Source organism: Rhyacophila brunnea, unplaced genomic scaffold, assembly GCF_057557595.1.
Source record: "Rhyacophila brunnea isolate RB1 unplaced genomic scaffold, BYU_Rbru_1.0 scaffold_12, whole genome shotgun sequence".
In the NCBI taxonomy this organism is placed as follows: Eukaryota; Metazoa; Arthropoda; class Insecta; order Trichoptera; family Rhyacophilidae; genus Rhyacophila; species Rhyacophila brunnea.
Window position 1 is genome coordinate 34,589,342 of NW_028232774.1, and position 1,044,668 is coordinate 35,634,009.

The following is a 1,044,668-nucleotide window of genomic DNA, read 5'->3' on the forward strand; positions in this document are numbered from 1 at the left end:
CATCTAGAAAATAAAATGACACTCACTTTGTGTCGGGTCTGCCGGATGGCGAAATTCATATTTTAATATCGGTATCCTACGCTCAAATGAACATTCTGCTTGCAAGCGGTCTGGCGACACCGCTGGGTCTGCCCATACACAATTTTTGACTGTCAGGTTTCGACTCCACCGTTATTATTGTGTTACAAAATGCCAATGTGCCTAGTTAAAAATTGTAAAAAAATCTACTAAACACTCCAAGAAAGATGGGATATCACTTTGCATGTGTTAGTATTATTTATTATTTATAAAATGCCATTTTAAGATATTGATGAATGTTTATTCAATGCAATTGAATGACAGAAACCATTGGACAGTCAGTCGCCTGTGATTCACTGAGCTCACTGGCGTCTAATCTCCGAGAAGTCGTAAGTAACCGAGAATCTGTTTCTAACGCAATGAGTCATGACACTAATACGCCATTACAATAAAGGTTATACTACTATAAATTCTCGAAGCTTGTATCGCATAATGGAAACGGATACGTCAATGGTCACGTGACATCTACCTATACATCTGTGAATGACTTTCATGCACAATTTCTCGTGCGCGACGGGTATGAAGTGAGTCGTCCATTTAATATGTCATTGCCCTGAGCCGATACGTATTTTAAATAATAATATGGAGTTGGTTTTAGTTTCAGTTGAGTTTGAAACTTTTGTCGCATACGCACACCAAACGCTCTATAATATAGAATAGTATTCCAAATACTAGTAAGTATTTTGGAACAAGTTTCTAAACTAAGTATTTTTTATACTGGTAGTACCTAAGTATACTTAGCCTTCAAAATCGACCAGTTTTCCCATCTCTAGTGCACATGTATAGGGCCGAAGTTCTTGGTCCGAAAAAAAATTGCAAAACACGTGAATTTGTTAGATCCGGGATTCTAATCTTCTTATGACCCATGACTTTATAGGCGATACTTTACCACTCATATATTATCACGGAAAAATAATGTACCTACCTACCTACAATTCTACAAAAATGATATTGGCGATAATTTAAGTGAACTGTAATTTATGGTTGGTTATTCGGATGGGTAAGGTGAGCTTGGGAACTCCGGGCACTAACCTTGTTGATGGTGAGCAGAGGGAGTCCTTGTGACGTTGTAGCACACGTTCGTATAGGCACGGTCAGTTTGTAGGCCTTGTGTTTGTTGCCTTTGCGGTCAGATTGGCTCTAAATTAAATGTGCCCAGGAGATACTTACATATGCGTGATTGAAAAGGTATTATAGGAAATTGGCTCAACCAGATATATTAATCATCACCACCATATCTACCTACTATATTTTGAGATTAGTAAGCTAAACGAGCCTGACAAACTGTAATTTTAGACGGGAGCAATTTTAAATTACAATTATAATGGCTTCTTCATATATTACATACTATTCAATATTCACTCTACCAAAGTATAGTTGTAACTTTGTCAAAGAATACTCTTGCTAATACACTTGTGGATATATTTGTCAGTAGATATATCCATGTTTGGAAGTTCTGGAGAGATAGTCTTAAAAATTTAAAATTGATAATTTTAATTCCTATAACTTTCCTATCTTGTCACCTTCGATTTCAGATAGATCTCTCAAGAGGCAACGCCACAGCTACTTCACTCAGACACCTACATAATGTATGCTCTACAGAAGTTTAAAGTCTAACACCTCAGAGTAATGATATATAGAGAGCACCTATTGTTCGGCAAAATGAAGCCGTGTTTCCTGCGTATAACGTACAGTAGAACCTTGATTTTATTATTATCAACTTAATTATGAAACGTTATACCATCGTGTTGCTTCTCAGTACGGCTACCAAATTTAAAAACGAAATAGCTAACCATATGCGCTACTAAAATAAGCAAAAATAATTACCACTAACTTTATATTTAACACAAAAACAATAAATTTCAGCAACACGTGCTCGCAGTTTTTAAATCAATATAATTAGTCAAATCCATATTTACCGGCGACGTTTCCAAAAAATATTTAATTCAGCCGTAGAAATTCTATCTTACACTAACGCATAGTGCGGAGATATAAGCGTGGCGAATGCTTACTCACTCGCACTTATGGTTCGTTTTTGTTCATGCCTTGACTAACACAATTCGGGGAATTATCTTACGCCCTCTCCCCGCGAACTCCACACAGCGTGAATACGCGTTTTATCTTATTGATTATTTTATACCAACGAGAAATCACTCCAAAAAATTAGTTGGTGATTTTAAGCTTTTAAAATTGCAACTAATTTTGTAGCACCAAAACTCCTGTATGTAGGGAGTGGGTCTCATAAAAGTGTTATACGTCAAAAATACTACATTGAAAATAATCTCAACGGTTTTATTATTTATATATTTAAACATTTCAATAAAATGGGTAATATATTCATCAAAGCTGGCAAGTTTACAAAAGCTTTTACATCACTGAACTATCAAAGTACATGGCAGTGTACACTAAAGAAAAACGTACGAGTACCAAGTGAGCTTTTCAAACTGTAGTAGGTATGGGGCGCAAGCCGCTAGTGGCTTTAATGAGTACTCATGTACAAGGCGATTAGCCGTTAGGATAAAACCTGGCGGAGAATTGCCGAAGTTAAACATTTGCTTTGGCCGTAGGTTTGTGTTACTAACGCTGTGTGTTCTCGTATTATTGCAATAATAGTTACCTACAGTAAGTGGAGATTTTGTTTTTTGGGTTGTCCAACATGATTTTAGGTATTTTGTCGGACCCTCTCCTATACACAAAATCTTTTACCACACTGTCTAATAACGTCATATATTTTTGACCCATTCCCATTTCATTAAAAACTTAAAAACAATGTCAGTGCTTATAAGTATGGAGCGGATTTATAAGCAACAAAAAACATGATTATATGCATGCATATATTATGCACTTAAAATCATTGAAATATGCACTAAAACCAAAGAAATATTGTAAATACCCACTTCACCCAATATTATTGATAAAAAATCGAATAACAAATTAATAATCTTATATAACAATAACAAACAAACACAAATAATCAATGTAAAGTTAATCAATTACAATTTTCAAAATAGTTTGTTTACTAGTAGGTACAAATAATTGAATAAGAAATGCGAAATGTAAATGTAAACTATGGAAACTAAACACAACTTAAAAAACAAAAACGACACACTTAACTATTCCTAAATACTATTTACTATTTTTTTGTCCGAAAAAATAAGTTTAATATTCTTTAATCTCAATATTCTAATTCTAATTTCAATATTCTCTGGCATTAAATTTTCCGCATATCTGTCAGTATTTTGTTTATATGCGGAAAATGATCTCTCAACGTCCACAGAGATGATAGCGCAAAATTTAGATAGTGCCTGATTTGACTTCACTTTTTCTGATAAATTAATGAAATGCTCGGGGATGCCATTGAAATGCATGTGAATCTACCTGATTTAGTTATGTTTCGATAAAATTATAAATGTAAAAGCCCTAAAATATTCATTTATTAATGAAATATTATGCACTAATGTCTCAAATATGCTCTACGTCTCAAATATGCATTTATATGCACAATAAAATTTTATTTTTGGATTCTGCGTCTTTCGAAACGGATTTCTGTGCAACTCCCATAGCTGTGCATACACCCTAACAAAACATGCACTAGCATATAAATCCGGGCCCTACTTATAAGTTTATATTATTTTGTTACTTTTGCGACATCACATTTTCTAAATTTTGTAACAAGTGTTTCTTTTATCAACTGCATTTAGTTTTCCTTTGTTCAAATGTATTATTTATAAGCTGTTATATACGTCTCACGTTCACTTGATATTTTTGTGAACAAATTAATTAGGTATGTATGTAGCAGTGGCAAAGGGTGGAGGTAGGCTGTTAAGATCAGACATAAATAGTGCACAATAAACTTTGTCAACCAAATGTATTTTGTTTTCATTTAACTAAGATTACAGTTTGTAGATAGTATTTGTTAGTTTTTAAAATTCAATTCAATTAAGCCACAGTAGATAATACTAAAAAAATATTCGTTGATCTGCAATATATCTAAAACTATGCCATGAAACCATACATAATTTTAGATATTTTATAGATAGAAGAATATTTGGTACAGTTCGGTTATGAGGAATACAGCGGCAAACACATTTAAAAATAGCCGATATACTAGATTATTTGTTAGTTTAACTTAACCAAACCTAACCCAACCTAACCTTACCTAACCTAACCTAAACTAACCCAAACTAACAAATAATCCAGTATATAGTGTATTTTCAAAATGTGTTTTCCGCTTGTATTCCTCATAACCGAACTGTACCAAATATTTTATATTTATTATGGTAAGAATAAATGAATTTTTAGAAATTAACCATCACCATACATATGTCTTCTTAATTCGACGAAAACATAATTGAAAAAGTTTGAAGTATTTTTGTCAGATCGCTCTTAGATAAATGAAAACAAAATAATTATGACTGAAAAAGTTTAGTTTTCACAATTTTTGTCCGATCTTAATAGCCTACCGCCACCCTTCACCAATGGTATATAGGTACCAGTGGCGCGTAGTTCATATATGCTGTAAATGGGGAGTGTCCTCAGAAATAATCTATCAAGTAGGTAATATGTAACGATATTATTGTGAAAATCTATGGTGAATTTTAATTAAAAATATTTCCTCTATTGGTGGTAACATTCGAATTGTAGGTACCTACGTAGGAATGCTACATACAAACTTGAGAGCAAAGGAATCAGTTTGTAGAGGCCTTCACAAAGCAGTCGGTTAATCCAGGCTTATTATGAAGATGGTGGCAATAAAACTAATCTAAGAATAACTTTAATATTTATATAATATGTTGTGTTACATTAATTTATTAAATAAGCAGTGTAAAATAATTTTAGGTCAAACCTATTTCATCAATCACTTTTTTCATCTAATCTACAAAAGAATTTTTTTCCAAATTATTTATCCAAAACTGTATTTTAGCTTTAAAAAGTTTTATAGAGCTGATCATTTCTGAATGTTTAATTTAGAATCGCCCAAGAGCTTTGAACTTACTATTAACCTGTATATCTGTATGTAAAATGAGGTAAGCTGTGAGGAATTGTCTTTTTCTACAAGGGCTTTAAATATTCTAAATAATACAATGATAATACATAAATTTAGTGAAGGATTCATCTTTTTTGCAATGAGAAATGAATGTAATTATTGCTTATACCTTGGGCGCATGAAAATAGCTTCGACGCACAAAAGGATGAAGAACCCCTGCCTTAAAATATGTAATATGGGGTAAAAATAATGAATTATCCACTATGAAGACACAATACAATTATCATAATTAGATTAAAATTTTGATTTGACCCTAGAGATGCAAGTTCGATTCCTGCGTCTTTCTTTTTTCATTTTTTTTTTGTTCTATTGGTTATAATAGATATGATGAGTGTTTTAAAATTATGTATGTTCAATAATTAGAATGTTACATTCTTAAATCTTGTTCATTCATTGAGTAAAATAATGGTTAATTAAAAATTACTAGGCAGTTCAAGAAGTTACTACAAAAAATCTTGGAGTGATCCGTGACGTCGGTTAGTAATTAAAGTAATACCTACTTTGATTTAAAATACGAAACTCGATCGCCAATAGTATCTCAGTTTGGAAAGTGCTTCAGTGAGTATTAAAAGCCGTTAGTTAAAATTTGTCGCAATATAGTATGACTCCTTTAGCATTGTGGTCTATGTGCGTGGGCGCGATACCCGAGAGATGCATGTTCGATTCCTGTGGGGTGTCTTACTTTGTTCAAAAATATTTTTCCAGAAGTGTTTTCAAAATTATGTACGTATAGGTCTACTTTTAATTTAATATACTTACCTCAATTGTAAGAATCTTATTTCACATTTAATAATAAGATTAAGAATATATAGCGTGTGTAAAAAATAGGTAGACTCTTAAATCTGTTTCGAGAACAATGGAAGGGTGTTCTAAGTGCTTACTTAGTTTCTAGTAGGTACAATGGTTTCTAAATCGTACCTGACGAGTGAGAGCTAAGACTAACCGATGTTTTCGGATTAATCAATACTTTGGGCAAGATCGATCGGGCACATTTTTTTCACGAAATAAAGCTAAGTCGATGAGGGAAATTCGCCGGTGGGCGTTGAGCCGATAATTCGATCGGGATATTGCCCATTTTATGGCCTGCAATATTTTTATACATTTTCGTATTGCCACTTTCATGAGAACAAATTACTACCGACTAACACGAAAATGGACAAAGTAATAATATTAACGATAATTTATTGTTATTTTATTCTTTTACGTAGGTTGTGTTAGAGGCATATTATGCTAGCATTTCAAGCTATCGAAACAATGCTATATAGAAACTTCTTTTAAAGAAATTCAGAGCTTACTATCCATAGTATAACATTTATATTTTACATGGTACATACAATAATATAAAATATATACAATACATGCTACAAAATCAGGAACATACTGACAGTGGCTAAATTGAATCCGTCTTCTAGCCTATCCTTATAATATTATTCTTGTCAAGAAGTATTAAGCACGATAATGAATGTCTGTAAATGTTTTTGATGCAACGCATCTTTATCGCTCATTGTTTCAAACTGCCTTAATGCGTCGATGACATTGTAAACTCGCCCAGTATCATCATCGAACTAGCTAACAAGCAGATTGTAAACAATCTACCGAGAAAAGTTGAAAGCCGGGCTACTTTACACGCTACACGCTGGCGTGTGGGCCGATATGCGTCTGCGCAGTAGAGCGATAGTGGTGACCTCCCGGTAAAAAAAGAACTATTCAATACGTCCTGTCTAGGGAATCCAATCCCGAACCAAAATTCTGATCCCGGGATTTCGGGATTACAATTTGACTATCCCAGGATTGGCATTTTTTTCCATTGTTAATACAATTTTTTTATATTTACAAATAACATTGATAAAATCGGTCAAAAGTAAATCTAGTATAATTTATACTATTTAAGTAAGACATTTATTTATAATATTGTATATCTACGCTCAATTTTGGAAATACATAAGTTTAATGGAGTGAATAATATTGTAATATAAATAATATTGTGAATTTAATATGAGTTTGCTGTTTCTGGTAGTAAAGACTTAATGAATGGATAAGCGAGATTTAAAATAGTAAAGCAAATAATCATGGTGTACTTATGGCCTTTCCGCTTCATAAATCTAATAAGTCAGCCAAATATGAAACTGCCGTAAAACGTATGAGATCATGGCGGAATTACTTTGTTAATAGTGCGAAGCATTGTTTTTTTCCAATCTTTCCCATTTTCATTAATTTATGTGAAAAAATAAAATGAATCGGTAACTTACACATCGGTATAAATCAAATTTCATTCAAACTCAGATTATTTCTGATGTAGTGATTTGTTATTAAAAGTATTTTTTTCTGTTATATTTTAGTTTTTATTTTCGATAAAAATTGATAAAAAAAAATCAATCTCGAAAGATTATGTTTATCAATCCCGGGATTCATAGGTATCGAAAATAGCTCAGGATCCCGGGATTGGAATCCCTAGTCCTGTCAAAATAGTACCAAAAATGACGGTTTCAACTGCTAGCTTGTTGGCTTCTGAGTGAGTGGAAAGTTTTGTGTGTCATCATCACAATCGTACTAGGTGATTCGCCCGTTTTAAACTCGCCAACAAGCAGCTTGTTAAGTAGCTCAATGTCATCGAGCCTTAAAAGATATTGTTTTATAGGTAACCACTTTCCTTATCCAACTAAATGTCTAACTTACTTACTTAGGATATAAGCGTATTCATGAGGGATGCCAGGACGGTTTTTAGCGTCTACTCCCGCAGTATCTAGTGCCTATCTGTGCGGGCGCTTGATTGTTGTTAGTTGAAGGGACCCGGCCTCGGTGGCTTCGCGACCGAGCGAGGCCGGGTTGGAGATCTCAGTGAGATGATCTGGATGATGATTAAAAAGTAAAGCAAACTTCACGCAGGCGTCCGTCGAATTCTTCGTACACCTCTTGCTGCTTTGGTTCATATTCTTCACTTCCGGTCGTTGCCATAGCCTGGAAGAGCTCCGAGTATCTCCGCTCGGAGCTCTGCTTCTTGGCGGTTGGCAGGGTTGGGCTGGGTCCTGATTCTTGCGTGTGGTCTGGAGGCTTATTTATTTTTCAAGAAGTGGGCGCGTTGGTTGGTCTCGCTGCAGTAGACTTTATCAGTTTTGGGCGTCTTTGTCTTCTTATTATTTTTCTTCTTTTTCTTCGGTTTTTGGTCGGTTATTGGTGATGCAGGGTCTGGAAGGTTGTTGGTTGCATCGTGTTGCGGTGTGGCGCTTTTTAACGAGAGGGCAGTGTGTTCTGCTACGTCGAGCTTATACACTATCTCGTTATAGTCCGTCGGCTGGTATTCATTTTCGGAGTCTTGGTCGGGAGTTGGTACATCTGAAGTCTTGCTTGATTCGTTTAGGCGGTGGTTAAGTGCCTCTGAGAATTCGCCCAGGAAGAAGTGTGTTTTTTCATCATCCTTGCAGTACTGTTGTTTTCTGAGTCCTTCAGTTTCTATGAGGTCGGATCTTAGGATGCTTTCGGAGTGTTCGGTGCGATTTAGGAGGTCTTGGATTCCTTCGCGGATTGAGCGTTTATGTTCGGAGTCGAGTTTTTCTTTATGGAGTCTGTTGATCAGCTTGTCCCTTTCCTCGGTATAGACCAGTTTTGGTGGTCCAGGGTCGGAAACGGGGGACTTGGGTCGTACTGTTTCCGGGGACTTCCGGCTTATGGTCTGCTGAGGTTCATCAGGTAAGTCATCTTGTGAGTGGTCGTTGTCACTCTGATCGGACAGTTGGTCGTTCTCGTCTTCTGATTCAGAGTCGGTTTCGGGGTCGTCCGATGTCTTTTCTACGAGCTCATCGGGAGTCGGTGTCTCGGGTGTTGTGGTTGCGGCCGGATGTGTTTCCGGGGTTCCGGGTTCGGCCTGAGCGAAGGAGACATCAACTTCCGTCGAGGTCTCCTTGTGAAGTTGAACGTCTGGGATTAATGCTTGTGTCTGGGTCTGGGAAGACGTCGTAGCATTGCCTTGGTTTGTGTTGCGGTGAGGGATGGCGTTGGTGGTGATCTTCCTTGGTGTTTCGATTGTGAGGCTTCGGTGAAGTGCGTGTTTCAGTGTGTGAATTTGCCTCCCTCTGTCATTGTCCAGGAGTGTGACCAGGACAAGGGGCATTGGATGCCGGGTCCTGCCCCGCGTCATTCTCCGGACGCTGATGATCGGGAGGCCTCTCCGAAGAAGATCTTTAGTGATGTCCTCCGTGTGCGTGCCGATGTGGAAGCCCCTGATAACGACCGATAGATGGTCGGTATCGTGTCCTGGATGAGTGGCTGGGTGTGCCTCCTTGATCGGCGCGCTGTTGTGATGTGATGATGTATGATGGTGAAGAGTGGTCTTTGTCCAAGTATGCGGTGATGGTCGTCTTGGCGGGTTGATGCTTTTCCTCCAGGTAGGAGGAGGGCGGGTAGGTGGGACTGCGGGTGACGCCGACTCGGCCTGCTCCTGATATGCCGTCAAGAGCAGGAAGTGCAGCGTCATGAGATCCCTCAGTTTGGTCGGCCGGAATGCGGCGAGTCTGGATATTTCGATTTGGATATGCTCTATCTTGTCGTAGGCGGATGATCGGAATCACTTGCGGTGGTAAGCAAAAATGGGTAGTTTGCTCGGTCGGCAGGTAGCGGCAGAAAAGTAGGTAATACTTTGCTGGTCGGCAGGCGGCGGCAAAAAGTAGGTATTTCTTTGCGGGTCGGCAGGTAGCGGCAAAAAGTAGGTATCTTTGTTGCTGTTTGGCAGGATGTAGCAAAGTAGGTATTTGCTATGTCGGCTGGTTCTGCAGGTAGATTGAAGGTCTTGATTCGGTTGAATATCTCAGCTGGAGTCGGAGCGCACGGAAAGGCGACTGCTCGCGACGGGTGCTAGACCGCAAGTGAAATGTCTAAGATGCCTTGCGTAATATTTATATAAAATAAAAATAGTTTTACAATTCAGTTTAAATTCAACCTTGGAGAAAGTACGAGTAGCATCGACTGCGTTCACTATATCAAAACATACCATAATAAGTTATTGTCCAAAATATAATCTGCTATATATATATATATATCCATATTATATTAATGAGCTTCTAATAAAATCAGCTTAAATATAAAAAAGTGTTTATATGAAAATGATCCCGCCATCCCACCATACACTAGGATAAGAGTGAAACTCGCTTCAGCGCATCTATTCTATACACAAGGCTGCTATCAACGGCTATCGTATGGTTGAGCTTTTTAAGTGGACTGTAATTATTTTAAGGGAAGATGAGGAGGTCGGATCTAGGGGTGGGGGCGATGGAACAGAGTGGCAGACACTGACCTTTGTGATGATGTATGATGGGTCCGTGGTCTGGTTTCAGCTTTCGCTCGCGCGGTATTGTTGTTTTGGGTCACCCGGTTCGTACACTCCCGCACTTTGTGACAGAGTTTTATGGATTATATGTGATGGTGTATGAACGATGATGATAGATTCTGAATGAGTCTGTATCTATTGAGTCAATCACTTAAGCGACGGAAAGCTATTAGAAACCCGCACACGCCCGCTGTCGAGATGCAACTGAATGTTCTTTGTAACACCGTCTCTCATGCCCTAATTGCTTATTGATTGTCTCGTGACAATAACACTGGAGATTATGAGGTGGGTGAGGAGGTAAGGAGTGGAATGGTAACATAAATGGCCCAACCATCATATATTTATGTATTGAGGCGGTTAATTATTGTTAAAATAAGTTAACTGTCTGAACTATCAAAAAGTGCCATGTTTTAAAAGCACCTCTCTTGGCTGTGTTAATTTTTATAGCGAGATAGACAGTTTTGACAATTATAATACCTCAATACCTCAATACCTAAATAAACTATCCTCGATAGCTGTCGATAAGAGCCTTGTGTATAGAAAAGATGCGCTGCTGGTCGAAAACTAGGGGTTAACAAATTTAATAAGCTTTAATAATTGTAAATTACAGCCAAATATCTGCATAATTGAATGTTAGCGGGCCAAAATTCTGAGAAGTTCACATGACATTTCACCTAGCGGTTTCCTGTGCCGACTGCATTGTTAAATTTACATTTATAATTATTGTATTATGTTATTATCGTCCATTTTGATAATAATGCTATCATTATTTGAATTCAAGAATGACAACAAAACCTAACCTAACCTAACAAATAATCCAGTATATTGGCTATTTTCAAAATTTGTTTGCCGCTGGCTTCCTGTAAACAAAAGGTGGTCAACCTTTTGCATACCATGCGCCAATTTTTTTCACAGACGAGTTCAGATGCGCCATATAATTCAAGCACCTTTTCTACCTTCTTACGTTCACGGTTGGGGTTGGAAAATAGGGATACGGGTAGGATGTAGGTAGGTGATCGCTGTCGTGGACCCCGCTGATGGTGCTACAGCTGCCGGAGAGCCTCGTTTGGTGAAAATAACTCTGGACCACAGTAAGTTGTTGGATGTGATGAGAGAGAGAGAGAGAGAGAGAGAGAGAGAGAGAGAGAGAGAGAGAGGAAGAGAGAAAGCTCTGAGCAGGATGGAGCACTGAGAGCTATTGAGCGTTTGGATTTCGCTAGTCTTTCAATGTTTGGTGTTAAATTATTTGTTATTGACAACAGAGAATTCTTCAAATATGAATCAGTTCTTCGCGACCTTGTTTTGCTTTTAATAAATTTCATGTATGAAAATGCTTGTTCACATTTATATGTTGATCCAAATTGACATATATAACTTTTTTCAAATTTTCTTAGCTTTAGGAAATGTTCACAGGGTAATGGACGCCAGAAATTAATTATGTCAGAAGCATTTTGGTCTGGAAAAAGCTCATCAAATTTAATTTTCAATAGGTAATGAATTTGTTTTTAAATCAATCAGTTCCATTTGTATGTTACTAGGCATCTGCATTACATGTTGTTCACTAAGTGAAAATGGGTTTATAAATGCGAGCTTGGAGTTTTCTTCTTTAGCAAAACGACTTTCAAATGACCCTTGCAATATCTTGATTTTTTCAATATATTTGGTAAAATTGCTATTATCTGCAGTACATTCATTTTGCTCTTTCAAGTATGGAAATCGACTCAAATCCTCATTTTATAACTGAGATATGAACAGTTTTGATTTCATTTTAAATGAACTGATGTTATTTACTAAGCTAGGAAATAATTTATTCTTGCCTTATAGTTTTAAATTTAGATCATTGAGATGGCTAGTAAAATATCAATTAAGGAGCAATGCGCCACTTGTAACCATCCAATGCGCCACGTTGGAAACTGACAAGAACCGTGTTTTATTTAAATATAAATTTTATCTCAGTACTATACGACCCAAAGAGGTTGGACGGTCTTTAATATACTTACATATTTTCCGATACAGCATTTGAAGCGCCTAGTTTCAAAAGCTCCTAAAACGGTTTTTGTAATAATATTGTATCTAATATAATATGTTTTTGTAAAAATTTGTAATAATACGTATGATCAAAAATTAGGGTTCTTTTCAAAGCCAGCTAAAATGGTTGGGTGTGCTTTTGAAATACCCCTAAAATGGAAAGCCAAAATACTCTTTAGAATGCAACGAATTACAAAATAAATACATAAAATTCACAGATTTAATAGAAATGATTTTTTCTCATTCTTCTCAAAACTACCTAAAATCGTTTTTCTTAGAACCACATAAAGTCGTTTTAGGGGCTTTTGAAACTAGGCGGTTCATTTATTTCACAGTGAAGTACTGTGATACGGCGAACTGCATACGTACAATTTTCCGGACACGGTTAAAATCTCTACGTCTACCAACATTTAAAACATTTTACATGACAAATTAAGTAATAGAACATTTACAAAATGTATACAATACACGAGAGATCAAGATGTGTTTGAATTTAGAACTACACACATAAATTTTGTTAAATTATACAACACTAGCTGAGCCAGCTGGCTCTCGCCAGTCTGTCTCGCTAGGTCTTGCAGACAGCTTTTCGTCAAGATGACATGGTGTTGGATTTTAATATAATTTTAAAGTATGTATAGTTGTCCCTTCGGGATGGATTTTCATTCACGTCAGACAGTTTGACATTTCGCTGATATGTCAGTTTTATGATTTGCATGTCGTCACTGCAAATACAAATTTGCAGTCATATGCGTAGTCTATTCTGGAGTCTGGTCTTCACAATATCGTCTGACACCACTTCAGGCCTAGCAGAACAGCTGTCAATCGCCGATTGCTACCAATGACATTTTAATTGTAATACAATACATTATTATGTGTAGGTATGTGCATTTAAATATGATAAATAATTATACATCTCATTCATTCGAATATACAGCAATATTATGTGATAATCATAAAAAGCGATCCAATATATCCAAATATTAATCTCTTTCGGGACCCATTTACATAATAGAAAAAGGTTAGCAGCATAAGAAACAAATTTAAACATTGTTTTGTTTCATTGTCTATAAAAAATAAATGCTTGCAGCCATATAATAATATTAATTAAAAAATCAAATTTTGAATTAAAAATTAACCTTAAATAATATAGTTTCCCGGTGCGGGACATTGATATCGAGACAAATGTTGATAAATAATAAAGCAATACATATTATATCTGAGAGGAATCGACCAATTCTGATAAGAATAGGGGTTTATAAAACCTAAAAATGTGGAATCAGCTTGAAGAGGCCTTCATCCATCAGTGGATTCATACAGGTTGATGACGATATTGACGATATAAATGGGTAGGTATATAAAATCACAAATTTAAAAAAATATAGCAGTTTATATGACTAAGAAGAGTAGAATTAGGTTGGGATAACCTTCATCCAGCAGTGGATTGATCTTGGTGGATGATGATAATGACGATATTACGAATGGGTAAATATAATATCAGCAATTTTGATAAATTTAGCAATTCATATGACCGACAGTAATACAAACAACTTAGAGAGGCCTTCATCCACCAGTGGATTGATTCAGGCTCATGATGATAATGGCAATATAAATAGATATAATATCACCGATTTTGATAAATACAGCAATTCAAATGACATAAAGGAGTAGAATCAGGCATGGGAGGCCTTTATCCAGCAGTGGATTAGTTCTGGTCGATGATGATAAGGACGATAGAAATGGGTATAATATCACAAATTTGTTAAACCTATAGTAGTAGAATCAGGTTGCGGAACCCTTCATCCAGCAGTGGATTGATTGTGGTTGATGATGGTGACGATATGAATATGTAAATAAATATAATATCACCGATTTTGATAAATACAGCAATTTATATGGCAGAAAGGAGTATAATCAGGCTATGGGAGGCCTTTATCCAGCAGTGGATTGGTTCAGGTCGATGATGATAAGAATGATAGAAATAGGTATAATATCACAAATTCGTTAAATCGATAGTCGTAGAATCATGTTGCGGAACCCTTCATCCAGCAGTGGATTGATGATGATGATGAAATTCAAGACTGTCAAGAATACAATCAACGTAGAGAGGCCTTCATCCAGTAGTGGATTTAATGAGGCTCGTGATAATAATGGCTTATAAATATAGATAGGTGAATATATAATAATTCATGTGTAAGTACGGAGTACAATAAGGCTGGGGAGGCCTTCTTCCAGCAGTGGATAGGTCCAGATTGATGATGGTAAAGATGGTAAAAACAGGTAGATATTATACAATATCACAAATTTCGTTAACTATAACAATTCGTATTAATTTATTTCATTGTTTGCAATGGCAACTTAATATGACTATATTGTAATCTATGGAAATTAGTAGCCTAGGTAATTATTCAATAAAAAAGTGTTCGTGAACAGCCACAAAGAAGTATTTAAAAAAAATTGCTAATATAAATTTCACATTTTTTCGATTAATTCTGCAAATTCTTAATTTGCATTCTGACACGTCAAATGAACTTGTTTTGCGAAAGAAAACAAATGACAATCTTAGTCTATTAGTTTGACAGATAAAAAGCAGTGACATGGTTTTAGATTATATTTTCGTAGTAATTAGTGAGGAAAGATGTATTTATTTCTTGTAGCACGCCAATGTGCTACTTACAGATTTGAATAGTTTGGTGGAATATTAATTCTGATTTGTGAAATATAAAAAGTATTAAGTGACAATATAATCAATTTGCCGTAGATGGCTAGCAAGATGCGAAGATGTATGGTGACGGATGTAAAACGCGATTTAAAAATGATTTTATCTGTGATTGTGTCGAGTTTTATCAGATTGTGCCCGATTCAAATGGAAGTAGATTCGGGACTCCAAAAATTGAAGTGAATTCCTTTAATAATCAACAAAGTGGTTTTTAAATAAAAAAGTTGACGTATTTTCCAAAATTTCTTAGGATAATAATATATAGGAGATTATAACAATGTAAACAAATTTTCTAATATCGTAACACGTAATGACTTCAGATTGTAGCAGGCAATTTCTTTCGACGTTAGATCGCATCTTTACATGCAGTGTTATTCCGCATAACCACCCGTGTAAATACCGATAGATAATCGGTCCATTAGCCGAAAGGAATAAAATAAACCCGTGAGGTAAAAGAGATTTAATGTTCCATAAAATATATCATTCAAATCGATTTATTTCGAGCCGGGGGGCTGTAGAACGTCGCGATTTATAGTTTTAACACCTTACTTACTAAAGATATTGCCGCACACTTCTTGTTTTTATTGCCCCTTCAAATGGGTCTTTACCCGTGTAGTGACAAGATAACAGACAATGGCGTACAAAGGAATTTGTTTCCGTTTCATCGGACTCGTAGCAAATATTACAGGATTTAACCTTTTCTATGCCTCACGTACGTCTCTTCTGCTCTTGAAACACTTTTGCTTGTTATCGCGAGGGATAGTTTCCAATCCTGGTGTTTTAATGAATGTAAATTTACATGCGCCTGTCAATTACCTACATGGTCGCAGCCATGATTTATTCTGGATCGGAAACGTTTCCTCGTATCAAGGCACCATTAGCGAAGGGTGCAATACTAGTCAATGCGCTTCCCAAAGACGTAGACATTTTCGGTGATGTGCTATGTATTTTGTATTCGAAATTTTATTTTTCTGTATACAATTGTACTTAAGTATGTTTTTATGTATTATTATTATTATTATTATTCTATATATTCTCTTATTCTCTCCTGTGAGGGTAATATTGGTTTTAATGTAAATCTCATGTTGTGTACGTCTTGAATTTAGATTTGTAATGTCCACAATGTTTTGTTTTCTAAAATAAATAAATTACTAAGGTAGGTATCTAATGGGTCGCAAATTTTTAACGACGCATATTGAATGAGGAGTAGAGCGAAGCTCTTACTTAAATCGCTGTAATACCAATTATTTGTGGCTAAGTATTTCATAATTATTCAAACAGATGTCACTGTGTGTTTATTTTTTAAGGTTATGCATATCAATCGACAGTGGTTAGTAATTTGAGCTTAAAGTCGGACGAGATAACTCGCAAAATTTGTATGTATGGCCTGTCAATCACGGCCTCATAGAGCAAGAAAACTTCCTGAAAGCATAGAACTAGTTAAATGCATTGTATGCACGTCATACATTTTTACTAGGTTAGTTTTAATATTATTCACTGCGAGAAAAATTTTACTTGCTCAATACATCTAGGTCACTACTTTTGGAATAAAATTAATCATGTGAGAAGTATGAAATATTGACAAGTTTCTCTATATTTTCGTCAATATTTTCACAATCAAATATTTTCATAATAAATATTGGTTTAAAAATAAACACGAACAACTACTAACCTTGTTATGAAGTCGGCAAGATCTCGCAAATTAATTCGCGTATGGGTTGACGGTACATAAAAACTTTGGCGAATAAACTGGCTCGTGGCACTTAAAGGGTTTGAAAAAATTACCTCTGATAAATTAAGTCTATGGACCACTACACACACAATTATTGAAATACTAGTAATAATACTTCGAACTGTATTGCATGTTAAATATTATATAATTATTATAGTGCCAAGAAGAATAATTCTATAGCATAGTGGGTACTAGTGGACATATCGGTTTTTGTTATAAGACGCCTCATCTTATTTTATGTAATGCCGATGATAACAACTAATTATTCAACGGATTCGGAAAATATCTAATACGGCAATAAGATTCTTCTAATGTAAATGTAGCAACCATTAGGGAATCCAATCCCGAGCCAAATTTTTGATCCTGGGATTTCGGGATCACAATTTGACGAGCCCGGGATTGGAATTTTTTTGATAATTAATATAAATTTTTTATATACACAAAAAACATTGATAAAATCGGTCAAAAATTAATAAATAAATAATTTATACTATTTAAGACATTTATTGTTAATACTGTGCATGTTCAATCTTGGAAATACATAGGTGTATTGGAGTAAATAATATTGTAATATATAATATGTAGTGCATTAATAAGAAAGATAATCTATGAATACGCACTCACATCGTCGAGTCCGTCACGAGACGTGATGCTATTGTCACGAGTTCTTCACTAGACATAGTACATCCGTTATTCCACTCAAAGTCTCTCTTGCATTCTTATAATTAATCTCTTGCTCATATCGATCTCATCAGTACATCATTACTTCGAGTTTTTAATCTCGCGTCATCATCCTTATAATAAATTGTATTCAATGTATTCTTGTAACAACCAATAAACTCACATCTCAACAACCAAGCAATAACGACCTTCGTCTACCACCACCTTATCATACCGCCAAATAAATAAACATAATTTCTAATCATGTATCAATGTTTTGTTGCGGGCGTACTCAAATGGATCTCGCTGTTGGGAACCCATGGTGTATGAAATTGACGATTGTCTAACCCCTCTGTGTTGTGAAGCCAAAGAATACGATGATTACGGTTAGAGAAATGCATTGAACAGATATGTTAGCAGTAGATAAAGTTTCACTAAGAAATTGAAACTTCATCATGATATAAAAGTATACGTTCACCTCGTTATTATACCCTTTTAATAATGTTCTAAGCGATCTCCGACCTCGTAATATTACGTTTCATTAGGTCACGAAGCACGTCTGCACGAATAGGTCCAATATTACTTACTGTTTGTAGTCAGTTAACTGGGACAGGTTTTAATATATTACGTAACTGTTTTCATTATATACATTGACTGAAAAAAGGTGGAAATAATATACACATTGAAAGCAGTATTAAATAATTACAAGATAAAAAGAACTTTTTATGTACCACGTTTTTAAATTTTCTGTTGAATCATATAAACTTAGTAGTATTAATAATTTAGGACAAATGAGGCAATTGTCAACAAATCATTTTTTTACTATTTTGCAACAAACAACAAATATAGAATACTGAAATGTCATTTTGATTTCCATAGTAACGCACGTATATATTAATAGTTTAGTTGCTAGGACCACCCCTTTGCGAACAAATAAAAGTGGATTGAATTAAGGATTTATTCCGAAATAACTTTTCATACAAAACAGAATTAACTGAAAATGAATTCAATTCTACTGAAAGATTGCTAAAAGTATTAAAAGAATGCATTGGCATCGTATTCTGATATATTCTAAAAGTTTCAAATATCTAGCTAGTCGGGAAGTTAGTTAAAAATCGATTGCAAGATTTGCACTGGATAAACAACCACCGGACAAACAAGAATACAAGCTAAGAAAAACGTGGTAAAAATGGCTATTATTCTATTATTCAATACTAAATACACAGAAGATTTAAAAACCTCAGAAAGAAAACATAGTCCTAGAAAACAGTTGTACCGAGTGGGATTCGAATATTTATTGTCCGACAACAAGAAATCAGCGATAACAAGAAGTCGCTGTAATCGCATATTGTAGAAGATTTCTAGTGACGTACCTGCCATGGCGGCAACGCGTGGTTACAGAATGTATCGGCTCTCCTTTTAGATGCTACTCTTTTTCTTCATTGAAATAAACCAAAAGTTTACAAATAATAATTTTAACATCACCCCTAATCGATTTAGACATATTTCTATTATAAAAAGCTTCAAATTATGTAAATTGACAGATGCATATACCACGGGAGCGTAAATTGAAATGATAAATTTGGATGCGTTCCTCATTTGAAAAGTGTGATTAGCTGCACTGGAGGGGATTGTTAGTTCACAGTTCTAACACGTGCACAAGAAGTTATTATCTTTATATCTTTTATACAACTTAGACAGTTTATATCTTTAATATTATGTACATAATTTGAAAACATATAGGTATATGTATACCTACTAGAAAAAAAAACATTTTTGTAAAAAATACGACGCCCGATGGGTTCCGTTGCCGCAAATCCAGTGGTTACAGGTTCAAGCTCCAGACGCCGTATTTTTTTTTTAAAGATTGTTTCTAGTAGGTTGATTTGAGGCGTTTTCAAATTATGTGAAATTATTCGTTGAATAAAAGAAATGGTTTATTATATATACATTTGATAGCTTTCACTATTCAGTATGCACCCATTACAACGGCCAGTCGCTGCAATGTGACGCAATGATTGGTGGACGAACCAACCACATGCTGCCAGCGTAGAGTGTTGTACAGTGCGTAGTGTCTGGAAGTAATAAGATGATGTAAAGTACGCATGGAGTTGTATGGGGGTAAGAGAAAAACACCGTGAGACGAAAACGTCTGGTTTAGCTCACCCACCAGCCGTTGCGTTGTGTTGGAGTCGTTGGCCATCGTACTGGATGCAGATTATTACCTTTTAAGCTACCGACATGGTTATAAATCATTAGAATCAAGGTAACCATCTTTATAATGAACCTAGGTAATTAACACTTTTCAAAAGTTGCTAGGTTTTCTTTGATAGCTCATGTCATGTCAATTATTTTGTGTGGTTTTGAATTCAAAAAGTTTTAATGAAATATTAATACTTGAGGCAAGTCACTAGAATGTTCATTCACTACGTAATATTGTATACTATAGCTAATGTATTTATTTTTGTTGCACCTTGCAGTTGAAAAATAATGTTACCATGCATAACATTGCGCAGAAGCATTTATAGGTGTTATTTGAAATGAAATGGGATTCAGTTTATGGAAAATAATAGGTTACTTACTGCAGTCGTAAGTGCATTTTTCTGGGAAATTGAAAATGAAAAAGTCAATTACATCGCATATTTTTTTTATTGGACTATAATAATAGTTGCATGTAGTTATTTTGCTTGATCTAAATAAGAAACGAGGTGTTGATGTACCGCATTTATGACGGTTACGTGTAAATTGTACGTAAAACATTTGACCGTGGCACAGTTCGCCGTAAGCTTTCTGGAAAAAGATGACCGTACACTATACGGTCTCTAATTTTATTAGATTCAAAATGAACATTAATTCAATTTTCATAGCTGATTTTGTTGAAATTCATGAATTCAAGAATGAAATCTAACCTAACAAATAATCCAGTATATCGGCTATTTTAAAAATTTGTCTGCTGCCGACCGACAAGAACCGTGTTTTATTTAGACATGAATTCTATGTCAGTACTATTATGCGACCCAAAGAGGATGGACGGTCTTTAATACACGGCCAAATATTTCCGATATAACATTTCACGGTGAAGTGTGATACGGCGAACTGCATACATATAAGTTTTCGGACACTATTTATAACCGTTAAAAGTCCATGTTATATGATTGTTACTTTGAGTGGACTGTATGAATGGGATAGGTTGGAACGGCGGAAGTGTGTGCTCACGGGTACCAACCTTGATGTTGTCTGTAGACTTTAAAATTCCCAACATATGTGAACTGGATTTATCACGGCTTTTAACCATATCACTGCCAGCCAATTTTTACTAGGTAGATACTTGTAGTAGGCCAGCTATTTTCTGAATAAAATAAATCCTTTAAAAAATATGAAATAGGAACGGAATGATAAATATTTGTGAAAACTTAGCAACCCAACATGTTTATCAAGTTTATCGTGAATATTTTCACACTAAAATGATAAATATTGTTTAGAAAATATACACAGAATGTTTATTCAGAAGTTATGGCGTTTATAAGAACCCGCGAATATATTCGTCCGTGGCCTGACGCGACGTAAATGCTTTGGCGAGTTAATTCGTCCGTGGCACGGATCAGGTTTTAAGAATGATTATAACGATACTGCGCGTCGCTGAAGGCAAGCCAAGCACTTACTGAATTTTGATTTCTTACTGAATTTTATTAATGAAGACAAATTAAACTCAGCTAAAGCACATCGATCCCTAGGCGTAAAAACTGCTGATTCTTCTTACCCAAACTTAGAGCCTCGTGATATGGAGCGGCTTAATTTGGGGGTTCGTATTTAGGTTGTTGAAAATAATTATTGCGTTTCACTCCCCTATCAAAAATCTTCCTCCGTCAGCTAAAAGAACTGCTGAACCTGACGATTGAATTGATTTATTCAGTTGCCTAGAGTGTATCCACCACAGTGGCATCCCAAACCATACATTTTCTCATCTCTATGGAATCAATCATCATGATACCATTAGGTCGTTTGCCATCTTGTCAATAGACATCAAGAGATTCCTGCCTTGATACCAAATATTAACAGATCACATCATTGATGGTAAAAGACGACTATGCCTCTCAGTACTCTTTTGGTATATCAATCCATGTCGACCCATATGGTCAACTGGTCTTCCGCAATTACATTGGTGTGTATGACACAAAGGTATACCAAGTTGTAGAGCAACAGAAATGCGTAAAGCATCACCATTCAGAAGGATGCTGAGGTTACGGGATGGAAGAGCATTACGTTAAATACCCGACTGACTCCATGAAACTACGATAAATTGTTGACTTGTTTAAATAAAAAACAATTGTTTTCTTTCTAATTTCAACAATTGAACTGTCCCACTCTTTTTTTATACAAAATTTATCTGGTGCAGGCATATTTATGAAGTTACACCACTTTTCCAATGAAATATTTTTTTTTTAGAATTATTAATAACCATGTCCTTACTTTTTCGTACAAGGTGTTTGATAGTAATTTTGGACAATCACAAACACCCAGGCTTTGAGAAAAACACATAAATATTGTGTCCTCACCGGGATCAAACCCAGAACGCTCGGGCGGAAGGCCTGTGCCTTACCCACTGCATCACGAGCGCCGCCTCTAATGGAATATTAGATACGTTACCAATTCATGTTTGGGAATATGAACGTGGTCAAACTTTTGATACAGTGAATCAAGGCCAAAATTATTGGCATAGCATATAAACCATTTAGAAATTCTGTATAATTTAAATGTTAATTTTATTAATTGCTATATAAATACAACATAATAATAATACGCATACTTTACTGGAAAAACAGCTTTGAGAAATATGTATTATTCCTCGTTAATGCGTATACTTTTGTAATGAAAAGTTAAATAATTGACAGACATTTAAATTTGACCATTGAGCCGTCAAAATATTATTTTCACGAATTTATATTTTTGGCAACACAATGCCTAATGAGAAAAGTGGATTGAAAGTTTTTCGCAAAATCTGACAAAACATTTTTTTCAATTCGAATTCCAATTACAAAGTTTCATTATTTCGGACAAAGCTCGTCCAAAATTTTATAGACGAGAAATATTTTCGCCCCGTTGGCTGAATGTTTTCTTTATACATTTTTGTAAGTAATTGAATATTATCTGAAATCATTATACAGCTGGGTGGGCGCGGTGCGATAATGGAAAATAAAACACCCCATTTGTTGGGAATTTAAGTTTTTCAAAGAAAAGATACGGCTCACATAATTTCAAAGTTTTTGAAATCATGTAGCGTCAAAAATAGCGAAAGAATTTATTATTAACATAAATTTAAATATTCACTTTGATCAAGGGGCTTAATACCTCATGGATATAAGTGGTATCTAAATAAAGTTGAAATTCCACGACTGGTGTACTATTCTATATGAAATATAGAATAAGTGATGATCCCAATAACATGCGGATACAGAAGGTACAATTAAATCAAATAAAATATTAAATACAGTTATGAAAAATGGTTACATGTAAGTTGTACGTATGCAGTTCATCGTGGGGCACTTATTCGTGCGCCGCAGTACGTGAAACATGAGTTTGTATAACATTTTATCAAATAAATGACGAGTTTTTCGTTGAACATTTCACCGTGGAATACATTTGTACGTATCTTAGAAAATGCAGCGATAGTTTGCAAATAGTACTGTTCCAATTAGATTAACCCTAACCTAAACTAACCTAACCTAACCTAACCTAGTAAAGACATCTCCACATGTTGTAACATACGTACAAATATACTCCACGGTGAAATGTTTAACGAAAAACCCGTCATTCGATTAAATGTTACACGAACTCATGTTTCACGTACTGCGTCGCACGAATATTTGTGTCCTGCGGTGAACTGTTTACGTACAAATTTGAAAAATACGTTGGTGAGAGCTATTAAAAATGATTAAAAGAAAAATAGCACATTGTTGGTACTTATAAGAGAGGGAAAAACATAAACAAGTTTATATAGATATAACATAGGCAATAGAAGAAAAAAATACAATAAAAAATACAGTCATCCAGTTACAATGAGTGGTAAATTTTGAAGCAACCTAATTTAAAATAGGCGAAAGAACAAAACAGTTCCACTCACCGCCTGAACAAAAACGAACCATAACTCTCCTTTCGCGTTATACGATTTTTATTGTACGCCAAAAAATCATAATGGCGACATTTTTTTCGTATTGTGAAGGTGAGCATGGCCCTTTTCACATTACACGGCGACGGTTGAAGACCAAAACGGCTCTGTATAGCAGCCGTCCATTCCACTGTATTCATGGGGCCCGAACAGCCACCGACGACTCAGTGGTGTACGTGACCTAGACGTGCGAATGAGAAAGCATTCGGTACGCTTATATTTCCGCAATATGCGTTAGAGTAAGATAGAATTTCTACGGCTGAAATTGAAATGGAAGAACTTATCAATTGGTCAGCCATTGCGACTTAGTATCTACTAGGGAAAATTTGACAGTTTTCTAAAAGTGCCAGAAGATAATATATTCACATCAACGATTGACCGAAATATTATATTATACCTGAATGAGAATCACAGCCCTCTACCAACCCCACAGATCACCCCTTAACTACTGCTATTTGATCCATTTACTTATTTCATTCACTGTTTTCGAGAAGTTTATTTTGTATGTAATTTTGGAACCATTTTCGATATTGAGATGAAAATCTAACAAATTGGTATGAACAATGTGTTCTATGAGTTACGGAAATGGTATGAACAATGTGTTCTATGAGGAAACGGAAACGATATTCTCAGATCAATTTTATTAAGTGATTGATATCAAGAATACATATTAAAAATACTTAAGTATAATATTACTCAATTTGGCAATGTCTGTACTGGGACCGTTATTTTCTCAGCACTCAATTATTTTTTGAAATAACTTACACGTTACTTCAATTAGAAATAATTTGCAGTATAGCCAACAAAGTTTTAGTGTCTACAAATACCATATTAGATGAAGTTGAATACTTTCATAGAAGATATTTATTAAATAAGATACTATATTGGTGACTGTGAGACGTGGGATCAGACTATAAAGCCTTGTGCACAAGATAATTGACAGGTCGCAATGACACGTAGCAGAGCATCAAGCCAGTGGTTTCAGGTATTGATTTCTAGAATAAACACGTCTGTTATAGTAACATCTATCAACATAAAATATAACTAACGATCTCTGACGATAATATTTAAGTACTCGTCACTTGAACTTATCGTAGTACATTGTATTCATGGCTCCCACATCCTAAAGCGGGCCTCCAGGCTAGGATATTTACCCCCCTCTACCTATCGCTAAGGATAAAGGCAGTGTGTCGCTCTACAGTAGCATTTTTCAAAAGGTGTACGCGGTAAAATTAATATATTATTCAGTATTTTTTTTGTGTGTTTTGATACATCCATTTGAATTATGGAGTTGTCGGGTATCTATCTATACACAATTAAAAATTGCATCGTCCAACTACATAATTTTAAATAATAACATTATTGAAGGAAAATAGCTATTTTATTTATTATATGTATTTACCTACCTACTATTAGATAGCAAATTTGTGATGTGTGTTTATCTCACTTATTTGGTCGACTTGTTACGCCGGGCCCCCAGGCTAGAGCTCTGTCAGCCCCCCCTTGTGGGGGCTATGATTGTAATTTATATAAGATTAGTCGATATCAAACCTTTCAATCAAGCAGTTCACAAATAATCGCTCAATTGAATTATAGTTCCTCGCATACTGTGTTTGTCCGCTATATACATTAAATTAACAAAATAATAAAGCTATACTACCATTTAATATTAAAATGTGTATGAAACAATAAACAATCATTAAAACAGTTCTGTGTTCATAAATCAAATATGTATAAATAGTAAATTTACATCCTGGCGCAATCTAGAAATCAAGGAAAGTATTTTGTGTTAAAGCTTGATTCAAAATTACAATATATGGTTGCCAATACTTCGATACTTACTTCTGGTTCTATAAACTATGTAGGTCTATGATGCATAAACATCTTGCAGAAATCTCAATCTCGAGTTATCTCTCTCCAGTCAGGCACAACTATCCTCTCGACGTACTTTTTGAGGTTGTTCATTTTATTTCATCCCTACCCTCGAAGAATAATTTATTTAAAAACGTGACCGATTATTTTTTGTACCCTTTTTGAAAAACCCAACGTTATTAAAAAAGCATCACCATTATTTTTCTTTAGTCACTCCAATAAATTAAAACATCTCAGAGTATATACATATATACTGATACCAAATATCATAATGCCTGAATCCCCCATCAAAAATCCTCCAATCGATAGAGTTGGGAATATAATGATATTATTGTAACTGTAAATGAGTCAAGGCTAGACCAGGATGCACGCACAGCGAAACAAACAAAAATACGTTATCTGTTTTCTGGGCGGACGAAGGATCGAGAGTGGGTACGGTACGAGCAGTCGGTAACCTACCCTTGAGCCTCAAACGTCGCCTCTAAAAATACAACTTGCTACCTTTTTCACGCCAAAACGTGCGTTTACAAATGTTTTTAGTAATTAATTATTCCTTGTCAAGCGAAATATACTTAATGTCCCTGAATCAGTGTTTTTAATAAGTGAAAAGTGTAAATCAACACCCAACGTAAACCCATACCTATCAATACCTACAAGAAAAATTCTTCCTGAAAAAAATTTGTAATGAAAAAAGTAATCCACAGGATTTGCGCCAATGAGCTTTACCAATTAAACTCTACCTAATTACTACGAAAATAACTACCTAGTAGAATTTACATCTAAAAATGCTTCATAAATAAATTACGTTCATTTTTGACTTGTTTTTGTGTTTTTAAAATAAAGTATCAATTACTTTAATTATTAACCGGTATCAGGATCTCGCCAAATTTTAGTTATTCGTAGAATAACAATAAAATATTTATTTATGAAATTGTATTATTTTTTTTCAATAACGGATGTTTGTTACATTATCAAATCTTGCATATTATTCATTGAAAACAAAAATAGTTCAATTAAAAATATTTAGCATAATAAACACAGTCGGTTCGATTCAGAAATACACTAGAATAATAAAATATTCATTGGATTTTGTTTGGACGGTGGAAAGTGCCAATGTGTAAATTACATGTAAATTTATGGGCATTAATGAATATTGCAATTCAAATATCGAAATGTAAACAAGAGTTTCCTAGTAATTGGCATGCAATATTGTTCGAATTATAATTTTCATCGAAGTGGCAACATTGTTTAAACGTAATACAGCAATTATTATTGATTGTCCGGTTGGGCGTCATAAAATAATTAATAATTTTCCGCATCAAACTGACCGCGAGTTTAACAAGTATTAATAATGTATTATAATTTATGAGAGTTGTGTTACGACTATTCTTGTGAAATCAATCACAATTCTGAGCTGTGTCACACGTCACCCAGTGCGGTATATTTACACCCCCCCCCCCACAAACACACACATACAATTTTTCATTAAAACTAATATTTCTAAGGTATTTATTAATTTCGTAATTAACGTACAAAATTAGCATTTTTTGCACAGATATATCCGTACTTTCAACAACCATTAATGTATGTAACCGAGACTTCCGTAATTCATCAAAAAAATATTTTTAAGGACTGCATTAATACATAAAATACGACAAATTCGAATGCATAATTTTACTTCGCCAGCTTTCGGGAATCTCTGTATATTTAGATACATGATTATGAATATCTTGTACATACAGCATAGGAGCATTTTTTATAGCCAATACCTAGTGCATTATCAATTAACACTTTGACTAGATTGCAACCAGATTTTTGCACTCAGCGATCTCAATCCTATTTTTTTCATTCTTCGGGTGTTTCCGTCATTATTTTCAAATGCTTTTTGCTGCATTTTGCAACGCCATTCGCCGTAGATGTGAATTTATTACCGGAAAATTTACGAATGAAACATTGTGAAATATGTTGTGATGAACAGTTAAAGGTGAAATTAGATCGGGTTGGCTTGGAAGAGTTTTAAAAAACATATTTGGACAAGGAGAAATATCCTGCATTTTACAAACATGCTCTAATGTTGACTTTGCTATTTGGAAACACTTACACAATATGTGAACAGCTTTTTAGTCGGATGAAGCATATCAAATCCCGAGTGAGAACACGAATCGCTGATGTGCATTTGGAAAACTGTTTGCGTGTAGGAACAACCTCACTCGATATCGATATTGATGCACTTAGTTCTGCCACACAAAATCACACTTCTCACTAAAATTTATTATTTTTAAATTAATTTGTTTATTTTTTATTATTTAAAAAAAACTATAATCTAACAAATATGTTTGATTCTCATTTTTGTTTTATTTTATTAATATATATTTCTTTTTTGTTTTGTATAAGTAATAAAAAAAATCGGTTGTGCGGCCCGGTAGGAAATCTCATTTTTAGAATCTGGCCCGGCTGCTAAAAAGGTTGGCCACCCATGACCTAGAACCTAAGAATATATATTGATATTATATATATATTTTTTAAATACATAGTTATACAAATACTTGTCGTCCCTGCCTGTCTATATGTGTTCTGTTACTACTCAAAAACTACAAAACAAATATAGTATATTGTATTCATTCAATCATATGGCAGCAGAATGTAGGCGACGGCGTATAGGTTTATATACCATATAGATCAGTGGCGAAGAGTGGAGGTAGGCAGTTAAGATCCACCATAAATAGTGCACATTAAGCTTTGTCAGTTATATGTATGAGTTTTCATTGAAATAAGACTAAAATTTACAGATGGTGTCGGTTAGTTTTTAAAATGCAATTAAACCCTACGAAAACCAAGCCATAATAGATAATAGTAAAAAACACTCGGCTATATAAAAAATATTTTAAATTATGCAATTAAATCATACATAATGTTGGATATTTTATAGAAAGAATAATATTTTTTATCTATTACAGTTTGGTTTAGGCAGGGCTTAATGAATTTAAAATAAATGAACCAACAATATTACCTACGTGTAATATGAATTCTTAAGCCAACGAAAACAATTAAAAATTATGAATGAAAAAGTGTGCAAAATTTTGTCGCGTATCACCCAAAATATACCAAAACTATTACGGTTTGGTTTAGGCAGAGTTTTGATTTTTAAAAACTAACCAACACCATATTCTGTAAATTTATTGTAGTCTTAGTTCAATAAAAATAAATACGTATGTATAACAAAGTTTAATGTGCACCATTTATGGACGATCTTAACAACCTACCTCCACCCTTCACTATTGATATACATATATATTATCAGGCACAACGGAAAAATATTTGGGCGGGGAATCAACACAACCTTATTTGATAATGTGATTCATCAACTAGCTAGACGCTACGTATTGTTTGTTATTAATACAGTATTTTTCATACCCTGTCTGGAAATGACTATGTGGTCCTCATTGAAAATGTCAATTTCCTTTTGTCTGAAAGCTTCGAGGTTAGATTGCAGAAACGATGCTTTAAGCGGTGCCGGAAGTGATGCTGCAAAGTCTCCGGCCGTCTACGGAAACTGGCGTCGACGCAGAAACTCCAATAAGCCAAAAACACGACGACATGTTGGTTTTTATTGAGATTTTTTTTACCGATTATTTTTGTTGTTTTTTTTTACATTAACAAATATTGGAATATTACACAGCTTACTGATTAAATCGACAAAGTAATATTATAGCCATATATAGGTTTGAAACAATATTAATCAAATATCACCTCTTATGCTTAAGAGCGTACATAAGTGAAACGGAAAATAATTTTCAACTGTTTGTAGAACGAAATTACGGCTGCGTTGTCATTCGGAGAGCGATCGTCAAGGCGTCTGCACGTCGATTCGTTTTGTCATGGCGTCGGATGAAAATATCCTTAAATCGTGTAAAGATGACTAAAAAACTTTACGTATGTAATTAAAAAAGAAAACATATCAATTAATATACTATTATTATTACGAATATAATAATAAACATAACATAAAAAGGACGCATGTTGAACTTTTATGACAAATTATATTTCGTTCGGCTTCCGTCATTTGCACCCGCGACCCGCATTCCGCGCATCGCCTAGTCACGATCTTTTTAGACCATGCCTCAGCTGAGGTATAGCCTTAAAGCCTAAAGCGCTAAAGGCGTAAAAGCACGTGTTATTTACCTATCGCAAGTTGTCAATAATTTGCAGTAGTCTGCGGTACCTTGCAGCAGACTGCAGTATCTTGCTGTCGATAATGAAAAAAAACCACAGTTTGCCACAAATTGACGTGATGTGTGTGTGACTAGATTCATCACATCCATATCAAATACATGACATTATTTTGAAGTTATGTATTGAACGGTAACAAGTCAAAAATTCGACATTTCACGATATTGGTATCAAAATATTCGTAAAAATGAGCTCTTACCAGTTCTCTACAGAAATAATTCGAAAACTATAATTTAAATACCTTGCGAGTCAAAAAACCCGTATGAAATTTTACAAAATTTCAAATACAACCAGTTATGTACAGATCCATTTCAAATTGTTTCCATTTAAAACTGGTGATTGACCATACGTTTCAATTTCGAATACATAATGACATGTTTTCTTTTAAAATTTGTAAAATCTTATAAAATATTTAAATCTTAAAGTCATGATTATCTCAAAACTACATTTTTTGAGTTGTTACTGTTCAATAGTGGGCCGTCAACGTGGCGCCTTTCCTGATTTAATATATTGAGAATCCACTTTTTAAATGCATACACGATCACTGGTAGCACGGATTGATTAAATATTAAAGTTGTATACAAGAACGCAACGCGAGTTGTCAGATAGATGCAAGAGTATGCAGTAGCTAGTGGTAGCTTACCTTTATTTGTATATATGGTAAGAGCCACAGCACACTACGATGGCTGGTCAATGCAACGCGACTCAATGGCCAATAAACTGCCAGTCGGTCCACTAACCACCAATCTTTCTTGACGCACTGTGATCCCTTCTTTTCACCCCTTCACCTCACTTTATCAATGTCTGAACATACTCCTATTTCCGCTGTCCCTCACCAACATCCAAATTCTCAACCCACATTTATACAGTCCACAAAAGCGCAGCCAATATATTATATAATATATAGGTATGTATATATATCTTAAAATGTCCCTTATGATTTTTGGCAATGATTTCTGAAAATTATTTTCATTTTTTATTTAGGTAGGTTATATGTAGGTAATGAAAACTCCCTATCATATTAATTATGTGTATATAATATGAATTAATTTAATCATACATTGACCAATGTAAATGAATTCATAATTAGAAGTAGCCAATTAGTTATATTTATTAATACCTAATAAGCTTTCGAGGGCTTTAAAAAGGCTTTAGTTAGGTATTGTACTATTGTACCTTAATGCATATATTTTAATTTGATATTTAATCATAGCAAACAATACGGTTGTTACGTCATAGTTTTAATAATACAAAGATTCACATTTCTCCAGGGCTGAACATTATAAGGTTTGATTGTAATAATTATCGCATGGCTTTTCAAATGCAAATTAACACGTTAATTATAAAATTAATTAAAAGGGCCCGTAAGCATTGGGTTATTAAAATAAATTGCGCAGCAGGTGACTTTTTATCATATATACTAATAATTGCAGTATCAAATTTTACAATTATAAGACTAACTTTAATTCTTGGGGCCCTTTGCCGTATGAAAGAGTGTAGTTTTGCATAAATATCGTATAGCTATAACATTTTTGAGATTTTTACGGGTGTTTTTTTTTTATCCTAATACATTTTTGAGTTGTCAGTACAAGTTCTACCTCCTTATTTCCTCGACATTTCGGACTCGTTACTGTTGATATTCTCAAGTAATAAAGTATTTTACTGTAGGTACTTCGAAGTGTCATTCTATTGAGACTTCATCGCATTCATAAATATAAATATTATGCGTTCATTCTTGGTTTTTTATTTAAATTGTAAGTGCATTGCTCTCACTTTTGTCTTATGCGAAATCGTTAACGTACTCAAACGCACGATGAAAGCAAATTCATACATAAGCTATTTTATTTTTTCAATTCCACAAAGCAAATACTACGACATAGCTACTAAAGCAACTGCCAGTTAACGGTAATATATTCTTTTTATACAAAAAATATGATGTATTTAGGTACTTTGGGAAAGTTCTACTGATTGAAAAAGTTATTCAGATTTATGACAGAAAGGAAATAGGACGGAAATCGCTGACAAAATCTGTAGTGGAAAACTGAATCATGAAAAAGATAAAAATAAATATATATTGAGTGGTGACGGTTTATTGTCTTGTAGAGTATTCTACGTTAAATTCCCAGCTGGCTCAAAGTTGTTAGGTAACTCGTATAATATTGTCTTCTTTTTTATGTAGCCATGTTGGCCCTTTAGTTGGAGCATATGGAAACCATACGTTGACTCCAAGAATCTGTTTGAAAAAGTCTGTTTATATGTTTATACAAGAAAATGCACGTGTAAACACATATTATCGTGCAAGTTGCAAGATTGCATGCATGGATCCAAAAAGTTCAGCGGCTTCTGAATTGTCATGTAATAGTTCAGGGTTAGCAAACCTTTGTACATACGCGTGCCAAAATTTCTCAAATATTATTTTTCGACTGTCTGGCGCGCCGAGCAGTTTTTATTGGGGGAAAATGAAAAAATAGTAAATAAATAGTAGTTAAAAATTACAATTGAGTTCTTGAAATTCTATCTTTCACTATGTTTATAGCCGAAGGCGTATATTTTGTTCTTTGAATAATTTTTCCCTTGTTTTCAAAATTTGATTTGAAGATTTCGTGGGAGCATTTTAACTGCGCTTCTTTCATAATGTTCCCCATCACTGAATGGTTTTTCATTTTTAGCAATTATGTTTGATTCAAAAAAACAAACAGCTGTTATATTTGAATGCCTGCCAATGCATTTCATTAGGTTTATTGATTGAATATTTTTATTAATAAAACCGAAAAAATATACATTGCTATGTTGTCATAGTGTTTTAATATTATTATGCATACTATATATTAAGTAGGTATATCTATTTGTATTTTTTGTGATATTTTTAAAAATAATTATTTAATTACGTTAAAGGTTTTTCGTCTTCAAAATAAAACATTCGCGTGCCACGCAAAATCATCTCGCGTGTCACTAGTGGCACGCGTGTCATAGGTTCGCATCACTGCAATAATTGAAACATGTGTGATATATACTCCTGCGCAATAGAACAGTAGTGGCAAACCTGCCGGAAAGACCCGCGCAGAGCATTTTGACGTTTACCAATCTTCACAACCGAAGACAGCACCATACAATGACAACAAAACGTCTCGCTTACACTTAAAGAATGCGATTGGCGAGACAGTCAGCAATTTTGCGGGTAAACAGTTATACAACAGTTAAACAGTAGCCAGTAAATCCATGCACATGATTATTATTATTTTCTATAGTCACACGTTAAGCACGCTCTCGCTAAATCTCGTTGAAATCACTGTCTTGTCATTAATTTAATCCAAAAAGGTCGCATTGTTCCCATTATTTTAGAAGTTTAATTAATTTGGTTAAATCAAATTTAGCTTTTGATGAACTCGAATAGATACCGGTTATACGAAATGTTTAAATCGTCAACCTCAAATGTCTTTTAGTAAAATGCCGGATCATTAAAAAGTATATTATACCTTTTCCGGATATTGACGGATGGGCGTGTAGAGATTTTGAACTAAGCCTCCGAATTTGGCAAACGAATTCACTGAGAGCCGTTTATAACACTGATTGGAGTCTAGAGAAATTAGTCGATCATCCTTTGAGGCATATCATTTGAAAGATTCACTTGAAGTAAGTCTTTAGTAATTCTAATCAATGGTATAACTACGCTTTATGTTAAAGTATGATTAAGTTAGAAACAGAAATTTTAAAGTAAGGATTTAAAAATGACGGATTATTATTTATTTACAAAAATTCCAGGAATTTTAAATATAATGATTACGTTGAAAATCGAATATATTTATTAGCTAATAATACCAGGAATTTCCAGTGTTTCGATCAAGCGATGCATTTTAGTTTATCGCACGGTTTTTCTTGTAGACTGGATGGACTTTTATGAAGATCATCATCATCAGGGGCGCGATAACCTGGTGTGGGTCTTGGCCTCCTCCAACAGCTCCCTCCACCTGTCCCTATCCAGTGTGGCCGCTTTCCAATTCGGTACCCCTAGAACACGGCAGTCACTGGCAGCTCCATCCAACCAGCGAATCTTTGGTCTGCCTCTTCTTCTACGCCCCATTGGATTGCCGGTCATCACTCTCTTTGTCGGTTCATACGGTGCACATGACCTAGTTATCACAGTCTCCCAACCTTAATTGATTGAACTGCGCTGCAATCTTCGTATAGCCCGTAGAGCTCAGCATTATATCTTCTCCTCTTTATGAAGAAGTTGTGATACTTCAGATATCTTTAATTATGGCCCCCACATCCTGAAGCGGGCCCCCAGGTCTGATTCTTTGGCGGGCCCCTTTACCTATCGCTGAGGTTAAGAGCAGTGTGATGGTTGACAGTAGTGTTTTCCAAATTCTACATGTGAATTATCGTTGAAGTACATATATCAATCACATTAAGCTCTATCGCACAACCACATATTTAAGAAAAATATAATCATCGCAAACTAAACGTAAACTAGCGCCACAGGCAACTTTTTTTTACTAATAGAGCTAATTTGTAATATGTGTCTATCTCACTTAGCTGGTCGACCCACCACGTCGGGCCCCCAGGCTATAGCTCTGTCAGCCCCCCTTGTGGGGGCCAAGTCTTCAATAGTATTTTGTATACTTATCTGGATTATCATGTGCCAACACACCTCTTTATATTTCAGATGTTTACAAATATCAGTAAATTTTTTTGAATGTTTCCTATTGAAATAAATGGAAATAATTTGAGTAAAATCTGCAATCGAAAATCTTCACTTATTTACATTTATATGTTACCGCATTGCATTCGAAGATAATCAATAACTAGCACTGCCACGGCCTGAATATAGTCAGTCTTGAAGGGGTTTGTAGAAAATATAGACGTCCAACTTGAGATGTCGGAATCGGTGACCTAATTTAAGTGAGAAAAATAAACATTATTTTTATTAGTCGCCCGTCAAGACTGAACGGTAAAACAGGTGTCTATTCACATGTTGTTTTTCACATATATCTTTGGATCTAGTGATATTTTAGACTGTTTAGAGAGCCCTCCGTCTATTATGGTGGCCAGCCGCTGCAACTAGAAGCAACGGTTGGTGGTTGTGCTAAAATCTTTTTTTAACCCTGTGTAACCTTATGCATACCTAAACCGGCTCTTACATCTAAACTCGTCTCGTCTGCAACGTGTCAAATACGTCGATGTGACGTCACACACGTTGCCAAATGACCTTTGAGTTTGAAAAAACATCTAGTGCTACTATCAACAAATCGCATGCTTCTCGAGCTGCGAGTCGAAGACGCCAGAAAGCATACGGACACCTACGAATTGGTCATTCCTATACCGGCTCGCCGACTGCCGCATCCAAATATCTATTCGTTTTGAGAGGTGACATGCGACTGTCGGTAAGTAGATGTGCGCGGTTTTCATATGCAACACCGGATCGACGTTCTTTGAAGGTTTGATTTATGGCTGTGCGGCAGATGAAGCGGGTTTAAATGTGAAAGCCGGCTTACCTCACCTTATTATTTGTGTGGCAGTTCCTCTGCTTCCTCTGTATACCCAGACAGTGCACAATCTTCGCGGAATGTAATTGGTTAGGCTACCCACCAGCCGTTGCGTTGAGTTCCATCGTCTGTCCACCGTGATGGGCGGAGGAGGATCTTAAGCAAATGTCTAACATCCATTTATCGTAAACGAAAATTGTTTAATAAATCATACCGTGATGCAGCCAAGATCCATATTGGATTGTAGAGACAATTAAAAAAATCTATAATAACGCCTTAGTCGTATGTAGGGAATCCAATCCCGAGCCAAAATTCTGATACCGGGATCCCGGGATTGTCAAATTGTAATCCCGAAATCCCGGGACTGTTCCCGGGATTGGCATTTTTTACCGTTGTTAATATAAAATTTTTATATTTACAAATAACATTGATAAAATCGGTCAAAAATATCTCTAGTATAATTTATACTATTTAAGACATTTATTGTTAATATTATATATCTATGTTGAATCTTGGAAATACATAAGTTTAATGGAGTAAATAATAATGTAATATAAATAATAATGTGAATTTAATATGACATTGCTGTTTCTGATAGTAAAGACTTAATGAATGGATTAGCGAGATTTAAAATAGTAAAGCAAATAATCATGGTGTACTTATGGCCTTTTCGCTTCATAAATCTAATGAGTCAGCCAAATATGAAACTGTCGTAAAACGTATAAGATCATGGTGGAATTACTTTGTTAAAAGTGAGAAGCATTGTTTTTTTCCAATCTTTCTCATTTTTATTAATTTATGTGAAAAAATAAAATGAATCGGCAACTTACACATGGGTATAAATCAAACTTCATTCAAACTCAGCTTATTTCTTATGTAGTTATTTGTTATTAAAAGTATTTTTTCTATTATATTTTCGTTTTTATTTTATTTTCCATAAAAATTGATGAAAAAACTCAATCTCAAAAATTTCGGGATTAAGTTTATCAATCCCGGGATTCATACGTATCGAAAACAGCTCGGGATCCCGGGATTGGAATCCCTAGTCGTATGTGAGAAAGACGTTGTTACGTGTTCACTAGTATTGTTACAATTTATCTATGAGTATTATTATTTGGTCAGGCCAATTATGGCAGCCATAATACAATTAAAATGTCCTACCCAACTGACATAATTAGTCTTGCCAGGACTACTATTAACAGGCAGTCATTCTGCAACAGTGCGCTTGTCTTGTAAACACCTTTAACCTGTAAAACAGTCATTTACGTGCACTAGTTTTGATCGTCAATTGCCGCGTACAGAGTGACTCAATAAACAGTAACGCGCTGGAGTGGTAGTGCGTGTGAGTGACAACAAGACCACGGAGCCAGCCTCGTCATAATTAACGGTCACTGCCTCGCATCCTTGATATAATCCCCAATCCCTATCCGAATTCTATCATATTACAGTCCACTAAAAAGCGCAGCCATAATTTCAAACCTGTATTATATTATTACTTTTTTAAATCCGCCCGAGGTCAATCCACTGCTGGATGAAGGCCTCCCCAAGCTTCTTCCAACTCTCTCGGTCCTGTGACGTTCGCTGCCACGTATTTCCGCTGAACTTTATCAGTTCGTCAATCCAGCGGCTTTTAGGGCGATCCTGTGGCCGTTTCGTGCCCCTTGGGTACCATTGGATGACGGTGTTTGTCCAGTGGCCGTCTTTTCGGCGAGCAATATGCCCCGCCCATCTCCATTTCAGCTGTTTGGCAACGTCTATTACATCGCGTACTCCTGTCTGCTTCCTAACCCATTCGTTTCTCTTACGGTCCTTTCGCGTGATGCCCAACATACACCTCTCCATGCCTCGCTGTGCGACTGTATAATATATATTAATCTCGTGTGCTATAGCCCGGGGCTCAAGTCCATATAACAAACTATAAATCATCATAGTGAACGAATGAAACTATATTTTCTCTTGCCTCTTTCAAAATAAGTTGCTCCAAATCTACTGCGTGGTCATTTTTTTAATTGACACTCATTTTAATTTATCACTCTCTTCTGTATTCGATTTTTAATAACTATTTCAATTACTTGATTTAATTATGTCAGTTTGTTATTAGGATATTAGTTTATTGATTTATTTTGTATCTGATATTCATAATTAATATTGTATACTTCTGTGAATTTATTTTCAATTATTGTACTAAACGGATGATTCGAGACTGATATTAATAATAATGGTTGACAGACAAGCAAATATGTGTCACCGCTACAAAGCATTTTAAAGTCTCAAGGTTTCATTTATTTTAAAGCTTTGTATGAATAATTTTAACAATGTTATATGATCAAAATGATAATTATATCAAATATAGTCTGAGCGTTTGCGAGAATGATAATTTGTGAATATCACAGACGATTTCATTCTTAACATAGAAAACTTAATTATAATAATAATATTTGCCTTCTTGTAGATGTTAAAATATTAATTTATATATTATATATATTTAGAAAACCCTTGAATTTATCACAGCCATAGTTTAACATATAAGCATCGTGCTAAACTATGTGAAAATTGCCGTAAAGGTAGACGGTTCTGTCGTTCAATGTAACCTCACAGATGTTAAACCTTTTTAGAGAATAGTACATAGTTTTAATTTATTTTTTTATAGCGTACATGAGCTTCAACGCTTTATTTTACATCATTAAGATATCTATTGTTGTATATAGGTCTCTCTCCAGCGGCGAATAGTGACAGTTGGAGGGAGGTAAACGATAACGGTAAATAAATTGCACACTCGGACATACTTACGGGAATTGAAGGTGAATTTCATTTTATCTTCTCTGGATCCCGGAAAACTATTACATACAATAATATAATATGCTCCTACTTTGTCTATAAAGTCGCTGATATTTTCTTAGGACTTTTACGTTTTTTAATTGCTTCTTCTTATTGTGCCATCCCCTAGCGGAGGTCGGCCACCATCAGGGCGATCTTGGATTTGTCGTCTGTTAACCGGAAAAGTTCAGTGGAGCTGCACTCGTATCAATCACGGAGGTTCTTAAGCCACGAAATGCGGCATCGTCCTCTGCTACGCTTTTCATTGATCTTTCCTTGAATGACAATTTGGGGAATGCTGTCCTTTTCATCAGCTGAATGCAGAACTATTCTAACTCACATTTTAAATATTTTGCAGAAGAGTTTTTTGAAACAGCCTACTTCAGTTATTTATTATTTATATGGACAAGTCTTTGCACCATTTTTTTCATTAATAATCCTACTAAATCCACATATGTCACTATGTATCCATTTATCCATAAAGATAATAAATAATTTCAGTAAGTTGTTTCAAAAAACTCTCTCCTCAAAAATTTCAAATATAAGTTAGAATAGTTCTGCATTCAGCTGACGTTTTGTCCTCTCATAATGTGGCCGAGGTACTGTAGTTTACTAGTTTTGATACTACATATAACTTCTCGGTCATTTCCTATTCGATTGAGAAATTTTCAGCCGGTTAATCCAAGGAATTTTGAAGATGCGTCTATACAGCCACATCTCGAAAGCTTTAAGTCTCCGTGACATCTCTTTAATTGGAAGGTAAAATTAATTACCATGTACTGAGAATTACATAGTTTACGTATAAAAATAATTATGTGCTAAAGCTTTTATCTCGGAAATCGTTTAGACAAAAAGACAGCTCCACTTAGGTACCTATATAACTAATACTAAAATTGTAATTTACTTTCAAGATTTGTTGAAGTTTGAAATGGACGAAACGATTATCAAAGTATGAATTTATTGTCTGGACATAGTAGTATTTTACTTATACTAATAGCATTTGGTCAAATATATAAGTTGTGTAGTAGTCAATGACTTTGTAGCGTCAGCCTTGTTTCGACGGTGTAAAAATTAGCAAGTCATTTAAACTGTCGCTCAATCGCCGCATCGACCGTCAGCATATTAATACACGTGTGACATTCTTCGATGGGGTCGTAACACTCGTAATTCTCGTAACACTCGAAATGCAATAATGCGAAGGTCAGCAGATTTTCCAATTGTAAAATTCATTAGCTAATTGTTATATTTATGATGAATTGTATTTAAGTTTTTAGAATAGAAACAACGTGCTCGACTGTCAAGACGAAAAAAAGTGAATTTATTTCCTTTCATGGACAACACAAGTCAACAAGCTTACATCTCTACATCATAGATGGCGCTAGTGGTAAATATATGGTATTTTGAGCATATTTCAACACTAATGACTAGCAATTAACCGAATATTCATGCATATAAATAGTGGATCATAGTTGATGAATTAGTCAGTCTAAATACTCGAAATCTTAGTATCAATCTTAATCTCAGTCCGATCAGTAATCTTTGTGTTAGTCGCACCGCACAGCATTTTCTTGCAACGAGCCTCGGACCACGGAGCAGTATCATAACTTTGCTCTGTCATTTGAAAACCGGAAACTTAAAAGGGTGTAAGTGTCATTTTCAAAAAAAGAAGGTAGCGGGAATTTAAAAATACACTCAAACATTCAATTCATACATCAACCATACAATTCGTACAACCAACGCCATCTTCTCGAATTTTTAGGAATTATTTACGGGCATCAGTGGCACTTGTACCCTTCTGTAGGATATTGGCCATGGCACCTGCTATACATTTCTTAAATAAAACCATTTTCATAATTTCTGGCACTTACAGTCTTTAAAGTTTCCGGTATTCATTTTACCACTGTATTTATTTACTCATCAGCAATGAAGTCGCTCCTCCATTCATCAGAGTAACCTCCAATCTCGACTTTTATCACTACACCATCCCTTTAAAGTTGTAAAAATGAAATAAATTTATTTTTCAAAAAAACCCCTACTTTGTAAACGACCGTACAGTTTATCTTGGAGACTGAATAAACCTTTATAAACAAGTTCTAACAATTCAGATACCTTCGACAGTATTCTGATTTTTGTGTGCCGATATATCTCTTTGGATTTAAAAAGTTTACGGATCATTCCAAAGTAACACTAAAATTGTAGGCTCTATGTATTTGTCTTACGATTTTTGTTACCATAGCGTTGTTTACAACAACAATGAGACAAGATAAGTGAATATTTAAATGTTTTATAAATGCAATATGTGACTTCACCATATCGAGGGTATACTGACAGAAAGCATAAACTCATTAAAATAAGTTCTGAGATAATCGCAAAAAGGACTAATTTGTTTTTCAAAGCGTTCTCCCACGTAGATTTTTTATGATTTAAAAACATTTTTTCTGCATTATAAAGACTAAACTTTATGGCAAACACAATATACGACATGTTACAAGTCCTGTATTTTGTATACGCAGAACGCATTAGGTCATTATCATGCTTTCTATTAGAATAAAAAAATAACAATATGATTTAATAATGTTTCTATTTTCTCACCATTATATCCTATGCCTTTGTGCATTTTATCAGGACGTAGAGCGTAAAATTGTATACATTTTGGCATTTAAAACAGAAAAATAGCAAAAACTGAAATAATGCGTTCTGTCAGTATACCCTCGATATAATAATTAGTTTGAAGGCTACGATAGGATATAGCTATAAATAATATTGCAAAATGAAAAGATTTAATTTTTTTAATACGCCATGTCTTATTTTTTAGTGATACATGTTTTATATATTGCAAGAAATAATATCTTGGATAACTAATTCCATAATTATATTTAATCAGTATTTTAATGTCGAGTTACACGGGTAGATTGAACCAATTGGAACGACTGTGTGATTTTATATACCTCGGCTCAAGCTTCAATAACTCCGGTAGCTGCGAAAAGGAAATTAGCGCAGAATTTGATGTCCAAGAATGTTTGGTTAGAAGATGGTATAAGGAACAGGCAGGGTAGGTTGGTTTGACTCCAATAATAAGAAGAGTGATGCGTGAATTAAATGAACCCTGGTTTTATTATCTCCTTCCAAATAAATATCAATTTAATTATTACAGGTAAGTTTACAGATTTATAATTTAGCTGAGTGAAATCACGTGTTTGAGTTCTGGTGAATTGCGAAGTCGACCGGGCGAAGTTGAACGATAACCTTACGGTTAAATTTTTGATAACTGACTGACAATTTAATTTCATGTACTAAGTGTTTTTATAGCGATTTGATACAATAGAAAATGCTGCTATCACTATTTGGATATTTTGATAATCATGCTTTATTGTGTAATGCATAGCTTGTTTGTAAATTATAAATAATTGATTTTAATTTTGGACAATTAAGCACTTTTTAATTATTAGGCACGATTGATTTTTAAATAAACAAATTTGTGCATATCATGATAAATCGTTTGGTACATTATAAATAATTGATTAACATAATTATTGAATTATTTTGCTAAATAAGCTTTCTGTTAAAAATTGATTGATTCACATAAATCGCTTGTTCTGATATTTTAACATTATTATGTTGCAAGATACATTGTAATTATAAATTATTGGTTTCCTGCCAAGTCATGTAGGTGGTAGGGTATTGACCTCACCACAAATGCTATGAGTTATCGATAATCAAACTTATTTTATACTTGTTATCCTTAATATTGATTATAGTTTTATGTAACAAGAATACTGATATTGAAAAAAATACTGTACTTTGGAGTTAAATGTTGTTTTTTTATGTATAATTTTGTTAATTTTATGTAAGTACTTACATATTATATTGCGGACAAACTCAGTATGCGTGGAATGATTATTCAATTGACATGTATACTGATTAATTGAAAGGTTGGATATTGACTGATTTTATTGTGAGAATAATTTATTTTCTTTTTCTCAACGCGGATCGTTTCACCAAAATCACAGCATCACAAAAACTCGTCAAAACGTTAACATTTTCAATCTCGTACTTCTACGTTTATGCATGGGACGACTATTCAATTGTTATGTGAACTGCTTGATTGAAAGGTTGGATATTGACTGATTTTATTGTGAGAATAAATTACTTTAATTTTCTCAATGAGGATTGTCTTGCCAAAAACACAGCATCACAAAACCACAAAAAGTTTTAATTTTATCAATCTTATACTTCTACGGTATTCAATTTTTATAGAGAGTTCGGTAAGAAGATAATTTAATTATTCGAGATGTGGTACTGATGAAAGATGGTTCGCACTCCATGGACGGCCAAGCGTATAAATGTCTTTTTACAGGAAAAGCTTGGCGCCCAAATAGTCTTTCAGATAACTGCAAGTTTGTTAAATTCTTTGGTCACGTAATAAGAAGAGATCTAAGCAGCCTGGAGAAAAGAGTGATCGCTGGTGTCATCAAAAAGAGGAAGTTGCGAAAGCGTGCGCCTTTCACCAAGAAAACGGGTGAATTAACAATGACTGAAGCAAAAATATCAATCTAGAAATTAAATTGTTGGCAACGCCTGTGATTTAAGTGATTACTATCTTCAAACACAACACAAATAATATAAAGACGGTCATGAAATATCTCTATACTATTCGACTACCTAAATGGTAGATTAAGTCTATCCATTAAGGCTATACCTCAGTTGACGCATGGTCTAATAAGATCGTGGCTAGGCGATGCGCGGATTGTGCAAATGACGCGTGCCGAGCAAAATATAATTTGTCATATAAATCCAACATGCGTCCATTTAATGTTCTGTTTATTGTTCTATTAGTAACAATAATAATATGTTCATTGAAATCGTGAAATGTTTTCTTTTTAAAGTAAATAGGTAACATTTTTTAGTCATCTTTACATGATTTAAGAATTAATACCCCCGTCACCATCACGAAACAAATTGACGTGTTCACAGCTCGACGTTCGCTCTCCGATTGCCAGCGAGTCCAAGATTTCGTCGCACCTATAGTTGAAAATTATTTGCCGTTTCACTAAAGTACCGTCTTAAGTTGGTTCCTAACCATTTAAAAAAAGTTCCGAAATAATGAGTTGCATACCAATGCTACATAGCTTGTTTCGTTCCAAAAATGTTATCTGCGCATTTTAAGAGTAAGTTTTTATCGTGTCACGTAGCACTAAAATACTGCCACCTTCTGTTATCTATTTTCTAGCAAAACGTTAATCCGATTCATTACATTAATTATGGGTATCTATTGTGACATCACCTGCGAGCAACTGAGCTTGTTACTGATATAATTAACTATATCCCTTTAACGCCAAACTGATGTTGAAAGTCTATTAACAGAGAAAATTTACATGCATTTTCCAGAAACTTTACTGCTTACAAGACACTATTAAAAGATAAATGAGCTTTTGCTTGAAATGAAAAGTATTCAAAACGTTGTAATTACCAAGTATTTGAAATTGTTATTTATTAATAACTAGAGATTGACTGTGATTTCGCTCGCATAAAAAACGGACATTAAAGTTGACAGATATACACAAAAAAAAATTAACCGATTAGATTTGAATGTAATTAATTCACAATTATAATTTTTTTCCGTAGCTATTTAATTTTTGGTAAATAAGGTATGAAACTTAAAAAAATCTAATATTATTAAAAATAACTATATTTATATCCTTTTAATTTCTCTCATCTAGCCATGTTATTGTTTTAGTTAGGTACATCATATTTATATTTAAAAAAATCCTTAAATACCAAGGCCTGAACAAAAACGATGCACAAGTGAGAGTGAGAAAGTATTCGGCACCCTTATAATCTCTGCGACAGGCGCTAGAGCAAAATAAAAGGTTTACAGATGTGTGAGATGATTTGCTGTGGTGTCGCCGCCAAATCTTAGTTTGTTGCTTAACTAAGCGTCGATAACCTGCTAGCGCGTGTTGTTAAAATTTATATTTTTTGTGTTAAACATAAGGTCAGTGGTAAATATTTTTAGTTAATTAAGTAGAAAAGATGGTTCTGTGTGTTGTATTAAAATGTGGTAGCCATACCGATAAGCAAGAAGATGGCTTTACGTTTCATAGGTAAGTTGATACATGTTCGTGATAATTTATTTGAATATTATTATATACGTATTTTAATATCAGTGACCTAGTGTTTCTTTAAAATAACTTAAATTATGGATATCTTTACCTAATAGTTGCATTTTGACCGCTTAAAAATACTATATAACATAAAAAAATAGAAAATTATATTTTAATTCTGAGCGTGCACTTTGGGCGAGCAATAGCGAAATGGGCTTTGGTCTCAAACATTTGTGTACGAATGCGTTCGCTCGCCCACAAACCAAACGCACGACATGCAGATCATTTAGCAATGCAATGGGTGGCGTCTAGATGTATCTATAGTCTAAGTTAAATACCCATTCAGTGGCTTTTGTAGACAATATATACCTACGTCAGTATGACATTTTACTGAGAGCACGACTAATCTCTTGTGATCGACAACGGTTGTATGTAGGTGCGTGGCCATCTACTCTCACCTCACGTCACCAATCCACACAGTTAAAAAGATTCACGATGAATTGTTGCATGTGCGTTACTTTATCTCAGTGGTTCTTAACCTTTTCGAAGTCACGGTGCACTTTTGATCATAAGAAAAAAATGCGATGCACCAAAATCAAACGGTCAGAAAACAATGAAAAATATGCTGACATAACTTGTATTACAAATTAAACATATTATATCTCATAATCTCATCTCATCTCATCATCATATTATAACCCCAATATGCTGTGCCATTATGCAGTCTGATCTAGATGCTATCTCGCAATGGTCTATCTTGAATAAACTGGAATTCGCTACCTCCAAATGTAATATTATTTCATTCAGTCGTTCAAGGCACACCTTATTGTTCCCGTACACATTGTCTGGTATAATATTGAGTAGAGTAACGGAGATAAAAGATTTGGGTGTGGGATGATGCAAAGTTCACTTTCAATCAGTATATTCTTAACATCAGTACTAGATCTAGCAAAATGCTTGGTTTTGTTATGAGGGTTTCAAAATCATTCGAAAACGTCCGAGTGCTACGTACATTATACGTATCATTTGTGTTGAGTATTCTTGAATATGCCAGCATTATTTGGAGTCCTAATAGGTCCATCCAGACAATAAGTTGGATCGAGTCCATAATAGATTTCTTAGATTTATCCACTTAAGAACATACGGGTTCTTTCCTTATGACAATGATAATAAAATGAATTTCTCGACTCGTTTTCTTCTGGGTATGCTATCAATGCAATCCCTGTCCACCCGAAGAGTGATTGCTCTTTTAAAGCTTTTCTTTTTACTTCTTCGTGGGTTCATTTACAATCCGTATATACTGGCAAATATTAATTTTCATGTTCCCACCAATATCACTCGTAACTCTACGGTCTTCAAGATACCTCGTCGCAGGACAGATGTTATGTTTCATGATGCTGTGTATCGTGCGATTAACTTATTTGATGGCACCATAAAGGTTAATTTATTTTTTATTAACTATATAATGTTTGTGGATGTGTTAAATAGGTTAAATTTATAATTGTATATATATTAATCATGTTTATTTAATATTTACATAAACACATGCTGTCTTTTCTACTTTTTTGTTATATTAGTTATTATTTGTAATTCAGATATTTTTATAATTTTGTATTTATTATGTATTATGGCGCATTGGCCAATCGCTGTAATTTCGTAATACTCTTTTCTAAATAAATAAATATATAACAGTCCAAAAAAAATATTAAAGAAAAGATATATAAGTACATATATAGAAAAACTGTAAGTTAAATTACCCTTAACAAAATGGAATTTATTTGATGTGAAAATCAATTAATGTGATTGTCGGATTTTGCTGATTTCAGAAATATTAAGTTGAATATTTGATATAGCTACCCTCAATTTCTTTGTCTAAATTCGTAAGTCTTTCTCGTTTTTTAGTTTTAATATTAGTCATTGTTGAGAAACAGAGCTCATACAAATATGATGTTGAAGACTGTAACAAGATTTTCAGTGCCTTCATGTAGATAGCTGGACAGAAATCCAAAATTCTTCATAGTTATTTCGGAAAATTTATTTTTAGAGTATGATCTGTTGACAAGGTGACCAATTCTTCGTGTTCTCTGGTACATTTTCACGATTTCGCGAAGGAATTTTTCGGTTTTCACTATTTCGCGTATTTTTTCGCGATGCACTTGCAACAAGCTAGCGATACACCGGTTAAGAACCACTGATTTATCTTCTACCTAACGTTCAAACACTTTAATATATCATCTTGAAACTCTATTCAGTATATTTTGTACTAAAAGGTTGTAAAATCTGGAATTTTCGTAAATATTAGTCCAGTAGTTTTTAGGTTATAACGGAATACATACGACAGACGGGAAAAATATATGTGCTATAAGTTATTGATGAGGAAGATCTTCAAAATGTAATACACACAAGGGTGAATTTCGGATAAGATTAAAGAGGCTACTTTAGCAATAACAGCCCTAAGCCACCAAATTAGCAGGGTAGGATTTTCGTTATATTAAAATAATTGTAGAATTTTTGTAAATCTGTCACTCAATTATTTTTTTTTTTTTTTTTTTAATTTAAAGAACATTAATTTTTCATTCAAAAAAAAGTATTTTCAAATCCTTTTTATTTATGCCAAAATGTGTTTTGGTGCAGTCACAGTAATTATTATTCCAAATATTGAATTGATATATTAATATTGTATAAATAGAGGGCTGCCATGTCCGTCTACGAACTCGAGTGTTTGCAACGCGGTTGTGCCAGTGTTTCCCTAAAGTTCGGCGGAGACATCGATGCTAAAAGCTCAAAAGCCGAGACCTTTGAGCTTTACCAATATGTACTGCCACCAGTAAATCCATACGATATATTCAAACGCTATTTTCTTGAATAATATTTGTTCGATCTGTAAAACTTTTAATGTGAGATAAAATAAATGAATTGGAATAATAAAATAGGGAAAGAAATGACTATAAACACCCAGTTTGGTTAAGTTGGCACATGTCCAATCTATTTATTTACCATATTATTATTATTATTTATTTATTTATTCTGGCAATATTAATAGATTATGTTTGTGAATAACTCGTGAGTTACGATCAGCTTTATCGTTTGGTATCTGTTTTGCACCGAGAATATAAATAAGGAAATAAATTCAATCGTTTGAATATGAAAAATAGCTGTCCCCAACGTAAGTTTCTTCAGATCTTTTCAAATGAATTGATAGGCATAAAACGAGCATTTATTTCGCTATGTATAGATATTTATTTACTTCCAAAATTTCATGGTAAGTATACCCAACCTTCTGTGACACAATTGTAAAAAGTAATTGTTATTATCCATAAGAATATTGATCGCTACCTAGATTTATCTAAAATTGATTATGAAAAATTATATTGTAGCCTTACGAAGAGAGCAGTCATATTGTGAATCCCATGGGTTGCCATGCGTATGTAAACGTCACCGACTCTACCTTTAGTATGTAGAGAAATATATGGCGCATTTAAAAAATTTCCAGAATATAAAAATAATTTCTACTAATTCTAATAATTATTGTTGCCATCCAGGCCCTGCAGTATCAGACACATTAATGAATAAATTATAGACATGTACATGTTGACCGTAAACGCGTCAATACGTGTACAGTCCTACAAACTTATCGAAAGAACTGTCAAAAATGAAACTACGAACTACCATATGAACGCCATTTTGAAAACGTCATTCGAATGTCAGATTCTGTCCAGTTGCGAGTCTTGATTTGGTAGTGTTCGACAGTGGCTCCCCCATCCATTCTTTGGATAAGTTTGTAGGTCTGTACTCGTTTGACTCTAGCGTCATCACAGAAATAATTAAATTAAGAATAATTATCGCTTCGCCCAATGCCGTGTAACTCACTTAAACAATCAAACTCATCACCTATCCATCTATTCAACAAACCACAGAGTAACTCAAAAAGTACAGTGTTACCGGGAGAGTGATAGCGCTATTGCGTGAGAAGTAGACCAGGGAGCCAGCCTTATCATCATTAAAGGTCAGTGCCTGGAATATTGGTATAACCCCCCCCAGCATCCAAATCATCTCGTCCTTTTACATTCCACTAAAAAGTGCAGCCAGTATAAAATGATATATTTTGTTGATCGTCTGGTTTGTCATTTTGTAAGAAATTCATATTATTCAAAACGTCTCAAAGTAATATCAACAATAATCGACTTAAATCTAATAAAACTAGAGCTTTAAATATTTATAATATTTATTTCTGTGTTAATATTACACTCAGAAAATTATAATGCATCACATGTTATTATGTGTTATACACTTAAGTAATAATAATCTAATTAAAATTATAATAATATATACATTTATTTATAAATTTATTCAATATGTTTATTAATAGACTGTTTCAACATTCATTAATATACAGCTTTTCATATATTTTTAGAATAAATATATCATTCTTTTTAATCATACATATAAAGTAAGTACTATATACCAATTATTTTTAATACTCTTATAAATTAGCATTAGGATAATTTTAAAAATGTTTTGTAAAAAACAGAAATACCTTATGACTAGAAATAAAGAATTTATTTCTAATGACATTTTTAATAGTGAACCCTCACACATACTTAAAATACAGCTACGAGTGAATCGTTACAAATAACAAAGCCAAATAAAGTTAATACATTATATACATATATTTAAAAAAAAATAGGGACACCTCTAACACTATTTTACAACGTTTTTTTTAGCTCGTATTTTTGTTTGTCCATTGGTTGTTTATCCAGTACAAATCTTGCGATCGATTTTTAACTAACTTCCCGACTAGCTAGACATTTGAAACTTTTAGAATATATCAGAACACGATGTCAATGCATTTTTTTAATATTTTTAGCCATCTTTAAGAAGAATTGAATTCATTTTCAGTTAATTCTGTTTTGTATGAAAAGTTACTCGGAAGAAATCCGTAATCCAATCCACTATAATTGGTTGCTAACTGGGTCGTCCTAGCAACTAAATTATTAATATATACGTGCGTTACTATGGAAATCAAAATGACATTTCAGTATTCAGTATTTCTATATTTGATTGTTTGTTTGTTTTTATTATTTACTTCATATCAAGTACAAGTTTGAGCATCTTGAGCATATTCAACAGAAAATTTAAAAACGTCGTATATAAACAGTTCTTTTTATCTTGTAATTATTTGTAGTTATATTGAAATATTGACTTTATTATTTATTGACTGATAGTCTTGATAATGAAAGTATTAGTTTTATAGCAGTTATTAAAACAAAACATTGGAACAATAATAATTGTCAACGTTTTCTCAATCATAACTAGATAAGTAGTGTTTGTTTTGATTTGTAATTACGAACATATCTATTGTCATATAATATGTACTGCATCAATGTAAAAAATAAGAAGGGAAATCTATGAATCCACACTCAACTCATCGAGTCCGTCACGAGACGTACTGCTTTTAACTGTTGACATAGTACATCCGTTAGAATCAAGTTTCTCAGTGCATTCATATATTAATCTCTTGATCATATCGATCTCATCAGTACATCATTACCTCGCGATTATAATCTCTAGTCAACATCCTTATTATTGTACTCAGTGTATTCTTTTATAAACAAATAAACTCTCATCTGAACAATCAAGCAACAACAACCTTTCATACGTCATATTGATTAATAATTATTAATATATATTTTTTAATTATTTTTAATATATAAGCAATGGATTATTTTGGTTTATGATTGGTAACTCAAGACCCATTTTAATTAACCCAATGCTTACGGGTCGCACAAAATAGTGTTTTTGCTAATTCCCTTTCAAATGCAAATTAACACGTTAATTACAAAATTAATTAAAAGGGCCCGTAAGCATTGTGTTAAGTAATTATTATATTGTGGTGTTTTTAATTGACTAAGTTTATATGACGTATTTGTGAAGAAAAACGTACAATTTTAAATATAATATTTTGTGTTAAGAAAAGTAAAATATGATAATTTGACTGAATTTAATAGTTAAATTTAATTACATTGAGAAATTATTTTTAATTAACATTTTATTTATCTAATGTTACTAACACGTTAGTTATCCCCCAGAGGGTAAAATACCTCCCCCAACCCTTCATGGCATTCAGTGTACTAAATATAGTGACTGCATCAACTTATTGCCATCCGTTGCCTCAGATAAACATCCGAACGACATGTTTTCCACTAAATGACGCCTAATAACCACCACCGTTTTAGTGCGGAGGATCCACGTGGTAATTATTGACAATATGAGAGTTTTATAAATAAAATATTTAGGATAAGAGAGGTAAGCTGCACGATGTTAGATTAATTGATATTAACATCACTTATATCACAGAAAAGAAATAATCATGAATGACTAGTGTAAAATAGCCTTTATAAATTGAAACATATGAATGAATGAATGCTCAAATTTAATGATAATTATTGGTTAAAAGTATTATGTCATAATTTATTTTATATTTAAAATTTTAACTATTAGTACAAGCTATATACATTCAAAAAATTAATTTACATAGTTTTATTGTTTAAAAGATCAGTGAAATTTAGTACAATAAAACTGAAACATCTAATTATTTGTAAATATATGAATAATTGTTGTGCATTAATGTACGAGGGTGGGTCAATAATTCCTTAGAAAAAAGCATTAAAACAGTTTTTATTTTTGTATTTTTTTTTATTTCTCAACATAATCTCCTTGGAGCTCAATACACTTGGTTAGACGTTTCTCAATTTTTTTTAAACCGTCAGAAAACTAAGTTTTCGGAAGGTCCTCAAAATAAGCATTTGTCCGATCGATGACTTCTTCATTTGAAAAAAAACGTTATCCACTTAGCCATTTTTTTAAGTTTGGGAAAAGGAAAAAGTCACTGGGGGCTAAATCTGGCGAATACGGTAGGTGGTCGACCAATTCGAACTTCAATTCTTCAATTTTAGCCATTGATCGTAAACATGTGTGAACACGGGCATTGTCCTGATGAAAGAGGATTTTTTTCCTGTTTAAATGAGGCCGTTTTTTTTCAATTTTGTTTTTTAGCTGGTCCAATAAAGATGCATAATAACCCCCTGTTATTGTTTTTCCTTTTTCCAAATAGTCAACGAAAATAATTTCACGTGCATCCCAAAATACAGTAGCCATAACCCTACCAGCTGATTTTACGGTTTTCGCCTTCTTTGGACATGGTTTGCCTTCGCAATCCACTGCTTTGACTGTTCTTTCGTCTCGGGAGTATAGTGGTGTATCCATGTTTCATCTACAGTCACAAAGCGACGAAAAAATTCATCCGGATTGCGTTGCATGAGCGACAACAGGGCTTTAGAGGCCACCACCCTATTGCGTTTATTGTCGACTGTGAGCAAACGCGGCACCCATCTTGCAGAAATATTTTTCATGCCCAATTTGTCATGTAAAATAGAAATGACGCTACCTTTTGAGATCCCTGTAACCTCAATTATCTCACTCAACTTTAATCTTCGGTCACTTAACACCATATCGTGGATTTTATTGATCATTTCTGGTGTAGTCACCTCTACAGGACGTCCTGAGCGTGGTTCATCCTTTGTTGATGTACGACCACGTTTAAATTCATTTAACCAGTTATAAATAGTTGCAAGTGAAGGAGCAGATATGCCGTGAACTAAATCCAACTCATTTTTTATTTCGTTTGCTGTTAACCCTTTTATATTAAAACAGCTCTAAACTCAATTTTCTCCATTTTCCATTTTTCCATTTTCCACAAGCAAATTTTTTTTTTAAATGTACGAGAAACACACAACAACCCGACCAATCTGATTGAAACTTCGCAGCATACTGAATCGGTAGTGCCGCTGCATGAAAACAAACCGCTTACAGTACTAGTCGCGCCACCTGTCGGCTTTTCTAAGGACTTATTGACCCACCCTCGTATTATCACGTATCTGATGGTATTATAAACTTTACTATAATACAACAGAATAAAAGTTTAAATGCAATAATTATATTATTATGTAGTGCCCAGCACAGGGGTTAGACAGCATCAATAATTAATAAAACTAATAATAAATTAAGTAATATGAAATTAATTACTAATTATTTAAATAATATTACACTCCGTTCATAATGAAATAATTATTTATTTTATGAATTATTGATGCCGTACAACTTATCACCGGTTCCTTTATAATCAGTGTTTTATGAGAAATATTAATTTGATGAACAAACGTCTTACCCAAGGCCTGAACAAAAACGATGCACAAGTGCGAGTGAGAAAGTATTCGGCACCCTTATAATCTCTGCGACATGCGCTAGAGTAAGATACAAGGTTTACAGATGTGGGAGGTGGTTTGATCTAGTGTCGCCGCCAAATCTTAGTTTGTTGCTTAACTAAGCGTCGATAACCGTGTTACTAAAATTGCTATTTTTTGTGTTAAATTTAAAGTCAGTGGTAAATATTTTTAGTTAATTAAGTAGAAAAGATGGTTCTGTGTGTTGTATTAAAATGTGGTAGCCGTACTGATAAGCAAGAAGATGGTATTACGTTACATAGGTGAGTTGATACATGTTCGTGATAATTTATTTGTATATATTTTAATATCAAGTGACCGTGTTTCTTTAAAATAACTTAAACTATGGATATCTTTTCCTAATGGTTGCATTTTGACCGCTTAAAAATACTATATAACGTAAAAAAATAGAAAATTATATTTTAATTCTGAGCGTCTAGTGCGAGCACTTTGGGCGAGCACTAGCGAAATGGTCTATGGTTTCAAACATTTGTATACGAATGCGTTCGCTCGCCCACAAACCAAACGCACGGCGCGCAGCTTCATTTAGCAATGCAATGGGTGGCGTCTAGATGTATATATAGTCTAAGGTCTTAGTTATATTCGGATTTAAAGAAAATCTTCTGAAATCTCTGTCTTTAAAAAGGTAGTTTGGTGAAGAAAATATATTTTTTTCTTATAAATTAGTCAGTAAAAGACAAGATAAAGGATATTAATATGTATTATAATATATAATTTTAAATAAAATAGGGATTACAAACCCACGATGGCCGCGTGGGCCTATATAGTCGAGGATCCCAGGTTCGAATCCTGGGTCTGGCAAGTACACATATTGTTTTTCAATTTATTTATGTGTCAGAGTATGGACCTAATAGGTTGAGCAAGTGGCTGACATTCATTTCTCGTAAAAATAAAAATCTGTTAATACAAACCTCCATTCTGTGGAGGCTATAATATGATCCTATTAGGATCGGACATGGTCGAAAGAAAAGAAAGAAAATAGATTAAAAAAAAAACTTCTTAATCACATTCAGACATTAGTATGACTAATATATAAAGAGAGCGAGAATTGATTTTGAAAGAAGAAGGAAAAAAAGAAGAGAAATCCATGAATAATTTTCAATAGATGCTCATTAAGGCGAACGTTGAAGACATTCTCTTGTGGAGTTGGTCCGACAGCAAAGTCGTTCGCAAATATCTCTCTCGGGATTTTTTCCAATTTGCATCTTTCAGAATCACTTTTACCTTTTTGGCAAAGTGAGGGCGTGATTGATGGTAGATAGGTTTCAAAATTAATATAACAAAAGAGGGCTCACTTAAAAGGAGACATCTAGAGAGAAAAAAGTTTAAGGACCACTATAATACTTGTACCATGGGGACTTTCGAGTGGCGAAAATAAAATAAATAAAGATGTATATTTTACAAATAAAGATGTGTTTTGTGTTTTAGAAAAAAAAATACTTTATCATTTTAATATTTGTACAAAATTATGTGAATATTTTAAAATTGACATCGTCTATGGCTACTTGATGAATCTAACGCTAACATTAAAATAACTACAATTATTAATAAATACCCCTCATAATTTCGTACCCTCTTTATAGTAGGTATTATTTTTAATACTATTTAATTTTAAAATATAATTATTTTGATAAAATTACTAATTTATGTTTAATGCTCTTATAATATATTTAAAAATACATATTATTTTTAAATCTATTATTTTTGTATAAATAAAGATATGGACCTCCCTGTTTTTTTAAATTATTTATAGGTTATATTATTATTATATGCACTAGCATACTTATGGTTATGCACATGAATTTTAATTATTTTTAATTAAATTTATAATTTAACTTACGACTATTTACTTTAAAAATACGTATTTATATATTTAATCGCTTGTTGGATGATGTTTAATTTATTTTAAAGCAAACAAACCATACTAAAGTTAAATAACTATTAATAAATGTATCTACTTATTACTTAAAATACATGTATACATTTTATTCAATCATTGCATTTATAAAAAAAATTGTAAAATTATTTTCTTAAAATAAAAATAAATAATTTGATATTTAAATAATCTGTATCGTAGAGCTAGTGCATCTCCAAAATAAACACTTACGGGAAAAGACAATTTAAGATTTTTATTTGCTTACTTACACTTTTCATTTGCTTAAAACTATAAAGCCGTAAGTAAATTCGTGACAACGTATTTACAGCTTTAAAGTTTTAAGAATTTTGGATTTACGTTGTGAGTAGACACTAATTTTCGGCAAAATAAGACTTGAGATACACTAGACTTAATGTACCTAATATTATGTTGTGTAGCATTTCATATTTATATTGTTTATGAAATATATTTGTCAACAATATTATTGTAAATATAATGTTGTAAGATTGGAATAAACTGTGTGAAATTCCGCGTTCTCACGTGGCGATTTTTGTCGTTCAACTGTCAGATGAATGTTGAATGTTGAACGAAAAATCAAAAGGAATGTTCGTACATATCAAAACCAAAATGGCGTCAAGTGAATTTGTTAATTCTATCATATTAGTAATTCATGATATTTTAAGTAACGAACTATAGAAAATATAGCCGATGCGAGTTATTATCGCCTTGATTGCGTACCTAGGCAACCAGTTGACTAGAATGTTGGATGACTAAGCGTAGAAAGAACCCCAATTTCATTTAACTCAATTACAAGTTGATCAAGTTTGTTGAAATGCGGTTCACACTTATTAATTGACGTTCAACTGTCATTCAACATTTTGAACGACAAAAATCGCCACCTGAGAACACTGTTTTGAATGCAAAGGCTTATTAAGCTCTTTTGATTTTAATTATAAATTAAAAATGCTTCCTCTGATAACAGTAAGATGAAAAAGTTTTATGTAAATAACTAGTTTAAACGTCAATAAAACACCATTACATATTTTATACATTAATTATTTTTTTATAATAAATTTTAAAACACGAAAAATTAAGAATATAATGAATATTATTGAAAACATCGATTTGGTTGAAAGAGCGCTTTGTTCCCCAGATATATTTTTAGTATTTTTCTATTTTTTTATTTAAAATATTATAGACATATACTTTGATAATCTGTGATTTTAATACTGTAAAAAATGATGTCCTGAATTATTCACAAAATAAGCTTAATTGCTTTAATATTAAAGTAAATTAAAAACGGTGCTTAAGAAGTTTAAAAAAATGACGATGATTATTTATTTTAAAATATATTTAATAATTAATCCACTTTTTGTTTGAAATATGAAATATTAGGTAGTTTTAAAATAAAATATTGTAAATTATTGAGTTTCAATTAATTTTAATAATCAATAAAAAAGAAATGCATTTTTTGTAATAATAATTTATTCAAAATTAACGCTCTTCTTTTTTTTATTAAAGCATCCCAAATTTTTATGATACCCATTGGCCTCACTAAGTAGCCTCATTTCTGTCTTTCTTCCTCTTTCACCATCAACCCTGACAACGATATCTTCTCCTACATACCCTACAACGACAGCATTTCCATCAAACCCTACAGTGCTGTCGTAATCAACTGACTGCATCGGCGATGTACAACCCTGTTGTCGTCTTTGTCATTGCCGCGAGTCGAGATCAGTCGCGATGGTGAGCCTGGTGGCAGGGTTGTCACTCACCGAATCCGACCGTATCTTTTTCTTGTTGTTATTTTCAATAAATGACGTATTCGACCGGCCAAATTCTCGTGTGTTGTCTCGCGTGTTATTGTACGTGGATGGTGATAGGTGAGTGAGGTGGTAGCTGGAGTCACTGCGGCATCTAGTCCCGGTTCGCATAGTTGCAGTCCTGTTGGGACCAGATTGGGCTGATGAACCGGTCCCTCGCATTGGACCCAGACCCAAACAGCTGCACTTGAAGAATGACCGCCGGAATTCTCTGCGAAATTTGCCTGGGACACATAAAAAGAAAAATATTATTAATTTACAGCTCTAAAACATTTTGAAATATTAATTTACTGCTTTATTTATATTTTTATTTTGTCTGTATTTGTATTTGCCTTTGGTAAGTATACATGGCACCTGAAGATGCCGAAAGGTGAAACCCGGGTTGCAAAAAAACGACCCGAATGGAATAGTACAAAACTCCATTAGAATTTCAATTCAAATTCCATCAGGTACCTTCAGTCGATAGTATTAACATTAACATGATATTCAAACATCTTCTTACATAATATTTAATTGATCACTTAAAATGTGAAATAATTATAATTTAAATATGTACAATATGTAAATTTATTCTTAATTAAAAGTTTTTAACATTTTATGGATTTTCATTTTATCAAGATATTAATTATAATATATAGACGTGGAACTAAGGCTAAAAAAGTTTTCTATAAAGTGTCTTGTCTCAAGATTAAAGAGATTACGATAATAAAAATGAATTGGGTGATACATTTCAATTATGAAGTCAGTAAGTAACTGAAAAAGTTGTGATTTTCAGTAGGCATAAGTAATGCTAAAATCGCATTAAGGTGAATATTTATTTGTATAGTACATGTTATTTTAGTGTTAATTTAACATTTTTATCGTATTATAATATAATTTGCTTACACGTATAAATACAAAATGTAACGTAAAAATGATGTGTCATTTATTGCAAAACATTTTGATTAACATAACTTATTTGAAAGTTTTCAAGAACACCGATAGTATATTATATAGGCTGGGTGACAAATACATATATTTAATAACTATTTTAAATTGGAATGTTTCGCAAACTTAGCAACTAGAGGCACCTAGTAATAAAATGTAAAATATGCTATTGAGATTGATAGTTTCAAAGTCGGTAAACTCCTCCATTTTTATATTTTTTCGAGTCTGATTTTATAAGCAATTTTAATCTTAATATATTCATAACATAGTAAATACAGCTCTGTTTGTTTGCTAAATATAATTAAACTGTAGGTTGATTGCAAAGTCGTTTATATTCATCAGTCGCTATTTTTTATATTTTACGACTAATTTTAAACATGATTCATTTTAATGATGCTGAGGACATTTTACTTCGCTATTCGCTTTTAATAATAAATGAAAGCCGCAAAGCAGTTTTAAAGAAATATGTCTGTAAACAAAAGTAATGATCAACTACTATGCCGAACTAAAAGCAATCCTCATAGATGGCACTCAAATCGAGCGGGTCAACAACTACGTCTATCTTTGACAACAAATATCGATTGATGACGGTATGTATAACGAGATTGCTCGCATGGAGTGCATTAATTTGGTCGCCTGATCTTCTCAATGTGACCTCCCATTTTGTATTAAGCGTAAAGTGTTCAACCAATGTGTGCTACGAATACTCACGTCAGCATGTGAAACATGGACCTTAAATATAAGTTAAATCCAAAAATTATGAGAGGCGCAATGTGATATGGAACGGTGTAGGCAGAGTTGCGAGATTCGGGATTTCCCGAAATGATGAAATTTTGAATTCTCGAGATTCGGGATTTGCAGATAAGAATTCTCGAGAAATCGGGAAATTTCAAAAAAAAATGTAAAATTCCTAAAATCTGTGTAAAAACAGACGAATTCCAAAAAAAATATGATTTTTTTCTTATTTATGTAAGAAGACCAACAAAATAGAAGTAGGAAAATAAAAATAATTTAAAACGTTATTTATTAAAATAGGATTTCAAAAAACATAGACTGTCAATCGCTGCGTCTGACAATCGCGTACGCTTTTGAGACACAAAATTCCCTGATGTTACAAATGACACCAGTACAATGCCGGGTAAAGCTTCAAGCGGAAATATCCGAGCCATTTATATCATTGAATGGCCTAAGACGCTCTGGCATGCCTTCTTTTTAATATTGCGTTATAAAAGGCGATACGGAATGCGAAGATTGATGCCCGTAGCAGCGGCATGATATTTACTAAGCCTGTGCAGCTGCTGGCGTATGCCGATGGTATCGACATCATTGCCATATCAGAATTGGCGCTGAAAAAGGCATTCACAGCACTAGAAGCCTCTGACAAAAGAATGTATTTACAAATAAACGAGGCAAAAACTAAATACATGCCTGTCTATGTCACACCCCGAGAAGTCGCACCAAAGTTAGATATTGGTGCATACAAGTTTGCTATGGTCGACAGTTTCATATACCTTGGATCTCTTGTAACTCGAAATAATGATATTACAGAAGAAATCAACAAGAGAATCACGTCTGCGAATAAATGCTACTTTGGTATGTTAAGACATTTTAAGTCCCGCTTACTATCTCGCCGAACTAAAAGCACTCTTTACAAGACACTTGTAAAGCCAGTGCTCACCTACGCATCGGAAACCTGGACATTAACTCTGCGAAATGAACGAGCCCTGAACATCTTTGAAAGAAAATTTTCCGCCGTATATATGGACCGATCAGGGATGGCACCAATTGGAGGAGAAGATATAATGCTGAGCTCTACGGGCTGTACGAAGATTGCAGCGCAGTTCAATCAATTATGATTAGGAGACTGCGATGGCTAGGTCATGTGCACCGTATGAATGACAATGAACCGGCAAAGAGAGTGATGTCCAGCAATTCAATAGGATGTAGAAGAAGAGGGAGGCCAAAGATTCGCTGGTTAGATGGAGCTGCCAGTGACTGCCGTATTCTGGGGGTACCAAATTGGAAAGCGGCCACACTGGATAGGGACAGGTGGAGGGAGCTATTGGAGGAGGCCAGGACTCACACCGGGTTGTCGCGCCCCTGATGATGATGATGAATATTTGATAATAAAGAAATCCCGAATCCCTAAAAAAGATTCTCGAGATTTCCCGAAATGTTAAAAATTTCCATTCTCGAGATTCGGGATGGAAAATTCCGAAAATATCTCGAGAATTCCCGAAACCCAACTCTAGGTGTAGGTATGTTGGGCATATTGTAATTTAGTAATTTAATCAATGTGTAAGGAAGCATATAAGAGTACGCGATGTGATAGAGGTCACTAAGTACCTAGATGAAGTGGCAATTTTCTGGACACGTCGTTAGACGAGTGGACAACCGCTGGTTAAATGCCGTCATACAGTAGTAACCAAGAGGCACTAAGCGCCTACAGGGACGCCCGTAAAACTCGTTGGATAGATGAAGTCATAAAATTTGGTAGATGTACGTGGTAGCAAAGAGTTAGGGGCCGATAAGAGTGGATATAGAGCTAAGGGAGGCCTTCATCCAGCAGTGTGTCAATCACGGCTGATGACGATGATGTTTGAAAAATGAATATGGAGAATACCGTCGTCGAAACTAACAGCCTCAGTGAAAAATATTTACCGATAATTTATATTGTGTAGGCACTAAGTAATGTTAAATGTATCCAAATTTTTTTTTTAATTAAAAAATATTAAAAAATTAAATTTTGTTGAAAAAAAATGTCTTAAAAATATAAATATTATTTTTATAGATGAATAGTTTCACGTAATATTGAATTATGGATAGTGCTACTTTTGTTTATATGTATGCAAATCATATCCGAAAACTTTTAATATCATCCGTATCCAATACAAAATCTCAATCAAGTATTTGGCAATGAATTTCGAAATGCTTAGCTGGTAAACTTACTTAAAAGTTCAGTAGTATAACCGAAGTAATAAAAAGTAAAAAATTCTACTGCGCAAAATATTTTTACGACATTATTATTTTTTGCAGTACCAATAATTTTTATCGCCCACGCTTTCATGAAAAACGTTACAATCAAATATCCGCATTAATATTATCATTTTCATGTCCCAGAGGAACTTTTTTCAAATAATATAGTCACTGATATGAAAAAATAATATTTCATTAAATACTGATCGATTGTTGCTGTAATTTTTTGAAAAAAAAAACATCAATCATAATTATTTATATAATATGTATTATTGTTTCTCTTGATATTCTAAAAAAAGTAAACACGAATATTTTGAAAGCTCTGTGGAATTAACTACGAATGTTTTGATTAACGGATTAATGAAATACTCGTACATTGAGAATTTTATTTAATTGCGAGAAAAAGTTAATTTATATTATTGTAAAGTTATTTCAACCAGAGGGTTGGAGCGGCATTTTTTTGAGTTGATCTGTTCCAGCTCCGCTCTGGGACCTAATACTTGCTCCAGCTCTGCTCAACAGTCTGCTACGCTCCGGGTAAAGAGTTTTAATATGTATAAAAATTATGTTAAAAAAAATAAAAAATAATTAGTTATAAAATAAGGTTTATTATTTCAATGGCACAGTATTGAACGGTAACAAGTCAAAAATTCGACATTTTGCGATATTGGTACCAAAATAGTACTTGCAAGTTTTGTAGATACAAAAACAATTCGAAAAAAATAATTTAGATACCTTCGGAACCAAAAATCCCATATAAAATTTTACAAACAATCAAACAAAACCAGTTTTGTACAGATCTATTTCAAATTGTTTCCATTTAAAACTGGCGATTGACCATACGTTTTAATTTTGAATATATACATTCTGACATGTTTCCTTTAAAAACTTGTCAAATCTTGTTTAGGTATTGTAAAATATTTAAATATTAAAACATGATTATCTCAAAATTAAGTTTTTGTGTTGTTACTGTTCAATACTGGGCCATCAATTTGTTATTTTCATTATTAATTCTATTAAACAAAATTTCCGAAAGAAAATCGTCTTTTATTATCTGCCTCTTCTCACTTAGAACTAATTTTAGGGCGAAAATTTAATAATAATAATAAAAAGCATCCGGAGCAGTGGAACACTACAAATTTTTGATACTCTGGTTAAAACCCCATTGCTCCACTGCTCTGTGCTCCTCCTCCGAGCACCGCTCCATGATTTCAATATTATAAAGCAAAGCTCTCTACGGTCAAGCTTTGGTACGAAATCGCGAATTCTGAACGTAATACCTACTAGTTATTGATAATTAATTCGAATGCACTGTGGTAAAACGGCCGTGTTCAACTTAGTATGCTATAATCACTATTCAGTATAAAAATAGCAGTGATATATACGACTCCCTTATGTCATTATTTAACATAAAAATACGTTTTATAGAACACTGATATAATTAATACTTATCTTTCACAATCACAAAGAAATACCTACCCAATTTTCCATTCCTCGTAAAAATGATAAGTTTTGATCGTCTTTTTATCTCCTGCGGTGCAAAGTGCTTAATTCATGTCTGTAAGATTAATTCTACGCCTCAATTTAAAGCACGGATATTCAAATCATTACTCTCACTTCGGAGGCAGGTCGTGAATGATCACGAATTACGTGACACGACGGGATCACGCGGAGTGTCTCATGATTAACATTAAGCTTTCTCGTAAGCTGGTTAAGAAAAAAAGGAGAAATTTAATTAGGAGAAAGTTAATTCTTAACCTCCAAAGTCTTAATGATATCATATTATTATGTGGTCAACTGAACCTACATGCTCTACATATTTTCTCCTATAGTTCAACCAACGGAAATCCATCCTGCGATCAACGTGTTGGACATGCCTGCGGTTAACTGTTTATTTGAGATAAATGATAATGGTAATAAAATGATGTAAATATTTCTATGTCTAACTAAACTCTTTTTGTCATAAGATTCAAGTAAGCATCATTCGTTATTAAATAACGTATAATATGTGAAATAATACCTCAGAAACATTCCTATTTATATTTATTATTATAGTGGGAGTAGAAACTTTAGTAGTTGATAATTGGTTTGAATCCTGGTTTTACTGAAAACAATAATAATGAGCACTATAGTTGCGCAATTTCGTACCGCGGCCATCTTATAAAGAATTTTGATAGAAGGGGTTTTATCTTAACTGACACTTTGTACACTTGTGATAAAATTAGATGGTATAATTATATTTCCTCATATAATAGTATTAATTTGAATCTACACGACTAACAAACACGTCGGTCTAAAATGCATCCCATCTAATCCATCCTGTAAATTTTTGGTTATTGTTTTTGAAAAGATCACTGCCCATGAAGCTTCTAGCATCTTCTCTCAGTAGTACCACATGTCAAAAGCTTTAAGCTGTCTTCAGTGTTTATATTTCCAAATCGTAAAGACCTAAGTGACACAACAACAAACTAGCGATTGTGTTAGACATTTTGTAGTCGGTTCTTGATCATCCTAGTTTGGCCTGTTCTAGACACGGACGTTTTGTCTTCCCAATTTGCCACGAGCCCAGGTTCATAATTTTTGGTAAAAAGTTTTAAAAAATCGTGATTTATATTACAATTTTGGATTTTTTATTACAGTTTTTTAAATCTAAAAACTAATAGAGACAATTATAAAAATAAAATTTCACACAAGATCTTATTAACGAGTATACAAGGTATAATACATCAAAATTTTTTTGACACTGTTAATTAAAGCAAAATTTATTTTTAATGTTACATTTTTACTACTATATTAATTTTACCTATATGTCTATATGAAGTTTTCAGCGTTGTTGAAATAAATTTTTACAACGTTTTTCTTAGCTCGTATTCTTATTTGTCCGGTGGTTCTTTGTCCGGTACAAATCTTGCAATCGTTTTTTAACTAACTTCTCGACTAACTAGACATTTGAAACTTTTAGAATATATCAGAACACGATGCCAATGCATTTTTTTAATACTTTTAGCCATCTTTAAGTAGAATTGAATTCATTTTCAGTTAATTCTATTTTGTATGAAAAGTTATTTTGACACCATTATTGGTCGCTAAGCGGATGGTCCTAGCAAACTAAATTATTAATATATACGTGCGTTACTATGAAAATAAATATGAATGTCAAAATGACATTTCAGTATTATTTCTATCAAGTACAATTTTTTTTGATCGTTTAAGCTAGTCAAGTCACGTTTATAATATGATTCAACAGAAAATTTAAAAACGTTGTAAGTATATAAAAACTTCTTTTTATCTTGTTGGTTATGGTTTTTCAACACTTTTCAGTAAAGTTGATTCTTATGTAATTTATTAAACTTTCCAGTGTGAAATTATTTTTATAGAAATGAAATTTAATTATGTATATTTATCATTTTTATTTAAAATACATAAACTTTCTTATACTTACAACATTTTAGCGATCCAGATTTCATCTTTAGATACCCGAATCACAAAAAATGGTAAACTATGATGTTTTCACATCACAAATAAATTTAAATACATTGTTATCGAGTAGTAAAAACCCTAAACTTAAATCTAATAATTATTGCATTAGATGTTTTAACAATAAAAATAATGTATTCGATTTAAATCAGATACATACCCTCAGTTTACAGTATTAATGGATACATGTTTTTTAATAGTGGTTTAAAATATGAGGGTTATTGAAAGATCCCTATACTGTATTATTAAGCGGACTTCAGTGGCGAGGGATGGATATGTTATTAGATGGTGTTGGAGATAAGGTGTTAATATCCGATATAAATAGTGTACGCCAAACTTTGTTAGTCATACTTATTTGTTTTCATTGAACTAATAATACATAATTACAAGATAAAAAGAACTTTTTATATAAAACGTTTTTAAATTTTCTGTTGAATCATATAAACTTGACTTGACTAGCTAAAACGATCAAAAAAAATTGTACTTGATAGAAATAATACTGAAATGTCATTTTGACATGTCATTGATTTTCATAGTAATCCACGTATATATTAATAATTTAGTTGCTAGGATCCCAGACCAATAATGGTGTCGAGCCAACCAAGAATGGTGTCGAAATAACTTTCCATACAAAACAGAATTAACTGAAAATGAATACAAATCTACTTAAAGATGGCTAAAAGTATTAAAAAATGCATTGGCATCGTGTTCTGATATATTTTAAAAGTTTCAAATGTCTAGCTAGTCGGAAAGTTAGTTAAAAATCGATTGCAAGATTTGTACCGGAGCTAAGAAAAACGTTGTAAAATTGCAGATGGTGCTGGTTAGTTTTAAAAATAGTTCTAAAATTCAATTAAACCCTGTTTCAACTAAACGATAATAGTTTATATACGAGTATATAATAGATAATAATAAATTATGTTGAATAGGGTTGCTTAGTTTTTTTTAAATTCATTAAGCCCTGCCTTAACCAAACCATGCAGACTATACTATATTATGGCTTGGTGGGTATATGCGGGGTTTAATTGAATTTAAAAACTAACTTATATTATCAGCAGTTTGTAGTCTTAGTTCAATGAAATCAAATATGTATTACTGACAAAGTTAAGTGTGCATTATATATATCGGACCAGCCTACCTCCACCCTTCGCCACTGGTGGACTGGTATTTTCTAGTATTGTAAGGCATATCATTAAACATTGTATTTAATAAGTCTATATTTTATTTTTAAACATGTAAAGAATTTTGTTCATGCCACTAGTTAAGTATACTTTATTGATAAAATATGTAATTGTGCAAAAGTGCTCAAGTGTGATTTAATAATAATAATAAAAACATGTATCGTGTACGTCGTGCCTTAGAGCAAGTAAATACAGTTGGGTAGGTACCTAACAAATAAATATTGTGAATTAATTATGTACAGTGAAGTGTGGAAATTGTGGATAAAATGTGCTTAAGAGGCTGGTAGAGGCATAACAGCAAACATCAAAAAAACATGCAATTGTTAAAAAAAATTTAAATTAATTTGATTTGATTGAATATTTGTAAGTGATATAATTAATATTTTTATTATATAGGTATATGATTAATATTTTTTGACACTTTTTATTGGCATTTATAATAAAAATAAATCGGAGAAAAGATATCTTTTTGTTGACTAGCCATAATTTTCAGTGTATGTACCTACATTGATGGCCATTTAAAAATTTTCATTCAGGTTTTTTTGTTGATAAATTTAATTAAATATCAAAAATAATCCAGCACATTGAGCCAATGGATTTCATGAGTGGCTGACTACCATTCATTTTTGCTAAAATATTTGCACTGTGGAACTCCATAATGTTTCATCTGGACGTGAAAATATCCATTAAAAAAATAGAATCTTTAGATTATAATGATTATTTCTTGTGTGCGATGTTTGTGTTATAAATTATTTAGTTCCTCAAATATTTTTTATTTATTGACATTTATAATATTATTTTATCCAATCATAAAAGAAAGTGGTAGTATTAGTTTTTTTTTGTTTTGTTTCTGATGTCAGTAGTTTTCCAGATTAGGTTGTCAATGTTATCAGAATTTCTACACTGATAAAATATTCATATTATTGGAAGAAAATCACTTGGGATATAATATGTAATACTTAAAAAAATATGTTAGTACCATAATGAAAAATTAATAAAAAAACAGTATATTTAAAATATTTATGTTACTCTATTTGTCATAATCGTAGAGTTTCTGGTATTTTGTCGAAAAAGCTTTTAACCTGGTACAGCTTAAAACACGTAACAGCACATATATAAATAAATGCTTTTCATTTGCAAATGAAAATGGTGTGAAACAGTTTGGAGGATTAGGTACACGAATAAATAGCATAAATTTGCACATCCACTTAGACAATATGCGTTCAAAGTTATTTTCTACTAACCTGAGAAACCAGGAAAACCTGTGAAAAACATTGAAAAGCATTTATTCATAATATGTTTTAAATATTTTAATATAGATAATAGGAACTATTTATTACTATCAAGTAATTTTATTTGATGGGATGAAAATAATTTAAATCGCTTAGTGACAATAAAAACAAAAACGCTAACGTTATTTATCCCATAAGCAGTGCGGTGTTTTGAGAATATTTAGAAACAATGTTTTTTTAAGATTACTCCAAGATATAATATTTTCCTTCATTAGAATTGTGCTATGGACTGACTAAAGCAATTAATTAAAGAACGACGCCCAACTTTGGACAACATAAAAGATATCGTTTTCCATAAAAAAAACCCCTCCAAAAATTGAGGCAGTTTAAATTCAAAGTCATGGCACATCTACTATATCATTTTACAGGCAAAGTAGCATCATACTATCTTTTTTAAAGACTAGAAAACGATATTAATTAATAAGAAACTACTTTGTATACATATTTACTATAATGTCTAAAATGAGACTGATTTATTCTTAAGATCAAAAGTAATTTAAGTACAAAATGGGAAAATTTTAATGGAAAATATATCTTGAATTAATTATCTTTGTATCATTTCTGATATTCTTAAAATTCCGCGTTATGTATGAGATGACCTCGGTATCCAATAAAGTTTGATATTTCTTTGGCAAAACCTGATAAGCAATACATCTCACTTAGATTAAAAAAATATTCATGTAGAAACGCATTTTTTTCGCCATGGATATTTTAAAAGTACGCAGAATGTTTCATTTATGTGTTTAAATAGATTTCACAAAATTCGCTCTGTTAATTGATTGTTTGCAGTTATCAGGTTTAGCCGGGATATAGGTTACAAATAAAGATGTTCCATATACCCAGAAGATTGATTTATCTGAGGTATACTTATCAATGTCGCTGAAGCAACTTCCAGTCTGTCACAAGTGCCTTTTTCTATGTCTCAAACGATAAGTTTTTCTTCTCTTTTCTATGCTGTTTGTTTCTTCACTTTCATAAATTTAAGTTCCATCTCTATAGAAGCTGGGGTTTTCAACATATTATATGAGAAAAGATCTTGAGATGTATATAATAATTGTATTATTGGCTACCATACTTAATATTGAGCCTTCAAATTAAATAATTAATACTTTGGTTCAAAAGAAATGATTCCAACAAGCATGATCATTTTTTTTTATATTATTGAAATGCTTTTCATCTCATCAATAAGCACTTCTTATCATTTAATTTTAGTTTTCAACTTAATTTCCATAGCCCTATATTATATACACATGCCATATTATCAGTTTTACGATAGTTGAAATAGTATTTTAGTATCAAAATTATAAATGAATTATATCTTTATGAGTAGGTAGAGAAATTACAGTTTTGAAAATATATTTTTCCAAGTGTGTTTATCATAAATTAAAATGTCAACAATTTTGACAGTTAGATAATTTATATCCAATTGGGAGTTTCTTTAATGTTCAAATCTTCCGCTTTATATAACATATTTCTACAGGTTAAATGTAAATAGTATGAATTACATTTCACCGTAGCACAATTCGCCGTGAGTTTTCTTATGGGAAAGAGATGACCGTATACTATACGCATACATATGTATACTATACGGTCATCTCTATTTTCATAGCCGCTTTTGGCAAAATTCATGAATTCAAGAATGAAAACCCAACCTAACCAAACAAATAATCTAGTATATGGGCTTTTTTAAAATTTGTTTGCCGCTGGCTTCCTGTAAGCAGACAAGAACCGTATTTTATTTAGACTTGAATTTTATCTCAGTACTATACGACCCAAAGAGGTTGGACTGTCTTTTATTATACACGAATGTATATTTCCGATACAACATTTCACGGTGAAGTGTGATACGGCGAACTGCATACGTACAAATTTTCGGACACGATTTATACTACCGAGCATAATATAATATTATAATATAAGAAAAAAAACTGTTGATCGAACTAAATGAGTTTGCGTACCACTTGAGCAGCCAGTCATCTTTGAACGCCTTACAAAACTAAATATGTCTGACTTTAAATAAGGGTACTTATTAGAATTGAATTCAGAGTTCTAATCTCAGAGTTTTTTAGTATTGCACAGGATTGGTTGAAGCAACACTTTGTAGATATATGGAAATCGAATAAAAACTATTAAAAGTATAGTTAATTCTAAAATTATATAATTTGTTTATGGGGCCAAAATTACACTAAAAGGGGTTTAGTTATGTACGTAGGTACTCTAAAGTAAAGTAATCGAATAACTGTATTTTTTCTAATTGATTTGTCAAATACACACTTCTTTCTTTGTAATAAATATTTTTTGATTTTAACTTAACATATTTATTTTCAAGTAGGTAATGTGATCTTGAATATTGTATACTCTCGTAGTAAAATTTATTTTTGGAAAGTAATCAACAACAGTAAAATTGTTATTTTGATGAATTATAATTTTCATAAATAAGAAAATAATTACTTTTCACCGAATAACACGTGACATGTTTTCTATTCATAGTCGTAACTATTCATGTTTTTAAATAGTTTATGTTATTAACTAATAATGCGATTGATAATTTTGATTGATTAATAACAAGGTAGAAATTCTATTTTTATGATATTATATTACTGATTTATTAAGGTTAGTAGTTTGTACTAAAAATGATATCAAATTAACATTTGTCTTTACAATGGCTTTTTGCCAATAATCAGTACGAGTGTATAATATTGCCCTTCTAAGTAAAAACACAGTGTTTTTGGTTTTAGTGTAATGAGAACCTAAGTTTTAAACTATTTTTCTCCTATAGTATATAAAATTATTGGATTGTTTTGACAATATAATCTCTAAACAAACACTATCACTGATTATATCACAATAATTCAATACTTTTATGTAATATAAGAAAAAATGTAGTTTAAAACTTGGGTTCTCATTCCACTAAAACAAAAAACACTGTTTTTGAACTTAGCAGGGCAGAATAACTGCACCAAGTGGTGATGGTTGAAAGAAAACTATCAACCTGAGAGTAATACCTAAATTATCCTGATGCAACCATACTATATAAAATCATACTGAATACTTTACACATGATTTATTATCAGCTTATAATAAATACATAAGGTACAATGAAAAACGTTAAAAAAATGTCTGTTTCTATTGGTCAAACATAAAGATATTACTATCATCAAACTTTCATTCTCATCACAGAGTTCTCCAGAAGGTGGTGTCAATACCTACGGTCAAGAGAAAACTACTAGGACAGTATCATAATATTGCGAAATAATCATATTATTTAAATAAACTATTTTTGATGACATCATTAGTTTTTTTTATGAGAGTTTTATATATTTATATAATATATACGTAATTACCTAACAGTATAATACAGGGGTAGTCAACCTGGTCCCTACCGCCCACTAGTGGGCGTTTCAGCTTTCATGATGGGCGGTAGGGGTTTTAAGTAAACATAAATTCGATAGTGGTGGATATGAAAATCTATGACAATATTATTTATATCCAATTATGTGGTCAATGATATTCAGTTTATTGATACCTTTCCCTACCTCATATCTTGTGTATTCAGACTTTGGTGCTGTTAATCATATAATGACCAAAGAAAGAAACTGCCTAAATAATTCCGAAAGAGGAGACCTTCGGTTTTCCTCACAAAAATTGAGCCAAATATCCAGTATTTAGTTTCGCTGCATCAGCCTCAGAGATCTCAATAATAATTTAATTAATTAAATTTAATTAAATCAGAATTCATGCTTCTATGTGTGTAAAGTATAAATAAAAAGATAGATTTAACCACAGTAAATTGTTTTATAAAGATTTATTCTGTCAACCTTAGCGAAAGTCTGACATTAAGTATTATTTTATATGATGTAACTTGCTGTTTAAAAGCAAAGTTACTTCCCTACTTTATAAATCAACATTACTGTGGAACCGGTGGGCGGTATAATATGTTCGATATCTGTTAACCTCTGTCCTATATCTCAATCATAATCATAACTTATATTCAAGATTACATTACCATCACCATACTTAGGATAAGTCACATTTTCATTGTTTCTTGATAATTCTATCGGATTAATTTATTTAGTTGCCATTGAGTGAGTTTTTATTGAATAATAACAATTTTAGGACAAAAAAGATATTTCGGAATTAGCTTTTACTTTTAATAATGTATTATTGTGAAATAAAGAAGTAAATAAAAATAAAAATAAGTGGGGTTCTACTCAGGATTGCTATCCCTAGTTACCATAAAACTATTTTTTTAAACTAAAATAACTATAATAATGTTACAATATTATCTTTCTAATAATCCTCCATTGTACGTTTAATTAAATAAATTATCTATAAATGAAACCCAGTTTCAAATTATTGTATTGCTTAATTATTGAAATTGAATCTTAAAACGTAGCCGCGCGTTTTAATTTTAAATTAAAAGAAATGTTAAACCAAAAGAAAAATGAAATAAAAATACGATTTGATCATTGAAAGAGTAATAAATATCTGAAAGCCAAACAATCAACGTAAAGTGGTAGAAAAAATGCTTCTTTATTTTGTATTAGTAGAAATATACATAAAGTTATCCACCCGTATTTTGTAATGCTAGTTTGTACGTAATTGGCTATTCAGAATAAAATTAATGGCGAAAATAACCACTTGAATATTTTCAATTGAAACCAATTTTCTTTCTTTTGATATTATTTTCTTTTCAAGTAAAAATAAAATGCATTTTTTAATTTATGATTTTCTTTTATGCAAAATGTCAATGGAATTTTTTTGAATTAATTATTTAAATATATACAGAATTTTTTAAGTGAATATTTTTAATAGATTAGTATAGTTTACAATTACTTTATACTAGAAATTTATTTTCACCTCAGTATAAAATCTTGAAGGGATGAAGGGAGTCACTAGTCAGAAAGATAAAAACTTGTGATTCGAAATATACCAATAGGGTTATAAGAACAGGTTATACAATTCAGATATTTTTAGATGGATTCTTTCAGCTACTAAGATCTGAATAATGAAATTAAATGAATCTACAGCAATGTCAGGATATATGTGAAACTATTTTGAAAAATACAACTTAATTCGATTATTATGACATGAGATCGACCCTAGAAAAACCTTCAGAGATCATGATATTAAAAATGAAAGGATCGGAGAACTTGAAAGGTGTAATAAGGTGAAGTAAGTCAGTGACGTAAATTGGAAACACGCGTAAAGATTGAACGAAGTTGTATAAAAGATGCATTGACTATCATTTTTCCAAATATGGAAATTTATCTGGAATGACACAAATTCGTAACAATCGTAATAAAATATCTACAATACGACTAATAACAAATTGAAGACCTAAGTGTATTTACAAATTGTAATAGAATCGGAACACATTTAATAAAGAATTTATTTAGTAATAATTGTAATATGTTGTATAGTGAGATTTTTATTAAGGGGGATCTTTATACCAGCAGAGGCACATAGCGGAAAAATACGAAGCTCGCAATTTGAGAGATAAAGATTTTTCACTAATTCATAGTTTTAATATTTTTTATATTTATTTTAAAAAACATCGATTTTTATAAAAATATAAATGTGTATAACTTGAAATCCTTTTAATTTATGTGAAATCTTAATTAAGTACTATGGTCCCAATATTTAAGCTCGATTTTCGAGAAGGATTTAAAGTTATACAGTATACACATTTATATTTTTATAAAAATCGATGTTTTTTAAAATAAACATAAAAAAATATTAAAACTATGAATTTGTCAAAAATCTGCACGAGAAAAAATAGAACACTTAATGAACTAAAGTTTAAGAATAAATATGACCATAAAATATAATGTAATAATAACGTAACTGGGGAGATAAATATGTAACAAATTCTGTTTTTTTTTTCAATTGTAAATTTATCTTTGACTTAAAAAAAATATTTTTCGTTTAAATGTTTTCAGATACATATTTTTTAATTAATAGGTATAATTGAAAATGTAAATTATCAAAAAAAGTCTCAAATTGCAAGCTTCGTATTTTTCTGCTAGGTGCTTCTGAGTTGGGTATTTCCCGAGAAAATCTCAATCTCGAGATTCGAGATTTCCCGAAATGATGAAATTTTGAATTGTCGAGATTCGGGATTTCCAGAAAACAATTCTCGAGAATTCTCGAGATATCGGGAAATTTGTAATTTGAATTTGAAATCTGTAAAAATCCTAAAATCGTTGTAAAAACAGAAAAATTCCAAAAAATATGATTTTTTTTATTTATGTAAGAAGACAAACAAAATAGAAGTAGAAAAACAAAAATAATTCAAAACATTACTTATTAAAATAGAATTTCAAAAAACACAGACTGTCAATCGCTGAGTCTGACAATCGCGTACGCTTTTGAGACACAAAATTCCCTGATGTTGCAAAAATTGCGGTCATTTTGAGTCGACGTTGGCTTAATTGTGTTAAATGTCCCGACCAGTCTTTGGACGTTTTATGTTTTCTGTCCTCTTTTTTCATATAGAAAATTGTTTTTTCAACTAATATCTGATCATAAAGAAATCCCGAATCCCAAGAAAAGATTGTCGAGATCCGGGATTTCCCGAAATGTTAAAAATTTCAATTCTCGAGATTCGGGATCCAAAATCTCGAAAATTTCTCGAGAATTCCCGAAACCCAACTCTAGTTATGAGGATCCCCCTTAAATGTTGTATCTTATTTACTATTTTATAAAAAGGGTAAAGATTGTGGTATACGTCAGTATAGGACATATTATATTAGTGCAAGAGATATGGAAAATAATGTTTATATAAAAGCGAGATATATATAATTATATATATAATATGTAATGATGGCATAAGTAGTTAACATCGATAAACAACAACGGAATAGTTAATGCTTACCACTCATAAAGTTATAGATGAGGGGGTTAACGGCGCTGTTCGCATAACATAGCCAGTGAGAGAGCAAGGCCAAGAATGACATCACATCTGTCTGCTGCATGTCGAAAGCATATCTAAAACAAACAAAATATACGCATAAATAAATAATTGTGGAGACTTAAGTCTTTCGGTGCTAAAGACGCGTAATGTGCGTAACGATTAGTTGGCCAATAGATTAATTAGTATGATATTTAAATGTGGTAATTAATTAGTAATTATCTGGTCAGCAGTGAATGTGCACTATTTAGCCGTTCACCGACCAGCCCAACACCGATAAAGTGTTTTTAGAATAGTGAAACATATGTCTTGATTACACGTAACGAGTACAGTGGCGAGACAGCAAAATGTCACTACGCCGAGGGAGTGGTGTGGGCGAGAGAGTGTTTATACGTATTTTTCTCTTTTCGACTTTGGTGGCAAGTCAGTCCATTTTCGATCAAAAAGCAGGCTAGTTTTGTGTACCGAAACATGGATCGTAAAACGTACATTAAAAAATATAATAAGCTGTTCATCCTGATTGAAGAAATGAATGAATAATTGCGCGAAGAAGATAAATGTCTTTGAACGAGACAGTGGATTTTAAGGAGACTATATTGTAGTGCAACATGCACTCTTTTTAGTGAATTGGAGTTAGAAGACCCTAATGAATTTAGAGCGCTTCTGAGAATGGATGTAGAACGTTTTAATAAATTGTTAAAAAATATTACCGCACCAATATTACGCACCGAGTGTGTGTTTAAACATAACCAACTGAGCACTCGGCCAAGAGCACTGTCTCGTCACTGTACTCGTTACGTGTAATCAAGGCAATACGTTTACGTTCCAGTTTATTTTATCTCACTCTAACTCGTATATTATCATTTCCTTTACGAAGCGGATAGATCCCGCCATTTCCGGTGATGTCACCTTAGGTTACCGTACGAGATTAAAAACATAAGTAATAAGTATAACAAGGTTTCATCGTCATTATTTACTATTTGTTTAACCTATAAAAAAGGCAACAAAACCTAATTAAAATCAACCGAGTATTTCAATGCATTCTTACAGCCTACAAGTCATAATACTATCTTAAGGCGATGTCTTTGCCAAAATAACACATATAGTGTGACTTTTACACCATCTATTTATATTTAAAGGCATCTACCATGAATTTCTAAAAATCTCTTACTAAAAACTTTGTGGACACGGCATAAGGTGACATTATTGTAACGAGAGTGTGAATCATTAAGCCTTAGGCCACATAGGTAGGTGCCTTGCTTGATGTACCTGCTAGGTGACATATCCTAGTGAACGGACGCACACTATACTATAGCAATGGCCACACTGCACGCTTCGCGCCTCGCTACGTGATTATTAGTCACCTAGTGAGTCTCCCGGCGAACAAACATGTTGGTTAATTTTAATGTGTCACCTAGTGATTTTGCAAGATGGAGGATGTTTAGAATATTTCTTCAATATGACAAACGTCACCGTATATTTTGAGGTTATGAATAATGACGCATGGGCCGTAGTGTGCCCATAGACGAAAAAGTATTGCGAGGGAGAGAGATGCAAAAGGATTTACGTTACCTTAATGTTACAATAAGTAGTTGTTCCTCAGGTGTTATAGAACATCTGAAATGCGTACCAACCTTTTGTAATATCGCTTTTAATTTGCCCAACAATAAGTAAAATGATTCCTGGTTCATCTTCAAAGAACTAAAAAACTTTTCATCGTATTTCCGAAATTCTTTGTAGAGAAGTTGAAACTCTCCAAGAGTACTTCGAGATGAATTAACATTATGCACCCAACAACTTCGAATTTGTGACTTTCGAAATTTTAAACTTAAATTCTCTGTGAGAAGTAGCTTTCTGGTTAGTTTTGATAGTGACATCGTTGTTGACTTGAGCGCTCCCAAATGTCAAATGAATTTGTATCTAAGCACGTAGCGTGTAATGTGGCAGTCATAGAGGTATTAAATAAACATAAATAAAGGTGGCAGTAGTGTTTTTAGTAGACAAGCATAGTACTTAGCTTAGCACTAGTGAAGCACCTACCTATTATCACCAAACGAAACCCCTAGCACGCGAACGTTTCAAATTCCAAATCAGTAATCTAACCACAAATTTAAAAATATCATTAAAATATCCCTGACGTATGCCCTGCAAAAGTTTGCTACCCCGATGAATATTATAAAATAAGATATACTCCGCAAACGAAATACGCTCTCTCAACGTGTCTTCAAACCTAGAAACAACTACCTGACCCCCCTTTTTCGGAAAGAATATCTGGCCTCGAAGATTCCGGGCCAAAAATTACCGTAATATTTTCGAAAGTTTGTCAAGTGATTTACTCTTATCCCGCACCCAAGGTGCAAAGATCCCCTTTGAAAAATAGTTTTGTGGGACAGTTGCAAAAACCACTCTGCCGGGTAAGGCGCGATGCCTCGGACAATGTCCCTTCAAAATGTTAATCTCCCGCGCACTTCGCCACGCAGCGGTGAATACCACAAGGTACCTAGTTAATTCAGCCCAAAAAAATTACGTCAGTGTAATGCCTAATCTAAGACCTCTTTAAAAGTAATTGTAATAAGACCCCTGCTTGTCCATGTTTTAGTGTAATAAATCGTAATTCTGCGCGGAATTATAAATTATATTTCTATGTTATAACTAATTCTGCCAGCTATAATGTCACTCACTTCCTAAACCTGAAATAATGCTCAATGAAGGACTCCATCAACATACACGTGAGTTCCTTACGGTATTACTATGTAACCGAAGCCTAAACGATACAGAAAACTTTCTCGATAACGCTCAATCACGCGCCGGTATTGGGCCTTGAGTGTAGCAGTAAAATGAATACAACATTATCAGAATGAGGGTACACAATTAAATGTTTCAAACAAGGCTCAACAGATAGAAAGAATGATATATTAAAAAAAATATTGTGTCCTTAATTCTGGCCATCCATCAAAGAATTACATTGTCGATTGATCAAAACAGAAAATGTTTCTGTAACGCAATTATTATTATTCCCAATAAGCGAATCTCTTTTATTTTTCGTAGTTTTTTCCTCTCTGTCCTACATACCTATTTTGTTTGTATTTTTCCACACATACCAGACATTGATTGAGCGAATTGTTTCATTTCCACTGAACTTTTTTCAGAAAAGGTACGCTTTGTGCGTGATTTAACAATTTAGAATATCGTTTTGCCATTATTTATCAGTGAATTTTTTTTGATGGAATTTCTTTTTATTTCCATCGATGTCAAATTCTTATGTCCACTAAAAGAGAAAAAAGGTAACGTAAGAAGGTCGAAAAAATAAGTTATATAAAAAAATATATAATATAATAATATTTCGTCATTGAGATATTAAAAACTCCGACGAGATAAATTTGTCATTTTTATTTAAAAATATTTTTGTCCATTTATATTATACCGACAATGTTGGACATATTATTATGCAACATACTACATAAATTATATTTTTTTATATAGCCTGACATTATTAAATAATAATTACAAGATAAAAAGAACTTTTTATACACCACGTTTTTAAATTTTCTGTTGAATCATATAAACTTGACAATTCTATGTATTAATAAAAACTTTTTATTGTGCTTGATAAAAATACTGAATAAATATAGAATACTGAAATGTCATTTTGACATTTCATATTGATTTCTATAGTAACGCACGTATATATTAATAATTTAGTTGCTAGGACCCCTTAGCAACCAACAATAATAACTTTCTTTAAAAAACAGAATTAACTGAAATTGAATTTAATTCTGCTTAAAAATGGCTAAAAGTATTAAAAGAATGCATTGACGTCGTATTCTGATATATATTCTAAAAGTTTAAAATGTCTAGCTAGTCGGGAAGTTAGTTAATAATCTTCAATCGTCCCAATACAAATCTTGGACAAACAAGAAAAAAAATATACTGGACACACAAGAAAAAATCTGTACCGCACAAACAAGAATACGAGCTAATAAAACGTGGTAAAAATGAAATATCGTAATTGATGTCGTCATTCTACGCGTAACAAATGATCGTTATTATAATATGAGGACTTTGGTGTGAAGCATCATTTTTTTTATGACTGAGAATGTCTCAGGAGCAGTTACCCAAGACTAAGGTCACCTTGCACTCAAGTGTGCTTTGACTGAATTTACAAAACTTTAAGTTAAGGTACCCATGGGAGAGATGAGCACGTAGAAGCAATATTAAAAATTGTATTTAGTAACAAATTAAAAGTAATACAAAACTACCGAACATTCTAAGTGAAGAGATCTTCACGTTCGAAGTATGACGCCGCAAATTTTCTAAATGCAATATGTGGACTATTTGAATGCTCATATATTAGACAAAAGCCAAGCATAGATTTACAAAATAAGTATAATAATAAGTATAATAATGTAAATATATCATATATAGGTATATCGCTGCTTATATTAAATATTATGTGTATGTGACATTGATTAAGAGTTAAGACTGACATCACATAAATCGAATTTAATTTTACTCGACCCTTAGGCCAGTTTCAGACGGGACACCGGTGTTGCGCTCGATATACTATAGGAGGCCTTTGTATTCGAATAAGTAGGCCTAGTCGGCCGCTATATTCTCAAGCCGCCGATACACTTGTTTTTAATTACCGCAGCCAGTTTTATGTTTTAATTTATAACGCGAAATTATGCGTTGACTCATTAGGTCTGGGGCGTTCATAAACCTAATACAAATGCTCTTTTATTTGAATTCAAAGACCTCCTTATTATATAAGAGCGCAACACCAGTGTCCCGTCTGAAACAGGGGTTATTGTCAAAGTAAAATTAGACAATACTTACATAAAATGTCAATAGTGACAACTTCCAATCGAAACTTATTGAAGTGGTGAAATTGAGAATTCAAAAATTCAAATTGAGGAATAAACCATTATTAATGGTATCGCACCACCGCTTGAAATGCACCGTAACGCACCGGAGCGCAGCTCCTGTTCGTGAAATCTCCAAGAGTATTACTCAGTATCATGGAAAAGTAAATATTGCTTTCCGGTTCGTGATTTATTAAAAAGTAATGAAATTAATTTACTTTATACATTTTAAATTTATACAAAACTTGTCAGAATCATTGTAAAAACATGATATTTATGACGAGAAGTCAACCACGATTTCCGTCCGCGGTGCCAATAACATAATGCTCTAATCTTGCATGCTACAAGTTTAAAGATTATTCCATTCGACCATCTGAGCATGGCAGATAGAAATATAATAAAACAACATCTAATACACTTATTTTTATATAACAAATAACATAATTACATAAAAAATTAACGAGCGCTCCGGTATGTAAAATTTTTGATTTCGAGCGCTAACAGCCACAAACATAATACCTACAACCGTTTCAATGACACGCTAAGAAACATTTAATATTTCAATATTTTCAATACCTATATCTATGTTTCAGACTTGTTTAAAGTAGTTTTAAGAGTCAATTCAATTTTGGAGTTTATTCATAAGAGATACCGGAAATTCCTAAATTCATAGAGCAGTTCAAATGCATTAAGCAGTTAAACAATATTAAATTGCGTTTTCCGGAAAGTGTTATTTTTTGATAATATGATAATGTATATAAAGATACACTGGCTTTCAGGTACATATAAAAACATATATATTTAGTTTGTATCATCATTTTACGCTCTAAGTGGAGTTAAATTATGTATAAACTATTTCTTTTATTCAACGAATATTTCACAAGATTTGAAAATGTAACAGTCTTTACATTGAATATACATACCATAAGCATTTCAAATGAAAATAACTAGTTTACTTTTTCGTAATTAGGTATGACGTCCACAGCTTAATTGGTAAATCCTATTGACGCGAATCCAATGGTTATATGTTTAAGTCCTTTCGAACGTTGTAGTTTTTTAAAAAAGATTTTTTTAGTTGGTGTTTTCCAATTATGTATATTCTATATTATATAATATTGATACTCCCAGGTTTCAACAGGTTTGGAGACCCCCTTGGGCGGTGGGCGGCCGAAGCTATGAATATCGCACCCACGATTCTCTTATAAAATAAACGACGTTGTCAAGTTTATCTCCGTCCGTTTTAATATTGGCGTTTTAAAATGAGAAGTATGTATAAATGAAAATATTGTTTGTAAATCCTTTGTCAAGTAATTGTGTGGATTATATGTACAAATAACCCTTTCTGGGGGTGTTAATATGTTATTTGTAAAAACTCTGTCAATATACTCCATCGATAAAGTAGAGTTGTGGTCCATTTTCTTAGCATTTTTTTGAAACCAGTGTGTTTAGTATATTGTAGAATGTCTTATCCATCTGAGCTGCAGTAGTTTATTATCTATTTATAGACAGCTTGGGTAAAATGGATATATACTATAATACATTTCTGTTCATGTGAAAATCCTACCAACAGTTCATTAAAAATACTTAAGGTAAATTTACAGATTTTATTATTTATAGAATATTATTATTAAGTACCTAAGTACGCTTATCAGGTGCACAGGGAAATAGCAGACGGCGAACATGACGACTACTGCCACCAGCATCTTAGCTGCCTTCCTCCTGGACCTCAGCTGACCCTCCGTGCTGGCGTTGGCATGCGCCGACATCGTGGTCCTCCGGTTCGAAGACATCCCTGCAACGATAGAAAACGAAAACGTTAAAATTTATATAATATAAAATAACGACATGAAATACAGAGATAGTATGTAAATAATGTCAAATTATCGAGTAGATTCATGACCGGAAAATCAGTAATAATATGAAATAAATACCTGTATTTTACGGATAATCGTTATTTTTAATTAAAAAATAATTTTAAAACTTAGCAAATCATTTAAATTGGATTCTGATGAAGAAAAATCTCTCTGTGATTGTACCTACACAACATAAATAATTGCTAACGCCCACGGTGTACGAATGGTAGCTTAAAATTTAGGTGTGTTTGACTCTTAAATATAACATATGACAGTATATTATAATCTGGGGAAGGTTAAAGTAAAAGTATAAAATAATTAATATAAGGATTTATGTGGGAACTACGTGAATTTACAGACCAAAATGAGTGCTTTTGGAGGGCGCAGTTACATATTATGTTTTGAGGGCAGCGTGAATCGAAAAAGTTTGAAAAACACTGAATAAACTGTTCCAATAATATCACATCGAGAACTTTCAGTGTATATTAATGGTTTTAATTAAATAAGCCTATTATTTAAATTAAGAATTTTGGGGCTAGGAAGGATTTTAAAATTATATTGGTATCATCTGTCCATCTTAATCCACCGCTGGATAAAATTCTCTAAGTAAGTTCTATTCTTTATGTCCTTGTGGATTCATTTTTAATAGGAATACCAGATAGTAAGTAAAAAAGAAAATTAAAATCCATGCTTAAAATATGCGTAGACATTCATAAAGGAACTGAAATATGATTCCTATTAAAAAGAATTTTATTGTTTCCAGATAGTCGTAACTGGTCAAACTATAAAAATGAACGTGAGCCCAAAAGGCATAATGTAACAAAATTTGGTGTAAAAATTACACAAACGTGGCCTTACATACTTACATGATTTACAATGTAGATCAAAGCTCGGGTGACCATTAAAGAATTTTACACAGAAATTTTAATGTATCGGTTACATTGTAAGATATATTTCTGCAAATTCTTCTGGGTAACTTTCAAAAGCAAATTACAATGATGTTGTTATATTTGGTTTGTCGAATTAAAACACTGAAGGGAAGTGGTACTGAGGCACTGTAGAAAACAGATTTCTATACCTACATTATTTTAACACAAACCATCATAAACTGTGGCGAAATGAATGAAAAACTTCTTTCAAAGTTCACCGAATGCCTCTCAGGAAGACGTCGTAGTGAATGGCATGTACTAAATAGTGCAAAATTCTTAGTTTACCTATTGTTACTACAGATTAATAAATAATGTGAAAGCCAGTCGCCATAAACTTGTGAATCCGGATTAGACTTATTATTTTTTTGACGGTCAGGCCATAAATCCCAAGAAACACATAGCACGCCGAAATTTTACCAAAATTGAATGCACGTTTTGTGTACAAGACAAACTTTAATGCATATTGTAATACTGATACATTATTTAACATGTGTTTAAGTTAACCTCATATTTATCCACAGTCAAGATTTTAGCCTTGTTACAGCCTCACCCAGAAGCCATTATTTTTCTGGTAACCACCATGGTAATTCATCGGTGAGATTTTTCGAAGTAATCAGATTAAGTTCATTTTATAAAATTTAAATTGTACCGCCATTGGTACAAGTACACAAAAGTATAAAATAAATACCGCTTACTAGTTGTGAGTGGACGAGAAACAATACGCCTGGATTATAATCTACAACAAGTAAATTATTTGACACAATATTTTACTTGACGAAGATATTTTTCCATGTGGGCTTTGCACCAAAAGCACCAAGAATAACCGGCCGTATCAAGGGGAATCGGGGGTTATATCAGCCCCCAGGGAAAAGTGGCCTGCGAGGGTTGACCACAGGTGACCTTTTCTTTGTTTTACGACCACCCTCGAATAATAACTAGGTAACACTAGCAGAATAGCCCACTATGCCCTCGCCTATAAGTCAAACAAACTATGTTATATGGTGCATGGCTAAATTTAACCAATGCGTGGGCATGTCTGTATATCACCTTAATCATTGGCGTAGAAGTCATTTTCAAACTGGTGTCTATTTAAAAAAAACTAATTAAGTACACGTATATTAAAAATCTATCAAAACAATCTATGGTTTTTTTTATATAATATATTAAGCTGTGAAGTCTTGCTTAGGCTCATTTAGCTGTAGAATTGTGTCGCTACATTTCAAAATCAGCCGACTCCACCTTTAGGTATTTTTGTTTTTTTTTGTGAATTGCCGAAGAACTACTGCTTTCTCACATGTCTGCATTATCAAAATGTGGACTTTATTAATTTTAAATATTCTATACTCGAAATAATATAAACTTTCACCCTTGTGACTGTGTATTTGAGAAAACAAAAAGCTGTTTTTCTCCTATTTATCTATTATGGACTTGATAATATGGACCTGATTTTGAAATCTAGCGACACATATGAGTGGTTCACAAGCATAGTGAACCAAGTCCATTCTGGTTATTTTTGGGTAAGCTGGGTTCAACCATAATATTTGAGTATTTCTAATTCTGTTTAAGGGCTAAGGTGTTATTTTTGGTACATTTAAGTTGTTACGTAAGGGAAAAAGTAATCTTACAGAATAAGAAATACTCAAATATTTTGTTTGAACTTAGCTTACTCAAAAATAAGCAGAATGGACTTGGTTCACTATGCTTGTAAACCACTAATATACAATTAAATTATTATAAAAATATTTTTTTAATAGGTTCGTAGGTACATAATAATAAATTATAATGTAAGCTTCAACAATGTGGTTATATAATTAAATGTATACCTACTTCTAGATTACATTCTCTCAGAAATATTAGGTTTGGTTGAGCCATAAACACCTCAAAATTAAGTGGTAATCAATAATTTTGACTTTTAAAATTTTCAATGAGCTTTCGTCTTTGACAGTCAAAGACAATATTTCTAAGCAACGTGATTTATATCTTCAATATCACGTCAGCATTGACATTTTGAATAATTATATTATTCGATGGCCGGAGGGAACAATCACATAAGTCGAATTTTAAGATTTTTTTTATTGTATTATTTTATGTTTTTCTAAAAAAATAATGTTGGATAAATCAATGAACTATTTTTAAATGATAATTTTTCTGAAAAATGTGCAATATTGACTTATGTGATTATTCCCCCCGGTCTTCGAATATATACTATACATATATTATATAACCTGCAAAATCCGCTAAAAATTAATAAAAAAATGTTTAAAAAATGTAATGACTTAAATCAAGAATCATTTATTGAAATGATAAACGAAATATCGACGTATAGCTAAACACCAAAGAGAATATTATTTTATAAAGGCTCCTGTAAGATCCTGTTAGAAGGAACATCCAACCATGTGCCCACATGCTCATTTGCGTGCGCCTCTGATGGACACCACTGACAAACTAAACGGTTAAAAACTTGTACCTACCTACATCAAGAAAAGAGCAAATGTTTAGCTTCGTAAAATTATTTAAGCCGTAAAAATTACTATTGTAGATTTCTTGAGGTTGACTGTCTTGTGCACTTAATGTGAAGAAAATACTATGCCCGAACAATTAAAATATATCACGTTTTATTATCTACGTTGGTTAAATTTTCGTCAATCCATTTTCGTTAAAATTTAATATTATTGAAATTGCCATTGTAAAACTTTGAATGAAACAAGGATTACACCATATTGATGACAGATTTTAGAATCTGCTGGAACGTAAAAATATCACCTCCTAAAAAGATAGTATATGCCTTCAAGTCCTATATAAGATAATAAGTATTGATTATGTATTTATACAAATAATTATTTTCAACACATGAAGTTCAGATAGTAGCTCACGGATGACTGTTGAATTGTTTACGAAAAAGAATTCCAACATATTAGTATATAAGTATGAACAATTGATCAAAGAAAATGATGCTAAAGATTACACGAAGTTTAAATATTATATTTGGTGATTCTTTGAATAAGATATTATTTAGTTTTAGTATATCTGCAATAATATTATTATTGCAGATTTTCTTTAATAATTATTCATTAATATAAGGCTATGAATGAAGTCATGCGCAGATCAGTACATTAAAGAATAAGAGCACTTACCCGATAGTGACAAATGTGAGCTCAAATCCAATTTTCTCACCATTTTTTTTATAGGATATCAAAACGTATGATTTTCGAGGTTTATCAAAATAATGTATTTAAAATTATATTATGAATCACAGTAAATTTGGTTAACACTTCATTTCATCTATAATCATGACAGTAATATTCTTGATTACTTACAAAGAGTTAATTATTGTCCAAAGTAACTTAAATACCTCAGATAGCGCAGTTAACAGAATTAATTTACACGAGTCACTTATCAGCATCGGTATTCACCCAGATAGTGAAAACTATGAGTATGAATTGCATACAAAATCTAATATTCTTAAATTTTTCGTGTATTCTGTAGCTATTAAATAAATAATAACATTACCAATTCAAAATTCAATACAAATAATAACAAGATAAAAAGAACTTTTTATATTCAACGTTTTTAAATTATCTGTTGAATCAAATAAACTTGACTTGACTAGCTTAAACGATCAAAAAAATTGTATTTGATAAAAATAATACTGAAATGTCATTTTGACACTCATATTGATTTCCATAGTAACGCACGTATTACTAATAATTTCCTAGCAACCAATAATAGTGGATTGGATTACGGATTTATTCCGAAATAACTTTTCATACAAAACAGAATTAACTGAAAATGAATTTAATTCTACTTAAAAATGGCTAAAAGTATTAAAAAAATTGCATTGGCATCGTGTTCCGATATATTCTAAAAGTTTCAAATGTCCAGCTAGTCGGGAAGTTAATTAAAAATCGTTTGCAAGATTTGTACCGGACAAACAACTACCGGACAAATAAGAATACGACCTAATAAAAACGTTGTAATATGGCCCTGATTAGTGATTCCAAACCAATTAGGAACCACTGATTCAGTTACTTACCTGCTAATATCGTATCATTGATTAAGTTTTCAATGACCTTTATTGATCCAACCAGTTACATATAAAAATATATATGGATTATGTCCATCCCGAATCTCTCTGAAACCTCTCTATATAGAATAAATTATCCCATTTTTGCGACGGATTATTAATCCCGATTGAATAAAACTCATTTGTATTTGTTCTGTGCGAGTTGGCTTCCATTATGAAATAGTAATATTGCTTCACGTCTTTTTCAGTATTAATAAGAAATATTATAACGAAATTGCTAAAATATAAGTGTGTTTAAGTAAGCAATTTTATTGGTTTCATCATTATACCTTAACAAAAATAATTTTTATTTAATACGGAAAAACTCCTGCTTATGGACTTTTGGGACGCTAAATATAATATTCTAAATCTAAAATATATTATTCTTCTCTGGAACTTCAGTCAGGATGGATATTGGCAATCTCAAGTAGACTCCTTCAGTTTGCTTGGTCCACTGCTGTTCTTCTTTAGTTAGGTACAGAAAACTTGTTATAATTAAAAATTACTTTTAGATATAAAACTCTTACAGTGAAAACCAATCCTTAGTTATAAATAATTACAAGATAAAAATAGCTTTTTATATACAACGTTTTTAAATTTTCTGTTGAATTATTTTACTCAATACGCTCAAACTTGTACTTGATATGAAGTAAATAAAAAACAAACAAAAAAACAAATATAGAATACTGAAATGTCATTTTGACATTTCATTTTGATTTCCATAGTAACGCACGTATATATTAATAATTTAGTTGCTAGGACCACCCCCTTAGCAACCAATAAGAGTCTTTTACATTTTACGGATTTTTCTGAAATAACTTTCCATACAAAACAGAATTAAATGAAAATGAATTCAATTATACTTAAAGATGGCTAAAAGTATTTAAAAAATGCATTGGCATCGTGTTCTGATATATTCTAAAAGTTTAAATGTCTAGCCAGCCGGGAAGTTGGTTAAAAATCGATTGCAAGATTTGTGCTGGACGAACAACCACCGGACAAACAAGAATACGAGCTAATAAAAACGTTGTAATAATAATCAAAACGTTAAGTTATTATTACATCTTTGACCATGTCCGATTATCAGTTGGAGCATAATATGAAAACCACACAGCTAGGGATTGCAATACTGGTATTCCAGTATTAATTTACTACTAACTAGATAAGTAAGTAGAAGATTTTGTGTATAATAACAATAATTATTAGACAATGAATACCTATGTACGTAAACAGTGAAAAGTTATAATATGTTTATTTATTTATTCTGCGCATACAAATGTGAAGGAAAGAAGAGAATATGTTTTTATAAAAATGTTAAGTACCTATTACGTATTTATGTAGTTTGGCAATGTTTGTGTTGGTATATAATATTTTTAATTTGTAAAAAATAGACTATTTACAAAAAAGCAATCCAAATAAGACTAAATTTTATACAAAAAGTAAATATGGTTTTTATTTTAATTTTTATCATGGGGGGCTCAAAATCAGTCAGTGCGTCGGGCCTCCACCACCCTAAACGTGACACTGTCAATGTTTTTTACATTTCTACCTTGACTTATTTTATCAAATCGTTAACGTTCTGATTGAATCAGTGAGCAAACATTTACCTAAGATTAAAAACGTTTAGATGTCTAGTTTATTAATATTTCTCATAATTTAAAATGTCAGTTTTTATTAAACACAACGTTTATTGTTGCTGCAGTGCCAAGATCTTCAAGCACGTGGTTAATTTTTTACAACATTTTTCTTAGCTCGTATTCTTATTTGTCCGGTGGTTCTTTGTACGGTACAAATCTTGCAATCGATTTTTAACTAACTTCCCGACTAGCTGGACAATTAAAACTTTAGAATATATTACAACACGATGCCAATGCATTTTTTGAAAATACTTTTAGCCATCTTTAAGTAGATTTGAATTCATTTTCAGTTAATTCTGTTTTGTATGAAAAGTTATTTCGACACCATTATTGGTTGCTAGGCAACTACATTATTAATATATACGTGCGTTACTATGGAAATCAATATGACATTTCAGTATTTATTTCTATCAAGTACATTTTTTTTGATCGTTTAAGCTAGTCAAGTCAAGTTTATATGGTTCAACAGAAAATTTAAAAGCGTTGTATATAAAAAGTTCTTTTTATCTTGTAAGTATTTTTTTATGTTGACAAAAGCAGGTAAGAAAATGAAAATAACTCGAACGGAATGGGGCGTAAGTCATTTGAGTTGAGCAGTTATGCCTTTTCCCTTGGCAGTCCGTTAAAAGAACGTGAATTGGGTGCTGTAAATAGATCTTTATTACGATCTGGTTAAATAATTATTATAATAAATATCATCACTATAGCTTAAGTTAGTAAAGTTATTGAGGATTTTGTAAAAGATTTTACTGCATTTCATTCGAAAACAAAACTTTGTAAGTAAGGAGCTGAATTTTTGCAGGAATGCAAAAAATCCTCATAATTCCGAGTGATGAGGAGGTATCCCAATCCACATTAGCGTTTTTCGGGACTCACGGTATGTCGGCGCTTTTTGACGCTGGGTGGGAAAAATATTCAAGTAAATTAATTTAATTTAACATGCGTTAACATTAATCTTACGTCTCCGAAATGAATTTAAATGCGTTCGTCAATTAATTACTTACGTGTTGGCATCCATGGCCTCTTTTAGATCAGAACTGTTTCCTCGTATCAGGCTTATCAGGTATTATTAACGAAGGATGCGAGACTAATCAATGCGCTCCCCAGAGATATATACATTTTCAGTATTGTGTTGTGTATTTTGATATTTAAAATTAATTTTATTGTTATTTTACATTATTTATGTTTTTTGTCGTTTGGTTAGAATCGATTTTTTTAAATTTAAATTTCATGTGAACGTCTTGAATTCTGATTTGTCATGTATACAATATTTTTTTATAATTAATAAACAAATAATAATAATAATGAAATATATAATTAACTATTTTTTTTATTCAACAAATAATTCACAAGCTTTAAGAATGTACCATTCTAATTATATGGTACATTCTTAAATCTTGTGAATTATTCGTTGAATAAAAGAAATAGTTAATTATAAATTATTAGCAAGTTCAAGTAAGTCAGATCATAAAAAATATTGGAGAAATCCACGACGTCGGTTAGTAATTGAAGTAATAGGTATCTACTTTGATTTAATAAACTAAAATCGATTGCCAAAGTAGTTTGATTTAGAAGAGCGCTGATGAGTGGGTATTAAAAGTGGCCAATAGTCCAAATTTGTCGCAATTAGTATGTCACTGCGTAGCATAGAGGTAATGCGCGGATGGGACGTAAACCCGGGAGACGCAGGGTTCGATCCCTGCCGGGGTGCGGTGGCTTACTTCTTTCAAAAAGATTTTTTCTATTGGTTATAATATATTTTCTCAGATAGCGTTTTTCAAAATTATGTATGTTCATAATCAAATATGTACAGATATATAAAATATTATTAATCTTAGCTAAATTCAAGGTCAACCCCTAGTTATGAGACCGTCAGCAATCAGCACGTCATAATCCCCGACTGTGGTTAAGTATATAAGTAGTGTATGAATTCCAAATATTCCAAGTATAAATTAACTGTTATTTTTGGTTACAATTCATTTACTTCCCACCAATAAGATTCGGCTATATCACCGCTATTTGTATATTATACATTCAGGACACAGACTCAATGAATTCAGGGAATGGCTAATGATTAATCACTGTGAATAAATGTCTAATTCGTAGAATCGCGAAAAACCTCGAAGTGCTAAGACAAATCGCTACGCTAATGTCGTAGCACCGCCGTAATGTGTACTATTATATAATTCTCTATGGTGCCCACGCTTAAACTGATATAAATTAAGATGCTATCTAAAATGGTTACTAGTCTACGCTAAAACTAGCAACAGAACCGCATAGTATTTACATGGCTCTGTCTTTTGTATTATAAAACGTTTCTAAATGGAGTCTATGTAAATTTCCAGCCTTACTCTAAGTAGAATGGAATAAAATTACACTAACCATTGTTGATAACCTTCCGCTGTCGACATCACATAAACTGAGTGATGAATATGTATTAGGATTTTAATAAAACTTTGGCTTTTGATGTTCGCAAAACATACGCAAACAGATAAGCCCTAAGTAAAGACAACATATTCGACAATAGTTTAACGGATTCTGTTGCCATACATTTTGTATTTAAAAAAAGGAGAATACATTACCGATCATATTGAAACCCTTTGTAGTATGTCAGGTATGGTAAACAGGTCGATAGCGGCCATTATTGTTATTTTACAACATTGCATTTTTGTATGCTCCGTAATTTCGTTAACATTTTAATATATTATGTCACGATTAGTGTTTTGAATTTAAAAGTGCAGTTAAAAAGATGGCCAATAGCTTTACGGCTTATAAAAATAGATATTTAAAATTAGTGTTATTACGCCAACAAATAAATCACTTTCCAAATAAATATTTAAAATCATTGTAAGATGTAGTGTAGAAATAAAAACGTTATAGGTAGAAGACTTTGTCAGGTTATAAAAGAATTGAAAATATTTTTAGTAAATACCTATCTGCATAGGTAATATTAATATGTGATATCTTTTAAAATCAGGTTTATATCACTGAAATATATCGTATGAAAATTTCAAGTTTTTTTCCCATATCGAATGACATGTTTGAATGTTTTGGTTTGGTTATTTAAATGTTTTCAATTCTCGAAATCAAAAATTGATTTTTGATTCCACGAGAATTCTCGAGATTTTCGAGAAATCGACATTATTTCTGATAAATCGCCTCTTGTCGATTAAATTTGAGAAATTCCATTCAGATTAAGTTCAGTCGAGACCTTATTTTCACCAAATTTAATATTCTTGAGATATTCTTTCCAGTTTAAAAAAAATCCGATTGCCGTCAGTCTAAGCTCAGTCTCATTGATGATTTGAGAATTTCTCGAGAAATGAGAATTCTCGAAATTTTGGAAAATTTATTTTTCGATATTTGAGATTGATCTTTCATGATTATTTATCGAGAATTTTTGAGACGAGATAAGACCACAAGCTCTACTTTCGACTATATTATTCATTAAACCAAACTGTGATAAAATCCCATAATCCATTAATGCTAATTTTGCTCATATAAATATATCGTTTTTTTTTCTTTTAACCATGTTCGATCTTAATAAGATCATAATATGGTAGGTATATCCATAGGGTAGAGATTTGCATTAACAGATTTTTGTTTTTACGAGAAATGGATGATAGCCACTTGCACTACCTATTGGGAATACTCTCCGAGTCCAAACACAAATTTAAAAACAATAATGTGTATTTACCAGACCCAGAATTCGAACCTGAGACCCACGATATTATAAACCGATGCGTAAATCCATAGATGAAAATTATAGATATATTGGTCAATGTAAAACACAAAATTTAACTTATAGGTAATACGTTCTTTGCTCGTTTATTATGAGAATTTTGTACATACGAAACTCGCGACTGTATATCTTTTTGTGTACAATATCGATCACAATAACGTTGACTACCCCTGTAGGTATACAATCAATATTTTATTCTAGGGATGTTATCACATTTACATTTTGTTTATTTATTCTATTAGATTTGCCTTTATTTAATACTTATTAGACTATTTAAACAATCAATCGAAAAAATGTTAACCTAAAACTTTTATAACACAATCGACTGATTTTTTGGAAGGATAAAACATTTTAATTGGCATACATTTTTTTAAATTTTAACTGACATAAAATAAAATAATAATATGTATATAGTAATATTTAAAAACACATAACATTAGCTATTCTACGTGAAAATGTAACTGTTAATATATTTCGCCTTTTACTTATATAGAGGTACTTAAGTAAAAAAATATATATTAATATTTTATTTCATTTTCATCATCTGACATATTTAGATTAGTTTATGGTGTTTTTCCTTTCCGTACACCTTTTAGGACATTTGCAGAGGATATGTTTTGCATCCTATGTTTGTGTGTTATGTTCGACGGGTGACAAGCCAAGCTCATAGAGTCTGCCAGCGAAGCCACTATATTGTGCAGTCAAGAATTGACTGTTGTAATGATGGTTTGAAGTGAAAGTGGTTATCTACATTCGACATTTGATTTTTGGATTTTTTTTCAATACCTAATATAGAGTCAAATAAAATAAATAATATTTGAACATTCATGGAAGATAATATATTATTACAAACAACAACATTACTACCATTATATTATGGTTAAGGGTGCTTATTAAGTATTTTGTTAAATTAAATTATCTTCTGCAATCAGCGATTATGATTTCGAATGCTAAATGTTATCAATATGTCATCAAAGCGTGCCAATAAATCATCCGCCATTTTGGACCGCAATTTGCTGGTATTGCTTGTCGTTAACTTCATGTGAATGTGAAGTCACTTTCGACGTGACATCTAGTGTCACGTGATTAGAAAATATCATGCAATGCCTGGCGCCGCACAAAGATATAGGAATTATATTATACAAATATGAAATAATATATTTTAGAAATAATTAATAAAAATGTTATTAATTCCTCAGATTTGTAAAAGCTCCTATGCTTTGGCGTGTATAATTTAGCAACCCATTATAAAAGAGAATGTTGAAATACTTTCACGAATAGAGCGTAAAAGTTAAATTATCTTGTAATAATACGTAAATAGGTTTCTGCGTTGCTTTAAAAACGATTGACGTAGGTACTGCAAGTATAGCAAGAGTACCATTGTTCAAAATGAATAATTATTTATTGGTCCCATATGCTACCTTTTCAATCACTGACTGTATTTGGATCAACATATCGTTATTATCCAAAAATGTTGGAAAAAACATGGAACCTAACTGTAATTGGAGCAAAAAAGATCTTCAGTCTACTGATTTAGATAGCTGTTAGTGGATTCACATTGCAAGCTCGCAATTCTACTAATTCATTCCAATATAATTTCAGATTGGTTAATTACCCAATTGGTTAATTATTTATATGAATCATAGAATTGGTTAGTGTATGATTAAATCTCACATATTGCCGTATCCAAGCAGACCTGTTAAAATATGCTGTCCGTACATTTGATATAGGGAGCCAAAAGCAATACATTTACCATATTTGTTAAGTAAACAAAGTAAAAAACTTCAAACCACAACGTGAGCCGCCATTTAATTTTTAGGTCTGCCAATAGAAGATAAGATTTATGAACATACTACTAACTGCCTTTAAAATATCTGATACGATTCCTTCTATTTGGAGTACAAATTATTTGGTTGTAGTTTATATTAAATATTAGCCTATCTTCCGATGGTTGACATTTTTATGTCTTCATTCTAAATATAATGAAACCCACAGCGAAATTGCCGCGTTAATTTTTAGTATCAAACTGTTTATAATTTTATTAGTTTTTTTTTTGTTTAACAGTAAGCAGTAACAATATTTAAAAGTCTGACATACCCAACTACTGACGTTTAGTTTAGAGTACGTACACTTTGGCAGTACTATAGGTAAAAGAATATTATTATCATGAAAAGTACGCACAAAGGCTATACTTTGACTTTGTATTCCTTTATATACAGCGTAGTTTCACATACCCCTCTTATGCAGTATATGATTATGCCTACCGCTCTACCCCTATTAGACGCCAATACCCAAATAGTGGTTAATAAAATATGTTTCTGTAAAAATCTATTATTGTATGCTTAGTACACAACAAAATCTGTGAACAAAATAATATTAAAACTGTTTTTAATAATTTATATAAATAAATTTTAATCATGTTTTTTTTATATTCCATTGTGGATGGAAAAAATGTGCAATTGCACTAACAAACAAACAAGTGTAGAAAAAATACTATTTAATTGGAACTGGGGACGCGTGGTCTTGTGGAATGTCGTTTTCATTAAACCGCGCGAAATTTTCCGGCATTGGTTGTAAAAACTACATTAATTTAATAGAGTGTTGATTGGTTATTTATTTAGGTGTTGCACATGCATTAATAATTGTGTAGCGGCAAATGTTTACAAACCATTGTATAATTTTTATACGGATATTTTATGAATATTTGTCTGAATTATACTTGATTTTCCCTTCACCACCCGACACGTCTCCATAACCATTACGCAGGCGTATACCGTGGCGTAACAAAAGCTAGGCACTCTTCAAAGATGTGCTAATAGTGCCCCAAGACCTTATTTGGCGTGTACTAGAATGTGTGTGATTTCTATTTTAATATAATCTTTTCCGAATTAGACTTTAAATAAATTCAAACAAATAAAATAAACAAGTCTTATGCGTAAATGACATTGAGCTACTTTACGAGCTGCTTGTTGGCGATTTTACAATCTGTCATCAGCGAACAAACTAACAAGCAGATTGTAAACAATCTACTGTAGGGGTCATTACCCTACCATCTGCACGAGTTAATTTATAATTACAATGTACCTTGCAACATAGCAATGTTGAAATAGTAGAACAAGCGATTTATGTGAATCAATCAATTTTTAACAGAAAGCTAATTTAGCAAAATAATTATATTAATCAATTATTTATAATTAACAAAACATCATGATTTGCACAAAATTGTTTATATGAAAATCAATCGTGCCTAATAATTAAAAAGTGCTTAATTGTCTAAAAATAAAATTCAATTATTTATAATTTACCAATAAGCGTGATTATCAAAAATATCCAAATAGTGTATGCAGCATTTTCTATTGTATCGAATCTGTATAAAACACTCAATTACATGACATCAAATTGTCAGTCAGTTATCAAAGATCTAACCGTAAGGTTATCGTTCAATTCTGCCCGATCGACTTAGCAATTTCTCATAACGCATAAACTGCTTTCGTTCTACTAAATTATAATCGGTAAACTTATCTGTAATAATTAAATTGATATTTATTTGGAAGGAGATAATAAAACTAGGGTTCATTTCATTCACGCACCAAATTCTGAGTTATTCATTTTGGAGTCAACCTACCCTGCCTGTTCCTTATTTTTTCTCCTAACAAAACTACCAAGAAAAGTTGAAAGCCGGTCAACTTTACACGCTACACGCCAGCGTGTGGGCGGGCCTACTGCGTCTGCACAGTAGAACGTAGTAGCGACCTCCCGGTAAAAAACGAACTACGTTCTGTCAAAATAGTCGCTAGCTTGTTGGCTTCTCAGCGAATGGAAAGTTTTGTGTGTCATCATCACAATCGCAGTAGCTGAATCGCCCCCTTTTAAATTTGCCAACAAACAGCTCGTAAACTAGCTCAACGTAATTGACGCATTACTAATAGAATACCTTTTTCAAAACGTATTTATAAAGGATACTATTTGTTATATGAAGAATTAAATAATTTACTGTTCAATTATGATTGTCCACAAACGTTGTTACGTCAACCAATGTGCGCCGTTATATTATATGCAATCACCTCCCTTGTCATGGTATGAAACAACAAATTTAACATAATGTTAGAACAGTGCACAGAACAGAATTAATTCTGTGATCCCTAGACCAGTGTAATTGATAATACAGAGATGCACACTGGTATCTAGAGACGAATAATTAGTCAAATAGTCATAATAATTATATTACTTGCACGAACTGTGCAACACAGGTCAACACATTCCGGAAATACCTACATCGGAAACTGGTTACAACCACAGAAAATGATTTAAAATAAAATATTATATTAATATGACTTAATGAAGTATGTGTTTTAGGAATAAATACGGGTAGGTGTCATTATCATCATCTGAATCTATCCACTGCTGGATGAAGGCCTCTTCAAGCTGCTTCCACTTCTCTCGGTCCTGTGCATTGTGTTGGCACGTACTTCCGCAGAACTTTATCATTTCATCGATCGAGCGGCCTCTTGGTCTACCTTGCGGACGTTTTGTACCTCTTGGATACCACTGGATGAATTAATTTGTCCAACGATTGTCTCTTCTTCGAGCTATGTGTCTAGCCCATTTCCATTTAAGGCTTTTAATGAATTCTATTTTATCGCAAACCCTTGTCTGCTTCCCTATCCACTCATTCCTCTTTTTGTCCTTTCGCGTTATGTCCAGCATGCACCTCTCTATACCACGTTGTGCTACTGCTACTCTAAGTTTCTGGATCTCTCTTTTATTTAGGTAGGTATACATATGAAATAATATTACATATTATATTTAATTCAAGATTGATTGTTAAACGTTTGAAAAACTATCACTTAGGCCACCTATTATAGCCGGATAGACGCCACCTCAAATCGCAGGGTGAAGTGGTCTAGCTAGATGTACATTCCCGGGTCGGTTCGGGTATGGAGATAATATTATCCGGTGGGATGTAGAGGTGTCGCGTACCGAATCAAGTCGCATCGTCCAGTCACAGTTCATTTAATAAAATGGAAAGCCATATACTTTTGACTATAACTAAAAAGAGTTAAGTATATACATATTTAGTTTTACAATATAATATGTGCAATTAAAAATATTATTTTAACTAATTTAATCGCAAAGAAGAGCATAATATAAAATTTCTGTCGATACATTTTTGAGTGCTACAATAAACTCAATAGAAGTGAGAACTACTTCTTTGCATAGTGAAATTCTATCATTTGACAGTTTGTCATTTTTGTGAAACCATCCATTTCCGATGCGAATTTCATCTTTTTAATGTTGTCTGCGATTTGTGAAAATGGGCTATTTAATCGTGCGAATATAATAATATATTCACCATAGTTTAATATGACGATAGTTATATCAACTGTCCCTATGCATATTTTCTTAAAACTGGTAACACTGACATGATTTAAAAATTGTGTTTATTTTTTACAGATGCAGATGATACGAATTAATACGCAACACGAAATCGCTTGTTACTTATATAAACATTAGTCCTACTAGGACTTTTTCCATCACATTTAAGTTCTATCTTCTGCAGAAAAATTCTTTAATTTATGTGTAGCAAAAACTATTCGACTACGAATCTACTGATAAGTTTTAATATCCCTACTATGATATCCAGCATGGAGCTTTACGTAGTTATCAGGACCAGCGTTGCCAAATTAACGTTTTTGGCGTTTATATTAGCGTTTTTGATGCCTCCAACAGTTTTAAATGTGTTGAAAAAACGCTAGATATTTTGTTTATTTATTTTTATGCGATTCAAATTTATGATTATCAGATACTCAATCCAGGTAGATCGGTACCTATTTTAGTGAGAAATAAAACACCATGAAACAATTTCATGCAATATTTAATGTTTTTGTATATTACTTCGAATTTCAAGGAATATAAAATAATAATTTAACAATTATTCACCTAAAAGGTATGTTCTTTAATTGTGTCGCTACATTTCAAAACCTTTTACCTTTAGGTATTTTTTACTTTTTTGTAAATTGCTGAGGAACTACTGCTTTCTAACATTTCTGCATTATCAAAATGTGTAATTTATTAATTTTAAATATTCTATACTCGAAATAATATACACTTTCACCCTTGTGACTGTGTATTTGAGAAAACAAAAAGCTGTTTTTCTCCTATTCATCTATTATCGACTTGGCAGATTTTGAAATCTAGAGACACAATTCTCTATGTCTGTACTACAAAAAAGAAGCTCTAGTCTTCAAATATGGAACGAAACTTTAATGCCGTTGATATAATATAGGGAGGTACCTATTTGTTGTTAATTTTGAAATACATTTTGTTAAAATGTGTGGTTTTTACACATATCGACATTTTTTGATTTTTGGACTTTTTTCGATGCGCGAAATCAACGGTATTGATTTTGTTCTTGGTAGAATGAGTAAATTTATTTGCAATTTTATTTTCATAAAATCTAGCATTTTTTTATGTCAACTAGCTCATTTTCATACCCCGTCTGGCATGTTTTTGTCAACCACTGTTGGCAACACTGAACAGAACACTTGTGTTTATCAAGACACACTGAATGAAAACTTCAATAAATATATTCGTATTGTTATATTTATTAAAAAAACAACACGTTGAAATATCAATTACACTTCAGCATAATAAAAAATAAAAGCGATATTTTGGTGCAAAGTATGTGGGCAGCTAGATTATTATTTTGCCTTGTTTGAAGACCCTGAGACTTTTGAAGTTTCCTCCCGGTTATCCTCTTATTGTAACAATAGGCTTCCAGACAACTTGAAACACAATACGTCGGACAAAACGAAAGATGTTTGGTACAAAATAAACAGTACACAATAAAGTTTGAGAAACTTGTAAAATGACCAGTGCCGTTTCTGAAATAAATCATTATATTATTTAGATACAACGATAATGCTTGGAAATTAGATGAATATTATTTAAATAGAAATAATTTATTTTATTGTCGTATTATAATATATTATCAATTAATGCCATGCTAAGTAGAATTTTTACGTCACATGAAAATAAGAAAGCAAACTATGGAGATAATATTGAATTGTCAATCACCCGGTGGCCGAAATAGCACAATCCGCAGTGTGCGCACCTACTAATGGAAGTTTGCCTATGTGTTGATTCCACCTACTGCATTTTCTTTTTCATGTAAGTATCGAATAAAATCATGGCGGTCTTTCGTCACAGATCAACGGTTCTCAACTTCCGGAATTTTTGCATACTGCGCGTACAAACAGTTTCACTTAAAAAACGGCAGCAAATTATGAACAAACATGGATGTATGCAGTTTTTAATAATTAGATCTATTGTACATTGCAATAACATTGTATTGATATCTGTGGATTGCATGATTTCTCTTGTGCTGTCTAATAACGCGCATGTTGATTGCTAAAGCGCAATCCTGGACTAAAATTAAATGGTTTAGCCGCATTAGTGAAATTTTAAATTTGGAACATATTCGGCAATGCGATCTGGTACTCCATAAAAATGTTCTATAAAAAAACTTACTTTTTGTTAAAATGAAGTTGTCAATCTGAAACGTATAGATACTTATAGATTTAAGTTTTAATATCATAGCAGATATATCTCATTAGTTAACTCCATTAATTCCCTATCAGTTACCATTGTTCCCAGAATGGACGATTTTACACCTCTTGAGTGTATTATATCATTACTAATGATCTATTATTAGGTTTTGACGATTTATATATGCTTATCAAGTGAATTATTATTGATTAGGTATGGAGTTTTCTACAAACTATTCATAATTTTTTTGTTATATATTTTTTTATTGAGATCCTTGACTTAATAGCTAGGTGATAAAGTTTTTACCTACTTTATTTATTGATTTGTTATATAATTTGGAGTTAATTGTATTAGTTGTCAGTGTATATTTGCCGTTTGGTGAGTGTACATAGTGACTGAAGATGCCGAAAGGCGAAACCCGGGTTGCAAATAACGACTCAAATGGAATAGTACAAAACTTAAATACATTAGAATTTTAATTCAAATTTCATCAAGTACCTTCGGACGATAGTATTAGGTAATAGTATACTAATAGATTTCTAATAAATGGTTTCTGGATAGACATGTAAAACAATATGGGTCTCGTCAATCGATTTTTTGAGTTAATGGATCTTAAAACATTGGGTGTTCAGTAGGTACTCTGAGAAAAAAATATTTATAAGAAAAATAACTTACAGTTTTGCTGGGTTCCCGTGGTGTACTTGTGTGACTCGCAGTGTCCTGGTATATTATCAGACTTCCACAGCACTCTGACTATCTGACAGTACGCTATCGTCATCAGAAACAGAGGAAGGCTGTAACAATAAAGTTTAATGTAACATTAACAAAAACATTGATAAGATCACCTAAAATTATAGTTTAGTGTACGTCTAGTCTAAATTTAAATTTCGAATTTGTTTCAAATCAGTGTTGCCGCGACTTCTACCATTTTAAATATTAGGTATGTCTAATATTTTGTAATAATCTTCAAGAATCAAGGCCGTACCTCATCAAATAAATCATAATGAGACATGTTCAAGTAGGTAGTTAACCACTGCCTAATGATAGTGGTACAGTGATTGGGTTAATAATGAGTAGATTACATTACATGAAGGGTACATGGGCAAAACAAGAAATGTCACACAAAACCATTGATATACTATACTATCAATGCACAAAACTGAAAAAATGACTTAAGTATGGTAACACTTACATTTCTACGCATATTTTTTTTATCTACATTAATGAAAAAGTGTAAAACAAATCGTAGTCCTCCGAAATTAACGATTTCTCAATACCCTTTACAAGTCCAAAGTGGGAAGGTCCCATGATGTGTAATGAACGTAGCAAGGAATGTCAAACGTCAACTTTTATGTAATATTTTTACCGGTTGGCACTTGGAAGTGTGTCAAGTTTTTATTTTTCGTGCATTAAAACATCCGATATAGATGAAAACTGCAATATATTGCGCGAAAGATACAAAAAAGTAGTTCTTTTTCCACCAATACAAAAACTACTAGGAATTTCCAATTTGTCCAAAAATTTTAATTGTCAATTACGACAACTTTTGGTTTTGTGACATTTCTTGTTTTTCCCGTGTACCTACATTCACATTACATAACCATAATATTTATTTATAGGAAGATGATATAGGTCTACAAAGTATATAAAACATTGTATTAACAGATTTATGTTTTAACGGGAAATGGATTTTAGTCACTTGCTTAATCTACTTCTACTACTACTCCAAACTACACCATATATAACCTAAAATAACATAATATGAATTTTCTAGACCCTTGTTTTGAAATGGAGACACACAATATTATAAACCGACATGCTACCACTCAGCCATCGTAGGTATACCTAAATAAAATAGTGATAATAAATTTCTCTTTGGTTGAGTTATCTGAATGGTAATACTCATAAGTATGGTTATTCGAATAAATCAATTATTTTAAAAGGCTGAATTTTTTATATGAAGCCTCTAATGGCATTTAAAACAAACGTAGAAATAAAAATGGTGTGTATTTCTTTAGGAGAATTTGGAGTCTGTTTTTGGAGCGATGGAACGAACGTGGTGGGGCATTGTACAGAAATAAAATCTACGATGGTATGCCAAGTGTTTTCATCTCAAAACTTCTTGTCAGTGAATAGTTTTTCCGATATTGTTTTATTAAAATAAGTAGAGTTGCATAATCAATTCATAACCACACCACACCCAAAAATATTGGCACTTTCAATGTTTATAATATTATGATTTCACAATCAAAATAAAAAATAAACTCAATTAATCAATAAAAAAAGAAAAAATACATAGGTATGTCTGGAGCTTGTCATTTTTCGGTTTTCGAGATTAAAAACTGTCGAATTTAAGAATATTTTTTTTTCGAGAATTCGATATTGGTTTAATGATTTTTCGATAATCTCGAGAATTATTATCGCATCATTTTACTTCATCCGACCCTATTTTCTGCTGTTTCCATTCCGTTTCGAATCCTTTGGAGACCCTTGTTAGGATTTTTTATAAAAAAAAGAAAAGAGTGAATTTAAGAAATCCCGTCAATTGTTTTTTTAATATGCCAGTTCTGGTCAGCAGCTTCTCTTTGTTATTTAGCCTAATAAAAAAAATTGTAGAATTTTTGATATTTTCATTGGTGATTTCACGAGAAAAGATAACTCAAACATTTAGAGAATTGATTTCTCGAGTAGTTCAAGATTTACCTTATATAATTGTTTCACGAAAATTCTCGAGACTAGATTTCTCAATGACAACCTCCAAGTATGTTAAATATTTGATTTGTTCACTAAAAATTAAAGAGAAAAATATTTTCGGTAAAAGTTTCCATTGGAGTTTCCGATTGAAGAAATTACCGCCTTTAACGATTAATATTTGCCGCAATCTTCTTCTATGGCAACAGGGTGCAGACTACACTCTACTCTTTGAGCCGAGTTGTTAATTTTTTTTCGAAAAGTCTTCAATTTAGTAGTAGAGGAAAATAAACAACAACTATTCCACTACACTGTAAAAATAATATTGGTTTTGGTAAAAAGAATGTAAATTAAAAACGCAAATTTTATATTACTTATTCAATTTTTATTAACGTTTTGGACCTTTTTCGTTCGCCTCAGAAAGACAATTTCAACTGTCAGTGTTAGTTAATACGTCAAGTGGAATCAGTATGTTAAAATTGGAGTTTTTATTAACATTACTACTTTAGTCCATTTCCACCATGAATCGACAGTTAACACAACAAAATAAATTAATATATCGATGGCCTAATGTTAATATCCCGTAAGTGACTTTTTAAAAATTGCGCAGGAAGCTAAAAAACTAAATATTTAATATCCCGTACCAGACTTTTAATAATATTATGTTGTAACTACATAGCATGCCAATAACCCGTAACATAAAAAGTGGTTAATGTAAAGCACATAACGTCTAATATAATGATAACATCCAACAAAATGTGACATATAATAATATATCATCAAAATTTCTTATATTATTCACTGTTTTACCTTTTAAGTAATTCGAAAGTGTCATTTTGCTGAATTCAACGCACGCCATGCAATACACTTAAGGCTATACCTCAGTTGAGGCACGGTCTAAAAAAATCGTGGCTAGGCGATGCGCGGATTGAGGGGTCGTGGGTGCAAATGACGCATGCCGAACGAAATATAATTTGTCATATAAATCCAACATGCATCCATTTAATGCTCTGTTTATTGTTCTATTACTAACAATAATAATATATTCATTGACATGTTTTCTTTTTCAAGTAAATGGGTAACGTTTTTAGTCATCTTTACACGATTTAAGAATTAATACCCCCGTCGCCATCACGAAACAAATTGACGCGTTTTCAGCTCGACGTTCTCTATAGTTGAAAATTATTTGTCGTTTCACTGATGTATCGTCCTAATAGCTTAGAGGCAAGGTACATGCTATTACAGGCTTATTCCTACAATATTCAGATACGGAAAATTACTAAAATGGCTGCACCATTTTTGTTAAAATAACTACAGATGTGGGAATTTCGCAGTCGATGTGCAGTATTTTTGTTGTTTTTACTACATCAAAAAGTCATTTTCATCATATAGGTCAGATGCAGGGTATTAACATTAGACCATTGATATAGCACATACTTAATTTAGGATTTTTAGGACTTATAATTAGTATCTATCACGTTTTGCATAAAATTTGATGTACTTGTAAAAAAGGATTCGCCATGCCTAATCTAGTATATTAATTATTTAACATTTTTGATACATAATGTTAAACTAATAAAATCAAAATGAATGATTTCATAACGACGTATAATGATTTTCCATAAGCAACCTTTCAGTGGCGAGATAAACTAATTTATTTCAATTTAAAATAATAAAAAATATATATAGCTACACATTGAGGCTTTTCTCAATATTAATCATTGATAACGTAGATACTTAAACATTTTGTATTGCTGGACGAATGAAAATATAAAAATAAAACAGCCGCAGTGAAATTATCATTCGTATATTTTATTGGGCAATCTCAAGGCATTATGCAATATTAAAGAATAAAATGATGAAAGAAAAAATGCGACATTTCACTCTCGAGAAAAGTCAAATTAATGTTTGGATTTGATAGCAACATGATTTTTTAATCTATTCGAAATCAGTCTGTGACCTTTCAAGGCAAACATATTAAATTTTTCGAATAAATGCGAAGTGTTTTTTTGTGTTCAATAAAACTTTGAGTATTTGGTGGGTTCGTAAAATTTGGGAGGAACGGTTGGTTTAGCAGTTAAGTTTTATGTATTAATTTGATCAAACGTACCGAGGATTATTTGACAATTTTCTTTAGAAATGTATTATAAATAAATACATAAAAGAAGCTTTATCAATCGTATGTATGTTTCAAATGATAAATTCATTAGGGTATTTTCGTTTACATTGTAAAAAAAGATATTCAAACGATATCATAAATTACCACGTGTATGTTATGCACGTAATTCGCTTGCTGGCGACTGCTCTGACTACTGTGCTATTGATCCAAGTAATATTTTTGCAAATATTTTTTAACAATTATGATAGCAGAGGTATCCTCAAAATTTTAGAATAAATGGCATCCATATTTATTATTTAAATTTATCTAAAAAGTCAGAGAATGTCACGAATACAGTTTATTACTTGGTGTATTTGGAATAACTGATATATAGTTCATCTAGTAATCTATTTTTTAATTTTAAGCTGTTTTAGCTATAGTGACCGTTTTTCAAAAGAATCAGAACAGAATCAAAAACAGATCAGTTGACTGAAAATAAATTCCAGCGAAAATGGGGAAAAAGGGTTAATAGAGCGACACGGCGTGAGGATTGCTCCAAAATTTCAACGTGTAAATATTAAATTAAATTTATAGTTTCACCTATTTTGCGGATATATCCTAATAAATATATTCATTGAGGGGTGTTCTAATGTATGAACATTTACTTTGTTGCTTCCAGTTAATTTCGCGTAATCTCTTCTTTGTAAGCTTATCTTTACCTCTTCGTGGTAAACTTCCCATTAGTACTTTTTCTGGACTCGAACAGCTGGAGAAGGGTATTGTGATGTATAACAAAAAAAGGGAAAAATGGTGCTTCAAGAACGGGTTGAGTATGAGGCTAACAATCTCATCACGTAAAAATGACAATGTTACCAAATCCAAAATACGACATCAAGGAATATAGAACACGGAATTTACGAACTCTAGAACTTAAAAAAGTTAATATCGTAGCAGTGCAAGAAACCAACTAGTCAAATTAAAATATATTCACCTTCAGTATGTATAGCATCTACATACTATAATAGTGGTACAAGAGATGGAGAGCGAATATTTATGCTTCCGGGCAAGCGATGAGTTTAAATTACAGTGGCAAACTCGGGGACGATCGAGGCAGACGATCGGCGTAAGAACATGGCGGTGTAATTTAACCTATACAGTGAAAGAAGCTATCATAGAGTAAGAGAATATGTACCTACGATCAGAACCAAAGATAATCAGTTTAACACGACTTTTGTTTATAGTGCATGCACCAACAGAGGACATAGACGATGATAATACAAATAAAATAATTACAAGATAAAAAGAACCTTTTATGTACAACGTTTTTAAATTTTCTGTTGAATCATGACTTAAACTTGACTTGACTAGCTTAAACGATCAAAAAAATTTGTACTTGATAGAAATAATAGTGAAATGTCATATTGATTTCCATAGTAACGCACGTATATATTAATAATTTAGTTGTTAGGAACCCAGACCCCTAGCAACCAATAATGGTGTCGAAATAACTTTTCATGCAAAACAGAATTAACTGAAAATAAATTCAATTCTACTTAAAGATGGCTAAAAATATTTAAAAAAAATATGCATTGGCATTGTGTTCTGATATATTCTAAAAGTTTCAAATGTCTAGCTAGTCGGGAAGTTAGTTAAAAATTGATTGCAAGATTTGTACTGGACAAAGAACCTCCGGACAAATAAGAATTCGAACTAAGAAAAACGTAAAATACTTATGATCAAGCACTGAGCAATGTCAAGATTATGTATCACCAAAAAAGTGAGTAGGGGCCTTAAAGCAAGAGAATTAAGCATCGGTGAAAGAGTATTAATTAGTTTACTTACGTGTATAAGAACACTAGTTTGATGATATGCCACTTGAGGTCGCTGTCTGTTGACCAGGTGGGCGCGCACTGTGTGAAATAGTCCAGGTCAAACCTCACGTTGGAGCTTTTCTTGGTCTCCAATACCACCACTTCTGGAATATCTGAAAGAAAATAGTATTTTTCTATTTAGTTAAGCTTAATAAACCATTACAATGATATTTTTTTATATAATATACAGTAAATTTGATGCCATCTATCGCAATTCGGTTTCTGTAAACAGAGATGAAAATAAATAAAATAATTTTGAAAACTTCTAAAAAGTCAAAAAAAAAACCGATTAGACAGTCTATGTATCGATAAAAACACTGTAAATATTTTGTGAATAATAAATATGTTTAATAAAATAGATTAAAAAATATATAATTAGTCTTTCTCAAATTGAGAAATGCAAAATTTGGTGGTATTTTAACGAACCTAGAATGTATGTGATTGATTTTTTACCCAAAATTACGCCCAGAAATAATATATGATGACAATTCACCCCTCAATATAATCGTTTATCTAATATTGGTATCTGATAAAAATAGAGGGATGACAAATTACAAATTCATGTGAGGCATGAAATGGAAAATTAGCATACAGATTGATTTTTAATAGGGTGTCAAAACACATTAAAAATAATCATAATATAATTTTTCCACGTGAGTCAACATTATTTAATTATTATGAATCATTATAAAATCGTCTTTTGCATTGTCTATATTTCCATGTAAATTAGTAATGATCACACCTTCTTTCATGTTACATTTTTTTTCATTTAACTAGAAAGTTCTTATGTCTATCAAATTGAAACGTTTATATTAAAAGCGATCTTAAGAATATGAAAAGATATAAAGTAGAAGATAAAAAGGAAACGATACTCGTGTGCTTTAAAATTATCTATCAACGGTATGATTGGGTAACATTTTTGAGCCAATCAACGAAACCTGTGAGAATAAGCTTTGTAAGTAAAATCCTAAGACATACGAATCGATCGCGAAAATAGTATTAAATTACTTTTATATATATTTTCACAAGCCGTTAGCGATATCGGTTAAAGCTTATTCAGTAAAAAAAGCGGACGGTGAAAAATAAGCTTGTTTAGTACATACATTTTTAGCATATAAATTTCACACTAATCTAATTACTGATTAATTGCAAATAAGAACGTTTACCTTAGTAATACTTATTAATATGTATTATGTTAAAATGCATTTCTCACCGAAGGCATGGGATATTTAGTGTCAGCATTATTCAACCGTGAGAGATTCAATAAATAGGTCATCACGATTGAATGAATAAGTATTTCACTCCGCATTTTTTTTTTGTAGAGAACTGTAACTCTGTATCATCGTGCCTCGGGCAAAAATATCTACTTCATTGTTATTTTTATCATTATCAATGTACCACTGTACTTAATATGTCAATCCGTCAAATAAACACGCAGCCATAGGTACTTTAGTTCTTCACCATCTCCTCATCACACCATATCCGCATACCTCAAAATATTTTAGAACCAATCGCACAACTACAGGTATTTAAATGTTTATAAAATTGGAATAGCAGGCGTCTTTTTTACTATTAATGGAACACATTTATATGTAACTTGTATGAAAATATTCCTTTTCATCACGACATCAAACTTCCTTGGGTATCGCATTTCATGGGCTGGGAAATAGTGTGCTAGAACTAATACAGAATCATAAAACTATGAACTTAGACGTCTGAAATAATGGTTAAATCCAAGAGTAGATCGGTTGATAACTGTGATTATTTACCAACTAATTGACATACCTATTGATCTTCAATATATTAAAAGAGAAGGTTCAGAAGAAATTCGTGAGACTCCTTTACTTGAGGTTGTGTGGATACTATCCGAGGCTTTATCCAACTGACTTTTTCTTAGGCATGCTTACATACTGCAGTCTGCAATTTAGAAGAGATATTTATTTAGCTAAGTATTTTTTTCTTATACGAGGTATAAAAATGTGAACTCTGCCATTCTGGGCAATGTTAGCCTGTGTGTTCCTGATAACTATCTGTTCTCTAATTCTGTCTCTATCTATACGTATAGTATTTAAGCAAAGGCAAACGGCCTATCTGAATAGTCTTGATAATGGTGTTACAACCGAAATAGCTATCGACAAACCTTTTTAAAAACCTGTAGAATTTAATATTAATTATATTTTCATTTCTTGTAAAATGGAATTCTACTAAGCTAACTCAATTAATTATCTACCATGGTTTGGTTTAGACAGGGTATAATGAATTTTAAAAAACTAACCAGCAACATTTGTGTAATATGAGTATTCTTAATTCAACGAAAACAAATAATTAGTATGAATGAAAAAGTGCGCACTAATTTGTCGAATCGTCCATAACATACCAAAACAATTATGATTTGATTTGGGCAATGTTTAATTGAGTCGCCCATTTCCGAGTATCTTGTTCAGTTTTGATAAAAAATGAACTGAATACGCAATTTTATTCCATATTCAAAGGGGCACACACATATTTTATAAACAATCCAAAACTAGTCTTTTGCAGTCAGTATAACGTTTGAAAAACATCGTCCATTTTCAAAATGCATCTTACCCGTCTGGTGGCCATTTTTAATAAATTTCATCTTTTCCATAGTTACAGAGTATGTTAAAACTTTCGCTCAATACGGTAAAGTATAATATCATGTTCCGCAAAACTTTCAAGTGTTTGATTAAAAAGCTCTAGTTAAGATATTAAAAGCACCCGCCCAATGGGCAATGAAAAAATGGGTATTTTTACAACGTTTTTATTAGGTAGTATTTTTATTTGTCCAATGGTTGTTTGTCCGGTACAAATCTTGCAATCGATTTTTAACTAACTTTTCGACTAACTAGACATTTGAAACTTTTAGAATATATCAGAAGTTATTTCGGAAGAAATCCGTAATCCAATCCACTATTATTGGTTGCTAGGATCCTAACAACTAAATTATTAATATATACGTGCGTTACTATGGAAATCAATATTACATGTCAAAATGACATTTCAGTATAATTTCTATCAAGTACATTTTTTTTGATCGTTTAAGCTAGTCAAGTCAAGTTTATATGATTCAACAGAAAATTTAAAAACTTTGTGTATAAAAAGTTCTTTTTATCTTGCAATTATTTTATTTGTAGTATCATAGTCTATGTATTCTGTTGGTGCATGTACCTACTATAAATAAAAGTCGTGTTAAACTGATTGTCTTTGGTTCTGATCGTAGGTACATATTCTCTTATTCTATGATAGCTTCTTTCACTGTATATGTTAAATTACACCACCGTAATCTTACGCCGATCGTCTGCCTCGATCGTCCCCGAGTTTGCCAGTGTAATTTATACTTATCGCTTGCCCGGAAGCATACATATTCGCTATCCATCTTTTTTACCACTATTATAGTATGTAAATGCTATACATACTGAAGGTGAATATATTTTTATTTTACTAGTTGGTTTCTTGCACTGCTACGATGTTAACTTTTTTTAAGTTCTAGAGTTCGTAAATTCCGTGTCAAAATGACATTTCAGTATTATTTCTATCAAATACAATTTTTTTGATCGTCAAGTCAAGTTTATATGATTCAACAAAAATTTAAAAACGTTGAATATAAAGAGTTCTTTTTATCTTGTAATTATTCTATGTAGAGGTTTCATACACGCTGTTTGTAAATATCTCAAAACGAAACAAAATGGACAAGGTGAATTTATGAAAAAGGCGACTCAATCAAAACTAACCAACAAAATCTGTAAATTGTAGTCTTAGTTCAATAAAAACAAATACGAATGACTGACAAAGTTTAATGTGCACTAATAACAATTTATGTTGGGTCTTAACAGCCTATTTTCACAACATTAATTTGATGTAAAAAAAGTACAAAATAGATTTAATATTACATTTATTAAAGATTTTAGATAATATTTATCAAAAGTTAATTAGTTTAATTTATATTACGTAACTTAATGTCACTGAGCGTAAGTAAACTGAACGTTGTTTTAAAATTCATTAGTTTTAAAATACGCCTGACAGGCGCCGGCCGTGTAATGTATATATACGTTTTATTAATTGCTTAAAATTCTTCATAATAATTAATAATATTAGTAAGTAGATATTTGATTAATTAATTATTATTTATAATTAATGTGCATAATAAAGCTAAGGCTGGATGAATATTATTATTAGGTGAACGTGAAATGTCATTTTGAAGTGCTGGAGCAGTGTTTGTGGATGATTTCTAGAACGTGAATTAATCTGGAAGTCATAATAAATAAAGCAGAAATCGCCTAGACTAGGGATGGTGAACCTTTTTAGGTACGCGTGCCAAAATTTTCAAAAATAATATTTTTCAACTGTCCGACGTGCCAAGCAGTTATAGTTAATAATAGTTAATAATTCTATTAAAAAGGTTAAAAAATTAAAATTGAGTTCTTGATATTCTATTTTTCACTGTTTTTCTATCCGAAGGCATATCTTTTATTCCTTGATTTTTTTCCTTATTTTCAAATTAGTCAAAAGAGACTATGAAAGCATTTAAACCACGCTTTTTTCATATTATATTCTCCATCACTGAACTGTTTTCCATTTTTGGAGATTTTGTTTGAAGCAAAATAACAAGCAGTTATAATGACTGTCGATAATTAATTTCATAAGGATTGTTGATTGAATGTTTTTATTTTTAATTCCCCGATCTGAAAAACCGACTTATGCAATTGTATATTTACAATAAACGTAATAATTATTCTTGAAAAGGATTTTCCTGCAATTTTTATACAATGCGAATTGTCATATTTATGCATGAACTTCGTTCTTTCCGTTTGCGCATTGATTGGTAAACATAATATGAAAAACCGAAGAAAATACGCAAGGTTATATAGTCATTATTGTTAAATATTATATTAGTTAGTATTTATATATTTATTTGTAAAACTTAAAAAAAAACATTTTTTAAATATATGTATATAAAATGGTACCAAATTTCTTTTCTCTTCAAAATGAAACATTCGCGTGCCATGCAAAATCATCTCGCGTGCCACAGGTTCGCCACCTCTGCTCTAGGCCCTAGAGGTTTGAAATTTATGACGGATATCTCATTAACTACACAGATAAAATGGCACAGAAAACCCGTTGCCTCGCGGGAACTTTGCAAAAATTACGTGCGATACATTATGTATGAAGAGATGTAGACACTTTTAGCGATGCAATATGTATATTGTTTAAAATTCAATTTGTATTTTTCTTGAATTATTTTTGTTTTTTTTTAATTTTATTGCTTTTGCTATAAAATTATTATATTGTTTGGTTTTTTTCTGTACTAATATGATTTATGTGTACTTTTTATTATAAATTTTATGTTGTGAACGTTTTGAATTAATAATTTGTTATATGATCAGTGTGTCTTTTTAAAATATATAAATTACTTACTATTGAAAATATACTAAATAATACTAAAGTTCCCGCCATGGATAATTCGAGTTTACTCTACTTATTTGATTTATCTGTACTTTTTATTGAAAATGTCATGTTGTGAACGTTTTGAATTAATAATTTATTATGTGCTCAATGTGTCTTTTTTAAATGAATAAAAAAAAATATTTTTCGATAACTTGAAAATATACTAAATAATATTAAACTTCTCGCCATGGATAATTCGAGTTTGATGACAAAACTATCGTATAAAATGATTTAACATATTATTATATTATTTAATAATAGTGTCTTCAAAAATGATCTCTCGTTCTGTCTTAAGCGTAAAGTGATTAACTAATGTGTGCTACCAATGCTCGCGTATGCGTGTGAAACATTGACCTTTAATGTAAGAGAAATCCAAAAATTGCGTTGTGCATAATGCGTAAAGATAACAAACAAAAAGAGTACGCGATGCAGTGGCGAAGACTCCATACTAGGCGATTGTTTAAAGCCTACCTTCCCATGAAAATATTTTAAAATTTAATATTGACATATTAAATAATATAATCACATAATAATATATTCAATATGCCCAACGACATTTATCGTATAATATTGTCATAATAATTTTGTCATCTTTTTCCCGTATTTCAATAAGCACCATTTATTTATGGCAAGTCTCGAAAGTTTAAAAAAATAAGCATCACATATTCTATGGTTTATGTTCGCGTGAATCGAACGTTTTTTTATATGAATTTTGTATCTCATAATTTCAAGACGTCTGGGGCGGCCCATAGAAATCGGTAAGCACCGTTTAGAAAAAAAAATCGGTTAGGTACATGTTCAAACACGCGCGTTAACATCATCTTACTTCCTTCTTCAATTATAGTTTGTCAATTTATGGCTACGGCCGTATGTTGTAGCAATCATTATTCGTAGGATGTTTATCACACTTGAATGGTCAAAGACATGGCTTATAATGAGTATCTTTAGAATTATCTTCAAATGTGTTAATCTTGCCCATTTTTTGAATAATAAAATGCCTAATTCTTGTCAAATTTGGGATCACAGAGATTATCAATATAATTTTTTATCGTAAATATTTCACTATAATAATGTCGATATAAATTATACTGATGGTTTTATAAATGCGTTTAAAAATTAATCAATGTAAAAAATCTTAACACCACTGCACATTTATGTACTGAAATATGACTATATTCTAAAACATTAGAGCGAAAGGTTTAAAAGAATACTATTTTCTTTAATAAAAATACATTATGCAGTCGTCAAATGTTTAAAATAAATATAAAGCATAATAAGGCTTCAAAATTTTATAAATAGATTATCTACAACGCTTAAGGTATGTCCTGGATCATGGTTTGAAAATAGAAAAAAAGCTCCATTTTGACCCACGCTGAGCACGTCCGCCCTTAAGCGTTAGCCTATAACTTCGTGGGTCCCAGGTTCGAATCCTGGGTATGGCAAATATACATATTGTTTTTCAATTTGTGTTTGAGTCCGGACCTAATAGGTTGAGCAAGTGGCTAACACCCATTTCTCGTAAAAAAAAAAAACAAAAATATGTTATTAAAAACCTCCACTCTGTGGAAGTCCATATGATATTATTAGGATCGGACGTGGTATATATTATATATATTATTCCGTTTATGAATTGATATTATGATCTTCTTAGGATCGAACATGGTAAATAATAACTATGTTATTTTGAAAGATTATAATATTAGTATACAATATATTGTAAGAATACCATAAATTACGAAAATATTGCTTCATCACACGGGTCAAATTCAACCAAATATAAATTTAAAGTTGAAGCTTTCTCACATACGTGATATAATATTTGTTCTACTTTATCATTAAAATTCGACGCTTGAAATTGATATACATAAATATGTATTTAGTATATCGTTATGTGCGCTTATATAAATATTACTTTTTGTTCAGTTTTCTTGTATAGATTAAAATTGTTCATGCACAAAGTCTTTCAAGATTTCAGAGAAAAGGACTCGTGAAAATCATTTTAACTTTTCTCCCTTTCAGGAAATAATATTTTTAAATAGATATATACTAAGTAATTTAATGAAAAGACTTTTTACATGAAAGAAAATAAAATAATATTTACCGTAGCATAAAAAATCATTGAAATAATAATATTTTGTTATGTTTTCCCCAATAAATCTAAAACTCACTTTCTCAAATCGTGCAATAGGTAGGTATATTATCGTATTGTATATTTCCGACCCATTTCAGATTGATTTATTCAAATTTATATATGTTACATAATATAATGAACATGACAAATTATAAATTAAAAGCGTTCACACGACATAAAAAATAAGTGTTAACAATCTTGAAATAAAAATATAGGGTAATATGAATAAATACAAGTTAAAAAGAACTTTTTATATACAAAGTTTTTAAATTCTGTTGAACCATATAAACTTGACTTGACTAGCTTAAACGATTAAAAAAAATTGTACTTGATAGAATACTTAGAATACTACTTGACAGAAATACTGAAATGTCATATTGATTTCCATAGTAACGCACATATATATTAATAATTTAGTTGCTAGGACCCCAGACCCCTAGCAATCAATAATGGTGTCGAAATAAGTTTTCATACAAAACAGAATTAACTGAAAATGAATTCAATTCTAGTTAAAGATGGCTAAAAGTATTAAAAAATGCATTGGCATCGTGTTCTGAGTTTCAAATGTCTAGCTAGTCGGGAAGTTAGTTAAAAATCTATTGCAAGATTTGTACCGGACAAAAAACCACCGGACAAATAAGAATACGAGCTAAGAAAAACTTTGTAAGATAAAAGTAAATGGAAGCACTCAGAGTGAATTAGGTTAATAGACTCTATAATAAAAACTTATAAAAAAACGTCCACATAACTTACGCACACGTAAGTGGAGTATATCAATATTCGAAGCGATTTTAGTGAATATAGTTATTACACTCTCAATTTGAATTACTAATGGCAGGCTAGTTATTCAGCTTGGAAAAACAAACAATAGTTGCCCTCATTATCATGACTTAAATAAAATTGAATAATAAACAGGACGTTCTGCTTCATTGTCTGGTTGACAATTTAGTTTTTTAATGATGTGGATTTCTTAATATGCTTTAAATTGAATAATTAATACGATACCTAATATAATTATAGAGTAAGAAAAATGGTTATACTAATAATTTTTACTCTAATCATTTACCTTACCTATGTCATCAATATCGTCATCACCAGCTAGGGTCGATCTACTGCTGGTTTTGTAAGGTTCAAATACATGATGATCTACGTCACGTACTGTCACATGCTGTCACTGCGACAACTTTAGTCTATGGTTTCGGCATTCCACAGAATATTTTGAACGATCACTATCTCTATAAATTTAATAATGGAGAGTGCCAAGAATTATTATTTATTATTCATGCTAATTTCAATTAATTTTACAGTTTCTACGTGCGCGTACGTTAAAATTACTTGCAATATTGCATCCATGGATAATATTTTGAACAGAACCCAACTTGCAGACTATAGATAATAGACAGCATTCTTATAGAAAATTCATAGTGCCAATCACTAAAAATAAAAATAAATGTTTATTGAGTCATGCGGGTGTCGATGCAGCGCGGTACACGTGAGGTGACCTCATTATTTTTCTGGTGATTTCGACAGATTTTGTTAACTAGCAATGTTCATTTAAAGGTTCAAAATGTGCTACGGGATAGGAGCATCAGTCTGACAACATTTTTTTTAAATACCTACCAATAAAAACGACGTTACACACATTTTCCCGTAGCGGCAGCTTACTGTGACAGCACTTGACAGCACATAACGTGATCATAATATATTTGAACCTATATGGACCCTTAGCTTTTTGCAATCACGTCTTTCACCAGTTTAAAGTGATCTGGTGCTATTGGATATCAATGGCAGTATGACCGTATTTATTTATTAGTTGTCTTGAGATATTTCCTAGTTAAAAAAATAAATATAAGAGGAAGAATAATATGTAGTGAAAAATCTCAGATCAAGATACGAAATATATTGTTTGAATAAGCTTAAATTTAGCTCAGTTAAAATGTAAGATTTCAATTCAAGATGTAATATTTAAAAATGGGGTAACATAGTTAGTTTAAATCAAGTCGTTACACGATGATGTGAAAAAAAGAGAAGATAAAACAAATTTAAAGAAAAAGAGGAGCCTGAAAAAAAAGGAAAAACGGTATTGCCACTAATCTTCGTTAACCCATTAAAACCGATGGCACATCAATTTTTATTTAAAAAATATATTAATCTTATTTGATTTTTTTTTTCGACCATGTCCGGTCCTAATGCGATCATCGGAGGTTTGTATTAACAGATTTTTGTTTTGCTTGTAACTTGCTCAACCTATTAGGTCCATACTTTGACTAATACACGAATTGAAACACAATATGTGTACTTGTCAGATTCAGGATTCGAACCTGGGACCCACGACGCTATAGACCGACTCTTAAGCCGAATTTTTATACACATATAAATATACATAAATAAACATAATTATTTTTATTGAAACACCGAAGTGATTGTTTATAATTTGAGCATTATTCTTTTATTATTCCTAAAGTTCATAACTAGAAGTGACTATTACTTATCATTGGTTCTACGATTCGATATGGATATTGACTACCTCGCGAAAAGGTTTATGGGTATTTTTTTCAAGACATTCTACTTCAAGTCTATGGTCTGCGTTCAAACACAAATTGAAAAATGGCATGTCAATTTATTTCCATAAGCAGACACAGTACGTCTCGTTCATCGCGGTTTACAGTCAGTACTCCACGATCCATTTGACTAGAGCAGAACACGTACATAATTTATAAGGAAAGGTATTTTATGCACGTCGAAAAAAACATATCGAAAAATATTGTAAACTAGTTACCTACTAGAGTATACAATTTATACCTTTTCATTTTTTCTGCACTTTTTACTCCACTGACTTTTTACGTAATTACCTCGTATAAAATAAGGTCAAATAATTACAAGATAAAAAGAACTTTTTATATACCACGTTTTTAAATTTTCTGTTGAATCATATAAACTTGTCAATTCTATGTAATAATAATTTAGGACAAATAAGGCATTTGTCAACAAATCATTATATTTATATATTTTGCAACAAACAAAGAAACAAATATAGAATACTGAAATTGATACATTTTGATTTCCATAATTTAGTTGCTAGGACCACCCTCTTAGCAACCAATAATAGTGGATTGGATTACGGATTTTTTTTTCCGAAATAACTTTTCATACAAAACAGAATTAACCGAAAATGAATTCAATTCTACTTAAAGATGGTTAAAAGTATTAAAACAATGCATTGGCATCGTGTTCTGATATATTCTAAAAGTTTAAAATGTCTAGCTAGTCGGGAAATTAGTTAAAAATAGATTGCAAGAGTTGTACTGGATAAAAAAACTACCGGACAAACAAGAAAACGAGCTAAGAAAAACGTGGTAAAATAATATTCAATACTATTATTATATGAATAAATAAATAAATATATAATAAAATGTTTTTAGAATATAATTAATACATTATTTTCATCCTAGAGCCGGAATGCAAAATTATGAAGTGGTAACTCTACCTAATAGTTCCCGCTAAACTAAATCGCTCCGCACCACACTCGGTCTTAATCGCGTGTATAACGAGGACCTACGTTTGTATGTGAAACATCAGCAGTTATTTATGCCGAGGAATGTCTCATGAACAGATTATCAAGACTAAAGTCTCCACGCACTCAAGTGTGCATTGAATGAGTTTACTAAGACACAATTTAATCAAAGTACCTATGGGAGAGAGCAGTTCGGAGAATTAAGAAAGATAAATAATATTGTAAACTGAGAAAATGGCCGCCTAATCAAAAACGCGTCAACACACACTTGTCATCTAAAATATTAATTGTCTGATGCACCATTAAATATTTGCTAATAAATAAATTATACCTTATATAGAAAGCCTATTGATGTCTAATAACGTTAAAAGAATATCATCTTACCGAGCTAAAGATGCTACGACTAACTGCCTCACGAAAGCAAGAATACTACCGAAAATTGAAAAAAAGAGGGTTCACTTTTTAAATAATAAAATCTTTACTACTGGTAAATTCTTTCTCCCTTTACCAAAAAACGTTATTATTCAACTTATCGGTGTGACATTTTACGAAGAATTTGTGCTTTAACTCTAACATTGTCCACTGAAGAAGGAAGCCAATACATTACACGACTGGTCCTACTTTTCGCCCCTCCCGTTGTCTATGGATGACCTTTCATTGCCTGTCATTGTCTATAGAGTGCTCAAACTGACGCGTCTGTAGTGTTCATTTGTTGGAGTATTCTTTCAAATTGTTTAAACGTATCCTGGAGACCTTGGAGTTCATTGGATTTAGTGCTAGGGAATGGTTTGATTTGGATAGATGAGTTAAATGATAAATAATACACTAGCATTAATACACTTTCTACAAATGTAATGATGAAGGACTAGTCTGACTTTGACAGCTGATGAATAACAGGAATGTATATTATTTAAACCAGGAAACAACAGTACCTCGGCCACATTATCAGAGGACAAAAATACAACATTCCCCAACTTGTCATTTAAGGAAAGATCAATGGGAAGCGTAGCAGAGGACGGCGCCGTATTTCGTGGCTTAAGAACCTCCATGATTGGTACGAGTGCAGCTCCACTGAACTGTTCCGGGTAGCAGACGACAAAGATAAGATCGCCTTGATGGTGGCCGACCTCCGCTAGGGATGGCACAGTAAGAAGAAGATATTATTTATAAATAACACTAATAGTTAATATATTTGATTTGAGAATTTTGCATAATTCAATTTGAAATGAGAAAAGGCGAATGAATATGTCAAGCAATCTGGGATCTGATTTTGACAGCTGAAAAGTGGACCACTCGTTGCTTGTGCAAAAAGTTATGCTCAGGCTTTATTAATCTAAATATGGCGGTGACTCTACCGATTTTTAAAATCAAATTATACGAAAAATGTAGTATTAAAAAAGAAACACTTTTTATATTATGCTATTGTATTAGGTATATTTAAGTAAGCATTCAAAGTATTACAAACAAAACCTTGACAAAGTCAGCTAACTAAAAGCTAGACGGTTTTAACAAAAACATTGAAATCCTTGAACTAGATAAATATATACCTGTGAAAGTTTTTCTATTTCAATCCCGTTGGAATTTAGATTTACATATTACAGTGAACGCGCGAATTTACGAGTGCGGGCCGCACAGTGTTACAAACTCCCGCGGAGTTAACCCATTGGAATCTCCCGAGACAAATGGAGAGAATGAACGTTTGCAGATAAACTCGAGACGATTTAAAGAGCACGATGAACAGCGGAAGTGACGAAAAATCGAACTGTATTATTTACTCGGGCTTAGAAGAGATTTGATCTTGAAACAATGTTTTATAGGTGTCATTATTCTTTTTAACGTTGGAGAAAATTTTAAATTGTTATCGTACTGAGTCAGGAGTAACTTTTTATCGTAAGATGCTTCGATAAGATGTTTGAACAAGACGTACGTTTTATATGGTTAAGTCGATAAAAATCTTAGAATATTTTAATACGATTTTTAATGAAGCTATGAAAAGTGTACATACCAGAAACATTCCTACAAGAAAGTTTCTCTGTTTAACTGGAACCCCGTACGCGAATATGCAACTAGTGGATATCAGCCTTTAGTGAACCATCATTGTTCATCCTCTAGAGTCTAGACTGAAACAACATGAAGTTTTGAAATGTGTGCTAAACTTAATTACTTAATGATTTCTGTTCGTGTATTTTATTTTCATATATGTGTGGATCAGAACAATACTTGTCTAACCCACAAAAACGAAAAAACTGAGTTAGACATTTTATCGCTATTAAATATTAATTTTAGTCCGTTTCAAAATATGCCTATCACTAAAAATTATCGTCTTATGAGGCTACCATCTACAACCATTTCATGCAATAACATAAAATAATTCATTATGAATGCCATATTTATCTATTACACATATCTATGGCGAACAAGTCTGGCATTCGTGAAATGCTGGAAGAAGCCGATGGAGATTTTTTCAACAGATAACAGTGAATACAAAACAAAAAAAACATTTTATAATAAAAAAAAATGTATATTAAAACACTGAGTTTTTTTCTTCAATGAATCTATAACTTTAATACTAATTATCTCATAACTGAATAATTGTGGATTGGACAAGTCTAATTCTGGTCCACACATAATTATAGCGTACATGTATGGGGTTCGGTTTGAGTCATCAATGTGGGGTTCAATTTGAGCTACCACTGTGGGAGTCGTCAACGTGTCGTAGGCCATGGTGTTGAAGATGATGAAGAAGTCGAAGATGGATTCAGGAGCGAGTTTTGTTTGCAGCGTAAACAGTCGGTACAAGAGTATGTTACAGTAGTTATGTTACAATACTTATGATAATGTTCCGAGGTCCGAATTTCTTTAAAATGAGATGTCATGCGGAACGATACGGAGATTGAGATAGTAACAGACCAGGTACTTATATTCGAGTGACACTTCCGATGAATTATTAATCGGCATTTATACAATCAAAATAATATTCTTTTTATTGAAGTCGCGCTCAAATCTGGCGTTTGTGTCAATGTATGACTGACTAAGTGAACAATGGATGTGTAGAATTTATTATTGAGGTCAGCTCCATACCGAGTTTGCTATAATTTGACACTATGAAAAATAGATATTTAATTTGTAATTCTATATCTCTATACATGTATAGGTATGGTATATAAATTAAAACGATCAGACACATATACTTGAAAATATATTTTCATGAACAGCTATTTAATTATACTACGGTAATTACATGCGGTTTCAGTTTACTGATTAATGATTAAAAACGAGGTATTTTTAGTTTTCAATATGCACAGACTGGGAGTGTTTTAGAACGTATTTTTTGTTATGTAAACATATAATAGTAGATAGCACCACATTATGTGATTTAAAAATTTACTAAAATTCTGGGACAAAGTATTCCATAGTTTTTTCTGTATATAAATATTCCATCTCAGTGGCGAAACGTGGTGGTAGGTTGTTAAGATCCGACATAAATAGTCTACAATAAACTTTGTCAGTCATACGTAATTGTTTTCATTTAACTAAGTTAACAATTTATATATGGTGTTAATTAGTTTTTTAAAATTCAATTGAAAACTGCAAAAACCATGTCGTAATAGATAATAGTCAAAAAATAATCGTCTGTCTATAAAATGTCTAAAATTATTCTATTAAACCATACATGGTTTTGGATATTTTATAGATAGTATAATATTTTTATCTACTATGGTGTGGTTAGGCAGCGCTTAATAAATTAAAAAAAAACGTGTGAAATATGGATTAATAATTTTTTAATGAAAACAAATAAGTATGAATGAAAAAGTGTGCACTATTTTGTCAAATCGACCATAACATACCAAAACTATTATGGTTTGTTTTAGGGAAGGTTTAATTTGATTTTTAAAAACTAACTAACACTATGTGTAAATTGTCGTCTTAGTTCAATAAAAACAAATACGAATGATTGACAAAGTTTAATGTGCACTATTTATGTCGGATCTTGACAGCCTACCTCCACCCTTCGCCACTGCTGAGTCCATCTATTTATTTAATTTAGTCTGAGGCTAAAGTGTAATATATTATAATACTTACTGAATATCAGTGACAACAGCCATATAACGCAGATAGCGGTCTTGGCTCTCCCAGTGGTGGATTTGAACTTGAGAGGGAAGCAGATGGCATACCAGCGGTCCACTGATATGAAGGTCAATGTCAGCACTGACACAGTCACCGAGACAGACTGAAAGAAGAAGAAAAGAAAAACATTAGGTTTATTTAAATTGATATTAGAATCTGCAGATGATAAATTTAATTACGTCAGAAATATAAATGAAACAAAATATGGGAAAATATTAACTTGATGTGCGGCAGTTCGGTGTATTAAAATACCCTCTAGCGTTTTCTATTTTGTTCCCTTCACCACGAAAATATTCTTTCCATCACTTACAAATTAAAATATTATGCGTTTAAAGATAATTAAATAATTTTGAGGGCATTTTAGGTGTATTATATTACCACCAAAATGTTTGAGCTAATTTGAACAGTGTTTAAATTAAAAATAATAAAATTATTTCGTCCGATTTGAAAATTTCAAAGAGTTACTATTGCACATTTAAATTTAAAAAAAAATGCTCTTTTGCTTTTAACTTATTCATTTATTTTAATATTCAATTGAGTATGTAAGTAAGTATGTATGAAATATATATCAATTATATCTACATGGTTTGCACAATAAAATGGTCACATTTTATTATTACAACGTTTTTTCTTAGCTCGTATTCTTATTTGTCCGGTACAAATCTTGCAATCAATTTTTAACTAACTTTCCGACTAGCTAGACATTTAAAACTTTTAGAATTTATCAGAACACAATGCCAATGCATTTTTTAAATACTTTTAGCCATCCTTAAGTAGAATTGAATTCATTTTCAGTTAATTCTGTTTTGTATGAAAAGTTATTTTGACACCATTATTGGTTGTTAGGAGTCTGGGGTCCCAGCTACTAAATTATTAATATATACGTGCGTTACTATGGAAATCAATATGACATGTCAAGTACAAATTTTTTTGATCGTTTAACCTAGTCAAATCAAATTTATTTATGGTTCAACAGAATTTAAAAACGTTGTATTTAAAAAGTTCTTTTTATCTTGTAATTATTTTGTTATTACCCCACCCCTTTACGTCATTAAAAAAATAATAGTAAAAATAATGAATAATGTAAACTTTTGTTAATGTTTATATTATATTATTTGTTTTTTAGGACTAACATAACACTCTCTTGATAATTAATGATAAAAATTAAAAAAAATCCTGAAAAATCGCAAATAAATTACTTATACATGGGCATTACCATCAATTTACTACAAAGAGAATTTTAACTTTTCTTTAGTTACCTTCCAATTGATTATTTAATTACTTATCTAAAAAAAACACTGCAATCGGTATTTTAATACATAACTGTGATAGATTCTATTGACGTCTTATATATTATATTTATATATCTCAAGGGATCCATATTTTTGTCTGTAGACGTTTTATTACTTAATTTAATGCTTTTACAAGCAGTTACTGTCATTCAGAACTTGTTATTTTATATCTCCCTTGATTTTAAAATACCTAACTTTGTTTATTTCTCGCGTACCCAATTTATGAACAAAAAAAATATATCACCAAATCAGGATCCCATTTTAAATGCCGGCATAATGTCTTTAGGTCCTGAAAATTTTATGAAGTCACTTTTATATTATCTGCTACGTACTCGGAGAGCAATATAAGAGAAGACGCGGGACATTTTTTGACACTTCGGGGATTCAAACCCCTTATCTAATTTCCGGCGAGCCTATCCTCTCACATATATTCCGCTTGGACATTTGACCGCCAATTCGATCCCTGGAACGAGCATGTTATATTTCGAAAACTATTATCGCTTTAATAAAATTTATATGAGAGGAATATGAAGAGGTCAAAAGGTGTCTAAACCACATACATCAGTATAATAATAATATTTAAAATAAAATTAAGCTACACCCTTTTATTAACTATATTATCATAGATAATAAATTATTCATGAATATTCATTATTACAAACTTCAAAAGAGTGTTATGAATAACCCAAATTACAGGAGCAGATTTGTAGAATAAATAATTTTAGGTCTAGATAGAAAGAATCTCGAAGAATTCCGTATTAGGAATTTGAAGGCAGTTCGAATTTCAAATCAAGCAATACAATTATTATACGTGTGGTTAATGACATTAATATGGACGAAGCATCTGGAAAAAAATGACACTCACTTTTTTTGCCTGGTCTGCCGAATGGCATAATCTGTTCTAACGCCATTACAATAAAGGTGATATTGCTATAAATTCCCGATGCGTGATATCGTATAATGAAAATTGCGAAATTTTGTCACGTGACATCTACCTATACATGTGCGAATGTCGCTATGCGCGAATTTACTTGCTAGTTACTGTACTGAGTGCGTTGTCCATTAATAATGTCATTGCATAGGTAACAAAACAAGTTCATTATTTTCTTCTTCTCTTTCTTCTATTGGCAGCCTAAAAATAAAATAGCGGCATTCATTCTGGTTTAAAATAATATTTTTAATTGATTTGTTTACATAACTATAACATAACCTAAGTAGGTATGTGTTAATCCGTGTTTTACGTGATTATTCATTTTCAAATTTAAATTCAAATAAAATTTATTTATTTATATATAGTGAAAATTACAGATTACAAATTCAAGACGTTCATAACATGACATGAAAAAATAAAGAAATAGTGTTAGAACCAAGGCCTGAACAAAAACGATGCATACGTGCGAGTGAGAATGTATTCGGCACCCTTCTAATCTCTGCGATATGCGCTAGAGTAAGATAAAAGGTTTACAGATGCGTAGATAGTTTGCTATGGTGTCGCCGCCAAATCTTAGCCTGTTGCTTAACTACGCGTCAATAACCTGCGAGCTCGTGTTGCTAAAATTGATATTTTTTGTGTTAAACATAGTCAATGGTAAATATTTTTAGTTAATTAAGTAGAAAAGATGGTTCTGTGTGTTGTATTAAAATGTGGTAGCCGTACTGATAAGCAAGAAGATGGTATTACGTTTCATAGGTAAGTTGATACATATTCGTGATAATTTATTATTATTATATATTTTAATATCAAGTGACCGTGTCAAATCAATCATCAAACCTATCAAACGCACGGCACGCAGCTTCATTTAGCAATGCAATGGGTGGCGTCTAGATGTATCTACAGTCTAAGGTTAGAACAGTATTAAAAATCAATGTATAAATAGTACCTAAGTCCTAAATACAAAAAGTACATGGAGATACATCGAATAGGTGAAGTAAACCCTATTTTAAGAATTTATAAAACAACGTTTACCCAAACTCATCCTGAAATAAATGTTTTTTTTAAAACGGTCTAATTGTACAGCGTTATTGCTCTTCCAATTGGCATCACCGATGGAAGGTTAATTCTGATTTTAGGAGAACAAACAACTGATGCTCCCGATTTATAAGATAGTTATCAGGGACCAATAGCAATTAAAATATGTGGGCAAATATAGATATCTTCTAGAGATTAGACAACAGTATCTAAGCATACCTAAATGAAAAACAGTTGGATAAAGCAACGGATAGTATCCATGCTGCTCAAGTAAAGCAGTCTCAAAAACGTATTCTGCACTAGCTTCACCATAAGGTCGTACTTCAACCGATGCGGGACCCAATCAATCGACCCATTATCAAGCTGAAATAGCCGGAATGAAATCTTAAGAATATAACAGTCAATGTATCGCATTTGGTTGCTTACGTAAAATAATTGACGATGGTGTATCTTTTTGTAGGAATCGTACAAACTATAGTTTAACAACTGAAGAAGGTATTATGGAAGTTAATGGATTTTATATTAGATCCATACAAGCTATCTACTATTTTAACATATATATATATTAACAGAATAATTAGTTATATATTGTCTGATAGTATTATAAATAAGTAAATATACGTTCAGTAATTCGTTTTTTGCCAGGTAAATCCTATTTATCAACATATTGGCATATTGAATCCAGAAAATATATCAATACAAATTAGAATTTCAAATGGAAATTCCAACAATGCCGTGAGAATATTTTAAGAATAGTTTTCTCGGATTTGGAAGATACGGGCTCTATTCATTATAACGTATAGTGTAATATGTATGAAAGGTTTTCGATTTCTGCCCTCTCCTGCCGACGAGTCTGCTTCTTAATCACTCCTACCCAGATTAACCACATGTACAGTGATGCATAACCTTTGAAATCAATAAAAAATGCTACTTCTCAATCAATTCGTTTGATATCTTAGTCTGCGTCTTTTGATTTCTTTTCAAATCATTCCGATACTGACAAACACAGCGATGAATGCCAGATTATTATATCCTGCTTAGGCCCACTTCAAACTTAAATCCAGTAACAAAATTTAATTATTTTATAGAATCAATAAAGTATCATTATTGTAGCAGATGTGTACCAATTTTCAAATCTCTGAGTATACGAAAAATAGGCAAAAACGTGTTAGAAGTTTATTTAACGTAATGAGATGTTATATTAATTATTGTCTGTTGGACGAAGGTAAACTGTTATTTGACAAAAGTATTACCATAAATTTGACGCTATACTGTAGACCAGTAGGTGTATAATAGACATGGCCCCCTGCCAGACAAAGTCACCTGCGGCGTTATTTTACATCGGAGTTATTACCATTTTAAAATATATGGTTAAGTTGTTAAGTGATACTCAACAATTCCATAATTTGATGTGTTAAAAAATCGCTAAAAATACACTGAATTTTATTTGACCTCCAACACCATTTGGAAAACAACACTGTAGAGCGTCAGATTGCCTGTAACTTTAGCAATAGGTAGGGGAGCTCGTCAAATATCCTGATCTGGGGGCCCGCTTCAAGATGCGGGGGCCATGGTAGTAGACCTAGAGGCCGCTGGATCGATTGAATGGTTAAGTTCTGCCCGAGAGGAGTGGATTCAGCTTGGAGAGGTCCTCATCCAACAGTGGATAGTTTCAGGCTGATGATATAATATATGTTCAGAAATAACAGTATTAGAATACTTTTAATAACCTTTAAAAATACATTATTATTATATGGATAATTTTTATACTTAGCAAAATTACATGTTATTGACACAAAAAATTCACAGGAGTATTAATTTAAGCACACATTATCTCATATAATAATAATTTTCTTTATTATCTTTACGTGTCTCGTGAGACTATAACCAACGGTAGATTATTTCTGCCTAGTCTTGGATAAGAAATACCTAAATGTCATCTTAACGGGGTTGGAGGTAAATCACTTCAGCTTGACCTCAAAAGGTTAGCCATCCCTCGCAAATCATTTCTATGCGGGCCAAATAATTTTCGGATCCGGACCCAGTCGATAAATAAAACCCTATTGAATTAACGTCGGGTAGTTATTAATAATAATTGCCCATCTGTACACATATGATATTATAATATTATATACTCAGATGTAGCCTAATCTATGCGAGTGTTTTGTATAACTTCCGGTACATATCTTGTAATCTATATAAGTTGTAAATATGTATAAATAAAACTATTATTTTATTATGTAAACGTCTAATCTCAGAAAAATGTGACGAAACACCGAACGGGATTATAAGGGCTTGCGCAGACAGAGAGCGGTCAGGCGGTCTGCGTTCCGCGTTCGGAGTTCTGCGTTCTTTGTACTGTATGGACTTCATACTGTATGGGTACACAGCCGGCGGTCAGACCGCGCCGGTCAATTGGAACGCTAGCGTTCTAGAGTTCTATTCCCGGATTTACAAAGAACGCCGTACCTCCCGCCCAGTCCCGTCATAGGAATTTGAGCAGTCAGACAACATAGAGCGAAACCACACGGGGGAGTGAGTACGCAACAGCGGTGTTTTCTCACTTCCACTCGAAGTCAGAATATAGCGGTCTCGCATTATGCAGCGCTAGTGTCAGTACAACGTTTGTAAACCAATGGAACGCTTATTGTTGACCGCCACCTGTCTGCTGTCCCTGAACGTTAGCGGTCAACGGTCGGTTGAACGCAAAACTCCGACCGCTCTCTGTCTGCGCAAGCCCTTATATTATTATCATACGCGGAAAATCCGCTACGGGCGTCAGCTGGTCAATTAGTGGATATCGAAGATAATGGCCCCACCAAACCAACCCGCCCCGCACCACACCCGGTCTTAATTGGGCTTAACACGGAACCCTACGTTTGGATCTGAAGCATCATTTTTATTTTTATGACTGGGAATTTCTCAGGAGCAGTTACCCAAAACTAAGGTCGCCATGCACTCAAATGTGCTATGACTAAATTTACATTATTTTAAGTTAAGGTATCCATGAAAGATATGAGCACGTAGAGGTAATATCGAAAATTGTAGTAAGTAACAAATGAAAGGAATTAGTGCATAGGTGAGTATCTCTATAAAAGAAATCTCGTAGAAAAAGTGATTAATCTTAGAATGACCTACGGTATGCCTTTGCTCGAGTAAAGGCGCCTTTTTATACTGTCTCGTGTCGCTACATATTATGTAAGCAGTGTTTTTACTTTATTGTTATATTACAGAAAAAGATTACACAAGCGCAGTCCAAAAACTAAATGTAATATAATAACTTTATTGTGTGTTATTTTATTGAATCCACAATTTACAGTTAATACCATTAAAGTGATTTTCTATAATTACCAATTCAATTATACTAAAAACACTTTGGAATCACTATCAAATGTTGGAATCAAAACACATTTTATGGCAATACCTTTACGATAATACATTCAGAATCGGCACCGAACCAGTTCCATATGGTGTCAAAATGAGAGCTCTACCTACAGTCAACAGGGTGATTAAAACTTCAATGAGTGCTTAGCCCAACTTCGACAATGTACATTGTATAGTGTTACTATAAGTGATCTTAAAATCCGTTAAGAAGTCAATAAACGTTGTGGGATTCTTATCGTCCACGGAAAACATTAAAGTTAGTGTCAGTGAGTACACATTTTTGCCGTTTCTACCCGACCCTATCCGTACATTCTACTCAAATGTACAATTGATACCTATATTTTAGTAGTGTTTTTTTTGCTATTTAGATGTCCAATACAATATTATTATAGTCAATATTTTGTAATATATACTTATTCAGAGACGGTAATGATTCCACATTATAAGCAACTTACCTAAAATTATTTATGTAGGTCAATGTATAACTACTGGTTGCGCTTTTTGCAGTGGACTGTAATTTGAATATGCTTGTGGATTGCTGATCTAAGGGGGGTGGGGGGCGTTTAAGCAGTGATTCAATCCAGATACCAACATTTGATGTTGAGAGGGCTGGCGCGCTGGAACTGTTTGAATGTTCATGCACTCACGCACTGGTAAACGTACGCTTCATAATATCACTCTCACGGTCTCACGTGTATTTTGGGATACACGATGATGACAAGTTCAGGATGGATGATGGACGCAACGTTCGCTCAAACTATAACAGATTTAGCGCAACGAAGGTCGAACAGATGCGTTTTGGATGAGCCACTCTGTGGTTAACACGGCTTTTTTTTGCAGTGAGTACGTAGGCTCGGTTTTTGGGAATTGGGTACATTATGCCCTTTAGAGTGATTGGTATTGTATATGTCACTGAGTGCTAGACTTTCTTCATTCAATTAACTTTATTTGAGCATACAGAATGAGCACAAGTAGACTAGTAGACACTGAGAAAATTTTATTCTGTTTTTAATTAATTATTCATGAATTACTATTTGTAAGTGTACATGGTTCATTTACGACGCAATATATGTTTAATATTTAAGCGATATACTTAAGAGCTACTTAAAAACTACGGTTACGCTATCTGACACGATGGGTCTGGTAGTCTTCATGAGGTTTCTGAAGGAATCCTTCAAGGTAATTGGTCCAAAGTTCGCCCTTAGTAATTACATCGCTCGAAATAGATAATTTTACCAACTGGATAATTTTTCGAAAATATTAATATATTTTATATAACATATTAACTTATCTAATTTGATGTGTATATTATAAAAATAAGTGTATTCGATTTTTTGTTATATCGACTGCTTAATCTACAAACCAGCTAACTGCACTTTTGACCAAAATTGATGTTCAAACAAAATTTCAAACTCCTAAACCTATAAATAAATGCGTTATCGTTCTTCACAAAAAACAACCAACTGTGGATGCTTAATTTCCAATATCATAAATGGAACAACCCTGCTCTTCATATTAATTTTCTTTATATATAAAACGGAAGCTAAATTAGTATATTAAGTATTCATAAATTTCCAAGTGTATTTTTAGAATTGTTAAATTTTGCTCGATAGTTAACATATTGAGTTTTTCTCCTTCCTGAACGATTTTCCTAAATGGAGTTAGCCGGTTTGCAGATTATTAAGCAGTCGATATGACAAACCTAGCTCAGACGGTCAAATTATATTTTTTCATGAACTCTGCCTCAGTGGATTTAGGCGGAAATTGTCAAGAGGGATGCATATGGGTTATGTTAGGGCTAGAGAGAGAAAGCTCGGAAGATTCTTGGAGGTTCATTGTGCGGTTAATCATGTACATTGGTAATCAGTAACATTAACTTAACCCATAGCTTACGGGCCGCACAAAATTGTTAATTACTTTTCAAATGCAAATTAACACGTTAATTACAAAATTAATTAAAAGGGCCCGTAAGCATTGTGTTAAGTAAGTAGATAGATACCTAAATACATTGACAATCATCCACTGTCATTAGGCGTTTCAGAAATAGCATTTGTTTGAATTTATTGATTAATAATCCAAGAAAAGTATGTTTGTGATGCTTTTCATTTACTTATATGTCTTATAATCACATACATATTGTGTTAAATGAATTGTTGCAGTAAAATTTCTTTAATTTCTAATGCAAATAAAATTATTGTGAACACGTCATCGTCAGCTGAATCAGAACTGTTCTAACCTAACTCACATTTGACATTTAATATTGTACAAGAGTTTTTTGAAACATCCTATTACTTTAAGTTATTTATTATTATTTAGTAATATAGATACATTTATGAATCATTATTTTCATCAATAGACCTACTTAAATATTATGATGTATACGTTTATAATATATACAAGTAATAAATAATTTTAGTAGGTTGTTTCAAAGAACTCTCATCTAAAAGATTTCAAATGTGAGTTAGAATAGTTGTACATTCAGCTGACGACATAAAAACAGTAACCTACTGGAAAGGACGGAAGAAATAATTTTAAATTGGGCCATTCTATTGCTGAACGAAGGCTTCTTTATAACTCATTCATTTCTCGGTCTCAAATTCTTCGATGTACCTAACATATTTTTGTCGAGCTTGATGAGTGCGCCATTTAAACGGACTTTAGGGCTGACCTGTGTTCATTTAGTTTAGTGACCGTTAGGTATTAAGACCTTGAATGTAAGATGCTGGAAGACCAGGATATTTCCCAGTTTGAGGCGATAGGCATGGTAACTAAATAAATACACTTTTGTTGACTATATTCAAGTGAATTTATATTTGAGAATTTATTCTTATATAATTAATATACAATTTGTATATAAAAATGTGCAACAGTTAATAATAATGCACAGGAGGAGTTTGCAGTCCGATGCGCGCTGAAAGAAGGCATATCCAATAACTAGCGATCAGGTTTCTATTGACTATTAAATAGTTGGATATCAAAAGTCACTTTAAACCATATAAAAATAGTTGAAAATGTTGATTGTTGGTGTCATAACTCACGTGAAACGGCAAATAATTATAAACTATAGGTGCGACGAAATTTTGGATTTGCTGGCAATCGGAAAGCGAAAGTAGAGATGTGAACACGTCAATTTGTTTCGTGAAGGCGACGGGGGTATTAATTCTTAAATCATGTAAAAATGATTAAAAAACGTTATCCATTTACTTGAAAAAGAAAACATATCAATGAATATATTATTATTGTTACTAATAGAACAATCAACTGAACATTAAATGGATGCATGTTGGATTTATATGACAAATTATATTTCGTTCGGCACGCGTCATTTGCACAATCTGCGCATCGCCTAGCCACGATCTTTTTAGACCATGCCTCAACTGAGATATAGTCTTAATGTTACTGAGTTCTGTCATGAAGGCCTTTTTAACCTATCAGGGAGCTTTATTTCTCGTAGTGTGTTTGCAGCCTTAGGTTAGGAGTATTATATGTATATATTTTTTAAATAATGTAAATCAACTCACTCACTCATTAATATTCAAGGGAGTTAAACATTTTTTTTCTAATAACAAAAACAGTGCTCTGTTGGTTTTCTGTGATTATCTCAAAACTCGATTTTTGGTATATTTGAGTTATGACTAGGGTGCGGATTTACATGCAACAAAAAACATGAATATGTATAAAAAGCATGAATATTCCTACAGGTATGCACTTAAAATCAATAAAATATGCACTAAAACCGAAGAAATATGCAGCTGAAAATTGACAAATTGAATTTTTGTGGGAAAAAATAATACTCAATAATACTGACAAAAAATCGAATACTTGTTAATATTTTTTCAACATAATGCGATAGCACAATCAAAAAAACACAAACAATGAATATAAATTTAACCAATTGCAATTTTCAAAATAGTTGTTTCACAAGTACAAATATTTGAATAATGAATGCAATGTAAACTAAACATAATTTAAAAAAAAACCACACACTTGACTATTCCTTAATATAAACTATTTTCTGTTTTTTGCCCGAAAAAAAGATTACAATATTTTTTTCAATATTAATATGCTCTGGCATAAAATTGTTCTGCATAGCTATCTGTCTGTATTTTGTTTATATGCGGAAAATGACCTCTCAACGTCTACAGAGGTGATTGAGCAAACTTTAAATAAAAGTGCCCGAGTTGACTTCACCTTCCCTGATAAATCCACAGCTCGGATATGGTATTAAAAATGCAAGTGCATCTAAACTATCTACCTTGCTAACTTAGTTACATTTCGATAAAATAATTTAAAAAAACTAAAATTATAAATTCAAAAGCTCTAAAATATGCATTTATTTATGAAATATGCACTAATGTCTCAAATATGCTCTAACGTCTCAAATATGCATTTATATGCACAATAAAATTTTATTTTTGGATTCTATGTCTTTCAAAACAGATTTCTGTGCAACTTTCATAGCTGTGCATACGCCCTAATAAAACATGCACTAGCATAAAAATCCGGGCCCTAGTTATGACTCTCGTACTCATAATCAAAAATAATTTGGGAACTTCTGGCTTAGTTCCAACTCCAGTGTTCTTAGTTCAGTGTAAAATCAACTTGTCATACGTAATGATAGATATTATTATTTCTCAAAAGGGTTTCCAAGGAGCATTCACAGTAACGACGCAGAGCCGCGGGCCTCTGTTATCGAAAATCCCCTTTTTTATTTCAATGAATATTCCATTTAGTATTGATTTGCTTTTCGTTACAGGCTGTAAGGGTCGGGTCGGTAGTAAAATTGTTCATTTGATAGATTATTTGGATTTACGGATTTGTGTGAGACACAACGCTGAAAGATAGTGGAATACATGATTGAGTAGGAAGGCTTATGTACATGTTAGATTATTGGAATTGGGTATACAGTATGTGAGAGAGAACATATTATTTCTTTATGTGTTTTAAGTAAAAGATTATGAATAAATTCATTATAAGTAAATTCAGATGAAATAATAGTAGGTGAATTGACTGGTAGAACAGTTTAATCGCCATTAAAGGCAAATAATATCTTAGTTGCCTGCGATTTGCAGACTACATTCTTGTCTTTGTAAATGATCTAGATGACTTACACAACAGGATGCAGGAGCCTACAAATGAGTTGACAAGTATCTTAGCAATCGGGAGCATTGGTTGTTTGTTCTCCCAAAGTGCAGAACTAACCTGCTATTGATACCAATTGAGAGGGAAACAACCCTGTTCAACTAAATCGCTTCGGATGTTGATATATTCCACCTACGTGGTGATGAGTGTAGGTGGGCGTTGTTTTATAAATTATGTTAAGAGAAAAATGAATTAAAATTATTAAGTAGTAGGCAGAAATTTATTAAAATTCCTTGACTACTTTTTGTATCAAATCGTAACGAACGTTTATTTAATAAACTATTTCTTTTATTCAACGAATAATTGACAAGATTTTGAGAATGCATCATTCTATATATTGAGCATTCATAACTTGAAAACACCTCAGATATAATATATATATTTTTTTCGACCATGTCCGATCCTAATATGATCATATGGGCCTCCAGAGAGTAGAGGTTTGTATTAACAGATTTATTTTTTTTACGAGAAATGGATGTCAGCCACATGCTCAACCTATTAGGTCCATACCCTGACTCACACACAAATTGAAAACAATATGTGTACTTTCCAGACCCAGGATTTGAACCTGAGACCAACGGCGTGATAGTCCAACGCTTAAGCCGTGCGGCCACCGTGGGTGAATATATAATATACGCACTAGAAAAAATCATATTTGAAAAAAATACGAAGCTTGACGGGATTTGAACCCGTATAACCACTGGTATCGCGCCAATTGTTGCATTAACCAATTATGCTACGAGCTTCCTATCTAATTGCGACAATTTAAACTAGTAGTTCATACATGAAATGATTATCAAATTGCGTTATTGATTTATTGACTATTGATTTATATCATTCGACAGTGCGGCGCCTACTTGTTTTGGCGTCCAGTTGTCTCAGTGCACTGTAATGCCATAATATTGTTTTTTTCTATAAAAATAATAATTACATTTGATGAAATTTATTTATTAAGCATTTACGTATTAAATATTAAATACACTACGAATAACAATATATTATGTTATTTTTGCCAATATGAGAATAATGACATGACGTTGATTTAGGATATTCCACTGCATAAATTATTATACAAATCGGAGGTCTGAGCCCGATCGAGAATTTCGTTTTTAATTTTTGAGTTAGCTCCGATGCTTTTTCGTTAGACACAGCAAGTTTCTACCGTTAATTTCGCTGTGAGTATAAAAAAATCATAATAACGAAACGTGCATTGTTGTGCTGAAGATTCGGAAAGCGTTATTTTTTATGTTTGTCTTTCACGGAAGAGAACGAATCATTTATTCATCGTGTATTGTTAATCGATAAATATTTTTACGATGTTGAATACAGTGAGCTAAGAAATTTAATAAAAACCAATTTCCATATTAAATTCAATGCAAGCATAATATTTTATTACGGAAATTCGCAAATTAGAAATACTCAGATGGCGTATGATACGCAGGGTAAACTGTGGTTTTATTTGTTTTAAATTTTCAATCAAACAAAAAAAAACACTTGCTTGTTGAACCGTACGAGGATATTGACATTTGAAGAAAGCGATCGCTAAATCGAAATAAAAAGCAAAATTTGATGACGCTGCCTGCTTCTATAATCGACTGATATTATTTTAGAATTCAGAAATAGTAATCTTTTACCAATTTGCATATATATATTTTAATAAATAATTATAAGTAGGCTATATCGATGTTTTCGTGAAAAGATATTGTATTTCCAGTTTTAAACGTTTTGAGAAAATTGAATTTTCAGATTTGAGATACATGAGAAATGGACATACCTACCATATATTATTTAAAAGATCTTCTCAAATAACCTATTTGGACGTACAATATAATAGACGAAAGTTTTGTATGTTTTACCTAGCTCAATTTCGACAAAAACTAGATATACAATATCTTTGCACTAAGCATTGATTTATAGTATGAAGCAGATAACAGTACGCGACGCGGACGCTAATGACTCAGTAGGGAAGCGGATTTCTATGCAACAAAAAACATGATTATATGCATGCACGTATGCACTTAAAATCACTAAAATATGCAAAAAAACCGAAGAAATATGCAGTTAAAAATTGACATTTTTGTGGGAAAAAATGTAAATACCCACTTTACCCAACTGACAAAAAATCGAATAACTATTTAATATTTTTTTCAACATATAATACGTAGCAGAACGAAAAATCACAAACAATGAATGTTAATCAATTACAATTTTCAAAATAATTTTTTCATAAGTACAAATAATTGAATAATAAATGCAATGTAAACCAAACATAATTTAAAAAACAAAAACGACACACTTAACTATTCCTAAATATGTAGAAAAGTACTATTTTCTGTTTATTGTACGAAAAATAAATTACAATATTTTTTTCATTATTATGCTCAGATAGATTTTTTTTTTTGTATTTCTTAGTATTTTGTTTATATGCGGAAAACGACTTCTCAACGTCCACAGAGGTGATTGGGGGGATTGTGACTTTAAATAAAAGTGCCTGAGTTGACTTCACTTTTTCTGATAAATCCACAGCTCGAAGATGGCATTAAAAATGCAAGTGCATCTAAACTATCTAGCTTCCTAATTTAGTTATACCTACTTCGATAAAATAATTAAAAAAAAAAAACTAAAATTATAAGTTCAAAAGCTCTAAAATATGTATTTATATATGGAATATGCACTAATGTCTCAAATGTGCTCTAACGTCTCAAATATGCATTTATATGAACAATAAAATTATATGTTTGGATTCTGTATCTTTCAAAACAGATTTCTGTGCAACTCTCATAGCTGTGCACACACCCTAACAAAACATGCACTAGCATATAAATCCGGGGCCTACATGAGATTCCATGGCAATGGGATGGACATGTCGCTTGGCGAGTGGACAACCGCTGGACACAATATGCCGTCATATAGTGGTACCCAAAGGACACTAAACGCACACAAGGCGCCCTAAAACCTGCTGGATAGACGGACAATTTTATTTATAATATATCTCGGTAGATGTACGTCGCAGTGAAAAACTTCGGACCAAGATGAGTGGAGGGAACTAGAAAAGAATGTCATAACTTGATATTAAAGACTGTATGTACACACACAAGTTGGCAATATGATACAAATGATAAATACGTACGATTTACTTGTTAAAGTATATAGATGCTGCAAAAATTCAGAAAATAAATTATAATAAAAACAATAAATATTTTATGAGATTATCGACTACTATTTTGTGTCAACGGGACTTTATCTTAAATGTATTTAAGATAGATTAGTGATTGGTTTACACGTTGTCTACTAATTTATATATCGTGTAAACGCAAATTCGTAGCCTCCTGTAACCTTAAATATATACAATCAATAAAAAAAATAGAATCAATATATATATGAGGAAGAATCATAAGCTAAGCATCGCCGTTTGACAAATGAATGAGTTCAGCGATGGCGTGCTCGGTAGTCAAGAGAATCTAAAAAGACTTCTAGCAGAATTGACAATAAAACGTACGAAAAACATGCACGTAAACGTATGAGAGAGAAGGACATAGGGAGAAGACGTGTGATAATGTTGACAGGTGGTGCTGTCTTCAATAGCTGCAAATTTCTCGGTTTGTAGGATTTAGTCGAAAATGAAGATTACTGGGCAAGCCTTGCATACAAATAGGTGTGCTATGTTTTGTATTTCACTGCACTTGCAGGTTTGGTCATCGGAGAACCCTCATTTCACCACGTCGTTTCGGGTGCGCCCTACCTTGGGAGGCGTCAAAAGAACATCCACGCTGGCGCCTCCTGGAAACGGTGACAATTACTACTACTTGTCAATCTTTACCATACTGGAACTTCTTCAGGAAAACAACCTTTTAACTATGTACCTATGTAGCATTTTAATCTCATTTATTGGTTCCATAAGCAACGGTTAGGTACTATTCTTATTTTCATATGTTTAGATCCCTCGTTGAAGACTTGTTTTTATTGCATTTTTTTTTAAGTTTTACTTTTGAAAGTCAGTCTACGCGTATATATTTATACTGTAGTTTACAAAGAAAAATAATAAAATACAAATTATCATTAAAGTAAGTATCTACCCCCGCGTTTTGCGAAAGTTAAAAAAAGGAATATTTTAAAATAAAAAATATTAATTTTAATTCTAGCCTCTCCTAAAGCTAAAAGAAAATAATCTCCCACGGCTGAGGAAGAAAAGAAAAACGAAAAAACAAAACATCCCTTGAGATTTCTTTCAATATAATAATTAGCATTCAGATTTTTGCCATACCTAAGTATCGACGGCCAGAAAATAAAATTGTGGGCACGGGGAGCTCTCGAAATAATTGCCAATCAAACCGTAATAAATTTTTACGACTCCGCCAATTGAACAGAAATAGACAAGAGGGTTACGTCATAAAATCGTTTTATTTCTTTGTTATCAATCGGTTTTATTGTACTGCCGAATGATAACATTAATTGAGCTGAAATTTACGTGGCAAAATTACAGTGATGTAGCAATACCCACTGCTTGCCTACAGAGCATTTTTTTTGCCAGATTTATCACTTTTTAATATACACAAAATACACCAGCGCATCTATTCTATACAGATATACAATGCTGCTATCGGCGGTTATTGGTGGCTAACGGCGGCAATCGAGGGTAGTTAATGATATTTATGTATTCAGGTATTATAATTATTGTTAAAATAAGTTAGCCGTATAAACTATCAAAACTGTCTATCTCGCACTAAAGAGAGGTGCTGTTAAACATAGCACTTTTTAACAGTTCAGACGGCTAACTTATTGTAACAATTAAATGACTGAATACATAAACTACCCTCGATAGCCGCCGATAGCTGCCGATAGTAGGCTTGTGAATAGAAGAGATTCGCAGATAGTTTAAGATTTCACGTGTTATGTAATACTCGCTTTTAATCTACCTTTGACCAAATTTTGTTCTGAAATATTTTTTTTAGTTATGAAATTTAAAATAACTGTTGCATCATTTGGCAAACACTAAAATCATCCATTATCTACATTCTAGCGAAAATAATGTCCTTAATTATTATTACTTATGACTTATTTTTTTGAAATGTTTCCGGATTTTTTTTTAATTTTACGAAAATCCAGCTGGCAATAAACTTGTTTTCTTACCCAATCTAGCGTATTTTTGGCTAAAAAAATAATTCTGTCTGTGACAACGTTCTTTTCACCAACTATTTTATACCTATTGTATTGATGGAATTATCGAGAGACATATGTAAATTCATGCATTCATAAACGTTTGGTATACAACCCAATGTGAGTCTTTGTCGCCTTCAGGAAAGATTTGCGCTTATGTTTTTGGGGAACGGCTTCATCGGGAAGCCTTAGTCTAATACAGCAATGTAAATGACGTGGAAGTGTGGTTAACATCATTTACAGTTAGCAGTTTAATTAGGTATTTAATCATATGGCATCACGGAATCAGATGATTATCTCGGGGGCTCCAGCAGACAAAGGCCTCACAACTAGGGATTCCTACATTTTACGGCAGTTTTATATTTGGCTGACTAATTAGATTTATGAAGCGGAAAGGCCATACACCATGATTTGCTTTACTATTTTAAATCTTGCTAACCCGTTCATTAAGTCTCTACTATCAGAAACAGCAATCTCATATTAAATTCACATTATTATTTATATTACAATATTATTTACTGCATTAAACTTATATATTTCCAAGATTGAACGTACACAATAATAACAATAAATGTCTTCAATGGTATAAATTATACTAGATTTATTTTTGACCGATTTTATCAATGTTATTTGTAAATATAAAATTTTTATATTAACTATGGAAAAATGTCAATCCCGGGACCAGTCCCGGGATTGTCAAATTGTAATCCCGAAATCCCGGGATCAGAATTTTGGCTCGGGATTGGATTCCCTACTCACAACATAATATTATTTATATGAGATTCTATGAGAGCCTTACTGGCTCCTGTGAAGGTAGTTATACTATATAATTTGGTTTGGTGCAGTCTTTATAATTACATTAAATTAATAATTATACTAATCAGTACTAAATATTTCATAACAATGTATGACATAACTTAAATGATGTTTACAATGAAACCACTCCATTCTATTCGATTCTACTTTTCCCTCCAAAAATGATAAAATGGAGCCTGTTCGATGGTTGGATTCCATTCTGAAGACGCCATGACCTGCCCAACTTAGTCACCCTACCTTTACGTGTAAGAGTAACAACGCGTAGGTATACATAAATCTTATTTATACCCACGTTGCATGCAGTTTATGAATTTTATAAAATACACACATAACCACACCACGTAATTACTAAATAGTACAATTAAAAAACAACAGTTAACATTATATTATTAGTTGAGCGTGCGTAAAAAATATGTATAAAAGTAGAAACCATGATTTAGACGCTTTTTTTTATCAAAAAAGCTCTGCGTCCGAATAAAGTTGTTGGAAAATTTAGAGAGCTTTTATTTTCTACGTATTCTATCTATTTCAGCTATACGTCAATGATACTAAAAGTCTACAACTTTAACCGATAAAAACTGAAATCAGTATATGGAAACAGAGTGAAGTACCAAATAAAAGGGGAAAATAGTTCGCGTAAAGGGACTGAATGAATGGATTATGGCCCATTTTTATAAAAAAGCACTATAGGATAAGTTTCTTGTTGGGAGAGTTAAGACTTTTCTAAGATACAGAAAGCCTGTTTCTTTTGATGACAGCAGTTATAAGATATTTAGAATAAAAAACGGAACTACTCGTAGTTAAATATTTAGAGTTAATTATGTAAAACGTGTTGTATTTTTTTAGTAGGTAATTCATTATTTACAAGATTTCTAATATATGTAGAGATAGAGATATAAAAATTTTAGTGCCACACTTCCTTGTCCCGAAAACATGAAGTGTCCTCTGTACCCGTATACTGAATCTCTGCCGAAACATAGGAGTCAGGAGTTGAAAGCATCTGCGCCTACATGAACCACCAAATGGTAACTTCGAATTCTCGCTTGTTTGTCGACGCCTTCCGCTATAATAAATGTAGACGCTAGCCGGTGCGGTATTCCTGCGCGGGGTATTGAAGTTGAATAGGTATTTACATATAAAACGCAACCATAGACGGTGTTAATATTTTTAACTATCTGAATCTGAAAGCCAGTAAGTATACCTATGTAATTATGTTAATTTCAAAACGAACGATATTATCGAAAAACGTGTTTTTTTGTCGTTTATTTTTATTTAAACATGGATTATTTTAAAAATTTACTTAAAAGGTGAATTTGGTTTAAAAATATCTTATAATTTTGATAAAATTTAATTAATTGTATATCTACTTACTTAACTCATTTTCGGTAAAATCTGAATTTAGACTTATAGCTTAGAGTAAACGCCTGCCAACAGCAGACATCAATTAAGCGACTTATTAAAAATCCTAAATTTAAAAAAAAATCTTCAAACATAATAATTACAACCGATTCTGGCATAATGTAAAAATTAATGGTCTCTAAGAAGAACGCAAAATCTTACGTTAAATTAAAGACAATCTCCTATTTGCCTTATTTTTCTAAAATTGTTGGTATATTATGAATCGTTTATTTTTAAATACCAAAAAGTCGACGATAAACAACGGTTTTGTGTGGGAAGCAAAAATTGTTGTTTATAATGTTAGCTATTTTTTTAAAATATGTCTATTTTTATTAACCGTCCAGTGGATTATGAGTTAATAGATTTTTTTAAATTGTCTCTACAATCCGATATGCCTATTTTTCAAGCAAACCTATTAGATCGATGCTCTAGGCTCAAAAATACATTTAATAATAATTATGTAATTTTACCCACCCTTTTACCCTACCTTGTTAATAATACCCACGATGGCCGCGTGGCTTAAACGCCGGCCTATTGAGTCGAGGGCCCCAAGTTCGAATCCTGGGTCTGGCAAGTACACATATTGTTTTTCAATTTGTGTATGAGTCAGAGTATGAACCTAATAGGTTAAGCAAGTCGCTGACATCCATTTCTCGTAAAAATAAAATCTGTTAATACAAACCTCCACCCTGTGGAGGCTTATATGATCCTATTAGGATCGGACATGGTCGAAGAAGAAGAATTTTACCAGATCAGATATTTGAACTTGAGTCTTACAATTAAAACAGACACTTTACCTGACATTACCATTTGTAGATCTCAGCGTACAGAGACATCTCTAGATAAAGTGCCGCCACATTTTTTATATCATCCTTCCATGGCTCCAATATCTAAGAAATGTGTTACATGGATACATTACTAACAAAATATTATATATGTATTACTAATTCTAATTTAAATGCCATCTATACTTCAATATACAATATTGCGAGTTTGGTTTCAGATACATTCAAAAATACACCTGACACCTTTCAAAACTCGCGAGTGACTGGCAAACATATTTGTATAAATCAATTAGGTAAGTTTTTACCTTGTACCTACCTATAATTCAAATATAACTCCCAAATCTACACGTGTCATTCATTGCTCGTCATAAAGGAAGTGACGTCCAAGGACAACGGAAGTAAACTAGACATCGCAAACCCGACAAAAAATACAGTCCCGTTAAACCTTTTATGTTAATTATTACATTTTGTTTCCAACCAATGAGCTGAATTTTTAATGGAAATATAATTTCCGCCATTACTAAGTTTATGTACCTATTTCTATATATACCTAATGATTCTTCTTGATTTGCCGCCCTCCGAGTAACTGCCGCCCTTGGTTCGTTCACAAAATTTAATATGAAAAAAAAATATTATGAGTATGTACCGAAAATCTATTTTTAATTTTATACAATACTATATTTATGCTAGGACTGGAGAGAAAATGAGCAGTGTAAGAAAGGGTAAGTTGATAGACATAAAAAAAATAGTTTATAGAGTAGATTAATAGTGATAGAGGAGGTGAACACGAGGGAGAAAAATAGACGTACGCGGGCATATAGAGGTGTCTCCTAAGGGGATACTTATATTATTAAAGTATGATAGTAGGGTCGGTAAACTTAAACTAGAGTTTATGAAAAATTTCAATTAGCCGGTAGGTATATACATATTCACTGTATTATTAGATTGATTGCTGTCACATCTATATTACCTACCGTTTTCATACTCTTATCATTTAAAATATATCTCATGAACCACTCCTCAACATAGGTACGTTAACAAACGAATACACTTTGGAAAGCTCTAAAAATGTATAAAAATATCATAGCCACTTTAAATGTTTACACTGTCAAAGCTAACTGCCTCATAAAAGCAAGAAAATAGAAGAAAGAGGAAAAAGCGTGTTCCTAAAACTTCAACAGGCATCCAATCCAAGAGCGTAAATTAGACCACCTACTTGTCATATCATAAGTCACGGCTAACACTTTATATACCTAAGTATTATAATTTATAAAAGTAGTTTCTACCATAGTCAACATTTATCATTTACCCTACTCTCACTAAAGTTGCTAATGAATACATTTAAACATCAGCAAAATAATTCCAATATTCAACTGTCGACGTGGCATTTTGCGTAAATTTTGTTTTTACTGTTGAACACTTTTCTGTCCCACTACCGTGCATGTCGTGCCGATACTTTCAAATAAACTTTAGGAGCACAGCCATAATATATAAAAAAAGGTTTTAAAAAGCATATACTCTTCCTAACAAATCGATATGACCTCTAGAAAAGTAAAGTATTTGTAAAATCTATAAAGCCTTTCTGGATAGCAAGAGACGAGCTACTTGAAAGGAATCAAGAGTCTGAGAAACTTTTGTGCCGTTAATGACACACACCTGAGATAAGAAACTCTCATCTCGTAATAATAATATAATAGCTTCGACGAGCTTAATTTCTCAACAAATATATCTTAGATTTAATTAAACTTTTGTGGACATATTATCTGATGTGCTTATATCATGAATAAGTGGGATTAAATCTCTATCTTTTATCTATAAATCCAAGCCGCTGAGGATGATGTTAAAACCAGCCCCTTATAATAAATTATACTGTCATCCATCAAGCTGATGAAAATGTGCTGCCATCTATTGAGGCTTTACCAGTACCTCTGATGTGCTAACAATGCAATTTTGTGTAACTGTGGCAGTTCTTTTGTTAATGCATATCTCGTATATCTTGATGCCGTCAGATGCCCTAATACTAAATAAATTAATTAATAATAAATCCTGCAGAGATCATACAAGTAAAGTTAAATGTTCATGTGGCTAAATTGGGAATACAACGAAGATTTTTTTTTTAAATGTACAGGTGGAAAAAATAGGTGAAACTAGGATTTCGTTAATTATGTTGCGCAGATGGCCAGCTTCCTGTCTTATTCCTGGCAGACCTATTAAAAATGGAAAGATTGTTGGGACTCAAAAGTCAATGTTGGGACAAAAACACAGCTAACGAACGAAAACAAACGATTTAAATTATATATTTTTCAGTCAGTTTTCATTTATAACTCGTTTAATTTCACGTAAAATTCCTAAATTATATTGAAATCATAAACTATATTGGTTAAGTGAAAAGGAAAATTTCAAAATTAATACAGTGTCGAACGCGTAGGTGATAAAAGTTAAGCACTTCACTTCATTGCCGATAGAAAAGTATTGAGTTAAAAGGGTTGGACAATAAATTACTTATCCAGCTCTTTAATGCATTCGACGAAGTATGTAATAAAATATAAACCGCCCTTGTAACAACGAGATAACATTATTATTTATGGTAATCTCTACGAAGCATGGAGTTTTTTTTGTGACAAATTCTTCCTATCGTGATATCTATATTATATTTATTCTGGAATAGATTTTTTTGCAGCGATTCTTGAAGCATGGACACATTTGAACATTTTTATCTGTGACGTCATTTATATATATACTCGTACCAAGGGCGTGCGGTCCATAGATGCTGTGGATACAGAGCATACTTCAATAATTATTACAGTATTATATACATTCTAATGGATTCAAGCTCTGTACTATTCCATTTAAGTCGTTTTTTGCGACCCGGGTATCGCCTTTCGTCATCTTCAGGCGTCGTGTACACTCACCAAAGGTAAACACACACTGACAACGAACACTATAACTCTTTATAGTAAATCAATACAATAAAGTAGGTAAAAACTCCATTAACTACCAATCTAGTCAGAGGTCATAAAAATACAATAAACAAATTATGAATAGTTGAAGTGTCAGTAAAAAATCTGATTAGTAAAAATCCTATCTTATTAACTCATTCGCTGCTGACTATATAATGAGATTTTAATTAGCATCTTTAAAATGCACGTTAATTACATCGATCGGCCGCCTGGTCATTACGCGCATGTGCGTCTTCAGCGTCCAAAGTATTAATAACAATACACTCGATAGCATATTATTATAATAAATCGTCAAAACCTAATAATAGATCATTATTCTTTATAAACAATAAAAATACTACACTCAAGAGGTGTAAATCGTCGATTCTAAGAAAAATAATTAATGGATTAACTAATGAGATATTAGTCTTTAACTGGTACTTACTTTTATAACATTATTTTTACGATTTACACCTATTGAGTGTAGTATTATATATATTATACCCCTTATGATTTAAATATACTTCAAGACACCAAATGCCATTGATCTATACCTATATTTCGCTACCTGTAAACAACAGTAGAATAAGTCATAAGTACTAGTTTCGAGATAATTTAACTTTAATGTTTGTATCATACATATGAAATAGTATCTCCTATATTATTTTTATTTTGTTTTTTTTTATGCGGTTTATAATAAGACATTTTTGTATACCATTATTAACAGTGGTAAATCTTATGCCATATATTCACTAAGGGACAAAAAACGGAGTAACATGTTGCGGAACATCTACGTCGATGTTTTGGAAACAAGGTCGCGGAACATGTTGCTTGTACACCAGGACTCACACCAGTTGTCGCCCGAGGGGTTGTGTTGGTCAGTGCTGCATTCATATTTATTTTAACGACTAACTAGTAGTTTATCTAACCGTAAGAGAAAAAAAGGGTGGTGGGTGCGGAAGTACTCACTACATAGAGAAACAAGAGTGGATATTCGAATGACTCATGTTGATCGACATGTTAAGCACCCATCCACACTAGCCAATATCTGATGCGGGATAGACGCGCGGCTCGTGCGCTCGCTTGCGAAATAAGAACGTGCAACATGTTCCGCGTCACATAGAAATGCTGCACTATGTTGCGTGCAACGTTGGAAGACAGTGCACAACGTTGCAGCGTCACGCAGACTCTATGTTGCACGTCATGTTGAGCAAAGTTTTGTCCCCCTAGTGAATACGAAGTACAGCTACGTAGGTCTAGCTTTCAGCAATCACTTGGCATACTTATATCATACTCGATTTTTTTTTCACTTTACATCTCACTCGAGATATTTGCTTTTGATTACCGTTTTTATTATTTCCATGATACCTACCTAAGCATAAAATAGCTATTATTTTAATTATTTTTTTTGTCCACAATATTTGAATGTTTTTGACGGCTGTTTCTTCCCCATCCTTGCGACGTAGCCTGCACATCAGAATAAAATTAGATTCATACCTTAACAAAATTTCCTATCATTAGGTTTGAAAATAAGTGATATTATTATAACTCCTTAGTTATAGGTATTATGCAGAGTTGTTATATTCTTAACTAAAGACCAAGACACACGGTAATGCGCATTGCGTCAACGATATATAATAATAATTCTAATACTTATTTTTAGATTTAAATATTCTTTGCGTAAATAGAGTCGCAATCACACAGGATCTTAAAAAACTGGAGAAGCACGGAACATGACAGACAGACATTATTATGGAGACAGGTAAAATCCACACTAAATTATAAAGTCAATGGCTTCTCTAAGAATAGAAAAAGCAATTAAATATTAGTAGCGAAGGGTGGAGGTAGGCTGTTAAGATTTGACAAAAATAGTGCACATTAAACTTTGTTCGTCATTCATAAGTATTTGTTTTTATTGAACTAAGACTACATTTATTTACAGATGGTGTTGGTTAGTTTTTAAAAATCAATTAAATCCTGCGTTCTCCAAACCATAATAGTTTTGGTATATTTTGGGCGATTCGACAAAATTGAGCACACTTTTTCATTCATGGTTATTTGTTTTCGTTGAATTAGAAATACATATTACACATGTTGTTGGTTATTTTTTTAAATTCATTAAAACCTGCCTAAACCAAACTACAATAGACAAAAAATATTATTCCATATATAAAATATCCAAAACTATGTATGATTTCATGGCATAATTTTAGATGAGCATTTTTTGACTATAATCAATTATGATTTGGTTTCGCAGGGTTTAATTAAATTTTAAAAACTAACCAACACGATCTGTAAATTGTATTCTTAGTTCAATGAAAACAAATATGTACGACTGGCAAAGTCCAATATAGGTACACTATTTATGGCGGATCTTAACAGCCCACCTCCACCCTTCGCCACTATTAAATATAATCTGAATATACCCACGTAAAAATATTTCGTTTCCTGAAACAATCTAATTGGAATTTACCTACGTTAAATTGTCCCAAATACAAAGATTCCCGTTGTAACCACTGTTGTTATTTTCATCGCAACAATGTCGTTAACCACGCTGATTGGATCGATTTACGGGGGCGCTTAAGGGGTTAAGCCAATTTAAAGTGGGTTGCAATTAACTACGTACCTAATACTAAGTGGTTTTTATAATATCATGGGTAACAATTAGATTAGTTCTGTGGGTCTATTCTATACTTATCGAACACTAAATTGATAAATAGTATCAAACTTAGGGTAGGTTTGTATCAAAATATTAGCACTTATTGTAACAATTACACGAAGCCGGTTTTTATTGTTGCAATAAGTGCGATATTTTAACAGCAGCAAGATAGGTGCTGTTAAAATATAGCACTTATTGCAACAATAAAAACCGGCTTCGTGTAATTGTTACAATAAGTGCTAATATTTTGATACAAACCTACCCTAAGTTTGATAATATTTTTCACTTTATCACTTTAGCGGTCGATAAGCATAGAATAGACCCACTGGAATTGGTATTAATAAGATTTTATTGTGTTAACTGGCAATTCTTGGTAGAAGGACATTATATATTTTTAATTCAAATGAAATATCATAATAATATTATAGTTAGTTCTCTTTCGAATACGGTATCGAGGATTTCACTCGTTAGCGGAATTTTAAATTTTAGCTCTCTAAAAAAATACAGCCTCCTTTATATTATCATAAAAAAATATCGACCTTGTTTAGAAAAAAGGGTGTAACCCTCACAGAATAAATTTGACAAGAGGGGCAAAAAACGTTTTTTGAATGATTTTAGTTTAATATATTTTTTTAAATAGGCACAGATATTGGGTACATGATGATTGATGATTTGGTATAATATATTTTAGATCTAATAATAATTAAATAAGTTATTACAGAAAAATCATTAAAATTGAGGGAAAATGCTTTTTTCCTTAAATTAAAACTTAATTAATCTCAATTAAAACGTGAATTTAAATAATAATTTGGAATTTGCGGCTTACTTCCTTTTTATAGAACGTGTATTTAGTTGTATATATTGTTAATATCTAATAAATGCACTTTTTGAAAAATCGAGGGTTACGCCCTTTTTCCTAAACAAAGTCGATATTATTATGTATCACGACAATTATTTCACAAAATCTATATTGTTAGATAAATAGGGTTCCGTTTAGATTACTTATGTATATATAGTGCATAGCAAAGTGATTATAACAATAATATCGGTACATTAATTATTGCAATAATCTCGTCTCCCTAATCGCAAAATAATCACAACGATATATTTTCTGCAAACTGATCAATGTCACTCGGACCTTGGACCACCTCGAGAAGAGATAGGTAGACGACATCAAGAGGGGCGCTGAGAGGCTGTGTGTCACCGACTGGAGTGAAAGAGAGTTCGGGAGAGAGCTCTGGAGGATGATTGTGCAGTTGGTCATGGATTTAATTGGTATAAAGAACAAGCTAAGTTTAATGCGACTAATAGTCTCAGCTGACCGTTATTTTTATTCCCTCAAATAACACGGATATCACTCGGATCAATTTAATAAACAAGGCGATTATTTAAAATAACTGTTAAGACAGTTAACACGTATTACTTGATAACAAATGCATTCAGTTAGAATCTTCAATTGGTCCAGAGTCCAGAGAGTCAAGTAATGATATGCATTTTGAATCAAGTAAGACGTGTTATGTGTGACTATATTACTCAACGACATTTGACTGGTCAAAGTTAAAGCGGTCATGGGCAGCCGTGTTATAAAATATCACGTCTTTCTACAAGTTGCTGAAAAGATTTTACATTTTTGAATTTATTTTATATTAAAAAAAAAAGTAATTAGGTATATTAGGACCACGAATAAAGAGTGCGGGAAAACCACGAAGGGCAAGGAGAATTCTGTTTCAGTTAGCCATGATAGAAAATATATGATAATTTTATGTACGTAACAATTATTAAGAGAAAACTTTACCTTCGTTAGATATTACAAAGACAATATTAAGTCGCATTTGCTTTTAACAGTTCCATATTACTGCCAGAGCCGAGTTAACACGTCAAAGTATGTCGCGTCAGGCCGCAGACGAGTTAACTCGTCCGTTATTGTAAACGTCATAAATGTTACTTCTTAATAAACTGTGTATATTTTGTAAATAATATTTATCATTTAAGTGTGAAAATATTCACGGTAAACTCGAGAAACACGTTGACTTGGTAAGTTTTCACAAATATTTTGATTTAGATTGATATTATTCCAAAAAAGTGTCCAATTAATAAAAATTGGCTCAGATTTAATATAAGATTTATTAAAAAATACACTCAGATTTTAAATTATAGTATTATATTAAAAAAAACTCTGAAATTTGTAAACTTCGTTAAACAAATTTATAATAAAAGTTCGGTCTTCGAGAACGAATTAATTTTCCAGCATGCTGAGCAGTATATTGTACCTACCTATAAGCTTTCAATAGTGTCTATGAAATACGAATTAATGTCCTGAAGTACTTTTTTATGAATGAAATACCAAAATCTATTCCCAAGTTACTTGGCTTATTGCAAATTATGGAAGTGTCCCCGAGTGGGTACGTAAATTCTTTAATATTAATCACGACTGCGTTTGACATTTGCCCCGCGTACCGTCAATACCCGGATCACTCACTCAAAACTCCTCCAAAATGGTTTAATTATAAAATCAAGTTCGAATCAGATTTGAAAGGAATGTGCCTTCTAGGGTAGATCGGGGTGGAATGTCCCTTTATCATTTTAGGCAAGGCCGCATTATTTATCGAGGTTAATAATGTATTTGTGTATTGATGAAAATGGAGGGAAATTATAAAATTTGGAATATGAATAACATAGGCAAGTACGTAGCAACTATCTAATATGTGTGACGATATTAACATTAATAAGTTCTTAGAATTTCTTAATAATTATTGTCTTCTTACCGAATGGTCTATTAACAACCCGTAGAGCTATTTATTTTAAACAGTTAAGGCGATACTTCAGTGAAACGGAAAATAATTTTCAACTATAGGCGCGACGAAATTTTGGGCTCGCTGGCAGTCTAAGAGCGAACTTCGAGGTGTCAATACGTCAATTTGTTTCGTGATGGCGACGGGGGTATTAATTCTTAAATCGTGTAAAAATGACTAAAAAATGTTACCCATTTACTTGAAAAAGAAAACATGTCAATGAATATATTATTATTGTTAATAATAGAACAATAAACTGAACATTAAGTGGACGCATGTTGTATTTATATGACAGATTATATTTCGTTCGCCACGCGTCGTTTGCACAATCCGCGCATCGCCTAGCCACGATCTTTTTAGACCATGCCTCAACTGAGGTATAGCCTTAATGTTGGTGCATTAAAAGCAGAGTTTGAAAATTTTTAATAACATAATAATAGGTATCATGTATGACGTACTATCATTTGCGATTTTTTTTTTGCAAAATAACTGTTTTACTTTTGTTGACAATGAATAAATTAATAAATAAAACTTTGTTGATTGTTCTTCAAAGCCAATGATTCTCAATGTTTGTCTTGTTGGCAAGGGTGTGGCATGGTGATGTGGAATTTTATACACTAACGTTATACAAACAGTATAGTTGTAAAACTACAAAAAAAACAAAAATCGACTCAAAAAAAGTGTGGAAAGCTTATACAAATTTTAAGTTATTAAATTAAATTAATAAATTTGCATCTCAGAGCCAGTATGTCTTATGTACGATTTAAAGTACATATTTTTTATCTAAAGTATCAGTATCATAATAATATGAAATATCCAAATCGTCTTTTGAGTATCTATATATTATTCGTAACAATAATCCGTAATTCCTAAAATCGTTATACTGGTTTTAAAGTAGGTACATAAATCATTATTGTAAATGTAGAGATCAAATAAGACATTATTCAAAGTTCTGGTGACACGTAGTTAAATCTTATTTCAAAATCATAAACTTGGTTTTAATACAGATAACCAATTAGTTGGCAGAACAATACCGCTATGGAATCCGATTTATCAATCGTTAACTTATTCATAAGTTTACTGGAATTTGCCACTTAACTTAACAAAGTTTAATTTTTGGAAAAGTAAACTTTTCCGAGTTAATAATCTTAGCAATTAACTCTTCGCAGATATGATTTTATTTCCTTATAATATAAATAGGTATATATTTTTATAACGATATTCATGCAAATTCAATCGTAGGCAACACAATAAAAGGCCTGATGAATTACTGTTTTACTGATCAATTATTATTTCTCTCATAATGGCAGTCATAATATCAAATAGGTGAATAATTACATTTAGTTAGAATAGCGACGTTGAATTTATAACACGTGAGAAAATTCTATTTGCACGCTAAACATTTCTATGTACATGAAAATTTTCTTTTATATGAAAAATGTGGGAAAACTATTTAGTGATAAAAGAAACTTGATAAAAGTTATGTTTTCTCGATTATTGTTAGCATTTTCCGTTTCAGGTCTTAATACATGTTATTTACACAATATGTTTACTGTACTACAGGTAGGTAGGTAAATATATACATAATGTATAATATAGTGTATATGGCAACAGTGGCGGCTCTAGCATATTTTAGTAAGTGGGGTCAGATGGCGTGAAATATCTAATAAGTACCTACCTTATCAATATTAATCAAAGCGTAGAAAACATATCTTTTTGTACCTATTACTTCATCTACATATGCCTCCTGCGTTCGAAAGAATCTTATTGCTACAAGGAAAACAAAATACTCTTTTCAAGGATACACTCGCCGTCAACCATGTTTTTTGGGTAAATACGGTTAATTCATACATAATAACTAAATGTGTTGACGGTGACTGGTTGGTGAGGTCCTAATTGTTTCACTTCTAGTTTGTCTTCAAATGTCAATGTACTTGTAACTTATATTTCAATAAATAAACCACCTCATTCATCATAATACCTAATATTATTTATCAAACTTATTTTAATAACGTGAAATTCAACTATCCACAACTAGTACTTTACAATTAATATTTAAGTAATACAAATTAATATTGATTTAATTAACTGAAATAGCACATAACCTTTGTTATTATTATTCAAGATATTATAAATTATTATAGTATGTATTAACAAATAATATATTTTAAAACTTAAGGAGATATATTACATATTTGATCACTTACTGGCAAACTAACTAATAAACTAAACCGGTGGGTCATGGGATATGAATTTACAGCCAACCGAAAAGATAACTTCATAATATATTATAATAATAATACGCCCACTATTGCCTACTCACACTTATGCAGGACCAGGTATCTGCTACGGTGTCCCCGGTCTAGCATCGGTACATGTCGGTACATCGGTACATGCACGATGATGGCACCTACAAAGCGGCCTACAGATGTACTTATTATTCAGCTTCCTTATGAATTTTGAGAATCATAACTGGCAATCGCACATAGCATCTCATAATATAAAATTGCTTTGATTTTAAAGGGGCCACCCAATTTGGACCCCAGATGTATTGTTGTATTGTGCTATATAGGTAGAGCCAAAACTTACATAGAGCATTGGTGTTGGGCCAAGAAACAAGAATCAAGGATGGGCAAACGGTACAAATAAAATATATAATTAATTTATACTTAACAAAGTCAATGTATTGTGGCAGGCATGTGTAACATGAATATGTAATTGAATATTAATTAAAGAATGATGGGGGGGACTGTCCCCTCGGTCTCTTAAGGTAGAGCCGCCCCTGTATGGCAGATCTACGGGATGATGGTTTGACTTGGAACGATGCAATCAGACTGGCGAGCGATATGTATTCTTGGAGGCGCCGCGTGGTGCACATATGCTCCAACTGAGGGGCGGATATAACTGAAGAGAAGAGAAGAAAATAATAGTATATACTTATATGGAAGAAGCAATTCTGAATTAATTTGTATAATACGGCAAAGGCGAAACTGTCCCGGTCGATAATAAAAATACACGACACCTAACAGCCAGTGCAACTAGACGTAGTCCATCCGCAAGTGATATAAAACTAATTAAATTTATTTCGTTATGTTATAAGACTGCAGTTCCAAATATATAATATGTGTATCGTAATAGAGTCTGCAACTAACAGTAAAACAGTAAAGTCAGGATAAAAGATAATTTACGTATTTTATTATTATATTATGTGGATGTACAAAATACAAAAAATTGAATTTGAGTGTAGTCTGCCCTTCTAAGGAAGAAGGCAGTAATTGTCTCTCACACACTTTCGAGATAAATGACATAATGTGGTTTTTTACAACTTTAGTACTGTGAATTAATAAAAAAATGGTGATAATTTTTATTAGTCGGATGATAAAATACAAATAAAGTAATAATAAACAAGCAGTAACTGCAATAAATAGGTGCAATTACTGGCTTTTTGTTAAGAAATTTGTATTATTTTAGCAGATGTCCATTTTTCACTAAGGATTTTAATGGTATTTTAGTGATAATTCTGATTTTAAAGTGGACAGAATATATAGCTTTCAAAATTACCTAACGGATGGCATTCATAACTCAATTTGACAAATTTTGCGAGTTACTACCTTCTTCCTTGGAAGGGCAGTAATAACCTCATTCTTTTGATGATATCCGATCCTAATAGGATGAATTATGGGCCTCCACAGAGTAGAGATTTTGTATTTACGAGAAATGGATGTTCTCTATTTGCTCAACCTATTTAACCTAATACTTACAAATGGGTAACATGGAAGAGAGTGAATAAAATAAATACAACGTCACAACCCATGATACATTTTAATTAATTGCGTCTCCATGATCGATTGGTAGGTAGCATACATCTTCGGTGCTGAACTCTTTGTTTTATTAATTTAATAAAACGATTTTTTATAGTAGTAATTCTACTTTCATTAATTCATATTAAATTGGACCGGTTTCGTCCATATCACAGGAACATGGACTGATCACAAGTAACTAGCACACTGTGGCCGTGAAATCAAGTCACGCGTCTCTATTGCCATAAAATGTAAAAAAAAATGTGATATGTTACTGTCAAACAATAAATTACCCCGTTGTTACTAATACATATTTTTCAAAGTCCCGAAGGTGCATTTTCATAATGGTAGCAGTACCAACGTATAATATTTTTTCCTGGCAAGAAGAGTCCTTCGCTAGACAAATCGTCAACTTTGGGAAGATCTGAAATAGCATACAAATCAGAAGATATTAACAGCAAAGATAAGTGGCATGAAAGTTTTAATTATTATTATTATTCGGAAGTTGAAACATCGAAGTGCTTTTAACGGTATTTTGATAGGATTAAATATTATTGGTCGATTTGATAATGGAATATTAGTTTAAATCACCATAAAATCAAATATGTTCGAACATCTTTAATATAGTTATGAACAATGTGGCTAAATACAGTTCTTCTTCATTTATGCTTTGCCTACCCGTGAGTAGGGAACACCAGGGAATTTTATGCCTCAAAAGCGTACGCGATTGTCAGACACAGCGATTGACAGTCTGTGTTTTTTGAAATTCCATTTTAATAAGTAGGTAATGTTTTGAATTATTTTTGTTTTCCTACTTCTATTTTGTTTGTCTTCTTACATAAATAAAAAAAATCATATTTTTTTTGGAATTTGTCTGTTTTTACACTGATTTTAGGATTTTTACAGGTTTTTTTTTAAATTTCCTGATATCTCGATAATTCCCGAGAATTCTTTTTTGGAAATCTCGAGAATTCAAAATTCTCAAAACTACCGCTCCGTCTCGTGAAAAAATTAAAAATGGCGCTCTGGTTCTGGAATTATTATGAAAAACATTGCATTAATTTAAATCGTTTAAATTAAAACTTAATTAAAGCTCAATTAAAACCAGAATTTATATATTAATTCGGCATTTGCGGTTTACTTCGTTTTTACAGAACGTGTATTTCGTTGTGTACATTGTTAATATCTAATAAAAGCATTACGCCCTATTTCCTAAACAAAGTCTAATAAAACCATCTGGAAAAATTCTTTGTAGCGCAAAGCGGTGGTGATTCTGATGAATATTTCGTCATATTCATTGGGAACTGAGAACTGCAATTTATAATCGCATTTTTGTAGTTTTCCCGCTGAAAAATAAATATTGTTTAGATTCTGGACATTAACTTAAGTATATGATTGCAAATATTGGATCTGAAACGTTTGAATCATTGTTATTTGTCACCGTTTATGACATGGATGATTATCATTATTCGTAAAAAGTCTTTTAATATAACCTCCGCTTGAAGCGAAGCAATTTATTTTGCAATGTCTATAACTTGCCAAAATGTATAAATTTTAATCAAAAGCCAAAGTTAATTATCCAAAATTGACTTTTTGTATCTCAGAATATGTGAATACAGAATTATCCAGAAATGTAATTACTAAGCCATGCTTAAGCTTTCTTAGAATTCATTTAATAAATTGAAATTTAAGTAGGTTATATAAATTAAATATTATTTTGATATTAAAAGAAGTCATTACAATGACTTATTAATAAAGTCCGTAATATTTCTGAGTCGATCGAGGGAAATAATTATACGAGTCAAAGATTTCTTATGAGTTACGAAGTGTTTTTATAGCTGAAATTATTTTTGGTGAGCTTAAGCATCGTCCATAATGTGTAATATTACATCACCTGCAAATTATTATTTTTCGCTAGGAATCAGTCTTGCGATCCAGATTGTCACTAAAGCGCCGGCTAGACGGAGCGACTTGCCTGTGTGGTATAGTTTCTGCAAACTACTTATATAGCGCCTTTCGGCTTGCGCGAGCTACAGTTTTCCCGTCCATACACACGGGCTTCTCTAGGTTAGCTTGTTGTAAAGCATGAGCGTCTAGCCGGCGCTTAAGAACAAATAATATATAGATAATAAAGATATTTTTGAATAGCTTATAGTTTTAATATTTTTTATATTCATAAAAAAATTAGATTTTTATAAAAATATAAATGTGTATAACTTGAAATTATTTTTATTTATATCAAGTAAGTCAGTATTATCTAACAAAGCAAACACTGACATTACTTACGAAAGTTGTTATGATAGTATTCATTCCTTAATTGGCGGACCATACGCAACACATAGCCTGCCACAAGATGTCACTGGCTGTTATAATAGGACATCGGTGATAATTTTGGCAACCTGTCTGTCGCTGCTCTAAACACGGATGGGATGCAGAGATCAAACTAAACACTGAGATTCTTGACCCAAAACTCTTTCCTTGAATGATCAGATGCAGAAGTTGATAATTTTCATGATACAGCCAAAATATGCTAATTTTATTGTTAATTATTTTTTTTCCTTTTAGAGCATGCATCTGTATATTAATATTCCGGAAATTTAAAGTTTTTAAGTATTTTTTTCCTTCAGCGTCCAAGCCTTAACTCTATATAATAGAACCGAATCGACGCGGCATCTTACAATTTAAATTTGTAGCCCCAGATTTACGTCGTGGACACATAGTATTTTCTTCAGTTGTTTAAAATCCACCCTTAAGTTCTCGACATGGCATTTCTGGTCATTGGCATGGGTTCAATTATCATCCCGAAAGTATGTAATGGAATGTGCTCTCTTCAAGAGTACTGTTTTTACTTTGTTTTTTAGTCATCTATGGGAGATTTCCTTATAATCATTTTGAAATATTGAAGTGTGTATGCCAGAAATTTGTTTTGACTTTTCAATTTGAAGTACATTTTCCTTTTAACATCATAATAATTTTAATAATATGGAATAGCGACGTGTATGGAAGCAATAAAAACATAGGTGAAATATTATCGAATATTTTTCCAAGATACCACGAGCAGTTTTTTGAAATAAGGGATGAAACACTATTATTTATTTTCTTTATACACTTTACATTTGAGCTACGAACTAATATTTAAATATGCACTTAGCGCGATAGCTGGAGTATCTATGTTTTTGGGACGCGCCTAGAGGCACTATCAGGGCTCGTGAACGACTGATTATTGTCTTTTAGTATTCACGTGGGGATAGAATAACTACTGCTCTTTTTCCGTTGTGGTAAAATTTATAGAAATATTTACTGTGTTCTATTGGGCAAAGCAGTACACACTGATATACAGTCTGCGATTGTCTCGTTTCAAAGTTACAGATATTGGGCCGTATGTATGAGATTCCGAAAATCTTTATAAGCTATTTAACCGATTTTCCACCACAAAGCGTATATCACTGTTTGTGACGTAAGCAATCTGACGTCACACGTCATTCAAAATGGCTGCTTTATAATATGTCACTTTCAAATGACATTTTAATAATGCATTCATTACAACAAACGTATGCTTGAGGCCTTCGTTCATTTTGTAGACTCTGTAAAACATTTGCAAACTTTAAAAACAGTTCCTAGTCGTGCTGTTTATTCATTTCATTCATTAATTTATTCTTATTCCGTTTTGACATCTCATAATTCTCACAATAGAAGTGATTGAAGTGAAGTTAGTCATAATATAACTGCATGTATTCCCACCAAATGGTAATGTTTACTGTATCCTTAAAGTTCATAATAATTATTCATTTATAATTATCAAATTTATATGGTACCGTTCGCACACTTTCGGATACATTTACAATTTGAAAATTTTAAAATATTGATCGGGGAATGAAATTTTATAAGTTTGCCATTATATGGACGCCATGACACATTATGACGTCACATCGTGACGTCGCTAACCAATGGATTACATTGGCACTCATGCATACAAATGAGCAGTATTTAGCCTATAAAGTATTTGGGAATCTCATGCATACGACCCATAGCGAAATATGTTTTCTAGAATTCTGTCGTTTATAGGATTTTTGATGGTGATTTAGGCATTGGTATCATCATGATGCTACCTTTTTAGTATTCAGGTTGAAACCTTGTTCATTGCAGACCTTTTTAACCCTATTTATGAATATTTTTATATCAAATTCACCTTGAATTTGATAAAATACAGGTAAAAAGCGAGGTATGGAGAGATAGATGTTACCTATACATAGTGCGTACGTATCAAGAAACAAATAGTGAAGTAAATCCGAGTAATATTTGCCTACACCTCAAAATGCATATCATGCAAGAATAATTATTGATCATTGGATCTAGTGATCGGAATTGATGAAGTGATCGTATATCGCAAAGCAAGGCTAGAGTTGTGAAACAGGGAGAGGCCATCATCACAGCATTACATATAAAAGTGCATGTTCGGCTTTGCTGGTTGCAAAAACTTTTCATTATTATATTTTAAATTTTTGTAATCAATATGTACTTAACTGTTTGTTTCCTTAATAATAATAATAAAGAAAACGCTTAAGGACCACAAAAATCGATGAATGATCAAACAGGTAAAAGTACGTACGCGATGTGATAGAGGCATGGCCCCCACATCCTGAAGCAAGCCCCCAGGCTACGATGATTGGCGGGTCCTCTAACCTATCGCTAAGGTTAAAGGCAGTGTAATATTCTATAAGGGTTTCGTGTAAAATAAAGGGTATTCCGTGTATTTCTCGAGATTTTTCATATTTTTATATAAATCTACTTGAATTGACCATATTATGAAGCACTGATTGCGACCCCCTATTGTGATAGCCAAATAACATGCGACCCTTCGTTATATTGGATAAATAGTCATTTTTATTAGTCAGGACTTTTTTAAATCTATTAGAGCGAATTTGTGGTATGTGTTTATCTCACTTAAATGGTCAACCCGCTACGCCAGGCCCCTCTTAAGCCCAGACCCACAGGCTAGAGCCCTGTTACCACATCCCCCCCCCTTGTGGGGGCCATGGATAGAGGTAAAAAAACTGACAAAATGGCATGGCTAGGATATTTCTGTGCAAAATACAGCAAAGAACTACGAACCGTGAAAATTCGAATCAGCTATAACAGAGCTTCCCCCAACAGTATTTAATTTTATAATTCTTGATTGCAAAAAAGATACAGTTTGTGGTAAGTCTATCTGGTGAAATATTGCACAAGTTCTAGGCAATAAACTACGCAATATTTCACAGTGCAAATGCGAAACTAAATTGATCGAATTGTTTGCAAGTAGCAGAAGCTAGCGTTAGGTCAACTGAATAACTCACTTAACGCTTCTGACTTGTTTAGTTACTAACTTCGCAATGGTTGGAAACAGTCTTATGTATAAGGTTATTAATTGACATAGACTTGTTTACGTCTCTGAATAAATAGGACAAAAGCAAAATGATAAATAAAACCAAGACAATAACATTAATGTTGTTACTATTTGGCGGCAATTTTGGAAGGGTTTAGTACTAATGGTTTCTGTGGTCATGTTTCGCGGTTTAGGGTCTCACAAATTTAATGATTACTTTAATAGATCACACAACTTGGAATAAAGTTATTATTATTAATAAGAAAGATTATTATGAATAATTAAAGCTTCATATAATCAATAATAATATTCAATATAGTTATTAAGTATATAAAGTTATTTAGTTAAGGGTGGGTAGGTAAGCAATAACTCGTTACCCTATTTCTCACTTATTTAAACTTATGAAAAAATACTTCACTACGCTTTTCATAGTGGACTGTATTTTTTATGGAATAATTGTGATGGTGGTTGTGGATGGTGGTTGTGGATGGTGGGGGGAGGGCGGTTACTTGGGCGTTTGTCCAGGCATTAACCGTATGTTCAGCTGTCTGGTTGAAACTGGTCCCTGGTGTATACCCTCAGGTTCTAGTACGCACTCCCACAGTACAATTGGGTTTATGGTAAATAAGGAAACACCATGTACCGGAAACAGATGGTGTGAATAACGTAGTTTGCACGGAGATTCGAATATAATTATGGTTTCCATGACGGTTATACTGTACACGCTCGTGGTCTGCAGTCTGCACTTCACTTTTTGAATCAGTGTATGCGCTTTGAATTAGTCGTCTAGCTGTAAAAAGCATATGCGCTCGTTGTCTTGGGTTAATTAAATATTTTTCAATCACGGTCGATTGATGACTCGTAACTGAGTTGCGCCCGGATTTGCGAAAATACTGAGGATGTGAGGTAGTAGGGGAATATAGGGATAAGAGCGATCTTAATTATTGGCCCAAATAATACTTTTTTAAAAATTGTCATCAGTTATCATAATAATATGTGAGTATAGATTTTATATATATGTATTGCGCCACGTACCAGAGGCTCATATAAGATAAATGCGAATTTTGCTATTTGAGACATTTTGTTGATAATTTATATTTTAGAGCGTTTTAAAAATTACTTACAAAAAAAGCATTACAAAATGTGAATTCGTTAAAGGATCTTATTTCGTTTTAATTAAAACCATAGAAAAGAATTCAAAAAACAGAACAGCGAATCATACTCAGTCTCAGAACTCGGTTAAGGCGTCGATTGCCAAAAAGGTGTCTTATTTTGAGAAAGGAATTCCTTACTATCCCAATTCTTGTCTTTATTTCTTGAGACAGCCCCCATTGTTCATTAACAGTAACATTCTTTATTGAACATACATAATTTGAGAAAAAAATCTTTTTGAAAAAGATACCCTGCGGGATTTTAATCCACATACCGTACTTACACTACCCTCTAAGCTATGTGTGTCCTGTCTAATTGCAACGATGTTAACTAGTGTTTTTTTATAAAGTAAAAATTTTAAAAATATGTATGTATATTCAGAAAGCGCTTCAGTGAGAATGATAAAAACCACTAGTTAATTTCGTCGCAATTAAATATAGCTTAGAGGTCAAAGCGCATGGGCGCGAATTACAGATATTGCGGGTTCGAATCCTGCTTGGTGTCGTATTTTTTTCTAGCGGTTATATATTTCTCCGGGGTGTTTTCAAAATATGTATGTTCAACAAACTTTGTACTTGGTATCACTACCAAAAAATTATGATATTTGTCTAGAGAAGATTTTTGTTTTTCAAACGACGTGGCTTGTTCATTATCACTTTCAGGTCTTTATACTTTGTTTTCTCTCTTACTTAATAATTTATTTTTCAATCTCTGCGCTTAACGGTATTAAAAATGTATGTTTAATCATTACTCCTACACTTACACACACTATTATTCCCTTTAATTTACGTTACCACCTACCTCTAAGAGCTTTTAAGTTCAAAAGCCTAAATGTATAGCAACCACGTGCTACACGTAAAATAATAATAATTATTATGTTAATTTTCCATCAGTCAATCTGAATTACGATTCATGTTAATTAGTACGTAACTTCAGTAAGTAAGCCTTCGTGACAAAAACTTAAGTGAACAATCAAAAAATGCAAACGTTGATGCCACATCATATTAAACTACTTCAAAAAATAATTTATATCCTAATTTTTTGGCTATATTATATTTATAGTGTCATATTTTAGTGCTGGACGAATGCAGACGAATGTATTCTGAATAAGTTTTTTCGGGAATTTAAACATGAACAAATTGTTTGGCACAATAAATATTTAAAAGGAATGTAGATATATTTCATTATAATAAAAGAATTATTTTTTTCATTTGTTTCTCCTTCTTCTTTTGCCATATCCGCCACTTAACTGGAGCATATGGACACCACGCGATGCCTCCAAGAAGCCCTGTTGCTCGCCAGTCTTCTTGTTTCGTTCCAGGTCAAACCAGCATCCCGTAGCTCTACCGTATACACTATGTAGCTTGTATTTAGCGGCCTTCCAGGACGCCGGAATCCAGTCGGCTTGAAAAACAGGCAAGCCAGGTCGAAGTTCTCTTCTGGCATCCGCAGCACGTGACCGAGCCAGGTCCAACGTCGCCTCTTCACTTTCAGCGTAATGAGAGGCTGCTTGGTGCGTTCTCTTATCTCCTCGTTGCTCCTAAAGTCATACCACCGCACACCCAATATTCGCCGCAAACATCTGTTTTCGAAGCTCAGTAGATGGTTGCTCTGAGCCTTCGTAAGGTGCCATGATTCGCTACCGTAAAGCAGCACCATCAGAATGCAAACGTCGAATAGGCGGCATTTGTGTTGTTCAATCGTGAGTCGCAGACATTTTGCATCGAGTTGAATGTTGCTCCAGCCATTCACATTCGGATAGGGAGCTCTTTCTGCAAAATGCCATCTCCCGTGATGTGTACTCCCAAAATCTTCAGTCCTTAAATATGTATAATTTTAAACATAATTTTTGTCTCATTAGTGAAGATGGTAATCACTGAGATTACAGGCGTCGCTTATTAATAATCTACTCCACCTAGATTCTAGAGTGATCCTGCGCTGATATTGTTGATTCAGTCATTGTTAATTTAGTCGCTTTCTTCACGATATCTGGAAGGCGCACGTACTTCGACGCTATTAAAGATCATTCTTCTCTATAGACTATACGGATCCTTTTTATTATGTGACTAAAGAATTGGAGAAGGCGTCAATAGTTGAGAGATGCCTAATAGTAATATAACACTAGATTATCCATACATATTTTAATATTTTAAAAGTAATTAATATTTCTTCCTCTCTCTATTTTTAAAATTTGCATAATATTGTGTTGTGTCAAAGAAAATTGTATCCATTGTGTCAAGGAAATTTTATTTTAAGAGCCTTCATTTTTAAGCGGATAAACGAGCATCTGGATAAGTAAGCTATACCTAGCACATTATATGGGCTGGCTATAGCTTACAACGTTTTTATTAGGTTGTATTCTTATTTGTCCGGTAGAAATCTTGCAATCGATTTTTAACTAACTTCCCGACTAGCTACACATTTGAAACATTTAGAATATATCAGAACACAATGCCAATGCATTTTTTTTATACTTTTAGCCATTTTTAAGTAGTTTTAATTTCATTTTGAGTTAATTCTGTTTTGTATGAAAAGTTATTTCGGAAGAAATCCGTAATCCAATCCACTATTATTGGTTGCTAGGGTTCTAACAACTAAATTATTAATGTGCGTTACTATGGAAATCAATATGAGTGTTAAAATGACATTTCAGTATTATTTCTATCAAAAACATTTTTTTTTGATCGTTTAACGCTTTCGCTGCTGAATAGATAATGAGATTTTAATTGCCCCCTTTAAAATGCACGTTAATTACATCGATCGGCCGCCTGGTCATTACGCACCGTGTGCGTCTTCCGCGTCCAAAGTATTAAGCTAGTCAAGTTAAGTTTATATGATTCAACAGAAAATTTAAAAACGTTGTATATAAAATGTTCTTTTTATCTTGTAATTATTGTTTAATATACCTGTGTCAGTCATCGGATTCCTGTGACCCTATTCTCAATTACATTATTATTTATTATTTATTACATATTATTTTAATGTAGAATATGATTTCGTAATATTGAGTCAACGATAGTCAGCAAGGCGTCCAATTGATGCACAATCGATGAGATGTTATTGATTTATTGCTTAATACATTCACTGCTGACTAGTTAATAACTTTTTAATTAACTCATTCAAATATCACGTTAATTATATCTAATAGCCAATTACAGTCGCGGTGCTAGCACTAAATGAGTTTTAATCATTTCAACATAATATTATTCAATAGTGCGTCAGTAAATAAATAGCGGGTTAACACCAACATAAAATAACGCTTAAATATCTATGATAATATATATATATTTGATGGCTCAAACATTGTCACCTAATCTTTACCCCGGCGGCTTTATAAAACTCGTAACTAAAATCCCTTGGAAAATCGTCAAACTATCTTTCTATTTCAGTTTAAGTCCTCGCTCTGTGTATGCACTGGTGTACACTAGGTGGGAAGAATTTGGTAAAATAAACAAGTATGCGAGGTGACGAATGGAGTCAATAGATTAATTAAATATTTAAATTGTTTAATTATGTTTCCGAATGTACCTAGCATGTAAGTTTTAAATAAAGAAATATCTAAATAATAATTATGTATACTGGTATGTGAGGATGATGTTAACTTGTTATAGGTACTATAAAGGAGATGAATGCCGGAGTAAATGAGAATTGAGATAAATATATTATGTAAGCATTCGGTAAAATAGAATAACATGTATAGCAAAATTACCGAAGAGGGTTACTATTAATCTCAGTAGTTTTGTTTTGTATAAGTAATTGAATTTAGTGGCTGCATTTTATATTTTAAAATAATATACGTACTGCACTGCCCTATTCTATTAATCACTCGATATGCGTAAGCGGGCGACTGTTTTTTATTAGTATGTGTGCACTGCTTACACCGATACGCAAAACGAGAACGGTCAAAATATGATCGGCGGGAGATATTATCTGTTTCTTTCTATCAAGATGGATATAATATGTAAATTGTAATAACTTCTTTAATACTTAATTTTCTGCGTAGCTTTATTCCGTAATTTTGCTTTAAATAATTTTACCTAGTTGTTTATATATCAAAATAAGATTTTATAATAAATTAAATGTTAAGTAATAACGCGCGACGCACTGCTAATTAGGTGGTGCCACTGAGGAGGAGGGGGAGGCTTTAAAAAATAGGGCCTCTCCCGAAATAGAGTTGTACGTCAGTTCGTTTCCGCTCCTCTAATAAGATAGATATAAAACCGTGATTATAACAAAATAAATAAATAAACAAATTTTTAATACTTTCTTCAAGAGTTTAATTTACATTATATCAACTTACAAAAAAACTATAAACATTTATAACCACCCTAGGGTACGTGCACTAAGAAGTGAGCTAGCCGGATTTGTGTCGTGCTATTAAGGGTGTGTTAGGGTCCATAGTTGATTGGACAAGTCACTCGATTACAAGTTCACGTTAAAAATACATCGCACCGAATTGTCATTATATTTATTATATTGTATCGATTGTACCCTTGTAATTATTGAAACAGTGAATAAAGTCTCGCCTCCTCCATCATCATGAACAACTACTACCGTATTTCATCTGCAACACCTATCCGCCGCCAAAGTGGAATACTTACATACCATTTTTAAACCTCTAAAAATTCTTTACATAATGAATTCAAAGTAGATAATATGAATATTCACGCTAGGCGACCCTTAAGCGAACGAGCCCATGTTCTGTGTAATTATCGTGTCATCTGGCCTGGCAACTTGACTTGACTTCCTCATGTAATGGATGTGATATTATTAGTATTACAAAAGACGATATCTATAGAAGATTTAATGAGAAGTGAAAGAAAACCTTTTAGAATGGTATTATTTTTTGTATTACATAATATATTAGTTTATCCCACAGAACAGATAATAAAGAGAATACCGATAGGCTATATTCAATACGCCGCACGTTTAAGCAGGATTTTTGAATGTGTGAGTGTCCTACGAAAATGAAGCACGCGTTATGCACGTGCAATAGTGTGTGCAATACACCAACATTAAATGAGCATAAATGCATAAACCGAGAGCAGTTTTCAGTATTCGACGTACAACGTATTCTTGACACGTGTGTAAGTTTAACCCGGATTCTTCCTTACTCGAGACGGTTACCTGCTATCGCCTTACCCGTTGGGTATTTCAGTTCCCATTATTTCTGAGTTCCCTGGTTTATCACCCTTAAAAAATATATATACCTACTACAAACAGTAATCTAAAAAAATATGACAACAACCTAACGGAAATAATGTGTCATGTGTGAGTTACGGGATACTGGAACGCTCTGGAAAGACACACGTATTCATGAAACTACCATATGATACTCATAGGGCCGTATGTATGAGATTACCAAATTATTTATATGCTATTTAACCGATGTGCCACCATATAGCGTATAGCACTGTTTGTAACGTAAGCAATCTGACGTCACACCTAATTCAAAATGGCTGCTTCATCTGTCACTTTCAAATGTAATTTTAATAATGCATTCATTACAACAAACGTTTGCTTGAGGCCCTCGTTCATTTTGTAGACTCTGTAAAACATTTACGAACTTTAAAAACAGTTCCTAGTTGTGCTGTTTACAAAATACGTATAATTTTGATCCATAGTCTCATAGACTAATATATTTTTGATAGTCTATAATCTAGATAGTAGGTAACTGATACAATGCCTCGTATTTCGCTTACAAAATGCAGTATTATTAAAATGGTAACATCAATAGTGTCATACGGTAATTGGTATAAATGATAATATTATACAAAGATCATTACATATTATTATCTAAATCCATTTGCATTTCTGTCATTTATTCTTATTCTGTTTTGACATCTCATAGAAGTGATTGAAGTGAAGTTAGTCATAATATTATGTATGTATTGCCACCAAATGGATATTTTTACTGGCAATACTCTATCCTTTCGTACAGTAGAGTTATAAAATAAATGTGATAAAATAACTGATAAATTATTTAAAGTTCATAATAATTATTCATGTATAATTATTAAATTTATATGGTACCGTTCGCACACTTTCAGATACATTTACAATTTCAAAATTTTAAATTAATGGTTGGGGCATGAAATTTTATAAGTTTGCCATTATTTGGACGTTATGACACATTATGAAGTCGCTAAACAACGAATTACATTTGCACTCATGCATACAAATGATCAGTATATAGCCTATAAAGCATTTGTGAATCTCATGCATACGACCCATAAGGTAGTAAAAATAACAGTTAACAAAGAATGCTGCATACCGAATAACGATAATAAAATATTCACCAGTTTGAATCGATCCTTTATTGGGTGAAGGCCTCCGCTAGTTACTCTCACCCTTATCGGTTCCTAGCTTTTCCTTGCCATGTACATCCACTGAAATTTATGACTTCGATCGGGTTTTAGGGTTTTTTTGTGGTCATTTAGTACTTCTAGGGTACCACTGTATGACAAGATTTGTCCAGCCAATTGCTAATGCATCTACTTGACGACTGCTCTCAAATTACGTACTCTTCTCTTTCTCCTTATACGTTTCTTTTGTGGTATTGTTGCGTCATGTCCAACATGCACCTTTCCATCCCACGTTACGATACTCGAAATTTTTGGATGGTTCATGTTTAACATGTGTACGTGAGCTCTAGTATAGTATAGCATTCAGGCGCCCAAATGCGCTCCATTCTGTGAGCAATCTCATCATATACACCACCGGTCTATTGACATTTGATGTATAGTATAAACCTGTACGATTTGAGTGTCATTGATGAAGATGTAGGTTATGTTGATATGTCTGACGTTTCAATACAAAATTATTCGGTTCGGGTGTATCCGCCAGCACGAACATACCAGAATTTGACCAACATGTCTACCAACCTAAATTTTCGTCGTATTACAAATTTACCAATTATTGTAGATAACTAACTTTCTTGCATATGAAATGTCTTCAGAATGATTCAGTCCAAAAATGGTGTTTATTAAAATTATTGATAAGTTTAATTTATAAAACTGAACGTGGTTATTCCAAGGAATGGAGATGGACAACGAAGAAAGATTACTAGAACAACCTTCATTGCTGAGGATTATTATTTATTATAGTTGGTTTAAGGAACAAAAATGTGGTTTTTGACTTTTTTATGTAGTTTTTTTTTTTAAATACTTATTACAATCCGTTTTAATTTATCTAAAGTTTTATAGTGAAACTTTCCTAATTTTGTCATTGTCATTTAGGTACATTGTAATTGTCCAATGAAGCGAAAAATAAAATTGAGTGCTTAACAATTTGTTTTAATTATAATTTCGTCTTCCAGTTTCTATAAAATTCCTCCTCGCGGTGATAATTCGATTCGCATTATCTGAAGGACAGAAAGTAAAATGGCGGAAGGGAAAGCCGGCATCGCTTTAGCGCTCGTCAAAGCCCATTTGCTGCCATTTCGTGCGAGCGATCAATGAATTCAATTATTATTCGCCATTAATCAAAATTATAAGTTACAAGTTCAAAGTGTAACGAACGTCATTCATCGAGATTAGAGAAGCGTTTGTTTAGGGGCGATGTAAACTTTGCTTAATCTATACCGATTTACATGCTATTATGTGTATACTAATATTATGCTACTGTGTACGAACGAGAATAGAGATACAAATTTAAATTTATCATATCGACTGTGTTTAGGAAAAAAGGCGTAACCCTTGATTTTTCTAAAAGTGATTTTTTTTAGATTTTAACAATTTATACAACTAAATACACGTTCTTTAAAAAGGAAGTAAGCTACAAATGCCGATTTATTATCTAAATCCTTTTTTTAATTGAGCTTTAATTAAGTTTTAATTTAAGGAAAAAAGTATTTACTCTCAATTTTATTGATTTTTTTATAATAACTTAATTAATTGTAGATCGAAAAGATATTAAACCAAATCATCAATCATCATGCACCCAATGTCTGTGCCTATTTTTTTTTTATTAATATTGAACCAAGATCATTCAAAAAACGTTTTTTGCTTCTCCTGTAAAATTTGATCTGTGTGGGTTACGCCCTTTTTCCTAAACATGGTCGATATAAATGAGACGTCGGAAACCTTTTCGGAGTTAGGTATATGCATCGCTGTATTTTAAATATCAAATTTATATAGGATTTATTTAAAAAAGACATGTTGAGTACATAACAAATCTTTAATTTTGGACGTTCACAACATGACATTTAGAATAAAAAGTACAAGTAATCAGTTATAGAAAAAACAATGTAGAGAAAAAACAAAGCAAAAAATAGTTTTATACAAAAGAAATAAAATAAAAAAACAACAATAATTAAAAAAATACAAATTATACAATAAAATAGAATTTAAAAAACAGATTTTAATTATAATGCAATAAGTGCATTAGCCAGCCGCACAGCCCTTGCTATTGGTGCCTGGTGAGCCTGACACGAGGAAACAGCTGTCACCAAAAATAGGTCATGGACCACGCATTATCGTAATTGACGGGTGCATAAAAATTCAAATTTTCTAGAATATCGGGATTGGAAACTATACCACGTGAAAGCAGGGGAAAATGCTAAGTGACCTACGAGCTTCAAGAGAATGAAAGGCGAGCATGCCTTGAAGAAAGTTAGTCGGAAAATACTCGTTTGAGAAGCTGTCAAAAGGAAAATAATTATAAACTTTAAAATAAAGATGACGAAGAAATTTTTCATGGACACGCTCTAAATCAAGCTAATAGGAAACCTCATAAGGACTCCAGATAATGGACCCATACTCAAGAATACTCCGTACTATATCGTCACCTTACTATTAAAAACTCAAAAGTCTGTTTGGGAAGAATGTTGAGGTGAAGGAAAAAAAGTAATAAAATCAATATTTTAAACAACCATCCAATCAGTGAATCTGCTAACACTGGTTGTGAAATACGAGGTTTTAATTCCATATTTTAAACCACGTGACCAACGAGTTTTTAAAATTTGTCGATAGATGTACAGCATACTAGTCTAGAGAAAAGAGGTTTTGATAATATGATTTAAAATGTTTTTTTGTTTAAACTTTGTCGAATAAACTCCATTTTCCATAATATCGGACTTACGAGGTCTTAAGACGATACATCAGTGAAACGACAAATAATTTTCAACTATAGGCGCGACGAAATTTTGGACTCGCTGGCATTCGGTGAGAGAACGTCGAGCTGGGAACACGTCAATTTGTTTCGTGATATCGACGGGGATATTAATTCTTAAATCGTGTAAAGATGACTAAAAACGTTACCCATTTAATTGAAAAAGAAAACATGTCAATGAATATAAATTATGTTCGGCATGCGTCATTTGCACCCGCGACCCGCAATCCGCGCATCGCCTAGCCACGACCTTTTTATACCGTCCCTTAACTGAGGTATATCCTAAATATGAAGGTGTCGATATGTGGTTTTAGTTATATTCTGAGATAATCTAAAAAAACTGTTATAAAAAAATAATCGTATATAATAATATAATACGTATATATTTTAACATTTTTTGTAGATCCTAATCATAAATTGAATTATTAATATTGGATAATCATATATTATTTTTAATAATATATTTATTAAAAAATGGTAAAATTGTAGCTTTTCCATGTTTTTATCGCATAATATGGTTGATTAATTCTTCATGCACCGTGTTGAATACGTTGAATCATGTGTAAACATGCCGTATTCACATATATGATTATTTTAATACTGATATATTGTGGCGGACGCTCACATTGGATTAATTACGGTGCATGATTTTGGATACTCTCACATAGTAATAATTTAATATCGGTTTTATTTGGTGATTTAATCTTTTATTTTATTTTTCCACAAGTGATAATAATAATATAATACATATGGTAGAGAGAAAAAATGTGCTTTACATTGTATCGATAACTGATTTTCGTCAAAATCATCACTTATTATGATGTATTTAATATACCTACAGCGACGATGCCGCATTCAATTAAAAGTTTTATTAATATTTTTTTTTGAGAAACATCAGAAATATCCTAGAAAATAAAAATTACACCGAATGGGATTCATCTTTCACTTTCCGGATAAGTGCTCTTATTCTTTAAGCTATCGCTCCGTCTATGCCTTGTATTTTATGATTACATGTATATTGTACGTAAAACATTTCACCATGGCACAGTTGGCAGTGAGCTTTCTTATCAGAAAGAGATCTCCAATTTTATTATATTCAATATGAACCTTAATTAAAATTTCATAGCTGATTTTGCAAAAATTCTATAATTGAAGAATGAAAACTTAACCTAATCTAACAAATAATCCAGCATATCGGCTATTTTCAAAATTCGTTTGCTGCTGGCTTCCTGTAAAGTGATGAATTTTATGTCAGGACTATACGACCCAAAGAAGTTGGACCGTCTTACGGCCATATATATCCGATACAACATTTTACGGTGAAGTGTGATACGGTGAACTGAATACGTACAAGTTCCCGGACACGCTATTTTATATAATAAAGAATCTTAATTTTATCGAAAAAGATGGTCATCTCTTAATAATGGCAACTGCAATGAGGCTGAACCGTCGAGAAAATAAGAAGGAACAACACGGAGGTGAGAACACAAAAATCTATATCGAAAATAGTTTAGTATTTCACTATTCACAAATTACAAGCACGTTAAAAGTAAAATTTAACACCGGACGTCGGCTACAATTATTTAGTTAGGAATATATTATTATCATTGGCATTAATTGATTACAAAACCGATAGTCGTTCATTTGGAAGGAATTGAGGTATCTGAGATAGCATAGTCATTAGCAATAATTTTCAAGAATCCTAGATGGATCGATTAACGTTATTGTTGAAAAAAGTATCAAAATAAAAAATCAACAATTCCACTAAGCGCCGAATAAATAGAGAGTACCGCCGAGAGCGTGCTAAATATATGGGATTATCTGTTTTTTATAACTTATCGACGACATGATTTCGGATTTATGTCATGGATATTTTTCTCTTTAAAACATTTATATTTGAGTCGCAAAACTCGCTCTCGACAATTTATAAAACCATTTGCCTTTGCTGGTTGCAATAACTTTTCATTATTATATTTTAAATTTTTGTAATCAAAATGTAACTGTTTGTTTCCTTAAGGGCGGACGTGCTCAGCGTAGGTCAAAATAGAGCTTTTATTGCATTTTCAAACCATGATCCTGGACATCCCTTAAACGTTGTAGATAATCTATTTATATAATTTTGAAGCCCTGTTATTTTTTATATTTATTTTGAACATTTTGATGACTGCAAAAAGTATTTTTATTACATAAAATAGTGTTTTTTTAAACCTCTAGTATAAAACCATTAGTATGTTTTATGACGAGATTATTTTTGTAAAATATTTACGATAAAAAATTATATTGATAATCTCTGTGATCCCAAATTTGACAAGAATTAGGCATTTTATTATTCAAAAAATGGGCAAGATTAACGCATTTGAAGATAATTCTAAAGATACTTATTATAAGCTATGTTTTTGACCATTCAAGTGTAATAAACATTTTACGAATAATGATTGCTTTAAAATAATTATTGACCTAAGTATAAGGTAGTGTCTTTTTGAAATACGCAATTTCTTTTGTTATTCCCCAGTTGTTAAGCTACAACATACGGCCGTATCCATAAATTGACAAACTAAAATTGAAGTAGGGAGTAAGATCATGTTAACGCGCGTGTTTAAAAAAATTATATGACATTTTTTCTGAAATAAATAAAGTCGCAAGAGCGGATTCTGTGACAAAGACTGTGATTGTGGAAACTATGATTGTGGATTATGTGTGACTGTGGAAAAGTCATTATATAATTTTATACTGCCTGTTAGATTATGTAGCGTCTCAATAGGAAAATCATAACAATATTAATGTTACTAAATTTTTGTATAACTTTACTGTCCAGGTGCGCACTGTAATTAATATCCTCCCAACATTCAGTCTTAGTCACTATATAAATATTATTTTTATATGTTGTGTTGACGGAAACTGTCATGTCACGTTGTTTTTTGTATAAACAAATAAAAATTGCTTAAAAACAAAGTGTTTCTTCTCAAGATGATTTTTTCAAAAGCTTTGCCACGAAAAAAACTTTATTAAAACTTATCATTTTATTATTTCCACTGAGAATACACACGTGATTTCATTGTAGAACTTTTTGTGAGAGTTACGACTCAAGAACACTTAGATCAGGGATCGGAAAACAAAGGTAAATTACCCGAAATGGAGAAATCATGACAAATAAATTTGGAGGATAATGAAGACCCAAAAAATAAAAGTAAAAGTTTTTATTTTTTTAATTAAGAAAAAAAAATGCACGGGTTTTAAAATTTCACGTAGAAAAACGATATAGATATTGCTGTCTACCTATCTTACAACATTTTAAAACATGGATTTTCTACTTTTATGAACTTAAAAATAAAACTTGGACTTCTAATATTGGGTTGGTTTGGCATAAATAAGGTATGTAAAGCTTTAATTAGGCTGTGATCTACTATCCAGTACAAAAATTGATAGTGATCTATTTACCACAGTCCTCCATTTAACTTAAACAATCATATATAATATTTGGTTATAGATATCGAGGCATTACATATTAATCAACATTTAACTTTCACCATCAGAAAAAAATATATACTTAATTTTCCGTCAGTCGCAAAAACAATAACTTTTAACCTACCTTCTAGCACTCAACTCTATGCAAAGAGCCAACTACGTGATGAGTTTTTTCTTAGTCTTGTGGCAGCCGTAGGTGATGCAGTACAAATTTAAAAAAAACTAAGTAAGTATACAGTTTTAATCAGCGCTCGAAATAGAAAAGTTTATGTTTTTCAAAGCATGATCCTGGACATTTCTTAAACGTTGTAGATAATCTATTTACATAATTTTGAAGCCTTATTATCCTTTATATTTATTTTAAACATTTGGTGACTGCATAAAGTATTTTTATTACATAAAATAGTATTCTTTTAAACCTCTCACTCTAATGTTTTAGAATATAGTCATATTTCAGTACGTCCATGTGAAGTGGTGTTAAGATTTTTTATACTTATTATTATTTTTAAAAGCATTTATAAAACCATTAGTAAAATTTATGTCGACATTATTATAGTGAAATATTTACAATATAAAAAAAATTGATAATCTCTGAGATCCCAAATTTGACAAGAATTAGGTATTTTATTATTCAAAAAATGGGCAAGATTTACACATTTAAAGATACTTTTAAAGATACAGTCTACGAATAACGTTTAGTTTATAATAATTATTGACCTAAGAATAAGGTAGTATTTTTTTGAAATACACCATTTCTTTTGGCATTTCCCAGTGACTAAGCTACCACATACGGCCGTAGCCATAAATGAAATAGAGAGTAAGATCATGGTAACGCGCGTGTTTGAACATGTACCGTTCTAAAAAATAAAAAAATCGCCGAGGTACACGTTCAAACACGCGCGTACCAATGTACCAACAATAAATATTCGGGTAGGTAACGTTTTTCAGCGCCGCAAGTAAAAAACTTGTTCTTTTCTAAATACAGTGTCAAAAATTGTATTATAAGTAATACTTTTCCTTTATCTGCCATATATAAATAAGCAGTGGATTTGTAAAATAAGAACAAAAAATCTTTATATTGTTTGTAGAAAAAGGATTTGAATATTTATAAAGTAGATGTCAAGTTTCTTATTAAACTTTACTAAAAAAAATAATCAAATGTAGGTTATGATTTTTGTTATATTTCCTCAAACCGGAGCGCCATTTTTAACTTTTCAACGAGTCAGAACGGACGTATTGAGGATTTCCGAAACAGGAGATGCGCTACGGTCCATTACGTTTCAATTCGAGCGCTGGTGTTAATTCAATTGAGATAGAATTTTCCTAAAGGAGACGCTGAAACAAAAAAAAAACTATAAAAAGAGGGCGATAAGCCATAAAAAGGGTAATATTCTGAAATAGCGTGTAGGAAGGAGTATAATATCATTTAAAAGAAATAAATCTTTGGTAATATCCAAAAAAAATCCTCGATCCCTGACAGCTGATATTATAGATTTTTCACTAAAGCAGTAAGTAATAAAAAGATATACTTTGTCAGTTTTAATGTTTATTACATTATTAAAGTTTCAGAGAAATCTTTCGGCTGACAAGCTAAAAATACATTGTAGAGAAGTGCAAATTTAATATGATTCTTTCAACGAAATCTCGTACATCTCAAAGATAAAAAGACCCTAAGTTGAAAATTTAAGATAAAATTTCAAGCAATTTATAACACTGATGTTTTATGATCGGATTTACGACGTTTGACAGCGATTTCATTTGTGTCGGATTATAAATTACTTTGTCTGTGTTATTTGCGATTATTGCATTATAAGGGTAGTAGTTACATATTATATTTATAAGCAAAGAAACATCGTTTTAAAATATTATCTACCCAATGGCTATACATAATAAGTATGAGTTAATAGAATATGGCAGAAAGCCATCGAGGTGATGAGTGTTTTAAGTCAGTCTCAGAGAATTCGGTTTTAAAAACTATGTTTATGGAAAATCTTCATTTATATTAACTTTAAACTTACAGGCTGCACAGATACGTACGTTAAAAGCATTGAACTACCAATATAATATTAATGAAAAATCGCAATAAATAAGTAATCAGAGGAAAATGTCTAAATTTTCATAAATTTACTAACAATACTGCATAGGACGACATGATTTCTGTTGATGGAGGATATTGTAGTCCAGTGCATAGATTATCACATCAAGAGTTCTGGATTTTAATCGAGTTGGTGAGGTAACAATATATGAATTATATGATACTCTTAATTTTGGGTGTTTATGTTATTGTTGTATTACTATAATTTGTACCCTCGTGGTCTGTTGTACATACTAGTATCAATACAAAAAATACTTAGCTTGTTCTAGTAACGTGGGTAGGCATCTACACCGTAGTATCTGTTAACCCAACGTCCTTTAACTCAATATAATAATTATTATCTACAAACTGATTAACTTTGGGAACAATACCAGGTATTCTATGACAACATCTTCTTGGCTACGTGTCAAAACTGTGAAATAACATGCTACTCCCATTTTTAACTGCACTTCCATTATAAACTAACAAGCTCCTCCCATTTAGTCGACAACAGCGCCTTCCATTACGTAGCCAAGAAGATGTTGTCGTACAATAAATAGACGCTGATTGAGTGTACAGATCGAATACGTCATGGGTAGCTGCCACTCAGGAGCTAACCCAAAATTGCCGCCCACACAAAATAAAAAAAATAGTAGAAATACGACAGAAGTAAAAAAAAATTTTTTTATTGTCATCAACACCAATAATATATTTTTTAGATATTTTAATATATATTCCGATTATTAAGGTAAGGCATATTAAATCGATTGAAATGTACCGCTTGAGCACGGTAGCTTATAATAGAAATAGAGTAATCAATAGCAAGTAAGAAATTGAGACCTTTTTTCTTGTTCTGAATTGTTTTTTTTATAACAATATCATTTAAAATATTTTTTTCGTACCGCCCCATGAATCTTGCCGCCCGGGTGTTTTACACTCCCAATTAATACCTCGGCTTGGCGGCCCCCTGTGAGAGAAAGTCTAAAAGAGATTTTCATCCAGCACTTGATCGTAACGTTGATAACATAGCATGTTTCTTAGCAGATTTAGCATTTTTGCTAGCAAAATACGCATCTGGCGTATGGCGTTAACTTTAGAGCTTTTCGACAACGAAAACTACTTTAAATTTATCATTAAAAAGCTAGAATATTATACTAATTTCTTTGAAAATCAACATACTGGCCTCTTGTAAATATAATATTTTACCAAAATATAGTAAATTTAATGTTACATACAATAACTATAACTATAATTAACTATTTCTTTTATTCAATGAATAATTCAAAAGATTTAAGAATGTATCATTCTAATTATTGAACATACATAATTTTGAAAAACACTTTCTGAGAGAGTATATTATGACCAATAGATAAAATCTTTTTTGAAAAAAGTAAGCCACCCCGACGGGGAATCGAACCCTGTATCTCCCGGGTTTACGCCCTATCCGTCGCATTTACCAATATGCTACGCAGTAACATACTAATTGCGACAAATTTTAACTATTGGTAAATTTTAAAAAAGATTTTATCTATTGGTTATAATATACTCTCTCAGAAAGTGTTTTTCAAAAATATATATGTTCAATTATAACTATGTGTTAACTAAATTTCATACCTGATGTCTTTTAACTGTATGACTAATATATTTATTAGTTGCAAAAAAATGAATTCTTTTTCAATATAGTCTGTATTTTAATTATAAAAAAATCTAGCATTTTCTCTTACCAATTAGCATATTTTCTTATCCTATCTGTCATATATTTGCAGGGTTGCTTGATCGACCCTGACTAACGATGGTTACGTCGATAAGCATCGTTTACTATTTTATTTCTGTATGAACGTATGTAAAACAAATCCATTTGACATGTCGTTTAGTCTAGGATAAAATTGACACCAAGAGAATAATTAGTTGAACTGGACAACATGCATTTATAGTATTACCTTTTCTGCACGCAGGCGTCATTTTGCCAGTACTGAAAGCACGCGATGACCTCCTTAGCATGCAAATTTAAAATGCCTTTTGTACGACGGAAAAAAAATAAAAATCTCTGTTTACTCGGCATGAACGAATTGAAAGGGCCAATGATAAGATATACGATTCTATACATTATTCATAAGTCGGAGGAATGCTATGTCATATAAATAAAGGCATTATCACGAGTTAAAACTTTTTTTATTTAAATAAAGGTTAGAATATATTAATGTATTTTGTTTATTTTTTTTAATCAAGCCAGTATTTCGTTTTTGTTTTTTTTTATAAATAATCCTGTGCGTATAATTGTTTGCATTTTTCAAGAGAAAATAATATCTTAATTTATACATCTTGACAAGTGATTTTTTATTTAAAGAAAAAACGATAAAGAATTTAAAAAATAGCTGATTTTTAAACGTTCATAACAATACCGGTAGGTATATGAAAAAGGGTTTATTTTACAAGAATTTATAAATACCACTTTTAATAAAATTGTTGAGTTAGAGATTTATTACTCGGAATTCTTTTTTTAACAATAGTGAAATAATTCGGTAAGTATCTAATAAATTTAATAGATACATTTTTATAAAAGACAATATTTATTATTTTGACTGAATATAATTTATACTTAAACACGCGCGTTAACATATCTTACTCCCTACTTCATTTATCATTTGTAAATTTATGGCGACGGCCGTATGTTGTAGCTTAGCCACTGGGAAATGCCAAAAGATATGGCTTATTTCAAAAAAATACTACCTTATTCTTAGGTCAATAATTATTATAAAGCAAAAATAAGTATAGAACTACTTATACTACTATTACTTATACTATTATTACTTAAGTAATCCGTGAAAAATCGAGAGGTGTAAGTGTCTTTGGTTCAGTTATTGGCGCCAATATTTGAGATAAAAACTGAATGAATATTTGAAATCCGAGTGACATATTTAAGTGTTACGATATTACGTTTGTCTCGCTCATCAGTGAGTCAATACCTGAGTGGCTAGGTTACTTGCACGGTAAATGAAAGATATGTGTTAGGGGCCCACTCGGCCCAGATTTTTTTTTTTTTTTTTTTTTTTTTAAATAATTGTATGTTTCTGGGACTTTATAAAAAATATGTAAGTATTATCAGTGTCAGTAACTTGAAATCATTTTTATCTATATCGAATCTAATAATTACAGTATAGTCACAATATTCAAGCTCGATTTATAATTAATTATCTTTTAAATGTTTTTAAATACGCATTGATTAATTTTATTAAAAAAATAAAACTATAAATTATCGAGACATTGTCTCAAATTGCAAGCTTCGGATTTTTCCGCTAGTTGTCTCTGGTAGGCTAAACTTTACCTATTCTCTAACATAAAAATTTAATTACAATGGTAACGTCATAACATAACATTACATTCTAGTGTACATATTGGTAAAGATTATGGTTGCATTAACTTTATCAATATTATAGTCTCGAACTATAAAAATATTGTAATATACCTAATTATTCCTGATTTATTAGCAACAGTTACAATGTAAACTAGTAAAATTAGTGAAATCTATTAAAGGTTATGATTAGTCAAGCGATTCTTATTAAATATATTATACACTTTTCACAGACTGTGAGGAAAATTTTCCTAATAAATCGCTCCATGATTATACTGTTACACCGCGACATAATAACATAACTTAGATAGAGACAGCCATGGCTATAATAAATAAAACTTAAAGTGTTTTAACTGAAACCTCAGCATAGTTGTCAGCGTCGATCTAACTTTCCAAGTTAAGTTGTTTTTTCTACGAGGAATAAAACGTCCCCGAAGACGTAGGCAAATTGCTTTTTAGTTGTGAGGGAAAACTTTCAATTTAAATATTGGATTTTAAATTAGATGGCATAGTCTATTATTCTTTACTACGACACTGCTTTAAAAAATAGTTTATATTATATTGTGGGTGGTATAGTTATATAATTCACACCAAAACATTTTTTTTAAATATTTGAAATATATTATAACCTTTTCTGGTTGGTGCTACTTTAAAATTTGACTGTTCATAAAAAGAATTAAGTACTTCTATAAATTTCAAAACATGAATTTTCTAACAGTTGAACTAACAGTCACCCTTGCACATTGAATATATATAAAAAATGGATTAGTCCAACTCTGGAAAAAATCCCTTACTGCATACCTATTTAATAGATACGCAGTATCTAAATATGATATCACTTAAATTAGTTTTTAATTCGAAATTTAATGGGTCGATGCACAATAATTAAAGTCAGCCTTGTGTTTCGTTTAAGCGTTTTTCTTACTAGAACTAACATTTTTGAATATGTATTCGTCTAGCAAAATCGCATCTGGCATATTCTAGCATTTTTGATAACCCGTCAATCTTAAACATTGTGAAAACAAACGCAAACTAATTGATAATAATATGTTTTCGGATAAATTTGAAAAAAAAAATATTTATATATTCGAACCGTCATATTATGGTAACACTGAAATTGTATTCCAGAGTAAAACATAAAATCAACGAGGTGTTAAGCCAACATACAATGCAATTCATACAAATATATTCATTAAACATCCTTCTTTACTTCGATGAGTGGATCACGACCTTCATTCAACATAGAAACACACCCATTAGCACCCTTTCAAATCTAAATCGTATTTGATAAATCATTAAAAATACATTATTATTTTATACAATTGAATGTTCATGTTATTGACTTTTTGCCTCTAAATAATACAAAATATAACTTAGTGTATTATAGTTCACGTAAATATAAATAAATTGTTTTAATATTATACATTTTAATGTATTACACTTAATCTTTTGATATAGTTCTGAATAGAAACTTTCAAATGGGTTGAAAATAAGATATAGTGAAGTAAAATGAGAAAATTTAAATTATTTATTCTATTAGCGAATATAATTGAAGTGGTTTGAAATAATTTATTCTCATATTCTAATTAAGTACACTCTCAATAGATTAACTAAGAAAAACAATTAAATCAAAACACTCTAACTGCTGTAAGAGAAAACTTTCAACAATACTTTACGTCCGACTGGAAGAGTTTGAGAACCATTAAAAGTAAGAATTTATTGAGTATGTGTATTATTTGGTACAATTACATTTGAATTAGTTAATAAAAATATTATTAATTTTATCAATCTAATTAGATAAACATCGACGAGTATAAATAATTCGGGAATACTGATTCAATATTTTCCTCAGTATATAGGAAAATAATGATCAATTAAAAATAAGTCTATATATCTGGATTTCACTTCATATAATGCATTCATAGTTTTAGCACATGAGTGCTTTGTGGAAGCTTCTTCTTTCAATGAGAAAAGTCATGAAAAGCTCACACCGAGCGTGGTTCTTCTTTACGATAACTGAATAGTGCATAGGTATATTTACAAAACCGTAATCATCCACACTGCAGTCTTAACCGAGCTTTCTCATATTTATTCTTGTATTCAAAAAGATTTTTTGAGGATATAAATTCGTGTGCAATAGTCAAAACGATGGCAAAGGCCTGGTTTTTAGAATATTTATTTTTATTTGTTGACCTTGTTTGCAGAAGTATTGGACTAAACATGTATTCAACCGTCGGGGGACTAAATTAAAATAAAAATATATATTTTTGATCTGTCATCGTTTCTATACTGAGCTATATAATATATAATAATTGAATCACTTCATATATAAAAGAAAAGAGTCAAATAAAATATGAAAAAAATACTGTAGTTGGTTCGCTCAGTAGAAAGCTCAGTCTTCTTAATTTTTTACGGTGTTATTATGTGTTGGAGAAGTGCATATTGAGAATGCCATGAACCTTGATAATGGCTAATTTCTCAGTATTCAAAATTCTCTTCACTGCCTGACGTAGACAATTGATAATTTATGAAATTGACTGAATTTTAAATTATATTGGAGTGAATGCGCTGTCTTCAGACGTAGACGATACTAATTGTGTAAAGCTTTCTGACTTCCAGAAAATCGTTGATTAGTTTATTTAAGTTTCTTATTAACTTAGGATTTGATATTTTTTATTTATCTAGCAATTTATTTTTATTTTCTGTATAGTTCTTGTAACAGATAAAACAACTCAAACTCCACTAGTTATCGACTCATGAACCAGAAAACGTAATACATGGAAATATTTGAGAGTTTTATATTCCATTACACCACGACAAACGTAAAAAAACTAATTCTGAATTTTAAGTTAAGTACATGATAATTTCAATTACTTGGTAATAACGTGAGATTTATTTTTCTTTTAAAAAGCTCTTATAAAAGTTTCAATTGAATAATTTCAGCCCGACGCATAGTAAAATTATTTTACGGTTTCGTTATAATTTTGTATAAATTATTATTTGGTTAATACATCGTAATATATTCGTGTAATACCTATATTATATTTTATTAATTAATATTGCATTCGTTATTGAACATAAACAATTCGGGACACATCGGATACTAGAGAAAATATTTGGTAAACTATTGGTACTCGAATATGCGTTATTACGTTGTATCATAATTTATGATGCTCATACTATCTTATGGTATTATTTCAAATTACGCTAATACTGGCAACGAACTTGTGTAATTTTGAATCTAGGTATTTTTTCTTTGTTTATAGATGGCGTCAGGATCTATCCAACTTGCAATTTACTTGCAAGGGGTAATAATTTTAAATTAAATTGTTTTGGAAGTTGAAAATGTATTTTAAAGAATTTGTCCTAAAATAGATCAGATTTTAAGAAATGAAAGGCTTATTCCGAGTAGTACATATTGGGTTTACTTTCACAGGGTAACAATCGATTATCTACGGATAGAACTTATGATTTCATTAACTATTTTTTTTGTTCAACGAATAATTCACAAGATTTAAGAATGTAACATTCTAATTATTGAACATACATAATTTTGAAAACACTTCTGAAAAGATATATTATAACCAATAGAAAAAAACTTAAAAAAAAAAGGAAGACACCCCGCAGGAATCGAACCTACATCTCTCGGGTATCACGCCCACGCACATTGACCACAATTCTAAAGGAGTCATACTTAATTACAACAAATTTTAACTGATGGCTTTTAATACAGCTAACGCAAGTAACTTAAATTCAACCCTTATAGAAGATCATGGTATTCTATAGGGTATAACTAGGTATTTTTAATAGAGGCAGACACAGAAAAAGTAAATTATATACATTAGTTTATATTTTATTTCAATCTATGTATGCATGATTGAAAAACTTGTATAATACGATAATACAATGGTTAAAAGCTAGTTATCCCTAATTGCATAATGGCAACACTTTAATATAGGTATATATTATTTATGTTCTAATCGATCACATTTAATGTTTAATAATAGGTATTATAAACTAACACCATATAACCACCAACCACCTTATAACACCATAGTTATAATTAAAGGTTAAAAGAAAAACTCTTCAATTTTTGGCATATAAATGCACAAAACTTGTTCCATATCATTAGTTGTGAATTATATTTTTAAATACAAAATTTTGAGAGGAATGATGCCGAATGTAGCCGATCTGAACCAATAACCGTCACATCATGGGGGCCACATTGCTTACTTGTAATTTTTTATAAAAAAACATGTGTATTTAATGAAGGATATATCAATATAAATAGCAGTGTAACAGCTATTAACCTACTGGTGCGTGAGTGCATGACCCAGGACTAGTTCCAACGCACGCCAGCCCTCTCAACATCAAAGGTCAGTGCCTGGAATCCTGTTTAAATCGACCCCCCCCCCAGATCCGGAATCTACAAGCACCCTTCAAAATAACAGTCCACAAAGGCTCTACCAGTATTATTATTTTTTAATTGAAATAATGCCATTTTTATTTGTATCAGAAAATTCATTGCATGAAATACATAATTTTAATTGGGAGGAGGAAGCATTGAATAATTTTAATCTGGTAAAGAGATGGCTACAACAATGAGGGTAAGATAAACTGATTTAGACGTTTTAAAGGTTTTATTGAATTGATACAAACAAGCATTTATTTTATGATAAACGATGATAAATAGTAGTGACTCGATTGATTTAATTATAATAGTAATATGCAACGGTTTCATCACGATTGATGTTGTCAACTGATATAATAAATACATTTCTAAACCTTTTTATACAAACAAATTAATTCAATTGTAAGACTAAAATTCAGGTACATTGTGTCGTATGTTATTCATGTCTAACATAACATTGCGTACATTTTTTAAATAAAAATCTATGACTTCTTTAAATGGATGTCTCACAATAAAAAAATGTACTAAGGATAATATTCTCAAAAGTAATTCTTTTTTACTTAGCATGTTAGACTATTGTGTAAGATTTTTGTATTTTTTTAGATATCACAGAGCTAGGCCATACAATAATGTCAGCGATTTCTTTTATACAAAATAATAAAATAGACTAAACAAGACTGAAATAATATTATTATATTATATCCTACGCTTTTAGAATAACATAATAAAAAATGTATTGTGTTATCTCAGATTTTTGTGGACATATAATCCTGGCCCACATATTGAAGACTGAATAAGAATAAGTACTCGATGTGTTATTATTTAAGTAGGTAAGTGAAATAAATACGATAACAGAGCTTTGATATTATAAAGCCAAAGAATAATTCCATTATATTAATTTATTATTTTACCTGTTTTATATAAATTTATTTATAAATATTTGGGGTAAGTTAGGCGTCTATCCCTGGAAAATCCGTAAACATTGTATGAAAGATCATTGTCATAATATTCCATTATTTCATATTATTGGAATTATCACAATATAATGTACATCGATGTACATACCTTAACCGTTTATGTTTAAATTATTAGGTAATACTTAGGTATTAAAAAAAACGATTTCAAAAAACAAGATGCCCGTAGATTAATTGGAAAAGCATGCTGGCACGGGTCTAGGACGATTTGGCACCGGGACAACTGGACGCCACGGAATTTGAAAATAAATAGACGTTAGGTACCTACTAATGGGTACTTTTTAATTATAAAATTATTTAATATTATTATTTATATTTAAATGATTATATAATGATTTAATAGTTGATGAGAATGTAAATAGCAGACGTAAATAATGATTTAATCGTGCATATGTTTAAGTTCCAACGAAAAAAGAGTTTTTTATTTTATATAAAGCCTTAGGCATGGTAATTCTCAATCCGCAATAAAAAATACATTATGTTAAGAGTAAAATGAATTAAAACTACTAAGTAGTAGATAGAAACTGATTAAAATACCTCGTCTACGTTCTGTATTATACGTGTCTACGACAGTGCGGAATCCAATTGTCCGGAGTCCAGTCGTCCCATTCCCTGCTGGCACGAATCCAGCAGGTACAGGTTTAAGTCCCGTCGGGTGTCATATTTTTTTCTACAGAATGATTATTTTAGCGTGTATATGCATGAAATGTTTTCAAATTATGTTTATTAAATATATATTATTTAAACCTCGCTGTTCCAAATTTAAAAAAAAAAACTTTTTTCCCCTAAGATTTTTATGGTTCATCATCATCATCATCAGCCTGAATCTATCCACTGGTGGATGAAGTCCTCTCCAAGCTGATTCCACTTCTCGAAGTCCTGTGCGTTGCGTTGCCATGTACTTCCGCAGAACTTTATCATTTCATCGATCCAGCGGCCTCTAGGTCTACCTTGCGGACGTTATGTACCTCTTGGGGACAACTGGATGACTAGATTTGTCCAATGATTGTCTCTTCTTCGAGCTATGTATCCAGCCCATATGCCTATAGCTGAATACGTAATGTGCATTTAAATCGAAGATCTGGAAAAATCTAACGATATTTTTATCGAGAGTTAGGACGGAAAAATAAAAATGATACACAAATAATGTTCTTAAAACCTCCACTCTCTGAAGGCAACTTTGATTATTAGCATAAATGGTAACGTATCATCCCTATAATAATGAGTTTTAATAATTTTACTTCAATTTTTGCAATATCCAAAATCTCTACAATTTGAAACGAACATAATATTATTCATAAAGAAATTGACATTATCAGATATATCACTTTCAAATACGTGTTTTCTAGCTGCCACCATACTTTTTAATATCTCTCCGTCCAGGTGCACTCGATATATCTCATATCACAATTATTATTATTGTTCCAAAAAACTATTAAATCTAAAACATGGCAGTAGTAGACAATAAGTTTTAGCGAGAAATAAATGCATATTTCCTCACGAATTACTACAAAATATCACCTAGTTTACACTGCACTGATAATTAACTATCAAATAATTTATGTCAGCATAATATTTCATTATATCTTTTAATAACACGTTATACAAAATAATAGTTTGCTATATTTCAGCACCCTTCGATTGCTTCTGCAATGTGTGTAGAACCATCCGTTGACTGCTAATAAACTAGACAGAGATATTTTGAAAAATAAGTTATTGTGTATACCGCATTTTTATGATGGTGAGTTATAGACAATAGGAAATCCTTTGTTATTAGGTTCACAAAATTAATGAGACTAATCGATCTATATGCCTACCTACCAATATTACAACTTATTATGTTGAAGAAAAACTTCCCATATCATTATCATCTTCAGTCGAGATATATCTCACTTTTGAGGTAGACCTCTCCAGCTACTTCTACTCTTCTCAGTCCCTAGTTTTTACAACTACTTATATCCGCAGAACTTAATTACCTCGTCAATTCTTCAGGTTTGAGGTCATCACTGTAGTATTTTAGTGACCCTTGGGTACTACTGTGGTTTTTGATTTTTTTACATTAAGGGTCCATGTTTCACATGCATATGCGATCAGTACAAACAACCTGAATATATTTTCATTACTATTAGATAATGTTTATAATAACGTGAAGTCACTAGTTTATGCTGATAAACCAGAAAAAATGACCTTGAAAGCTAACAGTACTCCTCGAAAAAGTGGCCCAAAATTGGACGTCTATAATGCGTTTTGTCAAAAATAGCTGCGGTGGCCACATGTCCGAAATCATTTTCAAATGTTAATACCATGTATTGACCTTTTGAATAAAAATAATACTATTGAAAGTTAATTTTTTATGTTATCTTTTTACAGTTCTATCGGACTTAAAAAAATACACTGTATAAAGAATCTTTCGTAATACATCATTGACAAACCCATTAAGTATTATTTTGTTGTGAAAAATATCTTGCATTGAATGAGACTTGTATTAATGAACACGTCATATTATGGTCAGTTACGGTTGACGATAAATAACAGCATTTACCACTATTCACTGATTATTGTATTGTGTTTTTTTTGTATGTGGTTTTTGTAATTAGACGCTTTTTGAATAGAATTAAATAAACTATTTAAATTTAAGAAACTTCTTCGGAACGCGGTAAAGTTGCTCACTAGATGGTAGAGCTAATGATGCTGACGATAGTGTAACTGATTAATAAAACAAAATAAAACTTGCACGACAGCTAAAATCCTCAAAGCTGACACATTATCTAGACAAGGTCATTTTGGGGAAAAACCCACCCATGCCACGTGACAGTTTTGGGTTAATTGAAAATGACACAACTATGTAGCTTTTGTGAGTAAGATTATATCGGATTGTCCGGAGGGGCGTAAACTTTTCTACAGTGAAAATAAAACACAGCCTTTGCTGGAAAATTATCATGATTAAATATACGTTCTGACGTTGCTATATACCTTAAAACCTTCGTTATGCGATATAACGAAAACTCCAGTGGGTTAAAGTTTTGGATTTTAAAATACGTCCAAAACTTTACGTGGGTGTAGATATAGTATATTTATATTTTCACAAACTTATTTGGTTCACCGCCTCTCTTTTAAAGGTTTTTTTTTGTTTTAGCACATCCCCCGTATAGGAAAACTGTATCTATATCGCGATTATATTCAATAAAAATGTGTAGGTAATATTTGAATTTCATCAAAATGTTTATTTAGCGTGTGTGTAATTTTTGATTAAAAAACAACTAGTTTGCAAAACAACTTAGAACTGAAATTATATAACTAAAAGTATATACAAATATTATATCAAATTATTAAAATTAACCTTTGATTGGCCAATTTTTTCGAGTGGATAGTATATACCTCTAGGCATGGCCCCCACAATTGGGGGCTGACAGGGCTCTAGCCTCGGGTCCCGGGTTTAGAGGGGGCCCAGCGTACTGGGTCAACCAGTTAAGTGAGAAAACCATTAATTTGTTCTGAAAGTAAAAAAACTTGTCTGCGGCGCTTTTTTCCTTAATGATTATTATTTATTAAACTATGTTTCTCAACTAACAAAATGGCTTTTTATCCAATATGGCGAAGGGTTGCTACTTATTGGTTGTTACTTGGCTAAAACAAAAGGAAGTCATGATCGGTGCTTCATAATATGCTAAGTGCCGACAACTCAATAAATCACCTGGATTTATTTAAAAATTGCTACACAGAGTACCCTTAATCCTGTGTAACCTTAGCGATAGGTAGGGGGCCCGCCATAGATCTAGACCCGAAGGCCCGTTTCAAGATGTGGGGGCCATGCTTATAGGTAAACTATTTTTGGATTGAAATAAATCACTTAAACATTTGCAATACACGTAGGTAATGATCAATTTAACTAGATATCAGTAATTTTGCATTGCAGATACATTTCCTGCCTCTTATCAAATTCTACAATTTTTTATATTTAGCACTGAAACCAGCATTTAAAACTTAGCTATTTTCTTGCCATATCTAGCTTGCAAAAGTTACATCTGGCGTATCGCGTTAAATCCAGCGTTTTTTGACACCGCAAACTAAACTTCTCATAATAAAGCTAGAATATTATACCAGATTTTCTTGAAAATCAAGATTCTGATCTTCTTTACCGTATGTTTGTATTGAGGTATTATAATAATTATTACAACATAAATTATTACAATATAAATAGTCAAAACTGTCTATCTCGCTTAAAAATTTAGCACAGCCAAGAGAGGTGCTGTTAAAACATAGCACTTATTGTAAAAAATCTAATATATTAATATAAAAATATGAAAAGCTACCCTCGTAAGCTGCCGATAGCAGTCTTGTGTATAGAATAGATGCACTGATACTATAAAAATTATCGCCATCAACGTAAGTGGCGAAAAGTCAATGACCCGATTAGTTGTTATCTACCGAATGTCGCCGAAAACTATAAACGTTTTTTTCTCTCGCCCTGGGAGGCATAGGGTGGTGACTACGATAGCTTTGACCTTGTCCTTGACATTTGGCCGAAAGTATGGTATGTGGTTTATAGTATATTAGTCTATTATGGTCTACTGCCCACTCCGCTAAGATGGCGCGGGAGATTAGCCGTTCCAACTGTTCGTCGTATAAGCCAGCTGAGCGCTGAAAAGGTTCGATGAAAAACAATCGTCAATCTGGTTCGTCGGGTCCGATCCCCTGCGCGCCGGTCAGATTTCAGCAAAGCAAACTTAGTCAGCAGTTAGTAATGCGTATATCTGTTGTATTCGGGGGTACCATTTGGCGGCTTAATTTTAGTCGATTTAATCTCTGATTGCATGCAAACAATGGACGAATATTGACGGAGATAATGCCGATATTATTGTCGCAAATTATATCGGAGATAACGGAATATAGTAATACTTGTTGTTTATATTGATATTAATAATATTAAAATCGGTCTGTGTGATATTTAGATTAGGTATACTTATCCATATATTAATTCGTTATTACGTTTCAAAATATTGTTTTAGTTTGTATATTTAATCGTAGAGTAGACTAGTAGTGGGTGTAGAGCTATTTCACACGAGATCTCAGTTGTCATATACCAGGGGTCAGCAAATACAGTTTGCGAGCTGCATGCGGCTCTTTGGGTATTGGTGTGCGGCTCTTTGCTAAATTCCCAATTCAAATTTTTTACAAAAAAGGTATAAATTGTTGTTGTTTTAAATCCGCCCATTGCAAAAGTCAACAAATTAAATTTTTCTCCATTTCATATTGACACCAGTACTTTTGAAATACATTTTTTATGGTGGATTTAACAAGCAAAGAGTTATGGAGCTTTAAATTTTTAGGTCTTGCCACCAAAATTGAATTGAAATTTAATTTCACAACACAGCGGAGCGCTCTAAAAGATCTAAATAATAAGGTAGATACTACGATTTTTAATACATGGTATAGCTTTCCGAATTCATATTTGAGATACGTGATAATTATGTATGTGAACAATCATTTTAAAACATGAACAATATAATAGCATTTAGAGAAGCGATGAGAGTTTGGAGTCGCGCCTGAAATTAAAAATTACAAGTAACACCAAACATACAGAAATCTCCAAAGAAATGCAAGGAAGATCATTGTTCACATTAGTTTCAAGGACTGCGTGAAAATTCTATGTAACTCATTTTCTGTAAAAATTACATTTAGAGTTTTAACATTAAAAAAACTTATATTTGCGTTAGTTTTATTCTCAAAATCGTCTTCGGTTAATAAATAAACAATAACATTCACTTAAATAAATCATATTTATAAAAATACATGTATGGCTCTCGAATTTTTTTTTAACCGTTGTGATACTCATATTTGGCTCTTTTGGTCCAAGAGTTTGCCGACCCTTATCCTATACCTAACTTGTACACCTAGAGCCGTTTCACACGAGACATTTGTGTCTGGACACCGGTATCTCTGCACACTATATATACATATAAATGAACGCGACAGACGTGTGTCTTCGTCTGAACGCGCCCTCTCGCTACATTTCCACATACATGATATGGTGCGTTCAGACGGAGACACACGTATGTCGCGTTCATTTATATGTATATGTAGTGTCCAGAAACACCGGTGTCTCGTGTGAAATGGGTCTAAGGGTCGTAGACGCCCGACATACTGAATGAATTTGAGGGGTCTCACGATAAAAATAAAATAAAAACAATGTACCTCTTTCCTAGAATCATTACATTTAACAAAAAAAATATTATTATTGAAGATGAATATGATGACATATTATGATGCAAGTGTGCATCTGTTTGGCTGGATATGTTATTTATGGGCACCTTATGATTTTAATTGCAGGGATTTTGTTATGTCTTTGCTACCTTATATTTTATACAGTCCTGAATAAATTATGATTTGTTATGTCCACAATGTTTTGTTTTCTTAAATAAATAAATACTTACTCAATTTGGAAAAAATGTGGATCTTTTCAGATTTTTTTTTTGTAATTGGATAATTTTATTGTATGACTTGTTTGAACTGTTTCGAGGCCCCCTTTTAAAATATTTTGAAATACGAAGCAATCTTCACAGCACTATATTTCGAAGGCATCAATAATTGTAGTTCGCTACGCTTGCCCTGAGGGTCCATAACTCCGTACAAAAATGTGCAGAACACTAATATAAACACACACGATGGCCGAGCGGAAAGTAAAACTCTTAAGCCTAACCTATTTAGCATTCATTATATATTAATAAAAATCCAATATTAATAACGAAATGCGTATATCTTTGTTTTAGCAATGTGGTGCCATAATAAATAATGTGCAAATGACGATGTGTCTATAATAATATGCCCTGTCTGAATAGGATGTAAAATTATATAAATTATATTAAGTGTGTATGTATGTATGTATGTACGCCCACGATGGCTGAGCGGCTTAAACATCAACTTATAATATCGTGGGTTCCAGGTTCGAATCTTGGGTCTGGCAAATATACATATTGTTTTTCAATTTGTGTTTGATACTCTTCAAAGGCGAGGAGGTCGTTGTTGGTGACTTTCACCTAGCCCGGCTCCTCGGCTTGTTGCTGAAAAAGTAACCTCGTTGAAGCGGACAATACGTCTCACGACGCTTGACGCGGCGTGGAAGACCTGGCAGGACGGTGGGATGAATCAACCAAGGGCCGGCACACATATATGTTTTTTCCAAATATTAAATGGCGATTGGAGATAACCAAATATCTGACTCCTGACCATCACACTAGTCAATTTGTAACTGGACACGGTGGGTTCGCTGGCAAGCTCTTTGAGCATGGACATGAAGGCTTCCGACATGTCCATGCGGAGGAGAAATTCAGGATGCCAACCACATCCTCTGGGACTGTCTTAGAATGTGCTCCGAACGGGAGGAGATGCTTAGATCGGTTGTTGGGCCCATCGGCCCGTCCGACTTGGTTGCTACTAAGGCCAATTATCATGCATTTAAAAAAATTGCGGCGTCTTGCTGCGGGCGTGAAGATCTCTTCACATAATTTTTGCTGTCCGTATGATTAGCGTCATTATTTTTGCTATATATACACTAGAATCATTTTTATTTTGATAATTTCCCTGTGCTCTTCTCTCCCAGGCACTAAAAAGTAACTTTAAACTCAGTCAAAGCTCACTTTGAGCGTAGCAACCTTAGTCCTGGGTATCTTCTCCTAGGGCGTTCCCGGACTAAAACTGAACTAGATGTTTCACATCGCCAATGCACGGCCACGTGATACACTCGATTAAGACCGGGTGTGGTGCGTGGCGGGTTTTGGTTTGGAGGGATTAACTTCAATGTGTTTGAGTCAGGATATGTTCCTAATAGGTTGAGCAAGTGGCTGACATCCATTTCTCGTAAAAATAAAATCTGTCAACATAAACCTCTACTCTGTGGAGGCCCATGTGATCTTATTAGGATTCAGACATGGTCGAATATTTGCACAAGCATCATTTTCGATGCGATTGAAATTTATAGAATTCATTAATTGAGTGGATAAAAGCGGCTTTCCACATGTCCAAATGAACAATATTCATCAAATTACTAAAATAAAGTCTTTGTAAACTATTTTGATAACGTGAAGTGTGTAGTTATATTAATTTTATTCATTGCGATCAAAATTGACTGTGGATTGAATTAAATTTATTATACGATATAAGCATACTTCATTGTTGTAGATATCTTATAAGACAATTTTTCCTTAGGTTCGTTTATTTACGCCTCGTGCGTCAGCCTAAACGGCTTTGTTTTTGTGGTTTGACATTATTTTTTGCGTCAGCTGAAATCGAGGGAAATTTATAAATATTTTCGCCGATGCGCGGCGGATTCGTCCCCTTATTCCGATTTTTGTGAGACATGCCCCGAGAATATTCGACACGGATGTGTTTTTATTTTTTCCAGAATATTTTTTTTGCCATATTGTGATCGTTTTGTATTGTTATAACAAAAAAAAACACGTCTCCCTTCAAATAAAAAATACCACAAATAAAATACAATGTAGGGAATAAAAAAGCAATATGTCAAATGTCATTAATTTTATTGTTGTATATTTTCAAAGGATATTCTTTTTTAGGTTTTTGTTTTATGAGAAAAAATTAGTTTGTCGTAATGATTATCATTCTTTTTCAGACTGTCATCGTGGAGTTCTTTACATGTCCTTCAGTCCTGGATAGTATCTTCTTCTTGGAGCCAATTTCAACTACCAAAGATGGGAAAACCTCATTAGTAGGGTACACTTGAGATCATGGCCCCCACAAGGAGGGGGCTGACAGGGCTATAGCCTAGGGGCCCGGGTTCAGGAAGGGCCGGGCGTGACGAGTCCACTGAAGTGAGATAATCACAGACCACAAATTTGCTCTAATAGTGAAAAAAAGTCACCTGCGGCGCTATTTTGGTTCAATAATTAATAATAATTAAAATATTTGATTGTACGATGCAATTTTTAACTGTGTGCCGATACTCGACAACTCCATAATTCAAATGGATGTGCATATTAAAAATACAAAAAAATCCTAAAAATACACCTTAATTTTACCGCATACAGTATACACCATGGAAAGCGCTACTGTAGCGCGTCACATTGCCTTTACCATTAGTGATAGGTAGGGGAGCCCGCCAAACATTCTCGCCTGGGGGCCCGCTTCAGGATGTGGTGGCCATGCTTGAGATAATACGATGAAATGGAGGTTACTTGATGATAAAGCCCGAAAGTGCGAGAAAACGTAAACCATGCAATGCCTATCTTCATGCCCACTAAAAAAGAGCATACATCCTAAGTAATACGATGTTACATTTTGTTAAGTGTTCTCCTTTTTATACCATATCTGTCACCAGACAGTTTTTGTCAATCTCTTCCCTGTCTGTCGCTGATATGAACAGAAATATTGTTATATGCTTCAACCTATCTCTGAGATTTTTGAGTTTTGGCTGAGTTTTTATTCGGTTACTGGAAATATTTTCTTTGAATAATAAGAATTTGATTCTTCTCAGTCTATCAGATCATATAGCCAAAGCGCTAGCTATAAATATGCTAGGTTATTTTAACGATGCACCCATCGAACAGTAGCGACGACTCCATACTAGGCGGTTATTTAAAGCCTGCCATCTTAAGAAAAAAAAATGCCTAGTAAATATTTAAATAATAACTTCATTATTCACTGACTACCGGCTTGCTTAATTAGACGCCAAACTATTGATACTGATAATTATGCAGCTATTACGTCAACGCAATCCAATGAAATCTAATAGTAATTTGGTATATTTCACGCAAACAACACATACGTATGATTAGAGTTGGGTTTCGGGAATTCTCGAGAAATTTTCGAGATTTTCAATCCCGAATCTCGAGAATTGAAATTTTTAACATTTCGGGAAAGTCCGAATCTCGTGAATCTTTTCTCGGGATTCGGGATTCCTTTATTGTCAAATATTAATTGAAAAAACGATTTTCTATATGAAAAAAGTGGACAGAAAACACAAAACGTTCAAAGACTGATCGGGGCGTTTAACACAACGTCGACTCAAAATTTGACTCAGAATTTTGTGTTTCAAAAGCGTACACGATTGTCCGTGTTATTTGAAATTCCATTTTAATACGTAATATTTTGAATTATTTTTGTTTTCCTACTTCTATTTTGTTTGTCTTCTTACATAAATAAAAAAAAATATTAAAAACTATATTAAAATTTTCCATTTTTACTGACAAAAAGCTATTACATTAAAATTTTGTTCCCACATGGACAAGTAATGGGTAGCTATTATTTGCATAATATTAAACAATTATAAGTGAAATAATATACTATAACCTTTGAGACATTCTTTTTGTTAGATAACTATGCTTTGCATTGGCCAAATAATATTATATAAAATATTGACTGATATTCCTGCTTTGTTTCATGCCTTGATATAATATTGGAAAACTACTTTTTGCATTAGAGATGTGCTTTATTGAATTTCGATAAAAAGAAAATGAAAATGCTTTAAACCTACTTAAAGTCGAATAATAACAGGCAAATTGAATTTTGAACTGCGATCCATTTATATAAAAGATTTTATCTAGAGGGGTGGCTCGCCGAAATGATAACCTGCCAAACAAATTTTGGAAAATGAGGCCATATTTTTCATGAAAATTTTCAAGTAAAAACATTCTCTTTATCGACTTAAAAAAATAAAAAGGTAAAATTCTTTCACGCTTCCTTTTTATAATATAACGAATATTATGCTAGAAGAGACGGTTGGTGGCAACCAGCTGTCTTGCTAGGCATTGCAACAAAATTTGCATCCTAACCACATAGTGGTTGATTTTAAAATATTTTAGTGTAACATAATCGATTTTATAGGCTAATACAATAAAACTATTAGTGAATATTAATCAAACCGGTCACGGTTCACGTAAAATATTAACGTTGGTTATAATTCCGTTTGTTCTGGTGACGTCACCTTTGGTTACCGTACGAGATTGACAATAGTCCTCTTGGTAAAAAGAAAATGCCTAAATTGGTAATATATACTGACCTGCTAACCAAAAACACTGTCCTAGGTTTCATCACCATTATTTTGCTATTTGTTTTCTCTATAAAATGATCAAGGTATCAAAAATTAATTAGAATATTTCTATACATTATTACAGCCTACAATTATTAGTCATAATACTATCTCTTTCTCACAATTACGTATATTTTTCTATGTGGCATATAATTTTAGATCTAACTCTTTTGTTCGTAATGGAATGCGATGCTCTGTTTGAAATGTACATTTAAATGAAATCTGACAGATACATATCAATTATATGTATTTACTGGATAATGTTATCGATTTTGAAAATAATAACATTTTAATTGGATGTTATATTTATGGCTCTAGGAATAGCCCAAATATTAAGATGACGAAGCGCATATTAACTGAATTAATTAATTATTCATAGATTAAATATTAATTATATTTTATTATTGGGCTGGGTAACCTAAGGTGACATTACAGTAACGGGAGTGTTAATAATATTCATAATGCTAATATTAATATAATACGCAGGTCACATGAACTGGCAAGAAGAGCTCTCTACACGTGGACAAAAATCTTTAAGCCTTTACGAGAGTACAAAATCTGAAAACGTTCCTATTCACCCCATTTTATTGTACCTATATAATACGTGTCTGAGGTGTCAATGAATTATTGATATTTGAATAAAAAAATGTTTAATTAAAAATAAATGTTACTTTAAGTGAAGAATGGAATCCTTTGATTCAATATTATTATTTTTGGTACATATTATATACAATTAAAAACAAAATCACAGAAAATAACCATCGTCATAATTATTTATTCATTGCAAAAGTGTCAAACAGGAAAGTGAGGTTATGTCATTCTTATTTAATGGTTTTCTTATATGAATAGTTTAACAATAAGTAATTGCAATTATTGGTGAGTCGTATTCAGTGACAAAGCAGGGTTGCAAAGGGGTGGAACATCTATAGTCTAAGGGTGGAACATTATAAAGAGCGGCGAACGAATACAAATATTACAACTTTTGAGAGAAGTGGTGGTTTTTACGAAGCAAATGATGCGGTCGTTTCCGTTAGACAGTATTGGTAATATTGGTATCTTGGGTAAAAATAATCGAAGCATAAAAGTGCTGACAATTGTTATTAATACATAGTAGTGTAATGGCGGTTCAATATATTTTTTTCACCTAGGGACTCTTTAACTCTGTCATATACCATAGATTGCCACGTACCTAAAACCACAACTATTTTTGAGAGTAGGCTTTTTAGAAATGCTATAATTCTCAGTAATTGTGTGCATGTTAATTTTAAGATTTTTATTGTAATTGCCTGTGTAAGATGGCTGATAATAAATAATAAAACAGATAAATGGATACCTAACGAGTTTACTGACGATTTGAAACTATACATAAAAGAGCACGGTATTAAAAGAAGCGCCTAGTTTCAAAACCCCCTAATACGATTTTACGTAGTTTTGAGAAAAACTCTTATCTATTAAATCTGTAAACTTTATGAATTTATTGTCATACATTCTACAGAGTATTTTGTTTTATATATTTTACTCACTTCTAGCATATTTCACTAAGTGAATAAATTAAAAATCAAAGATTCTCATTTTAGGTGATTCTGAAACTCACATATTGTAGCAATGCATCAAGAAATCGTCAAAGGCATCTCGTGGTTATTTTTATTGGATAAAAAATAAAGTGGTTGGTAAAAGTTAAAAATATATTTATTCAAAAAATAGTCAAAGGAACTAAAATTATCAATAAAAATTATATTTATAAGATAAAATTTATTGAATATACATAATTTAAAAAGACCTCGGATATATATTTTCAGCCGGGATCGATCCATTGCTGGATGAAGGCCTTCCCTAGCTCCATCCACTCTTCTCGGTTCCTTGCTTTTCTCTGCCACGTACTTCCACCAAAACTGACAAGTTCGTTAATCCAGCGGGTTTTGGGGCGCCTCTGTGGCCGCTTAGTGCCCCTCGGTTACCACTGAATAACTGTATTCGTCCAGCGATTGTCCGTTCGCCGTGTCGCATAGCGCACCTCGGATATATACCTACCAGAAATGACCTTTATTTTAAAAAAAAAACATCTTTTTTTTTTTTTACGAGAAATGGATGTCAGCCATTTGCTTTTATTTTTTTTATTTATTTGTGGACATTACAAATTATAAGTTTAAGACGTTCACAACATGACATAAAAAAGAGATAGATAATATGTTATTAAACAAATATGTACATACAAAAATATTAATTATATAGGTACATGGAAATACACCAGATGAGTTAAGCAGACCCTCTTTAAAAAAATTATAAAATAACGTCCACCTATACTCATCCTCACGTAGGTGGAATATATCAACACCCGAAGCAATTTCGTTGAACATAGTTATCGCCCTCCCAATTGGCATTACCAGTGGCAGGTTGGTTCTGCACCTTGGGAGAATAAACAACTGATGTTCTCTATTTCTAAGATAGTTATCAGGGACACACAGGTCAACACTGCCCAGAATGGCAGAGTTCTCATTTATACCTCGTATAAGTCGAAAAAAATACATAGCTAAATAAAGATTTCTTCTAAATTGCAAACTGCAGTATGTAAGCATGCCTAAGAGAAAGTCAGTTGGATAAAGCCACGGATAGTATCCGTACAACCTCAAATAAAGGAGTCTCAAGAATTTCTTCTGAACCCTCTCCACCATAAGGCCATACTTCAACTGATGCGGTGCCCAAACAATAGACCCACTCTCAAGTCTGCTACGAACTAAAGAATTAAATAAAAGTTTTAATACCGTAACGTCCGAAAAGACCCGGGAAGTACGCATGACGAAGCCCAACAATTTAAGCGCTTTGTTACAAATGGTAACTATATGGCTAATAAATGTCAGTTTACTCTCAAACGTAATGCCAAGATCCCTTACAGATAATATTCGTGACATCATGATGTCACATCATGATGTCACATCATCACGACACATGACGCATCGAGTATTGGAAAAACAACACTTTTGAGGCTCTGGTAAACGACAAAAGATTGCATTTATCAATATTGAATTCTAGTTTGTTACGCCTGCCCCAATCTAATATAATATCTATATCAAGTTGGAGCTGACGACAATCGTCCAAGGTGACAACTTCCAAAAAGAGTTTCAAGTCATCAGCGAACAACAAAAACATAGCATTTTTTATTACCAATGCTATGTCATTTATAAAAATCGTGAACAGCAACGGCCCTAAGTTTGAGCCCTGAGGGACACCAGAAAATGTGTTAAAGGTCTGTGACTGATAAAGGCCGTACGATACGTATTGTTGACGGTTCCTAAAATAACTCCCGAATAGCTTCAAAAATCGATCAGACAATCCAATAAGTTGGAGTTTTTCCATCAGGACATCATGATCGACTTTGTCAAATGCTTTCGAGAAGTCATCGTAAGAACAGTCAACCTGGTGACCTCTATCCAGGGCCGATGACACATAATTGGTAAATACCATCAGGTTAGTTTCCGTTGATCGGCCTGCTCTAAATCCATGCTGTTCATTTATTATAAATGACTCAACTTTTGGAGAAATCATGTTGTGCATGATCATATCTTAAGAACTTTTGCTGGTGCAGAGAGAACAGCTACCGGCCTGTAATTTTCCACTGATGACTCTGTACCACTCTTATGGATTGGAGTAACCTTCGTCATCTTCCACGTTTCCGGAAAGATACCTGTCTCCATTGTAAGATTATAAATATATGCAAGTGGGCCTTTGACAAAATCAACACACCCCTTTAAAAAAAAATGTAGGGACGTTATCAGGTCCCAAAGAGTGAGTATTTTTTAGTTTTTTATTAAATTTTAACACATCACTCTCACACAGGACTCGAACCTGTAACCACTGGACTCGCGCCAGCGCTATTGGCTTATTTATCCATTTTAGGGGTATTTAAAAAGCACACCCGACCATTTTAGCGGGTTTTGAAATTCACCCTAGTTTTTGATCATATTATATATTGACGGTTTTTGGCGTTAATTTAAGCTCAATCTTTGGTCATAATATAGGTAACAAAAGTATCTATCTAAATACATATCTAACTCAAAATTGTTCAAAAACTGTTTTAGGGGGATTTGAAAATAGGTTTAAATTATGTAAGTCTGTTTAAGGACAGCACTTTGCCAAGAGACGTCACTGACCATACTGTAAAATTTAAAATTAAATCTTAGCACATTTTTATAAAAAAATGTATTCATTCAAGAAAGAAAAATCCCAGTCTTTTTAAGGGTTAGAGACGACTTGTTCATTTATAAAATCAAGTAGCAATATACAATAATATAATTTTGAAAAGGACCGTTGATTGCTAATCACGGGTTTGTTCAATTTTTTTACCATTTTTAGGTCACATTAATAGGTATCTGTTTACTCTTTCATTTTATCTGTCTGCTTTTACATTATATTTCGATTGGAATGTAAGCAGATCTCTTATATCTTTATTTTATATTTAATTCTTATTACAGAATTACATTTTTACTCTTTGCGGTAATGTTACTACTTTAAGTACTTTAATTTAATATGTTCAAAATGATTGGGTGACTAGGTACAACGAAATAATGACCTAACATAACCTAACCTAAATAGATTCCATAAAAATTATCCATATATAGAAGAAAAAAATATATGTATATTATAATCTCTGGCTGTTCTGTTTTGGCACTGTTCTGTTTTGTCATGCTCTGTTTTGTCATTTTCTGTTTTGTCATGTTCTATTTTTTTATGTTCTGTTTTGTCATGGTTTGTTTTGTCATGTGCAGTTTTGTCCGGTTACCAAATTAATATATTTTTAATCTAATTTTAATACATTTTTTTGTATATATAATGATTTTTTTTAATTAAAAGTAATTATGCTTTTAACTAAATAAACCATCTTTATTCTCAATGCTTAAACCATTAATTTTTAACTTATTTCTCTTGTGATCCGAATAAAATACTACTTACACAAAGATGTCAAAGGAAACTTTGTCTAAATAGACCAGCGCATCTATTCTATACACAAGGCTGCTATCAAGGGTAGTTTATCATATTTGTGTATTGAGATGGTTAATTGTTACAATAAGTTAACCATCTGAACTATCAAAAAGTGCTATATTTTAACTGAAATTGTCTTGGGTTTGTTAATTTTTAGGACGAGATAGACAGTTTTGACAGTTTTAGACGGATAATATATAAAAATTATAATACCTCAATATATAAATATGATAAACTATCGTCAATAGCAGCCTTGATTATAGAATAGATGCTCTGGTATATTCAATCATCAGTCTGCGGTCCGAACACGGCTTTGGACACCGAGTAAGTGAACAGGGAAACATACATTTTCCATAAAAATTGATCGTATTGAGGACATTTTGTTTTAAAAAAAGTGATGTGGTCGATAAAGAATATTGAGGAAACTTGAATAAGTTATGAATTGATGTTATTGTTAGATATACAGTTTTATAAAATTGCAAAAATCACATACAGATAAACAATGCAGAAGCGCCAATACTACAGTTATTTGCCAGGGATGCACTGAGATAACTCATAATCTACAGCGTGCTTTTAAATTTTAATACCATGTTTATTTTTAGAAAATAATAATATATCAGTGATGCCATTGGTTTCAAACTTGAAAACCTCCATTTATACTTGTTTTTGATATTTTTTTTTTATTCTGATTATATAAGTACTTTTCCATCGTATATTCATAAAATATACAATCCATCTCACATTGATTACAAAGTTGTTAATTTTCATCAGTCATTTCTTTCAAAAGTTTAATGAAGTTAGGGATATTTTATTTGGTTTTTCGCCTTTTCTAATTGTAAATTAATATGTTTACAGAAAGAAAATATTTTATTTGAAGTCCGGTTTTTGGCAATTATCTGAAAATGGCGGAATAATATGGATGTTATAAATATTAACTTTGAAACTTTCTGGTACTGCTATGCTATACCCAGTATTGAGTAAGCAATCGTTAATATCACATTTCATGTCGAAAACGTCGTAAGAGCTGCCCAAGTCGGTTCAATCAGCTGTTGAGCCCATCTGACCGTTCGACCTGGTCGCCGCAAAGGCCAATTTTGGTGCATTTAGAAAATTTGCGGCGTCATACTGACAACGTTATCATCTATTTACTTAAATTGTTTGGCAGTTTTGTAATGGATATTTTTTACTTAAGTACCATTCTTTGAAAAATGTATCTAAATGATTTTCTCTCTTAATGGGAATTTAAACTTAAAGTCATGTAAATTTAGACAAAGCACACTTTAGTGCATGGTGACCTAAGTCTTGGGTAACTGTTCCTATTTGCGGATGTGAAGATTTCTAAAGATAGTTTTGTATATCCGTATTATTTAAGGTTCGTTTTTTGTATTATATGTGGGTATATTATTAAATTCATTAATTGTTTAATAATTTTCATGCTTCTCTCCCACATGGCACTTTTTTTTTATTAAATTAAGTCAACTCAGTCAAAGCTCACTTAAGAGTGTGTCGACCTCAGTCTTGGGTATCTGCTCCTGAGAAATTATCAGGCGAAAGCAACTGCTGATGCTTTGCATCTAACGTAGGGTCTCGTGATACGCTCGATAAAGACGGGTGTGGTTTGGTGGCGCCATTAACTTTAATGTTCAACACCACTGCAATGACAACAGATGTCATGTGCAATAATTCAGTCTATGAAAAAAAAATCTAATATATTATCAGTGTTGTTCTTTTTAAACTTTTTACTGAATGAAATGTGTTTATTTATTATATTATTATTACGATAAAAAACTTGTGTACGTTGAAATATTGAATATAGAATAAATCATACGCACTTTGTTGACATACTAAAACACTTTTGACCTACGTGATACACGAAAACTACATTAAATCTGGATTTGTTTGTAAACTAAAAAGTTAAAATATAGTTCACATCGTCAATGCTTGGTAAAACAACAAGACGGATCCCCGCACAAAACTTTTAATATTATCATAAACTAACAAAAAAAAAAAACAATGCGAAAAGACTTTGAATTCTCACACCGGCTTACCACTCCAGAAAGAAATGTTTTCCGCTAAAAGAAAATGGGAAAACCCCAAGGTTTATTTGGATGAAATAAGTTTTCCTACGAACAAAAGGGGTGTGAATTAAAACAATCTGTGAATAGAAGAAAGTGAGATGCTTTTGATAAAACGAAAATATGTCTTGGGAATTATGAACTGGGAAATCTTTCACACAACTAAGAAGGCAGTCAGTTTATTATATTATTATATTTTATATAAATCTTCAAAATAAAGTTATTTGTAAGTCAGATTCAATCTATCTCAAAGACATAATACAAATAGAGAGAAAATATTGTTGTATGTAGATTAAATTTCTACGGACAATATTCACCGTATAGACTCAATAATAATTATCATTCCAAATAATTGGGATGAAAGTGCTTCAGACAACAATGTAATTTATAAAAATTTTCACAACTTTTTTGTTAGTTACTAAATACTTATTACATAGTTCTTATATTTATAATATAAAACTGTTATAAAATACTATACCGAAAGATCATACGTGGTGCTACTGCCAAAAGTTGGTAAGTCTAGAAATTATAATGCGGAGTAATTGAAATTTAAAGTGTGATAATATGTCTTTTATTTTGTTAACTGTCAAAACATGGTGGAAATGCATTGTATTTTTATTTTTATTTAATAAAACGCAACTTTTTTGAGTTGAAAATGTCCCACTGAGGTGGACGAAACCGGTCCTAAAATATATTAAATAAAGTGGAATAAGTACTAAAAAAAAAATTGCGTTTTATTAAATAAAAACAACAAGTGATAATATGTCCTATAAAATGAGGCATAATGCGAATTTATTTGCGCTAGACGTGCACGTTCTATAATATATCGGATGATCTTGATTTTTTTTCTAACATACATATTTATATAATATCGATTCTGTTCTGGCAGAACACACTAACTGGATAATACTAGTTTTGAGTAATTTGACTTTGAAGTTGTTAAAATATTTGAAATGGTCTATCATGTGAGTTTATTAAGTAATCGTAAAAAGGATGATTTTAAAATAAAGACTGTTTATTTATTAAGAAGGTTTCCAGACTGTAAAGTTTGAAATAAGGAACATTTTGGTATAACTAACTCAATATGTATTTTTTTCGAATTGGTGTATTCTGCCAGAACAGTGACGATATATATGTACACATAATCCATTGTTAACTCTTAAGACCTAAATTATCGACTTATAAACTTTTGGCAGCAACCCAACAATAATACAAATCAAATAATCGCGGTCATTGATATTGTCAGGAACATGAAAACACAAACTCACACAGATTCTAATAGGCTACCGATCACTGAGAGCCTATCTAATAAAAAAAAAATGACGCATGATGTGACGGCAATACGTCTCAAACATTGTGGCATGTCGTTTACGAAATTGAATTTCACAAACTTTATGAAATATTAAACATCAAAATAACACAACACGAAATATCTAATTTTGGCCATTGAACATAGGTAACTCACTATAGACTTCTAGAAGATTTATAATATTTTGACCACTCATAGATACAATACGTAATCAACTAATGTAATAGTAGAACCACCTTGTACGGAAAAGCATGTGCATGGTTCATATTCAATTATTTTAAAAAGATAATTATACTCGCCCTATACCAATTTCATATTTTATATAAGTATATTATTATTATTATTATTATATAGTGGATTTTAGATCTTGAGCTGTTGTTTTCCTGCATGTATCAGATTTTATTATACCGACAAATACTCTACACAAATTTAAACGTTGTATGCGCGTTAGAAGTTATACTTCTTTGGCGAAACAAAACAAAATAACCCGTCACCCGAGTCTATTAATATTACAGTAGATTCGGTTGATTAAGACGTACGCGATTCATCTGTGTCTCATATAGCACATGATAATTGTAATTTAATTACTGTATTGGGCCAAAACTCATCTTTGCAATACAGCGGTTATAATCGATTCAGAAGTGCCCACGATGAATTAATAATCGACTCGAATTTTAATATATATTTTTTTAAATATTTATCAACTCAACATTAACAAAATGTATTTATTTATTGATAAGTATATAATTTTACTGATAAATAATACTTACATAAATATAGCCTCAAATCTTGATACACAATCTTTACAATGAAAAATATACACTCCAATATAAATAAAGTTTTATGAATATAAATAACAGTGTAGAAATATTGGTTATGTTTACAACACGTGCTGTTTACTTAGTTGTATTTAACGACTAACTAAATGACACTATGCGCATGCGCATGTACCCTCGAAATCGAAATAAATAATAAATTGTGTTGGATCGGCGCGCGCAACTTCCGTCACACGTCAAACGCCAAAAATACACTCTGATCTGTTTTCCCAAACGCGCCAAACGACTTCAAAAAATATCAAAACATTATCACTTTGATTGCTCCTCTTTTCATCGTTTTCCAGCACTGGTCGTTTGAAATGTTATCTAGTTTGCAGTTATTAATTATTTTGTATGGCTTAAATAAGATACAAAAAGTATTGAGAGTTTTCGTGTGCGCTAAATGAAAAAAATAAATTCAGCTTCCCCAGACGTCCGTGTTGTAATCAGCGAATTGATTGATATCTTGTGGTCTTGTAGAGTTTGGCGTAACATTGTGTAAAATTATATTATTTTCATTTTATACTTAATATTTGTAGGAGAAATACGTAATAATTACAACCAAATATTGTATATTAAACTGAAACCATATCAATGATATAGCAATTATTTCAAAATAATGGGAATCGAATGTGTTCAATATTCACTCGGTTTTAATTTTAATGCGTTTATAATTCACCCGCAGTCATTAAAATCGACTTTCAAACGCCGAACAAAATACCGGATGTGAGGTTAGTTTCCGTTTCCGCCAGAAAATTTTACCACATTTCCCGCGCTTGGTAAAAAAAAACAATGGCCGCCGGAATTGGACGTAGAGATGCGAAGAATCGCCAGACGGTTACTATTATCATTTCTGATAGAGATATTATTATATTGTTTATTCATTTCTAATTAATTACTCATAAACATAAAAAATGTTTTGTTACGAAATGATTTTTGAGTATGTTTCTAAGCTGTTAATAATTAACTAACATGAAAGTTTTTATTACTGTTGATTTTTGGCTAAATATGAATATTCAACGCTCGTTGTTAATTACTTAATAATATTTATTACGTATATTGGTTAGGTACAGTGGTTGTCAAACTTTTCATCTCGCAGTGCCCTTAACTCAACACCTTGATTCAAAATTACAAACGATGGTCACCGATATTAACGATATTAATTAAAAATATTTTAAATGCATACTTATTAGTTAATTTAGTTGTGGTTAACTATGATAATTTGTAAAGGATGTTGGCTGGAATCTAATAGATAGTAGTTTGCGTTCCGTTCCATACCAATATATTTTAAGAAATATTTTAAAAACAAGTTTGCTCAAAAAGTATATTATACACCACGGCGAGGGGTGAGGATAGAGGTAGACTGTCAAGATTCGACATAAATAGTGAACACTAAACTTTGTAAGTAATACTTATTTGTTTTTATTGAGTTCAGAAAGCGATTTGTAGATGGTGCTGGTTAGTTTTTAAATTTCAATTAAACCCTGCCTAAACCAAACCATAATGGGTTTACGTATTCTATTGGCGATCCGATTAAAATAGTGTATAGTTTTCAGTCATACTTATTTGTTTATGTTGAATTAAGAAAGAATACACACTACAGATGGTGGTGGATATATTTTAAAATTATTAAGCCCTGTCTAAAACAAACCATTATAGATAAAAAATATTCTTCGATATATAAAAAATCGAAAATTATGGATGGCTTAGTGGTATAATTTTAGATAGTTAGATAAACGAATATTTTTTGACTATCTGTATTTATGGCTTGGATTAGGCAGGCTTTAATTGAATTTTAAAAACTATCAAACAGTATCTACAAATAATTGTAGGTATCCATTCGAATTGAAAACAAATCGTTTGACTGACAAAGTTTAGTGTTCACTATTTATGTAAGATCTTAACAGCCTACCTCCATCCGTTGCCACTGTATAATATAATTTTATATATATTATAATTTATAATACTTATATTATGTTGAGTAGTTATCAATTATAAAAATTCTAAATACGTCATATCAAAATAAACAAAAGAAAATTGCTCAACAAAAATAGATAACTCGTAAATCATGCTTTTATTGCGTGATTGGCATGTCGTACGCCATGTGGGCGTTCATGAAATTTGATTTTGTGGCCCGTAACAAACAATCCCATATTTTTTTCTTTCGAATAATATAATAATATTAATAATATTTTGATACCAAGAGAAACAACATAATGTCCTTAATTGTATTATTCTACGATCGGCGAATTGTGTCTATAATCATGTGGGAGTATTTTCAATAAGATACATATTATTTATTTTAATATAATGTTTAAGTATTGAAAACTAATATTTTCTTATAGTGTGGATTATGTCGTGTTAAAACTTAAAAAAGAAAAAAATATGACATTACTCTTTTAAAACCATAACCGTATTAGCTTCCGTCTACTCAGATTTCTCTTTTCGACTACGAAGGATACAACAATGTATTATATTGGTAAGTAAGTACTAAAATTAAATTGTCATGATAATAATACTTCCAAGATCGTCATTATGGCCCCCACAAAGGGGGGCTGACAGAGCTCCAGCCTGGGGTCCGGCGTGGCGGGTGGACCAGTTGTGAGATAAACACACACCAGAAATTTGTTATATTATTAAAAAAAAAATCGCCTGCGGCGCTATACTACTTAATAAGAAATTAAAATTTAAAATATGTAGTTGTACAATACAATTTGATGTGATATAATATTATAATGATTGATATAATAACCTACATGATAATTCACGTGTATCGTTTTACTTTAAAATTATTTTTGGTGTTTCCTGAATAATAAAAATTGCTATTTGTCCAATATCGAAGGGTCAAATGCTACTTGGTTACCACAAGAGGGGGTCGTAACCATTGGTTCATAATATGATACTCAGTACTGAAGGGGATTAATTTAAAAATATAGAAAGTCGCTTAAATACACTGAATACCGTTTGGGGAATACTTCTGTAGAACATCACACTGCCCTTAACCTTGACGATAGGTAGGGGGGCCCACCAAATATCCTGGCCTAGGAACCCGCTTCAGGATGTGGGGCCCATGATCTTTATCATAATCAAATCTCTGCACAAGAATAGCAAATGAATACCATCACAGAATAATTCAGAGTTACGACCGGAGTCAAAGAGGGTTTGCTCTGTTTCTCATCTTCATCCTTTTCGACTTCAAACTACGTAAGTCAATACCACTTAAGTGATGCATAGTCTTAATCCCTGCGGTAAACGCGAAACAGGTTAAAAAATAAGTACTGTCGAACAAGATCTTCCTGGCTACGTGTTAAAACTGTGAACTAACAAGCTCCTCCCATTTTCGATTATAGCGCCTTCCGGTTAGCGATGATATATCGACGTGTTAAAACTGTGAACTAAACAAGCTCCTCCTATATCGATGACAGCGACTTTCGGCTTGTGCCTAAATCTTCTTGTTGGACAGTATGTACCTACTGTACTCTGAACTGTGTCCGATAATGCCTTGAAAATTTGGGGGCATGTATTTCTAATCGCGTAAAATACTGCATTTAATATTGTAGTCTATGGACTCCATCACAGCAAAAATTAATAGTGTCAACCAGAAAATAATCACGTAGTAATGACATTATCATATTTTATTAGTTTTACCCGTTTACACGTGCGTGCTATTCGCGCATTAAATTTTCTGAGTACTAAACACCTATGTACCATTTAGTTAGGCCGAGGTTGAAAGCTACTACCTAATCAAAATTCTATAGTAGGAATCTATAATAGTCTGAGTGTACTTAAAAAAAGTAGATTCTCAAAGGTGGATTATAAGGAGTTATAATACCTTCTAAGAAAAAAAATTGGCTCCTAAGTCAGTATTTTCTGAATGAATGGCACGATATCTTTAGAAAAGAAATATAATCTATATAAAAATGGCGGCTATTTAAGAGTTTATCTATAGATTTTTATGTATAGTCACTTCTTTGAATCAGATAAAAATAATTATAAGTAGGAATTTGAAATATAATATATTATGTAATACATTTTAGATAATATTTAGTTAATTTTACAAATAGATAAACAATACATAACAAAACGAAAATAACACCAGTAAACATGTAATGATATTAAGACTTTTATTCAATATAGTTACCCAAGTTATGTTCCCTGATTAGAGCACCAGCTGGAAACACTGATTTCACTAAATAAACAGTGCCAGTAAACAGAAATTCTCTGATGTCAAAGAGCTTTTTAACGCCGACTGCAGAATTCGTTGCGCTTTCTGCATCGCTTGATTTCTTGCTTTTATTTGACAACAAGAGCACAATAATGCTGCATCGCTCTGTCACTCTACACTGCACTCAGTATGTTGCGGTGAAATTGTGAAAATCGACGTTGTATCCATTATTCAAGACAATAGCTGGGTATTGTAGTGAACAACAAAACCTCTTTTATATACATAGCTAACTGAAAAAACGTATCTTATATAAAAACGAGGGATGTAGAGTCATTAAAAAATCGGTGTGTGTACTTATGTACGCGCGTTGGAAGTCATACTTCTTTGGCTAACAAAACATAAACAAAACTTGTGATAACCTAGATTCTTCGACTAGCTCTTAATTATCTTGTTAAATTACACACGTAAGAAAACGGGCCGCTTATTGAAGCGCCGTTGGTTTATTTCTATACGCTTTAACTTATATTACTAAATTATATAATGGTTTCTCGTTGTTTTTATTTATAAAGTACCAAATGTCACTCTGACGTTTATTAGTTTGTTTACGTTAGAAATTGCAACTGGCCGACAATAATAAATTCGCTGCCTAGGCAACGGAACAATTCTAAACTATAATATTATACGGTATAATAAATTCGCTGCCTAGGCAACGAACAATTCTAAAATATAATATTATATGTATAATCGTCATGATTGCAGTATCATACTGTGGCGTAAAGGAAGTGCGCGTTCGGCTGATAACCGAACAATCGGTGGTTCGAATCCAATCGAGTGCAATTTTTTTCGTGTGGAAAAATAAATTATGTGTTACATGTCACACGCCAAAAATACACTCTGATCTGATTTTCCAAACGCGCCTAAAGAAGCATTACTTTTTAGAAGAATTTCAAGTCTACTGTCAGATCTCGTCGATAACAGGAAGTCACTGTAGTCGCATTTATAGTAGACTTCGCAGTGACGTACCTGTGATGGCGGCAACGCGTGTTTAAATAATGTATCGGCTCTTTTGTAGATGCGTCTCGTTTTTAGCAATAAACCAAAAGTTTACTAATAATAATTCTAACACCTATACTACACTTCATCATAACACATATATTTTGTTAAAGACCTTGATAAAGGCCTCTGCAGCGAGCCCGAAACGTCGAGGAAAGATGGAAGAAGTACACGCGGTGGAATTCCACAAATCTATTACGATAAAAAACAACCGTGAAAGTCTCAAAAAATATTATTTTATCACTCTTTGATCTATCTTATGTATTCGTACCTTTATTACATTAATTGTTACACGAGTCTTGAAAAAAATTAGAAGTGTAGGTTTCTTACTGAAATAACGTTTGGTTTTACTTTCATTTAGATAGATATTCGTTAAAACTTTTTAGATATTGTCATTTTTGTTTAAATAATATAATCATAAAAATATGTTGGTTCAATGCCGCTGACAAATGCACTTAATAGACAAATAAATTACTTTATGGAGTGTTTGAGTTGTGAGAAGCGCACTATCACAATAATAAATTATTTCCCTTGCAGCTTGTATACTGCGTCACCGTTTGACTTATGTGACACATCTCTGACAATTAACAATGAATTATAGTAAATTCATTAACACGCTATCGTTGTGCAGACTATGTATACCGGTACTACCCACTAGTGAGGAAATTGAAACTGTCAACTACAATAAACTTGAGTTACAGAGACCAATGGTACACATATTCGAACGCAAATGCAAAGTTGACGTGCATCAGGGCCATTGATATACTACTAGATGAGGAGTTCCCATACAAGTTTCATTTTAAACATGTACCACAAAAGAAGATATTACGAATATCTTCTTATAATATTTCATTGTAGGTATAATGCGTTAAGACCGTTAACATGGATTTCCGAATTTCACCCGTATTGCCCTGGCTTTACCAAAAATTCATGTCTGAGCGGGCAGAGAAAGTCATCATGCGCTGACTATTAGTTAGATAAGTCGGTATTAGTAAGATGCAAGCTAGATCGGGCTTAATCATAATTATTGCCAGGTCGTTTTCGAGACAAATATTAAGTGAGCTTATATCGAGTTAAGTCCGCTGATATTAAAACAGTAAGTTTTAACACTGGCCGAGTCGCTGAAAATCGGGCGTCATTTTAAGAAGCATATGATTCATCCAGTAGTATATCAATGATCAGAGCCCAGTTACGTTAATCGTAATTATTTTTTGATTTTCCTTACATCAAGAGTCAATGTTTCTCACGCATACGTGAGCTCTGGCAGAATATATTGGTTCTTAAACACTTTACGCTAAAGACACAGTTGAAGGTCACTTTTACTACTTTAAGATACTATTCAGGAACTCAAATACACTTGATTTTCCCTCCACCACACGCCACGACTCAATACATGTTATGCAGGTGTAACGAATGTTAGGCGCTCTTCAAAGTTGTCGCAGGAGAAATTTCCCAATACCTTGGTTGGCGTGCACTAGAGTGTGCATGATTCTTACTTCGATATAATGTATTATGGTTAATTCTCGATGAGAAAAGACCTCGCTCACCATAAAATACCGCAAACTTTTTAAAAGTTTAAAAATTTCCCTCGTAGATACCAAGTTACAATGGCCGGCCGGTCTAACTGTTTAACCGACATAGGGTCACTCCCAAAGGATGTGATGAGCATCTTGAAATTTGCCACATAAACAAGTCGGAGATTCTATTAGGCCAAGCTGACAGATCTAGGAGGAGAACTGAGAAGTACAATATTCTGAAGTCAATCTAGTAATCTCCATGCGCCACTTTATATTACATATATATGCTACTTTAAATGCACTACATGTCAGTTTGGTTCTGCGAGAAATCTTGCCATACATACCACCCATCAATTGAGATTTGTTGTCCTAAGATAGACGTAGTTTTTGACTCGCCCGCTTTGAGTTCTAGTGAGAAAGTATTCGGCACCCCTATAATCTCTGCGACACGCGCTAGAGTAAAATAAAAGGTTTACAGATGTGTGAGATGATTTGCTGTGGTGTCGCCGCCAAATCTTAGTTTGTTGTATAGCTAATCGTCGATAATCTGCGAGCGCGTGTTGCTAAAATTGATATTTTTTGTGTTAAAAATAAAGTCAGTGGTAAATATTTTTAGTTAATTAAGTAGAAAATAAGGTTCTGTGTGTTGTATTATAATGTGATAACCGTACTGATAAGCAAGAAGATGGTAGGTATTACGTTTCATATGTAAGTTGATACATGTTCGTGATAATTTATTTGTATATTATTATATATTTTAATATCAGTGACCTAGTGTTTCTTTAAAATAACTTAAATTATGGATATCATTACTTAATGGTTGCATTTTGACCGCTTAAAAATACTATATGACCTTAAAAATAGAAAACTATATTTTAATTCTGAGCGTCTAGTGTGAGCACTTTGGGCGAGCACTAGCAAAATGGTCTATGGTCTCAAACATTTGTGTACGAATGCGTTCGATCGCTCACAAGCCAAACGCACGGCACGGAGCTTTATTTAGCAATGGGTGGCGTTTAGATGTATTTATAGTCTAAGGCTCCATGCCAGTTTGGTTCGGGAAATCTCCTTATACAAACCACCGTTAATTAATTTTTTTTTCACGATACACGTAGTTTTTTACCCATTCGATCAGAATGTAATTGCTATAGTTCAGCAAAGAATTTTATCATTTTTTTTTTAAATATTCATCTTTAAATTTATATTTGCAAGCTTTTGTATCCGGTTTTCAAGGTGTTCTGAGTCATTTGCAGAAAATAATGTCGTCTGCAAAGCGCAGGTAGCTGGATGAATTCTCCTCTTTTTTCCCAGTCAAGTCGCCTGAATAGATCTTTCAGAATTAATAGCGGTGAAGCATCAAACTACCAATTATATTATTATATAAATGCAGTTATAAAATTAGCATTCTTATACGACCATAAGTTTTTTTCTTTTATGCAATTTTACATCACGCGAATAAAGCGCAAACCCATTGCTTTTATATTATTTTCTATGGGAAAAACTAATGAAAGGAAGAATCAAAACGCTCTTCAAACTTTTGATTAATCGAGTCACTTTTTAAAGAGACTGCTTGTTTGATTTTTATGATACCGAGTAATCAAAGCGGGACACTCCAATTAATTCAAATACAAGGCAAAAAAACCGCGCAACGCGTTTGAAAAATGTCAAAGCCTATTATGTAGGCAGTTGCCTATGCATGGGGAAAAGTTACACAAAAAACATAAAAATGCTTTTAAGAATACACGATCCACGTAACAACAAAATACAAAAATAGCGTTGGTTAGTATATTTTTTGAGGTAAATTAAAAATTAGTAAACTTTTATTAAACGTGCAGGAATCTGCTTTATTATTAATTTATTGTAATTTATTTTCTGGACGTAAGCGGCATTGTTTAAAAGAGAGAAAAAATGGAAGTACCTACTAATTATTTTTTCTTAAGATTATGAGTTAACTTGAATGATTAATTATTAATGTGTTTAGGTACCCATGAGTCAAATATATTTATTTTAAATACGACATTTTTTAGATACCTAATTACAATATATATTTTTCTTGTCTGGCTGTCTCTGATGCACGTAGATTTATATGCGAAAGAGTTTGCGTTTTCGTTGCGCAATCGCATAAATAATATAATGCATCCCTCTCATGCGCGCTGCCCTTATAATTATTTAGTCATGTATAATTTCCAATGCATTGCCAATTGCATATGTACAATTTTTCGAACACGTCGCTATGTAACTATGGAGCTTTATAAAATTAGTTATTTAAAACAAACAATTTATTTAACAAATTTTAAACATAATTTTAAATTAAACAGTTTTATTCTAAATTGAACTGTAAAATAAATAATATAAATGAAAATAGTCACAATTCTATTTAAAATATTTTTTTAAATATTAAGATAGAAAGATTGTTCAGTCAATTATTAATGTTTTCATACCAATTTTACATCATACAGTGCCTTGAAATCAGTCTGCCTCTAGAGCCTATAATAATAATATATTCTTTCAACCACCAATACCTTCAACATTATGCATTTCGTATCCAGATACAATGTATTGTCTTCTAAAATAGGTAACAAAAGATGTCCAGAGAAATACTTCAGTATTATAAAACAACAATAGTGCCATTAGTCAATATCGCTAATCACTGTCTTTGTCAGCGTAGGGGTAGTCAACTTGTCAGGCTTATGGGAAAGAGAAGATTATTGTGAATACAAAAATACGAAATGAGGCGTCTAATTCCAAAAAGCGATGAAAGTCCACATTTGGTCAAAATCGAGAAAAAAATACGCGCGTATTCTTTGTATAATTTTACACAATATGTATTGATCTATAAATTCCAAAATGCGACATAACCCTTCGAAAAAAAATATTTTAAGTCTCGATTTATTACAAAAAGCGCCAAATCCGTGTTTCATATTATTTACAGCTTGGTTGATTTCGCGCGTGTTTAAGTCAACCAATAAAGGAACGTTTAATATTGAAAAGGGCGTCTCCCATGCTGTAGCATCTGGTAAACTCATGACAGTGCCACGGAAATATGTGCCTTATGCAGAGTAAATTAAAAAGTGAAGTACAAATAGCGCTACATCCAATTGTATTTTGCCTTAATTTATTACATTTAAGAGTTTATCGTAGAAAAAAATTGCCATTTGGTTCTAATTTCGACATAGAATACAACGGAAAAAATAATCTCACGTTAAAACAAATAATTGAAGCTTGAAACATAAAAACGTTGTTTCCCGAAAATATTGAATTGTGGACTTGTCGCTTTTTGTAATTAGACGCCTCAAATAGGAAACAAGCGTGATAATAAAAATAAACCAAAATTATATAAAATAAAATACATAATAACAGGTTATAAACAAAATATGCATCACTGTTTGTCTTCATACTGTGAATTTTACTGCTAGTTTTCTTCGCTCAAACTACATAATATATCTAATTTAAGCCGCAAGGTGAATTGAAACTAAAGTATGCCAGTAACAAATTCAATAGAGAAGAAAAATTAATCTTTCTGAAACACACTGCAGAAAATTCTTCGGTATTTTTTTTATAAGAATTGTTTTATTAAGAACGTTTTTCTTAGGTCGTATTCTTGTTTTTCCGGTGATTGTTTGTCCAGTACAAATCTTGCAATCAATTTTTATCTAACTAACCGACTAGCTAGACATTTGAAACTTTTAGAATATATCAGAACACGATGCCAATGCATTCTTTTAATACTTTTAGACATCTTTAAACAGAATTGAATTCATTTTCAGTTAATTCTGTTTTGTATGGAAAGTTATTTCAGAAAAATCCGTAAAAAGTAAAAGACCATTATTGGTTGCTAAGAGGGTGGTCCTAGCAAATTATTAATATATACGTGCGTTACTATGGAAATCAAAATGCAATGTCAAAATGACATTTCATTATTCTATATTAATTTGATAGTTTTTTTTATTTACTTCATATCAAGTACAAGTTTGAGCATATTGAGCATAATAATTCAACAGAAAATTTTATAACGTTGTACATAAAAAGTTCTTTTTATCTTGTAATTATTTTGCATATTTTCCGATGAAAATACATTTTTCGATTTTTCGATTTCAAGTAATTCTTGTGGTTTTTAAATTACACCTAGTTGGTTTGGTTCATCATTGAATATTTACACATTTAATGATTATCTGAGTCAACGAATCACAAAATCGCTCTGGCGACTTTTTCTAATGCCATAAAAATGATTTTAATTTTTATTCATACCTGCAACGTAAATATATAATTTTATTTTCTGATTTCAACATTTGCAAGGAAGTATCATGTAATTTATAAAAAACGAAGTTTTAGAACTGTCCAGATCGAGTTTGCGACACAACGACTCATTATCAAATCAAAAAGCTGGACACATACATACTTATTTGATTTTTAATGTGAAAAACCTTGATGATAATTAAATTTGATTTTTTTTCCAACTTTTCTCAATTACAGTGGTCAACTATTTGTGGCTTCGCAAGCCATCGGTTACGAACCGCTGCTTACCGGATTAGTATAGTAAGTTAATCTACAAGATTGGTTGTCGTGCTAAAGTTCATGATTGGGCAATCTGTGAAATGATAATCATTTGTCAGATAAACAAAAGGAGAAAAATATCTCATTATTTTTTCTATTCATGAATGACAAAGTTATATAGTAAAATAATTGTGCTAGCGTATTCCGAGGAAGCTTTTGTTTTCGCTCGTCTGTATGTTATTACATACAAGTAGTTTCAAAACAGTTGTAAGCCTCTTGATAAATTATTTTTATTAGTATTACAAACGTATTCTGTTTCATATTTACAACTGCTTGCAGAATGTAACTAAAATATTTCCCAATTAGCAAAAATGTAGCTTCAAATTTAATACAAAGCTTCAACGGAATTATTAGTACGATTCATATATAGTATTTTGTCTGTTTGTCACACAGTTTATCCCAAGTTGGGCCAATTATGGTTGCTTTCATCCCTCCTACCTTAAATCCCCAGTTATTGTTGCAAGTCCAGGCAACCACTTGCTAACCTTATAATAAGTCGACTGTGATTTAATAATAGGCAGTTACCTCAAGACAACGGATACGTGTAGGCTCATTACAGATATAACGAGTAATTCCAATCATACAGACTGATTCAAAAAGTTAAGTGCATACCATGAGCGTATCCAGTATAACCGTCGTGGTAACCATAATTCTATCCAAGTGTCCGTGTCCAAGGGTGTCTCCTCATTTATCATATCATTCATCAAAAGTATACCGTGCGAGCGCACGAGGGCATGCGTCAAAGACCAGCTTCAACCAGAACATCATAAAAGGTCAGTGTCTGGCATCCTACGTATAACCGACCCCCCCCCCTCTGCATCTACATCCACCATCACAATCATTCTTTCAAAAAATTACCGTCCACTATGAAAAGCAAAATTAGTCTACATAAACCTATTCAGTACGATAACAAATTCTGATTCGATTAGAATGTAATTTGTCCACCGATTATTATTTTTCAAATCAATATGACAGACAACTTACTATCGGATCTACGCGTGTTCTTTTACTAGATCTTTCCGGTACATCGGTGTCACACTCAAGAAAGCTAACGTGACTGACACCGGTTGGATATAGGCGCACGTCTCTCTAACCCCATTGCACATAGCAAGTTACAACTTTACATACTCGTATCACAAGTTAATTTAACATTTTCGAAAGTTTCTCTCATAAGTTCTCTACATTTTAAGATATTTAGACGAAACTATATGTAATTATTACCTACCGATAAAGAGTCTATGATAAGATGCATGGAATGCTGCATGATGTGGCCAAATTACCTATGTCATTTTTCTTGTTTTAACCATAGATATGATATCATGGAGGGTTAAAAACAAAATGATAATAATGCCACTGTAACGGTTAAGAGTTTAGTGTATAATGTAACGAATGTATGTAAGAAATCACAGCCTCGTGATCGAATAGAATATTACCATACATTCCCCATGAATAACGGCTTAGCTCAGTTCCTGAGTAAATAAAATAGAGCACATGAGACTTTATAGAGAACACAATATGTAATATCGGGTCGTGAGTGCGGATTGTCTACGCTGCCTGCCATCAGTCCCACTCGTGCACATGGTTATGTAACAAGTAATAATTAGGGCGCCATGCTTGATCTAATTCTACTGTGCGATAACACAATGGGATTAGTCAGGCAACTTTTAAAAATAAAAGAATGTTTATGCTAGGAACCATGTCGATAATCAAAAGGTTTATTAAAACAAAAGTTAAGCAAAACACACGGTCAGTCAATATTCGTAGAAGTGAAACAGAAATAACGAACAAATAGCTAGGCCTATTCTCTACGATATAAATCATGTGGGGTATTAAATAATGAAGTCAAAAGAAGAACATATTTAATAGTAATTCAAAGCTCAGTTTCAAACTCAGAATTATTTGCGTGCCAGATCACTACTGTTTACTACTGTCACTGTGTTGTAGTTCGCATTTTTATTTCATATGATGTTCAATAAAACCCTCGAATTTGAAATAAATCAAGAAATTCAATTCCAGGAAATTAAATGAATAACGTTTAAAGTCGGCTATATAATCAGATTTTGGAATCCCAAAACCTTTTTCTTTAAAGGGAAAAATCGTAAGAAAAATAGCTCTATATTAGTAGAGCAGTAGCACAAAAATGGCCACAGACAAATTTCCCTTCCTTTGAGCAAAATTTTCTGATAAAAATCGTGTATAAAGTAGTGGTATTTTCACAAATCCTGAAAGACCATTTCACTTAACAAGCGAGACCTTTTTTATATATTATAAAGACTATATTTTTGAAAACTGTGGTAGTGGTTATCTATATACTTTATAATATTATTTATAAAAAGTGTTTTCATAAGAGAAAAAAACTCTGAAAGTGAGGATTTTTTTTTCTTCTGTGAAACATACCCCGTTTAGCCACTCAGTATTTGAATTGATCCAAATATTCAACAATAAAATCTCTTATCTTTTTTTGATAACGCGTTTGCTTGAGGTACGCATTTAACATTTTTCTTTTGCTATTGCGATGATATGTTCCGCATATTTTCCGACATTAAAAAATTTACGGGATTCATAGTTGCATATTTTATTTCCAACCCTTGGATATGGGGTGATGTTTAAGTGTTTGAAACTAATTAATTTTATTGTGTTCACTGTCAATTCATGATGGAAATGCATTGTAATAAATTAAAACAATTTATAGTACTTTTTCCATTTTTAATAAATAAATCTGGACCGGTTTCGTCCACCTCAGAGGGAGATTTTCAACTAAATACTCTTTATACAACAAGCATGTATCAAAGCAAATTGAAAAGGTGACACAAATAATCTACCAAACCAACATCTTAAATAATTGTAGTCTTACTTCAATGAAAATAAATAAGTATGACTAAAAAAGTTTCTCAAACTAGCTTGCCTGTTCTTCAAGCCGACCAGATTCCGGCGTCCTAGAAGGCCGCTAAATACTATCTACAGATTGTATTTGGCGGAGCTACGGCATGCTGGTTTGACCTGGAAAGAAGCAAGAAGACTGACGAGCGACAGGGATTCTTGAAGGCGCCGTGTGGTGTCCATATGCTCTAATTAAGAGGCGGATATGGCCAAAGAAGAAGAAGAAGAAAAAGTTTGGCGTGCACCATTTATGTCAAATGTTAACAACCTTTGTCACTTCCGTCGATGATTCGATTTACCTCGGTTTTTATTTCACACACTATATTACCGCGCCTCGATGCTTCTACTGGTAACTAATTTTATTCTACATGTACCATATACATACATACTTGATTTACATACAATCTGCGCTTTAGTTATACTGGTAATACTTGGCCATAAGCAATGCAGTAGTTATGAGTTGTCGCACCCATAGGTGGTTCAGTTTGCGGATAGCCAAAAAATCAAAATAATTTCATGTTATATCATTAACAGACTTTTACGAGAAACGGTTGTTGATCATTCGTCTAACACTCTAATAACCTATTCGGTCTATGCATTGGATTAATACAACACTGCAATTATGAGTAACTGTGAATTTGTTAATAATTAATTGTGTGAATGATATTTTTTATAATAATTTTATCGAAAGAGGTTTATATAGTTACATAAAAAAAACTACACACCACATGACAAGAAATCTCTTACATGAATAATTAATTTTGTTAATGAAAATATGTCGATGATATAAAACATTTTATAGTCAGTGTGTCGTTAAAAGAATGTGTGTTTTATTTTCATATAACAATCACATTGTTGTCTTTCTTTAGTTAAGGGTTTTCTTTTCATTTGGAAAACGTAAAGAAGAGGCCAACATATATCTATATAATATAACAATTTTATTATCATTACAGCATGTAGTATTTATAAATAGTGTCATACCGTTCGAAAGAAAAGACATGCGTTGTTATTTTTGTTGTTATTTTCCTAATTATTATTTCAAACAATGGCTTCTGCAACCAGACCGAAACGTTGAGAAAAAAAAGGAGAAACACGGAGTGTAAGTCCAAAAATTTGTTACGCTAAAATTCATAATTTTTTCGAGTACTTTTTATGTGGTTTTGTAATTAAAAGATGACCAAATTGGTAGCCACCACAAAATCGTTAGCTGAATGCAGAACTATTTATAACTTACATTCTTATTGATGAATAAAATGGTGTATACATTTGACTATATAAATAGTAAATGACTAAAGTAGACTGTTTCAATAAACTCTCTTTCAAAATGTTTTGGTTCCATGGCAAAACAGAACAGTGATAAAACAGATCATGACAAAACAGAACATGACAAAACAGAACAGTGACAAAACAAAACAACGATAAATTTAATATAACTATGATCTTTCAGGAAAAATATAAATTTAATATTGAAATTGTCCTATCTCTATTATGTTGATAGATTTTTAATAGCACAGATTTTCAATACGCTATAATAGATCAAATTATATACCTAATTTCTACATTCCCAATCGCTAGAAAGCCTCAAATAAACGAGAATTAACTCGGTGCTGCCGGTAAGCTTATGATATCTCATCTTAATCAATATAATACGTTCAAAATGATTGGGTGACTAGGTACAACGAAATAATGACCTAACCTAACCTAACCTAAATAGATTCCACAACAATTAATGTTTCATTTTTCTCCTGGCTGTTCTGTTTTGTCATGTTCTGTTTCTGCCTTCCAAAGATAACCATTCCAATCATGCTGTAATATAAAACCTTCATCCTCGGTGAACCTGTGGTTATTTTAATTAATTAAGATTATAATGCGATCCGTGGTAAAACGATTCATCACAACGCACATTGGAATTATTTATATTTTCTAAGTAATTAAAAGCTTTCAAATAACCATAAAAGATTTATGTATTCAAGACGTATTTGATATATATTTCTCCCGTGTTAACGACAAAAAGCGCCATCTAAAAGCTTTGTCTACGCCAACTCGGCGAGCCTGCTACGAACAGAGACTACGTGACTCTACGAGAATGCTACGATCCGAAACAAAGCCGGAAATATCCATAAATTAATGATAACAATTGCTCCAATTATTCATTTGTTTACAAAAGTACTCAACCAAAGTTACTGTTCTCCATTACATCGCTTTATCGATATTTTGTTGTTATTTAAATTTCACGTAAAAGCCGTTAAATCTAAGTAGGAAAATTAGTGTAATGCGTATATTTTGTTATAAATTTAACTTAATTTATTACAACGTTTTTCTTATCTCGTATTCTTATTTGTCCGTTAGTTGTTTGTCCGATGGTTGTTTGTCCGGTACAAACCTTGCAATCGATTGTTAACTAATTTCCCGACTAGCTAGACATTTGAAACTTTTAGAATATACCAGAACACGATGCACATGCATTTTTAAAATACTTTTAGCCATCTTTAAGTAGAATTGATTTCATTTTCAGTTAATTCTGTGTCGTATGAAAAGTTATTTCGGAAGAAATCCGTAAAAAGTGAAACTATTATTGGTTGCTAAGTGGGTCTAACTAAAACTAAATTATTAATATTAATATATACGTGCGTTACTATGGAAATCAATATGACATTTCAGTATTATTTCTATCAAGTACAATTTTTTTTGATCGTTTAAGCTAGCCAAGTCAAGTTTATAAATGATTCAACAGAAAATTTAAAAACGTTGTATATAAAAAGTTTTTCTTATCTTGTAATTATTTTTCGGTTATATTTAAGTCGGTAAATTAAATACACATATATTTTTTTTAATTCAATTAACTGACAAGTATGTGCCAGGCAAATAATAATGTATAATATATTTAACTACTAAGTAGATAACGTTTCTGTCACACATAATTATTATTTAATATTATATTATATACATATTATGTATCTATTTTCAGTATGTCTAGAGACTTGAAATATAGTACCGACTCCAAACATGTTGTCTCCTTAAAATGTTTTATACAAGAACAAACTTTTTGTTCATAGTTGATCTAAAGCCAACAATAGATTCTTCATGGATAGTTTCTGAATAGACATGAAAAGGAACACGCGAGTCGTTGATCTACTTTATCAGATAATATAAATTTAGCTAACGGGAAGTAGGGGATCGGATATTGTGTGATATTTTTTTGCCTTACAATTATTGCGTTCACAAAATAAAGTTGATTCAGTTGATTGTCCTTTTTTCTACTTCAATATTTATGTTAATCAAATATGTAGGTTCTTATAGATTTTTACCTTTTAGGTTAATCAAAAAAAAGTTTTATATACTGAGAGATCTTCTATTCTGATTTAATTTTATTTAGATTCCGAAGTAAAAAAAAAGAATTTGCAATAATTCATTCAATAATTGTTAATCGTGGACACGTGTAGGTAAAGTGGTTAAATAGCAGCGGTGTAGTGGTGAGGTGAGGTAATGGTAAAGAAGCGCGTACCTACATCTAAACATTGTCGATCACACATATTATGGCTCAAGCTATCAGTGGAGTGAGATATAAATTCATAAAAATAGAGCGTACAATTAGATTATGTTGTCTCTCTCATTGATTTAACAAAATTTAAATCGAATCAGTCTATTACTTCATTCTGTCTATTATTTGTTTTTACTTGACTGTGTTTATTAAATATTAATCTATACTGATGATTAAACTATAATAAACGATACTATAATATAATATACGCCTTACACAAATATATAATATTTAAATTATGTACCTACTTGGTGGGGCAAAATATGGTGGCTGTCATTCTTTATATCCCCACCTACCTCACATCCTCATTTATTATTGTCACAGGACTAGACAACCAGCAATTACGGGTCATGAGACGACCGCGATTGCGAATAACATTCAGTTAGCTCAAAAACAATTATACAGACTGATTCAAAAGTTAACTCGAGTTACATCAAGAAAGCGGTCGCGTGCGAGCTTGTTATAGCTTAGCCGGCGTTCAACCTTCGTTACGCTAAATTTGATTTGATCATCCATCCTAAACTTTTCATCATCATTCATCCCACAACCAAAGTGAAACCGTGAGAGTGACATTCCGAACCGTCCGTTTACCAGTGCGTGAGTGCGTGAACACCGAACCAATGTCAGCGCACGCCAGCCCTTTCAATATAATAAACAGTCAGTGTCTAGTATCCTGGTAAAGCCACCCCCCCCTCCTAAATTCGTAATCCATCACCAGCATCCTCAAATTACAGTCCACTGCTAAAAGCGCCACCAGTAATCTTGTTTTTTGTTTTGGGGATATTTTAATATATTTTTATACATTTCATTATTTATTTTGATAGGTCAAATTCTCAAATTTATGAATTTTAAGACAGTAAAATAATTATCATTGGTAATCATTATAATTTCTGTGTCAAAATAATTCACATTTTAACATTTTCTCTCAGCCAATGCGGTTTCTGACTGTTTAAAATGAAATTTACATAAGAATACCGCAAATTCAATGAAGTATTATTTCCATTCATTACAAAATGATAAAATACAATACAATCGTACAAGATGTAACTTGGAAATGTTGTAAATTTAAGACGATTTTATCATTATGTGAAATAATTTATTCGAATTACAGCTGACTTGATTATATCTCGCATAATAGGATTTTATAAAAAATTCTAACCGGAAAATTTATTTGAAGAAAACATTTATTATAATATAAAAAAGGCTGAGAGAAGACATTAAAAATAAGGAATAATAAGATTTTGACTGTTGTATGTGTTCTTCGTCTACCCCATTATTACCGCATGGAATAAGGCATTTTATTATTCAAAAAATGGGCAAGATTAACACATTTGAAGATAATTCTAAAGATACTGATTATAAGCTATGTCTTTGACCATTCAAATGTAATAAAAATCCAACGAATAATGATTGGTTTATAATAATTATTGACCTAAGAATAAGGTAGTGTTTTTTTTTTAAATACGCCATTTCTTTTGGAATTCCCCAGTGGTTAAGCTACAACATACGGCCGTAGCCATAATTTGACAAACTAAAACTAAAGTAGGGAGTAAGATCATGACAACGCGCGTGTTTGAAAATGTACCGTTTAAAAAAAAGATTTTTTTTCCGGTTAGGAGCCTATTTTTTTAATAATAAAATGCCTAATTCTTGTCGAATTTGGGATCATAGAGATTATCAATATAATTTTTTATCGTAAATATTTCACTATAATATTGTCAACATAAATTATACTGATGGTTTTATAAATGCGTTTAAAATTAATAAATGTAAAAAATCTTAACACCGCTGCACATTTATGTACTGAAATATGACTATATTCTAAAACATTAGAGCGAGAGGTTTAAAAAAATACTATTTTATGTAATAAAAATACTTTATGCAGTCATCAAATGTTTAAAATAAATACAAAGGATAATAAGCCTTCAGAATTATATAAATAGATTATCTACAACGTTTAAGGAATGTCCAGGATCATGCTTTGAAAATAGAATAAAAGCTCCATTTTGACTGCTGAGCTTGCCCCCCCTTCACTTAATTGTGTATGAAGATAAGCATATTTATGGCGACAAATCAAATAATAAATCAATGAAAATCAATTCAATTCAATTTGTATATTGCATTCGACTAGTTCGATGTAACTACTTTCCTATTATTTTTATAATTTTTAATGACATTTTTTACGCGGTTATTTTTATATTGCCATGATAGGTACTATTTCTATTATGAACGTCTTAAACTTATAAGTTGTTCTTGGTATTATTTTTGTCAATTTATATGATATACAATTTATTAACCCTCTTATTAAAAAAACATATCGAAATTATTATCAAGTTATAGGTACTCTCAAAAAAGCTCAATACGTACTGATTTCAGTGCTTTGTGGAAATGTCACTTGAAAAATGTCTGGAGTTTTCTTCACAAAGCGGATCGAATATCAATCTGCTCTTCCCTTCACTACATTTAAAAATATTGAAACCCTTATTTATATGAAGTATGGAAAACCATTGACTATAAATATTATTTTACTACACTATTCTTCTAAGATTTACGTATTATAATATTTCCAATTCAAATAATTCTTGCCGCGAATATAATATCTAAAAATAGTTAAAGAATTCCCAGACACAAATTTTATCAGTGGAATGGTAATCTTTACAATTGTGCATACACGTGAATGTACACACATTACATCATTCCAATCGATATTTAGCCTAACACGAAACGAAACGGAGTTTTATTCAAAATAGCTAAATATTAGTATGAAAGAATACGCCCGGAACAAGACAAATGAGGACATTTTATGACAACGCAAATATGGACTCCTCCAAGCCAACCACCGCCACATACCACACCCGGTATTAATCAAGTGTTTGGATGTGATGCCTGAAGAAATCTCAGGTGTACTTACCCAAGACTGAGGTCACCACGCATTCAAATGGGGTTTGGTTAAGTTTTACTAGACAAGTTATGAAAAAAACAAAAAGCCAACAAAAAGTAAAAGGATTGTTATTACCGTGTTGTGTGAGTCATCAAAGAATGAAAAAATAATCGATGGGCAAAATTAGAATAAAAAACAGATTTGTGTATTCAGTTTTTATGAATGGTAAATATCTTTGAAAGACGTTAGATAAGTCTCAATGAGGTAGGGTGCTGGACGCACATGCTAGGAATTTCACTGATGGCATGAATGTTTCCATTCTGAATGGAGTTGAATTGAGTTGAGAATGAATTCTAAGAGTCAATTATTGTTTAAAATGGTTACATGTAAATTGTACGTATTAATTTCGCCGTAGCACAGCTGTCTTACTAGAAAGAAGTTCCCGTATAGCATTAAGATTAAAAAAATTACCCTCCGTTGTTCGCGGAGAATTGCAGACAGCACTGTTCCAGTTTTATTAGATTCTATAAGAACATGAATGTCGTATTGATTGATTGGCATCTGGTAATAACGCTGGCATTATAATCAGATCTTTGATACTGAAAACTACCAGAATTTTATATAAACTATATACGACATGATTGCATTAATTCTAATTTACTTACCTATTTTTTTCTGTCTTTCGCTCGTATTTCGGTGGTTTTATTATGTATTTTTAAGAGGTTTATTTGGAATTAATATCATTATTATGCAGTCATCTTTTTCCGATAGATCATCTCACGATAAACTGTGTTACGGCAAACTGCATTCGTACAAATTTTCTGACACGACTTAAAAAACATATATTGTCTCCATTGAGTTCTACAGTTTTTCAATACATAGCCAGTAGCGAAAACAAAGCGTATCTTAAGGGGGGACATGCTCGTCGAAGGTCAAAATTGAGTTTTTATTGTATTTTCAAACCATGATCCTGGACACTCTTTAAACGTTGTAGATAATCTATTTATATAATTTTGAAGCCTTATTATCCTTTATAGTTATTTTAAACATTTGATGACTGCATGAAGTATTTTTGTTACATAAAATAGTATTCTTTTAAACCTCTCGCTCTAATGTTTTAGAATATAGTCATATTTCGGTACAGAACTGTGCAGTGGTGTTAAGATTTTTTACATTTATTAATTTTTAAACGCATTTATAAAACCATTATTATAATTTATTACGAGATAATTTTTGTAAAATATTCACGATAAAAAATTATTTTGATAATCTCTGTGATCCCAAATTTGACAAGAATTAGGCATTTTATTATTCAAAAAATCGGCAAGATTAACACATTTGAAGATGATTCTAAAGATACTTATTATAAGCTATGTAATTGACCATTCAAGTGTGATAAACATCTTATGAATAATGATTGCTTTATAATAATTATTGACCTAAGAATAAGGTAGTGCTTTTTTGAAATACGCCATTTCTTTTGTCATTCCCTAGTGGTTAAGCTACAACATACGGCCGTAGCCATAAAATGACAAACTATAATTAAAGTAGGGAGTAAAATTATGTTATGCTTATGACGTGAGTGACGCTTGTGACGCTTATGCTTTACCAAAAGCTTACCTGCGCAAACAGGTTTGTATCTAGAAGTCAGCGTGTGTGGACGGAAAAACTCTACTGTAGCTCGCGCAAACCGAAAAGTGCCGTTTAGCCGGCGCAATAAGCGAAAACGTCGATGGTCCAATATAAAATTTACGATCTTCTGCAAGCTAGTCTTGATTTCGTTGTTTTATAATAACGACATGACTATATTTATTAATCATGTATATATAAAATTAAAATAAAGTACTTCTACCGTATTCTATTTTTTTTATAGAGACGTTATAAAAAAAGTGTAAAACAAATATTAAAAAGTGAGAGGTGAAAATATTTTGGGGCAGTCACGCCACAACAAAGAAACGATTCAGAAAGGTTTCGCGCCTTTTTTGTATTCTAAACATTCTTTGACGATTGGCAATTTTCAAAACTAACCATAAATAATAATAAAAAAACTAAAGATATTGAATATCATTAGGTAGGTGGTATATTATATTATATTGTAATAATTATTGCACTTTTATTTGAACGCAAGTCAAAGTTGTTTTCAGCTTAGCATCGTATTCAAATCAAATGACTGGATGTCTCGAATAATAAATAGATTTTCTTGGCACAATGAGATTAAATTATTATTCCAATTTCACTTCAATTTCAATTTTATTTATTTTAAATTATTATGGAAATTACAAATCACGAATTCATTATGTTTATAACGTGACGTGTAAAATGAACAATACTTTACAAAAATAAATGGAGTTAATAAAATACTTATTAACTATTTTTTTAAATCAGTGAAAGGATTTGTTTATAGCACTACTTCAATCCCGTTTTATTTAATATTTTTTATTCTGTGATGTGACATCAAGTCACGTTATACAGAAAATAATTTTGAATATTTTAATTCTATATTTTTGTCTTGATTTGATTGATATGTCTGTAACGCAGCACACATACACACACACTCTAACTGTAAAAATTATGCACCGCTAACAATAACCTGCCTTTCTCTGACGCATGTCAGTTTTCATCTTTGTTGCGCGGTCGGATAAATAGAACACCCACGTTGTATCCCTGACATGCGTGCTGTTATACTTAATCGTTTAATGACGTATCATTTCACTCACACGCCTTTTTAACCATTCACAGTATTGTATTATAATTAAAGATTCATTATTTTTATAAATCAAAAATAAACAAAAACTATTTTAAGACGATGCCAATGAAAAATACACGCTGCCAAAAATACACCGGCTTTATCGAAATAGATACATCCTACTATATATTAGTATTTAAATCGAAGAGTTTTTTGGCTATGCATATTGTTACTCTATTACAGGGTTTCCCAAACTTTTTCTGCAATGGAACACTTTGCAAACCCGGAAATTTTAATGGAACACTAAGCTTATTTTTTAGATTGATTCCTATTAGTTAAAATTTAAAAAAAATGTTATTAAAACATATTATTTATTTAGTAATTACATATTTTTAAATATACGACTACTTATGATATAATATAACATGAAAATATGAATAAATAAAGCGCTTAAGTAATGAGTTTGATCATTTTGAGTCCTTGAATTGCATCTTCTTGATATCAGGCACAATATTGGTAAGTTGCAGTCTAATATCTGGTGTGGCGTCGAGCCTGTTCCTGCACTTTGAAAATCCCGCTTCGGATAAATGATAAATAGGTAGTAGAAAACGGAAGTAAATCATGGCCCCCATATCCTGAAGTGGGCTCTCAGGCTAGGATCTTTGGCGGGCCCCTTGCCTATCTCTAATGTCGAAGGCAGTGTGACACATCACATTAACATTTTCCAAATTTTGTTACAGATCAAATTAAGGGCCCTTATTCAGTGTATTATTAACTATTTTTTTCTATTTTTAATTCATCTACTTTCATCATGGAGTTGTTGAGTATCAATACGGAATAATTAAAAATTTAAGCTTAACTTAAGCCTACTGGTTTAGTTGTCACGGAAAATGGATTCCGAACTCAGGAATCGTCTTTACTGCTTTTCAGAAAATATTGCAAAAGTGTATAAAACTTTCCAAATTGTCGCGGAACACCTTTTATGGTCTGGCGGAACACTGGTGTTCCACGGAACATAGTTTGGGAAACCCTGCTCTATAGTATATTGCTTTGCTTTGGATATATAAAATGGTATTATTGTTAGCTAAATAGTATTATTGATATCATCAACAAGAATGTTGACAGGTGGCACTCTTTTATCGTGAAACTAGTACGGTAACGTAATACGACGGCACAGGATGGACCGGAATTTATAAGAATAGTCGGTTGCAACGTTTAAAAGTGTTTATACTAATATTCGTTTTTTTGTCTATTCCTGGACTTGGATCGACTGTACAAATTACGTTTACTTTGATAGACATTTTTGCAAGTGTGAACATGCATCGAGTTTATAAAGAAGAATATTTCGGAGGGAGATGAAATAAGGAACAGGCAGGGTAGGTTGACTCCAAAATGAATAACTCGGAATTTTGTGCGTGAATGGAATGAACCCTGGTTTTATTATCTCCTTCCAAATAAATATTAATTTAATTATTACAGATAAGTTTACAGATTATAATTTAGATGAATGAAATCACGAGTATGCGTCCTGATGGATTAACGAGATCGACCGGGCGAAGCGAAACGATAACCTTACGGTTAAATCTTTAATAACTGACTGACCATTTTGATTTCTTCTATTGAGTGTTTTATACAGATTCGATACAATAGAAAAATGCTGCTATCACTACTTGAATATTTTGATAATCATGCTTTGTTGTGTAATGCATGATTCGTTTTGTAAATTATAAATAATTAATTTTAATTTGAACAATTATGCAGTTTTAATTAATTGAGCAAGATTGATTTTCATACAAACAACTTTTGTGCATATCATGCTAAACTTACATTGGATTATTTATTGTTGATTGATTGAATTATTATAATATAATTTTGCTAAATAAGCTTTCTGTTGAAATTTAATTGACTCACATAAATCGCTTGTTTTGGAATTTTAACAATATTATGTTGCAAGATACATTGTAATTATAAATTAATGGTTTCCTGCCAAGTCATGCGGATGGTAGGGTATTGATCCGACAAATATATTATGTGAACTGTGTATCATAATGTTTATTCAAATTCTTAATCAAAACTTTTCATAATATATAAGTAATACATAAGTACATAAATGTCTAATAATAAGAAAAAAAATCAGTATTTTTCCAATGGACAGTTTTATTACTGGACGACATGAGTGTCTATATAGTGGATATAGAAAACGGATATTTCCCTTACAGCCGAAAGCATGGAAATCGTTGACAGAAGTATCATACAAATTCAAATAAGGAATTACCATTCAAACATAACTGAATAGGAAATGTCATTTATACCAAAAAGCGGAATATTTTAGAGATCGACGTATATTTTTATGTATGGTTTAATATTTAATTTTAAAAACTGGCCGTCACTATTAGTAATTTGTAGTCTTATTTTAGTGAAAACAAATACGTATGACTGACAAAGTTTAGTGTGTACTATTTATGTCTGATCTTAACAGAACCTCTACCCTTCGATACTGTACTTATATTTCCCATTTATTAAATAACTATTCTCAATATCAAGTTCTTGAATGTCACGTATATTTGACAGCGGTTCTGTGGTCATTTACAACCCCTTGGTCTGACAGTACCGGTTTTCCTCTTGCCGAGCAATAAACCCAATCCACTGCCATTTAATCAACTTGTCGACATCAGCTATCACATGCGTGCATTTTTTCTACGTATCCTTTCGGTTTTTGTAGTCTTTCTGCACTATGCCCAACATGTTCTTATCTTTGCCACGTTGCGCTACTATTAATAAGCGAATTTAATAAAAATATATTATGTTAAACTCTCTATTAACAAAATAATAATTAATAATGTCAGTATTCTGAAGATTTCATATAAATCAAAATTGCTTCGGCTATAATTTAAATTAAAACAATAATTAATATAATAAATATTAAGAAATACATATACTAATTCGATTTGATTATTTTTCAATCAATTGTCGGTTGTGTATAGATGCATGTTCTTTTATCTGTACCTCACCAAACCACTCCATCGCTGCTATTAAAAAAATCCTATTCGTATCAAGATTCAACAGGATCTGTTTAAAAGTGTGTTGTTTATTTTCCAGAAATTTTACCTTGTAATTTCGGAATTATCCACATAAATTCATGAAGGAACTCTGGAACATTTTAGTAAGTACAAAATAATATTATAAATTTTATTCAGTTCTACACTCCACAGGATATTTTTAAATGATAGGTTTTTCGGTTTTTACCGAGGCCTGAACAAAAACGATGTATAAGTGCGAGTGAGAAAGTATTCGGCACCCTTATAATCTCTGCGACACGCGCTAGAGCAAGATAAAAGGTTTACAGATGTGGGAGATGGTTTGCTACGGTGTAGCCGCCAAATCTTACCTTATTGATTAACTAAGCATCGATAACCGTGTTGCTAAAATTGCTATTTTTTGTGTTAAACATAAAGTCAGTGGTAAATATTTTTTAGTTATTTAAGTAGAAAAGTTGGTTCTGTGTGTTGTATTAAAATGTGGTAGCCGTACTGATAAGTGCTGATAAGCACTCCTCTAAGCAAGAAGATGGTATTACGTTTCATAGGTAAGTTGATACATATTCGTGATAATTTATATGTATATTATTATATATTTTTAATATCAGTGTTAATAACCGTGTTTCTTTAAAATAACTTAAATTATGGATATTTTTACCTTATTTTGACCGCTTAAAAATACTGTATAACGTAAAAAAATAGAAAAATATATTTAAATTCTGGGTGTCTAGTGCGAGAACTTTGGGCGAGCACTCACGAAATGGTCTATGGTCTCGAACATTTGAATACCAATGCGTTCGCTCGCCCACAAACCAAACGCACGGCACGCAGCTTCATTTAGCAATCCAATGGGTGGCGTCTAGATGTATCTATAGTCTAAGGTTGTTACACTATTATCAAGACCATAAAAATAAGTACTTAAATATAAAAATTTCAGAATTTGACGGCATGATCTCTATTTTTCACCCTGAGACTATTCAATATTAATAAACATTTACATGGAAACCGTATTAATTCAAAACAATTATTAATTTATTTTCCTGCATGCTTTTACATAATATTGTTTCCGCCAACCTTAAATCTTTCCATAGCCTACAAATAATGTAGTATATAATGCTGTGCAAGTTTTATTGGCACAGTAGTTGTTTTGATTACCTATACCCGAATAAACAGAAATAGGCATACCGTTTAATTAAATTATATACATAGTATATAAGTATAAAGTATTTATTTATCAACAGTCACACCTGAAATATATCATGAAAGAAAGAAAGATAAAATAAATTTGGTTAAAGATATTAGTATGATGTAGACGTAGAGTACTGTTTTGTCGACAGTCGTACCTGAGACATCTGTTATTAGTATTTTTGAATTTTCTATTCTATTTATCAATAATTTCGGTGTCTTCGGTAGAGTCTATGTATATCATACATAACTTGTGCTAATATAAGCAACCATTATTTATAATTATTATATCTTTCAGAAATTATTCGTTTAATTAGATACTTAACGTATACAAGTCATAGATAGCATTGCAAACATGTATTAAAACTTCGTCAATACATTCGGAATATTATTATTTATTATAATGTGAGTAAAGAGAGAAATGTGAATTATAGGCAAGAGTATACGATGTGCAATTTATTTGCGACACTAATCTCTGTGTTTAACTAATTCATTAATCATAAATATTATTAATTAATATAACGAAGTGCGTTTCTCAAAATAAGACGCCTCTTTAGTAACCTAGACGTCAATTTAAATATGAGACTGCATAATATGGTTATTTATTATATTATCATCGTAATAATTTTCAATGACATAAAGGCTTATAAGTTAAACCAATATCTGAGAGTTGAGGGTAAGCTAAATAGTTTATCAAGACTTTCATATTAGAGATATTTATCTTCAAACTTTTGCTTTTGCGGCTTTTTCTGCTAGTTCTTGAATCACATTTTAGATGTCATTCGGATCTTTTGAGAGGACAACAATGTAATCTGCAAAGTGTAAGTGTGGGTGATTCAGATATTCACATTAAATGTATATACCTCTGTGTTTCCAATTAAGTTAACTAAACACATTTTGAAAGAGAACCCGTAAAAGTTTAGGTGACATTGTATCACCTTTAAGGTCACCTACGCCAATGTAAAATTTGCAAGGCGATTTTATGAAAATTGGCGGATTCTGTTGCATTTCTCATGCAACGTGAACACAGGAAATGCATATTAGATACAAATACTTAGCGTTTAATGTACAGTATCAGGTATTTCCAACGCATCAATCACACCGAATTTTGTAGTAAAAACAAAAACTGTGCACGTTTAGATGTACCTACTATAATATGATTTTATTAATATTGTGAAGGGGAAGGATAACATTATACTACTTATTCCTATTTTTATTTTCTTAACTTAAGTAAAACTCGTTTTCATAAAATATTAACGACAAGGATAGACAATAATACTTTGGTTATAGAATTGGGTAAACTTCTACAAGGTACTGCTTTAAAATAATATTATATTAATTAGTAGTAATATTAATAATGAATGAATTACTATTTAAACATAGAGTTTAATATCGCAAATAAATTATGCATCGTATACTCGCACATATTATAGTTTATATTTGTTTTTTTCGCACAATATAATAATATTTCGGAGTCGACCTAACACTTTTAAGATATTCCAAATCGTGTCTGAAAATTTGTGAGTGAAATGTATCGGAAATATATAAAACTCTTTTTAATAAAATATTAAGCAAAAGGAAGTCTGCGAAGCCTCGTTGAAGTGAGAGAAAAATAACCAATAAATTCCAGTGATTTAAACTCAAGTGTGTTTTTCCTTACCGTCGTGCAGTAGGCTTTTTACTAAAGATGAGACAAGTATGACAATGAGTGCAATGAATGCCCAAATGAATACGAAGAATGATCATTTTTTATGATGATTGGTTAATTCAGTTTTTTTTATAATGTTGAAAGACAAAAAGGTTGTTGTTGAATACTTAACTGTCTTCAGCCAAATAATGTAATACCTCACTTCAAGTTGAAGAATCGCATTGCAGAGTTTTGATACAGGATATTAAGAACACAGACTACTTGAAGTTGGATATGCTTGATAAATTAATTTTATACCAAATTGTATACTATGTGTTGTAATAAAAAACAGGTTCTTTTAACAACCTCATAAATCAACACCACGTAAACGTTAAATTTCATAAAAAAACTATAATTACTTATTTGAAAACAATATTAATACAAAAAATATAACAGCAGATAAATTTATGAAATTAACATATATATTATTTGCTCGAAGCGCCTCAAAGTTATCAAAATAATAATATTCATCACGTTTCTGAATTCCAGACTGATTTCATTGATGGGTATCATTTTGAGATCAAAATGAAAAATTCGATTTCTTACGCAAATAATGTCATTTATTTTATGAGACGTTTCTGTCATTTCGGAAATTATAAGATCCATCATTTTGGCAAGAAAATTATGACCGTTTATATTTACGTTACACTATTGAATATTTTCAATTTATTATTCTCAACTTTGACTAAGTCGCATTCAGAAAGAATCTTCTCTGTAAGATAACAGTTTTATAATGTAATTTTTCTTCATGTATGAATGTATAAATTATCGCATTTTGAAAGACGAATGTGTCTAATCAGACGAAATCATACAATTGAAAAAAATATTTGAAGTTAAGAGTCTAGACTGTAAATTTTAATCTTAATCGATAAAATTTAATAATTGTAAGTAAACAAATAATTTACAATTAATTTATAATAACTTAATAAAAAATAAACCTACTAAATAAGACAGATAAAAAATTGTGACACTTTACACGTTTTAATCTTCTTTATTCATTCTTTAATATCAATGATTGACATCAATGATTTGACATTTTAATATTTATGATTTAACACCAGGCCTATTGCGTCGTGGGTCCCATATTCGAATCCTGGGTGTGACAAGGACACATATTGTTTTTCAATTTGTGTATGAGTCAGATTATGGACCTAATAGGTTGAGCAAGTGGCTGACATCGAATTCTCGTAAAAACAAAATCTGTCAATACAAACCTTCACTCTATAGAGGCCCATATGATCATATAAGGATTGGACATGGTCGAAAGAAGAAGAATATCAATGATTCATTCTCTTTCGAATAATTAATCTATTGACATGTTAAATACCTCTTTTCGGATATTCAAGACCTGGAGTAAATAGTCTATTTCTTGCAGTGGCTAAACTTTGCCAGTCACACTTATTTCTTTTTATTGAACTAATAATACAATTTGCAAATGGTGCTGGTGATTTTTTTAAATTCAATTAAACCCTGCCTAAACAAAACCATTATAGTTTAGGTATGGTATGGACGATCCGTCAAAATTAGTGCACACTTTTTTAGTCATACTTATTTTTTGATTTAGTTGAATTAATAATACATATTATTATTACAGATGAGGTTGGTTAGTTTTAAAAATTCATTAGTCTATAATCTAAACCAAACCATAATGGATAAAAATATTCTTCTATCTATCAAAGTTATGTATGGTTTAATGAATTTTATAGATACAAGAATATTTTTTGACTATTATCTACTATTACTCGGATTAGTGAGAGTCAATTATTGAATTTAAAAAAATTAACAAACACTATCTACACATTTTAGTCTTGATTCAATGAAAACAAATACGTTTTAATAACAAAGTTTAATGTGCACTATTTATGTGGGATCGTAACTCTACCCTTCGCTTATTGATTTGTTGTGTACCTACTTTTTTATAATTTAATAAGCAGATTTTATTTTATTGAAATTTTTTATTATTATATTATTTTATTCTGTCTTATTTTATTAAGAGCATGCTCTGTTTATAATTAAATACATTATTCAAAGTGGCACTACGGTGGCATAGTTGGCATTCATTTTTTTGGAATGGCTTACTATGTTAAAAAAATGTAAATTTTGCAATTTTGTAGAGTTCACTATAAATAGTAGATACCAAATACCTATTAGTAAACTTTTTCTAACTAATATCACTGTCAGTTGTATGCATACTGTAGTACAGAATTACCATTTGTCTATTACAATGCCTAATGAATGAACATATTATTATTAATATAATTAAAAAAGTTGAATATAACTAACCTAACCGCAAAACAGATTAATTAGACTGAAATGCGAAAACCAGTCACTATAGGCCAAGTGCTTGAAAGTCAGTTTTGTTTTTACAATTTAATGACAGTTAAACCACAACACGTAAAACACGTTCGCATGCACATTGCACCTATACTAACACTGAATGCGCGTTACGTTTATCTGACAAACTTTAATGCACATCACGATACTATTGAGAATGCATTTTTAAATTTTGTTCAATATTTCTTCATACTCGAGAATTAAATCTTTTTAGGTTCTTGTCAGTTTAAGGGAAGCCAGCGGCAAACAAATTTTGAAAATAGCCGATATACTGGATTATTTGTTAGGTTATGTTAAGTTTTAATTCTTGAACTCATGAATTTTGCCAAAATCAGCCATGAAAATTAGCGCAGTTCCCGCCTGGCTTCCCGTAAACCTCCCTAATTACATTTTTAATTGTCTGCACAGCTAATCCAGTTGCTGTTTGCAGCTTGTTCAATTGGATGTATTACATAACTATTACTTTTATACTGTTCCTGCAAATTTAATATTTGTACACATTAGCAATAATTTCCTTAAACTGACGATGAAGGGGTATTCCACGACATAGTTTACTATTTTGTGACAACCTTAATAAAAATGCTTTTTTTTTTAGATTTAAGCTTAGATTTAATAATCATTTAAAAACTCAACAAAATAAAACAGCACAGAATACACAAAAGTTTCGGAACATACTATACATAATAGCATGCAAACCACATCGACGTGGCTTTCGTTAAATGTGTGTGAACCATTCGACCAATCATCGTGCGAATTTCGTACTAACACAAACAACGAGTGTATGTATTACTGATTTCACCAACATCAAAACAAAACTTATTAAAGAATAAAACAGGCTGTACCTCTTCTTTTATCCTCATGCAGAAGGATTTTCCGACGAGAATTCTCGAGAAATTTTCGAGATTTTCCATCGCGAATCTAGAGAATTGTAATTTTTAACATCTCGGGAAATCCTGGATCACGAAAATCTTTTCTCGAGATTCAGGATTTCTTTATTATCAAATATTAATTGAAAAAACGATTTTCTATATGAAAAAAGTGGAAAGAAAACACAAAACTTTCAAAGACTGATCGGGGCATTTAACACAATTAAGCCAACGTCGACTCAAAATGAGCGCAATTTTTCAACATCAGGGGATTTTGTGTCCGTACCCGATTATCAGACGCAGGCATTGACAGTCTGTGTTTTTTGAAATCCTATTTTAATAAGTAATGTTTTGAATTATTTTTGTTTTCCTACTTATATTTGTTTGTATCCCTAATTAAATAAAAAAAATCATATTTTTTTGGAATTCGTCTATTTTACTGATTTTAGGATTTTTACAGGTTTTTTTGTTTTAAATTTTCTCAATATCTCGAGAATCTCGAGAATTATTTTCTGGAAATCCCGAATCTCGAGATTGAGATTTTCTCGGAAAATACCCAACTCTACAACCCGCCACATAATATTTTTGTGTTGCTTAATACTGACCTTTAATTCATGCTAGATGGAAATATACACCTACGTAGGTACTTGAAAAACATGACTAGTATATTATTATTATCATGAATCTATTGTTGAAATATAATATTCTCTCCAATATATTTGTTATTATTTATGCTTCCAGTTGACACCCACTATCTTATCAACACAGGAAGGAGCATTATCGGTCAGTTTGAGTAAGTGCGTATTTCGACTCATGCGGCCATTTTGTTTGAAGGGGTGGCGTGTAGTGTTCACGAAATGGCGGATATCCTGTTCATCGCATGTTTTACGAGTTTCGTTGTCGTTAAACCTTTTACGCGTCGCGCCATTACAAAAATCCAGGGATTTTATATCATTTCGGCTCGGGAAAAAGTCATTTTGGCCAGATTTTGACAGTATTATAACAAAAGCAACAAGCCACTCTTATAAATGACATATTGTATAAACATATATTTTTTTCACCAAACGAACTACCATACCTACACGGATTCGGTAATGCTATATCTTAGTGATAATCTAATACTATTGTTCGAGTGCTTAAAGTCAGACAACGTTATCTATAAAAAAGTGTTTTTTTTTGAGATAACGTTATTTTACATTTACGGCTACATGATAGTCAAATAACGTTATGTCATTTTTTTCTAATTTCTTATTAAATCGTCAGTAAAGTTTAATGCTAACTACATAAGTACCCCTTGTTTTCATATTTTTTAAAAACTATCCCTATAAATTTTAACATCATCATAAGCAAGATAAATGTACAATACACAATAAATTATAAAATATTAACATTAGGTTTTAAATAAACATTTCCCTTGTTGAGCAACAAGAATCTAAAATAACGATTTTTGGCTCTCCTGTAAAGTTGCACTTTTGTATATAGTGTTGTTTGACACTAAGACTTGGTATTATCCTAAGACTTACTACATTTTTACTTGTTACTTATTACATTTTTGTCAACTTATTTTCATGTAATTCTTACCTTTCTTGATGTGATGTCTAAAATTTGTTTCATAACGTATTTTGGATGCATAATTATATTATATAAATACATAGTTACATTGCAAAACAGGATTAAAAGCATTCACATATTTAAACTTACTTACTTATATTTACATTTCGACGGCCCCAGGAAAAACCATGATAAGTCTAAAATCATAAATGTTCAGGAGAGCGAAAAAACTAAAATATTTACGCTATTAAATTCATCATGTAAAATGAGTAAGTTTTTTCTTATCTTATTTAAATAAATCAGATAGACCATTTTATGGTATATATTCCTATCAAAATTTAATGGTGATTAATTAATTAACAGCTGAGATAATGTCCAAAAATCGTTTTTATTTGGAATAATATTACGCACTTTATATTTCGACTCGATTCAACATGCTTTTGCGCGGACGAAATAGATTACTGACTCCGCATAACACATTCATATTCTGAGATAGAAACCTTATTTTACGTCGCATTTTTCTTACTCTATACGATTTTATTAATTACAACTATAGTTATAACGCTCTTTTACGGAAAAATTGACATTGCGCAATATTTAACTCGAAATAGTACAGCGTGTCTATAAAATCTTAACAAGGGATATAGGGACATATTGATATACTTATATATATTTTTATACGGAGTTTTTATAATTTAAATGTATTTAAGTATGACTTTTTATGTTTTTTTGCAAATTATTATTGATATTTTTATAAATAATCAGAATATGTACATTACGAAATAATAAACATTCAGGAAAAATGTTTATAATGGAATAATAAATAAGTTATGAGGAAATTAGTACATAACACTACTTACTACATCATCAATAAAATATCTATTTTTTATACCAACTTCGTAACAAATTTTTCATTAAAAATATAGAATAGATAGAAAAAAACAATATAATGTTAATGATCATGTATATCGCTAGAACAATTTTAATTTAATTAATATTCAGTACAATTATCGAAACCAGAGAGATAATATATTTCATTTAATAAATCATTGTAAGTTCGTTAATAGTTTACATAAAGGATATACTGAGTGAATTAAATTAGTAATTATCACTTTAGAACACACATAATTATTATTTTTCAATACAAAAATACAAAAATATTAAATAGCTAGTGGAATATAATATTATACATAACAATTTGGCACAAATGTACCTACCAAAGCATCGAAATATTAGAAAAAATATATTTAAGTAGGTTTATTAGTTTCAAAAATTTTAATACTAATAAACCTAAGGAAAGTGTTATTTATAACCTAATAATTATTATTCAAAGACAGCTGAATTCACTTTCGTTATCAAATGTTCATCAGCAGAAGTTAAATTCATATAAAATTTATAATAGGCTTGTATTACATACACATTCTATAATCACGATTAGGTAATTACCTATCTAAAATAACATTGATACAACATTATGTAGTTCTTATGTAACAAGAGTGATAACCTTTTCAGTACCTACCTTCTATTCTTTTTTTTCAATTCAATTTTTGCAACATAATATCTTTCTGTAGGTAATTGATCTTGTAAAATTGTAATTATAAGCTTATAAATACTGATACAGAGATCATATTAACTATCGTTGTGTTTTTCTAATGTTTATTGTTGATATGAGTTTAATTACCGATTAGTAAACATAGATGGATTATATTTAATTGTCAACATAAATCATGAAACATCAGTATAAGTACGTCTTAACTGAACTCAGTTATGTTAATTAATACGAGGTGTCATGATTGCATTAATATAATTGGAAAGTTAAAATTAGTATGTACCTCCCCAACATTGTAATATTTAGTTTACAATTTAAATAATCGTGGTACGAATCTGCATTTTTCTAAACGGTTGGCTTTCAAGTAGTATTTTCTTTAAATGATACATTATGTTATCTAATCCAATCGATTACGTAGAGTTTTTTTATTTATCAATAAAACATCGTTTTATATCCGTTGTCATTCATATCACTTTATTTAACTTATTTTGATCGATCTACAAATTGTATAACTCCGACAGATTTAACTTAGATAAAATAATAATTACTATTTTTGTTAGTTTTCATATTTTAAAACAATCATATTCAATAAATTAATACGAGGTATGTATATGAGAGTAGGAACTAGATTTAAAAACCAATTGATATTTTGTTCGATAGTATAGGTACCTACCGGATACCAAATGTTAATCTCATCTTATATACATTACTAACCTAGATTCTAGACAACAATAAATGCTTCATAAACGGACTATTATCATACACGGTTTTCGGTAAAATTCTATTGAAAATAATAGATAAAATAAGTTTTCAAAAAACACGGGCCTAATCTCTCTTTTAGGTGACCGATGCAATAATAATTTATAATCCACAGAGCTCGTTTTCGAGAAATATTCAATGTACAAAGTAATAATAATATATACCCTTTTATATTATTGCAAAAATACTATTAACACGTAGGACGTATTTTTTTATTTTCGAACTCATATTATTATTACAATGAGCTTAAGTCGGTCCCAATCATTAAGTAAGCCTTTCGGAAATTCTCGCCATTTCAAAGTGTAGGTAATAAAAATGATCTTTTTCACTTTAAGTCAGCGCTCGGAATGGAGCGGAACGCCCCGGAGCGCCGTTCCGGTTCGTGAATTCCTCGACAATTCCGTTCCGTCTCGTGGAATCCTCGAATCTACCGTTCCTTCTCGTGGAATCCTGATAGCGAGATGTTTCGTAAAATTCTCGAGCCTCATCAGACTATTTAATATGGCGTTCCGGTTCAGAATGTGTTGAAATTGAGGAATATGAATTAGTATAATATATTTAAAAAAAAATCTTTCTATTAAACAATGATTTTACTTGTTGACTACTCCTGATTTTTAATAATTCGTAAATGTCGATACAAATGCGTGCCACAGTAAGCCAAATTTCTTCTTAGAAATGCATCTAGGTATATTTTTTCCTAACAATGCATTTCTAGACAACCCATGTGTCTGTCTGATAATAAAAAATACAGCTTTTATTGAAGAAAGGACCCTTACATTTATTGCTCTCTTCGGTTTTCTTTAAGACAATATGAGATAATAGTATATTATTCTATTATTTAGTACTATTCAACAAGTTTTTTTGCTTGCAGACAATATCACAAAATACATAATTTATTTAGGGTAGGTACCTACTACCCACTACTAATAACGATAATAACGTAAAATTATTACGTACCTTTTTTTGATTTTGTTTCAAGTATTTGATTTTCAATTAAAACACATGAAATATCTACACATTGTCAAAAATAATTCATTTGTTAATCAATGTTTTATAAATATATAAACTACCTCCGAGTAGGTATCTACCAAGGCTTGGATTTTCGACCCTTTGGTATGAATCACAGAGCAATTGACTTGGTTAAGAGTGTAAATCGCGGGTTCCTAAATAGTTATCATTTTGAGTATATTTGTATTCAATACGGGAGTGGAAGTCACAATATTTTATGGAATGAAACGGGAGAGAAATGAATGGGAAAAACTAAACCATATGTAACTGTCCGATTGCCAATTGCGTAAAATATAGGATATAGGATAGCTAACTTTACATATGTAGGCTTGACGCGTTCATAGTTTTGACAATACATCATAAGACAATCGAGGCCGTTCATTAGTCGACCTGTTGATATTAGATGGTATGCATCCAACGAGGCGTCTTTCCATTGGTATGGAGCGATATACATCCGAGGAGGTTTTATATCGCTATTGTGCAAGTAAATTAAAATATCAGTGGTCTCTGTAAAATTTTTGCGTCTATGAGCATCTTCATCAGAGATAACGAACAAATTTAAACGTTCATAGACCCATATCATGCCGAGCTACTTTTATTTTTAATTTCGATTTTAGTTCGGCAGAAATACTTTAAAAAAATACGCGTAGGTAGGTACCTTCCTAAACTCTATCTATATGTATCCCTTCATGTTATACAGAACATAAAGCTAATGGAAAAATATACTGTTGAGGATATTAAAATAACTACAGTAATGCGGTCCTTTGAAATAAATCAATATAGGTAGGTACCTACTTAGTTCATATTTTTTGTTTCACAAAACTTCTGCGTAGCAAAGCTGTTTACCATTTAATAATAATAGGTACAATAAATCATATCTACTGTGCATTGAAAAAAATATTGTCGGTGCTCTCAAATTCACAAAACTGATGCATAAGGAAGAGATTTTTTTTGTCTCAAAAAAGGTTTTATAAACAATAGCTAATAAATAACATATGTACTTTTTACTACTAAAATTTTTACTTTGTACTAAAATATTAATTTAACCAATAATCCTGGAGTATCTAGAGGTCGTTTACATCGTCGTAGTATTTATTTATAAAACCATAGTAATTATAAAAAAGTGCATACCCATCTAAATCAAGTAAGTATCATAATAATTATGGTGTCTTGATTGTGAGTTTTTGTTGGTGTTTTGAATTGTTTGTCTTGTGATTGGGGAAACATGTTGCATACTATGCAAACCACGAACATACTAAGGATTTTTATATAGGTACCTACTGTACAATAATAGCAAAGTACAAATGAGTAAAAATATTAAAACTGTGTAGGTATTGCCAAGTGGTAACGACGAAATCTTAGAACAAGGTATTTTGAGTTGTTTCTCTATAGAAGTTGGGTATCGAATAGAACCTTACACTCTGGTGATTTGGATAAGTGTCTAAACACTCTAAACTCTATATTATAGTAACATATTAAAAAGCGAATAAATATTATGTATTAGTTTTTTTTTAAATTTAATTTCATATACCTATTATCGCAAAGGTCTTTTTTGTTATATATTCATAGAACAGATTCCTTATTACAGAGGTATTTGAGTCGTTATATGGAGATTCAAAATACTGTAGAAAAATTGGGGCGGCATTTTATTTAAGAACATCACTGGGTGTTTTGCTACGATCTTCTCGTGTTCCATGACTGAGAGTATTGCATGTATATTTTTCTAATTTCAATTCATATAATCTCAGAAAATATGTACCCATATATTATAATATAATATAACATATAGATTGCATTGAGCAAATAATAGGTACATTGCGAAAACTCACGAAATAAAATAGGTAAAATACATTTAAATAAAATCATCACAATCCAATTGGAAAAATATTTACTTATATAATAATTAATAATTTCAATAACATCAGAAAACTATTAGAATAAATTATCCCACATGCCCACATGATGTAAATATTTAAATATTTTTTTATAATATCTACAAGTCTGAGGTTGTTTAAAATTATGCATATTTAATAAAGAATGCTACATTCGTAAAACTTGTGTATTTATTAAGTATTTAATAATATTAAATTAATTTATTATGATATATAAGCTCTTGCCTTTTCATACATGGTGGATTTTGATGTGATTAAAAAATAGTGGAATCAAAATATTTCCAATTTAGGTACTAAAAATCAAAGCTTTAAAAATGAAGTAGCATGTATCTTGGTTTAACCAATGTACCTATCTTCTGTTTGTGACTTTCACGATTGTTTGTCATGGTAATTGATTTTTGGGTTTTCGCCGTGTGTAATTCTTTCTTCTTTCCTCGACGTTTCGGGCTTGTTGCAGAGGCCATTATTAAGAGATATTATATTATGATATCGAGGAAAGAAGGAAGAAGTACACGTGGTGAAAACCCAAAAAATCAATAACGATAAGGTATCTTCACTCATGTTTCCATCTACACTTAGTTACATGTTTTTATTCAAACTACTAACGAAACAAATGGAAAATTGTATTGGTTTGTCCATTATTTCATGTATTTTTATGTTTCCTACTCCAATTAGATTCATATACTAATTAGGTATTTGTATAATTATTATTATTATAAATGATTTTTTTTTAAATTTTTGAGTAAACGATATCGTAAACTTATATTAGATATTATATATTTTTTATGTTACCAACAACTGATTCGGGTGAAGGTGATGATGGAAATGTTTTATAAAGTACATTATGTAAAACTAAGATTTTTTATATTACAGATATTATATCTAATATTGCACATTTTTGAAAAATTATTAGCGTTCCTGTTCGTTAAATTTTCCATTTCGAGCACTGCTTTAAGTCATAAATATTATTCCGTAATTAGTAAGAATTTAACTAAAAGAATAATAAAATAAACTCTCTTGTATTTGCTAGCTAGGTAAGTCCTTCCTTTTAAATAATAAAATATTTTGTAATTTAAACATGAAAATACTGCCTAGTTGTTATTATCGATGTACAAGACTAATTTAATCAAAATGTGTCATGCGGTACCAAAAATAAAATAATGTTTTGAAGTTAAAACATAATATTATAGGTATAAGCATCGGCCTATAACATCGTGGGTTCCGAGTTCGAATCATGGGTCTAAAAAATAGATACAAATTGTTTTTCAATTTGTGCTCGGAGTCAGAGTACGTACCTAATAGGTTGAGCAAGTGGCTGATATCCATTTCTCGTAAAAACAAAACCTGTTCTCCAATCTGTGGGGATTAGGATCGGACATGATCGGATATTTTAGGTGGGTACATTTTTAATTGCAAAACAATTAGTTTTCTAGTGATAGGTAATAATATTTAATTATAATATGTCGTTTTCTGCTGGGTATTTATTTAAGATAAGTTTATTTATAATTACATACTTTTTTTAATCATCTAAATAATTGAAACAGTCAATTATTATAATGATATATCCATATCGTTTTCTATTGGATATTTGTTTAATATCAAATAATATAATAATTTCAAACTTAAACATTACCTACAACATTGTTTTTTGGGTATCTAAGTAGAAGAGTAATTAACCGAAAATAGTCGAAGAAAGCTTGTGGAGGTCTTTATTTTGCGGTGGATTGAAATTGGCTGATGAATCAAAATTAATATTTAAACATTATTACTGTGTCCTAGTATTTATAGTATAAGTACCTACCTATATTAGTACAAAATAATTCTTTTCTATTTTGTTTGTTTTATATTCAATAATATAATATTTTGATAATAAAACACTAGTACTAGTGACTAGTGAGTAGTTTTTTAACTAAAAATGCATTTACCTACTGCAAATTCCAATATTTTCCGAAGATAAACCAATATATTTTTCGAAACTAATGTGATACGTCAATATAAACCATGCCGTATATTAGGATCTCCGTTAAAGACTGTTATAGCAAGTATAACAACCTTCTTACTCGTAAAATAAAACGCAGTACACTTTTTTTATTGATATATGACTATACTCCTCGGATGTTTATGTGAACACAAATTTGGTCGATGCGATATGTAGATATAGAGCACCATTGTCGAAAACCTAACTTTGTCAATTTTTATGCTAGAGACCTGAAATTTTTACAGGACATGCACAAAAAATATGGTATTATAAAAAGCTAATAAAACTTAAAATGCTATTTTCAGACTTATCATGGTTTTTCTAGGGCACGTCGATTTACACTTACATGATTTTTATATACCTACTTAACACGAAACAGATTTAAAAAAATTGAAAACAGCCCCATTATTAATTACCAAACATATATATATATATATAGTATATACTTATATATACTATATGCAGCAAATAATTTTCTAGTCGAAGAATCTAGAGGTACCTACAAACTAAGCGATTTAAGAACTACTAATAATTAATAGTATATTCCATTATATACTTGGGTTGCACTCTGGATGATGACTGGAACCATACCACGGAATTGAGATGCCGAATCGAGAAAGCCAGGGTGGCGTTTACTCGTCTAAAAAAGTATTATGTAGCCATGATATACACCTGGGAATCGGAACTAGAATGGTGAGATGTTACGTCTTCTCGGTCCTTTTATATGGAGTAGAGGCTTGGACGCTCACAGAAACGGTTCTCAAAAAACTTGATGCTTTTTAAATGTGGGTGTATAGGCGGATGCTTCGTATCAGCTGGAAGGACAAAGTTACAAATGTCGAGGTGATGTCAAGGATGAAAAAGACCAAAGAAATAGTCAAACTAATAAAAACCAGGAAACTGGCATACTTTGGCCACATCGTGCGGCATCCCGAGAAGTATCGCCTTCTACATCTCATCATTCAAGGGAAGATCTCCGGTAAGCGAGGCCCTGGTAGAAGAAGAACATCCTGGGTCAAAAACCTCAGGGACTGGTTTGAGCTCAGCACTCCATCCCTGTTCAGAGCAGCGACGGACAGGGGCCAAATGGCCAAATTCATTGCCGACGTCTGATAACGGATATGGCACACAAAGAAGAGAATAATTAATTATTATAATATGCGGAAAATGTTCCTAGAGCAATCTGTAGGGCGTGACCAACTCCCTGCTTACATGCTTTTCCCTCTACTACCCACTATGTCTCGACACCCGTTATGCAGGCATATACTGTGGCGGAACGAACATTAGGTTCTCTTCAAATTTGTGCCGAAAGTGTCCCAGGAGACCTTGGTTCGCGTGCACTAGAGTGTGCGTAATTCCTACTTCGATATAATGTATTACGGTCAATTCTCGATCAGAAAAAACTTTCTCGCTCTCCCTAAAATGCCGCAAATTTCCACGGACCAACGTACTGATCTTCACCTTATATGTGACGAGAGACTACAAGGTCTGCATTATTGTCTCCTTATTTTCGATAAAGTCATATACCCACCCATTATCCGCCGGAAGCATATAATTAATGCTGAGAAATTCGACGAAATGTCAATTCCGTGAAATGAACAAAGTGGTGTGATCATGAATGTTTAATTACGCATCCTAAATAGATAGCCACGATGTGGCCGACATGCATTATTCAAAAATAGATGGACTCTCTTAACGGACCATTAATAGATTATGCACTTGACGACCCCTGCTTTGCAGTACAGTGTAATAATAATATGTTAGTAAAAGCAGAGTATTAGAACTGATTGACTAGCATAATATGACAACTATCTAAGCCAGTGCATGTCAAACTTTTTATTTGTTTGTGTAAGTGGGATTTGTTTGGTGGCACACTATTAGGCACTTTATTAATTTGAATAAAAAACTTAGTAACAGATATAGATAATAATTTTATTAGTGATAATGATAAAATTGATTTAGTGAAAGAATTATATCAGAAAGCGGCGCTAAACTAGATAAACAAACATTGAGAGGGCAATAACTATGTTTAATCAAATCGCTTCAATAAATTTTAGGTGGACGTTGTTTTATAAGTTTTTAAGATAGGGTCTATCAACCTAGTTGACTTTGTGTGATTTGATGTACTTTTGTTTTATTATTTTACTCAAGTTACCCTGTATTTTTATTTGAAAATTGTTTACACTTACTTTATGCCATGTCGTGAACGCTTTGAATTTATCATTTGGCATGTTCATTATAATGTAAAATAAATAAATTTGAATCCAAACGGAAACAGAGATTTAACGGCTGTATTAAGTAGCTAATCAAGGATATTGACTTCAAACCAATATCCAAATTGCTCACAACCCTAGCCCAGAAAATGAGGCTTTGTGCGCAAGATCGTTTTATATTTAAATTAAATTTTCTTCCACTGTTAATGTCAGGTATGTACTGTCATGTCTTAGTGATAGAAAATACCTATACACTACTGAAACTACACTTGAAAAAAATACAGATTCACAGACTTCTTCTTTCGCGGCACACCTAGAACCCCTTGCTTAACATACTTTGACAGATACTGGTCTAAGCCAATAAAATGTATATATAAGACATAATAAAATAAAACCGCCTTACTTTACAGTGAGCGATATTTATTCTAGGAAATTTTATTTATTTTACTAGCTAATACATTTTTATTGATCTCATCTAATAATAGTATAAAACTAAATCAATATTAGTGGGGAAACCGTTCAAGAAGAGAAAGAATCGGTGGTTTTAGTATCAACTATTATTAATCTATGTTGATGATACCTTGTTTACAAGTACATATTATTATCGCAGCCATAACAAAAAAATGCATATGTAAACATGTCTTGTGAAAGTTGCAAGATTGCATGCATGAATCAAAAAATTCTGAAGCTTTCACGCGACAGTCGGATTTGTTTTGACATATGTGCTTGCGCAGTAGAATGGTAGTAGCGAACCTGCCGGTAAAAACGATACTCATTTTGACGTTAACCGATTTTCACTACCTGTCAAATAGTACTATGAAATGACAACAAAGTGTCTCGCTTACTCTTGAACAATGAGATTGGCGAGACAGTCAGCACTTTGTGTAAACAGTTATTATCGCGATAGATTGAAAAACACACTATTGCTGCAAGTCAATCCCCATGTACGCGTACAGGCCTTATAATCTCTAATACGATGTACGTTTATTATGTTAGAGAGTACAAACGATATAAAACGATAGGTAAGTAAAAATATGCTACAATAACAATACCTATATGGAACTACTCTAACATTTATAGTACCTACCTACCTATTATATTATTTTATAAACTTGTTTCTATAAACGTCAGAAACAAGTCCTCATAATTTATAATGTACATAATATGAGTACCAGTGGCGACGGGTGGAGGTAGGCTGTGAAGATACGACAAAAATTATGCACAATAAACTTAGTCTGTCCTACTTACTTGTTTCCGTTGAACTATGAAAACAAATTGCAGATGGTCTTGGTAAGTTTTTTTTAAATTCAATTTAACCTTGCCTAAATCGAACCATTATAGTGTAATAGTGAAGGTAAGCAGTGGAGATCCGATAAAAATAGTGCAGACTTTGTTAGCCATACTTATTTTTGTTTTCATTGCAGATTGTGTTAGTATAAGTATATGTCTGATCAAGTTTAGTATGCAGTATTTTTGTCGGATGTCTTAAGGCCGTACATCAGTTGAGGCACGGTCTAAAAAGATCGTTGCTAGGCGATGCGCGGATTGCGGGTCGCGGGTGCAAATGACGCCTGTCAAACGAAATATTATTTGTCATATAAATCTAATATACGTCCATTTTATGTTCTGTTTATTGTTCTATTAGTAACAATAATAATATATTCATTGACATGTTTTCTTTTTAAAGTAAATGGGTAACGTTTTAGTCATCTTTACACGATTTTAGAATTAATTGGCCCGTCGCCATCACGAAGCAAAGTGACGTATTCCTAGCTTGACGTTCTCTCACTGACTGCGAGCGAGTCCAAAATTTCGTCGCGCCTACAGTTGAAAATTATTTGCCGTTTCACTGATGCGTCACCTTAAGCTTACCACTTGCAGATGATGTTGGTAAGTTTACAAAATTAAATTAAACTATAATAGATAAAAATGTTTTTTTTTTAATTATGCATAATTTAATTGCATAGTTTTAGATATTTCACAGATAGAAGAATGTTTTTTTTATATAATATCTATTATGATTTGGTTAAGTCAGGGTTTGATTGAATTTTTAAAACTAACCAACACCATCTGCAATTTGTATTCTTAGTTCAATTATAACAAATAATAATTATGACTGATATGAGTATTTTTGTTGGATCCCCAAAGCTTATCTCCAACCATCACCACTAATCAGTACATAATATAATATACACATTTTGGAAGATCTATGCAGGCCAATCAAAGGAATTCAATGCGTCATTTCAGATGCGGTGTTGAATTTCCATATTATAATCTGTTATTTCCCAAATTATAAGTATTATTTATCACAATAGTCCTAATATAATGATTTATTACATTACAAAGTTTACTTACATTGTAAAATAGTATCTACAGTATGACGCTTTGCAGACTAAGGCAGATAGAACCTTTTAGGGGGTGATATGTAGCAGAAAGATGTTAATTAAGGCTGTAAGTCACTCGGAAAAGCAGGCTGTAAGAAAATCTTTGTCAGCGAAACTGAATAAATCGTTGTCTTACACGGTCAGAACAATGAGATAGAAAGTGCCATCGTTTAACGGAAAAGTTTACACGGGAAACAATTTGGTGGGTACTAAGATTTTCACTTCATTTAAATGTTTATTTATATTTTATTTACGTCCTTGTTTTTTTAATTATTGGATTAAAAAGACCGGTCTCGTTCTAATGAAAATTTTTCAATTAACAGTGAAGTTTTCTTCAGTATAAAATAAGCTAATATGAAGAAATTTAAATCCAATATAAAAAGTTTAAATTGAAATAGATATAAAATATGTATAGTTTAACTTTTCCTTTACGATGCTAATAAACATCGTCCATTCCAGTGATGTCATCGTGCATTACTAATTAAAAGGAAAGTGCATATTTTGGCAACATAAGTAAGTTTATTATATCATTATATTCACTAAATTGAAACAGCTTTAAAATACATGTAGCTTAACTTTTCCTTTGATGCTAATAAATCTCGTCCATTCCAGTGATGTCATCTTGCATTATAAATTAAACGGAAAATGCATATTCTGGTAATATAAATAAGTTTGTTAAGGTTTCATCATCATCACCATTATTTACTATTTGTTTTATCTATAAAATGTAAAAAACTTAATTATAATCATACCAGTATTTCTATACATTCTCACAGTCAACACATCATAATACTATTTTGATCTTACGCCTTATTTTTATATCACTTTCTCACAATTGAATATATAGCTATTTGTAGTATAATATACTTTTAGTTTTAGATATATTTGTTTGTTCGTAATGGATAGTGATGCTCTTTATGCAATGTTCATTTATTATTTATGACGTACTTATAAATAAAATCTATAGAATAATGCTGTCAATTTTGAAAATAATAACATTTTAATTACATGTAATATTGATGCTTCTACGAATAGCCGAAATATGAAGATGAAAAAGTGCATATTATCTGAAATGTTTTAAGTTTAATGGGTTGGGTAACCTAAGGTGACATTACAGTACTTAATGAAAGTGTTAATTACAAGTTTATATATCACAGTGATACCTCCACGTTTCTGCGTGTATGGAGGACCCCTTAAGGGCAAAGTACGAGCGAAGCTATGGATGCTACATTCATGTTTCTTATAGTCCGCCAAGCCAAATTTCCGTCTATCGCCGCTCGATCAAGTAGAATGCTCTGTACTTTTATTAATTAACTGAAAAAAATGTACAAATTGCTAGATAGAGAGATAAAAGTTGGTCATGCGAGATTAATATGATTGAGACTCGAAGGAAATAATTTTGGTTTTTAAATCGTATTTGTATTAAGATACCTAATGTTGTTTCTTTTGGGCTCAATTCCCCCGAAATCGCTGTAACTCTTGACTACCTAGCTAAAAGGTGACCTGGACGACCCTCATGGTAAAACCCAGGTAAAGGCCAAGCATTCTGCCGTAGGCGAGAACGACAGAGAGGGATGAGCGTTCAGGGGTAGATCGAGAGGGACAGCGATAAAGTCAAAAAAGGAGGACAAAACCAATCTGGCAGGCAGTAAGCTGAAGCCTCCGATACGTGACGGACTTCGCGTCCCGCTGATCCTTAAATTTTAATTGCCGCAGCCCACGGCGCCCATCATTAACAAATTTTGGGCTGTTGCAAAATTATTCATGTGTATTGTTATTGTGTATCTGTGTGTAATAGTGAGTAACCTTTTTTGTGAACCCTAATTGTAAAAATAAAACTTTGTGCTACGAACAACGTGTTTTTTCTTTTGAATATCCACCATCGTCAACCGTCAATCCTACATCTTAACCCAACTGTCAAGACCTAACCTTACACTGAGCGTGCTCTACCACCAAACCAAACCCAGCTTCGATTGACCGCCCTGAACAATTTACATCACTGAGCTAATCAAAGGGTGGAAGCTGGTCGTGTGACTCACACGTATCGACCGAAGGCGCGCTGTCAAGGGCGTCATTAACGTCAGGTCGACCGGAGAGTTGAGTGCGGAGGTCAGAACGGGCTGTGCGGCCCCGACTCCCTTCCCTACCCGGACTTTCGGGGTGTCAACAGTATTACCCCCAATTATGTGTCCATTAAATTAAAATCATTTGCAGCAATAACATGATAAATGCGGAAATAAAACAGTGATAAAATGGTATTCTTGACTCACAATTTGTTGAATAACCGACTCCATCCTTAAGAATTTAATTTTGTGAATTCCAATATAAGGTTGTAGGTCAGAGGTGGCGAACCTTTTAACGTACGCGTGCCAAAATTTCCCAAATAATATTTTTGACTGTCTGACGTGCCAAGCAGTTTATTATTATTATTATTATTATTATAAATTTAAGTTTTATATAAAAATAGTTTTTATTAATTCGATTAAAATAGCTTAAAAAATACAATTGAGTTCTTGATATTGATCATATCTTGATCTTTCATCGTATTTATAGCCGAAGGTATATCTTTTATTCTTTGAATATTTTGTTCCTTGTTTTCAAAATTCTCAAAGAGATCGTGGAAGCATTTAAACCACTCTTCTTTCATATTATATTCTCCATCACTGAACGGTTTTCTATTTTAAGAAATTATGTTTGAGGCAAAATAACAAGCAGTTATTATATTTGAATGACTGCCGATAATTGATTTCATTAATGAAACATTCGCGTGCCATGCAAAATCATCTCGCGTGCTACTAGTGGCACTATATATTATATACTAGTGGATATCTAAAAAATCGTCAAAACATTATCTTGCAATCGTTCGATTTTAAGGTACCTAATGCCATTTTGAATATCTAAGTTTTCTTCAATTTTTTGTGTTTCTTAAAGGATTTTAAAAAAATGGAGCCATCGGTTCGATAATGGAAAATTGCTAGAATATGTTTTCAAATTGTTCTAAAAGCGTCTTAAGATGAGTAATAAATAATTTTACGTCAAAAATATGTTTACCGATCAGTCATCCTTGGAAAATGTACAAGAGAATTTTACAAAAAAATATTTATCCAAAACTGTATTTTAGCTTTGAAGGCTTTTATAGAACTAATAATTTCTGCTAGATCTTTATTTTTTCCCTGAAGTTCAAGTTTAAAATTGTTAAATTTTTCATAAATATCAGTCAAAAACGTCCATCAGCTAATGATGGTTATCTAATTATTCGAGTGTTTGACTTTTTGAAATGAAACATTTTTTTATCTCAAATCTCAAAAAAAAGGTTATTTTGTTGCGATTTCAATAAATAATTTTATTAAAAAATATTTTTTTTTCGTTATTTAATACTTTGCCGGGAGCGCACGAAAATGGCTCTGCGGGCACGTGGTTAAGAACCCCTGCTGTATATATTTAAAATAAAATCCACGTAATTAAATAGGTAGGTACGTTTATTAGATATATAATCATATCGCATGATTTAGATACAATTTTGGTGGATGTACGTTAATATTGAGTCGTACTCAATTAATATGTATCTGATATTAATGACAGCTTTATTTGCATATACCAATTAACATTAAATTAATGTTCTTATTGAATAGAATCAAATTGAAACAATACTCCACGAACAACGCGTAATTTTTTATCTCAATCCTATTCGAAAATTTCTTTCTGGTAAGACAGCTCACAGTGAACTGTGCTTCGGCGAAATGTAATATGTACAATTTACATGTAACCAGTTTGTACTAGAGGAAATCATTTAGATTTCTCTTATAACATTAATTTGAAACGTCATAATATTGGCAATATAGAAAATCTTTTCTTATCTAGAATCGACCAAAGTACCTACCTAGTAATAATGTATACTTTAATAATATTATGTCACATTTGATTAGATTTTCTTTTTGTATGGACATATTAAATAATCCAGCTCGCCATTAAAGTAATGGGGCAGTTCTGTTCACACATAGAATATTATGATTTCCGGAAAGAGTTCAGTAAATTATGACGCCAAACAGGTCATTTATAATACAGGACTTTGAAAAAACAGGGCATTCGGTCTCATTCGGGATTAACGATTCCACAATATATTGTAAATGGGGCTCGAAAAGTTTTGTTTGTGATTTTAGGTTTTTGGGTGGACCCAAAAGTTAATAATTATAACAACTTAGTTTTTATGCTAAATTTAGCTGTGAAATAATATAATAATTAAGTTACCCACCAAATCATTTTACAACTCATTTTGTAACTTTCAAATATTGTTCAGTCACATTTTACAAGGGTTAGTAAATAGCTAGGGGGACTTATACAAAAGCATAGTAAGTAAAGTTCATGAAATATAATATACTGTAAATTTTAATGCTTTAGTTTAGTACCTACTTACGATATTCTTGTAATAATTATTTGACTTGGATTAATTTTTAAATATTTAATAAATTATTAATATTTCAATTGAAATGGTTGTGTTCTGTTAAAATGATTGGGAAACGAGTCACTTAAATTTGAATATGAAGTTGTGATTATATTGCGATGCACGTCGAGTACTATCACGTGACGTCACAGTAAGCTACCGCTACGGAAAAAAGTATGTAGTGTCGTTTTTCTTGGTATTTAAAATTAGATGGGTGGGAGATTAATGTTCTCCCACCCAGTAGCACATTTTGAACCTTTAAACGAACATTGTCAGTTAGCAAAATCTGCCGAAATCGCCAGAACAACAATGAGGTCACCTTACGTTGTACCGCACTGCATCGACACCTGCATAACTCAATTAACGTTTTTTTTATCATTTTCTATATGCCTACACATTTTCGATTCATGTCAACGTTCGATTCATGTCAATGTTCGCGTGTTTTTTGTTTTTAGCAGTTGGCACTATGTATTTTCTATAACAATGATGTCTATTATCTATGGTCTGCAGGTTGGGTTCTGTTCAAAATATTATCTATGGATATAATATCGCAAGTCATTTTAACATATGCATACGTAGAAATTGTTAAAATTAATTGAAATTAGCATGGTCAATGAATAATAATTCAAAATACTTATAAATTACCGTTGGCACTGTCATTATTTTTCAGTCTATTTTTTCCGTATTTTATGCAGACGAATTAATACGCGAGCTATCTCTAGTCGATTATAATAAAAATAAATACAATACAAAGAACATGTTGTGCGTTATTTTGATTTAACCAAGCGAAAATATTTCTTGACAGCTGAAACAGGTCCGGATAAAAAAAAACACCTAGAAGGATTGTAATAAAAATACGCGTAACATCACAATTTTGTCGACAGTTTTAGGTAAAATCCAGAACAATGACATGCATAAAATTATTTCCCACATTCAAAATGTTGAATCAATATTTTACTGAGTATTTTTTATTTATCAAAACCCCAACGCCGGAAAATTGTGTGCTTTCGGATCGTAAAGCTTTTGAAGTGGATAGTAATAATTGGAAGTTTATACAACAGGTAGGTAGGTAAGTTGCTGGTCATAATTAGGGCCCGGATTTATATGCTAGTGCATGTTTTGTTAGGGTGTATGCACAGCTATAAGAGTTGCACAGACATCTGTTTTGAAAGACACAGAATCCAAAAATAAAATTTTATTGTGCATATGAATGCATATTTGAGACGTAAGAGCATTTTTGAGACATTAGTGCATATTTCATAAATAAATGCATATTTTAGTGCTTTTTAATTTATAATTTTACTTTTTTTTTTAAATTACTTTATCGAAATTTTACTAAGTTTGGAATGTAGATAGCTTAGATGCACTTGCATTTTTAATGCCATCTCCGAGGAGATGTGGATTTATCAGAAAAAGTTAATTCAACTCGGGCACTTTTATTTAAAGTTTATCACCTCTGTGAACGTTGAGAGGTCGTTTTCCGCATAATAAACAAAATACTGACAGATACCTATGCGGAAAAATTTAATGCCAGAGCATAATATTGAAAAAAAATATTGTAATTTTTTTTTTCGGGCAAAAAACAGAAAATAGTATTTAGGAATAGTTAATGTGTCGTTTTTGTTTTTTAAGTTATGTTTGGTTTACGTTGCATTTATTATTCAATAATTTTTTGAAATTGTGAAAAAACTATTTTGAAAATTGTAATGTACTTTATATTTAGTGTTTGTGTTTTTTTGTTCTGCTATCGTATTATGTTGAAAAAATATTAACTAGTTATTCGATTTTTTGTCAGTAATATTGGATAAAGTGGGTATTTACAAGTTTTTCCCACAAAAAATGAAAATTTTTAACTGCATATTTCTTCGGGTTTAGTGCATATTTTATTGATTTTAAGTGCAGACCTGTATGCATATAATCATGTTTTTTGTTGCATATATTATATCCGCTCCCTAGTTATAGTACTTAAATACAGTAGATAATGACAATACTTTAACTATCGTCATGTGTTAACTATATTAACATATTATATCCCAATTACATTATGTTGACACAAGGTTCCAACACTTCCACAAACAGTTTTTTTTATCAATAGTTATGCTACACGTTGTATTTATTTTGTGATTTAGGTGAATAAAGAAAATTATTTCGCTGCTATTTATTTATATAGAATCAATCGAGAACCCTTTCCACGCGGACGGAACACCCATTGTACACTAATTAATTGGCCATTCGATATAATTAGCATGTTATTTAAATGCGGTAATTAGAAAGTAATTAAATGTTCGCAGTCAACAAATTATTAAACAAGGCACAAAATATATGGAAGGGAAGCGATTAATCAGATAAATTCCTAAACGATTGTGGGAAAATGTATTGATCTTTTTTATAAGTACATACTGATTGGACCAAATATGATGGCCGTCGTCCCTTATATTTCCCCACCTACCTCACATCCTTATTTAATATTGCCACAAGACCAGGCAACCAGCAATTACGGGTCATGAGACAACTGTGATTGCGAATAATGTTCAGTTACTCTAAGACAGCCGAGCGCGTAGGCTTGTTAAAGTTATCGCGCTATATCTGATACGATACGAACAAGGTCGCTTTAACTACAGAGTGATTCATACAAAATGCATCTGTTTGACCTTCATTTCCCTAAATCAGGTATGGTTTAAGCTAACGTCGCGTCTATCATCCATCCTGAACTGTCATCATCATTCATCAACATCATATACCTATCATCCATCAAAAGTGTACCATTCGTTTACCAGTGCGTGAGTGCGTGAACACCGAAGCGACTCTAGCGCGCGCCAGCCCTCGCAACATAAAGGTTCGTGTCTGGAATCCATCAACCAGCATCATCATCAAATTACAGTCCACCGCAACCAAGTACCGATGTTTCACTTTGTTTGTACATCGATAATTTTCGGTAAGTAGTATCCGTTGGATGTGGGGGGTGGGTGGAAGCGGGAGGGGTAATTAGGACGTTTAAAAAATCGAACGACTCTGCATTATTTTATTGAGCACTATCATTTTTAGTATTTTCAGCTTCACTTTATTATAATATGTACTATTTTACTATAATTAGGATAAAATTTCCTTCAAAATCTTTAGTAGAGGCATATTTTCAACGTCAAATTTTTCGACTATGAAATGTATTTTAAAGCTCGTGAAAATAAAGTCTTGCTTTGAAATGACAACCATTAATAATCCTATGCTTGATTTTTCTCTCACTGAAAGATCACTTCTGCTAAAATATATGCATAGTAGAGCTGGGCTTGGTGTAAATTTATATCGTCTATCGTGAGTACCTACTCACTATGATGCAATTAGCAAGAAGTATTAGAATATTTTAATGAGGGTAAAAATATAACACCTGGACAGTTGAGACTAAGATGGTTGGGTGATTTGTTATTTTGATTTGAATCGAGGCCACGAGAGATTTGAAAATGCTTGACCAAAGTAATTTGGACAGCAGTATGACTGATAAATGACGACAGAACAAGTCAAGATTCTTTTTATTTTCTAAAACTCTTTCTTTAAGCACTAATGTGCATGGTTGCTACATCAGTCCCGTGCAGCATCGCTTCGGGACAAGGAAGTGTGGCACTAAAATCTTTTCATTCTAACATGTTTATAGCGTCATGGAAGGCGGCCGTGCACAAACCGCGGCTGCATATACATGGCGGGTGGAGATAGGGCAACTCAAATCATTGTCCATGATAGAAAATAATTCTGTAGATAACCAAAGCCCATAATATATTATAAGAGTCATAGAGCCGAAATAGTTTGCTGTAGAATGTTATTTAACATTAAAGTTAGTGACATGCTCGTATTGATACAAAACCAAAATTATTTAAAGGTCATTCAACAACTGGTCATATAATATACAGATTTGTATCATTGTCGTCAGCCTAAATAAATCCACTGCTGGATGAAAGGCTTCTTAAGCTTATTCCACTATTGTCGGTCATACGAATTGCTATATAAAAATGTTGCCAGATGGTAACACCATAAATAATGTTAGGTACATTTAAAAAATATAAGTATTATGGCTGTTGAAAATTGACTGATTCTTTTTGAACCTATGAAAATTATGTAATTTAATCAGTTAATGTAACTCAATATTTAAAAGCCATTCAACAATTTTATTATTGATGATATTTAAATTATTATCATCATTAGCTAAAATTCACTGCTTGATGAAGGCCTCACTAATCTAAATTTCATTCCTCTTGTAGGTAATATAGTAATAATTAATATATAGAATTATTGTGATAACCCACTGAGATAACATTTTGAACATATATTGAAATCAATTGAATTTCACACTTCTGACATCAATTCTCTTTCCCCAATTGAAAAATGTGGTGATTAAAATAACCTATTTTCATTCCCTTGACTACTTAGGAAAATATAAAGTGAACATATTGTTGTGATTTATTCAGGAGGTGCATTAGTGATATTCAAATAAATAACTATTTTCACTTCTAAGCGGAGCATTTCAAAGCCCACGGAGACGTTTTCATAAAAGTTTTTATAGAAAAATAGTTGTTAGCCGTTTATCAGACTATCGAGTGGAAATAAGTGGAAAACTAAGTCGCTATCACCGCATATAATTTTTATTAGATTTACGTCACACTTTTATTAACCCTCCACCAGGCCCTTGGTACTTATCACACCAATAACTGTAATTGTATGTGAATTAGGTATATGCAATTATGGAAATTTCAGCAATTATAAAAAAAACTTCTGAAAAACTATTTAGGAACTATTTTTCTATAGCCTGATTGAGGGGAATATTTAATCATTTCCCGATAAAAAAAAACGGCTAAATTGTATGTGAAAGGAACACCATATCTGCAAGACCTAGCGAGATAGCTGGCTCTCCTAGTAATAATAAATATTATAGTCATGTACGATAACATAAAAGCAGTATATCAAATTATGAAAAGAAGTTGAGTTAATAGACACCAGAAAAGAATCGTTTGTCATGGACGAAGTATTCATGTCATTAGAAAAACTATTAGAAAGAGAATTAATCCTTTTATTAATTCAGAATAATACTTAATTAATTCGTTAGACATTCAATTGAAATAAAGATATACCTACATACTTTCATGGATTACAACACCCACAGTGGCCGCGCGGCTTAAGCGTTGGACTATCACGCCGTGGGTCTCAGGTTCGCATCCTGAGTCTGGCAAGTATACATATTGTTTTTCAATTTGTGTGTGAGTCAGGGTATGGACCTATGAGGTTGAGCAAGTGGCTGACATCCATTTCTCGTAAAAAACAAAATCTTTTAATACAAACCACTACTCTGTGGAGGCCCATATGATCCTATTAGGATCGGACATGGTCGGAATGAATTTTCACGAATTGACAATATGTATTATATAATTATTTATATATTATAATAATGTAGTAATCAGGAAACTCGTGGTAATAATATAGAGGTCAAATTAAATACAATAATTAGTTTGTGAAAATAAAAAAACTGACAATATTCAAAAAACGATTAGTTGTTATAATAAAAGGATGTAGAACATCTCTATGTAAGTCCATATGAACACAGGCAAAGTAGACGTAAGACAAGGCAGACAAAGGCATGTGTAAACTCTCGACTTTCATGAATTGTGTCAACACGTCGCACCTCGATCAACGCCAGAATCTATTTTTTTGTTTACCCTTGCCGCCATTTGAAATTGATGATAATTGTAAAAAAGTGTCAACGTCAGATACAATATTATTATTGGGATGAGTGATCGGTATAGCTAAATTATTGCAATATTTATAGAAAAGAACGAAAACGAAAATTGGCCACCCAAAAAAAGATGACAGCAAAGATCAAAACGGTAACTTACTGTGTATTATCGAAAATATTCAGATATTTTATTATTATTCTACAATATTTTATCATTTAATGTACCGAAGTAATATATTTTTGATAGAAAGTTATTTACGTTAAATGTTATATGAAGTAAAAATAAGAGAGTCGATAACATTGTTATCTATTCGGCAACGGAAATCCTTATCAACGGCTTCCGATCCTTCACGTGGTCCAGTGGAAGATGTATGTCGGTAATAAGACTCGATGGATGTTAATCTTCAGTATTGTTTATTCGTCAAATAATAGAATAAAATTGGTTTACTGCCAAAAGTCTCGAAATAGAGGTACGGGGTAATAATTGCGATTTTAAGTTTGGCATGTCCTCTAAAATCAGGCATAATGCTAATTTCTTTTTGCTTTATGCACAAACATATCGACTGAGGAAAGGAAAAAGGGTGTAATCCACACAAATCAAATTTTACAGGGGGCACAAGAACGTTTTTGTTATGGTTTTCTGTGAAAGTCTAAATACAAAATAGACATAACCTTGAAGTACAAGATAAGGGTTTGGGTCAAAATCCCGAAGGCTGGAATCCCCAAGGCCGAAATCCCGAAAGTCGAAATCCCGAACGCTGAAATCCTGTAAGGCCGGAATCCCGAAGGCTGAAATCCACTCAAATATAAATGTCCATTAAAGTTATGTCCATGCGCTATTCGAACTCGGGCTAGAAAATTCTACTGTATCGCTTGGTCATTATTAAGTTAAAAGGACCCTATCACAAGGATTCTTTGCATTTGTATCAATATATTATAAAATAAACATGACAGACTTTTATACCTATAGCCTCAAGTATGGCCTCCACATCCTAAAGCGGCCCCCCTGGCCAAAATCTTTGGCGCCCCCTCCTACTTAGCATGTAAGAAAATCACCACTGCACGCAAAATTTTTAATATTTGTATTCATTCCTTCATCTGACTCACTTTATAATATGCCACCCCTATGCAACGTATGGCATGCCTAGACCCACGGAACGTCACTGTCAATAACTAATAACTATTCCTCTTAATAAAGTCTGTTAAGATAATTTCGACGCCACTTAGAAATGTAAATGGTAATTTACTCTTTAACCTGTATAAGTTTGACCCAATTCTACAACTGACATGTTATTGTATATGGTAATTTTTAGAGCATAGACAATAACGAGACAGTTGTCAAAGAGAGCTTCCAAAATGTAAACTTTGCGAGACGCTCGACCTTACCTTTAAATATCCAAGTTAAAAGGATCACTATAAACATGTAACGCATAAATTCATAGATTAATATATTTTCTTGTTATCCTGCCGTGTAACATCACCAGTGTACAAAATACAAAATGATATAACTACTCACGAGTGCTTCCTTAATAGAGACCCATATAATATTATATCATACATCCAAACGCAGCCGTTTGAGTATAATATATTAATGGGGTAAGATGACAACAGCAAACACCCTCTAATGCCACGTGCATCAATTACAATGTACCGCGTTGAAATATGCGATCAGCGACTTCAAGTTATGTAACTTTAGTCAAAGCACACTAAACTTGAGTGCACGGTGACTTCAATATTAGATAACTGGTCCTGAGACATTTTCAGTCATAAAAAATACTCATGCTTCACCTCCAAACCGGGTGAGGTTTGGTAAGGCCATTAACTTCAATGCGCTGTCTAGCCTTTCTTCATGATAGTTATACGTCATGTCATTACTATTAGGCATAATTAATTCATGTTTGTGAGATTATACAAATTTTATGTCACAAATAGTTAAAATGGCCTCAAACTCAAGGGATTTGTACTCCTCAAAAGTTCAAACATCCATTACTGAAAAACTTTTGCGGAGACTTTTTGAAACAGAGCTGTTTAAACCCCTAGATTTTAAAGACTTATTTCCTGTTTCATTTGCAGACAAAATTTTGGTTGAGTTCTGTCTACTTATTTAAAATTCGGAACCCCAGATATCCGACCTCATTCTATAAAAAAAAGCAATGCCCCTATATCTATTTATTGATGTGAATATGAGTTTGTAATGAGTACTACTAGCACATAATAATATCATAATTTAATTCGACTGTGTTTAGGAAAAAGGGCGTAACCCTCGATTTTTCGAAAAGTGCTTTTATTAGATATTATCAATGTATACAACTAAATACAGGTTCTGTAAAAATGAAGTTAGCCGCAAATGCCGGTTTATTATCTAAATTCAGGTTTTAATTGAGCTTAAATTAAGTTTTAATTTAAGGAAAAAAGCGTTTACCCTCAATTGTATTGATTTTCTGTAATAACTTCTTTAATTATTAGTAGATTGAAACGATAATACACCAAATCATCAATCATCATGCACCCATGTCTGTGCTAATTTTTTTTATTAATATTAAACCAAAATCATTCAAAAAACGTTTTTTGCCTCTCCTGTAAAATTTGTTCTGTGTGGGTTACGCCCTTTTTCCTAAACACGGTCAATATATATATAATACGGGAAAAGGGGAATCGGATAGAGCAAGGAGAAGTTCGTTTTCAGGACGTGGGTTTCAATCCTCGGACCTAATCCAGCTCACGCGCCCTCCAAATCTGTAAATATTACTTACTGCATGTACTTATGGCTGAGAAAGTTCCTGAAATATGAAATACAAAAGTTGGACGCCACCCCCGAAGGAGACAATGTCAGATGCGACAAAAGATGTGGAAGGCTAATTTTAAATGAAAGACTGCGGTAGTAGATAATAAATGTATAAATATAATTTCTCTGGTATGCAAGCAAGGCACATCTGACATGGTAATAATACAAAATACGAGATATAATTAGAATTTAGGTAGAATGGAACGAAAGCTATGGTGAACTATACATAATTAAACTGGCCACGATGTCCGGATACCCAATATTAATAGAACACGGGAACGATACAGATCAATACTTGCTATTAAATTAATGTCTTCAAATGTTGGCGGCTCTACGACATTGTTTTAGGTTAAACGTTGCACTGAATTTAAAGTAAGCCCACCGGTTACTAAATTCACCGGGGGCATACACAACCTCTGAACTCGACGGCGGCTGGGTATCAAGAGCCCTTTCATTCTGCCGGATTATCTTTTTATATCATTAATCGGCGGAACCTGTCAGCGACATCTTCCTTTTGTTTTGACGTTTGTCCTCCTTGGTCGCTTCGTTTTCTGACGGCCAGTACGAAATGGTGTTGCCATACCATTGACAGGTTCGGTGTTATGTATACTTGATGTTAAGTTTATTTAAACATAACATTATATTATAATATTATCGATAGGTAAATAGGTATGTTCGCGTCAGGGATACCATTTTAATAGGTACCTTATTCATTAACTTACTGTATTTATGATTTGCATCACTTTATATATTAATTAAATTCCGTCCCCGTCTCTTTCATTCAAATTCTTTATTTTATATCGGCCGTACATATTGTGTGTATCATTGATGGATGTGGTTTTCTATATTATTGAGCGTTGTAGTCGATGAAGAGAATTTAATTATTATAACTATATTTTTATTGCACCTTCTTTTGTATTGACTATTCAACTCAAGCAGATCGACTGACTATTATTTTTTTTCAGCTCAGTCGGTGATTGATCCATCCATTTTACACCAGGAGATGTCTCAATAAAAATATTTTGGTAGTACAGGATTTTATAATATAAGAGAAGATTATACATACACTTCTTTTGACCATGTCCGATCCTAATATGATCATCTGAGCCTCCACAGAGTGGAGATTTGTAACAGATTTTTATTATTTACGAGAAATGGGTGTTACCCACTTACTCAACCTATTAGGTTTATACTCTGACTCCAAATACAAATTAAAAAACAATATGTGTATTGCAGACCCAGAATTCGAACCTGGGAACCACGGCATTATAAGCCGACACGTAAGCCTCTCGGCCATCGTGGGGCCGTACACACATACATACACACTTAATATAATTAATAATATTTTATATTCTTTTCAGACAGTGTATATATTATGGACACATCAACATTCGCACATTATTTATTATATAACCACATTGCTAAAATCAACATATCCACCGTTCGTTATCAATATTGGATTTTTATTAATATAATGGATGCTGAAAAAGGTTAGGGATAAAAGTTATTACTTTCATTGTCGACTATTAATAGTATCCAACGTATAAATTCTGAGATCTCTTGATTTGGAATTTCGCAATAGTTCCGATTCGGTTCTAAATTAAATAAGTAACGGGTTTTCAAGATTATTAGGTTCAGTTCCGGTTCCGTTCACAACTCTGGTTTATAGTCATTAATCATTCAAGCAATCATATTTTTAAGACGTCAGACGGAAAACATCATTTAAATCCATGTCTTGATGCTAAACCCACCTATTATATGAAACATTAACAAAAAAGAAAATAGTGAAATGATTTAATTTATTTACTCGTTTTTAATAGGTTTTACGTTAATTATGGACTCAGTGTTTTTGACGTATAATCAAAATATGACAAAGCATTTTTTTTGTCACTGTGAGAAATTCCATGACAACTCCGTTTTAAAAGATGGAAATAATAATTATTATTAAACACAACGAACAAAATAAAAATACGTGAGAAATTCCCCGAAACAATAAATCAACAAGATTTACGTCACTTAGCTCGCGGAATATAAAAAGCTATCATTAATTCCCACCCTTGACACGCCGGAAGAAGTAACATCACTACATCCCCAAGGAGTATTTTATTTTGTTTGTTTATTGAAGTAATCAATGTTTGTATAGCTAAAAGCTTCGCACCAAAATGCAGCGACATTTCCTTTAGAAAGGTCACTAGATATTCTATTATATTCTGAATATAATATTATATAATATGCACTATGTACATATTGTATTGTACAATAATATATAATTTTATAATCTGATTTCAACTTGTAGATCACAGTTCGTAACCTTTTTCGAGGCGCGACCCCCCTTTACTAATTGAATTAGCGTGGTAGAACTCTATTAAATAATGTAATGGTTCTGAAACAAAGTTATTTTTATTAATTCTACTTTAATTAGGTTATTGTTTTATAAAGTAGAATTAACATCATAGCTCGAAATACCTGTCAACGTAAATAACTCAATTATAATATAAGTTACAAAAATAGCTTTATTTTAAAATCATCCCATTTTATAATAAATAATACTCCCCCCACTAACTATGTGTGAGTTAATATGCATTGTAAGCCATTAAATGCATGATGGCAACCTTTTAATGTACTTTTAATATTCATATAAATAAATTAACAGTGGCACATGTGAATAAAAACTATAACTATTTTATCGGCACACTTTGTTTACTACCTACAGAAATCTGCAAGTTTTTAAATAAAATTTCATTCACATGAAAAATATAAAGAATAATACGTACAGTTTGTTTCTGAAAAGCAACACCATGCAATAAAACTGGTTAATAGCGTTAAGAAAGAACATTAAAAAATAATCGTAACATAAAAATTTACTCATATGGATTAATACTAATCACCACTTTTTCTCTCATTTGTTTATCTATTTTGTGAATTCGCATTCATCAATATACTAATCTCTTATAGTTTACTGTCAAACATTATACTTTTTCTAGTCTCTTGAAAACTATTTTTTATCTTGTCCACCAGTAACCGACTATTCTTGTTTAGGGTTGTATTGTTTGTCACAATTATACTGAAACTGTTTGTTCCCACTTTTAACAGAAATCTCTGATTTTCGGGTGATGACTTTAAACAAGGATCGATTTTCCCAGCGTCACATATTTATAAAAAATAAATCAATCATATATTATATTATAATTCTGTAGCCTCTTAAATTGTGTGATAACCACTTTTTCGTGGTTGGTAAGTTGAATGAAAGATCTGGGTCTCAAGATGAGTTCGAAAATAAAATTTATTACAAAAACAAAACTAACGGATAAGCCAGTGAGGAAGATTAAGAAAGTATAGATTCTGTATTATAATAGCCCGTTTACACGTGGATCGATTTACTATCATGACCATAATGATAAAATTCAAATGTAAGACTGCAGGCATGGATCAAAAAAAATTAGCGGCTTATGACGTACGCGCATGCGCAGTAGAAGTATAGTGGCAAACCTGCCAGAAAAAAATTCGAACTACACCACGCAGAGCATTCTGACGTTTACCAATTATCACAACCAGTCAAATAGGACTATATTATAATGACAACAACTCGTCTCGCTTACGCTTGAAGAATACGATCGTCGAAACAGTCAGCACTTTTGCGTGTGAACAGTTATTATCGCGATTGTTTAATTGACACAGTTGTGTAAATATAAAATTGCATTCAAAATATGTAGGTACGTTTCATTGAGTGTCATTTGAATTTCAAGAAACCGACTAAAAATTAATTTGTGGGTATGCTGATTTTTGCATCATATTCTTCATAACACTTTTTTCAATTTACTTACCAAGAACGAACGAACCAAGGGTTGGGAATCTTTAGGTAGGTGGGCTAGGTGGATACTTTCAACTAAATCACTCTATTTGTAGGTACTAATTAATACCATTTCTAAAGTCCACTACGCTAATCTTCTTATGCTTTATAGCAGTGGTTTCCAAACTTTATGTTACTACGCCTCCCCTTTAAAAAAATCTAATCTTGGCGCCTCCCCCCTTTATTTCATTAAATAATACAGACACCTTTTTAAATAGTCAACAATATACTAATAAAAAAATGAAAAAAAATATATAAAAATAAACGAGGTTTTAGTACTTTATTTTCATTTTTAAATTAATTTGTTTTTCATGCGATGAATGTGCTTGTTTATTAGCACAATCAATTTCAATAGTAGTGAAACCAGATTCATCATCGTTCATTGACAAATGGATTCTATCATGGGCCCCATATCATGAAGCGGGCCCCCAGGCCAGGATCTTTGGCGGGCCCACATACCTATCGCTGAGGTTAAGGACAGTGTGGTGCTCTAATATAGTGTTTCCTAAATTATACACGGGGGTTATCATTTAAGTATATCAATCATCATATAGGTATCAGATCAATTTGCAACGCACAACCACATTATTTAAATTTAATAGCTCTGAAACAAAACAGCGCCGCAGGCGACTGTCTTTACTATTAATAAAACAATTTGAAAAATGCATTAGCAAACTAACCAAGAACTCAGTAAATAAATTTTTGTTTGCTTCAATATATTTGGCGTAGAAATCATTTAAAAGTGGAAACATGGTGAAATTATTTTTTTTGTAATTTTGATTTCCAAAGCTCCAATTTTTTATGAATGCCTTCACTCTGTCTTTTGAAATCAGTGAATGCATTAGTGGTCTTTTCATTGATTTATTCACTCATTTTTTTTAATTACAACCAAATAGACAAGTTAAACAACAAAATTATCGTTCCTAAACAAATTTGCCTCAAATTTCAACATGATTTGACCCTTTTATTTCATTTTTCACGAGATAGCTAGCGGGTTTCACAATAGTATAGAAGTGAGGTATTATAACATAAGTATACATATTTTCAGAGAGGTTTGCAAACAACCTTTTATAAGACTGTTTTTTATGTAGTTTATAACTAGCGGCCGTTTTATAAAATATGCATTTGCAAACTGCAAACCTCTGACTACATTAATTGTGTTAAACTTTTCGCGCCTCCCTTTGCAACACTCCGCGCCTCCCAGTTTGGAAATCGCTGCATTATAGAGTGGTGAAAATAACATAATATGGTTTATCATTATTGACAGTTAAAATCAAAGTGACTATAAACATTGTCAAATGAGTTCAGCATTTTTGTAATATCCAGAATTTAGACAGATGCCATCTTATTGGTTTTTAAGAATATTAAGATTAGCTTTTAGGCTTGCTCAAAGAGTTTTTTTTACTTTAAAAAGTTCAGAATATGACATAATAAAACGCCAAAAAGGTAGGTACTAGGTGTAATCATTAAAATGTCAAAAGAATTTTAAGCACAACAGAAATGGGGGAAATTTTGGGGTACTTCCGTGTTAATTAAAGAAATATTTTACAAAAAAAAATGCAAATTAGAAAATAAAACAAGCTGTTTAGTAATAAAAATATTTTTTTAATAATCAATCATCTTTCTTTTTTAAATTTTGTGGAAAAATTTGTATTTTACAGGGTTAATCTATGGTAATGAGACTAATTACATACTGTTAATTTAATACTGTTAACGGTCGGTTCTTATACAAAACAACATTATAGTATAGCTTAATAGTATTATACTAAACCAAAAGTGCAATATTACCGTAGATCAGTACAAAAATACTTTACTTTAGAAAATATTGCATAGGTAAGTGTCTAAAACCAGTGGCAAAATATGGAGGTAGGCTGTTTAAATCTGACATAAATAGTCCACATTAAACTTTGTCAGTCAAACGTATTGGTTTTCATTGAACTAAATTTATAATAGTGTTAGTTATTTTTTTTTTAATTGAATTAAACCCTGCCTAATTTAAGCCATAGTACATAATAGTCAAAAAATATTCCTTTATCTATAAAATATCTAAAATTATTTATTGTTTAATGGTATAATTTTAGATATTTTATAGAGAGAATATTTTTTATCGATTATTGTTTGAGTTAGGCAGGGCTTAGTGAATTTAAAAAAACTAACCAGCACAATCTGTAACAAAAACAGATAGGTATGACTGAAAATGTGTGCAATATTTTTATCGGATCGTCCATTATTAGCATATCTAAACCATTGTGGTTTGGCTTAGCCAGGAATCACTTCATATAAAAAAATAACCAGCACCATCTGTAAATTGCATTCTTAGTTCAATTAAATCAAATAAGTATTATTGACAAAGTTTAGTCTACACTATTTATGGCGAATCTTAACAGTCTGTCTCCACCCTTCACCACTATCTGAAACATTAAAATGAAGATAAAAAATCTATTCAAAGATAAACTTTTGCGAATAGTGGATCGTTTAAGGATCGTAAATTATCAACGTAGTTTTATATATATGATTAACTTTATTTATTATCAACTTCATGAATAATATAAAGAGTTATTATAACAGATAACATTTTATAATGCGCGCGTTACAATTGACCGAAGAGTACTAACTGGTGTCACGCCGTACACACAGGTAAAACATAAAACAGTTCTTAGTATTTAGCAGCATCGCGCAGCCAGTGCTAGAGTTAAACACGTATTTATTTTATTCTTATATTATTACATATAATATTTAATTAAGTTGTTAAATTAGACGGCTATACACCAACAGAAACGTTTGAAAAGTGAATCACACTTTTATACACGTCCGTTGAACCCAAAACCTCCGAATGAAGAGCCGGTATCTTACGCATTTGACTACGTGGACCACATCTATGTAATATAAATGCGATACTAAAACGCAAAGTAATAAATTCATAATTTTACACATTATAGACAATTTACAAATATGACAATATTTATATACTAAATAATGTCATTTGTAATTTACATCTTTCTGTGAAAAATGAATGACTGAAGAATTCATCATTGGTTCATGAAATAATATTGGCTGATTTAGACGATAATGATCTGTTTGAAAAAGCTATAAAAGTCCAGAATAAGTCATATGTAAACAACTCTCACTTTTGCCCTATTTCCTCCACATAAAACACTTTTTACGACGCTGTCAATTTGGGGCATGTAGATATAACACAAATATATTACATAAATAAATATATATGTGTGTATATTATATATATATATATATATATATATATATTATATATACAATAATATAATATACTTTTTTTAGCGAAAGCAATTTCAATGAAACTTTTGGGTCAATGTAAATAATATAAATAAACGTTGGGAAATAAATACAGTCGGTGAAGTTTATTTTTCTATGGTGAAAGCGATAATAATATAATATACTTTTTATATATGAAAATATATAAGGGTAATAAAAAATAATATCAATATAAAATAATACGATAACGATCAATTCAATTAGGTAGGTTTTATAGATACATCGTTTATGCACGACTGTCTTGAAACACGTGTATCAGAGGCTTCCCGTAAGTTAGTAATACACTATCTCATAAGCTGATTCATTAAGACCGACACATAATATTATGGATAAAAATAGTTTGGAGATCTATTTAGCCAGCATTTTTCATGAATTTTCTGAAGACAGGTACTATCGCTGATCAGGAGATGGGGAAGTGACTTTAAGGTGAAGGTGAAATTTTTTTGCACTTGTGACTAGGGATTCCAATCCCGGGATCCCAAGCTATTTTCGATACCTATGAATCCCGGGATTGTTAAACATAATCCCGAAACTTTCGGCATTGATTTTTTTATCAATTTTTATGGAAAATAAAATAAAAACGAAAATATAACAGAAAAAATACTTTTAATAACAAATAACTACATTAGAAATAAACTGAGTTTGAATGAAGTTTGATTTATACCCATGTGTTAGTTGCCGTTACATTTTATTTTTTCACATAAATTAATAAAAATGAGAAAGATTAGAAAAAAACAATGCTTCGCACTATTAACAAAGTAATTCCACCATGATCTCATACGTTTTACGGCAGTTTCATATTTGGCTGATTAATTCGATTTATGAAGCGGAGAGGCCATAAGTACACCATGTTTGCTTAACTATTTTAAATCACGCTAACCCATTCATTAAGTCTTTACTATTAGAAACAGCAATCTCATATTAATTTCACATTATTATTTATATTACAATATTTTTTTTTTTTTAGAATTATTAATAACCATGTCCTTGCTTTTTCGTACAAGGTGGTTTGTTAGTAATTTTGAACAATCACAAACACCCAGGCTTTGAGACAAACACATGAATATTGTGTGTCCTGATCGGGAATCGAACCCAAGAACTCTCGGGTGGAAGGCAAGCGCCTTACGCACTGCACCACGAGAGCCGCCTATATTATATTACAATATTATTTACTCCATTAAACTTACGTATTTCGATTGAAGATTGAACGTATACATTATTAACAATAAATGCCTTAAATAGTATAAATTATACTAGAATTATTTTTGACCGATTTTATCAATGTTATTTGTAAATATAAAAATATTATATTAACAATGGAAAAAATGCCAATTCCGGGACCAGTCCCGGGATCCCGGGATTTTCAAATTGTAATCCCGAAATCCTGGGATCAGAACTTTGACTCGTGATTGGGTTCCCTACTTGTGACTCAAATGACCTGATCAATCAGAACGAGTAATAAAATTTTATTGTAATGACCTATGGTCACATTTAAGTAACTCATTTCACATGTCTACTAGCTAAAATGCCGTTTAATAATTTTAATTTTATCTCCCGATTGCCAGGCGGCTAACACGTCAGCTTATAATATCGTGGGTCCCGGGTTAGAATCCTAGATCTGGCAAATACACATATTGTTTTTCATTGTGTGTGTGGCGTCAGCGTATGAATCTTATAGGTAGAACCTTTCTCAGCCTATTGGGCCAAAAGCCCATAGGATCAGACATGGTCAACAAAAAAAGTATCGACTTATAAACTAATGTGATTTTTTATGCCTGCGTTAAGTGTTTTTACATCAGACTTAATTAAAATAAGTTTCGTGGTAATTTTATAAATTACATTCATTCCTTCTTATTTTGATATGTTTCAGCTGCTTTTTTTTATATTATGTAATTAAATATATTTATATAGTTAAAAACATTTTTTTACATTGTTTTTAAATTATTATAAGCAGGTATTTTTTTTCTCTTCAAAATAAATCAAATTTATTTATTTTACATATAATGAACATAACAAATTATAAATTCAAAGCGTTCACAACATGACATAAAATAAGTGTTAATAATTTTTAAAAATAAAAATACAGAGAAGTGGGAGTTAATAATAAAATAAGAAAATAAATAAAATAAGAAAAGAAATAAAATAAAATAAATAACGAAAATAGCAAAATAAAAGTAGATGGAAGCACACAGAGTGAACTTTGATAGACCCTATATTAAAACCTTATAAAACAACGTCCACCTAAATTCACCCTCACGTAAGTGGAATATATCAATATCCGAAGCGATTTCATTAAACATGGTTATTGCCCTCCCAATTGGCATTACTAATGGCAGGTTAGTTCTGCACCGTGGAAGAACAAACAACGGATGCCCTCGATTCCTAAGGTAATTATCAGAGACACACAAGCCAACACCACCAAGAATGGCGGAGTTCACATTTACGCCGCGTGTAAGTCTGAGAAAATATGTAGCTAAATAAAGATCCCTTCTAAATTTTAAGCTACAGTATGTAACCATCCCTAAGAGAAAATCAGTCGGATAGAGGCACGGATAATATCCATACAGCCGAAAGTAAAGGAGTCTTAAAAAAATCTTTTGGACTCTCCACCATAAGGCCGTACTTCAACTGATGCGGGGCCCAAATGATAGATCCACTCTCAAGTCTGCTTATAACTAAGGAGTTATAGAGAATTTTTAGTACCGTAACATCCGAAAAGACCCGGGAAGTACGCAAGACAAAGCCCAACATCTTGAGCGCCTTTTTACAAATGGTATCTATATGGCCACTAAACGTCAGTTTACTGTCAAATGTAATTCCAAGATCTCTGACAGATGATATTCGCGAAATAATTCTGCCATGCATCGAATACTGGAAAAACAATACTCGTAAAACATTCCCATGCCATGCAAAATCATCTCTATAGGTGCCATAGGATCGTCATCACTGTTCTATAGTAACATCAGTTATTGGCAGAAAAATAAACCTAACTGTTGCAATCAATAATAAAGAAACACGTCACACAGCAGTTGGTACAAGCAGACGTTGTCCATCTGAAAATGAAGTAAAACTAATTAACTTTGTCTCATTATATTATTGTTCAATATGACAATAATTGTCATATCAATATAAAAAGATAAGTCCCGTCTTTTATAATAACAATATATGCCTAACCGAAATCAATGTTAGTAGTTGTAATAACTAAATTTAATAAATTAATTTAAATACATAATTATAGACAATCTACACTTCTGCATTGTTTTACACGCCGTGCATGGCGACTATTATCACATCGCCTAGGTCAGTGGTCGGCAAACCGCGGCTCGCGAGCCACATGCGTCTCTTTGCCCCCTTGAGTGCGGCTCTGCCACAAATGCCCTCTGCCCTATTTGACATGGTTGCAAAGAAGAAGCAAAGAAAATGGATGACGAAAACCGTGAATTTAAATTTGAATGGACTGAGACTTTTACGTTTATTCAAAACTTAAATGGCCTACCGACCTGTATTATTTGTCGGGAATAATTGGCGCATAACACGAAGTCAAATTTGGAGGGACACTTTACAACTAAACACGCGTCATTTAGCACTAAATATCCTGTCGGTAATGTAAGAAAGAAAGCAGTTAAGGAACTTTAGAAGAGTCAAGAAAAATCAAGTTCTGTATTTAATTACTAAATACAATCTTTCAAAAATGTTAATATTGCATGTTTTGTGGTTAGTAAAGAGATTTCTAAGAGAGGGAATCAAGAATAAATTGAGAAGTCGTCTTATTGATGAGAACCTGGAATCGTGCTTAAAATTAAAAACATCAACATACAAACCTGACTTACCCAAACTATCCAAGGAGAGGCAAGGCCATTATTCACATTGAGTGTTTGTCAGTCATTGTCATGATTTAATTTTATGGATACCTTACTTACAATTTATTTTTTATCAATAAATAAGATCATTATTAAGTATGATATTAAGTTTTATTCAGTGTACCTATAGTGTAATTAAAACTTAAATCTTTAACTAAAGTTTATTAAGTTAATTAACAGTGTACCCACATATTATATAATTTCAGTTTAAGAAATTTGGCTCTCAAAAGAAATCGCGATCGTTGTACTGTCGATATTTGGCTCTTTTGACTAATAAGTTTGCCGACCACTGGCCTAGGTACTTCTTGTCTGCTCTTGAGTATTCACTGGTATTGTCTGTGGTATTTTTGCTTAATTTTTCCATACCACATGGCTTCAGAATATAACCAAATGGGATATAATTGTGTGTTGATGTTTTCTCTAAGCCTGCTCTTGGTCGTGAGAGTGTTTATGGTTTACATCTGAAGAAAGTACATCCGTGCATAAAGGAATGATTGAATAAAACTTCATTACAAAAATGTCGATCAGGATACTAGGTGCAAAATGTGCAAGATACGCTATTTTACTTTACATTGCTATTTGTAATATTATTCATATGCCTAGAATAACCGCTCTCTGCCCACCCCTTTTGATATAGCTTCGATGTTATTATTCAGATAGATTATTCTATATCAAATTTTAAAAAAATACAGTAGGTACATAAGTGGAGTATGACCTTTTGTATTTAACAATAAAATCAATTCTAATGTATTTAATTTTTGTACTATTTCATTTGAGTCGTTTTTTGTGACCCGGGTTTCGCCTTTCGGCATCTTCGGCCGCTGTGTATACTCACTAAAGGCAAACACATACTGACAACGAACACTCTTAACTCTAACTATATAATAAATCAATACAATAAAGTAAGTAAAAACTCAATTAACTACATATCAAGTCAAGAGTCACAATAAAAAATATAACACACAAATTATAAATAGTTGAAGTGTTAGTAAAAAAAACCTCTATCTTATTAATAATAATAATACACTCGATAAGCATATTATAATAAAAAAAACATGCCAACATGCAAACAAGCAAAAAACGACTCAAAAAATGGAATAGTACAAAACTTAAATCCATTAGAATTTAAATTCAAATTCCATCAAGTACCTACGGTCGATAGTTAATTAATATAATAAAATTAAACATACATAATTTTTTAGAAACACTTTCTGAGAAAATAAATATTATTGCCAATAGAAAAAATCTTTTTGAAAAAAGTAAGCTACCTCGGCAGGGAATCGAACCCTGCATCTCCTGGGTTTACACCCCGCCCATCGCATTTACCTCTATGCTACGCAGTGACATACTAATTGCGACAAATTTTTAATATTGGCCTTTTTAATACCTACTCATCAGCGTTCTTCTAAATCAAGCTACTTTGGCAATCGGTTTTTATTTTATTAAATCAAAGTAGATACCTATTACTTAAAATTACTAACCGACGTCGTGGATTTCTCCAATATTTTTTATGATGTAACTTACTTGAACTTGCTAATAATTTATAATTAACTATTTCTTTTATTCAACGAATAATTCACAAGATTTAAGAATTTACCATTCTGATTATTGAACATATATAATTTTTGAAAAAAACTTTCTGAGAAAAAATATTATTATAACGAATAGAAAAAATCTTTTTGAAAAAAGTAAGGAAGTAATGTAGTAAAATTAATAAAGACATGTCTACAATATAATTATGATGTCTAACCTAAGCCAACGATATTGTAACATTTTATCATAGTCTTGAGATTACTATGCCAAAAGAGCGTGATACATTTTTATACCTTTTTGAATTAGTCAGTATTTGGTAGTTAAACCGAAAAACAGTGTTAATTTTGTACAAACTAACTCTTATAATATTTTAATTAATAATCTATCACACTACTATTTAGTAATATATGAATGATTACTCCATTAAAATATTTTATTTATTTATAAATGCATTGAAATCGTTTTGAAAAAAAAAAACAAATAAATCTATTTATACAGGTTTACACAAGTATGGTTTGACGTATAAAAAAGGTAGATAGTAAATTAAAAATATCTCCATAGTAATGGCGTATCTATTTAGAGAAAATTGTTTAAAAAACCCATTTTATAAAACTGTAAATAATACTGCAATAAATTTCACGCCATTCAAACGTTTTTCTGCGTAAAAAAGCGCTTTATTTTACGCAAAAATATGATATACACTCAAATTAGCGCTTATCTTTGGAATACGATCGCTAAAATAGTTGAAAAATATGCAACAGTTAAGTTACGTGAACTGTAAAATAAAAATAACACTTCGTCCTACGTTGAAAATGAAACTGTAAAACATAAAATTCTAGAAGGTTTATAAATCATTTACGGCTAGAATTTATCAGTCTTAAAAGTGCTTTCGCTCAATGATTTATATGCAGTGTACTGTGGCTAAGAATTTTATTTTTGTAGTCAGATAAATGACCATTTTCACTTTAAAACGGAGCACAAAGTTTTTATTTTTATTTTATAAAAAAATATTTCTAAATATTCCTTAATGTATTGCTTACCGTCCTACAATAATTAGTCGCTGTAGTCGCAGATAGAAGACTTTTCAGTGACGAACCTATCATGGTGACAATGCATTAACGTATGTGCTCTCCTATTAGATGCGACTCTTTTTCTTCTCGCAATAAACCAATAGTTTACTAATAATAATTTTAACATCACTCCTGATCGTTTTAGACATATTTTTAATATAAAAAGCTTCAAATTACATAAATTGACAGATCCGTACACTACGAGAGCGTAAACTGAAATTATACATTTGGAAGCGTTCCTCATTTGAAGTACTGGAGGGAATTGCTAATTCATAGTTTTAATAATAATATGTGGATAAGAAGTTCTTGATCGATAATAGACAAATATTTTGCTATCATTTCTGGCATTGCAAGTTGCAACCCTTGGCATTTAATTTTTTTTTTTCAAATGTACATTTGAATTTATTTTACATATACCTACTAAGTATACTTAATGAACACGAGAAATTATAAATTCAAAGCGTTCAAGACATGACATAAAAATAAGTGTTAATTATGTTGAAATAAAAATATATGGTAATATGAGTAAATAGCAATTTTATTGAACATATGTATTGCCTTCCCAATTGACAGGTAAGTTCTGCACCTTGTGAGAACAAACAATGGATGTTCTCGATTTACAGATAATTATCAGAGACACACAAGTCAATACTACCAATAATGGTAGAGTTTCCATTTACACCGTCTATAAGTTGGAAAAAATATGTAGCTAAATAAAGATCCCTTCTAAATTTTAAGCTATAGTATGTAAGCATACCTGAGAGAAAGTCAGTCAGATAAAGCTACGAATATTATCCACACCCTCAACCAGTGGCGAAGGGTGACTTTTGGAAAGAGGTAAGCTGTGGAGATCAGAGAAAAAGAGCACACTTGTCAGGTAACTTACGGGAAATAAGAAGATAATACTTACGATATTACTACTGATGAATAGGTGCACACTAATGACAATGACACACTGGCCATAGGTTTCACCGCTGAATTTGTCAAATTATTTAAATCACTTATGGCAGTAGAATTCCACGCAGACTTTTCTTTACCAAAAAATACGCATCGCCAACAAAAAAGTTTGTTTAATGTATAACTGCCAGTTAAAAACAAATATTTATCATATAAATTGTTGTGAAAATGTCTAATATAAGTTTTTTTGATGTATTCAAATCTAAATGAACCCTTGGAAGGTCAAGCTTTGATAATTTTTAATTTTGAAGAAACGTCAAACTCGGCAATGATTTTTTTTAAATGCAATCATTCGCACATCTTCGATCGGGACACTAGACAATTTAATAAATACTTATATATTTAAAGCACTGGCGAATGATTTCGGTACAATATGAGATAATTTATCCACATTCAAAACACAGAAATACGCTGAATTTTGTATTATAAAATAAAACTTTATCACCGCTTTGAAATGTCAATATGACATGAACTGTGAAAAGCATGTTATGTTTGTCTATGACTGAAGTAACCTAAACAATAATCGCGAATTAATACAATATTTATTTTTAATAACAATTCATAAATTATATGTGATCGAACACAATAGTTATATTTTTTAATCATCCTTATTATTTATTATTTGCTTAACAAGATAATCATCGACAATAAACAAATCAACATAGCGCGTAAGCTTGTCCTGTAACGCTTCCAAGTCTGGAACAAAAACGCAGACATGTATGAAGTTGGCAACTGAATTGCGGTAGAAAATTCGGCTTGGATTATGATCGACATAATTCTAAAAATAGCACTCACGTTGTGACGTTCCGTCATTTATTTTTGATTCGAAACTTGACTAAAATAAACGATCTACTTCTAAATACCGACGATAGATGACAATCAATATTTTTATTATAACCTAGTCCTAGACAATATAGATATTTATTTATTTAAATTAAATACTTGAAAATAGAAGGTAAGTTTTAAATAATCGCGTAGTATGGAGCCTTCGCCACTGCCCTCAACACACACTCCACAGCCTTCAATTTTTTTTCCATCCTGGACGATATAATTTCGACCCTTTCTAGTTGTTTCGTCCAGCATCCTAAAATCCACCATGTCTCAGTTTCAGGTGTCAATGTGTTATTTTACCCTCAACTAGGGAATCTAGTCCCGAGCCAAAATTTTGATTACGGGATTTCGGGATTAAAATCTGACGATCCCGGGATTGCCTTTTTTTCTAGAGTTAATATTATTTATATAAATAGCATTGATAAAATCGATCAAAAATATCTGGTATAATTTATAGTATTTGACATATAATCTTAATATTGTGTACGTTCAATCTTGGAAATACATGGGTTTAATGGAGTAAATAATATTGTAATATAGATAATAATGTGAAAGTAAAACAGTTTTCTTTTATTTATTTAAGAAAAGATAACATTCTTAAAATTGGCATAGAAACAAGTGCCTGCCTGCACGTCCGTAGCACTGACGGCTAGACGCCGTTCGCGTGCCAGAACGTCAGTGGCGTCTAGCCGGTTAAATGAACGAATATATTATTTTTCCGATGTTCTTACGATTGCGTATGATAACAAAAAATGGTTATTTATTATCCGTGAGCATCCGGCGATTCCCCTTGTGACATGTGCAGGCGTACATATACTTCACTAACATAATTTTGTACACATACTAATTATGGGATTAAGGGATTATGTTAACTAATACCGGGATTATCGGATCGGATCCCGTGGTTAGAGTCCCTACCCTCAATGTACCCTCAATCCGCCTTGCTAGTAACTTTTCCGGCAGTCTATACGTGTGGCCGATCCCAGCACATTAATTTACGATAGATAGATAGGTACGTAATACGTATACCACTAAACTTTCTTTAATTAATAATTAGCTATAAAATGCTGCAGTTTTTCACTCTCATAATATGACTGTAGTACTAGAGTTTTCAAGTGTTACTTTTCAACCCTTCATCATTCGTTAAAAGACACGAATATTTGCCACCATGTACGTTTTTATATTGAGTTATAGATATTCTTCTTTTTGTTATTGTTTGAGTTTTTAAAAGATCTTAATATTGGTCATCCTATTCTAACGAGAGAACAAAATTATATATGGAATATTAAAACAAAGGTAGGTAGGTACTTATAGAAATTATTGAAAGTAAGAAAAGCATACAATCGAAAGGGGTGGAAAGTTTTGGTCGCTTAAAAGATAAAAAAACAAGATGGTTACAATCCTCAGCTATAAGGGAATGACCAAAGCGAAAAAGAGAGGGGTTAATTGAATTTTAAAAACTAACCAACATTGTCTGCTCATTGTAATGAAAACAAATACGTATGACTGAGAAAATTTAGTGTCCACTATTAAGCTGGATATTAAGAGCCTACCTTCAGCCTTCACCAGTGATATATTGTAGTATATTTTATAATAGTCTTTGTGGTAGGTGTCAATTTATCAATTTATCAATTTATTTATTTATTTTACATATTGTGGACATTACAAATTATAAGTTTAAGACGTTCACAACATGACATTTAGAAACAAAGAAATATTATTAAAACAGTTTTATGTACAGTATAAATGTGTAAATACAAAAAATATGAAGTATATAGGTACAAGGAAGTACACCGGATGAGTTAAGCAGACCCTATTTTAAGAATTTAAAAAAACAACGTCCACCTAAATTCACCCTCACGTAAATGGAATATATCAATATCCGAAGCGATTTCATTAAACAGTACAATGTTATAATATCATGTACACTAACAGTGACATTCCTAGACAAAATGCCGCCCCTAGGCAGCGTCAAAATGCCACCCCATTATACAGTACTTTTTTATTATCCTTTCATGACTTCAATATCTAAGAAATACATTATTAACAAAATAAATACAACAAAATTTAATTTAAATGTCATCTCTACTTCAATCGACAACGACGAGTCCACGGTTTCAGATACATTTAAAAATACACCTGACAACTTTCAAAACTCGCGATGAATGGCAAAAATATTTGGATAAATTAATTAGGTACCTAAGTATGTACCTACTTATAATTCAAATATAATTCGCAAATCTGCACGACTCATTCCTGGTCATCAAGAAGTGATGTCCAAAGACAACGGAAGTAAACTAGACATCGCGAACCCGACGACAAAAATACAGTCTTGTTAAACCTTTTATGCTAATTAATACATTTTGTGAACCAGTGAGCTGATTTTTTTAAGGAAAGATATTTCCGTTAATAGTAAGTTTAGGTACTTATTCCTATATATATATTTAATGATTCTCCTCGATTTGCCGCCCTTCGAGTAACTGCCGCCCCCAAGCGATGCTCAATCTGCCTACCCCCGCAGGAAGTCACTGTATACTAATGTTACATCGTATTATGTATTAAAACTTAAGCCAAATACTTAAACAAAATCAGTAAAATTATAAAATTGTATGATAATACTCTACTAATGAGACTACTAAGACATTCAGAGACAAACCATATTTTACCTAATTATGCGAATTTGTAAAAAGTTAGTTGTAGAAAAAAAATGCTGACTTCTTATATTATTTTTAATTTAAAAAAAATATGCAACTGACCTAGACATATTTTTTTATGAAAAAAATTCTCTCTGATCATAAAATCTTGGTCTATTTTAATAAAATCACTTTCTCTTTTCATTGGAATAAGTGAAATAATTTTGGCAATTAAAAATAAAATAAAAAATCGAGGCGAATCGAGCGGTCTTTTTGCTGGCTTAATTATTTTTTCACACTTCAAAGAAGCTTCACTTTTTAGTATTAATGCCTTTCAGAATATTAAAATCTTTTAACGGGAAAGCGTGATTTAACAGATTTGCGGTTTATTAAAAATTTGTTGGTGGAGAATTTTAATTTATAGGTCTCTATTTTTGGATATAATATAGATATAAGCTCTTCACGTTTTTCGTAAGATGTATAATCGATTTCTTTAGCTATATTATCCACAAAAATGTTGAGCATAATTTGAAAAGAAGGGTAGTTACCACAAAAGTTGAAAGACAACGAGAATATGGAAGAACCAACTCACTACAGTCTAGCTAGAGTGACTGGGTGAAAGACATCATATAGTTTTCTATATCAGGCATGAATGAGCTATGGTCGACTATCCAATCAATATTAAGAATAGAAACGTAATATATTCGGCTGTAAAGACCAAAACCTTAAATTAATGAACAACACGTCGTGTCTTTCACTAATACAAAAAATATTATATTTTTCATAAGCTCTGAAAATTGTAAGGTTTGTTCTTCTTTTGGGCATTATGCCGTGTCCACACTGGCAACAAGTTGCTGGAAACCTCATTAAATTTTACGATAATTATCAAGGTTGCTAGCAACTTGTCGCCAATGTGGGCACGGCTTTAGATTGATCGTCAAACTATTCTACTACTGCGTGACTATAAAATAAACTACGCTTCCGTTTACAATAAGAAGATTTACATCTTCCCCTTCTCTCACTTCTGCTGCAAGCTGTGACTGATGCAATATGAATCAAGTGATATGACAAGGTCACGAAAACTTCTTCAAAACGAATTTTAAACAGTGATGATCCGTTGGGGTAGGCGGGTCATGCGTTGCATAGGTATGGAAAAATATAAAGAGCGGCAAATGAAGGAACGACTACGATCTTCAGAATTTTTTTCGATTTTGACGGTCACATCGCTGGAAAGTACCGATATCTTAGTTTTAAAACATCGCAAGGGGGCTTCCATGCTTGTCAACGACTCAGACCTCTACATACTCTAAACAGTCTAAACCAACGATATTTGGGAGTAGGTTTAGTGGAAATGCTTTAATCCTCAGTAGATTATATTGTGTACGTCATTTTTTTCAAGATTTTTATTGCATTTTCAATTTAGTTAAAGATGATAATATAAGTAGGTATGCATGGCAAAGGCGACATTTGTACTTGATACTTTTAAGTAAGCTGTTAAAAATGAATGAATGACATATGCATAGTTAATATTTCCCTTTCAAAATACCACTAAAATTGTTTCATGATCTCATAACAAACACAATTCATCATCATCATCATCAGGCGCGCGACAACCCGGTGTGGGTCCTGGCCTCCTCCAACAGCTCCCTTAACCTGTCCCTATCCAGTGTGGCCGCTTTCCAATTCGGTACCCCCAGAATACGGCAGAATCTTTGGCCTGCCTTTTCTTCTAAGTCATTCAAAATACAATTCAAAATGTACCCAAATACAAAATCAGACCTTTTTTGCGTATATAATAAAATTATGTTGTGATAAAAAGCAATAATTATTAGTATCATGGTGATTTTTTTGCAACTGTTAGTTGCACACTTTGGGCACTGTGAAACGATTTTGATTCACCGAAAATTGTAAATACATAATCGCTGTGTCGAATTTTATATGCAAAAATAATTCCATTGGTTAGTACCTATACTAAGTATTTACTATTTACACTCTCCCAAGTTAAAAATAAAATCTTGAAAAGCAAAGTTGGTTTCAGATGAAATTGCGATTAGTTTTCAAAAGACGTAAAAGATTTCTTTTTCTATTTCGTTTCTAGATCTCAGTGCACTGCTGACTCTCTTGCAAAAGACTCAAATTAAGAAGTGGAGAAATCTTAAAGATCTCATTTCCGAAAGTTTATTAATCTCGCGGTCCCAGTTGTTGTAGACCTCGATTTTCATTGTTTTAAAAGTTTGTATTTTATACGGTGAACTACTGATAATATTTCTCAGTAGCTGGCAAAACTTTGCAATGCTTAATAATATTATTATTTCTTCGCTGCAGTATTACAAGTAATTAAATTTAGTTTAGTTCTTTGACAATTAACTTGGCTTCTTTACGTAGTGTTTTTCAGTATAATATTCATTCAATAATGCATTAATTATGTTAAGCAATATTGTAGAATAGAGCTTTTCGGAGAAAACGCGAGACTCGGAGAGCGTATTGCCAAGCCCTATCTAACACATTTTTCTGTCACGACACGTCACATCGATATAGCTTTAGACGACCTTATTTTTAACGCTCCCCATATAAAGTGCATTGCCAAACCCAAAAGGTACTGGGTATTAACTACTATATCGATGGATCTCGTTGTACAGCTGTACGTAAGCGTATGGCGCTGGCTTTTCATCTGAGGGATCCGGATTCTGGTGAGATCACAATTAATAATATATTTATGTGATTTTTTCAAAGTTTGGCTTTTTGTGATTGTTTCAGTTATATTACAATAACCATGGCCCTCACACCCTTAAGCGGGTCCCCATGCTAAAATCTTTGGCGGGGCCTCTACCTATCAATACGGTTAAGGGAAATGTGATGATCTACAGCAGTATTTTCCCAAATAATATTATTATGTATTTTTTATTATTTTTTTGTTTTATTAAATAAATTTACTTGAATTATTGAATTGTTAGCACTCGGCATCTATACGTGAATTATCATTTAAACAAAAGCAAATTTCAACGCATAACTGTATATTTAAATTGTTTTAACTCTATTAGAGCAAATTTCTCATGTGTGTTTATCGCACTTAGCTGGTCGAACCGCCACGCCGGACCCCTCTAACCCCCATCCCCCATGCTAACGTCTTGTTAATCACCCCCTCTCCCTTGTGAGGCGCCATGATTGCAAAACTAAATAACAAGAAACTTGTACGTATGCAGTTCGCCGTATCACACTTCACCGTGAAATGTTGTATCGGAAATATATAGCCGTATAATAGACCATCCAACCTATTTGGGTCGTATAGTACTGACATAAAATTCATTTCTAAATAAAACAGGGTTCTTGTCGGTTTACACTTTACAGGAAGCCAGCAGCAAACAAATTTTGAAAATAGCCAATATACTGGATTATTTGTTAGGTTAGGTTAGGTTGGGTTTTCATTCTTGAATTAATAAATTTTGCCAAAATCAGCTATGAAAATTTAATTAATGTTCATATTGAATCTAATGAAATTGGAGACCGTATGGCTATAGTATACGATCATCTCTTTCCGATACGAAACATAACGGTAAACTGTGTTACGGTGAAATGTTTTACGTACAATTCACATGTAACCGGGCGACATGGGCTGTTGTAGTGTTAAAAAAAATATATAATAGATAATAAGCTATTTTTTTATGAAAATTTTTGTCTTATATTTTTTTCACGTCAATGTAACAATTATGGCCAGTTGGTAACAGCGTTAGCACTCTGTTCAACGGAACGAAATTATAATAATATATAATATATTTACTTAGCAGTGGTTGGAAAAACATGTTTTTTCGCACGTTTTTGGTGAACGCCGAAGCCACAGACTGACGAATATTAAAAGATACGTTTACTATAATAACGTCTCTTTAATACATTATTGAAAATTCTGATAGTAAACACACTAGAATGGAAAAGTAATCAAGTGTGCGCGATGTGAGAGTATACTCTGAATTTCTAATTAGTTTAAATTGTTTACAATGTTCGGACTGATGTAATCAAAAACTTTTCCCCATGTTTTATCTACCACGATTCGTTATATTGATTTCCAGTTGAACCGATAAAATATTTGGAATAGTTAACGTATGGTTTTGTAAATATTAGGTTACAATAAATTCAAACTTCGTAGTTGGTAGAGTGTCCGTCTATTAAACAGTCAATGCAAAGTCAAATCCCAGATCTGGAAAAAAATATAGTATGTTAATATGTTCCACAACATTTGTTTTATTAAATGCAATAGCCCAATGAGATGGGAAAATAACGTCTTTGAAAAGTTACAGAATCCAATGTAAATAATATAATGTTTGAGAATTTCACGGTTGTTTTTTATTGTAATAGATTCTTGGGATTCCACCGCGTGTACTTCTTCCTTTTTAGACCTTTCGGAAGTGAGATGGTGTAAGGAACAGGCAGGGTTGGTTGACTCCAAGGAATAACTCAGAATTTGGTGCGTGAATGAAATGAACCCTGGTTTTATTATCTCCTTCCAAATAAATATTGATTTAATTATTACAGATACGTTTACAGATTATAGATTAGCTGAGTGAAATCACGAGTATGCGTTCCGATGCTAACTCTTTCATAATAGAATGACGATGTTGCTTTCTTCTACTGAATGTTTTATACTGATTCGATACAATAGAAAATGCTGCTATCAACTGCTTGAATATTTTTGATAATCATGCTTATGAGATTTATTGTAAAATGCATGATTCGTTTTGCATTTAACATATTATGCTCTATAGTCTATATGGACGAGTTACTGGGATCGAATACGTATATATACATATGGAGACGCAATTTCTGTTGTGATTTGTCTACTTGAGATGATAGTATACATGAAAACTCACGGTGCCAGGCCGGGAAGTGGTCGTGGTTCCCATTTGTCATTCCAGTAACTTCATACTTGATGGGCACCAGGCGCCTGTCACGGATTTGTGTAAATAATAAGACAAACGCAGTTTATTTTGTGATTCGTTTTAAATGAGTCTATATTATATACTAAAAGTCATGGTGCCATGCTAGTAGTTTTCGTGGATTCAACTCCTCACTCCCTAACTTGGAATTACAATGGCACTGTGCGAACAGTTTAGTTTTGTATGTACGTATATTATGACAGACGCATTTTGACTTTGAATATTATTTAAATAACAGAAGAAAGTGTCTCTCTAATTATGTTAACGGATTTGTTCTCTACACCTGTACTACTATGGATGTATTGCATTTTCATTGTTTTATGAAATAAGTAAAGTATAAAATATAATAAAAAATATTTCCAAATGTTTCAATATCGAGTGTTATATAAAAAAAAATATTCAAACATCGTCAATTTCAACTATAAGTCATTTGGTTAAATAATATTTTCATTGTTTTTCAAAATAGTAAAGTATTTTTATTAGTTTACTATGTAGTATTAATATAATTTTATTCCCAATAAATATACCCTATAAATTACTATTAGGTTTTAAAATATTTCTATATCAGAGATTTACAAATACGAAAACAGTTTTGATTGTTGACCATGTAAAGGAAAAAGGTACTTGAGTAAATTGGGGTTTTAATAGTAAAAATAGAATAAAAAGTACCATTTTATAAAGTATTCAAAACATAAGGAGTTAATAGATATCAGTTTATTTTCATTATAATAGAAAAATGTATGTTTAAATTAATTTACATAATGCAAATAATGCTTACCTATATTCAAATGAGAACAATTCACTTAAATTTGGGTATGCTTAAAAACTAAAAGTCTGATGCTTTGTATATTATTATTGAAATAATTACCATTTTATGATGTTCATAATATTATTTAAAAGCATGTTTTCCTATCAACACATAATATTTGTTTTATACAATAAATTAAATATATAATAATCAAACCTATTTCCGTGATCTTAGGTACCGGTCAGTTAAACAAATCAAACCCTCTCTACCTCATCGTACAACCTAAGTAAGATTTTATCAAATGTTTACCACACTTAATTATTAGCCTATTACAAATACCCACCTTTTGTGTTATTGTGTTAATAATAACCATTCAACTAGGTACTGTAAACAAAATATTAAATCGTAATAATTAGAATTTATCTCTCCTGCGTAACCGAATAAACGTGTCCACGCGGACAAGTTCATCTAAGCTTTGTATTTTAATACATGATCTGTGCCTCTTTACCCAAACCTCAACATGTCTATTCTTAACGGTTATCACTTTAGCACGTTTTCGTTATTTTCTTTGGTCCAAATTAACACGGAAGGCATTCTATAAGCAAAACAGTATCGGCGGTTATCTCTAATTCATAATACGGCAAAAATTTACGTTGGTAGACATGTCGGTCACATTCGGATATGTTTTTGCTGCCGAACCCAAGCGGATAAGACAGAACACACGCGGATAAAGCCGAACCAGCGCAATCTAGTCGCTAAATTTGTATTAGTCATGTTATTTCAATTGCAGTATTAAGGTCTTGCATCTCAATTATTCTCAATATGTAAAATTAACGTACTCTGTCTCGTTTTCAAAGTTAGCATGGCCAAAAGAGGGGCTGTTAAAAGATATCACCTTTTGAGAGTTCAGATGGTTACTTTTTTACACAATTAACTGCCAGAATACGTGAAGTGATAAATGTGACATATTTATCACAATTATTTCTTTTTGGATGTTAGGTGATAAATGTTAGAATAGGCCTGTTGCTGCCGGTTGACCTGATTGAAGTACTCTTGAGTATCCCAACCATGAATTCAGCTTGCCGGAATTATCAGTAGGTACCTATCAGTAGAATCTATGTCCGTCGATAAATTTCCATATACCACCCCGTCGAGTAAGTGTAAAATTACTCGGGCATATTCTGCACGTTGGTAGGTAATTAAATATAATATCACTTTCAGTGCAAATTTATAGCTACCGGAACCGTCTGTCTACCGATAAATATCCCGGAAGTTTGAACACAAACCTGTGGTATATAGTGTTGTTTGACCACTACTACAGGGCTATTAATGTATTATTAGCACACAGGCGCGCACACAAGGGGAAAAGTTTCTGGTCTGGACTCCCCCCCTAGAAACGGAAAATAATACAAATTATTTAGGTAAATTGTATAATATTACTTAGTTGTTATTTTCTTCGTCAGAACCTCGTGACTGAGGATCGTGACCAGCGGCGGCTTCTCTAACACCATACATCTGCGCTGCACTCCTTCCATTTTTAAAACATAACTCAATATGCATCATTGCTATTCAAAAGTATGTACACACTGAACATTCATCAAGAATGGTGCGGATCTGGTCAGAGTACTAATTAAATCTTAGTTTATCATTAATACAGTATTCTGTAATAACGGTATAAGCTGAATCGTAAAAAGCATTAAAAAAATATTATGAGCATTTGGGTTGTCGCATGAACTTCTATATCGCAGAACTCGCGTTCACTAACTTCACGAGACCCGGATAATTTGACTGTCGTTTTCCCACTCTAAGACCCAAAGCACTCATAAATTGTTGCAACAATCTGAGACATCTAATGTTTCGTTTAATTAAGACAGCGCGGATGACACAAATGAACACTAACGATCCTAATAATTATGACTGTTTAGCCATACGCATTTAATAGTCCTCAGTTATACGTGCAGGCCACGTGTTTATAGCAAGATTCAAAGTATAATATTATGCGTATGAAGAATGTACCTGGAAAAGTGCGGTATTCCGCGGTTGAAGCGATGGTGGTAAATGTGTCAGTAGCACCTGCTAGATTTTCTTAAACCTACCCCCATCCCTACCTTAAAAATCGATAAAAAAATATAGATAATTTTTCAAAACGGACCCCCTAAATCATTTTTCTATGTGCGCGTCTGTTAGCTGTAAGCACACAGTAGTTATTTACTATAGTAAAGGTATACTGCAGTATAATGAGTATGGTGGTACAATACATTGGTGGTATAATCACATTTTGCTTAACACTTTGAATTAATTGGTACCATCTATTATGCGTAACAAGAAGCTTGTCAACCCTAATATTACCGGCAAATTGAAAGCCTTCAGATTATTATTAATTGTATGTTTTGGTATTTATTAAACCCTTAATAAAATTATACCTCTTGCGGAAATATTGTAGCGATCAATTTATTTTGCTGATAAAATATTATAATTAATTAGTAATTGTTTATTTTCAGAAAGCAGAATCACATAAATAAATTAATAATTACGTCATTATTAAGAAAATAAAACTCTTTTTAGTGAAAAATTTAATTAATTTTGAATTTGAATAAATAATTATTTTTAGTAACAGAAAAGCCGGTATTTCCTTATTATTTAGGTACCTATATTTTATTATTTATAATCAGCAAAAAACAAACCTGAATGCATCTAATTTCAGTCAATATACCCTACTTTGATTATAAGACAACCTTTATTAATTAACCTTATTAATTAATCGCCAAATATGCGTCAACAGTTATAGAAATACGTACCAATATAAAAAAATACACGTATGTTTCTCAAGTGATCATACTTATATACAGTTCCGTAATAAGATATCTGCGAAGGAGGTAGCTGCCCTGGGCGTAGCTCTAGGGGCGCAATAGTAAAGCTTCGTTGAACGTGCAAGAATAAAAAGTGAACTGATAATTTCATCCTAAAATGACTAAATTATGATATGGGGAAACGAACCTTCTTATGTCTCTAATAAAACGCTCAATATAGCAGAGCAGCTTACGCGTTAGTTTATAATGTCGTGGGTCTCATGTTTGAATCTTGGGTCTGAAAAATATTATTTTTCAATGTCTGTTTGTAGTCAGAGTATGGACTTAATAGGTTGGGCAAGTGGCTATCATCCATTTCTCATAAAAACAAAAATCTGTTAAGAGCATGATTTTCAACCATAGGTGGGACAAAATTTCGGACTCGTTGCCAATTGGAGAGCGATAGTCGAGCTGTGAGCATGTCAATTTGTTTTGTGATTGCGTCGGAGGAATATATTTTTAAATCATGTAAAGATGACTAAAAAACGTTACGCATTTACTCGAAAAATAAAACATATCAATGAATATATTATTATTACTATTACTAATATAACAATAAACAAAACATTAAATGGATGCATGTTAAATTTTTATGACAGAAGATTTTTTGTTCTGCACGCGTCGTTTGCACAATCTGCGCGTCGCGTAGTCACGATATTTTTATTCCATGCCTCAGCTGAAGTATATATAGCCTTAATACAAACCTCTACTCTGTGGAGGACCATATTATGATCTTCTTAGAATTAGACGTCATCAAAAATATATATTATTATATAAGCATAAAATAATGTGAGGTCGATTATTGTTTATCGATTATTTAGTCTTTCATTTGGTTAATCATAATTATATTGTAATGTTATAATTAACTGTTTTTCCTTTATTATTAGTATATAACAAGTTTTATAATTTTAATACTAACAAAAAATCGGGAATCTTAAACTTTTTTCTATTCTCGGAGGCGGAAAATATTTGAAAAAAAAATATTAGTTATAAATTCCGTATTATTTAATTCTGTAGTAACCAGCCATTTGGTAGGTTGATAGTAAGAGTGCATATAAGGTACTTACCCTACATTTATTTTGGGTTTTAGTTATAGGCAATATAATGTAGGTACCTACTATCAAAATAATTAATTTATAAATTATTCTGTATTTCTTCATTTAAAATACCTACATTAATAAGTTGTATTAAAACTTCTTTAACAACTTTAATATGGATGTACAATAATTATTATCATTTATTACGAATGTTATTTGTAACATTTTAAGGTTAAAATAGCTAGCATACGAAGCATGCAATACACTCTTTTAAGTCCGCCACTCTAGTATCAGGCAATACTGTTTATATCTCGCATACACGAACGCCCGCATGTAGAGGACATTCGAAGAAAGGGAATAAATACATAGAAAGGACATTAATGGTAGAATAGGCATTTTTTCACGTCTTTCTTCATCAACGTAAGTGGTAAAGTAATTATTTATAAATGTCTGGTGGCGGATGGAAATCCACTTCATATTTTTCGTGATTAAATCCTTTATCACTAATAACCACTTCACCATATTGCTTTTAAATGGTTTTTTGATCAAATATTTTTACACTAAGGTGGAGCATCATTTTTAAAAATGTAATATATCTGTAGGCCCTGCACCGGCGCCTATTTATTGTCTGGCAGCGAACGGTGTTTATTGAAGATAAATAGTGTAAATATAATTATTCTTTATTATTAAGGTAAACAACTGAGAGCTTAAATTGAGTGACCGATCCGGATAACATGGTGTGTAAAACTCCCACCTCCGCACCCGTTATGTATATGCAGCACGTCATACGCGGCCGCCTAACATAACCCTTACGTGTGCCAGATCAAAGAATTTAAGCCCTCATTTTGTCCCGAGCAGAGCCGCACGGGACTGGTGATGCAACCTTGCACCGAAGTGCGAATGCATGATGTTAATTTATATGGCAACTACGTTAAAGTGCCCACCACCACCCGTCATATATGCACAGTCGTGGATATGTACGGCCGCTTTCTATGACGCTTTAAACGTGTCTGAAAGAAGTGATTTTAAGTGCTTATTCCGTCCCGAGACGGAGCCGCACGGGACTGATGCTGCAACCATGCACCATAGTGTTTAAAGAATAAAGTTAAGAGAGAAAATGTTTGTTTTTTGGACTGGCTCTGCTGTCTGGCAACTATCAGAGTGACTTTAATTTGAAGAGTCGCAAGAGGAGTCGAGAGTGTCCCGCTCCCTGTACGCTCTGGCGAATTTAGTAAAGGCCGCAAAATTGGCCTCGGTTGCCACCATGTCCGCGTGTCCTATTGGGCCCGAATGACCGATCCGGATAGCGGGCAAAGCTTGCACTGGCGAGTACTCGCCATTCTCGGTACGCCGTAGGGCTGTTAGACTTGCCTTCTCGGAATTTGGCCAGGCCACTCTCAACAAGTACCCGGAATTGTTAGAATAAATTTGTAAGCTATTTTGTTCACAAAATAAAAATTATCATAATTTTAATTAAATTATAGACTGCCACTGAAGTTGGTTCCGGATTTTGAGCACGTTAAAACTAAAACTTTGAAGAGGTCCATGATGCCAGGTATGTATCAAGTTAAACACATATTATTAGTATCTTGATTCAAACTTATAAACAACATTTAAGACGCATCCAACTGCATGACTATTGGTTAATTTCGTCGTAATTAGGTATGACGCAGGGTTATGTTTCTGATGTATTTCTTAATTATGAATGTTCACTAGAATAACGTTATATCTTTAATATTCTTGTGAATTTTATTCGATTAATAAAGTTGGTCATAATTAAAAATGGAACAAATAAAAAATATGTATTTTGTGCTAAGGTATCATGTAAAATAGTCAAAACGTTAATTAAAAGACAAATATTTGATAATAATATTATGACATTTAGGTTTTAAAAATAACTCCTTAAAAATAGTAAAATATGAAATAGGTACATTTAAGAAAATAATAAGTAGTGAAAGCTCAGAAAACACTGAGAAGTCGACAGTATAATTAAGTTAAGCATACTCTATTTTAAGAAATTATTAAACAACTCCCATATATGGGATAATTAAATATACAAGGAAATATGTTGCCATGGAAATGCCAGTCAATAAAAATCACACAGTAATTGTTCGAACCCTTTTCATACTTTATAATATAACTATATTTCAAAGTCTATAATTACCCCAGAGAGTAGCTTTTGTCTCTCAATAAAAAGCCTTCTAAATGGGGTATTGAGCTTTCTAGCTTTCATGGTGACTGTCACTCTGGCACTTAAAAAAATGATTTCTCACCAAAGGACTAAAAGCACGAGGCTTTGAAGTATAAATTGAATCTCAATTCAACGCTTCTGTTTCGTTTCACACAATGATTATCGAATATTCGATCGAATTTTTCACAGAGTTATTACAAAAAGAATGTAACATAGTATCGACAGAAATAGCATGCTAAAAATATCTATAATAATAACTATAGACTGAATCAAACCGTGTAAAAGTATCCAGGGAGTATCAGTATTGACACTGAATATTTCCCAGTATCATTTAATTATAACTGAGCTACTCATGATGAAATTCTAGGAAAACTATTATAATGTAGCTTTATAAATCGGTTTATGTGTCTCTCTATAGCTGTAATAATCAGATCATAATAATTACATATTCAGTGAATATGTTCTGAAATATAATACAAAATAAAAAAGCTATTCAAGTCGATCAAACTAGCTGTTGGATCAGCATCAGCTCGTATGACCTGATTGCCACAAATAGCTGCAGGAGTAAGGGTTAAAGGTACACTTTTTGAAGAGTACATTAAATTTACTTCACTTATTCCTTAGATACTGTATATCTAGACCTATTTTAACGTTAGAAAGGGGAGCCACCGGAATTTCATGACACCAATAAATTGATTGCCATAAAATTAAAAAAAAAATATGGATGTCTATGTGCTATTTGAGTCTTTATTTCGTGAAAATATTCTTACCCTCAGTAGATGGTATGTATGTCATGTCTTTAAATATTTTTGTTGCACTTGTCTATTTGAGATACCTACCCGAAAATAAATTTAAAAAAGTTAGTAAGTACCTAACAAATTTGCATACAATTTAAAACTAAAATTGAAAGGGGTGGCATTCTATCTGCCTAAAGACGACCTTTATCTAGGGACGTCACTGATCCAAATAAATATTGAAAACCAATATTTGAATTGGCCAGACCCGGATTCAAACCTGAGACCTACGACTCACCACTCATTCATTACGGCAGTACAGATTTATTAAAATTTTGATAATATTATATGAGTAATCTCAACATCAGATAATATCATTATTAATGAAATAATGAATACACATCTTTGAAATGGAAATATTGCTTGATATAAATTATGTAGAATCAAGTTTTAGGAAAGTAATGTTAATATAACAACCAGATCAGAAAGTGTTTAGTTGCTGAATAAATTGTCGGTGACAACATGATGATAAAGTAATATATCTTGACATTATTATAAAATGTCAAATTTGAGAATGTAAATTAATTTAACACGACGGTAGAAATTTTACTCATCAGCGGAAAATTCAGTTGAAATATTTAATTATGTCGCTAATATCTATGAGTCAAGGAAAAGTTTTAATATCCTTTTTATCAGTATACTTTTTGACCATATCAAAATTAAGATAGGTTTTAGGTAATATACGAGGGTGGGTCAATAATTCCTTAGAAAAAAGCATTAAAACAGTTTTTATTTTTGTATTTTTTTTTTATTTCTCAACATAATCTCCTTGGAGCTCAATACACTTTGTTAGACGTTTCTGAATTTTTTTTAAACCGTCAGAAAAATAAGTTTTCGGAAGGTCCTCAAAATAAGCATTTGTCCGATCGATGACTTCTTCATTTGAAAAAAAACGTTGTCCACTTAGCCATTTTTTTAAGTTTGGGAAAAGGAAAAAGTCACTGGGGGCTAAATCTGGCGAATACGGTGGGTGGTCGACCAATTCGAACTTCAATTCTTCAATTTTAGCCATTGATCGTAAACATGTGTGAACACGGGCATTGTCCTGATGAAAGAGGATTTTTTTCCTGTTTAAATGAGGCCGTTTTTCTTCAATTTTGTTTTTTAGCTGGTCCAGTAAAGATGCAAAATAATCCCCTGTTATTGTTTTTCCTTTTTCCAAATAGTCAACGAAAATAATTTCACGTGCATCCCAAAATACAGTAGCCATAACCTTACCAGCTGATTTTACGGTTTTCGCCTTCTTTGGACATGGTTTGCCTTCGCAATCCACTGCTTTGACTGTTCTTTCGTCTCGGGAGTATAGTGGTGTATTCATGTTTCATCTACAGTCACAAAGCGACGAAAAAATTCATCCGGATTGCGTTGCATGAGCGACAACAGGGCTTTAGAGGCCACCACCCTATTGCGTTTATTGTCGACTGTGAGCAAACGCGGCACCCATCTTGCAGAAATATTTTTCATGCCCAATTTGTCATGTAAAATAGAAATGACGCTACCTTTTGAGATCCCTGTAACCTCAATTATCTCACTCAACTTTAATCTTTGGTCACTTAACAGCATATCGTGGATTTTATTGATCATTTCTGGTGTAGTCACCTCTACGGGACGTCCTGAGCGTGGTTCATCCTTTGTTGATGTACGACCACGTTTAAATTCATTTAACCAGTTATAAATAGTTGCAAATGAAGGAGCAGATATGCCGTGAACTAAATCCAACTCATTTTTTATTTCCTTTGCTGTTAACCCTTTTATATTAAAATGTTTAATAACAGCTCTAAACTCAATTTTCTCCATTTTCCATTTTTTCATTTTCCACAAGCAATTTTTTTTTTAAATGTACGAGAAACACACAACAACCCGACCAATCTGATTGAAACTTCGCAGCATACTGAATCGGTAGTGCCGCTGCATGAAAACAAACCGCTTACAGTACTAGTCGCGCCAGCTGTCGGCTTTTCTAAGGACTTATTGACCCACCCTCGTAGTATAAATATTAAAAAAAAACAACGTGTGAAATTTTCAGACCCAGAATTCAAACCCGCGGACCAGACATTAAATCGTAGTATATTCTTGGGTTTTCACCGTGTCTCCTTCTTCCTTCTTTACTCGACGTTTCGGGCTCGTTGCAGAGGCCATTATCAAGAGATATGTTTTATGATGAAATGTAGTGTAGGTATGTGAATGTAAACGTTGCTCTTAGAATGTCAAAAGGAATCCGATTATCTAAGAGAAACGAGCCCGAAACGTCGAGTAAAGAAGTAAGAAGGAGACACGGTGAAAACCCAAGAATATACTACGATAAAAAACAACCGTGAAAGCCTCAAACATTATACAGACATTAAATGTTTAAGCCTGAAGTGTTACTGCTTGGCCACTGTGGGCACATAATAACCATAATAAACAATAGCGTACTCGTATTATTATATAATACTAGGTTTTTCTTTGATTTAAAAATGATATTTTTTATTATAATCTTTCTAGACAGATAGCAATTGATTATTTAAAATTGTCTAAAAACACCCACGGTGGCCGCGCGGCATAAGGGTTGGACTATCACGCCATGGGTCTCAAGTTCGAATCCTGGGTCTGGCAAGTACACATATTGTTTTTCAATTTGTGTTTGAGTCAGGGTATGGACCTTATAGGTTGAGCAAGTGGCTGACATCCATTTCTCGTAAAAAACAAAATCTGTTAATACAAACCTCTACTCTGTGGAGGCCCATATGATCCTATAAGGATCGGACATGGTCGGAGAGTAAAATGTAAAATGTATTCAATTGAATCTTTTGTATTTTATTGCCAGTGGCATCTAGTAGTATTATATAATACGTCGCCTTAAAAATTTAAATAATCTGCAACAACTATTTAAATGTTAAGACGTCTACAACAAAATATGAATAGGAATAAAGAAGACGGTGCTTTTTGTCTCTAACAATGAGATTATAGATGAAAAGCAGTGCAATTATTAATAAATAATATGAAAATGATTTAATATACGTTCCTACATTAAGTACACTAAGTGAAGTAAGTGATCGTAAATTCATTTACATTTCCCTTCCGTTACCTACCAACAATAATTGTATTATGCAAAACATCTAATAGACGCGTTGAAAATATTTCCAGTTATTGTTACAGAAGCAGATATATTGCATCGCAACAACCTTTCAAAGGGTATTCCAATTTGTACAGACGTACATCACGTGTGTAGTATTTTCATCCGAAAGAAGTCAGTTTTAATAAACGCAGTTCATTTTTGTATTTTTTTGTACCATTAGAACGAAGTGTAGCTGTTAAGAGAGTAACAAGGTGTTTCTTTTACAAGATACAAAGACCGGGATCGCAATTTATTTTGTACCAGCTCAATTTCATTTTGTTTTTATTCTTCTCTGGTAAATAGTATAGACCGAGCAAATGTTGCATTTATATTTTTACAACAAAAAAATAAAACAAAATAAAATCGCTTTTAGTAGCTCATCATTTATCATGGGGTAATTAATATCTGTTACAAAAATCTTTTTAAACAAGTTTGTTTCTAACGTGCAACCGCTAATATAAATATCAGGTGGTTTTTATGAAAATTATAATTTTAATTCTCAAAGAAAGTCAATTGAACTTTGTATAATTAAATTATTAGCAAGTTCAAGTAAGTCACAACAAAGATCTTAGAGCAGCCGTGACATCGGTTAGTAATTATTGTAATTAATACCTACTTTGATTAAAAATACAAAAGTCGATTGCCAATAGTAACTCAATTTAGAAAACGCTTCAGAGAGTATTGTAAGGGCCTTGAGTTAACATTAGTCGCAATTAGATAAAATGCCTAAAGTATTGTGGTCAATGTGCGTGGGCACGAATCCCGAGAGACGCAGGTTTGATCCTGCTGGGTGTCGTATTCTTTTTCCAAAAAAAAAAAATTCTATTGGTTATATTATTATATTTTCTCAGACGTGTTATGTATGTTCAATATATACATATATTATATTTTTTACTACAATATGCTGAGGCCCTATGTAGTTATATATGGGTGGTTCATAATAATTATGGATCAAGTCCATCAAAATGGAACCTGAGATATTTGGACTTAAAGTTGAAAGTCTTTTTTTTTAATTCAGGAATGTGTTCACTATATTATGTACTTACTATGTGTTGATAGTACAAGGATCACTTTAAATACATAGTCGAAACATAAAATGTGTTCAGGCTTTATTAATATTAGCATATTAATGTTAGCAAATACCTCTTTATAATACTGCTGAAGGAACTATCAAAATGGAGATGATTCACATTCAATTTGATGTCTTATCAATACTAGTATTGCCATTTATGTGAAAAACTGTAGAGCTACGATTGTGATATTAAACACACAATATAGAAATCTGTTTTATCTAGCCACTGAAATAAAAAATCTAATTTTATGAAAATTGGACTTGATCCATAATAATTATTGTGAACCATCCATATATATAATATAATTATATGTTTATATAATATAATTATATGTCATATAATTAAATGTATATTAATGGAAGTGAAATAGTCACAGACACCAAGGATTTCAGAAAATCACATAATATGTATTGTGACCTCACCGGGTCGAACCTGGAGCTCCCGGATGAAATAGTAACAATAAGTTGGAGGTTGCAGTAGCTTTCTTCTTTCATAATGTGACCAAGATGGTACTGCAGTTTTCTTGTTTTGATTCTGTGTAGAATTTCTTGGATCTTTCTCATTTGTTTGAAGACGACAGCAGTTGATACCGTAACAGTCCAAGAATTTTTGTAGTTATTTCTATATAATATAGCCCAGGGAATACAAAAATAATGGTAAATGGGTTGCCTTCTAGGCGAGGCTAAAACAATGTTTAATACTCGAGTCTGGACAAATATGGATTAAACTTAAACACGTATTAACGAATTAATTTTGTCTGTATTATAATATAAATAAAACTGACATTAAATCACTTTTACAGCTTTGCATTTCTTGTTTTTCATCGCTGAGCTTTCATTTTGTCATAAAGTAAATCTCATTTAAAATACTTGGTCTATGGCAATTGATTGGTTTCACATTTATATTTATTAATCTGTTCTGTGATATAGCCATAATTATATACTCTCAAAGTGATACAATCCACAAAAGCTTATTAAAAGTTTATAACGTAATAATAAACTTTGACATTTTTAACACGTCTAGTTTTCTCTTTTATTTCAAGTAAACCTTAAATCGAAATACGTACCTAATACGAGTACATACTTGAGTTAATAAGATTGCTTTCACACTGAACAGTTTCATAAAAGAAAAGGCGATCAATCAATCATCGGCACTACAATCCACTAGCGGTGTTGGCCGCCTCCACAAAATGTCTGCAACTACCTCTTTTGTCTACTGCAAGCTTTTTACACTTAGCCTCCAGGATGTTGTCTATTTTTATAATAATAAGCTCGCTCTCTACACGGAGAGAAAAGTGATAGCCTCATTTGAAAAAAGCAGTTTCCGGGAAATGCATTTTTTTTAAATAGAAGAAAATTGAGTTTACATAGTATACAAGATATTTGATATACGGCGGCTAAATGTTATTCTACGAAGACAACACCATATTGACTACTTAATTGAAGTCAATAAATATAACGTCAATTTTAATAGAAACATAATATATCAGACTTTTATTCAATATAGAATGCTTACAAGATTTAAAAAAGATGCATTTTCTAATAGGTATATGTTTTTGTAAATTAGATCCACTTTTATATGGATTCAAAGCTGGGTTAGTAAAAAATATAATATGGACAATCATGAATATCAATTAATTGTTATAATAGAAAATATAGTGAAAATAATTACAAGATAAAAAGAACTTTTTATATACAACGTTTTTAAATTTTCTGTTGAACCATATAAACTTGACTTGACTAGCTTAAACGATTAAATAAATTTGTAATTGACATGTCATATTGATTTCCATAGTAACGCACGTATATATTAATAATTTAGTTGCTAGGACCCCAGACCCCTAGCAACCAATAATGGTGTTGAAATAATTTTTCATACAAAACAGAATTATCTTAAAATGAATTCAATTCTGCTTAAATATGGCTAAAAGTATTAAAAAATGCATTGGCATCGTGTTCTGGTATATTCTAAAAGTGTCAAATGTCTAGCTAGTCGGGAAGTTAGTTAAAAATCCATTGCAAGATTTATACCGGACAAAGAACCACCGGACAAATAAGAATACGAGCTAATAAAAACGTTGTAATTATAATACACTACAGGACGTGTTGTTCTTCGTTATAGTACTGAGACCTCCTTTAGACGTCCATTCGATATCTCTACAATAAATTCATAATAATAATAATAATATAAATACTACTCTTTATCATTATAATATTATATCTCTCCACGCAGCGTTCGTGAGTAGATCTGACTTATTTAAACACCTCTCATTTGCACGTTCCACTCAGGCACGTATCCGAGACGCACTATTGGCTAACGGACGACGATATCACGAACGCTCGCTAACCTTCCACCCCCGGCTATTATAAATTTGTATGCCAGGGGATGCTAAGGGGATTCGGATTAACTTCTTTGACTGTGTAATTATTGCATAGTCTGTGCAACTTCAAATACAATTCGCCCCCGGACGTTGGTTCTGACCAAACCATTAACTAATTCAGTGATAATTTTAATTCTCTTTAACTAAATTTAATGACCAGCATCATTCTCCAAGGATAACTCTGTGTTTACAAAAGAATTCAGACCAAAACATATCATCACATTAATTGAGGCGTCTAATTCCAAAAAGCGATAAGTCCACATTTGGTCAAAATCGAGAAAAAAATACGCACGTATTCTTTGTATAATTTTACACAATACGTATTGATCTATAAATTCCAAAACGCGACAAAATCCTACGAAAAAAAATATTTTAAGTCTTGATTTATTACAAAAAGCGCCAAGTCCTTGTTTCATAATATTTAAGGCTTGGTTGATTTCGCGCGTATTTAAGTCAACCAATGAGGGAACGTTCAATATTGTAAATGGCGTCTCCCATGCTGTAGCATCCGGTAAACTCATGACAGTGCCACGAAAATATGTGACTTATGCGGAATAAATTAAAAAGTGAGGTACAAGTAGCGCTACGTCCAATTTTATTTTGCCTATATTTATTACATTTAAGAGTTTATCGGCTGAAACAAATTGCCATTTGGTTCTTATTTCGACATAGAATACAACGGAAAAAATAATCTTACGTTAAAACATATAATTGAAGCTTGAAACATAAAAACGTTGTTTCCCGCAAATATCGAATTGTGGATTTGTCGCTTTTTGTAATTAAATGCCTCAATTATATTCGTTACTCCCCTCTCTATAATATCTCGCCAATGACAATAAATTGTCTTTTGGATAATTCATCGACACCATAACTTACTAATATAAACCATTGTTAAGAATATTCAATCGGTGTGATTGCAATGTACCTACTCAATATTATATTATTGATCAACCCCAATTTATCCACCATATCTAGCTGGTTACTATACACATATACCCTTGTACATGAAGTAAGCGTCACTAATATTACCTACTTACTATTTCATATTTTTATACTATTGTAAATGATTCTGATATCATTCAGCTCGGATCATTTAACTTGATCAAACATAACTCAGCTCTGCTCACTGAGTTGTTTCACTGCGGATCAAACTCTCCTGAGTTGTTTCCCTTTTATTTTTACACAATGTAAATGTAAATTGAGAATTGACGAATAAACATCTCTGAAGATTAACATCCATCGAGTCTTATTACTAACATACACCTTCCACTGGACGACCTGGGCCCAATGACATTATTAACAACGCACTCAATACAGTAGCTAGCAAGTAAATTCACGCATAGCGACATTCGCACATGTATAGGTAGACGTCACGCAATTTCCATTATGCGATATCACGGATCGAGAATTTATAGCAATATCACCTTTATTGTAATGGCGTTAGAACAGTGTTTCTAGTGTCAATGTTAATTTGAGCGAACCCGTTCGAACTGAACCATTCGATAGACGACAAAAAGCATTGGGAATTTATAGCAATATCACCTTTATTGTAATGGCATTAGAACAGATTATACCATTCGGCAGACCCGAGAAAAAAGTGAGTGTCATTTTTTTTCTAGATGCTTCGTCCATATTAATGTCACTACCTGGGCCCCACAGAGTGGAGGTGGTATTGTATTATATGTACAGATTTTTTTACGAGTAATGGATGTTAACCACTTGCTCAACCTATTGACTCCTAACATACATTGAAAAATAATAATAAGTGTATTTGCCATACCCAGGATTCATTCTTGGGACCCACGACATTAAAATACGATGTGTTAACCCATCGACCATCGTAGGCGTAATCAATATCACAATTAGCAAGACTGATTTGCACACGAAGAATAAATTTTATTTTTGGCAACTTTGTAAGGAGATTGCTCACCAATAAGAAATCCAATCCCGAGCCAAAATTGTGATCCCGGGATTTCGGTATTTTTGTTGGTATTTTTTCCGTAGTTAATATATTTTTTTTATATTTACAAATAACATTGATAAAATTGGTCAAAAATAAATCTAGTATAAATACTATTTAAGACATTTTTATTGTTAATATCGTGTACTTTCAATCTTGAAAATACATAAATTTAATGGAGTAAATAATATAGTAATATAAATAATAATGTGAATTTAATTTATGAGATTGCTGTTTCTGATAGTAAAGACTTAATGGATGGGTTAGCGAGATTTAAAATAGTAAAGCAAATCGTGGTGTATGGCCTTTCCGCTTCACAAATCTAATTATTCAGCCAAATATGAAACTGCCGTAAAACGTATGAGATCATGGTGGAATTACTTTGTTAAACGTGCGAAGCATTGTTTTTTTCCAATCTTTCTCATTTATATTAATTTATGTGAAAAAATAAAATGAATCGGCAACTTACATAAATGGATATAAATCAAACTTTAGTCAAACTCAGTTTATTTCTAATTTAGTTATTTGTTATGAAAAGTAGTTTTTCTGTTATATTTTCGTTTTTATTTTATTTTCCATTGATAAAAAAATCAATCCCGAAATCTTCGGGATAATGTTTACCAATCCCGGGATTCATAGGTATCGAAAATAGCCCGGGATTGGAATCTCTACTCACCAATAATACATTCTATATACTAAATTAAAAAACCTAGTCTGTAAATAAACATTATAATAGTGTGTATTTTTCTCTTGAGAAAAAATGCATATTTTGAGATACGCGGCGTTATAATTTATGTTAAGCAACGTTTTTATAACGGAATTTAAAATAATAGCAAGGTCGTTCAGACGATAAGATTATTCGTAATAAAACTGCAACCTGACGTAGATGTAATAACGGTATACTTACAATTGAAGTCGAGAACGAAATTGTATGTTGACATTTAATAGTATCAAAGAGTGTGATTTGAATATGACGTGTTTTTCCACTGTACACTGGGTGACCGAATTAACGCGATAGAGAAAAACGACTGACTGCCGCATTTGAGCGAAATGGGACATTTTCAGGGAGTTCAGAAATAATGGAAACTGAAATACCTAACGGGTAAGGAGTACCAGGTAACCGATCTTAAGTAAGGAAGAATCCGTGATAAACTTAAACGCGTCTCAAGAATAGGCCTGCATAGGAATACTGATAACTGGTTTCGATTTATGCATCGACGTTCACTTAATATTGGTGTATTACGCACACGTGAATAATGCGTGTTTTATTTTCGTAGGCCACTCACATATTCAAAATTCTGCATCAAAATGTAGCGTATTGAATATAGCCTATCGGAATTTTATTTATTATTTGTTCTGTGGGCATTTTATTGAAAACCAATTATAAATGGGAATATTTTTCGTTTTTAATTTCTAAAATCATGTCCACCTATTACAACACCAAGCACTGTAACACAACGCAACGGCTGATGTGTGAGCCACCAACACAAACATAGATCTCTCCAAATCAACGCGCCGCACATTACACTCAGTCTTAATCGAACGTATCATGTTTCACGAGGCCCTACGTTTGATGCGAAGCATCAGCAATTTTTTACACCTGGGAATGTCTCCGGAGCAGATACACAAGACTGAAGTCACCGCACTCTCAAGTGTGGTTTGACCGACTTTCTAATGAAAAGTATCCACAAGAATGAGAAGCACGGTGTGCTAACAAAAATAGATGGTTCTAATTAACTTTCTTTGAATTTTAATTTAATTAAAATTTCTTTATAGTACAAAAAACAAAGCTAAAAAATACGGAGATAACTACCAGACGTTTTCATGGGTACCTTATTAGTTCCGTAGTGGTACTCATTGGTGCATGTTCATATAGTTAAGCCTGTTCACTACTCGCGAATATACCGCCAACGCAAATCCACATAATATTATTTATAAGAATTTAGGAAATCATAAAGTATTCCAAATAATATTTTTTAATGTACTAAATCCAAACTAAACTTTTTTATCGTCATCGTCGTGCTGGGAAAATGGTTGATTTTTTTCCAAATTTTCGGTAATATTTTTGAAATTTTAATACAAATATTATATCTAATGAAATCCTTTAAAGCCTTCTAACGAAAAAAAATGCACCAGATACGTGTTGGAAGACTTGCTCTGACTGCGTAATCACGCTATTATTTTTATATAATTTTGAAATTAATAAATACAAAATAATTATATAATTATTATTAGGTATGATCTACGCCCACGATAGCCGAGCAGCTTAAGCGTCGACTTATAATGTCGTGAATCCCAGGTTCGAATTCTGGGTTTAGCAAATAAATATATTATGGTTTTTCAATTTGTGTTTAAGTATGGACCTAATAGGTTGAGCAAGTGAATAACATTCATTTCTCGCAAAAAACAAATATAGGTATGTTAATCAAACTCTGTGGAGGCCCATATTATGACCTTATTAGGATCAGACTAAGTCAAATAAATAAAGTGATCTATTAAGTATAAAAAAACGTACTACACCTGCTTTTATTTTTTTGCAATTTCAACGCAAACTTTTTATATTTCGTTTGATATGACATCTGAACATGAGTTTAATGAGAAATAAATGAAAGTAAGTCATTCAGATAAAATATGAAAACATTTTGTTTTTGATTTTACCGAGGCTTTGACTGCGACTGGCTGTCATATCGCCTCTTCTCATCTAGAAGAGGATCAGGCCCCCACTCCAATTCTGTTAAAGAACTTTACAATTCTGCCAAGCTCTTCCTTCCTACCCACCGCGAGAGCACCTTTCAATTCGTCGACATTCTCAAATACATCCGCAATTTGCAGCTGTATTATGTGTCGTTCATATTTACGGTATTGTACTGTTATATGTACAATATCCTCCAATTCATCGCAGAGCTGCAAATCGTCTCTTCCCTTGAGGACATCAAATCTTTTACCCATTGTGTATCCTGTTCTTAGCCTCAGTATCAGCTTAAGCTCATTTCTCTTCAAAAGAGACTACAAACCTGGGAACCGAACGTGGGGATGGTGGAATGGATTGACAACAAATTATATGGGCATATCTAAATATTTTGGGTACTGAATATTTGTTAAAGGCTTCGGTTGCTTGATAAAATATATTTTCGAAATAGGCACAAAGAAAGATATGAGTGTTGCCTAAAATACTCTGGCAAAAACAAACAAAATAATTACATTTATTTTAGTAATCTCGATAAAATAAATACATAAACTGACTGAGTAATAAAGAAAAGCGAATGTATAATAAAATAAATATACCTACATTAAATTAATGTTGTTTACCTAATGTTAACCCTTGATGGAAAGCCTTTATAATGTAATAATACTACAAGTATTTAGTATCACGTTCGTTAAATAAAAGAAACTGATCTAAAATATAATATGTTTACTAAGTCGTGTGCACAGTAGATAGTAGTAAATTTAATTGTTTTGGTCTGAGATCATTATTAATTGCAATGTTGAAACTAAACCTTATAAACCAATAAGCAATTAAATTGTTTTATTTTAGTAGATTAACAAACTAATGTTCTTAAGCACTACTATCACCAGAGCTTCACAATCGGCGTGCCGTGGCATGCTGGTGTCACGAGCAATAAGAAGTGTGACGCAACCATTATCATATTTCCCTAATAACTCATTTAAACTCCGATTTAAGGAAAGAATTTTTTTGCCAATATTGTTACAAAACTCCCACCAAATATTCTCGACCATATACCCTTTTAATTATTTACGTCAAAAGGCACATCACCAATTATTTAGTTACACTAACAATTTAATCAATTGAAAACATATTCATTGTAAACGTAAAACACATTATAATTTATTAAAATCTATCTATACTTAAAGCCGGTCGATTTAAAAAAAATATATTATAATGGCGCTTCATGAATATGACCGACATTTCAACGAACATCAGCTTCAACCCTTAAATGCATGATGGAAATATGTACTTTAATGTAGGTACATATTACTCTTCCAATCGATCACATTTAATGTTTAATAATATATTATAAATCATTTTCACTGACTCCTTAAGTTTGATTCACTCGCTCGAAAATCAAAATTTCAGCATCAAAACTAATGACTACATTCTTAATATTAGAACCAACATTTCCAAATTTAGCAATAGTAACGAACACGGTACAAATATACAGATATACTGGATGCCAGCACATAAAGGGATTAATGGCAATGAAATAGCTGATCAATTGGCAAAAAAATCTGTAAAATACGCATCAGAAAATATAAGAATTCCATACACAGATTTTAAAGTCCAGTTTAAACAAACAATGAGCGAAAATAACGGTAAATATTTAGAAAATCTTGGGAAAGAAAAGGGAACACACTACTATTAAAACTATTATAGTAGATCTCCTAAAACTTGGTAAAGTAAACATTGTAAAATAAAGCGAGATGTAATAGTGACAATAGCTAGAAGCAGGACAGGGCATTACAATCTCAACGAATCATTGTGCAAAATTAAAGTGGTTGATAGCCCTCAGTGACAGTGTGGACATCCCAGTCAAGATCTTAGCCACATTGTCTGGCAATGTGATGCCTATGACCAGGAGAGAGAGGTATTAATGAATAAATTGGGAAAATGCAGGTTATACCCTCCTTTTACGATTAATTCGTTCCTGGCAAAACGAAATATTTCAGTTATGAAAATTGTACATGAATTTCTCCAAAAATGTAACTTTAATGTCTAGTGTATAGTGTAACAAAAATGTAATTCTGTATTATTAATAATGTAACTATTTATGCCTGTAGTTAAAAAAATGTATGTATACTTTTGTGAACCATTGTAAAGCAGAATAGCCTTCCATTCAGAGAAGAGCTCAATTGCTTTCAAATAAAGAAAAAAAAATATATATTATAAATAAATAGTGGCACCTGTGAATCAAAAAATATAATTATAATTATTTTCTTGAACACTTTGTCTACTTAACTGGAGAGAACTGTGTGTTTTAAATAAAATGTCATGCATGTAAAAAAATATAAACAATAGTGCAGTTTGTTGCTGAAAGGCAACACCATGCAAAAAATAATGTTTAATACTATAATACTATTTTACTAGCAAAACGAGCTAGTTTTGATTTAATGAATTTACACATGATAGAAGAGTAGGTACTTGGAAAATAAAAATCACTAAACATATTTTTATAGCAGTGGAAGTAACCGACTTTGGTGCGAATAATCTCAATTAAAGTGACAGATAAACTTTAGTTGACTGAAAATTACATATCTTTCCAAATCTGTGAATATGTGGGACTAGATGATAATAAGTTCTTTAATCTTTTATATCAGTTAAAATAGGACCATAATATGGTGGAGCTAGTTCAAAAGACTCCTTTACTTGATGTTATATGGCTACTATCCGTGGCTTTATCCAACTTTCTTCCTCTTAGGTATGTGTTTAAACACTAGGCGATATTATATTTGGCCACGTATTTTTTCCAACTTATAAACAGCGTAAATGAGAATTCTGCCATTCTTGGTAGTATTGACCTGTGTGTCCTTGATAACTATCTTAGAAATCGGGAGCATTAGTTGTTTGTTCTCCCAAGGTGCAAAACTAACCTGCCATTTGCAATGCCAATTGGGAGGGCAATAACTCTGTACAAGCAACTCACTTCGGATATTGACATATTGCACCTGCGCGAGGATGAGTATATTATGTGTGTATTGTTTTATAAATCCTAAATATAGGGTCTGCTTAACACATTCAGTGTGCTTCCTTGTATCTAATTTATAATTATTGTATTTACACTTTTCTACTGTACAATAACTTAATACTGATCTATTTCTTTCTTTTATAATATAATACTGTTTTAATACCTAATATTTATTTGTTTCTAAATGTCATATTGTGAATGTCTCAAATTGATAATTTCTAATGTTCCCTATTTGATTGGGACATTTATATTTGCATTAATCCTTACTTCCCACCTCCCTCAAATCCCAGTATTATGGTAACAAGACCGAGTGACCGGCAGTCACGGGTCACGATAGACCGTGATGCAGTTAGCATTTAGTGACTTCAAGACAACCGTCACGGGTGAGTTAGCTCGAGATAATTGGTGCGTAAGCCTGCGCTTAATCACATTTTATTGAACTACTCGATTATACAGACTGAATCAGAAGTTGTTTGTGAGCCACGGCCTGGTCAGCTTGATATAGTGTGACCGTCGTTCAAGCGATACTTCTGAATACAATTCAAATAACCTATCATCATCACTCATCAACGTCATATATCATCCATCAACAGTGTACCGTCAAGTGCCGTGCACCGGGTCACCCAACAAATCATACCGCGCGAGTGATAGTGCAACCAGACCACGGAGCCATCACCAACATCATAAAAAATCAGTGTCTGGCATCCTGTTAAATCTTCTCCCCCCCCTAGACATCATCCACCATCACCTTCAAAATTATACAGTCCACTGCAAAAAGCGCCACCACTATTATATATGTAAAAAAAATGAATTTGAATAAATTGTAATTAGACCGAGCAGTGTATTTTTCACAATGATTGCTCTATTTTTTCTAACCGTTTACGATCAGACCATTAAAAAGGTCGTTACGTCGGGGCGATCAACCATTTTGTATGCATTATGAGATCGGCAGTGTTCGTAGATATTTTATGCATTGTTTTATCCATCGGAATAATCGCGAACTCAATTTTGCATATTATAATCTACATGGTTATCGCTGTTCCGCGACTTTTACATATTCAAATTTCAATGTCGCTACAAAATTATTTTTCCTTGACCGTTTGGTGTGAATTGCTAAACAAACAATAAACTTACTAAATTCTATCCACTAGCCAATGTTTAGTTATGATCATCAGCCTAGATTAATCGACTACTGCATGAAAGCCTTTCTAATCTCATTATTTAATTCCTTTCAGTATCATGCGTTATTATTGTCACGTATCACGATTTTAAGTCCTTGGTATTATTTATTCAAGTTAATAATGTTTTCTTTGTAATAATTAATTACATCATTGGGTTCTTTAAGCAGTTCGTCATAATATTACGTTCCAATATAATATTTTCCGATATACTAGCCGCGTGGACCGTGGTATTGCTCGCTATAGGGGAAAATTTGATGTGGTGTACGACTTTAATATTAAATAAAATTTGACTATATCAGTATTAATTTATAAATAACTTATTATAAATCAAATAACCTATTCTTTAGGCAAGCAATAATATCAATTTCAACATTCATTTGTTTTTAAAAAAATCTCTCATCGAATAAAAAAGATAACAGACAATATTTTAAAATTGGAATAGCATTTCAATAATTTTAAACGAAGGAATATAAATATTTCGATATACCCACTCATACATTTTTACCACGTTTTTATTAGCTGGTTTTCTTGTTTGTCCAGTACGAATCTTGCAATCGATTTTAACTAACTTCCCGACTAGCTAGACATTTGAAACTTTTAGAATATATCAGAACACGACGACAATGCATTCTTTTAGCCATTTTTAAGCAGAATTGAATTAATTTTCAGTTAATTCTCTTTTGTCAGTCATTATTAAGTCATTATTGTTGGTTGCTAAGGGGTCCAAGCAACTAAATTTTTTTTTTCATTTATTTATTTTTTTAACATATTGTGGACATTACAAATTATAAGTTTAAGACGTTCACAACATGACATTTAGAAACAAAGATATATAAATATAAGAGTATTACATAAAAAAAGAGATATATCAGTAGATGAATTAGATAGGTACAAGGAAGTACACCGGATGAGTTAAGCAGACCCTATTTTAAGATTTTATAAAACAACATCCACCTAAACTCATTCTCACGTAGGTGGAATATATCAACACCCGAAGCAATTTCGTTGAACATAGTTATCACTCTCTCAATTGGCATTACCAGTGGCAGGTTGGTTCTGCACCTTGGGAGAATAAACAACTGGTGGTCTCTATTTCTAAGATAGTTATCAGGGACACACAGGTCAACACTGCCCAGAATGGCAGAGTTCTCATTTATACCTTGTATAAGTCGAAAAAATACGTAGCTAAATAAAGATTTCTTCTAAATTGCAGACTGCAGTATGTAAGCATGCCTAAGAGAAAGTCAGTTGGATAAAGCCACGGATAGTATCCATACAACCTCAAGTAAAGGAGTCTCAAGAATTTATTCTGTACCCTCTCCACCATAAGGCCATACTTCAACTGGTGCGGTGCCCAAACAATAGACCCACTCTCAAGTCTGCTTCGAACTAAAGAATTAAATAAAAGTTTTAATACCGTAACATCTGAAAAGACCCGGGAAGTACGCATGACGAAGCCCAACATTTTAAGCGCTTTGTTACAAATGGTAACTATATGGCTAATAAAAATGTCAGTTTACTCTCAAACGTAATGCCAAGATCCCTTACAGATGATATTCGTGACAGAACTCTGCCATGCATCGAGTATTGGAAAAACAACACTTTTGAGGCTCTGGTAAACGATAAAAGATTGCATTTATCAATATTGAATTCTAGTTTGTTACGCCTGCCCCAATTTAATACATTATCTATATCAAGTTGGAGCTGACGACAATCGTCCAAGGTGACAACTTCCAAAAAGAGTTTCAAGTCATCAGCGAACAACAAAAACATAGCATTTTTTATTACCAATGCTATGTCATTTATAAAAATCGTGAACAGCAACGGCCCTAAGTGTGAGCCCTGGAGGACACCAGAAAATGTGTAAAAGGTCTGTGACTGATAAAGGCCGTACGATACGTATTGTTGACGGTTCCTAAAATAACTCCCGAATAATGATTTCAGATTTCAGTATTCTATATTTATTCAGTGTTTCTATGAAGTATAATAAAAAGTTTTTATTAATACATAGAATTGTCAAGTTTATATGACTCAACAGAAAATTTAAAAACGTGGTATATGAAAAGTTCTTTTTATCTTGTAATTATTAATATTATACTATGATTTACTTATTAAGTAGTCAAGTTCTATGTGTGTATGTGTTCTATTCTTCCAACTGTGTGTCTTATCTGTTTGCATTTACGGGTTTTGGCATATTCTATTACGTTCTCCTGTTCGTTCCCTTATCAAATTTTTCCATATGTGTCCTTAGCCGTTATGTATGAATATAATATTTAAACATAAAATAACTGTGTTAAAAAATCTAATATAATATACATGTGTGGCAATGGTGAAAAAGTGGCTTAATTAAAAAATATACCTGCGTGATATTTTGAAGTACGTTATTAAAAAAAGCTTCATCCCTAACATAATATAGCTTTTGATTTATAAACAGAGGGTGATTTTTATCGCCACATGATTTCAATTCAGTATCTGATTTATGAGTTTTTAATCTACCCACTGTTTGTGGGGATGTTTGTACCTCCCATTAATCACTTTTATTTGAAATGCGACAACATAGAAATGAAATTTTTATAATTTTGCAAGTCGAGTTGTTTTGTGATTCTATCGATAACTTGAAAACATAATATGCTTGTAGGATACAAAACAACAACATGAGTATCATTTTCATTTTTTAAATTAATTACTACACTTCTGAATATATAAACTACGTCCCAACGGTAGTTCGGCGATTTCATGCGCTCACTGCGAACACAGGTTAAAACACCTGCGTTTTTAGCATGGATACATGCTTTTGTCTTGACCTCCCGGGCGGATTCGTTACGAAAAATCGCACAGGCGTAACGAAAAATAATGTCACAAAAGATGTGCGGCCACTAGAGACTCCAGTCGGCTGCGAGCGCGTATTAACAAATTTCAAGCTGTTCTATAATTTTTCTTTAATACTCAAGCAGAGACAAGTCGTTTATTTTTGTAGTCTTGATAATATGCATGAACAGTTTTTATAAGGTATGTAAGGTAAGTTCTCTTCGTCAAGATAATTTTCCGATATTTCTTCTGAGAATAATGTACTCTTACAATAAATAATTAAAAAATATATTTCCACCTTCAACACCGTTTTAGAACATTTTTTATAACAAATGTAGAGTTGTCACTTCATATATTTTCACTCCGTAATATATTATATTCAATATATTACCTATTTATTTATTACTACATATATTAATACAAGTGAATATCATTTGATCTAATTTAATGCGTGGTAATCAGTCGAAGAGGTGCATCAGTGCAGTAAAAAAGTTAAAAAAAAGTTATAAAGCGTATACTTTATGAATGTCGTATATAATTCGTTAGCAACCAACATTCAGAGAATGAGTAGGAAAAGCATGTATCCATGTTTAATAATTTTAGCCGTCAGGGTTTAAGTAACCATCAACTTTAGGCCCCAGAGGGGGGGCGGAGCCCCCCGCGAGGCTAAAACACCTGCGTTTTTTTTATTAATTAACTCGGTGATAGGTTTTTATTCCGCGACTGGGTTACATTCACATAAGTATTGTATTTTTTTTTAATATGTTTGATTTACTTTTTTGGTTAGTGTTTGCATATTATATAGGTAATCGATTTTTATTACGATTTTGACAGAAATAACATTTTACGTTTCGATTTCTGTTTAGGAAACTACCTATTTCAAATTCAAATTTATTTATTTTTACATACATACGGTCAACATTATAAATTATAAATTTAAGACGTTCACAACATGAAATTTAAAAACAAAGAAATATTATTGAATCAGCGTAAAGAAGAAATAAGTATAAGCAGCATCACAAAAAACAGTAGCTATGTAAAGTAAAAGGTACAAAAATTGTAAAAATTATAAAAAATATAAATTATAAAGCATGGAAGCACACCGAATGAGCTAAGTGAAGCCTATTTTAAAAACAACGAATACCTATAATACTCATCTTCACGTAGGTAGAATATATCAACATCGGAAGCGATTTGGTTGAACATTGTTTTGCTCTCCCAATTGGCATCACCAATGGCAGGTTAGTTCTGCACCTTGGAAGAACAAACAACTGATGCTCGCGATTTTTATGATAGTTATCAGGGACACACAAGTCAATGCCACCAAGAATGGCAGAGCTCTCATTTACACCAAGTAAAAGTCGAAAAAACTACGTGGCCAAATATTGATATCTTCTAGAATTTAAACTACAGTATGTAAGTATACCTAAGAGAAAGCCAGTTGAACAAAGCAACGGATAGTATTTTTACACCTGTCACTTCTGTTGCATTCCGAAATGGATAACTATTCTTTTTGTGTTATTAAAATTATTGTGTATTATGTTATAATATTATAGGGTCGTATGCATGAGATTCCCAAATACTTTATAGGATAAATACTGCTCATTTGTACGCATGAGTGCAAATATAATCCGTTGGTTAGCGACGTCACGATGTGACGTCATAATGTGTCATGGCGTCCATATAACGGAAAACTTATAAAATTTCATTCCCCGATCATTATTGAAATTGTAAATGTGTCTGAAAGTGTGCAAACGGGACTATATAAATTTATTAATTATAAATGAATAATAATAATTTATCAGTTATTTTATCACATTTATTTTATAATTAATTCTACTGTACAAAAGGATACAGTATTCCCATTAAACATTTCCATTTAGTTGCAATACAATACAGTTATATTATGACTAACTTCACTTCAATCACTTATATTATGTGATGTCAAAATGGAATAAGAATAAATTTTAATGACAGAAATGAAAATGGATTGAGATAATAATATGTAATGATCTTTCTATAATATTATACAGATACAGCAGTATGTACCTATCTTTGCAGTCGTTTAGCGGAGGTATTTTATCGTAATCTTAAGTAAATCCATCTTATCTCTATGAGAAATACTGCGTTTTTTACGTAAGCGAAATACGAGCATTGTATCAGCTACCTACTAACTATCTAGATTATAGACTATGGATCAAAATTATACGTATTTTGTAAACAGCACGTCTAGGAACTGTTTTTAAAGTTCGCAAATGTTTTACAGAGTCTATAAAATGAACGAGGGCCTCAAGCAAACAATTATTGTAATGAATGCATTATTAAAATGACATTTGAAAGTGACAGATGAAGCAGCCATTTTGAATGACGTGCGCCGTCAGATTGCTTACGTCACAAACAGTGCTATACGCTGTATGGTGGAACATCGGTTAAATAGCTTATAAAGAATTTGGGAATCTCATACCTACGGTCCATAGTAAATAAATTGGCTACACAAAGCATACCCCACTTATTTACGTGACTAAGAATTTGGCCTTGATAAGAAGATAAAATAGTTATTTTTATTAAGCTACGACGTCTCAGCTGACGTTTATTTAGTTGTACATTATTTATACATATACTATTTTTAAATTTATATATGATTATTGATTGTAAAAACAACAACATAATTACTATTACCATATATACTATTTATACTATCGACCGAAGGTACTTGATTTAATTTGTATTTAAATTCTAATGGATTTAAGTTGTGTACTTTTCCATATGCGTCGTTTTTTGGGACCCGGGTTTTGCCTTTCGGCATCTTTAGGCGCTGTGTATACTCACCAAAAGGTAAAAATACACTGACAACAAACACTATTAACTCTAACTTATATTATAAATCAATACAATAATGTAGGTAAAAACTAATCACCTACCTAGTCAAGGGTCCAATAAAAAATATATAACAAAAAATGAACTATGTATGAATAGTTGAAGTGATTGTAAAAAAACCCCATACCTTATCAATAATATTACACTCGATAAGCGTATAATAAATCGTCAAACCATAGATGATTAGTAACTATAAACAATAAAAATACTATACTCAAGAGGTGTAAAATCGTCCCTTCTGGGAACAATGGAAATTAATCGAGTTCTTGACTAGATAGGTGATACTGATAACAGTGATAACTGATTAGATAAGATAAGTTTTTACCTACTTTATTGTATTGAGTTATTATATAAGTTAGAGTTAATAGGGTTCGTTGTCAGTGTGTGTTTGCCTTTTGGTGAGTATACACAGAGCCTGAAGATGCCAAAAGGTGAAACCCGGGCTGCAAAAAACGACTCAAACGGAATAGTACAAAACTTAAATCCATAAGAATTTTAATACACTATATATATATTTATACATTATATTACATGTTAGCTTTCACCGCGAGGTATTATAATTTTTACTTGCAGGTTATATTTTCTTAGAAACATTTGGATAAAAAAAAAACGTTTGATATTTGGTTAGGCTTTATTTATAATTTTGACTTCTTAAGTTTAATGTTTATTGAACAATAAAGCGGATATTGCCAAGGAGCGTGATTTATATAATATTAACTGTCGCTTCCCCATTGACATTTAGGATCATTTGTTGTACCTAAGCAAGCTAAGGATGCTGCAGGATTGTAGTGATCAGTTCTGCAGTGATTAATTTATTGTCAAAATTGTTTTTTCCATCAAGTATTCTATTGGAATACCAAAGTTTTTTTTTTATTACTGATTGAAAATACTTTTTGGCTTTTGTATATTTTGCTCAGCACCACTACATACTGTTAGCATTAGAGGTGAGTTGGAGATACTGTCACCAGTTTGTGCACTCAAGTTTTGGATGAAACTATACTCAGTATATGTGGCCTAATAAACTTATTCCAAAAAACTTGTGATGATATCATCGCGAGTCGCTGTTCTGTGCACTCGCTAGTCGGTAGACTTTCAACACTATTGACATTAAATTCACGCGAACGAGATAGCACTTGAATATATGTTTATTTTAATTTATTAGTGTATTGCGTTCGAATGTATGAATAATAGGTCATACATTTTGTGTCGCAGCACAATGGTGAGATGACGCACTTGCTTAGGATTGTTATATAACCGCTCAAAACATGTATAAAATTTAAAAAAATCACTGTTGTTAATTTTTGATAACAAGAATATTGTAACCTAAGAGAAAAACAACTCATAAATTTTAAATTTTATAATAAATGGGACTTTTCGACAAGCGACGATTCTATTAAAGCCGATACACAGTCTGAGTTCCCTGAGCCGATTCGTATTTCAAATACTAATATGGAGTTGGTTTTAGTTCCAGTTGAGTATGAAACTTTTGTCGCAAACGCTCTATATAGTATTCCAAATACTAGTAAGTATTTTGGAACAAGTTTCGATACTAAGTATTTTTTTATACTGGTAGTAAGTATACTTAGTCTTCAAAATCGGCCGGTTTTCCCACCTCTAGTTAGCATGTTAAAATTCAATGTAATACAAATTGAATTACCTAGTTCAATTGTAACTTTGTGGCTATTTCAATTTCCACCCACAATACGAAAGCATTTTAGTCACTACTTTACGACATTGCCAAGTGTGTCCGTAAGTTAGCTATACCGGCCGATAAAAATCGACCAGGCGAATAATTTTACTTAGGAAGAATTTGAACGCTCGGCGAAATATGCGGAAAATGCATGAGACGTCTCTATGCCAACAATTTAAGTGAGGAAAATGCCAGCCGAGAATATTATTATTGACTTACAGCAAACACGCATGATTTATGACTAGGAATTTATGAGATTTCCTTGTTCGAATATGCACGATAATAATATGTGACTTATTTGCTTACTAAATAACCAGTCGGTTATATCTTTCGGGGTAAGTATCGTATAATATACGAGCATTTTTCCAACGTTTTTGAAGGTTGTGACCTTGGGGACGATAAGAAAATACTAACTTTGTGAAAGATAAAGAAAGCTTTTTTGTTAGGTACTAATCTTGTATCAAATTCACATTGGTTATAATATAGAGTTTGTACAGTTATATGAGCTTTTTGGACTACATTCTGAAATAATAGAGATTTAAAAACGATTTTAATATAACTGTAATTTTTAATAAACCATTTCTTTTATTCAACGAATAATTCACAAGATTTGAGAATGTAACATTCCATTATTATATTGAACTTACATAACTTTTTTTTTTAGAATTATAATAACCATATCCTTGCTTTTTCATACAAGGTGGTTGTTAGTAATTTTTGAACAATCACAAACACCCAGGCATTGAGAAAATCACATAAATATTGTGTCCTCACCGGGAATCGAACCCAGAACTCTCGGGTGGAAGACCAGCGCATTACGCACTGCACCACGAGAGCCGCTACATACATAACTTGAAAACACCTCAGATATATACCTACTAGAAAAAAATAGTGTTGAGCGTCGGTTAGTAATTAATGCAATTAATATTCCTTGATTTAAAACATATAAACCGACAGTCAATAATAACGCAATTTGATAAGCATTTCGTGTACTAGTTAAAATTATTATCGTAATTAAGTAGGAGGCATGTAGTTTAATTGGTTAAAGCATATTAGCGCGATACCAGTGGATATACGTCAGGCGTCGTATATTTTTCAAATGTGATTTTTTCTAGTAGGTAGATGTTTTCAAGTTATGTATGTTCAATAACCGTAATTTATTAAAAAGTTGGTTGCCGGTATTTGAAAATATATTAGATGTAAGTTACGTATTGGTAGCTTAAGAGATTAGTGCATTTATCCAGACCGTATAAGATGTGAGTTCAAGCCCGACTCTATAATAGGTTTTCAAAATCATATATTTTCATAAAGAAGAACGTAACATTTAAAATCTATATCCACGATTTAAGTACGTTTGAAATAATATTCGTGGCGTTTGATAGTTTTGCGATCGTCTATATAAAATATTTCGGATTATCGTACATAAAATTGTTTTTATTTTTCTGAGAGTTTTTTTACAACTTTCTATGCAAAAGATAAAGAAAATCCGCATCTATACTTATGTATATTATCTACCGAGATATCCAGAAACTTAGAGTAGCACAACGTGGTATGGAAAGGTGCATGCTGAGCATAACGCGAAAGGACAAAAAGAGGAATGAGTGGATAAGGAAGCAGACAAGGGTTTGCGATGTAATAGAGTTTGATAAAAGCCTTAAATGGAGATGGGCTGGACACATAGCTCGAAGAAGAGACAATCGTTGGACAAATCTAGTCATCCAGTGGTCCATCCAAAGTTCTGTGGAAGTACGTGGCAACGCAATGCACAGGACCGAGAGAAGTGGAAGCAGTTTGAAGAGGCATTCATCCAGCAGTGGATATATTCAGGCTGATGATGATGATTACCTACCAGTGGCGAAGCGTGGATGTAGGTTGTGGAAATTTGACATAAATAGTGCACAATAAACTTTGACAGTCAAACTTATTTATTTTAATTGAACTAAGAATACAAATTGCAGATGGTCTTGGTTAGTTTTTTTTTAAATTTATTTAAATCCTATCTAATACAATCCATAATCGTTTAGGTATGCTATAGAGATTAGAAAAAATAGTGCACACTTTTTTAGTCATAATGATTATTTGTGTTCGTTGAATTAAGGGGGAGAGGCACGCCAACAGAAAACCTAGCGGAAAAATATGAAGCTTGCAATTTGACATTTTTCTTGATAATTTACAATTTCAACTGCATTAATTAATAAATATGTAACTGAAAACATTAAAAAGATGTTTTTTTTTTCAATTTAAAGATAAACTTACAATTGTAAAAAAATGTAATAAAATGTGAATTCGTTGCAGGGTCACATCTTATTATTACATTATATTTTATGGTCATATTTATTATTAAAATTTAGTTTATTAAGATTTAGATTTATTGTCGTTTAGATTTTTGACTAAATTATCGTTTTAATATTTTTTATATTTATTTTAAAAAAATATCGATTTTTATAATATTATAAATGTGTATAACTTGAAATCCTTTTTATTTATATTAAAATCTTTAAATTGAAAAAAAAACATCTTTTTAATGTTTTCAGATACATATTTATTAATTAATGCAGTTAAAATTGTAAATTATCAAAAAAATTCTCAAATTGCAAGCTTCGTATTTTCCCGCTAGGTTCTCTGCTGGCATGCCTCTCCCCCTTAAGGATACAAATTACAGGTGGCGATGGTTAGTTTTTAAAATTCAATTAAACTCTACCTAACCAAACTGTTCTGCGATACAAAATATTCTTATATCTACAAAAATCTAAACTTATGTACAGTTTACTGGAATAATTTTAGATATTTTATAGATAGAAGAATAGTTATTTTCTAAAATCCGTTATAGTTTGCTTTAGGGTAACGATCATTATAACAATATACCACAAAGGTCTTGGTAGGGATTAATCGAATTTCAAAAACTAACCAATACCATTATTTATGACATTTTGAATTCTTAGTTCAATAAAAAAAATAAGTATGTCTGGCAAAGTTTGGTGTGCACTATTGATGTTGGATCTACATGGCCTACCTTCACCCTTCGCCATTGATATTAATTTACGCTGTATTATTCAGATAATAATAGGTATATCTTAATATTAACTATTTAACATAGTACATAATTTGGAAACACCTCAGAAATACACATTATACGAGTATTAAAACATGGCATCAGGCGTGACGTGGGAATAAAGAATGTTTCATTCTTAAATCTCATGAATTATCTGTTCAATAAAAAATTAATATTTAACTATTTAATCTGAGATTGTAATTTGACCTATTTATTATTTATTTATTTATTTATTTATTTATAAAAAAGAGTATTACGGCATTACAGCTTTTGGCCAATGCGCCATAATACATACAAATATATAAAAATATCTTAATTACAAATAACAACTAATATGAAAAGAAAGTGGAAAAGACAGCATGTGTAAATATTAAAGAAATATGATAATATATACAATTATGGTGGGCAAAGGCTGACTATGGCCTCAATGATGTATACCGATGCCAATAGGTATACCTCTAAAAAATGTTGAGACGCCACTGTCCAAGAAAGTCAGCAAATCCTATCTCTAGCCTCCGCGTGGCGTCCCCCGGGCAATGCAGATAATGTGCTGTATAACGCAACATAATATCTGTAGCTAATAGAGAAGGGTGCAAGGCGAAACTCTGGCGCCTTAAAACGAGAGACCTTTGGCTACGGGAAGGATCACCCAGACAAAAAAACCACACACCAACCCGTCTGGACAGCGTGGTGTGTTATGTCCAAAACCTTCATATGAAAACAAAAACTTCTAGAACCCGGCCCTCATTCTCCGGAGGCCAACCTGATACTGATCACGGCAGCGATCAGCGAAGGAAGGCAGAGGGTGCTAAAAATCCCCGGAGACCCGGAAAAGGCTGCCAACAGATGACCATTGCTACATATAACGCAAGAACATTGTCCAGCGATGCCAAACTTGTAGAGTTTCAAGAAGAGCTCCGGAATATCCACTGGGATGTTGTCGGACTCAGCGAAGTAAGGCGTAAAGGTGAGAGTATTATTACTTTACAAAGCGGACATGTGCTGTACTCCAAAGGAACCGATGAAGGACGCACGAGCGGTGTTGGATTTGTTGTCAACAAAGCCTGGAGGGACCGCATAGTCGAGTTCAACTGCATTTCTGACAGGGTCGCAAGCGTGATACTTAAAATCAATGCTAGGTACCGCATTCAGATTTTGCAAGTATATGCTCCGACACAGAGCTATCCTGATGAAAAAGTGGAAGAGTTTTACGAGGAAATAACATCCTTGAAAAATAAAAGTAAATGCCACTTCAACATCATAATGGGAGATTTCAATGCACGTATTGGATCATACCAAAGAGATGACGTAGCGGTCGGACATTTCGGACATGGCTCAAGGGATGGTAGAGGGGACATGCTTGTGGAGTTTGCTGAAACCAACAATCTTCACATCATGAATTCCTTTTTTCAACATAAACCTACACGTAAATGGACGTGGAGAAGCCCGACAGGAAGGACCAGCGAAATCGATTACATCCTCACTGACAGAAAATATACATTTTTAAACTGTAAGGTGATCAATCAGTTTAACACCGGCAGTGATCACCGGATGGTGAGATGTAAGATAAGATTGAACGTCAAATCAGAAAGATCCAAACTGCAGAAGAAGTCAAATGCTCGCGTATACCTGCAGAACAATACTGAATTCCAAAATGAACTCAAAAATGCACTATCGGCTTTCTTAGATGAGAACGAAACCGTTTCCCTATCCAACGCGGAGGATATAACGAATATTATTCTACAATGTGCAGAAAAAACAGGCGTAAAAAGCTCAGAAGTTACACCTTCCACCAAGCTTTCGAAGGCAACATTGAATCTTATGGAGCAGAGAAGGAAAACCAAGAGCGATAGACAGGCGCAAAACGATATGGAGTTTTCATCACTTTGCAAAACCCTCCGAAGGAAGATTAGAGAAGACCTTCGTAAATTCAATGTAAACCTCATACAAGCAATTGTGAAAGCAGGCAGAAGTTTAAACAAAAACAAGCAATGCTTGTCGATAGGAAAACGTCAAATCACAGCACTAAAAGCAAAAGATGGTTCTATCGTCAGAAATTGGGAACACTTGTTAAGCCGAGTTGAAGAGTTCTACAGCGATCTCTACAGTGATGACACTGACAATACGACTATAGACTTAGATCTTCAGAGAAATGGAAATTCGGAAGACCATACTCCCGAAATTACATCCTGGGAAGTAACCCATGCTTTAAATTACATGAAAAGTGGGAAAGCCCCCGGGGAAGACGGTTTAACGATAGATATCCTCAAAAAAGCAGGAAAGGATGCAAATGAAGTACTTGCACAATTGTTCACAGCCTGCATATGCAAAGAGGATGTCCCAGAGGTATGGAAAAATGCCAGCATTGTCATTCTTCACAAAAAAGGTGACAGAGAAGACCTAGCAAATTATCGTCCAATAAGTCTACTCCCTATTCTCTACAAGACGTTCACAAAAATTCTCTCAAACCGTCTGCAAAATGTACTAGACGAGAACCAACCGAGAGAACAAGCCGGATTTAGAGGAGGATACAGCACTATGGACCATATCCAAGTCGTCAGAGAAATCATAGAGCGGTACCAGGAATACAAACTGCCACTATGCATGGGTTTTATAGACTATGAGAAGGCGTTTGATTCGATAAAGAAATGTTCAATACTCGACGCACTCAGAAAACAAGGAATCCCTGGACGCTATATAAATATTTTCAATAATATATACAGTAGCGCAACAGCATCTGTAAATCTCCATAAACCATCGCGCAGATTTCCTATCAGCAAAGGAGTCCGACAAGGTGATACAATCTCACCTAAACTATTTACAGCTACCCTTGAAGACTTATTCAGGCAACTTGACTGGAATGACAAAGGGATCCCCATAAATGGAGAATACCTGAGTCATCTGCGCTTTGCCGATGACATAGTAATTTTCTCGCAAGACTCAGAAGACCTCCAAAGCAGAATGCAGGAACTCGCTGAAGTAAGCAACAAAGTAGGTTTGAAAATAAATGTAACAAAGACGAAAGTCATGTTCAACTGCTTTGCAGGCCAAAAAGAGATCCTCATCAATGGCACTCAGCTCGAACAGGTGAAAAGCTACATCTATCTGGGACAACAAGTATCTATAGATGGATGTATATTTGATGAAATTGTTCACAGAGTAAAGCTAGGCTGGAGTGCTTTTGGCCGCCTGAATAATGTCTTCAAAAGTGACCTTCCACTGTGCCTAAAGCGCAAAGTGTTCAACCAGTGTGTGCTTCCCGTGATGACATATGCGTGTGAAACATGGACCCTAAGTAAAAGAGAGATCCAGAAACTTAGAGTAGCACAACGTGGTATGGAGAGGTGCATGCTGGGCATAACGCGAAAGGACAAAAAGAGGAATGAGTGGATAAGGAAGCAGACAAGGGTTTGCGATGTAATAGAGTTTATTAAAAGCCTTAAATGGAGATGGGCTGGACACATAGCTCGAAGAAGAGACAATCGTTGGACAAATCTAGTCATCCAGTGGTATCCAAGAAGTACAAAACGTCCACAAGGTAGACCTAGAGGCCGCTGGATCGATGAAATGATAAAGTTCTGCGGAAGTACGTGGCAACGCAATGCACAGGACCGAGAGAAGTGGAAGCAACTTGAAGAGGCCTTCATCCAGCAGTGGATAGATTCAGGCTGATGATGATGATGATGATACAATTATAAATTTATCCTATTTAAAACGTCTACAAACATTATATAATTAATAAAAAACAAATCAACCTTTATGGTGCCATCAAATAAGCTAATTGCACGATACACAGCATCATGAAACATAACATCTGTCCTGCGACGAGGTATCTTGAAGACCGTGGAGCTGCGAGTGATATTGGTGGGAACATGAAAATTAATATTCGCCAGTATATGCGGATTGTAAATGAACCCACGAAGAAGTAAAAAGAAATGCTTTAAAAGAACAATCACTCTTCGGGTAGACAGGGATTGCATTGGTAGCATACCCAGAAGAAAACGAGTTGGGAAATTCATTTTATTGTCATTATCATAAGGAAAGAACCCGTATGTTCTTAAGTAGAGAAATCTAAGAAATCTATTGTGGACTCGATCCAGCTTAATTGTGTGCATGAACCTATTAGGACTCCAAATAATGCTGGCATATTCAAGAATACTCAACACAAATGATACGTATAATGTACGTAGCACTCGGGACGTTTTCGAATGATTTTGAAACCCTCATAACAAAACCAAGCATTTTGCTAGATCTTGTACTGATGTTAAGAATATGCTGATTGAAAGTGAACTTTGTATCATACAATACTCCCAAATCTTTTATCTCCGTTACCCTACTCAATATTATACCAGACAATGTGTATGGGAACAATAAGGTGTGCCTTGAACGATTGAATGAAATAATATTACATTTGGAGGTAGCGAATTCAAGTTTATTTAAGATAGACCATTGCGAGATAGCATCTAGGTCAGACTGCAACATCGCACAGCATAATGGGGTTTCAATAGTTCGAAAAAGTTTAAGATCATCTGCGAATAGCAAACAAGAAGAATTGGTTATAACTTTGACAATATCATCAAAAAATATTAAAAACAAAATTGGGCCAAGATTTGAACCTTGAGGAACACCAGAGTTTGTTCTAAAAATCCGCGATTCATTCCCATGGTAATCAACAAATTGACGGCGATTTTTCAAATAAGAAGCAAAAAAACATATTATACTATATGACGCGCCAAATGTACAAAGCTTTTGTAATAAAATATCGTGATCAACACGATCAAATGCCTTGGAAATATCTGTGTACACAGAATCAACTTGAATTGACTTAATTATAATATTATTATTATGAACATTGATTTATTTTAATTTTTTTCAAACCTTTGAAAATATTAAAAAATATTACGAAAAAAACATCTAAAATTAAATTAAACAATATTTCCGTGCAAAGATTTTTTTTTGTTATCTTGAAAATTTTATGAAATTCCTTTTGATGGATTCATATTCAATAATATTGTCCTAAGTTTGCTATTTTTCTTAATATAATCGTGACACGGTTTTTGTATGCAAATTAATGTAATTAATAATAATATATTAAAGTTTCTCAATATATAACATTTAATATTTTATTATAATTAAACAATATTTTACCCAATTATATGACTTGTTTTTTCCCAAATATATGTCATTTGAAATTATCATAAGTAAAATTGGATGTGGTTACATTTATTTACATAAACAGTATACTTAATATAATATGATTGATTATATTGGTTATAATTATTGAACAATCAAAGATTTTAGAGCTTAAATTTGCAGTAGTTTCAAGTAGTGTAAATAGTTTTAGTTAAGATGACTAAATGTAACTAAGAATAACCTAAATCACGAGTAAACAACAAGATCAATCTTGTAGTTTGCGAAGTAATTTTCTATTCCAGTGGGAATCAAAAGGGATACAAGTAGGTATACAAAATTCAAATACGATTGAAATAATAAGGCTCTTTAAATCCAGGTATTTTGCAATATACCTATTCCATTCACACAATTTTTAATATTTATATACCTAAGTATGTAGGTATATAATTTTATTTGAGAAACACATATTATTACTATAGAACAAGTGAAAGTTTTTTTTATAAAGTATGTAAGTATACCTAATGGATATATCGTATCGTAAGATTTGTCAAAGTAGTTTGTTGAAATACTTAATAATATAATATGAAAGAAAGACATGTTATAAAATATTTTTAATATAATATGGTAAATAACAAGTGAAATTTATTTTAACTGCGTAATATTATGATTAATTTACATAATAAATATATGCTTATCGAGTGTATTATTATTGATAAGGTAGGACGTTTTTGCAAACACTTGAACTATTCATAATTTGTTTGTTATATATTTTTTATTGATTTAATAGGTAGGTGATAAAGTTGTTGCCTGCTTTATTGTATTGATTTGTTATATACGTTATAGTTAATTGTATTCGTTGTCAGTGTATATTTGCCTTTTGGTGAGAGTACATAGTGGGCGAAGATGCCGAAAGGCGAAACCCGGGTCGCAAAAAACGACTCAAAAGGAATAGTACAAAACTTAAATCAATTAAAATTTAAATTTAAATTCCATCAAGTAAATTCGATCGATAGTATTAACCATGGCCCCCACACCCTGAAGCGGGCTCCTAGGCCAGGATATTTGGTAGGTTTCCCTACCGCTCCACAGTAACGTTTTCCAAGTTGTGTTCGAGGTACTATTAAGATTATTTTGCGATTTTTAGTATTTTTTAATACATCCTCTTGAATTATTGAATTGCTGAGTATTGTCATACATCAAAAATTACATCGCATAACTACGTGTTTTAAAACCATAATCAACATTAACATCTGAAGTAAATTAGCGCCGCAGGCGACTTTTCACTATTGGGGTCAATTTCTTATGATTGTGCTGATCTCACTTATCTGGTTGACCAACCACGCCGGGGCCCTCCCAAGCCTCGGCCCTCAGGCTAGAGGCCTGTCAGCCCCCCCTTTGTGGGGGCCATGGTATTAACATTGTACCTACTATATTATGTTTTTATAGATTCTATGTTGTGGTCTTTTAAAAGAATAATAAATACTCGTACCATGTTATAATATTAAAAATATATAGATAATAAAGGTGCCGGGTGAAAATATTTGAGCATTTCTGAACAAAATAATACCTACGTATGGTTAAAATTTTCAGCCGAGATCGAAATATTAACGTCCATCGTCCTAAATATATATTTTATTTCACAATAAATGAAGAGCTTTTTGAAAATTTCAAAAGATATATTTACTGAGGAAACGTAATATTGTTTGACTTATTAAATTCTATCGTACAAAATAATTGTTTTACTCTTACCACATGGTCGGTTATGAATAAGTTATATTATGTGTCTATGGGTAGGAAAAATGATGGCCATATAAAGAGATTGCGTAAAAGCTTTGGTTTATAATATAATATTTATTTATTCGGAAAGTTTATTTGGATTTGGGTCGCTAGCAGAGATTTGGACCAATCCAGGAATGTAGACCAATTCGACATACAATAATAATATATCCATTTTGCACGGATCTTTCCTTTGTCACTTGATATGGGTAGTCTTACTGTTTTCAATAATGATGTTTACATTCTTTATTTGGGTTTTCTAGTATCTACATATATGTTACGTTACCTCCGGATGGATATAGGCAAATATTCGAAAATCCAATTACATACAATACTACCTGTGCATAATATCATCTACCGGCATATTGATATCGACTATAGAAAGAAAAAGAACGTTATCCACACAAATAAAATTTTACAAGAAACACTTTTTTATGGTTTTCGGTCAAAGTTTAAATACAAAATAGACATAAACGTGAAGTGCGTGATGACTGATGATTAATAATTTGTTTTTTATATTCTTAAGCGTCTTAAGGCAATACTTCAGTGAAACGGGGGTATTAATTCTTAAATCGTGTAAAGTTGACTAAAAACGTTACCCATTTACTTTAAAAAGAAAACATGTCAATGAATATATTATTATTGTTACTAATAGAACATACGTTAAAGTGCCCACCACCACCCGTCATATATGCACAACCGTGGATAGGCACGGCCGCTTTCTATGACGCTTTAAACGTGTCTGAAAGAAGTAATTTTAAGTGCTCATTCTGTCCCGAGACGGAGCCGCACGGGACTGATACTGCAACCATGCACCGTAGTGCTTAAAGAAGAAAGTTAAGAAAGAAAATGTTTGTTTTTTGGACTGGCTCTGCTGTCCGCTGACGTTAAGCGCTTTGTGTACCCGCGTACTGAGTGTCACGAATTGAAATGGATAGTCTACAGAAGAGTTGGGACTATCCCGCTCTCTATACGACGCTGCAAATTTCTCAAATGCCGCAAAGTTGGCCTCGGTTGCTACCAAATCTCCATGACCAATTGGGCCCGTGTGAGGACGGACCCTGGCAAACAATAAACATAACATTAAATAGACGCATGTTGGATTTATATGACAAATTATATTTCGGTCGGCATGCGTCATTTGCACCCGCGAGCCGCAATCCGCGCATCGCCTAGCCACGATCTTTTTAGGCCATGCCTCAACTGAGGTATAGCCTTAATCTGCTCACGCATAGCTCGAAGATGAGACAATCGTTGGACAAATTTAGTCATCCAATGGTATCCAAAAGGTACAAAACGTCCGCAAGGCAGACCTAGAGGCTGCTGAATCGGTGAAATGATAAAGTTCTGCGGAATTACGTGGCAACGCAACGCACAGGACCGAGATAAGTGGAAGCAGTTTAAAGAGGCCTTCATCCAGCAGTGGATAGATTTAGGCTAATGATGATGAATCTGATAATATTATTGAGTTAATTAATGTCATTTTCCCACTTCATTTCCATCTTTTTTTTAAATTGCCTGTTAAATTTCTTTTTTTTCCATCATTTTTTTTCTTTTATTATGTTAACTGTCAATTCATAGTGGATATGCATTGTATTATTAATTAAATTTAATAAAACGAAAATTTGTGTTGAAAATAACCCCTAGGGCGGACAAAACCGGTCCAGATTTTAAATAAAAGTGGAATAAGTACGATAAAAAAATTGAGTTCTATTCATGAGTATGGGAATCTGTAAATTGTGTTGGTCAAAGGGACACGTCATAAGAAAACATATCCAAGTAAAATTTCCGTTATGTTGACAGGTTTCATTCATAATGTACTAGTTACATACTACTAATTAATATTAGTTTGGAAATATCAAATACCAATCACATTGGCTAAGATTTTTTTATTGTTAGATAAAGTTACCATCGCTGAGGTAAAGTAACCACAATTTACGGTAGGCACCTTAAAAATAGAATCATATTACATTTTGTTTTGCACAAAGAGTGCTATAAAATAAAATTATGCCTTCTATCCAGCGCTCGAAATGGAATATTTTACGAAACGGAGCGCTCAATATTTTATGAAAATGTTAACATAGTTGTTTAATTGCTTGTGTATTTTATAAAAATAAGTGTGTTATGCCCTGTCCACACTGGCAACAAGTTGCTGGCAAACTCATAAAATTTCGATTAAAATAATTTTTGGTCTAACAAATTTTGATAATTATCGTGAAATTTAATGAGGTTACCAGTGTGGACAAACTTTTAGATTTTTACATTAAATGGCAAATCTAGCTCACTGTCAAAGTAATATGTCCACGAGACGCAGCGATAATTTTGGGGATTTTACGAACCGGAACGGCGCGAGCCCTGCTTCTATCACAGTGTGACGCCAATCGTGATATCGTCAGATCTGCAATTTACGGTTTCATAACACAGAGGTACTTTGCTATCATGAAAAATACGTATTTTATTGAATTTTATTATACAAGTGTAATTTTAAGTCCGCGACCATGATATTATTATGAAGTTGATTAGTTTACTTCCTACCTCATAACGAGGCCAGGATATACGTACCTTTATATAATAATTTATCGTCGTTCACCATATTTTCTACTATGTATTATATTGAATATAATATATATTATTATTATGGAGTGAAAAGTGGAAACAACATGCAATGTAATTTAAAATATCGTCTAAAAGAGTTATTTGTAAATTAGATCAATTTCTAAGTAGGGCAGACATCTCCAACCCCTGCTGAGGTAAATAATAATCGCCCTCGTATTCCAATGTCCAAGGCACGGCTTCTCATCCAAAGTTCTATTAGCGATGACGTTGTTAGATTACGATTATATATATGCAATTTTATCAAAGCCAGTGTATTTATGAGAGTTAACATAACACTACTGCATCACTACAACTACACTATTGTCATTGTGTTGCATAGCCTATTGTAGTTGGTATTAATATTCCGAGAAAAAAATATCCTCATTTATGCGCAGTGCATTTTTTGCAGTGGACTGTAATTTAAAGGTGCTTGTAGATTACGGAGCTAGAGGGGGTTAAACAGGATGCCAGGTACTGACCTTTATGTAGAGAGGGCTGCCGCTGGAGTTGGTTCGGTGTTCACGCATTCACACTCTGGTAAATGGACGGTCCATGATGTCACTCTCACGGTTTCTTGGGTTTTGGGATAAATGATGATGACAAGTTTAAGATGGATAATAAACGCGACGTTCGCTCAAACCGTATCAGATTTAGCGCAACCAGTGGCGCACCCAGGGGGGGGGGCAAGGGGCCCTGGCACCCCCCAAAACAAAATTATCAGAATGATTTTAAACATTGAAATTGAAAGCCAATAAACTATACCTACCTTTGGGCTTAGACAAATAAAAACACGGCAAAAATATGATTTGTAATAATTCTCTAGCACCCTTTTTAGAAAAATTTCTTAGATTTTAATTACTAACACAAAAATTTCGAAACACTAATGTCAGTTTTTTTTAGAAACCCAATCCCTAATGGAACTGTCAAAAAATTCTCGGTGTCCACCCGAATTCCGGAGTGGTGTAGGTCATGGCTAGGAAGGGCTGACAGGGCTCTAGCCTGGGGGCCCGGCGTGTCGGGTTGACCAGATAAGTGAGATAAACACACATCATAAATTAGCTTTAATAGTAAAAAAAGTCGCCTGCGGCGCTATTATACTTCATGGCCATGAACATTTTCAATTACTTATATAATTATGCAATATATTGTTTGATTATTATGTGTCAATACTAGACAGCTCCATTATTAAAGTAGATGTATTAAAAATCGCCAATAATTCACTGTATAAGTACCCTTAATTTGAACTAAAACACAATTTGAAAAACGTTAATGTAGTGTTTCACACTCCCATTAATATTGGCGGTAGGTAGGGGGCCCGCCAAATATCCTAGCCTGAGGGCCCGTATGAGGGATGTGGGGACCATGGTGTAGGTACACCGAGTGCAATAGACCGATAAACGAGAAATTAGGCTGTGAAGAAGAAAAAGAGCCCATAGGACTAATTTACATTCTCCTCCTTGGGCTCTCCCAATATTAAATCCTGGGTGCGCCACTGAGCGCAACGAAGGTCAAACAGATGCGTTTTGGATGAATCACTCTTTTGTTAACGACGGGTTAGCTTTAACAACCCTATTCGCGTTCGCAGTCTTAAAATAACTAAATAATGTAACTCCAATCACGGTCGACTAATGACTCGTGACTGCTGGTCTCCTGGTCTTGCGACAATAATATATAAGGATTCGAGGTAGGTGAGAAAGTAAGGAATGACAGCTACCATAATCGGCCCAACCATTTATACTTATAATAATAATTTCAATAAATTGCGTGAACAACAAAAACCAACCGTGAAATATATAAAAATTATAATTACTATGATATTTCGCAATACATACCTACATACTATTATTAATTATATAGTAATGTATCGAATACTTTTAGGAATGCTTCACATCTAAGTATATAATTTATGTACTGCATACCATTGGTTATTATATTTTTTTCTGCTGTCTTCAACAATATTTTTATCGCATTAGTAGGTTGGATTGTTTGATTTTATAGATTTCACAAAATCTATAGATGCATAGCCAACAAGAACGTAGGTCGTAGAAGAATAAATTTCTTAATTTATTATTTTCATTTGTATTTCGCTTGTTGTTTGACATATGAGCCGTTATCGTCGAGATTTCTGTAGGGCTTTTGGAAATATAATTATTGGACATATTTATTATACAAAATTAACCTTGGAAATCTTATCTACTACACAACGTGGGAATCTGAATACTTTGTTCCTATGCCAGATTTGATGTTCTCGCAGAGAAATGGATGTTGGCCACTTGCCCAACCTATTAGGTCCTTACTCTGACACCAAACCCAAATTAAAAAACAATATTTGTATTTGCCAGATACAAGATTCGAACCTTGGATCTACGATATTATAAGCTGACATTTATGCCGCTCGACCATCGTGGTATCTACAGTGGGACCAAATTAGTACATACTACCAAAAAGTCAATATTTAGTAACGGCCAACAACACACATTCATAAATTGAAGGAATAAGACTATTAGGAATTTATTATTTATTTTTTAAACAACTGTATCCTAAGTTAATTCAATTATTAGCATACGAAAGCTTATGCTATTGATATCATTGCTCGGTCCCCAAAAGCCCTAAAATATGTATTTATTTCTGTATAGACTATAAAGCAACCATGAGACTCCAAACAAACAAAGGTAAAACTAAATACATGCTGTATCAACAAATGATAATAATAGTCTTATCGTTGGCGGCGATGCTTTTGAAATGGTGGAGTCATCACTGTTTATCTCATGTCTTTTGTCACAAATACAGATAATACAAGCGATGAAATAAACAGCCAGATAAACCTTGCCAATGGGTGATAATTTGCACTAGCGTTAGGTGGAGGTAGGCTGTTAAGATTCGACATAAATAGTGCACACTAAGCTTTGTCAGTCATAATTATTTGTTAACATTGAACTAAGAATACAGTGTGCAGTTGTTAGTTTTTAAAATTCAATTTAACCCTGCCCAAGCAAACCATAACAGTTTAGGTATAATATGGGTGATCCGTCAAAAATATTTTTTTTCAGTCATACTTGTTTGATTTCAAAAATACACATTAGAGATGTTGTTGGTTAGTTTTTTTGCCTAACCCTTACCTTGCCTAACAAAACCACAATCGATACAAATTTCCTTATATCTATAAAATATCTAAAATGATATGTGGTTTAATGGCATAATATTAGATATTTTGAAGATAAATGATTATTTTTTTACTATTACCTACTATGGCTTGGATTAGGCAGGATTTAATTGGATTTTAAAAACTACCAAACACTATCTACACACTATAGTCTTAGGCATAAAGCCCACCAACGCGGCGCTCGGTGCGCTCTCTACGAAGTAGGCCCCCTCCCACCCGCGCATTACCATTCACCTATGTAATAAGGGGCTCAAGGAGCACAAAATAATTATTATTATCAGCATCTCTCATAACAAAGCAATAAAAATATTATTAAATTCCTCGGGGTTTGTAATTAATATTCACGATGACATCATTATACCAGCGAAATATCGGCACGAAATAACTAAACAAAGAGTTCACTGTTATTAAATAATGGCTTCCCGCCCATCTATTGACGACGCTGCCAGAAGCGTAATTTTGTTTGCCGTGTTCAATGAATGGACTACGTTGTATTTTCGTTAATTCGTATCGCTGAGAAGCCAAAAAACGATGAATCATGGGGCAGGCGGGCACAATGCGTCGTCAAATCCAGTGTGCGCTGGCGTATTTGATTACGTTGTATTTTCGATGATTTACACGCCACTTGTGAAATTTTTCGCGAGAGCCCCACTCACTCCGTTAAGTGGCTTTTACGCCTTAGTTGAATGAAAATAAATACGTTTGAATGACAAAGTTTTATATGCACTATGTATATCGGGTCAACAGACTAGCATTCCTATAACCCTTCGCCACTTCGTATATTGGCCTTCTGAAAAAAGGCGCTCTCAATGAAAACTAAAACAAATTTAAGTATGTATATAAAACCTTCCTGCATAAAAGTATTAACTTAGTATTAAAGTATGGCTCAGAATACTAGGCACTCATCAAAGAGGATAGGATAGAAATATTAATATAGTTATTTGAAAGTATAGTCTTGATAAGAATCTTTAGGATTGTTCAAGAAAATGGTATTTTTAGGTCAACGCATGTCCTTGGCGAAAGCAGCCGGAGAGCAGTGGCGAAGGGTGACTTTTGGAAAGAGATAAGCTGTGGAGATCAGAAAAAAAGAGCACACTTGTCAGGTAACTTACGAGAAATAAGAAGATAATACTTACGATATTACTACTGATGACAATGACACACTGGTCATAGGTTTCACCGCTGAATTTGTCAAATTATTTAATTCACTTATAGCAGTAGTATCCCACTTTTCTTTAGCAAACAATACGCATGGCCAACAAAAAAGTTTGTTTTATGTATAACTGCCAATTAAAAATGAATATATACTATATAAATTGTAGTGAAAATGTCTAATATAAGTTTTTTGCTGTATTCAAATCTAAATGAACCCTTGGAAGGTCAAGCTTTGATAATTTTAAATTTTTAAAGTAACGTCAAACTCGGGAATGATTTTTTTTAAATGCAATCTACGAAAACACTAGACAATTTAATAAATACTAATATGAGATAATTTATCCACATTCAAAACACAGTAATACACTGAATTTTGTATTATAAAATAAAACTTTATCACCCTCTTTGAAATGTCAATATGACATGAACTGTGAATAGCATGTTATGTTTGTCTATGACTAAAGTAACCTAAATAATAATCACGAAATACAGTATTTATTTTTAATAACAATTTATAAATTATATGTGATTGAACCTTAGACTATAGATGATCGAACCTTAGACTATAGATACATCGATCGAACACAATAGTTATTTTTTTTAACCATCCTTATTATTTATTATTTGCTTAAAAAGATAGTCATCGACAAAGAAAAGAGTGTAAGCTTATCCTGTAGCGCTTACTAGTCTGGAACAAATATGCAGACATGTATGAAGTTGGCAACGGAATCGCGATAGAGAATTCAGCGAGGATTACGTTCGACATAATCCTAAAAATAGCACTCACGTCTGTGACCTTTCGTCATTTATTTTTGATTCAAAACTTGACTAAATTAAACGCTCTACTACTTCTAAATCCCGACGATAGATGACAATCAATATTTTTATTATATCCTAGACAATACAGATATTTATTTATTTAAATTAAATACTTGAAAAAAGAAGGTAAGCTTTAAATAATCGCTTAGTATGGAGCCTTCGCCACTGCCGGAGAGTATCAGCACACTGATATTAGATTTTTTTGCATACATTTTTTATAGTTTTAGTGAAGGTACTCTATGTTTTTGTAATTCGAAGTCAGTATGTTGTTTAAATTATTTAAAATATTTTAAATGTAAATAGATATTGGAAAATTGTATAAAATTGCAAGCTTTTTATTCTATCACTATTTATCTCTAGTAATAATATGTAGCTTTAAGCTTCATTTTTGCTAATATAATTTATAAGCTAATAATACTGTAAGTAGGTACATAACCGAAATAAGTGGAATTAGCTTGAATATACTTTAATATAGCAGTCGATTGATTTTATATGCTGATGGTGTGTGTGTTGATATGTGTCTACCATTGAATGATAATATACTAGAATCTGTTGTCATGACAACATAATAAATGTTTTCGTAAAACATTAAACATAAGGGGGGACATGCTCGTCGAAGGTCAAAATTGAGTTTTTATTGTATTTTCAAACCATGATCCTGGACACTTCTTAAACGTTGTAGATAATCTATTTATATAATTTTGAAGCCTTATTATCCTTTATAGTTATTTTAAACATTTGATGACTGCATAAAGTATTTTTGTTACATAAAATAGTATTCTTTTAAACCTCTCGCTCTAATGTCTTAGAATATAGTCATATTTCGGTACATAACTGTGCAGTGGTGTTAAGATTTTTTACGTTTATTAATTTTTAAACGCATTTATAAAACCATTAGTATAATTTATTACGAGATATTCAAACACGCAAGTTAACATAATTTTACTCCCTACTTTAATTATAGTTTGTCAATTTATGGCTACGGCCGTATGTTGTAGTTTAACCACTAGGGAATGACAAAAGAAATGGCGTATTTCAAAAAAACACTACCTTATTCTTAGGTCAATAATTATTATAAAGCAATCATTATTCATAAGATGTTTATCACACTTGAATGGTCAAAAACATAGCTTATAATAAGTATCTTTTAAATCATCTTCAAATGTGTTAATCATGCCGATTTTTTGAATAATGAAATGCCTAATTCTTGTCAAATTTGGGATCACAGAGATTATCAATATAATTTTTTATCGTGAATATTTTACAAAAATTATCTCGTAATAAATTATACTAATGGTTTCATAAATGCGTTTAAAAATTAATAAACGTAAAAAATCTTAACACCACTGCACAGTTATGTACCGAAATATGACTATATTCTAAAACATTAGAGCGAGAGGTTTAAAAGAATACTATTTTATGTAACAAAAATACTTTATGCAGTCATCAAATGTTTAAAATAACTATAAAGGATATTAAGGCTTCAAAATTATATAAATAGATTATCTACAACGTTTAAGGAGTGTCCAGGATCATGGTTTGAAAATACAATAAAAACTCAATTTTGACCTACGACGAGCACGTGGGCCGTTAAGTAAGAAAAAAATACATAGTGTTTGGTACCTATTAATAGAATCAAGTAGAAAAAATGTAAAAAAAAATATTATTTATGACACGATAATAATATTTTTTCCCATTATAATACATAGGTACGTAGGAGTGACATTTTATTGAAGATAAGATCGAGGTATTATGTTTGTAATACAGTTAACAATATGACTCAGTGGCGGTTTTATATAACGCAAATGACGCAATGAATTCGTAGAATAAAATTTTAATGTATACCAAAATCTTAAATGTATCTACCTTATTCTTTAGTCAAGTAAAAAGATATCAATTAAATAGGTAATAGATTTTATGTAACAATTATTAGACATTGAATACCTATGCAAATAGTGAAAAGTTAATTTTTTATTTATTTATTCTGTGCATAAAAACATGAAGGAAGGAAGAGAATATTTTTAAATATTTTTTATAAAAAGATTAGGCACCTATTTATGTATGTGGTTTGGTATGTATCTAATGTTTGTGTTGGTATTATAATATTTTTAATTTGTAAAAAAGTAGCGTATTTACAAAAAAGCAATGTAAATAAGATTACATTTTATACAAATAAAAAATAACTAGAATTTATGGATCTATTTTATTTTTTTATCGTGGGGCCCTCAAAATCAGTTATTGCGTCGGGCCTCCACAACCCTAAATGAGCCACTGATATGACTTATTATTAAATGTAATACGTAGGTACTACATATTCATGTAATTTATTAGGAGTAAAATAATTTTGCATAGTAAGAACCCAGCAATTCGAGTATTGTAGTAAAAGGTGAAATAGGTACCAAAAGAAACAAAATATGTAAATCAACTCACCTGGAAGTAGAGCACAATTCTGCACATGGCATTTCCGAAGAACCATGTTTCAGTGACGTCCCACAGAACAGTGGGAGGAAGACAAAACAGGATCACCATGAAATCAGCTACCGCCAGATTCACAATAAAATAGTTCGTAACAGTTCTCATAGAATGATTCCTATAAACAGCCACACAAACTAAAGCATTCCCAATTAGGCCAACTAAAAACACCAACGTATGGGAAGCGATTAAAACCCATTCGTATGGCTGTGGGAATATGTATTCGTCAAGCAGTTGAATGTATTCTTCTTTCGTAAAATTGCAGTAAGCTGCATCACCAACGCAGATCATTTCTTCGTCAGAATAGTTGGATGTCGTCGTTTCGGTGAAAGACGTTGAGTCAAACATGTCTTCAGTTAAAGCACTGAAAGAAGAATCTCTGTCCGTTACAGATATGGCTGTGTCGTTGCCAAAAATATTGGAAGAATCCATTTTAGTTATATTGTAAACAACTGTGTCGTCGTTGAAGGAATTTTGACGTTTCTGTCTAAAAACTGTTCCCTGACTGAAAACACTATTCCTTGAATTTATATTTACAATTTTATTATTTAATTTAAAATCTAGATCGTTCAAATAGTTGTCTCTTATAAAAACTTCTTCAGGTTTACTGTTTCGTGGAGTGTCTTTGCTAAACATATGTTTGTCACTCATAAAGTTGTTATGCTTTTCAATTTCATTTTGATGCTTCGTGTTATCTTTGTGACTGTAGACATTATTTTCATTTAAATAACTGTCACAATTTATATGTACACTGCTCGTTCTATTTAAGTCACTTTTCGGAAAATCTTTTTTGATTTTTTCACTTGAGTGGCACGTACAAGCATGCACGAGGCAAGATAAAAACAAAATAAAAAATCTCGATTTGCAAAGGTAATAGCTTTTTCTCGGTTTCATTTCGAAGGCTTTTAGTAGAGCAGAATAATTTTGAATTCTAATTCGGCTTGTTCTTTTTTTGCGTGTCAAATAAACTATAAACACGTCATGTCATTATTTGGAGATTTTGTTAGATTATTTTGTGGATTTTTCAACGAGACTGAATATTTGTTTTTTTTTGTATATTTTTAACAAAAAATGGCACTGTTTCATTTGTTATTATTATCTTCTTTATGTGACAGCACCTGAAAAAAGAAAGAAAAACTTGTTTTATAAAATAATATAAAAGATACAATTTACTATCGACACAAATAAATATGTATGGGTATTCACTTGGCAATCAGATAAAATTATATTCAATGGCAGAGTATCTATTGCCAGAGTGCCTGCCTCTAAAATTGTGGGTGCGGGTTCGAATTCCACCTCCAGAAACACTACTTAGTTTTTCATTGGTTGTTTTAAGCACACCCATGATGGCCACGCGGCCTATAGCGTCGTAGGTCCCAGGTTCGAATTCTGGGTCTGGCACGTACTACATATTGCTATTCAATTTATGTCCGATCCTAATAAGATCATATGGGCCTCCACATGGTGGAGGTTTGTATTAACAGATTTTTGTTTTTACGAGAAATGGACGTCAGCCACTTGCTCAATCTTTTAGGTCCATACTCCGACTCAAACACAAATTGAATAAACAATATGTTAACTTGTCAAACCCAGGATTCAAGCCTGGGACCCACGACGCTATAGGCCAACGCTTAAGCCGCGCGCCCAACGTGGGTGTCACACTATAAGGCCAACGCCTAGCCGCGCGGCCAACGTTTGGTATGGAAACGCCAAAGGTATGGAAAATAATTGGTATCAATCGTCGAAAAACGTGTGTGCATTCTTAAATTAATTAATTGATACTAAGGCTATCCAAGTATTTGAAAACAAAATTCTCCGAAGAATACTTGGACCTTGGCCGAACTTTACGAGTCTTTCAAGCCGAAGATCAGAAATATTCTGAGGGCAAGAAGGCTGAGATGGGCCGGTCACGTTGTAATGTGCGAAGAAAGCAAAGCTCTCTACAGGGTCTACAAGGGAGCCCTAGTGGGTATCCGGCCACTAGGCCGACCTCGGAAGAGATGGTCGGACGCCGCCAGCAGGAATGCAGCGAAGCTGGGTGTGACCGACTGGAAAAGAGAAGCTCTAGACAGAGACGCCTGGAGGATGGTTGTGCAGTCGGCCATGGACCTAAATGGACCTTAGCACCAGTTTAATCAATCAATCAATCAAAGCATTATAGAGTATTGAAAAAAACATAGCTAATATGCATGGGATTGTTTTAATCATGCTTGAAAAATACACAATTTCGCCAAATCATTGAACAAACGAAATCAATCACCTTAATTAATTAAGAGTACTTACACGACAAGTAAAACAACCACAAACACTTGTAAATTATTGATATAATATAATATTACGTAGGTTAGGTACCTAATCATACAATATTGAATAGTTTAAGTTTGAAATAATCACGTGGTTTATGATTTTATTTTTCCACATTTTTTTTTTCATTTTACATCATTCTATGAGATTGTTTATTCCAAAACCATCTGCAAAGCTTCATTTGACACTTACTCGTGTACTGCATTTTTGAAACATTGTGTTATGTTAAAACATAACGCTAAAAATAAAGCCGCATAAGCGTGATATAAATGCATTGTCAGAATACGCTCAGTGATACAAATCGTTTGCACATTTATCATATTAAATTTGCCTGCAACGCTTTTATAATATTTTTCTTTATTTCTAAAGACAATAAGAATACTATATTATTATAATAGCATTCTTTCACCCTTGTTAGGCAATAAAATGTTTTATCTATTAATATCAATCATACGTTTATAGCAATAAAACATCCAACATTGAATTTATCTCATAGTTTTAAAAGCTGTTGTTGACTCTACTTATGGGATGAATTGAATTGGTAATGTTGGTTATGAATTGAATAAGTAATGTTAATAATGTTGGTTAAAGTAAAGTTGTCAATTCATAATCGATTTTTAAAAACTTTGGAATCTTGAGTTCGAAAATTAACTCCAAATGCAAGTTTAAAACATAAGAAAACTTCATTTTTAACGATTCGCAACAAGAAATAGTGTTATTTCTAACAAGAGCTAAGTTTCTTCGGTACATTCATGTGTAAAATTTGAATAATTAGTTAAAATCACATCAACTTTCAATGAAGTTTTACTTAGTAGGTACTTCATTCATTGTATTATATTAGTAGTAAATTCAATTTTGCCAACTATCAGTTCTCGGTGAAACGTCAATGTATTAAAATTAAATAATAATAAAATACTCTATATACCTAATATGCAGCAGTGGCGCAGGTCATATAGTAACGAGGAACTGATTTTGAAAAAAAAAATACAATAATAATTTAATTTTACAAATAAATCCATGCATTTAAAAAAATATTATTAATTGACAAATAGCTTTCATGATTTTATATTAAAACACGAATATAACGGAAGTACTTAGGTACCTTAATGAATTATAGTAGTTAAGAGAAGTTCTTTTAATTTAAATCTTTAATATATATTATATAAACTTCCAGTAATAATGTAGCAACTTGTGAGAAATATATGTATATCTTTTTGGATTTTGATATAAGTTAATTATATTTATGACTGCTTTTAACTATTTGGAGACCTTCTTTTAGTTTTATGGCAAATCAGTTGTCATTTGTGTCGCTGATATGCTGTATGACGTAGGTATATCATAATCCTCATACGTTCATCACGTCAAAATTGTCAGTTGACAACGACTCTGTAAGCAGTTTAATTGGGGGAAAAGTATTCGAATTAATTGTGGATTAAATAATATATTCTAGATATTAAATTATTATTCTAACACTGGTACAGCATTAAATTATATGTAACGTTTAGTACCTAATACATGAAATTATTATCTTATTAATATATCTATATATATATATCGATAATTCACAATTCAAATATTTACATATACGTTTAATTCCACAGTAATTTTAAGTAGTGGTCTGTTTACCTACACGCTCTGTGAACTATTATAGTGGTAGTGACTTTTTATACATAGCAATAGCGACATTATTTTTATGATAAAACAATATATAAAATATTAAAATCAGATAATGCACCAAAGAGACTATAGATGTCAGAACCCATAAAGCAGAATTCTACAATATCGACCTACTTACGGCTGAGATCAAGGCCTGAACAAAAACGATGCATGAGTGCGAGTGAGAAAGTATTCGGCACCCTTACAATCTCTGCGACATGCGCTAGAGTAAAATAAAAGGTCTACATATCTGTGAGCTAGTTTCGAAAAGTATCGCCATCAAATCGGGGCGAAACGCTTCACATAGCGTCGATAACTTGCGAGCTCGAGTTGCTAAAATTGATATTTTTTGTGTTAAGCATAAAGTCAATGGTAAATATTTTTAGTTAATTAAGTAGAAAAGATGGTTTTGTGTGTTGTCTTAAAATGTGGTAGCCGTACTGATAAGCAAGAAGATGGTATTACGTTTCATAGGTAAGTTGATACATGTTCGTGATAATTTATTTGTTATTTTAATATCAGTGACCAAGTGTTTCTTTAAAATAACTTAAATTATGGATATATTTACCTAATGGTTGCATTTTGACTGCTTAAAAATACTATATAACGTAAAAAAATAGAAAATTATATTTTAATTCTGAGCGTCTAGTGCGAGCACTTTGGGCGAGCACTAGCGAAATGGTCTATGGTCTCGAACATTTGTAGACAAATGCGTTCGCTTGCTCACAAACCAAACGCAAGGCACGCGGCTTCATTTAACAATGCAACGGGTGGCGTCTAGATGTATCTAATGTCTAAGGCTGAGATCTTTTTATCGAGATGAGCCATCGCGTACAGACGTATTTAAAAACTGTCTTTATCATTGCCTTACGATGAAAAAATAGATGTTTTAACTGAATAATAATAGTGTTAATAAATCATGTAACTTCAGTGATCGACGTTCTCAGAAATGGGGAACTGGAACTACAGAAGAAAAATGAACCACGAGTTGGAAGGGCTGATTAAACAACAAACAATCATAAGATACTGTACGTCTCAAAGAATCCGATGGGCGGGACATGTGGAGAGAATGCCTGAAGTTAGAGCGCCAAGGATCATGACGAAGTAGCTAGCACAACGGAAGAGACCCAGAGGCCGACCAAGAAGGAGATCGGCTGACGCCGTAGAAGAAGACTGGCTTCATATAGGAAGACATTAAAGTTAATCCCTCCAAACCAAAACCCGCCACGCACCACACCCGGTCTTAATCGGGCGTATCACGTGGCCCTACATTGGCGATGTGAAGCATCTAGTTAAGTTTTAGGCCGGGAATGCCCTAGGAGGAGATACCCAGGACTAAGGTTGCTACGCTCATAGTGAGCTCTGACTGAGTTTAAAGTTACTTTCTAATGCAAAGTGCCGGGGAGAGAAGAGCACAGGGAAATTATGAAAATAAAAATGATTCTAGTGTATATAAAACAAAATAATGAAGCTAATCATACGGACAGCAAAAATTATGTGAAGAGATCTTCACGCCCGCAGTAAGACGCCGCAAATTTTTTAAATTCAAGATAATTGGCCTTAGTAGCAACCAAATTGGCCTTAGTAGCAACCAAAATTGGCCTTAGTAGCAACCAAATTGGCCTTAGTAGCAACCAACTTGGCCTTAGTAGCAACCAAATTGGCCTTAGTAGCAACCAACCTTAGTAGTAGCAACATATAAGACCTGGTAACTGGAGAAGTGTGGCGAGAGACCGGAGTGAGTGGAGAACGGTTGTGGAGGAGGCCAAATCCCACCCCGGGATGTAGCGCCGTGGAAGAAGACGAGCCATCGCGTGCAGACGTATTTAAAAACTGTCTTTATCGTTGCCTTACGATGAAAAAATAAATGCTCTAACTAAATAATAATTAATAGTGTTGATAAATCATGTAACTTCAGTGATCGACGTTCTCAGAAATGGGGAGACGTTACGGAGAGAAATGTATCTTCTAAAAAATCGTTAAATGTGAAGCAATTATCTGAGTTTCAATTTGAAATATTATTAGATTTGTAATATATAAAAAAGTTTACTTGTTTACCATAGGGTTGATATTGATTATTGGTATGTTTGTATCTTCAAATACAATACAGGTAATATAGTAAGTATATACAGCGTAAGAGAAGTCTCATAGCAACAAAAAAATGACCAAACAAAGTACAGGGTGGAGAGTGTTGTCTGCTATCTGGTTATGGCATTCAAACAAGTGTACGTTGATAAATTGCATGGAGTAACAATATAAAGACATCTAAATTTGGAAATTATGCGCAGTTACGTATGAAATATTATGTACAGAGCTTTTGTGAGGCGAGAAATGCTCGAGTGACTTCGCTTGTCTTACCCACTTAGGGTATATTCATCACTCACATACTATAGTAAAATGGGTATATTATTTATTATTTCCAAATATTGACTTACTAATTGACAGTCGAGCTCTCTTATTAGGATCACGGATATAGCGAGATCTCGTTTGTAACGAGGAAACATTCGTTGACATTTTAGTTTATAATTTTCTACATACATTTATTCACTTTTATAACGAGCTCCTTATAGAATATACCGAGCTAAAATATCGTCAATTTTTTTCTTAAAACTGTTAATGTGTCGATCGTTTAAAAACATTTCGACTCTAAGCAATAAAATCCGACCGGACATGATGCCGGCAGGTTAGGATTACATTTATGACACTAGTTAAGTATCTAAGTACCTACCTAATTGGTGTTTTCACCGACAACATTGAAAAAATATCCACGCATATGATTGAAAAAAAAAATTCAAGATTTGTGAAGTAAGTAGATATCTACCAGCGTTCGTTACAATAAACAACTTCTTTTGTAGTTTATGAATGCCATGCTTGTTTCGGGGAAAAAATCTAATTGTGTATTTTTGTTTGAATTGCGACTTTTTATGTTATGTGACCGCTCATTTCAAAATACCTATTCTCTGTTATAACGAGTAACGTGTATAACGAGCAGATTCAGTCGGTCCCATCTTCCTCGTTACCATGTTCGACTGTAGTTTTTTTACAATTTGCACTCTTATGTGGAGCAAATAAATATTTTTTTAATAAGGAATGTTTGTTTGCTAATTTAGTCTAATAATCAGGGGGGGGGGCAAACTTTTTGGATGGAGGGCCAAATTCAAGAATTCAAAATGAGCGGCGGGCCGCAAGTAAAATACCATTTTTGATTTACTCTATATATTATCACGAAAAATAAACATTACACAAAAAATAATGAGAAGAATGAAACTGTTGTACGTTTTTTAAAATTCAGGTGTTAATTTTGTAGTTGATATTCTCAAAACTGCCTGTAAATGGGCATCGAAGATATTTGATCGTAAAGAATTTTTATTGACGTTCATGATCAAAAATGTTTGTTCACATATATAGGTTGATCCAAAAATAACGAACATTTTTCTTGCATAATCTTTAAGTTGGTCGAATTTGTCTGAATTAAGGGCATTGTAAAATTTGAAGATTTCTTCACGACGATGCAATTCTCTTAAATCAGTGTCACACTGTAACACAATAGTCTCAAGTTGTAGTTCTATCGGTCCACTATCAATATCTATTGAAAATGGATCGCTAACTATTGCTTAACAAATTTTAATCTTTTGTCAATATTTTTTAAAAAAATTATAAAAAAGTTATTCGTAATCAGAAGTACAATAATAATGATGGCGGGCCGCAAAAAAATACCCGGCGGGCCACATGCGGCCCGCGGGCCGCAGTTTGCCCCCCCTGGTCTAAATCAATGAATCCTTGCACTGGATCAAACACAAATATCCACTACTTCAGAGACGGCCGACATTCTCTTAAAGCTGGTTCGCACATCTAAACTCGTCTTGTCTGCGATGATGTGACGTACCTACTCGTTATTCACAAAACACACATTATCGTATGGACCTTTGTATACTGCTGGTGTCGCTTGCAACACATTTCACGCGACTCAGCCTGCAGATCGCTGGCCGCCCGTGTTGCGGTTACCATTACCATTCCTATTCAGACATTAACCTTGCCGGTCGCAGTATCTCATCTACGACCAAAATGGCAGATGAACGAAAAATTTACTTCGTTCAAGAAATTGAAAAATATCCGCATATTATTATAATACTATACTAGGAGATGTGCTTAATTGACGGATAATTCTACTTCAATTTCTGTGCTACCAATACAGACTAATCGCTGTTTCGGTGACTGATGGTATTTTGACGTTTCGAAAGGTTACGTGCGTCGCTGTCGCTTGATGCTTATAATATGAGCGGTCAAATACGAAACATGCATAGGAAATTCATGCAAGGTTTGGTTTATGGCTGTTCCACAGACGAGACGATTTTAGATATGCGAGCCGGCTAAGGGCCAAGACAAACGGCAAAGCAGACGGTGCTGCATCAACACAGCTAGTGTAACTTAATTCCAGCTGTACAGTGACACCCCGATTCTACGGTTTTCAAAGGACCCTATAAAACGATAAATGCGAGATATATAAAATAAACTCGTTTTTCTCCTGGATTTTTTTCGACGTCTTGAATTATTTTCAGTTTTTCTCAGCTAGAGTTCTAGTTTTCTTCATGGGGGTAAGCCTGAACGCTGACCGACCTGTGCAAACAAAGCGACCCGACTGAAAGGTATGTTTGTGTCATAAACAATTCTACGAAAGCGAAATAAAAATTGTTCATCAAAAACGGTCAATCGGGATAATATTTGTGACGGGATCATAATATTTAGACGATAGATTGAAGAAAACGATTAATCGGGGAACGGTTAATGCGGGATTATTTAACATTGTTCTTATGGCGTTTGGCGGGACTTTCAAAAATGAACGATCCGTGCGGGAAAATAATTTATACGAGAACGGTAGATCGGGGTTCCACTGTATACAGTTGTAATCCTTCAAGACGATTCCAACAATTATGCATTGGAGGTGTATGCGCATGTATCCTTTTGAAAACATGTCAAAATATATTTCCTCCGCAAATAAAATTTCTATAAACTTGTACCTATGCCAGGGTTGGCCAACCTTTTTGTATACGCGTGCCAATATTTCCCAAAAAATATTTTTCGACTGTCTGACTTGCCAGGCTCGTTTTTTTAGGAAAATATGTTCGCCGCGGGCCGCAGGTTGCACAGTTTTCTCAAATGTCGTCATTATTTTTTTTATATGTAGGTTACTTGAGGTTGTATGGACACTATCCGTGGCTTTATCCAACTGACTTTCTCTTAGGCATGCTTACATACTGCAGTCTGCAATTTAGAAGAAATCTTTATTTAGCTACGTATTTTTTTCGACTTATACAAGGTATAAATGAGAACGCTGCCATTCTGGGTAGTGTTGACCTGTGTGTCCCTGATCTTAGAAATAGAGACCATCAGTTGTTTATTCTCCCAAGGTGCAGAACCAACCCGCCACTGGTAATGCCAATTGGGAAGGCGATAACTATGTTCAACGAAATTGCTTCGGGTGTTGATATATTCCACCTACGTGAGAATGAGTTTAGGTGGACGTTGTTTTATAAATTCTTAAAATAGGGTCTAATTAACTCATCCGGTGTACTTCCTTGTACCTATCTAATTTATCTACTGATCTATCTCTTATTTTATGTAATACTATTATATTTATATATCTTTGTTTCTAAATGTCATGTTGTGAACGTCTTAAACTTATAATTTGTAATGTCCACAGTATATTAAAAAATAAATAAATTGAAATTGAATTGAAACCTTTTTTGATTTTTTTATTAGTTTTCGTTCGCGTGCCGTGCAAATTCATCTCGTGTGCCATAGGTTCGCCCCCCCTTTCCTATGCTATACCAGATTTTGGATTTTCATAAATACGCTAAACAAAAACCAACACTTTATTACACCTACCGGCACATTCTTCATATTGTATTTGAGAATGTACTCACATTTTTGGTTTGAAAAGATCAAAGAGAAAAACATACTACTCGTATCTCTTCCGTAATATATAAACATAAAAATAATTAAGTACTTCCTTCTACATTCTTTCTCGGCGTTCTACAAACTGGAGAGAACGTTATAAGTAGGCTACTTAACTATAATAAGTGCGAGGTTTACATTAATAAACAGATTATTGTAATCTGTTACTCTATATATATATGTATCTATGTAATTTTGTAATTAGACAATGATTTAAAAAGCCCGTTCCAGGGAAAATTAAAAACAGGTTTATGTCGACTCGATTCTCTAATTTTTCAAAATGATCTATTAAATCGTTTAATAGTCAAAATATCAATTGTATATACTATAAATCAGTGGTTCTTAACCGGTGCACCGCGAAAAAATGATAAAAGCAGAAAAATCCGCGAAATAGTGAAAACCGAAAAATGTGATTTCGATTTTGCCGAATCGATCGATACCTACACAGAAAATCTCTAGTTTCGAAAACATTACCAGCAACACTAAAACCTGTAGGCACTTGACCAAGTTGTAAATATGGTAAATTTTATGAAAACGAAACCTTTAAAAACGCGCATTTAAAAAAAACTTTGCATTTATATGGAAGCTAAGTACGAATGTTTGCTTTTTCACACTAAAGTGAGCTAATATTTCTGAAATATGCGAAATCCGACAAGCTCAGGTATCACATTGATTGATTTTCACATCAAATAGATTCCATTTTGTTAAGGGTAATTTTATTACAGTTTTTTTCATATATGTATCTACTTACTTATATATGTTATCTTTAATATTTTTTTCTTTAACTGTTATGTCTATTCTTAATAAAAGTTATGTCCGCATATTTTTCTTTTTTTTTCTGACCGTTTGATTTTGGTGCACCGCAATTCTTTCTTACGATCAAAAGTGCACCGTGACTTCGAAAAGGTTAAGAACCACTGTTATAAATTATTTATTAATCACATTATTGCAGACAAATCAGTTTTCTGTTTTAAACTACCGCGATAGTTAGCGCTATTTATAATCGTTTCCGGAAAATCATATTTGTATGCAGTTCACTGTATCACAATTGAGCGTAGTTATGCACAAAGCAGCCAAGCCACAATTTTGAAAAAAGTGAGTTATTGTGATTTCCATAATCTCACACGTTTGTTTTACGTTCTGCACAAATCAGCCAAGCTGCTGTCATACAAACATCTCATATAAATGCGTTTTAAAGATTTTGCAAATCGCAGAATATGACATTTTCGATTTGCATAAAGCAACCAAGCTGCTGTCATACAAAAATGTCATATAAATGCGTTCTAAAAATATGCAATATTCGTTTTGCAAAAAGCAGCCAAATGATAATATTATGTACTTACGTACATTTTTAAAATCGTAACTGTAAGGTGTGTTTTTCTACATTCAATTAATAAACATTATTTTCTCAATTACATTATATGTTTTTCATTTTATTATATGTAATATAATATACAGATTTTTCATATAAAAAATAGTGCCAAGCAGCTAAATATTGATGTATAATTTACAAGTTTTTCGAATTATTTTTAGAATTTTGAAATTTCCATTATAATTTAGTAACTAAGAAGGCTATTTTTAAAGAAAATAATCAAAAATAAAGACTTTTCTTACAAAAATAAGAGATGGCTGCATTCTGCAAAATGCACATTCTAAATCATTTTACTCAAAACACCTGGACTGCTAAAACACCAAAATTTCATAGATTATATGCTTTTATCTCTTCAAAAGTTATACAAAATCATATATATATATATATAATATCTATCATTCAAAAAGTATACACAGTATACAGTGGCTTTGCTGATTTAAAGAAACACAATTTACATAAAAGTGCTTCTATCTCTGTTTGAGGTTTGTGTGGCTCGGCTGCTTTGTGCATAACTACGCTCAATTATTATTCACATGAAATCAAATTAATGTCTAAATAAAACACTTAAAAATACATACAGTGTAACCACAAAAGTACAAGAAAAAGACAGATAGAATAGGTCGGTAAGTAATTATCAATGCATACCTGTCAATAGTGAATGTTATTATAAATTTTAATAAAATTTAAAAATTACTATTATGCAAACAAGTGTAGTATCTAAATGGTTTTGTAATAATATATTATGTACAACTTACTATGAAATGTTGAAATTCTCCACTTAAAAAGCGTATTTTTTTATCTCAATGTTGTATAGCCACCTGTTTCCGGTACAACAGCGAATCTGTAGCGGTTTTACACAACTCTACAACTGACATGTTACTGTATAATAATTAACTTGGGTAAGATCCCAACACATGGCCACCCCCCCCATAAATTACATAAATACAATTCACATCTATAATGTATCTACTATTATTCTCTTTTTACTTTTTTTTAGTCTGACTGACCATTTCGTTTCCCATAATTATTTTTCTGTAAGTATTTATTAATTTAGAAATTTTCCATGCCTTCTGTAAGAATACTTTATTTATTTCTCGCTAGTCTAGACCCACCGTGTTTTTTTTTTCATTTAAACAGGGTTACCTTTTGAAGGATATAGTAATTGTGCTACACATAGATGGTCTTCAAAAGAAAATTCTACGAATCTTTATACATTTTCTTCTTGGATCTTCGCATCACCTTACCCTGTGGATAGAGATTGCAATACCGGTATTTCAAAACCGGTATTAAATTATTTATCGATACCGAAGTACCGGTTTCAAAAATCCGAAATATCGGTATTTTCGGTATTAAGAAAGCATACACGTTTATGTTTTCGAAAATGAATTAATGTTATTAATTAAATTTTATGCTACCTAAACGCAAATACTGACACCAACAAAAGTTACATAATATTAAAACAATATTCCTCAAATATACTTATAGAATTGTCGCGATGAATTAACAGATTTCGAAAAAGAAGACATTCGTTGCAAATGTCTCCAACTATTCTATAACTATTGATTCAACGTTGATAGTACATCCAACAAACGTTGTATTTCAGAGAGATTTTCCTATACCCGGACTAGTATTTTATAAAAATGAACAGTTCTAAAATATTATCACTTATACATATTTATAAAGGTCAACATAATAAATGTAGGTAGATTGCAAAAAAATAGTATTTCAAATAGATTCGAATAGTTATAATAAGTTTTGACGAATACCGGTATTAATACCGGTATTCAATAAGAAATACCGGTATTGATATATTCATTCGATATTGTAATCCCTACCTGTGGAGTAGTGAGGACTGGCAAATATTTGCGAATCGTTTTGTAACGACTCTTTGCCATTGACGACAATAATTATAGGTAGGTATGTGCGATTTGCCAAAGAAACTTTGATAATACGCCGTTCTCATGTAGGCAGTCGTACGACATTGTTAAATATTTCCTCAAGCTTTCTACAAATTACTTTGGCAAACTACAACATATTACGGTATATTTTATTGCTTTTCGGAAAATACGTACTATTATATCATACAAATTCGCATTTCAGCTGCATATTGTTCAAGCTCATTAAATAATTTACAATTAAATGATTCAGCTTTACTTTATATGCAAGCTTTATGTGTAAGCTTTGGTTAACAATAATTCACCAGAAAAGCGCAGCTGGCTACTTTGTAATGAATAAATATTTTACAATAGCATAATAATTATATTCATTCCACAAATTAGTTTCTGGTCGGCTATTCAGCTATTCACAACCATAGAAATAGGCGCTTTGTTCGCAATGACACTGAAGAAACTGTCCGAGTTCTTCATTCGGGAAACTTCTCTATTTAAACCAGTTTTACTAAACGACGTTTTTGTGACAGTAAATGATTGATTTTAATGTTTTTTTTTATCCAACTTATTGTATTTTTAAATAAAATCAGACCATTTTAATTTGCAGATAAACCCTTTATTATAATAAACACAATCAAAGTAATATTGAACGTATCGATTTGTGTAATTTTAAATAAACATCTTTAAAGTTTGTAAACATTTTATTCGTATTGTTTTTAGCGGGAAATCACATTTAGAAAGAATATATATAATATTTATTGGTGGTTTTTAAAAATAGAAGCCTTATGTACGGCATCTAAATATTATATAACAGAGCAGCTGATTTAAAAACTAAATGACTTTTAAAATAACTATTGTATCTACACTACTATTGCAAGAATATGAAATTAAAGATTAAAATACATATAAAATGTAACTTCATCGTTGTAGATAAGGGCTTTTCTTTACGCATTACATCAATTTCGACGTAATACAATTAATACAATACAATACGTAATACAATATAATTAAGAATTAATCGAATTTTTTTTTGTCACCGCACTACCACATGTGTACAAAATTTAAAGCCGAACTAGGCGAACAGTTCGTTTATATTTATTTTTATATACATAATATATTATATCTAGGGCCTAATGTTAGAAGTGCATATTATGTCAAATATATTACTTGTTCATTATAGATGATTGTTTATTTCTCATCAAGAATACAATTCTCAATATTATTAACTTTTACAATAATTAACACATATTATGAAAACCCGGTGATAAAAAATATAAATTAATAAGCTCAAGGCGGATAATCAGTTTTCTTTTGGAAAATGCTGGAAAATGGGGAAATCTCAAAATATTGATAGATATGTCAACATAGGTAATTTTTTGGTCTAAAATATGCCGATACATTATTTTTATTATACTCTTTCAATGTGCTTTTATTTCATACATTTTACATCGGCTGACATATGCATTTCTAGCATTGAAAGAAGGAACATTTTAACGTACCTCCTTTCTCATACTTAACTCAAAATTGCCAAAATCTGATATAGGCACTTCTAGCACTAGGCCCCAGATATATTCCTAGTGAAGTTAATATAATGCTGATAAAACTAATGATTGAATAAGCTGCTAGTCATTTTACATTGCGTTTTTATATTACATCGTTAATAAACCTGAAGTATATTATATCTATTGAAATGAGGTAACTTTTAGTATACCATTTGAACTAGTTGGCAGAGTTGTAGGATGTTAATATCCGTTATGAAAAAAAAATGGTAATACCATTTGTGTCGATTCTTAGAATTGTATAAAATTATTTGGCAAACTATTTTGAAGTATTTTTGTATAAACACTAACATATCAGAAACTTTACTACGTCGCCATATATCAAAGAGATGAGATATTATATTTTATTCATTCTAGTAATTAATTCAAAACAATAGCAGTATTTCGGCTCAGCATAATTGATTTGTAGATATGGAAGTAGTGTTTACTAGAAGCGGCGAGTTTTCATGTACCTAATCAAGCATTTTCTGACATTATTAATATCATTCGAACCATTATTTTGTCGGCGAGAAGAAAAAAAATGATAACACACCATAGAATATATAAATAAACACACACATACATATTAAATAGATGTAGATATGTGGTACAAACGGTGATAACCAAGGCCAACTACATTCAGGCCGAATTGAGAATTACTATGGTAGTGCTAGTTATTGATTATCTTCAAATGCATTACGCCCATTACGGTACCTACGTTTGCCTTTCATGCTTTTGATACTCGTAAGTCACTTCTGGTCTTGGTTATATTTCAGCTGATGCATGGTCTAAAAAGATCGTGACTAGGCGATGCGCGGATTGTGCAAATGACGCGAGCCAAACGAAATACAATTTATCATAAAAATTCAACATGCGTCCTTTTGATGTTATGTTTATTATTATATTCGTAATAATAATAGTATATTCATTGACATGTTTTCTTTTTCAAGTACATACGGAACGTTTTTTAGTCATTTTTACACGATTTAAGAGTATATTCCTCCGACGCCATCACAAAACAAATTGACGTGCTCACACCTCGACTGTCAGTCTCCGATTGGCGACGACTGCGAAATTTCGTTCCACTTACTGTTGAAAATTATTTGCCGTTTCACTTATGTATGCTGTTAAAGAATTTTTCCCTGCTCTCACGTGGTATAGTTTTCAATCCCGATATTCTGTAAAATTTTATTTTTTATGAACCCGTCAATTACATGTGTGGTCGCAGCCATGACCTATTTTGGGTGAAAGCTGTTTCCTCATGTCAGGCTCACCAGTCACCAATAGCGAGGGCTGTACGGCTGGTCAATGCACTTCCTAGAGATTTTTAGCGATGCACTATGTATTCTGTTTTTAAAATTCTATTCTACTGTTCAATTTGTATTTTTTTTTTGAATTATTATAGTTTTTTTTAATTTTATTTCTTTTTTATAAAATTATTTTTTGCTTTGTTTTTTTTCTCTACCTTGTTTTTTCTCTAGTTGATTTACTTGTACTTTTTATTCTAAACGTTGTGAACGTCTTGAATTAATAATTTGTTATGTGCTCAATGCGTATTTTTTAAATAAATAAAAATACAATAAAAACATTTCCGCAATACATGAAGATTTTTGATTGCATATTATGTTATTCAAAGTATTAATTACAAATATGCAACACACATTGAATTCAAAGTATAAACAAAAACCAGCACTACGAATGAAGTTTACAACTTCGTGTCACGGACCATTGGACCAATGTAACCATCATCACCTTACTATTAAAACCTCGTAAGTCCGTTTGAGAAGAATGCTGAGGGGAAAGGAAAAACGTAATAAAACATTATTTTAAACACTGGTTGTGAAATACGAGATTTTAATTCCATGTTTGAAACCACGAGACTTACGAGTTTTTAAAATTTGTCGATAGATGAACAGCATATTAGTCTAGAAAACCGAGGTTTTGATATGATTTAAAAAGATTTTTTGTTTAAATTTTGTCGAACAAACTTGAATACGTGTATTAATTAAGGCTCTAAGTACCAAAAAGTAGTATTGCCTGTAGTTGCAAAAAACCGAGTCATTGCAGTAAAATTTCATGAAATCTTTTGAAAAATGTGGTTTTACAATGTGAAGCAATCACGGCAGCTTCTATAATTTTAGGTATTAAGAACTTGCAAGTGTAAACACACCATCGTTGGCCATTTATATTGAATGCCGTTGACCACTGCAGTGGTACTTACACCATTATAAATAAAACACGCCAACGGACTTACAACGTCGACAGGTTTAAATATGTTGCTGTATTTTTTTTACTTGCTTGAGGCACTTAGACCATAGTTGAAGTTATTGACGTAGGTATGTAGAACATTTTTCTATAAAAATGTCAGTTTTGATTTTTTTGGTACTTAGCGCCTTAATTAATACACGTATTCACTTCATTTTCCTTAATATCGGACTTACGAGGTCTTAATAGTAAGGTGACGCCCTGTATCTTCATACGAATATTTTCATAATACAACAACTCTGATTTCGTCAACAGATGGTGAGTTTCAAAGTAATAATTGTAATTAAATATGATTTATATTGGGCATCTGGATTGCTCCAAATCTTTATTGTGACGCACTTGACTTGCAGGTACTTTCGAATATTCCAATAATGTATAAAAAAAAATGTTCTGTTTCTCCTATCGATAGCCTGCCGTCATAAGAATGAATATTATGATATAAAATTCCACTACCCATTATGGTTGACTATTCGCTATCAGATATTGTTACATGAAAGTTATTCCGCTGAAACTATTTTGCACTCTTTGCAAATAATACGTAGGATGCGATATTATCCGACTATGCAAATAGAATACAATGCAAATTCCTCGTTTTATTAAATCCGCCAACGTTAGTTAATATCGGATATTACGAACCGGTAAAATACGTGTACCGGTAAATCGATATGCATGGCGCAATTATAACCGGGTTATAGGTACTCTTTGCAAAATTCCAGATAAAAAGCAACTAATTTCATATTTTACCGTTTATTGCATATTCTGTTTTTATTCTCGTGTATGTATCGACAGGTACTACATCTAAAAATTATGCACAATACACAAATATTAATATATTTCTTATGGGGTGAACACATTACCATTACGCCACGTGTGCTTACGGCTGTCACGCTGACAAATTTAGTCTGTGATTCCCATTGGCGAAGAGTGGATGTAGGCTGTTAAGATCCAACATAAATAGTACACACTAAAGTTTGTCTGTCAAACGTACTTGTTTCGATTGAGCTAAGAGTACAATATGTAGTGTCACCAGACGAAAAAACCCCTGGTCCGCAGTTTCAAATCACAAATCCACAACCTAATCAAACGCCTTCGAATTAGGGTTCACCACCCCTGATTTACGAAATAACATCATCACGGCACATTTCAACAGCGGCAAAAAGGGCGAGTACCTAAGCCCAGCTACTAGGAAATGGTAACTTGCCGGGAGACAAACAAAAAATTTACCGTAAGTTGTTTCATCCCTTTGCCCCTCCCTCCTGTCTCACCACCCATAGGTTAGTGGCAGATAAAGGAGACAGTGGAGATTGTGCGGGGAAAGTAAAAGGGGCCGTGTGCCACGGGCTGCGCGCTCGGCATAGCCGGGCGGTGTTCTTCAGCGCGAAAAATACCGCGCTTTTCTCGACGTCGTAAATCAGTGAATCTCTTTTCCCATTATCGTGTTAATAATAATTCGTGTAACCACCCTCAAACGAATCACCTGCCCGATAAAGTGTTTCGGTGTTGATCCCAGCGATACGCCTAAATATATTAACCCGCATCAGTATTTGCTTCGAATAAATTAAAAGTGTTGCGGCAATGGCCAGTAATAATAACGTGTCTTCTCTGTTGTAATCTACAATGTAATCTATGATATAATACCCGTCAATGTATTTCTAACCTGTATAATTTAGTGTAAATAAATCTAGTCTACGCAGGCTGTTAAATCAAAAATATGTGTTATCTATAATTATAATCATATCCCGTAATGACGTCACACATCCCTCAATCGAAGTGGTACTTGTAAAGAACCTGCCAGTCTACATGTGAGTTCTCCACCATTCTTCTCGGTATCAGTAGACAGTGTCGGATAGTTTTTAAAATTCAATTAAAATCTGCGTAAACCAATCCATAATTGATAATAGTCAAAAACTACTTATCTATATATGAAATATTAAAAATTATGCCATTAAAAAATAATTATGGATATTTTATAGACAGAAGAATATTTTCATCTATTATGGTTTGGTTTATCTAGGGGTTAATTAATTTTAAAAAAACTTATCAATTTTATAACCAATATCATCTAAAATATTATCTATTCTTAATTCAACGATAACAAATAAGTATGACTGAAAAAAGTGTGCAATAGTTTTGTCGGATCGCCCATAGCATTGGTACCTGTGTGGGTACTGTGGGGATGTTTCTGTTGAACATCTGCTGTATAATAATTAATAGGTTCTACATACTTTCAACTTGACCCTATCTTGTCAATAGGACCCATGTAAAAATGGGTCCCTGTTCAGTTTTCGACCTATACATTGGTTATAGTCAATGTAAGGAGGAGTTTTGTATCAGAATCCATGCTAAGTTATGTTATATGAGGCGTCTAATTACAAAAAGCGACAAGTCCACAATTCAATATTATCGATAAACAACGTTTTTATGGTTCTAGCTTTAATTATTTGTTTTAACGTGAGATTTTTTTTCCCGTTGTACTCTTTGTCAAAATTAAAAACAAATGACAATTTGTTTCAGCCGATAAACTCCTAAATGCAATAAATATAGGCAAAATAAAATTGGACTTAGCGCTACTTGTACTTCACTTTTTAATTTATACCGCATAAGGCACATATTTCCATGGCACTGTCATAAGTTTACCAGATGCTACAGCATGGGAGACGCCCATTTCAATATTGAACGTTCCCTTATTGGTTGACTTAAACACGCACGAAATCAACCAAGCTTTAAATAATATGAAACACGGACTTGGCGCTTTTTGTAATAAATCGAGACTTAAAATATTTTTTTTCGTAGGGTTACGTGTTACGTCGCGTTTTGTAATTTATAGATCAATACATATTGTGTATTGACACAGATTTTGTTTTTTACGAGAAATGGATGTCAGCCACTTGCTCAACTTATTAGGTCCATACCCTGACAGACACAAATTGAAAAACAATATGTGTACTTCGCACCCCTAATTTTAAACTATTACAAGTCAAAAAATTGACATTTTGAGTTAATAATGCAGAATGGTTGAAAATATCATTATTTATCTGGTCAAAGACTATCACAAGTCTAAATAAATTCTACGGAAGTACAGGACAGAAAGAATAGTCTATAATTTTCATAAATAGTGTTGTGTGATATTTAAAGACTATGCTATTATGGTCTTAAATTAGGATTCAAAAATTCAGCGAGTTTAAGACTATGACATCTTGAATTATCATAGGTCAGGAATGGACAAAGTAGATAAAACTTGTGTTGTAGTCACACTGGTGACTGGTCATTCTGAAAACATTGACAATTTGACAGTAGTTTGTTGATAAATATAGTAATAAATAAAACAAACAGTGATGGAATCATAGAAAAGGATCTCAGAAGAACACATGAAAATCATTAAAAAATTGATACCGAATTAAAACAATATGTTAGAGATCACATCAATTGCATTCCTAGGGTAGAATCCCACTTCCTAAGAGCTCAAATTTTCAACCATGTCCGATCTAATAAGATCATATGGGCCTCCACGGTGTGGAGGTTTGTATTAACAGATTTTTTGTTTTTTACGAGATATGGATGTCAGCTAATTGCTCCACCTATTAGGTCCATACTCTGACTCATACACAAATTGAAAAACAATATGTGTACTTGCCAGACCCAGGATTTGAACCTATGACCCACGACGCTATAGTCCGACGCTTACACCAGACTAACTACCAGACAATTTATTGATGGCTTTTTAAATTTAGCAACACTATATGCTATACAAAGGAAAGTGCCAACAAAATGATCGACCTTTCGTGAAGTTATCTCAGTATTCTACGATGTTTAACACAGAATTTAATATTGGGCGCTTTCAGTAAAAAAAAAGATCAATGGTCAGGATAGCATATACAAATTTAAATAATACACAAAAACAAAACAATTAACTTCGTTCAATAATCATATCCCAAATAAAGAAAAAGCACGAGAGGAGAAAAAATGACGTGAAAAATGGAGCTATCCCTGATCCAGATATGATAGTTTCATGCTTCGATTTGCAAGCAGTTCTTTCATAACCCTGTGGTGAAGTCTCAAACTTCTATTGCACCAAAAAACTTGAAACATATTTCACTATATTTGATATTGCTGCGAAAAAGGGTTTTGTTGTATCTGGAACGAAGTGACTGCTAAAAGAGGTTCTAATGAAATTGGTAGTTGTATTTATAAACCATTACTTGAAAAGGTAATTCTAAATTAGAATGGGCATTTTTGGTCCGATAACTGTGCTGGACAAAATAAGAAAACAGAAAATATAAAGTCTGTAACGCAAAAATATTTGATCACGGGTCACACACAAAATCAGTGGATACTGGTTAGCGATGCACTCAAAAAAAAACAAAACTAAAAGTGCTCCAGTCTTCATACCAGCTCAATGGATACCCATTATAACATTGGCTGAAAAGAATGGTAAACCTTATAGAGTTAATGCAATGGCAACTGATGATATATTTGACATGAAATTGCTGTCCGATGAGCTGGGACAAAATTAAGTTATAACTACCGTAGGTACGAAGGTAACATGGCAAGCAATCAAAGTCATACATTTGAAAATAGAATCACCGTATAGTTTTTTCATTAAAACCAATTTTAATGATTCTTCCTATAAGGAAATTGATATAATGCATCGCATGACGGGTCGTCCGGTTCCTATAAATATTATAATTATACTGAAAACTTATAATGAGCCACCAGGAATAACCATGCAAAAAAAGCAAGATCTTTTAACCCTATGCAAAAAAATTGATACCGATGACGTACCACGTTTTTTACAATAATTTGAAAGTCGCTAATAGTACTCAAGTGGCAAGAAATGACTTGGTTCACGAAGAGAGTGATGGAAATTACTCTGATTAAAATTCTAAATTATATAATAATTTTCATTACATAATGTCAAGAATCTTGAATAGGTAATCATAATCTTATACAATTATATATTTTAAAAATCCGGTAAGTATGTGATGATTTATCTGTCCCAGTTATTTTATTATGAAATAAAAATTTCAAATAACCATTTTGTTTATTATTTTACTTGATATGCATAATATATTGAAGAGATTTTATGTTGTTTTATATTAGTTTGTATTGTGTGCATAATGGGTTATTTCAAAATTTATCAAAATAGTCCAATTTTAGACTATGACATTTCAAAAATACTACTAAAAATATGTTTTCTGTATGATTTTTCAATATAATAATTATTTCATACAAAAATACAAGCCCTGATACACACTGAGCAAGAAAATTGGTTTGGTACATACATTTTTAGATTTAGTTGAGAGGGTTTGAATCTTTGAATCCAATTATCTCAGAATGCTGTTTTTTGACTTGTCATACTTTAAAACTAGGGGTGCGACTTGCCAGACACAGGATTCGAACCTGGGACCCACGGCGTTATAGTCGAACTTTATAAGTCTATTGCGTTCAAATGTTTGAATAATAGGTCATAAATTTTGTGTCGCAGCACAGTGGTGAGATGACGCACAGGCTTAGGCTTATAATACGACCGCTCAAAACATGTTAAAAATTTAAAAAATAACTGTTATTCATTTTTGTTAACAAGAATATTGTAACCTAACATAAAAACAACTCATAAATTTAAAATGTATTTAAAATTTTATAATAAATGGGACTTTTCGACAAGCGGAGCTCATCGTATTTTTAGCGATTCTATTGAAGCCGATAGGTACACAGTCTGAGTTACCCGAGCCGATACGTATTTCAAATACTAATATGGAGTTGGTTTTAGTTTCAGTTGAGTATGAAACTTTTGTTGCATACACACGCCAAACGCTCTATATAGTATTCCAAATACTAGTAAGTACTTTGGAACAAGTTTCTATACTAAGTATTTTTATACTGGTAGTAAGTATACTTAGTCTTTAAAATCGACCAGTTTTTCCATCTCTATTATATACCGTATTTACAATTGTCAATTAATTGAATCCAATAAAATATTTAAAAAAAAACTCGTTAATTACTAATTTTGGATAATTATAGCAGCCTGGTAAAACCGTGTTGCGACAGTATGATGATCAAAATTAAGATCCAGATTCTCTCTGATTAGTGATGGGCAAAATATCGAGAGCGTTGACAGCTTCAAATACCTGGGGGTACGCATCACGGGAGATGGCATTTTGCAGAGACAGCTCGCCATCCGAATGGGAATGGCTGGAGCAACATTTAACTAGATGCAGAGTGCCTGGAACTTACGAATATACTCGGTAAAAACCAAATGCCGATTATTAGACGCTTGCATTATAATGGTACTGCTTTGCGGTCGCAAATCATGGCAACTTACAAAGGCTCAGAGCAGCCGTATACTGAGCTTCAAGACCAGCTGATGTTTGCGACGGATGCTGGGTGTGTGTTGGTATGACTTTTAGAGTAATTATAAGCTAATAGAATGCACCAAGCAGTCTCTCATTGCGCTGAGAGTGAAGCAGCGACGTTGGACCTGGCTCGGTCACGTGCTGCGGATGTCAAAAGAGATCCTTAACCTGGCTTGCTAACAGTTCTTCAAGCCTCTATAGAGCGTATACGACGGAATTACGAGATGCTGGTATGACCTAGCAATGATGCAAGAAGACTGGCTAGCGATAGATATTCACGAAGAAGCTGCGTGGTGTCCATATGCTCCAACTAAGGGGCGGATGTGGCCGATATCAAAATCGGATATCAAAATCACTTCTCATCGAAATAAATAAAAATAACAAACATAATTTTTTGGGACCGCATGGAATTTATGAACCAAATTGATATCTATAACCCGAAAACCAATTAAATCTGTAAAAAATCAAGTACATACCTACTGACTCAAGAGTGCCGACCGTTTAAATGAAAAAAATCAATTTGTTCAATCATTTTCAGGCACGTATTGTTTTCACATAATCAATTTACATATTGTGGGCGCCGATTGTTGTTATTTCATTATGATAGGCCTCTGTATGTGATCAAAGCTTCCAATAACTGGAAGTGCTTACTAATTTTACATTTGTGTTAGTAATCAGCTTGAAAACGAAATAATGTGACAGCCAAGCAGTTTTCTGATTCGAGGCGATTCGAATCAAATCTGAGTTAACCACAATTTTTGAATTAATCTTTGAATTATTATGTATGTAAGTAGTTGTAATAATTTTGCCCAGAACAACATAATTATATCATATGTGTGATATTTCAGAAATGAAACATGTAGATTTTTATGTCATAACAATATTTTTAGCAGAAATGTTGCTTAAAAAGTTAGGTTATACCCAACCATGGCTTCACAATAATAACCACAGTATAATATAATATAAATGTAAAAGCCATTGCCTTGCCATTGAAGCAGAGTAGTTTATGGTCTAACGCCATAAAACCCAAGTTAAAAAACCGCGTCGACTGTACTAAAAGATTGAAAGCACGTTACATTAACGTGACAAACTAAAATGCATATTATTTAACACGTGTTTAAGTTTATACGACATTTTTCCACACTCAAGATAATTTGCCTGAAACAACACACCCGCTAGGGTAAGCCAGTAACCAATAGTTTTGTGTTCCCTGGTAAAAAATTTATTATGCAGATACAATTCTCGTGTATGGAAATATATGGGTTAAAAACAGGGCTCGAAATGGACAGGAGCGCACCGGGTGGACGTTACGGTTCTGGAAATCAGTAAAATTATTATCCCATCTGTGGAAAAAAAACATTTTGATCATCAGAGCTAGATATGCGATATTATATACATGTTTATTTTTCTAAAATACTTTCTAATCTTTTCTAAAAATTTGATAACTATGTAAATATATTCAGAAAATTGTCGAGCGCTCCGGTTCGTAAACTTTTCCAATTCTAGCGCTGGATAAAACACGTGTAATTTGAATATTGACGTCTGTATTATAAATATGAATTAAAATATGTCACGTAAACGAAACGCGCAGATAATTATTGTTGCTAATTGGGAAGAATTTGTGTTTCTTGCATTTTGTGGCCAAGCCGTTATTAAGTCATAAACCAAAACTCTTTTCGGTCTAGTGTGACTGGCTTTTGAATTTCTACCTTATCAATAGGTTCTATAAGATACTCAAATCGGTTCAATCAGCCGTAGGGCTTATCGGATTGTCCAACTTCATCGCTACAAAAGCAGATGTTGTTGCGTTTCAAAAATTTCCCGCTCCATACTGTCAACTTGAAGATATCTTAGATCTATCGGCAGTTTTTAATTATTAGCTTTTGTTACATATTACAATTTACCTTTACGCGCTCCTCTATCCTATGGGTACTCTTTAGTTGTCATGTAAATTCAACCATGGCACACTTGAATGCATGGTGACCTCAAACTGCTCCTGAGACCAGTGGCAAAGGGTAGAGGTAGACTACTAACATCCGACATAAATAGTGCACATTAAACATTGCCAGTCATACTTATTTTTCATTTAACTATTAATACAAATTGCAGATGATGCTGGTTAGTTTTAAAATTCAATGAAACCCTGCCTCAACCAAACCATAATAGTGTAAGTAGACTGTGGAGATTTGTAATAGGAGAAAAACAGCTTTTTGTTTTCTCAAATACACAGTCACAAAGGTGAAAGTTTATATTATTTCGAGTATAGAATATTTAAAATTAATAAATTCCACATTTTGATAACGCAGAAATCTTAGAAAGCAGTAGTTCTTCAGCAATTCACAAAAAAGTCAAAAATACCTAAAGGTGGACTTGGCTGATTATCAAATAATGTAGCGACACTAAAAATATTCGTTTACAAATTGCATATTATGGTGTTGGTTAGTTTATGAAATTCATATTACCCCTTGCCTACCCAAACCGTAAAAGATAAAAAATATATTTCTATCTATAAAATATATTTTTTTAAGTATCAAAAAATGTAATGATGTATGATTTAATGTTATAATTTTAGATATTTTATAAATAGTCGAATATTTTGTTGTTGTAACAGTTGTAATAGGTATACCTACATAATAATATGATTTCATTGTGATTTTCAACGGTAAGCATTCACCATTCCTATTATTGCCATTTTGCCGGATTATGTGAATTTAATATCGTTTTAAACATTAGTAAGCCCGCATGACCTCGTCGTATCACTTGATTCATAATCCTGCGACAGTTGTGAAAGAAAGACAAGATATGACTCTCCGCGCTTCAAACTGATTCGTAGTTGCCTTTTACCGCCGCGTAGCATAGTTAGCAGTTTGCACAAAGAATAGGTTGAAGTGACTGTTCAAAAGAAAATCAAAAGTTATCATTTTCACAATGAAGGGAAAATAATTGATTATTTATTTGTTACTGTAATAGTGAAATACAAGTGTCGTTATTTAATTTATTATTGTTATCAATTATGATAAAGAGAAATCACTGCTAGTTTTGATACTGGATACAAGATCACAACCTATTTGGAGTTGGATATGCCTGGTATATAATAATAATAATATTACAAAATATGTTTCGCAAATAAATCAAAATGTATTAATTATGTTTATAATATGTTGCGAGAATAAGAGAATATAATATATACTCAACCCCATTTTAGTTAAGTATTCGCTTTGTTTGAGGGTTGAAATAATGACTTACACACAGTTTTGGAAAAAACGATTATTTTGGCTTTAAAATGGGCATCCGCAAATGCAAAGGTATAAGAACACATCCAATTCCCTATTCTATATTATACTATTTTATATGCTGTTCTCTTTTTAAATTTATTTCTAGCTATTATCATAAATTATTTCAAAGACAAAAGAAAGAGGAATTACGCAAATTATTCCTTTTCGTGAGCATACTTTATTATTATGTACATTCAAGTATCCACGCTGTCTGTCATGCAGATCCTCTACTATGTACTTACTAAAAAGAAAAATTCTTAAATTATAATAATATTACCATAACTAGAATATCTCTGTACATAACAAAATACATTTTACTTATTTTAATTTTTTGTCACGGGAAATGTAAAATTCTCCACATGGCAACAATATATCTTGACGAATAATTCAATAAACTAAAACATAGCGACTGTTTAATCTGCAAACCGGCTAACTCCATTAGGGAAAATTGTTCAGGAAGAAGAAGAAACTCAATAACTTAACCTTTGAGCTGAATTTAACAATAATTGCAAAATGAACTTTATCAAATAAGCTTCACAATGAATTAATACACTATTTTAGATTCCATTTTATATAAGAAAAATTGTATAAAGAGCGGAGTTGTTCCATTTAAGATATTGGAGATTTGACACCTGCAGTTGGTTGTTCTATGTAAAGACGATTACGCATTTGTTTATAGGTTTGGGAATTTGAATGAATCTTGACTATAGAGAATATTTGAATGAATGAATATAAACTATCCGCATGGGAAGCGAACCTAGCCTCTGAGGGTCTCGAAGATTGGTAAAGCTAGCATAGCACCTCACACCCAGATCCAGTCTCAGGTACGGTATATGGAAAGCCCTAAACAAACTGAGAACCATAGTAGGGCGCATTCGAGACAACATGGTGAAGTGGGGGTTCTCTGATGACTAAACCTGCGAGTGCAGTGAAATGCAAAGCATGGAGCACCTCTTGTCATGCAAGGTTTGCCCAGTAAGCTGCAATTTTGACAAGATCCTACAAGCCGAGAAAAACTGTGTTGCCTTCGCCAACTTCTTGAGCGACACATTTTAGCTATTGAAGACCTGACACGACGAAGAAGAAGGGATTTAATTTTTTTGTGAGCATAAAAAACATGTTTTATAATAAAATGCCATCAAAATGTCATTTTTGGTCAAAAGTGTAGTTAGCTGGTTTGCCGATTAAGCATTCGATAGAGAAAATTTCTTAGAAGTTAATTATCAATTGATACTGTTTTAATGGGAGGGTTTTGAAATTAGTATAACTCTGTCAGCTGAATGCAGAACTATTCTAACTTACATTTAAAATTTTTGAGGAGAGAGTTTTTTAAAACAACTTACTGCAATTATTTATTATCTTTATGGATAAATGGATGCATCATATTTTAATAGGATTATTGATGAAAAAAATGGTGCATACACTTTTCCATATAAATAATAAATAACTGAAGTAGGCTCTTTCAAAAAACTTTTCTACAAAATATTTCAAATGTGAGTTAGAATAGTTCTGCATTCAGCTGACGACTCGATTATCCACTAAGTACGAAAAACCACTCCAGATATATAACAACATTTCTTATCTAAACACGATATAACCACAGGCGAATACAACTGTTGAAAAATGACGGCTAAATATCTTGATATATTTTTATTTATGGGAAAATAATGGTTTCAGAGTTTTCCTCGTCATAATCCAGTGTCACCCCATTTTGGAGTTCGGTTCAGATTACTACTCTGTTAAGCATACACATGACGCGTCAACAAAGCGGCCTAATGCTCAATTCTAGGGCACATATACCGATATATAACATAATATTATATCATATATACGTGCACGTTTCCAAACACATACAACCCAAACGCGTTTCGAGGACGTGACGCGGTTGCCGATCTCTATCGCGGTAATAATAATAATTTTACACCCCCCTTGTTTTCAAAAGCCACGGTGACGCCAATGAAATCGTTTATCATGAAATTGCAATCGACGCTGAAAAGCGTTTATATTTTGGTTCTTTGAAAAAACTGTTTGTTATATAAAATAAACAGTTGTGAACTGTCAAAATAGTTTCATTGTTAATACAGTATTTTACAAATATTTCTCTCAATTAAGCGTAATAAATATTGTTTTTTTTCAATCATCAATTAATAATATGTGACAAGGCCCAAATAAAAAAACAGCAATAATACTATGTTAAGAGCATACTTCAGTGAAACGGCAAATAATTTTCAACAATATGTGAGACGTAACTTCGCACTCGTTGCCAATCGGAGAGCGATAGTCTAACTGTGAGCACGTCAATTTGTTTTGTGATGGCGTCGGAGGAATATTTTCTTAAATCGTGTAAAGATGACTAAAAAACGTTACGCATTTCCTCGAAAAAGAAAACATGTCAAGTAATATATTATTATTACTAATATAACAACAAGAATAACATTAAATGGACGCATGTTGAATTTTTATGACAAATTATGTTTGTCATAAAAATCCACGCGTCGTCACGATCTTTTTAGACCATGTCTCAGCTGAAGTGACACTGCAACAATGCGTACAGAAGAGACCTTGTCTATGACGATGACGTATTAACAATGAGTTTACATTTATATTTAATAATTTAATTATCTTTAACAGGTAAAAATCCATTATAACGGTTTTAAAATCATTAAACGTATTTTTTGATCATAATAATTCGTACTCAAGAGATCAATGATTACTATGACGTTTTATATTTATATTGCAATTAATACAACCGATCCGTCAGTCAGCCAGACGGGAAACGATTAACGTTCCTGGGTCAATTATCGCTTCTTCAAACTGACCAAATCAACACCACTCTTAAATAAATTGTGTATTCTTAATTATTTAAAATTTTAGGGTCACAATAAAAAATATATCAAACAAATTATTTTTTATTGTGACCCTTGACTTGACAGGTAGGTAATGGAGTTTTTACCTACTTTATTGTATTGATTGGTTATATAAGTTAGACTTAATAGTATTCGTTGTCAGTTTTTATTTGCCTTTTGGTGATTGTACACAGTGCCTGAAGATACCGAAAGGCGAAACCAGGGTCGCAAAAAACGACTCAAATGGAATACTCGTAGTACACAACTTAAATCCATTAGAATTAAAATTCAAGTTACATCAAGTACCATCGCTCGATAGTACCTATTAATATAATAAAATAACCATTATTAATTAACGGCCCACGTGCTCGTCGTAGGTAAAAATTGAGTTTTTATCGTATTTTCAAACCATGATCCTGGACACTCTTTAAACGTTGTAGATAATCTATTTATATAATTTTGAAGCCTTATTATCCTTTATAGTTATTTTAAACATTTGATGACTGCATAAAGTATTTTTGTTACATAAAATAGTATTCTTTTAAACCTCTCGCTCTAATGTTTTAGAATATAGTCATATTTAGGTACATAACTGTGCAGTGGTGTTAAGATTTTTTACATTTATTAATTTTTAAACGCATTTATAAAACCATTAGTATAATTTATTATGAGATAATTTTTGTAAAATAGTCATGATAAAAAATTATATTGATAATCTCTGTGATCCCAAATTTGACAAGAATTAGGCATTTTATTATTTAAATAATCGGCAAGATTTACACATTTGAAGATGATTCTAAAGTAACCTATTATAAGCTATATCTTTGACCATTCAAATGTGATAAACATAATAATTATTGACCTAAGAATAAGGTAGTGTTTTTTTGAAATACGCCATTTCTTTTGTCATTCCCCAGTGGTTAAGCTACAACATAAGGCCGTAGCCATAAATTGACAAACTATAATTAAAGTAGGGAGTGACACCACTGGGGAATGACAAAAGAAATGGCGTATTTCAAAAAAACACTACCTTATTCTTAGGTCAATAATTATTATGTTTATCACATTTGAATGGTCAAAGATATAGCTTATAATAGGTTACTTTAGAATCATCTTCAAATGTGTAAATCTTGCCGATTGTTTAAATAATAAAATGCCTAATTCTTGTCAAATTTGGGATCACAGAGATTATCAATATAATTTTTTATCATGACTATTTTACAAAAATTATCTCGTAATAAATTATACTTATGGTTTTATAAATGCGTTTAAAAATTAATAAATGTAAAAAATCTTAACACCACTGCACAGTTATGTACCGAAATATGACTATATTCTAAAACATTAGAGCGAGAGGTTTAAAAGAATACTATTTTATGTAACAAAAATACTTTATGCAGTCATCAAATGTTTAAAATAACTATAAAGAATAATAAGGCTTCAAAATTATATAAATAGATTATCTACAACGTTTAAGGAGTGTCCAGGATCATGGTTTGAAAATACAATAAAAACTCAATTTTGACCTTCGACGAGCATGTCCCCCCTTAATCAATTATGGTATCCATAATATATCAAAAATTAAAATTAGTAGTTCAACACATTTATATATTATTTTCTTATCGAGAAATTAATATAATATAGTTAATTTCATTTCCAAAATATCACATTTTTTAACGTTATGAAATGTCTCTCGAATATAAATTATCATATTATATTTTAAGAATTTAGACCGAAAATATAAAAAAAAATGGTTCTTGGGTGGTTTTTGTAGTAGTAAAATTCTATAAGTGCTTATTTCACTTACGTATAGTGACCTAAATATTCTGCACATATCTCTAAAAAATTTATGCAAAAATCTCTACGAAGTAGGTTACCATGTCCATCACGCAAATAGAATTTCCCGCGAGGGTCCAATTTCGTCTTATGAACAGTGGACTTGCCATGATTTTATTCAGCCAATACAAGTTTTTTGAAGACCGACCTTCAAGATAGCTTGGATAAATTTGGTTCTAATAAGGTTTTCACTAAGTATTCTTTCAAATTGACTCATCTTAAAGCAGAGATATAAATGCATTTAAAATGTTGATATTATGTTACAGTCATATTATTAGAATATAATCTAAATGTTGATGAGGCCAACATGAAGTAACGATTACCTAGTTGTTTTATTATTACAAACATTATAATTATATAAGACATACTAATATAAAACTTAATCCACATAATTTACCAACGATTATATTCTGTTCTGTCTATTTCAATAACTTTTTTTTCCCGGCCATGTCCGATCCTAATAGGATCATATGAGCCTCCACAGAGTAGAGGTTTGTATTAACAGATTTTGTTTTTACAAGAAATGGATGTCAGCCACTTGCTCAACCTATTAGGTCCATACCCTGACTCAAACACAAATTGAAAAACAATATGTGTACTTGCCAGACCCAGGATTCGAACATGGAACCCACGGCGTTATAGTCCAACGCTTAAGCCACGCGGCCACCGCGGGTGGGATTTCAATAACTAATCTTATCAATAATATTAACTAATCCAGTGGTTCTTAACCGGTGCACCGCTAAGCATTGGTGCACCGCTAGCTTGTTGAATGTTGCAAGTGTACCGCGAAAAAAATGATCAAAGCAGAAAAATCCGCCAAATAGTGAAAACCGAAAAAGAAAAAGTCGCGAAATTATGAAACGAATGTGACTTCGATTTTGAATGATTTAAAATGACATGGGAGTTATGTGTATGAATTTGTACGGATGGTGCTCCGTCAAAGATAGGCTCATTTAAAGGATTTGTTACCCGCGCAAAGACAAGAAACCCTAATATTATGTCTACGAACTGTTTTTTTACACAAAACATTACCAGCAGCATTAAAACCTGTACTTGACCATGTTGTAAATATGGTAAATTATTACTTCCTTTCCTGAAATACAGAAAATTATGACTGGATACGAAATCCATTTGCTACGATTGATACATCGAGTTGTGAATTTTCGTACCAAAAAGAAGAAGAATTGGTCACCTTGTCAACGGATCGTACTCAATTAAATTTTCTAAAATAATTATATGCGCTCGGTTTCTCAACAATAACTCATATAAAAACTATAAAACGAGAAAGACTGACGAATTTAGACAAAGACTTGAGGGTAGCTAAGTATATCAAAATTCGACCTAATATTTCTGAAGTCTGCCATTCCGACAAGCTCGGGTACCTACCATATTAATTGATTTTCACATGAAATAAATTCCATTGTGTTAGCGGTAATTTTAGTTACAGTTTTTCCACATAATATCTATATATCGTTTCTTTAATAATTCTTTTCTTTGACTGTTATTGTAATCTGTTTAATTTGTAATAAAAGTTATGTTCGCATATTTTTCTTTTTTTTCTGACCGTTTGATTTTGGTGCACCGCAATTTTTTCTTATGATAAAAAGCGCACCGTGACTTTGAAAAGGTTAAGAACCACTGTACTAATCGAACGAAACTTGTTTTATTAAATATAAGTTGTTGAATAAGTGATACATATCATCATACACCAGTCCACCGCTGGATGAAGGTATTTCCTAGCTCCTTCCACTTTTTGCAGTACATAGTGATTAGCAATATATATATATTGTTTTATTTGAATTAAGACAAGGATGCAAGCAAAAATACGTGATGTAATAGCGGTCGCTAAGCATAGTATGCAATTGTAATGGACTGGACATGTCGCTTGGTGAATGGACAACCGCTGAATAAACGCAGTCATCCAATGATACCCAAGAGACACTAAATGACCACAGACACATCATAAAACCCGCTGTTTAGACGAACTCATGTACATTTACGTGGAAGCAAAGAATTAGGAATCAAGAAGTATCCAGTAGTGGATACGTTAGAGAAGACATTTTTTATATTCGTGTATCTACCTTATTTAGTGAAATAAATATAATATATCAACTAGATAGGTAATAGACAGAATTATAGATAAAAATATTAGATACCTATGTATTTGTTCTATTTTCATTTTGGTATTTTAATATTTAAAATTTAAAAAAAAAGTAGCCTATTTAATAGTTGGAATTTATCGTTTTTTATATATCGTGGGGGCCTCAAAATCAGTTAATGAATACTAACCTCCTCTCTGTGGAGGCCTATATTGATATTCTTAGGATTGGACATCTTCTTCTTTGGCCATATCCGCCCCTTAGTTGGAGCATATGGAAACCATACAGTTCAAGAATCCCTGCGCTCGCCAATCTTCTTGCTTCGTTCCAGGTCAAACCAGCATCCCGTAGCTCCTCCGTATACACTCTATAGATAGTATTTAACGGCTTTCAAGGATGCTGGAATCCGGTCGGCTTGAAGAACACGCAAGCCAGGTTAGGGTTCTCTTCAGGCATCCGTAGCACGTGGCCGAGCCAGGTCCAACGTTGCCTCTTCACTACCAGCGTGATGAGACGCTGCTTGGTGCATTCTCTTATCTCCTCGTTACTCCAAAATTTATACCACGGCACACGCAGTATCCGTCGCAAACATTGGTTTTCGAAGCTCAGTATACGGTTACTCTGAGCCTTCGTAAGATGCCATGATTTGCTACCGTAAGAAAAAATAAAATAAAGTTTGAAACACTTAAAAAAAAAAATCAAATTGCAAGCTTCGTATTTTCCGCTAGATGTCTTTGGTGGGTACCTAGAGTATTTTATCACCCTAAATATTTATAAATGTAATGCTTTAATAATATTTATTTTATCACAACTCTATTTGGCCTAGAAAAAATCTTTTCGTTTTTACTAGCTTGATAATATAACAATATACATAACTCGTTATCTTTATTCTTTACATTATACTTCTTTATGACTTTGACTTTATCGTATATCATTGTGATCCAACTTTACGTATTGCAAACAAAACGTATTAAGCAATCTCCTTAATCCATAAGAATGATAGTTAAGTATAATATTTACTTAGGTTTTTTTTGTTACCTACTTACCTAACATATTTAGACAATAATAAATAACAAAAGTTACGTAATAACCATTTACTACAATAAATAGATGATTTTGGCAGTGGACATTAAGTATTGTTTACAATATTATATAATATACTTCGTGACAATATGTAAATACAGCACCGATGCATCAATAAATCGAATTTGATAACCCAAAGTGCGGAAGAGATATATTGGCGATAATGAATTATTTATGCGGTTAAATTATTCAGAATGTAAAATTCAGAGTCCCAAAAGTACACCAGTAAATTCTATTACAAAATGAAAACAATTTTTAGTTAGGTAGTAAATGAAAGTTATGGTTTTTAATGAAATCGAAATATATTTTTTTAATTATTCGCATGGAAATCTGTTGATTGCCGCGTAGGCCTTTTTGGCTTAGGTATCATCTATATATTATAATATAATAGTATTAAGTTGACATTTATTATAAATATTAGAGATTTTAATACCGACTGAAAATATCAATACATATCGGTATTTACGTATTAAATATGAAGGGTGCTACAGGAGAAGAACATGTTATGTCACACAAATGTCAAACTAAGATATCGTTGATTGACTAAAGTCGATGACTCTTAAATTTTCAATGCTTTATAATGGTTTGACTAGTAGGTACAACTGTTAATGCCAAAATTAAAATACCATATTGTAGTACTCGGTTCGATCTACAAGACTGCATTGCCAGTTTTAAAAAAATAAAAAATGTGACATGACAATAATATGTTCTTCACCTGTACCCTTCATATTGAATATCGGTATGAGTTAAAAACAAATCAAGACAATAATTTTATTGTTTCATGGAAAAATAATAAAATCAACAAGGTCTTTTTGGCTCATGCCGAATTCCGTCTAAAATCAAACTAGAAAGCTCTTTTTTGCCAAAAAACGAAATATATTCCATTCAAAAACAAAACACAAGAATTTTTGCGCCCAAAATAAATATGTGGTAGATTTGTTGTTATTATTTAACTGTACTTGGATGGGATTTGAGATATAATGATATTATTAATTTTATTTACCAAAAATACATGTATTTCGTCGTCGATCCAAAGCGGACTTCCGGTTTTCAGAATATCGGTATTGGAATCCCTACTAAATATTACTAGGTATGTAAAATAATTTGCTAAACATTTATATAGAAAGTGACAGGCACATAGCTCAAGAAGAGACAATTGCTGGACAAATTTACTAAAACTAATTAAACCAACTAGGTAGGTTTTTTTATTCAACGAATAATTCACAAGATTTCAGAATATTATATTATTTATTGAACAACAATTTAAATTTTATTACCACAGTCAATTACTAAAATTGAAAACAAAAATGTCACCTTCAATAATTACAAATATTTGAGTTAGGTATAACTAATAAGAATATGGTATTAATTTTAGAGTAATGTATTATGATCAGTTAATAATTATTTTAATATTACTTTACTAATTGGTTTCAGTGGTGTACTATTAAAAAATCTATCAAACAAACTCGAAGCCAGTTTCTAACCACTGTAATGAAGTTTGACCACGTAAATTCCAGCTCAATTAATTTGACTGAATTTCTATTTCAAATATGAAACTAAATATACATAAACTAAAACCAATAAGAAGGTTGAAACTTACCTCACACAAAACCACATCTAACTAAAATAGTGGCAGAACAATGTATCATACTGCGAAACTTGAATAAATTTCGAATTAAACTTAAATTTCAACGAGACTGGGTTAATAATTTACTGCTTAGATGACAAAGATGTCTGGAGATTACTATGATAAACAATTTAATATTTCACTTAAGTAATAATATATCGCTTGTAACCTGTTTATGAAGCTTTTAAAAATACCTTAACACAATGAATAAATTTCAATACAAAATATATTATGTAGGTAAATTCCGCACTCAGCAGACTAGCGATATAGATTATTCACTTAAAAACATTGTGGTCGTATTTGCTTCTTCTTTTTCTGTCGAGTCCGTACGGGAGAGGTGCCTAGATTCTTCTCAACCATACCTTAGCCAACGAGATGGCCACGTTCATCATGACATACCATCAAGTGTTGCGTAGTTTCAACGACACCACATTCGCAGTTTGAAGGATCATCTAAGTATCCATACTTCTTCATATTATTGTAAGTTGATGTTAGTAACTTTGGTTCATATTTGATTCATTGATCCTCCAAACTGAAAAGTCCTGAATGCCCCCAGATGGCAGCTTCTAGTCAGCTGGATAGTCATTCTCTCGTTTCACCTCGCCATATTTTTTCTACCGCATGCGGCACCGAAATCTACTTGGTTGACTTAAGGAAGCTCTTCGTAGATTTTAAGCGTGGTTGTGGCGGTTAGGACCCCAGACCCCCTAGCAACCAATAATGGTGTCGAAATAACTTTTCATAAAAAACAGAATTAACTGAAAATGAATTCAATTCCACTTAAAGATGGCTAAACGTATTAAAAAAGTTTATTGGCACCGTGTTCTGATATATTCTAAAAGTTTAAAATGTCTAACTAGTCGGGAAGTTAGCGAAAAATCGATTGCAAGATTTTGTACCGGACAAAGAACCACCTGACAAATAAGAATAGGAGCTAAGAAAAACGTTGTAAAATATTAAAAATGGGTGTTCAAAAGGGTGGTTCTGCAATCAACCGCAGGTTTAATTTCAATTTAATAATTTAACTAACAAACATAGCTGGATTTTGATATTTAATGAATATACATGATGGAAAAGTGCTAACAAAATCAGAACCAAGAAAAATAAAAGAGTAAAAATGGAGGTTACCAACCTTGAAACTAATAGTCTCTAATATAATACGTTATCAATAAATTGTATTACATTACATGCTTCGCAATCTACCGCTATAATATGCCCCTATTTGGTTGAGCTTCCACTTTAAGTACCTCTAGTTCAAACGATTTTTTTATCTGGTACGATGTAGGTACCTATTATGTTTTTATGCCAAATCATGCTCTATACTCTCCTACTGAGCTTTATGAATGTACGTCTAAAAGAAATGCTATCAATTGATCTGATATCTTCACTTAAAGTCGAAAATATTTATTATACGTCAGTAGACGTGTTTATTTAGAATAAAATAATAAAATTCTTTCAGCCAAGACATTTTTACGTGAATGTATTTTACTTTTTATCCAACTATTGTGAATTGAAAAATATGTAGTTGGTGTAGTGGTATTATGCATTTTGTTGCATCGCATAACGTTCCAGATGGATATTAATTTCCTGTGCTTTATATAAATTTATATAATACCTATACCAGCATAGATATTTCCTGCTTACCTTCATACTCTGTAGTGGATATATATATATATATAACGTCTTTCATCTAAAATACTTAAGAAAACACAAAATTTCTAACAAAAAACGTAAAAATACATAGGTATTAATAAAAAAATCAGCAGGCCAATTCTGACACAATACTTAAATCTAAAAACACGTAAAGTAGCGATTAAAATTATATCGTATTCTACGGGTTTAAGCTTGGTTCAGATTAAATCGGTATTTTAGTCGAGTGGCAAGTAATATAGTAATTAAAAGAGTATGACAGACAAGTTTATCTGAGAAATTTAGTAAAATCATTTAGTCGAGTCAATCCATTTTATTCTAATTTTGGTCAAGTACCAACCCTTACTAAATACCAAATAACCCGCGAAACAAGTATAAAAATAAATTATCTAAATTTAAACGTATTTTTATAAACGTGCACTTGTCAATTCATAGATTAATATAATATCATTTTATTCTACCGTGTAATATGTAACCAGTGTAATTGTGTAACCAGTAACCAGTGTAACAATATAAACGCCCACATGTGTTTCTGTAAATGAGACCCATACTATTTATATCACACCTCACACACAACCGCAACCGTCTGAACAATATATCAACGGAGGAGGTATGATACCAATACCCGAACAGACCCCGGTAAATTACATAAATACTATTCACATGTAACTAGGGATTGCAATACCGGTATTTCAAAACCAGTATTTCAGTATTTATCAAAATCGAAATACCGGTTTTAAAAATCGAAAATACCGGAATTTTCGGTATTAAGAAAGCACACTCGATTACGTTTTTGAAAATTAATTATAAGTTATGTGCTGCTAAAATGCAAATATATCGAGTGAATCCAACAGCGGTGAAAAAATAATAAAACAAATTTAATCAAATATATTTATATACTTAAGTAATAATCATAATATTATTTCGAAATAGAAAACATCCGTGACAAAAATGTTCAATTACTCTATAATTATTGACTGTTTACGCGTTGAATTTAATAAGAAGCTTTACCTGCAGCCTGATGCAGCTTGATAAGCTTTGGAGGGCTTTCAAATTATTTTTAAAAAAATCACTAGTTCTACAATAATTATGATCAATACATATTTTAAATGTCAACATACTAAATGTAGGGTTTTGCTATAAATTATTTTTTTAAAAGATTTTAATAGCTATATTTTTATTGATAAGCACCTACTTCTGTTTTTTAATGATTAAGAAATACCGGTATTCAATAAAAATACCGAAAAACCGGTATTCACATTTTCATTCGGTATTGCAATCCCTAGTTGTGTAGAACAAAAACAAAAAAATACAGTAAATCTTAAATTATATTAGCAGCCTCTTGCGCCACGTAGTCGTGGTCAAAATAAAAGGACTCAGCGATCAGTGACAGTCAGGTCGACGATTTTCGTGAGTTCTCGGTAATATTCGACCCAATGTCATCGATTATCGACTGATTTGTGTGCAAAAAATATGAATTACTATTTCTTCACGACTACAGAAAATGATCTAAAAAAAATTTTAGATTCGGTTGCGATCGGGGCAGACGATCGATGCATGCCGTTGTATCTCTGCCACGTTTTGAGAGGATAAAAGAATAGCATTCCCCAACTGGTTGGTCATAGAAAAGATCATTGGTTAATGTTGTGAATGACGACCACGCATTTTGTGGATAACATTAATTAATGAATGAATAATTGTTTTAGCGCATCTATTATATACACAAAACTGGTTTCGGTCCGCTACACCAGTTATTTAGGGTAAGAAAGTATCGAAATATTAGCAGTTATTGTAACAATTACATTAAGTTAGCCATCTAAACAGTCAAAACTGACTATCTCGCTCTGAAATTTAGCATAGGCATGAGAGGTGGTGTTAAAACATAGCACGTATTGTAACAATTAAGTCCAACAAACGTTTTGTAATCGTTACAATAAATACTAATACTTCGATATTTCCCTACCCTAGATAATTGTTATAGCGGCCGAAAGCAGTCTTGTGTATAGAATAGTATAGAACAAACTTTAAACAATAGAAAGAGAAGAAAACATGTATTACTTAAAAATATGGTTCAAGAGTAAAATATTAATTATGACATATTTTATAAAATTCAAAAATATTAACATTTTGAATTTAAGTTGTTTAGCTTAATTTAATTTGTCAAATTGGATGCCTAGTATATCCTATTTCCAATTGATACTTTTCTTTCAATTGAAAAAAAATATCTACTTAGCTATTCTTTTTTTGGTTATCCAGATTTTCAAGAGGCAATATTGCTACGTCAACTTTTTCGAGGATTCGTTGAAACCGACCTACTCAGAGAAAAGGAACTTGAAAATGAAAATAAACAACTATCTACTATGTTTACTAAATATCTTCAAATCTACCCCTTCTGTGTGCGCAGTTTAGTGTATCGGTAAATCCACCCCCGAGTACTGTTTCCTTTGGATTATAGTAATTTGAGTTTAGTAGATAAAAATAGTTACACCTAATTTTTTTTTCTTTCGTTTAATTCAAAAAACATAACAACCGCAATGTGAAAAGTCATTCTAAATATTGTTCCACGAAACAACGTAAATACTCCCTTAGGACTATAATATGAAACCACAGTTGTTCACGGTTTATTACGTGGACATATTATTATTATTATTGTACAGTAAATTTACAGGCACAAATTGATGTATTCCTACTGCATGAAATATTGCTTGAAATTTTAGACACAATGGTAAGGCCATTTATGTTCCCATTGCACTCCTTATCTCCTCACCCCCTCCTAATTCCGAGTGTTATTATCACCAGGGAATGTATAAGCAATTATGCGTCATGAGAGACCGTGTTGCAAAGAGACAAGGAGTTGCATCGCATAAGCGGACGAGTGCGGGCTTCCAATAGCTTTCCGTCGCATAAGTGATTAACTCAATAGTTACAGACTCATTCAGAATCTATCATCATCATATCATTCACCATCATAATTATCCATAGAACTGTGTCACAAAGTGCGAGAGTGTACGAACCGGGTGAACCAAAACAACTATACCGTGAGAGCGAAAGTTGAAACCAGACCACGCAGCCATCATACAAGGTCAGTGTCTGGCATTCTGTTCCATCGCCCTCACCACTATATCCGACCTCCTCATATTCCCTATAAATAATTACAGTCCACTTAAAAAGCTTAACCACACAATATTCAAGATACTTAAAAGAAACGTAATAATAAAGTATTTCTCAACCTTTTTTGATCAATGGGCCTTTTTTGAGTCTAATATTTCACTGTCGCCACCCAGACATAATATTTTCTTAGAAAAAAAATAAAATAAAATAAACATCAATTTACGTACGCCGTTAATTTTAACAATTATTTCATAAAAATAAATATAACCATTTTCGTAATGACATATGTACTTATATACGAGTTAAATTTATTTAAAAGCAATATCTACAAGAGTTTCTTTATTATATTGTGATGCTTGTGACTGATGCAAACTAACATGATTTTTTATGTCTGGTTACAATGTTGTTAGCGACAAACTAATGTAACCTTTATTCACGATATTTATTTTCAATAGGAAAAATATATATACCTAATTTTGGTCTACTTATCACAAATATTACATTTTCAATTTTCCAATAGTTTCATGAATTTTCCAAATACAATTTTTTTTGTATTCATAATCTCATCATATTGCTCGATTGTCTTCATTTATTCCACGAGAGTTCGGGCTTGAATCCCGAAAACGAAAAAAATCAAGAGTAATCCAAAATAATTAATTTAGGTTGGGTTAACTGATGAGTATTTTTTTCCCAATAAAGACTATTAACATAAACTACACTCTTTGAAAGTCTATTTCGTCGGTTTAATTGCAATACCGCAAAAAAACTAAATCTAAATGAAACAGACTTCTGTTTAAAATGTCTAGACGCGTTTGTTGGGCTATTAAAAATTCAAAAGTTGACCTATAGTTTCCCTGTATATATTGGCTTACATAAATATTGCGTAGAAAAACCGTGTTTAAACTACAAAATACAAAAACCTAGTTACTAGGCGGGTGAACTTTGACGTAAATATAAATTGAATTAAAAAAAACATTCAGAAAAATCCACGGTAGTTCCGAGAGAACTTATTAAACTACATTAATTTAATGAGAAACATGATTATAAATTAATTTGTATGATAAAACGCACAGTGCATGTATAACAATTTTACAACGTTTTGCTTAGCTCGTATTCTTATTTGTCCGGTGGTTCTTTGTCCGGTACAAATCTTGCAATCCATTTTTAACTAACTTCCCGACTAGCTAGACATTTGAAACTTTTAGAATATACCAGAACACGATGCCAATGCATTTTTTAGTACTTTTAGCTATCATTAAGTAGAATTGAATTCATTTTCAGTTAATTCTGTTTTGTATGAAAAGTTATTTCCATTATTGGTTGCTAGGGCTCTGGGGTCCTAGCAACTAAATTATTAATATATACGTGCGTTACCTACTATGGAAATCAATATGACATGTCAAAATGACATTTCAGTATTATTTCTATCAAGTACAAATTTTTTTGATCGTTTAAGCTAGTCGAGTCAAGTTTATATGATTCAACAGAAAATTTAAAAACGTTGTATATAAAAAGTTCTTTTTATCTTGTAATTATTTTTAAAACACCTGCAAGAAATATATAAACAAAAACGCTGTCACCGGCTAGTAATTAACGTAATTTATTAATACTTTGATTTAAAATAGAAAAGCCGATTGCCAACAAACAATAACGCAACTTAGAAAGCGCTTCAGTGATAATTGTTAAAACCGTAGTTTATTTCATCACAATTAAGTAGGACACACACAGCTTAGTGATTAGTATACATGCGAGCGAATCCCAGGTGGTACAAGTTCGAACCCGCTGGATGTCGTATATTTTCAATAAGATTTTTTCTATTGATTGCAAATTTATTTTATAATTATGTAAGTTAATTAAATGTATTAAATAGAAACATATGTATTCTGTATTTAAATTCCCTTTTTAAGGATGACATCTTTGTATCTATAACCACCAGCTTATATAATAATATGGAGGGAATAATAATAAGACCTTGTAAAGTTTGAACATTACACAAGTTACCCAAATCTCCAGACCGTAATAAGCGGCATGTCCCACAAATTAAGACTCGTCGCCCTAATAAAGCTGCGAAGTGTTTGCACAGTTTGGGAAACAATACACAATACACGGATGTCGCTCTATAAACTTTGATCGAGTGTATTCTGTCCTTTATTTATGACCGGGTAGGTTTGACGACATCGGTATTATACTATAATGTCTGCTATTGATTACGTGTAGACTTTTATCAGCCAGGGCCTCCACTAGGAGAATAGCCGCCCGTAAAAGAAAAAAAAATGAATATTGCTAGTTAATTATTAATATATTTGGTATGGTACAAGTTGGTTTACGAGAAGCCAGGCGGGAACCGCGCCAATTTTCATAGTCAATTTTGGCAAAATTCATGAATTCAAGAATGAAAACCTAACCTAACCGAACCTAACAATAATAATCCAGTGTATTCAGCTATTTTCAAAATTTGTTTGCCGCTGGCTTCTTTTAAGCCGACAAGACCCTTTGGTATGTATGTGATATTTTCCAGGAAACATTTTGGTTGATAACTCGAAAGTTCCTACCTATATTTTTAAGCACTTCGTACCTAACATTTTCGCGATAAAAAGGCAATATTTTACAACGTTTTTATTAGGTCGTATTCTTATTTGTCCGGTGGTTGTTTATCCAGTACAAATCTTGTAATCGATTTTTAACTAACTTCCCGACTAGCTAGACATTTGAAACTTTTAGAATACATCAGAACACGATGCCAATGCATTCTTTTAATACTTTTTGCCATCTTTAAGTAGAATTTAATACATTTTCAGTTAATTCTGTTTTGTATGAAAAGTTATTTCAGAAGAAATCCCTAATCTAATCCACTATTATTGGTTGCTAGGGGTTTGGGGTCCTAGCAACTAAATTATTAATATATACGTGCGTTACTATGGAAATCAATATGAAATTTCAAAATGACATTTCAGCATTATTTCTATCAAATACACATTTTTTTGATCGTTTAAGCTAGTCAAGTCAAGTTTATATGATTCAACAGAAAATTTAAAAACGTTGTATATAAAAAGTTCTTTTTATCTTGTAATTTTTAATATCCCATCAGACTGAAGGCACGAATAAGTCCATGCAATTGAAAACCGTTGGATTTAGGCAACCGCCCCTCTACCGCACTTCACCATACCATCGCTACAATCTGAGCAGTTTTCGTACTCATGATAAATTAGTGCGATATTTTTATCGTGTTACTTCGAAAACCGTTTTAGATAATGCGATAAAGTTTAATAAAATGTACCACGGATATTTATAGTCCAGTAATTTCCTGAGTTACAACTAACGATGTTGTATCTTCTTCCAGGCGGCCAATTTCTGATTGACGTAAGTAGAAATCACTTTTGCATGCAAAAAAAAACTACTATAACACCCCGGAGAGTATTCGGAGTTTGTACAGAAATTAGTAGCCCTTGTGGTTCGTTTTACCATTTTAACAGTATTTTATTTATACAAGAAATGGATGTTAGCCACTTGCTCAACCTATTAGGTCCACACAATGAAAAACAATATGTGCATTTGCCAGACCCAGGATTCGAATCTGGGTCTGGCAAATGCATGACATTAAAAGGCAGCGCGTTAGGCACTCAGTTACGGTGGACGTTAAGGCGATGTCTTTACCTACCAGAGGCACCTAGCGGAAAATACAAAGCTTCCAATTTGAGACATTTTTTGATAATTTGTCTGTATTAGCAACAATCGAGCTTCAATATTGGGACCATATCTAAATAAGATTTCATATAAATAAAAAGGATTTCAAGTTACACACATTGATTATGTTTTTTATAAAAATTTATGTTTTTTAAAATAAATATAAAAAATATTAAAACTATGAATCAGTCAAAAATCTCTTAGGTACACCATAGAAAACTTAATAAACAAAATTTTAATGTACCTAAGTATGATCATAAAATAATTATAAAATATGGTATTATAAGATGGGGTCCTTTGACAAATAATTCACATTTTATTTACAATTGTAGGTTTATCTTTGACTTAAAATAAAAAATATTTTTACTTTTAATATTTTCAGATACATCATATTTATGAATAAATACAATGATTTGAGTTTCCCCATCTCCACCCGCCATGTATATGCAGCCGCGGTTTGTGCACGGCCGCCTTCTATGACGCTATAAACATGTCAGAATGAAAAGATTTTAGTGCCACACTTCCTCGTCCCGTTGAAATTGTAAATTATCAAAAAAAAAATCTCAAATTTCAATCTTCGTATTTTTCTGCTAGGTGACTCTGGTAGGTATAGACATCGCCTTAAGCATTGCTCCCAAATTTCTCCACTGGCATTTTTAAGATAGATTCATTAATAGCGGTAGATGATAAACTCTGCGTAAATCTGAGATCAAAATATTTACCAATATAATATTATAATGTTTGAAACGTATACGTTAAACGAGGATAACATAATATTATCCCTCTTACGCTGTAGTGTGGATAAACATAAATAATTCTTGGGATAAAGTGACAGAGAATAATAGAGGACCCGGAAAGGAGAGAAATGTCGGAAAATATTAAGAAAATGAATACATTGAACGGCTAACGATACCACATACAATAGCATTATCTTCCTTTCATTTATAATATGAGGATGCAATGTAAACGATTAAGGCTTATACACCATTCAAAAGGTGAATAGAGACCGTGATATTATATTAAAACAAATTAAAATTATAATAATATTATGGTTATAATATTATAATATAGTGAATATAATATATATATCGTATCACTAATTAATTAATCCATACGGCCACGATGGCCGCGCGGCTTAAGCGTTGGACTATCATGCCGTGGGTCCCAGGTTCGAATCCTGGGTCTGGCAAGTACACATATTGTTTTTAAATTTGTGTGTGAGTCAGGATATGGACCTAATAGGGTGAACAAGTGGCTGACATCCATTTCTTGTAAAAACAAAAATCTGTTAATACAAACCTCTACTCTGTGGAGGCCCATATGATCCTATTAGGATCGGACATGGTCGAAAAAAAAAATAATAACTTGGTTTTAAATAGGTTACTACTATTAATTCAGCTTGTTAGAAGCGCGTTTTGATTCTTCCCTTTGAATTAATACGCATTGCATTTACGTGTCATACTTTAATCCTTTAAAACTCATTTAGTGCTAATACCGCGACTGGCGCGTTTGGGGTACTTGGAAATTAGATATAATTAACGTGTTATTTAAATGTGGTAATTAAAAGGTCAGCAGTGATTGTATTAACCCATAGCTTACGGGCCGCACAAAATTGTGTTTTTGCTAATTACTTTTCAAATGCAAATTAACGTGCTAATTTGCATTTGAAAAGTAATTAGCAAAAACACAATTTTGTGCGGCCCATAAGCTATGGGTTAACACAACAACGAAACGTTAACACCGAAAAATAGTCGTTTTTTTCGGTTCGGTACATGTTCAAACACGCGCGTTAACATGATCTTACTCCCTACATCATTTATCGTTTGTCAATTTATGGGTACAGCCGTATGTTGTAGCTTGACCATTGGGAAATGCCAATAGAAATGGCGTGTTTCAAAAAAATACTACCTTATTCTTAGGTCAATAATTATTAAAAAACAATCATTACTCATAGTATTCATTATTACATTTGAATGATCGAAGACATAGCTTATAATCAGTATCTTTGGAATTATCTTCAAATGTGGTAATCTTGCTCATTTTTTGAATATTAAAATGCCTAATTCTTATCAAATTTGGGATAACAGAGTTTATAAAATATATTTTTTTATCGTAAATATTTCAATATTTAATTTTAACATTAATTTTACTAATGGTTTTATAAATGCGTTTAAAAATTAATACACCTAAAAAATTATAACACCACTGCACATGGATATACTGAAATATGACTATATTATAAAACATTAGATCGAGAGGTTTAAAAGAATACTATTTTATGTAATAAAAATACTTTATGCAGTCATCAAATGTTTAAAATAAATATAAAGGATAATAAGGCTTAAAAATTATATAAAAAGATTATCTACAACGTTTAAGGAATGTTCAGGCTAATACTTTGAAAATACCATAAAAACTCCATTTTGACCTTCGTTGGGCATGTGGGCCCTTAACGCACGTATTATACCAAACTGAAAAAAAAACATTTTTTTCCGGATCGGTTCCGGTTATTATTTCTACAAAAAAACGGTTTTTCCGGTTTTTGGTTCAGATCCGGTTCAAAGCCCTGCATGTTACTATATAGATATAAAATACTGAAGGTAACGTAAGTGTCATTATTTTCATGTTCCCTGAAAGTAGATCGTTTTTGTCGTTGGCAATCAAATGTTAATTTTGGCAACCGGCTTTTGTAGTTTGAAGCAAGGTATTAATAATAGGTTACTAAACGATATAAGGATCTCTTCAGTTTCTTTTAACGTAGGTACCTATATGCAATTTTTAATAACTTAAGAAGTATTCGTTAAATTAATTGTTAATACCTACTCACTACGTCTATCTTTGACAATAAATTTAACGTTAATTTACGGTGGCATTTATGTAGAGATTGTTCGCACAACTAAACTGGCATGAAGTCCATTTGGACGCCATGGTACATATCGTCGAAAATTACCTTCCTTTGTGTCAAAAGAGTAAAGTGTTCAACCGATATATGTGTACCGGTCAATGGCCTCGGGCTTTGTCAGCATTATTTCGACAATGTAAGAATTGGCAAGTCATTTAATTATCGCATAATCGTTCCATTTACAGTGAGAGTATTCTACACGCATTAGACGAGAAAAGTATGTTATAAGTTGCAATAATGCTGAGGCCAGCAGATTCACCAACTGCAAACTATAATATTAACAATGACTATCGCAATTTACCGAGTATTCATATATATATAAACTACGGAGCATAGTTGACAGGCCATGAGGTATTCGCTGCCAAGGTCTATGAGCTTGGACTTGTTACCCGGCCAACATGTCCATGTAGCGGAGAACTACAGGAAACCACATCCTCTGGGAATATACGAGGATATGCTCCGAGAGGGAAGAGATGCTTGAGTCGGTCCAACTAGCTGTCGAGCCCATCGGGCCAATTATATTGCATATAAAAAAAAATGCGTCGTCTTATTGCAGACGTGAAGATCTCTTCACATAGTTTTTATATGTCCATATTATTTAGATTGGTTTTTGTATTATAATAATAATAAACTTTTTTTTTATTCAACGAATAAGACACACGATTTCAAAATGTAACATTCTATATACTGAATATACATCATTTGAAAACATCCCATTCGCAATTCGATAAGCATTTCATGTTACGTTACAACTACTAGTTAAAATCGTCGTAATTATCTAAGGCGCTCGTAGTTTAATTGGTAAAACACACGGGCGTGAATCCAGTAGATTCAGGTTCAAGTACCTACCGTCGATTATCGTATTTTTTTTCTTCTACAAAACGATTTTTTCTAGTGTGTATATGCATAAGATGTTTTCAAATTATGTAGGTATATTTTAAATAAACATTTAATGTTAGTTCTTGATGCTTTTATTTCCTATGGCACTTATTATTAACTTAAGTCAATTCAATAAACTCAGTCAAACCTCACTTGATAGCGTGGTGACCTCAGTCTTAGGTATCTGCTCCTGAGACAAAATCTGCTGACGTCTCACATCCAATCGTAAAGCCTCGATACGCTCGTTTAAGACCGAGTGTGTGCGAAGTGAGTTGATTTGGAGGGGTCTATATTTGCGTCGATGAGTTAGTTTGATAGTCTCAATTTTAATCTGATCAGTAATCTTCGTGTCAGTCAGATCTCAGTCTCCGCACAGCATCTCTTCACCCTGACCTCGGAAAAGTATCATAACTCTTATACCGACTGTTTACGCTGCAATAAAACCTCGTTCATTCATTGATCATACACCTTCACCCCTAAATATGTACTACCAACGCTCACGTATACGTGTGAAACGTGCGCTTTTAATCTTAGAGACATCCAAAAATTACGAGTAGCCGCTACGTGGCATGGAAAGGTCATCTTAGGCATAACGCGTAAAGATCAAAAAGGAAACCGATGGATAAGGAAGCAATCAAGAGTATGCGATGAGATAGAGGTCGCTAAGCAGAAAAAATTGCAATGGACTGGACATTTGGTTCAGCGTATGGATAACCCAAATGCTGTCATAAAGTAGTACCTAGAGGCACTAAACGATTACAGGGATGCCCTAAAACAGGGGTTCATAAAGTATGTCCCGCGGGCCATTTATGTCCAGCGTGACTTTTTGATGTGTCCCGCGAGATTTATGTTAAATCTGTATTATTTTTTACAACGTTTTTATTAGGTCGTATTCTTATTTGTCCGGTGGTTGTTTGTCCGGTACAAATCTTACAATCGATTTTTAATTAACTTCCCGACTAGCTAGACATTTGAAACTTTTAGAATATATTAGAACACGATGCTAATGTATTTTTTTTATTACTTTTAGCCATCTTTAAGTAGAATTAAATTCATTTTCAGTTAATTCTGTTTTGTATGAAAAATTATTTCGGAAGAAATCCGTAATACAATCCACTATTAATTATAAGTTGCTAGGAAATTATTAATATATACGTGCGTTACTATGGAAATCAATATGAGTGTCAAAATGACATTTCAGTATTATTTCTATCAAATACATTTTTTTTGATCGTTTAAGCTAGTCAAATCAAGTTTTTATGATTCAACAGAAAAATTAAAAACGTTGTATATAAAAAGTTCTTTTTGTTTTGTAATGTATTATTCGTCATATGGAATATTAAAAATTACATTTGAAATTAAATATCCTCTGGCAAGAATGATTGGACAGACACTTTGATAATGCGTGTATGCGGATATGCGAAGTGAAGGCTTCAGAGCGAAAGATTCGACTTATTCAACAATAATTCGATGTTGGAAATGTTTGTTATTTGAAAGCATGTCGGACTCTTTTGAATGAATCTACCAAGGCTTCTAGTATTCTGTGATCAGAAAAATACCCCAGGATCATTAAATGTATGTTGGATGAATGTTCTAAGCGCTACTTGAATTTTAATATTTTTCAGGATCCCTTTTCATGTAACCCGGACGCTGTTCCCGTAAATATGAAATTTGAATTAATAGATTTGCAAGAGAAAGTTAATACTATAAAAAGAAAAATTAATACTTTCGACCGATGGTACTTCATGGAATTTGAATTTAAATTCTAATGGATTTAAGTTTTGTACTATTCCATTTGAGTCGTTTTTGGTGACCCGGGTTTCGCCTATCGGCCTGAAGCTGCCTGAATATACCGAAAGGCGAAACCCGGGTCCCCAAAAATGACTCAAATGTAATAGTACAAAACTTTAATCCATTAGATTTTATATCCAAATATAGTTAAACATGCTCATCAAATAGTTTCTTTATTTGGAAGTAGGTACCTATATTTGTAAAAAAACATTTTCTACGATGAGCATTAATAAATCAAACTTAAGATCAAAATTAACAGATAACCATATCGCATCTGTTTGCGTATTCACACCAAAAAAATTGAGGCTAGATTGCAGGATTTAGTTTTAAGCAAACAATTGCATATTAATTAAATCACATGGTGAAAATATTTAAATACCATTTTTTAATATGTTAATAAGAGTATAAGTAATGTATATTTTGTTAAAAATATAACTTTACACAATAAAATTATTATTTTTTATTTTTTTTGCCTCATGTTTTTAAAAACAGGAAATATTTACTAAAAAGGGTGGCCCGCCAAATATTTTTGATTTCAAAATTGTCCCTTTGACGAAAAAGTGTGTGAATGCCTGCTCTAAAACTATGGACTGGGAACAGTGGAGGGAACTATATTAGGCCTTCATCCAGTAATGAATCGACTCCGGCTGATGATAATGATAATGACTTAATTCTAGAAGTTCGGTAGTAATACTACTCATATTCATTATAATACTGTTTAGGTAAGTCATCAAATTATTTATGGCTATCATTAATCAAATTCTTGTTGACACAACCTTTGTTTAGATTTAAAGCAAAATCGAAGTTTGAATACATTAATGTCATTCTTAAAGTGGTTGAAAACGTTCAAAAGAATCATTTTACCGCCACAAAGATGCGATCAAAGAGCACGATGCTATACTTTTGTATACAAGCTACATTGTATACAGCGTGCATATTGTATTGTGTAGAATATGAATGACGATCAAATACGAGGTCGTAAATCAGACGATCAGCTCTTCTGTCGTTAACTCGCTTACGTTATAATTTAATTTAAACTTTTTATATGCAGGGATAGAAAACGAATTGTCACACAAAGATTATTGACAAATCTTTAAAAAAAATACACGTACCTAATAAGTTTGATGTTTTTTTCATACTGTTCAAATATTTTTTGAGTCCTGGCTAGGGCCGCATGGAAAGAAAGTATCATTTTTTTTTAAATATTATAAAAAATACAATATCTTAGAAAAAAACCGGTACAAGCCGGTTAACGGGAAGCCAGGCGAGAATCGCACTCATTTTCATAGCCGATTTTGGCAAAAATTATGAATTCAAGAATGAAAACCTAACCTAACCTAATTTCAAGTACGAAAGCAAAGAAGATAAATTCATCTTATCGCTCATTATGCTGGTTGCTGGTCACCGCCTGTTATTTGGGACTTGGGAGTGAACAAATAAACACCTCAGAATGGTCGAAAAACAGCGATTTTTAATTGACTTACTATTTATTAAATTTTTATCAATTTTTCGGAACGCGAGATGTGTAATGTTTACAATTGCAATCTCTAGAAGTATTTGCCTGCCAAAACTATCGCTTTCGACCTCGCTCTCAGCGAGAAGCGCTGATTATTCTGAAGTCTTTCGTCAACACTGTCGTGTAAACAGAAAATGAATGCCTGAATCCAATTCCTTCCGGAGGATCATCCACAGTGACACGTGTAAATTAGCTTTAATGTTGTACTAGTATAATATACACGTCATGCATTCTTATGTTTTTCTTGATAATACAGACGACTTTCTATTGTTCTTTCTATCTATTGATTGAACTTTTAAAATATATCTAATAAACGAAAAAATAAAATAGAATCGAAAGAGGTTTGGGGCTTTAATTCTAAGAAATAAAAGCGGTAGCTCTATTCTTTCCATTATTTCATTCAAATTATGAAGCATTAATGAGTCTATTAAATGAAATAACAATGGTTTAGGGATGTATTTCTAAGAATCAGTAACTTTCCATTATCTTCCTTTTGAGCTTATAAATAATGTGAGTATACATTATAAAATATCTTTTTATTATGTCAAAATAGATTTCGTTCATATTGGTTACATACAATTTTCCAAAAAATGAAGCCAGAAATGCGCACGGGTCTTCTGTGCAGTTTCAATTATTAAAACATTATTTTGAGTAATAATTATTAATTGTGGAAATAAAACTTTTATGTTTTATTATCTGGAATTGATAAAAAATGATGGTTTTATAGCAAATTCGTAAATAGAGTGAATCTGGCTGCCGATGTGCCATTAAAAACGGTGACAACTGATACAACAATCGAATAACAAAAACTACCTTTCATAATAGATTCTTGGATTTCGACGGCCTGTATTCTTCCTTCTTTCCTAAACGTTTTGAGATAATAATATGTGTTATAATAAAATGTAGCGTAGGTATATGAATGCAAACGTCGCTCTAAGAATGCCAAAAGGAATCTGATTAGCTAAGAGCAAACGTTGCTCAGAGTAATGTGTCAATCATTACAACCAGAGATACCAGATCGAATAATGGATTTTGTTGACAGTACTGGAAGTCATGACGTTTTTAACCGTAACCCATCAACCCTATTAATATGTTCAAGTTTTCTATGGATTTCGATGGCTTCCTTCATCATAACACATATCTCTTGATACTCTGTAACGAGCCCGAAATGTCGTGGAAAGAAGGAAGAAGTACACGCGGTAGAAACCCAAGAATCTATTACAATACAAAACAATTATGAAAGTCTCAAACGTTATACCAAACTTTCCGTTGACAGTCGATGAGAATGAGATGTTGTGCGGAGTGATATAGAGACTGAGATACTGACATATCCAACGAAATATGATTCGCTATTTATTGATGTACTCACAATCAAAATAATATCTCGAAAAGAATATTTAGGAAATAATTATTATAATAATTGTGTCAGCTATGGAGTTTGTGTCATCGGATGCTTATATGGATATCGCGGAAACAATCATTGCAATCAGATATCTACTGAGTTTGCTATAATTGGACTCTACGGGAATTGGATATTTAATATAGCCGATCAATAATATGCTGACAAGGTTTGAGCTGTTTATTCCCATATACTTATTCAAACTTCTTTAAATAGTATGATGAACGAAATCAAAAATCTTTAGAATTTAATTTCGACACTATAAAATGAGATTAGCTTGACAACTCACCATAAAGATAAAATGATTTGCACGTATAATCTCATACAATTTATTTGAGATGTTTATCTGTAAACGGTTAACATACAAGTATTCTGTGTCAATGAAGCTCAATCCCAGATGTGTCGCGATTATTGCTCAGGGCAGTAAACTCTATGTCAAAAACTCCGAGAATAAAATTATTCATGTAGAATTCTTAATGTTCCCTTTATCAGCGTGCCGATCTCGACTTCTAAAAGTATCCCAATATATTATTATGTCAGTTAAAAGGGAAGAGTCCCCTAAGTCCAAGGAAAAAAATAGCTTTCAAAATTTTTGCTGTTGCTTATTATGATTTAGAAGGTCTCTTCCCATCAATACTTGCCAGAACAGATTGCAATAGCATATTATTCATGTACAATCTAGTGCAATACTTCCCAAACTCATAGATTGCGACCCTCTGGAGACCGTAAGGCTTTTGCGGGGGTCGTGAAATGTATGTTTATTTGTTTAATATTTTTAAATTTAAAAAAATATTATAACAGTTGGATAAAAATGCTATTTCCTAAATCCTTCAAATATGATCATAACATGTGAGCAGCTCAAAAAGAATTGATCATTGTCAGATCACATAATTGGCTTAAAGTGTAATTTAATGAAGGAAGGATTTCAGAATTTTGGACAAGGCGACTGCAAGAAGTATTGCATATTGCAAAAGGAGCATTAGTAACCATAATTCCTTTTGACGAATCGGAACATAAATACGTTAAATATTAATAATTATAAAGGTTATTATTGAGAATTTTCGAGAAATAATAACAATAAATTTCTTGTTTCTCGTTAATTTAGAACATTTTTTAAGAAATGGGAGTTTGACAAGAAATCGCGTTAATTAGATTTTCGATAATTCGATCATTTTTGTGAACAAATTGAGTTTAACTGCTTGGTATAAGCACTGGATAATACTTATAATTTAATGACTAATACAAAAATTATACTTATCAGCCTATATTTTCTTATTACATTTGTTGCTTGAAAACTAAATAAGAATTTTTTTTAACTGAAAAGAAAGCTTTCAACCGAAAGGATCAAAACAAATTGTAACCTCATATCTGCATAGGGTTTGTTTTGGAGTTTTTCAAGATGATCTAAAAAAGATTCCATATTTTTCCACAAAAAGAAAATTTAAGAAATCCTGAGAAAAGTATTCTCGATAATATGAAGAAACTAAATAAACAATTTCGAATTCATGACAATCAAATCATCCTGGAATCCATTATTTATATTTTATATCAGAGGTTTTTATACTTAAATAATATGTATCTATATTTTAGTGATACTTATATAGAAGGTTACAGGTTTTACTATAAAACTATTGTTAGTGTAATAAAACAAATTAACTCAATTATATTTTTTTATGTACAACGTTTTTAAATTTTCTGTTTATTATGCTCAATATGCTCAAACTTGTACTTGATATGAATTAAACAAACAAACAAAATATATAGAATACTGAAATGTCATTTTGACATTTCATTTTGATTTCCATAGTAACTTAATAATTTAGTTGCTAGGACCACCTCCTTAGCAACCAATAATAGTCTTTTACTTTTTACGGATTTTTCTTAAATAACTTTCCATATAAAACAGAATTAACTGAAAATGAATTCAATTCTGCTTAAGGGGGGACATGCTCGTCGCAGGTCAAAATTGAGTTTTTATTGTATTTTCAAACCATGATCCTGGACACTCCTTAAACGTTGTAGATAATCTATTTATATAATTTTGAAGCCTTATTATCCTTTATAGCTATTTTAAACATTTGATGACTGCATAAAGTATTTTTGTTACATAAAATAGTATTCTTTTAAACCTCTCGCTCTAATGTTTTAGAATATAGTCATATTTCGGTACAGAACTGTGCAGTGGTGTTAAAATTTTTTACATTTATTAATTTTTAAACGCATTTATAAAACCATTAGTATAATTTATTACGAGATAATTTTTGTAAAATATTCACGATAAAAAATTATTTTGATAATCTCTGTGATCCCAAATTTGACAAGAATTAGGCATTTTATTATTCAAAAAATCGGCAAGATTAACACATTTGAAGATGATTCTAAAGATATTTATTATAAGCTATGTCTTTGACAATTCAAGTGTGATAAAAATCTTATGAATAATGATTGCTTTATAATAATTATTGACCTAAGAATAAGGTAGTGTTTTTTTGAAATACGCCATTTCTTTTGTCATTCCCTAGTGGTTAAGCTACATTATACGGCCGTAGCCATAAAATGACAAACTATAATTAAAGTAGGGAGTAAAATTATGTTAACGCGCGTGTTTGAACATGTACCTAACCGAATTTTTTTTAATTTTTTTTTAAACGGTACATGTTCAAACACGCGCGTTAATATCATTTTACTCCCTACTTCAATTTTAGTTTGTCAATTTATGGCTACGGCCGTATGTTGTAGCTTAACCACTGGGGAATGACAAAAGAAATGGCGTATTTCAAAAAAACACTACCTTATTCTTAGGTCAATAATTATTATAAAGCAATCATTATTCATAAGATGTTTATCACACTTGAATGGTCAAAGACATAGCTTATAATAAATATCTTTAGAATCACCTTGAAATGTGTTAATCTTGCCGATTTTTTGAATAATAAAATGCCTAATTCTTGTCAAATTTGGGATCACAGAGATTATCAATATAATTTTTTATCGTGAATATTTTACAAAAATTATCTCGTAATAAATTATGCTAATGGTTTTATAAATGCGTTTAAAAATTAATAAATGTAAAAAATCTTAACACCACTGCACAGTTATGTACCGAAATATGACTATATTCTAAAACATTAGAGCGAGAGGTTTAAAAGAATACTATTTTATGTAACAAAAATACTTCATGCAGTCATCAAATGTTTAAAATAACTATAAAGGATAATAAGGCTTCAAAATTATATAAATAAATCATCTACAACGTTTAAGGAGTGTCCAGGATCATGGTTTGAATATACAATAAAAACTCAATTTTGACCTTCGACGAGCATGTCCCCCCTTAAAGATGGCTAAAAGTATTAAAAGAATGCATTGGCATCGTGTTCGGATATATTCTAAAAGTTTCAAATGTCTAGCTAGTCGGGAAGTTAGTTAAAAATCGATTGCAAGATTTGAACTGGACAAACAACCACCGGACAAACAAGAATACGAGCTAACAAAAACGTTGTAAAAACAAGTTTACAAAATTGTCACATCGGAGGTTTAAACAGCTCAACAAACAATTCAATTCAATTTATTTATTTTTACATAGTGGACATTACAAATTACACGTTCAAGACGTCCACAACATGACATGAAACATTATTATAAGGAAGAAAGAAAAACAAAAGTAATAAAGGGATAAAAATGAAAATGAAAATATAAAAAGAGAACGTAATATAAACATACAAAAGCAGTGAAAATACAATTATACGTATATGTATACAAGTTCGAAGAATTTCACGGAGTGTGCTAAGGAAACCCTATTTTAATAATAATTTATAAAATAGCGTCCACTTAAACTCACCCTCAAAAAGTGAAATATATCAACACCCGAAGCAATTCGGTTGAACATAGTTATCGCCCTCCCAATAATTGGCATTACCAGCGGTAGGTTGGTTCTGCACCTTGGGAGAATAAGCAACTGATGATCCCTATTTTTAAGATAGTTATCAGGGACACACAGGTCAGCACTGCCTAGAATGGCAGACAATGAATAATATCAGCATGTAAAAATATATTATGAATTATTAATAAACCTGAATTATTAAAAATGGTGTTAGATATTTTAAGAGTTATGAAAGTAATCCATAATATTTTTGACACAATATTTTACGCTCTTTTATAAATGATAAATCAACGCCAAAAGCTACGTATACACAATATGTGTAAGAACTTTTATTATGTGTATTTTCAATTAGATAGCACGCAAGTCTGGAGTAATTACATTTAACAACTACGGAATTATTTCATTCTGATCCCGTGAAAATGATCAATCACCCGAAAAGTTTTGGGTCGTGTTGGTTTACTGGGCCCAGTTACTGTCTCATCAATCTTCTAGTTATAAATGTAACTAATAGAAAATCTGTGAACCTAATATGATATTATAGGAGTGAGGAAATGTAACGATTTTCTATCAATATTAATAATATACGGTGGTTTTGTGTATATGTATGACGTCAATTAATTCAAGAACTCAATACAGCGTGCGGTCTGGTTACACAAACAAGACACACTTTAAATATAGACATTCCTCCCTTAAGAGGAGGAAAGCTGACGACGTTAATATGCTGGGAGGGTAGGTACAGCGAGAGGACAAAAATGTAAAATATGTCAACGGTTATTTGGCTGAATTTGATTATTTGTTTAATTACTCAATAAATTACACTAAACATCTTATTAAATGTAATTGAATATATTATTCTACGAAACGACAATATATGGTGGCATATATCGTCTCTGTTCTGGCAGAACACAGTGACTGGAGAATACTAGTTTTGAGTAATTTGACTTTGAAGTTGTTAAAATGTTTGAAATGGTCTATCACGTGAGTTTATTAAGTAATCGTAAAAAGGATGACTATAAAATAAAGACTGTTTATTTATTAAGAAGGTTTCCAGACGGTAAAGTTTGAAATAAGGAACATTTTGGTATAACTAACTCAATATGTAATTTTTTAGAATTAGTGTCTTCTGCCAGTACATTGACGATATTCATTATATGGGTGATATTGGTTGGGCCGATTATGATCCCAATCCAATACTTAAACCCGCATAAATATCTCATAACTACTATCCTCATTTATTGTTGTTGTCCAGGTGCCTAACTATTTTACGAGTCATCAATCGCTCGTTTAAACAAAGGCAGTTATTTGTAGACCATGACAGTGTCAACTTCGACTGAACTATAAACACTTAACTTAGCAAGCCGTGATATTATCAGATTTTGTGACTTAACAATCGTAAACGCATACAAGGTGACTCGTCAAACAAGTATCCTTTCGAGTGTCATCATTAATCCCAAAACCCAAGTATGCCGTACGAGAGATAAACATAACCATTTGCATACTAGGACATGAGTGCATGAACCTGGAACCTACTCCAGCCAGACAGTCGAACAACATCAAAGTTAGTGCCCGGATCGACTCCCGCTTAAACCGCCTTTCCCCAGCATCCACATCCACAATAATCCTAAATTACAGTTATTATCGCGATAGTTTAATTTACACACTATTAGTGCCAGTAAATCAATGCACGCACTATAATGCAATGACAAAATATTTTATTACAGTTTTGGGGCGGTCTTGTACATCATTATAAAATTATTAGTCTTCTTATTATTTTTATTTTTTGTCGATTACCTTCACGAATAGGTTATAAAAGTAGAAAATATGAAAAGTATATCTAATCTACTTTTCGAGATAATTAAAATATTTAAACATAACATTATTGTCACTGGGTTGAGAAGGGGATGGCTAGTTAATTATAATATTTTAGAATTAAATTAAACAACTAATAAAAAAAAAATCCGTGTGTGTACTTATGTGCGCGCATTAGAAGTTATACTTCTTTGGCGTAACAAAACAAAAACAAAACTTGTGATAAACTAGATTCTTCGACTAGCTCTTAATTATCTTGTTAAATTACATACTCAAGAAAAATGACCGCTTATTGGAACGCCGTTTGTTTATTTCTATACACTTTAACTTATATTACTAAATTATATAATTATTTATCGTTGTTTTTATTTTTAAAGTATATAAGTGTATAAGTAAATAGTTTGTTTACGTAAGGAATTGCAAATGGCCGAAAATAATAAATTCGCTGCCTAGGCAACGGAACAATTCTAAACTATAATATTATACTGTATAATCGTCACGATTGCAGTATCATACTGTGGCGTAAAGGTGGCGGGTTCGGATGATAACCGAACAATCGGTGTTTCAAATCCAATCGAGTGCGTTTTTTTTGGTGTGAAAAAATAAATTATGTGTTACATGTCACACGCCAAAAATACATTCTGATCTGATTTTCCAAACGCGCCTAAAGAAGTATTACTTCAAAAATATTAAATAATTTTACAATGCTAAAATTGCAATGCTGTTTTTGTTAATTAATTTTTGTTTGTCTTTTTCAAATGTTTACGAACTATATTTTTGTTATAAATTAGTGTACCCCTGATGTTTGTAAAGTTATTCACTGACCGGAATTTACTTGTTGACCAATTTAAAACGTTTACAATTTTACTGGTGCACTTAATAGGTTGGTACTATGCCGTTTTACTATTGCAAGCATAGTCGTGTGCTAAACATACACCGAAATTAAATCGCATACATTATATTATGTGAATAAAAGCATTGTTATATCATATAAAATCATAAAACTAATATAAATCATATAGACTGTTAAATCTAAATTGTACAATAAGGGGAGACATGCTCAGCGTATGTTAAATTGGAGCTTTTATGCTATTTTCAAAGCATGATCCTGGACATTCCTTAGACGTTGTAGATAATCTATTTACATAATTTTGAAGCGTTATTATCCTTTATATTTATTTTAAACATTTGATGACTGCATAAAGTATTTTTATTACATAAAATAGTATTCTTTTAAACCTCTCGCTCTAATGTTTTAGAATAAAGTCATATTTCAGTACGTCCATGTGAAGTGGTGTTAAATTTTTTTTCTTTGAGACCAGATAACATATTCTTTAACACGACCTATTTTAACCTTTTAACCACCTACTGTTTATTAAGTTTATAAAATGTAATGTTTCAATTAGATTCCATTTGACATTGGTTCATATCAAATAATATCTGATAATAGTGATAGGTATTTGTTTATGTGCAATTTAACGGACATGCTTAGAGATAACAATATGTAAATACTGTTCACTAGTAAATTATAACTAAAAAAAATAAATAAAAAAATATAATAATAGATTTCTACTCGCCAATTTTTGTTATAATATTTATGTAAATAAGTTAGTAGATATACTAAATATTTGTATTAAACCATGCAATATAATAATAAGATAATTTCACATAATATTCTGAACTAAACTAATTATCAGTATTTTTCTAAAATTAATTATGTACGTAGCATAGGTGTTCGGTTCATAGATGCCAGAGATAAAGGGTATTCACAGAAATAATCGATAAAGCAATAATATCGTATATTTAATAATTTATATTACTTAACTATTTGAATGTGCTCACGTTGCATAACCACAAAGCTATTCACACATGGATGTTGTTTTTTTTCAATGTGTATTATTTTGATCGAGTACAAGAACCCAATTCGCTGTGTGAATGCCTAATAACTATTCTTCGTAAAAATTCTGTAATTAATACAACTTTCACTCTGTGGATGTACAAATTATGATCTACCTATGAATATAGTAAAAACTCAGCGCTTTGCGCCTCGCGGGGTGGCTCCGCCCCCCTGGGCTCCTTAGCCTTAGATGATGGTTACTTAAACCCTGACGGCTAAAATTATTAAACATGGAACATGCTTTGCCTGCTGATTCTCCGAATGCTGGTTGTCCAAATTCGAAAGAAAAATTATTTGTCAAAGTAACCGAATCCAAAGGATTCAAACAATTTTACTTTTCTGAAAATGATGTAATTACAATAATAAAACTAAATACATAACAGACGAATAATACGTCGTACAGAATGTAGACTACTGAACGTACAATGAAAATAATCGCATAAGGCGCGCGTAAGTTATCGGGACGGGGCGTGTTGCGCGTCTATAGTTATTCTACGTCTATTTTTCGTAACGCTTGTGCGTCGGATATCATGAGTAAAACAAGTTCCATGTTAAGACTCAGCAATATTTATATTACTCTATCAGCCGTCCGCCAAAATTCATTTCGTTACAGACCCCTAAGTAATTATATGAAGCAAATTTAATGTAATATATTTTGATATTTTTTCAGCGTCATCCTTACAAAAAAAATAACCACATTTTACTGGTAGGTAGGTTTGTAATAAAAATAATATTATCCAACAAACAATAATATATTAATGTTATAAATACTATTATATTACCTTCTTGACAAACAAAAAATAAAACATTTTTTCTCTAATAACTAACAAAACATAATATATTATTAGAAGTCTGAGTATCGGACTGAATCAATATTATTGGATTTACTGTCGTCTCAAGTTTCGTTTCATCAATCACAAACATTGTCTTTGGAATAGCGATATTGTATCTAAGATGCTCGCCTTGGTACCTGTAGACATTTTTTTGCTAATTCAATCTACTTTAATTATTTTGTATATTATTTATTATCCATAAATACTTACATACGTACATAATTTTTGAAATACTTCTGAGAAAATATATAAGCTTTTTAGAAAGCGCTTCAGAGTGTATTGTAAGAACTTTTGCGGATCTCGATGTGAAGGGACGAGGCCGCTGTGATTGGGGATGACCAGCAGGTGTAGATGGAGAGTCGTCAAGAGGAGGGATGAGAAGTCGAGATTTGGTGGTTGCTCCGATGGATAGAGGAGCAAGTTTTATTTCCAGCGTAAACAGTAGGTACGAGAGTATGTTACAAGAGCGTTATGTTAGAATACTTATGATACTGTTCCGAGGTCAGAGTCTCGGTGGAACAGAATGCGGTGCGAAGCAACTGACACGAAGCTTACTGATCGGACTGAGATTAATATTAATACTAATAGGTATTTAAACTGACCAACTCATCAACAATGACCCGCTAATTATATGCACGAATATTGGGTAAATTCCGAGTCATTGCTGACGAAGTTTGCAATTGAGAAATCTGCTGCCCTCCGCATTATTGCACTTTGAAAGTTTCGATCCCATCGAAGAATGTCACGCGTGTAGAATATGTTGACTGTAGATGCGACGATTGTGCGATAGTTTAAAAATGACTTGCTAATTCTTACACTATTCAAATAATGCTGACAAGGCCCGAAATCATTGACCGCTACAGAGCCATTAGTTAGAACTTGTTGCAATTAGATAGGATGCCTATAGAATTGTGGTCGATGAGCGTGTGCACGAATCTTGAGAGACGCACGTTCGATCCTGCTGGGTGTTTTTCAAAAAAGACATTTTTATTGGTTATATTATTATTTTCAAAATATTGTGTATGTAGTTAATATTTCAACAATAAACATGTATCTATCGACTAAAACTTAAGTGATTTATTTTAAATTAATATTGATAATCTACGCATTTACATGATTTGTAGTAACACTGGGCGGATGGTACTTTACAGGGAACAGCAGGAAACTTGATATGATTTTGATTCGAAGGATAGGTAAATGATAAGGGTTCTTCATTCGCTGTTGTGTCCGACTAGATATATTATTTATTTTGATAGTGTTTTACATCAAAATACATTTATATAGTATTTCAGCACGGTTATGGAATTAATTTTTACATATTGGCGGGGCTAGAGATTATAACACGCTCTCTCGGCCCAAAAACTACAAAGCTTGGGGAAGTTATATTTTGAAAAGAATCTTGTTTAACGGCCCACGTGCTCGTCGTAGGTCAAAATTGAGTTTTTATTGTATTTTCAAACCATGATCCTGGACACTCCTTAAACGTTGTAGATAATCTATTTATATAATTTTGAAGCCTTATTATCCTTTATAGTTATTTTAAACATTTGATGACTGCATAAAGTATTTTTATTACATAAAATAGTATTCTTTTAAACCTCTCGCTCTAATGTTTTAGAATATAGTCATATTTCGGTACATAACTGTGCAGTGGTGTTAAGATTTTTTACATTTATAATTTTTTAAACGTATTTATAAAACCATTAGTATAATTTATTACGAGATAATTTTTGTAAAATATTCACGATAAAAAATTATATTGATAATCTCTGTGATCTCAAATTTGACAAGAATTAGGCATTTTATTATTCAAAAAATCGGCAAGATTAACACATTTGAAGATGAATCTAAAGATAATTATTATAAGTTATGTTTTTGACCATTCAATCGTAGTATCAAAACCAGGAAACTACAGTACCTCGGCCACATTATGAGAGGACAAAAATACAGCATTCCCCAACTTGTCATTCAAGGAAAGATCAATGGGAAGCGTAGCAGAGGACGAGGGCCGCATTTCGTGGCTTAAGAACCTCCGTGATTGGTACGACTGCAGCTCCACCGAACTGTTCAGGGTAGCAGACAACAAAGTTAAGATCGCTTTGATGGTGGCCGACCTCCGCTAGGGGATGGCACAATAAGAAGAAGATAAAATCCTTACATGTTTACAGTTATATATTTTTGTATATGTACCAATTCATTATTCTTTTCGTGCTGGATTCGATGCAAAACAGTTCCTTCGATAAAACTACCGAGACTGTGCAATTTTATAACCCGAGTTCAAATCGCGGTTGGGCATTACTTTTTTATATCTATTTTAGTACCTGTTGTCTTTTTTTCGTGAAATATAAAGTATTATAAACAGGTAAAATATAATATTTTTTTGTTCAGTAAACAAAGTTCAAATTCAAGTCATGTAAATATGGCAGTCCTAGGAGTTTCATTCAGTTACCAACATAGCCAACCTTACGACAACATGCACCCTTCGCCATTGCGTGATAACTATTTTTTTGTAGATACTTCATGTTATTACGTAATTAATTATTTACATACAATGACGTGTTCTATAAAGCATGTTGGGCAACATACGATAAGTCTAGATATTATATCAACAAAAATCATTGCTGAAGTTTGATCAATACGATACTTCAACACTGCATTCAACTGATAATTAATGCATGTAATATTGTAATACATAATAATAAGACTGTCAATCAGTTTTTGTGATAACGAAACTTGTCCAAAATACACCGACTGGGCATCAAACCTAATCTTATCGGTTGACTGTGCCTGTTTTCTAAACCAGCCACTCAACCCAAGCATTATTACGAAAGTCTTAATTAAATGTGATAACAAAAATTATAATTTACCTTCGGGTCTATATATTATGATAACCAAACCAATATGACACAATTAAGGTTAATTTCTTTTATTTACAAAACAAATCTACATACTTTTTCTCCGTATTGTTTACGTATTTATCTGGTTTTAATATTTTCCGGTACAAGAAGATAATTATTGTATATGTGGGTATCTACTTCGACGGTGGGTAGATGATGCAGATGAAAGACGGTCGTGGTTGTTTGTGATGATACTGTTCCGAGGTCCGAATCTCGGTAGAATCAGATGTTGTGCGGAGCGATTAAGAGACTGCGATTCTAACAGACGGGGAAATTATATTCGAGTGACATGTCCAATGAATTTATGATCCGCTATTTATTGACGTACTCACAATCAAAATAATATCTTGAAACGAATATTTAGGAAATAATTGTTATAATTAAGTCAGCTACTAAATGGAGTTTGCGTCATCGGATATAGCTGACTATGTGAATGCGCGGACATTATCATTGCAGTCAGATATTTACTGAGTTTGCCATAATTGGACACTACGGGAAATGGATATTTAATATCGCCGATCAATATGCTGACGCGGATTGAGTTGTCCCCATAAATACAATAATTCTGGTTTGAATTTTTGGGAATAAAATGATTTGGCACCGATAACTGGACGTCGCCAATAATTAGATGCCACTTATTGGACGCTGCCGAAGATGAGTAACTAAACACCGCACATACAAAATAAATGCACGAATTATTATTAATACACCACAAATGTAGACAAACAAGTCTAATATAAATATCAAAATTTTGAAACGAAATTATTTTAGTTAATTCTACTTTAATTGAGTGTTTTACGTTGACAGCTGTTTCGGGCTATAAGCCCATCTTCGAAACGGTCGACTATAACTCTATAGTTAAAGATTCGTATAACCAGTTCACTATCTCGGGCTGTTATGACAGAGTGAGGGGGTATATAATATATACCATAACTATCTTAATATCTATTTTTAATCTCTTATTATTTACGGCAGTGGCGTAGACATCATTTTATGCATTATTATACATTATACACATAGATATTATGTATTTTTTTAATCATAAATTTACAAAAATAATTGTAAGTATTTCAAAACCATTATAATGGGATTCTACTAAGTAAAATCAAGTTCAATTCATCATCAACATCATCAGCTTAAATCTATCCACTGCTGGATGAAGGCCTCTCCAAGCTGATTCCACTTCTCTCAGTCCTGTTCGTTGCGTTACCACGTATTTCCGCAGAATTTTATCATTTCATCGATCCAGCGGCCTCTACGCGGATATTTTCTACCTCTTGGATACCACTGGATGACTAAATTTGTTCACCGATTGTCCTTTCTTCGAGCTATGTGTCCAGTCTATTTCCATTTGAGGTTTTTAGCAAACTAAATTATGCCGTGTCTACATTGGCAACAAGTTTCTGGCAAACTCATTAAATTTCACGATAATTATCATAATTTAATTATGTGACCATAAGTACATTATTTTAATCGAAATTTAATGATGTTGCCAGCAACTTGTTGCCAATGTGGACACCGCTTTTAATCGCAAAACCTTGTCTGTTACCTTTTCCACTCATTCCTTTTTTGTCCTTTCTCGTTATGCCAAGCATGCACCTCTCCCTACCACGTTCAATTAATAATAATTTATATTACTAAACTAAACAGTGGTTAGGTAATATAATATTATTATACCACCAACCAAAGAAATGTGTTGCCTTTTTGTTATACTATAAGACCTATATTATTGAAATGAAAGAAAACTCTAAAATATATTTTTTTTTGTAAATGGAAAGTGTTAGAAATAATACATTTTCCGCAAGAAAAGTCTGCCTGTATATTTGTGTTAGCAGATGCTCAAAGCCATGTACTTAAACCACATTTAACATCTGCTGAGTTTCCGCAGACTTTTTTTGAGCATACAATTGTACTTTTACTCGAACTAAACAAATGATAAATGCTCAATATAAAACAAAAATTGGGTTTTGGGCTGTCACCGTGTATTCTTCCCTTTTTCTCGATGTTTCGGAGTCGTTGTGGAGGCCATTCTCAAGAGGGATTATCTCTCATTAGCATTCATCTTTATCTTTCTTTTTGATTTATTATATAAGCTAGAGTTAAGAGTGTTCGTTGTTGGTGTATGATTGCCTTTGGTGAGTGTACACAGCGCCTGAAGATGCCGAAAAGCGAAACCCAGGTCGCAAAAAACGACTGAAATGGAATAGTACTAAACTTAAATCCATTAGAATTTAAATTCAAATTCCATCAAGTACCTTCGGTCGATAGTATTAACATTCCAAAATATTTTGTGATAGTGTTTGTCCTTGAAACCCGGTAACTATCTAGTTCATTATAAGAAACAGACGATGCTTTTCCAATAAAGCCTACTTACATTTTTGCTAGTCTATTATGGCATTTTACGAATAACAGGAAACTTCCGACTGGCTTATCGCACAAGAAGTCTAAATAACGAACGTTATATTACAACGTTATTATTACAACGTTTTTATTAGCTCGTATTCTTATTTGTCCGGTGGTTGTTTGTCCAGTAATCTTGCAATTGATTTTTAACTTACTTCGCGACTAGCTAAACATTTAAAACTTTTATAATATATCATAACACGATGCCAATGCATTTTTTTAATACTTTTAGCCATCTTTAAGTATAATTTAATTCATTTTCAGTTAATTCTGTTTTGTATGAAAAGTTATTTCGATACCATTATTGGTTGCTAGGGGGTCCTAGCAACTAAATTATTAATATATATGTGCGTTACTATGGAAATCAATATGAAATGACATTTCATTATTCAGTATTTCTATCAAGTAGATTTTTTTTGATCGTTAAAGCTAGTCAAGTGAAGTTTATATGATTCAATAGAAAATTTAAAAACGTTGTATATAAAAAGTTCCTTTTATCTTGTAATTATTTTAGCTTTAGTTTGGTTTCCGATTTGACATCACTTTTATCTTATTTTTTCGTGAATTATCTTTGATAATAAGTAAAATATTGAAACAAAGTGTAAATTTAAGTCCTTTAAATATGGTTGTCCTTGAACTTTCTTTCAGTTACTTATACCACAGTATACCGTCCTTCAACAAACTCCCTTTGCCGCTGATATCCTGTTACCACCATTGCTAGGGTTGCGTTTCGGGAATTTCCCGACTGGAATTCTCGAGAAATTTTCGAGATTATCCATCCTGAATCTCGAGAATTGAAATTTTTAACATTTCGGGAAATCCCGGATCTCGAGAATCTTTTCTTTGGACTCGGAATTTCTTTATTATCAAATATTAATTGGAAAAAAAACGATTTTCTAAATGAAACAAGTGAACAGGAAACACAAAACGTTCAAAGACTAATCGGGGCATTTAAAACAATTAAGCCAGAGTCGACTCATCAACATCAACATCAGGAAATTTTGTGTCTCAAAAGCGTACGCGATTGTCAGATACAGCGATTGACAGTCTGTGTTTTTTTTAAATGCTATTTTAATAAGTAATATTTTGAATTATCTTTGTTTTCCTACTTCTATTTTGTTTGTCTTCTTACATAAATAAAAAAAAAATCTTTTGGAATGTGTCTGTTTTTAGACTGATTTTAGGATTTTTACAGGTTTCTTTTTAAATTCCCCGATATCTCGAGAATTCTCGAAAATTCAAAAATTCATCATTTCGGGAAATCCCGAATCTCGAGATTGAGATTTTCCCGGGAAATACCCAACTCTAACCATTGCGCCCGGCTTATCTGACCGTCTACCTAGTGGTGAAGATTGCCGAATGCTGAAAACAGCCGACATAATTATTACAACTAAGTAATTCCGTTCTACCTAACAACTCTAGTTATAAAATTGATTTACTGTATTTTCAATCAAGTCGATTAAATTGACGCATGTAATGGCCTGTAAATTCTAAGTAGGCACTTCTAGATACATACAATGTATCCAAATGTCTCTGCGTTTTATAGCGATGTTACGCGTGCTGTGTGAAATGATTTTATTCTCAAATAAAAGCCGTAAATAATAAGAGTACGGTTTTGTTACTTTTGTCTGATTTGCAGATGAGGATTTAACACTCGGCCATCAAAATCAGACATTGTTGTTTGAGTTACAGGCAAAGTTGAAACGCCCAACAGCGTGTGATATATCAAATGATTGACTAATGTTATTAACGGTGTCATAATATGGGAATTGCTTAGATGTGTCGACATGTAGATGTTTATTCTGCATGGTTCGATAGAAAACTGACCTATTCCGCATTCCTTTATTAGTTTCACTGCTATATTGTCAACATACTAAAGCTCAAATCGATATAAATATGAAGAATCTCAAGATAAAATACAGTATTATTAAATTTACTAGTAAAATCGGGAGAACTGTAGAGGTTTACTCAACCATACAACTGACGCATTATTATCTATGCTCATTTATTTTATATGGCATATATAATAAAACGAACAGTTTCAACCTTAAAATCATAATGTCAATCCTACTTCTTCTCTTCTTGGTCGTGCACTCATGGCTGAGGATCGTGACCACATTTAAATTTCGCCATCCTTTGAGCGACCAAGACTTTCCATCCTTCTCGATCTTTCGCTTCTCTCAGGGCAGAATGGATGGTGTCCCCCCCCAGTCAGCTCTTTCACTTGGTCGCTCCATCGTGCAGACGCTCTTCCTCTGCTTCGCCTTCCCTTGAGGCTACCCAAAACTACCAGTCTCTCCAGGTTGTCCGGTCCGCGCCTGATAATATGTCCAAAAAACTGCAGAATTCTTCTCAGACATATCGTCGAGAGCCGTTCCTTTATCTTCAGTCTCTGGATGATTGACTGGTTCGTCCTGTGCTCCGTCCAAGAAATGCGAAGCATTTGGCGCCAACACCACATCTCAAAGGCATCAATTGCCTTCCGTTCTCTTGCCTTCAGGGTCCACGACTCGACTCCGTATAGAAATATCGAGAACACTAATGTTTGCACAAGCATCATTTTTGTGGCAATCGAAATTCCCCGATCCTTCCATATAGTGGTAAGGCGTGTCATCGCATTTTTTTCAATCTGTGTGCGCCTTCTTATTTCCGTTTCGCATCCGCCCTTTCCACTGATGGTCGATCCAAGATATACAAACTCGTCGACTGTTTATAGGTTTTGGAGTGTTCTCGGTGTTGGTAGAAGGTTGGCCCGGTCAACAACCAATAACTTGGTCTTATTCCTATTAATAAGGAGGCCGTATTTGCGACTCTCTTCCTCTACCTGGTGTAGCAGCTCTGTGAGTTATCTTTCATCAGCAGCGATTAGTGTGGTATCATCTGCGAATCTTAAGTTGTTTATTTTCTGGCCACCAATTGTTATTCCGCCTTGCCAATGATCTAGGGCTCTTCGCATTATATGCTCTCCATATGTATTGAATAACTGGGGAGATAAAACACATCCCTGAGGAACTCCCTTCTCGGTTCGGAAACTCGCAGAAAACGCACTATTTACTCTTACCTTTGTGTGGCTATTGTTATATAAGTCTTTGATGAGACAGGTAAGGTGTATCTTAGGTAAATCCTACTTAATTCAATATAGATGTCTTGTGTATTGCCATGCGTATCCAAATTATTATCTATAATACAAAACCGAAAAATACAACCACTGTGTATCATTCTTCACAACCCAAAGCACCATATCATTAAACACTCAACGCAACCTTAATAGATATCAATAACATCATCATTTTCGGAGTAACTCGCGATAGAACTTAGCAAACTTTTAAAGTAGGTACAAAACATTTTAATGATAAAAATAAATGTATTTTTTTAGTAAAAAATAATGAACTACGATATGGGCTATAAATAGATCATATAGGTACTTTGGTTTAGGTTATTGATATAGTTATATTCATCAATGGTTTAGGCAGAGTTTAATTAAATTTTAAAATCCAACTAACACCGTCTTATAATTTACCTTTGTTAAAAATAATTTCAAATACTACCAATTTTTTTTTATAAAGTTTTCATTGTCACTCAATTTAGGGATGATTTCTTAATGTAAAAACTTGTAATAAATTACGCCGTTATCAATGGCAAATTTTCTGACAGATCAACATTAATAAAGTGTTGAGGGTTAAAACTTTCCTGTCATTTCATTTATTACAAGGGATGAAAATCTCCACGACTAATTAAACGATACTTAACATAAGCCCTTTTTGTTTTTTTTGTTAATTGCGACTGTTTTAACTACTCCTAATAATCGCTTATTATTAATTAAACAAAAACTTTATTATATTAACTGAACCAGACGTGAAATTAGTGGACAAGGATTCAAATAAAAATATTTTTTTATATATAAAAAAGACTCAAAATACAAAAAAAATATTTTTTATTTTATTATAATTTATATCAGGTCTGGAAACTTACGAGAAATCAATGAAGGCTTCTCTGACTGCCCTCAATGTTCAATGAATATCATATTACAAATTAATATTATATAAACATGGAAAAATGATGAGAAAGACGTTAAAAATTTAACGAACTCATAATCACATTATATGATGACAAATCTGGTCATCCAATACAGACACAACATATTCAAAATGTAGACATAGAAGCCGCCAGTGTCGAAGTAACTAAAATTAAATGCAATACACAGCACCATGATGAACCAGATCAACTTGGAGAGGTCTTTATCAGACAGTAATGATTTTATTTTTATTAGTAACACTGCAACAGACCACAAAGTTATTACAGTAGTGAAAAAACCGTTGAAAAAACCAGCTTCAGAATATTACACACGCACACAAATTATATTACCTATAATATAAATAATTACGAGTAGCACTACTTAATATGGAAAGGTGCATGTTGGGCATAACGTAGAAAGATGATAAAATAAACCGATGGTTATGAAAGGACACAAGAGTTTGCGAAGTGATAGAAGTCGCTTAGTAGACGAAATGACAATAGGCTGGATTGGTTGCTCGGTGAGTAGGAAACAACTGGTGAATAAATTAATGCCATCATTCACGGGAATCCAAGGGGCACTAAACGACCGTAAGGACGCCCAAAAATTAGCTGGATAGAGGAACTTATAAAGTTCGTTGGATTACGTGGTATCGAAGAACTAAGGACCGATAAGAGTGGAAGGAGATAAGGGATGTCTTCATCCAGCAGTGGATCAACCCCAGCTGATGACGATGATGACAATGTACGTGATTTTGTCAATCCTGGATGTTTCTCTAATCGTTTCACAAGGTACTGTAATTAGTGTTGTTTCAGTATATTAATAATAGATACATAATATAAATTATATGTATTATGTATGTCTTCCAACAAAACCTGTACCCTTTGTGTTAGAAGAAAGTACTTTACGCATCATTGGATAACGAGACCCATCATGATGATTATAATTAATATACATCTCTTCTGTTATGTCGTCAGATGTCATAATACGTAAAACTTGCTCACAAAAGACGGCGGTTATTTTAACTAAATTAGTACAAATTATTAGTACAATGGAACAAACGGTAAGATATAATTTATAATTTAAGTTATTATAATGAAACATCAGATTAATTACTTGATGTCCAACCCTTTGCGTAAACAAGGCTTAAATAAGGATTAAAGCCCGGATAAGTATGGAAGTTATTATCGCGGAAAGTTATGTTAATCGTAAATTTAAACGAGGAAATTAGCCCGGTTAAATCTGGCATAAAACATGTACTATCTAAATAATTATAAAGGATTATGTTTCAATACCGTATTTAAATTTTGTTAATAAAAATATTTATAAGGTAAATCGGGGGAATATGTCTAATTTTTACTTTGACGGATTACTGATTGTAAAATAATATATTTATATTCAAAATAAAAACATAGTTATATGTTAAAAACACTATATATTATTATAATATTTAGCAGCAATACTATTAAAAAATTAACTGGAAAAATATAAAAACTAAAAATGCCATCTTCCCCCACTTTGTCGGGGGAATATGCCACAAACTAAAAAAAATTAAGACTTAGTACACAGGTCGCAAATGTCCGGATTGTACATGCTTGTTGCATATAGTCATTATTGGCATCTTACAAATGCAATCCAATCAACTGTAGGGCCTTCTTTATCAAAGTAATATCCCTTGCAAATTGCGCAACAGTTTTCTTCATCCATCACTCAATTTACTCACATTAGAAAGGCTAATTACGCTTCAATACTACAATCAATGACATTATTAATGGACAACGCACACAATACAGTAGCTAGCAAGTAAATTCACGCATAGCCACATTCGCACATTCATAGGTAGACGTCACTCAATATCTATTATGCAATATCACGCATCGGGAATTTATAGCAATATCACCTTTATTGTAATGGCGTTAGAACAGTGTTTCTAGTGTCAATGTTCATTTGAGCGAACCCGTTCGAACCGAACCATTCGGCAGACCTGACAAAAAGCATCGGGAATTTATAGCAATTTTTCATTTTTTTTTCCAGATGCTTCGTCCATATTAATGTCATTGACTACAATATATAATTTTTATATTATTTTTTTCAATGACAAAAATACATTTTAATGTTAATGCAATAATGATTAAAGATGAGAACATATTACAATGCTTATAGCATTGATCTTAGAAGAATCCAAAAAATAAACAATAAACTTAATACACTATGTCACTGAATGTAAATCTATATAACACCAGTTTGCGGTTAAATTAAACACCACGTCGTGCAACGCAGTGTTTCTAAAAATTAAAATTATATCCCTGTCACATGATCTACCTAAAAAAACTTTGTTCTCAAACTCGCTAGAATAATAAATTAAAATTAGCCCTCAGAGATCTCTGATTAATTACGACAGCATTCTTTGTTATTTGTTGGGTTTAATAAAACTCAAAAAAGAAAAGTTTAATAATTATTATCCAGCCGCTAATTTACGGGGATAATTTAAAAAGTGGAAGCAGAAATTATTTATTATCAACCGTAATTAGTTTTACCTGTGAAGTGAGTACAACGGTACACCAAACTTAACCCTTTGTGGTATTTTTTTCGTGTAATTAAAACAGATGATTAATTTAATTACTGGATAAATAATCTACGATGTTATTATTTATTAAATTGAACATAATACCATTAAGTATCTACACATAAGAGGTTACGTGTTGAAATTATAATTTATTGAAGGTATTAACTATTATAATAAGCTGACACGACAGATTTTAAATAATATGGTTTAATATTTTGGACGCTGAAGACGCACCTGGCGCGTAATGACTAGGCGGCCGGTCGATGTAATTAACGTGCATTTTAAAAGTGGTAATTAAAAAATCATGATCCAATCAGCAACGAATGAGTTAATAAACCTGCAAGCATTGCCAACTTAGCGTTTTTCTTGCCTGGTTTTCGCATATGCATAGGTATAGCTTTGCGACGGATACTGGGTATGCAGTCGTATGACTTTATGAATAACGAAGAGATAATATAACGAACCACGTAACCTTATGGCTCAACTACGTGCTTTGGATGCCAGAAGAGAACCTCAACCTGGCTTGCCTGTTCTTCAAACCACCGGATTCCAGCGTCCTGGAAGGCCTTTAAATAATATCTATCTATAGTGTATATACAGCAGGATGCGGTATGACCTGAAATGACACAAGAAGATGGGCGAGCGATAGGGATTCTTGGAAGCGCCGTGTGGTGTCCATATGCTCCAGTTAATGGATATAGCTATAGTTTATTTAATAATATGATAATACGACGTATTTGGCGCCAAATCTAACGTTTTAGACACTACACATAACTTTCAAATGTTCGTTAAAGCACCAGAATATTACACTTGATTTGCTTGAAAATTAACACTCTGGACTTTCCAATGAAACAGATGTTATTATTACCATATTTCATAACTGAATTAATTTTTACATTATGATTTATTTATAGGTTGTAAAATAATAAATTCTTTTACTACTTATCTGTATTCTCGTAAAAATAATACATATCAATAATCATTTCGTATTTTATTGAAATGCTGGTTTATAGATATTTTTTTATACCATTCCTATTTTTTTTGGCCCTATCTGGTATAGTATTTTTGTAAAAGAAGCAACACTGCATACATACTCGTATCATGTATTTATCTAAGAACGGTTTCATATGCAGAATTCACAAATTTGATACAGATATCAATATTTTTTAAAAATTATGCTTAGATAAATAAATGCCATACACAACACAACAATGTGACGTATTGTGTGGCTTAAAATTCTCCCTCATTGCACAGCAGTTCAATAATTGAATTATTACAAGTGGCAGCAGAGAGATTGTGCAAAATACATTCCATCAAATTGATCCGCTATTAGATGACTGAGCTGGTTTAATATCTTATATTATAGTATTAGTTTTAAGGGTTTCGATTGGATACGTAAATACAAATAAGTTTAGTAAAATTAAAAAAAAAATGACTAGATCTTTCGACGGTTCAGATAGTAGAGAGAAAGAGAAAATTCAAATTAACGTAAATTTAGCAATAAGTACGCAATCATAACAATAAAACTGACATTCGTACAAACGAAAAGCGAAGGAATGCCTTGTACAAAATGGAGGAATATTTTCGAGATATACTATTGAAGGTCAGTGGACTTATCTAGGTCTGTCTTTGGACTCCGATCCCTCCTTAGATTTATCACTTTCAACTCCTGACTCACGTTTCACCTCAGTACACGGGTACTAACAGAGAACACTTCATATCATTAAAGATAAATGACGGCAGAGCAAGTCAAGATTCTTTTTATTTTCTAAAACTCTTTATTTAAGCACTAAGGTGCATGGTTGCTACATCAGTTCCATGCACTTCGGGACAAGGAAGTGTGGCACTAAAATCTTATCTTTCTGGCACGTTTATAGCGTCATGGAAGTGGCTGCATATACATGGCGGGTGGAGATGGAGAAACTCAAATCATTGTTAGACCTAAATGGAAGAGTTGCTGAAGGACGCAAATACGTGCCTACATAATAATAATTATAGTACCGGAAAGATATAAGAAGAACATAATCCACAGAGCATAAGTATGTGAGTTGTTCGTGGTAATCATAAAATAAAATGCTGAGTCTGCATGTGTTGTGACAGAATTATTATTTGTTTATTGCAAAGTGAAGGGAGAGAATAAGTTATCGCTGAAACCACACTTATACAGATGAAAGTTGTTTTATGAGGTCTGTATTTTTATATTTCTCAAGATTTATTACCTTTCATACCATAAAACTCTCCTAAACCGTATCAAAAGCTTACTACTGGAGCTTCTAAGTGACTGCAGGGGATATCCTACAAATGGCACAGCTGTTTGAAATCGCGGTTCGTTATGAATATAAAATATTTACGGTCGTCATACCGACTAAATATTTAAACTACATCAGAAATTATTTAATGAGAGTAAGTACAGGTTCAAATACATTATGATCACGTTATGTGCTGCCACGTGCTGTCACGGTGATAAATTTAGTCAATGAATATTTTGAATGATCACTATCTCAATAAATTCAATGATCGAGATTCATGCTAATTTCAATTGATTTTAACAGTTCCTACGTGTGCTTACGTTAAAATAACTTTCGATATTGCATCCATAGATAATATTTTAAATAGCTAAAACCACTAAAAATAAAGAATGACGAATGTGTAGGCTTGTAGATAATAGAAAAAAGTTCTACGAAAAGCGCTCACTGACTAGTGCGGCTTATGATGAAGCGAGGTACGCGTGAGGTGATCTCAATGTTGTTCTGGTAATTTAAGCAGATTTTGCTGACTGACAATGTTCATTTAAACATTTAAAGGTTCAAAATATGCTGCGGGATTGTAGCATCAGTCTGATAACATGTTAAATACCAAGAAAAACGACATTACACACTTTTCCCGTAGCGGCAGCTTACTCTGACATGACGTGACAGCATATAATGTGATCATAATGTATTTGAACCATAACTATCGGTATTTTTTTCTATCATGCCGAAATTTGTAGAATTATTTATTGTTTTGTATAAGGCAATAATACCTACAAGTCAAGCATTTTTTGTTCGATTTGTTTCGAACATATAAGAGTAAAATATTATTTAGTCTCCGAATTCTGTTGATTACCGAATAATTTTCGTTGGGATATTTTAGAATTTATTAGATACGTTAATAATTGGTATTAACACACACACATCGTAATGAAAAAATATTTTTCCTACTAATCTAAAGAGTTGTATACAAATTTAATAATGTTGAAGACACAATATTTATTAATGAATATCAGAGCCAGCTGGCAAGTAGCTAGGCCTCGTAGAAGTCATAAATACAAATGCATTGCACAAAACCGAAGGAAATATAATGAACATGAGAAGTCTTTATTCAGCAGCAGATTGATGATGTTAATAGGAAAGTATGTGGAATCACCAGTTATTGATTCCCGTTCTTTTAAATATGATAAATAATTATATATTTCGATACGAACACACGAAGTTTGAACATCTTACATAAAGATCAAAATAAAAAAAAGGATTTTAAGAAAACTCTTGAAAATATATTTTCTGAAAACTCTAAATTAGTTTAGACTTTTTAGTTGGATAGTTTATACTTTATAACGATTAACTAGATTAGGTATTTGGTTAGCCATCAAGAGCCTACATATTATTTTCTTCGTGGAAATTGTTATCAGTATGGATATCGCTGAAATTTTGACGTTGAAAAAAGACCAAACAAATGCCAAAGGCTTTTACGGTGTGACTTTATCAAATGGCTTGAATGATCTCACATGATGATTACGTCATTAGCAAAGGGCACTAAGCCAAGTTCAATAGAACTGATAACTCTGAACTTTTAGAACCGATCCCATACCTTGTTCTCGACAAATTCTTTCGATTTCTTTATTTAAGGACATACTATACTTACGGATTATTTTATTATGATAATGAAAATTAAAAGAAAAATAATTACAAGATAAAAAGAACTTTTTATAAACAACGTTTTTAAATTTTCGGTTGAATCATATAAACTTGACTTGACTAGCTTAAACGATCAAAAAAATTGTACTTGATAGAAATACTGAATTATGAAATGACATTCCATATTGATTTCCATAGTAACGCACGTATATTTATTATTAATTAGTTGCTAGGACCCCCTAGCAACCAATAATGGTATCGAAATAACTTTTCATACAAAACAGAATTAACTGAAAATGAATTAAATTATACTTAAAGATGGCTAAAAGTATTAAAAAAATGCATTGGCATCGTGTTATGATGTATTATAAAAGTTTTAAATGTTTAGCTAGTCGCGAAGTAAGTTAAAAATCAATTGCAAGATTACTGGACAAACAACCACCGGACAAATAAGAATACGAGCTAATAAAAACGTTGTAATAATAACGTTGTAATATAACGTTCGTTATTTAGACTTCTTGTGCGATAAGCCAGTCGGAAGTTTCCTGTTATTCGTAAAATGCCATAATAGACTAGCAAAAATGTAAGTAGGCTTTATTGGAAAAGCATCGTCTGTTTCTTATAATGAACTAGATAGTTACCGGGTTTCAAGGACAAACACTATCACAAAATATTTTGGAATGTTAATACTATCGACCGAAGGTACTTGATGGAATTTGAATTTAAATTCTAATGGATTTAAGTTAAACAATAATGGTATCGAAATAACTTTTTATACAAAACAGAATTAACTAAAAATGATTTCAATTCTACTTGAAGATGGCTAAAAGTATTAAACAAATGCATTGGCATCGTGTTCTGATATATTCTAAAAGTTTCAAATGTCTAGCTAGTCGGGAAGTTAGTTAAAAATCGATTGCAAGATTTGTACCGGACAAAAAACCACCGGACAAATAAGAATATGACCTAAGAAAAACGTTGTAATATCAAACGTTTTCTTGTCAATACCGGTGGCGAAGACTTAAGGCAGATATTTAATTATTATTAATAATTAATAAAATTTAATTCGCAAAAATAACTCAAATCGAATGAATTAAAAATCAAAATAACTGTTAAATAATATAGGAATGCAATATGTCAAAACGAAAATAATTCCGGCAGCGGTATAATAGTTAAAGAAAATGACACCAAATTAAAATCTAATAAAAAATATGCAAACTTTATCTTATAGTAGCTTTACTACTAAGCTTAATTTTTTATACTGCTTGATTCAAAGATCTGATATTGACTGATTAATATGATGTTAGAGTGACGAGTACTTAATTATCGTCTGAGCTATATTGATAGCAATGTTCCCTCTAAGGTGTGCGCGTGTGCGCGCGCACACCCACCAAAATATGCCCGCACACATGTTTTCATCCCTCGCACATTCCTCACACAAAAATATTGTAAAAGAAAGTTTCAAGAAGGGATCACCATATCCATCCCGTTCTATAGCATGCCAAAGTATTGCGAAAAAAAGATAGGTACGTATTTTAGTGTTTAGCAATGACCACCTATGTGTCGGGTCCTCTACATTTCTTAGTCTTTGACATGTTTCAACTTACAAGAAACGTTGTCAGTACAGTCTTATTTATAGTAGTCCTTATTGTGAAAACATCGATATTTTATGATTACAATATTTTTTAAACGATAAATGATCGTTTATGATCCGCACACACAATAGAAAAATTAGAAAGAACGTTGATTGATAGATGTTTTTATAATTTTAAATTGTGATAAAAATTCAAATTTGGAAGAAACAAAGAAACAAATGAACAAACATGCTAGTAGGTATGTATCTAACTGCACTATTTAATTTCCAACGAACGAGAGATGGAATTGATTAGTTAGGTGGCAATTTTAATATAATATCAGATTTTAATCATTATCTATACGGTGGTGCTTGAGTTTCCCCTGGAGTGACGTCCGTAAAACAGGATACACTGTTAAACTTTCACCCCCCCCCCCCCCCCCCACTCCGCGAAAGTATTCTCTCAAAAAGGATCTGCTGTCTCTCGCTTCCGCATCACAAAAACAGAATATAAAACTAAAAGATTGGAAATATGAAACCACTGATACAAATATACGACGCTTATCCACATTTTACAACACATTTTATTACAAAAGAAACAAAATGCAATACGAGAGTTCTCATTTTTTTGATAAAAATATTCAAATAAAGATGTTTTTATTATGATGTTAATATTATTGGATTTTCTTCAAACAAAAAACGAACAATGTCTCACTTCTATGCGTATTATTATTCCTTGGTATCTACTTTGTTAGATTGAAAAGTGTGCGTAAAAAAATATTAGAATTATTATTACAATTTATAAAGATACATAAAAAATCATCTCGATTGTAACATGACTAGGGAATCCAATCCCGAGCCAAAATTCTGATCCCGGGATTTCGGGATTACAATTTGACAATCCCGGGATCCCGGGACTGGTCCTGAGATTGGCATTTTTTCCATTGTTAATATAAAGATTTTGTATTTACAAATATCATTGATAAAATCGATCAAAAATAAATCTAGTATAATTTACTTATACAATTTAAGACATTTATTGTTAATATTGTATACGTTCAATCTTGGAAATACACAAGTTTAACGGAGTAAATAATATTGTAATTTAAATAATAATGTGAATTTAATAGGAGATTGCTGTTTCTGATAGTAAAGACTTAATGAATGGATTAGCGAGATTTAAAATATTAAAGCAAATAAACATGGCGTATTTATGGCCTTTCCGCTTCATAAATCTAATTAGTCAGACAAATATGAAACTGCCGTAAAACGTATGATATATCTACTTTGTTAAAAGTGCAAAGCATTGTTTTTTCCAATCTTTCCATTTTTAATAATTCACGTGCAAAAATAAAAGGAATCGGCAACCTACACATGGGTATAAATCAAACTTCATTCAAACTCAGTTTATTTATAATGTAGTTTTTTTTTATTACAAGTATTTTTTCTATTATATTTTCGCTTTTATTTTATTTTCCATAAAAATTGATAAAAAAATCAATCCCGAAATCCCGGGATTATGTTTATCAATCCCGGGATTCATAGGTATCGAAAATAGCTCGGGATCCCTAAACATGACTACAAATCAAAAATGTCCTCCGCGCACATAGCCGCGACAGTGACATCACGCAGCTAGCCGAAACCTCGGTGTGTCATGCTACCCATGTCGAGCGATTTTTTTTTTTAACCAAAAATGTCACATTCATACTGTAGAGTAGACGATTTCACATCAAAATATATGTTTTGTTAAGGGGGGACATGCTCGTCGAAGGTCAAAATTGAGTTTTTATTGTATATTCAAACCATGATCCTGGACACTCCTTAATTGTTGTAGATGATCTATTTATATAATTTTGAAGCCTTATTATCCTTTATAGTTATTTTAAACATTTGATGACTGCATGAAGTATTTTTGTTACATAAAATAGTATTCTTTTAAACCTCTCGCTCTAATGTTTTAGAATATAGTCATATTTCGGTACATAACTGTGCAGTGGTGTTAAGATTTTTTACATTTATTAATTTTTAAACGCATTTATAAAACCATTAGCATAATTTATTACGAGATAATTTTTGTAAAATATTCACGATAAAAAATTATATTGATAATCTCTGTGATCCCAAATTTGACAAGAATTAGGCATTTTATTATTCAAAAAATCGGCAAGATTAACACATTTCAAGATGATTCTAAAGATACTCATTATAAGCTATGTCTTTGACCATTCAAGTGTGATAAACATCTTATGAATAATGATTGCTTTATAATAATTATTGACCTAAGAATAAGGTAGTGTTTTTTTGAAATACGCCATTTCTTTTGTCATTCCCTAGTGGTTAAGCTACAACATACGGCCGTAGCCATAAATTGACAAACTATAATTAAAGTAGGGAGTAAAATGATATTGACGCGCGTGTTTGAACATGTACCGTTTAAAAAAAAATAAAAAAAAATTCGGTTAGGTACATGTTCAAACACGCGCGTTAACATAATTTTACTCCCTACTTTAATTATAGTTTGTCATTTTATGGCTACGGCCGTATGTTGTAGCTTAACCACTAGGGAATGACAAAAGAAATGGCGTATTTCAAAAAAACACTACCTTCTTCTTAGGTCAATAATTATTATAAAGCAATCATTATTCATAAGATTTTTATCACACTTGAATGGTCAAAGACATAGCTTATAATAAATATCTTTAAAATCATCTTCAAATGTGTTAATCTTGCCGATTTTTTGAATAATAAAATGCCTAATTCTTGTCAAATTTGGGATCACAGAGATTATCAAAATAATTTTTTATCGTGAATATTTTACAAAAATTATCTCGTAATAAATTATACTAATGGTTTTATAAATGCGTTTAAAAATTAATAAATGTAAAAAATCTTAACACCACTGCACAGTTCTGTACCGAAATATGACTATATTCTAAAACATTAGAGCGAGAGGTTTAAAAGAATACTATTTTATGTAACAAAAATACTTCATGCAGTCATCAAATGTTTAAAATAACTATAAAGGATAATAAGGCTTCAAAATTATATAAATAGATTATCTACAACGTTTAAGGAGTATCCAGGATCATGGTTTGAAAATACAATAAAAACTCAATTTTGACCTTCGACGAGCATGTCCCCCCTTAATGCTACTATACTTATGTATTTCGACGTATTGCAGCCGAAATGAGTTTGTATGTGCAACCGGATTTCAAGTACGGACCGTTGATCGACTGAAAAAGCAGGTCTTTACCATGCCAATGAATGGGTCATCCCTTATATAGTTGGTAGTACAGTGTATCATCATGGATTCTTAAAATTAGTCTAAAATTTCAGGAAAACTTTTTAGTACGTAATATTTTGGTAGGTATGTTTGTCCACTTCTTCTTCAAAAAGAAAACTAAAATACTGTTCGAAATTACCCTCATCGAACATAGTAGTTGTAGAGTTATACTTTTTTATTGAACAAATAATTCAAAATATTTAAGAATATCACATTCATTGTTGAATATAAATATTTTGAAAATACCCCAAAAAGACGCCGAAAGTGCATGTTAGCCACAACGGCCACAAAATAAATTAAAAAATAAAGCGAGAAATGATGATGGAGTGTTGCCAAACTGATGAACGACAGTGGGCCGGACGGTGAGTGAACAAACAGTGGTTTGTCAAACAGTCATACAGTGGTACGTGAAGGGCACTACACAGGAACATCCTGTGGGGGTAGGCAGGTCATGCATTGCATAGGGGCGAGTATATTATACAGAAAATATGAAAATAATAATATTACAACTTTTGAAAGTAGGTTTTCCAAGGAGAAGTTAGAAAATATATATCCAAATTTCATTTTTTTTTACATACGGTGAACATTACAGATTATAAATTTAAGACGTCCATAATATGATATTTAAAAACAAAGAAATATATGCGGTATCACAATAACAATACTTATAAAAATTAAATAGGTATATATTCTTACACTAAAAAATAATCGAAGCATAAAAAATGACTACATAACTATTGTTGTACTGTAATAATATTATAATAGCGGTTTATCACACATAGAAAATTTTCACAATGGTGCCTCCGAACCTATTAATACCACAGAACTGCATGTACATAAAACAACCACTCTTTGAGAGTAGGTTTCGTGGAAATGCATAAATTTTCAGTAGATGGTGTTTATAGAAATTTAAATATTTTTCTGTGTCTCTCAGTCTGCTTAAGGCTATACCTCAGTTGAGGCATGGTCTAAAAGATTGTGGCTAGGCGATGCGCGAATTGCGGGTCGCGGGTGCAAATTACGCATGCCGAACGAAATACAATTTGTCATATAAATCCAACATGCGTCCATTTAATGTTCTGTTTATTGTTCTATTAGTAACACACTCAGCGGACAGCAGAGCCAGTCCAAAAAACAAAAAAAAATCTTTCTTAACTTTCCTCTTTAAGCACTACGGTGCATGGTTGCAGCATCAGTCCCGTGCGGCTCCGTCTCGGGACGGAATGAGCACTTAAAATCACTTCTTACAGACACGTTTAAAGCGTCATAGAAAGCGGCCGTGCATATCCACGGCTGTCCATATATGACGGATGGTGGTGGGCACTTTAACGTATGTTCTATTAGTAACAATAATAGTATATTCATCGATATGTTTTCTTTTTAAAATAAATGGGTAACGTTTTTAGTCATCTTTACACGATTTAAGAATTAATACCCCCGTCGCCATCACGAAAAAAATTGACGTATTCCCAGCTCGACGTTCTCTCTCTGAATGCCAGCGAGTCCTAAATTTCGTTGCGCCTATAGCTGAAAATTATTTGCCGTTTCACTGATGTATCGTCTTAAGGGTGGCACTTTACCTAGGGACGACACTGCGTAAAATTCATTATGTCCGATGCATGTACATGGCGGTAAAGAATTAGAGATCAAGAAGACTGGAAAGAGCTATGGAAGATCATCATCCAGCAGTGGATTAATGTTGATGATGAAATTATGGGAAAGAATATTTAGGTATCCAATGACATGTTCGTTGAAATGAAAAAAAACTTTACAATAAATAATATTAATCATATCGACATGAAAACATTCTGGGGATGATTATATTATTATTATTATTCAGCATGTGTCGTGAGTATTATTATTTATGGTGTTTTTATAGGGAAAAAAATGCAATGAATTCGCAAACAGTACGCCGATCTGTAAACACACCATGCTCGAGTTTTTCATCATTTTTTTTGACATGTACGGAAAATATTGATTCACAGTTCGTGCATATTGTTAAGACTATGTTTTTTTAAAACAACACGTGGCAAAATGGAATAATATTTTTTTAACAGAGTTGTGTTATAGAATAATATAAATACCGATGTCCTCACGTTCTTATGTATTAATGTATAATGCGACTGTTTATGGACAGTACACTTTTTGCGTGAAAAGATTCTTACCAATAAAAGATTTTTAAAAAAAACATAGTATTTCGTAGTCCCTGGCACTTCGCTGAGAAGTTTCTTCCCGAAATTCACGAAATTTTTATTTAAAAAAAATACCACCAAACCTAACCTAACCTAACCTAACCCAACCTAACCTAACCGAAAAAAAATCTTTTTTTTAAACGGTACAGTTCAAACACGCGCGTTAACATCATTTTACTCCCTACTTCAATTTTATTATAGTTTGTCAATTTATGGCTACGGCCGTATGTTGTATCTTAACCACTGGGAAATGCCAAAAGAAATGGCGTAATTCAAAAAAATACTACTTTATTCTTAGCTTAATAATTATTTTAAAACAATCACTATTTGGCTGAATTTTATCACACTTGAATGGTCAAAAACATAGCTTATAATAAGTATCTTTAGAATTATCTTCAAATGTGTTAATCTTGCCCATTTTTTGAATAATAAAATGCCTAATTCTTGTCAAATTTGGCATCACATAGATTCTCAATACACTTTTTTATCGTCAACATAATGTCAACATAAATTTTATTAATGGTTTTATAAATGCGTTTAAAAAATAATAAACCTAAAAAATCTTAACACCACTGCACATGGATGTACTGAAATATGACTATATTCTTAAACAGTAGATCGAGAGGTTTAAAAGAATACTATTTTATGTAATAAAAATACTTAATGCAATCATCAAAAAAAGTTTAAAATAAATATAAAATATATGTGGTTGCACTTGTATAATAATTTATTAAACTATTTCTTTTATTCAACAAATAATTCACAAGATTTGAGAATGTAACATTATAATATTATATTGAAAATACCTCATTTGAAGACATCTCTAATTATACTGAAATGAGATGATAGTTATTTAACTAAGTTCTTTTTACATGTTTTAGTTCGTCCCCCTTCCTCAAAAAATGTGATGAAATGTGAAGGGCTAGTTCGCGAACTGATGACATGTGGATTTGTTTAAGCGGTAATCGTATGTAAACACTGACTAAATGGCGAATGACTTTTATATTTTGTATACTAGAGTAAAGGCGCCTTTTCTTGTTGTCATATTTTGCGACATTATGTGGATGTCGTATTTAATTAATGTTATTGATTGTACACGTTGCTATGCGCCAATCAAAGTGTTGTAACCATTTATTATTAAATATACTGGCCATTCTGATTTACTTAATTAAGTACGTGTTCAAACTTATTTATATTTTATAAAGTGATAACGGTGTGACATTGACAATGACGGAAAAAAAATTATGAATTTAGCAGATAAGTCTAAAATAAGTCATAAAGTTAAAAAATTAATACTTAATGTAAGCAATTTAGTCATATATTGTCTGTAACATTAATTTAATTTGTAAAATATAGGGTATAACACACAAGTATGTTGATTTTAAAGCAAATCAGGTGTAAGTTTTAACCTGTTTGCGGTGTAAAAAACGCTTTATTTAACGCTATACGCCAGATGTAAATTTAAAGCTAGATGCATATTCAAAAATGCTAGATCAGGTAATAAAAATGCGAAGTTGGCAACGCTGAGTATATTAGTATATGCGTTTAACTTTGGATATACCTACCTTGGATTTGAGCTTTTGAAATCATTCCTAAGGATTGATTATAGTTGATTTATGTGAGCTCATGACTCCGACTATGCCTTTGAGATGTGGTAGTGTACGTCCTGAGTGGCAGCGTTCGGCGCAGCGTTGAGCGTTTTGCGCAACTCAAACGTATAACCGTGTGTGAAAATGTTCGTAGACAATGTCTTTTTTTGGTTAAACATTTATACGGTTATACGTTTGAGTTGCGCAAAACGCTCAACGCTGCGCCGAACACTGGCACTGAGGCCTCACACTAAGGTGAATGCTCACGCTTTCGATTATAACTAAATAAACGTAAAGAAGCAGATCTCTCAATTATGTATACAGAGAGTTCTGCAATTTTTATCACATTAGCTTGAAGGGAATACAGTAACTTAGACTATAAATAGTAACTTGAATATTTTCAATGAGTCATAGTTCAGAATACAAAAACGAATGTTAACTTAAAAAATATTTACGTTACATAACTAATTAAGTAGATTTATAGCTTCCTGTCAAATGTATTTTAAAATTTTATTAATGAGCAATGAAATAATGTCACTTATTTAAAGTATTGTTTTATCAACGTTAAAACACAGTGTTAATTTATTTAATTTACTATTATGGAAACAATCAACTGTCTGGTTTGGCAACCTAAATAATATTTTATGGCGCAATTATCTACGCGATTCGATACTGTTCACGCTTCCGCAATAAAAATAAATACGATAGGTAAATTTGTGCCAAGTGTCATACTATTAACGACAGGTAAATCATCGCGGAGTAATTATTATGTAAATGTTTAAAACTGAAATGGTCTTTCCTATATTATGTATCCATGAGTGATAGATTGTATCCCTCTCGTTCAATATAGCCGTGCGCCATTTCAGTTTTCAAGAGCTCAATAAAATATTATTTATAGAAAACTTAACGTGCCATGGAATATTGGTAAGTCATTGGAAAATAAGGCCAGATAAGACATGACATAATAAGACAGGGGGGTATTTTGACTTAATGGAATCTAGAGTATCGCTTTCTGCAAAAAAAATATTATAGATTAGGTAAGTAAAACGGGAATATCTTTAGAATAACAATACATGAAAAAATGATTAGTAGAAATAATAGTATATTCTTTAAATTTTCGTATTTTAATCTTTAAATATTTTTTTTGTGAATGTTTCTAAAATTCATGATTAGTGAAGTGATCCTAGATTTTGTTATGAATCCTACAATAATTGAGAAAGTCAACCAGTAACCTTTTTGACATTTCGGTCATGTCGTAGAGACCATTTTCAAGAGATTCTAATAGCAAGTTAAAGAGAACGAGGAAAAAACATACGGATGGATCAAATCAAGGGTGCTACACAGGTTTTCCAATGATATCGCAAGGGATGATTTTCAATCAATAAATAAGAGATACCTTTTAGATTAAGTACCGATTATAGTTAAGATTTATTGTGAGAGTTTATAGAGTAGGCATGTTTCCACAAGTGTTGTGGTAAGAAGTAATAATACATTGTGATGTATGTATATCATGGGATCGATATTTATGATATTTTGTGTAAAATGTATTGTTCAGCAGACGCTGTTTTTTTTAGAATAATTATTAATAACCATGTCCTTGCTTTTTCGTACAAGGTGGTTGTTAGTAATTTTGAACAATCACAAACACCCAGGCTTTGAGAAAAACACATAAATATTGTATCCTGACCAGTGATGCCGACCGTACTATAATTATAGTACAATACTATAATTTTAATTCCGTGGGAAATGTAAAATACTATAATTTTACGCAAAATATACCAAAATACTATAATTTTAAAGGATGCAAGACGAAAAATGTTCTACTTATATATTTTTTAGAAATACTATATTTTTTATGCCTTTGTACTACAATCAACATATAAAATATGGCAACACTGGTCCTGACCGGTTTCGAACCCAGAACTCTCGGGTGGAAGGCAAACGCACCACTAGAGCCACTGCAGACGCTCCTTTAAGCGACCATGTGAATATATTATTACAGTTACAGAATATGTCTATTGAGTAACCTACTATGTAATATTGTGAGCCGAGCCAATAGAACGGACTTTTGTTACAGATCTCATACTGATGTGATAACTTATGTAATGTTAAATACCTACCTGTTAATACAATTGTCAAATAAATTAATCAAATAAAGTATTTTAATAAGATAAAATGGTTAATTACTTATTTAGTGTATCCCTGATAACTATCTTAGAAATAGAGAGCATCAGTTGTTTATTCTCCCAAGGTGCAGAACCAACCTGCCACTGGTAATGCCAATTGGAAGGGCGATAACTATGTTCAACGAAATTGATTCGGGTTTTGATATATTCCACCTACGTGAGGATGAGTATAGGTGGACGTTGTTTTATAAATTCTTAAAATAGGGTCTGCTTAACTCAGCCGGTGTACTTCCTTGTACCTAATCTAATTTATATTTTTTGTATTTACACATTTCTACTGTTTAATAACTTACTATCTATCTCTATACTGATCTATCTCTTTTTTTATGTAATACTGTTTAATATTTCTTTGTTTCTATATGACATATTGTGAACGTCTTAAACTTATAATTTGTAATCTCCACAATGTGTTAAAAATAAATAAATTAAATTGAAAATTGAATTGAATTTTGGACTAATTATATTAGCCTGATCAAACCGTGCTGTAACATGTAACACTATAATATCGTGTTTGGCTATTCCTTCCATTATTATAGTATTGTTATGATCGCGATACACGATTTTCAACACATAATACAAAATATCTATTTTTACGATCGCCATCAATACAATATTTTTTCTTTCGTCGGATTCGACGTTCGTGTTTATTTATTTTTAAACGTTCGCATGTGTTATGTAAGTTATGTTGTATTATGAGTTATATTATGTTATGATGTGAGCGCGTGTGTTGTAAAAAAACATACGTAATGAAACGTTTACACAGGAACATCGCTATAAAAAAATAAAGATAGCAACGCGTTGAAATGTGTGGTAACCATACGATAGAAAAATATGCAAACGTCCATTTGAAGAGTTGAACAATGAAAAGTAAACCCCCAGACCAGTGATGTGCACAGTAGAGGTGGAAAAACTGGTCGATTTTGAAGATTAAGTATACTTACTACCAGTATTAAAAAATACTTAGTATCGAAACTTGATCCAAAATACTTACTAGTATTTGAAATATCGGCTTTAGTAGAATCGTTAAAAATACATCCGCTTTTCGAAAAGTCCCATTTTCGAGACAGGTACAGCTGGAACTATGGCACTAGTCACTCATGTTTCAGTAGAAAATACTGAAGCATTAAAAGCACTCGTTTCATTTATCTGTAAAGCATTTTCATTTACAGGTGGAGCTATATTTTGCCTGGCAAATTCAATATGAATAGTTGGGTACTTGCGCTGTAAAAGTTTCTTCAAATTTGACATTGACTTGTATGAATTTTTTATTTTATAAACATTACAGATGGCATAATTTGTAACTATTTCTTTAGAACGATTCCACATGAAACTTAACCTTTTAGTAGCCATTTTTACACAAATTGTTTATTAAGTATAATATAATTATTATCCATTTATACAATCACGCATACAATTTGAATTCAGTTTATGTTTATAAGTTCCAATTATAACACTAAAAAATTGAGAAACTCAACGTGACAAAACCAGATAAACGCGTAGTCAGTTAGCGTTATCAGAACTCCGCTATTCCGACTTGCGACTGACGTCAACTCGATGTAAATGTCATACTCAACTTAAACAAAAACTAATTGCGTAGTATTATACTAAACATACGCGAGTCGCGAAGTCCGAGGCGATGATTTCATACGTAGCAAGACTACGAACTAGCTAGCGGACGGCGAGATCTCATACCATGCGTCGAACTCCTGGACTCGATAAAGTCTCATACTCAACTGAAAATAAAACTCTTAAAACTAAAACTAAGGCGAACTCAAATAGTATACTATAAAACGAACATGTGACCATTTCTGTCCTTCACTATACCAACTTTACAACAGAGGAGAAAGGGAGAACAATGACAGTTGAGTATAATATCACGGCTAGACATACGTGTATCATGATATCTCGCTCGCGCGCATTTAATATCAATATCGTTGAAAATCAACCAGCATCACCGAATGGCGAGTCACGGCGATGATATCATCGAATGCGTTTGAATTCGAACATCTAATACGTTTCAAGTTTCTTGAAACAAGTTTATTGGGCCACAAATACTTAGTATGGGTAGTTTCATCCAAAACTTAAGTACACAAACTGGTGACAGTATTTCCAATTCACCTCTAGTGCACAGTATAATTTAAAGGCCAATATTGTACTGTAATGTCACCTTGCAAATATTTCAGTTAATATGCACTCTGTCATCTTCATAATATTTTAGCTGGTTGGGTCAATTATATTCCTTATTTCTCTACCTATTTCAAATGCTTATTAATTATCGTTGCAAGATCAGGGCGAACAGCAATGGGTCATGAGTAGACCGTGACTGCAAGATACATTCAGTTACACCAAGAAAGCGGACGCGTGCAGGCTTTTTATAGCTTAGCCGTCGCTTGCTGGCACTTGTGTTGCTAGATTTCAAAATCAGCCAAGTCCATAATAGATGAATATGAGAAAAACAGCTTTTTGTTTTCACAAATACACAGTCACAAGGGTGAATGTTTATATTATTTTGAGTATACAATATTTAAAATAATAAATCTCACATTTTGATAATGCAGAAATGTTAGAAAGCAGTAGTTCTTCAGCAATTCACATAAAAGTAAAAAAATACCTAAAGGTGGACTTGACTGATTTTGAAATGTAGCGACACGATTTTTTGTAGACCGCTGTGCGTATAGAGTGATTCGTCCATCAAGTACCCTTTCGACATTTTACAGTTACATTAAGACAACGGGCGCGTACAGACTTGTTGCAGCTAAGCCGTCGTTAACCACAGAGTGACTCAGACAAAACACATATATTCGACGTTTGTTACGCTAAATCTGATACGGTTTTAGCGAACGTTGCGTCTATCATCCATCCTGAACTTATCATCATCATTCATCCCAAAAAAAAGTTAAATCGTGAGAATGACATTCCGAACCGTCTGTTTACCAGTGCGTGAGTGCGTGAACACCGAACCGGCTCCAGCGCACGCCAGTCCTCTCAACATAAAAAGGTCAGTGTCTGTCATCCTGGTTAAACCACTATAGATCTGTATTCCGCCAACCTGAAACTTTAAATTACAGTCCACTGCTAAAAGCGCCACCATTTAGCTATTCCGAGAATCATCAATATTACATATAATTAAAATGTTATTATTTTCAAAATTGATATATTGATTCAAGTAAATACATAATATAATCGATATAGATATCGGTCAAATTTCATTTACCTGTCATAAATTAGTAGGTATAAATGCATATTGCAAACAGAGCATCGCATTCAATTTACGAACAAAAGAGATAAATCTAAAAGTAAATGCGGCAAAGAGAGACAAACTCAATTTTGAGAAAGAGATAAATGCAAATAAGGCTTAAGATCAAAATAGTTACTTGTTGGCTTTACGAATGTATAGAAATACACGTATGATTATTATTACGCTTTGATATCTTTTCTATCATTTTATAGATTGAACAAAAATAGAAAGTAAACATGATGAAACATAATTAGACTTATTTATGTTGTCAAAATAAGCGTTTTCCTTATACCTACTGTAATATTGTCAATATCATAATAATATGGTAACCCAAGATGACATCACTAGAACGGATGGAATTTATTTGCATCGTAAACGGAAGTTGAAGGACGTAGCCCAACAAACTGTCTTATTTTCAGGCCTAATTGGCTATAATATAACTAACAAACATAATTGAGGATGTCAGTAATGAGTACTGACACATAATAATATTAGTGGTTTAAACTAAGTACAAGTACTTAGTTTTAATGGTTATATTATCGACCAATTTATTGAGACATATGAATACCTTAAGATTTTCGGATAATTTAATAATTTTTAACTGTTCCCTTTTTAATTTTATGATGAATCGATTGTAGAATCTGCATCAAATACTAGTCTTCGGGCTTTTTTCGGTTGCTTTGTAAGCAATATGAAAATTTACAAAATACATATTCAAACGTTTTTCACCCGTTGATATAAAAAAAATATAAAAATCAAAGAGAAAGTTTTAACTAAAATCGTTTCAGAAAGCAGGACGTGATATTATGGTCTGAGTTCTACATTTTGAGACCACTGTGACAAGTCCTAGAATAATTTGCCGAGCCAGCAAGACTGGGTGTCCAACATGATTAGTTAAAACTAATCACTGATTTTTCTAATCATATTACACAAAAGTTTCTCTCTTTCATCCTTGTCGTAACTGAAGGTCATGATCACACCATGATATATAGCAGATACTGTAACATTCTGGAGCAGTTATTCATTACCCACATTAAAATCAGTAAATTTATGAAATATCTGTAAAATATATTATTTTTTATTACATTCCTGAGTGGCACTATTGATATTTTTCATGTGAAAGTGGATCCTTTTCAAAAATGTATACACACCACTGTGCTAAATGCCACAACGTTCAAATCCGAATTAGGTAGTAGACTGTTTTAAAAAGCTAAATGGTGTCAAAAAACCAACAAGTTTGGAAAAAATAAGAATGTTGCCAAGCCACGAAGTAAGATTATACAGGAACAGTGCGTAGGCTTTATGTAAATAAATGCATAGGTATTTATAATATTATTGTATATTATATGTTTGTCGCAAGGCCAGATATTTCATACAAAATGACTAACAACGAGCGGTGAAAATTTTCCATTTTCGTGGCATTACAGATTCCATTCATTGTATAGCTTGTTAAATTAATAACGAAAAATTTGACTACCGGAAGCTTAATCGATAAATCACAACGCCCTGACTACGATAGTTCTGCGATTTTTGTAAAATTACCTACTGTCTAGGAAATATTTATTTTTGAATATATTCAACAATAAATATTAATATTAATATTATTATTATTATGTTTACTATTTTAATTTAAATATATAATAATATAAGTGATATATATAAATTTTGTGCATTTTGTGCAAAATTATGTGCAAGAAACAAGCTTCTATTACCGACAATATTTACATCACGCCCGTTTTTTTTTAGAATTATTAATAACAATAACCATGTCCTTGCTTTTTCGTACAAGGTGGTTGTTAGTAATTTTGAACAATCACAAACACCCAGGTTTTGAGAAAAACGCATAAATGTTGTGTCCTGACCAGGAATCTAACCCAGAACTCTCGGGTGGAAGGCAAGTGCTTACGCACTGCACCACGAGAGCCGCCTGCACATCACGCCCGTTATATCGTCTTGTCTCGTTCGAAAGTTCCTTCACACATTTTTCTTTCCTGCCCAAGCTATTGAACAATACATTTACAATGCGGTAGACACTTTTATAGAAAATTTTACGTAGGTATTTACAAAATACCAACTCCAATTTCATTCAACGACGTTATTAATCATAATTATTGGTTAATTGACCGAACTACTATTACACTTATAACATGATAAAAAAATCTTATGTACGCGCGTTAGAAGTTATACTTCTTTGGCGTAACAAAACAAAAAGAAAACTTGTGATAGACTAGATTCTTTGACTAGCTCTTAATTATCTTGTTAAATTACACACTCAAGAAAAAGGACCGCTTATTGAAACGCCGTTGGTTTATTTCTATACACTTTAACTTATATTACTAAATTATATAATGGTTTCTCGTTGTTTTTATTTTTAAAGTACCAACTGTCACTCTGGCGTTTAATAGCTTGTTTACGTAAGGAATTGCAAACGGCCGACAATATCAAATTCGCTGCTAGGCAACGGAACAATTCTAAACTATATTATTATACTGTATAATCGTCACGATTGCAGTATCATACTGTGGCGTAAAGGTAGTGCGTTCGGCTGATAACCGAACAATCGGTGGTTCGAATCCACTCGAGTGCTTTTTTTTCGTGTGAAAAAATAATTTATGTGTTATATGTCACACGCCAAAAATACACTCTGATCTGATTTTCCAAACGCGCCAAAAGAAGTATAACTTTAAATTAAAAATATTATAAGTAAATATAAAAGATTCTAATAAATAACTTGTACCTATGTATTACTATCATGGCTTTCCACAATAAAATTAACAATAAAACGATTACTAAAAATCGTAAGAAATAAACACACCTATCAAAAAGATACATAAGCAAAATTTTTAAATTCAATGGGAATTAAAATCACAATAATTATCGTATTGCGTTGTAGAAAATGTTCTAACATAATGAAACTGAGGCGTTAGGTATTTTAAATTTCATTAATATTGGGACCATTTTTATTTTAAAATATTTTTAGATGTTTGTTGATTAGCCACCTACTTATTCATAATTTTATAAAAATATGTTGTATGTTTCAAATAAAAAATATCTTTATTACGGTAACCCTCAAGTATTTCAAATGTAAATTATATTTTATTTTTACGCTACCTGCCTGTTGATAATTCAGTTGTTACAAGATTATGCCCCTAAAGGGCGGAACCGTTTGCTGTATTTACGTGTTCAGTAAATTCCTTCACTTTAAAAGCTTACTTCAGGAATATATTCCACACATTGCTAATACAATAATGCTTCCTCCTTTTATGAACAACATTCATACAGGTTTCTCTCACATTATTAAGAAAATTTCGCATTACTTACCTACGTAATGTCTTTTTTTACATAATAATAAAATATAAGTATCAAGAATCGTAAAATCCAAAAGATTAGTACTGCTGAAAATGAAACATTAAATATTTTTTCTACAAATAAAATGTTCGTGTCACAAAATGCGTAGTCTTAATACTTTGGACGCTGAAGACGCACCCGGCGCGTAATGACCAAGCGGCCGATCGATGTAATTAACATGCATTTTAAAGGGGGTAATTAAAAAAACAATATCTATTTATTAAAAAACTGAAATTTATAGTTAAAAGTATATTAATTATGAATTTATCACCAGAAGCAGATAGAAAGGTCGCTTCATTTGAGAGTGTAAACATCTTGGAAAGATGCATATTTTTTTTTCTTTTCTTTATATGGAAGCAATTGAGCTCTTCAAAGATGCATATTCTTATTAAAAAAGCAATCAAATTATAAATACGAATAAATTAAACTCGATAGTAGTTTATCACATATGAGGCATCTAATAACAAAAACAGGTAGGTACGTTACACATCAGTGACGTCCCTTGGGGGTGGGCAGATTGAGCGTCGCTTGGGGGCGGCAATTACTAGAAGGGCGGCAAATCGAGGAGAATCATTTGGTATAATTGATAATAATATAGAAATAGCTAAAAGTATTTTATTTATATGTTGTACAATAATAGCATAGTAAAAATGGTGTGAACATAATAAATATGTGTATTGCTAAATGGTACAAACCAAATGTGTTAGAACTTAGAAGTATCAACCAATTAGGACGTCAGACTCTGATGATTTGCGCAAGTGTCTAACATAATTACCTTATTTATTCGCCTTTTATATCTAAATTTAATTTGGTATGTTTTAGTGGTAGGTATATATTTTGTTAATGTCTCCATACAACACAATTATTAGATATTGGAGTCATGGAAGGGTGATAAAACATACTGTATACAAAATGGGATGGCATTTTGGCGCTGCCTAGGGGCGGCTTTTTGTCTAGGAACGTCATTGTTACACATATAGTCGAAATCTAACAAGAAATACTTAAATGGTGTTAATGCATAAATGATAATATTATATGCCTTCTAAAACGCGTCAAAATCATACAAAAAAAGTTTAAAAACCTAGCAATATACAGAAACTAATTAGGTATGTAAAGTGAGTTTCCAAAATATATTTATTAAAAAATTGGATTAATCACTAAATAAGAAAAAGGCATAATGATTTATTAAAAAAAATAAACTTATGTTAAACCCACCTTAATTTACCACTATCAATCGGAGTCAACAAACTTACACACAAATAAAAGTCTTATCAGAAAATCCCAGTCAAATTGCATGCATTGCCATATAATAAGGACTTATGCACTGGGACATTTCCTTATATGGTAAGGAATGCAGGCAACAGGATGGAGTGCCACGTGCAAACGCTTCGAGACTGCAGCCACGCCATATTTTCTTCCACAAATTATAATACTTATATTATTTGAATAACCTTCAATCAGTATTGATTTAATTACCATACCTATAACTTCATTCTCGAAACTGGAAACTATCCTTCTCTCCTATCTTTCTACAATCATACCCTAAATCACTAGTAACGAACTGTGAACTTATTCGTTTTTGTAATAAAATCCTTTCCACGCGGACGGAACACCTGTTGTACACTAATTAATTGGCTATTCGATATAATAAGCATGTTATTTAAATGCGGTAATTAAAATTAATTAAATGCTATGCAGTCAACAAGTTAACACAATAACTGCGTACCTTTTGATTATTTTTTAATTACCACATTTAAATAACATGCTAATTGCATCTAATCGCCGTTTAACGAGGACACGGCAGCCGTGTCGTCCGCGTAGAACGAGTTGCACCTCAATACATAATTTTCCCACGTGGCCTTTGGAGGTAAGTACAGCAAGCCTTCACTGCACTCTTACGTATTTTAGTATTGCAAGCACCGCAATGTTTACATCGTTAAATTGTTAACTCCCTTCAGTGACATCCCATCCCATGGGAGTGGACAAGTCGTGTGTTGCATACGGGCAGCACATTAAAAATAGCTGCAAATGAAGAACGCATTTAAATATTACAACTTTTAAGAGCAGTAGCGCTTTTCCATATGATGCGATGCGGTCGTTTAGAAAAAATAATCGAAGGAAAAAATCCTGAGGGCATAACTATCATTACTAATTACTACTATAACTATTGTTATATTATAATACCAATTGTAATGGCAATTTATTGGACAGATTTTTTTCTGTGAACATCAATATAAAGATATTTTATGTATTCAGTGTCTGTTTTAAACCGTAAAATATTAACAAAAAATGATTGGGGACGCCATTCTAAGTCTGTTTAAGGGAGCTTTGAACGTTATTGACTCCTTTTCAATACAGAAACTAAGTAGTATTAATTGCACACGTCATATTATTGTTAAATTCAATTGGCATTATCGTGGTCACCCAAGCTATACCAGATGCTTTTGATCCTGGAGATATGCCAGCTATTCCTGCAAGGACTAACCAACACTTGGATGCAACCTAATTTTCAGAGTTGCATGTCCTCGGTTGAGTGTGTTTATCTATAGGTACTTACAATTTCGAGGGTGTAACAATGGCACGGCTGTAAAACTGTAAAAAAGCTGAAATTAAAAATTATTAATTTAAAACTATAGTAATATCACCATTTTATTAATATTTCATGTCGAAGCCACTAAAAGTGAATGTATCTGTATTTGCCTATATTTATTTTCACTGAATAACATATATATTTGCTTTATACTCGTATTTAAGACACAATAATTATTGTCGTTAACAATACGTACAAGGTCAAATATTATTAATACAATTAATATAGTCAGCTACTGAGAAAATACCTACTGTAGGCCTCCGAATCCTCGGCTAGCTCCGGGCCTGGAGTGGAGGTACATTCAAATTGTGGGAAGAACAGGTAGGCACTATGTCTAGTCCAATAAAAGAACTTTTTACGATATTAAAACAATTTATTAGGTTCCGCGTCCACAAAGGTCACAAAGTTCAAATTGTCTAAGTCCGAAAACCACAAAATTATTAAAAAGTCTTATTTAAGATATAACACTAATTACATAACTAACACAATTATTATTCAGTTATTTGAGAATTAATCTATTTTTATCCGTAAGCGAGATTGCGCGAACACGGGGCACCGCGATAAAAGGTTGGGGACCGGGTCCGGTAATGAAAAGATAAACTCGCGAATAAAACGACTAAGTCGCTGGGTGACACTTCACTCCTATCTGTCAAAGTGACAGTAGGTGGAGAGGTAGGTATCTGCCTGTAGGTATCAGGACCTGGGCGAGTACCTCCTCACAAGTCCTGGCGACTTGTATGTGAAAATGTAGAGAAAATTACGCCGCTGACCTTCGCAGGTTCAGGGTCGTAAATGCGGGCGTCGACTGATCGATGAATTTAAAAATATTGGGTTTATATGCAAATCTGGCCGATTTCATCCCTTAGCTCAACGTTTTTCGGGTGACAAAATTAATTAACGGTTTCCTTACGAGAGTGGCGGAAATTGTGCAATGACTAATTACCCGCGACATCTACGTAAGGGCCGACTAAGAAAAATTATGGGCGCGAGTCGACGCTCGCCGGCGGGCGGCGTCGCTCACTCGTCACGTACGTCCTTCGAGTACCTAGGAGTACTGAGATCGTGTAATTGATGAAGCAGTACCGCAGTGTTTCTGGGCCAGCCCCACGAAAACCGCACCTACGAAGGCGTGCGAGGCATCGACGGATTCGTGGTTGAATTACCTATCGATACAGCACACCCCCCGCGTGGTGGCGCTCTTCATGGCTGAGGGAGGGGCGTTCCCGCGGCGGCCGGCTTTGCGGGCCCTAGCGGCGCGAAGGTACCTCTCACCCAGAAACAAGGGTACTACAAAGTTAGCCTGGATGATAAGGCGTCATATGCCAGTGGTTAACTCGGCATATTTGAGGCACCAGGCCTCCGACAGCGCATATCAATCCTTCGGCCAACTACCGTTGGGGGGCTCAACTTTGAGGCGCCCCGACGGCCTGAATACCTACTTGACGTTGGTCTAAGAATATGAACTCGGTAGATTGGTAATTTAACTACAAAATAAAAGCTTAATATAAACCCATATTACGCGGGGAAGTTACTTGATTCTAATATATAAACGTATTGGTCGCGCAATCTTTCTCACGTTAACAACTAATATAGCTCGGTGTCGCCACAGGCACATACTTACGACTAGTTGACGGATGTCATTCCGTCAACCAAACATATAGGCAGTAATAATTGCTTAGTACATACTCATACCTAGCCGATCAAAGATTTCCCGCACTTTATTCCAGTACGTGGTCTCCTTGATCGACCGAAATCATTGATCCGATTCTCCCGTCGCGCGTGAGCGTGATGCCGTCATACACGCGAGCGAGAGGGGCTCTGTCACTGCAAAGCGAGCAAATTTGTATCGCGAAATCGGTTTCTACACATACGACAGAGACGCCGTCGTATGTGCGAGCAGGAAAGCTGCCAGAATACCGATTCGGAAACGCCGCGCGCGGAATGACCGCGGATATTAATAATCGAAATTGAAATGAAAATTAATTGCGCGGGATCGTGATTATAATCGGATCGATGATTGCCTAGGTGTTGCTATGCTTTGTGATTGCACATACGTGCAAAAGGGAGCCTTCGCAACAGGCCTATGAGCATATATTAACAATTACTGTGCCGTGTACGTGCGACGCGTAGCGACATCGATCTATATGCCCTTATCCCTACGTACATCTTAACTATCTAATTACATACCCTCAACGCCCATCCATAAGTCCCCCTTTATCACCTTTTAACCCTTTGCCTTACATATGAATATTTTACAATTTACACTATACATTATTATAAACATTACCAACAAATCATATTTAATTTAATTACCCTTTACCTAATATATATTTAATTCAAAATTCAACCTTATACTATATTACCTATTACCTATATTTACATGGTCAGTGGCGACCGACTTAACCATCCACAGTTCACTCTGAGAAGCCGTGGGGCCTGTCAGAGCAAACTGCGGGACTTAACATATGAAATGTTTTGTTCAGCTTTGCCAAGGGTCATCATCATTTCATCGGTGGCGCATTGACTACCAGGGTCAGACCGAGCGGCTGGGTGGCACTACTCCTTATGGGAGCGCCCCCCACAGGGGCGGAAAAACCTGTCGGTGACACTACCCTATTGTAAACTCCTACACAAAGTTTGTGAAATATCTTCAAATATTTAAGATAGTTTAAACTCGCACATATTCAGGTAGAAGTTTATTAAACTGTATTTAGGGCTATATTTTGTGGGACGGAACTATGACATTCGATAACCTTTCATAGAACTAGGCCTAAGTCATTCATATATGCTTAATAACTTTGTTGTTAAGAAGGTTTTAGTTTCACTAGACAAAAAGGAGAACAGACGACAATAACTTGCTGCCATAATTAAATTATGTCAAACTATTTATACACTATCCTTTATCATAAGTTTGAGAATAAAGTTACCGGTGATTTTCTTTTTAGTTTTGAATCTCGGCCACCTTTTTAACATGCGGTGTACATTTAAGTAATAGCGTCCAGCGAGACGATCTTTCAACAGTACCCATTTCAATAATTTTCTTGTAGTGAATTTTTACTACTGCAATATGTTAATAATTCCCACCCGATCAAAAATAACTAAGCATTACCTATATACCGATTTTTTATCCATTCCTGAGTTAGGCAGACTTAATAAAGTAAACAAATAAAATGTACAATACGGAATTAAAATATCATCTAAGTTAATCGTCCACACGATTAAATATCCGTGAACCAACGAGGCAACGTTTGCGTAATTTCTATTGGTACACGACGTGTTTTCGACGGTCGCATGTTGTTCCGCTGGTCACGGACGCTTGTGTACAGACCACACGTTTAGCAGACTGTTCTAGGAGTTATTATTAATTGGGGATCTTTTTTCATAGTTTGGGTTGATGGAGGACTACTGTGCGGATTTTCTGTTGGAGATCCGAAAATAGAAGAAATGTAATTAACACTCTTACAACGTTTACTCTCTAATACCATGAACTTAAACCGTAATAGGAAAATAGTTGATATTATTATTATTAATTAATGAGTGTGCGAATACACGTTAAAATATAGAATTTCTTAAAAAACCTCAAATTACTCTGTATTTTTATTTATTTATTAATTTTCATAATTTATAAACGGAGAAATTTATTCAGAAGCCCCTAAATTCAAAAAAGGCTGAGAAAAATTAATTTAATTTTATGTAATTATTACTGTCTGATTTCGTTGAATTTTAGTTTGGACATACTATGTTATACTTAGTGTTAAATACCAATTTGAAGTTAAAGTCACATTTTGAAATTGGCGATTCTTAAAATACCAAGACGATGGGTCAAAATAACAATATTTTTTAATTACAGTCTGATTTGGTTGTTTTTTTCAATTCAGACATGTATTTTGTGGTACTAAATACTAATTCGTGGTTAAAATTTATATTTCGATATTATTAAATATTTATTAAGTGTATACAAACGTTTTACATATTTTAATACTTTGCTTTCTAAAAGGAGCTGTTATTAGAAGATTTTACAAAAAAAAAACCTAAAATAAAGTAAGTTGGTACACAAAACTTTCTACTATGTCAAAAGTGCAGCTACATCAAGTTTCCATTTCCAACAGCCGAGCACAACGCATATTATAATTATTCTTGTTTTGGTTTATGTTTATATGTAGGCATATATTTTGTTTGGTTGCTTTTCCCATTGCAATAATGAATTATTTGAGGCCATATTGGTTTTTCACAAAAATGTTATATCGACAGCGTAACCTGGATACTGTACAGAATAATTTAAAATAGTTCCTGTTTTTTTTTAACTTTTGAAGCACTGATTTTTTTTCAGATACAAGATACATTAAAAATACTTAATACAGTAGGTTGGGCCAATTATGGTGGCATTCATTCCTTTCTTCCCACCTACCTCAAATCCACAATTGTTGTGGCAAGACCAGGCGACCACCAGTTACGGGTGATGAGTCGACCGTGATTGTATTTTTCTCATTTAGGTACCATTCATCAAAAGTATGCCGTCGAGTGCCGCGCGTCGGGTGACCCAACAAGCAATGCCGCGCGAGTGGTAGTGTAACCAGACCACCAAGCAAGATATCAACATCATAAGAGGTCAGTGCCTGGCATCTTTACGTACACCCTCCTAAGCATCCACATCCACCATCACAATCATTCTGTCAAACAATTACAGTCCACTGCAAAAATTGCAACCAACCGTTATATTATTATGTACACAAGGATTCTGAAAAGCTTTATTCTCACATTGCATTAAGCGATAGAAATAGGTATTTTAACCGCAAATTTTATTTTTCCATGTATATTTAGTTCCTGCAGTATTTTTATAGTTTCAGTCAATTTATAGTCGAGTCGTATGCAACTGTCAAGTCAAGAAATATAAGTATAACATAATTTTTAAAAACCTCCGAAACAATACATATTCCTTTCGCCTCTAAGCTATCGATCCATCTATGATTAATGCGAATTATTTCTTATGCGTTACGTTTAAACTAAGGTACTTCAAATTCCGTCAATCAGAAGGCAATCTGCTTTGTGATCAATGAAGGTTAATGACATTACTAACTTAATTATTGTAACAGACGTCTGGGCGCTAGCCACGTATTTTATTATTAACGTTCGTGTACTTATGAATAATTAAATGAAATATATGCTGCAATATTCATACGACTTCCCCAGGATTTGGCGGAGAGTAAATAATATAACATTATCAGTGTTTAATCAATTATTACTCCAAAAGCCACACAAGTAAGTTGGTACTCTCCTACTATTAGAGTTAATGCCAATGACATTATTAATGGACGATGCACTCAATACAGTAGCTAGCAAGTAAATTCGCGCATTCGCATGTATAGGTAGACGTCACGCAATTTCCATTATGCGATATCACGCATCGGGAATTTATAGCAATATGACCTTTATTGTAATGGTGTTAGAGCAGTGTTTCTAATATCAATGTTCATTTGAGCGAACCCGTTCGAACCGAACCATTCGGCAGACCCAACAAAAAGCATCAGGAATTTATAGCAATATCACATTTATTGTAATGGCGTTAGAACAGATTATGCCATTCGGCAGACCCGACAATAAAGTGAGTGTCATTTTTTTCCAGATGATTCGTCCATATTAATGTCATTGGTTAATGCATACTTTAGTCGAGTAGTAGATCACCATTATTAAGAAAACATAAAAAAAATCATTGAAATTTGATTCTGGGTTATAAATTACCTACTTAATAATAAAGGAAAAAGAAGATGAATCATTGTCAAAAAAATACAAGAAACCCTGTTTAACATTTGTGTAATACAACATCATTTATATTAGATTTTTTCAAGAGTTTAATGATTAAGGTTTGTGAAAATGTCCGCAGTGCAAAACATTTCACAACAGTGACTTAGAGGAAACTTAGTAGTGAGTAGTGACCATATAATATTGTATAATGTAATGTAATTATACCAAGTGATTGCTGGATAAATTAATAGTAACATCAAACTTTACTTAAAATATAATATTATGGATTAGTTACATAATTTGATAACAACAATTTGCACCGGAAGACAGATTTTAATTTCAGAATATTGTTTACAATTTATTTGACACTTTATGGTTTCTATATTAATAAGGGACGGATACAACAACAAATCGAATGGAGTAACTTATTAAATTGACTGTACATTCAATTAATTAAAAAAATATAAACGATGCACTCAAACCCGTATTATTTAAATACGGATTGTTAATATAAGTATTATATTATTATAAGTTATTTGTGGTGAAAAAAATGGTCAAAACACTCAAAACACAATTTTTGTTTTGTTATCTCGTAAGGATTATTAATTACTTTTAGTATTGTTACAGTATATAAGTAGGCGCGCACACAATGGGGTAGTTTCTAAACTAAAATATACAAATTATGTAAGTGAATGGAATATTTTTACTTATTTTTCAATAACATAAAAAAAGTTATATCATAAAGTTCGGTATATTTACGTGACGGTGAAGAACTAGGGACCAAAAAGAGTGGAATAAGCTAAGAAGGCCTTCATCCAGCAGTCAATTGAACCCGGTCGATGATGCATATGATTATTGTACTGTTAACGCTACTAGTTACCTTATACTAACCAGACATACGGCTATGAGTCGACATTTTATTTCGTAGCAATAATAGTGTAATAAATGATGACAGGCAATTTGTATACGGTCAAAATCACGACGATTTTTGTAGACACTTTAAGAAAGCACGTTTGTATGATAGACACGGTTATGGATCGATTTTGAAATCTATACAGGGACTTAGGAAGATAACGTGTTCTCCTCACGCTACCAAGACAGAAAAATAGTATACTTTACATTACTTTTAAAATTATATCTTTTCTAACACAAGCTATTCATGACGGCTGCATTTCCACTGTATTTAACATATCAATTCCAAGCATTACACTTTACTCCAATTAGCCAAATGGAATATAACTTACTTTTCTTTGTCATGACTGAACTGTCATGGTCGCCACAAAGACTAATTATATTATATTGCATTTAAAAAAATCTCTTCACATAATTTTGTTTGTCCGTATTATTTTAGCTTTGTTTTTGTATCTTATATATCATTAAATTCATTTATTTCTGTTAAGTCTCTGCCTTTCTCTCCCATGGCACTTTTTTATTATATTACGTCTTTCAGTAAACTCAGTCATATCTCACTTGAGAGCGTGGCGATCTCAGTCTTGGGCTTCTACTCCTGAGATATTCCCAGGCGTAAAAAACTGCTGATACTTCACATCCAAACGTAAGGCCTCGTAATACGCTCGATTAAGACCGAGTGTGGTGCGAAGCAGGTTGGTTTGGAAGGGTCTATGTTTGTGTTGTCATGACTGAAGATCGTGACTCGAATGATTTGTCTGTTAGTCTTCTCAACGGGTTGTGCTCACTCCTCTTGGCATTCTACGACACGCAAGGCCTGTTGCCACTAGACGACCTGTAAGTGACTGAAACTATCTGGGAATTCAATGCTTGCTTTAATATATTCCGATCCGTACATCTTGGTGAAAGGTTTGACCTGCCCTGCCGTAGTTAAACATAAGTAGAACACATGCATTAGTTATGTAATTTACGGTTTCCTAACCTTACATTGTAACCCCACCGTTCGTTTGCGGTGAGTAAACTACTCGCCGCCTACTTAAATAAATAAACATACTATACCAAATTTGAATTATATAAAAAATATACCTACGCAACGTGATAACACTAAACGGTTGACAAAATGAATTACTTATTTATTCTAATATTCGCTTTTAATGGAATTGGTTCTGATTTGTTACGACAAGAAAAATTATGTAATCTTTTGGATTATTATGTACGCTAAATAGAATGTAGTCATATTATAATATAATCACTTTGTTGGATTTTCGACTAATTGTTCATATCCTTACATTTACAATTACAATAACTTTCCATAGAATATCACGACTCTTGAAACAACAAACAGAGGCAGAGGGGTGCCGGACGAAATCCCGAAGGCCAAAATCCCGAATGGCCGAAATCCCGAAAGCCTAAATCCCGAACGCCGAAATCCCGAAGGCCGAAATCCCGAAAAATAAAAAAAATACAAACAGCAATAATTGCGCAATCTCAACACTTATCTTGAATTGCGCAAATTTTACAAGAGAGACAAAAACCCATTCTTTCTACAAAAAATGTTTTTGTCTAAAAATTGCGCAATTCTAGATAAGTGTTAAGATTGCGCAATTGTTACTGTTTGTATATTTTTATTTGTCGGGATTCCGGCCATTCGGGATTTCAGCCATTCGGGATTTTGGCTTTCGGGATTTCGGCTTTTGGGAATACGGCATTCGGGATTTCGGCCGTTCGGGATTTTGGCCATTCGGGATTTTGGCATTTGGGATTTCAGCCTTCGGGATTTCAGCATTCGGGATTTCGACCCAAACCCGAGCCAGAGATAGTGGCTCTCCTAGTGGCAGAACTTAGAAACAGGAGTGACAAGAGGTGTTAAAATAAATTATTCTTATAATTAATAGAAATCAAGCAAAATAGATAGGTATGCAGTATTATTTATTGTCATTTAATTAAGAATCAAAATTAAATGGTATATTAATAAAATTATCTTCCATAAAGAATATCTAAGCGAAAAATGCCATTGGAATCAATAATTATTCACATGCATTTAGTAATTACACACAATATGTACTACGAATAGCTTATTGCCATTTTAATAATAAATAAAAGAATTTCTAGGTACACTATACATTTATTTATTCAAGTAAACCACGGACAGAACAACAATTAAATTATTTAAGGTTTATAATATTAACTTTCAGTTTACTTTCTGCAGTTTTCATACACCATCATGACACCATAATATGAAACTGCAATTTTACTTACACACATTCTTTTGCATTAGGTGAGACAGTCAGAGCAGGACAATACTATTATGTTGTAAACAAACTTTGGTTCTATCATTATTATATTGGAGTTCTCCATCTTAATATATTAAGTATAGTAAAAATATACTTACATAGTAGATAGTACGCTATGGCGTATTTCTGTTGATTCTATATTTCATGCGTTGTTATTGTTATTTAATAAATATTTCAGGCTGCAAGCTCATTTTCTGAACTATAATAATTAGTATCTAATATTCTTTTTTTATTTTGTTAATTGTCAATCCATGGTGGAACTGCATTGTATTGTTGTTTAATTTAATAAAACGCAATTTTTTTTGTAGTACTTATTCCACTTTTAATCAATAAATTAGGACCGGTTTCGTCCACCTTTGAGAGACATTTTCAACTGAAATTGAGTCTTCAGTTGAACTTCAGTTGAAAATGTCCCTCTGAGGCAGACGAAACCGGTCCTAATTTATTGATTAAAAGTGGAATAAGTACTACAAAAAACTAATAGTTCTCAACAGATCGATTTTTGATTCAGAATATTTTTTATTAGTAAGTTTTTCTGTCATTATAAAGTAAACTTCCTGATAAACTACAAAACTACTACTTAGTAACCTTACAATCTTAGTGGAATAAACAGTGTATTAAAATCTTAATGTGTTAGTTGTAGTGTTAGTATTATCTTTATTGCCAGGCAATAAAAATAATATTTGCAGTATTCCTATGTGGTATTGACCTTATTCCTATTCTAGGGTCATGGTTTCCTATAACAAAGTGACGTAATTGAAAAATATTTTTCCTACGTATTACTGTTATTTTATCGGTGTTAAGTTTGACTATTGTACCCATTATACATAACTTTATGATGCACGTCGCAGAAAAGTGAGATATCATATTGTTATATTATTTTTTTCAACTTTCAGGTGTAAAATTATATGGACATAAAAATAATTATTTGTTAGCAATCATTAAACTGACCCAATTGGTCAAGGGGGAGAGTAATGATTTCTGTGAAATGTAACATCACCATGTTCGATCATATTATGGACCCCACAACATAGAGGTTATAATAACAGAGATGTTTATTATTATCGAACAATATTGCTCTACCTATTGGGTTCAAACAACAAGTGAATTCGTCAGACTCAGGATTCGAGCCCGGAACCCGTCAATAGAGTTGGGTATTTCCCGAGAAAATCTCAATCTCGAGAATCGGGATTTCCCGAAATGATGAAATTTTGAATACTCGAGATTCAGGATTTCCAGAAAAGAATTCTCGAGAATTCTCAAGATATCGGGAAATTGAAAAAAAAACCTGTAATAATTCTAAAATCAGTGTAAAAACAGATAAATTCGAAAAAAATGTTTTTTTTATTATTTGTGTAAGAAGACAAGCGAAATAGATGTAGGAAAACAAAAATAATTCAAAACATTACTTATTAAAATAGACTTTCAAAAAACACAGACTGTCAATCGCTGCGTCTGACAATCGCGTACGCTTTTGAGACACAAAATTGTCTGATGTTGCAAAAATTGCGCTCATTTTGAGTCGACGTTGGCTTCATTGTGTTAAATACTCCAACCAGTCTTTGAACGTTTTATGTTTTCTCTCCACTTTTTCCATATCGTTTTTTCAATTAACATTTGATAATGAAGAAATGTTAAAAATTTCAATTCTCGAGATTCGGGATAGAATATCTCGAAAATTTCTCGAAAATTCCCGTCGGGAAATTCCCGAAACCCAACTCTACCCATGAAGACGGTATGTTAACCTCAATTCAATATATTTTTTAATAATTGATATTTTAAATAATCAATAATATTATGTATCATTAGAAATATAGGTAATTTACAATAAACAAATGTGCGTTTAAAAAAACATCGATGATCAAGTCGACTGTTTAATCTGAAAACCAGCTAACTGCACCTTTGACCAAAAATAAGATTTTGATGGCATATAAAGCATGTTTTCTATACTCACAAAAATTCCTAAGCTTTCAAATAAATGCGTTATCGTTCTTCAGACAAACAGCCAACTGCAGGTGCCAATTTTTTAATATAATAAATGGAATAACTTTAATTAAACTTGAATTAAATTTTCTTTATATTATTTAAAAGGGAAGCTAACATAGTGTATTAATATTATTCATAGTGCATTTGATTTATAAAAAAAAATCCAAGTGTATTTTTGGAATTGATAAATTCCGCTCGATAGTTAAATTAATAGGTTTTTTCTCCTTCCTGAATAATTTTTCCAAATGGAGTTAGCCAGTTTGCAGATTAAGCAGTCGAAGTGGCGATGTGTCGGCTTATGAAGTCATGGATCTCCAGTTTAAGTCCTGGGTCTAAACAATTAACGTGTTGTTTCTCAATGTGTGACCTATGGACCTAATAGGTTGAGCAAATGCTTAACATCCCGTAAAACACTTAATATATTACGAAACCTCTTTGTGAAGTGGTCCATGTCGGATGCTAGAGACAATTTTATTGTAAAGGTTAAAAATATTTTATTGGTTATTGTCATCATTAAAATGTGGTTTAAAAATTCTCATCTTGAGAAATAATGAATCGAAATTTTATTTTTATGAAATTTTGAGATTTTCGAGAATTCGAGAAATTTATTCCATTCGTGAGATTTGTAAAATACAAACCTGTGGCTTTCATCGGAATCTTGTGGCAGATATCTCAATTATAATATTATTTATTAAAAAAGCATTTTCACGTAGAATCAGTCAGTATATATTATATTATTATGAGATAGCGGATTCGCAATTTATTGCATAATCAATTCAACATATTATTTCATTGTGCGCCGGTCAATAAAAATAGCGGGTCATACATAATTGATTGGAAATGTTACTCGATTATACGTTCCCATTAAAAACACATTGCACCGAATCGTCATTATATTTATTATATTGTATCGATTGCATCCTTGTAATTATTGAAACAGTGAATAAAGTCTCGCCACTTCCATCATTACAAATAACTACTACCGTCTTTCAAGTGGAATACCTACAAACTTTATTTAGAAATGGGAAAAATAATATTCTGGACAGAAAATGTATTTTGAGGAGAAAATTGTTCAGACTGAAATAAAATCATAACAAACATTTCTATCACAAAAGAAAAATAAAAATTCACAGGAATTCTCGAAAAATCAATAAGCCACCGAAGAATTCAGAAGAGTTAAAACATATTCCGTAATAATTATTTTAAATGTTGAAAATCAAAAAAAGTCATTCATAATATATTATGTTTTTCTTAATAGGTATGTCTATTTATACAAAAATAATTAAGCCCAGCTGTATTAAAAAAATTATATACATTGAAAACATATATGTACTTTACATTAGAAAAAATATTGTGCCGGGCGAGAAGTTTCCGAATTGTGTACATTCATAAAAGAATATTATATTCTGAAATCTTATGAATTATTCGTTGAATAAAAAAAAGTTTATTTATATAGGTACTATTTTCAGAAGCCACTTTTTAATGTTTATTATGGTAAACAATCAAAAGTGAGAATCTATTATAAACACATTAAATGTAAGTTTTAAAAGTGCTTTCCGAAGCAAGATAGTTTTATGAATAGGTTTCTTCGGTAGGTAATGGATACAACTTTTTAGTAAACAACATAACTTTTCCTGTAGAAAATATTTAGTGCCTTGTTAGCATAATAAGTGGTTTCCTGTCAAAATATTTAGGTATAGTGTACTACTTAGAATGTAAATATATTTTTGTCTACGTCCAACCGTTTCTAAGCAATGCCCTTGATCACAAATTAAATTAAATTATACCAGCGTTTCCCAAATAATTTTAGTTTAATGGGTGAACAATATACTGGAACCCCTTAAAGATCTAACGTAAGTAACGCATAAAAATGGTCCACCGGCGAAACATGTTCAGCTTCTTCAAAAAAACCACGGGTGTTATTGATTATAGGATATTTAAATTGGCAGTTATTTCGAGCTATACACTCATCTTATGAACAGTCTATGGTTAATACTGCTAAAATTCAGATAACACCTGATACTGCTCAAAAAACTATGATAGCGCGATAAGATTTTTTAAAGCACAAAAAAAATAATATAAGGTGCATTGGGGTAATTCCGAATCTGGGTATATTCCGAAAGTTCAAAAATTCTACCAATCGAAGCGATATTTTCCTATTGGCAACATTTAGTCTAGACGCCATATTCATTGTGCTCGCCTCGTCAGTCGTCGCTAGTCGCTAGTGTCAACAATGCGTGCTTACCATCAAGTTTTTTCGGAGAAGTGTTTTTCGCGTCATTTTTGCTGATTCGTAATTACCCCAACTTACATATCTCGGAATTCTGGTAAGTTATTTGAATAAGTGATTGTTTTTACGATAGATTATCGTTTTTTACGAACTTGTGAGAGGACACAACGTCCTAGCTGTGTTTTAATTTTTTTTTCGGAAATACCCCTTTGGGGTTATTCCGATATATATTCATTCCGCAATAGCCCACTTAACTTTTTCATAGTAATTAGCAGTGATTCTCAATCTGTGAAGAAACTAAAATTATATCTAATTTAGATGTACATAATATACTTAATTAAATTAATATTAAAGTAAGTAAATTTAGCGTTGTCCTAATAAGAAGCTATCGCACGTCCTATTATAATCTTGGGTAAGTGCGGTAACGCCAGGCTTCACTTAACAGCATATAACTAGTGTATCCGACATCTGATATTATAGATTATCTTGATTTTGAAGAATTGATGGATGAATACTCTGAAGATGATTTAAAAATATACAAGGAAGCACCAAGGTCACAAAAAAAACAAAAGATGTGAAATATGGTAAAAGTTTAACTGACGAAAAGATACTCACCAACAACGATTCAAATTCTCTCTGTACTAAGAGTAAAGGTGTTGGCAGAAAAAGTAAAGGTAAAGAAAGTCAAGCGGATAAAACAGACAAAAAAAACGAAGAGAAAAGACACACTGTAAGAGATGACAAAGACAACGTTGATGTTTTTATAAAAGGAAAAAATATGACAACTAGAGAAGACTCAAAAGAAAAAGACAATGATGAACAACTGCTACTAAAACTGAAAAATAAAGATATAATATACAAAACTCAAGAAAAGGACCTTGCCATGAAGGAAAATTACAAATTAAATGATTCAGTGCTTGTCAGATATTCAATCAGAAAAAAATGGAGATACTATATTGGGTTCATAGAAGAAATAATAAAATATGAGGAAACATACTTCTCTATCAACTTCTTAAAAACTATGAGACCACAACAGCAGCTAACCTTTATTACGACCAATAGAAAAGATAGTGACAACGTTCCAGAATCATTAATAGTGAAGAAGATAGATATACAAGAAAAAGTGCTGATGAAAAAGAATATTACTTATGTAATGATAAAGATAGAATTTATTTTGACTGATTGCGTACCAAACCAATAGATCATTATTATGTATATGTGAGGCTTTCAGACCATGTCTTACGCAATTCTGTTATATTTTTTTAACAGTGTAGCCCGCATTTTAGTTTTAGGGTTTGCTAGCAGGAATAAATTATACGTTTATGCCATAAAAGTAGATGGAAATGATTAAAAAGACAAGTTCCGACTTTGATTTAACATTTTTAATGTTGACTAATTTAATTGTATGGGTATGAAGAAAGTTTATTTTGCTATGCAAAAAGCAGTAAGTAAACAAAAGATATCTTTATAAAAAATATTGTTCTATCATGGTAGTCAAATAAGAATGTAGACTCAAATAAAAATTGATTTTCAAAATTATCACTTTCTTTGATTTTCCTCGTCTTTATTTTATTGATTTAAGGTGGTAGGTACTTGTGTCATATTGGGATATTTTTTCTCATTATTTGTCACCGGTGGGAACAAAACTGGTAGTGACAACCGGGAATAAACCTGCTCTGCTCCATCCCGTTCCACAATCCCTATAATCTTAAGTACTTAACTGAAATGTTGAGAACCACTACCTTTTTTTTGGGGTAATTCCGAACTAATAGTATCAAAAAATAGGGATTATGGATACTATTAACAAAATTGATGATATTTTATGTTAGGAGTAATTACGGTCGAAATATAAAGGTAAACCTTCGGTCAAAGTGCAATAAAATCAACTTTTGAATAATTTCGGAATTACCCCAAGATAGTTCGTAATTTCCCCAATGCCAAAAAAAAATTACTCAATATTTCAAATTCTCAATTTAAAGAACCCAACTATATATTCCAGAATCTAATATATATTTATCATACATCTTTTCTTTAAGTACACAGAGGTAAAACAATAATGGCAGTAAATATAAAACACTTTGAATAATTAACCGAAATATATAACCTATAGTCATCTCATAGAAATTCCTGTCGGAATTACCCCAATGCACCTTAATATAATACACTACAACAGGCCATGAGCCCCAATGGTAGTAGTGTAATTAGTAACAGAAGTGAAACAATCACAAATACCCTGGCTTGAGAAAATCACATAAAATATATAGTGACCTCATCGGGCATCGTACCCGGAGCCACCGGAAACGTTCATACGTCTATAAAATGCCTTAATTTTATCATTTTTTTTTTACTAATACTTATTATTTATATAGATTTAAATATCTTTGAGTTGGTATTAGCTATATGAAACAAGTTGACATGTATATTATAAATAAGATCATCTCTGAATATTTTTGCAATATTACCACATTTTTATATAGATTCCCTCCACAAAGTTAAGCTTGATGACCGTTTTCAACAGTATGGTTATTCTCTAAGAGTGTCCTGGAGAATTGTAAGCCTGCCTTATCTGTTATCCATGTATGCATGTACTCCATATACATGTAAGTAAAAAATCTCCTGGTTTGACCAACATAAACAGTTTAGCATGTGTTGCATTACAGAAAATAGACACTACTTGCTAGAAGTAGATTTAAACAGTCAGTTATTATTACAACGTTTTTATTAGCTCGCATTCTTATTTGTCCGGTGGTTGTTTGTCCAGTACAAATCTTGCAATCGATTTTTAACTAACTTCCCGACTAGGTAGACAACTGAAACTTTTAGAATATATCAGAACACGATGCCAATGTATTCTTTTAATACTTTTAGCCATCTTTAAGCAGAATTGAATTCATTTTTCTATTTTTCATTCATCATTCAATTCTATTTTGTATGGAGAGTTATTTCAGAAAAATCCGTAAAAAGTAAAAGACTATTATTGGTTGCTAAGGGGTTGGTCCTAGCAATTACATTATTAATATATATGTACGTTACTATGGAAATCAAAATGAAATGTCAAAATGACATTTCATGTATTATATATTTGTTTGTTTTTATTTACTTCATATCAAGTACAAGTTTGAGCATATTGAGCATAATAATTCAACAGAAAATTTAAAAACGTATAATATAAAAAGTTTTTTTTTTCTTGTAATTATTTTTTAAAATAGCCTATTGTTATCTATACACTTTTTCGATTGTTACTTTTTCCTTGAAAGTGTTTTACGAGAGATGGAAATCTTTATTGAAATATAATATTATGTCTTTAAGTGCCTATTGATAAAATTATATATTCGTTTTATTAACATGGTGCGTTTTATGTGGTATGATTATATTTCCATGAAAATACTTTCATTTTGCGAAGCCTCTAATATTATTGAGGTTGACTTTAGCGATCGTATTTTAGGTTTTATTTGACTTATTTTGGTCTGAAAAACCACTTTCGTAAGGGTAATAAATGATGAGGGTTTATGTGAATCTGTGTTGTTTTTATTATTACTGCATTAATAAAGCCAGATAGTAAAAGTACTATAATAATAGTTATATTACAAATTAAACAGAGCTCTAATTGCTTTCCTAATGATATTATAACAAGAATTCTGACAATGGTACCTATATTAAAATATTCTTTTTTAATTAATATTTATGTGTATGAATCTGGAATCTATACTAGGCAATAAATAATACAATTAATTACTTAAGTTTCTGTCAGTAATTTCGAAATATTTTCCTCTTGATCAGCGTTTACACTCTTTTCCTATGATACTTTTTATTTGAAAATGCCCGATCCTAAGAGAATCATATTATTATGGGCGTCCACAAGGTGGAAGTTTGTTTTAACAGATTTATTTTTTTACGAGAAATAGGTGTTAGCCACTTGCTCACCTACTAGATCCATACTCTGATTCCAAACACTCATTGAAAACAATATGTGTATTTTCCAGACCCAGGATTTGGATCTGGGACCCACGATATTATAATCGGATGCGTTAGCCCAGGGTTTCCCAAACTATGTTCCGCGGAACACAAGTGAACCGCCAAACCTGAATAGGTGGTCCGCGACCATTTGGAAAAGTTTTATACACTGCAACACATTTAAAAATCTTCTACAAAGTAGAAGTAAAATGACTAAAACTAAAATAATTAAAGAATCTTCTTCATATTGAAAGGCGAGTGATGATCAATCTCCACTTTCGTTGTTGTCGATGTTTGACATGTCCATAATTATGCATAGCAACATAAAAGTGGGTGTATTAAAAATACAAAAAATCGCTTAAAATGCCCTCAATTTTACGTCGGACACCGTGAGGCTGTGCCATAAGGGTACGAAGTGCCGCACGTAAAGCGTATCTTCGTGATAACTTCAATCACCGAAAGCTGTTGTCACGAACTCGGGTGTTTGTAACGCGTTCGTACCAATGTATCCCTAAGATTCGGCGGAGACATCGATTCTCAAAGCTCAAAAGGCGAGACTCTTGAAGCTTAGTAAGATGCCATGTCTCACAGCCATACATGAGCACAGGTAGCACGCACCCGTTAAACAAACGCTATTTGGTCCTCACATAATACAGCCTTGACCTCCATGCGACTCCAAGTTGGTAGAACGCAGAACCCGCCACACCCATGCGGATTCCAAGCTCATTAGAAATACCACCATCATCGGAAACCGTGGCACCCAAGTATTTGAACCTGGACACCAGCTCGACGGGCAGACCGGAAACCCACAGAGGAGTGTCGGCGTCGGTGCATGCAGCACTGCACATGGATTTGGTCTTAGCCGCATTCAGATGAAGACCCACACGTTTCGAGTTCGCGGCGAGCCTGTTCACGGTTACCTCCAACCTTTCGATCGTCGAATTCGAAAATCAGTGCGACGGCCTGTATATAGTCAGTCTTGAACCATTATTGTACGCGGGCTTAGTCAGAATTAAACAATTCAATTGAATCATGTAGTGGTGAAGTACCTAGGTGAAGTTGTGAAATGGTATCAATTTAGTGGTGAGGTGAGTTGTGGATATAGAGGCATTCACTTAGTGTAGGCCTCAGTGACAGCGTTTTACGGAGCGTGAAGCGTGCATGAAACAAGTAGTATACTCAATATGCATGCTTCGTGCACCTCGCCGCAAAACGCTGCCTCTGAGGTGTTATCTTTTGATCTTACGACTTCATTTCTGATGTATTCGAATTAATGGAAAATCATTCACTACTTCAGTAAATCAAAAAGTAAGGATGTTATAAGTGACTGAAATTGCCCTATAAATAAAAGCGATTTTATTAAAAGCTATTAGGAATAAGGCATCGATCAATTTAAACGTAGTTCTCCTGTGTAAACAATCAATTTGACTTGATTTAAGATCAATTTGTACGATCGTTGTTGACAAACTTGGATTTATGATTTATTACTCTGTCACATTAAATTTTCATTTTGTTTTTGTTGTAAATTTTGTTTATTTTGAAATACAAAATTACTTACAAAGTAATTCACCAGCTCTTACCAGTTATTTTTTATTTAAAACTTCTACAAGTTATGCTTGGTACCTACTATAATTTTCTTCGTTTATGAGATATATTTGAGTCGCTTAGAATCATAACTCACATATTGCAATTTTGTCGTTTTTCAGTTAAATATGCCAAATGAATTAATCTATATACCGAAAAATAGTTGATTATTCAAAGTCAATTTAAACCATGTGAAAATTGTTGACATTTCAAAGAATAGAGTTTTGTCACCAACGCCTTCCTAACCAATCGGGGAGCTCTATTTCTCATAATATGCTGTATGTCTGCAACGTTAGGAGTATTAGGTATAGATATATATTTAAAAAAAAAAAAAAAAAGTTATTCGACTCTTTCACTCATTAATATTCTAGGGAGTTCAATACTGTTCTTCTAATTACAAAAAATAGTGCTCTGTTGGTTTTTAGCGATTATCTCAAAACTTGATTTTTGGAATATGTGAGTTATGATTCTAAGCGACTCATTTCTTTTTCTTATTGTGCCATCGCCTAGCGGAGGTCGGCCACCATCAAGGCGATCTTATCTTTGTCGTCTGCTACCCGGAACAGTTCAGTGAAGCTGCACTCGTACTAATCACAGAGGTTCTTAAGCCACGAAATGCGGCGCCGTCCTCTGCTACGCTTCCCATTGATCTTTCCTTGAATGACAAATTGGGTAATGCTGTATTTTTGTCCTCTCGTAATGTGGCTGAGGTACTGTAGTTTCCTGGTTTTGATACTACGTAGAACTTAGATTACCTATTCGATTGAGAACTTTAACACCCGGTCAGTCCAAGGAATTTTGAGGATACGCCTATACAGCCACATCTCGAAAGCTTCAAGTCTCCGTGACATCTCTTGGTTTAGCGTCCATACTTCCATACCATAGAAAAGAATTATATTATAAGAGATATATTATTTAACTGTCTAAAATAACAATTTTCAATAGCCATTATAACACAAGATAATAACACTTAACAATAAAAATTGATACTTCATTCGTTTGCGACTACGATAATAGCTTTCTTTTTTATAGAGATAACAATAAAGCATTTCCATTCATCCGATGCACGGAATGACGCAATTGGATGGTAACTAAATATTATGAATATAATTCCGCCCGCTGCTTTAGTGGGTCTGTTCTATACACAAAGCGGCTATCGGCGACTATCGACGGTATTTTATCATATTTATTTTTATCTATTGAGGCGGTTAGTTGTTACAATAATTAATCGTCTAAACGGTGTTTAACAGTCCCTCTTTTGTTTGTGTTAACTTTTAGAGCGAGTTAGAAAATTTTGACAGTTTAGACGGCTAACTTATTGAAACAATTATAATAATTCAATACAATATAAATATGATAGCCGCCTTGTGTAAAGAATAGACCCACTGGTACATTTCATATAAAAAAGGGTTACTTCAAAAATAGGGATAAGTATATTTATGGCAGTTATTAAAACATTTAATATCTGTAAAAACTGACCTATTTCTAAGGCAGTAATAATAATATGTAATGTCTTGAAAGAATTCTTATTAAAGCCTTGGAGTTAATGTTATTACACCACATTAAAATGTTTAATGATAATAAAAACGTTGCAATTAATATACTACCTACATCATTCTATTACGAAGGCCGTAAAATATTAATAATACGTTATTTTGTCAGACTTGCGACAATAATTTACACACAATAAAGATGTAAAAATGTATTATTATTTATTAGTTATTATTACATACAAAGTAGTACCTAAGTATGACTTGTTATTAAAACTGTTGAATATTATTGACATACAGCTTCTTTTTTTGTGTATAAAACGTGTATCGAATAAAAACATATTATTATATTTATTTAGAAAGTTTATGTAAATAGTACGTAATACCCGTGTTTATAACTGACAGTACGTATTATCGCGGCCCTTACAAGAAAATGCACGTGTAAACACGTATTTTCATGCAAGTTGCAAGATTGCATGCATGAATCAAATCGAATAGAATCTAATCAAATCAATCGAATCAGTTTGGAGGCTTCTGAATTTTCAAGCAACAGTTTTCAACAATTTTTTCGATCTGCGCAGTAGAACGATAGTGGCAAACCTACCGGGAAAAAAACTAAATACATCGCGAAGAGACTCTACCGATACCAAACTTTATGAGATCGGCTATCTAGCGGGGCTTTAGGGCGTCCTTGTAGGCACCACTGTATGATGGCATTTGTCCAGCGGCTGTCCACTCACACTCGACATGTCCGACTCATTACTATTAAATTGCAAAATGACGAGTAGTGCAACGTGTCATGGAAAGGTACATGTTGGGCATTTCGAGTAAAGATCATAAAATACACCAATGCATAATGAAGCAGATAAGAGTACGCGATGTGACAGAGGTCACTAAGTAGATGAAGTTTTGTATTATAATAAAATGTAGATAACCATTTGGTATACTCGATTTACTTAGGAATTAGATCATGAATACTAATTGTTGCCGACCATGTACTTAGATGAAAGTTATTAAAAGTGGTTTAAATAAACTGTATATTATAATATGTACTCGAAAAAGATATAAATTATTTGCCCACTGTAATTTGTTTGGACTTAGTAGACGAAAAATTTGATTAATTCAAGAAACCAATTATTGTGTCGTTCATTTTTACATTCATACATTTACGTTGTCTGGGGATTACGGATCATTTAAGGCGATACTTTAGTGAAACGGCAAATAATTTTCAACTATAGGCGTGATGAAATTTTGGACTCGCTGGCACTCGGAGAGCGAACGTCGAGGTGTGAATACGTCAATTTATTTCGTGATGGCGACGGGGGTATTAATTCTTAAATCGTGTAAAGATGACTAAAAATGTTACCCATTTACTTTAAAAAGAAAACATGTCAATGAATATATTATTATTGTTATATGTACAAATTATATTTCGTTCGGCATGCGTCATTTGCACCCGCGACCCGCAATCCGCGCATCTCTTAGCCACGATCTTTTTAGACCATGCGTCAACTGAGGTATAGCCTTTTAACGACTTGTGGACAATCTTGTTTATAATTATATGCATTTACACGTTAAAGCCATATTATTGATTTTAAATAAAACTGATCTAGATTTCATAGCCATGCTATTACGCTTATGAACATTTTGAAAACACCTGTAAAAATAGAATGTAATCAGAGTTCAAAATGGTAGAAGGATAAAGAAAAAAAGCCGTTGTAATTTCAGTAGAAGGGTAGAAACTTCCTAATGGGAAATTTGAAGTGTTTAATTTCATCAGTTAACACAAAATAAAGGGTGTAACAATGGTGAAAATGAATTAATTTTAATTAAACACCATATGCCAAAATTTCAATTTTTCACATGGCATCAATTTGAATTAAGTTTTTGATAACACCACGACGAAAAGAGATATTTTCAGAGCCTCCTACATAAACCAAAATGTTGTGTGGAAAATTTATACTACGATTTATTTACGGTATACTACAGGTAAACGTGTAGAGATAAAAGCCTAATATGGGGTAAACACGTGGCCTTCATATTAGTCCGCCACGTGTGAAAAAATCCCACGTGTTTGGTCTGGGCATTGTGGTTTATTTTGGTGAACATATTATTATTATTCTTCTATCTGTACTATTGGAATTGATTGTTATTATATATTATTACTAGCTGACCCGGCAAACGTTGTTCTGCCATATAAATTATTTCTAGTGAATATTTTGGTTGTTAAATAAAAAATAACGAATGTATCGTAAGTGTGTGGGGATGGGATCTATGACAGAAAGAGGAATAGAGCGCTGTAGACGATGACCGCCGATAAAAACAAAAAAACATCAACCATTCATTTTCTCAATTCAAAATGAGTAATGATGTTCATAATGAATGAATTACCTGTGACAGGATCTCGTTGTTTACTGTTTATGCAATATCCGTCTTGTCCCTTCCAGAAAATTAGCGGATATTGGAGAGCGTCGTATGAACGGTGTGTGTCAGCGATGAACTCCAGATTATTGTTTCTTCTTCGAATCACGATTTCTCGCGTCGATGTGTCGTCAACAACAGTCGCATTGAATCGACGTACGTGCTCTCCAGCTGGTGTTTTATCAGGATTGATGACAATAGCGTGATTGTTACTTTGCAATTCGTGCACGTGTGCTTTGAAGAATTTCAATAATTCATTGTGCTCATTCAACAGGGCGTCCAGTTCGCCGACGATGCGCCTGGCATTAGGCGAATTGAGGCTATTGTAGTCGCAACGTGCATCCACCAAATGATTGATGTCCTCACCGCCACGCCCATGAAGTAGATTTGTAAACATTTATGTGGTTCATTTGGCATTGGCAGCAATGAGCCTACTTTGTGGTATACTTGGCCTTTGATTTTGAACGTAGAATGGAATTGTTGACCATTTGCCGCAGTATTGTGAACTATTTCTGTTGCTCCGGACGAAGTCATTTGGAAGCATGAATTGAATGTGCGAATGGACTTCAGGAACAGGTTTGAATCTGGAACCGAGCCGATGAGCAAGCCGTTCAATGGTTTTGGTGGTATCTCAATTTCTGGTAGTTGCACTTTTCCTGATGCGCAACACATCCCGGCTGACTCATGTTTGAATTTGAGCGCATGACAATGGGGACATTCTTTGTCCATAGCACCAATCAGCACTTTCGGGTGAGCGGAATATTCAATATCTGACTCGTACTCGAATGCGAGACGAAGGAACGAAGTAGATGTAAATGTTCGATGTACTTATTGGCGTTGTCAGTCATTTGCTCTGCGTGTGTTAACTTTGAACCGGCGCGCTTGGCTCCGTTCCAATTGTCGTTGTTAATTTCGTTCAGCTCGTGCCTCTTGTTTTTGAGATGCACGCAATTGCGACATGCTTACACGCACGTTTTTGTTATCTTGTTGGATTTGTTCGTCTGTTCTTTCTGCTCTACTATTTCGCATGTTTGTTGCTTTATTCGTTCGACGGCCCAAACGCCCCCCCTTGCGTCTTGCTGGCATTGTGTACTGTAATACACACACATAAAAATAGGTAAATTAAAATAAATCGTACAAAATTTTGCACGCACTGCGTTGTGATATGCCGAATGAAATGTCAAAATGACGCGACGCTTCTCTTGAATTCTTCTCGGACGTAGCGCCATCTGTCATTCAACAACATAAATAATTTCGTTCTGTTTGAAATACGAACGACGGTTAAATTTGTTCATACAAAAATAATAAAATCGCGATTAAAAAATGGGTAAAAAAGGGGTAGGAAGATGAAAATTTGGGTTATAGGTATTTTTTTTATGTCAAAAAATAAAAAAAATACAAAAAAAAAATTGTCAAAAAAATAAAAGAAAATTTTTCTGGATAGAGATACCCTAATCACATAGCGGTATGAAATATACTTGTTGACCTATTCTCATACCTAACAAATATACATCAAAAAATTTATAAAAATCGGTCGAGCCATTTCGGAGGAGTTCGACCACAAACATCGTGACACGAGATTTTTATATATATAGAGATTAATGTGTATGTAGGGAATGTCTTCTGTACACTACTTTTTCGACCCAGAAACGATCCTCATCAATGTCATTCACATCGAAGGGGTCGATAATTAAGTACGTCTATCTCAGATAACAATAGTGTAATATATTATGTATGACGAGATTACTTGCAGAACCAAACTGTCATGGTACGTATTTGGTCGCCATATTTTTTATTCAACGAATAATTCACAAGATTTAGGAATGTAACAATCTTTTTGATTTTTACAACGTTTTTATTAGTTAGTATTCTTGTTTGTCCGGTGGTTGTTTATCCAGTACAAATCTTGAAAGCGATTTTTAACTAACTTCCCGACTAGCTGGACATTTGAAACTCTTAGAATACATCAGAACACGATGCCAATGCATTCTTTAATACTTTTAGCCATCTTTAAGTAGAATTTAATTAATTTTCAGTTAATTCTATTTCGTATGAAAAGTTATTTCGGAAGAAATCCGTAATCCAATCCACTATTATTGGTCCTAGCAACTAAATTATTAATATATACGTGCGTTACTACGTCAAAATGACATTTCATATGATCGTTTAAGCTAGTAAAGTGAAGTTTATATGATTCAACAGAAAATTTAAAAACGTTGTAGGTATTTAAAAAGTTCTTTTTATCTTGTAATTATTTTCTATTGGTTTTATATTTCTTTGAAATGGTTTCAAATTATGTAGGTATGTTGAATAAAAAGAATGTTACATTCTTAAATCTTGTGAATTATTCTAAAATAGTTAATTAAAATTATTAGCAAGTTCAAGTACGCTATAACAAAAATCTTGGAGCAATCCCGACATCCGTAGGTAATAATTAAGGTAATTTAACACTTTGATTCAAAATGCAAGAGCTGATAGCCAATAATTAGTAACGCAATTTATAATTCACGCCAGAGAGTATTGTAAGAACCGTTGATTAAAATTTCGTCGCCATTAAATAAGATACCTATAACAAAGTGGGCAGTGCACGTGGGCGCGATTCTCGAGAGACGCAGGTTCAAATTCTGTTGGGTGCCGTATTTTTTTCAAAAAGATTTTTTCTGTTGGTAATATAATATCATTAATTAATAATATTATATTCCTCAGAAGTGTTTTCAAATTATGTATATTAAACATGCACATATTTTGTTTTCTAAATACTGTATTATGAATGACGTTAGTCTTAATATACCTAAATAATATTTGTTTTTTTTTTATATTTAATATGCGAGACGTTAATGATTGGTAAATTACTTTAATTTCTAATATTATGATGATTTTTTAATATATTTTTTTATTAGTAGACAAACAGGCTGCTGGACCCATAGCGGCGCGGCAACCCTATGTGGAATTATTATATCACGTTTCCCTATGCTTGAGTATCCACTCATTGTTAAAATGTTTTCATTTCATAGAATGTCTAAGCAACGCTTTGTCGTTATTATTGTGTTTAAAGATTATAATCGCGAGCTTAAATTTCGAAATATCATATTATATTATACATTCTTGGTAAATCTATCAAACAAGTCGATATTTTGTTGCCAAGTAACCGATTACAACATAAAATTTCAAATTTTCCATCAGGTACAAATTTAGGCTATTAATTTCAATATATCGGTAACCTCCAATTTTAGATGTTTTGATATTTTTTGTATTCTGATTCCGTAAGTACTTTTCCACAGTACCCATTTCCATTTCCATGAATATATTATTATTACTGTATTCATAAAAAATATCAAACGCAGCTCCGTTTGTGTTAAATAGAATTAAACGGAATATTGATTGCAAAGTTATTTATTTATATTTATTAGTTGCCATTTTTATATTTTACGACTAACTTTAAAGATGACTTGTTATTAGTTTTCATCTCGTTAAAGGCATTTTATTACTGTTTAAGACTATGTTTACAAAAAGACAATATTCTACTAGTATTTACTGTCATTCCTTAATGCTCATGAAGGTTTGTCGCGATTATCTCAAAATTGCAGAATTATGGAGGATACCAAGACCTGAACAAAAACGATGCATGAGTGCGAGTGAAAAAGTATTCGGCACCCTTACAATCTCTGCGACACGCGCTAGAGTAAGATAAAAGGTCTACATATGTGTGAGCTAGTTTCCAAAAGTGTCGCCGGCAAATCGGGGCGAAACGCTTCACATAGCGTCGATAACCTGCGAGCTCGTGTTGCTAAAATTGCTATTTTTCGTGTTAAACATAAAGTCAGTGGTAAATATTTTTCGTTAATTAGGTAGAAAAGATGGTTTTGTGTGTTGTCTTAAAATGTGGTAGCCGTACTGATAAGCAAGAATATGGTATTACGTTTCATAGGAAAGTTGATACATGTTCGTGATAATTTATTTGTATATTATTATATATTTTAATATCAGTGACTTAGTGTTTCTTTAAAATAACTTAAATTATGGATATGTTTATCTAATGGTTGCATTTTGACCGCTTAAAAATACTATATAACGTAAAAAAATTGAAAATTATACTTTAATTCTGAGCGTCTAGTGCGAGCACTTTGGGCGAGCACTAGCGAAATGGTCTATGATCTCGAACATTTGTAGACGAATGCATTCGCTCGCCCACAAACCAAACGCAAGGCATGCGGCTTCATTTAGCAATGCAACGGGTGGCGTCTAGATATATCTATAGTCTAAGGAGGATACCAAATTTTAAACTAACAGCCTCGATTTTCTGGAATGATTGTTTAATTTACATACTAGGTCAAGACGGCGCTGAACCCTTAATAATTGCATAGTATTGCCATTCAGTAACAAATTGTACTATTGTTTATATTTGTTGTGTGAATGAAATTTTATTTAAAAACAAGCAGTCTTTGCAGAGAATAAAGTGTGTTGATAAAATATATATATATATATATATTAGTTTTCATTCACAGGTGCCACTGTTATAATAATATTAGACATTAAATGTGATCTTTTAGAAAAGCAATATTATGTAGTACTGCCATCATGCATTTAAGGGCTTAAAACCTTCGTGACTGGTACGAGTGTAGCTGCGATGGGTAGCAAATGCTATTACAATTATCACTCTAATGGTGGCCGATTTTCGATAGGGGATGGCACGATATGAAAAAAAATGAGGAATAGGACCACTTTCAAGAAATAATAAAAATACTTGAGATATTTAGGTGAGTCCCATCGAGACCTTATCCTAAAACTAAGACTACTTACCTATGTATAAGTTACATGTTATTTTCTACCAATCCTTTTCTACATGCGATGTAATATGTTTCGCTCCGTATTTTCCTTTATATAATTTATATAAATAAATTATCATAGTTTTATATCTGATAATTTAAAGATCCATTCAAAAAATGCTAAAATAATTAGAGAAAAGATAATTTCTATTGTTAAACATGGTTTTATAATAACGCATGTTTTCTCATCAGTGATTTGTTGACAGTTGGATATTTTCATAGATTTCAGAAACCTATTAAAATAAAAAATCTTATTCAAGCGAATCAATTTTATATTTATTACAATATCACACAGTTATGTTTGTTGAAATAACGAATAATGGTGACAATTAATTCAACTATGTATTTATTATTTTAGGAAAATTATATTTCTAAAACTTTCAACTACGTTAATAATTGCCCGTAATCCATCCGTGCCGTACCTACCTAATACATTAAAAATATGTCGGTACGTTAGTTAAAACGCGCTTTATAATTTCAAAAAGCCGTATCACAAAAAACCTCAGCTATTTTCTAGCTTAAAATATAGATGAAAATAATCTACTAAAGCTTTTGTTAAATTTCCGAGAAGTTATATTTCAAACTTTTACGTAAAAAGCTTTTAAAAGCTGGATATTTGAAGTGACCTTATTAACATGAGGTAAGGCTTGAAAGTTTTGCTATTACATCCGACAGATTAATTACAGGCTTTGAATGATGGCATGGTTATAATAATTTTATTATTTTCACTTATAATTCTACAATAATTTATTATTAAGTGGCTCCTATTTCTTTGTCATTTTCATTATTCACCCAGGGTTATTTCCCTCCCTACGCTTTCCCAACATTATAACTCGCTTTTGTATTCTCAGTTTTTTCGCTATTATTATAAAAGGGATTTTAAGTAAAAGTTATTGGAACCCCATTTTTAAGCTTTGGTCTATAAAAAACAATATTTATTTTTATCTTCCTAATTATGTCTTCGTATAATACGGATATTATTATAATTTTAAAACTTACATATTACTTTAGCTTAAAAATTAGACGGGATCTTTATTTAGCTACATATTTTTTTCGTCTTATACGCGACGTCAATGGAAACTCTGCCATTCTTGGTGGTGTTGGCTTGTGTGTCTCTGATAATTATCTTAGCAATTGAGAGCATCCGTTGTTTCTTCTCCCAAGGTGCAGAACTAACTTACCATTAGTGATGACACTTGCGAGGGCAATAACTTTACTATGCTTAGGACAATAACTACAAATTGTTGATTGTCTACATGTCTTTGACCTAGTCTGTTTGACGTGTCCACTTAATATGAAGATTTTGTATACTTATTGGGGTGCATCCTTGTATATTTATATCGTAGTTGTCTGTAACTGTGTTCGATTTTAGTCTGGTTGAATTAGAAACTAAACAAAAAAATATTTACATTATTAGTAATTTAAAAAAGTGGCGGTCTGTATTGACGTGTTACTCACTATGAAATGAATAAATTACCAGTATAATATACAGAGTGGTTAATTATACCAATTTTTTAAGGTAATGAGGGCTCAAAAAATACCTTCTTACCCGCATGAGGTCGAAAATAAAGTACAGAAATAGGTTGAACCTCGAAAAACATCTAACCTGCTACGACATCAAGTAAACCCTGATATCAGCTTTGTTGTTTAAAAAACAATTTCATACCTCAGAGTAATAATATAACGAGAGTCGGTATTTTTCGGTAAAATGAAACCATGTTTCTTGCGTATAACGCACAGTTAAACGTCATTTTTGATTATTAACGTAACTATGAAACGTTATATCATCATGTTGCTTCCCAGTACGGCTACCAAATTTAAAAAAACATAGTAAACTGTATTTTCTACTTAATTAACTAAAAATAATTACTAAGTTTATGAATATTTAACACAAAAAAGTAATTATGCTAATTAAAATTAAAAATAATTTTTACGATTAAGCAGTTGATAGAAGTTATTTTGTAAAATATCGTACTTTTTCATAAAAAAAACTCTTTTGACGATATTCTATTGAATTTTTAAAAAGTTTTGGCAGAATGAGTTTGTATTTTGGATGAATATTTTTTGACAGGAATAGCTAAACAAAGATAATTTATTTTATGTGTGACCGAAGAAAATTCCTCTTCAATCAATCAATGTGAATAGGTAAAATCAAAAGGTATTAATGTTCAACCTTTTGTCTGTATACCTACATTGAAAATTCAAAACGACGAAAAAGATCACAAATTAATTACCAGTTCGTTGAATGACTCCGATTTGAGAAATACCTAATCTATTCCCAGTACTGTTAAAATATTTTTTTACGCCGTGTCTCTTTGTGTTTTGTTAATTACTGTTTATTTTTTGTTAGACAGCGTTGATGTATTGCCACTTCCGATTGTACAATAAAATAACCATTAACAACAAAGAAAGACATTAAACATATTCTGGTAAAGATCACAAGCCGTCCCATTTTGATCGTGGCATTTGCGAATGAAAACGGCACTTTTATGTTTCCTAGTGATACCTTGCAAATTTTTTTATAGAGACTCAATTATACACCTATGATTTCTGTCAAAAATACTTCCATAAAGAAATATAATTTCAATTTATGTTCGTATATTTTTTAAATAAAAATTTCCATCGTGAAGCTACAATAAAATATTTTCTAAAAAATATATTAGAATGGAATTGTTACACTAAAGTGTAGGTGTAACTAACCTACTAAACCTATTTGACAGTACAATATGATATGTAGGTATAATGCTCTACATAGTATATAATAGAGTTTGCGAACCCTTTTATGTAAGCTTGCCAAAATTTCCCAAATATTATCTTTCGACTGTCTAACGTGCCGAGCAGTTTTTAAGAATTCTATTTAAAAAAATGATGATATTCTAGATATCACTCACAGAGAACACACATAATTATAGCTTTAGCACTTTTTTCAATTACACCATACATTTTAGTCCACCAATTTTGAAACTTTCTGCCAGAATTAGTACTATATGCTCCACCAAGTTTTTGTTTATTATTTGGTACAGAAATTTTTGTAGGTGTAAATGAAAAAGTTTGATACTTAATTTTGGTTCTTTACGCACAAATTGACAACAAAATTCTTCCAATCGGATGAGGCATTCTCTCGGTACAGTGGTCTCAAGTATTGTAAATCAATCAAAATCAGAGATTCGCGGTGCGGCTTTTCCCGCCGCCTGATGATGTTAGTGCGATAATATTACATGTGACGCATAAAGCATAAGGACCGATCTATGCAATTATTATACTTATACTTACCTAAGTACATTAATATAAATGCTTATTCTTGAATAGTATTTGCCTGCTATTTTTTATACAAATCGATCTGCCATCTATTATTATTACAGGTATATTTTTCTCAACATAAAACATTCGCGTGCCATGCAAAATCATCTTGCGTGTCACTAGTGTCACGCATATATAGGTTTGCCACCACTGGTATATAATACATATTTTTTTTAAATCTATATGTATTTCACGAAGCCTTTAGTGTGTAAAAACTCTTATCGTTTTTAACTTAGCTCTATTACATTTATTTTTTAGCTCATTCGCCATAAAAATATTTTCATTCAGAACCAGAAGAAGACAATACTTTAATTTAGTTCTTTATTGTATTAAGTTCAAATTCGTGACAAAATAAAAAAAAATATTAAAAACACGTAACAAAAACCACCGGATTACAAAGGAAAGGATGAAGAAAATAAGTATGTAAGTAAACAAATAAGAAATAAAATCATATCGGATAAATTTATTTAAAATATTGAATGATTCAAAAGTATCTCAAAGAATAAGGGCACTCGCACAAACAATTTGAGTTCGAACCCCACTGGGTCCATTTTTTTCTAATTGGTAAAATTGGTGAAAACTACATATTATAATATCTGAGACGATATATTATATTCTATTAAATGTTTCCATGTACAAATTTCTTGATGAAAAGATGATTGATAAATAACTTTACTCTAATCATCCAGTACTACCCAAGAGAGAGATAGAGATAAGATAGAGAAAACGTAGACCTAAAGGCTACTGGATCGACTAACTTGTTAAGTTATACGGAAGTATTTGGCAATGCTTTAGATGTGGTTAAAGGAATGTCGTAATCTATTCGAGGCTATAATTTAGCAGTGGATATATCCAGGCTGATGATGATGATTATAAAAAGTTTAGGTATATTAAAAAAACTTTTATTCTGTTACTTTTTCAAACAAAAAGACACGGTTAGATAATACGTATAATATGGAAAACTCAAGGGTTATAGGAACTTTTACCTCAATTTTATTGGATATATTCGATATTGAGTTGAAATCTTTTTTTAAACTACCTATATATTATATTTTATAATACTTATATAAGCGTTATATTCCATCAGCTATGACAATTTTCTAGAAAACCCTTGAAAATATTTACTTATTCTGTCAACAAAAAGCACAGTGTCCTCACATATGAAAAACCAGGCAGACGAAAATTTCAATATCAATCGTTCGAAATATAAACACGAGCTTTTCCTTCTGATCGAATATATTATTTTATATAAAAAAAGTGTTTATATAAAAAACTTTTGCTCATCAATATAAACGAGTTTAAAAAGTACCTCCATACTACGATATAATATAGGAAACCGATATATTAAATAATATTCATGAACTTAGATCAATATTTTATTGACTGAACATAGGTACATAATTTTAAAATATCTCAAATATATACCAATTAGTATAAATATTTTTTACGAACCAGGACGCTCAATAATTTTCTGAATATATTAACGTAGTTATCTTTATTTTATAATAATTACAAGTATAATTATAATAATTACAACTTTTTATATACAACGTTTTTAAATTTTCTGTTGAATCATATAAACTTGACTTGACTAGCTTAAACGATCAAAAAAAAATGTAATTTATAGAAATAATACTGAAATGTCAATTTGACGCTAGAATTTTAGATGCTAGGACCCCAGACCCCTAGCAACCAATAATGGTGTCGAAATAACTTTTCATACAAAACAGAATTAACTGAAAATGAATTCAATTCTACTTAAAGATGGCTAAAAGTATTAAAAAAAATGCATTGGCATCGTGTTCTGATGATATATTCTAAAAGTTTTAAATGTCTAGCTAGTTGGGAAGTTAGTTAAAAATCGATTGCAAGATTTGTACCGGACAAATAAAAATACGAGCTAAGAAAAACGTTGTTAAAATAAGTTGGATTTATTGTTGGATTTATTGTTACATGACATATCTAGATCAGATGGTCAATTTTTTTTTTCGACGGGACGGAGCAATACTTTTGGGCATTTCATGAACCAGAACGGTGCTCCGGTGCGCTCCTGTCTAATTCGAGCCCTAATTTTACCAATTCTTCAGACATATTATCTACTTACGACGAAAGTAACGAGTAGTTTTTACTTATCAAATTGCGTTGATTTTTGACTATCGGTTTTTGTATTTTAATTCAAGGTATCAATTAAGTGCTTTAATTACTAACCGACGCACGGATCACACACAATTTTAGTAATCACGTACTTGCAATTACTAATATTTCAATAAACTATTTTACTCATTATGAAAAAATACGAAGCCCGACGAGACTTGAAACTGTAGTCACTGAATTCGCGCCTATATGCTTTAGCAATTTAAGGTTCGATTTTTGTGTTTCAAAATCAAGGTGTCAATTATTTAGAATGTCACATTTACTGTCCTTGAAATTTTATGATAAATCCAATAAAAATCTTTATTTAGATTGATCTCCTGTATAGTTTCAAATTGTTACCGCCGCCGCTCTATTAGTTTATCAAAATCGCTCTTCTATTATTTTACTGTCAAGTTATAATACCTAGTGAAATTTTCCTATGATATTAATACCCGATTTAATAAAAGGAAATATATTTCTTTCCGTCAAATTGACAATATCCGTTCTCCAGCCTAATGTATGCTGGCGTGATAGCTATTTCCTTTATATCAAAAAATGACATATTATTATCGACAACATATCCACCATGATGTAAGCGTGACGCTTATTTTGAATGTGTACCTAACAAAATAAATTAGTTTTCCAATGATTTTTTTCTAATCAAACATATTGAATAAAACCTTATCTACATACTAAAAAGAACCTTAGTATATTAAAATGAAACGGGAAACAAATTACTTTTGGACAGCGTTTCCTCTACATTCATCATTATCAGCCTGAATCTATCCACTGCTGGATGAAGGCTTTTTCAAGCTACTTCCACTTCTCTCGGTCATGTGCGTTGCGTTGCCACGTACTTCCGCAGAACTTTGTCATTTCATCGATCCAGCTGCCTCTAGGTCTACCTTGCGGTCGTTTTGTATCTCTTGGATACCACTGGATGACTAAATTTGTCAAACGATTGTTTCTTCCTCGAGCTATGTGTCCAGCCTATCTCCAATTGAGGCTTTTAATGAACTCTATCACATCGCAAACCCTTGTCTGCTTCCTTATCCACTCATTCCTCTCTTTGTCCTTTCGCGTTATGCCCAGCATGCACCTCTCCATACCACGTTGTGCTACTACAAGTTTCTGGATCTCTCTTTTACTTAGGGTCCATGTTTCACACGCATATGTAATCACGGGAAGCACACACTGGTTGAACACTTTGCGCTTTAGGCACAGTGGAAGGTCACTTTTGAAGGCGGCCAAAAGCACTCCAGCCTAGCTTTACTCTGCGAACAATTTCATCATATATACATCGATCTATAGACATTATTGTACATTATTCTACATTATTGTACTATTTGTTATATGTCTCGTCTGAGTACTTACACAATTATTTTGAACACAGATAAATATGCGCTAATATTCAATATTTTTGCACAGGTATACAAATGAACTCATCAAATTATTATGCCACATAAAATAATACATATGTACCTAACTCTAAAGTAAATATTTTTATATAAATTGCACACTATTCTTAACCAATTTATAATTTATTATTTCCACATATTTTACATATTTTTTTATGTTTTTGACTGAACGCCGATCGCTTCTCCCAATCTCAAAATAGTTTGCGGGGAAAGGGGATAGTCTGTTTTATATTTTCTTCAAACCAAAAATGTTAAGACTAAGCGATGGTGCCCATAGAACGCGTCGAGCGGGTGAAGTCGGCGTATGAAGTGTTTATTCATAACCATAATCAGACGTCTCTCGCCGCGCATTACCCTTCACCTATGTAATAAGCGGCCCAAGCAGCACAAAATAATTATTATTACAGCGCCTCTCATAACAAAGCAATAAAAATATTATATTATTTCGGGGCTTGTAATTAATATTTACGACGACATTATTCAACCAGCGAAATATAGGACACGGGACAAAGAGTTCCCTGTTATTAAATAATTGCTTTTCGCCCGTCGATCGACGACGCCTCGAGCAGCGTAATTTTGGTAGCCGTGTTCAATGAATGGACTTCTCTTGTATTTTCATTAAATCGTATCGCCGAGAAGCGAAAAATGGTGACACATGCGGCAGGCGGGGCGCAAGGCATCGTCAAGTCCAGTGGGCGCTGGCGTATTTGATTACGTTGTATTTTTGATGATTTACGCGCCACTTGTAGAAATTTTGCGCGAGCGCCGCACTTGCTGCGTCAATGGGCTTTATGCCTAAAATGGAATGACGTGTGACGTCATTCGCCGTGTGACGTCATTCGCCGTGTGAGAAATGAGTATGTGAAGAACGCAAAATATTTCTTATGAGTAGGTAATAAAAATATTGGTTAGTCGAGTTAAGCACACCAAAAACCTGGTATCACATTTAGGTATCTACTTCTTAGAATATTTCTGTATGCGAACTGCTTAAATTAACTTAAATTTATTTCGCGTTATGGATTGATATGTATCAACTGACAACCTTCACTATTTTCGCCCGAATCTGTCAACATCCGCAAGCAATAAATTCAGCAGAATTTCAACACAATTTTAATTTCACTCAAACAACACTCAATTCTCAAACGTTATCACACATAACCAGAAGTTGCAGGTCTGATGTTCATAACAGGGATAGTTTGGAAACGGGGATCTAATACGGGATGATGCTCGGGTATCGAAAGCTATGCGGAAAGCACTGGGAATACAGGATTTATCCGACGATACGATGTATCTATCCATAAATTGCTCATTTAACTGATTAACATGATAATATGTCCAAACCGTCTCTGTATTAACCACCAAACCTGCGATTTCCTGCAATTTGTGGTAAAACATCTACCCGCCGAAATGCGCGTACACTTAAGTAAAGGCAAATATGAGTGCACATGCGAAACATTATAAATCTTGAAATGATTTTGTGAGAGATAAATAAACTGTCAAATGGCTTAACAATGAGAAAGTGATACAATACGGAAACTCATTGAATCAGGAAAGTTCAGTGATTTCGCAAACATATTGTGCATAATATATTGATAAATTATTCAGATGCACAATTCAAAATAATATTTCAAACGCGTATGCCACTTGCATGGAAGAACCAAAACAAATATATTGGCTATAATTAAGCTTCCGTATTCCAAATTAAATTCGCCAACTTACAAAGTATTGATTTTGTTCTGCTTATTAAATTTAATCAACCACAATAAAATGTTCCGGATATTCCATCAAGCGTTAATACAGTCAAATTCGGAGTTTAACATAACTTTTACTTTATGGTTTTAGTTTTTGTTGACGTCAGTAAAATTTACAACTTTACGTGTAAAAAGGTAAGCAAAAAAAGTTTATTACAGAAATCGAGGTTTATTTTAATAACGGCCAGAGTTTGTATTAATCAATAGGTAGATACAGGACCGCTGCGAGGAGAGCAGCCGCCTGTGTGCGAAAAAAAAACTCAAACCTGAGTCTACATCATGGGTGGCCAACTCGCCCACTAGGTATCAACTTGTGGTCCGTGGAGCAGTGAGAAAATAAAAATAATATCAAATGCTGCCGCTAGATGTGCTAATTTCGCAAATTGAGATTCGATATTAGCTCATGATTTAAAAAAGCACCGTGTACTTTTTGCTGCATTTGCAACGCCATTCTCCGTAGACGTGAATTTATTACCGGGAAATTTACAAATGGAACATTGTGAAATATGTTGCGATGATTAGTTAAAGGAGAAATTCAGGTTGGTTTGGAAGAGTTTTACAAAACATATTTGGATAAGGAGAAATTTCCTGCATTTTACAAACATGTTCTAATGATGACTTCGCTATTTGGAAACACATACACGTGTGGACAGCTTTTTAGTCGGATGAAGCCAATGACATTAATATGGACGAAGCATCTGGAAAATAAAATGACTCTCACTTTGTGTCGGGTCTGCCGGATGGCGAAATTCATATTTTAATATCGGTATCCTACGCTCAAATGAACATTCTGCTTGCAAGCGGTCTGGCGACACCGCTGGGTCTGCCCATACAATCTACAACGTCTAATCTCCGAGAAGTCGTAAGTAACCTAGAATCTGTTTCTAACGCAATGAGTAATGACACTAATACGCCATTACAATAAAGGTTATATTACTATAAATTCTCGAAGCTTGTATCGCATAATGGAAATGGATACGTCATATGGTCACGTGACGTCTACCTATACATCTGTGAATGACTTTCATGCACAATTTTTCGTGCGCGCCGATATGAAGTGAGTTGTCCATCTAATATGTCATTGGATGAAGCATATCAAATCCCGAGATCACTGATGTGCATTTGGAAAACTGTTTGCGTGTAGGAACAACCTCACTCGATACCGATATTGATACACTTAGTTCTGCTACACAAAATCAAACTTCTCACTAAAATTTATTATTTTTATATTATTTTATTTATTTTTTATTATTTAAAAAAGTCTTATCTAATAAATATGTTTGATTCTCATTTTTGTTTATTTGATTAATATATATATATATAATATATATTTCTCTTTTGTTTTGTATAATAAAAAAAATATTTCATCATCTCATTTTTAGAATCTAGCCCGGCTGCTGAAAAGGTTGGCCACCCATGGTCTACATAGTCTACAAATAAAAAAAATCTGTGATCCATGCGAGCTTAGAGCCGGCTTACTAGACTGAAATTGCACGAAAAGTTATAACTATTCACATTCAGATAATTGCTAATTTGAGACAGACCAGGTGTGTTATTATTTAGAATGACTAAATTATTTATAATATATATTATACCTATTGGCGTTAGAGGATAATAATTATTATTGTGTAATAAAATGTTGTTTTGCTGCTTCACACCACGTTTATGCGTATATTTGTATGTATGTGAGTCAGAGCATCATAATGAAATCATCATCATCATCATCGAAATGAGTTAAGTAAAAATGAATGTAGGTATCTAATTATCAAATATTATGTCAGGCCCAATTCACACTTTGAGCCGATTCCTAAAAAAGACCGGAAATTCTGAAGACAATATAGCCGTAAGTATTTGGGATTTCAATGCCGGTATTTCAAAACCGGTATTCCAGTATTTATCAATACCAAAATACCGGTTTTAAAAAACCCAAAATACCGAAGTTTTCGGTATTAAGAAACCACACTCGTTTGCGTTTTTGACAATGAATTTAATGTTATTTCTTCATCAGTTTGTTCTCTATTTTCTATTCAACTGAGTGTATAAGTTATGTGCTGATAAAATGCAAAATATTTACTGAATCCAACATAGGTGAAATAATAATAAAATACAATTCATTAAATATACCCAATTATAAAAATTGTCTCTACAAATTAACATACTGATATTATTTCGAAATAAAAAACATCCGTGATAAATGTTTAATTATTCTATAATAACATTATTGATGATTGTACAATGTTGAATAGAAGAAGCTTTTCCTGCAGCCGCGCTTATTTAAACTTAATGAACTAGCCTTCTTGAAATTATCAATAGATATTTTCAAATTATTTGTAAAAATCACAAATTCTACAATAATTTGATTAATACATATTTTTAAATATCACCATAATACATGTAGCTAGGTAAGTTTTTTCTATAACATAATGTTTTTAAAGATATTGTAATAGGTATATTTACTAATAAGTAGGTACTTATGTTTTAACGGATACCAGTATTTAATAAGAAATACCGAAAAACTGGTATTGCTATTTTTATTCGGTATTGCAATCCCTAGTAAGTATATTAACATTAGAACCATGGAAAATCTAAAATTTCGTTTTACCCAAAGTATTATTTATGGACTTAACACTGTTAATTACTGTAAGGTTACCTGAGGTTACCCAGCCCATCAAACTGCAAATATTTTAGTTAATATTATGCATTTTGTCATCTTCATATTTTGGCTATTCATAGAATCATTTAATTAAACTGTTATTAATTTCAAAATCAATAACATTCAGTAAATACATTTGGCTGTCTCGATATAAAAGGACGAGACCTGCTTTAGGAGGTGACCAGGAGTTGAGATGTAGGTAAGTCGGATTGGAGGTTGTTTCGATGAATGGAGGGGCGAGAGTAGTTTATTGCTGCGTAAACAGTATACAGTTGGTACAAGAGTTATGTAAGCGGTCCGAGGCTCGGTGGAAGTGATGCTGTAGTTCCAGGCACGGAGAATTCTTCACTGGTCCGAGGTTCTATGGGAGAGATGCTATGCGGAGCGATATGGAGACTGAGGTCTGACTAACACGAAGATTACCGATATTAATACTGAAACTAACTCATAGACTCGGACTCACTATTTATATACATGAATATTAACTAAATTGCGAGAGTTATTGTTGATGTAGTTTGCAATTATTGCGAAATATGCTGGCCTCTGCATTATTGAAACTTAGAGCGTTTTGATGACCAAGGCCCGAGGTAGTTGAACCTCATCAAAGAATATCAAGCGTGTAGAATATGCTGACTGTAGATGGGACGAATATGCGATATTTAAATAACTTGCCAAAATAATGCTGACAAGACCCGAGGCCATTACCCACTTCATATATATAATAATTGATAAATACCTATTATAAATTATAAGAGCACATTGCACACAGAGCATCGCGTTCAGTTACGAACAAAGGAGATAGATCCAAAAGTTTATGCGGCCAAGAGAGACATACTCATTTGTGAAAAAGTGATATGGAAAAAAAGGCGTGAGATCAAGATAGTATTATGATTTGTTGGCTGTAAGAATGTATAGAAATACTCGTTTGTAGGTTGTGATGACTTTTTGATTATTTTAAAACAAAATATAGCAAATAATGTTGATAAAACCTTGTTAGATTTAGGCACCCTAATTTTACCTTTTACCCTAACTCGATAACTCAAGGTTACACCACTGGAACGGTTCATTAGTATCATAAAGGGATGGTTAAGGCAGTCTGGATTTTACGTAGAGATATAAGAACATTCTTGATTTTTTTTTTCTATCACTTGGCTACCCGTGTGCGCTACACACGTTGCGCTGAAGGGTGTGGCGACTCTGGTTATATATATAAAATGAGCAGTATTAACTTACACTCACTGGATGTAAGTTTATATTCATCAAATTCTCGATTAATAGTAAAAACCAAAAATAAAAACGGTCCAATAAATCTTCATGATTCGCTACAAATGGAGGCTGTTTAAACGGGAATGGGACAACTGGACGCCAGGACAATTGGACGTCGCATTGTCGTAGACACGTATACAGAACCTACGAGGAATTTTAATCAGTTTCTATCTACTACTTAGTAGTTTCAAATCCTTTTACTCTTAAAATAATGTTTTTTTATTGCGGATTGAAAATTACCATGCCTAAGGTTTTATATAAAATAAAAAACTCTTTTTTCGTTGGAACTTAAATATATACACGATTAAATCATTATTTACGTGTGCGTATTTAAATGCTCACCGACTATTAAATCATAATATATAGATAATAATATTAAATATATTTTTTTAAAGTACCTATAAGTACTTACGTCAATTTAATTACGAATGGCGTGGCATCCAGTTGTTCCGGCGCCAAATCGTCCTAGACCCGTTTAAACTACTTTCAATACTTTGCTGATATTCCACCTGGTTACCTCACGCCTACTGTCAAACAATAACTTCTTATCTCTGTGTTAAAACTGTGAAACAAAAAGCCCCTCCTGTTTAGTTAATCGCTTTTCCGTTTTCAAACGAGGAACGCCTCTTAATAAAAGTATAATTTCATTTTACGCTTGCGTGGCGTATAGATCTTTAAATTTACGTAATTTGATGCTTTTTACAGTAAAAATATGTCTAAAACGATGCGAGAAGTAAACTTTTTGTTTATTACGAAGAAGAAAAAGAGTTCTACCTAAAAAGACAGCCTATACATTATTTAAACATGCGTTGCCGCCATGACAGGTATGTCACTGAGAAGTCTTCTATATGTGACTACGACGACGTTGTCGGACAGTACTGGACATCGCAATTTATCACATGGCATGTTTCTTTTAATGCAAAATTTAGTTCTTTTTACCACAAACCCCCTTTTTTAAAACTCCAATGTAGTGATATACCTATTAGAATTGTCCAGTCGACTGAAAGAGTATCATAGTATTATGACACCTGCAGATCTTCTTGTTGTGAAACAATTAGACATGCAGATCTCGTTTCTTTGTATTAAACATCTATAAAAAAGCCGAACATACATTGGTCAATTATTAGAGTCTCAAGTCACTAAAATTGTTGGTCAGGTCGTGCAATTTGAGTATTAAAACCATCTATAAACTCAAAATGACTGTGAATTTACGAAATGTTGGTATGGAATGATTAAGAAGCAAAAAGATTGACTATTGACAGGGATTCTTAGATGTTCAACGTGGTCCATTTTCTTTACTTAAATATCAAAAATGGGCAATGGTAAAGAAGAGATGAATGGACATGTTTATTTACTGAATAATTTGTATGGGAGAATAATATTGTATGGAATAAATATATGCGTAAGTATATCTACTTTTCATACACAAACAACCTTTTTAAAAAATGTATTTATTTTTCGCATACGTAAAAAAGTTGAATACAACCAAAGGCATTCATTGAATATAAACATTTCCTTGAAACTTTCTGATAATGTAGTTTGAATAAACGTTTTATTACAACATGAAAAATGTAATCTTTTATCAAGAAATACCAGAATCATAAATCAATATCATGCTAACAGTAGGTGAATGTACGAGTTGTATAAAATACAAAGTGAAGAATTCTTGAACCAAGAAGTAATGTGATGGAGCGTTACGTATTATATTTTAATAAAAAGGTATTTTAAAAACACTTATCATAATTATTATAAAATAATTACAAGATAAAAAGAACTTTTTATATACAACATTTTTAAATTTTCTGTTGAACCATATAAACTTCACTAGACTAGCTTAAACGATCAAAAAAATTATATTTGATATGTCATATTGATTTCCATAGTAACGCACGTATATATTAATAATTTAGTTGCTAGGACCCCAGACCCCTAGCAACTAATAATGGTACCGAAATAACCTCTCATACAAAACAGAATTAACTGAAAATGAAATCAATTCTACTTAAAGATGGCTAAAAGTATTAAAAAAATGCATTGGCATCGTGTTCTGATATATTCTAAAAGTTTCAAATGTCTAGCTAGTCGGGAAGTTAGTTAAAAATTTGATTGCAAGATTTGTACCGGACAAACAGCCACCGGACAAATAAGAATACGGGCTAAGAAAAACGTTCTAAAATCTAAGGAATCTTCATTTTAATCGGGTCTACGAAGAACATAATATTCATGTGAATTTAGTAAAGAGTAACACCATAAATGAAATAGTAAGTTAAAGTAGGTATGTCACTATTGTAGAATTATTATTTTACACCTAGCGGGGAAAATTCGAAGCGATTTTAAAGTGTTTAAATTATTCAATATTTTGTAATAAGAATGCATAATTGGTATTATGTGAGGGTATTTTCTTTGCTTGGTTCATAGTGTGAAAATTAAATATATATATATATATATATTTACGACACAATGAATAATGAAAATGCTCCTGTCTAGCTGATGATGTATATGCGACGTGTATCTCATCCTTTCATTTAAAATGTATGTATTGTGATTTGGGAACTTAGAAATAATGGGAACTGAAATACCTGACGGGTAAGGAGTGGCAGGTAACCGATCTCGAGTAAAGAAGAATTCGGGATAAACTTAAACACGTGTCAAGAATACGTCATACGTCGAATACTGACAATTGCTCTCGGTTTATGCATTGACGATAATTTAATATTGGTATATTACACACACCATTGCACGTTCATAACGCGTGTTTCATTGTCGTAAGATACTCACACATTCAAAACCTTCCATCAAAATTTAACGTATTGAATATAGCCTATCGGAATTCTATTTATTATCTGTTCTGTGATTGTGATCTTGAATTAACTTATTCAGCGCATCTATTATATACAAAAAACTGCTTTCAGCCTTTACGGCAGCTAACTAAGGTAGGTAAGTATCAAAATATTAACACTTATTGTAACAATTACAATAAGTTAGCCATCTGCGGGTCTATTCTATACACAAGGCGACTATCGACCGCTAAAGTGATAAAGTGATAGTATTTATTACATATTTGTATTGAGGTATTATAATTGTTACAATAAGTTAGCCATCTAAACAGTCAAAACTGTCTATCTCGCTCTAAATTTTATCACAGCCAAGAGAAGTGCTGTTAAAATATAGCACTTATTGCAACAATTACAACCAACTTATTGTAATTGTTACAATAAGTGTACTTTGATTGAAACCTACCATAGTTAGCCGTCGTATTCGTCATTTTATCACTTAAGCGGTCGATAAGTATAGAATAGACCCACAGAACTGTTAAAACATAGCACTTATTGTAACAATTACAACTAACTTATTGTAATTGTTACAATAAGTGCTAATACTTGGATACTTTCTTACCCTATATAGCGGCCGAAAGCAGTCTTGTGTATAGAAGAGATGCGCAGAGATATCGCAATCGTACCTGCTGTTTCAATGAGCAAATACGTATATTAGGTTAGAAACTTTCTGATTTCTTTATCCCTATACAAAGTTAGTTTTTGTATACTTCGTTTTATTTACCTTTCACATATTATTAAGAATGTAAATTTGTACCGAATACAATTATAGAAAACATAAATTTTGCGTATACAAAATGTCGTTTCAATAGAACAACATTGCCTGTACGATTCTAGTTCTTACATTGTCTTGGATGTTATTCTGTTGCCGCCTTTTGCTAATTTTACGCAATGTTAGTGAGAAGCCCCCAGAGAATTGACACGATAGGCACCTTTCCTAAACAGCTTGGGAGAAGTAGCTCACAAACTTCTTGTATTTTATATGTGCGAAACCTTATTTGTTCTGGAATAATAAGAATGTTACTACAGGGCACAAATAGAGCCTTACATACGCACACATTTTTGTACTTGGCTTACAAAGATTATATTTATTTTAAGTAGTAAGAAAGTAGTCGTATTTTAGCAAATATTCAATTTATGGCAACTAAGTGAAATTTTATAATGATTACGAAGAATAATCTAGTGTCACAAATGTGGCGCCAGACTCGATGTTTTCAGGAAAATCATTCCACACGTCTCACGTATAAAAGTACAAATTAGTTACATAAGTCACATAAGAGAAATCAAAAATAACGAATAAAGTAACATTGCAAAGAAAGGTGCATTTTGGGCATAACGCGGAAAGATCACAAAATAAACAACACTACCATATACCCTAAAAGGAATCCACTGGCGGTAATTATTATATTAAATACATTCTGAAAGGAAAAATTCAAATATTTATTGTTGTTTAATTTGTAACCCCTCAGATCCCCAGCCAAATTTGTATAACGTTTGTTCAAGTTGAATGATGATAATGGAAAAATAATGTGGATCACTGCCAGTGTTGGTACTGGATATTTAATCACAGCCTACTTGAATTTGAACATGTTTGAAACCAATATGCAATTGTATATAATATATAGTGGGAGATAAAAATTACTCAGTTAACATAGAGTTAAATCTTAATTAATTTAATTATTTATTTATAAAAAGAGTATTACGGCATTACAGCTATTGGCCAATGCGCCATAATACTTAATAAATACAAATGTATAAAAATATCTTAATTACAAATAACAATAAAAAGACAGCATGTGTAAATATTATAGAAATATGATAATTTATACAATTATAAATTTAGCCTATTTAATACGTCCACAAACATTATATAGTTAATAAAAAACAAATCAACCTTTATGGTGCCATCAAATAAGCTAATTGCACGATACACAGCATCATGAAACATAACATCTGTCCTGCGACGAGGTATCTTAAAGACCGTGGAGCTACGAGTGATATTGGTGGGAACATGAAAATTAATATTTGCCAGTATATACGGATTGTAAATGAACCCACGAAGAAGTAAAAAGAAATGCTTTAAAAGAACAATCACTCTTCAGGTAGACAGGGATTGCATTGATAGCATACCCAGAAGAAAACGAGTCGGGAAATTCATTTTATTGTCATTATCATAAGGAAAGAACCCGTATGTTCTTAAGTAAAGAAATCTAAGAAATCTATTGTGGACTCGATCCAACTTAATTGTGTGGATGGACCTATTAGGACTCCAAATAATGCTGGCATATTCAAGAATACTCAACACAAATGATACGTATAATGTACGTAGCACTCGGACGTTTTCGAATGATTTTGAAACCCTCATTACAAAACCAAGCATTTTGCTAGATCTATTACTGATGTCAAGTATATGCTGATTGAAAGTGAACTTTGCATCATACAATACACCCAAATCTTTTATCTCCGTTACCCTACTCAATATTATACCAGACAATGTGTATGGGAACAATACGGTGTGCCTTGAACGACTGAATGAAATAATATTACATTTGGAGGTAGCGAATTCAAGTTTATTCAATATACACCATTGCGAGATAGCATCTAGGTCAGACTGCATCATCGCACAGCATAATGGGGTTTCAATAGTTCGAAAAAGTTTAAGATCATCTGCGAATAGCAAACAAGAAGAATTGGTTATAACTTTGACAATATCATCAAAAAATATTAAAAACAAAATTGGGCCAAGATTTGAACCTTGAGGAACACCAGAGTTTGTTCTAAAAATCCGCGATCCATTCCCATGGTAATCAACAAATTGACGGCGATTTTTCAAATAAGAAGCATCTGTCTACATAGAGCTTGCGGCGTCCTGTCAATAGGTAGCACCACATATGAGTCTCTTTTTGAAGTCACGCCGCTACATGACCTCATTTTCCTAATTATAACATGTATTGTGGTATAAAAGTAAGTTTACGTATTTATTTAAATAAAATTATTTATGCAATTAACTAGTCTTTTGTTCATCAAATAATTCACAAGAATTGATAATGTATCACAATTTCTATATATATAATTTAAAAATACGTCAGATAATATTATTGTCTACATATCTACTAAAAAAAATTTTGAAAAAAATACAATGCTCAGCAGGATTCGAGTTCGCACCCAATGTGCGTTACCTTTACTAATTACACTTCTGTTAATTACGTAAGTAGTTAATGTCAACGTTTCTCTGGAAAGTTTTGTAAAAGTTTATAAACTTTACTTTTAAAAGCATTATTTCAGAAACTCCAGTCAACCTGTGGTGCGTCAACTTTATTCCGAAGTAATGCTTTTCTACACGGAAAACAACATTCATAATGTTTACATAATATATTTTTATCACGACGGCCTGTGAGCATCTGGTGTGATGAGAATAGATTTTTTGCCTTAATTCATTAGACGATTTTTATATTTTGAATGAATGTAATAATTAGCGGGAAAAAAATTAACTATACGTCAATCAATGTCATTAAAGACTGTCTGTAAAACTGAAAAAGTCTATTAATTTTGCAAATGAATTGAAAATAATAAAATAAACCACAGACAAAAATAATGTTACAATTTGTCTAAAAACATTAATCCACACTATTTATTACGTATTTCTAAAAAAAATCGACAGAATTCCTCGATTTATAATTTTAAAAAAAATGGTTACGTACATAATGTTGAAAACACCTTAGATACGTATCCGGAAACTTGTACGTATGCAGTTCGCCGTATCACAAATCACCGTGAAATATTGTATCGGAAATATGTGATCGTATATTAACCTTCCAACCTCTTTGGGTCGTATAGTACTGACATAAAATTTCTGTTTAAATAAAACACGATTCTTGTCGTTTTACACTTTACAGAAAGCGAGCAGAAAACAATTTTTTAAAATAGCCGATATATTGGATCATTTGTAAGGTTAGGTTAGGTTTTCATTAGAATTAATGAATTTTGCCAAAATCAGCTATGAAAATTGAATTAATGTTCATATTGAATCTAATAAAATTGGAGACCGTATAGTATACGGTCATCTCTTTCCGATTAGAGAGCTCACGGTGAACTATGCCACGGTGAAATTTTATTGTTTTACGTACAATTTACATGTAATCTTTTAGTTAGATAATACATACTTAGTATATACCGAGCAGCTTAAGAATCGGCCTATAAAATTGTGGGTCCTAGGTTCAAATCCTGAGTCTGGCAAATACACATAATATTTTTTTATTTGTGTTTGAGTATGGACCTAATAGGTTGAGCAAGTGGTTAGTATCCATTTCTCGTAAAACACCTGTTAAAATAGTCTCCACCCTGTGGAGGCCCATATGATCCTCTCAGAATCGAAGTATTATAGTATAGTATGAAAAATGTTTGAAAAAAATACGCTGCCGAGCGGGACTCCCTAATTACGACGATATTAACTAATAGTCATAGAAGTACGTATGCGTTAATTTTGGCATTTTGGCAGTCTTGATGACTGCCGTATTCTGGGGGTACCGAATTGGAAAGCGGCCACACTGGATAGGGACAGGTGGAGGGAGCTGTTGGAGGAGGCCAGGACCCACACCGGGTTGTCGCGCTTCTGATGATGATGATAATTGTCTTGATGCCTTGATGGCTAGTGAACGTCAGGATGTATTCAAATTTTAGTTTAAGTAGAGCGTTGGAGCGGGATTTGGAGCAGTGGAGCAATGGAGTTTTACCCGGAGCAGGAGCGGAGCCAGAGCACTAAAAATTTGTAGTACCTCACTGATCCGGATATTTTTTTTATCATTATTTTTTCGTCCTAAATTGCAATAAAAATATTATATTTGACACTTTGCAACACCGGAGTTATTTGAAATACGGCAACTCTGCCGAGTCATAAATAATAACCTCACTTTTTGACAGAAGCGGCAGATAATATACTTATTAATTACAGTATTGTTTAATATACTTAATTAATAATTAAAAGAACACTTAATAAATCTTATTTCAAAACTACTTATATTTTATTTCTTAATATTTGTATAATTATCATAGATTGGAGCTGAAGCAATTATTAGATCCCGGAGCGGAGCAACTCAAAAATTGGTCCGCTTCAACTCTCTGGTCTTAACGTAGTTACTTGCATTTGGCTTGTAATTTCATCGTAACTGGATAAATTTCAATTTGTGAAAGAACAGGGTTTGAGTCCCATCCAGCGTATTTTTTTAGTAAGTATATATCTGAGGTCATTTCAAATTATGTATGTTTAATAGAAATTAATTTTCTGTGGGCTAATATATACGTACTTTGTAGTAAAATATTAAGTATTTCCATTTACTTACGTATATAAATGTATTGAAAAATTATACATTTCGAAAATTCAACTAAACATGCATTATATTAAAATAGCATTAAAATATGAAAAAAAAATGTGTTGCTACATTTCAAAATCAGCCAAGTCCACCTTTATGTATTTTTGACTTTTTTGTAAATTGCTGAAGAACTACTGCTTTCTAACATTTCTGCATTATCAAAATGTGGAATTTATTAATTTTAAATATTATATACTCAAAATAATATAAACTTTCACCCTTGTCACTGTGTATTTGAGAAAACAAAAAGCTGTTTTTCTCCTATTCATCTATTATGGACTTGGCTGATTTTGAAATCTAGCGACACAAATATTATTTTTGATAAGCGTACATATTATTATCATGACTTATTTTATTCATATTATATTTTCATAAATTGAATACGAATCAGATCTCTTATACCACTGTCATTAGCTGACATTACGGCTTGTTGTAGTGTTTAAAAGATATTATATATATAAAATACGTTATCTTTGATACTAGACGACTCATTTTGTGAATATTACCAACCCGGATTTGAATCCAAGCCGTGCGAATTAATTACGACAGAATGATAACAACAGATATACATTTATATTATTTATTTTGGATAAATGGAAAAATTCGTTATTTTATATGCCATCGTGTTCACAAAATCTCTTAAGCCGATAAGAACATAGTCATGCCGTGATATTCAAGTAATTAAATGTCAAGATTATTGAGCTAAAATGCTGCGAGGGATAATTTACAAGAGATAAATTTAAAATAATAAAAAATATTGGATCCATTTTTACAACGTTTTTATTGGGTCGTATTCTCATTTGTCCGGTGGTTTTTTTATCCAGTACAAATCTTGCAATCGATTTTTAACTAACCTACCGACTAGCTAGACATTTGAAACTTTTTAGAATATGTCAGAACACGATGCCAATGAATTTTTTTAAATACTTTTAGCCATCTTTAAGCATAATTTAATTCATTTTCAGTTAATTCTGTTTTGTATGAAAAGTTATTTCGGAAGAAATCCGTAATCCAATCCACTATTATTGGTTGCTAGGGTCCTAACAACTAAATTATTAATATATACGTGCGTTACTATGGAAATCAATATGGAATGTCAAAATGATATTTCAGTATTATTTCTATTAAATACATTTTTTTTTGATCGTTTAAGCTAGTCAAGTCAAGTTTATATGATTCAACAGAAAATTTAAAAACGTTGTACTTATATAAAAAGTTCATTTTATCTTGTAATTATTTTTAACTCAATACTATAGGCACCTACTGCCATTTCTTTCCAGTAAGACAGTGCTACAACGGTGATACGGCGAAATGTAATAATTATACGTACAATTAACATGTAACCAGTAAACTCGATCGAAATTATGCAATTCGTTTTAAATACCCGTAATATATTTTATGCTGATTTTTGTTAATATACTTGTCTTGTTAGTAAATTATTGTACTCATATTGCATACATTCATCAATCATTTTTTTCATGTCACATTCCAACAACATTAAATTTCACCATCAAATACCATTTTTATGTCAACTCTTCATTGTGTTACTTAAAATTATTACAATAACTAATAACATAACTCACATTATGAAATGGTTATTTATTATAATGCGGACATTATCTATTTGTCAACCTAATAATAATTAGAATTCAATAATTACTTGTATGTTGCTTATTTTTTCTGAGACTACAAAAAATATATTCAACATTGGCAATCAATAATTTAGACATGTACAATATGGTTAACGTTTACATAATTGATTTATTACATGTCATGATAGAATACTAATCGTTCGTGATATGATTAACGCTGAATCAAACTTATCACTTTAGTAGAGTTTATCTCGAGTATCCAGACTAGACCTTTATGTAAATTAAGAACCTGTTCAACTAGACTCAATCCCAGGATTAACACAGATCTATATTATATTCATAAAATTTGTAATATACTCAACAGTGATTAATTTAGTAAGAATTATTAAGGGCCCCGAGCTGTATAAAAATATAAAATGAAGAATATAGGGCAGGGATGGCAAACCTTTTAACGTACACGTGCCAAAATTTCCCAAATATTATTTTTTGACTGTCTGACGTGCCGAGCAGGTTTTCGAGTAGTTTAAGCAGGAAAAAATTCTAAATAAGGAATTCTATCAAAAAACGTTCAAAAATTATAAGCAATTGAGTTCTTGGGTATTATTACTATAATTTACGATTGATTAATGTTATTAGTAAAAATATTATTAAAAACCGAATAAAATACGCATTTTAAATATTATATAATATTAAATATATATATTGAGGTACCTATTTGTAAAACTTTTTGTAAAAAAAATATCTTTTAAATCACATACTTATTATTATCGCCATCCCTGATATAGGGGGTCTCCTAGAACTATTATAATAGTGAAACAACTTATCTTTTAAATTGCGCAGATTGCGATTTCTTCTACTGCGCACGAATAACATAGGAGAAATTTAAGTATTTGTACTGTTCTGAAATGAAGTCAATATACAGTGATGGCTAACCTATGGCACGCGAGATGATTTTGCATGACACGCGATTGTTTTATGTTTAAGAGAAAAAATAAATAGTTATAATAATTTAATAAATATTTTTTTTCCATTTTTTTACAGACCTACGTAAGTAAATATACATATATATTATTAAAAAAATAATGATGAACAAACCATGCGGATTTTCTACGGTTTTTAATAACATTTTTACCAATAATTTTTACCTATCGATGCGCAAACGGAAACGACGAAATTCATTCATAAATGACCGATCGCATTGCCAAAAAAAAAAATGCAGAATAAACATTACGTTAGTTTTTAATTGCATAGATCAGTCATTAAGTTTCATGCGTCATACATAATATTGTTGCACTCACCTCATCAGACTGCGGGGATCTGATTTTGATCTATTTACAATCATTTTAATGCTTGAGACCACTATAGCGAGAGTATACCTCACCTGACCTGAGCAATTCTCAATTTGTGTGTAAAGACCTTACTAAGTAATACAGACATACTCAATAACTTAATTATATTTTTTGAACCTTTTTAATAGAATTCTTATAATTATTTATTTCCCAATGAAAAACTGCGCGGCATGTCAGACATTCAAAAAATAACATTTTGGAAATCTTGGCACGCGTACGTAAAAAGGTTCGCCAACCCTGGTCTATAGCATCGTTATCTCTCGTTCAGCGTCGCTCTAATTAACTACGTCATATTTTCTGTCAAAACTATCGAACTTCTAAGTGGTATGTTAATACCCTTGAACGATATAATATTATATATAATGTCTCAGTGGAGGGGGATGGAGGTAGGCTGTAGGAGATTCGACATAAATAGCGCACACTAAACTTTGTCAGTCATACTTATTTGTTTCGGCATAACAGGCATGGTTAAAAAAATCTTGTGTTAAAATAAACGTCCTACAATTTCATTCGTCTGAACTAAATTACTTTCGTGGTCAATCTGCAGTGGTCCATGAACCAAATTTCGTACAGCTCGATAAATTCAAACATACAATATCGATATTGTTTCAGGGTTTTTTCTAGAATGTATGTTTCTGAGGTTTCAAAATTATGTATTTTCAATAATACTTCTCCTATAAAAAAGTGTCCGGCAAATAAAAAATGATATTTATAATATAAGAAAATATTATGGACATAACAATATTTTACATCAGATACAATTTCATTTCCTAAACCTATACTCCGGAATATTGTTTTTTTTGTGAATTTTGATATGATTTTGAATTACCAAAAATTTGGAAGAAAACGAAGAAGTCTTTGTCGATCTAATGATTGCATTAACAATTTTACTGGCACGATATTCGGTTTACGAAACATGACCTAAATTATGTTTTTTTTTTTTTGCTGATTTTTAACAAATATTTACATGATGGTTCACCATCTAAACTGAAATTACAATGAAAATAATAAAAATATAATAGTTTCTGCAATCCGATGTTAGTTTAAGAAGCCATAGCGAGCGATAGATATTTATTATTATTATCATACAGAATTGAAGCGAGGGCAATGAGAAAAAGATCATATTATTATTATTATTATAAACTGAAGTTAGGTTATATGGCTTTCTAGAAAAACATTAAATTTTTTTTACATTATCCCATTACGCCAAGAGAAAATCAGTCATGAGAAATAAATAATAATTGAACATAGAAAATCTGCATACTTTAGACCAGTATTTCCCAATAGTATTGTCGCCCATTTTTAAATGCCAAAAATTTCAAACGAATCGTCACTTCATTTTTTATGTTTTTATTCTTATAATGCTATTCTGGTATTCAGGCATAAAATACAAACATTGCCTCAGTTTTGGATAGTCGTATCACTGAAATCAGTCAAATTATTGTCTGGACTTTCGACTACATATTCGAAAGAAAAGATACACATATACGCACATTCCAAATTTGAAAAATAAACCGACACTGAAAAAATATATTTATTTTAATCGGGTCGTGAAAGAAAACAATTGATAAATTTAATGATACTCTTATAATATTTTGACAGATACTAGTATATCCTAGTATACGAGTACTAGCATATCGAATAATAAATGACATTAAACTTAATACCAGATAATGAAGTCTAAATGTGATTTTAATTAAAATAATTTCTGTTGCAGATAATACGTCATATCTAAGAATGTTGACAGGTGGCTCTGCCACCCCATAATTTTTTCAATTAATATATTTTTGTTAATAATACTATTAGTCTGAATACTAAAAATATTAATAAAGACAAAGATATATGAATATTTTTTCGTGGAATAGTAAGATCTTTTTTGATCTCGAGATTTTATTTACAGAATATTATCGATTTACTGATCACTGGTGTACTTGTATATGTAAAATTTGTTCTCTGTAAGTATTAGTATTAGATGAAAATATTTATTACAAATAAAATGTATTTATTATAATGTACGAGGGTGGTCCCAGAAGTACCCGACCTAACAAAGAAAACACAAAAAAATTGGGATTTTTTTTTATTTCTCTACGACACTCTACGCAGTCTTCTTTTAGGTCGATACACTTTTTGCAGCGATGTTCAATAGCTTTGATACCCCGTTTATAGTGAGAATCGTCGAGCTCCTCAAAATAGCCATCAACCGCCGATCATTGTTGGCAAATCTTTTACCACCGAGCCATTTTTTCAAATTTGGAAACTGAAAATAATCCGAAAGGGTTACATCTGGCGAATAAGGCGCACGAGGAAGCAATTCGAACTTTAACTCATTGATTTTGGCCATCGCGATAACGGATGTGTGAACTGATGAATTGTCCTGATGAAACGAAACTATCTTTTTCGCCAAATGCGGTTGTTTTTTCTTGATTTCATCACTCAAATGCTGCAATAAGTTTGCATAATATACGACATTGATTGATTTTCCTTTCTGAAGATTATCAATGAAAATTACCCCACGCGCATCCAAAAATCTGACGCCATGACCTTGCCTGCAGATGGAACTGTCTTCGCCTTCTTTGGAGCCGATTCTCCTCTTTCAGTCGATTGTTTTGACTGTTCTTTAGTCTCAGGTGTAAAATGATGGACCCATGTTTCATCCATGGTTATGAATAAATGCAAAAACTCTGCTTTATTGCTGTGAAACTTCGACAAACACTCGATTGAAACATCCTCACGATGCTGTTTTTGTTCCATTCTGAGTAATCGCGGCAGCCACCTTGCGCACAGCTTTTTCATGTCCAAATTTTCAGTCAATATGTGATATACAGCACTTTTTGAAATGCCTACCATGTCTACTAGCTCGCGCAATTTCAGTTGACATTCATCCAATACCATTTTGTGGATTTTCGTCACTATTTCTGGCATGGTCGCCTCATTTGGTCGACCACTGCGATGTTCGTCTTGGCAGCTCGTACAGACTCGTTTAAACTCACCCACCCAATATGTTACTGTGGTAAACAAAGAAGCAGACACCCCAGAGTAAAATCTAGCGCCGCTCTGATATTGGTTGGACTGAAGCCTTTCAAATGAAAGTTGCACATAAGTTTGACCAATTTTTTCCATGTTTACAAATTCACTGAGAGCGTTCACTGTTGATGGCTGACAAATAATTACTGAACAACGTAGCGTCGTCAAACTTCAAATTTAGGCTTTAAAAGGTTGGTACTTTCTATCATGGTCACTATTTTTAAACAAAACTGCTATGTATACGTCAGGTCGAGTACTTCTGGGACTGCCGGTATATGTAAGTATTTTTTTTATTGTCGTAATATAAAAATAGCGTCACAACTAATTATTTATTCTTAAATAACATTTTGATTGAAATATAACTATTAACATAATACTACTTTATTGAATCTCAACTTTCAAAAAGTTTTTTGCATCTTACGGCTAGCGAGAAGGTCTATTCTTATCAAGACTAGACCATAATAGATTAAAATCATCTAGCGCAGGAAAGTTTTTTCTTGGAAAAACTTCCCGGAACGAGAAATATGATCTCTTAAAAGGATCATTATACGATGGAAAGAAGGTGTCCGCAATGATATGGGTAAAAGAAGGCTCTGTTGGATACGCAACTCTACATAACGACTTCAAGATTGTGTTGATGCTGATGGAATTATTACCACAGGTAAGTACTGCAATTTTATTGGGATCTTCGTTTTTCCAAGTAAAATTATAGAGTCTTTATTCTAGTATAATATGTTCATACTTATTATATTGATACGTAAAGCACTTATATACATAATATGCAATACAATAATTGTAACAAAGAAAACCTTTATTCTTCCCTCATACAATATAATATTATTATAAAAATTACATTTTTGTTAAAATCCACCATTTCTTTTTAAAGATAAGGTTACTGGTTCGGTTCATTTTTAAATCTAATGTGTTTCAATTCTCGGTTTTTTTAATAACCCAATGGACTTAATTACCTATTTATTCCGAGTTATAAGTATGGTTTATTTTAATTTCAACACCAGCGCTCGAAATGGAAAATTTTACAAACCAGAGCGTTGGATAATTTTCTAAAAATACAATAACATATTATTTCATCTAATTTTATTTATATTTTATTAAAAAAATAAGTGTGTCATAAGTAATAATGACAACCAAGTTTATAGGTATTAAACTACATTGGTAAAAAAACTTTTATAATATTATCATATCATTTATTGATAATTATATCAAATATCATTTTTTGGTATAATTGGAACCGCAATGAGTGAACAATAACTAAAAATTTAAAATGAATGTAAATTTCAGATTCTAGACATTTCTAATGGTTTTCCGATTCCGTTTTCATACTAATTAAGAGGGTTACAAGATTTCAGAGTTTGGTTTACGTTTCCATTTCTCTCAAGTTACTCTCCAAACCAATAAATATTTGAAAGTGGCTTGCTTTCTATATTTTTCCCCTACGTAACAAAATTAATAAAACATAATAATATTAGCCACGTAGGTACTTCAGTGAAACGGCAAATAATTTTCAACTATAGGCGCGCCGAAATTTTGGACTCGCTCGCATTATGAGAGAGAACGTCGAGCTGAAATCATGTCACTTTGTTTCGTGATGGCGACGGGCGTATTAATTCTTAAATCGTGTAAAGATGACTAAAAACGTTACCCATTCACTTTAAAAAGAAAATATGAAAATGAATATAATATATTAGTATTACTAATAGAACATACGTTAAAGTTCCCACCACCACCCGTCATATATGCACAGCCGTGGATATGCACGGCCGCTTTCTATGATGCTTTAAACTTGTCTGAAAGAAGTGATTTTAAGTGCTCATTCCGTCCCGAGACGGAGCCGCACGGGACTGATGCTACAACCATGCACAGTAGTGCTTAAAGAATAAAGTTAAGAAAGAATTTTTTTTTTTTTAAATGGACGTATGTCGGATTTATATGACAAATTATATTTTGTTTGGCATGCGTCATTTGCACCCGCGGCCCGCAATCCGCGCATCGCCTAGCCACGATCTTTTTAGACCGTGCCTCAACTGAGGTACAACTTAAGCTAATTTAGATTTTTAAGAAAAAATATAGTTATAAATAGTTAAAATGTCAAAAATATCTTCCAGATATACGAAATGGATTGTGGTATATTGACGGTCATTATTAAATTGTGTGAATTTATATTATATTTTTTGTTTCATTCAAGTATTATTATTAATAAGCAATGTACGGAATTGCGACTTATTTCTATTTGCAAAAGTATGAGTACTTTTATATTATCTAATACTGTACGCTCACGGTGGCCGCGCGGCTTAAGCGTTGGACTATTACGTCGTGGGTCCCAGGTTCGAATCCTGGGTCTGGCAAGTACACATTTTTCAATTTGTGTGTGAGTCAGGGTATGGACCTAATAGGTTGAGCAAGACGTGGCTGACATCCATTTCTCGTAAAAACAAAATCTGTTAATACAAACCTCTACTCTGTGTTGGTCCATACGACCCTATTAGGATCGGACATAGTCGGAATGAATACTGTAACCATTTTATCTCATGAACACAATATACCATTATAAAGTTAAAGTAGTAGGCATTTTAATTGTGCAAAATTATACAAACATTTTTTAAATTGGGTTCAATATTTTATGATATTCGTTTATTTAAATACATTTTTAATCGCTTTAACTGATAAAAGAACAAAAAAAATATACATATGTACGTTATTCTCTATTGATATTTGCGAATAAATTAAGCTTTCATATCAAAAAAGTTGAAGGGCGATAACACTTTAATGCTCCCAAATTGAAAACAAAGCTAGACTCTATTATGATTTTGTCTTTTCTTTCAGCATTCGTCCAGTAAAAGCAGCCATTATATTGAGATTCATGAACCCAGACATTAACAGTAGTACATACAGCGCTCGAAATGGAATATTTTACGAACCGGAGCGCTCAATATTTTGTGAAAATGTTAACATAGTTATCTAATTGGTTGCGTATTTTATAAAAATAAGTGTGTTATGCTGTGTCCACATTGGTAACAAGTTGCTGGCAACCTCATTAAATTTCGATTTTTTGTCAAACAAATCTTGATTTTTATCGTGAAATTTAATGAGGTTACCAGTGTGGACAAACTTTTAGATTTTTACGTTAAATGGAAAATCTATCTCACTGTCAAATTAATATTTTCATGAAACGGAGCGATAGTTTTGGAGATTTTACGAACCGGAACGGCGCTCCGGTGCGTTCCGGTCCATTTCGAGCCCTGAGTACATAATATATACAACTAATAATAAATTATAATATATCGTTGTATGTAGTTATTTAACTTACCGGTAAGGATGGGTTTTGAGTAATTACATAATATTACCACGTTTTCGGCATATGTATATTCTGATATAATTTTTAATTTTCCAAAAAATGAAGCCTTAAACACGCACGGGTTATCTGCGCAATTCCAATTTAAATAAAAACAATGACTGGTGAAAAAAATAAATCAAAATAACGATGCTGTCATTCGTATTACACCAATAAAAATAGTTATTAATTCAATTTCAAGTGCAAGTGCACGATATTCTGGCCATTAAATAAGTATTTTTGAAAATAATCCTTTTACATACGCAATACTGACCGGGGTCAAAATAGACCGGAGCGCAGTTCCGGTTTGTGAAACCCCTGTGATTATCGCTCCATCGCGTGGAAATAATAAAATATGACGTTTCAGGTCGTGAATTATTATACAACAATACAATTTCATTTACCTATCGTCATAGTTCATTTATTTTTTTATAATATATAAAAATGGATAAACATGTTATTTATTTTCGAAAAATTATCGAACGCTCCGATTCGTAAAAAAACCCATTTCGACCACTGGCAAGACATTCTCATTGGCAGTGGTTAACATTATGTTTGAATTATGTAGGTACCTCTTTTACAAGGGCGGCTTTTAAGCAATTTTCTATGAGAAACATTCCTAAACTATAGATGGCATAAAGTTTCTAATAACTAACAAGAATTTTTTCGTATGTGATGCAGGGCTCGAATTGGAACGGAACGCACCGGAGCGCCGTTCCGGTTCGTGAAATTTGTAAAATTATCGCTCCGTCTCGTGAAAAAATATGTTGACCGTCTGAGCCATAGAATAGAAAATCTGACACACTTATTTTTATAAAATACACATACGATTTGATGGCTATGTAAATATCTTCAGAAAATTTGTCGAGCGCTCCGGTTCGTAAACTTTTCCATTTCAAGCGCTGATGTGATGTTTTCTATGATTTTCGATGTAAAGTGGGTCCAATATTCAAAATTGTAGCGAGGAACGGTTTTTATTAGAAAAACTACCTACAGCACAGTGTAGTGAAATTAAAGTATTCAAGCACATTTAAACTAAGCATGCGATAACGACGTTCACGCCGGGTTTGGCAATAGGCCGAATCTCAATTATCACGGTATCTATCGACACATACTACCGATTCCAACAGGTATGTTAGCATAGTCTGATGGTCAGTTAACTTTTGGCAGGTAGGTAGAAAGATAAAATGTTTGTTACAATATTACAATTATTTTTTGCATACGAAAATAAAATACGTTGCAGTCAATGTCAATGATTATGTTCATCCAAATTACTAAAGACCTAGAGCGGAATGCAGAAACATTTGTCATTACTAAAATTTCGTTAGTAGAAAACTTAATACAGAAACATTGTCCTTAGTTAAGATCATGTTGTCTATGGTTCGCCTCGTCTTAAAGCTTCGTTTGTTTTTTCTATTGACAATAATACCATATTTAAAAATTCACTTTCGTATAGTTTAGGTAAATTATTTTATAATTGTTAAACGATGACAAAAATATGACAACTGCACAAAATAAATGCAATAACTATAAATACATATTAATATTTAATTATAATACTCTCATGTTTCCTTATCAGTCATTATACGTGATTCCACAGGCACCGCAAAATATTTTTTTAACATGGTAACACTAGCGTCAAGTGTCATTCTATTTGGCATCTTGTATTTCTGGAGGCTGACGTATAAACATCAAATAATATTCTGCAAGTACATGCCAAACGAATTAACACTATCAATATCCATATTGAGATAAATTGTTAAATGAATTTGAGTATATGGACTGTTTTATAGACACGCGAATTTATTTTGACAGCAGCTGTCAGTGGTAAATGGTAATACGGAAGGGGACGTGTTCATAACAAAAGTAGCCTATGGTTAAGGATTCCTTAACTCTATACTCAGTATAGTCTATAGTTAAGTCATGCTTTTCGGCAACTTATCCTTAAGATCGAAATCTTGGATTCTGCCTGGGGCTCGTAGCTACAAAATATTGTTCTAATTCAAATTAAGAATCACAAAAAACAGTTGGTGCGATATTTTTGGCTCCTTTTTATGTGGTTCTTTGGACATGGCTTCAAATATATTAATAAACAGCCGAGTCTTGTGGTTGTAAAACTATTTTTCGCCTTAAAGTATGCAGCAATTTCATCGCGAAAAACAATAAATTAAAGTCGCGCATGTATTTAACTGCTCTGCCGCTAAGCTTCGACGGTTTTGTTTGAATTTAACGACCTCCGCCACTTCGTTTTTACGTGGTCAAGTTTTGAAATCAGACATAACACAATTAGAATGTAGCAAAGAAAATTGTAATTGTATTTTTCATCAAACTTCTGGAAAACATGTTATTTTGTAAGTATCCTGTAAAAGGGTGGATATTTTTAGGTTAGCAACTCCGAAATGTTATTTTTCCATAAAAAGTTTGACTATAACAAGAAGTAGAGAAATGACAGCTTCTTCTGCCATTTTTGCTACTACAAAATCGGTGCTAGTATCATTTAACACCTAAATAAGTCGCTTGCACTGCCGGAAGAATCTGGCACCATTCTGCCTAGTGCAGGGATGGCAAACCTATGGCACGCGAGATTATTTTGCATGGCACGCGAGTGTTTCATTTTGAAGAGAAAAGAAATTACTATTACACATATACATATTATTAACAAAAAAATAATGACGACATATCCATGTGTATTTTCTTCGGTTTTTCATATTAGGTATGTTTACCAATCGATGCGCAAATGGAAACGACGAAATTCATGCATAAATGACAAATGGCATCGTATAAAAAATAGCAGGCAAATAAAACTTGTTCAACAATAATCATTACATTTAATGTAAATATACAATTGCATAGGTCGGGTTCTAGAATCGGGCAATTAAAATAAAATATTCAATCAACAAACCTTATGAAATTAATTATCGGCAGTCATTCAAATACATGTAATAACAGCATGTTATTTTGCCTCAAAAATAATCTCTAAAAATGGAAAACCGCTCAATGATGGAAAATGTAATATGAAAGAAGAGTGGTTTATATACTTCCACGATCTCTTTGAGAATTTTAAAACAAGGAGAAAAATATTCAAATAATAAAAGTTATGCATTCGGCGAGATATACGGTGAAAGATGGAATATCAAGAACTCAAATGTAATTGTTAAATTGTTTTAATGGAATTCTTAAAAACTATTTTTTTAGAAAACTTTCAAAAACTTTTTTTTTCGCCATGAAAAACTGCTTGGCACGTCAGACAGTCGAAAAATATTATTTAGGAAATTTTGGCACGCGTACGTAAAAAGGTTCGCCAACTCTGGCCTACTGTTTCATTATAAATCGATAGCTCAGTTCCAGAGATACAAAATTTTATGTTATCCACTATATTCGTGTATCGCTCTTCTTCAGTTTCACAAAATTATAACTCGAAAAAATTACTAGTTGTCCTCGTAAGGTCGATGTTTTTGTCACGTTTCTATATATAAGTCAGTATATGTGAGTCAAAACTTTGGTCAACCATTACTCAACCATCAAGCCATTACAAACTAGATTCCATAAAAATGAATGTTTTATTTTTGCCCTGGCTGTTTTGTTTTGTCACTGTTCTGTTTTGTCATGTTCTGTTTTGTCACCGTCCTGTTTTGTCATGTTCTGTTTTGTCATGTTTCGTTTTGTCGCTGTTCTATTTTGTCATGTTCTGTTTTGTCATAGAACCGCCATACCCGTATAGTTTCGGTTTCAGTGAATCTAAAATCGTGTTGAAAATTAGTTTTCTAAAATCTCGAGGAACCCCAACATGATTGCTTGTATTTTTTTCGCATTTAAGCATTGCGAATTTTCACGTGATAATTGTTTGAAAACTACTGCTCCAAGGATATTGTACAGATCATATCAGATAATTTTGAATTAAATACCTACCTACTTACTACGATACAACATACTGTGAATTTTATAAAGCTTTGTAATAAATTGGTATCAGTACAACCCATCTTTAATGTGACGAGCTTATTGTGCCTACATATTTTGAAGTGAAAATTTGCAAAGCATTCGTTATATCAGTAGATTACAGTTCTTGTACCAGTCGTCAAATCTTAGTGAAAAATCGTATGAAAATAATGTTATGGTTCCTATATGAATTTAGTAGTATTTAGTAATTTAGTACGACGAGATTTTGTATTAGTTAGATAATTTATTTCCTTATCCTATATATTGGATAAGGAAACAGACAAGGGTTTGCGATGTAAAACGTAAATGGAAATGGGCTGGACACATAGCTCGAAGGAGGGACAATCGTTGGACAAATTCAGTCATCCAGTGGTACCTAAGAGGTACTAAACGTCCGCAAAGTAGATCTAGAGGCCGCTGGATCGATGAAATGATTAAGTTCTGCGGATGTACGTGGCAACGTAGCGCACAGGACCGAGAGAAGTGGAATCAGCTTGGAGAGGCCTTCATCTAGCAGTGGATAGATTCAGATGATGATGACGATGATGATGATGATGATGATGATGATGATGATGATGATGATGATGATAATGATGATACCCTAGCGTTACACAGTTATAGCATTTATATATATTTATAGGCACCATACCCAATAGTAAAAAAACACGAAAATGATAAAGAAAATATGAATTTAAAATATTCAACATTATTTTAGACACGAGTATATTGACCAACACCCACGTTGGCCGCACGGTTTAAGCAATGGACTATAAAGCCGTGGGTCCCAGGTTCGAATCCTGGGTCTGACAAGTACACGTCATATTGTTTTTCAATTTGTATGTGTATGGACCTAATAGGTTGAGCAAGTGGCTGATATCCATTTTTCGTAAAAAACAAAAATCTGTCAATACAAACCTCCACTCTGTGGAGGCCCATATGATCCTATCAGGATCGGACATGGTCAAAAAAAATATTGACCAATACTGTATGATGTATTTAATAAGAAATAAATTCGTTCAATAGTTTTCAATAGATTATAATATTATGTTGATTCGTCAACAAATTAAAATAAATTTTGTCTTTGCAAAGTTAGCAATTTATTTTTTAGATAACACCCGCATTGTAACTATTAAAGGGGAATGAAATTCTAGTAGTGGCATCTAGTGGCGTAATGCATGGTATGCAATTTAATAAAATTTAGTGAAAATTTACATTGTGAAGTGTTTATAATTGATCAATACGTACTGGTATACTAGAACTACTTTGCAGTGAACAGTTTTGATTCGAGGGGTGGAGTGGCAGGTAATTGATAATAGATACTTCATTTGCGATCGGATCTAATCAAACACATTTATTTAGATACTTATTTACGCATTTGACACAATCACATTTCTATGACATTACATGATTATGGAATTGATTTATAGCTCATTGAAAGTGACTTGAGATTACAATATATTATTCTGGCTCATTTGCCTCAAAATAAGCCTGGGTAAGCTACATTTTGAATCGGATGCTTGGATGAAAGACGACTGATACCCTGTATAAAAATGCAAAAGTGTTTATTTTAGTCATTTTCGCTAGAGCGAAGCGCCTTGCATGTGTGAATTTCAAAAATCAAACTGACTCTGGTTCTGTAAATTAATCACGATTACAATAATATATCGGTTCACACGTCTTACCAATGTGTTATTATGATATTAATTAATAGTCACCATTAAAAACACCCACGATGGCCACGTGGCTTAAACGCCGGCCTATAGAGTCGAGGGTCCCAGGTTCGAATCCTGGGTCTGGCAAGTACACATATTGTTTTTCAATTTGTGTATGAGTCAGAGTATGGACCTAATAGGTTGAGCAAGTGGCTGACATCCATTTCTTGTAAAAATAAAATCTATTAATACAAACCTCCCCTCCTATTAGGATCGGACATGGTCGAAAAAATAATAGTAGTTATCTAAAAACTTTAGGACTTTTCTAAATAATTTAAAATGTATCATATTATGGAATGTAGTATGGAAAAGAGTTCAGATACATCTATAACGACTATAACTAAATACTTTAATAACACGTCGTTCCATCAATAATTAACAATGATTGTAAGGAGACCTCCTCTTTCCCAGCAGGTCAAATAACATGGGTAAAGCGTCAATTACATTGAGCTACTTTACGAGCTGTTTGTTGGCAAATTTAATAGCGGGCGATTCAGCTACTGCGATTATGATGATGACACACAAAACTTTTCATTCGCTGAGAAGCCACAAGCCAGAGACTATTTTGACAGAACGTAGTTCGTTTTTTTACCGGGAGGTTGCTACTGCGCTCTACTGCGCCACACGCCGGCGTGAAGCGTGTAAAGTTGACCGGCTTTCAACTTTTCTCGGTAGAGTGTTTACAATTTGCTTGTTTGCTTGTTCTATGATGACACTGGGCGACTTTACAGGCAGATTGTAAATTCACCAATAAACAGCTCGTAAAGTAGCTCAATGTAATTGACGCATAAGACACAATTCCTAACATACTATTTAAGTAGTTAAAAACAGTAAAATCACAAGACTTAAAAATACACTATGCCTATATACTGATACCAAATAACGCAAAAAATGCCATCAATCATCCTGTAATCGACAGTTTCTGTTACTTATATAAATTAAACTATCGAGGAATAATAGACCGGGATGCACAACGAAACAAAGTGACAAAGTGAAACAGAAATAGTGAAAGAAGTACCGCTGTTTGACTGCACGTGATTGGAAGGATAGAGTGTAAGTAGTCGGAAACTAGCCCTTGATCATCACTTTGGCGCATCCAAAGTGTGCGTGTTCGTGAAGTATTATAATTCATAATAATTATTAATTATATAGTAATCTCGTGTGAAAAACGAAATATACCTACTTTATATTTAATTTCCCCAACGTGGTTATAATTAAAATGGTAACAAACCCTCCAACATAAACCCTTCTATATCAATAATATATATCATAATACAAAGTCACTATAATAATATACTGTTTGAAGAGAAACGTAAAGAACAATAATATAATAGTTTTACCTAGTAAATGTTTTTAAATTTACCTCGTTTTACATAAAACACGTAATTTTTAAAAAAAAAATAAAAACCATGATGCTTTTAATAAAGGGTTATATTATAATACTTTTTTAGATTCCCTTCTAATTTTCGTTTAACCAAAGTGACAAAAACAGTGGATTCGCTTGTGTAATTGCTGCCTACTCTTTCATATTTTACATTTCAACATTTATTTTTCCCTTGACTTCCTTTTTCAGTCACTTTTTCGGTGAATTTCTGTCACGTGGCATAATGAAACATCCCATTTTTACTATTTAAGTATTTTTTTTTGCGTTCTAAATAATGTAACATTAAAACAGAACGAATCTTGAGTAAATTACTTACCTAACTGAACATTTTCAGCATTGTATTTTATTTACTATACAAAAAAGATTGTTTTAATTTCTAAATATATTTAAGTTCTTTATGTATTTATTATAGATTATCTAACATTGATATACTCAAAATATATTGTATTAAGTTAGTAAGACATAACAAACACTAAACTAAGTCAGATATGACATTTTATTTGTAATATGTCCACATTTTATTATATTTGTAGGGTGAATACCCTACCATCCAGCATGACTTGGCAGGAAACCATTAATTTATAACTACAATGTATATTGCAACATAATATTGTTAAAATTGCAAAACAAGCAATTTATGTGAGTCAATCAAATTTCAACAGAAAGATAATTTAGCGAAATAATACTATAATTCAATTAATCAATAATATCTCATATAATGCTATGCAAGGTTACCATGATATCCACACAAGTTGTTTGTATGAAAATTAATTTTGCTCAATTATTAAAACTGCATAATTGTTCAAATTAAAATCAATTATTTATAATTTACGAAACGAATCATGCATTGTACAATAAACCTCATAAGGATGATTATCAAAAATATTCAAGTAGCGGATAGCAGCATTTTCTATTGTATCGAATCAGTATAAAACACTCAGTAGAAGAAAGCAACATTATCAAAGGTTGAGCCGTAAGGTTATCATGGTTAGCTTCGCCTGATCGATCTCGTAATTCTTCAGAACGCATACTCGTGATTTGACTCATCTAAATTATAATCTGTAAACTTAAGATAATAAAACCAGGGTTCATTTCATTCACGCACCAAATTCTGAGTTATTCATATAGGAGTCAAACCAACCTACCCTGCCTGTTCCTTATTCCATCTCACTTCTAAATATTTACCCCAAACTGTTTTCACTGAATACTAACGTTTTATTAAATGTTTTTTTTAATATTTTGTTCTTATCTAATAATATAGATAATAATTAAGTCTGTATTACATTTGAAGATACCAAAATACTAACGTCAAATTAATAATACCTATCATGAAAAATCGGATATATAGAATCGTAATAGATTTTTGGGTTTTCATCTCGTATTTCTCCTCCTTCTTTCCTCGAGGGCACGTTGCAGAAGCCATTCTCAGGAAATAATCTGTGGATGAAACAGTATTGCCAACACTTTTACACCGAATTATTGTAGTACGCGGTACATGAAATTATAGTAATTCAGCAAAATTTATAGTACGCATAGTCATATTATGTTGAAAATGTATAGGTGTTTACTTTTATACAAAAAGATAAATAACTTAGAATTTACTTCTAGACCCTTTTTGGCCTTTTTTCTTTAGGTGTCTCTTCACAACAAAAATGACAAATGGCGAATTCAAGAAAATTCACAATAAATAAACAAAAGTCAAGGGATTTTTTTTATCTTTTTCGACCAACCTTTTTTTTCGGCTCGCCAAATTTTCTTCTATTACGAAATTATAATATTTTGCGCCAATTTATAGAACGGAAATATCAATTCTCCGATGCTCAAAATTATGATAGGGCGTGGTATACCTTAACTGAGAGCAAACGATGCCCAGAATAAAATACATAGTGTGATAGTAGGCTGTGTCAGTTTTGACAACCAGAGATACCAGAATATTGGATTTCGCTGGCAGTGCCGGAAGCCATAACGTTTTTAATCGTAGCCCATCATCCCTATTAATATTTTCAGGGTTTTCATGCATTTCGATAGCCTCTTTTACCAATCGTAAGAAATAGGTACCTATCTTTTATTATCACCCAGTATCTTGGTAAAATATGTGGCCTGTGTCCATCGAGTGCTCGTCAATTGAATGAATGTATGAGCAAAAAGGGGGGAAAAATACAAAAATCTATTACCATAACAAAAAACATAAAAAAGTTTTAAAACATTTATATTTCATTGGATATTTAATAAAGTCAATATTGTGGCATATTTTGAAACTAACCGACCCCTTAATACAACGGAATTTATATTACTTTCTCGCATTAAAGACACAGATAGTTATGTGGTGAAGTAAAAAAAGATGCCGATTGAATATGTTTGATGGTTACTGTATATTTATCGCAATAAAAAACATCAAACGAATAAAAAACGTTTTAGATGCTGTAATAGTTAAATATAAAATAAAAGCTTCCTCAGATTATTTTTAAATAGTGATTGTTAATGTTTTTAGATGAGTTTTATGATAACTACGAATTTTAAGTAGGTATAATATATTGATAAATTTAATCGAATTAAATCCGGCTGATGAATAACCATCATATCAACTGCTTAATCTAAAAATCGGCTAACTCCACTTGGGGAAATTGTTCAACAAGAAGAAAAAACTTAATAATTTAACTATCGAGCGGAATTTAACAATAATTAATGTTAAGTTGATTAAATAATATTTAATATAAATATTTTTTTTAAATAATCATACCCTTGATTTTTCGTACAAGGTAGACTATAAAATATTAATATAAAAACATTTTTAATTTATTCAAAAATACACTAAATTATAATAATTTGTACTAACACTCGATCCAGTCAAATAAAATAATTATTTCAAGTAGTAATATGACTACAAGACTACCCTAGAAACCGTTCGATCGATGGCTCTCTAATTTTAGTGTATATCACCAACCTCACTCACATGTAAAAATATATACTTATATGGCAATTAAATAAAGTACAATGCATTATACCAGCTAGATACCTACCCATTGTTTTATCTTCTGTATCAAAAGTTAATGCAGGCCCTCGGAAAAAATTTTGGCAGCAGTCTAAGCTTTTAAAGAATTTCAACATTTTTAATCCATTGGGCTGCTGTGAATTTTATCAAAATCATAGCGATAGTTGCCTCTGTTTATAAAATATTCTGATTAATGAAAATAAAACTACTGTATCAAGGTACGTATTGTTTTGCAATTTTCCATGTATTTATTGTACGTACATGATATGGTTGTATTAAAAAAGATGTTCTATACTTATTTCAGTGTTTAGGTTTCGAGACCTCTGAGACAAGTCGTCTGCATCCTAACTCACCGAGCCATCGAAACCAGACATCGTGCAAAATAGAATCGACCAAAATCTTTACGTGATTTATTCTGAAAATAAATGGAAGTGTGAAAAAAAATGTTTTTCATCAATTTTTTATTAATTTTGTATTCCAATTAAAATGTAATATCCCTCAGTGCCCACGTTAGATATTTTCTCGTAATAAAGTGACCGTCGGTCGAAAAATAGTGCGCATTACTGCACAAACTAATTTATAATATATTTTGGTGCAAAGTTTTAGGTTATTAATCTTTTTAATCTACCTTCATCCGACAGTGATATTATTTGCCACTCGCACGAATATGTACGACCATTGCCAACTCAAGTAGAACGCCGATACATTCACGACGACTGGTCTTACTTTTTCTGTCATTGTTATATAGAGTGCTCATACTGATGCGTCTATCGTGTTCACACAGGGAATGGTTTGATTTGGATAGATGAGTTACATGATAAATAATACACTAACATTAACACACCTTCTACAAATGTAATGCATAGATCAATGCTACATATTTTTTGGAAATCGATATTACCACTAGTTTTTGTGTGAAAGACTAGTCTGACTTTGACAGCTGATGAATAACAGGAATGTATTGTATTTATAAATAGTACTGATAGTTAATATATTTGATTTGAGATTTTTTATAATTCAATTTGAAACGAAAAAGGGCAAATCAATATGTCAAGCAATCTGGGATCTGATTTTGACAGCTAAAAAGTGGACCACTCATTGCTTGTGCAAAAAGATATGCTCAGGTTTTATAAATCTAAAGATGGCGCTGGTACGACGTATTAAAACTAGTAATTAACAGATAATTACTAACAATATAATTCCATCTCGTGTTCATAATTCACTATGAATAGACAACTTACTGTCAGCTGCTTGTCATTATTTAAAAACTGTAATTATATTACCGCTTTTGTGAAAACCCTTACAAAATTCAAGAACAAAAGAGTTTTTCAACAAGACGTAGGTAGTGATGGGAACTGTCTTAAATTAAATCTACCAAGAGAAAGTTGGTATAGGATTGCTTTCCACATTGCTAACTTCAAACTGTCGAATAAATACTTATCTAAACGTTTTTCTTTATAGCAATTAGAGTTCTACTGCGTAAATGATTAATGAAAATGAATTTGTATATTGTACATAGTATATGGAAAATTCTTCAACCACAATTTCTTTATTTCCACAATTTTATTATTCTTAACACACAGTTTATTATTCTACGATCCCACAATTCTTCGCCACATATTTGTTTCTCATGTGCAACCGCCGTTTATAAATAAATACATATATTTTAAAAAACAATGAACATGTGTCTGTATTCATATTATGAGGGCTCGCGAATCAAAAATGGCAGTTTCCGTTTTCGATAAATATTTGAAAGTCAAAAAATGTCTTATTTCTTTATGATACTTTAGGTATTGTATAATATCCGAAAAAAAAAAGAATTTCAAATTATTATTTACTATAAGTATGTAGGTACTTATACAAAAAACATTTTATGAAAATGAAAATTGCCGTTTCTGTTTCCAAAATCCTCATATTATGCGATGAGATTTTTTTACGGATAGTTTTGCATTTGTAAAAATTGTTTCGTATAATTATTACATTTAATTTTGAACGTCTCAAATTTAAGACACAAAGATAAATAAATCTCGCTTCATAAAGATTTTAAAGTAAACCCCATTTAACATTGATAGCACTACGGTGGCCGAGTTGGTAGAGCGGCCGTTTATGAATGTCGTTTTCAATGTGTACTTGACCCAATAGGTTGGGCGTGAAAAATCTGTAAATATAACCATTTTATTTGTGAAGGTCTCAATGATCCGCTTAGGACTAAAAATTGTTTGTTTACTTTACTAGACAAAAGGCATTATAAACTTTTGTTTTAAGAATATCTGTAAGTATAATAATTAAAATTAATTAAGTAGGTGGGTATTATGTATTAGTATGTACCACTGTTACCTAATCATTATAAGATTATGTGAATAAAGTGGGTACTGTTATACTATATATTTTATTTTATATAATTTTTATGACATGTCTTCTTTATTATTCTAAATAATATTTATTTATCTGTTAGGTACGTTAATATAATGAATATTATACCCCTCAAAGTAATATGTATACAAATTGTATGGAAAATGTTTGTGATGTGAGTTATTGTGGAAGATCATACCCATCTGTGATGCCGAATACAATATAGAACAGTATTCAATATATTATGATTAAATGGCTGTATGGCTCACTAAGGATCTTGACCGTTTCTCGAAGAGGTTGCATAACAGATTTTTACGAGAAGTGATTCACGGACGGAAAAACGGACACTCCCAACCAAGCACGGAAGGCCCCATAATAACGCTTGCATTGCACTGCGCTATTCCAATATTATTTCTATTCATACGCAAATAATGAATGACATCCACGCTAGAATCTAAAAGTTAACTAGGTATAGTGAGAGTCACTAACAAGTCACGTCATAAACCAAAAGAAATCGTATTCAATGTTATTTAATATGAGGAATTTCACAGTTAGGTTAATATACACAAGACGGTATTTTTGATTGGTATGAAATGCATTTTTAAAAGGCGATGTTGAATTTTATTGCGCTTAATATCGCGTTCTCAGTATGCGGAAACTTGTACGTATGCAGTTCGCCGTATCACACTTCACCGAGAAATGTTGTATCGAAAATATATGGCCGTATATTAAACACGGTCCAACCTCTTTGGGTTGTATAGTACTAACATAAAATTTATGTCTAAATAAAACACGGTTCTTGTCTGTTTACACTTTACAGGAAGCCAGCAACAAACAAATTTTGAAAATAGCCGATATACTGGATTATTTGTTAGGTTAGGTTAGGTTTTCTCTCTTGAATTCATGAATTTTGCCAAAATCAGCTATGAAATTTGAATTAATGTTCAAATTGGATCTAATAAAAATAGAGACCGTCATATCTTTCCGATGAGAAAGCTCACGACGAGCTGTGGCACGGTGAAATGTTTTACGTACAATTTACATGTAACCGCGTTCTCATTGTGTGTTCAAAAGTGTGTTGAATGACAGTAGAGTATCAGAACTACATTACAATAAGGGTTAACCAACTTCCAATTTTATTTGAATTGAACGAAGTTGTGGTTCTTTATAATTTGAATCGTTCAACATTCGAAACAATTGGTTGCCTAGGCAAGTAACCAAGGTAACATCAACTCGCATCGGTATGCCAAACTTGTCTATTTTATTACAATTGCAACGTTTTTATTAGGTCGTATTCTTATTTGTCCGGTACAAATCTTACAATCGATTTTTAACTAACTTCCCGACTAGCTAGACATTTGAAACTTTTAGAATACATCAGAACACGATGCCAATGCATTTTTTTAAATACTTTTAGCCATCTTTAAGTAGAATTGAATTTTTAGTTAATTCTGTTTTGTATGGAAAGTTTTTTCGATACCATTATTGGTTGCGAGGGGGTCCTAGCAACTAAATTATTAAATAATATATACGTGCGTTACTATGAAAATCAATCTGAGTGTCAAAATGACATTTCAGTATTATTTTTATCAAATACACTTTTTTTATCGTTTAAGCTAGTAAAGTCAAGTTCATATGATATGATTCAACAGAAAATTTTAAAACGTTGTATATAAAAAGTTATTTTTATCTTGTAATTATTAGTTTATAAACGATTGATTTTGTAGCAATATTTATATTAGTTTCTCACTTAAAATATGGAAATTATGGAGATGAACGAACTAACAAATTCACTTGAAGCAATCTTAATTATGACTAACGGTTATACTTAAATCTGTACATGAGAACATTCCTTTCGATTTCTTATGCCGGGTCCACACTGGCAACATGTCGCGCGACAATCTCGTTAAATTGTACGATAAGTATGACAATTATCGTAAAATTTAACGAGGATGTCGCACGACATGCTGCCAGTGTGGATCCGGCATTATGCAACATTCAACGTATATTCGAACGACAAAAAATGCCATATAATAACTCAGCAAAACGCTGTAAGTATTCAGACTATTGATAGCTACGATACCAACTTTGATTCCGTAGTGTTAAAAACACATGCTCTCAATATTATAGAGATGCCAAATTATTAAAAGTAGGGGAACGTGTGGCGAAGGGTGGAAGTAGGCTATTAAGATTAAACATGCATCATCATCATCATCAGGGGCACGACAACCCAATGTGGATCATGGCCTCCTCCGACAGCTCCCTCCACCTGTCCCTATCCAGTGTGGCCGCTTTCCAATGTTGTACCCCCAGAATACGGCAGTCACTGGCAGCTCCACCCAACCAGCGAATCTTTGGCCTCCCTTTTCTTCTACATCCATTTGGATTGCTGGACATCACTCTCTTTGCCAGTTCATTGTCATTCATACAGTGCACATGACCTAGCCATCGCAGTCTCCCAATCTTAATTGATTGAATTGCGCTGCAATCTTCGTACAGCCCGTGGAGCTCAGCATTATATCTTCTCCTCCAATTGGTACCATCCCTGATCGGTCCATATATACGGCGGAGAATTTTTCTTTCAATGATGTTCAGGGCTCGTTCATTTCGCAGAGTTAATGTCCAGGTTTCCGATGCGACACGCATAGTGCACACTAAACTTTGTCAGCCATAATTATTTGTTTTTAATTCAACTAAGAATACAATTTATTTGCTGATGGTGCTGGTTCGTTTTTAAAATTCAATTAATCCCTGTCTAAAACCAAACCATAATATAACATACATAATTTTGAAAAACACTTTCTGATAAAATATATTATAACCAATAGAAAAAATCTGTTTGAAAAAAGTAAGCCACCCCGGCAGGGAATCGACCCCTGCATCTCCTGGGCTTACGCCCCGTCCGTTGCATTTGCCTCTATGCTACTCAGTAACATAGGTACTAATTATGATAAATTTTAATTATTGGCCTTTTTAATACCTACTCATCTGCGTTCTTCTAAATCAAGCTACTTTGGCAATCGGTTTTTGTTTTTATTAAATCAAAGTAGATACATATTACTTCGATTACTAACCGACGTCGTGGATTTCTCTAATATTTTTTATGATGTAACTTACTTGAACTTGCTAATAATTTATAATTGACTATTTCTTTTATTCGTGTTTGTTCGTAAGTGTTTTCCAAAATTATGTATGTTCCATAATCAGAATGGTATATTATGGTTGAATAAAAGAAATAGTTAATTACAAACCATAATAGTTTAGGTATGCCATGGGCGATCCGACAAAAATACTGCACACTTTTTCATTCATTCTTATTAATTTTCGTTGAATTAAGAATACATAATATTATAGACGGTGATGGTGTTGGTTAGTTTTTTTAAATTCATAAAACCTGCCTAGTCAAACCATAATCGATAAAAGTATTCTTCAATCTATAAAATATCTTAAATTATGTTGGTTTAATAATGGCATAATTTTAGATAAACGAATATTTTTGACTATTATATAGGTACTATAGTTTGGAGTATGCTGGGTTGAATTGAGTTTTAAAAACTAACAAACACTATCTATACATTGTAGTCTTAGATCAATGAAAACAAATACGTTTGACCAACAAATTTTAGTATGCACTATTCATGTAGTATCTTAACAGCCTACCTCCACCTTTCGCCATTGTGGCATATATACATGTGCATATCGTAAAAAGGCTAGAAATAAGGCAATCGCCAACAAGTCAAATAAATGCATGCCAACTGGAAGTGAATATTAGTTGGATCACCGAATTGATTGTTAATCAGACATGGGTGTACAAATCTAAACATGTCAAAACATAGAAGTGTCAGTTAGGTTAGGTTAGATTCGAACCCCTATTTTATTTCGACAATTTGTGTAATTGCATATTGTAACGTGTTATAATTTTGTTACTGTTTCCACGCGATCACTCGACGGAGATATTTACATATTTCTCTTATAACCTACCATACACGCACACCAGTTTTATTACGCATAATATTTAAAATTTCTGTTCGGGTTTTTCTTTTTGAACATTTCTTTTTGATGTTACTACAGTGTTCCATTTAAAAAAAATCACAATAAATATATTATCACATAATATCTTTCTTACCTTTCAGGTCAAAATTTTTATTTCCGGATTCATAAAATTTTCTCACATAGCTATTATAATCCACACATAAAATCTATCTTTAGTGTGGATAAATTTTACTAGCGCTAATAATTGTTGTTATACGGAGCGGTTAATAAGCACACATACGATAAGAATATATTTTCACGCAATTTCTTACGCCAAACACAACTACTATTGATATGAATTATGCACATTTCACAGCAATGTGAATCAATAACAATTTAAAACTTCAATTTATTATAATAATATGACATTTTATCGAAATTAAAATTGTACATAAGAGAAGACTACATCTTTTTTCTTTAAAATGTCTTTTCAAATTTAAATTTATTTATTTCACATAGTACCTATAAAGAACATGAAAAAATAAATTATAACTTCAAAGCGTTTATGACATAAAGTAAGTGTTAATAATTTTCAAATAAAAATACAGGTTAAAGTTAATAAATAATAAAACAATAATAAAAGGGACTAGAGGAGATATTTTAGAACGTTTTTCTTATCTCGTATTCTTATTTGTCCGGTACAAATCTTGCAATCGATTTTTAACTAACTTCCCGACTAGCTAGACATTTGAAACTTTTAGAATACATGCAACACGATGCCAATGCATTTTTTTAATATTTTTAGCCATTTTTAAGTATAATTAAATTCATTTTCAGTTAATTCTGTTTTGTATGAAAAGTTTTTTCGGAAGAAATCTGTAATCCAATCCACTATTATTGGTTGCTAGGGTCCTAACAACTAAATTATTAATATATGTGTCGTTAGATTTCAAAATCACCCAAGTCCATAATAGATAAATAGGAGAATAACAGCTTTTTGTTTTCTCAAATACACAGTCACAAGGGTGAAAGTTTATATTATTTCGAGTATAGAATATTTAAAATTAATAAATTCCCCATTTTGATAATGCAAAAATGTTAGAAAGCAGTAGTTCTTCAGCAATTTACAAAAAAATAAAAAATACCTAAAGGTGGACTTGGCTGATTTTGAAATGTAGTGACACATATACGTGCGTTACTACGGAAATCAATATGAGTGTCAAAATGACATTTCAATATTATTTCTATTAAATACATTTTTTTTGATCGTTTAAGCTAGTCAAGTCGAGTTTATATGATTCAACAGAAAATTTAAAGACGTTGTATATCAAAAGTTCTTTTTATCTTGTAATTATTATATCATATAAGCAACCTAGGATATTAATAATAATTGTATAAATACTAGTTTATATAATATTATATTATGCATGTACGTATACCTATCATTAAATTAAATTTTACACCTTTTCTCACTGTTATTTTATTTAATCTTGTATTATTATTATAATTATTATTATTGTTTACCAATTTATTAATTCCGTATGTAATTCTCTATGGAATAATATATCGTCACTGTTCTGGCAGAAGACACTAATTCGAAAAATGACATATTGAGTTAGTTATACCAAAATGTTCCTTATTTCAAACTTTAACGTCTGGGAACCTTCTTAATAAATAAATAGTCTTTATTTTAAAGTCATCCTTTTTACGATTACTTAATAAACTCACATGATAGACCATTTCAAATATTTTAACAACTTCAAAGTCAAATTACTCAAAACTAAAGTATTTTCCAGTTAGTGTGTTCTGCCAGAACAGAGACGATATTATGATTTTATTAAAAATAAGAGATTCATAAATATCAGTCGCCTAAAAATTTTGGATCCGTTAATACAGTTTGAAAATGACTTAAAAGCCTAAACCGTTATTGATTGATTGTTAAAAAGTGAAAAAAAGTACAAAATAATAATATTGTTTCATTTTATTTAACTACCATGTCCTTCCACCAGTAGTGAAGGGTAGATGTAGGCTATTAAGTTCCGCCATAAATAGTACACATTAAACTTTGTTAGTCATACGCATTTGTTTTTATTGAACTAAGACAACTTACAGATGGTGTTTGCTAGTTATTAAAAATCAATTAAACCCTACGTAAACCAACCCATAATAGTTTTTGTATACTTTAGGCGAAACGACAAAATTGTGTACACTTTTTCATTTATACTTACTTATTTATTTTCGTTGAATTAAGAATACAGATTAGACATATTATTGTTAGTTATTTTTTTTAATTCATTAAACCCTGCCTAAACCAAACTATAATAGATAAAAATATTACTCTATCTATAAAATATCAAAAGTTATGAATGATTTAAATGGATAATTTTAGCTATTTTATAGATATACAAGTATTTTTTGACTATTATCGTTTATGGCTTGGTATCGCATGGTTTAATTGAATTTTAAAAACTAACCAACACCATCAGCTGTAAACTACTGTAGTCTTATTCCGATGAAAATAAATACGTATGACTAACAAAGTTTAGTGTGCACTTTTTATGGTAGATCTTAACAGCCTACCTCCACCCTTCGCCACTACCTTCCAATAAGTATAATTGTTAACAGCAAAAAAAAATAATTAGGTATAATTTATGTTTCATACGATTTGAATTAGAACTACTATATGTAACAAAGTATCTAATATACCTCCTATAATAAATAATGTCATAATATCTACTACAATTAAATAGATAGGTACTATAGCAGGTTTTTTGTGAATAAATTATTAAACTAGTATTGTCAATCAATGATTAGAGAGAACTGCCAATTAATTGCAATACATAGTATTATGTATGCTTAATGTGACCAGACGTCCCGTTTTAAGGCGACGTGTCTCAGTCGGTGTCCCCGAACACAGTGTCGGGACGCCAAAATGTCCCGTTTTCGAAAAGAAAGAAACTTGTGACCAAGATACAGAAATATTTGATGAGTATTCACTTTTTTATAATTACATAAATTACACCCCAAACAGTGTCTGAATGGAACACTGCAAATGTTTCAATTGAAAGTCGTTGGGTGGAGTTGTTCAAATACTTTCGCGCCAATAATTTGAATCACAAGAATTTTCGAATAATTATTGAATATATTTTATATCTGCCCGACACTAATTCACCAGTAGAAAGGGTCTTCTCTCTTATTAACAAGTTGTGGACGAGTGAAAAAACACAGTTGAAAGTAGATGTCCTTAAGCAATGTTGATTATAAAAGTAAATCCGAACAAATCCTGCCAAGAATTTCATTCGTTTTTGAAATCATCACCAGATATACCTACTTAAGAAAATTTGTTCTGATAAATTTTCATGTATTCATTCCTATATGTAGTTTTCATTAATAAATAAAATAATATGTACTTACTATGAAAAAATATATGGGAAATGAGAACATTACTATCTTGTCAGTTGTATTTATGATAGTGTGAGGCGTCTAAAACGGTAAGTAGGTACCTAACTTTTTGTTTGGTGTCCCGGTGTGGGGAAAAAAATAAATGTTTACGTTATATTATGCTCGCAAAACCTATAATTTTATTGTCTTTATCAACTTTACAAAGACAAAATGACGTCGCTAGTCAGAAGGAAACCCAAACCAGGATAGATGCTTTTGTATAAAACGTTGGTTTTCTTCGCATTGGCTTTCAAACTTACGTGAGAAGAATAAAATTATTATTTTGCAGATTGCTTCTATAACGTCTTATTCGCTAGATAATACAGCTTCACCGTAGGCGGTAATAACTACACCGTAGTCTGAGTATATATTGATGTTTATAATTGTAATATATAATTGTAATTATAATTTATAATTGTAATAATAAATTGTAATTATAATTTATAATTGTAATTATAATTTATAATTGTAATAATAAATTGTAATTATAATTTATAATTGTAATTATAAATTTTAATTGTACTTATAATTTATAATTGTAATTATAATTTATAATTGACGTTTATAGTATTAAGTCAAATAAAGGAAAATGGAGCGAGGATGCAACTCTTTCTGACTCCAGTTATGAGCCCGAACCATTCTGTGACAATGTGACCAATTCTGATAATTTTATGGGTGATGCGGATTGTTAAAAGCCTTTTAGTAATCTATAAAGCAGCAAGCCAATAGATTTTTCAGCTCGAGGCTCTGATGGAGAAAAAATAAAGTTGTCGAATTAGTCGCCACAAGCTTATTCGGTAGCAAACCGGCCTGGATTTTTCTAAGGACATGCATTACTCAACGTCCTAAAAATACGACAGCATAACATATTCCGTGACAAAGTTACAACTATTATTTTATAGGACAGTTAGAAACAAATATATATTTTTTGGAGGCGGTCAGGTACGCCAAACATGGGGTCTCACTATACGTTTTTGAATGACATTTATGTCAATCTATCTTAAACCATCGATAAAAGGTGGATCGGGGGTCAGAAGGTCGGTGGTCCGAAAAAGGCCAGGGACAAAGCTCCACTAGTACATTCTTATTATATATATCTGTTAACCATTAACGTCATAATTCTTTAAATTTAGTACACAAGTTCAAATGCAGTGCCAATAGGTACCTACATTCTATTAACGGACAGAGGTCAGTGCCCATACAACATTCTTCCAAAAAACTAACTTTAGTAGGTATGTAGACTAAATATGATACGTATATCATAATATATCACTAATTATTCTGAATTTATCTAGCATGCTTCTACTTTATAACCTATTCAGTCGAAATTGATTCAAAAAAATAATACGACCTCATCTGCAATGATGACGTATTTACGATAATATGTTTATAAATGTTTTAAATTTAAGCTGTATATTAATCTTGATTTGAATTATTATGATATCTCTCTGCATGGATCCATTTAACTTTCTCGTCTCTTAGTGTCAATTTATATAGAGTATGGTTTTATTTTTTTTATTCTGATAATAATGACTACATATAATTGGGAGTGCTTATTATTAAATACAAGAATTTTTTTTTGTATGTAAAAAATAAAAATATTTTTTTTTTTAAATTATTAAGTTAAATGGGTAAACATCGCATATACTAATAACTTAATTGTATTATGAATGGCGTGTTTAATCTCCAGTGACTGTTTTTAACAAATCATTTCGTATCAGTTTTCACATTTTATTTATAAAATAAGATAAATATTAAAAAACATATTTTCACATTTTTAAATCACCTGGAATAAAGTTTCATTTTGATGCTACATAATATTATATAGATACAAATAAATCACGGTAAATATAATTGACAATTTATTGGTTAATCATTCGCCCAACGACATATTAACCATGTATGATTTTAAATACATGTATAAAATTATCATTTCATTTTCAAATTCTTTTGAAATTTGATTTAAGTTTTGTACTATTTCATTTAAGTCATTTTGTGCGACTCAGACAACAAATACAGTTAAAAATATTTTTTTTAATATTTTAAATTCTTTTATAAAATAAATTAAAAACTTTTTCAAGTATATTATTCATAACTTTGCACTTTTTGCTACACTAATACGCGTCTTTACCTGATTACCTCTCATAAAATTATATCGAATGATGTTATCTTGTATTAAAATTATATATAGTAAAAAATTAATAAATAAATAAAAAAATTTCGTATGTTTTTTTCTACCTTAAGTAAGTATAGGTGTAAAAATGTTATTTTTAATATTTAAAGTAATTGTAAAACACCGTAGTGAATAAATTATATAGGTACTATTAATACATTCAGTAGGTAAGCACATTAATATATTATTATCATTACTGGTAGACAATGGAACTAAGTAAAGTATTGGAAAAATATTACATTAGATGAATTATTATGAAAAATTCTAAATGGTTTTACTAAAAATATTGTGCTAAAGTGCATTCAATATTTTGTGGAAATTAAATTATAATAATAAAACATTCACTTACATTTTTGTAAAAGTATCAAAAGAAAACTAATAATAATTATTTGTATACAATTTTATTTGAATACTTACATAAAGTCATTCTGTGAATAATTATTTCGATGCGATTTTCCTTTAGAATCTGATAATTATTATACACTTCCGCGGAGGCGGTGTCACTTTTCACTTTAAATTAATTTTGAAGTCATTGAAATATGTTTTAAAGTGTTCTATAAAATTATATTTTAATTATTACAAAAACCATTTATTATATATAAATAATTATGTATTGTCACAACAATGTAATGTACATAATATCTTTCTTATGATAATAATAAAAATATATTATTTTTATACACAATGTTATTTTTGCATTATATTCATTTTTTTATTTCACATTTAAGAATTACACTAAACATTAATTATTAAAATAATTTAAACATTCATTGATGACAAGCGTTAAAAGTATATTATAGCTGACAAGATATATTTAAAAATACATGTACAATCTATTTAATAATTGTTTTATTTAAATAATAAAAATAACACTTTTATTATTATTTACGCAATATATGTATAAAATAGAAATGTTTTTTCTTTTCAAAACACATTATTTTTTTTTATAACCCGAACATTAATGTCACACAGCAGAAGGTTACTTTTATAATAAACACACTTTTTATGAGAGAGTATTAATAAAACCTTATTTACGCTGTTTTTAACAAGTGTATAAAATAATATTATGTTCACGTTGACAAATTTAATATTTAAATGAATTCTCATGCACTGTTTCAGTTTCCAGTCACGCAAAGTTTAAACTGAATAATAAAACACAGACTATTATTCGACAGTTCATTACTTACTCATTAAACTGTTATTTATTAATAGTTAAACACCCACTAAACTATTAGATAAACGTTTAGTTAAAGTTATACGTAAGTTTGATGGAAGTTAACTCAATACTTGGAGAGTGACCGGGCGACGCTCGTACGTACTCCGCGACGTCTTTTCCATAGCGACGCCAAAACACAACTGATTTTTGCGAACTTGTTAGAAGCGTCGAGCGTTGATTCATTATTTTGAACATATTTTTTTGCGTATGATCCTCAGCATTAATACTGGAAAATATCAATAGTTAGAATATTTTATATACCCACTTTTACTATTACTTACAATGTATTATAATTATGTTATTATTAAATTACACATTAAAAATATACAGTTATAAATTAAAATACCTAGTAAAACGTAGCAAATAGCATTGCAAACTTTGTTTTTTTGTCAAATCCATTCTTTGCTATACATCTAGCTTACAAAATACGCACCTGACATATGGAATTAAATCTAGCGTTTTTCGACACCGTAAACAACTTAAAATTCTCACAAAAATACTATAGTACAATACCAATATTATTTACTTAAAAATCAACATTCAGGCCTCCTGTACTTTATTGTATATAATTTGCAATAAATTAAATATTGTATTATCCAATATATTTAAGTGATGATCAAATCTAGAACCACACTATTTTCTGGTATTTATTAGTTGCAAAACTAATTCTTCTTCAATGTAGTTTGTTCTCGCAAAATTATGACTTATATTTTTGAAGTTTCTAGACAATTTTTAAAATATAAGAAAATCTAGCGAAAATTTTTGCCAACAAGTTTATTTTCATAACCTATTTGGCATATTTTAGTCTGCGGCAGTTAACAACGTTGGTAGCAAAGAATGTCATAGAGTTAAAAAAAAAATAACAGCAGTAAAAATTTGTATTTAATATAACCAAAAAGGTTTCTCTGTTTTGGCTCATGAATGTCAACCTGGTGATACAAAACTTTTCCGAGAGATTCCTCCGGAAAGCCGTAAAGCCGGAAAATCTTTTTGAATGTTAGTTTTTTGATAAAGTGTCGCGAGAAAGTGTTTCAGAAAAGTCGGTTTTTGCTCCCAGGCGTCGACGGGAGCCCCCTTGCATTCGAAGTCGTCGGAAGGTTTTGGGAAAATCTCAAGGTTCTTCGTGAATCGAGTGAAAAACCATTTTTTTTTGTCTTTTTTGTGCTATTTGTGACATTGTGAAGGCCCCCTTTGGGCTATAGTGATAAATTGTTTGTGGGATACAGGCGTATGTGCCCTCAACGTTTTGGTGTTTGTCCGAAGAAATTCGGTTCAGACCAACCGATTCTAGCTCCAAAAAACCATAATTTGTATTGTACCATTCCCCGAACACGTGCAAATTATTCATGTTTTGATTTGAACGATTTCCAGAACTTTCTCGAATGATCTGGAAGAATCGAATTTCGAAATCCGCATAGCAATTACACTTAACTGCAAATCCTTCTAGAAGTTTCTCGAAACTACTGGAGCAAATCGAAAACTTCGAGGGACTTTTTTATTAATAATATTACTTGCATATATATTTTAAGTTTAAATTTAATTTAGATTATTTTATTGAATTGAATATTATCATTTACCTAGTTTCTTTAATAAAGAATATATATTTTATATATATTTTTTAGAAATATTTTTTAATTTTTTTTTATAATTCTAAAAAAGGATTTTTTAAATGGTTTTTTAATATTTTTTTTAAATAACATTTTTTTTTTTTCTTTAAATATTTTTTTCAATAATTTGAAAAAACATATATTTTTTTTTTTTTTTTTTTACTTTTTCTTTTACTTTAGTCATTTACTTATGCCACTAATCTTATATATATATATTATATAATAAGCTTGTCCACAGCAACTCCACAAGAAAAGCAACGGCATGGGAAAACCTGCAGTCGATCCGCCCCCGGGAGGGGACAAGCCAATAGTTCCCGAGGACTGGTACAATACGCAATCCGACCCCTCCTCCGAGGACTCTGACACAGATGCAGTGCTTGACACCACCAAATCCGAAAAGGAAACGGTGAGAACTAGGGCGGAGGCTGCCACAAAGGCGAAAATCCTTGCTCGAAAGGCTGCGGATCTGAAAGCGGAAAAAATCCTAGCGGAAGCTGCCGTGAAAGCCAAAGCATCCGAACGCCAAGCGGCCACAGAAAGAAAAGAGAAGGAAGAGGCGGCAGCCACCAAGGCCAACAAGAAGGTCAAAAAGGTCAGGAAGGAAAGACGTTCCCTGGCTGAGGAAATACCACAGGACTCCGAGGAAACCCCGAGGCCAAACGCCAAGAATCCAAAGAGCGTTGCCCCTCCCGGGGATAGGATAGCCGACTCGGATGTTACGGACTCACAAAACGGGGCTACTAAGGTTGCTCAAGCAATCCAAAGAGTGAAAGAATTACTCACCGGCGACGGAAATATCCCCGCATCGACAATTAAGGCGATAACAATGGAACTGGAGGCAGTCGTCGCGGAGACTTGGTCTCTCGCAATCAAGCTTGAATCCAGCAAAGCCATACTGGAAGATCGTGCCTCCTACATAAACGCGGTTGCCGCTGCCACTGGTGACGCAGTCAGTGAAGGAACCAAGTATTCTTGGAGCGACGTCACTCGAAAAGGCGCCAAGCCGGTCAGACAGACTTCTCCGGAATGGCCAATTGTGCCACCAACAACCGCCGCAAGGCCCGGCGTGTTCTTTTTTCCTACACAAGAAGGAATGGAGTCTCCGGCCACTAAAGAAGTCGTCAAGAAAGCCATCGTGCCCGCGGAACTAAAAGTCCAAATAACGGGCTTGAGAATGGTACGTGGAGGTGGGGTAATCATTCACCCCAGAACCGAGGAAGAGGCCAAACGACTGGCCGCCGCTCCTGGTCTAAAGGAGGCCGGTCTCCGGGCTGAAATCGCAGGAAAAAGGCTCCCGCGGATAATTGTATTCAACGTGCCGGTCAAGACGACGGAGGACGACCTTAAGGAAGCCATTAAGGCCAACACTCAAGAGGTCACGGGTCTCCCCTCGGAGGCATACCGCCATGTTAAACTGAGCCACAGGGCAGGCCCCAGAATCGGAAAATGTCACATGGTGATATCAGTCCCGGCAAAGGTGAGGGAAGCGCTCATCAATGACGGGCGCATATATATGGGATGGGAATCCTTCCCAACCAAAGACTTTTGTGGCGTCGTCAAGTGCACAAGGTGTCACTTATACGGCCACATGGCAAAGAATTGTTCGGCGAGAAGCGCCACATGCGGCCATTGCACCGAGGAAGGACACGATAGGGCTGAATGCCCTAATATTAAGGCCCCCGGAAAGTGCCCGGCCTGCGCCAGGCACAAGAAGCCGCATCAACATGCAGCGATCGACCCTGATTGCCCAGCGCGCAAGTACGCAATGGCACAGGAGCGGAACCGAACGGATTATTCGATTCAATGATTCGGTTCGGTCAGTTAAATGCGGGCAAAGGGAAGGCTATAACGGCGGAGCTGATCAAGACGGTTCGGGAAATGGACATCGATTTGGTCCTGGTGCAGGAGCCTTACTCCTACGGCCCCAACCTGGGTTTCAGTGGGGGTCGGGTAATGCACCACGGCCTGGGGTCCATGGCCTGCATCTTCGTTGCGAATCCTACCCTAGTGGTGCTACACCTTGCCCACTTGTCGAGCGAACTCTTTGCCGTAGCGGAGGTCTCCGACCGATCGGGGAACTCCATTGTGGTGGTCTCTTCTTACTTTAAATTCAGCGTAAACATCCTGAAATGCGTCGAGCAGCTCGATAAAATTCTGGTTGCATGCCGCGGCAAACAGATTATAGTGGGAGCGGACGTCAACGTTCAATCATGGCTGTGGGCCCCCCGGGGGCCGCGGTCTGGCCGGGACAATCCGGCGCCCCTCGAAGAACTCGTGGCAACTCACGACCTGACGGTGCTGAATAACTCTAATGGTCCAGCCACATTCTCTACCAACAATGGGGAATCTCACATTGATGTCACTTTGATATCCAATGGTTCTGCCGGACGCGTCGTGAACTGGACTGTCCATTTGGAAGCGTCAGCAAGCGACCACCGTCTGATCACGTTCGCCTACAGGACCGAGAGGGGCCACGCGTCTCTCGCTCCACTTGTGAGCGAGTCACTGCCGAGGCGTTTCAGGACCAAGGGAACCGACTGGGTACGTTTTGACCGCGAGTTTGCTGAGGGTCTGGACAGGATGGCCTCGCGCCCTCCGCCAAAGGACATGCACGCTGCGGCTGAGGACCTCACGAATCTCATTATTGAAAAAGCGGAGGGCACTATCGGAAGGACGACCCCGAGACCGCCGAACCTCGCACCCTGGTGGAAGCCGAGACTGACAAGACTGAGAGACACGATGAGGAGGGCCAGAAGGGCCTTACAAGCAGCGCGAAGATCGCTGGAGGGGCCGCTGCACGCGGACCATCCGCTTGCGGTCACCTACAGGACCACTAGACTCAAGTTCAAAAAGGCAATCAGTAAGGCTAAGAAGGTGCACTGGAGAGAGTTCGTCACTGAAATGGGTGGCAATGATCCGTGGGGCCCCCCCTTCCGCGTGATGAAGCTTGGCCTACGGCCCGGAAAAGTCATGTCGGCGGTACGGCGCCCCGACGGATCGTTCACCAATAGCTCTGAAGAGTCCGCCACAGTCCTGTTGGATGCTCTTATCCCGCAGGACAACGAGTCGCTCGACATTGACAACGACCGATTTCAGCAGCTTCGCGTCTATGCGCTGCTCCCCTTAAACACTCCGCGATCCGCAGCCACTACCATGTCCGAGCTAGGGATCCTGTTTGCCAGCCTCCCGATTGGCAAAGCCCCGGGGCTTGACTGCATAGATAACGCGCTAGCAAGAAGGGCGTGGTCTCTTGCCTCACACGAGATCACGCAACTCTACAAAGAATGCATGAGTAGTGGCATATTCCCCGACTGCTGGAAAAAGGGTCATCTCACGGTGATCCCCAAAGCCGGCAGTCGCCCTCCTTGTGACCCGAAAGCGTATAGACCGATTACGCTCCTTCCCGTCTTCGGGAAGATATTGGAAAGATTGATAAACAGCAGGATTGAGTCCCACCTGTCGGAAAACTGTCCAATCTCGCAAAGACAATTTGGGTTTAGACCCGGAAAGTCCACCGAGGATGCGATTCGCTTTGTGATCGATTCTGTGGAGAGCTCTGGCAAGGACCTCGTTGCCGGGATTTTTCTCGACATAGCGGGCGCGTTTGATACTGCGTGGTGGCCCTTGGTTCTGGCAAAGCTTAGGCTGAAACAGATCCCCGGGGACCTCTTTGCCTTAGTTCAAAGCTACTTCAGCAATAGGGAGATAACCTACGACTCCGGCCCCAGCCTGATTCACAGGAGGACCACCATGGGGTGTCCTCAGGGCTCCGTCCTGGGACCCCTTCTGTGGAACATTCTGTTTGACGACGTTCTGTCCCTGCCACTGCCTCCGGGCTGCACGCTCGTTGCGTACGCCGACGACTTGCTCCTGCTTGTTGGGGCGACCAGCCGACCGGCACTTGAGCGTGCAGCCACGGACGCCTTGGGCAGAATCCTTAATTGGGGGTTGCTGAACAAGCTGACCTTTGCCCCGAGCAAAACGGAAGCTGTCCTCCTCAGGGGTAGTTCTCGGGTCAACATAACTCGACGGCCGCCCACGGTTCGTTTTGGCCAGACCTCAGTGCGTTTCTCCGAAAGGGTTACGTATCTGGGAGTAATTCTTGATGACAAGCTGTCTTTCGTTCACCACGCCAAGACGGCCGTCTCTAAGGCCAATTCGGCCTATCAGAGAATGGCCCGAATGGCGGGCAGCAATTGGGGACTTAAGCCTAGAGCCCTTAAGGTTGCATACGGCGCAATTTTCATGGGAATTGCCGGTTACGCCTCCAGCATTTGGCATTCTCGAGTAAACTCCTTAACTCTCGTGAGACGCGCACTATTAAGCGGGCAGCGACTTGCGCTGATCTCGCTTACCAAAGCCTACCGCACAACTTCTACTGACGCGCTTGCCGTACTCGCGGGGGTGCTACCCCTCGATCTGCACGTCCAAGTCAGAGGATCGATCACCCTCCTCTTGAGGGGGATCAGCACAATACTCGCCGGTGTCCATCTGACACCACCGCAGAGATCCGAGGACGTTCCTTACAGGAAGACTGTAAGTGACATTGTGTACAAGACCGCATTTGCGGCATGGCAGGCGAGGTGGACCGCCTCCCCCAAGGGGCGGCACACTTACCGTTTTTTTCCAGACGTATTCTGCAGGCACCAAACTAGAAGACTCCAACCTTCGCACTGGATTAGCCAGTTCCTCACCGGCCATGGCAACTTCGCCGCCAGACTCCACGAGTTTGGCTTGATAGTAGATGGGCCGGGTTGTACCTGCGGGCATGACCACCAAGATGTTGAACACATCCTCTGGGATTGCCCGCTTATGGAATTCGAACGAGCGGAGCTGTTTGCCAGGGTCCGTCCTCACACGGGCCCAATTGGTCATGGAGATCTGGTAGCAACCGAGGCCAACTTTGCGGCATTTGAGAAATTTGCAGCGTCGTATGGGGAGCGGGATAGTCCCGACTCTTCTGTAGACTCATCCATTTCAATTCGTGACACTCAGTATGCGGGTACACAAAGCGCTTAACGTCAGCGGACAGCAGAGCCAGTCCAAAAACAAACATTTTCTTTCTTAACTTTCTTCTTTCAGCACTACGGTGCATGGTTGCAGCATCAGTCCCGTGCGGCTCCGTCTCGGGACGGAATGAGCACTTAAAATCACTTCTTTCAGACACGTTTAAAGCGTCATAGAAAGCGGCCGTGCATATCCACGGTTGTGCATATATGACGGGTGGTGGTGGGCACTTTAACGTTTAGTACATATTATTATGAATTGACTATTTTGAATAAAAATAATCTCATACTGGAAAAAAATATCATTGAGGCAATGAAACATCTGAAGTAGATATTAATTATTGAGATAGTATCAAGGTATAAATCTTATTTACCATACCAAGTTTAAAATTTTATTAATTTCTACAAAATTAGTATTTTATTGGTATTATCATTATCGTGTCAAAGTCTAAATAAAAAATCCACCGTAATCCGAGCGTACAAAAAATAAATAATAAAATAAAAAATAATAACTTAAGGACTAAAGTCCACAAAACAGATTATTAAATTCACATGACGAGAGATACGAGACATAGCGAAGGACCGATAGAAGTAGAACAACCCTGTGCTTGCCTATAATCTGGTACTGGAGCGTGATATGGTGATAAATAATTACAAGATAAAAAGAACTATTTATATACGACGTTTTTAAATTTTCTGTTGGATCATATAAACTTGACTTGACTAGCTTAAACGATCAAAAAAAATTGTACTTGATAGAACTACTGAATAATGAAATGTCACTTCATGTTGATTTCCATAGTAACGCACGTATATAATATGTATTTATTTATTATGTATATAATAATTTAGTTGCTAGGACCCATAGTACCCTAGTAACCAATAATGGTATCGAAATAACTTTTCATATAAAACAGAATTAACTAAAAATAAATTCAATTCTACTTAAAGATGGCTAAAAGTATTTAAAAATTATAAAATGCATTGGCATCGTGTTCTGATATATTCTAAAGTTTCATACCTCAGTTGAGGACGGTCTAAAAAGATCGTGGCTAGGCGATGCGCGGATTGCGGGTCGCGGGTGCAAATGACGCATGTCAAACGAAATACGATTTGTCATATAAATCCAACATGTGTCCATTTAATGTTCTGTTTATAAGCGTCATAGAAAGCGGCCGTGCATATCCATGGTTGTGCATATATGAAGGGTGGTGGTGGGCACTTTAACGTATGTTCTATCAGTAACAATAATAATATATTCATTGACATGTTTTCTTTTTAAAGTAAATGGGTAACGTTTTTAGTCATCTTTATATGATTTAAGAATTAATACGCCCGTCGCCATCACGAAACAAATTGACGTGTTTTCAACTCGACGTTCTCTCTCCGAATGGCAGCGAGTTCAAAATTTCATCGCGCCTATAGTTGAAAATTATTTGCCGTTTCACTGATGTATCACCTTAAAGATGGCTAAACGTATTAAAAAAATGCATTGGCATTAGTATTCTGATATATTCTAAAAGTTTCAAATGTCTAGCTAGTCGGGAAGTTTGTACCGGACAAACAACCACCGGACAAATAAGAATACGACCTAAGAAAAACGTTGTAATTATTATTATCATTCTTCATATAGCGTATATTACGTATCCCTGATATTTTCTTTAAAATACAAAACTAAAATTTTAGATTTTTTTTATTTATTATTATCGTAAAACAATTAGCAGAATTTGATTTAAATTAACAAATAATTTTCCAAAGCAGGGTTAGTCATACATTAAAAGTATCTCAAGTAATCATGCATGCGATCAGTTGGTCTGACTGATGGACTGCTAAAGTGATTGTCTGTCGGCTGTCACACAAACGCAAGCGAAATGGCAAGCAAGACCAATTCTACGTATTTCCGAATAAACAAAGTAAATATTTATCGTTGAATTAAGAGATATATTTTAACTACCCATATCAAATATTTTGACATTGATAATAATTATTTTGGTGGTATAAAATTTGTTTTACAGTCCTGCGTATAGCTGTAGATATCTATGTAAATAAATGGGATTATGCGTTATGTTGCCAGTTTTGGATGAATATTAAAATAATACTTAATAAGTAGTCAAAAGTGACGATAAATAAGCTTTTTTAAAAGAAATACACTTAATTATATATTTATTGAATGTTTTTTACTAGTTTCAGACACATCGAATTATACCGATTATCTACGCAAATACCAAGCGTAAGTATAAAGATTCATTTAAATATTATTATTGTAATACTATCGGTTACATGTAAGTTGTACGTATGCAGTTCATCGTGGGACACTTATTCGTGTGCCGCAGTACGTGAAACATGAGTTCGTATAACATTTTATCAAATGACGTGTTCTTCGTTGAACATTTCACTGTGGAATATATTTGTACGTATCTTACAAATTGCGGCGATAGTTTGCAAATAGTACTGTCCCAATTAGATTAACCCTAACCCAATCTAACCTAACCTAACCTAGTAAAGACATCTCCACATGTTGTAGCATACGTACAAATATACTCAACGGTGAAATGTTCAACGAAGAACTCGTCATTTGATTAAATGTTACACGAACTCATGTTTCACGTACTGCGGCGCACGAATAAGTGTCCCACAATGAACTGCATATGAGTAATTTTTTGCGACTCGGGTTTCGGCTTTCGGCATCTTCAGTAACCATGTAAACTCACCAAAAGGCAAACACACACATTAGCCAAAATCCAATGGATGTTGATTCGAGTCCCACTAGGCAAAAACAATATTTTTACTGTTAGTTATGCTTCAGAAGTAATCCAAATTGTTTATGCAAATGCATATGTACACTATTTGTAGTGACGAGTAATAAACAGACACAAAAAACATATAAGTCACGTATTCAACAGAGTTGAAAGTTTAGCACTTGAACTACTTAAATAAACTAGAACTACATGGTAATTTAACAACTATGAGACAGTTTAACACCAAAAGTTCACCAGACCCCAAAGGTCTAGCTAGCACTTTAAGTTAAAAAGACACATATTGTGCAATATTATATTTAATAGAGTGAATTGGACCCAAGGTACTGCTGTAATTTATATGCTGAGATTTTGTTGAGAGTTTCAATAACGATTTCAATATACTTTGGTTCTACGGTAATCGTTCCATTTTTCCCTCTTAAAAGAAATATTTTTGGTTGGAATATTTTTTTACAATACTGCTACTACAAAAATATTATTTTAACGTTTTAACAAAACCTGTTAAGATTATAAATAGTTCCTTTATAATATCTAAAGCAGACGAATTCGGTCCTAATCACTACAAATTTAAGTGAATTGAGTACTACATATCCAGGATTATCCAAGTTCTGGTACGAATTTGTTTCTTACACACAATTAAGCCTATATTTCACGAGCTGTTTAGCATGTTTTCTAAATCAAAATCTTCCAATTCCGGTTTTCGTTCAATCAATTCAATTGCCTATAGTTATCATGTTATATGCCTGGCAGACGCCATTGACCGTAAAGTTCTGATCAAATCTAGGTCCATGCCGCCTACTATCACGTGACGTCACACTAAGCTGCCGCTACGGGAAAAAGTATGCAATGTCGTTTTTATTGGAGTTTAAAATGTTATCAGACTGATGCTCCCATCCCGTAGCACATTTTGAACCTTTAAACTAACATTGTAAGTTGGCAAAATCTGCCGAAATCTCCACCTCCTCTTCTCACCTCAACATTATTTGCGCTTAACGGTCGCTATTTCATAATTTTCGAAGAAGTACGGTCCCCTAAAGTCTCCAGTCCAAAATCCACACCAGTTTTTGCTCGCTCTGAAAACTGTATTTTACAACGTTTTTCTTAGGTCGTATTCTTATTTTTCCGGTGGTTGTTTGTCCGGTAAAAATCTTGCAATCGATTTTTAACTAACTTCCTGACTACCTAGACATTTGAAACTTTTAGAATATATCAGAACACGATGCCAATGCATTCTTTTAATACTTTTAGCCATCTGTAAGTAGAATTGAATTCATTTTTAGTTAATTCTGTTTTATATGAAAAGTTATTTCGATACCATTATTGGTTCCTAGCAACTAAATTATTAAATAATATATAGGTACTTGCGTTACTATGGAAATCAATGTGATATGACATTTTATTATTCAGTATTGGCTATCAAATACATTTTTTTTGATCGTTTAAGCTAGTCAAGTCAAGATTATATGATTGAACAGAAAATTTAAAAACGTTGTATATAAAAAGTTCTTTTTATCTGGTAATTATTTACTTATTAACGCGTGAAAATTTGTCTCCTTTAAAAATCATTATCGGTTGCCTGGTCTTAGATTGACGAGAGATTTCACGTGGTCTGTTAACTTTAGTTCTTGCGTGAAGTGGATCATAATAATATGATCCATATAAACAATCCGTATAAACGGGTGTAGGTTAAAGTCTTAATGAAATTCGCCATAAAGAACCGTGTGAAAGGCCAAATTGCTGCGATATTATTGAAATAGACATTTTTCTAGCTCTTCGGCGGCACTTTCGCGTACTGCATAAATATTTTCGCCCGAACAGGCTTGACAAAATAAATAAAACACTTTGAATGTTGGAGATGATTTTTACCGAACCTTACTTTTTGCAATACGAGCATCGAAGATTTGCCATTTTCGTATTATGAGTGTACAATTTTTATGCATCGTGCGGTAGATATACGATCCATTGTTTCAAATAGTAGACTTTCAATTAACGATATAATGTCAGAAAATAAATACAAAATATTATTTGACAGGTAACAAATCACAGGACTGTGTAATTCATACCACGAGTTGAATAACCAAGCATTATGATATTTTAATTTAAATAATAAACAATGTATTATTATCATATTATTTGAAAAATATGTGTATTTTATTACAACGTTTTTCTTAGCTCGTATTCTTATTTGTCCAGTACAAATCTTACAATCGATTTTTAACTAACTTTCCGACTAGCTAGACATTTGAAACTTTTAGAATATATCAGAAAACGATGCAAATGCATTTTTTAATATTTTTAGCCATATTTAAGTAGAATTGAATTCATTTTCAGTTAATTCTGTTTTGTATGAAAAGTTATTTTGATACCATCATTGTTTGCTAGGGGGTCCTAGCAACTAAATTATTAATAATATATACGTGCGTTACTATGAAAATAAATATGGAATGACATTTCATTACTCAGTATTTCTATCAAGTACAATTTTTTTGATCGTTTAAGCTAGTCAAGTCAAGTTTATTTATGATTCAACAGGAAATTTAAAAACGTTGTATATAAAAAGTTCTTTTTATCTTGTAATTATTTATGTTTAAATTTTAGTCATTTATTATTAAATATATCACGAATTTTCATCACGCTAAAGAAAAGAAGGACACTTGTATATGATTAAAAAATTGTTATAATATCTTTAACAACGTATCTTTTTCAGACTTTATTCTTTATAATCAACAATTTATATTCATAAAATTATATATTTGTCTATAAAAAAGTAAATACGTTATCTATACAATTATATTTACAGAAAAGACATTGTGTAATAATAAATAATAATAAAAATGATGCAGTTATTAAATTTAACTTTTTTTAGTACCTATCTTATGAATGAAGACTTTTCTTTTCGTTATTAACACGTAACTATTAAAATTAGCATCGATAGGTTTTTGTATGTTTATATAGTCATGATATTAACGCCCACAATTGCCGAGCGGCTTAAACGTCGTCTTATAATGTCGTAGATCCAAGATTTGAATCCTGGGTCTGATAATAGATGATATCTTTCAATTTGTCAGAGTATGGACGTAATAGGTTGAGCAAGTGGCTAACATCCATTTCTCGTAAAAACAAAATTTTGTTAATACAAACATCTACTATTGTTCATTGTTGAAAATAGTTACTCGCATTAATAATAATTGTTGATTTCTGATTTATATCATTTGAGAGTGTCAGTTGCAGTCGATAACCTCCATTTTTCTCCATAAGGAACCGTACATTATGAAGTCACACTCTAGAGGGGGGAGAGGGTCTGATGTAATGTGATGATTTGTGACAAAGGGGTAGTCACAAAGTTAATAAAAAATATAAATGAATCGGGGATTTAATGATAAATATTAAAAAAAACATTTTTTTTCCATTTTTTAACTTTGTAAAATAGACAGGGGTGTTAAAGGCTATGTGTCAAAATGTGACAATGGGGCGGGGGTTAAAAAATATAATAATCAAAATCACGTGATGTCATACGGCCTACCAAAAAACCGCCAAGTACGTTTCGGTCTACAAATAGATTATATTAAATTTGTCCTCTTTGCAGACATATTAGGTTACGATAAAATTAGGAAAGAAAGCAACCAAAGTGAAGGTTATTAAAATTAATAAATAATCACGAACGTTTGTCGTGAAATACAAAAAAATGGCAGCTGATAATAATGTAAACTACTTTAAAACTATAATTTTATTTAACCAACAAACTGAGCTGTGTTTAATATTTGTTGAAAAAGTAAACTTACAGAATCAGAATTAAGAAAACTATCAATACAGTAAAAATTAAAGTTTCTAACATAAAAACTAATAGTCTAGTTTTAGAAGTCATTATTTCCTGTTCAATGTACCATGATTTCATTCAGCTGTGTACATTGTAAAAGTACGATTTTCGCATTTTTTTGTATATAGCACAAAACTGTAATAAAATGTAACCATTTATCAAAATTTATAAGATATTGACTGGAATAGGGTGAAATCTTAAGTTCTCTTTTTTACCGATATTTTTTTTACATTTGAGGATGACTTTTCTCTTTTCTTACTCAAAAAATTTCTCACGTTATTATTTTGTTGTTTATCGATATTTCTCAGGGAGCACACTGTTGTGAACACCTGTTATTTTCTCATGTGTGACAGTGGCAAGATTCTGTTGAGCATACTGTCTTTAGAATGGATAGTACTTAACTACTCAACAGGCTCCTTTTCAATGAACTGAAAGGAAATTGAGGACCTGAATACATAAACTGAGGTAATTGAAAGCTATACCTATAAAGAGACACAGCATTGTTAGAGCTATGGCAGTGAGGTGTGTTATAACAGTATATCGATGGCCCAGTATTGAACAGTAACAACTCAAAAAACGTAGTTTTGAGATAATCATGTTTTAATATTTGAATATTTTACAATACACACGATTTGATAAGATTTAAAAGGAAACATTTCAAAATGTGTCAATTAGAAATTGAAACGTATGGTCAATCACCAGTTTTAAATGGAAACAATTCGAAATAGATCTGTATAAAACTGCTTGTTTTTGAATGCTTGTAAAATTTCATTTTTGATTTTTTGGTTCTCAAGGTATTAAAATTATTTTTTTCGAGTACAAAACTAACGAGAGCTCATTTTTACGAATATTTTGATACCAATATCGCGAAATGTCGAATTTTTGACTTGTTAACGTTCAATACTGGGCCATCGATATATTATACATCAACGGGGACAATTCTTATAGGTTACCGATATTGGCGATTGTTGAAGGAACCCATATATAGGTTTTCTAACTATTACTTAGAGAAATCCGGGACCAGATTTCTTTTTTTATTTTAAATTATAAATGAAAACATAAATAATAGCTGGGACTTATTTAACTGTATCGTTGTTCAATTACAATCATACAAGATTAATTATTATATTATATTTAAAAATGTAAATATTATTCCTAATGGGTAGGTAGGTACATGATATTACATCTTCAACCATTTGGTTTTATAACTTATACTTACATTTTGTCAGCAACATTTAGATCATCATCATCATCAGGGGCGCGACAACCCAGTGTGGGTCCTGGCCTCCTCCAACAGCTCCCTCCACCTGTCCCTATCCAGTGTGGCCGCTTTCCAATTCGGTACCCCCAGTCACTAGCAGCTCCATCCAACCAGCGAATCTTTGGCCTGCCTCTTCTTCTACGCCCTGTTGGATTGCTGGACATCTCTCTTTGCCGGTTCATTGTCATTCATACGGTGCACATGACCTAGCCATCGCAGTCTCCCAATCCCTATTGATTGTACTGCGCTGCAATCTTCGTACAGCCCGTAGAGCTCAGCATTATAATATCTTCTCCTCCAATTGGTGCCGTCCCCTATCGGTCCATATTACCTATATTAGAAACATTTAGATAAGTACACAAAAACGCTTTGATGTTTAGCTGATCTATAAATATCTTAAGATTAAGTACCTTTTTTTTCCGGCCATGTCCCATCCTGATAAAATCATATGGGCCTCCACAGAGTGGAGGTTTGCATTAACAGATTTTTTTTAACGAGAAATGGATATCAGCAAATTACTCAATCTTTTAGGTCCATACCCAGACTCATACACAAATTGAAAAACAATATGTCTAGTTGTCAGATCCAGGATTCGAACCTGGGACCTACGACGCTGTAAGCAGATGCTTAAGCCACGCCACCATCGTGCTTTGACATTTTAAATTTTCAAGGATTTTTTGTCTTTGGCCATCATAAAACGGACATTGTCAAACAACATGATAAGTATCAGCATTGTAACTTCCGCTTTGACATTTAGGATCATATGCTGCAAGATTGTAGTGATTAAGTCTGCATCGATCAAGTGTTATAATAATTTTATTGTTTCCCTATAAATATTTTATTGGCATATCCGGATTTGGTTTTACTATTGTAATACAATAATACTTGGTTGGGCCATTTAAATTCGCATTCATCCTTTCTCTCCACCAACCTCAAATCCCCAATTATTGTCACAAAACAACCAGTTACGGGTCATGATTGACCCTGATGAAAGTTGAATTTAGTTACTCCAAGACAGCCAAGCGCGTGGGCTCGCTAAAAATATTGAGCTCTATCTGATACGATACAAACAAGGACGCGTTAACTACAGAGTGATTCATACAAAACGTATCTGTTCGACCTTCGTTGGACTAAATCTGTTACGTTTTGAGTGAATGTCGCGTCTATATCATCCATTCTGAACTTGTCATCATCATTCATCAACCTCATAATATAATATCATCCATCAAAAGTATACCATCCGTTTACCAGTGCTTGAGTACTTGAACACCGAATCGGGCCAAGCGCGCGCCAGCCCTCTCAACATAAAGATCAGTGTCTGGCATCCTGTAAAACTCTTACGCGGTGTTTATATTTGCGTATATAAATAGTTGAAATAAGTGATAGGTGAGTGTCGACACACGCGAAATAAGTGGTTGGTACAAATATATATTACTGTTTACTCTAAATGAAAATGGTGTCATACATAAATATTACGATATAAGTGTCAAATGTAAACAAACCATTAGATTCGTAATCTATCTACCAGCATCATCTTTAAATTACAGTCCACTGCCAAAAGCGCCGACAATAATAATAAAAAAATACTATATAATTATATAAAAAAATATTTATCTAAGGTGAAAATCGAGACAATTATTTTATCTCGTCTAAACATATTTACTTTTCAATAAAAATCCAAATTCAAATTTAAGAGATATTAAACTTATCACTAACCAGCTTTCTCTAGTCTTCTCAGTATATTATTATGACAGTACAATGCATTATGCGAGCTTTACACGACGTTTTTCTTTGATAAAACAAGCGGTTATTCTATTAGCATAACTCCGTGCTGTTATGGTGGTCTTATATACCATGAAGTGCCAAAATCTTTCCTTATCCCAGAAAACAGTTGCCGTAACTTAAAATTGATAGAATTTTGTAAATATTCATATCGATCTATTTCTATGATTTCTCCCTACCGACACTAAAATGCCCTTATGTATAATTCCCTTTATATAAAAAACGACGCGCTTCATCGCCATCCAATGCACCGTCGTAATATTACGCGAGTAACATGAGTGCTTTCTCAGCATATACCTGAGGTGGTATTAGTCGATCTTCAACCGAGTTAACTAAAAAATATAGATACATAATTTTGAAAACACTTCTGAGAAAATGTATTATAGCTAATAGAAAAAAAAGCTTTTTGAAAAAAGTAAGACCACGCAGGAATTGAACCTGCATCTCTCGAGTATCCCGCCTGCCGCGCATAGACCACTATGCTAAAGCTATCATACTAACTACGACAAACTTAAACTAGATTAAAAGGTTTTTTCTATTGGTTATAATACATTTTTTCAGAAGTGTTTTCAAAATTATGTATGCTCAATACCTATTTTAGAATATTACATTCTTAAATCTAAATTTTCTCAAAAAATATATCTTCATATCAATATATAACTATAAATAATAATAAAATAGATCAGCATTTACGTTTTGAATAAAATGCATATTTCGATATAAGTATTATATTTTATTGAATTTTATCTTTTCATCTTCTATGCTATGCATTAAATATTAGCTTTTTTTAAATAATTGTTTTTGTAAAAGTATCAGTTTCTATTTTTTCACATTTATATTAGCAACTATAAAATGAGCAGCCAACATCAAAATAATAAAAAAAATATATGAAAATATTTCAGGCAAAATATTTTACACAATAGGTACTGAATATATTATTTTCCAATATTACCATACCGCCTGATACATTCTTTCGTATCGATTTTTTCTAGCGTTTTCAAGTCGAATAAACGTTTAAGCATCAAACTATGCGAGAAAATTCTCGGAAACTTTTCAGTGAAAAGCTGAAAGTAAAATATAAATCGGTGCGATCTGTGGAAAATGCTGCAGAAGAACTGTAGAAAACTTATCTTCTCCATTGAATGGATACTGACATAACTCTTTTAAAGTTATATCTTTCATATAAAATGCACTTTTCTTATTGTTAGTGTTGGGGCCAATATTTTTAAAAAGCTCCCACCAAGTATTTTCATCATATATCGTCATAATCATTTATGTCTCCCAGGCACAGTTACCAATTATTCAGTTACAATTCGATCACCACCACACCTACAGTTTAACTCGATCATAAACTCATTAACAATTAGCATAAACAAGTACAGGGAGACTAGACGCGATAGTGATAAAAATAGCAATATTTAAACCAAATGTACGAGTGCGTGACCTGGTATCCAGCTGGAGCGCTCTAGAAAACCAGAAGTTCAACCATTGAAAGGTTAGCACCTGGACTACATCCCTGCGTTCAATAATACTCTACAAAACTCCAACATCCTCAACAGTTCACTCAGAAATATCGCCAGATATTTTTCTTTAATATTTTAATAATTATGAAAGACGAGTTAGTTTTAAAACCGCCGAACTAAAAACACGCTTTACAAGACACTTGTAAAACCAGTGCTCACCTACGCATCGAAAACCTGGACATTAACTTTGCGAAATGAACGAGCTCTAAACATTTTTGAAAGAAAAATTCTCCGCCGTATATATGGACCGATCAGGGACGGCACCAATTGGAGGAGAAGATATAATGCTGAGCTCTACGGGCTGTACGAAGATTGCAGCGCAGTTCAGTCAATTAAGATTGGGAGACTGTGAAGGCTAGGTCATGTAAATGAATGATAATGAACCGGCAAAGAGAGTGATGTCCAGCAATCCAATAGGGCTTAGAAGAAGAGGCAGGCCAAAGATTCGCTGGTTGGATGGAGCTGCCAGTGACTGCCGTATTCTGGGGGTACCGAATTGGAAAGCGGCCACACTTGATAGGGATAGGTGGAGGGAGCTGTTGGTGAAGGCCAAGACCCACACCGGGTTGTCACGTCCCTGATGATGATGAGTTAGTTTAAAACTCAATAAGTGAGCAGTCAATGTGTCACATTGACTGCTGACTAGATAATTACTTTTTAATTACCACATTTAAATTTCATGCTAATTATATCTAATGGCCACCATAATCGTTACGCGCTGGGCGCGTCTTTACCGTCCAATGTCCAATGCAATTATTCTGAATATATATAATTAGTTCTTCACCTGTTCGGGCGGAGTACATAATCATGTGTTAGTTAACCAGGACTTTATTTATATAATATAAATATATATATATATAACACAACATGATACAATGCTCAATAATTTAAGCATTCCTCTCAATAATGATCTATGTTACATTTTGGCAGTGTTGAACTAAATATTATGCAACAATGATCTACATCACAGTGCCTCTGTTTTGGCATATTTATTTTTTTAATCTATTACCTCACTTGTTTTTGATCCGCTATGTTGGCCTCCCTACAATAATGATCTATGTATCATCACACGAGAGTTTTTGTTAACCAGCGAATGCAAAAAGACTTCACAGAGAAAAATTCACATGGAAAATTGGAAGAGGCATAAAAATAAGTGATTAAGGAATTCAGGAGAGGCCTTTTAATTATAAATAATTTCTTCTCAACAAAATAGTTTTATTTGATCTCAAAATGCACAAATATTGTGTAGTATCACATCATATATTATTATAAACCAATAACAATAATAAACATAACAATAATAAACGCATATTATTGTGTAGTATCACATAAAAAAATTCATAATTCACAAATAAGAGATTCTACTAAGTTTTTTTGTCGTCTTGTAAAATTGTTCAGTTTTGACTTAATATATTTATTAATTGTTTTTGTGCATCAGGATCTGATCAAATTTTAGTAATAACATACTTGCGATTGCTAATAATTATTATTTAAAGAGGTTTCTTGTATGTATATAATAAATATCAAATTATGTAAGTATATTATTCATATATATTTGTATCACCATTTTTTGCTGCAGTCTACAGAACCTTTAAAGAAGACTACTTACAATGTGATCGACAAAATATAATATTATAGTAATATACTCCCCATTTATAGGGATTCCTTTGTCATTATATTACATTTTACTTACTATTAATAATGATGTACCTGTAATTAATATTAATGCTGTATAAAATATTTTGTTATTTTTAGCATCTAAGGTAAGTAGTCACTCGATTTTATCATTTAGTCTACGGATTAAAATATACTGTATTATTTTGTTCGATAAAATGTAATGTAATTTTTAATTATTTCTCAAAGAAAGCATTCAAATGTGCGCTGAAATAAATCAAATTCTCCAAATAATCCCTTTGATCAAAGGTTCATTTATCTTTTAAAAAAATCAAATACAAGGTAGCATATTAAAAGAAAAGCTTTACGATTTTTAAATAAGTCAGACAAGTTTCTATTGGGATTATTTTTTTCCCACACCCACGACGGCCGAGCGGTCACGCGTCATCCTTATAATGTCGTGGATATAACATGCTATTTTTCAATGTATCTTTGAACCCAGACTATAAACCTAATAGATTGAGCAAGTGGTTGGCATCAATGTCTCGAAAAACAAAAAATCTGTAATAAAACCTCCGCCCAATGGAGGCCTATATTAGTTTCTTCTTATAAAATATATAAACTGTGTTATAATATTCATATATCAAGGCAAATACGGAATGTAAAATATTGCAATTTATCCAAAATGACGTAGTTACCAACTCTATTTAATAATTTACCAAATATATTTGATTATTATATGCTAAGTTTGATTAATATTGAGGATATTATTTGTATTGAACAAAACAATAATTTGAAATAATGCTATGACCACGGATATCTGATGTGACAAATATTGCTTTGTTATCAATTTTAACACAATGACGTTTAGAACGATTATTCTATTTTATTGTATTAATATATTTTAGGTCATTAATAATGTTAATTTATAAAATGAGAAAAACAAGGTATCTTAATGAACTAATATACCTACGTTTTTCCTACAAAGTTTACAGATTAACTAGGCTCTCACAAAGATACCCCTAATTCTTCATTTTCTACCCTAACACTGCTTGAATTACTATGACAGCACTCCAGTCCTTAAGGAGGGTTTCTGTCTTTCGACCATGTCCGATCCTAATAGGATCATATGGGTTTGTATTGACAGATTTTGTTTTTACGAGAAATGGATGTCAGCCACTTGCTCAACCTATTAGGTCCATACTCTGACTCATACATAAATTGAAAAACAATATGTGTACTTGTCAGACCCAGGATTCGAACCTGGGACCCAGGATGCAATAGGCCAACGCTTAAGCTGTGCGGCCAACGCGGGTATAATCCGACTTTAATTTTATTAAAATCACGGATTCGAAGCAATTAGATATTAGGTATATTTTTATTTTCACACGATTTTCACAGAAATTGATGTAATCAGTGACGTCCCGTGGGGGTAGGCAGATTGAGCGTCGCTTGGGGGCGGCAATTATCTGAAGGACGGCAAATCGAGGAGAATCATTATTTATATAGCAATAGCTACCTAAAATTAGTTATAACGGAAATATCCTTCCATTAAAAAGTCCTAGCAAGCAATAACACGTGCAGATTTGCAAATAATATTTGAATTATAGGTAGGTACATACTTACATAATTTAAAATTTATCCAAATTTAATATGTTTGCTAGTTACTCCCGAGTTTTGGAAGTTGTCAGGCGTATTTTTAAATGTACCTATCTGAAATCGTAGACATTGTCTATTAAAGCAGATATGGCATTTAAATTAGATTTAGTGGTATATATTATTATCATGTTAGTAATGTATCCACCATACAACACATTTCTTAGATATTGGAGTCATGAAAGGATGATAAAAAGTACTGTTAACTATAAAAAATGTGGCGGCATTTTGGTACTGCCTAGGGGCGGCATTTTGTCTAAGGATATTACTGGATTTAAGTAACAAAAATATAGATGAAAGTTAATGTAATAATAGTCAATATATCACGGACACTTTGTCATTATTAGGGATGAAACACTGTTTATGTACTAGTTAATATTAATTGGTGACTTTACGTTTAGATTATAAATTATTATTAAAAGTCGGCTGTTTGGTATGCGCACTTTGGCGCGAAAAAGGTGGCGAATTCGATTCGGACGCGCATAAGCGACGGTTTTGGACTATTTTCCGACTGCTTATTACAGTCTAATGCGCCGGCCACACGGCAACGACTTGCCTGTGCGGTTTTGCCTGTGCACAAAAAAACGGAACACCCTCGCGTGGCCACACAGCACAAGTAAAACTGCGCAAACTTCATTACGTCAGAAGTAGCCGTCGTGAAAACATTGTTTTTTGGAATCGCAGCAATGTCGTCAAGTGACGATTTGTTTTTGTCACAAGGGTTTTTCTATTGTTTATTGGTTAAAAAAAAAATTTAATCCTACAGATCCAAGTGGACCAAACAATGGCCATTGAGAAGAAACATACACTCGCGTATAAATTTACCAACGATTTACGAGACAATCCAGCTGACTAGCGGAATTATTTAAGAATGGTGATACCCAAATTACAAAGTAACCTAAATTTGCTAAGAAACTTGTCTCCGTTGTTAAAAGCTTATGTAGACCATGTTTATAAATGAATCAGTAATTTTTGTTTAAATATACTATATACTAGTGGCGAAGGGTGGAGGTAGGCAGTTAAGATCCGCCATAAATGGTGCACCTTAAACTTTATCAGTCATACGTATTTGTTTTCATTGACATAGGACTAAAATTTATTTACAGATGGTGGTGGTTAGTTTTTAAAATTCAATTAAGCAAACCATAATAGATAATAGTCAAAAAATACGAGTCTATAAAATATTTAAAATTATGCAATTAAATCATACATAAATATAAATATTTTATAGATAGAATAATATTTTTTATCTATTATAGTTTGGTTAGGCAGGCTAAATGAATTTATAAAAACGAACCAGCAATATTATGAGTAATATGTATTCTTAATCCAACGAAAATAAATAAGTATGAATGAAAAAATGTGTACAATTTTGTCGTATCGCCCAAACACAGGCAAAACCGCACAGGTAAGTCGCTGCCGTGTGGCCGGCGCATAAGGCGTGTTACCTTTTCCATGAAGCATGCGGGAGTAAAACAACGATATTATGTACCTTCTCCGTTATTATACTAAAATTCGCAGAATTATTTTCTATATTGTGTCGGACGAAGATACCTACCGGTTCAGCATTCCTCGATCGTTTAGTTTTAAAGTTACTAATATTCTTAGACTAATATTATTAGGAGTTAGATATTTTCTTCCTCTAAATCTATCGATTATAGATTTTTTATGCTAGATTTTATGCTAGATATGGATTTTATTATGTTAATTAGTATCTATTGATACCAAATACAACCCCTCGCGAAGAGACGTCGCCGATCCCATATCAGGAACTTTACATAAAACATTGCCTACCGTCCCATAAAATGACCAGCACTGCAAATGCTCGCAACCTCTGTAAATACTAAATAATATTATAACTAAAATAACATTTCACAAACGATCTTGCGAGAGGAAAATTTAGAAGACCGACGGTCACAAATGAAATTACCCGAAACCGAGGGTATTTATTGTCCTTCGGCCCAAGCAAAATATTAGCGTTAGATTTCTAAAAAGTTGAAATGTTTACCCCTTTCCCCGCACCTTACAAAGGGGTAGACATGTTGAAAATAATTCTGCAGTACAGAGTTGCCCACGAAGATAGGAGATGCGTCTCCCGCGCTCCTCTGCCCTTGTGGGGAGTCGCCTAGTAAAAAGTAAACTCCACCCGTCTCGATATTATAAAAGTGTACCTCCGTAGTGTTCTCGTGTTAAAAATCAATAACAAAAGTTAGCCTACCTTAATAAAAGTGAATACCTACCGTGAGATCAACCCCTAAAATAACGCCAGTGTCGTGCCTAATCTAAGATCCCTTTAAATGAAACCAATGTAATAAAACCAATGCTTGTCCATACCTAATTGCAATAAAACATAGTTCTGCGCGGAATTATAAAATAGACTTCTGTGTTATACTAATTGTGCCCGTTATAATGTCCCTCACTCTCCAAACATCAAAATTGCCCCAATGAAGGACTCCACACACCCACGTGAGTTCACAAATGTATTACTATAATATACAATATTATAATATTCCATCAGCATCCATAAGTAAAAGTCACCGCACGCTATTGGTATGTAATACACTTTGTTTGTAGACAATGTCCAAAAATTATTATATAATGATATATAATAATTATTAATATATAATATTACATAATATTATACAGAAGACGATTGATTTCAAAATATAACTAATTCTATTTCCAATATCTATTTTAGGGAATAGGTACTCAATTGTACTGTGTTCATAGTAGAGTTGTATTATTTACTAAAAGGCTTTTTTATATTAATTAATATTATATCAATATATCCATTTTATTTAGGATTAAGTCGAGTAAAGATATCAGGACTTGGATTTGAAATAGGTCTGAGTTGCATAGAATAATTCGCAATATCGGACTAGGGATGATCTGAGTGTTTAACATACTTAGAACATAATATTATTATGTCATAATACAATAATTATTCATATTTATTTGTACTATTAATTGTTCGTTAAAAACGATACTGATTAAGTAGATATATACTAAAGAACAAATACATAATAAAATTATATAAATATTAAACTAAATGTTCAAATCAAAGATATAAGTATTTGTTATCGAGTTGGACTTGAGCATTTGAGTAGAACGCCCATGTCGAATAGAAAGTAAAATCAACAACATGTTACCAGAATTTAATATAAATAAGTGAAGTCTGAAAGAATGATTATTAGGTGACAGCCGAGATTTAGTGTACCTATATATTGTTTAGTGCATACGTGCAAAAAAAAAGTATTTATTTAAAAAAATGCCTGTCGACCCTGCGTATCTATTATTTTCCAACTTTTAACCAGACGAAATACCACCAAAGTTTTTCCAAGTTAAACAGACTTTTCCATTTACGGGTTGTCTGTATGTTTAAAGTATGTTTTAATGACTGTTTTTTTTAACATAATGATAGTACTATATTCGAAAGATAAGGGTGGCATATCCATATGAATGTTGAGCTCTGCGAACAATTTAAGCCCTATATAATCGATGTTTTGGGTGTGAATATTCAAATGAGCCGATCACGTTGTTAGATGCAATGGATCCTAGCTAGAGGTTTCCATAAAGTTTATGAAAGAACCCATGTAGGCACTGTAGACATTGTGACAATTTAAATGGTTTATTTTGAAGTAAAATGACAAAAAGTGGCTACACAGCACACGTTTATTCAAACATATTATTTTTTTTTAATTGCGTCGAATTATTTTATTATTTCCATACCCTGGCCCGGAGGATCTATAAAGGAGTACTAATGACTCCTGAAAAAAAATGCAAAAACTATAACACAAAATACAAACCATAGAAATTAAAAAACATAGAGACGGGTGTTTGTACTAAAACGCGATGACATGGTATGATTTCATATTCAGGTAGCATTTCGTACACAACTCAAATACAATACACGTAGATACTTGTTTTCCATGAACTCGAAACTAGATAAAAAGACAAATTGTTCAGAGGTGGCACACTTGTGTCTTCATCGGGTGACAGTATGTACATCAGAGGAGAAGTGTGGAGGTAGGTTGTTAAGAACCAACGTTGAGTGCTCACTAAGCCTTGTCATTCATACGTATTTATTTTCACTGAGACTACAAATTGTAGATGGTGTTGCTTAATTTTAAAATTTAATTAAACCCTACATAACAAAGCCATAATAGATATTAGTCAAAAAATATTCGCCTATCCATCAAAATATCTAAAATTATGCCATAAGATTAAACATAATAATTTAAGATATTAATTTATAGGTAGAAACATATTATGTTTGGATTAGGCAGGGCTAAATGAATTTAAAATAAAACTAACCATCACCATCTGTAAATATTATATATTTCTTAATTCACCAAAAAACAAATAAATATGACTGAAAAAGTGTGCACTATTTTTTCCGTATCGTCCATAGCATGTCTTAACTATTAGGGTTTGGTTCAGATATGGTTTAATTGATTTTTATTAAACTAACCACCACCACCTGCAATTTGTATTCGTATTTCAATGAAAATAAATAAGTGTGACTGAAAAAGTTTAGTGTGTTCTTTTTATGTCGGACCTTAACAGCCTTCCTCCACCCCCCCCGCCATACTAGTGCATAATTATTATTCTTGTCATCGTTTACACCTGCATAGCAATATACAACTATATAATTCGTATTTCAAGTTACATGTGCCGTCATAAACAAATCAATTTTTCAGATTATCCAGGATGAGCCAACATAGGTGGCTGCCATTTAGGGTTGTATGGAAATAGGAAAAAATCATGTATGTTATGGTTTTAAACCAGACTGTGCCAATGATGACGTCATAAAAACCTCATTAATGTGGCCTAAAATCAGCCTAATTTATTTACCATAAATAATAATGTTAAATATAACCAATAAATATTTACGTTAATTTAACTGCATACGCCCAAAATATTACTGTGTTAATATTTATTACTCAGACATATGAATTTGATAAAATATAGTTGATTTTAATATTTTAGAACCCGGAAAAACAGAATTTAATATTTTGGTAATAAAATGATTATATTATGCTTATGTAAACTTGTAATTTACATTATTTTTTTGATTTTGTGAAATATATTGCTGAAAATAAACGGGATAAAAAACAAACTGTTTTATATACAAATTAGATGAATCGTGTATTTAAATTATTTAGAATGTTTTTTTACAACATATTGAATTCTCTTCAGAATCTTGAAAATTCTACCAAGACCCTCTTTTCAAAGATATTCTTATCCCAGGATTCTGAGTCATACGTTAATACTTGGCGCAGGATACTATTTTATTATTATATAATTGTTTTGGTTTCCCTTGTGAGTGCCCCGTTTTTTCAGAAAGCTTTTGGATACAAAAATTGCACCGTCCTGCTGGCGAGGTGATCCATTGAAGTTAATAGGCCCACCAAACCACACCCGGTCTTAATCGGGCGATCACGGGACCCCGCATTTGGGTGTGATGCATTATTTTTCTATGACTGGAATTTTTTCAATACCAGTTACCCAAGACTGAAGTCTCCGTGCATTCAAATGTGCTGTGACTGAATTTACAGGACTTTGGAAGGTGTCAAGAAATTAGGAATACTCATGGGAAAGAGCATACTTTGAATAAAATTTGATAATCTGTTTGTAGAAAATGGTGATTGTTGTATATTGAAATAAATGGTAATAATTTTAACGAAATACTTTGTAATCGAAAATCTTCATTTATTTATTGTAAACAGATCACTGCAATGCAGTAAAAATAATCATTATTTAACTAACACTATCTAATTAAATCTAATTTTCAATTCTTTGCCACGGCTTGAATATAGTCAAATATAGCTATAACATATCTCAAATATTCAAGGTAGCTAATGGAAAAATAGACTATTTTCTTTCCAAAGTGACAAATCATTTTACCTCGAGTTGTAATAGTATCTGTGGACCATTGAAGACGTTAACTACACAATCAATTCACGATTTTGACGCAAATGAGTCAATATTAACATGATTTAAGAAACCCCGTGTCCAACCGCTATGTACATGCTGCCGCATCGTTGTCTTCCCTTCCACGACAATGTAAACGTGTCTGAGCCTTAAAGTTGGTCTTGGTTGATATTAAGTTGACGTGGTTAATTGGACCCGTGTATGAATGGACTCTGGCAAACAACTCCGCTCGGTCGGATAAATTATTGGATTTATGTTCAATATCCCGTCCCCGTCTTCTATCATTTCGCACTACTTCAAGCGCTTTGACATCCCAGAGAGAATATGACTATCGCACTCTCTTTTTGATAGGGAACGTCACTAGAATTTTACTATTACATTTATTATGTTATCTGAATATAAGCAATACTTCAGTCATTATTATCAATCTATTTGTACTACCTAAGTATTTGTAAATACTAAAACTTTTCAACACAATATTAATTAATACTAAGAGTGGGTAGATCTTCTCCATATAAACTTACGAACTTATACTAATTTGGAATATAGTTATCAATACAGCAATATTGATACTGGTATTAATAAAGTTTTTGTCCCAGCTCTACACTCGACATTGTTTAATGATCGCATTGTCTATGTCCACATGTCCACACGGAACCCTTTTGGTTATCTCTTGTAAAATATGGGTATTTTCTGAGAATAGAATGATAATCCTTTCAATTCCGTACACTTTATAACGAGATCAGATTCTATTATAATATACGTTGCGTTATTCCGTCAGTCAACGATATTTTTAAATAATACATAGGTAATATTATAGAACATAATTCAAACTGATATAATACAAAATATTGCATTACATCAAAATATATTATATTTTATAATAAATATTAGAAGTCTAATTAATAATAACAAAAATTTTATTTCAATATAACACAGTATTTTTCTATAAATATCGGCTGTAGCGATCCAAGTTACGTCTTTCGGTAATCTCTAGAGAAGACAGTGCTTCCCAACCAATGTCGTCATGGCACACTGTTCTTTTATCATTATAGCGCCTTGTACACATGCATGGATTTACTGTCGACAATAGTGTTTATTTTAAACTATCGTGATAATAACTGTTAACACGTAAAAGTGCTGACTGTCTCTCCAATCTCATTCTTCAAGAGTTAAGCTACGTTGACACGGTCCAAGTACGATCCAAGTACACTTGGACCGAGTGCCATCCAAGCGCACTCGTATGAGACATCTTCATACTAGTTATTCCTATCCAAGCTAACTTGGATGAGTAGGACGCGGTCCGAGTAGCTTGGGTAGGAATAATTAGTATGAAGCTCTCGCTTGGATGGCACTCGGTCCAAGTGTACTTGGATCGTACATGGACCGTGTCAACGCGCTTTAAGCGAGACGCGATGTTACTATTTTATAGTACTATTTGACAGGATGTATTGAAAATCGGTTAACCTCAAAATGGGTAGGTAGTTAGTTTTTTTACCGGTAGGTTCGGCATTATCGTTCTACTGCGCAGGCGCAGATCTTACTTGAGCATTAAAATTCAGAACCTTCCAAAATTGTTTGATTCATGCATGCAATCTTGCCAACTGCAGGATAATACATGTTTACCCATACATTTTCTTACTGTGAACAATATACCCATGCACGTATTAGCATAGAATCACTCAACACCTCTCAGATTCTAATTATTTTACCACAATTCATTGCATAAAATTATGAACATCTCCATATAAAATCATTATTCAATAATTTCATCGGGTAATAATTAGGGAGCGGATGTGCTTGTGCATGTTTTGTTAGTGTGCATGCACATAATAATAATATAACATAAGAGTTGCACAGAAATCTATTTTGAAATACGCAGAATCCAAAAATAAAATTTCAATGTGCATATAAATGCGTATTTGAGACGTTAAAGCATATTTCATAAATAAATGCATATTTTAGGGCGCTTGCATTATTGTACTTTACAACGTTTTTCTTAGCTCGTATTCTTATTTGTCCGGTACAAATCTTGCAATCGATTTTTAACCGACTAGCTAGACATTTGAAACTTTTAGAATATATCAGAACACGATGCCAATGCATTTTTTAATACTGTTAGCCCTCTTTAAGTAGAATTTAATTCATTTTCAGTTAATTCTGTTTTGTATGAAAAGTTATTTCGATACCATTATTGGTTGCTAGGTCCTAGCAACTAAATTATTAAATAATATATACGTGCATTACTATGGAAATCAATATGAAATGACATTTCATTATTCAGTATTTCTATCAAGTACAAATTTTTTTGATCGTTTCAGCTAGTCAAGTCAAGTTTATAATATGATTCAACAGAAAATTTAAAAACGTTGTAAGTATATAAAAAAAAAATTTATCTTGTAATTATTAATTTTGCTTTTAAAAGTGATTTTATCGAAATAAAACAAAATTAAGTAGGTAGGTAGTTTAGATGCAATTGCATTTTTTTTAATGGCATCCCCGAACTTATTCATTGTCTATACTATATGCCATATGGAATCAAATTGACAGCCGACTACATCCCCATTGTTTACGTGTCAAAAGTGAGGTTATACTTACACATATCTAAAAATTCCAAAAGGGAAATCTAGTACCAATGCTATTTTACAACAGTAGGTGGAAAATGAACCCAATTTATCTATGTATTGACAGTAGATTTATGTTTTGCAAGCCATTACTAATAATATATTCATAAAATGGACTTAGTTGAATGTCTTGTGAGACTTTATTAATTACATAATATAAGTATAAACAATTTTTGGAATTTTGAAGAGTGCATGAAGTAACAATATTCAATAAAGCTATTTTGACGAACAACTATTTTTGTCGATGAATTTAATATAATCAAATCTAAAGTAAGAAATCGGAGTAGGATTTAAAGTCTTTAACTAACCGTGTATAAATCAATTAGCTACAGGCAACCAACCTGGCATATCTTACAAATTTGTATATAATATGTATATACCTATACCTATATATATATCTCTATATATATAAAAATCTCGTGTCACGATGTTTGTGGTCAAACTCCTCCGAAATGGCTCGACCGATTTTTATGAAATTTTTTATGTATATTTTTTAGGTTTGAGAATGGGTCAACAAGTATATTTCATACCGCTAGGTGATTAGGGTATCTCTATTCAGAAAAATTTTCTTTTATTTTTTTGACAATTTTTTTTTTGTATTTTTTTTATTATTTTTCATAAAAAAATACCTATAACCTCAAATTTTCACTTTCCTACCCCCATCCTTCCATTTTTTAATCGCGATTTTATTATTTTTGTATGAACAAATTTAACCGTCGTTCGTATTTCAAACAGAACGAAATTATTTATGTTGTTGAATGACAGATGGCACTACGTCCGAGAAGAATTCAAGAGAAGCGTCGCGTCATTTTGACATTTCATTCGGCAAATCACAACGCAGTGCATGTAAAATTTTGTACGATTTATTTTAATTTATCTATTTTTATGTGCGTGTATTACAGTGCACAATGCCAGCAAGACGAAAGGGGGGCCATTTGGGCCTTCGAACAAATAAAGCAACAAACATGCTAAATAGTAGAGTAGAAAGAACAGACGAACAAATCCAACAAGATAACAAAAACGTGCGTGTAAGTATGTCGCAATTGCGTGCATCTCAATCACCAGAGGCACGATATGAACGAAATCAACAACGACAATTGGAACGGAGCCAAGCGCGCCGGTTCGTAGTTAACACACGCAGAGCAAATGACCGACAACGCTAACAAGTACATCGAACATTTACATCCGCTTCGTTCCTTCGTCTCACATTCGAGTACGAGCCAGATATTGAATATTCCGCTCATCCGAAAGTGCTGATTGGTGCTATGGACAAAGAATGTCCCCATTGTCATGCGCTCAAATTCAAACATGAGTCAGCCGGGAATCATCAAAATCAGGAAAAGTGCAACTACCAGAAATTGAGATACCACCAAAACCATTGAACAGCTTGCTCATTGGCACGGTTCCGGATTCAAACCTGTTCCTGAAGTCCATTCGCACATTCAATTCAAGCTTCCAAATGACTTCGTCCGGAGCAACAGAAATAGTTCACAATACTGCGGCAAATGGTCAACAATTCCATTCTACGTTCAAAATCAAAGGTCAAGTATACCACAAAGTAGGCTCATTGCTGCTAATGCCAAACGAACCACATACATTTTTACAAATCTACTTCATGGGCGCGGCGGTGAGGACATAAATCATGTGGATGCACGTTGCGGCTTCAATAGCCTCAATTCGCCTAATGCCAGGCGCATCGTCGGTGAACTGGACGCCCTGTTGAATGAGCACAATGAATTATTGAAATTCTTCAAAGCACACATGCACGAATTGCAAAGTGACAATCACGCTATTGTCATCAATCCTGATAAAACACCAGCTGGAGAGCACGTACGTCGATTCAATGCGACTGTTGTTGACGATATTGCTGGAATCATGGTTGGCGACTGCACATCGACGCAAGAAATCGTGATTCGAAGAAGAAACAATAATCTGGAGTTCATCGCTGACACAAACAGTTCATACGACGCTCTCCAATATCCGCTAATTTTCTGGAAGGGACAAGACGGATATTGCATAAAAATTAAACAACGAGATCCTGTCACAGGTAATTCATTCATTATGAACATCATTACTCATTTTGAATCGAGAAAATGAATGGTTGATGTTTTTTTGTTTTTATCGGCGGTCATCGTCTACAGTGCTCTATTCCTCTTTCTGTCATAGATCCCATCCCCACACACTTACGATACATTCGTTACTTTTTATTTAACAACCAAAATATTCACTATGGCAGAACAACGTTTGCCTGGTCAGCTAGTATATATATATAATTATGATATTTTTTACCTAAGATGCGACTTTTTTTAAGACTGTAGGGTCAAATACTTTGCCATACTAACTTGTAGAAATGTTCACCATCCCTGACCTATATAGATGTTGTACGAAAGTTATCCAATTTATTAAGCTTTGGAAACTTTTAAAAGTATTTATTATTAGATAATTTTTAAAATTTGGTGATGAGCTTCCAATTTATGCGATTAAGATTATTTTAATGCTATCACACTGTAATAAATAATCTGATATCCATAATAGGTGCTAACATTAAATACTAAGTTGAAACAAATTGGTAAAGGTAGTATTTTCCAAAAGTGCCTACAAGTTTATCAACTTTTTATTTACTATCATCACCTGGTGTCAATTCACTTCTGTATAAAGGCCTCCCCCGGCTTTCTTCGCTGTCGCGTGCATCTTGCAAACTTAATAATAATGTCGATGGTCCCATGGTCGTTTAATGCTCCTTAAGTTATGATTATATTAAGATGCACGTCGCGTACTGTCACGCTGTCACGGCGACAAATTAAATCTATGGTTTCGTAACTTTGCAGAATATTTTGAATGATCACCACATCTGTAAATAATTCAATGATGGAGAGTGCCAACTCTAATGTATTAGTATTTTGAATAATTATTATTCATGCTAATTTCAATTCATTTTAACAGTTTCTACGTGTGCGTACGTTAAAATTACTTGCGATATTATATCCATAGATAATATTTTGAACAGAACCCAACCTGCAGACTATAATATATAATAGACAACATTCTTATAGAAAATATATAGTGCCAAGGGCTATAAACTTATAAATGTAGTCATGTAGAAAATGATAAAAACGTTCATTGAACCATGCAAGTGTCGCAATCCAGGGCGGTACAACGTGAGGTGACCTCATTGTTGTTCTGGTGATTTCGGCAGATTTTGCTAACTGACAATGTTCATTTAAAGGTTCAAAATGTGCTACGGGATATGAGCATTACTCCGATAATATTTTTAACACGAAGATAAACGATATTACACACTTTTTCCCATAGCAGCAGCTTACTGTGACATCACGTGATAGTACGTGACGTGTATCTCAATATAATCACCACTTTAAGTACCACTGTGTAACTGAATTTTTCTGTCGGCTATCTACTCGCCAAGCGGCATATCCATCTAATTGCCATTCTATCATTGTGTTAACAGATTTTTGTTTTTACGAGAATTTGATGTCAGCCTCTTGCTCAACCTAGTAGGTCCATACTGAACTGATACAAATTGAAAAACAATATGTGTAATTTCCAGACCCAAGGTTGGAATATGGGACCCACGATATTAGTCGACGCATTAGCAACTCATCCATCGTAGTCGTGATAATAAATACGTAGGTAGGTGTCTAAAAACATTAAAATGAAAAATATTTTTATATTACTGATAACTTGTAACTTAAAAGCTTTTCTATGTATAACAAATCGAGCTTCGAAATTGTAACCCTACATACCAAAATTAAACTTGATAACAATAAAAAGGATTTCAAATTAAGTATAGGTACATATTTTTTTACATTTTGTAACATTTTTTTATTGTAAATAGGTAAATCTTTGACTTTAAATAAAAAATCAATTATCAAAAAAAAAATGTCTCAAACTACAAACTTCGTATTTTTTTTCACTAGGTGGTTCAATGAGTCTATTAAATTTTATAAACAAGGCTGCTATCGTGTTTATATATATATATATACATATAATATGTCTATCATATTTATGTATTAAGGTGGTTAATTATTACAAGAAGTTAACCAGGTAAACTGCCAAAAATTGCAATGTTCTAATCGACCCTTTCTTAGATGTGTTAACTTTTAGAGCGAGATAGATAGTTTTGACAGTTTAGACGGCTAACTTATTGTAACAATTATAATACATCAATACAAAAATATGATAAACTCTGTTGATAGCTGCCGTGTGTATAGAATAGACCCACAAATAGGTTATTCACCTTAAACATTTTTTTTTCGAACGTACTTTTAATACCAAACCTATTTATTTCGATAGTAAAACACATTTCTTATAAAAAAACATCCTACAGCCCTCGATAATAGTAGTTTACTAAAAACATAAGTATTAATCTAATAAAAGATGTTAAATTATTATACGCAGGTACAATATATTGACTGGTAAACCAATTTATCCAATTACTGTATAATATTTATCCGAAAATAAATCTCGTAAACTGTGCTCGCTCGGACTTTTCCGCTGGCTGATAATGATGATAAATGTTTGTGGAAATAATAAAAAGCTTTTCTTCGCAGTTTTTGTAACCTTCAATAAAGAAAATAGCGCACACAAAATGCCGAAAATAATCGTAGGCATAACATAGCGATCACAAAACCTTGTGATGGTGGGTGATCTACAATAGCTTGATTATGATGACATGTGATTTTGAACATAAAATTATTATCATTTTAGTAAACTGTTTTTGCCATTTTGTTTTTGTCATAATATTTATACTAATAAACAAAATAGTTGTGGTAGGTATCTGTCCATGATTTCAAACATCGATTTTTTTTTTAATATTAGTAGGTATATAAGAAACATTAAAACTACGAATTATTCAAAATCTCTTAGACACAATATAGAAAACTTAATAAACAAAATTTTAGTAATAAATACAACCATAAAATAATGGGTAATAATTGGATGAGATCCTTTAACAAATTCACATTTAATAACATTTTTTTTTTTAAATTATTGTAAGTTTGTTTATCATTGACTTAAAGTTAACATATTTTTATTACGCCGTTTTCATTAGGTCGTATTCTTATTTGTCCGGCGGTTTTTTATCCGGTACAAATCTTGCAATCGATTTTTAACCAACTTCCCGACTAGCTAGACATTTTCAACTTTTAAAATATACCAGAACATGATGCCAATGCATTGTTTGATACTTTTAGCCATCTTTAAGTAGATTGAATTCATTTTCAGTTAATTCTGTTTTGTATGAAAAGTTATTTCGACACCATTATTGGTTGCTAAGGGGGTGGTCCTACCAACTAAATTATTAATATATACGTGCGTTACTATGGAAATAAATATGACACTTCAGTTTTATTTCTATCAACTACATTTTTTTTGATCGTTTAAGCTAGTGAAGTCAAGTTTATATGATTCAACATAAAATTTAAAAACGTTGTGGGTATATAAAAAGTTCTTTTTATCTTGTAATTATTTTATTTTAAAATTAGAATACTTCACCGCTATTCGCTAATTTATTGATATATGTATATATTAAAAAGTGAATCTTCCGACAAAATTTGTTTACTAAATACTGCATAATATATAGATATGTATGTAAAAATAAATAAATATATGTTGTATAAAATAGCATGTTGGTTTAAGCTAGTCAAGTCAAGTTTATAAATGATTCGACAGAAAATTTAAAAACGTTGTATATAAAAAGTTCTTTTTATCTTGTAATTATTCTTTTAAATATTTTCAGATACATTTATATTAATTAATACAGTTTAAATTGTCAATTATCAAAAAATATCTCAAATTTCAAGCTTCGTATTTTTCCGGTAGGTGCCTCTGGTAGGTAAAGGTATCGCTTTAAGGGCCACTGCGAGCAAATAATAAAACTGTAATTTAATACAACGTATTGATAGCTTTCATTTCAAATTCTTCTTCAGCAATATCCACCCTTTTGTTGGAGCATATGAACACCACGCGGCGCCTCCAAGATTTTCTAACCAGTCTTCTTGCATCATTTCAGATCATACCAGCTCCGCCGTATACACTCTATGGATAGTATTTAGTGGCCTTCCAGAACGCCGTAATCCGGTTGGTTTGAAAAACAGGCAAGCCAGATTGAGGTTCTCTTCTGGCATTCGCAGCACGTGGCCGAGTCAGGTCCAACGTCACTTCTTCACTCGTAATGAGAGGCCTCTTGTTGGATTCTCTTATCTCCTCGTTACTCCTAAAGAAATGTCCAATATCCACCGCAAACACCTGTTCTTGATAATCTTTATTTATCTAAATACACAAAAAGATTATTTTTAAATAAACTTTGAATTATTATTATTACTTCATCATATTTTATAAATATTTTTATAATTAAAACGTAGTTTGAAATGTTCTATATGCGATGATAAAACGAATTTTGAAAACATTATATTTTTAAAGTATGTATCTTGTTTATAATTATTTTGAATCTTGAAAATGTAAATGAATATAATTTAAAACTATTTTTATTTATATTATTAATTCCAGCTTTGGTATTGTGAATATTTTTTTAATCCGTTACATAAGACTGAATTTTTCAGAAATCGACTGAACTAAGTGTATTACTTTAATGATAAAAAATATTCATAAAATACGATGTAGGTATTTATTAATACAATTGGAACTTTTTTAACAAAATAAGTAAGAACACAAATTTTGTTGTATTGTGTTAACTGTCCCTCCGAGGCAGATGAAACTGATCCAGATATCTTCTAATATATAAAAAATAATATTTGTGTGTTTGTGTATTTGTTTGTTCGTATTTAATGCGCAGCCATACCGTTCATCCGATTGCGATAAAACTTTCTCAACTTATTGCTTGCACTTGCGCAAAGAGTATAGGCTATACTAATATATAAAAATGAATGTATGTCTGTCTGTATGTCTGTCTGTCTGTCTGTCTGTCCCGTATGCGTTCCTATACCATTCATCCGATTGCGATGAAATTTTGGTAAGTGGTTGTATGCACACCCATGAAGTTTTCTGAATTAGAAAAATCATCATCTTCTTCTTCTTCTTCATTCTATCTTCTTTTATTCGTATGGTTCCTATACCATTCATCCGATTGCGATGAAACTTCGTCAGTTATTGTGTTAACACCCGCAAAGGTTTCTGAAATAGTACAACCATCTTCTTCTTCTTCTTCATTCTATCTTCTTTTATTCGTAGGTATAGTCCCTATACCATTCATCCGATTGCGATGAAACCTTCGTCAGTTGTTGTGGTAACACCCGCAAAGGTTTTTAAATTAGTACAACCATCTTTTTTTCTTCTTCTTCTTCTATTCTATATTCTTCTATTCGTATGCGTTCCTATTCCATTCATCCGATTGCAATAAAATTTTCGTCAGTAATTGTGCCAACACCCGCGAAAGTTTCTGAATTAGTACAACCATCTTCTTCTTCTATTCTATCTTCTTCTATTTGTATGTGTTCCTATACCATTCATCCGATTGTGATGAAATTTTGACCAGTTGTTGTGAGCACGCCCGCAAAGGGTTCTAAATTAGTACAGCCATCTTCTTCTCCTTCTATTCGTATGCGTTCCTATACCATTCATCCGATTGCAATGAAAATTGAATCAAGTGTTGTGTTCACGCCCGCAAAGGTTTCTGAATTGATACAACCATTTCTTCTTCTTTTTCTTCTATTCTATCTTCTTCTATTCGTATGCGTTCTTATACCATTCATCCAATTGCGATGAAATTTTGACCAGTTGTGCGCAAGCCCGCAAAGGTTTCTGAATTAGTACAACCATCTTCTTCTTCTTCTATTCGTATGCGTTCCTATACCATTCATCCGATTGCAATGAAACTTTGGTGAGTTGTCGTGCGCATGCCCACGAAGATTTATGAATTAGAAAATCATCTTCTTCTTCTATTCGTATGCGTTCCTATACCATTCATCCGATTGCAATGAAATTTTGATAAAGTGTTGTGCCCTTGCCCGCAAAGGTTTCTGAATTAGTACAATCATCTTTTTCTTCTTCTATTTGTATGCGTTCTTATGCCATTTATCCGATTGCGATGAAATTTTGACCAGTTGTTGTGCGCACGCCCGCATAGGTTTCTGAATTAGTACAACCATATTTTTCTTCTTCTATTTGTATGCGTTCTTATGCCATTCATCCGATTATGATGACATTTTGACCAGTTGTTGTGCGCACGCCCGCAAAGGTTTCTGAATTAGTACAACCATCTTCTTCTTCTTCTTCTTCTTCATCATTCTATCTTCTTTTATTTGTATGGTCCCTATACCATTCATCCGATTGCGATGAAACTTTTGTTAGTGGTTGTGCCAACACTTGCAAAGGTTTCTGAATTAGAAAAATCATCATCTTCTTCTTCTTCATTTTTCTTCTTTCTTTAAACTTTCGTCAATAATTGTACCAAAACCCGCAAAGGTTTCTGAATTAGAATAACCATCTCCTTCTTCTTCTATTTTATCTCCTTCTATTCGCAATGAAACTTTTGTGAGTTGTCGTGCGCATGCCCACGAAGATTTCTGAATTAGAAAATCATCTTCTTCTATTCGTATGCGTTCCTATAACATTCGTCCGATTGCGATGAAACTTTTGTCAGTTGTTGTGCGCACACCTGCAAAGGTTTCTAAATTAGTATTATATAAAATACAACGTTTATTGTTTGTTTGTTCAATGCAATTTTGATTTTTTTACTACTAATAACGTTTGCATATTTTGGATTCGATTTTAATTTAGTGGTCTTTTGTTTGACATTTACTCCTATTAGAATTATTTTCATATTGCCATATTGTATTACACCGATATTTTAATATTAAAAAAAAATTACCTCTTATTATTTTTTAAATATCTAAGATAAATATACCCACGAAGCGACCCTATGCGAAGCCGGGTACTTCAGCTAGTATTTAATAAAAGTGGAACAAGTACTAATAAAATTGCGTTTTATTAAATTAAATTAATAATTAAAGCACAACATTTTAATATTCTTAGAAGCATATCAATTATTTAAAATAAAAGTTACCGGGACAATGTATTAAATTTCAGTTATTGCTAACAACTGAAGAATAGTCTTAGTCTCTATGTCTGTCTGTTTGTTCCGCTATAACTCTAAAACTACTAGAGTACTATGCTAATATTTATAAAACTTAGACAATACCCATTTTTGATACTCAGTGGCGGGTTTTATATAACGCAAATGACGCAATAAATTCGTCATAAGATTTAAAAGAGGGCATTTAACATGGAATACATTGTTGATGTACTTATATCAAAATCTTAACCATAAATCTAAAAGTTTTATATGTAGGAAAGTAGATTTTGTGCAACAATTATTAGACATTGAATACCTATTTAAACAGTCAAAATTTATTTATTCTTCGCATACTGATGTGAAGGAATAAAGAAAATGATTTTTTTATAAAAAGATTAGATACTTACCTATGTAGCTTAACAATGTTCGTGTTGGTATTTTAATTTATGAAAAGTGACCAATTTAATAGTTGGAATTTATGGTTTTTATTTTTCGTGGGAACCTCAAAATGGGTCCAGGACGATTTGGCGGCGGCACAACTGGACGCCACGCAATTCGAAAATAAATAGACGTTAGGTACTTATACGTAGTTTTAAAAAAATATTTAATATTATTATTTATACTTTAATTATTATATATTATGATTTAATAGTTGGTGAGAATTTAAATATACACACGTAAATAATGATTTAATCGTGCATATGTTTAAGTTCCAACGAAAAAAGAGTTTTTTTATTTTTATATAAAGCCTTAGTCATGGTAATTCTCAATCCCTAATAAATAAAACATTATCAATGAATTAAAACTACTAAGTAGTAGATAGAAACTGATTAAAATTCATCGTCTACGTTCTGTTTACGTGTCTACGACAGTGCGCCGTCCTATTGTCCTGGCGTCCAGTTGTCCCATTCCCCTCAAAATCAGTCAGTGCATCGGATCACTGTTGATACTGACTTAAAAGAGTTTCATCTCGAAAGTTTCTTAGAAAGGAGTCACTAACTAACTCAATATTCATATAAACATTTATTATAAAAAAGATTTTGGGCTTAGTGTTAGGATGGCCAGGTGAACCATTTGAATTATATGTACGTTGCAACGCGGGACAATCTCTGACTGTGGTGTTGACAGTTCCGAGGTCTGTAATTGACTGTTTGAATTAGGGCCACTCTCACTGTATGACTGTACAGTACTTACTTTTGAGTTTAAAACATTTAACTTATTAAGTTTATTCAAGTAGTACATCATGGTGTATGTATTAAGTAAGTATACATGACATCATCTGGATTATTTGGGACAATACATAAACAACGTATATAAATAAACTTCTAACATTTTTAAACGTCAAAAGAAACTATAGATAATAAATAAAACTTTTTCTGTTATTAATTTTATAGACACGCTAATAAAAATGATGACAATATTATTTTGACTTAGATGTATGAAGCTAAATTATTTTCATAACTTACGAGTCGCATGACTAACTTACATACAATGTGGCACTAATGAAAAATATTTTTTTACGAATGAACATATTTTATGAAGAAATAAAAATACAAACTTTTATTTGGTGACTTATAACATTATTTTATTCATTATAAATTTACTACCTGTTCGGAATTTTATGAATATTATTAATACTATACATATTTCTATTTTCAACTGACGTTTATCTACATAATAGCAGTTCATTACAATGAATAAATGAAAGAATAATATTAATAAGTTCTTATGACTTATGATTAATCTTTCGGCACTTCATAGTTTATGATGTTTATTTATTCTTAGAGAAATAACAAAAAGTGTTCCTTGAAGAACTGAACTAAACAAAAGAGGATTATATCTTAAAAATGTTTCCGTGATAATTTTATGTTGTTTTTTTTTAATATATATGTATTAGTTTCATTCTGTCAATGGCATGGCCTCCAAAAGGGGGGGGGCTCTGTGGGCTCTAGCCTGGTAGCCCGGCGTGGCGGGTCGACCTGATAAGTGAGATAAACACACATCACAAATTTGCTTTAATGGGAAGTCGCCTGTGGTACTATTTTACATGAGGAATATTAACATTTAAAAATATTTGGTTGTATCGTCCAATTTTTGATTATTATGTGTCGATATTCGACAACTCCATAATTCAAGTGGATTTATTCGACAATACAAAAAAAACGGTGAAAATACACCGAATACCCTTAATTTTACCTGAATCAATATTTAGAAAACGATTCTGTAGAGCGTCCCACTGCCTTTAACCCTAACAATGGGTAGAGGGACCGCTTCAAGATGTGGGAGCCATGGTCCACGGCGCATCCGGAAATTTGTACATAAACAGTTAACCGCAGGACACTTATTCGTGCGCCGCAGTACGTGAAACATGAGTTCGTGTAACATTTAATCAAATGACGAATTCTTCGTTGAAAATTTCACCGTGGAGTATATTTATACGTATGCTACAACATATGGAGATGTCTTTACTAGGTTAGGTTAGGTTATGGTTAATCTAATTGGAACAGTTCTATTTGCAAACTATCACCGCATTTTCTAAGATACGTACAAATGTATTTCACGGTGAAATGTTCAACGTAGAACTCAACATTTGATAAAATGTTATACGAACTCATGTTTCACGTACTGCGGCACATGAATAAGTGTCCTACGATGAAACGAATACGTACAACTTACATGTAACCGGTCCATGGATGCAATGGGCTGGGCGTTTTCGCTTTGAAGAGGCATTTTTTTTTAAATTAAATAACTTACAAATACTAGGTAAAATACAATATCCGCTCTAAGCCAGTTACCTTAACATGCGTATTGTGAGGAATGGTTGCTTATCACTTTGTCATAATTAATACAGATGGATTGCTCTGGATCAGTGTCATTATAATGCCTTAACATTGTATGTATAACAAATCAGTGGCGAAGGGTGAAGGTAGACTGTCGAGATCCGACATAAATAGTGCACACTAAACTTTGACAGTCATACTTATTTATTTTCATTGAACTAATAATACAAATTGCAGATGGTATGCATAAAGCAAACTATAATAGATTTTAAATTGAAAGTATTCTTTTCTATAAAATATCTAAAATTATGCCATAAAAATACACTTACATAATTTTAAATATTTTATAAATAGAATTATATTTTTTTTTATCTTTTATGGTTTATTTAGGTGGGACTTAATCCAATTTTGAAAACCATCTACAATTTGTATTAATAGGTTAATGAAAAGAAATAAGTATGGATAAAAAAATGTAGTGTACCCTATTGCTGTCGAATTTCCAGATCCTACCCCCCACTCTTCGCCACAGCAATAAGAAATATTTATTTTAGTTTAATAATTATCATTGAACATTTCATTCATGAGAAGGAATGGATCAAGTGGTAATAATATATTAAATATAATGAAAAATATAGAACTTGAAATTAGAAACTTAATAGAATGTTATTTATTATTAAAAGTTTGTATTGCCAATAAATGATACAAAATATGGCGTTAATCTTGATTTCAAACAACGTTGCTTATAATTATAAATATTGATTTCTAGGATAAGAAAAGATAGGGCATAATAATGACATTCGTATACCTACATAATATTTCCTACTAATTTTACTTGTTCAGTCTGTTATGTTCAAAATGAATATAACTAACATTCATACCTCTGGCAACCCCGACGAATATCTATGGTCACGTCGATGGAGCGTACGCAATTTGAGAGATGTCGCTGATAGAATTTCCGGCCGCAACGGACGTCGCGAGGTGTGAAACAAGCAACAAGACTTTTTGATTCTGTCTGTCATCCAGTATAGTCGTGCTCCGCTTTAGTTTTACCCAACATTTATAATGGACGTCACTTAAAGGAACACGATTGCGGTCGCAGTGCTTGAGGCTTCTTGTCGTTCCATTTTGGTATTTTAAAACTATTATTATTTGATTCATTACTCTTTCAATGTTTCTTTTCTAACTTAATTTTTACAGTTGTCAGTTGCGAGGTTGCGGAAGTAATTATTGGTCGGCTTGAAAGGGATGCAGGTAACCCATGGCCCTTCCTTGTTTGCTTATGTCTCATGCTCTCTTTAACTTTACACTCTATATTCCATCCTATCTAGAGAGACTTTTTTTCTTTTATTTTGTAGTTGTGACGATAATGTTCACAAATACAAAATACTATTATATCAAGTCTTAGCTCCCAAATTCGTGATTTTTAACCTTTACAAAGCAAGTGGGCCGTTAATTGGATATAGAATAAAAATAAAAAAACTACTTATTTTATACTACAGAATGCATTCGAAAACCTTCTGATAAATAACTAAAAAAGCTGTCCTGCTTTTAAAAGACAAGTTGAAGCTCATTCTAAAAAGCTTTTAAGCTTTTAAAAAAAAGTCTTCTTTGCGACAATCCGATCACCCGTCCTTATTATAAAAGAATTTGCCTAAGTAGTACGAAAATAGAGTTCACTTAACAAAAAATGATAATTAAATATTCTGAGTATTTTCTTGATAAAATAATAATGCAAAATAATATGTTGTCATGTTTATCATTGTTTAATTAAGATTTCATATTGGTTTTTATATTAATAATAATAAATAAATTCTTGAATGATGTTCTACCAAGAATTTTAAATGGAAATATATACATGATACACTATGTATTTAATGTTACTATTGGGGGTGTGCAAATTCAATAGTGAACTCAACATGACTTAACGGTGGAGACGGATTTATTTTAAAATAGGGACGATTAGGTACAATAATTATTAACATTGTAAAATTACTTATGCAAGCTGGCACATCAAGCGGCTTCTTACGTACATGATCTCATGTGAGCGCCAAGTGACGACAATGAAATATTCAATCCCTTTCATTCGTTTTTTTCTTTTTACTTAAATGTCATCGCTTTGCAGAGTTCCCGTGTGCCCAACGCTAAGATTCGATTAAACAGACATTTGGTTACAATTTATAATCTTAATCCTTAATCAAACCATGGTAATATCCTTCCAATATACAGTTTGGCTGTATTTATCGGGCAATGGTTCCCCACAATCAAGCTATTGGAAATTCGTTCCCACATAGTGAAATTTCCATAAATAGGTACATATTATAATTTAAAATATATAAATAAAGGATATATTTTATTTAAATAAATTATAGTTATTGCTACAGTTGTTCATGTGGCCTGGTTAAGGGTTAAAACTAGTTTTAACACATAGTAATAATTCCGTCCTAATCCCCCAACTGGAATTGATTAGTGAATGTCAGTATATAAAGAGAATACCTATGTAGGTACTGAAGAAACGATAATTATTAATGTGCCTACATTATGCCTACTTATAATATACTTTGTGAAAATATATTTCCATGAACAAAAAATAAAAGATTGGTATGGTAAACGGTTCAAAACTGCATACGGTTTCAGTCCATGGATGGCCTATTATTCTATGTATTAATAATTTAGGACAAATAAGGCAATTGTCAACTAATCATTTTTTTGCTATTTTGCAACAAACAAACATATATAGAATACTGAAATGTCATTTTGATTTCCATAGTAACGTACGTATATTATATTAGTAATTTAGTTGCTAAGACCACCTCCTTAGCAACCAATAATAGTGTGTTGGATTACGGATTTCTTCCGAAATAACTTTTCATACAAAACAGAATTAACTGAAAATGAAATTCAATTCTACTTAAAGATGGCTAAAAGTATTAAAATAATGCATTGGCATCGTGTTCTGATACATTCTAAAAGTTTAAAATGTCTAGTTAGTTAAAAATTGATTCCAAGATTTGTACTGGATAAACAACCACCGGACATACAAGAATACGAGCTAAGAAAAACGTGGTAAAATAGATTTCTAGAGCTTTCATAGACCTTAATAAATAATATTATTAACTTTATATCAATAAACAATAATTACTTTGACCAGGGGTGCTGAATGACAAATTTCATGTTGAGAAACTATAATATAATTATTTCGCATTCAATGAAGTTCAGTTAGATACACGTTAAAATGTTCCATAAATGTTGTACTAATCTAAAAAAAATAAGTTTCTAAACTTCTCTAGATAGAGATGAATGTAGTTTCAGTCTTTCTTGGATAACAAGTGTCTATAGAATTTGGTATACATGACAAAGTTGTCCTCATTATGCACAAATTTACGTGCATTCAAATGTCTCTATTGCCTTGTTCGGACTGTGCCAGTGATTTAGTAAAGTAGCGAGTGATTTGGTAAAAAACCTTGTCTAAACAGACAAATTTAGTCGAGTAGTTTAGTAAAATGGTCAATCAATCCGATCCATTTTATTCTATTATTTCGGGCGAGTAGCAATCCCCACCACCTCTCACTATATACTAAACAAGCCACAAAACAAGTCTGAACAGGCGAGCGCAGGCAAGTGCATTAGTTGTCGACTGCCGTAGGAATGGCACAGCGTTGAAACTTGAAACAAAGATTACTACTCGAAAAAATATAACTTAGGTAGGTATATTATTATACTTCAATGCTACAAAAAGTCGCGAACGTGTGTTGATAGATCCGTAGATAAATGGCGATATTTCACAGAAAGCTTGTTGTTATTTAGGATAGGTAAAGATGGACACATTATCTTATAATTTTTATATATATTCTTCTTCTTCGATGGCGCTACAGCTTAAATCGAGCCCTGGCCTCCTCCACCGCTGTCCTTCAGCCGGAACGGTCCTCCGCACGTTTTTTCCAGTTCCTGATTTTTAGTATCTGGTTGGCATCTTTTGTAACATTATCACCCCATCGTGTGCGTGGCTTTCCCACTGGTCTTTTCCCTCCTGGGTTTCCTTCGAGAATCTTCTTCGGTATCCGTGACTCAGGCATGCGCTGGACATGGCCTGCCCAGTTTAGCCTCTGGAGTTTTATGAAGTCCCTCCAAAGGGCCGCACTAGAGATTGGCTTAAGAGTAAATGAAAACAAAACTAAAGTCATGGTACAAAGCCGACAAAATCAGAGTAGGCTCGGCCAAAGTTCAGTTTTGGAAACCATCAATTTGAAGTTGTCAACCGGTTCACATACCTGGGTTCCAATATTACAAAAGAGAACGAGGAACTGGAAGAAATAAAAGCCCGAATAACCGCTGCAAATAAATCGTACTTCTCATTGCTGCCCATATTCAAATCCAGAAATGTCCACAGAAAAACTAAGACGCGGCTCTATAAAACCTTCATACGCACAGTCGTTGCATATGGGTGCGAGTCATGGACGCTAAATGTGAAAGCAGCTGAAATGGTGGATTGCTTTGAGAGAAAGATCCTTAGGCGGATATACGGACCCATGAATGATGGTGGGGAGTGGATAAATAAGGTATTTTATATAATATTATATATAATTATTATATTCATTTATTATTCCGTTTAGGTACATTGTACACTCAGTATGAAGGATATTATGTCATGTCGGTAGGTAGTGTGGATAATTTGTTGATTAAAACTTTGATAAATAATGGAAATATTTCACAGAAAATTTGTTGTTATTGAAAGTAGGTAAAGACGTAGGTAGGTAGGTACACATTATCCTAGTGTTCATTAGAATAATTATAATTATTCATTTATCATTCTGTTTATATTTTATAGTCAGTAAGAACAATGGAGCATAAAATCAGGGGCGGATCAAGTCAAGCGGAGGCCCTGAGCGGTAAAAATTTCGGGGCCCCCAAATTCAAGTTAGAAAAAAAGTTTTATACGTAGAAACACTCATTTATTTATTAACATAAAATATAACAAAGGTAATAGAAATAAAATAAAAAAACATTTTTTAAATAAATTTTCGTCTTGCAAATTCGTCAATTATTTTGGCAGTGTCAATTCGGTTTAAAAGTTCTTGCTCTATATACAAAATTAAATCTTTTTCTCACATAGTACTTCTCAAATATTTTTTTGCACGCTTTAAAACAGAAACGATCTTTCACCTGATGCATTAGATAAGAGGATTGTTAAAAAAATATTTCTACATTTGGGAATGTGTAAGACATTTCTTTGGCGGTTCGATAGATGTCTGGTGTGGTTTTAATATTGTGCATAAAGTACCTATTTTTTACCTAAACAAACTACAAAAATACATAGGTAAGCATACAAAAATTTATGCAACCACAAAAATATAATAGATAGGTATCCTATGTAAATTAGTATTCATCAATAGGAATTTGGAGCATAAATCGATTTAATTCAACAACGCCGTTTTTGCAGTGTCATTTGAACTATTTTTGAAGTGACGACAGACGGCAGCACTCTCGTGTCGCGCGAATGGTGTACGTTTTGAAATATCCGTAGCTCTGTTCATTTTGACGCGTCACTCACTAATGAACTGTGTTCGGACACTTTTCAGTTACTAATTCACTAAATCACTCGCCACTCTACTAAATCACTCGCCCGGTCCGGACCGGCCTTATGTAATTCTATTCTTCATCAAGTACCGTGTGTTTAACCAATATCTGGTTCCAGTGGTCTCATATGCATGTGGATGGGTCAGACAGGACAGGCGCGGGACAAATGCGTTAATCCATTTCTACTCGAGGGATATGAAACGATTGAAAGGCCACCCGAAGGTACGCTGTATTGACGAAATATTAAGATTCGGCAGAATTACTAGGCAAGGAAAAACAAACTAAGAAAAGGAAGCCTTCATGGATTGAAAGAGTTTTTCGTAATTATTTATTTTAAACTTTTTATGACTGGTTTTTATAGGAATATAATAACATTATTATGTCCTAAAAATCATCTCGAGTTGTAGATTCGTAAAATTTAAAAGCAAATCCTTAATATTCTAAATAAAAGCATTAAAATATTGATCAATATGATTGAATGTGCAAAATTTGTATTTATTCTAAAGGCCGTTCTTAACATCCTACAAGGTCGCTTGGTCCCCACCTCTCAAGTAAGCCGGTCATAACTTTAAAAAGCTTGTAAGTAACTACAGACGATTGTTAAATAAATATTTGTTTACATCTTAAAGAATTATTGGAATTTTTCCAATATAAACGAAGGAAAAAAATATAAAAGAATTTCTTGTTTATTCTGTGATTGTATTTTTTCTTTTTGTTATATGAAAATACAAAAAAGCTAACAATCATAATCTTTTCTTAAATACATTTTTCATGCTTTGATAATCAACAATCTTTTCGGGGGGAAAAAACTGCGGATTTTCAATATAATGTCACCTATTCTGATTGTATATGTACACACATTGTATCTAGATTATCATGTACCTACATAATATATTATTATATATTTTATAAACAAAATGTTAATATTTAATGTACCAATAAAATCATATAAAATAACTAAATTTATAAAATTATTGATATATTTTGGCGGGAAAGAAAAATATTTTTTGTTAGAATTTTACTTTGTCCGCATATTTATTCAAGAGTGGATTTTTGCTGTATGTACGTTAAAGCGTCAATTACTCGTACATTGAGCTACTTTTCGAGCTGTTTGTTGGCGAATTTAATAGCGGGCGATTCAGTTACTGCGATTATGTTGATGACACAAAACTTTCCATTCGCTGAAAAGCAACAAGCCAGCGACTATTTTGACAGAACGTTGTTCGTTTTTTTACCGGGAGGTTGCTACTGCGCTCTACTGCGCAGACGCAATAGGCTCACACGCCGGCGTGTAGCGTGTAAAGTCGACCGGCTTTCAACTTTTCTCAGTAGAGTGTTTACAATCAACTTGTTAGCTTGTTCGATGATTACACTGGGCGACTTTACAGGCAGATTGTAAATTCGCCAACAAACAGCTCGTAAAGTAGCTCAATGTAATTGACGCTTAAGCAATAGTTTACTGAAATAATATGTAGAATAATAAATTGTCTTTTAATGAAGTTGTAAATGAATTACATTTATTATAATACATACCTACAACAAAATATATTTTATTAATGAAACTTTACATAAACGCCATGCATATTTAAACAAATCTTTTAAGCCAATTATTAATCATGAGAAACTAGTCAATTAAATTTGAAATTAAGTCACGTTAATTATATTGTACAGACCTACGAACTCATACGAAGAATGGGATGGGGGAGCTACTGTCAAAAATTACTAAATCAAGACTCTTAACTGGACAAAATGTGACATTCGAATGAAATTTTCAAAATGGCGTCCTATGGTAATTCGTAGTTTCATTTTTGAGCATTCTACAGATAAGTTTGTAGGTCTGTATGTCTCGTTTTTACTGTTTAGATCATTTGAGTCCACTAAGATCGCTCCGACTTGCTTTTGTCTTCATACCGTTCGCTACGTATCGTCTGACTCGTGTCTGTTTTCACCAGTGACGTCCCTAGACAAAATGTCGCCCCTAGGCAGCGTCAAAATGCCACCCCATTATACAGTATTTTTTATTATCCTTTCATGACTTCAATATCTAAGAAATACATTATTAACAAAATATATGAGTACCACAAAATTTAATTTAAATATCATCTCTACTTCAATAGACAATATTGCGAGTCCACGGTTTCAGATACATTTAAAAATACACCTGACAACTTTCAAAACTCGCGAATGTCTGGCAAACATATTTGGATAAATTAATTAGGTACCTAAGTATGTAACTACCTATAATTCAAATATAATTTGCAAATCTGCACGTGTCATTGCTGGCCATCAAGGAGTGATTTCCAAAGACAACGGAAGTAAACTAGACATCGCGAACCCGACGAAAAAAATACAGTCCTGTTAAACCGTTTATGCTAATTAATAGGTACGTTTTGTTTCCAACCAGTGAGCTGATTTTTGTAATGGAAAGATATTTCCGTTATTACTATATTTAGGTATATTTATTGAATCTTTTCGATTTCCCAGCTTTCGGTAACTGACGCCCCCAAGCGACGCTCAGTCTGCCTACCCCCACGGGACGTCACTGGTTTTCACATCGTTCACGAAGTACCCAATGACTTACTCCTATCTTCAGAGCGTTCACGAAAGACGTTGGCTGGGTGGAAACGTAGTTTTCTGAATCAGTCATGACGCATACGCTTACAACCTGTTGTAGCACTACTGTTTCACGGGTAGCCTATGTATCACTCATGGCCCCCATAATTCCCAAGTGGCGGGCCCCCAGGCCACGATGTTTGGCGCCCCCCAACCCCCAACATATCGCTAAGGATAAGGGCAGTGTAATGTTCTACAGTAGTGTTTACCAAATGGTATTCCGCGGAACTCTAGAGTTTCGTGTAAAATGTTGGTATTTTTAAATAAATCCGCTAAAATTATCGGCATTCTGTATCATATTATGACTCCCTTTTGTTATAGCCAAGTAACATGCGACCCTTCGCCATATTGGATAAATACTCGTAGTATAAAATAAAATTGTAATATTAATATTTAATTACCACATTTAAATAAATGCTAATTATATGTAACGGCCACCTGATGGGTAACGCACAAGTTGCGTTGGACGCAGCGAATGATCGACCTGCCACGCCGGACCCTCTCTAAGCCCGGGCCTCAAGGCTAGAGCCCTGTCAGCAACCCCTTGTGGGGGCTATTATGGTATGTGTACTATAGTAATTATGTCCCTTGTGTCGCTACATTTCAAAATCAGCCAAGTCCACCTTTAGGTATTTTTGACTTTTTTGTGAATTGCTGAAGAACTACTGCTTTCTAACATTTATGCATTATCAAAATGTGGAATTTATTAATTTTAAATACGTTATACTAGAAATAATATAAACTTTCACCATTGTGACTGTGTATTTGAGAAAACAAAAAGCTGTTTTTCTCCTATTCATCTATTATGGACTTGGTTGATTTTGAAATCTAGCGACATACTTAATCATCTACCTAATATCGTTTTTATAACAAAATAATTTACTAATGAAAATTTCTGCGGGGACGTAAACCCGCCAATCCAACAAATTATACAATATTAATGAGTAAGGTATGAGTTAACTCATTTAGTGCCAACACCACGACTGGCGCGTTTGGAGTCGTTGGCCATTAGATATAACTAACGTGTTATTTAAAAGTGGTAAATAAAAGGTTAGCTGTGATTGTGTTAAGTAAAAGCTCATGGTTTTAATACCGTTTCGAAAAAAACTAATAATTAATGAATTATTTCTGGATAGTTGCTGTAGTGAGTAAATAATGTAAGAGTGAGTCCCCATCTTTACATAAGTACCTAACGTGAGAACCTACGTATTGGTTTGTCGAATATCCGTTTTTGTCCTTTGAATGCAGATTGATTTTTTGTATCTAAATGGACCAGAACCATCCTTTTCTTTAAATTGCTTTGTAATGAAAACAGCATTCATATGCTGTAAAAACAACAATTTAAATACCTTCATGTATTTCAATATAAGATAATCATATTTGTTTTTCGTCACCTCAACATTTGACATGAACATTATTGGTCTATTCGACAAACCAATCCTACAGTGACGGCATGCAGAGGCAAAATATTTATCGTTGTAGTCTTGAAAAAATGGTGTGATAATCGAAATAACTAATTATATCGGTTCAAATACATAAAACTATGTTCAACAAAATCAACAAAATGTGCAAATGGTTATGTTGTATTTTTTACCATGTATCCTAATAAGATCATAATATGAGCCTCCACATAGTGGGGGTTTGTATTAATTAACACAACCACTGTTGAACTTTTAATTACCACATTTAAATAACACGTTAATTATATAAAATGGCCAAGTACGCCAAACGCGCCAATCGCGGGGTTAGCACTAAAATTTAACAGATTTCTATTTTTACGAAAAATGGATGTTATCCATTTGCTCAAACTATTACATCCATACTCTGACTAAAACACAAATTGAAAAACATCATGCGTATTTGCCAGACCTAGGATTAAAACCTGGAACCCATGACGTTATAAGCAGACGCTTATACCGTGCGGCAATCGTGGGCTTCTATTAATCATCTGATTAGAACTAAGTATTCATATAAATAGAAATGAATCATTATAAGTAAATAAAAAATCCGCGAAAGCTTTTATAAGGTAATAAAAATTAAATAGACCTACTTTGTCATTATTAATAAGATTAGTAAACGGCAAAATAATAATTCCAGTTCGTAAATCTAACATTATTCAAGAAAAAAATATTCATTAAGTACTTCACTGAAAATATCATACTTAAAATGAATTTATTGTTGGGTCCTGGAGCATTTTTTAAATTAAATTATAAAGTTTGCATTGTACATTACTACCTCTAAGGAATTTTCGGAAAGTTATGTTTGCTTTTGAAAGATATTAAATAATTAAGTAATTATCCATTTTATGTGTTTTTGATAATGTTTATTTTCTATTAAGAGCGTACATAAGTGAAACGGCAAATAATTTTCAACTATAGGTGCGACGAAATTTTGGACTCGCTGGCAATCCGAGAGCGAAAGTCGAGATGTGAACACGTCAATTTGTTTCGAGATGGCGACGGGGGTATGAATTCTTAAATCGTGTAAAGATGACTAAAAAACGTTACCCATTTACTTGAAAAAGAAAACATGTCAATGAATATATTATTATTGTTACTAATAGAACATTAAATGGACGCATGTTGAATTTTTATGACAAATTATGTTTTGTTCTGCAGGCGTCGTTTGCACAATCTTCGCGTCGCGTATTCACGATCGTTTTAGACCGTGCCCCAGCGGTTTTTACCGTTTTTAATTAGGTTTTTTACTGACACTTCACCTATTCATAATTTGTTTATTGTATTTGTTGTTGTAACCTCTGACTAAATAGGTAGGTAATGTAGTTTTTACCTACTTTATTGTATTGATTTACTATATTAGGTAGAGTTAAGGGTGTTCGTTGTCAGTGTGTGTTTGCCTTTGGTGAGTGTACACGACGCCTGAAGATGCCGAAAGGCGAAACTCGGGTCGCAAAAAAACGACTTAAATGGAATAGTACAGAGCTTGAATCCATTAGAATTTAAATGAGTTTTGTTAAAAATCAAACCTTCTTACTATACTTAAAGCTACGTACCAGAAATTGATTTGATCTCATCAGCGACTGTTCCTCGCGTACCTGTATTCTCCACTAGCTCATGTACCTTCTCAGAAATCTTCGAATACAACTTCGAAAACAATAGGATTGGTCGATGAAAGTTCTATTCGGTTAAGATTTTCTTCTCTGCATTGTATCACTCGTCCTTGGTAATTTTTGTATAAGTAAATATTTTCTTACAAGTTATACCCATCTGAATCATCGTCCCTTTTTTAATAATATTATTGTTATGCGGAGTTCAAAAAGTGCAAGGAGCTCGACATTGGCGGATGTGCCATGCACGGATTTTCACTGCAGGTAACAAGTTGATTGATTAGTGTACATTTATTATTGTATCGTATAATATTCAATTTTTATCTACATTAAGTTTAGTTATTGCTAACTAAAACGCTCGTCTAGGAAATAGGGTGTTTCTGAGAATGGTGTCATTTTCAAAAGCATATTTCGTCATATTGTTTTCAATCAATTTGAATTATATTAATGAAATTTACTCAAACTATATAAAACTGGCGACATGTGCATTAACCTAGAGTAGGTAAACAATCTTTATCTTTTAATATACGTTATCAGTGTAAATTTGTGTACACACTGAAATTGGCAACATCATAAAAACGGATTAATGATTTTCGTAATAAAACAATAAAATGAAGCTGACATCAGCCCAAGAACCAGTCAAAACAATGTTGGTGCAATAACATCGTATTAATTAAAAAAAACAATGTTACAATTGCCAATATACTTTAATATTATTCTGATTTCATATCATGTTACTTAATATTCAAATAATAACAAGATAAAAAGAACTTTTTATATAAAACGTTTTTAAATTTTCTGTTGAATCATATAAACTTGACTTGGCTAGCTTAAACGATCAAAAAAATTTGTACTTGATAGAAATACTGAATAATGAAATGTCATTTGATTTCCATAGTAACGCACGTATATATTATTTAATAATTTAGTTGCTAGGACCCCCTAGCAACTAATAATGGTATCGAAATAACTTTTCATACAAAATAGAATTAACTAAAAATGAATTCAATTCTACTTAAAGATGGCTAAAAGTATTTAAAAAATGCATTGGCATCATGATATATTCTAAAAGTTTCCTCTCAACTCTCCGGTTGACCTCACGTTAATGACGCCCTTGGTAGCGCGCCGTCGGTCGATACGTGTGAGTCACACGTCCAGCTTCCACCCTTCGACTAGCTCAGTGATGGTAAATCATTCAGGGCGGTCAATCAAAGCTGGGTTTGGTTTGATAGAGCACGTTCAGTGTAAGGTTAGGTCTTGACAGTTGGGTTAAGATGTAGGATTGACGGTTGCCGATGGTGGATATTCAAAATGAAACACACGTTGTTCGTAGCACAAATCTTAGCAGAAAGTTTTTATTTTTACAATTAAGGTTCACAAAAAGGTTACTCACTATTACACACCGATACACAATATCAATACACCTGAATAATTTTGCAACAGCCCTAAATTTGTTAATGATGGGCGCCGTGGGCTGCGGCAACTATAGTTTAAGAATCTATGAATTACTTGATTCGTAACACTAGCGAATTCTATACTACCACGTACGTGGCACACAAACTCTGAAATTATTTGATAATTCAGCGAAAATTATAACTCTCGGCGTGGCGCGCGTAGGACACCGTATCCAGTCCAACCTCTTTTTTGACTAACTCGATCGATTCCTGTCGATACAGAAGTCGTTTTAAAAAGTAAGTAAACAGCAACAAATTATATTTTTCGCAAAGTCGATTCTAAGCGGGACACGAAGTCCGTCACGGATTGAAGGCTTCGGCTTACTGCTTGCTAGATTAGACACCTCTACCGGATGTAGCGGTAACCAAGGTATTTCCCAGAGAGGGTTAAGCTAACCCGACCAAATTCTTATGTGCCTGCGGCGATCGACTTCGCATTCGGCAGGGGTATAAAATGCTGGGCTGGCCTTAGTCTTTCACGAGATTTTACTTAGCGGATCACAAACAAAAAAAATAAAATAATACCTATTACATTTAAAAATATTTATCAGAAGAACACTTTCGCAAGGAAATTCCGCGATACATAATTCGAGATACTTGTCAACCTTAAGCATCATAGGTACACAAATTTAATTATACTTTCACATGGCAATATTGCGTTACACGGTTGGACAGGAAAAAAAATACCATCTGCTATGGAATCCACCACAGATATTATTCCCCGGCGAACAACACGTCGACAGAATCTGTGATCGGGAATAGACTTAATTCTCGACGGTCATCGTGTTCAATTTCACTTTTCACCAACAGTGTTACTAATTTTGAAATACCTACAATAATAGTTATCATTACTACAATTGATACAAAAGGGCTGTCGGCTTCAATTGGAAGTTATAAAAATTAACATCGGTAATCAACAACGAAAATTCACGGAAAGAATGTAATCTATATTAATCATTAAATTATTAGTTAGTTGCAAGATATATCAAAACCAAATGTAAATAAAAACAATACCTCCCACGGGGGCAACATAATAAAACAATTCACTTGTAAAGTTTTGCACCCCTTGGTTACACCTGGCGATTCTTTTCGCCCCAGGTATGTTGAAATTTGGACCTAATCAGTACCCCGGGTATATTTTTTCAAAAATAACCTGCTTTCTCTTACCTTAATAACGACGGGAGGTTTACTAAGTACCTACGATTCAAAATGTTGTAAAAATTTAAATTTAAATTTCCGCGCCGTCGAAATGTTATATCTCCTAACTTACCCTTTCGCGTTACGGTATCGTTTTAAAAACAAAAATTATTTCTTTAGGTGTCCTTTAAATATGTACTCATTATATTTTGTTTCGTTTTGTTAATTAATAAAAGTACAGAGCACTTTATTTGATGGAGCGGCGATAGACGGACATTTGGCTAAGCAGACTATAAGAAACATGAATGTGGCATCCATAGCTTTGCTCGTACTTTACCCTAAAGGAGTCCTCCATACACGTAGAAACGTGGAGGTATCAATATTGTATGTTTTATTTTAATTATTGTATAGCAAAATTACGATAATTATAAGTACTGGTAGCTTGCCCTTTGCATTTAGTCTTTTAACGTTTTTTATTTTTCTGATTTCTAAGATATCTAGGGCTTTATTTAAGGCCATCGACCATTGATATCGGGTTAGTAGTTTTATAAATATAGATTTATTAGGTTGACAACGTTTACATTTGAATGTATCTTACACAAGACTTATGACAAGAAGTCTCGCATTCATACAGCCCTGTATATTACATAGTATATGTAATCCCTTTCTAGATAATATAAGTACTTACCTCTTAATGAAATGAATTAAATATTTACTTCTTCTGTCGGTTTCTCCACCTTATTTTGAGAATGATGATTACTAAGAGTATAATCATGTTTATCCCAAAATAACGGGAAATATGAAGCCTTAATTCGGATATTTATATTATTAATAAGCAGTCGGTACCCACTTTTACGTCAGCTGATTAAGAAGTAATATATCACATTATCCGCTATGAGAAAAGTTGCCAGCTGCATAATTTATTATTTACGTGAACGAACTGTTGGCAGCGAGGCGCGACAGAAATATTATTCGGAAAGTTACCAGACTAAGTTTTTCAATTTATTTCATATTACTTACAAGTCCGCCGGAAATTTTCAACTAGTTTTATTCATTTCGAGGACTATTCGTTTTTTTTACCATTTTCAATCAGCTGGAGTTGCAATTATTATCAATTATTATCGAGCCTAGTTTTTTAGCAAATACAGCTAAGCTACAAGGCCTAATTACACCAATAGACTCGCAGACCCAACCAGATTCAACGATCGTCGTAAGCAATCGTCAACTCTAAATAACAACACGGAACTCGATCGTGCTAACCAAAAAATATCTGTCAGCTTGCTGAAAACACTAAACAGTCTTCTGTCATTACATTGTTACTTTAAATATCAAATGGAGATGACATATAGACAAAAGTAACGAGTTTCTGTTTTGTATTATTATCGTATGTTACAATATGGTTACAATAATGAATACAGCAAGACAGGCTTCATTGTGTAAACGTCAAATTTGTGTTGTATGCCAAATAAATGCAAGACAAGACACGCTACGTGCGGGCACACTTGGAAGCTCAAGGTTAATTCGAATATTTTCGTACGTTCTCGGTAATCTTCGAAACAATAGTAGGTAATTGTTCCAATCCTGTTACGTTTTGAAAGTGACTTTTAATGATCGAGGACATGGCAGATAGTCGGCCTGATCTGCGAATTTGCCAATGTAATTTGAACTTTAGTAAAATTAGCGTATTGATAAACGCAACTTTATTCATATAAAACCATACATTTCATAAAATATATAATTTTACATTTTTTTAAATTTAAGCCTGAAATTCACATAGGTCTTCTGTGTGGTTCCAATTTTAAAAATATTATTTTGAAAACGATGACAGATGAACAAAACATGACATTTGCATAACAGCGCGTTGTTATTAATATAATTAGTAATACGTGCATATTAGAACATAGTTGTGATGGGTTTGTAATTCAAAAAGATTAATTTGAAGGTCTTAGAAGACTTTCTAGCGATTTGGATTAATAATTATTAATTGTGTAAACAATACTCTTATAAATTACTATACATTGGCAGTGACACAAAAATGATACTGAAATTAGGTAAGTACCGACTTTATAGGGGAGTGCTATTTTACATGAGTGTGTTTCTAAATTATTAATAATTAAGATTGTGTTTTTATTGCATCCTTAGATGCGGTGTCCACCTAGTTAGATATTAAGATGTTTTAAAAACGTTAAAATTGTAAAGGAACCAAAACTTTTGAAAATAAAAATCCATTCAGGCTAACCATTTTACATCGAATGAATCATACAACAAACGGTCTAAAAATAAATTATATAAACCTTAAGATAACAACACAATCTGATCAATGTCTAACAATTTTTTTAAACTATCACAAATATATCAACATAGTTTAATACTAAACGAGAGTCGACTTAATGTGTGATATTTTATTTATAAAAATGAGCAAGCCTATCTAATTAAAAATGTAAAATCAACCCTGGTTGATACAATAATTGTATTGTTCACAACTTCACTGAACTTGAAAATGTCAAATTGTGCCAATTTATAACCGGTCCTGATCTGTGTCTCTAATACAATATAGTACTGTGTTTTATTTTACACCATTATTGATAAATACCACCATGTCCCTCACATTCTGAAGCGGGGGCCCAGGTCAGGCTCTTTGACACACATCCCCCCTGCTTATCGCTAAAGTAAAAGTTAGTTTGATGCTCTAGTCCTAGTCCAATGTTTCGTAACCTTTTTACATCTGCGGACCACAATCCCACAAATCAACATTGGAATAAAACAATAAATATTTATATAATTAATTTTTTATTCAAAACAATTAATTTTGCAACACAGTATGCTGACATAACAATATTTAAGTAAATGACTTGTTAATGACAGTAAATGACTTGAAATGACTTGTTATTTCATTGTGAACCCTTGTTCTGAAAGATATTTATTACTTGAAAATTAATATAAGATTTATTAACTATTTTTGAACTGCAGAAAATTTTTGCGGCCCACACAAAAATCTTCGCGGAGCCCCAGGATTCCACAAGGTAAAATTGGGTGTATTCCGTGTATTTTTAGCAATATTTTGTATTGTAAAACAAATCCACATAAATTATTCAGTAGTTGACGAGGCCCTTTTGTAGTAGCCAGATCAGGAAACACACTCAAAATAATTATAAAATAAAAATTCACACATGAATTGTTAGCACCTAATAAGCTCTCAGAGAAAATTGTAATGCGAGTTTATCTCACTTAGCTGGACAACCCACCACACCGAGCCCGAAGGCTAGAGTTTTATCAACTCCCCCCTCTTCATCTTGTGGAAGCTATTATTACTATAGCGTAAGAAAAGAAACTATTTACACATAATAAAATAAAGATAATGGTCGACAGTTGAACTTTTTGCACAATTAATTCAAATTTAATGTATATTTATTGCACTCAACTGTGTGATGTCCAGTTTTCCTGGCGTCTTGTCAGTGGCAGCGAACTGTCCCATTTTCATTGTCCAATAGACACGTCGGAGGATTTTTCTTTTAAAAATATTTACAGTTCGTTAATTTTGCACACTTAATGTCGAGCTTTTCAACGCATATCTGAGCACGGACTTTTCAAGTATCTTGTAAAGCGAGCTTTTAAATTCGTCGACGCAGTAGGCGGGACTTGAAATGGCTTAATAGAACGAAGTAACGTTAATTTGTTTCGCTGATGTGATTCTCTTGTTAATTTCCTCTGCGATGGCATTATGTCGGTTCGCGATATTAGTATTACAAAGTTTATTCCACTGCATAATTGAATACAAAGAAAGCTTCACACGCTGAATTCGAAACAAAAACAATGCCCCGCCTAGTATTGCTTCTATTTGCGGGCAGTTAGTGTGGAAGTTATTAAGCCCCAGGCGACTTAATGCGGCAAAAGTGTGAAACAAAATATTTCTAGTTTTCACTTGGTAATTTACCTAAAACTGGTACCAAATAAGACGTAACAATTTAAGTTTGAACACAAACATCACTTCGACCCTTACGGTGGATCATTAATTATGATAGGGTGATTTTCACAATCAAATTTATGGGTATGGAAGCAGACAGGTAATGGTGTTGCATTGGGGCGTAACATCATAAAGGGCGGCAAATATAAATATTAGAACTTTTGAAAGCAGTAGCGGTTTTCAATGAGGCAGAAGATGTGGTCGGTTCAATAGATAATAACGATATCTTAGTTTAAAAATACGCGCGTAAGAAGTTATACTTCTTTGGCGTAACAAAACAAAAACTAAACTTGTGATAACCTAGATTCTTCGACTAGCTCTTAATTATTATCTTGTTAAATTACACACTCAAGAAACAGGACCGCTTATTGGAGCGCCGTTGGTTTATTTCTATACATTTTAACTTATATTACTAAATTAATATAATTATTTCTTGTTGTTTTTATTTTTAAAGTAACAACTGTCATTTTGACTTTTAATCGTTTGTTTACGTAAGAAATTGCAAATGGCCGACAATAAGAAATTCGTTGTCTAGGCAACGGAACAATTCTACTATAAAACTTGCGTTTGTATACAGCTGACTGATTCGCAGCTAACTTCATACTGTTGCGCTCTTTCGTAACGGTGTGCGCGCGCAGTTCTCAATAAATTTCACTCTCTACCAAACGCCCCAAAAGAAGTATAACTTCAATAATTATTATTATAGCATAAGAAATTCTTACAATACAACTATTGCTGTATTGTAATACCTATCGTAATATTAGTTTATGGTGCGTTCAAACCTGTCAGCGCTACATACGTTCAAATACCTATAACCACTATATTTGAGAGTAGGTTTCATTCTCAGTAGATAGTGTGTCAATTTAAAGATTTCTGGTGTATTTGTCTGTTTAAGATAGCTAAAGACAAATAATAAGATAGGTATCTAAGTGGTAATTTTAAATTAAGAGAGTAAAGTTGTGATTATATTGAAATGCATGTCGCGTACTGTCACGCTGTCACAGCCGCAAATTTGCAAGCATTGACATAAAAAAACTCGTTGTTCTTCGAACATTGCAGACTGTAATGTGTTAATTTTGTAATTAAATATTTGATAACGCTGTCATAATGATTTGATACTTACGTATTAAAATAATCGTATGTGAACACGGCATGTCGATGTATATTAAACACCTCGTATGTGGTGATTTTGACGAAAATGAGTTGTTGATACCACGTGATGCGCATTTTTTTCTCTTTATTCTTCTTATCGTCACTGTATATTAAATACCTCATATGTGCATTGTGCAGTGACGTCCCAAGACAAAACGCCGCCCCATTTTTTTATACCGTATTTTTTATCACCCTTTCATGACACCAATATCTAATAAATTTGTTGTATGGATACATTACGAAAAGAGATATATACCACTAAATCTAATTTAAATGCCATCTCTGCTTCAATAGTCAATATTGTGAGTCCACGGTTTCAAATACATTTAAAAATACACCTGACAACTTCCAAAACTCTCAAAAATATGTGGTTAAGTAAGTTTGTACGTACCTATAATTCAGTTGTAATTCGCAAATCTGCACATGTTATTGCTGATCATCAAGGACGCGACGTCCAAGGATAATGGAAGTAAACTAGACATCGCGAACCCAAAAAAAATTACAGTCTGTTAAACCTTTTATAGTAATTAATACATTTTGGTTCCATTGGGGAACATTTGGGAAGATATTTCTGTTATTACTAAGCTGTGTAGGTATCTATTTCTATATATACCTAATGATTCTCCTCGATTTGCCACCCTTTGGATAACTGCCGCCCCTAAGCGACGCTTAATCTGCCTACCCCCACGGGACGTCACTGCCTATGTGATGATTCCAAATAAAATCGATATTAAATTAATCCTATGTGAGCAACCGCCACAATGGATCAATCAGTATTAAAATAATCTTATGTGAACACGGCATGCTTACACAATATGATTCAATGTATACAACACGGTGCGTATAGAATTAATCCTAAGTGATTTATACATGGAAAAGGCTACGATTTTCCTATGAAATAATTTTATTTGCTTTTTTATTTATTTAAAAATGACACGTTGAGTACATAACAAATTATTAATTCAGGACGTTCACAACATGACATTTAGAATAAAAAGTACAAGTAATCAGTTAGAGAAAAAACAAGGTAGAGGGAAAAAAAGCAAAAAATTGTTTTATACAAAAGAAATAAAATAAAAAAACAATAATAACAATAAAAAAATACAAATTAAACAATAAAATAGAATCTACAAAAAATGATAAATCATTAACGATTATTTTTTATTAAGGGGGGACATGCTCAGCGTAGGTCAGAATGGAGCTTTTATTGCATTTTTAAAGCATGATCCTGGACATTCCTTAAACGTTGTAGATAATCTATTTATATAATTTTGAAGCCTTATTATCCTTTATATTTATTTTAAACATTTGATGACTGCATAAAGTATTTTTATTACATAAAATAGTAATCTTTTAAACCTCTCGCTATAATGTTTTCGAATATAGGCATGTGCAGTGGTGTTAAGATTTTTTACATTTACTAATTTTTAAACGCATTTATAAAACTATTAGTATAATTTATCTTGACATTATTATAGTGAAATATTTACGATAAAAAATATATTGATAATCTCTGTGATCCCAAATTTGACAAGAATTAGGCATTTTATTATTCAAAAAATCGGCAAGATTAACACATTTGAAGATGATTCTAAAGATATTTATTATAAGCTATGTCTTTGACCATTCAAGTGTGATAAACATCTTACGAATAATGATTGCTTTATAATAATTATTGACCTAAGAATAAGGTTGTGTTTTTTTGAAATACGCCATTTCTTTTGGCATTCCCCAGTGGTTAAGCTACAACATACGGCCATAGCCATAAATTGACAAACTAAAATTGAAGTAGGGAGTAATATGATGTTAACGCGCGTGTTTGAAAATGTACCGTTAAAAAAAACGGTTAGGTACAAACACGCGCGTTAACATCATTTGCTTCACACTGCGGATGTTAAAAGAAATGGCGTATTTCAAAAAAACACGCCCTTAAGTATCTCACAATATGACGCCACCCACACTCGTCGGCGTTTTGTAAAAAGGGCGAATCAACCAAAATGCTATTTTACAGGTGAAGTATTTTCAACTTTCGACATTTATTTGTTAATTAATTAATTAAGAAAGAATACTGTCTTTATAATAGGCATTATAATATGATATTTTAAAAGCATAATATGTCACATTCGTTTTTTATTCGTAATACGTTTGTAAGTACTTTCCTGTGGAGATAAAAATTCGCCGTTTTTACATAACAAAGCTAGTGAGGTAGATACATATTATTTTTTTTTTTATTAAAATCTCGATTTCGCCTAAATGGCTGATTAGCCCTTTTCACAAAACACCGACGTTATGAGGTATTTAATATACATCGACGAATTATTCTTCACTGTTTCACCCTGGAACATATGATGGTAAGAACAAGTTAGCCATTTCCTTTAGTCCATCGCCTCGCACGTCCTTCCATATTCGACATGCAGTGCGTAGACCGCTTTTGTAGCATAGTAGTAGTTGACTCGTTCAGTGCGCTGATCGCGCCTGGCCTAAGGCCATTAGAGGTCATTAGCATGTTATCCAATTGAGGTAATTAAGAGATAATTAGTAGCTCAGCAGTGAATGTATTAAGGGTAAATATTTTATAAAATATTTACATGGGTTTTAAGTAATATTCCAATCCTTCTAAAATGTAACTGCTCCGGTCGTTATTTTCAGCAAACTGTACCTATGGTGTATTCAGCGGGCGACGAGTAACTTGTAAGTTGTCGGGGTATTAAAGTGGGTATGCGGTGTTAAAGTTTACGGCACTATGACACTCTGCGTAATTCTGAAGGTGTGCTTAAAGGCTATTTGTATCGTATGAAGTTTATTTCTAAAGCTCGAAGAAGTTAGTAGGTTTTTTTTTTTTAATTATTAATAACCATGTCCTTGCTTTTTCGTAAAAGGTGGTTGTTAGTAATTTTGAACAATCACAAACACCCAGGCTTTGAGAAAAACACATAAATGTTTTTGTCATGACCGGAAATCGAACCCAGAACTCTCGGGTGGAAGGCCAGCGCCTTACCCACTGCACCACGAGAGCCGCCTAGAAGCAAGTATGTTAATAAGTATTGGTGCGATAAAAAAATTGTACACCTTTTTATCTACGATTATATTGTATTCAATGACGAAGAACACACACAGCTTAAGACATTCTTTATTGAAAAAACAAAATATTAAAAGTATCAAAATAATATTTTTTGTGTTTCTAAAAAACGTCATAACTTCATTTACGCGGAGCAAAAATAGATTTGCGCAAATATTCACGATTTTTTGCGTAGATAAATGAACTCGTGAAATTATTATTACAGAAAAGAAACAACAACATTCGGAATTACTTAGGAACGTGGTCTTCATAAGTAGTAGGTATCTAGTTAATATTCCTTACTTACACATTTTTCAATCAGATGTAACTGTAGATACTCACTTTGTCACAATCTTGATTTGATCAATCTAACATATGGGTATTCTTCTTCTTCCTCTTTTACAGCATATACTGTCAATCATTACCAGTTTCTATAAGTCATATGGTCGAGCACCTGAAGAGTTAGGTGACAGTTGGAGTCAATTCACACTTTAAGTGTATTTTTAACAAACATCTGAAAATCCTGAAACGATAAAGGTGTAAATTTATGAACAGTTATCATAATATTATGAAACATCAATTTTTCTAAATAAAGTTTTTCACTTACCTAGAATTTTTTTTGTTCTTACGAATCACCAGGTTTACAAAATATTTCTACGAGTTCTTCCCAGCTTGTGCGTTTTACATTTCTATTAGAATAGTCAAAAGATTCCGTGTCCCATATAGCCTTCCTTTATTTCCATTTCATCAATAAATAATTCTGTATCGAAGTAGTCACGCTCAATTTTGAAAAAAAATGTATATTTTAAAACTAGCCAACGAATCACTTCCGCGCACGTTGGCGATCGCGTTGTTACTGAGCGCAATAATTGGCGGCATAGTACCTCGACTCGAGCACAACACGCGCGAGGTCGAGAGTCTGGCGATTGACCGGCGCATTCCGCGCGAGCGCTTGTGGACAGCTGAATTGGGTCACATGTACCTGGAGAACGCGCGATTTGTCACTCGCACGTAAAAACGCGCCATGTGGACATGCTCTTAGTTGTGGTCCAAATATCCAACGTAGCACATTTCTCTGTATTACTTATTTAAATTATTTTAATATTAAACTTCAGTTTTATAGTTATTGCTTTTTATCGATCTGTCGTTTACGAGGTAGAATTCAATTTATAATAATCTGATACAATCGCTGATGTTGTCATATTTTTAAGTTATTTTTAAAGTAATAAGTTCGCTTTATCAGCAATTCGCGAATCAATAAACTTTTACGTATGGCTGTAAACCTTCAATCGTCAATAACAAAGAGAAAATACAAGTCAAACAAAATCGCCGCAATAAACTTCACGGTGTCGACCAGACTTTACAGGCCAAAATGTTTCAAAAAGTTTGAACTTTTTACGGAGCGCCGTGCGTAATTCCATTCGTTTAATTATTCACAATAGCATTAAGTAATTACGAATTACAAGACGTAAAAGTTCGCGTTTACGTCTGACAAAGTATATTTATTTTGTCGTAATGTCATTTAATATTTAGCCCGGCATGCAATTAGGAGAGTGACGTTTATTTAGATCTGCTATAACGCCATGGGTTCTCCCTTTACCATATTAAATAGGTCAACTTACATTATATATTATAACGTGAAAGCTTAATAATCAGCAGGATAATTATTAATACTCTGAGCTTTTTGCCGTACTTTTTCTTATTTATTTTTATATAAAATAATTACAAGATAAAAAAAACTTTTTATATACTTACAACGTTTTTAAATTTTCTGTTAAACCATATAAACTTGACTTGACTAGCTAAACGATCAAAAAAATTGTACTTCACATATCATATTGATTTCCATAGTAACGCACGTATATATTAATAATTTAGTTGCTAGGCTCCAGACCCCTAGCAACCAATAATGGTGTCGAAATAACTTTTCATACAAAACAGAATTAACTAAAAATGATGGCAAAAATACTCTACTTAAAGATGGCAAAAAGTATTAAAAAATGCATTGGCATCATGTTCTGATATCTTCTAAAAGTTTCAAATTTATAGTCGGGAAGATAGTTAAAAATCGATTGCAAGATTTTTACCGGATAAAAAACCGCCGGAAAAATAAGAATACGACCTAATAAAAACGTTATAAAAATCATTTTGTAGAAAAAAATACGACACCCTCGGGACTTGAACCTGTATCTACCGGATTTGCGCCAGTATGCTATTCCAATTAAGCTACAGGCATCCTACTGAACTATGACGATTTAAACTAGTAGTTGTTACATGAAATGCTTATCGAATTGCGTTATAATGTTGGCTATCGGTTTTAGTATATTATATTGAGGTAGGTATCAATTAATTCCTTTATTACCTATTAACTGACGTAATTTCTGCAAAATGTTTTTTTCTGGTGTGTATAATATGCACGAGATCTTTTTAAATAATCTGTGTTTATTTTTTATTTACTATTATAGTGAGAATCAAAATGGGGCACAAGTCAAAAAAGATTTAGAAATACAACACTAGATTCTGCGTGACTTTACGCATGAGCATTACGTGATATTTTGTTCTCCCAATGTCATGGGCTAACTTACCATTAGTAATGCCACTTACGAGGGCAATAAATATACACAAGAAAATCGCTTGATGACACTTGCTCAAGGCGATACCTCTACCTACCAGAGGCACCTAACGGAAAAATACCAAGCTTGCAATTTGAGACACTTTTTTGATAATGTACAATTTAAACCATATTAATTAATAAATATCTGAAAACGATACAAATAAAAACGATGTCAAGTTATACACATTTATATTTTTACAAAAATTGAGGTTTTTTTTTTTTAAATAAATATAAAAAATATCAAAACTATGAATTGGTCAAAAATCTCTTCATTAAAATAAATAAAACTTAATAAACTAAATTTTAATAATAAATATGACTATAAAATAATATGTATTAATAATTTATAACACTTTTTTTTAAATTGTTAGTTTATCATTGACTTAAAATAAAAAATATTTTTCTTTATAGTGTTTTCAGATATATATTTATTAATTAATACAGTTGAAATATTGTAAATAATCAAAAAAATGTCCCAAATATTAAGCTTCGTATTTTTCCGCTAGGTGGCTCTGGTAGGTAAATAAATCACCCTAAGCAATTTAGTAGACTTTTGATAGACTTTAATCTTGATTTTCGATTTCTCAAAAGAAAACGCATTTGAAGTGAAATGATTAAGAAGCACGCGCCTAGAAATCGATCAATTAATAATGCAAATCAAATTATTTCTTTACTGTGTATACTTGAGTGAGTGAGTGACCAGTGGCGAGGGATGGAAGTGGGCTATTAAGATTCTAGATAAATAGATAAAATCATTATGCCCTGCTTTAACAGATTTTTTACTATTATCTACTATGTCTTAAATTAAGCAGGGTTTAATTGAATTTTACACTATCTACACATTGTAGTCTTAGTTAAATAAAGTTAATACGTTTGACTGACAAAGTTTAGCGTGCACTATTTAAGTCTGATCTTAACAGCCTACCTCCACCCTTCGCCACTTATATCTGCCTATTTTTTTCTTTCCATATTTCACGCGGACTAAATCGTAAGCAATCGCTAATAAATAAGTGAAAAACTTAGTTTTCAGCAACTTTCGTTTAGTCTGGACATAATAATAATAATTTTGTCTATGCTTATCGTCCACGAGATACGTGGGTTGTATAATAATAATCCGAACCGATTTGTCAAATGCCTGTCACCTAACTCTATATTAATAAATCATATCCTACTTAAGTATAGAAAATAATATTATAAAAGTTGGATTATTTCGTCCAGTGACAGTGCCTAATTATATTACGTCAATCGATAAAAATAATACTGTTTTGATTAACCAAATTATTATACAAATGTCATTCGTGGTTTATTTTGACATATGGGAAAATATTATTCGTTCAAGTGTGGAAAATTTTGACGAAAATTGGCATCTGTATGATAAATAAATGCAGTCATGCAAAAAAATGTGATACTTACCGATTGTATTAAAAAATGTGTATTGGATGAAACATGTAAAAACACGTAAAGTCACTCCACATATGTAATTAATGTTGTTTTTCAATATTTTTTATCCGGAGCATATTATAATATGTATTTATTTATTTATTTAAAAAAGACACATTGAGCACATAACAAATTATTAATTTAAGATATTCACAACAATAAAAAGTACAGGTAAATCAACTTAGTCAAGAAAAAAACAAAGCAACAAATAATTTTATAGGAAAGAAAAACAACAATAATTCAAAAAAATACAAATTAAACAATAATAATTACAAGATAAAAGAACTTTTATACACAACGTTTTTGAATTTTCTGTTGAACCATATAAACTTGACTTGACTAGCTTAAACGATCAAAAAAATTTCTACTTGACATGTCATATTGATTTCCATAGTAACGCACGTATGTATTTATAATTTAGTTGCTAGGACCCCAGACCCCTAGCAACCAATAATGGTGTCGAAATAACTTTTCATAGAAAACAGAATTAACTGAAAATGAATTCAATTCTACTTAAAGATGGCTAAAAGTATTAAAAAAATGCATTGGCATCGTGTTCTGATATATTCTAAAACTTTCAAATGTCTAACTAGTTGGGAAGTTAGTTAAAAAATGATTGCAAGATTTGTACCTGACAAAGAACCACCGGACAAAATAAATAAGAATACGAGCTAAGAAAAACGTTGTAAAAATAGATTTTTAAAAACAAAATACACAACTCTAGGAAGTGCATTGACCAGCCGCACAGCTTTCGCTATTGGTGACTGGTGAGCCTGACATACAAGAAAACAGCTTTGCGATCCTGCGACCACGCATAATTGACGGGTGCATACAAATTCAAAATTTCCAGAATATCGGGATCGGGGCTTGAAGAAAGTTTGTCGGAAAATAGTCGTTTGAGAAACTGTCAAAAGGAAAATAATTATAATTATACATTATAATAAAGATGTCGAAGAAAACTCTTCTGAGCACGCTCTAAAACAAGCTTATAGAAAAAATCATAAGGACTCCAGATAATGGACCTATACTCAAGAATTATACTTATATGTTATATTATATTGAGGAAATTGGCACCTTTACTATCATAATATAATAATGTTCTACGAAAAAAATATTATAAAATAAGTATCTACCTATATATTTTGATTTTTACTTATTAAATTATACAAAATTTGTTATTCTTGTCGACAGGTTTATTGATTATTTAATGTTTAACGAGGAACAATCACAGATGCATACAATGTTGATGAACATATCGATGAATCAGTTTCATAGTACGATAAGTCAAAAGTGTTGAGTTAGGCGGCTCTCGTGGTGAGTGGGTAAGGCGCTGGCCTTCCGCCCGAGAGTTCTGGGTTCGATTCCCCATGAGGACACAATATTTATGTGTTTTCCTCAAAGCCTGGGTGTTTGTGATTATCCAAAATTACTAACAACCACCTTGTACGAAAAAGCAAGGACATGGTTATTAATAATTTAAAAAAAGTGTTTAGTTAGTTAGCCATTATATTCGTATATCGTTCGTCTTCAGTTCCACAAAATTACAACTCGAAATAATTACTAGTTGTCCTTGTAGGGCCGATGTTTTTGTCATTTTTCTACAAGTTAGTGTAGGTGAGTCAAAACTTTGATCAGCCATTACTCAAAACTACGATATGAAATAAAATAAATGAATAATTGAATATCCTACTAATAGGGGGACACAAAATACAATATTAATTAATTAAAAAATTATTAACACAATGCTTACGGGCCCTTTTAATTAATTTTGTAATTAACGTGTTAATTTGCATTTGAAAAGTAATTAGCAAAAAGACAATTTTGTGCGGCCCGAAAGTTAAAGTGGAAGAAGAAAAATAAAAAAGGCAATTACATAATACAAATAATAACAAGATAAAAAGAACTTTTTATATACAACGTTTTAAAATTTTCTGTTGAATCATATAAACTTGACTTGACTAGCTTAAACGATCAAAAAAAATTGTACTTGATAGAAATAATACTGAAATGTCATATTGATTTCCATAGTAACGCACGTATATATTAATATTAATAATTTAGTTGCTAGGACCCACTTAGCAACCAATAATTGTTTTACTTTTTACGGAATTCTTCCGAAATAACTTGTCATACAAAACAGAACTAACTGAAAATGAAATCAATTCTACTTAAAGATGGCTAAAAGTATTAAAAAAATGCATTGGCATCGTGTTCTGATATAATCTAAAAGTTTCAAATGACTAGCTAGTCGGGAAGTTAGTTAAAAATCGATTGCATGATTTGTACCGGACAAACAACCACCGGACAAATAAGAATACGAGCTAAGAAAAACATTGTAAAAATTAAGCAGGTTACCAGAGACCGAAAAAATAAAAAAGCACAGGTAAATTTACGAACAAAGTTTACAATACAGTTATCCAGTAATTTACTGTTACTTTACTTCAGTAATACTTCGGCAATCGATTTTTGTTTATTAAATCAAAGTAGGTAGTTATTTTATACTCTCTCAGTTAGTGTTTTTCTAAATTATATAATGTTCAATAATCAGAATGATATATTCTTAAATCTTGTGAATTATTCGTTTGAATAAAAAGAAATTCCTAGACGTCGGTTAGTAATCGTTGTAATAGTAAAATAACTACCTACTTTGATTTAATAAACAAAAATCGATTGCCGAAGTAACATGATTTCGAAGAGCGCTGAGTGGTAGGTATTTAATAGCCAATAGCTTAAATATTTGTCGTCATTAGTATGTCTTCCGTAGCATAATGGCTGAATGCGACGAGTTTGGGGCGTTTACCCGTTGCAGATGCCGGTTCGATTCCCGACCGGTTGGCTTACTTTTTTCAAAAAAGTTTTTTCTATTGGTTGTGATATACTCTCTCAGTTAGTGTTTTTCTAAATTATATAATGTTCAATTATCAAGACTATCTATAGGTAACCAAAATGAATAACTGTAGTACACTAAAAATGTTGAATTTAATTATTATCATACTAGATTTTAGAGTACCTATCAGGTATATTAACATATAATTATTATTCTATTACGCAAATTCTATATCAATTAATAAAAAAAAACATCTTTATCACTTGGGTTTTTATATATTTACTATTTGTGAGAATATAATGGTTTAGTTGCACACTTGTAGTGGTATTAAATATTATTTTCTTCTTCTTCATCATTTATTATCTTACCCTTAGTTGGAGCATGTGGACACCACGTGGCGCCCCCAAGAATCCATGTCACTAGCCAGTCTTCTTGCATCGTTCCTCATACCAGCATCCCGTAGCTCTTGCGTATACACTTTGTAGATAGCATTTAGCGGCCTTCTAGGACGAAGGAATCCAGTTATATTATTATTTTGGTTGGTAATTAATTTTTTTGATACCTTGTTACAACAGTAATAAAATTACTTTAAGTATACATAAAATAAATGTCTTGCATTTTTTCTGACATTCCACTCGCAAGTATAACAGTCAGAGACATTTTTATAACATTGCTACACTCAATGGTAATTATTTATCTCAAGTTAAAAACGGGCAATTTTAATTCTCTACAGTGCCATCAGAAAATAATAATAATCGAATTATTATATTATCTGAAATTATATATATGTTATTATATACTATGTGTATGAATTATGTGGATGCATAAATTCAAGAAATATCATAATACCTACATACAGAAATCACTATATAGATATATAAAAACTATACAAACTCTAGCTTACTGCGAACAATTTGAATTAAAAAGACGATTAAAATATCGTAAGATCTGAAATGACAATGAAAGTACTCAGTATCACCCAGTAGCGTAGGGTGATTTTTGGAAAGAGGTAGACTATGTAGATTGGAGAAAAAGAACACACCTGTCAGGTATACTTATGGGAAATAAGAAGATATCACGATATTACTACTAATGAATAGGTCCACACTAGGGATTCTAATCCCGGGATCTCGAGCTATTTTCGATACCTATGAATCCTGGGATTGATAAACATAATTCCGAAACTCTCGGGATTGATTTTTTTATCATTTTTTATTTACAATATTATTTACTCTTTTAAACTTATGTACTTCCAAGATTGAACGTATAGAATATTAACAATAAACGTCTTAAATAGTATAAATTATACTAGATTTATTTTTGACCGATGTTATCAATGTTATTTGTAAATATAAAAATTTTATATTAACAATCGAAAAAAATTCCAATCCCTGGATTGTCAAATTGTAATCTCGAAATCCCGAGATCAGAATTTTGGCTCGGGATTGGATTCCCTAGTCCACACTATAACTACACACTAATTCGATGCAATTCAATAGCCTACTGATGACATAAAATTGAGCGATGAGTTTAAATTATGTATTATCCTAAACATTTATACACATCAAAAATCGTTATATAAAAGTAAAAATTATATTTATTATATGTGATTGAATGCCATAGATTCTTTTAAATTTTAAATTATTTCGGACAAAGCTGCAGTCATAGACAATAATATTATATGCAAAAATTTTAAGCTTACGTATTAGACATTAGAGCCTATCATTTTGCATACATTGCGATAGACATGCTGAGGGTCACGTGAAATAACTCCATACAAAAAAAAATATTAGCATTCCCAGCGAATAATTCGATAACTACGTTATAAACAGATGGCGCGCTGTGCCATATTTTTTTAACCATTAACAAATCGTGCTGTAATCTGTGTTTATCTATAATACATTCAATTCATTTAATTCATTTCAATTCATTTTTTTTAAACATATTGTGGACATTACAAATTATAAGTTTAAGACGTTCACAACATGACATTTAGAAACAAAGAAATATAAAACAGTATTACATAAAAAAAGAGATAGATCAGTATGTTATTAAACAGTAGTAATGTGTAAATACAAAAAATATAAATTAAATAGGTACAAGGAAGTACACCGGATGAGTTAAGCAGACCCTATTTTAAGAATTTATAAAACAACATCCACCTAAACTCATTCTCACGTAGGTGGAATATATCAACACCCGAAGCAATTTCGTTGAACATAGTTATCACTCTCCCAATTGGCATTACCAGTGGCAGGTTGGTTCTGCACCTTGGGAGAATAAACAACTGGTGGTCTCTATTTCTAAGATAGTTATCAGGGACACATAGGTCAACACTGCCCAGAATGGCAGAGTTCTCATTTATACCTTGTATAAGTCGAAAAAAATACGTAGCTAAATAAAGATTTCTTCTAAATTGCAGACTGCAGTATGTAAGCATGCCTAAGAGAAAGTCAGTTGGATAAAGCCACGGATAGTATCCATACAACCTCAAGTAAAGGAGTCTCAAGAATTTCTTCTGTCCCCTCCCCACCATAAGGTCATACTTCAACTGGTGCGGTGCCCAAACAATAGACCCACTCTCAAGTCTGCTTCGAACTAAAGAATTAAATAAAAGTTTTAATACCGTAACATCTGAAAAAACCCGGAAAGTACGCATGACGAAGCCCAACATTTTAAGCGCTTTGTTACAAATGGTAACTATATGGCTAATAAATGTCAGTTTACTCTCAAACGTAATGCCAAGATCCCATACAGATGATATTCGTGACAGAACTCTGCCATGCATCGAGTATTGGAAAAACAACACTTTTGAGGCTCTGGTAAACGATAAAAGATTGCATTTATCAATATTGAATTCTAGTTTGTTACGCCTGCCCCAATTTAATACATTATCTATATCAAGTTGGAGCTGACGACAATCGTCCAAGGTGACAACTTCCAAAAAGAGTTTCAAGTCATCAGCGAACAACAAAAACATAGCATTTTTTATTACCAATGCTATGTCATTTATAAAAATCGTGAACAGCAGCGGCCCTAAGTTTGAGCCCTGGGGGACACCAGAAAATGTGTAAAAGGTCTGTGACTGATAAAGGCCGTACGATACGCATTGTTGACGGTTCCTAAAATAACTCCCGAATAGTTTCAAAAATCGATCCGACAATCCAATAAGTTGGAGTTTTTCCATCAGGATGTCATGATCGACCTTGTCAAATGCTTTCGAGAAGCCATTGTAAGAACAGTCAACCTGGTGGCCTCTATCCAGTGCCGATGACACATAATCGGTAAATACCATCAGGTTAGTTTCCGTTGATCGGCCTGCTCTAAATCCATGCTGTTCATTTATTATAAATGACTCAATTTTTGGAGAAATCATGTTGTGCATGATCATCTCAAGAACTTTTGCTGGTGCAGAGAAAACAGCTACCGGCCTGTAATTCTCCACTGATGACTCTGTACCACTCTTATGGATTGGAGTAACCTTCGACATCTTCCACGTTTCCGGGAAGATACCTGTCTCCATTGCGAGATTAAATATATATGAAAGCGGGCCTTTAACGAAGTCAATACAACCCTTTAAAAAAAATGTAGGAACATAATCAGGTCCCAAAGAGCGAGTATTCTTTGGTTTTTTAATAAACTGAAGTACATCGCCCTCATTAATTGAAAAAATATCGACGGATTGGGCACCACATGACGGTTTTCCTGACGTTGAGGCAACATCCAGATTTGGAATACTACTTGCGTAGACAGACTTGAAATGACCAGCAAATGCTTCTGCCAGTCCATGTCCGGTCACCTCTTCGCCCTTCCAACTCATCCTATCAGTAAACCCACCATCTCTTCTTAACGATTTTACGTAATTCCAAAACAATTTAGGATTTTCGCGAATGGAATCTCCTACCGTTTCCATATATGTTCGATAGGCCCGTCGAACAGCTTGTCTCACTTTCAAACGATAGATGCTAAACATGATATAGTCAGTCTGATCATGCCCAGCCTTCCATGCTGTATCATAGTTATGCTTGACCTTAATGTCCCCAATAATCTCCCGAGAAAACCACCTCGGGTATCGCCTTCCACCACGACATGGCGACTTCCTCGAAAAACATTGATCAAAAATATTATACACAATATTGTAAAAACATTGTACCGCCTCATTCACATCACAAATCTCGAGCAACTCACTCCAGTCCACTTCACTCATCAATGAGTAAAGTAGCTTGAAGTTTCCGCCTTCAAACCTCCACCCGCCAAATTGGTTGGTTTTGTAAGAGGGAATTGGAGTCTGAAGCGGACTGAGCAGAAAAACTAAAGTTGGATGATACACATCTTCGCGTATAAGAGGAGACATGCATCGTGAAAGCGATAAGTCGATATTGCTAAATACCCTATCCAAAAGTCCATTGCTAGAGTTAGAGACATCATTGTACTGAGAAAATCTAAAAACAGAAGATAGAAATTCAAGGTCATCGCTGACTCTTTTACCACTACGCGCTGAGTTTAGATTAAAATCTCCCATTACAATAATCTTTCTATCTCCAATTAAGTTGATATTAGATAGCATACTCTCAATAAAACACTTATACACCTCCAAGTCACTTGCTGGTGGAAAATAAATGACGCAAACGTAAATAGTGTCTCCGTCGTAGGTCAGTTTCCTAGTCCTCCATATACAATAGATGTCGTTGGCAAATTAAATTAGAATATAGGTGTATATTTAAATACGTCAGTATGCAATTAAAAATTACTTTTCTTCGGAAGGTAGGCTTTAAATAATCGCCTAGTATGGAGTATTCGGCACTGTTATTATCACCACAGGTATTTGAGCACTTGAAAATTATACTGAAAGTTTAATTAATGACATCCGCTCTAGAGTTCAATAATTATTATAAACGTTAGGCAAAAAGCCCACCAAAGCGGGCGAGCGGGGCACTAGCTCATTTTTGCAATTCGGGCGGTGAATCACCGGGAATACAATAGAACGTACACAGTGTATGACGAATATAATGCCTCGCGCCCTTTATATTTCAACGCACACAGAATTGAGCGCAGCGTCCTTTGACGTCATAGCATGATAATAAAACGAAAATACCATGTATTCAAATACGTCAGGGCCCATTGGATGTGACCAGCGAAAGGGGCGCGACGGTCTCTAATTTACTCGGTGGCGGGAGCGTCGCCGTACAGGCGCGCGCTTATTTCGTATACATATTATAATTTATTCCACACCGTGCGCTTACATCGCTTATTGTTATTGCAAATAATAACTTACTATGCTAGCACAATGACATCATTGTGAAAATGAATTTAGAGCAGACAAATAAATTACTAAATTTTATAGTTTTGCAAAGAAACACGAGGCGAAATGTGATCGGCGCCGCTTTTTACATAGGTGAGAGGTAATGCGCGGCAAGAGGCGTGTGATTATGGTTATGTATATACACTTCTCATGCCGACTGCGGCCCGCTCGCCCGCTTTGGTGGGCTTTATACCTTACAGTAAGGTTAGGTTATTACTCATGTTTCGAAATAAAACTGTCGCTTTTAAGATGGGAGTAGATTGGCATCATACATTACTAATCTTACCATTTTCAATGTGTACCTATTTGATTCTGTACAAGAACCAAATGAGTTTTGCAAATGGTTAACAAATGTTATTCGTAAAAAATCTGTTAATATGATACTGTAAAGACCCATATGGTCCGATTAGGAGCTAACATTCATTTCCTACCATGTCCGATCCTATTAAGATCATTATGGGCCTCCTCAGTGTGGAGGTTTGTATTAACAGATTTTGTTTTTACGAGAAATGGATATCAGCCGCCTGCTCAATCTATTAGGTCCATACACTGACTCATACACAAATTAAAAAAAAAATGTGTACTTGTCAAACCTGGGACCCACGACGCTATAGGGCTATAGGCCGACGCTTAAGCCGCACGGCCATTGTGGGTGTCACAGGAGCTAACATCGTAATTTAATTTTAAAATATATAACTACATACCATTTTTATTAAATCTCTACAATATTTTAACTTAACGTAATCTTTTGACACGTTAAACATAACTATCTAGTTTATTATATTATGATAACGAGTATAAAACTTAGTTTCTTACGTTTCAATAACGTTTTCTATGTGGAAGAAATGAGAGCATTGTCGCTTTATTTGTTTATGAATCCTAAGATAAAATTATATTAGGCACCGTGTACACTGTATAAGAACGACAAAGTGATAAACTAAAATATTTTAGCAATCGTTTTAAGAGGTGCCCTGGGACACACTTATGACCTCCCCGGTGCCTCTTTCTGAAATGATTAATATTTTAAATATTTACTGCTTTTACAGGTTAGTACCTCATAGACCTTTTCTCAAGCGACAGTTCAAATAATAATAATATAATAAAATAATACGCGCCTAAAATATTCAAGAAGCAATAGCCGATGGCTTATTTCAAGCGACAATTTATTAATATTTAACTTTGTCTTACAATTTATGGGTGAATATTATTAGTGATCTAGGCAACTCTCATTGTTGTAAAGACCTTTTTATCAAAATTAATGATTTTACGAGATACTTGCTTTTATAATTCATTATTTTATGTTGGTATTGCTTATACTAAATTAAAAATCAAATCCTGTATCAATATATATTTACACAAGATTTTAAAATAAAAAAAATGTTAATTTAACGTAATATAGGTACTTGATGGAATTTGTATTTAAATTCTAATAGATATAAGTTTTGTACTAGTCCATTTCAGTCATTAATCTATTATTAGGGTTTGACAAGGGAACATATGTGAAATATTGGAAGGTTTTAGATTAGAGTCATTCTGGCAATTTGGCAAGTATTACTAATATGTTTATTATACATACATATATTATGTATTATATAAAAAAATAATAATAGATATTATATAAACAAGAAAATAAGTAGATAATCAACCATAGATAGATATATATTATACATAATAGATATATTAATAAGTTATATATATATTCATTAGATATAGTCATTTAACTGTCATTTACTTTTGTTTGTAAGGAATAAAAAGGCTTTTTTATGTTTATTTATTTATTTACTAATATGTAATTACAATTATTTAGAATAATATATGCAATACACTTTTTTTTTGGACAGAGTAGAAAAGAAAATGATGATGGTATTACGCAGGGAATAATGGGAACTGAAATACATAACGGGTAAGGCGATAGCAGGTAACCGACTCGAGTAAGGAAAAATCCGTGTTAAACTTACACACGTGTCAAGAATACGTTTTACGTCGAATACTGAAAACTGCTCTCGGTTTATGCATTTACGCTCACTTAATGTTGGTGTATTACACACACTATTGCATAATGCGTGCTTCATTTTCGTAGGACACTTACACGTTCAAAAGCCTACATCAACATGCCGCCCTTTGAATATAGCCTATCGGTATTCTATTTATTATTTGTTCTGTGGATTTGACGATGTATACGCCTATTGATTGTGTTATTACTGCTATTAGTGATAGGGTTTTTTTTACAAACACCGTTGATACAAACACCGGGAGCCTTAACAGGTATGTGATAAAGCTTTTACCTACTTTATTGTACTAATTTATTATATAAGTTAGAATTAATTATATTCGTTTTCACTGTCTATTTACCTATTGGTGAGTGTACTTAGTTCCTGAAGATGCCAAAAGGCGAAACCCGGGTCGCAAAAAATGACTCAAATAGAATAGTACAAAACTTAAATCCATTACAATTTGAACATATTATAATAAAATTTGAAACAATTTCAGAAATATATAAGTATATTATTCATTTTAAAAAATCATAAAAAAATATACTGAAAGTATCATTGATCCAAGCTAACTAGGCATTTGAAGTATACATAAACAACGACTGCTCCAAACCAACCCGCCCAGCACCACACTCAGTTTTAATCGAGCGTATCACAAAGTTTGTATGTGAAGCACTAGCAGTTTTTATGCCCGGTAATGTCTCAGGAGCAGATCTCCAAGACTGAGGTCACAATACTGTTAAGTGAGCATTGACTGAGATTACTGAGTTGACATAATTTAATAAAATGTGCCAGGGAAAAGAAAAGCACGGAAAACTAACATACAAAAATAAATGAATTTAATGATACATAATAATATAGGTAATATGAAAACAAAGTTAATGCAATACAGACATACAAAATTATGTAAAGACATCTTCACGACCGTAATAATAAGACGCCGCAAATTTCATTAAAGCATTATAATAATTGGCCTTTGTGGTAACCAGGTCGGAAGGTCCTATGGGCCCAATAGCGGTTGGACCGACTTGAGCATCTCTTCCCTCTCGGAGCACATTTTCGGACATTCCCAGAGGATGTGGGTTGCATCCTGTTATATTCCACCACACTTGGCAGCGAATCCACTATGGCGAGTTAAAATCTGAGTGATGTTGTAATAGTCAGGAGTCAATTTGATTATTTCCAATCGACATGCTATCAGGGCTTGAAATGGACCGGAACTCACCAGAGCGCCGTTCCAATTCATAAAATACCCAAAATTTTGGCTCCGTCTCATGGAATAATTAATTTGACTGTCTGAGCTAGATAGGCCTTATAACAAAAAAAATCTAACACGCTTATTTTTATAAAATACACATAATATTAGATAACTACCTATGTTAATATTTTTGTAAAATCGAACGCTCCGGTTCGGAAAATTTTCCATTTCGAGCGCTGCATTCAGTCGTTAGTTATTCATTGTCATTATGTAATATAGACAATGAATAACTGGCAACCGAGAGGAATGCAAATAACCAACGGCTGGCATCCGGCAGTATACATACCCTAGCTCAGTGTTTCCCAAAGTGGGAGTTATCGCCCCCTAGGGGACGCTGGAGCGATCCAGGAGGACGGTTGTATCCTCAGAGGTAATCGGGGAGCTATGAATACAGATAAGGAGGCGCTGGAAGCAAAAATAAATTAGAAGAAAATTTGGAAAATTGTTCGTACATGTTTCATGTGTTCTGTAATATACAGTTACGTTCATAGCGATTACTTATTATACAAATAAACACATAAAATGCATTTAATTTAAAAAGCAAAAAAATATATATTTTGATATCAGCAAAACCTTTTCATTTTTCACGTTTTGCAATACCACACTGTTAGAAAAAAAGCGAGCGATGTATTTTTTTTTCAGATAATTTCATGACTCTATGTGGAAAATTTAGATAATATCTATGATTTCCAACCAGATTCCGTGAAAACCAAAAGCACCGCGAATAAGTAATTAAGGTTTTACGTGTCCCATTACTAAATAATTAAGTATTTTGAAAATTTTACTTGATTCCCATCAAATACATCATTATTTAGGGGTAGCACATTATAAAGCGGTGACAAATTGGGGAAGAATGCGAATAATATAACTTTTGAGAGTTCTTTAGAGGTCCTTCGGAGTCTATGCGCTAAATTGCTTAGACTATTAAATAGTTTTTAATTTATTTAATTAATTTAATAATTTATAGGTATATCATTTTTTTATTATCTATCCATTACTGATTGCCAAGCAGAAATAATAAAATGTACAAGGTATTAAAATTACTAAAAAGGGAGGCTACAGGTAGTGAGGTACAGCAATCTGAGTCTGCTTTATGGTCGACACTTTACTTAGGTATAATATAATATTATTACTGGTTATTGATTTAATCACTAATTGTGCTGCGTTATGTTAATTTTAATAGTTCCATAAACAAACGTCAATTTGTCAATGTATATTTTTGTATGTTCATTTACTGTTTAAAGAATGTAGATTTCCAGTGGGGCGTTGAGAAGTTTTTTTTTATGGAAAATAGGCGGTTTGCCAAATAAGTTTGGGAATCTACGCCCTCACTGATGAAGTTGGTAGGTACTACACATTATTATTGTGTTTTATTTAAATTAAAATATAAAAAAAACTATTATATTATATTGTATACATTCGATTGTAGAAAGGAAAAAGGACGTAACCCCCAGTTTTTTCAAAATAGGTTTAATTGGATAAAAATAATGTGCACGACTAAATTCACCAAAGGATGTAAGCTGCAAATACCGATTTATTATAAAATTTTAGCTGACATTAAAAAAAAAAGTGAAATGGAGAAAACGACTTAACCATCATGTTTGTTGGGTTCTCTTTAATAAACTAAATAATTAACATCAGCTTAGAAATACATTAGAAGTATAAATTATTAATTATCATGCATTTCAACGTAACGTCTATTTTGCATTTTACAGAAAACCATAAAAAAAAAGTGTTTGTGCCTACTGTAAAATTTGATTTGTGTGGATTACATCCTTTTTCCTTTCTACAGTCGATATAGATCCATTATGAAGTAAGGTTGGTCGATATTGCAGTACGTGAATGAAATCGGCAAGTACAGATACAGGACGTCATTGATCAATTTATCGTAATAGTCTACTAGTAGTTAGGTCAATTTAATTTACACAATTTGTTTTAGCCAGTAAATGTAATCGTCACCTTTTTTCCTACCTTTGTGTCATATAAGACAATAAAAAGTAACTTTAACTGATCATCACTCAGTACAATCCATTATTAAATTCAGAGTACAATAAAATTTGATTGTGTGATTAAGGCATTCAAATAAACAACACCTCGAGTAGTAGTGAATTAAAACTATATGTAAAGAAAAACTAACCTTAATACTACCATATTGTGTAGCATACAAGTGCACATTATGAATTCACAGCATCTTTAGGAGCCATTGTTCATCTTCGAAGTCAGTTATATCCAGTGGAGGCTCGTCCATATGCACTGCGGAACTGTAGCGCCCCTAAGCAAATTGAGAAAAATGTAATATTATAATATACATAAATTTATGTATATTATATGAAAATATCAATATTATTTAAGCGTGAATTAAGCTCGCCCGTGCACCGATACATCCAATTATAAACGTATGTGTAAAATACTGCAGTACCGTTTTCAAACGAAAGCGAGGTACGCAACTGGGAGCTTGATCGGTACTGCAGGCCCGTCAGTGTATCGCCGTATCTGAGTTCGTATGTGAGCCCGCGCGCGTGCGGAGGAAAGAAATATAGTTTTAATGATTTTATTAGCATTGTTAAATTTATTTCTGCATGCAATTTATGCAAATTGAACAAAAATTGCCGAACAATAGCCACTCTCTTTATATTATTACTCTGAGGTTCTACAAAACCCCCTTTCCTTTGCTCCCAAATACAACCCCAACCCTCTTCATCCAATCCACTTGTTTATATTTTAAATAATAATGCGACCAATTTTATTTCCATTTTAACTAAGCATATTTAAATGAAAATAGTTCACTTACAAGCTAAAGAATTTCTTCCAAGATTTAATCAAAAGTCACGTAGAAATTTATCAGAATTTATTTCATATTTTAACAACGCCAAAATAAAATGACTCCTATTATTTCAGACTTCCTCAGTGAAAGGAAGAAATTTTTAGCGAAGTTTGCCAGCTGAATACTAATATTCATTTTCTCAATATTTCAACACAACACTTCGCATTAAAAATAAGAATAAATTTCAAAGTTTTTAATTATTAATCTTTTTGGTTATGACGTATCCGAATAAAATATAATTATTATTATTGTGTTTGTAGTTTGGAATGGGTAACCTAACGATATTGAATATAAATTTAGTGAATGTCTCGAGAATGCTAAATCAAAATGACATAATTATTACACTTATATTAATTTGCAACTTTACATGAGAGTGATTAATTTAAAAGTTTGCCCACGATGGCTATGCAGCTTACGTGTTGGCTTATAATGTAGCGGGTCCCAAGTCCAAATTCTGAATTTGGAAAATACATTTATTATATATATTTTTTTTAATTCTGTTTGGAGTCAGAGTATCTAAACCAAATAGGTTGAGCATTTTCATTTTTCAATTTAAATTAATTTATTTTTTAACATATTGTGGACATTACAAATTATAAGTTTAAGACGTTCACAACATGACATTTAGAAACAAAGAAATATAAAACAGTATTACATAAAAAAAGAGATAGATCAGTATAATAGCTGATAGATAGTATGTTATTAAACAGTAGTAATGTGTAAATACAAAAAATATAAATTAGATAGGTACAAGGAAGTACACCGGATGAGTTAAGCATACCCTTTTTTAATAATTTATAAAAAAACGTCCACCTATACTCATCCTCACGTAGGTGGAATATATCAACACCCGAAGCAATTTCGTTGAACATAGTTATCGCCCACCCAATTGGCATTACCAGTGGCAGGCTGGTTCTGAACCTTGGGAGAATAAACAACTGATGGTCTCTATTTCTAAGATAGTTATCAGGGACACAGGTCAACACTGCCCAGAATGGCAGAGTTCTCATTTATGCCTCGTATAAGTCGAAAATAATACGTAGCTAAATAAAGATTTCTTCTAAATTGCCCACTGCAGTATGTAAGCATGCCTAAGAGAAAGTCAGTTGGATAAAGCCACGGATAGTATCCATACAACCTCAAGTAAAGGAGTCTTAAGGATTTCTTCTGAGCATGAGTGGCTAACATATATATCTCGTAAAAAACAAAAATCTCTTCACCCTTGAATGCATGATTTTTTGTTTTTAGTTATAATACATATTTTGTCACCCCAATATGTATTTATTTAACAATGGGAATAATATTTGGAAAAAAAAACATTCCAAGCATCATTTGAATTTAAAAAAAAAAAACCAATTCAGACAAAAACGTGTAAAATCCAAATTTCACACATGTCAGATTGAAACTCATATAATCTGGGTCCAGTACCATCTATGTTAGTTTTTGAAAATCATTATTTAAAAATATCACTAGTCAAGTACGGATAGAACTAAATTGGCATGGGATTAATTTGGGTGCCTGAGTAGTATCTTCAAAAGGGTTCCATGACAAAACAGAACAGTGACAAAACAGAACACGTCAAAACAGAACAACGATAAATATAACTATGACCTTTCAGGAAAAATATATATTTTATACCTATTGAAATTGTCCTATCTCTATTATGTTGATAGATTTTTAATACGCCATAATAAATCAAATTATATACCTAATTTCTGCATTCCTAATCGCTAGAAAGCCTCAAATAAACGGGACTTTGCGAGCGATCTCATCTTAATCAATATAACATGTTCAAAATGATTGGGTGACTAGGTACAAATAATGACCCAACCTAACCTAAGCTAACCTAACCTTACCTAATCTAACATAACATAATCTAACCTAACCTAAATAGATTCCACAAAAAATTATGTTTCATTTTTCCCCTGGTTGTTCTGTTTTGTCCGGTCACCCTTTAAAAGTAGCCTCACATTTTGCCTAAAGCGTAGAGTACCTACAACCAAAATATTATGTTACCAGTGCTCTCATATATATATATATATATAGGATACACGTACTCTTGATATACGAGATATCCAAAAACTAACAAAAACTGTCATGAAGAGGTGCATGTTGGGCATGACGTGGAAAGACCACACAATATTCCAATGTATAAGGAGACAGGCAAAAGTACGCTATGTGATAAAGGTTGATAAGCAGATGAAATGGCGATGGGTTGGACAGATTGCTAGGCGAGTGGATAGCCGCTTAACGAATTAATGCCGTCGTCCACGGGCAAAGGGGGCAGTAACTGACTGCAATGATATACCATCTGGATAGAGGGACTCATAAAGTTCGGTGTATTACGTGACAATGAGGAACTATGGACTGAGAAGCGAGGAAGGAACTAGGAGAAGCCTTCATCCACCAGTGGATCGACCCCAGCTGATAATGATACATGTATGTGATTTATGGACCATGGATGTTTTTATATTTTGTTTCACTACTGTACCTGTAATAATTGGTACTGTTTCACTATTCAATTCATCGACAAAAATGTTGACCGGAAGCATTTTTACTATTATAATAATACCCACTATGTTATTATAAGTTGATTTCATCAGTTATAAACCCTGTACCAAATAGTAGGTACCTACCTATAATAATTGTGTTTTTAACAGGATTCCTACAAATAAAAGTCATCGTACGCCACTGTAAACAATAGTAATACCTAATAGCAATTATCCTTTAAATAATAACTAAAGCCATTTCTCTTCATACCTTTTCCTTTCACGTTTCCAGCATCTTGAACGTTGTCACGTTGTGGATACGTACCTACACGTAATTTGAGAGTAGGTAAATTCTCACCGATAGAAGAGGAAGCAAGATCGATTCTCTTTCACACAAACCCCCACCCTGCGGCCGTTGCTGATACCTACTTGTACTTTGGCGGACAGGAGGGTTGCACCTTTATCGATCTCGTTCACTTTTACCCTGACTTCTCAACTGGATGGATCTTTCAACTTAACCTACTTTTTGTACATGGCCGGACGGACGCCGGCCACATAAAAATCAGTTTTTCTTTCACTTTTATTGAACTTTTATTAACATTAATTTCTAAAATTCAGTGTCTACAATTTGAAGGGATGCAGAGCAGATGAGTACCCTATTATTTTTATTTATAATGTTTTTTTTGTAGAATAGCATGTCTTCGCATAAAAAAGATCACCGAGTCTCCTTAATTTCAATTGTTATACTTGTCAAAATAAATTTAATGTTTTTTTTGCCTATAATAAACAACTATTGTTATCTCTAAATCTAGTGTTTTCTTTATTTACATGGTATTTAATTATGTACACACTTAGACAGCACTTGGCGCCCTTTTTATCAGGTCAATTTTATCACACACTTATAAGTCTCTTTTATACATAGTTTTCTCAGTCTATTTAAATTCCTTTTTTTACATATTTTATAGATGCTAGTTCTCTGTTAATCACATACAATTGTCAGCGCGATCTCATGGCCCTGAATAATTCAATTATCCGATTTTACTATTCACGCTAATCTAATCATGCTCTACCTTTAACTTGCAATTTCTACAATTTATATTTTTATTGACACATTCACTCTCCTATTTTATTCAATACTTATTATCAATTTTATAGCCAAAATTACAATTGGCGCTACAACTTAGGACCGATTGTTGAACTATTTTAACATCGATTGTCAATTGTGTGTGATTTTTCAGTGGAACTTGTATTTAATTTAATTGAGGCTTTGTCAATTGTTTTATTCTCTTAAATTATTTCTTTTATTCTTATAAAACGGATGATACGTGATCTTTTGCTTGCGGAGATAGATATTTTAATTACTATGTTAGGTTATTTTGTAATCTATATTTTTGTGTATTTATTTCAGCAGTGCTAATTTTTTCGCTTAGATATTTTCTATGTTGTATTTTTTTACTAATGCATTATTACATGTTATCATCATACTAGTTTTTTAATCAGTGTATATATAATTTTGTTGGGAATATTGTAGTTTATAAGGAGACTTATAATCTATATTGTTAGGTTTGTTAGCCAGAAAATTTTCATGTCCGACGGCATTTGACTCTAGTTATTAAATCTGTTATAGTATTTTTTCTTAGTGAATTGTTAGAATTATGAATATTATGAAGTCCGTTGAAAAATGGAATGCTGGACAGCAAATCCTATCTAAACATAGTTGTTTGAGGTGTTTTTTTCAATTTTTGGTTAGAAACTGTTTTATAAATGCATTAGTTTGAATTATATAAATAATGCTAGGTTTATATATTTTTTCTTAGCCAAAAATACTTAATTCATGTTATGTTAAAGTTAGTGCTTTGTATTATCTTCGCTTGATTATTTATATTAATTACATTGTTCGTTTATTTTCTAACATCCAATTAAATATTGATAGAGGATATCAATAATTTGGCGAAATTTATAAAGTTTTGTTTGTTGAGGCCGTAGATGCTTCGAATGCAGATTTTTAGTTTCTCTACATGGCACTGCATTTTTACTGTATATTAGGTAAGGGGCAGTTCGCATCTTTCATTTCAGTCTTACTTTTCGAAGTGTCAACATCTCAGAAGTTAATTGTGTTATACTATCTATACCTACTCTTTAATATATTTTCTATACTAGCTTCCATTGTGCTTAGTGTCTACAAGTGGTTTGATTTTTGGTAAGTTTTTGAACTATTATTTTAATCTTATGTTTGAACTATTCTTTTCAGTAATTATTTTTCATAAAAAGTGTATGGTTTGTAGATAGCTTGCGGCATTGTTCATTGCAAAATCTGCTTGGTGGTTATTTTTCTGGTTATTAGTTATTATTTTAAATCAGTGATTGTTTTATATTATTGAGTGTCATTGTAAATTAGATAAATCTTCTGTTTGAAAAAGTTTAATATTTAAAAGTTTCAATTAAAACTTAGTTATTAAAATTTTAATCAATTCTAGCATCAGTGAGGGTATTGTTTAGTGATTTGCAGATAAGAATATCTACTAGACCTAGTCTTTTCTCAATTTAATATTAGATGAGGTTATAAACAGAATTAATTTCATCGTCTATCATCTTTTCTTGCTGATATTCTATTATAGAGCATAATCAGTAGGTATTAATATGTTTTTTTTTAAATATCCAATTTGTTACAAATGTTTCTAATTTGCTTTTTAGTAAGTTTCAATTTAGTGGTAGATTTGTCTACATTTAATTATATTAGGAATTATTGTCATCGCAAACTTTAATTAATATAATATCATAGTTAGATAGCTTTGTTGTAATGGCGGATTGTCAATTCATTTTGATTATTTTTCTCTTATTATTTCGACTGTAATTTTTTAGGTAAACTACGTAGGTAGGTATATGAATTTATTTTCCCGCGTAAATTATTTCCGTAGATCTCATTCTATTTTTTCATAAAGTTTTTGTTGTTAAGGCAATGTTAAAATTTAATAACCGTCATTTTTGTCAAAATGTGTAGTTATGAAAACATTCATGTAGGTATATTCCTATTACTTCCAAAAACCCATTTCAGGTATAAAACCTTCTTAACATTTTGTTGCAAGTAGTTAGGCAGGGACAAAATAGAATTATAGAAAAATAGTAAACAAGGTCGTTACCTACTTTATGCATTTCAGAGTAATTTGAAACCGTCATTATGTATTTTACCCTTGGTTTTTTCCACACTTAACAATTGTTTAGTTTTTGTATCTCTCACTTAAATAATATTATTTATCTGCTTTCCAATTATATTTACGGCACTTCGGAGAAAAATTCTTTGAATTCACCGCATTTATTTGTTATTATTTAAAATCTTTACCATTTCTAGGTAGTGGGTTTATTTTTATTAGCCTATTGTCACATTTAGCTCTAGACCCTCTTAATTGCACCCCAATTTAGTTTTGGGACTTTTACAACTTTATTGTTATTGCTTTCTCTAAATATTTGAAACGGATGTGTTTTTATTTAAAATGCAGTTTATTTTGCACAGAAACACATTAACTCAAGGTTTAAAACCCTCGGTTTTATTACGGGTATTTCTTAGCATTCTGGTTTTGTATTGTTTTTATTGCAGTTGGAGAAATTTGCTGCATTTTTATTGTTTTGAACTACTTAGTTCTAGGTATCTGATATTTTATTACATTGTTTACTTAGACCTTTTTTAATTGCCCCTATTTAGGCATTCGGTTTTTCTTTTGACCATATCCGATCCTAATGGATGTTATCGGTTTTCACAAAACCCAGTTCTTGTAAATGCTTTATTAATATTCTTTTAAGCAAATGTCTTTACATTTAAAATACATTAATTTTACCTACCTAGTGAATACATAAACCTTTGTATTATTCCTAGTAGATTTTAAATTGTTTTTTGTAAACTTTAGTAACTTAAAATAAGCTAATGGTTATATTTACCTACTGTTCAATAGATACTGCTCAGTATAAAGTTTCAAGCATTCTCATTACTATTACAAAAATATAATCATATTATGCAGTGGTAATACCTACTTTTTAAAACTACTATACTCTGCTTACAATGATTGTCACGAGTTATTCTTCTTTGCTTACTCATTAACTATCATTTAAAACACAAGCATTTTATTTAATTTTTTTAATTTGCTCTAGTTTTTTTCTCAGATGGGAAGCTATAATGCTATAACATTATTACTCGAGCACATCTTTTAATTTTAGTCAATTTAGAAAGGAAATAACCTAGATATTTTTTCAGATAAATTAAACCTCGAAGAGGGCTACAAAAATAAGTTACATCATTTTCATCATTCTTCTTGACTTAGAAAGGACGGATATCACCATATTTCGCCCACCTTCAATACATCGCAGAGGATTTTTGCAAAAGCTAAGTGTCTCTTTTAAATTTGATTGTTCACATGTCATTGTTATTGCTAGGTCAGCAGTAATTAACTTTTAGTGTGTCAATCTTCAAGAAACGCGTCGAAGGTTCATCAATTGCTCTACAGATTTTTAGTTTTTTTTGGAAACTTAGTTTTTATTTTGTTTACAGCTTGTTTTTTTTTTCGCAATAGATAGCATTTCAAGCTATATTTGCTTTTATTTAACTCTTTCAGATTTACTTATTACAATATTAAGTTTAGTTCGGCGATTGTATTCCCATTTGACAGGGGTTGTCATTTATTTTTGGTGTGAATTATTTTCGTTGGTGTGAATTATTTTCGTTAGTGTGAATTATTTTCATTGGTGTGAATTATTTTCATTGTGGTGAATTATTTTCATTGTTGTGAATCATTTTCGTTGTTGTGAGTTATTTTTCGTTGTTTTCAACTACTTTCGTTGTGGTCTTCGCCCGTGTTCTCACATTCGTGTGTAGTTTCCCTGTCTAGCAGTTTGATTGTTTTTACATACTCAAGTATACTTTATTATTAAACAATGGAGGATACTGTTGCACAGCTTCCAATCAGCATGGCGGAGTCATGGAAGTCTAGCACTCTCAGGTCAGCTCTGATTGCGAGAGGTCTGGAACCAGCGGATAAACTGTCGCTGATGCAAGATCAGGCGCAAACGTGGAATGATTCTATTGCAGCTAGAGAGGAGCTACAGAAGAACACGGAGATCGTTTCAGATATCTCGCAAGAGGACAATCCAGAATTTCAGCAAAAGGCGTGCTCACACAATTTCCACCAGTCTTATCTCAAATCGTATAACGTTTCATTCGATGGGGAATCTTCCGTACACAAATTCGTGCTGCGGATAGATGAGCTGTTAGAGAGTCGCAATACTCCTAACAGCATGTTGTTAGCGTGCTTTCCTGACTTGTTGAAGGGAGAGGCTTTGACGTGGTTTCGCATGACGAAAGGTCAATTTAAAAACTGGCAGCAATTGCGTGCGGCTTTATATTTACAGTTTGAGGATGTGGCAATCCTCACTGACTTGGCAAACAAAATTCAAACTCGCAAGCAGCGTAACGATGAAAAAGTTACGAGTTTCATTATTAGCATGCAGGAAATTGCCAATCGCTTAGGAACCAGGTACACAGACGAGGAGGTGTTAATTTTTATACAGAAAGGCCTACTGCCTAAATACCAGGCGGTAGTCATAGCTCGGGAAGTGAAGTCGTTTACAGAACTATCGGCTTGCTGCAAAAACGTGGATCGTATCACCGGAACTACTACAGCGCAGGCGGATACGAGAACCAAACCTCATAGAGGCAATGTGGCGGCTGTTCAACAGAGCTGCATTCCCTCATCTACAGCAAATAAAACTTTTTCCAATAGGTATACCAGCAAACCGATCGCCACTCAAGCAGCAAATATTATTTGTTTGAAGTGCCAAAAGACAGGGCATCACTATTCTAGTTGCAGGACTATTACTCATCTTTTATGTTTTCGTTGTCGTAAAAGCAAGACAATTACAGCGAAGTGCCCGAATTGTTCGACAGCTACGGTCACGGAAGCTCAAAAAAACGAGCACAAACATTCGGAAGCCGCCCAACCGTAACCGAACAAAAAGCCGAATGGAAATCGTGGCTGAAAGTAGTCGCCGATTTTTATAAATATTCTTATTTAGCCCCTATGTTACCTTGTGATCATGACGATCCAAGGCCTTTTGCAGACATATTTGTAAATAATGTTAAGTTGATAGGTTTATTAGACACGGGAGCCTCCGTTAGTTGCATAAGTAAAAAAGAATCTGAAAAATTATTAAAAATAGGCTATAAATTATTACCTTCTAGTATGTATATTAAAACAGTCGACGGTAGATCCCAACTCGCGAAAGGAGAGTTGCGGGTACCTGTCACCTTTAATAATATAACTTTTAATTTATCTTTAGTAGTAGTAAATAACATTCATCCAGAGCTCATACTAGGTATAGATTTTTGGAAAATTTTCAGTATTGCACCTCATGTTTTCTCATCACTGCAACAGCAGGATAACAAACATACTGTTTCCTCTGTTTGCACATTGAATAAAATTGTTTTAACCGACACTCAGCATACTAAATTAGAAAATTTAAAGGAAAAATTTTATGCAATATCTTTTGAAAAGGTCGGACTCGGTAGAACTCATCTGGTTTCACATAAGATTGAAACAACTGGCCCACCTATTAAACAGCGTTATTACCCTTTGTCACCAGTCAAGCAGCAGCTAGTTGAAAAAGAGCTTGATGAAATGCTAGCCTTAGGTGTAGTCAAGCCATCAATTTCTGCTTGGTCAAATCCTATTTTAATTGTACCGAAAAAAGATGGAACAGGACGACTTTGTCTCGATTCCAGAAAACTTAACAGCGTCACAAAATCAGATAATTATCCTCTACCATACATTTCGCAGATTCTGGATCATCTTAGGGATGCGAAGTTTATTTCTTCAATAGATCTCTCTAAAGCCTTCTGGCAATTACCTTTGTCACCAGAGTCTTGTGAAAAGACTGCTTTTGTTGTGCCCAGACGGGGACTTTTTGAATTCAATGTTTTAGCTTTTGGTCTCAGAAACAGTAGTAACGTCATGCAGCGTCTTTCAGATAGTCTTTTTGGACCGGATTTTGAGTCTAGAGTATTTTGTTATTTAGATGATATTTTAATAGTTTCAGAAAATTTTGATAATCATTTAATTTTATTAGAAAGGGTCCTTCAAAAATTTATCTCATCAGGATTGACAATTAACTTTAAAAAATCTGAATTCTGCAGATCTGAATTGAAATTTTTAGGTTATGTAGTAAATGAGCGCGGTCTGCAGTGTGATCCAGTGAAGCTGGAGAGCGTAAAGAATTTTCCAATTCCAAAGTCTTCAAAGGACATTAAATCATTTATAGGCTTATGTTCTTATTATAGACGTTTTATTAATAACTTTTCTTCTATATCTGCCCCTTTATCCCGTTTAACAGGACAAAAGAAAGGCATCTCAAATTTTCAATGGTCATCGGAGGCTCAAATAGCATTTGAGGCTCTGAAACAGGCTCTAATTACAGCACCTGTTTTGTCTTGCCCAGATTTTGGATTGGAATTTTCTCTACATTGTGACGCAAGTGCATACGGTATTGGATCAGTCCTGACTCAAAACTTTGAGGATGGCGAGCATCCGATTGCTTATTTCTCTAGAACCCTTTCAAAATCTCAACGTAATTATACAGTAACCGAACGAGAGTTATTGTCTATTATAGAATCAGTACACCATTTCAGGCAGTATATAGATGGTTGCCATTTTACTATCTACACAGATCACTCAAGTTTAAAGTGGCTCATTAGCTTAGATAATCCGTCAGGTAGGCTAGCACGCTGGGCTACTAAACTTTTACAGCTTGATTTTGACATCAAACACCGACCGGGTAGGTTAAACACCGTACCAGACGTCTTGTCGCGATTAGAGCTGGCGGAAGTCGCGGCACTAAATACAAAATCTGAAGACGAATGGTATGGCTTTAACTTCGAAGGATGTGGTACGAATCCTCTTAAGTTCCCTCGTTTCAAAATTCTTAACAATAAGCTTTTCAGATTTAAAGCAGGTGATCTTCCACTTAGCGATGAAAACTGGAAGGAATGTGTTAAGTTTCCTGACAGGATAGATTTAATTAATAAATTTCATTGTGATGTTAATTTAGCTCATCTAGGTATCTATAAAACGTTTAAAAGAATTGCTTTATACTATTATTGGCCCGGAATTTTTAAAGATGTAAGTAACTTCATTAGTAAATGTAGCATTTGTAAGAAATTTAAACATTGCACCAAACCACCTTCAGGTTTAATGACAAATCCTAAAATAGTAGATCGACCGCTACAAACGCTGTCGATTGATCTAATTGGACCTTTCCCCAAAGCTATGGATGGAGCTATGTTTATTCTTTCCGTGGTTGATGTATTTTCAAAGTACGTTTGGTTAAAGGCTTTGAAAAAGGCAACCTCAAAACCTATCATTCAATTTATGGAGTCTGAAATTTTTTTGAAGCACGGCGTACCTTTTTGTATTTTAGCTGATAATGGTAAGCAGTTCATCTCCAGAGAATTTAAAGTTTTTTTAGCTAAATATAACGTTCCAAAATTGTTCTTAAATGCCTTCTACTCTCCACAGAGTAATACAGTGGAACGCTATAATCAGACCATAAATACCTCTCTAGCCATCTTAGTTGGTAAGAATCAGCGTCTTTGGTCAGAAAATGTGATTCATGTACAAACAGCGCTGAATTCTACAGTAAATATTGCCACTAAGTTTTCCCCTTATTTTTTGTTACATGGAAGAGACATCATTCTTGATGGTCGCTTTCATTTTCCTCACCACGTACCAACCAATGCAACTTCTGGTCAACCAAACATGGTCGACCAAGATAAATTTACTAACAAATTACTCGAACTCCCATTTATTTTTGATATAGTACAGGAAGAATTATTTACTAATTTCTTTAGAAACGCCAAACGTTATAATCTCAGGAGGAAATCAATCCAATACAGCGAAGGAGATACTGTATACAGGAAGAACTTTGTGCAATCATCGGCAGCTAATTATTTTTCTTGTAAATTGGTGCCGAGATTCGTGGAAAATGTTGTTTTAAAGAAAATTTCGCCTCTAATCTACTTGCTTGGAGATAAAAATCTCAAACCAATAGGGAAATTTCATATTAAAGATATTGCCAAATCAGCATAATATTTTTTAAATTACTATTAATCTTTTCATTCAATCTAAATATAACTTATTTTAATTGCACATTACTTTTAAATTTCACTTTTTGTTAAAATTGTACAATACAATTTAAATGATTTTGACAAACTACTTTACATTATTTTTTTTTCTTAAAAGCTAAGATTCTACTTAATTGTGCTTGTTAATATTGCTACCATTTTCTTTCTTTTTTTTCAACATAATTTTACTTTTGGGTAAGCTAATCACTTAGTTTGCATTTATTAATCTTGGAATTACCATTGTCACTCAAAGACAATAGAAAATTCTTTTTTTTTTCAAACTCATTTCGAAGGGGGTGATTCTACCCATTATCATGTCTAGAAACTAAGTTTATTCTTATCTATATCTATGTTAATGATTCCAATGTCATATATTTTTTTTTTTTTTGCAAATTTTCATGAATCATGATTAATTATGCTCTTATTATATATCGAAACTGATATTTACAAATTTGTTACTCTATAAAACTTGTGTTTAAATTAGGTATGATGATTTTGTAATTTTGTATTGTAAATAATATACTTAAATGACGTATGACATTTACTTTTTTTTTCTCTTTTCCAATTAGTTTTATCTTTTAGTCTTATACGTTACATCTGATATCGAGATTTCTTTTGTTCAAAATTAAGATAAAAACAAAATCTTACAAATTATATTATATGTTTTCAAATATTCTTTCAACATGTTGTGACAATCTTAATCTACATAATTGTTTTATCTCATTCAAGGTTCACAACTACAACACTGAAAAGCTTTTATTGGATGAAAAGCAATGTCGGCTTGCAGAGATTTGTGTCGCAGTATTCCAGTGGTCAACAGCCAAATGCAATCCTGTTTTTTTAATTGTGTCTATTACTTTATGGTTGAGGACGTTCAACATCAACTTAAGTTTTGCTAGGTTGTGGTCATGAGGGCTTTTACGCAAATGCTTGCAAGGACAATTCAGTTTTCACGCTAAAACATGTTTTTTCTTTCTTTTTTATTTCTCTTTTTACAACTGTACTCTGTACAGAATTTTTCTTGTAATTTATTGTAACTTGACTATTTTATTTGTTAAATCAATCTGCAAAATGGTTTGGTTTCACTTTAGGGTTATATTTTTTTATTCTTAGTATTATTAATTAATTTTGTGAAATGAAAATTGAGCTTGTATTTGATAGGAAGTAAGTGTTAGTGACTATAAGTTCAGAGGTCTAGTTTTTTTTCAATCTTACTCTATTGTGGATGATTTCTATGCAAAACTTTTATTTTCATACATCTCCATACTCTCTTTAAAACTGCGAAGTCGCGGACATTTAGGATTGGTCCTTTACTTTGTAGTTTATCTGTGTCGCTCACAGATACTTTGATTTGGGTCGGGAACATTTAGTGAGGAGCTTTACCCAATCACTCTATTTAGTCATTAGTCTTATGGCATGAGTTTCATAAGCTATTGCACTACTATTCTTATTTAAGGTTGAGAAGAAGCAGATCCTATGAATGAATTTGTCACGTAACGGGCTCTAAATTCAGAATGTTTTCCTTGCATGAAAGCATAGTGGTGGCTTGTTTAGCTTAATTCTCGAAACATGAGTAAATTCTTTGTTTTGTGATGGATTTTACTTGAATTAGTAATTATCCATGGATATCGTTGGTGGTATCTAACAGTAATTTCGCACTAGCTTTCGATGTAGTTTTTGATGTAGCTGTGTTGCAACTCTCGTTTATTATGATTTCTCAATAGATTCGTTTATTTCGCAATTCTCTCACATTTGTGTTCATGAATGGTCTCACGTTAGGTTAATTTTAGTTAGTAGGAAAGTGAGTCCAAGAAAGTATATATCTGTCGTAATAGAGAAGTCTCTTTGTTTTCCTTGCGATGTTAATTGTCTGCTAAGGCTCTGTAGTAATTAAGTTAGAATTTAAAAGGGAACTGACCCTTGGTTGTTTCATGTAACTTTCTAAGGATTTTTTTTATATGGAACTTCTGATGGTTATACAACAAGCAATAACCCCCTGTTATGCAAATTGTATTAAAATTAGAGTACATGAAGTAAGAATTGTCGAGGCAGGATATTGACAGTGCTGGGAACATAAATAGCAGACATTAAAATTAGAGTTTTTTTTTATTAGCTTTTTGTTTTTTGCCAACAGTAATCGTAATGTCCTTAATTATTAGTACACTAATGAGCCTAATATCATTTGTTAGTAGATTCATGTAGAGAAATCGTGGTAGGCAGATTTGTGACTAGGTACTTCTTAGTGCATCTTTTTTCTTAATAACGTTTCGCAGAAGATTTCCACGCATTATCACGCTGGGTTAGTATCCTCGTGAGATAAACAGAAAAGTCTGCATACTGATCTGAAATTTCAATTGTATTTAGTTTAAATTATAAATGTACGGACTGCTTACAAACAGTGAGATAGTATTATAACCGTTGAGTGAAAACCTTGAAGTGAACACCATTCCAGCAACTAAGAAATTCATGGGAAGTAGAAATTTTATTTGTGGCAGTGGCTTGTATTCTTTTTATGCATTTCATTGTACTGCTTCAATCTTTTATGTTATTATTTTTTCCACCTGTTATCCTTATGTGCTTATCGCAGGATCTACTGGTTATTAATAACTAATCTTTAACGCAATAATTGACTTGGTCGCTTTCTGTTTTCTTTTATACCAACACAATTTTTTGCACTGAATCTTACTAAATCAACTTCCCAAGAGTTATCTTATCTTTATCTAAACTTATCTATGCATTTCTCCTTGTAAAATATTACTTATATATTTTCAAAGAATTGTAATTTGATACTTTACATCTTTAAACTTTTATGTTGTATAGTCATTATTATTATGATGTTGCTTGTGCAATACTAGATTTTGTATTATTTTAAATATCACATTGTCTACTTAATGTAATGTATTTACCTAAGCATTACCATTGAACGGTAAGCTATTTTATCAAAGCAGTTTACTAAATTGTAAACATTTCCCTTTGTTTTTGAAGCTATTTCAACTCGATTAAATGAGAATGTCATAAATTATGGCGAGCTTAAAGATAAATTAATTAATGTTCTCGATATCACGTAACGGTATTAAACTAAAGACTGAATTAAAAATTGTATTTTTTTTTTTTGCTGGTAGTTTTTTAATTTGGAAATGGACATACTGATAGATGTTATTTTAAATTGCTTATGTATCTTTTTTCTTTCATTTATTTGATAACTAATTACTACGCTTTAATTTTATCTTTGCTTGTTCTTCATAAAGCTTTTTATTATTGACGAATCATTTATCATCTTTTGCAAATGTTTTCTATTTGAAAACTTAAAACCATTTTTTTTTGCTATGCTGGCAGACTAACAACATGTATAAATTGTATTGGTATTGTTTAGCATAAGTTTTTGAATTTTTGTATATTTTTTTATTATTTTTTCTGAGACTTTTTGAGACTTCGTGATCAATTTTACTTTCTGGTATTTGCTATCATTATCATCAACATCAAGATTTTTTTTTCTCAACGTGAAAATGACAATTTTACCTTTGAAGAAACATTCAGTGAAAGTGAAAACAAGGAACGTAATTTCCTTTAGTGAAAAAATAAGGAACGAAATTTCCTTAAGTGAAAAGAATCCAAAGTGAACAAACCGTCTAAATGTTTTTCTCAAACGATGCTCAAAGATTTTCGAAGAAAGACGAGCCCTTGGAACAAACCAGTCTGCAAGATGAGGAACTGCTCTCCACTACTGATCTTGGGTCAGTGTATCACACGATGGTCTACTACTTAGCGACTCTGGCAGAGGCAACTGAACTTCAATGGTCGAGATGCTGACGAGCCGTGGGCAAATTCAACCACGATAAGTCACACCATGAACAGCTGTCTGCCAATGGAAACCCTGGGAGGAGTTCAATCTTTTTTTCTTTGAGTGGAAAAGGGGTGTTGTCACGTTGTGGATACGTACCTACACGTAATTTGAGAGTAGGTAAATTCTCACCGATAGAAGAGGAAGCAAGATCGATTCTCTTTCACACAAACCCCCACCCTGCGGCCGTTGCTGATACCTACTTGTACTTTGGCGGACAGGAGGGTTGCACCTTTATCGATCTCGTTCACTTTTACCCTGACTTCTCAACTGGATGGATCTTTCAACTTAACCTACTTTTTGTACATGGCCGGACGGACGCCGGCCACATAAAAATCAGTTTTTCTTTCACTTTTATTGAACTTTTATTAACATTAATTTCTAAAATTCAGTGTCTACAATTTGAAGGGATGCAGAGCAGATGAGTACCCTATTATTTTTATTTATAATGTTTTTTTTGTAGAATAGCATGTCTTCGCATAAAAAAGATCACCGAGTCTCCTTAATTTCAATTGTTATACTTGTCAAAATAAATTTAATGTTTTTTTTGCCTATAATAAACAACTATTGTTATCTCTAAATCTAGTGTTTTCTTTATTTACATGGTATTTAATTATGTACACACTTAGACAGCACTTGGCGCCCTTTTTATCAGGTCAATTTTATCACACACTTATAAGTCTCTTTTATACATAGTTTTCTCAGTCTATTTAAATTCCTTTTTTTACATATTTTATAGATGCTAGTTCTCTGTTAATCACATACAATTGTCAGCGCGATCTCATGGCCCTGAATAATTCAATTATCCGATTTTACTATTCACGCTAATCTAATCATGCTCTACCTTTAACTTGCAATTTCTACAATTTATATTTTTATTGACACATTCACTCTCCTATTTTATTCAATACTTATTATCAATTTTATCGCAAATTACAACTTATGTAATGTTTGTCAATGTAAATAAAAAAATAATTTGACTATTTTACATAAAATCGTTTTATTTCTCAACAGTACCTAAAGCATAGTAAATAATCTTCGGAAACATAATCAGAAAATAACATAAAAACTGCAAATAAAATAAGTTTCAATGACGTTGCGAATAAAGCATGAATGCTTTTTGTCTGAACGATAGATATTGAATGGATCACACAGACTTTCAACCTATAAAATTATTTTTAATAAATTTTTCATTATTTTTTAGTAAAGCTTTACTGATAAATACTTCAGATTGTTATATTTATTTAGGTATTAGTAAGGACACGAAAACAATGAAATTAGTCATCTATTAATCTGAATTTTATTAGTAATTTGAATACAATGATTTACATTCAACTCGATGCGGAGTGTTTACTCAGTCAAAACCAAATACCGCGTATCCGACGCTTGCATTCTGACGGTTCTGCCTTACGGTAGGGAATCATGGCACCTTACCAAGGCTCTTGGAAACCGTATACTGAGCTTTGAGAACAGATATTTGCGACGAATACTGGGCGTGCTGGGTGGTATAACTTTAGGACCAACGAGGAGATACGAGAAAACACCAAGCAACCTCTCATCATATTGAAAGTGAAGAGGCTACAGTGCACCTGGCTTGGCCACGTGCTGCAGATTCCAGAAGAGAATTTCAACCTAGCTTGCCTCTTCTTCAAGCCAAATGGATTCTGTCATCCTGAAAGGCTACTGAGTACTATCTATATAGTACCCTCATTCTATAGAGATAAATCCTAATGCAACAAATTGATACAAAAAAGGAGCATATTATGACATTATCTACAAGTGACTTTGCATTCATTTAGTTCATTTGCAGAGAATTTTACACTGCTGCTATAACATTATTTATTTGCCAATTTTATTTTCAGACCGTATGAAAAGACAATCCATCACAGAGTAGGATAAGCAGTCAATAATACTTCATTACGGCATTACTATTGTGTTTTATTTTTTTTATTAAGCTACGAAGTCTCAACTGGGTCTCATTTAGCTTAATGTTTACATAATTATATGTTTCGCCGAATGTGCGAAATTGACTATTACATGAAATGGCCAAAATTTTGCCTAAATCATGAAAAATGCAAGCCCGTTGCTTTATTCATGAATTAGACAAAATATATGACGAGTGCGTGAATTCGGCAGTAATTTTTCTGCCTAGTTCATGCATTGGACAAATTAGATAGAAGCGATACGGTGGTGTTTTTTGCAACTAAACTAAATGTGTCAAATGCTCATGCATTGGCCAAAATTCACGTATATTATCTATGGTCAAAATAGATGGTCGCGCTCCAGTGGTGTTTTTTGCAACTAATCAAACTAACCAAAGGTCATTGATTATAATATTAAAATATACCAATCAATAACTACAATAACGTTCATATCCATTTACTATGCGCAAAAAAAACAAGAACTATAATATGATAACGGAAGAATTTTATTAAAAGGTATTTTCGAGATTTGATTCATGCTTGTGATAGTTTGTTGACTCTTGTTAGCTAACCTCAAAATGGACATTCAGTTGAATTCAGAATTACAAAACCTAACCTTCTTCTTCTTCTTCGATGGCGCTACAGCTCAAGTCGAGCCCTGGCCTCCTCCACCGCTGTCCTCCAGCCGGAACGGTCCTCCGCACGTCTTTTCCAGTTCCTGATTTTTAGTATCTGGTTGGCATCTTTTGAAACATTATCACCCTATCGTGTGCGTGGCTTTCCCACTGGCCTATTCCCTCCTGGGTTTCCTTCGAGAATCTTCTTCGGTATCCGTGACTCAGGCATGCGCTGGACATGGCCTGCCCAGTTTAGCCTCTGGAGTTTTATGAAGTTGGAGAGTTTTGAATCTTGGTATAAGCGGTATAGTTCCGTGTTGTACCTAATTCTCCACTCCCCACCATCGTTCATGGGTCCGTATATCCGCCTTAGGATCTTTCTCTCAAAGCAATCCACCATTTCAGCTGCTTTCACATTTAGCGTCCATGACTCGCACCCGTATGCAACGACTGTGCGTATGACGGTTTTATAGAGCCGCGTCTTAGTTTTTCTGTGGACATTTCTGGATTTGAATATGGGCAGCAATGAGAAGTACGATTTATTTGCAGTGGTTATTCGGGCTTTTATTTCTTCCAGTTCCTCGTTCTCTTTTGTAATATTGGAACCCAGGTATGTGAACCGGTTGACAACCTCAAATTGATGGTTTCCAAAACTGGAACTTTGGCCCAGCCTACTCTGATTTTGTCGGCTTTGTACCATGACTTTAGTTTTGTTTTCATTTACTCTTAAGCCAATCTCTGGTGCGGCCCTTAGGAAGTGGTCAAATTCTTAACCTAACCTAATTAAAAACCTAACTTAACCTAACCTAATCTAATAATAATAATATTATAATATGTCCAATAACTAATAAAACCATCCGTATTAAATTTACTTTTTCTACTATCATGTTTTTAGTTTAAGAATTCCATACCCTGGCGAATTCACGTACTCGGCAGATAATTTACCTAATTCATGAATAAGGCAACGGGCTTGACTATTACATGAATTAGCCAAAATTTTGCCCATTTCATGTAATAGTCAATTTCGCACATTCAGCTTAACATATACACTGTTCATATATATTATTACAATTCACATTTACAGAAGAAAAAAAATACTATTTACACTTATAGGCCACACTCCCTCAGAAACACTGGGACACACTGGAACGCCTTGATATTCGGCCGAGCCAAAAATATCGAATGATCCAGTGGCAAAATTGGTACTTTTGTTTGCTTAGTTCTCCAAGAAGCCTCTGGCTCTGGGCATCATACAGAGGACGTTGCCAAACAAAGTAATTAATATCTTGAATCTCACTTCCGCACTGGCACCTAGGTTCATTTATTATACCCAAGCGAGCTAGGGATGCTGCAAGATTATAATGATCCGCTCTACAGCGATTAATTATTACAATAATTGTTTCCCTATTTAGCATTTTATTGGTAATACCATGGTTTGGTTTTAAAACTACCTTTTGAGTGTACCAACCACTTCAGCATTATTATTTAGTTGAAAAATATTGTATTTTTGTGTAAAACCATTAATTGTAACTGCGCTACACAATATGGCCGCCTTTGCGTTTGTCATAAAATTGGAATGAAACAAACTGGCAACTTACTATTTGTGGGGTTTACCAACATAACTATACTTCCTGCGCTTGCAATATATTTTCAAATATCGTAACAGAAATAACTTAGAAAGACTTCTTCTATTTATAGTCCAGATTCTTTGGTTTGAACGGCGACCGTAATACCTCTGCAAGCGTTTTTCAAAACTGATGTTTAATACATTTTGCCGATAAATTTCAACGCAACTGGTACGTTGTCCATGAGGTGGCTATTAGATATAATTAGCATGTTATTTAAATGTGGTAATTAAATATTATTTAATATATGAATTAAAAGGTCCGCAGCGAATGGGTTTTAAAAACAAGTTTTTTTGATTAAAAAATAAATATCGTGTTTCATAGAAAATTTTATCTTTAAGAGATATGTATTTTGAATGTGCTTTAATGTAATATTTTTAATTTAAAAATCATAGAGTTTTCCATAAAATATTATATAATGTGTAAATGCTTCCAGGAAAATCATGCGTGGTCCTTAATTTTTTTAAAAGTTCAATAACTAAGAGTAAACATCGCTGTATGTAAAGATGTGCCGTGTTCAGTAAATTGTACGTATGCATTTCGCCGTATACATTACTATCGTGAACTTTTGTTTCAGTAAGATATTGTAGTATAGCATTGAGACCAACTGACTTATTTTTCGTGGAACGTTTAACCGTGTTGTCATTTTGTATGCATGTACGATTTTTGGGAGGAAGTAATGTTGAATAAATATAGATAATTTGACAATATTTTTTTAAGAAATGTTTTATAATAATTATGGTAGGTAATAATAAATAAGTGCTACCTATCTACTTTTAAACCATTCAGAAATTTTCCCACATTCAGATTTTCGTTTTGTTATAAATGTGTGATTATGTGACATTTCTGAATTACCTACCCAATTACCTTTATTCGTTTATCTTCCGAGTTGATGTGTTTTATATTATTGTAATGTGTCTTAGTTATCTTTATAATTTATAGTAATTGAGTACTTAAATTCTAAAATGATTTATTTTAACCTATTATAACAAAATTTAACCAAGACGGGAAAGCCAAATTTGACAACAAGATTTTGATCGTTGATGAAAAAATGAGTCGTCAAGTCGCAAAACTCGTTCTGGATATTTTTCAAAATCACTATAAATATTTTTAATGCCTCCTTTTTTGAAATGTATAATTTTTCGTTGAAAAGTTGAGTATTTTTCGTTATCGTTTTATGTCAATAAATATCATGAGAAAATAAGATTATATATTATAATGAAGTAGAGGGTATGGAAAGAAAATCGTAATTTGTGATTTTTTATTAAGTAGAAAACAATCTCCAAAGCAGATTTTGTAACTTGACAACTTAAATCACATCATTCAATGGCACCTTAGAGGTTAAACGTAAATGACGACAAAGAAATAATGGCTACATCGTATCGGAATTGTGTAGCAACAAAAGACTTAAAATCAAAAACAGTAAAGACAGCAATGAGTACTCCAGCGTCTAACAGTGAACCGACAGTAGATCAGAGGGATTATAATGTCATGAGTATTAATTATCTTTGGTTTATATTATATTTTCACTTCTCTTGGAAGCACCTGACATCCATCCCAACACAGCAGCGCGAATATCAATGTCGAAGTTTCAATGCTTGACGTGAAGAGAGTCCATTGAGTTGACATCTCAAAGGACCTCGCAAAGTCTCGAATAAAGTTTGACTTGCCTATTTACGTATTAGGTAGGTACACGAATACTGGAGACCTGGTAGAGAACGGCATTACAGTATTTTGTCGACTCAAACGAATTATTTGTTAACGATATCGTGGCTTAGCCTTACTCGTATTCACAACAGATGATATATTAAATATTTTTACATTTTTTTTACTGTATAATAAATAAATTTTAAGATTAATTGTTTTCCGAGGATAATGGGTGTGCGGTGATGTAAATTTAAGAATTACAAGGTGATAAAAGAGTGGACCATGCAGCCTCTCACCTCACTGATTGATAGTGACGAAGCGACATTTTACCTGGCTCGGTCACATGCTACGAATACCTCAAAAGAATTTTAATCTAGCTTACTTGTTGATCAAGCTAACCAGATTTCGCTGGCATCCACAGAGAGTATTTTTTTTTTGTTTTTTTTTTATTTATTAGGGAAACAAACAGTTACATTTTTCTTACAAAAATATGTTTAAAAATAGAATAATGAAAAGTTATTGTAACCAGCAAAGTTTCCATAAATAAATTATAATATAGTTAAGCCTAACAGGATAGAAAGTAATAATAACACAAATATAAAGAAATTACACAAGACAAATGAGGAAGAACAATGAATAATAATTATATAAATACAAAAAAGTACACATTTAAAATATATATATATATTATGTATATATATCTATTAATACACAATTTTGGAGATAGCGCGTTTAAATGAAACAGGTGAATTTTTGAAAGGATCAACGGTGGAGAAATACATAATATACTATTATAATTTAAACAAGAGCGCCGAATAAAAGAGTTTTATGAATAATTAGAATCGTTACGACCGACATGGTACAAAGGAAGCTTGGTTTCGCGTAAATCTTGACGAACCATGGAAACCCACCCTTTCGAGTAGGTTTGGCGAGTCAACAAAACTATTGAGAATTTTGAAAAGAAAATATTGATCAGATAGAGAACGTCGACTTTCCAAAGATGGTACCAGAAAAGTTGTAGTGGTCGAAATAGAATTAATTTAAATTAGAATTAATCATAACAGAAAGCTTTAAAATTGTTATATGGCGAAGTTACAGAATGATTAAATGGTTACGGGGTGAGTATCCTAGCTTTTAAGCTATCGATCCGTCGATGATTTATACGAATTGTTTATAATTACTTCATTTTACCTGAGGCACTTTAAATTTCAACAATCAGAAGGTGATCGGTTTTGTCCGCTTTGGCGTTAGCCACCGACGTCGTGGCGTTGTATAGTACCTAATGATAATTTTTAATTTAGGAAAATGTCTGAATAAGTGACCTTTATTTTTATTTGTACCTAGTCAATGACAGTTGGCAACTTTTGGTGAATAATTGGTGTTATGGTAAATTAAAATGCTACAAAACAGCAGGCACTGATACCAAATACAACCCCTCATGAAGAGACGTCGCCGATCCCATATCAGGAACCTTACATAAAACAACGCCTACCGTCCCGTAAAATGACCAGCCCTGCAAATGTTCGCAACCTTTGTGAATACTAAACAATATTATAACTATAATAACATTTCACAAACGATCTTGCGAGAGGCGAATTTCGAAGACCGACGGTCACAAATGAAACTACCCGAACCCGAAGGTATTTAATGCCCTTTGTCCCAAGCAAAATATTACCGTTAGATTTATAAAAAGTTGAAATGTCTACCCCTCTCCCCGGACCTTACGAAGGAGTAGACATATTGAAAATAATTCAGCAGTACGGAGTCGCCCGCAAAGGTAGGAGATGCGTCTCCCGCGCTCCCTTGTCCTTGCAGGGAGTCGCTTGTAAAAAGTAAACTCCACCCGTCTCGATATTATAAAAGTGTACCTCCGTAGTGTTCACGTGTTAAAAATTAATCGAACGAAAGAACGCCTACCTTAATAAAAGTGAATACCTACCATGAGATCAACCCCTAAAATAACGTCAGTCTCATGCTTAATCTAAGATCTTTTTAAATGAAACCATTGTAATAAGACCAATGCTTGACCATACCTAATTGCAATAAAACATAGTTCTGCGCGGAATTATAAAATAGAATTTTGTGTTATACTAATTGTGCCCGTTATAATGTCCCTCACTCCCCAAACACCAAAAATGTCCGAACGAAGGACTCTATAACACACAGTTCATAAAAGGTATTAGTACATAGATCATCCATCTTTCATAATTTGAAGTTCTGAATACCTATATCATTATTTACGGGAAGGTTGGCTGAGATGACAAAATGTAATTAATAGTTTCAACGGCTAAACAAAGTTGAGAAGACAAGAGACCTTTAAATTTTCAAAATATTCTCTTTAGTTGAATCTCGTTAAACGGAAATTACACTCAATAAAATAATCAACTAAGCAATACAAGTAAAAGCAAGTAAAATAACGAAAAAGATATAAATAATTATTATTTACAACATAAACGATTTTTAAACTCTTTAAGACTTTACATTAGGCTGAGTACGTTGATATTAACCGTATAAGGTAGGTATCTCTTGTAAAGATTCTGTGACTTCTTTAGTAACTCTAAATTGATTCATTTTTTTAATTCATTCATTCCATTTGTTCACAGCTTTTCAACGTTTTTTCAAATTGTAGCTCCCTTTTTATATACATGCAACTCTCAATCCCCCTCCATATTTGCATAGGCATTTTATGACATCATATTTTACGGATTATCAATCTATTCTATCTCATTTACTACATTTAGGTAAGTACCTACATATAAATTGGCAATCAACGCAGTTCTTTCACGTTACTAATTATTGGTGGCGGTTTTAAGGGCGTGCATTCGTGAGAGCGGTGACAGGTTTGGAGACCTCCTTGCATTGTTTTTCCTGTGCCATATTATACCGCGATTACGTGTTAAAATATAATAATAAATAAAGGCGTATTTTGAGAATGTTTTACACCTTGATTAATTATTCTACTGATGTGAAAGGAAAATATCATTTTAATCTTAGAAGCGACCACCTCACTAATTAATTAATTAATTTATTTATTAATATAAATATTATATTCCTTCTTAAGTCATATTCGTCAGTGTGTTATTTTGAAAATCGAGACGAATTTAAATATTTTATCATTTTTTACAACGTTTTTCTTAGCTCGTATTCTTATTTGTCCGCTACAAATCGTGCAATCGATTTTTAACTAACTTCCCGACTAGCTAGACATTTGAAACTTTTAGGATATATCAGAACACGATGCCAATGTATTTTTTAAATACTTTTAGCCATCTTTAGGTAGAATTGAATTCATTTTCAGTTAATTCTGTTTTGTATGAAAAGTTATTTCGACACCATTATTGGTTGACAGGGGTCTGGGGTACTGGCAACTAAATTATTAATATATACGTGCGTTACTATGGAAATCAATATGAATGTCAAAATGATATTTCAGTATTATTTCTATCAAGTACATTTTTTTTGATCGTTTAAGCTAGTCAAGTCAAGTTTATATGATTCAACAGAAAATTTAAAAACGTTGTATATAAAAAGTTCTTTTTATCTTGTAATTTTTTTTTTTTTTTTTGCGACGCCTAGAAAAGATTTTGAATTCCACTGAAGGTTACCCATGGGTTTGGGTTGGAAATCTCTGCTTAAGTTCTAAAGAAAATAGAATCCTCTTGATATAATCTCTACTGAGTATTAAATACGATTATAATGTATGTGAGTTGTCAGGTATTACGAGAAAATATCATTATGTACTGAAATGAAAGGCTTTTATTAGAATAAGTACAAGATGCTATACTAATCAATTGAATTTATTATTTTTCTTTAGTGAGGCTTTAGCTGAAAATGATATTTCGACTCAAAAATATAAAAATAGAGCGATTTGGAGAATAAAATTTAACGTAGTATAAAATACGGCCTCCGACAAACGGGTCGCGAAGTGATTTCTAACAAGACTTAAATCCTGCTGAAAAGTAACATTTTCTTAAATTTTTCTTGAAAATGTATTGTTATATTAATAGTAACATAGTTGCCTGCGGCGCAATTTTGTTTCACGTTTAATATATCTCAACATATGTGAAATATTGGAAGGTTTTAGATTAGAGTCATTCTGGCAATTTGGCAAGTATTACTAATATGTGTATTATACATACATATATGTATTATACAAAAAAATAATAATAAATAATATATAAACAAGAAAATAAGTAGATAATACAACCATAGATAGATATATATTATACATAATAGATATATTTATAGGTTATATATATATATATATATATATATATATATATATATATATATATATTCATTAGATATAGTCATTTAACTGTCATTTACTTTTGTTTGTAAGAAATAAAAAGGCTTTATTATTTTTATTTATTTATTTACTAATATGTAATAACAATTATTTAGAATAATATATGCAATACATTTTTTTTGGACAGAGTATAAAAGAAAATGATGATGGTATTACGCAGGGAATAATGGGAACTGTAATACATAACGGGTAAGACGATAGCAGGTAACCGACTCGAGTAAGGAAGAATCCGGGTTGAACTTACACACGTGTCAAGGATACGTTTTACGTCGAATACTGAAAACTGTTCTCGGTTTATGCATTTACGCTCATTTAATGTTGGTGTATTACACACACTATTGCACGTGCATAATGCGTGCTTCATTTTCGTATAACACTCACACATTCAAAACCCGGCATCAACATGCGGCGTATTGAATATAGCCTATCGGTATTCTATTTATTATCTATTCTGTGGTATAACGTATGAGCTGCTTTTTTACATAATGCAAGATCCTTACAGTGACGGAGGGTGGAGGTAGGTTATTAAGATCCAAATTAATAGTGCACACTAAATTTTGTTAATCATACTTATTTGTTTTTATTGGATTAATAATATTACAGATATTATGTAGTGTTGGTTGGTTCTTTAACTCGTTAATCCCTGCGGAAAACAAACCATGATATTAATACTATCAACCGAAGTTACTTGATGGAATTTGAATTGAAATTAACCATAATAGATAAAATAAAATATTCTTTATATCTATAACAAATCTAAAATTATGTACCAAGCGAAGTTATTCCGGTCAGTTGTAAATTCCGATCTCATTAGTGAAGAGTTGACGATAATGAGAACGAAGAGAGAAAAATTGATAAAAAATAATTTTCCACAAATAACAGCCCACCTACTTAAATTATTGTACGAAAAATTTTTATTTTTTATTTGTTGATGCTCTATGTATGTACTCGTACAATATGCCTAAGTAAAATTATCTTTTGTAAGTCGCAAAATGTTTAGCTTTTCCGTTACGAAACTCAAAATAATTAATGCGTATACAGCGCATGACTTTTAAAATTGCGCTTATGGGAATACACTCTCTGATTTATAGTTCCCTAACATAATTTATATAATATATATTTTTAGAGATAATATCATTTGTTTTAAAGCCTTCCTCAGCATGCTTACTAAATAAAAGTATTAATTTTAGCTTCCGTCTAGTATGGATATTTATCACGAAGCCTATTTGTATCAGTTACATGTAAATTGTCCGTAAAACATTTCACCGTGGCTCAGTTCGACTCGAGCTTTCTTATCAGAAAGAGATGACCGTATAATATCCGGTCTACAATTTTTATTAGATTCAATATGAACATTAATTCAATTTTCAAAGCTGATTTTGACAAAATTCATGAATTATTCAAGAATGAAAACCAAACCTAACCTAATCTAACCAAACAAATAATCCAGTATATCGGTTAATTTCAACATCTGTTTGCTGCTGGCTTCGTATAAAGTGTAAACCGACAAGAACTGTGTTTTATTTAGACATGAATTTTATGTCAGTACTATATGACCCAAAGAGGTTGGACGGTACAGCCATATATTTCTGATACAACATTTCACGGTGAAGTGTGATATGGCGAACTGCATATGTACAAGTTTCCGGACACGACTTTTATTGTATCAACAATCTTAGTTAAGATGTCATTTATATTTTCTATAATATGAATTACTATCATCGTATGTGACTCGGCAACACATATTGGATGATTGCCTACTCAAATAGATTTTCCTGGAAAGACTTGCACCTAGTATCGCGCACTTAACTCCTCTTTAACCTTTAGAACATTTTATAGGGTACTTTCTTACATATTACTTTTGCTACACGTGCCCTGCCCACCGAAATCGTCCAATCAAGATATTGAATATTATGATGGACTCATTCTTGCACAGTGTATATAAAATACATGATTTTGTATACAGCATATTCCTTTCATATAAGCTTGGCCATATATAAATTTATCGAAGGACTTATAATAACATCTTGACCAAGACCAAGAAATATAATACATATATTTTAATAGTAAAATAAAACATTAAATTCGATGACAAATAAATAAAATTAATTTAAAAAAAGCGTTGCTGTTATTCTCAATATGCACTGAAAAAAATATTTTTAATAAACAATACTTGCTTAATAAAATATTATATTGTAGTGGTTCCTTACAAAAGTGGGATCATTGTTCAAAGCATGAACTAAACATTCTGACCGTTTACATGAAACTCTTACAATTTTCTTGACAATGGTAAAAAAATAATGATACTATTAGTTAGGTACCAACATTATAGAGGGGTACTTTCGGCAATATTTTTCTGATATTTTACATAAGGCGCATTCCTAAATCATAGATGCCAGCATAAAGTTTCTATCATTTCTACCACAGTGACAAAATGCATATGTTTGACCTTCGTTACGTTAAATCTGATACGGTTTGAGTGAACGTTGGGCCTATCATCAATCCTGAACTTTTCGTCATCATCCATCCCAAAACCAAAAGTGAAACGGTGAGAGTGACATTCCGAACCGTCCGTTTACCAGTGCGTGAGTGCGTGAACATCGCACGCCAGCCCTCTCAACATAAAAAGGTCAGTATCTGGCATCTTGAACCCCCCCCCCCTCTAGATCAGTAACCCTCCAACCGGCATCTTCAAATTACAGTCCACTTCTAAAAGCGCGACCAGTTTCTGATAATTAACAAGAATTTAAAAAACATTCGTACATCCTTGGATGAGCTTTCGAAATACAGAGTTGGTTATATTTTGTAAAAAATAGATCAAAATATTGGACTTATCGGATAATACTAGTTACGTTGATTTTATAATTTAATTAAATCAGTATAAAATCTGACTTATATAAAGGGTCTTTATGAGCATAATGTTATTCTGAATTCTGGAACAGTTCAAAATCGGCAAATGATTTTTATATTAGTCGGTATGTATAATAATACTATATTGGTTGTTATACTCTGATATTCATGTGATAAAATAATTTATAGAATTTAATATAAATAATATTACAGTGCTGTAAATCGATCGACATTAATAGACCGATTGCATACGATTGGTAACCTTGCGGCAGTAAAATATTAATCGACGCCATTATAACGACGCCATCTCTCGCAGGCGTCTCTCTGTTTACAGACGCCGGGAGCGTCGATTCAGTGTTTATAATATAGCATAATTATTTATATTCATATGATTTCAATTGAATGATATATCATGGCAGGAAATAAAACTATTAATAATTTGGAATTAATTTATTGAAAATATACTTTGCCATTTCTATCGTCTTGGATACCACAGTAATTTTATCCTACTACCTCATATAAGATATCTACCGTTAAGCCGTGTTGCCACGATCCAAGTACGATCCAAGTACACTTGGACCGAGCACCTTCCAAGCGCATCGTACGGGACATCTTCACACAAATTACTCCTATCCAAGCTACTTGGACCGCGTCCTACTCATCCAAGTTAGGTTGGATAGAAATAATTATTCCTATCCAACCTAACAATCCAACCAAGTCCGCCTATTTATCCTTTATGCTACAAGGCGACGTACTAATTGCTACAAATTTTAACTATTGGCCTTTTTAATACCTGCTCATCAGCGCTCTTCGAAATCAACTTAGGTACTTACTTACTTTTTTGGCTGACTTTTTTCAAAAAAGATTTTTTCTATTGGTTATAATATATTTTCTCAGAAGTGTTTTTCAAAATGATGTACGTTCAATAATTAGAATGGTATATTCTTTAATCTTGTGAATTATTAGTTGAACAAAAGAAATAGTTAATTAAAAATTATTAGCAAGTTTAAGTAAGTTACATCATAAAAATATTGGTGAAAGCCGTGACGTCGGTTAGTAATTAAAGTAGTTGGTACCTACTTTGATTTAATAAACAAAAATCGATTGCCAAAGTAGTTTGATTTTTATAATATATTTTCTCAGAAGTGTTTTCCAAAATGATGTATGTTAAATTCTATACATTGGCGTAGTAGTTATGAATGATAAGAAATCCGTTTATTGTGATTGGTTATCTATTAGAAAAAATCTGCAGAGCAGGTTTTATGACTGAACGATTCAGTATTATCTTGAAACTGGTTTGAAGCAAGTCAATTCGCACATCACTCACCCTCTTGTGTAGGGTTTCCCAAACAATGTTCCGTAGAAGAGTACCCCAGTATGACAAAATAAGCTATTATTGTTTTACTTCCGTTTACTATCCTATGTGCGAAACAGGATTTTATTGTTATGCTGCAATGAAGTCAAAGTCCAGTATCAGGCTCGCCGCTACACCAGATATGAGAATTCAACTTTCTAACAGTGAGCCTGATTTCAAAAAGATTTGCAATTCAAAGACCCAAAACCATCGAAGTCATTAAGAACTTTTTTACTTATATTATGTTTTAAAAATAATTACTAAATAAATAAATAAGTATTGTTTACATACCTACCCTACAAAATAATCAAGGTGTTCTATGTTTGGAAAACTCTGGACGGCACCATAGTTTTCCCTTCGGGATGGATTTTCATTCACATCCGACGTTTGCTGATTTGTCAGTTTTACGATTGGCAAGTCGTCACTGCCAATATAAAGTTGGGGTCATATGCCTAATCTATTCTGGAGTCTGGCCTTCAGAATGTCGTCTGACACCACCTCAGGCTGCTAGGCCTAGCGAAACACCTGGCAATCGCCGATTGCTACCATTGAAATTCTGATAAAATATATGTAGGTATATAAATATTTCGTTAAATCGCGTGTATTTAAATATGATAAATAATTACAAGATAAAAAGAACTTTTTATATACCATGTTTTTAAATTTTCTGTTGAATCAAACAAACTTGACAATTCTATGTAAGTATTAATAAATACTTTTTTTGTACTTGATAGTAATACTTAATAAATATTATAGAATACTGAAATGTCATTTTGACATTTCCATAGTAACGCACGTATATATTAATAATTTAGTTGCTAGAACCCACTTAGCAAGCAATATTAGTAAGTAGTAAATATTACTTTTAACGAATTTTTTCAGAAACATACAAAAGAGAATTAACTGAAAATCAATTAAATTCTGCTTGAAGGTGCCCAAAAGTATTAAAAGAATGCATTGTCGTCGTGTTCTGATATAATCTAAAAGTTTCAAAAGTCTAGCTAGTTGGAAAGTTAGTAAAAAATCTTGGAGAAACAAAAAAAAAATTTGTGCTGAACACACAAAAAAAAATCTGTACCGGACAAACAAGAATACGAGCTAATAAAAACGTGGTAATAATACATCTCAATCATTCGAATATAATGCAATATATGTGATTATCAGAAATAGCGATCCAATAATATGACGTGAATAGCGAACGAAAAATTGCATTAGTGTAGACATAGTTTATTTTCGATTAAAATATTGCGTATTTTTTGAAAAAAATATTTTGAACTCTGATGTCTCACCAAAACCTATAGACTTGCCATTCTATGGTGGTATGTCTATAATAAGCTTCCTCCGTTTACTTATTTATTATCCCGGCCCCCTCTTTTGTATTTTATATTATGTATATTGATTATAAAATAGTACTACAAGTGTGTGTTTTTCGTGAATAATTATTTATTTCCCTCTGAAAGGCAGTTTTCCTTACTGATACAATAGAGAAATAACCACGTAAACGCCAGTTTGACCAAATAATATCCCACGACTTCATTTAGAGTTACGTCACGTCGCTGTATTGACAGCTCAATCAGTCTCATCAACCGTTCCGTTTAATAGAAATTGAATTTGCTAAGTTAAAAGAGCATAAGGAAAATTTTGACGAGAATAAATAATTATTATTCTAAGAGTTGATTGTTTACCATCCCAAAAGTGCATCATCAAGGAATATTTAGTGTTTTTTTTTGATAGAATATATAGTGAAATATAACGGGTGTTTTTTTAAAGGTGTAAAAATTTAAAATGAAATAAAACACAATAATTGTGGTAATGAACATGTTAGGCTTTATTCGAAAGATGATTTTATGCCATTAGTGCAAGTTCATATACTTATTGTTTTTTTTAATTTGTGCATGAGTCAGAGTATGGTCCTAATAGGTTGAGCAAGTGGCTGACATCCATTTCTCGTAAAAATAAAATATGTTGATACAAACCTCCACTCTGTGGAGGCCCATATGATCCTATTAGAATCGGACATGGTCAAAAGAAGAAAGTGCTGAAATATAATTTTGGGCATATGGGCGCCGCGGCTGGCTCGAAGAAAGCGCAATCTGGAAGTCAAATTTTCGACCACTTTTTCGAGCATCTGGGGCCGTATATCGGCAACAACGTGGCGAATATTGGCTTCCAAGTCATGCATCGTCTCTGGTTTATCGGTGTAGACTAACAATTTTACATATCCCCACAAAAATAATCTAAAGGTGTTAAATCACACGATCTTGGAGGCCAATTCACAGGTCCATAACGCGAAATTATTTGCGCATCCAATGTTTCTTTCAATAAATTGATTGTGGCACGCGCTGTGTGGCATGTTGTGCCGTCATTTTGAAACCACAGCTCTTCCACATTAATGTCATTTAATTGAGGAAAGAAAAAGTCAGTAATCATGTATCTATAGTACTGTCCATTGACTATCACGTTCTGGCCGGCATCATTTTTGAAGAAATATGGACCAATGATTCCACCAGCCCATAAAGCACACTATACAGTGATTTTTGTGGATATAACGGCGTCTCAATAATGGCTTATGGATTTTCTTCACTGCAAATGTGGCAATTTTGATTATTGACGTAGCCATTCAACCAAAAATTAGCCTTATCGCTGAACAAAATTTTGTGGTGAAAACGAACTGAACTGTACGACGATTTTCAAAATAAAAATGCACAATTTGCAACCATTATTCTGGTGTAAGTCTATTCATGGTAAAATGGCAAACCAAATTGACCACAAACCAGCTATCAGCTGTCAAATTGGCTGTCGCTGGAAAAAGTGTTGCCAATTTGAAAAGCAAACCGTTATAAGTATATATCGAAATCAATAAAGTTCTAATATCAAGTCGTAAATTTTCACTTAGTCCTTTTTGGCTGGGTTATCTCGTAATAATAAATAATACTATTACCAGCTGTTTCACATTTTCATCGTCAGAACGATTTTTTTCGAGGCACTAGTAAAGTTATCAAATTACTGGCGATAGATTAATGGAAAAATAATATTGGGAGAGAACAAGTTTTACCGGTTGAAGCTAAACCAAAAAAGCATATTTACGATAGAACCTTTAATTATGTTATTTTTATTTATCTCGGCAAAAAAAGTTATGAGGTAAAAGATTGTTTTTTTTTAAATGAAACAGGGCAGGCAAAAAATATTATAAAATTTTAATGACATATTTTAAAAAATAAGATTGATAATATTTGGTATATCATTAAAATTTGCGATATTTTTTGCTCCTCTGTTTATTGCGTCAATTACATTGAGCTTCTTTACGAGCTGCTTGTTGGCGAATTTAACAATCTACCGATAAAAGTTGAAAGCCGGTCAACTTTACACGCTACACGCCGGCGTGTGGGCCTACTGCATCTGCGCAGTAGAGCGCAGTAGCAACCTCCCGGTAAAAAAAAACTACGTTCTGTCAAAATAATCGCTGGCTTGTGGCTTCTCAGTGAATGGAAAGTTTTGTGTGTCATCATCACAATCGCAGTAGCTGAATCGCCTGCTATTAAATTCGCCAACAAACAGCTCGTAAAGTAGCTCAATGTAATTGACGCATATGTTTGTCTGCATTTTTTTATTATACAGATAAAAAACATATGTTTTTGGAAGTCGCAACGGTGACACTTAATATAATATTATATTATTAATATCCTTCATAAATTTAATAAACTTGGTTAAAATCGAAATGCTGATCTAAAAATGGAAAATAAAACATATTATTATAGTTTATTTTAAATTAAATTCAACAATTTTCCATATCTAGATCAATACTATTGAAAACGAGGTAGTTTTAGTATCTATATAATTTATACTGTCTGAGTCCCGGCACCCGGGCAAATATTTCCGTAGAATTTCTATATAGAAACACTTCATTTGTTTATTTAACTTAATCTAAACAAACATCATAATAATGTGTTAAAACCTATTTCTTACTGTGATAATAAATTCCGTTTCATCCTGTGCTGTGACATCACGTTACGTTGAGTGATATTTTTGTGAGTTTATAAATTATTTATATAACAATTTAGTGCTTATAATGTGTGACTTTTTATGTGTCAGAGTCTGTTTGTTGATGCCACACCATAACTTTGCACTCCGGCTCTAGGATGAAAATGATATACCTAATTATATTCTAAAATATTTTTTTACGAATATTATCTACTTATTTATTTATTACCACATATTATATTAATATACAAGTGAACATCGTTTGACGCAAGGTCATCAGGTAAAGAGGCGTAACAGTGTAGTAAAAAGTGCAAAGTTATAAAGCATACTCTACCAATTTTAAATATTCGTTAACACCAATTAAATCGTTCATCATGTTGAACATATTTTATTGTGACAAAGTAAATAATAATAAAATTTAATATAACTTACATATCGACCGTGTTTAGGAAAAAGGCCGTAACCCACACAGAGCAAATTTTACAGGAGAGGCAAAAAACGTTTTTTGAATGATTTTGGTTTAATATTAATAAAAAATAGGCACAGACATTGGGTGCATGGTGATTGATGATTTGGTGTAATATCTTTTCGATCTACTAATAATTAAAGAAGTTATTACAGAAATATCATTAAAATTGAGGGTAAATGCTTTTTTTCCTTAAATTAAAACTTAAATAAAGCCCAATTAAAACCTGAATTTAGATAATAAATCGGTATTTGCGGCTTACTTCTTTTTTAAAGAACGTGTATTTAGTTTTATACATTGTTAATATCTAATAAAAGCACTTTTCGAAAAATCGAGGGTTATGCCGTTTTTCCTAAACACAGTCGATATTAAACTGTTATTTTTAACAGTGATTTTTTTCATCTAGGAATAACTACAAAAAGAATTGGATGAAGTGCATAACATTAACTTAGATATACGTTTTTCGAGGATTAGTTGACTTACTTGACATCACATAACGGAAAAGGTTAAGTGTTACGAAACCAATCTTCTCTGTTATTAAATTTCGTAGACTATTTATAGATACAATGGGCTATTTTTGTTAATTTAATATCAGGCTTCTCCACAACTTAATTAATGTACCGTATTTATCTTTCAGTTAAGACATAAGTAAATTAAACACTTGAAATAAGCTAAAAAATATTTTAAAAAGCTAGCTGTAAGTATTTAAAAAACCTCATTACGAATTCGTTCGCAAGTTTCATTCAGTTACATTGGCGGTTTTTTCACAGGCTTTTTTTAGTTTCGCTTGCGACAAAGGGCGTAACTAATTTGTCAGACCGTACTTTAATGGTTGCAATATATCACTGGCGGATAAAAATACCTTTTTACGCTGTTATCTACGCGTAAAACATACTTAACCCGTTTATTTTTTTCAAAAGACGTTTTCAAATTTTCAGTAGAAACACTCTGAATAATAATTTTAGCGAGGGGTATAAATAGATTTTTTAAAACAATGTCATGAAATATTAAGCTTTTTTTTTCATTATATTATAATGCGAATAACGCAATGACTCGCTTTTAATGTGGAAAAAAATATTTATTTATCTTGAACGGAATATAATAAAGATGGCGCACGTGGTCTAATGAGCAAGGCATTGATTTCTCATACCGGTTATCCCGATTCAATTCACATGTAAAATATTTTACGTTTTACGTAATTAGGGCTCATAGACTGTTGTGGTATTAAAAAATATACATTGAGGGCTCATTAAGAGGGTTAACGTTTCTGTAAGTATCTTCTTCTTCTTCGATGGCGCTACAGCTCAAGTCGAGCCCTGGCTTCCTCCACCACCGTCCTCCAGCTGGAACGGTCCTTTGCGCGTCTTTTCTGTAAGTATCTAGGCTGACATAATTTTTTTAATGACTCCAGTGATTTTTACAAAAATACTTGGTACTGTTCGGTTATACGGAATACAGCGGAAAACGCATTTTGAAAATAGCCGATAAACTGGATTATTTGTTAGGTTAACCTAATCAAACTTAACCTAACCTAACCTAACCTAACCCAACCTAACCTAACCTAAACTAACCCAAACTAACAAATAATCCAGTTTATCGGCTATTTTCACAATGCGTTTTCCGCTGTATTCCGTACAACCGAACAGCACCAAATACTTTAAAAAAAAAAAATACAATTTTGACTATTTTTATTGTCAATTATTCATTCAATTGTTATTGAAATCAGCCAGAGCCTAGACCTAGAGCCATCAGGTCATTTAATCTACCCCGTACGCTATAGTATCCTGAAAGACTAACACATTAAAATATGAAAGATGTATATTGCTAGTACGCGTAGAAATACACTGAATATTTTCTGCAAATGACCCAATTTTTTAAAACATGTTGTACCTACCAACGCAAGTATTTTAACATAAATTATGAACATTTCGTCGAAGCTTGACATTTCACATTTAACATTTTTTTTCTCCAGCACAGCTTTATTACAAAAAGTTTTACATATTTAATGATAGATTGTGAGTACTCAGTGCTATATCTTAGAGACATTCAGGAATATTATAGTAACTATATATCACTTGTCGAGGAACTAATATATAAAGTAAGCACCTAAGGTCTCAATAACGGAAATAAACAATTTTAACTAATCATAGTTTCTGGCATTATAATCTTTGGCAAGTCTTGGCCTCTTGGTTTTCCAGTGCCTTTAGCCGAGTATTCCTAATAATATGTGTATATAAGTAATTAATGAGACAGTCTGATCCATTGAAATTACTTCGACGTAGGAGGAAAACCAACCCTGTTAGGTAGAGAGGCGATTAGTATGCAACTCTGGCGAAGCAAAACGAGTAAATCAGAGAAATAAATCGGATTAGTTTTCCTCAAGATGACGTAGAAAGAAAATGAAACAGGAAAATGTGGAAATGCTTCAGTTACACTTTCGTTATCAAGTATTTTAAATAATTTATTTGCATATTGCTTAAATCTTTTCAGTTGGTTCACCTTAATTAATTTATAGCACTTTATGTTCACCTGTTTATTCTAAAATTTACCTACCAGCTGTCGCTTCTGTAACTCTTGTCATTAACAATAATTAACATTATATATTAAATATAGTTCATTTTAATAACATCAATGGCGTACTTACGTTACTTATGTAAATAAAAATATTATTATTGAATATTTTCTTTATTCAAAACTTAATTTTATTGATTGAATGATTGATTGAATAAAAAGTAAGCCACCCCACCCCGGCAGGGAATCGAACCCTGCATCTCCTGGGTTTACGCCCCGTCCGCGCATTATCCTATATGCTACAAGGCGACGTACTAATAGCGACAAATTTGAACTATTGGCCTTTTTAATACCTGCTCATCAGCGCTTTTTGTTTTTTGGACTGGCTCTGCTGTTCGCTGACGTTAAGCGCCCTGTGTACCCGCATACTGAGAGTCACGAATTGAAATGGATGAGTCTACAGAGGAGTCGGGACTATCCCGCTCCCCATACGACGCTGAAAATTTCTCGAAGTTGGCCTCGGTTGCTATCAGATCTCCATGACCAATTGGGCCCATGTGAGGACGGACCCTGGCAAACAGCTCCGTTCGTTCGAGTTCCATAAGCGGGCAATCCCAAAGAATGTGTTCAACATCTTGGTGGTTATGCCCGCAGGTACAACCCGGCCCATCTACTATCAAGCCAAACTCGTGGAGTCTGTCGGCGAAGTTGCCATAGCCGGTGAGGAACTGGCTAATCCAGTGCGAAGGTTCGAGTCTTCTAGTTTGGTGCCCGCAGAATACGTCTGGAAAAAATTTAGGGGAGGCGGTCCAAGTGACAGCTGTCTACGTTAAAGTTCCCACCACCCGTCATATATGCACAGCAGTTAATATGCACGGCCGCTTTTCGTGACAGCTGTCTATCGAGTGTAGAGATATTACCAATTAATACGTTTCAATGAATAATTATTACTATAATTTGTAAAAAAAATCACCTCTTACTATGCGCAGGGTCAAATTATTAGCAAGTTCAAGTGAGTTACATCATAAAATATTGGTGAAAGCCGTGACGTCGGTTAGTAATTAAAGTAGTAGGTACCTACTTTGATTTAATAAACAAAAACCGATTGCCAAAGTAGCTTGATTTCGAAGAGCACTGATGAGCAGGTATTAAAAAGGCCAATAGAGTAGTAGATAGCAAAAAAACACTACCTTATTCTTAGGTCAATAATTATTATAAAGCAATTATTATTCGTAGGATGTTTATCACACTTGAATGGTAAAAGACATAGCTTATAATTAGTATCTTTAGAATTATCTTCAAATGTGTTAATCTTGAACATTTTTTTAAATAATAAAAGGTTGAAAACCACCGGTGCAATGTACATATAATGATAACAATTTCTTCTTAGAGGAAGTATAAGACCGCTGCATTCAATAATATCCACTTCAAGTTTTATTAGCTGCTGAACTTTCAAGAATAATTCGAACTCAAAGCAAGATTATTAAATTTACGTACATAGGTATAACTGCGCTATCGTACCTAATTAATTCCAGGTCAACAACCAGATTATTTCGTAGATTCAGTAATATATTGATTCACAAACAAGTGAGACAAATATCTCACAATAGAATCATAATATTATGTATACATAATTTTGAAAATACTTCTGAGAAAATAATATATTATTATAACCAATAGAAAAAATCTTATTGAAAAAAGTAAACCACCCCGCAGGTTCGAACCTGCATCTCTCGGGTATTGCACCCAGGCACATAGACCACTATGCTAAAGGAATCATACTTAATTACGGGAGGAGGCAGATCCTGGACACTCCTTAAACGTTGTAGATAATCTATGTCTATATTTTTGAAGCCTTATTATCTTTCATATTGACGCGCGTGTTTGAACATGTACCGTTTAAAAAAAAAAAATTTAAAAAATCGGTTATGTACATGTTCAAACACGCGCGTTAACATAATTTTACTCCCTACTATAATTATAGTTTCTCAATTTATGGCTACGGCCGTATGTTGTAGCTTAACCACTGGGGAATGCTAAAAGAAATGGCGTATTTCAAAAAAACACTACCTTATTCTTAGGTCAATAATTATTATAAAGCAATCATTATTCGTATGATGTTTCTCACACTTGAATGGTCAAAAACATAGCTTATAATAAGTATCTTTAGAATTATCTTCAAATGTGTTAATCTTGCCGATTTTTGAATAATAAAATGCCTAATTCTTGTCAAATTTGGGATCACAGAGATTATCAATATATTTTTTTATCGTGAATATTTTACTAAAATTATTTCGTCATAAATTATACTAATGGTTTTATAAATGCGTTTAAAAATTAATAAATGTAAAAAATCTTAACACCACTGCACAGTTATGTACCGAAATATGACTATATTCTAAAACATTAGAGCGAGAGGTTTAAAAGAATACTATTTTATGTAACAAAAATACTTTATGCAGTCATCAAATGTTTAAAATAACTATAAAAGATAATAAGGCTTCAAAATTATATAAATAGATTATCTACAACGTATAAGGAGTGTCCAGGATCATGGTTTGAAAATACAATAAAAACCCAATTTTAACCTACGACGAGCATGTGGGGCGTTAACTGTGGAGAGAATTATTTATTTAATTGGAAATAAAAACAAAAATGAAATGGAGTGCCGTGAAAAGATTTTTAGTAACTATGGCCACCATAAACCAACAATTTTTGAAAACCTATATCTATTAAAAATTACTAACTTATTTTTGCTTTGTACCACGGTAGACTTATAAATACTTCTGGAACTAAAGTAGTTTGTTTTTAATATAACTCTTTCTCTCTCCCCATGTTCGTTTTAATGATCATTCTGATAATGGCCCTATATCCCAAAGTAGAAAGTTGCATCATAAACTCAAAACCTACACTAAACATTAAATATACTAACTCAGATTTTCCCATCTATATTTTTTAAGATAAATATATATTTTTTATATTGTAAAATATTGACACGCATTATTTCAGGCATTTAACTAGGGTATAGAAGGATGTCGGAAGCATTCCAAAGAGTGGCAATCATTTATAACAAAACAACCAGAATCACGTCAGATAGACATACCTACCTACATTGTTCCCTCCAGACCAATAAAATTATTTCATATACCGGTTCATTTATTTGAGTCCATCGAAATTTATATTATTTTTGTTGATTTCTTTCTTCTCGGAAGCATATTGTAGATTAACTGCGTCAAAAACATATATATTATAATGTTGTGAAATCAGATTCACACTTGGGACTAAAATCTGATTTAGGGTGAATGTTGCGGAAAGCCAAAACCCACACACGGTTAAACTGAATAATACCTTATGTTATATATTATATACATAACGCGTAGGTCAAAGGTTCAAGTACCACGGCGGGTTAGCCTTTTTAAGAATTGAAGACGTCACAAACAACGGCGTAGGAAACATTCTCGAAATAAAATACGGCTCTTATAATGTTATTATAAGAGTAATTTTATTTAAGTTATTTATCCGGTAACCGGAAAAAACAGAACGTGACAAAATAGAACATGACAAAATAGAACAGTGACAAAACAGAACAAGAAAAAACAGAACAGGACAAAACAGAACAACCAGGGGAAAAATAAAACATTCATTTTTGTGGAATCTATTTAATAACAAAATACTTATAAAACTTAAGTTTATAAACAAAACATACATAAATATTTAATATTAAAAAAAAAATATTAAGTGAAATCATCAATAATAGTTTAATATTAGGTATAAAGTATATATATATTTTTTTTTCAAAACCATGATTTTAAAAATACTAACATGCATTTTTTTAATAGCTCGCCAGCGATTATTATTAGTTGATGATTTCACTTATAGGTACATTGAAAAAAAATTTAATATTTATATATATTTGGTTTATAAGATTATGTTTTATAAGTATTTAATTAATAAATAGATTCTACAAAAATTAATGTTTTATTTTTCCCCTGGTTGGCATCCATCATATTCTTCATAAGTTGCGAAAGTTTCAAACAAAATATACAAAGGAAATAATATTTAAGCTCATAAATTTAATAATGCCTTCCACTAAATTATGACATTTCGGACGGAAAATGGATTTTCCGAATGATTTCACTTAGAATACGTTACACGTAGTTGAGTCATAATTTGTACGTGCGTCTAGACTAGTAGTTTATTGTTGAGCGACCCAAAGTTTTATTATTTTTGAAAAAAAATATGACAATATTATAATTATATTATTTTGCCTTTGCGGCATGGATAGTAAGATCAAGAGAGAGATGGACTAGATGCTTTTAAAATATAATTTTGGAATTTAGCGCTAACAGTAACTCTCCTTCCAGGTGACGTAAAGAAGTTTGCTTCCCGATGGTTATGATGTTCAGTAATGAAGTACTGACGAAGAAGAAAAAAATATACTTTCCCAGTAAGTAACGTGTTACTTACATCCATGACCCCCACAAGGAGGGGGGCTGACAGGGCTCTAGCCTGGGGGCCCGGGATCAAGGGGGCCAGGCGTGGCGCGTAGACCAGATAACTGAGACAAACATACATCACAAATTTGCTCTAGCGCTACTTTAATTCTTGTCCATTAATTAATTAATCATTACGTGACGGTGCAATATAATTTTTGGTTATTGTGTGTCGATACTCGACAACTACACATTTCAAGATAATACATTAAAAATACAAAAATCGCTAATACGTTGAATACCCTTAATCTTAATATAAACACCATTTCGACAACACCACTGTAGAGCATCACACTGCCTTTAATCATCTTCTTCTTCTTCTTTTGCCATATTCGCCCCTTAACTGGAGCATATGGACACCTTGCCTTGTCTTCTTGCTTCGTTCCAGGTCTAACCAGCATCCCGTAGCTTCGCCGTGTACACTCTGTAGATTGTATTTAGCAGCCTTCCAGGATAACGGAATCCGGTCGGCTTAAAGAACAGGCAAGCCAGGTTGAAGTTCTCTTCTGGCATCCGCAGCACATGGCCAAGTCAGGTCCAACGTTGACTCTTCACTTTCAGCGTGATCAGAGGCTGCTTGGTGCATTCTCTTATCTCCTCGTTGCTCCTAAAGTCATACCACCGCACACCCAGTATTCGTCGCAAACATCTGTTTTCGAAGCTCAGTATACGGTTGCTCTGAACCTTCGTAAGGTGCCATGATTCGCTACCCTAAAGCAGCACCGTCAGAATGCAAGCGTCGAATAGGCGACATTGATGGCCTTTAACCGTAGCGATAGGTAAAGGGGACGTTAAAGAACCTAGCCTGAGGGCCAGCTTCAGGATGTGGGGTCATGCTTACCTCCATACATTTTTATAAGACGTACAGCTGACTTACGCGTAATAAAGAAGCGCCACAGCGGCAGGCTCACGCACCTAGGACCACAAAAAAGTATTACTATATACTATACTTTTGACCGATAAGATACCAGTATCGAACAATTCAATACTTTTCACTAGTTGGATTATTCGCATTTTAATTGGCGATTACAATGTATTCGAACATTATCAATATTTTAGCCATTATTTTCAGGATAGTTTTTTTGATAATTTTGTTTCAGGTGGTGCATATGGATTATAGATGTAACATAATAGCGTATGTACACGGGTATGAATTAATTATTTTTTTGCACTAGTAATGTGTATTTTCAACTATCGCCATAATAACAGTTTACGAGTAAAAGTTCTGAATGTCTCGGCAATCTCATTCTTCAAGAATAAGCAAGACGCGATGTTATCATTTTATGGTACTTGACAGATCGTGAAAATAGGTTAACCTCAAAATTAGTCTACGCGGTGTAATACGTTTTTTTTACCGGCAGATTCGCTATCGTTCTACTGTGCAGATATTACACGGTTCAATTGTCGCGTAAAAATTCAGAAGCTTCTGAACTTTTTTGATTCATAAACTCGGCTACAAATCGCAATCCTCAGTTCCCAATGAATACGACAAAATATTCATCAGAATCGCCACCGCCTTGCGCTACAAAGAATTTTCCAGGGTTTTTGCAAGGCGGTTTCATAGGCCCTGGCCGAATTCAAATTAGCAATAACTGATGCGGGTAGAAGAATAGTTTTCCAAGTTTCGTATATTTCCTTCAATAGCCGGCACAAGTTTCATTTGACTTGCATCAAGTAGAGTTGTTTGCGTGCAAAAGTCCTTAAGACACCTCATTAGTAAATGCGAGGTATCCATAAAGGCATCTAGAAAAAAAAATACAATCTTGCAATTTGCACGATAATACGTGTTTACACGTGCGTTTTTTTTGCTATGGCCGCGTTAATACGTACTGTCAACAGCAAATCCATGCACGTGTCAACGGGGTAAAAGGCTTCAATTTAGAATATAATAATAATTATTATTATGCAACTATTTAATTAGTGGATGGTACCTACTTATTACGATTTTCATAGTGTCATAAATATTTTATATAGCATTCATAAGACAAATTAATTACAGACCAGCCAATTCAATTAAACAATTCAAACCAGCATTCATTGTAATCAAACAACGTGTTCGCCATTACACGTGACCACGTGTTTCTCATCATAACAAAATGGAAGCTGATTCAAATAAACTCCCGCGCTTTTTCTTAACTAGGTCAAGCTCAAAGGTATATTCTTACCATGTGAAACAATCGTAATATGTTTAGATAAATAAAACAATGTAAGGAAAAATTCTCAGAAATATGCGTTGACATATTGAAAATAGAATATTATTAATTTGTAACACGCACAGAAGTGATAATATGATATGACGGTACAGTATCATAATTATTATTTATGGTGGCGCGTTTAGCAGTGGACTGTATAATTTTAAAGTTATGTTTGATTTAGGGGGGAGGGGCAATTTAACATGATGCTAGACACTGACCTTTTATGATGTTGATGATGGCTACGTGGTCTGGCTACACTATCACTCGCGCGGTATTATTTTTTTGGGTTACCCGGTGCGCCACTTGACGGTACTCTGTTGATGAATGATAATATATGAGGTTGATGAATGATGATGATAGGTTGTATGAATAATGAACGTGACGTTCACACAAACCGTAATAGATTTAGTGCAACGAAGGTCGAACAGATATATTTTGAATCACTCGGTAGTTAACGCAACGCGGCAACACACACACGTTCCTATTATTGAGGTGACTGAATGTTCTTCGGAATTATGGCTGATTCCTGACCCGTAATTGCTCGTCATCTGGTCTTGCGACAATAACAAATAAGGAGATTTGAGTAGGTGGGGACTAAAGATGACGGCCACCACAGTCGGCGCAACCAAGTTGGTCCCACCTGCCCAATATTAGGTAAATAAATATATATATTTTAACCATTATAAAACGACTGCGAATAAAAAATATGAACTAGCCACTGTCTCTAACGCCACTCAACGTGATAACGACATGTACAGTATTGTCATCGTATAAATATTTCCCCACATTCCGGAAATTATAGATATTTTTTGTATAAATGTTTTTTTAGCAAAATGAAACGGTTTATTGCAGATAAAATACACATTCGCTTATTAGCTGTTCTGATAGCTGAGTAGGTTACCTATCTAATGATATTATTCAAAATCGTTTTGTTTTGCTTAACCTTATACATACCTAATAATATAAGAACTGTTCTTTCTTACCTCGTGGCTGCATATACATGGCGAGTGGAGATAGGGTAACTCAAATTAATGTTCTTTCTTACTAATAATAATATTATTGGCATTATTTTTATAATATTCGATATTATGAACTTATAATATAAGTTTACATATTATGTATTTGGAGTTGTCATAATAATTTTCTTTCAAACCTGGTAAAAGTATACGCCTCATTGAATGTGTAATGAAAATTCTGTTAGTTTAAATAATCTGTTTCATATTATTAATAATATATTATTTATTTAGGTATTATTTACTAAATTTATTTAATTATTATTTCAATATTTTTAATAAATTAAAACATGGTTGTATAAGGGTATTTTTTCTCCCACAATAATGACAACACTGACAATATTGTTATGTTCGAATTTAGCGACATCCAATTAAGCCGTTATTTAAAAGTCTAATAATGTATTAATTGTGTTGCTAGATTTCAAAATCAGCCAAGTCCATTATAGATAAATAGGAAAAAAACAGCTTTTTGTTTTCTCAAATACCTACACAATCACAAGGGTGAAAGTTTATATTATTTTGAGTATAGAATATTTAAAATTAATAAATTCCACATTTTGATCATGCAGAAATGTTAGAAAGCAGTAGTTCTTCAGCAATTCACAAAAAAGTCAAAATTACCTAAAGGTGGACTTGGCTGCTTTTGAAATGTAGCGACACAATTATTAATCGTCTATTATCTATAGCGGTGGATTTATACCAGTGGGTTAAAATCCCAAAGGGTTTGATAGAGGTAAGATGGGAGTTCGAAAAAGACCCTTGATAGATAGCTATCAGAAAATACAAATAAAAATACAAATGGTACTCGTGCAAACTTTAGTGTTCTCTATATTTTTATACGGTGTCAAGCAATATACCTCGTGGTAATAGAGTAAGACAATCAATGCCTTCAAAATAAGACACTGGTTTGCAATGCTTCATATTTCGTGGACAGAACACAGGACGTATCAATAAATCATACTAAAACTCTTATTAAAGGGACGGCTCTCGGCAATATATCTCAGACGCCTTCTTGGATATATTATACAGCGTGGTCCAGATTATCTGGAGACACTGGTGGTTTTTGGGTAGCCTACAGGAAAGGCGAAACAGAGGGAGAGCGTTGACGCGCTGATGCGACCAAGTTAAGGAGCTTACTGAGGTCAGTCTTCACTCTGCCTTATCGCTAAGAATATGACTACATACATTTATTTTCAGGGCGGTCACTGGTCATCGAGAAGAGAGAGTATGTGTACAGTACAATATTGTATTATGTAGTATAGATAGATAGTTTAAGTCTACAGAGAAAAAGTCTTTTGAAACGTATATTTAGATGGACAGGAGACAAGATGAAGATTAAGATATATATACCTCAAGAAATAGAGACCCTACTCGATGCAAGCAGATATTGCAATACCGAATGAATATAAATCAATACCGATATTTCGGTATGTATCATTGAATACCGGTATTCATCTAAACATATTATCGAAAAAAGAAATACCTATCAATAATTAATATAACTAGTATAATCTATTTCAAACAATATTTTATCGCAACCTACAGAACATATCTACAGTTATTATGTTGACCTTGGCATAAGTCATAATATTTTAGAACTGCTAATTTTTACAAATAATAATAAGTCTTGGTACAAGAAAAACTCTCTCAAATTCAACGTTTGTTGGATGTACTATCACTGTTAGATCAATAGTTATAGAATAATTGGAAATTTTTGCTACGAACATTTTCTTTTTTGAAATATGTTAATTCATCGCGACAATTCTATAAGTAGGTATATTTGAGGGTTTTTTATCATTATTTAACTTTTGTTGGTTTCAGTCAATATATTTGCGTTTTAGCAGCGTAAAATTTATATAATAAATTTAATAGGTGTACAATATAGTAGTAATGAAAAAAATAATATTTAATAAATTTTCGAAAAACATAAACGTGTATAATTAACGAAAAGATTTTTTATATTGGTTATAATATATTCCATCAGAAAGTGTTTTTCAAAATTATGTATATTCAATAATTAGAATGATACATTCTTAAATCTTGTGAATTATTCGTTGAATAAAAGAAATAGTTAATTATAAATTATTAGCAAGTGCAAGTAAGTTACATCATAAAAAATATTGGAGAAATCCACGACGTCGGTTGGTTTTCGAAGTAATAGGTATCTACTTTGATTTAAGAAACAAAAATCGATTGGCAAAGTAGCTTGATTTAGAAGAGCGCTGATGAATAGGTATTAAAATTGACCAATAGTTAAAATTCGTCGCAATTAGTATGTCACTGCGTAGCATAGTGGTAATGCATGGATGGGGCGTAAACCCGGGTGATGCAAGGCTCGATTCCCCGCCGAGGTGGCTTACTTTTTTCAAAAAAAGATTTTTTCCGGTATTGCAATCCCTAGATGTAAAGACACTACAGGCTTTCTGGTACCTTCAGCAGATTACAGCGATCGCTGGAGAGATATGACAATGCTAGCGACGAGGAATGAGATGACGAAGAATAATGATAGTATAACATAAAATTATATATGAATGAATTATGGGATCAGAAGTTATTGTCATAAATAAAAGTTTATCTCTAATACTAAAATTAAATTAAGTTCTTGTAAGCTTGTAGTTTATTATTTTAGCTTGGCGGACGTTTTCTCGTAGTTTATGGAATTTTCTATCTTTCTTCAAAACATTTATTTTTATTTTTGACAGCATTAACACTAACCGTTTCATCCCACGCTCCCCATTTCAATTCGAGTCGGATCAAACATCAATAGCAAAGATATTAATATAATTTAATAGTAATAAAATTCAATGAAGTTTTATTGCTTGACCCTGTACAGGTCGTGAATGTGTTAATCTATCTCTGGATAATATTCCTGTTTTTATTACCTGTTTTTTTTTTCGACCATGTCCGATCCTGATAGGATCATATGGGCCTCCACAGAGTGGAGGTTTGTATTGACAGATTTTGTTTTTTACGAGAAATGGATGTCAGCCACTTGCTCAACCTATCAACCTGTTTAGTGTTTAAATATATAATAAAGGTTTGCGCCAGGGATTGATCTTATTCAATTAGGGTTAGCAATCCGCGATCCTCGATTTCTTGTTTCCTAAATTGAAACTATTTGAATCTCGGAATTTTCGTATTTGTTGCTAAAAAAAATAATTTAAAGAACTTTCATGATTTTTTTCTTTTTTACTAAATTATCGTTGTAATGTTGTAAATATCTTTTTTAATTGGCAAATGCTTTTTATACCGATAGGTACCTACATGAAATGACACTAAAGCGTCACATTATGAAGCACGTCGCGTACTATCATGTGAAATCACAGTAAGCTACCGCTACGTGAAAAAATGTGTAATGTCGTTTTTCTTGGTGTTTAAAATATTATCAGACTGATGCTCCCATCCCGTAGCACATTTTGAACATTTAAACGAACATTGTCCGCTTAGCAAAATCTGCCGAAATCACCAGTACAACAATGAGGTCACTGCATGCGTATCGCACTGTATCGACACCCGCATGACTCAATGAACGTTTTTTATCACTTTCTACATGCCTGCACATTTTTGATTCATATCAAAATCGCGTGTTTTTTTGTTTTTAGCAGTTGACACTATGTATTTTCCATAAGAATTGTGTCTATTATATATGGTCTGCAGGTTGGGTTTTGTTGAAAATATTATCTATGGATACAATATCGCAAGTAATTTAAACGTACGCACATGTACAAACTGTTAAAATTAATTGAAAATAGCATGAATTATAAATAATAATTCTAAATACTAATACATTGAATTTGCAGAGATAGTGATTGTTCAAAATATTCTGTAAAATGACGAAACCATAGACTAAATTTGTGGCCATGACAGCGTGACGTGCATCATAATGTAATTGAAGCATAATAAATGTTTTGAATGATTATCTGACAAATGTCATATGAAGTGTATCGAAAACGGTTCTGTGTAGCTCATAGTTAAAGGGGTTGTTAAGAAAGTATTATTATAACGATAGTTTTTTTCTAAGAGAAGACTATTTTCCTGAATTCTGTTATGGTAATCATTTTCTTTTAATTTGAAGTCATATAATGTCAACGACTCGCAAAATGGCCAAGCAAATACTAACGCAGATAATCAAAAACCCCTTTATACCTTAGTCTCAGAATATTCTAAAATTTCATTAACAGTTTTACCTGGTACAAAAAAAGCTTTCTCCTCCGCAAAGAATAAATACTAGGCACCTTAGATTCTGTTTACATTAATCGAAAATTAGTCTAGACACACTTTTGTTGCCAAAATAGTTATTATTACTATGTAAATAAATAATTGGCAGGTCGACAACTCTAAGATCTTTGCGATTTGTTTGCATAGCAACAGCAAATAAATTTTAAGATTAATTATTATTGACACACTGGTGACAAATAAAACGGAATACCTATCATTAATAGATATTACGCTAAAATTAAAAATTAAATTTTAAAAATAAGTAAGTAAAAGCTTTTAAGAAATATATTGAAAAAAATTAAAAATTACAATTGAGTTCTTAAAATTCTATCTTTCATCGTGCTTCAAGCCAAAGGCATATCTTTTATTCTTTGTGGTTGGGTCAATTGAGGTCGCATTCATTCTTTTTTCTCACATACCCTCGAATCCTTATTTAATATTGTCGTAAGACCAGGGCGACTAGCAATTACGGGTTATGAGACGACCGTGATTGCGAATAACATTTAGTTAGCTCGAGTGACATCATGATAGCGGTCGCGTGCGAGCTTGTTATAGCTGAGACGTCGATTACTTGACTCAAAACGCATATGTTTGACATTCGTTGCGCTAAATCTGATACGGTTTGAGCGAAAGTCGCGTCTGTCATCCATGGTGAACTTTTCATCATCATTCATCGCAAAACCAAGTAAAGTTGTGAGAGTAACATTCCGAACCATCCGTTTACCAGTGCGTAAGTGCATGCACAACGAACCGGCTCCAAACCCTCTCCCTGTAATCCACCAGCATCCTCAAATTACAGTCCACTACAAAAGCGCCACCACTTTGAATTATTTTTCCATTTTTAGAAATGATGTATATGAGACAAACTAATAAGTAGCTGATATATTTGAATGCCACTAGATAAATTTCATTAGGTTTTTTGATTGAATATATTTTTAATTGCCAGATCAATGAATTATTTTTGTTTGTCATTGATTTTTGCAATTAACGATTTATGGTTTGTCTCATAATACCCACCGTTTCATTGACAATGTTTTGCAATGATAAAAATTTGAAACGGAAAGATGAAATATAAATGAAACCGGAAATATCATTAAAAATGAATTTCGCCAACAATGCCTTAGGTATTAGATTATTTTCTAATTGACTCCAGAAAATTATCCGTCTTGATTCCCTATAATCTTCAAAACCTGTGCACCTGCAAGTGTTAATAATTTGTGCATTGTGTTTTTGTTAGAATATATTAATGATTGTACGTGACGAAATCTTCCGCGATCAGACGCTATTTTATAAAAATAATATCTTTTATTTCTGCGTTAGCGTTCCGCAAAATGTTTCTCCTATTTTCAGTGGTCCGCAAGTGTAAAAAGGTTGAGATACCATATATTATATAGTATCAAATCGGGTGCTGTAGATTAAATTTGTACCGTGACATGTATACGTGAAAAATAATTCCAATAATATGTAGTCGCTTCCGACAAAAAGTTATAAACATAATCTAAAAATTAGACTAAGCCATGTGTGTTGCATAATACAATATGGAACTTTCTTTCGCGATGGTTTCCCTTCAAAATTGCTTAAGCCATTCTTACGTTGTCATAATAATTGTGATTTTTATTATATACAATAAACATTTAGTTTTTTTTAGGTTTTCTCAAGAGTTTATGTAAAAAAACAAAGATCAGGGCGTTTTTATTCAGTGTTATTTTTTTAGGCAGAATATTCATATTTTTTCTTCAACATGTTTGGATTGGATTTATATTAGGTACTTCTATTTTTTATTGGAACGACGTATCCAATTTGGATGTCATATTTCAGGGGTTCCCAAACTATGTTCCGCGAATTTATCAGAATAGTACCTCAGTGTGTCAAAACAAGCTATTATTATTTTACTACGATATATTTATGCGAACCAGTATTTTCTTATTACGCTGCAATGAAGTCAACGTCCAGGAAAAGGCTCGACGCCACATCAACTTTATAATATTGTGCTGATATCATCAAGGTTTGCAATTCAAGAAACTACAATTATCAGACTCATTAAGAACTTCATTCACTAATATTTTTATGTGTTATGTTTTAAAAATAATTATGTATTGTTTTTCCTCATTTATTGATTATGTATTATTTACCTACCTTACAAAATAAACAAAGTGTTTCAAGAAAATGTTACGAAAACGAAGTGTTCCATCGCAGGAAAATTTTAGGAAACCTTGTTATATCTGATTCCTACTCCTTATAAACTAGTACCCCTATTACTAATAAAATAAAGAAATATCAATATTTTTCTTTAAATGGTAATATTGGATCATTCTACAACGAGAAGACACAAAGAATTTTTAAAACAGTCGAATTTCGAATTTATAACCACGTATTTAAGTTGAAATATTATTTATTTGACTTGTTTACCTATGCACATGAATCATTTAAGTCTGCAGCTACTCAATTATTACAAATTAAGTATTAATCACAGTATAAGAAACATGTGGATAATGTTTAGTTTTTCAAAAGAAAGGGAATATTTTTAGCATTTGACTAATACGTTGGTTTTTAAGAAATATTTTCTCCAAATTAATTGTTGTTTAATTAATCATAATTATTATTTATTGCCTTTTTATTTCATCGCTTTAAATATTTATAATGGCTAACAGAAAGTATGCGAAAATCATCTAAACACGTCTTTCAAACTCGGCTTGTTTATACAGTACTAATCGAATTTACTCTAATACCTTGGTATACTAAATTATGCAGGAATATAATATTATTATATTCCTAAAATAATTGTATATTAGCAGAGCTGGTAATGTAGAAAAGATAATTCAAACAAAATACTTCAGGATCAAGTAAGAAATCAGGCAATATTCATTACAGGTGACTAAAAGAACTCGAGTTTTTGAGCGGACACAGCAGCCCTGCACCGATGCTATAAAAGTGATCTACGCGTTGCAGGTCAGGCATGGTGGGAGGCGCGAGAGTTGACGATGGACCGAGTAAAGTAGCGTGAACTTGGTAACAGAGTAAAAGAAGAGAGAAGAAGAAGAGAAAATATTACATTATTTAAATATGCAGGAGAGAGAGAGACAGGGATAACACGTAAAGTAAGGTGAGAAAAAACATAAGTACACAAAACCGTATATTTCCTTCAGTATCCATATTTTTACTCCAGAAAGACGACAATCGGTTGTACTAGCTGACGTCTTGCAATTATTCTTAGTGACAGTAACTTCCTTGGCAAAGTGCCGCCCTTACGCACACTCACAATACCGCTTCTTTAACTTTAACTTTGTCAGGGCTGCAGGCGAAATATATATTATAATTACGATAAAATATTCTTTTAAGCGATGTATTATTTGTATTTCTTAATTTATTTGCCGCCCCTAAGCAGCGCATGACCTGCCTAGCCCAACGAGACGTCATAGTCTAGTGACTATGTTCACGACTACAACTTGGTACCATTTTCACTTACTGCCAATAATGCGTATAAACGCATACATATAAGTATGAAAATCGTGATTATTAATTTTATTACTACACTCGCTAAAGGACCCGACTTAACACGAGGTCGCTTCATTGATCAATATACATGCATTTATCTTACTTAACAAAACAGTAATAATTACATTCTGAAATATGAAAGGTCCTATCTATGTCTCGACATACAACGTAATAATTACAAGATAAAAAGAACTTTTTATATACAACGTTTTTAAATTCTGTTGAATTGACTTGACTAGCTTAAACGATCAAAAAAATTTGTACTTGACATGTCATATTTATTTCCATAGTAACGTATATATTAATAATTTAGTTGCTAAGACCCCAGACCCCTAGCAACCAATAATGGTGTCGAAATAACTTTTCATACAAAACAGAATTAACTATAAAAGAATTCAATTCTACTTAAAGATGGTTAAAAGTATTTAAAAAAATGCATTTGCATCGTGTTCAGATATATTCGAGAAGTTTCAAATGTCTAGCTAGTCGGAAAGTTAGTTAAAAATCGATTGCAAGATTTGTGCCGGACAAAGAACCACCGGACAAATAAGAATACGAGCTAAGAAAAACGTTGTAAAAATTAACATAATTCTGACAGTTAAGTCAAACAAAAGAACATCAAATTAAAATCGAATCTAAAATATGCATTCTTGTTTTGATCTGTCGTGAAAATTCAAAATTAGAATTGGCAAAAAGGTAATTTGAACAAACAAACTTTATATTTTTCATAATAAATGATATAGATGTCAATTAGGGCCAAGTAGGGAAAGCGAATCAAATAAACATAATTAGACGTATTATATTAAAATAAACATTCAAACGTCCCACATCTTTTTCACAAAATATTTTATAAATAACCACCCGAGAGGATTACTTTGTACACATCGTTTTAGGTATTCCTCGCATTATTATTAAAATTATTTCCTCGGCGAAAATATTATTTATAGTCGATTAATCGAGACGTCGGTATGTCTTGTAATTTTAGTCTGTTTATTTTAAATGTGAAAAAATAAATAATGACCTCCCGTAAACATCCTGGGATTTTTTTTCAACACGTTTATAAATCGCGCCTCGTTTGCGCAAATAAGCTTTTTCATATTGTAAACTAAGAATTAATAATCTTTAACTCCCAAACTTTTCTGTGTTACATTATTTTACAAATTCAGATGTTTTGTTACTTGCAGTTAGAATTGGGTTTCGGGAATTTCCCGACGGGAATTCTCGAGATTTTTTCTAGATTTTCAATCCCGAATCTCGAGAATTGAAATTTTTAACATTTCGGGATTTCTTTATTATCAAATATTAATTGAAAAAACGATTTTTCTATATGAAAAAAGTAGACAGAAAACACAGAACGTTGAAAGATTGATCGAGGCATTTAACACAATTAAGCCAACGTCGACTCAAAATGAGCGCAACTTTTCAACATCAGGGATTTTTGTGTCTCAAAAACGTGCGCGATTTAAAGTCTGTGTTTTTTGAAATCCTATTTTAATAAGTAATGTTTTGAATTATTTTTGTTTTCCTACTTCTATTTGTTTGTCTTCTTACATAAATAAAAAAAAATAGAATTTGTCTGTTTTTAGGATTTTTTTACAGGTTTTTTTTAAATTTCCCGATATCTCGAGAATTCTCGAGAATTGATTTATGGAAATCCCGAATCTCGAGATTGAGATTTTATCGGGAAATACCCATCTCTACTTGCAGTATGCAGACGTCACAGTGATCATTGCAATTAGAAAGTTTTACACTCAAAAAATACTTTTTTATATGGTTACCCAATACTATCTAATCCTGAATACTAAAAAGACAAACTACATAATAATAATATAAAGTATTATTAAATCATATTTTAACAATTTGTTAAAAATTTTAAATTCGTTATTGAATATACATAATTCAGAACATCTTATTTATAGATGGTGTTGGTTAGTTTTTAAAATTCAATTAAACCCTGCGCAAACCAAGATCAATATAGGTATACCATAATATGTAATAATCAAAAATACTTGTCTATCTATGTATAAAGTATCTAAAATTATGCGATTAAATCATACATAACTTTGAATATTTTATAGATAGAATAATATTTTTTATCTATTATAGTTTGGTTTAGTCAGGACTAAAGGATAGGGTCGGGACAGGAAAGAAATGAACCAACAATTATAGGTGTAATATGTATTCTTAATTCAACGAAAACAAATAAATATGAATTAAAAAGTGTGCACAATTTTGTCGTATCGCCCAAAATTTGCCAAAACTATTCTGGTTTGGTTTCTTCTTCTTATTCTTTCATTGAAGTTAATGCCCCCACAAAACCATCCCGCCCCGCACCACACCCTCTTTCACCCTGTTGCGTTGAGGCTTAGGGCAAGCACAAGTTCGCGCCACTTTACTCGATCCATCGCCAACTCTTGCGCCTCCCGCCATTCTAGACCTACTGCGCGTAGATCTTTGTAGTACCGCCGCAGGGTGACGGTGTGCCACAAGGGTACGAAGTGTCGCACTCTTTGGCGACATCTGGAACACATGTCCCAGCCACGTAAAACATCTTTTCGTGATTATGTCAATCACCAAAGGCTGCTGTGTCTGCTTACAAATTCGGGTGTTTAGGTTTGATTTAGGCAGAGTATAATTGATTTTTAAAATCTAACCAATACCATCTGTAAACTGTAGTCTTAGTTCAATAAATACACATACGTATGACTAACAAAGTGCAATGTGCATTATTTATGGCGGATCTTAGCAGCCTACCTCCACCCTTCGCTACTGTCGTGTAATAATTATTAATAATTAGACTTTAAAACTCTCATACCAGCATTATATTATGTCTTAAGAAAAATTAACGATTAATCACACTAGATGTCTCAAATAGATCAATCATCACAAATTATTTAAATATTATAATGGAGTGTCACAGCTACCGGATCAGCATAATTGATCAGTCTTCTCGTATGTGAACATCTGAAAAGTATGGCGCAATTTCTTTTTTTGTGTGTACAGGATTGAGGGCCACTGCTTCATGCGATAACACATGATCTCGCTCAACAGTGTGTATGCTATGTGACCTTATATCTCCCTTATCACAAATAATAAAAACATAAATATTATAATAATGTATTTTACTAGGTAAGTATAAAATCCATGCACATCATACTATCGGTAAAATGTTTAAGATGAAATTTATTCAACATAAAATGCAAAATCTACGTTTCTGTAAGTTTCTACGTATCTACGTGTATAAATAGCAATTTTGTATGTAATAAAACACAATATTAACAACCAAATTTTCACTATGTCCCTTACGTTTGTATAGTATAACAACTCTGTACAAAAAGTTATTTTTTTATTTCCTGAGGAAAACAAATAACTAATTAATTGGTATGACGTATTATATACTAGATACTGATAGGTATGGGTTTACGTAGGTTGTTAATTTATACTTTTCACTTATTAAAAACACTGATTCCGGGACATTAAGTATATTTCGCTTGACAAGTAACAATTAATTACTAACAACATTTGTAAACGCACGCTTTGGCGGGAAAAAGGTAGCAAGTTGTATTTTTAGAGGTGACGTTCGAGGCTCAAGGGTAGGTTACCGAGTGACCGTACCTTCGTACCTACTCTCGGTCCTTCGTTTGCCCAGAAACAGATAACGGTAACTTTCTTTTTGTTTGTTTCGCTGTGCACCCTGTTCTAGCCTTGACTCATTTACAGTTACAATAATATTATCGGCATGTAAAGGGTGTTTTTTTAAAGGTATAGAACTTTGAAATGGAATAAAACAAAGATGACTTTTTATATTGACATGAAATTTATTTTATTCGAAAGATGCTCTTCTGGCATTATAATTTAAATATGACTTCTGGCATATGACCGCCACGGCTGGCTCGGACGTAGTCTAATCTGGAGGTCCAATTTTCGATAACTTTTTCCAACATTTGTAGCCGTATATCGGCAATAACGCGGCGAATGTTGTCCTCCAAGTGGTCAATCGTTTCGGGCTTATCGACGTAGACTAGCGATTTTACATATCCCCACAGAAAATAGTCAAGCGGCGTTAAATCGCACGATCTTGGAGGCCAATTCACGGGTCCGAAACGTGAAACTATGCGGTTATCAAACGTTTCCTTCAATAAATCAATTGTGGCACGAGCTGTGTGACATGTTGCGCCGTCTTGTTGAAACCACAGCTCCTGCACATCATGGTTGTTCAATTGATGAACGAAAAAGTCAGTAATCATGGCTCTATAGCGGTCACCATTGACTGTAACGTTCTGGCCAGCATCGTTTTTAAAGAAGTACGGACTAATTATTCCACCAGCCCATAAAGCACACCAAACAGTCAATTTTTCTGGATGTAACGGTGTCTCAACATACACTTGAGGATTATCATCACTCCAAATACGGCAGTTTTGTTTATTGACGTATCCATTCAACCAAAAGTGAGCTTAAATAAACATTAAATCATAAATCACTTAACAGCTGACAAAATGGCCGCCAATTAAAAAAGTGCTGCCAGCTTAAAGTTCTATACCTCTAAAAAAAACACCCGATATTTTCGGCATAAAAGATTCTTGGAAAAGAAGAAGAAAAAAAGGATCTGGACTCATCCTTTCGTCGCAGCTCGCTTTCTGCCTGGAGTGTTTATCACGTTGTATGATGATTTAAGAAAATACCCTGGCAAATTTTTCAACTACGTTAGAATGTCGATATCATCATTTGATTAATTATTGACTATGTGCAAGAATGACCTAACCAAACAAGATACTATCCTACGGAAGTCTATACGTCCCGTTTGTATCTCTATAATGAACATATCCGTATCGAACGCCATGGCTGATAATGAATGTACACGCAAGTTATGCAAAAAATACGTCCTCTCCGCGGCGTAGCTGCTCGCGACTAATCGCCCAGTATGGCAGCACTCAATACATAACTATATTATATGTTTTCATACATCGCTACCGGTCGCCCGACCAGAGAGACTGCGAGACCAGACCGAGCGCAAGAACGTGATTTTACTGATCGACCGACTTTATTACTTACGCGACTACTGGGCGACCAGGTGTGGCATGCTCCATATAACTGCATGCATCGGTCTGGTCTCGGCGACTGGTCTGGCGACCAGAGTCGCCCGGTGTAGCTCGGCACTAAGTATACTTACTACCAGTATAAAAAAATACTTAGTATATAAACTTGTTCCAAAATACTTACTAGTATTTGGAATACTATATAGAGCGTTATATGCGACAAAAGTTTCATACTCAACTGAAACTAAAACCAACTCCATATTAGTTTTTGAAATACGTATCGGCTCAGGGATCTCAGACTGTGTATCGGCTTCAATAGAATCGCTAAAAATATGCTGAGCTCCGCTTGTCGAAAAATCCCATTTATTATAAAAATTTTAACACATTTTAAATTTATGAGTTGTTTTTCTGTTATGTTACCTACAATATTCTTAACAAAAATTAATAACAGTGATTTTTTTAAAAATATAAACATGCTTTGAGTAGCCATACAAGCCTAAACCTGTGCGTCATCTCACCATTGTGCTGCAACACAAAATTTATGACCAATAGGTATTCATACATTCGAACGCAATAGACTAATAAATTAAAATAAACCTATATTCAAGTGGTATCTCGTTCGCGCGCATTTAATGTCAATAGTGTTGAAAGTCTACCAACTGGCGAGTGCACAGAACAGCGATTTTGGAATAAGTTTATTGGGCCACACATACTGAGTATGGGTAGTTTTATCCGAAACTTGAGTACAGAAACTGGTGACAGTATTTCCAACTCACCTCTACTACACAGGCATTTTTTTCAATGGTGCCTTCAAGTTTTTCAGCGTCATAAACCTCTACGCACCTAAGACCACCAGTATTGGATAGTAGGTTTTGTACAAATTTTCTAAATCTCAGTAGGTAAGATTGTATGGATGTCAATTTAAATATTTTTGGTGTGTTTGTCTATCTAAGATAGCCGAATATAAATACATAATACAATAGGTTAGTAGATACCTAATGACTTTTGACATAATTTGGAACTAGAAATGAAAGGGAACGGCATTTTAAATAAGTATTAGGCCATCTAGTGAAAGCTTCAAAGTGTCAGAAGTCAAACATTCATAAATCTTGTCTATTCAAGAAGAATAATTAAAAGTTTGAGTGATACTTTATTTAATAGATACGTCTTTGTACTATTTACAGTGGTCGGTACATACCGTTGATAGTACCTACATAAGTAAGTCGTAACACAGTAACATTGTAGTGTGGTTTATATTTAGTAATCAAATGTTTTTACAGCTCTTTTGTTTTTGCGTGGAATTTTCTCCTCATAAAAAACAAAAATGTAGGTCATAAATGAGAACTATCAGAGTCACAAAACCATATATCGTGTTTATTTTAGGTAAGTTCAGAAATATTTCTTTCTACACTTAGCTACCTACGCAAAAAATCTCATTTAGTTATTTATTGGGAAATATAGAATATATTTTATTCTTTTTCTTGTACTTGAGCACAAATTGTAATATGAAGTGTTTACTTTAGAAACACATTTTTTATAGTATTAGAACAATATGCATACTTTTATAAGCTGATAAACTCTTTTTTGTAATAAATATTAAGTAAAATAGTATTGGACATATTATCAAAATTCATTTAAGTCGTTTAAAAACACTTTCTGTCTAATTAAAGTGTGGTTTATATATAAAAATAACATATTATGTCAGTTTTTTTCATATTTGAGGTTTATGTCATTTTGTTTTTTTAAATGTTATCTATAAGCTTTCTTTTACCATTCTTTAAAAAAAACAGCACATAGCACGAGTTAAAATGTGCTAAAGTTTTTTTTAATTCAGCCAAAAAAAATTATTTAACAAACGAGTTTCTACAAATATATCATACTAATTAAGTCAAATGACATCTGTCAATTACATATTTTTCTGATAGGTACTTCAAAAGTTCTAATGATTATTATTTATCATTGACAAAGAAGCAGATTATTGTGTAGTATAACATCAAAAGAAAGAAAAAATCATAATTCACAAGGAAGAGATTCTTTTAAGTTTTTTTGATATCCTGTAAAATTGTTCAGTTCTGACATATTATGTTGTTTTTGTAATCCACCCCAATTTTGGCAACGAGACAAAGACTTAATTTTGGGGATTTTATGAACCGGAACGGCGCTCCGGTGCGTTCCGGTCCATTTCGAGCCCTGCGCGTTTTAGAAGTTTGAGGTGTATCTATATGGCGGACCTATGGGACCCTGGCATGGTCTGGGAAGATGCAGAAATACTGGCGAGTGACAAAGATTCTTAGAGACACAGTCATTTTACAGTGCGTAAGGCGTTGGTCTCTCATCCGGGAGAGGTCACAATATATTTATGTGATTTTTCTCAAAGCCTGAGTGTTACTAAATACACGTCTGTCTCACTACAGTACTGTAATTGAGCATCGTGGCCTATTGTAGTGTTATTATATAGAATATAATTATATAAGCCGAAACTTACTACAAATGAATGGCTTCTAGGTCTACCTTGCGGACGTTTTGTACTTCTTGGAAACCACTGGATGACTAGATTTGTCCAACGATTGTATCTTCTTTGAGCACATAGCTCAAATTCCATTTAAACTCCATTTCCATTTAAGGCTTTTAATAAACTCTATTGCATCGCAAACCCTTGTCTGCTTCCTTATCCAATCATTCCTCTTTTTGTCCTTTCGCGTTATGCCCAGCATGTACCTCTCCATACCACGTTGTGCTACTCTAAGTTTCTGGATCTCTCTTTTACTTAGGGTCCATGTTTCACAAGCATGTGTGATCACGGGAAGCATACACTGGTTGAACACTTTGCGCTTTAGGCACAGTGGAAGGTCACTTTTGAAGACATTATTCAGGCGGCCAAAAGCACTCCAGCCTAGCTTTACTCTGCGAACAATTTCATCAAATATACATCCATGTATAGACACTTGTTGTCCCAGATAGATGTAGCTTTTATATACGAAATTATTTGGATCTAATTTCATCGTTAGTCTAAGTAACTTTTTTCACTTCACCTCTTATATTTTTATTATTTTTTTTTATTTATCACTATTATGTATTATAGTTATAAAACGTAAACTCTGACGTAATAAAAAAAAACTTTATAATTGTTCATGCATATTTTACATATTTTCAAATTATTCATTGCAAAAATAAGTGTTCCTCCGCTTTTATAAAAAATCTAAATATTTTTTCCCTGCTTATGTTTTGTTTTTTTTTATAATCTGAGTGTTGTTGCTTGTTTGAAAAATAAACAAAATATTAAACGAATAGTTTCTAGATGAGAAAATTATGTGTAGCTTTTTTTGTGAATAAATTATTCAGCCATTGTATTAATAACCACTTCAAAGTTCAAAGAATCTGTTTGTTTATGAGGCATTAGGCACGCCTCACACCGACGCGTCCCTCGGAAAAACAATAGCCATTTAACTCTTTGAAGTCGAATGTTTAAAAACATGTTTATTACTATCAAACGTTACGCTTACAATATAAACAGTTTAGTATTTATAATAGCTGCAATCTTTCCACTATTGGCTGGTACATTTTTTATAATCAACCATCAATGAAGTTGTGGATGACGTAGGTATAGACGAGGCGTGGATTGCGGGATGGATTTTGGTCGATCGCACCATATCCATAGAAATCGAATCGTGAAAATATAAATAATGAATGTACATTCAGTTTGTAATGTTATATTATATTAATGAATTCATTGACTTTTTAAGGGGCATTAAGCAATCCTATTAATGTTTCCTTAACCAGCTTACGTAAAAGTAATTTTAACATAAACCATGAGAAAGCCCGCGTGACTTTGTCGTATCACTTGATTATTAGCTCAACTCTCATAGTTTGCTGCAGGAGTAAGAGAAAAAGAAGATGACAGTGTGAAATTTGGCTCGCTGTCCAAAAAAAACCTCAACGGGTGGCATCGAATACGTTCAGTCGTTCACGAAAATTATTATTATTAGTAAATAATTATTATAATTTTAATATATTATAGTAGATATGACTCTGAGAAAATTACTGTTCGGTGACAATTACCCCCTAGACAAAAACCCCAAGACATTAACCCCTGCCAATAACCCCCTAAAATATATGCATACTAGACTAGAGTAATTTTTTAAATATGTATCCATATTCTTTCGACCATGTCCGATCCCAATAGGATCATATGGGCCTCCACAGAGTGGAGGTGTGTATTAACAGATTTTATTTTTACGAGAAATGGATGTCAGCCACTTTCTCAACCTATTAGGTCCATACTCTGACTCTACACAAATTGAAAAACAATATGTGTACTTGCCAGACCCAGGATTCGAACCTGGGACCCTCGACTCTATAGGCCGGCATTTAAGCCACGCGGCCATCGTGGGTGTATCCATATTAATTGATTATATCAAAAAAAAACGTTGAAAAATATTCATGTTGTCAAATAATTAATTATTGTTTCTATTGTTTGTTGTGTCGAGGAAAGTCTGATTGAATGATTTTTTATTTTTATACAGGGAGTAAAATATCCGGAAGGTATTTGTATTGTGACCTTACATAATAGCCCTTTTCCTGCAAAAGTCTGCTTCTTCTTGGTCGTGCACTCATGGCTGAGGATCGTGACCACATTTAAATTTTGCCATCCTTTGAGCGACCAAGACTTTCCATCCTTCTCGATCTTCTGCTTCTCTCAGGGCAAAATAGATGGTGCCCCCAGTCAGCTCTTTCACTTGGTCGCTCCATCACGCAGACGCTCTTCCTCTGCTTCACCTTCCCTGTCTGGTCCGCGCCTCACAATATGTCCAAAAAACTGCAGCATTCTTCTCAGACATATCGTCGAGAGCCGTTCCTTTATCTTCAGTCTCTGGACGATTGACTGGTTCGTCCTGTGTTCCGTCCAAGAAATGCGAAGCATTCGGCGCAAACACCACATCTTAAAGGCATCAATTTCCTTTCGTTCTCTTGCCTTCAGGGTCCACGACTCGTCTCCGTATAGAAATATCGAGAACACTAATGTTTGCACAAGCATCATTTTTGTGGCAATCGAAATTTCCCCATCCTTCCATATAGTGATAAAGCGTGTCATCGCATTTTTTGCAATCTGTGTGCGCCTTCTTATTTCCGCTTCGCACCCGCCCTTTCCACTGATGGTCGATCCCAGATATACAAACTCGTCGGTTGTTTCGTGGTTTTGGATTGTACTGTCTAAAGTCAGCATAGGTCTGCAATAGAAGACAATTTTCTTCAACGTCTTACATTATACATTACAGTGTCTATTTTTTTATTTGTTATCTACTTTAGATTAAGACCCATGACCATTCTAGACGGTTGTACAGCACCAATTACTTGACTGAATATGTTATATAATTAATCAAAGACATACAAAATTTGAATTCTTAATATAGTTTTCATCCATCGTGTATGTGCCTCAAAGTGTTTCCTTCAAAACATTTTCATTAAAAAATATAATATCTCGTCTAAAAAGATTGGGCGAAATTTTCTACGAATAATCCTTTATAGCGAATTTACTCTTTCAAATAATTACTCGCACTTAAAATTTTCATCATTGAAATGGTTTAACTTTAACTCGTGGTTTATTTACCTCGCGCCAACTCACTTTTAAATTAAACTGTTTTGTCACGTATTTTTGTTTTGAAAAAAAAAATAGATGTGTAATCATAAATGTCTAGCCGTAAAAGCGAGCACTAAAAATCATGCTACAACGCTGCATTTTTCCAAGAAAAGATTTTCTTCGTTGAAAATAATCTATTGACACAAAATGTACAAAAATACTTACAATCAAGCAAGTGTCGTAACGATTAAGTGAAAAAATCTTAATGTTTCATTGAAAATAGTGATGCATGGTCACGTGAAATGTTTTTTGACATTTTTTTTATAATGCGGAGAATCCAGACTATATTTATTTTGATTCTGTAGAAATGTTTGCAAATGTGAATGTGGTGTGGACGTACGTCAAAGAAGACTAGTGACGGCTCCTCTAATACCATGCAAGTGCTACGCACTGCCTGCATTTTTGAAGACATTGTTCAACTTTTCATTGTTATACATACGTGTATCACTCACTTCGCGAAGTAGAACATGTAGCAGTATTATGAACAATACTCCGTTCATGAGCGCAAAGCGATTGCAATCCAAATAGATTTTCAGTTTGCACAGGATTACAATGAGGTCATTGTATACTACTTAAACGTTAGTTGAATGTTCCTGTATGGCGTTTCGTGTAGAATTTTTTACACACTTTTAGATCGGCGCACGAAACGCCAGATTCAGTTTTATAAAAATGTTGGGGAGTTAATTTTTAATAATTTTACAGTTAACATATTTAATGAATCGCCAACATTTTACAAAAATACAAACTGCTGCATTTATTTCTAAACCACTCAAATACATTCAAAATAATAAAAAAACACATCAGCGGTTATTTATTTGGCTAACGCATTGTTCACTCAGAGCGTAAAGCCATAAACTGTGACATTTATATTTCTTTATTGATATTAAATTATTCTAGCTGTTCAAAAACTTTTTTGATAAATAGTATAAAATAAACAAAAACATATTTAATTTACCTTCTGAGAAGTCGGTAAGAGAACACGACAGCCTTCGGTGTTTGAGGTAATCATGAAAAGACGCTTTACGACCTTACGTGGCTAGGACACGTGCTCCGGATGCCGCCAAAGAGTGTGACACGTCGTACCCTTATGGCACAGCCTCAAGGGTTCCGTCGCCACCCCGGCCCTCCCTCACCCTGCAGCAGTGCCACAAAAGCGACCTACGTGTTGCAGGTCTGACATGGCGGGAGGCGCAAGAGTTGGAAATGGACCAAGGGAAGTGGCGCGAACTTGTGCTTGCCCCATGCCCCAATGCTGGGTCGTGACAGGGTGAAAGAAGAAAATCTTCTCTTTATAGAAGGTAAACCATTGCGCACTACCAGATAATGCTATTCTGAGTCTATAAAAACCACCGGCCGCCACTGAAGAAGACTCAGATATTTGTTGGGACACATAATATATAATTATCCATATAACATACCTACTTACATAATTACCACGACCAATTAATGTCTCATGCTTGCTTTATCAGGGAGAAGCATTCTTCCGAATCTTTAACTTTGTGATTGTGATTCCCATATCACAATCACAAAATATTTTTTTCATAACAATATATTATAATTACATATATTTAATACACATACATCATTTTTGAACTGAGAAAACATATTATAACCAATAGAAAAAATCTTTTTTGAAAAAGTAAGATACCCTGCAAGAATCGAACCTGCACCTCTCGGGTTATTAAAATTAAGTAAGATCAATAAAGTAACAACAAAAAATCTTGGAGTGATTCGTGACGTCGGTTAGTGATTAAAGTAATACTTACTTTGATTTAAAATAAAAAATCCGATCGCCAATAGTAGCTCAATTTATAAAGCGCTTCAGAGAGTATTAAGAGTCATTAGTTAAAATGTGTCGCAATTAAGTATGGCGCTTTAGCATAGTGGTCTATTTGCATTGGCGTGAAACCCGAGAGATGCAGGTTCGATTTCTGCGGGTGTCTTACTTTTTCAAAATGATTTTTTCTATTGGTTATAATATATTTTCTCAGAAGTGTTTTCAAAATTATGTAAGTATTTTCTATAATTAGAATGTTACATTCTTAAATCTTGTGAATTATTCGTTGAATAAAAAAATAGTTAATTAAAAATATAATCATATTATTGTATAATTTGTTCACGGATATTATAGTATAATATTATGTTATATATTGATCTATATCACAGGTTCTCAAACTTATTTCGACCACCGCCCACTTTGTGATTTTAAAAAAATCTAGTACCCCCCATATTTTTTAACTTTTTACATTGCCAACTGTTGCGTATCTTAAAAACAGCTATTGCAAATAAAATTCATATATTTATAACTTGCAGCCGATTTCTCTTTTTAGTTAGCAACGTTGCTACAGCACTAAATCCACGTTCACACAAATACGACGATGGGAACTAGGAAGAAATCGTTGAACAACCGACCATAACCCAGGGTATAGTTGAGAGATTCGCTTCTGCAGCCAAAAATTCTAAGTAGCCATTCTTGAATTTAACTTTTAATTCATCGTTTGTTGTCAGTTCTATAAGTTCTTCTAAATGGGATGATCCTGCTGTCCGTCGGAATTTTATAGATAGAATTTGTCTGCCGTCGCCCCTCTAGATTTTCGTAATGCCCCTTAATTTTCTTTGAGCCTTCTACTGCCCCCCTGAAAACCTCCAGCGCCTACAAGGGGGCATTATCACCCACTTTGAGAAAGACTGATCTAGATGATTAGACATAATACAGAATATCAGTAACACCTGAATAATTATTATGGAACAAAATATATTATGGAAATTTTCATGAAACATGTTTGACCGCCGCCAAACTAAAACTCCTTTTGTATTATGGTTATATTGTTCTTTTCACATACACATAGCTTTCCATGATACAGCATTTTTCATTGTATACTAGTTTCCAGTCATTATTTGCATAATAAAATGGCTAACAAGGAAAATTCCCAGAATTTTCTGTTTGACAGTGACACAAGGTGGGTAGACGGAAGACCGAACCAGTTGAAGCAAACTTATAATAGCCCAATATATTATTAGGTTTTTATTTTCAAAGTGTATTTATCACTTAGTAAAAAATACCGCATAAGATGAAAGAATATACTGTATCGTATGAAAAAGTTATAACACCGAAGTATTGACTATTTTTTTGCCGGCCCTAGCTATCGTTGGAACAGTTAATATTTTACTGGACATTAACTTCTTTATTGTGTAGTACAAAACAATCAAACATTTATTTTCAAAAATTAGTAAAGTTGTGAACCATTAAATACTTACATTAATTGGTTAATCCTTGTGCGGCTGTTCTGAAAAATGCCTTAAGGCGATACTTCTACCTATCAAAGACATCTAGCGGAAAAATACGAAGAAGCTTGCAATTTGACACATTTTTTTCATAATTTATAATTTAAACTATATTAATTAATAAATATGTATCCGAAAACATTAAAACGAAATTTTTCAAGTCAAAGATAAACTTATACTTAATTAAAAAATGTAAATTTGTGAAAGAGTCCCATCTTATTATTACATATATTTTATAGTCATATTTATTATTAAAATTTAGTTTATTAAGTTTTCTATTTTTTAATGGAGAGGTTTTTTACTTATTCATAGTTTTAATATTTTTTATATTTATTTGCAAAAACATAAATTTTTATAATATACTAGCTGAAGTACCCGGCTTCGCACAGGGTCGTTTCGTGGTTATATTTATTTTAGATATTTGAAAAATAATAAGAGGTAATTATTTTTTTAATATTAAAATATCTGTGTAATACAATATGGCAATATGAAAATAATTCTAATAGGAGTAAAGGTCAAACATAAGAACACTAAATTAAAATCGAATCCAAAATATGAAAACGTTTTAATGTTATAAATATGTAGTAAAAAAAAAAAACAAAATTGGATGGAACAAACAAACAACAAACTTTGTGTTTTATATAATAATAATTTAGAAACCTTCGCAGGTGTGCGCACAACAACTGACAAAAGTTTCATCGCAATCGGATGAATGGTGCAGGAACGCATACGAATAGTAGAAGAAGATGATTTTCTAATTCAGAAATCTTCGTGGGCATGCGCATGACAACTCACCAAAGTTTCATTGCAATCGGATGAGTGGTATAGGAACGCATACGAATAGAAAAAGAAGAAGAAGGTTGTACTAATTCAAAAACCTTCGCGGGCTTGCGCACAACAACTGGTAAAAATTTCATCGTAATTGGATGAATGGTATAAGAACGCATACGAATAGAAGAAGATAGAATAGAAGAAGATAGAATAGAAGGACAAGAAGAAGAAAATGGTTGTATCAATTCAGAAACCTTTGCGAACGTGAGCACAACACTTGATCAAATTTTCATTGCAATCGGATGAATGGTATAGGAACGCATACGAATAGAAGGAGAAGAAGATGGTTGTACTAATTCAGAACCCTTCGTGGGCGTGCTTACAACAACTGGTCAAAATTTCATCGCAATCGGATGAATGTTGTAAGAACGCATACAAATAAAAGAAGATAGAATAGAAGAAAAAGAAAATAGTTGTATCAATTCAGAAACCTTTGCGGCGTGAGCACAACACTTGATCAAAATTTCATTGCAATCGGATGAATGGTATAGGAACGCATACGAATAGAAGAAGATAGAATAGAAGAAGAAGATGGTTGTACTAATTCAGAAACCTTCGCGGGTGTTGGCACAATTACTGACGAAAATTTTATTGCAGTCGGATGAATGGAATAGTAACGCATACGAATAGAAGAATATAGAATAGAAGAAGAAGAAGAAGAAGATAGTTTTACTAATTCAAAAACCTTTGCGGGTGTTATCATAACAACTGACGAAGGTTTCATCGCAATCGGATGAATGGTATAGGAACGCATACGGGACAGACACACAGACAGACATTCATTTTTATATATTAGTATAGCCTATACTCTTCGCGCAAGTGCAAACAATAAGTTTACAAAGTTTTATTGCAATTGGATGAACGGTATGGCAGCGCATAAAATACGAACAAACAAACAGACAAATATTAATTTTTATATATTAGATATATTGGTATACTTAACTTGAAATCTTTATTATTTATATCAAATACTATTTATGTATGGTCCCAATTTGAAGGTCCCAAACCATACATTTTTTATTAATTTTGTTTTCCAATTTTAAAAAAAACGCTCAAATCAAAATATTGACGTTATTGTTTAAAAGCGCATAATTAAAATGATATTGCTTATTCAATTTAAGCGGTTATCAAATAACTAATATATAAACTGAACATTTCTCTCAATAAGTTGATTGTGTCATGAGATGTATGGCATATTGCACTGTTTTTTTGGAACCACAAATCGTTCAGATCAAAATAGTCAAATTCGTGCCCGAAGACATCAGTAATCAAGTTTCTGTAGCTTTCTCCATTGACGGTAACTGCATTAAAATTTAAGTTTTCAAAAAAATATGGTCCAATTCCAGACCATAAACCACACCTAACTGCGGATGAAAATGTGTTTCAAGAATAGCATGTTTGTTGTCATTATTGAAAATGCGACAATTATTGTGCTCAATTACGAAGCCATGTAACCTAAAATGAGCTTCATGGCTGAAGATGGTTTTTTTCATGAAATAATGGGTTTGTTTTGAGTTGCTCTAAAGCCCAATGATCAAAATTTCGACGTAAAAATGGTCATTTAGCTTAATCTATCATGTAAACTGTATTTTATACCCCTTCAAATGCAAATTTTTATGAAGAACTAGCTGAAGTACCCGGCTTCGCACAGGGTCGCTTCGTGGTTATATTTATCTTAGAGATTTAAAAAATTATAAGGGGTAATTATTTTTTTAATATTAAAATATATGTGTACTACAATATGGCAATATGAAAATAATTCTAATAGGAGTAAAGGTCAAACAAAAGAACACTAAATTAAAATCGAATCCAAAATATGCAAACGTTATTGATGTTATTAATATGCAGTAAAAAAACCAAAGTGGATGGAACAAACAAACAACAAACTTTTTATTTTATATAATACTAATTTAGAAACCTTCGCAGGTGTGCGCACAACAACTGACAAAAGTTTCATCGCAGGTAATCCGCAGGTATAGGAACGCATACGAATAGTAGAAGATGGTGATTTTCTAATTCAGAAATCTTTGTGGGCATGCGCACGACAACTCATCAAAGTTTCATTGCAAACGGATGAACGGTATAGAAACACATACGAATAGAAGAAGAAGAAGATGGTTGTACTAATTCAGAAACCTTTACGGGTTTACCACAACAACTGATGACAGTTTCATCGCAATCGGATGAATGGCATAGGAACCATACGAATAAAAGAAAATAGAATGGAAAAGAAGAAGAAGATGATGATTTTTCAAATTCATAAACCTTTATGGGTGTGCATACAACCACTTATCAAAATTTCATCGCAATCGGATGAATGGTATAGGAACGCATACGGGACAGACAGACAGACAGACAGACATTCATTTTTATATATTAGTATAGCCTATACTCTTCGCGCAAGTGCAAGCAATAAGTTGACAAAGTTTTATTGCAATCGGATGAACGGTATGGCAGCGCATAAAAAACGAACAAACAAACAAACAAATATTATTTTTTTATATTAGATATTATATGTAATGCCATAAGAAAGTCAAAGTTCTCCAAAACGACGTGTAATTGATTTTCATCTACACTTTGATTCACAACATCGATATTTTAGGCAGTACATTTACATTTTTGACGAACTGGATTCTTACCATCACAAACACTTGAATTTTTCAACTGAATTACGAATAGTAAGCTCTGTAGGTCTATTATTTCACGTAATGCCCGAAACCTAGCTCGGATAAATTCATTATTGTTATAACATTTTTTTACAATTTCTATTCGCTGTACAACTGTGTATCTTTCCATGGTGATTCGCCAAGCAATACTAAACACAAATGTCAATTTTGGTGGGAATCAGAAAAAAATGCTGCTATGACAATTTAAAAATCTATAGTACCAATTTGATAACATGTATTAACTGTAGAATGAATATAGTGGAACATCGCAACAGCATAACAAATAGGGTGAATGTTTAAAATTATTCACTAAGAAATTTAAACGTTTGTTATATTTTCTATTTTATGACATTTCTACGGCTCTCTACGATATAAGCGCCACTTTGGGTTTTTTTCTAGATTAGGTAGGCAGGTACTCTTTAAATTTAGATATTATAATATCATTTCACTTGTTTTGGATAAGCTAAGCAGCGTAAAAGAAATTGCTTTCTTCATCACTATTTTTTTTTTTTTTTAAGAAAATGTGTCAGCATTTTTGTAAAGAGAATTTTTGCATTTCATTATATTGAATGGATATAGAGGCGAATTTGGAGATTAGTTTTGTATTATAAAACACTATAAATTTAAATTTCTGTGAAAAACAAAATGCGAAAAACATAATCTGATTTTTGCTTCATACTTTCAAAATATATAACAACTAAGTAGGGAAAAAACATTACTTACATCGTGGTTTAAAGAAATTTGATCAAAATAACTACGCAATTAACGAATCATTTTAAAAATTCTGTATTATTATATTATATTTTTAATTAGTCATAGATAATAGATCAATATGATTTTCTTCTACTTACATTTCGCTATTTATAAAATACTTAGGTAAGTATATGGAAATTTGAATGAGTTTAAATTATTTTTTATTATTTCAAATGCTTGTAATATATTATTTTATCTGGGTTTTGAGATATTTCTATCCTGGAGACTGTCTGCTTTGAAGACGGTGGCTGAAAACGTCCATCGCTTGACTGATAAAACAGGTAAGCGCAGTTCCACTGAGTACCCGAGACAGTGAACAACCATCATATCCAAAGAAGTAATGCAGTCGATGTTTTAGGTACTCTAGACTCCAGAAGTATCCAGGAGACTGGATGAGGTAATGTATATACTTTGGGGAACCAAGTATATCAATAGTTTTATAATTATTATTTTATTGATTTATATAATGTGTACTTATAACGTTTCGTTTTACACTTTTTGTCACTTAATTGGTTTTACTGCTATATTACTAATTTTGCTTGGCTACATAATTTATTAATTCTCATTGTATTTTATATTGTAACTGAAATAAAAATAATATGTGTCGTATTAAGTGATTTTATATGTTGTTAATACCGAATGCTGATCAATTTTATGAAATAAATTAGTTATAGGCAATGAAATATCCGCACATAATGACGACCGGTCAGTCAAAGTCGAGGCGACGGCTAGCAGGTGAACTTAACCACATGCAGTTGTTATACACACAGTGTACTGTACGGGTATGGAGAGATATGAAGTGCAGTAAAGCGGCTGTACCGCTGTGGGAGTAATAAGTCGAGGTACGGTACGCACGGAGGTCAAAAGGAGTTCCATGTGCGTCGAAAATATATAGTGGTTAAGCCACTGACCAGCCGTATATTGATCATTACGTCGCATTTCATTGATCGGCCGTCATCGTGGGTGGTGGCTCTAAATACTAAATCTCCAGAAAATAATATTTTAAAAATTGTCAATATAGTCGGTAAAACTATCGCCACAAACAACACATTTATCCTAGTTTTGGTTAAATAAATATATGTCGTATATATTATATGAAGTCACACTTCTTCTTTCTGTAGGTACTATAATATCTATTATTGGACATCGGTCGCTGTTTTAAATAAGGATGGACTACTAACCTGAGATTCTTGAATCAGGACAGGATGTGTTTTTCTGCCAGGGCCTCGCTTACAGAAAATCTTCCATTGGATTAAGATATGCAGAAATTTATATCAGCTCTTAGAATGCGGCATGGTGCAACATTATAGTTTTATCTTATTTAATAATTTCTTCGCCTACATACTTTATAGTGCTTTACTGGCTGACAGTTATTGGTCTACAACCATACAAATTAAAATAATAGCTCTTTAACAAGTTTAAATCTCGCTTAAACTATATGAAGAATCTGAGGGAATAGATGTAACATCTTTACGTAATATAATCAGTCACCATTTGGACGAATGTGTTGGAGTGATTTGATTACCATTTTCCAGCAGATGAGGATCCACGGAAGGGTCGTAAATGGGTCTGAAATCCATTTAAATGAGTATCATAGAATGTTGAGGTACGATTTACGCTTTAAAGGTTCTGGGTTAATATGTTTAAGGTCCCCCAAAAAACAACGTATTAAAATGCAACCCTTTCGTAATCGTAATCACTTATTATTTTATCGAAACCCATTTCAAACTTCATTGACATTACTTAATACATGTAAACTTAATCGATGGTGTTTAATAAATATGTATTCATGACATTATTAATTAACCTTTCCTTTACGGTCCTAAAAAATTCCGTCCGTTCCGGTGATGTCATCATTGGTTACCGTACGAGGTTGATAATATTATAGTAGATACGTGGAAAATACTTATTTTGGCAACATACACAAGTCTAATAAGGTTTCTTCGTCATAATTTTTTATTCGTTTTATCTATAAAACGACCAATAAGGCATCAAAATTAATTATAATCATAGGAGAATTTCCATACCAACTTGCTGCCAAAAAGTATCCCTGTCATAAATTTAACTAAATTTTGATCGATATCTATCAATTATATAAATTTACAGGATAATTAATATCAGTTGTGATAACAATAACATTCTAATTATTATGTAATATTTTCTTTTATTTTGTTAACTTCATGTTCATAATGGATGCACAAATTCATGGTGGAACTGCATTGTATTGTTGTTTTTATTTAATAAAACGCAATTTTTTTATAGTACTTATTCCACTTTGTAATATTGTTGATAATATTGTTTTATTTTATTTTTTATAAATTTTTTATTGTAAATTTTGACTAATCATAGTTATTTGTTGATATTAATGTTATTGTAAGTGTAGATTGTTTCATATTTTGTGGTTTGTTTCATATTTTGTGGTTTGTTAATATTTTAAATAATTTGCTTAATGCCCCTGACGTAGTATGAAATATTAATGTCCAACCTCATTAGTTTTAAATAAGTCTGTTATTGGGAAGGTATTATTGGACGGATAATTATTATGTACCTATTGTTATATTATTTCTATCACTTTGAATTTTGTTTGATAAATATTGTTTTAAAAAAAATGTATTCAGTTGAAAATGTCCCACTGAGGCGGACGAAACCGGTCCTAATATATTAATTAAAGTGGAATAAGTACTATAAAAAAATGCGTTTTATTATGTAATATTGATGATTCTAGAACTAAAAGTGCATATTAACCAAAATATTTTCATTCAAAGTGAATACGTCACCTAATGTAACAGTACAGTTACGGTTAGATTTAAATTACAGTTTAACTTTGATATTAATAAAATTGTCGGTAAACTGAGAAAAAATCTTAAACAAATTTTAGAATTATACTAAGAAATCATCTTGTAGAAATTCGTATAATTGCTCAAGTTTGTCCAACGTATCCACTAACCGATTAACCTATGAATTCCATGGATGTAAATTTAAAAAAATCCAAGCCAAATAGCCCTCATCGATTAAGATAATTGTGTTATACAAACCCATTTAACCATATGGTAAATCAGTCCCTGGATAACTTGGAAGATTTACTAATTGGTCTGTCAATTAAAAAGTGTTTCTAAAATGCAACTTCACTTGCCTCATTTGGATCAAATTAAATGAATATATTGGAAATAAAACCCTATAAAATTCAACTAAAACCTTTTTATTATTTGCTTTGACTTATCTTTGCGAGACTGGTTTCTCAGCCATGCATATAATTGAGTCAAAGTATCGTAATGGTGTAGATATACATTAATCATTGTGAGTGGCATTGATTTTCCTCAATACATCCACGACCATGGTAATATGAATGTACTTATACGTCTAAAATTTGTAATTCAATAAAACATTTTTTAATACCTAGCCCAGCGTAAAAACAGAAAATGGTCACGAGGTAACACTGACATATTATTATAATATAATGGTCCACCCCACGAGAAACTTTGATTACCCCTGATATAATAAACAACTATTATATACCTACCCATTACACACCATTAATATTATGTACGTCAGTGATCCCCAAACTTTTTCTAGTGACGGTACACAACTTATATTTTTACGCAGCAAAATGAATGAGAATCATTTTTTAAACTTAAAGAGATTTTTTGACGACTTGTTTTGGGCATCTATAACATTATACATTTTGCATATTTCACATTAAAAAAATAACCAGACTTATTTATTTGAAATAAATGATTGTCATAAAAACGTGATATAAAATAATATAGCTTTTATATAATATAAATCATAGAAACTATTTCTGCGTTTAGTACAAGCATTTAGCATAGTCAATCATATCTCAAAATGGTCGAAAGGTTGACTAAACCCTTTTATTTATACATAATATATAATATACATAATACCTATATTATACATAATATATAATGTTACCGTCGTAATAATACATCGCTGACGCGTGCGAATCGCTGTATGTATTATTGTAATCGTGATTAAATAACCAAAGCAGATCCAGTTTGATTTTTGTTTGAAATTTACTAATTTTTAGCAAGACGCGCTGCCCTCCAGCAAAAGTGACTCACATAAGCGCTTTCGCATTCTTATACATGAGAAGCTATGCCCTGCTAACGAGAACAGGCATCCGATTAAAAATGTGACTCCCAGCGTTTTTTTTTCAGGGTGTGTTGTAATCTCGAGCCCCTTTTGATAAGTTAAAAATCAATTCTATAACCGTGTATAATAATTGTTAGGTAAATGTGGTTAGCCGAATTTGTAAATTAGTACCGAAATAATGAATGCATTTGGTACAAAATATCAGTTACCTACCCTTCGAATCGAAATCATGTCGAGTTTTCTGCCATTCACCGTAAATAATCATAAGGGCTGGTGTGGCAATACATATAACATAATATAAATACAAATATAAAATATTTTTAAATAGGTAGGTACTTATATATTTAAAATTAACACGACGTAAACATGACCAGACTATCAATTTTTTCGTTTACCTAACTTCCGTTTCTGGGATTAACCACGTACTTACTAGTTAGTATAGATTAAAAACGGGCGCGAAAATATTATTAAAACACTAAGCTGGTTAGCAGGACATAATGGATTAAGTTTAGTAGGTAATGTTTACTTGTTGGTTTATTTAAATTTTCAGAGTTAATCTCGGATTATTGAAGCGGGGTGGCATGGAAAAAATAATGTACCCACAGTGAATTTCAACACATTTTTTTATAATAAGCATTGTGGAGTAAAGTTATTATTTTTTGCTTAATCGAGCTCATTATTTTTTATGCGTTTCAAGGAATGGTTTTTAATTTACTTATTATGAAACTCATAGTCAAAATTGTATTTATAAATCTAGATAAATAGTGGAAGTTTTTTATTATTCTTTAGTTTCTTCGTTCTGTTATGTACCTCGGTGAGTAGTTAAAAAAAACAGGTGGCTTGGACTGGCAGTTACCTGATGTGGCTTGATGATGTAAGCCTTCCTTATAGTAAGTACACACGCACGTTCTTGCTCGATGGTTTTACGCTCATTCCAATATATCTTAACGTATGTACCGTCTGGCTCGATGGTTTTTTCTTTGACATCAAACAAATTGCGCTATCCGACAAAAATTGAAGCTCCGTAATTCTTGCTCGATGTAATTTGAGCGAGGGAGTGAGGACTCACCGGCAAGGCTCGTGTGGCCTCGCTTTTACTCGTGGTCAAAGTCGTGGCGGTGCGACCGTGGCCTCACAACGTTTTGTGTCGAGTTGCTCGACTGTGTGGACGCAACGACGAGCATGCTTCTAAGTCAACATGCTCGATCGAGCAAAACCGTCGAGCATAAACGCACGTGGGTGCTAGGCTTTATATCATCAGGAACTCCTGATGTAATACTCACAGCCGTTAAGTTTTGAGGCCGTCGTCTTGAAGGTAATTGTCAGGTATTTTATCTTCGTGGATGTGTTTAGGTTAGAACGGCAATATGATAGGTGACCAGAACAGTGAGTAGAAAATTTTATTGTTTATTCAATGTAAAAATATAAGTATAAAATGAAATGAAATGACAGCAGTTATTTATAGTACAACTAAATTACAGATAATTATTGACATATTATGTGGGGTGTTGTCTGCTTTTACATAACATCTATAAATGAGTTTATTAACTCATACAAAGTTTGGTATAGAAGCGACCGTAAAGGGGTGCTTACGTGCTTTTTTAGATGTGGTCTATAATATTATTTTAATTGGTTCATTGACTCAAAATATCAACCCAAAATGTGAAAGAGTCTCGGATGTCCTATCTTGATACAAGTAAATATGTATTTATTCATATTACAATGTTGTGTATTTAAAAGCTCTTATTAAACTTGCAAAGTTGAGTAGGTAAATAGTATTGTACAATATCTCCTTGCAAAATTGATAGGTATAACCATATAACACCTTTGTGGTAATTAGACATGCACAACAGTTCGACTAATCCTTTCTGAATTGCTGGAGAAGAGCCGCTACAGACTTGAAGCAAGCAGGAGGATGATGAGTATCGGGCGTGAGAAAGTCTCATCGAATTGTGGATCCACGGACTAGCTTCCTGGTTTTCAGCTTCCAAACAAACATAGCATGTGTCTGAACCGAACTCCAAGTTAAGCCAAGTGCGTCATATATACTTACAACTAAATTAGTCAAAAGTAGTCTGGAAATGATTAACAAATCGCGTTAAGGATTTTTTTTTTTGATTTAGCTTTAAGAACTCTCAAATTTTAGTTGTAACGTACTTGCTAATAATTTATTATTTTTTTCTATTCAACTAAAATTATTCATAATATTTAGAATGTTGCACATACATAATTTATTTTGAAAACACTTCACAAACATACTTACCATAAAAAATCACAAAGAAGTAATTTTGTGTATGGTATTAAAATATTGCAATATCTAACTGTTTTATGCCATGCATTTATTGTTCACATAATACTATCTACTCCTAACAAAAATAAGCTGATGGCAAATCGAAACTATAAACATGTTTGATAACTGAAAATAATATTAAAAAATAATTACAAGATAAAAAGAACTTTTTATATACCTACGTTTTAAAATTTTCTGTTGAACCATATTATAAACTTGACTTGACTAGCTTAAATGATCAAAAAAAATTGTACTCGACATGTCATATTGATTTCCATAGTAACGCACGTATATATTAATAATTTAGTTACTAGGACCCCAGAGCCCTAGCAAGCAATAATGGTATCGAAATAACTTTTCATACAAAACAAAATTAACTGAAAATGAATTCAATTCTACTTAAAGATGGCTAAAACTATTTACAAAATGCATTGGCATCGTGTTATGATATATTCTAAAAGTTTCAAATATCTATCCAGTCGGGAAGTTAGTTTAAAAAGTAAGATTTGTACCGGACAAAGAACCACCGGACAAATAAGAATACGAGCTCAGAAAAATTTGTAATTACCGTTTCTCTTACGACACGATATGTCGACGAAAATAGAGATTTTGCCTTCTTCAAAAATACTATAATATTGTTTCATATTAATATGCAATTGAGTAAACTAAATTCTTTTCAACGTACCTATCACTTTATTTTATATTCACTGGTCACACTTGTCACAGAAAGCTCTCGAGTCGCAGTAATGAGCTTTAAGAAAGCACCTTTGAAAAAATCTAAGCTTTCGAAATCTGCAAAGCTTGATGGATGGAAGGGTTTATAAGAATACAAAATGTGCGGAATTATAGCATTTTATCATTCAGGGCAGTATGGCAGCTTTAGTGAGCTTACAGCTTTTTTTAATACCTTATTACGACAATACTAGTTAATACGATGGCCGCGTGGCTTAAACGCTGGCCTATAAAGTCGAGGGTCCCAGGTTCGAATCCTGGGTCTGGCAGGTACACATATTGTTTTTCAATTTGTGTATGAATCAGAGTATGGACCTAATAGGTTGAGCAAGTGGCTGACATCCATTTCTCGTAAAAATAAAATCTGTTAATACAAACCTCCACTCTGTGGAGGCCCATATGATCCTATTAGGATCGGACATGGTTGAAAAAAAAAAAAAAAGTTAATATAGCTTGTAATAATAATTATTTTAAATTAATTTAATGTAGGTAGAAACGTTGAGCTATTATCGTACAATAAATAAACCAGGGAGTTTTTAAAGGTTTTTGTTTGCATTTAGACCTTTCTGCATAATTGATGAAACTAATCGTACCAATAAATGCAATACCATAGCTCTCCGCTTAGGTAAAAAAGTTTTCAATCGGTGCTCATTTATAACTGCAGGGGCAAATTTATTCATTCGGAGACACTACCCGTAGCGCCAACTGGGGCCCATATTTTAATGTATGAAAACGTAAATTGTATAATTATGAATATCGTAAATTACATTTTTTAAACAGACGTGCAGACTAATTTTTAATGCTGTCATTATCAATATACACTTAAAATTACATTAATTATTATAACCTTCAAACTAACCTACCCCACCATACTCAGTCGTAATCAAGCGTATTACGAGGCACTACGTTTTATTTGATTGCAGCTTAATTGATTGTAAAAAAAAATGTAAGTTAACAGCTCGAGAGGTACTATTAATTAAGGCAGCGGCCGTGACGTAATTATTTTTCAAAACAGTCGTATCTTCCATCTCAATTCTCAATATGTATAATTGACGTACTCTATATCGCTCTTATAGTTAACACAGCCAAGAGGGGCTGTTATAAGATGGCACTTTTTGACAGTTCAGACGGTTAACTTATTGTAATTTTTAACTTAAAGTGTTATATGTGATATATTTATCACATGTAGCTCTTTTTAGATGTTAAGTGATTTGTTAGAATAGCCTCGCTGGATCCATTAATAATATTTAATTGCTGCAATTATTATTTGTAATATAAAAATTCAATAATAATATAATATTTTATAATTAATTATAGATGCCAAAAATTATGACTATAATTGCTTTATTTTTTAGTTTATTTAATTTGGAGCCTTTTCTTAGCGCGGGACCCTACTGTTAGTCGCACTCAGGGTGCCAAAAATCCGCTCATATTTATATCGATGTACAGTCCTACAAACTAATTTAAAGAACGGTCAAAAATGGAAACACGAACTACCACATGGACGCCATTTTGATAACGTCATTCGAATGTAAGATTCTGTCCAGTTGCGAGTCTTAATTGGGTAGTTTTCGACTATGACTCCCCCATCCATTCTTAAGATAAGTTTGTAGGTCTGTACTTTAAATTTGCCACAAGCCACTATTGTGTATAATCACATCGTAATATTAATCAAAATTGAAGACCATTTCAATTTATTTAATAACAATAATTGAAGTTTACGTAATCTTAAACATTGACAAATTCCAACTAGATCCGAGTTTTGATGTTAAACCCAATTTAAAGTTAGGATTAAACTCTATGAAAACGTGAAATATAAGTTATCGAATTAATGTTAGACAGTTAACAATTTAATACTTGAATAATTGCTGACAGCTGTTATGGGTTACAAATCACTTACCAGAACTATTTAACTAATTGTTGTCAGTTGACGGCCAAGAAAGTCAAAGATTAGGAATTTATCGTATACTAAATAGATACCTATATTTAACTACAAAACTGTGGGATTGTCCTGTACAAGCTGTATGTAGGGGGGAGGTTTATGAGATAGTATACATTTCAAATCATTGAATTGAATGCCTGATTTAATAGTTGATCTTGTAGTTTGCTTTAAAGGGTTCTTATACAATTAAAGACCTAGGTGCAGGGCTTCGAATCGTTATGTTTTTTTCGTTCCGGTTCAAGTTAAAATTAATATATTACAACGTTTTTATTATTTGTCCGGGGGTTCTTTGTCCGGTACAAATCTTGCAATCGATTTTTAACTAACTTTTCGACTAGCTCGATATTTGAAACTTTTAGAATATAATATCAGAACACGATGCTAATGCATTTTTTAAATACTTTTAGCCACCTTTAAGTAGAATTGAATTCATTATCAGTTAATTCTGTTTTTTATGAAAAGTTATTTCGACACCATTTTTGGTTGCTAGGGGTCTGGGGTCCTAGCATCTAAATTATTAATATATACGTGTGTTACTATGGAAATATAATTATATGACATGTCAAAATGAGATTTCAGTATTATTTCTATCAAGTACATTTTTTATGATCATTTAAGCTAGTCAAGTCAAGTTTATATGATTCAACAGAAAATTTAAAAACGTTGTATATAAAAAGTTCTTTCTATCTTGTAGTTATTTATATATATAGGTTCGGTTAGGTTCCAGTTTTCGTTTCGAAAAAAATACAGTTATTCCGGTTTTCGGTTCAGCTCGGAGTGATTAATTTCCAAATGTTTTTATTTGTATAAAAAAAATATTTTCTACCATAATTTAAATCATTTTATACTATTTGTATAATAGCCAGGTGCCACGCTCCGAGACCAATGGTTATTCTGCAGCGCACGGCCGTAGCCATCAATTTTTAAAATAATATATTATAAATTATGACAAGTATGTCGATTTGCGCACACGATCGTGAATGACTTCTTTGCACCTTGAATTTTGGTTTTCAGTCTTGTTCCGATCTGAAGCCCTGCCTACGTATCGTGGAAAGGTCGAAAATCAAGAATTTGGGATGTCTTGTAGGAGTTACGCTTGAAATATATTTTGAATTTGAATGGAAAAGAAGTACCTAAAGATAATAATGTATTATAAATAATATAATATATTATAATAAATATATATAGCAGTGGAGATGATATTTGACACAAATAGTTCACACTAAATTTTGTCAGCTATACTTATTTGTTTTCTTTGAATTAATAATACAAATTGCAGATGGTGTTGCTCAGTTTTTTAAATTCAAATAAACCCCGCTATTGTCTTATTACGATAAATTGAATAAAACATACATTAAGATAACCGTTTATATTTCATTTGAAATACAATAATTTAAGAGGACAACAAAACAAGAATTCTAAAAAATATTCAGATACATAATTATATATATTACGATGAGGCAAAGGATATGAATGATTATTCGATCGATTAAACTAAAATAAATATTTCGGTCATTGACATTCGAAAGTGTTTATCTATATATATTTTTAAAAAGATTTATATTGTGAAGTTTCCACTTAATTAATATAAAAATCTTAAAAGAGCAAGTCGTCGATCCAATATGGCCAGGTGAGGATAATCGCACCACATTAATCCCGAAACAATTTCACAAGAAAAATAAAACAAATAAATACCCTTTTCTGTCTAACTTGGTTGGTAAATAGTGAGGGTATATTCTAACGTCTAAGATAAGTTTAAAAAAATCTAACACCTGGTTTCGTCGCTATTCTTTACGATGGTCGGGGTAGTATTTGAAAGTTTTCCAACTGAAAAGTTTGACGGTTCAAGGAACCAAAAATAGGGGTGCTTTGATGCACGGATTTTTGATGATAGTATTAACCTTAAGTTTAGAATAATTATTATTTTACTTTGAAAGTTCGTGTTTTCTTTGGGGTGGTTTTTTCTCATTGCTTAGAACACGACCTTCGTGGAATCTCAACGAAACGGCTCCGTCGTACTTGAAAATTCTCTGACATTATTTTTGTCGAATAATACAAGCTAGCGACCTTTATATCATAATGATATGCTTTAAAAACTTAGTAGTTTTGGCATATTATAATAAAACAGAAAAATCAATATCGTACGAAATCTTACTGTTGAGTGCAGACCTTCAGCATTTACCTTAACAATGCTAGTAACAAAAACTCAATAGCAAAAGATTACTTAACATATTGTAACATTCACCTAGGTCCTAGACTAATACATAAAAAATATGCCATAATCTAATATATAAAAATCAATGTATGTTTGTTTGTTTGTTCGTATTTTATGCACCGCCATACCGTTCATCCGATTGCGATAAGACTTTATCAACTTATTGCTTGCACTTGCGTGAAGGTTATAGGCATATTAACTTACAGTAAGTCTTATATATAAAAATGAATGTCTGTCTGTCGCGTATGCGTACCTTTACCATTCATTCGATTGCGATAAAACTTTGATGAGTTGTGTGTACACCCGCACAGGTTTTTGAATTAGAAAAACCATCTTCTTCTTCTTTTTCTTCTTCATTCTATCTTCTTTTATTCGTATGGTTCCTATACCAACCGCGAAGGTTTCTAAATTGGTATTATATAAAATACAAAGTTTGTTGTTTGTTTGTTCCATCCAATTTTTAATTTTTTACTACATAATTAATACTATTAATAACGTTCGCATATTTTGGATTCGATTTTAATTTAGTGTTCTTTTGTTCGACCTTTACTCCTATTAGAATTATTTTCATATTGCCATATTGTATTACAGTATTACACAGATATTTTAATATTAAAAAGATAATTACTTATTATTATTTTTGAAATATCTAAGATAAATGTATCCACGAAGCGACTCTGTGCGAAGCCGGGTACTTCAGCTTGTATATTATAATAATATATTATATTATATATAAATTATAAAGCAAAAATCCCCTTATTTTTTTATTGACAATTTTATAACGCACAGTGGAATCCATAATATTATATAAAAATCGGCTTTGATGTTATATAGGTCAGAAAGAATTATACGTTTTTCCATATAAAATTTGGATTATGTAGTTAAGACAAAAAAAAATGAAAAATTATGCATGAAAATAACTATATTGACGGCGGTTTTATTTTTCTACTAGTTTTTCCTGTCTACTTTGGTATTGGTATCGGACCAGGGGGATGAAAGTTCCATACAGCGAACGTGACCACCTAATACTCAGTTTTCAGAATAAATGGTAGCACGGTCACACACGAAGTCGCATGATACAAGGCCATTTCAATGACCAATCAGAGCTCACCCATGGTCCAGCCAATCAACATTCGAGCTTTCGATCAGCCTTTTCAAATGTCATGTCAATTCTACATGATATTTTCAAAACAAAAGCAGTCGTCCCATATTTTTCGAGTTGACATAACGTCAAGTGTCAGAATAATATTGCTGTTCGGCGTTTTTAAACCATATTGATAAACAGGTTTTGCAATCCGATGGCTGATAAAATAAGTTAATGGGTAAGTCTACTTTTATTATATTAGTTTATAGGTATTATACGCTTGTATGCCCCTTGAAATTTCTTTGCAGTCGTCCTATCGAAATAATGATAGTACCGACCTATTGTAATTTTCACGTTTGCAAATTAATCTACCAACGCAAACATAAAAAATAGATAGTTACCTTGTATACAAAGAAGATTATGTTAATAACTTAAATAAAGTAAATTACTTACCTACCTTTATAAAATATCTATATTCTATTTGCGCATTCTTACAAAAGTGTAAATGGCGACCATTGTCATTTTATATTTAAGTACATTTTAAAATTATTGTTTCAGAATCTAGATCAATATAAATTGTCGATCGTTGAGGTTTTGACTGCGAGAATAACAGCAAGCGATGAAAATTTATAATGAAACACAAAATTAAATAATAATTAATGAAGTCATCAATCTGACAGGAAGTGCTGACAAATAATTTCCATGGTGGGAGTGCGTTACTATTATTATTATTACATAATTATGTCTTCATAAATTTATGTTATTATTCATAATATTGTCAATATGATTATCATTGCAATAAAATGTACCTATCTGAATTGAAATATCGACTTTTATTTATTGTTGTCACAATTTCGTTTATATAATTATAAAATCTACAATTATATAAACGAAATTGTATTCAATTTAGTATTTAATACTTTTTTGGGTTCGGATCTATGGTTCTGTCATAGTCAAAGCTTCTAGTCACGCCAATAGATGGTGCCAATTATAGGGGACATCTTCTTGTATGGAACTTACGAATCTATATATATATACGTCTGTTATCTATGTATCGGACCCACCCCTCAGATACGTAAAAAATACAAAAAATTAAATACATCACGGCATTCTACGATACGCAAACCCTGTGCCAACTGGAAGATCTGTGGTACGCTTAAACTATCTGGTGTATTCAATGTTTGAATGTTTGTTTCAATACTCCGACATGGTATGTCTAAAATATAAGGATGATACAAACGGACACGCCACGAATATTCGATAGCCATTTGTGGATGCGACACCTCGCAATTACCTGTAGGTGAACACCCTTGGTTATACCTGCAGGCCAGGTGTTGAAGTGCGGAGTGTCTGGGTATGAGGAGTGCATCTGAAAAATGGTATATGAAGCGACGAAAAGCTGTTAGTAGGTGGAATAACTGTGAAAGTATGTGGCATCTGCTAGAATTTCTTAACCCTGCCCCCTCTCGCCGCCTTAAAATCGATAAAAAAAAGTATGGATATTTCTTCAAAATGGACCTCCCATAAATCACTTTTCTGTGTGCGCGCGTGTATATATACAAAATAATGAAACTCGTGAAAACTGTTGAAAACTGAACATTGTTCAAAAAATATTAATAACGTATTCGAAAAATAAACAACGGCATCTAACGGTATTTAAATGCAACGTTTATCAAATTGCAGAGTTCGTTATATTATTATATTATTATATCGATCAATAAAATTAATAATACATTGTATGGTTAAAGCTTTGTTCACTGATACATAGATAGTACAGGGTAAACGTATTAAAACTTCAAAATTAATGTTGGCTGTTCTCGCAAACAAATTCGTTCATAAAGTTGACTATGTAATTTTATTTTTCATGACATTTAGAAAGTTGAATACACTTGTTGCATATCCGCCCTTCATTGTATTATTGAAATACAATGAAAATTTGATATTTACAATAATTGAAAATAAATAATAAATCATAAAAGTCAAATACACATCAGAATTATATTTGAAATCAGAGAGAATTTATTAGTATTAGGTTCCTTCTCAAAAAGTCAACGACCTTAAAATTGAAAGCTTTTTTGGTTCAAATTATGTAGGTACATCTTCAATAATTATAATCGTAGTTCCATCTACCAGTCGTACAATACGTGAAAAAAAATTAGACAGATGTACAGACAGTGACATCCCTAGATAAAATGCCGCCCCTAGGCAGTGCCAAAATGCCGCCTCATTTTTTATACATTATTTTTATCATCCTTTCATGAGTCCAATATCTAAGAAATGTGTTGTATGTACCTATACATTACTAACAAAATATCAGACTAATTATTCGCAAATCTGCACGTGTCGTTTCTGGTCACCAAGGACGTCGAAGAGCAACGGAAGTAAACTAGATATCGCGAACCCGACAAAATTAGTGAGCTGATTTTTTTAATGGAAAGATATATTCGTTATTACTAAGTTTAGACAGCTATTTCCATATATTTCAAATGATTTTCCTCGCCTTTCGAGTAACTGCCGCCCCCAAGCGACGCTCAATCTGCCTATCCCCACGGGACGTCACTGTGTACAGAATTAAGAAAAATATTGATTTGCTACGTTTTCATCGACGTATTATTACGCTCCCATTATACTGGTGCTGCCTGACCACTTTATCTTAATTTGGAACCTTTAAAGATATCCAGATAAGCTGTGCAAGTTTCATCAATATTGCTCGAGTAGTTTTTGAGTTATAAACGAAAAAACATAAGTACATGCAATAAAAATCAAACAAAGCTTTGTGCTTATGAAAATAGTCAAAACTATCATCAAAAGTCAAATATCCCAAAACTTCAATTTAATTATTATAATACTAATGTCTGTAAAATGCTACATTTTTTTGTTATTTATAATCTTTTTGATGTCATCTCATTTTTTAAATTTAACATTCATAAAAAAAATATATATTTTTACATACCCCTAAGAATTTCTTGGGACCTTGGGCAGCCTTCACTCTACCTGAGAAAAGTAGAAAACTGATAGGGGTAGAGAGTCTTTGTTGTTTAGAACAGTGCTCCGCAACCGGTGTGCCGCGAGACGATGCTAAGTGTGCCGCGGCGCATTGTGTCAAAAAATGCAAATAATTTTGAATTTTATACAATACTTACTTAATGGCCAAATTTGCGTGCATGGCTGGTAATATATTTGAGCACCTGAATAAAATTAATAAAAAAATGCAAGGTCAGAATGAAAATACATTGATATGCTTCACTACCATAGGGATATTAAATAAATTCACTATCATTGAAAACAAGCAATGAATTTTGGGTCCGGCCCAAAAGCTTATAACTTTGCTGCAAAAGAAATTTCATCATTACTTTCATACAATCAATACGACTGGATTCGAAACCCTTTTGCAACCAATGCCGGAAATTCTATAGAAGCACTATAATTATATTCGTGAGGAATTTTGTTGAATTGAGGAACGACTTGACGCTAAAAATGAATTTCGCCGATGTTCCATTGGGTATTTTCTGGATGTTGGTTAATAAAGAATATCCTTGGATTTCCGACAAGACTATCGCAGTTCAGCTCCTATTTTATACGACATATACCTATGTGAGCAACTTTTTTCAACTCAACCTATAATTAAAAACGATAAGCAGTCATACTTGACGGGTGATAAGAACTTCGGGTTTCTCTTTCGTCAGAGCTCTAGTCTGGGGGGCCAGGCTCAGGGGGGGCGTGAAGGGAGGGATAAACACAAATTACAATTTTTCTCTAATGATTTAAAAAAAAGTCGCCTGCGGCGCTATATTACTACGCCAATACTAATATTTTTAAATATCCGATTGGGGAATGTTTGTATTAATAAATACAAAAAATAGCTAAACATACAATGAATACCATTAATTTTACCTCGAATACCATTTGAAAAACACTACCTACTTTAGAGTATCACACTGTCTTTAACCTTAGCGGTAGGTAGGCGGCCCGCTTCAGCATGTGGGGTCCATATTTTGATGTATAAATTGTTTTACCTGTGGTGTGCCGCGGAATTCTGGGAATACCGTTGGTGTGCCATGGGTGAGAAAAGATTGCTGAGCACTGGTTTAGAAGACGACTAAATTCCAGGGTGATCACGATTCTCATTCATGAGGATCCACCACCAAGATGAAGAAAGGGAGATTGTATGCAAAATCTGAAGGGCTAAGATCCTTAGCAGTACGCGAATGAGAATAGATTATAAATACAACAAAATAAATCGCCAACCCTAGAGGTAATAATAACCTTTCCATAGATTGTTCGCCGTATAATTTACAGCGCCCTGGAGACTTAGTGTCCGCAAATTTTCTTTCCAATCTTCTCTCTTAAGCAGGTTCAGATGTTTTTCCAAATACTAAATCATTCTACTAGAGGAATTGATACAGCTAGCATATACGAAAAAAGATCTGATTCGAAGAAAAATACACGCGCTTAGCAATAAAACACTACGGGGAGTTGAACTCAAATACATAATATATTTTTGAGAAAAAAAACTTTCAGCTACCAACATACTTGTTTATAACTGAAAGGCTAAGGTGTTATGTCCTGTTTTTTTAAGTGAAAGTAAATCACCACTTTACTATCTATTATTTTTTATTTTAAGGAGTTCCAGCTTTTTAACTTTGTTTATGTAAGTGACAAGGTTTTTTCAATTACGTATCTTTTGAGTCAATACTAATCAAGCAATCGGATATAGAATATACCATCAGGTAATTTAATCAGGATAATTTCCGGTTAACCGACTTAATTTAACGGTTAATAATTTCACTTATAGATTCAAATAGATACTAGGTACTATTAATTATATTAAGTACATAACACCCGTGGTGGGCAATTGATAATGTGTCCGCTTATTAAGTTGTAGGTCGCGAGTTGTGTCAAATTCACAATATATTGTTTTTTCGATTTGAGTTTGGATTCAAAACATATAGCTAATATTGTACACACCTCACCCACTAGAAAAAATCATATTTGAAAAAAATACAAAACTCGACGGGTTTGAACCCGTATAACCATTAGTGTCGCACCAATCTGTGCATTAACCAATTGTGCTACGAGCCCCCTATATAATTACGACAATTTAAACTAGTAGGTCATAGTACATGAAATGCTTATCAATTTGCGTTATTATTGATTATCGGTTTTTGTGTATTACATCAAGGAATATTAATTACATTAATTACTATAATATACGGGTTCTAATCCCGTTGAGTTTCGTATTTTTTTTTCAAATATGATTTTTTCTAGTCGGTATATATCTGAGGTGTTTTCAAGATATGTATGTTCAATAATATATGGAATGTTATTGAATAAAAGAAATGGTTTATTAACTATAGCTAATATATTGAGCATTGACTAGCATATATTTCTAGAAAGAACGGTAAAGATCCCCATTGTAGAGCCAATTCGTATATTCATCATCATCAACATGTATCTACCATTGCTGCATGAAGGCCTCTCCAAGCTGATTCCGTTTATATCGGTCCTGTGCGTTGCGTTGTCACGTACTTCTGCAGAACTTAACCTTGCGGACGTTTTGTACCTTTTGGATACCACTGGATGACTAGATCTGTCCAGCGATTATCCCTTCTTCGCGCTACCTGTCCATATATATTATAATATTTATTAATTGTTATTCAATGCTGAATATACACACGTTTTAGGAATTTAAGTTATAGAAGATACATAGTTTTATCTTCTTTTATTGTGTTAACTCTCATGGTGGAAATGCATTGTATCATTACAAATGAAGTTGAAAATGTCGCTCTGAGGCGGACAGAACAGGTCCAATTATTTAATAAAAACTGGAACCAGTACAATAAAATTTGCGTTTTTATTAAAAATTAATAATACATACATAGTTTTATATTTCTAAGATTCTAAAAATATGTTATAAGGTTTTACAAAACTGAGTATTTTTTTAAACAAATAATCTTAAATCTTGTATGTATTGTGTATTCAATAAAAAAGAATAATCATTGACAAAGACATGAATATCAATAATATTTTTTTCCATATACACGTCGGCTTTACGATGACATCTATGTGTAATTTTCATCAATATATATTTATGTTTTTATCGTATGTAACACAACATTTTATTATGATATCACGAAAAATGTTCATAAAAAAGATAATATATTTTACTGCGATATCACGATAAACATTTAACATTACAAACACATAAATTCGATTATTTTTCGGGTGAACTACGAAAAAACTTTAGGTAATTGAAGAATTTGAAGTGGCGAAGGGTGGAGGTAGATTGTTAAGATTCGACATAAATAGTAAATTGAATTAAATCCTGCCTAATCCAAGCCATATTAGGTAATAGCAAAAAATATTCGTTTATCTATAAAGTACTTACCTAAATTATGTTTAGGCAGGACTTAATGAATTTTAAAAAACTAACCAACACTATCTGTAATATGAATTCTTAATTCATCGAAAACAAATAAGTATATAGTATATACCTACCTAAACTATTATGTTTAGTTTAGGCAGGGTTCATTTTATTTTAAAAAAATAACCACCCCCATCTACAATTTGAAAACAAATAAGTATGTCTGACAAAGTTTAGTGTGCATTATTTACATGGCCCCCACAAGGGGTGGGCTGACAGGGCTCTAGCCTTGGGGGCCGGGCTTAAGGGGGGCATGGCGTGGCGGATCGACCAGCCAAGTGAGATAAACACACATCACAAAATTGCACTAATAGTAAAGAATGTCGCTTGCGGCGCTATTTCACTTCAAGCATACTATTTGACAACTCCACAATTCAAGTGGGTGTATTAAAAATACAAAAAATCGCTATAAAATACCCTAAATTTTACCTTGAACAGTATTTTTATTACACAACTGTAGATCATCACACTGACTTTAACCTTAGCGATATGTAGGGGGCCCGCCAAAGATTCTAGCCTAGGGACCCACTTCCAAATGTGGAGGCCATGATTATTTATGTCGATTCTTAACAGCGTACCTCCATCCCTTGCCAGTGATAGATATGTAGTATTAAGTGTGATGAGAAAATTGTATATTTTTAACTATTATTAATTAACCGTAATTCCAAAAAGGTCGACAAGCACTGTCTTACCGGACGTATGAAAATGGTCTTGATTTTTATTTATTTAATATAAATAAGTATACAGGTGACACAAATGTATTGTTATGGACACGTTGATAGATGACACTAACTACTTTTCACAAAGGACTAACAGTAATCTAAATTAATTATATATAATAGTTATTGTATAATATTATTAATCGTGACATGAGTATTTTGTCGTTCGGTTTAACCGAAAAATTCAATGTACCTAGCCATTATTACTGCTATGTTAACCATTATTACTTACCGAAAAATACAAAATTTAATATTGAGTACTTACAAAATTATTTGGTTGGCAGGTATATATTATGTCAGTATTATTTAACTCATTTTAACAGCAGCAGGATTCTATTCAATAATAAACTCAATGTAACCAATGATTCTAGATGTTTTATTTTAAGCACTTTTTAAATATATTTTTAGGTGTGAAGGTATAGAGATGAAAGTCTGTTTGAAGTGGCTTGAATGAATTGAGGGGAAGTTTATTGCTGACAAATAAATAAATATAATGATAAAAATGACAGGACAACGTTGTGATACAGTCAGTGATGTCCCTAGACGAAATGCCGCCCTTAGGCAGTGCCAAAATGCCGCCACATTTTTTTATACAGTACCTACTTTTTATCATCCTTTCATTAATTCAATATCTAATATATGTGTTGTATGGTTATATTAATAACAAGATATACACCACTAAATCCAATTAAAATCCCATCTCTGCTTCAATAGACAATATTACGAGTCTACTGTTTCAGATAGGTTTAAAAATACATTTATCAGATACATTTAAAAATTCACCTGACAACTTCCAAAACTCGAGAGTGACTGGCAAATATATTGGGATAGATTTTAAATTAGGTAAGTATGTACCAAGCTATAATTCAAATATAATTCGCACATTTGCATTCACCAAGAACGTGACGTCCATGGAGTCAACGGAACTAAACTAGACATCGCGAACCCGACAAAAAAAATACTGTTAAATTTTTATAGTAAATAATATCTAAATATCTTTTGTTTCCAACCAGTGAGCTGATTTTTTTAATGGAAAGATATTTCCGTTATTACTAAGTTTATGTAGCTATTTCTATATATATACCTATATTATATACCAAATGATTTATCTCGATTTGCCGCCCTTTGGGTAACTGCCGCCCCCAAGCGACGCTCAATCTGCCTACCCCCACGGGACGTCACTGGATACAGTGTACTGGTGTGACTATGTTAAATTGCTGAGATTACTGATACTAAGACTAACTCATCGATAGTACATGAATATTCGGTAAATTGCGAGAGTCATTGTTGATATAGTTTGCTATTGGGAAATCTGCTGGCCTCTGCATTATTGCAACTTCGACCGTTTTGATGGCCTAGCCAGAGGAAGTCAAACCACATCAGATAATGTCACGCTTGTAGAATATGCTGACTGTAGACGGGACGATTATGCGATATTTAAATTACTTGCTAATTCTTACATTGTCGAAATAATGCTGACAAGGTCCGAGGTCGTTGACCGCTACAACTTTATTACACTCTTATAAAATCATATTCTAATATTACAGGTAATGTGCGACGAATGCATCTTATACTTAGTAAAAGCGAAACTATCAATTCTGTGTATTCATTATGACAGATTAAAGTATATATCTAATGATTTCTGTGGTGAAAGTTTTTACGCGCATACACAAAAATTTCCAAAAGAGTGGATTCCACTGATTGTAAAAAAAAACCGTCATGACTTACTCGACAAACGAAATTAAAATCAAAAACAGTAGGTAGACGAGATCGATCTATAGACTTTTTTTTAAATCTACATACATACTTAAACTATTATTAAAGACGCAAACCAATTACCTAATTATCGATAAAGTATTTATTTTTCTTAAAATTAACAGATAGCAATATACAATGTAATTTTCTCTATGACTGATGAAGATTAATATATTGAATTCAGGTACATATTTTGAAAAATAAGTAAGTACGAATAAAAATACCAATTTTATTAATAATAACACTTAAAATAATGTACGCAATGTATTATGGCAGGTAGGTCCACTATAGTCAGGCCGTGATACGAAACTGTAAACATTAATGGTAGTGCTAGTTATTGGTCATACTGCGAATATAATAATTAATGATTGTTGAATTTTAAAATGAATGATGTGAACTTAAACGAAATATGCAAAAATCTTCATTTATTGGGAACAGGTCACCATGTTGCATTCTAGGATAACTAGCACTACCATCATAATTTGCAATTCAGTGTAACGACCAGAATATATTCGGCCGTCGGCAGGTAGGTAATTCTTATTAGGGAATCCAATCCCGAGCCAAAATTCTGATCCCGGAATTTCGGGATTACAATTTGACAATCCCGGGATCCCGGAACTGGTTCCGGGATTGGCATTTTTTCCATTGTTAATATATTTTTTTTTATTCACAAATAACATTGATAAAATCGGTCAAAAATAAATCTAGTATAATTTATACTATTTAAGATATTTATTGTTAATATTGTATACGTTCAATCTTGGAATTACATAAGTTTAATGGAGTAAATAATATTGTTATATAAATAATAATGTAAATTTAATATGAGATTGCTGTTTCTGATAGTAAAGACTTAATGAATGGGTTAGCGAGATTTCAAATAATTAAGCAAATCATGGTGTATTTATGGCCTTTCCGCTTCATAAATATAATTAGTCAGCCAAATGTAAAACTGCCGTAAAACGTATGAGATCATGGTGGAATTACTTTGTTAATAGTGCGAAGCATTGTTTTTTTCCAATCTTTCTCATTTTTATAAATTTATGTGAAAAAATAAAATGAATCGGCAACTTACACATAGGTATAAATCAAATTTCATTCAAACTCAGTTTATTTCCAATGTAGTTATTTGTTATTAAAAGTATTTTTTTTGTTATATTTTCTTTTTTTATTTTATTTTCCATAAAAATTGATAAAAAAATCAATCCCGAAAGTTTCGAGGTTATGTTTATCAATCCCGAGATTCATATGTATCGAAAATAGCTCGGGATCCCGGGATTGCAATCCCTACTTCTAATCTATCTGTCTAAGAACGGAGAAAATGGACAATGTTTCACTTCGGCCGTATATTTATATTTCTTAGTTGCATATTATAGATAAATACATAAATATTGTAAATAAAAATTTCTTCAACACGTATTTTTGTGTATCCCAAGTTCCTCCACACACAAGAATTGTAATGTTCTTATGCACTTTTATGTTAACTAAAAATAAGTGACCAAACCAAGATGTTAAAATAATTACCCACGTAAAACGTAAAAATATCAATAGAAACATCCAGGCTTGCAAAAATCATAAAGTAAATATGGAAATCGAAGCGGAAACCTCCACTATGAAAAGCCAGTATATTCTGTATTGGACCACAAGGGTTGTCTATATTATGTTCAATCCGGGCCCCTGAAGACTGTTATAATAGTTGGGTACAAATCTGTTTTACTGGAAGTCAGGCAGGAACAGCGGCAATTTTCATTGGCTTATTCATGAATTCAACAATGATCCTAACCTAACCTAACAAATAATCCTCCAGTATATCGGCTATTTTTTAAATTTGTTTGCCAATGAGTCCAATGACTTCCACTGAACAAACAAAAACCAATATTTGTTTTTTTTCACAGTAATATTATTTAGTCGAGTGTTCTTTATAATATAACATGATGCCAAATAACCTTAAACCGAAAAGATATAAGTGTTATCAACCTTGTACGTACTTACATAATTATGTAACAATTAAAATAAAGACTATTTTGAAAATATTTTAAATATGTTTATACAACTGGGGATATCAAATGAGCACTATTCAAAACCAGGTTCGAAATGCTAAAGTTATGACGTGTAAACCAATATAATATAACTCAGTAGTTTAGTTTACCACAGTTCAACATTTTGTTGTTTGACGGTAAAAAAAAAACTCACGTATTATTCTCCTATTTGTTATGCTAAGTACCTACAAAAAAAACTATATAAAAGTAGTCTTCAATGGTAATGCGTCAGTGAGAAAAATAATACCTCCAAAGCAAAAAAATATTGGTTCCAAAATGAATGGAGCAGTTACCATATTTTTGTTAGCAGTTTTTGTGGTTTTTGTGCAGGTGAGTTAATAATCAAAATATTATTAAAATACATATTACACTATAATTAAGCACATGATGATAATGATAATAATATTAACTATATACACATATAATACATAGGTTACATTTAATGTTAAATAAAAAAAATCACACATCAATAATATAATTTAGCTGGCGCCGGACATCGGTTATAGTTAAGTCTGTAATATCATTTAAGTACGTTAATTTATTACAAATTCGATCGAATTTCAATTAGTTGAATCAGAAGTATATAGGATAGAATGTAGTTACTTATTAGAAATAATTCGCATGAATCCTAGACGGATGGATAGTTTAAACTAAAAACTAGAGCACTCCCCCAGAAAGAGAAAAAAGTTCAAGTCTTAATTGGTCCATTTATATGTTTTTTTTTTACCAAGAGTATATACGTCATTTCTAAAGATGCCAATCAGTAACTGGAATTTAGTACGTAATTATCTTGAAAATAATACAGTTTTGAGTTAACTATACAATTTTTATTTGCGAGATGTCGCAATCTGTACGATAAAAGTGGGGCCTCGAAACAATTCATACCAGTTACCAAAATAGGATACAATATTATCCAAATCACATCAAAATACCTGCAAACAACATCAAAATGGCTTATAACATAAGCACTGAAACAAATACGTACTTGTCCACAATAAATTAAACAACTTTTATTATTATGTGTCAACATTGTCATCTTCAATAATAAGTATTTTACAGACCCATTTCTTTTATTCAATCAATAATTCAGAAGATTTGAGAGTGTAATATTATTTATTATATCGTCGGCATACTGGCAGACAACGTTAAATGACCATTTTGACATAGTAATGCAGCTTGGTAGATATCAACACGCTCTGGACGTCTGGTAAAACAAGCTTCGCCAAATTCATTATAATTCCTCCCTAATTTTATGATGTAACTACATGTTAAGTCGATATTGAATAATATTATTACTGGTGCAATTTGATAAGCCTTGCATGTAATAACTACTTGTTAAATTTGTCGCGATTAAGTAGGATGCCCGTAGCTTAATTAGTCAAGCACATTGGAGCGAATCCAGTGATTATAGGTTCAAGTCCCGTCGGGCGTGATAATTATTAAAAAAAAGATTTAGTATATTATAACTATTTTAGTTAAGTATATCTATGAGTTTATGGTTTTTATTTTATTTTATTTTTTATCGTATGCGGTAAAACCGTTCAGCGCATCGGGCATTCAAGTCCTTAAACCCGCGGTAAAATTGTGGTTTCTAAATACAGTTTTATTATGGATTTATTCACAAAAATACAGCTTAATAAAATAATGAAATTTTTCGTATCTACTAATGAGTAAACCGTAGTAAAACACTTAGTACAAATTTATCCGTGGCTTAAAACTTATTATTTTTTACTTGCTACATTTACTAAACAACTAAACTGTCAGACGTCTACCAGTCAAGTGTCAGTGTGGTTTCTGAGATATTTGTTTTTATTTTACCAAATTATATCTACGCCAACTGAATATCCAGTTTTACCGTCTTAGAGTTTGGTTTAGTCAGTTTAGTGAGATATTTTAATTCAATTATCTCAAAACTACGATTTTTTCCATATTGCAGTACGCTTTGAGGACTGCGATATATTTACCTAATTCTTATAAACACACATATTATTATTATACATTCTAATTTTGTATAAATACAAAGTCGTGGGTCACGGGTTTGATACGACGGCTAGCCAAAAAAAGCTTGATGTTTTTCCAATGTGCATTAACTCAATAGGTTAAGTTAGATAAATGGCTAATAAATTATTTATTGTAAATAATGTTACACCTTCCACCCTGTAGAGACCCTAATGCTCTGTTCAGGATCGAACACAGGTAATTTACTTAATACCTACATATTTTCCATCCACGTCCACGATAGCCGCGCGGCTTAAGCGTCGGCCTATAGCGTCGTGGGTCCCAGGTTCGAATCCTGGGTCTGGTAAGTACACATATTGTTTTTCAATTTATGTATGAGTCAAAGTATGGACCTGATAGGTTGAGCAAGTGGGTGATATCCATTTCTCGTAAAAACAGAATCTGGTAATACAAACCTCCACTTTGTGGAGGCGCATATGATCTTATTCAGATCGGACATGGTCGAATAAACATATTTTAATATTAATAGATATCTCTTTAAATCGAGTATTGATTACTTGCTTCTACTATTTTATTTGAGACTTCATCTATGTTTTGACGATATTAACATATTCTGTTTCTATAAAGATTTTTGATCCATCACGAAAATATATCGTCGGTGTTTTGTAAAAAGGGCGAATCAACCATTTTGGCGAAATCGAGATTTTAATGAAAATTCAGTATGTACCCCACTAGCTTTGTTGTGTAAAAACGGCGAATTTTTATCACAGGAAAGTTTTTAAAAACGATAATCGACTAAAATTAAATTAATTAATTACGAAATAAAAAGCAAATGTGACATATTAGGCCTTTTAAAATATTATATAATAATACATATTATAATGACGGTATTCTTTCTAAGCTTTATTATAAACTTGTTAGATATTTATAATCATCTACAGGTAAAAAACAAATAAATGTCAAAAGTTAAGAATCCTCCTCCTGTAAAGTAGCATTTTGGTTAATTCGCCCTTTTTACAGAACACCGACGATATAAACTGTAGTTTTCTTAATATATTTAATGTGACCACAACCGTTTCTTCCATGTTAATCAACATCGTTTTAAATGCATTAAGAATGCACAATGCTATTAAATGACAAATCTATATCCCATATTGTATGTAATGATTTTTTTATCTGTGTACTGATAATAATATAATGTATACGTTGAAAGAAGATTTTGGAAATGAAAGAAATGTTAAAAATCAATTAATTATATAGATACGTCCGAATGTATCCATAACTTAGTTAACAACATAACAGAATTCGATCTTTTATCAGTGAATCAAATATTTACTCAAGAATGATACAAAAAAGTCTTCTTTAAAATATTTTATCATGTAAATGAATCTTCCTTAAATTATTGATCACATAAAACAAACGAATCCTACGGGGTTAATTGTTATTTAAATAATGGCCAAAGTGCAATAAAATTTCACTGCACACACTACTTAATTTTATGAATTAATTACAACAGTGAAACTTCATTAGCATTTCAAATCTTACAATACAATTATTAATTTCTTGCACTAATTACGTATCTAAATACGTAAATACGTATCTAAATAATGGTAAAAAACTGATCACATTAATGACATTGCTCAATGCACAAATTGTGGTTACATGTAAATTGTACGTAAAACATTTCACCGTGGCAGAGTTTGCCGTGAGCTTTACATGGGAAAGAGATGACCGTATACTATACGGTCTCCAATTTTATTAGATTCAATAAGAACATTAATTCAATTTTCATAGCTGATTTTGGCAAAATTCAAAATTCAAAAATGAAAACCTAACCTTACCTAACCTCACCTAACCTAACAAATAATCCAATATATCGGCTATTTTCAAAATTTATTTGCTGCTGGCTTCCTGTAAAGTATAAACCGGCAACAACCGTGTTTTATTTAGACATGAATTTTATGTCAATACTATACAACCCAAAGACGTTGAACGGTCTTTAATACATGGCCATAATACATTTCCTATACAACATTTCATGGTGAAGTGTAATATGGCGAACTGCATACGAACAAGTTTCCGGACACGACAAATTGTATGTATATACATACCATACAATATTATTATTATCATCTGGATAAAGACCTTCATGACGCATTTGCTTTTCCCTCCACCACCCGTCACGTCTCCACATTCCTTATGCAGTAGTATACCGTGGCGTAACGAACGTTAGGCGCCCTTAAATATTGTGCCGAGAGTGTTTCACGAAAAATTCCAAAGACCTTGGTTGGTGTGCACTAGAATGTGCGTGATTATCGATTTTATGAGAAAAAAAGTTCTCGCTGCTGTAAAATTCCCTGAACTTTTTGGATGGTTAGAAATTTTCCTTCGAAGATACTAAGCCGTAATGGCCAACCGGCCCAACTGAGGGACATAATGACTTGAGATGCTCTTAACTTTGAACCGACATGTGGGGATACTTTCAGAGGATGTGATCGGCATCACGCAATTCGCCACATAAGCAAATCAGATATTCTATTAGGTCAAGCTGATAGAGCTTGAAGGCAAAACCACAGTGTCTTGTTAAGAACTGATGTCCAACCTGAGAACCAATGGTATTCAGTTAATCTGGTTATCTCCACGCGCCACTTTATATTTGGAGAAAACAAATGCATTCACGGTGCAGTGGTTTTCAAAGTAGTGGTCTTAAAAATATCAATTAGTTGAATGGGTGGCCTCTCTTCTCCATGCAGGTTCTCAAATGTTGAAATCAATGTCACTGTCACCATAATACGTAAATTTCGAAAACTTTAGAAAAAATATTCATTAAATTATTTGGTTAATTTGGCAAATACAATGATGTCAAAATTTAAATGTGGATTACTCTTAACCACAGCTTATACAGCATGTTAACAATGACGTCCCTAGACAAAATGCCGTCCCTAGGCAGCGTCAAAATAAGCCCCCATTTTTTTATACTTTACTAACAAAATATATACTACTAAATCCAATTTAAATGCCACCTCTGCTTCAATAGACAATATTGCGAGTCTACGGTTTCAGATACATTTAAAAATACACCTGACGACTTCCAAAATTCGCGAGTGGCTTGCGAAAATATTTGGATACATTTTAAATTAGGTAAATATGTATCTGCACGTATTATTGCTGGTCATCAAGGACGTGACATCCAAGGACAACGGAAGTATACTATACATCGGCAACCCGACAAGAAACACAGTACTGTTAAACCTTGTATGTAAATTAATATATTTTGTTTCCAACCAGTGAGCTGAATTTTTAATGGAAAAATATTTCCGTTGTTACTTACTTATAAGTTTAGGTAACTATTTATGCATATACCTAATGATTCTCCTCGTATACCTAAAGATTTGCCGCCGCTCAATCTGCCTACCCCCACGGGACGTCACTGCATGTTAATAATATCATTACATGAAAATACATTATAATATATCTGGTAATTTTTCCTTGGCGGAATTTAAAACAGTTCAGATAGAGTAGTAATTAGATATAATTCATATAAGTCATTGATGGATCGATAGCTTATTCTATAGGAGAACTCACACGGACATTGAATAATTTTATGAATTCGAATCCTACTGGGTCTAACTTTTTTCTATGATTTTGTAGTAGCTATATTGTATGATTTTGAGGTTTTTCAGAATTATGGTACCTATTTTATTTATTTAACATGCGTAAATTTTGTTCACATTGAAAATTTAATTTAAAAATAATTAACTTTATAGTGGTTACAACAGACCTAAAATCATTAGAGCTAAAATAATTAAACTGAATTTATTTTGTTCACGCCTGTGTTTAATTAATTAATTATTAAAGCAATATAAACCTGTTGACGTATTGATATTTAATCAAAATGAAAAACATTATCGTAGTATATTCTTGGGTTTTCACCGTGTCTCCTTCTTCCTTCTTTACTCGACGTTTCGGAATCTTAAATAATATACCTATATCATGAATACAAAAAAAAATTTATTATACTAATAATGTAATATTGTATAATATTTGTGTTATGTTATATATTTTTCCAGCTATTTCACAATATTCTGAGTTTATGTATAATGTATGTAAGTAAAGTTATCAGCGGGACACAATACTACCTAGAATGGTAGAATTCTTATTTTCACCGCGTGTAAGGCCTTTCGCTCATGGAGAAACTAAAATCCGACGAATTTGTTGGTGGTGGAACTTATTAACTGACCAATGAATGTTGCTTCGCACACGGCACTATTGAAACCCACTTGAAATAATATTAATCTCATAACCTCAAACTATCAAACACAATGTCTTTCCAACGCCATTCAAAGTTTTTCCATAATATCTTTACGGGAATATTCTGGCAGTCTGTAATTATATACGCAGGGTTATTTCTCAACTTCCGCCACAAAATTTAAATTAAAAATACATTCGCCCATCTTTAACATTTGATGTCTTGACTTGTTATTGCTTGTTCAGTTCAGTGCTACCAATTTTGGTAAGAAAATATGTTTTTTCATCAAATCGACTGATTTTGGCACCACTGTTTTATGGGGGACTGGAAACTGAGAGACTGGGAGACTAGCATGTCGCCTCTCTTCAGTTTAGTCGCGAACGTTTTCAAACTGATAGATTTCAGTCTTAACGTGAGCGAGCCGCCAGTGAAATAGATTAGCTAGATACTGGCTGGAATCTTAGTTTCAGTGTAGTCTTTCTTGAGTATTCTCGTGAGCGGTAAGCCTAAGTCGCAAAAAATACGTGAGCAAATATAAATATATTAATTACTTATATAAATCAATTAAGCATACCTACTTAAAATAATATAGATTAATACCGATATTTCCAATTATATTTTACTTATAATATGTTTTGAAATAAATAGTATAATGGCTAATAAAATTCACTGTTCTAATTTAAAAATACAATTCGGTTAAATACGAAACTATCTTTAAAGCCAACCATTAACGTTTGCGACATAAAACGTCGTTTACCACTAATTGAATCATGAACTTATCAGTATTTGTGAATAGACGCCACAATACATAGTACTTATTGTTTTAGATAAATTGTATGTACTTGTAATTGTATGTATGATAAACTGTAAATTGTATGGAAATCTTTCACTAGATGTCATCGGTACCTATTCTGCCATGCTAAGTAAAAATGCAGTGTTTTTGGTTTCAGTGAAATGAGAACCCAAGTTTTAAACTACATTTTATATTATATTATGTAAAAATATTGGATTGTAAAAATATAGGTACACTGTCTGTATTACAACGTTTTTCTTAGCTTGTATTCTTATTTATTTTGTCCGGTACAAATCTTGCAATCGATTTTTAACTAATTTCCCAACTAGTTAGACATTTGAAACTTTTATAATATATCAGAACACGATGCCAGTGCATTTTTTTAAATACTTTTAGCCATCTTTAAGTAGAATTCAATTCATTTTCAGTTAATTCTCTTTTGTATGAAAAGTTATTTCGACACCATTATTGGTTGCTAGGGGTCTGGGGTCCTAGCAACTAAATTATTAATATGTAATCAATGTGAATGTCAAAATGATAATTCAGTATTATTTCTGTCAAGTACAAATTTTTTTGATCTTTTAAGCTAGTCAAGTCAAGTTTATATGATTCAACAGAAAATTTAAAAACGTTGTATATAAAAAGTCTTGTAATTATTATTTTATCAGGGCAGTATTAATGTAATCTCCCTTTTAAGTGTGTATTACTGTTGCCTCTGTTCCAGAGTCAAACCTCAGCGCAATGGGCCACAATCTACGCAGCCCGGACGAAATGCACTCTCAAGACTTTGGTAAATTCAACCATAGTCCGAAAAGTTCGCGATGGAGATTTCTCACTTATTAATCCAGCAGTGAAAGACTATGCCTATTGCGTCTACAAGAATCTCGGCCTGGCAACGCCTGATGGGGAAGTCGACAAGGAGGCCGGACTGAAGCTCATCTCCAAGTATACTGACCGTGAAAAATTCTCAACTGCTGTTGATGGCTGCAAAAACCAACCCGGGACAAGTCGTGAAGAGAAATTATGGAATACTCTTGTCTGTTATAACGAACGTTATCCTGATGATATTTTTGTATTGTAAATTAATATTTTAGGCTCTTCGTGCATTACGATGGCTAGACGTTACCAAAAATCATAATAATAGTTAACTTAGTATTCGCAAGTGTTGACAGTGTCTACAAGAATGATCGTGGCAAATCTCTATCCAAGGGTAGTCAACCCGGTCCCTACCGCCCACTAATGGGCGTTCCAGCTTGCATGGTGGGTGTTAGGTGTTTTAAAAACATTTTCATTATGTTTTCATAAAATTCCCCATGACGATTTAAATTTCAGAAAATATACTATTCGTATCGCCCTTGCATAAGTTTAGTCCATGTTACGTAAGTGAAACTAAATGACGCACTAGTACGTATATCCAGTATTTAGTTTCGCAGCATCAGCCTAAGGGATCTTATTAATAATTTAATTAATAAATGTAATTTCGCTTCCACGTATGCAAAGTATAAATAAAAAGATAGATTTAACTGCAGTAAGTTGTAAGTAATTATTATTATATCTATGCATTAACTTGCTGTTACTCTGATTTACAATTTTTATAAAATTTAGTAAAGTTACTTCCCTACTTTATAAATCACCATTACTGTGGAACCGGTTGGCGGTTAGGAAATTTTACTACTTAAAGTGATACAAAAGTGGGTGAAAGGTATAAATAGGTTGACTACCCCTGCTCTACATGAGCACAAAGGAATTCAAAATTTAGCCTTTTGCGAGCATCTCTTAGGCGAAGATGGCAGGCCGTGATAATTTCATGGCCAAAGAGCGGGAGTGGGAGACAGAAACGCACGGTGTATGCTGTTGAGGCTGGTTTATTTTATCGTAGATACAGGGTATTGTCATTAGCGGTGGGTTGGTAATGGCGATTTTTCGAGCTGCAGACGTGGTGTCGCGGGCTGGGCTGCTGATGCTTGGTATCCGAGGCGAGAGTCAGTACTTGCGGCTTGGTGATGCGGTCTTTTTTGCGGGAGATGCTGGCTGGGCTGGAGTTGCTTGTAGCTTCGCGTCCGAGGCGAGAGTTTTTTTGGCGGTCGATGCTGTTCGTTCGGCGTCAGGGGCAAGAGAGAGAGAGCTTTTCGCGCCCATCCAACTGTCAGATTGCCGGCATCATCGCGCTCTCTGTTTTACCGATGGATTGAGTGGCGGCGCGAGCGACCGTTTTCGGCAGACCGCGTCTGTGTTTTGGCGGGAGCGTGGACGAATTCGAATTTTGAGGCGGCGGGCTCCGCTCGGCCGGGGGTTGCGAGAGCCGCGAAAAGTGGACGTAGGCTGTGGTGTTATGGGAAAGTTGATGGTTCGGTCAATCCTTTGACGTGATCTCCTGTGGTATCAACCTGTAATATTTGTCACTGTCGCATTTTGTTGATGTGTACTTGGCATAATGTTCGATGTTGGGACGGTTTGGAAACGAGCCGGTAAACGTGCAGATATGGATACAGACTATAATAGATAGATATCTACAGACCTACAAACTTATATAAAGAATGGACGGGGGAGCCACTGTCGAAAACTACCCAATCAAAACTCGCAACTGTACAGAATCTGACATTCAACGGCGTCCATATGGTAGTTCGTAGTTCCATTTTTTTCCATCCATCCGTTCTTTAGATGATAAGTTTGTAGGACTGTACGCGCAAGTACCTTGACGCGTGAACGTGTGTATCCGCGCACTAGGGCGCAGACACACGACACTTCGGTTGGCGTGCGTCAACGCAGATATTACTTGTTTCCAAATGCATCCAATTAGCACCTCCAATTTTTGCAGTTCCGTGTATCTGCGCCCTTAGATGACCAGATCTAGTTATTGAACATCAAACCTGCGGCTTCCTTCAATTTATGGTAACGTCTAGCCGTCGCAATGTGTGATTGACCATCTTTTAGTCCTTCTTGCTAATTTTAGTAAACAACTTGTGAATAATAAATTACATGGTATCCGTTACGTCCAAAAAGCCTAGTCCAGATCGGCATAATAAATGTTTATAAATGCTTATGCTCTTTTTTATTTATTTCGCCGCTATTGGAAAACGTGTGGAGATGTATTGACAAACAAAACAAATGTTACCGTATTAGCGCGAAACATAATATAACTATTTCATTAACACATAACTTCGCGGTAAGTATATGGTTTTCAACACATTTAATATTTTGATAGCAATGTTTGCAAGTGTGAACGTGCGTTGAGTTTCAAACAAATGATTGTGTAACGGTGTAACTAGCGGTATAATTAATTGTTTGCGGGCAAATGTGTATTAATATGGTTTAGGCTAAATGAAAACAAAAAAGTATTTTTTTGTGAATCTTACACTATTTTTTATCAAATTAAAATATGCCTTATCTGTCTGGTGACAGTATTAACTTAATTCTTATAATTTTTATACCCATATTATTACTCAATAAAGAACTGAAATATTTAATAAATTGTAGTTATTATTGCTTAGACCAGGGGCCGACAACCTTGTCGCCACGAAAGGCGCATTACATAATATTATTTTGAACATAGCCGGGGGCGCATAACATATACAAACTTTTCTTTAATGCTGATAACTATTCAAAATCTCAATAGAACTTAAAATATTGGTTTAATCCCGAATATCACAGAAATGTGCATTATTAATAACATGGAGTTCTATAAATTTAACACCATATTAATCAATCAATAAATAATAATGAGAAGATACATACATATCGACATAAATCAATATAAAATATATAAAACTAATATTTCAAGCTTTAAAATAAAAAATACAAATACTAAAAAGGTTAAACAACAAACCAAGATTCAAATTTTCAACATTATTATAAATTTTAATTGATAATGTATTTTAAAATGGGTGTTCTTATATTTAAATATACATACATAATTTATATTTATATACGAATATATTATGCTATGCAAAAAAAATCAATGCGACACTTGGCACTGTAAATCTTCAGCTAAATTATTAGTCAGGTACATCCAAGTGAGGGTCTGTAAGTCTTGATCGATATTTTGATTTTGTATTTCATGTTGGAAAACAGAGACTCGCAAAAATATGTAATATCAAAATATCAAGATATTTTTAATGCACATTGTCCTTAATTAGAATAACTATTCTATTCGAGTAAATTCCAAAACATTTTATCATTATAATGTGCTTTTAAAAATATAGTGTCATTTTATATATTCATTATTTCCAATTATAGGTCTTCAGTATTACTAATTTCAAAATATGTTGAAATCACACTGGGTATATAATTTTTAGTAATATTAAATGGATTTATAAAAAATCTCACTACTGGTTCTAATAACACAAATTCCTCAAATCTAGAAGAAAACTCTTCTATGAGAGTATCCATTATCTTTATATATAATGTAAAAATAGTTTTTTCTTCTCCCAAATTCTCAATAATATGTTTAAGATTTGGAAAATGTGATAATGATTTTTTTTTATTAGAATATCTTGAGGGCGCATCAATTATTCTCTGAGGGCGCACCGGCGCCCGCGGGCGCCGCGTTGCCCATCCCTGGCTTAGACTGTTATAGAGATCGGCAACGTGGTGCTCATGATATATATTAATTTGTTGCGTCCACACTAGGCAAAGAAATTTTATCACAAAATAACTTAATTGAGTGGTTGACTCGCAAAATCCATTCTGGATTTTTTTCAAAAATAAAACCGTCTTTTTTTAAATTACATGACAGTTCCTTGTGAATTTGGGTATTTTTCATCACTTATCGCTATTTTATCAGTGAATTTTGTATGGAGTGGAAACCGTTTTCACGACCTTTCCTTAAGTAGGAAAAGTCTCCAGAGCGGTTATTGTGACTTGGCGACTTAATTATGAAAAAATTGTCTTTTTAAGATTCCCTTATAGATGCCAAGATTAATTTATTGTTTCATGCAGGCCATTTAATAGGGGAGTTAGGAGGGGCAATTTGCCACAGGCCTCTTTTTCCAATACTGTTAACAAATAATAAAATCTTTTTTTTGACAAATATCGATTAACACATAGTGTTACAAGGAACTGTTGTTAATTGCTTTAGTTTTTTTTTTCTTTTATTTTGTTAACTGTCAATTCATGGTGGAACTGCATTGTATTGTTTTTATTTAATAAAACGCAATTTTTTTTATAGCACTTATTCCACTTTATTTAATATATTAGGACCGGTTTCGTCCGCCTCAGTGGGACATTTTTAACTGAAAAGTTGAAATTGTCCCACTGAGGCGGACGAAACCGGTCCTAATATATTAAATAAAGTGGAATAAGTACTATAAAAAAAATTGCGTTTTATTAAATAAAAACAACAATGCTTTAGTTTGTATCATATCTGCGAGTGTAGAAGAAAGATAGAGTGTAGAATGGTATCAGATTCTTGTAGCAATGTAGGCGACTCATTTAGGTATCGGTATCGTTTCACTGTGAAATAACGAAAAGGAAAGCATATATTAACATATGCATCCTCTCGCTATATTATGACTATATATGAGTAAGAATGCTTGCTGTACCTATGAATCTTTTTATTATATATCGTAGATCATAGAGCGTTTCTAGAATTGGTTTTAACCTTACCTTACAAAAAAACTTTGTTTCAAACTCATATAGTTCAATATATCCAGGCCGGGCCCCACTTTTTGAATTATTTTTATAATAGTGATTGTAATATTTTTTAAATCTCGTAAGTAATTAATGACTTTTATGTCCCACTAAAGTATACCGATGATTTATAAAAATATCTTAAATACATATCGATTGGATTAAAAGTAAACAAAACCAAGTAAACGACAGTAGAATTAATTAGTTAAGAAACCTGTTCGAGGACGCGCCAAGATATGCATTGGTTTTTAGAGCTGGTAACGATGATTTTGCTGAGAATTTCTTGCAGATGTGAGTATTGAAACAGTAGAATTCATTCATCAATTCTTTTGTGGAAAACCCGTAGGCATTTATCTCTCTACGCTGAAAGTAACTTTTCGCAAGTGTGAGTAAAAGTTTAAAAATAAGGTTAAAAGATTATCTTCTCTTCGACTTGTTTATTGCTCATTATTTGATCGGTTGCCAGAATGCCATTGGTCGAAGTTTTATTTCGAAAAGGTCAAGACTTTTCTAATATATTTATCGCACCGTATCCTTTTTCAGAAAGTGCTGTATCCATATTATCATGGTCACTCTAAATATAAATTAACCACTTTTTTATCATTATTTCAATATTATGTAGTCAATTTGGAATATTTTGTACGCATATGTTAGGTACTTTCGATGCGTCAAAGCCTTATTTATAATACAGGGGTTCTTAACCTGGCCAGTAATACATGCGCCCGCGAAGTTATTTTCGTGGACCCAAGGTATCAGCAATAATTGAAGCCTCCCCCTCAATAATGATCTATGTTATATTAGGGTATTTTGAGATGATCAAATAAAACTATTTTGTAGAGAAGAAATTATTTATAATTAAAAAGCCTCTTCTGAATTCCTTAGTCACTTATTTTTAAGTATTCCTTTTTCAATCTTCCAAGTGAATTTTTCTCTGTGAAGTCTTTTTACATCCGCAGGTTTAACAAAAACTGTCGTATCATCCTCCATTTTGAAAGATGCATAGATCATAATTGTAGGGAGGTCAACAAAACGGAACAAAATCAAGTGACTTAATTTTGCTAAATAAAAAAAATATGGCAAAACAGAGGCAATGTGATGTAGATCATTGTTGCATATTTAGTTCAAAACTGCCAAAATGTAACATAGGCCAACTTTGCGGCATTCGAGAAATTTGCAGCGTCGTATGGGGAGCGGGATAGTCTCGACTCTTCTGTAGACTCATCCATTTCAATTCGTGACACTCAATATGCGGGTACACAAAGCGCTTAACGTCAGCGGATAGCAGAGCCAGTCTAAAAACAAAAAAAAACAAAAAAATTCTTTCTTAGCACTACGGTGCATGATTGTAGCATCAGTCCCGTGCGACTCCGTTTCGGGACGAAATGAGCACTTAAAATCACTTCTTTCAGACACGTTTAAAGCGTCATAGAAAGCGGCCGTGTATATCCACGGCTGTGCATATATGTCGTGTGGTGGTGGGAACTTTATCGTAGATCATTATTGAGGGGGGGGGCTTCAATTATTACTGAATTAATTTGCCATTGCAACAGAGATGAAACATTCACGTATTGTATGTATTATCATTGTATTATTCATAATATCAAGTAGTAGTATTATGTGCCAAAATATTATCCTTTAAACATACATGTCGTTCTGAAAATAACGTTAACAATATTCGAGCAAATCCTTTATTACACATTGGTAATGCTTAAAACCCTCGTAGAAATAGACAATTTCTCACAAGCTCACCTTATTTTACATACAAATATATAAGAGAGTTACGATACGCAGGCCGATTTTTTGATCTTTTAGGAGAGATTTAAAAAAATGTAGGTTGATTGAAGACAGTGGTAGCGTAGATAGATATTATTGTCTTGAGATACAGAGTTACAATAATTGTATGCGTAATAAAGATGTACAGAGTAATCGTGGTAAACTATGAATCCTCAGACTGAACTGCTATGAGAATGAGAGCGAACGACGGAGTGACAGTGGTGACTGGAGTGACCACAAGCAAGTGAGGAGTGACTGTTTCCATCATCGTCCTTTGCTATATATACAACTGAATATTCAATACATTATAATAGTCATTTTTTTATAAGGGTTGCAATTTAATAAATTACAATAGTCATTGTTGATCTAGGTTATGATTGAGAAATCTGCTGACAACTGCCCATCGCAACTTGATAACAAAACATAAACACCGAAGTGTGTTACTCTTGTAATGTTGACATGGTATGATTGCTACAAATTTCATATATCAAAAGATGAAACATTTGAACCATTAGATAACCTTAATAACTTCGGGGGAAAAATAAACAAGTAAATCAGAAATAATAGCTCTATAAAACCTTTCAAACCTGAAATACAATTTTGAATTATAATTTGGAGAAAATTCTCTTGTACATTTTCCGAGGATGAAATAAGTGGGTAGTGAAATAGTTTTGACATAAAATTATTTAAAACTGATTATTTAATAAATTAATCTAACACATACAATGACACAATCGATACTCATAATAAAAATCTTGTCTTTTTAAAAATTCGGCGCTGTCGACCGCAATAAGGTTTAACAACCCCTGTTTTAAAATATGCTTAAATACCGGACAGCTAGTACTTTATTATACTTTCATTAATCAACTATTACAATCGTAAAATTGTATTTATTTCGCTTCGAATAATTGATATCTCATCCACAATATTTTCGGGTTTGTCCCAGGTCATCGCCGCAGTCAATGTAGGTACAATTTTCTAGAGTTTGACAAAAAAAAACTATTTTCAACTACTGACATCTGTTTTTCAAACACTAAAATAATACAATTTCTGAGTAAATGATTTGGATATTGAATCATGGGTAGGTTTTTATTTTTTTTATTCTCCAAGACTGAGAGGACAAAAATATGCTTGATTTATTCTTTACCCTTTTTCAAAAAAAAAAAAATATATATCGCTCGAGTGGCACTAATAAATAGTTTAAATTTTTAAGATCAATCAACTTTTTAATATTAAAACTACTACATACAAAAAATATTATTATCATTCATTATTTTATTGTATGACAAAAAATCCACGCAATATATCTAAGGAAAAAAAATAATCAAGGAAAATAATACTGATAATATTATTTCAATATAAATACACTCGTTATAGTAACGAAATTTATCAGTATAATATTATATTGTGGTGAAGCCTTTACTGAGCCGTTTTTAAAGAGGCACCTAGCGGAAAAATACGAAGCTTGCAATTTGAATTTTTTTTTGATAATTTACAATTTCAACTATATTAATTAATAAATGTATCTGAAAACATTAAAAAGAAAAAAAAAATTATTTTAAGTCAAAGATAAACTTACAATTGTAAAACATGTAATAAAATGTGAATTTGTTGAATCGGACCGCACCCTGTTATTACAAATATTTTATGGTCATATTTATTATAAAATTTAGTTTTTTAAGTTTTCTAAGCATCGCCTAAGAGATTTTTGACTAATTCATAGTTTTAATATTTTTTATATCTATTTTAAAAAACATCGATTTAAAAAATATAAATAAATGTGTATAACTTGAAATCCTTTTTATTACTATAGAAGATCCCCAGATCAAGGTCTACTGTAGATGCGTTTACCAATTCATGGGCATCCTCAAGAGCGACGGATCGATTGACACAAGCGCGGCTTTGATGGTTTTGCCTGAAAAGACAGATCTTGGAAAGTTTGCAGAAGCTATTTATACATGCCATAAGACAAGGATACTAGGCGATGAGTCAATCTGGGAGTTTCTTATTTGTTTTAATAGAGAATATCCAGGAGAATCAACGTTTTTGTAGAAAAAAAATGAGTCACAAAAACAAAATAAATGTAGGTATGCACAATATGCAGTCACGGTAATGTATTAAACATATTGTTTAATACATTACTTTATTTGTTATAATTAAATTAACCCATAGGACAAATAATTAATATACAAATAAGAGAGGATGGTTTGTAGTAAATTTTACAAAAGCTTATTAAAGCTTCTACAGCTCTATATGTTTATTTTCAATATTTATTTTTAAATTATGATGTTATATTATTATATATAAAAATATTACAAAAAAAAACAAGGTCAAACGTTGTCAGATTGACGCCAATTTTCCAGATTCACTTGGTCAACAGTGTCGCAAAAATGGCGCCGATCATCTCCAATAAATATAATTTATTTAATTTATGGTCTTAGCTAACTAAGTAAATGCTTTAACTCATTTAAGTCATTTTTTATAAGAAAAATTATGTCTGATAAATATGAACAAAAAGTATCTACACCTATTTGCGTTTTTATTATTAATTAATCCTTCCTATAAGAGATTTTAGATACCTATACATTTTTTATTGTTTATGTTTTAATACTATAATGTCTCTAAAACAAAGCTTTTTTATTAATACGTCGATAATAATATTTTCTCTCGTTAATATTTTTTTCTCGTGAGCTTCCCATAGCATATCCATATAATATGATAATTTTTATAAATAAATACAGCTAAATATGGCACACAGTAGAAATACCAATATAAAGACTTTGCAACAACTAAAATGACATAAAACGTATATATATATATATTTAGGGGACTAATACTAATAATTGAAATAATAACCATTTATATATTTATTTTATTTGATTTTTTCTGCAATTTAATTAACAACTTAAACCATTTTCCCGATGCTATTTACACAACCCCATGAAATCTTTTTTTAGGGTAGGCATTTAGTTTTCAAGTAGGTGATCCGGCATTTTCTGAAAAATCTTAAGCTTTTCACTAGTAACAAAAAAAAAATCTGGTGTTATATTTAAAATGTTAAAAAGGACAAAAATCTAAAACGGATAGAGGACGTTATTTTTAAGTTGAAAAGAAGGGCATTTCTTTCGTTTCCTAGGACAACGTTTTGCAACGATATTATGTAAGTAGGTAATTTAGTGAATAGTGACGTACTAACATACTGTGAGTTAATCAGTTTTCCAAAACCGTGATCCGCAAAACTTTTGTAACGGTACCTGTTTACCGATCGAACTTTTGTACACACAAATATTTGACATAAGGCACATATTTATAATAAATCTAGAAAAAATGCCAAGGGGCAGTGCCACATGTCAACATTCTTGTCGATGCGCTCCATAATACATTTTTTTAAATCATGCCCTAAGAAAATAGAGTAAAAATATTCATAGTTAAAAAACGCATCGATTTAAATACCAGTATTATATGCTGGTAGGTATCTATTTCGATAAAGGCTCTTTTTATTTATAAAAATAATTACAAGATAAAAAGAACTTTTTATATACTTACAACGTTTTTAAATCTTCTGTTGAATCATATAAACTTGACTTGACTAGCTTAAACGATCAAAAAAATTTGTACTTGATAGAAATAATACTGAAATGTCATTTTGACATTCATATTGATTTCCATAGTAACGCACGTATATATTAATAATTTAGTTGCTAGGACCCCAGAATAATAGTGGATTGGATTGCGGATTTCTTCCGAAATAACTTTTCATACAAAACAGAATTAACTGAAAATGAATTCAATTCCACTTAAAGATTGCAAAAGTATTTAAAAAATGCATTGGTATCGTGTTCTGATATATTCTAAAAGTTTCAAATGTCTAGCTAGTCGGGAAGTTAGTTAAAAATCGATTGCAAGATTTGTACTGGATAAACAACCACCGGACAAATAAGAATACGACCTAATAAAAACGTTTTAATCACGAATCTTTAATACAATAAAGTGAATCGGTATATGTAGCGTGTGAGCGAAATGCAAATACGTGCATGAGAATGATGCAATTTTGGTGTTCTATGCTATCGCGTAACAAAGGCATCTTTCGCATATATTATAATTTTACGTTTTTGTCGGTAGGTAGGTACTTACTACATATTAATATATATTATTTTATATATGATTGTCGATTCCTAAAAAGTCTAAATTAAACAATTAGGTCTTGCTTCTGACTATAAAGGTAAAATTTTCATTTAGCTACCTACAAAAACTATAAAAATGAGTTAATTTGACATCAAACGTGGAATACGCCGATAATACCTGTCTCTATAGTGGTACTAGCATATTGTAAGTTTGAGAAACACGAAGAATTCAAAAAAATCAGAAGGCATTATTTTAGTGGCAACATGTCATGAATTTTAAATTGTTTAATAGCAAATGCACCTCAAGAATACGTTTACCATTCTTGTCAAGTGGGGATGTAGCTCAGTGGTAGAGCGTTCGCTTTGCATGTGAAAGGCCCCGGGTTCGATCCCCGGCATCTCCAAATTTTTGCCTCGATTTTACAATAAATATTTTGAATGAAACTTACACTAAAATTTCAATACAATTTTTGAAAATTGCCCTCGTAGTCCAGTACAGGTGCTGGCCGTGGCTCCGGGTTTGATTCTCTTTGAGATCACAATATTATATTTATCAAAGTCTGTTTATTTGTGATTGTTTCTCTTCTTTTATTAATTAATTAATAATAAATATTAATTATTCAATTTCAATTTATTTTTTAACATATTGTGGACATTACAAAGTTTAAGACGTTCCACAACATGACATGAAACATTATCATAAAGAAGAAAAGTAATAAAAGCGATAAAAATGAAAATATAAAAAGAAAACATAATATAAACATACAAAAGCAGTGAAAATACAATTATACATATATAGAAGTTCACCGAGTTTGCTAAGGAGGCCCTATTTTAAGAATTTATAAAATAGCGTCCACCTAAACGTACACTCACGCTAGTGCAATATGTCAACACCTGAAGAAATTTGGTTGAACATAGTTATCGCCCTCCCAATTTGCATTGCCAGTGACAGGTTGGTTCTACACCTTGGGAGCTGCCCAGAATGGCAGAGTTCTCATATTTACCTATACCTCGTATAAGTCGAAAAAAATACGTAGCTAAATAAAGATCTCTTCTAAATTGCAGACTGCAGTAAATGTAAGCATTGTCATGTTGTAGTGTTAAAAAAATGAAAGAAAGAAAATAAGTAGATTGGTGGTCGTAATCAAAGATCTTAGTATGTATAAGAATTTAGTTTTTTCGTATAATATTCTTTGACTATTTTGCAATCGATCAAAAACGACATTTCTTAAGTTTTTATTGAGAAAGGATGATATTATATATAAGTTTTGTCAGCCACTCTCTGTCTACTGCTAGATGTAAGCTTGGCCTCTTTTTAGATATTTCTTTTAACAAACACTATAAAATGAGATTTTCCTTACAATCACGTGATTTTTGAGATATGTGTCGTCCCCATATTCGCTTCAAGATATTATTATGTTAGGTCCAATACTTTTGTTTGATCCCTCACCTATTCATCCATTTATAATACTGTGAGTGCATCATGGATCTCCCATCATAGTATATATACGTTATGATAGTTTGTTTAAGTACCTAATAACCATGCTACTTTGTAAGTTAGTTGATAAGAAAGGCTTGTAATATCATTTACGAAATCTTGTTGACGGCACGTACGAAGGGCAATCAACCCGCTTGAGTTATTTTCCCGACGACAATTTCATAACAACACATCATGTTTTCTTGATAATTTAACCATTTGTAATAATTTGGAATGCAGCCGCAGCAACTTTGTATTTGGAAATGTATTGTAACTAGGAAATGCTGAAGGTGTTATATTTGCGTGAACCCTGCTTAGTTCATGCAATAAATAGTGACATGCATCTTCAGGTCGTGTACCCCAAGCCATCGATAGATTTCCTTTGCTTGAAATCGTATAAAAGCTCGGGGCACGAGAGATCTGATATCCCCTCACCCAGATCCCAAACCTGGTCTCGGTCGGTCGCGAAGCCGCTGAAACCGGGTCCTCTCAACCACATTTCATGCTCCACTCCAGATAGGCACTACATATGAAGGGGATAGGCGCTAAAAACCGTCTAGGTGGCCCAAACATATAAAGCACATACCCTAAGTAAGTAAGTAAGATCTGATATCACACGTCATAAAATCATTCTCACATACAGTCGAATCTCTGATCGACGAATAGTAATTTTTTTCATAACGTATCGTCGTAATGTAAATTGTCAAACGCATTTTTAAACTATCAATGTACTGTCTGTAATGTTTTATCTTTATTGTTGAGGGCAATAAATCGGGTATTTACTTAATCACGCATCCACCTTCTATTCATTGAAGTCAACCTACCTATCAGATCCAACACCCCCCATCACCTCCTCACAATAAGGTTCATTCTCTGAATCCAAAGGCATACACATCTTACTAGATATAAGATTTGATTTAACAAGCTAACCATGAAAATATATATTTATTTTAAATCTGAAATACAAAGTAGTATTAAATGTAGGTATGTAAGTAATTGAATTTAAGATTCTATCCTGTTTTTCTTTTGTTCTGTGTATACGGTATCTTAGAAAAATGTTACTCATCAAAAGTTTCCATTATTTTTTATGTTACATTATTACGTAAGTAATCAGTTTTTGTTAATAAACTCAAGAAAAATTTCTAAAAAAAATTTGTAGAAAATATTTTTATAATGCTTTGTTTCTTTATCTATGCCATTGCAACTCTTAATAATTAATGGTAGAATTTCATTTAACATCATGATTAATAAAAATTACAATCAAATTAAAATATATGTATGAGGTATAGCCTTTTAATAATTAATATTATGTTCACTTAAATAAAATTGTACCTTAATCTAGTATCATCATTATGACTATAAATATAAATTAGTGGCCATAGCTCTCGATTTCACCTGCGTGAGATACGTACAGACATATAGTATGAAGAAGTAGACCGATTCGATTTGTTTTTTTAATCACACTCTTTACACACTTTCACTTTTACTTATCGGCGCCCGGTGTTTGGAGTACCGATAGAACCGACAGGTAGGTAAAACCAATGATATTATAGTACATAAAAAAATGTGCTATCGATCTACTTTCCGAGATATTGAAATACAAATATTTTACTACTTTGATCTTTACATGGACAATGCCTCGTAAACCCTTCTACACCTCGTCATGCCAACTCATGTCAGTTTTGTTTAATTTTTTTCGCGTTTTAACTAATTTAGTTTTTCGTAAAAAATTACATAAGTATGTATTATTTAATTAAAATTAAAATACTAAATAAATTACTACTAAATTTTAGTATTTCCTGAAGTTTAGTCTACCAAAATCTTTACATAGCTGTAAATACAGATGAAATTGACGGAAAATGAACTTTACATGTATTGTAATAATGGTTAATTTTAAAATAGCGTTAATTTGTATACGTAAATTTTATTGTTCTTTTAAAAGAGAAATCGTCGGCTTAATTCTAACATATCGTAAGTCAGTTTAACCTAAGCGTTCAGGAGGCAGTTAAAACTAAATATTTCAACGTACAGAATCAAATGCATATACTTTTTTTGTTGTAGGATAATCTTTCACTATTCTGAATTATACTTTAAACAAAATATTTAATATTTTTTAAATTATAATGTATCTACAGGACTTATCAAGTTAAACGCAGCCAACCCACTGACATTATAGCTTGCAAACTTATGACATAAGTACGTGATGTTCGACTGGCTGTCGAGACACTTACCATAGATAATATACGACACTACTGAGATACGTTATGTTAGTTTACAATGACTTTACATGATTCTATCTCCCTTCCACTTGCATATTTGGATATTAAACGAATGAAATAGATGCGTTATCATACTTGTAAATCGAAATCACCGAAACATGAAATCTGAAGAAAAATGACTTACGATATGTCAGAATTAAGCCGACGAAATGTCATAATTAAATACATTATATTTACCTATATTGCAATAAGGGTGATCATGGCCCCCACATCCTAAAGCGGGCCCCCAGGCTAGGATCTATGGCGGCTCCCCTACCTATCGCTAAGGTTAATGGCAGTGTAATTTTTTTCAGCAGTGTTCCTCAAATGGTTTCTACGGAACCCTAGGGTTAAGGGTATTCCGTGTATTTTTACTGATTTTTAAATAAATCCAGTTGATTTATTGAGTTGTCAGCACTCAGCATAATATTATGAAGCACTGATCGAGACCTCAATTTGTGGTAGGTACCCAAGTAACATGGAACCCTTCGCCATATATTCGCCAGAAAACACACAAAATAATTATATAACAAAATTATACACGTGAATTATCATTTAATTATATCAATCAAACAAAATATCACATCAAATTATATCGCACAGACACATATTTTTAAATGTTATTCAGGAAAATAACGCCGCAGGCGACTTTTTTTACTATTAGAGCAAATTTGTGGTGTGTTTTTCTCATTTAACTGGTCGGTTTGCCACGCTGGGCCCGCAGGCTAGAGCCCTGACAGCCCTCCCTTGTGGGGGCCATGAAGGTGATACTTCCAAATTTTATTCAGATGTATAGCAGTGGCAAAAACTCCATACTAGATCGATTATTTAAGCCTACCTTCTTAAGAAAAATAATTTTTAATTGTATATTAACGTATTTAAATAATAACTTGATTATTTATATTCTTCAAAAATAATTTAATTTGCCAACAACATCTATCAAATATGTAAAAAATATTTATAAATATAATTATACAGATCCATCTGTCAAAGGTTAAAAAATATATGCGACAGCGCTATCTCTCTTCAACCATTATATTTGTGTGCGATAAATGTCAGTTATTTTCGTATGGAATTTACCTCACAGACATCAGCCTCGTATCCGTAATGTATGCAATATGGTAGGCTCAAAAGGCGAAGCTCATAATAATATTATTATATATGACTGCAGCTTTGTCCAGAATAATTAATAATAAGATAATTTCTATGGCATTCAGTCACATATAAAATATAGAGCGTTTTTAAAAATGAAATAATTATTTTATGTACTTAATGATTTTTTAAGTGTATAAATGTTTAGGAAAATTCATAATTTAAACTCTAACTAAGTTAATAATTTATGTCCTCAGTCAGCCATTGAAATTTTATCGATTTTGTGTATCGTTGTCATTAGTGAGTACTTATTCATCAGTAGTAATAATAAGGTATTATCTTCTTATTTTCCGTAAGTAAACCTGACAATACTTTACACCAATGATGGCCGCGCGGCCTAAGCGTCGCCCTACAACGCCGTGGGTCCCAGATTCGAATCCTGGGTCTGGCAAGTGCACATATTGTTTTTCAATTTGTGTATGAGTCAGAGTATGGACCGAATAGGTTGAGCAAGTGGCTGACATTCATTTTTCGTAAAAACAAAATCTGTTATTAATACAAACCTCCACTCTGCGGAGGCCCATATGATCCTATTAGGTCGGACATGGTCTAAAAAAAAATACCTGACAAGTGTGCTCTTTCTATTTGATCTCCACAGCCTACTTCTTTCCAAAGTCACCCTTCGCCACTGATATTATAGGTATAACTTATTCTGAAAACAGTACCCATTATTCTTATAGATATAATATCAATGTTCTTTTGCATCTCAATCGGTATAAAGTACACATAATCGATAATAAATCGTATTCCTAATAATATCTTCCTGCGCGGTTTCCTAATAAAGGCAATTATAATTTCCTTGAGTGATACCTACAGACACCGATGTACATACACTGTTACGAGTAATTGCAACAAACGCGGATAGATGGTTACATAAGAAAATCTGAAGAAAATGTCAGAGCAATTTTATATTATTATTTTTTGGAAACAAAAGAGAAATGCTTGAATTTTCTCTAGGGATTTTAATGAGTTTGGGTTACCAACAAAAATGTATTTTTTATATTCTGATATAGCGAAGTCTCCTTTAAATCCATACTTTATCATAAGCTTTGGCAACATACTAACTAAGTAGGTACGTAAGTTTGCACAAAGCTTTATGCAATAAATCTCATATATTAAAAACATTAAGAACGAGCATCATTTTAGTTAAATGTATCATTAGGAGGGTACCATGATTTTTTTGTTTAAATATTATTTCATAATATAAAATTAAACGGTGAATATTTTCACAATACTTCAAAGAAGACATAAGTAATTCATAAAAATATTTCCTACAACCTAGTTATATAGGTACCTACATATTATTTTTGCCTTTTACAAAGTATGTATTTTTTCATAATATGCTATTTTAAAAAATCCCATTTTCGTTGCTAAACGGAGCGTAATATAGACCTGCAAAAATGAAGGTACCTATCCGTAACTCCCTTTTCTATGATATCTCCCCAATGATATTAAAAGTTGAATTCATCGACACCCTAAGTTACTAATTATGTAAGTACCATAAAAACTTTCGATCGGTGTGATTTCAACTATTGCAATATACGAGTACCTACTCAATTTTATATTATTGATCAATCCCAATTATCCACCCTATCTAGCTGTGTTACTACACACATAAAAACCCTTGTACATGAACTAAGCGTCATTTATATTACTTATTTACAATTGCACATTTATACTATTGTAATTGATTCTGATATCATTCAACTCAGACCATTCAACTTCTTCAAACTTAATTCAGCTATGCACACCGAGTTGTTTCACTGCGGATTGAACTCTCCTGAGTTCTTTCCCTTTTATTTATACAGCATATAATTGTAAATTATTGAGAATTATCGAATAAACATCTCTGAAGATTAACATCCATCGAGTCTTATTACTGACATAGGTACACCTTCCACTGAACCACGTGAAGGATCGGAGCCCATTGGTAAGGATTTTCGTTGCCGAAAACATAACACATTTATAGATTATAGTTAGTTATATACAAAAATATGCATCGAAAATCATTTTCTTAAAGTCTATAATGCACCCTTAATCCCTAATCCGATGGGCGACTACTTCTCGCGCTTATAATGTCTTGTATCCCGGGTTCGAATCCTGGGCCTGATAAAAATCACATATTGTTTTTAAACGACAAAGTATGAACCTAACAAGTGACTAACATCCATTTCTCATAAAACAAAAATCAGTTAAAAACCTCTTCGTGATGCGGCCCAGGTCCACATATGATTGCAGAGCCAATAATAATAATAATAATAATAATCCTAAAAAAATAGGCATATATTTTGTTGTATAAATGTAATTATTTGTATCGTAAATAGTTCTAAAACATGAATTGAGTTATAAAGCTATAAAATTTGAAGAGGGATTTTTTGTCATAAATCTGTTTCGTGGATAGTATTTTTCCTTCATACTATTCAACAAACGCGGCCTTGCTTATTATAACATCAGTACATTGTATACCTACATAGTAAGTAGATAATGATATGAATTACGAGTACCTCGACATAATATATTCCAAAACAAAGTATGTAGGTACATTAAATTTATAAGACGAAAAAACAAATATAGGTATATTTATTTTTTAATTTCCATAAGTTTTCATTAAAAAGTACATAGGTAAATACTAAATAAAGTTGCAAACAATGTGATGAATTTATAGCGAAAGTGTTTATTTTTATCCTCCGCACGAGTTATTATTCCGCAAGCAATACATAGAGGGTCATAAATTTATTTTGAAAACTTATAATTTGTTTCGCCTTAGAAACGTGCAATCGCCGAGGAGGTAACAAACGATAAATTTAAAGGTAGAAATTGAATTGCACAATTGTAAATCATTAACCTGTCAACAGATGGCCTAGAATCCTAGATTTTCACAATAATCTTAAAGTTTATTATACCTACTCGTAGCTATAATATATTTAGATCACTATCAGCCTTAGATAGTCTCTATCACGTGAATTATCTTCAAGAACTTTCATCTTACGTAATGTACGACAGCTGTACAGAATACAATACATCAGGCCTTGGTATTTCTGTAAGGCCCGCGAGCTTTAATCGTATTTCTGAAAGAAGTTTACGCCTTTTTAAAAATAGAATTTGAATATAAATGAATTGCGCCATCGAGCAAAAAGCTTAATGCAATAAACACAAAAGATAAATCAATGTTTATTTGCCTTTTGGTGAGTGTACACAGTGCTTGAAGATGCCGAAAGGCGAAACCCGGGTCGCAAAAGACGACTCAAATGGAATAGTACAAAATTTAAATCCATTATAACATAATTTATTATTATTCTCAATATTAACGGTGTTTTAAATTAATAATATCCCACATGCACATCATTAGAAATTTAAACGTGTTTAGTGGTAACAACTTTATCTTTAAAATATCCCATTCGGTTCATTTATTTTGTAAAATAATTTATAATAATACTAGCTGAAGTACCCGGCTTCGCACAGGGTCGCTTCGTGGTTATATTTATCTTAGATATTTAAAAAATATTAAGAGGTAATTTTTTTTTAATATTAAAATATCTGTGTTATACAATATGGCAATATGAAAATAATTCTAATAGGAGTATAGGTCAAACAAAAAACCACTAAATTAAAATCGAATCCAAAGTATGCAAACCAAGGCCTGAACAAAAACGATGCATGAGTGCGAGTGAGAAAGTATTCGGCACCCTTATAATCTCTGCGACACGCGCTAGAGTAAGATAAAAGGTCTACATATGTTTTCGTTAGTTTATAAAAGTATCGCCAACAAATCGTGGAGAATCGCTTCACGTAGCATCGTAGCTCGTGTTGCTAAATTGCTATTTTTTGTGTTAGACATAAAGTCAATGGTAAATATTTTTTGTTAATTAAGTAGGAAAGATGGTTCTGTGTGTTGTATTAAAATATGGTAGCCATACTGATAAGCAAGAATATGGTATTACGTTTCATAGGTAAGTTGATACATGTTCATGATAATTTATTTGTATATTATTATATATACTAGCTGACCCGGCAAACGTTGTTCTGCCATATAAATTATTTCTAGTGAATATTTTGGTTGTTAAATAAAAAATAACGAATGTATCGTAAGTGTGTGGGGATGGGATATATGACAGAAAGAGGAATAGAGCGCTGTAGACGATGACCGCCGATGAAAACGAAAAAACATCAACCATTCATTTTCTCAATTCAAAATGAGTAATGATGTTCATAATGAATGAATTACCTGTGACAGGATCTCGTTGTTTAATGTTTATGCAATATCCGTCTTGTCCCTTCCAGAAAATTAGCGGATATTGGAGAGCGTCGTATGAACGGTGTGTGTCAGCGATAAACTCCAGATTATTGTTTCTTCTTCGAATCACGATTTCTCGCGTCGATGTGCGGTCGCCAACCATGATTCCAGCAATGTCGTCAACAACAGGCGCATTGAATTGAAGCACGTGCTCTCCAGCTGGTGTTTTTATCAGGATTGATGACAATAGCGTGATTGTCACTTTGCAATTCGTGCATGTGTGCTTTGAAGAATTTCAATAATTCATTGTGCTCATTCAACAGGGCGTCCAGTTCGCCGACGATGCGCCTGGCATTAGGCGAATTGAGGCTATTGTAGCCGCAACATGCATCTACATGATTGATGTCCTCACCGCCCATAAAGTAGATTTGTAAAAATGTATGTGGTTCGTTTGGCATTGGCAGCAATGAGCCTACTTTGTGGTATACTTGGCCTTTGATTTTGAACGTAGAATGGAATTGTTGACCATTTGCCGCAGTATTGTGAACTATTTCTGTTGCTCCGAACGAAGTCTTTTGGAAGCATGAATTGAATGAGCGAATGGACTTCAGGAACAGGTTTGAATCTGGAACCGTGCCGATGACCAAGCCGTTCAATGGTTCTGGTGGTATCTCAATTTCTGGTAGTAACACTTTTCCTGATGCGCAAAACATCCCGGCTGACTCATGTTTGAATTTGAGCGCATGACAATGGGGACATTCTTTGTCCATAGCACCAATCAGTACTTTCGGATGAGCGGAATATTCAATATCTGGCTCGTACTCGAATGCGAGACGAAGGAACGAAGCGGATGTAAATGTTCTATGTACTTGTTGGCGTTGTCGGTCATTTGCTCTGCGTGTGTTAACTACGAACCGGCGCGCTTGGCTCCGTTCTAATTGTCGTTGTTGATTTCGTTCAGCTCGTGCCTCTTGTGATTGGGATGCACGCAATTGTGACATGCTTACACGCACGTTTTTGTTATCTTGTTGGATTTGTTCGTCTGTTCTTTCTGCTCTACTATTTCGCATGTTTGTTGCTTTATTCGTTCAACGGCCCAAATGGCTCCCCTTGCGTCTTGATGGCATTGTGCACTGTAATACACGCACATAAAAATAGATAAATTAAAATAAATCGTACAAAATTTTGCACGCACTGCGTTGTGATATGCCGAATGAAATGTCAAAATGACGCGACGCTTCTCTTGAATTCTTCTCGGACGTAGCGCTATCTGTCATTCAACAACATAAATAATTTCGTTCTGTTTGAAATACGAACGACGGTTAAATTTGTTTATACAAAAATAATAAAATCGCGATTAAAAAATGGGAGGGTGAGGGTAGGAGGGTGAAAATTTGGGGTTATAGGTATTTTTTGATGCAAAATAATAAAAAAAATACAAAAAGAAATTTTCAAAAAAAATAAAAGAAAAAATTTTCTGGATAGAGATACCCTAATCACCTAGCGGTATGAAATATACTTGTTGACCTATTCTCATACTTAAAAAATATATATAAAAAAATTCATAAAAATCGATCGAGCCATTTCGGAGGAGTTCGACCACAAACATCGTGACACGAGATTTTTATATATATAGAGATTATCAGTGACCTAGTATTTCTTTAAAATAACTTAAATTATGGATATCTTTACCTAATGGTTGCATTTTGACCGCTTAAAAATACTATATAACGTAAAAAAATAGAAAATTATATTTTAATTCTGAGCGTCTAGTGCGAGCACTTTGGGCGAGCACTACCGAAATGGTCTATGGTCTCGAACATTTGTAGACAAATGCGTTCGCTCGCTCACAAACCAAACGCATGGCATGCAGCTTCATTTAGCAATGCAACGGGTGGTGTCTAGATGTATCTATAGTCTATGATGCAAACGTTATTAATATGTAGTAAAAAAAAATCAAAATTGCATGGAACAAACAAACATTAAACGTTGTATTTTATATAATACTAATTAAGAAACCTTCGCAGGTGTACGCACAACAACTCACAAAAGTTTCATCGCAATCGGTAGAATGTTATAGGAACGCATACGAATAGAAGAAGTAAATGATTTTCTAATCCAGAAATCTTCGTGGGCATGCGCACGACAACTCACCAAAATTTCATTGCGAATAGAAGAAGAAAGAGATGGTTATTCTAATTCAGAAACCTTTGCAGGTTTTGGCACAATTATTGACGAAAGTTTTATTGCAATCGGATGAATGGAAGAATATAAAATCAAAGAAGAAGATGGTTGTATTAATTCAGAAACCTTTGCGGGTGTTACCACAACAACTGACGAAGGTTTCATCGCAATCGGATGATTAGTGTAGGAACCATACGAATAAAAGAAGATATAATGAAGAAGAAGAAGAAGATGGTTGTACTAATTCAGAAACCTTTGCAGGTGTTGACACAACCACTAACGAAAGTTTCATCGCAATCGAAAGAATGGTATAGGGAACATACAAATAAAAGAAGATAGAATGATGAAGAAGGAGAAGAAGAAGGAGATGATTGTTCTTATTCAGAAACCTTTGCGGGTGTTACCACAACAACTGACGAAGGTTTCATCGCAATCGGATGAATGGTATAGGAACCATACGAATAATGTATAAAGTATAAAGAATAATGTATAAAGTATAGGAACCATAAGATATAATGAAGAAGAAGAAGAAGATGGTTGTACTTATTCAGAAACCTTTGCGGATGTTACCACAACAACTGACGAAGGTTTCATCGCAATCGGATGAATGGTATAGGAACCATAAGATATAATGAAGAAGAAGAAGAAGATGGTTGTACTAATTCAGAAACCTTTGCAAGTGTTGGCACAACCACTAACGAAAGTTTCATCGCAATCGCATGAATGGTATAGGGACCATACAAATAAAAGAAGATATAATGATGAAGAAGAAGAAGATAGTTGTACTTATTGAGAAACCTTTGCGGGCATTACCACAACAACTGACGAAGTTTTCATCGCAATCGGATGAATGGTACAGGAACCATACGAATAAAAGAAGATATAATGAAGAAGAAGTAGAAGAAGATAGTTTTTCTAATTTAGAAACCTTTGCGGGTGTGTGTACAATAACTGACGAAAGTTTCGTTGCAATCGGATGAATGGTATAGGAACCATACGAATAAAAGAAAATAGAATGATGTAGAAGAAGAAGATGATGATTTTTTTAATTCAGAAACCTTTGCGGGTGTACATACAACCACTTACCAAAATTTCATCGTAATCCGATGAATGGTATAGGAACGCATACGGGACAGACAGAAAGACAGACAGACAAACAGGCATACAGACAGACAGACATTCATTTTTATATATAAGATATAGCCTATACTCTTCACGAAAGTGCAAGCAATAAGTAAACAAAGTTTTATCGCAATCGGATGAACGGTATGGCAAATTCAATACGAACAAACAAACAAACAAACAAACACACAAACAAATATTATTTTTTATATATTAGATATTAATATTTCTGAGCTTGTTCTAATTTATGTATATTTAAAAGCATGAATTTACTGCTGGTAAATTATTAAATCAATTTACAGAAATAGATAAATATGCACAACATAATAATTATGATTCCAGAATGCCTGGAATCATCGTTGTTAGAACATTTATTTTGTTTATCTTTCGCAGAAAAAACATCAAGTTTCATAAAATTATTTCGATTTGTTGAGAGTTTATTTCTTGTTATACAAGTATTTTGTTTAGCTATTTTCGAAAGCACTCCGTGGCTTACTAATTATTAAACGATTAATATTTGTGTGAAACATAAAGCAGGAGGCTCGAATCGCTTTGAAAGGGAAACTTTTCCAGGGGCCCCTTCGCAAAGTTTTAATTACCGCGGTCGAAACTTTTGGATTATTATTACGATTAATAAAATATACAAATATGTCTTCATGGATAACGCAGTGACCTACAACATTTTGAGGACCACTTGATAATATCTCGGTTGGTAAATCAATTTGAATAATTAACATAACCGACTGAGGGCTTTTGATGGAAAAGTTAAATTTATTTGATTTTAAATTGAAGGGCTTGTAGATCGAGTGACGTTTTTAAGAAAATGATATTATTATCATTATTTATTAAGTGCTCCCAATTTCTGAAGAGATTATTTAAATCTAGTTGTGATTAGAGTTGGGTATCGGGAATATATATATCCCGACGGGAATTCTCGAGAAATTTTCGAGATTTTCCACCCCGAATCTCGAGAATTGAAATTTTTAATATTTCGGGAAATCCCGGATTTCGAGAATCTTTCCTTGGGATTCGGGATTTTTTATTATCAAATATTTGAAAAAAAACGATTTTCTATATGAAAAAAGTAGACAGAAAACACAAAACGTTCAAGGACTGATGGGGCATTTAACACAATTAAACCAACGTCGACTTTTCGGCAACGGCGACGTCGCAATTTTTGCAACATCAGGGAATTTTGTATCTCAAAAGCGTACGCGATTGTCAGACGCAGCGATTGATAGACTGTGATTTTTGAAATTCTATTTTAATAAGTAATGTTTTGAATTATTTTTGTTTTCCTACTTCTATTTTGTTTGTCTTCTTACATAAATAAATAAAATCATATTTTTTTGGAATTTGTCTGTTTTTACACTGATTTTAAGATTTTTAGAGATTTTTTTTTAATTTCCCGATTTCTCGAGAATTTTCGAGAACTATTTTCTGGAAATCCCGATTCTCGAGAATTCAAAATTTCATCATTTCGGGAAATCGCGAATCTCGAAATTGAGATTTTCTCGGGAAATACCCAACTCTAGTTGTGATTTTCCATGTAGCAAATGAGGTGGTTTGGTGTGTGGAGTAGCCGAGCGTTGGAGCGGAGCTCGGAACGGGAGCACGGAGTAGTTAAGCATTGGGGTTTTACCCGGAGCACAAAAAAATTAGTACTCCACTGCTCCGGATGTTTTTTTGTATTATTAAATCTTCGTCCTAAAATCCAATAAAAATATTATATTTGATACTTTGCAACACTGAAATAATTTCAAATATGGCAACACTGCCGAATGATAAATAACCTCACTTTTTATGACAGAAGAGGCAGATAATGAAAGACGACTTGGAAAATGACGAATAACAAACCTTATTTCAAAACTATATTGTGTACCTATTAAAACTGTTTAATGGAGCGGAGCAGACCCTGGAGCGGAGCTGGAGCAAGTATTATGTTCCGGATCAGAGCTGGAACAAAGCAACTCAAAAAAGGATCCGTTCCAATCCGCTAAAAGTATGTGAATCCATAAACCTCTCTATATTTTCACAATTTGAGTGTAAAAAATTAAAGTGCAATTTTTAAAATCTGAAAACATTGCTAATAGATATTGCTTAACCACATTTTCTGAGGGAGACCTCAAAAAATGTAAATACCTCAGTTTTTTTAAAACCGCCACTGTATTTAATTAACTATTAGAAATATACTAAAAGCTTAAAAATGTGAAATTATAATTAAGTTTATTATTATTTACAATCCGTTTGGCGAAGTAACACTGAATAAAGCGACATAAACCAGCCATTTTTCATGTGACGGGTCGTATTAAAAGGATTTCGTCGAAATTGCCGCGATAACGTCATAAGGGCACGCCTGACGCATTTGTTGCATAATATGATATATGATAAGACACGACATTCTATCAATAATATTAACAATGTAAAAATGTAATAATTTCTTCTTCTTCTTTGGCCACATCCGCCCCTTAACTGGAGCATATGGACACCACGCAGCGCCTCCAAGAATCCCTGTCGCTCGCCAGTCTTCTTGCTTCGTTTCAGGTCAAATCAACATCCCGTAGCTCCGCCGTATACACTCTGTAGATTGTATTTAGCGGCCTTCCAGGACGCCAGAAATCGGTCGGTTTGAAGAACAGGCAAGCCAGGTTGAAGTTCCCTTCTGGCATCCGCAGCACGTGGCCGAGCCAGGTCCAACGTCGCCTCTTCACTTTCAGCGTGATGAGAGGCTGCTTGGTGCGTTCTCTTATCTCCTCGTTGCTCCTAAAGTCATACGCACACCCAGTATTCATCGCAAACATCTGTTTTCGAAGCTCGTATACGGTTGCTCTGAGCTTTCGTAAGGTACCATGATTCGCTACCGTAAAGCAGCACCGTCAGAATGCAAGCGTCGAATAGGCGGCATTTGATTTTGAACGAGTACAATCGTGAGTCCCAGACATTCCGCACCGAGTTGAATGTTGCTCCAGCCATTCCCATTCGGATAGCGAGCTCTTTCTGCAAAATGCCATCTCCCGTGATGTCTACCCCCAGGTACTTGAAGCTGTCGACGCTCTCGATGTTTTGTCCGTCGCTAATCAGAAGGAAATCTGGATCAAATGATCAAATCTGTAATAATACAGTAGGTATTTAACGTTTACTTTCGTAGAATATGACAAGAATGCATTATTTAACATCACTTAGGTATATTATTATTACTTACGTTTTACGTTTCGAAGAACTCACAACTATCACGCGTAAATGCTTTTGTAATTGACTATTATACATTTTCACTTTGGTTAATTCACGCATGTCTAGAGTTATGAATAAGTTATGACTAGGGAATCCAATCCCGAGCCAAAATTCTGATCCCGGGATTTCGGGATTACAATTCGACAATCCCGGGATCCCGGGACTGGTCCCGGGATTGGCATTTTTTTCTATTGTTAATATAATTTTTTTTATATTTACAAATAACATTGACAAAATCAATCAAAAAAAAAATCTAGTATAATTTATACTATTTAAGACATTTATTGTTAATATTGTATACGTTCAATCTTGGAAATACATAAGTTTAATGGAGTAAATAATAATGTGAATTTAATATGAGATTGCTGTTTCTGATAGTAAAGACATTAATGAATGGGTTAGCGAGATTTAAAATAATAAAACAAATCAAGGTGTACTAATGGCCTTTCCGCTTCATAAATCTAATTAGTCAGCCAAATATGAAACTGCCGTAAAACGTATGAGATCATGGTGGAATTACTTTGTTAATCGTGCGAAGCATGGTTTTTTCCAAACTTTCTCATTTTTATTAATTTATGTGAAAAAATAAAATGAATCGGCAACTTACACAAGGGTATAAACCGAATTGCATTCAAACTCAGTTTATTTCTAATGTAGTTATTTGTTATTAAAAGATTTTGTTTTTGTTATATTTTCGTTTTTATTTTATTTTCCATAAAAATTGATAAAAAATCAATCCCGAAAGCTTCGGGATTATGTTTATCAATCCCGGGATTCATAGGTATCTAAAATAGCTCGGGATCCCGGGATTGGTATCCCTAGTTATGACTTATTATATTATAATGCCAAATATTTTACAGCATAGTTCCTCACATGTATTATGGACATTTGAACTCAATAATAATATACTATTAATACTATCGACCGAAGGTACTTGATGAAATTTGAATTTAAATTATAATGGATTTAAGTGTTGTACTAATTCCATTTGAGTCGTTTTTTGCGTTTTTTGACTCGAGTTTCGCCTTTCGGCATCTATGTGCACTCACCAAAAGGTAAATACACACTGACAACGAATACAGTTAATTCTAACGTATAGGTATAATACATTAATAGGTACAATAAATTTGGTAAAACTTTATCACCTACCTATTAAGTCAAGGATCACAATAAAAGATATAACAAACAAATTATTATGAATAGTTGAAGTGTTTGTAAAAAAACCCCTATTATTAATAATAGTAATCAATAGGCGTATAGATCGTCAAAGCTCATAATCAATTACACTACATTCAAGAGTTGTAAAATCATCAATACTGGGAAAAAAAATGGTAACGTATTGGGAATTTATTGGAATAAACTAATGAGATAAAATATCAATATTAGTAAACAAATTTTCACTAGGGTTTCAAGTTGCATATCATAAGTTTGAACTTATCCTGGAGTGCCTGAATAACAGGGCTTATCAGATGAAATCTCGTGGCACTCTTGATGGTAGGTCTTCCTCGTCCATCTCGATCTTGGACCAGGCCAAATACTCGTACCAGGTTTATTTTTCAGATTTTCATCCCCTTGCGGCTTGTATGGTAACAAAAAACTTCAGAGTTTGACCCAATAGATACCTACCTAGGTACGGTTCCATGACAAAACAGAACATAATAAAACAGAAAATGAAAAAACAGAACAGTGACAAAACAGAACATGACAAAACAGAACAGTGACAGAACAGAACAACGATAAATTAATATAACTATGACCTTTCAGGAAAAATATAAATTTAATATTGAAATTGTCCTATCTCTATTATGTTGATAAATTTTTAATAGCACAGATTTTCAATACGCCATAATAAATTAAATTATATACCTAATTTCTGCATTCCTAATCGCTAGAAAGCATCAAATAAACGGGACTTTGCCAGCAAGCTTAGGATATCTCATATTAATCAATATAATATGTTCAAAATGATTGGGTGACTAGGTACAACGAAGTAATGACCTAACCTAACCTAACCTAAATAGATTCCACAAAAAATAATGTTTCATTTTTCCCCTGCCTGTTCTGTTTTGTCATGTTCTGTTTTGTCCGGTTACAATATATTATAATAAAACACAGTAGGTTCAGAATATTATATCTGTGAAATGGAGAGAAAAATAATAACACAATGCATACATTTTGAATTCAAAAATAATGATCACGCTTCAATATCAAATATCAAAAAAAAAACATTATGCTGCATCATTACCGCAAGCATATATTATAATATATTTTTTTAGTATATCGTATTTCACTTTTCTTCCATATAAAATATTTTTTAAGTTAGTTCCGAGGTAGGTACGGTGCTTATGATACACAAATAATATGACGTTCCCTCTTGACAGCAAGCTGTCAGCGCTTTTCGCGGACTTTTTCAGTGGGTATTTTTTCGCGCCAGATTACGACACATGGGTGGCTTTCCGTTTCGTGGAATTTTTTTGTCTGGATATCAAAATGACAAATGTTTTTGGCGGGAAAAGCATGCTTTTTAATAATTCAGAGAGCTTGTAGGTAATAATATAACTCAAATGGTCTGGCTTGTTCCATTCAGGGTTGTAATATGTCAACTGATGAAGTAAAAGTATACAAAGAATAAGTGTCATACAAAATGAACACGTGCAATTTCATTGAATATAAAATTATTATAGGTAATATATAACATTCATTTTTGCAGATATTTCCTATGCAGGTTTCCAATCTCCCAGATTCAAATATTTAGATGCCACAGTTACCGACGATGACAGTCTTTTCAGTGAACTTGGAATCCACATGGGTGTGACGGAGTCTACATTCAGCTAACTTGTGTTCAATGGTATCGACTTTTGAGCTTTGACAATCAATGACGCCGTCGAATTTTAGGGGTACATTGGTACGACCATGTTACAAACACTCGAGTGCGTGATTGCAAAAGGCAGCCCTCGGTGATTGGAGTAGTCACGAAGAGACCCTAGACGTGGCTGAGACATGTGTTCTGAATGCTGTCATAGAATGCGATACTATACCTATACCCTTGTGGCACAACTTCAAGGGTTCCGTCTCGTGGTCAACCCTCCTTCACCCAGCAGTGATATTACAAAAGCGATATCGGTACTCCGGGTCTCACATGGACACAACGTGAAAAATGGAAAAACACGATCTTGTAAAAACTTTCCCAGTAATCAAGTAAGCAAGCATGCAACCAAGCAAATAAGTAAGTAATGTGCATGTTATGCTTACGTTATTATGCCCCCAATATCCTATTTTTCTTCTTTTTCTGCCACCTGCTAGCAAAGGTTGGCAACCAACGTTCAGTTCACCTCCCTATCCTAAGTCAGTTAGATCCTAGCACACTGAGCCATTTAGGTTAGAAGGTTGCGTAGCCAAAAGAATCGACTTCTACCAACGCTTCTTCCTTACGTCAAATATGGCCGACGAATGCAGGTTTTCTTCGTTTGACAGAAGTAATAAATTATCTTGTTTTAATAACTCATCTTAAAACCTCCCCATGTGATTATCCCAGGATATATGCATGGTACCTATGTCGATACAGTCAAATCTTGAATGTCTCCAATATTCTTATGCTGTACATTACGTACACTCTTAGGTATATTATATTATATTGTAATCACCCACCCGATAAAATGTATAAATAGCGTGTAGTGATTCGTGACATTCCTTTTATGTATCTCGGTCTAATGGTACGTTTACATTTGACACTTATATCGTCATACTTATGTATGACACCATATTCACTTATGGTACGTTTACATTTGACACTAATATCGTCATATTTATGTATGACACCATATTCACTTAAGTGTAAACAGTAAGTATATTTGTATCTGCCACTTATTTTGCGTGTGTCGACTCTCACCTACCACTTATTCAATCTACTTATATACGCAAATGTAAACACCGCGTATTCGACAAGTTCGAACTTGGAGCGATATATCACCGAAGTTGGACCACCGTCTACTTTTATGTCAAGTACCTGACACAATATTCGTAGTTTGACAGGTACCTAGTGAATTGCATATGTATATTTCTAAAACAACGGACAATCAATAATCATAGGTACACCATAAATGTATGCCCAACGTTTACGTTAATAAATGTACTGTAGCGATCTGTCAAAAATCATAGACAATGAGAAATAAATCGGATGTGCCGTGTTCTATGGATTTTGTTCGAAAATAAAATATCGCTTGTTCTCGGCACATACGATTAATTCTGATGCACTCTGTGAAGAAAAAATGCGCTTCAAATGGTATTACCTAATTCATTTTGGCCCACACCTGCACTCGTATTAGGCACGATAATATTATATTGAATATGCAATGACGATCAAGTGCTAGATATCGCAATGTTACTGTTAATCGTTCTTCTACGCATTTCTGAATTGTGTGTCTTGTTTTTTGGCAAAAGGTCCAATCTTGCAAACTAAAGTTAACAAATTGAGTTGGATCTTCGATTTTAAACTCTGACATTAAACGGAAGGCACCTAGTTCTTCTCGTCGCTGAATCCATTCCCGCACCCATCTAGACCATTTTTTCCTCCTTTTTGTTGCCAAAAGACTTAAAATAATAACACTCGCTGCTTTCTTTTTTAACATTCCCATATTGACAACTGACATAACGTTTTTGAGAAGTATACAAAATAAGTGTCCGAATAAATTACAATATCATATGTAAACACCGCATATATTTATTCCAATGTTGCCATTGAATAAAGTGTCGAGACTTTATTTCAACGAGAAGTATACCAGAATTTTGTGTCAGATCCATGCAGGTGTAAACAGTAAATGAAATTTTATGTCCAACACATAAAATAAGTATAACGGTATAAGTGTCAGATGTAAACGTACCATTAGTGTAAACAGTAATTATATTTGTATCAGCCACTTATTTCGCGTGTGTCGACACTCATCTGTCACTTATTCCAGCGACTTATATACGCAAAAAATGTAAACACCGCGTAAGAAATGAATTTTTATTGTGTCAGTCCCACCTTTAAGTACATATTCAGAATCCATAATTATTAGTCATATCGAATTTGATACTTTTGGTCATAGAAAACGTGACACAAGATATTAAAATATCCTTCGAGAAGCATTCTTTCTGCGTGCATTGAATTATTTCACATCCTTTTCAAAAGCAGACATGTTTTGTTTTCAGAACACGTATTTTTCTTTGAAACAGGTAAAAGAATCACAAATGTTCCTTTTTTACCTACCCGATGTTACAGTTTTCTTTCTATTCCATTTAATTTTCAGTTTCATAATATTATCAGTGAGTATTAACCCCCATTTACATATATAACATTAAACATCAAGGCCTGTGCAAAAACTAATCATAAGTACGAATGAGAAAGCATTCGGCACGCTTATAATCTCCGCAATATATATGTTAGAGTAAGATAGAAGATGTATGAATAATCGACTTAGGGAAGCTAGAAGTGAAGCCACTAATTAAAATTATTTTGACTTAAGCGCTTAAGTCAAATGTTGCTGAAAAAGTTACTACTGAATATTTTAGCGGTCGTGAGGAGAGGATGATGTGATAAAGGCAGCGGTAGAGAAGATGGATGTAGATGCTTATTGTCTTGATGCTGAGTACAGAAAATTACAATGTTCGGAGTAAGATATCGGTACAGAGTAACGCGGTGAGCAAGGTGCTCAGAACGAGCCGCGATCCGGTATGATGATGATCGAAACGAGCTCGGGAGTCTGTTCTCAAGAGACGAACGTCGAATGACGAGTGTTGAGTGAGAAGTGAGAGTGACTGTGTCGAATGACGGACTCGAATGGAGTGGTTCTTATCAATCGTCCTTTGCTATTTATTTAAAAGTAATCAATACCTTCCACGAGCTACCGCTAATCTATGTTAATATTGAGAAAACTGCTAACTGCAGTGTCTAACGACTATGAGGTTTTTTATGAACAAGCATCAGAAGCGATTGCTATGTCATTGCCTGTAATAAAAACGCTGATGCTAGATGATTATTGATAGTTAAATGACTTGTTGATTTTACGTTGCCGAAATCCATGCTAACTCAGTGTTAGGTTATTGGCCGCTATAGATGGAACAAAATGGTACTTAATCGACTTCATCGTAACTAAACTAGGTAAGTAATAATATCATTTTTACCTGCCAAGATCGCCACGTGTAAACTGTTATTATTGCGATAGTTTAATTTACACACTATCGGTGGGAGTAAATCCATACACTCGTGAAGGCGCTATTATGGTATACACCTATTGTCCTAGTAAAAGTAAAAGCGTCCCGCCCCAAGTATATTCTCATTCCCTAAATATAAACGTACCTACCTATAATATTTTAAGCTTTTGAAGTTTTTAAACATCTTACTTTTCACGGAATCCTTAATTTTACCTAAATTTCATCACATGAGAAATATTTAACAAACTCTTGTAATAATTAAAATATTTTTAAGTTGCGTAAGCCCAATCTGAAGCAGTTATTGTTACAAAATTACTACTCGTTCTAAAAAACTTAAACATTTTTAAAATTGTATATCAATATTGCGAGCCACGCTTCTAGAACTACCTACCAACATATTGCGTTCAGGGCATAACACCTAATATGACAAGCAAAAACATGTTGGGTGTTTCGTATGCATTAGGAATTTTATTCAATACGATTTTTACACATAGAATACGGCAACAAAAAATCCTCGAATTCAATATTACTCTGAGATATACCACGCTGAATTCAAGATATATGGAGGTAAAATTCGACGTGCCCTAGGAAAACCATGATAAGTCTGAAAATAGCGTTTTAAGTTTTATTAGCTTTTTATAATATCATATTTTTTGTGCATGTCCTGTAAAAATTTCAGGTCTCTAGCATAAAAATTGACAAAGTTAGGTTTTCGACAATGGTGCTCTATATCTACATATCGCATCGACCAAATTTGTGTTCACATAAATATCCGAGGAGTATAGTCATATATCAATAAAAAAGTGTACTGCGTTTTATTTTACGAGTAAGAGGGTTGTTATACTTGCTATAACAGTCTTTAACGGAGATCCTAATATACGGCATGGTTTATATTGACGTATCACATTAGTTTCGAAAAATATATTGGTTTATCTTCGGAAAATATTAGAATTTGCAGTAGGTAAATGCAGTTTTAGTTAAAAAGCTACTCACTAGTCACTAGTACTAGTGTTTTATTATCAAAATATTATATTATTGAATATAAAACAAACAAAATAGAAAAGAATTATTTTGTACTAATATAGGTAGGTACTTTTACTATACTAGGACACAGTAATAATGTTTAAATATTAATTTTGATTCATCAGCCAATTTCAATCCACCGCAAAATAAAGACCTCCACAAGCTTTCTTTAACTATTTTCGGTTAATTACTCTTCTACTTAGATACCCAAAAAACAATGTTGTAGGTAATGTTTAAGTTTGAAATTGTTATATTATTTGATATTAAACAAATATCCAATAGAAAACGATATGGATATATCATTATAATAATTCACTGTTTCAATTATTTAGATGAGTAAAAAAAGTATGTAATTATAAATAAACTTAATTTAAATAAATACCCAGCAGAAAACGACATATTTTAATTAAATATTATTACCTATCACTAGAAAACAAATTGTTTTACAATTAAAAATGTACCCACCTAAAATATCCGATCATGTCCGATCCTAATGAGGCCCCCCACAGATTGGAGAACAGGTTTTGTTTTTAAGAGAAATGGATGTCAGCCACTTGCTCAACCTATTAGGACTCCGAGCACAAATTGAAAAACAATTTTTATCTATTTTTCAGATCCATGATTCGAACTCGGAACCCACGATGTTATAGGCGGATGCTTATACCTATAATATTATGTTTTAACTTCAAAACATTATTTTATTTTCGGTACAGTATGACACATTTTGATTAAATTAGTCTTGTACATCGATAATAACAACTAGGCAGTATTTTCATGTTTAAATTACAAAATATTTTATTATTTAAAAGGAAGGACTTACCTAGCTAGCAAATACAAGAGAGTTTATTTTATTATTCTTTTAGCTAAATTCTTACTAATTACGGAATAATATTTATGACTTAAGAAAGTGAAAAAAATCATTTTTATTACCTACACTTTGAAATGGTGAGAATTTCCGAAAGGCTTACTAGTTGATTGGGACCGACTTAAGCTCATTGTAATAATAATATTATGAGTTCGGCTAAAAATAAAAAAATACGTCCTACGTGTTAATAGTATTTTTGCAATAATATAAAAGAGTATATATTATTATTACTTTGTACATTGAATATTTTTCGAAAACGAGCTCTGTGGATTATAAATTATTATTGCATCGGTCACCTAAAACGGAGATTAGCCGGGTTTTTTGAAAACTTATTTTGTCTATTATTTTCAATAGAATTTTACCGAAAACCGTGTATAAAAATAGTCAGTTTATGAAGCATTTATTGTTGTCTAGAATCTAGGTAAGTAATGTATATAAGATGAGATTAAAATTTGGTATCTGGTAGGTACCTATACTATTGAACAAAATATCAATTGGTTTTAAATCTAGTAAATTATTTAGTAATTTATTGAATATGATTGTTTTAAAATATGAAAACTAGCAAAAATAGTAATTATTATTTTATCTAAGTTAAATCGGTCGGAGTTATACAATTTTTAGATCGATCAAAATAAGTTAAATAAAGTGATATGAATGACAACGGATATTAAACGATGTTTTGTTGATAAATAAAAAAACTCTACGTAATCGATTGGATTAGATAACATAATGTATCATTTAAAGAAAATACTACTTGAAAGCCAACCGTTTAGAAAAATGCAGATTCGTACCACGATTATTTAAATTTTAAACTAAATATTACAATGTTGCGGAGGTACATACTTATTTTAACTTTCCAATTATATTAATGCAATCATGACACCTCGTATTAATTAACATAACTGAGTTCAGTTAAGACGTACTTATACTGATGTTTCATGATTTATGTTGACAATTAAATATAATCCATCTATGTTTACTAATCGGTAATTAAACTCATATCAACAATAAACATTAGAAAAACACAACGATAGTTAATATGATCACTGGATCAGTATTTATAAGCTTATAATTACAATTTTACAAGATCAATTACCTACAGAAAGATAATATCTTAATGATATTATCATGTTGCAAAAATTGAATTGAAAAAAGAGAATATAAGGTAGGTACTGAAAAGGTTATCAGTTTATCACTCTTGTTACATAAGAACTACATAATGTTGTATCAATGTTATTTTAGATAGGTAATTACCTAATCGTGATTATAGAATGTGTATGTTATACAAGCCTAGTATAAATTTTATATGAATTTAACTTCTTCTGATGAACATTTTAATAATGCTATCTCATTTGATAACGAAAGTGAATTCAGCTGTCTTTAAATAATAACTATTAGGTTATAAATACTTAACACTTTCCTTAGGTTTATTAGTATTAAAATTTTTGAAACTAATAAACCTACTTAAATATATTTTTTCCAACATTTCGATGCTTTGGTAGGTATATTTGTGCCAAATTGTTATGTATAATATTATATTCCACTAGTTATTTAATATTTTTGTATTTTTATATTGAACAATAATAATTATGTGTGTTCTAAAGTGATAATTACTAATTTAATTCACTCAGTATATCCTTTATGTAAACTATTAACGAACTTACAATGATTTATTTAATGAAATATATTATCTCTCTGGTTTCGATAATTGTACTGAATATTAATTAAATTAAAATTGTTCTACTGATATACATGACCATTAACATTATATTGTTTTTTTTCTATCTATTCTATATTTTTAATGAAAAATTTGTTACGAAGTAGGTATTAAAACTAGATATTTTATTGATGGTGTAGTAAGTAGTGTTATGTACTAATTTCCTCATAACTTCTTTATTATTCCATTATAAACATTTTTCCTGAATGTTTATTATTTCGTAATGTACATATTCTGATTATTTATAAAAATATCAATAATAATTTGCAAAAAAACATAAAAAGTCATACTTAAATACATTTAAATTATAAAAACTCCGTATAAAAATATATAAATATATCAATATGTCCCTATATCCCTTGTTAAGATTTTATAGACACGCTGTACTATTTCGAGTTAAATATTGCGCAATGTCAATTTTTCCGTAAAAGAGCGTTATAACTATAGTTGTAATTCATAAAATCGTATAGAGTAAGAAAAATGCGACGTAAAATAAGGTTTCCATCTCAGAATATGAATGTGTTATGCGGAGTCAGTAATCTATTTCGTCCGCGCAAAAGCATGTTGAATCGAGTCGAAATATAAAGTGCGTAATATTATTCCATTTATGTGCGTAGACATTATCTCAGCTGTTAATTAATTAATCACCATTAAATTTTGATAGTAATATAGACCATAAAATGGTCTATCTGATTTACTTAAATAAGATAAGAAAAAACTTACTCATTTTGTATGATGAATTTAATAGCGTAAATATTTTAGTTTTTTCGCTCTCCTGAACATTTATGATTTTAGACTTATCATGGTTTTTCCTGGGGCCGTCGAATTATATTTGTAATATTTTTTTATCGGCAGTACTTGAGATATATTGTCAACACCTAAATCAATATCTCTCCTTGGTCGTGCACTCATGGCTGAGGATCGTGACCACATTTAAATTTCGCCATCCTTTGAGCGACCATGACTTTCCATCCTTCACGATCTTCCGCTTCTCTCAGGGCAGAACGGATGGTGCCCACAGTCAGCTCTTTCACTTGGTCGCTCCATCGCGCAGACGCTCTTCCTCTGCTTCGCCTTCCCTGGAGGCTACCCAAAACTACCAGTCTCTCCAGGTTGTCCGGTCTGCGCCTGACAAAATCAATATAACATTTTCTAATGTTTTTATTGTGTGAATAATTTACAATATGTAAAAAATATTTTCACGCGTTTAATTGCAATGCATCCACCAGCCGAGATCGATTCACTGCCAGATGAAGGCCTCCCCTAGCTCCTTCCACTCTTATCAGTCCCTAGTTCATAGTAGCAATATACATCCACGGAACTTTATAAGTTCGTTTATCCAGCGGGTTTTAAGACGTCCCTGTAATCGTTTAGCGCCTCTCGAGTATCACTGTAGAACGGGTTCGGCTAGCGATTGTCCATTCGCCTACCATATACATCCTATTGTCATTTCATACTATGCTTAGTGACCTCTACCACATCACGTAGTAATGTCTGCGTACTTATGCCCAATCTCAGTGGAAAAGGGTGGAGGTAGGCTGTGAAGATCCGATCTAAATAGTGCACCCTAAACATTGTCATACTTCTAATGGATTTCAACCGAGGCCAACTTTGCGGCATTCGAGAAATTTGCATCGTCGTATGGGGAGCGGGATAGTCCCAACTCTTCTGTAGACTCATCCATTTCAATTCGTGACATTCAGTATGCGGGTACACAAAGCGCTTAACGTCAGCGGACAGCAGAGCTAGTCCAAAAAACAAAAATTTTCTTTCTTAACTTTCTTCTTTAAGCACTATGGTGCATAGTTGTAGCATCAGTCCCGTGCGGCTCCGTCTCGGGACGGAATGAGCACTTAAAATCACTTCTTTCAGACACGTTTAAAGCGTCATAGAAAGTGGCCGTGCATATCCACGGCTGTGCATATATGACGGGTGGTGGTGGGCACTTTCTAATGGATTTAAGTTTTGTACTATTTATTCCATTTGAGTCGTTTTTTGGCAAATACACACTGACAACGACTCAAATGGAATAGTTCAAATTCCACCAAGTACCTACCTTCGGTCGATAGTATTCATATTGTCATCAGTGGCACACCCAGGGGAGAGCCAAGGGGCCCTGGTACCCCCCAAACATGAAAATTATCAGAATAATTTTAAACATTGAAATTGAAAGCCAATAAACTATATCTTGGGCTTAGACAAATAAAAACACGGCAAAAAAATGATTTGTAATTCTCGAGCACGCTTTTTAGAAAAAAATCTTAGATTTTAATTTCTAATACTTACAAAAATTTGTCGGGTTTTTTTAGAAACCCAATCCCTAATGGAACTGTCAAAAAATTCTCGGTGTCCACCCGACTTCCGGAGTGGTGTAGGTCATAGCTGGGGAGGGCTGACGGGGCTCTAGCCTGGGGGCCCGATTTGACCAGATAAACATACATCATAAATTAGCTATTATACTTAACTTACTGACATTTTAGATATTAAGTATATAATTTTGCAATATATTTTCTGATTATTATGTGTCGATACTTGACAGCTCCATTATTAAAGTAGATGAATTAAAAATCGCCAATAATTCACTGTATAAGTTTAATTTGAAAAACGTTAATGTAGTGTTTCACACTGACTTTAATCTTAGCGGTAGGTATGGAGCTCGCCATATATCCTAGCCTGAGGGCCCGTTTCAGGATGTGGGGATCATGGTGTAGGTATACCGAGTGCAATAGACAAAAGACCGATAAACAAGAAATTAGGCTGTGTTGTGTTGAGTAGGTTTGTGTATAAGTTAAATGCAATAATACTTTTTTGTCCATTTTCAATTAATATTTTGGAACCTCGACATTAAAAAACCAAAAATCGACGATAAACATTCGGCGAAAAGAACGACTACACCCACTACAGTCGGTGGTGGTGTAAATCAAAAGAACATTTTTTTCAGTGGAATTCGGCATGTAGCTCTCTAGACCAAACGGGTAGCACAGCCGATTTTATTTGTGGAATGTCCAGCATAGTCGCTATTAGTCACTTCCAATCCACCAGTCGCTGATGACACGCTCAACGGTTACCGCCACTATGCCCCAAATTTAGTAAAAACTAGGAGAAACTGTACAAAATATGCAACCGTGTATTTTGAAAATATGTAAAAATAGTTATATGAAGAAGAAAAAGCCTATGGGACTAATTTACTTTCTCCTCCTTGTCCCCCCCCCCCCCACCCCCAATATTAAATCCTGAGTGCGCCACTGATTGTCATACTTATTTTTTGTTTTCATTGAACTAATACATACATACAATAATAATAATAATAATAATAGGTACTTACATATCGATACCCTAGTTCTACAGGGAAACAACTCAAAATACCTTGTTCCGAGATAATGGCGTTTGAAAATTTTGAACAAATTTTCATTTCGATGTTAAAGCCTTGATTTTTGGAGTAAATGTATTTATTTTTTATTTAGTTCAAATACAAAATGAAATGTTACATTGTAACAAATGTTTAACTCAGACATTCCCGTTTATATTCGAATTAATGATTATTCCCAAAAACAGTTATTCGATTTTTTGACCCGTTGAAGAGATTTTTTGATTTTTTGATTGAATTATGAAGATACAACCGTTATACATTAAATGGCATTATTAACTCAAAACACAGACATTTACAGTTGTTTCCCTATAGAACTAGGGTATCGATATTATAAAAAAAAAGAAAAATATTTTTTGAAAATTAGATAAATAATTTCTAAGCAAATTTGTTTTCATGACAAGTCTCTGCATCAAATTTTTTTGGTATTATTTTTTTCATTTAGAACTTGGATTATTTTCATTAACTAGGTTTCAGGGTTTTAGCAACCCTCTCATAAATTTCTTAGTTAGTTAGCAGAGCTGCGTGACTGTAGCGTTGAGAAAAAAATATTATTTGTTCTAATAATTTTACCTTACCGACTTTCTCTAAATCATTTTCTCGAAGTCTCATACGAGGTTTAACCAGTGTTCTTCATGATCTTAAAACCCGCGTTCTAGCGAACATATAAAAGTCTAGTATATGTTCGTAAATATTAAGTCATACGTATCAAATATCTTATAATAATGACAATGTTATTATCAGATATTTAATACTGGTAATTAATTGGTATTCAATAACTGATAATTATGAGTATGACAGTGTTATTATCAGATTTTTAATACCAATCAATATCAAAATAATGTTCATATTGAATCTAATAAAATTAAAACATTATAGTATGTAATGAATTTTCCACGAATAACGCGTAATTTCTTAATGTTATACGCCATCTCTTTCCGGTAAAACACATCGCGGTGAAGTTTTCTATTGCAAAATGTAATATACACAATTTACATGTAACCCTTAAAAACGAAGGGTCCCAAGAATCCAAATATCACGAAACCCTGAAGACAGATGATATTATTTGGTGAACGGCAGCCCAATTTTTTGACTTTGTTGGCATCAGAAACGAACTGCTGAGTTTGACGATTCAAATGTTTTATCCAGATGATACCTATGTCGCAAGTGTATTCACAACAATGGTATCACAAACTATACATTTTATCTCTTATCGTGATAGCATTACGCCGATTGCCATCTTGTGACACCAAAAGGCCCACACCTTGGCGAAACTAAAGAGCGATTATGATATTAATGACAGAATGACGACTATGTCTCCCGGCATTCTTCTGAAAGCTCAATCCATGTCGTCCTAGATGGTTAACTGGCCTTCCGCAATTGATGTACATGACATAAAGGCGAACCAGGGGCCTTATGTTAGAACTTGCGAGTCCCAGTCGCCCGGTCGACATGACGTCATATGACATCATTGTGACGTACTAACGGAGTGATAATAGCATTCGAGAAAATAGCGCTAGTCAAATGCTGGCGTTATTCATTGTCCCCATACACAAATAGGTGTTTCAGCGTAATAATATCTATGGTGAGCAGTGTGTGATGGGCGGCTTGCCTCGAGCGTGTATTGGCTGACGTCACAATTACGTCATGTCGTCGGGTGACACACGAGTCGATAGTTAGGTAAAACATCGGTATTAATACCGATATTCGTCAAAACATATTATGGAAAAAAGTAGGTACCTATCAATAAATATGGCTATTAAAATCTATTTAAAACACTATTTTATACCAACCTGAAGTACCTAACTACATTTATTATGTTGACCATTGTAAATATGTATAAATCATAATATTTTAGAACTGCTAGAATTTTTACAAATAATATAGTCCAGGTACAGGAAAATCTCTCTCAAATTCAACGTTTGGTGGATATTCTATCAACGTTGGATCAACAGTTATAAAATAATTGGAATTTGCCACGAATGTTTTCTTTTTCGAAATTTATGTTAATTCATCGTGCCAATTATATACTTAAGTATATTTGAGGGATTTTATTATTTAACTTTCGTTGGTTTTAGTCAATATATTAGCGTTTGAGCAGTATCAATTTTATACACTAAATTTAATATACAATATAACATTAAATTCATTTTCTAAAAACATAAACGCGTATGCTTTCTTAATACTTTGGACGCGGAAGACGCACACGGTGCGTAATGACCAGGCGGCCGATCGATGTAATTAACGTGCATTTTAAAGGGAGCAATTAAAATCTCATTATCTATTCAGCAGCGAAAGCGTTATTACAGAAAATACCGAATTTTATTATAAATACCGAAAATATTTCGGTATCGATAAATAATTGATTACGGGTTTTGAAATACCGGTATTGCAATCCCTAAATATATATATGCCTATGTGTATATTGAAAACTATTAATAATTAATTCACTGCATCATTATTCACTATAAACAAAAATTCATCAAATATAAATAACCAAGACGTAAGTAGATATTATATTGTTAATAAATTAACACAAATTTGAAAAACCTCGTAATATTAATACCTACTTACTAGCAAAAATCCCAGAAATAAAAGTTGGATTCGAACTCATATCATGTTTCACTGTCCAGGCGAGAGGTTTTATGTTATAAAAACTTTTTGAATAATAAATATTAAACGAATTCTCAAATTAAATTTACATTCACAAATTTAAAAAAAATTACATTTCAAAGCGAATTTAATTTTACTTACCCGCTTTCGTCGTTGTTTAAACGACATTAAGTATGTAAATTAAAATGTATTTTGATAAAAATATTTATCTTATCAAACGAATCTTTGGTTATTAAATATTATTATTTTTAGTTTGTTATTTAAGGTTATTTTTCGATTTATAATAAATTCATCTTTGAAGTTATTTTTGATACTCGTATTATGAAAACGTTATAATTGAAAATTATAAATAGTACCTACTTTGAAATAAGCTTTAAAATTACTTGTATTAAAATTCTTATTCAATTATTATACCTCCATCTCAAGCTGTACTTTTGTGGACTGTATAAATGTAGGTTGAGGATTTGGATGCTGTTGAGGGACAGCGGAAGCAGGGGTATGTCCAGGTACTTACTGACTTTTAAGCTGGTCCGGATTGCTGGGTTAGGTTGGGGCTATAGACTATAGACTATATAGTTGGGGCGCTCTTCTGACTCCCGGATCCTGCACGCATGCACATCGTCATTTTCGACAATACACATCGTTCTCCGTAACTTCTTGATTATTGAAACCCGACTTACTACAACCAATCCAAGCAGTGGCGCGTTTACTGACGTAGAGGCCCGACGCACTAACTGATCTAGATGCCCCATACGATAAAAAAACGACAATGTACCTATTTTATTTTTTCCATATAATAAATGCAGAATTTTGTAAAACTTTAGGTAATAATTTATGTTTTGAGTTTGTGAGAAATGTTTCTTTAAAATTTTAATTATAATGTATTGACTTTTAACATTTTCCGACGAATCGGTTGCGTCATTCGCATCAAACAATCACACCGACGTGCCCGAGACCCACTGGCCATTGCGTCATTTCTAGTTTTAACAGCAGATACAATATGCAATGCTGGTAAAATAGCTACTCTTAATCTTGAAGTTATCTCAGTCGTTTTAGTCATTTTAGGAAGTGTAGCCTGGAAGTAATACTCATTTATTATTAATCTGATATTTTTAAACACTACCTCGGGCCATGCGACTCAGTGACAGTGGTGTAGTGAAACAATATTGCAATAGTAGAAGCTAAACAATCACATAAACACTCATGCTTAAGCAAAAAATCATATAATTAAGTAATGTATTGTGACATCACCAGTAATTGAACCGGGAGCACCCGAATGAGAAACCAGTGCCTTACTCACGGTACTACGAGGCCATATTATGCCCGCTATAATGCTTTTATGTAGGTTCTTTGCCACCATAATAATATGAATGTTTTTAAGATTTTATAAGTATGTAATAGTTACGACTAGAGATGAGAAAACTGGTCGATTTTGAAGACAGTAGAAGTAGACAGAAGAAGTATACTTACTACCAGCATAAAAAATACTTAGTATATAAACTTGTTCCAAAATACTTACTAGTATTTGGAATACTATATAGATCGTTTGGCGTGCGTATGCGAACTGAAACTAAAACCAACTCCGTATTATTAGTATTTTAAAATACGTATCGGCTCAGGGAACTCAGACTGTGTATCGGCTTCAATATAATCGCTAAAAATACGCTTCGCTCCACTTTTCGACAAGTCCCATTTATTATAGAATTTCAAATTTATGAGTTGTTTTTCTGTTAGGTTACAATATTATTATTAACAACAATGAATAACAGTGATTTTTTTAAATTTCAAACATGTTTTGAGCGTTATAACAAGCCTAAGCCTATGCGTCATCTCACCACTGTGCTGCGACACAAAATTTATGATCTATTATTATTCATACATTCGAACGCAATAGACTAATAAATTAAAATACATATACCTATATTCAAGTGCTATTTCGTTCGTGCGCATTTAATGTCAATAGTGTTGAAAGTCTACCAACTGGCGAGTGCACAGAACAGCGATTCGCGATGATATCATCACAAGTTTTTTGGAATAAGTTTATTGGCCCAAAAATACTTAGTATGGGTAGTTTCATCCGAAACTTGAGTACACATACTGGTGACAGTATTTCCAAATCACCTCTAGTTACGACCATAGTTAATTATATTGAATAAATCGATGGAGTGTATAATATAATATACAGAAATGATTCGAAATAATTGGCCATGAAATTTAAGCTAATCAGCGAGTCATAGGCCTTGTCCAGGTGGCGCGATATAACTCGCGCGCATTCCAGGTGCATATGACTTCATTGAGCCGTCCATATGTAATCACCACGTGTGCGGTCGAGGTACAGGTTACTTCATTGAGCAGCGAATCGCGGCGAGACACGCGTCACCTAGATCACGTCATCATGCTAATTTTTTTTATAACATTCGGTTCGCTACACTATTATGCCAGTCTACGCGATCGGCATAGTAAAACTCGTCACACTTTCTTTTGATCTTTGGCTCCGTGGTTGCTTATGACCTATTCTTACGATAGCAAAATGTTCTGCGCTTTATGAGAATCTAATTTTAGTAAGTAGATCAGAATTTGTAGAATACAGTGAAAAAGTGTTCCGACCCTGCTACATAGCTCAGTGGTTTCCAAACTTTACGTTACTACGCCTCCCTTTTAAAACAAACTAATCTTGGCGCCTCCCCCCTACTTTATTTCATTAAATACATTTTTACACAAAGTGCTTTGTTTCTACTAAACAAACGGGCTCGACATATGAATTTCATTGCATCTAATGCAGAAAATTCCGTTTCGCATAAATATGATCTTACGAATGGTAGCAGTACCTACTTGCATTGCTTTTCTTGACAACGTATTATATTATTCTTTAGTTCAATCAAAATTGAACAATGATTTTTGTTTCCATATACCTAGCCATTTTTATTAGTCAGGAAATAGGTAGGTACACTACAAATATGTATTTATAAAATACAATTCTACATGTGAATTATCATCAATCACACACACCTCACAATCACATCAAATTGTATCACACATATACATATATTATAAAATGTTAATATGCTGTTACCGAAACAGCGCCTTTTTACTAATAGAACGAAATTTTGGTGTGGGTTTATCTCACTTAACTAATCGATCCGCAACGCCGGGCCCCCAGGCTGGAGCCCTGTCAGCCCCCCTCTCGTGGGGGCCGTACACAATAGTATAGAAATGAGGTATAATAAAATTAGTCTCCATATCTTCATACAGGTTTGCAAACAACCTAACTTTTTTAGGACTGTTTTTTTATGTAGTTTATAACTAGCTGCCGTTTTATAAACTATGCATTTTCAAACTACAAACCTGTGGCTACATTATTGTGTTAAACTTTTCGCACTTCCCTTTGCAACAGTCCGCGCCTCCCCAGGGAGGCGCGCCACCCACTTTGGAAATCGCTGACATAACTGATATTTCTTCAATCAAAAGCTTTCTCCGTCCAACCCAATACGGTAAATAAATAATCATTTGAAATCGATATAAAACATCAAACAATATGATACCTAAAACAATTTAAATACACATAAGTAATAAAGTTTATTAATAAAGCCATTTTATTTTTGTATATTTATTATATTGTCTCTAGTGTTTTGTTTTTTCCAAAAAAAATACTTAAATTAAAGTAACATTTCCCCAAAATCGATGGTCTCGTTTGACATATCGACTTTTAGAAGGCAAATATTATAGTTTGACCTGTGGTTGAACGGCCCATTTTGTTCATTAATTTGCCTCAGAGTAAACACTTTTTCTAGAGTAAACCGGTCCACGTCAATTTCAATGTGTTTACATTTTATTTAATGAAATCGGTGCTTACCCACAGATGAATATTTCCCACGTCTACTCTAAAATTACCTCGCGTTTTCTTTTGAGCTAGGAAAAATAAAATAAAAATAAACCTTTTTTTTAAGTATACTTCCAACTTCTTTGTACATAAGTACTTACCTGTCATACTTACTCAAATATAAAAGCCATTCAGATTATTTTGATAAAAAAAAACAAAGTAAAGTAAAATATTTAGTGACCATAGAGAAAGATATAAGAACTAATAGCGTGGAGGTGCAGCATTTTTATAGTAGGTATAATAAAATATATTTTTTATTTTTTGAAAACAGACGCTAATTTTACTCGAACTTTAAATCAATTGTTGGAATACCTTTTCACTGCAAAATCATTGTAAAGTCTAATGTGAATAATTTTATTTATATAAATATTTTTTCTTTTCTTTAAAATCAATCCTAGTCTGACTCAAATTGACCAAATAGGCCAAGTGCTACAAGGAATTTCGTACGCATAATATGAGAGACGCAGTTTCTTTTGTGATTCGTCTACCTGAATGGATAGTATATACGAAAATACATTATGCCAGCTTCAGAAGTGATATTTCAGTGACACCGCGCGCATGCATTTGATTCGTTTCACAATGCAGTTTAACTTCAAATATTATTATAATATGATTATTATGTGCAGGCATCCTTCTCCTTCGTCGAGACCTCACAAATAAATCTTAACTTTATGATTTGGCCATCAGAAAGCCGCCTTCTCCACGGTATGGTTCCAGCACACTTGGTATTCAGTCACACCATTCAGTTGATCCTGTATTGTATGGAGGGCCTGATAAAATATCACCAGTTGAGTATCTAAAATAATGATAACCCTAATGGATAATTAATTATCCGGCGTATTATAGTTTTATATTATTAAAATTCACTCAATCACCAGAGCGTATGGCAAGCACAAGGCAGTGCTGTTTCCCATGGTCCAGCGCCATAATTCGCACATGTTTTTTTTCTCCTCTAGATGCCTTTATGGATACCTCGCATTTACTATCGAGGTTTCTTAAGGACTTTGGCAAGCAAACTACTCTGCTTGATGTTAGTCAAATGAAAACTGTGCCGGCTGAGAGAATATGCCTTATTGAAAACTATTCTTCTACCCGCATCGGGTATTGCTAATTTAAATTCGGCCAGGGCCTATGAAACCGCCTTGCAAAAACCCTGGAAAATTCTTTTTAACGCAAGGCGGTGGTGATTCTGATGAATATTTTGTCGTATTCATTGGGAACTTAGGACTGCGATTTGTAGCCGAGTTTTTCCCGTGGTAAAAGAAATGTCGCATAGGACTGATATTCTGAACATATACTTATCCTATATTTTATATGACTGCAGTCACTGGATCTGAAAGGCATGAATCATCATTACATGTCACCATTTATTATTTTTATTCTTTTTATTACATCAATACATGTTACCGTGTAAACTCAAATGTAAAGATCATTAATGAACATAAACTATCAAAAAAGTAGTGAAAACTACTAATCCGACCACGCCATTTTTTACAACGTTTTTCTTAGGTCGTATTCTTATTTGTCCGGTGGTTGTTTGTCCGGTACAAATCTTGCAATCGATTTTTAACTAACTTCCCGACTAGCTAGACATTTGAAACTTTTAGAATATATCAGAACACGATGCCAATGCATTTTTTTAATACTTTTAGCAATCTTTAAGTAGGAATTGAATTCATTTTTAGTTAATTCTGTTTTGTATGAAAAGTTATTTCGATACCATTATTGGTTGCTAGGGGGTCCTACTAACTAAATTATTAAATATAAAGTTATTACCATAAATCACGTTTAAATTTCTAATAATATGCACGTGGGATATTATTTAAAACACACTTAATATTGAGAATAATATTAAGCTAGTCAAGTCAAGTTTATATGATTCACCAGAAAATTTTAAAACGTTGTATATAAAAAAATATTTTTATCTTGTAATTATTATTTAATTCATTGTTTACTTGATTTAGGCATTGGTAACTTACTTGTCACAATACAGTGGCTAGCTGATAGTATATATCAAAAAACACATATTAAATTACCACAACATGTCGATGGTATAACAAAAATAAATGTACTCCAACTCATTCAAACCGTATCAAACAAATAGTAAGTCGTTGGTCAGCAATGTGAGATGCAGACAAGCCATTCCTTCGTCTGTGAATGTGATAAAAAGTGCCCAATACGCTGTTCTCGTAATTACAAACCCCTCTATTTTCTTTTTTTTAATCCAGCATGATAATCGTAAGTAATTTTCTAAATGTTTATACTTCTTCTTCTTCTTCTTTTGCCATATCCGCCCCTTAAGGGGGATGCTTATACTATCAGACGCGAAAAGAGGCACCTAACGGAAAAATACGAAGCTTACAATTTGAGATTTTTTTTTGATAATTTACAATTTCAACTATATTATTTAATAAATATGTATCCGAAAACATTAAAAAGATTTTTTATTTTTTTTAAGCTTAAAGATTAACTTACAATTGTAAAAAAATGTAATAAAATGTGAATTCGTTGCAGGGTCAAATCTTATTATTACATTATATTTTATGGCCATATTTATTATTAAAATTTAGTTTATTAAGTTTTAGATTTTATGTGGTGTAGATTTTTGACTAATTCATCGTTTTAATATTTTTTATAAATATTTTAAAAAACATCGATTTTAAAAAAAATATAAATGTGTATAACTTTAAATCCTTTTTATTTATATCAAATTTTATTTTAGGCATGGTCACAATATTGAAGCTCGAGTTGATATAAATAAAAAGGATTTCAAGTTATACACATTTATATTTTTATAAAAATCGATGTTTTTTAAAAAATATTAAAACGATGAATTAGTCAAAAATCTACACCACATAAAATCTAGAACTTAATAAACTAAATTTTAATGAGAATTATGACCATAAAATATAATGCAATAATAAGATTTGACCCTGCAACGAATTCACATTTTATTACATTTTTTTACAATTGTAAGTTAATCTTTAAGCTTAAAAAAAAATAAAAAATCTTTTTAATGTTTTCGGATACATATTTATTAAATAATATAGTTGAAATTGTAAATTATCAAAAAAAATCTCAAATTGCAAGCTTCGTATATTTCCGCTAGGTTCTCTGCTGGCATGCGTCTCCCCCTTAACTGGAGCATATGGACATCACGCGGCGCCTCCAAGAATCCCTGTCGCTCGCCAGTCTTTTTGCTTCGTTCCAGGTCAAACCAGCATCCCGTAGCTCCGCCGTATACACTCTGTAGATTATATTTAGCGGCCTTCCAGGACGCCGGAATCCGGTCGGCTTGAAGAACAGGGAAGCCAGGTTGAAGTTCTCTTCTGGCATCCGCAGCACGTGGCCTTTTCACTTTCAGCGTGATGAGAAGCTGCTTGGTGCGTTCTCTTAACTCCTCGTTGCCCATAAAGTCATACCACCGCACACCCAGAATTCGTCGCAAATATCTCGTCACTGTTCTGGCAGAAGACACTAATTCGAAAAATGACATATTGAGTTAGTTACAAACTTTACCGTCTGGAAACCTTCTTAATAAATAAACAGTCTTTATTTTAAAGTCATCCTTTTTACGATTACTTAATAAACTCACATGATAGACCATTTCAAACATTTTAACAACTTCAAAGTCAAATTACTCAAAACTAGTATTCTCCAGTTAGTGTGTTCTGCCAGAACAGAGACGATCTGTTTTCGAAGCTCAGTATACGGTTGTTCTGAGCCTTCGTAAGGTGCCATGATTCGCTACCGTAAAGCAGCACCATCAGAATGCAAGCGTCGAATAGGCGGCAATATACAATATTCATTAACATTTAATATATATTATGATCATTTTGCTCTACACAATTTACATGTGTTTCCGTATTCTACTGAGCATAAATTAACTCGCGTAAACATCAGTTAGGTATGTCTAATCGTTTTAACCCAGCATCTAGAATTGGCAAATAGGACCTTTTAAACATTTCGCTTGATATGTCAGTTTGGGAAATCGATAGGTTTATTCAATTAAGGGCCTCTTGTGCCGCTATAACTTACAAGGATTGTCAATAGATGTCGCCATTCGCCAAACATGTTTGTTTCCTGTTGTCGCTTTCACACCGTTCGTGAATTCCCTTAAAATTAAATGAATTCACCCCCCTTTAGTTACTTTCAGGCTTCATTGAAGACACAAATTATTGTGTTTTCTATTACATACCTGGATTAATTAATTTAAATTTAAATATTCTGTTCTCTCAGAACAAATGCCGTCGATCAATGTTACCTAAAGGTGTGTACGAAAATCTAATAAATTAATATATCACACCTTATTATAACATGAATTAATTTTATCGGTTGTTGAGCTAAGGCTCTCCGCATATTACTATGGCTAGACGTTACTACGAAGTCGCAGGTTTGATGTCCAATGGAGGGAAATTTAATTCGTGGGTCAACGCACCAGTTGCATTGGACGCAGTGAATTTAATAGACATTATCAGCGACATCGTAATAGATTTTTGGGTTTTCACAGCGTGTTTTTCCTCCTTCTCTCTTCAACATTTTGTGCTCGTTGCAGAGGCCATTCTCAAGAAATAAAATTCTGGGGTTGCTGCCAAAAGTTGGGAAGTCGATAATTTAGTAGTAATAACAGATTATGTGTCTATAATAATTATATAAATAATGACAAGATAAAAAGAACTTTTTATATACCACGTTTTTAAATTTTCTGTTGAATCATATAAACTTGACAATTCTATGTATTAATAAATACTTTTTTTTGTACTTATAGAAATACTGAATAATTATTATAGAATACTGAAATGTCATTTTGACATTTCATATTGATTTCCATAGTACCGCATGTATATATTAATAATTTAGTTGCTAGGACCCTCTTAGCAACCAATAATAGTTAGTAGTAAATATTACTTTTAACGAATTTTTTCCGAAACATACAAAACAGAATTAACTGAAAATAAATTCAATTCTGCTTAAAGATGGCCAAATGTTGTCGTCGTGTTCTGATATATTCTAAAAGTTTCAAATTTCTAGCTAGTCGAGAAGTTAGTTAAAAATCTTCAATCGTCCAATACAAATCTTGGACAAACAAGAAAAAATTGTACTGGACACACAAGAAAAAATATGTACCGGACAAACAAGAATACGAGCTAATAAAAACGTGGTAATAATATGTATGCTGGCAAAAAAATCAAGGTCATCCGATATATAGAACATGCACATAAAGCACAAAGATATTAGCATTATGCATAATTTTAGAGGAAATGTCAAACTTCAAATTGAATGCTGTATTTCGAAAACGTTACATGTCGCATTTTATTTATTTGTAGTTCTTTGGAGACAACAGTTAACACTTAGGCACTATAAAATAATATATTTTACAAACAAATTACTTATTTTTATATAGATAAGGGATTGTTTTCACCATCTTGACAAAAACACAATTATGACTTAAATCGTTTTCGAAATACAGTATTAAATTGCAATTACTCCATAACATGATTTCCAGACTTACCAACTTTTCGCAGTAACCCCATAAATTATCGACGACGATTTTCTTTGACGGATATGACGAATTCGATTAACAGAATATTTTAAATGGACCTTGAAAAAGTTCAATTCAGCCATCAACAAAATCCCTGCAATTCACATCAAAGAATCCTATAATATCACCACCACAAAATTTTTTCTGTATAAAAAACTACCACTAGTCCGATTATGTGTCATCAATGTCATCAATAATAATTATGTTTAGTTAAAGGGTGTAATTCTAGAGACGAGATAGATCGATATTTGTACTACTTACCCACGCTGTTAGCTGATATTTATGATTTTTATTTTATTTTTTACAGTAGGTACGTCTAAACCTGCTACTGGATTATTGAGTATTAGTTTTGCCACGCGTGAACCATTTTTTTTTTCAATATATGTACTTCCATGCTTTTAACGTATTGAATTATAAAAGATTTGGCGCCAAAACCATTTTCTTATCGTTATAATAATACTTTCGTTATACATACAACAGGTGAAACAATTTATAAGTAAAATAACTTACCTTTTCCCGTCTGAAAATATTTACATAAAACCTTTTTCAAAATGGTTTATCTGAAAACGTTTGAATGAGCTGCCTATTTCGTGCTCAGGCAAATGTATTTTGACTCTAACATATAAAATGTAAATACATATAACGATAGCAAGTAAATAATATAGGATAGCTTTTGCAGAAGTGACATTAGTAAAAAATAATATAACACGATTGGGGAAAATCCGAAAATACAAAGTTGCACCATTCCTATCGGTCAAGCCGTGTCCTGCGCCTTTTGACATTCAGAGCTGAAGTGCGTAGATCGCTGGTATAGCCTATCTGCAGACAGAAGGATTGTCATCCATGACCATGTTGAGTTCGGCTATGTTTTAAGGACAGTCATTCGTGGTATGTCTGCTCACGGACTATTGCGCCGATGGCAACCATTTTTTTTTTATTCTTTTATCACTTTCAATTCCTGACTCCTCTTTTTCGGCAGAGTTTCAGTATACGGGTACAGAGGACACTTCATGTCATTAAAGACAAATGACGGCAGAACAAGTCAAGATTCTTTTTATTTTATAAAACTCTTTCTTTAAGCACTAAGATGCATAGTTGCTACATCAGTCCCGTGCAGCATCGCTTCGGGATAAGGAAGTGTGCCTTTAATTTTTTTTATATTCTGATACGTTTATAGCGTCATGGAAAGCGGCCGTGCATAAACCTCGGCTGCATATACAATTTGGCGGGTGATAGAGTAACTCAAATCATGACGTAGTTTACAAAAAGTATGCAATATTTTTTTACAATTTTCAAGACAGTGATTCACAACCGTAAGTACAATAGACACGTAGGTATGAGGTTATTCCATATTATGCTGATTATCAATTTTAAATACTCTGGTGCCACGGTTGGCGACAATCTAGCAGTTTTTCCTATATACTAGCAATCCGTATGGGTGTTGTGGTCTGCATTCAAAACTTGCAGTCGCATACAGATCAAGGCTGCCAGAGAGTATGACACTCCCGTACCCTTGCGGTATAGCCTCAATGATTATGTATGTCATGGAGATGAGTGGAATTAGCCCAGCCTATGATGATGATAAACAAAACCATCAATCTTTGAGATATGTATCTTTGATTCTAAAGAAATATTTGAACTTAGATTTCTGAGATAATATATAAATCATTCTCTTAAAAAACAAATTTCATTTACAAACAAGCTACACTTTAGTAATTAATTTTAGATTGCGTAGCACAGCTAATTTGCTTTCTAATTTTCCTGCATGTAAGGAAATTTTCAATGTTTTGCGTCATCGAGAATAACACGGGCCCAACAGTTCCTTTGAGGCAAATATATAAAGTGTGGGTACAAGAGGGCCCTTACCATGGAAGGGCGTAAAACACCCAAGGCGTAAATGCGTTAATAATCAACTCCTCGGTCGAGATTCGTGGGGAGGTAATGTCTTTTCGAACAAATTTCTCTGCGGTCCCACATGAATAGAACTCGAGAAAGTGCCTACATAAATTACTGTTCGAAGACGTTTCGAGGTATAGGCAGCTAATTAAGAAATACTTGTTGATAATATTCAAACTGACTGATTGGATCTATATTTTATCGATAATTTCTACGCATAAATTTAAAATTCATTAATCATGTTACTTAGCTTATGTTCTTTAATATTGTGGCTGATCAAGGGTTGTGCCATTCATAAAAAAGTCATGACGTGATAGTAATTGACCATAATATTGACCTAGGACAGGGGTGGTGAACCTATGACACGTGTGCAAGGATTCGATTTTTTATACACTAGTTTAGCAGTTTTTAATACAGTCTTAATTTATCTAAAATTAACTGATTAAGATAATATCGTCACTGTTCTGGCAGAAGACACTAATTCGAAAAAATGACATATTGAGTTAGTTATACCAAAATGTTCCTTATTTCAAACTTTACCGTCTGGAAACCTTCTTAATAAATAAACACTCTTTATTTTAAAGTCATCCTTTTTACGATTACTTAATAAAGTCACATGATAGACCATTTCAAACATTTTAAAAACTTCATAGTCAAATTACTCAAAACTAGTATTCTCCAGTTAGTGTGTTCTGCCGGAACAGAGACGATATTTTCATGAATAAAAAAATAATAACTTATTTCAGAAGTTTCTCGTTATGTTTAATTCAATGAAAAAATAAAATCGCGATTTTGATCATCTTTTGATAAATATTTTTAAACTTGTTAACACTTTTTAGTTCACACAGATACCTACAACATAAAAATTAAATATTATTTAAATCGTACATCCAAGGATTCCTGCGTTTAAAATCCCGGGATCCCGGCAGTAGCAGTTTTGGATACGTAGGATCCCGAGGCGCTGAAAGGTTTGAAAGCCTGCTCGCGATTTTTTTTTCTATATATTTCAAAGACTGCAGTGAGTAGTTATGTTATTAGGATCGGACATGGTCGAAAGAAGAAGAATATTATTATAGTTTCATTTATTTTCCGATATTGTTTAAAAGCATGTTGCAAAATCTAAAACGATTTACAAGAATAAGCGAAAGTTCATCATTATGTTCCAACAAGCTACTAGTTGATAACATATTATAATACCTACTATAACATTATCTAAATGCCTTACTATTATTATCTTTATCTGTGTACCTACTGAATAGACGAGGCCCGTTGTTAGGGAGCAAATTTATATTTTCCCCTCTAATCCCGATAAGCCATAAGTATTCCTAAATTTCTATTTGTTTGACGTAAAAAAGTCTGACCGTCTACAAATGCGACCTGTTAAATTTCACAAGTAAAATGCCCTCCAGACGTTCCAATTTGGTTGACCAACATTGTAATATATTTTAATCTATGGTGATGTCGACACAATTGGGAGTTATTTATTATATTTCATGTTGGCCGCGACGATAGCTTTTCATATCAAATAACTCGAAGGGAATCGAGTGGGCTTTGGACTCCTAAACTTATAGTCACTAGTCCAAACCAACTTCCCCGCACCACATTCCGTCTTGATCGAACGTATCACGAGCCCTGTGCTTAGATGTAAAACATCAGCAGTTTTTTACGCCTGGGAGTATCTCAGGAGTAGCTAACCAAGGCTGAGGTCACCAGGCACTCAAGTGCGCCTTGACTGATTTTACTTTTTAATACAAAGTGCCCATGGGGAGAGGATCACGGTTAATAAAAAGCAAACGATTTATGGGACAGTTTGAACAAGAGGATGCAAAAGTGTAGCACGCATATATATCTTCGGCACGATCAAATTGCGACTAGACGGCGCAGAATGATGAGCATCCAACACTCCCAAATTTTTTTCCACGAATTATCCTCATATCTGATCCATCCCGATGAATCGCTACTTGTGATGTGTGGTTGTATCAAGCCATTGTAATGGATGGTGGGAATTAAGTAGACCATGTATCAATGCTACAGACGTCCCGGTTTGGTTTTAACATTTTATAGTTATCGCATGACCATTCAACGTAACCCAACACTCTTACAACCTAAAAATACCTACCCTATACCACACCTAGTTTTGATAGGGCGTATTTCTAGACCAGTGACATCCCGTGGGGGTAGGCAGATTGAACGTCGCTTGGGGGCGGCAGTTACTCAAACGGCGGCAAATCAAGAAGAATCATTAGGTATATATAGAAACAGGTACCTAAACTTAGTAATAGTGGAAATATCTTTCCATAAAAAAATTCACCTCACTGGTTGGAAAAAATGTTTTAATTAACATAGAAGGTTTAACGGGTAATATTTTTGTCGGGTTTGCGATGTCTAGTTTACTACCATTGTCCTTGGACGTAATGTCCTTGATGACCAGCAATGACACGTACAGATTTGCGAATTGTTTGAATTATATGTAGGTACATACACACTTACCTTATTAATTTATCCAAATATTTTTGCCAGTCACTCGCGAGTTTTGAAAGTTGTCAGGTATATTTTTGAATGTATCTGAAACCGTGGACTCGCAATATTGTCTATTGAAGTAGATATGGCATTTAAATTAGATTTCGTGGTATATATTTTGTTAGTAATGTATCCATACAACACATTTCTTAGATATTGGAGTCATGAAAGGATGATAACAAAATAATGTATAAAAAATGGTGCAACATTTTGGCGCTGCCTAGGGGCGGTATTTTGTCTAGACGTCACTGCGCTAGACGCAAATATGGCACATGATGCACTAGCATCTTATTAGGACTGGGGACTCATATGGTGGTCCAAAGTCAGATCGAACATCAGAATTCTTCGCCATTTACCTATATAATAATATCTAAAAAGAGACGTGTTTGTACCTGCGCTTGACGGTAGCGCTTCACCTACTCTGTTCGGATTGCATCGCTACAACCACTGTCATCATATGAATTGCATGGTTCCTCATATACAGCCTCTCGCTGTCCAAGTGAGGAGGCGACATTAAAAAAGGTACCGACGTCCATTTCTTCACCTCTGATGAGCGTCGATGTGTGGCGTATCTTATTTTATGCAAATTAAGCATGTGGATCCCGATCAGAACAGGTTGAAATTATGCTATAGGCGTTTGTGAGAGACAATAGACCTGTACGCCTACAGTCTGTCACAATCAACTTGACCCGACGGCCAACGAAATCGGAACGTGTAAAGGGCTTATAAGTAAGATTTTTACGTTGAAGAGTGTTTTGGTGTTTAAATAAAACACAAAAAACCCTTTTCGTGCTCTGTAAAAGGTTTTTTTCGACCAACATGTGATAAATACTTATCTACCCTTTTTGTACTTGTGTACTTACCACTATCGAGACAGTTTCATTCTGAATTATACTTATACCTACTCATATAAAAAATATATCTCATGACGTCACACTTAATTATATTGAAGCCATCATAAAAATGTTATACTTTCAAATGTTTTTGTACAAAAATAAATAAATAAATAATAAAACACATTTTGGTACTAATTTTAATGGCCTAAACTTAACACTCTTAACACTATCAACTGTCATTTTTTATTGTAAAGACATAATATTATATTAAACAAAATAAATACTATATAATATTGTATATTTTTAGAATATACCTATCTACTTTTATAAGTATATTGTGGTCAGCGAAGTGAGTTAAATTTGATTGAATTAATTTTGAAAACATATTTTTGGAACATGTATAATTAATATTAATTTATTAAAAAAAACACGTAGAGTACGAAACAAATTATTAATTCGAGACGTTCACAATATAATATTTAAAATGAAAAGAACAGCTACATCAAGTCAATAGAGAAACAAGCCAAAAAATAATCTTATAGCAAAAAATAATAAGCAATGAAAGAAAATTTTCTAAACAAAAATAATTCTAGAAAAAACAATAAAATATTTTTTTTTAAACAAAATACATAGGGCATCACTTAAAATGTCTACATCTCTAGGAAGCGTATTGAAAAACCGCACAGTCCTCGATATTGGTTCCTGATAAATCTACCACGAGGAAACAGTTTTCATCCAAAAGAGTACGTGTATAAATTCAATTTTTAAATAATATCAGCAGACCTATTATAAACAATTAACAACGTTTCCGTTATATTTATTGTTCCAAAATAACATATTATACATATATCACTCGGAGAAATTTCATAAACAAGGCGGTTATCTACAATAAATGTAGATACACTGTCTTAATCGATTCTAAACGGATCCGATAAGAATCAAGTAAATCGTGTTAACTGTGTTACTCAACGACATTTGACATTTAGCGGTTAACGCCCAGTCATGGGCGGCCGTATTAAAAAAAAATCACGCCTGAAAGTTAACTTCCCGGAATAAATAACTGCCTAAATACGACATATCGTATTTATCATTTTTTTTATTAATTTTGTAGTGATTGTGTGATACCTACCTAAGATAAAATAACCGTGGATGCTTAGACCAAGTGAGAGCAGGGGAAATGCTTTAAGAACAGAAGTAACATACGAGGTGCAAAAGAGTGAAAGGTGAGCATGCCTTGAAGAAATATAGCCAGAAATTTAGTGCTCAAAATGGAAAATTTTACGAACTCGAACACTCAATAATTTTACAAAAATATTGACATAGTTTATATAATTGTATCTGTATTTTATAAAAATAATTGTGTACGATTTTTATAACATGGCATGTCTAGATCAGGCGGTCAATTTAATATTTCCACGAGACAAAGTGATAATCTTCAGGATTGTATGAACCGGAACGGCACTCCGGTGTACTCCGGTCCATTTCGAGCCTTGCGGAAATTACTACTCGTTTGAAAAGAAAATAGTTATAAACTTACGTTGAAATAAAGATTTCGAAGAAATTTCTTCTGGATAATCATAATTAGTTTTAATACATTGATAAATTGATATAGTTGTCATTAAATTGTTTATAAAAATGTATTTTTCTTAACTCAAGTGCCCGTAAGACTAGGATAACAAATCGGATGAAATTAATAATTTGGTTCTAAAATATTATGCTTCATCGACTAAGCGGTATTCCAGCAGAATTCATTTCGTTTCCGATGGCCTGGATGGAAGGCCGTTAAATACATTCTACAGGTGTCTTCGGCGAAGCTAAGGGTTGGCGCAGACATACCCACTTGTGGCTGCGAAAGATCAGGTTGCATTTATCATACGTTTGCATACGCTGCGTTGTTGCGTCGAACAAGTTACATTTGTCAGAGTAAAACCAATTTGTATGTACTTACGTAATGTAGAGTGGAGAGTAATTGGAGAATCTGACATGTACATATTTATATGAGGTGTATATTTTAGTAACAATTAGTCTGCATATGGTCATAATTTAATGCCGCTAACACACCTGCGAGTTGCAGCATTTGCGTGAGTTATAAAAAAGCGCGACACTCAGCCTCTAACCCTTTTCTGTTTGTCGGTTAAAACCAAAAAGTGAACGGTTTGACAGGAATATGCCAGAGGTTGATACATCGAGTATTTGAGGAACCATCCACATTTGTGAGCACATCGAGAATAATAATTCTACTGCGTTTCTTTCACTGCTCGGCTGATGCTTGCATGCATTATGTATACGAGACATAAAAATACGTCATATTTATTACACACAAAATATTATAGTGTGTAATTTCACATAATGTATAATGAGCTGTAGCTTTAAAAACTTACCAAAGCATATAATACGAAAAAAATGTTTAATTACCATACATAGAAAGCAACAACTAGAGTTGGGTATTTCCCGAGAAAATCTCAATCTCGAGATTCGGGATTTCCCGAAATGAATTCTCGGGAATTCTCGAGATATCGGGAGATTTTAAAAAAAACCTGTAAAAACCCTAAAATCAGTATAAAAACAGACAAATTCCAAAAAAATGTGTTTTTTTATTTATGTAAGAAGACAGACAAAAAGGAAAATAAAAATAATTCAAAACATTACTTATTAAAATGAAATTTCAAAAAACACAGACCGTAAATCGCTGCGTCTGACAATCGCGTACGCTTTTTAAACACAAAATTCCCTGATGTTGAAAAAATTGCGCTCATTTTGACTCGACGTTGGCTTAATAACACAATCACTGCTAACCTTTTAATTACCACATTTAAATAAAACGTTAATTATATCTAATGGCCAATTACTTCAAACGCGCCAGTCGCGGTGTTAGCACTAACTGAATTAATTGTGTTAAATTCCCCGATCAGTCTTTGAACGTTTTGTGTTTTCTGTCTTCTTTTTTCATGTAGAAAATCATTTTTTCAATTAATATTTGATAATAAAGAATTCCCTAATCACTAGAAAAGATTCTCGAGATCCGTGATTTCCCGAAATGTTAAAAATTTCAATTTTCGAGATTCGGGATGGAAATCTCGAAAATTTCTCGAGAAATCCCGTCGGGAAATTCCCGAAACCCAACTTTAGCAGCAACTGATTACAATGGTACAAATTAATATATGCTGACATTTAAAATTTTATTATGTTTATATTTATTGCTATAAAAGGTTAATCGGCTAATAAAAATAGTGATATTGTACCAAATTTAAAATACATTATTGCTAAAATTAAAATACATTATTACTAAAAAAAAAATTGCGTTTTATTAAATTAAAACAACAATACAATATTTATTCCGAATTCCACCGAAAAAAATGTTCTTTTGATTTACACCACCGTAGTGGGTGTAGTCGTTCTTTTCGCAGAATGTTTATCGCAGATTTTTCGTTTTTTAATATTGAGGTTCCAACATATTAATTGAAAATGGACAAAAAAAGTATTATTGCATTTAAATTATACACAACCTACTCAATACAACACAGCCTTATATCTCGTTTATCGGTCTTTTGTCTATTGCACTCGGTGTACCTACACCATGGCCCCCACATCCTGAAACGGGCCCTCAGGCTAGGGCAGTGGTCAGCAAACTGCGGCTTTTTGGCCCCTTGAGTGCGGCTCTGCTACAGATGCTCTCTGTTATATTTGACATGGCTACAAAGAAGGAGCAAAGAAAATGGAAGAGGATAACCGTAAATGTAATGTTGAAGAGACCGAGACTTCACATTTATTCAAAACTTAAATGGCTTCCCGACCTGTATTTATGTGTCGGGAAAAATTGGCGCATTCAAATTTAGAGAGATACTACAACTAAAAACTCGTAATTTTGTGCTAAATATTCTGTCGATGATGCAAGGAAGAAAGCAGCTGAGGAGAAGAGTCAAGAAAAATAAAGTTCTGTATTTAATTAGGTACTGAATAAAATCTTTCAACAATGTTAATATTGCAAGTTTCGTGGTTAGTAAAAAGATTTCCAAGAGAGGAAATCAAGAGTAAATTGAGAAATCGATTTATTGATGAGAACCTGGAATCTTTAAATGGAACCTGGAAGCTTAAAATTAAATCAACAACATACGAACCTGACTTACCCAAACTTTACAAGGAGATGCAAGGCCATTATTCACATTGAGTATGTCAGTCATTGTCATGATTCAATTTTATGGATACCTTACTTCCAATTTAATTTTTATTAATAAATAAGATCATTATTACGTATGATATTCAGTTTTATTCAGTGTACCTACCTATAAGTTAATTAGGACTTTAACTAAAGTTTATTAAGTAAATTAGCAGTGTACCTACTTACTACCTACGTATATAATTTAAGTTTAAGAAATTTGGCTCTCAAAAGAAATCTCAACCGTTGTACTGTTGATATTTTTGGCTGTATTGACTAATGAGTTTGCCGACCACTGGGCTAGGGTAGTTGACGGGCCCCCTATTCACCGCTTAGATTAAAGACAGTATGAAACACTACATCAATGTTTTTCAAATTGTGTTTTAGTTCAAATTGAGGGTACTTATACAGTGATGTATTGGCTAATATATACTTATACTTTAATATCTACTTTAATAATGGAGCTGTCGAGTATCGACACATAATAATCAGAAAATATATTGGACATTTATATAAATTAAAATGTTCATAGTCATGAAGTATAATAGCGCCGCAGGCGATTTTTTTTACTAATAAAGCTAATTTATGATGTGTGTTTATCTCACTTATCTGGTCAACCCGACACGCCGGGCCCCCCACAGCCCGGGCCCCCAGGCTAGATCCCTGTCAACCATGTCAGCCATGACCTATACCACTCCGGAATTCGGGTGGACACCGAGAATTTCATTAGGGAACGGGTTTCTAAAAAAACCTGACATTAGTGTTTCGAATTTTTTGTATTAGAAATTAAAATCTAAGAAATATTACTAAAAAGGGTGCTGGAGAATAACAAATCATTTTTGCCGTGTTGTTTGTCTAAGCCCAATGTATAGTTTATTGACTTTCGATTTCAATATGTAAAATCATTCTGATGATTTTCCCCCCCCTGGGTGCGCTACTGCTACTGTCTACAGTAATTTGTTACAGATAGATAACCAATATATCCACGATAAGGCGAAAAACAGCTGACTTTTTGTTTTAAACAGTTAATTTAATCTTAGACTGCTCCTCCCCCCTACTGAGCATGATTTAGTTTCGTATCCCCACTGACAGACCGTTCGTGATCCCTTTCACGTTGATTTTTTTGAAAGTTTTCTTTTCCATTCATTCTTTGATACCAAGAGCATTCATTCTCTTTTGAATAGTTATTCTATTGACATGTTCTACGTCATAGGGATTGCAATACCGGTATTTAAAAACCGGTATAGCAGTATTTATCAATACCGGAATACCGGCTGCAAAAATCAGACAATACCGGTATATTCGGTATTTAAAGTGGAAACGAAATTTGTTAATTGACATAAAAAGACTGTACATTTTTTGTCGTTAGTCCGTTGTCATTAGACGTGTACCTAAGTGTAAAAATTACAATAAACTAATAAAATATTAGGTGGAATTATCAGTGCGGTACATACACATCTAAGATCACTTTTCACACAATATCAATATAAGATCATTCGAAGAAGAAAGTGCCAATCATTCAACCTTTTTAAACATTAACATCTTTATCTAGCTATATTATAATATGTACGTATTTAGATTCTTTCTATGAAGTATTAATAATTGTATTTATACCTATATCTATAAAGAGATTTATATATCTAAATTTATTGATTTTTTTATATATTTCACGAATACCGGTATTAAATAGGAAATAACGAAATACCGGTATTGGTATTTTCATTCGGTATTGCAATCCCTAGTTCTACACCTCCGTTCAGACACTCAAGCACTGCAGTAAATGAACTTTTGTTGTTGTTTACCTACTCAACTTGTTTTTTTTATAATATTATAATATGCTAATTATATTGTCTACACCAAGATTATTTTCACTATTTAATTTAATTAACTGGGCTAACGTTAAATATGCGTTATTGGAAATGAGTCATGACTAAGTACTTAAAAACCATTTTAACAATACCACGGTTGAAAAATTTTGGTCGAAGTTATACGTTGTCCAAGGATCAAGTCAATTCAAAGAATTGGCAACAATTGCTTTATTAATATTTATATATAATTATATTAATATATAATTTTTTCTACTACTGTATACTGTGAAAGATCATTCAGTGTGAACTCACTTCATAAAAAAAAACAAATATCGAAGCCAGTTCACAGATGTAAACTTAGAAGCAGCCATTTGGCTCGCATTGGAAAAAATGAGTAATTATTTAGGAATTTCCACGTGTATTATTTTTATATAAATAGATATATCTATTGTACTAAAATGTTTAAATATCTTTTATTAAATGAACTTGTCTATAAATAAATTGATCCTTTTTTTAGTACTTAAATTAAATTTAGCTTTATTTTTTTCAATCACAATAAAAGTGAAATTTGGTGCGGCCACCAGAAGTTTCCATAGAACTGTCAATGTCAATTGTGGGGCCACTGTTAAATTTTTCGTGAGAACCACTGTTCTATATGCGCCGTTTATAAATTAATATAAAATGGATAAATTTTAGTCCTACTGATAAAAAGGTTGTACAATGTTTGACATGCGACGTAATTTAACCCGCAATAAGTAAGTAAACAAATTTCTGTGAGATATAACGATAATGCGTTTTCATGAAAATTGAAGTTTTATCCTATGACGCCAGAACTGTGACGTCACCGGCGACTTTGCATGTCGGCAAAGGGGGGATCGAAATTAGTGAACCAACCCTTGTCACAGCGGGATTCCGTTTGACGAATGTGATAATTACGTCGTCATCGCTGATGCGACACTGGTCCTAAGTTTAATGCCTATATTTTTAGACTATAATAAATAGTATGCGCATATATCAGTAGTAAAGTTAGCTACGTACAGACACTGAAGAGCCACATACTATTATAATATATGTATTATATACATAATTTTGAAAATAATATATTAAACCAATAGAAAAAATCTTTTTGAAAAAAATAAGACACCCCACGTTACGCTACTCGTATTTTTTTATTTTTCTTCTATTAAGAGTCTATATTTCACATGCATACGTGAGCGTTGGTAGCACACATTGGTTGAACACTTAACGCTTAAGACACAATGGGAAGTCATTTTTAAGATATTGTTCAGGCGCCCAAATGCACTACATGATAGTTTGGTTCTAATGGGCAATCTTGTCATTCATAACACTCCACCGTCAATTTTTGACATATTTCTTGTCCAAGATTTGTATTATATACGTATTATTATTATTAATGTATAAAAACTATTTTTCGCTTTGTTTTTTTTCTCTACTTTGTTTTTTCTCTAACTGAGTACTTTTTATTCTAAGTGTCCTGTTGTGAACGTCCTGAATTAATAATTTAAAGTACTCAACGTGTCTTTTTTAAATAAATAAAATAAATAAAATAAATAAAATAAATAAAATAAATAAAATAAATAAAATAAATAAAATAAATAAAAAAAATAAAAAAAAAATAAAAAAAATAAAAAAAAAATAAATAAATAAAATATAATAAAATAAAATAAAATAAAATAAAATAAAATAAAATAAAATAAAATAAAATAAAATAAAATAAAATAAAATAAAATAAAATAAAATAAAATAAAATAAAATAAAATAACATAAAATAAAATAAAATAAAATAAAATAAAATAAAATAAAATAAAATAAAATAAAATAAAATAAAATAAAATAAAATAAAATAAAATAAAATAAAATAAAATAAAATAAAATAAAATAAAATAAAATAAAATAAAATAAAATAAAATAAAATAAAATAAAATAAAAATAAAATAAAATAAAATAAAATAAAATAAATAATATTAGCACTGGACACTCCGCGTACCAACCGCCTCCCTTCCTCTCCCATGCCACGTTTTTAATAAAGTGAGAAAAAATATTAAAAATAGCATAAAAAAGCTTTATTCTTATTTTGTCTCTTCTTATTTTGTTTATGTTTGCATTTAAAATTAGCAATCATTAGATTTTCAGTTTTTTTTTCATTTTACGTAGCTTGACAATGGTTTGGAAACAAAGTTTTTATTTTCTATAATATTAAGATATGTATATTGTACGAGAGGATAAAACAAAGAATGTAAAAAAATAATACACTCATATGATATGGTTTATTAATGGAAAATATATAAAAAACATAATTATTTATTTTACATAGTAATTTCGGTATTACGAAAGCATATTACACGTATATGTTTTTCAAAAATGAATTTAATGTAATTTCTTCATTACTTATATAAATGTCACGTTGATTTAACATATTTCGAAAAAGAAAACATTCGTAGTAAATCTTTCCAATTATTCTACAACTATTGATCCAACGTTGATAGTAGGTACATCGAAAAAATTTGAATGTTGAATTTCAGCGAGATTTTTCTGTACCCGTACTGATTGACCCGGTGATCTATACATATTTTAAAAGGTCAACATACTAAATTTAGGTAGGTACTTTATGCTATATACTATTTTAATATTAACTATTAATAGGTACTTCTTTTTTTCTAAAATAAGTTTTGACGAATACCGGTATTAATACCGTTGTTCAGAAATACTGAAATATATTCTTTCAGTATTGCAATCCCTACTTAATACTTAGTTGTTATGTATTTTCAGTGAAGAAAATCAGTTAGTTAGATGATCCAGTGGGCTTTAGTGGAAAATATACATAATATAATCAGAAATTTAACAGCCAAATATTATAGATATTTCCTTGCGAGATGTTTGAATGAAGCACCACATTGAATTTACCAGTGGCGAAGGGTGGCTTTTGGAAAGAGGTAGGCTGTGGAGATCTGATAAAAGAGCACACTTGTCAGGTATACTTACGAGAATAGTACGATATTTACTACTAATGAATAGGTACACACTAATAAATGACAACGACACACTAGTTCAATGAAACTTCAAAAACTCATTGATGACATAAAAATGAGCGATTTGTTTAAATTACGTATTTTTCAAAACATGTATACCCACCAAAAATCATTAGATAAAATTTGTTTTTATTTTTAAAAACAATATATACTTACTTATTTATTAATATTCGATTAAACGCCGTTAAAATTATTTTTTTAATTATCTAATTATTAATGATTTTGGACAAAGTGCGCAGTCGTGACAACAATATTATGCGCGAATGTTTTAGGCTCTGCGATAGGAGCTTACCTTATTTCGTACAAATCAGCAGACTTGCTGAGGTTACGAGACGTAAAGTCCATACGAAAAAAATTCAGAATTATTTCACACATAATCGGAAAATTAATTTACATCGAGACGTCGCGGCGTTTATTATTTAATTTACGGCGCGCTGTGTTTTTTTAATACCTTTGCAGATTGTTTTGTAAACTGTGTAATACTGTAATACATTCCTACATATACGACATCTCTCGTTGGCAAAATATATTTTTTTTATATAACATAAAATAATGAAGTGATTAAGTATTATAAATATGTCAATATGCAATTAAAAATATTTTTCGAAGGTAGGCTTTAAATAATCGCCTAGTATGGAGTCTTCACCACTGGAATTTACAAAGCTATAAAGCCAATTTTATTACTTCATTTTCGCAGAAATTTCACTTGATCTACAAGTACTACGTAACGCAGTGAAATTGATATTATTCAATTTTGTTATAATACTATATTTTTCTACATAATAAAAATCGTGTTTTTATCGGTTTTTTTTCTAAAATTAGCTCTTCATTATGTCAACATTTTATAAAAATAAATGGGTAATTCAAAACGCAGTCACTCATAATTTGTCTCTCTTGTTTAAAACTGTGTTGTAGGAATAATTTAATTCCTTAGTATTTTTGATCCTTCTGTTAAAAATTATAATATGTATTATATAAACCATTTATCATATTATCATTTTCCTTAACGGTACTACTCGACGGATTTTGACCTTCTCCAGAGCTTTCTCCACTAATTCATGTTCCTCATTATATTATGATCATACAGTTCTAAGCCCCACCTCTTCCTGCTCCAATATTTTTTGATACAGTTAGTATATACCTACTTTACTCAAACAAACTCTCTCTTACTCACTCTGACTACTACCAGGAACTAAATAATATTATAAATAAAGCAAAAATTCACCAGTAAATCAATATTGGCTTTTTAAATCCAGATGGGAATCGATCCTGGAAACTTATAAACTTTACCTTATTAAAACGTTTGGTTGGGCCGATTATGGTCGCTTTCATCTCTATATATTATATTACCTCAAGTCCCCAGTTATTGTCACAAGTCCAGGTACAGCTCAGTAACGGGTCATTAGTCGATCGTGATTGTTACACTCAGTTATCTCAAGTTACCTGAAGACAACGGGTGAGTGTAGGCTAAATCGCCGTTTAATGATTAATTCGATTATACAGACTGATTCAGTAGTTATTAGTGATCCACGGCCGGGTCAGCTTGATGTAGTGTGACCGTCGACCAAGCGATACTTCTGAATACCTGGCAAGCCGTGATACCGGCTCCTATCATTCATCAACCTCATTTATCATTCACCAAAAGTGTACCGTCAAGTGTCAAATGGTCGCATCTCCATAATATGCTGTATAGATTTTTAATAACACAGATTTAAAATTTTTGCATTCCTAATCGCTGGAAAGCCTCAATTAAACGGGACTCAACTCGGTGTTGCCAGCAAGCTAGGTATATCTCTTCTTATTCAATCTAATATGTTCAAAATGCTTGGGTGACTAGGTACAACGAAATAATGAGTTTAATAATTCTGAAGAGTTGTTCATGATTACAAAAAAACATGCAGATAAATTGAGGTTTTTACGCGGAATGGCCAACACGTAGTGATTATATATATATATTAAATATTTTGTTTATAAACTTAAATTGTATAAGTATTTAATTAATAAATAGATACCTACGACAAAAATGAATGTTTTATTTTTGCTCTGGCTGTTCTGTTTTGTCACTGTTGTATTTTTTCATGTTCTGTTTTGTCACCGTTCTGTTTAATCATGTTTGTTTTTATCCAGTTACCATGGCCAACACAGCAAATATTATTTCATTTTAATATTCAAACTTGATTAACAGAAAACTATTAAATCGCACTTACGTCAAGTTAGAACTGGGGTGACGATATGTATATATTATGAAGATAAACAAAGCGCAAAATATAATATACAAATTAAAATTTTCCTAGACGATTCAAAACCGACGTCGGGTAAAATTCCCAAGGGGAAAGCAACGTAATTAGCTTCAGCGGAATTTTCCTTGCTCTCATGCAAAGATTAAGGTATATAATATATATTACACAATTATACACAGGTATTTATAAGTCGGCATGTACATAATATATGTATATATATATATATATATTATATATTATATCATGGTACACCTATTCGCTTGAAGTGCCGTAGTTAGGCCAGGTTTAATGAAGTACCTGTCACGAACGTGTAATTGGAGTTAGCCTGATTTAAATATATTTATCATATATTATAATATAATGAATGTTATATTATTATTATATACATTGTCATAATACTATACAGTAAGTGTAGGTACTTAGCTACGAGTATTGATACGTTTATATATATTATGTGTTATAATAGTTATAATTTAAATTTTATATTTCATGAAATTAACAACAATTTTGAATGGGATAGCAGTGGCGACGGGTGGAAGTATGCTGTTAAGATCTGTCATAAATAGTGCACACTGAACGTTAAACGCATCAATTGAAATACGACCTTAATATGGTGGAGCGAGTTCAAAAGCTTTTTTTGAGACTCCTTTATTCGAGGCTATATGGATACTATCCGTAGCTTTATCCAACTGGATTTCTCATAGGTATGCTTACATAATGTAGTTTAAACGCTAGAAGCTATCAATATTTAGCCACGATTTTTTTACGATTTATACGTGGTGTAAATGAGAACTCTGCCATTCTTGGTAGTATTGACTTGTGTGTCCCTGATAACTATCTTAGAAATCGAGAGCATCAGTTGTTTGTTCTCCCAAGGTGCATAACTAACCTGCCATCGGTGATGCCAATTGGGAGGGCAATAACTCTGTTCAACGAAATCGCTTCGGATGTTGATATATTCCATATTCGTGAGGATGAGTATAGGTGGTCGTTTGTTTTATAAATACTTATCCATTTGGTTCATTCGGTGTGCTTCCATACTTTATAATTTTTATAATTTTGCAGGTACCTAGGTATTTACTTTTCATACTGTTTTTGTGAGCCTGCATATGTTTTTTTCTTTACTCTATTTTAATACTATTTCTCTGCTTTTAAATGGCATGTTGTGAACGTCTTAAATTTATAATTTGTAATGTTCACTGTACCCTGTAAAATAAATAAATTTTAAGTTGAATTTGAATATCGTAAAAATGTCATCAGTTGATTTTTTTTTTGTATTTATTTACTGGCTTCTAATCCTGGGGCTCCGGGTTCGATTCGCAGTGAAGTCACAATAAATTTTTGTAATTTTCTCAAAAACTGCGATTGTGATTTGTTCACTTGACTTTTCACTACCCTACTTCCATTCGGTATCATGGCATGTTGTAGTGCTAAAAAATACACAACATAAACAATAAAGAATTATATTGTTTATTAATTTATTATATTTTAACGGTATTTTTTCTGACCATTCTTTACTTAGTCTACCATCTATAATAAAAGACTTTGTTTTGGTCTATAGTCATTTTTGTCCCTGGCATTAACTTTTGCGTGAACCGATACAAATTCATTGAAAAATAATCATACCTAAAGTTGCCACCTTCACTTTTTTTTTTATTCATAAATGGAAGACATTTTTTATTCATTAAAACTCAATGACATTATTAATGGACGATGCACTCAATACAGTAGCTAGCAAGTAAATTCGCGCATTCGCATGTATAGGTAGACGTCACGCAATTTCCATTATGCGATATCACGCATCGGGAATTTATAGCAATATGACCTTTATTGTAATGGCGTTACAGCAGTGTTTCTAATGTCAATGTTTATTTGAGCGAACCCGTTCGAATCGAACCATTCGGCAGACCCAACAAAAAGCATCAGGAATTTATAGCAATATCACCTTTATTGTAATGGCGTTAGAACAGATTTTGCCATTCGGCAGACCCGACAATAAAGTGAGTGTCATTTTCTTTTCCAGATGATTCGTCCATATTAATGTCATTGTTAAAACCCAACAAATTTTCATCAAAAATACATTCGTCGTCTGTAAACCTTCAGTGTAACGATAAGTTATTAACGTAAAAGCGAAAGTGTATTAACACTCGTGTTATAAACAGAATAATAGAAAATCACAACATCTATGATTTACTGACTTGCTAGACATACAGCATTTCACCACAAACTGTTGCAAAGGTTAGGTATACTTAAATGTGGTATGTCCTTCGTCACTATTCAAAGTCGTCTAGCAAATATATGTATATTCAAATCCTGCGTTGCACAGTTGGCTCGCAGCTAAAGCCAACATGAATATGTCAAAAGCACACACGCCACCTTGTCTTTGTTTAAGCTTTGTTGAATGCTTCATATTATGCATTTAATGCGATTTTTTATTCATTTTAGTTAGATACATTGAATTAAAATAGAGTTTAAATAGTAACCGTTTGAATAAAAGTATACCATGGTGAATGTTTAAGCGTGAATTATATTATGGTGCATGTCGTATACTATCACGCGACGTTACAGATAGCTGCCGCTACGGGTGTGTAACGTCGTTTTTTTTTTGGTGTTTCAAATGTTATCAGACTGATGCTCCCATCCCGCAGCACATTTTGAACCTTTAAACGAACATTGTCAATTAGCAAAATCTGCCGAAATCATCAGAACAACAATGAGGTCATCTCGCGTTGAACTGCACTGCATCGACACCTGCATGACTCAATGAACGTTTTATCATCTTCTACATGCCTACACTTTTTCGACTCATGTCAAAATCACGTTTTTTTGTTTTTAGCGGTTGGCACTATGTATTTTCTACAAGGTCTGCAGGTTCATGGATGTCATGTCGCAAGTAATTTTAACGTACGCACACGTAGAAACTGTTAAAATTAATATAAATTAGCATGAATAATTAATAATAATTCAAATTACTGATACATTATAGTTGGCACTCTTTATCAGTGTCATTCTTCAGTGAATTTACAGGGAAACCATAGACCTAATTTGTCGCGGCGACAGCATGACAGTGGGGACATGTAGGCGACATGCACCTCAATTTTATCACAAATTTAGTTTCATTTATAGACTACACCAGGGACGGTCTTATCAAAAGTGCGCTGCCCTATTGGAAAATATATGCGCAGAGAAACCTTGTTGCGAAAACTTTGTAACTCTACAAGACCCAATTACTCTGAAATGTGATACTATTTCTATATTTGCGGTCAATGAAATGTTCGTAGGTTTTCCTCGCAAAACTTTGCTTTGCAAAAATACTTTTAGGTATGTTATAACAATAATTCGATTCATCAGATTTCTCATTTTTTTTCTGTGCTGGAGAGTTTTAAATAATCCCGGGGGTCATAGGCCTATCACTGGAGTATCCAATCAACATTCATAATATTATAATGTATGCTGATATCTACTTTAACTTGTGTATAAGAAAAATAGACGGTAGGTAATGCAGAACTATAGTGGAAGAAAGAAAAACCATAAGACGTATGTATTGACACAAATTGTTTGTATTTTAATAGATACTATCACCATGCCAGGACGCAGCTCTACAAAGCCGACACAGCCTTCCAGAGGTCTAAGAGTAATAGCCATCAGAATAGCATATGACGCCATTTTCATGGGGACCGCTGCCTACGCTGCTAGCGAATGGCAGTAGCGAAGTGTGGAGGTAGACTGTTAAGACCCGCCATAAATAGCGCACAATAAAGTTTGTTAGTAATCCGTATTTGTTTTCATTGAACTAAGACTACAACTTACAGATGATGTTCGGTAGTTTTTAAAAATCAGTTAAACTCTGCCTAAACCAAACCATAATAGTTTTGGTGTATTCTGGGCGATACGACATAATTATACACACTTTTTCATTCATACTTGTTTGTTTTCGTTGGATCAAGAATACGTCATATTACACATAATTATTATGTACAATATTATTTTTAAATTCATTAAGCCCTGCTTAAACCAAACTATAATTGATACAAAATATTATTTTATCTATAAAATATCCAAAGTTATGTATGATTTAATTGCATTATTTTAGATATTCTATGGATAGAAGAGTATTTTTTGACTATTATTTAGTATGGCTTGGTTTCACAGGGTTTAATTGAATTTTGAAAACTAACCAACACCATCTGTAAATTGTAGTCTTATTTCAATAAAAATAAATACGTATGACTGACAAAGTTTAGTGTGTACTATTTATGGCGGATCTTAACAGCCTACATCCACCCTTCGCCACTGGCGTATGATATATGAGTATCCACAAAAGTGTAAGAATTAATTAATCTATTATCTTAAGTAGCCAGTGCAGTGTGCTGTTGTCATTATTTACCAAGGCCTACCATTCAATCTCTACGGATGCGCTCCCTGTCCTAGCCGGGAGCATCCTTCTTGACCTACACATAGAGGTACCTTCACCTTACCCCGCCTCTAAACCTTGATGCTAAAAAAGAATCTATGAGGAAGCAGATAATACGTCAAATGACGCTGAACACATAAGTGTTCTTTTTTTGACCGGTTTGACTCCTGACCACTGCATCAGTAATTTTTTGACTGGCACTGATGGATTCGTTGCCAAGCTCTTTTGGCTTGGACTCGTCATCCGACAAAATAAATATGTCCATGTGGTGGAGAAGTACAAGATTATCTGGGAATGTGGTGATGTGATCCGAAAAGAAAGAGATGCTCAAGTCCATCCAACCACCTGGTCGCCACATATGCCAATTTTGTTGTGTTAAAAAAAATGCGGCGAAAAGATCTCTTCATCCTGTTTTGTATGTTCATAATATTTTAGCCATGTTTTTTTTATATTATATACATATTTATTAATTATGAGAACCATTTGTTTTTGTTAATTCCGTGCTCCTCACTGTAAACTCAGTCAAAGCACACTTGAGAGCGAGGCGATCTCAGTCTTGGATATCTACTCCTAAGACATAACCAGACATAAAAAAAACTGCTGATGCTTTAAAACCTAAACGTAGGGCCTTCTGATATGCTCGATTGCGGGGTGTATTGGTTTGGAGAGGTAGGTATATGTTTGTAGTATTTATCTTTTTTACTTATGTATAGTCTCTACTATATAGTAATTATCAATTAAATAAGTATTAAAAGTATATTTTATATATTTTAATAAAGCAATAAATTATTATTCTAAACACATTTCACGACAGAATAACTTTTATTTTTTAATAAAACCGTGCTTTAGAAAACTGATGGCTCAATTTTATTGAATAAGTATAAAGAAGTCTTGATTGATTGAATTTCAATATAAAACTTGCGATTGAATCTTGAATATTATCAATTATTTCGCATTATTATGTTGGGTAGCATATGCAGACCTTTTTGAAAATATTATACTTAATAATAAATTGGTTTTCGAGACGCATTTTCATAATTTCGAAAAATAATATCAAAAGAATAGGCGGGTAATTGAAAAGAAACTACGTACAATAGGACTGACAGCGCTCAGGCGTTGAACTGCGGTGAACTTTCGCAACTTTCATATTATTGCCTTTTGACAGGCAACATGAAAAAAAAACAATCTTTCGAAGGGGAATTTTTTAACCAAACGTAAATATTATTGGAAAAAAATGAAAGTAAATATTTTCCATATGTCCAGTTTCGCTGAATATATTATTTGTTCTTGAACGATGCATTGGAACTTCGCAGTGAAAGGTCATGTTCTGAGATTCCTTGCAAAATTTGATTAATAGGTAGGTACCTAGCAATTTTTAACGTTGAAAGATGCAGGAAGGGTTTTAATACAATGATAGAATAATTATACCTCTTGGAGCTGTATTCATTTAGTTACTTTGTTGATTGTTACTTTCACTTAAATTTATTCACATTTGCAAGATTTTTTAATCGATTATCCCATTATATATCGTCACCGTTCAGGCAAAAGTCACCAACCCTAAAAACATAGTTTTGAGATATCGTCATTTGAAAGTTTGGAGGTGAAGGAAAAATCAGATTTTAGTGTTTTTAAGGTTTTATTTACATTAAATTATTTTCTCATGTCTTCTTAATAATTTTTTTAAGGTAATTTTACTTTTTGGTGCTAATTAAAACATCTGGAAGGTTTTGAAGGAGGCAAGGTAGCTCAATTATGGTTTGGTGACTTTTGCTTGTTAATAATCTCAACAATGTTAGCCAAAAGAAGGATAATGAAAGGTAGTGATATAAGTAATAATAAAGATAATGTGGTAAATAATAAGTTTTATTGAATCAAATAGTCTTTTAACATGTTTATTTTTTCTGTTTTAAGATATAAATACCTAAAGTAAATGAATTAAGTGGTTTTTTTTAATGAAATCTAATGCTAATAACAAACCAATGAAAATTATGAAAATTAAGTAATAACATAATGAAAGTAAAGAAAGATCAACGAATAATAATTAAAAACTACCCCTCCTCTGTATCAATTCCGACATCAGGTTCTGCATTCCTATCAATAAAGCTGGTTGAGCTCGGCAGAGATTGGTACCAGTGGTGGAATTCTTGTGGTATCACACCTTTTTCACATAATACCATTAAATCTTTATGCTTTTGTGAACTTATTGATAGATGCTTATATACGCCTTTGACAATTGATTCGGAAAGGTTGGAGCACGATTCCGAAGGGCAATATTAATTTGTAAATATTAGCCGGAATGGCCATATCGATATTTTATAATTGAACGACTATTTTTTCAAATCTGAAGCATTTCACCTTCAACCAGTTAACTTGTTGTCCAGCCGTGTTCCTGGTTTATATATTTATATAAACCCATTATAATAGTATTATTACCAACTATTAAAATCGACTTTTCTATACAGCTCTATATTTTTTTCTACTTTGTATCGATCTGTCAAAAAATCATTTTAAACTCGCTTAATACCTATGTACATTTTAGGAAGTACTTCATATTACAACATTTTTCTTAGCTCACATTCTTATTAATTGTCCGGTGGTTCTTTGTCCGTTACAAATCTTGCAATCGATTTTTGACTAACTTCCCGACTAGCAAGACATTTGAAACTTTTAGAATATTATATCAGAACACGATGCCAATGCATTTTTTAATACTTTATGCCATCTTTAAGTGGAATCGAATTCATTTTTGGTTAATCCTGTTTTGAATGAAAAGTTATTTCGACACCATTATTAGTTGCTAGGGGTCTGGGGTCCTAACAACTAAATTATTAATATATACGTGCGTTACTATGGAAATCAATATGACATGTTAAAATGACATTTCAGTATTATTTATCTCAAGTACAAATTTTTTTGATCGCTTAAGCTAGTCAAGTCAAGTTAAGTATGATTCAACAGAAAATTTAAAAACGTTGTATATAAAAAGTTATCTTGTAATTATTTTTACATTATTTCAGAGAAATGATGTAATCAGCAGGTAACGGTATACAACATTAAAATGCATATTTCCTTGCTAATTATACGCATCTATCTCATTTCTGATAGTACCTACACATAATTTAATAATGATCGAGGCTGGTTTAAATATCTTTTTATAGGAACCATTTTAGATATCTAAACGAAATTGCACTTAATTAGTACCAATAATGTATTCTATAATCTGTGCAAATTGCATCAAAAGCAGTATAATAGTTTTTGAGATTAAATGAGGTTAACAGTTCCAAAGTGAAAAACCTCCATTTTTATTTTTTTGAATTTTTCTTGGTTTTGATTCTGTAAGTACTTTTCCTTCGTATGTAAGTTTAGTATATTATTCATGAAAATAAAGTCATATTGATTATATTCATCAGTCACCAAAGTTTTATATTTTACGAATTAACTTCAAATCTGATGTTTTATTAATTTTAATGACGTTAAAATTAATTCACTATTCGCTTTATCTATGTGTTCACTAATGTTTTTGCAAAAATTAAATATTCTATTTCAGTCGCAAAATGTGCTTGACAGTTTTTCGTGATTTTTACGGAATATAATGATTACCAACGTTGAAATTAAATGCCTCAAATAAAACAAGCAGACATACAGTATTTTTTTTAACAAAAACCATTGTATCATTACAATATTAAAATTAATTGAGTTAGCATTTACTTGGTAGAATTCTATTTTAAAAGAAATGATAATATAATTAATATTAAATTCTACAGGTTTTTTTAAAAAAGGTTTGTCGATAGCTATTTCGGTTGTAACACCATTATCAAGACTATTCAGATAGGCCGTTTGCCTTTGCTTAAATACTATACGCATAGATAGAGACAGAATACATTTTCTTATTCGTTCAAACAATATTATGACTTTGAAAACTTATTATTAATTGTAATATAATTAATACTTTGAAAACCAAATATAAGATATCAAAATTTACAAAATTTATCGAAAGTACAGTGTTCGAGTGCTTTGGTCAGAAAAGAAAATAGAATACATTATTTCTTTTATTCAACGAATAAAACACAAGATTTGAGAATGTAACATTCTATATTATACTGAATATATATAATTTGACGTCGGTTAGTAATTAAAGAATCAATTGATACCTACCTTAATTTAATATACTAAAACCGATAGCCAACATTATAACGCCATTCGATAATCATTTCATGTAACAACTACTAGTTAAAATCGTCGTAATTCAGTAGAGCCAGTTGCTTAATTGGAAAAGCATACTGACGCGAATCCAGCAGATACAGGTTCAAGTCCTGTCGGGTGTTTCTTTTTTTTCTACAAAATGATTTTTTTCTAGTGTGTATATGCATGTGATGTTTTCAAATTATGTATATTCAAATGAAAATATTTAAATATCACAGACGGACGCTTCCATTTTATTATTTGTATAGATTCGACACCATTGTTCTCGATATAGTCATAGTTTCTTAATCGCACATAATAATGGAATAATATATATAGTGGGTAATTAATTTATGCAGGTCTCGCCAAAACGCTACATCAAACGCAATATCAAACTTTTGTCAGTTAATTGATAAAGTTGTTTGAAAGGGATTTTCTGCGTATCGTGAGCTATTCATCTTAGTAAAAAGAATAATTATTGGTTTACTATCTGAAAATAAAAGTAAGTACTTATTAAAATATTGCCAAGCTAATTTTAGCTACAACAAAATAACGAATTTGAATTAAAAAATATAGGTCATTAATTTTATTATTGACATAATAATTATTAACAATACATTAAAATTCGTATTATTATTTAATACTCACACGCAACATATTTATTTACGTCACTGTTCTGACAGAAAACACTAATTCGAAAAAATGCGTCACTGTTCTAGCAGAAAACACTTATTCGAAAAAAATACATATTGAGTTAGTACAAAATGTTCCTTATTTCAAACTTTACCGTCTGGAAACCTTCTTAATAAATAAACAGTCTTTATTTTAAAGTCATCCTTTTTACGATTACATAATAAACTCACATGATAAACCATTATTTCAAACATTTTAACAACTTCAAAGTCAAATTACTCAAAACTAGTATTCTCCAGTTAGTGTGTTCTGCCAGAACAGAGACAATAATTATAAGATTTAAGAGTACTTATTAGATTCTTATTCTGCAATCAAAGTAATTTGAAGCATTGTTGTTTAATTTAATAGAACGCATTTTTTTATAGTACTTATTCCACTTTTAATCAATAAATTAGGACCGGTTTCGTCCGCCTCAGAGGGACATTTTCAACTGAAGTACTACAAAAAAAATGCGTTTTATCAAATTAAACAACAATACAATACAATTCAAACATGAATTAATTGACAGTTAACAAAATAAAAGTAATTTGAAGCCTTCAGTTAACGTAGCTCTTTGGATTAATTCACACGATTCATACACGAATCGGCAGGTATATCGACTTTTTCAAGCCGAAAGAGCGTTAGTGGCTAATCGGTACTATTCAGGAGAACAAAAAGAGTGAACAAATTTCATGTTAATCAGAACAACTTCTTTCTTAGTACCTACCTATTGGAGTTTTTTTTCCTTTCATTTATGGTAGAATAATATTGTTTTGGAGTAGGTATGTAGTGTTAATTAATTTATTTATTGCAATTAGAACTTTTAAATCACTTAATTCCTTTTGGGTGTCCAAGAAAAAATACAAAGTTCATAAAGAAAACACCGAATTTTTTTCCATTATTTTATTCATGTTTTTGCTTGTATTTTTGGTATGTTTTATTTGCTTATTATAATCATTTTGGCTTTCTGTACGGTTATCACTTACGCCCAAATTGAAGTCATCTCAGTCTATGAAGAACGCCCTTTTGCCAGTCTGTAGATATTTTTATGTAACCCAACCTCATATTTAACTAAAAATTACCAACATGTTACTTACGCCCTTTTGGCTTGGAGCAATTATTGACATATATTGGATAACACTTTCACTATCCAGGTGAGTGGATAGAGAAAGTGTGAGTTCGAATCCCGCTCGGTCAAATTTTTTAATTTTATTTTTTATTAAGTTTTTCAAAATTATGTATTTTCATATTATTATACGTTCTGATTAATTTAAGTTTTTTACAATTCGTTTTTCGGTATCTTTCATGCACTATTATACACATTCTCAATAATAACATCTAATGTCATGCTGTTGCTAAAGTGCCATTATCTCAGCTCGACATTATTGTGGACTGGCTACATTCTGCATAACTACGTTTAATTACATATTTCGCAATTCCATCAGATGTGTAGGTACGAACAATGGTTTACTTAAATATATTTCCGTTTCCTGTCTGTCAGCGCTCATATTTTACAAACCTGATTTTATAAAAGTTTTCTTTGATCTTGTATACGTGTGAGCCGCAACTTTCCACGTTCGTTAAATCACACGGACGTAATTTTACGCCCAGCTAACTTTCTATCCTATGTTTCGAGAGAAGCGTGCCTGTAAGTATTAATCGGGCCGTAATGATGGCGCTGGCAAATATTAACGGACAACGCCGGTTTTGTTAATACAACATCATCATCAGTTGAAATGTATTAACCGATATTGGTTCTAAAGGTAAGGCGACATTTATTTTCATCCTGTGTACTTCAAAATATGTTGCAATCACGCTGTGTGCTGCAGTATATTAAATGACATGTATTTTACCGACAAAACTTGACGACCTGTTGTAGTAGAGATCAGTTTAAATGTGCGACTCGTCTAAAAACTGATAACAAGAAAGTAGGTACCTACAAAAAAACTGAAATCTATAACTGAGTCGCATAGAGTCATAACTCACATATTCCAAAAAAATCGAGTTTTGAGATAATCGCAAAAAACCACCAGAGCACTGTTTTTCTGTAATTTATTAGAAGAAAAATATTGAACTCCTTAAATATTATTGAGTGAGTGAGTGGATTTACATTAATTTTTAAAATATGTACAATACTCCTAATGCCGCAGATACACAACATACTATAAGAAATTAATAGACATCAACAGTCAACATTTTTAACGATTTTCACATGGTTTAAAGTGACTTTTGATACCCAACAATTTTTATTTATATAGATTTAGTTTCAATATTGGTATATTTAACTCAAAAATGACAAAATTGCAAAAAATGAGTTATGACTCTAGGCGACTCAATTAGTAATAAATAACTAACACAATATAATATCGCTTGGCGGCATCCGGAACTCTCCACAATATTAGAAATCAAGAAAGCCTATCTGCTCGCACCTTTTTAACATCATGATATAATGCTATTGGACCGATTGGGTCCAATCGTGCCTCCCTCCCTAAGTGAGTCGCAATAAATAATATAATAAATGAAAATAAAGACAAATGGTTTATGATTTCAATCAAACATTGAGTAAGTACATAACAATTAAAACGCGAGGCCGTTTTAGGAAGAGTGGAAAGGCAGGGTCCTTAGAAGATGGGTGCATTTATGTGAGGATACGATCCTCAGTCATAAGGGAACGACCAAGAAGAAGAAGAGGTATATAACAAGACTTTTAAATGCATATTTCAAATCATAAATAAAATTAGTTACGCATTCAACCGCATTGCATTTGCATCGTAATTCAAATTTGAATTTAAAATGCAATTTGCTTGGTTGTCCGATGAAGTTTTCCGACCCACGTGTGGATTCTCATAATCATAATGCATTATTCGATGACCCGTGAGGACGTCTATACTCTGCTCGATTATAATATTATTATTAAGGCGACTCCAGACTAACATACACCTGTCTATAATCAAATAAACATTGGACCTACATAACTTGAAAACACCTCAGATATATTATACCCACTAGAAAAAATTATATATTATGAAAAAAATACGATGCTCGACGGCATTTGAACCCGTATAACCACTGGTATCGCGCCTACTGTGCATTAACCAATTATGCTACGAGCCTCCTATATAACGGCGACAATTTAAACTAGTAGGTCATACATAGTTAACAATAACGCAATTTGATATGCATTTCATGTATGACCTACTAGTTTTAAATAGTCACAAATAGATAGGAGGCCCGTAGCATAATTGGTTAATGCACAGTTGGTGCGATACCACTGGTTATACGAGTTCAAACCCGTCGACCATCGTATTTTTGTTTCATATACCTACGATTTTTTTAGTGGGTATATATCTGAGGTGTTTTCAAGGTATGTATGTTCAATATAATATATGGAATGTTACATTCTCAAAATCTTGTGAATTATTCGTTGAATAAAAGAAATGGTTTATTAAAAATAAACATTGTATAAAAAATGAAATGTTTTTTATACAAACAACCATATTTTGAAAAAAAAAATGATAATATGTAGATACACTGTGGCAATTTTCGCGTGTAGCGACTAGCGACGCGTGTTCGTGTGGAATTTTGTTTTGGTTAAAATGCGCAAATTTATACGATGTGGATTATCTAAATTACATTTAACTTTTTCATTAACAATGTTTTCATCATTGGGTTTCAAAAAAAAATAATATTCACCTGCATTTGTGTAGCAGAAAAGTTCGCAAGCAAACCATTAAACTTTTTTTTTTGACCATGTCCGATCCTAATAAGATCATATTATGGGCCTCCACAAAGTAGAGGTTTGTATTAACAAATTTAGTTTTTTACGAGAAATGGATGTCAACCACTTGCTCAACTTATTAGGTGCATACCCTGACTCACACACAAATTGAAAAACAATATGTGTACTTGCCAGACCCAGGATTCGAACCTGGGACCCACGACGTGATAGTCCAACGCTTAAGCCGCGCGGCCAACGTGGACGTTAAACTTTGGGACCAAAATAATATTCTAAATTAACAGACAACAATTCCAGTGGATCACTCCATTATAGATCATAAAATAATTACCTATCGATATGGTGTTAGTGCAAAGTTTTATGTTGGAGTCTAGACTAGAGGTCGCCGAGATGATGAATGTTAATGGGACGGATATGTCGTTCGGCTACTGGATAACTAACTGGTGAACAAATTCAGTTACATAGTGGTACTAAACGACTATAGATATACCATCATAAATCGTCAGGTGTTCGAATTTAGAACTAAGCTCGTCATAGTATTAAAAATATTGAATGATATTATGTCAAATGTTAGCATAATATGGCGCCATCACTTAGCCGACAACTTATACTGGTGGATCTATACACGGCAGCTATAAAACCCGCTGGATTAATAAAATCATCAAGTTCGACGGAACTACGTGGCAACTGGCAGGGAATGACTAGGGACTGAGAATAATGTAAAGTGCTAGGGGAGGCCTCTATCCAGCACTGGATCTAAACCATCGCGAAGATTAGATACACACATTAATTAAAGCTGCAAAGACCTTAGAGGACCGTACTATTTTTAGAAGGGTCTTTATTATCGTGTCCGGAAACTTGTACGTATGCAGTTCGCTGTATCACACTTCACCGTGAAAATGGTATATCGGAAATATATGGCCGTATAGTTAAGACCGTCCAAACTTTTTGGGTCGTATCTATAGTACATGCTTTTCCCTTCACCACCCGCCACGTCTCCACACCCGTTATGCAGGTGTATACCGTGGCGTAACGAACGATAGGCGCTGTTAAAATGTGTGCCGAAAGTGTCCCAGGAGCAACTTCCCAAGACCTTGGTTGGCGTGCACTAGAGTGTGCGTGATCCCTAATTCCATATAATGTATTACGGTCAATTCTCGATGAGAAAAGACCTTCTCGCTCGCCGTATAATGCCACAAACTTTTTAAAAGCTGAGAAATTTTCCCTCGTAGATACCAAGTCGCAATGGCCGACCGGTCCAACTGAGGGTCGGACCAACTTGAGAAGTTCTTCCCTTTCAACCGACATATGGGGACACTCCCAGAGGATGTGATCGGCATCCTGCAATTCGCCACATAAGCAAGTCGGAGATTCTATTAGGCCAAGCTGACAGAGCTTGGAGGTCGTATAGTACTGACATAAAATTCATGTCTAAATAAAGCACGGCTCTTGTCGGTTTACACTTTACAGGAAGCCAGCAGCAAACAATTTTTGAAAATAGCCGATATACTGGATTATTTTTTGTTAGGTTAGGTTTTCATTCTTGAATTCATGAATTTTGCCAAAATTGACTTAGTGTTCATATTAATTAATCTAATAAAATTAGAGACCGTATAGTATACGGTCATCTCTTTCCGATAGAAAGCTCACGGCGAACTGTGCCACGGTGAAATGTTTTACGTACAATTTACATGTAATCCTTAATTATGAGGTAAGGTTCTGTTTGAGCTGTAACGAAGTCGGTTAAAGAAATAGAAAAGAACTCATAAACCAGCATAATATATCAAGGTAGGCATTTTCACAAAATGATTTTTTCGTTTATAACCATCGACATGGTACTGGAAAAACCTCGCTTTATTTGAAAGAAACGTTTCTAAAAATAAATACGAACACCATCTGACGTTTAATTAAGCCCCGTGACGCTTTTCTTTGGTCGGAAAAACACTTAATACAGCGATGTTCAACCATTCGTAGTATTTTCAGAAATAATATGTTTTTACAATAAACTAGCAAGTTTCTTCTGATAGTATGTTGCCCTACAGCCCACTAGCTTGGTAAGTAGAAATTAGGAAGGTCTGTTCTCCATCTAAGCTCAACCAAAGTCGGCTAATCCAGATTGAGTATGGTCTCCGTGCGAGGTATCTAGCTGAAATTTGACAGGAATCTTCAGGGTCGGTCATTACAATCACTTTACTACTTACTATCAATAAGAGGAAAACCTCATGTGGCTCTCCTCATGAACCGAATTAAACTCGCATAGGTACGTAAAAAAACTGCACACCTTGGTACAAAAACACATAAACAAACTAAAAATACAGATCATTCACTACAGAAGAATCCGCCGATCGCCTAATCATGACTCAAAGCCCAGGTACCCCATAGCCTAGGACAGTGGTAGGCAAAGTCATTAGTCAACAGAGCCAAATATCAACAGTACAACGATTGAGATTTTTTTGAGAGCCAAATTTCTTAAACTTATTATATAGGTAGATACACTGTTAACGTGATATCATTCTTAATACATAATGATCTTATTTAGTGATAAAAATTAAATTGTAGGTAAGGTATTCATAAAATTAAATTATGACAATGAATGACAAACACTTAATGTGAACAATGGCCTTGCATCTACTTGAAAAGTTTGCGTAAGTCAGGTTTGTATGTTGTTGTTTTTAATTTTAGGCACGATTCCAGGTTCTCATCAATAAAACGACTTCTCAATTTACTCTTGATAAGGTTCATGCTTGAGAAAGATTGTTCGCATGAATATGTAGAACCGGAAAGGGAAAGAACAGCAAACACTAGTTTTTTCAAATGATCATATGAGTCAGAAATACTATTCCAGGTATTAAAAATCATTATGTCTTCCATCTCCAGGTCTTTCAAAGCAGACTACTAAACTTGTGCTGTAAACATGTTCACATTTGTTTTTCTACAATGTTTCCATATCAGCACAGAGATGTTCAAATTTAGAGCTCCATAATTCTTTATCCATAAGCTTTATCTTGCAAGCAAGTATCTCGTGATTTTTTTTTCTTTCAAAATAGCAACAACCCCTTTTTTTACGCAGGTCATACTTAACGCTCCGTCTGTTGAAATTGACACAATTTTAACGAGTGGAATATGATGTTTTCCATACACTCAATTACAGCATTTGCAATATCCTCTCCACGTGTTTGATATTTGAGTGGCAATAATCCTACAAGTTCTTCTTTAGGACCTGTAGATGAAAATATAAATCGTACAAAACGTGAAACTTGTGCTGTATCATTTATGTCACAAGACTCGTTAACTGCTATTGATAAAGCTGAAACCAATTTAAGATCTTCGACTTGCTGGTTGGTTATATTCGAAGACATTTTGACTGTTCTATTTTTCACTGTTTTAGCCCGTATGTGGTCATTTGTAGCAGAGCCACACCCAAGGAGCCAAAGAGCCACATGTGGCTCGCGAGCCGTAGTTTGCCAACCACTGACTGGCCTAGGAATATCCAAAGTCATGGCAAGTGCCAGGTCCGATTAGAGTATGACCGCGAGGTTCTAGGTAGTATTGTCGTAAAAGAACTTCTTATCCACGTATTAAAACTGTGACTAACAAGCCCCTGTGCAGTTAATCGCACTTTCGTTTTCAAATTAGGAACGCCCCAAAATTATCATTTCATTTTACGCTTCCGTGGTGTACGAATCTACTAATTTACGTAATTTGATACTTTTTATAATAAAACTATGTCTAAAACGATCAGGGGTGACGTTAGAATTATTATTAGTAAACTTTTGGTTTATTGCGAAGAAGAAAAGGAGTCGCATCTAAAAAGATAACTAATACCTTTTTTAAACACGCGTTGCCGCCATGATAGGTACGTCACTGAGAAGTCTTCTATATGCGACTACAGCGACTTCCTGTTATCGACGAGATCTTGTTGTCGGGCAGTAGGAAGTTGCTTTTCAGTGTGACTAGTTTACTTGAAAAACAACATATTATAAAAATAACCATGATTTATTTTATCAATTTATTGAACATCTTAAAAATATAACAAAACCGTTTATCTAATCAATTTGATATTTCTCTTATCTTTTAATCGGTTAATTGTTCAGAATTTATACTCCTAGCCTCTTCAGAAGCATTTTAAATTAACAAATAAAATTGTAAGAAATCGAACTAATAGCCGTTTTTATTCATCTTCAATGATGCCAGAGAGCAAATTTTAATGTTTTAATAGTGGTCCTAAATAAATTTAGTGTTATAGATACAAACATCTCGCTCTTTATTTTCCCGAGAATTCTGTGATTCTAGTACACAATGGCTCCGCGTAACGTTTAATACTTTTCTCAAATATTTTATTGAAATTTTAAAAAAAAACTAACTTTGATGTACCAAGTGACATTATTTTTTTATTTTTTTTATTGTGAGACCCCTCAGAATGCTAGACCCGGTTGGGCCCAATCGGTCCAATTGCCCTAAGACAAGGTCTGGTAATATAGCATTCAACATCCTTATTGACCAAAACGTGTCTGTTTTTTCAAGATGTGCCCTGCATGCTTCATATGATGAGATAACTAAGATCAACACACTGGTTAAGCCAGTTCCTGACCGGCCATGGTGACTTCGCAGTCAAGCTGCACGGTTTTCGCTTCCACGTGCGGGCACGACCATCAAGACTCTGTACTGCTCGCTGATGTGATCCGTCCGAGCGGACCTGTTTGCCAGGGTCCGTCCACACATGGGCCCGATTAGCCACGCCGACTTGATAATAATCAACCAAGGCCAACTTTGAGGCATTTGAAAAATTTGCTGCGTCATAATGAAGGACGGAACAATTCCGATCCCTCCTAAGATTCATCACTTTCAACTCCTGACTCCTCCGTTTCGGCAGAGTTTCAGTACACGGGTACAGAGGACACTTCATGTCATTAAAGATAAATGACGGCAGAGTCAAGGTTGTTTTTATTTTCTAAAACTCTTTCTTTAAGCACTAAGGTGCATGGTTGCTGCATCAGTCCCACGTAGCATCGCTTCGGGACAAGGAAGTGTGGCACTAAAATCTTTTCATTCTGACATGTTTATAGCGTAATGGAATGTGGCCGTGCACGAACTGCATATACATGGAGGGTAGAGATAGAGTAACTCAAATCAGACAGAAAAGAGTCCCCATTGTGATGCAAGTACACATTTTGAATCACTAATTAAAATAGCACCTAATTAACTTAATATACTATTTTTATGCAAAAATTGTCGTAGGAAGCAATGATATAGGTATGAGGTATGATATATACTTATATGTATCATATATACTTAAAACGTTGACAATCCATGACGTTTCTATTGTAAACCTTTTCTCTTACAAAATACAAAAGGTTTTACAAGAATTTGATCTTGTTAGAACACTTGGATAAATTAATTCTTCTTAGATACTTTATAGAACAAAAAAGTTGAATTTTGATGACTCAAACCCATATACATACCTACATAAGAAATTTGCAATTCTATGAACTGCGACCTCTAAATCGAATACATATTCATATATAATTTACATTATATATAAGTCCTAAAGATAATATATGGTACATACACGTGAATGTAAGTAGTGTCATCACGAAAATGAATATTATAGTATTGTACATACCGACACCTCCTACGTAAAAGGCCGTAACTGCGTTTTTGCTATTTTGACCTGATTGCATTTTATTAAATAATTTTAAAGATAATAAACAATGATAATCGAAAAAAAACAAAAATTCAATCAATACCTATATACGAAGCGCCTAGTTTCAAAAGCCCCTAAAACGGTTTTTGAACATTTTTGAGTTAGATATGTATTTAGATGGATATTTTTGTTACCTATGTCATATATGATGGTCTAAGATTAAACTTAAAAAAATGCCAAAAACCGTCAATACGTATGATCAAAAATTAGGGTAAATTTCAAAACCCGCTAAAATGGTTGGGTGTGCTTTTCAAATACCCCTAAAATGGAAAGCCAAAATGTAACGAATTAAAAAGTAAATACAAAGTTCACAGATTTAATTGATATGATTTTTTCTCATTATTCTCAAAACTGCCTAAAATCGTTTTAGGGGCTTTTGAAAATAGGCGCTTCATATATCAGTGATCTAAAAAATTACGTTTTCAGCATTACAAATTAACGTTGTGGTGTCATTAAAATTTATTAAAATCGTACTACTGAAAAGTACCATTTTGCAGTTACGGACAGTTAAAACACCTCAGATCCACTAGAAAAATCATATTTAAAAAAAAATGCCTTGCTCGACGGGATTTGAACCCGTATAACCACTGGTATCGCGCCAACTGTGCATTAACCAATTATGCTACGAGCCTCCTATCTAACTATGACAATTTAAACTAGTAGGTCATACATGAAATGCTTATCAAATTTCGCTATTATTGACTATCGGTTTTTGTGTAATAAGTCAAAGAATATTAATTACCTTAATTACTAACCGACGCCCGGCTCTCGCTAAATATTTTAGTTATAACGTCTACTACATTTTTTAATGAACCGTTTCTTTTATTCGACGAATAATTCACACGATTTTGAGAATGTTTATTTCATTTCATTTATTGAACATACTTAATTTGAAAACACCTCAGATATAGGTACTTACCACTAGAAAAAATCATATTTGAAAAAAATACGATGCTCAACGGGATTTGAACCCGTATAACCACTGGTATCGCGCCAACTACTGTGCATTAACAAACAGGCCTTGTGGGAGCCGTGAGTATGACTGATAAAGTTTAGTGTGAACTATATTATAATAATATGTCGAATCTTATCCCCTTTGCCACCGATGCCTACCAAGTTAGATTTTATTTACAAAATAACATTATAAATATTGAAGTGCACATAATAAATTAAAGTTTCTTGAATGCAGCCTTTTCGGGTTATAGCTAAATTAATGCGATAACATGAAAAGGTTCCACACCCATATACTTCGCGAAGAAATCGCGATAACAAAAATATTATTTTGCTTCTTGATGGTAAATCTGAAATAATGTTCAAAATAAAATCGAAACAGCGATAATGATTAATATGCCACACGCCAATATTAGTCTATTAGTATAAGTAGCGGTATTTTCAATTCTCGTAGGACTCGATGCGCTGAGTCTATCGGAAATTGAGTTGTCTATTCATAGCTAATTTTCACGACCGCAACCGGAAATTCACTTTTGGCCGACCGGCAGTGGCGGTTTTATGTACGTGGAACCCTGGAGACAGTTTTGGAGTAGGCCCACACCAATCGGGGGTGTTGGGGGCGGTTACATGTAAATTATACGTAAAACATTTCACCGAGGCACAGTTTGCCGTGAGCTTTCTTATCGGAAAGAGATTTTTTTTAAATTTATTAAGTTCAACCAACAGGATCGATCACAGAGGATAAAAATATGAATATAATATAGAAAAAAATAATATGTGATGGTTCCAATAACAGGCGGACACAAAAAGCATAATAAATCAAATTAAATTAGATCAAAAATATTATGTACAGCTGTAATGAATATAATTGGAGAGTTATTGAAAATCGGTAAAGAAAAATAGACAGAAAAAAAAACAAAAAAACCTAATAAAAAGTATAATATAAGTACAAGACAGGCATTGCAAGAAAAGAAAAATGCAATTTAAAAAATACAATAAAAATAAGCAGTCGTCCAGATACAATTAGTCGTGAATTTTGGAGCAACTAAATTTGAAAGAGGCAAGAGAACAAAACAGATCCACTCGATCACTGTGAAGATTCAAGGTTCTGCAGAGTCGAGCCACCGGACAATTGTAACCTAAATCGGTTTTATATGTATGAATGTATAAAAGTGAGAAAATGTGAGGACGAATATTGACTCTTGGTAAATTAATTTAATCTAAGATAGTAGTTGTAGGGAATTGTATAATATACGGTCTCCAATTTTATTAGATTAAATATGAACATTAATTCAATTTTCATAGCTGATTTAGGCAAAATTCATGAATTTAAGAATGAAATCCTAACCTAACCTAACCTAACAAATAATCCAGTATGGCGGCTGTTTTCGAAATTTGTTTGCTGCTGGCTTCCCGTAAAGTGTAAACCGACAAGAACCGTGCTGTATTTAGATATGAATTTTATGTCAGTACTATACGACCCAAAGAGGTTGGACGGTCTTTAATATACGGCCATATATTTCCGATACAACATTTCACGGACTGCATACGTGCAAGTTTCCGGACAGGGTTGGGGGCGCATAATACAAGGGGTGGCAACATACCCGAGACACATTTTTGTAATTCAAAGTCAATTGCGTAAACTAATAATATAATAATATGTATATTGAAGGGCAAGAGCAGAAACGATAATTATTAATGTTAAGATTGTAATTAAATTTGGTAAAGTTTTTTTAAGTGATATTTGGAAGAGGTTATTCAGAGAATATTCGACGCACTTAATGAGGTATCTATGTATGCCAAAACCCTTAAATGGAGATGGGCTGGACAAATAGCTCGTGGGCAGGGTGGTAATTGGACAAATTCGATGATTCAGTGGTACCCGAGAATAAGAATAACGAAATATGAAGGTTCGGTGGAATTACGTGGAACGAACAGGGAATGATAGATTGAGCTTGAGGTCTTCATCTAGCAGTTCATTGAAACTGAGGTGACCGGACAAAACAGAACAAGACAAAACAAAACACGACACAATAGAACAGCCAGGGGAAAAATGAAACATTAATTTTTGTGGAATCAATTTATTAATTAAATTTTAAACGAAATACATATACTTATATATAAATATTTAATATTTAAAAATTATATAAAATTATTTTTCGGGATTTCGGCCAATCGGGATTTCAGCATTCGGGATTTCGGCCTTCGGGATTTCGGCTTTTGGGATTTTGGCTTTCGGGATTTTAGCCATTCGGGATTTCGGCCATTCGGGATTTCAGCATTCGGGATTTCGGCCTACGGAATTTCGACCCAAACTCATCCTAAGCTTGCCGGCAACACCGAGTTAAGTTTATTTGAGGCTTTCTAGCGATTAATGATGCAGAAATTAGGCATATAATTTGTTTTATTATGGCGTTTTGAAAATCTCTGCTACTAAAAATCTATCAACATAATAGAGATATGGCAATTTCAATATTAAATTTATATTTTTCCTGAAAGGTCATAGATATATTTATCTTTGTTCTGTTTTGTCACTGTTCTGTTTTGTCGTGTTCTGTTTTGTCATGGAACCGAAACTGATTAGTACTGATATAAAGAATCAAAAAGGGTTGTTTGCTTTATTTTAGCTATGGGTACCAGCCAATAAAACGAGAAGACAACTAATTATAACATTAATCTTTCAAATTGTGGTAAAACCGTTTCACTTACCAAAAATATGTATGTAAGATACATTTCGACGTACCTACCCCGGAAAACCGATATAAGTCTTAAAATAGAGTTTTAAGTTTTATTAGCTTTTTAAATTTAATTTTTTGTACATATCCTGTAAAAGTTTCAGGTCTCTAACATAAAAATTGACAGAGTTAAGAAAAGAAATTCTGTGAGGATGACGAAAACTGTTTTTGGTCGCCATTTTACCAAGATGGCGTCTTTTGCCCAAGAATACCAGATGGCGGCCAGCATGGTATATCAGCGGGAAAATCTAAAAATCAATCAAAAAACCTTTGTCCCTCGATAATACCAGGTCCCTGGCGATCACAATATAATCTATATATATATATTTTTTTCCGACCATGTCCGATCCTGATAGGATCATATTATGGGCCTCCACAGAGTGGAGGTTTGTATGGATTTGGGTCGATATCACGAAGGCCGGAATCCCGAAGGCCGAAATCCCGAATGCTGAAATCCCGAATGGCCGAATCCCGAATGGCCGAAATCCTGAAAACCTAAATCCCGAAAGCCGAAATCCCGGAAACCGAAAACTCGAACGCTGAAATCCCGAATGGCCGGCTTTCGGGATTTCGTCCGGCACCCGTTTGTATTAACAGATTTTATTTTTACGTGAAATGGATGTCAGCCACTTGCTCAACCTATTAGGAACATACTTTGACCCATGCACAAATTGAAAAACAATATGTGAACTTGCCAGACCCAGGATTCAAACCTGGGACCCTCAACACTATAGACCGGCGCTTAATCCACGCGGCCGTCGTCAAAAAATAACTACATTATAAATAAACTGAGTTTGAATGAAGTTTGATTTATACCCATGTGTAGGTAGCCGATTCATTTTATTTTTTCACAATAATTATTAAAAATGAGAAAGATTGGAAAAAAACAATGCTTCGCACTTTTAACAAAGTAATTCCACCATGATATCATACGTTTTACGGCAGTTCCATATTTGGCTGACTAATTAGATTTATGAAGCGGAAAGGCCATAAGTACTCCATGATTATTTGCTTTACTATTTTAAATCTCACTAATCCATTCATTATGTCTTTAATATCAGAAACAGCAATCTCATATTAAATTCACATTATTAATTATATTACAATATTATTTACTCCATTAAACTTGTGTATTTCCAACTTGTGTATACAATATAAATGTCATAAATAGAATAAATTATAAGTACTAGATTTATTTTTGACCGATTTTATCAATGTTATTTGTAAATATAAATTTTTTATATTAACAATGAAAAAAAATACCAATCCCGGGATCCCGGGATAGTCAAATTGTAATCCCGAAATCCCGGGATCAGAATTTTGGCTCGGGATTGGATTCCCTAGTCAGAACGATCCAAAGATAAATTTCCTTGATAAGTGAGTTTTATTAAGCCTTTTTTTAAGGACATACAGTCAGTAGAGAACCTCAACTCCCCAGAATAATTACAGATTTAGAATAGATAGTCGGGATAATCGAAATCGAATACAAAACCCTTTTTTACTAATTTTTTTTAAATTTCATTTTGTATAATTATTGTAATCATTCAAAACTCATAATCATAATAGAAATCCGGATAATCAATGTTCTATTAGATTGATTGATTGAACATAACTAAATGAAACTGCATAACCTAAAATACGCTCAGACATAGCCATTTCGTAATTCCTGAGGCTTAGCGCAGATACAACCCAGTTGTAATTGAGCAATAACCACCAGTGGCTACCATACGTTGCATGCTTAGCTACTTGCAGCCGCAGTCCAAGTGTTCACCGGTTGGTCACAGTGGTAAGTATTGAGGCACAGGTCGGAGTGAAATTGTGCAGCAGGAGCAGCGACAGGGCACATTAGGTATGCATGCTGGATGATATCGGAAGCCTGTTACTGAAAATTACATGGTGTTTGAAAATTTCAGCGTCTGGCTGCCGCTGGTTGCAACCACAAGTGACAGTCTGTTATGCACAGATATATTCCAGGCTAGAGTTCTAAGAAATAAAAACAACATGAGTTTTAATAATTCATTTTTAAGATTCAAAAGTTATATGAATAAATAATAAACAGGGAAAAACATTGAAAAGAAAATAACTTTAATGGAACTACCCCGTATTTTAATTAAATGCACCAAAGTCAGCATAATCATACAATAAAATATTTTTATATTACATAACATGAAATTAATATCATAAAGAAATCCTTTTCACAGAATGAATGATCCATTTAAATTGCTTGTAAAATACATTTTTAATAAATTTCACTTTATTATTGCACCAATATTCTACTATTTATTACAATATTATTAAAATACTCTGTCATATCCGTTTATGCCTTTTATTGATTATTAAATTTAGACAATAAAAACTATGATTATAACAAGTCCATAGACAATAATAAATTTTCAAAATTATTAATTTTCAGTCAAGAATCGAATCACAGGATATCCTTATTTTTTAACGATTTGCATTTTTATATTTATACATTATTATGACAGCAAATTATGCAATATGTTATTTTAAATACTTATTTAATAAATAGAAAAATTATAATAATTAATTTTAAGAATAAACCAGAATAGAGATAGAGTATATTAAAAAGAAATCCACAAAGATTGGGTTTTAATAGAAAAATTAAGGTAAATTATCACCTATCTATCCTTCACAAAATAAAGCATATCAATATAGTGTGAAGATACATTAACAGACTTTCATACAAGGATTGGTTGTTGGTCAATAGACATGTTCATTGAAAATGGCATGTATATTTGAGCCTGCTCACTGATCATGTGCAGATCATGGTAATCTTTAAAGCACAGTGGGCGCCAGATAAAACTACGGTCAAATAACGAGGATGAATTCCTTGGATAATGCAATTGGCCTAAAAAATGAAGACCTTAATCGCGCCAAAATCAAATGGACAACATCAAAATGAAAGTCAATTACTGTAATGTGGATGCCGCAGCACTAGACGGATTTGAAGGAAACAGGAGTGGAAGATTGGTAAAGGAATTGAAGAAAAATTAAGATGATTTTAAAATCAAGAAGATAGTAAATTGTTATGTTTGAATGAATCAGCCACTAATCAGAAAACTTAATATATATAAAAGAATATGATAATATATAACACATATTTTAAAGATTTGTTCAGCTGGACAAATCTAGTCATCCAGTGGTATCCAAAAGGTACAAAATGTCCGCAAGGTAGACCTAGAGGCAGCTGGCTGATGACAATAATGATATTATAAAGAATGATGAATTAAAAAACTGATATATTTTAGAGTATTTTTCAAGGATTTTTATAAACAATGCACTATTTTTGCAATATGAAGAAGTAAAACAAATAACATTAGGTACCTACATAACATAATTATCAATTATTTTATAAAAGGAAAATATATTATTGCTGCAGCTTGATAATTGGCATTGTATGTGTTTTTTTGTTAATCTGTACATATGACACAAAAAACATGGTGAACATTAACACATAAATGCAAATTGTATGCAAATAAAGCATATTTATCCCATTCACCAAATCAACGTCACTACAAGGCCACCTCACACTAAACAATGAATGCATCGAGACAGTTGATGAGTTTATTAATCTCGGATCACAGGTCAAATAACAACATACGCTACGAAATCAAAAGGAAGATAGTAAGCGATAACAAGTGCCATTATAAGCACTGTAAATCCTCCAGATTATAAGAAACACAAAAGTCTGCCTACATAAAACACTACTGAAGCCAGTATTTATGCTACAGATCAGAGAATGTGGACAGTAACTGTCAGTGATTCTGAAAACCACAGAATCTTTCGAAAGACCCTTGGCCCAATCTTATCCACATAATACATAAATAGGTGAACAAGCCCCGACAAAGTGATTCACGTTTAATGGTTTGGAAGAAAAATGGAGTAAGGAAAAACCATGACTTCAGTGGCTTAGCCTACAAAGAGACTTGCAAACGATAGAAGTGATCGACTGGAGAAAGGGAGCAGTGAACCGGGCAGAGTGAAGGTGTCTGCCTAAGGCAGCTGGGCTATAGTGCCAGAGAAAAAGAAGGACGCAGTCACTAAAAATCACGATGTTTTTGCCTCTCCTGTATAGTAAAGTTATACAAAAAGTTTTGAAAGCACAATGATAATGTGTAATTTAAAGATTATAAAAAAGTACCTATGTAAACTTCATAGAATGCAACCAGAGTTTTTTTTATTTCGGATATCATTTTCAATATTTAAAGAAATATAAATCAAAGTAAGAACTATCCGTCAACATCAACCAGTATTTTTAAAATAGACTACCAAAAAATAGTACCTAACTTTTACTGGGTCATTTAATAACTAGATACCAAATATTTGTTGACAGTAAGTTGTTTCGAATGAATGACAGTTTTACATGTAGACTTAATGTTGCAAACTGATGACTGGTTATTTAAGCAAAGTTTGCCTTCAAGAAATTGATGAGTCCGTTAGTGGAAGGATCGTGTGATGAAACAGGAGTATTGTTCTGAAGTTCAGGTTCAATGGCTTTCGCAAGTTGCTTTCCAAGTTCCACTCCCCACTGGTCGAAAGAGTTGATGTCCCAAATCACTCCCTGAGTGAATATCTTGTGCTCGTAAGTTGCTGTAATATAAAGGTATTCAATTCAATATCAGCCACTCGCATGAGAAAGATTTGATTTGATGTAAGTTATTAATAAGACGAAAGCTTCACATAGAGAATAATGTAAACATGTGAAAAAACTCACCAATCAAAACTCCGAGAGTAAACGGAGTAACCTTTTTGACAACAATGGAATTGGTCGGTCTGTTTCCTAAGAATACTTTGTGCGGGAGAATCTTTTGAAGTTCATCAGCTGACATACCAGATTTCTCCAACTCTGCTTTAGCCTGTAAAAAATTAGTTGGTACATAAGCAAAGTTCTATAATTCAATGATACTGAACCAAACCACCAGAACCAAAATAATTAAAAAGTAACTTGGGAAAAACTTGGACTAAAGTAACAGATTGCTTGGCTTTGCTCGTATTGCAGCTGTAAGATACAATCAAAATTTTACCTGTGCTTCGGTCTTTCCGGTCATCAAAGCTTCGGTCTGGGCCAGGAAGTTAGCGAGAAGGATTTTGTGATGAACTCCACCAGCGATGGGATTGTGGGTTTGAGCTGGTGCAATAAAATCGCAAGGGATCAACCTATATGGCATATCAAACAAAAAATATAATATTAGATACGTGAAAAAAAAATCATCATAATTATATTGCATCCTACCTACGTAGAGAATAGTAAATTTTCTAAAAAATATATCTTCAAGATTTTTTTGATCACCCAAATTAAATATTTAAACTATAATTTGGAGAAACAGTGATAAATAAATCAAAACTTCAACATCACTATCCTAGAATACTAATATAACAGGTAGAGAGGTAGACCCACTAGTAAATTTCTACTACTAATTTTCCTAGCCATTCATTTTCCATAGTATCAAAGGATATTTACGTACCTGGTTCCTTGATGAATCAGCTGATAAAATGCATGCTGTCCATTGGTTCCTGGCTCTCCCCATACGATGGGACCGGTCGAATAGTCAGCCTTCTTTCCCGAGCGTGTCACGTACTTGCCGTTGCTCTCCATATCTCCCTGCTGGAAGTAGGCGGCGAAACGGTGCAGGTACTGGTCGTATGGCAACAAAGCGTGTGTTTCTGACCCGTAGAAGTTGGAGTACCAAACGCCAAGGAGGGCTAACACTACAGGCGCCTGGAAATAGGTGATTTATTAATTATTTACAAATTTATAGAACCAAATGGGGTAGAGTGCAGAATAGATGGCACTACGTGTCAAATAAATTCTACAAATGCTAATTACCACTGACATAATTATTCGTAAATTCATTCTCTTTTCAATTTCAAGCCAACATTTCCTAATCCCTTGACAATTTAAGATGTAATTAAAATCTTATGTCGAAATCGAAAGCGAACTTATTCGCCGTAATTACACCAATTCTTACATTAATTACTACCAATTAACTAATTGCGGCATAGAAGAGGTTAAATAAATATAAAACTTTCTCTTCAACACACTGCCATGTAAAGCAAGCTGTTCTAACTAGGCAACAAAGTAGAAATCCCTCATTTACAGCGCCCGTACATACAGATTTATTGGCACCGTTAATATGTAAATTCAACTATCACGATTATAACACATAAAAGTGCTGATTATCTCGCCAAACTCATTATTCAAGCATAAGTGAGATGCGTTGTTGTCATTTTATGGTGCTATGTGACTGGTTGTGAAAAATAGTAAACATCAAAATGCTTTGCGTGGTGTAGTTCGAATTTTTACCGGCAGGTTCGCCACTATCGTTCTACGGCGCAGGCGCAGATATTGCAAAAGTTGCAACTGTCGCATGAAAATTCAGAAGCTTCTGAACTTTTTTGATCCATGCATGCAATTTTACAACTTCCACAATAATACGTGTTTTTGTTATGCATGTCGTGCATTTTCTTGTTATGGCCACGATAATACGCACTGTCAGTAGTAAATCCATGCACGTGTACGACTGACTTGAAACATGCTAGTAGGAGGCTGCCCAGTCGCAAACGAGCTTTTATGCACTGATTCATGATGTCATGGCTAAAAACTATGTATTATCCGGCCAACGTCTTTCGTGAACGCTCTGACGATAGGAGCGAGTCATATAAGACTTCGTGAATGCACTCGATGTGAATTTTTATTTTTCGTGACTTGAACGAGACATGAAATGTAATTAACGCGAAGACCTATGTTCAAATTTAAGTGACTCATTTCCCATGACTACAACAAAGGCATGCAAATTAATAAAATATGTAATTTACTTACGTTTTTGACGAGGGGAGCTGTGCAGAAATGGTTGTCCATGAAGTGTGCTCCTTCTAAAAGTTGTTCAAAGTTGTCATAGCCGATATACAGGGCAATTGACAAACCAATGGCTGACCAAAGGGAATACCTGTGAAACAATCAGAGATTAACTAAGTACGTACATTCCACTGATTCTTTTCTACATAATACATATAAATATGAACGTGGAGTAAAATGAATGTTAATTTTTCAGTTTATTACAAAGTTACATATTATATTACTTTTATTTTGTGTAGGATGTTTATTTTGTTTAGTTTGTGGCTACCCATCGTGAATCTCAAACATCACTAGTTTATTTAAGTAATACCTACATAGCATTAAGTGAACTTACAATGTAAACTATATAATGTATGTACCCTTCATCAAAATCACCTTTCTCGACATCTAGACAAAGTCTTCGATTCAGACGCTAGCCCGCAATATTTTTTATCGAATCGCTTAATTCGCGAGTTCTTGTTACATTGTAATACGGCACAAATCACATTGCACATTTGTAAGCGAATTCTTTCGGAAGAAAGACGCAGGCAATGGCGAGACAAATGACCGCTACACAAGCACGTTCAAGAAAGCGCTGACCTCAGCCCTATCTTAACGCATTTAAACAATATAAAACGGAGGTATTTTTACCTACCAAAATACATTCAATTCAAATCTCTTGCAACGCAATAACGTCCGTCGAGCCATCATTTATCTCAGCCACGATCTTCGTAATTATCAATTATTATAATTTAGAATCAGTAACATTAAATACTAGTCGTCCTATAAATTTGTAATCAATTTTAATAGTAGGGAGTAAAAAAGTCAGGGGATTGTAATTCACACGCCAATCTGTTTATTCATTGGAGTCAAGCAACCATACCTCTCCTCATACACTCACTCATAAGTTTATTAACTCATTCGCTGCTGAGTAGATAATGATTTTTTAATTAGCACCTTTAAAATGCACATTAATTACATTGATCGGCCGCCTGGTCATTACGCGCCGGGTGCGTCTTCCGCATCCAAAGTATTAATATCGCGTTTTCATATTTTAAATTGTTTTATTTTTCAATTGATCGTGAAATTTTGCTTATCGTGACACGTGTCCAAAACGCATCACCCATGATAGACATGAAGATTCGATACCAAGTGATTATTTAACATTGACCTTCACAAAATAATTTAGATATGAGAATTTTCCAAACATAATACCTACAGAGCGATTGCCACTAATGATGTGAATTGATTTATTATTCAATCTGTAAGTAATAAAATTACAACGTAAGAAACTAGCAACATCTAGATTCATGGTGGCGCAGATTGATCTTGAATCGGTAGCTTAACGTTATCTATGCATCACAATATTACTATGGCAGTATCCGCAGATTTTTAATGACACAATATGTAGAATGTAGAGCGACGGTCTTACCCCCACACCCTGAAGCGGGCTACCATGCCAGGATCTTTGGTAGCCCCCCCCCCTACCTATCACTAAGATTAAAGGCAGAATGGCGCTCTACAGTAACTTTTTCCAAATGGTGTTCGAGGTAAAATTAAGAGTATTTAGTATATTTGAACATATTGAATTGTCGAGTATCGACACACATCAAAAATTGCATTGCATAACTACATGTTTTAATACCATAATCAACATTAGCATTTGAAGTAGCCGGCGACTTTTTTACTATTAGGGTCAACGTGTGATGTGTGTTTATCTCACTTATCTGGTTAACCCACCACGCCGGGCCCCCAAGCTAGAGCCCTGTCAGCCCTCCCCTTGTGGGGGCCATGCTATTACTACAATCGCTGTAATACCAATAATTTGTGGCTTAGTATTTCATAATTATTCAGATGTCACTGTGTGTTTAAATTTTTAGATTATCCAAATCAATTGACAGTGGCTAGTAATCTGAGTTTAAAGTCGGACGAGAAAACTCACAAAATTTTTATATGCGGCCTGTCGATCAAGGCCTCATAGAGCGAGATAACTCGCTAAAGGCATAGAACCGGTTAATAAGTAAGAGCCGTCACGCAGTGAGTCCTACTCAGTCGAAGATTTCTTTAGAGAATTTTCAATAAAAAATAATCATATTTTTAAATGTATAGGTAATATAGGTATTATTCAGTCTAGAATAAAAAAAAAATTTCAGTAATAATTGATTTGTGATGTTAAATGACTATCCAATATGGTAAAAAATAAAAATGCTAATAAAAATAACATTAATTACCTTCCTCCGACCCAATCCCAGAAGCCGAACATATTCTGTGGGTCGATACCGAAGGCTGTGACCTTCTCATTGTTGGTCGAAAGGGCTACGAAATGCTTGGCCACTGCAGACGCCTAAAAACATGTTTAAAATTACAAGAAATTATTATTCTGAGCATGATTACACCATAGAATAATTGAGAGTTAGAAATGTCAACGCTAATATCAGATGAACACGTGGTGTACGATGAGATTGAACTTGAAGTCGCCAGGACTTTTTAAGCCAGATGTTAAGGTTCTACGTGTGAAAAGATTCATAATCCTCTAGCGACGCGAATGTAGAAAAATCATCATCATTATCAGCCTGGGTATATCCAAAGGCCAACTACATTCAGGACATAGCACTGAATTGTGTATTACGATGGTAGCGCTAGTTATTGATTATCTTCGAATGCAATGCGATAATAATGCATATTTCAATATGCAACAATCACTTTCTACAAACAGTTTACCATTTTAACTAGTATTAACATCGAAGTTTACAGTTTCGTGTCACGGCCTGATTGTACAGGGCCTTGATTTATCCACTACTGGCTGAAAGTCTCCCATGGCTCTTTCCCCTCTTCTCGGTTCCTAGTGTACATCCCCCAAACTTGATGAGTTTATGAAACCAACTGGTTTTAGTTTGGTTTAGTAGTTTTATTGAAATATAAATCAAGAGCAGTTAAAAATCAACTTTTTATAAAGAAATGCAAATGAATCATTCGAACACTAAAAATAAATTAAAATAACTAGGTAATATAAACATACATCCTTAGCAGCTGCGACGAACCATTCCTTCGCTGACGTGGCATTCGTGATTGTCTCTTGTGTGGTAAAGGTCTTGGATGCGATAATAAACAAGGCGGTTTCAGGGTTCAATTTCTTCAGAGTCTCGGCCATATGTGTGCCGTCAATGTTTGAGACAAAGTGGACTTTAAGACCGGTAGCGTAAGGTTTTAACGCCTCGGTTACCATTAAGGGACCTAAATCTGAACCACCAATGCCGATGTTTATTACATCTGTGATGGATTTCCCAGTGTACCTGAAATAAAAGAATTTTCCAATATATTACAGACTAAAAGTAATCAGAATAATTTTAAAGATGCATTACCATTTAGGAATATTCAGCAAAATGATAAGTTGTAGGTTATAACCACATGTACATGGATTTGAAACTTTTCACCTTCATAAAACTCCTAATCTAATCTAATAAAGAGACTAATTTGGGCAGGACATGTCCAGTGAATGCTAGGGATACGTGTACCCATAACGGCATATTTTAGGGAATAGTTGGCCATTCATTCAGACCATTAGTGATTAAATCCTTGCTCTGAATCAAGCTATTTTGCTAGAAATTAGAAACTTATACAGATCTTGGATTTCTCCACTCCATTCAATCTTCTGCCTTAGCTTCAGATATGCTAAGTTTCTCTCTACACAGTCCAATCAGCTCACTTTAGGTATCATGACCCTGCTTTTTCCATTTGGGAAAATCTATTGAAGGTCCAAAGGAAAAGGAGTCTCTCGATGATTTGAGTGCCTTCCAGTGGCGAAGGATGGAGGTCGGCTGTTAAGATCCGCCATAAATAGTGCACAGTAAACTTTGTCAGTCACACATATTTGTTTTCATTTAAATAATACTACAATTTATAGATGGTGTTGGTTAGTTTTTAAAATTCAATTAAACCTTGCGAAAACCAAGCCATAATACATAATAGTCAAAAAATACTCGTCTATCTATAAAATATCTAAAATTATGCAATTAAATCATACATAACTTTGTATATTTTATAGATAAAATAATATTATTTATCTATTATAGTTTGGTTTAGACAGGGCTTAATGAATTTAAAAAAATTAACCAGCGATATGTGAAATATGTATGTATTCTTATTCCAACGAAAACAAATAAGTATGAATGAAGAAGTGTACACAATTTTGTCATATCGCCCAAAATATACCAAAACTATTATGATTTGGTTTAGGCCGGGTTTCATTTATTTTTAAAAACTAACATACACCATCTGTAAATTGTAGTCTTAGTTCAATAAAAACAAATACGTATGCCGCCTAACAAAGTTTAATGTGCACTATATATGGCGGATTTTAACAGCCTACCTCCACACTTCGCTACCGGTGTCTTCCATCAATATCTTCCATTCAGAGATTTCCTGCTTCGTGTCATAAGGTTGAGCACTCGGATTCATAAGCCAGTACGAGCCTGATGAGAGTTATATTTTAGTTTCTTTTAAGAGTAGTCTTGATCTGAAGTGTCACTGAAAACTCTAGTAAGTACCATTTACATTCCATGCATTAATAGCTCTGGATGGTAACACAATATATTATTGAAATAATAATACGTGAATTTGAATTAGCCACATGATACGAACTAGCAACGAGGCTCCCATGCTTTCCTTGGCGATATATTTATAGTATAAACAAATACCAGACTACGTAATAAAACATCAAAAAATCATTACGACACTTGGCTTACCCTTTCCATTGGCCGGAAATTACTTTCTCCGAGAACTCCTTCATGTGCGCCAACACAGCATTTACGTCGGGCATGACGTCTTTTCCATCGACCAGAATTGGTTTTCCACTCCGATTTCTCAATGCAATGTGCAAAACGGATCGACCTTCCGTGAAATTGATCTTTTGACCTGCGAATAAGGTAAATGAATCAAAATGAAGCTTACTTTTTTTGTTTCGTATACATTTAATAACACAAAGCAAGCAACCACCAAAATGCAGTTACTAAAGAGTACTCGCAGTCAAGTAAACATACTGCGCCACAATTTACCACATATAACTACCTTGTTGTGGTTCCTTGCGGTCCATATTTTCAGAGATATAAAAAAAAAAATGAAGGGGCCTGTTGCAGATTTGCAGTGAAACTAAATAACTATGGTACAGTTATTATTTTTTGTAGTCGAAGCTGAATACATTGTAGAAAAATGAAAATGGTGGCATGCTGTTAAAACTTCTGCTTTGGTCACGTATTTTTAAGGCTATACCTCAGTTGAGGCATGGTCTAAAAAGATCGTGGCTAGGCAATGCGCGGATTGTGCAAATGACGCGTGCCGAACGAAATATAATTTGTCATATGATTCCAACATGCGTCCATTTAATGTTCTGTTTATTGTTCTATTAGTATCTAACAATAATAATATATTCATTGACATCTTTTCTTTTTCAAATAAATGGGTAACGTTTTTTAGTCATCTTTACATGATTTAAGAATTAATACCCCCGTCGCCATCAAACAAATTGACGTATTCACAGCTCTACTTTCGCTCTCCGATTGCCAGCGAGTCCAAAATTTCGTCGCACCTATAGTTGAAAATTATTTACGTTTCACTGAAGTACCGTCTTAATAAATTTGAGAGATTAAAAAATGATAGTTCATTTTATAAAATCTTTCCTATCCCATCATAATGAGGCAGTATGTATTTTTCTCAGAGGCCAGTTGAACCAGCCAGGTATAAAAATTAAATTTTTAACAATCAATCTATTTTTAAGCGTCACTTTCTTTAAAAATACATGCAACTCAATCAGAAAATCTCACGGGTGCTTATAAATAAAAGTGATAGACTAAAATAATCAACAAAAATGTAGTTTATGCGTGATTTTAAACACATTAAGCGTAATAATATATGAGATGAATGACCGCCTCTTGCAAGATTTCATGTATCCAGCAAATCTATGCCATCTGAATTTCTGGTTTATTTTATGTCTGGCACACATGTGGCACAAAATTAGACCAAACATTGACCAAAGGGTATTTATATTATTTAATTGTGACATAAGTATGAACAAATTATATTTACCCGAAAACATGGCATCTCGAGCTTGTTCGATTCCCCTGCTCTTGGCGAGATTGAGAAGTAAATTACAGGCATCTTCGTTCACTCTATTCTTTGAATAATCAAACAAAATGTCTCCGTCTTTCGGTGTGTTGAGTGTCAAACTAAAAACAAAAATGGATCTTTAAAATTTATTACTAAACTAAACTAAAAGGTATGTATGGAAAGGATATGGATAAAGAGACAAGAGAACCAAATATATTCAATTAGCTATGTCTACATTCGATCACTTCATCTTCCACTTCATTTCAACTTTTTTAATTCTGGTTTCACCACTGAGTAGTTTTGCGCATGCTTTAGGTTGAATGTGTGGAACGCACTGCATCAACTGTCTACACCTGCACATCAAATAGTTTTCACGGGAAGCAGTGTTTTTAATCTTTTTATAATGTCGATTGTATACAAAGATGTAAAAGTTATAGTATAATTTACTTTTATACATTTTACGCGGAATCATTCAGTTTACAACACTGATATGATGTTGAACAGAAATCCATCACTGGCGAAGCTATGTGCGTTAGCATTTTCATCACGAAAAACAGCCATATAAAAACTGGTTTGATGCAGGCAATGCACACACTACGCATGCACTGTGATGCGTTCATCTAGCAAATAAAAAAATCCATGAATCTAGACAGGGCTATTATTCACAGCTAACATTTTTCTGGAGCATTGTAGTGTAGATATCATAAATACCCAAACCTAGTACAGACCTATATACAAAGATATGTATAAACACTTTAAAAGTATATAAAAACTTATATATTTTAAATCTACATTTGTAGCAGGCAAACGTATTATAGCTATGGACTAGCCACTACGCTATACAGATAACCTTTTCATGATTATAAACGGTCATAGGACAAAAAACCCATTTGGAGTGTACTGAGCTTTGACCTTCATTAAAAACAGTATTGATTGAAAAATGTTGGAATATTGTATTTTAATTAATTTTTTAATTAATGTATTAAATTAATAATTTAATTAATTAAAAATGATGAGAAAATCTCGAAGGAAAACTACTACAGTAGTTTTAATAACAGTAACTGTTATTAAAATCGTGTATGTTTAGATTTGTACTTCATTTAAATATTTCTTATAGGTACCTAATTTCAATGGTAAATCTGGTATAAAATGTTGGTTTTACTCCTTATCAAAACAAATTTTTTCTGTCGTAAAAATATTGAAAAACCCATTTGAATTTTAAAATTTGCCGCTGAGTATATTGTATCAACTTCAATGTGGTACCTGCCGAAATAGTGAGACAAAAAGCCCACAGGAAGTGGTGGGGTAACGGCGTGCGTGTCAATTTTTTCGATTAAACGCCTACTTAATCAAAATATTATGTAGTCAAATTCCGCAGAGTACAAAGGAGGCGGTCAGAGTGCGTGGTTCATTCAATTTATGCTGCTAGAGGCTTAGTTCAAGTAGCACACCATGAAAGAAACTTTATTATTGGAAGACGGAGAGAGAATTACTACGAGATAAAAACATTCACCAATTCATCTGGAGCAGGGTTTCCTAAATGGAAAGGGGTGGAGGGACACGTCTAAACTTCAAACAATTTTATTTTACAGCATAAACCAGAGGGGAACAATAAAAATCACAAAGAAAGTATGGGAAAGCTATCAACCAGTTAATAAAGTAGCTTTAAGGTTTTAGCTAAATACCTTAGAAAAATATATTTAAAAAAAGACTTTTTACAATAATAATCGTTATTTTCATTTTTCAATTTGGTTGGTAATTAATAATTGAAAGAATATACGAATAATTCGCATGTTATAGTTGGCATATTGTTACGAATTTCTACTTAAATTAAAGTTGTATATTCATTTTCGAAAGTAAAAGTGGTTCAAGGGAATGAACAATGTTAATGACATGCTATGACAAGGATGCCTGTAGGTCACAAACCAAGCCTAGTATCAGACCCGTATCAATAGAAATGTTTTGATTTTCTCTTTATTATTTACCTGAATTTATTGAACCGGTCTGGGTCTTGTTGAAATAGCTGGGAAATGTCGAGTTTGGCGCCATTCTTATCGTAGTATTCCTTGAGCTTCTGCCAGGCGGCGTCTTGTGTCAGAAATTCTTTATTTTCCATTTTGAATGTCTTATCAATCGTCGACTGACTTAAATTTGCGGCGAACTAAACTCAACTTGCGCAAAGTATTTGACAGTTGTTTTTAAAAGTCAATTGAAGGTCGTCGAAATTAGGTGTTGCCATTATCATAAAACAATAATATTGTCTATTGCAATAATAATTGTAAAATTAAGCAAAATTCGATATGCATCAAGCAACTGAAAATCTTAAATTATTATGTTTTCCTTGGAAAGAACCTCATGACTGAGGATCGCGACCCGGATAATTTGTTTGTCGGCATTTTAATAACACACAGCGTCTGCAATAGGTTAAAACTTGTGGCACTTTCATTAGGTACCTATCTATAATCCATCCATGGCACTCTTGATTCGGTCTTTCAATCTGGACGGATCTCCTACTTCGAGTTGCAAAAATGCAAAGAGATTGGATGGAGCAAAAGATATTATACCTATTGATTTTGACATATATTTTTGCCCGATGCATTTTTAATACTAATACCCTGTTTGCACGTGCATGGATTTACTACTGACAGCACGTATTATCGTGGCCATAACAAAAAAATGCATGTGTAAACACGTAGGTATTATCATGCAAGTGTGCATGCATGAATCAAAAAAGTTCAGAAGCTTCTGAATTTTCACGCGACAGTTGGGATTTGTTCGATATGTGCGCACCTGCGCTGTAGAACGACAATGGTGAACTTGCTGGGAAAAGTAGGTCATTTTGACATCACAACTTGTCAAATAGCACCAAAAATGACAACATCTTGTCTCACTTGCATTTGAAGAATGAAGTTGGCGAGACAGTCAGCACTTTTACATATAAACAGTTATTATCGCGATAGTTTAAAATACACACTATTAATTGGTGCAAGTAAATCCATGGACGTGTACAGGCACTATTAGTTACGAAAAATTATATTCTATATAATCCAATACCATAAATACAGTTGAACTTGGTTATTACGATCACGGAAATAGCGAGATCTCGGATGTAATGAGGGAACATTCGTTGACATTTGTTTATGATTTTCTCTATACATTTATTCACTTTTATAACAAGCTACTTCCCAGATATACCAAGCAAAACTGTTAATGTGTCGATCGTTTAAAAACAACATTTTCGACCCTAAGCAATAAAATTCGACCGGGTAGTTAACAAAATCACTGCTGACCTTTTAACTACCACATTTAAATAACACGTTAATTATATCTAATTATATCCAAATGTGCCAGTTGCGGTTTTTGGTTAGCACTAAATGAGTTAACTAGACGGATGCTACCGGGATCGTATTACGTTTAAGTGTCTCAAGTACCTAATTGGTGTTTTCGATAAACTGATAACGAATATAATAACGAAATAAAAGTGAATTAGGTACTTACATAATTTTAATATTCACTTTGGCTGGAATGGATTGAAACAATTTTTCTTTTTTTTAGAAAATATTTAATTCAACTCGAAAAACAAAAGATACAAAGAAAAACTCAAACTATTATAAATATAATATACCTACAAAAGATGTCATTCATACAAACAACAATTCAACACAGGTTACTAGAAAAGATAGTGTCTGTTTACTTGATCGATTTCAAACTCCACGGTGTCAGGTATGTCAGGTAGGCACTACGTATTTATCGTGATTCTAATTTGGTACAGAAAATTTTCGAGACGGAATATTACTTTCACTAAGAAAAGTCCCATCATCATACATCCCCAAAAAGCTATCAAAAATTTTAAATATATTCATCAATTTTTTTTAACCAAACACAACATTGGGCAGTAACTTACCATTCAAAATGCCAAGGAGAATACATTACTTACACTCACGAAAATGATTTTTCACAATGTAAAGATAATTTCATAGTATCAATAATAATATAATATGAACAATAATGTATTTATTACCTACCGTTGATGAAAACTTACACAGTAAATTATTCAGATCCAATATTTTTATTTCAGCTTCAATATTGATACGAATTATTCTAATGTGATATGAATAGGTAAAATACCATTTTCGTTCCTAAGCAAAGTATATGGACCTCCATCTAAAATACCATAATATAATTATTATTCTATTAGGAACAATAATAAAGAGTTTTTTTTTATAATATGTATATTATAATACTTTATAATCACTGACGGTTGATCCCCCCGATTGAATCACATTATGCATTTGCAGATCAAACGTAGTTGTACCTATGGTATTTTCTTCAATTATAATAATTGAGGACAGAACATATTTTTGGCTCGTAATTTTTTTATTGTTTACTTAACGGTTACAGTTTCCATCAATTATTATATTTTGAATACGCCACAAATGCACAATATGTAACATTTCACCAATCAGATATTACAATCGTGTTATTTTGTATCAATTAGTAAATAATTAAAACCCAGAAAATTTTAGAAAACTACATTCTTATAATTTTATTAAAAATTCATTATTAGTAAATAATTTAGAGCGCTTTGTGGCTTTGTATAAAAGACATACATAGATCGTTTTTATTATAAACAGTACCTACCAATATCACTCATCTCTAAACTAGATATGTATTTTTTGACTAGTTTCCGTATTCTATTAATTATTATTATGTACTTAATAATATTATAGGTACACTAGGAATATTAAACAAACTGAAAAATTGCTATAAATTATCACAATCAAGATTTTGATATTCTAAAAATTCTATGGTTATACAATGAATTATGATCAAAATACAAAATATTTCAATTACGTACATAATATTATTAGACAATGTATAAAAAAGATATAAACCTCATTACTGAAAATTCAGTACATATTATATTATAACAGGTATGTATAGTGATGTGTTATAAAAGTGCATGTAGACAAAGATATAATCCCCATCAATGGTTGTGTATTTTGTATTTGAATTGTAATACTAGAAAGGTGGAAGATTAAAAACATGTATCTATGTACTTACCTACCTGCAGTATAAATTGTTTACTATTATTTTAAATAAACCACATGACCACGATGAGACAACCTTATTCAAAAACTTTTTTTATGTTTGCAGAAAATTTATAATATTTCGATTGAACTTCCAAAATATTATGCAATAAACGGCGGTATCTAAAAACGTAATACATTGACACCTAAATATCAATAAGACTTAAAGTTTTGATAATAAATAGTATATATACGTATCATGTATCAAATAAACATAGACAGAAGATTGAAATTTACAGTAATTTTGCTTGTTGAAACTTCCTCCATTGATAACGTGTGCATAGTTTTTTCTGTCTGATCTTTTTTCAGAATGTATCCATTAGAAATGAATTATGAAAAGGATATCAGTTTCAGAATCTATCAATAGTCATTTTATGGCGGATGAGGTGAAATTAATTTTAAAAAAATCTATCCATGTATTTAAAAATAGTGACATCCTATTAGAAAATAAGAAGATTACTGAAGCACTCAAAGAAATTTAAATCGAGAGATTTTGTGAGAGTATAAAACGAAAAAAGAAGAAAATTCTCAATCAATTTAACTTTGTCAATCAGAATATTATGCAAACTGTACACTTCTGAATTTTTCCAATTATTATTGGTTTATTGTATGGACTACCTAATTCGCATTATATGTTTAACACTACAATTTATTAATGTATAATTGACTGTAAATCCTTAAGGGCACTGGCCGTAATAACGCCGTATTTTTGATTAAACGTATTGAAATGAGTTTTGTCCATCTGCAAAGCGGTCATCGAAGATACTCCTCCGAAAGAGCCATTGCGTCTACCAACACATCTCTTGCCATTCTGTCCATACTGCGTTTCATCTGACATGGACCTGATGAGATCCACTCGGCTCTTCTGCCTCGCCGCGTCTTGTCCCGCGCAGCTCACTTTAGCGCAGCTGCTAAAGTTGGAATCTCTCCTCTCGTAGGTGCAGTATTCTTCGGTGGAATAATTCCTCCTCAGCGGATTTCTTTTGTAACTCCTGCTCAGGTCACGGAGGAGTTTCTCATCGGTGTCAGTCTTCTTGGGGTCTAAGAGGTGGGTCTTGTATGCCTTCAATGTGTTAGGTATACTTGAGCGAGGTATTTTCACATCTGCAGAGGTGTTGTGGGTGGTCTTGGACAGTAGCCCGGATAATGTTGATGAGTTTTTAGATACTTCTGAAAGTCGGCAATGTCCAGTGGTATTTGGAGGGCGAACTGCCTTCAAAGGTTGATGTGGTGTTACAAACGTTTTTCGATCATTCGAAGCCGTTGCGGAATCACTATCCATCTCATTGTTTCTGAAAAAATATGATTTGTTTATAAGTATGTTGAATTTTAAAAATTTTGATTTAATTATATGCATGTATTAAATGTATGGACACATTAATTACCGTGACGAATCTCTCTTCATAAGTCCATAAAGTCTATTCCGATATTCATCAACTGACACTCGCAGATCGTCACTTAACGGAGGTATAACATCTCTTCTTAATTCAGGCTCATTGTGTTCTTGGTGGAACCTGTATAACATAATTTTTTATTACAAACAATTTTAATAAAATGTGAATAATGAATAAAATTCAGCACTTTCTTTTATGAATTGACATAACTTACATAGCCACATATGGATGGGTGAGAGCTTCTGTGGCTGTGGATCTGTGAGCCGGGTTGAAGACCAAAAGAGAGACTGCCAGATGGATGGCATCCTGAGGACCATTTTGCAAAGTTTTATGGAGAGGCGTACGATTTGCCACCGACGTGCGAACCAATGATGAACCATAGCCTGTGCAGACAGCTGTTATGTCTTAAAAAAATACAAAAGCTATATTATTTTAATGTGCATAATTTAATTTTAATTGTTCACTGATAATTTAATTCCTCTTCCAGAAGACGACATTCAAGGAGATCATAGCAAGGAGGCGTCCCTGTCCAACTCCACACGGGAACTTCAAACCATTCCATCACATTGCCATCCTATCATAGTGAACTTTTACAATTTCTAATTGTTATGATATATCATGGTATCATAAAAAATATTATGTATGTACCTTTTTCAGTTGGAGGTGGTATACTGGACATGATTCTTTCCACTTGATTGACTGTCGATGATCCAGGAAATAGAGGTTTCCCAACTATCATCTCTCCAAGGATGCAACCCAAACTCCACATGTCAATTCCTTTTGTATAGCTACAAAACAAAAAACAATGATAATATTATAACATTGTAATTAGGATATCGATCTCAAGGTGAAGTATTATGCAGGTACTTAACATTGGGGGTTTGATGGAGCGAAGCAAAATCAATAGTTTTATGCACTTATGTATATTATCTTGAAAACACATTATCAAAAGCTGGTGTTTACGACTATTAATGTAAGTAAAGCATAGACCTTCTAATTCTCTAAACAAATACCAATTATTATCGTTGATAGCATACATACCTTTTACTAGCAATAAGTATTTCCGGAGCTCTATACCATCTGGTGGCGACATAGTCAGTGAGACAAGGATCTGCACCCCCATTACCGCCTGACGCTGATGAAACAGATCTGGCGAGACCAAAATCGGCAACCTTCACTCTGAAAAGATAAATCTTATGATAGAATCAATAGAGCAATTGGATCGCATTATTATATTATGTATGTATCGAACAACGTTTGTGGAATCCAATGGGGGCGATCATGTTCAATAAAAGAACTCGGGTCGATCAGCCGGAAAGTTTTTGATGTGAAGCCATCCGGCCAGTGGAGTATTGAGAGACCCAAGTTGCAGCGGTTTATAGCGTGGCTCCGATTATAAGAGCTATCGGAATTCTCGATTCAAGAAAGATTGCAGAAGCGAATTGGGGAAGACGACTTAAGGAGGCCGGGGCCTATCCCGAACTATTGCACCGTGGGTGGTGTGTTATTATTGTGAATAATGTAAGTGTAATGGTTTTTAAACAAAGTTATTTTTGTTAATTCTACTCACTTTCAGTTTCAGTTCACTTAATAGATAAAGTGTAGATAGTGTGATAGCTTACCTGCATGCATTATCGATGAGGACATTACTCGGTTTCTGGTCTCGATGAATGACATTTCCCGAGTGGATGTATTTGGTAGCCTTAAACAGCTGGTACATGATGTATCTCTTGTGAATATCTTTAAGGATGTTACCACGTTTTATCACATTATTCAAATCGGTGTGCATGTACTCGAAACCCAGGTAAATGTCTACATTGTTGGAAGCCCTGAAAAGTGTAAACATTACAAAATTCATTATCATCAACTGAGAGTGCTTGATGTAGTATAAAGACTTATTTTAATCCTTAAATGCATAATGGCAACCCTTTAATGTATGTACATATTAATTTAATGTTTAATGTTATTATATTTTAACAGTGGCACCTGTGAATCAAAACTATAACTATTTTGTCAGTACTTAAAAGAACTGCAAGTTTTTAAATAAAATTTCATTCATACAAAAAAATATGAAGAATAATACAGTTCGTTGATGAAAGGCAACACCATGCAGCTACTGAAAGCTGTTCAGGCAATAAATCCATTATCCAATCATTAAGTACTAAACACCTACACCTACATGATATTTATTTACTAATTGAACAGGATATCTAAAAAAACAAAATATAGTATCAGTAAAAGCGCCTGCAGTGATGTATTGAATAGAATGCCCTCCTCTAAATTCGTAGGTTAAAAATCTTGCGGTTGAATAAAATTTACATGTTAATTTTTCAATGTGATGCTTTCTTTGACCACTAAGCTATCGACCGAAATATCTGTATTGTGAATGTTTTCTAATATTATCTACGATTACTGAGGACGTTTATCGAAGTCATGTATTTCAATTAATTTTAATTAGCAAACTAAAAATCAATACAAGACTTAAGAAATAAAATCACATTGAGATGTTTTGAATATGAGGTAAAGCAACCGAGGGCATTACTTTTTATTAATGTTTAATAATACATAATGAAGTATGTATAACAGGAGCTATTTAAAATCTCTGTTTCGGGTAAATATATCTCAGTGGTAGGGTCTTCAATGGCTATTCGTATAGTGTGTGGTTCCGTCGATTTTACCGTACTGCGTGAAAGAAAGTTTCATTTCAAAAAGATATCCAAACCTGTGTATGCTGTGCAGTTTAATGATGTTCGGGTGATTTCTAAATGATTGCAGGAAAATGATTTCTCTAAATGTCCTCTGGGCGTCTGTCTGATTGCGAAAAGCGTCAAATATCTTCTTGATGGCGACCGTCTTCTTGGTTTTCTTGTCAACGGCCTTCCACACGATGCCGTAAGCTCCTTTGCCCAAGCGTTTCTTTATATCAAACAGCTTGGAGATGTGATTGTCAATTTCGGACATCTTGTCTTGGGCCTTCTTGTAGGTGGCATTTTGTTTTTCTTTATTTTTTTGTTGAGTATTTTGATCGGCCTGAATATTGCTAGTGTTCTGTAGCTCGGCCATGTTGGTTTCTTCTGTATAATATTTTGTTTTGAGTTTCAACTGATGTTATTTCTTTCAACTAACTGCAAATGTACAAATTTATTTTATTAACCCCACTAACATAACAGCGCCTGTACACATGCATGGATTTACTTGTACCAATAGTGAGTATTTTAAATTATCGCGACAATAACTGTCTCGCCAATCTCATTCATCGATGTTGTCATTGTTGGTACAATCTGACAAGTTGTGACGTCAAATTGACCTGCGTGGAGTAGTTTGTTTTTTTGCGCAGACGCAGATTGAACAAATCCCAACTGTCGCATGAAAATTCCGCTTCCGAACTTTTTTGATTCATGCATGTAATCTTGCAACTTGCACGACAATACGTGTTTACAAGTGCATTTTTTTTGTTATGATAATACATGCTGTCAGCAGTAAATCCATGCACGTGCAAACCGGGTAGTAGTATATTAAAAATGCATCAGAGATAACTAGATAAAGAGAAAATGCATAAGATTATATTGACAAATAAAATAAACAATCTATCATTATTAGTTGCCGATCCGTAAAATATTTTTAAACGAAGTCCCACACACTGGTTCAAGATGGTTTTAAAAGTAGGTACTTACCAATTTTTTGATCCATGACGTTATCATACTTAACGGCCCACATGCGCCGCGTAGGTCAAAATGGAAATTTTATGGTATTTTCAGAACATAAGCATGGACATTCTTTAAACGTTGTAGATAATCTGTTTATATAATTTTGAAGCCTTATTATCCTTTATATTTAAAAATGGGCACGATTACCACATTTGAAGATAATTATAAAGAGATTGATTATAAGCTATGTCTTTAACCATTCAAATGTGATAAAACATCCTATGAATAATGATTGTTTTATAATAATTATTGACCTAAGAATAAGGTAGTATTTTTTTGAAATACGCCATTTCTTTTGCTGGAATGAAATGCCTACTTCTAGTATTTTTTCCCACAATATATTTTTTTATATATTTCCATAGTATGTTTTATTGCATTTAATTAATTTTCATGTGTGTACCTATTGTATGTATTTTTTAAATATTTTCGACAGGTTTGGAGCACCCTCCTGAAATTTAGCCTGTGCGATAAGCCACTTTAGTGTTTATTTATTTATTTATTTATTTGAAAAAGACACGTTGAGTACATAACAAATTATTAATTCAGGACGTTCACAACATGACATTTAGAATAAAAATTACAAGTAATCAGTTCGGAAAATCAGAAAAAACAAAGTGGAGGAAAAAAAGAAAGCAAAAAATATTTTTATACAAAAGAAATAAAATTTAAAAATACAACAATGATTCAAAAAGTACAAATTAAACAATAAAATAGAATTTAAAAAACAGAATATATAATGGATCGCCAAAAATATCTATATCTCTAGGGAGTGCATTGACCAACCGCACAGCCCTCGCTATCGGTGCCTGGTGAGCCTGACATGAGGAAACAGCTTTCACCCAAAATAGGTCATGGCTGCGACCACGCATGTAATTGACGGGTGCGTAAAAATTTAAATTTTCTAGAATATCGGGATTGAAAATTATACCACGTGAGAGCAGGGAAAAATGCTTTAAGAGCAGAAGTGACCTACGAGCTTCAAGAGAATGAAAGGCGAGCATGCCTTGAAGAAAGTTAGTCGGAAAAGACTCGTTTGAGAAGGTGTCAAAAGGAAAATAATTATAAACTTTAAAATAGAGATAACGAAGAAATTTTTTCTGGACACGCTCTATAACAAGCTTATAGGAAACTTCATAAGGACTCCAGATGATGGAGCCATACTCAAGAATACTCTGTACTAACGACACATAGAGTGTACGTAAAACAGTTGGATTCTTGAATGACTTGGCTTGTCTCATGACGAATCCTAGAAGCTTGCTCGCTCGCAATGCCGTAGAAGTGATGTGCGAGCGAAATGATAAACGTGAGTCAAACAATATGCCAAGATCTTTAATTTCTGATTGACGCTTCAGTAATCTATTTGACATATTATAGTTGAAAATAATTGGAGATTTTGATTTCGAAAAGCTAATACACACACATTTATCAGTATTAAATTCGAGTTTATTTTTTTTCGCCCAAATTTCAATTGAATTGAGATTATTTTGTAATATGTGACAATCTAATTCACTGTGAATAGACGCATATAATTTTAAATCGTCTGTAAAGAGTAAAAACTGGATTCCATTTATAACATTGACAATGTCATTAAGGCGAAGTCTTCACTGAGCCTTTTTTAAAGAGGCACCTAGCGGAAAAATACGAAGCTTGCAATTTGAGACATTTTTTTGATAATTTACAATTTCAACTGTATTAATGAATAAATATGTATCTGAAAACATTAAAAATAAAAATATTTTTTATTTTAAGTCAAAGACAAACTTACAATTGTAAAAAATGTAATAAAATGTGAATTTGTTCTATCGATCCCCACCTTATTATTACATGTATTTTATGGTCATATTTATTATTAAAATTTAGATAATTAAGTTTTCTAAGCATCACCTAAGCGATTTTTGTCAAATTCATAGTTTTAATATTTTTTATGTCTATTTTAAAAAACATCGATTTTTATAAAAAATATAAATGTGTATAACTTGAAATCCTTTTTATTTATATTAATATAAATATTTTATTTATATTTATAAAAATAATTTATTTGATATAAATAAAAAGGATTTCAAGTTATACACATTTATATTTTTTATAAAAATCGATGTTTTTTAAAATAGATATAAAAAATATTAAAACTATGAATTTGTCAAAAATCGCTTAGGTGATGCTTAGAAAACTTAATAAACTAAATATTAATAATAAATATGACCATAAAATATATGTAATAATAGGGTGCGGATCGATAGAACAAATTCACATTTTATTACATTTTTTACAATTGTTAGTTTGTCTTTGACTTAAAATAAAAAATATTTTTATTTTTAATGTTTTCAGATACATATTTATTCATTAATACAGTTGAAATTGTAAATTACCAAAAAAATGTCTCAAATTGCAAGCTTCGTATTTTTCCGCTAGGTGCCTCTTTAAAAACGGCTCAATGAAGACTTCGCCTTAATGAATATAAGAAACATAATTGGACCAAGATTTGATCCTTGGGGAACACCTGAATAAGTTTGAAAGACGTCGGATCTACACCTTGCATACTCCACATATTGACAGCGATGCGAAAAGTAAGATTTGAAAAAGTTGATAAAATTTATAGATCCACCTACTGCACTTAATTTGTTGATGAGAATATCATGATCTACCCGATCAAAAGCCTTTGACATATCTGTATAAATTGCGTCCACTTGACAATTTACGTTCAGCGAATGAGATATGTACTCAGTATAAGTCATAATACCGTCTCTGTTCTGGCAGAACACACTAACTGGAGAATACTAGTTTTGAGTAACTTGACTTTGAAGTTGTTAAAATGTTTGAAATAATGGTCTATCGTGTGAGTTTATTAAGTAATCGTAAAAAGGATGACTTTAAAATAAAGACTGTTTATTTATTAAGAAGGTTTCCAGACGCTAAAGTTTGAAATAAGGAACATTTTGGTACTAACTCAATACCTATGTGATTTTTTCGAATTAGTGTTTTCTGCCAGAACAGTGACGATACGTACTTGTTTAGGATTTAATTTTTTCTGCATCCGTAAAAAAACCGCCACTAATTGGATTTTAGCGATTAGTCATAATTTTATTATTAGTCTTAATATGGCTGGTCTGGGCATCTTCGAGAATGGAGTCTCACCAAAGGAAGTCCGAGGTATATTTCTAATTGAATTACTCTTTACTCTGCTAGATAGATCAAGAGTAAAAAACGAACAGAAAAATGATTTTTATAGTCTCACATTTTGTAATTAAGAATACCTACCATACAGCACCATTATTATGATGAATAATTATCACAAGGTAAACATGTTGAAGTTACACTGTATTATTCACAATAGACACATAGTACTAGTCTAGTATGATAAACACTACAATTAAACGACATAAAAAACGACAATATTTCTTAGAAAAGGTACTAGGTAGTCATGTTTCAACCTAAATAATAATATAAATTACAAAACGGCGATGTCACAGTTTGACACAAAACTAATTTGAACAATATGTTCCTCTATTTTATTATTTCAACAAGAAAAACAATTGAAGTTTGTTATATTTTTGAAAATACGAAAAACAAACACTGTTCCTCGCCCCGCTATCTTTACAATCCTAAAATATAACGACTAAACTTTTCGCAAAATGCCATTTACAATATCAAACGCGATGTACATAATATTATTATTATGTAGGTAGTAAGCACGCAAAACTTTAAATCAATTTTAATATAAATACAGAGGCAGTCATTTCGGTAACTAGGCATTTATGTGCCGATTGATTTAATAAAATTATATCAATCAACTAGGTATTCGGCAAATCCAATATCGGCAAAACAATATATTATACCATTGCAAAATGACAGATAATCTCGTTTCATATAACAGATAACCTACTTTCAAAAACACACGAAATACTAATAAACGTATTATAATAAATGCAGTGGCTATTGTTTAATGTTTACTTACTAATTTAATTGACGGTTTAGTTCAGCCATTGTGCTTTTTGGCAAAAACACCATCGTAAGTTGTCACGAAAAAAGGAACACTGATATGGATTGCTTTTAAATTCCGGTCAAACAATATTTTATTTTGTTTACAGAATCAAACGCGTGTTTTCTCGTCGCCATGGCAACCGCAATGGAGCCACTACTTCAGTGGCTCCAAAACTGTTATGTTATGTTCAAATAAAATAAATTTTATTATTTTTTTTTTCAATAATAACTGTCCAACTTTTAGGAATACTGGCTGTCATCATAATAATAAATGGATACTTTATAAGTGTAAACATAGGTACCTACCACATAAGCGTAAAGTACGATAGTTTTGACAGAAAATATGACGTAATTAGAGCGACGCCGAGAGAGAGAAAACGATGCAATTGGCTTCATATAAGAGCAGTCGGAAATAATAACGGTAACAATAATTAAATTTACCTTATGCAATTCCTGCCAGTAGAAGAAATCGCAATCTGCGCAATTCCAAGGATAAGTTCTTCCAATATAGGTACCAACATAATATTATATTATAGTACTTACCCATATCAATATTATTAAAAAATGTTTTAAAATTACTGTGTATTTTAAATTTTATTATTGAATTGTTGATAGTTATAACTCCAGGTCCTCCACAAACTTATTCTTTATGATTTTTGTATCTTCTTATGCAGGTCGTTATCTAGGTACCTAATCGGTTCAAGGAGTGAGGAAAAAACATTGTGTTTTAGATTATTAAAAAAAAAAATACTTAAAGGCCCAAGTACGCCACGTAGGTCAAAGTGGAGCTTTTATGGTATTTTCAGAGCATAATCCTGGACATTCATTAAGCGTTGTAGATAATCGATTTATATAATTTTGAAGCCTTAGTATCCTTTATATTTATTTTAAACATTTGATGACTGCATAAAGTATTTTTGTTACATAAAATAGTATTCTTTTAAACCTCTCGATCAAAATGTTTTAGAATATAGTCAAATTTCAGTACATCCATGTGCAGTGGTGTTAAGATTTTTTAGATTTATTAATTTTTAAACGCATTTATAAAACCATTAGTAAAATTAATGTTAACATTATATAGTGAAATATTTACGATAAAAATTATATTTTATAATCTTTGTGATCCCAAATTTGACAAGAATTAGGCATTTTATTATTCAAAAAATAGGCACAATTTACACATTATTTGAAGATAATTAATTATAAAGATACTGATTATAAGCCATGTTTTTAACCATTCAAATGTGATAAACATCCTACGAATAATGATTGTTTTATAATAATTATTTACCTAAGAATAAGGTAGTATTTTTTTGAAATACGCCATTTCTATTGGCATTTCCCAGTGGTTAAGCCACAACATACGGCCGTAGCCATAAATTGACAAACGATAAATGAAGTAAGGAGTAAGATCATGTTAACGCGCGTGTTTGAACATGTACCGAACCGGAAAAAAAATCTTTTTTTGTTTAGGTGTATGCGATGTATGTAAATGTGACAATAAAAATTACGTTACCCGGATCACCGTCATTCTCGAAGCGCCGTTCGCGGCCGACTGAAGTCTAAAGCCACTCGTGAGCCCCGCTACTTTCGTGACTTTATTTTCGTTTTTGTTGCGTCAATGCGTATTGGCGACCTACGGGTAAAAAAAACGAACTACGTTCTGTCAAAATAGCCGCTAGCTTGTAGCTTCTGAGCGAGTGGAAAATTTTGTGTGTCATCATCACAATCGCACTAGCTGACTCGCTCGCTTGTAAATTCGCCAACAAGCAGTTTGTAAAGTAGCTCAATGTCAATTGACGCTTTACCGCTTCACCTGTGCGATGTTTTCGTTATGCCAGAGTTCCATTGGCGAGCCAAAAGTCCGAGGACAATAAATCGTCCGATTTGTCTATGCTCTGCTACTGATCAACGAACGAATAAAAAAGTCGAGCTGTCAAAAGTCAAAAGCTGCGATTATCGCAGTGTCTTCCGATAATCCCATAATTTTGTGTTATTTATGTGTAGACTTGCATAAAATAATATAGCAGTGAAAACCACACAAGTTTTACGTTTTCTTTTATGAATTTCATAAATATAAATAATAAAATAATTGATCAATCTCTCATTTTCTAACGTGTAAATTAACAAACTAATCAATGAAAATGTTTAAAACAATTACAGACTTTTTCAGTCCGAATGGTTGCGTATGAATGTCAAATCGAATTTACGTAGTGATTGACGAACGAAGTCTGGCAACTCGGAGAGTGAAATCCAACGAGACTGATCTGCGGTCAAAAAGTCCGCAGATCTGGGTTGCTCCACGCGAAAACGACGCGAAGACTGTAAATCGTCTGACTTGCGTGCCAATGGAGCGCCGGCATAACGAATCTGCCCGGGTGGTTAAGATAAAAGCATGTTCCATCCTAAAAATATGCCCCCCACTATTGTTAATAAGATCTAGTAAATTGTGGCGTAATTATAATATATATTATACACTCAATTATGCTCCTGTTTTGACAAATAAAATTATTTTATAGCAAGACACCAGTGATATAAAATGGTCTCATTAGTGGGCTATTATTATTATCATCTATTTCAATATTATCTCGTAATAATAAAATGTATTTCTGTTTCTTTTTCGATGTAGGTAGATACATACTAAAAATAATTCCTATAAGTAATTATCTTTTAATAACCAAATTTATGGAGTGAAATCAAGCAAAAAGTTTTAGAACCATTGGCAAAATAATAGGAAATTAGGTTTATTGCAGAAAAATAAGTAGGTACAAAAGGTAGGTAGGTAGCGAATATTATTACTACCTATTCTTTTTGTAAATAAAATTAGTAGCAAAGAGGTTTTGTAGTTAAGTGTTTTTGTCAGGCTGCACAATTTATTACCTATAGAAAAAGCTCATTAAAAACCCAATACAATAATAATAATATTATTTACTTTCATAAATTTTATCTATTAGACAAAATAATTATAATTATAAATTAGAAATAATCATATTGTTCAGCGTTAAGATCATAGACCAGTGGTTATCAACTGGGCCGTGATCTGTGTTTAGTGTACTGTGGGAATTTGCAGAAGCTTGCGATAAATATAGGTCGGTTTGATATCGCGTCATGGAGTGAAATTTTTCTAGCAGCAAGGAAAGAAGAAATTTAATTTGACGTTATATATTATTATTCTTTTAATTTATGGTAAATTTTACATGCAATTCGAGACATGCTTTTGACATTTTTTTTAAATTTACCTCGCTGCCAACTATTTTTTTTAAATTTAAGCCATTTTGGTAAGGGTTCTGTAAGATTTAAAAATAAGGTTGTGTCAAGAATTCTAAGAAATAAAAATGGTCAGGAATTAAGTTGTGATTATATTAAGATGCATGTCGCATACCGTCACGCTGTCACGGCGACAAATTTAGTCTATGGTTTTGTCATTTTGTAGAAAATTTTGAATGAACACAATCTCTGTAAATTCAATGATGAAGTAACCTAGTAATGAGTCTCTATAAATTCAATAATATTTTGAACAGTACTTAACCCGCAGACCATAGATAAATAGACAACATTCTTATTGAAAATACATAGTGTCAACCGCTAAAAACAAAAAAACATGCGTTTTTGACATGATTCGAAAATGTGTAGGCATGTGGAAAATGATTCATCAAGTCATGCAGGTGTCGACGCAGTACAGTAAAACGTGAGATGACCTCATTGTTGTTCTGGTGATTTCGGCAGATTTTGCCAATTGATAATGTTCGTTTAAAGGTTCAAAACGTGCTACGAGATGGGAGCATCAGTCTGATAACATTTTAAACACCAAGAAAAACAACATTACACACTTCTTTCCCATAGCGGCAGCTTACTGTGACGTCACGTGATAGTACGCAACGTGCACCATAATATATTTTGCGCTTTTTTTTCATAGTCCTTGGTTAAGTTTCTGTTTCTTCTCTGTGTCAAGGTTGTCATTGCTGTTGTAGCTGTTGTGTTTTTGGCATGTGTGACATGTATTCATTAATAAAAATAAAAAAGTTTTTATATTTTATTTTTACTTTATTTAAATAAATTTTATGTTCTGACATTATAATATTTTGATTAATTGTAATGCTCCCCTTCGCAATGGGCCAAGTAAGGGGAATCTTAGCACTTTTTGATGTATGCAGAAACACTGACACTAAGTTGAAGTACAGCGAACATTTGCCAGGCCACTGGCCACACAACACGAATGCCGATCTTCGCAATGGTGACCGTGTACATTCATCTTGCTTGTGCCATTGTGAAATGGGAGGATGAGGATTTGGATCATATTATGTATTATCTCTATATATATAAAAATCTCGTGTCACGATGTTTGTGGTCGAACTCCTCCGAAATGGCTTGAACGATTTTTATGAATTTTTTTATGTATATTTTTTAGGTATGAGAATAGGTCAACAAGTATATTTCATACCGCTAGGTGATTAGGGTATCTCTATCCAGAAAAATTTTCTTTTATTTTTATGACAATTTTTTTTTTGTATTTTTTTTATTATTTGACACAAAAAAATACCTATAACCCCAAATTTTCAGCCTCCTACCCTCACCCTCCCATTTTTTAATCGCGATTTTATTATTTTTGTATGAACAAATTTAACCGTCGTTCGTATTTCAAACAGAATGAAATTATTTATGTTGTTGAATGGCAGATGGCGCTACGTCCGAGAAGAATTCAAGAGAAGCGTCGCGTCATTTTGACATTTCATTCGGCATATCACAACGCAGTGCGTGCAAAATTTTGTACGATTTATTTTAATTTATCTATTTTTATGTGCGTGTATTACAGTGCACAATGCCAGCAAGACGCAAGGGGGGCCATTTGGGCCGCCGAACGAATAAAGCAACAAACATGAGAAATAGTAGAGCAGAAAGAATAGACAAACAAATCCAACAAGATAACAAAAACGTGCGTGTAAGCATGTCGCAATTGCGTGCATCTCAATCACAAGAGGCACGAGCTGAACGAAATCAACAACGACAATTGCAATTGGCAGAGAAAATGACTGACAACGCCAACAAGTACATCGAACATTTACATCCGCTTCGTTCCTTCGTCTCGCATTCGAGTACGAGCCAGGTATTGAATATTCCGCTCATCCGAAAGTGCTGATTGGTGCTATGGACCAAGAATGTCCCCATTGTCATGCGCTCAAATTCAAACATGAGTTTGAAGCCGGGATGTGTTGCGCATCAGGAAAAGTGCAACTACCAGAAATTGAGATACCACCAGAACCATTGAACGGCTTGCTCATCGGCACGGTTCCAGATTCAAACCTGTTCCTGAAGTCCATTCGTACATTCAATTCATGCTTCTAAATGACTTCGTCCGGAGCAACAGAAATAGTTCACAATACTGCGGCAAATGGTCAACAATTCCATTCTACATTCAAAATCAAAGGCCAAGTATACTACAAAGTAGGCTCATTGCTGCCAATGCCAAACGAACCACATACATTTTTACAAATCTACTTCTTCGAGGACATCAATCATGTGGATGCACGTTGCGGCTACAATAGCCTCAATTCGCCTAATTCCAGGCGCATCGTCGGCGGACTGGACGCCCTGTTGAATGAGCACAATGAATTATTGAAATTCTTCAAAGCACACATGCACGAATTGCAAAGTGACAATCACGCTATTGTCATCAATCCTGATAAAACACCAGCTGGAGAGCACGTACGTCGATTCAATGCGACTGTTGTTGACGACATTGCTGGAATCATGGATGACGACCGCACATCGACGCGAGAAATCGTGATTCGAAGAAGAAACAATAATCTGGAGTTCATCGCTGACACACACCATTCATACGACGCTCTCCAATATCCGCTAATTTAATAATTTAGTAGTAATAATTTACAATACGGATATTGCATAAACATTAAACAACGAGATCCTGTCACAGGTAATTCATTCATTATGAACACTATTACTCATTTTGAATTGAGAAAATGAATGGTTGATGTTTTTTTTGTTTTTATCGGCGGTCATCGTCTACAGCGCTCTATTCCTCTTTCTGTCATAGAATCCATCCCCACACACTTACAATACATTCGTTATTTTTTATTTAACAACCAAAATATTCACTAGAAACAGCACTCGAAATGAAAAAATTTACGAACCGGAGCGCTCGACAGTTTTCTGAAGATTTTTACATAGTAAAGTTATCAAAGTTTATGTATTTTTTTCATAAAAATAAGTGTTAGATTTTCTATTATATGGCCTATCCAGTTCAGACGGTCAAATTATCTATTCCACGAGACGGAGCGAAAATTTTACCGATTTTACGAATAGGAACGGCGCTCCGGTGCGTTCCGGTTCATTTCGAGCCCTGACTAAAAATAATTTATATGGCAGAATAACGTTTGCCGGGTCAGCTAGTTATTTATATAATTTATTGCACTACTTATAAAAATTTACTAACAATACTAACCTAATTAAAAAATACCTACTAAATCTTAATACAAATAAAATAGAGACTCTGGCAATAATCTTTTAAAAGTATAACCGAGGAGCTGAAGATTAAATGGATACAAGTGCGTAGGTAAACATATTGAGTAAAATGACATCAAAGTTAAATACGGTTAAAAAATGATACATTATTCCTCTGTCAAGAAAAATATTAATATTTCTCAATGTTTAGTGTAGGAAAGGGGTACAGAGCAGGCCAAAATATATAAACTAGATGTTATTACTATGTAAAGAACATTTTATACAATAACAATTAATTATTATTTCTTTCAAAAAGCATGCGGCACCCCCAATGACATTATTAATGGACAACACACTCAGTACAGTAGCTAGCAAGTAAATTCGCGCATAGCAACATTCGCACATGTATAGGTAGACGTCACGCAATTTCTATTATGCGATATCACGCATCGGGAATTTATAGCAATATCACCTTTATTGTAATGGCGTTAGAACAGTGTTTCTAGTGTCAATGTTAATTTGAGCGAACCCGTTCGAACCGAACCATTCGGCAGACCCGACAAAAAGCATCGGGAATTTATAGCAATATCACCTTTATTGTAATGGCGTTAGAACAGATTATGCCATTCGGCAGACCCGACAAAAAAGTGAGTGTCATTTTTTTTTCCAGATGCTTCGTCCATATTAATGTCATTGGGCACCCCAGGGTGCCTTGGTGCAAACTCTGAAAACCACTGAGTAATATTTTTGAAACCATTATCAAATATGAAAAGGTGATATTATTGTGAACACTACTCATAAGCAGGGATCGAAATGGACCGGAGCGCCGTTCCGGTTCGTGAAATCGGTAAAATTATCGCTCGTCTTGTTGAAAAAACAATTTGACCATCTGAGCAGATAGGCCATATAACAAAAAACACTTATTTTTATGAAATACATATATACAATTTGACAACTAGGTATGTTAATATCTTCAGAAAATTGTGGAGCGCTCGGGTTCGTAAACTTTTCCATTTCGAGCGCTGTTCATAAGGTACCTGAACACTGTAATCTTCAATTCTTCAATTGTATACATTTATTATTGTCTATGAATGTATTCACTGTAAACTAATATTATTTTCACTATTCAGTTTATAGACAAGACAGTGTACATAATAATATTATATAATAAATTAATTATATAATATTATGTAAAAAAAAATTCTGGTTATAAAAAAAATGTAAAGTTACTGGTACAGGGTATGTGGGACATAAAAAAGGATTTTTTACCCGCCAAGTCTATGTTTTTATAGCATTAGGGATAGCGTTCGGCGGGCGTGAGAGGCATGCACAACTCAAATGTATACCGTGTGTGAAATGTTCGTAGACAATGTCTTTTTTAGTTATACGTTTGAGTTGCGCACGCCGCTCATGCCCAGTCGAACGCTGTTCACTCAGGCCGTACACTTAGTCTTATACGAGGGTGGGTCAATAAGTCCTTAGAAAAGCCGACAGGTGGCGCGACTAGTACTGTAAGCGGTTTGTTTTCATGCAGCGGCACTACCGATTCAGTATGCTGCGAAGTTTCAATCAGATTGGTCGGGTTGTTGTTTTTTATTTTCGTACATTTAAAAAAAAAATTGCTTGTTTACAAAAATGGAGAAAATTGAGTTTAGAGCTGTTATTAAACATTTTAATATAAAAGGGTTAACAGCAAAGGAAATAAAAAATGAGTTGGATTTAGTTCACGGCATATCTGCTCCTTCACTTGCAACTATTTATAACTGGTTAAATGAATTTAAACGTGGTCGTACATCAACAAAGGATGAACCACGCTCAGGACGTCCTGTAGAGGTGACTACACCAGAAATGATCAATAAAATCCACGATATGGTGTTAAGTGATCGAAGATTAAGGTTGAGTGAGATAATTGAGGTTACAGGGATCTCAAAAGGTAGCGTCATTTCTATTTTACATGACAAATTGGGCATGAAAAAAGTTTCTGCAAGATGGGTGCCGCGTTTGCTCACAGTCGACAATAAACGCAATAGGGTGGTGGCCTCTAAAGCCCTGTTGTCGCTCATGCAACGCAATCCGGATGAATTTTTTCGTCGCTTTGTGACTGTAGATGAAACATGGATACACCACTATACTCCCGAGACGAAAGAACAGTCAAAGCAGTGGATTGCGAAAGGCGAACCATGTCCAAAGAAGGCGAAAACCGTAAAATCAGCTGGTAAGGTTATGGCTACTGTATTTTGGGATGCACGTGGAATTATTTTCGTTGACTATTTGGAAAAAGGAAAAACAATAACAGGGAATTATTATGCATTTTTATTGGACCAGCTAAAAAACGAAATTGAAGAAAAACGGCCTCATTTAAACAGGAAAAAAATCCTCTTTCATCAGGACAATGCCCGTGTTCACACATGTTTACGATCAATGGCTAAAATTGAAGAATTGAAGTTCGAATTGGTCGACCACCCACCGTATTCGCCAGATTTAGCCCCCAGTGACTTTTTCCTTTTCCCAAACTTAAAAAAATGGCTAAGTGGACAACGTTTTTTTTCAAATGAAGAAGTCATCGATCGGACAAATGCTTATTTTGAAGACCTTCCGAAAACTTATTTTTCTGACGGTTTAAAAAAAATTGAGAAACGTCTAACCAAGTGTATTGAGCTCCAAGGAGATTATGTTGAGAAATAAAAAAAAAAAACAAAAAAAAAACTGTTTTAATGCTTTTTTCTAAGGAATTATTGACCCACCCTCGTACTATAAGTACAATATAAAAGATTTTTTTTGACCCTGCTTTTTCCTTTTGGTCTTATATATCGTCGCTATAGGATTTGTTTCCCAAATAGACCAAATGTCAATTTTACAGGAGACGAAAAACAAATTTCATTGTCGTATATTTTAATATCAGTAGATGTATCAATCATTCTTTCTATACTGTATGATTGCAACATTATCTAAGAATAGATTCCAAGAATAATATACTGGTATAAATCATTAAATGCACAGAAAATGCGTTTTATTTGTACTCACTGTGGATATTCGGGAAATTTTTAGCGCTCTCTCAGAATAATGGATATTCGGGACAAAACATGGGCATTCGGGATTTAAGACCATAGCGTATTGCTGCACGGCCTACAGATTACTGAGTGGTCAAAAAGTACGCGCCTCAAATGTTATATTTATTTACACGATAATTGTTAATAATTACCTCTACTATTTAAATACTTAATGATCGTAATTACCCAAGTTCGTATGTAATAATAACATGCGGCAATCGCTTTTTCGGTTTTTTTCGGATTAAGTAATAAAATAGTTTTTAGTAATTAACTATTTTTTTATTGAATGAATAATTCACAAGATTTAAGAATGTACCATTCTAATAATTGAACATACTTACATAATTTTTTTTAAATCACTTCTGAGAAAATATATTATAAGGTATCTACTACTTCAATTACTAAACGACGTCACGGTCATTTCTCCAATATTTTATGATGGTACCTACTTACTCGTACTTGCTAACAATTTTATATTAATACTTTTTCAAAAAAAAAAAATCTATTTAAGTATATATATCTGTATATTATTATATCTATATTTTTCTATAATTAACAATTAAACTTATTACAAACCACCAAATAAATAGTTACTTACATACATATTAAATTAAATTAACTACGCCTTTATTTTCATAGAAATACCTAGATTAAAAGTAAAATAAAGACAAACAATGTTTGATTAATAATAATTTGAAATAATAATTATTTTTTACGTCATAGTAGTTGCCGGGTCATACTGTAGAATTCATATAACCGTTGGGATTTTGTGTCATTTATCAAAACAAAATGCAATTATTTAGGTTAAAATACTCACTTCCACAACTCTACTGTAAGTTCAGGGCGAACTGGTGATGTATCAGCTATGAATGATCTCTTCAAATTTGATGAATTCACTATTAAAACAATAGTAACGTTAAAAACAATATCAATAAGACGAAATTTGAAAGAAGTCTCCGGACGGCTGAAAAATATGAAAGTGGGCGTGATTGTTTTAGAGCTAGACAGCGTGAATGTGGGAGCGAGATGCACGGCGTGAGCGCGGTTTGATTGGCTAAAGTCATATTCGGGAAATAAACACTCAGCCAGAGATATATTTCGACCAAAATTAACTTGGATATTCAGGTACAAATAGTTGGACATTCGGAAAACACCACGGAGTAATTGTAACTTAACATGGCGTATTCGGGTTTTTTAAAAAAATATCTCTGTTCCTAGATAAAAATATATTGTTTTTATAAATGATTTTGGTAGAGTTCGATTAAAGAAATTGAACTGCATTAAAATGTCGATTTCGACAAAAATGGATATTCGGGAAACAAATCCTATAGCGACGATATATAATGAGAAAGAGCATTGGGTTGTTGGATGTCTCCAATCATCTCTCCAACACAGTTGTTCTACCTTCATGTCTGACAAAATATTATCATCTCGTCAGTGTACAACGCACACAGATTGTAGTTTTGTACCTTCATTAACATGTGCGATAATCAAATACGGCTCTGCCCATATATTCTATACACAAGGCTGCTATCGGCGGCTATTGAGAATAGTTTATCATATTTATGTATTGAGGTAGGTATTATAATGTCACAATAAGTTAGCCTTCTAAACTCTCAAAACTGTCTATCTCGCTCTAAAAGTTAACACCGCCAAGAGAGGTGATATTAAAACATAGCACGTTTTTGACAGTTCAGACGGTTAGCTTATTGTAACAATTAACCGCCTCAATACATACATGATAAACTACCTTCAATAGCCTCCGAAAGCAGCCTTGTTTATAGAATAGATGCTCTGATAACTCCACTTTTTAATAATCTTCTTTTCTAAGTTCTCGAGTGTCTTCTCATTCCTTTTCGGCCTAATTTAGACCAATGTTCGTTCTTCCCCCACTCCAGCGAAATTTTATCGACGTAAATGTTTTTTAGCGAGGAGTGGGGGAAGAATGAACATGCGCCTGCTTGGTCTAAATGCACCTTTAGATAGGCTCAACATCCGATTCGTAGGTTAGTATCGACAGATTAAAAATTTAATAGAGTAGGAAAGAGGTTTATAGGTTTATTATAATATTATATATAATACAAATTCTTCTTATTTTACTAATTCTTACTCTTAAGTACAAAAGTATAATAAAACTAGACATCTGCGACAAATATTTCACAAAAAGTTTTGCTTACTTCCTCAGATTCTTAGCATACTAGTGGAAAGTTAATATATTTTTAATTAAAGCTGTATTGTATGGTCCCCGGTGTGACAGATAGGCAATTAAATTGATCATTAAGAATAGGTAGGATATTGTGCCTTGGATCGAGACTACAGAAAGTATGCTTATTAATTTATATATATATTTTTAAATTATATCAGCTACCAATGTAAAAAAAAAAATCATTCAGTTTGATTTACGGCTTTGCTAAGATTAAATTGATAAAAAGTATAATTGTAATTTTTTCTTTCTGTTCAACAGAGCCATCTATTCTATAAAACACAAAGTTTGTTCGGTACTCAAAGAAAGCAGTGTGCAGCCAATGAGGTTTTATTTTGCTATTGCACAGCTAACTTCGTGTAAGCCCAAACTGGCAGTGGACAATATACAATCTTGGTGCATAAGGATGTATCCAATAGTGGCAGTGAAATAAAATCTCATTGCTCATACCTATTCTAAACGATTGACACATTTTTTTTCAATTTAATCCTTGTAATAATTATTGTAAAATTAGCAGGCTTTTTTCAATAAGTACTAACTAGACAAGACACATGGTATTTTTATAAAGGTCATTAAAAAAAATTTTTTAGTAAAATATATACTAATAATATATTTACACATTTTATTATGAACACTTACAAATTTTTATAGAGGGTACTATTTGTCTTATTCGCGTGTTGCCAACCTTTTTATACACCGCACCACTAGAAAATATTTACACCAATATTACATAGATGAAGAGATACATTTAAATGTTTTGAACCACAGGTAACAAAGAAATCTATTACCTCAGAGCATAGAATTGTAGATGTAAATTAAGCAATTATTAGACAAAATTACTAACACATAGTAAGATCAATGACTCCATTGTTCCTTCATGATTTTATAAAAACATAAGAATTTTCTTGTTAGGCATTGAGACTAGATTCGTACATTTTGTCTTGATTGACAAAAGAGAACTAAATGCTGTTTACAATGGAATTAGGAGATGGTGTGTTTTTCCACGTTATCTTAAAGTCTTCCGAACATATCCAGTGCTGAACACCAAAACTCCTACAAAGACTTTCTTTCAAATTGCATTTAAATCCAGATTTGCCCACAAACCAATAAGATCATCTTTTAGCTCATTATCACCTTACATTTTCGGCAAATTGTAGGAATATAGAGTCATGAGTCATATTCCTACATTCCTATACAGAAAAGTTGTCGCACCCCCTAAAATAACATCTGGCGCCAGGTTGGAAACCTCTGGCCTAATTAATATCATAGTCAAATGTCTTTCATAAGTTTTTGCGCACGATGATATTTTAACTAATTTAAAATTCACATTTCGATTTATAACTATCTTATTTTTTATCACAGGAGTCCTCCATTTTCCGATGGCTTCCCTTTCTTTGACATTCTCGACTTGTCCCCGGCAAAGTATGCAATGATTTCGCTGAGAGGTCTTCCCTTAGTCTCGGGCAGGAAGAACGCAGCGATGATGACACCGCCGAATGACACAGCTCCGAAAAACCAGTAAACTACATCGGCACCGACGGCGACCACTGATGCTGGGTAGAACTGTGCCAGGAGGAATGAGGCTATCCACAACCATATGAGACTGATAGTCGTAGTGAGACCTCGCACCTGAAAATATATTTAAAAATATAATTATTGATTATATCAGTGGCGTACGGTCCATATATGTTATAGATGCCAGTGGCAAAGGGTGCAGGATGAGTGGGTATTAAAAAATGGTGGCCAATAGTTAAAATTTGTCGCAATTAGTATGTCACTGCGTGGCATAGAGGTAATGCGCGGATGGGACGTAAACCCGGGGTATGCAGGGTTCTATTCCCTGCCGGGTGGCTTACTTTTTTCAAAAAGGATTTTTTCTATTGGTTATAATTCTGTACATTAGAGGATAAACCACGGAAGTCCAGTTTTTAGAATGCTTAGAAGTAAGGCAAAGAAAAAATCATGCAATGTTTTCAAAATGTTGGGATCATTAATATTCCTTACTTGAACCATGAATATTTCTGGAGGTAGAACATAAGGCACCGGCCCTATGCCGATACCGTAAGTGGCTACTGCCAGAGAAATGGCAGCAATTGGAATCCATTCGACTGTCGAGACGTCATACCCGGAGCTTCTCACAAAGAAGTAAGTTCCCATAGTTGTCATGGCAAGTGACACCATGAGACAAGAAACAAAGAGAAGTATCTGCAAAAGAAAACAAAATTACACAAAGAATTATTACATTGTGGGATTGAAATAGGCAATGGCGAATTTATACTTCATAATAATATTCAAAATAATAATATAAATTAAATGAAGATTTTTACTTCTAAAGCAACCACAAAGTGAAGGAAATATTAACAGACTTTTGCTGAGGAATGATGTTTGCCATTCGCCCAACCCATTGAGTATTTGCACCGCAACCAACACAAGTTAAAAAAAATAACATGCAGTTTTTGCTCAGCAGTGACCCACATCTTCAGAGACGGTTACTCTACCAAATAGGCTACCATGGGTAGTATATTAAATACTAAATAATGGGTATAGACAACAATGTTAAACTTATTTTAACGTAGAATACAATCAACAATTATTATACAAGGTAAATTTTAAATAAAATTAAATAAACAACGGTTTTCAATAATATAAGTTTACATTTCTGGTACACAATTGAATCCCTCACCCTTCTCCCTAATTTCTCAATCAATAAACATCCAATAAGCGACCCAGCCAGTTGCAGAGAGCCAACTATGATGGCTGATGAGCTAGGGGACAGGTGACTTCCGGCTCCTGCAAAGATCTCGCTGGCGTATGTCACAACCGCAAACATTCCAGTGAAGGTCTGAATCGTCAGCAGGGTGAATGAAACCATGAATGCATGGTATGTTGGCCGTGATGTAACTAGAAAGAAAGAGCATTTTTATAATCAATATTAAAAGTTTTATAACGCCATCTATGGAATATTACAAAAATTATTATTATAATTCTAACCCTGTTTGCAAACCTTTAATGTAATGAGCTTAGAAAATACAGCTGTCTCACTTTGGGCTGTCGAAATACCAATATCTATATTGTTATTAATTGTTTCGGGACTAATATATTCCACTTACAACGGACCGGGGTGAGCTCAGATTAAGTTAAATAAACTGATGTAGTGTCTCTATACAAAGATACTATAAAATAGTTTGCCAAAGAATGTCAGCTAATTCTGAGAATTTTCTCAGCATCTACATATTGTATTTTTTGTAATGCACAATAGTGTCGTACGACTTTACCAGAAGTAGTATACTAAAATTTGCTTCGTTTTCAATCGATCTATGCTCCAGCCTGGGTTTGAGGTAAGATGGACGTTTAAAACAAGAGTGCAACTAATGCAAAATCTACTCACCTAACAATTTCCATGCGGGGATGTCTTCAATACCAGATGGGTTCTCCAGCTTTTCTCCAATGGTCTCTGAAAATAAATGATTATTTATTAACTTTCATATAATATCAAAGGATTAAATTACATTGGACGACATTACAAATTATTTACCATTTTATGACCTGTAGCCACTGGAAGTATCAGGGGCATCTAATGTTTGCTTTAATATTCCGATACGGCATGTTTAAAAGACAAGGCAGCGTGGACGACACAAACGGACACTTATGCTCCTACTAATTTTGACCATTAAGCCAAATGCATTCGATAGCCACTTGTGCAATAACTATACAATAAAGTTTTTTTTACTGATGTGATTGCATACATTAAAATTCATCGTATCTGCATAAATACCTAACCTGGTAAGAATATTTTGAAAAAAACAGTTCCTACCTAAACACCTATTTTAGTATTCAAATTAAAATAAAATATCCATTATATGTATACTTATGAGTAGGTAAGTAGGTTATAAAGCCTCGAAACAGGGGACCTGATTTTTCGTGTGATAGAACCGAGCCTCATTCGATTTTTCCACAGTAACCGAACCCTGGAATCCTAACAACCCTCATGATTCGAGTATTTGGTTCCGATACAATTTCCAGCTCTGGTTACAACCATTCACTCCATTCTGATACAGTAGCACACAGAACACTGTCAAAACCCATTAATGCACCCCATGGCCCCCACACCCTGAAGCGGGCCCCAGGCCAGGATCTTTGGTAGGCCCCGCTACCTATCACTAAGATCAAAAGCAGTATGGTGCTCCATAGTGACTTTTTCCAAATGGTGTTCAAGGTAAAATTAAAAGTATTTAGTATATTATTATGCGATTTTTAGTATTTTTTAATACATCCACTTGAATTATTGAATTGTCGAGTATTGACACACATTAAAATTATATCGCAACTATATGTTTTAAAACTATAATCAATATTAAGACTTTAATTAAATTAGCGTCGCAGGCGATCTTTTTACTGTTAGGGTAAATTTGTGATGTGTGTTTATCTCACTTATCTGGTTGACTCACCACGCCGGGCCCCTCCTGAGAGCGGGCCCCCAAACTAGAGCCCTGTCACCCTCCCCCCTTGTGGGGGCCATGATGCACCCTGTTTTACTTACCCCAATACTTTATACGAAACTTTCGCATGTACGAATTATTTTGTATTTGATTATCAACTCACCTAATTGCTGACCAGATGGTTTGTTTGCCAGCTCAACTTCATATTTGAGATTCCCGAGGACGTTTTGTACCAAGCTGCTGTTTTCTGGAACACTCCTCAACCATGCTATGGCCTTTGCAGCTTCCTAAAAATATTTAAAAGAATTTTAAATTTACATGACTAATTGCATGAAGTTTAGCCAGAGCCCGACTTTCTTAAACCGAGGGCAAGTAAGAATGAAAGGGTAGTGATTTTAATAAATTACGTATTTTGTAAAATATTCACTGTCCAGCCGATATGTAGGTGCCGCTCCCTTACCACAATCTCAGATAAAATCAAAACAATTGGTTGACAAATACCTACATGGAACAATATTTAGAAATATCACTTATATGCGCCAATTTGAAATTGTTAGACCCCGTTTACACATACATGGATTTACTGTTGACAGTTAGTAGGTACGTATTATCGCGGCCATAACAAGAAAATGCACGTGTAAACACGTATTATCGTGCAAGTTTGCATGCATGGATTAAAAAAGTTCGGAAGTTTCTGAATGTTCACACGACAGTTGGAACTTGCGAGATATCTTCGCTCGCGCAGTAGAATGATAGTGGTGAACCTGCCGGGAAAAAACACCGCGTAGCAGTGTTTCTCAACCTTATTTCTGCCAAGTTCGACGCTTCAAAAATCTCCATGCCCCCCTATCAAAATTGTATAGTTACCTACCTAACTAATTCTGAAAAAATGAATTGCTTCAAATAAAAAATGCACAAAGGCAATACTATTTCACCATGTTTTTATTAGCTCGTATTCTTGTTTGTCCAGTACAAATCTTGCAATCGATTTTTAACTAACTGCCCGACTAGCTAGACATTTGAAACTTTTAGAATATATCAGAACACGATGCCAATGCATTTATTAATACTTTTAGCCATCTTTAAGTAGAATTGAATTCATTTTTAGTTAATTCTGTTTTGTATGAAAAGTTATTTCGATACCATTATTGGTTGCTAGGGGGTCCTAGCAACTAAATTATTAAATAATATATACGTGAGTTACTATGGAAATCAATATGATATGACATTTCATTATTCAGTATTTCAAGTATAAATTTTTTTGATTGTTTAAGCTAGTCAAGTCAAGTTTATATTATGATTCAACAGAAAATTTAAAAACGTTGTAAGAAAAAAAGTTCTTTTTATCTTGTAATTATTTAATTTAATTTTCGTAAATAATATGTATATTACGTTACATGTACAACACGGAAGAAAATTAGTGCGATCCTTGTGCTATGCTTCGTCTTTAGGATGACCTTTTGCCCCCTAAAACATTCAAATTGCCTCCCGGCGGCATCCTGATAAAATGACAACAATGCGTCTTACTTACGTCATTATCGCGGTACTTGAATTTACACACTATTGGTTATAACATATGTTATGATAAAAAAGGAAAAGGCTTGCTGCATCAAGGGTGAAAAACGTGAAGCGACTTGAAACGATTTATGTAGTGTGGATGGTTGATAAATATTTAGTAACATGGAAGGGAATTGCGCCACAAGCGACTTTTTTACTATCTACGAAACAAATTGTTTTTTTTTCATGAAATATTGCAGTTTTAAAACTCTAATTTTCTTAGTTATAATTCACTGAGAATCTACGATTTGCCGCCCTTCGGTAGTAAGCAACGTACGTAAGTACTTCACATCATATAATTTAGTTTATATACTTACATAAGTAAAAATAATATACTTATTATATTTTTCATTTCTTTTATTGTGTTAACCTGGGGGCGGTAGGTTATATGAAAGTATGGTGAAGCAGCCAAGTATGGTCAAAAAGTATGGTGAGGCAGGCTGTTAATCAATTTGCGGCAAAATTAACGTTCCCATTATTAATTATATGGGTACGTTATAATGACCAAAGTCAGCGCTCGAAATGGAAAAGTTCATGAACCGGAGCGCTCGACAATTTTCTGAAGATATTACATAGTTACCAAATTCTATGTATACTTCATAAAAATAAATGTGTTACATTTTTTATTACATGGCCTATCTAGCTCAGACGGTCAAAATATTTTTTCCACGAGACAGCGATAATTATATCGATGTCACAAACCGGAACGGCGCTCCGGTGCGTTCCAGTCCATTTCGAGCCCTGACCAAAGTAAATCCTCCGTGATGCCCTGCACTTTTTTTTTATCGCGTCGCTATTTCTCGTAAGTTGTCGGCTATTGTTGGCCTGCTTCATTCAGTTGAGAAAGCCGATTGCTTGCCCCTCTTCTTATTTAATACCTCTATGGTGTTAACTGTCAATTCATGGTGGAACTGCATTGTATTATTTGATTTAATTTTTTTTATAGTACTTATTCCACTTTAATAAATAAATTTGGACCGGTTTCGTCCGCCTCAGAGGGGGACATTTTCAACTGAATTTTAAAAATATATTCAGTTGAAAATGTTCCTCAGAGGCGGACGAAACCGGTCCAAATTTATTTATAAAAGTGGAATAAGCACTACAAAAAAAATGCGTTTTATTATATTTTTCAATAAAATTATTGAAATATATTTATTCTTGGACTTTTGCTGCTCTATGAATCCTTCCATCTGATATTTTGCACCCCTAAAGCCCCCGCTTGTTATATTTAGTAATAGTGTTGACATATTATTATAATATAAGCTCGAATTCCGCTACCCCACCTTTCCTCCTCCATTCTTTACGTTTACATTATTTCAATAGGCTAACAAATTAACAACCAATCGTCCTCAAAATCTGCCAACCCACCGCCATCTTTAGATTAATAAAGCCTGAGCATAACTTTTTGCACAAAAAACGAGTGGTCCACTGCCACACTATTTATTGATAACGTACTAGCAAGCAGAGTTTGGTATTCTATAATGACGGAAGAGTATAAATAAGTTATTTGTTATTGTCGTTAGAATCGACTGTTACATTGACAAACGTCCTAGTGTATTATGATATTATTATACACAGAAGAAGTTTACTTACTTTGATCGTCACTTCCAAAAATTATTAATAACACATAACCACTAAATCAGATGAACTCCAAAGTTTTCAAGATACGTTAAAATAATTTGAAAGAAATCTGAAACTACGAATACTCCGGCAAGTGAACACGACAGACGCGTCAGTATGAGCATTCTATAGACAATGACAGGTCATACGTAGACAACGGGAGGGGCGAAAAGTAGGACCATCCGTGTAATGTATCGGCTTCCTTCTTCAGTGGGCAATGGCCAGCCTCAACATTCCACGGCTGGAGGAGATTTTTAATTATTATCTTATTATTTTTTTAGACAAGTCCTTTTAATTGTTTTTCAATTAACATCGGTCAGTTAACTTATCGATCGCAGCGGGACATAATGACATGACAATATTGCGATCAATGACACGACTGCTTCAAGAGCAATAGTGTCGCATATTGTGACATTGTGACTACGAGTCGCTCATCTCGAACTGAGTCATAATATTCCACTCAGTTTGAAAGATTTTTGTATGGCCCTTACATTGGCGTAGTCAGCGCTCGAAATGGACCGAAGCGCACTGGAACACAGCTCCGGTTCGAGAAATCACCGAAATCATCGCTCCATCTCGTGGAAAAATTAAATATCGCAATAAAAAAATCACCTACTCTCTATACCTAAATGTACAAAAATAATTGAAATTGAAAATTATTATGCGCTTCGATTCTTATGATTTTCAATTTCGAAAAAAGCGATTAAACATGCCAATTTCAATGCGATTAGGTAAAGGAAAAATAATAGCCTTTGTTCCTACAAGCGGTTTACCCAATTTGATCATTCACTCCACATCAATTTTACATTGATACACTGAACCACACTGAAAGTGGCTAACTTCTGACTTTCTTAATAATTCTAAAATCTTAAAACACAACATCTTATGATGAGGGAGGTATAGATCGCGCAACCAGAGTTGGTGATACACAGATACGAAAGATTGTGTGTATTAGTGAATGTCTGAAGAATACAGTATTCTTTTACAGGCTGTTCCTTTTTTTAATGCGTCTGTGTGAGTATTCGGCCGCCTCAACTCTGGTTGCGCGATCTCTACCTACCTACCTAATATATTATAACAGCGCTCTAAATGAAAAATGTTACGAACCGGAGCGTTCTAAAAATATTAACATAGCTATTAATAATAATTAATAACTACGTTAATATTTTCGGAGAATTATTAAAGAAATAACATCAATAATTAATACTTAAGGGGAAGAGGCACGCCAGCAGAGAAAATAGCGGAAAAATACTAAGCTTGCAATTTGAGATTTTTTTTGATAATTTACAATTTCAACTGTATTATTTAATAAATATGTATCTGAAAACATTAAAAAGATTTTTTATTTTTTTTTTAATTTAAAGATAAACTTACAAAAATGTAATAAAATGTGCATAAAATGTAATAAAACGTTGCAGGGTCACATCTTAATATTACATTATATTTTATGGTCATATTTATTATTAAAACTTTATTTATTTAGTTTTAGATTTTTTGTCGTTTAGATTTTTGACTAATTCATCGTTTTAATATTTTTTATATTTATTTTAAAAAACATCGATTTTTATAAAAATATAAATGTGTATAACTTGAAATCCTTTTTATTTATATCAAATTTTATTTTAGGCATCACTACTATCATGTTCACTATTTTCAAACAACAACTGGTATCTATACGTCAGGTCGAGTACTTCTGGGACTACCGGTATATAGCCTATCTAGCTAATCTAGCTCAGATAGGTAAAATATTTTTTCAACGAGACGGAGCGATAATTTTGGGGATTTCATGAACCGGAACGGCGCTCCGGTGCGCTCCGGTCATTTCGAGGCTTGTGTTATAATTTATTAATCTAAGCTACGTGACTGTTTTGATTTGGACCAAATCGCTGGAGCAGTTTCTGTCATACAATATTATTGTCTTTAGTCGCTGTCGCAAAGTTCGAACCATTTTTATTTTAAAATAAATTACCTCATTCCTGCCGCTCTTCACCAGGTACGGTGGCGTCTCCGGCATCCTGAACATGAGAATAAAGAAAATAACGGGCACTGCAGACATGATGCACAGAGCCGTCGTATAGTCCACCAATGCCCCAAGGATGTACATGAAAACTATGCCTCCGTTGGTAGCGAACACCATCATTGATCCCAGAGCTCCGCGGCTGGTTCTGCAAGCCACTTCTGAGGAGTAGAGCGGGGCCAGCATGAATATGCCTGCGCCCCCTAGACCGGCGGCAAGCCTGGCGATGATGAGGCCGTTGGCGCTGCGCCAGAATAGCTTCAAAATCCAGCATAACTAGAAATAAATTGCCACCATACCTATGATTATTGATGCCGGCAAAACCTACCACTGGATATCGCCACAGATAAAGAAAATTCTCATTTCTACGAGAAAATAGTAGCATTCGTATGTGTTACTTTATTGGTCACCTCTCAGAATGTGCCGATTTTTTCTGTGATTGTTAATCTGATATTATAAATAATGTTGCTTAAGTGTATAAAAACACAGAATGCAATGTGGTTTTATCTCAGTGCAACCCTGCTAAATAAATCTCGGACCACAAAACGGTATAAATTAATCTGCAATACGAAATCACTTGCCACTAATTTAATCATTAGCTTAAATAACAGTTTTCTCATAATCATTTTCTTATAATTGAAGTTCCATCTCTCTATAAGAAGAGTTTCTTCAACGTATTTGATTCACGTTCATCGTAGCCCAGTGTGTGAGGCTCTGGCCTTTCATCCCGAGGCTTCCGGATTCTATACTTGTTGCAGTGTGATTTTCTCAATGTCTGGGTTGTTGTGATTGTTTCTCTTATATTGCTACTACTGTTTCACTACACTACTGTGGGCCTCACGGACTGTTCCAGCGTTAAAAAAAATTAATTCGTGTTATGTCCATATACCTACATATTTGTATTTTATATAATTATGTATACCTTTCAGTCTTAGATATTATTTATCTAAATATCATTTCAGTAATTCAGTCATGTACCTATCAGGTCGGCACTTCGACATTTAATAATTGAGGAGTCTAATTCCAAAAAGCGATAAGTCCACATTTGGTCAAAAATGAGAAACGTATGCTCGTATTCTTTGTATAATTTTACACAATATGTATTGATCTATAAATACCAAAACGCGACATAACCCTACGAAGAAAATATTTTAAGTCTCGATTTATTACAAAAAGCGCCAAGTTTCATATTAGTTGAGTTACAAGTAGCGCTACGTCCAATTTTATTTTGCCTATATTTATTACATTTAAGAGTTTATCGACTGAAACAAATTGCCATTTGGTTCTAATTTCGACATAGAATACAACGAAAAAAATAATCTCACGTTAAAACAAATACTTGAAGCTTGAAACATAAAAACGTTGTTTCCCGAAAATATTGAATTGTGGACATGTCGCTTTTTGTAATTAGACTCCTCAATTATAGGACTGGTATTTAAATATTTAGTAAATAATGTCCTTCTCACCGTATACGGTACAGCCGCCATTAGCGCCGAAGTCTTTCTCCCGAAGCGATCAGCTGCCCATCCATAAAGCGGAGTGCCAAGCAATCCACCAATGCATACGGTAGAAGCCACCCACGCAGCCTGGGTTGGCGTTAAAGGGGCGTCCAGGGGACTATCAGGACCTTCCTTGGTCAGCTGGGGGAGAAACGGAGACATCCATCCCACTCCGCAACCATGACAGAACATCAATATGTTTACTGTAAGTGGAAAACGTGAATGTGAATTAATATGATTTAAAATGTAAACCATTTAGTTATATGTGGTCTGTGGGGCAGATTCCATTATTATAAAGGGAAATCTTTCCTGTAAGGTGTGCGCACACATGTTTTCATCCTCCGCACAGTCCTCATAAAATATTGTAAAAAAAAGTTTCCTTTGCCAGATTTTAGTTTTGCTCGAATGCACGAAACCATCACATGCACAATTCTTCGACGCATTTCTCAGAAGGCAAAGGTCAAGTGCGACTAGCGCGAGTACGCAAGTGAAATTTTACGTCGATCGGGATCATTATATCCGTCCCGTTCTATCGGGTGCCAAAGTATACGAAAAGAAGATACGTATTTAAGTATTTATCAATGACCACCTATGTGCCGGGTCCTCTACATTTTCTTAGTCTTTGACATGTTTCAACTTGCAAGAAATATTGTCAGTACAGTCTCATAGTAGTCCTTATTGTGAAAACATCACAGTTCTTACAATATTTGAAATATAAGTTTTAATAAAAAATTGTATGTGTGTGTTTGTGTGGGGGGGGGGGGGGGGTGTAAATTTATCGCATCGGGGGGTGACGCCGACCCTAATTACACCACTGCTCAGATGCGTTGATGATCCACACACACATAATAGAAAAATTAGATGGAACGTTGGACTCCCCGACTAATAGTCAGTTCCCACACCACCGGAAGTCTCCGTAGCCTACCGCAGTTAGCGTGCGGTAGTATGGCGCTGTGTACTGTCATGAAATAATTTAATAAATGTTATTATGAAAAGATATATGACAATGTAGACAGGATGCAAACCACATCCTCTGGGAATGTCCTGAAATACCTGAGATAATTAAGCCATCGGGCCGTCCGATTTTGTCATCACAAAGGACAATTTGTATTAGTTCTCCGTGCTCGTCTCTCCCATTGGAACATTTTAATTTAAAACAAGTCAGTTTAAACTCAGCCAAAGCACACGTCTTGAGTACGTGGCGACCTCAGTCTTGGGTAACTGTTCCTGATACATTTCCGGGTGTAAAAAAAGCTGATGTTTGACAGACTGACTTGATGGCTGACACCCAAATGCAGGGCCTCGTGATATGTTCAATTAACACCGAGTGTGGAGCGGAAAGACGGGGCCAGGTTTCTTGTGAAATTGTTCCCGCCTGATGGATAACAACATGGAAAGCTCGAAATATTTGATCAGGTTGAAGTCGATGAGGACAAGGAAGAACCATATGGATTGCCATGGGTAAGCATTCCCCGATGGCAAAATCATCCGGTTCATAATCCTCAGTCATGAGATCTTAACGGAGAAGAAAAATAATAATGTTATCTATCAATAGTTAGGTACATAATTAACACATTTCAATTTATTTCAATTTCAATTTCATTTTTTTTTTTAAACATATTGTGGACATTACAACTTATAAGTTTAAGACGTTCACAACATGACATTTATAAACAAAGAAATATAAAACAGTATTATAATTACTTAAATAAGTAAGGTACAAGGAAGTACATCAGATGAGTTCAGTAGACCCTATTTTAGGAATTTATAAAACAACGTCCACCTATACTCATCCTCACGTAGGTGAAATATATCAACACCCGAAGCAATTTCATTGAATATAGTTATCGCCCTCCCAATTGGCATTACCAGTGGCAGGTTGGTTCTGCACCTTGGGAGAATAAACAACGGATGCTCTCTATTTCTAAGATAGTTATCAGGGACACACAGGTCAACACTACCCAGAATGGCAGATTCCTTCTAAATTGCAGACTGCAGTATGTAAGCATGCCTAAGAGAAAGTCAGTTGGATAAAGCCACGGATAGTATCCATAGAACCTCAAGTAAAGGAGTCTCAAGATTTTCTTCTGAACCCTCTCCACCATAAGGCTTCACATAACAGAAGTCATCGTGTGTAGGTATATCATAACAGTACCCACGCGTAAGAAAGTGAGTGCGCGCACGCCGTGCCTTTCAAATACCAAGTTAGGTGGGTGAGGAGTGGGATCCACGACTACTTTCGGAGCTGATACCATGACTTTTCTTGTATACTACATGAGTATATTACAAAAGATAATGTGTCTCCCAGAAACCGAGACGCACCCGTGGTGCTGTTAAGTGGGCTCGCACATCAGAACTCGCCGCATGCGTCTTACGACGAATTTGTCGATGTGACGTCATCGTAAACCAAGAAACAAACGTTATCAAATGGAGCTGCGCAGATTGGCCGATGCAACTGTGACTCTGCGACGCTGCGACATGCGTCGAGTTGCATTGGCCAAAGCCTGCGTGTCGATGTCCGGCCAATATCGAGTCCGCGCATGCACACAGCTGCAGAATCGGCCATTTCTCTCCAGACTGTCGCCGGGCTTGGCAGAGCTAGAGCTAGCAGCGCTAGGCCGATGTGCGAGGTTGTGATCATGCAACATTCGCCGGCAGTCTTGGAGGTTTTGATTTATGGCCGTCAGGCACACAAGGCGAGTTCTGATGTGCGAGCCAGCTAAAGTAGCTAGTTACGGAGGTGAGAAGTGAGAACCACGATCACTTTCAAGGCTGGCATCATGCATGGCCCCCACAAAATAGGGGCTGACAGGGCTCTAGCCTGGGGGCTCGAACCTGCGGCATTATTTTCCTAAATGATTATTAACATTTAAAATACGTGGTTTTGTGATGTTATTTGATGTGATATGATGATTGATACAATTAAATGATAATTCACGTGTAGAATTTCATTTTATAGTTAATTTAAATGTGTGTTTCATGACTTTCAAAATGGCTTTTTACCCAATATGGCAAAGGGTTGCACGTAGCTTGGTTACCACAAAATAAAGTCGCGACCGGGGTTTCATAACAACTCAATAAATCAACTGGATTTATTTAAAAAATCGCTAAAATACACGAAATACCATTAACCTTGGGGTTCCGTGGAAACCACTACTGTAGAAAATCACACTTCCCCTTAGCAACCGGTAGGGGGGCCCGCCATAGATCCTGTCCTGGGGGCCCGCTTCAGGATGTGGGGGGCATGGCATCATGTTATTGTACACTATCGTCTCAGGTACACGAATCACAAAAGTAACCGCACCGCGTCCCTTGTATTTTGTATAACTATTTTGACCTTGACGATGAAGCCATGTAGGTATCTTCTTTTCAAAGTATTAATTTAGATATAAACATACCTGCATTATGTAGGTAGGTACCTACATATAATATTATTCACAGTTAAAATAACGCATAAGTTTGTACGCTGGGGTACCGTTTAAATTTTAAATCACGCAATTCAATATTTCATAGATCATTAGTGCGCTAATGATTATCCACAAATAATTTATGGAATTAATTTTGTTTTCATTTTCAGCTTGCTTGTCAAAGTCCCATACAATAAAAAGTTTAATATTTTAATCTCCATTTTTTACAACACCAGCTATCCAATAATTCAAGACTAACAATTGGTTATTTAGGTACTAGCAGTAGCATGCATAAATCAATAGGTAATTTGTTGATTTTTCTTATACGTATCTAATGTAGTAGGTATTTGAATGATTTTTATAACCACACGTATGTCACGGATGAGTGGAAAAATGATTTTTTTATTTTTTTTTTATAACGGAAATCAAATAGGTGTATCTACCAAAAAACTAATATAATGTTTTAATAGTACACATACGATGTCAATAACATGTAATATACATAACGTTTCCATTAAATACAATTCTAAATTTTTACTCTTTTTAGATTTTTATTTAAATATGAGAAAAATAAGATGTTATAAGTAAGTTGTAAAAATATCAAAGTTTTTACGTTTGACCCAGCGATGATTAACCGCCATTCGATTTGAAGGCCACACAGACGTATTAATCAGTATTGCTGACGTTGACAAAAACATACCAGACGGGGTAAGAAAACAAGCTATTTGGTAGGAAAAAACGCTAGATTTTGTGAAAATAAAATTGCGAGTAAATTTAGTTAATTTACCGAAAACGAAGTTAATACCTTTCCTTTCGCGTATCGAAAAAAATGAAAAAATCACACATTTTAACAGAAATACATTTCAAAATTGACAAAAAATGCTTATATTGTGATATACTATGTGATGTATTATGTATTCCGATAATCGTCAAACTGATGTCACATACATAAGCACTCACTAAATTAGATGATATCATTTCACTATAAGGCCATTAAAGCTCCTATTGTTTCAACGTGTTACTTTATGTTATTTTATTTCTCACGCTACTAAAATATGTACTGACTTATAGTCAAAAATTTGATGCATGTGAAAATAAATAAACTAAATATCTAGCGTATTTTCAGCACATTTAAAGCTGTTGGAGGCATCAAAAAATGCTAGTAAAAACGCCACAAGCCATATGCTTTTTTGCAAGCTAGATGCTTATCGAAAAATGCTAGATCTGGTAAGAAAAATGGTAAATTGGCAACGCTGTTCATAATACGTGTTTTTTTTAAATATGTTCGATCCTAAGATCATATTATGGGCCTCCACTAGTAGAGTTTGTATTTATGACAAACTGATATTAGCCAATTCATTAGCAACACATTAAAAAAAACAATACGTGTATATGCTAGACCTAGGATTCCAACCTGGGACCCATGGTATTAGGTATTAGTCGATGCTTAACCAATCGGCAATCGGGGACCTGATGTATGACCAAAAAATAGAGAAAATGTTGGTAACCCATGAATTGTGATGTTCTGTTCCGCTAGTCATGGTGGAAAAGAAGATGCAACGACTCTATGAATTATTGTTACATACTGACCCGTATATCGCTAAAGCGTTGAAGATGGGATGGCTTAGACCAGGGGGAGGCAAACTTTTTGGATGGAGGGCCAAATTCAAGAATTCAAAATGAGCGGCGGGCCGCAAGTAAAATACCATTTTTAGATAAAAATTTTTATCACAAAAAATAAACATTCCAAAAAAAATAATGAGAAGAATGAAACTGTTGTACATTTTTGAACATTTTTTTAAATTCAGGTGTTAATTTTGTAGTTGATATTCTCAAAACTGCTTGTAAATGGGCATCGGAGATATTTGATCGTAAAGAATTTTAGAATTAGAATTTTTTAGAATTTCTTAAAGAAGAAGAGGTTCATGATCGAAAATGTTTGTTCACACATATAGATTGATCCAAGAATAACGAACATTTTTCTTGCATAATCTTTAAGTTGGTCGAATTTGTCTGAATTAAGGGCATTGTAAAATTTGGAGATTTCTTCACGACGATGCAATTCTCTTAAATCAGTGTCACACTACAGATCAATAATCTCAAGTTGTAGCTCTGTCGGTACACTATCAGTATCTATTGAAATCGACGTTCAACGTAGAAAATAGTGCTTACATAGTGCGAGACGAGACGCAAGGAAGATGTACTGAGATTAATACATTTACGAAACAACAAATTCTTCAAATTTTAATCTATTGTCAATATTTAAAAAAAATTATAAAAAACGTTATTCGTAATCAAAAGTAAAATTAATGATGGCGGGCCGCAAAAAAATACCCGGCGGGCCGCAGTTTGCCCTCCCCTGTCTTAGACGATGGTTGAGTTATGGTATGTAAGACACAGCATACTCTACAAATTTATATGAGCGATATTTCAGGGAAGCTGAAGAGAAGTAGTCCAGTAAGCATTCATTCTGGGATCCTGGCATTGTGTATTGTTATGTCACTAGTATATAACAATGCTGAATCAGATAGTCAAAGTAAAAGTCATTGATATATTATAGTGTTGAATAATTTCATTAGTAAATGGGAAATAGTATTTTCTATTTTAATGGGTCATTTATAAATATATGACGTCACGCCCTAAGGACGGAAATTTCGAAAAATGTTCTCTTAAATATAAGTATAAAAAAAATAATCAAATGTTCTCCTACACATAATTTTGCGTGCGGACAGTGGACTAATTGAATGAAAAGTTATTGTAAGTGGGTATTATTGAAAATACAAAGATAGCAATATCTATGATAGTATATAGATAAATGCAGATATTATTTAATTCGTTTAGGATAATATTGATTTTTATATATAAAGTACGCAGTACCTACCAACATGTCCTAAATATAATTAAAAAATCAATAACTAAAATGTAGTGTTTTGAAATAAAACAATTACAAATCCGTTGTATTTTGGTGGTGGTATTTTGGAGACTGCATTTCATAAAAAAGACAAAAGACGTATCCAGATGGTAATGATTTTGTATAGAAATTATGTCAGTTTATTGTGTAGGTTTCTTCTATTATTATTGTGTGCACAAAAACATTTGGCCACTGTAATATACCTAATATCCGGAGTTTATAAATAAATGTACCTACCTATATTGATAAATGGTGTTATTTAGTTCATTTTGAATACTACAATACAAAACTATATATAAATAATATAGGTACCTATATGATATAATTATATTTATAATATACTTACCTACCAAAAGTAACTAAACATTTGAAACCATAATATTCTAATAATAAAGATAATCTCCTAATATAATATTTTACCAATTAACACCAATAGCTAATTTATACCATTAAAGTGCAATATTACTTACTAATATACTAATACTAGCTAATACTAATATATTACACAGGGAATTATAAATATAATATTATTTATTTATAATATTTAACAAAATATTGCTATTTCGGTAACTTACAATATTAATGTCTAAATAAAACACTTAAAAATACGTAATAAAACCATTGTAATACAAGGAACACACAATAAAAAATAGGTAGGTAAGTAGATTATAAATACAATCACATCGTATAGGTATATTATTTATGTAGTTTCAACATTAAATTATTTAAAACCAATAAAGACATCTCATAAAATTCGTATTGAATCTAATTGGAACAGCAAACTAGCTCCACATGTTGTAGAATACGCATTCTACGGTGAAATGTATTCCACGGTGAAATGTTCAACGAAGAACTCGTCATTTAATTAAATGTTGCACGAACTCATGTTCCACGTACTGCGGCGTACGAATAAGTGTCCCACGAAGAACTACATACGTACAACTTTACAAAACTAACAAAATATAAACTACAATTGTTTTCTTAGAATAAAAGAATACAATATTCCTTGAGAACATCCTGAAATCGATATTTTTCGAATTGACGATTTAGTTTTTTAACGGTTCAAAAATATGACAGGGATAAAAGATTTTGTGACGAAGTATTACAATGGGGGGGGGGGTTTAAATACTGAAACATATGTGACGTAATTTATTTATGCCGGATCTGACTGTACCAACTACATTTTTTACATATGCAAATATAATATTAGGTATGTATAGTTACAATACCATACCTAATGAAAAATACACCGAATATTCAGAGACAAAAGACCGACGTCAGAGATGTGTTTGTATTGATATTATCTTAATTTAGCATGTCAAAAATACGAAGAAAAAAAAAATGCTTAGTCAGATGATAATAAATTTTGCCTGTAATTTTTCTCTGATAAAATAAACAAGATTCAAGAAGCGTGATTGTTTATTGATATTAAATTTTGCATAAGATTATTTCGGAGCATTGTTAATTTAGCAAAGTGCGCTAGAATTTATTGCGACGTATAATTTTATTTACGACAAGTGACATAAAGTTATTTTTGTATTATTATCTATTATGTATATATATGTGGTTATGTATTTCCCAATCAGATTACGTACGTACGTTGAATGATTATAACTTATAATTATGTAGATACAATCATGCCCCCACATCCTGAAGTGGGCCTCCAAGGCCACGATATTTGGCGGACCCAACCAACCTTTCGCTAAAGTTTCTTCAGAGTAGTTACTCTACAGTAGTATTTCCCAAATGGTATTCTGCGGAACTCTAGGTTTCAGTGTAAAATAAAGGGTATTCCATAATTTTTAGCATTTTTTGGTATTTTTAAATAAATCCGCTTGAAATTGTCGGCAGTCAGCATCATATTATGAAGCACGCGACTTCCGGTTATGATAGCCAAGTAACATGCGACCCTTCGCCATGTTGGATAAATAGTCATTTTTATTAGTCAGGAAACACACTAAAAGTAATTATCTTAACGACTTTTTTTACTATTAGAGCAAATTTGTGGTGTGTATTTATCTCACTTAACTGGTCGACCTTCCACGCTGGGCCCCTCCCAAACCCAAGCCCCCAGGCTAGAGCCCCTGTCAGATCCTCCCTTGTGAGGGACATGGGTATAATTCAGGGCTCGATATGAACCGGAGCAGACCGAAACTCAGCTCCGGTTCGTGAGCAGATATAATATAACAAAACTATTTTTAAAATAACAGAAAATGATGGATAAGGTAAGTAGATAATATCGATGTCCTAATGTTAATACCCCGTAAGTGACTTTTTACAAATTATGCAGGAAGCTAAAAAACTAAATATTTAATATCCCGTATCTGACTGTTTATAGTTTACACATGTTGTAAGTTACAACATGCTATGTAGTTACAACTTGGGTTATTACAGCCTGCAAATAACCCGTAACGTAAAAAGTGGTAAAGCAAAGTACATAACGCCTAATACAATGATAACATCCAATAAACTGTGACACATACATCCAAATTTGTTATACCTATTACTTACTGTTTTACCTTTTAAATAATTCGAAAGTGACATTTTGACGCTAAATTAAACACACGTCATGCAACACACTTGACACCTTAGAGGCAAGGTAGGGCTATTAGGTACATGTTTTTTCATGCAATGTTCAGATACGGGAAACTACTAAAATGGCTGCATCATTTTTGTTAAAATAACTACAGTAATGGGAATTTCGCAGTCGATGGGCAGTATTTTTGTTGTTTTTAATACATAAAAAAGTCATTTTCTTCATATAGGTGAGATACTGGGTATTGACATTAGACCATCGATATTATATAAAACAATCGTATATAATTTCAAGTTATGCGATGGTGGCATAATAGGTAAGTGCATGCATTTGTTCAAGGTTCAGAGAGATTACAGGAAAATTTTTGAACTATGAACGTTGTATGCTCTGTAAATTATTTTTTCTGTCACGTACCTACGTCATACAAAGTAACAGGTATTTTCGAATCACAGAAGGCGCCAGCTTAATCAGACCGTTCAAAAACTTCAACAGCGCTGCCCCATTGACAGCTGAATCTATGTTCAGAGTCATACAAAAGCAGAGTGTCGCATACTGTGGTGGCAACCGGAAGACATTCAAAGTCGCTTGGTTCATACTGAGTGATAATAATATAAATCTGTTACCAACGATTCATGCGTCGACACCCTAGAATCTAATCATGATGAGCATGCACTATTTATGTACAGTGCACATTGGCTATCAGCGCAGTCTTCCAATCTTGATTGATTGAACTGCGCTGGAATTATATTTGTATCTTTGTAACCAATCTCTGATTAGCACATACATGGCGATCTACGTACCTACATACATGAAATACGTCATGGCGAAGGGTTTTTCTAAGAGATCACACATTTTACAGGTTAATGTCTAGTTAAATGCGTCTTGTGTAAGTATTGGAATTACACCTATCCAACGCTCGAAATGAACCGAAACGCAACGGAGCGCAGCTCCTATTCGTGAAATCCCCTTCATTTTTAGCTCCGTCTCGTGGGGAAATTAAATATTGCATTCCATTTCCTGAATTTTATTATTAAAGTGTAATAAAATTAATTCGGCATTTTTATGCCCTAAGCTTTTATGCCATAAGTTTGAAAATAGTTACTCCATCTGAGCTTGGCAGGCATGTTTCCATATACTACATACAACTATTACATAAATATTTAAATATTTTCGAAAATTATTGTCTGCTCCGGTTTGTAAAATCTTAAGATTGTTTTTACATAACCTCTAAATAAATAGTGTATATTTAGAGATTATGTCAAAATAATTCAATAATTTTATATAATATAAGAGAAAATGTAGTTTAAAACTTGGGTTTTCACTACACCAAAATCAAAAACACTGTATTTTTACTTAGCAGGTCATAATAACTAGCACTAACATCGATGTTTACAGTTTTGCATCATGGCCCGACTAGAGTGGGCCTTGAAAATATTTGAGGATATAGGATACATTTATCGTGACAGGTAACTGGTATTACCTATAATACCTACAATAAAAGTATTTTATGGAAGCCATCTTTTGAGATTTGTAGATTTCTTATCTTAACACTTCTAATTACTATCATTTTGTACCTAGGAATAATTGTATTACCTATTGACTACAGCCAAATTAGATATTATCTGAATTCTTTAAAACCAAATAAATGGTATTACTACTGAATCACCACATGACAAGAAATAATAAACATTATTTAATACTTACTTTGATATTATATAGTTAGAATATGTTTTGGTTCTTGGTATCTATATCAAAAAAACTTTTCTATCGAATATCGTGCAGGATCTAAAATGTATTACAGACAGTTATCGTGCATCAACATAACTTTATAAAGAGTCACGGTTTGTTATGATATCAAGTTGGTACAAAGAAAAACTTTTTTATTTCATTGTATCATAATAATATTAGGAACCAAGGCCAAAGTGTCTTGAATCCTCTTAATGTTTAGTTTAACTCTCGGTTGTATACACAATGACCAAGAGCGCAATGGCCTTGTTCGTGAATTTGAAAAGGGATACTACTTTATACACATATATATATATATATATATAATATATTATAAAAGCAGGCGCGTACATATTTTTTTTTTTTTTTTTTCTAGATGCCTTTATGGATACCTCGCATTTACTATCGAGGTTTCTTAAGGACTTTGGCACGCAAACTACTCTACTTGATGCTAGTCAAATGAAAATTGTGCCGGCTGAGAGAATATGCCTTATTGAAAACTGTTCTTCTACCCGCATCGGGTATTGCTGATTTGAATTCGGCCAGGGCCTATGATACCGCCTTGCAAAAACCCTGGAAAATTCTTAGTAGCGCAAGGCGGAGGTGATTCTGATGAATATTTTGTCGTATTCATTGGGAACTGAGGACTGCGATTTGTAGTCGAGTTTTTTCCGTGGTAAAAGAAATGTCGCATTGGACTAATGTTCTAAGTATATACTTATCCTATCTTATATGATTGCAGTCACTGGATCTGAAAGGCATGAATCATTTTTACATGTCACCATTTATTATTTTTATTCTTTTTATTACATCAATACAGAAATTCAAAAAGGGCATCTCTTCCGGCCTCGTTTGCCATGGTCCCCGGAAGGTCTCGAATGTCCGCATCTGCCATCTGTAATAAAAAGTTCAGGTTGTGCCGCTCCTTGCTAAAGATTTGACAATCTAGGAGTAAATGTAAGACTTCCTGGTCGCTTCCGTCGTCGCATGGACACTTTCCATCAGATGTTATTTTAAACCGGTGCAAGTATGCTCGCATGACTCCGTGACCTGTAAGAATCTGAGTCATCTCAAAACACAGTCCCTTATGCACCCTGACGTCTCGTGCTGCTAAAATTGAAGGTAAAAACTTTCGGGTCAACTCCCCTGTCGATGAGTTTATGTATCGTGAGTTCCATTCGTTTTTCACCATGTCTGAAATTGTAATTTTCGCGTAGCTCAGAGGAAATTTGTCATAAGCTACCGCGGTCTTGGGTTCAGAGGCACCATGCCGAGCCAATTTGTCAGCTCTTTCATTTCCTTCTATCCCGGTGTGTCCTCTTATCCACTTGAAGTGCACCTCGGGATAAAATAGGTATGGGGGTATATACCATTCCTAAAAATATCCATAATAATTTAGTAGTAATTGTTAATACGGCGGGAGCAGGCAGTATTCACAAAATCCACCAGCGCATCTATTCTATACACAAGACTGCTATCGGCAGCTATCGAGGGTAGTTTTTCATATGTATATATCGAAGTATTATACTAATTGTTACAATAAGTTAGCCGTCTAAAGTCTAAACAGTCAAAAATCTCGCTTTAAAATTTTGCACACTCAAGAGAGGTGCTGTTAAAAGATAGCACTTATTGTAACAATTACAACTAACTTATTATAATTGTTACAATAAATGCTAATACTTCGATACAAAACTACCCTTGATAGCTGCCGATAGCGGCTGACGGGGCTCCATCCCGGGGGCTTGGCGTGGCGGGTCGACCAGTTGTGAGATAAGCACACACAACCGATGTGTTCTTTTATAAAAAAAGTCGCCTGCAGCGCCATTTTACTTTATGAATATTAACATTTTAATATTGTGTAGTTGTGCAATGCAATTTGATGTGATATAACTACATGACAATTCACGTGTATAATTTTATATTAAAATTATTTATAGTGTTTCTTGAATAATAAAAATATCTATTCATCCAATATCGAAGCGTTGCATGTTATTTGGCTACCACAAGGGTAGCGACCAGTGGTTCATAATATGATGCAGGATTTAATATTAGGGGGGCCCGAGGAGGAGAATGTAAATTAGTCCCATAGGCTCTTTTTCTTCTTCACAGCCTAATCTCTCGTTTATCGGTCTTTTGTCTATTGCACTCGGTGTACCTACACCATGGTCCCCACATCCTGAAACGGGCCCTCAGGCTAGGATATTTGGCGGCCCCCCTACCTACCGATAAGATTAAAGGCAGTGTGAAACACTAAATTAACGTTTTCCAAATTGTGTTTTAGTTCAAATTAAGGGTACTTATACAGTGAATTATTGGCGCTTTTTAATACATCTACTTTAATAATGGAGTTGTCGAGTATCGACACATAATAATCAAAAAATATTATATAAGTAATTGAAAATGTTCAAGGCCATGAAGTGTAATAGCGCCGCAGGCGACTTTTTTTACTATAAAGCTAATTTATGATGTGTGTTTATCTCACTTATCTGGTCAACCTGACACGCCGGGCCCCCCATAACCCGCCCCCCCAGGCTAGAGCCCCGTCAGCCCTCCTAAGCTATGACCTACACCACTCCGGAATTCGGGTGGACACGGAGAATCTTTTGACAGTTCCACTAGGGATTGGGTTTCTAAAAAAACCCGACATTAGTATTTCGAAATTTTTGTGCTAGAAATTAAGATCTAAGAATTTTTTCTATAAAGGTGCTGGTGAATTACATTCTGATAATTTTTATTTTGGGGGGTGCCAGGGCCCCCTGCCCCCCCCCCCTGGGTGCGCCACTGGTGCCGACAACTCAATAATTCAAAGGGATTTATTTAAAAAATATAGAAAATCTCTAAGATACACGGAATACCATTTGGGGAACACTACTATGGAACTTTAAAGTGGGGCCACACCGGCAACAAGTCGCGCGACAACTCGGTAAATTTTACGATAATTATCATGCTTATCTTAAAATTTAACGAGTTGTCGCGCGACTTGTTTTCGGTGTGGCCGCACTTTAACTCTCGTGGTGCAGTGTGTAAGGCGCTGGCCTTCCACCCGATTTTTTTTTAACACAATTTTTATGTGTTTTTCTCAAAGCCTGGGTGTTTGTGATTGTTCAAAAATTACTAACAACCACTTGCACGAAAGAGCAAGGACGTGGTTGTTAATAATTCTAAAAAAAATCTAACCTAACCTAACAAATAATCTAGTACTTATGATGGATTATTTTCAAAATTTGTTTGCTGCTGGCTACCTGTAAAGTGTAAACCGACAACACAGTGTATTATTTAGACATAAATTTTATGTCAGTACCAACTATACGAGACGAAGAGGTGAGACGGTCTTTAATATACGGCCATATATTTCCGATACAACATTTCACGCTGAAGTATAATACGGCAAACTGCATACGTACAAGTTTCCGGACACGACAAAAATAGTATCTTAGTGCGCGATGCAGAACCGTAAGAACATTTATCTACGATACGCGCCTATCTTAAAATCCCAATATCGGCAACATAGATTGCGTCGCCTACTGTATCCATACATATTAATAATATGTCATATCAAGTAGTGAATCTACGGATAAAGACAGTGGTCCAGAAAAAACCATTAAACTAAAATAATATCGAGCCAAATTAGCAACTCTGGATGATGTTTATTTCGAAGTTAATCCTGATGGTTCTGCATCGCGCTCTTAACTATGTGTTTTATTAGTTTTATGCAAGAGCCCCTTAAAATATTTTCGGATTAAGGTACTTACTTGTTACATATTAGTCTCGAATAAGGGTAGTTGCATAGTTATTTTGAAAATTCATTTTTTATAATTTATAATTTTATTTTATCACATTAGTACAATTTGCGTGTCAACAAATAATGTCATTCGACGAAGGTTTACAATGCAGGCATGACAAGATTTCTCGCAGAACTGGTATGGAGTAAATTGGGCGCCTGAATACTATCTTTAAAATAGTGATGTCCCATTGTTTTTAAAACGAAAAGTGTTCAACCAATGTGTACCTACTACCAGCGTTCACGTGTGCATGCAAAATATGGGCCGTTAGTCTTTATAGAAATGCAAAAACTACGAGTTACATAACGTGCATGTTGGGCATAATGTGGAAATACCACAAAAGAAACCAATGAAAAAATAGGCAGATGAGATTGCGTGATTTATTATGGTAGAGTTTGCCAAGCTGGACATGTTGCTCCGTGACTGGACAATCGCTGGACACACTTATTAAGTTCGGAGGATGTATAGATATATCAGCGATGTACTAGACAGTAACGTCCCTAGACAAAATGCCGCCCCTAGGCAGAGCCAAAATGCCGCCCCATTTTTTTATACTTACAGTATTTTTTATCATCCTTTCATGACTCCAATATCTAAGAAATGTGTTGTATGGATACATTATAGATACATTGGCAAACATATTTGGATATTTTAATTATTAGGTAAGTATGCACCTTCCTATAATATTCAAATATAATTTGCAAATCAGCACGTGTCATTGCTGGTCATCAAGGACGTGACGTCCAAGGACAACGGAAGTAATCTAGACATCGCGAGCCTGACAGAAAATAGAGTGCTGTTAAACCTGTCATGTTAATTATTCATACATTTTGTTTCCAACCAGTGAGCTGAATTTTTTAATGGAAAGATATATCCGTTATTACTAAGTTTAGGTACCTATTTCTATATATACCTAATGATTCTCATCGATTTGCCGCCTTTCGAGTAACTACCGCCCCCAAGCGACGCTCAATCTGCCTACCCCCACGGGACGTCACTGGTACTAGAACCGAGGGCAGGCTTTCTTTTAGCACTAGCAGCTGACATAATTATTACAATATCGTTATCGATTTTTTTTAAAATTATAAGTGTTATCTTCTTAATCAAACTGAGTATATAATATCGTACACTAAACACTATAGTTATATTAACTGTCAATGAATACGTGTGTTTAGCTAACCTTATAATTCTTTTCGATGTCAATTAAAAAACGTTTATCAAACAAACATTGTCATGGTAAATAGGGGGTGACTCTAGAAAATTTTATGAGTGGTGTGAGACATCCAGATTGTGCCCCCATAATCAGCGTAATCAACATAGGGTATTTCTTGCCAGATCTAGCATTTTTCGATAAGCTTGCAAAAATGCATCTAGCCTATGGTGTTTTTGTTAGCGTTTTTTGGTGCCTTCAGCAGCTTTAACTGTGCTGAAAATAAGTTAGATATTTAGTATATTTATTTTCTTGGACATCAAATTTCTGACCATCAGATAGGTATTTAATGAAGAAAAGTCGGTACTTGAGAAATAAAACTACACAATAAAACGATATGAGCATTCTTGGCATTATAGTGATATAAGTACTGGTAGAGTATACGTTTTATAACTTTTTTTGCACATTTTTTACACTTATTACTACACTGATACACCTTTTTGCCTGATTACCTCGCATACATTTAAATCAAATGATATTCACTTGTATTAATATATATAGTAATAAATAAATAATACATTGTGTTAAAAATATATTTTTGGAATATATTACATCATTTTCATCTTAGAGCCGGAGTGCAAAGTCATAAAGCTTATACTCTATCAGATATTATAATTTGATGTGTGCTTAGACATGTAGCATCGGATTGACGATTATCGAGGATTCCACTCTTAGGTATTACCTACCTAATTATTACTTATTGTAGGTTGTTAGATAAATAAATTATTTTTTGTCAATTTTAAAATGCGTTTCTGGGAAAATGTGATGTGATTTTTATCCGTAGGTAAGTATTTTATCACTTTTTGCGATGAAAATGGTATTTTCACAAAATCTATAGTTTTTTTCCTGCTAAATATCTTGTTTTCGGACCTCGTCTTGCATGTTTCTGTCAGCGACAGTTGGCAACACTGCCCATAACGGTTGTTAAGATTCCTATATAATATTATTTTGTCTATGATCAAGAATGACCTTCTGATGTTGCGTCTAATTATTATAAATAATCAAATGTGTAGTTTGAAGATGATATTACGTCATTAATTTACCTTTTTATTAATAATATTGTACGACATACGATAACATGATGAAATACAACAGATGATAGTCAAGTCACAACTGCATATTTATTTACACGTTGTTTGTTGTGTAAAGAATGAACAACAATCTAATGTTTATTTATGAAAGAATCATCTTACCTAGTATAATAGATTAATAGGTAAGCAATGGTAAGATTGTCTACATACCTACATGCTAATAACCAGTTCAATAATATACAATTAATAATACGTTATTTATTTTATGAGATTAAAATGAAAAAAATAGTACCTATATAGAAAAATAACTGCAAATTATGCATGTAAATTAATGTGAAAAAATCGATCGCTAAACTAAGCATAATGCAGTGATTCCCAACCGGTGTGGCGATGGCGATTAAAAAGTCTGCTGCATGGTCACACTTCCTTCATAAAATCATCAGCGATGATTTTCTTTGACGCAAATGACGCAAACGATTGGTCGTCATGGTTAAAAGGGGGCCTCGAAACAGTTCAAATCGGAAATATAATTATTAAATTTATACAACATTTTTAAAACGATGCGTCTACGGCAGCAGTGCACAACCAATTTGAAAGAAGGGCCAATTTATCCATTTTCTAATTTTTCACGGGCCGCACTGGGTAAAAGTGTTGAAAAATAATGATATATTATTATACTAGACGAGACATTGTTAGGGAGGTACATTTTGTAATTTTAAATTTGGTAATAAAAGCACTGGCAATTTTGTGCCGCGGTTTGAGCATCACTGGTCTAAAGGGATCTCTAAGATAACCAGTGAAATAGAGACATTTATATAGAAAAAAAAACCACTAATTCTGTCATACGTATAAAATATAATATTTTTTCATTGAGATTTTGAAGGAGAAGTATTAATCATTCTTATTTTTTATTTATTTAACCAAATTATGTGGAAGCCGTTCTCAATCGAATCACTTAATTCGCAGAATATCACCCACGTCCTGCCGCAGGAGTTCGATGAAGAGAAGATTTGATTCCCGCCTTTTTTAGCATAGTTTCTTCTTCCCATCGCGCAGTAAGCTCTTAGCAAAATATGATAATAGTGACGATTAGTGTGTTGTGTGTCAAAACGAAGACCAAAACATATCATTTTCACGACGAATAGGAAATTGAATATATTTGTATAATAATAATATTTTTATATAATAATACATAGATATATAATAATATTTGTGATGGTAAAAGATAAGTGTTGTTAAATTTATAACGTTCCAGTGTCCTCAGCCACGTTTGTTTAATATGACAAATACCAATGAGATGGCGTGGAAAATCACTGTCGAAAGATACTAGAAAAAAGATACAGCCTACTTGAAGTTGGATATGCCTAATGATATAAGCATATTATCGTCTACTCACAATGAAAACTCTTTGATCTACTTGATAACTTTAAAATTAAATTCACAAATATTATGATTAGGGCCCGGATTTGTATGCAACAAAAAACATGATTATATGCATGCACGTATGCACTAAAAATCAATAAAATATCCACTAAAACCGAAGAAATATGCAGTTGAAAATTGTCATTTTTTGTGGAAAAAAATTGTAAATACCCACTTTACCCAATATTACTGACAAAAAATCGAATAACTAGTTAATAATTTTTCAACATAATACGATATCTGAACAAAAAACACAAACAAAGAATATAAAGTTAATCAATTACAATTTTCAAAATAGTTTTTCCACAATTACCTACAAATAATTGAATAATAAATGCAATGTAAACCAAACATAACTTTAAAAACAAAAACGACACACTTAATTATTCTTAAATACTATTTTCTGTTTTTTGCCCGAAAAAAATATATTATATTTTTCAATATTATGCTCTGGCATTAAATTTTTCCGCATATTATGTATCTGTCAGTATTTTGTTTATATGCGGAAAACTACCTATCAAACTTTAAATAATAGTGCCCGAGTTGACTTCAATTTTTTCACTGATAAATCCACAGCTCGGAGATGGCATTAAAAATGCAAGTGCATCTAAACTATCTTCCTTCCTAACTTAGTTATATTTCGATAAAATAATTTAAAATACTAAAATTATAAATTCAAAAGCTCTAAAATATGCATTTATTTATGAAATATGCACTAATGTCTCAAATATGCTCTAACGTCTCAAATATGCATTTATATGCACAATAAAATCTTATTTTTGGATTCTGTGTCTTTCAAAACAGATTTCTGTGCAACTCTCATAGCTGTGCATATACCCTAACAAAACATGCACTAGCATATAAATCCGGGCCCTAATTATGATAGGCATAAAAGTTCTGTAGTCTTGAAGTGTCCATTGCCGACTGAAGAGAAAGCCGATACATTCCGACTGGTCCTACCTTTCCGCCTCTCCCGTTATCTATGGATGACCTGTCATTGCCTGTCATTGTTCTATAGAGTGCTCATACTGACGCGTCTGTCGTGTTCATTTGTTAGAGTATTCTTAGTTTCAGATTTCAGATTATTTTAACGTATCTTGGAGACTTTGGAGTTCATCTGATTTAGTGGTTATTACAAATCGATATTTCCAGCTGTCTTGACACATGGAATGGCTAAATTTGGATAGATGAGTTCAATGATAAATAAAACACTAGCATTAGTACCTTCTATAAATGTAATGCACAGATCAATGCTATATATTTTTTGAAAATCGATATTCCCACCGGTTTTTGTGTGAAGGACTAGTCAGACTAGACTTGACAGCTGATGAATAACAGGAATGTATATTATTTATAAATAACACTGATAGTTAATAATATATTCGATTTGAGATGTTTTTTATAATTCAATTTGAAACGAGAAAGGGCGAATGAATATGTCAAGCAATCTTGGATCTTATTTTGACAGCTGAAAAGTGGACCACTCGTTGCTTGTGCAAAAAGTTATGCTCAGGCTTTATTAATCTAAATATGGCGGTGGTGTGCCGCGAAAATTTTGTACTTAATTTGAAAAGTGTTCTGTGGCGTGAAAAATGTTGACAATTACTAACATTGTAGGTACTAATATAGCTATTAAATAAGACATATATTATAGTTTGTGTAATGTTATTAGATTAATAGTTGTGTTTACGTATTTTGTACTTGCTAAGTCATACATTGTTACTTTAAACTATCTGATCATACGACGTTAGTTACAACAATGTAACTAGAAATAATCAGCTATGTATATGATGTATAAGATATATCTGATTCTATCTGGTTCTATCTACGAATAGGGCCATCATATTGAGAGAAAACGATTCGATGCTAGAAACTTTTAATATTACAACAACATTATGTTTTCTTGTAAAGCAATAATTATGATATATTAGTAGAAATGAAATAAAAATTAGTAGAAATAGTGAAATTTTATTTAGGTATGGTCCCAATATTTAAGCTCGATTTGATATAAATAAAAAGGAGTTTCAAATTCCAAATCCGTAACCTAATCAAACAGCCACGAATAATGGTTCGTCTCCCCTGATTTACGAAAACGAAATAATATGATCACGACGCATTTGAACAGGGCAAGTACCTGCGCCCAGATTCTAGGAAGTGGCAACTTGCCGGGAGACAAACAAAAAAATACCGTAATTCGCCCGAATGTTCGTCAAGTAACTTCCTCCCACCCCGCGGCGCGAGGGGTGAAGCCCCCTTTGCAAAATAGTTTGGTCGACAGTTTGAATCTACCTACGACTGGGGGTGTCACAAAAATACCGAAGCGGCGCGTTGCCGTGTATCGCGGGTGGTGGGAAAGTGACACGTGGATTCGCCCGCCTGCCGATTATTACGTCTCGAATCACGCGCGGTTATCGATAACTATCAAAGTGCCCGCGAAACTAAATTAAATAATGTGCAAATGCGTCCACGTGAAAAAGAATGCAAAGTGAAGTGTTGTCCATTCGAATGCCGCGTGCCCGCTGGCCACCGACATGCTCGGCGCAGTCCCTGTCATTTAAATATTACTTTATCTCAGTCATGCTGAACCCTTGTATTCCTAACCTGTATAATTTAGTGTAAATAAATCTAGTCTGCGCAGGCTGTTAAATCGAAAATATGTGTTATCTATAATTATAATCATATCCCGTAATGACGTCACACATCCCTCAATCGAAGTGATACTCTTGAAGAACCTGCCAGTCCACATGTGAGTTCCACCCATTCTTCCTCCTGTATCAATACTTACTTCATTTGGAACAAATATAAAAAAAAACTACATTGAAAACAATAGTTAAGATATACATATTCTAACCCTAACCAATGATGTTAAATAATACTGGATGAAGTATATAGGATTTAAAATGACCCCCGATTTTCACCGACTCGGCCAAATGGCGATACTTATATTTATAACATCATTGATGCTAACAATCTAACGCATTGTAAAATTACCAATAGGCATTTAAATAAAAGTATTGATTAATACCGGTATTGTATCGGAAGAAAAGTATCAATGCCCAAGTATCTGCTCAAAAATGACGACCCTACTAACAATTAATTATTATAGGTAGCAACGACTGTGTTTAAGAAAAAGGGCGTAACCCACACAGAACAAATTTTACAGGAGAGGCAAAAAACGTTTTTTTAATTATTTTGGTTCAATATTAATAAAAAAAATAGTCACAGACATTGGGTGCATAGTGATTGATGATTTGGTGTAATATCTTTTCGATCTACTAATAGTTAAAGAAGTTATTACAAAAAAAATCATTAAAATTGAGGTTAAATGCTTTTTTTCTTAAATTAAAACTTAATTAAAACCTGAATTTAGATAACAAACCGGCATTTGCGGCTTACTTCCTTTTTAAAGAACGTTTATTTAGTTGTATACATTGTGAATAATCTAATAAAAGCACTTTTCGAAAAATCGAGGGTTACGCCCTTTTTCCTAAACACAGTCGAAATGATAGCAACCGACGTGCAGCTGATTGACCACGGACGTGTAGATAGATTTACAATTAGTATTGAAAAAAAAGTATCGCCTATTACTGTGATGTGTAGGAAAATGGATCCTAATCATTATTATTGTTATTTTATTACAAATCAATAATATAATAATGTGCCGTAACCACGTTGTTTCACTAAAACGTTTAATTTAACGGTAATTATATGTAATTTTGAATACATCGAGGTTACTGTCAATGAAATGGGTTTTATCAGTGGATACTTCTTATTGGGTAGGTACTTTTTTGCATGAGCCATAAGTTAAAGAAATAAATCTAAATGTTTAAATAATCTTTTACTTAATTAAAATACTACTATACTATATTATGTACATATATTATACGCCTACGGTGGCCGCGCGGCTTAAGCGTTGGACTATAGCGCCATGGGTCCCAGGTTCGAATCCTGGGTCTGGCAAGTACACATATTGTTTTTCAATTTGTGTGTGTCAGGGTATGGACCTAATAGGTTGAGCAAGTGGCTGACATCCATTTCTCGTAAAAAACAAAATCTGTCAATACAAACCTCTACTCTATGGAGGCCCATATGATCCTATTAGGATCGGACATGGTCGAAAGAAGAAGAAAGAATATTCTGTGGTCAATTGTCCGAGCGAGAAATATTTAAAGTATTCGTTGTTAGAATTGTCCAATATATGCAAGTTCACTGTTCATCAAGGGTAAGAAAGATTTATTTCATTGTTATGGGTGGTCAGTCGTGAGCTTAGGGACGTGGAGGCCTGATGATATGATAAAAAAGATATGTGATAAAAAAAAAAACCATAAATCACATGCTTTTACTAAAAATAATCGTGTAGATCAGTGGTCCCCAACCCCCGGTCCATGGATCAAATGATACCAGGCCGCCCAAGGAACATCAAATTATTTCCATAGTTTTAGATATCTGCAGCCAAGAATATCTAATATATTAGCAAAGAGGCAACAGCAGGTTTCGCATTAGTTTGTTGAAAAAAACCCATTGTTTCTTTATTAAATTTTAATTGTATCAGACTGTTATATGTATATTTGTTAGTTATAGTTATTTCTATCTGTCACACTATAAGATTCAAAAAATATTACCTAAAAAACCATTTTTATTTCAGTATTAGTGGTCCGCGAATTTTTATTCTTTTTTTACCGGTCCGCAGGTGTAAAAAGGTTGGGCAACACTGGCGTAGATGACACATAATTTATAAGTAAGTGATTTTTTATAAACAAGTACGTATCAGTATTAGCGCATTAGCATTAGGTAACAACTATGATACTATTTGCAGGGATTTGGTTATGATTTTTATTATTAATATATATTAAATTTGTAAGAATTACGCATATTTTTTATATTTTGATACAATTAATAATTGTATGACCGATTCGAACTGTTGAAAGCCTCTCTTTTAAATTTTGTGACGAATCGATTGCACTATTTATATTTAAAAAAATCGCCTATGGTAACTTAGAAAAAGAAGCAGACAATATGCGTCACTAAATTGGAAGAAAATCAGTTACTGAAATTACCGAGGTATTAAAGCAACCTAAACTTTGACTGGATACCAGAGTACGACTGACCACAGTGCAGGGGTTTAAGATCACAGGGGACTATCTACAATAACCAATGTCATTGACAATAACACAGTTTTGAGATAAACGCAAATAAAGCACATTTTATTCAACTATTAGCTTGTAGACAGGTATATTTATGTATGACAAGGAGCTTTGTGTAACCAATAAGCATGATTATGGCATTATCGAAACCGGGGCTAACTCAAAACATGCATTTTTGTAGTTAGGCCCCTGTAATCCTAAAACAGTCCTGCAATATTCCAACGTGCTCTTAGTCTTCCGTTATGATGTGGACGGCAAAAAAGGAGGAGAAAAAAGATAATATTATAATAATTGGAAATGTGTAGCTACTAATTAGATAAATTTAAGTAACGGGATTTCCGTATCCAGATTTTTTAATATTGAAGTTTTCTCGTAAAATTCTTTGTATTGTCGGTCCTACTATTAACTATACGGTGTGGAGGTATTGATACTCACAAAAAGATCGCTTAGAACATTTTTCTATAATCTAAGCTTAGAACACTCTTGAAGCTTTCGTAATGTGTGCGTACATACACATCGTCTTTAAAGTATTAGCTGGGCAGACAAATTATTCACGAATGCCGAGTTGATATCGAGGGTGGAAAAGGACAATTAATAAGTAACAACTAGAAAATTAGTATACTTCGGCCACGTCATACTTCATCTCGACAGATATCAACGCCTGCATCTTATCAATTAAGAAAAGATTTACAGTAAGCTAGGCGCTGGCAGAAGAAAAACGTCCCTACATAAAAATTCCAGAACCTGCAGATGAGAGAAAAATATATGTGCCAATGTCATGTCGCCGACATCTGATATCGGATACGCATAGAAAGAGAAAGGTTTTTTTAGAAATGGAGTAAGTAGGTATATAATAATTATATTTATTAATCATGCTCACAATTGCACAAAAAATGATTTTTTAACCTTTATATTTGTATGTGCTTGTTGAAGTTCGACGACGCTACGTTGTTCAGTAATTATTTGTCAGCCACCAACAGTGAACGCTCTCAGTGAATTTGCAAACAAGGAAAAAAATTGGTCATAGTTATGTGATACAATACTTTCATTTGAAAAGCTTCAGTCCAACCAATATCAAAGCGGCGCTAGATTCTACTCTGGCGGTGTCTGCTCCTTTGTTTACAATAGTAACATATTGGGTGGCTGAGTTTAAACGAGCTCGAACGAGCTGCCAAGACGAACATCGCAGTGGTCGACCAAATGAGGTGACCATGCCAGAAATGGTGACGAAAATCCACAAAATGGTATTGGATGAACGTCGACTGAGATTGCGCGAGCTAGCAGACATGGTAGGTATTTTTAAAGTGATGTACATCACACATTTACTGAAAAATTGGACATGAGAAAGCTGTGCGCAAGGTGGGTGCCGCGATAACTCACAATTTAACAAAAATAGCATCGTGAGGATGTTTCGAGCGTTTGGCGAAGTTGCACAGCAATAAAGCAGAGTGTTTGCGTCTGTATCTATTGTCTAAGGTTTGCGTCTATTCATAACCATGGATGAAACATGGGTCCATAATTTCACACCTGAGACGAAAGAACAGTCAAAACAATCGACTGAAAGGGGAGAATCGGCTCCAACGAAGGCGAAGACAGTTCAATCTGCAGGCAAGGTCATGGCGTCAGTTTTTTGGGATGTGCGTGGGGTAATTTTCATTGATTATTTTCAAAAAGGAAAATCAATCAACGGTGTGTATTATGCAAACTTATTGCAGCATTTGAGTGATGAAATTAACCGCTGAAGCAAAGCGATAATTGAATTTTATTTTGACCTTTAAACCTGAAATGAAATTCTTCAAATAAAGCTTACATTTAAATATTCGCCACTTAGATAGACATAAATTATGAGTTTTTCAAATGTAATTAATTGGTGTGCACGTAAGTAGATAGTGTTTTAGTTAGTACTTATAAAAAATAGCAATCCACAATAAGAGCTGGGAACTGTATTGAACCGAACCCCGTAACATTCACAAGCGGAAATGGAACCTGTTCTGTTCTGAACTGTTTTATAATTTTGAAAAAATCATCCCCATTATTTTAATGTGTATTTGGAAATTATTATACACAAAAAGTTTCATAGTTATTAGTCTGAAGTATAATCTAGCTATTATGTATTAGGTACTTCGATATATCCAATAAGGGTCACAGATTCGAATATTACCTAATATGACAAATTAACAACGACGTGTTATTTTTTTCAACACTGTGTTTGGACCCTGAGCATGAACATAATAGGTTGAGCAAATCGAGTAATATTTCAAGCTTCAGTAATGTTTATAGAGAAATCAGAAGAAGAAAAATCAACATCATTGGATCACACCTAAGTAAATACACGAATTAATATGAATTGATACACTTATTTATAAAAGATGTTTCAAATTTCAAATGTAAATGTATGTATATAGGTAGGTAAATGTTTTTATTACCATTGACGTTGACTATATTTTTTGCTGTTGTATGTGCAGCATGGCCCCCAAATCCTAAAGCGGGCCCCCAGGCTAGGATCTCTGCGGTAAAGTCGGTGTGACACTTTATCGCAGTGTTCTCTAAATGGTGTATTCAGTAAAATTATGGTGTATTTTTAACACATCCATTTGAATTATGGAGTTCCCGAGTATCGACACACAATGAAAAATTGTATCACACAACCATATATTTTAATATAATAACACTAGTGGAGTAAAATACCGCCGCAGGAGACTTTTTTCACTATTAAAGCAAATTTGAGATGTGTGTTTATCTCAAATATCTATTCGACTCACCACGCCGGGCCCCTTCTGAACCCGGGCCCCCAGTCTAGAGCCCTGTCAGCCCCCCCTTGTGGGGGCCATGATGTGCAGATCATCAACTCACCTGAGTAGTAAATTCTGCCAAAGTGTACAATTACATTTTTCAGTAGATATCCCACTATCGTTCTACTGCGCAGGCGCAGATCGAAAAAAATCCCAATTGTCGCATGAAAATTCAAGATACTTAGTACATAATATTGTTTACACGTACATTTCCCTGTCATGGCCGCGATAATATCTACTAACTGCTAGCAGTCAATCCATGCACGTGTAAACGAGATACTTATAACCAATGACATTATTAATGGACGACGCACTCAATACAGTAGCTAGCAAGTAAATTCGCCCATAGTGACATTCGCACTTGCATAGATAGATGTCACGCAATATCCATTATGCGATATCACGCATCAGGAATTTATAGCAGTATCACCTTTATTGTAACGGCGTTAGAACAGTGTTTCTAGTATCAATGTTCGTTTGAGTGAACCTGTTCGAACCGAACCATTCGGCAGACCCGACAAAAAGTTTCGGGAATTTATAGCAATATCACCTTTATTGTATTGGCGTTAGAACAGATTATGCCATTTGGCAGACCCGACAAAAAAAGTGAGTGTCATTTTTTTTATTCCAGATGCTTCGTCCATAATAATGTCATTGCTTATAACAGATGTATATCTCCAACCGTTTGGGTATCGTTGAGTTTGCGGGAACAGAATGAAAACCGATGAGAATATACGAGTAATATAATAATGCGTAATATGCATGCGCTTGATAAAACATGAATATTACAATTAGAATTTGGTTGCAACTGTTGATTTTAAATAAGCACCTATAAACATAGTTGCCTGGTATAGGTACCTACACATATGCAATTTGAATTCGATACATATTTATTTAATGGACATACGCACACTCATGATGATTATTAATTAATTGTTTAATTATTAATTAATATAGATAAGGTTATTATTATAATTCCAACCTAGTCATTTAATGAGAAAAAAATTAATATTGAAGGCCTCATAGTTGTCAATATAGGTAATAAATTATGAGGATATCGATATTTATTTTTAGACAATACAATAATAATAATTAATAAATCATGATTCCTGCACGCGTCAATCATTATCCGCAATTTATCTAAATAAATATACTTACAGACTTTTACATGTATTTTTGAAATAAGTACTTAACTTCAAAATTATAACTTTTTATTTTTTTTTCACTTATTACTTTTGGATATACCTAATATTTTTATCGATTAATAAACTTTTCTAACTGTTTTTTGATAACAACTTCTGATTATTCGCGCTACATTTTCATTACGACTCCAGTCATATTATTTGATCAAAACAACCCCTTAACTGGAAATAATTCCTCTAATGAGAAAACTTTAAGTAGGTATCAGTGGCGAAGGATGCCTTTTTGAAAGAGATATGCTGTGGGAGCAACCATGCTTGTCAGATATATTTACGGGAAATAAGAAGATAGCCCAATATTACTGATGAATAGGTGCGCTAAATCGATAAAATTTCAAAAGTTTAATTGGTTTGTTATACTTAGTTTATAAAAATATTTTCCTAAACATTTATAAACGTAACGGGAGTAAGAAAATGTTAACGCGCGTGTTTGAACATGTACCTAACCAAAAAAAAAATCTTTTTTTTTAAAACGGTACATCTTCAAATACGCGCGTTATCATGATCTTACTTCCTACTTCAGTTTTAGTTTGTCAATTTATGGCTACGGCCGTATGTTGTAGCTTAACCACTGGGGAATGCCAAAAGAAATGGCGTATTTCAAAAAAACACTACCTTATTCTTAGGTCAATAATTATTATAAACTAATCATTATTCGTAGGATGTTTATCACACTTTAATGGTAAAGACATAGCTTATAATCAGTATCTTTAGAATTATCTTCAAATGTGTTAATCTTGCCCATTTTTTGAATAATATAATGCCTAATTCTTGTCAAATTTGGGATCACAGAGATTATCAATATAATTTTTTATCGTAAATATTTCACTATAATAATGTCAACATAAATTATACTAATGGTTTTATAAATGCGTTTAAAAATTGATGAATGTAAAAAATCTTAACACCACTGCACATTTATGTACTGAAATATGACTATATTCTAAAACATTAGAGTGAGAGGTTTAAAAGAAAACTATTTTATGTAATAAAAATACTTTATGCAGTCATCAAATGTTTAAAATAAGTATAAAGGATAATAAGGCTTCAAAAAAATAAAAAAAATTATTATCTACAACGTTTAAGGAATGTCCAGGATCATGCTTTGAAAATAAAATAAAAGCTCCATTTTGCCCCACGCCGAGCACGTCCGCCCTTTTTGAAAAAAGACACATATTTCTCACAAACTGAGTAGAAAATAATATGTATTGCCCAGAGCGTAACAAAATCTTGATAAAATCTTATTATATTAATCAAAAGCATAAAAGTAGGGATTATAATAGCTCCTGATTAGAAGTAAAAATATGATTTCTCATTCGCTGCTGACTTGATAATGGTTTTTGTAATTACCACCTTTAAAATCCACGTTAATTACATTGATCGGCCGTTACGCGCCAGTTGCGTCTTCAGCGTCCAAAGTATTAATTAAGTAAGTAGATACGAACCGTGAACAAAACAAAAAAATGCGCCCCCTATGTAAATTTGTATCTTTGATATCGATTTATTTTTAATTAATACTTGTAGGTATTTAGGTTTGTATATACGAATGAACCAATAAATATCAAATAATTAACAGGGATATTAAAAAAATAAATCTGTTTAAATGCGTTGCTTTTTTTTCAAATTAAAATGTTCATTTTTTATCGTAGGGGGCTTCAAAATTTGTCAGTGCGTCGGACCTACGCAGTGGCGCGTTTATATTCTGTGCTACGGCCGCCATCTTGTAAAATGGCAGACGATGTTTTTCAGCTATATTTCATTGAATTGAAAATATTCGATACAATAGAATAGTAAAATAATGTCTCATCGTTAGGGGACAATACCCTTATATGACTGTATATAAGTTTAAAATATGTGTTATACCGTAATGCAGTGGTTTTCAATCTTTATGTTACAACGCCTCCCTTTTAAAAAAATCTAATCTTGGCGCCTACCCCCCTTCATTTCATTAAATAATACAGACACCTTTTTAAAAAGCCAAAAATGTACTACTTAATACAATAATGAAAAAATTAAGTATAAAAATAAACAAGATTTACTTAGTACTTTTATTTTATTCATTTTTAAATTAATTTGTTTTTATGCGATGGATGTGCTTGTTTCTTTGCACAAAGTGCTTTTTTCCTACTAAACGGGTTGATATTTGGATTTCATTGCAGCTAATGGAGAAAATCCCGTTTCGCATAAAAATATGATGTTACGAATGGTATAGCAGTACCTACTTTACTTACAACTTGCATTGCTTTGCTTGACAAAGTATTATATTATTTCTTCACTTCGATTCAATCAAAATTGAACTGGGGTTTTTGTTTCAATGAATTATCTCATGATAATTCTATCAATTTTTTCCTTTCAATAGTAGTCAATCCAAATTCATTATTGACAGATGGATTCTATCATAGGCCCCACATTCTGAAGCGGGCCCACCAGCTACCTATCGCTGAGGTTAAGGGCAGTGTGGTGATCTAAAGTAGTGTTGGAGTTATCGTTTACGTACCTATAGCAATCATAGGTATCACATCAAATTTCAATGCACAACCACATATTTAAAATATTCAATAGTCTTTAAACGAAGCAGCGCCGCAGGTGACTTTTTTAAACTATTGGATTAAATTTGTGATGTCTGTTATGCCCGGGTTCCAGGCTCTTTATGAACTATACATTTGCAAACTTAAAACCTGTGGCTACATTTGTGTTAAACTTTTCGCACCTCCTCAGGAAGGCGCGCCTCCCAGTTTGGAAATCGCTGTCGGAATGTATGCATAATATTATTACAATTTTCACACATCTAATCTGTTCGATGGATGTTGTTAGATAAAGTAAATTTAAAAAAAAATCAGTTGATTTTAAATAAATTAAGTTAAATAAACTACTAAACTTTTGCATACAAAATTGGAACTTTCTACTACTACTATAATACTACTAGTGTCATAGGTTCGCTACCCCTGGTATAGGCAATATTTTTTTGGTGAAAAGTGGACAAAAATATAATTTGACAGATTTAGAAGGCATGGTTGAATGGGTGAACTTCAGTTCAGTCACGATAGAGGCTACGTTGACGATTCCTGAGTGTATCCGGACAATTTTCACGCGCGAACAGATTAAAAAGTTCATTAAAAAAACTAATACGTATCCACTCACTGTAAAGAAAATTATAATTTACTATGTATTACATTTTATAAAACAATAATATCTACTGAACATACCGTCACTGTTCTGGCAGAAGACACTAATTCGGAAAAATTACATATTGAGTTAGTTATACCAAAATGTTCCTTATTTCAAACTTTACCGTCTGGACACCTTCTTAATAAATAAAGTGTCTTTATTTTAAAGTCATCCTTTTCATGATTACTTAATAAACTCACATGATAGACCATTTCAAACATTTTAACAACTTCAAAGTCAAATTACTCAAAACTAGGATTCTCCAGTTAGTGTTTTCTGCCAGAACAGAGAAGATACATAATTTGAAAACATCGCATGCGTATTTATACTCACTAGAAAACATATATTTTAGAAAAAAAATACGACACCCGACGGGTAACCTGTAACCGCTGGATTTGCGCCTATGTAATTTTGCAATTAAACTAAGGGCATCCTACTTAATTACGACAATTTTAACTAGTATTTATTACATGAAATAAGCATTTCAAATTGCGTTATAATGTTGGCATCAATCAATTAAATGCCTTAATTGCTAACCGACGTCACGGATCGCTTCAAATATTTAGTTTTTTTTACTACGTACTTGCACTTGCTAATAGTTTAATAAACTATTTCTTTTATCCAACGAATAATATCTATGTTGTTTTACCTCAAATAATGTTTAATAATACAGATTGGCTCAATTATAATTCTAATTGTATAATAATTCCAGCTTAAATATAATAATATTAAGGACACTATTATTTGATTTTTCTTTTAATCCATTCCTGAATAATACACCAATCACAAAGTAAATAAAAAGGATTTAAAATAGGTATTAAGTATTTTTATTTTGTCCAAAATTTCTGTCCAAAGTTTCTGCAAAATAAATAACTTTATAAAATAGCCAAAAACCTGAATGAAACATTTATTTTATATGAAAACTAAAGGTGATTATTCATCAATTGCATTGCTACATACGAGTATATAAATTATGTACTTACTATAAATCTTATTTTTTGATCAATCTTTAAAGATACGAAACATAATATATTAAATGCAGATAAGCAAATTTCGCTTTAAAAATTGTGAATGTTCCGATAAGACAAATTTGTTTTCCGTAATAAGACAAGCATCAGATTTTTTTAGAGCACTATTGTAATAGTTGTGTGACTTGACGCATTGTCTATCTGATCTATGAAAAATATCAATTTTGACACAAATGTAAATTCGGTATTGTTCACGATATGCTATACCTATTATTGAAATGTCAGTGACATTTACCTATCGATAACATACGTTCTACCATATGAATTAATTATAAAGCAAGAAAATTGATGTCACTTACCCGTTATTGCAGCAAGGTATTGATTTTTCACCGGCGACGTCTCTTCCGTGTATGGTAAATTCGACATTTTCAAAAAGCGTCCGTTTACGAGGTTTTATAACAAAACTAAACAACCTAACAAAATTTTTATAGTTCCACACTATTATTAATATGTCCCTTTAGTTTAGTCCATATTATCTAACAAAACGTATTAATTTGAATACAACCATCATATTATATTTTTTAAATTATTACCCGCACATTATTATAATATTATTGTCAATAATAAGTAAGTTTTGATTTGCCACTGCAAGACATTCAGATTCAAAAATAAATTCATAGATTATCTACCTGTTGTTAATACGTTGGTATATATTTGTTTCATATTTACAAAGTATAATAATATAATATTATATATCTAAAATACGTAAATACTTAGTAGACTATTTAGTAGCTAGGTGAGTGTATTAATTTATTTTGAAACTGTGAAAATTAATTATTTTCTTTTGAACTTTCAATCATTTTAAATCAGCCTTTACAAAACGCACCTAAGTATCTGTTATACATCAGAAACCTAAAAAATATATTTTTTTATTACTTTATTCGAGTGAATATATTTGTTTATTTTTTCCCCTATCATCTTCCAAACGAAACTATTTTTCTGACGCTTCGTGACGTAGCGGTATTTTTGAATTTCGAATTGAATACCGCCATCGTCCGCTATTGGATGATCACTGAAGCAAAACGATGTTTTAGCGTCTTAAAAAGAGATTGGCGATAAGTATTCAATTCGAGCAGGGCCGACACTAGTAAACAATCCTTTCCTTATTTATAATATTATTATTATTCTAAACTAACAATCCTCTTTAACAAAACAAATTTTCGGGATGTCATCGACAGGCAGTAGCGGCTCGACGACTTTCTAGATGGTAGGGTTAGCCATAAAAAATCAAAAAATATACATACCTACCTACTTTCTAATATTATAGATTATGTACCAAGCTTCTTATAATAATATGATTTTATTAATGAGGTAAGTAATGAGTAATTTTTTAGAATAGATAATATGATTATCTGAGTCGTTACTTAATCACATCTAAAAAGCGTGCTTAAGGGGGGACGCGCTCAGCGTGGGTCAAAATGGAGCTTTTATTCTATTTTTAAAGCATGATCCTGGGCATTCCTTAAACGTTGTAGATAATCTATTTATATAATTTTGAAGCCTTATTATCCTTTATATTTATTTTAAACATTTAATGACTGCATAAAGTATTTTTTGAATAATAAAATGCCTAATTCTTGTCAAATTTGGGATCACAGAGATTATCAATATAATTTTTTATCGTAAATATTTCACTATAATAATGTCGACATAAATTATACTGATGGTTTAATAAATGCGTTTAAAAATTAATAAATGTAAAAAACCTTAACACCACTGCACATTTATGTACTGAAATATGACTATATTCTAAAACATTAGAGCGAGAGGTTTAAAAGAATACTATTTTATGTAATAAAAATACGTTATGCAGTCATCAAATGCTTAAAATAAATATAAAGGATAATAAGGCTTCAAAATTATATAAATAGATTATCTACAACGTTTAAGGAATGTCCAGGATCATGCTTTGAAAATAGAATAAAAGCTCCATTTTGATCTACGCTGAGCATGTCCCCCCTTAAGGGGGAGGCTTCTACCTACCAGAGGTACCTAGCAGAAAAATACGATGCTTGCAATTTGAGACATTTTTTTGATAATCTACAATTTTAACTGTATTAAATTATAAATATGTATCTGAAAACATAAAAAAGATTTTTTTTTAAATCAAAAATAAACTGTAAATTGTATAAAAATATGAATTTGTTACATATTTATGTCAACAGTTACTATTACATTATAGTTTATGGTTATATTTATTATTAAAATTTAGTTTATTAAGTTTTCAATTTTTTCCCATACAGATTTTTGACTTATTCATAGTTTTAATATTTTTTATATTTATTTTAAAAAACATCGATTTTTATAAAAATATAAATTTGTTATAAGTACAATTGAAATTGTAAATTATCAAAAAAATGTCTCAAATTGCAAGCTTTGTATTTTTCCGCTCGGTGCCTCTGGTAGGTAGAAGCCTCCCTCTTAAAAATAATAATTTAATTAATAATAATAATTATTTGTGACTTACCATCATCAGTTTTGAGCACCGATATACAGCGAGCGTTTTTACTCACCTAGGGGTTATTTGATTTGCTCCCCACTATGCATATACTAACGCTAAAGCATTTACATCCTTTGTAGAACGAGATTTGTACCGCGGCGTCGGGATGGAACTAAATGACCCAGATCAGCGAAATATAAACACCATAGCTTTCTGAATTTGTACATAGGTGACACCGTGAAATAAGGAGTATTTAATTTAATTAATTTAATACCACATACATTATTATGTTACTACATAATTTGGAATCATTGCTTTATTTATTTGTATAATAATAATACATATCTCTATAAAATTGCGACGGGTTTAAATGGATAACATACATTAAGTAGTTCATGTAATTAAGTACCTATTAGTTATTATGATAAATAGTATTATGACAATGATAAAAATATCGGGCATGTATTTTTGACATGATATCGATGTGGGGATGGTTCCTACGAACCCTTGAGGTAGAGCCGGCTCTGCCGACAGGCATAACAGAAGCGTATGACAGGTAAGTACAGAGATGACAGAATTTAGGTTGCACTGATTTTATGACTTTTGTCTCATCGGAATATTTAAGCAAACATTATTTGCACCAATTCACGAGTGCTACGGCTCTTTGACTTGCATGTCATAGAATGTAATAGAGGCCTGGTTGTTAATTTGTGATATAATTTTGAATTTTGGTAAGATTTAATAATTGTATGACTGGTTTGAACTGCGGCAGGTTGCAACAACTCGTAGCTATAGCTGCAGGCTAGATATTCATCGCTAGACTCAAGCAAAGTGTCTGGATATGGAGGATGTAGTCGAAAAAGCAATGAGAAGCTATAAGCTTGTAGATTATAGTTTCTTAATTTTTTTGAGCCTGCTTGAGTCTTTTGAGAATGCTGGGCACTCGGCAAACAGAATGAGAGAAATATGGATATCATTGAGAGGAGAGAATTGAGAAGAATCTTTGGGGCTGTTCAAGAAAGTGTCATTTGGAAGTCAAGATCACGTGGCATATGAAAATGCAGACACTGCGGTGGATCAGCCCCGTGCATAGAATACCGGAGGATATACCGGCGAGGTGGGCTATATACGCAACCCCCGATGGCAAGATGAGACAGGACAACCAAAATTGTATAGGTGGACTGCGCCACGGGAGATTTTAAAATGATCGTTCAAAACAACTGAAGAGTGTCGTCGCTGGATCGTCCAGGATTGAGGTAGTTTTTGAAGGAGGCCAAGACACGCCGAGGGTTCTAGTGCCATGAATGATGATAATATTTTTGAGCCACGGTCCAGATTAGGGTAAAATAATACTAACTACATAATTATAATATAATGTTATATTTTTATTGATATTACACAATACTTTTTTTCCACCATGTCCGATCCTAATAGGATCATATGGGCCTCCACAGAGTAGACGTTTGTATTAACAGATTTTGTTTTTTACGAGAAATGGATGTCAGCCACTTGCTCAACCTATTAGGTCCATACCCTGGACTCACACACAAATTGAAAAACAATATGTGTACTTGCCAGACCCAGGATTGGGACCCACGGCGTGATAGTCCAATGCTTAAGCCGCGCGGCCACCGTGGGTGTCAATAAAAATATTACACAATATAGTACACATATATATTGTTAAGAATATTAAGATCTATTATTTTTTTATATTTATCATGTTATGATTTATAATAATACAACTAGGTACACTTGTTTATGGTTTTTATTGTAAATAAATTATATAGTAAAATTATTCAAGGATAACTACTTTTTCATTGATGAACTTGATAAACTGTTGAGTGATTGGCTATTATCTACATATAAAAACAATAAATCGCACAAAGACAGTTGGGTATTTACCCAACTATTTTTTTTTCATACAATGAACCTGTCAAGTAGTAATTTATTATTAATTCAAAATGGATGACTGATGATAAATAAATTGTCACAAGCAACATTTTTTTTAAGTGGACTCAACACTGACTTAATGATGTTTAAATAAAATAAAATATATCGTTATTAAGTTAAAACAATCTTTTCGTCACATTCAAAACAGCTAATTATCAAACTACATTTCATCGATATTAAAAATCATAACAGTGCGTGTAACTACTGCTTTCATTGATCCATCATTTTACAAGCTTTTTGTTTAGTGTACGTTTATCTTTGAATTAAATAATTACAAGATAAATTAACTTTTTATATACTTACAACGTTTTTAAATTTTCTGTTGAATCATATAAACTTGACTTGACTAGCTTAAACGATAAGAAAAATTGTACTTGATAGAAATACTGAATAAATATAGTATACGATGTAGAATATGAAATGTCATTTTGATATTTCATATTAATTTCCATAGTAATGCACGTATATATTAATAATTTAGTTAGTAGGACCCCAGACCCCTCTAGCAACCGATAATAGTGTTTTATTTTTAACGGATTTCTTCCGAAATAACTTTTCATACAAAACAGAATTAACCGAAAATGAATTCAATTCTATTTAAAGATGGCTAAAAGTATTAAAAGAATGCATTGGCATCGTGTTCTGATATATCCTAAAAGTTTAAATAATGTCTAGCTAGTCGGGAAGTTAGTTAAAAATCTATTGCAAGATTTGAACTGGATAAACAACCACCGGAAAAATAAGAATTTGACCTAATAAAAACGTTGTAAAAAATAGATATTTTCAGTGGCGCGTTTAGTGACGTAGAGGCCCGAGTCTAGGGAATTCAATCTCGATCCAAAATTTTGATACCTGGATTTCGGGATTATAATTTATTTAACGGTCCCGGGATTGGTGTTTTTTTCGATAGTTAATATTATTTTCTTTTTTATTTATACAAATAGCTTTGATAAAATCGGTCAAAAATGTCTAGTAGGTATAATTTGTATCAATATTGTGTACGTTCAATCTTGGAAATACATGGGTTTAATATGGAGTAGATACGTAAAAAATATTGTAATATAGATAGTAATGTGAAAGTAAAAGTTATTTTTTATTTATTTAAGAAAAGAAAACATTCATAAAATTCGGCGTAGAAACAATTGCCCGCCTAAACGTCAGTGGCACTGGCGGTTAGACGCAGTTCGTATGCCAGAACGTCAGTGACGTCTAGCTGGTTATTAAATAAACGAATTTATTATTTTTCTAATGTTCTTACGATTGCGTATGACAACAAAAATGGTTATTTATTATCCGTGAGCATCCGGAGACTCCCCCTGTGACATGTGCAGGTACATCCACTTCACTAACATAATTTTGTACACATTGATTGTGATTGATAAAAAAATCAATCCCGAAGTTTTCGGGATTATGTTTACTAGTCCCGGGATTCATAGGTATCGAAAATTGTCCGAGATCCCGTGATTGGATTCCCTATGCTCGACTGACTGACGATGACAAAGGCATATACAGTAAAAAAACGGGTTTGGGTCGAAATCCCGAAGGCCGGAATCCCGAAGGCCGAAATCCCGAATGATAAAATTCCGAATGACCGAAATCCCGAAAAATAAAAAAATACAGACCCGAAAACCCATTTTTCTACAAAAAGATGGTTTATTGTCTCTCTTGTAAAATTTGCGCAATTCAAGATAAGTGAAGATTGCAAAAATTTATACAGGAGAGACAAACTCATTTTTTCTACAAAAAATGGTTTTTCGTCCCTCTTGTAAAATTTGCGCAATTCAAGATAGGTGCTAAGATTGCGCAATTATTACTGTTTGTATTTTTTTATTTTTCGAGATTTCGGCCTTCGGGATTCCGGCCATTCGGGATTTCAGCTATTCGGGATTTCGGCCAATCGATATTTCAGCATTCGGGATTTCGTCCGGCACCCTTTATTTTTTCCAAATAAATCCATGCATTTAAATTTGTTATTTATTTATTTATTATTTATCTAATCGATATTATTAAAAAAAATCAAATTGTGAGACATACCTACTGTTTTTTTTTTGTATTAATTGATAATTTTATGACAAGCGTATTTGGATCTATAGTCTAAGAAGCCCCCCTTTTAAATTATTCGATGAATCGTTTATACCATTTGCTTCAAAGTTATTGATTGATTCAAAACGCTGGTAATTTTTCAGTAAAATGTATTTATTTGTATTGTTCGTAATTCAGTCTCTGGATGTTCCCATACGTTATACTGCCACTTAAGTAAGTAGTATTTTCTGGCTATTGATACCTATTTTAATTGACTGAGGACATTTAAATTAGAGGGCGTTGAAGATAAATAAGGGGCGGTGGAAGCAAAAATAAATTATAAGACTGTGCAGATAGGTATATATTTCATTTGTTCTCTAACTTAAACTTAAAATCATAGTTATAAGAGTATATGCCTCATAACTTTGCACTCCAGCTATTGGATGAAAATGATGTAATAGGTATATTCTAAAAATACTTTTTTTTACATATATTATCTATTTATTTATTTATTGCTGCATATATTAATAATAATAATATATTAATATCATTTGATCTAATTTTATGCGAGGTAATCAGGCAAAGATGCTTATCAGTGTATAAAAAGTGAAAAAAGTGCAAAGTTATAAAACGTATACTCTACTAGATTTTTCAAATAAACATGACTTGCAAGTTATATCGATATTATGTACTCGTGTCCGTTGACTGGTTTTAACAAGTGTTAGGAAAATCACAATCAAATTTACAGTATCAAAAAATTGTGAGATGAAGATTTGATTTTATCTTTTTAGTTGTTACCACTTGGAGGTTCTCCATACTAGGGATTCCAATCCCGGGATCCTGAGCTATTTTCGATACCTATGAATCCCGGGATTCATAAACATAATCCCGAAACTTTCGGGATTGGTTTTTTATCAGTTTTATGGAAAATAAAATAAAAACGAAAATATACAAGAAAAAATAGTTTTAATAACAAATAACTACATTAGAAATAAACTGAGTTTGAATGAATTTTGATTTATACCCTTGTGTAAGTTGCCGATTCATTTTATTTTTTCACATAAATTAATAAAAATGAAAAAGATTAGAAAAAAGAAATGCTTCGCACTTTTAACAAAGTAATTCCACCATGATCTTATACGTTTTACGGCAGTTTCATATTTGGCTGACTAATTAGATTTATGAAGCGGAAAGGCCACAAGTACACCATGATTTGCTTTCCTCGACCATGTCCGATCCTAATAGGATCATAATATGGGCCTCCACATAGAGGTTTGTATTAACAGATTTTGTTTTTTCTCGCTAACCCATTCATTAAGTCTTTACTATCAGAAACAGCAATATCATATAAAATTCACATTATTATTTATATTACAATATTATTTACTCCATTAAACTTATGTATTTCCAAGATTGAACGTATACAATAATAACAAAATGTCTTAAATAGTATAAATTATACTAGATTTATTTTCGACCGATTTTATCAATTTTATTTGTAAATATAAAATTTTTATATTAACATTGGAAAAAAATGCCGATCCTGGGATTGTCAAATTGTAATCCCGAAATCCCGGGATCAGAATTTTGGCTCGGGATTGGATTCCCTACTCCATACTGATTTGAATCAATGATTTGATGCTATTTTAACACTGCAACAATATGTCTAGAAGCCCAATGACAGTGATGTAGTTTAACAGTAGTGTGTTTAGAAAAACTTCATCACATAAATATATTGTGTCCTCACGAGGCGTCAAACCCAGAGTTCCCGGATGAATGGCCACGCATTGCAACTACGAGAGCAGTACGTGCGAGAACTTAATAATTATAGAAGTAGCATCGAATGATGAATAATTGAAATATCAATTCAAAGATGACTACCAAAAAGTTTGACTAATACTAAAAAACTTTATCTTGTATTATGGACTATCATAAAAAAAACCTTTTTAATTGCATTTTCATCGTCATATTTACTGGAACGTAGGTTCATCGTGGTCACAAGTATGTTAACTAAAGAAAGAAGACAACTGCAAATAACGTATGTAGTAATTTAAGAATGTTGCTGACAAAAATAAAGCCGAACATTTACAGATTTATATTTTGAGAATTTTTTTATGGTACGTGTTGGAATCGAGGAAAGTTTAGAGTTGGATTTAAACTCTTGGATTGTTGAAAACTGAAGGGAAGCGGTTAATATCCACCAGTTGCCAAGGGTGTAGGTAGGCTGTAAAGGTCCAACATAAATAGTGCACACTGAACTTTGGCAGTCAAACGTATTTGATTTCATTGGACTAAAACTACAATAATAATGTCGATAGTATTTGTTTGTTTTTGAAATTTAATTAAACCTTGCCTAATCCTAGGCATTCGTTTATCTATAAAATATCTAAAATTATGCCATTAAACCATACATAATACTAGATATTTTATAAATACAAGAAGCTTTTTTAACGATTATGGTTTGTTTAAGCAGGGCTTAATGAATTTTAAAAAACTAACCAACACCATTATTAATGTAATAATATGTATTATTTTTATTCAACGAAATCAAATAAGTCAGCAATATTTTTGTCGGATCGCCCATACCATACTTACATTATCGGTTCCATGACAAAACAGAACAACGATAAATATAACTATGACCTTTCAGGAAAAATATAAATTTAATATTGAAATTAACCTAACTCTATTATGTTGATATATTTTTAATAGCACAGATTTTCAGTTCGCCATAATAAATCAAATTATATATCTAATTTTTACATTCCTAATCGCTAGAAAGCCTCAAACAAACTGGACTTTGCCGGCAAGCTTAGGATATCTTATCTTAATCAATATAATATGTTTAAAATGATTGGGTGACTAGGTACAACAAAATAATGACCTAACCTAACCTAAGCTAACCTAACCTAACCTAATCTAACCTAAATAGATTCCACATAAATTAATGTTTCATTTTTCCCCTGGCTGTTCTGTTTTGTCATGTTCTGTTTTGTCTTGTTCTGTTTTGTCATGTTCTGTTTTGTCATGTTCTGTTTTGTCTTGTTCTGTTTTGTCATGTTCTGTTTTGTCTTGTTCTGTTTTGTCATGTTCTGTTTTGTCTTGTTCTGTTTTGTCATGTTCTGTTTTGTCATGTTCTGTTTTGTCTTGTTCTGTTTTGTCATGTTCTGTTTTGTCATGTTCTGTTTTGTCTTGTTCTGTTTTGTCATGTTCTGTTTTGTCTTGTTCTGTTTTGTCATGTTCTGTTTTGTCATGTTCTGTTTTGTCTTGTTCTGTTTTGTCTTGTTCTGTTTTGTCATGTTCTGTTTTGTCTTTTTCTGTTTTGTCATGTTCTGTTTTGTCATGTTCTGTTTTGTCTTGTTCTGTTTTGTCATGTTCTGTTTTGTCTTGTTCTGTTTTGTCATGTTCTGTTTTGTCATGTTCTGTTTTGTCATGTTATGTTTTGTCTTGTTCTGTTTTGTCATGTTCTGTTTTGTCTTTTTCTGTTTTGTCATGTTCTGTTTTGTCATGTTCTGTTTTGTCATGTTCTGTTTTGTCATGTTCTGTTTTGTCATGTTCTGTTTTGTCATGTTCTGTTTTGTCTTGTTCTGTTTTGTCTTGTTCTGTTTTGTCTTGTTCTGTTTTGTCATGTTCTGTTTTGTCTTGTTCTGTTTTGTCATGTTCTGTTTTGTCATGTTCTGTTTTGTCTTGTTCTGTTTTGTCATGTTCTGTTTTGTCTTGTTCTGTTTTGTCATGTTCTGTTTTGTCATGTTCTGTTTTGTCATGTTCTGTTTTGTCATGTTCTGTTTTGTCATGTTCTGTTTTGTCATGTTATGTTTTGTCATGTTCTGTTTTGTCATGTTCTGTTTTGTCTTGTTCTGTTTTGTCATGTTCTGTTTTGTCATGTTCTGTTTTGTCATGTTCTGTTTTGTCATGTTCTGTTTTGTCATGTTCTGTTTTGTCATGTTCTGTTTTGTCATGTTCTGTTTTGTCATGTTCTGTTTTATCATATTCTGTTTTGTCATGTTCTGTTTTGTCATGTTCTGTTTTGTCTATTGTAGTGCACTATTTATGTCGAAATTTAACAGCCTACCGTGGCTACCTCTACCCTTCGCCACTGAGATCCACATAATGTTATAACGTCAGAAAGAAGAAGAAATTTTACTATTCAGACAAGAATTATTAGGTACCTACTTAGGTACATTATATGTTTTTGGTAAATATACTTATCTAAATTATGCGATTCAATTGATAATGCTAATAAGATCTGTGATCTAAGATGTTATTGAAGATTTGTCATGTTTTTTTTCATTATTCTAGTAAGTACCAAATTGAAATCATGTTCAAGTGGTAGGAAATAATGCGTTATATTTATATCTCTCGTGTTATCAAGTTGTCATTTTATTCTATAAACAGCTGAAGATTACAATCGATAATTAAAAATAGGCAGAAGCGTGATTTATTTGACAACCCGTCACATTGGACGATTTTATTGTTATTAATTAGCTAGGTAATTAATTTTGTGTGTCTGAAGAATACGTGGATCAATATTGAAGTTATATTTTTTTGCGGAAATAATGGATATAAAATATTTTATACATAGTACATCCTGGAATTTCCATACATGCAGGTTTTCCTCCAAATATGCTAACAGTGACGTCCCTAGACAAAATGCCGCCCCTAAGCAGCGCCAAAATGCCTCCACATTTTTTATACAGTATTTTTATCATGCTTTCATGACTCCAATATCTAAGAAATGTGTTGTATGGGTACATGACTTAAGTACAACTTTTGCTTCAATATACAATATTGCGAGTCCACGGTTTCAGATACATTAAAAAATACACCTGACAATTTCCAAAACTCGTGAGTGACTGGCAAACATTTTTAACAAAATTAATTAAGTATGCGTCTACCTATAATTCAAATTTGATTCGCAAATCTGCACGTGTCATTGCTATTCACCAAGGACGTTACGTCCAAGAACAACGGAAGTAAACTAGACATCGCGAACCGGACAAAAAATTATAGTCCGATGAAAACTTGTATAGTAATTAATACATTTTGTTTCCAACCAGTGAACTGAATTTTTTAATGGAAAGATATTTCTTTTATTACTAAGTTTAGGTAGCTATTTCTATAGGTGCTCCTCGATTTGCCGCCCTTCGTGTGTAACTGCCGCCCCCAAGCGACGCTCAATGCTCGATTATGTTGACTTTTATAAAATAAATATAAATACTTATATCATAATATTTTAGAACAGCTAATTTTTAAAATACCATAAATCCGGGTGCAGGAAAATCTCTCTCAAATTCAACGTATGTTAAATAAACAAGATTTTGGTTTTCGAAATATGTTAAGGCTATACCTCAGCTGAGGCATGGTCTAAAAAGATCGTGACTAGGCGATGCGCGGATTGTGGATCGCGGGTGCAAATGACGCGAGCTAAACGAAATATATTTTGTCATAAAAATTCAACATGCGTTCTTTTTATGTTATGTTTATTATTATATTCGTAATAATAATAGTATATTCATTGACACGTTTTCTTTTTCAAGTACATGCGGAACGTTTTTTAGTCATCTTTACACGTTTTAAGAATATATTCCTCCGACGCCATCACAAAACAAATTGACGTACAAACAGGTCGCCCATCGCTCTCCGAATGGCAACGCGGCCGAAATTTCGTTCCACATACAGTTGAAAATTATTTGCCGTTTCACTTATGTACGCTCTTAATTCATCGGGTCAATTCTATAAGAATTTATTTGAGGGATTTTGTTTTAATGTTATTTAACTTTTGATGGTTAATTTAAGTCTATATATTAACATTTAGGCAGCATAAACTTACACACTATACACTAAATTGAATATACAATATAGTGGTGAAAGTAATGAAAAAATAACATTAAATTCATTTTCGAACAGCGTAAACGTGTATGCTTTCTGAATACCGAAAATACCGGTATTTTGGATTTTTGAAACAGGTATTTCGGTATTGATAAATAATTGAATACCAGTTTTGAAATACCAGTATTGAAATCCCTAACTGCAATGGCTGCTGTTTTTTAATGTCCATTGTGATCACTTGCTCGAGTGCAGTTAAACGGTTTTAAAGTTTTTTTTTTAAACTAAATAATAATGCCGGAATGTTGTATTATTGGCTGCTTAGGTATCTACTTACTGGTCAAGACGGACTCTCTTTTTATAGGCCTAAAATTCGTAAATCTGATGTCATAGCACATGGATGGCGAACCCTTTTACGTACGCGTGCCAAAATTTCCCAAATAATATTTTTCGACTGTATGACGTGCCAAGCAGTTTTTCATGGCGAAAAAAGTCTTTCAAAAGAAAACAATTCTATTAAAATGGCTTAAAAATTACAATTGAGTTCGAGTTTGAGCCGGAGGCATATCTTTTATTCTTTGAATATTTTGTTCCTTGTTTTCAAAATTTTCAAAGAGATCCTGGAAGCATTTAAACCACTCTTCTCTCATATTATATTCTTCATCACTGAACGGTTTTCGATTTTTAGAGATTGTTTGAGGCAAAATACAAAGCAGTTATTATATTTCATAATTAATTTCATAAGGTCTGTTAATTGAATAATTTTATTTTTAATTGCCCGATCCTAAGGACCGAACTATGCAATCGTATATTTACATCAAACATAATGATTATTCTTGAAAAGGATTTTCCTGCTATTTTTATACAATGCGATTTGTCATTTATGCATGAATTTTGACGTTTCCGTTCGCGCATTTTTTGGTAAACACAGTGTGAAAACCGAAGAAAATACGCATGGCTATGTCGTCATTATTTTTTTATATTATACTATGTAAGTACCTACTCATATATTTATTCGTAAATGTTTTTTTTTTAAATAATAATATTTATATAAAATAGTAATTTATTTTGTCTTCAAAATGAAACATTCGCGTGCCATGCAAAATCATCTCGCGTGCCATTGATTCGCCATCTCTGTCATAGCAGTTAGTAGTAAAATGAACCTGTTATGCGGAGTCATTTGTAGTGGATCAGACTTTTTTTTTGCTTCAATTTCATACATTTAGGGTTCAACAGCTTTGGTTCGACTTTTTTTTACCTCCTCAATTTTTGCTGCATAGTATAATTCATTTTCATTGAATATTATTCTAATTCATTCATAATCATTTTCGCATGCATTAAGATAATATCCCCACGAATTTGCCATTCTCCAAGATCTCGGATGATTTCTCGCGATCGGGAAAAATTAAGTAGGTACGATTTTCAGAATAAAAAAAAATCTAAAAGATACCATGCCTAAATAATGAACGGATGGTCACCATAGTTATAGTCTAAATCGAGACCTCCTCCACGACACTCGGTCCTTCGCTCTTGCTCTTCATCTTATCCCACATTGTCTCCAAAGCGAAGTTTCGATCTTCCCACGAGACCTCCCTGTGAACTAACGTTTTCTTTATAAGAGTCCTGACTAAACCATATTATGTTACATAATTTCTGAATAATCTGTACATAATTTGTGATTCAATTTAATAATGTACTTGTTCAGTATTATATGTCCAATAAATAATATTTTCTTTGGCATTAGAAGGAATTTATAATACGACATTTTGCAGTGGACAATAATATTTTTGCCTTTGATCTTGCAACTTAAACTCCTTTGCGTTTTATTCATTTCTTGCAAACAAATCAAAAGTAAATTGTTTCACATTTGCAATTTTTTTGTCAATTATTGATGCATGCAAATACATGCATGCTGCTTAACCCCATTTTACTCAAAGCATATAAATAGTGAGAAACACAAATAAAACTGCTGCTTGTGATATTTCAATTCCTGGCTTTAGCACAAAATTAGAATCTACAATTTTATAAAGCTTATCTAATTGAGTGAATTATTAATTAAGATAGTTAGTTATCTTAGCAGAGTCTACAAGAAACCATTAAATCAAAATTCTTTTGTGTTTCATTTAAAATTAAAATAATGATCTTTTGGGTTGTTATAATAGCAACCGGCGGATTAATTTTGGCGGGAAGCTGTCAAATCGATGACACATTCATGACACTTCAAGTTGATGAGCAAACAACATGGCCGACACATATGATAACAGCTGATTTGCATGCTGAACATCGTAAGACAGTTACAGAGTTTGCAAAGGATTATTTTGTTTACAAGAGAATTAGTTCAGTCTTGTTTTTTATTTGCTGGCCCAACAGAGGTAAGGGGACATTGCGGTTATTCTAATATTGGTGCCTACCTACTAAACCAGGGTTGGCGAACCTTTTTACGTACGCGTGCCAAAATTTCCCTAATATCTATTATTTTTCGGCTATTTGCGTGTCAAGTAGTTTCTTCATGGGAAAGAAATAGTTTTCAAGAATTCTATTTAAAAAGATGATGAATGATGATATCCTAGATACCACTCATAGAAGATATCACACATTATAGCTTTATCACTTTTTTCAATTACGGCATATTTCGATCCACCAATTTTGAAACTGTCTGCCAGAATTACTACTACTAGCTCCACCTTTGCTTCTTATTTTGTGCAGCCATTTTTGTGGGTAGAAATTTAATGAAATTGTTTGTTAATGTATTAATTAGTTTGGTTCTTTACACACAAATTGACAGCAGAATTGCTCCGATCAGACTAGGAATTCTCTCTCTACAGTGTTCTCAAGCATTATAAATCGATCAAAATTAGAGGTTCACGGCACGGCATCCCCCGCCGCCTGATGAGGTTAGTACGATAATATTATATATGACGCATCAAGCCCAAAGACCGACCTATGCAATTATATATTTAGTAATAAATTAGTAATGCGTATTATTGGAGAGTATTTGCCTGCTATTTTTTATACAATGCGATCTATCATTTATTATTATTATTAAAGGTATTTTTTCTCTTTAATCGCTTGTCATGTAAAATCATCTCGCGTGCCACCAGTGGCACGCGTGTCATAGGTTCGCCACCACTCTTAACTAAACAGTAGGACACGGTTTGTAACTACGTAATTATACGTACCTATTTAATACAAAATGTTGCTATGTATTATGTTAATAAAATAACAAGAGCAAATTCATATTCGCAATATCGCCATTATAATAATGTATGTAAATAATAAATGCTCTCATTATTCTGCAATCTGAAAAATATACAAAAAATTAACATACCTACTTTATTCCTTGAGTTATTAATAATTATTATTGTTAATTAAAATATATAAACACCGACGTATTATTATTATTGGGTTACATTAATAATCTTAATGCTTTTCAAACTTTTTCATTAATACGTCTCCCGAAATCTGAAAAAAAACAAGGCTCCAAGACAGTAGGCATTTCATTTGATATTAATATTTTTCATTGTTACCTATTGTGTTAGGTATTTATCATTGTACCCATGGCCTCCACATCTTGAAGCGGGCCCCAGGCCAAGATATTTGGTGGCCCTCTACCTATCGCTAAGGTTAAGGGCAGTGGGATAGTCTACTTAGTACTGTTTCCCAAATTCTACACCGAAGTTATCATTTAAGTATATCAACCATCATATTTTTCACTATTAGAGTAAATGTGTGATGTGTGTTAATCTCTCCTAACTGGTCGACCAGTCAGGAGACGTCGGATCCCTCCTATGCCCGGTTCCCCAGGCTAGAGCCCTGTCAGCTCCACCCCTCTTGTGGGGGCCATGATTGTACCTATGTTTTTTTTAAGATGTAATATATATTATGTTTATTGGTAGATATTATTTTCAAATATTTCACGATTTCTTAGAAGAAGCTTTATACCTCTTATAGATACCTATACCATCATAAATCGTCCGATGTTCGAATTTAGAACTAAATTCATCTCAGTATAAAAAGTATTGAATGATAGGTACCTATGTCAAATGTTAGCATATTGTGGCGCCCTCACTCAGCGGATAACTTAAACCAGTCGATCTATATAATAGCGGGCCATAGCATATTAGTTTGAGAAACATTACTTATTTAGAATTCAATATTTACATATTTACGCTAGATTAATGCACATTCAAAAGCTAGTCGTCATTAAAACATGGAAAGACGTATAAATGAACTTTACTAAAAGAAAGTCAAGCGCTGATGATATAAATGCAGCCAGTGACGTCTCTAAACAAAAATGCCGGCATAAACAGCGTCAAAATGCCGCTCCATTTTTTATACAGTATTTTTTATTATCCTTTCATGACTCCAATATCTAGGAAATATGTTGTATGGATACATTACTAACAAAATATATAAGTACCACTAAAACATACATAATTTAATTTATACATATTTTTCCCCAAATGTGGGGATTTTTTCGACGTTGGTAATACAGTGGCTTTCTTCTTCACAAAACATGGCAACATTTGTAATGATATTTTTAGCCTGAGATCACAAAGGTTTAGGCATTATTAAGTCGAAAATCGATATAATCGTGGACCAGGAGCAGTAGGTGGCACGCTCTGTATGAAAGGGGTGCATCTTTAGTTTTGACGGTCAACGCAACTTCCGTGCGAACTGTCGACTGTAATTCGCAAATCTGCACGTGTCGTTTATGGTCACCAAGGACGTCGAAAATACATGGAAGTAAACTAGATATCGCGAACCCGACAAAAAAATTCAGTCCTGTTAAACTTTTTATGTTGATTAATACATTTTGTTTCCAACCAGTAAGCTGAATTTTTTAATGGAAAGATATTTTTGATATTACTAAGTTTGGGTAGCTTATTTTATATATACCAAATGATTCTCCTTGATTTGCCCCCCTTCGAGTAACTGCTGCCCCCAAGCGACGCTCAATCTGCCTACCTATCCTTGTCACTTTGATAAAGCACTGCGGATTCAATTCTTTGTATATTTTATACATTAATTAAATGTTTTTTTTTTGTATTAAGTACTTCCAATGTGATAATGTGTATATATTCATAATGTCATAAAATATAAATACCTAATCATTACATTGTAATTTCTAGATGTTTTATTGTTGTCGAAAACCTTTTTTGCCAATGGAATAATGGTTGTTATAAGCAACATATTCTCGGACTCAGGAAACAGTTCTCATCACGGTGAAAGTTTCTATAATTTAATAAAACTTGAAGAAAAGGAGATAGGAGTTATGTTGGATTACGAATGCCTTGGAAAGGACTTCATTTTGGAGGAGGTAATAATAATTAAAATACTATTGTATCAATAATGCACACTATAGCCTTCCACATAATATTATTATGACGTCAAACGATGTTGGTTATTTTAACCCCCCACCCCCTCATCGTCACACAGACTTCTACCCCCCCTGTATATATTACGTCACATTTATGACACCCTCTCCCGCTTTAAATGTTGGAAAATAAAAAGAAAAATGTTTTTTGTATTTATCCTTAAATTCCTTTATCTTTTCTATATTTTTCATTGTTAATATAAAAATTTTAATAATAACAAATAACATTGATAAAATCAGTCAAAAATCAATCTAGTATAATTTATACTATTTAAGACATTTAGTGTTAATATTGTATACCTACGTTCAATCTTGGAAATACATAAGTTTAATGGAGTAAATAATATTGTAATATAAAAAAATAATGTGAGTTTAATATGAGATTGCTGTTCCTGATAGTAAAGACTTAATGAATAATATGTTAGCGAGATTTAAAATAGTAAAGCAAATCATGGTGTACTTATGGCCTTTCCGCTTCATTAATCTAATTAGTCAGCCAAATATGAAACTGCCGTAAAACGTATGAGATCATGGTGGAATTACTTTGTTAAAAGTGCAAAGCTTTGTTTTTTCCAATCTTTCTCATTTTTATTAATTCATGTGAAAAAATAAAATGAATCGGCAACTTACACATGGGTATAAATCAAACTTCATTCAAACTCAGTTTATTTCTAATTTAGTTATTTGTTATTAAAAGTATTTTTTCTGTTATATTTTCGTTTTTATTTTATTTTCCATAAAAATTGATAAAAATATCAATCCCGAAATCTTCGGGATTATGTTTACCAATCCCGGGGTTCATAGGTATCGGAAATAGCTCGGGATCCCGGGATTGGAATCCCTAATCAGACAATATTCAGTGAAAGAAAAAAATATTAAAAATAAAAACCTACGCAGTTAAATCATAATAATATAATATGCAGATAAATGTATTGCGATATTATTATTATGTTTTTTTTTTCAAAAACACAAGAGTCAAAACAATATTTTCATGAAATGAAGAAATAAAAAGATACATATTATGAAGTCATTCATCTCCACTAAAACATTATTTATTTTGCTCCAAATTATTTGGCTTTTTTAATTCAAATAAAATAAATATATTCAATGCCATAAATTTAGGTGATTTATAGTCAGAAGGATGTTCTATTTGGTTACTCTGTGAGTATTTTTTTCATCACTGTTGCTAATTTGCATTGTGTTAATTGCACATCATAACAATAATTAATGGAAGAGTGAGAATAATTCGGAGCTATTGAAGGTTATATTATATTATCAAGAACACCATAATGAATCCTGCAAACATATAGAAAATAGACATCACATAAAATACATTGTTTTCTATGTGGCCAACAAAATAATATAAGTCAACTCAATTCTTATTAATTTAACTGGTGTTTATGTGGTAGAACCAATGACATTATTAATGGACAACGTACTCAATACAGTAGCTAGCAAGTAAATTCGCGCATAGCGATATTCGCACATGTATAGGTAGACGTCACGCAATTTCCATTATGCGATATCACGCATCGGGAATTTATAGCAATATGACCTTTATTGTAATAGCGTTAGAACAGTGTTTCTAATGTTCATTTGAGCGAACCCGTTCGAACCGAACCATTCGGCAGACCCGACAAAAAGCATCGGGAATTTATAGCAATATCACATTTATTGTAATGGCGTTTGAACAGATTATGTCATTCGGCAGACCCGACAAAAAAGTGAGTGACATTTTTTTTGCAGATGCTTCGTCCATATATTAATGTCATTGGGTATAACCCATTATGATGGTTTTGAAACAAAGTTATTTTTGTTAATTCCAAATTAATACCTAATTGAATCATTTACGTTGACAGATTTTCGGGCTATAAACCCATCTTCTAACTGAAGTTGAAGGTTCACTAACTCAATTTTTGTTATGGCCCCGCCCCCTTCACAATGGCTCAAGCAAGGCGAAATCTTGGCACCCTTTGATGCATGTTGAAATCAACACGTATATCGCCCTCTTCACAATCGTGAGCACCACCTGACCACAAACAATATTTGCCCAAATTAGGTCAAAATTATTAAGGGTTATAATTTAATAGAAATCTAGTGTGTTATAATATAATTTAATACGTAGATATCAATATCTGACTACAAAACATTGAGTGTTTTTATAGGGTTGACAAAACTGTATACCTACCATTTTCATTATTTTAGGCCTCAAAATTGGAAATATTCAACTCATCTTATAAGTGGTTGATAATAATTGACAGAAGTAATGTTAAGAATTCTTCAATTCTTACGGAATCTAAAGATTTGAATTCATCAATTATTGGTGAAAACATTTTTGAAAATTCGGAAATATTTACATCAATGAAGGAGAGGAATTTGAATATCGATTCGGAAATAACCGTGGCATTGACAGAAGGCAAGAATTAATATTATATTTATCTAAAGCAGTGTTTTTCAACCAGTGTTCTAGGAGTGTCATCCTAGTGTGCTGCTATTTTTTCTTACATTTTAGAACATAATAGTTAATTTTCATTTTGTTCAAATTCTACATTCACTAGAAATCTTTCTCATACCAACTTTTTGTCTTTTGCGATATAGAACTCTAAAAATGATTAATTTGAAGACCTGATACAAATTGACTTGTGTGAGTTGCACTTTATAGACACAATGAGAATCATGGCGATGCTTCGTGTGTCGTGGGAGTTTGGCAAAGGGTCAAGTGTGCCACTTTGTAAAAATGTTAAAAAAAACACTGATCAACAAATAGGTAGTATGAATTCAGATTTTAGTAAAAAAATAATATTCTTAAAAGTAATATTATAATATTATTTAGTCGACAGTGATGCAATGAACGAATTATCCGCACTTATGATGATGGCATAAGTATTTACAACATTGATTCAATACATTCTGAGATTGTAGTAAATACCTACTGATCGAATGATAAAAGTTTTTTTTTTATTTTGGAACATGATAAATTTTGTTTTAAAACACTTACTTAATGTAAAAATCATAGAGCAATATAACGAGGGCTTAGTGTCAAACAACACTATCCACAAAAGTGTAACTTTACAGGAGAGCCAAAAATCGTTATTTTAGATTCTTATTACTCAACAAGGGAAATTTTATTTAAAACCTAATGTTAATATTTTATAATTTATTGTGTATTGTACATTTATCTTGCTTATGATGATGTTAAAATTTATAGGGATAGTTTTAAAAAAATATGAAAACAAGGGTAACATATGTAGTTAGTGTTAAACTTTACTGACGATTTAATAAGAAATTAGAAAAAATTGACATAACGTTGTTTGACTATCATGTAGCCGTACATGTAAAATAACGTTATCTCAACAAAAAAAAAAACACTTTTTTGTAGATAACGTTGTCTGACTTTAAGCACTCGATAATATTCTCTACTTTGGCAGTATTGAATGTATTGTTTGTAAATAAAAAAGAAAATGGTGACATGCTATTGACGTCTTACAAATTAATATTGTTATTGATATTATTAACTTGATTTATGGGATGGTGCAAGGATTTACCTAAATTTTAGTTATAACGTTCTTACAGTAAGTTGTCAACATTTTTTTTGTTCAATACTAGATACAGAATATTTAACAATGCCATTTTCTTATTATTGATTAGTATTATTAATAAGTATGTAGGTATCATAATTTAAAAGACAGTATTGACTGTTTTCCTTGGCGGAATTTGAATAAGATTATGTATAATAATTCGCATGAGTCATAAATGGTCGATAGCTTAAATGATAAGTGCTGGACAGTGAATGGTGTGAGTTCGATGAAACTTTTTATGTATATTTTTTCTAATATGTACGTTTTGGAGGTTTTTCAAAATAATGTAATGTTTTACCAACAGGAGATCTGGAAATGAATGATAAAATATCTGATGAATTTTCTGCCGACTTCAATTTGTATGATGTTTATAACGTCTACACAAAACTCGGTGGGGAAATAAATATAACTAAAATGGGAAAATGGAACTCGCAGAAAGGTGAGCACCAAATTTCATATTTCATTCACGTCAATAAGAAGTTACAACATATTTTATAAACATGAATTAAACAAGATCCAACATCTGCAATTAGCTGTCTACGTCAGTGCTTCTCAAACTTTTTCATACCACGGCCCCCGAAATCAGAAAAAAAATCCAAGGCTCTCCTCGTCATTAATTTTAGTTTTTAGTGACAAACAGTGCTTTATACCAGTTATTATTATTATAGTTAGGTACATTCTTATTAAAAATAACAGAACATTTTCATTTACTTGCATGTAAAGCAAAAAATTAAAAAAAAAATAACCGAAAACTAGCTTCAAATTTATTACAACTACAGTCTTCAAAAACAATTTAATGAGAGGGGTGTGATTGCATATTTTTACATAATAAATCAATATCCGGTACAATGTTTGAAATACCAATTCGCAGGGTTTGCTCCAAAGTCTCCATTGAAAGACACGACCTGTGCTTATTTTTTATTACCAGTTATGATGAAATTGCTGTTAATGGATATTTTTGCTGCTGCCTTATCCAAAATTCTGCAAGACTTTCATTAAATTCGACTTCAATGGAATTAATTATCTGCCCTTGTAATATGATCATATTTTAAGGATTTATCAAAATGGTGTTCTTATCCAATTGTACTTTTGGTGTTGATTTAAGTTTGGGAAATAAATGTTGACATACTGAAATATTTCGCGGCTCCCTGTCAGGAGTTCCAGGGCCCCATAGGGATCCACGCCCCCCAGTTTGAGAAGTACCTACTGGTCTACGTGACACATAATATTATGGATTAACATGTACTGACAAAGTACCGAATTAATGGTCCAGATAGAAAACGGATTGTGGGAACACCATGACTTGGGTGGCTTGATGGAATACAAAGAGACTTGTGAGCGCTAGGAGTGATCAACTGAAGAAGGAGAGCGTAGGATCAGGCAGAGTGAAGTCTGCTTGAGGTGACTAAGGCTTACCTCGGGATGTAGTAACAGAGAAGATGGGAAAATTTTTGTGTTTGATCTGCCCTCACTTTTATTTAATTCTTGTTTTATAATTTATTATTTTTATTTAAGGCTTAGATATTTTTCTAAAAGAACAAAAATACACCAGACGAAATAATTTTCATGGCCTTATTATGCGAGCAGTAACAGTGGTAAGTAAGAAAAATTATTTATTTCATGATTTTTACAACTGTTATTATTTAAAAAAAAAAATAATGAAGGATAAAGCATGTATGAAATTGTTTTTAGATGGTAACAAAACCTGAACGTCCAGTACTAGAGGTCTTGCAAGATCCAACCTATACGTATGGAGTCAATGGGATGACAAAACTCAATTCAGCCCTGTTGGATTTATTACAAGTTATGTATAACTTCAGGTTGGTGCTAACAGATGGCATTGCAATAGTATGAAGTAGCTGTCAAATCGAAATTCTAATTTATGTTTTGATTATGATGTAGGTATCATTTTGATTTCCTATTAAAAATGAATTGCAATAATAAAATAATATGTAAAATGTGTGTTTTAGAGTCATCTATGTTGTAACCGATGTCTGGGGTGGAATGAATGCTGATGGAACTGAAAATGTAAGCATAATTAGTATCACTTTATTTCATTAAAATACACAATGCTGTGTTTTGCTTCAAGATAATATTATTTTGTTGTAGACTATAAATTTGAATAAAAGTCCATCAAAAACTCAATTTCCCATTTACAGAAGGTTTTGCCATGGACTCAATGATAACTACTTATGCACCTACCTACCTAGTAGAAGAATTTCAATTTTATTTATATGTAAAACTGATATTAAGAGGTGTTCAATGTCGTTTTAAAGTCTCAAAATAAAATTAATAATGCTAATATGTGTGTATTATTGGCCTCCATCTGACCAAGTAAACAAAGTATTCAAACAAAAGAAATTGATAAATATTGTCCTTTATGAACTACTCATTGAATTTGTATAATAATTGGATAAAAATTCAAGCAATCTGATGATTGCATTGTACCATGTCATCGAAAATGGCTGCTTTACAATGCATGTATTTAAATAACCATTGGAAAATTACACAAATGATATCGATCATTTGGATGATAACATGCGATTCACGAACGCACAAAGGAAATCACTACAAATAATAATACTAGCTGGATCCAGCTGGCGATGGCTGATTGATAGCAATACAGTATCAAATCAGTTTGGCGACATGTTCATGGTTATTGTTTCACTATAATTATATGCTGCACTTCATACAAAAATTCTGATGAACAAGATGTTAATCCGACCAATACTGATGTACGGGTCGAAGTGATGGACTCTCACCGAGGTAGATATATTCAAGAGGAAGGTGCTACAAAGGATATATGGGCAAATATTATAAGGAGAAAAATGGCGTATTAGACATAATTTGGAGCTCTACAACCTCTTCCAAGAAGAATGTCTCGCTGCATTCGTTAAACTTGGTAGACTTCGATGGTTTGGCCATCTAGCAAGAATGGATAGTGCTCAAATGCAGAGAGATATTTGGTCTGTTCATGGAGGTCAATAATTGGCAGGCAGTAACTCCAGTCGTTGGACGATGTCACCAAAGATGTTAGAGTGGCCGTTGCAGACATCTGAAGGACACTGGTCCTGGATAGGTAGAGATAGAGGAAGCTCTTGGATGAGACTAGGACCTGAGTTGTTGGCCCACTTATGATGATGATGATAATTAAGTATAATATGTTTTAGGGTATGATGGGAGTGCTTCAAAGTCGAAATGCTGAAGTTTCTGCAACTGGGGTTCGATATGTAGCAGAAAGAATGGACCATGCTCATTTTCTATTTCAAACATGGGCAATTGAGTAAGTAATATTGTAGATATTAGGCCAGGTAAGATTAGATTAAATAATTAGAGATTCATATTTACATAATATATAATTTTAGAGTTTCCTTCTTCTTTCGTGTCCCTGAAGAAACCGTGGGTCCAATGCGGAGTCATTTTGCTGAACCTCTAGGAAGCTCTTGCTGGGTATGCGTAGCGGCTTCATCGTTATTGCTAACAATTGCTTTGACTCTAGCAACGATCATACAGAGGCGCCGACAAGTTAAGTTAAGTCCTGAAATAGGAAGCATTTATGGATGCTTCGCCGTCATTGCTGCTTTGTGTCAGCAGGGTATGTATTAGTTTTCGTAATTTTAATAATACCATTATATAATATTTACTTCTTATAATTCAATAATGCCGGTGATAAAAGAAATTTGAATAATATTTTTACAAATAATTCTATAAGTACATAATATAACGATATCGAAACAACAAAAACACAAAATAATCAGTTATTTCTGACAGTAGTAGCAGTTGGTAAAACAGTTTTTTTCTTGTACCAAATTCTAAAAATGTTAAACAGATGGTGATAAATATAATTTTTCGACTTTAATACTAAATTAATGAATTATTTGATGCCAATAATTATGATTATAATCCCGTTAAATTTTGTTATAGTTTTTGAAGTTGGACCTTCATCATGGAAAACAAAAACAGGAGATAAAACTAGGCCATATTCTGCAGTATCTGGTAAAAAACAGGACTTATTCAATAATGTACCATCCACATACAAAAACTGGAATATTTCCAAATCTTATTTAGTAACAATAAATATTAGATGAATAGAATTTAATATTTTTCATCCATTATTATTAGACAATTATGATGGCCAAGCGGTAACGTGTTGGCTTCAGCCGGCTCGCACATCAAACCCCGTCTCGTCTGCAACGTGTCGAATACGTCGATGTGACGTGATCGTTATTACAAAACACACGTTGCTAAACGGAGCTCCGCACATTGGTGGAATGAAATTTTTTAGTTTGAAAAAAAAACATCTAGTGCTGCTAGTAACAAATCGGCTGCGAGTTGAAGCTGCCAGAATGCATACGCATACCTACAAATTGGTCATTCCTATACCGGCTCGCCAGTCGCCTCATTTCAATATATTACGTTTCGAGAGGTTACGCGCGGCAGTCGCTAGGTGCCTATGTGCGCAGTCTACATATGTAACATCGGAGCGACATTTCTAGAAGGTTTGATTTATGGCTGTGTGGCAGACGGGATGAGTTTAGATGTGAGAGCATGCTTTATTGTTGTGTTTCCCGGGTTCAAATCCCAGGACTGGAAAATTTTACATGTTGTTTTTCAATCTCTGTTCGAGCCAAAGTATGGCCCTAATAGGTTGAGCTAGTGGCTAACATCCATTTCTCGTGAAAAGAAATATATTAGTACAACCTCCACTCTGTGGAAACTCATAATATAATAATCCTCTTAGGATCAAGCATGGTGATGTAATGTAAAATGTAATTATTAGAATCAGGTATGGAGCCTCGGTATTTATCAGGACGAATGGTGTACTTCGTAACATTCATGTTCAGCTTGCTTCTGTATAACTATTATACGTCGAGTGTCGTCTCCTCGCTTCTCAGTGCTCCTCCGAGGGTCTTAGGAGGTCTGGAAGAGTTGGTTTCAGGACCTCTAGAGCTGATATTTGAGGACATCGGATACACTAGGACTCTTTTCGACGTGAGTGAATATATTATCACATTGATATCACCAGATTTACCATTGTGCTTAGCTAAAGGGGCCCAGGTCCCTGGAGCCCAAAAAATAAATGGAAAAAATCTTTAGCACCATTTTTAAAATTATGTTTTGATCAGTTGTATTTTTGGGGGTTCCAATATGTTTTAGCGCAGGGCCCTTTATAAACCCGACCCTACTGGCTACCCCTTGATTTGGCAGTTTTCATGAATGATTCGTACATAGTCATTGATTTCAGATATGTCCCCACCTGCAAGTACACAAACAAAAGTGAATGTGCAGTCTTAAAATAATATAATTTTATCTTATTATTATATTTACTTGTTCATGAATGCAGATTAATATCTTATTTATATATTATACAGAGATGATTTTGGTATGATTACTGTCAAAAGTTGATATGTCGATAATTTAGGTATTTAAAGTTAACAACAGATAATGTGTCTATATATAAATATGTATGCTAAAAAAAAATTCAAGGCCATACAATATGGTTTACAAACTTTAGGTTACTACGCCTCCCTTTTAAAACAATCTAATCTTGGCGCCTCCCCTCCTTTATTTCATTAAATACATTTTTACACAAAGTGCTTTTTTTATACTAAACTGGCTCGATATATGGATTTCATTGCATCTAATGCAGAAAATTCCGTTTCGCATAAATATGATGTTACAAATAGTAGCAGTACCTATTTGCATTGCTTTTCTTGACAAAGTATTATATTAGTTTTCAGTTCGATTCAACCAAAATTGAACAAAGGTTTTTGTTTCCATATAGCCATCTTTATTAGTCAGGATATACACTACAAATAATTATAAAATAAAATCCTACATGTGAATTATCATCAATCACACACACCACACGTCATATCAAATTGTATCACACAGACACATATTATATTATAAAATGTTCACATTCTGTAATCGAAACAGCGCTGCGGGCGACTTTTTTTTACTAATAGAACGAATTTGTGGTGTGTTTATCTAACTTAACTGGTCGATCCGCAATGCCGGGCCCCCAGGCTGGAGCCATGTCAGCCCCCCTCTTGTGGGGGCCATGCAAAATAGTATAGAAATGAGGTATAATAAAATTAGTCTCCATACAGGTTTGCAAACAACCTAACTTTCATAGGACTGTTTTTTTATGTAGTTTATAACTAGCTGCTGTTTTATAAACTATCCACTTGCAAATTGTAAACCTGTGGCTACATTATCGTGTTAAAGTTTTCGCGCCTCCCTTTGTAACAGTCCGCACCCCCCAGTTTAAGCACTATGAAATTAGCATTATGTCTGATTTTAGAGACCATTAATACATAACATGATTTCGAGACTTACCAACTTTTGGCAGTAACTCCACGTATATTAAAGTATATGATGATGTATCTATCATCCATTGGTCTGATAATGATTTTTTTATTTGTACACTATTTCTAACTCAGGGCAGCTTTTTTCACCGAACACCTGTTGATAATTTAACTACCAACAATGACCATAAATATTATTATAAAAACACAAAAACATTAGAAAAAAATAAAATAAAATAATTGATACCTATTATAATTATTAGACTGTCCCATAAACAAAACACATGTTGAGCACCCATCATAAAAAGTCATAAACTGTATTATTTGAATACATGAACATGTCTATAGACGAACTATTAGAGAAGAGTGAATCGTTAATATTGAAGTATTTATACAAAAGTTTAATTACAAAATCAACGGATATAAATCTATATCGAAATGTGGGTTTGAAGCAGTCGGAGTGGATATGTTGACTACAACGATTAAATTTAATAAAATTCAGTAGGTACATATTACTTTTTAACAATGGCAATTTAGTAAGGACCTAATGACTTTATTTTTTTATCCCAATGCAGAATCCAAATTATTCATTTCAACCTACCCGCAAGAAACTGGAAAAGTTTATGGTCGCCACAAAAGTAAAGACGACGAATAGAAAGATGCCTATATTTCTCAATCCTACGGATGGCATCGAATTAGTAAGGAAAGGAGGTGAGTATGTAGAAATGAGTATTTGTAATTTATGATTTTAATAATATATTTTAAGCAAGACAAATATGGACACTCCAAACCAAACCGCCTCGCACCGCACTTGGCCTTAATCAAGCGTATCATGAGGCCCTGCAATTTGGTGTGAAGCATCAGCAGTTGTTTATGCCTGGGAATGTCTCAGGAGCAGATACCCAAGACTGAGATTTGCCACGCTCTCAAGTGAGCTTTGACTGAGTTTACTGAAAGACGTAATTTAATAAAAAGTGCCTTGAGAGAGAAAGGCACGGAGACCTCACAGAAATAAATGAATTTAATGATATATAAGATACACAAAACGTCCGCAATAAGACGTCACAATTTTTTTAAATGCAATTTAATTGGCCTTTGTGGCGACCAGGTCGGACGGCCCAATAGGCCCAACAGCTGATTGGACAGATTTCAGCTTCTCTTCCCTCTTGGAGCTGGTAAGCCCAAGATCATAGAGCTTGGCAGCGAATCCACCATGGCCGGTCAAAAACTAACTGGTGTTGTAGTCAGCATCTCTTCCCTCTTAGAACACATTCTCGGACATTCCCAGAGAATGTGGTTCGCATCCTATAGTACTCCACCACATGGACATGTTAGCCGGGTAGGTCCAAGCTCATAGAGCTTGGCAGCAAATCCACCATGGCCTGTCAAAAACTAACTGGTATTATAGTGGTCAAGAGTCAATTATTTTGTTATCAATTTGAAGCAATCGAAACGATTAGAATTGAAAATCTAGCATAAGGCTGAAAATATGGTAGAGCAAGACAAAATTAATGTTTGAGTAATGTTACAACATAATAACATAATGTTACATTATAAATGCCAGTAGTTTTCACATCTTTTCGAACGTGTTTTAGGCAGAGTTCCCAGACGTCCTCTTTTACCCGGACATGTCCTCTTTTTTGAGGTCAATGTCCTTGTCCGGAATCTTTTTCATTTTTATTGACTAATGTGTCCTTATGTGTTATTTACTTATGTTACTGATGTGTCGTTATGCTATGAACATTTTATGCTCCTATTTGGTATATTTGACAAAATATTTTTTTCATTCATTTATTTAAAAGAATTATCGTAGGTACTGATACCGGCCTTTCTCCGTCGAAAAGAATGGTGAAGGCCGTTTCACTAGCAGGCCAGAAGCGGGGTGGAATTGAGAAAAACGCACGTTGAGGCAGTTTATTATATCGTTATGCAGGGTAGTCGTTGGCGGTGGGTTGGTCATGGCGATGGTAATGTCGGTTTGGCGGGCTGCATACGCGGCGTCAGTGGCTGTTAGATTGAGATCTTGTGGCTTGGGATACTTGATGCTTGCTTGGCGCCGACGCGGTCTTGTTGGCTGGAGAATTGCAGATGCTGGCTGGGCTGCAGATGCTTGTTGCTCCGCGTCCGAGGCGATGCTTGCTGTTTGGCGTCCAATGCGATAGAGAGGATCGGGGCTTGCGGCTTGGCTGGAGAATCTGGAGATGCTCCTTGTTCGGGGTCCGAGGCGAGAGAGAGCTTTTCGCGCCCATCCAACTGACAGATTCGCGGCGTCCTTTTTGTCGTGTCGGTCGCGAACCTCCCTGTTTTACCGACGGCGCTGTTTCGAGTGGCCGTTTTTGGTAGACCGCGTCTGTGTTTTGGCGGGAGCGTAAACGAAATCGAATTTCTGATTTTTTTGAGGCGGGCTCCGCTCGGCCGAGGGTTGCGAGAACCGCGAAGAGTGGACTTAGGCTGTGGTGTTTTGGGAAAGATGATGGTTCGGTCCGCCCTTTGAGGTGGTCTCCTGTGGGAGACCTTCATCTGGTATCAGTACCTTACTATATTTCTCAATCTAGATTACGTATGAGAATACGTCATGATTACAAAATTATTACATTTTGGGGTAAATTATTGAGATCTAGCAATCATTTGCATACCACGGTTCAATTACAGTGGCGAAATACATCACAGAAACACTCTTTAATCTTTCTCGAATTGAGAAAATCACATGTATGTATTGTGAGATCACCGGGATTGAACCCAGAGACCTGGTATGGCATTGGACTATGGGACAGATACTGATTATGAAATATGTCTTCTTTTTATCATCATCAAATATGGGAACCCTAGTTTTAAGCCTTACATAATATCAGCACTCGAAATGGAAAAATTTATGAACCAGAGCACTCAACAGCTTTCTGAAGATATTTACATAGTTATCAAATTTTATGTGTATTTCATAAACATCATTGTTTTAGATTTTCCTCAGACCATCAAATTATTTTTTCCACGAGACGGAGCGATAATTTTACCGATTTCATGAACAGGAAGGGTGCTCAGGTTCATTTCGAGCCCTGCGTAATATGTAATTCAATAATTTGGCCAATGCCAAAACACTTAGGATGAGTTTTAACTTCTAGGTTATGCGTATCAGACAGAGCCTGAGACAGCTTATCCATTGATAGCGGACACGTTTGACCAAGATGAGATTTGTGACCTGCAAGCTATCGCCATGCTCGAGGCTCCCATTTTTTTTGCTGTGCAGAAGAACTCGCCGCTTAAGGAGATCTTTATGATCGGGTGAGATACTACAAAAATAATTATACCTAAATATATAGTTCTTATGTATGTTTTGTCAGTTTGAAGAAGCATCGGTATTGGATGTTGTTGCAATGAGAGATTTATTTGTTATACTCACCTGCCCCTTCCAATATTTTTAATTGCTTAACCGTGTATAACTACCATATAAAATAAATGTGCTTTGTTGAATTGTTAAATTAGTAAGTAGGTATATAAATAAATGTGTATAGTAAAGTTTCCAACCAAATAAATTAATTTTTGAAATTTTAAATGAAAAAATTTATCAGGTCGATCGACAAAAACTTGCTTGGTATTATTGATCAAGAATGTGTTTGTTCCCAAAATCCCATTGATTCTGAGAGATTTTCCTATAACTTCATCACCGTGTTCAACTTGAAAAGGATCATATGGGCCATAATGTTTTTATGAGAAATGGATGTTAACCACTTGCTCAACGTATTACGTTCTATCACTCACAACAGTATAAGCCTACACGTTAGCGCTCAGCTATTGTGGGTGTATATGAATGAAATACCTGTCATCAATTAGATACTACACCACTCCCTGAAATGATGTCCCGATGAGACTCTCTGCCGACCATAGAAAGTGACCTCAAGGCACAAGGGTTACTATAGGTATAATCAAATGGCGATATTATGTATAATTTTATTTTACTAATATTTATTGCAATCAAGGGTTGATAACATAAAAATATTAATAACCATAAATATTTAATTTTGGTTACATCAGTTTTTGAAAATAGATACCTCATTTTCTCTACAACAAAGCTTAATATAGACCTTTATCTTAACAAAATCTTTATGATGTTGTTATCCATTGCTCAACTTATTGAGTCCATATGAGTTAGCTGGCGCACATATTCAACAAAATAGTAACTAAATTTAAGTTGAAAGAAGCAGGTGTTCTAGCTTATGGTCGATGGTGGGCACAATTATTTATGTTATTAGTGTAGAAAATAATATAATATCCTTGCTATTGCAGGCTAATAAGACTCAGAGAGCAAGGCCACAGTTGGCGAGCAGAGCGCCTGTTTCAAGCGGCGACACCAAAGTGTGACGGATTAGGTGGACGCGCCCTTCCAGTGCCTCTCGGTAGAGCTGCTCCTGCCATTTTGATCACTATCATCGGTGGAGTCGTTTCGTTGGTTATTCTTGGATTGGAATTTGCTCATGCGAGGTTTGTATGACAAGATGGCTTCAGTCAAATATCTGTGTTGTTGAGAAGTTTATTCACATGCATCTATCTGCATGGCTGCAACTGCAAGACCTCATGTAATTCATATGCTGCATGGAACTCTTCTTATTCGACTATCACCTGACCAAATACCACTAACTTTTCCAGTCTGTTGTCCGCAAACAGCGCAGGAAAACCGATGAGAGTCAATGTGAAGCATGTTGACAATTATTTAATTATGTCGAGCCATCTATGAGATGCTATTTTCCTCCAGTACTATATTCAAAATACATCTACAGTGAAACCCCGATTTTATGTTTTTGAAGTGACTGACAAAAATAACATAAAAAAGTGGCTAATTTAACTTAACTATGAAACGTTATACCATCATGTTGTTTCTCAGTACGGTTACTAAATTTAAACACAACATAGTTAACCATATTTTCTACTAAATTAACTAAAAATGAATACCATTAACTTTAATCAATATTTACCGGCGACGTTTACAAGAAATATTTAATTCAGCTTCAGAAATTCTATCTTACTCTAACGCATACTGCGGAGATATAAAAGCGTGCCGAATGCTTTCTCACTCGCACTTGTGGTTCGTTTTTGTTCAGGCCTTGGTTTGGAGCATATTGTATCAACGTGTTCTTTCACCTTTTGGAGAATGTTCCTTTCAACCGATAATGTTTCTCTTTGGTGAGTCACTATTTTAACGGATTTAAAAAAAAAACATTAAAAAACAACAAAAACTTACACAATCACATGTGTAACCTTAATCTTGGGTACTGCAAATATGTCTATGAATAGAAATGAAGATATGCGTCTGGAATTCATTCCAATGATTGCCGTGCATTGAATTGAATGTGTTCAAATAAATTGTATTTTTAATTTTAGTACATAATTAATATTATAATAGACTTTTCAATATTTCAAACGTAAATAATAATTGTGGGAAGTAAAAATGTAAAACGGGGAAATATAATTTATAATGTACTTAAATGAAACAAAACTACAGAAACTACTTGCAAACAACGGTAAAACGTGAATTCCGGCACGTAAAATCGTTGGCGGTACAAACCTAGGAAGATTCAAGATAGAAAATTACAAATTAATTCACTCAATTTGTATTATATAACATAAGAATTTAATTGCTCTTCTTTTCAGATACATGGCAAAGAAGTTTTACGGAAGAAAAATAATTATTCAAGAGAAAATAAATAAGTATTGGTTTTTCACTGACTGCAAAAAAAATCCCTAGATTAAATTATATGGGATTTCATGAAATAGATACTATTAGATGAAATATGAAATAGATACTACAGATAATACTGAGAATTATATTATAAAACAATTATACTAGCACATTTTAGCACTATAATTTAGCGATTCACGGAGATATCACGATTATAAGAAAGCATTAAATAATTGACATTATAGAAAATTGTAGGTTTATTTACAAGTAAAAGATATTATTATCTATATATTATATGTATTATAGAAAACCTAACTGTCATAAGCGCTTCTTTTGATGGTACAAAAAGTGCAGCCACCATAGGTAGAGTAATAATAGGTACAGATAGAATGAGGTTTTGAATTTGAACAGGAAATAACACACCGACGCTTCTGTTGTTTCCCCTAACCCTGTGCTTTCTCGCTGCCTACATATTTATTCGAAAATGAATATACCCGATTCATAATATTAATCAATCACTGCTTAGCTTACATATTGACTCAGTTAGCGACAAATGTCAGATTATGCAACGGATTATAATATATCTAATTAAATATAGAAATTGCTTATGTCGTACTTTCACTTGTTAACTACTTATTAATTCCCTTTTTTATCTTCATAAAACATAAAATGGCATTTTATTTACAATTTCTTAGAGTTTGTTTTATTTGTTAATTTCTTAGTGTCACATTGCTGGCAGTCTGACTTAAGGCTATATATACTTCAGCTGAGGCATCGTCTAAAAAGATTGTGACTACGCGACGCGCATATTATGCAAACGACGCGTGACGAACAAAACATAATTTGTCATAAAAATTCAACATGCGTCCATTTAATGTTATGTTTATTGTTATATTAGTAACACGGTGGCCGCGTGGCTTAAGCGTTGGACTATCACGCTGTGGGTCCCAGGTTCGAATCCTGGATCTGGCAAGTACACATATTGTTTTTCAAGTTGTGTATGAGTCAGGGTATGGACTTAATAGGTTGAGCAAGTGGCTGACATCCATTTCTCGTAAAAAAAAAAAACAAAAATCTGTTAATACAAACCTCTACTCTGTGGAGGCCTATATGATCCTATTAGGATTGGACATTGTCTATATTAGTAATAATAGTAATAAAATATTCATTGACATGTTTTCTTTTTCGAGTAAATGCGTAACGTTTTTTTAGTCGTCTTTACACCATTTAAATATATATTCCTCTGACGCCATCACAAAACAAATTGACGTGCTCACAGCTCGACTATCGCTCTCCGATTGGCAACGAGTGCGAAATTACGTCCCACCTATTGTTGAAAATTACTCGCCGTTTCACTGATGTATGCTCTTAAGGTAACTGACATTGAGTCCTAGAAGAAATGCATAGAGTAGCATACTAAATAATCGCTTGTTTAAAATTGGCTGTATTCCGTGGCTGGCAGTCATTGACCAAATAATTAACGAAAAAAATATGGTTGACATCTCAGCTGTCATAATAATCAAATAATTACTATGATAACAGCGTGACATATTGATTTCAATTGAACATTTGACTAATATGAATGATAGTTTTACATTATTTTGTAAACAGGAGATAACCTAAGAAAACATTACAAAACTACAAATAGTACCTAGTTACATGATCACACCCAGATATTTATCGTTTATTATTTAGGAAAAAACATATCATTTTGAGGCTTGATTCTGATTATACTTTATCGAGTAGAGATTGTGGGAAAACCATTTCTAAAATGTCTGGACCCCAGAGGAAAAGATCTCCAATGATTGACAGCTAATATCAAGATGCACCAAGATACAAGGTCAAAATGGCATCATAATATTAGTTTTCAAGCATGCTGATATGTGCATTTTTTTAAATTTATTAGATAAACAACATATTATTAAGAAAAAATAGGTCATTGATTTAAACATCTGTCTATTTTGAATTAAGAGCATGTTTTAGAAGACGGTTTTAAGCAAAACATTCTTCAAAGAAAAATAATAATGCAATTTGCAGTCTATACTACGATATCAGCACAATTCAATCAATCATGGTTGAAAGACACCAAAGACTAAGTCACATTGATACCGGCCTTTCTCTGTCTAACAGTGGAGGCCTCGTCACTGCTAATGGCCAAGTAGTGAGGGTTGACAGTAACGCACATTGTAGGTTTAACAGGTGTATTTTTTCCATATCTTGCAAACAAATTTCAAGCGAGGTAAATGCGACTGGCTTGCTGGAGATGCTTGCGGTTTGGCACGTGGGCATAAGCGGCGTGGTTGGCTACAGGTGATGGCCTCTTGGTGGGCTGCAGATGCGGCATCGCTGGTTGTAGGTAATTGTGGCTTGTTTGGCTGTGAGATGCGGCAAAAACCGCATGGCGGACATTTGAACGAATATCAGGCTTATTAGAAACAAAGATATTTTTTCAATAATGTCCAAGAAACCACAGTGCAAAACAATCATTCGGTTTTGGTTTGTCCAATCTGTGGACCAAACGGCGCCGAGGGTTGTTATGCGGATACCGCCCCCTCTACTACGTGATTGGTAAATGGATCGTTAATCCTTTTCTAATATTAGCGTTGTGTAGCTTTACTGACTACGTCCTCATTACACGTTTGAATACGTTTTAATTTTTATATTAATTTTGTGAGAATTTGAAGCGATCGCTGATAAAGTAGAGTATCTGCTGTTAAATAAATACAAATTCTTAATTAAATGAGTAATATCTCTGGAGTACTCTTTTAATATATTTTAATATAATGTACTTATGTCAAATAAATAAATGTGAAAGATCTTCAAGCATTGAAATATAAAAGGTAATGAACAAACTTTGCTTTTCGTCTCCTGAATATTTCACATATTGTCGCTTTAGACAAACTAATACTGGGACGACGATAAGATTTCAAAGATAGTAAATCCATTTGGGTGTAAAAGAAGAGGCACGCTGAACAACTGTCGGCTTGATGGAACATTGATGACTGGTGTGTTTGGAGTACTGGATCGGAGAGTGGCTACTCCAGATAGAAACAGGCTTACAATCTATATACATATTACTATAATAAGCTTTAATGTACTTTCTATGAGTTAAAAATTGAAGAAAAATACAAAATTCTTATTAATTATTATTACACACTTATCACTGTTGGACACTGAAAGAAACTAATTGTGCTTATTTTTACTTCTGATAATACCTATTTCTACATACATGAGGTATCTCATTTCATATTATATTATGACAAGTAATATTTTTATTTTATTGTAAATAAAGTTTATTAAAACTCTCTATCGTTATAATGTATTGTAGACTTTGAGTTTATGGAAAACTTTCTTTATAGTATTAACCTTTCTGCAGTAATTTCTTATCATTTTTTTGTTTGCATAATAAATAATACATACCATGATAATAAATAAAAGTTATATCGAAATATAAAAACTTGGTTTTTATTATTAATTCATCATTTGAGAGGAAACTTGAGTGAAACACGAATAATCGCTGGGTTTTGAGACACTATTTTTCATAATGAACATCTTATAAATAAAACAAAATATAATTATTTTGAAAGATAGATGTTTTCCTACGAATAGTAAGTAAATATATTTTCAAATACTTGTTTATTAATCCAATTTTCAGAGGTTATTTTATAAGCCACACCAAACAAAATAACATAACTTTGCTTCGAAATATGGAAGAAATAAAACAGAGAATTGTCATGTTATATTATCTTCTGTATTATAATAATATTGAAAATATTTATATAGGTAGGTACTTATAGCATTTTGTGTTTTTTTTTACATGACATTCGATTGACGATATATAAATAATATTGGGACTATCTACAATATTTTTTCCGCAATTTGATTGTAATTTTAATATGTACTAAAATTACAAAATCATCACTTGAAAACTCACTACATTGAATATATAATATGATATCATGTATCGAAAATTTCTTAACAGCAATAACAACTATTATCGATTGACAAAAATAATCGAAGAGACTGGAAACTAAAGATCAAATTTTACAGCAGCAAGTACTTACTACATGCAATTCATTTTCCCATAATCACTTCAGAATCGAATTGACTAAGCACTTCTTTTGCATTTTAATATCTAGTTTATATAATACTTACACGTGCTAGGATTTACGCAGTTGAACGATAGTGGCGAACCTGCCGGAAGAAATACGAAATACACCGCACAAAATATGTTGACGTCTACCGACGTTTGCATTCATACACCTACACTACACTTCATTATAACTCATGTCCGATGCCCGAAACGTCGAGCAAAGAAGGAAGAAGTACACACGGTGGAAACCCAAAAATCTATTATGGTAGAATAACTCATCAACTTCTCGATGCATTTGTTGTTTATTATGAAGTGGCTTTGTACTGGCGTAGATTTGTTGAATGAGATTTATTTGGTTTTTTGCATATTCATTATTCAACTTGAAATACCCACAACATTATGTTTTAATTCACCAACCTGTGTAGGATCGAAGACACGGTAAAAAATAAAGTGACTGACTATCATCCATCTTCATTTTATCACAATATGATAAGCTGTAATGAAGCGATGATCCACTGCCTTAAAACTACAAATCAATACGTCTGCAGTTGACTTTGCCATGATATGTCAAAGTTGAATTATGCGAAAGGCTCTGTTTATAATTATTATTAAATCAAATATCAAATGTAGTAAGTACCTATGTTGTTTTGATTCATATATTAAACTTATCTACTTATCAAAATTACAAGAGTTGCATAATAAAACAGTAATAACAAAATAACATTGATAATAATAAATTGTTATCAATATGATAATATCTGAATAATATATTTTTGTCAGCATGGTGGAAGAAAATGTCAACTTGAAAAATGGTAGTTATGATCTAGCAAATTGGTCATTTTTTACATAGTTATGTTCTGGAAAAATTAGCACAGTCATTTATTATTATATTTCATGTCGTTGTTATAATAATATAAAATTAAGATTGTTACTGGCAAAATATATTGAGTAGACTTATAACGTTTGGCTGCACTATAGTGTCTAGATCTGGAGAAAAACTTTAACATGATTTAACATTTTTTTGCAATATACGTCACTATCGATTCTCATTTCTATTAGACTTATTCCTGTTCCCTTATCGTTTAAGACCGGTTCAGATTAGTCGAGTAACAAAACATGTATGAACAGACAAATTTAGTCGAGTCAATCCATTTTGTTCTAATTTTTTGGTCGAGTAGCACCCCCCCCCCCTACCTCTCAATAAATACCAAACAAGCTACGAGACAAGTCTGAACACGTTATCTTTAGTCAAGTTCATTAGTTGTCGTAGAAATGACATTTCTTTGGAGCGAAGATAGTACCCATAAATTCGTTTCGGAATATTTAAACCATTTTTTCATCCAATTCTTCTGATATAGCAATTATATATTTTTGCTTTGTTACATTGTGCTCTATTCATTTTAATACGTCGCGCACTAATGTACTGTGTTCGGACACTTTTAAGTTACTAAATCATTTAGTGTTAACATCATACGCCACTCGACTAATCTAAACTTGCCTTTAGAGAGGTTCAAACATTTCAACAAACCTTTTTGAGTTGTTTATACAGTTAAAATACTGTATAAATCGCACTCATTTACATACTAATACTTTTATAGCCAGCCTTTGTAATTCGGTCCTGAGCACGGTAATTAGCATAAAAATAACAGAAAAAAATAGTTCAGAAACACACTGTACTATTATAATGAATACAATAGATTGATAAGACAATTTCTTCTATGATAGATAATTTTAAAAATAATCATATACAATAAATTATTATCATTTTATCTATGAAAGCCACTCATAAAAAACGTGAATAAATTAAAAATAAAATATTTAAAATTATTATTAGTGATGATGGTAATTAGATTGAATTCCTTTTTTTATTGATTACATACAAAGTCTTAATTATTATTATTAAAACAAGATAAGGACTGTCAATAGATTCAAAAGAATAAATTTAAATTATCATTTCTTATTATATTATTTGTAAGATAATCTAATCAAGAGAGGAGCAATTAATTAACACTTCCATTGACAGATTTGTTTTCAGTCCCAATTAATTAAAAATTTATTAGTTTTTTAGTCATTGATAGATGTTAACCAGGGAACTCAGAAATAATGGGAACTGAAATACCTAACGGGTAAGGAGAAGCAGGCAACCAATATCGAGTAAGAAATAATACGGGATAAATTTAAACACGTGTCGAGAATAGGTCATACGTCAAATACTGAAAACTGCTTTCGGTTTATGCATTGACGCTCATTTAATATTGGTGTATTACATATACTATTGCGCATTTATAATGCGTGGTTCATTTTCGTAGGATAGGTACTCACTAGGGAATCCAATCCCGAGCCAAATTTTATTTCGGGATTACAATTTGACGATCCCGGGATTGGCATTTTTTTGATAGTTAATATAAAATTTTTATATATACAAAAAACATTGATAAAATCGGTCAAAAATAAATCAAGTATCATTAAATTTATACTATTTAAGACATTTAAAAACTGAGTACATTCAATCTCGGAAATACATAGGTTTAATGGAGTAAATAATATTGTAATATAAATAATAATGTGAGAGTAAAACAGTTTTATTTATTTATGGAAATATAAAAAATACAAATACAAGTTCAATTACAGTACAGTAAAAAATAACATATTGTGTTGACCAGTGGGTGTCAAGAATAGCATTTTCTGGTAGAAACGTCTCTTAAATGTTTCTTAATTTATTTATTCTATTTTCTTAAATTCATATCATTTTTAATTTATGTTAAACCATTTACAAATCTGAACGATTTTCATTTATAAAATTTCATAGAATCAATATTGTGTTTGTGTTTACATTTATTATATGAGATTGCTGTATCTGATAGTAAAGACTTAATGAATGGGTTAGCAACATTAAAAATAGTAAAGTAAATCATGGTTTATGGCCTTTCCGCTTCATTAATCTAATTAGTCAGCCAAATATGAAACTGTCGTAAAATGTATGAGATGGTGGGATCACGTTGTTTAAAGTACGAAGCATTGTTTTTTTCTAATTTTTATTAACATGGGTAATAAATCAAACTTCATTCAAACTCAGTTTATTTCTTATGTAGTTATATGATATTAAAAGTATTTTTTCTGTTATATTTTCTTTTTTATTTTATTTTCCATAAAAATTGATAAAAAAAAATCAATCATGAAAGTTTCGGGATTATGTTTACCAATCCCGGGATTCATAGGTATCGAAAATAGTTCGGGATCTCGGGATTGGAATCCCTAGTACTCACACATTCTAAACCCAAGTACCCGAAGGGCATTAAACCACCACATGGATGCCTTAGAACCCAGTAGATCAACGAACACAATATAAAGTTTGATGGATGAACATGGCAGCTTAACACCTACACAGCGATCGAAATGGGAAAATTTACGAGCCGGAGCGGTCTACAGCTTTCTGAAGATATTCACATAGTTATCAAATTGTAGGTGTTTTTTATAAAAATAAGTGTATTAGATTTTCTATTATATGGCCTATCTAGCTCATTCGGTCAAATTATTTTTTCCACGAGACGGAGCAATAATTTTACCGATTTCACGAACAGGAACGGCGCTCCGGTCATTTCGAGCCCTGCACCCACATGGACGTCTTAATTTTTATTGACATACACATTAAGTTTGGTAGATGTACGTGACAGGAAAGAAATAGGGACCAAGAAGAGTGGAACGAGCTAGGGAAGGTCATCATTCAACAGTGGATTGGGAGCGATTAATAATGGTGGTGATGATGATATATTAACAAAATGATCAAATTACAGGAAATCATTTGCAACTATGTGCAATCATTTTCTAGGTTAATCAAACGTCAACATGTCAAATGTCAATGGCATTATGAACCTGCGGCATCGGTTTGGCCATGATGGTTGTTACTGTTTAATTTAAATAACACACGAGCTCAGTGAATATGTAAGTAACTAAAAGTTGTTATCTTGGATCTCAAAAAGTAACTTTTTGTTATTGTGGTGTTATGTAGTTAGAATAAGACTTAAGTAATAAGTTTGACGGAACTATGTATGCAAGACAAAGAACAGAAGAGAAGGGCGAAAACTTGGGAATCAATGAAGTTTAGTAGCCAGAAAGAGATGGAAATATTTTTTTTGTCATCAACATTATAGTTATTATGCACCTATATACCCCCTGGGGGAATCACTGTTGCATGTCAGACTTCTTTCATCTTTCCATGTGATGCAAGCACCTCATAACTTAGACGTGTACATTCTGTAAATCGTATTAGTCATCTTACGAGATGATGGACTTGAATTGAATAGGTAGGCCAAGTTGAAAAGGCATCTATCTTAGGTGATCCATTAGCCTTCTTCTCCTCGTTTCTCTAAGCTGGCTCGCAGATCAAAACTCTTCTCATCTGCAACGTGACGTGATCGTTATTCACAAAATACATGTTGCCAAATGAAGCTCCGCACATTGGTGGAATGCGACTTTTTTGTTTGAAAAAAAACATCTAGTGCTGCTATCAACAAATTGCATGCGTCTCGGGCTGCGAGTCGAAGACGCCAGAATACATACGCACACCTACGAATTGGTCAATCCTATACTCTACTCTACTATAGTCGCCGCATCCAAATATATATATACGTGTAGAGAGGTTAAGAGCATCTGTCGTTACTGTAGATGTCGCGGTCTTCGGTCACGGTAGAAGGTTTGATTTATGGCTGTGCGGCAGACGGGCGAGTTTAGATGTGAGAGTTTTTATCTATGCATACGTCATATAAGCTGCAGTGACATCCTGCGAGTGTAAGCAGGTTGTAGATCGCTTAGGGGCGGCAAATTAAGGAATCGATACTACGAGGGTGGGTCAATAATTCCTTAGAAAAAAGCATTAAAACAGTTTTTATTTTTGTATTTTTTTTTTATTTCTCAACATAATCTCTTTGGAGCTCAATACACTTGGTTAGACGTTTCTCAATTTTTTTTAAACCGTCAGAAAAATAAATTTTCGGAAGGTCCTCAAAATAAGCATTTGTCCGATCGATGACTTCTTCATTTGAAAAAAAAACGTTGTCCACTTAGCCATTTTTTTAAGTTTGGGAAAAGGAAAAAGTCACTGGGGGCTAAATCTGGCGAATACGGTGGGTGGTCGACCAATTCGAACTTCAATTCTTCAATTTTAGCCATTGATCGTAAACATGTGTGAACACCGGCATTGTCCTGATGAAAGAGGATTTTTTTCCTGTTTAAATGAGGCCGTTTTTCTTCAATTTTGTTTTTTAGCTGGTCCAATAAAGATGCATAATAATCCCCTGTTATTGTTTTTCCTTTTTCCAAATAGTCAACGAAAATAATTCCACGTGCATCCCAAAATACAGTAGCCATAACCTTACCAGCTGATTTTACGGTTTTCGCCTTCTTTGGACATGGTTCGCCTTTCGCAATCCACTGCTTTGACTGTTTTTTCGTCTCGGGAGTATAGTAGTGTATCCATGTTTCATCTACAGTCACAAAGCGACGAAAAAATTCATCCGGATTGCGTTGCATGAGCGACAACAGGGCTTCAGAGGCCACCACCCTATTGCGTTTATTCTCGACTGTGAGCAAACGCGGCACCCATCTTGCAGAAATTTTTTTCATGCCCAATTTGTCATGTAAAATAGAAATGACGCTACCTTTTGAGATCCCTGTAACCTCAATTATCTCACTCAACTTTAATCTTCGGTCACTTAACACCATATCGTGGATTTTATTGATCATTTCTGGTGTAGTCACCTCTACAGGACGTCCTGAGCGTGGTTCATCCTTTGTTGATGTACGACCACGTTTAAATTCATTTAACCAGTTATAAATAGTTGCAAGTGAAGGAGCAGATATGCCGTGAACTAAATCCAACTCATTTTTTATTTCCTTTGCTGTTAACCCTTTTATATTAAAATGTTTAATAACAGCTCTAAACTCAATTTTCTCCATTTTTTTTAAACAAGCAAATTTTTTTTTAAATGTACGAGAAACACACAACAACCCGACCAATCTGATTGAAACTTCGCAGCATACTGAATCGGTAGTGCCGCTGCATGAAAACAAACCGCTTACAGTACTAGTCGCGCCACCTGTCGGCTTTTCTAAGGACTTATTGACCCACCCTCGTATCATAACAACTTCTGAAAGCAGTGGCGATTTTCCAGTATGCGGACGCTTTGTTAGAAAGTGTCCCGACACTTAGTTTAAAGAAATAATAAGAGGCCTCCAAACTTCCACGCACCTAAAACCAACACTGTTTGAGAGAAGGTTGCGTGGAAATGCTCCAATTCTCGGTAGATGATAATTATGTAATTACGTCACTTTGTTGCATTTGTCAGTTTGAGACAGTGAAAATGATAGGTTACCTTACAATTTTCATATAATTTAGGATTCAAAATGAAACGGGACGGTATTCCAAGTCTACCTAAAGACGGCACTTTGCCTAGTGACGTCACTGATAAGCTGAAAGGACGTTTTGGAAATGTGTACAAAATTAACATCCATTATCAAATTCAAATAATAATAACATCATATTTATTTGCTATATTATTTTTAAGTCTGACACAGCATGTGTTGATATAATATGCCTATTGGCTATTACTAATAATTATTGATAACCTCTGTTTTCATGTTGCTATAAGATAGTACTGGAGGAAGAAATAATTTTAATAACCGTATTATTTGAATACAGACTGTACAGGTTATAGCATTAAACCATAGTCTATAAAGTGCTGTGATTAGTATTAAAAATATTTAATAACAATATCTATTAATACAATACTAAGAATATATATTTTTTTATTATTGTATGACTGCATTAAATTTATAGTGTAGATCATTTTAATAAAGTGATTTTTTAAATTTAATTGTAATTCGAAATTCATATCGGTGATTTGGGGACAAATTATTAAAAATTGTCATCTTGCTTAGAACGGGTGTTTAATTAAATTAAATATAAATATTGTAGAGAAAACAGCTAGATTCGATAAGTGATAACGTATTATTTTAATTAAAGAATTTATAAGTTGGTGATTTTTTTTATTATATTGTTAAATGACATTAAGATAATAATTCTGGCTGGACTTATTTCTAATAGGTACGTCGCGATTTTTTGAAAAGGCCAGAAGAATGATTGCAAGGTCAATTAACTTATCGCTCCGTCCCATTATTATCGTCGTGTATTTGGGTTAGGTTTTTGAATTATTACACATTTCGCAAATCTCCAGCCGGCAGTGTCAGTTATCTTCGAATAGTGTTACGGAAAAGAATTTAAGATACAGTGTACTTGCGGAAGATTGTTATAATGGGTAGAAACTTTGATAAGCAGTTGCCAAGAAAAAGAAGCATCCAGATTCGAAGGGATGATACGAAGTTTCGGGACTATTCACACATATTTAAGTAAGTAGACTATTATCAATTTCAATTTAAATTTAAACCATTATTTATTTACAAGATCACGTTGTCAATCGAAACAGATAACTGCAACTTAGACTAATATCTCTTAAAGTACATGTGTACTGAATAAAAATATTCTAATACATTGTAAAGTCACTACAATAATGTATGCAAGCAAATTTAATGTTGTATGGGACTTACTGTTTTGGTATTTAAAAAATAAAATTAGCAGAATAATTGTACCTAGCTTCTAGGTTGTTCTACGTCACTTTCAGTAAAATTCTCAGGAGAGCAATTTGAAAGTTCACATTGAAATAATTGCACAACCAATATAATATATACATATCGACCGTAGAAAGGAAAAAAGACGTAACCCTCAGTTCTTTCAAAATAGGTTTTATTGGATAATAACACCGTTCACGACTAAATACACATTGTCTCCAAAGGATGTAAGCTGCAAATGCCGATTTATTATCTAAATTTAGCTAGCAATTAAAAAAAAAAGAAGGAAGTGTCATGGGAAAAACAACTTAACCATCATTTTTTTGGATTTTTTTTTAATTAAGTCAATAATTAATATCAGATTATGGATATAAAAACCAAATTATTGATTTGGCACTACATTAATCATGAACTTTAAGCTTATCTATGTCTATTTTGTATTTTAACTTAGACCGAAAACCATAACAAAAACGTTTTTGTGCTTCCTGTAAAATTTGATTTGAGTGGATTACGCCCTTTTTCCTTTCCACAGTCGATATATTAAAAACTGTGTTTTGCATATAAAAGAATAACTTATTGTCAACATTATCGACATATCCGTTTATAATTGTTGTATTCTGACTAATAGCTTAAACAGAGTTCTAGAAATGTAACAAAATGGCATTAAAAAGTCATTTTACCTAAAAAATGTGATACAGAACAATCTGGAAATCAGGCAGCAAGATATCTACAGTGAAAATTTTAAATTTTTGATTTAATAATACAAACAAATCGTCGATATACGATTGGTTTGTCAAATATCTGTTTTTGTCGAAATCGACCTTTTAATGCAGAAGGACCATAACCATCCATTTCTTTAAATTGCTTTGTAATGAATACAGCATTCATAATATGCTGTAAAAACAACAATTTAAATACCTCCATGTATTCAAATATAGGATAATGAAATAATTTGTTTTTCGTCTCCTGAACATTTGACATTTTTGGTCTATATGACAAACCAATCCTACAGCGACTAAATGTAATAAGTATTATTAACATACTTATTGGTAACTAATTTGTAAATAATTAAATAAAATTTACCTTATCCACTTCACACGCAAACTTGTTGGATGCGCAATTTTTAAATCTGTGTTTGACAAAAACTGAATGAATATTTATCATAAATCTTATCATTAACATGTTGCATGATATAATGTAGACATATCAAAGATTTCATAATTTGATGCAATTATCCGAGTGTAATATTAATAATTTCTGCTAAAATTTTCCAATAAATCTTTTTTTCATGGTTTGCAAACATGGAAGCACCGTCAACTTAATGCATGCATATATATTTTAATTCGAAACAGTAAAGACAGCATGTTACCCATGACACCATTAAATTTAGCATTGTGAAACAGTATTGACAATGAATAATTTGTCCATTTGTTTGTTAAATCTTCCGCCATAACAAATAATTTATTTTAAATTTGGAATATCCAACATAACGGAAGTGGTTATGTATAACATAGCACTCTCTAACTGAATTAATAGTTTGTTGACTGTTGGAACAGTGGGTATAACTAATGTAATATGGTATTTCCAAAACTTAAAATTTCCAGTTTCAGTACATTACAGTACATAGTAATAATAAGTTTTCACTTTATTTTATTGTATCAATTTGTTATATAAACGAGAATTAATTGTATTCTGTATCACTGTATATTTATTTTGTGAGTGTGAGTAGTGCCTGAAGATGCTGAAAAGTGAAACCCGGTTCGTAAAAAAATACTGGAATTGAGGCGTCTAATTCCAAAAAGCGATAAGTCCGCATTTGGTCAAAATTGAGAAAAAAATATGCACGTATTCTTTGTATAATTTTACACAATATGTATTGATCTATAAATTCTAAAACGCGACAAAACCCTACGAAAAAAGTTTCGATTTATTACAAAAAGCGCCAAGTCCGTGTTTCATATTATTTAAAGCTTGGTTGATTTCGCGCGTATTTAAGTCAGCCAATAAGGGAACGTTCAATATTGGAAATGGCGTCTCCCATGCTGTAGCATCCGGTAAACTCATAACAGTGCCACGGAAATATGTGCCTTATGCGGAATACAATAAAAAGTGATGTTCAAGTAGCGCTACGTCCAATATTATTTTGCCTATATTTATTACATTTAAGAGTTTATCGGCTGAAACAAATTGCCATTTGGTTCTAATTTCGGCATAGAATACAACGGAAAAAATAGTCTCACGTTAAAATAAATAATGGAAACTTGAAACATAAAAACGTTATTTCACGCAAATATCGAATTGTGGACATGTCGCTTTTTGTAATTAGACGCCTCAATTATTAGAATTTACATTCAAATATTATCAAGTACCCTCTATCGATCGTATTAATATATTATTATGTCACCTCAAAATACCCCTTACGATTTAAAAATATATGATAGGTAATAATACAGCTATAGTGCGACTTTTATATCTAGTCTTCGACGTCATCACGGTCGTTTCTGGAACTTAAACCCGCGCTTCGCATTTACTTACCACGCTACTACATTCCCCGCACTAATAATTCAGTTAGTGTTCGATATCACGCGGTGTTTTATTGACATTAAAATGCTAAAATTTTTAGCAGAAGCAGACAAAGAGCATTATTTCGAATGTAAAAATATTGGGAGGAGGAGAAACAGAAAAGAAAGCTTTTCATTCCTCTCAATCGTGTCAAAAATAGATTATTTGCTATGAAAAGTTAAAACGTAAAGAATATGTGATGTAATAGTATCATCGAATGATGTAGAAGACTTAATATAAAAGTCGCACTATAGGTATTTTTTCAACATTTAATTATTGAAGTTTTGGTAATTGTGCCGCAGAGGTGGACACGAGCTATTATATTTTTTTTTTACGAAAACAGTTTATTCTATGTAGACAATTATAATAAATACCCTTTTCTGTCGGCGCATCGGCTTTTCGATCCAATAATCGTTAATTGAAAATTTGAAATTTTGATACACCGTTATCACAAACTAAGATTATATGAGGTAATATTAGGTTGGGGTAGGTTAGATTAGGTTAGGTTAGGTTAGGTTTGGTTTGGTCTAAAAAGAAAGTTGTAAAATCTCATGTCCACCTCTGCGGCACATTTACCGAAGTTTTTATGTAAGGATATGGACTGTAAAAAGTTCTTGTGCAATAATATTATATTGAAAAAAATAACCTGTCAGTATATATTATATACCAGTGATTTCTAACCTGGCAGAATGCGTAAACCATTTTGTAAAATTTCGGGAAGCCCCTTATTGATTGACACAATATACTAGGCTTAGAAAGGCAAATTACAAAATAAAGTATTAAGCAGTAGATTGCAACATACTTTGGAAAATATCTGCCCTTAAGCAGGCTCAAAGCGGCTAATAATCTCAAATTTTATATTAACTCATTTGCGACTAATAGTGTGTACACATGTATGGATTTACTTTACTGGCACCAATAGAGTGTAAATTAAACTATCACGATAATAGCTGTGCTGACTGTCTCGCAAATCTCATTCTTCAAACGCATAGTTGTCGTTGTATGGTGTTATTTGACAGGTTCAGACAGGTTGTGAAAATTGGTAAACGTCAAAATGCTCCACTCTGTACAGTTCATACATTTTTTCCACCAGGTTAGTCACATATGTCTACTGCGCATGCACGATATCGTGCATGTTTCAACTATCGCATAAAAATTCAGAAGCCGCAGAGCTTTTTTGATCCATGCATACAGTCTTGCAACTTGCATGAAACGTGTTTACACTTGCATTTTCTTGTTATGGCCGCGATAATACGTACTGTCAGCAGTAAATCCATGCACGTGTGAACGGGCTATACCAACCAATTTATTTTATTAATAAGTTTTTAACTCAATTGAGCTCTGTGTGGCTATCAATTTTTCAGATGCATTCCATGTCCTAAGCTGAAAGGGAATACAGGTGGTGACCATATAGTATTTAATCTTTTACGATGTCAGTCATCGCTCCCATAAGGGAGAGGGCTGACAGAGCTCTAGCCTGGGGGCCCGGGGCACCGCGTGGCGCGTCTACCTTATAAGTGAGATAAGCACACATCACACATTAGCTCTAATGGTATAAAGTTTAAGAATAGTAACATTTTGAAATAAGTGATTGTGTGATGGTATTCGAAAACGTCATAATTCATTTAATTTATTGAATAATACAAAAAATCGTTAAAAATACACTGAATACCCTTGATTTTACCTGGAACACCAATTGGGAAACGTTTCTGTAGAGCGTCACACTGTTTTTAACCCTAGCGATAGGTAGGGGGCCCCAACAAAGATCCTGGCCTAAGGGGCCGCTTCAGGATGTGGGGACATGATGTCAGCATATAATAATAATATGAATAGTTGTTTTTCTTCTTCTAGGAAATAATTTTTTATAGATTATTATCAATGTGCACACGAAATCATTTGCAGAGATTTGCTATTAGATTAGTGATGATCTTAAATTTATCTTGAAGTGGGTATTGTAAATTATATACCTACCATCTATTATTTGTCTGCTATTATTATCAACAATAATAAGTGTCTGAGGATTAAAAAGATAATAAATATTAAAAATAAAATATGTTATCAAATAAATTGTCATTGATTGATTGTTGTTTCTGATTGATACTTGTAACATCAAAATATAATGACACATAGACATGCTGGCGTGTGTCGATGACTATACTAATTAGTCATACAAATACACTGTTGTATGGACATAATAAACCTAATATAATATATATAATATAACTGTTTAAATGTGAATTATAGATGCCTCAGTCATGGGATTTTCTGTCAGCCTGACAGAAATCAAAGGGTTTCTTTATTGATTAAATACTGTATTGTAGATTCATAAACGTAATACACCCGATCATGGCCCCCACATTCTGAAGTGGGTCCCCAGGCTAGGATCTTTGGCGAGCCGTGAAAAAAGTAAAGGCAGTATGACGCTCTACAGTAGTGTTTTCGGAATGGTGAAAGTGGTAAAATTAAATTAAATTATGGAGTTGTCGAGTTTCAACACACAATTAAAAATTGCATCGCACAATATCACATATTTTAAAATATCAACATTTTTGAAGTAAAATATCGCTGCTGGCGACTTTTCTTACTATTAGAGCAAATTCATGATCTGCATTTATCTCCCATGCCGGGCCCCTCCTGAGCCCGGGCCACCAGAATAGAGCCCTGTCACCCCCCCCCCCCCCTTGTGGGGGCTATGCACCCGATTCTCTTTTTGCACGGTTTTGAAATAACGCGATCCAAGAAAACAGACCAATAATTGTTTTTGAACTGATTTATTTACTATGGTTACAAAAAATTATCCATTCTGATTGCATGCCGGAAACCACTTTGGGCAGAATGTGTAAAACCCATAAATCTTGTATCCACAAATACGTCCGAATATTTTTATCAGAATAATTATGACCTAAATGTTTTTGAATAACGGGATCCAATATCAATATTCCCTGCAGAGTTTTATGATTTTACTGAACAAAAGCCTCGAATTAGAATGTTTTGTGATGAAATATTTGATTCAAATTAAAAATCAATTTTTTACTTGTGGTTATACTGCCCTGCTAAGTAAAAAGACAGTGTTTTTGGTGTTAGTGAAATGAGAACACAAATTTTAAGCTACCTTTTCTCTTATATTATGTAACATTTTTAGATTTTTTTGACATGCTCGTTAATTAAACAATGTCTGTTTAGAGATTATGTCAAAAAAATACAATAATTTGACATAATATAAGAGAAAAAGTAGGTAGTTTAAGACTAGGTAAGTTTAAAAACACTGTCTTTTTACTTAGCAGGGCAAGGCGTGTTGTCATGTGCTGTCACAGTAAGCTGCCGCTACGGGATAAAAGTGTGTAATGTCGTTTTTTTTTGTATTTAAAAATATGTTATCAGACTTATGCTCCCATCCCGTAGTACATTTTGAACCTTTAAACGACATTGTCAGTTAGCAAAATCTGCCAAAATCACCAAAACAACAATGAGGTCACCTCATGCGTACTGCGCTGCATCGACACCCGCATGACTCAATGAACATTTTTTATCATTTTCAACTCATGTCAAAATCACATATTGTGGTTGGCACTATGTATTTTCTATAATAATGTTGTCTATTATATATGATCTGCGGGTCTGTTTGTGCTCAAAATATTATCTATGGATGCAATATCGCAAGTAATTTTAACGTACACACACGTAGAAATTGTTAAAATTAATTGAAATTAGCATGAATAATAATTTAAAATGCTAATGCATTAGTGTTGGTATTCTCCATCATTGAATTTATAGAGATAGATTCTGCAGAATGACGAAACTAGCGACTAAATTTGTCGGCATGTGGTGATGTCATATTGTATTTAAACCTTTAGATCCATCCAAAGTGCGAGGCTCGTTGGTCTAAATCGGTTCAAACATTGAGTGCCACCTCTCATTAATAAAATTATAGGAATTTCCTTTTTATGTACGCTTTGTGGTTTACTATCGGGAAGTATGCAGTGTCCCATAATCGATTTATTAGGAAGCTTTTGTACCAAAAACAATTATCTGCGCTTAGAAACAAAAAAAGGTTTGAAATATGCCAAATGTCAAATTGATGGGATTCGAATTACGATTATTAAGCTACTATGTATGCATCTATGCAAAATGCTGCAAAAATAAAGACTGATTCATCCAGATTTTTCAAATCTAAATATTTTGTACGAAACTTTACTAGCTTACGAACAAAGTCTAGGAATGTATCTCAGTCATAAGTCGAAGGACTCAGGTAATTTTGAATAGATTTGATAATACACATTGGCTTGGAGTCAGATAACAACAGCCTTGACTATTATTCAAACAGTGAATCAGATATTATGATGTCAGAATAATGAACAAGTCATATCATAAATATAATTTATTTAAAAAAATTTCCCACGTGTAATACAGGCTTGTCTCCACTCAGCTGTACTCGTTATCCTAGTGAGGTTCTGAAACTTTGAACTTAGGCATTGCATTGGATCTAGAAGTATTGATCAATATTTTGGCCATTTTATTTATTATAATAAATAGTTGGAAGTATGGGGTGAGATCTTGCGCAATGTGGTTCCACCACTAACTTGATCCGATACATGTAATAATAATTGTACATTACAAATCATTAACGTCGCACACTTCAATAATTCTGACATTATTTATATTCAGACTGGCACCATATAGGTACACTATAAATTTGTAAATAAGAACTCATGGATTCATTCATGAATACTGCCGAATCTTGAGCAGCGGATACAGGGAGATAATTTTTATAATAAGCAAGCGACTGTCCCTTGGTTCAGTTACCAGTGTATACCATACTCATTACATATTATAGAGATATAGCGGCACCCATGATTAAAGTGGTCCATCAATGCATCAAATGCATAGAATGTCGTCGATGTGTAAACAGTTTCTTGCGATTAGAAGTGTTTATGAGTTATTAAAATATAACGTGTGAATACTGCACAATATAAAATGAATAAGCCTGTGCGCCTATTAAAGCCATCTGTGGTTGGGTTTTATGTATCTATGCCCCCTCTAATACTGTGCATGCATACCGCGCTAACTGGCTCCTACATTTGGTATAATGGGGTCAAGTCGTAATGGTCAGAGCTTATAGTGGGCCGCACAGTAATTATAAATTAACAGTTAATATGAACATTAAGTATTTTAATTGTAAATTAACGCACCTTATAAAAAGCATTCCGACAATAGTTTATATTTATTCCTTACAGCGCGAACGCCATAGCTGTTGTGTCCTGATTAGGGGGCCATTAGGTGTAATTAGCATGTTATTTAAATGTGGTAATTAAAAAGTACCTAATTAAATGGTCCGCAGTGAATCGGTTAATATTTAAAATGGTGACACATTCTCCTCAACATGCAAATTTTTCAAAATCCATCAACCTATGACGGTTAGTGCAAATTCTTGTAAATTATTCATTCTTTTTTTTTGGTAGTTGTGTAGATAATCGTTAGTCAAAACAATCTTGCTTTGTCTGAAAATATGTTATTAAACTTACCATTTCTGATCCGTAGACCCCGAGTTTAATTCTCGGTGACGTCAAAGTAATTTTTATGTGATTTTCTCACACCCAATGTTTGTGATTGTTTCTCTTCTATTACTAATATACTACTGTTTCACTACATTACTGTCATTGGGCCTCATAGTTTGTTGCAGTGTTAAAAAGAAAAAAAATAAGACTTTACCAACCACATCATTTATTACAGAAACAAGGATTTATATATAATCAAACGTTTAAATCTGCAACTATTAAATTGTTTTACTTTTGAATACATGAATTATTGCAATGAATTAACAATTTTATCATTTGGCACATTTCAGAAAGAAAACAACATGTCAACTACTAAAATTGGCAGCTGCTGTTATGGGAATAGAGTTTGCATATTCTGCGGAAACCGCCTTCGTTTCGCCAATACTTCTAGAGCTCGGAATGGAACACGAAAAGATGACACTAGTCTGGGCGCTGTCTCCGCTACTAGGATTTTTTCTGGCACCGTTACTCGGATCCTTGAGCGATGGATGCAGAATGTCCCTCGGAAGAAGAAGGCCCTTGATATTATTCCTTGCGGTCGGATTATTCATAGGCCTCATCTTTGTGCCGTACGGAAAAGACTTGGGAATTTTACTCGGCGATATGATAGAACCAGAAAATATGACAGATATTGCGATACCAAATGGTAGTATACCGGGGCCCGTATCTGAAAATATCACTCAGGAGCAGTCAGAGGATAGTGTGATAGATTACTTCCCGTTTAGGGCTGTCGTAATTACAATAATGGGAGTTGTATTAATGGATTTCAATGCTGACGTCTGTCAAAGTCCTGTAAGAGCATATTTGCTGGAAGTCAGCATACCTGGTGAGTCAATATACTTTTAGTCCTTCTGTATGTGAATCCAATTTGTCTTTACATTCTTATTTTATTGAAAGCATTAAGTTTATTTTAGGCCAAGCAATAGTCTTTCTTGTTAGAAATATTATCATAAAGTCATTGTTATTAAAGTAATAGCGTTTGTACACGTGCATGGATTTATTGGCAGCAATAGTGCGTATTTTAAACTATCATGACAATAACTGTTTACACGTAAAAGTGGTGACTGTCTCTTCAATCTCATTCTTCAAGAGTAAGCGAGACGCGATGTTGTCATTTTATGGTACTATTTGACAGGTCGTAAAAATTGGTTAACCTTAAAATGAGTCTCTCTGCGGTGTAGTTAAATTTTTTGACGGCAGGTTTGCCACTATCGTTCAAAAAAACTGTCACATGAAAATTCAGAAGCTTTCGAACTTTTTTTATTCATGCATGCAATCTTGCAACTGCAGAATAATACATGTTTACACGTACTTACATTTTATTGTTATGCAGCATGTCAGCAGTAAATCTGTTTACGTGTAAACGGGGTATTATGCTTTTACTATTCCAAAACACAAATTGAATAAACTTGGTCACAGTATGTAACCCTAAAGTACTCACTTTCTTACATTAATATCATTGGTACGGTGTTTCCGAGTCTCATCTAGCTATTTGAAGAAGTTTTTAATTAAAATTATTTTCAATTTCAGAGGATCACGCCCGTGGACTGAGCACATTTACTGTGATGGCTGGGCTTGGTGGATTTCTCGGATATGCCTTTGGAGGCATCGACTGGAAATCTTTAATAATAGGTAATTACCCACCAAAAATATTGTTTTATCTTCTACAAACAACAAATAGCCATTTTTAATTACAAAGGTTATACATGAAATGTGCAAATGCGGCTAATAGTTATGAAACTTGCAAAGATTATTTAGGCAGATAGTAGAGACATCTATTTTAAATTACCAATAAATCTATACAGTTCAATATTTTTGTGATATGCGACATTTTTGTATGTCAAATGTAAATGGTTGATTTTAATTTTACTTTATTTTTTCCATTATACTGTATATTTAATTTCGTATTCAAAAAAACCATAATTTGTGTTATTCATTAAATAATTGCTATGCAAAAAAGTGTCTTAAAACCCTACAATTTCTCACATTTCACTGAAATTTCCCCTGATTAGTTACTAGATCATTAATAAAATTAACAGGATACAAATAAAAAGTTTAATGATAAACACCCGTGTTGATTAGAATAGTAATTAGATTTTTTTGACTAGTAACACCGTTTGCATGTTGTGAAAAATCTCTTTTAGAATTTGACTGGAGTAAATGGCTGAAACATTCCAGGCACATGGCTCGGAGGGAATATTAAAACAGTGTTTCTCATGGTAACACTCATCTTTATACTGACAATTATCATCACGGCCACCAGCTTTGCAGAGGTGCCGCTGCCACTCCTGGAACATGCAACTTTCGAGCTCACCGGACGATTCAAAGTAAATATCAAGAACTTACTAAAATACTTACTGCATTACGTCATTATTCTTTTGATTTATTTGTGACCCATTATGGGTGAAAGGAGCTTATCATAAATAAAATGAAATGGTTTGGTTTGTAGTAAATAAAATAAAATATATTAAAGGCCTAATGCATAGTATTACATCTTATTTAATTAGGTGGGTTAATGCATTAGTCAACCGATTTTCAGACGCGTAGGAAATAGGTAATGCATAATGATAAATAGATGGCACTTTCTTTGATGAAATTAAATTACTATAATAATAAGTCACCTAATTATTTATTATAAGCAGAAATCAAGTAAAGTTTTAATTTTGAGTACCTACCGATTATGCATGCAAACACGAAAGACTAGCGGTACTAAGCAGGTAGTACTACATTATTGTAATGATTGAAACCAGATTGATATCTATTGTACGCGTGCCTTAAATAACTAACTTGGTATTCAAGAATTTGTCCAAATAGTAGGGATACTTGTATCCACGATATGCGCACTTATTCAATTAATTACGTAGTGATAAAACAACTATTAAATTATAGAAAGTTTATATTAAAAACTATTAATAATTTAAATAATTTTTTTTTAATTATTTACTTTTGGAAACTTGTAATTTTAGAAATGGCAACAATTTTGATCTTATCTTTTTGTAAAATATCTTCTATGCATGGGATCGTAATTAGTTATGTTGTTTTACATAACGTCGACCCTCACGATCATTTTTAAAATCATTACATTTATGTTGTATGTACAAAAAATAATACAATATAGAAACATTTGCTTATTCCGTGCAGCTTAGAACCTGTATATTTGCATATTTCTGATTGAATAAGTGAAACTTTCTACAAGTATTTCGTTTATAGAAATTAATATGATCAGCTGTTTACTGTCCACCATTTTGAATAACATCAAACCAGTGTTGTCAAAATGCAAAAATTTATTTGATTATTCTTTTCCAGCCAACAAAACTAACGAATGGCCACATAGAACAGAAAGAAAATGAACCGACCCAAAATGGTGTAGATCTTGGAGAATCCAATATACAAGAAGAACCAAATAGTGAAGCTGTCAAAGAAAATGGGGTCAATAACGATAAAGAAATTAATGACAATACGGAAGACAGGCAAAAAAAAATATCGTTTGGGAATGGAGTTAAGATTGATGCTGTTGTTGAAATCAATATGGACGATGCAAAGAATGATGAGCTGGAGGAAATCAAGACCGTGGAAGAGACGAAATCAGAAGTAATATCATTCATGCACTGTTTTAAGTCTATCATTTTGATGCCAAATTCTTTGAAGATATTGTATTTGACCAACCTTTTCACGTGGATGTCGCATCTCAGCTACACTCTTTACTTCACTGATTTTGTTGGCGAAAGTGTATTTGGTGGAGATCCTTCGGTGAGCAATCCACAGTATTATCTCGTTGCCATTCAGGCAAAACTTACAATCATTAAAATGGCAGTTTTTAGTTGAAAAATTTAAATCAGAAAAATATAGGTACTCTATCCATCCAATGGTTTTAAGAATAATGTTTTTTTTATTAATTTTATGATTTTTGAGTTATTTATGTTGCTAGTTTGCATGTGTTAAATCTAGCGACATGGGGGTAGGCAGGTTATGTGTTACATATGCGGCACATTATACAGGGCGGCGAATGAAGGATCGAATACAAAAATATTACAACTTTACTATTCAGAGCAGTAGCTATTTTCTATGAAGCGGACGAAGTGGTCGGTTTATTAGAAAGAACCGACATCTTTGTTTAAAAAAAAATCGAAGCATAAAAAATCCTGACAACATAACTATTGTTGTACATATTGTTATACTCATTGCAACACATATTGTAATGGCAGTTTATTGCAAAGCAAAATTTTCATACGGATACCTTAAAACCCGCAGACCTCTACGTATCTAAAACCTGTACGTGCAACATTAAATTTCACCGTGGCACAGTTTGCCGTGAGTTTTCTATTGGAAAGAGCCGTATACTATACGGTCTCCAATATTATTAGATTTAATATGAACATTAACTTAATTTTCATAGCTGATTTTGGCAAAATTCATGAATTCAAGAATGAAAACCTAACCTAACCTAATCTAACCTAAAAAATAAACAAATATATGGGCTATTTTCAAAACTTATTTGCTGCTGGCTTCCTGTAAAGTATAAACCGGCAACAACCGTGTTTTATTTAGACATGAATTTTATGTCAGTACTATACGGTCTTTAATATACGGCCATATATTTCCGATATAACATTTCACGGTGAAGTATAATACGGCAAACTGCATACTTACAAGTTTCCGGACACGCTAAAACCTTACTTACACACAATGGTAGGTACGTCTCTAATTCTCAATAAATGATGTGTATGTCAATTCAAAGATTTTGATGTATTTGTCTGTTTAACAGAGCAAAAAATAAATAATAATATTGATAAGTAGATAACTAACAAATTGCCAGATAATGTGTAGCGGGGATGTGTTAGTATAACATGTAAGGGGACGGTATTCTTAGTCTGCTTAAGGGTGGTATTTTGCCTAGAGACATCACTGGTTAAATTTATCTGCTTTTTTCACATAACAGCCCCGTAGTTTGATTTACTTTATTTACTTTTTTACTATAAATAAAATATCGGACAATTATCAATAAACTTTGCTTTTAAAACCATCGTAAAGGAAATCTACCACATAAACGCCATTATTAATTTGTTTTGTTTTATATTTCGTCTTGATTCCCAAGAATTTTAATCAATGGTATGTATTATGTTTTTTTTCTCCAGGCAGCACATGGATCTGAAGAGTATGAACTTTATAGTAGCGGTGTTCGATTTGGATGCTGGGGAATGGCAGTTTACTCCCTAGCTTGTGCCGGGTATTCGTTCATCATTGAACGCTTGATGAAGAAATTCGGGTAGATAAACAAAAAGAACATTATTATTTCATAAATTAATGATTATTATTTCATAAAATATGTTTTTTTTCTGTCATATTACCTCTTCTCCTTTGAGTGAAGATACATTGTTCATCCCTTCAATTCTGTTAAAGAATTTGTTTGAATTCCACTCGGCCCATCATTTTATTTTAGGTTTTTCTAAATTATTTTCAAAAAGTACGATTGCCGGCTATTCTGCTAGATCTTGCAGGCTGTGTACATTATTCTCAAGGTTCTGATTAATCAATACTCTAATTTATTTAATTAAAGTCATTATAAAAATAATTTTGCTGATTCCGTATATTATATTATAGTAATGAACAATTTTCAATATCTACAATGATTTTACAATAATTCTTCATCTTTTATTTCAGAGCAAAAAGTGTGTACGTGGGAGGACTGATTGTTTACACTATCGGAATGGCCATTTTAGCAGCAGTCAAATCGCCAATTGCCGTACTTATTCTGAGCGTGACTGCTGGTATCGCCTACAGCACACTTTTCACAATACCGTATCTGTTAGTGGCTCACTACCACACAACGGGATGTGTAAGAAACTTTTATCATTTATTATGTTATGTTATTTATTAAAGCTGACAACGGAATTAATAATTGGGAAGTTGGATAGAAAAGGGGCATTGAACATTTTAACTGATATAAGCAAGGTTTATCAGTATGTTTACATTTTGACTACTAGCGCAACCTGTAGTCATAAGATTGAATTGATTTTTGGTGACATAAAGTAGAAATCGAGGATTCTTAAAAAGTGTCCTATTAAAATCGCCCAATTTTACTGTCCCATTGCTAAATTATCCTGCTCCATTTATCACTAAGAGTATAACTATCCAGCATTTATTCAAGTACATAATGTAAATCAGCATTACAATTTTTAGTTAAGTTTAAGTTATTCTAAAGGCATAATAGAGAAAAATAGTTAGGTATCAAAAGTCACTTTAAACCATGTGAAAATCGTTGACAAAGTTGACTGTTGGTGTCATAACTCACATTCTGCAATGAATAATGTGAGTTCTGTCATCAAAGCCTTTCTAACCAATCAGGGAGCTCTATTTCTCATAGTGTGCTGTGTGTCTGCAGCCTTATGCGTCAATGAGATTGAGCTACTTTACGAGCTGCTTGTTGGCGAATTTACAATCTGCCTGTAAAGTCGCCCAGTGTCATCATCAAACAAGTTAACAAGCAGATTGTAAACAATCTACCGAGAAAAGTTGAAAGCCGGTCAACTTTACACGCTACACGCCGGCGTGTGGTCCTACTGCATCTGCGCAGTAGAGCGTAGTAGCGACCTCTCGGTAAAAAACGAACTCCGTTCTGTCAAAATAGTCGTTAGCTTGTTGGCTTCTCAGCGAATGGAAAGTTTTGTGTGTCATCATCACAATCGCAGTAGCTGAATCGCCCGCTTTTAAATTCGCCAACAAACAGCTCGTAAAGTAGCTCAATATTGACGCTTTAGGAGTATCATATATATTAAAAAAAAATGTAAATCGACTCACTCACTCATTAATATTCAAGGGAGTTCAATACTTTTCTTCTAATTACTTACAAAAAGTGCTCTGGTGGTTTTTTGCGATTATCTCAAAACTCGATTTTTGGAAGATTTTTGATGAACAATTTAAAGTTACTTATAAATAAAATAATGCCTATTTATACTAAGAAAAGTATATTAATTAAAACATATTTGATTTCAGTTCAAGGCACCTAAACCAGATGCACCGGAAGGTCAATCTTCGACTACGAGAGGCCTCGGAACGGACATAGCTATTGTAGGATCTACAGTATTTGTCGCCCAGCTTGTCCTATCGTTAGGGCTCGGCTGGCTTGTGCAGGTGATGGGAACTGCGACGGCGGTGATTTGGGCGGCGTCCGTTTTGTCTGCCATTGCCGCCATTTCAGCAACACAAGTTGTGTATTTGGATCTCTAATGATATATTTTAATAGTTTATGATTCCTACAATAAAACCTCAGTCGTAGTTTTTAATCGATTAATAGTTTGAAACAATGTATGAAGAATAATTGGTTGTATGTCTATTCGGATGTAGGTATGTCTGATTGAGTGTATATTATATAATTTGATGTATGTCTAATGTTGCAATGGTAGTTTTTTTAAATTGCATACATATTGTATAATGGTCTGTACTAAATTATTTTAACATCGAAATAGATCAATATAAAATTTGTCATATTCCATAATAATGATGAATTTGTCTATAACAATATTAATTTCTAAATACAGATGTATCCACAATTCAGAATTGTAGTAAATGACATTTTTGTGTGTCATAGTTAGTTTTAACACTAATTTCTTTTATCCATCATATTATATTTTCTAAATACAGCGATATGCTCATTTTGATTACCGGTCCTAGTAGTCCAGTGCGTAAGGCACTGGGGTCTCATCCGAGGGCTCCAGGTTCAATTCCTGGTGAGGTCACGATATATTTACATTCTATATTATGTGGTTTTCTCAAAGTCTACGTGTTTATGTGATCATTTCACTTCTACTACTCCAATATTGTTTCACTACACTACTATAATAGGGCCTCATGGTCTGTTATAGTGTGAAAAAGAAGTCTATATTAACTAATAAATTCATTTTTAGAATAACTATAAGCAATATAACATTGAATATATCGACATTTATTTGTATCATTTTAAATATCCTGTACCTGTAAGACATTAAGTTTTTGCTTAAACATTTTTGTTTATTTGATTTTGGTAGGCTTTAAGTTATATGCCTATCACATTGTATATGAAATTACATATTATTATTTTATACGATATAGAATATGGACATCATTTTTGTTCATGTTATGTATTTTAGGTTTTTGGAAATTGACCACTCAGATAACTTTTTTCATAAGAACAATGACATAAATCTTACTAGGTATGCACTTTTACTTTTATGTTAAATAATACATCATCGTACCTACGTGCATGGATTTACTGGCGGCAATAGTGTGTATATTAAAGTATCGTGACAATAACTGTTTACACGTACAAGTCTCATTCTTCAAGATTAAGGGAGACGTGATGTTGTCATTTTATGGTACTATTTTTGACAGGTCTTAAAAATCGGTTAACCTTAAAATGAGTCTCTCCGCGGAGTAGTTTGTTTTTTATCGTTCTACCGAATCGTTTTATCGAAAAATTCCCAACTGTCAGAAGCTTCCGAACTTTGTTATGGCCACTACGTACTGTCGGCAGTAAATCCATGCGCGTGTAAATGGGGTATAAATGTAATAGAAATTTTCCTTTAACAAATTGACTGCTGACTAGATAATTACTAATTAATTACCACATTTAAATATCATGCTAATTCTATCAAATGGCCACCAAATCGTTACCCTCTAGGCGCGTCGTTAGCATCAATGTAGATGTGCATCAAGTTAGACTAGTATGCAGAAATAATTGTTGTTTACAATGTTGGATGTAGATAATATGTGTAATTGGATGTGTGTTAAATTAATTATAATATTATGTATGTTGAATTGGATTTGTGTTTATTCGGTTTTCTGTCGAAGTAATCAAATTTGAAATTGACCATTCTTCTTATCGGGTGTTAACTAGAATATTGCTCGTTTTATTCTAGAATTCAAAAAGACGGATGTTACATCTACTTCTGTTAAAACTTACTATCAATAATAATTATTGTAGTGAGTCAATAAATAACTGAAATAAAATATCAAGAATGTACTAATTCAATAATCATCATCTTCGATTATAAAATCCGATGTGAATATTGGTAAGTAGCTTAGAGTAGGGCTTAGGTGTATCTAACTTTTAATTTTTGATAAATCTTGATTAAATTTTATTTTTAATTTGTCTTACAACTAAATACTAAATACTTATATTATTTAGGTATATTAAAATAGAATGAAAAAATATTTATGGACAGTATGAAAACACTTTTGACAAAATTTTTATTTTTTTAAAATACCTATTATATTTTTAATAGTTTTAAGAAGCTGATGTGATTTGTTATTAAAATGGAGTTGCATTTTTAATTTATTTAGGTGAATTTTAGTTTTTAGATAAAAAGTGGCATGTTGTACTAAAACGTTGGTACAATAAAATAAAAATGATTTAAAAAATGATTGAGTCAATATAATTATATTCCTATAACAATATTTCCAAGATTATATTTTATAATTATATAAGTTTATTTATACACTGACAATACTGCCCTTCTAAGGAAGAAGGCAGTAACTGACACACTTTCGAGATAAATGACATAATGTGTTTCTTTTTCAAACTTCAGTAGGTACTGTGAATTTATAAAAAACGGTAATAATTTTTATTAGTAGGATGTTAAAATACAAACAAAGTAATAATAAACAAGCAGTAAATGCAATGAATAGGTGCAATTACTGCCTTTTTGCTAAAAATAATGTATTATTTTAGAAGATGTCTATTTTTTCACTAAGGATTTTAACGGTATTTTAGTGATAATACTGATTTCAAAGTGAACAGAATATATAGCTTTCAAAATTACCTAACGGATGGCATTCATAACTCAATTTCGCAAATTTTACGAGTTACTGCCGTCTTCCTTGGAAGGGCAGAATATGTTTCATATGCCACTTTTTCGCACTTATAAAGTGTGAACAGCTCCTTATTATACCTTGACCTCTAAATGCCACTCAGCAAACAGGGTGAGAGAAATATGAATATTTATGAGAGGAAAATTTTAAGAAGAATCTTTGGGGATGTTCAAGAAAGTGTCATTTGTAGGTAAAGGTATAATGAGGAGCTGTATACACTTTATAGGGGTGAAAAAGTGGTAAATGAAAATGCAGACTGTGCTGGATATACCAGCAAGGCGGGCTATTTCCGCAATCCCCGAGGGCAAGATAAGACCTGGATGGCCGAAATTGAGAAGGCTGGACTGCGCCATAGGAGATTTAAAAATACTTGGTCAAAGCAATTGTGTGCTGGATCGTCCAGGATGGAGGAGGTTTTTGAAGGAGGCCAAGACCCACCAAGCAAAGATTTTATTGTACATAGTCAGGCAATTTTACTGAGTCTAAGCTATAATATTTGAAGGGGAATGATTATAATGAACTAGTGTAATGGAAAATAAAATAAAATTGTCTGCCGTGCAATTTTCATTTTTATTATTAAACATTGTAGTAAAAAATAAAAAGATAATTTTATTTAATTATAAAATATATATTCATGAGAATAAAGTAACGATTTCAACAACATTCATTTCTTGCATATTTCCATTTAAAATATATTTTTATTTGGGGGTGTTCCGCAATTTGGGTTGGTACCCAGGTGGCAGTCACCCTTAGCGCAGCTCTGTACCTAAATAGTAACTATTTCTTACCATGGGGCCTGACATAATCAATTTGCTTCTAGGGCATCATAGTGTCGTTACTATATACTGAATAGAAACCGTACAAAAGAAAACAGTTTTCGAAAATGTGTTCGGTTTTAATACAAATACAAATATGTAAACAACGACATCTGTAAATTTTGTGTGTAAGGTTTAAAGTAGTACGGAAATTTACCATAATTCTATCCACATTATAGCTTTTAGCAAAGTATCCTAGATGTCAGGAAACAATAATATAAAAACATGACTGATTATTATAATTACCAGGGAACACAAAAATAATGGGAAGTGTGTTGCCTTCTGGGTGAGGCTGTAATAAGGTTAAACTCTCAAGTGTGGAGAAATATGGGATAAACTTAAATGTGCGTTAAAGAATATGTAATACGTATTATTTTCAATAGTTACGTCTGTATCATAATACTTAATATGTATTAAAGTTTGTCACATAAATGAAACACGCAATCAATATTGGTATTATTTCAATTAGGTGTAATAATTGTAAATAATTGGTTTTAAAGCCTTGGTCCATTGCGAGAGGCTTTTATATTTATATCTTATTAATCTGTTCTGTAGTTATTACTGTTTGTTTACTTACTATAATATTCAGTAGGTAATGGATATTTCTATTTTTGTGTGCTTACATTTATTTTAATTATTATTAATTTATGTAATTAGAAAAATTTTGAAGCAGTCGAATAAATCGCATGCAATTCGATTCAGTGGAAAATCGTAGCATGCAATAAAAATTAAAATAACATATAATATTTATCTACTAGGTAGGTAGTTAATTAATGTTAGTGGAATCTATCCAGTGGCGGGTTTAGGGACGTGGAGGCCCGACACCTTTCTGATTTTGAGACCATAAAAATACAATAAACACAAGAAATCACAACCTTTAGTCAAAATTAATATATTATTGGGGATCACAGTGATACATAATAATATTGGTATCTTACTTTTTTGTGTACAAGTAGGTAGGTGTCTGTTTGAGTGGATTATGGGGCAGTTCGACGTTGGTTGAAGGTGTTTTGTTATATTATGGGCTATATTATCTTATACTTACTCAGTTTGTGAGAAATAGTAGACATATTTAAATCTATCTGGGCTAGCTCTGATGGTATTGTTTCACACCCCTGGATAGTACAAATATTTTTATTATATAACTACTGTTTCTCTTTAGTCGGAACTGTCCAAATTACTTTCAAGGGGCAGTCAAATGAAACTCGTCAGAAGTTTAGATATAGTTTTATATTTCCCACAGAAGTTCACTTTGTTTTACGCACATCAGGTCAGGTGACATGGTTACACCACCTACTAATTACGTAATTTAAACTATCGGGAGAGGCCCAATAATTATGGGTGTAACAGTACCTACATATCTTTTGAAGATTTCAGGATAATTTAGTGATTTTGGACTGGTTTGACCTGAGGTCCCATTTTAAATCATCCGATGAATCGATTGCATTATCTGCGTCGAAGAAAATCGCTCTTGTCTTTATAATGTTTGACATTATAAAAACGGATACCTAGTGATTATCAAGAATTGATATGAAATGTAGAGAGAGGTGATGGATATGCAAGTGATTTATGTATTTTAGTCTGGGATATTAAAATGTAGTATGTAATAAATAATTTACATACGGTGTCATTTTGAGTCTGATAAAGACAGCAGTTTGTTTGTACACTATTATTAATTATTGTGCATGACCACTTACGTCAATACACACACAGCGCTCGAAATAGAAAGTTTTATGAACCGGAGCACTCAATAATTTTTCGAAAATATTAGTTAAGTATCTAATTTTAAGTAGGTATGTAAGAGTTTTTGTTATTATGAGTCCTATCATTGCCTACTCAAGTAGAAAGCCGATACATTCAGAACGACTGGTCCTACTTTTTCCGCCCCTCCCGTTGTTGTCGATGGATGACCTGTCATTGTTCTATAGACTACTCATACTGACGCGTATGTCGAGTTCACACAGGGAATGGTTTGATACATACATACATGATAAATAATACACTAGCATTAACACGCCTTCTACAAATGTAATGCCTAGCTAGATCAATGCTACATATTTTTTGGAAATCAATATTACCACCGGTTTTTGTGTGAAGGACTAGTCTGACTTTGACAGCTGATGAATAACAGTATATTATTTATTAATAACACTGATAGTTAATAAATATTTGATGTAATAATTTTTTATAATTCAATTTGAAAATTAGAAAGGGCGAATCAATATGTCAAGCAATCTGGGATCTTATTTTGACAGCTGAAAAGTGGACCACTCGTTACTTGTGAAAAAAGTTATGCTCAGGCTTTATTAATCTAAAGATGGCGGTGGTATCTATTTCAGACAGTCAAATTAATTTTTATACAAGACAGAGCGATAACTTTGCCGATTTCATGAATCGGAACGGCGCTCCGGTGCGCTCCGGTCCACTTCGGGCCCTGGATACACAAGGTGTTGTTATCTTCTATTTTCAGTTTCAAATTGAATGTAAATAAAATTCTGAACCTACTGTAGTTTATACATACTTACTTCTTTTCTACTATGTTAAATAAATGAGTACAATACACCCGATCCTCTTTTTGCACGGTTTTTTTTTTCGCGGTTTCGAAATAACACAGTTTAAAAAAGTACCGATTATTTTTTATTATCTTTAATTTACACTGATTTTTTGCTTTAACACGGTTTAAAAAAAACTAAAAAGAATAAAAATACGTATGTATTTACATAGTTATCAAAAAATTGTGTTGTAATGGACCGCACGCCACTGGTGCATACATATGTTGTCATCCGATTCCACCCAGATATACATACGTACATACATGGCGACACTAGTCAGTCACTTCGGGTTCGATAAGAGAGACGCGCCGCGTGCTTCAGCGTCAGTGTCATTAAATATTTCCAGCGATGAGAGTGATTTTTCGCCAGAGAAAAACAGCAGTAAACGGGCACGTTTATTTTCAAGTAACGAGACTGAATTAAATCGAAAACTATGTATTTTTATGTAAGTATAAATATTTTAATGTAAAAATAATAAATAAATTCGATTTATTTTTGAGTTCAAGAATTTCGTATTTTGAGTTGATTTTAAGTAATGGAACCTATCTACCATTTTTGTATGGGCACCTTATCTTTTTTACACGGTTTTGTTTTGCACGGCAGTCTTTGGAACGTATCCCCCGTGTAAAAAGAGGGTCGGGTGTACTTAATTTTTAAACTTCCGACACGTAAATCTAATGACGCGAAACCTTCTCTCAAAAATGCAAGTGTGTGTCTCTATTTCCTTTATTTGCCGCCCTTTTGAATGCCTCACCCCTAAGTAATGCGTGATCTGCACATTACCATGGAACGTCACTGTTGATAATTATTGTGAGCATTTTTCATTTCGTAAAAAATCCATTTCGACCTCTGTCAAAAATAAACACAGAAACAGCGAAAAGCCGCGAGTTATTTTGGGATAACAAAAATATAATATTATGCTGGTATCTATTGTAAAAATATCCACTTATCAATGTAATAAAATTATAATTATTGTGGTGCATGTTGGGACCCTAATTATGTTTGTTTTAGGCTTTTTGGTGGGCTAAATTTAAACTACAAAATGTAATAATATTAAAACTGACTTCGATATAAATATAGGATCATTAGAAAGAATCGAAATAAATATTTTAATTGATAGGTAGACAATATAAACAATTTTTGAAAAAGATGGAATTTTCATGATGTTTTGGTTTGGTTGATTTATTATATTATAGAATTATTTATATAATTGTACTTATGTCTCGCCGTGGTACATAGGTTATGCACTGATTAGGGATAGCATATTATAATGGGTTAGCAAATAAAATAATGAAAGATAAATAATAAGTTAGATTGTTTTTTTTGAAAAACTATGGATAAGTATAACTCCAAACGTCAGTAGAAGGAAAATGAGGCGTGTATTTTCAAAGTGAACTTATTCCACTTCAACTTACGGTGTTGACGTTACGTAATGTTTTTTTGTATTAGAATAAGTTGCTTTTGTAACTTAACACCGATTTTGAAGTTGATTTTTGTACTGGATTGAATGCTATCTATACAAAAAATACTTCTGGCATTGATAACTCATTTTCGTCAAGTAGTGGAATAAGTTCACTTTGAAAATACACCCCTCAAATATCCCTTCGCTAAGTTGAGTCTAAAGAATCTGAAAAAACGTACAATGACTTCCATTAATTCGGTCAGGTATCAATCAGCCTTACCTAGCCACAGATAAAGAAACTAGATAAATATTATCAAATGCCAATGCATAATAAATAATAAAGTACTTGGTATGTTTAACGGATTTGTAAAATATTCATTTCAAAATTACAGTTATTTAAATTTTTGTTCGATATCTTTGACGACGACGAGGACGCTACTAGTAACCCTTGGATTATTGTAGTTTTTTTCAGATATTTCTGAATAAGTACCTACCAGGTACGTAGTCAAAAAGAGTGTGGGAAGATAAAACATTTTCTGATATGCCTGTAGAAGCGAGTATGCTTCCATGTAAAGCGCACAGGGTTTGCAGAAAAAGAGGACTTTCAAAAATAAATTTATGCAGTCTTTTTCAAAGTCGTCATCTGAGATATTATAATAATCAGGCTCGAATCGAGAATATTTTGAAATCACTTTCGATTTTTACATGTTGTTTTTCATAACAACGTGTGCAAAAGCTTTATTTGAAAACTGTTTATTAATGTTAAATTAATGAATTATTTTATAATCTTTGTGTTATAAATGGCACGCACACAAGCTCCTCGAGTCCGAACCCCCCCACCTAGAAAAAATATTTAGGTAAATAGAATAATTCTTGCCTTTTTTGTCGGCACTTGTTGTTTGATAACCACTTGTGGAATGGACAGCTAGGTTAGCATTCCACTAATGTGTATAGCTGTAGGTCAGTGGTTCTATTCTATACACAAGGCGGTTATCGGCGGATATCGAGGGTAGTTTATCTTATTTATGTATTGAGGAGGTTAATTGTTACAATAAGTTAACCGTCTCAACCAGGGGTGCCCAACCCAAATCGATTAGTGGGCCACACATATAAAAAAAAAACAAATAACTTATTGTTTTGTTTTGTATATTGTTTGATATCTTTTTCATATCGACTGGTAATTAGCCGACGCGCATTGCAGTTGATTGGTCGTGTTTTCATCGAGAAACCTACTGCGACACTTCGTTTTTACTACATTTAATTTCGAAAAGAACGATTCGCAGCGATATGTAATCCCAAATGCTGCTGTAATGCACATTTTAGTTTTGGAGATTTATCTTCGAGGATATACTATTTCTGATAAAACGCAAGCTTATTCCCTTCGAACATGCACTTTAACTCTAAGGTTGATTGCAGTTCTATTAGCTCCATTTGTAAATTTGGAGGCGCTGATTCCACCTCCACATTAAATGGAGTTAAGAATATTTTGAACATTTCCTCATACTTTTGGGTAAATGCGAATCTGGTATCCAATTCTTTAATTAAATTTGTGATTTCATTAGAATATTTCAAAAAAATCTTTACGGTCACTATTAAATACGGAGTGTGTGGAGCTGGCATAAGCATAAAAACAGGCACTAGCACGCAGCACAACAATAAAGTTCTAATTTCAAAAAATATAATATAAATATGGTAAATTTAGGAGATTTTTTTGTATCGTATGAGTACCAAAATGCAAAATATAGAAAGCTGAAAACTTCAATTGGGCCTTGGGCCGCAAAAAATCTTCATTTGGGCCGCAGGTTGGCCATGCCTGGTCTAAACTGTCAAAAAGTGGTATGTTTTGATAGCTCCTCTCTTGACCATGTCAACTTTTAAAGCGAGTAGACAGTTATGACAGCTTAGACGGCTAACTTATTGTAACAATAATTATAATACCTCAATACATAAATATGATAAATTACCCTCGATAGCCGCCGATAGCAGCCTCGTGTATTGAATCAGTGACGTCCCGTGGGTTAGGCAGATTGAGCGTCGCTTGGGGGCGGCAGTTACTCGAAGGGCGGCAAATTGAGAAGAATCATTAGGTATAAGTATGTAGAAATGTGTACCTAAACTTATATCTTTCAATTAAAAAGTTCAGCCTGCATCAGCAGGGGTTGCGATGTCTAGTTTACTTCCGTTGTACTTGGACGTCACGTCATTGATGACCAGCAATGACACGTGAAGATTTGCGAATTATATTTGAATTATAGGTAGGTGCATACTAACGTAATTAATTTATCCACATTTTTTTACCAGTCACTTGCGTGTTTCGAAAGTTGTCAAGAGTATTTTTAAATGTATCGGAAACTATGAACTCGCAATATTGTCGATTTAAATAGAGATGGCATTTAAATTAGATTTAATGTTATATATTTTGTTAGTAATGTACCAATCCATACAACACATTTATTAGATATTGGAGTCATGCAAGGATGATAAAAAATGGGGCGGCATTTTATCTAGGGACGTTACTGTATTGAATAGATGCGCAGGTGTCCATAGCTAAAATCAAAGCGTGGAAATGTATATTGTGCTCGAGGAATGCACCTAGGAAAGTGCGTAGGTTCGCGTTTTAACTGAGTGAGTTTGAGGTGAATAGTGGGCAGAATGAGAGTGGAAATTGCTGGCTTTGGATAATCCCCTCCCCTTTCTGTAAATAAATAATTAAAAATATTAATATATGAACATTTTTTTAAATATACCTTCCCATACTATTTTTACATGTAAGAGCCTCATATTATTATAAACGACAATTTTAGTCGAAGTCTTCATTTCGGTAAGAATTATTCTGATTCTCTCTCATACGTATTTTTATTCACTCACAGGGAACACAAAATTAATGGGAACTGGCTTACTATTAAGATTTTAGAATAATCGTTCTAATCCTCAATGTCTTTATATTATTGATTGTAGGTATATTATAATATTAATAACATTAATAATTTTATTTATTTCGTGTTCCTATCGGTCTTGTATATGGTTGTTGATTGGTTGCTATGGTTTCCTGCTCTTCTGTTTTCCGCCTGTCACTGGTGTTGCCATCTCTGTTGCCACAGGATCAACATGTGAAAAAGCGCGAAATATATTGAGATGCATATCGCGTACTATCACGTGACGTCACTGTAAGGTGCCGATACGGGAAAAAAGTGTGTAATATCGTTTTTCTTGGTGTTTAAAATGATCAGACTGATGCTCCCATTCCGTATCACATTTTGAACCTTTAAACGGACATTGTCAGCAAAATCTTTCGAAATTACCACAACAACAACGAGGTCACCTCACGCTGTATTACACTGCATCGACACCTGCATGACTCAATGAACGTTTTTTATCATTTTCTACATGCCCTACAAATTTTCGAATCAAGTGAAAATCGCGTGTTTTTTGTTTTTAGCGGTTGGCACTATGTATTTTCTATAAGCATGTTATCTATTATCTATGGTCTGCGGGTTGGGTTCCGTTCAAAATATTATTGAATTTACAGAGACTCATTACTAGGTTACTCCATCATTGAATTTACAGAGATCCTGTTCGGCCAAAATATTCTGCAAAATAACGAAACCATACACAAAATTTATCGCCGTGACAGCGTGACAGTACGCGACATGCATCTCAATAATATAATAGCGCCTGTACACATGCATGGAATTACTGTCGGCAATTGTGTTTATTTTAAACTGTCATGACAAAAACTGTTTACACGTAAAAGTGCTGACTGTCTCTCCAATCTCATTCTTCAAGAGTAAGCGAGGCACGATGTTGTCATTTTGTACTACTATCTGACATGTCGTATTGAAAATCGGAGCTCATAATGAGTAGTTTGTTTTTTTTGCCGGCAGGTTCGCTACGATCGCTCTACTGCGCAGGCGGAGATCGAAAATAATCTTACTGTCGCATTAGAAAATCGGAATCTTCCAATCTTATTTGATTTATGCACGCAATTTTGCGAACTGCAGGATAATACGTGTTTCTCCTTACATTTTATTACTGTGCACAGTACATCCATACACGTGTAAACGGGGTATAATCACAACTTTAGTGTATTTTCATAATAATTCCCGAACCGGAGTGCCAATTTATTTTTTCACGCGATCCAGTACCTACATTTAGAAAGTTGTACCATTCACAGTTAGGTAAGCCATTTTCCATTAATGTTGTGTTTCCTGTTCGCACATTATCCGGTGAATGCATTCAGCCCACTTCATAATACAGCCCTGTCGGCATTGTGATAATATGTATGTCTATTTTGAAAAAAAAAAACAAAGAAGATTTTCGGGATTTTTGATGCGATTACATGGCAATATACGACACAATGCAGCTATAAATAATTATTCTTTGTCAATTATAAGGTTATTTCAGCATACAAACTGTGTTTTCTCTGACATTGTTTATGGCCGATCATATGGAAAATGCACAGGCGGTCTGCGAAACAACGCGATGCAACATGTAGCTTGTAACTCAAAAGAAACAGCATCCTGCGAACACCTGTTTGAAACAAAAGAAATAATTGTTTTTTAACCTGTAACATATTTTTGTTTTGCGATTTATTCTTCCACACGGCTATCGGGGATGTTTTAAAAAGGCTTTAGAGTTTAGTTGGTTGCTAAGATCAAGAAAGGAGAGTAGGTAGGTACTAAATAATTACGATTAGAAAGAGAAAAACACAATATAACATCATGAAATATTTACAATACTTCAGGGGACGGGTGACCTGTAACCTTCAAGAGAAGGGGGGAGTTCCAAGCTGGTGTTTCTGATTAGCGATGGACAAAACATCGAGAGCGTCGACAGTACAGTACCTGGGGGTACACATCACGGGAGATGGCATTTTGCAGAAAGAGCTCGCTATCCGAATGGGAATGGCTGGAGCAATATTCAACTCGATTCGAAATGTCTAGGACTCACGATTGTACTCGGTCAAAACCAAATGCCGCCAATTCGACGCTTGCATTCCGACAGTGCTGTTTTACGGTAGCGAATCATGGCACCTTACGAAGGCTCAGAGCAACCGTATACTGAGCTTCGAAAACAGATGTTTGCGACGAATACTGGGTGTGCGGTGGTATGACTTTAGAAGCAACGAGGAGATAAGAGAACGTACCAAGCAGCCTCTCATCACGCTGAAAGTGAAGAGGCGACGTTGGACCCGGCTCGGCCACGTGCTGCGGATGCCAGAAGAGAACTTTAACCTGGCTTGCTTGTTCTTCAAGCCGACCGGATTCCGGCGACCTGGAAAGCCGCTAACTACAATCTACAGAGTGTATATGGCGGAGCTACGGGATGCTGGTTTGACCTGGAACGAAGCAAGAAGACTGGCGAGCGACAGGGATTCTTGGAGGCGCCGCGTGGTGTCCATATGCTCCAGCTAAGGGGCGGATATGGCCAAAGAAAAGAAGAAGAAAGAAGAAAAAGTTTTCTAGGCGATCGATAAAATTCAATATCATTTTTTTAATCGTGTCTAGATATTTGATTAACAGTGGTTGAGCTTTTTAAGTGGACTGTAATTATTTTTAGAGAATATGAGGAAATCGGATCTAGGGGTGGGAGCGATGGAACAGAATGCCAGACACTGACCTTTGTGATGATGTTTGATGGCTCCATGATCTGGTTTCAACTTTCGCTCGGGCGGTATTGTTGTTTTGGGTCACCCGGTTCGTACACTCACGCACTTTGTGACACAGTTTTATGGATTATATGTGAGGGTGTATAAATATTGATGATAGATTCTGAATGAGTCTGTATCTATTGAGTCAATCACTTAAGCGACGGAAAGCTATTAGAAGCCCGTTCATGCCCGCTATCGAGATGCAACTCAATGTTCTTTGTAACACCGTCTCTCATGACCCGTAATTGTTTATTGATTGTCTGGTGACAATAACACTGGGGATTAGGAGGTGGGTGATAAAGAGTGGAATGGGAATATAAATGGCCCAACCAAACAGACTTTCAAATAATATGTAAACTTCTTCGGACAAAATTTCATATTCCTACGTTTTTAGATTAACTGTGTCTACGGAAAATCCAAACATTCAACTACATATTATAAGAAAGTGCCTTTTAATGCAAATGTGGCGGGTGGTCGCAGATTACTTGGAAATTATAAAAGGAGGTCGTGACTCGAGAAAAGGTTAGGAACTCGTGTTTTTTAGACGGATAATAGTACCTATGTACGTATGAATGGGATTGCGAAGCCTACAATAATAAAATTGTGTTCAAACAATAGTGCTAGGAACATTATTAAATTTTGTGTATTATTCATTGAATAAAAAATCGTTTTATTTAAAAAAAGAATAAGTCAAAACATACAGGCATAGGCATATTGTGATTGTGACAGACAAACAGATCGCACTGGCGTTATCATCATTGATGTGGGTTGTAGCACAAGTGAATCTCTCTTTAACCTTGCAGGTCACTTCAGCATTTCCCCCTGCTCTCGCGTGTTATTGTTAAGTTTGTAATCCTGATGTTCTGGAAAATTTGAATTTGTATGCACCCGTCAATTATTATAATATGCGTATAAAAACTGTTTCCTCGTATTTTTTTTTTTAGAATTATTAATAACCATGTCCGTGTTTTTTTGTACAAGGTGGTTGTTAGTAATTTTAAACAACCGCAAACACCCAGGCTTTGAGAAAAAACACATAAATGTTTTTGTCATGGCCAGAAATCGAACTCAGAACTCTCGGTGGAAGGCCAGCGCCTTACCCACTGCACCACGAGAGAGGTTTATCAGGCACCAATAGCCATGGCTATGCGGTTGATAAATGTGCTTCCTAGAGACGTAGACATTTTTTGTGATAAAAGTATAACAATATTATGTATTTAAAAAAAAAATTATATTGGAGAAGATTTTTGATAATTCTTTAGTTTGTAGGATTTTCTAATTATTATTATAACTCGATTTACTTGTTCTCTTCATTCTAAATATCATGCTGTGAACGTATTGAATTAATAATTAATTAATAAATATAATAATTTATTACCACGTATTCTTGTTTGTCCGGTACAGATTTTTTCTTGTTTGTCCAAGATTTTTAACTAACTTCACGACTAGCTAGACATTTGAAACTTTTAGAATATATCATAACACGACGACAATGCATTCTTTTAATACTTTTGGCCATCTTTAAGCAGAATTGAATTCATTTTCAGTTAATTCTGTTTTGTATGTTTCGGAAAAAAATCGTTAAAAGTAATATTTTTACCCACTATTATTGGTTGCTAAGTGGGTCCTAGCAACTAAATTATTAATATATACGTGCGTTACTATGGAAATCAATATGAAATGTCAAAATGACATTTCAGTATCCTAAAATATTTATTCAGTAGTTCTATCAAGTACAATAAAAAGTTATTATTAATACATAGAATTGTCAAGTTTAGATGATCCAACAGAAAATTTAAAAACGTGGTATATAAAAGTTCTTTTTATCTTGTAATTATTTAATAAATAAAACCAATAGAAAAGCGGAAAATGTCTTCAAATATAATACATATATTAAAATTACTATGGACCTATGGAAAATTCCAAAAACGAAAATATTCGTGATTTTGATATTTTTGTCTTCGTTGGTGCATTTTATCGTAATCATTATTGTAATTTTGGTTTCAAATTTCAGCAATGTTATTTTGGACCTTTGATATTATTTTACAACGTTTTTCTTATCTCGTATTCTTATTTGTCCAGTGGTTCTTTGTCCGGTAAAAATCTTGCAATCGATTTTTAACTAACTTCCCGACTAATTAGACATTTGAAACTTTTAGAATATATCAGAACACGATGCCAATGCATTTTTTAATACTTTTAGCCATCTTTAAGAAGAATTGAATTCATTTTCAGTTAATTCTGTTTTGTATGAAAAGTTATTTCGACACCATTATTGGTAGCTAGTGGTCTGGGGTCCTAGCAACTAAATTATTAATATATAAATGCGTTACTATGGAAATCAATATGACATGTCAAGTACAAATTTTTGTTGATCGTTTAAGCTAGTCAAGTCAAGTTTATATGGTTCAACAGAAAATTTAAAAACGTTGTATATAAAAAGTTCTTTTTATCTTGTAATTATTTTAATTTATGATTTAATTTTATAAAAATATAAAAATATTTGAGAACTTTATGAGGGATTCCATCGGGACCCCTAATGCTCACATTATAATAAAATTAAGATTATTAAATTTAATACAATCACTACTTGATATCCTAATAACAATCCGTTTAATGGTGGCTTCCTTCAAGATCATTTTCGTCGATGCGTAATATATTATTTGGAATGATTATTTTTTCGTGGGACACTTTTGGAGGTCAGCTAAAAGACGATTCGGGTAAAAAGTCAAATAAGTTCAATTCCCACTAATGATTCGGGCTATACGTGCATATTATATCCGGCTTTAATATATGCATATATCGAGAGGTATATAATTATATTATATTTATTTTCATATTAACAATCATAACTGTGTAAAATAATTACAAGATAAAAAGACCTTTTTATATACAACGTTTTTAAATTTACTGTTGAATCATATAAACTTGACTTGACTAGCTTAAACGATCAAAACAATTTGTACTTGACATGTCATATTGATTTCCATAGTAACGCACGTATATATTAATAATTTTGTTGCTAGGACCCCAGACCCATAGCAATTGATAATGATGTCGAAATAACTTTTCATATAAAACAGAATTCACTGAAAATGAATTCAATTCTGCTTAAGGATGGCTAAAAGTATTAAAAAAATACATTGGCACCGTGTTCTGATATATTCTAAAAGTTTCAAATGTCTAGCTAGTCGGGAGGTTAGTTAAAAATCGATTGCAAGAGTTGTACCGGACAAAGAACCACCGGATAAACAAGAATACGAGCTAAGAGAAACATTGTGAAATACGGCATTTTGACAAACATAAATAAGTCTAATACAGCTTTAAATACCTAGGGCACACATCACGGGAGATGGAATTTTGCAGAGAGAGCTAGCTATCCGAATGGGAATGGCTATAGCAGCATTCAACTGGATGCGGAGTGTCTGTCACACGTTTATACTTGGTCAAAACCAAATGCCGCCTATTCGACGCTCTGACGCATTCTGACGGTGTTGCTTTATAGTAGCGAATCATGAAATCTTACGAAGGCTCAGGGCAACCGTATACTGAGCTTCGAAAAGAGATGTTTGCGATGGATACTGGGTGTGTGGTGGTATCACTTTAGCAGTAAGGAGGAGATAAGAGAACGCACCAAGTAGCCTCTCATCATGTTGAAAATGAAGAGGTGATGTTGGACCTTGCTCGGCCACGTGCTGCGGATGCCAGAAGAGAACTTCAACGTGACTTGCCTGTTCTTCAAGCCTATCGGATTCCGGCGTCCTGGAGGCGGCTAAATACTTTGTATATTGTGTGTACGGTGGTGTATTTGACCTGGAACGATGAGAGATGACTGGCGAGCGACAGGGATTCTTGGAGGGTTTAAGGGAGCTTGGAGGGAGGGATTCTTGGGATTCGATCTGTGCAGTAAAACGATAGTGGCGAACCTGCCGGAAAACAATGAACTACACCGCGAAGAAACTCATTTTGAGCTTTAATCATTTTTTACGACCTGTCAAATAATACTATAAAATGACAACATCGAGTCTCGCTTATTCTTGAAAAATGAGACTGGAGAGACAGTTAGCACTTTTACGTGTAAACAGTTATTTTCACGATAGTTTAAAATACACACTATTGCTGCCAGTAAATCGATGTACGTGTAAACGGGGTATTATACACCGATTAATAAATTGATTCGTGGTGTTATCAAGGGTTGGAAAATTTTAGTTTTATTTTGGGCAGTACGCAAAACAAATATCGGGAGAGGCAGTTAAGCCCATGGATACGATACTACGAAAGAACCCTTTATCGCTGGCTAGGTGCTTCATTGGACTTGATCGAATTCTCGCGTCATAGTTAGATGTTGACACAATTAAATCCCTTCAATTTTAATTGTCTTGTAGGGCAGGAAGGATGGAATAATGTCGCTCCTTCGTTGCTAATATTATAAATTTAAATAAAACACAATTAATTTATATTAAATTGAACTGGACCGGTTTCGTGTGCCTCAGAGGGACATTTGGTCAAAAACGAGTTCATTAGCTTAAAATGTCTCTCTATGTGGTGAGGTGCTGCGTGGTCTCCAACTAGGCTCCAACTAAGCGGCGGATTTGGCCGAAGATTTATCAATTCCATCATGAAAATAAATCTTCAATATTGATACTTTGGAAATATCATACGGGTGATTGCTAATTGCTACAATTTACAGAGTCATGAAGCTTATAAAGTCAAGGGGAAGATCACAGACGAAGGAATGCTTTGCATGAATGTTATCAAAATTATGATAGATATACCCACGAACCAAGAGTGTGGTATGGTGAAAACGTTCCCTGTTCTAGGTAGTAGATTCTATGATGGGTATCGCCAAAATGATCGGCATTCAAAAGAATGACACATGGAGAAAATTAACAGACGAAGCATTAAATTGTATGAAGAGGTTGTGATCGAGAATTCTCGTCGTGTAAACCCTAGAGCGGCATGCACAATCTAAGATTTCGATCGCCGAAAAGCATGACTTAACTATAGACAATCCTGAGTATAGAGTTAAGGAATTCTTACCATTTAATTACCACTGACGGCTGCTGTCAAAATAAATTCGCATGTCTATAAAACAGTCCATACACTCAAATTCATTTAACAATGTATCTCAATATGGATATTGATAGTGTTAATTTGTTTGGCATGTACTTGCAGCATATTATTTTACTTTTATACGCCAGCCCGCAGACATATAAGATGCCAGATGATAGAACGACACTTGACGCTAGTGTTACCATGTTAAAAAAATATTTTGCGGTGCCTGTGAAATCACGTATAATGACTTATAACGGAAATATAAGAGTATTATAATTAAATATTAATATGTATTTATAGTTATTGCATTTATAAAATGCAGTTGTCATATTTTTGTCATCGCTTAACAATTATAAAATAATTTACCTAAACTATAGGAAAGAGAATTTTTAAATATGGTATTATTTTCAATAGAAATGATCTTAACTAAGGACAATGTTTCTGCATAGTGTTTTCTGCTAAGGAAATTTTAGTTATGACAAATGTTTCTGCATTCCGCTCTTACACAACTAATTTTTTGTTTCTTTTTCATTCATGAGAATTTCATTCCGTCAGATTTAGAACATATAAATTTAAAATAATACATTAGAAACGAAACTCAAAAGATGAATCGACTTGAAATATGAACGTAGTTTTTTTTTTTGCGATAATCCCGATTTGGCGGAAAAAAGCTCTCGAATTTGATTCTGAATGGAAAGCAATGGGGAGAAAATCTGTAAGTACGTAAAGTCTTGACGTATGACAAGACTAATTAAAATATTATAAATAGGTATATTAGTGGTCAAGGTGTTAACCAATAAATTAGTTCAGTGCTTCCCAAACTCAGGGGTCGCGGACCCCAAGGAAGCCGCGTATTTTAGTATTTATTAATTTATGAATATTTTTTATAATTATGTACGTATATATTTTAATTTGTCAGATAAGAACACACTTTGTAAACTTTTTATTAAAATATTTATATTGACCAAAAATAATACCATCAAAACAAGAATTGAACACATGGAGACAATATTAAAAGTCAATTAATATTTCGGATTAAACAAAGCAAGTTCTTTGCAATTCGACTACATGAATATACTGATATTACAAATTGCGCACATTTAATAGTTTTTGTTAGATATCAGTATGACTCGTATCTTTATGATGATTTTCTTTTCTGTCGAAACATGTTCCGGTGGAAGGGTCCGTGCTATGAAACAGTTTGGGAAGCATTGGATAGAGTACGGCAGACATAAAGAAAAAAATGGGTGAGAATTTAAAAAAATCTAAAATAAAATAATACATAATTCTGTACCAAGGCACATAGTTATAATACCTACGCATTACACAATTTTAGCCATAACCATAGTTTTATCAAAAAGTTAGTTTCTTAGCGTTTAGGTACGAGTATATTATAATTATTTTGTATATTATAGGTATACCTTATCTATACTTAATATTGTTATATACGTACTATTAGGTATTGATAATTTCATCTCATCTAATGGACTGTGTATAATTAAATTGCAAAACATGCTGCACAACTTTTCCTATACCTACGTGTGTTGCAGATTATTCGAATGCAAATTTTACGAGTATTTTATAAGCTTTAACGTTATTGCACGATACATAGGTGTTAATAATTGGTTATCAATGCATTTTATTAAATAATTACGCAAATATTCGTTACAGGTTTGTAAATAATATTATATCTGCACTGTTAATTAAAAATAAATAAACCTGGGTGGTTATATTAGTAAAATTACAAGATAAAAAGAACTTTTTATATACAACGTTTTCAAATTTCTGTTGAATCATATAAACTTGACTTGACTAGCTTAAACGATCAAAAAAAATTGTACTTGACAATATGTCATATTGATTTCCATAGTAACGCACGTATATATTAATCATTTAGTTGCTAGGGCCCCAGACCCCAAGTAACCAATAATGGTGTCGAAATAACTTTTCATACGAAACAGAATTAACTGACAATGAATTCAATTCTATTTAAAGATGGCTAAACGTATTGTGTTCTGATGTATTCTAAAAGTTTCAAATGTCTAGCTAGTCGGGAAGTTAGTTAAAAATCGATTGCAAGATTTGTACCGGACAAATAAGAAAACGAGCTAAGAAAAACGTTGTAATGAGTCTTAATTTTCTCGTAGTATCTAATTAGTAGTAGTTAATAATGGTACGTGTGCGTAGAATCTATTAAAAAGTGGCGGGTTTAGGTACGCGGAGGCTCGATGCACAGACTGATTCTGAATACCACCAACGATACAAATAAAATATTTGTACCTTCACGTACAGGTACGCGGTGCATCCACGATGGTGCTCAAAGGTGAGAAGGCTGTTATTGGTGACTTCCTCCTTGCCCCGCCTCCAAACATTGATGCTGAAAAAGTATCTCTGAGGAAGCGGACAATACGTCAATGACGCTGGATGCGACGTCGAAGACCTGACAGCAAAAGTGGGATGACTCCACCAAGGACAGACACACATATTTGTTCTTTTTTAATGTCCAATGGCGATTGAAGATAACCAGTCTGACTCCTGACTATCACAACAATCAATTCTTGACTGGGCATGGTGGATTCGCTACCGAGCTCTTTGAGTTTTGACTTGTCACCCGACCAACATATGCATGTAGCAGAGAACTAAAGGATGCAAACCACATCCTCTGGTAATATCCGAGAATATGCTCCGAAAGGGAAGAGATGCTCAAGTCGGTCCTACCAACTGTTGGGCCCATCGGGTCGTCCAACCTGATCACTACAAAGGCCAACAAAAAATAGGAAAAAAGGATGTGAATATATCTACACATATTTTAGAATGTCTGTATTGTTTTTACATACGTATAATATGTGAATTAATTAGAATCATTTATTATTGTTAATTCTTTCCCATGGGCACTTTGGTTAAATAGTGGGCATCTGCACCTGAGACATTCCCAGGGATAAACAACTACTGATGCTTCACATCAAACGTAGGACCTCGTGATCGTGTGGTGCGGGGGAGATTGGTTTGGAGGGAACTATTACGTAGTTAATTTTCACAGTATCTAGGTATTATTTTAAGTTGTTATAACCACCTATTACAGTAAACATCCCTGCACATCATTAAGTCTCGTGATCACTGATCACTGATTGACCACTGATCATAATATATTTAACTTTTTATGGTATCATAAAACCAACTTTACTAGTTTTAGAAGTGCATTATATGCAGAAAAGCTATTAACATGCAATTAATCGCTCGGTTGTATATTACAATAAAATAACAATGTAGTAGATAATTTGTTAAGGGGGGACATGCTCGTCGAAGGTCAAAATTGAGTTTTTATTGTATTTTCAAACCATGATCCTGGACACTCCTTAAACGTTGTAGATAATCTATTTATATAATTTTGAAGCCTTATTATCCTTTATAGTTATTTTACACATTTGATGACTGCATACAGTATTTTTGTTACATAAAATAGTATTCTTTTAAACCTCTCGCTCTAATGTTTTAGAATATAGTCATATTTCGGTACAGAACTGTGCAGTGGTGTTAAGATTTTTTACATTTATTAATTTTTAAACGCATTTATAAAACCATTAGTATAATTTATTACGAGATAATTTTTGTAAAATATTCACGATAAAAAATTATTTTGATAATCTCTGTGATCCCAAATTTGACAAGAATTAGGCATTATATTATTCAAAAAATCGGCAAGATTAACACATTTCAAGATGATTCTAAAGATATTTATTATAAGCTATGTCTTTGACCATTCAAGTGTGATAAAAATCTTATGAATAATGATTGCTTTATAATAATTATTGACCTAAGAATAAGGTAGTGTTTTTTTGAAATACGCCATTACTTTTGTCATTCCCCAGTGGTTAAGCTACAACATACGGCCGTAGCCATAAATTGACAAACTATAATTGAAGTAGGGAGTAAAATGATATTGACGCGCGTGTTTAAACATGTACCGTTTAAAAAAAAAATAAAAAAAAAATCGGTTAGGTACATGTTCAAACACGCGCGTTAACATAATTTTACTCCCTACTTCAATTATAGTTTGTCATTTTATGGCTATGGCCGTATGTTGTAGCTTAACCACTAGGGAATGACAAAAGAAATGGCGTATTTCAAAAAAACACTACCTTATTCTTAGGTCAATAATTATTATAAAGCAATCATTATTCATAAGATTTTTATCACACTTGAATGGTCAAAGACATAGCTTATAATAAGTATCTTTAGAATCATCTTCAAATGTGTTAATCTTGCCGATTTTTTGAATAATAAAATGCCTAATTCTTGTCAAATTTGGGATCACAGAGATTATCAAAATATTTTTTTATCGTGAATATTTTACAAAAATTATCTCGTAATAAATTATACGTATGGTTTTATAAATGCGTTTAAAAATTAATAAATGTAAAAAATCTTAACACCACTGCACAGTTCTGTACCGAAATATGACTATATTCTAAAACATTAGAGCGAGAGGTTTAAAAGAATACTATTTTATGTAACAAAAATACTGTATGCAGTCATCAAATGTGTAAAATAACTATAAAGGATAATAAGGCTTCAAAATTATATAAATAGATTATCTACAACGTTTAAGGAGTGTCCAGGATCATGGTTTGAAAATACAATAAAAACTCAATTTTGACCTTCGACGAGCATGTCCCCCCTTAATGAATAAAATCAATATTATGTTCAAATATTTAAATCACATACATTTTTCAGCTGCGTCTACGTTTACAATCTAATCATAAAACCGTTGTGACTGTCAGATTTCTCTTTAACAAGATAATCTCAATATTACTTTGTTTAACGGTGTTAACTGTGAATTATTGGTCTAATGGTAAAATAAAACATAATATGTCAGTGAGGTTCCTAGGCCGCACCTAAGCAGACTTAAAATGTCTCCTTTGATCTTCTTCTTTTTGATCGTTCCCTCACGGCTGAGGATCATGACTACCTTGGAATGTTTCCATTTTTTGATCGACCAAGATAGTATAACCCTTACGATCATCTGCTTCTTTCAGGGTAGAGTGAATGCTGGGCGCAGTCAGCTCCTTCACTTGGTCGCTTCGCCTTCCCTGGAGGATACTGAAAACCACCAGTCTCTCCAGGTTATACAGTCCGCGCCAGACCATATGTCAAAAAAACTGCAGAATACGTCTCAAACATATTGTCGAGAGTCGTTTCTTTACCTGTAGTCTCTGGATGATTAACTGGTTCGTCATGTGCCCTGTCCAAGAAATACAAAGTATTTGGCACATTCGAAGATATCAAATGCCGCTCCCTTGCCCTCAAATTAAACTTAAATAATCCTTGTATCATTTACAAAAAGGGTTTCTTATAAACCACCAATATAATTAAGGAAACAGATTCGACAATACGTTTGTGCAATTTCCGACTAAGTTTAGGATTATGGCATACGATGAAGTAACCATTTCTTTAAATATTTTTTTCTGCTGTAGTTTTATTGTCCTTTTTTCCGGTTTCATTAAAGTAAGTATAACTTTATAGTTTAAAGCATAATTAATTCAATATCACTGTGAATAAGATAAGGGTGACCAAGTAATGGGAGAAAATAAAATAATATATTAATATGCATAACTAATTTTCTTTTTTGTATCACTGGAATGATTAGGAGAGGCAGCTAAGTTTGGAGTTACTTAACTGGTTATGTATATTCATAATGTTTGGTTTTGGGCCAACCTCGTTTTTGACTGCACGATTTCTCTACAGTCAGTTGCCCGGAGAGAGACCTGGACAAACGTGGTATTTGATCGGACAAAAGATTGAAAAGATCGAAGAAAAAAAACCTCCAATTGACGAACTAGAACAGAGTCAAATCCGAATTAAGAATAATTCTACACTGATGCAGGTAATGGCGTGGTGATGAATGCGAGACAGGTGAAACTGACCCACGGAGTCGATGGTTAAATTATATGTGACACGATCTTCAGTCATATAATCCGGACTAAAGGATCCTACAACTGCCATTGACGAATGGTATACGTAGGATGGGATAATTTGACATAAATAGTGCACATTAAACTTTGCCAGTCATACTTATTTATTTTCATTGAACTAAGAATACAAATTGCTGATGCTTTTTAAAATTCGATTAAATCCTGCCGAAGCTAAACAACAATAGATAAAAAATATTTTTCTATATCTAAAATTACGTATAATTTAATGGCATAATTTTATATACCTACTTAATAAATTTTGTAGATAGAAGAACATTTTTTGTAAAATATCTATAATGGTTTGTATAATAACTTACCAATACCATGTGCAATTTGTATTTTTAGTTCAATGAAAACAAATACGTATGACTCTCAAAGTTTAGTGTGCACTATTTATGTCGGAAATCTACAGCCTACTTCCAGTCTTCGCCAGTGGTCAACTGGTGTAAGAATGTAGGTCATCATCATCATCAGGGGCGCGATAACCCGGTGTGGGTCCTGGCCTCCTCCAACAGCTCCCTCCACCTGTCCCTATCCAGTGTGGTCGCTTTCCAATTCGGTACCCCCAGAATACGGCAGTCATTGGCAGCTCCATAAAACCAGCGAATTTTTGGCCTCCCTCTTCTTCTACGTCCCATTGGATTGCTGGACATCACTCTCTTTGCCGGTTCATTGTCTCCCAATCTTAATTGATTGAACTGCGCTGCAATCTTCGTACAGCCCGTAGAGTTAAGCATTATATCTTCTCCTCCAATTGGTGCCATCCCCGATCGGTCCATATATACGGCGGAGAATTTTTCTTTCAAAGATGTTCAGGGCTCGTTCATTTCGCAGAGTTAATGTCCAGGTTTACGATGCGTAGGTGAGCACTGGCTATACAAGTGTCTTGTAAAGAGAGTTGTAAGAATGTAGGTACCATCAATTTATTGTGCTTTCGTAAACGTGAATAAGTGAATAATTCCCACGACTGGTGCATTTGGAAAAATTCGTGCTCAAGTCAAGAATTATTCACCGTTATGTGACTCGTGTCAAACTTCATCGATTTGAATTCAAATACTTCATGGCGCTTCAAAGAAACAAATGTCAGGAAAACATTATTTAATTCTACGAAATACTGTAGCTTGATAATATTATTGTTTTCAGAAAATATTAATACTTCCTAATACGCACGAAATTATTCAACGAAAAATCATTAAAATTTTATAAATCTCTATATCATATCCATGAAAAGTTCACCCCATCAAAAGGCGGCGCGTGTAGGGATATTTTTCTCGGAACTGCAATTATTTGATTTGCATCAGTTGTGAAAAATAAAACAAAGAACCAATTTATTTGCCAGCGTTCGCTTCGCAGAATCTTATTCTGATTTTCATACGTTTCTTTTTGTATCGACGGCGGTCAGTTTTTGCATTACCTGTTAGAACCTACGGCTTACATACTGGCGTCCAGGTGTGTGCTGGAATAAAATAATACCTCATATAATGGTAACAGGGATAAGCCTTGAAAATTAATTGCTATACATAATTATAGTGTAATATGTTTGGGGGATGTATGCCAGTGAAAAATAGTTGAAAGATGTCGATTACTAATGAATTTAGAAACCTAACCTAATCTAACTGAAAAAATCCTATAACGTGAATTAATAATTATGTGAAAATGAATCATTTCCAAGCGATATACTATGTTTGTTTTATATAATTATTTAAAATAATAAATAACGACGCAGTAGTGTCAATCCGTATGTTAAATTAATTTATTTACACAATGAGGGCATTATGAATTACAACCTTAAGATGTTCACAGTATGGCATGAAACGGATAAAGAAAACTGTGTATGATGGAAGGGATAAATATATTATAGCAGTGACGTGCCGTACATAAATAATGTGAGTGCGGTGCATCCATTGAAATACTTGATGAAATAAAATAAGTATTTTGATATAATATTTCCTAATCTAACTGAAAATAATATCCTGTAACGGGAATTGATAGATATGTACAAATAAATCATTTCCAGGCGATATACTATGCTTGTTTTTAGATATATATTTCAAATAATAAACAACGGCGCAGTCATATTATTTCGTGTGTTAAAATAATTTATTTTCAATATTAATACTATCGACGGAAGGTACTTGATGGAATTAGAATTTAAATCCATTAGAGTTTAATTTATTTACATATGAGGACATTATAAATTATAAGTTAAATATGTTCACAATAGACATGAAACGGTTAAAGAAAACTATGTATGATGGAAGGTATAAATATATTATTGCAGTGATGTGCCGTACATAAGTTCTGTGCGGTGCGGTGCGGTCCATCCATTGAAACAATTGATGAAATAGAATTAAGTATTTTGATAATATTATGTATTTTATGTCCATTTAGGTGGTAAGCAATAAAAGTATTATAAATATGTGTAATATTAACACATCGTTCAACGATTTAATTAGTTACATACCCAAAGTACATAATAGGTATGTAATAAAATAGTTGGCATATAATATGTGTATTTTGATGAGTAAATGCTCAACAGCAAAAGTAACCGCACACCATTGATACATAGGTTAAATACATTTTAAATAATTATTTGATAAAATAGAATGTATCTCATCCAGAACAGTGACTGGTTGATACTTGTTTGTATACCTACCTACCAATTTTATTTCAGCAGTCAAGCGTTAACGGCTTGCCCGTCTCACGAAGAAGTTTTATAGAAGTAGTCGTTAGTTGAACTTATCATATTCTATTGTATTAGATATAGTGAGTAGTCGATATCAAACCTTTCAATCAAACAGTTCATAAATAATCTTCACTTGAATACTCGTTCCTCGTATACTGTATTTGTCCGTAATATATATAAAACTACCAACATAATAAAGCCATACTATCATATTATATTAAAATAGATCTGAAATAATAAACAACCACAAAAACAGTTCTGTGTTTATTAATCAAACACATGTATCCATAACAAAAAACTAAACTTCTTATTAGTTGGACGTAATACGAAAATAAAATAATAAACAAGTTCAGTTTTTACGATAGATGAATGATAGCCAGCCATGCTCTGGATCACACGTCTAAAGAAAAACTTGTGAATTAGATATTATGCCCACCAGGAATTTTAACTTGAGAGTCACGACTTTACAGCAGACACTTTTGTCCATCGGTAGCGCAATTCTAGATATTTTAAAATCTGATAACAAATTGGTATATATGGCACCCAACTCGAGCAAGTCAGCAGTTACGTCTATCTCGGATAGCAGGTGCCCATAGACGGAAGCATGCACGATGAAATTGCTCGAAGAACAAAGCTGGGATGGAGTGCTTTCGGACGTCTGAATAGTATCTTCAAGAGTGACCTACCATTATGTCTTAAGCGTAGGGTATTCAACCAATGTGTGCTATCCGTGCTCACGTATGGCTGCGAGACGTGGACCCTCAACACGAGAGATGTCCAAAGGCTAAGAGTCGCACAGCGAGGCATGGGAAGTTGTATGTTGGGAATCACGCGAAAGGACCGTAAAAGTAACGAATGAGTTAGGAAGCAGACAGGAGTACGCGATGTAATAGACGTTGCCAAATAGCTGAAATTGAGATGGGCGGGGCAAATGCCGTCATCCAGTGGTACCCAAGGGGCAGGAAACGGCCACAGGGTCGCCCTAAAAGCCTCTGGATTGACGAACTGGTAAAGTTCGGCGAAAATACGTGGCAGCGAACGACACAGGACCGAGAAATTTGAATGAAGCTCGGGGAGGTCTTCATCCAGCAGTGGATTAACCCAGGGTGATGATGATGATGATGATGAGTTATTTCAAATTTATTTTGTGCTGGTATTCGGTATAAAAACATTTTATTACTGACATAAAAAAATCTGAATATTGTTTATCAGTGGGTATAATATAATAATAATTATTGCAAAATAAAATATGACTATGCAGTTGTCATTCATTTTTTATAGAAAATGTCTCAACTCATCTTTACGAAGATTATTTAGATTGAAATTTTTTTAATTTTATTTTCATAATGAATAACTTTCCACTTATAATATTATTGACAGTGATTTTTGTGCATTAAAAGCAATTTAATTTAATATCTGTTTTTTTATGATAGTGTGCTTTCAAAATTGAAATAGTGAATGAATTATATATTTCGTTATCTTTTTTACCCGTCTCAGACAATAGTTGTGAATTAATGCTATATTTACAACAAAAAAAACACGTTTTTGATAAATATGATTTATTTTATGTAGATATTATTCGACATCTATGATAATTTTCACGTAGTACAGTGACGCTCCGTGGGTGTAGGCAGATTGAGCGTTGCTTGGGGGCGGCAGTTACTTCAAGGGCGGAAAATCGACAAAAATCATTAGGTATGTATATAGAAATATGTACCTACGTAAACTTATATCTTTCAATTAAAAAGTTCAGCTCACTGGTTGGAAACAAAATGTATTAATTGAAATAAAAGATTTAATATGACTGTAAATTTTTGTCAGGGTGGCGATGTCTAGTTTACTTCTGTTGTAATATGTCACGTCGTTGATGACCAGCAGAGACATGTGCAGATTTGCGAATTATATTTGAATTATAGGTAGTTACATACTTACCGAATTAATTTATCCAAATATTTTTACTAGTCATTTGCGAGTTTTGAAAGTTGTCAGGTGTATTTTTAAATGTATCTGAAACCGTGGACTCGCAATACTATCTATTGACGTGGAGGTGGCATTTCAATTAGATTTAATGGTATGTATTTGGTACTAATGTACCTATCCATACAACACATTTATTAGATATTGGAGTCATGCAAGGATGATAAAAATACTGTATAAAAATGTTGCAGCATTTTGACGCTACCTAGGGGCGGCATATTGTCTAGGGACGTCATTGTACGGGTATGTTGATAATATCTTTGAATACAGAAGATTAGTTGAATGACTAATAACATTTTTTTCATATATAAAGTCAATCTTTATAAATTCAACTCTGTAAATATCCATATGATCCGGTCAGAAGCAAAAATGGTATTGAAAAAAAATAAAAAATATGATTACTTTGTCCAAGCGATAGTAGAATGCAAAAATTGTTGAAGATATATATATATATATAATATAACAAGGGTAGGGATTGCAATACCGGTATTTGAAAACCAGTATCCCAGTATTATTCGATAACAAAATAGCGGTTTTAAAATTCAGACAATACCGATATATCGGTATTGATAGTGGAAACAAAATGTATTAATTAACATAAAAGACTTAATAAGAGTGTATTTTTATTTAGTTTACGCGATGTCTAGTTTACTTCCGTAGCTTAACACATTCTGTAAAGTATTACTAGGTACTCTAAAGAGATTTTTACATAATATATTATATTTATTGGTAATTAGATACCTACCATAGACTATAGATACATCTAGACGCCACCCGTTGCATTGCTAAATGAAACCGCGTGCCTTGCATTTGGTTTGTGGGCGAGCGAACGCATTCGTCTACAAATGTTCGAGACCATAGACCATTTCGCTAGTGCTCACCGAAAGTGCTTGCACTAGACGCTCAGAATTAATATATAATTTTCTATTTTTTTACGTTATATAGTATTTTTAAGCGGTCAAAATGCAACCATTAGGTAAAGATATCCATAATTTAAGTTATTTTAAAGAAACACTAGGTCACTGATATTAAAATATATAATAATATACAAATAAATTATCACGAACATGTATCAACTTACCTATGAAACGTAATACCATCTTCTTGCTTATCAGTACGGCTACCACATTTTAAGACAACACACAGAACCATCTTTTCTACTTAATTAACTAAAAATATTTACCACTGACTTTATGTTTAACACAAAAAATAGCAATTTTAGCAACACAAGCTCGCAAGTTATCGACGCTATGTGAAGCGTTTCGACCCGATTTGATGGCGATACTTTTGGAAACTAGCTCACAGATATACCTTTTATCTTACTCTAGCGCGTGCCGCAGAGATTGTAAGGGTGCCGAACACTTTCTCACTCGCACTCATGCATCGTTTTTGTTCAGGCCTTGGCCTCCACGGATTAGAGGTTTGAATTAACAGATTTTTGTTTTTACAAGACATTGATGTTAGCCACTTCTCTTGGTCAACATATTAGGTTCATAGTCTGACTCCAAACTCAAATTGAAAAACAATATATATATATATATTTACGATGAATATAACTATGACCTTTCAGGAAAAATATAAATTTAATATTGAAATATTGTCCTATCTCTATTATGTTAATAGATTTTTAATAGCACAGATTTTCAATACGCCATAATAAATCAAATTATATTCCTAATTTCTTCATTCCTAATCGCTAGAAAGTCTCAGATAAACGGGACTTAACTCGGTGTTGCCGGCAAGCTTAGAATATCTCATCTTAATCAATATAATGTTCAAAATGTTTGGGTGACTAGTTACAACGAAATAATGACCTAACCTAACCTAACCTAAATAGATTCCACAAAAAATAATGTTTCATTTTTCCCCTGGCTGTTCTGTTTTGTCACTGTTTTGTTTTGTCATATTCTGTTTTGTCACGTTCTGTTTTGTCTGGATTGAAAGTAGAATATTGAAAGTAGAATTACAATTGTCGGTAGTGTTGCCAAATACACAACCTGTATTTTTTCGGACACACCGGTTCTCGTAAATCAGAAATTTTGGAAAAAAAAAACTGTTGGTTCTGGGTGTCGTCCAGGAAAGGTGAAGTAGGGATAAACTACAAACTAGGGAAGCGTGTATAATATATACCCATATAGAGAGACATGAATATTAAGTCTTTATCGCAAAACAAAACTACTGAACTTCAGTTATGATGTACTAATTGGGAAGAAGTATATAATTATTGTAATATTTATTATTTATTTTTTCAACATGTCCTACCATATCTTTTATTCTATAAAAACTTATTTCATTCAAGACCAATGCATAATACAATAACAAATGCATACGATAGAGTTTATATGTAGATGTGGTAAGTAGTCTTGTATTGATTAAAATGTTAATTAAAAAACCTTTTTCAATGAAAAACAACTGTTAGATCGAATTCAGATAAAATAAACGACCGAATTAATACGTGACGCGAAGCGATTCATCAATAATGTTTTAATATACAAATTTTAATTATTATTTTAGTTTTCGTGTTTGCCATTTTGAGTTACTAAATATATTAGCTTATCACCGGGAATGTCGAAAGTCAACGAAGAAGATTGAAGTAACCTACACGCCAACCCGACTAAAGCGTCAATTACATTGAGCTTCTTTACGAGCTGTTTGTTGGCGAATTTATAATCTGCCTGTAAAGTCGCCCAGTGTAATCATCGAACAAGCTAACAAGCAGGTTGTAAACACTCTACCGATAAAAGTTGAAAACCGGTCAACTTTACACGCTACACGCCGGCGTGTGGGCCTACTGCGTCTGCGCAGTAGAGCGCAGTAGCAACCTCCCGGTAAAAAAACGAACTACGTTCTGTCAAAATAGTCGCTGGCTTGTGGCTTCTCAGCGAATGGAAAGTTTTGTGTGTAATCGTCAAATCGCAGTAGCTGAATCGCCTGCTTTTAAATTCGCCAACAAAGAGCTCGTAAAGAAGCTCAATGTAATTGACGCTTAAGTGAAGGATTCTTGATAATCAGTAAATGTGAATCTCGATTTTTTTGAACTATCCCGCGCTGTTCTGCACATCTATTCTATACACAAGGCTGCTATCGGTGGCTATCGATGGTAGTTTATCATATTTATGTATTGGGTATTATAATTGTTAAGAATTAGGCATCTTAGGTCAATAATTATTGTAAAACAATCATTATTCGTATGATGTTTTATCACATTTGAATGGTCAAAGACATAGCATATAATCAGTATTTTTAGATTTATCTTCAAATGTGGTAATCGTGCCCTTTTTTTGAATAATAAAATGCCTAATTCTTGTCAAATTTGGGATCACAGAGATTATCAATATATATATATATATATATTGCTAATGGTTTTATAAATGCGTTTAAAAATTAATAAATCTACAAAATCTTAACACCACTGCACATGGTTGTACCGAAATATGACTATATTTTTAAACATTAGATCGACAGGTTCAAAAGAATACTATTTCATATAATAAAAATTCTTTATGCAGTCATCAAATGTTTAAAATAAATATAAAGGATAATAAGGCTTCAAAATTATATAAATAGACTATCTACAACGTTTAAGGAATGTTCAGGCTAATGCTTTAAAAACACCATAAAATCTTCATTTTGACCTACGTGGCGCACGTGGGCCGATTTAAATGTGCACTCTAAATAATGATTTAATTGTCCATATAAATGTTCAAATTCCAACGAGAAAATGTTCTTTTATTTTTATATGAAGCGTCAGGTATAATAATTCTCAATTTGCAATAAAAAACATTAAGTATGCCAAGAGCAAAATCAATTAAAACTACTAAGTAGTAGATAGAAACTTTGATAGAATCGTAACGAACGTATATTTATTTCATTAATGAATGTTATTTCATTCGACAGTGCGGTACCCACTTGTCCTGGCGTCCGGTTCTCCCAGTGCCGTTCTGGTTGCTTCAGCCATGATTGTTAGCCAAGTCGGTTTCTAATGTAGCGATAGACCACCTTCTCATTTCAACCTAAGTAGTGATCACTCTTCTTTCAAAGCTACTCAGATTTATTTTAATGATGTGATTGAAGAATGCGTCTGAGCAGATAAATACGTTTTTTGGTTCCAAGCTCTTTCAATATTTAATGCATCGCACTCTCCTTCTTTCGATCATTCGTTTCTCTTGCTGTAGGATTCTCTGCTTAAACATTCAATAACAAAACGTTATGATGAGTCTTATTTTTGTAGTTATTTTGATAAAACTACTTATCTTGGTTGCTCAAATTACATTGGCAGATTGTGTATGGCCTGATAGTCTGACACAATTGCCAAAATCTATTATCTATGGTTTTCCGGGATCGTGAGTAAATTGGAACCTATACTATTTCCGTATGCCACGATTCACGAAGATTCAAGCGAAGATTTCCGAGAACGTACGAAAATATCCGAAGCTAGGTCCGAGGTTAGGTTTGACAGCTGAGTTTTGACGTAAAATTGTGAGGGAAAACTGTTCAGTTTAACCACCAATCTTACAAATAAATAGTTTTCGGTCAATCTATATTTTAAATAATAGCAACACTATGTTTATTTTAAACCAATCAAAAGAATCGTTGCGTGTAATTGCTTATAGTGTAAAGACGTTGGTCACGACCGACGGTCGGCGTGGATCGTTGGATCTGGTTGGATCTGCGCGTGTGCCAATGGAATTAAGCCTAAAACGACTCCGTTCTAGGACATAGCTAGTCTAATATCGTCGGTCTATCTTGTAAACCTCGTAAATCCAAATCAACTAATTGTTCAGGAGACAATAAAAACTGTCTAATTTTGGTTTTAAATGGAATTTCGAAATTTCAAAAATCCATTTTGTTACTTTTTAAATCAGCAACTGTATTCAGTAATTATTTTTAATAAATTTTCATTATACTTATTAAAAATAGCCTTTTTTGGATTTATGAGGTTTTCATACTTAGTGTATTTTGCCTTTTGATGGATTTAGAAGGTTTTCAGTCATAAAAACGAGTACTGTTTAAGACAATTGCAAATTAAGACACATTGTATAGTTTACAAAAATATCAAATGTAATGTTTAAACTTATTAACAATTTTACTTATATAGGTATATTTAAAAAAAATAATAAATGAACATGTTATTTTTTTTAATGTGGTAGATTATCGTAGTAATCGTGAAAATTTTTCGACAAAACAGTCTTCAGTTCTTGCAGATCATGATGTTTCCTTGGTTTGATTTTAAGACGACTGGCATGTAGAGGTGAAAGGTCAGCAAACTTTTTAGGTGTGACGTCCTTGTCCTTTCTGTGAGGCAATCAATGACATTATTAATGGACAACGCACTCAATACAGTAGCTAGCAAGTAAATTCACGCACAGCGACATTCGCACATGTATAGATAGACGTCACGCAATTTCCATTATGCGATATCATGCATCGGGAATTGATAGCAATATCACCTTTATTGTAATGGCGTTAGAACAGTGTTTCTAGTGTCAATGTTCATTTGAGCGAACCCGTTTGAACCAAACCGTTCGGCAGACCCGACAAAAAGCATCAGGAATTTATAGCAATATCACCTTTATTGTAATGGCGTTAGAACAGATTATGCCATTTGGCAGACCCGACAAAAAAGTGAGTGTCATTTTTATTCCCAGATGCTTCGTCCATATTAATGTCATTGGAGGCAATACATTCCAAACATCTGAAAATCTTAATTTATACTGTATAGTGCCATTTGGTTCATATAATGATGCCCTTATATCAGTGACAACCGGATTACCAACTTTTTTTCCAGGACGAACACTTTTGATAAATTTAAAGTCAAATTTGTTGAAATCGTTGTGATACAGATATTCACTATAATATGGCTCTGGTTTCTTTCGAGCATTACGGCATTTATTCCGCAGGAACATTTATATCCTGCTTTTTTCAGGTACCTTTCAATGGTAGAATGCATCGAATCAACTGGTATTTGGGTGTGTCCTTTTTCTAATATCCTAATATCATTCATCATTGCAATATTCAATAGTGAATTTTCCATCGTCGAATTTCAATTTTGATATGTACAACCATCGCTATATAGGATTAGTTCTCTTCTGTCTGTTTCCGATAGAGATGGCAAAAACTTTTTTGATGCTTAACAGAACATGCTCCCATGCATGTTCTGTTTTTTTCCTTCCGAAATATTGCTCACCTCTTTCTATATTTGCCTTCTTTTTTTCACTTTTCCACTCGGACTTATCTGCCTTGCATTCATTTTTTTCCCTCCTTTTCCTTTAAGTGTCCGTACTGATTTCCTGTAACGAATCATCAGTATTGGAATAAGGAACTAAATAATGGCTTTTTCACGAGATTTTCATAGTTTGAAGATCTGTCAATAGTCTCGATTATATTGTTTCCTGATAATTTTGCTAGTTGGGGTCTCACACTTATATTGTAATAAGCTTCGTGTTGTGAATCATTCATTAAAACATTGTCATCGCTAGAAATGACCTCATATGGCGATGATAATGGAATAATATGTATGGTCTCATAATATTCCATTGGGATTATTTCTATATTATTTCCTTCCTTAGCAGCAGTTGTTTCAATTGTGTTATTTTTTATTTGTAGCATGCCCATAATTTTTTGAGCCCATGACATCTGAAAACAGATTAAACTTTGTAAATTTTGCATTCACGTAGTAAGTGGGTACTTGAATGTAATTTGATTTGTTTTCTTTTCTTATTGTATGTGCTAATAAACTAAAATCATTGAAAACAACCAAACATCATTAAATATGCATGTCATGAAATTCTAACCTGAAAAAAACGTTCTATTGTAAATGTAACATTGTGTGCATATTATGGGAAATCATTATAAATAAAACGCTTACCTTAATATTTAATCTATATTGTATCAATATAAATTAATTCCTCTCGTAATATGATACCCAAAGTATAGTTGTATAACGAAACAAGACGAAGGTCATGTAATACTCAAGACACTGTGACAGTTCTCCATACGAAATGGCGGGATTACGGTATTTACGAGGTTTGCAAATTTTATTGTTGTATGGACGCGATTTACGAGGTTTTTGTGGATTGATTTTTGAAATTATTAAACGAGATATGGATATAAGAGTTTAACACATTCGTAGATATTCAACCATTCTAACGTATTCGCTCAAAATCTCATTTTTGACCAAAACGGGATTTACGAGGTTTACAAGATAGACCGACGATATCCTTTTCACAGTGACTTGGAGTCATTAAGGTCTGAGCCAAGATATATGGTGTAAACCTTGTATTTTCCTAATAATTTTCTACTAATAATTATAGATATATGCGAAGAAAAACATTATTTGTTATGCTATATTATATTAGAAATTGTTTATTACTTTTTATTTAAAATATATTGTCCAAAACTATGTCATAATATATATTTTTAAGTCTCCATCTACTGGTAGCATTAGGTAATTATAATATGAAAGTGTATTTTCCGAAACACTGTTAAAATTAGCGATACATAAGATTGTTGTGATAAAATGGAGGGACTTTTAAAAGCTTCGAGGATATACCAATAATATAATACCCGGATCTCTTTAACTTATTAAGCTCCAAACCTACCTGTATTCTGATAACATCATACCATAGGTAGGTATTATTAAACAAAATATGATGTCAAAACGAATTGAAAAACCCTCTTTTTCAGACTTTCATGTCACCGACACTAGTGCTGGTTTCACGAGTCTGGGAGAAATTTGGACTGGAAATATTTGGTCACTTATTTTGGCGATTCCAAAGTCTCTCTAACCAACTCTCCCAGTTTTTTGGACAGCCACTTAGATAAGTATGTTAATCTTATAAAAAATGAATATGTTAAGGCCATGCGGTGAGTTTTGTTTATGGGGATGATGATAAAAAAATAATACCTATCTAATTAGTATTTTTAAATAATTGAATATTTGCGGTAGTGTGCTGTATTGTATTGCCCCATTTAAAAAATATTTACCAATAATAAAAAATCACAATGAAACTTTATAGAACTAGTCATATACAAGGTATAGTGAAACCGGCAAGGCATCAATACATTTAACATCCTCCGGTTTTGCCAGGTGACTCCTCTGGGAAGACACCTATGTTGTATGATTCTACCTACAATGTGCTACATATTCTGAATCTCATCACGCTCGCAAAGTATGCACTCTTTTAAACTTATCATATAAGCACGTCCAGAAGGCCCACATCGGGGTTAGTTCAGACACAGGAAGCCAGGAAGCTAGGAAGCTCTTCAATGGATTCATGATTAAATAGGAGTTCCTTACGAGCGATATTATCATACTGATAACCTCTAGTCACGTTACATAAGGTGATATAACCATATAACAGTATGAATTTAGCGAAATCACTTGTAACCTTAGACTAACTTAATCATTTACGTAGTAAGCTTTTTTAAACTTATCTTTCATATTATTATATTTTAGTTCTGTCTATTATATAGGTACTAGTATAATATACCACGCTTCAGCATCCAGACAGAGGGAAAGCACAAGGTCACGCCATTCTCCTCGGTTCATCGCCAGACTATAATATAGAAAAGGCAGTGATGTCCAACGGAGGTAACCAGATTAATCATCACTTAAGGTGGTAGTTACTCAAAGGGCGGCAAATCGCGGAGAATCATTAGGTACCTATATATAGAAATAGCTAGGTACGTAAACTCTAAAAAATAACGGAAATATTTTCCATTAAAAAATTCAGCTCACTGGTTGGAAACGAAATGTATTAATTTTACAAGGTTGTAGTTTTTTTGTTGGATTTGCGATGTCTAGTTTACTTTCATTGCCCTCTTATGCCACGGTCTTGGTAACCAGAAATGACACATGCCGATTTTGATGTCATAGTTACTGACTGGCAAAAAGGCCAAGAAAGTTTTTTTTTATTTTAATGGTTGAGTTATTTAGAAATATTAATAAATAGTGTATTTATGATTAAAAATATGTGTGTATTAAATAAATACATACCGAGGAAAATTATTTTGTTTACATGTTGTGTCAGAAATATCAACCAAATAAGATCTCAGACTCTGATGATTTGGGTAAGTGTCGAACTTTGTTATATTTATTCGACTTTTATACCTAAATTATTAATTTTGTATGTTTTGGTGATATAATATACTTTGTTAGGAATGTATCCATACAATATATTTCTTAGATGTTGGAGTCATAAAAGGATGATAAAAATACTATATAGAAAATGGGCCGGCATTTTGTCTAGGGACGTCATTGTGAGGAGGTATTCTTCAGTGTCATAATAATGAATGGAACTTTCATGTACAAATTGATGTTGCATCGCTTGCTAGATAAAGAAAATATCCAGAACCCACAATGGTGCACGCATGCAGCTTTTATCAAATGCGAGCGATTGTGCCTCAAACAAGCATGGTGGCAAGGCAGAATTTTCTCATATTAAATCGACTGATACTACTGAAATATAATATTAATATGTTCAATTCATGTTATATTATAATATAAATGAAATTCTTTGCCTGAAGGTGTTTAGCATTACCAGAACATTATATCGGGGCATCAAAACTTAGTTATTGGCAAAGAAACAATTAAGTGAGACGTGGCGCTCGTTCGTCGAACCCTCGGAATTAAACGTAGAGGGATCTGGCATCATCATGCGCATCCGAACACCTGCGCATGTGCAAATCTTTTCATCTTGATACTTACCTACCTTAGTTTTTAACATTTTACACACGCAAAAATATATTATTCAATGATACATTAATGCTTTTATTCCTTGCATTCATTACAGGCTATGAATATATTATTTATAGTGCCAAATAAATTGTTATACTGACGAGTAGGTACTAATTCGAGTATACAGAAAGCACACACGACAATAGTAAAATTAAAATTATTTTTGTCTCTATACTCGAACACACTATAGTCTATCTTTAGAAGTAGGTATTCTTATTATTAATAAATGAATTTGAATGTTTTATTTTGCGATACTCTTTTGGTCGTTGTGCGGCTGATTTCTGCATAACCGAGTCGTAAAAACTCAATAGTCAACATACAACTTTCTTTCGCATGAAATAATGTTGTTTTACCTGCATATGAGAACGTCATATATATACAGGGGTATAAATTGATGCATGGATGCATGTCTAATTGGGAAATTCCAACAATATTGGGAGTCGTGACTTTTTGGTACTGACCATCGAGAGTAGTTCACTTTTAGTGACGGTGTTTTACGTTAAAAATCAGTAGGATTCACTCTACATCACCATGTTCGATCCTAAAACCGCATTTAGACCAAGCAAGCGAATGTTTAGTCTTCCCCCACTCCAGCGAAATTCTAATGTTCGCTCAACAAAAAGCGTTTACAGTCCTACAAACTTATTTAAAGAATGGTCAAAAATGGACCTACAAACTAGGATATGGACGCCATTTTGAAAACGTCATTCGAATGTCAGATTATGTCCAGTTGCGAGTCTTGATTAGGTAATTTTCAACAGTGGCTCCCCCATCCATGCTTTAGATAAGTTTGTAGGTCTGTACGTCAAGAGAATTTCACTAAATTAAATAGAATTGGTCTAAATTCGACTTAAAAGGATCATAATATGAGCTCTATCGACTACTCTGTAGATCAGTTCATAGTCCGACACAGCGTCAGCGTAAATAACTCAATAAAGTAGAATTAATAAAAATAGCTTTGTTTACATAATATCTTAAAGTAAAAAGTCTTAAGTTAAATTAATGAAGCTATTTATGGTAAACCTATAGTCTATTCACTATTAATAATTTTCCCCATCATCAATTGTCTCAATCATCAATATTCATTATTACAGGTACGACAATTTTCATGGTTCTCCATTCAAGGCCTATGAATTGATTTAGATTTTTATATCAAGAGGTCAATGTGTACATCTTGATCCCGACATTAGCCATCAACAAGCAGACAAGATAAACGACTTTAATGATTTTTCCCTGCAGCAGGTCACAATAATGACGGATGGTCCTCTCGGCACTTCCGTGAAAAACATCAATATATTACATGTCGCATGCGCATATGAAGATATATTCTGTTATATATACGTAATATTTGCGTGATTGATGATTTTTTTAATCGTGTAAGGAAGATGTTTTACGCTTAACAACTTCCGTTGGGGTAATAAAACATGTAAGCGGCCTTAGTGTGTTAAATTTTTAAAGATGACTGCTTCTTATTAAATAAATCGAATATTAAAAGATGGATATGATTTTATTATTATTATTATTTGTTTACTTATGGAATATTAAATTTACTGTTTGTTGTTGATTTTGCGGTTTTTATTTCACACGCCATCTATTAAAATTGAATTGTCTATTGAATATATAATATTATATTGAATATATATCTAGAAAATACCTCACGAGACAAAATCATATTTAAAAAAAATACAAAACTCGACGGGATTTGAACCCGTATAACCCTTTGTGTCGCGCTAATCTGTGTATTAACCAATTATGCTATCAGCCTCCTATCTAATTCCGACGATTTAAACTGTAGATCATACATGAAATGCTTATCAAATTGCGTTATTATTGACTATCAGTTTTTATGTATTAAATCAAGGAATATTAATTACCTTAAAAACTAACCGATGCCCGGCTCTCGCCTAATATTTTAATTATAACGTCTACTTGAACTTGCTAACAATTTTTAATAAACCATTTTTTTATTCAATGAATAATTCACAAGATTTGAGAGTGTAACATTTTTCAAATATGATTTTTTCTATTGGGTATATATCTGAGGTATTTTCAAGTTATATATGTTCAATATAATTATGATATATGGAATGTTACACTCAAAATCTTGTGAATTATTCATTGAATAAGAGAAAATGGTTTGTTATGAATTGTCTATGATTTCAAAATATTTACCCTTTGATCAGCGTTTTCACTACATATTTCCATGACACATTAGTAAAAACTTTTTTATTTTCGTCTGTCGGATTGATACATTATAACGCAAAATGTACTCATCTATTGTTAGTACCAATTTACTTCTCAAAAGGATCCAAAATTAGGTACTAGGAAAAACTGTGAATGAGAAGTGATGAGGTGAGGTGTGGGTAGAGATGTGGGTGACTACATTCAATCGTTGTCAAAAATAACATACTTGAAACCATTTAACACGAGTGGGTAAGGTGGTCAGATTGCAGTTGTGGAGTGGTGAGATGATCTATGGGTAGAGGAGAGCATGCTTACACACAAACGTTATTTATCGCGTGGGCTTATTCGAAGCTAATAATGCAATTGAATCACGCGTAAATAAATTATATATAGCAGCAGTGAGGTTATGATGAAGTACAGGGTATGTGTCTAGATTCAATCATTGTATATACCTATATAAATTACATTCAAATCGAATCACGTGTTTCGTATCCATTCCGTATTTTAACGTGAACAAAGTCACAAGCGATTGCTTATACTTAATAATATTGAAAAACAAATTTAACACTATATGTCAATGTTTCCAAAACACTAGTAGGCACTCGTGTATCTGATGGTACGCGAAAAACATTAAGGCGTGTGTTTTTTGTATCTAAAGAAAGTGATTTATGAAATCTAGTATATTAACGACCTATTATTAGAGTATTTATATTGTGTTCTCAGTATGCCAAAATCCTTTGCATTTCCGTAATATAATTTTAACGGAAATATAACAATTTTTAAAATCGGAAAAGCGATAAGAAAACAATGATATTACGTATACATTGGTAGATGTTACTTGACAGGTTAAGAGACCTAACAACTCGTCTTGCCTCTTAAAAAAATACATAATTCGCCGTTCAAGTAGGGTGCATTGGAAAAATCTATTTATCTAAAGAGTAAAGGGGTTGGTACTGTTTTAGGTACCTTATTAAGTGGCTGATATGCACAATCCTACGCATGAAGTGATTACTATATTGTTAACTCGAGTTTTTTTTTAAGACAAACTTTTGGCCAAAAATTGTCTGTAATTATTGTGGTTCACATTGCAAATTAAATTACCACGTAGATAATTAATTTTTATTTGGTTGTGACTTGTGATGTCTATAACATGAAGCTTTCAAAATGTAGCGAAAAGTAATACTTTGCATCAAGGCCTGAACAAAAACGATGCATAAGTGCGAGTGAGAAAGTATTCGGCACCCTTATAATCTCTGCGACACGCGCTAGAGTAAGATACAAGGTTTACAGATGTGTCAGATGGTTTGCTATGGTGTCGCCGCCAAATCTTAGTTTGTTGCTTAACTAAGCATCGATAACCTGAGAGCGTGTTGCTAAAATTGCTATTTTAGTGTTAAACATAGTCAGTGGTAAATATTTTTAGTTAATTAAGTATAAAGATGATTCTGTGTGTTGTATTAAAATGTGGTAGCCGTACTGATAAGCAAGAATATGTTATTACGTTTCATAGGTAAGTTGATACATGTTCGTGATAATTTATTTGTATATTATTATGTATTTTAATATCAAGTGACCTATTGTTTCTGTAAAATAACTTAAATTATGGATATCTTTACCTAATGGTTGCATTTTGACCGCTTAAAAATACTATATAACGTAAAAAAATAGACAATTAGAAATAGAAAAAAAAAAAAATAATTCTGAGCGTCTAGTGCGAGCACTAGCGAAATGGTCTATGGTCTTAAACATTTGTAAACGAATGCGTCCACTCGCCCACAAACCAGACGCACGGCACGCAGCTTCATTTAGCAATGCAATGGGTAGATGTATCTATAGTCTAAGCTTTGCATCGTTTTTCGTCAAGCTACAGAAACTAAATATTTGATAGGTATCGCATATAATCTTGATAAAATTTACTTAATTCATTGCATAAAGATAAAAAGTTTAGTAGCTATTTTTTTTTTGTATTTTCATTTCAATATTTTGCGACATTTTCTTACATGTGAAAATATTTTAAAATACAGTTTCTTAATTTATTTGTATAATAATTATTACAAAAAATATTGCAATGGTCATCTATTTTATTTCATTGGAAATCAATTATGAAAACATCACACTACTGCATCATATTCCAAAATAATGAAGTACTGTGGCGGATAACGAGGAAAAAGGCGAAACATGGAAAAAGACCATCTTATGGTTGGGAATCTCCGTGGAAGGAACACTTATTATAACTGAGATATTATTAGACAACGTGATACATCATCACAGTAGCGAAGGGTGGAGGTATTCTGTAGAGATCTGACAAAAATAGTACACGTCATTATTCTTTGTCAGTCATACTTATTTGTTTTCATTTTACTAACAATATAAATTGCAGATGGAGTTGGTTGATTTTTAAACTTCAATTAAACCCTGCCTAAAAAATACACCAGACAAGAGATTCAATCCGCAACTTAAAATTTCAGAAGCGGATATTACTCCACTAGTATATCGTAAGTGAACATAATTTTAATGCTCAACAATTCATGATAACAACAAAATCAATATAATTTCATTTTTTTTTACTTAAATCACATAAAAACTTTTTTTATAAAAAAATACCTATAATATCAGTGTAAGTATATTATATTATGTAACTGCTCATTGTAGTTTTAAAATAGCGTATAATTTTCGATGCAATAACCAAAGTAAAATTGACAAAAAAAAATCAAACTCATTTCATTAGTATACACTTAAAAAGCAAGGACGATAATAACAGTACTTAAAAAATATCATTCAAGTATTCCGAAGGTTATGGAGTTTTTTATTATTATTAATATAATACATTTTTGTTGTGGCAATACTGCGATTCAAAAGTGTTTCGAAAATGTGCACTTTCGCAAAAAAAAAAGAGCATCGCAATCTTGGTATCGTTCGATTTTTAAAATTATTCTTGCATCACTTTTGAGCGCCACGATTGTTGTTGGTTCACAGAAATGTCACTCACAATGTTCAGCTTCGATTAATTCGTGAACGATTAACATAAAAATCAGATCAACCCATTGTTACGGCTTCTGTGTTTCTTTGTTTACGAGAGGCATCGCCATTCAGCATTCCGAAAGAATAAAACAGAAAACAAGTTTTTAACGAAACAAACCTTATTTATATTATAGCAACCAAACAATCTAACCTAGCGGACAAAATTTTCCGCCGAATCAATATATTAGAATAAGTTAAATTTAGTAAATAATAATAAAATTACAAAATAAAAAGAACTTTTTATATACAACGTTTTTTAATTTTCTGTTGAATCATATAAACTTGACTTGACTAGCTTAAACGATCAAAACATTTGTACTTGATAGAGATAATACTGAAATGTCATATTGATTTCCATAGTAACAAACGTATATATTAATATTAATAATTTAGTTGCTAGGACCCACATAGCAACCAATAAATTTTTACTTTTTACGGATTTCTTCCGAAATAACTTTTCATACAAAGTAGAATTAACTGAAAATGAAATCAATTCTACTTAAAGATGGCTAAAATTATTAAAAAAATACATTGGCATCGTGTTCTGATATATTCTAAAAGTTTCAAATGTCTAGCTAGTCGGAAAGCTAGTTAAAAATCGATTGCAAGATTTGTACTGGACAAACAACCACCAGACAAATAAGAATACGAGCTAAGAAAAACGTTGTAAAATAGGTATAATATATGCGTGTATATTAAATGTAAACTAATGATCACACTATTGGAATGTCGCCATCTTTATCAAAAATTATGATTTTTAAATAAATCAACTTTATGATATTTGGACGTAAAATATCTTCAAAAAACATCACAAACGAAAAAGCCTCATCAAACATGGAAGAAAGAGGCAAAAGAGGGTTCACAGAAGACGAAAAAAATGTGAAAAAATAGAATTTCTACTACAGTTAAAAACAACCTTACTTATATAAAACTTTTTTGCGCCCAGTATTAATGCATGTATCAGAATGCTGGGAACTCAGCAAACAGGATGATAGACATATGGATATTATCTTTGACAGGAGAGTTTTGAGAGGAATCTTTGGGGCTGTTCAAGAAAGTGGCATTTGGAGTTCAATGTATAATGAGGAGTTTACATACTTTATGGAAGTGAAAAGATCACGTGCACGTGGCATAATATAAAAATGCCGAAACTGTGCTGGATCTACCATGTAAATAGAATGCAATACGTTACGTTGGGTAATCCTAGGTTATGGAGCACCTGAGCCTAAAGCTCTTATTCCCTTCTTCTGAAGTGAGTAATCGTATAGGGTAGGTTTGTAAAATTTACTGTGTTTTTTGTATCAAGTGTACGGTGTGTGCGATTTTAACTTTGATCTTGAGAAGGACCGGGGGAGGCTTTGCCTCTATAGCTAGTTTTTTTTTAATAGAAAGTTATTTAGAAGCGTCTTCAAGCTCGAGCCACCCTCTCAAATGACGTTTGTCCAGGTCTTTTTCATCCTCTCGTCTGATTGTCTTTCAGTCGCCGGTCATCATGGGGTTCCTTTTCTGGCACCGGATGTATCAGTTCCGAGTAAGAGGAGGAAGAAGGCGAGTCCAGGTTTAGGCATTTGTCAATCCACCAGCTCCAAGAGAACGAAGAAAGAATAAAATCGTCACGGACAACCAATCCTTGTTTGTTCATCAAAAATTGAACCGCGGGGGATAAAAGAGGAGGATATACTAGCTATATACAAAGCCCCCGAGGGCAAGAATAAACCTGGATGGCCGAGATTGAGATGGCTGGTCTGCACCACAGGAGATTTAAGAATACTCAGTCAAAGCAACTGGAGAGAATCGCCGCTGAATCGTCTATGATGGAAGAAGTTTTTGAAGGAGGCTAAGACCCGCCAAGGGTTGTAGTGCCATAAATGACAATGCATAACCTTTATTATGAGAGGTTATATTTTTTAATCACGTGCCCAAAATACAGATTTTTAATGCGTTCTAGCTGCTACTACTTTTCATTGAATGTGTTCAAATTCCATGTTATTTTTTTATCATATTGTGGTACTCAAAATTTTAAATTCAAAATCACTACTTACATCCTTTTTCGTGATGCCTCGTTATATGACAGTGAAATTATTAATAAATGAAAGTGTGTAATTCATAATATATTTTAATTTCCTAAAATTATAATCAACTTAACTATATACCTACGCAACAATGAAACTATATCTACAATGCCGCTTGGAAGAATATTATGAAATATAATTTAAAATTAATAGAAACAGTTAAGAGATTGCTCCGTGTAGGCATTGGAGCGAAGAATTATCAATGCGTAACATTACTATTTCATTATCATTTCATTATTGTATCATAAAACAACAAATTCCAAAACGCACAATTTGCACGGCTGTAATCTGCCATATTTTTAATTTACTTTTCAATCGTTGTTTCAAAATTCAATATACCTACTTACCTAATTTTTGTCAATTCAAAACTCCGTTTTTTGTAAAAGTTTTGATGGGCATTGAAGTTAATGGTTTCACCAAACTATACCCGTCCTGCACCTTACCTGGTTTTAATTAGGCGTATTATGAAACCATACATTTTAAGTGAAGCACCAGTATTATTTCATAACTGAGAATCTCTGAGGACCTCTTACTTAGGAATCTCTTACGCATGACTGAGGTCATCATGCACCCAACTGTGTTTTTACTAATAGCGCTTGTACACGTGCATGGATTTGCTAGCAGTAATAGTGTGTATAACTGTCCTGACAATAACTGTTTACACGACGTAAAAGTGCTGACTGTCTTTCCAATCTCATTCTTTAAGAGTAAGTGAGACGCAATGTTGCCATTTTATGGTACTATTTGATAGGTCGTAAAAATCGTTAACCTCAAAACGAGGCTCTCCGTGGTGTAGTTCGGTTTTTTGCCGGTAGGTTCACCACTATCCTTCTACTGCTCAGGCGCAGATCGCATGAAAATTCAGAAGCTTCCGAACTTTTTAGATTCATGTATGCAATCTTGCAACTTGCATCACAATATGTGTTTACACGTGTATTTTCCTGTTATGGCCGCGATAATACGTACTGTCAGCAATAAATCCATGCACGTGTAAACGGGGTATAAATTTACATTACTTTAAGGTAAGAATGCATGGGAGAAAGGAGCACATACAAGCAACAAATGTAGTAAATAACAAATAAAAGCTAATTCAAAAGTGCCGCACAATCTAAATAAAAAGATCTTCACGTTGACAGTGTGATGGCATTTCATTTGAAGTAAGTCTTACCATTTCCGTTTGCATCCATTCCAATCGAATTCCAACAAAATTTTAGGTTAAATTTAACAGTAAATATTCGCATAAGTTTTAAATGATGATATGCGCCGATGGAAATGAGAAAAAGGTTATCTTGAAATGATTGGGTAAGTGAATTTATTAATGGCTTCTCAATGTGGGATTGAATCGTAATTCTGCACGTGCCAGACAAGCTCACGTGTTTAGTAGAGAATTTACAGGTATTTATAGAATAATTAAGTTTCATAAGAATCATAAAGCTATAAGCAATATCGACTGCTGAATCTGCAAACCGGCTTACTCAATTTGGGCAAATTGTTCAGGAAGGAGAATAAACTTAATAATTTAACTGTCTAGCGGAACTTTACAAATTCCAAAATTACACTTGAAAATATTTTTTTTACAATTAATACGCTGCACTATGACTTGATACACTATTTTATACTTACCATTTCTATATATAAAAATATATATAAAGAGCGGAGTTGTTCCATTTATGATATTGGAAGTTTAGCACCTGCAGTTGGCTGTTTTGTATGACGAACTGTTATGCATAAAATTAATAAGTAGATAACAGATTCTAATTAGAGAAACCGCAACTTCCTCTGGTAACAACAGCATCCTCTCTGATATCAATAATATTGTTAATTTAAATATTGATTCAATTATTCTAATTAATTCCATAAAACTACAAACAATAATATAATGTTATTTGTGTTGATAATTAGAATTTTCTAGAATATTATTTCTTTCTATATATGAACCATTGTACACGTAATCAATTTGTTAGTTCTGTATTCTCTTGTATTGTAAGCTGGCTTTCTGTCAGTTGTAATATCTGTATTACTGTAATTCTTCTCCGTTAATAAATCGAAACATCTATCAAAAGTTCTTCTCTTTCAATTTGATATCTCCTGTGAAGTTTTCCGCTCTCTTTTCGCTATTCCTGACAAAACAAAAGAGACTTTAATAGAGTTCTATTTTCATAGTCCTCTGTATAATAATAAAATAGCAAATAATACGTCATTAACACGTATAAAGACTATTTAAATTCGTAATTACAAAACCTAAAAGAACTAGTGAAAGTGATAATCTATTTTACTTAAACTACTCCCCTTTTTGGGGACGTAGCAGAACGATAACACATTTATTTTATTTATAGGTTTAAGAATTTGAAATTTTGTGTGAGCGTAGAAAACATGCTTCATAACAAAATTCTATCAAAATGTCATTTTTGGTCAAAAGTGCAGTTGGCTGGTTTGAAGATTAAGCAGTCGATATGATAAACTATTGGTGTTGTTGATTAAATGATCATTATTTCTTATTTAAATACATGGTAATATGATAATTGATTTTAACAAAATATACAATCGAAAATCTTTAATTACGACGAACATGTTACCGCATTGCATTCGAAAATAATCAATAAATATCAGCGCTACCATCGTAACTCTCAATTCAGTGCCATGGACTGTCTATAATAGTTGGCATTGGTACCTAAGCCGGCGTTATATTATACAAACACGCCATTGGATCACACCTTTCTACCATGTGAATAAGGAAACGATTAACATTACCCCACGCAGCAGTCATAAAACGATAATGTAATATTAATGAAATGTTGCCATTGTATTCCTATCGAGTATAGCAATTATTTCGATTATTTGTGTAAACTCACAATTAAATTACATTACCTACAAACAATATTCAATAAAATATTAATAAACAATACCGCAATGTCACGTTTTTACATAATACAATGCATGCGTAATAATAGTTTGCATAATAAACGTTTAAATCATTTGATTTGTTATTAAAATAACGTTATAATCTTCCATGTTTATGATTGATATTGAATTACAAGATAAATACTATAATTAAAATGATGTTTTTACTTGGTTGAAGACGCCTATATGTCAATTTTATTTATTTTGTACCTGCATACTATTATATAGATAGCGAGTAGTGGTTAAGCCAATAGCGAAATTATATGTAGCAGATTAGGGATCAGATACACGGCAAGTCTTACTTGATTCTAAATACATCCTATTAGAATCTCCAGTTATATAAAAAAAAACGCGTGTCACTTAAAACGGATAACCTAACAAAATATTTTGTTTTTTAGTGGTCGATAGTCGATTAGTGCCTCTTGAGTACCACTGGATGTCTGTATCTGTCTAGTGATTGTTCACTGGCGGAGTGTAATGTCAGAACCATTGCTATTTAACAAGCTGGGTGACTTTTTTTTTTTTTTAAAGATCGATGTGTTTTGAATTAAAAAATAATTACAACATAAAAAGAACTTTTTTATATACCACGCTTTTAAATTTTCTGTTGAATCATAGAAACTTGACTATACTAAACTTTGTATTGTACTTGATAGAAATACTGAAAAAATATTATAGAATACTGAAATGTCATTTTGATATTTCATATTGATTTCCATAGTAACGCACGTATATATTAATAATTTAGTTGCTAGGACCCCCTTAGCAACCAACAATAATAACTTTCCATACAAAACAGAATTAACTGGAAATAAATTCAATTCTGTTTAAAAATGGCTAAAAGTATTAAAAGAATGCATTGTCGTCGTGTTCTGATATATTCTAAAAGTATCAAATGTCTAGCTAGTCGGAAAGTTAGTTAAAAATCTTCAATAGTCCAATACAAATCTTGGACAAACAAGAAAAAAAATGTACTGGATACACAAGAAAAAATCTGTACCGGAAAAACAAGAATACGAGCTAATAAAAATGTTGTAAAAATAAAGTAAAACTATTACTTATTCAATGGCATCTTTAAAATATTTATTCAAAAATCTCTATGGCATCTTTATTATAAAAATATCTACAAAATACCATGTATTTATACTTATAGTTTTTAAACTGTAAATTTCAATTTCAATGAGTTTTCCTAAAACGTCATCCTCATCTTTAATAGCTCAGTGGCATAAACCAGATAAGTGTATGAACTCAATCGGATATAAAATAAAAGAAGGCCCTTGCAGTCCAGTGCGTAAGGCGCTGGCCTTTCATCCGAGAGCCTCGAGATCGATTCTTGGTGAGGTCACAACACAATATTTATGTGCGTTTCACAAACCTGAGTATTTGTGAGTGTTTCTCTTCTATTACTATAGTAGAACCATTATGTCTTGGCTCTGATCGTATGGCGCTGTATGGAGCAGATTGCGCAGGATGGGCAAGACTTCGGCGAGGGTCGGGCTGTAAAAATATGCCCTAAAGTGCGGGGAGAAACATGGTTCCACAGTTTACCGCTAACACGTCCGTAGCCATGATATAGTGGTAGCACTTTTGTCATTGGGGTCCATGTCCTGTTGTTGTGTAAAAAAACAATTACGTAAATTTATTATTTATTAATGTGACATCAATTTAAAGTAGAGGTACCATCAAAATAATACAATGCTTTTGGTAGAAAATACGGACAAGTAAAACATCATTGAGGTAGGTATGGAAAAAATAAATTCGGTGAGGCTGTTAGCGTTTATTTATTTTTCGAACCCGATATCAACCTTTTGTGAGGTCTGACAATCAAAATTTTTGAAGTGTTTTGATTTTTCATCACGGCAGACGGTCAAGCGAAATAAGAAAAAAGTCCAATCAAACGATTTTAGGTCAAATATTTTTGACCTTTTGGGTTTTTTGATTGCGGTGTAGTATTATTGACAAGACGTGGATTGATTAGAATGTCAAAATATCATTTATTCTGGTGTCTGCAATAATAAAATAACAAAATAACATTATTTTGTTTATATGTTATTAATAAATCATTGACTAAACGAGTTTCATTGAATCAAGATTGATTTCTAAACTGTAAATGCTAGGCATAAGAGGCGCAAAAATACGTATTATATACCCCACTGTTAGCGCTTTTAGCAGTATACTGTAATTTATGGTATGTAATGGGTGGTATGTAAGGATGGTGTATAACCAGGATGCCAGACACTGATTTTTTGTGTTGAGAGGGCTGGCACGCGCTGGAGCTGGTTCGGTGTTCACACACTCATGCACTGGTAAACGGACGGTTCAGAATATCACTCTTACGGGGTGTTACTTGTGTTTTTGATGATAAATGATGATGAAAAGTTTAGGATGGATGATAGACGCGACGTTCGCTCAAACCGTATCAGATTTAGCACAACGAAGGTAAAACATAATATGCATTTTGAGACACTCTGTGGTTAACGACGGCTAAGGTATAACAAGCCCGCACGCGACCGCTTTCTTGATGTCACTCGAGCTAACTAAATGTTATTCGTAATCATGGTCATCTCATGAACCGTAACTGCTGGTCGCCCTGGTCTTGCAACAATAATAAATAAGGATTTGAGGAAGGTGGATAAATAAGGAATGACGGCCAATATAATTGGCCCAACCACCCACTTTTTATTACAGTATAATCGTAACAGGAATTAGAGTTAGGTAAAATTAACCATATAGTTATATTATATATTATTGCATTGTACTACATCGATTGTTTATAGGTATGTTGTATATTTACAGCATCCATGGACAACACGCCCCGCGTCAATAAATAATATAATAAAAAATACCTTAATTTCACCGTAAAATATTTGTTTATTCTTAGTTATATTTCCTTAACCATCTTACTTAAAAGTCGGTTTAAATTGCCATGTAGAAACCCGCGTTACCTTGCCATATCACTTGATTCGTACTGCATCACTTACAGCCTACCACAAAAGTGACAGGAATAAAAGATGTGAATATTTACTACTTAAACTGATTAATATTTTTTCCTTAACCGTCGGGCAGTAAGCTCTTAGCACAGTAGGATAAAAGTGACGATGAGTGCAAAGTGTACAAAAAAATACAAGCACATTTAATTTTCACGACGAATTGGAAATTTAGTGTTTCATTGTGATGGTGAATGATAAGTGTTATTTAATTTTAATATAATAAAGAAAAATCATCTTCTGTGATATCAATTACTGATGGAAGATTTCTTATTACTTGTTACACAGAATTTTCTTCCAAACGATTGTCACACATTATGTCAGTTTTGATCGTGTCCGGAAATCTGTACTTACATACGCCGTATCACAATAAATTCATCGTGACTTCTTGTATCGGATATAGATTAAAAAAACACTTAAAAATTCATAATAATAACCATCATAATACAATGGAAAGACAAAAGAAAATAAGTGGTTAAGACAATTAGAAATACAATCACATCGTTTATATTTATATATAAAATTCTGGTCGTAAGTATTAAGTCAATATAACTTATAAAATTAATGTTCATATTGGATTTAATAAAACTATATATATCTAAATATTCTTTAACCTTAATACCCCGTTTACACGTTCATGGATTTACTGCTGATAGTACGTATTATCGCGGCCATAACAAGACAATGTACGTGTAAACAATATTATGTATTATCGTGCAGGTTGCAAGATTGCATGTATGAATGAAACAAATTCGGAAGTTTTTCGATCTGCGCCTGCGCAGTGGAACGATAGTGGCGAACCTGCCGACAAAAAAATGAACTAAACCGCGTAAACACTCATTTGAGGTTATCCCATTTTTATGACTTTTCAAACAGTAACATAAAATGACAACATCGCGTCTCGCTTACTCTTGAAGAATGAGATTAGAAAGACAGTCAGCATTTCTACGTGTAAAAAATTATTGTCATGATAGTTTGAAATACACACTATTGCTGCCAGTAAATCCATGCACGTGTACAAGCGCTATAATACCCGGTTTACACGTGCATGAATTTACTGCTGACAGTAATCTACACTACATCGCGGCGATAACAAGAAATGCACGTATTATCGTGTAAGTTGCAAGATTGCATGCATGGACATGACAAAATTGCGTTTCGCTTACGCGCAAATATATATAACGCGCTGAATGAAATTGCAGACATACAGATATTATCGCGATAGTTTAAAATACACACTTTTTTTGCAAGTAAATCCATGCACATGTACAGGCGCTATTATGCTCTAGACTCTAGAGCCTTCTTTTTCCGGTAAGACAGCTTATGGTGTATTTTGATACGGTGAAATGTAGTCAGGGCTTTTTTAATCCTACTAGAATACGTCAACAGATGGTTGTCCATCTATAACAAGTACTAAAGTTCTTTTTTTCAATAATCCTATAATGATTTCATATAAGTGTACAATTTTATACCAGGAATTGCAACCAAATCATTACTCATTTAGGCATGACTATTATTTACCTGTACAGTTAAATGTCTACGAAAAGCATTGAAAACTTTGGTTTTGATATAAATTATAAGATGCATCTTTAATTTAGATACGATTAATTGAATCGGTAAATATTTTTAATAAATAATTTTGTTATTAGCTGCAATATTGTATTTTTTTGACATGACTAGCTCAAACGATCAAAAAAAAAATGTACTTGATAGAAATAATACTGAAATGTCATTTTGACATTCATATTGATTTCCATAGTAACGTACGAATATATTACAACGTTTTTCTTAGCTCGTATTCTTATTTGTCCGGTGGTTCTTTGTCGGGCTAGTCATTTGAAACTTTTAGAATATATTATCAGAATACGATGCCAATGCATTTTTTTAATACTTTTAGCCATCTTTAAGTAGAATTGAATTCATTTTCAGTTAATTCTGTTTTGTATGAAAAGTTATTTCGATACCATTATTGGTTGCTAAGCGGATGATCCTAGCAACTAAATTATTATCCACATCGATTGCTTCTTTCAGCACAGTAAAATTTATAAATTTACTGTTACTAATTGGTAAGGTACCTAAGTGCATTATGATATTATTTCGAGCCACATTTTGAATGCATATGATATATTATAATTGATATGATGGATGATATCAAATAAATTAAATTAATATTTTCAATAGTTTTTTCTTGTGTTACCCATAATATTTCTTTTCTAAGTCAACGACCCTACTGTCCTAACTCAAAGGTCATTTTCAATGTCTAGGACCTACGTAGCATGGTACATAATATTATAATTGGATACCTACCTTCACCGTATTTTGGTGTTATAATTAATGAACAAATGCACGGTTAGTTTTGAATAAATATTAATCATATTAATATGATAATTAATTAACAATTGAATTTTAATATCATTAGTGTTATTGAATATCAGAATTTTATGTTTAACCTTTTTGTATTTATACTGTTAATGAGTATTTTAAATACTTAGTCGATTATTAAGCAAACTTTTGTATTATTCTCAAACAACAACATTTTGATTTATATTTCATAATGTCAAGATTAATAATATTAACAACATAATTAGGCATATTTAAAAAAATAACTATGTATGTATTAATGTTACAACTATTGACCAAAGGTACTTGATAGAATTAGAATTTATGTATGTACGAGGGTGGGTCAATAATTCCTTAGAAAAAAGCATTAAAACAGTTTTTATTTTTGTATTTTTTTTTTATTTCTCAACATAATCTCCTTGGAGCTCAATACACTTGGTTAGACGTTTCTCAATTTTTTTTAAACCGTCAGAAAAATAAGTTTTCGGAAGGTCCTCAAAATAAGCATTTGTCCGATCGATGACTTCTTCATTTGAAAAAAAACGTTGTCCACTTAGCCATTTTTTTAACTTTGGGAAAAGGAAAAAGTCACTGGGGGCTAAATCTGGCGAATACGGTGGGTGGTCGACCAATTCGAACTTCAATTCTTCAATTTTAGCCATTGATCGTAAACATGTGTGAACACGGGCATTGTCCTGATGAAAGAGGATTTTTTTCCTGTTTAAATGAGGCCATTTTTCTTCAATTTCGTTTTTTAGCTGGTCCAATAAAGATGCATAATAATCCCCTGTTATTGTTTTTCCTTTTTCCAAATAGTCAACGAAAATAATTTCACGTGCATCCCAAAATACAGTAGCCATAACCTTACCAGCTGATTTTACGGTTTTCGCCTTCTTTGGACATGGTTTGTCTTTGCAATCCACTGCTTTGACTGTTCTTTCGTCTCGGGAGTATAGTGGTGTATCCATGTTTCATCTACAGTCACAAAGCGACGAAAAAATTTATCCGGATTGCGTTGCATGAGCGACAACAGGGCTTTAGAGGCCACCACCCTATTGCGTTTATTGTCGACTGTGAGCAAACGCGGCACCCATCTTGCAGAAATATTTTTCATGCCCAATTTGTCATGTAAAATAGAAATGACGCTACCTTTTGAGATCCCTGTAACCTCAATTATCTCACTCAACTTTAATCTTCGGTCACTTAACACCATATCGTGGATTTTATTGATCATTTCTGGTGTAGTCACCTCTACAGGACTTCCTGAGCGTGGTTCATCCTTTGTTGATGTACGACCACGTTTAAATTCATTTAACCAGTTATAAATAGTTGCAAGTGAAGGAGCAGATATGCCGTGAACTAAATCCAACTCATTTTTTATTTCCTTTGCTGTTAACCCTTTTATATTAAAATGTTTAATAACAGCTCTAAACTCAATTTTCTCCATTTTCCATTTTTCCATTTTCCACAAGCAAATTTTTTTTTTAAATGTATGAAAAACACACAACAACCCGACCAATCTGATTGAAACTTCGCAGCATACTGAATCGGTAGTGCCGCTGCATGAAAACAAACCGCTTACAGTACTAGTCGCGCCACTTGTCGGCTTTTCTAAGGACTTATTGACCCACCCTCGTATTAACGGCCCACTTGCTCGTCGTAGGTCAAAATTGAGTTTTTATTGTATTTTCAAACCATGATCCTGGACACTCCTTAAACGTTGTAGATAATCTATTTATATAATTTTGAAGCCTTATTATTTTTTATAGTTATTTTAAACATTTGATGACTGCATAAAGTATTTTTGTTACATAAAATAGTATTCTTTTAAACCTCTCGCTCTAATGTTTTAGAATATAGTCATATTTCGGTACATAACTGTGCAGTGGTGTTAGGATTTTTTACATTTATTAATTTTTAAACGCATTTATAAAACCATTAGTATAATTTATTACGAGATAATTTTTGTAAAATATTCACGATAAAAAATTGTATTGATAATCTCTGTGATCCCAAATTTGACAAGAGTTAGGCATTTTATTATTCAAAAAATCGGCAAGATTAACACATTTGAAGATGATTCTAAAGATACTTATAGTAAGATATGTTTTTGACCATTCAAGTGTGATAAACATCTTATGAATAATGATTGCTTTATAATAATTATTGACCTAAGAATAAGGTAGTGTTTTTTTGAAATACGCCATTTCTTTTGTCATTCCCCAGTAGTTAAGCTACAACATACGGCCGTAGCCATAAATTGACAAACTATAATTGAAGTAGGGAGTAAAATGATATTGACGCGCGTGTTTGAACATGTACCGTTTAAAAAAAATAAAAAAAAATTCGGTTAAGTAGGCATTTTGCCTAATTCTAGTCAAATTTGGGATCACAGAGATTATCAATATAATTTTTTATCGTGAATATTTTACAAAAATTATCTCGTAATAAATTATACTAATGGTTTTATAAATGCGTTTAAAAATTAATAAATGTAAAAAATCTTAACACCACTGCACAGTTATGTACCGAAATATGACTATATTCTAAAACATTAGAGCGAGAGGTTTAAAAGAATACTATTTTATGTAACAAAAATACTTTATGCAGTCATAAAATGTTTAAAATAACTATAAAGGATAATAAGGCTTCAAAATTATATAAATAGATTATCTACAACATTTAAGGAGTGTCCAGGATCATGGTTTGAAAATACAATAAAAACTCAATTTTGACCTTCGACGAGCATGTCCCCCCTTAATAAAAAATATAGTGTATCTATAGAGAAAATTAAGTACTAATCGGTTTACAGGAAGCCAGGCTGCGCTAATTTTCACAGCCGATTTTGGAAAAATTCATGAATTCAAGAATTAAAACCTAACGTAACCTAACCAATAATCCAGTATATCGGTTATTTTTTTTAATTTTTTGCCCACTGACTTCTTGCAAACCGACAAGAACCGTGTTTTATTTAGACATGAATTTTATTTCAGTACTATACGACCCAATGAGGTTGGACGGTCTTTAATATACAACCATATATTTCCGATACAGCATTTCACGGTGAAATGTGATACGGCAAACTACACACGTGCAAATTTCCGAACACGAAATCATACTACGCACTTTTGCATGTCTGTTAAATAATACCTACATCAATCGTACCTATACTATAAAAAATTGTAAAATGTAATAGAAATTTTCCTTTAATTGGATGTACATCAAATTAGACTTATGTGCAGAGATTGTTGTTTATAATGTTGGATGCACGTATGTATAGTTGGATGTGCGTCAAATTAATTATGTACCTACAGTGCGAAAATGATACGTTGAAGTGTCATGGCCGCCGTCGTGGCGCTGCGATCTATGCCAGTATTGTAGTTCTCAAAACAGCCACACTTCACGTTAAACTTGCCGTACTATGTTGAGTTAGATTTACTTTTATTCGGTTTTCTATCGAAGTAACCAAATTTGAAATTGACCGTTTTTCTTATCTTTAATGTTTTATTTTAGAATTCAAAACATTACCTAACCTAACCCAGCCTAACCAAACTTATCCTTACAAATAATCCAGTATAATATCAGCTATTTTCAAAATTAATTTGCCGCTGGCTTCCTGTTAACCGACAAGAACCAAAAATTCATATCATAAGACAGATAAGTTAACTTTTATTATTCACAAAGCGTAAAGCGTATATCCAAACATTTTTAGAGCCCCGCTATTAATTAAAGATAAATTTTAAATTACCTGTTTTAAAAATAGAATAAACTTTTTAAATATTGAAACCCAAAAATATTGAAGACATCAGTATAATATATAGAGATATAGTCTAAATGTGTGACAGTGAAGGTGTAATAATAATTACTGGTCTACTAATTTTCTAACAAAATTAGAAAAGTTAGAAAGCTTTTCATAATTGTTAGGTGGAAAAAATGTGCACTAATTAAGATAAATCGAAACTAGTTTCAGCGATTTTCACAGAGAAACAACGATTTTCTTCAATTTCAAAAGATAAGACAAGTGGCACTGGCAAGATGTCTACTTCTGTAGCCGTCAGTTACAGATTAAAATGCCATGATAGGCAAATTTACATACTTAATACCTTTTCAATATGTCTGTGGGCCCCAGAGCATGAACCTAATATGAGTAAATGGTTGTAATACCTACATATAAATTTCGTTAAAAAACCTTTTTGGGAAGAGGCCAAGATCCACGTCAGATTATGATCAGAGATTATAAATAAAAAAACCCAGCGGCAAACAAATTTTGAAAATAGTCGATATACTGGATTATTTGTTAAGTTTGGTTAGGTTAGGTTATCATTCTTGAATCCATGAATTTTGCCGAAATCGGCTATGAAAATTCCTGTTGTTCCCGCCTGTCTTCCAGTAAACAGAGTTGTGCTAAAACACCTCCTATCTTCTATTCGATAAAATTTCAAGAAGACAAGGAGATGCTGTATCTGCACATTATTTAATTATGTATGTAGGTAATTATTATGATCTTTTTCAATTATAAACCGTCATGTAAGTCATATATCGGATGTATTAATATTTCATAGTACATTATAATATGTACAATAAAATAAAAAAATTAAAATTGTAACTGAAATATTATTCAAATTCATGTAAGTTAATTTATTAAATTCGTGCATAACATTTTGTTTCCAATATATTTTATGGTAAACGTATCGACATAAATACGACATTATGCTAAACAGCGTATCAATTTCACAAAATGAAGGAAAAACAAAATACGTATTATATCAATATCTCTAGAATTCATTAAATTGGATGAAATTATAGTATTTAAAATAATTTATGAACTCGCGACGTTAAATACGATTTATGTGTTATTATTTAATTTGACACAAATTAAAAAGATATTGAACTTTAGAATAAAGTTTTAATCTATTTTTTGCTATCATTATTGTATTTATCAAAATGTATGTATGACTACAGAATTTATTTTTATCTCGGTTGTTCAAGCCACCTGGATGAGAATGATTTACAGTGATGAAGGTTAGTACCCTTGTTGAAGACAATGAAATTGTGTATGTATGTGTAGCGTTTTTACTAAAAGAAGCCTTAACTATCTATTGAAAGTTGAGATCAATAAATTCCACTGAAAAAGTCTATGATGTGGAAAATTGGGAAATATTGAAAATATGTTGTGAGTTAATCATGGCTCCCACTCTATGAAATGGGCCCCCTATCTATTGCTAAGGGTAAAAGGTAGTGTGATGCTCTATAGTAGCGTTTACCACATGATGTTTGAGGTAAAATCAGAGTATTCTTTTTAGCGATTTTTGGCATTTTTTAATACTTATCCACTTAATTTGGACTGCGTTCAAAAGATTTTTTGAGATTCATTTACCTGAGACTGTAATCAACCGTGTTTAGGAAAAAGGACCTAACCCTCATTGAAAAATTTTTACAGGATAGGCAAAAAACGGTTTTTGAGAGTTTTTAGTTTAATACTTTTAAAAAAAATAGGCACAGACATTGGGTGCATGATGATTGATGATTTGGTGTAGTATATGTTCGTAATAACAATAATTAAAGAAGTTATTACAGAAAAATCAATAAAATTGCGGATAAATGCTTTTTTCCATAAATTAAAAATTAATTAATTAATTTTAATTAATTTTGTAATTAACGTGTTAATTTGCATTTGCAAAGTAATTAACAAAAACACAATTTTGTGCGGCCCGTAAGCTATGGGTTAAAACCTAAATTTAGATAATAATTCGGCATTTGCGGCTTACATCCTTTTTATAGAATGTGTATTTAGTTGTATACATTGTTATTATTTAATAAAAGCACTTTTCGAAAAATCGAGGGTTACGCCCTTTTTCCTAAACACAGTCGGTAAGGGTACTGTGCGTGGTTTTAACCAACTCAATTTCTCATATGTATGCATACTTGCTGTAGTCTAAACTTTAGAAGATATCTATAATTACCCACGTATTTTTCCGACTTATACGTATTGTAATTAATGAGAACTCTGTCATTATTGGTAGTATTGAGTTGTGTGTCTTTAAAATTGGAAGCATCAGTTGTTTGTTCTCTCAAGGTGCATAACTAGCCTCTAATTGTGATGCCAATTGGGATGGCAATAACTTTGTTCAACCGGATTGCTTTAGATACTGATATATTCCTCGTACGTGATGATATGTAGGTATAGCTGGATGTTGTTTTAGAAATTATTAAAATAGCTCATTCGGCGTATTTCCATGTATACACTTTATAATTATTATTGTATTTACTGTTTATACTGTTTTTCTTATACTTCGCTTATTTTTTTCTTTTTTTAATACTATTTATTTTAATTAATGTCATATTTTGAACATTTTCAATTGTTAATTTGTAAAATTGACTATAAATAAATTATAAAGACTATAAGTAAATAAATTTGAATGACAAAAATTACAATTATTTTTTTCAATGTGTCTGATCCAGTGCAAAGATCCAATGACAAACATTCTATGTAAAAAATCTGTTGATCTAAGCATCATTCTATGGAGGTTCATAATATGCTCAGTTTTTTTGTGATTTGGCCTCGGGGCCTTCTTTGTGCTATATGACAATTTTACGACCATAGCAACAGCAAACAAGAGTAATATATAAAATATATAGGTACTTTACTATACTGAACGGTTGTAGAAAACTATCAATTAAAATGCGAAGGAAACCACAAACGACCGTAAAAATAACAAAAAATCTAAAACGGTATGAGAAATGTTTCTTAATTTATTGACCACCTGTTTATTGAACCGAAAATAGATTCCCAGGTGACATCGTTAAAATAATCTGTCACACCCGTTTGAGTTATGATATTGCCTGTGAAGAGTTTTGCATATTTTATGACAAATAATAAATAATGAAGCAAATAAGAACAGAAAAGAATATCTAAATGATACGCCATCTGTAACTTGAAAACAATGGTCGAAATAAAAAAAACAGCAACTATAATCTGTGATTTATTAATGCCTCCACAATGGGATTAAACCACGAGTAGTGACAAAAATATTATTAATTTTATGGTAATCCATATTAATAATAATTATCGAAACAGCTATAAAAGTTGACCGCATCAATTACCTAGATCATACCAATAAATTAGTTTTAATATTTAATACTGAGGTTAAACATAAGGTGAAGTATTCCAAGCCTAGTGGCGGAAGTATGAGACTTAGCCGTGTCCAACTTGAAAATTCGTCTGGACTGCAATAGTTTAATTCATTTAATTTTAATCTGTTTAATTACCTAATTAATTTTTTTTTTTATAGTGTTCTTGTATTATTTTGTTTAGTATTTCGTGAGGTGTTTGGAGGCCAATTTCGTGATTATGTTGTCTACACAGAGTTCTGAGAGCCTATTGTTACTTTTCTAATATTGGATAGTCGTTGATGACATGTCACACTATTTGAAACGTACGGCCGTCATATGGGTAGCAGTCATCGTTCCTCTAAATCTGTTATAGCTCTCAGTGCTCCGTGGCTTGTTAGTCTCTATGTGAGTTTGTGTGATGTTTTATGGTAACTTTTTCCTGGCAGGAGTGGTGACATAGAATAAATTTCCACGTTATTGATCCTGTGGCGGATGTTATATATCTTCCGTTCCATAGCTGTATTATGTTTTCGTTTAATTTTTTTTAGTAACTTAGGAGGAAGTGTGTGTAAGTTGATGGTCTCTTGCAGTGTTGCCAACCGTCGGTGACGAAAACATACCAGATGGAGTACGAAAACAAGCTAATTGGCAGGAAAAAATGCTAGATTTTGAGAAAATAAAAATTCAATGTGTAAGTACTTATTTTTGTTACGCGTATACATCTAAAAATCAGACCAAATTTTCCCAGAAACTCATTTCAATATTGACAAAAATAATACATTAATCTAACAACCTACAATAATTAATAATTGGGTAGTAATAGAGAGTGGAATCTCCGATAATCGTCAATCTGAAGCCACTTGCTTAAGCACACATTAAATTATAATATCTGATACCAATATATCACTATAATGAAAAGAATGCTTCTATTTTTTCATTGTATTGTTCTATTACTTAAGTACCGACCTAACTGCATTAAATATCTTAATAAATAAACTAAAAATCTAGCCTATTTTCAGCACATTTAAAGCTATTGAAGGCATCAAAAAATGTCAATAAAAACGCTATAAGCTAGATGCATTTTTTTGAAAGCTAGATGCATATCGAAAAATCTGGCAAGAACAACGCTAAGTTGGCAGCGCTGGTCTCTTGTATGCTGCGGCTTGTTTAGCGTAAATGTCGGCTTTATCGTTTTCGGTTATCCCTGTATGATTTTTTAACCAGAAGAATCTAGGATTTGATCCTATCTAGATTGATAGTGTTAGGATATTCCTTACTAGTCGATGTAGGGTAAAATTTTGCCTAATTCATGTAATAGTCAAGCCCGTTGCCTTATTCATGAATTAGATAAATTATCTGCCGAGTGCGTGAATTCGCCAGGGTATGGAATTCTTAAACTGTCAACATGACAGTAGAAAAAGTAAATTTAATACGGATGGTTTTATTAGTTATAATTGGACATAATATAATATTATTATTATTAGGTTAGGTTAGGTTAGGTTTTGTAATTATGAATTCAACTGTATGTCTATTTTGAGATTAGCTAACAAATGTCAATAAACTATCAAATCATACAATCACAAACAAACAATCGACCATTGCACGATTGATACCCAAGCACGAATCAAATCGCGAAAATACCTTTTAATAAAATTCTTCCGTTATCATAATATTAAGTATAGTTCTAGATATTTTTTGGGCATAGTAAATGGATATGAACGTCATTGTAGTTATTGATTGGTATATTTTTATATAATCAATGACATTTGACACATTTGGTTATTTTGATTAGTTGCAAAAAACACCACCGGAGCGCGAGCATCTATTTTGACCAATGCATGAGCATTTGACACAATTGGTTAAGTTGCAAAAAACACCACCATAGCGCTACTATCTAATTTGCCCAATGCATGAACTAGGCAGAAAAATTACTGCCGAATTCATGCACTTGGCAGATATTTTTCCTAATTCATGAATAAGGCAACGGGCTTGCATTTTTCATGATTTAGGCAAAATTTTGCCCATTTCATGTAATAGTCAGTTTCGCACATTCGGCGTAACATAATAACATTTAATAATTATATTAAAGAGTTTTCTTCATTTACAACATTGATACAAATATCATTTTTAGATTCTTCAAATACATACTTGATGTTTATCCAAGACGTATTCCAATATATATTATTATATAAAAATTATGGAACAGGTGGAATTAACTATTGACATTTTCCCACACAATAAAATATCTAATTTACATGAAAACATCTACTGGATGCCACCGTAAAGCTGGAAACATTTCAATAATCTGTCGTGATGGCATCTATTGTCATTTTGAAATTAGATACGTCACGCGTCATCGTATTTTGACCTGTTATTCCGCGGACCCTTTGACACCAGCTGTCAAAAACATATTTAATTTATGTTAAGGCTTTCTTTTCTTTATGGTTAACGTTAACACGCTATGACAGTATGCTATAGAGTTGTCATATGTATTGCAATTAAGTGTAATATGACACCACCAATGCACATTAGGTATAATAACTTGATTGAAATTATTATCAATAGTAGGTATTTATTCTTTTTTTTATTACTGTTTAACTTCTTGGTAGAAGGCCATTAATTATATTATTAAATGTTAGCTATGGGTGTGAATTACCTACTTCATTGATTAGTTGAGGTGGTATTTACTATAATTTATAACTGATTTAATGTTTAAGTACTCATAAGCATTATCATTTCAGCCACTCTCGATCTATTCATTATTTAATGAAGAGTTTTTTTTGCCCTGTAGGTCTTGTACAAATTTGGATTTAGTTGATAGTTGTACTAGTAATTCAACTTAAGATTCTATACAGTGTTATAGCCTTTACGCCTGTCTTTGTATTCTTATTCTCTATTTTTTTATCAATACCAAGAATTAATAAGAAGCATACTAGACGTCTGGTATGCATTTGTTAAGGTACGCTTAAACACTCATTTTTTCAAGCATGCTTTCTTTTAATAGCTACTTTTCTTATCGAACTGAACGTCTTATCAATACCAAGAATTAATAAGAAGCATACTAGACGTCTGGTGTGCATTTGTTAAGGTACGCTTAAACACTCATTTTTTCAAGCATGCTTTCTTTTAATATCTACTTTTCTTATCGAACTGAACGTCTGAGCTTGGTATGCTTAACATTAATAAAGGTTATTTTATATAAAATCATAGTAGTTTTTTTAAATCAGTATTAACTCAGCCCTAAAGAAGGAAGCATTGACTGAAACCAAATCCGCCCGTACCGGTGCTCATCAATACCGCCCGGAAAAATCCACCTCGACAAAACCGAGCGCAAAAAATACAAAAATATAGAAAACAAGTGGTTTTTGGTTTTTAGAATTGCGTATCGTTAGAAATTTACATACCTACTTACAATAATCATTGCAAAATTCAGGACGTTCCAAATATAAGATTTACACTGAAAAACCATGATTATAAATCAAACAAGTTAAATAAAAATGCATACCTACTTGTACTTGTCTAAATATAGCAAATGAATATTACCCTCGCATAAACAATTTTAAATAGTAAAATACAATTTCAAAAACAAAATACACCACACATCACTGAAAATGTCTGTCTTTGGAAAGCATCATGAGTCTTGCACCCCAATGGTGCTTGATAGGCTTGACACGAGGAAACGGTTCCGACTCAGAATAAGTAATATCTGCGACCACATAATTAATTAATTGACATGCGCAGATAAATTCAAATTCTTTATGACGCGCCAGGATTGGATTATCCCTCGTGATAGCAGGCAAAAATCTATCAAGAGCAGAAGTGACCTACGAGATTCAAGAAAGTGAAAAGTGAGCATGCCTTGTAGAAGAGCAGTCGCAAAATAATCGTTTGACGAATTATTGAAAGGAAAATACACAGTGTTGAGAACACTAAGTATAAATTTTATGTACGATATGTCAATCATGTTGATTGGTCAATACTGATAAAATAAGCAAAGAAAAGTCCCGATTTATGAGGATGGCGTATTTAGAATGCGTTGTCCATTGGTTTAAATTTTAAATGCATCTTAATATATTAACCTATGTTTTATTTTCCATATAAATTTAGTTTATTGAAAAATTAATTTTTATATTATAGATGTGGCAATATCTAAAAAAGGTCGTAGCCACTGAGATATTATTTAAAATGAATAATAATAATATAGTTATGAAAAACTTTGAAATCACTAGGAAAACACGTCTGAAAATCGTGGATTCCGATATAGATAGTCAAATTAAATTTGTTTCTTCATCGTAAATTTTACTCTCTATGAAAACGTGAGGAAAGTTTTTGATTCAAATCAATCAATATGTAGGCATAATACATGTTACATAAAACAAACAGCATTCGTGATTTTCGTTCGTAATCGAAATTTCACCAAATATCATACTAGGTAAAACTTACGAAACTAGAAAAATAAATTCACTTATTAATCATTTTATTTTTGATCAGTCGTGGATTGAGGGATTAGAAAGACCAATGTCTGTAAATAAGACAAATCTTATTACATTTGACATATTTGAGAATTTAAAATAATCATAACGAAAATGTATTATCTTTTTCGTATCTAGGTACTGTCGCGAGTCAGGTACATTTAATTTTACATCAACCAGACTAACGTCTAGAAGGCTTGTAAGGGAAAATGTTGGAGTATTTTTGGATGTTACTGTATTAAAAATTCTTTACAAATCCTTAGTTCGAAGCCGGCTTTAGAGTGGGTTGATTGTTTGGGTCTCGCATCAGTTGAAGTACGGCCTTATGGTAGAGCAAGTTCAAAAGAAGTTTTTAAGACATTTATTTGAGGCTGTATGGATACTATCCGTGGCTATCTAACTGACTCTCACTTAGATATACTTACATAGTGTAGTCTCGTTAAAATTTATAAAGGAACCCCTGTAAGTTCGGCCCATAGGCCACCCCGGAAGAGATTGGCAGATAACGTCAAGAGGGACGCAGATGGGTGTGACTGAGTAGAGAGAAAGAGATCTCAGGATGGAGATCCTGGATGATGATTGTGCTGTCGTCCATGGATCTGAATAGTTTGTAGCGCTTGACTAACTAACTAACTTCAATAAAAAGGAATAAATACATAGTTTGTGTTGAATTATGATTGTATATTATATTGACAGATGTCAGTGATGCAAAACCAAGTAGAGTAGACGATATCGTAAGAAACGTTTTGCATACTGCACTAAATTAAGTATTGGTTGAATCAGTAGTACAATGATTTTGATATATTATTGACTTATGTATAATCACAAAATTAAGATCAAGCTGTTTAACTTGTGGTTGGGCCAATTATATTGGCCGTTATACCTTATTTCCCCATCCACCTCAAATCCTTATTTATTGTTGTCGCAAGACCAGGGCGACCAGCAGTGATGAGTCATCAGTCGGCCTTGATTGAATTGAATGAGCTCGAGTTACATCAAGAAAGCGGACGCGTGCAGGCTTGTTATAGCTAAGCCATGATTCGTCAATCGAGTACCCTTTCGACGTTACAAGCAGTTACATCAAGACGTCGGGCGCGTGTAGGGTTGTTAAAGCTAAGCCTGGCATCCTGTTAACCACCCACTAGATCTATAATCCACAAACCAGCTTCTTAAAATTACAATCCACTGCTAAAAGCACCATCAATTTGTTTTACGTTTAATAAATTAAAAATAGCCCACGGTGGCTGCGTGGCTTAAGCGTTGGACTATAACGCCGTAGATCCCAGGTTCGAATCCTGGGTCTGGCAAGTACACATATTGTTTTTCAATGTGTGTGTGTCACGGTATGGACCTAATGGGTTGAGCAAGTGGCTAACATCCATTTCTCGTAAAAAACAAAATCTGTCAATACAAACCTCTACTCTGTGGAGACCCATATGATCTTATTAGGATTGGACATGGTCAAAAGAAAAAAAAAATTAAAAATGGTAATTATTTTGAATCAGAACGAAATATTATGGGTTAGATATAGATTTGTTTAAAAAAATAAGATTGTGTTTAAATATGATTGTACAGTCCTGCAAACTTTTCTAAAGAACGGTCAAAAATGGAACTATGAACTACCAAATGGACGCCATTTTGAAAAAGTAATTCGAATATCAGACTCTGTCTTATTGCGAGTCTTGATTGGGTAGTTTTTGACAGTGGCTCCCCCATCCATTTTTTAGATACGTTTGTAAGTCTGTAATCAAGTATTTCGTCTATATTATGTCGTAGGCGTTTTAGAATTCCTGTATCTTTGACGTCTTACAGCAATCGCCCTATCATTATTAATAATCCGCATCTGGTTAAAATTGAATTTCTTTCTGTTTCATCATGCGCAATAGTCAATATGTCTGAAACACGAATATTATTAAACCGGTAGCGGGATTCGAACCTGAGATATCCGGATCCCAAATAATTACGACGCGTGATACCACTGAACCATGAGCTAATTTTTTAAAACTTCAAGTCGGATGCTAGATTGATTTCTGCGGAAGTGATTCGAATAATAATTATTAAATGGCAATAGTCATTAAGAGTGAATGATTTTTGCTTTTACTAGATCGTTTTTTTTTTCAATGTATGCATATATTATATGAGTACCCGTAATCATATTAGCTTCTACTATTCATTTTGTTATCGATCAATTAAAGGAAATATAAAAAACTTAATGATTCTTTATAGAAACGAAATTATCAATGAAATTCAAACACGATTTAAAAAAATATGTTTTCTCTCTAAATAAATAATCATTATGTATACTATTATTATTTTAATGAATTAGTTCTTCATATAATATTATAGTTTACAAAATTAAAATTCGATGAAATGTTGATACCATGAATCAAAGATATTTGTGTTATGGTAACCTTCATTGAAATATATAGTTGAGATCATTTCTTGAAGGATTTTGAAAATACCCTGAATTTCATAGTTGTTGGGAAATGTCTGTAAGGATAATATTTCAGTCAATTAAAAGGTGTTAAATATTGGTTAAAGCAGTCATATACGTGTGTTCAAATTTCACTTAGGGCAATATAATATACAAAAAAATAAGTAACAAAAAAATGTCCATGTTGAAGAATGTAAATTTTAAAAATCTTATATAATATATTTATTTAGTCCTAAATATAATGATACCTTCTTCTTCTTTCTCGGCACTACATCCCGGGGCGGTATTTGGCCTCTACAATTGTCCTCCACACGCTCCTTTCCCTGGCTGCTCCTCTCCAGTCACCAGCCCTCCCCATCTTTCTCCAGTCCTCTTCGATACAGTCAGCCCACCTCTTCTTTGGTCTGCCCCTAGACCGTTTCCACTGTGGGATCCACTTGGTCATGATTTTTGGCGTCCTGTGCTCAGGCATTCTCTCAACGTGTCGAGCCCACCTTAGTCTTTGGGTTCGACAGAATTTCACCACCGTTTCATGTTTTATTAACTCTTCTAACTCGTGGTTCATTTTTATCCTGTAACTTCCATTTTTCAATGTGGGCCCGAAAATTCTCCTGAGGATCTTTCTTTCGTATATGGCCAGTTTATGTTCTTTCCTTTGAATGAGGCACCATGTCTCACAGCCATATGTAGCTACTGGTCGAATAACTGTTTTGTAGATAAGCAGTTTGCTATTCTTGCTTAGGATTTTCGAACTCAGTAGACCCTTACAGGCGTAGAAGCACTTATTAGCAGCTATGAGTCGTATGTTCACCTCTTCTGTTGTTTTATTGAGTGTGTTTAGGTTAGAGCCCAGGTACGTGAAGCTCTGAACCTCTTCCCATACCTGCTGCTCCACACAGATATTTCGAGGTGGATACCATGTATTTCGTTTTGCAGGCATTTATTTATAATCCAAGTTTTTCCGCTTCCTTTTTCAATGTTAAAAATATAATGATATACAATATATTAATTAAACTAGCATTTATATGGTAGAAATCAAATATTTTAAAATCTATTTAGAAAAATCATTTTCTTCCACAAAAAAATTCTTACCCGGATTCGTATTCGTATTTTTCCGGAGCAATATTGCCATATTTTGAAAGTGGAAGTTTGCAAAAAACCTTTTATAGGACTGTTTTTTGTGTAGTTTATAACTAGCGGACGTTTTATAAACTATGCATTTGCAAACTGCAAACCTGTGGCTACATTAATTGTGTTAAACTTTTCGCGCCTCCCAGTTTGGAAATCGCTGTGTTAAGTAATTAACGTCACCTTTTTTTAGACATGGGGATTATTTTTTTTGCTTCTCACGGATTATTTTGGCGTTGTTTTCTTCTATATGGAACTTTTTTCCGATTTCTCAAAATTATAGTATTTTAGGCGTACTATACCTGTTTTATATCGTACATAGTACGCAGACGAAAATTATAGTACAAATACTATAATTATAGTACGGTTGGCAACACTGGTCCGGAGTAAGATGGCGGTTTGTTAGTAGGTAATAGTATTGTGAATAACTACATGAATCTATCCGTGCATGCAATTATCTGCACCGTGAATTTTTTGTGTATTTGTAAAATTAATAAAGTTATTATTTTAGTGAGTCATAAGCGAAATAGAAATTAATATGCACAGTGCATAATAATACAAATAATAAAATGACAGTTCCGCGAAATGGAAAATGGTGCCCAACAGTAATAACTATATTATATATGAAAAATAAAATAACGGAACTATCAGAATGGTATTTTTCAAGACGTGCCTAAAACAAATCTTTGATTATTTCGCCCACTTTCCGCATATTTTGACAGTTTTAAAAAACACGGCATGTTTTGTCGCGACAGAGTATTTGCAATAACAATCTTAAGTATAGCATTTTTTTTTCGTTTAATTAAAACGTTTTTGCAGAGTTGCGAAACGGAGTTTTGTTCTGTGTTGGCAAACAACACCGCGAGAAAATTTAATTTCAAAATAGCTGTCAAGATAACTTTAATTATTTTGCGTGAAGCAGATTAAAATAAATCGTTTTTTGATTAATTAACCGTATGACAAAATTAAAATATATTTTCTTTACAATCTTCAATGAACCACAGTATTCGTTTTGAGATTTGTATGACTATTCTTTCCCATTCTTCTTCTCCATTTCCTCTTCCTTCCATAGATCCTCTTCTTCTTACAACGAACCAGAATAAATCTGAATTTGAACAAATTATAAAATAATTAACATTCATTACACGTCTCACCTAATACACTGTGAGTTTTGAAACTAAACCCACGTCCACAGCTGAAATTATTCTTATTTTTCTTCTTTCACTCTGCCACGTCCCAGCATTAGGGCATCGGGCAAGCACAAGTTCGCGCCACTTCTCTCATACCATCGCCAACTCTCGTGCCTCTCGCCATACTAGAATTACAGTGCAATAGTGGCGAAGGGTGGAGGTAGGCTGTTAAGATCCGCCATAAATATTACACACTTAACTTTGTCAGTCATACATATTTGTTTTCATTGAAATAAGACTACATTTTACAGATGGTGTTGGTTAGTTTTTAAAATTCAATTAAACCCTGCGAAAACCAAGCCATAATAGATAATAATCAAAAAATACTCGTATATCTATAAAATATCTAAAATTATGCAATTAAATCATACATAAATTTGGATATTTTATAGATAGAATAATAATTTTTATCTAATATAGTTTGGTTTAGGCATAGCTTGATGAATAAAAAAAATGAACCAACAATATGTGTCATACGTATTCTTAATCTAACGAAAACAAATAAGTAAGAATGAAAAAATGTGCACAATTTTGTCATATCGCCTAAAATATACCAATACTATTATGGTTTGGTTAGGACAGGGTTTAATTGATTTTTAAAATCCAACCAATACCATCTGTAAAATGTAGTCTTATTTCAATAAAAACATATACATTTGACAGAAAAAGGTTAATGTGCACTATTTATGGCGGATCTTAACAGCCTACCTCCACCCTCCGCCACTGCGAGTGCATAGATTGTTTTTGAAGCACTGCTGCAGGGTGAGGGAGTGCCGGCCTCGGTGACAGAACCCTTGAGGCTGCGCCACAACGGTACGAAGTTTCGCACTCTCTGGCGGCATCCGGAACACATGTCCCAGCCACGTAAATCGCCTCTTCGTGATTATCTCAATCATCGAAGGCTGCTGTATCCGTTCACGGACTTGAGTGTTTGTAACGCGGTCGTACCAATGTATCCCTAAGATTCGGCGGAGACATCGATTCTCAAAGCTCAGAAGCCTTTGAAGCTTAATAATAAGTAGGATACCAAAACTATTATGGTTTAGTTTAGGTATGGTTTAATTGATTTTTAAAAACTAATCAACACCATCTGTAAATTGTAGTCTTAGTTCAATAAAAACAAATACGTATGACTAACAAAGTTTAATTTGCACTATGTATGGCGGATTTTAACAGCCTACCTCCACCTTTCGCAACAGGGTTCTACTTAGTCCACCAGGTGTATCATATTACCATATTTTTTTCTTATTTAATTGTAATATTGTTAATACTTATTTTTACGTCATGTCGTATACGCTTTAAATTTTGTAATATGTCATATTCATTATCTGTAAAATAAAATGAAGGGTGTGTGGTGAAAATCCCGACGTGTTACCACTAACACATGATCATATTCTTTGCCTTGGGAAGCATCTCCACGCTCCGCTGGTACTTCATGTGATAATCATCATAACCTGAAAATCATTACTCTATGAGATCACTGCATCTTCAAAAATCGAATATTATGTAGCTCACGTGGACAACATCAGCGCAGAATTGGGAAGAATGTATTAAACAAGGAAATATCTTCTTGTCATGCTAATAGATGGACTATTTTAAAATATAATTAAATTAGTATTGACGTTCGTAATTAAATATTATTAATTAATTTCATATGGACTTAACTTCGTGGTTATATATGGAGTCATACCTACCTATTTGGGAGTGGATATATCAATGTAACATGTTTGGGATGCTCTTATAAAATAATTAAATATCTGTCTGCCAAACTGATTTATATTACAAAAAACAAAACATGTTGAGTTTAGATTAAAACGTCAGTGAACTGAAATAACGTCATACCGAAAGTGAACTTCGTGCAGTTATATCATAATGTATTTTATAATTTATTAGATATATTATATGAACCTATGTATATTAAAATTAATGTTTTCAAACATTTCTTTGTTATTCATATTTTATATGTAACTACTATTTTTTTTATATATAACATTATAATATACAGGACATGAATGAAAAAATGCCATATACATTATACAGTCATGTTAATTGCAATTATAATTCATTTTTAAACCATATACAATAAATAATATAATTTAAATCTAAAAGAAAAATGCTATAAAAACATAAAAGAGAATATTATATAATACAACATATTCTATTAGTAGTTTTAAAGTGATATATTAACTCATACGCTCTCCTGGATGAATTCATTGATAGAAAAGGGCCTCTCCAAGTTGATTACATTCCTCTGAATTATGTGCGTTGCTTAATGATCGTTTCTTCTTCGATTTATGTATCCTGGCCATTTTCTTTAAAGATAAATAATTTATAAAAATAACCTTCATCGTATATCTACGTTTTTATCTTATCCAAAATATACTCAAATAATTAAAATTCAGTTTGTCATAAAAAATGTGTTTGCTGCATTATCACCTTTAACTCCCACTTTTTCTTGTTCTATACCTCTCCCGGGAACCTTATAATAAGGAACTTAATGACTTCAATGCAGCTGGTATCTAACTGACTTCATATTTATTATATCAATACTATTATGTAAGGAAAATAAGCACCACACAATGAGAAGTGATATAATCCATCTGTAGTAATCTCATGGGCCATCGACGACGCCCAAAAGATAAAGCCACTGCTAAAAGTGAAAAATTTGCCTATCATCAGTTGAGTGGCCGAAGTCTCTTATTCCCTCCATCAAAAATCAAAATACAGTTCAATAATTTATCCATCAGAAAGTATTTTATAAATAAAACCAAATCATATATAGTGCATTTTATTTTCAGCCATATTTAAAGACAATGTTGTAGAACCTTTTAAGCAAAGGTATATAACTAACATTTGCGGTCTCTTTGTGCAACCTGCAATCTTAATCAAACGCGATTGCGAATACAGGGTTATCACAAACTTAATTTTCTCTAAAATATGTTTGTTAATATTTATTTTAATTGAAATTATTAGAAAGGCATATAAAACATTTAGAACATGATAATTCCTTATCTCAGGAGGTAATTTGGTCAAATCCACGTTTTAACAAAAGTAATAAAATGCGATATTTTCTTTCCTCCTAGAAAAAAACAAATACGTCATCTCAATCACATTCATAATGTATAGCATTTTTCAAAATGATCTCTGCCTTTGAGAATACGTGATTGGTTGAATCGGATTTGATAATATTTAAAGATAAACCTACTAACTTTATTCACTATTAAAAACCAGTCTCATATTAAGTAGGGTTTTTAAGAGAGTTGTTTGCGAGTTTACATAATGCCAAATACTTTTTAGAGAGTAGGTAATATAGAGATACCAGCAAACAAACATTTTTTTGGAGTTGACAACGTTTGAAAATCACGTCCTGATCTATTATCATTATGTGAATCAATACTTATAAAATAAAATATAGTATTATTAATACTATACGATAGTATTATTTGAAACGTCATTATTTTAAAACTGAGAATAAATCCACGTTTTATAAAATATTCGATATTATAGTAGTAGGTATTTAAAAAAATATTCGTTTGTTTATTTAATATTTTTATTTCGTGAAGTATAGTCGGTACCATATGGCGGATACATCATCTTTTCTTCTTCGGCCATATCCGCCCCTTAATTGGAGCATATGGAAACCACGCAGCGCCTCCAAGAATCCTTTTCGCTCGCCAGTCTTCTTGCTTTGTTCCAGGTCAAACCAGCATCCCGTAGCTCCGCCGTATACACTCTATAGATAGTATTTAGAGGCCTTCCAGGACGCTGGAATCCGGCCGGCTTGAAGAACAGACAAGTCGGGTTGAGGTTCTCTTCTGGCATCCGCAGCACGTGGCCGAGCCAGGTCCAACGTCGCTTCTTTACTCTTATCGTGATGAGAGGCAGCTTGGTGCATTCTCTTATTATTGATCTTTTCTACAAATTCTACAAAAATAAACTAAATTTCCCCTCAAATCCTATCGGATTTTTACGGTGCTTGGAATTTTTAAAAAAACAGATTCAAATTAATTTAAAAAAAATGATAACCCTACCGCATGCAAGGAAAATGCAATCCAGGGTGATAGCCGCCGGTCTTTTGTTTGACCGTATGGAATCGGGAATACATTACTTTGCACAGGTGCATTGAACAGGCTTTAACAATATTTGTACAGAATCGAATCAGTAATATACATACTTTGAAGGTTTACGATAAAGAGTCAATGTACATTAAACTAATAATTATAGTTGACTTAGTTATTCTAAATTAATGATTTTTTTTTCGATTAAATTCATTCATTAAAAATAGATGGACCAATGCACCATAATACACGACAAAAGTATGCAACAATTATGAATAGTAAAGAAAAAAATATATAACAGACAAAAAATAAGTAGCTAATTAGATAGGTAATACTAACAAGAAATATAAAAAAAAATATAGTAAAACAGTAAAACAATATATGTTTAAACAATAAGAAAATTCAATTAACACAAATTATTATAAACTTCACCTATCTAATAAGTCTTTCATGTATTATGTACTTATGTATTACTTTTTTAATCAACCACGTTTAATGTTATTATTAATTTATGGTGGCACCTTAGAATAAAAAATACAGCTATTTTGTAAGCATGCTTTGTTTACTGGAGAGAACTGCAGGTTTTAAAGAAAATTTCATTCCCACAAAATATATAAATAATAATAGAGTTTGTTACTGAAAGATTTATTTACGAATAATGAAAGTTAAGCTATACACTATTTAGGTAATTTTGAAAACAACATGTTGTGATTTTTGTCAAACGCGGGATTCAAACCCGTATCGGGATTCTGATAGGGTGCATTACTACTACTCCGTCCTCGAGATCTTCAAATAATAGTTCTGACATAAAATACGATATTTTTAACTATTTCAAAATTCCAGGAATTCGCTATACTAGATGTTCCTGCTTCGCAGAATATTATTTTTGAGCAGAACTTTTTGCCGCCAGTTTTTGTAATCAGCTGAATAAAAGCGTGTAAATACTTTTCTTATTTGTTCAGGTCAAACGTCAAAGAGGAATAACTTCTTTCAGGTGCATATTCAAAATTAAGACAGGTTTTTTACCATCACAAGCCTTGCATATCGCTGATTGGAATGCTGGGCTATCATAAATAATTAATGTGGTTGTGATCGATAGTCATTAAATCCCAAAAAAATGATTTAAATAAAAATATACCTTGATACTGTTGTATCGTATCTAATGCGTAAGGCCATGGCCCCGACAAGGGGGGGCTAACAGGGCTCTAGCGTGGGGGCCTGGGATCTGGAAGGGGTCAGCGTGGCAGGTCGGCCTGATCATTGAAATATACACACATTTCCTCCAATGGTAAAAAATAGTCGCCTGCGACGCTATTTTACTTTAATTATATTAACATTTTAAAATATGTGGTTGTGTAATGTAAATTTTGATTATTGTGTGTCGATATTCGAAAACTCGATAATTCAAAATTTACCCTATTAAAAAAGCTTTTTACAATTTATCGGGGTCGTGGGTCACTTGGATTCTATAAAATGGGGTCACGACTCAAAAAAGTTTGAGAATATGTCATCTAGAGGCTACGGGTTTGATACTCGACGGTCTCAATATATTTATGTAATTTTCTCAAAAACCTGGGAGTTTGTGATTATTTCTCGTATAGAATATAAGTATTATTTTTTGTACTGTATCAGTATCATTTGTTTTTGTTAGTTCAGTATGCTTCTCTCTTCCATGGGCACTTGTACAAGAAAGTCTCTGTAAACTCGGTCAAAGTAGACTTACGGTATGTGGCGATCTTAGTTTTGGTTATCTGCTCCTGAGACATTCCCAGGCATAAACAACTTCTTATGCTTCACATCGAAACGTAGGACCTCGTTATACTTTAGACTAAGACCGAGTGTGGTACGGAACGGGTAGGTTTAGAGGGGTCTATGTTTATATTGTTTCTTATATATTACAAATTAGAAGTCAACTGTTTTACTACACTACTGTCATTAGGCCTCATGCTCTGTTGTACCTTGTATTAAAAAAGAATATTTATTTTATTTTAAAATTAATGTAATACCTATTATGTTAACCGCAATCCAGTCCTGGTCAAGGAAATATCCATTTATTATTATATTGTCTTGTGTTTTGCATTTTTTATTTGAAATAAAAACAAAAGAAAAATTTAGTTACGCCGCTGACCACACGTACACTAAATGATATTATGTCTCTGCAGAAGAAAAATGTATTTTTCATTTAAATGTATTACCTACCATTTTTCATTACTACATACTGTATATCATATGATCATTTGCATGTAAGTCATAAAAATTACATGCAAACATCGGAAATTGCTTTTTGTATGTAACATTTTAATTAAAAATATTGTTTTAATTTAACGTTATAGTAAATTTTATTTTTTAGAGTGCATGGCTTATTCGTAAATGCAATTATTCTTAAATGAAAAAAACATACTTAAGTGATAAAATGCCATTGGAATATATAATAAAAATATTACTTTAATGTTGAAAAACTATCTTTTATTATTTAATGAAACAAAGGTGTTGCAGATAAAAAAATTCTTCTTCTATAACAAGGGTTACAATCCTGGCTCGTGAGATAGTATTTTAGGGGGTGCAATAAAAAGGGGAAATGTGCACTAATATAAATCTGGCGTGAATATGCAAAAGTTTTCCGAAGAATTGATCATGCTTAAATTTGATAATAATGATAGATGATTACATTACCATCAGAAGAGATAAGAGAAAACAGACATACACAGCATATCACTGAAAATGTTGCACATTGATTAGTCTCGCTGCTATGGTTAATGATGCCTGATAAGCCCAACACGTGGAATCAGTTCCAATCCAAAGGTCCTCGTAGGTAATTTAAGGCGTTAAATTCAAATTCTTTAAGACATCAAGATTAAAAGCCATCCTTTGTGAGAGCAGGCAAAACAGTCTTACTGGCAAAAGTGACTTATCGGGTTCGAGAGAGTAAAACGTGAAGATTATTTTAATAAACGCAGTCGGAAAATAATCGTTTGACAAATTTAATTATCAAATAAAAAATAGTTACATATTGTTTTAAAATAACGACATCGAAAAAATTTCTTCTGGACGCGCTTTAAAATAAGCTTGTAGGAAACATCAGAAGGATAATATTGTTCCATAAATACTTTGACACGCGTTGGACTATCACGCCGTTTCCAGGTTCGAATCCTGGGTCTGGCAAGTACACATATTGTTTATCAATATGTTAATAAGTTGAGCAAGTGGCTGACATCCATTTTGTAAAAAAACAAAATCTGTTAATACAAACCTCTACTCTGTGGAGGCTCATATGATCCTATCAGGATCGGACATGCTCGGAAAAATGTTACGCACTATCGAGACGTAGAGTGTACGGATGACGTTTGAATTCGCGTGTTGCATGATGAATTGTAGAAGTATATTTGAATGTAGAGTTATAGAGGTGATTTGTGAATAAAAAGATAATAAACGGTCAAAAGTTATGCCAAGATCTTTTGCCTCAGATTGACGCTTTAATGAGCTTTTTAAATTATAAACCCATGATTTTAAGGTCGATATTTTGTAGCACGGTCCATACTTATGTTCTGAATTTAATTTCCCAGCATTCAGATTCAAATTTATTTGTTTTACATAATTATAATGAACATGGAAAAGTTATAATTTCAAAGCATTCACGACATGACATAAAGTAAGTGTTAACAATTACACTAGTCTTATAAACTGGGGGATTGTGGATAACTAGTATGTAATTCATCATCGGTACCAATAAGATAGTTTTATTATAAACATCATTTCTCAGACAATTCTGATAAAGTGATATAATTATATTAAATAATATCAGAAGTTCTCGTGACTCGCTGCTGTCATTATTGAACATTATAGACACTTACTTAAATCGGTAGACTATGCATCATTTTCTTTCACTTCACATGACTTTAGTCACGTGAGTCATTCCCACCTCCTATCTACTTAATCTTTTGATTGTTTTGGCTTCACGTTCAATTTTATGTCCTTATAATAAACAGCATTTCCTAGAAATCAAATTAATTTTACATTCAGTGATTTTAATAGTTCGATAGTAAACATGCTTTTATTATCAATCGTATAGTAGCGCTAAGTGCTTTTACTGTTTGCATAATATTTTCCTTATAAGCCCATTTATTCATTTTCTATTATCATCTACCATCTATATATAAATGTTTTATTATTATTTTTAATTCCTCGGCTGATGACATTACTAATTTTGAGGTCTTAGAGCGGAATGCAGAAACATTTGTCATAACTAAAATTTCCTTAGCAGAAAACACTATGCAGAAACATTGTCCTTAGTTAAGATCATTTCTATTGAAAATAATACCATATTTAAAAATTCTCTTTCCTATAGTTTAGGTAAATTATTTTATAATTGTTAAACGATGGCAAAAATATGACAACTGCATTTTATAAATGCAATAACTATAAATACATATTAATATTTAATTGTAATACTCTTATGTTTCCGTTATAAGTCATTATACGTGATTCCACAGGCACCGCAAGATATTTTTTAACATGGTAACACTAGCGTCAAGTGTCATTCTTTACCTGGCATTTTGTATTTCTGCGGGCTGGCGTATAAAAGCAAAATAATATTTTGCAAGTACATGCCAAATAAATTACCACTATCAATATCCATATTGAGATACATCGTTAAATGAATTTGAGTGTATGGACTGTTTTATAGACATGCGAATTTATTTTGACAGCAGTTGTCAGTGGTAAATTGTAATACAGAAGTGGGCGTGTTCATAACAAAAGTAGTCTATGGTTGAGGATTCCTTAACTCTCTACTCAGGATTGTCTATAGTTAAGTTATGCTTTTCGGCGACTTATCCATAGGATGGAAATCTTAGATTGTGCATTCCGCTCTTAAAGCGAAAAAATAAATCAAGAGAAATAATTATGACTTGTGATTAACAATTATTGTTACTTTAATTTGAAATTAAGTCCAATTATTAAGCTTAGTTTTTTATATGGATCCATATTTGATCAATGAACACATAACTGTTTATAACGTTTTTATTATGTCATGTCTATTTTAATATTACATGATAGTATTACTTTATTATTTTGGTAGTTTTATGGTTATTGCGGAAAAAACACAATATACGAGGAACTGTTATTCAATTGAGAAATTATTTGTAAACGGCTTGATTGAAAGGTTTGATATCGACTACTCTTTATAATATATTATATAAGTTCAGTTAACGTATGTTTATATAAACTGTTTTTGTGACGAGTGCCTACTTTATTATCGACTGAGATTATATAATTCAGTTATACTTTGCGTATGGTTTACTCCAGCTCATAATGCATAAAATGTTAGATGACAAAAGAGTGTAGGCAGATGGATATTCTCTTGGATACGCACCCTCCATTAATAGCGGGTTAATATCCAAGATAGTGTTAATACATTTGTGTTTAGAGTATGGACCTAAGCAGCTCAGTGGCGAAGACTCCATAGTTGGCGATTATTGAAGCCTACCTTCTTAAGAAAAATAATTTTTAATTGCAATCGGCGTATTTATATAATCACTTGAATATTTCATATTTTATAAAAATAGTTTAATTTGCTAACGACATTTTGAGGTATATGTAGAAATGTAGATGTACAGATTACAGAGCAATCTGACAAGGTTTAAAAAATATACCACAGCGCGCCATAGGTCTCAATGTAAATAAATGTTGGATTATTCGTCAAGGAATAGTGATATTTTTTCATATGGAATTTACGTCAATCAACCTCAGTCAGTCTATCGCATTGTATGTCATATGGTAGGCTCCGATCGCGATACCTAAAACCTTTGCGCAGAACTTTGTTATCATGACTGCACTTGTAAATAATATATAATAATTAGATAATTTAAAAAATATATTTATATGGCATTTAATCATATACCTAAGTACTTAGATAATTGTTGTTTTAATTTAGTAAAACGCAATTTTTTTTGTAGTCCTTATTCCACTTTTAATCAATAGATTAGAACCGGTTTCGTCCACCTCAGAGGGACATTTTCAACTTAACAGAGTTGAAAATGTCCCTCTGAGGCGGACGAAACCGGTCCTAATCTATTGATTAGAACTGGAATAAGTACTACAACAAAAAAATTGCGTTTTATTAAATTAAAACAACAATACAATGCAGATCCACCATGAATTGACAGTTAACAAAATAAAGAATTATAGATGTTTTTGAAAATAAAAAATAATTTGATCTAATGATTTTTGATGTGTATAAATGTTTAGTAAAATACGTAATTTAAACAAATCGCTCAATTTTATGTCGTCAGTGAGGTTTTGAAATTTCATTGAACTAGTGCAGGGTTGGCAAACCTTTTTACGTACGTGTACCAAAATTTCTCAATTATTATTTTTCGACTGTCTGACGTGCCGAACAATTTTTCATGCACAAAAAAACGGTTTTTAAAAATATGATGATTTAGATATTACAAATAGAGCATAGCATACATAAAGCTTTATCACTTTTTTCAATTACGCTATACATTTTGGTACATTATGAAACTGTCTGCCAGAATTACCTACTACTAGAAGCTCCACCAAGTTTTTGTTTCTTATTTAGTACAGCCATTTTTGCGGGTAGAAATGATTTTTTTTGTTGATGTATTACTTAGTTTGATTCTTTAAGCATAAATTGACACCAGAATTGCTCAGATTAGATCAGGCATTCTCTCACTATGTACTGTGGTCGCAAGCATTGTAAATCGATCAAAATTAAAGGTTCGCGGCGTGGCATTTCTCGCCGCCTGATGATGTTAGTGCGATAATATTGTATGTGTGACGCATAAATTATAAAAACTGCCTTATGCAATTGTATATTTACATTAAACGAAATGCTTATTCTTGAAGAGTATATGCTTGCCATTTTTTATAAAATGCGATCTGTCATTTATTATTATTATAGGTATTTTTTTTCTCTTCAAACGAGTACCATGCAAAATCATCTCGCATCCCACTGGTGGCACGTGTGACATAGGTTCTCCAACACTAGTTTATAGTATAAAATATTATACTTTAAGAAAAAAAGAACAACAAACGTTTTACAAAACCCAAAAATAATACAAGTCAGTTTGACATAGCTTTAAAAGCAATTTGTATTTGTCAATCCTAAGTGGAACTATAAATTTTATTAGTATTTTAATACCCTCATCTATTTCGCAGGATAATACTGTCTAAATGACTTACCTAAATTTAAATTGACAATATTAAGCGACCAGTCAAACTAATCCGACAAAAATTTTATTCCTTTTAGCATATTTTTGAGCAAAAACTTTCCTGCATTTTGAAAATGATCCATTACAATTTATGTGTAGGTATTAAACAAAAGGGTCTATCATTTTATGCATCCATTTATCGTATCGAAAACTTCAACAAAATAGTATTTATCCTAAAACCGTTAATTTAATAAAAATGTATTATTGCATATTGAACGATTATGTAAATTTTAGTCTGATTTAAAAAAAAAAACGTATTACGAGTGAACATGCATAATTTTGAAAACACTTCTGAAAAAATGTTAATTTATAACCGATAGAAAAAATATTTTTTGAAAAACCGCAGGAATCGAACCTGCATCTCTCCAGGTATCAAGGTCCACCGCGCATAGATCACTATGCTAAAGCTGTCATACTAATTACGACAAATTTAACTATTGGCTCTTATAATACTCTCTGAAGCGCTTCTTAAATTGAGCTACGATTGGTAATCGACGTTTGTATTCTAATTTTTTTGTAAACCTAACATATTATGCGCACGTACGCTTATAAGGTGAAGAACCTTCACATCCAAAATAGGTTCGCCGACAGTCCGATGAAGGTAATAAAATGGAAAAACCAAATAGGATGATAACAAAATAAGTAGCATGACTGACAAAGTTTAGAGTACACTATTTGTAGGGAGCCTGAGGCTCGGGCTCAGTAGAGGCCCAGCGAGGCCAGTCGACCAGATAAGTGAGATAAACACACAAAAAAATTTGCTTTAATAGTAATAAAGTCGCCTGCGGCGCTATTTTCCTTCAGTAATTTAATTACTTAAAATTATATGGTCGTACGATAAAAAATTTAATTATGTATGGATAAATTATGTATCGTCAACTCCTAAATTAAAATAGATGTATTAAAATATACAAAAAAAACACTAAATATACACATTAATTTTACCGCGTACACCATTTGGAAAACGCTACTGTAGAGCATCACACTGCCTTTATCCTTAGAGATAGGTAGAGGGGGCCGCAAAAGATCCCAGCGTAGGGGGCTGGTTCAGGATGTGGGGGCCATGGCCTACCTACACCCTTTGCCACTGAATTGTTGCCTAATGTTACAATATAGGTTACAGCACGATATCTTTATTATTATAATAACCCATAAATCGCTTGGATAACATAACATACAAATTTATCAATACTTATCAATATAATTCGATATGCTATTACCACACTGTAAGCATCTGTCAAACTATTTTAAGAGTATCATTTGTTTTGTTTCACGACCCGATTCAAATAAAAGATTCCTTAGATTTTTCAAATTTAGAATTTACATCAACTATTTTTTTATTCAACGAATAATTTACAAGATTTAAGAATGTAACATTCTAATTATTGAACATACACAATATTGAAAACACTTGAAAATATACTATAAACCGATAGAAAAAAACTTTTTTGAAAAAGTAAGACACACCGCAGGATCGAACTTGCATCTCTCGGGTTTCGGGCCCATGCACATAGACCACTATGCTAAAGGCGCCATACTTCATTGCGACAAATTTTAACTAATAGTCCTTAATACTCTCTGAAGCGCTTTCCAAATTGTGCTACTATTGGCGATCGGCTTTTGTATTTTAAATCAAATAGGTAGGAATTACTTTAATCGCTAAAAAAATAGTTAATAAAAATTATTAGCTAGTTCAAGTAAGTTAGGTACAACTTGCATCGATCCATGACGTCGATTAGTAATGCGTCAATTACATTGAGCTACTTTACGAGCTGTTTGTTGGCTAATTTACAATCTGCCTGTAAAGTCGCCCAGTGTAATCATTGAACAAACTAACAAGCAGATTGTAAACAATCTACCGCAAAAAGTTGAAAGCCGGTCAACTTTACACGCTACACGCCGGCGTATGGGCCTACTGCGTCTGCGCAGTAGAGCGCAGTAGCAACCTCCCGGTAAAAAAACGAACTACGTTCTGTCAAAATAGTCGCTGGCTTGTGGCTTCTCAGCGAATGGAAAGTTTTGTGTGTCATCATCACAATCGCAGTAGCTGAATCGCCCGCTATTAAATTCGCCAATAAACAGCTCGTAAAGTAGCTCTATATAATTGACGCATAAGACAAATATAACAATATACCTAAGGTAAGTCATCGTAAGTATGAAATCAGATAGTTTGGATTTACCTTCTGCTTGCTATATTGACGGACTGTATGGCTTTAGTTACAGCAATTGACTCAATTATTTATTTCCCTGCCATTAATAAGCAATTAAAATTTTAAGAAAGATATTAAAAACATATCTCTGGTTAAACAACATCGTTAAAATGCGATTCTTGGATGCAGCGCCGCGGGGTTTTATTATTTGGAGATTTATCGTCGCGCGAAATGGCCGAAAAGAACTACTATAACACTCTACAGTAAATCACTCTGATGAAGATATATGGCAGTAAACACCCGTTAAATTATTTCTAATTTAATACCACTATATGGAATATATTATAGGTCAGAGATCGAAAGGCTTTTGGGAAACTAGTAGATAAAAATAATCATGAACTGCAACATAGGCACTGGCTCGGCCACGTGCTGCGGATGCCAGAAGAGAACTTCAACCTGGCTTGCTAAATACAATCTACAGAGTGTATACGGCGATGCTACGGGATGCTGGTTTGACCTGGTACGAAGCAAGAAGACTGGCAAGCGACAAGGCTTCTTGGAGGCGCCGCGTGGTGTTCATATGCTCCAGTTAAGGGGCGGATATGGCAAAAGAAGAAAAAAGAAGAAGAAGCAACATAGGCACCGTCAAAAGAATCCATCGATGAGTTTCTTTGTACTATTGATGGATATTTTGTTCTTTATCAAACATGTCCAACGAGTCGATCATGGGATGTATTTTCGTCGATTGCTCTAATAGTCCCAGAAATTACGTTGTGAAAATGTACAAAATGATCTAACATAATAATTATGATTATATTAAGATTTTTAAGGGAAAACAAAAACTATTCTTATTTTTACAACGTTTTTATTAGGTTGTATTCTTGTTTGTCCGGTGTTTGTTTATCCAGTACAAATCTTGCAATCGATTTTTAACTAACTTCCCGACTAGCTAGACATTTGAAACTTTTAGAATATATCAGAACACGATGTCAATGCATTCTTTTAATACTTTTAGCCATCTTTAAGTAGAATTAAATTCATTTTCAGTTAATTCTGTTTTGTATGAAAAGTTATTTCGGAAGAAATCCGTAAAAAGTAAAACACTATTATTGGCTACAAGGCATCTGGGGTCCTAGTAACTAAATTGTTAATATATACGTGCGTTACTATGGAAATCAATATGAAATGTCAAAATTACATTTCAGTATTCTATGTTTATTTAGTAGTTGTTTATCAAGTACAAAATTATTTGATCGTTTAAGCTAGTCAAGTCTTGTTTATATGATTCAACAGAAAATTTAAAAACGTTGTATATAAAAAGTTTTTTTTTATATTGTAATTATTATTTCCTTAACCAGCTTACGTGAAAATCGATTACAAATAATTAACCATGAGGAAGCCCGCGTGACCTCGTAATATTACTTGATTCGTATTTGTACACTCACAGCATACCACAAAAGCGATAGAAAGAGAATATTTGAATACTTGGACAATAAACTGAGGCGTAGTTTCCCTCACCGTTACGCAGTAGAACATGGAGTAAAGTGACGTAGGTATATAAAAATGTAAATTTTTTAGTCGATGTTAAATAATATGAAATTCTATCTATAATTTTGTTTGATCATAGTTTATTACGGTATTTTGAAATGCATTAAATATATATAATATGCATATGAAATGAGTCGGGAAAATGCAAACACATAATATACACTTTGTTGTTATATCATATGATTTAATTGATTTTTTGAAATTTAAGCGTTAACCGTTCCTTATTTTGTTTCCTTAGTCAGTTTACTTGTAAGCCGTTGTCATGGGAAAACCCGTGTGACCTCATCGCACCATTTGATTTGTGTTGAGTTATTTACAGCCTGCCGCAGGAGTGAGAGGAAGAGAAGATATGAATCTCCACACATTAAATTGATAGCATAGTAAGAGTACTCTTCTTGGTCGTGCACTCATGGCTGAGGATCGTGAATACATTTGAATTTCGCCATCCTTTGAGTGACCAAAACTTTCCATCCTGCTCGATCTTCCGCTGCTCTCAGGGCAGAATGGATGGTGCCCCCCCGGTCAGCTCTATCACTTGGCTTGGTCACTCTAGCGCGCAAACGCTCTTCCTCTGCTTCACCTTTTCTTGAGGCTACTCAAAAGTACCAGTCTCTCCAGGTTGTCCGGTCCGCGCCTGACAATATTTCCAAAAAACTGCAGAATTCTTCTCAGACATATTGTCGAGAGCCGTTCTTTTATCTTCAGTCTCTGGATGATTGACTGGTTCGTCCTGTGCTCCATCCAATAAATAAGAAGCATTCGGCGCCAACACCACATCTTAAAGGCATCAATTGCCTTTCGTTCCCTTGCCTTCCGGGTCCACGACTCGACTCCGTATAGAAATATCGAGACCTCAAATGTTTGCACAAGCATTATTTTTGTGGCAATCGAAATTTCCCGATCCTTCCATATAGTGCTAAGGCGTAAGTAAGTGAGTAAGTAAGTAAGAGCACAATGAGTGCCCAAAAGAAGACCAAACCATATCGTCTCCACGACGAATTAGAAATGGAGTAATTCTGTGTGATTGTTATAGATAGTGTTGTTTAATCATGAGTGTCATCAGCCAAATATAATACGTTTGTTCAACTTGACAAATGACAATGGAAATGCGTTAAATCACAGCCCACTTGAAGTTGGACATGCCTGTTCATGACAACTTAATATTATTGTTCCATAAAAATACAAATTTATTTTCACTTAACCGTCATAATAAATGAATGGTGAGTAGATAATCTTCATTCAACTTTTATTATAAAATTTATTGCATGAATGAAATATTAACACATTTTTTAGTATTTTTATACAGATTTCATTCTTAGGTAAAGATCGGTTTCATAATTATTGAAGTAATTTTCAACTGCTGTCTTAACCGATATAACCAGTCATACAAAAGTACAAAAATATGTGATTATCATTCATACTAATGGTTGCACTTTATTAATGATGAACACTTTTTAATTAAGTATGGTGGCGCTTTTGCAGTGGACTGTAATTTGAAGATGCTGGTTGGTGGATTACGGATCTAAGGGATGGGGGGGGCTTAACAGGATGCCAGACACTGACCTTTTATGTTGAGAGGGCTGGCGCGCGCTGGAGTTAGTTCAGTGTTCACGCACTCACGCACTGGTAAACGGATGGATCAGAATGTCACTCTTATGGTTTCAATTGTGATATGATAGTTTTTTTTTTAATAAAATATAAATCGCTCTAAAATCCCCTGTATCCAACCACTGTTTTAGAGGAGAAAATTATACAGATTTTTGTTCATGTTAGGTGTTATTGATTTCGAATTATTTATGATTTTATAACACCTGAAACTCAATTGATTTGTTTTTTTTTTTTACTTTTCAACGGCTATAAAATTAATCCTTAAGGTAAATTTTATTATGTCCTTGAAATCGGTAAAATTATATTCATATTGTATTGTGGGTATTATTAATTTGTCTATAGTTATAACAATATTTTCTAAATACTATTTACATCATGAAATATAAATAATAGGTATTCATTTGAATTGGTGGGTACTTATCTTTATTTAAGTAAATAACCCATTTTACAACAGAAAATTTACGTAACTTTATGTAATTAATATGTACCTATATAAATAAATGTAGACCTTGCCGCAAATTTGATTGTCACGAATTGATAAAATAAACTAATGGAGGCTTGTATAAAATAAGTAAATAATATTATACATACTATATAAAACAGTAATTGATTTTGATTGACTCTAAAATAACATTCGCGTTTTATTAAATTCATTATGTTCATATAAATCTATATCAGCGGCAAAGGGTGGAGTAGGCGGTTAAGATTCGACATAAAAAGTGCACAATAAACTTTGTCAGTCATACTTATTTGTATAAATTAAATTTTATTATATAAAAATTAAGTTTTTGAAATTCAATTAAACCGTAGGTACTTAAACAAAACCATAATAGTTTACGACGTGTACTATAGGCGATACGACAAAAATACTGCATACGTTTTCAGTTATACTTAGGTATTTGTTTCCGTTGAATTAAGAATACATAATATTACATATGGTGATGGTTAGTTTGTTTAAATTTATTAAACCCTGCGTAAACCAAACCATTATTGAAAATAATATTTTTTTATCTAATATCTAAATGTATGTATGGTTTAATGGCATAATTTTATATATTTTATAGATAAACGAATATTTTTTGACTATTATCTACTATGGATTGGATTAAGCAGGGTTTAAATAAATTTTGAAAACTAGCAAACATAATATCTACACATTGTAGTTTAGTGCAATGAAAACAAATACATTTGACTGAAAAAGTTCGAGATATTTTTTTTTAAATTATATTGCAATATAAATAAATGATAAAATATAATTGAAAACCGACGTGGAACTTTTTCTATAATTTTTTTTATCTATTTCGACGGCTTTGGCACTACTCTACCACGGGGGTAGGTTTTTCGTCGTCACCCATACTATCCGATTGTCGATCAATCGTGAAAATAAACTATATAATATATTAAAATGTAAAAACAATAATATCATCAATGTTATTCATTTTTGCTTTAACACATAAATTAATTATATAGAAAAGTACAACAACAAAATATATCTAATAATAAAAATAATTACAAGATAAATAGAACTTTTTACCACGTTTTTAAATTTTCTGTTGAATCATATAAACTTGACAATTCTATGTATTAATAAATACTTTTTTTTTGTACTTGATAGAAATACTGAATAAATATAGAATACTGAAATGTCATTTTGACATTTCATATTGATTTCCATAGTAACGCACGTATATATTAATAATTTAGTTGCTAGTACCCCATACCCCCTAGCAACCAGTAATGGTGTCGAAATAACTTTTCATACAAAACAGAATCAACTGAAAATGAATTCAATTCTGCTTAAAGATGGATAAAAGTATTAAAAGAATTCACTGTAATCATGTTCTGATATATTCTAAAAGTTTCAAATGTCTAGCTAGTCGGGAAGTTAGTTAAAAATCTTCAATCGTCCAATACAAATCTTAGACAAACAAGAAAGAACTTGTACTGGACAAACAAGAATACGAGCTAATAAAAACGTGGTAATATAATATTATTAGTATAATAATATTAAAAGTGAATCAAACGAGTGGTAATATGGTAAACTTCTTAAAAGTGCTGAATAAAAAAAACATCACTGAACTAAAAATACCTTCAACAATTTTAAAAATCGTCTATATGATTTAATATTACAAAATGTTAGTATAACATTTATTTTATAATAATATACTTACAGTACAATATAAATAATCTGTCGTAAAGAACTAATTACGGCATGATTAAAACGTGCTTAGTAAAACCTTCATTTTTTCGTACGTAATTACATACAAAGCACAATTTATTGCAAACATTTATTTAATCTGGTATACGTAGGTATATTATCAATTTAACTAGAATAAAAATCAGAGCTAAAAATCTATCGACTTCGAGTACCTAAGTACAGAAAGCGTGGACAATTTTATTAGAAATCAAATGGCATTGAAAATTGGTTTGGATAGGATTAAAATAAACATTGATGAAATTAAATTTATTGTTTGCATTGGATTAGTAACAATATTTTACAATGCACTCTAAAAAGTCTACACCTCGCTTCAGTACCTTTTGATAAAGTAGGACTTTTTATGATTTAATTTTGTTATTGCACAGTAAAATGCATTTATTTATTTATTTTTACTTTATCAATGACGAATAGTTTCTATTTATTTTTACTTTATCAATGACGAATAGTTTCTATTTATTTTTACTTTATCAATGACGAATAGTTTCTATTTATTTTTACTTTATCAATGACGAATAGTTTCTATTTATTTTTACTTTATCAATGACGAATAGTTTCTATTTATTTTTACTTTATCAATGACGAATAGTTTCTATTTATTTTTATATCGAATATTATCACGAGTAATTGTATTTCTGTTATATAATTTTTCCTGTTATGTAATCCAAATCATTAAGTATTTTTTAGTATTGAATAGTTATATAAATGTCTTATTTTTATTGATATTACACAGCTTAAAATCAAATAATATGTAATTAATAATTCATTGTTCATGTAAGTGTTTGAATATTATATAATGTGCTTTATTAACTCTATGTCAATGAATAATATCATTTTATTAACGGTGACTCGTCAGTCAGGATTAATTCGTTGTTATAAAAAAGCCCCAGATCTGACAGGCATAGATTAAGCATGGTAGGAGACATGAGTTTGTGAGTGAGGAGATACTCTAGCATAGTAAAGAATACAATCACCAGCTGCCAACGCGGTATGGAACGCATTATGCTAAATATCAACAAAAGACAAAAAATAAGAAATATTTCAAAAGCCACAGACGCTCTAATCAATGCTCAAAGACTTAAATAGAAATGGACTGGTCATGTAGCGCGACTACAAGATGAGAGATGGACAAAAATAATTACTTCATGGAACGGCCCAAAAGGGAAACGCTATAGAGGAAGACCCCATGCGAGATGGCAAGACGACACCATAAAGCCAACGGATCCAAATTGGCTACAAATAGCCAAAAGTCTAGTGGGACTCTTTGGAGTAGGCCTTCACCCGAAGAGGGGTTCTTACAAACCAAACAAACTAATTACATATCATTGATTAATTTACGAACATTATCTAATAGTACTATATTATACATAATAAAAAAATCTTAATATATATATATATTTTATGTATTATACAAAAATATAAAAAATAATAATAATTAATATTACGAGTATATAAACTAGAAAATAAGTAGATAATACAATAATAGATAGATATATATATACATAATAGATATATTCACAGGTTATATATATATATATATATTCATTAGATATAGTCAATTAACTGTTATTTACTTTTGTTTGTAAGAAATAAAAAGGCTTTTTATATTTTATTATATTATACGAAAACTCCGCCCCACCTAGCTCCATATACTCTTCGCTGTCTTCTTTTCTTCGCCATTTCTTCGCCGGATCACCTATTGTTAAATATTTTTATTTTATAAGAATGTTTTTTATTTATAAAAATAACAATTATTTGGGCCCACGTAGGTCGCCAGTTATACTATGTTATAGTTTTAAAAAAATAGAAACACTTCCGATTTTAGTATTTATTTCGAGTTCACACAGATTAATCAAGAATAACAGAGAAAACTTCAAACGGTACACGAGATAGATGATTAACAAGATAGGATGACTCGCTCGACCAAATAACCATCTGAGCTTACCAAAGGATTAGTTCAGGTCACGTAGGTATCATATTTAAAAACTAGATACCACATGTTTCACTAGAAACGAATCTCGATAGTGTAAGGTCATCATCATGAGGGGCGTGACAACCCTGTGTGGGTCTTGGCCTCCTCCAACAGCTCCCTTCACCTGTCCCTATCCAGTGTGGCCGCTTTCCAATTCGGTACCCCCAGAATACGGCAGTCACTGGCAGCTCCATCCAACCAGCGAATCTTTGGCCTGCCTCTTCTACGCCCTATTGGATTGCTGGATATAACTCTCTTTGCCGGTTCTTTGTCATTCATACGGTGCACATGACCTAGCCATCGTAGTCTCCCAATCTTAATTGATTGAACTGCGCTGCAATCTTTGTACAGCCCGTAGAACTCAGCATTATATCTTCTCCTCCAATTGGTGCCGTCCCTGATCGGTCCATATATACAGCGGAGAATTTTTCTTTCAAAAATGTTCAAGGCTCGTTCATTTCCCAGAGTTAATGTCCAGGTTTCCGATGCGTAGGTGAGTACTGGCTTTACTAGTGTCTTGTAAAGAGTGCTTTTAGTTCGGCGAGATAATATGCGGGACTTAAAATGTCTTAACAGGCCAAAGTAGCGTTTATTCGCAGACATGATTCTCTTGTTGATTTCTTCTGTAGAACTTTCTACTGAACGTAGAAGAAGAGGGAGGCCAAAGATTCGCTGGTTAGATGGAGCTGCCAGTGACTGCCGTATTCTGTGGGTACCAAAGTGGAAAGCGGCCACACTGGATAGGGACAAGTGGAGGGAGCTGTTGGAGGAGGCCAGGACCCACACCGGGTTGTCGCGCCCCTGATGATGATGATGATGATGATAGTGTAAGGTGCTTAGTCTCAAAGTAGAGGCTGCGAGAGGTCATCCTTATCAATGGCACTTACATCAAGCGGGTCAATAACTACGTCTATCTCGGACAATAAATGTCAATTGACGTGTCTATTTATGACGAACCACAGGTTTGCAGAACCAAACAGGTATGTGGTGCATTTGGGCGACTATATAATTATTATCTTGTTCTCTAAGTGAATTGTGTCGTAACCGTAAAGTATTTAACCAATGTTTACTATAAACGCTCATGTATACGTGTGAAATATGGACGTTTACTCTAAGAGAAATCTAAAATTACGAGTAACGCAACGTAGTATGGAAAGGAGCATGTTGGGCATAACGCGGAGAGATCACGAAATAAAATATTAGATAGAGAATCAGACAAGAGTATGCTTTGTAATAGAGCTCGATACGGGGATGAAATGGCATGAGCTGGACAAGTCGCTCGGTGAGTGGACAACCGCTGGACAAATAATGGCGTCATGCAGTGGAACCCAATGGACACTATGTCTACAGGGACGCCCTAAAACCCGATGGATAGACGAACTCATAAAGTTCGGTGGATGTACGTGACAGTGAAGAACTAAGAACAGAGAAGAGTGGATGGAGCTAGGAGAGGCCTTCATCCAGAAGTGAATCGACCCCGGTTGATGATGATGATTACTTTATATCTATCTTAAATTCTTTCCTAAGACCCATTGTATCGATTAACTAATAAATATTGGTGAAAAATATAGAAACTTTGAGGATTCAACTAATACGAGAGTACAAGTGACAAAATTGTCGCAAAATCATATAATTGGTAGTATGATCGTAAGATTGCGTTGTACCTTATGTTATATATTTATTTATTTATTTAAAAACAAAACATTGTGTACATAACTAATCAAAATTCAAAATTTTGATATTTAAATTGAAAAAGAACTGGTTCTATTCAAACGAGTTACTTAAATAAAAATACATAGAAAATATTATTTTGAGAAGAGAGAAGAAAATAATATAAAATAAAAACATAAATTATTTTAAATAAAACAAAAAAAGTTCACACGTCTCTGGGGGGATTAATTAGTCTCACACCCCATCTCTTATGATGTCTAATAAGCCTGACATGAAGAAACAGTTCTCATCCAGAAAAGGTTATGGCTGTGATCACATATTATAGGTAATTGATGGGCGCATATGACGTCAGGATTGTTAGCTATCTCTCGTGAGAGCAGGCAAAAATGTTTTAAAAGCAGAAGTGACTTACGAGCTTCAAGAGAACTTTTTGAAACTCCTTTACTTGAGGTTGTATGGATACTATCCGTGGCTTTATCCAACTGACTTTCTCTTAGGTATGCTTACATCATCATCAGCCTGAATCTATCCACTGCTGGATGAAGGCCTCTTCAAGCTGCTTCCACTTTTATCGGTCCTGTGCTTTGCGTTGCCACATACTTCCGCAGAACTTTATCTTTTCATCGATCCAGTGGCCTCTAGGTCTACCTTGCGGACGTTTTTTACCTCTTGGATACCACTGGGTCACTAAATTCTAACGATTGTCTTTTCTTCGAGCTATGTTTCCGACCCATCTCCATTTGAGGCTTTTAATGAACTCTGTTACATCGCAAACACTAGACGATATTTATATTTGACCACGTATTTTTTCCGACTTATACGCGGTGGAAATGAGAAATTTTCCATTCTTGGAAGTATTGTCCTGTGTGTCCCTGATAATGTGTCCCTAATCTTAGCAATCGGGAACATCAGTTGTTTGTTCTCCCAATGTGCAGAATCTGCCATTGGTAATGCCAATTGGGAGGGCAATAACTGTGTTCAACAAAATCACTTCGGATATTGACACGTCATATTCCACCAATGTGAGTATATTGTCTGCTTAGCTCATTCGGTGTACTTCCTTGTATCAAATTTATATTTTTTGTATTTACACTTTTCTGCTATTAAGGGGGGACATGCTCAGCGTAGGTCAATATGGAGCTTTTGTTCTATTTTCAAAGCATGATCCTGGACATACCTTAAACGTTGTAGATAATCTATTTATATAATTTTGAAGCCTTATTATCCTTTATATTTATTTTAAACGTTTTGTAAATGCGTTTAAAAATTAATAAATGTAAAAAAATCTTAACACCACTGCACATTTATGTACTGAAATATGACTATATTCTAAAACATTAGAGCGAGAGGTTTAAAAGAATACTATGTTATGTATTAAAAATACTTTATGCAGTCATCAAATGTTTAAAATAAATATAAAGGATAATAAGGCTTCAAAATTATTTAAATAGATTATCTACAACGTTTAGGGTATGTCCAGGATCATGCTTTGAAAATAGAAAAAAAGTTCCATTTTTACCCACGCTGAGCACGTCCGCCCTTAATACTGATCTATTTCTTTTTTATATAATACTATTTTAATAATATTTCTCTGTTTTTGAATGCCATGTTTTGAACGTCTTAAATTAATAATGTGTATTGTTCACTACTTATTTGTAAAAATAAATAAAATTTGAATTTGATGAGACTAAAAAGCTAGCATGCATTGAAGAAAGACAGTCGAAAAATAATCGTTTGATAAATTATTTATTATCAATACTTCCAGACATTTAAAAGTTAACTGACCTCATAGATATACCAACTACCAGGAAAAATGAACAGTACCGTACAAAGCAATCAAGCCGTTTCGGCAAACCGTATTATTATTATAACCTATCAATGACTATGTATAAGTATGTTCATCCAATCGTCTGTCAAGATACTCAGAGCATGATCGTGACTAGTAATGAATAATGCATTGTAGTATGCATCACAGATTTTGGCAGATGAATCACCATCAGAACTTCTCAGTGTATCATCGCAAAGACCCTCGCGGACATTGGCAGGGCTTATATTTTTTTTTACAGCTGTAAGAAGAGTGCCTCTCGGGAGACCGTTCAAAGGTCAAGTGTCCTCGTATGAATGAAGATGCTTAACCGGTTTAACTAACTATTTAAGGCTCGCGACACTATTTAATAAATAATTATAATTATTAGACTACTTTAATCTATTAGTTTATACTTAATACCACGTTTACACGTGCGTAGATTTACTGCTGACGGTACGCATTATTGCGGCCATAACAAGAATAATTACAAGATAAAAAGAACTTTTTATTTATACTTACAACGTTTTTAAATTTTCTGTTAAATCAAATAAACTTGACTTGACTAGCTTAAGGGGGAACATGCTCGTCGAAGGTCAAAATTGAGTTTTTATTGTATTTTCAAACCATGATCCTGGACACTCCTTAAACGTTGTAGATAATCTATTTATATAATTTTGAAGCCTTATTATCTTTTATAGTTATTTTAAACATTTGATCACAAAGTATTTTTGTTACATAAAATAGTATTCTTTTAAACCTCTCGCTCTAATGTTTTAGAATAAAGTCATATTTCGGTACATAACTGTGCAGTGGTGTTAAGATTTTTTACATTTATTAATTTTTAAACGCATTTATGAAACCATTATAAATTTTGGGGCATTTTTTCAAGATGGCTGCCGAATTTAATAATTATTATTGTTCTAAATGTCAACTCATAACATGTCAGTATCACAGAATGAGACTGTACATGTACCTAACCGATTTTTTTTAAAACGGTGCATGTTCAAACATGCGCGTTATCATGGTCTTACTCCCTACTTCATTTATTGTTTGTCAATTTATGGCTACGGCCGTATGTTGTAGTTTAGCCACTGGGAAATGCCAATAGAAATGGCGTATTTCAAAAAAATACTACGTGATTTTTAGGTCAATAATTATTATATTAATTATTAATATATATAATTACGATATGGAGTTTTCATCACTTTGCAAAACCCTCCGAAGGAAGATTAGAGAAGACCTTCGTAAATTCAATGTAAACCTCATACAAGCAATTGTGAAAGCAGGCAGAAGTTTAAACAAAAACAAGCAATGCTTGTCGATAGGAAAACGTCAAATCACAGCACTAAAAGCAAAAGATGGTTCTATCGTCAGAAATTGGGAACACTTGTTAAGCCGAGTTGAAGAGTTCTACAGCGATCTCTACAGTGATGACACTGACAATATGACTATAGACTTAGATCTTCAGAGAAATGGAAATTCGGAAGACCATACTCCCGAAATTACATCCTGGGAAGTAACCCATGCTTTAAATTACATGAAAAGTGGGAAAGCCCCCGGGGAAGACGGTTTAACGATAGATATCCTCAAAAAAGCAGGAAAGGATGCAAATGAAGTACTTGCACAATTGTTCACAGCCTGCATATGCAAAGAGGATGTCCCAGAGGTATGGAAAAATGCCAGCATTGTCATTCTTCACAAAAAAGGTGACAGAGAAGACCTAGCAAATTATCGTCCAATAAGTCTACTCCCTATTCTCTACAAGACGTTCACAAAAATTCTCTCAAACCGTCTGCAAAATGTACTAGACGAGAACCAACCGAGAGAACAAGCCGGATTTAGAGGAGGATACAGCACTATGGACCATATCCAAGTCGTCAGAGAAATCATAGAGCGGTACCAGGAATACAAACTGCCACTATGCATGGGTTTTATAGACTATGAGAAGGCGTTTGATTCGATAAAGAAATGTTCAATACTCGACGCACTCAGAAAACAAGGAATCCCTGGACGCTATATAAATATTTTCAATAATATTACAGTAGCGCAACAGCATCTGTAAATCTCCATAAACCATCGCGCAGATTTCCTATCAGCAAAGGAGTCCGACAAGGTGATACAATCTCACCTAAACTATTTACAGCTACCCTTGAAGACTTATTCAGGCAACTTGACTGGAATGACAAAGGGATCCCCATAAATGGAGAATACCTGAGTCATCTGCGCTTTGCCGATGACATAGTAATTTTCTCGCAAGACTCAGAAGACCTCCAAAGCAGAATGCAGGAACTCGCTGAAGTAAGCAACAAAGTAGGTTTGAAAATAAATGTAACAAAGACGAAAGTCATGTTCAACTGCTTTGCAGGCCAAAAAGAGATCCTCATCAATGGCACTCAGCTCGAACAGGTGAAAAGCTACATCTATCTGGGACAACAAGTATCTATAGATGGATGTATATTTGATGAAATTGTTCGCAGAGTAAAGCTAGGCTGGAGTGCTTTTGGCCGCCTGAATAATGTCTTCAAAAGTGACCTTCCACTGTGCCTAAAGCGCAAAGTGTTCAACCAGTGTGTGCTTCCCGTGATGACATATGCGTGTGAAACATGGACCCTAAGTAAAAGAGAGATCCAGAAACTTAGAGTAGCACAACGTGGTATGGAGAGGTGCATGCTGGGCATAACGCGAAAGGACAAAAAGAGGAATGAGTGGATAAGGAAGCAGACAAGGGTTTGCGATGTAATAGAGTTTATTAAAAGCCTTAAATGGAGATGGGCTGGACACATAGCTCGAAGAAGAGACAATCGTTGGACAAATCTAGTCATCCAGTGGTATCCAAGAAGTACAAAACGTCCACAAGGTAGACCTAGAGGCCGCTGGATCGATGAAATGATAAAGTTCTGCGGAAGTACGTGGCAACGCAATGCACAGGACCGAGAGAAGTGGAAGCAACTTGAAGAGGCCTTCATCCAGCAGTGGATAGATTCAGGCTGATGATGATGATGATGATGAATTATTATAAAGCAAACATTATTCGTAGAATGTTTATCACATTTAAATGGTCAAAAACATAGCTTTTCATCAATATCTTTAAAAGTATCTTTAAATGTGTAAATCATGCCCATTTTTGCATAATAAAATGCCTATTTCTTGTCAAATTTGGGATCACAGAGGTTATCAATATATTTTTTTTTGTAAATATTTCACTATAATAATGTCGACATAAATTTTACTAATGGTTTTATAAATGCTTGTAAAAATTAATAAATATGAAAAATCTTAACACCACTTCACATGGACGTACTGAAATATGACTATATTCGAAAACATTAGAGCGAGAGGTTTAAAAGAATACTATTTTATGTAATAAAAATACTGTATGCAGTCATCAAATGTTTAAAATAAATATAAAGGATAATAAGGCTTCAAAATTATGTAAATAGATTATTTACAACGCTTAAGAAATGTCCAGGATCATGCTTTGAAAATAGCATAAAAGCTCCATTTTGACTTTATTTTGTATTTTTGAATTTTATAGAAAGTAAATAACGAATATTATTGGGGATACTATTATTTTCATCTCTTTGAAATATATTTTTTACGAGACTGTATTGTGTTCAATTTTATATATTTTTTTCACGAGTTACTTAATTGATATAACACATCTGCCTAATATTTGTACAAAATATATTTTCAAAATATTGTGAATGATTTAAATAAATAAATAAAACTCATTATAAAGACTATAAGTATACAGAAAAAAAATATCAATAAATATAATTTTCTAGAGGGAGCGGACAGTTGATTAAAATAGAAGTCTATTTTTGGTGGCCTAGGTCTACTAAAAAATATCTTTGTAACGGCAGTGTATTTAAAATGCGATTATTCCAATTTTAAATGATACATTGTGTCTTCGGGGGTCATTTAAAAACATATATGACACTCCCAGACAAGTGTCGATTGTATAGTCAGCGAGGACAATATCTCGGGTTTAATGATATGATTGTCTTCAAATCGACGTATTTCTAGCTAAACATCGTAATCGCTAAATATTATTTACGACGTTTTATAAAATCTTACATTTTAGTTATAAATTATGGCCGTTATCTATTAATTATTTATTTATTAAAAAAAACACATTCAGCACATACCAAATTATTAATTCAAGACGTTCACAACTTGACATTTAGAATAAAAAGTACAAATAAATCAACTAGAGAAAAAACAATGTAGAGAAAAAAAATCAAAGCAAAAAATTATTTTATAGGAAAGAAATAAAATAAAAAAAACAACAGTTAAAAAAACAAATTAAATAATAAAATAGAATACATAATGTATCGCTAAAAATGTCTACATCTCTAGGAAGTGCATTGACCAGCCGCACAGGCCTTGCTATTGGTGCCTGGTGAGGCTGACATGAGGAAACAGCTTTCACCCAAAATAGGTCATGAGCCCACGCATGTAATTGACGGGTGCATACAAATTAAATTTTTCAGAAAATCGGGGTTGGAAGCAATACCACGTGAGAGCAGGTAAAAGTGCTTTAAGAGCAGAAGTGACCTCCGAGCTTCAAGAGAATGAAAGGCGAATAATTCTAGATATCATACAATTTTTATTATTTCTTCTGTCTTTATTCATTGGCCATTAGGTTTATATCCTAGAATAGGATCTAGCCTACACCAAGAATCTTTTTATTTATTACCTATTCTGCGTTGACCAGTTAGCTATCTCATCTGGTCTGGCATCTTTGATGACACCTTCCAACAACCAGCATTTTGACTGTCGATTGATCCGTGGACGTTAGTGTTGTTGGCCTATAGACTTTACGATGACTGAATGGTATTTATCCGCCCAACAAGACCCAAACATCGAAATATTCCAAGTATGACTAATTTGGAGACGGGTTTTCCTTAGAAAATTCTATATAACTCAAGGTTTCTTTACATTATTTTTTTATAAATATTTTTTATATAAACCATTAATTTCTTTTATTCACAAGATTTTGAGAATGTAACATTCCATATATTGAATATACATAACTTGAAAACACCTTAGATATACCCACTAGAAAAAAATCATATTTAAAAAAAATACGATGCTCGACGGGATTTGAACTCGTTTAACTACTGGTATCACGATCCAATTATGCTACGATCCTCCTATCTAATTACGACCATTTAAACTAGTATGTCATGCATGAAAATGCTTATCAAAATTCATTAGGTATTATTGACTATCGGTTTTTGTGTATTAAATGAAGGAATATTGATTACATTATTACTAACCGACGCCCCACAGTTGGTGCGATACCAGTGATTATACGGGTTCAAATCCCGTCGAGTACCGTATTTTTTTCAAATATGATTTTTTTTTTCTTGCGGGTGAGTTAAGACGTTAATACGTACTATCGGATATCATCACGAAGAGGCGCTTTATGTGGGATATTCGTGAGATTGCTGCCAAAAGTCGATAATTTAGATATTTAGAGTTAGCAACGGATTATGTATCTATATATAAATATGTATGCTAGACAAAAAAATAAAGGTTATCCGATATATAGGATGCACATAAAGCACAAAGAAATTAGTATTAATGCATAACATGAATTCGAGACTTAACAACTTTTGGCAGAGCATTATGATCTTAATAGCGATACTTTGCGATCTTATAGTATCCGTAAAAACTCTCCCTTGACCGCTGTGCCACAAAAGAAATTTACGCACTGCATACATCACATGGCAGAAGACACGATATGTGGCTGCAGCCAGTTATTCTCCCAACCCAAGCCATATACAACAATATCATGCATAACACTTCAATTAGTTCAGTGTAGTATTTAATGTCAAATTAAACAAATCAACATACTATCATTCAAGGGTTCCAACCGTTTCCATTGAAGACGCATTTATATTACAAGTCATGTGTTCAAGAGCCTATTTGTTGACGAAACTTTAATTCACAATTTGAAGGTCAGTGACTTCAATCCATTAATCTAAACTAACGCCACCACTGCGAATACAGTCCACTAGCTCTTTTAAAATAGTTGCAAACAGTTATAGTATTATTAAAGGGTATTGTTACTCGAAATATCTAGTTATTGTATATAAAAGGCGTCATCATCATCAGCCTGAGTCTATCCACTGCTGGATAAAGGACTCTTCAAGCTGCTTCCACTTCTCTTGATCCTGTGCATTGCATTGCCACGTATTTCCACAGAACTTTCTCATTTCATCGATCCAGCGGCCTCTAGGTCTACCTTGCGGACGTTTTGTACTTCTTGGATACCACTGGATGACTAGATTTGTTCAACGATTGTCTCTTCTTCGAGATATGTGTCCAGCCCATCTCGATTTAAGTCTTTTTAATAAACTCTATTACATCGCAACCCCTTGTATGCTTCCTTATCCACTCATTCCTCTTCTTGTCCTTTCGCGTTATGCCCAGCATGCACCTCTCCATACCACGTTGTGCTACTCTAAGTTTCTGAATTTCTCTTTTACTTAGGGTCCATGTTTCACACGCATATTATGTGATCACGGGAAGCACACACTGGTTGAACACTTTGCGCTTTAGGCACAGTGGAACGTCACTTTTGAAGACATTATTCAGGTGGCCAAAAGCACTCCAGCCTAGCTTTACTCTGTGAATTTGCAATAATATGCAAATATGCAATTTCATCAAATAAACATCCATCTATTATAGACACCTTGTTGTCCCAGATAAATGTAGCTTTTCACCTGTTCAAGCTGAGTGCCATTGACGAGGATCTTTTTTTGGCCCGCAAAGCAGTTGAACATGACTTTCGTCTTAATATAATTATTTATATCTAAAATTAAAAAAAAATAATCAATTGGTATGTATTTAAAAACTCTAAAAAGAACAAAACCCAAGAGTAGGTTACAATTTGTATTTTAGGGGTTGGTGCTAAAGCATGGTAGGGTGTTGTAAGTAATAGCTATTCTGTGTAAAAATGATGTGTAAATGAGACATAAGTAAGGTTATTCATATAATATATAGGTTTTTTTTTTAAATTTTGCATGATGTATCGATGAAAAAAAAAATGCTATCGTTTACGACTCTTTAGCGGGCCAGGTGAGTTATTATTTTTAGGAATTTTACAGGTGGCAAAAAAACACCGTTTCAAATCGGACACGAGTTAATAGATTGATTTTTTGTTATTTATTCAAAAAGAAAAAAATCTTTTCGCCGATTTGCCATTTCAATAATTTTGATGACTAACCCGGGGAGGTTTAATAAAAAAAAACCTTTTGTTTTAATAAATTTTTCAAAATTATTTTGGACTGTCAAAAGCGTTGTTTGTTGACATCAGTGACTATATTAGTAGATTTTCGTAGAAATCAATGTACTAAACACAAAGATTCATCAAAAAAGCATGAGTAAATGTGCAAGCTATATATTATATTACTGAGTAGTTCTTAACATTTAGAAGGTCTTGGGTTCAATCCCTGATTGATTTATTTAATATGAAATAAATCTTTTGAGTATAGTTTTTATTTTACATTTTTTATATACCTACCTACCCACTGAATTATTTTATAAAAAAAATATCTGTCATAAGCTTACCTAATTATTTACCCGAAACTATTTCTAAGAAAATATTGAAATAAAAGGGGTTTCAAAACATAATAATTACAAGATAAAAAGAACTTTTTATATACAACGTTTTTAAATTTTTTGTTGAATCATATAAACTTGACGACTAGCTTAAATGATCAAAAAATTTATACTTGATAGTATAAATACTGAAATGTCATTTTGACATGTCATATTTATTTCCATAGTAACGCACGTATATATTAATAATTTAGTTGCTATTCCCAGAGCAACCAATAATGGTATCAAAATAACTTTTCATACAAAACAGAATTAACTGAAAATGAATTCAATTCTACTTAAAGATGGCTAAAAGTATTAAAAAATGCATTGTCATCGTGTTCTGATACATTCTTAAAGTGTTAAATATCTAGCTAGTCGGGAAGTTAGTTAAAAATCGATTGCAAGATTTGTACCGGACAACCACCGGACAAATAAGAATACGAGCTAAGAAAAACGTTGTAATAACTCACATGTATTAATTACAAGCTGAAGTAGCCGGCGTCGCACAGGGTGGCTTCATGGATACATCTATCTTAGATATTTAAAAAATAATAATAAGTGATCGGAGTAATCGGATGAATGGCATTGAAACTATATGAATAAATGAAGATGGTTGTACTAGTTCAGAAACCTTTACAGGTGTTACCACAACAACTGACGAAGGTTTCATCGTAATCGGATGAATGCTATAGGAACCATACGAACAAAAGAAGATATAATGAAGAAGATGGTTTTTCTAATTCAGAAGCCTTCGCGGGCATGCACACAACAACTAATCAAAATTTCATTGTAATCGGACGAATGGTATAGGAACCATACGAATAAAATAAAATATAATGAAGAAGAAGAAGATAGTTTTTCTAATTCAGAAACCTTTGCGGGTGTGCATATAACCACTTACCAAAATTTCATCGCAATCGGATGAATTGTATAGGAACGTATACGGGAGAGACAGACAGACAGACATTCTTTTTTAATATATAAGATATAGCCTATACTCTTCGCGCAAGTGCAAGCAATAAGTTGACAAAGTTTTATCGCAATCGGATGAACGGTATGGCAGCGCATAAAATACGAACAAACAAACAAACACATATTGATTTTTATATATTAGATGTTGACACATTAGCGATGAATTCACCCACCAGTTTGTATTAAAATTGTATAAGTAAATTCAACGAGCAAACTCATCTATCATAAACAATTTTCCTTTATGGCTTTATGACAAAGATGTGTATTTTCTTTACTGCATATTTTTCACAACGAAAAATACTCTCTACTTTAGCCATCTTTAAGTAGAATTGATTTCATTTTAAGTTAATTTTGTTTTATATGAAAAGTTATTTCGGAAGAAATCCGTAAAAAGTTAAACTATTATGGGTTGCCAAGTGGGTCCAAGCAACTAAATTATCTCCTATATATTATCTCCTATATATTATTATCCTAAGAGATTTTGGAAAATTCACTAACGGCTCATTTAAGCGACATTTTATTGTTATTTTTACATCTTCACTTCGAAATGTGCGCTACCGATTCATCTACCGATTGAATTGAACACATTTCAGAAATTTTCCATGATTTTACAGGTACGTGACGTTTATATCCGATATTTTCTTACACACCGTATACGATCGCCATATTTACTGTCCACGCCTGTCAGAATGACGTCTTCGTCGCTTAAGACCTTCTAATCCTTTATTTGACAAACGAATTCGATTATTTTTATTCAAATATCGTAATGTAGGCATTGGCGCACTTTTTTCCGGTGAAAAAACCATAATCCTGGTACAATTTACTACGTATAATATCTTTTGACAGCGGGGTACGCCACTGACGGCCATTTCATAGATAACGTGATATTCCAAATTTGATTTTTTTTAAATACTTTGTGGCTGTTCGCTCAATCCTTTTTTATTAAATAATTACCTAGGCCACTAATTTCCATAGATCAGATAGTCATATTAAACTAACAAAGTTGCCATTGCAAACAATAAAGGAAATTAATACGAATTGTTATAGTTATCAAAATGTGTGATATTGTATAATATCTACCTATTTTTTTCGTCCCTATCATCATCAATCTTGACCTATACACTGCTGGATGAAGGCCTCCTCAGCCTTATTCTACTCCTTACTTACACATGAATTGTTATATTTATCAAAATCAGTGATATAATATTATTATCTACTTATCTATATATAATGCCATTATTATCACGAGCCTCAATAAATCCACTGCTGGATGAAGGCCTCTCTACGTTGATTGTATTCTTGACAGTATTGAATTTCTAATGTTATTTATCTACATATTCATATCGTCATCATAATCATCATCATCAACTAGGATCAATCCACTACCGGATGAAGGGTTCCGCAACCTGATTCTACTACTATCGGTTTAACGAATTTGTGATATTATACCTATTTCTATCATTCTTATATCATCGACCTGAACCAATCCACTGCTGGATAATGGCCTCCCTAGCCCGGTTCTACTCCTTTCTGTCATATGAATTGCTGTATTTATCAAAATCGGTGATATTATATTTAAAAACATATTCATATCGTCATCATCATCATCAACCAGGATCCATCCACTGCTTAATAAAGACCTCCCTAGCCTGATTCTACTCCTTTTGTCATATGAATGTATGTATTTATCAAAATCTGTGATATTATATATATCTACACATTCATATCGTCATCATCATCATCATCATTATCATATACCTGAACCAATCCACTGCTTAATAAAGACCCCCTTAGCCTAATTCTCTTCCTTTCTGTCATATGAATTTCTGTATTTATCAAAATCGGTGATATTATATTTATTTAAATATTCATATCGTCATCATCATCATCAACCAGGATCCATCCACTGCTTAATAAAGACCTCCCTAGCTTGATTCTACTCCTTTTGTCATATAAATGTATGTATTTATCAAAATCTGTGATATTATGTATCTACACATTCATATCGTCATCATCATCATCATCATTATCATATACCTGAACCAATCCACTGCTTAATAAAGACCCCCTTAGCCTAATTCTCTTCCTTTCTGTCATATGAATTTCTGTATTTATCAAAATCGGTGATATTATATTTATCTACATATTCATATTGTCATCATCATCATCATCATCGACCTGAACCAATCCACTGCTAAATAAAGACCTCCCTAGCCAGATTCTACTCCTTTCTGTCATATGCATTGCCGTATTTATCAAAATCGGTGATATTATATTTATTTACATATTCATATCGTCATCATCATCATCATTGACCTGAACCAATCCACTACTTAAAGACCTCCTTAGCCTGATTCTACTCCTTTCTGTCATATGCATTGCTGTATTTATCAAAATCGGTGATATTATATTTATCTACATATTCATATCGTCATCATCATCATCATCGACCTAAACCAATCCACTGCTTAATAAAGACCTCCCTAGCTTGATTATACTCCTTTCTGTCATATGAATTGCTGTATTTATCAAAATCGATGATATTATATTTATTTACATATTCATATCGTCATTATCATCATCATTGACCTGAACCAATCCACTACTTAAAGACCTCCTTAGCCTGATTCTACTCCTTTCTGTCATATGCATTGCCGTATTTATCAAAATCGGTGATATTATATTTATTTACATATTCATATCGTCATCATCATCATCATTGACCTGAACTAATCCACTACTTAAAGACCTCCTTAGCCTGATTCTACTCCTTTCTGTCATATGCATTGCTGTATTTATCAAAATCGGTGATATTATATTTATCTACATATTCATATCGTCATCATCATCATCATCGACCTAAACCAATCCACTGCTTAATAAAGACCTCCCTAGCTTGATTATACTCCTTTCTGTCATATGAATTGCTGTATTTATCAAAATCGGTGATATTATATTTATTTACATATTCATATCGTCATTATCATCATTATCATCATCATCATCATCGACCTGAAACAATCCACTGCTTAATAAAGACCTCGCTAGCCTGATTCTACTCTTTTCTGTCATATGAATTTCTGTATTTATCAAAATCGGTGATATTATATTTATTTACATATTCATATCGTCATCATCATCATCATCGACCTAAACCAATCCACTACTTAAAGACCTCCTTAGCCTAATTCTACTCCTTTCTGTGATATGAATTTCTGTATTTATCAAAATCGGTGATATTACATTTATCTACATATTCATATCGTCATCATCATCAACCAGGATCAATTCACTGCTGGATGAAGAGTTCCGCAACCTGTTTCTACTACTATATTATACCTATTTCTATCGTCCTTATCATCATTGACCTGAACCCATCTATTGCTGGATAAAGGCCTCCCATGCCTGATTCTACTCCTTTCTGTCATTTGAATTGCTGTATTTATCAAAATCGGTGATAATATATTATATCTATTTATATTTCCATTATCATTATGAACCTGAATCAATCCACCGGTGGATGAAGGCCTCTCTAAGTTGTTTGAATTTCTGTCGGTCATATGAATTACTATATTTATCAAAATTGCTGATATTATATTTTCCCATTCATAATATCGTCATTATCATCATCAACCAAGATTAATCCACTGCTGGATGAAGGTTATCCCAACCTAATTCTACTCTTCTTGGTCATATAAACTGCAATATTTTTTTAAATTTGTGATTTTATATACCTACCCATTTATATCGTCATTATCGTCATCAACCTGTATCAATCCACTGCTGGATGAAGGCCTTTTTAAGCTGATTCCACATCTTTAGGTCTTATAAATTCCTATTCTTATCAGATATAATATGTATTACTTCATTATTTATCAACATTTGTCTCGATATGAATGTCCCGCACCGGGAAACTATATTGTTTAAGGTTAATTTTTAAAACAAAATATGATTTTTAAAATATTATTTTGTGGCTCCAAGCATTTATTTTTTATAGACAATGAAACAAAATAATGTTGAAATTTATTTTTTATGCTGCTAACCTTTTTCTATTATGTAAATGGGACCCGAAAGAGATTAATATTCGCGTTATATTGGATCGCTATTTATGATAATCACGATTGAGATGTATAACTATTTATCATATTTAAATGCACATACCTACACATATATTGTATTAAAATTAAAATGACAGTGGTAGCAATCGGCGATTGCCAGCTGTTTTGCTAAGCTTAGCAGCCTGAAATGGTGTCAGATGATATTGAGAAGGCCAGACTCCAGAATAGACTACGCACATGACTCCAAATTTGTATTTGCAGTGACGACATGCATATCGTAAAACTGACAAATCAGATAAATTTTCAATTGTCTGACGCGAATGAAAATCCATCCCGAAGGGAAAACTATGGCGCAGTATATACACACTTTACAATTATTATATTAAAATCCAACACCAAGTCACTATGATGAAAAGCTGTCTGCAAGACCTAGCGAGACAGACTGGCGAGAGCCAGCTGGCTCAGCTAGTTAATATTAATATATACGTGCGTTACTATGGAAATCAATATAACATTTCAGTATTATTTCTATCAAGTAGAATTTTTTTTGATCGTTTAGCTAGTGAAGTCAAGTTTATAATTATTCAACAGAAAATTTAAAAACGTTGTAAGTATATAAATATTTCTTTTTATCTTGTAATTATTAATGAGATTAATGATTATTGACTGCAGGCAATGCTCAGATATTGTAAAATCTTAAACTACGTAAATTTGTATCTGACCTTCCGTCATTTAACAGCACGAGAATTGTAGTAATATAAGTGCTATCTACGCGTTGAAGGGTATGGAAATAAGTAAATGACATTATCTCATGCTTTTCTTATTATTTGAGGATGTAACGTGACAACGGCATTTATGCTTTTAAAATTACAGTTAATATAATATGGCAATATCTTTGGTGACCTTATAATGTGTTGGATCTTCAATGAAAATATTTTGGAATATTGAACTTTATGGTGTTGCCAAAATTGCATTGACAAAATATACGTTTTGTTTATTGTCATTAATCTCTTGCTAAATAATATTATTTACACTTTGACAGTAAATCGAACAAACCTTTTATGTCAGGAAGAATTAAATATTTAATAAAAACAGTTGTGCGATTTTGTGCATTTGCCTCGTAACAATAACCTTAGAGTAATATTATATTTTTATTGAACAATGTGAATACTCGTTTTTACTTTGGGTTTAGTGTTCCTTAATGAATTCAAATAATGCTTGACAGATGTCACAAGGTCGCTGCTTTTTCGACAATACTTAATTGCCTATTCATTCAATCACCTCGAAATTAACACAGGTTCAAAGAACTTGAAAATATTACAAATTTCTTATGATTTTCAAACACGGCTTTGCGATAATAGTACTATCTATTTTGAAAATAAATATACTAATTTATTTATTTTGTAAAAAAGTGGTTGTAGGGTATTACACTTATTCATGGTTTTGAGAGGTTTGAAATTATCGCCCAACTGAAGGCTGTATTTGCAAGCTGATTAAAATTTTTGAAGAAACTGGTAGTGTATTGGATTGCATGATACGAGGGTGGGTCAATAAGTCCTTAGAAAAGCCGACAGGTGGCGCGACTAGTACTGCAAGCGGTTTGTTTTCATGCAGCGGCACTACCGATTCAGTATGCTGCGAAGTTTCAATCAGATTGGTCGGGTTGTTGTGTGTTTCTCGTACATTTAAAAAAAAAATTGCTTGTGGAAAATGGAAAAATGGAAAATGGAGAAAATTGAGTTTAGAGCTGTTATTAAACATTTTAATATAAAAGGGTTAACAGCAAAGGAAATAAAAAATGAGTTGGATTTAGTTCACGGCATATCTGCTCCTTCACTTGCAACTATTTATAGCTGGTTAAATGAATTTAAACGTGGTCGTACATCAACAAAGGATGAACCACGCTCAGGACGTCCTGTAGAGGTGACTACACCAGAAATGATCAATAAAATCCACGATATGGTGTTAAGTGACCGAAGATTAAAGTTGAGTGAGATAACTGAGGTTACAGGGATCTCAAAAGGTAGCGTCATTTCTATTTTACATGACAAATTGGGCATGAAAAATATTTCTGCAAGATGGGTGCCGCGTTTGCTCACAGTCGACAATAAACGCAGTAGGGTGGTGGCCTCTAAAGCCCTGTTGTCGCTCATGCAATGCAATCCGGATGAATTTTTTCGTCGCTTTGTGACTGTAGATGAAACATGGATACACCACTATACTCCCGAGACGAAAGAACAGTCAAAGCAGTGGATTGCGAAGGCAAACCATGTCCAAAGAAGGCGAAAACCGTAAAATCAGCTGGTAAGGTTATGGCTACTGTATTTTGGGATGCACGTGAAATTATTTTCGTTGACTATTTGGAAAAAGGAAAAACAATAACAGGGGATTATTATGCATCTTTATTGGACCAGCTATAAAACAAAATTGAAGAAAAACGGCCTCATTTAAACAGGGAAAAAATCCTCTTTCATCAGGACAATGCCCGTGTTCACACATGTTTACGATCAATGGCTAAAATTGAAGAATTGAAGTTCGAATTGGTCGACCACCCACCGTATTCGCCAGATTTAGCACCCAGTGACTTTTTCCTTTTCCCAAACTTAAAAAAATGGCTAAGTGGACAACGTTTTTTTTTCAAATGAAGAAATCATCGATCGGACAAATGCTTATTTTGAGGACCTTCCGAAAACTTATTTTTCTGACGGTTTAAAAAAAATTGAGAAACGTCTAACCAAGTGTATTGAGCTCCAAGGAAATTATGTTGAGAAATAAAAAAAAAATACAAAAATAAAACCTGTGTTAATGCTTTTTTCTAAGGAATTATTGACCCACCCTCGTACCTGTACTTGTTTGTCCAGTCAGTTCACGTGAAAGGATTGCTGATGTGCACCAAAGTATAGCCGAAGAGCCAGAAATGTCTATTCCAAGAAGATCGCAGCAACTTGGTCTCTCATACGGCTCTTTATGGCGAGTTTTATATACAAACCTTTACCTAAACCAGGGCTTGAAATGGACCGGAACGCACCGGAGCGCCGTTCCGGTTCATAAAATCTCCAAAATTATCGCTCCGTCTTGTGGAAATATTAATTTGACCACCTGATCTAGATATGTCAGATAATAAAAAATCTAACAGACTTATTTTTATAAAATACATATACAATTAGATAACAACGTTCATATTTTCTCTAGCTCTCTAGCGCTCCGGTTCGTAAAATTTCCCATTTCGAGCGCTGACCTAAACCCGTATAAAATCCAGCTCACGCAAGAACTAAAGCGAACAGATCACGGGCAGTATTGTAAATTTGCTGATTGGGTATTGGAAGAGTGGTAACTGATGATGACTTCTCAAGGAAAATCATTAGTGATGAGGCACATTTTCATTTCAATGGGTAGGTTATTAAGCAAAAATGCAGTATTTAGGGTGAAGAACTCACAAGTAGTGATTCAAGAGGCCATCATATGGTGTGGTGTTAGATGCAGTTTTTAATCAGGAAGTAGCATCGAGCCATAATTACGAAAATTATGAAAGACCGGCCGTTACGGTTAATGGGGTCTGCTATAGGCAAATGATAATTGATTAGTTGTGGCCGGAATTGAAAGATTTTGATTTGGAAATAACGCGGTTCCAAGAGGATGGGGATATGTGCCATACAGCTCGTGAAGTACTGACTTTATTGCGCGTAAAAAACAAATTCGTACCAGAACTAGGATTACTCTTTATGTGGTAAATACCAAATGATAATTTAGATACGCATTTCGTATTCAGAAATTTGAAGGCATATTCATTTTTGAATAGATCGAGTATATATTATGTCATAATGGTGGTAACACTTTCGTTAATTTTCTTCTTCTATTTGCAGCCACAAATACAAAATGGCGGCTCATATTTTGGCATGTTACTTTGTTAACATAATTTACGTTATTATTCATCTTAAAAATAATGCTTACTAATTAATGTATTGTTTTTGGCTGCTTACATAAAATTGATGAGGAAATATTATCTTTATATAAATATATATTTATAGCTAAATTTTAATATTCAAAATGTCTGGTTAGATACAACAATATGTGAGATGCATGAAATGTCAAATTGAAGTCGAATTTAATTATACATACACTATCGAATTTTGTCAATAAATTTAAGTATTCAAGGATTATTTTGGCAATATCTGCATATACAATCATGTATGTAATTAACAAATTGGGTGAATCTAAAATTACAATGGAATAAAATAGTTGAAAGTGTTAAATTCTCTTCAAATAAACTTGAAATGCTAGTCATATGTAGATAATTCAAAAGAGCGTGCATAGAACTTTTAAGTATATTTTAATCTATATATCGGCAATAATACATGCATAAAAAATAGTTGTGAAGTAAACCTAAATTCTAATCAAAATTCGCGAGCATTGTATCTAGACTTTAGACCAGGGATGGGTATACACGTGGTTAACTAGAGCCACATTCTGGATTTTCATATAGGTACATAAAGAGGCACATCACAGTCACGTTCTCACGTAGTATTAAATACAAAAATTCAAATTTAATTCAATTAAAGGAAAATTATTAGTTATAATTTAATTAATTTAAAGGAAAACTCGCGAAAATACAAGTATAACGGGGAAAGAAAATACCTATAATTTTTATCAAGGGCTATTGAGAGCGGCATTTGCCCACGTCTGCTCTAGAGCAGTACTTCTCAAACGGGGGGGGGAGGGCACGGCCTCCTATTGGGGCCCTAGAGCTCCTGATAGGGAGCCGTGAAATATTTCAGTATTTGAAAAAAAACAATGATACAAATCAGTCAAAATCTCGAGGTCGAATTTTCACACGATCACAATATGTATCCGATTTGGATAAATAATCCAAATAATCCACTAATATTTATAAATTATTTATGTAAACATATGCAATCAAGCAAGTTAATAAAATGTTCTATTATTATTTGTAATAAAAATGTACTTATAATAATAATTAATGGTAAATAAAGTACCTACTGTTGGTCACTAAAGACTAAAATTTTTGGGGAAGAGAGCCATGAAAAAGTTTGAGAAGCACTGCTCTAGAGTATGTCCTGCATAGTCGCCGATGATTTTTTTTTGTAATCGTATGATTACTCTGTTTTTTTACTGCGTTAATGTTTTGATAAATCTACAACATCAAGAAGGTTCTCAATTTCCGCGACAAACGCCGAATCCCAAGCTATGCCTGTCACTCTGACAGCAATGAAGGCGGCAGCCATTTTTCATTTCATGTGAACCTTCTAATACGATGGTGACATCACATGTGACGTTTACATTTTTTTGACATTCATTAATAAGTCGATCAACTGGTAAATGTCTTATAATAATTAGTGGCATTTTATGCATTGGATTTTTAATCTACCAGAGGTACTTGTTTGCTATAATTTCATACATTTAGGCTCCGTTTCTATAAAATAAGCTTTTTTTTCAATATATTTGATATAAGCTCATTCAAAAATTACTAAGTAATGTATCACAATATTCCATCGTCAAAATAATGTTAAAATAATTACAAGATAAAAAGAACTTTTTATATACAACGTTTTAAAATTTTCTGTTAAATCATACAAACTTGTCTTAAACGATCAAAAAAAATTGTACTTTATAGAAATAATACTGAAATGTCATCTTGACATGTCATATTGATTTCCATAGTAACGCACGTATATATTTATAATTTAGTAGCTAGGACCCCAATAGCAACCAATAATGGTGTCGAAATAACTTTTCATAAAAAACAGTATTAACTGAAAATGAATTCAATTCTACTTAAAGATGGCTAAAAGTATTAAAAAATGCATTGGTATCGTGTTCTGATATATTATAAAAGTTTCAAATGTCTAGCTAGTCGGGAAGTTAGTAAAAATCGATTGCAAGATTTATACCGGACAAAGAAGCACCAGACAAATAAGAATCCGAGCTAAGAAAATCGTTGTGATAACTAAATCACAATATTCACAATATTAAAATAGGAAAAGGTCAACCACCAGTAAAAATAGCTAATGTTTGACAATGCATTTCGTACAGTGATTCAACATCGGTCTATTAAAAGCGTTCAATTTATGTGCATATAAAATATATAATGCATTTTTGTATCACTTTCATGTTAAAAAAAACATTTGATAGTCCGTACATACAAAATTATTTTGCATAATTAAGTATCTATTTGTTGTCTGAATCATTTTATGGCGTGATTGAATTGTATGAGTCGTATAAAGTTATATTTAAATTAAAATAATATTGTATTACAAAATACACAAATCAAGTTAAAATCAATATTTTTAATAATATATGACGATTCTATTATAGAATCGTCTTTTAAATTTTATATTAGATAGAAATTCAGTGTTTTTTTTTTAAATATGATAATAAAATCTAAATTAAATTAATTACAAAATGTTGCAGAACTCAGTAGAAGTTTCTTTATATGGACGCCTAACCTTTGGATGTTTTATATCAGGGGTAGTCAACCTGGTCCCTATCGCCCACTAGTGGGCGTTCCAGCTTTCATGGTGGGCGGTAGGGGTTTTAAAAACATTTTTAACATTATTAAAAATTTCGTTATAATATATTGAAGAGAGAATTTCAACACTTTCCTGAATTGCCATCTATAAAAGATGATGTAACTCCATAAAATATTGACAGATTCAGTAGCCACCTCAACAAACTTAAATTGGAGATGAAAAAACGATTTGAAGATATTTTGAAATGGAAGGTGTACGACAGAACGAAAAATCCTTTTAACGCAAATATTGAAGAGGCTGGTAAAACTTACCAAGAAGAACTGTAAGAAATTAGATATGATGAAGAAATTAAACATAAATTCGATAGTGGTGGATATGAAAACCTATGGCAAAATAAAAAAAATCCCTGTCTTATATCCAAATATGTGGAAAATGATATTCAGTTTATTGATACCTTTCCCAATCTCATAGGTATTTTGTGGAATCAGGTGGGCGGTTAGAAAATTTTACTACTAACAGAGATACAAAAGTGGGCGGTAGGTATAAAAGGTTGACTACCCCTGTTTTAGATTATTCAGTTCATTTATTCACTCGTATAGGGCGAAGGTGTAGAATATAATAAAGAAATACATATATCATTATCATCCTCAGCAGGATTTGGCCTTTTCAAGTCATTTTCCCCAGTTCGGGGACTTCATAATCCTCCTTCAATCCGGGATTCCGATTGGTCATATATTCTGGGTCACACCATCTAATCACCGCAATTTGTCTTTTAAAACTCCTCCCTTCTGATGGTTTCGTATCAAAAACTTTCAGGAATGGTTATTCCTGGTCCATTTCTTGATCATGACCAACTCATTTGAGTGATTTTATGTTGATTTCGCTAAATTTCTCGTAGATTTCACGGTTTATGCATCTAACTCCATTTTCGTTCTTTGCTCCAAATATCACTCTCATGATCATTCGTTAGCAAATTAGATAAGTAGACTGTTTTCAGACTTTGCTGATGATCCAATATTCAGATTCACATGTGAGGACTGGCCTTCGTAGTATTATTATCTGGATTTTTATATTCCAAGAAAGTACTTTGGATTTCAGATGATTAGCTATATATGTCTTATGATGTCTTATATTATTGTTAGCGGTCACATTAAAATCCAGATAATATTTGAAGGGGTAGGCTTAGAATGCAGGAAAATCAACAGACACTACTAACACAAAAATTATATTACCAGTCAATCCATAATAGCAGCCAGTGACGTCCCATGGGGGTAGGCAGATTGAGCGTCGCTTAGGGGCGGCAGTTACTCGAAGGGCGGCAAATCGAGGAAAATCATTTGATATATATATATATATATAAATAGCTACATGAACTTAGTAATTACTGAAATATCTTTCTATTTAAAAAATCAGGTCACTGGTTGGAACCAAAATCTATAAATTAACATGATGTATTTTTTGTCAAGTTTGCGATGTCTAGTTTACTTCCGTTATTCTTGGAGGTCACGTCCTTGATGACCAGATGCATGTGCATATTTTTGAATTATAGGTAGGCGGTACATACTTACCTAATTTAAAATTTATCCAAATATTTCTTCCAGTCACTCGTGATTTTTGGAAGTTGTCGGATGTATTTTTAAATATATCTGAAACCGTGGACTCGCATTATTGTATATTGAAGCAGAGATGGCATTTAAATTAGATTTAATTGAATATATTTTGTTGGTAATGTATCTATACAATACATTTCTTAGTTATTTTATTCATGAAAGAATGATAAAAAATACTGTATAAAAAATGGGGCGGCATTTTGTCTAGGGACGTCACTGGTAGGAGCTCAAAGACATCGATTCCACCACGAGGCAAAGCTCCTAGATTTACACATTGATTAGATTGATGAAAATATACGACATTAAATCACTAATGACCGCGAGGAATAGATGAAGCAACGGCAAGCATTCACCTAGCAGCGAATCGACCCCGGGCGATCGAAACAATACCAGATATGCGATTTAAGTAGGTATTCATTCATTATTAGTTATTTTACCATACTCATCCTTGCATGGAATAGTTCAAACCTGAATAGTTACCTGAGAGGTAAGATGACTTAAATGAAAAAAAAACGATAATTAATATGACTAACTAATTATATTAACAGGCCCCAATGTCTCAACTAGAAGTCTTTGAGAGTCGATGTTGTAGTTGCTAAAATTTATGAGTACACTGGTATGGACATGTTCTCTGGATGCCGTCCGAGAGGCTGACATTTTCTCATACTGCAAAGATGATTTAAAAGCGATCTAAATATTGTATGTATTGTTGTTTTTATTTAATAAAACGCATTTTTTTTATAATACTTATTCCACTTTAATTAATATATTAGGACCGGTTTTGTCCGCCTCAGTGGGACATTTTCAACTGATGCCCACTGCCCAATGTCCCACTGAGGCAGACAAAACCAATTCTTATATATTAATTAAAGTGGAATAAGTACCTACTATAAAAAAAAATTGCGTTTTATTAAATAAAAACAATACAATGCAGTTCCACCATGAATTGACAGTTAACAAAATAAAAGAAATTAAATATTGTATGTTTAACATGGAAAGAGAAGCATGTCCCAGAACTCGACTGCTAGAAACAGCGCGACCGTTTGCTTACCCTATGTTCCGATGCTAGATCGTGAAAGAATGAAGTAAAGGGTGTTTTTTTAGAGGTATAGAACTTTGAAATGGAATAAAACAAAGATGACTTTTTATATTGACATGAAATTTACTTTATTCGAAAGATGCTCTTTTGGCATTATAATTTAAATATGACTTCTGGCATATGACTGCCACGGCTGGCTCGGACGTAGTCTAATCTGGAGGTCCAATTTTCGATGACTTTTTCCAACATTTGTGGCCGTATATCGGCAATAACGCGGCGAATGTTGTCCTCCAAGTGGTCAATCGTTTTGGGCTTATCGGCGTAGACTAGCGACTTTACATATCCCCACAGAAAATAGTCAAGCGGCGTTAAATCGCCCGATCTTGGAGGCCAACTCACGGGTCCGAAACGTGAAACTATGCGGTTACCAAACGTTTCCTTCAATAAATCAATTGTGGCACGAGCTGTGTGACATGTTGCGCCGTCTTGTTAAAACCACAGCTCTTGCACATCATGGTTGTTCAATTGATGAACGAAAAAGTCAGTAATCATGGCTCTATAGCGGTCACCATTGACTGTAACGTTCTGGCCAGCATCGTTTTTAAAGAAGTACGGACCAATTATTCCACCAGCCCATAAAGCACACCAAACAGTCAATTTTTCTGGATGTAATGGTGTTTCAACATACACTTGAGGATTATCATTACTCCAAATACGGCAGTTTTGTTTATTGACGTATCCATTCAACCAAAAGTGAGCTTCATCGCTAAACAAAATTCGCTTATGAAAATCGGGATCAACGGCAATCTTGTTTTAAAATAAATTTTCACAATTTGGAAGCGTTGTTCGGGCGTCAGTCTATTCATGTTGAAATGCCAAACCAAACTAAACATAAATCACTTAACAGCTGACAAAATGGCCGCCAATTAAAAAAGGACTGCCAGCTTAAATTTCTATACCTCTAAAAAAAACACCCGATAGTAGCAATACATTGCACCTTTTTATTTTTGTACTTTTTTAGTTAGTTTTTTTTTAGATTAACTAAAGACTATCTCCATATTATAAGACTCAACACAACAAAGAAGAATAGACGGAAAAACTATTATACTATTATATCCACCAGTTTATATAATATTGTTTTAATTTAATGATAGTTGTAGCTTACATAATATAAAGTAATATTATATACTAGTAACTAGAAGAGCTTGGTATTAAGCAACGTCTGGAA

The 1,044,668-nt window shown here is 32.8% G+C and overlaps 7 protein-coding genes and 1 non-coding gene across 10 annotated transcripts; 4 read left to right on the plus strand and 4 right to left on the minus strand.

Moving 5' to 3' along the window:
* Positions 1-56,153: 56,153 nt before the first annotated feature.
* LOC147078092 (orexin/Hypocretin receptor type 1-like) lies at positions 56,154-334,327 on the minus strand. The gene is made up of 7 exons (XM_085940168.1): positions 333,938-334,327; positions 119,513-119,660; positions 104,293-104,434; positions 98,337-98,455; positions 79,525-79,681; positions 72,992-73,104; positions 56,154-56,485 (listed from the first exon to the last, which is right to left on the minus strand). The coding sequence occupies exons 1-7, from the start codon at positions 334,325-334,327 to the stop codon at positions 56,154-56,156; spliced, it is 1,401 nt and encodes a 466-aa protein (XP_085796294.1).
* On the minus strand, positions 235,380-800,690 carry Pgi (glucose-6-phosphate isomerase). Of its 2 annotated transcripts, XR_015072266.1 has the most exons (11): positions 800,469-800,690; positions 798,463-798,602; positions 797,127-797,295; positions 795,401-795,674; positions 794,613-794,725; positions 792,367-792,493; positions 791,012-791,265; positions 790,571-790,703; positions 790,261-790,402; positions 789,129-790,136; positions 235,380-235,723 (listed from the first exon to the last, which is right to left on the minus strand). XR_015072266.1 is itself a non-coding variant. In XM_085961196.1 (10 exons), the coding sequence occupies exons 1-10, from the start codon at positions 800,597-800,599 to the stop codon at positions 789,946-789,948; spliced, it is 1,674 nt and encodes a 557-aa protein (XP_085817322.1). In that variant the 5' UTR covers positions 800,600-800,690; the 3' UTR covers positions 784,955-789,945. The 2 variants fall into 2 exon arrangements, 1 of the variants encoding a protein (XP_085817322.1); XM_085961196.1 differs by lacking the exon at positions 235,380-235,723 and having other exon boundaries at positions 784,955-790,136.
* Positions 596,979-602,109, plus strand: LOC147078094 (uncharacterized). The gene is made up of 2 exons (XM_085940197.1): positions 596,979-597,218; positions 599,185-602,109. The coding sequence occupies exon 2, from the start codon at positions 600,950-600,952 to the stop codon at positions 602,015-602,017; it is 1,068 nt and encodes a 355-aa protein (XP_085796323.1). The 5' UTR covers positions 596,979-597,218; positions 599,185-600,949; the 3' UTR covers positions 602,018-602,109.
* On the plus strand, positions 706,101-706,172 carry TRNAA-UGC (transfer RNA alanine (anticodon UGC)). The gene has a single exon. It is a non-coding gene; the product is annotated as a tRNA-Ala (tRNA).
* Positions 800,691-804,225: 3,535 nt separating the features above from the next.
* Positions 804,226-807,940, minus strand: Erk7 (Extracellularly regulated kinase 7). Its single transcript, XM_085940170.1, has 7 exons — positions 807,690-807,940; positions 806,590-806,796; positions 806,009-806,146; positions 805,616-805,755; positions 805,182-805,371; positions 804,959-805,087; positions 804,226-804,865 (listed from the first exon to the last, which is right to left on the minus strand). Exons 1-7 carry the CDS (start codon positions 807,926-807,928, stop codon positions 804,226-804,228), a joined length of 1,683 nt encoding a protein of 560 aa, XP_085796296.1. The 5' UTR covers positions 807,929-807,940.
* Positions 807,941-821,869: 13,929 nt separating this feature from the next.
* On the minus strand, positions 821,870-867,853 carry LOC147078097 (facilitated trehalose transporter Tret1-like). The gene is made up of 8 exons (XM_085961197.1): positions 867,154-867,853; positions 835,467-835,702; positions 833,953-834,276; positions 828,970-829,093; positions 827,756-827,821; positions 827,051-827,268; positions 826,372-826,572; positions 821,870-825,996 (listed from the first exon to the last, which is right to left on the minus strand). The coding sequence occupies exons 1-8, from the start codon at positions 867,218-867,220 to the stop codon at positions 825,724-825,726; spliced, it is 1,509 nt and encodes a 502-aa protein (XP_085817323.1). The 5' UTR covers positions 867,221-867,853; the 3' UTR covers positions 821,870-825,723.
* Positions 867,854-889,853: 22,000 nt separating this feature from the next.
* On the plus strand, positions 889,854-900,342 carry LOC147078098 (ionotropic receptor 75a-like). Of its 2 annotated transcripts, none has more exons than XM_085940198.1 (10): positions 889,854-889,945; positions 890,018-890,075; positions 891,218-891,330; positions 891,413-891,642; positions 891,972-892,043; positions 892,828-893,039; positions 894,934-895,069; positions 897,478-897,637; positions 898,640-898,834; positions 900,002-900,297. In XM_085940198.1, the coding sequence occupies exons 1-10, from the start codon at positions 889,941-889,943 to the stop codon at positions 900,093-900,095; spliced, it is 1,275 nt and encodes a 424-aa protein (XP_085796324.1). In that variant the 5' UTR covers positions 889,854-889,940; the 3' UTR covers positions 900,096-900,297. The 2 variants fall into 2 exon arrangements, with proteins under 2 accessions (XP_085796324.1, XP_085796325.1); XM_085940199.1 differs by having other exon boundaries at positions 889,900-889,931; positions 900,002-900,342.
* A 10,722-nt stretch (positions 900,343-911,064) lies between these two features.
* On the plus strand, positions 911,065-927,931 carry LOC147078099 (membrane-associated transporter protein-like). Its single transcript, XM_085940200.1, has 8 exons — positions 911,065-911,526; positions 920,153-920,688; positions 921,393-921,494; positions 922,041-922,189; positions 923,169-923,612; positions 924,998-925,128; positions 925,524-925,698; positions 926,856-927,931. Exons 1-8 carry the CDS (start codon positions 911,432-911,434, stop codon positions 927,087-927,089), a joined length of 1,866 nt encoding a protein of 621 aa, XP_085796326.1. The 5' UTR covers positions 911,065-911,431; the 3' UTR covers positions 927,090-927,931.
* The last annotated feature ends 116,737 nt before the right edge of the window (positions 927,932-1,044,668 follow it).

Coding starts and splice junctions, on each gene's coding strand:
- LOC147078099 (XM_085940200.1), top strand. CDS start 911,432: ATGGGTAGAAACTTTGATAAGCAGTTGCCAAGAAAAAGAAGCATCCAG. Junction 925,129..925,523: donor CGCTTGATGAAGAAATTCGG/GTAGATAAACAA, acceptor CTTTTATTTCAG/AGCAAAAAGTGTGTACGTGG. Junction 925,699..926,855: donor ACTACCACACAACGGGATGT/GTAAGAAACTTT, acceptor ATTTGATTTCAG/TTCAAGGCACCTAAACCAGA.
- LOC147078092 (XM_085940168.1), bottom strand. CDS start 334,327: ATGTTTGACTCAACGTCTTTCACCGAAACGACGACATCCAACTATTCT. Junction 73,105..79,524: donor CACCTGATAAGCGTACTTAG/GTACTTAATAAT, acceptor TGTTTGTTTTAG/ATATGCTTTCGACATGCAGC. Junction 56,486..72,991: donor CATCTATAACTTTATGAGTG/GTAAGCATTAAC, acceptor TATGTGTCCCAG/GCAAATTTCGCAGAGAATTC.
- LOC147078097 (XM_085961197.1), bottom strand. CDS start 867,220: ATGTCGAATTTACCATACACGGAAGAGACGTCGCCGGTGAAAAATCAA. Junction 829,094..833,952: donor TGAAGAGCGGCAGGAATGAG/GTAATTTATTTT, acceptor AAATATTTTTAG/GAAGCTGCAAAGGCCATAGC. Junction 827,822..828,969: donor ACCATCTGGTCAGCAATTAG/GTGAGTTGATAA, acceptor ATTTATTTTCAG/AGACCATTGGAGAAAAGCTG.
- LOC147078098 (XM_085940198.1), top strand. Junction 890,076..891,217: donor ATGCTGATGGAACTGAAAAT/GTAAGCATAATT, acceptor AATATGTTTTAG/GGTATGATGGGAGTGCTTCA. Junction 895,070..897,477: donor CGAATTAGTAAGGAAAGGAG/GTGAGTATGTAG, acceptor TTTAACTTCTAG/GTTATGCGTATCAGACAGAG.
- LOC147078094 (XM_085940197.1), top strand. CDS start 600,950: ATGGAGGATACTGTTGCACAGCTTCCAATCAGCATGGCGGAGTCATGG.
- Erk7 (XM_085940170.1), bottom strand. CDS start 807,928: ATGTCCGAAATTGACAATCACATCTCCAAGCTGTTTGATATAAAGAAA. Junction 805,372..805,615: donor ACCACCTCCAACTGAAAAAG/GTACATACATAA, acceptor TATTTTTTTAAG/ACATAACAGCTGTCTGCACA. Junction 805,088..805,181: donor ACCCATCCATATGTGGCTAT/GTAAGTTATGTC, acceptor TATGTTATACAG/GTTCCACCAAGAACACAATG.
- Pgi (XM_085961196.1), bottom strand. CDS start 800,599: ATGGAAAATAAAGAATTTCTGACACAAGACGCCGCCTGGCAGAAGCTC. Junction 792,494..794,612: donor TGGGATTGGGTCGGAGGAAG/GTAATTAATGTT, acceptor ATTGTTTCACAG/GTATTCCCTTTGGTCAGCCA. Junction 790,137..790,260: donor TACTCTCGGAGTTTTGATTG/GTGAGTTTTTTC, acceptor TTTATATTACAG/CAACTTACGAGCACAAGATA.